Below are 1,001,160 nucleotides of genomic sequence, written 5' to 3' on the forward strand. Positions count from 1 at the left end.
GTTCATGGCTGTGCTGTGCCAGAATAAATCTAATTCAATCTGGACCACTAAATGCTTGGCACCGCGTTTTACACTAATCTCATCAGTTGTTATTTTCAGTTTCTAGTTTACTCAAACAATCCATTTTTAGAGTTAGTGACCAAAGCTGCCAATAAAATAGACTTATCTTGAAAACACCAGGATCCTCCTGAAGGAATGTCAATATACACACACAGGAGACGGCAATGCTTTATAAGAGTTTAACCACTGGCTTACAGTTGGCCAGCTCAACTATAAACTCACTCAATACTATTTGGGGGTATAAATATCTATAAGTGCTTAATATCCCAGCCACACTGCCATCCACTAGGTTTCAATGTCCTTTATAGAATGAACTTGATCCTCCCATTTCACTTTTGGTCTCTCTCCAGAGAAGCTAATGTGCTGGCATAGTTCTGCCATTTGTCAGCCAAAGTCTGGTTACACATTTGCTCGTCAATCTAAACCTATCCTATTCTCATATGAGCACTTGGGGTTTCATGTAAATCAACCAGACGTTCTGTCATTCACCAGCAATATCTCTCCATAGTATTCTACACCCATGTGCCTTCATGAAATATTTCATTATGCCGGTGGAAGAAATATTCAAATGAATGTGCTTTTTCAGGGATGGTGACACCAGAATGTTTTAAATCTGTTCATTACCACAACAAGGATAAATGGCGTTTCTGCCAAAGACTTTTGATAACGGGTGCAGTAATGCATGCCAGCACTTTCTGAAATTAAAGTTTCTACCCTGAGAGGTAAGTAGGATAATGCATGGCTAACAAATGCAAATCCAAATTTCAGAACTGAGTGTTTCTTGTCAGTGTCACCGATCGTTTCCAACAGACGCTGCCTTAGGGAGTTTGTAATGTCGTTTCTACTCTTGACATTAACGTCCAGGTGAGCCTACCCCAAGGTTTGTAAAACGACAAATCCTTATTAACTTAGCATGCTTTATTGTGATTTTTCTTACGTTTGGATTCACACATGCTTTTAACAGCTGCATTTTAAAAATCTGCTATGGTTTAAGGACAATATTGTATAAAAGCCTTAGTTCATTATTCAGTAAAATATTTTAATAATCAGTTGATCAGTCTCTCATTAAGATTTTGAGATATTTGTTTCTGATTGTAGTAATTAATTGTTCAAGTTTTTTTAAAAAAAATCAGTGATGAGACTCTAGTCTTCACTAACTTTATCTTCAAGAGGCACGAAGGAAATGAAGAACTGGACATTTAAAACAAGAAAAGAAATATCAGTTCATATTTACATTGACATATGCATGACATTGGGCCAGTTAACTTCAGTATCTCTGGATTGTAAAATAGTGTTTTAGTGTAGAGCTAATACGTGAGAATTATGGAGAAAATTGACAGAAAAGGGTTTCCAATTCAGATTATCTATGAAGAGCATATTTTATTCTTACACGTGTCTGAAAATGCCTAGTATCATTGCTATTCACCATGAGAACTTAAGTATGACCACTAGTACTGTAAAGAAAAAATAATCCAATATCTGTGAAAGGTTTTTCACCCAATAATGTATCCTTTAAAATTAAAAAAAAATCACAGGAGAGCTATATTATATTGGCTCATAAAATGCCTAAAATGGACAGAATACAGATTCTGGTCAGAGAGTAATAATTTTCCTCTCCTATTTTAGATTCTGAACGGGCTCAAAATATCATACAGTTTTTTAATACAGGGTTTTGAATATAAAGTCACTTGGTCATAATACAAATATTGGTGTCTGCCTAAGGAAAATTTTTTGTCTTAGTGAAATGCAAAAAAAACGCCTTCCTCTTTTGAGTTCCCCTCTCCGTTCCCCATTCATTCCCATTGTAACCTTTTTCCTCTCTCTGACTTACTCCCTCTAGTGTTCCCTGGATGAAATACAATATCTAAAGTTCAGTTTACAAACAAAATCCTACTACTGCAATCTCTCAATGTCTTCCCTAGTTACCATACAGTAAAGCAAACTTAGCACCAGATGTTTGGCCTTGTGAGCTGTAGATGACAGCAAGAATTTTTAATCAGAGCGTCTCAAACTTAGTGTAATCTTGTATTCCAACTTCAGATCCTCAAAGGGGGCATTTATTTCTAATCTGATTGTTATGGTTAGGTTCCTTCTCTGCCTTTGAATCCTTGTATTGGAATTTACTTTGTTGTGATATACAGAAGGGGAAAAGATACTCTAATGAACTAAAGCATGCAAACAGGCATTTCTTTAACATGTTTCCCAGGGGTAGAACTTCTAAATTACCCAAGAGATTCAAGACGTTTTGACTTAAGAAAAAAGTGATTAATTTTTTTAATGACTTTACAAAACCATAAGCATATTCTCAGCCACAGAAGCTCTTAGTCCAACCAGAAGGAACAACCACTTGGGAGGTGTACTTCTTGTGGGCACTTTTCCTTTACAGAAAATAAACCTACCTCCAAAGCTGTCAGCTGTCATTGCTGCTACTTTGGAAATCAGCCACAGCCAAATGTAGTTATAAGAGCTAACTACAGGCCAGGGTCATCTGAGGATCCATCCAGCATGCTCACAGGCATGGCACCCCAACCCAGCCACAGGGCATGGGCCTGCCAATCCAACCAGCCTAGCCCAGATTGCTATTTTAGGTTGGAGTTCCCAAAAGAAGGCCCTTGACTGTCCTTCACGCTACTGGCGTTCAGCTTTGTACTTAGCCCATTCTAAACTATTATCTACTCTATGCCCTAACTGCTTCTCTCCTTTGAAATATTCTACCTCTTTGGGGTGCCCCATAGGAGGTTGATAGATGTGTCAAATTGCAATATTAAAATGATTCTTTTGTTTAACAACACAAAGCTCACCCATACATACAGCTCTGCTACATCAGGTTACTTCAACCAAGTACCTGAGCAGGAACTCTCAGGCTTATTTGTCTTCCTCCTTCACCTGGACCTGCTGTTGGTCCTTTCCTCTTTCATGTCCACTGGCATTATAATTCATCTACGTTTGCCTAGACTGCTACACTAACTTCCCAAGCAATCTTCCTCCTTCCAATTCACCAATGTTTTGCCATTGGTTATTTTTCAAAATGACAAATCAGAATGCATTTATCTTCGGTTTAAAATTCTTCACTGGCTCCCTATCATATGCAAGATAAATTTTAAGTTCCCTATCATCTTAGTCTGTTTTGTGCTGCTATAACAGAATATCACAGACTGAGTTATTTATAATGAGCAGAAATTTGTCAGCTTATAGTTCTGGAGGCTGGGAAATGCAAGATCAGGGCCAGCATCTTGTGAGGGCCTTTTGCTGCATCATCCCATGATGGAAGGTGGAAGAGCAAGACAGGGTGAGAGAGAGGCAAAAGGGAGCTGAACTTATCCTTTTATAATGAACCCACTCCCGTGATAATGGTGTTAATCCATTTTGAGGGTAGAGCCCTCATGGCCTGATCCCTACTAAAAGGTCCCATCTCTTAGTACTGTTACAATGGTGATTAACTTTCCAACACAAGAACTTTGGAGAACACAATTAAACACCTATAGCACCTCAACTGCTATTCAAGATTATTTGAGATCCAGAAACTTCTGCCCACTTTTCCAGCCTCATCTCTCATTATTCCCTCCATACCATCTTTCCTTCATCACAGCAATATACCCTATGCTTTGGGCAAACTAAGTATTTGTTGTTCCCTAAATGCATAGGGCTCTTTCGTGTCTCCAGATCTGCCTAGTGGAATATCCTCCTTTTCTTCAAGAATCTGGTTGAGCATCACTTTCTGATGACGTTTTCCCCGACTCCTCACTCAACTTATGCACATACATATGGTTAGTTCCTTCATCTATGGTGCTCCCTGGGCTAGGCCATTATGCATTCTTAGTTTTTGTATATATATCTCTCTCTCTACATGCGCACATACACACACACACACACACACACACACACAGTTTGAACCCTCCCATTAGGCTGTGGGGTTCTTAATGAAGGAAACCGATGTTGATTTTGTGTTCACAATATCGAGCCATACGTAAATCAAATCTATAAGTAAATATTGTTACAGTAATTAATAAAACTATAAACCTCATAAACAAATCAGCTAGTTGCATTCAAGAAAATATATTTGAATTCCATTCCTGCCTTTACTTAATGCCTTTCACTAAACAGAACTTGACTTACCAAGTTCCAAGCTGGGTTGTAGTCTAAGGCCTGATATCTGCACTTGAGGAAAACTGATGTTTCTGCCAAAAGATGAACTGGAAAACTCTGGGGACCAGGGAATTAGATTGGAGAAAAAGAGGCAGCAGCAAGGATGTGCTGGGGCTGGCTTGCTGCCCCATGAGAACAGTCCAAGTTTTGAAGACATAGGAAGCAAAAAGGCTGTTAAAATTGAGACCGACACCATTCATGGCTCATATATATACTATGCCTCTAGGCTATCTCTTCTCTATTTAATCTCTGTGCTCTCCACTCACCTATGCAATTCCCAATTTGGATGTAGGCTTAACCTGGTAAATTTGACTTCAAGATCAATAACCAGCACAGTTCCTACTTTTCTTTTCCTGGCTAGTAATTTTCACCACATACACTCCTCTCTCCTTTTTTATTTTTTTAATCAGAGGCATTCAAACAGTGAGAAGGCTGACCTGGAGATACAGGAGGAGGGAACTGGTATAGTACCCTTGCACAGAGTTTCTGTGATTTCACTAGCACTTTTCTTATGTAGTCATGTTATCATCCTTACCTGAGCATGGAGCAAATTGATATAGCCGTGGGCAGAATCTGGCCTTCAATTGGATTGACCAGCATAGCATGTTATTAGTACAAAACTCTGTGGGCTAGCAATTTGGGCTGGGCTTAGCTGGGCAGTTTTTCTGCAGGTCTCCTTTGGCGCAGATGGTTGGTCTAAGAGAAGCCTTACTCACACATCTGGTGGGTAACAGGATGTCTACTAGAGTGTGGGCCTCATTTCTCCTCTAAGTGGCCTTAGTTTAAGTTTATTTTCATGGTGATCCCATGGATCTGGAGCAGCAGGAGTCAGCCAGCCTCAGTGTGCAAGCACTTTTCAAGTGTCTACTTGTACTATGTTTACTAATATCCCAACAGTCAAAACAAGCCACATAGTCACACCCAGAATAGAGTGGAGAAAAATACTTTTTAAAAGTAAGAATGTCTTTATTTGTAGATGACATGACTGTCTACATCAAAAATCCTAATGAATCTATAACAGAACACATTGGAACTAATAACTCAGCTTAATAAGATCACAGTATACAAGATCAGTGTACAAAAGTCAAATGTAAGAAATTGATTTCTTCATGGGAGGGGTAGCAAAGAGGCAAGAATACAAGAAAGGGAGGCCTTTGTGGCCATGTTGCAATCTACCACAGAGGCCTTTTCAAGGTTATCTGTATGAGGCCTATGTCATTTGGAGTATTCCTCTGCTTTCTTTAGTAATGGATACTCATGAGTTAGTGCATTACTTTGCATGATTTTGACCAGACTGTAGGGAGGGTACCCATTCTGCCCTGGTGAGCCTGATGATGACATGGAGTAAGCTCTGCCTAGCAGCTGTGTGCAGTGAGCCCAGACTACCCCTGTGAGCACACCAAACAAATAAAAACAAACAAACACCCCAGCCTTCACTGAGGAGCCTCCCATCCACTTCAGAGAAATGGAAGGACAAGACAAAGCAAAAGATATCTAAGGGAGAGAAATGGCAACATACCCCTTGGCAAGCTCAGGGAAATAGAGTGTTTTAGAAGAATTTGGAGATATATTTCCAGGTCCCCATCCTCACTCAGCCCCAAAGCAAATGGCACTTAACAAGCAGCTGCTCCCTTCCAATAACCCGTAAGTTCTCTGACTGGATACAGTACCCATCACTTTCTTGTCCACTTTCAATTGTCTCTGAACACTGAAACCAGGTTTTGCTTGCCATTTGTCTTGGCACTAACTCTACTGTATAGAAAGATTAAGGAGGATATTTTTTTCTCTCAAAAATGTGAAAACTACAGATAGACCAACAAGGCTCCAATTTTGAGGAGAAAAGAATATTCCTGTGTGTTAAATATACGAGAAAAATGTGTATGTGTAAAAACAATGCACCTTAAAATGCTATTATGAAACAGCTTCATTCATTCATTCATTTATGTTGCCCACCTGCTCCCCTCAGATAGTCATCTGAGTTTTCCACTCTTGATGAATAAATACTTGTCCTATTTTCCAAGCTAAGTATTGAATAACTTGTAATGTTTTACTTCTGGCACCCTGTACTTTGTGCAAAATGAGGAGGGGGGAGTGTCAATAAATGTTTGATCGACTAATTGACAGCTTGGGTCAAGGTTCTGAAAGAGAATAAATACAAGGGAAAGGCATTCCCTTTTTCATATAGACTATTTTGCCTAAGCCAAATGGCCAATTCACAGCTAATCATTGCATCTTAACCAGGGACAGCTGGAGCTTACTGCTTGCCTCCTGCCTAGTCGTCTTTATTCCTCCTATAAAGGCAGAAAACAGAAGGGCTCTGCACACAGCAGTCACAGATGCTCATCAAAGACAAACCACTGACATGGAAACTGAACAAGAAAAGGCTTCCTGGTTCAAGGCTGGCTGTTGGGAGCCACGTTCAAACACGTACTAAGTAGCATAGTCAGCAGCCTTCTTCCTTCACTCTTTAGGGGCTGGGGTTGAGGAATAAGACTCCCTCAATTTTCCCACAAATAACCTATTTCAGTGAAATAAGAAAAGCAGAGTGGGGCAGTGATGCAGTCATTCATTCATATGCCAAGTTGTAGCCATGTTAGTATTTCATGCCAGTAATTCTGTCTAGCAGAAACTCATCCTGGCTTTTTTCCATTCCTTTTAGCAAGATTGCAGTTGTAAATCAGCAGGAGTGTCCTGGAGGCTGCTCCAGGTGGGTTGTCGGGAGCAGTCTGGAGGAAGAATCTTCAGAATAATTCAGGTTATGAGTCTAAGAGGGAAGGTCAATGCTGCTATTTAGAACCAGAGCACTACGCCAAATTTGGCTTTGGAAGGATGTGTTAAATGTCAGTCTTGGAATTTGAATTTAGAATATTTTAAAAACACAATCATTCAGACACTCACAAGATTTAGCCAGGGTTCTCATCTCTGACCTCTGAACATCCTCTAAATTTGGGAGGCCACTTTAATGATAATCCAATTTGTGTTAGTACTTTTTAACTCATAAGAACAATTTTATTTGCAGCTTTTAGAGGAAAACGGAGTGAGTGTCATTCTGATCTCAAGGGCGTTGTGGACAGAAATGATTTGCAGAGTCGGTGTGGGTCTTGGTTCCACCTGTTAATAACAGTGTAGCCTCAGACAAATACGTTGACCTCTCTGGGCCTTTTCTTTCTTTCTTTTATTATTGTTTTTTTTTTTTAAATTAAGACACAGAGTTGGATGAAGGTTGGGAGGAGGGAGAGGATCAGGAAAAATAACTATTAGTCACTAGGCTTAGTACCTGTGTGATGAAATAATAATCTGTACGGCAAACCCTCTTGATATGAGTTTATTTGTATAAAAAATCTGCACATGTATCCCTGAAGCTAAAATACAAGTTTGTTTGTTTTAAGGAAACAGTTATTCAGATAAGTGAATGCCAAAAAAAAAAAAAAAAAAGAAAAAGAAAAAAAAACTCTGTAAAGTTTAAGAAGATGGGATTAGAAACCACGGACAGGGAGATGAAAGGCCAAAATTAACTCAACAAGCAGCTGCAGAATCAGGGATAGAGCCCAGCTTCAGCGGGCTTGTTAACTGAATGCAGACATGTTTTCCTATTTCATCAGGCCCTTTGAGCTAAGGACTGGATGTAAGGCACAAACCAAGTAGAGCGTGGATGGTTGGATATATCCACTTCCCAGGGCCTTGATCTGTCTAAACTGCAACCTCTGCTGGATATACTAAATGCCTAGTAAGTTATAGACACAGGCAAGACTCAATAGGCGTTCTTCAATTCTTTCTTCTGTATGAGAAAGCAACTTGTACAGAGATCTATGGCCCTGTTGTTTGGAAACAATCCGTAGAGATGGCGGGGGCTGTAGGCTTTACTGCAGCTCCCTCCCGAAAGCTCTCTCCTGGAGCTCTAGTCCTGTATCCTCAGCATACTTGCCTCTTCCTTGGGTGCCTAAGAATGCTTCCCACTCAGTAGAGTCACTGTTGAGTTACACCAAGGAAAACCCCTTGGCCTTTGACTGCCGTGATTTCCACTGCACGTCTCTAAAGACCTCCCGTTCCCTGTGGACTGAAAGAGAAACAATATGCACCCTGGGGACAAAAACCAACCCCTCCCATAAAAGCACCATCCTTGCCCAGTCTGGGACAAGGCCTTTCCCATAGAAGCCACTGGGAAAGAAAGTAACACCTCAAGTAATAGTTAACTCTGATCACCCCATTTGCTTTAATTATTAACACCTGGCAATCAAAGGCAACAATAATACTCTCCCTAGGCACTTGAGAAAAAAAAAAAAAAGACCTGCCCATACCCTGGCCTTTATAAGAATTTTGAGCAGTCATGTTGGACAGGAACATGCAGTCTTCACACAGACCAGCAAGCACTCCGAAGTGTAAGGACTGATTCTTCCAATCTCCTAATATTTCTTGAATTGGCACAGTTCTAGATGCTGGGGATACATTAGTGAACAAAACAGACAAGAATCCCTGTTCTTGTGGAGCTTATGCTCCCGTGGAAGGTGGAGAAGGCAAAGATTTAACAATAAACATAATAAATAAGGAAAGTATAAGGTGTGTTCAGAGGTAAGAGAGAAAAATATAGCAGGGCAAAGAGGAAGGAGGATGCTGGGGGAGAGGGTTCGATTTTACATGGAGTGGTCAAAGTCACCTCATTGAGAATGTAATATTTAAACAAAGTTTTAAAGGAAGAAAAAAAGTGAGGCAAGTAAAAATCTGGAAAAAGGTGCTACATCCAGACAAAATCACCAGTGCCAAGGCCCTGAGGTGGGTGCATGCTTGGAGTGTTGATGGAATATCAAGGAAGCTGATGTGCCTGGAACAGAGTGAATTGAGGCGAAGAGAAGGAAATAAAGTCATAGGGGAAACAGCAGCCAGATAGGCAGGACCTTCCAGGCTGATGAACAACGTCTATTCTCCTTTAAAGAGTTGGGGTCCACTGGAAGGTTTGAAGCAGAGTGAAACAGTCTGACATAAGGCTTAATAAGATGCCACTCTGGCTTCTGTATGGTGGGTTTTATTATAGGCTCAGATAAGACCACAGGGTTAGGCAATTTGCTTTGAAAACAACCACCCACTTCCCCTGATTTTCCTGGAGGATGTTTGGAGTTGTTGGTCTGCCAGGCTAATGCATCCCTTACTGAGCCGAGTGCTGCTCTGGCCTCCATCATGACTCCCTGTACCCTAGAAGCAAATCCCATCATGCCTCACCCTGGCATCACATGGAAACAGGGAAGGGGAAGCATCTCCTCTTTCCTTCTGTCTGCAGACTTCCTAATCATTCAGACTCCACCCAGCAAGAGCCATTAGAGCTAATTAACAACCTTCCTTTCAGTAGGTATGTCTTCACTATGATTAATTCTGGGTCAGAGACAGAACGTTTGTTCCATTATGGTTCTTTTTAAAAATTATTATTATTCAAGCTTCTAATACTAGCATGAACTGCGGGTGAATTTCTGAAGTCATGTTACTTAGCTGTCACAACTCGTAATAGAAAAATTCAATTTATAAAGAATTAGGAGAGGCAGGAGAGGCATGCTCTTCGGTCTAGAACAAAGGAGATCAATCCTGACACAATGGCAGTATGACATTCGTGGACTTTGAAGATTCCAGGCTTCCTCTTCATTAATTAGAGAGAATCAAGAGTTCTGGTGGTTAATTTTTTTTTTTGCAGAAATTGTGCTTTGCAAAAGCAGATGTCAACTCACTCCAGCCGCCTCCAGCTGCAGCTCTGCATGATAATTAAACTGTGTGTCAGTCCTAAGCTCCATCTAGGTTGACAAATCAACACTCAGATGGCCATTGCCACCTACCACCTGTCAGGTTTAGGTGGGGGCCATGGGACTTCCTGGCACAAAGATCCTGGGTTTAGGGTAAGGGGTCAAGTGGGCAACATTGATGTGAATGGACTGTCCTGGAAAGGTTGGTGCATTTAAAAGCCTCAGCAAAAAAACGGCAGATCAAAGTTGCCTCTAATCTGCCCTCGTGAGTTGTGTGCTTGGTGGGGTTCAGAGTTTTTCCTGTCAGGGTCAGTTGGTCCTCTTGTGTTGTTGTTGTTACTGTGCTAAGTAATCCATTATCTTTTTAAAAAACCTCTGTTTTTAATTTTTAGATTACAAAAGCAATATATATTCTTTGTAGCAAAATTACACAATGTAGAAGTGTATAAAGTAAACAAGTAAACAATGAGGGTTCCTCTGTGCCCGGTTCCAATCCCCCCATCCTGAAGGAGGCTCTAGGAGATTGGAGGCTTTCCCTCTTCCTGGGCAGCCAGTTGCAGTCTTCGAATACTTTTTTGACCAGCCAGATTCTCACTCTTAATGTGACATATTAACATCCCTGCTGCTTTTTCTGTATCAATGAGACTCTCTACTGTCCTCAACTGCTCTGCTTCCACAAGAGTTAGCGGCAGATTTAACATAAAGCAGACCCGGTTTTGGAGTCTAGTTAATGGATTTGACCGCATGGACTGGCCTAAGAATGCAGGGACACTGGTATTTATTTGCATGATCCTAATGTTTCTATGCAGGAGACAAGGGAGGAATCCAACGCCACCACCACCAACATGCTTTTAGCAATGCATCTGCAACTAAATATGTAGAGCCCAATCTTTACTTTGACAACAGATATTGTTGGAAAGATAGTAGAAGAAAATGAGCATATTACAGCTATCAGAGCTGTTGAAGTCAACAGATGCCTGCAGTCTGCTCACAACCACTAGTGGGAGGGAAACAAGATGCAAGGCTACCCTTCCAGAAATAGAAATGTTGCTGAATTTAGCCCTGGGCCTCATTTACCATAGGTAAGGCAGCAGACAGAACTGCATCATTAACCTGCCCTCCCAGGCATCAATTTCTTGGGGGATTTGTCTGGACGATTTCAGTCAGGGCCCGGCGTGTCTGATTGGCATTCAGGAGAAGCTGCAGGCAGCAGGAATGAAAGTGGTTGCCTTACAGGTCTTTCTCCAAATACCCAGATTGCCTTGGGTGTTTTGACATTTGCTGGCATGAAGACCCTTTGGCTATTTCACAGTCCATTTATTTAAAGACGGTATTTTAAACTCTCTCCCCAGAGCAGCTAGGTTGTAACATTAGCCTGGCTGACATCAGACCCTCTCTCGGGTTACCAAGGTCATTCTGACTACTTCAAGGTTACCAGACTCTAAATAACAGTGGGCAAGTTTTACTCACATCTTGATTATAGTATTTATTCCATCAGTGTGTACTTACCTGTTTACTGGACCGTCTCCTTCACTAGAGAGTCATCTCCTTGAGGGCAGTGAATGTGTTTTAAGTATTTTGGTGCTGTCAGCACCTAGCTGGAATTGGGGTACAGATGTTAGGCCAGCTGTTTTTCTGGACTTCCTTTTTTTTTTTTTTTCTTTTTGAGACACAGTTTCACTCTTGTTGCCCAGGTTGGAGTACAATGGCGTGATCTCAGCTCACTGCACCCTCCACCACCCAGGTTCAAGTGATTATCCTGCTTCAGCCTCCCAAGTAGCTGGGATTACAGGCATGCACCACCACGCCTGGCTAATTTGGTGTTTTTAATAGAGACAGGGTTTCTTGATGTGATGTTAGTTTTATGTGTTGACTTGGCCAGGTTCTAGTACCCTGTTATTTAATCAAACCCTAATCTAGGTATTTCTGTGAAGGTGCTTTGTAGATGTCATTATTATCTACAATTAGTTGACTTTTAATAAAGGAAATCACTCTTGATAACAAGTGGGCTTTATTCAACAATTCAATCAGTTGAAGGCCTTAAAAGCAAAAACTGAGGTTTCCCAGAGAAGAAAGAATTCTGACTCCACTGTAGTAGTCACTTCTCCCGGAGTTTCCAGGCTGCCAGCCCACCCTGCAGATTTTGGATTTGCCCTTACAATTGTGTGAGCCAATACATTAAAGTAAGTATCTCTCTATCTCTATCCCTATGTATCTATCTAATCTTATTGATGCTGTTTTTGTCTGGAGAAACCTGACATGATATATACATAAATCCATGTAAAATACACCATTCATTCCATTGATTCAACACAGATTTTTTGACTGCCTACCACGTGCTCCACATTGTGCTAAGTGTTAGGAGTAATGGTAGAAAGCAGCAGTCCCTGATCTCAAAGAGTGGTTTGATTTACGGCAAGTCCAGGGCAGTGCTGGAAGTTTCCTAAAGAAACAAAACCAGCCCAGAATCTACAGGGACTAGACTCAGACAATGAGTCACCTCCAGCTGCCCTGGCCTCGGTCAGGGACAGCCCAGACAGGCATTGAGCCAAGAGGAATAAAACACATTTGCCCAGGCATCCAGAGCACCCAGGCTTCATGACTCCAAAAAGAAAAGAAACAAAGCATGGAGGGAGAGAGAGAGTGGAGGGAGAGAGAGAGTCAGGATGGTTTTTCTCCCTCTAGGCAACCTTAAGCTTGAGAAAGCTTTCTTCCCCGCAAATACCTAAGAATTCCCCTTCCTAGTGTGATGGAATGAACTCACCTCACTTCCTTTCCAGGAAGTCCAAGAGGTTCTCGTCAACGCAAAAGCTTCAGGGAAGGCCGGGCCTTGGGCCAGTCATCACACCTTACGCACTTTGACCTGGAAGAGTGGCTGGTCGGGGAGCAGGAAGAGACTTTTCTCTCCAGGTTCTCTAACTGTGTCACCTTTTAAATTGGCATTTAAAGGGAAAATGTTGTCCCGATGTTCGTAAGCCCCAGTTGAAAAGAAATAAGAGAAAAGTAGTGTGAAAAAAAGACTAACCAAATGATTCAAAGAAAAGGTAGAGGTTTGTTAGCCTTTCTTATAAGCTAGGTGGTATAGGCCCCACTGGCTCCAGGAAGGCTGTCACCATGGCTTTCTTCCTGAGCAAGGACCTGACGATCCCTTTCCTCCTCACCCAAAGGGGAAGTAGCATGAAGAGAATGCAAGGCTCAAATTAGGCACCACTGCCTGTGTGAGCAGCTCAAGGTTTGGGCAGAACTGGGTGAGCCCATATAGCATTATTTGTGAATGGGAAAAAAATGTCACCTTCCTCCAAGACGCTTGACTCCCATCTGCATAAAATAGTCTTAATCAATATGCTCACCTATGGTGAGTATAGTTGAAATATCGCCCCCTAGCGTTTTGCAAGGCGTAAGCATTCTGGGTGGTCCTGGAACCATTTGGATTTCCTCCCTGAAGCTGCAGGATCATGCCCTTGCAGTTTCCTCTATTTCAGGGAGCTGGTGTCTTTGGCAGTTTGTCCGGTGATCTGTCACCAAGATGATTCTAACCCTGCAAAACTTTCTCAGACTTCTCAGTGACCACCTTTCCCAGGTGCACATTACAGCTCCACCTTTGTGACAGCCCTGAGCAGATCCTACTGCAAAGTCCATCATAGCCTCACTCTCTTCCTCATCTGCCTCACCATTTCCCCACCCACCCACCCACCCACTCACAGATTTGGGCTGAATTTGCATAAGTCAGGTGTAATATCTGTTTACAGGACTCTTGTTCTTGACTATGAGCTACTCAAGACCAAGGGCTGGGTCTTCTCTCTATATCCTCTGTGGCTCCAGTAGTACCCACCATCTAATCAATATTAGTAAGTATTTAGCTTAATGAGAGTCAGGCAATTTTACAACCAACATTTGAATGCATGACCAAAAAAAATGATTCTGCTGAAGTCCTGACTTCCAGTGGCCACCTAGGTGATCTGAGGTAGATAAAAATGATCTCATAATTGTAACAGCTTACATTTTACAGCACTTCACAGTTTACAGAGTCTATACATATATATTTCATTTACTCTTTAAAACCACTCTGTGAATTATCATTAATATATAAATTATACAGTGGGAAAACCCAAGGCTCAAAGAGAGCACTTAAGGAGGTAGTGGGACAGCAGTTCACACCAGCCCACTGACTTCAGAGCCCCGGATGCTTCTCTCTCTGCCACAGTACTTTCAAGACCAGCAAGACTGCTCTGGACTGAGCCCAGTTTCGCTAAGAGGCAACTCCAGGCTCAGATCTCTCTCCAAAGGAGACCTAATCCCCCTGGATTTCCTTTAGTGATGCATCAGCCCAGTGTGAAGCCCAGCTTGGTGACCTGTAGGCCAGCTGACCCTGTTTCTCTCCCCCTTTAGGGGCTCCTCTGGGGGATGCCCACATCTGGGAGGGTCATGCCCCAGGACACTCTCACACTCCACCATCTGCCCATGGGTTTCTGCTGAAGATAAAGATCCAGACATACTCTCCTCTCAGCCTTAACTTGATCAGCCTGGACTGTGCCACTATTATCCTTCCGAGAGAGAAAGAAAAAAGGCATTCGTTTTGCCTTCGTCCTACTCTCCCATTATGTTGCATTTTTGTGTAGTTTGGGGTGGAGGAAGATGCACATTGCAGCTTCAAGAAAGATTCAACTCGGTGTTAGGTGGGCCCCTTTCTCGGAGGGCAGCAGATGTTCCAGTCATCAAGCCCGCCCCTCTTTCCCGTGGAGTCTGATAATCGACAATTCTCACCTGTATTGGCTGAGAGACCATTTTAGTCTTTTATTCCTGGCCTCATAGGCTTGTTAGTGAAAGGAAAGAAAAGCTACCTTGATGTATGTGTGCCCTTGGCTTAATGCTGCCTTTTCTCTCCAGACATGTTTTCTGTGCTTACAAGCAGTCCCCGGGAGAGGCCTTTCCCTCAGCCCTTCCTCCAGGCTTCTCAAAGGAATTGCTGCAAACGAGCCACCGCCATATGGAAACCCTAACAAGTGATCAGACAGCACTAATGGGTCCCAGTAGCACTTTTGAGCCCTTTCACAAATGGAAAAGCAACAGGGAAGTAAGCCCCTAACTGGATGACTTGAGATATAGATTCGAATTCCTGCTTCACAAGGTTACTGAGAACTTTAACAGAGTGAGTACAAAATAAGTATTAGTTTCCTGCCCTTAGAAAAGTTCCATATAAATCTCAGCTACAGAGAGATCCATGGGGCATGCATTACCAGAGTGGGGTGACTAAGACAAGCCCCTCAAAGATAAACCCCTGGGCTTGAGACCCTCATCTGCTACTTAATAGCTATGTGAATTTAGCAGGACTTAACCAATCTGTGTCTCTGTGGATTGAGTGAATTCTAGAGTGGTACCAGCTTTGTAAGGAGAATCTACTAATGCTGACTGTTGTTACACTGTGTTTTATGCTATTGACTATTATCCATCTCTCTATATATGCATGAACTGTGGTGCTATCAGCAGGTTATTCCACACTTTATTTTGCAAATATTCTTTTACACCTATGTCATCTAGGAAAATATAGTACCATTCTGTTCTGCAAATTTGTAATTTTTCAAAGTATTAGGAAGTACTCCAGATGGGAAAAATTGTTCAGTAGTTAAAGAAATATGTGATTCTTTGGCTTGATGATGCTCAACAGGTATTTTTACTGCAGAACTTGACAGAACATTCAATATCCTGATTCCACTCCAGAAAGAAGGCTTTCCCTCCACAGACCCATTCCCAGAATTGGTGTCATCAGGATACACTTTGGGAAGTGCTGGTAATAAATAATGTGGATCCAAGTCAATGAGACTTTCTGGCTTGGTGAGGAAAGTATGCCCCATTGAAGGTGGGGCACACAAAAGGACCTCTCGGTGCTGTGGGGCAGGTCCAACAACAGAAGCATGAGGAAAAGCCAGGCTGGGAAGAACTTGGCGGCATTTGCCTGGGAAGGACAAAAGCTACATTGCTGCGAGTTAATGACACCCAAAGGTAAATCAGACTGTAGCTCAGTACGACTAAAAAAGTAAAAGTAGGGAGGTCAAGGAACGTGGTGTCAGCTACCATTCAATCCTTTCTTCCTTCTAGCTCTGAAATCAACTTTTATTGAGCACATATGATACCGCAGCACTGTCCTAGGAACAGAGTGCCCTGCAAGCCCAGGGTTCCAGTGCACTCACAAATGGAGCCAGGTGGACTGAGGGCAGGACTCTAGGGAAAGACCAGAGAATAAAGAGCTCTAGACTCCAGGAAGGGAAACATGCTTCAGGCACAGGACTTGGGAAAATTCCAAAAAGGATTTTTTATTTTAACTGAGTCTTGTTATGTCAGGCAGTAGGTGACAGGAAGGGCATTCAAGTATTAGGAATCCCTTGAGCAGAAGTGAGACAATACTGGCGGTGGTTGGTGACAGATGAGGAGTGAATTTGGTTAGCGCAGGTGGGGGAAGGAGCAGGGACAGCCATGGGTTAGGGCTGGACAGTCTTGTTCCGACGAGGCTAGAGAGCCTTGACAGCCCCCTGCCTCCACTCATCTTCATCCATTCATTTATTTATAAATATTTAATGAGTACCTGCTACGCACCAGGCATTACACTAAATGCTTGGGGATAGAACAATGACAAAATGGATAAAGTCATTTTCCTCATAGAGCTTATAATTCTGGTATAGAGATAAACCATAAACAATAAACAAAGCTATACTACAACATCAAGTAGCAATAGGTGCTATAAAGCGATACGGCAGGGTTGGAAAATAGACAGTGCATGGGGCGCCATTTCTGATGGGGTGGCCAGGGCTGGCTAAAAGGAGATGACACTTGATTAGGAACCTGAATGAATTCCTGAATGAAATGAGGGGTCAGCCAATCACACATGCAGACGAGCTCTGGAGAGTCAGTGCTGAAGTCCAAGGCAGTGCCTACTTGGAGGGTGCTGGAATGAGGTCTGCGTGGCCAGCGTGGGCAGTGTGAGGAGAAGACAGGAGGGAAGGAGTTCAAGAGGCCACAGGGTACCTAATGGGCCACTGTAAGGATTGTGGATTTTATTCTAGTGTAATAGCAGCTTGGGCTTTATCTCATTGGCCAAGGGGTGTTGAGGGTTTCAGAGCCTGAGAGTGATGGAGTAATGTGATTCGAGCTGTTGTTTTAGGGCAGTGACTTACCAGCTTTGGAGGCAAAAAAAAAAAAATTCACATAGAGGCATCATACTTGATTCTAATAGAAAGGGATGCTCTGGCCGAAGTGGAGATGGAGTCTAGAGTCCCAGCCACTCACCTCCTCTTGCCTTCCCTAGAGACCCCAGGGAGCCTCAGAACTCTTGGCATTAGGGAGGTGGCTGGGGCCGCTGTGTAGCGTGGCTGAAAGCCACAGACACTGGAGGTGGGACCAGAGCTCAAGGTTTTTCTGGTAACCCGGAGGAGAGATGCTGAGGGTTTAGGGTGGGTGAAGGGTGTAGGAATGGAGCGGAGGAGACAGAGCAAATTCAGTTGGTTCTGCTTAGCTCTCTCAGCTAATGTGTGCCAATGCTGTGCATGACCAGAAAGAAATAAACATGCTCCATGCCAAAGAACTGACTATCTTTGAGATTTTAGGATGATGGTTTTATCTGGGTGAGTGATCTGCATGGAGATGAGGAAAGCTGAAGGGGAATTTGGATTTGATGGGAGAACAGTATCAGACAGTTGGACGGGATACATTTCTTCCCTCTCTCCACATAGGACCCATATGAAATATGGCCCTTCAGGCTTCTTGGCCTCTTATCTTCCCCTCACTCCACCACCTCCTTGGCCTCCTCCACGTTCCTTGCCTACGCTGGGCACACTTCTGTTTCAGGTCCTCTCCACCTCTGTTTCTTCTGCCTTGAAAGCTTCACTCAGATGCCCATGTGGTGGATCCCTCACTGCCTTCAGGTCTTTGCTCGAACGTCCCGCCTCAGTGAGGGCTTTCAAACCCATTCTACCTCCTTCAAAGTTCCTATTTCCCTTCCTAGTTTGTTTTTTTTTCTCCTTAGCACATTGCACTATCTCAAGTCCTATATATTTTGCTTTTTATCTGTCTCCTCCTTTCAAGATTTAAGCCCTTTGAGAGCAGGGACTCCTGCCTGTTTCACGTCTGCCATACTTGCAACCATGCTTAGCAGAGGGATTCCATAGAGCCCTCTGTAATGACCGAAGGATTTTTCCTTTATGAGAAATTGTCATAGGGTCTGGGGCCAGTTAAATAATTTATTATTATAGATGATTTGTGTTGTCTATAAATATATTTGTTTTAGTAACAAAGCACATATGTTGTGCGCTGTGTGGTGATCTGAATATAATTATTTTATACCTTGATCTATTAAAAATACACAAACATATGCTAAGCATGGGATATGTTAGTCCCCATGAGACGTAAGACTGCTTCTGACCATATTTCTCCAGAAGCTCCCAATGCCTCCCATGTCAGGGACTGGGGTGCAGTGATAAATGAATGTGGTACAACATTGAATACTAGTTGGCCCATGCTATTTCTTAAAGCAATTCTATGATTCATAACCTGCATTTATAGTTCATTCCAGGATTGTCACTGTACTTACCAATAGTCTTCAACTGACATGTCGTATTCCTAAAACATTTATTTATTTATTTATTTATTTATTTATTTTTTTATTATGAGTTTCACTCTTGTTTCCCAGGCTGGAGTGCAATGGCACGATCTCGGCTCACCGCAACCTCCCCCTCCCAGGTTCAAGCGATTCTCCTGCCTCAGCCTTCAGAGTAGCTGGGATTACAGGCATGTGCCACCACACCCAGCTAATTTTGTATTTTTAGTAGAGATGGGGTTTCTCCATGTTGGTCAGGCTGGTCTCGAACTCCTAACCTCAGGTGATCCGCCCGCCTCGGCCTCCCAAAGTACTGGGATTACAGGCGTGAGCCACTGTGCCCAGCCCTAAAACATATTTTTACTTCAACTGTTTGAACATATTATCTTACAGAACTTGCATAATAAATAGGGAGAGTTTCCAGGCTGGGCCACAAAAATGCTTTGAAGAATAATGCAATTGGTAACCATAAATTTAAGATGTACACTGTAGAAAAGAATACTGTTAGATTATTGACATCAAACAACAAAATATAAATTGAACTCAAAAATGTGTTTTTATGTAACTTGGATGGCCATACTTGAAAGAATCTTTGGATTCTTCCAGGTGACCTCATATTTGGTGTCCCATCCTACACCAGCACCCTTGTCCCCCATTCTTGACTTGTTAGGTCTTCTCTTTGTCATTTCCCTTCCCTTTTGCCAGGTACAGACTTTGTCATCTATCCCTGCCTTGTCTCTCTGAGAGCTGAGGCCTCTCCCACCTCTTTCTTGAACACTATGGCCATTGCAAAATATTCTCTCATGTTATTTGTTTTTACTTAAAAATAGAGAAAGGAGGTCATAGGAAGAGAGCATGTCAAGACTGCCTGTTTGGCTGCTCCTGGTTGGAAGGATGTGCTCTCTCATTTGGATTCCAATGGAGAGAGAAAAAGCTTTCCCATGTCATTCAAGAATATCAGAAATTGTGGCCTTTTTTTTTTTTTTTTTTACATAAAGTCTCACGCTGTCACTCAGGCTGGAGTGCAGTGGTGCAATCTGGGCTCACTGCAACCTCTTCCTCCTGTGTTCAAGTGATTCTCCTGCCTCAGCCTCCCTAGTAGCTGGGATTACAGGCACATGCCACCATGCCTGGCTAATTTTTATATTTTTAGATGAGACAGGGGTTTTGCCACGTTGTCAAGGCTGGTCTCAAATTCCTGACCTCAGGTGATCCCCCGGCCTCAGCCTCCCAAAGTGCTGGGATTACAGGCATGCACCACTGTACCTGGTTTGTTGTTGTTTTTTGTTTTTTATTTGATTTTTTTGAATGTAATGCTATAAATAATCCTTATGATTTAGATCTACAGGTATTATAGAATCAATATGAACATGAAGGTATATATCAGTAGGTCTATTTTTTGCCCACAGAATATCTAAGGAAATGTAAGAATCTATTTTGTAGTAATGGAGTTCAGTTCTGTTTGGGAATGTGAACTACAGATTTCTTAGATCCTAATTGCTTTACATAAAAAAAAAAAAAATGGGGATGGGGAGACACTTTGCTCATGTCATCTCAGTGGGTCACACAGTCAGTCTCCCTTGCTGAACTTTCTTATCTTTCAAATGTGAATAATAATCCCTGCTTTTTCAATCTTATTAGACAGCTGACAAGGACAGAAAGCATAATATAAAGAGACTTCATAAAGTTAGTGGAAAAATGGAATTAAAAGATTATAATGGAAAATATAAACTTCATTTTCAACATAAGCTTCTGGCTCACACCTGTAATCTCAGCACTTTGAGAGGCTAAAGCAGGCAGATCACTTGAGCCCAGAAATTTGAGACCAGTCTGGGCAACATGGCAAAACCCTGTCTCTACAAAAAATAAAAATAAAATAGCTGGGCATGGTGGTGTGTGCCTGTAGTCCCAGCCACTTGGGAGGGAGGCTAAGGTGGGAGAATCACTGGAGCCTGAGAGGCAGAGGTTACAGTGAGTGGAGATCATGCCGCTGCACTCCAATGGGGTGACAGAGTGAGACCCTGCTTCAAAAAACAAAACAAACAAAAAACATAAGTTCCATCAAGTTCGAGACACTTTTATAAGTGATGATACCAGCCATTTAATTCATCCCTAAGGAATTGAGGGTCCTGGGAACCTAACCATGCCAGTGCAGTCATTTTTGCATTATTAACTGAAGAAAAATAAGTGCCCTTTTATAATTATTTTTTAAATTAGGAAACAAAAAGAAGTCAGGATGGACACCTAATGATTTCCTACTGAAACTCTCACAACATTACCCTTGTTTTATGAGAGGAATGAGCAGAAGCATTGTCATAATGGAGAGGGACTCTTTGGTGAGGCTTTCCTGAGCATTTTTCTACTAAAGCTTTGGTTAACTTTCTCAGAACACTCTCATAATAAGCAGACCTTATCGTCCTTTGTCCCTCCAGAAACTCAACAAGCAAAATGCCTTGAGCATCCCAAAAACTGTTGCCATGGTCTTTGCTTTTGACTGCTCTGCTCGTGCTTTGACTGGATCACATCTGTCTCTTGGTAGCCATTGCTTTGACTGTGTCTTGTCTTCAGGATCGTATCGGTAAACCAGTGTTTCATCTCCTGTTACATTCTTAGGAGAAATGCTTCTGGATCTTGATCCCATTTGTTTAAAAATCTCATTGAAAGCTCTCCTCTTGTCTGCAGCTGATCTGGGTACAACAGTTTTGGTGCCCATCAGTGGAAAGTTGGTTCGACTTTAATTTTTCAGTCAGAAATGTGTAAGCTGAACCAGTTGAGATGTCTATGGTGTTGGCTATTTATGCTGTTAATCATTACTCCTCTTCGATTAGGGCATGAACAAGACTTTTTCCTCACAAATTGATGTGGATGGTCTGCTGCCATGGGCTTTTTCTTCAACGTTGTCTCAACCCTTCTTAAAATGAGTTATCCATTTGTAAACTGCTGATTTCTTTGGTGCATTGTTCCCATAAACTTCTCATAAAGCGTCAGTGATTTCACCATTCTTCTACCTAAGTTTCACCAAAAATTTCACGTTTGTTCTTGCTTCAATTTTAGCAGAATTCTTGATGCTCTGATATGCACTCTCTTTGAATTTATATCTCACCCTTCTTCTTCTTCTTCTTTTTTTGAGACAGACTCTTGCTCTGTCACCCAGGCTGGAGTGCAGTGCTGTGATGCTGGCTGACTGCAACCTTTGCCTCTCAGGTTCAGGTGATCCTCCCACCTCAGCCTCCCAAGTAGCCGGGACTAGAGGCACACACCACCATGCCCCACTAATTTTTATATTTTTTTTGTAGAGACAAGGTTTCTTCATGTTGCCCAGGCTGGTCTTGGACTCCTGAGCTCAAGTGAGCCACCTGCCTCGCCTCCCAAAGTTCTAGGATTACAGGTACGAGTCTCCTTGCCTGGCATATGTCTTATTCTTAGTGCCTTAAACTAGATCATCTTCAGGTATGTTGTAACAAGTTAGTATGAGTTTATTTTGGTGCAAAAAAATTTTGAAATCCATGTGTAGTTTTTTTTTCATAATATGCACTTTCTATGAACCTTTGAAGATCCTTCATAGAAAAGAAATTGTTTCTAAGACTTAAAAACCCTAGAAGCCATGATATTACAAATTAGCAAAAAGCTAATTCTGGCTATCTCTGCGATGTTCTCATAAGCTAGAAAGCTCAGTACTCTTACATCACCTGGGAAAGTCCCAAAGTTTACACAGGAAGGGTTGAAATCACTTAAAGTCTGATATTTGTTTTGGAACCATTATCAATAACATAAGTAAGTAGCTTAAGTGTTAAGAGCTCTAAAGGTGTATTTGCAAAAGGCGAGGTTAGAATGAACAAATGCTGTGTTGAGAGAATGCTAAATTTTATACCTGCATTTTTTTCTGCTGACTGGGTTAGACCATTTGCACTTCAGAATTGGGAAGAGGACAGACACATTCAGAGCATGACACAGACAGAAATCTTCCTATGTCAACTGCAGATTAAGGAAACTTTCTCCCTCTGGGCCTGACTCAGGTGTCTAGAATGTACACCTGCTCATAAATAACAAGAGTATTCAGCAGTGCTGTGATTTTCTCTGCCTGGGTTATTTAGGGATTTCAGCTCACTCTGTAAATGATTAGTGTATGTCCTTGTAGAGTAAGTTCTATGATGTGTGAGATAAATTCATGAAGAACATTATCCATTTGTACTATCCCCCTAAGCAGCCAGAGACCAGTGTGGACACAGCATCTTTTGCTCTAGGATTTACCCACCTGACAGAGTGTTTCCACTCACCCAGGGCCTTTCTCAGAGGCAAACCATGGGACAGACAGAAGACATTGCCTGTTGTTTTTGTTGTTGTCGTCTTGCCAAATCAATAGCTGCCTACTGACTATTGTTTTAAAGACTGAGGACTCAATGACTTTGAAGTCATGAAGAGCAGGAGTCTGGCATTTTTTTTAACTTTTATTCTTTTTGAGACAGAGTCTCGCTCTGCCACTCAGGCTGGAGTGCACTGTAGCTCACGGCAACCTCTGCCTCCCAGATTCATGTGATTCTCCTGCCTCAGCCTCCTCAATAGGTGGGATTACAGGCACATACCATCAAGCCCAGCTAATTTTTGTATTTTTAGTAGAGATGGGGTTTCACTGTGTTGGCCAGGATGGTCTCGAACTCCTAACCTTGTGATTTGCCCACCTCGGTCTCCCAAAGTGCTGGGATTACAGGTGTGAGCCACCGTGCCCAGCCAACTCTGGCATTCCTGGCCTGAGGGAGTGATAGTGTGATTGAGAGTGAGCCATTTGTCTGCTGTGGGCCATAGTATCTCATCTATAACAAAGCAGGACTCGTCCAGCTCTACAAATGTCAAGAGCAAAAGCTGATATTGTAAGCATTACCTGTCCAGGTTACCACACACCTCACCAGGTGAGCCTTGATATAAAGCTGAGGCCAAGTGGGCCAAATGGAACTGCTGGGCAGATTTCATAGGCCCTTTACGATGCTTGTTGAAAGTATTTAATCACAAATCTTTGAAAATCAGAAGACATCATAGAAGACGCTAGATTTCTGGCTGCCCTTAAAAAATCAAAAGATCTGGCCACATTGGGCCCAAATTCTGATATGATATGGCAACAGTTAGCTAGAGCTGGGTGGTGACTATTCCCTTTGAATGAGGCATGTGTTCTTCAGTTTGCCACAGTCTCCACCACTCCCTATTGCCGCCCGCATCTAGTCTACTTTACAGTATCCGCCTGACTCCTGTAGGCATTTGAAATTCCGATCCTTGCCTTAATATCTCTTCCACACGTAGGTGTATTAACCTCCACTTTCGGTACCTTTTCTAAAAGTAGACTTTCTGCAGAGACAGATATTAACTTCTTGGCATGAAGTAGGTGAGCAGAACGCTATTTTCCAGACAGGAGGATCCTGGAGTCCTGGTGAGGAAGGAAGAAGAGGGCCAAGAGGCCAGGGAATACCTTTGGAAGGCAAAGGATTAAGTAAAGTAGCTCTGTCCAATAGAAATTTAATACAAACCACAAATATGAGCTACATATGCAATTGAACATTTTCTGGTAGCCACGTTATGAGGAAGTAAAAAGAAACAGGTGAAATATTTAACTGAACATATCAAAATATTTTCATTTCATTATGATTTTCAAAATTATCAGTGAGATATTTTACATATTTTTACATGAAATCTCTAAAGTCCAGTGAGTATTTTATACTTGCAGCTCATCTCCATTTGGAGTAACCACACTTCAAATGCTCATAGCCACATGTTGGTAGTTGCTACCATATTAGACACACGAAGGTAGAAAATCAAGAAATTATTGACCAACTTACTAGTTTTGCCTAGAGCCCTCACTAGCTACCTTATGAGATTCGAAGGGAACCACATTTACTGAATGCTCACTATGAACTGTATGTAACAGATATATAACTTACTTCATTTTAGTTTGCGTGTCCCACCACAAAAGACAGCTAGAGCAGAGGGTAAATGCCATTGAAATTGGCCTGATAGACAGCCCGACTGTCTCCTGCTGAGGCATGGCCATGGTATTTCTCAGCCTCAGTTTTCTTATCTCCAAAACTGCTAATAATTGCTTCTACCTTAAGAGGTTATTGTGAAGTTCATGAAAATGCTTTATAAACTGTAAATAACTATACCAGTTTAACAAAAAGAAACAATAGCTTTATTTTATTGAATTGCCAAGTTCTGTGCTAAGCACTTTGCACATATTATTTGTCTTCAACTGTATAATACTGTTATCAAATTGTATTATTATACTGGTTTTAAAGAGAGCCTGAGACTGAGGCTTATAGAAATTCTGCATCTTATACAAAGTCAACAGGTAGTGAGTGGCAGAGCCTATCACAGCTTTGAAAATAGGGTGTTTGACATTCATGGCACCACCCTAGTTAGACAGAGAGAGAGAGAGGGATGGAGAAAGAGAGAATAGGAATCTTATATTTCACTTTCTGAAACATTTGGGTAGGTGTTTTAAAGATGAAGAAACTGGGGGCTGGGCGCAGTGGCTTACGCCTGTAATCCCAGCACTTTGGGAGGCCGAGGCAGGCAAATCATTTGAGGTCGGGAGTTGGAGACCAGCCTAGCCGACATGGTGAAACCCTGTCTCTACTAAAAAAATACAAACTATTAGCCAGGCGTGGTGGCATGAGCCTATAATCCCAGCTACTCAGGATGTTGAGGTAGGAGAATTGCATGAACCCTGGAGGTGGAGGTTGCAGTGAGCTGAGATCATGCCACTGCACTCCAGCCTGAGCGACAGAGCGAGACTCCGTCGCAAAAAAAAAAAAAAAAAAAAAAAAAAAGACAGAAAGAAAGCAAGCAAGAAAGAAACTGGGGTTTTATAATTATATCTAGGATCACACATGTGGCAAACTAATGGCCCAGGTAAATTAAGAATTGGACAATCTCTAGGGTTCTCATTCTGGATTTAAATCTGTTGACCATCTGAGCTAAAGAAATCTCTTGATTATCAAGATTTTTTTTTAATCCCCCCAAAGAAGAGTTAATCCCTCTGAAATCAAACCTCTTCAGTGGAGGAAATTAATGTATAGCACTAGCAGGTAAATGCATTACCATTTGGTGACTCTGCCTCTCCTTTGCTCAAATAACTACAATCTGTCTGCATCCATCTTAATTCCTCTTCCTACTTTCTGAGGAGTGAGTTACTGCTTCTTTAATAAGTTGATTTTTCATCAATTTTTCTAGCTCCAGCCTGACTCATGCAAATAGATAAGAAAGATTATTTGTGACTAAGTTCCTCCACAGTTGCATATAGACACAGTGTCAGCCAAGTCATTATTGTCTCAGAAAGCATGTTATTTCTATCCCAGCAAATGACACTATTTGTGTTAGTCTACTTCTTTTAACTGTGTCCCCACAAAACCTTTTCACCAAGTGGGTCCCTTTTGCCACGTGCACACTTGAACCCTTCCCAGACAGTACCTTTGTGTGTGCTGTTCTCCCTGCCTGAAGAAACTTGTCCCTTAGTCTCTTCCACCCAATCTTGCTTGTCCTTCAAGGACCATTTAGCTGAGGTCAGGGACCTGACTATTTCAGGCAGGAAACAGTCTTTGGCCTTCAGGCATGTATCGCTCATACCTTTCATTTGAGCTCATCTCACCACTTTGTGCTGCCATTGAACTAGTTCATTTGTGTTTTCTACCCAACTAGATAAAGGTTCCTTGAAGATGAGGTACTTGTATCCATAGTGTTTTACATGTCAGCAGTGCTTAAAATATTTTATTGATAAAATGTATGAGTAAGTATGTATAAATATTCATAAATGTATGAATACACTTATCCTATTGGGCTGGATGTAAAATGGGTGTGTAATATCTGTTGAATTAAATAAATTTTAGATTTTGGAACCCACATAGAATAGCTCTCAGGGTAATAAAGCCCTGTCATGATTTCGAGGTTCATAACTGTCTCATTCTCCTTTTCTCTGTCACACCCCTATAGACCTTGAATGCGAGTCACTAAATCTTGCTGGCTTTCAAGTTTTCACCTCTGCTTCAGATTACTTTAGTAGTGTTGCTCCCCATTTATATTATGCATTGTTAATATACTTAAGCAAAAGGCTGGATTATCCTGCAAAGTATGTAATCAGAGTAATATGAAAAGCAACAAAATTGTAAAGATATTGAAAAACTTTGTTCTTGGTGAAATTGAAAACTATGACTCAGCTGGCTGCATTTTTTTCTGATATAACAAAGCAGCACAAACTGTACAGTGGCCATGGATAAACTCTTAATGCCCTTCAAGGTAATGAGTAACTACATGTGACTAAGATGGAATTAGGAGAAAGTCTCAGACCTTGGGAAAAAAAACACTTCCCATGTGTGGTTAGTTCTGGATACTCCCAGTTCTGGGAAAGATTTTCGTATCATACGCTTGAGTGACATCTGCATTCTTATTTGTCAAGGAGAACCTGGAAGGAAAAGTATTGTCTTTAATTTAAAAGTAACTACAGTGGTAAAATTCAGGGATCTGTAAATTCCTTGGGCTCCCAGAGGGCCTTTCTCACATACATTCACCCTTTCGCAGGTCTTTTCATATTTTCATCAAGTTCTGTTTGTGAAGTCAGCAAACACCGGGACAGTGAATGTTGGCAAAGCAGAACATTCTTTTGGGGTCTGGGTTTTCAGGTCCTTAAAGAATACATTGGGCAGGCAGTTTTCATGAGAACAGTACTCAGACTTACCTTTAAGTAAAACAAATTAAATTCCAAGGTGAAGACTGTTATCAGAAATCCCCAAGCCCAGCCTGGCTCCTGAACTCTCTGTACCGCTGCCAAGGGTATTTCAGACAGTAAACAGAACTTTTGGCCACTTTAATTCACTATACCTGCCTTGGGCTATTTTAAAGTTATTTGACTTGCTAGCTTGTGGAATTGGCTATGGTTTGCTTTCAAAAGCTGCTTCTTTTGATTGCTCTAGCAGTTTCTCTCCAATCTTCCTGCAGTACCCGTACGTGTCAGAGAGAAAAAGAGAGGAGCTCGTCCCCCTTCCCCCTCCTGTAGGATAAGCCACTCTCCTAACAAACACTTTGGCCACCACCCTGATGCAGGCCACCTGCATCCCAATCTGGTAAGAGGCGTCTGGTTTCCATAGTTGCCACACAGGAATCCTGGAGCCCCTCTTTCCTCACTCTCAACGTCCAATCAATCAACAAGTCCAGTCAGCTCTGCCTCCAAAGACTCCCAATCTGTTATGGTCTCCAAGTTGGATGTGGTCACCCTGGCCCCATCACCATCCTACCAGATCAGACTCCTGCCTGTTCTTCCTGCTGCCTGTCTTGAGCCACTTCAACCCCTTCCTCCTAAAGCAGCCTAAGTTCTTTTTTTTGAACACAAACCAGATTATGTTACTCTCCTGTTTCAAACTCTAATTGCTTCCCATTATGCCAAAAGCAGAAAAACGAAGCCTCCCCCTTTCCTGGACTCCATCGTCAGAGCTCACCAAGCTCAGCCCTGCTCCTTGCCCAATTTGCTCTTCAGCCCGGAGTCCTCTTTCCTCTGACCTTTGCATGGATGACTCCTCCTTCAATCTAATCTTGACCAGTTACCGCCTCAGGGAGGCCTAACCTCGTTTCCTGCTCCAACAGAACCACATAGTTGCCCTCAATCACATTACTCTAAATCAATTCTCTGAAGAGCATTTGTCACAGTCTGATATTTTCTTTTGTATTGTTTTTAATTAATTTATGTAGCATTCATCTTTCCCCATTAGGATCGCTTTCTTTTTGATCACTATATGTCCCGTATCTAGAATAGAAACTGTCACATAATAGATGCTCACTAAATATTTCGAATGGATTACTAGATAAATAATAAATACCATGGCCACTAGTCATTCAGTGTTGGTATCTATTGAGCATTGCCACATGCAAGGTTTTAACCTTATACTACACTGACATGGCCATTTGCAATTTAGGTATAACTTTTACATTATCTCATTTTATTCTTTTAGGAAATGGGGTGGGGAAATTAAGGAAAGGAATCAAGGGCCTTGGGGCCAAGAAGCTGTATGTTGCCTTCTGTCTAAAGCCAGAAAAAGGAATATGCATGTTAGAAGCTCAGTGCTTTTCTTGCAACAGGCCCAGTTGAGAGCAGAACCCAACCACTGTCTCCAAGTATTTATTTCCACAGTTAATCTGTATCATCTTGATTTTTAGCTGGAGCATCAAGGAGGAGTTTAATGAACAGTGGATGGACATTAAGGGACAACTGGGGGTGGGGGTTGCAGGATGATGGAAGGAGGCCCAGTAGGGTGTGAGCCCCTAGGGAGCACAAAGCCAGAGCCAGAAACTGAGGAGCTGTCAGCACAGAGGATTTTAGATCCTCAGGTACACGCGTAGCAGCTTTAGGACTCAAACTATAAAAAGACTGCACAGGGTGGGGTGAGGGTGTTTTCCCCAGTTCTTCGAGGAATGCGGCAGGACCGCAGCACAAGAAGGAATGCAGGGAACACAGAGTTCTGTGGCACTTTGCAGCTGGAGCAGAGGCCAAGGGCTAGTTTTGTGACCCTGGAAGACAAGACCTGAGTGAGAGAAGCATCCTAGGGAGGATTTTCATGACAGATGTTGCAGTGCTCTTTTGAGCTGTGCCACAGTCGCGGCCCACGGAACACATCCCTGAGGTCCCCAGAGTTCTGCGTGGCTTGGGACCCTGAAAGGTCATGGGCGTCCCAGCCAGCAGCTCAGTCACCTGTGCCAAGTGACTGAACCAGAGACTTGGACCAGAGCAGGGGAATTGAGACACAGGACACTGAGAGAGGGGCAGTTGCAAATGGTTGACAAGCCATGAACATCCAAGAGCTGCCAACGTTTTCTCTGCATACTTGATACGTGCTGTGGACTGCCTCCCAAAGAAGAAGATAAACTTTGAGAAAGGGGAGGTGTGAAGGACAGGAGTCACACAGGTGGAGCAAGCAGCTAGCTAACTCTCAGTGAAAGTGTCATCTAATTGGCTCCCACAGGCTGGTGAGGCCTAGGGACATTTGGTTACATACCTGCCAAGGAGGCTCAGAAAACAGGTTCAGACCTACCCAGCTGGGAGGCAATTAGAAACCAATGCCAAGAGGGAGCCAAAGGCAACGGTGAGCAAAACAATAGCCCCATTGTGGCACCCAGCTCTCCACAAGCTGCCAGAGGCAGCTCCAAGCCCACTGGCCACTCTGCATCTGCACTCCGATAGGCATAATTAATTAACAGAAGCTCACTGTAATCACTTCTGCCCTAGGACTGCACTCCGCAAAAGTTTACAAAATACGAAAAAGAGTTTCCCTCATGCAATGACACTGTAAACTCCCATAGCAAAGAACCCCAAATTGTCAAAAGTCTGTGGCAAAAGGGTTTCACTGAGATTGGATCCATGAAGTTATCTATTTAGGAGTTAAATATAGGCATATGTATCTTGTCTTTTATGTTGCCAGCAAAGAAATTTAAGTTTTGTTTATCAGAGGGCAGAGCGTTTAATCTATCTATTCTTATATCCTCAACAACCTAGCTAGGATCTTGCACACAGTAGGCACTCAGCATCTGTTGCCTGAAAGAATCAAATTCCAAAAAAAAAAAAATGAGCTTTCTTTCTGAGTTGGGAGTTCATCTCTAAAGGCAAAACCATAGAGCTTGGTGTGAAAGAGATGCATTCCTAATGACACAGAGAGAATAAGGTTCCTTTCACAGTAACCCTCCCTGGAAAAATAAAATGATTCTACTGAAATAAGAGTTGAATCCCAGTAAAATAAGAAGAGAATGAAACAATTCTATCTTTTGGCATGGTCTAGTTGCCCTCACTCTGGAAAAGATTGGCACATTTGGTTTATTGGAAACCTCTGTGTGTGTATGTGTACATGTGGTTTGTGGGGTGTGTGCACATGTGTGTTTGTGTGCTGTCACCAGAATGGCAGAAAGCATAAGTGTACGGCCATTGATCCCTGAGAATGCCACTGCTAAGCAATTGGAATAAAAGTTCATCAGTGGGCAGGAGTTGAGAGCAAGCAATGGGCTATTAGCCACCGTGGAGTAGCCCAGGAATCCCTGATTAGGTCTAAAAGAACCCTAGGTTAGTGTTAGAAAAGGTGGGTGGGAAGGTGGGTCTTTGTGATAAAAGGCGATGACAACGTTCACTGGGTAGGCAGATGTATGCTGCAGTGAAATGAGGAGCTCACATCTGCATCACGTTTACCCTTCCACAGACAGCCCTCCCTGGGACTGCTCAACAGACTAGCTGGGCACACTAGTCCATGTAATGTCACCACCAGCTCTGGAAGTATGCCTATCTCAAAGCTTGACTTCATCAAATGAACACCAGGGACTGTCAGGTGAACTCAGATGGTTTTGGAATTGCAGCACCTTGGGGTGTGCTGTAATTGTTACTATCGTATCACTACAGCTGCTGTTACCAGGAAGGCAATGTGTCTTTCAGGAAATGTATCAGTCCTTAAGTGGTAATGAGACCTTTTAGAGAATCCAGGCTGCCGGAGACCTTGACTTCAAATTCACAGAATACGTGGCTCCCATGCAACTAGATTTCCTAGAACACCACAGATCTCAAATATCCTGCTCCCTTGCCCTGTGAGTGCTCCCTGGGTAGCCCATGCCAGGGCTTGGTGCTTGCTTTCGGTTGAGTATAGGTAATAACTGCCCTAGTTTGATAGCAAAACAGATTCTTTGCATCAGTTGTTGCTTCTGAAACGATGATGACTCATCTATCCCTGCTAACTTCAAAGCTGAAGGTGAGTCATCAGGGAGACTCGAGGTGGCTGTACAGACCCCGAGGACTAGGGTTTAGTAATTAAAGAGCCACGTCAGACATGACAGGAACAAGCCAGAAGTCCTTAACCACCCTTCCTGAGCTGAGCCCTATTAAGGGCTAGTTTTAATTTAATCTAGTTTTCCTCCCACCATTTTCATTTTTATTTATTACTACCTATTGAGCCAGAAATGGAAGGGTCAAAACATTTCCAGGGAGGCTGATTTTTCAGGGTATTTACAGTCAGCCTGGAAGCAGCAGGAAGTGGGATTTATAGATTTGCATCACTAGGCAGGCAATTTCCCAAACCTCAAGATTTGAACTTGTTTTTAATTAGATAGATGCATAGGCCTCCATGGGACTAGGTCTCTGAATCCCTTATCGATTGAGATAAGGAGCATCTCCCTATAGATTGAGATAAGATCCTTAACCCAAATGTGTTTGCTTGCCGAGACAGCACCAACAGTTGGGTGTTCCGATCACTAAGAAGGATGATTGCAGAGTGAAGTCAGTCCCTGGGAGGTCAGAAAGGACTTGGCAGGTGTGGAGGGTGCTGTCACACCTAGTACTAGGCTTGAAGGAAAAGGTTCTTGCAGCATGACGAGTTTTTTCCACCATGAAGAGGCAATATCCATTGGTGATTAAAAGCAGGGCTTATTCTGGTTGTGTTCAAATCCCAACTTTCATTCCACTCTGGCTAACCTTGAGTAAATTACTTAAATCCTTTAAGTATTTAGGATTCCTGCTTTGATGATGGGGGTAATTATAGTACCACCATGAAAGGCTGCTGTGAACAAACCTGCAATGGCTGCTAGTTTAAAAGCCTTATCTGCACACATCAAATCACCTTACTCCTCTGCTCAGAGCCCACTCATCTCATCGAGAGGAAAACCTCAGTGCTGTCTAGGACCTTCAGGGTCTGGTTTCATCCTATTTCTCTGCCCTCCTCTGCATCCGTCTCCCATACTCACTGCCCCAACCTCACTGGACGGCCTGCTGTTCTTGACACACAGAACAGCCTGATGTACAACCAGCTGGTTCCTCCTCCTGAAATGCCCCTTCACCCCACGTTGGGCTACTGTATCAAGTCACTTCCTAAGAGAGGCCCATCCTGACCACACTAGATGACAGAGAACACTCCAGCTTTCCTAACTTCTTAAATGTTTACTGAATGTAAAGCAGCAGGATCCTAGCTTCCCCCGTCGGCCCCCAGCTCTTGCTAGGTGGCTGTCTCCAAAAGTCTGCGAGGCTCGTAGACATGCCCACAAAAAACAAGGAATTACCACAATCTCCAGTTACCATCTGTCATTCTGAGTTCCCATGGCTCCATGTTTCTTACTCATAAGCTACAGAGACCCTCCCTGCCATTGCCCATCCTTGGGTGGTGAGGGACCCAGCCAAGGGTACAGCCCCTACCTGTCCCCAAGGTCTGCAGTTCTCTGATGCCACAAAAGTGCTGGGTGTGGGGCAGAGGAGAGAAGGGCCCCTTTGCCAGCAAGCTGCCCCTAGGCCCTGAGGGAGTTCACTGCTGAGACTCAATGAAGAGTATTTTTGTCTGCATTAGTCATTGGCCCTGTGACCACTAGGCTGGAGAGTGGAAAGCATGCCAGCCCTTCCGTCTTCCCTACTTTTCTCCTCTCCAGCAGCTTCTTCCCCAGTTCCTCTCTCCAGAAGGAAACAAGAGCTTTTATGTCTGTATTGTGTACAAATACCAACAGAGTCACAGCAATCAACAGCAAGGGTATGTGGGAAACTATCGTAATAAGTGGACAAATCTACGATGTCGAATGTCAACAATACGAATTCTGTTTCCCCAAGTGCCCTGCTATGCAAGATCTGAATTGAGCTGGCACCTTCCTGCCAGTGGCAAACTGTAAGCAGTCAGTACACTTTGACTCGTTCAGTTAGTAAAATTTATCAGCATCAGGAGCACGGTGAACAATCCAGCCATTCCCACAATTCTGAGTTGTTTGCGGATAAGTGATTCTCCAGCCTCTCTCTCTAAAGCTATGAGGTCAGGCACAAGGACACTGTGAGTGTCATGAGGGTCCTGCCTGCCTCCCAGGCCACCCTCAACCACCTCCCAGGTGTCAACTGGATAATCCCTGGCCCAGAGCCAGAGAGAGTAGGTAGGAGGGCCACGAGTTGGGGGCAGGCCAGGTTAGGCCTGGTGCTGATGAGCCTGGCTTTTTCCTCCCTCCAGGATCTAGTGAAAATTTTGCAGGGAAGGGTTAGGTCGTGCTGCCTGGAAGCCTGGGAGGGAGCCGAGCTGAGGCTCACCCTTCACCCACATTCCACCAGGGCAGCCCCACCCACAGCACAAGCCACCACATCAGATCTGCAGGAGACTTCCAGGCCTGGAAACTGGTGGCCGAGGGGACTAAATGTTTTCATTGTTCTGTTTGTTTTGTTTAAAGAGGGAGCATTGTAGCTTGGAGCTAAGCAAAACCATATTAAACTGGGATGGCTTCATTCACAGAAGACTAAGATTTAAGGTGTCTGCTTCCTTCCTTAACAGAGAAACCGAATACTGGGGAGCTCCCAGCGCATCCCTCTGTCTGTCCACTCCAGCCAGCCTGGTTCCCTCCCCGGGCTGCTTCCCTGTCCACACACTGGTGCCCCACTTCTCTTCTTCCAAAGCCAGGGGAAGCTGAGCAGAGAGAGCTCTCAACCAAGGGCTGCAAAGGGGGTCCTGGGGTGCTAAGTCCTAAACTCACGACACCATGGATGTGGGCACCAGCAGCAGCCAGCCATCTCTCTGATCCCGACAGGGCGGTGCTGATGCCATCTACACCACACACCCCCTGGGCCTTCCACCCTGCCCACTCAGAGGGTAGGGGAAAGAGCGGGGCCATTTGTTGAGTCAATGTCTCTGAGCTCAAGACTGGGTGATCCGGACTGGTCACTCAGTGATGGCAGACACCAGACACAAAGTAAGCAAGACTGTGAGGCCCCAAATGAAGCAGGGACAGGAGCAGTTACAACCACGGCTCTGGAGTTAAAAGAAAGATCTGAATTCTGACTCGAATCACTTATCAGCAGTATGACAGTGGGCATAACACTAAGCATTGGCTACATTATTTATACAAGGGAAAGAGTAACATGTACTTCAGTGTACCAGTCAGGGTCGCAGCAGGAAAGAGAAACAACCCGTTATTTCAACAGAAAGAATTAAACATAAAGAATCATCGAGTGGGGCAACTGGAAGGGTAAAACGCTAAGTCTGAGATATCACTGAGGTGGGAACTACAGGAAGTAGCTGCCACCCTGAGGGCTGGAGAACAAAGGTAAGGGAGCTAGAATTACTAAAACCGAGAAACGTAGAGGCTTCCTGCAGGGCTGACACCCAGACCTCTGAGAACACGCATTGCAGGGGTGGTACAGGGTTGCCGAGTGGGCATGATGAGACCGGTTCTGTGACAGTTGAAAAACCAGCAAACTGGATTCCACTATTGCTACTGGAATGAACCCACTGCCAGGGAGAGGAACCATTGCTGGGGAGACATCACTAAAACAGGAAGCAGACAAGAAGGAGCAGACCCCTTCTCCCTCCCCAAGACTCACGGTCCTCCTCTGTTGCCCCTATTTGCCGTGCCTAACAGGAAGCAACTGGCAAGGCATCAGTGTGACTTGCAGAGTCTCAGCTTCCGCATCAGAAAGCAGAGTATGGAGGGATAGGTCTTGAGCTCAGAGACATTCACTTAACAAATGGCCCATTCTCAGGTAAGATTAAATGTATAGAAAATGCTTAGCATGGCACCAGGCACACAGTACCATAGCAGATGCCAAATAACTATTATTATTATTATCATCACTATTATTTTGATAGGTAAGTGGGCTTGGCAATCAGATGGAAGATAAGACAGGCTCTGTGATAGGCTATGAGTGGAGACTTATTTCTGGATTTCATTTCTGGAAGTTTCATTGAGAATATGAGATTCTAGGTGTAATATAAAGAACAAATATGATATCAAATAGTGGTAAGTCTATAAATTAGCCACAGGACTTTGACCTCGAAGATGAAAAGACCTCCATTCCTGTGCCCTGCACTGGCTCATGTATACTTCAACCCTTGCCAGAGTCGTTAATACACTCTTCCCATGTCCAGTCCATCAAAGTCCCTGTCCTGGTCCCGCAGTCACTCCTACTACACAGCTCTCATCTCATTAGACTCCTACCACCTACAGATGAAAAGCCAGATTCCTAGGACTGACATTTTCACATGCCCAGCAATCCCATCTGGGAGCCCAGAGATGGTACTTTCCATTGGCTCTAGCCCCCTCCTCCTCACACCAGGATCAAATGAGAGAAATGAGAAGTAGGAAGGAAGTCGGGGGAGGCCTGACCTCCAAGGACTCTCCCTTTGGACATCCTAACATCAGCTCGACCTCAGGCTGTCAACAACAGGATTCATGATCGCTTTGCTTCCCACCCACCTCCAAACTTTTAATAGGGCCCTCATCACTGAGGAGGGAACATTCTAATGCCCTGAACCCAAGAGGTCAGCTCCGCTCTTCCTCATTGCATTAGTGACTTTCTTCTCTCTCTTGTTTCCTCTCTAATGGTGTCTTTTTTTACAGCCATCATCTACATCCATCAGCTAAGGCTAAAATAAACTGCAGTGACAATTCCAAAATCTCAGTGGGTTACAATGCCAGTGTTTATGTCTTACAAATGCATTTTTGCTGCGGGTCAGCTGCAGCTCTACCCCACACACTTTCACTCCAGTGCCTAAGCTGAAGGAGCACCTCCTATCAGGAACATCACTAGTTTTGTGGCAGAAGAAAAAGAGAAGATGGTGAGACCTTGAAGTGGCTCTTCAAGCTTCTGCTTGGAAGTAGCATGTATCATGTCCACTCAAGTCTTATTGGCTAAAGCCACATGACTTCTGAGTTCAAGAGGAAGATACTCTTTATAAGAGGGGCACTGCAAGTCACATGGCCAAGCCTGACATCAGGGAGCATGAATGCAAAATAATCTCCTAGAGAGATTAAATGAATATTTTATTTTCAGTTCCAGGATACATGTGCAGAATGTGCAGGTTTGTTACATAGGTAAACTTGTGCCATAGTGGTTTGCTGCACCTATCAACCCACCACCTAGGTATTAAGCTCAGCATGCATTAGCTGGAATGAATATTTTGATCAATAAAACAATCGACTACACCAGCAGTCCCCAAACTTTTGGCACCAGGGACCAGTGTCATGGAAGACAATTTTTCCACAGACTAGGGCCTGCGGTGTGGGGATAGTTTTGAGATGATTCAAACATATTACATTTCTCGTAAAGAGAGTGAAACCTAGATCCTTCACAAGCACAGTTCACAATAGGGTTTGTGCTCCTATGAGAATCCAGTGCCATCACTGATCTGACGGGTGGGGCAGCTCAGCCTTATTAGCTTGCCCTGTGCTCACCTCCCTCTCTGCAGCCTGTTTGCTAACAGGCCATGGACTGGTGCTGGTCTGCAGCCCAGGGGCTGGGGACCCCTGTACTACATCAACCTAGTTAAGGATCCCATTACCTCACACCCGGATCCCAAGATGTGATGAAGCGAATCTAATCTGGCTCCTACAGAAGTGTTTCCACAGATCCTTTTGGGTCTCCCTGCCTCTAGCATCTCCGTTTTATACAGACAGCAGAGTAGCTGCCACAATATACTTCCCCAAATGCTATTATCATCCTGTTACTCCCTGTTCAGAACCTTCGGCAGCTCACCATTGCTAGTCAGTTCAAATCTAAATTCTAAGGCCTAGGGCTTGAGGTTTACATCCGCTTCCTGTCCCACTGCATCTTAGCCCCAACTTCCTGGATCTAGCCAGAGGTCTGATGTTTATTTCACAACTACTCCAAGATTTTGTCTGGAATGTTCATCTTCCTTTGTCTGTGCTTCTTCTTGTCTCTTCCCACCCCCACCCCACCCTCTCTTTTCCAACCAGTTTGTGTTCTTCAATTTCTTCAAGAGTTGTCTCAAATTGTATCAGAAAAATTTCCTGGAATAACTGTCTTCTCTTCTTTCTCTCTCTTTTTATTTATTTATTTATTTATTCATTATTTTTTTAAAAATTACTAATTGCTACAGTTAAATTTTTTAATAAATGAATTTAAGCAACGGTGGAAGAATTGAAATAATGAAACATTTTTAAAGGAGTAAATTGTTTCATCGAAACCATTACATCATTTCTTTAACTCCTTAGTACAGAGGATTGACAAACAGTACCAAACAGAATTCTGCGTTGCTGCTGGAGCAGATTTCTTCTCTGTGTAGCGAGGTACAGAGAGTTTCTTGGGTTTTTGTTTTTTTTGTTGTTATTGTTTTTATACTTGACATTTAAGGATGTGTAAGAGAAGGGAATGTAACTTGTTAATCTGTTTGCTTGATGACTTAGTTTCTTTAATATAAGATGATTTTGGGCCTAACTCATATTAAGACCTTTTGGACTTTTCATAAAGCTGTAAAAGTACTCTGCAAACATAAGTGACATTTTGTTTGTAGGAGAGATTTTCAGAAATAAGCTTTATGACTGGTAACTGCTTTAAAATTTTAAAATAACAATGTTATTGTTAACCTACTTCTTCAACATCTGATTTCGGTTCTATGAGAAGACATTCATATAGTTCGATTCTTTCTTTCATTGTAGGGCAGGGAATGAAAGTGAAAAAAGCTTCTCAAATTTCCCTAAATTGTCATTTATTTATTTTTTTGAGATGGAATCTCACTCTGTCGCCAGGCTGGAGTGCAGTGGCGCAATCTTGGCTAACTGCAACCTCCGCCTCCCAGGTTCTAGTGATTCTCCTGCCTCAGCCTCCCAAGTAGCTGGGATTACAAGCATGCACCACCACGTCCAGCTAATTTTTGTATTTTTAGTAGAGAGGGGTTTTCACCATGTTGGCCAGGATGGCCTCGATCTCTTGACCTCATGAACTGCCCGCCTCAGCCTCCCAAAGTGCTGGGATTACAAGTGTGAGCCACCGTGCCCGGCCACTGCCTTCTCTTTACACTCCTCAAAATTCAGAATTACATATCTTTACTCTTGTTTTTATTTTCTGTTTCTAGAATCCTTATGTGTTACTGTGGGAAAAGATCTTGGGGATTCTCCATTCCACACTCACCACTTCCCTCCAATTTGATATGAGGAAAGTAAGACCTAGGAACAAAAGGAGCAGGAAAGTCACTCATTTGTTAAGAAGCTAAATTGGGATGAGGCTTAGGTCTTCCCACTCCTTGTTAGTATTCTTCCTCTACACCAATTTGCCTCTTTTAATTTATATCAATTTCTCCAACAAGATTATATGTTACTTTGGGGTAAAGATGCCTCTTATAATATTTTATACAAGACTCTTGACTTATATTATCTCTAATTCTGACAACAACCTTGCAAGGTGGCAATTATTATCATTTTACCAATAAGAAGGCTAAGGGTTAGATAAGGCAAGTAACAGGCCCAAGATCAAATCATCAAGAAATGACAAAGCCAGGGTTTATTGAGTACCTACTGTGTGTTAGCACTCAATTCAAAGAAATTAAAATAGGGCAGGGCACGGTGGTTCACACCTGTAATCTCAGCACTTTGGGAGGTTGAGGTGGGTGGACCATTTAAGCCCAAGAGTTCAAGACCAGCATGGTCAACATGGAGGGGTCCCATCTCTACCAATGTTTTTTAAGTAGATGGGCATGGTGGCATGCACCTGTACTACCAGCTACTTGGGAGGCTAAGGTGAGAAAATCACTTCAGCCTGAGAGATTGAGGCTACAGTGAACCATGATCACACCACTGCACTCCAGCCTAGGCAACAGAGCAAGAGCCTGTCTCAAGAAACAAACAAATAATAACAAAAAAAAAAAGAAGAAGAAAAAAGAAAGAAGGAAAGAAAGAAAGAGAAAGAACGAAAGAAAGAAAAATCAAAATACAATTTAGTTAAAGAACCATATGTCACAACTTCAACATAATTCATTAAAAAATCCCAACTGAATAACATATTCAGGACTCTGGATATTCATATAGGACAGGCATTGTGGCCAAAGATACTTGAAGAAATATTGGACTTGAACTTGGCAGTTAAGGATGCTAAGGATAAATATAATCTAAGCAGATGTGGTAGGTAGGGGCAGGTATTTCCATGCTGGTAAAAAGTGGCTTGTTTGGGAAATGGGGAAAAAAATCTATTTGTCGGGAGGTATAGCTTTCAGAGGAGAGTCATGCACAATTAGTCACAACAGATTGGGGCAAAGTTACGCAAGGCTTCGAATGTCAGGTTAAGGTATTTGGATTTCGTTCTGTAGGTCACAGAAACTCACCAAAGATAGTTGACTTATATAGAGTGTTTTGGCCAGTTGCATGCTAGTGGAGGGAAAGGACTGGGAGATGACAGACCACTTAAAGTCTACTTAAAGTGATTGAAGACCACTTCATCACGAGCTAAGAAGCTTGGCACGGAGCTGGGCAGGTTTTGGAGGGTGATGGAAATCATCTTTTTGGTATAAAAATTCAAAAATGATGACTACCATTTGGGGAGGTAGAGGTTGAAAGAGTGAGATGTGAATTTTTTTTAATTGCTTGTCAAAAGCAGACAGGCTGTTTTTCTGAAGCATGTGTGGAAGTTAAGGGTATAAAAGCTTGCTGTAAGGGAATATGGAATGAGGAAATAAAGAGTCTGCTCCTAGAGAGTTAAAAGTCTTTATATGCCTAGTTCCCTCCCACCCTTTACTTGGGCTTCAGGGGTGTGTTTCCATAGGCTTTTACAATTGTACCCTTCTCTTTCGTTCAGTGACATCCATGAGGCTGTGTGCTGCTTTCAACCTAATGACATCTAAATTCAGGACATCTCTTCTAGCAAACAGTATCAGCACCTTTATTTTTCCCATCCAATTACTTGAAATAATCACAGCCAAATTAATTTAACACAGTATTCACTTACTACCTTAACAAAGATGGCACTGCTTGCCAAATGGAAGTGTGGGCCACCCAGAAAGAACCGTATACACTAGCTTATATTTAAGATGTTCATTCAACAACTGGCATATGGAAATGCAAATGTGGCTCACTCCAGGTCATTCAGTGTTGAACTAGCCTAGGTCATTCAGTACTAAAATTCTTGTATCTGGGCTGCAGTTACCAGGTCAAGCACTGGGTCTGAGTCTAGAGGTCAAGGTGTTGTATCTACAATAAAAGTAAAAAAGTATGGGCTGAACAAAAGTTGAATTTGAGATAAATGTGTAAATCCTAAAATAAACTACATACAATTAGAAAGAAAGTCAATTAGACTGGAACATGGTTATCAAATCACTGAAAAACAAATTCATATCACAGTATCACATGTATCTCTTTATTAACATGTTAACAAGGCAGAGCTGATGAGCACTGATTTTGACACAGTGCTAAGTGTTGACAACCTTTTGAGGTATCTGCAACAACTGTAAAGTGATGTGAAAAATATGTGTAATTCCTCTTGGTGAGAGTTCCAGGTACTGCTAATATTACAGTGGTTTGTTGTCTACATTTGTCATGGAAGAAAATGTTTAATTTCACTCTGGGCCTAGTGCAAATGAAGATGCAATTTTTGTTCCCCTTCCAAAGTCAAAGACTCCTCAAGTTCTATCAGTAGATAAACCCAGGTTAAAAATGGGTATATTAAAGGGTTTTTTATAGGTAAAAACGTAAGCCATTAACACTCACTGGAGACCACACAAACAGCTCCCCAGGAGGTGTAGGGTGCCTCACTGCTGGCCTGTGGTGCTTGCTGGCTCCCAGCATCATGCCTTGCTCAAGTGGATGCTCAGTGCATCCACTCAACAACAGTATGAAGAAGGGAATAGAGAGACAATGAGTGGGGTAGGACTTGGCTCATCCTTCCTGCCCTAACGTTTGGACACTCCGTGACAAATGCAGAAGGAATTCGCCGAAGCCAGCTCAGAGTCCTGTACTGCCAGGAGTGACCGCAGGACACAGCACCAGCAAAGGATGGAGGAGCAATGTGCTGTGGGGTGTGCGGGGGTCTATGCTCAGCCCCAAGATGGAATTCTGTCCTTTTGATAGAGATCTGGAGCAGAAAAGAAGCATGCAGCACCCAGCAAACACAGAGGGTGACCAGAGGGCTGAGCAACAGCTGAGGCTGCCCAGCTGCTTTTCTGTGGTTCTATCCACATCCGCAACAGACAAGGGATTCACTCATCAGGGCTCTGACTTGATGAGAAGATCAATTGTCAGCGTGTGTTTCCGACAAGTGTTGTTAGCTGAAAGTGTGGACCGAAAGTGCACCCCCAGCTCATCCCCACGTAGGCTGCCAAGAAAAGGAAAAAAAAGAGGCTGGATTCATACAACCTTGTAAAGTCCCTGGCAGGACCAAGTGTTAGAAGCTACAAAAACTGTAATATAAAGCAATTATTAAGATTAATAATAGTCATATAAACCCGACGTGGATGAACGAATTTATTGCATTTTGGACACTTTGGGACTCATATTGTACAAAAGAGTAATCATGAAAATGGCTGTCATGTTAACAACATGCCCACTGTTGCAAGTACTGCATGTCATTCTATTGCATTTTATCCTCACAGCAACCCTCTGTGCATTTCTAGCCCCTGTAGTGGATTGAATGATGGTTGCACCCAAAAGATAGGTTCACCTTCCCAGAACCTGTGGATGGGATCTTATTTGAAGAAGGGGCTTTGTAGATGTAGTTAAGTAAAGGATCTTGAGATGAGATCATCCCAGATTTTTTGGGTTGGCCCTAAATCCGAAGATAAGTGTCCTTATAAGAAGAGGAAAAGACACAGAGAAGGAGAACGCCAGAAGAGAAGCCACATGAAAACGAGGCATCAAAATGATGCATCTCTGAGTCAAGGGATGCCAAGAAGTGCAGGCAGCCCCCGGAAGCTAGAGAGGGACTGGGAACCGCTTCTCCTCCAGGGCCTCCAGAAGGAAGCAGCCCTGCCCATAGCTTGCTTTCAGGCTTCTGCCTCCCTGAACTCGGTGTGAGAAATTCATTTCTGTTGTTTTAGACCACACAGGGCTCTGAGAATCAGGGAGCTGTTGTTCTCGTATTGAAAACTGACCGTGTGACTCCGGCCAGTGCCTGACTACCAGCGGAGCCCCTGCGTCAGGTGTGCACACCACCCTGCTACTCTACTGCCTGGACAAATGAGCCATTCAAGTTGAGTAACACTATAAAGGTAACATAGTTAGTATTAAGGTTAACCACCTGCCTACATTCAGACTACCTGGATTTGAGGCCAACTTTTCCACCGAGTGCCTATGAGACTGTGAGCTAGTTATTTAACCTGAGTAATTTCCTTTTTCTTCTGTAAAATGGGGAGAATTCAAGAGGAGCCTTGAACAGAGAAAAAAGACATTTGGTAAAAGTGAAGGAAGTCTGAAAAAAAGGATGGACTTTAGACAATAATAATGTATCAATTTTGTTTTGTTAATTGTAACAAATGGGCAGGGCACAGTGGCTCACACCTGTAATCTCAGCACTCTGGGAGGCCAAGGTTGGCAGATCATCTAAGGTTAGGAGTTTGAGACCAGCCTGGCCATCATAGTAAAACCTGGTCTCTACTAAAATACAAAAATTAGCCAGATGTGGTGGCACTCGCCTGTAATCCCAGCTACTCAGGAGGCTGAGGCAGGAGAACTGCTTGAACCCAGGAGGCAGAGGTTGCAGTGAGCCAAGATCGTGCCACTGCACTCCAGCCTGGGCAACAGAGTGAGAGACTCTGTCTCAAAAAACAAAATGTAACAAATGTACTATTGACATAAGACAATAATAGGAAAGTCTGGCTATGGGGTATATAGGAAATGTACTAATCTAAAACTCTCCTAAAATATTAAATTACATATTATTAATTAAATGGGGAAAATATCAGTACCTCACCTCACATTGTGATAAAGATTTATAACAGTATTTGGCATATTATAAGAGACATTGTTATTTATTATGGTTTTAGTTCTGTTATCAGGAACAAGGAATTCATACTTGCAATGTTCCATGAAACAGGCTAACTAATTTGTTTAAAGTGAGAGGATGCGATGTATTTAGAGGAAGTTTGTCTGAAAATGTTATTGTAACTGTAATTTTGACTCATTCCAAAGATAAGTAAAGCCAATGTAGTAACTAAACATTGTTTCACGCTCAGTGTTTCCCGGTTTTTAGATCAACCAGAAACTGTTATTTCTGACTACTGCTGTACTTGCATGCAGCTCATGTGAACAAGATCTACCTTGTTTATCTGAGAAAAATGGAACAAAAGAGAAACACTCACAAATTGCAAATATGTCTTCTTTTTGTTTCCTGTCTGCTACTGGATTCCATTTTTAAAATACCTACATCCTATTTTACTTTTTCCTTAGAAAATCAAGCAGAATGAATTGCAGTGACCCTTTACTATTTTGACCCCACAAAGGGGACAAATGACCCCTTTTGTATATACACATATTCATTCAGATTCCTGCAACAATGAAAGAAGCACACTCTTGACAAAACTCGTCATTTTAAGAAGTAAGATTTTCCATGAGAATGACTGTGTCAACAGAAGGAAGCTAAACTCATTCAGATTGTTCCCACCTTGCCTGATGCCTGCATCGTCAGAAAGCAGCAGAAAATCCAAGTTTGGAACAAAATGCTGCACACTTTCTCACCTGAAGAGATGCTTCCTACCCTAGGAAGAGAATGCCATTTCCTTAAGGGAGCTACTCTTCTGGACCTTCTGCAAGTAAGATTAGTAGATGGAGAGACAGGCAAATGACAGCTTGAGGACGGGCTGTTGTAGCAAAAAGAAAGAGACCAAGGGCAGACTCAAGCAACAACTGGAATCCTCTGCCCAGAGAAAGACGCAGGAAAACGATAGACAGCCCTGCCCTAAATTTTTTTCACAAAGGGAACCAGTCTATGTCATTCAGTAACAAAACTGCAGTATCTGTGCTATAGCCACTAGGTTAACTATAACCTAGGTTATAGGGTTGGGTCTGAGTCCAGAAATATGAGTCATCACTACTGCAAGTGTTTCATCTGAACTATTATCAAAATGGACCTCCTCTCTGGAGTTTCCTGAGAAAAAGAATTGCCTCCTGGAAAATCCATCTTGAAAGATGTTTGACTTGGAGAATGCACACAAAAGGCAGCAGTAAATAAATGAATTCACACCCGGGTTTTCCTAAGAAATCTGACTACAGTATTATCATAAGATAATGAAAATAGTTTTTTGTTTAATTGTTAAACAAAAGTAAGCAATTTTCTTCCCTGTGGGGCTTCTTAAAGTGTTTAATAGGTTAATGCGCATTGTGAGTTTCTGATGGAGGATTTAATAGTCTGTATTAAATAAACTGTAGGAACATTTCATTATCAGGGCAAGGGTTAACAGCGCTCTTCAGATCACAGTTTAGGGAGCTGTGCTCCTCCTCCGGCAACATTCATAAAAATAAATCCTTCTGTTGGTTAACATTTAAATCCTGCCTTCTTTGGTTGCCTAAAATTTAGGGCCTAAACAGTTTCAAGACCAATCTATACCATGCAACAAATGTCCAATAATCTACCAAGGTCTGGACTGAGACCAGAGCTGACAACTGCATTTTCCACGCGACTGAGCCTTACTCTACTGCTGTCCAAGATAACTTAATTTTATCAACTCATAAGGAATGCTTGCCCCTCCCCCAAAAAGCTCCCCCAATATTTGCAACTAACAGCAATTGTATTTTATCAAAAAAATTTCATTATCTGTGTTTTGATTGAAGCTTTAAAACATCGAACTCCTTGATATAAAGAAAATGATTCACTTCTTTCCTTTAATAAATGTGGAAACTACTGTTGAGCCTCTCACTGCAGCATGCCTCGGTTGTTACACTCTCAACCGCTAGAGGGTGCCAGGAAGGGGCTCTGGGCTTATGAGCTGCAAGGATCCACCCAGAGTAGTCAGGAGGCAGCAGAGATTGCAGCACAGGCAGGTGGTTTTCGTACTTCCCCAAACAAGCCTCACATCTGACTGCTCACTGGAGCCGCTTTTTGTCTGGGAGCAATTATGCCCAACAATATATAGATTCGCTATATCTGTCGTGGTGTAAAAATCCAACACACCATCTTTAATCAGAGGCCAGCTGAATTTGCTTTAAAGGCTTTTCTTCTTTCTCCACTTCCAATCCTTGAGAAGTTAGCAGGTTAATGACATTTTGATTAACTTGTTAGAATAATTTATTGTTTAGCCTTATTAACGATTAGGGTGTTCACATCATACCCAATCCTTTACTCTATTTGATTCCCTGAAAACTCACTGACAGGATTCGCTGAGTGCCATGTGAAACAATCAGAAAAATTCACAAAATGGCCGTTAAAAGTAATAAATCCTCCACGGGCACCCAAGGATGCGACTCAAACATGATCACTGACTGAGGCAAGAGGATCACCTGAGGCCTAGCGTTTTAGACCAGCCTGGGCAAAAAAGTGAGACCTCCATCTCTACAAAAAAATGTTTTCAATTAGCTGGGCATGGTGGCACGTGCCTGTAGTCCCAGCTACTCAGGAGGCTGAGGTGGGAGGATTGCTTGAGCCCTGAAGTTTAAGGCTGCATTGAACTAGGATTATGCCACTGCACTCTAGCCCAGTGATAGATAGAGTGAGACCCTGTCTAAAAAAGATGAAATAAAAAATAATAATTACTGGTTGCCATTTCTCCCAGCTTTTTAAAAGGATAGAACTTTTTCTATTGTTGCAGCTGCATAAATTGCATCTCTAAGGTCAAAAGAAGTTTGATGTCCTTCCACTTTGCAAGGAGTTTTTAAAAGTAAAATATACCCATCTCCTTCTTACAAGGAGTATTTTTTTAAACTGCTAGGGGAGACTCTTGCTACTGAAACTGACCCCAATTAGTCTACCAGCACAGCTAGAGAGAACTATAGGACCACAGGTTTTCTTTTGCAACCAAAATGCAAAGTCATGAGGAATTCCAGAACAGAAGATGCTGGCTGATCCTCCACTGGACTGAAGGAATGTTTACACAGCATACAAATGGTCTCCGTAAAGCAATGGCCTGCATATTTCAGACCTTTCTGGTTGTACCATGGAATGAAGGCCTGTTGCAGAGTTAGGACTCTTCATGACCCTCTGGGTTGTTAGAGCAGATCAGAGCTCACGATGCCTCTGCTGATGGGTGGATGGTATACTCTCTCTGAAACAGCTGGAGTACCCTGGTGGTGATGGTGGGGTTATTGATCCAGGGCCTCAATAACTGCTAGAGTCATTGTTGATCCCTTGATTTCTCTCCCTCCCTATGAGGAATCTGTTTGTAAATCCTGTCTATCCTGGAAATATCCAGAATCCAAACACTTCTCACTACCTCCCTTACTTCCACCATAGTCCAAGCTGTCATCATCTCCGCTGAAATAGCCTCCAATAAGGCCTCCCAGCTTCCATCCCTATCACCTTATAGTCTGTGCATCCTTGCTGCATTATAAGCTACATCATGTCTAACAAAAACTCCATAAAAGCTTCCCTTCTCACTCAAAATATAAATCTAGAGCCCTGACCATTGCCCCTCCCCCCAGCCCCTCCCTCATGAGCTTCCCTCTTCCCTTTGCCTCTCTGGCCCATCTCCTCTGACCTCCTTGAGTTTACCCACTCACTCTGCTCCAGCCTCTCTCACCACCTGGCTTGTCCACAAATCCTCCTGCCCCAGGGCCTTGCAGCTACTCTTCCCATGGGTAGGATTGCCTGTCCTCCAGAGAGCCCTCGACGTCCTCCCTCCTTTCCCCAGGGCTCTGCCTAAACAGCACCTCAGCAGAGAAGCTTTGCTGGCCGCCCCACCTCATCCACTCTCTGACCTCTTCTCATCCTTTATTTTCTCAGCATTTGTCACCATCTGACATCTTTATTTTTTCATGTGTTTCTTGTCTCTCTCTCCCACTGGAATGTAAGCTCCATGAGGCAGAGACCCTGTTGATTTTAATCAACACTGTGCTCTCAGAACAGTGCCTGGTCCATCGTGGGGTCTCCACAGGCAGCTGCTGAAGCAGTGAATGAGTAAATGAAAAAAGAAGGCTCAGCAGCTCTGCAAGCTGTGAGTGAGCAAACCACTTGGCAATCAGTGTCTGTTCACGTGACGTCTTGCTATTTGCTTTACGGATAGGAAAAAGGGGCCTAAAGAGTCTAGTTCTCAGAGTCAAGTTGGAATAAATTCACATCCAATGGTATTTTCTGGAAAATCTTGTCTTTGGATTTATTCCACAAACTAAAAGACAGAAAGAGTTCAGTTCTTTTAGACTTCAGTGTAAGCTCTGAACCCTGACTGTGGGAGCCTCTGGAGCAGACCTAACTCACAGGACAAACTCCCTGTAGCTGGCAGTGTGACTGCCAGGCATGGGGTGGGGTGTGGTTGGTAACTGTGATGTGCCAGGGAGGGGTAGCAGGGGGGTGCCTGTGGCTCAAGGACCGGAGTTCATCCTGAGTCATCTCCCAGTCACAGGAAACGCCCACGGCCACACTCTCTTGAACTCAGTATCAGGCCTGGCTTGTGACCAGTGGGCTTTGCTTCCCCTGAAGGGCCAGGCAACATGTTCTGTTTCATTTTGTTTAAGACATCTGTACTGACCTCAAATCAGAGAAAACATGGTACGATCCAGGACCACATCTTTGTCTGATTTTTGGCAGCTGCAAGATAAACAACAAACAAACCCAGAAGGAAACTGCTAGACACCGAGCTAGAGCTGGAATCAGAGTCCTGAACTAGAGAGGCGAACGTTTTTCCAAGTTCCTTGTGGAATTTCATTATTGGCATCTTTTTGAGGATTCTTTGTACATCTCTTATCTACCAGGAGGCGGTTTGCAGGGTGATTCTGAACTCAGGTGGGAGGGTAGCAGCCTGTCTCCAGGGCCCTGTTTTCTGAGCAATGGGGTGATCTTGGGAAAGTTGTGTAGCTTTTCCATGCCTCAGTTTCCTTATCTGGTAAATGAAAGTAGAATAGTCCCCATTTTATTGGGGCCTTGTGAGAACAAAATAGGGTGACCCTAATACAATATTTAACGATGTCTGGCACTTGGTAAGTGCTCATTAAAACGAGCAATAATAAACATGTGTTCCGAGTTAAATCAAAGGAGGGTCTACAGGAAACTGAGGGAGCTTCAGCCCAGGTTCCAGTGTGCACAGGTGTCTGGGAGTATCTGGGAGCTGCGGGTGTATCTGGGAGCTGCGGGTGGCTCCAGGTGGGATGGAAGCCAGATTACCATCAGGAAGCATTTTTCAGAAAGCATTTCTGGTGAATAGCCTGAGGTGATGTCAAGAAACAAAGGGACTGGAATTTTCAAGCTTTCAGTAATTTGCTATCATGGGTTTTCCCCCCTCACTTGAAATACATATACACTTTCAACACATGGTTTATTTCCAGTTTTGCATTCTCTTCTCTCTCTTTTTTTTTTTTTTTTTTTTTGAGACAGAGTCTCACTCTGTCACCCAGCCTGGAGTGCAGTGGTACAACCTTGGCTCACTGCAACCTCTGCCTCCCAGTTTCAAGTGATTCTCCTGCCTCAGCCTCCCAGGTAGCCGGAACTACAGCCGCATGCCACCACACCTGGCTAATTTTTGTATTTTTTGTAGAGATGGGGTTTCACCATGTTGGCCAGGCTGGTCTCGAAGCTGTGACCTCAAGAAATCCACCTGCCTCGGTCTCCCAAAGTGCTGGGATTACAGGCATGAGCCACCACGCCTGGCCTGCATTCCTTTTCTTAAAGAGGGTCTCCCAAAAGGTATAATCTTTAGGCCCCGCAAAACCTGGACTCCTCTCCAAATGTATTTCATTACACAATTTATAAAGTATGTTTTCCCAATGGTGATCTGGCTTCCATCCCACCTGGAGCCACCTGCAGCTCCCAGATACTCTTGACCATATTCCCAGAAGGTGGATACTGTCCCTTTTTCATAGTCTAGAAATGAAAGTATTGAGAGATAAACGCTCTCCCCACAGATAGACGAGGATCTGACAGGACTGCAATTTGAACTCAGGACTCCCTGCATCCAAAACCAAACTCTTTCCACTTCACTCAGCTTCTTCCCATTATGGGCATCATGAAGGCTTTACAAAGTAACTGCCAGACTCAAACAAATATCCCTACACCAACCTTAATTGCAGTACTCTTCACAAGGGCCAAAAACTGGAAACAACCTGAATGTCCGTCGACAGATGGTTAGGCTATCAAAATGTGGTATATCCAAACAGTGGAATATTATTCAGCCTTTAAAAGGAAGGAAATGCTGACACATGCTACTATCTGGATGAACCCCAAAGACGTTATGCCAATGTGAAATAAGCCATTCTCACAAAAGGACAAACATTATATGATTCCACTTCTGTGATGCACCTGGAGTAGTCAGACTCATGGAGAGAGAATGTAGCGTGGTGGGTGCTGGGGGTTGGTGTGGGGGGAAATGGGCAGTTATTGTTTCATGGGTGAGGAGTTTCTGTTTGGGCTGATGAAAACATTCTGGAGATGGTTGGTGGGGAGGGTGGGACAACAGTATAAATGCTCTTAATGCCACCAAGTCAAATACTTAAAAATGGTTAAAATGATACATTTTATGTTACGTATATTTTACTGCAATAAACAAAATAGGAAATTCCAGCCTAGAATGAGAGGTCTAGGCCACACAACATTTCTTTAGCACTTAGCACCTGTGGGCATTGTGAACAAGGATGACAGGAAAGTGTTACACATCCTTCTTTAAGGGAATCTTTCTGAAGGTCTCAAAAAATGGAACAAATGTACCTGCTTCCAGATTGCTTGCTTTACCGTCATGCACGACCACAAGACGGCCACAGAATTCTGCAAACAACCCACTGTGGAAGGCATCACACTCGGAGCTACCTTAGAGTAAGACCCAGAGACAAAGAAGCCATTTACCTTGCCTTCTTTTAGCTACTCACAATGAAACATTTGCACAGAAAGACACCTGGAGGTGGAGGACTTGTCAATGGCACTTGAGATGAAGCAGGTAGCACAGCAAGGCCGGTCCAAGAGCAGACAGCCATGACTAAAGTCCCCAGGGTTCCAGTTGGTTCCCAGCCAGGTTGACTCAGGATTTCCTCTCCCCGGAGTGTTGTGAAGTGCCCCAGGGCAGGCCCAGCTGGGGCCTGGCCTGTCTGTCTTTGATGTGGATGAATGGCTAGGTCTGGGAGAGAGGCAAGCTAAATGCAGTGACTCAGACACTGGTTCACTGGCTTTCTGAAGTCAGGGCACTGCGGAAGACAGCCCATTTCTAAGTCTGAAGTCAGGGCCAGCAGAGGGGTGGAGTGCAGAGGCTCTGTGTCCCTGAGCTCTAAGCTGCTCTGTCCACCCCCATGTCACTTAGCTGAGGCTTCTTGAGGACAGTCAGACTCCCAGGTGGAGTCACAGCCCTGAGGCTGGTACTCTGAGCAATCCGGATGGTGGGATTCTATCTGATGAGCCTGACCAGCTTGTCTGAAAATGTAGAGAGTATGACAGAACCTTTGGATGTTAAGGAATGTAAGATCCTCTCAACCACCCACAAGTAATGGGAATTTGCTGTAAGAATACACATTGCTTTAAAAGGGACAGGATCCTGGGGAAAACTAAGAGCCAGGTCTCCAAGGGATCCAAGCTGGATGGGCATTTGGGATCCACGGCAGCTCTAGGCCTGGGCCGTGCTCCTTCCCCCCAGCAGAGTGAGTGTGTAGATCTGAATGTAGTGCTCTTCAAGTCACGTGGCTTAGGGCCCTTCTCTGCTGATTGCATATTGATCCTCTCATCTCCCACCCCGTGTAGCTTTCTTCTGCCTTGGGCTTCTGCCTCCATGTAGCTGCCAAGTCTTCCTAACATTGATTCTGGAAGCACCTTGTTCCCTCCAACCTGATGCCCTCTCTCTATACATCCTGCCCACTTTGCCTCCCATTACAAAACTCCTAATTTTGCATCTGTATTTCCCATTTCAGATTCTACATACACAGAAATAGAGGTAAGTAATCGGATGGCATGGCTAAGGAGACACAGTTTTCATTTGGGGGACTTTATAGGATGCTAGCATCTCATGGATTAGCTGCTCACAGGACAGGCAGGGCCGCCACCCTCCACAGCGGTGTGGACGTGGTACTTTCCAAAAGAGGGCACCAGGCACCACCCTCAGGAAGCAAGGCTACGTCTTCTCAGTGCCTTGCCCCTTGGTACAACTTAGCCAGCAGTCCCACAGTAAAAACAGAGTGGATAGATACCTTTCATAACATTATTCTACTTTACGTTGTCTCAAATTCCTCCCTGCCTTTTCTTCACCCTGCATTTTAAGCCATTTCTCAGCTTTTGGCACAACCCAAGCAGGGAACACATTTTCCCTTTCCTGGCTGTATTATTTACCTTTCTAAACCATTCATTCATTTACTCATCTATTTGCTCAATATCCGTTGAATACCTGCTTTGTAACTGGTGAAATACTAGACAATGAAGACTTAAAATTCACCCATCTTCTCAATAAACATTAATTGACTACTTACAAAGTGCCAGGCATTGTGTGACTTGCTGGGAATAGGAAAATGACTAAGACACAGTCGCTGTGTGATACATAGCAAGAACTGAATAAATATTTGTTGAGGAAAGGCAAGTATTTTGACAATTACAAGCAGAGCAAAAAGGGCTATCCTGGGGAATGTCCACAGGAAGAGAGGCCAAGAGAGACAAGAAAGTGTTTTCTGCAGACACTAATGTCTACACTGAGACCTGCAGGGCAAGCTGAATTAGCCAAGTGAGAGGCATGAGAGGGAGCCCAAGGCCTGCAGGAAGAACAAATGGTTTGTGGGAAGGCTCGCAAGTTAGGAAGGGTGTGCATTGGAGGGGCAGCCATGGGGGACAGAGAATAAATAAATCAGTGTGATTATGATTCTAGGAACTGAGATGGAAGTCTTTATGCGGGATGGCATAACTCCATTTAAATACATGGTCAAATTATAGTTTTGGAGTTCTCCTAGGACCTTATTGCTGTCTGCATCCAATTGTCAGAGGGACGTGGAGATGGTCTGGAAGGCGTATGTATCACTTCTGCTCATATTCATATTCTGTTGGCAAGAGCTGGTCGTTGGGATTTTCTTAGCTGCAGAAGAGGCCAGGAGAGGTAATCTGTATTCCCAGGAAGGAGAGATTATCGGTGGCAGCTAAAACCATGGAGAGTTTCCAGGGAGTGGCATATCCAGAGCTGGGCGGCCACTCCTGATCCAGCTCCTTTAGAGTGCCTGCTAGTGGCTGCCAGGGAAATCTGCGGGCAGACAGACAACTCAGGACCTGGGGAAACCTCTGGAGCCCAGGGCAGCACTTGTCAGTCCAAGGCAGTTTTGTGAGATGCAAGATCTTTTCTTCCAAAGTGAGGTTTGAAAGTTGTGTGTTCAATCTCTAGACAGAGGTGGATTTTGAGTAGGAGATTATCAAGAACTATGAAGGTCCTGAACTTTTACCTGACTGGCAAGCTGACAAGTTAGCTTGTCATGGATTCATGGGTACTGATGGAGACATGAGATGCCTGGGTCATAGAAAAAGAACTTTTTAATTCAGAGCAATCACAGTGGTCAGAGTGTCATCACATTTTTTTCACCAGTTCTCCAATACCATTTCCCACAGGATGACACAAAGAGGTGACAGCTGCGCATGTAGTAAGATGTGATATAAGAGAAGAACTTTGAGTCTGGGGACCCTGAACCTTTCATAATGGGCAGTAAACAGGCCTGCTCTTTTTTCTGGAGATTGACACTGAATCTATCTTCCAAAGCTTTAAGCAATTTTTCCTTTTCCCTAAAGAGGGACACTCTCTCTATTTTCAAAGGCTGTTCACTTTATAAACATTCTGGAAACGACAGTCTAGAAAAAAAGGCAGCCAGAGCCTCTGCTTGTAAAATGCACAGAAATATGAGAGACACTTGAATTTGTCTTCCAACAAAGACAGGTTTCTCTTTAGCAAGGTGGAGTGTTTTTTAGATAGAAGCTTCCTTTACTAAATCCTTCTCTTGATCTCTAGATCTTCCCTGTATACATTTACCTCCTGGGGGGATCTCATTCAGCCACATATCTCTGAACCCCATCAGCCTTATATCTTTAAATCTATGCTGATAATCCCCAATTTACAATTTGCATTTTAACATTGCCCCCATCTCCAGACCTAGATATCAAACTGCCTATATGGCGCCTTCACTTAGTTATCTTCTCGCCATCTGAAACTTACCACGTTCTTGATCCTCATCCTCCACATGAAACCTGATCCTTCCTCAATGTAACCCCTCTCAATAAAAAGTATCACTCAGTTGTGCCAGCCAGAAACCTCTTTCTTTCATATTCACATCCAATCTATAAGGACAGCCCAGTTTCAAAATAGATCTTGAATCTGATCACCTCTCTCCTCCTGCACCACCTTCACCCTAGTCCCAGCCACCATTGTCTCTGTTCTTAACAGCCATGTATTCCTGTCTTGCCCCATTCACCTTCCAGTCTTGCCCTATACATTCTAACTTCTGCAGCAGCCAGTGTGGTTCTTCTGAAATGTAGATTAAATAATATCATTTCTCTGCTTTCAACCTTCCAATGACACTCAAGGTATAGAATAAAATTCAAGGTGAAGACTACATATGATCTGACCTCTGCCCCCAAATCTCGAAAACACCTGCCACTGGGCTGTCTCAGGCCTTTGTACTTAGCTGTGTTGTCAAAGTCATCTAGCCCTCTCTCAGATGTTTCTAAAGAAAACAGCACACTCCCTCACCCCTCTTTCCTTTTACCCAGACTTATTATGATTCATAGCCCTGGCTACTCCCTGATGTTAGGAGTCTATCTTCATTGACTGTCCTGCAGCCTAGAATATATGCTGCATGGATCAAGAACCTGGTCGTGTTTATTGATGTAGCCTCTGCTTCAAAAATAATGTTTGACAGAAAGTAAATGCTCAATAAGTACTTGTTGAATGAATGGATAAATTAATGAATAATAGTTAATACTGGATTTTTAAAATGACAGTAACAGAGACACAAATAATTGGTGCCTTAATCTTTCTTCTTTAAGTTAAATAAAATAATTTTATATAAATTGTCTCCCAAAATGCATATCTTCCAACTCTTCAATAATTCTGGATTGTTAACTGCAGAATTCTTGCCATGTTTTTCCAGATTCTTGGATATGATGGAGTTCAAAATAGAACATAATATAGGCGTCTGAGAAAAGCCTAAGTAGTCTGTAATTAGTTTCTCTCTTTTTTTGGTGTATTTTATATAAAAAAAAATTTTATTTTAGTTTTTATTTTTGTGGGTATATAGTAGGTGTATATATCTGTGGGGTACACGAGATGTTTTGGTACAGGCATTCAATGTGTAATAATCACATCATGGAAAGTAGGGTACCCATCCCCTCAAGCATTTATCCTTTGTGTTACAAAAACCCATTTATACTCTTTTAGTTATTTTTAAATGTACAGTTAAATTATGGTTGACCATAGTCCATTTCCCTCTGTTTGCAGGTTTTGCATGCTTACCTAGGAATGCTCCTTGAAAAGACAATCTCCTCGGACATAAAAGCTCAGCCACAAAAAAAGTCTCTCTAAGGTCAACAGTTTCGAGAGTGACGAAGTGAGAATTTGATTCTTATCTGTTCACAGACTCTACAAATCCCAAAATGTCCTCCTGAAGAACCCATTGGGGGAAAAATACAAACAACCTCATGAATTTAGCCATTGATCATATATATTTTGAATTGTCACTCTTTCACTCAACAAATAAATGTCTCCCATGTGCCAAATCATGAGCTAAAAGTTGGAACAGCACATTGCAAAGAGAACTGGTTCCCTAGCCTGAGGGTTTCAGAATCTTGGGCACTGTCGTTTCTGTTTTCATCGTTGTTGTCATTGTTTTGAGACATTCTAATTTTTATTTTCTTTGATTTTTATATGTTATGGTTATTTCCAATAATATTTTTAAGAATTTTTTACTTATAAAGAATATATTTCATTTAATTTGAAAAATAAGGAAACAGCGCTTTGCTTTCCCTAGCCTGCTTTCTCATTTACTGTAAGACGATGATTTTTCTTTTTCAGGGTTTATTTCCATTCTTTGCAAAGGATTTAACAATGAAATACAAAAATCTCAGGTATTTTCATTTAGCTCATTTTTTACTTTTCTTACATATAGGCTATATGTTTTATTTAATATCTTTACTATTTACATTAAATTAAAATTATTTTAGAAATGACTATATTTCAATTGCTTTTTGATATTTCATTGATCAATACTTCCCTAAAGATATTAACTTTCTCTAGGATGCAGAGAGACTAACAGAACTTACACAAAAATTTCTGCTGAATGAATTTCCCCACCTTCTTGGTGATTGTACACCTGCCTTCCTTATAAGGAGAACAAGGAAGTAAAGCATGTTGAAGTTGCTTTTAAACACAGCTTTTCTGCTTTACCTGTCCAGGTAGCCTCTGTTTTCATTTCAGTCTTAATGAAAACTCTCTAACTCACATCTCAAGTTTCTTTTCAAAGCAGTGTAAGTAGTATTTAAAATGTTATACTTCAAGAAAGAAAGACTTTAACGATATTCAGCTTTGGTCTTGAAACACTGAAGGTAATTCATTTTTTAATCGGTCTGCACAGCACGAACTGAAACGAATGGGGATTGAACTGCTTTGCCTGTTCTTTCTATTTCTAGGAAGGAATGATCACGTACAAGGTAAGACCAATGTTCTCCGATATATTGCTTTCATGGTATGCTTGACAAACCTGTCATTTGGTTCAGAAAGTAGATCTGAAGTCATTTTTTATTTGATCTGTTCCATTGCTCTTTTGTCACTGAGTGAACACTTTAACAAATTACAGGCAAACACCAGGCAGTTCCCACAGCGAATGCTGTAGGCTTAAGGTAAATAAATACAAAGGTTGCCCAGGCATTTTAGAGAGGAGAATTAAATAGCATTACTGCCCTATAGGACTTAGTGCCATTGTGATAACCATTTTTGAAACTTTTCTATTTTATTCTACCATAAGATCTTCCACTTAAGAGTAATAATCTTGAAAGAGAAAAAGGACTTATTTCAAAAACAGAAATACCTCATTTAAGAGAGAAGCATTTTTTAATGGGTGCAAGTAATTTTTTAAAATTAAAGTGACACATATTGGCTAAAATAAATAGGATAATCCCATATTTGTGAACTTCCACATTTTAAGAAAAAAGAGGATGATAATTTTGGCTTGAAAGACATACATACTTTTTAATATATGTACATATTTTACATGTAATAGATGTAAAATACAAACATTTATGTGACTTGCTAACATTTCAAGGAATGATCTTGGATACTAAAATTAACTTTGATGTTGTTTTGTTCAAGTAATGTAAGAGCCATCAGTCTGATAAATGGAATGACTGAAAGTGTACTTAATTCCTGCGTCTTGCTGGGTCTAAACCTAGGTGGCTGTGCCCTGGGAGGTGCAGAAACCTGTGAAGACTGCCTGCTCATTGGACCTCAGTGCGCCTGGTGTGCTCAGGAGGTAAAACGAATGACCTCAACGTGTTTTTAAAACTTGTCTGCAGTTACACTCATGTTAACTTCTTCAGCGATAGTTCTGATTGTGTCTTGCTTTTTGTGGAATTATACGAGTAAAACAAATCAGGAAAGGAGAAGGTGAGCACTGGTGGATCAAAATGGCATTCATATGATTACTTTCAAAAACAATTTATAGAAGGAGTGGATGTCAAATTATTCTGAAAAAATACTTAGGATTTTTTATTTTACCTGGTTCTTTCTCTTATTGTAAAGCCATTTCTAACTGGTTACATGTAAAATATGGAGGCTGTCTGGATAATCAGAGACCATGGAGATGATATTTTCTAAAGTTAAACGTACATTTGATGTTCATATTATAGTTGTATTCCATCTGGTACCAGGATCCATTCTGAACTACTACTGGCTCCTAAGGCATGTGTTCTAGGTTTTGGACAAATATTACTGGTCAGACATTATCCAGATCTTTTAAAAATTAAATTTTCACAAATTCGTGACTCTGTACCACACCAGTGAAAAAGTCCCAAATAGGCACTCCTTATCTGGTCAAACTGAAAACTATGTGAAAGCAGTATGAAGATGATTGGGGACTATGTAACAAGCCATCCTAAGACGCTAGAGAGCGATGTCTAATTGATTCATGGTGAGAAAGACAGGCATTAGCTCTCTGAATTTTAAAACAAGTCTCTACCCACTGGATCTCATAAAGATAATCTAAACATAAATCAAATCATGCGAATGCCAAGTTCAGCGAGAGCTGAGTAGCATGCTCAAAGAGAAACAAACCTCGACACCAAACTCAGAACCGGGCTGTACCTGTAGAAACCCAAATTCCAAATTCAGTGTATATCCATGAAGGGTGGCCTCACAGACAAGAGAGCACAAACGCAGCTCACTCCCCTACCACAGCCTTGACCGATGCAGCCACAAACAAAAGTCCAAGAGAATTATGCCTTTTTTGAGTTCCTGTATCAAAGCAGGATTGAAAATATACAAGGAAAATCTATGAACCTCACTGTTTCAAGGATTTGGTTATGACCTGGGAAGAAGCTTTAAAGAAGTGAGCTTAAGACACACACACACGTGCGCATGCACGTGCACACACACACACACGCATGCACGTGCACACACACACACGCAAGCACGCACACGCACAACTGTTACGTGAATTCAATTGAATATAATTAAAAGGAGATGCCAGTTTTACTCAGAATTTTACTGGCAGAATTCTCTGGTTATTCACCTATAACTTAACTTTAGGCCTATAATCAGTGTTAGTCATGTAGGGATACAACATGGCAAGATGCTTAACTAGCAAAGTATGCAGAAAAACTTTCAATTGCTGGTATCTTATAAGAAATTCAGATTTGTTTTCTTTTTCTAGTTACTGTTTTTCTTTTTTCTTTTTTAGAATTTCACCCATCCATCTGGAGTTGGCGAAAGGTGTGATACCCCAGCAAACCTATTAGCTAAAGGATGTCAATTAAACTTCATCGAAAACCCTGTCTCCCAAGTAGAAATACTTAAAAATAAGCCTCTCAGTGTAGGCACACAGAAAAATAGTTCTGACATTGTTCAGATTGCGCCTCAAAGCTTGATCCTTAAGTTGAGACCAGGTATGTTAGGATTTGGCTCATGTAAATAGATCTAACGTCATATATGGTAATTCTTCTACTCCACTAATGTGTCTTGTATTGTATTACGTATCATTGATTATTATGCCTCGAATTTCCCATTCTTAAGGAAATAGAAAATTGCTAGGCTCACACTTTTCTTTATTCACATTGGTCCCTGGCACTCCAAATGTGTTACTAAAGAAGCCTTCTCTAATAGTAACCATTTAAATTACTCAAATGTTGTTAAGGCTTACCTCACATTTCTTCAAGGGTTGTAATGTAGATTTAAACTCTCTTTTATTTGATTCCTCTTTTCTAAAACGACGCACAAAAAATTCAGCTTATCTTCTATCTAAATGGATGCTAGTTCTCCCAAGGAGATATAAAATATCCTAACTTATCCTCCAGTAGTTCTAAACTCCCCACTGAAAAAATTTCATGGGTTGGTTCATTTAGGATCTTGACTTTCAGTAAGTTCTTACTGAGGTGTAATAGGCAGCTGACCCAGCAACTGGCCAGTTGCAAATGAATCTCAGTGTTTTTTTCTGGGTTTGCTTTTCCTGTTGGGCTTTGCAGGTGGTGCGCAGACTCTGCAAGTGCATGTCCGCCAGACCGAGGACTATCCGGTGGATTTGTATTACCTCATGGACCTCTCCGCCTCCATGGATGATGACCTCCACACAATTAAGGAGCTGGGCTCCCGGCTTTCCAAGGAGATGTCTAAATTAACCAGCAACTTTAGACTGGGCTTCGGATCATTTGTGGAAAAACCTGTATCCCCTTTTGTGAAAACAACACCAGAAGAAATTGCCAACCCTTGCAGGTAAGTAAATGATTCTCTTGGCATTGTCGTGCACTGATTTTTTGTGGAGATATCCCGGCTCTGAGCTGCACTTGCCAGGAGCTTGCTAACTCCCTGGCATTTTTGCCTCGTCTGGTTGGATCTTAGCAGTCCTCTCCAGTGCCTAGGTTGCTTGGAGTGGAGGTGAGGTCATCTGAACTACATGGTTCTAGCCATGGGTTCTTGCAGTCTCTGCATCTGCCTCCCAGTGTAGGGCAGGGTGTAGCAAACCAGAATGTGTGTTATGCAGACAAGGGGACAAAGTCTTTCACTGTAGGCTCCACTGGATGGCACCTCGCCCAGTCTCTCACACACTTTCTAGTCTCAGTGGCCACCACTTTCTGAGGTTATTGGAGAATAACCTTCACTTTCTCATAATGTTTCTCCACAACAATGACTTCTGGCAAAATAACAATTTTTGCAACTTTCTCTGATGTACTTTGGGAAATATTTGTTTCTTCTATTGCTTGGAGAAGGCCTGGGCAGCCTTCACAGCTATTAAATTCAGTAGTAAATGACTTCATAGGCAATGACTCCATTCTAATATGTTATAATAAGCTATTAAAACCACATATTATGCAGGTGATGGTGGAGGACAAATTGCTTTGTGATGGCTTACCTGTTAAGTGAATGACATATTCAGAAACAAATTATTTAATACTCTCTTATTGAAAAAGAGCCACTATATGCTCTGTGCCAGACCTTGTGCTGAAGGTTTTACATACATGACCTCATTCAGTCTTCATAACAGCAAGTTAAAGCTTAATAACACCAGTCCTATACTCAGAAGAAATAAGAGGCTCTGAGAGATTAGCTATTTGCCCAAGGCCACATGACTAACCCATGATCTGTACCAATATTCGATTTGTCCCAAAAGCAAGCCTATTACTACTATACATCTAATATATGTGAAATAATTTTCCAAATGTTTATTGACTTATAATACTTTTATACACCAAAAGCATCAATCACTATAAAAGATAAATAGCTTTTATTATACCATTTAAAAAAACTCAATGTAGCTCCCAACTACAATCTAACATAATCAAAAATAATTTAACCATAAAAGGAACTTATCAATGATTGTAACACTGAAAAATTGTGTTTGGTTTTAAATATCTGCGATGGTGGCTTAAAAAGGGAGTTTTTTTTTGTTGTTGTTTGTTTGTTTGTTTGTTTTTGAGATGGAGTTTGAGTGACACTGCACTCTGTCACCCAGGCTGGAGTGCAGTGGCGTGATCTCAGCTCACTGCAATTTCTGCCTCCTGGGTTCAAGCAATTCTCCTGCATCAGCCTCCTGAGTAACTGAGATTACAGGTGCCCGCCACCACACCTGGCTAATTTTTGTAGTTTTAGTAGTGACTGGGTTTTGCTATGTTGGCCAGGCTGTTCTCAAACTCCTGACCTCAAGTGATCCACCTGCCTTGGCCTCCCAAAGTGCTGGGATTACAGGCATGAGCCACTGTGCCCAGCCAATATTTTCTTCTCTTCTTTTATATAAGGACCAGAGTAAGGCCATTCAGGGCTGTATGGCAGATTCACAAACATGAGGAATCCAGGCCTTTTTCTGCTCTCTGCTTCACCATTATTGACACTTGGATTTTATCTTCATGGTCCAAGAATGGTGCCAGGGCACTAATCATCACTTCTTCATTTCAGTCAGGAGGAAAGGAGGAAAATAGAGGTAATAAGGACACTGTCTGCCCACTCCCCCACAATTCCTTGTGAGGCATAGTTGACATGCCTAAAATGCACAGATGGAAAATGTTTAGTTTGATGTGTTTTGATGGTTAAATATACCATTGCAATTGGTATCCAAAACATGATGTAGAATATTTCCATCACCTCAGAAATTTCCCATTACAGTCAGTTCTACCACTTCAGAGGCAACCACTTTCCGATGTCTATAATTTATATTGGTTTTGCCTATTCCTGAATTTTATATAAATATGTAATGTAGTATATGCCCTCTGTGTTTGGCATCTTTGGTTCAACATAATGTTTTCAAGATTTACCTATGATTTTGTATGCATCAGGAGTTTGCTCCTTTTTGTTTCAGTTAATAATCCATTGTATTTATTTACTATATTTTGTTTACTCATTCTTTCATTGGAGGACATTTGGGTTGTTTCTATTTTAGGGGGCTATTATGAAAAGGCTGCTGTGAGCACTTGCATTGAAGTCTTTGCATGGATGTATGCTTTTGCTTCTCTTCAATAGACACCTAAACTGGAATTGCTGAACTGTATGATACTTCTAATTTTCAAAGAAACTACCAAATTGTTTTCCAAAGTGAATGTACCATTTTGCATCTCAATCAGCAGTGTGACAAGGTTCCAGATATTCTACATCCTTACACTTGATGTTGTCAGTTTTTTAAATTTTAGACATTCTAATAGGTGTGCAGTAGTATCTCATTGTAGCTTTAATTTGCATCCCCTTAATGATGAATGATGTTGAGCACCTTTTCCTGTGTTTATTTGCCATTCCTATTTATTTTGTGAAGCTTCTTTTGAAATCTAAGATTAGACTATCTTTCCAACATTGTGTGGTAAGAGTATTTTATATATGCTGGATACAAGTTTTTTGTCAAATATATTTTGCCAAAAATATATATATATTTGTCAAAAATATTCTCTCCCAGTTTATGGCTTGTATTTTAATTTTTCTGAAAATGCCTTTGGTCGAGCAAAAGTTTTTAATTTTGATGAAGTCCAGCTTATTAATTTTAAATTTTATAGTGTTTTTATGTCCTAATAAATTTTTGCTTACTGTAAAAGTCACAAAGACTCCTCCTATATTTTCTTCTAGAAGCTTTGTGTTTAATGTGATTACATTTAGGCTTCTGATCTCAAATTAGTTTTTGTATTTGGAATGAGAAAAAAAGGTCTAGGTTGATTTTTTTGTTTCCATAGAGACATCTAGTTGTTCAAGCACTATTTGTTAGACAAGATTTTCCTTTCCACATTGAGTTATCTTAATGTCTTTGTTGACAAGCAATTGACCATATATGTGTGAGTCTAATTCTGGACACTACTCTGTTTCATTGATCCATTGAATATAACCATGTAACCACTAATGCCTCACTAACTCCCTTACTGTAGCTTTATAGACAGTCTTGAAATCAGGAGCATAAGTCCTCCAATTTTGTCCTTTCATTTTGTTTATCCTAGATCCTTGACATTTCCATATAAATTTAAGAATCAACTTGTCAATTTCTTCAAAAAATATGCTGAGATTTTTATTGAGACAACATTGAAACCATAGATCAATTTGTGGGGATATTGAACATCTGACACGTATTGAATTTTTCAATCATTTTACATGACATATATCTTCACTCATTCAGATCTTGTTTAATTTCTCAGCACAATGTTCTATCATTTTCAGGGTAGATATCTTGCACATGTTTTGTTTTACTTATTTCTAGGGACATTTAAAATTTTTATTTTCAAATTCTTTTTGGATAACATGTAGAAATACAATTGATTTTACATACTCACTTTGTATCCTGCAAACTTTATATTAATTTTCTCTTTAGTTCTAGTGCGATTTTTATAGATTCCTTAGAATCTTCTGTGTATATGATCATGTCATCTGTGAATAACAACTTCTTTTTCTCCAATGTCTATACTTCCTCTTTATTATTTCTGACCTTACTTGGCTTGGATCTCTAGTACTCTTTTAAATAGATGTAGTAGGAGAGGACAACCTAGACATCTTCATGATCTTAGGGAGAAAGGATCAATGTTTCACCATATGTTGTTAGCTAGTGGTTTTTTATTTCCTTTCATCAGATCAAGGAAATTATCTTCTATTCCTTGCTTGGTAGGTTTTTTTTTTTTTTTAATTATAAATGGTTTTAAATTTTATTTCCCAACTTAAGGGGTTTTGCCAGAAATTTTACTCAATACCTAAGACTTGCATCCAATTGACTGGCACTTAGTTACATGACCAGTTAACTACAAAGGAAGCACATTGCTACTTGCCCCTCCAAAATCAGCATTTTGTCATGAGGGAAGACAGAAAAAGGTGGCATCTAAGATCAGTTCCTGCAACGCTGAATACATAGATCTCTATACAGAATTATAAACACCTGTACCCTCAAAAATGATGTAGAATAAAAATAAGGTATGATTATTGTTGTTAATTGCTTATTTCACTTGTAAAGGGAGATAAGCTTGGTGCTAACAACCTCTTAAATACCTTTCATAAAAGCATTGCTAATGCTTTTGATCCCTTTTATAAAATCAGAGAATATTCTACCTGAATATAATTTGTATTTAGTTCTTTGGTATACTGTGTGTCTTTCCCCTACAATAAGCTTCCATAGAGAGTTTAGTAGGGTAATTTCATCTAGAATTACAAAGTGCCACCTCTGCCCCAGGGGGTATATTTAAAATCATTCCTCATGTCACAGATCAGGAAAGAAGTAGCAACATGTACAATAATAACCATGGGAACCAATGACTGTGGAATGTTACCAGAGAAAATAACTAAAATTAACAATGTTGAATGGCTCAGCTAAACTAGCAGCCCAGCATCTTAAACTAACAATGAGACCTTATCCTTAATCAGGCTTCCAGTAAATGAAAGCAGTTTGGCTCATTTATTTAGCTCTGACTGTATCTTATTCATGCATTCATTTATTCATTCATTTGTTCAACAAAAAGTTGCTGAGTTCCAATTATGTACCAAGCAATGTGCTAGGCAGGGGGATATTTGGAAGAAAAGACCTGGTCCCAGTTCTCAAGTAGCTGAAATCCTTTGGGGAAGCAGGTACATGGTATTGCAGGGTGATTAAGCACAAGGGCTTCAGAGTGAGCCCTGGATTCGATCTTGATTCATATATTTACTCATAATGTGACCTTAGGCGAATCATTTCATCTCTCAAGTCTTCAATGTTTTCCTCTGTAAGTCTGGAATAACAATACCAATCACAGAGAGTGGTTTTAAGAATTGAATGAGTTAATGAATGAAAGCATTTGGCATTGGTACTATTAACAATAGGGTGTGATTAGGGAGAGACCAGAGCACTGCAGGGGGTGCAGAAAGTGGAGACTGAAGGAGAATCATATATTTGATCTGTTGAAAGGTTCAATATGTCCTATTTCCTGAAGATTATTATTGACAAAATTTACCATTAAGCTTGTAAATAGCAAGTTCTTTTTTTGTGGCAATATTATATGCTTTCCATTTCCATTATAGCCCTAACTCTCTCAGTTTCTCTGTCCAGATAGTATCACCTTGTACACACATACATACATATACATGTGAAGATAAAAAGTCAATCCTTTGATCAAACTATATTATAGAATAAAATGTTCTTTAGTAGGAAAACAATTAGAGGTAAAAGGAAAGAGCATAGGATTTTTCAGACCTGGGTTAAAATTATAACTTTGGATAAACAATTACTCTCTTTGAGCTCAGTCTCATTACCTATAAATGGGTATAATAATACTCACCTCCTAGGGTAACTGTGAGAACCGAATGAACTCAGAACAAAACAGACATTCAAAACAAGTGTTAACTTTTTCTTCTTCTCATTAACACTTACTAATTTATCTCTAATTATTTTAATCTAGTGGTCCTCAAACTTTTAGATCTCAGGACTCCCTTATACTCTTAAAAATTAAGATTCCCCAAGAGCTTTAGTGTAACATTTTTAAATAATTATCTATTGATTCATTTAATAATTATAATAAGAAACCCACTGCATATTATTGTAATATGTTTTTATGAAAAAATAACTATTTTCTGAAACAAAAATTAACAGGCTTTCTGCTCTAAAATGGAGTGGCACTGTTTTACATTTTTGTAAATCTCTTTAAACATCTGGTTTAATGGAAGACAACTGGAATCTCATATCTGCTTCTGCATTTAATCTTTTGCCTTTTTAAAAAATTGAATTCCATGAAGAAAGTCAAACCTCATATAAACATATAGTTGGAAAAGGGAGAAGCGTGTAACAGCTTTTTTCAATGACTGTGATCATTCTTCTTGGATATTACCTTCAAACTAGATAACAGGTGAAAGGTAGTTTCAATGAGTAACCTGAAACAATATTGATGAATGTTTCATATGGTTAACATGAAAAGCCATTGGTCTCTTTTCATTTTGGATGGCTTTTTTTAACCAATGTGTAATTTTGTAATATGATGCTTTGTGCTTTGTAAAATATTGATTCATTGAGTTAGGCAGACCTTCCAGATTTCACAATACAATATCAAAAAAATCACATTTGTTAATATCACTACCATTCTCATCAGACAAATCTTGAAGTATTGTGAAGTATTGTTAATCTCATGAGTGGCCGATACAATTTTTCCAAAATTTTAATTTTCTAGTTACCTCAAATTTTGTCATTGGCAACAAATACTAGCAATTGTTTGCCTTAAAATGACAGTCTCATTTGTTCATCTTAAGGAACTTGTCTGCTAAATAAGCAAATTAGAATAAGAGTGTGGCTGTCAATCATTCTTTCATATAAAAATGGTATTCTTATGTTTAAAAAAGGGTGGAGGCTAGTTCAGCTCAATCGCATAAGTACTTTTTCTCTGTAAACCTTGAACTTAAGTGTGCAGCCGAAACATGCTTTATGCATGATTCCCATGTCTTGAAGAAAGGCCCGTGTATTCAAAGATACAGACTTAACACAATTAACACCTTTGCTGCTTCATAAAGGAAAATCAAATGAAACTAGCATTTATTATCATGGTGAATGCATGCTAGCAAAAAAACACAAGTACTGCTAATAGTTTGGTGCCATTGCCTTAATGCTAAGGGCTGAAGCACCAGCAGTTTTACTCATCACTGCTTTCTTTCCTCCTCTTCTTGTGCTTGCTTTCTTTCTTTCTCTTTCTTTCTTTCTTCTTTCTTTCTTCTTTTTTATTATACTTTAATTTCTGGGATACATGTACAGAAAGTGCAAGTTTGTTACACAGGTATACATGTGCCATGGTGGTTTGCTGCACCCGTCAACTTGTCATCTACATTAGGTATTTCTCCTAATGCTATCCCTCCCCTAGCCTCCCACCCCTGACAGGCCCCAGTGTCTGATGTTCTCCTCCCTGTGTCTACGTGGTCTCATCGTTCAACTCCCACTTATGAATGAGAACATGCAGTGTTTGGTTTTCTGTTCCTGTGTTAGTTTGCTGAGAATGATGGTTTCCTGCTTCATCCATTTCCCTGCAAAGGACATGAACTCATCCTTTTTTTATGGCTGCATAGTATTCCACAGTGTATATGTGCCACATTCTCTTTATCCAGTCTATCATCAATGGGCATTTGGGTTGATTCCAGGTCTTTGCTATTGTAAACTGTGCTGCAGTGAACATTCGTGTGCATGTGTCCTTATAGTAGAACGATTTATAATCCTTTGGATATATACCCAGTAATGGGATTGCTGGGTCAAATGGTATTTCTGTTTATAGGTCCTTGAGGAATTGCCACACTGTCTTCCACAATAGTTGAACTGATTTACACTCCCACCAACAGTGTAAAAGAGTTTCTATTTCTCCACATCCTCTCCAGCATCTGTTGTTTCCTGACTTTAATGATCACCATTCTAACTGGCGTGAGCTGGTATCTCATTGTGGTTTTGATTTGCATTTCTCTAATGACCAGTGATGAGAGCTTTTATTCATATGTTTATTGGCTGCATAAATGTCTTCTTTTGAGAAGTGTCTGTTAATATTCTTTGCCCACTTTTTGATGAGATTGTTTGTTTTTTTTCTTGTAAATTTAAGTTTCTTGTAGATTCTGGAGATTAGCCCTTTGTCAGCTAGATAGATTGCAAAAATTTTCTCCCATTCTGTAGGTTGCCTGTTCACCCTGATGATAGTTTCTTTTGCTGTACAGAAGCTCTTTCATTTAATTAGTTCCCATTTGTTAATTTTAGCTTTTGCTGCCATTGCTTTTAGTATTTTAGTCATGGTGGCTTTGCCCGTGCCTATGTCCTGAATGGTATTGCCTAGGTTTTCTTCTAGGGTTTTTATGGTTTTAGGTCTTATGTTTAAATTTTTAATCCACCTTGAGTTAATTTTTGTATAAGGTGTAAGGAAGGGGTCCCATTTCAGTTTTCTGCATATGGCTAGCTAGTTTTCTCAATATCATTTATTAAATAGAAAATCCTTTCCCCTTTTTTTTTGGCAGGTTTGTCAAAGATCAGATAATTGTAGATGTGTGGCATTATTTCTGAGGCCTCTGTTCTGATCCATTGGTCTATATATGTTTTCGTACCAGTACCATGCTGTTTTGGATACTGTAGCCTTGTAGCATAGTTTGAAGTCAGGTAGCATGATGCCTCCAGCTTTGTTCTTTTTGCTTAGGATTGTCTTAGTTATATGTGCTCTATTTTGGTTCCATTTGAAATTTAAAGTCGTTTTTTCTAATTCTGTGAAGAAAGTCAATGGTAGCTTGATGGGGATAACATTGAATCTACAAATTACTTTGTGCAGTATGGCCATTTTCACAATATTGATTCTTCCCATCCATGAGCATGGAATGATTTTCCATTTGTTTGTGTCCTCTTTTACTTCCTTGAGCAGTGATTTGTAGTTCTCCTTGAAGACATCCTTCACATCCCTTGTAAGTTGTATTCCTAGGTATTTTATTCTCTTTGCAGCAATTGTGAATGGGAATTCATTCATGATTTGGCTCTCTGTTTGTCTATTATTGGTAGGAATGCTTGTGATTTTTGCACATTGATTTTGTATCCTGAGATTTTGCTGAAGTTTCTTATCAGCTTAAGGAGATTTGGGGCTGAGATTATGGGGTTTTCTAAAAATACAATCACGTCATCCGCAAACAGAGACAATTCGACTTCCTCTCTTCCTATTTGAATATGCTTTATTTCTTTCTCTTGCCTGATTTCCCTGGCCATAGCTTCCAATACTATGTTGAATGGGAGTGGTGAGAGAGGGCATCCTTGTCTTGTGCCAGTTTTCAAGGGGAATGCTTCCAGCTTTTGCCCATTCAGTATGATATTGGCTGTGGGTTTGTCATAAATAGCTCTTATTATTTTGAGTTATGTTCCATCAATACCCAGTTTATTGAGAATTTTTAGCATGAAGAGTTGTTGAATTTTGTTGAAGGCCTTCTCAGTATCTATTGAGATAATCATGTGGTTTTTGTCACTGGTTCTATTTATGTGATGGATTACGTTTATTGATTTGTGTATGTTGAACATCCTTGCATCCCAGGGATGAAGCTGACTTGATCGTGGTGGATAAGCTTTTTGATGTGTTGCTGGATTCCGTTTACCAGTATTTTATTGGGGATTTTCACATCAATGCTCATCAGGGATATTGGCCTGAAATTTTCTTTTTTTGTTGTGTCTCTGACAGGTTTTGGTATAAGGATGATGCTGGCCTCATAAAATGAGTTAGGGAGGAGTTCCTCTTTTTCTATTGTTTGAAATAGTTTCAGAAGGAATGGTACCAGCTCCTCTTTTTACCTCTGGTAGAATTTGGCTGTTAACCTGTCTGGTCCTGGGCTTGTTTTGGTTGCTAGGCTATTAATTACTGCCTCAATTTCAGAATTGTTATTGGTCTATTCAGGGATTCAACTTCTTCTTGATTTAGTTATGAGAGTGTGTATGTGTCCAGGAATTTATCCATTTTTTCTAGATTTTCTAGTTTATTTGTGTAGAGGTGTTTATAGTATTCTCTGATGGTAGTTTGTATTTCTGTGGGATCAGTGGTGATTCCTCTTTATCATTTTTTATTGTGTCTATTTGATTCTTCTCTCTTTTCTTCTTTATTAGTCTGGCTAGCGATCTATCTCTATTTTGTTAAGCTTTTCAAAAGACCAACTCCTGGATTCATGGATTTTTTAGAGTTTTTCGTGTCTCTATCTCCTTAATTCTGCTCTGATCTTAGTTATTTCTGTCTTCTGCTAGTTTTTTAATTTGTTTGCTCTTGTTTCTCTAGTTCTTTTAATTGTAATATTAGGGTGTTGATTTTAGATCTTTCCTGCTTTCTCCTGTGGGCATTTAGTGCTATAAATTTCCCTCTAAACATTGCTGTAGCTGTGTCCCAGAGATTCTGGTATTTGTGTCTTTGTTCTCATTGATTTCAAAAAACTTATTTCTGCCTTCATTTTGTTATTTACCCAGTAGTCATTCAGGAACAGGTTGTTCAGTTTCCATGTCGTTGTGTGGTTTTGAGTGAGTTTCTTAATCCTGAGTTCTAATCTGATTGCACTATGGTTTGAGAGACTGCCATGCTTTCCATTCTTTTGCATTTGCTGAGGAGTGTTTTACTTTCAATTATGTGGTAAGTTTTAGAATAAGTGTGATGTGGTGCTAAGAAGAATGTACATTCTGTTGATTTGGGGTGGAGAGTTCCGTAGATGTCTATTAGGTCCAATTGCTCCAGAGCTGAGTTCAAGTCCTGAATATCTTTGTTAATTTTCTGTCTCGTTGATCTAATATTGACAGTGGGGTGTTAAAGTCTACCACTATTATTGTGTGAAAGTTTAAGTCTCTTTGTAGGTCTCTAAGAGCTTGCTTCATGAATCTGGGTGCTCCTGTATTGGGTGCATATATATTTAGGATAGTTAGCTCTTCTTGTTGCATTGATCCCTTTACCATTATGTAATCCCCTTCTTTGTCTTTTTTGACCTTTGTTCATTGAAAGTCTGTTTTATCAGAGACTAGGATTGCAACCCTTGCTTTTTTTTTTTTTTTTCTTTCCTTTTGCTTGGTACATCTTTCTCCATCCTATGTGTGTCTTTGCACATGAGATGGGTCTCCTGAATACAGCACATCAATGGGTCTTCACTCTTTATCTAATTCGCTAGTCTGTGTATTTTAATTGGGGGCATTTAGCCCATTTACATTTAAGTTTAATGCTGTTATGTGTGAATTTGATCCTGTCATTATGATGCTAGCTGGTTATTTTGCCCATTAATTAATGCAGTTTCTTCATAGTGTCGATGATCTTTACAATTTGGTATGTTTTTACAGTGGCTGGTACTGGTTTTTCCTTTCCAAATTTAGTTCTGTCTACAGGCGCTCTTGTAAGGCAGGCCTGGTGGTGACAAAATCTCTCAGCAGTTTCTTGTCTGTAAAGGATTTTATTTCTCCTTCCTTTATGAAGCTCAGTTTGGCTGGATATGAAATTCTGGCTTGAAAATTTTTTTCTTTAAGAATGTTGAATATTGGCCCCCACTCTATTCTGGCTTATAGGTTTTTGCAGAGAGATCTGCTGTGAGTCTGATGCACTTCCCTTTGTGGGTAACCCAATTTTTCTCTCTGGCTACCCTTAACATTTTTTCCTTCATTTCAACCTTGGTGAATCTGACAATTATGTGTCTTGGGGTTGCTCTTCTCGAGGAGTATCTTTGTGGTGTTGTCTGTATTTCCTGAATTTGAATGTTGGCCTGTCTTGCTAGGTTGGGGAAGTTCTCTTGGATAATATCCTGAAGAATGTTTTCCAACTTGGTTCCATTCTCCCAGTCATGTTCAGGTACAACAATCAAACATAAATTTGGTCGTTTTACATAGTTCCATATTTCTTGGAGGCTTTGTTCTTTCCTTTTCACTCCTTTTTTTCTAATCTTGTCTTCATACTTCATTTCATTATGTTGCTCTTTGATCTCTGATATCCTTTCTTCTGCTTGATTGATTCAGCTATTGATACTTGTGTATGATTCATGAAGTTCTCGTGCTGTGTTTTCAGCTCCATCAGGGCATTTATATTCTTCTCTAAACTGGTTATTCAGGTTCTTAGCTTCCTTGCATTAGGTTAGAACATGCTCCTTTAGCTTGGAGGAGTTTGTTATTACCCACCTTCTGAAGCCTACTTCTGTCAATTCCCCAAACTCATTCTCCATCCAGTTTTGTTCCCTTGCTGGAGAGGTGTTATGATCCTTTGGAGGAGAAGAAGCATTCAATTTTTGGAATTTTCAGCCTTTCTGCACTGTTTTTTCTTCATCTTCATGGATTTATCTATCTTTGGTCTTTGATGTTGGTGATCATTGGATGGGGTTTGTTGATGTTGATGCTATTCCTTTCTGTTTGTTAGTTTTCCTTCTAATGGTCAGGCTTCTCTGCTGCAGGTCTGCCGAAGTTTGCTGGAGGTCCACTTCAAACCCTATTTGCCTGGGTATCATGAGTGGAGGCTGCAGAACAGCAAAGATTGCTGCCTGTTCCTTTCTCTGGAAGCTTTGTCCCAGAAGGGCACCTGCCAGATGGCAGCTGTAGCTCTCCTGTATGAGGTGTCTGTTGACCTCTGCTGGGCAGTGTCTCCCAGTCAGGAGGCACGGAGGTCAGGGACCCACTTGAGGAGGCAGTCTGTCCCTTAGCAGAGCTTTAGTGCTGTGCTGGGAGATCCATTGCTCTCTTCAGTGCCAGCAGGCTGGAATGTTTAAGTCTGCTGAAGCTACACCCACAGCTGCCCTTCCCTGAGGTGCTCTGTCCCAGGGAGATGGGAGTTTTATCTATAAGACCCTGACTGGGGCTACTGCCTTTCTTTCAGAGATGCCTTGCCCAGAGAGAAGAAATCTAGAGAGGCAGTCTGACTGCAGAGGCTTTGCTGAGCTGTCGTGGGCTCTACCAGTTCTAACTGCCCAGTGGCTTTGTTTATACTCCGAGGGGAAAACCGCCTACTCAAGCTTTAGTAATGGGGGATGCCACTCCCCCACCACTCAAGCATCCCAGGTCAACTTCAGACTGCTGTGTGGGAAGCAAGAATTTCAAGCCAGTGGATCTTAGCCTGGTGAGCTCCAAGGGGATGGGATCCATTGAGCTAGACCACATGGCTCCCTGGCTTCAGCCCCTTTCCAGGGAAGTGAAGGGTTCTGTCTCACTGGTGTTCCAGGCACCACTGGGGCATGAAAAAAAAAAAGCTAGCTCGGTGTCTGCCCAAAGGCCACCTCGTTTTGTACTTGAAATCCAGGGCCCTGGTGATGTAGGCACCCGAGGGAATCTCCTGGTCTGCAGGTTGGGAAAACATAGTATCTGGGCTGGAATGCACCATTCCTCATGGCACAGTCCCTCATAGCTTCCCTTGGCTAGGGGAGGGAGTTCCCTGACCGCTTGCACTTTCCAGGTGAGGCAACACCCCACCCTGCTTCAGTTCCTCTCTGTGGGCTGCACCCACTGTCTAACCAGTCACAGTGAGATGCGCCGGATACTTCAGTTGGAAATGCAGAAATCATCCGCCTTCTGTGTTGATCTCACTGTGAGCTGCAGACCAGAGCTGTTCCTTTTTGGCCATCTTGCCAGCCTCCTCCCTACTGCTTTGATATCATCAGTGCAAATGTCAACACAGTGAAGAAGGCAGATGATACCTCTGAATTACTGTGAAAATAGTTTAACACGAAGGCCCTCCTGGAAAGTCTCAGGGACCCTCACGGGTCTGTGCACCATACTTTAAAAACCACACCAAACCCCTGTGACATGCAATTTAGCTATACAACAAACCTGCACAGGTACCTCTAAACTTAAAATTAAAAGTTAAATAAAAATAAAAATAAAAACCACCCTTTTGCCAGGTGCAGTGGCACATGCCTGTGGTCCCAGAGCCAGAGGATTGCTTAAGACCTGGCATTTGAGTCCAGCCTGGACAACATAGAGAGTCCAAGGCTCTATAAAAAGAAAGAAAAACCACCTCTTTAATCTCATCTCTAATGCTTTTTGGAGTAGCTTTTTAATTTTCATTAGATGGAGAGTCACTAAAAATTTATTTCACCCTGTTGAGAATGCTGAAGTAATTTACATTTTTGAAAATAGTTTCCTTTGCTGTTGTCTAAGATAGAGCAACAATAAATGTTTTCTTTATTTTCATATGTATAAACGAGTAAAATGTACATTTAAAAGTATTTAATTGCACAAAAGTTAAAGTTTCTTCCTCTATTAAACATTTTGAAAGATTTTTTTAAATTTTCATTTATTTATTTTTTGAGACAGAGTTTCACTCTTGTTGCCCAGGCTGGAGTGCAGTGGCATGATCTTGGCTCACTGCAACCTCTGCCTCCCAAGTTCAAGCAATTCTCCTGCCTCAGCCTCCCAAATAGCTGGGATTATAGGCTTGCGCTACCATGCTGGCTAATTTTTTTTTGTATTTTTAGTAGAGACAAGGTTTTACCATGTTGGTCAGGCTGATCTCAAACTCCTGACCTCAAGTGATCCACCTGCCTTGGCCTCCCAAAGTGCTGGGATTACAGGCATGAGCCACTATGCCCGGCTGAAGGATTTTTTTTAAAACGTTATTTCATGCATACTGTGGTGTTTTTGTTTTGTTTTATTTTGAATTTATACCAATAGCGAGTTTATTGTAGTTTTGCAAAAGAGGAAGCTGAAGCATGAAATGCTGGAATGGGCCAGTCTCAGTGGCTCATGCCTGTAATCCCAGCACTTGGCAAGCAGAGATGGGCAGATCACCTGAGGTCAAGAGTTTGAGATCAGCCTGGCCAACACAGTGTAACCCTATCTCTACTAAAAATACAGAAAAAAATAAGCCAGATGTGGTGGCACATGCCTGTTATCCCAGATACTTGGGAGGCTGTGGCAGGAGAATAGCTTGAACCCAAGAGACAGACGTTGCAGTGAGCCAAGATCACACCACCACACTCCAGCCTAGGCAACAGAATGAGACTCCATCTCAAAGAAAAAAAATTCCGAAATGCTAGAATGAATTTCCTCTACGTTCATACACACAAACATGTGATCATATTGTATATAGTTTCTTATTGCAAAGGTAATAAGCCCATGTGAAAATAGAGACGAAAGTAGGAAATGGAAATAATTTCTAACTTCACTCAGGAAAAGATGACATTAATGCTTTGGTATATGTCATTATATTCTCATTCTGTAAATATTTATTTAAAATTTTAAAAATTTGAAGTAATACTTCTGTATATTGTTTCATAACTATTTTGCATTTTAAATGCAAATTCTCTTGTTATCTAGGGATTCAAAATCAAGTAATTTGGTGAGAGGTGCTTACTTCTTTTGATTGCTAGGCTAAGAAAGTAACAACAAAATATGAGTCTTTATTGGAAAATGAACTCTCACTTGTAGTCCTAGCACTTTGGGAGGCCGAGGTGGGCAGACTGCTTGAGCTCAGGAGTTTGTGACCAGCTTGGGCAACATAGTGAAACCCTGTCTCTACAAAAAATAAAAAAAAGTAGCTGGTGTGGTGGTGCACACCTGTAGTCCCAGCTACTCTGGAGGCTGAGGTGAGAGAATTGATTGAGCTTGGGAGGCGGGGGTTTCGGTGAGCAGAGATTGTGTCACCACAACTGCATTCCAGCCTGGGCAACAGAGGGAGACCCTGTCTCCAGAAAAAAAAAGAGAGAGAGACAGAGAAAAGAAAATGAACTCTGATCAAAACAGGGACAGTCTCCACTCAAAATTCCCTGGCATGGTCCATCTCTGACATTTTTCTGTGCTTTAGCTCTCCCATCACTTGAATTTCTTTAGTGAATTAAATTAAAATTTCATTCCACTTTCCAAAGGCATAGGTTCTAGTAAAATCTACATAGCAGATAATTCTAACCAACAGAGACATGAATCTCTCACAAAAAGATAGGACTGCTACTTCAGTGCATCCGGGAGATGCTCAAATGTCATTTCAGATATTTGTGTAAACCAACAGCCCCAAATAAGATATTAAACAATTTCCAAGATACTTAGGTTCCAGGGACAATGGTGTACCTAACATGATTACATACTTTTTGTCTCACATAATCGTCATGGCAACTTTGTGAAATAGGTATTATGCTCATTCCCATTTTATGGAGAAGGACACTGAGGCCAGTGGTATTGAGCAACTTGCCAAAAGATAGATAACTGGCCGGGTGCAGGGGCGCATGCTTGTACTCGCAGCACTTTGGGAGGCCAAGATGGGTGCCTCACTTGAGGTCAGGAGTTCGGGACCAGTCTGGCCAACATGGTAAAACCCCATCTCTACTAAAAATACAAACTTTGCTGGGCTGGGTGACATGTACCCATAATCCCAGCTACTCGGGAGGCTGAGCAGGAGAATTGCTTGAACCTGGAGGCAGAGGTTGCATTGAGCTGAGATCATGCCACTGCACTCCAGCCTGGGCAACAGAGTGAGGCTCCAACTCAAAAAAAAAAAAGAAAAAAAGATAACTCTTCACTCTTTTTATTCTAAATCCAATGTGTTTTCTACCACCCACAGCTACTTCAATCACTATAAGGGCAATTAAGGCAAATGCTACATTATTGTCATTTAACAAGTTAAATATTTTGAAAAAATCAGGCTCCTTCCTTATATCACACTTTAAAATGCATTTTATGTTTGAAGGTGGGAAAAAATTTGACTGCATTGAAGGTTTTTAGATATATATCCAAAAACATCATGAATGAAATTAAAAGACAAACTACAAAGAAAAAATTAATATTTTTAAGATGATTCTTTAAATTAGGATAAGAAATTTAGCAAAGGATATCAGCTGGCAATTAACAAAAGAAATACAAGATGTCAATAAATAGAAACAAGCACTCAGTCTTAATAATAATAAAATGAAAATTAAAACTTACAGATGTCATTTTTTGCTAATCAACTAGTACAGTTTTTTTTTTTAATGATGTAATGCCATATACTAATACCAGAGATGGCAATGGACACAAACTTTTTGGAAGAGTTTGCTAAATTGGGTCAAAAGATAACCCAGTGATTCCCTATCAAAAAATTTATTTTAAGCAAGGATATGGAATAGTTTGTAAAGATGTATGTAGAAGGATCATTACATTATTTAATTCCAAAAAAATTTCAAAATAAGTGCTCAGCAATAGAAAGATGATCAGATAAACTATGATTCATCTCACAACAATTACAATGTATGTCTTTGATTCTTTCCTTTACACTTTCATATAAAATCCCAATTTTCTTCAATGAACCTGCCTTATTATTTTAAACAGGAAAAAACATTATTCTAGGGATATCATTAGCCAAATCCATTATCTGTACTTAGGTCTGTTCTAGACTGTGTGAAGTGATTTATGTAAGAAATGACACTGACGTCTATTATGCATTTACTCTGAAAAGCTCATCATGCTGTATGCTTTGCATATTTTATCTCATTCAAGCCTCACGGCAACCCTGCTAGGTAAATACAGTCTGTGGTCAGCATTTTAGAGTTTCATTGAAACCTAATTCACAGTATTAAAAATAAGAGAATGTGATAGCCTTATTTACTTAAACATAATAATTAAAGTTAAACATAATTAGGAAGGGAAATATAAAAATTACCCAGAAGCAACAGACTGGCCCTGGACCCAATAGACTAGGTGACACAGCTGAAAGGACAGAAAGCCTAGTGGGCTAGGGCAGGACAGAGACGGGGGTGTCACAGAGGCCAGTGTGGGCCACATCCATCCAAGAGCCTCAACCAACACACTTTCAGAGCTTCCAGTCCCTTTGACTGTGAGATCTTTTCAAATTTGTGTTAGCTGAGGAAGTGGACCATAGATGGGGGAGGGGCCAGATGTGACCAAGAACATCCGTTCTGGGGTGATCGTCTTGGGACATCTTGTGCTGTGCCATTCAGTGCTGGGGTCCCCCAGCTCCCCTTGTTCTGAAGCCTGGGGACACATCCAAACCTCACCTGCTTTCAGGAAAGTTTACTGATTAGAAGAAAATGATGGTACTCACAGGTACCAGCATTCCAGCCCCGGTGAGAGCATCCTTACTCAGTATAAAAGAATATATGGTCATTCTGATCTATCTGTACACATGGTCAATCCTCATTATTCATGGTAGTCATGTTCCTTAAACTTGCCCCAAGCACTGAATTATCAAATATTGAATCATTGCTCCTAAGGGAAATACAGGGTTAGGTTCCTACAAGCTTCTGGCTATCACATTTTCATCAACAAATCACTGCACAACCTTATTTTATGTGTGCTTCTGTTTAAAGACACCACATGTAGTAGATATCATCAAATTGTAAACATTGAACTCCAGACAAAGGCACTATAACTCTTTCCTGAGTGAAGCTTGTCTCACACAACTTATTTTCTCCATGAGACACATCACAGACTTCTTGCACTTAGGAACAATAAACAGCATTTCAGCATTATGATTGGGGGCTATTTTAAACAGAGAAACCATCCATAAAAAGCACAAAAATGAAAGAAAGGTGGCACTAAGTAAACTGTGAAAAAGGCACTTGCTTAGAGTTGGAGGCCTGAAATAAGAGGGCAGAGCATCACCTTGTTTGATTCCAGTTGAGAATGTGCACAATAGGGAAATACTCTGTTTTGGGGTGTTTTGTTTTGTTTTGCCTGTCTACATATGACCACGAATAACTCAGAAAACACTGCAAGTATTAATTAGGTAGTTACAAATAAATTTCAGCAAGTAGGTGAATTCACATTTGTAGAATCTGTGAATAAAGAAGATCAACTGTATATCTCAGGCAGAAGAACGTTAATGACTGAATCCTCACACTGAAAAATGCACCTTCTCATGCTGACAAGGTAGGCTACTGGACCTGCAGAGCCAAGGCCCAGGTTCCACATGTGCCAGTATTAAGAATCAACCAGCTCATCCCCAGGCAGTACATCACTCCCTTACTGGGGGCTATGCCTTTTTGTGTCTTTGCACTTCTACACCAATGATTCTTAAACTTTAGAATGCATCCCAGAAGGCTTGGTACAACACAGATCACTGAGCCCACCCCCAGCATTGCTAATTCAGCAGGTCTTGGGTAGTGGTTCAGATTTTGCATTTCTAACAATGTGCCAGGTGATGCTCATGATGCTTGCCCAGGGACCTCAGTAGGAAAACCTCTCCTATATACAATTATCCTCATTTTAAAATCCAAAGGTCAGAAGTGTTGAGTAACTTGCCCAAAGTTTCATGCACAGCTGGAAACTTGCTTTCAAAATAAGACATGGCTGAATTAATGATCAGCCCTTTGTGTTTTACTGTAATATCTTTGGTGCAGCTTTCATCCTAACATGACATTTTAAGTAGTGGTTTTATTTCTGGGCTGGCCTATTCAATCAAGTAGGGTTGGACTCTCAAACCAAGAATGCTGCTGCAATTGTTGGGCCCTTGGCAGGCAGGTCTGAGTACAGGAGGAAGAAGAAAATGTCCTCTCTTGGCTTGCTATAGGATGATTCATATTTGAAGACAGGCTAAGATATCAGAATACAAAAGAATTGTCATTGTGCAAACTTAGTGGTGAATTTTGGTTGGGAGCCCATAGAAGGTAGTGATTACACACACACACACACACACACACACACACACACACAGAGTAGTCTGATCACCTGATTATCCGTTTTCTGAGTTTGAGCCAGTGTAAGACACACAATAAGTTCTAAATAAGTGTTAGCTAACATGGTCAACACAGAAGGGGTGGGAGGTGATGTCAACAACCTTAACAGTGAGATTCACAGCTGACTTACAGAGTCAGATCCTTTAGAAAAACTAATCTTCATTTAAGGGAATGTTGCTAAGCTGTCAGATCCATTAATTGTGTGTGACGTCATATCTCATCAATAATATTTTCACATCTTACTTTTGCAGTAGTATTCCATACTTCTGTTTACCTACATTTGGATTCAAGCACATTTTGCCATTGACAAATGATGCTGAAAGATTCAATGAAATTGTGAAGAATCAGAAAATTTCTGCTAATATCGACACACCCGAAGGTGGATTTGATGCAATTATGCAAGCTGCTGTGTGTAAGGTATGCTGAAGGGAGTGCTGTTTCACTCTGCAAACATAAAGTTAATCTCTTATTAACAATTCTACTTCAAAAGGATTAGCTAATTTCCTTTCCTTTAATCTCTAAATGTTTATATTTTATATTTTTCTTAAAATGCACATTTTTTGCCAAATATTTAATTAAATTATGTTGAAATGGGGACTGTTCTTTGTATCTAATATTTCAATAATCTAAGAAAATTGTTGTGTTGGGAAAATTTAGTTGAAACAGCCATGTATGATTAATTTTCAGAGATCAAGATCAGATTCGTTTTTGGATTAATCATGATGAAAAAAATCAAGGGTAGAACATTTATTTAAAAAACTTAACATGCTCTGAATCAGTATATATCCATATATATGACTACATAGCTATTGTTTTGAACCAACAAAATAAGCTTCGGAAGTTTGCTGTCTCTACAACATCACAGGAACACTGCTCCTCCTTGACTATCTGACAAGTATCCACAAGAATGATTCCCTTGTCTTTAGGCAACAGTCCTTCGTGGAAAATATCAGGAAATAAACAGAATTGAATCCCCTAGAAGGTGGGAGGGCCAAGGAATTAGAGGAGGAAGGAAAGGGATAAGGTGGGATGGAACAGCCAGGATGCGTTTTTTCCCAATTAGTTCCTGGACTAATATTAATTAAAGGGGAGGGCTTTGCTAAACACCAGCAACAGACAATTATAATTAGCAGGACCTTGGGGCCATACTTTCATAAGCAATTCTTATCCTCGTATTAGGTTTATTATTTTTGGGTGATATCATTGGAAAGAGAAATATGTGCCTAAATGTTGAGTGACATTTTAATGAAACAGGCTTACTTTGAGCCCCTTTAATATTGCATTTTGATGAGTTTTGCTTCAATTTGGATTTGGGATCATCTATGGCCTCCTCTGCTCAATTTTTTGGGTGAATTGAAAGCTGGATAGTAAAAATAATTGACGTAAAAGTCAAGATCAACTGAATACTGACTGTAGTGGAGCTACTTTTCTGAAGCGTAAGTCATACAAAAATGTTATCCAGGAAAAAGCAAATGTCACAGAATTTCATGTATTTAATACATTAATATTATGGATTCACAATAGATAAAAAAGCTAAAACAGACTAGCAATTTTTTTTATAATCTAAATGTGTCCAAGCATAATTGATCCACACTCAATAAATGCCTGCCTCCCTCCAATAACCACAAATGTTTCTTCCCCACTGTAGGAAAAAATTGGCTGGCGGAATGACTCCCTCCACCTCCTGGTCTTTGTGAGTGATGCTGATTCTCATTTTGGAATGGACAGCAAACTGGCAGGCATCGTCATTCCTAATGATGGGCTCTGTCACTTGGACAGCAAGAATGAATACTCCATGTCAACTCTCTTGGTGTGTAACCTGCACTCTGTACTGTTTTCAGGGCTATAAGCAGGAGAATGAAGCAACCACTGGTGTAATACACATGAAATAACTCAGGCTTGGTGAAAGCAGTGCACATTTTCTAATTTGAGATTAACAAGCTGCCCCAGCTCAATTCACACCATCATTAGAGTCTCCCACAGGATCATAGGTGGGTGGTAGGCCATGAAGCAAGATGGATCTGCTATGAATCGCATGATCCCAGAACCTCCCTAACTTCTCAAAACACCTGGTGCTGGTGAAGCAATACAGGCAGCTCATTCTGTTCTCAGCCACAGCTTCAGAAAAGAGGGACCCAGACCAAAACAGTAACAACATAGGATTTGCTGTGAATGACGGTCCTGAATCATGCATGCTTTCATGTTCCATGGGTAACCACTAGTCAGGTATGGCTTGGTTGGTGCTTATTAACTTTTGGCTTATTTTTTGTCATTTATAAAATGCTAGTGATGTTCAAAGAAAACAGTTGACTTTTGTAAAACCAGGTCAAAATTTCAGGGCTCTTTGGACATACATGATCTCCTCAATAGACCTCTATGTATCCAACTGCTTTTCCTGAACAGACCATGAGGCTGCCATGCTTGTGCACATGTTATTCCCTCTGCCTGGAATATCCTTCCCTCCTAGGCTGCTGAGAAACTCTTCCTTATCCTTGAAACACCAGCTCAGTCATTACTGCCCCCAGAGAACCTTCCTTGACCTCTGCTAGGCTCTGAAGCAATCGTCTTTCCCTCTAGTGACATACACAGATGAATTCTTATGAATCTCAGTATAGAAATATGTTTTCTTATATCTGTCTGTCTTTCTTGCATGATCCTCAGGACCAGGCCTGGGTTGTTATCTCTGTTTCCTGATAGCACAGTGCCTAGAACACAGTGGGTGCCAACTAATGTATGAAATAGATTTGACTTCTGAAGAAGCAATCTTAGATTGTCATATTGTCCCCATTTAACACTTGGGGAAATATGGTACAGAGAATTTAAGTGACTTCTTAGAACAATGCTGTAGAGGTATAGGTGGGGGAGAAAGAGAGAGGCAGGGGAGACAGGAACCTAGAATTCTAATGTCAATTGGGAAAACTATTCTCTAAAAACTCTTAATGGTTCATTACTCACTACTATTCCTTGACCTAAATTTCTGCATTTCAACATGAATGTTTTCCCCTAACCTTTGATTGGTAGTAGTCCCCAAATGTGTATGTTCTTTACTCACATACTCGGCCTTTTCATATTACAGTACCAGTGAGGATAGCCACATGTTGTCTTTTAGTCGGTGAGGGGCAAGAAACTGGGAAATTGATCCCCTTTCCATTACCCTTTCCTTGTAACTTTTCAAAAGCTCCACAAAAAGCTCCATTTTGAATGAGGGAAGATCATAGAAGCTAACACTACCTATTGCCTAATACGACCTTCTCATCTAATAAATGTTCAAATCCTTCTTTCTGAATAAGTTGCTACAAATGCACAGAAGGCAGAGACCATATCTGTGCCTACCTGCAACATAGCCCCCCAGGTCCTCTGAGCACTTCTGTGTACTCAAAACTGAAGCCAGATTCCTCAGGCCAAAAAATAATACAAGGTGGTTCCTGGCCTTGAACTTACAATGTGGTTGTGGGAATTAAACCAACAGATCTGATTCAAATAGAAAACCAGCTTCGCTCACCTACAAAGGGTGATGTGGTGTGATCTGGCTACACACGCACAGCAGCTGAAGGGTGTGGGAACATGCGGAGATAAAAAGGGACTGGCACTGGAGGGATTTAGGCTTCAGGGTAACGGATGTTTGGACAGTTGAAAAGCAGAGGAAATGGATACTATTTGGTATCTCTGTTAATAAAAATTCAAATGTGGTGGAAGGTACATATGACATACCATTTGCAGTTGGGTAATTTATTGGAGTATTTTAGGCAAAACTACACTTTTCTCTCAACTTGAACCTTGTACATAAAGAAGACTTTAGATGAAAATACTCCAGTAGCACTGAGAATATATGAATATTCCATCTGAGTGTACAGGAGGGCTTATTTATCAGTGTTCCCCCATTTGGCTGACCTCTGTCATAATTAACATATTCTTACTTTGTGAATTAAGTGAGATACTAGCCTAGTACCTCACTTGAGTTTCCTCTTTGTACATTACTCACATTTCGATTCACATAATGGGCAAATGCACATCATGTTTTCTAAAACTGAAAAGTAAAATTCATATTCAAATTTAAAAGTTAAGCTTCTTTTGTTTTTTAGAAAGTACTCATATCACTTGGGAATGAATATGCCAATGGAACAGAAGTACAATGTAGTTTTCAATTGTCCTGTAAAAATACTGCAGGATTTCATACAACCAACTTGTGATATTAAAAAGGCAGTAAAACTAAACCCAAGGGTTAGTACAGGAATTGTCATAGTATGTCATACCTCAGCAGCCCTCATTCCACTTCATCCAATTCCAATAAGAGTTTCAGAGCTACAAGAGTCACCTCAGTCACCTATATCACAGTCCAACAGCCCCTCCCTCAATGGTAACATTCCTAGCCTGCTGGTAAGTGTCACTTAGAAGGAGAAGAAATGTTTCTCTACCCTTGAAAATATGACACACTATTAGTCTTTAAATAAATTTCAAATGGTCTTAGAAGTGGCAAAGCGTGATACACCACATCAACAGGAACTGACTCTTAGGAATTTATTGGATTATAAAACTTAGAAAAGGATTATTAAACCAAGTGAATAATGCTAATTGTGTATTTGTTTACTTAGATTGATAGAACTATAATGCCTGTGAGCATTAAAATGCCAAACTCAGAAAGATATCCTTGAAATAAATATTCCTTTCTTTACATTATTTTATTGAGATGACACAAAATTATATATGTTAATTTTAGGAATATCCAACAATTGGACAACTCATTGATAAACTGGTACAAAACAACGTGTTACTGATCTTCGCTGTAACCCAAGAACAAGTTCATTTATACGAGGTAAGCAAAAATAACTTGGGAAATTCCTTCAAAGAGATTATGTGACATGAAACTTTAACATTAACTCTGTGAGTTTAACACATGGGAGGCCATTAGATAATCATTAACACACACCAACTGTACTGGGCGCTTGGCTAAGCAGACTCATTTACTGTTTTCAATTTAAATTGTGAAAACTGAACACTGAGGTTCAGTAGGGCATGGGGAGCAGATAAGGTGGGATGAGAAAGACCGAGTTAAGGAAATGAAACAAATATGCTGGAGGAGAGTGCCAATAAATATAGGACCACTACCTGTAAGAAAATGTATTCTCTCTCCCCTTGAATTAGTTCATCTGATGAAGGAGTTAACAGAGAACAGAGAAAATCTTAAGAGTAGGAGGAGAATTGACTTCACCTTCTTTGGCATTTGCAAATTAGACACACAGAAAAGACACACACAGCGACACAAGCAATTGAGAAGTGGAAAGTTAAAGAAAAAAAAAACTTGTTATATGGGGCCAAAAGATAATTCATCCTTAAACCAGCTGGATTTGCAGCGCAAGTGTTTGAATGGAAGCACCAGCTGCAAAAAGGGAACGGTTTCATTACATGAAGTGCTGTCCCTAAACCACCGTGCAAACTGCAAAAAATACAATACATGCACATGCAAAAGATTTCTGTGTTTTTTTCCCAGCCTAAGAAAAATAATATGTCAAAATACCCTGAATTGATTTACTCCTAATCTGCAGTTTTACAGAGAAATAAGGAGTCTTTAGCAGGGGCCCTAAAAAAAAAATGCAGAGAAATTAAATAGTCTGTGCCTTCTGTGCAGAAGCATCAAATGCTCCTCAATTCAGGGTTTGATCTCTCATTCCTTTTGAAAGAACCTCTTAACTTGCTTGGTGACTTCACAGGGCTCCTGAAACTCTGAGATTATGTCACAGAAGGCTTTGATTAAATGCCACTCACTACCAAGGACGGTACACCCCCATGAACTTGCATCAGGTTCTGTAGAAAGGATCCAGCAGAAGATGCTATCTTGCATTTTGAATGAGAGGAGGGTATTGTACTCCCAGGTGAGACTGCCTTCTGCTGCAGACCAAGGAAGTTCCTTGCAATCAAGCTCCATACTTGAAACCTTTGTTCTACTCAGAGACCATACGGGTTCACCTGATCTGGGCATTTTCTTCAGGCTCTTTAGTATGTGATATTTGTTTCCAGTGGTTTTAAGTAGTAGAATTGCAGTCGAGATTTTTTTAAAAATACCCCCAAATACAATAGTGAGTCTATTCTGCCTTTGATCCTCAAGGCTAGTGTGAGAGGACCCTGGGGGTCACAACACCTTCTCCACAGCAAGGCTCCAGTTGAGAAGCGGGAGGAGGAGTTGCACAGAACTTTTCTTCAAAGGGGAGTCTGGGGAATGCGATTGATGATCGTGAACATAGACTCCCATAACTCACTTTGGTAATAGTCTTTAAGACCCACAACTCATTTATAGATCTCCCCAAAACCGCTATTAAAAAGACAGAGGAAGATGAAAAATAACTACGTGGCAAAACAGAATCTGTCAGATTTAAGCTTGCTGCATCCATGATTCCCCTGTTGCAAGGGAAATGATCATTTCCAAGGAAAATGCCAGATTAGAGCCTGCCTCTAATGTAACAGCAGGACATTTATTTTGCCTGTCTTCTAATCTCATTATGAGGCGAATTTATGTTCTGTCATGATCTGTGGTCTTTGCCATCCAGGCTTCACTAAATTTAAAGGGACATTTTCAGGGGGTCATTTGATAGTCCAGGTCAGCCGTCCACTCTATGACTCTGATCATTTCATTATTTTATTTTTATTTTGATGGGCTCATCATTCCATGTGCATTAGTGGGGGCAGGCAGCAGCCTGGTCTGCAATAACAGCAGCATAGCACATCCCTGAAGCCTTCACGCAGCATGAAAATGCTGATCTCTCATTTTATTGATAATGAAAACTGAAAACAGACCACTAATGGCTTGTGTTGCCTTTCAATTCACATCTTTTAGAAGAAGCCTGTGTGTGCAGGAGTCCTGTGAAATTTTATCTTCGGATAACTGTGATATAAGGAACGTAGCTACTGAAGAATCACTGAAAAACAAAACCAGTGATAGAATAAATAAAGCAATTAAGTGGTTAGATCTCATGGAAATTCCAGAAGGAAAATTATTTGCCCGAGTTACATGTTAAGCATAGCGACTTGCCTGCACAGGCGACAAGGCTTAGGTTCAATGAAGGCCCTGTCTGCAGCAAATAAGATTTATGTTGCCCACTCACGGAATGCAGGAAAAATGACTGAGTTTTTAGAAATTGTGGCAGGATGCTTTGGACCACCCAGGTGTCTAGTGTGCCTGTATGTTGTTGTAATAGAGAAAAACAAACAGTGAAAAGGGTAAAGTAAGCAGTTCTGCCTTCAGTTCAATATGACTGCAGTGTGCACCCCAGACTCCAGCCAATAGATTATTTTTGAACAAACTTATTATTATGAATAGTTTCCTGTTTGTCCAATTATAGGGTTCTAAAGATAACGATGATAATAGAGTGAGCAGTGGGTAGTATATTACCTCCTAGTGCTAACTACCATTTTGAATCAGGATTCAATTACCCAAGTTAAAAAAAAATTTTATATTTCCTCTGTTGTTTTTAAATGTTTACTGTTAATTTATATTAAGATAGTATCAGGCCACTAAACCTTAACTGTCTTATTTGAATAGTTTTTCCTTCCTAGCACTCTATTGATATAAAAAGCAATTAAATCAATACTCTTTATGACATTGTCAAATCATATTATTAATCACTGCGGGCTATTTGCAAGGCTTTAAAATATCCTGTATCTGTTCAAAATATCTACATCTGACTGGAAAAGATGACTTTAGTGAAGTTAATAGCAATCATTATTATATGACCTGATATTTGTGATGTGATGCCAAAATACAGCAATTAGAAAGTAAACAAGGGGCTGGGTGAGGTGGCTCACGTCTGTAATCCCAACACTTTGGGAGGTCAAAGTTGGGTGGATCATGAGGTCAGGCGTTCAAGACCAGCCTGGCCAAGATTGTGAAACCCCATCTCTACTACAAATATAAAAATTAGCCGGGCACAGTGGCAGGCACCTGTAATCCCAGCTACTCGGGAGGGAGGCTGAGGCATAAGAATCACTTGAACCCAGGAGGTGGAGGTTGCAGTGAGCCGAGACCATGTCATTGTACTTCAACCTGGGTGAGAGAGCAAGACTCCATCTTGAAAAAAACAAGAAAGAGAAAGAAAGAAAAAAAGAAAGAAAGAAAGAAAAAGAGAAAGAGAGAGAGAAAGAAAAAGAAAGAAAGAAAACAAGAAGTACTATGCTGGTACTTCCAGCTTACTCACTAATTTCTATGACCACTAATTGATATCTCTTGGCTATTAGGATAAAGTGATGTTTCTAAAGCATGGGGACGGGGGGGGGCACAAGCAGGTTTTTATGCAGCCAAAGGGACGTTTCCTCTGGAGACAAAAAACCTTCAATCATTAGCTCTTTGAGGAGAATGACAGGTTTTACTCATCTGTTTAGGCCAATTCTTGATGTGCAATAGATTCTCAGCAGGTATTTGTCAAATGAATTAAAAATTGCAATAAATGCATTTCATCTTTTTAAAAATTGAATCAAAAGAAAGGCTTGAAGTTTTGCATGACAAACACTTGTTAAGATTGAGGAAGCCCATGTGCACAGAGCAAGTGGGGGCACCTGCGCATTGCCAGGACCTTCTGCGGCTCTGGCTGTCCTTCTTCCATCCCGCCCACATTGGAGGCAAATGGCAATAGCGGAAAGAACACTCTGCCATCAGTCTCAGGACCAAATGTTGGAGAAGTTCCACAGCCTTCCAGCAGGCCGTGAAAGGAACACCCTAAGCAAGTACCCACATGATGGCCATTAGCTCTATAAACAAACGTAAGCATCAGCCACATATGCTATGAGCCTGATGTTCTTGTGTGGCTTGCGGAAATTATCCACCATATATAAGTTTTCATTTTTCAAGAATCAATAACCCAGCTGTTATTTAACCTCTTCTTTCTTCTACTTGGTTCTTTTGAGCTTTTCACTGAAGCAAGGGAGGAAAAGAGGCAGAGAAAATAGAGAAAATAAAAATTGGACCCCTTTGCTATTTGTTGACCTGTTTTATTATTGTTTAGTTTTATAATGTTCCTGTTGGAAAAGATCAAAAGAATTTTGCTCCAGTGGAAATCTCTTGATCTCTCTGGCCTCAGTTTTTAGAAAATAAAAAGACAGGGCGGGAAGACTTCCAACCTCGACAATCAATGACCTTGATTCTGGTGGAGGGAAATTACCATGAATTCCAATGATCTCCATACAAATGACAAAGTTCAGCAAGCTGTACTATAGCGAATTTTAGGGCATAGTCTAGATATTCTTTATCCTATCGATCTCATTCTGTAGTGGAGTATTCTAAACTTGTGATTTTAGTAAAAATAAAATCATCTAGGAGTAAAAAGACAAATTGTGGATTATGAAACATCTCCATGGAGTTAATAAATTGTTCTTTATTTAAGTGTAATGGAAAGTATTTTCATTTCTCCTTAATTGATAGTATCTTGGAACAAAGACTGAGGAGGGCCAGCTGCCTACACTTTCCTCATTAATGAAAACATCCCTTAGAGAGGGAGGATTTGGAAATAAACCTTATGTCCTCAGATTATCAGAGTTGTTGGGAGTGTTTTCCAAGCTAATTAATAAATCCTAACCATGAAAAATCATCAGTCACTCCTTAGATCACACATAGTACTTTTCTTCTAAAGAACTCAAAGCCTTATAATTGAGAAAGTATACATAAGAAAGAAAAAGGTACAGGTTTAAAGCAGGATCTCAAGGAGATGCCTGATTACGCCAACACTTGTAGAAATATAACATGGGATTATTTTTTTCTTGAGACAGAGTCTCACTCTGTCACCCAGGCTGGAGTGCAGTGGCATGATCTTAGCTCACTGCAGCCTCCGCCTCCCAGGTTCAAGTGATTCTTGTGCCTCAGCCTCCCGAGTAGCTAGGATTACAGATGTGCGCCACCATGCCCAGCTAATTTTTGTATCTATTAGTAGAGACAGGGTTTTGCCATATTAGTTAGCCAAGCTGATGTCAAACTCCTGGCCTCATGTGATCCGCCCACCTTGGCCCCCCAAAGTGCTGGATTACAGTTGTGAGCCACCTTGCCTGCCTAAAATAGGATTTCGATAATGCAAGCTCTAAATGCTTTGAGATTTACACAACCCCCAGGATGCCTAGCATATCACTGAAACTAAGATGCTATGGACTGCATAGTCACTCATTCCCTCATTCCTCAAACATTTCATGAGTACCTACCATGAACTAGCCCAAAGTTTGTGACTATAGAGGAGAATAAGATCTAAGGCTTGCCTTAAGAAGTCTCACAGAGCATCAGCAGACTTGTAAACTAATATTTTCCCTAAAAAACAGAATGAGGGCATTTTAGAGATTGTGCTCTGGAAAAAGACTCCAGCCGAGGGGCCAGAGTTTTCACGTCTGTCAGTGTTTTTACTCTTTTCTATTTGCCATCCTTCTTATAAGGAGCAGTGAATTAATCGGCAATCATAAAACTGCCTTTGATGCTAATAGTATCATGGTGTTGGACCAAGCCTTTCACTTTATAGGGGTGAGGACTGAGGGCTGGAGATAATATGCAACTATGACTGTGATAATAATAGTGTAATAGGAAACATTTGTCAAGAGCTTATTAGGTGGAAGCCTGGAGGCTCAGGATTTTACACACATTTTATCATTTAAACTCCCTCTTAGGGCTACAAAACCCAAAATAGCAACGCTAATTGCATGTAAAAGCCAAGATTTGAACCCAGATAATCTGAATCTACAGTCGCAACCACTGAGATAACTCACAATTGAACCTGGGCCGCTGTAGTGAAAAAGCATGATGATTCCTAGCCACCAGACCACCAGAGACACAGACTTTAAAATAAACTAACCACCTTTTTCTTTTTTTTTTTTTTTTGAGACAGAGTCTCCTATTGCCCATGCTAGAGTGCAGTGGCACAATCTCAGCTCACTGTAACCTCTGCTTCCTGGGTTCAAGAGATTCTCTTGCCTCAGCCTACTGAGTAGCTGGGATTATAGGCACGTGCCACCACGCCCAGCTAATTTGTATGTTTTTAGTAGACAGAGAGTTTCATCATGTTGGCCAGGCTAGTCTCGAACTCCTGACCTCAAATGATCCTCCCACCTCGGCCTCCCAAAATGCTGGGATTACAGGTGTGAGTCACCACTCCTGGTCAAGTAACCAGTTTTAAAAAGCACAGAACCCAAGGGTGAAGAAGAGCTGCCTGACAGATGAACCAATAGATGAATTCCGTATAAATTGCAGAGTGCTTTAAGGTCAGGAAATACTTCATCTAGGGTTCTTCACTATTTAAAGCAATTTAAAGACGTGTAGAGTTGAAAAAAAAAAAGATACTTAGATTTTGGATTCTGCCCTGTGCGTTGTTTAAGCTCTGCGTGGTAAGAACAGGCTACACAGCTAGCGAGAGTTATGCATTGGGTCAACACATCTAAAACAGCTACTATCTATAGTAATCACAATCTATGATTCCCATCAAAGTGAAAAAGTGGGGGCATGTGGTCTGACCAAGACTATAGGTTTATTATAACAATACAGTTCAAGTATACAGAAAAATAGAGTAATATAATAAACACCCTCCGGGCATGGTGGCTCACGGCTGTAATCCCAGCACTTTGGGAGGCTGAGGCGGGTGGATCACCTGAGGTCAGGAGTTGAAGGCCAGTCTAGCAACATAGTGAAACCCCGTCTCTACTAAAAATAGAAAAAATTGGCTGGGCATGGTAGCGAGTGCCTGTAATCCCAGCTGCTCGCAAGGCTGAGGCAGGAGAATCACTTGAACATGGGAGGAGGAGGTTGCAGTGAGCTGAGATCGTGCCGCTGCACTCCAGCCTGGATGACAGAGTGAGACTCTGTCACAATAATAATAAATAAACACCCACATACTTATTGCCAGTTTTCTCAAATGTTAACATTTTGCCAGGGTGTTTGCTTTGGATTATTTAAAGAAACGAAACATCCCAGATCCACTTGCATGCTGTGTAACTGCCCAACTCTGGTCCAGTCCCCTTCTCCTTCTACAGAGGTAACCAGTGTCCTGAACTTAGTGTTTGTCATTTTTGCATTTGTTTTTTGTGCCATACACACACACACACACACACACACACACACACACACACATATATGTACATCCATAACTAATTATGTAATTTTGGCTTATAAGCTTAATTTCATGCTGTACATATTATTTTTACCATTTGCTTTTTGACTCAATGTTATGTATTTGGGGGTTTTTTTACTATATTTTCTTATTATGGTAAGATACATATAACATAAACTTCACTATTTTAGCCATTTTTAAGTGTTAGTTCTGTGGCATTAAGCACTTGAAGCACTCTGCCATTTATAGAGAATTTATCTATTGGTTCATCTGCCAGGTATTGAAACATTGTTATGCTCAGTGTTCTGTTTTTGAGGCTTTTCCATGAAAATACATATTGGTATAGTTTACTCCACCCCACTGCTATGCACATTCCATTCACAGTCTTATGGGCAATGTATTCATTCTACAAGCAAGGGTGTCAGGTTACTTCCCATTGTGCAGCATTACAAATGTTACAGCCATGCACATCTTTGCACACATATACCCTACTGAGGATTTATATCTAGAAGTGAAATCCCTGGGTCACAGGAGAATGGCATCTGTACTTTTACTGAGTTTATCCAAGTTGCTTTCCAAAGTAGTTGTGTCAGTTCCTCTTCCACCAGCAATGTAGTGGGGAAGTATGGCCAAAACAAAACTTTATTCTTTTTCTGATTATAAAACTAATATATACTGTTTGCAAAAAGAAAAGTGAGGGGGAATATAGAAAACCCAAAGAAGAAAACAGAGATCACTCATAAGCTTACCACTCAGACACAGCTAACCATTGTTGACATTTTAGAATATGTTTTTCCGGCTGGGCATGGTGGCTCACGCCTGTGATCCCAGCACTTTGGACCTCACTGGAGGTCAGGAGTTCGAGACAAGCTTAGCCAACATGGTGAAATCCCATCTCTACTAAAAATATGAAAAGTAGTCAGGCATGGTGGCATGTTCTTGTAATCCCAGCTGCTCGGGAAGCTGAGGCCAGAGAATCTCCTGAACCTGGGAGGTGGAGGTTGCAGTGAGCCAAGATGTGCCACTGCACTTCAGCCTGGGTGACAGAGTGAGACTCTTTCTCAAAAAAAAAAAAAAAAAGAGTAAGTTTTTCCTTTTTTCTTTGCATATATTTACATACTTAGACTAGCTGGTATAATATTATACATTTAAGTATGTTCAAATATTTTGAATGTTTATATATGTATAGCCTAATAAAGGCATACAAATTAAATTGCACATAGTTATACATCAAACATTTTTATTGATGATCATAACTATGTGAAATCAAGATCATCCTAGAAAATTATGAGCCTATAGTTGCCAAACTTAACAGGTGTCTACTTTAAAATAAAAGCAAACTTGTCCTCTCCCACCAGCAGCCCGAAACCTGCACAACTACTGCGTTTTTACGTCCCGGGTTACTTTTTACATATTCACATAATACTTTGGCTACTTTTTTACATGTTTTTGTTATAACATTAATAAGACCAACAAATTATTTCCAGCATTCATTTTCTTATGCCTGATAGTGCCCCTTTGACTTTGACATCTGTGAACAAGACTCCTCTCTGAGCTGCTAACTGCCCAAAGTTGTGTAATTACCCTTCTCCGCTTTCTCTGTGTCTCACAGCACAAGGGGACTCCTGCCTAATTCAGTTACCCATGTATCCCCTAAAGCCTTTCCTATGGTTGCAGTTGGGCACTCTGTGTAATATCTGTGAGGCTGGCCCAGACTATAAGTTTGAAGGGAGCTCACCCAGCTTGTATCACTATGCAGGAGTCTAACAGCAACCAAGCATTTTCCACATGGCACAGCCTTTGAAATAATCACACATGGCATCAAGGCACAAAAAGACAAGTGAAACTGACAGCCCCTGGACATAAGAAGAGTTTAAGACTATTATATATATATTAATTTTATGCCTGATGATCCAAAAGAGCCCCAAATATCCTACCAAGGGGCTAGTACTCATAACATGGTTTAGGATGAATCTTCAGAAAGTAAACGTAAAATTTTGGAAATCATTTGTTGAGCTTGAAGAGTTGAGATAATTATTTATGAATTCAAGGGTTGGCACCCTTTTTTCTACAGGGTTTTCAGGTTTTACACATAAAAATGCAGCAGATCCAGTTAACTTCGAATGTCAAGTAAGCAACAAATAATTGTTAGTATAAATATGTCCCATGCAATATTTGGATCACACTTACACTAAAAATTTTTCATCGTTTCTCTGACTTTCCAGTTTATCTGAGCATTCTGTATTTTATCTGGCAGCCTATCTACAAAGGGTCAGATAGGCATTGTGGCCGCATGGTTTCTATCATAATTACTCAACTCTCTCATTGTAGCATGAAAGTAGCCATGGACAATACACAAATAAATGAGCATAGTTATTTACAAGAACAAGCAACAGGCCAAATATGGCCCATGGGACATAATCAATCCCTGCCTTCATTCGTTCATTCTACAAATATGTATGTGCTTTCCCTGTGCCCAGCACTGGACTAGGCTGTAGGCGTACAGAGGAGAATAAAAAAAGACCCCGTTTTGTCCTCATGGACTTGTAATCAAGTATGGAGAAATAGACAAGAAACAATGAACAAATAACCAATTACAACTTTAAATAGTGTTATCAAAGAAATGGAAAGGAATAATGTGCAGCTATGGACCATAATTAAAAGGGAGAAAGTGAGAATTTCCTTGGATAGAATTTTCAGGGAAGATGCCTGTCCAGAAGTGATCATGAGGAAGCAAGCTGAAGACTGAGGAGTTTTCAAGAGGCAAATGCACATGCAAAGGCCCTAAGGCAGCAAAGGACTCAGTTCCCAGTGTGCTTGAGAAAAGGAGAAAAGGCCAGTTAGCCTGGAGTGAGTAGGGGTAGAAGGAGATGGAGTGGGAGAAGTAGGCAGAAACCAGACCCTTCAATCTCGAAGGCAGTGGGAAGTAAGCAGGGTGATATTCTGTGGGTAGCAGCATCCAAAAGCATTTTTGTTGCTGGGTATAGATGTCACAGGTGTGTGCCAGGCTGAAAACCCTGGATAAACTGTGGGTATATAGGTTTAAAAACCTAATGCCTTCATTTTCCAAATCACTAAAACTCCTCCAACAGACTATTCTGCAACAGCAGTTCTCAACTTTGGTGCTCATTAGAATCACGTAGGGATCTTTACTAACAAACCCAATTCATAGGCTACACCCTGGTCCAATTGAGTCAGCATCTTTGGGGCTGAGACCCAGGCACTAGTGGTTTCTTTTTTTTTTTTTTTTTCTTTTCCTTTTAACTGGTGTATCCAATCAACATGTGGGTTGGGGGCTGTTAAAATGCAGACTCTCATTCAAGAGGTTTGGTCTGGGGCCTGAGAGTCTGCATTTCTAACACGCCTACAGATGATGCTGATACTGTCAGTCCACAGATCATACTTCAAATATCAAGGGCTGAAACCCCCTTTGCAGTCCTTGCACATACACGTACTTGCTATTTTCTCATCCCCTTCATTGCCTTCCTACTGGTCATCCTTCAAAGTTTTATTACCTGCCGTTTGGCCTGTAAAGCACATAGGCTGCTACTGAACCCCACATCGCTTCCTATTTTAAAAGAGCTTTCTAAAGCTTTGGGACTTGAATTAGTCAGCAAAGAGCTGCAATTCCTCTCCAAAGGCAAGGTAATCTTATTAAGAGAAGATCTGAAGTATCATTAGGAACAAAATTCTCAGTGCAGCCTCTTTGTTCTCTAAGTCTCCATCCTCCAGTGCTTCTCTGTGCATTTGTTTGTCTCAGAACAGTCATGCACCGTGGGTCCATTTGTCTTCCCTTATCACTCTGTTACTGCTGCTGAGCACTCGCTCAGCTGCGCGCTCCAGCTTCTTAGCTGACAAGATAATTACATTCTGGGCAGACTGGGAGAAAGACAGGTAGTGCTCAAAAGTTCTGATGCTGACTACCTAGTCATTGCTGGGGCAGACTTCAAGATCAAGCACCTGATCTAATTAGCACACTCCCATTGCTACCTGCCTGCCTATGGAATGCTGACAATTGAAAGCCTGAAGGCAAAGCAGATATCATGCAACCCAGAGACAGACATTCATGCTACCCTTGTGCCAGGAACAATTACATGTTCTTTTTGGAATCTTGGGTGTCCTAGTAACACAGCTGAGCCTGGGGGTAAACTTTTGCATAATACTGGAAGCCCTGCATTTACTGATAATGAACATGAGAACCAGCAGAATAAAACCCCACAAGAATGAAAGACCTCACGGGAAGAAAGCCTTCTGGTTGCCTTCAGAAGAAGGACTCTTTCAGCAAATCCAGTCCGCCTCTAGCTCTGGAAGAAGCATGTGGCTCCATAAAAGCAAAGCTTTGCCAGCAAAGAAAAGAGCTGTTTTTCTTTGACCAGATAAATAGCACAATACAGTCCCCTAGGAATTTTTTTTTTTTTTTTTTTTTTTTTTTGCCTCTATGCTTTTGCTACTTCCTACATTTATTTCAAAATGTAGCCTTTGAGTTTGAAAGTCATTAGAGCCACAACCCTTTTCTCCCTTTCTTTTTGCTTTGGGTAGAAAAGTGCTCTATAATCTCTAAATCCTTATAATAAGTGTTGTATAATCTCTAAGTCCATATATAGACATATGCATGTATATACATAAAAGATATGTGCGTATATATATACGGCATTATTACCTTACATTTCTAATAAGATTCACTTGCTGCTGGCATTTGCACTAGTTTCTCTGGCAGGGGCCTGATGAAGAGGAGTGAACAGTAGCTCTAGAGTCAAGACCTATTTCTACCATGTATTACATCTGTGACTGGGCAAGGTACTTACCTGTCCAGTTAAAACTAAGGCTTTAGGTTAAAGAAATCAAAAGAACCCTAACCCAGTGTTATGGGTTGATTCATGCCTCCCTCCCCTTTTAAAAAATATGTTAAAGATCCAATGCCCAGTACCACAGAATGTGACCGTATTTGGAAATAGGGTCATTGTGGATATAATAAGTTAACTTAATAGGAGGTCCTACTGGAGTAGGGCAGACCATTAACTGAATATGACTGGTGTCTTTATATGAAGAGACACTGAGACACCGACACTTGAGGGAGAACATCATGTGACAATGGACACAGCAACTGGAGAGCTACATCTACAAGCCAAGAGGCTCCAAGGATTGCTGCCAGAAGCTATAAAGAGGCGAGCACGGGGCTCAGACTGCCAGCCTCCAGAACAGAACAATTTCTGTTGTTGCAAGCCACCCACAAACTGGTGTGGGACTTTAGCAACCCGAGGAAATGAGCATACCCATTCAGGTTTACTTACTAACCTCTCTTGGAGGTCAACAATTACACTGCAAGCCCAAGACAGCCATTGCCAGGCACCTAACAGAAGTGATCTGGTTAAGAGGTCTGGCTCTAGAAAGAGAATATAAGGAAAGAGGATATGAGTGTGTGGGTTCAGTCCTCCTACTTCCTGGCTGGATGACGTCAGGCAAGTTAACGACACTTTCTAAGCCTCAGGATCTTGGCCACAAAACAGGAATAATAAGGGTGCCTAAGTAGTAGAACTTCCATGAACAATGAAAGGGAACAGCTACAATGTCTAAAGGTTAGCTCTAGCTATTCTTTTCCCTGTGATGGTGGGAGGCAGGTTCTAGGTACCTTAGCTTTGTCTAAACTGCAGGTTCCCTGAGCCAATTAGCCCTGAGTAGATAAAGAGCAATGTGGTCCACTCCCCATGCATTCCTGCCACCACCTCGAGGCTATTCCAAGGTCTCTCCAGGAGCCTTGGGCTTCTGAGGATGCAGGCAGTGCTTGGGGATGTCAGGGGGCTTGTGAAGACCTCTCAATCCTGTTCTAAGGCCCCTGAGTTGGCAACTGCAGCTTCTGAAGAAAGGGAGAGACATAGAAAGAGGCAGATGAGATTCCTGTGAGAGCCAAGGAGTCTGCCGGGTCCATACCTCCCTTGGCTCAGGGAGAGGAATCCAGGTAGGAGTTGATGACTCCTTGTGGTCAAATACCCAACAGATCTGTTAGTTTTAAAAATTTTAGCCATTCTAGTGAAGTGAGTACACACTGGCATCTCATTGTGGTTTTAATGTATATTTCTCTAGAGATTCCTAATGTTGAACACTTCACATACTTATTTGCCACTTGCATATCCATTTTTATTAAGATGCCTTCTTCTTGTTGATATGTAGAATGGTTTAGATATTCTGGCACCATGTCCTTGGTCAGATGCAGGTACTACAGATATTTTCCTCCCACTCAGTGGCTCCTTCTCATGCTCTTAAAGGCATCATTTAAGAATGAAACTCTTAATTCTTAAAAACAGACAAATTTTTCAAGCAGTTTTAGGTTCACAGCAAAATTGAGTAGAAGGTATGGAGACATTTCCCATATACCTCCTGTCTCCGTAAATGCATAGCCTTCCCCATTATCATCTCCCACCACAGTGGCACATTTGTCATAACTGATAAACCTACACTGATACATCATTATCACCCACTCTTGGTGTTGTGCACTTTATGAGTTATGTATACTTATATGTATCCACCTTTCTAGTGTCATACAGAGTAATTTCACTGCTCTAAAACTTCTCCATGCTCTGCCTATTCATCCCTCTCTGACTGGCCCCAGACCTCTGGCAACCACTCATCTTTTTACTGGCTCCACAGTGTTGTCTTTTCCAGAATGCCATATAGTTGAAATACTACTGTATTAGTCTGTTCTCACATTGCTATGAAGAACTACCTGGGACTGGGTAATTTATAAAGAAAAGCAGTTTAATTGACTAAGAGTTCTGCAGGATGTACAGGAGGCATGGTTGGGGAAGCCTCAGGAAACTTACAGTCATGGAAGAAGATGAAGGAAAAGCAGGCACAGAGAAGAAGGAAGAGAAAAGGGGGAGGTGCTACATGCTTTTAAACAAGCAGATCTCATGAGAGCTCACTCACTATCACGAGAACAGCAAGGGGAAAGTTTGCCCCCATGATCCAGTCACCTCCAAAGAGGCCCCTTCTCCAACATTGGGGATTACAATTCAACATGAGATTTCGGCAAAGACACAAATCCAAACAAACCATGTCAACAACCATATGTAGACTTTTCAGATTGGCTTTCTTCACTAAATCATATGCATTTAAACTTCCTCCATCTTCAAATAAATGAGCTTGATAACTCGTTTATTTATAGCTCTGAATCATGTTCCATTTGATGAATGTACAGCAGCTTTTTCTTAACCTTTTCATCTACTAAAGGACATTTTGGTTGCTTCTAGGTTTTGACAATTATTAATAAGGCAGGTATAAACATCTGTATACAGGTTTTTGTGTAGATATGTGTTCAGCTCTTTTTGGTAAATTCCAAAGAGTTTGATCGCTGGATCATATGGTAAGTGTTTGTTTTGTTTTGCAAGAAACTACCAAACTGTCTTTTGTAGTGACTGTATCATTTTGTATTCCCACCAGCAGTGAATGAAAATTCCTGTTGCTCCACATCCTGGTCAGCATTCGGTGTTGTCAGTGTTCTGGATTTAGGCCATTCGAATATATGCATAGTGGTATCTTATTGTTGTTTAATTTGCATTTCTCTGCTGGCATATAATGTGGAGCATCTTTTCATATGCCTATTTTTCATCTATCTTCTTTGGTGATATGTCTGTTAAGGTTTATGGCTCATTTTTTAATTGAAATGTTTGTTTTCTTGTTGACTTTTAAGAGTTCTTTGTGTATTTTGGATAATAGTCCTGTATTAGATGCATATTTTGCAAATATTTTCTTCCTGTCCATGACTTGTTTTCTTGTTCTCTTGACACTGTCTTTCACGGAGTAGTTTTTAGTTTAAGTCCAGATACCAATTCTTTCTTTCATGGATTGTGCCTTTGGTGTTATATCTAAAAAGTCATCAACAAACTCAAAGTTACCTAGATTTTTCTCCCATTATATTTGTGGAATTTTATGGTTTTGCATTTTACATTTAGGTCTGTGACCATTTTGAGCTAATTTTTGTGATGGGTGTAATAATGTGTCTAGATTTTTTTTTCATCTGAATGTTCAGTTGTGCAAGCACAGTTTGTTGAAAAGACTATCCTTGCTCCATTGTGTTGCCTTTGCCCCTTTGTCAAAGTTCAATTGACTGTATTTATGTGGGTCTATTTCTGGGCTCTCTATTCTGCTACATTTGTCTGTCTATTCTTTTGTCAATACCACACTCTGGATTACTGCAGCTTTATAGTAAATCTTGAAGTCATATAGTGTCAGTCCTCCAACTTTGTTCATCTTCAGTGTTGAGTTGGTTATTCTGGATCTTTTGCCTCTCCATATAAACTTTAGAATCAGCTTGTTCATATCCACAAAATAATTTGATGGCGTTTTAATTGGCACTGCATTGAAACTATAATGAAATTATTAATTTGAAGTCTTATTTATTAATCTCTTCCGTTATGGGTAGTGCTTTTTCTATACTACTTAAGATATTCTTGCTAATCACAAGGCCATGAAGATAACCTCCCTGACCTCTACAGTGATAAAAGTCAAAATAGTGGTTGTGCTTTTGTGGGGAGGAGTAATGACAGGAAGGCAACACAAGGGAGGATGCCAGGGGACTGGTTATAGTCTATTTCTCTTGCTTGCTTGCTGGGTTGCTTTTTTCCTTCCTTCCTCCCCTTCCTTCCTTCCTCCTTTCTTCCCCTCCTCCCTTCCTCCCTTCCTCCCTTCCTCCCTTCCTCCCATCCTCCCTTCCTTCCTTCTAATTTTTTTTTTTTTGAGGCAAGGTCTCACTCTGTCACCCAGGCTGGAGTGCAGTGGCTGCAGTTATGACTCACTGCAGCCTCCGTCTCCCAGACTCAAATGATCCTCCCACCTCATCCTTCCAGTAGCTGGGACTGCAGGCACACACCAACATGCCAGTCTAATTTTTGTATTTTTTGTAGAGATGGGGTCTCACTATGTTACCCAGCTGGTCTCGAACACCTGGGCTTGAGTGATCCACCCACCTCAGGCTCCTAAAGTGCTAGGATTACAGGCATGAGCCACTGAGCCCAGCCTATATTTTATTTCTTGATTTCCTGGATGATGGTATTTGCTTGTTTACTCTTTACATATTCCTTGAACTATATACTTATTACTGGCATACTATGTATGCTATGCTGCCATTAAAGTATATGAGAGAGAGAGAGAGACAGAGAGAGAGAAAGGGAGAGAGGGAGAAACAGGGAAAGAGAGAGAGAATGCACCGAAAGGAGCCATTGACTGAAGAGATACAAATTAATAACAGAAAATACTTTGAAAGACTAGAGGAAAAATTTGTGAGCAGACTATTTAACATCATAAATTCTCAGTATATAAAAGCTAATATTTTAGTAAATATATTTCACTAGAATACATATAGTAATTTCAGATAGAAACACTTATGTTGGTTAATAATATAATATTAAAAACAAACAGTGGTGTGGGCATAAAATAAAGTAACATTAGTGACACATTAGTGACGCTTCATAAAGAGAGTTAAGCAAGCAGAGAGTCTAAAGGGAAGCAACTGGCTGCACTGAGCATTTGGTTTTACAAATTCTTTCTTAAAATGTGGTAGATTTGATCATTAAACATCGTATACGTGCATCAAAATGTCACACTGTACCCCATAAATATGTACAGTTCATTATGTGCCTATTAAAATAACAATAAAAGCTAGAATACATTGCTGCTAGCTGATATGTGACCACTCAGCTTCCGACTTCTCACCCTCGAATGAGGGGCATGTGTCACGTGATCTCTATCAAATGAGGGCTGCTGAGCTCTCAGGTGGGAAGGGTCTTTGAGACTATAGTAGAAATGTCACAAGAGTGGGCTGTAAGGGCCCGGTAGAGTCACTGTCCAAAGCAGAAACCAAATCAAGATACCCGGCAAGGATACAGTTAATACCAAACACTGACCCAGCAGACAGCCAGGTTCTGAGGAGCTAACCACACAGGAGGTGCAGTCGGAGCAGGAATGAGCGTAACGTCAGGAGCGGCCCCTTCTGCAGGTCAGAAAGTCAGGATATCACCAAAGCCAGGGAGGCTCTACAAGGTCCTCAGCCCGAGTCTTTTTGAAGAGAAGGCCAACCAACTGCCTGTCCACAGTTAACCAGGCGCAGATGTGTGACCACATGCTCCTCTGACCTGAGCCAAGCAGGAGCACACACCTGACAGCTGGTTCTGGCAGCCAGACACTGAGAGGCACCAAACTGGGAGTCACTCTCTGAGAAGAGCCCAGGATGTGCAGGTGGGAATGCAGGTGCTTTTCTCTGTATCACACCTGCCTGCTAAATGGCTCTCTGTCCCTTTCTTATCCTCTCTCTTCGACAAAGAGGAGATTTCCAGGGAACAAATGCAGACTGTTGGATAAATGTATAATCTTTCTGGAGATGGGGGCCGAGTGAAGAGATAAATAGGGCTTGAAGAAGGAAGTTAAGAAAACTAAGGTAATCAGAAGGAATGAGTGAGAAAAGCAACCTCATGAATTCCTGGGTGGTATGGTAGGGAAGATGGGGAAAATCCGTAATTAGGATATTCTGCAGATAGACAATGGAGAATTCAAGTCCAAGCATAAGAGCTTGCATTTCTAATCAGCTCATGCAATATCATGTTTGCAGTGTTCACCATTTCTAATATTCAAGCACCCTCTTTTAGAGTCACAAATGCTATAATTCATCACATCCAGGCGTGCAAAATCATCCTTTTTCAAACACTAAACATGTTTAATCACAACGATTTATAATAGCACGTTAAGACTTTAATGAAAGGAAGGCATTGGATACATGATATTTACAGTAATCATAATACTATGATATTTAAAGTATAATTTTTGACAGTGTTAAAGCAAGAAGCCAAATTGTCCATATTTTGAGTTGATTATTTAAAATGCTTTTGGGGGGACTCAGCATCCAGAAATTAATTAACAGTTTTCCTCTGCGAAATCATCAGTGTTATCACTAGTTACTGCTACCGGCTGCCAGCCCTTTTATATCGTAGCTCTAGTGGCAATCAGCAATTAATGCTAACCACTTGTCCTAATAGCCAAATGCCAAATGTCATACCACATGCAGGATCATAATTATGCTTTAGGAAGTGGACGGGTTTGGCTTTGTCAGCCAAGAATTAGCTGCAAATTTGGAGGCGCACTTAAACTAGTGCGTGACACCTCACCCTCGGCATTTCCAGGATGTTTTTCAAGTACAGCAGTTTCTTTCTTTTCTTTTTTTTTTTTTTGAGATGGACTCTAGCTCTGTCACCCAGAGGCTGGAGTGCAGTGTGTGATCTTGGCTCACTGCGACCTCTGCCTCTGGGGCTGAAGTGATTCCCCTGCCTCAGCCTCCTGAGTAGCTAGGATTACAGGTGCACTCCACCATGCCTGGCTAATTTTTGTATTTTTAGTAGAGACAGGGTTTCACCACGTTGGGCAGGCTGGTCTCAAATTCCTGACCTCATGATCCACCTGCCTCAGCCACCCTGGGATTACAGGCGTGAGCCACCACACCCAGCCAATGATAGCAGTTTTATACAAAGCTAAGGGCCTTGAAATCCTTCTCCCAAGGGACCTAAATGTTTCTTTGTGAAGCTCTAAAGGTTCCCTTTGCTGTCTCTTTTGGGATCAGTCAAATTTACACACATTCCAGCTTCACTTAGCAATTCAAGTTCCTGTGTAGGTGTTCGCTGTTAACCACACGTCACATGCTTCACAGCCCTTGGTGACATGTGTTTATTTGGGAAGGTAAGTCCATAAACCAGTGCCTTCCTCATATTTTACAAGTTTTCCCTGACTCAGGGAAACAGAAGGGGGTCCTCCATCAACAGGCAGCAATGTGGTACATGGGGTAAGGTAAGGAAGGAATGTTACCTGGATTACTGCCCACAGCCCCCCTCAATAATGAAACAGTGTCAAGGCAGAGCAGCATCTCAATAAGAGTTCAGAGTTTGCCTGGCTCAGCAGCTCACACCTGTAATCCCAACATTTTGGAAGGCCGAGGTGAGAGCATTGCTTGAGCCTAGGAGTTTGAGGCTACAGTGAGCTATGATCAGGCCACTGCACTCCCGCCTGGGCAACAGAGTGAGACCCTGTCTCTAAAAATAAAAATTAACAAAAAAAAAAGAATTTAGATTTCTACTGACTTCAAACTTCAACACAATCATGAACACTAAATTAGTGGAACATTACAAAGCCTCAAATCAAAACCAAAACCCATTTTTCTACCCAGAAGTTTTAGAAAGCTTCGACTCACCTAGGGGCCCACCTCTAGCAAGTGCCCGGGACACCCTGCATGCATTCCGTGTTCTCATGTCACCCTGGCTTCATTTGTTCCTCTCCTTGGTTCCCTTTGTCCTGATTTATTTTCTTAGTATCACTGTTACAATTAATGATAATTATGCATTCTAATTTAGTTTTGTGCATTTTCTAAAACACTTAAATCTTCTTTAAATAAGATAGAATATCATTATGTTTGAACTATAAGAGTTGTCCTAATTCCTTTACTCAAAGCTTTACTCTTTTCTTTACTTTTTAAAATTTTCTTACTTTTTTCATACAATTTTAATAAACTTAGTCATCCAATTTCACAGCACACAGCGACTCAGAAGACCACAGCTGACAGAAAGAGTGGTTGTTGACATAGTACAGTATAGTAATCCTACTTAATAGATGCTGAATGCAACAATAAATAGATAAATGAGTAAATTAGTAGGTGAGTAATATCTTAGAGCTCACCAAAGAGAAGGTAGAAATCATTTAAAAACAAATATAAGAAGCAACAGCATAACAGTCAGGGCCCATTTGGTATGGGTGTGACCTCTCTGGGATTTCAAAAGCCTTTGATGATTGTAGAACTATAGTTTATTTTATTTATTATTATTATTATTACTTTTTTTGAGACAGGGTCTCAATTTGTCAACCAGGCTGGAGTGCAGTGACACTATCTCTGCTCACTGCAGCCTCAACCTCCTGGGCTTAAGCAATCTTCCTGCCTCAGCCTCCAAGTAGCTGAGACTACAGAAGTGCCACCACTCCCAGCTAACTTTTGTATTTTTAGTAGAGACAGGGTTTCACCATATTGACCAGGCTGGCTTAAACTCCTGAGCCCAAGTGATCCGCCTGCCTGAACCTCCCACAGTGCTGGGATTATAAGCATAAGCTACCATGCCTGACAGAACTATAGTTATTATTGATGAGTCTAACTCCATTCCTTCAAGAAAAACTCAAAGTATTTGGGGAAATCTTTAAGAAGACAGGTATATGTATCATACACCTTAGAAAACTTTTCATTTGGAAACAACAAAATAAAAAACATAAAACCCCCGGGCAGGGAAATTTTCAGCTGTCTGGAAAATTCCCTTCTTTGCCATGCCTCATTCTCTGGCCTTGCCCAATACCTGGAGTGATGATGAACTCATATTGCTAGTTCTCAGGTGGGAGCAACACCTCAGGAGAAGTACTGTGGGTAGAGAATGCTTTCTGCACTAGCTTCTGACTCACTTGACGGTGATGTGGTCGGAGCAGTTCCAACTAAACCCAGCACAGTACTAGCATCCTGAAAGGGAGCTCATCACCAGGAGGAAGGGAGAGCTCTGTGCAAGCATCCAATAATTCATTCTCTTTCTCCACCAAGTGATTACGCCTTAAGACCCCTAAACTGAATGACTTACAGAATGACCTGATTCCCCTCGTTGCCCATGTGCACCAAACCTTGGTTTCTGCAGCGTTACCAAAAGAGAAGTTCCTGGGTATGTGCGCAGAATGTTTTAGACATATGATGTTTCACGAATGGAAGATATTATAGAAATATTACTATTATTTGAGACTGACTCCTCTGGAGATGTAAATCACAGCCCTAGACCATGGCAACCACAGACCCTGGGTTGCCCCAGTGGTGACTCTGTCCAGTCCATTTCCCGCTTGAGCACAGGAAGCACCACAAAGTAGAGGCTACAGTTTCGGGAGAAAAGCAGGTTTGTTATCACAAACCTGTCTTCCCCAGTCAGTTAAATAGAGGCAATCAGCAGGCTCAAACCCACACTTTTCTCAATTACCGTGAGCAAACATAGATTGACTTACTTTTTTTCTGTTTACAGAATTACGCAAAACTTATTCCTGGAGCTACAGTAGGGGTACTTCAGAAGGACTCCGGAAACATTCTCCAGCTGATCATCTCAGCTTATGAAGTAGGATATTTTACAGCTGGCTTCTTTTTTGCATTTCTTTGGTATTCGAAAACTAAGATGTGATTTCGGCTGTTAAATGTTAGTTACTTGTTGGTAGAGAGAGTGCTTATCCAAAAAAAGTCTCTGCATGAATGCAGCCAAAATACAAATTTTGTTCATTTTGTTTGCTGATCTTTTTGAAAGGTGTAGCTGAACATAGAAAATCCATAAAACTGATGATAAAATTGAGATTGTTTTTATAATAATAAGCAAAAGCAACATTGTTGCCAGCACAATTTTAAAGGCTCCACAACTCATACAATTAAGCTCTCCTCTGTCTGAAAAAAATGAAGTTTAAATTGCAAGTGAGTGATGGAATTATGTGGAGAGCTAACTCTACAGGCTTGACAAGACTAGGTCATAACTCAAGCAAAAATACAAGTGTTGGCCATGCACCAAAACACCAGCACACAAAGAACGCACTTTTTCATTTCTATACCTTTGGGAACTAGGGACATTTTCCACCGGTTTGTGAGTAGGTGTGTAATTTTTTGCTTTGACTTTGGGAATTAGTACCTGAGGACAGAATTCCTCCCTTAAAATTAGAATATGTACCTACAATGTTGCTATGTTCTCATTCTTTGCCCCCATTTCATAACTCAGTTAGTCAACAATGGATGGCTGGTTGTCAATTATTTTTAATTTTGATTCCTAAATATCAGCCCCCTTTTTTTTGCCTTTACATACAAAAAAATACACACACAGAGAGAGAGAGAGAGAGAGAGAGAGAGAGAGAGAGAGAAAGCCCTAAATTAGGATAGGAATGAAAAAAAGGAAATTTTTTAGAAAGGAGTAAAGCTTTAATATTTACTTTAAACAGCAGCTATGTAAGAACAAATTAATAACAATTCTCCTGATTTTTGATGTTTTAAAATTACAAACAAATGGTCCATATGCAGTATATGCCAACACATAGTATGTACTGAACCAGCATTCTTTAACCAAAATGACATATCGGAATCCACAGGGAGTTTTTAAAAATAAGCCTATCCAGATTCCGCTCACAGACATCTTCGAAGGCCTTCAGAAGAAATGAGAGCTACATATCTTGGAAAGAAAAACAAAAACTCCCCAGTGATTTTGACATTGTCCCACCAATTTTTGAAACTCCTCTGAAGGAGGAAAAGCAAGATATTCCTTCTCAAATACTTCATTTCTTCAGAAAATAAAATACAGATGTGTTTAAAATTATAATTAAAATTATAGGATGATGGTTTTGTTTAGTTTTGTTTGTTTTACTGATAGCCTCAGAAATTTCAGTTTTCTTAGATCACATCAAATTAATCACCACATTAGCTCATGCTTGAAATTGTTCCAGACAGAGAATGCTCATCAACAAAATGCTATAAAAACCTTCCTCCCTCTCACGCAGTAATTAAAGTTTTAATGTGTAGAGTCAAATAAAATCACACAGCAATCCTTCACTGTACTAGAACACACTCTATTTTTTCGAACCCAATACTCTCAACAGTGTTGGCTACTAACATCTTCAAAGAAATTAGGCAGATTAGAAAACACTAAATTGTCAAAAATATTTTCCCTCCAATGAGAGCAGCCCCATGTCTCTGCTTGCTCTGCCAGGGGTTATGGCTCACTTTATGATCCCAAATACTTCACATAACTTACAGGGTAGTTGAAATCAAGGCATGAAACATTTGAATTAAATCTTCTGCCCTTGTTTTGCTATCTCAGAAATACTAAAAAGAAGTATCTATTATTCTCGAATGAAACCATCTTGCACTGGAGTTATTAGTGGAACTTTCTGATTCACAGGGCGAAGTCTGTACTAGATCCTGGCACCAGTTCAAATTATTTTTCTTCTACTGTGATTTTTAAATGTATGCTAAAAGGAATTTAAAATATGGGGACCCATAGACAGAATTTCTTCCTAGTCTATAAAAAGAGAGAGAAGGAAAGAAAACATATTGAGAGAAAACATAAAATGCTTCTGACTGACCTCTAGTAGGGCAGAGGTAGACACTTTGTGTTTATAACTTTGTGGCTACAAACTTCAGTTCAGTATTTTACAGTGCCATATAGATATTTTTAAAAATGTTAAATATCCATATATATTTATCTGATCATCATTCACTAGTTTTCTTTCTTCCCTAATCGTATAATAAAAGCTACTGAATTATCAGCAATCCCAAGGATAAGTTCCTCTGCTGCCATTTGCATTCCAGGAGGGAATTGACTTAGTTTCTTTTGCTTTTCCTGGTTCATAAGAGATGCTCGATAAATGAATGAATGAAACGATGAAAAATGCAAATAATCATTTATGTCGTTTCCTTAGGAAATTCACACTAAAATATTCCTGGTCAAATTTGCAATGTGCTGTTGAATTACCGCAATGCTGAAATTTCCTTTATTTAGGTCAGATTGTGTCATCTGCCGGACCTCATTATTACTGTCATGGTCTTCCTGGTCATATCCCTCATTCTTCATTCAGCTCCTGACTCTAGCTCCAATATTGCTTCTATTTTAATCTTATTGTTTCAGTGTAAACAGATTGTGGAGGAAGGCAGAGTCATTTTACTATACATTTGGCAAACTTGCACATAGGTATCAAAGATCTCATATAGCCCATATATATGTACACCTACTATGTACTTACAAAATTTAAAATAAAACAAAAATTTTTAAATTACACTTAAGGAAAAATGGAAGCTAAATATGCTTTTAAAAGGCCAACAAGAAAATGGGTCCATGGACTTAAAACTTTTGGATTAACTGAAGTATAAATTAATTCATAATATTTTTAAATTAATTTTATTGTTTTTCTATTTTTCAAAATTTGGTTTGGTTCACCCAAAATATAGACTTTTATTTTGTAAGCGAACAAGGAACAGAGAAAGTAAGATGATAAACTTCTTGAGGACAGAAAGCGGTCTTGTGTTATTCCCCAGACCTAACTCCAGACTAAATGTACAGTAGGTACTACATACATTGCAATATTGGTTTTAAGGCACACTTTCTGCCCACATTTCAACATCTCTAAAATTGAGCTGCACCTTACAATTGATAGTGAATTACAATCACCATTATGGTGCCAGGCAGCAGTCATGGTGTAGTTTTCATGGACAATTGTGATTATACTCACTTTAATTTATTAAATGCATTGTTGCTACTTACATATTAAGTTTAACTGCTGTTTTAAAATATCTTCAAAAACTGTGTACTGTGATTCGATATTGAAATGAAAAGTTTATTATGTATGCAGAAATGTACCAAAACAGAGCAGCAGGGTGTAAATTTGATATCAACGAAGCAAATATTCATTGGTGGAGGAATGACTTCAATTCTGGATTCTTTGTGAAGCAACAAACAGCTGGTTTATGGGAGCTAAGAAATCATGATACACCTAAAAGAAGCTGTTGTTAAATTTTGTTACTGAGATATAAGCAAAAGAATTGCCTTTCATATGCCAATCTGTGCAATGCAGGGCAGGAGAATTTGCCAAATCTTTCAGAATGGGTAAAATAATTTTCAAAGCAATTATAGATGGACAGGACTGACTCATATGTTGTGAAGAACATCTTGAGGCATTTTGTCATAGTTTAATTGTCATAAGATAATGGCGTATCTTATAATTGTTGATGCCTTAGATTTGGTAACATATCAAATGTATATATTGATTGCTCGCTTTCTTGCTTTTGACTGATGATATACTGAATTTCTTTTGACGCCCAATTTAGTTTCATTCATTTGTAGTTCAATGAGCATGATTCACAGTTTCTTCTTCTGGCTATATTTTTGGGGTTGTGACTTCACTGAACTCTTTATGTTGTAACTGAAGGAACTGCGGTCTGAGGTGGAACTGGAAGTATTAGGAGACACTGAAGGACTCAACTTGTCATTTACAGCCATCTGTAACAACGGGACTCTCTTCCCACACCAAAAGAAATGCTCTCACATGAAAGTGGGGGACACAGTAAGTAGCTGGCCAATAGACCATCTGAATAAATACTTGGATGGGTCAGAAGTTAGCTGAATTCACTGAAGCTGGATTTCTTTCAAGAATTTTAAAAGCAATTTTCAAAGATTTTTCTAGTAAATGCTTTTGGCAAAGCTGATTTCCGTGCAGCCTTGTTTCGCCTCATGCATTTTGGTGGATGCAGGGAGATAATTAGTATTTTCTTTTTCAGGCTTCCTTCAATGTGACTGTGAATATCCCAAACTGTGAGAGAAGAAGCAGGCACATTATCATAAAGCCTGTGGGGCTGGGGGACGCCCTGGAAATACTTGTCAGTCCAGAATGCAACTGCGACTGTCAGAAAGAAGTGGAAGTGAATAGCTCCAAATGTCACCACGGGAACGGCTCCTTCCAGTGTGGGGTGTGTGCCTGCCACCCCGGCCACATGGGGCCTCACTGTGAGTGTGGTGAGGACATGCTGAGCACGGATTCCTGCAAAGAGGCCCCAGATCATCCCTCCTGCAGTGGAAGAGGTGACTGCTACTGTGGGCAGTGTATCTGCCACTTGTCTCCCTATGGAAACATTTATGGGCCTTATTGCCAGTGTGACAATTTCTCCTGCGTGAGACACAAGGGGCTGCTCTGCGGAGGTAGGCTATGTCCAAATCCATCTTACCCTGTAGCTGTTCAAGTCTCAGCAAGGGGCTTGGCATCCTCTGCCCCTTCCACAGTTTCCTGGGCATAGTAGGTGCTCAATAAATATTTGCTGATCAGCCTTAGACCTAGGGTAACTGAATCTTCTCTTGTAGGTTTTCTGGCTCTAACATTCACTTGGGGTGAGATCTCTGCCAACTGAACTTGTATCTCTATTATTGTTTCCCTGAGAGTAAGTGAAAGATAAAAGTGCTTTCTCTCTGGTTGTCACCCAAACTCTACAAAAGTGTCTGTAATATGAACTCCATTACCTTCCAGGTTTTTCTGGATCAAGCCACTATGTCTGACTGGCCTTTTAAATGTATATGACTTTGGAAAAGTAAAAACTAGATGGACTGCTAAATGAGCATGCTACCAAGGATAAGGAGCACAAAAATATACTAAACAGGCTTTCAGGGCCTTCACTCATTCCACAAATATTTATTAAACACCTACTAAGTGCAGGTACTAGGTTAGGCACTGGGCATAAGAAAGATGAGTAAGTGCATATGTGAAAAAGCCTACAGGAAGGACAAAGATGGAAAATTACTTGGAATATCCTGAGAAATTTGAGAAAAATTTAAAATAGAAATAAGCATGTTTTAATATCCTATGTAGATGTGAAATCACTATAGTTTAAGGATATATTGTATATGACTTGTAAAATCATTTTGATATATATACATATATAAGTATAACCTATTCAGAAAAGAATTACCAATATGTTAATATACCTTTAAACAATACAAATTTGTGTTACAGATTGAAATATTAACTGAATGCTGAGTTTAAGCTTTAATGTCTCTGTTCACACTATGTAAGCAGACAGCTATTCAAATCAGAAAGCCATTATCTTTATAGAAAACTAAGCAAGTTATGTTTTTAAAAGACAATGTCAGGAACATATGAAAAACACTAATTTTCAGGGAAAAAAAAGACCTGAGAGAAAGAAGCATCAGAGAATTCCAGGCTTTCTGAAAACCATCTGATGCCCTTAGAAGTGAACCTACTTTCATTTCATTGTTGCTGCTGCTGTTGCAACCAATAGGTTCTTCTGAGAATATATGCCTTTTTCCCCCAGAGAGTGAAAAATTTATGGTCTGTGCTGATCAAGACACATTTCTCTCCCTTTTCATTCAAAGGTTTATTTCCTGGTTTAATAGGTGTGTTTCCAAACCCACATAAGTCCTCTTTTCACATGACACAGATGGGGCACAATCTGAAGGTAACAAGAAGCCATCACCACATCACAGAGAGGATATCTCGGGCAGAATCCCATATTGCATGTCTAATAGAAATCTTGTAATAAAATACATGTTAAAAACACTTGAAATTACCTTTCAAAAAGCCCTAAGTATAATCTAACAGAATATAATAGAGATACTAACAAGACCTATATATTTCACCCTTTAAATCTTGGATCAAAGAGATCTAACGGGGTATAAATTGCTGAACTGTATTTAGCAACAGAGCTTCCCTTGATGGTCTTTTACTTTATTTTGTACCATGTGTGAGGAACAGAAATAAACTCAAAAAAAGCTGACTTGATCTGAGGATTGTAGCTAGGAAGGTCTGACAACAGTGTCTCTCTTTGAATCAGATACAGTGATTGCTACAGAAATTCTATTTAGAAAATAGAATGATTTATTTAGCTAGATTCAGAAAACTTCACCTATGCCAATTTCTTTCAACCATTACTGTTTCTCAAAAGCTATTTTGGTTTTTAGTGACATCACAAAGGATGTTGCTCTATAATTAGTAACTTTTCTTTCAAATGGTATAATAAAAGTAAATGCAATTATAACAAATGGTTATGGAATAACTACTATGTACCTGGCATTGTGCTTAGTGCAGGGACAAAAATTGTGCCTGGCATTGGAATAGAGACTCTACTGCTGCTGTTGTTTTATTTGCAACAGAGGATCAAACATGCTATAGCTCACAACTTGTGTGCATCTCACTTAGTTTATAACTAATATACTCAGCAATGTGCCACTTTTCTGAAGAGCTATTATCACAGTGTTCTTTTTCATACAGCTTCTTTCGTCTGTCTGTAAGCACTCAAAGATATAGGGCTCCATTGATTTTTTCCTTGCCCAAATTCCATTAGTCTCCTATATTTTGATTCTAAGGATGGAAACTAACAGCCAAATGGCATTAGAGAAACACTTCCTGCTATTATGCACTTACAGTTACTGTCAATAGCATTCCAGAAAGATCTATCCCTCTGAAGTAGCGTGGTAATTTTTTTTTGATCTTTGGTTATCATCTTGTCCCTCCACGCAGCCAATGTGAAGTTTTGTTGTTGTTGTTGTTGTTGTTGTATGACCCAGTACTCTAGATAATTGGTTGTTTGAGGATATCAATTAGCAACTTGGGAAACCAGGTTAGGGGATCTGAAAGGCCAGCAAAGAGGAGGACTTCTAAATTCTGAAAGAAGCTCTGTGTTTTTGCCATAATGGTCCTTTTCTACTGCTCCAGGAAAGATTTCATAAATTTCCATCAAGTACTTCCTACATGCAATGATACACTTGGGCATTCTCAAAGCATTTGGAAATGTACCTTTCATATAATATTTGTAAATCACATTAATTTTTCAGAATCAACTGCAATATGGAATTTCTTTCTGTCATAAAAGTAAGTTTCCCCTTTTGCTGAAGAAGAAACAAAAAGACATTGTAGTTTAGATGATCACTTACATGTAAAAATGAAATTAATGGCTTTGGGCCAAATCATTTAATTATTCTTAGCTTTGAATTAATTATGTCAATTATAAATTGCATAGGTTATAAAATGCAGTTGAAATATACCTTAATATCGTGAATCCAGATAAATTTCAACGCATCTTTCATTAGACAAGTAATGCACACGAACACACACTTTAAGATGGTGTGAAAGTGATATGAATTTAGTATGTTGCTCAACTTACAGTGATGTTATATCTGGATAAACTCATTATTTTACATTTTACATTGAGTTTATCCAGATATAACCCTGTATAAGTCCAGAAGCATCTATACATATGTGTGTGTGTGTATATACACAGAGTATATAGAGAATATGTATAGAGAGAAAGAATACGTATGTATATACATATAGTCATGTGCCACATAATGACGTTTTTGTCAACAACACAGCACATATATAATGGTGGTCCCATAAGATTGTAATACTGTATTTTTACTGTACCTTTTCTATGTCTAGATACACAAATGCTCACTATGGCATTACAACTGCCTCTAGTATTCAGTATAGTAACATACTGTATAGGTTCATAGCCTAGGAGCACTATACCACATAACCTAGATGTGCAGTAGGTTTACCACCTAAGTTTGTGTAAATATACTCTATGATGTTCACACAATGATGAAATCACCTGACGATGCATTTCTCGATACGTATTCCCATTGTTAAAAGACACATGACTCTGTGTGTATGTGTGTGTATACACACATATATGTATATATACACACATACATATATACATATATGCACACACATGCCTAGAGAAATCAGAATCCAACTTCAAAATCTTTGTGCCTCTCATCTTCTTTGTTTGGTGATTTTTGACCAAAGAATTAAGCCCAGGACTCTCCTGCTCCAAGTTTCTTAGAGCCCAGTCATCAAGATAGAAAAGTAAGCAGTTTACTAGACCAAAGCTTACAAGAGAAAGTCCAGAATTCTTCCTCCTACAGTGAACTTGGCAGTGTCTCCTACAAGTAGAATCCTGTTTCGCGTGTGATTATTTTTTCTACATCTACTTTGTTTTCAGTAAAAGTATAGGAAATTTAATACTGATAGATAATTTTGTTTACAAATTCTTCCTACTGATAACTTTTAGGAATAATGCCAGTAACTAACACTTATATAGTGCTTATTTATGTTCTAAACACTGTTATATACTGTCTTAGGTAATCCTAAATTTTGCTGGAAGAGCAAAACTTGTGAGGCAAAATGCCTAATGCACATTTATTTTTTATTTTATTTTATTTTTTTTTTTGAAGAAAAGTATCAGTTATAAGAGTTTGTAAATAAATGTTATTTGTTTGGAACATCCAATGCCTGTGTTAGTATCTTGTGCATGGCAGGCACCCAGAATAATATTACGGAAATAACACACAAGCCCATTATTTTAAACACTTTTTAAAACATTTTGGAGTATTTCATACATCATTACGTGGCCATATCCAAAGGGGCTCTTCAGGATTAGATGCGCTACAGCAAAAGTGTCCAGGTGCCTCCCTCTTTAACTGTCTCTGTCCCAGGCATCTGCAGCACTACTTCTGTTCCCTTCCTACCTCTCAATCTCTTCTGTAAGGATCCTTTGATCACATTTTAAGTCCTGAAGCTCTCCAGAGTTTTTCTCACTCTCCCTGCTTGCCCTAGATGACCTGACCCACAACTGCTTCAACTATCAGCTTTCCCTAATGGATCCCAAACCCCAAACTTCAGGCCCATATATATATTCAACCACCTCCTGGGATGTCCCACAGGCCCCTTTGACCTCCTCAGGGCCAAAAGTGAACTCGTCATCTTCCTCACCCAAAACTTCTCCTCCTCAGCTTCAGAACCAATTATTCAACAATCAGGTTCTACTCTGTGCTAGGCATTGGTGACACCAGGAGCTAGCTTGGCTACTCCAGTTCGGTGAAAAGCCACCTCATCCATCTAGCTGCTCACTCTAGTCACCTGGGGAGAATTCTCCCTCTGTCTCTTCCCTCAACCCTCCACTTGGCACCAATCACACCCACACCCTGAGCATTCCATGCCACAATATATATTCTTTCCTCTCTGCTCCCATGGGCACTGCCTTGGTTCATGGTCTCATATCTGTTTTCCTCTACTCCTGATTTTTCTGTCTCTAGTTTGACCCTGTCTACTGATGCTAAAAAATGTCTAGACAAAGCTTTCAGGATAGAAGCTCTTCCTTTAGCCAATAAGGTTTTCCATGGTCTGATTTCTGACTTTTGTTGACCTTTCCATCCTCCCCTACTGCTGCACTCCATATGCACCTTTGGCTCCATCCATAGGAAAGTTCTATGGGTAGTAAGCAGGTCACATGATTCCACATGCATTCCTGAAATGGAACATGTATCTTTCAAATTTAGCTCAAGCATCACTTCCTCTGGAAATCCTCAAATCTCCAATTTAATTTGGAAACTATTCCCCTATGCATATTTATTATTAATAGTATTCATTAGCCTATCTCCTACACTAAATTATAAGTTCGATGACCTTGTCTTATTTAATTTTATATCCTCATACCTAATACAATCTTTGGCATATAGTACATGCTCAATTAAAGCGTGTTAAGTAGTGAATTTTTTGAGCACTCATTGTATGCCTATGGGACATCTAACTGGTGAATGCAAAATTAGGAGATATATACGTTATCTCATCCAGTCACAAGCATTGGAAGCAGACTTTATTCCCTCTGTTTTACACTTTAGGCTCTCGTGATCACACAGCTTGAATGATATAGGGGGGTGGGCTTTAATCCAGGTCTGTCATTTGTCATTACCCAATGGCATCTTAACTAAAAGCAAAAACTGAAAATAATAAATATGCATAGAGATACACTTTCACATCAAGTATCTGTTATGTGCTTTCTGGATTATCTCATTTGGTCTGATTACAAATTCTATTTGATATAATATGTGGATGAAAAGAGCCAAACTGTAAAATATTTGAAGAAATTTATTCTGAGCCAAATACAAGTGACCATCGCTCATGACACAGCCCCAGGAGATCCTGAGAACCTGTGCCTAAGGCAGTCAGGGGACAGCTTGACTTTATGTATTTTAGGGAGACATAAGACATCAATCAATACATGTAAGATGTACACTGGTTTGGTTCAGAAAGGTGGGACAACTCAAAGGGGAGGGGCAGGGCTTCCAGGTCATAGTGGTTAGTGATTGGTTGAAAGAGTTTATGTAAAGATCTGGAATCAGTAGAAGGGGGTACCTGGGTTATGATAAGGGGTTATGGAGACCAAGTTCTTATTATGCAGATGAGGCCTCCAGGTAGCAGGTTCAGAGAGAACAGATTGCAGGTGTTTCCTAGACTTAGAAAAAGTTCCAGATTCTTACTTAATTCTCTCTTGGATCAGGAAGAAGATTTGGAAAGAAAAGGGGATTCTCTGCAGAATGTAGATGTTCCCCACAAAAGACGACTTGGTCAGGCCATTTAAAAATATGTCAAAGAAATATATTTGGGGGTAAAATACTTCAATTACTTTCAGGACCTGCAGCTATCATGTTGGTATCTTATTGCTACAAAGAGTCTGCTTTGTCAGTCTTAAGGTTTCTGTTTTTCTGTTAATGCTGGTGAACTATTCCTGAGTTCCAAAGAGAGGAGGGTATAATAAGGCATGTCAGACCACCCACTCTCATCACAGCCTGGACTAGTGCTTCAGGTTTACTTTAGAATGCCCTTGGCTAAGAGGAGGGGTCCGTTCAGTTGGCTGAGAGGCTTACACTTTTATTTTTAGTTTGCAAACATCAAGTAAGCAAGTGGATCTTCAGTTAGGAGACCAGATCTAAGTATGCACAATTAGCAAAACACATTTGATAGCATATATCTACACTCGTACCGTACCCCCAAAAGAGTGTACACTTTTTTCTCATTTTTTTCTTGTCTTTTGATGATGCTGCTTAAAGGCAAAGAGAAAAGATGCCCCCCCCACCCCGCACTCCCTCAAATCTGCAAGTGTTTTGGGGCTGTGAGAAGCATAGAGCATTTTGTTTTACAGATAACGGCGACTGTGACTGTGGTGAATGTGTGTGCAGGAGTGGCTGGACTGGCGAGTACTGCAACTGCACCACCAGCACAGACTCCTGCGTCTCTGAAGACGGAGTGCTCTGCAGCGGGCGAGGGGACTGCATTTGTGGCAAGTGTGTTTGCACAAACCCCGGAGCCTCAGGACCAACCTGCGAACGATGTCCTACCTGTGGTGACCCCTGTAACTCAAAACGGTAATGTCTGCTTTCCTCTGTTTGAATAGGTTTATGGTGATCAAACTTATAATGGCCTTTCTGTAAACTCAGACCTCAGATTGTATTTGCTGGGTTTGGTCTCCAAACAGCCATCAAAACACACAAACCCACAGGACCTGTGTGATCCTCAGCCTGGAACATCAGTCTCTGGCTTACCTCTTTCTCAGTCCTGATTACGCAGAATCACAATGTCACATTTCTGCTAGAGACTAGAGTGGGGAAGTCAAGCTGATGTCCCACACTGATAACATCAGATCGCCTCTCCATTACAATACCAGCCACACATAAGGAATGCCCTGGAGGTAGACGGAGGACACCCACATGCAGTCAGTACCTTTTCAGGGGAAACAGACAAGCTTCTTTCTTGTCTAGAAGTTTATAGCCTGACCTTACTGATTCATTCCTAACTATAGACTCACAGAGGCAAAAAGGCAGAGAGACGATCTTAGCTTTCAATACTCTCCTGCTTCTTTACCACCCATGCTCTTTGGCGCCTTTCTTTGGTTGCCATTACGCACAGCTATTGTGTATTTTCTTTTATATCATATGTACAATAACAACAATAAAACCTCACAATGTCTTAACGAAATTGGGGCCACATTTGTAGGTCAAGTGAAGCTAGCCTCCAAAATGGCTGTTACGATATTGCAGTGGATAACGTATTATACAGCAAATATGCTTAAGCATTTCAGATTTTCATTAACTCTGATACCCAAAATGGTGACATTTGCATTTCTGACATAAACAGGGTGAGAAAAGCAATTTTTCACTCAGTGGTTACTCATCATTCAGGTGTCAAAAACTTCTCTTCCACTGTCACTGGCAAACTAAGACAAGACACATGTCAGGAGAAGCACAAGGACATGATTAGGATGATTTGAATAGGATCTAATGTAAAATGTCCCGTCAAGATGTTTCTTCTATTACTCTTCTGTTTCATCTTCTCTATAAATATGATTCAATCTTAAATCTGAATTACAAGATACAAAATTAACAATCAAAGCCGTTTGAATTTGGAAATCAGGTAGAATGACCTCCTTGGTATTTATGTTAGTTTTGAGATGAGTCCATTTTTCCATTTATTCACGCATGTATTCATTTATCAAGTAGGTATTAAGTGCCTACTGTATGCTAAGAATCATGTTAGGCCATGAGCAATGCAATGATGACTGAAACAGCTCCAGTCCCTGCCTTCACAAGTGCAGGGAGTTTAGTGGGAAAGATAGACAACTTTTAAAGTGATTGTAAAGCTCTCTAGGCCGACAGTTTTAATAAGGGATATAGAGAATGCTATGGAACTCTACAGCAGGGGATAAGGCTACCAGACTAGCTAGTGCAGCCACCAGTGAGATGCACAAAGGCGAAGAGATTTTAAGAGCTTCCACATCAACAGACCCCTTCAAAGCCACTCCAAATAAATATACAATCTAGATAAATGCAATGTATTTGCAATGCCAAGGCAAAACTTCACAGTAAAACCTTTCCCACTGCCTGATAGGTTGCCCCTCCTGTGGAAAAATCCTGAGGCTTCCACTGCAAGGGAACTGATTGGTCTAATGTTTAGTGAAGGTTTGCCTAAGGAAGTGCAGTTTCAGCTGAGATTTGATGAGTTATCGGTGGGGGTGGGATGTGTTTCAAGCTGTTAGTAGAGCATACATTTCCATGGCCAGAGGAGAGAGAGAGACAGCATAATGTGTGTCCACAGTAGAAAACTTTTGCTGTTTTGAATTACAACAAGCACAATCTATTTGTAAAGTGATTTTCAGCACAAGATTAATTCACGGTCTAAATTTTATTTTGCTCTATAGATGTCTTTAGAGTAGCTTAATTCTTGGATGATGTTCTTGGAAATGTACTTTGCTATAAATAGTGATCTTTTATTTAAAAATCTGTATTAATGAGGATCCAGGCTCTTATCCACAGCTTTTGAATACAACTTCATTAAGACTTAGACTTATTCAAAAGAGTTACAGAAAAGTGAATTTTTACAATAATCACATAAGATAATACAAAGTCCACTAATCATTCATGGAATTCTGGTTAAGGTATAGACATTTCTGTTAAGAAATTCAAAATTTTGCCTTGTCTCTAATCATATTTTAGGAACATAGCTCTCCCTAGGAAAAAGTAAAATGAAAACAGGTAAATCAGTAATATATTTTCTTTGTTTGTTTACTTAACCAATCTGGAGCAATCATTACAGGTAAATAAAAATACTAGCTGTATCAAAACTGGCTCAGGGAACATTGATTACTAAGTGGAATTCAGAATAATTCAGTGTTCACTTGGACATCACTTAACTATCTTTCTGAAAGTAACAAAAGATAATGACATCCATGAGATACTCCTATAGCACAAACTGCAGCAACAGCAGTAAAGCAATATTCAAGCTGCAAATCTGTTTTCCGCCAGCATGAACTGATACATTGTTGGATACTGTCCACAGGAGCTGCATTGAGTGCCACCTGTCAGCAGTTGGCCAAGCCCGAGAAGAATGTGTGGACAAGTGCAAACTAGCTGGTGCGACCATCAGTGAAGAAGAAGGTTCTGCTTGTCTTAAGTTTTTTTTTTATTTTATTTCCTTATGTTGTTCTTGAGAGGCATAGTTCTTGGCCCTTTGTGAATCGAGGGCTATTTAGTAGCTTGACTTTATTTGTACCAGGGCATTAGTTCACTCACATTCTTTTTTTAAGAGTAAATGCATCCTATAAGGCTAGAAACTTGACGGCTCAGGACACAAGCATTTCAAAGTCGTGGCTGTTCTATTTGACTTCAGCTCTGTTGCCAAGTTCACCTCTGTTTAACAAATTCAACTGTAGGGAGTTCCAGAATGCTATATTTTTCAAACTAGAAAGGGAGAAAAATTGAAGAAATGGCTAAATGTTTGCTCCCAAACCTGAATTCACCCTTTATCATCCAATTACTTTTTTCAAGATAAGATAAAGCCAACTGGAAGACAGTGTTCCAGATGGTGGCTCCCAGATACTGGGTGTTTTCTGGTTAGTGACCATTTTTCCTCCCCTCCATATACTTTTATTCCCAGCCTTCCAAACATGGGCATTACCATGGCCATCCTTAATTCCCTGTTGCCTCACTCCCCAAAATACAAGAAGGACCTATTCTCTTTATGCTAAGCAAACTGCTCTTGCTTTCATCTGTCATTTTTAATTTAATTACTTAGAATCAGAGTCTAGAGGCAAAATTTCACCTCAAATATTTAAATAGTTTTGTTTTTTAACTGGCAATGCTGTTTAAACAATAATTTGTGAACTTTAAAACAAAGGTGACGACCAACTCTTCCAACAGAGACAACCTGGGGGAATTTAATTTTGTATCATCCTGAACTTGCTGCATTATCATGCAGCTCAGGGTAGAATTACTACTCTGCACACATTAGAGATGTGACCAAGATGCAGCTCAAGTGAAGTGAAATAATCAAGCCAATAATGTGTGACCCTCCAGGATATGTCTCTCAAATAGATGGAATTAGAATACAGAAATTAATCCATGTTCAGTATAGAATGAGTTAATGAACTTTATATTATTTTGAAAATTACTTACATTGTTTCAAAATCGAGAGTTCTGGCTATGCACAGTTGGATTATCCCATATGGAGGGTCATGATTTGTGCTGATAAAACCCCTCACCAATGCTTTTCTTGTGACCAAAGATAAACGTGCCAAATAGCAGTAAATTAGACAAGATGGTGTGCACCTTACACTACTACCAAAGGCAAGATACATCAAAGCACTGAGCAGGCAGCCTCTGTGGAATTCCCACATTTGTACCTGGTGCAAAGTCCCAGCATCACCTCTGGGCTCATTTCACAGCAAGCAATGGGGATATTTACCAAATGTTTCTGAGAAATGTGTACAAATTGCAGAAAATGCTCTGCAAATTGCTAGGCCTCAGTGCACTAGGAACATGGGAATCTAATGTGTTGAGGAAAAAAAGAAGTAAACCTTACATACATGTAAGTCATAATGGCATGAACAAGGTACTTACTATATTTAAGTACACAATTTTTTGAGTAGATTATCATAAATGCTGAGATTGGAGAGGAAGACTAGGGCTCCAGTAGCATTTAAAATATTTACATTTTTGTTTGTATATTTGACTAAATTATTTCAAAATAGGGAAATACAACCATTTCTAACTCAGAGATTGAATATAAAAATTGGGTTACTAATACCATTTAAAGTACTAATCTGGATGAATTTGAGAGAAAAAAATATTTATAAATTAGGCTGTGTTTAAAAGCCACTTTTCTAATGAGCCATTTTATGAGCTTTATTTCAAGTTACCCAGTTATGTTACTGATCATACTACCTTGAAATGATCACATCATATTTGCTCATCCTGAGTCTTTTAACAACCCTTCCTCCAACGAAGGGAATTTTATTTTACTCCTGGAGAGTAAAATAAAAACGCAACTTTATAATCTGTATGATTGTTCCTCAATTGTACTGTAGGTGGGCATATCAAAAGACATGCTATTAACCTTATTTATCCCATTTTACTGAGAGTTTTTTTTTTTTTTTTTTTTGAGACAAGGCCTCACTGTGTCTCTCTGGCTGGAGTGTAGTGCGCAATCTTAACCTTCCAGGCTCAGCCTAATAAGTATCTGGGATGACAGACGTGTGCCACCATATGCAGTGTAATTTTTTGTAGTTTTTGTAGAAATAGGATTTTGCCGTGTTGGCCAGGCTGGTCTCAAACTCCTGAGCTCAAGTCATCTGCCCGCCTCAGCCTCCCAAAGTGCTGGGATTACAGGTGTGCACCACAGTGGCCAGCTTGAGAGTAATATTTTTAATTTACCCTAGCATGCAGGTACTCAGAGAATTGTTTCTCAAAGTATATTCCATGCAACCCTAGATGTGAAAGCATTACATGGGAAAAGGCGCCCTGGTCATATAAATCTTAGAAACAGGAAACTGGGTTTCTTGTTTCCTTTGCAGGACTTCTAAGAGTTGTTATGCATTTAAATTAAATGTGTGTGCGCATCATCAGGAATGGCAAGGGGAGGAACTGGAATAAATGAAGGATTCCCAAATTTATCTGACTATAAACCCCTTACTTTTTCCTTGGGAAATGTTGTTATTTTTCTGTTTTTGTTGTTGTTTTGTCTTGTTTTTTGAAAATTGCTAACTAATCCTAGAGCTGAGGTCTTAAACATATGGCCGTCTTGACTCGGTGGTGCAGATACTTTGTATTTTTCGCACCGTCCCTGGACCTTCCCAGGCCCACCTCCTCACCCCTGTTTTCACATTTCTCCCTTCTCTGAGTATGGTTCCATGGACTGCCTGGCATCTTATTTTCATTGTATTATTCTAGAGCAACACTGTAGACATTCACAACAGAAAAGAAAAGAGAGAGGTCCATTTTCTATGAACAATAAAAGAAAACCTTAGCAGCGAATTATGCAAATCTGTCATTGCACATTTTAAAATACTATTTCAATACCCAAACACTACTGAACAGACTACATCTAGAGCTATAACGGTCATGAAAAGGAGTGGTGAGGTAATTAAAGCAAGATGGGAGTTGTGACTCAAAGATCATATTCTGCCATTCCATTAACACTTAAATAACCCCGGCCAGGTCAAGTAAGCCTCCCTAGGCTTCAGTGCGGCTATTTGAAAGAAAATTTTTAAAAACATGGTTAATATTACTGAAAGGAGTATGATAAGCCATTTACATATTTCCTACCTCAGAATAAAATGTTCCATTAATTATGTTCAAAGGGAGCAGAGTGAGCCCGCACTGTTACCACAGAGGGGGGAAGGAAGCAGGAAAACACTCCAATAAGAAAACACAGAGTCCCCAAGACTTCATGAGTCCTAGTTAATTGGAGTGGCAAGGTAACAAAAGGTGTGGTAAAACCCAAATAAAATAACCAACATATGAATTATATATGCAGTAGCATTTGCAATCAAACATATGAAATAACACACATCTTACCAAATCTCTTAAAGAGAATCACCTTCTTAAAAATACTTATTAAACAACTCACTAAGTGTACAAGCTCCTGTGCCTACAACCAACTTCTCAAATCAGAATACCCAAGGGTGGATCCCCAGAATCTATGTTTTCAAAATTCCCAGGTGACTTAGATGACCATAATCACTTGGCAATGACTAGATTAGGGTGATTTGTAATTAGATTTCTTAATATTCCTATGTAATAGATCTTTCCAATGGGTTCAAAAACAGTTTGTGCACTTAAATCCATCATCTGATATCTTATTTATAATGCTAAATGTCTTGCTGGTTCCTGTTTTCATAGATAATACAAAGCATTCTCACAGACACTGTCGGGTTTTTCATCTCAAACGAAATGTAAAGACCACAAACGGCAACTTAAGAGCTATGGCATTTTTTTCTACCAAAAACAGGCTATTATTTAATTTTTCTTAGAATCAGAAAACACATTAGATTCTGCCTTATTAATGTTTTTACTTTTAATCTAATGAGAGAGGCCATAAGTCTAGTAGAAGTATGTTCAAGATTATCAGGGGCAGCCCCAGTTTTAACGTTCTGGTCCATTGCGGCGTAACACACTAATTTTGGACCTATGTCCTAAAAGTTTAGATTAAGAGCAAAAGGTCTTCCACTTACAGGTTTCTGAAAAGCAGTGTTTGTAACCGTCATTGAAAAGTCTCCAACTTAAAAGATAAGAGAACAGTTAAGCAACTTTGTTTGTTTTGTTTTCTTAATTAGGAAAATGCCACATAATTTTGACATAGGTCCTGGACTACTAAAATTTCTGGTAGATAGTATTGGCATCTCAGATTGGTCATTTTATTTTCTTTTAATTTCTGCCTTAAATTTATTTTCTGCCACTTGAATAAGCTCAATAAGAAAAAAATTCCCACTTGGAAAAGATTTGAGGAAAACTGGATTTTTTTTTTTCAAATTAAGAAAGGAGCTCTACTAAATGACAGACAAACTGTCACTGTGGATTCATTTACCTTTATCCGCTGGTCCCTGAGCTACATAATGCTTCAGTCTCAGCTTCCTGATATTAATTTATATTACTGTGGTCACATACATGGCCAGTAATCTTGACTATGCCAGTATGAGAAAGACGCCTTTAAAAGTATGAGTATCAGTTTGAACTGTGCAGGAATGTAATCTAGACATCCTTCATGCTCTCAGCAAAGAAGAACCTATAGCCTTCTCCTTACCATAATCAAAACCATTCTATTCCCAAGGCAGCTGTGGGTACCCACCTGCCTTGAAGTACGTTCAGCCTGTTGCAATCCTGCCCATATCTGTTTGATAGGTACATTTGATGGTCAGTCCTGATTGACCACATCTGGAACTGTTCTTCCGGAACGTGAGTAAAAACTGAAACCTCGCTTAATGAGAAAAAAGAAACCTATGCCTTTCCTATTCTCATTCTGCATTATTGAAAACTCTAACTTACATATTAAAACTCAATACTACTTTGTTTTTAAAATTACCTCTTTTGGAATCTCATTTAACCGAATGACTCCGTTATCTGCAGATTTCTCAAAGGATGGTTCTGTTTCCTGCTCTCTGCAAGGAGAAAACGAATGTCTTATTACATTCCTAATAACTACAGATAATGAGGGGAAAACCATCATTCACAGCATCAACGAAAAAGGTGGGTAGTTTGCCTTCCACTGCCACTGGCAAGTGATAATACACAGGAGAAGAGAAGACAACAAGAAAATTGCTCTGGGTAGCATGCCAGGAAAGACATTTCCAAATTTTTGACAAAGTTCCTTAAACTTTCCCAAGTTGAAAGATATCAGTTAGAAGGTTCAGTATGTTCCGGTGTCTCTCATTAAGACCAGATAAGGGCCAGGCATGGTGGTTCACACCTGTAATCCCAGCACTTTGGGAGGCCAAAGCAGGCCAGTCACTTGAGGTCAGAAGTTGGAGACCAGCCTGGCCAACATGGTGAAACCCCATCTCTATTAAAAATATAAAAATTAGCCAGGTGTGGTGGCGGATGCCTATAGTCTCAGCTACTTGGGAGGCTGAAGCAGAAGAATTGCTTGAGCCCAGGAGGTGGAGGTTGCATTGAGCCAAGATAGTGCCACTGCACGGAGCAAGACTCCATCTAAAAAAAAAAACCAGATCAGATGACTTGTAGTTGCACCAGTCACCATCTTCCTAAAAGTTGGCTGATGAATTCTACAAAGGTAAGTGGATTCAATGCAACGTAAGCAAAAGGCGTATCTTTAGAAATGGGTAACAGAGAAGAATGTGTCCATTTTTTTTAAAAGAGTGTGAATCAGGCAAACTTTGGTTCAAATCCTTCCCCACCATTTCATGGCTGAGTGACATTCTAGAAGACACGTGCATCTCTGAGTCTCTATTTCCTCATCTGTAAAATGGTATAGATAATAGTACTTTTTTCTAAGTGTTGTCTCAAGGAGTAATGGAATAATGCACATAAAATAGTGCCAATACCTAACTCACGGTAATAGGTCATTAAATGATAATGCTGAATCAGAAAAGACATAGCAGCAAGTGAGGAAGGATGTCGAGGAATCCATTGCTCCTGTGGATTTTCATCCACACCAACTCATAGAGTCAGTTTGGGACTTGGGAAAACCTTAAACACTTTGTATTCAGTGAAAGGCAGAGAGAAGTTTATATTTAGTAGAGAAGAAAGTAGGTGAGAAGGTATTAATACTTTGATTGAGAAGGATTCAAATTTTAGTGGGTATCAGCCTCTGTTTGGGGAACTTGTTAAAAATGTCTATATCCTGAGGCAGCATCATCTGAGGTGTGGCCCAGGGCTCTGCATTTTAACAACTACCCTGGCAAGCCTGATACAAACGGTCCCAAAATATCCCTGTGAGTGACAGCCCTAACGACACGGACTGTGTTCTCATTTACTCACAGGTGCCTCATATTTTCTGTCTTTAATTAGTGATGTGTTCCTCCCTAAACCGTTCCTGCAGATATGACAGTGGCATTAAATCAGACCTCGTCAGACCTTGTTTGCAAACTCCTCCCCACAAAAGCTTGGAGCCTAAGTTCTGCCCCAGACAATAGCGATAAGGCCAGGCCATAAAGCAGATAGATGTGTTTTGTTGTGTGTGCTTGCTTATCCATGTGCTGATAAAATATCAGGTCCTGAACTTGAAACCAAAGGTATCAAATTGGCATCACTTAAGAGCATAAAAACCACACCAATGTCAAGGGAACCAAAAGGTAGGTTCAAGACCATTATATCCCAATCAAGAAAACATATCAGAAAAAATATCACATTGCAGTTGCTGAGGGCAAGGGAGAAATAGAGGTTGGCACAATCCAAGGAATCTGAAGATGATTGTGAACTTGGCCTTGAAGCTCAGGTATGCAGAGTGCTCCTGGAGACTTGCTCTGGAAAAATCTTACGTAAATCATCTCCTTTGAAATATATACATAAGATGTGTCTTATGGCCGTTCATTAGGGAAACATAAGGTGAATCCTGCCGCACAAGGAAGAATTACTTTATAATACCAAAAAAGCCTGCCTGCTCATTATCTGTCTTATAAAATAAAATTCTCCAACTACACTCCTGACCCTTTGTGACTGTGGCAGTGGCTTTAGCAAGTTATCTTGAAATCAAAGCCATCCCTTACAGTATTGATTCTATTGAAAAAACGAGTTCCAAACAACAAAAACAAATTTCCAGAATAAGTCCTGCTTTTAATTCAGAGAATTTTGTATCTAGTTAGTGATTTTTTTTTTCAGTGAAACATGCTCTGGGCTAAATGCCTCCTCATTACTGAACTGTTGTCTGTTCTTTTATTCTTCCACACAATACGAGTGGCACCACAAATGCCATTCTGCGGAGCACGCACAGATGCCCTGATGCTTTTTATTATGGTGTGTTATTATCCCTATGTTTTTGTAGTAGGAAAAAGTGAGGGAAAAAATGACCTCCCTGAGGCTTAACAAGAGTCACCTGACAGCTTCCAGGCTCCCTCTTCCTCAACAAATGTCTGCGTGTTTGAGTAGGTCTGGGGCTTCCAGGAGCCAGCAGAGCAGAACCTGTTCCCAGAAGCGCATAGTCTCTCCTGTCTCCCATCTTTCAGACCAGGTAGCCTGGTGGAGGCTTGGGTAGAAGCAGCAAACTGAGACATGAGAAAGGGGAGGGGAGATTGATGATCCCCAGGGTCCTCTAAGCAAATTGAAAAAAGAACTGAGTGAAGGGTCACCACTAGGGTGCTTGTGGACATATGTGCCTTCTTTTATCTTGTTTCTTTCCTCCACCATCTGGAGGGACTTCCAGAGCGTAAGAGACACAATGGAGTCAAGGAATGATAGTTGGGAAGGCTTCCTGGCTGGAAAGTACCAACTGGGGTAGATGCTTTACCCACAGGTTCCAACTTGGAGGCTTCAGGCCCTTGAGGTGATGAGGATAGAAAAGGGGAAAGAGTGCTGTATTTTCTGTGACTATAGTAATATTAATTATTATTTTAGCAGCTCTCATTTTTTGAGCCCTTACTAATGCTATTTGCCAGATGATGTTCTATATATTTTACATGTATTAATTCGCTTAATATCTTAACAACCATATAAAACGGGTACCACTATTATTTTCATTTTAAAGGTAAGGAAATTGAGGCATGGAGATATTAAATAATTTGCTAGGTCTGGCAGTAATTATGTGCCAGAGCTGATGTGGGGAGCTCTGGCAGCCTGGCCGGGAGCCCACAGTCTGAACCACTGTGCTCTACTGCCTCCTACTGGCTGTACAATCATCATACATTTCTGAATCACAAAACGATGTTAGATCAGCCTCATCCAACCGAACTGCTAGGCAAATCAATATATAATTTAAAATTTTCTAGTAATTACATTAAAAAGTAAAAGAAACAGGTAAAATGAATTCTATTTACCATGTTATCCAAAATATTGTCATTTCAACATGTAATCAATATAAAAGCTGACATATTTTACATTTTTTTCATAACAAATGTTCAAAATCAGTGTGTATTTCACACATATAGCATAACCTAATTGGGAAAAGTCACATTTCAAGCACTAAATAAGCACACTAAGCTACCAAATTTGGTAACACACGTAGCAGAGTTAGATACTCAGAACCTTAGAAGCAGGTGCTGCACCAACCTGCACTCGATAGGCAACACTGTACACAGTAATAGAGGTGACCCTCTTCTTCCATGGAAAGCTCCATTTTCAGTCTGAGCATCTCAAGAAACACCAGAGTATGAAAAGTGAAGATTTCTATGTGTAAGACCTTCTCTGGCACTTGGGCCAAAATCTTTTCTTGAGAAATGGTTAATTCCTGAAGACTTTCAGTTCTGAAAATAATTATCTCTGCCAGACCACACCCATTCCTTCTTTAGTCCCTCCTGGAGGAGCCTCCTAATTCATGTCCAGGTGCAGGATTGTAGCAAGCTTCATCCTGCTTTGAGCAGGAGCATACTCTGCCCCACCCCAGACATCTCTTAGTCAGAAATGTAGCCAGCGTATATTCTCATGACACAAGCCTGCTACTTTATTTGCAGGAATGTTGCTAACCTATTAGAGGCAGCTATGGTTCATTTGCTATGCGAGAATATAGTCTTTAGATCTTCATACAGTACTAGCTATGTCATTAGCTCCTTTACTTATTTCTGCATAATTTCTTTACATGGTTTCTTGGCCAAAGAACAAAAGTGTGTGAGGCCGGGCATCATGCTGTTAGTGGGTAATTAGTCCCACTCAGAGTCACATCGACTCTAGATCCTTACCTTAAAGATAGTATGACTAGTCATATGTGTATAACTCTCCTTATTAAATATCTAAAAGCAGTAAGACTTAGGATAAACTAAGCATGATTCATTTCCTCCCCGGATACCATGGATTTTGCCTCATTTCTTGCAGAGGGATGCAGATATGTAATGATAAATTTATGTGGGATTTTTTTTCCATGAAAGAGGAGAGCATAATTACGATGTTTCATTAAGAAATGTATCATCTCCTAGGCATACTGCAAGGACTATTAGTCATTCTGCTGTGAATGAGGAAAAGTACTGTATGATTGCAAAATTATATTAATTTCATCAATAGAGTCAAAATAACATTTCATAGAATATTCAGGTTGAAAGGACCCTACAGAACATCTAGTTTCCCAAACTTCCTTGAAGATAAGAATCATTTAGAATATTTAATAATGAAAGATTGGTGGCCTTATCCAATACCCACTGAATCAGAATATTGAGGAAAGGGAAGCTGTGTTAGTAATAAACATGAACACTTCAGCTTATTGTTATCAGCAGAAAAGTTAAGGGAACACTGAACTTTGTTTTACAGATGAAGGGCCTGAGACTCAGAGAGATCAATGGGCTGGATCACATTCACACAGCTACGTACATCAGTGGGAAGTGAATCCACCTCTCCTGACTCTAGGCTAGGAACTTCCCCCAAACCAGACTACTGCATTACAGTTCACCAAAACAGAACTGAAAGCTATCATTGTCTACTGTCTGTAAAGAAAGAAGGAAATAGTAATCTTTTCAAGGGATAGGTTTTATGTAACTTTTCATACAGTCTCCTAGACCGCCCGTGATTCAAGAAGGTCCAAGAAAAAGTGATTACATGCAACACACACACACACGCATACACACACACACTCCATTTCTGCTTTATCATGGACTCAGAAGAGACCATTTTTAGTGATTAAACTAGTTTTTTTCTTAATCCTCTAAATATTCCATGTGCGTTAACTATCACTCTTTTGGATTCTCTTTTAAAGTTGGCCATCAAGTCTAGATCCATTTACTTTGAGTAACTAAGTTCTTCCTTTATCTTTTATTCTACTTTGAAGCAATGCAGGACTATCCTTCAACAAATAACTCATTTTTAAAATTTCAGCAAGGCAAAAATGGTGTCAATATTTATCCTCTGCTACTGAAAATGTAGATGGAAAATCCAATAAGAAATGGCTTTCCAATGTCAAACTGTTGATTTTACCACCTTCTTATAATTTTCTTTATTTCTGCAGATTGTCCAAAGCCTCCAAACATTCCCATGATCATGTTGGGGGTTTCCCTGGCTATTCTTCTCATTGGGGTTGTCCTACTGTGTATCTGGAAGCTGCTGGTGTCATTTCATGATCGTAAAGAAGTTGCTAAATTTGAAGCAGAACGATCAAAAGCCAAGTGGCAAACGGTATGTGGAACCTTAGAGCTACTCCTTGTCTAGGGGAGAAAGAGGCTGGTGGAAGAGATTGAGGGGCTCAGCTTTCTTCTGCTCTGAGAGTTCAAATGTCACATTTTTTCTCTACCACTCTCACCATGATCCCAACCAACAGCTTTGATTTCTGTTCTGCTTCAGGGTCAAAGGAAACTCTACCCATTCTTTAGACCCAGATGACCCTCATAGCATATATATGTCTCAGTGCAGTGGGGATTTCCACCACAATGAAGAGTCTCTTGAGGCTCCTGAGACAGCTGCTCAGGGGCGTCAGGGAAGTATATTTTACTCAGTCCTTCCTCACCACTAAGAGTATCCCTCAGGCCCCATTTGATAAAGCACAGGTGCCATATCTAAACATTTCCATAAATTGATTTTGTTATAATGAATGGAATAATGTTCATAAGTAGTATGACAGTTCATGCCAATTTCTATGGAAGTACTTGTTACTGATACAGTAGGTTACAAAGCAAAATTGAGATGATTTTTTAAATGCCATGCAGTTAGTTTTTCTGAATAACATAAATTTTAAACAGCGACCTGAAATAAGCCAAAAGTTTTAGCCTTTAAGTATGTAAACTCAGTAGAAATAATTTAAGTGTCTTCTCTTCACAGGAGGCAAACAGAAAACAGGACTATAGTTTTCTGTGTTTCTTTTCCACAGGACAGATAATTACATTTCTAGAGACCCATAGAAACAATTTCATGGTTTTAATTTCATCTCTCTATCTCTAATGGTATGTCCAGGTATCTAACATCAATTATCTTACATTGCTGATTGCAACAACAATGATATCACTGGAGGAAATACAGGCAGACACAATGCTTCTTTGGATTCGTCCACCCAAATAAATTGATGTTAACAATTTTTATAGCAATGCCTTCAATTCGGAAAGCAAATGGAATTTTCCATTTTTGATACATTTATCTCGATAAGGATGTTTATATTTTATGCAGTTATTCTAAATTAATCATAATATATGGTACAGTACAATGAACAATGAAAAATTTTATCTACTTTATCTTTCCATTAAAAATGCCTTTAGATACAACAGCCAAATGCAATGTATGGATCTTGTTTGGATCATGATTTCAACAGTCCACCTTTAAAACACCTGGAAAAAAGGATGCGCATGGTGGCTGACACCTGTAATGTTAGAACTTTGGGAAGCCAAGACAGGAGGATTAGATCGCTTGAGCTCAGGAGTTCGAGTTAGGCAGCATGGTGAAACCCTGTCTCTACAAAAAAGAAATATAAAAATTAGCCAGGCATGGTGGTGCACACCTGTAGTCCCAGCTACTTGGGAGGCTAAGGCAGGAGGATCACTTGAACCAGGAGGTCAAGGCTTCAGTGAGCCATGATTGTGCCACTGCATTCCAGGCTGGGTGACAGAGTGAGACCCAGTCTCCAAAATAAATAATAAACAAATGTATAAAACTACTGAAAAAAGATTAATACATACTGGGTATTAGAGTGATAGCAGGTAAGTATGGTTAATTTATTTAGGTATGATAATGGCAATGGTGACATTGCTAGAAAATATCAATATTTTTTAGAGATGCGTACTGAAGGAGTGGAAGGAAATGAAAGCTGGAGTTTGCTTTGAAATAATTCAGCTGAGAGAGAGGGATGGAGAGATAGTTGAAGCAGGTGTGGCAGAATTGTGATAACTGTTGAATTTGAGTGACAGGTCTTTGAAGATTTGTTGTATAGCCTTTTCTCTTTTTGTGAATGTATGGATTTTCCATAATTAAGCAAGATTCCTCAGGAGAAGATATAATTTACTCATCCCTAACAATGTAAAAGGTAAACAGACAAGTTAGCTTGGCAACTTAGAACACAGTACTAATGAGCCCAAAGTTGTAGGACAGTTCACTTCACCTGACCACTGGCCACAGATGTTATTTTTGACTTTCATCAACTCTCCAACAAATGCCTGGCAATGGTGAGAAGGGCAACCAGGTAAAACAATGTGGTTAAGTTGCCACAAAGGTCAATAGCAGCAAGCCCCATGACATAATCCTGGTATTCCCATTTTGAAAGAAGGTAAATTGAGGCTCAGAGAAATTAAGGGACTTCCCCAACTTTTGGTGCATGGTGAAGCTGAAGCCTAATTATTAATTGTTCTTCTAAGCACAGCCTTTGGTTGACCCTCCTGGAAATAATAAGCAGGTGCTCCACAAACACGCACTTGGGCAACTATGTGATGTGTATCTACTGACCAGCACATTTCAGTGTTCTCATACAGAGGCATAAATACTGACACGTGATGAATATCTTTAAAATAACATTTTAATTAACAGTTAATTTCCCCAAAAACATGAATTGTTCTCCCTCAGGATGTAGAACATGACTGAAATTCAAATGCCGAATTTTTGTTGTTTCTTCATCTAACATGTGACCCAAACATGCATTAAACAGAAAACCAGCATAAATGGAAAATATTATTCCCTTATTAAATTGAGTTTCTCTGAATAGTAAATGTTTGATGTTCCTGACTAGATAATGACTGGGTAGTAATTATTCACATGGATACAAAAAAGGTTTAACTCAAATAATTCAGTTTAAATTTTACTAATAACTACTGGAAAAAAAAATGTCGCTCACTGCACACATTTTGGGGTCTTCAATTTCATTGAGTTTTTCTCTATTTCTTCTTCAAGAAGTGGATTTGACTGGTCTTTGAAACCCAGGGCCCTCCAGGGACAATAGAAACAATCTGGCCTCCTGGCCATAGGACTGCATTGGACTCATAAAGTGACAGGGTTCAAGACAGAAAGATCTTTACTCCTACCTCCTGAAACATTTCAGAGCAGCTGTAAAGAAGGTTACCTTTTTATTATGCTTCAAAAATAATGCCACCCCCACATATTCTTTATAAAAACACAAATGAAACATATTTAAATTCATCTTTGATTAGACATTTTTCTCTAGGATGACAAGTCATTAACTTGAGGCAAAAAAATGTTCAGCCTGACATTTCTTGAAGTCATGGATTGATTTTGTACTGTGCTAAGCAAATCAGGTCTGCATTTGGCAGTTAGGCGATCATTAAGGAAGCCGTGGGTCATGACAGAGTTTTCTTTTTACTGCTTTTTCAATCTTGAAAAATGTGCCATTGCATTTGCAGAATCCACAGCCTAAATTAGCACTCCCAGACTCCTGGGGGAATCAGCCTGGTCACCCCAGATGGTTAGGGGAAAACTGACCTTTTCTGAGCAGTGGAGTGCAGACTCACCTAAAATAGAGCAGGACTCAAGCCTGCATTTCTGCTGGAAATCCCTCGTAGAGAGGTTCCAATCAGCAGAGCACTAGAGGAGGCAGTATAGACATTTCCACACCTCCTCCTGAAACAAAACTCAACGCATTCTCCTGACCTCTGATCTTCAGCAAAGGCCAGGAAATGCCCTACCACACACGACGGCAATATGTAATTGCTCTTTGTCCACTTTTACGCTTCCGCCTTACCCTCTTACTCTGGTGAAGTCTGCTCTACCCATCCCTCCCTATGAGCAATGTTTCTTGGCCCGAAACCAGTTTTGCAAGGGACTCACAAAATATTGCAGACCTGAATGAATGAAGTTGCTTTAAAATACAGAATGAAAACTCCACCATCAAAATTAGACATTCAACTAAATATCTACTAAATAACTTTGTTATCCTGTCAACGTCACCTCCTCTATAATGCATATCAGTTAATTAAGTGTGGGATATGGGTGTATTTTCTGTTTGACATGATATAGGGTGCGCCTACAAACAAGTACCTGGTCCTACAGAGCTCTAAACTGACCCTGTTCACAGCCTGTGTCCTCTTTCAGAGTATCGTTTCTGTTCACAAAGCCTCCCACTCCCTCCAGTACAGGCTCACGCTGTCATTGCTGGCCTGAACCTCTTACTTTTTTCCATCTTGTTTCTTCAGTTGAGTCCCTCGTTCGCCTGTAACCAACTAGATTCTAGTCTCTCAAACTTAGTAGAATTCCACGCATGATTTTTGTTTGCAAATGAGACTCCATCTACATCTAAAATCACATCAGTCTGCCCTTTGCCTTCAAAATCTCAAATTCTTAGGGCAGCAGGACTAGATAAGATCTGGAGGTCCCTCAGAATTATCTAGGCTGCTCTTAGGAATAGAAGCAATATGCCAACCTAGCTTTCACCCACATCCACCACCAGCCAAGGAAGCTCTTATCTGTTTGGCTTTATTATAGAGATAGCATATCTCTTCAAAGGCACAAACAAAGGTAACATGTCAGTCAGTCAGAGGTCAGGCCACTGGCTCTGGACAATGTAGAAATTGGTTCAGGTGTGATTCCCACTCACGATGAGGGCGCTGAGGCCAATGAGTGGGAAAGGCCAGGGAGTATTTCCAGTTTTATTCAATTCTTCTGAAAGCTAAAAGAAATGTACCAAGCAAGCAAAGACAATCATGTAATCATGTTTTTTTTTTCAAATCCACACCTTGAAATTACTACCATAGCTATAATTCATGGAATAAGGTGATCAATGTATGAGATTTTAACTTAGAGGCTGAGAGGTGGCACCTGAATTCAATACATACTCAATAATGGGCTTTGAAATGTTAACTGTACCAAAGCCCTGGGGGAAAATATCTTTATAGTTCTCTCTAAAGCTTAAAAGAAAAGAAAATTCCAAATGTGAAGAAAAGCTACAAGTAGGAACTAATGAATAGAGGCAGCATTTATGGAGCATTTGCTATGTGCTACACATAGTGCTTAAATACTTCACCTGGATGAGGTAGGCACAGATGGGGACACCGAGGCTCAGAGTGGCTTCAGTATGGTCATGTGGTGCAGCTGGGTTTGGACCCAGGCTGTCTGATGCCATAGTCTGTGTGGTCAACCTTAGAAAGTGGGAGAGAAGAAACTGTACCTTACCCAGACAGCTTCCTCCTGCCTGGAACAACTAGAGAGGCTTGGTCCTTTTGAAACTTCAGATCCTCTTGGCTACAGCACCACTGCTGTTGGCACGTGGGGGCACATCTACAGCCCAAACAGCACAGCTGAGCTACCCAGGAGTCCCAAACCCAACCTTCCCACTCCCCCCAGGGCAAAGCCATTTTGCCTGGCCTGCCTTTGGACTGCCACTCTTTCACGACCCCAGAGTCCCCCACATCAGTCTCTTGTGGTTGTCTTATACAGTGTTTTGCATAGCAAGCAAAAGACAGCTGGTTCCTTGGCTACTCAGGGCGAGTGTTAGCTGTCCAGAGGATGGTTCCTCACTCCTCCTAAGCAACTACTTTCTCCCCTGTCTGAGTTTTGATCTCACCTTAGCATGATTATTTGTGCCCTTTGATGCCTCACGTCAGTAACACATTTGTTAAAGGCAGATACTGTGTCATTCATTTTTGTATGTTTCTAGCAGTTTCACTTTTCCTGTTTTTTACTTTTTTGGCTTTGATTTCACTTTTGGTTCACCTATCACTGTTCATGCTACTCATTCCATACATACTGAGTACCTGCTGTGGGGCAGGGACTCAGTGCTGGGAAAACAGCAGTGAGCACAACAATCAAAGCCTTGTTTTCTATCCATAAATTCGTGCATTACTAAAAGAGGTAAGATTTTTTAGAATATACATATGGGACTTGTTCTGTATATTTAACAAAATGAAAATATATAAATTGTAAAACACTAAAAGTATGAAATACCAAATGAATCAAAATTGTTCCAATGGTTTCCAAGATTGAGCTTGACTCTCCTTTTCTAATTTGCATTGTATATTAAAACAGTATAATAAGAAAATGCACATACTTTCACTTGAATCTTTTCTTTTTTTTTTTTTTAGGGAACCAATCCGCTCTACAGAGGCTCCACCAGTACTTTTAAAAATGTAACCTATAAACACAGGGAAAAACAAAAGGTGGACCTTTCCACAGACGGATAGAACCACTTCATGCATGAAAAAAGTCTGTTCACTGATATGAAATGTTAATGCACTATTTAATTTTTCTTTCTTTGTTGCTTCAAAATGAGGTTGGTTTAAGATAATAATAGGACATTTGGAGATAAGTCATTCTCTACATGAAGGTGAGAGACTGTTGGCAGGTTCAAAATAATCAAGAAGAGAAATATCCTTAGCAAAGAGGTGACTTTGGGGATCATTTGAGGAATACTAACTCTGTTTCATTAATGCCTCAAAAAAATCATCAAAATGATTCATGGGGGCTTGATTTGCATTTGAAAAATGTTTGAAATTAGAATCTCATTTGTTTCAGGAATGCAGCTACCTGAGTTCTTTGTCTCAGCAAAGTCACAAAGCCCATATACTCAAGATTAGGTATCTGTACTTGCCAATTAATTCTAAACTCGTAGGAAATATACCCTCTCTTAATCTGTGAGAAATGAGATTCTGGTTTTACTTCAGCTAAGAGGATGCAATTCTTCTGAAGATGTCCCAAATATAAGGTTGAACATTAGGTGTTAATAATTTTTGTGAATTTATACACACTTAAATGTTAAGTACAAAATTTGTTTTACAAATGAAGAAGTAATTTATAAATTAAGAAGTCACTTATAAAAATAAAAATATAACAACTCTATCAGTTAGCTTATTTTTAAATTACCTGAAAAATGTACTTCTACACTCAGTTTTCTTTTTGACTCTGAGTTTTCAAACTGTTACTTCTCTTATATTTCTCAGTCCATTTCACTCAGTTGCACAGTCTTTTAAACCCTGTAATTGTCAAACAAAAGTTTCTTTTAAAAAAAAAATTACTCTAAATGGTTAGTTTATTCAAAGAGAGCTCCAATAATATAAACGGAACATGTGTTAAACAGAATAAAATTTTAAATGGCTCAAGTCAAGCATATCAAGAGTATACAAGTCTTAAAGGCTTTTTAATACATATTCTTTTCCCATCTATGTAATCCAACTTGCACATTTCAGCTGCATGCGGTCAATATGCATCATATATTTACTTTAAGACGTAAAATTTTACTTGCAAAATACATGTGCAAATTAGGGATCTATCAGTTGATGGAAGAGATGGACTCTAGAATATTATTTCTTATGGTTATTATTTCTTTACAAAGCACTTTCATCTCACTTGATCCTCATAAGGAAACGAAGGCTCAGAGTGAGTAGAGCTGGGTTCAGAATCTAGATCTTCTAACTCCAAGTCATCTCCTCGTTCCACTGCAGGAAACTGCCTCTTTCGTCAGTGAAATAACAGAAAGATTGCGTTAGTTAAGCGATAACAGTCATTTCTTTGAAAATGTACTGAGACTAAACAAATAACATTTAAACTACTGGCATACAGATGAGATATTGTACTTTGTGCAATGTTTATTACCTTTGATGAATTGTAATGTGAAGCCTTTTACTAGGTGAATAGTTCATGATGTAGTAGAGGCTTTGTGGTTGTCCATTGAATTGTCACAGCAAAATCCGTAAGTTACTTCAGTTCTACAAGATAGATCTGTATACATTTGATCATTTGGAGACTCTTTTTCTGCTGGTTTCTGGATAACTCAAGTAAATCAGGCCTTTACGGAGTACCCGGCTAGATGAAAGAATTACTGAAAAATCACCTTGAAAATCTGAAGGGCTGATATACCTCCTGTGTTTCCTGACTAGCGCACAGAACCCGGGAGAAATCTGCTGCAACATATAGGTTGCAATGCTGATGACACAACAGCAGTCCTCTCCTCTATGTGGACTTACTGTTGTATTTTTGTATTATTATTGGAATGGGATTTTAGAAAATAGAAGTTACCTTTGTGTGTGTTTTAGGGTAGAGTAGAATCTGCTCTTTCTCCGAGTACTGTTTTGACCCCAGGCGGGATCTTGGAAAGGCCAAAACATTAACAGTAGTACTTCTGTTCACTGAAGAGTTATGTTACATGAAGATAAAATGGTTTTGTCATGTTTATTATTGTATTTTGTGTTGATGTAAATAAACATGGTAATTTAAACAATGAACCTTAGATGGATGATATTTTCTTTTATTTGCTTGGTACAAAACCCTCTTCTTGAATTTCTGGATTCCTCTGTGACCTGCTCTGACTGCCTTGCTGGTCTTGGTCTGGGGCCAAGGAGAAGAGCAGAAGGAGGCAGCCACAGAAGGCAAGAGACAGCAGGAAGCAGGCCTGGACATCGCCCCCATATTTTATAAAGTCAAGTACTTTAGAGTTAGTGTTATGAACTGAAATATATTACCTTCCACCCCCAATAGCCCCGTCCTACCAAAATTCATGTATTGAGGTCTTAACCCCCAGTATCTGAGACTGCAACTGTGTGCTTAGAAATAGCACCTTTAAAGAGATAATTAAAGGCTGGGCACAGTGGCTCACACCTGTAATCCCAGCACTTTGGGAGGCCAAGGCGGGCAGATCATGAGGTCAGGAGTTCAAGCCCAGTCTGGCCAATGTAGTGAAACCCCATTTCTACTAAAAATATAAAAATTAGCCACGTGTGGAGGTGGTCACCTGTAGTCCTAGCTACTCAGGAGGCTGAGGTAGGAGAATTGCTTGAACCTGGGAGGCAGAGATTGCAGTGAGTTGGGACCACGCCATTGCACTCCAGCCAAGGTGACAGAGCAAGACTCCATCTCAGAAAAAAAAGAGAGAGAGAGATAATTAAATGAAAACAAGGTGATGGAACTGAGCCCTGGTCCACAGGGTAGCCAACTACAAGCCAAGGAGCGAGGTCTCATAAGAAACCAACCCAGTTCCCACCTTGACCCTGGACTTCTGGCCCCTGGAACTGAGGAAAAAATAAATTCCTGTTGTTAAGGCCGCCCGGTCTGTGGTGCTCTGCTACAGCAGCCTGCGCACACACACATGGTCAGGGAGTCTATTCTGCCCATCCATTTGTTAGGTGTCGTGGTGCCATGCTTACCTTCTAAATCAGGAAAATTAACACAGAGAGACCAAATGCTGACAAAAAGAGTCAGGTTAATCCTTCTCTTAGGCCCATTTCTTACAAAAGGACAGGCAAAGTCAAATCAAGAGTTACTTATATTCTGAAACACACTCTCATAAACTAAAGGCCAAACGTCTGACAATCAAGAAACTGCTGCTATTTTGAACAGCACCGAGGAAGTCACTTTTCTTCTTAATTTTTCCATCTGGGAGGTGGAATGCTTGTGTCTTCTAGCAGCTGTAACAATTCCTAACATGATAGCAACTTAATAAATTTATTCAACAAATATTTATTGAATGCCTGGTATATACCACTGTTCTTATGATTATGGATATGGTGAACAATGAACAAAACAAGTAATCTCTATGCTTCCAAATGAGAGAGAAAATAATAAACAAGTAAATATACATTATCGGGGTCCTGGACCCAGTTTGTGCAGATCCCAGATCCACTTGGCTCCACCTGCCTCCCAGGCCTATGCCGGGATTTACCCCAGCACCCACCTGTGCAGTTCCCTTGGTACTAAAACCCCAGCTTCTTCCTAACTCCTCACGGGTTGAGGAGCTGCTGCAATTCCTGTGCCCAAGTCCAGAGTAGCTTCCCTAGTTGCTGCCCCAAGGGACCATATAACATGACAAGGAGGCTCAGGGGAGTTAACACTCTGAAGAATGAAGGTAGATCCAGAAGAGACAGAGATGGGAAGGAACCAGCACATGAACAGGAGCTGAGCCACCATCAATGTCTTCTGGGAAAGGAGTGGCCAGCTTCCAAATGCCTCATCTTGTATCTGCGTTCCCTCATTAGCTGCCTCCCTACCCTTTTTCACTGGGATAGCACCTCCCAATTAAACATTAGCACATAACCTTGCTTAGTTCTTATTTTATAAGGAGCCTGGACTGTCTAGCAGTCCTAAGAGCTATGCAGAAAATAAAGCAGGACAAAAAGCTACACAATACCCTGTGAGGGTGTGCCTTTAGAAAGAACTGTAATTTCCTTAATTTTTTTTTGAGACCAAGTCTCACTGTCACCCGGAATGGAATGTAGTAGCATGATCTCGACTCACTGCAATTTCCACCTCCAGGGTTCAACCAATTCTCCTGCCTCAGCCTTCCGAGTAGTTGAGACTACAGGCATATGTCACTATGCCCAGCTAATTTTTGTATTTTTAGTAGAGAGGGGGTTTCCCCATGATGGCTAGGCTGGTCTCAAACTCCTGACCTCAGGTGATCCTCCCAGTTCTGCCTCCCTAAAGTGCTGGGATTACAGGTGTGAACCACCACATCCTGCCAAGAGTTGTAATTTCTGAGCAGAGACCTGCATAAGGAAGAAAGTTAGCATGAATTCCTTTGGGATATGGACTGCAAGGGCCTAAATATTGCCCCTCTGTGCTTTGGAAACATCCAAAGGTGAATCGCTCTAGACTGGGCAAAGGGTGGAAAACTTGATCTTCTTTCTCATTTGGTTGCACAACCAGCAAGGGAGCAGCACCCCAGAAGTTTTGTATCCCATGAGCTCTCCTGGAGCGAGGCCCTGGGAGAGGCCTAGCAGTCAAGGCCAAGCAGTCAAAGGCACAGATTTGACTGCCACTAATTTATCCACCATTCTTTGGTGTCATTGACATGGCAAGACTTTACAAATCCCGCAGAGGATCTAGTTCAGCTTGAAATTTTAATCTGACCTTTGCAATTTCCAGGTATGTATTTTTTGAAGGAACTTACTGCTCAAATAGTATTTACTTTTTCCACCTAAAATGTATTTACATTTATGGTCTTGCATACCAATCAATCCTGTTCCAGGTCAACATCCAAAGCTCTCATATCAAGGAATTCTGTTGTTTGTCAATAACTGACTCAATGAAAAGTCACTATGTTTATTTTTTTTCAACAAATTGACTCTGCTATATGTAATATAAATGTGTATATATGTGTGTGCATAAACACATACATATATATTTCTTTCTTCTTTTAATAATTGTATCTTACTAGCATTAAAGAGCTTGCATTGTTAATAAAAACTGGGGTTAAAAGAAAAACATTAGATGAATTAAGTTTATCAGAGTTTAATTGAGCAATTCACAAATCAGGCAGTTCCTCAACCAGAGTAGGTCCAGAGTGACTCTGGCAGTGCTGCGTGGTCGGAGAGGATTTATGGACAGGAAAGGGAAAGTGAGGTACAGAAAACAGACACGACATTTTAAAGTAACATTTCTCAAATTAACATCTGTAGACACTTAGAGGTCATTGCTCAGTTCTAAGAGTAATGTTACAATCATGTATCTTATTCAGTCCTTTCCCTAGCCAGTCCTCCCAGAGGAACAATCCACCAAACTAATCACAGGTTTTTCTAGGAAGTAGGATGGCGATGGGAAAATAAGAAGGAAGGAGTGGAGGAATGATGTAGGTCATGAGGACCTACAGGCAAAAATAAGAGTACTGATGGAAATAACAAACCCATGACTATTATGATAAATAACAAGAACAAGTGACAGATTCCAGATTTCATTTTTTAAGAAACTCAAACAAGCCAGGACCAGTTCAGATTTGGGTTTAGCCTTTCTGAAAATAACAGCTCTTACTAACAAACAAGAATTTACCTGACTGGAATGCACAAGTCAAAACAGAAATTTACTAAAAAGAGATGCACAGATTTTCTGTAGCTCAAACAGTTGAGTCACACAACCCCCTCTGGGAATACAATTAAGGACAAAGGACCAGGGGAAATTCCAGAAGGCATAGTATTTAATCACACTAAGGAAGCAGAATGTTTTAGAAAGTACCACCACGCCACCTGTGATTTAGTTTAAGCATGGCATGCCTTTATTCAGTCCGTAAAGTAGAAGTGTGCCACCCTGATGTGGAAATTAAATTACTCTGAAAGCAAAATTACTCAGTGAAAAGTCAGTCCAAATGGAGGTCATTAACCATTTTTAGAAACAACCCAAGAGACTATCTTTGAATAAGTGATTTAGGGAGATTTGGAAATCCACAAATAAAATTAAGGCAACAAGAAGGGGGTTGAGATGTGGTTTCCACAAGAAAGCCCCAAGACAATTCGTATTTTCTACTATGTGGTCTGAGGAAAGACAGCGTCAGCAGAAAGCAAAGGTCTTCATGGAGCTTAGAAAAGGAACGGTAAAAGCAGACCCCGGACTAAATTGAGTTTATTCCATAAATGCAGGATTTGCTTACAAAATCAATAAAATAATTTGCCATATTAACAAACTAAAAAGAAAAATCATATGATCATCTCATACATGCAGAAGCAGCATCAGACAAAATCCAACATCCATTCCTGATAAAACCTCTCAAGGTCCCTCCTTAAACTGAAAAAGGACATCTACAAAAAGGAGTTAACCTACTAACTATCCTAGCTAGTACTGGAGGTTCTAGCTGGTACAATCGGGCAATAAATAAAACAAAGCACAACTAGATTAAGAAGGAAGACATAAAGCTGTCTTTATCCATAGATGACATGATCATCTATGCAGAAACTCCAGCAGAATCTACAAAAACTACTATAACTAATACATGAGGATAGCAAGATTTCAGGATACAAAATTAATCTACAAAAATCAATTGTATTTCTATATATTCACAGCAAACAATTGGAAAGTTTAAAAAACAATGCTACTTATAAGAGCACCAAAAATATGAAATACTTTGGAATAAAAATAACAAAAGATATAAAAGATCTACAAAGTAGAACCTTAAAAACATTGCTGAGAAAAGTTGGAGACTAAATAAACGGATAGATATTTCTTGTTCATTGGGTCAAAAGACTCAATATTGTTAAGATGTCAATTTTCCCCAAATTGATCTATAATTCCATGCAATCCCAATAAAAGACCCAGTAACAGTTTTGTAGAAATAGGCAAACTGATTGTGAAGCTCAAATCAGAATGCAAAGATCTCCAAGAGCTAAAACAATTTTAGCTCAAAGAACAAAATTAGAAGGCTAACACTACCTGACTTCAAGACTTGTAACACTACCATAATCAAAACAATGTGGCACTGATGTAAAGATAAATAATTTAGTGGAACAGAGTTCAGAAACAGACATAAATAGATAACTCATTTATTATCAAAGTGCAAAGCAATTCAGTGGAGAAATGACACAGGAGCTAGAAAGAAATTATTTAGGCAGATAGTAAGGGCAAGAGTTCTTGGCAGAATTTCCTTTTTAACAAAAAAAGAAGCCCCCAAATCATTTCTTTTCTAACAAAAAACAGGCTAAAAAATCCAGCTACAGACATAGATAAGCAAGCTGGAAGCTTGCACAGGTGAATGACGGCAGCTGTGCCAGTGGAAAAGGGCTACGTGGGGGCCAGGTATGTTCAACATGAAGGCTCCATCTTCCCTTTTCTTTGTCACCACATGTACAGTAAAGAAACAGGCAATACGGTGCCAACCAGGCAGAGAACCTCATAAAAGATTAGGGTGGGGGCAGCCAGATTTTCACACGCTATTCAAATGGCACAGCTGGTCTGACCAATCTTTCATGTTCTATGTAAATCAGACACCACCTCCTCAAGCTCATCTATAAAACCCCTTGCATTTTGCCATGAACCAGAAGATGTGCTCTGGATCCCTCTTTCTGCAGGGGAGAGAGCTTTTCTCTATTTATCACTCTTTTTTTTTTTTTTTTGAATTGGAGTCTTGCTCTGTCATCCAGGCTGGAGTGCAGTGACATGGTCTCAGCTCACTGCAACCTCCACCTCCTGGGTTCAAGCCATTCTCCTGTCTCAGCCTCCCGAGTAGTTGGGATTACAGGTGCACACCACCATGCCCAGCTAATTTTTGTATTTTTAGTACAGACAGGGCTTCATCATGTTGCCTAGGCTGGTCTTGAACTCCTGACCTCGTGATCTGCCCACCTCAGCCTCCCAAAGTGCTGGGATTATGGGCGTGGGCCGCCATGCCTGGCCTCTTTTGCCTATTAAACTTCTGCTCTCTTCCTCTCTCTTTGTCTGTCCATGTCCTAGTTTTCCATAGCTGTGAGACAACGAATAGTGGGTATTTACCCCAGACAATGACACTGCTTCATTTTGGGGGCCTATCCAGGATCCAAGGTAGATTCATTAGAAAGCTGAGTGTAGGAGATGATTCCAACCCTTCCCTTTCATTTTGAGGCCATCCTCTGTTTCAAAATCAAACCAAACACTGGGCCCCCTTCAGCCACTTAAAAACAATGTGGCTGCCAGCCTTACAAGACTTGGGAGGCAGGCTTGCCAGGAGAACTTAGTGAATCCCTCAGTGCTCTCAGGGTGCTGAGAATGTTGGCTTTGTTTTAAACCAGTTTCTTTTCACAGAGAGCCTCGCTGTCACATGAGGCTGGAAGAGGTTCAGAGGTAACTGAGGGTTCTTGGCTGGGGGCAAACCCTGGTGTTATCTGAAGGCTTCTGGACTAACCCCAGCCTCCAACAGCCTGATGGGCATTGGAAACAGAATCTCCAAGCTTTTCATATCACAATTTTCCTCCTTTTCTGTCTGTGACCATAATGTCTCCTATCCACCCTCTGTACACAATACTGTGGGAATTTTTACAATTCAAGAAAGTAATCCTGTTAGTCAAGATCAGGAAATGCCACAGTAACCAGGAATATAGCTCAAGGTATTGCTATTCTTGTCATTTTCTAGAAACGTGGGGTCTTCTGCCTCCAATCAACCCCTCCACCCCAGTGAGTGTCTCTCTCTTTACCCTTGGTATGGAAAGCACATGGTATTTTAAGGCCAACAACACAGTCTAGTGTAATAGGAATCCTCTCCATGAGACACATTGTCAGCCCTTTGCCAATTCTACTTTCTCAATTCTCCTCCTTTTTGCACTCCTCTCCTAGAGACCAGCTTTATGGCCCTGCTGTTAACAGGAAAACTCAACAATGTTGGGGTCAGGTGAGGGAAGAGGTCCTCCAAAATGAAATCCTAGTCTCAATACTGTCCCATCACCAGGAAGACTGACATTCAGTCCCTATGTTCTTTTAAGGCACCTATTCTGCCTTTAGTTAGAATATGACTTAAATAGTAAGGGAATTTTACGTCTGGAGCTTAACCAGAGCCACTGCCTAAAAATAAATGTTTTAGTCCAGGACTCCCTCCATTAAGGGGCCTTGCCAAATGCAACTGTTACATATTCTTACACAAGATTCATTTATTAGGAGGCCACACAGGTCTAGGAAGTCAAAGGGAAATCACTAGTGGAGGACTAGAGTCTATGGGTGTGCATGACTAATCCCAATCACTTAGTTCCTCCATTTTCATGGCTGAGGGTCATACCTGCGTTCATGGGTGGCACCTTTAATGGATGCTGAGACTCGGAACCAAGTAAGGAAAATAGTTGGGGGGATGCCCCCACTATCTTCCCCTCCACCTTGGGCCATTCCAGAGAAAAGGAAAAAGAGTAAAGGGACACATTTTTTCACTCCACTTTCTAGATGGGTAACAGACCATCTTCAGCCTGCACTCCTCTGAAACTCTGCTTTTGCACAAGGGCATAGCCTTCTTACTAGACTTCTGCAAGCATGACACAATCAACCCAGCTCTTTAAGCAGTCATTTCAAGCAGGCCCATAGGGAATGATTCCCCAAAATTAGAGAAACAACTTCTGGGGGAACCATCTGAGGCAGCTATTGAGTGTCCAGGCCCTTCCTGTCCCCCTTATTTGGGGCCCCCTCCAATTGTGCCATCAGCTCCTCAGCCAAACTACCCAGTTAACATGGATGGTGCTGCCTCAGGGATTTTGAGACAGTCCTCACTTGTTTGGACAGGCACTGTCAAAGGACCTTTCCAAGTTTTCCCATCCTCGGGTCAGGGTCTTACAATATATAGATGACATATTGCTCTGTGCCCCAACTGAGGAAGCTTCTCAGGAAGGCACTGAAGCTCTTCTTAATTTCTTAGCCGACAGCGAATATAAGGTTTCAAAATCTAAGGCCCAGTTTGGTCAAACCTCAGTGAAGTACCTAGATTTAGCATTGTCTGAAGAGACCAGAGCATTAGGGGAAGAAAGGATTATTTCCTCCTTTCTCCTCCCTAAAACCCTCAAGCAACTAGGAGGATTTTTTGGACATTACAGGATTTTGTAGACTATGGATACCTGGGTATGGTGAGATAGTGTGTCCCTTATGTCACTCATAATAGAAACTCAAGTGGCTAAAACTTATTTCCTAACCTGGGAACCTGAAGCTTAAAAGGCCTTTAACCCAGTTAAAACAAGTCTTACTTAAGGCACCAGCCCTCAGCCTTCCCATAGGGAAGGGCTTCAGTCTTTATGTTTTGGAAAGGAAGGGAATGGCCCTGGGAGTTTTAATGCAGGCCCAAGGACCAGCTCAACAGCCAGTGGGCCACCTGAGTAAGGAACTTAATTTGGTGGCTAAAGGATGATTAGCAAGCCTCCAAGCAGTTGCCACAGTGGCCCAACTGGTACCAGAGGCCACCAAATCAACCCTGGGAAATGGCTTAACTATTTAGGCCCTACATAATGTAGCCAGATTGCTCTCTTCCAGTGGAAGCCTTTGGCTAACAGAGAGAGAGCTCCTTAAATATCAGGCTTTGCTGTTAGACGAGTCTACAATCCAATTGAAAACTTGTTCTCACCTTAATCCAGCCACTTTCCTCCCCAAGAAAACTGAACATGACTGTGAACAAGTTGTGGTATAGACCTATGAAGCCAGGGAGGATATCAGGGGAACTCCCCTAGAAAACCTAGACTGGATCCTCTTCACCAGTGGAAGTTCCTTTGTAGGGCAAGGAGTTCATAAGACAGTAGTCACTCTGAATGATGGTATTGAAAGTGTGCCTCTCTCTCCAGGCAAAGTGCTCAACTAGTTGAAATGATAGTTCTTACAAGAGCACTTGAATTAAGCAAAGTAAAGGTAGCTAACTTTTACACTGACTCCAAGTATGCTTTCCTGGTTCTCCATGCTCATGCTGCCATTTGGAAGGAAAGACACTTTCTTACTGCTAATGTATCCCCTACAAAATACCACCAGGAAATTAATAGGTTATTATCCTCAGTTTTTCTTCCACAAGAGGTAGCAGTGATGTATTGTAAGGGACATCAGAAGGGAACAGATGAAATAGCCAAAGGAAACAAGAGAGCTGATCAGGCAGCCAAGTCAGTGTCAATGAAGCCTAAGGACATCAATATACTGGAAGTCCCTCTAATCTGGGAAGGCTCCATAAGAGAAATTAAGCCTCAGCACTCCCCTGCAGAGATAGAATGGGCCATCTTTCAAGGATATACTTTCCAGCCCTTAGGATGACTATAACCAGAGGAGGGTAAACTTCACTTGCCAGCCTCCATCCAGTGGAAAGTCCTTAAAATCCTTCACCAAGATTTTCACTTGGGAAAGGATAAAATTTATCAGTATGCCCAGAGATAATTTTCAGGAGAGAACTTATTAAAAACAGTCAAACAGATTGTTAATTCTTGTGAGGTTGCCCCTATTGAGGGGATTATTTTTAAGACAGACTTCTTCCCCAAACCCAAAGTATGGGAAGGTATTCAGGGGAGGATTGGCAGATAGACTTTATCCACATGCCAAAGATGAAGGGCATCCAATACCTCCAGGTATGGGTGGATACTGTCACTAACTGTATAGAAGCATTTCTATGCTGTACAGAAAAGGCCTCTGAGATAATAAAAGTTTTAGTTAATGAAATAACTCCCCACTTTGGTCTACCTAAATACCTCTAAAGTGACAAAGGCCCCTCATTTACGGCAGCCATCACACAGGTCACTCTTCTTCCCATAGCTTTACTGTGGTTTGGAAATACTCTTTTAAAGTTAGGTCTAAGCCCTTTGAAAATGCTGTATGGACAGGATTTCCTTACCAATGACTTTCTATTAGAACAGAAATGGTTAACCTCAAATGGTTAAGGATGTAACCTCTCCGGCTTACTTCCAATTGGAATTAACACAACTAGCAGAAGCCCAACCCCAAGCAATACAACCACCTTTATTTAACCCAGGAGATTTGGTATTGGTGAAAGCTCTCCCTTATGCTCTCTGTCCCTAAGCCCAAGCTGGGAAGAACGCTACACTGTTCTTCTTTCAACTCCCTCAACAGTAAAAGTTACAGATATGGACGCCTGGATAAATTATGCTTGAGTCAAAGCCTGGAAAGCTGAAGGAGCAACCCCAGACAGTCCAGATGGATGTCCTGGATGTCAATGCAAAGAAACGGGAGATCTTAAGCTAAAATCATAAAAGATAAGTGGATAAGTGAGGGCTACTCATCCTACTCAGTCCCACTCCTACCTTCTCTATTTCTAGTCATTTCTACTTTTTCTCTCAAGATTTACTATCAGATATTATAACTCCTTTTTGACCCATAAAGGGAAATTCTGTATCTTGTTGAGTAAAATTTAGATGGAAATTATTTATTACACCCCACTTGTAGGATTGTTATACTCACTCTACTATTTGTATTAGGACTACACACTGTGGCACCTGCAATGTGGAATTCTGGATGGAAAATTCTAATTGCTGTAATATTCTGCCTAGTTATCATCTTTATAACAGGCTTAATAATTACAGGAAAGATTTAACTGAAGTTAACACTAAAATTACTCTGGCCACCCAATCCAATGCCACTTTTCCTGAAAGGAAAAATGTTGCGTCTATATTAATGCTTCTGGTAAAGCACAGTGACATCTGGTGGAGCCAAACCAGTATTACATCCCACCAAAATGACGAACAGGTATCAGACAAACTCTACTGTCATGGTTATGGCCTATAGTACCTGCATTAATAGTGGTAAATTTTTTTGTTTTGTTTTTTTGGGACAAAGTCTTACTCCATCATGCAGTGGCATTATCTCACCTCACTGCAACCTCCGCCTCACGGGTTCAAGTGATTCTGCTGCCTCAGCATCCTGAGTAGCTGGAATTATAGGCTCCTGTCACCACACCTGGCTGATTTTTGTATTTTCAGTAGAGACAGTGTTTCACCACATTAGCCAGGCTGGTCTCAAACTCCTGACCTCAGATGATCCACCCACCTTAGTCTCCCAAAGTGCTGGGATTACAGGCATGAGCCACTGCACCCAGGCAAATAGTGGTAATCTTAATACTCATATTCAAACCCTATATCCTAAATCTTCTTGTAAAATTTATCTCTTCTAACTTACAACCTATTAAACTCCAAACAGTACTATGATGGAACTACGCATGGACGCACCATTCTTCTGAGGATCCTTAGATTGACCCCAGGAGGAGCCTTAACTGCTGTTCCCTTCATGATGCCCCTTTTCAGCAGGAAGTAGCCAGAAAGAGTCATCATCCAACACCCCCTAAGCGCAGTTAGGGTTACCACTTGTGTGGGGTCAATATGATACAGGATCTAGAAAGAAATTATTTAGGCATATAGTAAGGGCAACAGAGTCCTCAGCAGAATTTCCCTATTAACAAAAAAAGCAGCCTCAAAATTATTTCTTTTCTAAAAAACAGCAGCCTGAAAAATCGAGCTGCACACATAGATAAGCAAGCTGGTAGCTTGCACAGGTGAATGACGGCAGCTGTGCCAATGGAAAAGAGCTACCTGGGGGCCATACGTTCAACATGGAGGCTCCATCTTCCCTTTTCTTTGTCACCACGTGTACAGTAAAGAAGCAGGCAACATGGCGCCAGCCAGGCAGAAAATCCATCTGCATAATAAAAAGTTAGGGCGGGGGGTGGCCAGATTTTTGCACTCAATGCAAATGGCACACCTAGCCCTAACCAGATTTTCCCACCTTATGCAATTGGCACACCTGATCCAACCAATCTTTTATGTGCTATGTAAATCAGACACCACCTCCTCAAGCTCATCTATAGAACCCCTTGCATTTTGCCATGGACCAGAAAACCCCTCAGGACCCTTCTCTCACCTATTAAACTTCACCCTTTGTGGGTCTGTATCATAGTTTTCCGGGGCCATGAGACAACAAATCTCAGGTATCTACCCCAGACAATGATGATGCTTTGATGTAAAAAAAAAAAAAAAAAAAAAAAAACTTCACAGCATATATAAATATCAACACGAAATGAACCACAGACCTAAAACTAAAATCTAAAAGTATAATGCCATTTAGAAGAAAACATAGAACATCTTTGTGACCTTGGGTTAGTCAAAGATTCCTTAGATTCAAGGATCCATAAAAGAACAAATTGATAAGGTGAGCCACCAAAATCTAAAACTTACATTCTTCAAAAAGCAAATATTGCTCGGCACAGTGGCTCACGCCTGTAATCCCAGCACTTTGGGGCCGAGGTGGGCAGATCACCTGAGGCCAGAAGTTTGAGACCAGACTGGTCAACATGGCAAAACCCTGTCTCTACTAAAAATACAAAAATACCCAGGTGTGGTGGTGCACACCTGTAGTCCCAGCTATTGGGGAGGCTGTGGCAGGAGACTTGCTTGAACCCAGGAGGCAGAGGTTGCAGCAAGCTAAGATTGTGCTACTACACTCCAGCCTGAGTGACAAAATGAGACTCTGTCTCAAAACAAAACCTCACAACATTAAGACAACAAAAATATAAGCCACAGACCAGAAGCAAATATTAATAAATTATGTATCTGATAAAAAACTTGTATCGAAAATATATAAAAATTTCTCAAAACTCAATAAAGAAGAAAACAAACCAATGGAGAAAAAAACAGAGAAAAAGAATTTAAACAATATTCCACCATTATTTGACATGCAGATATCAAATAAGCACATGGAATGATTTTCAAAATCATTAGTTACTACATAAATGGAAATTTAAACTACAATGAAGGGCCACTATCCTCCTGTTGGAATGGTTAAAATATAAAAGATCAACCATTCCAAATGTTGGTAAGTATATTCATATCTTAGAGCACCCCTAACAAATTTCCACCAACTAGGTAGCTTGAACAACACAAATGTATTGTGTCACAGTACTGGATGCCACACATTTAAGATCAAGACATTGACAGGGTAGGTTCCTTCTGAGAGCCATGAGGGAGAATCTGTTCCATGCCTGCCTCCTAGGTTCTGGTGGTTTGCTGGGAATCTTTGGCTCTCCTAGGCTTAGAGATGCATCACCTCAATCTCTGCCTTCATATTCACATGGTGTTCTCTTCAGGTGTATGTCTGTCCCTATGTCCAAATTTCCCCATTTTATAAGGACACCAGGCATATTGGATTATGGCTCACCCTAATGACCTCATCTTAACTTGATCATCTGCAAAGACCCTATTTATAAATAAGGTCACATTTACAGGGTTAGTACTTCAGCATCTTTTGAGGGGACACAGTTCAACCCATAACAGCAAGGATGTGGAGGAACCGGAACTCACAAAATACTGATGAGAATGTAAACTGGTACATCTTTGGAAAACAACTTGGCAGTTTCTTAAAAAGTTAAAGTATAACTTCTATATGATCCACTTATTCCACTCCTAGGTATTTACACAGAAAAGTAAAATGGTATGTCCATGCAAGAATTTATACATGAATGTTCACAGCAGCTGTATGTATAATAGGCTTAAACTGGAAACAACCCAAATATCCATCAACAGATGATGGGTAAACAAATTGTGGTACATTCATACCATAAACTACAACTCAGCAATAAAAAAGAATGAACTATTGCTGAGTGTAACATGGATGTATCTCAAAATATGCTGAATAAAAGAAGTCAGACCAAAAAAAAAAAAAAAGAGTGTGCACTGTACGATTTCACTTATATAAAATTCTGGAAATTGCAAACAAATATATAGTGACAGAAAGCAGCTCAATAATTGACTGGGAGCTGGGGTGGGAAGGGGTGCAACAGAGGACTTACCCAAGAACACAGAAAGCCTGCAGGAATGGTAGGTATGGCCACTACCTTGATTATGGTAATGCTTTCATGAGAGCAAAAGTATGTCAAAAACTCTCAGACTATATACTTTAAATGTGTTGTCTATTATTTGTCACTTATACCCCATTAAAGCTATAACAAGGGGCTTATATCATTTTATAATTCACTGGATTTGCTAAGAATATATTAAAATTTGTATTTAATCTATCGATTCTAGTTTCAAAAGCTGAGGTTTCTGGCCCTATGTTAATAAATTGCTTTTTTCTAGTATCAAATGTAAATAAAGCCATTATGCAGGAACAAAACTATATATTAATTGATAAACACAATGCAAGAAAAAAATTAAGTTATAGTCATGAATTCCTGGTCACCTGTCCATCCACATCTTCCTCTTTTATAAAATCCACACATGGCAACACTGTAATTCCTGTTTTAACCCAGAAAAAAATGTTAAGATAAAGAAAAGCTATATAGCATGACTCAGATAATTCTTAAGAGAGCTAAGCAATATAAAACAGGCTTGCCAATTTCTTAGTGCTCAATTCACTTAGCTTTGTAAATCTTCCTCTCAAACAGCCACACTGAACTTTAATATTTAACCCGTTTTACTAGGAAAGGTAGGTGAAGACCTTTGTCTGCAAGTGTCTTTTCACGGCCCTGTGATCATCTCATGCCACATCCCCATTATCTCCACTACCCTGAGCTTTACATTTTGAAGTGCCTAGAAATAAAGCTTGACAAAGTCTCCAGCCCTCCCAGCAAGCAAGATAAGTATGACCATGCAGGCTCGCTGTCCCTGATCCTTTTGGACCAGCCTCCTTCCCTCAGAGTGGCTGTGGCTGTACTTCTGGGGGACCAGCTTACACCAGGTATTTATCTGGCTCACTTTATTTCTCAACTTACAATAACCCTGCAAGACAGGTTTTTATTGTCCTACATATAGAGGAAGAAACAGCAAGATTATGTAATTTTACCCAGGTAACATAGCTAAGAAATAATGGAAGAAGGAGATATTTTCCACCTATTCCAACCTACTCTCTGTCTCCTTTTCCTCCCCTTACCTCTTCCTTCCAGATGTGAACACATCCACAGACTCTGCTTCCATTTATTGGTGGATATTTTGGATGAACCCAAAAGATGCCAGACCTTAGATTTTGCTGTTTTTATTTATAAGGAGCATTGGTGACTATAAAAGCTTTTATACACTTTCCTGAATCTTAACTGATATAGAATATTTAAATTCCTAGAAAATGATTAATAGATGTTAAATATTTAACCCTCCAGACTTTCCCCTTGAGTTCTAGGAGGTTATAGAGCCCAAAGGAGGCTAACTAGAGATGCAATGCCTGGGAAGACACTTCCGTAGCTTTGGTTCCCAAACTGAGGTTCCTAGAGTCAGGCAGCTACATACACCCACGACAGCCAGACAGCAACATACTCCCACAACAGCCAGACGTCTGCTGTGGCTTCCTGTGCCTTGCTCCCCATTCTCTTTGTAATTACAACACAGCCAATTGGAAATTGTATTCTAACAGCAGCCTTCTCTGCCCCAACTGAGCAGTTTATTGTTGATTTCTTTTTCTTTCCATGTCCCTGGCATTATCTCCTGCCCTTTTCTATTCAGAACCCAGCATGGGTTCTGAACACAGACCCAGACCTTCTCCACTCTAGCTGCACATTAGAATCAATCACTTTGGGAGCTTTTCAGAAAAGTACTGTTGCCTAGTCCTACCCCAGACCAACTGAATCAGAATCTCTGAAGGGCTGAGAGCCTGAGTAATGGCTGATTTTAAAAGCTCCCAGGTGACTCTGGCCACAGTGAGGGCTGAGCACTACTGGGCCTGAGTAGGTTTCAGAAACATATGCTGCAGGTGCACATTCTCCCCAGAGGGTTCGCCTCTTTCTTTTAACAATGTGTGCCCCTTTGCCTGCTTCCTCTGCATAGCCTTACCAAGGTTATACACAGGAAGCAGAAGGGAAGGCATGAGCATGCAGAAATTAGGCTCGGCTCACTGACAGGGGTAAAAAGAGATCCTGTGCAGGTCCAATCAAGACAGAAACTCAACTGGAAAGTAAAACTTTCTGGCTAAGAACCACACACTGGGAAAGCCATTAATTGAATTAAATCGATATAAATTGCTGCTTAGACTAAGGTGAACAGCTAGTTCATTAATTCACTACTGAAATTGGCCCTTAGCCCAGTAAATTTTCACTTCTTTTCACCTCTTAGTACTTAAGCCACAGTGGGTGTTATTAGTTAAAATATCATGGTTCTACTAAGTCGCAACATAAAACAATATTTTGAACACATCCAGAAGGGTTTAATAAGTAGCTGGGAGGTAGCTGTTAAATATACATATTAAATAGGTTGGAAAACTTCTGTCTTATAGAAACCAATATTCTCTTTTATCTGTAGTACAGTTGCCTCTTAATGAAACAACTTATTACATGTAGTTAATGGATAGCTCAGGAGAGGAATTTAACAATGTGTCACTTAACCTCTTGCAGTGTCCTTATCAGTATCTAATGGCTTTAAAAATACAAACTTCAAGGTGTTGCTGTTGTCAGTATTATTTAACAATCGTAGCAACATTTTGTGAGCACTCATTATTTGCCAGATTATGAGTGCCGTCCATGCACTATGTTATGCAGTGGATATTCTATTAACCTAATTTACACAAAAGAAACTGAGGCTGGGCAAAGTGCCATGACTTAGCATAGGTCACAGAGAAGATTCCAAACTAAGTATTATGACCTTTTAACCACTGCACTGTGAGCATAATACGCATAAAGCCTGGCGCATAACAACCTCTCAATAAATGGCTGCTATTGGGAAAAAATGAGGACAATGTCATATGGCTTTTCTCTCCACCTGGCAAGAAGACAAATCAATACTCATTCTTTATTTGCCTGCAGGATATTTTTATTTGTTTTAAGTAAAAACAACTAATAATAAAAGCCACCTTTGTTGAGTATTTACTATGTGTCTCTGTTCTAAGTACCTCTCAAGTATTAACTAATTTATTCTCTACAATGAGCTAATGAGATAGGTATTATTATTATTATTATCATTATTATTATTATTTTGAGACTGAGTTTCACTCTTGTTGCCCAGGCTGGAGTGCAATAGTGTGATCTTGGCTCACTGCAACCTCCACCTCTTGGGTTCAAGTGATTCTCCTGCCTCAGCCTCCTGAGTAGCTGGGATTACAGGCACCCACCACCATGCCCAGCTAATTACTATTTTTAGTAGAGATGGGGTTTTGCCATGTTGGCCAGGCTGGTATCAAACTCCTAACCTCAGATGATCCACCTGCTCCAGTCTCCTAAATTGCTAGGATTATAGGCGTGAGCCACCACACCCAGCTGGCACTATTATTATTATTCCAATTTTGTAGATGAGGCAATGAAGGTCAAGCAACTTGCCCAAGTCATGCAACTAGTGAGTGACAAAACCAGGCTCTGAACCTGGCAGTCTGGCCCCAGAGCCCTCTCTGCCTGCTACCACCTGTCCATCTGTCTCACATGGAGCTGAGTCCAGTGAGATTCCCACCAAGAACAACCACCTTTTCCTTGCCAGTATCCTCAACTCTTGCATGTGACATCCTGATTAGGTGACATTAGTCTGGAAGAAGCCCAGTGTCCACCTGCTCCCTGCCGATACCTGCGCTGCTGAACATTATTAAGAAAACTCATGAGTCACCATAAATTCGTTGGTCCTGGACCACATTTGCACCCCTGGTGATTTCCAGTCTCCCCAGCAGTTCTCTCTGCTGTTTTATATTGAAGCCAGCCTCACCCACTCTCTCCAACTCCAGCTCTCCCCTCATTCTCAGCCAATGAACTTCTCTGTCACTTCCCAGGGAAACTAGAAGCCAGCAGATGAGAGAACTCTCAACCCTACCGACAGCTTACAGGCTTATCTCGGTCTACACTATTATTTCCTGCTTTTCAACTATATGAGAGGTTCCACCTTCCTTTCTAAAGTGAATCCTCTTAGTTTTTGTTCTGGAAACTTTGGTCTTCTCAAGGACCTTACTCTATGAATTTCCTCAGAGTAAGCATCTCTGACTTTTCCCTCCCTAGTACAGTTGTTCCATCAGGATTCAGACATGTTAAATCTCTCATCTAACAAAGTAATAATGTCAACAATAACAACATTCTATGTTCCTAGCCTGTGTCTGACTTTGATACCCCTATACGCCACTGCCCCCTGGACATTCTCCCTCTTCCCCAATCATATGCCCACAGACTATGCAGCCATTTCTCCTTCTCCCTGCAACTACAAACTGCTTGAAAGACTTGTCTATGCTTGTCTCTGCTCCTAGTCATTCTCAAACCGCTAATGTGTCTCCTGCCTCCAACCCTTAAGAGCACTCTTCCCAAGGTCATAATTTACCTCCCTGTCCCAAAATCTGGCACGTGTCTATCCTTAAATCCTTTGACCTTGCCAGAGTGTATGAAGCTCTTTTTGTTATCTCCTCAAAATACTCTCTCCCCAGCTTCCAGAACACCACACTCTCTGCCTTCCCTCTCCAGCCTCTCTAACTCCAACTCAGTGTGCTTCCCTAGCTGTCCTTATATGTGTTGTTCCCCACGATTCTTTCAGGCCTCTCCTCTTCCTTCTCAACCTATACTCCCTAGGCTATTGCACATGCTCCCATGGCTTTAATTATTGGCCACAGATAACCCTCAAATCTATGCTCCCAGACTGTTTCTGGCTTTCATACCCATAATATGCAACTGCCCTCTGGATATCTCCACTTGGCTGTCCCGTCAGCCTTTCAGTATATTCCAAATTGAAAACCTCCACCTTCCCCAAACCTGTTTCTCAGTGTATGAAGCAATTCGGTTGGCCATAAAATGGGACATCCTTCTTGACAACTTCCCCTCTTACTCCCCAACACACTCAGTCAAAACTATGTCTTGATGATCCTTCCTCTTAAATATCTCAAAATATATGTTCAGATTTCTTTCCTTCCACTGTCTCCTTCCTAGTCCAGACAACTGCCCTCTCTCTATCCAGGCTCCTGCACGGGCCTCCCAAGCCTTATGAATTGCTCATCCCTATCCAGTCTCCTGGCTACATCAAAAACATCCTTTCTAAAATGTAAAACATAAATCTGGTCTCAATGAAACCTTCTTCTTGGCTTTAGCATGAAGTTCTTAACACGATCTTGGACCTAGCACCAACTTTTCTATTTAGTCTCAAGGCTCCTGTAACCTCCCAATACAATCCTCAACCTGTCTGCTACAAGAGTTTCTCAAGCACCTTATGTGCACTCTCACCTCTATTCGACCTGTCTGGAGTATTTGTCTGTTCCTTCTAGGCTCAGCTAAGTCTCTGTTCATGCCAGCCCTTCATTCCCATTCCCAGGCAACCACTGATCTGCTTTTCTGTCACTACATATCAGTTTACATTTTCCAGAATTTTCTGAAAATGCAATCATAAAGCATACATTTTTATTTGCTTAGCTTCTTTCACTTAGCAGAATTACTTTGAGATATAGTCATGTTGTTTCATGCATCAATAGTTCATTCCTTTGATTTACTTGACTTTGGACTCCTGGTCTATAGGACAGAGAGACTGAATTCCCAATGTTTGAAGCAACCCAGTTTGTGGTACTTTGTTATGGAAGCCCTAAAAATCAAATACACTAGTTTTATGTTTATTGTATTTTAAAATTTATTTTTATTGTATGTATTTAAGGTATACAACATGCTTATATATATACATATGCATATGCACATACACATAATAAAACAACTAAAAGTTTAAAAACTAACATATCCATCACCTTCCATAGTTGTCTTTATGTGTGTGTACAAAGAGCACCCAAAATCTACTCTCTTCGAACTTTTCAGTACACAATACAATATCATTACCTCATGCTGTACATTAGATCTCCAGAATTACTCATCCTACATAATTGCAAATTTATATCCTTGATTTTCTTCTATTTCTTCTATTTCCTCCCCCTGGTAACCACTATTCTACCCTATTTATTTAACTTTTTTAAAAAGATTCTGCAAATAAGTGAGGTCATACAGTAATTTTCTTTCTAACATTCTCCACTCTGCTCTGTACTCTGGGAAGCTGGTTTCTGTGGACTTCCTTGCCCACTGAATTTCAGCTGGGTTGTGCCAATGGGAAGAGGTCAGAGAGCAGGAGAAGACAGACAGGGTATTTACTGTCTTAGCTTCCTCCCCACCAGGCTTCAGTTGGTAATAGTTTCTGTTCTCTTGTCCTAACAGATGCCCTCTGACCCAAGGGTTCAGCTTTCATTAGGTCCCTGTGACTGCTCCCTGCCCCGTGTTCCTTCAGGTTTATCTGTGGTAAAGAGAGCTTCATTCTTGCCAGAAGCTGGGTGCTTCACCATCCTGTTTTGGTTCCCTTCACTCTGCCCATACCTTTGTAAATAATTCTGTGAAAGGGAAATATCTTGGATCCCCAAAATCATTAAGCTAAAGGGAAAAGTCACATTGGGAACTGCTTAGAGCAAGCCTGCCTCCCATTCTATTCAATGTCACCCCTCTGCTCACTGAGACAAATGCATTTCTGATTGCCTCCTTTGAAGAGACTAACCAGAAACTCAAAAGAATGCAACCACTAGTCTCTTATCTACCTATGACTTGGAAGCCCCCCTGCCCCCACTTCACTTCTCACAGACCAAACAAATGTTCATCACACACACATATGTTGAGTGATGTCTCATGTCTCCCTAAAATGTATAAAACCAAACTGTGCTCTGAGCACCTTGGGCATGTGTCACCAGCACCTCCTGAGTCTGTGTCATAGGCATGCATCCTCAATCTTGGCAAAATAAACTCTCTAAATTAACTAAGACCTGTCATAAATTTTCAGGGTTCATATCTTGGTAACCATGAAGGGAGTCTGAGTGGCGGTTCCCCTGACCTTTGACAAATCTATCGGTGCTTAGTGCCAGCATGAGCTAACGTTATGGCTCAAACCAGTAGGACAATTTGTGGAGGTTTGGGAGCACCACCTCCAGAAAATCCCTGATCTCCCAAAATTTCCTTGACAATGGAAAGCAGGTAATCCTTCATGGAGTTTAAGCTCATTTCCAACAGGGAAGATGAGGTTTTTTGTTTTTGTTTTTCTTGTTTCTAGGATGGTGGAGAGACATTTTCAGCATGAGAACCACCCCTAGGTAAGTAGCTAAACTGGAATTTGTCTTAGCTAAAGTCAACAACCAACTGGTTTTAATTTCTCCTTACCATTAAAACACTCAGTATACTATCACATAAGTTGTGTAATTGTTTTGCTTAACTGTTTTTTGTTTGTTTTTTTTTTGTTGTTTGGTTTTGTTTTTGTCCTTGGGCCTTTGTACCATTGGGTTTGATTAACTCTGTCTGACTTGATCAAATCCAAAGAAATTTCCAAATTACAGGGAACAAGTCTTCCGAAGTGGCTAAATTCCCACAAATTAAAAAAAAAAAAAAAATGATGATGTGGAAAGAAAAACAATCAGCAATAGGAGGAAAAAAAAAAGGAAAGATTTTTGATTTTGACTACTAAGGAGCTTTATTTACATAACAAGGCCACCTTTTTGCTAGCCAGGCCAAACTGAAACAGCAATAGCTGTACTTCTGAAATCTCAGCAAATTGTCCTAGCTGAAATATGATAATGAGATTTTAAAAGATTTTTTTAAAGGAACCCAGTGGTTGAAAGTCAGCTTAATTGAAAGCTAACATCCAATGTGTGTGTGCATATGTGTGTGTTTGTATTTAAAATGCCTTCATATTTTTCTTTTTGTTTTTTTCTAGGACTTTGTCTTTTTTTTTTTTTTTGCAAAAGTTTTTTCTTTTCACTTGACTGAATTCTGTTTTCTTCATTTACTTCTGTTGTCTCTCCTTTATCTTGTACACTCTGCTGCATGGGCAACCTAAAATAGTTTATGATAGCCTGGGGCTCCTTGAAGAAAATAGGGAAGGCACCAGACTCCCTTTAGGAGAGAAACCTGATTTTCCTTATGGAAACACAAGATGTAAACAGACAAGTTTGTCTCAGCTCTTAAACTGCTTACTTTTGTATTATGTTACCTGTTTGTTTGTTTTTTGCCTAAAATACTTGTTGCATCAGAGGTCACTCTTGGGTTTTTAAGGAAGAGTATGGTTTAGACACTTGGAAATGTCTTTATTTTCTAAAAAAGTTTTTTTTTAAGTGCACTATAAAAGCATCACATGATCTAACCTCACAGTAATCCTTCCTTTTTGGAGACCCAGGATTCAGTGTGAGCTTTGCCCAGAGCTCAGAGATCCTGTTAAAAGATAGGTAGTCCCTATCTAGATAAAACTGGTCTCCTTATACAATCCTATGATAGATTTCTATAATTTTTTCTCTGATTTGGAATCTATCTTTAATCTCCCTCTAGGACCCCTAGACTTTTTCTCTCTGTTCCTTAAGATGTAAATTTTGCTATTTGATTTCCACCTGAGTTGTTTCCTTTGATATGCAAATTTAAGGCTATTTAGCTGACAACTGTCTAGGGTTGTGAAACAGGTTATCTAGAATCTGAAAGTCTAAGATAGGGGAAAAAAGGTTTTTATGAATCTATAAGATGTATTTCTATTGGCATGCCTAATACATCAATGTATTTATGTGTTGTGTACACAATGTTTCACTACTGAAAATATATAAAAGAGCTCTAATTAATTGTTTTCATTTGAATCCAATACTTTATAAGGTCAAAAGACTAGTCAAATGCTTTCTCAAGTTTACATAACTTAAGTAAAACCTTAAATAAATAAGTTAGCTTTAAAACTATTGGTAAAGTGATATTAGAAATGTCTTAAGAATTACCAGCATACATTTTTGTTTGCATTTATAAATCAAGCAATTTCACATTTATCCCTGCCAAATACTGTAAGTTGTCAAAAATCAGCATAGGGATAACAAAACTATAAACTCTGCCCAAATTGGAGTGATCTTTGCTTGAGTAATCTTTAATAAATAAGATATTGATATCGATTTAACAAAAATAGCTACATCTTGAATTTAGTAAGATTACCATATCTTCTAATCTTGTGGCTTTAGGTGGTCTATTCCACAGGCAGTAGGTTTATTTTGGGAAAGGACTGTTACTGTCTTTGTTTCAAAGCTAAACTATAAACTAAGTTCCTCCCAAAGTTAGTTTGACCTATGTCCAGGAATGAACAGGACAGCTTGGAGGTTAGAAGCAAGATGGAGTCAGTTAGGTCAAATCTTTTTCACTGCCTGAGTTACAATTTTGCAATAGTGGTTCCATAACTTTAAATAATGACAATCACAGTTTTTATAAATAATCTAGATAAATGATGAAAAGAAATTATTAGTTAAAGGTAATAGGATAAATATTTGTGGAAAAACTCATCATAATTTAGAATCTAAAGTTATATTAGATTAAATAGTAGGTATTTCATTATTTGGGTATTTTCCAATAAAAATATATTTGTAGGAAAACATTCTTTCAAAAAAATGTGTCCTTTAAAAAAAAGGTGAACAATTTTTATCTGATTCAAAGCTTATTTAAAGATCATGTATAAAACAAAGCAAAAGGAACCAGGAAATAAAGCAGATGTAAATAAAGTTATAAAAATAGAGAGGTTTTCTTTTTTTATAAGAAAGCTTAAAGGGAAATAATTTTGTATAAGAAGGAATCTCATATGGTCAATTTAGTCCTAGAGTAAAATAACTGGTTGTTTAAGAAAGAGGGGTGTTCAGGATACCAGAAAGTCTAAGCATGTCATGAATGGTCTGTGTAAATCACAAGAGGATTTATTTAAAAAACAAATGAAAACTTTTATATGATCAAGTTGTCATATTATTGTTTACGTTTTGGTTTGCTTAGGAAAAAAACCAAAATTTTTTTTTAATTAAAGTTATTACATCTGTGTATCTCTCTGTATGCACTTTAAAAGCACTTGTGATACTGAGTTAAAGGGCTTTGGCTCCCGTGTCTAAAAAGGACACAAACTCCTACTACATTTTAAACACTGACAGCAATTAAAGTCCCATTTTCAGGCCCAGTAGGAGATGCCAATCAAAATCAACTGCATTCCTGAGACACAGGGTAAGAAATTTAAGCTATTTCAAATCAAGGACCAGGGACTATGATGGAAAAGGTAGGCACATGAGATTGTAAGAGCTGATTTTGAAAGATAAAATAAGTTCAGTTTCTCTATAAGTTAATCATTAATGTTAAAGGCACACTGATACAAAATCAGCATATAGGCCCCTGTGTCAAATTAACAAGGTTTTATTGAAGTATTAACTGACTTCTCAATAAAGGTTATAAAAGGTTTATGGAAGTTGTATCTTATGGTCAAGATTAAAATTTTATATATTGTTTATAAAATTTCAAAAAACAAATTTAATTGGCTTCATGCTGTTTTTATTAAAGCTTATTATTTGGAATGTTAAGTCTCCTTTCTCAAAGAATGAAGGTTTTTGCCATTTTTGAAATCCTTGAGTTATCATTTTGCTTAAATGAATGATCTTATTTTGTAATATTAAGAGTTTTAAACCTTTGATATTTGACAAATTTTCCAAAATCAAATTATAAATTCTGTCTTTTTCTAACCTAATTAATCCTTTAAGCTATTAAGTTCCATAAAGTCCAAAAATGATATTGTTTGGATTATTTGATATAAAAATTATACAGGAAACATTGTGAAATATGAAATGGTGTTTGGTTTTTTTTAAGGTTGTATTTATATAAATATGTTATTGGCATGTGTTTCAAAATCATGAAAAACTCCTATAATTCTGATATGATTTAATGTACATTATCAGTAATACTTATAATTGTTATGTTAAATTATTGTGTGCCACAGAGGTAACAAATTTCCTTGTCAATTGTGTCTTTGACTATGGCTGCCCTAAAATTTTTGTGATCCATAGACAATTGTTGTCTTGTTTTGGTCCTCTTCAGGAGGTGGTTTTATAATCCACTATAAAACTCTAACAGGTGTTCTTAAAATGCAGGTTTCTGATAACTTTGGAGATTGTGACAGTAGAATTCATGACTCCCATGGAAAGCTGAAATGTTCATGAATACCAAGCAGAACAGGAGTTAACCGTAAACTGAACTGATAGAAGACTAAAGTAATCTTTTTGACTTTTGCTTTAAACGTTGCTAATCCTTTGTTGTTTTTTTTTCAGAGTCAAGAAAACTTTTCTTTTGAGCTATTGACAGCTTTAACAATTTATGAACAAAATTTGGAGCAGATTTGTTTCTCTCTACCTGATTTCTCCAGAAGTTGAAAACTATTTGTGAGTATTCTTAATTATGGCAATACAGTTATTTGCATAAGTGCAATAAGAATCTGTTTTCATTTTTCAACAGGACACAATCGGAGAAACTGGTTATTTTACCAAGGCTTTAATGGTGTGCTTTCTCTTAAGGAATCAAACTTGACTTACGGAGCCAATAAAAGTGCTTGGGGAAACTGGTCTCATATCTTCTTTGTACAGGGTTCCTGACCTGTGGTAAGTAAAAAATGTCACTTTCTGACAGGCCCAGGAGCCCCAAGTTTATCTTGGAACCTCAAGAGGAAAGGATCACCCAACTCACAGGTATTAATTCATGGCTGGGCTCAGCTTTAAAAACATCTTATCTGAGATTCCTTAAAAGACAATTTAAAAGCCTATGTAAAAATAATTATTCTTGTTGCACTGTATACAAATAATTAGAACAAGTATAATAAAGCAAATCAGTCTTGCCATGATTTGTCTTTAAAAATGAGAAACTGGAGAGAGAAAAATTGTGTTTCAAAAACTATAGTATACCTGTTGTTAGAGTCTAGTCTTTCCTAGAATCTGAATTCTAATTCTTTTGGGCTACAAGTTTTCAAAATAATGTTCTCAATTTTTTTCCTTTTTCCCCCCATTTTTCCTAATTTGGAGTCATTGAAAACTAAGATGTGTTTTCATAAAGCTCTGCAAACTGAAGCTAGGCAACTTAAACTTCAGAAGAAAATAACAGCAACCTATTTATATACATAAGCCACTTTCATACCTGCCTCCTGATGTATGGACTTCAGAGTAATGTGGCCTACATCAATTTTCCAAAATGGTTCTTTCGTTTATTGCCATTTTTCTCCTTTCCTCCCCCTATTTTCTCTTCATAGGACATGAGACTTCGCAACCTTCTAAAAATGAGCTTTCCTAATAACTCGGGACATACCTGTCTAGGAATAAACCATCCTAGCTATGAAATATCAGATAAAAAGACAAAACCTGGGACCAGAGACTAATTTTCTCCAAAAGTTTTTTTTTTTTTTTTTTTTTTTGAGACAGAGTCTTATTCTATCATGCAGGCTGGAGTGCAGTGGCATGATCTCAGCTTACTGCAATCTCTGCCTCAGGTTCAAGTGATTATTTGCCTTGGCTTCCTGAGTAGCTAGAATTACAGGTGTGCACCACCACACTCAGCTAATTTTTTTATTTTTAGTAGAGACGAGGTTTCACCATGTTAACTAGGCTGACTTCAGGTGATCTGCCCACCTTAAGCTCCCATAGTGCTGGGATTACAGGTGTGAGCCACCACGCCTGGCCTCTAAAAGATTTTTAAAAGAAAAGGCATGGAATGTAAAAGAAAAATATCTTGGGCCCCCAAAATCACTAAGCCAAAGGGAAAAACTCAAATGGGAAATGCTTAGAGCAAACCTGCCTCCCATTCTGTTCAAAGTCACCTCTCTGCTCACTGAGATAATACATATCTGATTGCCTCCTTTGGAGAGGCTAAACAGAAACTTGAAAGAATACAACCATTTGTCTTGTATCTACCTAAGACCTGGAAGCCACCCTCTTCACTTCAAGTCGTTCCACCTTTCCAGACCAAACGAATGTTCATCATACACATGTTGACTGATGTCTCATGTCTCCCTAAAATGTATAAAACCAAACTGTGCTCTGACCACCTTGGGCACATGTTGTCAGGACCCCCTGAGGCTGTGTCACAGGTGTGTGTCCTCAACCTAGGCAAAATAAACTTTCTAAATTAACTGAGGCCTGTCTCAAATTTTCAGGGTCTACAGTCTCTTGGGTAAATGTTCAACAAATCAGGATCTCACCCTTTCTTGCTGATACCCTAATTCATACAGTGCTCAAAAAATTTTGTTAATTTTGACCCAAACCACAACCCACACATTGAATTTTAAATCCCATTTTTTTCCACTGTCAATACAATTCTAAGCTTTAATATTTTTCTCAAGTTTCAAATGACCCCATACACTATACAATAAGTCTTCACTTAATGTCTTCACTTAATGTCACAGGTTCTTGGAAACTGCAATTTTAAGTGAAACAACATACAGCAGGTCCTCAAATAACATTATTTCCTTCAATGTGATTTCATTATTACATTGATGAGAAAAAGAAAATTGGTTTTGTTATATGTTGTTTTGCTTAAAATCACAGTTTCTAAGAACCTATAGATGATGTTAAGTGAGGGCTTATTGTATTTCTTTCAACCTCATTCCTTCCTTCCTTCATTCATTCCTTTGTTCATTCAACAGAGACTGAGAGATGACTAAGTTTCTGAAATTCACATTCAGGTGAGAGATATAAATAATGAATTCCAACTCCAAAGGAGAAGGGAAGCAATGGGAAGCTGTACAAAGGCCAGCAGGCACCGAACCCTGCCCTCTGTGCTCCCCAGCTGCTTGTGCTCCTTTGTGCTCCCCAGTCTGGAGCCATAATTACCAACAGCACACCACTCTGCAGCATGGCTTCTGAGCTTTGCTCTTGCTCTCTGCTGCTCACTCCCTCCCGATACACCCACAGCTCCCAGAGGTGAACTTTATAGTGTGTCAGACTCTGTGCAAAGCACCCTGCATACATTAGCTCATTTAATGCAACCACACAATGAAGCAAACATTATTATCTCCATTTTACATAGAAGGAAACTGAGGCTAGGGGAAACTAATTGGTGTGCTGATAAGTGGCAGAGCTGCCTCTTTTAATCATTACCCTACATTGCCTCATGAACCTGAAACACACATGAGTCCAGAATATGGGTGGTGGTCCTTTTCTTGAAGGCTGAAAAGCTCTTTACCACAGATTTCCATTTCAAAGCTGCAGTGTTTCAGGGAGAGATTTCTTTTTTAAAAAGTAGCTCTTTTCTGAGTGTTCTAATGGTTGAATAGGCAATATGGGGTTGGTAGGCCAGGAAACTGTCATCACCTCTCTTCATTATACTAATTGCTCTGAAGACGAAATAAGGTTTGTTTCTCCCTTCTTATCCTACGTACAGTCCCAGCTCTGCTACTTTAGAATAGTATCTGCTACGGGTCAAAGGAGGTTTTTCTCCCCTCATTACAGAGACTAAAACAGGCCCATAGCATGTGAACAACTCACCCTGGTCCACAGCCAGTAGGAGGTAGCCCAATGTCCCAGCAACTGTCCTCGTTTGTCAGGGTGCCCCAGTGGCTGCCCTTTATTTCAGCCAGACATGCCTCACTCTCTCCCATACAAGCAGTTCTCACTCTAACCTTTGTATAATATTTTTTTTTCACAATTTTTTCCCATCCTACAACAGCCTCTTCCTCCCAATACCCACTACCTTATCTGAGCACATTTAAGCCTCTAAGACCACTCCAACTGCTTCTAGTCTCTCTCACCTTTACTGTCACTACCTTGGACTTCACCAGAGATAAGAATCAGTGTCCCATTTTATGACCTAATTATGCCACGTGCATTGCACTTGCCTGCTGCAACACATGCCAGCCTGCTCGGGCAGGGCCAGATCTTCTATTATAATACTATGGGGATATTCTCATAGCTGTGTAGTGTGGCTGAAGTCTGTTTAATCTACTAGAGTTAAAGCATCTCTTTTCTGCATGTTTTCAAGCAGGAATGCTGAATTCCGTATGTAATGATATATAGACTTTACACACACTGCAACCTCTCACATCCTCTCAACCCACCTCTTACTCCAGCCCCCTCTACAGTCTGTTTCCTCTAGCTGTCTCCTTGGTCCCCACACCCCTGAAAAACAACCTGACAGTGCCTCACCTCTTGCCATACTGTGCACCTGCAGCTTCCAGCCCCAGGGCTTCTCAGAGGCAAAGCGTGGGATCATGCCTGAAACTCACCACTGCTGTAGAAGAGTGCAGAGGATTTAGTAACCCTAGGATCTCCCTCATCAACAGAGAAGGATAAACGTCCATGGATAAACGCTTTCCCCTTTTGTCCTCGGACAGACAGTTCTGAGGCTCTCTGAGGTTCCTGCAGCACTGAGCACCTTTTGTTAAGGCAGTGGCCAAGGCAACCACTTCCCCTTCTTCCCCATTTGGCTCTGACCTTCAATCCTGCTCCCTGATGGGCATCTCCTTCCAGGCTCTGCTCTCTGCCCTCCCCCACCCACTTATGTTTTAATGACTCAAGGTCCCGTTTTATGTTTCAAGGTCCCCCTGAGGAAAGGTCTTATATCCTGTTCTCAGAATATTAAATCTTCCAGCATTCTGCTGGTTATTTGAAGGACAGTTAGAAGGATCACATTCTAGCCCTGGCTGTCCTACTTACTAGAGTAACTTTTGCTGGGTTAAGAAGCAAAGCACTTCGACTTCCTGGGTAGGGTTTCTCAGCTGTAAAATGGGATAATAAGGACCCCGGCTACTTTGCGGGGCTTGGGGGATCAAAGGAGATGCAAACAGGAGGTTACTTCAAAACCGAAGGAGCTGAACTATAGAAGAATCTTTGGGTTACTCTAGGGCAAGGAAGGTGGAGACCAAGGCGCGGGCCCTCAGGGGTCTCCAGGTCTCCACATTTCAGAGGAGTCCAGGGCGCTCCCAAAGCGCCTGGGTCGCGGAGCAGCTTGGTTCACTCTAAGCTGCCGGCTGCAAACCAGAATCTGGGTAGTTCGCGAACCCGGATGTCAGTCTCTGTGTCCTAGAGATTCTCAAATCGCTCACCCCCAACTCCTCTCCGGCCTCCCCTAGAAAGCGGAGAGCGGGGCTGCGAGCGCGAGGAGCGGAGAGTGTGTCCCGGGCAGCCTCACTCCTCCCGTCCCCACCCCAAACGCAGGAATTTCTGGGATGGGCAGATGGCCCACCCCTCCTCCTCCGCCTTCCCCAAGCCGCAGAGGGCAGGGCGGGGAAAACCTCAGCGACTTCCCCGCGTCCCAGCTCAGAGCCCCGAGAGTCAGTTCACTGTGGCGACAGGGGTGGCGGAGTGGGTCTCCAGTGCCAGGGGGCGGCGGGGCCCCTGGAGGGGTGGGACTCGGGGGAGGCTGCGGATCCGCCTCCGCGCCGCAGGGCCGGGTGTTTGGGGCGCGGCTCTGGGCTCCCGGGACCTGGGGCGCCCGGCGAGCACAGTGGTTAGCGATGCTGCCGTCGCCTTCGCTGCTGCCGCTGCTGCTGTTGCTGGGGGCACCGCGGGGCCGCGCCGAGGGCGTGGCGGAGGCGCTCTCCCCGGAGCGGCTCCTGGAGTGGCAAGGTGAGTCTCCTCAGGGCCGGGGACTGGTTCAGTACGCTGGGGAGAAGGGCCGGGTGGTCGAGGGAGAAGAAGAAGCGGCGAAGCTAGGGGCCGAGCGGGCGGGCGAGGGCGGCCGCGTTTGTGGGGGTTCGTGTGTCGGCAGTCCCGAGCACGGGGGTCGGGGTGGTGTCCTGCAGCTTCTTGTCTGGGCCCGGCACCCTCCTGGCTTCTGCGGGTATGGGGGGACCGGGGTCAGGGCTTGATCTCGCCGGCAACTCCACTAGGCTGTGGCACCCGGAGTCAGCCCGGGATAGGAGAGTCGGAGAAGTTTCAAAACGGAAACTTACCGAGAGCTGCTTATTTGGGACGATCACATCTCGTCCCAAATGATGGCAAAAAGATGGCTCAGTTCTTCCCCTTGCAAATCAAGCCGATACCTGCAGAGTGACCCCAAGCCAGACCTCCCTAGTCCACCCCTTTCGGAAGAAAACTTTGTGGGTTTTTGTTTTGTTTTGTTTGAGACAGGGTCTTACTCTGTCGCCAAGGCTGAAGTGCAGTGGCGGGATATTGGCTCACTGCAGCCTCCACCTCCTGAACTCAAGCGATCCTCCCACCTCAGCCTCCAGAGTAGCTGGGACCACAGGTGTGCACCGCCACGCCTAGCTAAATTTTTGTATTTTTGGTGGAGACAGGGTTTCGCCATGTTGCCCAGGCTGGTGTTGAACTCCCAGGCTCAAGTGATCCGCCCACCTCGGCCTCCCAAAGTTCTGGGATTACAGACATAAGCCACCATGCCCCGCCTGAAAACGTCAGACCAGGTGTGGGAGAGGAACCTCAGTGGCTCCATGAGCTGGGTGATGCGGAGCTTTCGTGCCTTAGTCTCTCTCAGTGGAAAATGGGGTTTGATATATACAGGGGAACCCTGAGAATTAAGTTATTCCCCAAACACACTCGTGTGCACACGGATCAATTCAGCAAACACTTATTGAGCACCTACTACACATGATACTCAAAGGGATGTGTAAAGAGATGGGAGGAGAGATTTCTGGCCTGCATGGCCTGCATTCGAGAATGGGCACCTCAGGCAGAGAAGCCTGTGGCCAAGGGCGGAAGTCCATATATGCAAGTAGGAGGGGGACAGGAGGGAGTTAAATATGCCAGGAGGAGCCTCCAGACAGCCTCCATCCTCTCTGCCTTTAGAGATAAGTTTGGAGAGAAGGGGTAACACAAGATGTGATCAATATCTGCATTCACATTTTTTCCTCCTCAGTAGAATATGTCTACATTTTCTAGGCAGTCTTTTCTAGAGTGTGTTTCCTAAGCTCCCTGGAGGCTTAATCAGGGGCAGGTAGAACAAGACCATTCTTATTCTAAGGTGACCAAAGTCAGAGATGCTTTTACCTTCTTGGTCAATTCAGTTAAAATTGCTCCTGTGGATGCACATCTGATCCTGTGGTGTGTCTTGTTCCTTCCCACTGGGTTTACCATGCAGTGGTTATTCTTTTGCATTTTAAAATGTGGGGTTTGCCTGGGCACTAGGTGGTATAACAGCGCATAGCTCACAGGACAGAAGTTGGACTGGGCCACACACAGAGTATGTGCTGGTGATCCTCCCAGCAAAGGGCTAATCCCTTCTATATGTAGCAGCCCCAAATCCTGGCCTGAGACAAATCCTCATCAGTGCCTTCTTTTTAGCAGTCAAGGGCACTCTGAAATTAGAGCCATCTGCCAGATCTTGTACCTTCCAAGTGCAGTTTGCAAATCTGAAAGAGTTGACATAGTTGGCACAGAGATTCTTCAGATATGAAAATGCTGCTGCTGATTTTCCAAGGAGAACAGAGGTTATGTACCAGTCCTCATACAGCCTCCCTCCCTGACCCCAGTCACCTGCATCAGTAGAATTTCAAGTGTAGACTGGACAGGTTTGAAGTCAAGTTTTTCCTGTCAATACAAAATGGAAAAACAAAATCTTAACATTGAAAAGGACCTGAGACATTGTCTACTCCAGCCCTCTGTTCTTAAGATGTGCAAGTTGAGGTATGGCTGCCATGTCGTTAGCCATGTTGTGGGGTGCCTCAGTTTACCACTGTGTTCACTGTATCACATGGACTTACTTTAGCCATGATTGACATCCACAGAACAACTGAGAGAAAAATGCATACTCATTTTAGTTTCCTATCCACTAATAATGGCTATGTAATAATGCACAGCAGATTATGCATACAGTATTTTTTTATCTGAATTGTTTGATATGTATTATTTGTACATCTGATATGTATTATAAGCATGACAGGCTTGGGAGGCAGATGATGGATTGTATTGTGCTGATTTTCCAATGATTTATCAATAATTCTTGATACGATTTGGCTGTGCTCCCACCCAAATCTCAACTTGAATTGTATCTCCCAGAATTCCCAAGTGTGGGAGGGACCCAGGGGAGGTAATTGAATTATGGGAGCCGATCTTTCCCATGCTATTCTCATGATAGTGAAGGAGTCTCATGAGATCTGATGGGTTTATCAAGAGTTTCCGCATTTTCTTCTTCCTCATATTTCTCTCGCTGTGGCCGTGTAAGAAGTGCCTTTTGCCTCCCACCATAATTCTGAGGCTTCCCCAGCCATGTGGAACTGTAAGTCCAATTAAACCTCTTTTTCTTCCCTGTCTTGGATATGTCTTTATCAGCATCATATAAACGGACTAATACAATTCTGTATTCAAAAGTCAGTAGATACAGTATGATATAGTAGTTACATTCTCAGGCTTCAGAGCTAGACTGTCTGAGTTCAAATCCTGACTATACCATTTACCATCTGTGTGACCCAGGGACAAGTTACTTAACCTGTTAATAGCTCAGTTGCTGCCCTCTCACCATGGTCCCCTCTTCCTCTGGCCAATCCAGACCATTTTGACAGGTTGATCTCCTTGTAACAATTATTTACTAACCTGTGCCCAGCACTGTACTTGGTGGGTCTGAAGCTCATCTCCTACCCCTAATCTAAGCATCCCTAACCTCCGGGCCACCTACCAGTTTATGGCCTGTTAGGAACTGGGCCACACAACAGAAGGTTAGAGGCAGCAAACGAAAGAGGCTTCATCTGTATTTACAACTGCTCCCTATCCCTCACATTACTGCCTGAGCTCTGCTTCCTGTCAGATCAGTGGTGGCATTAGATTCTCACAGGATCATGAACTCTATTATGAACTGTGCATGTGAGGGATCTAGGTTATGCACTCCTTATGAGAGTCTAATGCCTGATGATCTGTCACTGTCTCCCATCACCCCAGATGGGACCATCTAGTTGCAGGAAAAGAAGCTCAGGTCTCCCACTGATTCAACATTACGGTGAGCTGTATAATTATTTCATTACATATTACAATGTAATAATAATAGAAATAAAGAGCATAATAAATGTAATGTGCTTGAATCATCCCAAAACCATCCCCCACCCCACCACCCCTCCAGTCCGTGGAAAAATTGTCTTCCATGAAACTAGTCCTTTGTGCCATAAAGGCTGGGGATCTCTGATCTAGTTGGATATTCCAAGGAGCCTGATTGTGGTTTGTTTTCCCTTATCAGAATCTGAGCCCTTCTTCTAGCAAGTGCTAAGACATGCTAACTTCATTCACTCAGGTACTCCAGATACAAAGAGGGCAAGGGGAAGAAAGAAGAAGGGGGTGGAGCATCCTGGTGAAAGGTGGGCATAGTCATTCATAGCAGCGAATAATCATTGCTAAAGGAAATGATCCGGTGCAAGTAAAAGGGTTTTAAAGTTTGTTGAGGGTTGAAAAATGATAAATATGAAATGTTCCCCAGCTAATATCATAGGAGAGTTTGCTTCTGCAGTGCTCAACCTTCCAGAGCAGGAGTGGAGAGAATCCAAGTCTGTCAGTGTCTGGGAACTCTCAGGATAGATTCTTCTAAATGACCAGCGACCAAGGAGGTGAGGGTGCTAATGAGTGTGCTTGCCATTGGGTCCTATCTGGGGAGAAGAGAGTGAAACAGGGTGGGGTGTACAGGATGTCTCTTGATATGCTATGCCAATGGAAAGAGGGGTAGGAGCCGATGGTCTCAGTTGTTCATTATCTGTCAGGCACTGTGTGCTTTATCTCCCTGTTTTAGTTGGGCTCATCTAAAAGCAATTCCTGAGTCATGTTTTTATTAGGGTGCAAGTAGTTTTTTTTAGGAGGTGATTCTAGAAAGCACGGTAAGGGAGTGAGGACATGAGATCAGTCAGGGAAGAAGCCACCACAGGCCACTGGGGCTCGGTTTTGCAAAGGACCCTCTGAGGAACCGTATAGAACTCAGTGAACCCACCAAGGGGCAGGAAGCTGAAGTATTTATCTACCAACTCCCACCTTTCATTGACTGAGGGTCACACCTGGGGTATTCACTCCCTTCTGCTCCTGGTATCCCTGAAACACTTAGGCAGAGAGCCACAGAAAGTCCGTGGGAGTACACCGGGACTGTCTGCAGGTGAGTGAGCTCCAGGTGAGGGGGTGTGAGGAGGGAACCAACAGAATCTGCTACCCACCTCCAGACTGGGGAGGTAAAAACATGAGTAGGATATGACACTGGCCCCAAGAGGCTGAGAGTCCAGGGATAGACATAGAAACACAAACAATTACAAAACAGCAAGAGAGGTCTTATGATAACCAGGGATGAGCAAAGTGCTGAAGGCATGCAGAGGAGGCGCTGGTCTAGGGAGCTGGAGGCTCATCAAAGGACATTTGTTTTCCTAAAGGATAAGTAGGCAGTTGCCATATAGGTAAAAGGAGACTGAGCATTCCTGGGAACACATATTTTATGTGCAAAGGCACAGGATCGCTTGTCAGGCAACAGTAAAACTTCAGTGAGCTGAAAGTTCCCTTCTGAGCTCTTTTGGATTCAAGGAAAGAGGCCCACTGAAGGTCACTCAGGCAAACGTGGATTTGGTTGTAATGGTCCCAGGATCTCAAGGGGGGACCCCGGACAGGTTCTTCTGGGCAGTCAGGCCTCCTGGGAAACAGGTACTGGCCACCGACATGAAGCAGTTACTTTGTTTTTCTGTCTCTCTCTCTCTCTCTCTGGGGCTCTATGGTGGTTCCTGTTTGGTTGTCCTTTCTGTTGACTGGTTTCTTTGGCTTTGACTAGCAGGACTTTCCTCTGTAGCTCCCTTAGCTTCCTGGGAAGAGTCCCTTAATTTCCTAGGAGAGGGATCTGGTTACACTCTTCACAGCATGCTGGCCAGTTCCTGTGCTTTGCCCTCTAGTCTAAGGCCTTCCCCTGGCTACTCGGCCATGGTAGAGGCAGGAGGTGCACACAGGGATGGGTGTTGCTTCATCAGGGGCTGTGGACGGAGTACAACACCAGAATAGTGTCCCAGGCAAAATAAGAAGCAGTGACATGTCTATATTTGGAAGCATGAGAGAGAAGAGGAAGAGTTTGATTGGAAGTACCTTGCTTCTGGAAACAGTCTGGTTGAGTTAATTGGGTACTGCTGAGAGGGGTCTTGTGGGTTTGCACAAAGGGGAACCAGACAACATGTTTAAATTTAGAAGTGCCATGTTCAGTTTGGGACTTGAAGGGGGTTTCCCGTCACCTTCAAGAGGGTAATTCTGGAGGGCAGCAAAAAAAAAAAAAAATACCATCTGAATAGTTAAAGCTGAGCTAAGTCAGTCCCAATAGGAAAATTGAGGAGCAGAAAGTTTGGATTCAAGAAACAGGGTTTAAAAAGAGGAAATATATATATTTAAAAAACAACAATTAAAGAAAAGTTAATGGAAGTTAGGAGATGAGGAAAAGTTGCAGAATAGGAGAGTTAGTGATTAAAGAGTGCAAATTCCAAGTTTTGGAGATGGACCCATTTTTAGTAGTGACCAGATCCAAGATGTGGTTGTAGGAGTGGTCACCGAAGTGGAGACCTCTCAGCAGAGGAGTCAAGAAACCCAGTGTCCAGAGCAAAGCTAGAGTTGGAGTAGAGTTTGGGACTCTTGTGTCAGCAAGCCACAGTAAGAAATACATTTTACATCACAACCAACAGCATATAGGTCTACATATGTATGACTGAAACAATGTTTCATTTAAAAAATATCCTTACCTAATATGACATGCTGCTACATTTCCCTCTGTTCCATTCTGTTTTGTTTTGTCTTGCTGGTCATGACACATTCAGTTGATTTCATGACTATAAATGGGCCACAACCTGCAGTGGGTAAAGCATCGAGCCAGAGTGTTGGGTCATCTGTGTGGAAGCTGAAGTGGTTTTGGGATGTGGAGAACAGTGGGGAGTCTGCTGATATCAAAGCCATGGCGAATGTGCGGAAGAGTGGTTCAGGGCAGAGGGCCCCAGTGGCAAGGAAAGCAGGGGGGTGCCACCTGGAAGAGGTTCTGAGAGAGGGCTACGAGAGCCACTACCTGGAGGCGGCAATGGGGAGGAGCTCTAACCCTGAGATTTTCCCCATAGCTTCTGTTTCTAATACAAAGGTAAAAATGCCCCTCTACTGCTTCTAGTATTTTCTAACAGTTGGGGAGTGGTTACTCTTTGCTATTTTACTTACATCAACACATTGTCTCCTCACCAAAACAGGCAGTCAATATTATTATATACCCTTCTTTTACATATGAAGAAGAGTTAAATAACTTGTGCCTACAGGAGCTTATAGCATGGGGATTTGAACCAAGTACTCAGCACTAACGCAAAGGATCCCTGAATAGCCTTGTGACCCCATGGTATGATTCATTCTGTATCCCACTACATGACAGAAGCATGCAATTTAGTTTCACAGCAGGAAGAACAGGAGACCAGCCTCTTGCTCTCTGCAACTCCTCCCTTTCCAAACCCCTCTTTCCACATATGGGAGTGATATTTTCCTAAAGCAGAAGTGTGCAAAGCTACTGATTTACGTATGTTTTAGGCAATTCTGATGTCTAGGCAATGAGCCATTCCACTAATATGCAAACATGGAATTTCAGTAAAAGTATGATCAGACAGTGGTTTAGCTGCCCTTCCTGGTCATGAATCATGCTAGCCATCTTGACTCCATTTCTCCCTTTTCTGTTTGTCATCCCTCAGCATTTCCTCTCCTTCAAACTTTTCTCATCCCACCTTCTCTGCCTGGCTCCCTTCTGGCAAGCCTTTGTGAGTCAGCATAGATGTCCAGTCTTCCTCCTCCTATTTACTCTTTCTCATTAAGCCTCTAACTCTTTTCCTATTGTTGGTTGTCACAGTAACTGATACTACACAATGCAGGTTCCAAGCCCATGACAGGAAAGATGGGGCCACACAGATCTTTCAGTTGTTCCTGCATCTCCCCTTCTTTGACCTAACAATCTGCTTATTTTTATCTGGTTTTCTGAAGAAATGATCCCCTGGTGTTGCCTCTTCTGAACTCAATCCCAATGCAGTAAATCCTGATGTAATCTATCAAAGTAATCAATTTAAACATTTATAAACCCTTCCCTCCATTTTTTACAGAAATTATCCTTGAGAGCATTTTGGAGATGTTCCAATGAATAGCTAGGAGCATAAATTATATTTTGAATAGATTAAAGTAAAAACAAATATTATTGTTCATAAAATAAATAAGAGAACACCATATAGATATTATAATAAGTCATTTAGGGAAAAATATTTTATAAAGCCACTCAAGAAAATTAGAAAATTATGATTAGAATTTCTGTAACTTGGGTTCTGTGACACAGAGCTAAGCAAAACAGAAAAGTCATAGCCACATTTCCAGACAACTATGGTTCCAAAGAAATACGCAAATAAAAATGTGTTACCACTTCTAGCTTTTGGTATTCTGCTCTTGAGAACTTTTCGATTATGAAAATGTAAACGTTTTCTGATTATTTAACTATAAAAATTGTTTAATTTTGCTGCTCTTTGGTACCATTTATGTTCAAAGTTAAGGTTTCCTTTTATTTTTATTAATATTTATGAATTGATCATCCTTACCAGGATCTTGTGATGCCAGTACTGTTACTGATTTTTTTCTTTTTGTTATAACATTTATTTTTTGTAGAGAGGAGGTCTTGCTACATTGCCCAGACTGGTCTTAAATTCCTGGTCTCAAGCTGTCCTCTAGCCTCGGCCTCCCAAAGTGCTGGGATTACTGGTGTGAACTACACACCCAGCCCCAGCATTATTATTAAACCCATTGTGCAGATGGGAAAACCAAGTCAGATACTCTTCTAGTTTTAAGCAGTTCTGCCCTAAAAGACATGCTCTGTAGTTTGCCAAGGTCTTTTTTCCAGAATGTTAACCCTGTTCAACTGCAAACAAGGAGAGCTTCATGGGGATGTAACCAGTGCAGTTACACAGGGCCTTATACTCAGAAAGGCCTTCCTTCCACTTAGGATTTAATGCTCCGTGTTTTGGGGTCTTGGGATTTGTAATCATTTCTATCTTTGAATTTTTGTGCTGTGCGTGATGTCCAATGGGACAACGAAACTTGAACCAGAGGTTTGGAGTCTCAGTTTAAGTTCAGTTCTTCCTGGTGTCCCCTGTCTACCTATCTGGGATGAATTCTCAGCTGCCTCCTCCCCACAATTGCTGCTGCCTTCTGCACACAGTGGCAACCAGGTTGCATTGAAGTTGGGGGACTAGAGGCCTGGGGCCTAGGAGTGAATGCCTTGTGGCATTTGGAGCAGTGCAAGGCAGCATTCATCACCATTGGACTGGTAGCACTTCTCTGGGTTCTATGAGGGCTGAGTGGGAACCTCTCACCTAACCTCAATCCAGGTACTATATTCCAAGCACATTATAGTTCAGAGGTTGCAATCTTTTGTGGCCCATGGGAAAAGGAGATTGACTTGACTTCCCCATGTCCCACGAAGACCACACATTTTCCTTGTACCCTGGACCTTGCAAATGATGTAGACAGCCTGAATAAGAAGGATAGGGACTGTTATGATTTGATTCATTTCCCCCCACCAAATTCATATAAGAATGATGCCTTACTTGGAAATAGGGTGTTCACAGAGTTAAACAAGTTAAAATGAGGTAGTTAGGGTAGCCCTAGTCTATTATGACTGGTGTACTCATAAGGAGGGGAAATTTGGACAGAGAAATGTGCATAGAGAGGTGATGTGAAGAACACAGAAGCTGGTCATCTAGGGGTCAAGGAGAGAATCCAGGTGAGACGTTTACCACCAGCTGCAGAGGTCTGACCTGCAGACCCTGACTCAATGGCAGATGAATAAATGCACTCTCATACCTCGTTCAGTGATTGAAGTTGGCTAGGGATGGTCATCGGCTGCTTTCAGAGAATGTAATGCAACCAATCGACCAAGACCCCCTGTACATCCACACATTTATTCAGTAAAACATTTCATAACAGAGGTTCTAAGTCAACATGCTTGTGGATAATTAGCATGGCTAAAAGAGTGGTTTTACGAATGATAAAAGCTTTAGGTTCTGAGCCCAGAGTAAACACTGTTAACAGGTAATTTCCCTTTGATCTCCCCCTGAGAGAGCCATCCAGGACAAAGTTTACATGAGTAAACAGAGTAGAGACAAAGAGATGTGGGGAAAACAGATGTAAACTGGGAAAGCCTTTTACTGTCCCTATCTTTTCTCTAACATAATGGACTGGCTACCCTCAGCCTGTCCCAATAAAACCTTACAGCCTTCCAAAAGGGTTGAGATTATAATCTATAACTTTCCCTAATATTTTCTGTAATATTTTGCCAGCCACCCCAAGTGAATCTCAACATCCAGGAACCCATCCTTCCCTCACAGCCCTCAGAAGGAATCAACCCTGCCGCACCTTGATCTCATGCTTCTGGCCTCCAGAATTGCCAGAAAAGACATTTCTGTCATTGAAGCCACTCAGTTTGTGCTATTTTGTTATGGCAACTCTAGCAAACCGATACAGGGACTAACACTCTACCTACCACTAAAAGTTGTTATTTTTTTACATTTCTCCCTTGCCTTTAGTAACTGTTTTTTCTTTGAATGGACATACTCTCAAAGCAGCTAAGATGAATAGCTCAGTGTAAACACTTTTGTTTTCAGTAATGTCACATCATTTCCAGAGTTCTTTTGGTTGATGATGGAGTTGTTTTCTGGTTTTGTTGTTTTTCGTAACCCAGTCTTTGAATCATTACCCCCCCATCCCCGCTGGGCTTTAATATGCAGGCATTTGTGAGGGCATCTTAACAATGTTCTGTCTTTTTGTGTCTTGCCCTAACTTGCACTTTGTAATGAGGCTCCCTGGTGATTGAGATGGTATATTTTCAACACAGTCTATAAGATAATCACAGAGCTCCTGTGAATAATGATTTTTTTACACCATTAATGTCTGTTAGGTACTTTCCAGTTAAATAAAGGCAAAATGATGGGAGAATAGACTAAAAGCTAAAAGGAAGAAAAATGTTTTCAACTCAGTTTAAAAATTCATTGGTAAGATACAGAGGTCTAGCAAAGCATCACAGAAGAGAGATTTTCTGCTAGTGTCAGCAACTGCTAAATGAGGACAGAGCAGGAGGATAGAGGAGGGAACAGGAATGGGCAGGGAGTGGCAAGGACAGTCTGAAAGGGTTAACCCCTCCTGGCACAGGGGTTGGTAATAGGCAGTTTGAAGCCTTAGAAAACTGCAATCCAGTGGCACTGATTAAGCTGGGTTTCATTTCTCCTACATGTGAGAAAGAGTATTGTGTGCCTCCTGGAACTTGAGCTGCGATTGGGGGAGATTAGAGAGAAAAGGGAAGAGAACACATAAAAAGATTTAGCAAGAGGGGTCCACAGCCCTGTGGAGATGGTGATTATCCCGGTTCAGAAGCTGTAGGAGAATAAAGAAGGCTTAGACATAAGGACAACGCTAGGACAGGGAAAGAGGAGGAAGTTCTGAGACAAGACAAAGAGGTTTCTAAAAAATGTACTTGGATAACTTTTTAGTTGGTTAATAGAAGGCAATTGACAGGAACTCAATGGTTTCAGATTAAGAGACACACAGAAACTCTGATAATTTGAAATAAAATGCACATTTTCATACAGAGAGCGGGTATGAAGGGCTGGCCCACTTTACACTTTGTTCTGTGGATCTGTTCTTTGAGGAACCATGCATATGCTGCCTGCTGCAAGCCTGGGAAGCTCCTCACTTACTGATTTGAAAGGTCATACTAAGAATCCAGATTTTCTGCATCACTCGGCCATGAATAGGACTTGATTCAGCAGCTTACAGTATCCTTTCCTGCTACAGAGGAATCTTAGGAACACAATCAGCTCTGAATCCATTGTTCACTAGATGGAACAGATAGAGACAAACCCAAATTTGTGAAGCTGGAAAAAAATCAATATATCTCAAGAGAGAAGCTGCTCACCTTCAGACTGGTTACAGAGGAGAGATGCCCTCCCCGTTTCCTTCTGGACTGCATCCCTGCTGAAACCAAAATACTGTTAGAACAGCAAGGAGATGGACAGAGTGAAGAGAGGCAGCAGGGCAGGAAGTGTGTGAGCCCAGCACTAGCTCTGTGGGTAGATGGAGTAGAAGCAATTTCAAACCTACAGGACTGGGGTAGGAGATTAAAATGGGGTTGCAGTCTGCATGCTGCGGCTTTCTAATAGCTTGTCATAAGCATTGCCCTTGATGTGAACCATGCACTGGAACTTCTCCTTCCAGTTCCCTTAATGGAGCAGCACAAAGACTGACTTTATGTGTATAGTTGGATTAGGTGAACACCTTCCTGGTGTAATTTATTGAATACCAGAAAGTCCTTTGTCTAAAATGGCACCATTAAAACTATTGTTTAATTGTTTCTTTCAAATGGCTTTTGTTAAAAATGCAGGAACTTTACAAAGGCTTAACAGTACAAATGTTATCTTACTTAACACTTCAAACCTTCATTCAGCTGGTCCTAAGAGAAGAGCTGTCTAAAGCTAAAGGGAACACCAAAGGCAGGGAGAGGTGATCAGGAGGGGTGCAGAAGGTCAAGTGGAGGGGCCTCAGGAGAAACTTCCTGTAGGTACCTCCAGTCTGTGCTGTTCACACAGACAGATCAAACTGCAATAATGGCCCCAGGCTTTAGGCTTCAACCTCATGGCACCCCATTTTGCTTATATCTCCTATGTCAAAATATATTTTGGCATTAAGTTACAATTTTTTCTGTGTATTTCAGGGATTCCCCGGGAGAATGTAACTTCCTTGCAGGCAAACACTATGACATGTATATCCTTCTATCTACCTGGTTCCCAAACCATGCCATATTAGCACTTGATAGATGTTTGTCGTCTGAAATTTCAAGTCAGCTACTTCAAAATGTTTGGCAACAATCTATAGCAGTTTATTTTCTTCTAATTTATAAATGAATGCATGTAAATAAAGCTACATCTGGACTGAATATGGTCCTCATTGAGTAGATAGATATAAAATTTCTAAGACAAAAATGGATTTGGAAAAAAAAGTAAAAGAATGGCTCAATTAAATAATCTTTACAGTTCCATCCAGCTCTAAAGTTCATGGTTCTGGGCTTATGGGTGAAGTGAGTCTCCTCTGCCACACCCATCTTCCTTCTAGCGCTGCCCTGCTTCGTCCTCCCTTGAAAGTGGCCAAGTATGTGTGTGTGCACACTCCCTGCTCAGAGTCTGGTGACACTGAGGGGTCCTGTCCACCTCACATGTGACATCAGTTGAAGAGCCAGTTCAGTGTCTTAAATTTTGGTTTGTTTTCTTTCTCTTATTTGTTATCACTTGGTTTTTAAAGCTTTTTAAATAATTGTTTATTTTATTTTAAGTTCTGGAATACATGTGCAGGATGTACAGGTTTATTGCATAGGGAAATGTGTGCCATGGTGGGTTGCTGCACCTATCATCCCATCATCTTCATGCATTAGCTCTTTATCCTGATGCTTTTCCTTCCCTGCCCCTGCCACAGGCCTCAGTGTGTGTCGTTCCCCTCCCTGTGTCCATGTGTTCTCATTGTTCAACTCCCACTTATAAGTGGTATCACTTGTTTTTAAGGGCTTATTTTGTTTCTGTTGTTGCTGTTGTTTGTTTCTTTTGAGACACTGTCTCGCTCTTTCTCCCAGGCTGGAACACAGTGGCACAGTCCTAGCTCACTGCAGTCTCCACTTCTGGATTCAAGTGATTCTTGTGTCTCAGCTTCCCAAGTAGCTGGAAATATGACATGCACCACCACGCCTGGCTAATTTTTGTATTTTAGTAGAGACCTCAAGTGATTTGCCTGCCTCAGCCTCCCAAAGTGCTGGGATTACATGCGTGAGCCACCACGTCCCACCATTAAGGGCTTATTTTAAACGCAATTATAATGTTTTCTTTGGAACTGATGAACTCTCTTCATTACCTATGCAAATTCCCATGATTCCAGAACAAATATATACAGTTTCAAAGGGCAGATATTTAGGCAAATAATGTCTCTCTATCTCTAGCATCTTACTCAGTGTCTGTGAAGTAGTTGGCATCCAATCAAAGCTAGTTGAATGAATCAATGTTCCATATATAGTCATAAAGGTGATATCCTAAATTTCAGTTCAACAGTTGATCAGTGAAGCATTCTCCTCCCACTCTTTAGAAGAGCACACGTTATCTTATGGGGCCAAAGAGTGGATCTGAAATGATCTCCTAAAGGAACTCAGAAGTAGAAAGTAGACCCACTGTCTTCCATGAATCTTATTAAAAAAAGAAAAGGATAGAAATTAGCTTATAAGTTACTTCTAATAAATCAATCCCATTTTTCCTCCTAAACTTATAATTATGAAGGGAAGTATAATAACATTTTCCTGAAATGAGATTTAGTAATTCTGGCAGTACTCCATTAATCACTTAATCAGTGTTCAAGCAGAACTGATGTCCTTGACATGTATAATCAATCTTGATTCCTCCCACATTTGATTTCCATCTTTTAAAAAATCCAGCCACTACACACACTAAGAATTGGTGGCTTAATTTCACATTATAGTTTTGTTACAGACATTATGTGTATATAATAACAATCAGAATATTGATACCTATATTAAGTCTCCTCACAGTCTATTTGAAAGTAATCGTTTTCTCTTCAGTGAATTTATGGAGATTAACAGTGCTAGGATCATATTCTATTTTAACTTAATGGAAAAATGGGCTCAAGTCATTTTTTAACTTAGTATATTTGGAGGTAACATGTTGATTATTATTGGTGAACCAGAGTTACTTGCCTATGGCACATTCTGAAGAACTTTTCTAAAGCTATTTCCTAAAGGCAGCTGGCATGGAAATGTAAGTAGCACCCCAAAATTAGACAGCAGTGGATTAGATGTGTCTAATATGTTCTGCTTTGGAAAGGTACTTTTGTGATTGCTGGTGTGACTACAGAAGTTCCAATTTCTGCCTCTCTTTTTCTCTTAATACTGATTAATTTGGAAGTTTAAAAGCATTATTGATCAGGCATGGCGGCTCTCACCTGTAGTCCCAGCACTTTGGGAGACCAAAGTGGGAGGACTGCTTGAGCTCAGGAGTTTGAGACCATCCTGGGAAATATATTGAGATCCTGTCTCTATCAAAAAAAAAATTGGCCACACATGGCGGTACACATTTGTAATCCCAACTGCTCAGGAGGCTGAAGTGAGAGGATCAATTGAGCCTGGGAAGTTGAGGCCTCAGTGAGCCATGATAGTGTCACTGCGCTCCAGCCTGCGTGACAGAGCAAGACCCGGTTTCAAATCCCCCCACCCCACACAATATTTATTCACCCCAAATATTAGCTGTGTAATTTTCATGTCCACTGATTCACAGACCACCCATCCCCCGATCTACACATTGCTTGTCAACACCATGTATTTTTCTCTTTCCTATTAAAAACCTACAGTGTAGACTTTACAGGTGAGTAATGCATAAAATCAACAGATGAAGGCTCTTAATTCATAACTGCACATGTATTTGAACAAAGGAGGCAAATATTTTGTTATCTGGTTGTTTGGAGAGTATTTTTCCTCCATAAAAGGTGATAGCGTGGTGTCTCAGGATTGTTTAAAACTAAAATGTCTGCACCTACTGTGTGCTGCAGAAACTGAAGTAGAAATAAGCTTTTGTGCCAACAGTGTAAGAGGAGAAGCCTTTGAGGGATACTGAGATTAGCACTCTGTAGGTTCAGCCAGATTTACAGCTGGATCTATAGACCAAGAATCAGAAAGTCAGAGGGATAAAGTAATAATGACAGCTCCCATTTCCTGAGGCTTTTCATGGTGGTCTGTGGTGTGCTTTGCATGGGTTATTCAATGGAGTATTTTTAACATCTGTAAGAGGTCAGTACCATACATATTCCCAGTTTAAAGAGGAAAGATGAGGCTCACAGAGATGGAGCAATCTGCCCGAAGTTACACAGCGGGTCTGTGATGGCTCTATGTGACTCTAGAGCTCTCAACCACTAGCTAGGTCATCTACACACATATCTGAGGTGTATAAACTGAGGCACAGTCAGTAAGTTGCAGAGCTTACAGTGTATTTGAACATATATATTAGGTAGAAGCTGAACTACAAACCCATTATAGTAAAATAATCCTTTAATGAAAAATTAATGGAACTCTAGGTTAGCTAGAAAGTAATTAGTAGGTTACAACAGAAATTAAGGTGAACATTCAACCCAGGATTGAAAAAGTGAGAAGGAAAGTTGGACAGAAAGTTAATTATCAGACTCCATATTGCATTGATGAGAGGTGGATTTGACTTTGAATGACTATTACTAATAACCATGCAGACAAGGTCTTCATTAGGAAAACAAATTTCCTGATCTAAATGAAATCTCCCTAAAACCATTTATTTTCCTCACCTCACCCCCTCTCCTTTGCTCTGATGTACAGTGATCAAAGCAATTCTCTGATAACTAATTCAACTCCTCAAATCTGTGGCTATAAGTAAGGTCACCAATTTTTAAATGAGGTATAGAGTTTACTAACACATGGACAATCTTTTTGTAACAGTATCTTAAGTGATTTTGGTTACTGTAAATCAGTTTTCTTCAAGCTAACTTTGGAGAAACCAAAAACGTTTACCAGAATGAAGCATTGTCCCATCATGGATCCATGAGGAGTCCCGTCCTGCCCTGTCCCAAACCTCTACAAGGCCTCTGCCCATTCCCATTCTGCCTTCTATGATACGACCTGCCCTAAACCCCAGACATTCGAGGGAACCCTATCATGTCCCTTCAGAGTTCTGAAGAATAGACAGGAAGTAAAATAGAAGAGGGGAGCCTAGCTCATGGAGGACCAAAGAGTACCTGGGCCTGACCGGACATGAACCGAGGTGACCTCAGCAGCCAGAGGCCAAAACAGCGAGTATGTTTCAACAGCAAGCACTGACTGAATTTCCACCATGTGCCCAGCACATCCATGCTTAGATTAAAGAAATGAGACTCAGTTGCCATCTTCAAAAAGCCTCTGAGAAAACACATTCATAACTGCTGAGTACTAGGTGCCTCCCAAGCCAGCAACTTGGATAAAGTCAGGTAGCAGATTGGGTAAAGTCAGGTAGCAAGTTGGCAGCTAACATGTATTCCCCAGCTGGGTCCCACCAGCTTTTCCACAGGAAACTCACCCAAATTCCTTCTTCCTGCTTCAGGGAGGAGAGCTCAGGGGCATGTCACAAAATGCTATCTCTGCCCATCCACGTGGCCTCTGGTTTCTGCTACTGTTAATGGTGCTCCGTCGCCTCTCATGTTTCAAGGTGTTGTGCCATAGCTAGTGCCCTGGGCATCTGCCTGCTTCTGCCAGCCCCACCCAGCAAGCCGTCTCCTACTAAGAGTCTTTCAAGAGGTCCCCCACTCCACCCTTGTACTCCTGAGAAACATTGTTTTCTGACCAGCATTGAATCCTGTATCAAATCACAAAGCAGCATTTCACTGATAGCCTTTTGATTTTCTACAGGAACTTGATGGTAGAGATTTTCATTCAGTGGCTCTTGATTTAGCAGCTGTGTTCCTAATGTTCAAGCACTTGTCTGAGAAAGCCAGTGTTGTCATATCCATTGGCACCCTGTGTCCCTCCCCAGGAGCCCTGAGTATTATTACCAATCCCCCTCTCTAACCAATTGTACAAGCGCACCTTCTCTGTCAGTAACAGACTTGAGTAGATTGACAGGTAACCCTTGTTCCTATATGGCCAATGAGGTCTTAGATCAGAGCTCTGCCATTAACTCCAGTAAGCCCTTTCATGCTTCCCAAGAAACTCCTCTGTTTTATAAAAATAGAGCCCTTCAGGTGGACCTGCCCAGCAACTCCAGACCTGTGGGAAATGGCTGGCAACTGTGGCATCTCACACTTAGATATGCACACTGAGATCCTTAGGACGCTAGTTAATTCTATGGGAAAATTTCCTGCCATGTCTTTGATTTTTGTTTCAGATAAAGGGATATTTGTTATCCAAAGCGAGAGTCTCGAGAAATGCATCCAAGCAGGGAAATCGGTACTGACCCTGGAGAACTGCAAGCAAGCAAACAAGTACATGCTGTGGAAATGGGTTTCAAACCACGGCCTCTTTAACATAGGAGGCAGCGGTTGCCTGGGCCTGAATTTCTCCGCCCCAGAGCAGCCTTTGAGCTTATATGAATGTGACTCCACCCTTGTTTCCTTGCGGTGGCGCTGTAACAGGAAGATGATCATGGGCCCGCTGCAGTACTCCGTCCAGGTGACGCGCAATAACACTGTGGTGGCCTCACGGAAGTATTTTCATAAGTGGATTTCTTATGTGTCAGGTGGTGGAGACATTTGCGAATATCTACACAAAGGTAAAAATAATTTAAATAAGTACTCAGGGAATGATATATTTTTTTAAATTTGCCTATAAATAAAGATTTGCAAAGCATTATGTGAAAGAAGTACACAAGGCCTGGACCCTCACGGGACTTCTGCTAAATACATTTTAGTTATTTCCTTGCTTATGGTGAAAGGGTTATGCGAGTCTCAGAATGGACATACTAAATTCTGCTAAAGAAGCAGAACTTCTCAGAGTTTAAAGGTATTGGGAGGAAAAACTTTTAACTGACTCTGGGAAGCAATGGAAAGGAGGAGAAAGAACAATCAGGCAAGAGGGAGAGAGAAAAGGAAGGTGGAAGGAAAAGATCTTTGAAGTGAGGACTTTTGTCATAACAAATATAATAACCGCTCCTCCCCTGCCACCATTTCTCTTATTGTAAAAACCCATCCCCACCTATGGAGATATGTGTCCAAGGCACCTCCAATGCCTCCTCACGCTGGCTGCCATTCATGTGGTAGTCATGTTGCAATTCACCTGAAGATAAATGACAGACTGTTGTCAGGGATTATTTGGCAGATGCCAAGCATGGTTGGTGAGAAAGCATGGTTTAGAAAGGAATTTCATTTTCTATGGTTATTTTTGTCATTTCTAAACAGAAAAAATAAATAAATAAAGTTACATGGTTAAATTCTAAAATCTCAAACCTGTCCCTCAGGGTTTGTTTGGTAGCTCACTCTATCCATCTATCCATCCATCCATCCACGCACACATCCATTCATCCATCCATCCATCCATCCCACATTTTTATCTAGCACTGCTGACAAATCCATCACACATTCATCAGGCACTGGGCTAGGCACCTGATTTACAAAGGCCTATAGGACAGGTGGAGTCCTTCCCCTCGTGGTGCTCTGTAGAATTATGCTTTCACAAGAGCATATCCTCCTAAGAATTCTGTGCAGTCCTGGGAAGCAGAGCAAGGAACTCCTAAAGAAGAAATGATTAAAAAGAGACAGAGCCAAGGGCCCGGCATTTTCAGGACTGACTAACATAAGGTGAGCACTCTGAATAATCTACAGTTCTGAAGAGGAACTGGATATTTTGCTTTATGTTAACTTTTTAGCCACATACCCATACTCATGGTGCATGCAGGTAAAGAGTCTAGGGAACATCGGCTTCTGAGTAGAAAGAAGGAGATTGAAAGAAAAGAATATATCCTGAAATACCTACAGTTCCTAAAGAGCCCTGACCGCTAAGGCTGGTGCCTGGTGACATGTCAGTTCAGCCCCTGCCAATTGTGGGGCTCTCCACAGCTGGTCCTTTTGCCCCAGGACCTACCATTGACAGCCACAGCTGAGTCATGAAAAGCTTTTGTTGATTCCTGATTAAGGCCAGGAATGCCCAAGTATTGCAATATCCTGAGAAAGCAGCCAGCAGGCCACATCTGCAGGGTCATCTCACTCTAGACCACTGTAGAAGCCACCCAGCCAGCCGTCTCACTTCACCCTCTCCCCGTGTAGGCTGTTTGCCCCTTTGCACCCCCAGTGATTCTTCTAAAATGGACATCTGATCCTGTCACTTTCCCATTCAAAACCTGCACAAGACTTGCCCCCACCCTCAGGGTAGAGGGCAAAGCCCACAGTATGGCAGGAAGACAGCCCTATGTGCACTGACACTCCGGTATGTCCGTGATTTCCCTTCCCAGAGGGCCTCCTTCCTCTTCTTCATTCACCCCACACCTTTTCTTGTCTCAAGCTCTTTATACTTGCTGTTTCTTCTACTAGATCAACTCTTTTCTAAAGACCTGCACTCTCAGGTCACTCAGTTCTTATTCAGAGAGGCATTTTGCTGTCCATCCTGTCCAAAGTAGTGCCCTGTGCCCCTCCACCCATCTCTCCCTCTCTCTCTCTTCCTTTCTCTCTCTCTTCCTCTCTTTCTTCCTTTCTTTCTCTCTCTCCCTCTGACACACACACATACACACACACCCCACTCTGTCTTCTCATCCTATTTACTTTTCATCATGGCACTTATCACTACCTGCAATGATACTGTATGTTTATTTGTATATCTCTCTCCTTGCTAGAATAGAAGTTCCACTTGAAGGAACTCTTGCTGATTTGTTCACTGTTGCATCCCCAGTACTGAGTACATTAAATGCTCAATAAATATTTATTGAATGAATAAATTAATAAATGCCTATGTATCTATTGAGCTTTAGATACATAGATACATAGACACATAGATTTAGATACATAGATTTAGATACAAATGGCTGATGTATTTGGGGACTGGAAGGTACTATGAAGGTAAATCTCTATTAAAGTTTTCTTCTCATCCATCCACAAATATGAATGTTACTGTGGCAGCTCACTATAGTAAGTGAACAAGTAAACAAGTAGATAAATGTGTAAGCAAACCATGTATCAGCACTTCTTCTGAGCCCAGCACTGGGTCTAACACTTCTACTGACAGGAGACAGTGAGGACCTGAGGGCTCACTCTGCTGTAGCGAGTATCTGCTCCTACGAGGGTTTCAGTCCATAAAAAAATGCTTTAGATATATAACAGTTTCCAGAGATAAAGCTGACATCCTACTTATCTGACTTTGTACATTTCTTTCTCCTAGATTTGCATACAATCAAAGGGAACACCCACGGGATGCCGTGTATGTTTCCCTTCCAGTATAACCACCAGTGGCATCATGAATGTACCCGTGAAGGTCGAGAAGATGACTTACTCTGGTGTGCCACGACAAGCCGTTATGAACGAGATGAAAAGTGGGGATTTTGCCCTGATCCCAGTAAGAATAAATTTTGTCTTCTATATATGTCATGAATAAATCAAAGATGATTAGAAAGTTATCTGTATCTAAACAAAAGCACTGGGATTGATATATTGAAGTCTGAATAAGCACCCTGATGCTATTAATATAGATTGTGATTTGGGGTTTGTTTTTGCCTTGGAAAGGTGATTCTAATCTGTATTAGTTTTTCCATACGTTGAAGAGATGTTAATTAGACATTCTTCATTAAGCTCAGTGCATAATGATGTTTTAACCAAATTATAATACTCTGCAATCTCATTGATCCCAGTTTCCTGGCTGGATACTTCAAAACAAACCCGATTGCATATAAAGACCAGTTAGCCTTTCAATCCACTACCTCTCATGAGCTGCCTTAATTTCTCCACATCCAGGCTGTTTGTCTTGCCCATTCTCAAGTCCAGGCATCAGCTGGCCCCTCGATGATCTTTCTAAAATTGCAACTGCCCTCATTATTTCTTGACAGTGGATTCCTGACTTGCTTTCCTTACTACTTACCTCCTGGCTATAATCTCATCTGTTTTTTCTTAACTTGATTTTCAAGGTTCAGTGACAGCGGCAGTTTTCCAACTTTTTTTCAGTTAGTGCTTTATTATTTTATTTTTATTTAGCTAAAAGGTTTCCAATTGTTCCCAAGTATTAGGGAATATTTCTGTATACCTCCTACTTTCTATATGCCATTTCCTTCCCCTTGGTTTCTGTGAGTCAGAAAGTACAGCTTTTACAGTCTTTTCATCTCCCATGCCCGTCTCTCCTCTGCATATATAAAATGCAACAAATAAATTTGAAGCAAAGGAAAATTGACGAGATTAACTCCAAAGAATCTGATTTATAAAGTATCTGTTGAATTGTTTTTTAATCCAAGAGCCAGTATAGTTTAGTAAATAAGAAAGAGTATAACCTTTGAAATAATCAGGCCAAGACTGGAATCTTGCTTCCTTCCAACAATGAAATTTTGGGAAGCTCTCTCCATCTAAGTCTCAGTTTCTTCAGCCATAAAATGTAGATAATAGCAGTAACTATTAGGATTATTGTGCAATTCAATTAGATGAGGCATTCAAGGCACTTTTCATAATGTCTGACACACAGTAAACCACTCACAAGGGTTAACCATTGCGGCCAGCAGCAGCAGCAACAACAGCAGCAGCATCAAACCCAATTTACCTTTTCAGCATACACTTCTGAATAAATGATTTCTCCTCTCTGCTGTCAGTCAACAAGCACTAAGCTAGGCATAGTGGTGAATGCCAAGAGTTTTAGGACTTAGGATGCTCCCTTTAAGGAACTTGACATTAAGACAGGACAGACAGATTTGCTGTATGCCAGAATATGCAGACTATATTTGAGACAATGCCCTAGAATCACCTGGGAGATAGTTTCAATGCATATCCTGGCCCATCTTCCAGAGATGCAGTGGGTCCAGTATGTAAAACCTAAGCATCTGCATTTTTGAAAAGTGCCCCAGGTGACCCTGGTGCAGATAATTCTTCCTCAAGCAATTAATAATATGGAGATAATTCTACGCAATACACATCTATATACAGGGATAATATCGATACATTTAACCACCAATATGGTATGGGCTATTGATCAATCACAGTGGAGACCTTAGTGTGGGGGTTGGGAATTCTAGAGGCCCACTGCTGATATTAACTCCTTAGCTGCTGGAATGTGGGGAGTGGGGTGCAGAGAAGCCTGGGGCAACAATGGCTATTCACCAACCAGCATGAAAGCATTTTATTATTTTATAACTGTCAAATCACCAGCCTTCTCTATCTGAATCTAAATGTATGCATGTAGGTGTGTATGCATGTAGTCCCTGCACACCTTGAATTCCTGAACTAGATGCCATATTATTTTCATTATGTCATATTATTTACATCATCTCTTCTCTTTCCTTTTCTATCCCCAACAGATGTCATTATTAAAACCAAATAAATGAACCAATACTAATAAAGTTAACACATGCGTCACACGACTCTAACACTAGGGACTTTAAATTTAAAAAAAAAAAAAAAACTACAACATTCTCCTTAAGGTTCTGAAAAGAACCCTGCCACCAACCTCTGTCACTTATAGCCAATGACAGTTTCCCAGTGGAAGCCTGGGTTCAGTGGTGCTCTGGGCTTTCCATTCCCCAGACCATCTATCTGTTCAGCCTCCTATGACTCAGAAACTTCCTTCACTTGACAGCCTGCCAGATTCCAGCTCTCCTGACCTTTACCACAACCAGCAGAGAGCATGTTTATTTGTTCGGTGCCAGTTTTCTTCCTTTCTCATTACTTTTGGCTCCTGGTAGCCCATATAACTCAAAATGACATGTCAGAGATTGAAACCCGAGCACACTGATAGCTCTTTCCATGAGGTCAACAAGTGGATGGGACAGGGAAGAGTGAGTGGAATAAAGTAAAGGTCTGTACTGCTGTATCTCATCCTCCTTATGTGGGAGTTTGTTTTTTTTTTAATATCTCAATGTAAAATGATGCTACCATTTTTCAGAAAAAACGTTTATTGTAGATGAGCAGAATTTGAAGTTAGTATTCATAAACACATACACAAACATACTAGCAGTGAAGGATGTAATAAAACATCTTCAGCAGTAAGGACGACACACAGGAATTTCTCTGGGTTTGTTTAGAGGCAATTCCGGGCCATTCTAGGTTGTGTGCCTTAGACAGCTGCAGAAACACTTAGTTAATTTGAGATATTTTTAGGATACCAACCTGTGGAATGATATGATTGTCCTTGAACCTTATTTTTATATAATTCTGATCAGTCGCTAGAGTGACATAATAGAGCAAATTTTGGCTGGGCACAGTGGCTCACGCCTGTAATCCCAACACTTTGGGAGGCTGAGGCAGTCAGATCACTTGAGGTCAGGAGTTCAATACCAGCATGACCAACATGGTGAAACTCCATTTCTACTAAAAATACAAAAATTAGATGGGCGTGGTCGTGGGCACCTGTAATCCCAGCTACTTAGGAGGCTGAGGCAGAAGAATTTCTTGAACATGGGTGGTGGAGGTTGAAGTGAGCCAAGATTGCAACACTGCACTTCAACCTGGGTGACAGAGCAAGACTCTGCCCCCTCACCACAAAAAAAGAAAAAGAACCAAATTGATACAATAAATCTATGGTTGCTCTAACCTGAGCCCTCAACATGGATCAGCAATGCTATATGGTTCTGTCATCCAGCTCTCTCATACCCCACAATGACCCTGCCAACATCTCTATTCTCCTCTAACTTCAAACCCTACCTTGCAACCTCCTTCCTGATTCTCATTAGGTTACCTCAATTCCTACCTCATAATGGCAAAAAGATCCATCAGACAGGCAGTTTTGGTGACTTCCAGCTCCCTAATCTTTAAGCCTACCTGTGCCTGTGCCCATCTTTATTTCCTCCCTTCTATGCACGAGGATGATGTTCCTCCTTCTATGTGGGCCAAGTCTCCTCACCTGAGCTCTGGAGCTCCTCATCCAACCTTCTCCAACCTGTATCTCAGTGGTTCTCAAAGTGTGGTCCCCGTTCCATCAGCGTCGGAATTCCCTGGGAGCTTGCTAGAAATGCATAGTAGCAGTCCCACCCTAGACCATCATATCAGAAATTCTAGAAGTTTTAACAAATCTATGTTTTAACAAACTTCTAGGTGATTCCAGTGCACACCCATACTCTGCTGGGCCCTTATCCTTAGCAATTAAACCTGTGCAAGTCTTAAAATAACATCTTAAAAATAATGCAATTCCTTCATCACCATTTCTGCCTCCTGAAAACACCTCTCTCTCTCATCCTCTACATAAAGAGAATTCACAAAAGAATTATTGCTGGGCATGGTGCCTCATGCCTGTAATCCCAGCACTTTGGGAGGCCAAGGAGGGCGGATCACCTGAGGTCAGGAGTGCGAGACCAGCCTGATCAACATGGAGAAACCTGCTCTGTACTAAAAATATAAAATTAGCTGGGCGTGGTGGCTTATGCCTGTAATCCTGGCTACTCGGGAAGCTGAGGCAGGAGAATCGCTTGAACAGGGGAGGTGAAGGTTGCAGTGAGCAGAGATCGTGCCACTGTGCTCCAGCCTGGGCAACAAGAGAGAAACTATTTCTAAAAAAAAAAAAAAAAAAAAAAAAGAATTGTTTATACCTTCTCACTTTGCTTTCCTTCTTCAGGATGCACTCTCCTCTTGACTTCTTCAACAATGCATGCCCGACCTGGACTTCCATTTCCACAGACCATTCATCCATTTATTTATTTAACAAATTTGTATTGAACACCTACTATGTGCCAGGGACCCCTCTGGATCCTGGGGTTATAACCGTGAATGTGAAATATGAACGTCATAGTGCCTGCCCTGATGAAATTCACATTCAAGTATAATGCCCAAATTAATATATAATTACAGTTTATTGTAGGTTCTACCTTAGGAAAATACAGTATTATAAGTGAGAAACCAAAGTTAAAATTGAGAATCATGGAAGACTTTCCTAAGGAAGTTGTATTTGAACTCTAACTCAAGAGATGAGTAGAAGTTGTCAAGATGGAGAGTGGGGAAATGAGATATTTATTCAGAGATGCATGGTGCAGCCATGTGCAAAGGAAAGGGAGAGGCAGTGGTCAGCATGGGTTGTGCACAATAAAGGGGGTATATGGTTTAAATAAAACTAATAATAAAACCAAGTAAAAGTCTGCTTTTGATTCACCATGCACATGCTCTAACAATTCTAAACAATGTCAGTGATAAAAATACCCCCACCTGCCCAGGCTGACTGCTCTTCCACTCCCAGACCTCAGCATGTCACTGGCCAAATATCTGAAGGTTTTGAGGGGGGAAGAGGTTATTGCCATCTAAGAAAGACAGTGTGGCAGGAGTACAGTGGTTGAAGGAGAGAGAAGACACTCTGAAAAGATAGAGCCCAACTCATAGACAGGCTAGATAATTCAGAGTGTCATAAAGATAAGGACTTACCTAATTCTCAGTGCAAAAGGAAGCCATAAAAGGCTTTTAAGCAGGATAGTGATAATAATTTTTAAAAAAACATTTAAGGATTACTCTGGCTCCATTGTACTGAATGGTTTTGAAGGGAGCAATATGCAAATCCTGGAGACTTGGTAGAAAGTTGGAGCAATAGTCTGGTCCAGGAGTAGTAGTGGCTTCAGTTAGGTGACAGCCAAGGGGTTGGAGAAATGTGAATGTATTGAAAATCTAATTTGTTGACAAACTGAACAGGACCTAGTTGTCAGGAGCTTAGCTGGGCTAGAGACAGCTGAGCTGTCAGGTGTTGGAGTAGCTGATTAGCAACAAGCCAAAAATGAAAGCGTTAAAACTGTTGATCACTCACTACAATGGTCTAAGGAAGAGTCTAAAAGAATTTGCCACCTCCCCAACTCGCCCCCCACTTCCATTTTTCCCCAGGGAATAGCACAGCCATCAAGGGTCAGTGGATCAGCACAGACGTGGAGCTCAGCTCAGCTCACTGTTGACAGAACCCTAAACAACAACAACAAAGGCTTTTCAGTTTTATAGATTCTGGGTTGGGGTAAGATGTGGGGAAGAGCTAGGAGACAAAAAGGACTGAGCACTGAGTCAGAGTGGGGAGAAAGTGTCTTCAAGGTTTCCCTCTTCCCCACTCCATCCCAGCCTCAGCAGGGGCATCTGAAGAGGACCTTGGCCCACAGCCTCACATAGAAAGAGACCTAGGAACTGAAGACACCTCACCAGAAATGCAAATAACACAGAGCACAATGGGCCTGAGGGGCCTGAGCCCCTAACTGTGAATCTCTTTAAAAACTGCAGTACGCCAGCTCTGCACCAAGTCTGGGGTGGAGGCAGCTTTCTCCCATGAGGCCTGCTGGGTAAAGCCTTTGTAACTGCCTATGGTCAGGCCTTAAGAATCACATATAGGTTTTTAACCAGGAGTAGGACTTCTCACTCCTAAGAACTTGGAGGCTAGGAGAGAAAGTGAGACATTAATTCAGACTCCATGTTTCTAACATGCATAGCTAAGTTTATGGAGATATACACTTGGAAAAGAAAAGTACTATTCAGGTTGGCACATGTTACATGTGAGTCAGTTATGCAGAGATGTGGACTAGGCAGGTAGACATAATGGTCTCTATGTTTTTGGAAGTTATAGGAAATGGACCCATGAAAACAAGTTAGATAGCCATGTGTAGAAAGCATGTGTAGAATGGAAAGGAATGGGGCTCAGGGCCAAGTCTTAAGGCCTCCAACATTTAATTTGAGTAGAGAAGAATAAATCAGTAAAGGAGACTGAAAGGGGGCAGCCAGGGAGGCATAAGGGAAACCAGGCATGGGAAGTCCAGAAAAGAGTAAATCAGCACAAAGAGGGAACTCAGCCTGCCAAGTGCTGACGAAGGGCCTTGCTGATAAAGTCTCAAACTAACATTTGCTGAATTTGGCAACACAGGGATCACTGATGGCCTTAACAAGATATACCTTAATTGCCAGATTGAGTGGATGAGAGAGTAAGTGGGAAATTAGAAGAGGATGAAACACTTCCCAAGTCATTCTACAAATGCACTTCAGTTCATTAAAAGAGAGGTGTAGTTTAGGAGGAGGAAAATCACCCATTTATAACACCAGGCAAAAGATTTTGGTACTCTCTCATCACATAATAGGAGACCCAAAGTTATAAATTATACAACTGCTCCCCTGAAGGAGCTCATAATTTAGCAATAGAAGAAATGATATAAAGTCAGTCAAAGATGTAAAGAATATAAAATAGGATTATAGCCCTTAAATTAGAATTTTTCAAGAATAATAAACATACCTGAGACACCAGCCTTTGATCTTGCATTTTCTGTGGCTTGGAAAGAGATTATATATAAGTGCACATGCCAACGTAAAGGTGGGAGCCTGTAGCAGGTAGGTCCCTGGGGATCAGTCTCCAAGCCAAAGGTTAACGTGGGAGTTTTTTGGGGGACCCCCTTCAGGATCAGTTCGTGTGAAAAGGAAGGGAAGAGAGCAGGATTGCACAGAACAGGCTCTGATGCAGGCCTGAAAGACCCTAGGCCAACTCTATTTAGAGGTCTCAAGCTGGGGTGACCCTTCAGAGTTGCCACTTGTTAGGATGGAGGTCTAAGTATGTCACTACATTGACTGTCATGGTCTGCCAGCTGCCCTTGGGAAGGGAGAGTGACATGGGGCAGAGACTCTTCTGCCAACGCAATCCTTAAAGGAGGCTTAACACTGAGAGCAGCACATCTCAGTGACCATGACAATATTTTCATTCTGTTACTTACAACCTTCAAATGAGATTCATGGAGTGACATGCAGCCCACCTAGAGAAGGAGAGAAAGGACTTGTGTCTGTCTGTATGGAAGTACAAATTTTTATACAGGCTGAGCATCCCTCATCCAAAATTCTTGGGCCCTAAAGTGTTATAGATTTCTGATTTTAGGATATTTGCATATACACAATGAGATTTCTTGGGTATAGGACCCAAGTTTAAATACAGAATTCATTTATGTTTTATGTACACATTATACCCATAGGCTGAAGGTAATTTTATACAACATTTTAAATAATTTTGTGCATGAAACAAAGTATTGACCAAAACCCGTCACATGGGGTCAAGTGTAGAATTTTCTATTTGTGGCGTCATGTCAGCACTAAAAAAAAATTCACCGTGTTGCCCAGGCTGGTCTTGAACTCCTAGGTTCAAGCGATCCACCTGCCTCAGCTTCCCAAAGGGCTGGGATTACAGGCATGAACCACCATACCCGGCCTCTTTCTTTCTCTTTTTGCAGCAATAGGGTCTTGCTTTGTTGAACAGGCTGGTCTCAAACTCCTCACTTCAAGTGATCTTCCTGCTTCAGCTTCCCAAAGTGCTAAGATTACAGGCATGAGCCACTGTGACTGGCCTAAATGATTCTTACGCACACGAAAACTGTGAACACACCCCCACTCTCCCATCATAGTCTCAGCTGTCATGGTGGATAAGTATGGCTAAACTAGTGTCTGATAACACGCAGTAGTATGTTGTCCGTATCAGGGAAAGCCAGCATTTTAACTGAAAACAATCTCTAAGGATTCCATCTCAATGGGGAAATTCCAGTCACCAGGACAACATGACTACTGAAAATTTCCCTTCTCTTTTTCCTTTCTTTCTTTCCCCTTTTTTTCAGTTTTACTTGCTGATAGCCTTATCTTCTGCCTTCCTTTAATCTTGGATCCTTCTATAAACACATGTATCAGTCAGGAAACTCTACAGACAACCTTAGATTTATATGCGATTTAAAACCTCTGTAATGTGTGTTGCAACCAGACATGAAAATAAACTTTCCACATTTCCCAAGGGGAACATCTAAGTGTTATGAGAAGGAAAAAACAAACTAAAAGGATTTTATTGTCAAATAAGTTTCAAGTACACTGAATTAAAATTAAACATCTTTACTACAAAACTTCTTGAATATGCTAATGTGCATTGTGAATTTCCCAGAGAATGCTGTGCATGCATTGTGTCTCAGATTTTCCTCGGGAGCCTCTTGAAGTTGTCTTACTTTGGGAATCACACTTTAAGAAAGGCTGTCCTAGATGCCCGCTGGCCTGTCAGTCATTTTCAGTCATGCTGCAGTATGGCTCACGTTTTCTACATTCTGACATTCTCTGAGTTTGATTTCCGGTCATTATTGTGGCTACTTAGTTCACCTCAGAGTTTGATTTAAAATGCTAGAGAAAGCACCCAAACTTGGTCTTAGTTTTCTGTTGTTTCAAGAAATTTCTGACTTAGCTCCACATTTCATACTCTATTAAATTTACTTTTGAGCATACTATGCACTAAAGACATTCAGCCAATGTCTTCCAGGTGGATCTTGCTTCCATTCCTCTTGGCTAAAAGAACTTTCTAAAACTTATGTCAGTGTTACTGTGCTTGTTTATTTGAAAACTTGTGTTTACTATCGACTCATACTGTATCCTTATATTTTAGCATTTTGTATTTGGGGAGAAATGCCTTTTGAAATAACATTTGTATCTACTGAAATGAACATTTAAAGTCACAAGTTTTCAATATAAAGTTCCAAATGACAAAAGAACTCAGATCTTATTTTCACAAATATTTTGCTTCCATCTCCTTCTCTTAAAACTGGTTTCTATTATTATTCTGGAAAGGATCATAACTTTTTCATTGGTGATTTCTTGTATTTCCTTAGGTAAATCATGAAAGAGTTTGACCATATCTTAGCAATAACAATACAGAGTTTATCATAAAGACCTAATCAATAATAGATTAGGCACTGAAGTTTTAGAGACTGCAAGATGGAATAATTCCATTCAGATTCCTCTTAGAAATATGTTGCTGTATAGATAAAATAAGACTTGAATGTTTTTAATGGACATTATTTCCAGCCTCTGCAGAAGTAAGTTGTGATGCTATTTGGGAGAAGGACCTCAATTCACACATTTGCTACCAGTTCAACCTGCTTTCGTCTCTCTCTTGGAGTGAGGCACATTCTTCATGCCAGATGCAAGGAGGTGCACTATTAAGTATTACAGATGAAACTGAAGAAAATTTCATAAAGGGTAAGTAGGTGGATGATGCACATTGATATTGATACAATAAAAAGGCTGTTGTTAACTGTTTTCAAGTGTACAAAAATATATGCTGAAAAAATTTCTTAAAAAATATTTTTCTTTCCTTAATACAGCCCAAAACTCTCAACCAAAATTTTTCCATGAACGCTGAGTGATTCCATTTGACATCCAATGATGTCTTTTTTATTTTCTCTCCCTTGGAAAGGGGAATTTGAAGCCACAGCAAGGGACCCAGGAGAGTTGCAATTCTAACAAGTAGATCAGGAAGATTTCTAAATTTAAGGGCTAGTTTTTCTCTTCTGGAGATTTTAGCCATTCCATTTTCATTAATAAATCATTAAGCATTTTATTAATTGAACAAGATCTTACCTATCACTCACCATGTGCAGGTACATCATAGGCCTTCTGGTGGGTACCAAAAAAAACCTTGAAATTTAATGGGAAAAGCAAACGCACATATATTTTAACTAACAGTATAGACAATAACATGCTAAAAGAATTGTGCTGATAAACTAAGACTTATGTTTCATCACCTGAACTCTCCTCTTACTTCTCCTTTATACATTAAATGTGTTTGTATGTGTGTACATTCACCTCTTTAAAAACTTGTGGAAACATTAGAAAACGTCACAAAATTAGTCACTTTTATTAACAGTTTTTGATGCCAATTTTTGTCCAATTTTATTGCATATATAGTACATGTTCATTTTAGAATAATTTTTAAGATTCAGGTATATAGAAAGAAAAACCAATGAAAAAGTTCCCATAGTTCTGTAATCCAGAGATAACTGTGTTTCTCTGCAAAAATATATGAATGCATGTGTACATATATAGTATATATAAAAAATGGTATTATATAAAAATGTGGCAGCAGCCAGGCATGGTGGCTCACACCTGTAAACCCAGCACTTTGGGAGGCCAACGCAGGTGGATCAATTGAGGCCCAGAGTTCAAGACTAGCCTGGCCAACATGGTGAAACCCCCTCTCTACTAAAAATACAAAAATTAACCAGATGTGGTGGCACACACCCGTAGTCTCAGCTACTCAGGAGGCTGAGGCAGGAGAATCACTTGAACCTGGGAGGTGGAGGATGTAGTGAGCTGAGATTGCACCATTGCACTCCAGCCTGGGCAGCAGAATGAGACTCCATATCAAAACACATAAATAAAAAATTAAAATAAATAAAAACATGGCAGCTATTGCATAATAGTTAGGAGCAGGGAGCCACCTGCCTGGGTTTAAATCCTGCCTCTACTACTTGAGTACCACGGTTGCTCAAGCAACTGATTTAACCACTCTGTGCCTCAATTTCCCCCCTACCAAGTGGAAATAATAATAATGCAAATCCTTGGTGTGGATTACATATTTTAATATAGGTGAAATCGTAGAAAAGTGCCTGGCACACATAATAAACATTCAGTGTGTGTTAACCATTTAACAACAACTGTGTACACAATTCAGTAATCTAGTTATTTTGTTTACCTGCATATAAGGAACATTGGCCTGGATCTATAAATATAGATCTACATTATAATTTTTAATGGTTACAAAGTAGTATAGGTTAGTGGTAATATATTGATCGAATCTCCTTTTATTAGAGATATTGATAAAACTATTTGTTTTGTTATTTATTTATTTGCTGATATTATAAAACATCCCTGCACATATCTACTTGCATACATCCCCAATTATTTCTCTATAAGTTTGAAGAAATGGGTTCACTGGATGGAAAAGTAAGCACATTTTCAAGCTTTTGAAAGTCATTAACATCTTCCAGAAGGATTGTAAGCAACAAATGAACAATACATGCCCACCCTTTCACCACAGCTATGCAGAAATCAGAAATTATTATTGAATTTGATTTGAATAAGTCATAGTGCAGGAAAACATCAATTTTCAAAATCATTATAAGCCTGGAATGGTTTTTATATAAAAGTTTGCACATCATTTATGAATTACAATTATCTGTCTTAACTGCCAGGATTTCTCATGAGACGGTCTGGACTTATTCATCAAATTTGAATCACAATTTTAAAAAATAAGACATGTCAGGAACTTTGATTTAAGTACCTCAGTTCTATAATTAGTCTTTGGAAAATGTTGGGAAAAACAGAAGTCTATTCATAAAGGCAGAAACCTGTTTCAACCAAGGTATTTTTTAATGATGAAAATAGTCTAATGTTTCTTGCTAATTCTAGTGAACATATACTATGGTATAAGGAATTATCTAAGTTGTCATGAATGCCAAGAAATATCCAAAGGAATTTAAATTCAAGCTTCTTATTACAGTATTGTGAGCCAGCTTAGTCCTAAAGGTAAATAGATGGTTTTTTTGTGCCTTCAGACACAGATTATAAATTGCACAATGATTTTTTATGTTCATTATTAAAACAATTGCACAATAGGTATTCAAAATAATTCTAAGATAAGAATAATTAATGTTTTAATATTTTAACTTGATTTTAAAATATCACTTGGCACTTGTCTGGATGTGAAATGTGAAAAATTCTCCCTGCTTTGTCAATCCATTTCACTTCTTATCATCATAAGACCTGTTAAATGATTTAATCAAATGGTGATATTGAAAGGAATAATCAAATGGACATTAGAAAGAGATTCCATGTGAATGCCACAGAAATTTGGAAGGGTGAAACCCATGTATAGTATGCTGTTTCTGTTTATTGATTTCTGGGAGTCTCAAAATTATAAAGCACCTTTTTCTCTTTTCTTAAATGGGTTAGGCTCTTTGAGTTTTTCACAATTGTGTTGAAATGTCTCACCACTGAGGATACTGCAGCCTTGTTATATAACTACAATAACCTTCACAACTTGGGTAATCATACAATCTGTCATCCAAACTGAGACTCTTTTGAGAGTAAAAGGGACTGTGATTAATAATTATTCTGGGACTAGCAGCATGAACCATGAGTTTTCCAGGAAAACTGGGACATACGGTCACCTTGTTTATAACCCTTATCCATCAGGGTCTTGATCTCAGGCAGGACCCCTGTATCTGACTTAAAAATAAATTGGGCTCTGAAGCAGGTGAATCGTAAGAGAACAATGGTCTCCTTTGTAGGTTAGACGAGTAAATGGCAACATTTCAAAGTTTCACAAAATTGCCACTTTCATTAAGTTTCTGACACTGGGTTTTGGTTCCCCCTGCCCCAAAATTTTACTGCACAAGTAGTACCTATTTGTTCTGGAATAATGTTTAAAATGTAGGTGCACAAACAGAAAAACTGAAGAAAAATTTTCATAATTCTATAATTTTGATAACTATGTTTTTCTGCATGTCAGTGCATCTTTTTATTCACAGTATCCATAACAAAAATGGTATTGCATTAAACCGCGAGTTGTAGTGGACTGGTTAAGAGCAGGGACCGCAGAGCCAGCCTGCCATAAAATCTTCTCCCACCTCAAGCTGTGGAAGCAGCTTCCAGTTTGCACTGCACACAGCCTTAGGTCCTGACCTGCTAGCGATCCCCTGAGACACTCTGATCCCCTGAGACAACTCCTGGTGGCTCTCACACTGTACACCTCTCGGTGATCTACTTATCTCAGCACACAATTTTTTTTTTTTTTTTTTGAGACGGAGTTTTTCGGTCTTGTTGCCCAGACTGGAGTGCAATGGCGCAATCTCGGCTCCGGGGTAGCTGGGATTACAGGCATACGCCACCACGCCCGGCTAATTGTTTCTGTCTCTTTAGTAGAGATGGGGTTTCTCCATGTTGGTCAGGCTGGTCTTGAACTCCCGAGTTCAGGTGATTCGCCCGCCTCGGCCTCCCAAAGTGCTGGGATTACAGGCATGAGCCACCACGCCTGGCCTTCAGCACACCTTTTTAGCTTTGAAGATGTGCCTCTGTTTACTTTCTGGGAGCAACCCTGCACACCTGCTCCTCCACCCTATGAAACCTTTAAGTTAATGAGCTCACTCAAGTAAGACGGCCTCAAGCATGCAACCTTGCACCCTTGTCTAGATTGACAGCCACTGAAAGGCAACATTTCTAGGTACTTGCATGAAGCATTCACAGTTGAAAAACAACTGTCAGTGAGCTGCTCTGTTTCTCAAGATGGTGGGAACCTGCTTTATCACTCAGAAGCACCACGTGCATTCTGTGCACCTTTCCTGTCATTGACTGGGATTAATTTCTGACTCCATGATTCAGGAATAGGAGAGCAAGAAAGACATGTAACACTGGATTTTTTTTTTGAAGCTCCATAATTTTCATTTCAGAGCACGTGAGCAGTAAAGCAGTGGAGGTGTGGATCGGTCTCAATCAGCTGGATGAACACGCTGGCTGGCAGTGGTCTGATGGAACGCCGCTCAACTACCTGAATTGGAGCCCAGGTGCTCGCGTTGTTTTCTTTGCCTTCATCACGTGGCATCATCCTGCAGCCTTACACAGCAGCATTTCCCATGCACATAGGGCATGCTTTTGTGACAGTAACTTATAAACATCTTTTAGCCTGACTGAATTCCTTTAAGGCAAGCTTTTCCAAACAAGAAAATAGAGACCAAGGAGACAAGCTTTTTAGCCAAAGTTGCAGGAAGGTTTGAGTGCAAGCCAAGATTTCAGTCTGCTGTTTTAAAAATAGCAACAAATTCCAAAATATCTCTCTACTTTAAAATAATAAAATTGGGTGTTTTGGAATCTTTGGGAAATCATTGAATTGACAATGCCTGCAAAATCATAGATAACATCTTATAGGATATAACATCTTATAGAATCTACTATATATGACAAATAGAAGGGCTGTCCCCTTGATGCTAAAACTACATTTCAATATATATTAAACTAACTGCTTTTGCTTCTAACATTAAACACACTCTGTATTTTCAGAGGTAAATTTTGAGCCATTTGTTGAATATCACTGTGGAACATTTAGTTTGTTTATGCCAAGTGCCTGGAGGAGTCGGGATTGTGAGTCCACCTTGCCATACATATGTAAAAAATATCTAAACCACATCGATCATGAAATAGTTGGTAAGTGTTTTTATTTTAAGTTGTTGTTAGATGTTGTTTACTTGTCCTCTCAGTATATGTAAATTCCTCTATTTTTTGCTAATAGTTCATAATGTAAACTTAGCTAAAGCTAGTTTATCTTTACACACAAAAAAATCTACGTCAAAGAGACTGGGAGTTTGTCAACAAATGCATTTAGGTTTTTACTAAAAACTGAAATAAACTGAGCATAACGAACATTTTCTTCCTGTCTTTTACAAAAATGGTACTATTAGTTATTCGGGATCCACAAAATAAGATATGTTTCTTTTTCTATTCTAGTGTTGAGTTTTATTTATTGTTCCCCTAGAAATTAAACATACTTTAGAAAGCAATTTTATAGAATTATTTACTTCATTGAGTTTCTGCCACACTCTGAATCTCTTATTAGTAATACCATGTCCGCCCTGAAATCACATGCAGAACTTTTAGATGGAGTTGATACTTAAATAATACCTAATTACAGTCTAGTACCAGAAGTCCAATTATTTCTGTTTTTAAAGTCTATGTCCTCTATAAGGTCTATAGTTTCTGTGAGAAATAATGTCTTAAATCAGAAAGTAGAGATAAAAGTATCACAATTTTTTAAAGAATCATTACAAAAATAATTAGAAAAAAACTCTAGATTTAAAATAAGCTGAATTGTCATTTTTAAATATTGTCCCTTACAATTTGGTTTTAACTTTTATTTTCCTTTAAATAGCTAAGCCTAGGAGTTTTATAGAATATGGGGTGTAAGCTGGGGAAAGAAGAAGCATCTTGTAGCTTTTTTTCCATTGTTTCAGGAATTGCTGAAATTACTACCACCTGTTATTGTCCTTGTCCCTCCCTGTCTTCCTTCTTTCATGTTCCTTTGTCTATTCCGTCTCTCTTCATTTTTTCTTTCTTTATTATGCCATCTTGCATTCCCTCCTGCCACCCTTCTTTTATTCTGTTATATTTATCCTTCTGATCTGCTAGTTGAGGTCAGAAGACCTGAAATGGGAGTAGTTAAGTTAGCTTGTTTGGATTATTTGCTGTTGCTTCAAGTTCAACAAATTCTTCTGCAAGTCGATCGAGTCCCTGGCTTCAACCTTTGTGCTTCCCCTGCTTCAGTCAGAGAAGATCCTCTTTAAAATTCCATGTGTTATTGTTTATGTCTTTGTTTTGTCTTGCTATTGTCACCCAGGCTGGAGTGCAATGGCACAATCTTGGCTCACTGCAACCTCCACCTCCCAGGTTCAAGTGATTTTCATCCCTCAGCCTCCTGAGTAGTTAGGATTACAGCACCCGCCACCATGCCCAGCTAATATTCGCATTTTTAGTAGAGTTGGGGTTTCACCACGTTGGCCAGGCTGGTCTTGAACACCTGACCTCAGGCGATCCGCCCACCTGGGCCTCTCAAAGTGCTGGGATTGCAGGCATGAACCACCACACCCAGCTTAAAATTCCATGTTTAAAAATGATACTGTGAGTGGTTTTTTAGGCTGAAAACCTCTGGAGTCAATAATATATAAAGTTCTAACATTCTTTGGCCATGATTCTAATTGCTGTCAGAGTCCTAGAAACAATTTTAAAAGAAAGTTTTGTTTCCCAAATAGCAGTGAAATCGTATTTAGTTTAACTAAATTAGTTCTTAATGGAGGCACCTAGTTGTGGTTAATAAAATAAGGTAAAAATGCCATCATTAGACTGGGGGCAAACTCCTGAGAAAGGAAAGCTAAAATGCAGCTGTATGCATCACCACTGGCCTCCAATGTCCAAAGCATCACGGCACTGAGTTCCTTTAAGTCCCACCCAGAGTCCCTGTCAGTCCAGAGCAACGCCACAGACACCCAGACTTATCTTCAAAGTGAAACCTATTTGTCATCCCCATTTTAGAGGAAGTCATCAGAGTTTTAGGCTCTTTTCAGCTGGGGATAAAGCCTACCTTACCCATATACTATGTACAAAATCCTTGGAATACTTTAGTATCCCATAATACTTCTAAATGTAAAAAGGTTTCAAAAATGAACAGCTTTGTTAAATTTTATACCTAGCCCCAACACTCTGCTTTCATTGCATGTCCTTTGTCAAGACTCTTCACTTCTTTGGTTTTGTTGTTGTTGTTGTTTTTTGTTTTACTTTTTTACTATTTTTTAGAATAAAATTTGCTGTGTGTATTTAAAGTATACAACATGATGTCATAGGATACATATATATAGTACCATGGTTATTATAGTGAAACAAATTAACACATCCATCATCTCACTTAGTTGCCCATTTCCCCCAATGTGACAAGAGCAACTATAATCTCCTCATTTAGCAAAAATCCTGAATATACCACATTAACTCTAATCCTCATGCTGTACAGTAGACTTTCAGACTTGTCCTTCCTCCGTATCTGCTATTTGTATCCTTTTTCCTACCTCTGCTCATTTTCCCTCTTTGACCCCTAGTAACCTTTGATCCATTCAACTATTCTGTGTTTTGATTAGATAATTTAATCAATTTGCATTCAAAGTAATTATTGATAGGTAAGGACTTACTACTGCCATTTTGTTCATTGTTTTCTGGTTGTTTTATACATTTTTTTCCTTCCTCTGATATTGTTTACCTTTGTGATTTGGTGATTTTGTGTGTGTGCTAAATTTCAATTCCTTTCTCTTTATCAGTTGTCTGCTATAGTTTTGTTTTGTTTTGTTGTTTTGTGGTTTTTTGTTTTTGTTTTTGTTTGCTTTGCGGTTATCATATGGCTTACATAAAACATCTTATAATGGACTATTTTACACTAATAACAGCTTAACTTTAGTTGCATACAGTCACTCTAGATTTTTACCCTACCCCCAATAGTTAAAATTTTGATTGCACAACTTACATCTTTTAATATTGTGTATTTCTTAATTCATTGTAGCTATAGTTATGTTTTACCATTTTGGTTATTTATTTATTTACTTATTTATGTATGTTTTAGAGACAGGGTCTTGCTCTGTTGCCCAGGCTGGAATATGGTGGCATGATCATAGCTCAACCTCCTGGATTCAAGTAATCCTCTTACCTCAGCTCCCAAAGTGCTGGGATTACAGCCATGAGCCACTGTTCCCAACCTATTTTTGACAATTTTGACTTTAATCTTCAAACTAGAGATATAAATCATTTACAGGCCACCATTACAGTATTTGAGTATTCCGAACCTGACTGTATATTTACCTCTAAGGAAGAAGGGGTACTCTGGAGGTTTGGCTCCAGGGAACAGAGCAGGGCTGTAATTTTGGAACCAGAACCAGTATGGCACAGTGGCAACTCAAGCTCTAGGAGATGAAGCATTAGGCATTGGTGACTCCGGACCCTGGGATGGTGGGACACAGCAGTATCTCAGGCTCTGTGAGATCAGGTTCAGCAGCAGCAAGGACCCAGGAATGGTAGCATGTAGCTGTGGCTTGTTCCCTGGGGGGAAAGGAGCAACAAAATGATGACTCCACTATCTGGGAAGGTAGGGTGCTTCAGCAGCTCAGGCTTTGTGGGACTAGTCCAGTTCCAGGAAAGCAGGGTGCTATAGCTGTTTGGCCTGGAGGGCAGGATGTCCCAGCCCCAGCCCTGCCAATGCTGTTTCCCTTGGATTCAGGGTATCACATCAGCTAAGCCCCAGGAAGCACAGCTGCTCAGCTCAGCCAAGGCACCCATTCTCCCATGATGGGGCTGATTCAGGTTAGATGCTGGGGGGTATGATTGCTTTGGGCAGCTAAAGCACTGTTTCCCCTGGATTTGGGAGCCACTTCAGCTCAGGTGCCAGGGGTGTGACTGTTCTGGGCAGCCAGGGTAGGGATTCCTTGGGAGGCAGGGCGCCACTTCAGCACACACACTGGGAACATGACTGCTCTGGGCAGCCAAGGCACCATTTTTTTGGAGGCAGGGTAATGAGTCAGATCAGGCTCTGAGGGGCATGGTACAGCAACAACCAGAAAGGGTAGATGGAGCAGCTCATGGCAGCTTGGCCACACCAGGTAGAGTGAGGGCCCCACAGTAGCTTGGCATGGGGATGGTGGGCCACGAGGTAAAAGTGGTGCAGTGGTTACAAAGCCTCAAGGATGGAAGGATGGAAGGGTGCTGTGACTACTTACCACTGGTGCAGAACATGACATTCTAGCAGAGGTTCCTTTTTCAAGATGGTGCAGTGTAGTAGCCCCATAGGCCACAGAGAGACAGGGTTACAGCGTCAGAACTTTCTCTGGGGCAAGCATAGTCTTGTAGACTCCAGGCATCCCCTTCAACTGGGCTTAGTGCCTGTGAGGACTGCAGGGTCCCCAGTCTGATGGAGTTGGAGGCTGCTGGGATCCACTTGCTCACCCTTTCCTTACAGGGAGAAGTCCCTCCTGGCTCTAAGCTGCTTCCAATGGAGGCTTGGGAGATGGTGGTGGGGGCGGCAAGGGTTTCTGTGCTCCACGTTGTTTCTGCTACTCCCTTGATGTGCTCTAGCACCCTTCTTCTGCTGCCTTCGTGAAAATGTAGTCATTTATTCATCACTTTGGCTGTTCTGTGACAGGGACGAGCTCCAGGTGCTACCAGAAAGGGGTCTTGATCCAGATCCCAAGAAAGACTTGGAGCAAATCCATAAAATGAAAAAAGCAAGTTTATTAGGAAAGTAAAGGAGTAAAGAAAGGCTACCTCATAGGCAGAGAGCAGCAGCTTGGGCTACTCAGCCGATAACACTTAGAGTTCTTTCTCGATTATATGACAAACAAGGGGATTATTCGTGACTTTTTTGGGAAAGGGGCATACAAGTCCCAGAACTGAGGGTTCCTCCCCATTTTAGAGCATAGAGTGTAACTTCCTGATGTTGCCAAGGCTTGTAAGCTGTCATGGCACTGGTGGGAGTGTCTTTTAGCATGCTAATAAATTATAATTAGCATGTAATAAGCAGTGAAGATGACCAGAGGTCAGTTTCCTCACCATCTTGGTTTTCATGAGTTTTGGCTGGCTTCTTTACTGCAGCTTGTTTTATCAGCAAGGTCTGTGTGACCTGTATTTTGCGCTGACTTTCTATCTCATCCTATGACTTAGAATGCCTCCTGGGAATCCTGCTCAGTAGGTCTCAGTCTTATTTTAATCAGCCCCCAAACAAGATGGATTTGCTGTTGTTCAAAGGCCTCTGACACAGGTGTCTCTGTCTGTCATCTTGCTGCCATCCCGCCTCTCCTTACTTCTTTGTACCTTCACTAGCTCATCTGGAAAATGAAAGACCGAGGTTCATTTGATCCTAGACCTAGATCTAGATCATAGATTAGGCCCTTCTCAACTCTGAAGATCTAGAATTCCATGATTTATGTCATTTTGTGTATTTCTGTTTTTCACATTTTTAAAGTAATCTTACTGATGGCAATTTACGTAAACTGTAATAAGTAACATTAAAATAATTGTGGAAAATGACCTTGTTTTTTGTTGGTTTAAAAAGAAAAAGATGCTTGGAAATATTATGCTACCCACTGTGAACCTGGCTGGAATCCCTACAATCGTAATTGCTACAAACTTCAGAAAGAAGAAAAGACCTGGCATGAGGCTTTGCATTCTTGCCAGGCTGATAACAGTGCATTAATAGAGATAACCTCGTTAGCGGAAGTGGAGTTTCTTGTAACCCTCCTTGGAGATGGTGAGTCCCAACTGCCTTTGGTTTAGGAGGTATAAAATATAATGTAGTAACTACTTTTATTAGTAGAGTTGAAAAGAAATTTAAGCTATTTAAAAGTGGCTATTCGGGCCGGGCGCGGTGGCTCAAGCCTGCAATCCCAGCACTTTGGGAGGCCGAGGCCGGTGGATCACGAGGTCAAGAGATCGAGACCATCCTGGTCAACATGGTGAAACCCCGTCTCTACTAATACAAAAAATTAACTGGGCATGGTGGCGCATGCCTGTAATCCCAGCTACTCAGGAGGCTGAGGCAGGAGAATTGCCTGAACCCAGGAGGCGGTGGTTGCGGTGAGCCGAGATCGCACCATTGCACTCCAGCCTGGGTAACAAGAGGGAAACTCCGTCTCAAAAAAAAAAAAAGTGGCTATTCATGGCACATATATTTAAAGTTTCGAAATGATATTCAGTCGTTCAAATTTATTGAATTTTTACAAAATACATGTTCAGAAACTTTGTAACATCTTCACATATGCCACATATATTAGATGATTTTTAACTTTTTTTAAAGTAGGAAAGTTTATTTCCTTAAACTTCTAATGAAAAACCTAAACCTGTAATTCAGCTTTATAGCCACTACATAGCAGTAGTGTGCTATTAGCATGTAATCCACATAATACAGGAAATCCCTAAGGCAAATAATTGGATTTAAACAATTTTCGCCAGTGAACATGGGTAATTTATTTGGTGAGGTGGTGTTCAGACTGTTCCCCATGTGTAGGAGTTTCAGGCTGCTGGCTTCCACCCAGCCTGAGTCCATCAAAGTTGGTCTGCTCCTCACTGTGTCATGCATTTGACATAAACTTCTGCTGGAAAAACACTGAAATTACTGATTTCATTTTTCAGTTTTTAAAAATACAAAAAAATTCCAGGATCTACTTTGATGACCTTTTCAATTGTTAGCTTTTAGTTTGGAGTAAAAACATGCATCCTTCTCTGTTATTTTTCTGAATCCTTCACATTTGGGATTAAAAGAACCCTGTGGGCTGCTTATCTCACCAAGGGCACTCACGCATCTCTTTAAGCCACATAGGGTCCTTTCCTACCTAGGCTGTCAAATTTTAACTACTTTTCCAGCAACCTCATTTCAATGCCTTTAAGAGGTTTTGCTCCTTTCTTCCCATGGCAGAAAAAATAAAAAGTAAAAAACATACTTTAAAAAACAGGTTTAAGAGGTGATTATTTCTTGCATGCATATATTGCAGTGGTGAAGTCTGGCCTTTTAGTGGCCCCATCATGCGTTGTACTCAGCAGGCAATTTTTTAACCCTCAACCTCACCCTACCACCTTTTGGAGTCTCCAGTGTTTATTATCCTACTTTGTATATCCATGTGTCTCCATTGTTTAGCTCCCACTTATAAGTGAGAGCATGTAGTTTTTGACATTCTGAGTTATTCCACTTAGCAGAATCACCTCAAGTGCCATACCTGTGTGCAAAAGATATTATTTCATTCTTTTTTATGGCTGAGTAGTATTCCATGGTGGTGTGTTTGTGTGTGTGTGTGTGTGTGTGTGTGCGTATGTCCATATTTTTTTTATCCAACCCTCCTCTGATAGATACTTATATGATTCCATCTTTTCTATTGTGAATAATGCTATGATAAACATGTGTACAGGGATAAAAATCATTATATCAAAAAATAATTTTTGATATAATGATTTTTTTTCCCTTTGAGTATATACCCAGTAGTGAGGTTGCTGGATTGAATGGTAGTTCTATTTTTAGTTCTCTGAGTAATCTCCATACTGTTTTCCATAAAGGTTGTACTAATTTACACTCCTACCAATAGTGTATAAATGTTCCTTTTTTTGCATCCTCAACAACATCTGTTGGGGAGAAAAAAAACCGCATACCTTTAAGCTAGACCATCATTAAACGTTTGTTTGTTTCATGCCCTTTTCATAATCCAGTAGGACTTCCTGTTTTTCCTTTCTCTAGGCAGAAGCAAAACCAGACTTTTCAGATCTACCTAACCTACACACTTGGTTGTAGCAGAAACCAGAGCCCCAGGAAGCCAACTTGCTTAGGTTTTGTTGTTGCAGTGGCTTTAGCTCACACTCTGTCCCACTTATAAGGCCTATATCAAACAGATCTGGATATTATGGGAGTGTGTTAGTCCATTTTCTACTGCTTATAATAGAATACAAAGAAACTGAGTAATTTATAAAGAAAAGAAATTTATTTCCTATAGTTATCAAGGCTGGGAAGTTCAAGGTTAAAGGGCCACATCCACAGAGGGTCTTCTTGCTGGTGGAGATTCTCTGCAGAGTCCCATAATAGCACAGGGCATCCCATGGAGAGGGGACTGAGTGTGCTATCTCGGGTCTCTTTTCCTCTTCTTATAAAGCCACCAGTACCATTCCCATGACAACCAGTTAATCCATTAACCCATTAATCCATTCATCAGGGCAGAGCCTTCATGACCCACTCACCCCTGAAAGGCCCCCGTGTCAATACTGCCACACTGGGGATTAAGTTTCAACCAGAATTTTGAAGGGGACAAACATTCAAACCATAGCAGGGAGGAGAAAACATTTAAACAGATATTTTATACCGAGACTTAAACAGGTTTCATCACACAAAGAAATAAAGAAAAAATCACATGTGAAGTGGTCTATTGTGCTAATAACTCCAGGGTGTTATCTCCTTTGCAAATAATAGGATCCTGTAAATAATTTACATTTATCTCTTACAGAAAATGCATCAGAAACATGGATTGGTTTGAGCAGCAATAAAATTCCAGTTTCCTTTGAATGGTCTAATGACTCTTCAGTCATCTTTACTAATTGGCACACACTTGAGCCCAAAATTTTTCCAAATAGAAGCCAGCTGTGTGTCTCAGCAGAGCAGTCTGTAAGTCGATTCATTTGTTCGGTGTTCACTTTGCTGATCTTGTACTGAAGGCCACCTGTGCTGCAGCCTTGGGTTGTGACAGAGACCAAGACAGGCACAGTCCCGGCTCCTTATGGGCTTTCCATATTAGGGAGTAAACAAGTACACACAGAAAAAAAAAAAAAAAACATGGCAATTATAGTTGTAATGATTGTGCCAAGGAAATATGTGACATCATAGTGAAAAGTCTGGCTTAAGGCAGGACAGGACGGTCAGAAAGTATTTCTGAAAAGATGACATTTAAGCTTGGACTTCAAAAAAACTCTTAAAGAGAAAGGAAGAGAATATTCTAAGCAGAGCATGCAGAGGGTAGCAAGTGCAAAGACCCGAAGGCAGACCAAGACTTGCCCTGCTGAATGATCAAAAAGGAGACCAGCGGTGAGGAGGTCATAAGAGATGGGCAGCAGAAATTCTAAAATGCCAGGTTTCTAGGCCATGGTATAGGAACCACTAAAGTGCTTCAAGGAAACAAAGGGCATGATCTGATTTACATTTCAAAATTAACTGTGGCTGCTGCACAGAAAATGGTTAGGAGAGGGATAAAATGGAAGCAGAAAAGCCAGTTTGGAGGCTACTCTGGAGTTGAATTAGGGTAGTGACTGTGAAGAGAAATAGATCCAAGTGTGCTTTGGAGAACAGGAGGTGTTGCTAAGTTAGATGTGGGGGTGAGAGAGAACTCAGCTTTTGGCTCGAGCAACCATGGCTTTGGTGGATGGTGGTGCCATTGACTGCCGTGATGAAGAAGAAGGGAAGAACTAAGGGATGGAAGATTACTCTGGAGAGTGATAGTGTTTAAGCTCTGTTATCTTACTCACATAAAGGCATTTAAAGTGTGTGCAACCTCTTTGAAACCTCTTTGTGGATCAGTGGCAAATCTTGCTCTTTTCCTCGTGTGTGTGGAGTGGTCCCAGTGGCCTGAACATCACACTCATCCCTATGTTCTAGTCTCTCATTTATCTAAAGCACCTGATTATACAGAATTAGTTTAATCCCAAGCCATTTGAACAGTTTATTATGTCTAAAACAGACTTAATCTCTTTGATCAAGATAGCTGCTGAATGCACTGGCTGAGTTTCAGGAGGTTGTTGGGACTTGGTAGATATCCTTATTCTTTCTAACCACCAGGATACTCTGTCAAGTTCCCCCAAGAGGCAGTTTATTAAGTGTTACTGACATGGCTTGACAAAGTAATTATGCCAGCCAAACAGGAGCATTTCTAAGCACTTAACTTTTGTGACATGTTTCATGGTTTCATCTTTTAATGCTGGCACAGACAAATTACAATTGTACAGTGCAGTAACAATTATACAAGCTAAGGCGGTGTTTCTCAGCCCCATATAAAGGAGAAACAATATCTCTAAACGTTTGTCTGGGTCTAGCTCTGCTGAAATCCACCACAGTGTTTTGTTTGTTTGTTTCTGAGACAGAGTCTCACTGTCACCCAGGCTGGAGTGTAGTGGTGTGATCTCAGCTCACTGCAACCTCCGCCTCCTGGGTTCAAGCAATTCTCATGCCTCAGCCTCCCAAGTAGCTGGGATTACAGGCCTGTACCACCATGCCTGACTAATTTTTGTATTTTTAGCAGAGATGAGGTTTCATGTTGCCTGTTCTAGTCTCAGACTCCCAGACTCTACCTTCCTCAACCTCTCAAAGTGTTATGATTGCTGGTGTGAGCCGCCGTGCCTGGCCTACCGCAGTTTGTTCTACAGTATCTGCTGATTTATTGGTTCGTTAGTTTTGATATAATTTAGGTGATTATTTCTTATTGACAGGCATGGGGATTTTTTTTTTTTTTTTTTTTTTTGAGACGGAGTTTCGCTCGTTACCCAGGCTGGAGTGCAATGGCGCAATCTTGGCTCACCGCAACCTCCACCTCCTGGGTTCAGGCAATTCTCCTGCCTCAGCCTCCTGAGTAGCTGGGATTACAGGCACGCGCCACCATACCCAGCTAGTTTTTTTTTGTATTAGTAGAGACGGGGTTTCACCATGTTGACCAGGATGGTCTCGATCTCTTGACCTCGTGATCCACCCGCCTCGGCCTCCCAAAGTGCTGGGATTGCAGGCTTGAGCCACCGCGCCCGGCCTGGGATTCTTTTTTAAGAGATTGAGGATAGGTATTAACAGTATTGGATATGTCAGGACAATGCTGCTGTAAGTGTAATACTTTGTGGCCCCTGTTTTGGCAGCTCAGAAGCTCCTTAAATAGTAGATGTGTAAAAATTAACATTTATTGACATGGAGTAGAACTAGGGATGAATATAATTATTGTAATGAACAAGTTACCGAATCACAGTTGACACAAATTTGAATATGAGAGCCTAGGAAACAATTCATTTGTTCTTCCATTCATCTAACAGTTCTTAATAGCAGTATGCCTGACACTAACCTGTAACTGGATAGTTTGCTGGAAGACTCCATGGAGAGCGATGCAGGGCTCCTCTTACAGATGTAGGAGTCAACCCTGGACGTTGTATTTTTTCTGAGGCTCATGGAAGGGCTCCATGTTCCCCTAAAATTCTGGATGCATGAAATACCACCTGGAATTTAAATTGTGTAATTTTAGCCTAAGGTTCTGCTTTGTGTTATTTAAAAATCCTATGGGAGGATAAAATTTTAATCTGTTAGCAGTTATTATATCATTATGAATGAAAGATCTGAAAGAAGCCTTAGATAGGATGAGAGAAAAGACATGAAGGTATCTGCCTAGCATATAAAGAGGAAATGGGGTGGTGCTGTGAAGAATTCCTGATGAAAGGATCATTGAAGGTTGACATTAATTTCAGTTATGCCAATATTATGTAGGATGTTTCATGGTAGCTTGTAGGAATTTCCCCAGCATCAGGTATATACGTGAAAGCAGCAAAGCATTTAATGTAACACTTAGAAGTGGTTGAAGAGGGGCATCAGCACTCTCACTTGGTCAAGGTGATGGCTTCATCTCAGTGGTTCTCACAGTGTGACCCCCAGACCAGCAGCATTAACATCGCCTGAAAACTTGTTAGGAATGCCGATTCTCAGGTCCCACCAGACCTACCGAATGAGACACTGGTCATGCGGCCAGTCATCTACATTTCAATTAGCCCTCCAGGTGCTTCTGGAATACACTTGAGATTGAGAATCATGGCTCCATCCCATCTTTTCATAGAAAAATTGAGAACAGCTTAATGAAAAGCCAGGCTGACCTTGGTATCAATCCTAGCTCCAATTTTTACTGACTCTAGGACCATGTCAGATGCTAACTCTAACCTTTAAAATGGGAATAATAATCCTACCTCCCTGGAACGCTGAGATAATATATGAAAATCACCCTGCATGAAACCTAGCTCATGGCAGCAATCAAGAAGCACTGGTTATTATTAGTTGCACCCTCTCTCCTGCCTACTCAGCTACAGATGGCACATCTTGAAACTCCTGCTGGAGAGAGGGGCCTCCCATCCCTAGACAAAGTGTTAACTCTTTCCGTGACAAAGCGGGGTGCTGCCTGAAACATTATCCCATGTGGGAGCACATTATTAATCATATTTTTATTTCTAAGAATTGGTATTGCCCATCAGCATCAGCACAGAGTATATTCATTCTCTGGTAACATTTTTCTTCTTAGGAGGGACACTGGAAAGTCAAAAATTGTGAAGAAACACTGCTTTATATTTGCAAGAAAGCAGGCCAGGTCCTCTCTGATGCTGAATCAGGATGTCAAGAGGTGAGTGCTGTCAACATTGCAATTTAGGTACGGGGACTTCATAGCTAGAATATCAATTCCACCATCAATTTAAAGTGAATTTATCCATCTTTCTCCTATCTCTCTCTCTCTCTTTCACTTTTTTCTCTCTCTCCCTCCTTTCTTTCCTTCCCTCTTTTTCTTAATCCTGATTGTCTTTTGATCTTCTACATAGCATTACTTTTCTTTTGAGATTAAAAATGTAAATGATCCTGATAAAGCATCTGTACAGTGACTATCCTGTGATGTGTGATGCCCTGTCTCACGCTTGGTTTTCCTTCCTTCCTTCCTTCCTTCCTTCCTTCCTTCCTTCCTTTCTCTTTCTTTCTTTCTTTCTTTCTTTCTTTCTTTCTTTCTTTCTTGTCTTGCTCCATCACCCAGGCTGGAGAGTGCAGTGGTGCCATCCTGGCTCACTGCAACATCCACCTCCCAGGCTCTAGCAATTCTCATGCCTCAGCCTCCCAAGTAGCTGGGATTACAGGCATGCACCACTCTGCCCGGCTAATTTTTGTATTTTTAGTAGAGACGAGATTTTGCCATGTTGGCCAGACTGGTCTCCAACTCCTGACCTCAAGTGATCTGCCTGCTTGGACCTCCCAAAGTACTGGGATTACAGGCTTGAGCCACTATGCCCGACCTATGGTTTTCCTAGCTTTCAAGTGAGATGTCAGAAAACAACTGTGTTTCTTTGCCTCAGAGTAAACTATGCTGTATCAGTCTCAACAGTTTTCCAGACCTGGTTTTTATGCAACTCTGCTTTAATTATTTTCTCTTCTAATCCAATTACTTGTGTTACAATTGAACAATGACCCATCCCTCTAGAATCTTCATTTTATTCGTTAATCAATGTGTAAACATGTGAACTACTCGTCATACTCTAGCTGGATAATAGATGTGCCATAGCTGACATGCCACCATTTTATCCAGTGATTACAATTTCTGAATTAGTTATAGCTGATCTCTGATTAATCTCTGCCTCATCTGAAATATTGAAGACAGGGCAGGGGCGAGGGTTGGGGGATTTGTCTTACTGTGGCTTTTTGGGAAACAACATGTTTTATTTTTGTTGAAAGGACAATTAACTTCTTACACTGCAGAAACAGAACTGATGTTCTATTCAAACTTTTGTTCACTGCTTCCCTTTTCCAGCCAGCATTACCAGTATCTAAAGTTTCTGAGTTCATAGCCAGTTCTCCAGCTTTGTGAGGAAAGTTCCATTAATTTTATTATGCATCAGTCTATGAATACTGTTTTGAAAGTTTTCTGTTTTTTTAGAAAGTTGCTTCAATGCAATTCTCTAAACAGCCTGCATTGAAAAAGTCATTTTGTAAATTCAATCTCGATAATTTCAAAGCAAAAAAAAAAAGGTTATTTGTTTTTCCTTCTGAGTCACTTTTTTGGGGATTGGACAATATGAGCAATTCCTTCAGTTTTGTCACCACCAGCCTTTCATTTAAAAATGAAATGGCACCTAGCATACAAAGAGTTAACTGATATAATCAATTATCCTTCCCACATTCATTGTGTGGACAAAGCCTTGAAGTAACAAGTCTGTTTTTCTAATTATTCTATGCTGCATCTTTTTTTCCCTCCCTTTTCTTGAGCCTGTTCGGTTGTTGGATTTTTTTAATTTGTTTTGCTAAGCAGGCTATGATCTAAAAACTACTAATGAAGAAGAAATACATTGTCAGAAAAGTCAAGTCGCCAGCCTCCCTCTCTCTGTCCTTTCAAGTACAGGAGCAGCCCAATATCCCTGCTCATACCCTGGAGAGATTCATGAAGGAGCTGTATGGAGCTGTCAGTTACTCACAGAGAGAAGACTGAGAGTAGAAGTGAAAGGAAGTGAGTTCAGAGCAGATCCCAGATGACTGGATGTGGGAGCTCCAGTGCTTCACACCTCAGTTAATGATATGTTTGAACTAACATAGGTGATTTCTAAATTAAGGTTTTTTTTAATTTACTGCAAGACCTAAATATTTTCCAAGAAATTTATGAGAAATCATTTTATAAGTAATCAAAAGCTGGCAAATATTGGCATGGCATAAAATAAAAAGTGTTTTAAAACTGGTGAATAAATTAAAATAGATATAAATGATGTGATTTAATAACATTGGGAAAAAAGAACTAAAATAGCTCAGTTTAAATATAGAAGACTAATGAATGTGTGTCTTCTGTACTGTATGATTTCAGATGAGATTGGTCATGTTCAGAGTGGTATGGCCATAGACTGTACTGCATGATTTCAGAGAATAGCGCCACCCTTCATTGTTCCCAGGGCTAAGACATAGACCTACATGTTTGTCATTTTTGTCTGAGTGCCAAAGCTTACTTTCTTCCTCTCTAAAAGGCCAGCCAGTTAATTTAGGAATAATTTCTACCAAAGAGAAAAGGAAAAAACACAAATATTGGCCATTCTGTATTTGGAAGCATTATGCTCCAACCAAGACCATCCTGGACTGTGCCAGAATTGGGTTTCAGGCCCAGCCGATCCACTCGTTTGACTTTATCCAAGTCCCTAATCTCAATGAATCTCAGTGGGATAACATGAAATAATCAGTATGAAAGTTGCAAAAAAATCTATAATATTATCTAGACACGTCTATTCTCTTTGTTCATGTTATCTTTGCCCTCTATTCAATTCTAAAATCTGTGTTGTGCTTTTCTGATTCTCAGAACAGCCCCATAAATACTATTATTATCCTCAAATTGTATAGATGAAAAAACTAAGATATTAAACAAGGTTGCATAGTAGTGGAGCCAGAATTCAAACCCATGCATTCTGACTCCAGAACCAATACTTAATTTCTACCCTCCTGTCAGGGCCATTTATATGAAATTCTGTAAGCCAGAGAGAGAGAGAGAGAGAGAGAGAGAGAGACAGACACACACACAGAGAGAGAGAGAGAGAGATCTTGAATGAGTGCCTTTTTATTTTCATTTGCTTTTAAGGTTTTAAGTTAATTTAAAAATTTAGGTTTTAAGATAATAAATAAATGTGGAAGAGGTTATAGTTAATGGCATTACCAGATAGAATAAATATAAAAATATCAAGACAAAAATTCAAGGAGTTTTAAATGAGTAAGAGACGAAAATTATGTAGGTAGTAAAAGAGTATGCAAAAAGATTTCTTGGTATTTAACTAAATCAGAATGTGCCCTTAATTTCCCTTTTATGTTTTTAAGGGATGGGAGAGACATGGTGGATTCTGTTACAAAATTGACACAGTCCTTCGAAGCTTTGACCAAGCTTCCAGTGGTTATTACTGTCCTCCTGCACTTGTAACCATTACAAACAGGTAAATTAAACGTTTTTTTAACAGAAACAAGACTGCTTTGATGTGAGGGCTCTTGGAATGATAAAATCTAGCTACAGTCATAACTCGTCAAAATCTACATCATGCTATACATCAAAGTATTAAATTATTTAAATGAGATTAATTTAAATTATACTATGTTATTCCAGAATTGATTTTGAGTAATAAATAATAAAATTTAAGGTGAATTTTACTTTCTGTAAAGATTTGTTAATCATCCAGCTTTTCTAATATATTCAGCTGTTTTTAGATTTTATCTGCCTCCTGGGTTCAAGCAATTCTTCTGCCTCAGCTTCCCGAGGAGCTGGGATTACAGGCATCTGCCACCACACCTTGCTAATTTTTGTGTTTTTAGTAGAGATGGGGTTTCACTATGTTGGCCAGGCTGGTCTCAAACTCCTGACCTTAAGTGATCTACCTGCCTCAGCCTCCCAAATTGCAGGGATTACAGACATGAGCCACCATGCCCAGCCAAAACACATTATTTAACAAGTCTTTTTTAAATGTAATGTATGTGAGTTGTATGGGGTCTTTTTTTAGCAGAAAAGAAACAATAAAATGTGGAGGATATTCAAATGCCTCACCAGCACTTTGTCTGTCTGTTTAATTTAGATTGAGACTTCTCTGTGCACATATATCTTCCTGTTGCTGGCACAGAGACTGTGCCCTTTTTACACTCCATACAATCTGCAGCATGCTACCGATGCATAATATTTGTAGGGGATAAAAGTACCAACAGCGAAGGTGATCTTATATCACTATCAATGCCAGGAGGGCAGTGAGGGCTGGGACACCTGGGAGACCAAGTCTTCCTGGGGAAGACAGAAGCAGGGTAGAACTCCAGTGGTGCCACAGGAAAGTACACCTGCAAAGCAAAGCATTTGCTTATCTGCCTGGACCATTGCCTTTAAAAATATTCACTGAATATCAGCAAATAGGACAACTGGTTTTACCTAGAGATCCTTCCCATGTAAGTCTAATTTGTAGAGGAATTCCTGTATGATTTTTCTGCTCTTCCCACATCGGAAGTCAACATCCAAAGCTGCCAGTATGTCCTTCCTCCTCTTACCCTCTTACTTCCTTGACTTCTTTCCCAGCTTTTATTCCAAACAATGCACAAGAATACACACACACACACACACACACACACACACACACACACACACGAATGGATTGATAGCATTTGGCAGACTAAATCACCTGGCGAAAATTTTACTTTCGGGAGACCCTCTTGTCAGAATGTAGCACTACCTTTAATGCATCTCAGCATTGTTTTTAGTTCTGCCTTTCTCCTCCCAGCTTTAGCGAACAGGCAGAAGAAAGCCATTATCAATTTATTAACTCACCCAAAAGCTTCCAAGAGCACCTTGGGTTGGAAGTCCCCCAGTCAGTGAGTCAAAATTAAACTTTACAGGAGCCTGACCAATGAAGCTGTATGCTCTTTGGTTCATTGCAATTTAATTATGTTTTTTACCGAAAAAAAATAAGTCTAATTGTTTCACCTGCTTTTTATGTCTTAGTCTTTTTTCTTTTTTTGTTTAATGTTCATTGAGTGCCTGTTACATACCTGGCACTGTGTTAATTACTTTTCATATGTTATCTGGCCACATAAAAAATTAATGACCAAGAGTTGATTAGAAAATTATTTATTGAATACCTATTTTATGAGAGGCCCTATACTAAACTCTGACATGCTATACACAAGAAGTAAAAGGCATGGTATCATTGTCCCATGCTTTCTGAAAACCAGCAACTGAAGAGATAGAACGTAGACCCAAGAAATAAGTAAAGAAAGTAGAATAACACAATAAATGGATAAACTCACAGTGACGTTACAGATAACCCATAGCGCCAAAGTGACCCAGGCTAAGGCAGAAATGTGTTAGAACAAATGCTTCATATTCTATGAGCCCTTTGGTGACCTCATACAAATGATAGAAAGTATCTGGGAAAAAATGTATTTTATTTTCCCCAAAACTGGATACAAGACTATATTGTGAATACTTTAAATGTTTTCTCTGGTAAACTGTATTCAGTAGCCAGCAACTGAATAGCCAGAAACTGCTCCAACTCCAGAGCAGAACTGTGGCATTTGGAAGTTTGTTTTTATCCCAGTTTTGGCCTCCTAGGCCTGTCACCAACCAAGCCCTGAGGGAGTACACGTGAGCAGGGATGTGGCATCTGTCCAAGTCAGTTAACATATACTAATGCTGCCTCCAAAACATGTTTACGTTCAAAGCAGTAACTCCCACCCAGGACTCGTGAGTTGAAGAGCCAGTGCTCTTGATTTTTAATCATTCAGACCCCATCAGGGATGAAACAAGGAAGGGTATACACTGTACTGCTTTTGACTGACAGTACACGTTGGAATTTTCTCCAACAGCATCTTTTGTCTGAGAAGGTTGGGCAGTAGACGGAAAGTCTCTCAGATCCAGCAGTGTCCACTATCGGCCATGGTAATCATTTTCTTCCATTACTGATTTCCTGTTTGAGTTAAGACACTCCTGTCACTCTTCAGTACCCAAGCTTGTAGTTGCTAATTGATTTTCCACTCTTCTGCACAATGGAATGACAGGTTTGATGGGCACAATTAGAACCACCTGCTACAAATTACTTATTTCTTTGTGATCAGGAAACTGCTTCTGGTCTAGGACTTTTAACACTTTGCGGAATAGAGAGGGGAAGAAAAACAGGTCCTTATTGTTGAATAACAAATTTTTAATTGCTTGCTGACAGTTACAAAATTTTTTCAGGCCTGGCTACTTTGCTTCCAGACAAAGCATGAATGTAAAACATGAGTTCCAAAATTTTAATGGATAATTGGCTAAATCCATGCGTATCTAAATTTTGAATCAATCAGCCATGGAGTATTGGCACAAAATAATCCAAATGGCATTCAATTTTGTGAATTTTGCCAAAAGTGAGAAATTCTGCAATATCTCATTTTCTCCTAAGTTTCCTTTATTTTAATTTATTTTTGAGACAGGGTCTCACTCTATTCTCCAGGCTGGAGTTTATGGTGACTTCATGGCTTACTGCAGCTTCAACCTCCTGGGCTCAAGTAATAATCCTCCTGCCTCAGCACCCCAAGCATCTGGGACTACAGGCATGCACTACAATGACCAGCTAATATTTAAAAAAAAATTTTTTAGAGACAGATTCTTGCCTTGTTGCCATGGCTGGTCTTGAACTCCTGGGCTCAAGCAATCTTCCTGCCTCAGCCTCCCAAAAGGCTGGGATTGTAGGTATGAGCCACTGTGCCTCTCCTAAGCTTAAATGTGCAGTATTTTAAAACATTTTTACAGCTCTGCCATTTTCCTGCAACTGTCATATCTCCCCAAACATTTGTTTTTATTGTAGTAAAACATTTTTTTTATTGTAGTAAAATATACATAGCACACACACAAAGATAAATTCACCATGTTAGTCTTTTTTTTTTTTTTTTTTTTTTGAGACGAAGTTTCACTCTTGTTACCCAGGCTGGAGTGCAATGGCGCGATCTCGGCTCACCGCAACCTCCGCCTCCTGGGTTCAGGCAATTCTCCTGCCTCAGCCTCCTGAGTAGCTGGGATTACAGGCACGCGCCACCGTGCCCAGCTAAATTTTTTGTATTTTTAGTAGAGACGGGGTTTCACCATGTTGACCAGGATGGTCTCGATCTCTTGACCTCGTGATCCACCTGCCTCGGCCTCCCAAAGTGCTGGGATTACAGGCGTGAGCCACCGCGCCCGGCCATGTTAGTCATTTTTAAATGTGCAGTTCAGTGGCATTAACTGCATTCACGTTGTTGTTCACCTACTACCATCATCTATCTCCAGAACTTTTTTCATCTTCCCAAACTGAAACTGCGTACCCATTAAACAATAGCTGCCTATTCTCCCCTCCCAGACCCTGGCAACTACTATTCTATTTTCTGTTTCTGTGAGTTTATGCTAGGTATCTCATATAAGTCGAATTATGTTTTTCTGTGTCTGCTTTATTTCACTTAGCGTGTCCTCATGGTTCATTCATATTGTAGAGTCAGAATTTCCTTTCTATTTAAGGCTAATTAATATTCCATTGTATGCATATACACATATTGTTTATCCATTCATCCATTAATGGGCATTTGGGTTGCTTCCACCACTGGGCCATTGTGACTAATGCTGCTATGAACATGAATGTACAAATACTCTTTGAGTCCTGCTTTCAATTCTTTGGCATATATGCCTATAAGTGACATTGCTGGATCATATGATAATTTAATTTTTTATTTTCTGAGGAACCCCCATACTCTTTTGCATAATGGCTGCACTATTTTCCATTCCCACCGGTAGTGCATAAGGGTTCCAATTTCTCCACATCCTGGCCAATGCTTGCTATTTTCTGGAGGTTTGTTTTGTTTTGATAACAGTCTTCCTACTGGGTGTGCAGTGGTATTTCACTGTGCTTTTGAGCTGCAGTTCACTAGTGATTGGTGATGTTGAACATCTTTTCATGTACTTATTGGCCATCTGTATATCTTCTTTGGAGAAATGTCTATTATTCAAGTCCTTTGTCCATTTTTAATTGGAATGTTTGTCTTTTCTGTTGTTTAGTTATAGGAATTCTTTATATATTCTGGATATTAATTCCTTATCTGATGTATAACTTACAAATACTTTCTCCCATTTTGTGGCTTGCCTTTTCATTCTGTTGATAGTGTCCTTTGATGCACAAAGTTTTTAAATTTTGGTGAAATCCACTTTTATTCATTTCTTATTTTGTTGCCTGTGCTTTTGGTGTTATAGACAAGAAATCATGCCAAATACAATGTTATGAAAATTTTTTCCTATGTTTCCTTTTAAGAGTTTTATAGTTTTAGCTCTTATGTTTAGGTCTTTAATCTATTTGAGTTCATTTTTGTGCATAGTATAAGGTAAGGGCCTAACTTCATTCTGTTGCAAGTGGATATCTAGTTTTCCCAACACAGTTTATTGAGAAGACTGTCCTTCCTCCACCGAACAATCTTGGCATCCTTGTTGAGAATCATTCGACATATATGCAAGGGTTTATTTCTGGTCTATTCCACTGGTCTATGTGTTAGTCTTTATGCCAGTACCACACTGGTTTTTGTTTTGTTTTGTTTTTGAGACAGGGTCTCACTCTATCACCCAGGCTGGAGTGCAAGGTTGCGATCACAGCTCACTTTAGCCTTGACCTCCTAGGCTCAAGCCATCCTCCCACCTCAACCTCCATAGTAGCTGGGACTACAGGTATTCAGCACCACCACCCCCAGCAATTTTTCTTTTTTATGTTTTGTAGAGACAGGATTTCACTGTGTTGAGGCTGGTCTTGAACTCCTGGGCTCAAGCAAGCTAGCTGCCTCAGCCTCCCAAAGTGCTGAGATTACAGGCATGAGCCAATATGCCCAGCCCACACTGTCTTGATTACTGTAGCTTTGTAGTAAGTTTGGAAATCAAAAAGTGTGAGACCTCTAACTTTTTTTTTTTTTTCACAATTATATTGGCTATTCGGGGTTCTTTGAATTTCCATATAGATTTTAGAAAGAACTTTTCTATTTCTGAAAAAATATCATTGGGATTTTGATAGGGATTGCATTGAATGTATAGATCACTTTGGGTAGTATGAGCATCTTAACAATATCAAGTCTTCCAACCTATAAACATGGGATTTATTTCCATTTCTTTGCGGCCTCTTTAATTTCATTCAGCAGCATTTTGCAGTTTTCAGTATACAAGTCTTTCACCTTGTTGGTTTAGTTTATTCCTAAGTATTTGGGGGGCACTAATATAAATGGAGTTATTTTCTTAACTTCCTTCTCAGATAGTTCATTGTTAGTGTATAGAGACACAGCTGATCTTTTTGCAACTTCTCTGAATTCATGTATTAGTTCTAACAGGGGTTTTTTTTGTGTGTGTATGTGTGTATGTGTGTGTGTAAGGCAGTTAACTATCTTTCAAAAAACAAATTATAGTTATCCTTTTAAAAAATTATACAATAAATGCATTCTCATTGGTACAAATTTGAGTAAGCCAGAACATAGACTAAGAAGTGAAAGTGCCGCCTTGCCTCCACATTTTTCCCCTCCCAGCCAATCTACCTGCCCCCTGGATTTGCTCTTCCAGGTTTATTTCTTCTGTCTATATTAAGTATGTTTTCTAAGTCTACATTTCTTTTCTAATCTTTTACAAGAAACAATATCAAAAATATAACATTTCTAGTTCTTGAGGAACACCACCAGAAACTTGTGACAAAAATGGTCACAATGTGTATCTACCACTTAAAAACTACTGATATTCTACTTCCATTCTTTATTTAAAAGAAAAAGAAATGGATTATTTTTATATTAGTTCAGCAACAAAGTTGTTATTTGAAAATGGCATCAGAAATATTAACAATTGGCCAGGCACGGTGGCTCATGCCTGTAATCCCAACTCTTTGGGAGGCTGAGGCGGGTGGATCACAAGGGCAGGAGATTGAGACCATCTTGGTCAACATGCTAAAAAAAAAAAAAAAAAAAAAAAAAAAAAAAAAAAAAAAAATTAGCCAGTAGTCTCTACTAAAATGCAAAAAACTAGCCTGGCGTGGTGGCAGGTGCCTGTAATCCCAGCTACTCAGGAGGCGGAGGCAGGGGAATCACTGGAACCTGGGAGACGGAGGTTGCAATGAGCAGAGATCACGCCACTGCACTCCAGCCTGGTGACAGAGCAAGATTGTCTCAAAAAAAAAAAAAAAAAAAATTAGCCATTGTATCATTGGGAGAAATCCAATTGGCAGTTACTTAGTTCAAAACTGAGTCCTCCCTGAAGGGATCTCCCAATTTCTCATGTTATGTAAAGACTGCTACTATTTTTAAAAATTGAAATAGCTCTAGTGAAGCTACTTCCAATGCATTACTTTTTTCAATCCCTTGTTTTAGATAATACAAATGCACAGTCATTTTTGTTGACTGCTAAATACTATGTTGGTCAAAGACGAAAAAGTCTTTTTTTTTAGCTACATACATCACTTGCCCACCTGATGAAGAAATACAATGTTCAATTAGAGATTAGTATAAAATACCTCCTTTTAAAGTGTGCACTTTTTGAAATACAAAATGTTTATTCTGAAATGAAAAAAATTGTCAATGCATGCTAAAAATATGTATTGCCATCTTCAATTGGAATTTTTAAATTAAAATTTAATGTTCGTCAACATAAGCAAATATTTTTATCAGACTTAGAAAAGTTTAAGCTATGCTTTTCTTGTTTACACTTAAAAAAAAACACTCTTGATTTCTTAAGTTTTTTAAAGAGTTGATTTCTTTCTGATTCTAAGAATTAAGAATTATTCCCCTGGCCAGGCGTGGTTGCTCATGCCTATAATCCCAGCACTCTTGAGAGGTCGAGGTTGGTGGATCAAGAGGTCAGGAGATTGAGACCATCCTGGCCAACATGGTGAAACCCCGTCTTACTAAAAATACAAAAAAAAATTAGCTGGGTGTGGTGGCTCATGCCTGTAGTCCCAGCTACTCGGGAGGCTGAGGCATGAGAATTGCTTGAACCCAGGAAGTGGAGATTTCAGTGAGCCAAGATCACGCCATTGCACTACAGCTTGGGCAACAAGAGCAAAAAAATCTGTCTCAAAAAAAAAAAGAATTATTTCCCTATAAAGTTTGATTTTCTAGGTAAGTACATATAAACAAAATATTTTATCATTTGTTTTCTTTAAAGAATAACAAACAATTATTACCTTACTGAATCTCTTAGAGATAACATGCTATTCTGGATCAAATTATAATATAAAAAGCAGTGCATGGCCAGACTTGGTGGCTCACGCCTGTAATCCCAGCACTTTAGGAGGCTGAGGCAGGCGGATCACAAGGTCAGGAGTGAGTTAGAGACCAGCCTAGCCAACATGGTGAAACCCCATCTCTACAAAAAAAAAAAAAAAATTAGCGGGGAATGGTGGTGCACACCTGTAATCCCAGCTACTCAAGAGGCTGAGGCAGGAGAATCACTTGAACCTGGGAGGGGGAGGTTGCAGTGAGCCAAGATCATGCCACTGAATTCCAGCCTGGGCGACAGAGCAAGACTCTGCAAAAAAAAAAAAAAAAAAAAAAGTGCATATGGCCATTTTTGGTTCCTCAAGTCATAACATTTGAATTAAACAACTTCAGTGAAACCAGACAAAAAGTCCAGATATTATAAAACTCTAGAATATTCTCTTATGAATAATTCTAAAACACAGGGCCAGAAAAGACTTTGAAAAGTCATTTGCTGTATTACTGTAATACAGAGTTTCATAACACTTTTAGTATTGGAAACCAAATAGAGAGTGGTAAAGAATATAAAATTAGGTCAGGCGGGGTAGCTTACACCTATAATCCCAGTACTTTGGGAGACCAAGACAGGAGGATTACTTGTGCCTGGGAGTTTGAGACCTGTCTGGGCAACATAGTGAGAACCTGTCTCTACAAAAAATAAAAAACCAGCCAGGTGTGGTGGTGTGTGCCTGTAGTCCTAGCTACTTGGGAGGCTGAAGTGGGAGGATCACTTCAGCCCAGAAGGTTAAGGCTGGAGTAAGCTGAGATCGCACCACTGCACTCCAGCCTGGGTGACAGAGTGAGACCCTGTCTCCAGAAAAGAATGTAAAATGTCCTCCTGTTTCTTTACAAGTTGAAAGCAGACACTGAAGAGATTTCATGCTGTTATCCAGACTTAGGTTTTTTACAATATATACTTTAGAAGACATACATGTTTGCTGAAATTCTTTCCTAACAGGCCATCTTCTAAATTGGACTAGGAAAATTAGAATTCTGTTTTGATTAGAAGGCGTTAGGCTTTGATGCATGAGTATTATATGTGACTAAAGATACACTTAAACCAATTTAAAAAGCAGGTTTCTATTGTTTTAAGCAATGATAAATGGAGATTAAATATCAAATTGGAGTGGACTAAATAAATCTACAATTAATGGGGTAAAAAATAATAATACAATACTCAAGGCCAAGTTTACAGATAACATAACTTCCCTGCATTATCTCATAAATGCCATCATAGAAGCTAATGGAAGAGCCAGCAATGGCCCCCGAGTATAGAACCTGCACAGAAAACAGTGGTCCTGGCAGTAGCACCTGTGGGGCAGTATCTCGCTGATCTCTAACACATCAATTTCAGGATTAAGTGGGGATCCTGGCTATTTATCCCCCACGTAGGGCGTGCAATGGGGCTGTGGCTCGCTTTTTCTGTGCCCCGCTGCTCGAACTCCTAGGGGGAGCATGCAGAAGGGCAGGTTGTGGGCTCTGATTCCACAGCAGCATCTAGGGTTGAGTGTTCACAAGTCCTGAAGCCCCAAAGGGTGTATGTTACGGTGTACTCTTTCAGTTTAGCCGTCCGTAGGTGTAGGTGGCTTCTGGCAAGGACAGAGAGGGCTTTCTGTATTCCGGGTTCTTGCCTTGGTGTACCGGAAAAAATCAGATTACACGTGGGCTTGGAGAATGGGTGCAAGGTTTTTTATTGCTTGGCGGTAGCTCTCAGGGAGGAGGATGGGGAGACCAGCAGGGGGATGGAGTGGGAAGGTGGTATTCCCATTGAGTCCGGCGCCCAGCGGCGGGCTCTCCTCCCACGCCCTGGCCAAATTCCCACATTGTTCTTCCCTTCGATGGCCTGCCAGCATCTGCTAGGCCTGTCGTGTGCTCTTCCACCTGTGTGTTCCTCTGCCGCTAGTCACTCTTCCCGCTAGGGTCTGGGTGGGGGTTATAGGCACAGGATGGAGGCGGGCCAGGGTGGTCTTGGGAAATGCAACATTTGTGCAGGAAAACAGAAAAGCTTGTCCTACCTAGGTCCGTGGGCACAAGCCAGGGGTGGAGCCCTAACTAGGGACCCTGCTCTTCTCCTCCCAGCACTTCCCTCCCCCACTCTTCCCGTATTACTACTCTGCCTCCGAGGAGGTAGAGTAAAGCAGACCGTGTATTATTGAGAGCATGAACCAACAGAAGTGTAAGGAAACTTACAACAGCATGTAGGCGATATTTAGTCTTCTATACGTTCCTTTTGAAGCAAATTTATGTAAGATTCTACCAGTATGATCTGGATAAAAAAGAACTTTTCTTATTTCAAATGTGTGCTATTTAGGTTATTAATAGAGTACTGGCAGAAAATATTTTCTAAAGCATGATGAAAATTCATATCCCCTGCAAAGATGAGTACCATAGATGCCTAAGATCTCTAAATGTTGCTAATAATATCTGTAAGGCACTTAAAGTTTTTACTTCTTTTTATTCTTTTCTCTTTTTATCTTCTATTTCCATTGAGACTCCTCTATTCATAAATGGCACCATTGCATTTGCTTCCCTTAGCAAGTTAAGGATGCACGGTAATGAAAAAAACCACCAAAATTGAATGAAAAGGTCTAATTTGCCTTCTCATTAGGTTTCCCGGGTAATGGCTTCAGCCTTTTATTTCCCATTGTCTCAGCAGATATGCCCAGAAGTCACCACTGTTTCAAATGTGTTTCTTCTAACTTGATATGTTCTAAAAATAGCTTTCTCAAGATACTTTCAACTTAGCTGAGAGGTTCAATGCTAGTTAAATTTTAATAGTCATGTTTTCCTTAGTAGGTGTGCATGTGGAAGCATGTATGAGTTTTCTAGATCCTGCTTTTGACACATTCATACTGGAAAAGGGGCACGGCCACCAATCATTGAACAGTAATTCATTCAGCTGTTTGGGAAATAGATTAGTGGATGTACGATCTTAGATTAGTTCCTAGGCTTTTACATTTTTTCTTCAGTGAAAATGCAGATTTAAACACATTTGAATAAGTTGAGGCCTACCTGTGCCTATGAACACGCTGATTTGGGAGACACAAAATTGCTACTTTAATTTCTGTTTCTTTCTCCCCAAGCAAGTGTGGTAGGTGGGTGCATGTGAACCCTCTATTAGTAAATGCTCATTCAGAAAAGCATAATATCTTTCCTCCTCCCTCCTACCAACCCTTACCCCATGCATATTGTGGCATGGTGTGTGTGGTATGTGGCCTAATCACAAAACAGCTCACATGGTACTCCAAGAAATGCATCTGGCCATGTGAACTTTACCACCTATGCTTTGAAACTGGAGCTGGAAGAATTAAGCCCCATATGCAAGAGTCATATTCTCCTCACTCAGGTATTTCTGGGAATTGCAGTGACATTTGGCATTTATTAGTGATGTTCAGGGTCTTTGGGTGTTTTTCTGCTCCATGTTCTAAAGAATTAATGAGAAAGGCTTACTCTGGGGCCATTCTATGCACTTCATTATGTTTTAATGTCATTTTTTATTGCCCAGAAACTTAATATAACCACTTCTGTTTTCCCCTTTTAAGGTTTGAACAGGCTTTTATTACCAGTTTGATCAGTAGTATGGTAAAAACGAAGGACAGTTATTTTTGGATAGCTCTTCAAGACCAAAATGATACAGGAGAATACACTTGGAAGCCAGCAGGGCGGAAACCCGAGCCGGTGCAGTACACACACTGGAACACACACCAACCCCGTGAGTAGAGCGTGCTTTACCGCCAACCCTCCCTCACCTCTGGCTCCTGTTTTCTTTACTCCAAATTCCTTCCACCCCTTGGTCCACCTCCTTTTTCTCTTTCTTAATGTTTTCTTAATGCCTATATAACTACAATAATCAGCACAGGTCCACAGGGGATGACATGTGGCTGATCTTTATTTATTTATTTATTTATTTGGAGACAGGGTCTTGCTCTGTCACCCAGCCTGGAATGCAGTAGTGCAATCTTGGCTCACTGCAGCCTTCACCTCCTGGGCTCAAGTGCTCCTCCCACCTCAATCTCTCCAGTAGCTCCCACAAGCATAAGCCACCATGCCCAGCCAATTTTTTGTATTATTTGTAGCAACAGACTGGTATTGAACTCCTGGGCTCAAGCAATTCTGCCGCCTCAGCCTCCCAAAGTATTGGGATTACAGGTTTGAGCCAAATTGCCTTGCTTGGTGGTCATTTTTAAAAGTATAATCTGTATTTGACATGTTCAAGGTATAAATTCATTGCTTAAGACCACTACTGCCTTTATTAGCGGCAAGTCCAGTTTCTCCCTCCTAAAGTCTTTCTCCCCACCTGCACCCCCCACTGTCTAAGAATCTCAAACACTTACTCAGTTCAGAATGGTCAGTTATACTTCAAAGTACAGTGGATGGGCACATATGGGTACATCCAATCAGTTCACAGTCACTGCCTGTGGTACCTTAGCCAGGATTCCAGCGTTAACAGCTCTACTAGTTCATCCTCAGGTGTTTGACTCTGAATCTCAAGGCATGAAACTGTGCCAGGTTGGTCAGTACCAGAAAAGCTGATGGCTTCCACTACAGCCTACACTAGAACCAGTCTCTGTGGAACAAGCCCTTGTATTAAGCTTAGGTCAACAGCCTATACCCAACACCCCCTGTACTTCAGGGTGAGTTCTTGCTTGCCAGGATCTCGATCAGGGCTATGCCAGAGACAACAGGAAACAGCTACCAAGTTCAAATCTAGAGGAACTGGGTTAGGGGCGCTTCCCTCCCTGAAGGTCCGAGCTCTTTGTACAAATTAATCTGTTTCATCCTCAGAGTTCTATATACCATGGTAAAAAAAAAAAAAAAAAAAAGTGTTTGCTAAGCCACAGGGGGAGACATACCTAGTGGCCTCAAGCTAGAATATAAAAGAGGCCACACAAGCCCTGTTTCTCATAATTATAAAAGTCCAGTCCAAAGTGGTTTGCTAATATTAACTCTAGACAGTGGTTGGCAAGGCATCACTGACTTTTAAAATGCAACAATAAAATCATGAATATATTCTCACTATAAATAATGTGACCATATACCTCACTTGCCCAGAACAGTTCTAATTCATGTCTGTTGTCCCAGAGCGATTAACAGCATGTATTTTTACTCCAAATTTTTCTGGTTTGGATGGTAAATTATGTAGATGCTCTAATTGTAGAGAAGCATGCTGAGTAAAATGTGGAAGTACTCCATTACATCTTTCTCTTCACTTCCCCAACATCAATACACTTCCCTTTTTAGAAATAACCACTGTTAACTGTTTGGTGTGATCCTGCTGGTGTTTGTCTATGCATTTAAATTCATACATGCACATGTACTTTTTAAATGGATATAAAAATTGCATGTTTCTGTTATTTGCTTTTTTTAACTTAGCGCAATCTGTCTTGGAGAACTTTCCACATCAATATTTATTAGTCAACATTTTAAACAGATACATAGAATTTCATGATATGTAGGAGTATGTAGGACTCATAATTTGCTTTGCCATGACGCTGTCAAGGGACAGTGGGTTAAATTCATTTTCTTTTCTGCTACAAAAGTGTTACAACAGATATCTTTATGTTGATGCTGCTGTGCATAAATATGAACATATTGGCCTAAAAGTGGACATCCTATTAAGGCATTATCAGTTTATAAGCTCATCTAACAAAATTTGAGGGTGCCAATTTTCCCACATTTCTGGCCATACTGAATGTAACAGCCTTTTACATTTTTGCAAATTTGATAGAATAAAAAGAAGTTTTATCATTGTTTTAATTTCTACCTTTTCAATTAGTAATTTGAGCAATTGTTCATATTTGTACATCTTGTTTTTGTTTGTTTTGTTTTTCAACTGTGTGGTCATATAATTTAATCACTTTCTATTTTTATTTTGGACACTTCCTATCTTCTCATTGATTAGTGGGAATTTCATTATATTCTAAATATAAATTCTACATGTCTATTTGCCTTTTAATTTGTCACACATAAATGTTAAACTTTTGTAGTAAAATACGTTTATAGTTTTCATTTTATCTTTGTAGATATTTATGTTTTCTATTGGCTTTCCTCAACCAAAGATTATAAAAATGTAATATTGCATATATGTCAACAGATTATGTTAAATGTGTTGTCTTATATTGTCTTCTAATACTTTTATAGTTTTTTTAAATGTATAATTTTGATTGATCTGAAGTTTTTAAAAATATATCTAGGAGATATCTCATTTTAATTTTTCTAAATAGTAACCAATTTCAACACTATATACTAAGTCCACCTTTCATCTACTCATTTGAAATACCATAAGAAACATAAACTACATTCTGATTTTCTGTTTCTCTTCCAATAGCACGAACGTAATTCAAGCAGTGTGATACTTAAAGAGAAACAGAAAGAATAGAATCAATGTAGCTGAAAAGAGAGTAGTAATATAAGAATATAATTTCTATTATTCTTAGTTTGCTTGGAGCTCTTTTTTAAAATTATTAATAGATGTTATAATTTACTCAATACTCTGAATCTATTAAGACAATCCTAAGGTTTTTTCCTTTAATCTCCTAATGTGACAAATTGCCTTATAGTAGTAAACTAGCTTTGTACTGGTGGGTAAACTTAACTTAGTGATATGTACTTTAATACATCTCTGGATTTAGTTTGCTAGTACAAAGCTTCACATACTATAATGTACATAAGGATATCCTGTAGACGTTGAAGAAGTTAAAATTCTGATTTAGTAGATCTGGGGTAAAGTCCAAGAATCTGCAGTTTTTAAAAAGCTCCTGGGTGCTGCCTGTTTTGTGGGTACACAAATTAACCTTTGAGTGGTAAAACATTCATATTAGGTTAATGATTTTTGCAACCTTTTTCATAGGGAGAACTGGTCCATATTTCTTCATTTGTATACAGCTTAAGCCTCATGATTATGCTAGTTTCACAGAATGGATTAGAGAGTGTTTACTTTTATTCTCTATAGAATTATATAAACATTTATTAGAATATGCCTCATGTTTTATATGGTAAATTTTAAAACAACTAATTCAATTTCTGTAATGCTTATAAGACTATCAAGGCTTTCTATTTCCTTCCAAGTGCTGCTTGGGTTGTATCCCACTAGTAGAATTCTGTAATTTTTCAATTTAGAATACATTTTAATTTCCAATATGAATATGATTTCAACCCATGAATTATTTAGAAGAGGTGCTTTTCTTTAATTTCCCAAAATACAGGTGTTTCTAGTTCCTTTTGTTGTTGATATCTAATTTAATTGCACTGTGGTCAGGAAGTATGGTTTGTTTGGTGCCTGTCCTTTCAAATACAAAGTTGGCATTATGGCCTTGCATGTGATCGTTTTTGTAATAAATATATTCCATATGTACTTGAAAAGGTTGTATATTCTGCTTTTGCTACATATATAAACATAAATGTTTATATAATTCTATAGAGAATAAAAGTAAACACTCTCTAATCCATTCTGTGAAACTAGCATAATCATGAGGCTTAAGCTGTATACAAATGAAGAAATATGGACCAGTTCTCCCTATGAAAAAGGTTGCAAAAATATTGCATATATGTCAACAGATTATGTTAAATGTGTTGTTCAACTCATCTACAACCTCGATATTTTTTGCCATTGTGATCTATCAATTACTGAGAGTTAAATATCTCCCACACATACTTTTTAGGCTATTTTATTATTAGGAACATACAAGTTTAGAATTGTGATATCATACCTGTGGTGTCAAAATTAGTATAGCATTGCGAGTGGCCCTCTTGTTCTCTCAAAATTATTTTCTCCTTAAAGTTAATTTGTCCATGAATGTAGCTACAGTAACTTTTTAAAAATTAATATTGGCCTAGTACATATTTTTTATTTTTTCTAACTTTCAATGTTTTTGTGTCCTTAGAGTTAATGTATTACTTATAAGCAGCATATAACTAAATCTTTAAAACCCTATTCACACACTCTTTGTCCTTAACTGGAGAGTTTGATTTACTTATACTTTTTGTGATTATGTATATAATTGGATTTATTTCTTCCATTTATTATATCCTTTCCATTTATCCTGCACTTTTTCGTCATTTTTTCTCTTCTTTCCTTTTTTTTTTTTTTTTTTTTTTTTGAGACAGAGTTTCGCTCTTGTTACCCAGGCTGGAGTGCAATGGCGCAATCTCGTCTCACCGCAACCTCCGCCTCCTGGGTTCAGGCAATTCTCCTGCCTCAGCCTCCCGAGTAGCTGGGATTACAGGCACGCACCACTGTGCCCAGCTAATTTTTTTTTGTATTTTTAGTAGAGATGGGGTTTCACCATATTGACCAGGATGGTCTCGATCTCTTGACCTCGTGATCCACCCGCCTCGGCCTCCCAAAGTGCTGCGATTACAGGCGTGAGCCACCACGCCTGGCCCTTTTTCTCTTCTTTCTTGCTATCTTTTGAATTTATCTTTTTCTCCTTTTCTCATTTCATTCTTTCCCCTTTACTTATCTGGAAGTTGTATTATCTAAATCTATTTTTTATTTGTTATACTAGCTATTCAACATGCATTCTTAACAAAATCAACGATATCAAAAGTTATTCACCATCTTTGCTCTCATATTTAAAAAGATTATATTTTGATATTGCTGTCTAGTTTTGAAAATTCTGAACTGTTTCATTTCTGTTAGCCATTATTTTGTTGTTATTTTTGCAATGAACATTTGTTTAGATGTGTCTATATGCTAGTGTACCATTCTTTCTGTGATCTGGGACACCTTCAGTTTCACATCCTTTTCATTAGACTCCCTCAACCTGAATAGTTGGTTTTACACAAATCTGGAAATGTTTCAAGCATTATCTCTTCAAATATTGCCTCTCTCCATTCATTCTAATATCTCCTTTTATTATTCCAATTACTCAGTCTCTCCTCCATGTTTGTTAATATTTTAAAAATATTTTCTACCTCTCGGTTTCTCAAGGATGTATTTTAAATAACTTCATGAATTATTTCCATTCACTGATTCTCTCTTCAACCAGATCTGTTCTAATTAAATTTTATTTTTTAGCTTTCAGTGTTAGGTATTACATTGTTTTCATTTCTAGAAAGTCTATTTCTGTTTTAAATTTGTGTTTGTGGCTCTTTGTAGTCACTTCTTTCCTACTCATATTTTTAAGATTCTCTTTTATTTCCTTAAACATATCCAAGTTATTTTGTATTTGGTTTCTAATAATCTCATACCAGAAGTTTTATGGGTCTGTTTCTGAATCTCATTTCTTTCACTTTGTGGGTTTTGCCTGGAGCTACTCATTTTTCTTTGTACTTTATTTAGTAAAGTTCTCTCACCCCTAGGTTGAAGTTGGGCTCCTCCAGTGAAAATTACCATTTGTTTTCACCACTCAGTTTGAGGCACTACCAACTAAGGACCACTTTAAAAACTCTGAGGTTTTGTTGAACACATAGGTAGCATGATTCAATGACTAACCTGTATGAAGTTTGGGTTGTAATTACAAATTATTTTAGAAAGTTTTTTTTTTCTTATTATTCACTGCCACGATTGACAGAGACAAGTTTCCTTAGAACAGCTGAGTGAGTTTATTCTCATATACACTTACCAAAGGCGGCCAGTTTGGGATCCTATTTTATGCAGGTTTCTTCTATTAGACTTTTCACTTTGTATATCTCTTAGGCCTCATCCCCTTTCCCTCAAAATCTCCATGCAACTATCAAAGTAGGTGCTCAAGATCTCTGGGATTAGAAAGAAACCTTTAGGGTAAATTCCACTAGGAAGTTGGTTTGGCTTCCATGATTCATACTTTTACTTCATTTGAGAGCTCTACAGATTTGTTTATTTTATGCTATACATTTATAAAGATGTTTTCAAAATGTTTTATCCAGCACTTCAACTAGTTCGACTGAAAGAATCTTTCAGGGTACCTAATCTGCTGGATGTTTCTCATAGCATCATTTATTTTAACACATGAGATTTTAGGACAGAGAAGAGAGAAACACATGTATTCAGTCTACTACCCAATCTTTGAGATGTCTCCCTCTGTGTTTTTTAAAAATTTTTTTCTTTTATAACCCTGTTGCATAATTAAAGTCATTCATTCAGTAAACATTTATAAGGCATTTGTATGACAAGAGACAATTAAAAATTACCTAATGTACATGCCTTTATGCTGCTATAATCTGGAAGTGGTGATAGCAAATACAATAAACAACTTGTATATAGATGTCTTAGTCATTCCTGCTGCTACAACAAAATATCACATATTGGGTAATTTATAAACAACAGAAATTTGTTTCTCACAGTTCTAGAGGCCGGGAAGTCCAAGATTAAGGTGCTAGCAGATTCAGTGCTACTGAAGACCTTCCTGCAGCGCCCTCACATGGTGGAAGGGCAAAAGAGCAAAAAGGGACTAGGACACTCCCTCAGCCTCTTTTATAAAAGCACTAATCCCATTCATGAGGATGGAGCACTCATGACTTTATCACTTCCCAGAAGGCCCTGCCTCTTAATACTATCGCATGTGAATTTTGGTGGAATACATTACATTCAAACCATGGCAACAGGAAAATATGTGGCGAGTGTTGTAAGAAGTATAAAATAAAGTACTCTAATAGTTAAATGAAGGGAGGATTAATTCCCATTGAAGTTATCATAAAAGTTCAAGAGGAAGTGTCCTTTCACCTGGGATTAAAAATGTCTGAAATATAGTAGGGTTTAGTGGTTAAAGAAAAAGAATTTTCTCAGCAGGAGCAAATATATGGGGCAACATTGAGAAATTTTAGGAGCACTGTGTAATTAGAGAGTAAGATATATGGAAAAGAATTCAAATCCCAGCTATGTGATCTCAGGGAAGTTACTTAATCTCTCCATTTCTCAGCTTCCTCTTCTTTAAAATAAGAAAAGAAATATTACATAATTATTGTAAATAATTTATAATTAACTGTAAATAATTTATAATTAATGATTTATAATACATTATAAATAATTGATAAATATTAGCCTTTCTTATTGCAGAGAAGTAATTTCCAAGATTTTACCTGAAGCTACAGACAGTGACATCGCTAACCTATTAGGGCTCCTCACCCATACATTCTAAGATGTAGGACGTATTCTGTGCTGGGCCAGCCACCCATGTGAGCACCCTGGGAAACCACAGAGCTTTAAAGGAAGGTCTGATTGTGGCCTACATGCTTACATTTCTCCAACACTTACGAACCAATGTTATTTATTTTTTAAAAAATTCCTTTGGACCTCCTGAAATTAGAAGAAAGAAAAAAGAGAGAGATCAAAGAAAGACAGTTTACAGTTACATTATCTCTGTTAAATACATGGTTTAGAACTTTGTACTTTTGAAGACTTCCAGTTCCCAGTCCAGCAGATAAGAAGCTTAGAAGTTGCTGCATAATCCTAATGAGAAAGAGCTGAAAAAACTGAAAAATCAACAACTCTTCTTAGATCCATCACAAGACAAACCACTGCCGCCCAAAAGTGGAGAAATAGGAAGATACAGAGAATCACAACTTTCTGGAGCAGAAACCTCCAGAAGAACCAGTGCTGGGAGAGGAACATCTGAACTGTCATTGATAAAATTGCTGGAAGCTCAACACAGACAACTCTGAGGGTTAAACACTCCAGGGAACCCAGTCATAGGAGATTCCCACACTTTTGTGAGTTCTATCTCCAGGTGACCTATCAGGTTATCACAGTGAAATATCAGAGAAAAATCCCCTAATGCTTCCAGCAGAGGGAGAGGAAAAGGAACTATTTTGAAATAGAGCAAAGCATTATGTTCTTAACAAGGCCCTGCCTCGGGAGAGGTTATTTTACCAGAGTCTGCCTCTGGAGTTTTATCAGAGCCTGACTTATCTGGAGGAAGGGAAATCTGCAACTCTAGCCAGCTCCATCCTTTCACATGATGAAAAGGAAATACCCAGCTCCAGCTCTGTAGCCATCCTGTCCCACCAAGCAGGGAAAAATAACTGAGAAGTAATCACTGATCAAGGGCGAAGTCCAGGAACACAACCTCACCAAAAGGCTGAGACCCAATTGTAAAACTGTAGAACACTTCCCCTCCTCCCACACTTTACCATTGCATTGCAGAGGCCTGTTTACTGCAGTTTCTTTTACCTAGTATATTACATCTACTTTTCAACAAAAATATTACAAGACATACTAAAAGGCAAGAAACAGAGTTTAAAGAGACTGAACAAGCATCAGAGCCAATCAGCTATGACAGGAATGTTGAAATTACCAGACAAGCATTTTTTTAAACTATGATTAATATGCTAAAGGCTTTAATGGGAAAAGTAGACAACATGCAAGAATAGCTGGATCCTGTAAGCAGAGAGGTGGAGAGTCTAAGAAAAAAACAAAAAGAAATGCTAAAGATCAAAAACACCATAACAGAAATGAAGAACGCTTTTGATGAGCTTTCAATAGACTGGACACAGCTGAGAAAACAATCTCTGAGCTTGAGTATATGATAATAAAAACTTTCGAAACTGAAAAAGAGGAAAAATACTGAAACAGAGCAGAATATTCAAGAACTATGGGACAGTACAAAATGTATAATGGGAATATCGGAAGGAAAAGAAAAGAAATAAAGGAACAGAAGCAATATTTGAAGCAATAATAAGTAAGAATTTTCCCAAGTTAATATCAGACACCAAACCACAGACACAGGAAACTCAGAGAACACCAACCAGGATAAATGCACAAAAAACTACAGACAGGCATATTGTATCCAAACTTCAGAAAATAAAAGGTAAAGAAAAAATCTTGAAAGAAGCCAGCGGGGAAAAAAAACACCTTACCTACAGAGGAGCAAAGATAAGAATTATATCTGACTGCTCTTCAGAAATCATCCAAGCAAGAAGAAAGTAGCATGAAATATTTAAAGTGCTGAGAGAAAAAAAAAAAACCCCACCAACCTAGGATTCTATACTCTGTGAAATTATCCTTTAAAAATGAAGGAGTATTTTTATCAGATTTTATCTGATTTTTATCAGACAAATGAAAATTCAGGAAATTTGTTGCCAGTAGACCCACTTTGCAAGAAATATTCAAAGAAGTTCTTCAGAGAGAAGGAAAATGATATCGAAGCTCAGATCTATATAAAGAAAGAAGGAGCATCAGAGAATAAGTGAAGGTAAAAGAAAAACTTCTATTTTCCTTATTCGTAACTGATGCAACAGATAACAGTATGTTTAAAATAATAGCAGCAATATATTCAGACATAGATTAGATAGATAGATGATATATAGATAGATAGATGATTGACAGATAGATCTTAGATAGATAGCTAGATTGATAATAGATTTGCTTTTATACAAATGAAATGAGTGACAGAGATGATGCAAGGGATGAGAGGGACTTTGGGTGGTTGTGATGTGTTCACGTAGGCTCATCAGTGGTAACAAATGTACCACTGTACTATGGGATGTCTATAGTGCAGAAGACTGGAGGGCAGTGGTGTTAAAGGGGAACTCTGTACTTTGCACTCAGTTTTGCTGTCAACCTAAAACTCTCTGTTACTAATTTTTTAAAATTATACTTTGCATAGAAGTGAAATGAAGACAAATTAGATTTTTTGTATATAAGCATCAGTTCAGGAAATTTGTATGGAAACTGGTAACTTTCCATAGCTCCAAACAAGTAACATCACAATTTGCCCCACAGAACAACCTTGTTCTACAAATCTATGAGTATTATTAAACTAAAGAGAGCAATAAACTTCCATGTCACACTATACTGCAAAAAAATAAAAGTTTAGGTATCATTTCTATATACTTTGGAATTTTGTTAGGAATGTCTATACCTGTCAAAATAAATTAATATATTTTGAGTAGAGAAAACCTTTGGTTTTAATATTAAGCTTCTTGGGGCATATTTAGATGTCTAAAATCTGGAACTGAAGCAGAGCTCCTTGTCATTCATAAGTTTCTGATGTAATTTATTTGAGTGGCACTACTCTTTTTCTCTTTTCCCTAAAGCAAAAATAATGCCATGATGTTCAGTTTGGCTGCTCATGCTGATTGACACTGAGTAAATTGTCTCTGAATGAGATGAAAATGTAAATCTTTTTTGAAGAAAATAGCAATATAAAAGCTCCTGTGTTTCCCTTTTTCTTTTAAATTGCAGCTTGCAGAAACACTACCTAAATCACATTTTCTTTCCTGCCTGTCACAAAAGAATCCATTAGCTTGGTCCCCACGTCAGAATCTTAATCCAGCAAAGACTGACCATATGAATTGACCACTGAACAGGAAGCCTACAGCTCTTTATAAACTCAGCCAGGCCTCTCTCTTTATGTCATACCAGCAAACTATTCACCCACCCCACATCCCACTCCACAGTAGTACATTTGCTACAATTGATGAACATACATGAACACATCACAACCACCCAAAGTCCCTCTCATCCCTCGTATCATTCCTGTCACTCATTTCACTTGCATAAAAGCACATTAGAAGGGAATCACCTTTCTGCCATTTTTTCAACTTAGTATTATGTTCACCAAATAGTATGATGAACCACTATGATACATCACCAAGCATCAGCAGGTATCAATTCATGACCAATCTTCTTTCATCTGTACCCTCACGCCTTTCCCATATTTTTTTCGTAGCAAATCCTCGACATCATATTGTTTCATCCATAAATATTTCAGCATTATTTCAAAAAAATAAAGACTCCTTTTTAAAAGACATAATACAATTATCACCCCTTAAAGTCATTAACTATAATTGCCTGTCATTATAAATCTTCAGTTAATGCTCAAATTTCTAAATGGTTCATAAATGTTATATAATGTATTTTACAGTTAGTTCAAATCAAGATCCAAAGAAGGTTCACGCATTGTAATTGGTTGATAGATCTCCTAGTTTGTTTTCATCTGTTTCTCGCCGCCCCCCCGCCCCCCGCCCCCCGCAGCTCCTGCCCTTGCCTTTGTTAATGCAAATGGGTTTTGTCTTACAAATTTTCCTACATTGTTGAATGTGTTATTCTATTTTCTTTTTCATAAAATAGGCATTTTTATTTTTAAAAATAATGAGAGACTTGATCAAATTCAGATTTTTTTTGAAAGATCATTTCATAGGTAGCTGTGTGTTCTGTCTGGACGCACATAATGTCCAATTTTTTCTCTTTTCGTGATATTAGCAACCTTTGATGATCAATTCTTAGATCCATTGACTCACTAGGAGTTTCTTCACTTATAGATGGGCTATTTCTCTCAATCACTTTTTTGTTACCCCATGGTACAATTTTTATAGAAAACACAGAACAGATGCTTGGTTCTTTCGCTTTACTAGTTTTCAAAATAATTATTTCTTCGTTAGCATCCTTCATCAGTGACGCATTAGGGGTGTTTTTCTTTTTTTAGCATTACTATGAAGTAAGGGTTTTAAACATATTTGATATGTTTTAACCCATTGCAATTATCCTTTTTAATGATTGAATTGCCCCATCTTTGTGATGGAAATTTCTTTAAGGAATATCTTCTGACTCCTTCTGATGTGATCCTATTAGTCTTTGATAGTGTGCTTGCTGTCTAGTATGACAAGATATAAATTTCTGCTGCAGACCTGGAAACATCCGTTGCTTTAAGGAACTCTGGTTTCTTTTGATGGGAAATGATATTATTTCAGCATCACTGTCTGGGCCTATGGGTGCTTGTTGTTTGTGGTTTCTAGGCCATTTCAGGGACAGATCTAGGAAGTGTGTGTGTCTGTGTGTGTGCGCACTCGTGCATGTGTGTGTAAGATTAAACACTTTTTGAGTTCAAACTCACACTTACAATTTGAATTCAGGACTACAAAGTTAATTAACCTGTATTTTAACTGTATTTCCTTTCTTTAATGTCAAATTTCCCATTCTCAAAACACCAGAAAATCCTGTTATTTTTACTAAAAAGCAACAACGACAAAGGGACTCTATGACCCTTGGTATTTCAAGAGAAATTAAATATTCAGGTGTAACAGGAAAAATGGTTTTCATCCATACTAATCATTGCCACTGATCAAATGGAAAGATGATAAATTAGCTTCTCATTCAAGGAGAAGCTAATGCTTAGAAACTAAAATGTACTTTGTACCTAGATTAAAGATTCAATGTAAGTGGAGGTTGCTCTATGGTGAAAGAAAATAGATGAGTCTATACATGCTAAGACATTCAAAAACACTTTTCCAAGTTATATTAGAGGCTCATAGGCATCTGTATTGAGAAAAATAAACACTTTCAATCACTCCTTTGCAGCCATGCATAACTCAGGCTCTGTGAAATGTTTGGTTTTTAGACCTAGATACCTCTGGTGCGTTTCACTCATATGGGATGACTCCAGGGTATGTTCACCCCAATTGTTTCAAGCCCATGGAAATCTGCAAGTGACAAGGAAAATAAAATCCCAGTAAAGCAAGTCAGGTTTATTTTCTTGAAAGTGCCCTGCACATAGTGGGGAGTAGTAGGAAGCCTGTCCCATCAACAGACACTAGAGGCCAATCCATTTTAAGGCTCTTCAGAGCTCTGAAATGAGCCACCACATAAATGAGGATAAACCCAGTCTCATTCCAAGAGCCCTTAGAACATTTCCATATCTCCTCATCATCATATAAGTAACTGTCATGCAAAGTAAAAATGTGACAGTAGATCTTCAAGGAAATGCTGTGGCCACACGCAGGAGAGAAACATGATCGGGGAATGCGAGAGAGCTCCGTGGAACAGGAGCATGATTTTAGAGGAATTCATTCATTCATTTATTCAACTGTTTATCGAATACCCACCCACTCACTCTGTACCTTGATATTGTCTCACAGCAGACCCAAATAAATCTAGTTTCAAATCCTGGATCAAACCCACTACCTTTGTGGCCTTTGGCAAGTTATTAAGCTTCTGTGTCCTAATTTTACCATCTGCAAAATGCAGGCACTAATATCTGCCTCAAAGAATTTCTGAAGTTAAATAGGAAAAAGACCATATTAAATGCCTGTCACAGTGTCTGGCAGATACACAGCACTGCAGGAAACTTACCTTGCCTGCCCAAAGAGCTTCACCTCTCTTTGTTAGAGGAGAGAAGGAGAGGGAGGGAAGGTACGAGGGTAGAGGACTTGAGAGATGAGAATGTAAAGGGTTGTTGCAGGGAACCAGAAAATAAGTAGGCAGACTCAAGTGAAATAATTGTCTAGAGGCACTGAAAAACCAGCACAAAGAGGTTTGGTCAGTTGATTTGTTTTTAGGTATTTGAATGGAAAGGTGGACAGTGGAGATTTTCCCAGCTCACTTAATTTTGCATGGTTAGGTAACTTGACGAATTAGAATATCTTAATTGACAGAAAGTCTCCCTATTCATGTTTGTGGGAGAGAGTGAGTGGGGTGTGGGTAAGGCAGGTAAGGAGAATCTGTTGAAATATGAGACTCACCACCGAGAATAATCGTTTTCCTTCTCCAATGGTAAGTGAGTTATCAAATTTAAGAACAAATTCTCTGAAAGAAAATTCGCCTCCACTCTTTCCCACATCCTTGCCCTCATTATTTGGCTTTGCAAGCATCCCCACGATATAGGCTTATAAATTTAGTTTATCTCTCCCTTAGCCCGGTCTTCCTTTATTATACCACTTTACTGCTTCTTTGGGGCTGAGACTCCAAAATTTGGGTCAAATGTTCCATTAAGTTAACCACTTTAGAATACCAATAACACTCCTGCAGCACTTTTCATCTTCACAGCAGTTCACAAACATCTTCTTCACTAATGAAGATGAGTCGAATATCTTAGAGCATCTAAAACCGAAGCTATTTAATCATTGTCTGATGTGGGAAAGTGAGACAAAATGCAAGACCAACAAAAAAGTATATTACATTTCAAACTTGCTGATTCAAACTTTTGAAAAATTCTTTGAACATGCAGGCAGAACTCATGCCACAGAATCCTGGTTTTTGTAATGAAAATGGCCATATGCATAATAACAACCTTGTAGGGGTGTTTTTAGCTCTTCATATTTTACAGAGTGCTTTCAATTCATTATTTCATTTGATCTTCATGAAAATCCATGGAAAAAAAGAAATTATTGTCCACATATTTTAGACAAGGCCTATTGTGATTAATTCACATCCTCATCCTCAAGTTTCCAGTTACTAAAAATTTGTGCTGGGACTAGAACCCCAAATTTCACTCTCCAAGTCAGAAGTTCTTTCCATGAGGTTTCCTACCTGTGCTGTGCAATAACTGGAGGTCCCACTGGGGCTGGAGGAATGGAGCAGGAATGTGTGTATTCCCTCCTCTTTCAACTAGAGCAGCTCCACAAATATACTGCATTTGGGGCTTTCACATGGATTTCTCCGGTTCAGTTTTATTGCACAGAGCATGCAGCACCTCCTCTGTTGTTTATGATCCAACTGGACTGTGAGCTGCATTTTGAAATTACCTACAGGCCTGCAAAGCTCCATTCATGGCAGGGGTAGTTGTATACCATAATCTCTCCCTCTTGCCTGCCCCCAACCTTGCATCTTTAACAACTAGCTGTTCTGGGCCAGTAGAGCCATCTGATGGCCTTTGGATGCACCAACTCTCCCTTGACTTCCTTTTCTTCTATATGAGACATAGCGTGTTTCCTCTTTTACCACTGGCCATTTTTACCTTTGAGAGTTTGATGCATCACACAGGCCGAGGAGGATTTTCTAGATCAGAACCATCTTGCCATGGTGATGCTGGTGCCTAACACACTTGTGCAGCCAGGACTCTTGAAGAAGCAAACACTCATACACTCATTCTTCAGCAAATTATTCCATTCCTAAAGAGATGCTCTTTCTATCTTCCTTTGTCTTCTTTCTTCTCACTTGCACTCTTCATTTTCCCTCTCTTTTGTCTTTCCATGAGCATAAAACAATCAGAACATAGATGACAAGCACAATGCCAGTTACCCAGTATCTGAAAAAATTGAAGCCATTACTTCTGAAGGGAAATTAAGCAAGATAAATATTGAGTAGTGAGTGACGACATTTTTTAAAGAGCATTCAGGTCCAGAATCATCACAAGTCTTCAGAGGCTTCATCTATAATCACTTGCTTTTTATGAGGATGCCTTGAAAACTCATTTCTCCTTTTCATCCTTCAAAATTTAGCTAAAATGTCACTTCCTGCAAATGTTTTACTGACATCTCTGGACAGCCTCCATCACCCCTTCTGATGTCTCCTGCAGAACTTTGAACACACCTTTTACTATAGCACTTTACACATCATACTTATTACAATTGCTTGTTTGTGTGTCTGTATCTCACACTAAACCAGGAATTGGTTTTTGTTTTGCATGGCTTCATCCTTTTCTTTCAAGCAGCTAATATACAGCCTAGCTGAGCACATTGCAGATGTACAATTTTTTATTGTTGTTGATGAATGTGAATTTAGGTAATTAAATGATCACCCAGGATTCAAGAAAAAACAAGCCCATTCTTACTCATTTTAATTTCTTTTTTTGGAATAGAATTGCTTTCTACTATTCCTCACTGAAATTTGAAGTGTATTTTTTGTTGTCATATGAGTTGTATAGATTTTGGTGACAAAATTTTATTTAAGAATCTTAATTTATAAATTGTTTCTATGGAAAAATACATCTTACCTTCTAAAATTTTCAAGCATATATGAAGAAAAAAATGGAGTTTTGTCCATACCTAATCTATATACTATGAAGGTAGGAGGGAATTTCTCTCTAATTCTCTTTCTCTCTGTTCCCTGGTGTCTGCCCTGTCCCTGCCCCTACAGCTTTACCTCATTTCGAGAATTTATCTCATTCTCTTCATCCTTCCAAAGTTTACAGTTTGGTTTTCTGTTGTATACTTTTTGGTCTACCTTGAATCTGTTATTCACATATTTTCCCCTGTTGAATCCAGTTGTAAGAGGATGAGCACGATGTACTTTTCATTGTTGATTTTTCACAGTGGGATTTCCAAGTACAATATTGAGCTATGGGGGATATTTTGGTTCCAGGTAAGAACAGCTCCTAGTTCCTCATCATTTGCCATCTGAGTACAAAGCAGACAAGGTGCATATTTCAGCCTTCACACTTTCTTTCCTCTCTTTCCCATCTTCTATTCTTTTCTCCAGAGATGAAGAGAAATGACATAATCAGGTCAATAAGGCATTCTTTTTCATCTTGATTGTTCTTGTCTGGGTGCTTAATTATGAGATGTCAATTATTCAGTACTCTAAAGAGCATTCTTCTAAGCTCAAAACGTTTTAGTCATCGGATATTAAAAGTGCTTGTTTTCTGCTTTTAGGCTACAGTGGTGGCTGTGTGGCCATTCGAGGAATGCATCCACTTGGTCGCTGGGAAGTGAAGGACTGTCGGCACTTTAAGGCAATGTCCTTGTGCAAGCAGCCAGTTGAAAATCGGGAAAAAGCAGAGCATGAAGAGAGATGGCCCTTTCAATCCTGCTATTTGCACTGGGAGTCAAAGCCTGGTCTGGCCAGTTGCTTCAAGGTGATACCAAGGTTACTTGGGCATTCTTAACAGAACTAGCACCATTTTAATTTGACCCATGTAGCCCAAATTCCTTTATTCCAGGACCCTTTTTTTCCAGAAGAGTGCCTGACGGATGGCAGGTGCTTAATCAATATCTGTTGCCTGTCTCTATCCTTTCAATCATATTCCAAATAATTTTTAAGTCACAAAAATTGACACATCACGGTGATATTGAAGGTTTCCTCATGAAGATTGATATCTGTTAAGCAGAAATACTGTGCATGGTGTTTGGCCAGGCATGGTGGCTCATGCCTGTAATCCCAGCACTTTGGGAGGCCAAGGCGGGTGGATTGCTTGAGGTCTGGAGTTCCAGACCAGCCTGGCAAACATGGTGAAATCCCATCTCTACTAAAAATGCAAAAGGTAGCCAGGCATAGTGGCATGTGCCTATAGTCCCAGCTACTTAGAGGGCTGAGACAGGAGAATTGCTTGAACCTGGGAGGCAGAGGTTGCACTGAGCCAAGACTGCGCCACAGCACTCCAGCCTGGGTGACACAGCGAGACTCTGTCTCAAAAGAAAAAAAAGGAAAGAAAAGAAATACCATGCATTAATATTAATCCCTGGAAGAAGAGCACCATGCACTGGTTATCACTCTTGGGGGAGGACTGTAAACACCTGACCGGTTTCTGCATAGGTTCCTAGCTCTGGCAGGTTTTGCACAAATGTGGCTGCCAGAGTATGAATCCGGTGAGACAGAACTCCCACACAACAAGACAGGCAAAGTAACTTTATTACAGGTTGAGTACTCCTTTTCTGAAATGCTTGGAACCAGAAGTGTTTTAGATTTTGGATTTTTTAAAAAAATATTTGCATTGAACTTACCAGTTGAGCATTCCAAATCCGAAAGTTCAAACTCCAAAATGTGCCAGTGAGCATTTCCTTTGAGTGTCTTGTCACTGCTCAAAAAGTTTTGGATTTTGGAGTTTGGATTTTTGAATTTGGGATGCTCAACTTTGTATTCACAGATAGGCAGCAAAAAGCAGCTGAAGCCTAGGATCCATGGTGAGTCATTCTCCAAGGCTCAGGAAAGCAGCCCCAGGAAGATGGAATCTTGTCTGCACATGCCCCAATTTGCACCACAGCTGAGGGCTCCCCAAAGCGCTCTTCTCTGGGTTTTATATCCCAGGTGTCCCTTGGATCACTCAGCTAAAGCATTGCAAGACATCCTGTTCTAGGAGGGATAAAGACAGTTCCTCCATATCTCAGGATATTGCACTCTTGGTACACTTGGCCTGAGAATTGCCAGGAAAAGGAGGAAGAGCTGGGTCAGCAAGGGTCATTTGAGGACCTGTCCTCCTGCAATATTGAAGCCCCTGTCAATATTGCTCATATACCACGTGAAGGAGGCAGACACTCAGAGGGTGTTAAATGGCATACTTTCATATTGTTTCTAAGCCAATAAATAAAGTCTATTATGGAATGATACAATTTTACTAATAAGAATAGCTTTTGAAGCTTGCAAGACACCCAATGATCAAACAAATTAATGCATACAGTTGATTTGTATGTGTATATATAGATGTGTATGTGTGTGGTGTGTGTGGCATGTAGGGTGTGTGTGTGTGTGTGTGTGTGTGTGTGAGAAGAAATCTCTATTTTTAAAATCAGCTTTAGGTCCTATATTTAAATTAGTTCCTATAATCTTCTCAGAAATACATTTTTTTAAATATGATTTTTAAAAAAATGTTTGGTGGTTTTGTCTTGGTTTATTTTCCAAATAAGGGTTCACTAAATCTTGGGAGAAACCTCCCCAGCAGCTCTGCACAGGCAGAGCGGAACAAAGACAGACTCCATCTCCAGAACTGCTGTAGCTTGTAGATAGCATGAAGCAGCTGTGAATGTGCTCGATTTAAATTGTTTACATGTATAATCCTACATTATATTCATAGAATAATAGGTCCAAAAGTGGCCTCACCAAGTAATAAGTTAAACTTTAGAGATGAGTAAACTGAGGACTTTGAAATGTAGTGATTTGCCCAAGATCATAATTATTTATTGACAGAGTTGGAATAAATCCCTGGTTTTAGACTTCTGGTCCAGTGCCTTTTCTACTATATATCACCCTGATATGTCAGCAAATGCATGGTGTGTGTGATGGGTACGGTGGTAGGATTTATGAGTTTAGAGTGATTCGGGAAGAGGTTCCCAGAGGAGGCAAATTTTGACATATAGTTTAAAAGATGGAAAGGTTGTGCTGTGGTCCACAGGATTTGGAAAGCTATTCATTCTGGTCTCAGCAAGTAAGAGTCTGGTGAGGGCTGGCCACAGGGTGTACCTGTCTGGCAACAAAGGTTCAGTTTAGTGCCAGGCAGTTAAAAATGAGAAGAGTACAAAGGACTCAGATTGCAAGCCTTGTGTCTTCAGTCCCTTTTCCCAGTCTTAAATAAAGCCAAAAGAAGATCTTCCATTCGGCTGACTTCTAGCCACTATGAAGACAGCTGAGAAGTAGCAGAGATTTTAGACACAGCTGAACCACTGCACCTGCCAGTTGAGCTAAGATCCAAAGACTCTAGAAATAGAGCTATCCTAGATCCCAGGTCTCATTCCTCATTTCTTTCCCTAAGGCAGCCAGAGTAATGATCAATCCGCTAATTCTAATTTGTCAGAAGGCAGTCTTGTGGGATGGAAGTTTATGGACTCTGGAAGCAAAGAGTCATAGGTCTAATCCTAGCTCTGCCAGTTTATAGCTGTGTGACCTAAAATTCTTAACCTCTCTTGGCCTGACTTTATTTATCTCTTAACAAATATTTACTGAGGGACAAGTACATGCCAGTCACAGAGGATTTAAGGTGAAAAAAAAATTCTTCAGAAAGCTCATTTATAAAACTGAGTTTATTTGTTGTGAGGATAGAAGTAACTAATAGTTTTATGATGCCTAGGCACTTTCTAGTTCAGTAAATGTTACTTCCTCTCACTAGATCAGGCTCTTAATAAAGAATAATAATGATTATGTTAATATTATTGTTATTTTCTTGAGCAGAGTTGTTAAACCTCACCTTGTCTATGACAATGTTAATTTCTTTTCTTTTACTATACAGGTATTTCATAGTGAAAAAGTTCTGATGAAAAGAACATGGAGAGAAGCTGAAGCATTTTGTGAAGAATTTGGAGCTCATCTTGCAAGCTTTGCCCATGTTGAGGAAGAGAATTTTGTGAATGAGCTCTTACATTCAAAATTTAATTGGTAAATACTTGTTAATTATGAAAAAATTACAGTCAAATATTCTATCTCCCAGTAAAGCCTTCTTAGGGGTGAGTGTCCCAATTAGTTGTTTAAAATTCCAGTATTTGTATTAAGCCCAAAGCCAAGAAAAATATATATACATATATAGTTTTACATTTATCTTGTACCAGGTTCTCATTTCATAAAACAAAGAACAAAGTGACAATTGTTTAGATATTTTAAATCTTTTCTTTGTCCTTCAAGTCAGAGCTGTAGAGCTTTCCTGCCAAATTCAGAAATTATCTATCCCAGTGGTTTTCAAAGTGTTTCGGAAGGATTCCAAGAATCCTGGAACCCCAGGAGTATGAGGGCCACATAGGTAGAGCTCCTGGTTCCTTTCACGCCTCACCAGAGAGGCTCTGACCAGCTCCACTGCTAATTATTTTGTATATAATTGGAGCCTATGTAAGATATTGTTTGAAAAAAAAAAAAAGAGTCCCAGTAATTTTTTAAAAATTCCAACCCAACCTCCTAAGTTTTCATTTAGGGAAACAAGCTTTTGCTTATCTGTATCCAATTTGCAAGTTAACAGAACCTTGAATACAGTGGAGTTAGAAACTCATGTTTGAATTGGAAGAACTCTAAAACGTCTTGTGCTACCTCCCACCACATACTGTGGTCATCCACTGTCTGCATAATTCCTTGCAGTTTCAGAATGCTCATTTGGGAGAAAGCTCATTCCATTGCTGAAGGTTGGTTTCAAAGAGCAGCTTTCTCATAAGCCAGAAATCTGCCTCCCCTCAGTTTGAGCTAGAGCAAATACAGATCAAATCTTCTCTATTTTTAAAATAATTGAAGGCAGTCATCTTTTCTCCTTTCAGTGAGCTCCCCATCCCCCACTTTGGCCTCTGATTTTGGAATGTTCTTGTCAGTCAGCCTGCATTGTGAGAGTATCTTCTGTGGAAGGGGCAGTTACATGCATAGCTGGTTAGAGAATTCAACAGATGTGACAGACAAAATCCTGCCTCTGAGGATGTTGTGATCAGCACACCTCCGTGGCTCTGTATATGTATTTAATGAAAACAAATGTAATAACAGGCACTGTGCTTCAAGCTCTGGAAATCTGGAGTCTCAATGAAACGCTTGTCTGGATCCCAGAGAAAAATCCCATACTATTTTTTGAGGAAAATCTTGGCCTTTCCCATAAGTTTCCTTGTAGGACATTCCCATAAAAAGATCAACATGTGACATCTATCAAATTATTTATCTTCCACATCCACAACAATGACCTTAAAGCTGGGAGTTTTTGACATCTCTCCATGTGAGTTTTGTGCAGCATTCTACAGGGAAGGAAGAGGATTTTATGATTAAATATGTTTCCAAAACAATGCACAATCTTGGAGATTTGCCATATACGTTAGCATCACAAAGGGTTCTAGAAGGAAGCACTATCTTTGACCACAAATCCCTTTTTTTAGAACACTTATTGACATCCCACAGAACTGCTAGTCCCTACGGGAAATGCTGATCTGAAGCCATGACTCAGGAACCTGGCTGCTCATCACAATTGGTGGGGACACCTTTTAATACAGAGCTTTCTGGCCTCACACCAGAGGTGCTGAGTCAGATTCTTTGAGTCTGAAGAAAAGCTTAAGAAGCTTCCTTGCTAATTGGATTATCAGCCAGGTGTGAGGCCACAAATCCAAGGGTTAGGTGATAGTCTCCATTGCTCAAAGTTACACTTTGCTTCATTACTTTAGCTCCCTGCAAAATGTATTTGCATATTCTGCCCTTGCCTTTTAGTGAGGTTTGCCATGTGACAACCCACACAAACTGCTTCCCAGTTTGCTTTAAGATCAAATATCACTGTCATTTCTGTTTATATAAGTTCTCACACTTGAAATGTCTAGTAGAATTTAGTGACAAGCATCTATCAAATCATTGATCTTCAATAGCTGATCACAAATACTATATAAAATGAGCCAGGTACAGTGGGTCACAGCACTTTGGGACACCAAGGTGGGAGGAACACTTACGGCCAGAAGTTCAGGATCAGCCTAGGCAGCATAGCGAGACTCAGTTTCTACAAAAAATTTTTAAAATTAGCCGGGTGTGGTGGCCACAACACCTGTAGTTCCAGCAAAACCTAGTTCAAAGTTTCAGTGAGGTATAATTATGTCACTGCACTCCAGCCTGGGCAACAGAGCGAGAACCATCTTTAAAGAAATATTTTTAAATTCTTGGCTGGGTGCAGTGACTCACACCTGTAATCCCAGCAATTTGGAGGCCAAGGCAGATTGCTTGAGCCTGGAATTAGAAAACAGCCTGGGCAACATGGCGAAACCCCATCTCTACCAAAAAATTAAAAAAATTAGCCAGGCGTAATGGTACACACCTGTAGTCCCAGCTATTCAAGAAGCTGAAGTGGGCTCTTCACTTGAGCCCAAGAAGCAGAGGCTGCAGTGAGCCAAGATTGTGCCACTATACTCCAACCTGGGTGACAGTGAGACCCTGTCTCAAAAAAAATTATCAATAATTGTATATGTTTCACTTTATTCCCAGACTACCAGGGAATTCAGTCAAATCTGATGCTTCATTATAGCAAACATACCAGATCTCATAGTTATCAGGTATGGCAGGTATGCTGCTTTTCCTTTCTATCTTATTAACCAGATACACACACACACACACACACATACACACATACATGTGTGTTTATTAAAAATTATACTATTTTAGGCAACCGATGAAGAGAAAGTAAACACCATTTCATCTTCTAGGAGCCAGTATATAGCAGGAAAGACAAAGCACTCTGAATTCAGTGAGGAAAGAAAAAGTTCACAACACTGGGAGAGTGACATGGATTTTCAGCCTATGCCATGGAGATTAATGTGCTTGGCTTAAACTGAAGGTGGCCATTCTCACCTTCTCCCAACTTTAAATGTAAAGTATCATCATGACAGTGACCAACCGGGCATCAGTGATCTCTTGGCTTTCTAAGCTGCATTTGACTTTAATTTGTGTCATCCAGGTGGAGTAGCTGAAATATCTGAGAAGGAATTATTCAGAATAGGCTTGCTTCTCTACACGAAGGAAAGTAAAGTATCTGTCCTGATATCTGAATCATTTACATCTTTGATTCCTCAAAATTATTCTCAGAAAATTATCTTAGTGAGATGGTTCATTGTACAATTAGGCTTTATTACTTGATTTTTTGAGTATTCCGTGGGCACATTTGTACTCTGTCTCATAGAAGGGAAGGTGATTCTCTGTGGAGCTTCTCGCCAAGTCTAAACCAATGGTAACAATCGAGGTTAATCTACCATGGGTCAGGGTGTCTTGATTTAGAACTATTTATGTTGATTAAAAAAAAAATCCCAAAACCTACCGTATACCTTTTATTCAATGGGAATGATGGTGGTTAACTTTCAGAGTAAACATGAACATTTAAAAAAAGAACAACAAATCCAAGCATAGTAAAGTAGAATAAACAGAACAGTGAAGTAGCAAACACACAGTAAAGCAGTAAAAGGTCCTCTTGACTAGAGATGTTCAAAAATTTCTTACCAGTTTTCTTTTGATGTGTTCTTGTCCTTACTGAAAGGAATTGTTATTCCTGATGAGAAACTCATGTTCTCAATAAAAGCTGAATTTTCCCCAACCGTATGTCACCTGTAAGCAAACACACAAGCCAAGAGAAATAGAACGTGAGGCTTATTCTTCTCTCAGTTCATGTCATAGCACAGGGTTTTGCACATTAAAAATGCTCAATGCTTGTTGACTTGATCAATCCTGCCAGTAGCATCAGCTGTTTCCTGCATACATAAATATTTTAAAATATTTTTGAACCTTTCACATAATGCTGTAAATTTGATGGGAAAGGCAAAGCTTTTGTTTCTTCTCTTCACAGGACAGAAGCAAGGCAGTTCTGGATTGGATTTAATAAAAGAAACCCACTGAATGCTGGCTCATGGGAATGGTCTGATAGAACTCCTGTAAGTCTTTTCAAACTGGAGAAAAGGGATGGATTCAAAACAAGTGGCCCTGAAACCACTTGGTAAACCAACCAAGAGAAGCTAGAAATGATGACCAGAGCTCCCATGACAAAACTGCACCAGACCTTGGTACCAGGAGAATTATTTTGGCAAGGTCCTGGGAAATCTTTGCTAGCCACATTATTCTGAGGCCACTGTACAATCTCAGCCTGAAAAAGTATCAAAACCTCTGAAAAGTCTCCCCAAACCATCTTGAAAAAGAATTAAAAACCTCCAAAAAGTCTCTCCAAACCATCCTGAAAAATAATCAAAAACCTCTAAAAAAAAGTCTCCCAAACCATCTCCCATATGAAGTGTCTCTCTGGCAGAGAAGCAGCTATTCTTTAAAATAACACAATACTCCCTTTACCCTATACCTCCCTATCCTGCATAGCACCTGATTTTCTGAGTGTGGGAACTTTGCCTATGTCACAATGAAATGGAAGTTATTTTGGAGAATGATTTTTTGTTTATCTCACTCTAAAAGGACAGTAATGCAAGCTTTAGAAATATCACCTTCTCAATCACAGTAAGTTGTTCCAGAAGAAAAGAAAGTCTTCCTTTTCACTCATCCTCACACTTGCAAACTTCTATGAAGGACAGAGAGAACTCACTATTGCATTTTTTTTTCAGGTGCAATGGGTAATTCTCACATTTTTCTCAAAATAGCAGGGATGAAACTGAAGTAGTATCCCAGATTGAAGTGGGATCTATCCTAGGGCACAAGAAAAATCATATTATTCACTTTCACCTGTGAAATGGGGAAACTCATAAGAGCCTCCAGTGAACATTTGATGTAACTCCTGTTTACTGAGCCCTTATGCTGTTCTAAGCATTGAGCTGAATGCATGCCTACATGATCTTATTTCATCCTTACAATAACTCAGTGTCGTGGGTGTTAGAATGATGAAGTGGTTTGTCTAAAATAATACATAGGAAAGCCAGGATTTGCACACAGATTGTCTGACTCCAAAGTCACAATTTTATGATATCTCATGGTTGGCAAAATATCAATAGCCAAACTTTGAAGTAGTAAAGAGCAATAGAGAAAGCCTTGTACCAAGATGGTGTTCAAATTTGTGTCGAGGAAAAGGTGTATATAAGAGAGTAGGAAGAGATTTTAAAGGTCACTCAGCCCCACTGATCTATTTTGCTGATAAAGAAATCAAGTCTCAGAACACAGAAAAGGCATAGCAGGGTCAACTTTCCCCATAAATGTCAGCCACTACATGGAACAGCTGAGTGGTTCAAGTCAATATAGCATTTGGAAAAGAAAATCTGTTACATAGAGGTTGAGAATGCTTCATTTTGTTTTAGTATAACAAACTCATTAGTAATAGGAGAGGAATAGACAATTTGGGTCAGAATAAATAAGATAAGGCCATAAAGCAGTGGCTGAGCTTCTCACCAATCTCTGCTGCACAAAATGAATTCAAATCACACCATTTTCTGAACCTGAGGCTATATATATTAAAGTTAGATGAATTGTTGCGTGAGGGTATACATGTTTGAGAAGGAATATAAAGGATTTGAAAACATCCTTTTTTTTTCCCCAAAATTTTACCCTAATTTTACTTGTGGTCCATCATTCTTCTGTGAGGTAGTCATTAAATATTTGAGAAGGTGGGGTCTTTAATACTCCTGTAATATGAATCATATGAGTTATGTGGTCACTCATGGATAGTGACCTGATAGATTCCTGATTAAGGCTAGCTACGGCTTAGAATCTAGTTATTAGAGACAAAAAGCTTAGCATATGTGCAAACTAATGAAAATCAAAGTTAATACGAGGATCTGACACACCTCTGAGTCCCTAAGAAGTTTACCCAGGATCCTAAGCTAGAAAATGTTCCCAGTTAGAAAAATGTGCAAGTTCAGACCAAAGCTTCATTTGATTTGTTCCTTCTAGAGAAAGGAGTAGCTTACCTTTTTTTCTTTAAAGCATCTTTAAGAAAAAAATGCTAAATATTGATTAGCTTGTTCTTCACAAATGCGAAACAACTAGAATGACATCCAGACATTTCTGAAGCTTCCAGTAGAAGCCTATAATGCTTATGTACAAGGATGCCCTTTTTGATCTTTGGAAACTTTGTGGGGGATCATCATTAAGGAATAATGAACTTTATCTGCTGCAGGTTGTCTCTTCATTTTTAGACAATAATTATTTTGGAGAAGATGCGAGAAACTGTGCTGTTTATAAGGCAAACAAAACACTGCTGCCCTTACACTGTGATTCCAAACGTGAATGGATATGCAAAATCCCAAGAGGTAAAAATAGTAATAAGATCTTTGCTATATGTTTGATTTCTAATAATCTCTAGTACTTTCCCAAGTAAAGGATTACAGAGAAGTAAAATGTAAGCACCCCAAACCACCATATCAACAACCTGCATGATAAACCCAATTGCACTATTTTAGCAAAAAATATTTCTATAGGAAATGAGAGAAAGCGACACCAATGCAATATGCCAAGTTAGTTCATTGGGAACTAAGGTAACCAGCTAATATTGCAGAATATTTATAGTGCAAGTACAGTCTGGGAGAAATGTCACTTTGACATTACAAAGCAAATGGGATACTTGTAAAATGAGTAAGTGGAAGCACCTAGTACAGCGTGTGACACACAGTGGGCCCTCAGCAAGTGCTCATGTCCTTCCTTCTTTAAGCAGAAGCCTCTCTGGAGCCTCCTCTTCAAGTATGAGAACTCACCACATATTCCAAACAGCACAATGTACCTGTTTTAAAATGATATTTTAAAAGATGAAGGACAAAACAGTGTGTTTAGAGCTGAAGTAATTCACAGACAATACACTTGAGAAGCAAGATCAGTCAAAATGATTTGCTTTCACTTTGCAGATGTGAAACCCAAGATTCCATTCTGGTACCAGTACGGTAAGAACTACTCTGGCAGCTCTTGAATTTCTAATTATTAATATATACGTTATAAGTGCTCCTATATACCATGTGTTGTTACATTTCTCAAATCGAGCCTCTCTTTTCTTGTGTCAACCTAGAGCTAATTTGTTTGAATTAATAATTAATAAATGTAGTCATTAAATATGATTAAGGACTAGTATCTTCAATCATTTTTATGACATGTGATTTTATAATATGTATCTATCCCTGATCTTTTAATACTAGTGAAGGTATCTTGTAAGAGATAGACCAAGGAAAGTTATTTATCTATGTGCATATGTGTCTGTGTGTGTGTGTCTGTGTGTGATGTATGTGTGTTCAAATTCATGAGTGTATATATATATAATTTTTTTTAATGCTGAGTGACCAAATCAATAATATGGGGTCAATCTTAGCATACCTATTTAAATTTGCACTCTCTCAATCGATTTGGCATTATTTTCACTGTTTCTTTTTCTTTCAGATGTACCCTGGATCTTTCATCAGAATGCAGAATACTTTTTTCATAACTTTGCCTCAGAATGGTCTAACTTCGAGTTTGTCTGTAGCTGGCTACACAGTGATCTTCTCACAATTCATTCTGCACAGGAGCAAGAATTCATCCACAGCAAAATAAAAGCGGTACTTGAACATAACTCACCATAAAAAATTCAAAGTTTAGCACCTTCTTTTGTCCTAAGAGGACAAAAGAAGTTTCTTTGCTGGGGGTGGGGGGGGTGGGGAGGGATAGTTTTTTTAATTTCACTTCAGACATTTATTTAAATTTCAGTAAAAGCCATAGATCTTTGAGAATTGTTTTTCTTCCTGTTATAGAGATTAAGAGAAAATCATGAAGATACAGGTTTACTGTATTACTCTGTTATTTCACTTCTCTTCATTCTTTGTTAGCAGTAATGGTGAGTAAGTTGAGATTGTTTCATGAGGTTCATTCGAGCATTCAACACATATTTATTAAGACCCTTCTAGGAATTAGGGTTCTGTCAGTGATTAAAACAGACACAAATTCCTCTATCTTCATGGGGTTTATATTCTTGTCTGGGAAGAAAGACCATAATCAATACAAGTAAATAGAATTATATAATATATTAGAAAAAAATAAGTGGATAAATGCCACAGAGGAAAATTAAGCTCAAATGAGGGATGAGGAATACTTGGGAGGTGCCTGGCAGTTTTAAAGTTTCAAATCTTACAAAAGTACATTATTCTTAAGTTTGTAAAGACTAATATACAGAAAATAGTAGGAGTAGTTTTCCATTTTCTTTCTTTACCTTTTCCAAGGTAAAGAAAGGCTACTTAATTCCTTGCAGAACTAAGCTAGTAAGAAAGAAACATGCAAGACCTATTGAATAGTAAAATAAACTAGCAAAGAATAGTATACTTTTCAGTGTGTTCCTTCAATAAGCATTTATTTTCAAGCATATGCCAGGCACTGGGATATTTGTCAAAGATGCAAAAATGTATGAGGTGCAAGTCTCTGTTTTCAAAAAGGCTGGATATATACTTTAAAACATCATGTTGTACACAATAAATACATACAATTTTATGTCAATTTTTAAAACATAAATTAAATTTAAAAAGATAAAGCAGAAGTGGTATGATGTAGTAAGTGGAAAGGGCGTACGTACAAATTACAGTGGGGGCGTGAAGGAGGTAAATCCTCGCTTCCAACTTTCCCCTGGAAACCTCTGAGAGCAAGAAAAAGCCATTTTCTTTTCCTATAATTTAATCACATTTCAGAATCTTCAGGAATCCTTTCTAGCTCTGTCATCTTTTTATATCTTTGTAAGTTTACTAGAAAATGAGACCCTGTATTAAAGCGTCCTAGGCTTGAAAAAGAAATGTCTTTCCTCACAGTTCATGGGGATTTAGTGTTTCTGTATCCTGTCTGTTGCACATACAGTCCACAAGGTACAAGCAAGTCATGACTCCTATCACGTTCTGATGGAAAAGCCAAGAAAAAAAGAAGTTAGGTGACAATCACATGGTCTCACAGACACTCAGTGGCAGAACAACCATTAGATCTGGAATGTTCCCCACCATAAATGTGTACACTATTTTGTCACCTTTCCACTCTTACAAATGGAACACTCAAGCCAAAACCATAATGTTCAATATGAGCATGTTCAATTGTATACCACGATGTTGGAAAGTATCCTGAGTAGCTGGAATTACAGGCATGTGCCACCATGCCTGGGTAATTTTGTATTTTTAGTAGAGATGGGGTTTCTCCATGTTGGTTAGTCTGGTCTCAAACTTCTGACCTCAGGTGATCCACCCACCTCAGCCTCCCAAAGCACCAGCATTACAGATGTGAGCCACCTCGTCAGACCAAAAACACATATTTCTTTAGCCAGATACCGTACTCCTAACCTCAGAAGGCAATAACAAGAGACCAGATGAATGGCTGAAAACTAATCCATAGGCACGCAAAGTACACATCCCAAAAAGAGCTGATATTTGGCCATACTTACCATAACTGTGTCAGGTACTATGAGGAACTAAAATGTAATTTTTTCAAGAACCCCCTGTGAGAAGTCTATTATTGGTACATTTTACAAGTGAGGAGGCTAAGACTTCAAAGAGGTTAAGCAACTTGGTTACACAGCAGCTAAATGGTGGAATTTGGAAAGAAACCCAGGCCATCTTACTTATCCAGTCATTTAAAAACCCTACTTGGTGCTGCCTGTGACAGTGGAACAGCAGTATCAGGGCATATAAGAGCATGATGTCTTCATGACATCAAAGTGCTAGTCCCAAAATCCTCCCCAAAAGATGGCTGCCAGCTCTGTCTCAGACATGAACAATGAAGGGCTTCTTTGATCTTTCCAGCAGAGCTAAGCTCTGTTGGGAACATCTGTAGATCTTCTGTCTTCACCTTTCCTCTTAATTCATCTCCTAATCTTTGGAAATTGAGAAGCCAGTGGGGCTGGTAGAGTTAATGGCTCCCATAGAAGGGAAGGGTGAAACCCCACAGGCTGAGCCCTTTGAGTCATCATAGCCACTCCCACGATTTAATTGAGGATTCTGATCTCAAATCAGACAAACGTTATGGTGACTTATATGGCAAAATTGTCACCCAGTCTATGGCCATGTTGATGTAGAATGCCCTCTCAGTTTCATGGGTAAGCTGCTGACTGATCTCCCCACTGTGCTATTTCTTTCCAAAAAGAAAATTATGGGAAGGTATAGGATTTAACTACTGAGAACAGGACCAGGGGACTGTCTTAGGTTTTTCAGGCTGCTATAACAAAACACTATAGACTACGCAGCTTACAAATGACAGAAAATTATTGCTCGCAGTTCTGGAGGCTGGAAACCCAAGATCCGGGCATTGGCAGATTTGATGTTTGGTGAATGCCCACTTCCTGGTTCATATGTATCCTTACATAGTGGAAGAGGCAAAGGAGCTCTTCAGGGCCTCCTCTTAAGGGTGCTAATCCCATTCATGAGCCCTCCCCAACCCTCATGACCTTATCAACTGCCAAAGGCCTTACCTTGTAATATATCACCTTGGGAGTTAGTATTTCAATATTTAAATTTAAGGGGCCACAAACATTTAGTCTATAGCAGGGGCCAAAGGAAAACAGTGTCAAATTAGAAAGAAGAAAGCTGTTGCTTTCCAAAAAGTTCATATTTCTGCATAATTTGTGCCTACCTTGGGCACTCGTTGTTGGTGGTGATAGTGGTGTTCATAGTAACCATGCACATTTCGTAAGTAAGAAACCCCATATCTAAGAATGTACTACTGGAATGGGTCAATCAATCCAGAAATTATTTCATTCCAGGATGAGGAGCAAGATGTGTAGAGGTCATTCCACTCACTTTTGTCTCACATGTCTCTTATAAATGTAGGAAGAGTACAAATAAGTAATTTAATATTTTTTAAAATTGCATGTGTTTTGTATAGCTCCCCTAAGAAGAGCAGTGATTAGAATTGTGAAAAACAAAAACAACATTTAGTTGCAGTGTCAAAAAAATTAATTATGAACAAGGAAGCTAGATACAGTTTTAAAAATCTGAAGCAAATAAAAATTTTAATAAAATATTTCCATCTTGGAAAAAGAATGTCAATGTTTTCTCTCTCACTCTTTGAGTAACAGAAGACCATAAAGCATGATCAGAGTAAATTTATTTTTTGAGCCATCTTGATAATCACATTAATGCTGAAAAAAATGCTGCAAGCATTTTAGGAGTTGTTTGACACAAACTACTAGCTAATTAGTCCACTTGCCTGACATTTTTACACTGTTATGCGGTATTATCATTTTGAAATGGCAATTACCGTTATTAAATTTTTATTTCTAAATGCTTCTTAAAATACATATCAAATCTATTAGTCCTCCTCCAAAATATCATTTTGTCATTCTTAATGGGAACATTTTAAAAGGTGACAGGTTGTTCTTCCTTATATTGCTTTATGGGCTAATATATTGACTGTCACTGGGGGGTTTTGTTTGTTTTTGGTAAACGCTGTTTCCATATGATGCTAACTATAATGGCTATTTGTATATACCAAAACGTAGTTGATATTATAAAATGCATGTTCATATGACATTTTTTAAGCCCTGAGCTTACTTCTCTATCACAGTTCTTTATGCAAATACATATTAATAAGTCTTTCTTTTGCTGTGGCCTTCCTAAGCTAAAATTTCAAACATCCACTTTTCATATTGGATGTTCCATTCTGGGTATCTTCTAGCTTGTCCTATGAAGTTCGGTTCTGTGCCATATCACAACAGGTTGTGACGTGACACTTGGAGATTACCATACCATAACTGAGGTGGTACTAAATATGCCACTTAACATGCAGCAGTTATAATTTTTTAGAGGTCCTTAATTGGGGCAGCGAACAATCCAGGTCATGATTTTCAGTCCTGTAGCACATGAAATCTCTTTAGATTGAATGAAATTGTTGTGGCTCCCCCACTGAGTTCACAACGAGTCTCAATGGACCCATTCCAAAGTCTGACAATGGGAATCTGAATTCAGCATGTAAGAACACGTCCACAAAACAACACCTCAGGGATCCAAAATTGCAGTTGTTCCATCTTGCATTATTCTCAAATTGTGGATATGACAAACAGCCGTACTGTTTACAGAATAAAAATACCTGTTTATAAATTAGATTGTTAAAGGGCTATTGAATTCTATTGTATGGAGAGCTAAAATTACTATGGAAAAATAATATATCATAAAATTTCTTCCCCAGTCTTTACAGAAGAAATGAGAGTAGAAATTTAAATATATAATGCCTTCAAATTAACAGGATTTTAGCATATAAAAATTAAGTTACAGTTCAACACACACACACACACAACATTAAGTATACTGATTTACAGGTCTTAGAAAAATCCTTACTGCCTCTTTCTCTTTCATAGTTAAAGAGGAAATTGCAATTTCCTGGATCATAAGTCAGTATTACATCTGCCCTAATGTGTGTGTGTGTGTGTGTGTGTGCGCGCGCACACGTGTGTGCACATACATGCACATGGTGATTTAATTTTATACTTTATTGTACTTAGGTCCAAGTGATTAATAATGGTGTAACATTAATAAAATATAAAAGGATAATTTTCTTTGTTGTTGTTGTTCTTCTATTTCCTTACTAACTTTTACTATCTTTATTCTGAACACTACAATATTATTCATACAACCTTAGATTAAGTGGGCTTTTTTGTTGGTGGTAACTATATCACTCTGTTAACATAGAATTTATAATCTAAAATTCCAATTTTTTGTTATGGAGTTTGAAGTTACATTAAGAAGTACATCTTTTGAAATGTGTTCCTGTTGATACATATAAATCTGGTTCCCTTTTTTTATTATACTTTAAGTTCTGGGATACATGTGCAGAATGTGCAGGTTTGTTGCATAGGTATACACGTTCCATGGTGGTTTGCTGCATTCATCAATCCATCATCTACATTAGGTACTTCTCCTAATGCTATCACTCCCCTAGCCCCCCATCCCCCAACAGGCCCCAGTGTGTGATATGCCCCTCCCTGTGTCCGTGTGTTCTCACTGTTCAACTCCCACTTATGAATAAGAACATGCAGTGTTTGGTTTTTTGTTCCTGTGTTAATTTGCCAAGAATGATGGTTTCCAGCTTCATCCATGTCTCTGCAAAGGACATGAACTCGTCAAAAGGATAATTTTCTAGTTGTCAAACACTGGGTATTCATTCTGTAGTATTCTTTTGTCCTATATTGTGTCTCTCTATGTGGATGCGGAGGAATGCTTACACTGTTTAAAGCTTAACAATCAGACTAATACCTAAAATTCAGTATCTTTATACTAATCATGCCTTGATACCTTGAATTGTTTTCAATTATATGTAACATATGCAATGAATTATAAATCACTGAGAGGGTAAATCACTGAGAGGATAAGCCAATAAATTTTTGTCAGGAAATAAGTTAATTTTCTATTTTAATTTATGATATTACTTTTAAAATCCTTATAGAGTTAGAAAAACTACGTTTCAAGTTGTATGAAACTAGAATTATTTTCCATGTTTGATTCCAGTTTTTCCTCATAATGAGGAGGAAATATTTTAGAATAATGAAGTTTCAGGTTTTCTCATGATGCTAGGCCTTAGTATAGTCTTCCTCAGGAAATTGGGTAAAATAATGAAGAATAGAAAGCTATTAACAACAACCCCATTAATCTTAATAGCAAAAAAAGGAAAACAAGTGGAATAAATGCTGACTTTTTTCTCTTTCTTTTAATAGCTATCAAAGTATGCTGCAAGTTGGTGGATTGGACTTCAAGAAGAAAGAGCCGATGATGAATTTCGGTATGAACCTAGATTCATTTGCATTTAATTTTGTTTGACAGGTTTTATTTGCAGAATGATTGGATTCGATTTTAGCGATCAATTTCAAACATTATATTTAACTTATAAAATTTTGTTTCTCTAATCAAACACGAGTGTTTTTTAAAGTATACACTCATGAAACCATCACCACAATCTAGCCATAAACATATCCATCACCTCCAAAAGCTTCCTCCTGCCCTATTCATTTATTTATTTTTTTATTCACTCATTCATTCATTTTTGTGGTGAGAACACTTAACATAAAACTTACCCTCTTACCTGGGCAAGATGGCTCACACCTGTAATCCCAGCACTTTGGGAGGCCGAGGAGGATGGATCAACTGAGGTCAGGAGTTCAAGACCAGCCTGGCCAACATGGAGAAACCCCGTCTCTACTAAAAATACAAAAATTAGCCAGGCGTGGTGGTGCACACCGGTAGTCCCAGCTACTTCGAGGGCTACGGCAGGAGAATCGCTTGCACCCGGGAGGCAGAGGCTGCAGTGAACCAAGATCGTGCCACTGCACTCCAGCCTGGGTGACAGAGCAAGACTCCATCTCAAAAAAAACTAACCCCTTGGAAAACTTTTAAGTATACGATGCAGTATTATTAACTATAGGCACCATGCTACATATGAATTTTTTTTAATTTAATAGAATATGATACCTTCAATCCCTACCTCAGAACTCTAAGAATGATGTTGGAGACTGGACACGCAGAATGAGAGACCTTAACATTTTTAATCTTCCTACAGCTGGAGAGACGGAACGCCAGTGATATACCAGAACTGGGACACAAGAAGAGAAAGAACTGTGAATAATCAGAGCCACCGATGTGGCTTTATTTCTTCCATAACAGGTTATTTTACTTATCCATTTTGGGGTTTATAACACAAAGTGATAATTTTCAGGAGGCTTGAAGTCTTTTCCGTGCATCATTTCCGTGAGAAGTTTCTGTTTATTTCTCTTTTTAGTTGACATGTTCAGTTTTGTCTGCCGTAAGGCTTAAGGATGGCCATTCCTTCTGTTCAATCCATGTACTCATGTTCTTGAAAATAATTTACATCCGGACAAGCCCTTCCTCAGAAATCAAAACAGCACCGGAAATGGGCCCAATGAAACTGTTAAAAAATATATGGCTGACAAATACTTTTCTTCATGAAATATCAATGTGAGCACTTTTTAAAAAATATATATATTCCTAGTATCCAATTTATAATTGGCCAGAACTTTAACCTCTGTGAAATTCACTTCCATTTTCCTATTTAATAAATGTTTTGATTCAAGTCAGTATTGTTTTTTTTCTTTTAATACCTGGCATCAATTGCTGCCTGCCTTAGAAAGGCAATTGTTTGCAAGTTGGATTTAGAAGCACATTCAGGTTGAAGATTGGATTTTAAATTCTCTTCATCAGTGCAGTGTAGTTAGGTTGATTGTCCACTCATGCCCCTTCTTTCTAAACAATAAAAGATAACAATATTTGCTACTCTAACAGATTCATAACTAACCTGTGCCCTAGGCCGGGAAAGGGATAAACATGGAAAATAATTTTGGATATGAGGGCCTCTGCAGAGACTTAGGAAAGGAAAATCCATGTGGTTGATCAGCTTGCTTTTACCAGCAGGTGTCACAACAGCCTACAGAAAGGACTGTTTTGAGAGTCTGGGAGAATGGCAGCTAATCTGCATTGAAAATAGCATTCCAGCCCTTCCTTCAAAGTGCCCAACATCTTTTGGCTCATACTCCTGATCTAGAAAACTGAGCCTGAACTTGTAATTGGCATGCATTCTGCCCTGTTCTGGAATTTATGACTTGGATGCCAACAAAATGCATTCTATAATCCTTATTCTGAAAATATAGCTCTTCTAAATTAAAAGAAAAAAGTCAGTTTGTCAGAGGCTAAAGATTTGAGGATATGTCTTACTGAGGACATGCCTATATGTGAGTCTTTTATTTAAGGGTCAGTATTAAGAAATCCTATTTTCTTGAAAGTTTTTGAGTTAATTTTTCTAAATTATTATATTTTCTAAAGAATTATAAAGTAGGAATTATCTACTGTTTTAGAATCTTTCCTCTCTGCACATTGAAGCTGAAGGGTTTAAAATGAAATTGTTACCCTAAAAAGTATTCTTCTGCCACACAAGTCAAATATTCTTAGGACTTTAATCAGTTCTATATTCCAATTGCAGTATTTATTTAGATTTTTTTTTAATTTGCAAAATTTCTACATTCTTAAAATTACTGATTTGGCCGCTTGCCCAGTTAGCTGTTGTCCCTAGAGAACTCTTTGATCAGTAGTTAGTTCAGTTTCTAGATTTAAAAAAATAAATTATGAAAAACCATAGCAGTCATAAAATTAGTGATCAATACAGAATGCCTTCAAAGAGTCACCACTGTGTCTAAGCCATTTCTAACCCATTTTCTCCTCCAGGACTCTGGGGTAGCGAAGAGTGTTCAGTTTCTATGCCTAGTATCTGTAAGCGAAAAAAGGTTTGGCCAGTAGAAAAAAAGGAAGATACACCTAAACAACATGGAACGTGTCCCAAAGGATGGCTATATTTTAACTATAAGGTAAGCTTGTTTTTCACAAGTTTCCTTTGTTTTTCTTTTGTAGACACTAATTTTGGAAAGCTTTCAAAAAGTGAAAGTGGCTTTTAAAAGCTATGAGTTGTCCATAGGACCTGGAATATTTTTGTCACAATTTTCAAGAAATTTTAGTTTTCCATTTAGTAACAAATCTTTTAGAACAAAAAAAAATTTGTCAAAAACAGTCTGGACACTACTCCTCATTTCTCTTTTTTTCTTTTTTTTTTTGACATGGGAGTCTCATTTTGTTGCCCAGGCTGGAGTGCAGTGGCACGATCTCGGTTCACTGCAACTTCTGCCTCCTGGGTTCAAGTGATTCTCCTGCCTCAGCCTCCTAAGTAGCTGGGAATACAGGCACCTACTACCACACCCAGCTAATTTTTATATTTTTAGTAGAGATGGGGTTTCATCATATTGGCCAGGCTGGTCTTGAACTCCTGACCTTGTGACCCGCACACCTCAGCCTCCCAAAATGCAGGCGTGAGCCACCACGCCCAGCACTACTACTCATTTCTATACCTAGTTTTACCATTGGCATAGTCATTTATTATGCTGTGTGAATATTTCATTAGATGTGACATATGTATGCATGCATATGTGTGTGTGCATATGCATGTGTGTGTTCATGTGTGTGTGCGCGCATGTATATGTATGTGCCTGCATGCCTGTGTGTCTAGGTTCTGCTCCCAAATAAGCTGTAAATTCCAGAGGACCGAGACTCCATCTCCTTGTCTTATGTTTTCCCTGCCTGGAGCCAGCATAGAGCTCTGCCTATGAGTGAATTGAGGGACTAGAACTTAGCTTGGTCAATGTCATCTTAGCCTCATAAAGCTAGTGCTTCCATGCAGAATTGAATTAAGAAAACAAAATTGCCAGTGGTGATATTTTAAACCAGATTTATTATTTCTGATGCTGCCTTCAATTAAGGCCTAGACTTTCCCTCCACTCCTTATGTTTTATAATAAAATAACTTTATAGGCCTTAGGTGGAAGTTATTAAAATGCATCCCAAATTTTAATTGTTTAACTCTTAGAAAATTAAAGAACCCAAACTGTGTCATCATTTCATATGCTAATATGAAATTCCTCTTCAATCGTGGACAGCCAATTTTTAATCTAGGTGTTCAGTTATATTGGCAGGGCTTTCTCTCCTTTGTGATCTTTCTCTCATTGTTAATTTGAGAAATGAGGCCGCTTGGATTTTTCACACATTCATTGAGTACCCACTAGATATTTGGCAGTGATTTTTAAATTATTTTAATTTGTGTAAAATACATACAATATAGAATTCACCATTCTAGCCATTTTTGTTTACTGTTTGCTAGTGTTAAGTATCATATATTCACATTGTCATTCAACAAATCTCCAGACCTTTTCCATCTTGCAAAACTGAAACTCTACCCAGGAGTGTAGAGTTTTTTTAATTTGCAAAATGTCTACATTCTAAAATTAAAATTACTGATTTGGCCACTTGCCCAGTTAGCTGTTGTCCCTAGAGAACTCTATGATCAGTAGTTTAGTTCAGTTTCTAGATTTTAAAAAATAAATTATGAAAAACCATAGCAGTCATAAAATTAGTGATCAATAGAGAATGCCTTCAAAGAGTCACCATTGTGTCTAAGCCATTTCTAACCCATTTTCTCCTCCAGTAAACGACTCCCTTTTCTTCCTACCCTGAACCCCTTGACAACTACTGTTCTACTCTCTGTGTCTTTGAACTTGACTACTTTAGATACCTCAAGTAAGTGGAATCAGACAGTATTTGCCTTTTTGTGACAGGCTATTTCACTTAGCATGATGTCCTCAAAGTTCATTGACACTGGCATGTGACAGTACTTCCTTTAGACAGTTGGATAATATTCCATTATATGGATATACTACATTTTGTTTATCCATTCATCCATTGGTGGACATTTGAGTTGCTTCCCCTCTTAGCTAATTGATTTTATATATATTTCTTCTATTACTGAATTTTAAAAATATATACAACTGCTCTCCCCATTTTACATATGAGAAAACTGATGCTAACAAAATTGTGTGTCGTTTCTGAAACTTTACAGTGGACAAGTATCAGGCCAAGAAGCACATTGTTTTCTGATCCTGAGTCTGGTGTCTTGCCCCCTTCCAACACCTGCCACTTCACATTGAAACTTAAGGACTTACTCGAAATGCAAATTAAAACAACAATGAGTGATTTGCCACTGCACATCTACTAGAATGGCCCAAATCCAGAGCACTGACAACACTACATACTGGCAGAGAAGCAGAAAAACAGGAGCTCTCATTCAAGAACAGGGCAGAATGAGGGAATGCTGAATGGTGTGGCCACTGTGGAAGGCAGTTTGGCAGTTTCTTACAAAACTAAACAACTTTTACCCTATGATCCAGTAATCACACTCCTTAGTATTTATGTTGGAGTTGAAAACTTACGTATACATAAAAACCTGTCCATGGATATTTATAACATTTTTATTCTTAATTGCCAAAACTTGGAAGCAACCAAGAAGTCCTTAGTAGGTGAATGGATAAACTGGTACACTCACACAATGGAATATTATTCAGTACTAAAAATAAATTAGCCATCAAGCCATTAAAAGACATGGAAGAAATGTAAATTCATATTACTAAGTGAAAGATGCCAATCTGAAAAGGCTACAGTACTGTATGATCCCAACTATATGACATTCTGGAAAAGATAAAACTATAGAGACAGTAAAAAGAACAGTGGTTGCCAGGTGTTACAGAGAGGGAAGGAAGAAGTAGAAGATTCTCAGGGCAATGAAAATTCTCTGGATGATACCACAATGGTGGATGCATGTCATTAGACATATGTACAAACTCATAGAATATACAACCCACAGAGTGAACCCTAAAGTAAACTATGGACTTTGGATGGTTATGATGTGTTAATGCAGGTTCATCAGTTGTAACAGATGTATCATTCTGGGCTGATGGGGCATGTTGATAATGGGGGAGGCTGTGTATGTGTGGTTCAGGGGATATATGGGAAATCTCTGTCCCTTTCTTTATTTTTTATTTCTTTTTTTTTTTTTCATTTATTTTTTTGTTTGAGATGGAATCTCACTCTGTCATCCAGGCTGGAGTCCAGTTGCATGATCTTGGCTCACTGCAACCTTCACCTCCCAGGGTCAAGTGATTCTCTTGCCTCAGCCTCACAAGTAGCTGGGGTTACAGACAGGCGCCTGACACCACATCCAACTAATTTTTGTATTTTTAGTAGAAATGGGGTTTCACCATGTTGGCCAGGCTGCTCTCGAATTCCTGACCGCAGGTGATCTGCCCACCTTGGCCTCCCAAAGTTGTACCTTCCTCTTAATTTTGCTGTGAACCTAAAACTGCTCTTTGAAAAATGAAGTCTTTAATAATATTTAAAAAAAAAAAAAGTTGCTGCATCAGCTTCGCCCCATGACACAATCAGCTCAGTGGTACTGTGAGATATTTTCTAGAATAATGCAATTGTACTCTAAAACTTTATTATAGCATTGAGGTACACTATTTTTAATCATTGATACTTTCTGTAAACTTCCTATTTTCTCAAACTAGAAAATCTTTCTACCAGGTATAAATTATTTTCACATTTCAATGTGAGAAACTTGTAGCTAATATTCAATAAGATATTGAGTATTACTAAGTCTTTTATTAAAACCTTTGACAATGAGTTTTTTAAAGCATCTTTATGGTCATAAATTTGCCATTTTAACCATTATTGAGTGTACAATTCAGTGGCATTAATTACATGCATAATGTTATACAACCATCATCTCTAGTTCCAAAACATTCTCGCTATCCCTAGCAGAAACTCTGTAACTATCAAACACTAACTTCCTGTTTCCCATCTCCTAGTAACTTCTAGTTTATTGTCTATCTCTATAAATATGCCTATTCTAGATATTTTATATTAGCGAACTCATACAATGTTTGTCCTTGTGCTAGCATGATGTTTTCAAGGTTCATTTGTGTTTTAGCATATATCAACACTTAACTCCTTCTTGTGGCTGAATAATATTCCTGTGTGGCACGGGCGTGTGCATATGCTTGCGTGTGTGCGTGTGTGTGTGTGTGTGAATATTGCACATTCTGTTTATTCATTCATCTGTTGATGGACACTTGGGTTATTTTCACCTTTTGAATATTCTGAATAATGCTTCAATGAACACTGGTGTGTAAGTCTCTGTTTGAGTCTCTACTTTCAATTCTTTTGAATGTATACTAGGAATAGAATTGCTGGGTCATATGGTAACTCAATAGTTAGCCTTTTGAGGAACTGACAAATGTTCTTCTGCAGTGACCAAACCATTTTATAGTCCTGTTAGCTGTGTGTGAGGGTTTCAGTTTCTCCGCATTCTTGCCAACCTTGGCCATTATAGCCATCCTAGAGCATGTCAGGTATTATTTCATTGTGATTTTGATTTGCATTTCTCTATTATCTGATGAGGTTGAGCATCCTTTCATGTGCTTGTTAACCATTTGTTTATCTTCTTTAGAAAAATGTCTGTTAAAGTCCTTTGTCCATTTTTAAATTGGATCATTTGCCTTTTTATTGTTGACTTACAGGAATTCCTTATATATTCTAAATATTAAACCCCTAGCCAATATGTGATTTATAAATATTTTCCTTCATTCTGTAGGTTGTCTTTTAACTTTCTTTGATGCACAAAAGTTTTTAATTTTGATGAAGCCCAACTATCTATTTTTTGTTTTGTCACTTGTGCCTTTGGTATCATACTGAAGACTTCACTGCCAAATCCAAGGTCATGACGATTTGCCCCTGTGTGTTTGTCTAAGAGCTTTATGGTTTTAGTGCTTATATTAGGTTGTTGATCCATCTTGAATTCACTCCAGTATGTGATAACTGTTAGAACAGGTGTATCTGGTGTGGTCTCTACAGAACAAGCATAAAGGAATGCCTCGCTCATCTCCAAATCACATTTTCGGTACAGAGAGTGAACAAACCAAAGCATGAACGCAACTGTTCTAGTTACTAACTCATGCCTCCTCTCATATGTAAAAGAAGATATTTTGAGGAAATGAATGACAAATTAAATCCTTGGCATTTGAGAAAAAAATTCTTAGAAACCTGGAATAATTGTTCCTTGTTCAGCCTTTTGCTATTATCCTTCCCCCAAGCCCGATTTTTACCCACACATCTCAACTCTATCCCACATGTCCTCCTGTGCACACGTAGAGAGTGTGTATGTATGTATATGCATGGGCATGGTGGCAGTGATGGTGGAGCAGACTCAGGGCAAAAAAGCAAGTGAATGCTTCCCAATAAAGGAATAAAGAGTGGCATAAATATATGCATGAGAATGGGGACGCCTTCTGAAGCTAGCCCTGGAGCATGATTAAAACACCTTCACATAGCTCAGAGTTATAAAAAAAATTTATTGATAACTAACAGCTAGATCAGTAGTTTTCAGCCAAGGTCAAATATTTAGAATCAGCAGGTAAGCTTTTTTAAAACATCAAGATGCAGAAGACGTCCTGAAGATTCTGATTTAGTTGATCTGCATGAGATCTAGGCATCTGTATTTTTTAAAAGCTCCCTCAGTTATTCTAATGTGTAGTCAATATTTGCCCAGCAATCCAACAGTCATAGTTCCACAACTCTTTCTTTAAAGCATTTGGAGAATTTGATTGCAAAGGATATCATCACGGCAGGCTTCATGAGTAGGTGGCAATTCACCTGGCACAGTGTCAAAGTCACCATGCATGTCTCCCCAACCACAGTGCCTTCCCCTGCACATTAATGCCTAAAATTCCACCACTGGAGTTTCTCTCCCTTGTCCCAACACTTTCCTTTATTTTTAAAATGAAAACATTTCTGAGATTGCCTCATCTGTCATCTACATCTTGAAACAAATGGGTTTATCAAATGATTAGAAAAACTGCTAATAGGAGAACTGATAGCTGACAGGAGTGGGATAGTTTTTCCCTATTAACAAATAAAGCTTTAGAAGGAAAACTGGGAGATGACAATGATGGAACTTCTTTACTTTACAATTCTGACATGAGTTCCAATATATTATGACCCATTAAACTTTGCTTCTTGTTTGTGAATTCCCTAGGACTAATTTTTATTGGTTGTTTCTGAGAAAAAAAATCCCAGTTTGTTGACAAATTAACCACCTTTTAGAGTTTTTAAAACTGAGATACACAGAAATTAAACATCTTTTCTAATGTCTCATAAATAGTGTTCTCTGTGTTTGACAGTGTAAAAGAGGTTTGACCAGGGGTTAACCCAGGAAGAGTGAGTCATCTAAGATACTTGTCCCAGCAGATCTGTGGGAGGAAAAAATTCTAAGTGTGTGTGTGCTTCTACTTACATATTTTTATTCAAGACTTGGACTGAGTGGTAATGGCTGCTTTGCACCATTGAGTTTGGGATTAGTCAATATTTGATATTTGTGCATAACAAAGTTTTTCCTTAAAAATACTCTCACCTGTTTTGGGAATTTATTCAAATTTGAGCACATTATTCATTCATTCATTTGACTGTGCTGGATGTTGGGAATTCAGTGGTGTGGAAAAACAGACACAGCCCCTTCTCTTTCGGCGCTTACACACTAGAGGGAGAACAAACATTAGTAAATCGATCAGGAAAATGGCTCTATAATTTAAAACTGTGGTTTATGTGATAAAGGAAAGTTATGTGTTTCTAAAAAAGTGTATAGCTGGAGGACCTGACTGAAGTGGTCAGAAAGGCAGGGGACATTAAAAACAGGGAGAGCCTCATGTGCTAAGGTCCTGCAGCAAGAGGAGAGTATGATATTTAAGAAACTAAAGGAAGCCTAGAGAACTAGAGTGGTGGAAGGTGAAGCAAAAGAAGTAGGAAAGGGTGATATCACGTTGGAGTTCTGGCCTTTATCCCAAGAGCAATGGGAAACCCTTGGGTTCAGAACTAAAGAAGGACGTGACCAGGACCAAATTTTAAAAAGCATTACTCTAGATGGAGTGCCAAGGATATATGGGAGAAGGGCAAGCGTGAGAAAGGTAAGGACAGTCAGGAAGCTATTGCTGTAGTGCAGGCAAGAGATTAGAAGCTTGGCTAAGATGGTGGTGGCAGAGACCATGAGGCAGTGGGAATGGGGGATGGGTGAGGGGGCTTTTTGGGAAATGAGATATCCAAATGGTAGGGCTGTTGGAGTGATGGAGTGAGAGTGTGAGGATGCCTCTGAGGCTTCAGGCTTATTATATGTGTATACATGCATGCTGACCGTGACATTCAATGTGAGTAGAAACACTGGGAAAGGACCAAGTTTGGAGGGAACATGAATTTCATTTTCAAATATTGAGCTAGAAATGATTTTGAGACAAAAAAGAATTTTATATTGAAAACCCATTTAGCATATAGTAGGACCCCCTTAATTCACAGTAATAATCAGAGATACATTAAACTTGATCACATTTTGCAAATTAGTAAGTAAACAATTTTAAATTAAGGATGCTGTACTTCATCTTGCTGCTTTGCCTTAATTATTAATGACACCATTTCGGAGTGTGTTAGTAAATACGTTAGATTTTTAGAAACAATGAAGTCGTGGTAATGGGAGGCCACACTTCTGTAGTCAAGCTAGTAAATCCTGGCTGAGGCAAACATAGAGGAAGCAGAAGGGGGTGTTTTTCTGGAGAGATTTATTGAGCTAACTGAACCAATGAGGTTCATTGGTATTTATGAATGGTTCATTAGTGTAACTATCTGAACACAAGGTGAATTCACATTAAATGATAAGGCTTCCCAATAATTAATATGTGCCACTCTTTAGAATTTGTAATTAGAGGAAAGAGGCAAAATGAAAGGAAATAGATAAAAGGATAGTTGTTATAAAATTAAACTCCTTGAAAGCCAATTCAGTTTCTTTGTGAAGCAAACAAGACAAAAAGGACCAGAAGAATTGAAAATGTATTTTCTCTCTTAGTTGGCAATTCAACTTCAAGCCAGCTCAGGGTTTCTGGTTTTTATCCTAAGAGCAGTGGAAAATTCCTGAATGGTTTAAACTAAAGAGTGACATGATCAGGATTTATTTTTAAAAAGAATTACCTTGAACTATTGACGTTTGGGGCTGGATAATTCTTGCTTTTGGAAGACTGACCTGACCTTTGCTTTGCCAATGGTTAGCAGCATCCTTGGTCTCTACCCACTAGTTGCCAATAGCAACCCCCTCCCCAATTGTAATAACCAAAAATACCTGCAGGCATTATCAAAATATACTCTGAGGGGCAAAATCATCCTGTTGGAGAACCACTGAACTAAATGTGAAATGCCTGACAATGTCATTTGACAATCATTTAGGGTCTGTTAGCTTTCATTTTGCTTAATAAATGTTTGCTAGGGACCTTCTCTGGTATGATGCTCAAAAAGGAATAAGACAGTCTCTCTGCTTTTAAGGGGTGTATATGGTAGGGAAGGGGTGGGGAACTGACAAATTTGGAAATTAAAGGATGGTAGGGAAAGATATTATATTAGACCAGTCTTGTATCTCTATAAAGGAATACTTGAGACTGGGTAACTAATAAAGAAAAGAGATTTATTCTGGCTCACAGTTCGCAGGCTGTACGAGAAGCATGGTGCCTGCACCTGCTCCTGGTGAGGGCTTCAGGGAGCTTACAATCATGACAGAAGGTGACGGGGAACCAGCATGTCACATGGCAAGAGGAGGAACAAGAGTGTGAGGTGTGGAGTGGTTCCAGACTTTTAAACAATCAGATCTCGTATGAACTGAGAACTCATTCATCACCTAGGGGATGGCCCTAAGCCATTCACAAGGGATCTGCCCCCATGATCCAATCACCTCCCACCAGGCCTCACCTTCAATACTGGGAATCACATTTCAACATGAGATTTGGAGAGGACAAACATCCAAACTATATCAGATATCATTCCAAAATAAGATAGTAAAGGAAGCTTGTTCAAGTGTAGATTTCCATGCTAACCTAGAATTATCCTGTAGCTGGGTTTTTCTCAGTGGCAAGATCTCAGGATCTGACCTATCCATGACTAGGGTTGTCTATGTTCATTGATGACAGAATTGATATGACAGAAGAATCCCCTGCAAATTCCAGATGAACTATCCTTTGCATAAAGTCTCTCCTGACCTCTCTGGAATTTTGTCTGGTCCATTATAACCTTTCTCTTCTATCTTTTCCTCTCACCTAACTCCACCTAGACTTACCAACATGCTTAAATTCCATTGAACTTTCAGGGAAAAACAAACAAACTTATCTTCAATCCTGCCTGTGCTACAGAGTTTATATCATTCCCATTTCTCATTCCATCCCATAAGAAAGAAACCTCTGCCCTGATACAGACATGATTCTCTCCTGCATAACACTCAACTTATATTGCCAAATTCCATACCTTTTTTTGTGTTCCCTTTAACATTGATGGCCAACCTTCCCCTTCATTTCTACTTCTTTCCAGATTTCCTTGGTCATACCCTTACTTTCTGTCCCACTGGGATCATTTATTTTTCTTCTCTGACTCTTCCCAATGTACTTACTGACCAAATGGCAGACTCAAGTATTTAGTGAATTTAAATACCCGATGTGCTTTAATTCCCCAGTATTTCTCTCTCACTTAAAGAAGTTTGTTTATAAATAAAATTGAAATAAGCTGTTCATTGCCACCCCCAGAATTTTTTTTAGATTAAATGTGCCAGTGTAAACTTTGCAATCAGGGTGGCTCCTTTTTAGGAATATTACTACTTTTCATTATGCCGAAGACACTGTTCTGACATTTCACATGACAAAACACATCCCTACTTCTGTTCCTGCCTGCCGCAAATGCAGGCAAGTCACTAACTCACCCTGAAAGCTGCTCCTCTTTGTTTTATTGTAACATCTTTGGAGTAGCTGAAAGGAAAATGAGTTCCTTCTGCCCAAGAAAATTATAAAGAATTTTCAAAGCTGATATTCAGTGTCTTTGGGAAAGTTTTAATTCCCTTAGAAAAATACAGAAATGAACCTTTTGTTTTGACATTTGTTGATAGTGCCTTTTGCTGAATATCCCAAAAGACCCAAGCAGTTGGAAGAACTGGATGCATGCTCAACATTTCTGTGCTGAAGAAGGGGGGACCCTGGTTGCCATCGAAAGTGAAGTGGAGCAAGGTAGAGTACTCAAGATCCAACTAGGCCAAGATAACCATTTTTATTCAAGTATCTATTAAAATATCCCCCCATCAATACTAACATTCCCAAATCAACATTTAAAATACTGTATTGCAGATGATACATGAATTTTCAATTTGACCCATAGGTTTTATTTCATGACATCTGTAAAAGTTAGCATGCTGCATTGCTTATAAACTGCCAGGTTTGGGAGCCTTTCTCTCACCAGTAGCAGTGGAAAGAATAAGGACATATTTCTGGCCTATATTTCAAAATGACTAAAAGAATCTAACGTATAGTCTACATGTAATTGCATGGTAATTACATGTAATTACCATGGTAATATGATTTTTAGATTCCTTTACATTTACTTACATGCTTTTATTTGATATTTAAACAATTTTATACTTTAGTTTAAATATAGTAGATAAATCCTCTTTTATTTAGAAAGGTAATTAAGGAACACTGGAAATTGATTTGCTAATGATATGATGAAATCTCAAGTTATCCAGCTAATTTCTGTCAATTTAAACTAAAACAAAAGTGAAAGAAACCACATTACCTTAACAAGGATAAAGTAACAAATTCCTACAAATGATTCATAATTATGTTTTGCTGGCATTTAAATATAATCAGAGCTATAAATAGGATTCAGTGATTACTCAAATGCTTTCTACAGTATTAAATTAGATAATGTATTCCTGTTTTTCAGCTTTCATTACTATGAATCTTTTTGGTCAGACCACTAATGTGTGGATAGGTTTACAAAATGATGATTATGAAAAATGGCTAAATGGAAAGCCTGTGGTATATTCTAACTGGTCTCCATTTGATATAATAAATGTAAGTTTTAAGATTTATTTTTTAGAGTTCACTTTGGCAAGATACTTTATTCAAGACTTGTTTATTAAAGCTTTTTTTTACTTCCTATATTTTGTAGATATAAATTTATATTAGTTTGTTATTAATATATTAATTTTTAATGTAATTTTATATGATTTTTTTAAAGACAGAGTTTCACTCTGTCGCCCAGGCTAGACTGCAATGGTGTGATCTTGGCTCACTGCAACCTCAGCCTCCCAGGTTCAAGTGATTCTCCTGTGTCAGCCTCCTGAGTAGTTGGGATTACAGGTGACCAGCACCACACCTGGCTCATTTTTTCTATTTTTAGTAGAGCCAGGATTTTGCCATATTGGTCAGGCTGGTCTTGAACTCCTGACCTGAGGTGATCCACCCGCCTTGGCCTCCCAGAGTGGTGGGATTACAGGCATGAGCCACTGAGCCTGGCCAATTTTATATAATTTTTTTGTGTTCCAAAAATATGATTACTTTACTCATCACAATAATTGTTTCTTTTGTAGGTTATGAAATAATTTGTGAATATGTTTATTAAATGCAAATAAAGGAATAATTGTGTCTTAATTTTAAAAATAATGTTCTTAATAAAAATTTTAATGTTTTAATAATGCTATATTTTATTATAGTCTTGATAATGTGTATTATTTTAAAGATTCCAAGTCACAATACCACTGAAGTTCAAAAACACATTCCTCTCTGTGCCTTGCTGTCAAGTAATCCTAATTTTCATTTCACTGGAAAATGGTATTTTGAAGACTGCGGAAAGGAAGGCTATGGATTTGTATGTGAAAAAATGCAAGGTAAGATATATTTGGCTTTTTATTCCTTTCACTTCCAAAGTCCATCCTTCCCTTCCATGTTGGTTATACACAGCTGTGTAGCTAACAGTTTCACAGCTAACAGTGTCAGGCACTTATTCTTTGACTTTATGTAAGTTTAGTTATTTAATCTCCCCTATCCTAGGCTTATGCCCTTTAGTGGGATTATAAGGACTGCCAACACCACTTGAGTGATGACCAAATTTATGTATCTATCTTAGTCATATTAAATGGCTTTACTGCTTCGATCTGGGATTATGTATCTGTTCAGGAAATTTTTAAAGGTCACTGAGAAAAAATGTTAGGAAAGAATCAGGGAAATAAAGCAACTCATCCTTGCTCCTTTTTTGGAACCCTAAAATGGTCTCTGTGGCTAAATGTGGCATGCAGCAAGTTTCTAGATCTGATGGGCAGAACCCTCAAATGGTTTCTGGTGTGAAATACCAAAGCCACACTCTTACAAAATAGCCAACAGGGTCAATGAGCAGTGTTAATGCACTATAACTGACCTTGAATAGTGTAAATAAAAACAACAGCTCATGTTTTTACTGAGTGCTGGGTATCCCTGTTCATACCACCCGAGAAAGTCATAGTTGGTATCTAGAGCTGTGTGAAACTCTGGGCAGCCTAGCATATATATATGCTTACTTGGAATATGAATTTTAATTCTTAGCATGGCATATGTGTAAACTCTCTAATGTTACTATCAACCCATCCTCAAAAAAGCTGTGCCAGGGAAGCTCCATTTCTGGTTCTCAGTTACCACTTAAACATTATAGTGTTCAAGAACTGAAAGAAGATACTAGATATGTAATAGCAAGAGTAGCATGGGAACAGCAGAGCCTTGTAAGGAAAGAAATAATATGAGCATGCCAGGTACTTACACGTTTATAATGTACCCAACACTGTGCCTTGAGTGTATGCACAATATGCCATAAAATCCTCAAAACAGTTCTATGAAGTAGGTAAAAGTCTCCCATTTTACAGATAAAAAACTTGAGACTTAAAAACATAAGCAACCCTTGTGGGTGCAATGCTAACACCTGTAATCCTAGCACTTTGGGGGGCCAAGGCGGATGGATTGACTGAGCTCAGGAGTTCAAGACCAGCCTGAGCAACATGGTGAAACCCCATCTCTACTAAAATACAAAAATGTAGCTGGGTGTGGTGGCAGACATCTGTAGTCCCAGCTACTCGAGTGGCTCAGGCACAAGACTCGCTTGAACCTGGGAGGCAGAGGTTGCAGTGAATGGAGAACACACCACCGCACTCCAGCCTCAACTACAGAGTGAGACTCTCTCTGGGAAAACAAAATAAAACAAAAATAACACACTCAAGATATCTCAGTTAAGCACAATGATTCTATTCCACTACCTTGATGTTGATTTGTTCTTGAAATTTGCCTCAGATCACTTTCTCTCTTTGGTATTTTTGGGACTAACAGTGTGGATTTTCCTTTGGAGATAGTACAGAATAGTGGTGATTGAGAGGACAGGCACTGGAGTGCCCACCACACATGGGTTCCCACCCTCCTCTGTAGATAAGCTTCAGTCAAGTTACTTATCTTCTATGATCATGATTTCTGCAGCTGCAAAATGTGGTGATAACCATCTCACACACTATGTATATACAACACTTAGCAGACTTCTAGCATATATTTAACAAATGATAGAGTTTTTTTGTTATTTCCAAAAATTATTGTTCAACCACACTAATTATTGTAGCCAACAATAAATATTCAAATTCTGCTCCTCTTCTCTGTTTGCCAGATAAATATGTGCTTACATTGGGCTTGAGCCCAAAGTCTTTTATCTGCCAAAAAATTAAGAAAGCTGAATGAGAAGAGACACAAGGGCAAAGCAAGACTCCTCAGTTTAGAACTTGGTTTCCAATAGATCTTTCTTTTTCAGGGCAATGGGTGGCAAAACCATGCTGCTCAAAATCACTTGTTTTGAAATTTAATGAAATCAATTACATATGGAGAAATTCATATATGTAAAAATACAGATCTATAACTCAGTGGGGAAAAACAGTCAAATTGGCATTTGGGTAACATATACAAAGAATTTTATTTAATTTTATGAATTGTTAGCATTTTAAAATAGCTACTTTGATATTATTTTGATTTTGTATAAACAACCATTACACTGGGCACATAGGCTGGGCACAGACTTCTAGCAAAGAGTAAAAATATGATAAAAGTGGGTTCCATCACAACTTATAGAAATTAAGTAGATTTATTTTACTTTGTTTTACCATATGTACGGCTGCTGTATTGAGGTAACAGCTTCGGATAAAGCTCAGTTTCCTGCTTTGCCATTTTTACTGGGGAACTATGACCAGAGGAAGAGAGTGGAGCAAGAAGCAACATTCATAGGATGCCTTCTGTGTTTCCAGGCAGTAGTGTGTGCCCTATGTGGATATCTCATTCAGCTCTATCCACACCCCTCCAAGGGAGACCCTAATCATCTCTTGTAGACCATAAATTTGAGGTTTAGAAAGGTTAATTTTCCCAAGGACTCTTTACCAGTTAGGGCCAGGAATAGGATTAAGTCCTAGGTCTTGTGACCTACCCATACCTCACATGCTTCTTTCCAACACCAAATGTAGTACACAGAAGTTCAAGTCACTTTGGATCAGAAGGTACAAAAACTCTTACTTTGTTTTTTGTCCATTAAAGTTTCTAAACCTTAAGTCTATTCTAGTACATAACGTAACACAGAACAGAAAGGAAAATGCACATATCAGAGAGGAAACACCTGTTCGTAAAACACAGGCTTGGTTTTCACATGGTCACAGCCTCTTATGAACACTCAACCACCAATGATCACATGTGAACAAACCTTGCCTTTTAATTTGTAAACCTTGGCTCTGACAGGTGACATATGAATAGTAACTGTTTATAAGAAAAGTGTGTATTTCTAAGAATTTATTAACTTTATTTTTTAAATTATTTTTAGAAGTATACATGCAAACATTAAACATAGTAGTGACCATCAGTCTCGAAAGTGTAATCAAGTATTTTACCTGATAATATGCACCTGTAATATTAGGTTTGCAATGCAGCATATGACTACATAACATGTGCCTCTCTACTATTTATAAGCATTATGTTCTGCCAAAGCAGTGTGGATTAGGCCAAGTGTAGTTAGTGGAGTGAAATCCACCTACAAAGATCGTCATCAGTTCACCAAAAAGTAGTCAATTTGATAAGGGATGGTCAAAAACAAGAAATCTTCTAGAAATGGTTTAATCTATGTTTGTTTTCGAAAAATGATTCATTGAATTTCCTAAGTCTTCTCATTTTTTAGCATCACCTACATTTTCAGATAGTGTCCTCGTTTTGAAATAGTCAATTCCAGAAGAAAGCCGTCTGATCAACATGGATCATAGTGACAAGGATCCATGCTAAGCTTTGCCTCCTCCTTTCTCATCCGGATGCTACAAATGACTTTTGTTGCTGTTCTTGTTCTAGATACTTCTGGACACAGTGTAAACACATCTGACATGTATCCAATCCCTAATACCTTAGAATATGGAAACAGAACTTACAAAATAATTAATGCAAATATGACTTGGTATGCAGCAATAAAAACCTGCCTGACGCACGGAGCACAGCTGGTCAGCATCACAGACCAGTATCACCAGTCCTTCCTCACTGTTGTCCTCAACCGGCTGGGATATGCCCACTGGATTGGACTGTTCTCCACAGATGTAAGTATCCTAACGCCCTTGAAACATCCTTGCATAATTAACTTTAGCATCTTCCTCCTCCATGATGTAGCCCCTGAAATTAGCACTGAAAAAAAAATTCCCAAAATAATAGTAAACGTAACGCTTAAATAATTGGTTTATATGATTATTTGACCAACCTTATGAGCAGGCTATGCCTACAAAATAAGAGTGCACACCTCTTTAGGGTAAACATCCACTTGCCTAATGTCTGGAAATTAATACCCTTCAATGGTTTTCTGAAAATTTCCAAGTGCCCCAATACTGCCTTGCAAGTGCAGCGGAACACATCTGGAACTCAAGCACTGCATTTAGGAATTTGTGGCAGTTAAGAAATTCCCAAGAAAAATAATGAATCGTGTTTCTTGTCTAGGAAAGTGATTATTAATTAGTCGAGTACCTCTTATAATTAAACACTTTAGGTTTTATTTTCCTCTAGGGATGTGGTTTAGAGAATATGTTATTTTCATTTTTTAAATAAAAATATTATACACTCAAAGTAGCGAAAATTAAACTCTAGTCTATCCTGAGCTCTGGTTCTACTCCCTAATATTAGTAATTGTGAATACTGTCTTGTGTGCTATCTAGAAATTTTCCATGTACACATATATGTGTTCCATATACACATATATACTCATGTAGTGGAAGAATATGTATATTGTTTTTCAAACACAAATGAGATCCTATTATACATGCTGTCTTTAAACTTGCTTTTTTATTTAATATATCTTTTACAACTTCACGTCAGTATATAAAAATATCATGCATTCTTTAGAACTCAGCATGTAAGGATATACCACAACTTATTAAACCATGGGTTCTTCTCAGGTTTTCAGTTATAAACAATGCACAACAAATATATCTGTGCCAGTAGGATAAATTCTTTTTTCTTTTCTTTTCTTTTTTTAGGACAGAGTCTCACTCTGTTGCCCAGGCTGTAGTGCAGTGGCACAATCTCAGCTCACTGCATCCTCCACCTCCCCAGTTCAAGAGATTCTCCTGCTCAGCCTTCCCAGTAGTTGAGAATACAGGCAGGTGCCATCACGCCCAGTTAATTTTTTACTTTCAGTAGAGACAGGGTTTCACCATGTTGGCCAGGATAGTCTTGATCAATTGACCTCATGATCCGTCTGCCTCGGCCTCCCAGAGTGCTGGGATTACAGGCGTGAGCCACTGCTCCTGGCCGATAAACTCTTAGAAGTAAAATTGCTGAGTACACTTTAAATTTTGACAAGTACTACCAAATCGCCCTCCAAGAGTTTGCACCAATTTATATGCCAACAACAGCATGTGAAAACGTCTAGTTTTTTCACATCTTTGCCAACACCAAGTATTATCAAAATTTTAATCCTTGCCAGTGGGAGATGTAAGAAATAATTATTTCATAATTACTTATTGCCTCATATAATACAGAATGTTTTAACTTTATGTAGTCAATTTTGCTTTATGGTCTCTGGATTTTCTATGACTTAGAAAGGTTTTCCCTGCACCAACAGTACAAAAAACTTAACCAAGTTTTCTTTAACACATTTATGTTGTCAATTTTATGTTTGAGAATTTGCTTAATCTGAAATTTATTTCAGTGTAAAAGACAAGGTACTGGTCCAATTTCACTCTGATTGCTCACTAGAAAATCATAGTGGTAGGGAGCCAAGAATTCCTAAAAATCAGAAAAGGATCTCATTTGTGACAGATATTCCTGTTTGTCAAGCTGTATTCACAGATGTCCTAGACCCTCTTTAAAATGGTGTGTGGAAATATAAATCAATGTGGGAATCGTAGTGTGCTCAGATAACACTGGATGATGCTGCCAGCAGTCGTGGCAAAGAAATGATGGCTCAGTTTTCCTCCACAGAATGGTCTTAATTTTGACTGGTCTGATGGCACCAAATCCTCTTTCACTTTTTGGAAAGACGAGGAATCATCCTTCGTTGGTGACTGTGTTTTTGCCGACACCGATGGACGCTGGCATAGCACAGCCTGTGAATCATTTCTGCAAGGTGCCGTTTGTCATGTGCTCCCTGGTAGGTTCAATTCTACTCGACTCAAAAATACACTCTATGTAACTACTGTATGCAAGGCACTGTGCTAAGCAAGGGATATGAGGATGAGCATAATAAGAAGTCTCTGTCTTCAAGAAGACTCTGGTCTGGGTGGTGATATAAAGAAAAGTAGAACTACAAATGATAGAAGAGAGATAGCAAATGTTATGGGGGTTATCAAGAAAAAGAATGTATCGTATCCATTTGGAGAATGGTAGAAAGGCTTCTTGAAGGACACGGCAGTGCAGATGGGCCTTGATAAATGGTGGCTCACGCCTGTAATCCCAGCACTTTGGGAGGCTGAGATGGGCGGATCACTTGAGATTGGGAGTTTGAGACCAGCCTGATCAACATGGAGAAACCCCATCTCTACTAAAAATACAAAAATAGCTGGGTGTTGTGGCACATGCCTGTAATCCCAGCTACTTGGGAGGCTGAGGCAGAAGAATCTCTTGAACTCATGAGGCAGAGGTTGTGCTCAGCGCCATTGCACCCCAGCCTGGTCCACAAGAGTGAAACTCTGTTGAAAGAAAGAGAGAAAGAGAAAGAGAGAGAGGAAGAAAGAAGAAGAAGAAGAAGAAGAAGAAGAAGAAGAAGAAGAAGAAGAAGAAGAAGAAGAAGAAGAAGAAGAAGAAGAAGAAGAAGGAAGAAAGAGAAAGAAAGAAGAAAGGAAAGAAAGAAAGAAAAAGGAAGAAAGAGAAAAAGAAAAAAGGAAGGAAGAACAAAAGAAGGGAGAGAGGGAGGGAAGGAGGGAGGGAGGGAGGGAGGGAGGAAAGGAGATTCAAGTAGGTAAATGGGTGGGTGTAGATGGGTAATAATGGGACATGGAAAGGCATTCTGAGAAAAGCCGGATGAAAATGTGGAAGGAAGACAGGACTGGGCTTGTGTAAAGCAAAGCTGATGTTGAGATTTGCCTGAATGCAGGTTAGGTGTAAAGGAGGGGTGGGAAATTAGATGAGAATCATGGGCTTCAAGCATGTATGGAGGACTTTGAGGATGCATGTTTAAGTCAATGACTGATAGGATTCCAAAGCCATGATGATGATCATGATAATGATGATGATCATGATGATATTGTTTGGATATTTACTAGATATCCGGCTCTGCACTTTATATAATATCTCATTTACACTTAAAGTTCACCTGGTCTACCCCTTGATTAAACATGACATGTAAACTCAGAGCATTAAATAGCTTCCTGAATATTTCCCAGCTGTCCATCACCAGTACCAAGAGTAGAAATCAAGTTTCCTACATAGAATTCCCTAACACAAGCTGGCCTCCTTTTAAATATCTCATTTAGTAAAAGTGCATGTATTTACTTACATTCTGGGTACTGTATCAAATAACATACAAATTACATATCGTTAGATCAAAACAATTCAGAATTAAATGTAAATGATAGCCACCTGTATCTTGGAAAAGCTAATTTTGCTTCTGAAACACCATAAAAGCTGTCCTTTTTTTTTTTTTTGTTAGCACTTGCCTTTTCTTGGAATCGTGACCTTTCAATAACAATGCATTTATTGAATGCTTTGTGAGGCTCTAACTCATTTAAACTTCTCAACTTGTAAGGAAGGTGGCTGTGTGGCTCGTACCAGTAATCCCAGCACTTTGGGAGGCAGAAGCAGGAGGATCTCTTCAGGCCAGGAGTTTGAGACCAGCTTGGTTAACACAGTGAGACCCCTTCTCCACCAAATAATAATAAGAAGAAGAATTTTATCTGGGCTTGGTGGTGTGTGCCTGTAGTCCTAGCTACTTGGGAGGCTGAAGCTGGAGGATCACTAGACCCCAGGAGTTTGAGACTGCAGTGAGCTGTGATTGTGCCATTGCACTTCTGCCTAGGTGACAGAGCGAGACTTTGTCTCTTAAAAAAAGTTTTTTAATTAAAAAAGTTATTTTTAAAGTTTTTGTTGCTAACTCTCTTTTATAGCTAAAGAAACCAAGTGCAAGGTAACATGCCCATGGCCACACAGCTAGTAAGTGGTGGAGCCGGGATCACAGCATGGATGTGTCTGACTCTCACGCTTGCTCTCTGAAATAAAGTCCCCCTGGAGTTCCCTCATTTATTTTATGTTATGCTATGTTATGATACTTTATTGAATGCATTATTTTCTTTCATAGGTTTATTAGTGGGTAAGGACTTTTCAAATCTGTGATACACAGCACTGCATGAAGCGCATACATTTGGAAATCTCTTGCCAGCATCAGTCAGCTGCCACTCTCTCCGGGAGTCATAGCCCCTGCTTGTTCCAACCTTTAGGATGCTAATTGTAAACATGAAAGACAGCCACCCTCACCCAGGCAGCACTCAAACTAAGCCTCCAAAGCTGTGCATTAACATATCTTGTTATGTTTAGGTAAAGATTATTTCCGTCAGAAATGCTATAAGCTGATTCTAGTTTTATAATCATTTACATGAAACCCAATCTTTTGGAGTATTACTATGAAAATCTTGTTACATTTATTTATCTTGGTCTTTTATAGAATGTAATGTAATATTTATCTCAATAAATAAACCCAGTCACCACTCTGAAATCATAACTGGTTTTTCTTCACAGAAACAAGACCATCTGAACACCCAGAGTTGTGCTCAGAAACATCTATTCCCTGGATAAAATTTAAAAGTAATTGCTACAGTTTTTCTACAGTCCTAGATGGTATGAGTTTTGAGGCTGCTCATGAATTTTGCAAAAAGGAAGGTAATTGTTTTTGTGATGGTAAAAATGCTTTCATGTGCTCCTACTTGCCATTTCAGTAAACAATGTGGATTTCTTTATTCATCCCATTATTTAGTGACTTTAGAAGCAACAAAAACTATTGAAAAAATAAATACTATTGAAATTGCTTGTTTGGAGGACAGCTACTATATGAAACAATGTCCTGTATAGAATTTGGAAACCTAAGATGATGTCTCAGCACACTGCACTTTCTGAAGAAAACGTTCCTTTTGCATGCATTTGCATTATGAATTTTGAGTGTTCCCTAAAATTAATATTCTATGCCTTAACTTCTGAAGTGCAAGCTTGTATCTTTTTTAAAATGTGGTTTTCTTTAAGTTTTTTAATTTAAAATTATTTACAAGGAAATTTTCACTTTTCAAAACCTGTGCTTTGCAAATAATGGTGTAGGAAACATATTTTAAAGTATATTTACATGTAAACACAAATATTCCTTTGCTACTTGTCTCTCTTATAGGATCTAATCTTTTAACAATCAAGGATGAGGCTGAAAATGCATTTCTCCTAGAAGAGCTGTTTGCTTTTGGTTCTTCTGTCCAGATGGTTTGGTTGAACGCTCAATTTGATGGTAACAGTAAGTGATTTGGGTAGAAGAGAGGACATAAATAAATACATGGTTGCTAAAGCTGATGATAATGGCATCTGTGAGCCAGAGAACTCTCCTTGGATACATTTGCTATGAAAAAATAGCATGAAGCCTAAAGCCATTTGGAATCTTCCAAAAACAACATTGGAACCCTTTTCTCTACCCTTTTGTCTTTTGAAATAATCCTGGAATACCAAAAATAAAAACAAACAAACAATAACACGTTTATCTTTATCCTTAGCAGGAAGATGCTTGGCTGAAACTTTGTGTTCACAGACTTAGTCATAGCATACCAAAACCATATTTACTTGAAAATATCCCTGGTTTCTAAATGTTATGAAAGCACAATAGAGTTATGAAAATGTTTCCATGATAAACTGTGCTGTTAGGATTCTTATTTGCTACTCATAAAAACCAGAGTTTGTAATAAAATGGAAGCGTAGTATTATTTTCTTTATGTAATTGATGGTTATTGAAAGGTACTTGCGAAGAAAATTATTTTAATTGGTATGGAGAGCCTGTTACAGTGGTGTACCAAGGTAGGGGGTAGCCTACCCTTTCAAAGAGGAATTTTTAATCACCAACATTGTTTAGGATTTCAAGCAGATGGTGATAATAAAAAGCAGACCGACTTTTAGTTAGTTTTATTATTAGTTTTAAATTATTTTCAGACAATACACTCCCCCTTATTGCCCACATATGAGATGGACTCTCCTACTGCCCCTAACCTCTTGGTACATGGCTGGCTTGCTATTAAAGAAACTCACTGTAAAATCTTTTTAGAGGCCGGGTGCAGTGGCTCATGCTATAATCCCAGCACTTTGGGAGGCCAAGGTGGGCAGATCATGAGGTCAGGGGTTCGAGACCAGCCTGACCAACATGGTGAAACCCTGTCTCTACTAAAAATACAAAAATTAACCGGGCGTGGTGGCAGGCACCGTAATCCCAGCTACTCAGGAGGCTGAGGCAGGAGAATCGCTTGAACTCAGGAAGCGGAGGTTTCAGTGAGCCGAGATCACGCCATTGTACTCCAGCCTGGGTAACAGAGCAAGACTCCATCTCAAAAAAAGAAAAATCTTTTTAGAAAGCCATTTTGTAATGATAAAGATGTTAGGATTTGAAAGGATTTTTCTTTACTCAATTAGTTTTATTTATCAAATGATTTCTTTAAATTGATTATAAATATATAGAATATTTCAAAATTCAAACTGTCACATTAAGAAACATGATAACCAAAATGAACTAAATTAGAACACTGTATCTAAAATAAAGAGGCAACTTTATTAATGCCTACCTTTTGATACTGAGTTCATGACTCTATTTACTGAGTTGAATGCATCAGTTCAAGAGTCTCGTTAAATTCAGGGGCTGCTTTTTATGGTTAATTCCAGTCTTAGTATGTTTGATAACCATGCGCATAATTCATACTGAGTCAGCAATTTTCCCACAGATGAAACCATAAAGTGGTTTGATGGAACTCCTACAGACCAGTCAAACTGGGGCATTCGGAAGCCAGACACAGACTACTTCAAGCCCCATCATTGTGTTGCCCTGAGGATCCCTGAAGGATTATGGCAGCTATCCCCATGTCAAGAAAAAAAGGGCTTTATATGTAAAATGGAGGCAGGTAGGTAAAGTCAGAGAGTAATTCTTCATTTCGATTCTATCTTAACTAATGTTGACCAACCTCTTTAGCATTTAAAGATTTTAAAATCCAAGTTTAGAGAGTATTTAGATAGATTCTGACATTATTGTTGTGTTCTGTACCAAACAAGTCAGAGAATATTGCAGCTCCTTCTTTCTGTGATATGGGGGGAAAAATCATTATAAACCAACTTAAAGACTATGATTGTTCTTGTGTCACCCTGGTTGATCACCTAAAGGGCAAGAAAGCAGTTTCCCTCAAGGAAATAGAACTAGGAATGTAAACCAGCAACTTTCATTCAGGTGACTGCTACTCAGAATTTTTAAGGTTTATGTTTGGCCTCAGGAAATATAATCTAGGCTTACGTATATTTGTTGCAGACAAGGAAATGTGATTCTCTGTTGCAAGCATAATGTGTCATAAAAGTCACATTTTAACTTAATCATAAGCAACGTACTTAGTGTTTAGTAATAAAAAAACAAATTTTATAAATCTAAGCTGGAAAATTCTAGTCAGTTGCAAACAACTGAAGAGTTTTTTAAGACAGGGTGTTAAGGAGGATCACTGATGATGGGAAAATGTCTATAATAATTACAGCAGTTTCTAGATGTCCTAAATGTTATAAAGGAGGGATTGCTGAGGCTTGGACTGCTAGAGAAGGCTTCCGATATGAGGTTTTGGGATCCCAAAGGATGAGGAGAATTATAGAAGTTGGAACAGAAGAGGAAAAGGCCCAGTGTGATTAAAAGCAGCAGCTAAGAATGTGTTTCAGTGAGTGCAAACAGCTTACATTAGGGGGTGCTGGGAATAAAATTGGACAGTAATGTAGGATACTTTCACAGAGTGCCAGGCTAAAGAGCTGAACTTCATGGTGGAAGAGACAGACCCGCTATGTGCTCTGTAGACACCTGTGATGAAGCAATAGAACTCATGAGGATGTGAAGAGAAACATTTGTAATTTGAGTGATTGATCTAGGAATGAAAGAGGAAGGAGAAATAGGAAGACAGAATCACTGGCCTTGGTGACTGATTCAGTGCTGGGAAGGAAGGAGAAAACACTGCAGGTGTGGGCACCAGTGTTTGAAACCCCCCCAGTGTGATTCTCAACTCTGTGTGAAAAGCATGGCTAAGCCTAATAAATAATGTGCCCAAATTATCACTAGCTTTTAAATATCAAAAACACCTCATGTCTTACAGGACTTGAAAGCTTCCTATAATGCAGATAACACCTGTTTCATGCTTTGCAACAGCTTTCCAAGGTAGTGGAGCAATTAAAATAACCCCATTTTGCAGATGAGAAAAGTGCCTGTCCAAACTGAGGCTACATCAAGGACTACAGAGAAAACTCCCAGTTTCCTAAGTGCTCCTTCCATGCTGCCCACTGCTTCTATCCTAAGGACAAACACTCTTAACAGTCTTTCTTAAAGATGTATCTTTAAAGTGATGGTTATCCCAAGTACACTATACAAATTATATGACTGTATTCAATTATCACTTGTATCCTAAGAATTTGTACAACTGATATACATCAATTTAAAGGAAGTATCTTCATAAAAACACAATAATATATGTTTTCAACAGTTCAGTGCAACATTATATGGTATTCTTTTTATATTACAAGAACAAGTCTGGGCTGGACACGGTAGCTCACTCCTTTAATCTCAGCACTTTGGGAGGCAGAGGCAGGCAGATCAGTTGAGGTCAGGAGTTCGAGACCAGTCTGGTCAACATGGCAAAACCCCATCTCTACTAAAAATACAAAAATTATCTGGGCATGGTAGTGCACACCTATAATCCCAGATACTAGGGAGGCTGAGGCAAGAGAATTGCTTGAACCCAGAGGGCAGAGGTTGCAGTGAGCCAAGACTGCACCATTGCACTCCAGTCTGGGCAACAGAATGAGACTACATCTCAAAAAATACAAAAAGTCTGTTTTTCAAAAATATGGTTTTGCTATTGGTAACAGTGTTGATTCTTTCTTTTTTCATGTGTATCAGAGTGAATGAGCATCAGTAGGACATCAAGGCACTTCTTTTTCTCACAAACCCATTTATTCATCTTCCTCTAGTTCATTCTCTGTCTTTCTCTGGATCTTTATCTAGATCAAAAATAAGAGTTCACATTTTGATATAACATCTACTTAAAAGATGTGTTTTTATAGTAGAAAGTTTTAAAACAGGAACTCTAACTTTTTGGATGGAGAAGCTGTTGCTCATTTCCCCAGATCCATGAGATCACAAAGGTGAGAAGATGCTGATTTTAAAATCCTTACACAGAGGCAGGCAGATTATCATTGCTGAACAAACTCCATATGAGATCCCAACAAAACTGTGAGTTCTTGTGTGCAGGGCCTATATTTTACTCTATATTTATTGCAGCACAGTGCTGAGACTGAATAGAAAGTTCTTGGCTTAAAAAAAAAAAAAGGTGTGTGTCTGTGAGCACTAATAATGATAATTACAGTAAATCAAGGCTCAAGAAACTTTTTTTGTAAAGGGCCTGTTAGTAAACATTTTTGGCTTTGGGAGCCATATGGTCTCTGTCACACGCCATTGTAGCACGAAAGCAGCTATAACAATACATCAATGAATGAGTGTGCCTAAGTTCCAGTAAAACATTTTTTATAAAAACAGGTGACCCAGTTTGATCCATGGGCCATAGTTTGCTGACACCTGCTGTAAGCAATGACATTTTTGCTGAATTTTTAAAAACTCATTTTAATTTTTGTATTTGGTTTTAGATATTCGCACTGCAGAGGAGCAGCCAGAAAAAGGTACGTTTGAAACTATACAGAACATTTTGATTTTTCTTAGAAATAAGATAGAAAGCAACTGTATGACAGTATCTATATTACTTCATCGTCACTGAAGTTTTCCTTTTTTAAAAAAATCTCCTTTCAGGACCAAGTCACAGCATAATTCCTCTTGCGGTAGTACTGACACTGCTAGTCATTCTGGCCATTGTCACACTTTCCTTCTGCATATACAAGCAGAATGGTGGCTTCTTCAGAAGACTTGCAGGGTTTCGGAATCCTTACTATCCCGCAACCAACTTTAGTACAGTACATTTAGAAGAAAATATTCTCATTCCTGATCTTGAGAAGAGTGAACAATAATAATGAGGTCAGAGAATGCCACAGCCACCGGGTGAGTAAAGAAGACTGAACAGGAGTCTCATTTGCCTTTCCCTTTACAGTCCAGATGCCATTAGAATGTGAATTGGGTCACTATTTTAATTATTCTTGAAGTGATTACTGGTTTTGAATTTTAACCAAATCAGATGGGTTTTGATTTATTCATTTCCCTAAACTATGATCCATTCTTAAAAAGGGGAAATTATGCATTGGTTATTATTCAGAAAGACAAAGAACTATTAAAAGAAACTCCCTATTGAAAACTCTCAAACCAATATGAATAATAGTTTTTGCATTAATGTGTCTCTACTAAAATTTGGGAGAATTTTAAAACCAATCTGGTATCTATTCAGACATTTACCCATACTCATTGCATTAAAAAAAAAAACAGAAAGAAGCAAAAAAAAAAAAAAAGTTAATCTCTTATATGACAGGAAAAGGAAAGGGCTTCTGAGAGGATTCTTAGTTGTTTCTTTCGAATTCACTTTTAATATCAGGAGTTTGGAAAATACTAATTTCTATGCTTAAGGGACACAGATTCTGGGCTCTCAACTGATATCTAAGATGACATTCATTTTTATTAGGTCTAACGTCTCAAGCTAAAGGAGAAAGAAAAACACCTTCCTTAAACGGCAAAGACCTTCATTAGCAGTACACTTTTATAAACAACCATATAGCTAAAATGTGGCCTTAAATCTTCAATTACTAAATGATGATTTAGTTGGATATTTAAAATGTCATATAGATAAGCTTAAAGTAATATATTGAAACTTTAACAGTTTTACCGTTAAAACTCATGGACTTTCTGAAAAACTATAGATATGAAATAATATATAATACTCTTAACAACTGGAAGATATAAAATGTAACTTGGATTTAAAGGAGAAGAGCTGAAGATCTGAATTATATTCTCATTAGAACCAGACAGAGGATTGTTGAGAAGTACTAAATAAATTGGTAATCTAGATAACTCTATTATGTAAATGAGTTTAGGTGTTCTATTTAATAAACTATTTATGGAAACCGTCTCCTTTTATATTAGTCTAATTAGTATAGATGGTAAATAATGATTATAATACTGTCTGTAAATAAAAAAATTACAGATCTTATTTTTCTTTACTAATTTCTTATAAAGAAAACAGCTTCATAATCAATATCCAAAAATTTACTCGCTACAAAACTGTTTATTTAATTCTATGAAGAAAAAAGTGTGCTGGGAATGATGGCATGCACCTGTAGTCCCAGCTACTCAGGAGGCTGAGGGAAGAGGATCAGCTGAGCCCAGGAGTTGGAGGCTGCAGTGAGCTGTGGTCGTGCCACTGCCCTCCAGCCTGGGCAACTGAATGAGACACCCAACTCATAAAAAGTACCGTTCTAAAAAGACATAGACTGGCAAATTGGATAAAAAGCCAAAACCCATCAGTGTGCTGTATCCAGGAAACCCATCTCACATGCAAGGATACACAAAGGCTCAAAATAAAGGGATGGAGGAAGATTTACCAAGCAAATGGAGAGCAAAAAAAAAAGCAGAAGTTGCAATTCTCATCTCCAATAAAATAGACTTTAAAGCAACAAAGATCAAAAGAGACAAAGAAGGACATTACATAATGGTAAAAGAATCAATGCAACAAGAAGAGCTAACAATCCTAAATATATATGCACCTAATACAGGAGCACCCAGATACATAAGGCAAGTTCTTAATGACTTACAAAGAGACTTAGACTCCCACACAATAATAGTGGGAAACTTCAACACACCATTGTCAATATTAGACAGATCAACAAGACAGAAAATTAACAAGGATATCCAGGACTTGAACTCAGATCTGGAACAAGCAAACCTAATAGACATTTACAGAACTCTCCACCCCAAATCCACAGAATATACATTCTTCTCAGCACCACATCACATCTACTCTAAAACTGACCACATAATTGGAAGTAAATCACTCCTCAGCAAATGCAAAAGAACGGAAACCATAACAAACAGTCTCTCAGACCAGAGTGCAATCAAGTTAGAACTCAGAATTCAGAAACCAATCCAGAACCACACAGCTTCATGGAAACTGAACAACTTTCTCTTGAATGTTGACTGGATAAATAATGAAATGAAGGCAGAAATAAAGATGTTCTTCGAAACCAACGAGAATGAAGACACCACATACCAGAATCCCTGGGACACATTTAAAACAGTCTCTAGAGGAAAATATATAGCAATAAGTGCCCACATGAGAAGCAAGAAGAGATCTAAAATTGACACTCTATCGTCAAAATTGAAAGAGCTAGAGGAGCAAGATCAAAAAAACTCAAAACGTAGCAGAAGACAAGAAATAACTAAGATCAGAGCAGAATTGAAGGAGATAGAGACATGAAAAACCCTTCAAAAAATCATTAAATCCAGGAGCTGGTTTTTTGAAAAGATCAACAAAATAGACAGACCACTAGCCAGATTAATAAAAAAGAAAAGAGAGAATAACCAAACAGATGCAATAAAAAATGATAAAGGGGATATCACCACAGATGCCACAGAAATTCAAACCATCATCAGAGATTATTACAAACAACTCTATGCACATAAACTAGAAAACCTGGAAGAAATGGATAAATTTCTGGACAGTTGCCTCCTCCCAAGCCTAAACCAGGAAGAAGTCGAAACCCTGAATAGACCAATAACAAGGTCTGAAGTCGAGGCAGCAATTAAGAGCCTACCACCCAAAAAAAGCCCAGGCCCAGATGGTTTCACAGCTGAATTCTGCCAGACATACAAAGAGGAACTGGTACCATTCCTTCTGAAACTATTCCAAATAATCCAAAAAGAGGGAATCCTTCCCAAATCATTTTATGAGACCAACATCATCCTGATACAAAAACCCGGCAGAGACTCAACAAGAAAAGAAAACTACAGGCCAATATCCATGATGAACATAGATGCAAAAATCTTCAATAAAATACTGGCAAGCCGATTACAACAGCACATCAAAAAGCTTATCCACCATGATCAAGCAGGATTCATCCCGGGGATGCAAGGCTGGTTCAACATACGCAAGTCTATAAATATAATTCACCACATAAACAGAACCAAAGACAAAAACCACATGATTATCTCAATTGATGCAGAGAAGGCCTTCGACAAAATTCAACAGTCCTTTATGCTAAAAACCCTCAATAAACTAGGTATCAACAGAACATATCTCAAAATAATAAAAGTTATTTATGACAAACCAACAGCCAATATCATACTGAATGGGCAAAAACTGGAAGCATTCCCTTTGAAATCTGGCACTAGACAAGGATGCCCTCTCTCACCACTCCTATTCAATATAGTACTGGAAGTTCTAGCCAGAGCAATCAGGCAAGAAAAAGAAATAAAGGGTATTCAACTAGGAAAGGAGGAAGTCAAATTGTCTCTATTTGCAGATGACATGATGGTATATCTAGAAGACCCCATCATCTCAGCCCAAAATCTCCTGAAACTGATAAGCAACTTCAGCAAAGTCTCAGGATACAAAATCAATGTGCAAAAATCACAAGCATTCCTATACACCAATAACAGACTTAAAGAGAGCCAAATCAAGAACGAACTGCCATTCACAATTGCTACAAAGAGAATAAAATGCCTAGGAATACAACTAACAAGGAACGTAAAGGACCTCTTCAAGGAGAACTACAAACCACTGCTCAACGAAATAAAAGAGGACACAAACAGATGGAGAAACATTCCATGTTCATGGTTAGGAAGAATCAATATCGTGAAAATGGCCATACTGCCCAAAGTAATTTACAGATTCAATGCTATCCCCATCAAGCTACCAATGACCTTCTTCACAGAACTGGAAAAAACCACCTTAAACTTCATATGGAACCAAAAGAGAGCCCGCATAGCCAAGTCAATTCTAAGCAAAAAGAACAGAGCAGGAGGCATCACACTACTGGACATCAAACTATACTACAAGTCTACAGTAATCAAAACAGCATGGTACTGGTACCAAAACAGAGATATAGACCAATGGAACAGAACAGAGGCGTTGGAGGCAACACAACATATCTACAACCATCCGCTCTTTGACAAACCTGATAAAAACAAGCAATGGGGAAAGGATTCCCTGTTTAATAAGTGGTGTTGGGAAAACTGGCTAGCCATATGCAGAAAGCAGAAACTGGACCCCTTCCTGACACCTTACACTAAAATTAACTCCAGATGGATTAAAGACTTAAACATAAGACCTAACACCATAAACACCCGAGAAGAAAACCTAGGCAAAACCATTCAGGGCATAGGCATAGGCAAGGACTTCATGACCAAAACACCAAAAGCATTGGCAACAAAAGCCAAAATAGACAAATGGGACCTAATCAAACTCCACAGCTTCTGCACGGCAAAAGAAACAGTCATTAGAGTGAATCGGCAACCAACAGAATGGGAAAAAATTTTTGCAGCCTACCCATCTGACAAAGGGCTGATATCCAGAATTTACAATGAACTAAAACAGATTTACAAGAAAAAAACAAACAAGCCCATTCAAAAGTGGGCAAAGGATATCAACAGATACTTTACAAAAGAAGACACACATGAGGCCAAGAAGCATATGAAAAAATGCTCATCATCACTGGTCATTAGAGAAATGCAAATCAAAACTACATTGAGATACCATCTCACGCCAGTTAGAACGGCGATCATTAAAAAATCTGGAGACAACAGATGCTGGAGAGGATGTGGAGAAATAGGAACACTTTTACACTGTTGGTGGGAGTGTAAATTAGTTCAACCACTGTGGAGAACAGTGTGGCGATTCCTCAAGGACCTAGAAATAGAAATTCCATTTGACCCAGCAATCTCATTACTGGGTATATATCCAAAGGATTATAAATCATTCTACTATAAGGACACATGCACACGAATGTTCACTGCAGCACAGTTTACAATAGCAAAGACCTGGAACCAACCCAAATGCCCATCGATGATAGACTGGACAGGGAAAATATGGTACATATACACCATGGAATATTATGCAGCCATCAAAAACGAGTTCGCCTCCTTTGTAGGGACATGGATGAACCTGGAAACCATCATTTTCAGCAAACTGACACAAGAACACAATATCAAGCACCACATGTTCTCACTCATAGACGGGTGTTGAACAATGGGAACACGTGGACACAGGGAGGGGAGCAGTATACACTGGGGTCTGTTGTGGGAGAGTGGAGGGGACAGTGTGGGGTGGGGAGTTGGAGAGAGATAGCATGGGGAGGAATGCTACATATAGGTGAAGGGGAGGAAGGCAGCAAATCACACTGCCACGTATGCACCTATGCAACAATCTTGCATGTTTTTCACATGTACCCCAAAACCTAAAATGCAATTAAAAAAAAAAAAAGTACCGTTCTAGAAACAGAGGTGTTAAGGTGAGCAAGTTGGGGTGAGGTCTATCTTTTCGTGGCATTTATTTTCTAATGAGGGAAAACTGACAGTAACTCAGTAGAGAAATGCATATGCAGAAAATAGCGAGTGGTTATGAAAATGAAGTAAGGTTCCATGATAGAGGGAAGCTGGGGGACTCTGAGGGCCTCCTTAAAGAGTGTGCATTTTAATTATTACAACCAACTGCCCCAAAACTGGGGCCACTAGTCACAAGGGGGAGCTCTGAGAGAAAGTATGAATGAATTTCTAAGAAGTAAACCATCATCATTAGAAATCGAATTTGAAGAGCATACCACTAAGAATGGAATCCTTGTGCCCTGCAGCAGTTAATCCAGCTTCCAAAAGCAGCTCTTTCCTACTGCTATAAGTGTTTAAACACTGGGAGAGTCTACCTCCATAATTTTTTTTAAAGTATTAGGACTTCATTTTTTAAAAGATGTTATCTTATGTGGCAGTTGCATATTTATGACTCAAAAGAATAATTGGCTTGAACTCACCACATGATATGAAAGCCCAATTTAACAATCTTTTGAGTGGAATTAAAGTTCTGTTCTCTTCAATGGACTTGGTAAAACCTGCTAATCAACCAGACTTCCAGTCAAGGTATATAGTCACATATAATAATTTGACAAAATACACCATTAGGAAAGTGATTTTGCAGAACGAAACTGTATTGCTTGTCAATGCTGCATACTTTGATGTTTAGTATTGAACAACATCTCCAGAGAATCTGGACCCATGGACAGATCACACACTTCTTGCTATTACTGAAATTGCAGAAATAGTACTGAAGTATTTGGCTATACTCATATATATGCATTTTTTGAAACTTTTTTTCACATGTATGTTGTTGTTATTGTTGTTTTGAGACAGAGTCTCCCTCTGCCGCCAGGCTGAAGTGCAGTGGCACGATCTCAGCTCATTGCAACCTTCAACTCCCTGGTTCAAGTGAGTCTCCTGCCTCAGCCTCCTGAGTAGCTGGGATTATAGGCACACACCACCACGCCCAGCTAATTTTTGTATTTTTAGTAAAGACGGGGTTTCACCATGTTGGCCAGGATGATCTTGATCTCCTGACCTCATGATCCGCCCACCTTGGCCTCCCAAAGTGCTGGGATTACAGGCATGAGCCACCACCCTCGGCCTCACATGTATTTTTAATCTGAACTAGATTTTATAGGTATAAGATGAAAAGAAAAAAAAGTAGCAGGCAATGGGTATATTATACACTATTTGGGTGATGGCTACACTAAAAGCCCAGACTTTACCACTACATAATGTATTTATGTGACAAAATTACACTTGTACTCCTTACATTTATGCCAAAAGAGTAGCCGAATCACAAATTCACACGTAGTTAATATGCCCCTCCAAAAGTCCATTTTTCTTTGATTAACCTGAACATCTTTATAGACTCTGGGTAATGGAAATTCTTGGGTTTTTCCAATTAACAGTGTCTTGGGCTCTTACAATCACAACAGTCTTCTTTCAGGTTAAATATTTCTTCTCTTGAAGGATCCACTCCTTACTAAGAATAAGGTTAAACTGAATGTTTATTTAAACATTCAGTCTTTTCGAGTTTCTTTACTCTTCGCAAAATAGTGGTTGGATATATGAGAACTTGTTGTGTCCTGGTAGTGTTGAGGGCAGAAGGTGGTAACTGACTGTGGTTGTATGTTATCTGGTGTCCACTGAGAATAGCTGTCTGGCCTCACTCCTGGGAATTCTGCTGGCATCTGCTGTGAAGTCTGTAGTTGCTTTAATCTGTAGTCTGTTCTCTTTGGTTTGGCTTCGTTCTGTCTGTCCCTGGTGCTGTCTTCTCTCTCAAGAATTGGCTGTTTCTCCTGTTGAATTCCCATCTGGACACTGCGGTTCTTGGCTACAAGGCAGTCACTTCACCCCTGCAGTGGTGAGATCCTATTGGCCACCATCAGCTACTCTTTTAGTACAAGGAGGCGAAATGCCATACCAAACAATCCCACAGTCTTGGTAGCTTAACACAGCAAAGATTTATTTCTCACCCACACCTGCATAGGCTGGCAAGAGGACTTTGCTCTATTCAGTCATTCATGGGTCCATGCTCCTCCTATATAGCCAGCCCTCTGTCTCCTAAGGCCTGGAGTCCTCCATTGGCCTCCGATCTGTGGCTGACAAGAGGATGTTAACTTAAGACCCATCTTTATGGTGCTTCCACAGGCTGTTGAAATATATCCTCTAAGTCAATGGTCTTCAAACTGGGGACACATGCCTAAGGTGTTGAGAGAAAGGCTGACGCATAGTCTGCTTATCTGGCACAGGATGGGAGTTACTGGAAGACCATGCTTCATGCTCAAAGCAAGGAAGACCTCTTTGAAGCACCAGAACTAGACCAGACTTGCTGGCTCTAGCTGCAGCCTTTTCCTCTAACTGTTTACTCAGTGTATCTAAAGTAGAGCATGTTCTATACCTCCCAAGGAAATGCCAAACCACCACAGCTATAGATCATCTGCTTGATGCTTCACTTCCTTTTCACCCCCCACATCCCTAAGCACATGCTTCTTTGTTTAAACACTCAATAAACAGTGTAGGTCTCCAGTGCTGAGGGCCTTCCCGTCCTCCTACTTGCATCGGCCCCCCTGGGAGCCCACCTTTATGCACTCTTACTTTTGTCTCTTAATGTCTTTGTCTCCACCAACCCTTGTTACTTCTTAGGTTGTGTCTGGGCTGGTTCCCCAACATAAGGAATACAGGAGCATGATTTTAAGAAACTGAATTTCCAGAATCTTCATGTATATTTTTTCTTAAAACTGATTTGCCTGAGAGCACTCCTGGTTCTTCTTTCCCACCTCTTTTTACACAAATGCCTTTCTCTACTTTTAAAAAGAAAAAGAAATGGCTTTCATTTCAGATCTTACTATGGGAAAATCCTCCATGACTCCAAAGAAAAATATTCAAAATATTGATGTCAGTGAAGCTTCTTTTAATAAAGAAACCATAAACTCATTATGTAGATCCTCATATCTTTCTCTGTGTTAAGACATTTTTCTGTTAAAGTTGAAGTGATGACTTAGAAATGAGTTATTTTGCCCCATGTCCATATTCCAAATTAATATGTATTGTACCTTAAAACAGCTGGAGTGCTAACTACCTTCATTGGAAGATTTATCTCATCTATTCCCTGACTGTTGTCAAAGAACATGCTACAGAAAAAGTCTGGTGAAAACAAAGTGAAGAGCGTGTTGCTAAGAACCTAACATCTTATGTTATCCAGAAGAAAGTCCCAAGACTTGATTTATCTTAGATTTCCATGTGAGTTGTGAGCATGAGTATTAACAAGCTTTTTTGAACTGAAAAATGAAATCAGAACTTTTCTGAACATTTTTTTAAATTTGGCTCATTGGTTTGACAATAAGGATTGACTTTACCAATTAAGTTTTTATGGTGAACATTTTGTATTAATTTAATGAACTAAATCTGCTCCTCTTGTGTTCTGATTGAAGCTTGTAATATGATAAAGACATTTTAATAGAAAAATAGTATTGACCGAACTATAATGAATTAATATTTTACTTTTCCCAGCCTTCATTTGTATATCAGGTAAAGCACGGTGCCTGTAAGTGAAAGAGTAATAGGCATAATGAATAGTTATTTGAAAAGTCTTAGTAAGGCCTTTTAGTTTTACTTCTAGGAAATTGACATGAATCATTCTAATGACTGGGTAACAAATCATTTTGCAAATAGTATGTTTCCAGTTCTTTGCTTTAAGGAAAACTGAAGGAGGACATAACCAAGCAACTAGTTGATTGATGATAAAAAGTAATTTTTAATGTAGAATCACTGTTTTTTGGCACCTATGAGAAAGGAATTCAAGTAATAGAGGGATATTGTTATAACAAACCTCCTTTTATTCTCATCTACGTATTTATATGAACAAAATTTAGATGTTAGGCAGGATAGGTTAGAGTATGCTGTGGAAACAACCCCTGTAATATTAATGATTAAAAACAAAACTCAGAAGTTAATTTCTTGGTCATGCGAAGCCTGTTACGATCAGGACACTTGCTTCCAAGCAGTAACTCATAGATCCAGGTTGTGTCCTACCTGCAGAACACGGGGCTTCCAATGCTGCTATGGCACTAGAGATCTGTTAAGTTCCTGGGTTTAGGAAGCAACACGTGGCACTTCCACTTGCATGTCATTGGCTGGAATGAGTCACATGACCTAACCTAACTGAAAGGAAGTCCAGGAAGTCTTCTGCTTTGTGTGCTCAGGAAGGAGAGGATAACTGACTACAATTAGCACTAGCAATCTCTACTAGAATTTCTCAGCATGTATACGTACAAAAAAAGAGAGAACAGAATTGATGCATACTAGCAATTTTTAATTAATACTAATTAATTTTTATCTATGATACATCCATTTCATTAAGAGATCCATTTGCTATCATTTTAGTTTGACATATACTAATCTTATTTTAATCTCTGTACCATATTTATCTTGTTCTGATCAATTGCATACTAACAATAATTGAAATGACAACTCAACATAGAAGAAAATGTATAATACATAGAGCCTATGTTCACAGAGACTTCTTAAAAAATAATTTAAATTTATATACATATTTTTACTGCAGCAAAATATGACAAGGTAATGAATAAAATATTTCACAAATAAAAGTATATTTCAATAGGATAAAATTCTGTGGGGAGTTGGAATGGAATTACAAGATTGAAAGAAAGTAATATCTCTGACTGCTGAAGAGGTTGTGTGTATTTCTATTTTAAAATAGATTATGATAGAATTCAAATTGTTGTAGTGTCTCCAGTCAAAGGAACTTAGGCTTCTTGAGAAAGTGGCTGATTCGAGGTCTATGGTAGGAAAACACAACATGAAACTGGAATATCTTGTGATGGCAGAAAATAAGGAGGTGCTCACAAAAAGATGGGGCATATCTGAAGAGTACAGGGACAACCTGAAGGAGCTCCCCAATGGAAAAGTGGGAACAACTGGAGCAAAAAAAATTATAATACTGGATTATTATAAATATGGATATTTATCATCTGGGTTATAATCCATGTATCCATACTGATGTAAACAATTGAATGAGTGAATGAATGAATAAATGAATGAATGAAAAGGAGAGAAGTAACAGTTCTTCTCTACATTAGAATTCCAATTAATAGAGAAACTAATAGAGAAACAAAAATCTCTATTAGGAAAACACAACAATAATAATTGTTGCTGGCAAGATCTACCAGTTGGTGCTAAAGTTAATGGGTGAATGTTTGAGGAAAAACAGTATTTGCATAACCTTAGAGTATTTCCCCCAAGATAATCACTAATTACAAAGGGAAAGTAATAACTTTACATTAGAGAAACTTCTTTAATCAAGGGATCAAGGTTAACAGAAGCAGTAATAAGCCACATCAGCATCATGTACCCCCTGGTATGATGCATTGAGAAGGTCACATGACTTCTTTGGTATCTTCCCCAATATGCATAATCTAAATTTAATTATGAAAAAACGTTAGACAAATCCAAGTTGAGGGACATTCCACAAAATACATGATCACTTCAAAAATGTTCAGGTCATGAAAGATAAGGAAAGATTGAGGAAATCAAGGATTGGAGGACACTAAAGAGACATAACAACTACATGCAAGTTGAAATCCTAAATTGGATCCTTGACAGAAAATGGGCATCATGGGGAAATGGGAAAGTGAAGTCTGGGTTTAATTTATAGTATTGTGCCAGTATCAGTTTCTTTGTTTTGATGATTGTACCATGGTTTTGTGTGATGTACCATTAGAAGAAGCCAAGGGAGGCTAGGCTGTACAGGAACTTTCTGGACTATGTTGGCAATTTTTCTATAAACCTAAAATCATTTCAATATAAAAAGTTAACATTTTGCTATGATATTAGGTTCCATTGGATATATTAAAATGGTGGCAAGACACTTATTTTTAAACATCATTAGTAATAATATTCTGAAAATTGCATCCTAATTATAAAAAATGTTGGCTGTCCACTTAGAAATTCGTGAAGCGATATGCTTTCTTTCACAATTCTAAATTTGTAGGTAAGCCAAAAAGTTTGAGGACTGCTGCTCTATGACATTTTTTCTCTCCTGTCTCAGATGAGAAGCAGGGCAAAACCCTGTGTGTCTCCAGCCTACCTAACACACCATCCGCTTTAGGATTAGGACCCAGACACGTCTTGCTCTAGGCCACGCTGGCTTCCATCTGCTGCTCTCTTTTCTCAGCAGTCTTCTTTTGTGTCACTTCCTTGTCTCATCAGAACTTCTAATTCTCATACTCCTGCTTATGCCCTACAACCTTATGCCTTAGTATTAATAGGGTATGGCAGGGAAAAACTCACTTAGTTTCCGTTTTATTCTTAGAGAAGAAAAATTGGGAGACATTTCCAAAATGGCATGTACATCAGAATTTTTATTGCCAACATTTATAAGAAATTTTGTAGGGATTATCGAGATACATGGTTGAAATATTTAGTCCCTCTTTCCCCACCTTTCAAAATAAGGATTTAGAGCAGGGGTTGGCAGGGCCAAATCCAGCCTGCAGCCCATCTTGAAACTAAAGTTATTGGAACACTGCCATCCCCATTCACTCACATACTGTGCATGACTGCTTTCATGCTTCCATGACAGAGCTGAGTGGTTGCAACAGAGACTGAATGGCCTGTAAAGCCTAAAATATTTACTTTCCGGACCTTTGCAGGAAGTTTGCCAACCTTTGATTTAGAAAGTGAAAACCTAAATGGGGAAGTCTTACATACTTTAACGTATCTTAGCAAGCACTGTTATGTTAATGTATATGGGCAGCACTTAAAATATATTAATAAGCAATTCTGATCAGTAAACATTTATTTAGATCCTACTGTGACCCAGAAAGTGTCCTGTACTCTGAGGCTATAAATACTGATAACACCCCATCTCTTCCCTCATAGAACTCAGTCTCGGGGGAGAGGAATATGTAAATAATAAGTGCAATACAATGTGACATAAATAATATCAAGAGGAAGAGAATCAGAGAAAAAGGGAAGGGGACTGATTATTCTGTTAGAAGTAAAGAAGGGCTTAGCAAGCAATATGTGTTAAATTGTAGGAAATGTTAGAAAAAACAGCTTTCTTTAATATTTTTTGAGTTAGAAAGCAAGTTTTTAGCTTGAGGTCAGAATATTTTTAGAGAAAAATTTTAAAATGTGCCTAAATCTGAAATTCTGGATTTAAAAAAGTGAAAATCCACATGTGCCTATAATACCTAATGATGAATTCTAATCGCAGAAGAATGCCAATAACTAAGACCACAAAATGAGCCCAATGTATACCGGTGACCTTCTTTACTCAGAGTTAATTAACACAAGCACTTGTTTCTTGCAGAGCACTTTGCTGTAATTTAGAACAAATTAAGGGAAAAAATCATTCAAGTGCTGTTTTCTGCACACCATGAAGTAAGCGTGATGGACCAAACTTAACTCATTTAAAATATTATCATCCATTTCTTGTAATTATGAACAGCAACACCATCTTTTTTCTTCAAAAAAAAGACATCCTGATCTATGCTGTTTTCAACTTGTTTCCTGTACCTCTATTTATTAATGGAAATTGATTTTTCAAGATTAATATAAAATGTGTTTCCGTTTCTCCCGTTAAGTCTCTTACGTATATTAGATTTGAGGTATATGTTCCTGGATATTTTTCCAATAAACATTTCTAATATAATACAGCAAATTGTTAAAGGACCATTTTTGATGTTTTTTTTTCTGCCCCTCCCCAACCCTGAAATTGTGCCTTTATTGTTTCCACACAGTGGTTTGTGAATTAACTTGAGCTCCTTGTGTCCCTACTTCTAAGAGATTATTTAAACTTTACTCTTTACCTTCTTAGAATATAGAGCACGGTAGGAACTGGAAACCCAACTCCTAGATTTAGGAATCAGTGGGTTTTTGCCCCTGTAGACATCAGAACTAGAGGGAGGGAGAGAGAGAGAACCTGAAGGCAGAACAAGGAAAAACTCACAGAAGGAAATTGGGAGGAGTGGAAACATAACAAGAAATGTTGCCTCAGTGAGTCACCAAGGGCTTTGGAGTTCCTGGTCCAAAATGTGGTTCTGTGGAGGCTGAGGATAAACTTGTTCAAGACAGAGCATGTGTTATTAGATGTAGTGTTCACCCAAGCCACTGGCATGGGCAGTCCTCAAGCAAGGGCTCCTCTGATCAGACAAGGAATTGTTTCCTTCTCTTTTACTCCAGATGACATCTAAAGGTGCAAAAGAAAACCAGTCTCTGCACACTACCTAACAAAGGGTGCATCTGAACCAAGCAGAGCCTCCTGACCACAGGGAAGGACCAGACAGTTTGGTGAAACTGGTGCTCAAGGTAGAAATTCCCTGCGGTCACTGCTGCAACTTACACTAAACATTCCAAGAGAAGTGAAGGGAGAAAAGAGAAATGTTGAGCAAGAAGGTCTACTTGCTTATGCATTGCTTTAGAAGATAATCTGTAATGGCATATTAATAAGTGAAGTTAATGTTACACTTAAATAATAACCTATATTTGTTACAAAATGTAGTTTCATGGATGATTGCCATTATAATTATCATGTTATTGTCATTACTCATATTTGCATTTGAATCACTCTTATCTGACTTATTTGGTCAGGAAATCAAAAAAGTTAAAGGAAGGAATCATAAGAATTGTTTTAACATTAGTTTAAACATTTTATTTTCTATTAGAAGATATAAACATACGTTTATCCACTAATCTTTTGGTGTGGGGACAATATCATTCCTTTTAATATTCCTTCCTGCTGGTTTTATGCATAAAGCATATCTATAGGTGTTGTTCACAATCTCCAGTTTTTAGTAAATGAAAATGAAACCCTGTCTCTGCAAAAAAAAAAAAAAAAAAAAAAATCTGAAAAAGTTAGCAGAGTGTGGTGGTGCATGCCTGCAGTACCAGCTACTTGGGAGGCTGAGGTGGGAGGAGGCTGAGCCTGGGGAGACTAAGACTGCAGTGAGCTGTGATCGCACCACTGCACTCCAGCATGGGCGACAGAGTGAGAGCCTGTCTCAAAAATAAAGATAGCTGTGGACCAATTTGAGTGCAAGCCCTAAATTTATATAATTTGTAGTTGTCTTGCTCAATAATAGCTCACTGCAATGTCAAACTCCTGGACTCTAGCAAGCCTCCCGAGTAGCTGGGCCTGCTGGCACACACCACCATGTCCAGCTTATTATTTAAAAAAAACTTTTTAGAGACGGGGGTCTCACTATGCCCAGGCTGGTCTCAAACTCCTGGCCTCAAGCAGTCCTCCCTCCTTACCCTGGTAAAGTGCTGGGATTGTAGGCATGAACCATTGCACCTGGCCCTATTTTATGTTTTATAATTAAACTATAAAGTTACAATATCTAGTACAATTGGCATTAATGGATTTGGGAACAAACACAACCAACTGATGCTAAGAATATGAAGGAACCCATGGGTGGAGCAGCCTGGATGACCTTATTTCACAGGTAGCTTGGCTGATCCCATGGCGTAGGTAAGTGGAAAGCTACAGCTTCAGCTGTTCCTGTTTGAGAATTATTTCCCATACAGGAAGTAAGACTTTCCCTCAGAACTGAACTCTGAAATCCACACAGAATAGATCTGAGCATAAATAAGCAAGAAAGAGAGAAAATAGGTCCCCAGTGCACCCGTCAGATTGGAACTTGATTTAACATGTCTGAAAAAGGAAATCAAGGAGGTGCTGAGGAAGGGGTAGGAAGAGAAACAGTCCCCTGTGGAAGCAGGCTCAGAGGCAGGTGTCCTCAGCAGATTTGGGAGAAGGAACTTGCACTTCCAAAGCCAAGGCTCCTAGGGATGTGGCTAAATGACTGTAGGGTTCCAAGGGCATCCCTGTGGTGAGGTGGATACATTATTAGGTTATCTGCTGTAAGCACAACTTCCTTTGTTTCATTTCCATGTTCACCAAAAATCTGTGGTTAGGATTTAGGTCCTTCGTGTAGGTGTGTCTGGCATTAAGAGAAAGTCTGACTCCAACTTTGAGTATATTAGACCCTTAGAAGGATCTAATAATTTCCAAGGGTTTTTAGGGAACAGGTGGTGTTTGGTTACATGAGTAAATTTCTTAGTGATTTCTGAGATTTTGGTGCAGCCATCACCCAAGCAGTGTACACTGTACCCAATGTGTAGTCTTTTACCTCTCACCCCCTTCCCATCCTTCTTCCTGAGTCCCCAAAGTCCGTTGTATCGTTCTTACGCCTTTGTGTCCTCATAGCTTAGCTTCCACTTATGAGTGTGAACATACAGTGTTTGGTTTTCCATTCCTGAGTAACTTCACTTAGAATAATGGTCTCCAGTCCCACCCAGGTCACTGTGAATGCCATTATTTCATTCCTTTTTATGGCCGATTAGTATTCCATGATATGTATATACTACAATTTCTTTATCCACTTGTCGATTGATGAGTATTTCAGCTGGTTCCACATTTTTGCAATTGTGAATTGTGCTGCTATAAACATGTGTGTGCAAGTATCTTTTTTGTATAATGACATCTTTTCCTCTGAGTAGACACCCAGTAGTGGAATTGCTGGATCGAATGGTAGTTCTACTTTTAGTTCTTTAAGGAGTCTCCACACTGTTTTCCACAGTGGTTGTACTAGTTTACATTCCCACCAGCAGTGTAAAAGTGTTCCCTTTTCACCACATCCCCACTAACATCTATTTTTTTTATTATTATGCCCATTCTTGCATGAGTAAAGTGGTACCATATTATGGTTTCAATTTGCATTTCCCTGATCATTAGCGACGTTGAGCATTTTCTCATGTTTCTCGGCCATTTGTGTATCATGTATCAGTATCTTCTTTTGAGAATTTTCTATTCATATCCTTAGTCCACTTTTTGGCGGGATCATTTGTTTTTTTCTTGCTAATTTGTTTGAGTTCCTTGTAGATTCTGAATATTAGTCCTTTGTCAGATGTATATATTATGAAGATTTTCTCCCATTCTGTAGGTTATCTGTTTACTTTGCTGATTGCTTCTTTTGCTGTGCAGAAGCTCTTTAGTTTAATTAAGTCTCATCTATTTATCTTTGTTTTTGTTGCATTTGGTTTTGGGTTCTTGGTCATGAAGTCTTTGCCTAAGTCAATGTCTAGAAGGGTTTTTCCATGTTATCTTCCAGAATGTTTATGGTTTCAAGTCTTAGATGTAAGTCCTTGATTCATCTTGACTTGATTTTTGTATAAGGTGAGAGATGAGGATCCAATTTCATTCTTCTACATGTGGCTTGCCAATTATCCCTGCACCATATGGTGAGTAGAGTGTCCTTTCCCCATTTTACTTTCTTTTTTTTTGTTTGCTTTGCTGAAGATCAGTTGTCTATAAGTATTGTAAGTATTGGTACTATTTCTGAGTTCTCTATTCTGTTCCATTGGTCTATGTGACTATTTTTTTACCAATATCATGCTGTTTTGGTGACTATGGCCTTATAGTGTAGTTTGAAGTCAGGTAATGTGATGCTTCCAGATTTGTTAGTCTTGCTTTGGCTATGTGGGTTCTTTTTTGGTTCCATATGAATTTTAAGATTGTTTTTTCTAGTTCTGTGACAAATAATAGTGGTATTTTGATAGGAATTGCATTGAATTTGTAGATTGCTTTTGGCAGTCTGGTCATTTTCACAATATTGATGCTACCCATCCATGAGCATGGGATGTGTTTCCATTTGTTTGATTCATGTATGCTTTTTTCAGCAGTGTTTTGTAGTTTTCCTTACAGAGGTCTTTCACCTCCTTGGTTAGGTATATTCCTAAACATTTTATTTCTGCTAGTAAATTAATAAACCGACATTGTGATGTCCTCCTCAGTCTCCTATATGATTTTGTTGGGGCAGTGACCGCTCTGGAACATTGCTATAGGAGATGCACAGGTGTGGGCAGTCTCATCAGAAAGGGGATCTAGACCTGAGGAACTTGTCCTGGTGCAGTGATTCCACAACAAGGACACCAGGCTTTCTTAGATGGAAGAACAATTGTATATCGGCATTACAACATCTACCTCAGTTTTTGTAGGTGTTTCTGATTGAGCCAAAGCATGGCATCCCCTGGTCCAGAAAACAGTGTGTTTCTGTGGCTTGAAACCAGGAACCAGGCCTGAGACATAATGGTGATCTTCAAGTTCCAGCAGATCTCCACACAAGTCCTCCTTTTCTTTGAAGACAACTAGGCTACTTCCACCAGCTCTCATCTCTCTTACTTCATGGTAGTATTTGAGGGATCACAAATCTATTTCAAGTACAGTTTTACAGATGACAAAAGCAAGACTTAGAAATATTCTTAGATTTTACCAGTAATACCTGGCTAATTTGTGGCACTATATGATAACTAATCAAATGATTCCCAATTCTGATCCGGGTGGCCTGTAGCCTGAGTGTCCCCAGAGCACTGCAAGAAAGGAGGAGGTTAAGAGGAATGTAGGTTGTGGTAGACCAGGGATAATGAAAGAGGCTATGCTATCAGACCATAAAAATCAGGGAAAGGCAAATAGGCTTCTCATCTGACTCAGATGGCTTGAAAGGTGAGATATACTTGTAATTATGCACTGGAACCCAAATAGTTCTGTGGAATAGGATAGAAGCCCCAAGGAGAGCTCTGAAAGTGGGGAATTGAGGGAAGGGAGTACAGAAGGGAGAATCAGGAACCCCAGAGGAGATACACAGAATGCCTAACAAAGAATTAAATGCAAAGTTCCCCATTTGATTTTACTGATGGATCTTAGGAATGGCAAAACTTCCTCCTATGGTCCTGGATAGTAGCAAGAAGTGGGTTGCATCTGTTTTGCTCCGTGTTTCTAGAGACTGATGCATTCTTATAAAAAGCTAGTGAGTTGCATCCAACCTGATCAATGATATAAACAAACAGCCCTGCAAATCACCTAACCCCAGGAAAAAAGATAAATTTAAAAGAGTCTTTTTTTCAGTAGTAATGACTGGAAAGTAGAAAAATGTGAACTATACGATCATTGAGTTTAGATTCCAATTGGTCACATGTATATAAAATACAAATGCCAAGCCTTTTAGCATCAGTTTTATTCCCCCGTCCTCACTCCCAGTCCTGGGGTGCTGGCTATTCCTCCAAAGCCACACTCCACCCTTCTTCACCCTGCTCTGTGCCTCAGATGATGTCCTTTGGTGTCCTTGCCCTCTAGTTTCAGTTAGATCCAGCCCAGTGGGGGGATGGGAAAGGAGATTTGAAAGTGGAAAATAAGAAAGGTTGGAGATTTGGTTTCCCATAGCTCCCTCCTTGCCTTGCTGGAACCTAACACTGGCCACATTCCTCCACCGGGACCACAGTGCCAGTCACCTGCTCCTCTCCATAGCGTCAATGTCTTCCAGATCCAGGAACAGCAAACACACTGCCTCTTTAGGCCTGGGGTGGTGAAGGCTCCCTGCTACATGGAGTTAGTGGGGCAGGGGTAGTTCATCATCCCTTGTTACTTCCCTTAACCTGCTCATACCTTTATAAATACAGTAATCCCTTTATTAAACTCTCTGCAGTGACTACTCCAAGTGAGTCACCCATTTCCTGCAGAGCCCCTACTGATACAGCAAGCTTGCAAACATGGAACATGCTTTTGATATTGGAATGGGTCACTATTTAGCCATCTTTTTTTCTCCAGCTTTCCATTTCATTTTTGTGGGAAGCTTTTCCAACACAACAACATAAAATTCCAATTAAACACATGTTCAGCCCTGCTAGACTCTGAGAGCAAGCATAGTAAATCATTCCCAAGTAAGCCATTCTTGATCTAAAATAAGAGTGGACACTAAAAAAAAGGTTATTATAAGCCCAAACTGCTAAATTATACTTTCATGACTGAACACAACTGTAATCCATATTATTATTTTAAATTACACTATAAAAAGCAGTCATTTATCGCCTTTCCAAAACACAGTGATAATATATTACCAAATTATCAAGGGTTCTTTATTAAATCTCTTGAATTTGATTTATAATACACGAGGTAGCTTATCCTTGAGAAAGATCTACTAAAAGGTATACTTAGTCTTAAAGTGAGTGAAATGAAATTTCCCTCTAATCAGCTGCCAGAAGCTTCCGCTTCAGTGCTTTGTTGATACTGGTGTCAGCAGGACATTAAAAGCTTGAAGCTTTTTACGTTTGATCAAATACCAACATTATGCTGAAGTAGTATTAATTCATAGAGTAAAGCTTCCAGAACCTCTCCAGCTCTCCTTCATCCTTCCTCCCCCTACCAAAAAGTTTGCATCAAATCAGGGGTTCAGGGACAAATGCTGGTTTTTCAGTGCTTTCATGTACACAAAACCACTCTAGAACCCAAGGGAGAGAAAAGCACTAAAATACACTTTTCTAAAAATGCCAGTCACTTCTAAGAAAGGGGAAAGTAACTGGTGTTGAAAAATAAGCAGGTGACCTGGTTATTATTCTCATCTTATAATGAGAAATGGAGCACCAGAAAAGGTCAGGAATTTGCCCCAAACTTTCAGCTAGTGTTTGGGGAAGCTGGGATCCTTGTCAATCAGATCATATTACTACAGTCCCTTCCTGAACAAAATCTCTCAACAAAGAAATAGGAAGCCTCCAAGGTTAAAGAAAAAAATCATTTTTTTCCACAACTTTAATTCTTGGAAAATAAGAGTTAGCACCATTATTTTTAACAGGTATACAGGTAAAAGGAAAGGAACTGGAAAAATTCATTACTGACATGGAGGAATGCATGTGCATCTGGGAAAGGGGGCAGATACAAGAAGGATCATTTTGGTTTGTTTGAAAATCACGTATCAGGGCACTGAGGAAACAGAAGTTGTCCACATCTATGGCCCAAGTTCTTATTGCCATAAATGTATTGGACAACGTGGGGCACCACAGGACTAATACGTCCCAGACCAGACAGAAAATGGAATGTACCATGACATACAACCAAATGTTACTCTTAACGAAATCTAGGATCCAATCGACTGTCCGTACTGGGGTCTGGAACAGATTTTTCCTGGGAGCAAAAAAAACGACATGACCCAAAATCAATTTCTCATGTTTTTATTTTGTTTTGCTTTGTTTTTTCACCACCACCACTCACCCCCAGAGTAAAAGAAAATTGTTTTCTAGATGGATGGTCTTTCCTTAGCAATACTTGCATGGATTGACATTTGGTGCCCAAAGTATTCAACAATAGGTAACTTCTTTCAGTTTAAAGATTCTGGCTGGTCCATTACATAGAATTTCATTTTTGTGGATCTTTGAAGACTATTGTACTTGATATTTGACATTCATTTTGGCCGCTTTCATCTTTGAACACCTTTCCTGACAGGAAGTTATTTCCCAGCTTCTGTTGCAGCTCAGGAGCAGACATGGGACATAGGCCCCACCAAGGGATCTATACGAGTGAGATTTCAATTCAGAAGCAAACAATATAGTCCTAGTCTGAAGAGTCGTCCCTACACATATCAGATCCTAATCCCTGGAATCTGAATGTTACCTTATTTGGCAAAGTCTTAGCAGATGGGATTCAGTTAAGGATGTTGAGATGAGGAAATTATCCTGCATTATCCAAGTGGGCTGCACATGTAATCACATGTATCCTTAAAAGAGGGAGGCAGAAGGAGATTCAACATGCATGCAGAGGAGGAGGTCATGCAAAGATGGGGCAGAGAGAGATTTGAAGATATTGGGCCCAATATCTGGTTATGTGCCACAAGCCAAAAAATGCTGGTACCCCCAGAAGCTGGAAAGGAAGAAATGGGTTCTCCTCTAGAGCCTCCAGAGAGAGAGCACAGCCCTGTCAACACCTTGATTTCAACCCAGTGACGCCTGATTTTGGAGTTCTGACCTCCAGAATTGTAAGAGAATAAATATCTGTGGTTTTAAGTAGACCCCATACAGAATGCATTCTAACAAGGTTGGTGGCAGCCACATCCAGCTATCAGAAGCAGCAGTAGCAAAGTTTCCAGGACCACCTTCTAGTTCACAGTGAGCTGCAGAGTCTATGCCCACAAGGTCTGGCCGTGCAGTGCTCCAGTATAATTTGTGCTTTGCTTTTGCTGTGTTGTCTCTGACCCTCTCTACAATCCTGTGAGCTAGAGTATACTGTTATGAATTACTTTTCTGCCTGAACTATAGTGCATTCTGTTTTTTGCAACTGAGAACCCTGTATAACAATAATTAAATCAGCACTATCTTCAACATGTTGGGCCATTCTCACTTATAGCAGATCATGTGTAGGGCATCTCCTTCTCCCAGATATTTATCCATGTGAAATCCAGTTAAACTAAGAAGTATTCAAAACCATGTGGTGGAAAAGGAGGTGATGTCGGAAGCATATTCAATTCAATTAAGATAAACTGATCGAGTCATTGTATTCAACAAAAATAATGATGAATGAAGCCCAATCCCTGTCTCTGAGGAGGCTAATGGGTACTGTAAACATTGTAGAATATTGTAAGTGAATACCACGTGGTTCCTGCCCTCCTATGTCACCCTGTGGTCTAGTAATAGAGCATGCCTCTCCTTAGGGCCTCACAACCCCAAGTGTGTCCAGGGACCTGCAGCATCACTCAAGAACTTGTTAGAAATGTATTAATAGACTCTCAGACCTTAACCAAGACCTATAAATCAGAATCTGCGTTTTAACAAGATGCTCAAGTGATTCATATGCATTTTAAAGGTTGGAAGCTCTTTACAAGGGGACAAGGAGGAGGACATTTTGGAGGAGATGGCACCTGTGTTGGGACTTGGGTTGAACTAAGAGAAAGACACTCCGGGTAAAGAAAATACCCTGAACATAGGCATGAAGGTGGAAAAGTATGGGACGTGATCACGGATCATAAGGTGTTTTTTAAAAATTCTATGTATCAGTAAACAAAGGGGAAGTAGTTTAGGATTTGGTTGTGGAAGGTCAAGGTGGAGTTTCACTTTAGCCTGAGGCATTGAAGGTGTGTGGAGGAGCAGGTGGGAGGGTGACATGACTAGGACTGTGCTTTAGGAAATTTAAACTGACCACATGTTGTCAAGTTGATTCCGAAGGACAGCTAGAAGTAGGCGCTCAGAAGAGATCATATTGCAATTGTTCAGGTAAGAACAAGGTAGTGATAGTACATGAAAAAAGAAGAATGTAAGGGTTACTGGGCAGGAAAACATAAACAGAACTTAGAACTGTTTGTTTGAGGATATAAAAGAGTCGATTTAAAATTTGAAGTCTGGATGTCCAGCAAGGAAGACAGAAATTTGGAGGAGAAGTAGGTATATCAGCAAGATGCAAACTGGTGAGTGTTTTAGTCTTGTTGATTTTCATGCATCAGAGGATATGCATGGGAAGTGCATTGGAAATATGACATTAAACCAGTGCTCAGGAAGAGGTGGAACCGGGGAAAAGATTTGGGATGAATCGGTGCAAAGGTGATAACTGATACCCAGGAAATAGATTAACTTCCTGGCTAAAAGAATGTGGATGGAGGGGGAAAAAAGAGCCAGGAAAAGAACCATAGGGGATACTCTCATTTAGGAGATGGAGGAAGAAAATGTGCCAGCCAGGGATCTTAGGAGCAAATCACAGAACACCCAACTCTGGCTCACCTAAGCAGAAACAGGATTTACTGATGGGATATGGGCTTGCTCACACAGAGCCAGAGCTGGAGAACCAGGCTCAGAAAACAAAAGGCAGGCAGCCCAGAGCTGCTACATGCCGACGCCGGCCACAGGAGCCCTTTCGTGCAAATGCTACCAGGATGCTGCCTGCAGGGGGAGCTCGCCGGGGCTGATGCTGCACCCGCTGCCTGAGACAGCGCTCCTTCCACCTCCAGAAATGATTTCTGACTGTCCCAGGCTGGAGCCTCCGACTTGACAGGGTGCAGGTCACATGCCAGGTCTCCAGCAGGAAAGGAGCAGAGGGGAGTGACAGGGAAGGAACAGCCCTTACCACTGTCCCCAGGTCCTGCCTGCCTCCTCAGCCCTAGCCCTGATGATTTTCCCAAACAGGCTGGGATCCGGAGGCCGAGCAGCAGAAATTGACAACTGTTCAATAAAGCAGTGAGGAAGGTGTGAACCCCAAAGTATCTGAGACAGGTCTCAATCAATTTAGAAAGTTTATTTCGGTTGGTTCCAGGTCTTTGCCCATCGATGATAGACTGGACAGGGAAAATGTGGCACATATACACCATGGAATATTATGCAGCCATCAAAAATGATGAATTTGCATCCTTTGTAGGGACATAGATGAACCTGGAAACCATCATTCTCAGCAAACTGACACAAGAACAGAAAATCAAACACCGCATGTTCTCACTCATAGGCGGGTGTTGAACAATGAGAACACATGGACACAGGGAGGGGAGCACTATACACTGGGGTCTGTTGGGGGGAAATAGGGGAGGGACAGCAGGGGGTGGGGAGTTGGGGAGAGATAGCATGGGGAGAAACGCCACATATAGGTGAAGGGGAGGAAGGCAGCAAATCACACTGCCACGTATGCACCTATGCAACAATCTTGCATGTTCTTCACATGTACCCCAAAACCTAAAATGCAATAAAAAAAAAAAGAAAGAAAGAAAGTTTATTTCGCCAAGGTTAAGGATGCACCTGTGGCACTGGCTTCAGGAGAGCCTGATGACATGCCCAAGGTGGTCGGTGTACAGCTTCCTTTAATCATTGTAGGAAGAGATAATACATCAGTCAATACATGTAAGATTCACATTGGTTCTATCTGGAGAGTGGGACAACTCAAAGCAAGGGGGCGGGGCTTCCAGGTAGATTTAAAATTTTCCTGATTGGCAATTGGTTGAAAGAGTTATTATTGGTAGAAAGGAATGTCTGTGGTTGTGGAGACCTTGGTTTTATCATGTGGAGGAAGACTCCAAGTAGCAAGCTTCAGAGAGAACACCCTGTAAATGTTTCTAATCAGACTTAAGGTCTGTGTTGGTGTTGGTGCTGGAGGGGTAGAATGAGGCATGTCTAGCCCTCTCTTCCCTCATGGCCTGAATTAGATTTTCAGATTAACTCTGGAATGGCCTTGGCTGAGAGAAGGGGTCTATTCAGTCGGTTGCAGGGAGCCTTTGAATTTTAGTTTGGTTTACAGAGGAAAGGCCAAGAGGAATCAGGAATGTGGTGTCACTGGTGAGAAGAGAGCAGTGGCCACGTGGTCACTGGTGTCCACCACAACTCGGAGGCCAAAGAAGGTATGGACAAATGCTTCACAGATCAGTCAACTGAAGTCTCAGGCAACTTTAAAAGGAAATAAAGTCAGCCCACTGGTAGGAAGATAAAGCCGGACTTTAAAAACAGGGGTAGACAGGCAGAGAATGGCAGCAACATGGAGACTGTATATAAATGATTCCTTCTAAAAAGTGTGGAGGTGGGAGGAAAGATCGACAAGAAAGTTGTAGGACAGGGGACATCTGAGCCTATTTCAGGCCAATAGGCAGAAATCTGTGAAGAGAGGGACTGAAAATTCCAGAAAAGAGAATTAAATACAACCCTAGAGGATGTGGGAGGGATGGGGAGCGAGGAGAAGAGGGTGGTGGTGGAGGGGAGTGTCGGAAACAGAGAAGGAGATGAGGACAAGCAAATCCTGGAGTAGCTCCTTTAATACAAGGTAATATTTAAAGGTGTTTGTCACAAACGAGTGTGATGCCAAAAACTGAGGGGTATTCAAACATGTGGAAGACAGGTCATGACCTCAATGAGCTGATGAGCTACCGAGCATCGGAGTATACGACCTTCAATGTTCGTTCAGCCTTAAATATGCTAGAACTTAATATTTTTAATCGCAAATATCAATAAAAAACAAGTGAGGATTTAATAAGGTCAAATGATACAAATTGCTATGGGAGTTCAGAGGAGGAAGCAGACACTTCCAGCTGGGAAGGTTTCAGGGAGGAGGCAGAATCTTAAAGGAAAAGGAGACTTAGTGGGGACAAGGAGCATCTGGAGGGTTTGCCAAAGAAAACAAAAGGTACAAACTATGACACACACACGTACGCAAACTGGATGTCAGAATAGACATTTATCAATTGTGAGGCTTCCCAGCATCTGAATCTCTTGTTTGAGGTTCCCCATCTTATGAGGCACAGCTATAACTCTAAAAACTGAAAGGTCATATGCTCACTTTCCCTGTCATCTTTAGGTCGCAGGGGGCACAGCCTGGCTTTCTCAATTAGGGACACTCAGGGGCTGGGCATGGTGGCTCATGCCTGTAATCCCAGCACTATGGGAAGCCAAGGCGGGCAGATCACAAGGTCAGGAGTTTGAGACCAGCCTGCCCAAAGGGGTGAAACCCCATCTCTACTAAAAGATACAAAAATTAGCTGGGCATGGTGGTGTGTGCCTGCAATCCCAGCTACTCAGGATGCTGAGGCAGGAGAATCACTTGAATCCAGGAGGCAGAGGTCACAGTGAGACAAAATCGCACCATTGCACTCCAGCCTGGGTGACAGAGCAAGACTCACTCTTGAAAAAAGGAAATAATATAATAGAAAAACACCTAGAACATGCTTCCAACCTTTCTAGTCCTCAACAGTAAGAATGTGAGAAGCACGTCATATGAAAAAAAATTATAATCTTAAATAAGGGATAATTACAACTTCTCAGTGTTGTATGCAAAGTTCCAAGCATAGTGTCTGGAATGTAGTAAGTATACATTCAGTGTAACCTGCTACTACTTATTCCTTGAAACTCTGCAATCTGGTTGCTCCACTTCCACTGTTGACATTGCCCCCATCAAAGCCCCCAGTGACCTAGTTGCTAAAGCTGATGAATGTTTTTCCATTTTTAAGACAGTATTTTATTTAATCTCTTCAAGGTGTTTCATACTGTTGACTCCTCCCTCTTAAATCCAGTCTTTTATTTCTTTTTTCTTTTTTTTTTTTTTTTGAGATTGAGTCTTACTCTGTCACCCAGGCTGGAGTGCAGTGGCATAATCTCAGCTCACTGCAACCCAAAGTGCCGGGCTAACTTTTGCTTTTTTTTTTTTTTTTTTTTTTTTTTAGTAAAGTCAGGGTTTCACCATGTTGGTCAGGCTGATCTCAAGCTCCTGCTGATCTCAGGTAATCTGCCTGCTTTGGCCTCCCAAAGTGCTGGGATTACAGATGTGAGCCACAACACCGGGCCTAAATCCAGTCCTTAAAGTGGGGCACAATAGATGATCCACTTGGGTGTGGGAAGAAAACATTACAACTTCTATTGATTATAAGATGTACCATTATTTTACATGTTATTAAGAAGGAAAAACACTGCTAACTAAATGACATACCTTCCTTTTGTCACTTGCAAGTTTAGTTAATATTTATTACAAGAATTCTTTTAGATGTAAACATAAATTTATTTAAACTTACAAATAATGACAATATGATTCATTGTGACTAAGTTCACGTATGGGGAGACACTGACAACATCATCACAGCTCCCTTATGGACAAACAATAAAACGGAGAAAATATGCATTTTACAGTAGGAAAAAATATACTTAGTTTATGTCTAAATTTATAAGAAATTAAATTTTACTAATAGTTATATGGATTAAAAATATATATAATTTATAAGTAAATATACATATATGGGATTTTCTCAAAAAAAAACTTTACTGATTGGGTGTACAGTGTAAAAAGTTTGGAGACCATTAAATCAATTGATTCAGCCATTAAATCAGTGGTCTCCAAACCTTTTAAATTCTAATACTCCTCATGGTTTCTTTCTCCATCCGGACGCTTTTTTCTTCGCTGCCTTCATGCTGCCTCTTCCTCTCTCTTTTCCTGACATGTTAGTATTCCAGATTCTTCATTGTTTAGACACTTCTAGAACTTTATCTACTTTCTGTGCACTGATAATGCTAAAATCTCTGTCTCCAACATAGATCTCTCCTGAGTTCCAGACTGAAGGGATTAGCAAAATTTTTCCATATTCATACAGAGGATATCTAAAATTCATCAAATCTGAAAAAAAAAAACCTTCCCTTAAATCTTCTCTCCCTCCTGAAACCCTCATCATGGCAAATGGCCCCATCATCTACCAGTCGCCCACTTCAGAAGCATGGAATTTATCCTCGCAACAGCCATTTATACTTCTGGATATTATACCTTCCAATAGCTCTAGAATATGTCACCTGCTCTCCTTCTCCTCTGGTACTGCTCTAATTTAAGCCTTGGCTGAAACAGAAAATAAGTTATAATAAAGGCCAATAGCTCCATCTACAATGCAAAATGAAAATGAAAAAATAATTTGCATCGTTAATTCATCATGCTAGAGTTACCAAGATCATCAAATGGTCCAAAACAAAGACATCTGCTGTGAGCGGGTATGTGCCAGGGCTCAACACAATATTGTTTTAAGCCCATAATTACCTGGGATGCTGAATTGATTGTTTTTATCCCATAATTTGGTGTCTAGTGACTTAAGTGTCTGGCTGCTAGAGAAAATCCCATTACTGTTTGGCAAACTATTTCAGACTGGATTGATTAGCCATGAAATGAATGCAAGAGATTTGCACAGTTTAAACATGCACTTAATAGTTTAAATATGAGATGACATTGACAGCTTTCCAAATAGTGCTGATACGCTAATAGAGAAATTCACTAACGTATATCAGTATAATCCTTACATAGTTTCATTACCATTTCATTTTTTCTTTAATTCTTCTAGAATTCTCCATTTTTAACTTGACTGAATTCCTAAATTCTTCATTCTGACACCTTTCATGGACAATTAACTATGGCAAATACAAGCTAAGCTACGATGATCATCAAGGGATCGCTGACTTTATTCTCCTCTTCCAATTTTTTTTTTTTCTTTGAGACAGTCTTGCTCTTGTCACTTAGGCTAGAGTGCAGTGGCATGATCTCAGCTCACTGCAGCCTCTGCCTACTGGGTCCAAGTGATTCTCTTGCCTCAGCATCCCAAGTAGCTGGGATTACAGGTGCCCACCAGCACACCCGGATAATTTTTGTATTTTTAGTAGAGACATGGTACCACCATGTTGGCCAGGCTGCTATTGAACTCCTGACCTCGTGATCTGCCCACCTCAGCCTCCCAAAGTGCTAGGATTACAGGTGTAAGCCACCGCACCTGGCCAGTCCTCTTCCAATTTTTACACTGTAAATGGAGACAAATGTAGTTAGAAAGTGTGATGAAACCCAAGAGCACAGTATACAATTTGAAGAGAAATGTAAGGAGTCTAAATTGTACATAGATTGATCATCATTAAAATGAGGAGTTTCTTTAGAATAATCCGGGAGTCTTATTGTACCTCAAATAACAGGTATAGCTCTAACCTTTTCAATAGCAGTTTATTATAGTCTGTATCCTAGTAAGAGTTGTCTTATCTCTTATCTACCCCCTCTATCCCATTATTACTGTCCTAGTTACCATTCTCAACATCATCTCTTGCCTGGACTTTTCTTATGGCTCTTGCAGTCTTATCAGCTATAAAGATATCCACAACTGCCAGAGTCTTTGTGTAGTCTCTTTAAGTTTTACATCTGATTATATCTTTTTGGGTCAGGGAGGTCAAAACTCTCCAATGGTCTGCAGTGTGCAGAGATAAGGATCATGCCCCCTAACGTTGCACACAGGACCTTTCCTGATATGGCTCCACCTTACCTTCCAGCATCACCTTTGGATGCTACTGTACAGGCAGACCTGGCTCCACTGCTAGGCATCCATCCACTCACAGCTCCCAAGAGCACTACACTGTGTCATATCTTCATGACACTACATATGCAGTCTTGCAACCAGAAGGCCCTTTACCCCCTATGGCAACCTTCCCAAACCCCCAGTGTCAATGTGCTACCCCACAGCCTTCCACTCTGGAAAATCTACCATGACATACTCAAGAAAAATTAGCCACTCCCTCCCTTAAGCTGTGACCCTGACTTCAATATGTCTCTTTTGTTGCATTAAATAGTACCAAATCATAAATGCTCCTTAATACATCTCATTTTCCATTAGCCTCAGAGCCACTTGAAGAGAGAATGGTATCTATTTCTTATAGCTCCAATACTAACCTTAATAGCTAACAATAATAATAAATATCAGTTATTACACACTAGAACTATGTTTCAGGTGCTGATCTAAATGCTTCCTTCATTTAATTCTCACAATAACTTTATGAAATAGATCTTATTATTAGCCCCATTTTATATATAGGAAAAGCAAAGCATAGAATTGGTGCTCAATAAATGTTAATGAATGCTGTTGCCTTTTTAAAAAAAATGTAATGTAGTCATATGATATTACTCCTGGGAGCTCCCAGACACTATTACAACTGAAAGTTGATGTCTTGATGCAGGTAAGGTGTATGCAATGACATGGGTACAGCTATTTGCTTTTAGAAGGAGCTAGATTATCTGCCACGCTGAAGGTCCACGTATACTGGGCTTCAAGGTTAATTGTGTTGTTTTGTTTTTATTTTTGTTTTCACATGCTGTACTGGCATTGTAAATCCCTTTCCCCTTCTCCAGTCTCATCTGGACCTAACCATTGTCTGCATGAATGGTTACATGAAATGCTACTTATACATTTTCTTAAAATGGCAGACACATAGATAAAGTTACTAGGCCTGGGGAGAAACAATGCTCACCTCAAGATCACTAAGTGGGCAGTCCTTTCATTAATTTAATGTTTATCTACTTTAAGTCCTCTCTCTGGCAAGTCACTACTAAGACAGATTTGAGAGTTACTCTAGATTATAAAAAATAGTTGTTCTGTGGAACCATAGTTTTGCAATTTTCAACTATATCATCATACATGAGCATATGAACTTAGATAAATTGTTAACCGATATGGGTCATTTCCAGAAAACATTTGCATGAACATAATAAATGAGGAGTTGGGGGCTGGGTAAAAGTCCAGAAGTTGAAGTACTTATAGTACAAGTGTTGGCACCAATTCACATAGTTTTTAGGCAACTGCTTACTACCCACCATGAAGCTGGCTCTTCCAGTGAGGTAGAGGAGTGTTACAAACATCCTCTATTTCTACCAAGACATCCGTAGCCCATATTGAAAGTCACAGAAGGTTGAGTTCAGTAATAATGTATACCTCAGCTGACCTAGGCAAGTAAGGAAGAAACAGAAGGAAGCAGAATAATAAAGTAATTGAACCCAAGGATTTGATCATCTGGTTCTTTGGGGGAGTCATGCCTGTTGTCCTCACTTTATATTTAAGGCATTCTGTCGTTACAAAAGGCAGTGATAGAATAATGAATGACCACTACTCAAGGGGAATTAAAGAGTGCAGCTGAGAGAAACCAGGGCACACTCCCACACACACACAACAGTACACTTTTGCTTCTATTCCTTTTAACTCCTTCAGCTTCTTCACGCTCCTAGATGCTGCTGCTTTATTAATTCTTGCTGTGTATCTCATAGCCAGAATCCCTCAGAGACAGGATTTGATTAGTTCCAATAATCACAGTAATCCCTGCTGAGCAACCTCTCATAGTAGGCCTATAGAACCCAATGACAGAGCTCCATACAGATCCCCTCTGATGACTGTTCTCTGTGTGTACTTCCCTCTGGCATGCTTTTACTCCCAACAGCCAGCACCTTCATCTTTTTGTCAGAGGGCTACCCTCAGACTCCGTGGGGCAGCTTCTTCTGCATGCAGAGATAGCAGATAGTGCCTGGGAATTCATATCCCCCCGGGTTCAGCATTAGCTAATGATTGACAAGCATAGAAGTATAAATACCCCGGCTCCCTCAGCCCTGGTGGGACTGTCTATGATGTGACCCACGTGTGTCCAGACCCACCCCCTGCGGAACTGAGACAGTTACCTTCCATAGGGCTCTGCTCGATTCCACCCTTGTTTGTCTTACTTTTCTTTCCTGTCGCATGTTCCCCACTACCCTACTAGTTGTTTTCTGGGAATACATCCTACCTCAAGACAAAGTGACATCCTACCTGTGACAACCAGACAAACTTCCTGGATTTTATTTGCAGATTCTTTTCATGAGGGGCTGTTTATACAAATCTTCATACCAATACCTGCTTCTGGGGAACCCATCCATCTCAGAAAACGCCATTTCATATTCTACTAAGCCACTTAGAGATTGGCTTGTCTTTAAGGCAAGCACTCATCCCTCAGCCAATCAGCTATGATGAGTGTTGCAGGGCCATGTGGAACAGAGAATTATAATATGTGCCTCATCAGGGGCTTTGACCATGGGCCATGGCAAAGTCTCAGAGTAAAAGAAGCACAAGGCAAGAACCAGAGATGTCTCAAAATAATGCACTCATATTCATTTGGATAGTGTCTGCTGGGCATAAGAATAGCAAAGTGATAACAAGTGCAGGCAACAACTGTGAACTGAGTGTGTCAAATTAAAGAAACTGAACTGCTCTCTGTACCCAGCATGGAAATGACAATGATAAAGCAGAACCTTAAAATATAAGATAAGAATATAAGAAACAAACCTGGGAGTATAACTTCAATAGGAAACACACACACACGCACGCACGCACATGCACACGCACACACATAGAAAAGCTCCAGAAATCAGCCTTGCTCACTGAGAACAATGTGAGATTGAACCACACTTAAGAACCTTAATAATATATTCTTAGTTTTTCATTAACTCACAGGGGAAGTCTCACCACCCATGGGACAGAAACCTATTACAGCTATTCACAAGGTAGCCGGGGTACACTTTTACTTATGATTGTATTCTGTTTTTAATTTTTGAATTGTTAGGTATCTATCTTTCATTCTACAAATTGCATAGGGTAACCTGATAGGTGATTTATACATTACATTATTTCACTGTAAGAATAACAAAACACTAAAAAATCCTTTAAACCAAATAACTATTTAACTCACATATAGACGTCATCATCTGCTAACAACATTATAAAACACCAAACAATGGATGAAGTCACAAAATATACAAGGTGTCTTTGAAGGAATTAAGGATAGAAGGATCCATAAAGATTCTACTCAAATTCACTTGTAGTGACCTCATATAGCACAGTGGTCCAGACCCTACTCCCCAAAAGGAAGAAAGAAGAAAAACCCAGTGTCCTTCATGGAATAAACAAAAGTTTCCATTTTTATTCCTGAATGATCTTCCATTGTTACTGAATGGTATTCTTTTACTTGCATTAAAAGGAATTGTGCCAGAGAGCAGGGAATAAAAACATAAGACTTGGTGCCAGCTTCCACGTGGATGACGAGCACGCACATAATTGTCATACAAAGGAAAACCTGTCAGACATCCTCATTCTAACTGATAGAATAAGGGTTGGCTTCATGGAAGAGGTCTATGCGAACTAGACTTCAGGGAACAATATAATTTCCAAAAGAAGCAGTAGGGAATAGGATGCTCTAAGGGCTTATTGCAGTGATTACCATTTTCACTATCTCAGGTGAAAGTAACCGCTGCAAGTCTTAGCATCTTTTTCTTTCTGAGCTTTTCATTCATCTGTCTTTAAGAAGAGAAGCAGGAAGCCTGATTGGCTCTTTTTCTTACAAAAGAGAACAATTAAGTTATTTTTGGAAAATCTCTCACAGCTATCTTATCTCCATTTCCACTGCAACCACTAAAATTCAGACTTCCATTATTGTTCCACTAGACCTTTGCAAGAGTCCTGATCGATTTCTCTATCTCTTGTCTCCCATCAAATTACTACCACTTTCAGACCAATATTATCAAAACAAGGCTCTCATTATGTCATTCTCTCCACTCAGAAACCTTTAGTGAGACCCAAACAACTGCCAAATCCAGTACCTATCTCCCGTTTAGTATTCAGACAGATGCCAAAGAAGACCAGGCTGAAGAAAGAGCAAGGCCGAGATCACAAAGAATGAAAGACCAGCATCATTAAGATATTATCTTTCTCAAATTAGTTCTTAAATGCAGTTCCAGTGAAAAGCCAAATAGGTTTTTCATGAAAGTTGGACACACTGATTCAAAAGTTCAGATAGAAGAGCAAAAGGGCAGGAATAGCCAAGGTAATTTTGAAGAGGGAAAACAAGTGAACTGTTTCCCTCTACCAGAAATTGAGACTTATTCTAAAGGTACAATGTATGAAAATATTATGCTACTATTGGTGCAAAGATGGGGGGAAACATTTTAATGGAGCTATATACAGAGCCCAGATATTGTCCCATTAATTTATGGATGTGTATATATGACAGAAGCAGCACTATGAATCAATGTAGAAAGTATAATTTGGGATAATTAATTAAACATTTAAAAATTCCTATTTTTCATCATAGAGCCAAATGTACCCTAGGTGGATTAAAAATCTAAATGTGTAAAGGAAATATTCTTAATGTTTATACAAAAATATAGGAGAATAATTTTATGATCTTCAAGTAGGAAAGGAATTCTTAAACAAGAGTGAAATGCATCATCATAAAAGAAAATACTTATACAGATGAATAAATTAAAGCTTAAAATGTCTGTACAATAAGAGACACCATGAAGAAAAAAGACGGGCCTTAAATTCGGATGGCTTGAGCCCAGGAGTTAGAGACCAGCCTAGGCAACATGGCAAAACCTCATCTTTACAAAAAAATACAAAAAATTAGCTGGGCATGGTGACATACAATTGTAGTCCCGGCTACTTGGGAGAATCACGTAATCCCCAGAGGTCAAGGCTGCAATGAGCCAAGATCACACCACTGCACTTCAGCCTAGGTTTTGGTGTGAGAGCAGGTCTCAAAAAAAAAAAAAAAAAAGATTAAAAAGAATGGCACATCTGTATAGGGCACTTAGTATTAATGGAGCTTGCTGGACTGGAAGTTGTTCTGGGTAAGTCAATGAGTGATTGGAGAGTGAATGTGAAGGCCTGGGACATTACTGTACACTACTGTAGACTTTATAAACACTACACAGGCTACACTAAATTTATGGAAAAGTTAAAATAAAAAATAAAAATACAACATTTAAAACATGTATAGGGTCTCTATTTCTCTGAGTCATGGAAAGGGAGAGACTAAAAATACTAGAAAGAGGAGGAACATGGTTGGGAGCACAGAATTTGCTTTGTTAAGAAAGGAGGGATGCGGGGCACGTGCATGCCTATATAATCCCAGCACTTTGGGAGAACAAGGTAGGCAGATCACTTGAGCCCAGGCATTCAAGACCAGCCTAGGCAACGTGGCGAAACTCTGTCTTCACACACACACACACACACACACACACACACAAATACAAAAATTAGCCAGGTAGGGTGGCACATGCCCGTAGTTCCAGCTACTCGGGAGGGGAGGGTGGGAGGATTGCTTGAGCCTGGGAGGTCTGGGCTGCAGTAAACAGTGATTGTGCCACTGCACTCCACTCTTGGCAACAGAGAGAGACTGTCTCAAAAAAAAGAAAAGGAAAAGAAAAGGGGGTTAAGATTTATTCCAGGGAGGTGAGGATGGTTCAATAAACATGATACATCACATCAATAGAGTAAAGGACAAAAACCATATGATGATTTCAGGAGATGCAGAAAAAGCATTTGATAAAATTAAACATCTCTTCATGAAAAAAGCTCTCAACAAATTAGGTATAGAAGGAACATGTCTCAACATAATAAAGGCCATATATGACAAACCCACAGCTAACATCATACTGAATGAGGGAAAGTTGAAAGCTTTTCCTCTAAGAACTGGAACAAGACAAAGATGCCCACTCTCACCACTCTTATTCAACATAGTACTGGGAGTCCTAGCCAGAGCAATCAGGCAAGAGGAATGACTCCAGAATATATAAGGAACTCAACAGGGAAAACACAAGTACCTGATTTAGAAATGGGCAAGGGCTCTAAATAGATATTTTTCTCGAAGACATACAAGAATCCAACAAACATGAAAATGCTCACATCACTAATCATCAGAGAAATGCAAATCAAAACCACAATGAGATAACATCTCACCCTTGTTAAAATGGCTTCTATCCAAGACAAACAATAACAAATGCTGGCAAAGATGCAGAGAAAGAGAACACTCGTACACTGTTGGTAGGAACATAAATTGGTATGACCATTATGGAAAACAGTTTGAAGTTTCCTTGCAAAACTAAAAATAGAGCTACCATATGATCCAGCAATTCCACTACTGAGATTCCAAAGGGATGAAATAGGTATGTCAGGAGATAGCTGCACTCCCATGTTTATTGCAGTACTAGTCAAAATAGCCAAGATATGAAATCAACTTAGGTGTCCTTCAATAGATGAATGGATAAATAAAATGTGGCATATATACACAATGGACTATTATTCAGACATAAAAAAGAAATAAAATGCAGTCATTTATGGCAACACAGATGAACCTGGAAGACAATATGTTAAGTGAAATAAGACAGACACAGAAAGTTAAAAACTGCATGTTGTCACTCATAAGTGAAAGCTAAATGAGTTGATTTAGAAGTCAAGGGTAGGATAATGAGGTCAGCCACAGTGGCTCACGCCTGTAATCCCAACACTTTGGGAGGCTGAGATGGGCAGACCACTTGAGGTCAGGAGTTTGAGAACAACCTTGCCAAGATGGTGAAACCCTGTCTCTACTAAAAATGCAAAAATTAGTCAAAGGTGGTGGCTGATGCCTGTTGTCCCAGCTACTTGGGAGGCTAAGGCAGAAGAATTGCTTGAACCCAGGAGGCAGAAGTTGCAGTGAGCTGAGATGGTAACATTGCACTTCAGCTTAGATGACAGAATGAGACTCTGTCTTAAAAAAAAAAAAAAAAAGAGTAGGATAATGGTAACTAGAGGCTGGGAAAGGCAGATAGGAGGGGAACATTTGGAAGGGAAATACAGAGAGGTTGGTGAATGTATACAAAATTATAGCTACACAGGAGGAATACGTGCTAGCGTTTTATACTACTGTAGGGTGACTATAGTTACAATTATTTATTACATATTTTCAAATAGCTAGAAAAGAGGATTTTGAATGTTCTCAACACAAAGAAATGATAAATGCTTGAGGTGCTAGGTATGCTAATTACCCTGATTTGATCATTACACATCGTATACAAGTATTGAAACATCACACTGTACACCATAAACATGTACAATTATTATGTGTCAATTTAAAAGTAATGAAAAAGAAAGAAAATTAAAAAGAGTGTTGGCTCTTCCTCCAACATTGAGAAGCAGATGAGACTAACAGAGAGATGGTGGACTCACATCAGGTGGCCTTGATCCTATCAGCAAAGTAAGACCTGAAAGAAGCCCAAGGGGAGTTGGAGCTGGGTCTTGTCTTGCAGAGGAAAAGGATTGGATCTTCTGCCTCATAGAGATATTGGGCAGGTCAAAAAAAAGTCCGTGAATGGCAACATTGGTAAGTACAGTTGTGTCATGCTATTAGACTTCTCAGTGCTAAAATTTTGTAGTAGGACTCTATTACCCTTCAAAAATGTTTCTAAAAATCAGGAATTCAGCATTCAGCTAACAGGTTAGGTGGTCCTGAGCCTTGACACTGGGTTGCTAGTCCACTTGGTAGAGGGTCACATCACACTCTGATTTCCAAAACTAGAAAATCTGACCTTCTCTATCTTAGGCTAAAGTTGGGAAAATAATGGTCCTTAAGTGCAAACCTGATCAGTATCCCCAAGGAGCAGAGACTCCTGGGCTTTGATTATTTATCATTCTAACTGTTGTTTTCTTGGAAGAGATTTCAGTAATGAATTTAGTTCATCCTGAGGAAAGAGCCTCCAATTACATAAGTAAAAGGCAAACACATCACCCCAGTTCTTGTCTCTTTTCCAAAACATGATGAACACATGTCTCTGCCAAAGTCAAAAACTTGTCTCTTCATTACATTTCTCACATCCAGAAAATCTTCTTTACCACTGTAATTATTTTCTTATTCTCCAAAACATGCACGTGGGATGAAAATGTTTCCTAGAGAATTCCTCCACACTGGTGATATTACACTCCTACCCAAAACACATTACTGATCCTTGTAGTACACTCCTACCAACATTAGCATTCTTTTGACCTGTGATCCACCCTTGCATGCCCAAATTTCACTTCTACCCTCATCAGAAGCAGGTAACTAGCCCTAAGACACTCTCATTGGTACTTTTGCAATCTTTCCATCAATATCAGAGGTCTACATCTAACCTCTCTAATTCTTCTCATATCTACAGTGGTCACCAAAACTTCTGTGCCTCAGTTTCCTTGACTATAAAGGGAGAGGACAGGTAATGGACTAAGTGAATGAGTCAACTGCATCTACTTCTTGTCCTGTGTCTGCTGTCACTGTTCTGTAGATATGCTAGTTGAGCATTTGCTGACCTGAAAATTCTTTCTAAAATCTGTGGAGAAAATGCAGTTTATTCTAATAATAAATAATAATAAATATCTAAAATAAATCAATTTTGTGTTTTGTTTTTGTTTTTTAAGTGGTTAAATTATAACCTTATAGTTGCCCTTTGGGGTCTACATCCATGACTACAGTCCTCAAGAGTTTACTTATGACCAGGAATAAATGCAGATCTTAATTGTTGTGGTGTAGCAGGACTTGTTTAAAATTTATTCTTAGACAAAGCCCTTATCTGGGCCTCCTGGGTCCTTCTTATTACACCTGGGACAATCTGTGGGCATCGTCACAACTGCAGTTTATATGAATCCTACACTGGCTCTCCTCATGCCACAACTCCTCATGCGGTTGAGTACGTTCCATGTGTTGTTTCTCTAGTCCACGTCTAACTCAATTTTGGATGCTGTCTCAAGGTACAATTCTTTTGTATGTAAAATCAAGATCATCAACGTTCAGTAAGGAGAACAAAACCCACGCTAGGAAGTACAATTGACGAAACTTAATATAGGGAAATAACAAGTGACAGAAGTATTGGAAGAGCTAAAAATAAATGCTTATGAGGCTACCGAGAAAGCAACAACTACAACAAGCTACTGCCATCCATGGGGCCTGAGGGACGGGGAAGGGATTTTCTCAGTTACAAACCAGGGATATACTGTAGGAGCTAGAACGATGGAGAACCCAAAAGGAGCTGGTAGCATGGGAGGGGTTGCCTGGTGGGAGTTGGAACACAAAGGCTGGGGCTTCCAGGCAGGAGCTAGAACCACAAAGAGGGTCAGCCACTGCTTGGTCTTCTCCCAAAGCGGAGAGGAAAGAAATATCCCGGGTTCTCCTCCTCCCAGATGCCCATCTCAGGCCATTAGCTGACCCTAAACAGAAGGCAACAGGCAAGGGGGTCTGGAAAGTACAAGGTAGCCATTTGGAAATCAAAGCAGGAAAGGGCAGAGAATGGATCTAAGAGAAAGCAGGCAAATAACATGTACAAGAATGTGAAAAGGAAATATAAATAACCAATACACAGAGGAAAATATGTCCAACCTCATTAGCAATCAGGGTAATACAATTTTAAACCACTATGAGATACCACTTTATGTCCCACCAAAAATGTTACAATGCCAACGTTGATGAAAATGTTCAGCAGTGGGAATGCTTATACACACCAATGGGAGTGTAAATTGGAGAACACATTGGCACTGTCCAATAATTTTAATACTACCATACCCTATGCTCCAGGAACTCCATTTCTAGGATCATACCCTCAGGAAACTCTTGCAATGCACACCAGGAGACGGGTAAAAAACTTCACGGGAGCATTGTTCAGGACAGCAAGATACCCAAATGGAAACTACCCAGCAAGAAACTACTCAAATGTCCCCCAACAAGAGAATGCATAAAGTGTGTTTTATTCTTCTAATGGAATGCTACATAAAAATGAATGAACTATAACTACACACACCAACACAAATGATCATCACAGACAGAATTTGAGCAAAAAGACAAGTGGCAAAAAAAAAAAAAAAAAAAAAAAAAATTTGAAATGATTTATTTACATAAAATTCAAAAATAGGTAAAATAGGTAAAATTCACTGTTTAAGGAGTGAATCATATAAGGGAAAACTGCAAAGAAAGAGTAAGAGTCAGAGGAGAGTCAGAGGAGAGTCAGAGGAAAGTTTACCTCTTTGTGGGAGTAAGTTTACCTCTTTTTTAGGTATGATTTATCTTATAATTTAAAAACATAACTTCACAGGCTCTAAAAGCTCCTGTTCCCCTCCTCCCTAATTGTGATTGGGAATAAAATATTACTAACACTCTCACACACTCATTCAAGTTATATAGTTATATTTCCATCTCTTCACTTGCGGCTATTAACCTTGCCTAGGTTATCAATCTCCTCTGTGTTGTTCCACATTTATAAAATGAGGATTATAGGAGTACTTATTTTGTAGGATGATTCCTAAACAAGAGAGTACATGGGAAATGCTTAGCACATGGCCTGGCGCCCAGTGGGTGGCAGATGTTTGTAATTTGTTTACACCATTGTCTCAGCTTGCAGCGTCCTCATTGCCTTTATCTACTGAATGTTTCTCATCCAAGGACATCCAATTCAGTGCCTGAAGACTGCTGATCCCACCCAAGCCGATTTTCCCCTCTTTTAAATGTCTAGACTTTCCATTACCTGCATCATTTATGAGGCATTACTATATATTTACTTATTCATTCATGCAGCAAGTCATGTGCCAGGTATTAAGGATACAGAAGTGAATGAAGCAGCCATAGTCACTGTCTTCATGGAGCCTGCAGCCTGGTGAGGGAGATACACATTAAACAAATGAGCAAGCACAGAATGATCTACTGGAGCCCTGCTAAGTGCTTTCAGGAAGAAGTGTGGGAAGCCTGGAGAACCTGTTATAGAGAAAGCTCACCTAGACTGCAGAGTCAAAAAAAAGAAAAAGAAAAAGAAAGATTTCTTTGAGGAAGTAACATCCAAGGCGAGACCTGAAGGACACATTGCTTTTTATTGTCACCATTGACAATATTTATTAAGAATCTATAACCTAGGTGGAATAAGCAGTGCACGTGTCCCAGAAGAAAAAATCGTGTCTGGAGGTATACATGTTAAATGCAAGTGAACAGAATGCACAGTCTTATGTAGATGTTTGGAAGAAGGTTAACCCCTTGATAGAAGTATTTTACATAAAATGTCAGATCTAAACAGAAACTTCAAGAAAGGTTGGAACTAAGACAAGTAAAGGGAAAACGGCATTCTGGATATGCATATATGGGCTGAGACAGAAAAGGCAGGACAGGTTCAGACAGGTAGCTTGAACCAAGGAGTGACATAGGAAGGGAGTAAAGAGAAAGTGTCAGATTGTAGAGGCACTTGCTTTTTATCTTGGAGTTTTCTTTTTGTATCGTGGGCATCTCTGAGATTCTCATGAAAGCCTTGGACCCTTCCTCTTCTTCCTCAAAAAATAGTACATTTATAAAGCTGCATAAAATCTCAGGGTTTCATAATTCCCCTTAACTAGCATTTAGGAAATCCTGCTATATGCAAATAGCACTGAAAGGATTTGAGTAGAACAGGGGCATGTTCCAAACAGTGTTTAGAAGGATTCATTTGCCAGAGAGGATAATAACTATTGGCAGTGAGGTCAGTTGAGAAATTATTGCAATATAATGCAAGCAGGAGCTTATATGGCCCTAAGCTAAGGTGGTGGCCCTAGGAATCCATTCATTGATTAACATTTATTGAGAGCTTACTCTGGGACAGGTCTTGTGCCCACTGTTGAGGATGTGATAATGAATACGGCAAGACCACTGCCCTCAAGGAGCTCCAAGCTGGGCAGGATCAGAAGAAAGGCAGGCACCTACAGAGGCAGAGGGGATCAGATCAGTGGCAGTTTCTCCTACTCAGAACTTCCCACCTTAGAATAAAGTTCCTTAGAATAAAGTCAAGGCCCTTCCCACAACAGACATAACTCACCTTCCTGCTGTCATTTCTACTGGGGCTCCCACCACACCCACTTTCATCCCTCTCACAGACACACCCCTTGCAGGTCAGCTACCCTGGACTCTTGACTTATCTTCAGATGCTGCTTGCATTTTCTGGCCTCTGCTCTGTCACTACTTTTCTCCCACCAGCTGTACCTGCTCTAGCTAAGATGTTGCCTTCCTTCAAGTTTTGTCAGGGTCTCCCCATTTATTCTGCCCTGTGTCACTCTGTGTGCCTGTATTAGGGATCTCTAGAGGGATGTAGATGAAAAGGAGTTTATTAAGGAGTATTGACTCATATGATCACAAAGTGAAGTCCCACAATAGACCGTCTGCAAGCTGAGGAACAAAGAAGCCAGTCTGAGACCCAAAACCTCAAAGTAGGGAAGCCAACAGTGCAGCCTTCAGCCTGTGGGCAAAGCCTTCAGCCTGTGGGCAAAGCGTTCAGTCTGTGAGCAAAGCCCTCAGTCTGTGGGCAAAGCCTTCAGTCTGTGGGCAAAGCGTTCAGTCTGTGGGCAAAGCGTTCAGTCTGTGTCACGGGAGATCCCCTGACAAACCACTGGTATCCAGGAGCCCAAAACTTGAAGAACCTGGAGTCTGATGTTTGAGGGCAGGAAGCATCCAGCACGGGAGAAAGATGAAGGCCAGGAGACTCAGCCAGTCAACTTCTGCCTTCTTTTATTCTAGCCATGCTGGCAGCTGATTAGATGGTGCCCACCCAGATTGAGGGCAGGTCTGCCTCTCCCAGTCCACTGACTCAAATGTTAAACTACTTTGGCAACACTCTCACAGACACACCGAAGAACAATATTTTGCATCCTTCAATCCAATCAAGTTGACAATATTATCCATCACAGTGCCTCAGTGTCCCCAGTACTCATGGGAGGGCAGGGATGTTGTCTTTTTGTCCTCCTATCCCATGGCATTCCCAGATCTTGTGTTGGTTAAGTGCTCACTATATCTTAATATAGGGCAGAGCCTGGGGAGAGGACAGAACCAGGGCAGGTTTGGGAGTGGATCAGCGAAGCCTTGGCAGTAGGAGTCAGGAAGAGCAACCTAGGTCTTTGCATCCTCATGCAACAAGGATGGAGGCCACCTCAAGTACACATTATGTGCTCAGCAAAGATGGGATTTAAAACTATAAAACATTCACTTTCGAGCAACTTAGGTCATTAAGAATTTAGCATAATGATAGCAGTGTCCACAAGAAGAGAGTAAGTAGGAAATTTCTGGTTCTGCATAACAGACTTCTACATTTCTACCAGCTTATTATTATTATCATTAAATCATTAAGCAAAGAGCTTACTCTCAAAGGTCAAATTGTTATAAAGCATAAATCATCCTCGGAAATGTCATTTGGTCACTCTGATAATTCTTGCTTTTAATTCTTTAACTATGAGTAGAACTGTAGTGTACCATTATCCCACCTTTATCTGCACTATCAAAATACCCAAGATGTTGCCAAGGACGACTGAATTCTTAGACTTGACCGCAGCCACCCACACGGCAGGTGCTCACTTCCTCCTCGGGGGAGGAAGGGATCGTGGATCCCTTTCCAGTCCAGGCTGGAATGGAGAAGTCTTCCCTGACCACGGTGCGCTAGGCAGAGGACAAGGTCCTAAACTGACTGAACCAATCCACCAGGACGGTGCCAAGTTCCAGTAAGGGCCGCATCTTCCCAGCTTAGCTGATGAAGAGGCGGGGACCGAACCCTCCAGTGCAGTAGCCTGGTGGCGCCAGGCTCTCCCAAAGACCTGCACTTCCCTCTTCCTCGCGGGTCCCACCCCACGCAGGTATCTAGCGCCCCGCCCCCTTTATTTCCCACAGCCTCCCGCCCCGCCCCGGGGCAGAGGAGACGCACGTCTGATTGGCCGAGGGCGGCGTGGGCGGGGCCGGGGCCGGGGCGCCCCCAGGTGCCTGAACTTCGGCGCCGGTGGGGCAGGCCGCGCTCAGCAGGAGGGGCGGGTGCTGCGTGCGCCCCAGGACCCGGCCAGACGGCTTGTGCCTACTCAGGATGAGGACGCTCTGGGCGACCCCTCGCCGGGCAGTGGGGCTCCTCCTACTGCTCCTCTGGTGCTTCGAGCTCGCAGAGCCCTCTGGCCACGCAGGTAACCGCCGGCACGTCCGACCCGCATTTAGCTGGGGACCCCGACGCCGCAACTCTGCCGCCTCTCCAGCCCGGGGCAGGGCTGCGCCCCCGGGACAGGTCACGGCTGCTTTGCTTGGGGAGGAGTGTGGGGGCTCTGGAGCCGGACGGGTGAGGTGGAGGAGGCACCCCAGTGCCCTCGGGGGCCGTGAGGAGGGCGCGGTGGGTGTGGGAGGGCAAGGCCCTTCTGGTGCTGAGGGGACGCGCGCGGTCCACCGTAGAGGAGGCGCACGGAGGCTTTTCCGGGCGGGTGCCCTGCTCCGTCGTCTCTCTTCTAAAATATTGCTGGAGTGTGAGGTTCCCCATCTGCCCTCTGCGTCCTATCCCGCCGGTTCTCGCTCTTCCTTCGCCCCTTGGTCACCTTGGCCACAGTGTCAAGAGGAGCCTCCATCCACAGCGCCAAGGATTCCCAACGATTCCCGGACTTCACTGCGCCCACGGTGCACGTCAGAAAGATTAAGTAAACCATCTCCTCCGAAAGTGACCAAGACCAAGAGTCAGCTATGATGCCCTCACCCGCCGCCTAGAGCAGCGAAACTTTCTTCTCAGTGGTTTATCAGCTCCAAACGACCCCGCTCTCCCAAGGCTGACAGCCCCACACTGAAGTGCAAGTCGCCCGCCTGGGGACCTGCTGCCTCTCACTGCGGAAGCAGGACCAGAAACAGGCACCCTTCATTGATGTTCAGCGTAGTGCCAGCCCCACCCACCACAGCCGTTGGCAGCAACCGTATACTTTTACTTTCTCTTTTTGCCTGGGCGAGAAGTGTGCAGAGGACTTTGGTTCAAGAACCAAAGCCCATGGTTGGGCTGTATCATGGGCATTCAGTGGGCTACCCGCCACCGGCCGCTTCTGTTATCGTGCCTGTTTGAGGAAGGAAAAGATGGTTCAGGCAGTTTGAAAAACACTAAATTGTTGGTGGCTCTTATTTTCTTTTCAGCTAAGCTACCAGCTGGTTTAGACTTCTTTCGAGTGATGGGAAGAGATTTCTCAGAGTGTGAGTGGCATAATCCTATCTACAGCAAGGACCTGTAAATGGACCCTGCTCTGAGTCACACTTCTCTATTCTCCTTTGACCCTGTGTGCTAGGAACTACCAAAAGAATCATTCAAAATAAGATCCTTTTTTTTGCCTTGAGAATTTTTCTGCCTGCCCCACAATCCAAGGTGGAAAAGTTCACTGAAGCAACTAACTACAGTGAAAATGCGGTAACCTTTCAATCACTAACCTCTTGGTTCCCATCTACATCTGCTTCAGTCCTGTTTTTATCTCCTTCACAAATTTCAAGATTTCCTTAATCCTTGCAATCTCTGCAATCACTGCCGTTTCTCATTGACCCAAAGCAAAAAGCACCAGGTTTAACTCTGTTCTTCCTGTGCTAGGTCCCCACAGGTTTTGTTATCCTGCATCCTCCCTTACTCCTAGCAGCTGCTCTGATAGATTTTCTGTCACCCTTAGACCAGACCTGTGGCCTTGTTAGGGGAAGTACTAGAATTTTGAACCCCCAGCCATTTGGCTCAATTGTTTGGCAAGAGCGTCCGCTTCATGATGCTAGTGATGGCATGCACCTCATCACATGTGCATGGCTAGGCTTGCGCAGGTGGCCTCGATCACCCAAACACTGAAGGAGCACCTCTCTGTCCTTGGGGAGATGCCAGGTGCTTAGTTTACATTTTTGCCTGCTTGGAGAGTTAACAGCTTGAAGTAAACCAATCTGTCAGGGACTCCTGAGGATCTCACGAGCCAACATCACCCAATCATGCTTGAAGACTTTCTGACTCCCAGGACATTGCCATGGACCCAACTGTCACTTTCAGGACCTGTTTTTGAACTAACCTAGATTTCTGATTCTCTCCTGCTGCACCTACCTGTACATTCTGAACACATGGTAGAGACTCTACAAAATGCTTAATATGTGATCTACGTACAGTCCCTCCGAAATTATAAATGCTGCCATCTTCATCTTTCTTGTTTTCCCAAGCTATTTCCCTATGCATTTGTCTGTGGTTATAAATGTCAATATCTAGTTTCTCTTTGGAATGTGTGAAGCTCTTTTGTGTAGGGCTCGTAAGGCAGGAATTATTTAGTGATCAGACAATAAGAAAACACTGAGAGATTATTTTCCTTTGATGGATGTAAAAATACTAAAAATTCATTTTCAATTTATGGTGTAATGCTACTTAGCCATTTTCTCTCAAACACCACTGGAGAGGTTATATAAAATGAAGCATATACAAAATGCATCTAGGGAGTGATGAGGCTGCTTTTCATCATCTTCTACCTTTAGATTTGTCCCAAGATTATATTTGGAGGTAAATATTAAAACTTCATTGAGGACTGGTATAACATTGTAAAGTGAACAAGATACAATAGGAAGCTATCAATAAAGAATCTATTTTATAAAATAAGTTTTATAAAATCTCTGTAATTATAAGAGATTATGTTCACACTTTCTCAGTCCTCCTTCCCACTCTTCAACCTACTATCCCGATAAGGGTCATAAGACTGAGGCAGATTGAACAGCTCCCGCCAAGGGTAAAGAAAGATATGGAGAAACAGCGTGAAAGGATAGGACTCTCCCTATCTAATGCATGCTTATATGTACATTATATATGGAGACTAGTAAGTTTCCTTTAAGTATATCAATAATTAATATCTATAGCAAGTGATCACTATAAGTGTCAAACATTGAAATTGTGTACTTAGTTCAACTGAGGGGTTAGTCTGAGAAAAATATCTATATTCAGAGATGCAGCAGTTTGTTGGGAAGCTCGGCAGCTCCACTTTAACACGTGGCTCCTCCACACTTCTCCTATAGTGTTTTAGAGTTGCTACATGGTTGTTAAGTGCACAGGTGTCCAGAAGTAAAAATGTATATAAAGTAGAATAGGATAATTCTTTCTCTTCCAAAAAATATTTATAAAACAGAACTGTAATTTCAGTGCACATGCCTGATACAAGTAAGATTAGAATGGCTTGAAATGGGCTGGGTGCAGTGACTCCTCCCTGTAATCCCAGCACTTTGGGAGGCCAAGATGGGAAGATTGCTTGAGCCTAGACATTAAAAAAAAACAGCCTGAGCAACAAAGTGAGACCTTGTCTCTACCAAAAATCAAAAAAGTTAGCCAGGTGTGATGGCATGTGCCTGTGGTCCCAGCTACTCGGGAGTCTAAGGTGGGAAGATCACTTGAGCCTCAGAGGTTGAGGCTGCAGTAAGCTGTGATCACCACTGCACTCCAGCCTAGGTGACAGTGTGAGACCTCCCTTGTCTCACAAACAAAAGAATGACCTGAAATGCTATGAGCAGTAGCATGACATAATAAATTCATGGACATCTCTTCAAGAATAATATGCAACGAATGAACCTACAAGGCTACGGATACTATCTTGTGGAAGTAGATGATGTTAGCACTGGAAATGGCTTTTAGATATCTTGTACTAGACTGCTTTCATCTTATATTTGAAGATACAAAGACACTGGGAGATTGTAGCTTCCCCAAGTTCTCCCAGCTAACTGGTAGCAGAGGTTAAGTCTTTAATCTAGGATCCCTATCTCCTGCTCTTTCCACTGTACAAAGAAATATAGCTAATCCATTGGATTCTACAAAAACTTTGAAAAATCTAGAACTGCAAACTGCAAAGGAAGGCAAAGCTGCTGCTTCCCAGTTCACCTGTTTGGGATAGAGTGCACAAAGTAGAATGCCCAGGAAAGAGAGCAGCAAAACTACAGGGCAGAAGAGGGGATGTTTCCAGCAACGGTGATGGCCACGTCTCCTGCAGGAGGAGACTTCTTTTTTCTTCTGTAATTTTTGATACTTTGGAATGCAGGATTTATTTTGGAGAGGGGAGAGACAATGATTTGGAAAATATGTAGATCAAAGCTCTGAGTAGCTGTTGAATTGTGGGAGAAGGCCATGAGAGAAAGTGTAAATAGGAATCTTATAAGATAGTACATTTTCCTTTTTTGTTGACTGTCCTCCCAGCCTGTGTCCATCATGTAGAAAATGGCAGAGGGATGTCAAAGAAGAAAGTGTGGGGGATGTGGCCAGGCACGGTGGCTCATGCCTGTAATCTCAGCACTTTGGGAGGCCAAGGCAGGCAGATCACCTGAGGTCAGGAGTTTGAGACCAGCCTGGCCAACATGGTGAAACCCTGTCTAAAAATACAAAAATTACCTGGGCATGGTGGTGGGCACCTGTAATCCCAGCTACTCAGGAGGCTGAGGCATAATAATCACTTGAACCTGGGAGATGGAAGTTGCAGTGAGCTGAGATCGCGCCACTGAACTCCAGCCTGGACAACAGAGCAAGACTCCATCTTAAAAAAAAAAAAAAAGTGTGAGGGATGAAAGCTGCTATGGCAAACATCCTTGGCTACAGCCCTGTGGAATACTTTTAAAATTCAGATTTAAAAGCAGAAATAACTTTAAGCTTTAAATAATTTTTGTTGTTCTTGTTGTTTCTCTTGTTGCTTCTGATATTTAAAAAAAAATCCATCCAAAGTTCAAGCTGCAGTCAGAGTTAATTTTATAGTTATTATTTACATGGTAAAATTCCCCTCAAGTCACCAGTCCCTGGTATGGGAATTTTTAACTCTGAAAGCCTTTGAATTGTTACCAAGAAAAGCAGCTGATGTTAGTGAAACCAGTGACTGTGATGCTGGTATCAAAGTGAAAGTGCCTTTTGGGAACCAAAACTTTATAGGTCTTTCTGCTGAACTCTGGTTCATTGACAGTGATTGCTTAAGCATGTGTAAAATATTTCAGCTTTACTCTTAACAACATGATGATCTGTGCTATAACTTGTTTAAAATGTTCCTTTGTAAAAAAACTAACCAAATTGTCCGATTATAATTTGTGGTAACAGATGTCAATCTTATTCCACAAACTCAGGAGTGCAAGAAAAAATGCTTTACTTTATTTTCAGAAAACTAGATTCAATTTTATTCTGAGCTCCCATTCCACCAGGTTGCCAGAACTTCAATAACTGTCCTTACTGGGGTCTTTCCCGGCTCATGCAAAGTGCCAGGGGAACATTCAGGGAGGATCCTTCTTTAGACATTGGATCCTACTGGTTACTTCTGGGTTTCCCATTGTCCAAACCCACAGGATCTCGAATCTGGTGGCTCAAAACTCATCAGTCATCACTCTGGTAGTTCCTGGAGTTTGGGGTTCAGCCTTCTTACGTGATCTACACAGTCAGTCCCCCAGCCTTTCCCCAGGTCCTGTCACCTTCCTGAGGGTGCCACAATGGACCTGGCCACAGGTTCCCCTATTCTCAGAACCCAGACCTCTATTTCTTCCAGTTTCTATACCCCACTGTTCTGCTGCTCCCTCAAAAGTTTCCCCATTTCCTCTGAGATACCGCAATGAATGTAGGCCTCCAAAAAATATCTAGGGGGAAGTGACCTTTAAGAAGATTTCCCTTAAATTTTCCTTTTCAGTGGCCACACTAACTTGCCCTAAGGCAGGGGAGAACAGAGGCATCACTACATACTTGGATCTGAAGAAAGGAACATATAGTGAACATGCTGTGTTAAGCATCGATTTTTCATGTAATAATTTACCCTGCCATAGTAGCTAACATGGAAGCAAGGCAGAATTATGGTCCCAGATAGACTCGGATACTTTTCATTGAGATAAAAAAAGAGCTTCTTTTATCTTATTAAATGAGAAGGGAAAAAACGTTTCATGGAATAGCAACAACAAATATACATGCTACTCTACATGCGTTACATGGATTAGCTGCTTTCATGCTCACACCCACCATATGAAGTAGGCTCTATTTTCCAAGTGAGAAAACTGGAGCCCAGAGATTAAATGATTTGCCCTGATACTATGACTAATAAGTAGCAGCAGCAAAATATGGATCTAGGCTGACTGGGCTCCAGGTTCCATGCTCTGACCGACCCCACATGCTGCAGTGCCTCTCTGGTCACCACTTCTCACCTTGCATAGTCCACTACAGCAATATAAAGGGTGGGAACAGTCTGAGGGTGGCAACAGTACAGTGGTGCTCGGACTCTCCTCAGCAGGCAGGGAGCAAGGTACTTCATCCACATAATCCAGAATCTGTCTGTCCATCTGACTCAGGTAATGACCCCTTCACCATCGTCCATGGAAACACTGGCAAGTGCATCAAGCCACTGAATAGCTGGATAGTAGCAAAAGACTGTGATGAAACTGGGGACATGTTATGGAAGTGGGTGTCCCAGCATCGGCTCTTTCATTTGAAATCCCAGAAGTGCCTTGGCCTAGATATTACCAAACCAGTGGATTCCTTGCGAATGTTCAGCTGTGACTCCAGTGCCATGTTGTGGTGGAAATGTGAGCACCACTCTCTGTACGGTGCTGCCCGGTACCGGCTGGCTCTCAAGAACGGGCATGGCACAGCAATCTGGAATGCATCTGATGTCTGGAAGAAAGGAGGCTCAGAGGAAAGCCTTTGTGACCAGCCTTATCATGGTGAGTATTAGAGAAGGACTTTGACCGATTTGCTGTTGTGCTTGTCACACATGGCATTGAACATGCATAATTTAGTAAAAATTGTTGTACATTGGTAAGGGCAGTGAGCAAGCTCTTCGGTTCCAGGCACTGTGCAGTTACTTTGAGTGACATTCTTACATGTCCACGGTATTTGCCCCTACTTTGCAGGTAAGGCTAGGAGAGGTTAAGTGCCTTGTCTGAGGTCACACAACCATGTTGTAATAAACCTGGGATTTCATCAGATAGATGTGTACTTCCTCTGATGGTCTTCTGAACCCTAGAGAAAGGAAACATTAGATTAACAGGAAATCTTTTTACAGGCTAAAAGTCAAATGATCTAATAATGTTGATCTTATTCTACGTTTTAAAAGAAGAAGAAAGGCCAGGTGTAGTGGTGCATGATTGTAGTTCCAGCTTCTTGAGAGACTGAGGCAGCAGGATCACTTAAGCACAGGAATTCAGGGTTGCAGTGTGTAATGATCATGCTTGTGAATAGCCACTGCACTGCACTTCAGCCTGGGCAACATAGTGAGACCCCATCTCTTAAAAAAGAAAAGAAGGAGAAGGAGGAAAAATGTATTTTCCCTTGCCTACATATTTTGATAAAATGGGAAAACTTTGAGTGGATTTTCTTATTTATTTTCATTTTTGGCATGGCAACCAAATTTTGATGTTTATATTTATGATTCAGCATTTTAAGAGTAGAGTTTTTCTGTTGTTTCCAAAAATAACTTTATGAATATTGTCTTGAGGGGAGCTGGCCATGGACTTAGCTTGGAGTCTAGGGACTGGATTGCGACTAATTTCCAAGTTAAAGAATGAGTAGATTTATTTTTTTAACCACTAAATGTAATTGGCTATCACCCAAGCAAATATTTTTCATTATGTTGCTCTAAATTACACCAAGTATCAATAGGCATATAATTATGTCATCTAAGTCCTATTATTTTCCCTTATCTTTCTTTACAAACTCCTCTAGCTTTACAATGGCTTTCTTCTTCTCTTAAAGCTAATTTAAGCTAAATTTGGCTTCAACGTCAGGATAGCAGCTTCGCTCCCATACTTTCCATTATCCATCCACACATGTTTTTATTTCTAGTCTATTTCCTAGTGAAGATGAAGAAATTATTCCAAGAATGTCAAGTTCTACTGTTATAGAGAAATATTAGAGAATTAGCGATGGGGGTTTCCTTTTTGTCAATCCCTGACCTTTGAATAGTTGACAATCTGTTTCTGTGAGCCAACTTCCTCCTAAAAGTAAAGCAGTCGCTTTCTGGATATGACTTAAAGGTAAATTTAAATTCCGTGCCACAAAAGCCCTTCCCCAACTTGCCAACTAAGAGAAAACAGACAAACAAAATGCCTTTTGATTTGGATTTAACTTATTTTATTGTATTTGTCCAGGAATCAGAAAGGATAATTTTCTTGACAGGGTTCTTTTAGTCTCTTGATCTAATTCTTTTGATGGACATAGTTGTAATCTTAAACTCCCTCAGTCTCCGGAGTGTCTTCATTTCAATATAATTGATTTTCATTTTTATCCTATGTGTTTTATTTATGCATTTCTAATGTTCTTCTGAGATGGGAACTGTGGGTTTCACTCAGCTGCCAAGTGATCAGTGGCACAAAAAAGGTTAAGGACCCACCCAGGGGACCATTCAGAGAGAGCTAAGCAATGCCACCAGCATAGCCCACAGGCATAAAGTGTTTCTTGTCCTTTTCAAATACAATATTTGAAACACTAAAGCTTTTTTTTTTAAAGCATATGTGTTATGACTAGTCAAGGCATAACTCAAGTATTAACTTGCACAGAAACCAGGGCCAAACCTGCCACCTCTTCTCCGTTTCTGTCTAGGTGACTGGTACCATCTATGTTCTACATGTCAGAAATCAGCAAGACACCGTAGAGGTTTCAGGCTTTCCTCGTCCACCACTCCAATATAATCAGATATGAAGTCCTGGCAATTCTCTCTTTTTCAATTTATGTATGTCCCTTCTTGTTCTTAGGTTAGGGGCTGCTGTCTTAAGTTAGGTACTTTCTCTAGGACTCCTCGCTCAGACTCTTGATACTGGTTGTTGTCCCCACCTTCTTATCTAGCAGTATAGAAACAAAACATACAAGATACCTGAGTCCCAACAAAAGGAAGTCCAAGGTTACCTAGCTTGTTGCAGCAAAACTTGGGCCCAAAAACCAGTATTCCATTCCCCAAACATAGCTTCTTTCTTTCTCCCTCGGTTTTAGCAGTATGAAAAAGGTTTTCACTTGTGACACAAGAACATTAATTTATCATTGTGCCTTGGGTTGCCTCTCACTCCAACTCCCATCTTGTGTGCAATGTGTTCATCTCAGAGAAAACCAAAGTTGTATAAATTTTATGAGTAAATTGCTTTTGACTAGCACCGAGGTAGATGTACATTCATATCATTGAGATATCTTGATCTCACTAGCACTTTTCAAATTTTGAATGTTTGGTGAATCATGTAGAGGAAATGGACTTTTCGTGGTAGGGTGGCTGCAGAATTCTGGGCAACTCTTAGAAGCCTGCCAACAACCTCTTTATCCATTGAAACTATTTTGTCTCATGTTCCTGATGACATTAATTTGCCAGTTTTCTGCATAATCACCTCATCTCACAAATGTGTACCTATTGCATAATAAGCTGTTGTTTTAAGGATATTGTCACCATAAATTCACACATTCAGAAAAGATTCTTTTCAGGAAAGCCTGTCTTGCTAAGGAAGCCCATGGCATATAAGAGGTCCCCATCAGCAAAGAATGTGTGGGAGCAAAACTTAGTGAATAGTTAGCATAATTTAGCTGCTGCTGGTTTGGTGGTTGTATGCCTATCATTCTTCAAAGCATATATTGTGACGTAGAGAGCTTTTTAATTGAAGCCTAGCTTTGAGCTATGAAATCTAATTTGAAACTTGAGAAGCCACTTGAAACTTGACAGCCACTGATGTCACAAGTTGTTCTTTAGGTCAAGACTAATCAGAGAGCCCATTCTCATCCCTGTCACTTGCAGATGAGTGCCTGAATGTCTCACTTGACTACACTGCAAAAATGGGGATTTCCCAGACAAGTAAAATACTTCCCCTATGATCTCACAGGTTTATGATAAAGAACAAATGACAGAAATGTATACCAAGGCATTTCATATTCCAAAAATCAAAGGTTTTAGAATAAAACTGATGGTTCTACAAGGAACAATCCTGTGTTCAGGGACTGTCCTCTTAGGTTTGTGGTATGGAAAGAGAAATTGGTCATGAGCTATTGGGGATTTTTGATGTGGTTAAAACCAAACATAGGTAATAAGCAGAATCCATATAAAATATACTCTTTAACAGAAGTACCCTTTTGAAAACTATTTATATGACATAGGAAAACAAAACCAGTGATTTTTAAAAGACTATTTGCCAAGAAAAGCATCCAGATTATCCTTATAGAATGTATTAAGCAGAACTTTTACTGTAGTTCTGCTTAATACATTCTAAGCTGTTAAATGGCCTCATGCTTCATTTAGATGAACACTTGAGAATAATAAAGAAAGTAGAATCAAATACTGTCTTAAGCACACTTTTATGCAAATCTGTGAGACATTTTGAGGAACCCTAATTGCCTGGTAAAGGTTGATAAGATCTGATTACTATGATTTACCTAATGGCCATTATTTGATCTGTTAAAGACCAGGGCTTTTAACAAACTGAAGATTTAGAAAAATGTGACAGAAGAGATACAGGGTTAGCTGTTCTATAAAAACACTTTTTTTTTAAGAGAATTAATATTGATATAAGCATCAAGCGCTCTTTCTAGCATTTCCAGGCATACTTGAGATTGGAATTACTTTCCAGTTCCTCTCCATGTACCAGGGAGAGTAATTAAAAGAAAAACTACATCTACTACCTCACTGGCCACCAGCTGGTCCCATGACTGCCCCATTAAAGCTGTTGCTGCTTCTTTCACAACCCAATTACTGTGCCCTATTCCTCCGGAGGAATCAACACAGAAATTCAGCGGCTTTTCCTCTTACTTCCTCAAAAACCGCAGTGTCAATTCTACCTCCAGTCTCTGAATGATGGGACTGTTCATCCATCTCTCTAACTCCACAGGTGGCTCCAAAGTCCACACCCACCCTCAATGGTTCCCAGGTATTTTTCTGGCTCCAGCACTTTCTGAAGAAAAGAAAATAGAGGTAAATTTAACCTCAGCCAGGGCACCCTTTCTGGTGAAGTGCTCTGTTGCCCACAGCAGAGTTAGTAGACCCTCACCTGATCAAACCAGGCTCTTTCAGCTCCTCATCACACCACAATAAGTGAAGCTTCACATGGATGATCACTGAGTGCTATCCCCAATTTGCAAAAACAAACTGAGGCAACTAGAAATTGGATAGCTTGCCCACAGACACCCTGTGGGTCGGTGGGGAGCCAGCATTCAAGTCCAGACCTGACAGCATCCATGATCTGAATTCCTACACTGAGATATTATATTCTAAGTGAAAACAACAGTATTTCTTTTAAAAATAGTTTTAGAAATTAGCCAACTGAAGCTGACTACCCAGTTTTTAACTCTCTTTTCCCCAACTTCCTTTCCAACACAGAGATCTATACCAAAGATGGGAACTCCTACGGGAGACCTTGTGAATTTCCATTCTTAATTGATGGGACCTGGCATCATGAATGCATCCTTGATGAAGATCATAGTGGGCCATGGTGTGCCACCACCTTAAATTATGAATATGACCAAAAGTGGGGCATCTGCTTAAAGCCTGGTATGTATGGGCTGGTAAACTTCATGTAGAAAGGCAGTACGTTTATATGAGGCAACAGGGAGGAGGAAGAGTTCAAAGTGACTCAAAAATGACTGCAAAAATATTATCCCAAATAAGGAGTGTATGTTTGGAGAAGAGAGAGGTAATGTGTAGGTATGATTTGCCTTCAGAAGCAGGCCAGGAAGTGAACCAAGGTGTGTGGTGTCCTGGAGGAGGAGGAATGGGTATTCGACAGCACAGGCACTTCAGGGAGAGGAAGTGTGGAAAAGGCATGCCCGGTTAGGAAATTGCTGCTGACCTTTCAGAAGACTAGAGGCGGTAGAAGCTGGGTTGTAGTGGACTGAAGCATGAACAGAAGGAAGTAAGCCTCATAAGTTTCATGGAGAAGAAAAAGAGACGGTTGGCAAAGGACAAAATTGCAACAAATTTATGTAGTTACGATCTCATTTGGCTTTATTGCAATTCTAGAATCAGGCAACACTTCATTTCAAAAATAGGGAACTATAAGGGTTCCAGTTCATTGAACAGAGGGGGTTGGCTTTGTAGACAGAAATAGGGCTGAAGAAAACAAAAACAAAAAGCAAAGAGTGGATTGGTCATTTCAAAGTAACTTTCCATGTATGATGTGGACAGGGAAACAGAATAGAGAAATAATTGATTGCTTAACATCAGGTGACTTCAGGTTAAGGATTAAAATACAGGGAACTTCATTATCAAGTCAATTAAAGATTGACACTGGCCTGTTTGGGAAATTAGGCAGTTCGCTTTTCTGATTTCTCAAAAGGTCAGATAAGAACTCCATTTCAGTATGGTGACATGGAACTTTGGCATGGGTGACTCCATTTTGATTTTTGACTCCTAGATCAGGAGCTTAGTCCAAAACAGTGACCTCCTATAATGTTTATTTAAAAGAGCAAAGGATAGTTTGAGGGAGAGATCAGTTGAGAAACACTTTTCAAATGGCGAAGTCTTAAGTATATTTATGGCCTGAAGTAAAGAGTGGGAAAGAGAAGAAATAGATCTTCCTGGGGCTCTCAAAATTGGTGACACTGTTCCTTCCAACTTTCTTGTGTATTGGTCAGAGTGCTTTTTCTCATTACTTTTTACTAGAAGCAAACTGTTCAGGATTTGTTAAAGAATTTGCTATTCTTTAGAAAACAGAGAGAGACCAAAGTAGCAATTACATCATTATCTAGCACATAACTGAGACACAGTTTCTCACCAATTAGGTGAGAGTTACAGGGGATCACAGCAGCTGACACGTGATAGGTACTCACAAAATATTACTTAATGGACAATAGATTGAAAGAATATAGCAAAGAGAAAGGAAAGAGCTCCAGACCTAAGTAATAATAGTTAATACTTAACAGGGCTCTACCAGGTGTCAGATATTGTTTCAGGCTCTCAATATATATTAACTCATTTAATCCTCACAGCAACCCTAAAAGGTACCATAATTTAATCCCCATTCTACAGATGATCACAGTGAGGCACAAGGGAGATACGTAACTTACTATGATCACACAGCTAATAAATATCAGAGCTAGGTTTCAGACCCAGGAAGCCTGGCTATGAAGTCCTTTCCCTAAACAGCTATACCATCCTAACTCATTGAGTAGCTAGCCAGGTGGTATTAGTAATGCTGATCCCTCCTTCAGGAATCTGAGCTTCAGAATGCAGTTCTATGCAACTTGAAGAGATTATACTGGGTTAAGACTTCAGATTTCAGGGTGCAATAGAATCACCTGGAGAGTTTGTTAGAACACATATATCTAGGGCCCAGAGATTCTGATTCAGTAGATTTTTGGTGGGGCCCCTAAAATTAGCAAGTTTCCAGGTAATGCTGATGATGCTGGTCTGCGGACCACACTTTGAGAATTATCTAATTAGAGGCCCAGCCTTCTCAACACCTGTAACCTACCTACTAAAATATAAAAAGCCAGTACTTACTTCAGCTGTAATTGATAATAAGCAGAGTTTGGTCAGCCAGGTATCAACTTCATTTAACTCTCCTTATCATTTGAATCAGAAATTTATGAAAAGTTGCTTAGAGGTTATCCAATGCAAACCCCTGTTTCTCAGGTGAGAGGTAGCAGGGCCAGATCAATGAAATGACCTGTCAGGGTCAGACCACATTTTTGTGGAAACTGGTGATGGATTCCTTATCCTCCTTCCCCACTGTACGTATTTACCTCTGCTGTACCTTGTTGCCTTCAGAGGGATGTGTCTTGGTGCCTTTAGCCTCCTGTGGGTGTTGTGTGTGTGTTGGGGGTTTGGGGGTGGTGTTAATGCATTCATATGCTTCCTAGAGTTACTTTTTATGGAAGAAACAAGATTGTGAGTTTCTCAAACTTGAGGGCTTGTAAATCATGGGAGTCATGTTGTATAGCAAACATACTGCCATCCCACTGCTGGAAGCTTCTGGATTTACAAGTGTAGGGCCTCAGTGGTTACAATGAACCTTTAGACAGTGTTCTTGCAAATCCACCCTATTTTGTTTTTACCAAATGTCAGAATCTCTGTTGCTATTTATGCCATAGAAAAATGGCTGAAGAAGCAGGATGTGCCACTCAGAGGATCAATAAGACCTGTGCCCTTGATTATAGCTCTGCCACAGTTATCTTTAGATCTTGTTCCTGTCTGTGAAATGAGGACATTAGACAAGATGATCTCTAAAGGCCCTTCCAGCTTATCGGGTCATGAGTATAACATCTGATATGTAACTGGCTGTAGGAGACCTTTTGGAAAGTCTCCCAGTTAGAGCCTGGGATACACTTGACACAGCCTGCATTGGACTTCCCCTCTTATTGGCAGTATATGGGAGTACATGGGAAACTCTGAGTATATTTTGAACCAGTTATCTCAAAACTTTTATATCTCATTCAGGAAACAGCTTGCAGGTTCTTTGTCTAAAATTATATATACTCTACAAGCATATATGTATAATGATTATAGGCACATATGTGCACACATATGCATATATAATGCATATCTAATGTAAATTATATATCATATATTTAATTCTTTATTAAAATGTTAAGGAGAAGCTTGGACTTAGTTTCCCAAATAAGGTACTCACTTGGGCTCAATATCTTGGCCATTTAAGCAGCATGTCTGTGCACACACATACACATACAGTGGTTTCTATGCAGGCTGTGGGCAAACTCTCTGTAGTCTGCCACTATGTTCAGATGAGCTTTGTTTTTCATTAGCTCAGTGTTCACAACATGTGCACACTGAGATTTGTATTTCAGGCAGAGGGCAGGCAAGGACATGGGCAAAAACACAGCATTGTAATTGATAGGGATAAAAGGAGAGTAGAAAATAAGAAAGAGTGGAAGCTTCAACCAGCCTGAGTAATTTGGTGTGTTATAATTCCAATTTTATTGTGATCAAAATATGGTCTAAAGGAGTGATGGCAGTCTCCATTTGGGCATATCCTAAGAGTATGCAAATTGACTTACAGTATTCGTAGCATTCTAAGTAATAGAAAACATTATGTCCTTACTTTGTGGTCACTGATGTATCTTTTTATCAACAGAAAATGGTTGTGAAGATAACTGGGAAAAGAATGAGCAGTTTGGAAGTTGCTACCAATTTAATACTCAGGCAGCTCTTTCTTGGAAAGAAGCTTATGTTTCATGTCAGAATCAAGGAGCTGATTTACTGAGCATCAACAGTGCTGCTGAATTAACTTACCTTAAAGGTAGATTTTACTTGCATGTGATAGAGCAAAGTGGCTAAAATTGTAAAGGTGCTTCTTCTTCTGTTTTCATATCCAGATTTGTTTCTTTGTATGTATCTTTTCTGGCCTCTCTTGGGATTGAAACTTCAACACTGAAACCCATAAGCAAAAAAGTACTGAATGTAATCATGTTTCACCATCGAGAAATGCATCTTGTGATGGAAACTAAAGAGAGACTGATGTTCAGAAAACAAGGTTGGATAGCAAGATTAAACTACTACCCTAATCCTAAATGAAAGGATGTTTTAAAAAGTGAACAATTAAACTCTTTGAACATTGAAAAGTAGAGAATTCATGGAAGGGAAGGAAGATGGTTAAGTTACACTAGATGGCCTCAGTAAAAGTCCTCGCATTGAGTGAAAGGATACAGTCCTCAGGGGCAAGGAGTGTTTTACTAAATCTTAAAGTGAATTTAATAACATGGACACAGAGTGGATAGGACTTTGTTTTGTTTGGGGGATGGTAGTGGTAATTTTTAAATTTTTAATCATGAAAACAAATTAATAAATAAGAATAGATAAAAACTTTAAAAGACCATTTATCCTTTCATAAGAATTTAAGGATCACCTTGTTAATTTCAGTAGCAAACCCTATTGGAACTTTGATTGGAATTGTATTGAATTATAGATTCATTAAAAAGGAATTGGCTGGCTGTGGTGGCTCATACCTGCAATGCCAGCACTTTGAAAGGTAAAGGCAGGAGGATTATTTGAAGCCAGGAGTTCAAAACCAGTCTGGGCAGCAAAGTGAGACCTCATCTCTACAAAAAAAAAAAAAATTTAATTGGCTGTTGGCATGTGCCTGTAGTCCCAGCTACTCTGGAGGCTGAGGTAGAAGGATCTCTTGAGCCTAGGAGATTGAGGCTGCAGAGAGCTATGATGGCGTCACTGCACTCCAGCCTGAGTGACAGAGCGAGACCTTGTCTTAAAAAAATAAATAAATAAAAGGTATTGCTATTTCAATATTGTCTTCTCAGCCATGAAAATTATATGCCTTTCTATTTATTTAGGACTTCTTTTATGTACTCAGTAAAATTCTGTAACACTTTCCAGAGTCTTTTATATCTTTTGAAAGAAACTATATAAACAGAAATTTTATTATATTTAAAAATCAAGAAACCTAAGTTGCTGAGTCTGTGATTATTTATTCTTTGGATGAAAGACAAATAATAGTAATATATTATGATGAAGTGCCAGACAGACTACTTTGTATACTTTTTATGCGTTATCTCATTTAATCCCATCTAACTACCTTATGAGGTAGACATTATTGTTATGCCATTTTGCAGATGAGGAATGAGAGGCTCAGAGAGGAAATATAACTTGTCCAAAGTCACCCACAAGTATTTAGCAGACCCTAAATTTGAACAGTCAGTTTGACTTGAAAACAAATTGTATCAGACATATAAATGGATTCACCTTTTATAAGACTGTACGTTCTTTGCAGGCGCAAATGGGTCTCATGGGTTGTTTTTACTTTTGCACAAAGCTTTATTGCTATATATTAAATGAACATATATTATCTAATTCAGATACATCCTGTCACACTATTTTATAATAACTGGAACTATTTGATAAATACTTACTATAAACAAGCCCTGCTTTCTCCAGACAAATCCATTAATCATTACTACAACCTCATTAAACAAATGTTTTATCACTAGATAAGGAAATTGATACTTAGAAGTAATATACCCAACATCATACAGCTAAGAAGTATCAGATTGGGATTTGAATATTAACATATAGAATTGCATAATTCTTTTTTTATTTATTTATTAGAAACAGAAACAGAATCTCACTCTGTTGTCCAGGCTGGAGTGCAATGGATATTCACAGGTGTGATCAAAGCACACTACAGCCTTGAACTCCTGGGCTCAAGCGATCCTCCCACCTCAGTCTTCCAAGTAGCTAGGACTACAGGAGCACAGGATCATGCCCAGCTTACTTTTTTATACTACTACTTACCCCTCTTAGATATCTTTCTTTATCTCATTTTATCATTAATAGGTTACAGGTCTTTTGTCATTCTTTTTGGATACAGCTTCATTCAGACCTCCTTTCTTGCTCATAGCTTTACCCTTTTCCTGTATTGTCTGGCACTTGAATATTCAGATCTTTAGAATGAGAATCTGCCAAATAAGCCAAATGGGCTACTGTTTGGCATTGGAATTCTATTCCAGACCTCGCTGAAGCCTTACAAAAAAATATTGTCGAGAATGGAAAGTGCCAATAAATTTAAGTTTTCTAGAATATTAACATTTGGAAAGTGATGATTTCGATGAAGGAGAAAAGTGCCAAAGTGTGATAATCAACATCCTACCAAACAATCTAATGATGCATTTAGAGGAACAAATGTTGCATGATTCTTTATGCATCAGTTTTCTTTAATAATTCATGAAAGTAAGGTAACACGGTAAAGGACCTTATTGTACCCTACTCCTGGCCAGACGTGCCCCACATTTAATATATATCATAAATTTTAAAAGTATATCTGTTTCTAATGTTTCAAGTTCCTTTTCCGGTATGAAAGCTTCTTAGGCATATCAATACGCCTAATTATGACTGTTAGTTTCCCAAAACCCAAGAAAACCGTGTTTTAACCTCCAAAACTCACAGTATCCAAATCTGGAAAATAAATTTTTATTAAGTACCCCTTTACTGAAAACTACCATGTGTAAATATTGATCTGTGAGTAATGACTTCCTAAGCAGTACTGAAAATCCTTACCATCATTTACACATTCCCTTTTCAGTACACATGAACCCATACCAGCTTGATTGCATCCACTTTTTTGTGGGCATGTGCATATTGAGTCACATATCAGAAATTTGCCTCACTACATAAGTTATATCTGCTTTCTATCTTTTTTTTTTTTTTTTTGAGACTGAGTCTTACTCTTGCCCAGGATGGAGTGCAGTGGCATGATCTTGGCTCACCGTAACCTCCGTCTCCCGAGTTCAAGCAATTCTCCTGCCTCAGCCTCCCAAGTAGCTGGGATTACAGACATGTGCCACCACACTCAGCTAAATTTTGTATTTTTAGTACAGGTGGGTTTTCGCCATGTTGGTCAGGCTGGTCTCAAACACTTGACCTCAGGTGATCCACCTGCCTTCTATCTTTCTTAATTGCCGATGGCACCTGGTCGTCAAGTAATAAATTTGAATGATCTGCCTCCACTGTAGCGTGTGTGTGTGTGTGTGTGTGTGTGTGTGTGTGTGTGTGTGTGTCTCATTCTGTATCTCCAGTCTATACATATATATACATACATAAACAGCTTCTATACATATTTCTGACCCAGTCCCAGAAAAACTTGATCATTTGAGGGATCCATGTCTGTATCCTTCTACTAAATTGAAATTCTCATGAGGGCAGGGACTTTTTCATTTTGTTTTTTATATCCCTAGAACCTGTATGTGTATGCATAATGAATTTAAATTGTTGCTTTGGAATACAGTCAGATCTTCAAAATCTAGAAGTACAATGGAAACTGCTTTTGATAAGTCTTCTATATTAATATAAGAGAATTAAAAATAGATAGTGAGACAGCTACTCTGAGAAGCTTATGTTCTTACCTTAGATGAAAGGGAATTTGACAAGCTAATAGGAAAGCAGAATTGAATTAACTTATTAGCCTTTGGGTTTCTCAATAGTCTGAAGTTTCTTGTCTATCAGCATTGCCTGCCTTTGATGCATAGATAGCCTCCTACAGGGATTGCTGCCTTACAATCAAGGTCTGCAGATTTGTTTGTTATTAATAGAAATGTAAGTCTAATTTAGATAATAACTTAGGCAACTTTGTCACTTTTTAAAATTTTTAATTCTTACAGAAAAAGAAGGCATTGCTAGAATTTTCTGGATTGGTTTAAATCAACTGTACTCTGCTAGAGGCTGGGAATGGTCAGACCACAAACCATTAAACTTTCTCAACTGGGATCCAGGTAACTGCTCTTTCCCCACCCCCTCTGCACAGAACAAATCTTCAAGAAAGCAAAAGCTTCTCACTTACCAATAGCTTAGAAAAGTTTCAAAATCTTGGCAACTCTTATTATGGTTACCTCTCAGAAGAATTTTTTCTTCCTAAACCATTCTTTGTCTGAGAACTGTTCACTAAGAAAATAAATTTAAAAAAATAAATAAATAAACCATTCTTAATTATGGTACTGTTATAGCCAAGCTGAACCACACCATGGCAACTGAGCCTTTGAACCTTTAGACCTCTATAACCACCCTGCATTTTTATGTAAGAGCAGAATGAGTTCCACCACATGGCCTAGGAGTCATTCTGTGTCCCTAAAGGACTTGGCATGTCTATGACTGACCCATGCTGTATTTCATCTGCAGCTTAACTCTAATATGAAGTATCCCCTCATTTTCAAACTCTTGGGGTCTCCCCGCTATAGTACCCAAGTACTGACAACATAATGGTTGTATTTTATAATACAATAAATACCTCAAAAAAGTCTTGTAGGGAATAAAACAAACAAAATGCCACAGAGCCTGAAGACTTTCTCCCCAAATGAAGGATTAGACAACTTTGAAAAATAAAATCTTAGGCAAATGTAGAACCTAAAGTTAACACTAATTTCAGTACAAAACTGCTCTGCACGCATATGGGAAAACTGAGTTAGTCACTTTAGTTAATTTAGGTTGCTAAACTTCCTTATCAGTAAATGAAGTAATACTCTTATTATTTCAGTAAATAGAATCTTTAAAGATAATCTTTAATTCAAGGCCTTAATGGCATGACAATGATAAATTAATATTTTTACTTTATGGAGTAGCAAATTAAGAGCTACTAACCATGGAATATGACCTGGAAGTCATTTGGGGAAAAAAGGTTTTGTTTTGTTTTTGTTTTTAAAATTATAATATCATAGTGTTTTCCCCTTAGAGCCTATATTTTAGAAGAAAGACATATTTAAGCACATAATTATTTATTGGGGCTTACACATTTTAAGTATACCATGAGTTCCCATAAAAGCATAAAATTAGGAATACAAATTATTCTTTCTGACCACTATCCTGGCCCTAATTTTCTCATTCTAATGCTTTGAAAAATGTTCCCTTTTAAGATAGGCCCAGTGCACCTACCATAGGTGGATCCAGCTGTGCAAGAATGGATGCTGCGTCTGGTCTGTGGCAGAGCTTTCCCTGCGAAGCTCAACTGCCCTATGTCTGCAGGAAACCATTAAATAATACAGTGGAGTTAACAGGTATCTTCCTCACTTACTCATTCAAATAGGCCTTAAAATCATAGTTTTGTGAAAAAAAAGTAAATCATTTCTGACAACCATTTCCAACTTTCCTTCTCCTGATACTGACAGTATAGAAAAGTACTTGATTTTTGATCCTATGGTTAAATATTATCAACCATATATGAATAAAGCTTTGGTTGAGGTAATGAAGAATATTAAATAAAAATATGTATGTGCCCAGGAGAAGGCAGAGATATTCGAGATAGGAAATATACTTCTGTTTGTGTGTGGCTCTTTTTTCTCCAGAGCAGTGGTTCTCCAAGGGTGATCCCCAGACCAAGAACATCAGCATCACCTCTTCCTGTTAGAAACGCAAGCTCTCAGGACCCACTCTGGATTTGCTACAGCAGAAACTCCCAGGATGGGGTCCAGCAATCTGTATTGTTTGTTTTTTTGAGATGTAGTCTCCTTCTGTTGCCCAGGCTGGAGTGCAGTGGTACAGTCTCAGCTCACAGCAATGTCTGCCTCCTGGGTTCAAGGGATTCTCCTTCCTTAGCCTCCTGAGTAGCTGGGATTACAGGCATGCACCACCACACCTGGCTAATTTTTGTATTTTTAATAGAGACAGGGTTTCACCATGTTAGTCAAGCTGGTCTTGAACTCCTGACCTTGTGATCCTCCCGCCTTGGCCTCCCAAAGTGCTGGGATTACAGGCATTAGCCATTGCACCCAGCCAGCAATCTGTGTTTTAAGAAGCTCTCCATGTGGTTCTAATGCATGGTCAAGTCTGAGAACCACTACTGTGCATGCCTCCGTAATGAGGCAAAACCTATGGACTGAGGAGTAATCCCATGCTTCTCCACCCTGTGCTCCGCAGCACCTGGCCCTCTTCTATCCTCTGCCAGGCAGGTCTTTGCATCAAAAAATCAAGTAAAAAGGAGAGGTGCAGAAGGACAAAATGTGTACAATGAGGGGGGTTTTCCAGGGAGCTTGAGGATGAAAGAGACACAAGAACAACTGAAGTTTTTGAGGAGTAGAGAGGTTTGAGGCGTTTTTGAAAGAATGGAGAAGAGGAGTGCCTTGACTGTCAAACATAGGGCCTGATGTATACCTGGTATTTAATTACATCCTCACCAAGTGAGAGAAACTAATACTCAAAACTGGAGGGGTGTATTAGTCCATTTTCAAGCTACTGATAAAGACATACCCAAGACTGGAAAGAAAAAGAGGTTTAATGGACTTACAGTTCCACATGGCTGGGGAGGCCTCACAATCATGGCAGAAGGCAAATATGAGCAAGTCATGTCTCCCATGGATGGTGGTGGGCAAAGAGAGAGAGCTTGTGCAGGGAAACTCCCCCTTATAAAACCATCAGATCTTGTGAAACTTATTTGCTATCGTGAGAACAGCACAGGAGAGACATGCCCCCATGATTCAATTAGCTTTCACCAGGACCCTCCCACAATACATGGGAATTTAAGGTGAGATTTGGGTGGGGATACAGCCAGACCTATCAAGAGGAAAGGATTCATTCTGATTGGTTTGTTGTTTGCACAACTCATCATATTCTGCCCTCCAGAGGAAGTATTAACTGGCCTCTAAAGTTGTTTTAGCTAGCACTGACCAGTCCCATGGGGTCATATGGAAGGTGTCTGCTATGGCCGCAATTAATCTTTTTGTAAATGGGCTAGTGGCTCTATATTCTCTAATGCTTTTTGTTGTCTCTTTATGAGTGTCGAAAGTAATGGGTTCATATACTTGATCACCTTGTTGATCTTGCATCACCGGGCAAGCCAAGACCTCCCCTTCTAATGCCACTTGCCTAAGACAGAGTCCCAGTCTTTTTTCCAATTTATTGTGGGAGGGGGCTCAGGGAAAATCTCTGCCTCCTCTGTGGCACCTTTAGCTGATAACAGCGGGGCTGAGGGAGGAGGAGGATGTGGTAAGGTAGATAGTGGTTCTTCCTCTTTCCTTTTTTTGGCTCTTGTGTAGAGTGGGACCAAAGCAGCCTTAACTAAGGCCCGTAATGTTAAAGATGTTACTGGGACCCATTGCCCTTGTTCATGATGTCATTTAAGATTTCTTCCCACTTGCTCCCAGAGTTCTAGGTCTAGTGTGCCTTCTTCTGGGAATCATGGGTTATGGAAAACTATAGCTTGCATTAGGTCCCTTAATTGGGCCTTTGAGATCGAGGCTCCACTAGCTTTAAGCAGCTGTTTCAATACTTTTATATACTGTTGCTGTTGAGCTGATAGCTGTTGTCCCATGATAAAGCTCTAGCTTGAAAACCCCCTCGAACTTGGAAATCCCCAGTGGGCACCAATTACTTATTGTGCAGTCATTTCACTTTCGTTTTCGAGGGTTTGTCACAATCTGTTGCAGCACTCCTCACACAGGGCACTCTCTGCTGGGTCCATCCCGCAGACTCTGGCCGACAACCGATAAAAGGACTACTCAGACACAAGTATGCAGTGTAAGAGTAGTTAGGTGACTGCCTGGCTCTATTGGCCAGAGAGCAGCCCCAGGAAACTGGAGCTACTTGCTTTTATTCACTGCAGGCATAATGACGAAAATCTGGAGGAAACACAACCTGTAGGTAATTAGTATTTATTGTTCCGCTTTTAGGGAACTTCACTCAGGGATGATCAAAGGTCAGTTCCTGGTCAATTTAAGTAAACAAGCCTGTTTAAGATAAATTCCCCTACATTCCTTTGTACCTACTCCTTGCCCTCTGCCTCAGAGTTATAGAACAGCTGCCTTCAGCTATGCTCCCCTGGGGCTCTGCATCCTTTCCCTATAGCTTTTCCCACCACTATGACCAATCCCCAACAAAGGATGATTTTTCAGTATCCTGCTTTAAGGAACTATGAGTGAAGGGAATAAATCATCCAAATGTCTTATCATCTAAAAAGGAGCATAGAGCAATTTTTAAGGAAAAATTAGATATAGAATAAAGATTATAAGGGAATATTTTAAGATAATAGGGGAAATGAACATTTATCTTCCAAGTTGATTTAAACAAAATTTAGTCCATACAACAAAAGGCATAATAGAAAATCCAGCACAAATGAAAATAAACTAGAGCAATTGATGACAGATTAAGTAAATATCTCACAGTAGCAATTATTAAGTAAATCATGATGTTTCCACATGATTGAATAATATGCATTTACTAAAATAACTGTGCCAGCAGAAAAATACAAAGAACAAAACCAAATAATATGCCTATTTATCATTTTAATCTCATAAAAATATGTATTCATTGAGACAAAAATTAGAATATGAAAATAATTGCATTAAGTTCCATTATGGGTGATATTTTTCCTCTGTTCTTTTATCATAATTATAAAATATAACAATAATACATGCTATTTCAGAATATTAAAGTTAATTGAGTTATCTTGCAAGTGTAAGAGGCTAGCTGAATCTGAATCACTTTAAAAAACAAACTGTCCACATTTTTAAGATGCTGTGTTTTCTTACAACAGATATTCCAAATGGTTCTGAATCAGTGAAGTCTGAGTAACCAACTCACTTTCTGGTAGAAGTATTCTGCAGGGTTTTATACTTCATTCTTTTTTCTAATCTGGAAAGATTAGACCTTCACTTGTGAACTTTATCATGGTCAAAACAGAATCACTAATTCCATAAGGACCATCTGTCTAGCAGAGGGGAGGAAAGAAGTCCACGGGTAACCTTTGCCCTTTCCCTCCATTGCTGCCATCTCTTGTATGGAAAGTGTGTAAATGTCTTATTCTGTCCTTTAAATCTCTGCCTGTCCTTTGTTCAACAGTGAGCATTAATCTACATCCTCTTGCTAAGCTGACCATGCAAGAAAAGGAGGCTTGCCTTCTTATAATCTTCTCAAGGACAGAGACTGCAGGGAAACCTAACAAGTTCCATACCCAGGAAAAGATTTGTCAGAAACTGACTTAAGGCACATTTTTCTACTGTCTACTTGGACTAAGGGCAATCTCTCCCTTGATTGTGTCCAAACCTTTTAATAGTCTGCGCTCAGCCATATAGCACATTGATATCATGTTAAAAAGTCACATCATTTTCTGAATCCCAGTGGGAATTCCTATGATGCCATGTATACCTCATTTATGTGGTAGGCACCACATAAATTCATGTCACTGTAGCATCTGAGATCACATTCCCCAGTTTTCCAGAAGACTCATTATTCAAGAAAAAAGAATTTGCAGTGTTATTGATTCAAAATAGATGTATTTTTACTGGAATATAAATAGCTGCTTTTCCCTCAGATGTCTGGACATACTCAGATACCCGCTGTGATGCAGGCTGGCTGCCAAATAATGGATTTTGCTATCTGCTGGTAAATGAAAGTAATTCCTGGGATAAGGCACATACGAAATGCAAAGCCTTCAGTAGTGACCTGATCAGCATTCATTCTCTAGCAGATGTGGAGGTGGTTGTCACAAAACTCCATAATGAGGGTAAGTTTTTAAAAATATCCTGTTTGAGAGGCTGAAGACGTTTTAAAGCATCCCTGTTTTAGACTCTTGGTGGGAATGAAAAGCTTACAGATTCATCTCACAGGTCAGCACTGTCAGATAGGATTGTCTATGGTGATGGAACTGTTCTACAATAGGCGCTGTCTAGTGTGGTGGCCACAAGCCACATGCAGTTTTTGAGCACTTGGCATGTAGCTATGGCAACTGAGGAACTGAATTATTACTTTTACTTCATTTTATTTTTATTGTTTTTTCCAGCTTCAGCCTTTCTGTTGTAGGACTTTTACTTCATTTTAATTAAGTGGCCACATGTGCCTAGTGGCAACCAATTTGACAGTACCACCACTGATTGAATGATTTCCCTCTTCTCATGAGCTAAATTCTATTTAAGTTGTGCCAAAAACTTAAGTGATAATTACTTTACTTTTGTAATTATTTGAAAGTTAAAGACTGGTAAAGGAAAATGTACTAGACTGACAGTATTATAATCTCTTCCCAGAATTCACTAATAATAGCTAAGAGTAGGAACCTACTCAGTGCCAGCCTGGTGCTCCTTGTTTCACTTGTGAAGGCAGCAGAGTCATACCAGGGCAGCAGTGGACAGTATTTCTATTCAAATTGGGATAGGTATGATTGTATTTATAGAATTTCATTCATCCCATAAAGCAGAGTTCATCTACACCAGATATCAGGAACACCCAGCCTGCAGATGTTCTACCCTGTACTTTACTTGCACAACTGACTTGAAAAGCTTTCATTACCCAACTTGCCTGCCTTATCAACATATTAATAATCAACTTAAGAATACTAAAAAGGCTCTTAAAACTCCATATCAGAATGTAAAAATTCATATAACAATGTATATATTAAAGTATGAAATTGAGCAAAACCAAACAAATAAAACATTTTTCTTTTAGATGCCAAAGAAGAAATATGGACAGGCCTTAAGAACATAAATATACCAACTTTATTTCAGTGGTCAGATGGTACTGAAGTTACTCTAACATATTGGGATGAGAATGAGCCAAATGTTCCCTACAATAAGACGCCCAACTGTGTTTCTTTCTTAGGAGAGGTAGGAAACTCCTCTGGTTTATTTATATTCTTACCTAATGTTAATTATGTTATACCTAATGATAATATTAAGATTTCTTTGGTTGGGATGTGTGTGTATAAGCTGGAAAAGAAAATAAAAGGTAAGGGCCCTCTAGATCACGGGTACAGGACTACAAACAATTACCTGTTAAGAACTGGGCCACACAGCAGGAGGTGAGCAGCGAGCAACAAACATCACTGCCTGAGCTCCACCTCCTGTCAGATTGGCAGCAGCATTAGAGTCTCATAGGACAGTGAACCCTATTGTGAACTGCACATGCAAGGGACCTAGGTTGCATGTTCCTGTGGAACAATTTCATCCCAAAACTATCCTCCTCCCCACCGTCTGTGGAAAAATTGTCTTCCACAAAACTGGTCCCTGGTGCCAAAGGTTGGCAAAAAAATAATCTAGAGTCTAGATTATCTTTCTGGTAGCTACTTTGAAAAGGTGAATAAAAACAATTACTAAATAACCAACCGACATCCTATCTGAGAGCATCTCTTTTGGTCTCAAACAGATACAGAGAATCCCTTTAGAACTCAGATTCTTGTGCCAGACCGATTCCAGCAATTTGCTTTCTCTCAGGACCAGGGCCTCAACTCACCTTTCTGTCATCAATGTGATATTGGGCAGATAGCCACAACTTAACCTGAAGAATCCCATCTTCCAAATTCATGTTCAGATTGTTTTATATCAATACTACTTTGAGAAGTGAAAAAATAATTTTATTTAAAAATTAGGCCTAACTTTTTCAGAGAACATCTTATTCCTGTAGAATGCCTAAACATTTTTTTTTTTTTTTTGAGATGGAGTCTCACTCTGTTGCCCAGGCTGGAGTGCAATGGCACAATCTTGGCTCACTGTAACTCCCCATCCCGGGTTCAAGTGATTATCCTGCCTCAGCCTCCTGAGTAGCTAGGATTACAAGCGTGTGCCACCACACCCAGCTAATTTTTGTATTTTTAGTAGAGTCAGGGTTTCACCATGCTAGTCAGGGTGGTCTCGAAATCCTGACCTCGTGATCCGCCTGCCCCCTCCCAAAGTGCTGGGATTACAGGCGTGAGCCACCATGACCAGCTGCCTAAACATTTTTTGAACATCCTTTATTATAATCCAAAATAGGCTGTGTCTTGAGCAGAAAAGATATATGTACCTCTTTGTTTCATTTCCTGTGGACTCCTAATTGGTTATGATATCACTCAGACATCTAAAGAGACTTAAGTGGAAACAACAAATGTTATGTGTATTTAAAAGAAATTTAGAAAGGTGTCACATTTGGTGCTCTGTTTAAAAGGATATCAAACATGATAGAAGAACATCAGATTATGGAAAGGGGTTCCCATGGGCAAGAGTGAATTGATGACATACCTAGACAGCATTCCAGTGCTCAAAACTGACCCTTATTACAATCAACTTATTAAAATTTAATTTGAAGAAAGCAAAGTGATTTACTCAATTTAGCAAATTAATGCTAAGTAGCATATTTGAAAGAGGTAATTTTGAAGTCTAGGCTGAAGTAGAGTTGAAACTTTTGATCTAGAATTCGTGGAGAATAGCTATTCTAACTACCATCATTGTTTTACACATGAGGAAACTGAGAAAGGGAGGTTGATGATGTGCCTAAAAGTTTCAAACTTTGGCCATGCCATAGGGAAGAAGACTAGAATGCTGGCAACAGTGGTCTGAAATCATCTCTCTTCAACTTCTATACTAAATGTCCTTTGATGATTTTATTGTTACTCTTATAAGAAAATGAAATTTATCCACAATGTGACCTTGAGGTGATGCTGAGGTAACTGGCTGTGAGCCATCACTTTGCAAGCCTCTAGGAGTGTGTTCTCACATTTGATAATTTATTTGTATTTCTCTCTCTCTCTCTCTCTCACACACACACACACACACACACACACACACATAGATTTTGTGAGTTCAGTTCTGAATATGCGGTAAATAATTTCCTTTCCAAGCAAATGTTTTTGTCTCCTTTCAAAGCTAGGTCAGTGGAAAGTCCAATCATGTGAGGAGAAACTAAAATACGTATGTAAGAAAAAGGGAGAAAAACTGAATGACACAAGTTCTGATAAGATGTGTCCTCCAGATGAGGTAGGTAAAATCCTTGTGTAAATTTTCCCAAGCAGTGTTACAACTTCTTGGTTAGAAATGGTAGCTGAGACTTAAACAATTCAGACTCATAAAATAGAAGAAACTACTAGGTTCTGTCCACTTATGTTAGAACAAGCCAGAAGGCAGTGAGTCATAGCATATTGGCATTCTTACAGGATGAAAAAGAGTTACCTATTTGAAAATTTCTACAAGTATTTTTAGGATTACTATCCTCAAGGCTGATATCTTTACCTCCCCCACTAATATTAATATTCAAAAATAATTCATACAGCAAATATTATACTCTTATGATGAGCTAGACACCAAGGATAAAGAGAAGTGGCCTATGCCTTTTATTTGACACAGGCTCACAGTCTTGTGGAGGTTATCTGTGAAATTGCATCCCACCCTCGTCACATGTATGAATTCAACGGCCATGTCCTCAGTTTCCGCAAGTTCTAAGATGTTATCAATGTAACAGAAACATGCTTTAAAAGGGGACACCATCAAGTCCAGAAAACAGTTTGACAATATTTTCCTCTGATTTAGGGCTGGAAGAGACATGGAGAAACCTGTTATAAGATTTACGAGGATGAGGTCCCTTTTGGAACAAACTGCAATCTGACTATCACTAGCAGGTGTGACCATCAGTAAATTTGTTCTCATAAACTTTCAACTCTTAGTTCTTCTGCTAAACAGTCTTCCTAAGAAAAAGATGTTATCTTCCAATAGAGTCAATCATTGTGAAACACTTGCGAATTTGATTCTCTTTTTGTAGATTTGAGCAAGAATACCTAAATGATTTGATGAAAAAGTATGATAAATCTCGAAGAAAATACTTCTGGACTGGCCTGAGAGATGTAGGTTCTCATGGAGAGTATAATTGGGCAACTGTTGGTGGAAGAAAGCGGGCCGTAACCTTTTCCAACTGGAATTTTCTTGAGCCAGGTGTGTCTTCATCTTTAAAGTAGTAGAATACTGTGACTAATGAAAGGCAGCATTCCTCCCAAAGATGTTCTTCACTTACTTTTGAAATGTGAGGTCCGTGATAATCTTTAGGATTGGAATCTGTCTATGGAATCATAAATAGAAGCAGTGGCTATGTCTTCCCTATTATGTCCTCAGGAATAATTCAATGAAAGAAGTTCAAAAACTTAGTTCTCCCAAACCACCGTCTAATGGCTCAGAGCTAGAACCACCAGTGTGAGTTTTTAAATCTTTTCTGTGTAAATCTCAAATAGAATCTACAAGTTCTCATGTGAAACTCTACATTTTCATCGCTCTTCTCCTTAACCTTTCTTCAAAACAATATGTTTTCTTCCATTATTCTCAATGGGTAAGAATTATGGAGGCTATATTGTGTGTATTATTTATTTTGTTTTTGTTCATTTGTTTTGAGATAGAGTCTCACACTGTTGCCCAGGCTGGAATGCAGAGGTGTTATCTTGGCTCACTGCAACCTCTGCCTCCCAAGTTCAAGTGATTCTCCTGCCTCAGCCTCCCAAGTAGCTGGGATTATAGGTGCACACCATCAAACCCGGCTGGTTTTTGTATTTTTGTAGAAATGGGGTTTTACCATGTTGGCCAGGCTGGTCTCAATCTCCTGATCTCAAGTTATCCACCCCCCTCGGTCTCCCAAAGTGCTGGGATTACAAGTGTGAGCCACCGTGCCTGGCCTCTTATTTTGAAAGTTAGTTCCTCTTTCTCCAAACAGCCTAAAGCATTGACCATAATTTGCCATAGAATCAGAATACCTGAGCTGGAAAAGACATCAGAAATACTTTTAGAGTTAAGAAAACAAAGACTTTAAAGGGTGATTTACTTGACAAAGATCATCTGGTTATTGAATTAATAAAATCTAGAGTTTCTGATTTTTAAGCCAGTGGCTTTGAATAAGACAACAATATAAAGCATTCTACTTTTCACCCATTGAATTATTTATATTTTATTGCATTAGTGTAATGTGATCAGGAAGACTATCTTTTATAACACAGAGATTAGAAAATATGAGCTTACAGTTGAACATGAAATTTGAAATAGAAAATGCCCACAAAAGTTATGACACATCATCACCATCAACATGAGTGATGTTGCTAGTAACAAAGTCATCCTTTATGTACAGAAGAAGATGGAGTATACAGGTGTTGATCCTGGTTAACTCTTATCTTAAATTAGGAACATTCTAATAGATAAAGCACATAGATTTCTTTTTTCTTCTTTTGTTTGTTTTTTTTTTTTTTTTTTTTTTGAGACAGAGTTTTGCTCTTCTCACCCAGGCGGAGTGCAATGGTGTGATCTCGGCTCACTGCACCCTCTGCCTCCCTGGTACAAATGATGCTCCTGCCTCAGCCTCCTGAGTAGCTGGGATTACAGGCATGCACCACCATGCCCAGCCAATTTTGTATTTTTAGTAGAAATGGAGTTTCACCATGTTGTCCAGGCTGATCTTGAACTCCCGACCTCAGGTGATCCATCTGCCTCAGCCTCCCGAAGTGCTGGGATTATAGGCGTGAGCCACCGCACCCTGCCAGATTTCTTTTCTAGACACTCAGACATCTTAGAGTAAAGGTCAATGACTAAGTCTTGGTGGTTGGAAAGGTGCTTGGAAAGTAACTACCATGACTGCTTCCTCCATTCTATGGCCAGAAAGCCTGCATGAAGCTCTCTTTACCATCATTCCTCCCATCCTCAGCCAACTTCGTTTATCATGGGCACGTCAATAGCGGGACAAAACAGGGAAAAATAGCACACCCATTCAGGGTAGCAAGGCAATTATTTTTCCCAGTGTCTTGTTCCTCTTGCTGTTTGTGTATAAGAGACCATGTGGCTTCTCTGTTTGGTGGGATAGAAGTTGTCCTCACTACTTTTCAATGTATGTGACTCTTGTTGTCTTCTGCCTGCTTCAGGCAGTGTGGTATAATGGAAAATGGAACATGACCCTTTGTCAGACAATCTGGATTCAATCCCGACTCTACCACTCACTAACTGACTATGGGCAAGTTACTTAGTCTTCATTTAGAAAATGGAACTGATATTACAAACTACTTTTTAATACTGTTATGAATACATAAAATTATGACTGTCACAAAATAAACAGTAAAAAATATATGTTATCACATACCTCCTTCTACCTTTATTGCACCAGCTTTTCCTTTGGATCAGAATCTGAGAGAGTTGTATTTTGAGGTTTACTAAGTTGCTTAAAAACTGCTCAAAGTTGTTAAGCTAATTTGAACCTCTATCCTAAGCAGCAGTAGTGTTTAGGGTACAGTTCTAGAAACAAACCACCTGGGCACAAATCCTGGGGCAACCACTTACCTAATTCTATGACCTTGAACACGTCACTTAATTCTCAATGTACCTCAAATTATGACAATAGAATCTCCCCTATAGGTTTGTTCTGAGGATTAATCATTTTAGAAAAGTACTTTAAAATAATAAACACTGCCTGTCATTATTATTCTGAACAACACATTTCTTTCCTTTCTGTGTTCCTTTTTTTTTTTTTTTGTATTCTCTCTCCTCAACATTGCTGAAATAAAGAGTAGAAACACTAGAAAATGTTTGAACTTTAACATTTTAATTTTTTAATTGAGCTTTCCACTTCAATCCCAGCTTCCCCAGGTGGCTGTGTGGCTATGTCTACTGGAAAGTCTCTTGGAAAATGGGAGATAAAAGACTGCAGAAGCTTCAGAGCACTTTCAATTTGCAAGAAAATAAGTGGACCCCTTGAGCCTGAAGAAGCAGCCCCTAAGCCTGATGAACCCTGTCCTGAAGGCTGGCAGAGTTTACCCTCAAGTCTTTCTTGTTATAAGGTGAAGTAACATTCTCACTCTATCCTTCAATGAAGTTATTTTTCTACCATCCTAGTTCATGTCCTTGTACAATTATGCTCTTCTCCATAGTCCTATGTCACCTAACTAAAGTGCTCTGGAGCACAGAGTCCTTGGCAGGGCATCACTGAACCTCTGGCGTGAGGCAGCTCAGCCCCACACCCTGCACGTGTCCTACCCAAAAGGACAGGGCCAAAGCCAGAACTGGCTCCTTCCCAAGGTCTTATTTTCCCAGTAAGTTGGTATACTGTATGCCATACTGCCATACTGCCACTGTGCCTATGATCCTCATATTCATCTAATTCTTGTCAAATTAAGAAGTCCAGCACTTCTTATGATGTAAAATATATATATATCTCTGTGTGTGTGTGTGTGTGTGTGTGTGTGTGTATTTGTTTATTTATTTGGGTCTGCATCAGTCAACTAGTCCCATAAACCAACCATTAGATGCCACCCCAAAATTTGGTAGCTATGACAACAAACATTTAGCCTCACATTCATGCAGATCTCCAGGCCAGTTAGGGTTTAACTGATTTAGATTGGGCTTGAATGGTGACCTCTACTTCCAACTTCAGGTCAGATGTGCTGGGCTCCAGTCCTTCATCTAGGGCTCAAGCTGAAAGGGCAACAGATTTCAGGGGCTTGTTGTTCTCATGGTATATCACTGGAGCCCAAGAAGGCAAGCCAACCATATAAGCACATTTCAGGCCTCTGCTCACTTTACCTCCACTAATATCCCATCAACACAGTAAGTCATATGGCCAAGCCCCATGTCAAGGTACAAAGAAGTATATTCCACCCACCAAAGGGCTGTGACAAGACCGTCTAATTATATTACAAGGAACAGAAGAATTGGGACAAATATAATTCATCCTGTCATTGTGTCATCGTCTCTTCCTCCTCCTCCTCTTCTTTCTCTTTCTTCTTTCTTCTTCTTTTGAAACAGCCCAAGTTCCAGATTTAGTTTTGCCACCTTCTGTCAATGTTTACACACCAGTGCAGACTGCTCTTTGGTCCTTCCTCATCAGAAAATAGTTCTATTTTTGTGTGGGTCACAGTATCTTACATTCAAAATTTATATTGTTAGCACATTTCTTTGCCAAAGCCTACTCCCAAAGCATTTATATGTATCCTTTACAGCCTTGCACACTGGTTCATTATATCTTTCAAGGTCTTAAGGATACAAGAGAACATGGCTCTTGTTGGAACAATTCCTGGACCTGGCTGAGGAAGGCCATCCATCTGACTACAGGGACTGGCCCCTGTGCTGGCCTTTAGTTGAATTGACACTTTCAGCAGGACCTGTCTGGGCCTCAGTATATGTGCATTTACCTATGCCTTCATTACACCTGTAAGAATTCATTTCAGGGGAACACACACAACAGTAATTGATTTTAACACTGTGGAGTACTTTATGATTATACCAGAAAACAAATTAACATTATATTTTACTAAGGTATTCCATGCAGAAAGAATTGTGAGAAAGAGGAACTGGGAAGAAGCTGAACGATTCTGCCAAGCCCTTGGAGCACACCTTTCTAGCTTCAGCCATGCAGATGAACTAAAGGATTTTCTTCACTTTTTGATGGACCAGTTCAGGTAATAATTTTAGAATGAGAATTTCTTCTTTTTTTAATTATTGTACTTTAGGTCCTGGGTACATGTGCAAATCATGCAGGATTGTTGCATAGGTATATACATGGCAAGGTGGTTTGCTACCTCTATCCCCCCTATATCTGGCATTTCTCCCCATGTTATCTCTCCCCAACCTCTCCACCCCCTGCTGTCCTGCCCCTAGTCCCCGCCCCCAACAGACCCTAGTGTGTGATGCTCCCCTCCCTGTGTCCATATGTTCTCATTGTTCAACACCTGCCTATGAATGAGAACATGCAGTGGTTGTAGAATGAGAATCTCTATGCTGAATTTGATGTCCTCTAGATAGTCAAAATTGACACGTTCTTACCCTCTCTCCCTGTTGGAAAAAAAATTTACATGCTTTATTATCTAAAAGGTCATTTGGTGCTTAGCAGTCATGCAACATCAAGCACTCTTAATGTGCAGACACTATGAGGAATCTAAAGATGAATGAGATATATTCCCTACCCTCTGTTTAATAAAGTCCAACAGCAATGTATGGCAGAAAATGTAGAACATAGACAAGGAAGGGCCTTGAGAATTCAGAGGAGGGGGAGAGTGTTCTGGGAGTATAATCAGGAAAAATGTCGTAAAGAAGGCTGATTCTTGAAAGGTAGGTATTATTTCAAAAGGCAAGATAGGAGAAGGAAAAGGAGCCAGAAAAAAAAAAAAAAAAAACGGAGAACATAAACAAAGGAACTGAGAACGGAATGTACATATATGGTCAAGGAGAAATGAGTCATACAAATTAGTTAGAAAATGGGATTTGGATATGAAATTGGAATGTCCTTGTTTGCCAGGGAAGGAGTTTGATCTTAAGTCAATAAGCACAACCAAACAAAAAACAAGGTGCATGTGTGTGTATTTATGCATATACACATATAGAGAGAGAGGAAGAGATTTCACCATGTTGGCCAGGCTGGTCTTGAACTTCTGACTTCAGGTGATCCACCCACCTTTGCCTACCAAAGTGCCGGGATTACAGTCATGAGCCACCACACCTGGCTTATTTTTAGTTTTGATTAAGTGCGAGTCTGCAAATTTGCCCAGATGTGCTTTAAGAAAGCTTCTGCTGTGTTTTTCTCATTAGAGAATGTAGTTTCACTACAGTGTACTGGGAGCCTATGTAAAATACAATACCTGTGTTCCATAAGTAGTTATTTATTAAGCATCTATTGTAGAACCTCAAGTATTCTAGACTTCGGTGTCTAGTGTTAGAAATTAATATACAAAATTTCATTGCAGACTGACCCAAGGCAATTTGTATATATTAAATATTAACTGTTGGTTTCTTTTTGAGGTGAGTGTTAGCTATTCCCTCAACCTTGAGAATAGATTATAATAAATACAAAATTCAGACCAAATTCTTCCACACATACAGATATTTGCTATGCAAACATTCATCGAAGCAGACACAAAACATTTTATGCAGACTGTTTTGTAAGCTTCACAACATCCCAGCAATCTGTCCTTTTGGTATTATAACTATCACCTTGCACAGGTTTACTTGAAGCAGGTGTGACAACATTCTGGGGCAGCATTCTGTTCCCATTGTAGTCAATATATGGCCATCACAATCACCTGACCCAATGACTGGATGTGGGGTTGTTTAGAATCAAGCCCTAGTGACATACGGGCTGTGGCCTCACAAGATTCTAATATACTCTTGAGAAGTGTGAGAGTTGCTCTAAATATTTTGGCTAATCCCTGCCTCTCAAGTAACTTACATTTCGTTAATGAGAGCCCATTCCTACCTATCATGCCAATGAACGAGCTTCTGATTTCACTGACATTAATCTAGTTCTCATATTCGCTCTGCTCATGACCAAAGCCTCCAGCATGACTTTGGTGATCATGGAAGTCCTCATGGTGGCCACCTCTGGAGCATGGCCTTTCTAATACACCATCAATTCTTCCTGACATGTAAATTTCAAGCAGGACAACTTAACACCCCTTAGATCTCAAGCTTGACACACACAATATCATACCGTCCAGGTAAAGTATTTTTAAGTAAATACTGACATAAGCTCTAGATTCCAAGCAAGCGGTTAGTAACTCTAACTGGAATGAGGAGTCATGGATAAGTACTAAGAAATGAGGTTGTAGATATTTGTGAGAAACAATAAAGAGAAAACATTGGAATATCATATATGATAGAAATGACCATTAAGAGCATCCATATACAGAATGAATTACACTAGGCAACAAAACTAACATGAAAGGAACTTTTCATGATTTATTTCTTTGTTTGGAATCACACTTGTTAAGCACTCCATTAAAAAATTAATACAAGTTCATTATAGAAAATTTGGAAAATATGAAAACAGCTAATGAAGCAATCACCTCAAATCCTAGCTCCTGATTATAAACATAGTAAACATTTAGTGTAAACCCTTTCCATTTACTTACATCTCTGCACATATAGCTTTTATAAATCCTATTTTCCATAGAATATACTATGTTTAAATTTTTCTAATCATAGAAGTAATGATCATAGAATTTAGAAAACAGAGCAGCACAGAGAAAAAGCAAATCTCCATAATCCCTTCATTCACAGGAACTGTATTTTATTTGTACTCTGATCCTAGCAGCTAACACAATGTTGTAGTAAGCAGACTGTGTTATTTGCTTAATAACTTCTCCATAATAAAGAAATCATTTGCCTGTGCTCTGTGCTTACTGAACATATTCTAAAACCAAAATTGTAACCATAGCTTAAAGGAAAGAAAGAACCAAACCCATTTATATTAGAAAATGATTCTAAAGCTTACTCCTCGAATCCCTTGGCTCTTTATCGCAGGAATTGACCTTTCTCTGCAAGATATCCATTGCCCAAATTGTGTATTGCATGCCAAGGAGTTAAGTCATATTATGCTGTACCTCTCACAATCTACATTCCACATCTCTATTTGTATTTCAGTGAAAAGGATTCATGGTGCACCGAATCATTAAGGCTCTAAGATCTTTGCAACTCTTAATGGCAGCCCAACAGGGAAAGCCATTGTAGGGCAAAAATAGCCATAGGATTAGAGAAGAAAGCCTTGTTTGCAATGCCATTGCTGCTGTGTACACTACCTCCTGTGATGTGGCATGAATAGATTTAGACATAAATCTAAGGCTTTGAAGAATAAGCACCCTCATCAAATAGTATTTATTGGGGGTTATGGCTGAGATACTGTTTTCCTCAGCACCCAGATGCAGCAGGAAATTTGATTGAGAATAGGAATTGTAACACAATTACACATATTAACCTTTTATGCAATCTCTTTTTAACCTAAAAGTTTTAAAACCATACATTTAGTGCTTGGAGTAGCAGGAATTTATAAAGAGAGAGAGGGAATCTCAGTTGACTTGATTACCCAGTTATGATCAGGTGCAATTTCTTTGCCCTCACATTTTTTGTGAGGGCAAAAAATCAACATTGGAAGTGTGCAGTGATTAATGTGATATCCAATTTCTTCTTCCCTTTGTCTGCCTACAGCTAAACTATCAAACCAGGAATGAGTTACAATTGAGGAAATATTTTCCACTTCTAATCCTATACACACACACACACAAATACATACAAGTAGCTATTATTTTCTGTATTTATGACATGCTAGTGAATTCTTTAAAGCCGAAATCTATAAATTTCTGTGTTGAAATGAAGCTCAGTTTCAGAAAGTAGTAGAGATTAGAAATTTTGGACAATCGAGCAAACTCTTTTCTCTGGGAAACTGTCCTCTGAGGTTCAGCAAAGAAGCCAGAAATGGGCTTGAAAGCGGAGATGTTTCTCAGTGGAAGGAAGGGGAGCTATTAGCTGAGAGAAGACTGGGTAAGGGCTTGAGGAGCCTGGAAAGTTGAGGACAAACTTCTAAAAAGGCCACCAGTGGGAGCCTCTGCAATGTAGGTGACAAATGATCTTTGATCATCTTCCTGATTGTATTGTGGATTGTGTAAAGAAGATAAAATAGCTAATGCTTACTTTAGGGAAACACAAAATTCTACACAAATTCCCCAGGCCCAAATATATAACATGCTAAGATTTGGGAGAAATGGAGTTATTTCCCCCAAGTAAGTATGAGCAGGAAAACTTAACTGCCTCTCTATTTTAGCTGTCTGGCTTTAATTGTGCTGTATATGGCAATTGTCTAGACCCTGTGGTTTAGAAATCCAGAACTCAGGCAGTATGATGGAAGCCTATAAGAAAGGTTTGATGAGCTAAAGGCATAAACTGCAAATTCCTCTTGTAGCTACTAAATTTAAACTGGACTTAATTGTCCCCACTGGATATATCTTAAGTCCACAAATTGGTGGATCTTTCTCTATAAAAGAAAACAATATAACAATAAAAACCAAAAGAGGATGGTCCTCATTCATATTCCGTTGCATTAAGTCAAAAGCTTTGAGGTTGAAAAGATGAAAAAGTACTTATTGTTATTAAAATATGAGGGAATGTTGAACAAAGGTAAGAAATAAAGAAAAACAATTATTTATTAAAAATAAGAAATGAGTTTAAAATTCTTTGCTTCAGCCTTGGATTCACTAGTACATTTTATTAAAATTCACCTATTATATTTCTCTGTAGACTTATACCTATATGTCCCATATATTCTGCAGAACTTGAGAGTATGGATTGTTTTTCGATTTGGAATCTACCCCTTCTCTAAAATATATTCTGCATTATGCTTACAGGCATATTACATTTATATACATGTATACATGCAGATGTACTGATCATATGTAACGTGTGGCAACAAAAGGTTGATTATATGGAGTTTTATTGGTTGCCTAAAAGTATAATAAATTTTAGGAAATGTTTTCAAATGGAGTTAGAGGCAGAGAAAAATTTCTATGCTTATATCATGTCTACTTATGCTGGATATTTATCCCTGGCTAGAGCATAAATGTATTGGAGGGGAAAGGATTACTTACATGTGTGTTCCTGCCTCTATATGATTGTGTAGATAGTCTTCCTTGGAAGGTCTACCCTTCTTCCTCTTGGCCAGTCTGAATACTGGCATTCAGATCATGGCTAGACAGAAATGTTAACCATCCCTTGAAGAATATCTTTTGTCCTACCAACCTCACGAAGTCTTTCTTCATTTTCTGCAGTCCACAGTGACCTCTCCTTTCTCTGAACTTTTGTATAACCTAAGATGTATACAACTCATTTGATAGCTTTCATAATTGGTCTTTCCTTTTTTGTTCATAACATATCTTATCTCTCTATTTTATATTACATTTGAGGGTAGATATTAGGTCTTATACTTCTCTGTGTCCTCATTGCTCCTAGCTCAGTACCTTTTACATAAAAGTATAATAGATATAAGTGATGAGTATAATCACTTATATGATTGTTTAATATATTTCTCTGGTATATTTCTTTGGCACATAGACAATACTTTAAACTTAGTGGACAGTAGGAAATCAACTATGTTTCAAATATTGTTTGATAAAAATTTATCCAAATAGTTTGTTCTGCATTTTAAAGAATAATATTTAATAGTGTTACAGACAAACACTTTAAAGAAATGCCATTGTTACTTTTGACTGTATCTAAAAATTCTGTCTAATATTCAAGCACTATAGTAAAAGCCTTGGAATAATTTCCATTTTTTTCTTCTTAAAATTCAAAGTAAAATAGTTTTTGCCTTTCACATGAAAAAAACAGCTTAAAATGTAGTTTTGGCCGGGCGCGGTGGCTCAAGCCTGTAATCCCAGCACTTTGGGAGGCTGAGGCGGGTGGATCACGAGGTCAAGAGATCGAGACCATCCTGGTCAACATGGTGAAACCCCGTCTCTACTAATACAAAAAATTAGCTGGGCACGGTGGCGCGTGTCTGTAATCCCAGCTACTCAGGAGGCTGAGGCAGGAGAATTGCCTGAACCCAGGAGGCGGAGGTTGCGGTGAGCCGAGATCGCGCCATTGCACTCCAGCCTGGGTATCAAGAGCGAAACTCCGTCTCAAAAAAAAAAAAAAAAAAAAAAAAAAATGTAGTTTTAAAAGTATGGTACTTTTTCTGTAGCTACCCCATATTAAGGGCTTAGTTTCATTTCAAGAGACTTCTTTATGTTGCTTGAAACTATGCTTTTCAATTAGTGACAAGTGCTTCTGAATAAACTTACTTATCTAAAGCACTTTAGACATGTAAATGCTAAATATTTTTGCTAAGCATTATCCTCATATTTTTAACACTTGCTTTTTACATAGTGGCCAGCACTGGCTGTGGATTGGTTTGAATAAAAGGAGCCCAGATTTACAAGGATCCTGGCAATGGAGTGATCGTACACCTGTAAGTTAAAATTTCATTGTTTTAGGTAGTATGGAAGCACTATTTGTTTGTTAAACAATACATCCACACCTAGAATTTATGTGGAACCACAAAAGACCCTGAATAGCCAAAGAAATCTTGAGCAAAAAGAATAAAGCTGGATCTGACCTCAGAAATACACTACAAAGTTGTAGTAAGCAAAACAGCATGGTACTCGCATAAAAACAGACACCTAGACCAATGGAACAGAATGGACAGCCCAAACATACATCCACCTATTTATAGACAACTGGTTTTCAGCAAAGATACCAAGAACCACAATGGGAAAAGGACAGTATCTTCTGTAAATGGTAGTGGGAAAACTGGATTTCCACATGCAGAAACATGAGATTAAACCCTTATCTCATATCATATACAAAAATCAACTCCAAATGAATTAAAATCTTAAATGGAAGGCCCCAAACTATGAACTACTTGGAAAAAACATAAGGGGAAAGCTCCATGACATTGGTCTTGACAATGAATTTTTTGGATATGAACTTAAAAACACAGACAACAAAAACCAAAATAGATAAAATTGGATTACATCAAACTAAAAAGCTTCTGCACAATAAAGGAAACAATCAGCAGAGTGAAGAGACAACCTACAGAATAAGAGAAAATATTTGCAAATTATACATCTGATAAAAGACTAATATCCAAAATACAGTCATGCATCACTTAACAATGGGATACATTCTGAGAAATGCATTATTAGGTAATGTTTTTGTGCAAACATCATAGAACATATGTCAACAAACCTAGATGGTGTAGCCTACTACACACATAGGCTACACATCTAGGCTCTAAATTGCCCCTAGGCTACAAACCTGTAGAGTATGTTACTGTACTGAATACTGTAGGCAATTGTGGCACAATGATAACATAGAAAAGGTACAGTAAAAATATATTATAATCTTATGGGAACACATCTTCAAGGGATGGCTAACATTTCTTTTTAGCCATGATCTGAATGCCAGTATTCAGATTGGCCAAGAAGAGGAAGGATAGATCTTCCAAGGAAGACTATCTACACAAGCATATGGAGGCAGAAGCATAGGGTAGGCCATCTGTGGTTGACTGAAAGATCATTATGCAGTGCATGACTGTAGATAAGGAACTGAAACAAATCAATAGCAAGAAAACAAATAACCCGATTTAAAAACGGTCCAAGGATTGAATAGACATTTCTCCAAAGAAGACCTAAAAATGGCCAACAGTCATATGAAAAATGCTCAACATCACTAATCATCAGGGAAATACAAAATTAAAACCATAGTAAGTTATCACCTCTCACCTGTCAGAATGATTATTATGAAAAAGGCAAATGATGCGTGTTGGTGAGGATGTAGAGAAAAGGGAACTTTTGCACACTGTTGGTGGGAATGTAAATTAGTACAACCATTATTGACAACAGTATGAAGGTATCTCAAAAAATTAAAAATAGAACTAACCACATGATCCAACAATCCTACTACTGGGTATATATTCAAAGGAAGTGAAATCAGAATGTTTAAGAGACTCGCAGGGTGACTGCAGCACTATTCACAGTAGCCAAGATATGAAATCAACCTAAGTGTCCATCAGCAGACGAATGGATGAAGCAAGTGTGGTATATGTACATAATGGAGTACTACTCAACCATAAAAGGGAAGGAAATCCTGACATTTGTGACAACATGGATGACCCTGGACGACATTATGCTAAGTGAAAGAAGCCAGGCACAGAAAGACAAATACCATGTGATATCACTCAGATGTGGAATCTAAAAAAAAAAAAAAAAAAAAAATAGATCTCATGGAACTAGAGAGTAGAATGGTGGTTTCCAAGAGCTGGGGCAGATGAAATGGGGGATTGGGGAGATGTTGGTCAAAGGTTACAAAATTTCATTTAGATAGGAAATTCAAGACATCTATTGTACAACAAGTTGGTTGTAGTTAATAATATTTTATATCCTTGAAAAATGCTAAAAGTGGATATTAAGTGTTCTCACCACAAAAATGATAACTGTGAAATAATACATGTGTTAATTAGTTAAATTTCATCAGTCTGCAATGTATATATACTTCAAAACATCATGTTGTATATGATAAATGCATATACTTTTATCTGCCAATTTAAAAAATAAATACATCCACATTAAAATTATGTGTCTTTATTGACATGAAAATAGAGTCACATATAGGCAGTAAGGGAAAAACGAGTTACAAGTCTTATTTTTAAAAATCTACATGTATTGTTTCTCTATATATAGTCAAAAATAATAGATATAGTAGTCATCTTTGGGTAGTATGAGTGATTTTTTTCTTTTTGAGATAGGATCTCACTCTGTCACCCAGGTTGAAGTGCAGTGGTGCAATCTCAACTCACTACAATCTTCACCTCCCAGGCTCAAGCAGTCTTCCCACCTCAGCCTCCGAAGTAGTTGGGACCATAGGTGCATGCCATCATGCCCCGATAATTCTTATATTTTTTGTGGAAATGGGTTTCACCACATTGCCCAGACTGGTCTCAAACTCAGCTCAGGCAATCCACCCACCTCAGCCTCCCAAAGTGCTGGGATTACAGGTGTGAGCCACTACACCTGGCCACAAATGATTGTTGGAAACAATATAAAGCTTTCTCTTTATACTGTTTATTTTCATTTCTATAGTGAGAAGCTTTTATTTTTATTATCTAAAGATGTAAGAGTTATGCAAAAAATAAACTATCTCTTTTTGGGGAGACAAGGTGGGGATGACAGGGTCTCACTGTGTCACCCATGCTAGAGTGCAGTGGTGCCATTATGACTCACTGCAGCTTCAACCTCCTGGGTTCAATCAATCCTCATGTCTCAGCCTCTCGAGTAGCTGGGTCCACAGGCACATGCCACCACATCCATTTAATTTTTGTACTTTTTTGTAGAGATGGGGTTTCACCATCTCTACAGGCTGGTCTCAAACTCCCGGGCTCAAGCCATCTGCCAATCTTGGCCTTCCACAGTGCTGAGATTACAGGCATGAGCCACTATACCTGGCCAAAAGTATCTTTATTGGAGGAAATTCCCTACTATTATTCCACATGTTTATATTATCCTAAGGAGGTATTTAATGTAACATTTATAGGAGCAAAATTATTCTCAGATATTCAATATGTGCTCCAAATTATTATTGTGTCACCTCATTTTTTATTCTTTCTAAATGTAAAACTCCTTGAGTTTATATTCAAATTGAGCATGTCTGAGATTAGTTAATCAAATAATGAACATTTCAACACATGCAAAAAATAAAAAAAAAAGTATTTTGCAAGCTTGTTTCTCTATGACTCCAAAAGCCAACTTAATAATATACCATTAACCTTCATTTCTGAAACTGTGGCTTCCTTTTTTTGGAAACTTATGACCTTATGACATTTGCTAAGTCCTCTCATGATTTAGCATCACAATATAAAAAAAAAAAGATGAAAAAGTTTTCTTTCTGTGGCATATGAACACACTTGAGTGATTAAGGCTGCCTAAATTACATCTAAATTGCAAATATTTATACATCAGTCTTAAATTCTCAAGCCTCTCTTGTCTTTTCAGGTGTCTACTGTTATCATGCCAAATGAGTTTCAGCAGGATTATGACATCAGAGACTGTGCTGCTGTGAAGGTCAGTACAATGCTGGAAAATCTGCATATTTAAAAAAATAAATCCATCATCATATGCAGTCAAATAACAGATCCATGGAGGACCTTTGCGTGTAGAGCATGATGTTAGATGCGGTAGGAGATAAGCACACCCATGGCCTGCCCCTCAGCAGCCTAACTTACACTTCATTTGAGAGGATAAAATTCATATTCAAGAAAACTTCCTTCATTACTATGCAGTAATAAGCTCCAAATGAGTGGGCTGAGGAAGGTTAATGAAACTCAGAGGAGGAAGTGATTCCCGTGGCTGTTGTCCAGGAAGAGGTGGGACTTGAACTGGGACTTTAAGGATGGATAGAGTTTCTACAGATGGGATAGGGTGAGGCTTTCTCATGCAGGGATGGTATCAGAAAGTGGCATAAAATAAGGTGGGAGTGGAAGGAAGAGTGGAAGGCAGCGAGGAGAACAGAATACAGATCACGAAGTTTTCATTGGTGCTGTCCTTGATAACAATATTAGGAAATTAGATTGATGACAAGTTAAGGAATTTGTATACTTCTTGATAGGCAACAGGGCAATTTTTTAAATTTCTGAGTAGGGAGGGTCATGTGAACTAAGGAGGATATGAGGAAGATTCATCTTGAGACAGATGTCAAGTGCAACAGTAAAATTGGAAGGCATAAAAGACCAGTTAGACGTCTTCCTTTGCAGAATGCATTCATGTATCTATTTCATAAACAGTCCAAGGAGTCCGTGAGGCACTGGGAGATAGTACAATGACAAGGTACAAAGCATAGCCATTGTCTTCACAGAACTAAAGTCCAGTAGGAAATAAAGACAAATAAGCAATTAAGACACCACTGAATAAGGACTATGACAGGTGAAATACAAGTTTTATGCAAGAACAAGAAGATTATGAGACAATAATAATAATAATGGTGATGGTGATGGTGATGGTCCATGGTAGTGGTGATGATGATGATGGCAACAGCTAACACTGATTAACTCCTTTATGAGCCAGCCACTGTCCTAGGCATGTCACATATGTCACTTAACACATAAGCAATCTTGTGAGGTAGGCACTGTTACTGTATTCATCTCACATAGGAACTTGAGCTGTAATTTACTCCTGCTTACATGGAGTAAATTTAAGCTGAAAGAACTGAAATTTAAACCCATGTGTGTCTGGGTCTGTTCTCTTAACCACCATGCTATATGATTAGGCATTTATAGAAACAGAAAGCGTACTGATTTATGGAGAAAATTTTAAGATTTTGTTTAGATATTTTGAATCCAAGCTAGCTGAGGTATATGCTATGGTAAGTTGAGATCAAGAGTCTTGAGTTCAAAGGAAAACGTATATTTAAAAAAAAGAAAGTGAAGGGCCAAGAATTGGATTTGGAGGAACTACCAACATATAGAGTGAAAAAAGATCAAGATGGAGGAGACGTCAGGTAATCTTTGATTTATAGTCCAAGAAAGAGATTCAAGAAGGTTGCTCATCAGAAATGTTACAGGAAGGCTAAGGCAAATAAGAACTGATAAAGCCACAGGAAAGCACCATTTTCAAAGTAACTCTTCTAGTAATAAACTGTGTCATTCATGGCATTTTTGTGGGGGGACGGAGTGTCACTCTGTCGCCCAGGCTGGAGTGCAGTAGCATGATCTTGGCTCATTGCAAACTCCGCCTCCCGGATTCAAGCAATTCTCCTGCCTCAGCCTCCAGAGTAGCTGGGACTACAGGCACGTGCCACCACACCTGGCTAATTTTTTGTATTTTTAGTAGAGACGGGCTTTCACTATGTTAGCCAGGATGGTCTCAATCGCCTGACCTTGTGATCTGCCCTCTTTGGCCTCACAAAATGCTGGGATTATAGGCGTGAGCCACCAAGCACAGCCTTCATGGTGTTTTTATAGAATTCCCAATTTAACACAAGAAAAGGTGAAAACTTCAGAGAAGCTTATGGGAACACTGGTACAATAAACTGTATTCTAGGTAAATAGAGTTTCCAAGTATGGAGAGCTTTGAAAACCTGCCAAATAAATAAAGAAATACTAATGCAACCTGAATCAGGAACAAGCCCATCCAGGGAAGTGTTCTGTAAGAAAAATCTTACCTCACCTGCCAGAGAACCTCCAGAAACTTGGCCTTAAGAGAAAATTGTCCAAGAAGTGATGGATGTCTCTCCCAAGTCATGCTTCCTCTCTCCTTTTTCTCCTACTTGCTGGCTGGAATTGGCAGTGAGCCATCCTGGACCATGTGGAGAAGGGCAAAATCCTAGAAATGGCATATGACAACACCAGAGAAGGAGTCTGGGCCACTGAGGCTGGACTTTTATGTCACTTTCTGATCTGATTTGATCACAGCTTGGTGCTTGGATATCTCTAAAATAAATATCCTAACAAAAATTGTCAGGCATGGGGGAGAAAATCTGCATTTTGGATATAAACATGACTTTACAACATATTTCCTTTCTTAGCCCCTTTGAAGGTTCTTGCTCAGAGTATTACTGTTTAAATATTCCATTCATTCATGTGTTCATTTATTAAACAAATACTTTAGGTGCTAGAGCTAACATAGCGATCAAAATCATAGGACTTACAGTTTAGTGTTCCATAAGGAATGTATCAACTTCAAACTATTCTACAATCCTTTTCCTCTTTTAGGTCATTCATAGGCCATGGCGAAGAGGTTGGCATTTCTTTGATGACAGAGAATTTATTTATTTGAGGCCTTTTGCTTGTGATACAAAACTTGAATGGGTGTGCCAAATTCCAAAAGGTAAGTGGTAGTTACTCCTTTTCACAACCTTCTCATGTTAACATTGTGAATGCTCAGCTCAAAGTACTTAAGGGAGCATTTTGATCTGTAATTCTAATGTCTGAAAGCCTATGATGATGCAGTTAATACGTGGAGCACCCCTGCCTGACTCTGGCTTCTAACAGAAAGCTAGCTTATTGAAATTTGGTGATACTTTACTCTTTGATCATGGAAGAATTTGCATAGAAGATGAAGTTTAAGGCTCATTTAGGGAGATTAGATTTTGGATGAAACAGTATTTTAAGCAAAAGGAGAAATATAGAATCATTTTAATTTTTTATTTTGATGCAAAATGAAAAAAATAAAGATAGGGAGAAGAAGGCAGGAGTCAAGAAATACAAATTTGGCAGGTCCCTGTAAAGTTTAGAAGAAATTTTCAATGAACTACAAAACTGCTAATACTTTTATGTAAACTCAAATTTGAGAAGCCAGTTAGATTGATAGTACAGCCTTTGATAACAGAAAGGTGGGGGGGAACATAGATATAATTTTACTTCACCTTTTACCAGAAAAATATGAAATATTAAGAAAAATGTTAGGAAGATTTTAATTCTCAAATTATTATTATCATTTTTTTAAGATGGAGTCTCAATCTGTCTCCCAGGCTGGAGTGCGGTGCTGCGATCTCGGCTCACTGTAGCCTCCACCTCCCAGGTTCAAGCAATTATCCTGCGTTAGCCTCCCAAGTAGCTGGGACTACAGGCACCTGCTACCACGCCAGGCTAATTTTTGTATTTTTAGTAGGGTCAAGGTTTCACCATGTTGGCCAAGCTGGTCTCGAACTCCTGACCTCAAGTGACTGGCCCACCTCAGCCTCCCAAAGTGCTAGGATTACAGGCGTGAGCCACTGCACCCAGTGTCAAATTATTTTTAAGCAGACATTGGCCATATTAAATTAATTAGCAGAAACCACCTAGAAATTTTTAAAATAAATCTCTGAGCCAAATGTCAACAGATCATTGAAACTAAAGGTATATCCTCCTACAAGTTCTCAAAGAACCCAAAGTTCACATCATGGAACTGCCTATTAGAAGATTATTCTTTTTCCTAAAATAGTTAAAAGAGCTTCAGATGTGACATCAGGTACTGGCGAATCTCTTTCACAAAGGCAAAGTGTCAAACCATTTATAAAAGAGTGTGTGTGTGTGTGTGTGTGTGTGTGTATGTGTATATGGGTTTTTCTAAAGGATAAATTATGCCTGAGTTATTCCTGATTATTTGATTAAACCCAGAAAAGGGACAAAGGAAAACCAGTTTGGATATCCTTTAAACAAGTGGAAAAGTAATTCGCACATAATTAATTCGGACAATGTCTCTGTTTTGAAGCATTAGTGTGAGCCTCCCGTTACTCTCTGGTATTTGTTAGCATTCCACAGACAGTGTCATTGTTCCAACCAAGGTGCCCTCAATGTGAGCTGCTGTCCCCACCTCCTGTTTGAGCAGTGGAGAAGACCCCAGAGTTTAAACAAGGGCAACCTTAGAAATGGCAAATTAGTCACCACAGGAAATAGTATAAAGGGCATTTGGAGGTGTGTATATATATATATATAAACATATATTTTTAACAAGAGAGAAAGGAATTAACTCAGCAAATATAAATCAATTAATCAAACAAATACATCTTCTAAGTAATTCTACCTCCATTGTCCCCATGCAGAAACAAAATAAAAAACTAAACTCCTGTTCTCAGCCTATTCCCAATTACTTGAAGAAATCGATGATTGCTTGCTCCAGGGTTTAAATGTTATGTTCACTCTTTTTTGGCTGTACCTAAATTTCTAAGTTACGATGTGATGCATTCACCTGGTTAGATATTTTCTTGGTTATTAGAGCAGCCTAAAGTTTACCCAACTTGTATTAATCTGTATTTTCTGGTTTTCTTACAGAAATTTTCTTCTTAATGTATCCTAAATCACCATGCCTCTTCTCTGGCTCTTGCCTTTTTATTACTTGGTTCTAATTAATCCTCTCTTCCCTAAAAGAGATATTTTGGCAACCTGTAAATGTGAAGTAACCTTAATCCCTGAATATTTGTACTTTTTAAATATTCTTTTTTTAATTGAGAAAACTGTGTCAAAAATAAGGCTCATAAAATTGCTTTTAGGAAAATTACCTATGATGCCATTACCCAAACATAGCTATTTTTATTGTAATTCTTGATACCTTGTACACACGTACATGTTTGTAATCTTGTATAAAAACACACCTAGCATCCTGCTTTTCTCACTAATTTAAAGATATGTAAAGGTTAGACATAGCTTTCCCTCCCCCACACATAAATAATCAGAAGTCTTTGACAAGATTACAGACAAGAAACTGTGTAAATTTTGAACTGACTTGCAGCATTATTGTTGGAAATCATCCAATATGAATAGAATTGGCTCAGAGAGAGAGACCAAAGATGCTGGCTATGCAGGCAGTCCTCTGAGTTGGGTCTTCTGATGCCTGAGGCCCACATGCCACACCAAAATTAAGAACAGCTATTTTACTCTGTAATTTCTAAGATTAAGCAAATGATGTCTCTGACTTGAAGCCAGTGTGATCTGTGGTCAGAATGAAAAGGGGGAGGAAAGCAAATAGGCTTCCATGAGGAACTGCTCTGTGCCTGGCCCTGTGCTGGCCGCTTCCTCCAGGGCATCACACGTGACCTTCACTCTCTGTGAGTTAGGTGGCCATCTACTTTTCATAGAGGAGAAAATCAAGGCTGAGAAAGAGTTAAGCAACTCATCTGAAATACCACAGCAGCAAAATGTATAAGGGCATTTGCACACTGACCTGCCCAGCTTCTAAGCCCGGAATTCTGTGTAGCATGCCTTATTTCCTCCATTTCCATCTGGGAAACCTGAGTGGTTTTATTATTTTCCTCTCAGTTTTGTATCATCTTCTCAAAAGGTTCATCACTGGAGCATTGTACATTGTCTCCAAGGATATCATGGAAGACAATGAACTCTCTCAACCTAAGTTTACAGAATAGTTATTCGTTTCATTAGATTGAGAAGTGGTTCTAGAATGATGATTATTTTGGTTCCTATTTCTTATTGTTTCCATGTAACACATATGATATCATCATTTACTTTCTAATTCTTAGCTATATTTTATCCTTCTATACTTCCTTTGTGACCTCTGTGACACAAGGCAAAAGACTGCTAGAAATACTTCATTCTTATTTAACAGATCTGCCTTTTGATTGCTCCTAAAGCAGCTTTAGCATCAGCCCCACAAAATACAACTAAAGTGATCAAAACGTTAAGTGACTTGGCCAGAAGTGGACAAGCCTCAGCAATACTGCAAGGCCTTTTGAGCTACATTAAAGGCTCTACTTATAGTACACCCTGATCTGTCATTGAATACTAATGCCACTTGCTTTCTTCCTCATATAGGCCACACTCCAAAAACACCAGACTGGTACAATCCAGGTGAGTTAAGAAAACTGAAATTTAACCAAAGCTGCTTTTACCTTTTCACTAATGCATTTAGTTAACTATTCAAGTGCCAGCTTCTTCTCTATACATCTTCAAGTGAAATAAAATTTCTCCAGGCAAGGAAGGTGAGTGACTGGTGTGGGATGAGGTGAAGGTGGCTTTTTCCTTCCCTGTGAGTGCAGGGGAGTGGCAGAGTCACTAGCTCAGATATCTCTTGTTTCTTATAGTCAGTACTGCCCAGCCAGAGAGGGCCAGTGATCTGAATTACTATTTATACTTTTGAACATTAACTTATGCTTGGAGGACACAGTTTGCTTTGCATAGTCATGACTCGAATCTTTTTCTTCTTCTTCTTCTTCTTTAGAGCGTGCTGGGATTCATGGACCTCCACTTATAATTGAAGGAAGTGAATATTGGTTTGTTGCTGATGTTCACCTAAACTATGAAGAAGCTGTCCTATACTGTGCCAGCAATCACAGCTTTCTTGCTACTGTAACATCTTTTGCAGGACTAAGAGCCATCAGAAACAAAATAGCAAATGTAATTTAAAATAATATATTTTAAATGTATTTCTTATTTTTATATATATTCCATTTAAAAATATTTCAAAAATTTTTCCAAAATCTACAAAAGTTAAATTTTCCTTTAATGTAAGATTTGCCTTACAATATCCAAATTTGTTTCATGTTTGAAAAATGAAGTACAATTGCTTATGTTTTAAAATATACAAGATTAACAATAAATATCACTTCATAAGGTAAATATCAGTAGATAATATAAATGATTCTAATTCCCTGTCATGTTTTTTACTAAAAGTCAACTTTATAGTTAACTTGAGTTTTTGTTTCTACTAATAAGTAACTTTGCAAATAGTTTTTGGGAAGAAAAATAATTTCTGTATTTTGAAGTTTATAATTAATTGCAATAGGATACTGTATGCCCACTTAAAGTATTAGTCTAATTAATATATGCCCGTAATTACAGCTATTGTATTTCCTGTACCCAAAGTAGGATCTGTAAATATACAGAGAGTTTTCAACTCTCTTTGACAAAAGGCCCTGGCTTGTATAATTTTGAGATCTAAGTAAGGAATATCTAGAAATTATAGTGGTTAATGGTTATAGTAAGACAAGGTATTTGAACCAAAACCCTCAAGAAAGCTCAGCACCTATAAGAATGGATTTTGCGTTGTTTTTCAGATATCTGGTACTGAACAGAAGTGGTGGATGAGAACAAGCGAGGAGCCAATAGATCATTATTTTTCATAGTAAGTGACATCATTGATTTTACCTTTGTAAAGTTATCACTTAAAAGAAGGAGTTTCTTTTACTAAATGGATTTTTATTTATAAATAGTTTGAACATTAACCCATAAACTGCCTAGATTAGAGAAACCAAGTCCTTTTGCATGTTGGCATAAAGAAAAAAGGTGTATAAAATAATGGTATTAACATTAAATTTAGAAATAAAATAACTTACAGTAAAAAGAAAAAAATGGAACACCTAATTACATTATGAGTTGTGAAATCTGTCGTTTTCTTTCAGCTCACGATATCCATGGCACCGCTTTCATGTGACATTTGGAGAGGAATGCTTGTACATGTCTCCCAAGACTTGGCTTATGGGTAAAGTTAATTCTAACTCCTCTAATGCTTATTATGTAATATGTGAACCTCAGATTCCGTTTCTAGCTTAATCTTGTTTTCCTTTTGATTATATGTTTGGTAACTTCATCTTATTCTGACTTATTATTAACAACAATAGCTCAAATTCCCAATGCAAATAAAAGCACACTTCACTGTGAATATTTTAACTTCCTTTATCCTTAAACAGTTACTTAGAAATAAACTTACCACTTTCCTAATTGATAAATGTCTAAGCAAATTTTCAAAGATAAGCAGGCAGCAGTTCTAACATATAGTCTAGGTTAGATCCCCGTCCCCTGATTACACTGCCCCTTCAACTCTCTTCCCACCTCCTGCCTTCATTCTGGGACAATATGGTAGTTACGCAAAATGTGTAATGTTTTAAAACAGTATTGGCATACTGTAAACTACCAATAAAAATAATCACAGAAGACAGAAATGGCTAGAGAAGAAACGGAACATATTTTAAGCATTTGAAGAAGATTGATTTCGAGAGCCTTTCTTTACTACTGGGTTGCTTTTAAAATGTGGTGACCAGGCACAGTGGCTCACGCCTGTAATCCCAGCACTTTGGGAGGCTGAATGAAGCAGGCAAATCACTTAATGCAAAGGAGTTCAAGACCAGCCTGGCCAACATGGTGAATCCTCATCTCTACTAAAAATGCAAAAGTTTGCCGGATGTGGTGCCATGCACCTGTAATCCCAGCTACTTGCGAGGCTGAAGTACGAGAATCACTTGAACCTGGGAGGCAGAGGATGCAGTAAACCAAGATCGCACCACTGCACTCCAGCCTGGGCAACAGAGTGAGACTCTGTCTCAAAAAAAAAAAAAAAAATGTGCTGACTGAAAAATTCTCACCATAGTAATCCTTGCTTTTCATTTCTCAGACTTAGGTAAACCAGTAGACTGTAGTACCAAGTTGCCCTTCATCTGTGAAAAATATAATGTTTCTTCATTAGAGAAATACAGCCCAGATTCTGCAGCTAAAGTGCAATGTTCTGAGCATTGGATTCCTTTTCAGAATAAGGTAAAAAAAGAATTGCTACATTGTGCAACAATGATTGCTTCCATGCTGGTTGTATGGCCTATGACAGAATGGCAGCCCTTTAGTGTGACAACATCACTGAGATAGACTCTGCATGTTTTAGGATCCCACCTGGCCCCCTGTGTCACCAGAAACCGTGGAGGATATCAAGAATTAACTCTTAAGTTGGTCATGCCTACAGCTCTTTTAAAGTGCAGCATTTCTATTGTTGCTACTAATACTTAAATTGCTAAAGTTGATCTGTTAATGGATTGGGATGCCTTGAATAGTCAGGACTATCTCTATGATATTGTAGGACACTGACTTAATTTCTGACTTGTGTTTTCTTTTTCCCCTCAAGGAGAGCATCCAAGTAGCATCTGCCAATCAAATTAGGCCAGCATTTCACAAACTACTTTTTGGGGACTATACATATGTGATAAAATATTCATCATTGATCTTGCCTCCAAATGGGGGTTTTATGATTAAATAGGTTTGAGAAATGCTGCATTCTATATCTGCCTCTTTGAGATGCATAATCCATGTTGGTATATGTATCTATTAGGAAATGCATTTAGCTGCTGAAGAGAGGTTGCTCCAGTAGGTTAAAACATTTATTCTGTCACATTAAAGTCATTTGAAGATAAGCAGGTTTGTGTGGAAACACCATGAAGTCTTCAAAATCAGACTTCTTTTGTTTTTGCTCTGTCATCCTTAATATAAGGCCTCCAAGCTTAAACTCAGGGTGTTCTCTCTAGGGTCTTTTCTAGAAGTTACCCAATGAGTTTATCTACATTGGGTATCTTGGCTCATTGGCCACTCAAGTCTATAAGAAAGCTGGAAAAAAAATTTTGTAGAATGTTTCCAGGAACACAATTTGGGACATACCACTCTACACTAAAGTGATCATAATGTCAAGAAGGAAAAGAAGAAATGTGTCTGACAGCTGAAAGCATCTGTAGCGAAGTTAGGGGTACATTTTAACTTTTGAAAATTAGGACAATCTTTATAATTCCTCAAGGAAATAGTACTATGTTAATTTTCATAGCTGACATAACTTTGAAATAAAATATCCTGCCAAGAAAGAGTTGAATTTTTAAACAATGTTTCTTAATATAAGGAGATGATGATTAAGGGTACAGATTAGGAAACCAGGTGGAACAGAGTATACTGACCTTACTATTGTGTGGCTATTTCACTTATGGGTCTAGTTATTTAATGTCCTTGTGCCTCAGTTTCTCTCTCCATTGTGAGAATTAGATGAGGTAATATACAAACTGCTTACACATAGGAAGCATGCAATAAACGGGAGATCTTTAAATATGTATGTATTTAAATATAAATATAAAGATATGTATATTTTAAAATATATATTTAAAGATAATATAAATATAAAGATATTTAAAGATAAAGATAATTATAAATATTTATATTATATATAAATATATTTATAAATATATTAAATATTTGGATTTATATATAAATATATTAAATATATAAATATATATTTAGGTTATTCTTTAAATATATATTTAAATATATATGTTTAAAGATCTCCCATATATATTTATATATATCATATATATATATGTGAAAGTTTGAAGACCACTCCTCAGTTGTTTAAATTGAGAAGGTAGCTTGATCCCAGGAGCTCAAGGTTACAGTGAGCTATGATTGTACCACTGCACTCCAGCCTGTGTGACAGAGAGAGACCCTGTCTCTTAAAAAAAAATAATTAATGAGAGCATAAACTTGAATTCTTATGGTACTACATTGCAAATTACCATATCTCACAGACCAAAAATTAGCAGCCCTCTAAAAGATGAAGCATTTACTTTCTATGTGAGTGTTCCTGTATCTGCAATCTCATGCTTCACATATGCCTTTGTTTGCAGTGTTTTCTAAAGATCAAACCCATGTCTCTCACATTTTCTCAAGCAAGTGATATCTGTAACTCGTATGGTGGCACCCTTCCTTCAGTGTTGAGCCAGACTGAACAAGGTACTGGAATTATTTGGGAAACATGTTTTATTCTGATCTGGGGCCAGGTTGGTTTTAGGAGGCTATGGGAATTAACATACAAAATTATTATTAAACTTTTTAATGGAACAGATAAAAGACTGTCTTGATAGATAAGCAAAAGATATTCATTGACATTTTTAGTGTATCTTTAATTTGAATAGATCAAATGCTTTTTAAAAATCTTTTTCGAACAGATTTTATTACATCCTTGCTTCCGGATATGGAAGCTACTTTATGGATTGGTTTGCGCTGGACTGCCTATGAAAGGATAAACAAATGGACGGATAACAGAGAACTGACATACAGTAACTTTCACCCATTATTGGTTAGTAGGAGGCTGAGATTACCAGAAAATGTAAGTTTTTTTTAATCAATATTCTTCATACATCTGTGAAATATTTGTCTTTCATACATTTTTGGACTAAGAGCAAAGGCCTACTGTATTCCGTTTACATTAAATATCTAGAATAGGCACATCTAAGATAGTAAGTAGGTTATTGGTTGCTAGAGGCTAAGGAGGATGGAAGGATTGGGAGTAGTACCTGAAGGGTATAGAGTCTCCTTTTGGGATGACAAAGATGTTCTAAGATTTATGGGGTGATGATTGTATAACTCTGTGAATACACTAAAAACTATTAAACAGGTACTTTAAATGAGCAAATTGTCTCATATATGAATTATAGCTCAGTAAAGCTGTTACAAGAACAACAGATGCCTCCCCACGCTTCTGGTGGATGCACTGGTTTTCTGCAGTAGCATCAGATTCCATAGCACTTCTTTCATAACCATGTAAAACTATCAAGTAGTAAGTTGTAAATAGAAGCAAATACAGGTGTTTTGCTTTACATTTTGGGACTTTGGGCTCTCAGCCTCAGTCTGCTGAGGTAAAAAGTATAAAATTGGTAACTGGTGATCACTTTTCCCCAAGAGCTAGATATAAAGAAGTCAGAGAAGGGAAGAGGGCATTATATTGACAGTAGTTATGCTGACACCACAGTATTACCGCCCACTGCTTCTGTTCTCTATACTTTCTGGATGCAGATCACCTTTTGCACAAAGGGCAAAGATTGAGAAATTAACGTAAAAGTCTAATTCCAAAAGTTTGTCTTAGACAGTAATCAACTAATGTTCCTGACATAATGTTACTTTGCTCAAAGTTGATGTTGGTAGCAAAGGAAATTCTGAATCATGAGTAACTATGTACAACATAAATATCAAATTATTATTTGGTTATGGAAGATGTGGAAGTTAGAGTAAACACAGGAATGAATAATGTCAACCCAACAAAAGAAAGGATATCAGGGATTGAAGATCAACTCAATGAAATAAAGCAAGAAGACAAGATTAAAGAAAAAAGAGTGAAAAGAAATGAACAAAGCCTCCAAGAAATATGGGATTACGTGAAAAGTCGTACTACATTTAATTGGTGTACCTGAAAGTGAAGGGGAGAATGAAACCAAGCTGGAAAACACTCTTCAGGATATTATCCAGGAGAACTTCCCCAACCTAGCAAGGCAGGCCAACATTCAAATTCGGGAAATACAGAGAACACCACAAACATGCTCCTCAAGACGAGCAACCCCAAGACACATAATCATCAGATTCACCAAGGTTGAAATGAAGGAAAAAATGCTAAGGGCAGCCAGAGGTAACTCGGGTTACCTGTGCAAAGGGAAACCCATCAGACTAACAGTGGATCTCTCAGCAGAAACCCTAAAAGTCAGAAGCGAGTGGGGGCCAATATTCAACATTCTTAAAGAAAAGAATTTTTAACCCAGAATTTCACATTCAGTCAAACTAAGCTTCATAAGCAAAGGAGAAATAAAATCCTTTATGGACAAGCAAATGCTGAGAGATATTGTCACCACCAGGCCTGCCCTACAAAAGCTCCTGAAGGAAGCACTAGACATGGAAAGGAACAATCAGTACCAGCCACTGCAAAAACATACCAAATTGTAAAGACCATTGACAGTAGGAAGAAACTGCATCAACTAACAAGCAAAACAGCCAGCTAGCATCATAATGGCAGAATCAAATTCACACATAATAATATTAACCTTAAATGTAAATGGGCTAAATGCCCCAATTAAAATACACAGACTGGCAAATTGGATAAAGAGTCAAGACCCATCAGTGTGCTGTATTCAGGAGACCTATCTCACATGCAAAGACACACATAGGCCCAAAATAAAGAAATAGAGGAAGATTTACCAAGCAAATGGAAAGCAAAAAATAAGCAGGGGTCTCAATCCTAGTCTCTGATAAAACAGAGTTTAAAAAAACATCAAAGATCAGAAGAGACAAAGAAGGGCATTACATAATGGTAAAGGGATCAATGCAACAAGAAAAGCTAACTATTTTAAATATATATGCACCCTATGCAGGAGCACCCAGATTCATAAAGCAAGTTCTTAGAGACTTAGACTCCCACAAAATAATAGTAGGAGACTTTAACTTTAACCCCACTGTCAGTATTAGACAGATCAACGAAACAGAAAATTAACAAGAATATCCTCAGCTCTGGACCAAGTGGACCTAATAGACATCTACAGAACCCTCCACCTCAAATCAGCAGAATATACATTCGTCTCAGCACCACATCGCACCTATTCTAAAACTGACCACATAATTGAAAGTAAAATAATCCTCAGCAAATGCAAAAGAGTGGAAAGCATAACAAACAGTCTCTCAGACCACAGTGCAATCAAATTAGAACTCAGGATTAAGAAACTCACTCAAAACCACTCAACTACAGAGAGACTGAACAACCTGCTCCTAAATGACCAGATAAATAATGAAATAAAGGCAGAAATAAAGACGTTCTTTGAAAACAATGAGAATGAAGACACAATGGACACACTTAAAGCAGTGTGTAGAGGGAAATTTATAGCACTAAATGTCCAACAGAAAAAGCAGGAAAGATCTAAAATTGGCACCCTAATGTCACAATTAAAAGAACTAGAAAAGCAAGAACAAACAAATTCAAAAGCCAGCAGAAGATCAGAGCAGAACTGAAGGAGATAGAGACATAAAAAACCCTTAAAAAAAAATCAATGAATCCAGGAGCTTGTTTTTTGAAAAGATCAACAAAATAGACTGCTAGCCAGACTAATAAAGAAGAAAAGAGAAGAATCAAATAGATGCAATAAAAAATGATAAAGGCAATATCACCCTCAATCCCATAGAAAGACAAACTACCATCAGAGAATACTATAAACACCTCTACGCAAATAAGCCAGAACATCTAGAAGAAATGGATAAATTCCTGGACACTTATACCATCCCAAGCCTAAACAAGGAAGAAGTTGAATCCTGAATAGACCAAAAACAAGATCTGAAATTGAGGCAGCAATTAATAGCCTACCAACCAAAAAAAGTCCAAGACCAGACGATTTCACAGCCAAATTCTACCAGAGGTACAAGAGGAGCTGGTACCATTCCTTCTGAAATGATTCCAAACAATAGAAAAAGAGGGAATCCTCCCTAATTCATTTTATGAGGCCAACACCATCCTGATAACCAAAATCTGTCAGAGACAAAACTAAAAAAGAAAATTTCAGGCCAATATCCCTGATGAACATCAATGCAAAAATCCTCAATAAAACACTGGAAACAGAATCCAACAGCACATCAAGAAGCTTATCCATCACAATCAAGTCAGCTTCATCTCCGGGATGCAAGGCTACTTCAACATACACAAATCAATAAACATATTTCATGACATAAACAGAAACAAAGACAAAAATTACATGATTACCTCAATAGATGCAGAGAAGGCCTTCAACAAAATTCAACAACGCTTCATGATAAAAACTCTCAATAAACTAGGTATCAATGGAACATATCTCAAAATAATAAGAGCTATTTATGACAAACCCACAGCCAATATCATACTGAATGGGCAAAAACTGGAAGCATTCCCTTTGAAAACTGACAAAAGACAAGGAAGCCCTCTCTCACCACTCCTATTCAATACAGTATTGGAAGTTCTGGCCAGGGCAATCAGGCAAGAGAAAGAAATAAAGGGTATCCAAATAGGTAAAGAGGAAGTCAAATTGTCTCTATTTGCAGACCACATGATTGTATATTTAGAAGACTCCATCGTCTCAGTCCAAAATCTCCTTAAGCTGATAAGCAATTTCAGCAGTCTCAGGATACAAAATCAATATGCACAAAACACAAACATTTCTATACACCAATAACAGACAAACAGAGAGCCAAATCATAAGTGAACTCCCATTCACAATTGCTACAAAGAGAATAAAATACCTAAGAATACAACTTACAAGGGATGTGAAGGACCTCTTCAAGGGGAATTACAAACCACTGCTCAAGGAAATCAGAGAGGATAAAACAAATGGAAAAACATTCCATGCTTGTGGATAGGAAGAACCAATATCATGAAGATGGCCATATTGCCCATAGTAATCTATAGATTCCCCATCAGGCTGCCATTGATTTTCTTCACAGAATTGGAAAAAAAAATACCTTAAATTTTATAAGGAACCAAAAAACAGCCCACATAGCCAAGACAATTCTAAGCAAAAAAAAAAACAAAGCTGGAGGCATCACACTACCTGACTTCAAACTATACTATAAGGCTACAGTAACCAATGTAGCATGATACTAGTACCAAAATAGATATATAGACCAATGGAACAGAACAGAGGCCTCAGAAATAACACCACACACCTACAACCATCCGATCTTTGACAAACCTGACAAAAACAAGCAATGGGGAAAGGATTCCCTATTTAATAAGTGGTGCTGGGAAAACTGGCTAGCCATATGAAGAAAGCTGAAACTGGATCCCTCCTTACACCTTATACAAAAATTAACTTAAGGTGGATTAAAGATTTAAATGTAAGACTTAACACCATAAAAACCCTAAAAGAAAACCCAGGCAATACCATTCAGGACATAGGCATGGGCAAGGACTTCATGACTAAAACACCAAAAGCATTGGCAACAAAAGCCAAAATAGACAAATGGGATCTGATTAAACTAAAGAGCTTCTGCACAGCAAAGGAAACTGTCATTAGAGTGAACTGGCAACCAACAGAATGGGAAAAAATTTTTGCAATCTACCCATCTGACAAAGGGCTAGTATCCAGAATCTACAAAGAACTTAAACAAATGTACAAGAAAAAAAAAAAAAAATCAAAAAGTGGGCAAAGATATGAACAGACACTTCTCAAAAGAAGACATTTATGCAGCCAACAAACATATAAAAAAAAGCTCATCATCACTGGTCATTAGAGAAATGCAAATCAAAACCACACTGAAATACCATCTCACTCCAGTTAGAATGGTGATCATTAAAAAATCAGGAGACAACAGATGCTGGAGAGGATATGGAGAAATAGGAACACTTTTATACTGTTGGTGAGAGTGTAAATTAGTTCAACCATTGTGGAAGACAGTGTGGCGATTCCTCAAGGATCTAGAACTAGAAATACCATTTGACCCAGCAATCCCATTATTGGCTATATACCCAAAGAATTATAAATCATTCTATTATAAAGACACATGCACTTGTATGTTTATTGTGGCACTGTTCACAATAGCAAAGACTTGGAACTAGCTCAAATGCCCATCAATAATAGACTGGATCAAAAAAATGTGGCACATACACACAATGGAATACTATACAGCCATAAAAAAGGATGAGTTCATGTCCTTTGCAGGGATATGGATGAAGCTGGAAACCATCATTCTCAGCAAACTGACACAAGAACAGGAAACCAAACACCACATGTTCTCACTCATAAGTGGATGTTGAACAATGAGAACACATGGACATAGGGAGGGGAACATTACATACTGGACCCTGTCAGTGGGGGGCTAGGGGAGGGATAGCAGGGGGGTGGGAAGCTAGGGGAGGAAAGCATTATGAGAAATACCTAATGTAGATGATGGGGTGATGGATGCAGCAAACCACCATGGCACATGTATACCAATGTAACAAACCCGCTTGCTCTCATATGTACCCCAGAACTGAAAGTATAATAATAATTTAAATAAAGAAAGAAAAGAAAACATGGCACATATACTCCATGGAATACTATGCAGCCATAAGAAAGGATGAGTTCATGTCCTTTGCAGGACATGGATGAAGCTGGAAACCATCATTCTCAGCAAACTAACACAAGAATAAAAAGCCAAACACCACATGTTCTCACTCATAAGTGGGAGTTGAACAAGGAGAACACATGGACACAGGGAGGGGAACATCACACACCAGGGCCATGGGGGTGTGGGGACCTATGGGAGGGATAGCATTAGGAGAAATACCTAATGTAGGTGACGGGGTGTTGGATGCAGCCAATCACCATGGCATGTGTATATGTAAAACTTGCATCTTCTGCGCATGTACCCCAGAACTTAAAGTACAGTTTTTAAAAATGTCAACCCTAATCTTAAACTTAAGACAGTTTAAACTTTTAAGCATATAGTAGGAAATACATTCAAATCACTATCTAATACATATATATAGATATAATATTAAATTGAAACAAAAGTTTCAAGAAACAGTACTTACCCTCAGAGTTTATGCACTCTGATATTTTTGTTCTCTTCTATTTTGTTCTATTCTCCTGTCTTATCCTATTCTTTGCTGTCCAATCCTACTCTCTCCTATTCTGTTCCATTTCATTATCACAGATATTAGCCAAAATCCTCTTAAGTGATTTCATGATCTACTAAATGAGTCTCAACCATATTTGAGCCCTAGTCTAGGGAATTACAATGAGTACTTTGGCATCTTTCCTTTTTTTTTTTTTTTTGAGATAGAGTCTCACTCTGTCACCAGGCTGTAGTGCAGTGGAGCAAACTCAGCTCACTGCAACCACTGCCTCCTGGGTTCAAGCGATTCTCCTGCCTCAGCCTCCCGAGTAGCTGGGACTACAGGTGCCCACCGCCACACCCAGCTAATTTTTGTACTTTTAGTAGAGACAGGATTTCACCATGATGGCCAGAATAATCTTGATCACTTGACCTTGTGATTCACCCACCTCAGCCTCCCAAAGTGCTGGGATTACAGGCGTGAGCCACCATGCCTGGCCCAGCATCTTTTCTTTTAGGGCATTTCCATACATTGTTTTCTTGATATAAGTGAGACTATAGTATATATACTATTACTCTGCTTTTCTCAGTTTGTATTATATCATAAGTAGTTTCTTCAGCCATTAAAAGATCTACTTGATAAGCATTTTAATGGTTGCACAATATTTCTTTTTTAAAAAAATTTCTGTAGGTTATTGGAGAACAGGTGGTTTTTGGTTACATGAGTAAGTTCTTTAGCAGTGATTTGTGAGATTGCGGTACACCCATCACCCGAGCAGTATACACTGCACTCAGTTTGTAATCTTTTATCCCTCACCCCCTTCCCATCCTTTCCTCGTGAGTCCCCCAAAGTTCATTGTGTCATTCTTATGCCTTTGCATCCTCATAGCTTAGCTCCTACTTATTAGTGAGAACATATGATATTTGCTTTTCCATTCCTGAGTTACTTCACTTAGAGAATAGTCTCCAATCTCATCCAGGTTGCTTGTGAATGCCATTAATTCATTCCCTTTTATGGCTGAGTAGTATTTTGTCATATATACATATATATTCCACAATTTCTTTATCTTCATCCATTCATTGATTGATGGGCATTTGGATTGGTTCCACATTTTTGTAATTGTGAATTGGATTGCACAATATTCCTTGATTGATATGCCATCATTTACCTAACCAGTGCGGGTATTAGGTTGTTTACAGTTTTACACAATCATAAATAGTGCTGCAATGAACACCTTTGTGTATAATCTTTGCCTATATTTCAGATTACCTCAAGAGAGATTTTGGAAGTCATGTAGCCAGATCAAAGAATATAAGTTGTTATAAAGCTCTGATTACCAACTTGCTTCCAGAAAGGCTTATGAATTTACATTCCTATTCACACCATATTGTGATTCCCCTTCTATCTTTAGCAGCACATTATTAATTTCCAACATATATCAAGTAGTTAAGATGTGCCAGGCACTCTGCTAATGTATCACATGCATTATTTCATTAAATTTGCCCAGTAGCTATGAAATAGGGATGTTACCTGTGCCCCACTTTAGAAATGTGAAGACAGAGTCAGTAACTTGCCAGAGATCATGCAGCCTATGCATGCAGAGCCAGGGTTTAAATCTGGGTCTGGGTGGGTATGGTGGCTCACACCTGTAATTCCAGAGACTCTGGAGGCTGAGAGGGGGAGGATTGCTTGAGCCCTGGAGTTCAAGGCTGTAGTGAGCAACAATTGCACCATTGCCTTCCAATGTGGGCCACAGAGCAAGATCCTGTCTGTAAAAAAATTTTTTAATTAAAAAAAATGAGAAAAAAGGCTGGGCGCAGTGGCTCACGCCTGTAATCCTAGCACTTTGGGAGGCCAAGGTGGGCGGATTGTCTGAGCTCAGGAGCTCGAGACCAGCCTGGGCAACACGGTGAAACCCCATCTCTACTAAATAATGCAAAAAAATAACCAGGCATGGCAACTTGCACATGTAGTCCCAGCTATTCGGGAGGCTGAGGCAGGAGAATGGCTTGAACCCAGGAGGTGGAAGTTGCAGTGAGCTGAGATCACATCATTGCACTCCAGCCTGGGCAACAGAGTGGGACTCCATCTCCAAAAAAGAAGAGAGGAAAAAAAAAGAGAAAAAATTTAAAAAGGTTCCTTAGTCTGCAGAGCCAGTGTCCTTTGCCTCTCTACAATACTGCCTTTAATGGGCATTTTGCTTTTTAAAATTCTTCTTAATTTGGTAGTTTGATAACATATTTTCATTGATCTTTCTCTGATTTCTAATGAAAATAAACTGCAATAAGTTAAATAATCATTCATAGTTCATCAAGTGCGAGTGTTCTTTTTCTTTGCAAATTTATCTATCAAACCCTTCATGTGTTTCTTATTCACTTTACTGACTTCAGAAATATCAAATATGCTGACCGTGTATTTCTTGTATTTATTGCAAATACTTTTCTAAGTTTTTTTGAGTGAATGCCAAAAATATTACAGAAATAAATTTTGACTATTTTTAATATGTTCAAATCTGTATTTCCTTTTATTTTTCCTCTATTGCTTTTAGGTTAGAAAGTCCATCATGTAAATTATAAATATTAGTTAAATATATGCCCATATGGTCTTCTAGCTTTGTTTTGTAGGTTGATTTATTTTTAATACAGGGTCTTACTCTGTCACCCAGGCTGAAGTGCAGTGGTGCATTCATAACTTACTGTAACCTGGCCTCAAGCAATTTCGCCTGCCTGAGCCTTCCAAGTAGCTAGGATTGCAGGAGTGCACCACCATGTGTAGCTTAATTTTTTAATTTTTTTGTAGAGACAGCATCTCATTATGTTGCCCAGGCTGGTCTGGAACTCCTGGCTTCAAGCAACCCTCCTGCATGGTCCTTCCAAAGTGCTGGGATTACAGGCAGGAGTCACTGACCCCAGCCTCTGTTTTGTTTTATTTTTTTTTCCTTTCTGATAGCATGTTACGTCCATGGTATATGATATGTGTTGTCGGTGAATACTTAATTCTTTTCCCTAATCCTAGCCACTTGTTCTAGCATCATTTATTGTATATACTTTCATTTGTTAAAAACAATATAGACCTGGGATAGCACTTTGGGAGACTGAGGCAGGAGGATCACTTGAGCCCAGAAGTTTGAGACCAGCCTGGGCCACACAACAAAACCCTGTCAGTGTTTTTTTTCTTTTTCAAAGAGAAAACAATATATCAATATAGGATGCCTCTTTTATCATATATTAAGACTCTGTGCATATATGTATATATATTATATTTTATAATATTTAGATCAGTATGGTAGTTATTTTAAAATATTTCTCATATATATAACGTGTGTTTGTGTGCATATAATATATAAATAGAGTCAGCCCTTCATGTCCGTGGGTTCTGAATCTGGATTCAACCAACTACAGGTGGAAAATATTTGAGAAAAAAAAATTTTTTAACCTACATTCTCCTGTATACTTAAATCATCTCTAGATTACTTATAATACCTACTACAATGTAAATGCTATGTAAATAGTTGCTATACTGTATTTTTTAGAGAATAATGACAAAAAAGTCTACATATTCAGTATAGACAAAAAAAATTTTTCTCAAATAGTTTCCATCTGCAATTGGTTGAATCCAGATTCAGAACCCATGGATGAGAAGGGCTGACTGTATTATATGTTATGTACACATATATACACATTATATATATGAGAATTTTTTTTTTGAGACCAGGTCTTGCTCAGTCACCAGGCTAGAGTGCAATGGCGCAATCTCGGCTCACTGCAACCTCTGTCTCCCAGGTCCAAGCGATTCCCCTGCCCCAGCCTTCTGAGTAGCTGGGACTATAGGCGCACACCACCACACCCGGCTAGTTTTTTGCATTTTAGTAGAGACAGGGTTTCACCATGTTGGCCAGGATGGTCTCTAGCTCCTGTCCTCATGATCCACCTGCCTTGGCCTCTCTTTCTCTCTGAATTTTTCGTTAGGTTTTCCTGGGTTTTCTAATTAGGTAAACATAATATGCGAGCAACAGTGCCCCTCTTTCCTGTAGTTACCTCTCTCGTTTTCATTTCATGCCTCACTACATATGCTAGAATTTCCAGAATTTCCATGACAAATACCAGAAGCAGCAGTAGCCACCATCCTAGACTTGCTCTGGACCTCAACAGGACAGTCCTGCATTGTTAAATATTTTGTTGACTCTTGGTATAAGATATCGCATTCTATAACTAGCTTATTTAGAACTTTTAATCAGGAATGAGTACTGGGTTTTCTAAAACTTGTTTCCAGCATCTGTTGAAATTGCCATATAGTTTTTTTTCCCCATTAGGCCTGTTTCTATGTGGTATATATTAGTAGATACTGTATTAAACCATTTTTACATTCTTGTTATAAAATCTGGATGCTCAGAGTGGATTAGTATTTTACTATTCTACTGAATTGTATTTCTTAGAATTTTACTTGGGAATGTGTTCATCTCTCTTCATAGAGTTAATTTTTATGCTATATTATCTTTTTTTTTCCTGATCATGTTAGCCTCATAAAATGACTGGATAGCTTTCCATCTTTTCTGTGTTCTGAAATTCTGGTTCAGCCTGGGGCATTACCTTTCCTTGAAAGTTTGGGGGAACTACCTACAAAATGTTAGAACACTTTTAAGAGAGCATTTTTTCTTTTTAAAAAGTTTTTAATTATTCCTTGTTTATAATTGACTCATAATCATTGTACCAATTTATCAGGTGCAGTGTGATGTTTCAATGCATGCATGCATTGTATAAATGATCCTATCAGGATAATTACCATATTCTTCACTTTAAACATTGATCATTTCTTTGTAAAGATAACATTCAAAACCTTCTCTTCTATCTTGAATTATACACTACATTGTTCTTTGCAGAGATCATACTCTAATGATAAAGGAGTTTGGTGCAGCAGTGAAGGGCCCAAGCTCTGGAATCAGATTGCCTGGGTTTGGATTCCAATTTGGCCATTTACTATGCCTTTGAAAGTTTACTTAACTTTTTTTAAGCCTCAATTTCTTATCTGCAAGCTCTGATACTGTTGCACTACCTCATAAGGTCAATGTAAGGATTATATAAGATAATTTATTTAAAACTTTAAATACAGTACAGATAGTAAAAAAAAAAAAAATAGCCATTATTAATTTTCCATTTCCTTCAGAGTTATTGGTACATTTTGGTGTTTCCAATTTTCCTTATGACAATTATGTTAATTAGTATTTTTCAAGAAAGTTGTCTATTTAATTTAGATTTTCAAATGTATTGAAGTTGTTTATGATATTTTTTAAATCTCCATTATCTTTGCTTGCATTTTTATTTTGCAGTATTTAGATTTTTACAAAAACAGATGCATGTTATTGGTTTTGTCCACTCTCTTCTCCACCCTCTACCTCTATTGCTTGACCTGTGTTATGAATACTATTTCTACATTTTTCTATCCCTTTTTTGAGGTGGTTCTGTTTTTGTTCATTTTCCAATCTCCTATACTGAATTCAGTTCATAATTCCTTTAAAAAAAAGAGAGAGAATACATTTAATAATACACATTTGCCTCCACATAAAGTTTTACCCATACCTCTTTTTTTGACATTTCTCATTTTATTCTTTCCTATCATTATTTTAGTTCAGTTTTGGTTTACTATTTGCTGAGTAGCATTTTGTTTTATCCGTATCTCCTGGCATAAACTTACTTTTCTTATTTTTCTAAGTGTGATATGTTTCAAATATACAGAAAAGTATAGGGATAGTATACTTGGAATAAATTTTCATATCTAATGTTATTGATTGTGATCAGAAAATGAAATCTAGATACTTTTGTTTTAATATATGGAGATTTTTATAGTGGACTAGTATAGGATCAGAGCTTTAAGGTATATTCTGTTATGTGGTACACAGTTGTCACAAAAAGTATATAAAAATCTAATAAGTTGAATTAATCATTATGATTTTGCTTACTTGAACTGTAGTCAAGTGTTAAATATTACTGGAGGTGTTTTGTCTTATTTATAACAGTTTATCTGTTTTATCAAGATTGCCACTATTCTTTTTTTTTGTAAAGTTAATTGCCCTTTATCCATGCTTTGAAAGTTTATTAAGATTTTCTGTCCAGGTGGGTATGGCTCACGCCTGTATTCCCAGCATTTTGGGAGGCTGAAGAGGGCAGATCACCTGAGGTCAGGAGTTTGAGGCCAGCCTGACCAATATGAAACTGCATCTCTACTAAAAATATAAAAATTAGCCGGACATGGTGGTGCACACCTGTAATCCCAGCTACTCGGGACGCTGAGACAGGAGAATTGCTTGAACCCGGGAGGCGGATGTTGCAGTGAGCCGAGATCGCGCCATTGCACTCCAGCCTGGGTAACAAGAGCGAAACTCCATCTCAAAAAAGAAAGAAGAAAGAAAGAAAGGAAGAAAGAAAGAAGAAAGGAAGGAAGGAAGAAAGAAATAAATAAATACAAAAATTAGCTGGGTGTTGTGGTGTGTGCCTGTAATCCCACCTACTCAGGAGGCTGAGGCAGACGAATCGCTTGAACCAGGAGTCGGAGGTTGCAGTGAGCCGAGATCACGCCACTGCACTCCAGCCTGGCGACAGAGTGAGAGTTTGTCTCAAAAAAAAAAGGAAATGTCATGGTCAAATCCTTCATGGAATTTTTTATAGGTGGACAAATTCAATCTAGAATCTAAATTTTTCTTGCTAGGATCTTCAGACCATTGTTACATAATTGCTTGTATATATTTGCCTCTTTGTTTAGTTTTTCGATGAAGAGTCCCGCTACCACTGTGCCCTAATACTCAACCTCCAAAAATCACCTTTTACTGGGACATGGAATTTTACATCCTGCAGTGAACGCCACTTTGTGTCTCTCTGTCAGAAATATTCAGGTACCAATTGTTATCTAGATAGCTGTTGTACTTTATGCTATTAGATATATATATAGCCACTTTCTATAGGGAGGGAGGGGAAAATGGGTTGAAAAATTACCTATTGGGTACAGTGCTTACCACCTGGGTCCAATACACCACATAACAATTCTATACATGTACCACTGTATCTAAAATGAAAGCTGGAAAAAAAATTAATATTATAAATGAATACATATTCATTTATAATCAAATGCCTTAAAATTTCATCATGGCTAAATCCTTATTGGCTTAGTGAGTCAGATTATATCAAATGGAATGTGATTTTTTCAAAAGATCATTGCCATAATTAATTAATTGTATCTGTTGGAATTTGTTAATAGCAGTTATTCCATTATAGTAATTGAATTTTGTTCTTTTTTCTACTCTGGCATTTTTTAGATTTTACTTTTTATTATGGGAAAAGGAGAAGAAAAAACTTCATATTTTTAATTGAGTGAAGTATTGAGCATTAAGTCTAGTAATAGTATTCACTGTTAAGTTTAGCATTAAAAAATGAACAAATGGGGATTTGAAACATTATAAACAGATCAGGTTATATGCATTTCCATAATCCAAATAAAAGTAGAATGCATACTTAAAAGTAGGAACCATCCATATTTAGAAAAAGATTGTTTAAAAGGTATTACATTATTTTTCATTCATCACAATGTGTTCTTAACAAATGATTAAGAAAAAATTTTGTCATGTAATGAGAACTGTATGTGCTTTGGCAGAATTTTTTTTGCTAAATTAATCTTTACCCATTTTTCCAATTTTTTTACTAACTGCTTTGTTAGCAAAGTACTATAAAGCAATAATTCAATTACATCCTCTTGTGGGTGGTTTCTTACATTTCTTCATGCTAGCTCTCCCAGGTGAAAACTTTGTAAGGGGATACTTAATATAGTTATTTCCTTGTTGAAGTAGTTCAAACAAAGAGGTATTCAGCACCAACATGACATGATAATGCAGGTTACACTTATTTGCAGGTTTTCTCTTTCCTAAATTAGACGAAACAGAATTTTGTTCTGATTTTAGAAAACAAACATTGCAGCTCATACATTTTACTTAAGATATACAGTAAGATAAACCTAATTTTATCACCCAAAATCTAAAATAAACAAACAGGTAAAGAATATCTAAAGTAGATTGGTATGGGGAGAAATTTGAAAAAAAAGAAGTCCCATAACTTGCAGGCTGTGGGGAAGGGCTTCTTGTTGTTGTTGTTTTCTTTTACATACAGAAGTTAAAGGCAGACCGACCTTGCAGAATGCTTCAGAAACTGTAAAGTATCTAAATAATCTGTACAAAATAATCCCGAAGACTCTGACTTGGCACAATGCTCAAAGGGAGTGTCTGAAAAATAACATGCAGCTGGTGAGCATCACGGACCCTTATCAGCAGGCATTCCTCAGTGTGCAGGCGCTTCTTCAAAACTCTTCCTTATGGATCGGACTCTCCAGTCAAGACGTAAGTTTTCAGTCCCAACTGGCAGGACTGGGTGATGGAAAGTGACATTTTTTATTACGCGTAGCATCTCTCATATCAGACTAAAACAAACAGGGAGTTTTTATTTTGTTTTGAGACAAGGTATCACTCTGTCACCCAGGCTGGAGTACAGTGGTGCGATCACACTTCACTGCAGCCTTGACTTCCCGGGCTCAAGTGATCCTCTCACCTCAGCCTCCTGAGTAGCTGGGACTACAGGTACACATCACCATACCTGGCTAATTTTCATATTTTTGGTTTTGCCATATTGTCCAAGCTGGTCTCAAACTCCTGGATTCAAGCAGTCGCCCACCTTGGCCTCTCAAAGTGCTGGGATTCTGGAGTTTGTGACCAGCCTGGCCAACATGGTGAAACCCTGTCTCTACTAAAAATACAAAAATTAGCCAGTTGTCACGTTGGGCGTCTGTAATCCCAGCTACTCGGGAGGCTGAGGCATAAGAATCGCTTGAACCTGGGAGGCAGAGGTTGCAGTGAGCCGAGACCATGCCATTGTACTCCAGCCTGGATGACAGAGTGAGATTCCATCTCAAAATAAATAATAAATTAATAAATAAATTAAATAAACCCAGATCAAGCCGGAAGTTCAGGAAGCTGCTTACCCAGCCCTCATAGTCTCAACTGTTTCATAGCATTGCATTTACTTGCTCTATCTTCAGTGTTAGAAATCCCGTGAAACGCATTGTTGTGTCTGTCGTGAGGAAGCAGGAAGTGATTACATTTCCTAGTTTCAGTCACCCTAAATCTTTTGAGACAAAAACAACATTGCAATGTAGAAAATTTGTCAAGAATAGTAAATTAAAAGAACAAAATTAAAGTCACCTGTAATCCCAGTACCTAAAAATAAACATGATTCAATATTTTGATATGGATCTTTCAAGTTATTTTTCTATGTGTACCTTTTTATTTTTTAGACAACTGGGGTCAGACTATTTTGTAACTCCCTGCCCCCCACCACTTAATGATTTGGGTCTTATTTCTTATCCTATTTTCAACCTTTACCTATGATTCTCTTTTCTTTTTTACACTTAATTTTAACATATTCTGGGTAGCTGTTGAACTATATATCCTAATAGCTGCCTTAGTTTTTGAACCATGACAAAATGTTAATAAATACTTTATATTGAAAGCAACAAGAAGATATTGAAAGCTTTTAAACAGAGTAGTAACAATATAAGACTTTACTTAAGTAGAAGACACTGTGTGGAAGTTTGGGGAGGACACGAGCCACTGGAGAGAGGAAGAGCAATTATTTGTCTATAAATTCATGCCAGAAATGATGTTGGCCTTTACAGTGTCTCAGGTGCAGCGGCTCTGGGTTATGTAAAGTGCAGTGTGGCCATGCAGTGGGTCACTCAAGTGAAGAAGTAAAATTACATAGAATTAGAGGACGTCAAGAAGGCTTGGAAACCTGAACACAGGCATCCCAAGTCAATGGTAGGGCCAGGAGGACAGAGCAAGACTTGGGACATCTTAGTGAATGCCAGGGAGGAGCAAGGCAGCCAAGTCCACAGTGAATGTCATGGGGAGTTTGCAGTGATACAAAGGGAATAATCCTCAAAGGAAATGACCAAAGGACATAAAAACATCCACTACTCCTTTCTTATAGCCCTGTGGTATCTGAGAATAGAATATCAAATAGCCTTTCCCTGTGGGTGCTGAAAGAATATTATTCCCTTGGAAAAGCCATATTTATATATTTATTTATTTAAGATTCAGGGGGTATATGTGCAAGTTTGTTTCAATATATATGCTGTGGGATGCTGAGGCTTGGGCTTCAATTGAACCTTCATCCAAATAGCGAACATGGTACCCAATAGGTAGTTTTTCAACCCTTGTTCCACTCCATCCCTCCCCACTTTTAGAGTCCCCAGACACTATCATTCCCATCTTTATGTCCATGTATACCCAATATTTAGCTCCCACTTATATAAGTAAGAACATGTGGTATTTGGTTTTCTGTTCCTGCATTGATTCACTTAGGATAATGTCCTCCAGCTATATTTATGTTGCTGTAAAGGACATGATTTTGTTCTTTTTTATGACTGCACAGTATGCCATCGTGTATATGAGCTGCTACATTTTCTTGATCCAATCCACTGTTGATAGGCATCTAGGTTGATTCCATGTCTTTGCTGTTGTGAATAGTGCTACAATAAACATACGAGTGAAGGTGTCTTTTGGTAGAATGATTTATTTTCCTTTGGGTATATACCCAGTAATGGGATTGCTGGGTTGAATGGTAATTCTATTTTTGTTCTTTGAGAAATCTCCAAACTACTTTCCACAGGGGCTGAACTAATTTATAATCCCACCAACAACGTGCAAGCATTCCCTGGTAAAGCCAGGCTTAAATTAAGATCAAGAGTTTAATGAAAAGATATTTATAGTCTTAATATTTTGTATTCAATAAAGGATAGAAGGTGTGGGATGATTTATTTAGATGGAATGGAAATTCCAAAGGATCAGGGACAGAGGTTAGGTGGGAAGTACAGCAAAGGGGAAGAAATACTGGGCAGGATGGATGAGTGCAGGCAAAGTCACACTGCCAAAGGGCCACTCTGGAGGCCACAATGGCTTAGGCATTAACTGGGTTAGGATTAGGGGCTAGGATTACAGCTGGCTCTGGTCATGAACATTTCAGAATGAAGCAGCTAGTGGTGTTGAGGCTTGACTCTGTTGTTGTTTATGGTTCACTAAGGAGACTGTGTGGCTTCATTCAATATTTCAGATAAACTAGTGATGTAGACTGCCTTGGGCCTCAGGAAAGCTTAGTTCAGTGGATCTATTAGGCCAGCACCAGACCCACCAGTGAATATGTAAGGCCCGGTGCTCTGGCAGCACTATGGGGAAGCTCAGAGAGGCCTGTACTCCACAATCCTGTACCATCCTGTACCTAGAGATGGATTGTGGGGTACAGGCCTCTCTGAGCTTCCCCCTGGTGCTGCCGGGACCTTCCCAGGGTATAAAGGCAGACGGTCAGAGACTTCTAGCACACAGTAGAATCTAGTGAATGAAGAAGCTTCTCTCCCCAGTGACAAGTATGAAAACTGGTGTGAGATCCACAGCACATGAGGAGTTAAGAGGAAGGGAACCACCAGCTCTCTGTGTGCCAGCTAGCCCCTAGATTGCAGGCTTTACACATGTTATCCCATTAATTCCAGCCCCATGAAATTAAGTGTCACACTCTTTTCATTGATGGGGGTTGGAAATTTGGTGAGGTGGGCACATGAAAGCTAGCAAGTGACTGAATCGGAATTCAAAATCAGGTAGGCTTAGCTCCGTAGCCCATATTCTTTCTGCTGCGCCAGGTTGTCACTGATCTAATCAGTGCCTATAGTGATCTTCCATTTTAGCGTTCTGATTTCCAACAACAAATGGTTCCAATTATGTGTGAGGCAGCACAGCATAATGGTTAGGACATAGACTCTAGGGATTGACAGCCTGGCTGAGAAGCCCAGCACTGCGGTTTGTATTCTGTGGGACTTTGCACAAGTTGCATACCTTTAGTTTCCTCAACTTTAAAATGGAGATAATAATAGTACCTCTCTTATAAGGTTGTTACAAGGATTAGTAAACCAATATTTATAAAGCACAATGCTTGTTACATAGTAAGTGCTATGTAAATGTGTATTAAATATGAAAGAAAATGAAAAATCATTAGATTGACCATGAGAGTCAAAATAATACAAAGGGATAACATAAATATTGCCACTTTAAATGTATTTCTGCTCCTTACAGGATGAACTCAACTTTGGTTGGTCAGATGGGAAACGTCTTCATTTTAGTCGCTGGGCGGAAACTAATGGGCAACTTGAAGACTGTGTAATATTAGACACTGATGGATTCTGGAAAACAGTTGATTGTGATGACAATCAACCAGGTGCTATTTGCTACTATTCAGCAAGTATGTGAATTTCAGATATTTTAATTCTTAAATTATTAACAGCCTTATAAGTGGTAGAATTTCTAGGGAGTGGTTTTGTAAAATCTGGTTTTGGAATTGTGAAGAAATTATAATTATGTCTTTTTATAGCAACACTTGTGAAAATTTGTATTCAAGGAGAATTACATATTAACTATATTATTATTAATGAGTTATTTTATGCATGTTTTATTTTTATGTCAGTTGACAATGGGGATTAACACTTTAAAGTCCCATTATTACTTTACCTCTTTCTGCATATATTTATACTTATAGAAAGCTTACATTTGTGAGAGTTCTTTTGTGATTCATAATATTACCAACTAACATGACTTTTATGAATCACTCTTAAGATTCCGTTGGTTGTAAGTAACAGCAACCACCTCAAGCTAGCTTAAGACAAGGGGAAATTTAGGATCCCCAAAACAGGGATAGAGCTGAACCTATAACTGGAGATGAGTTGACAATTTCTATATTTCACTTTGTAAATTAGAGAAAATCTCATAAACTCAGCCTGAGTCAGATATGTAATCTCTAGCCCAGTTAAGAGGAAAGTGTTTTCACAACTGTCAAGGTCACATTTGTTGGTTTCTGGTAGAAAGAAGACACTACTTCATGGACAAAGGGATTATCGTGATCCGGGAGAGATACTGAGTGATCTCTACTACATATTAAACCAGTTTAATTTATTTGAGTGGAATATGTCTATATTTGCATCTTTGTGAATGTATGGCCTTTGCATAAAATGAAAGAAGATTATAATCAGATATTATAGATATCAGATTTTAAATAGTATTTCTGTTTGATTTGGTTAAAGCAATAACTTATTTAGAACCTCAAGTGTTTCATTTAAATAAATGTTCCTATAAAATTAATAGTGTCAGTAGACAGAAACTGAAAATGAATTCCCAAAGTTATAGTTAGGTGACTTTTAATAATAAATATGTTTGTACAGTATCTCTGGGGTGTCCCTTGTACTTGACATTTGGTAATGCAGGAAGAGAGAAACTGCATTTAACCTAATAGCACCTCATTTTTCACATTCTTCCATGCCACAGCAGGGGTAAGAAAATTGTGTCAAGTAATTTCCTTCCTATAGAAAGCTGGCTTTTTGTATGCTATGTCTGAGTATAAACAGAGAACAGGCTTCACCAGGATATTACTTCTTGGCTTCCTGAGTATTTCCTACAAATCAAGCCTAATGACTGTGAACAGGATTTAACATATTTATCTCAAATTAGAATTCTTGCCATTAACTCTGTTTCTAGATGAGACTGAAAAAGAGGTCAAACCAGTTGACAGTGTTAAATGTCCATCTCCTGTTCTAAATACTCCATGGATACCATTTCAGAACTGTTGTTACAATTTCATGATAACAAAAAATAGACATATGGCAACAACACAGGATGAAGTTCAGTCTAAATGCCAGAAATTGAGTAAGTATTTTATTAGTCTGTTCTCACACTGCTATAAGGACATACCTGAGACTGAATTTATAAGGAAAAAGAGGTTTAATGGACTCACAGTTCTACATTGCTGAGAAGGCCTCACAATCATGGCAGAAGGCAAAGGAGAAGCAAAGGCATGTTTACATGGCAGCAGGCAAGAGAGCATGTGCAGGGGAACTGCCCTTTTTAAAACCATCAGATCTCATGAGACTTACTACCATGAGAACAGCATAGGAAAAACCCGGCCCCATGATTCAATTACCTCCCACCAGGTCCCTCCCATGACATGTGATGATTATGGGAGCGCTACATTTCAACAGGAGATTTGGATGGAGACACAGCCAAACCATATCAAGTATATTATACTGTCCTTACTTACTGTATTTTGCTAACTAACAAAATATTTCCTGTGTTGTAAATATTTCTAATTAGCACTAGTAACTAGAAGTCAAGAATATTCATCTCCTAATATCTACATTATCAGTGACAAAGTGTTAAAATTTGTGTTTAGTTAAAATGGAGAGTATAGGCATAACTCCTTTCTTTACTCATCCATTCAAGAACTAGTCTATGTTTGTATGGAAGGTGGGTTCTCCTTTAAAAGGAAAAGAAATAGGTTAGGCACAGTGGCTCATGCCTGTAATCTTAGTTTTTTGAAAGGCTGAAGTGGGAGGATTGCTTGATGCCAGGCATTCAGGACCAGCCTGGGAACATAGTAAGACCTTCTCTCTACAAAAATTAAAAGCATGGTGGCACATGCCTATAGTTCTAGCTACTTGGGAGGCTAAGGAGGGAGGATCGTTGAGCCCAAGAGGTTGAAGCTGCAGTGAGCTGTAATTGCACCACCTGCACTCCAGCCGGGATGGCAGAAGGAGACCCTATCTCCAAAAAAGGAAGAGGGAAAGAAATGACACACAAGAGAGCAGAGTACTGGACATTAAATCAAGCTAGGCTGTGGGGAAGTGAAAATCAGTTAGTTGGAGCTGTCAAAAGCTTAGATATGCCGCAAAGCAGCAGCTGTGATTAAAGAAGTGCACATTTCACACTTTCAGCTCTCAAGAGTCTTCAGATAATTCCTATGAGAGCCACTAAAGATTTGTGACTTCTGAATGATGGAGCTGTTGGAACCAATGGAACTATGAACTTTGTGGAAGTTCCTATAGAAAATATCAAACCATTATTCCCCAAAGTGTGCTCTGTATAATACTAGCCTTGAGAGATGTTCTACAAAAAATCCTTAGAAGAAGGATGAAAAATTAACCAATGAAAAAGGAAAAGGTCGAGAAACACTAGACACCGTAGCCTCCTGGTGGACGTTAACAAATCTACATTAACATATACTTTAAGAAATACTGGCGTAAACAAACTAGTTTAACTTTGTTTAAACCAATGTTTGCAAACTTATCCCTGTAGATCTTTTCTGGAACTTCCTTGTTAATTTGTGAGGAACACCCTTTGGAAAATATTAAGCATTTTTAACCCTCATAGTGATAACTAAGGAAAAGGAAGATCTGTCTTACAGCCCAGCAGTCCCCAACCTTTTTGGTACTGACTTATACCAACTGAAAATTACCTTTAAATAGGGGGAAGTGAAGTGAATCAATGTTTTATATTCTCTACTCAACTACTAGTTTTCTATTATACCATAAGACCAAATTTAACATCAAAACATTTGAAAACTCCTTAACCTATTCATTTTAGTAAAATGGGATACTTTTAATTTATATATCTTTCTAATTTTCCAATATTGTTTAGGTTTTGAAGTATTATATGAAACTGAGAACTAAAATGTTTTAAATCTATCAAATAAAATAAAATGTTCTGGATAAGTGATTATTAAAATGATTATTTTTTATTTAACAGATCCAAAAGCACATATTCTGAGTATTCGAGAAGAAAAGGAGAATAACTTTGTTCTTGAGCAACTTCTATACTTCAATTACATGGCTTCTTGGGTCATATTAGGAATCACTTATGAAAGTAAGTTGTAAATACGTCAATTTTCTATTTGTTTTTGGACTTCATTATAACCTATTTATCAAGCTATAGTTCTTCAAAGTACATGTCTATCAATACATGAAGTATAATTATGTACTTAACTTACATAAATACCAAGGCAATTTTTGTGTCTCTGCTCTGCCATTAACATACCTTTATCATTGAATTTAAAGTTAAATGGTAGAAAATAATTTTCTGAATTAGTTTGTTCTCACACTGCTATAAAGAACTACCTGAAACTGGGTAATTTATGAAGAGGATTAATTGAGTCACAGTTCCACAGGCTGTACAGAAAGCATGGCTGGGAAGCTTCAGGCAACTTACAATCATGTCAAAGGCAAATGAGAAACAAGCATGTTTTACTATGGTGGAGCAGGAGAGAGTGAAGGGGGAGGGGCTACCCACTTTTGAACAACCAGATCTCATAAGAACTCACTATCATGAGAAGTTCACCTCCATGATCCAATCACCTCCCACCAGGCCCCTCCTCCAACACTGAAGATCATTAATTCAACATGAGATTTGGGTGGGGACACAGAGCCAAACCATATCCATTTTCTTTTTTCACTCTTTCATCTAGCAACTCAAGACTAACTAGAAATGATCACCATCTCATGTAAATCTTCAGTACTGATTTTATGTTTCCACTAACTGTGAGATGAACGAGAACAGAATCACTCTTTTATTAATGTTGCACCTTGGCTTTATAACCCTGACTCGGGTTATATTGGTTTACATGTAATAAGCATTAGAAAAATGAGACACATGGCCAGTCACAGTGGCTCATGCCTATAATCCCAGCACTTTGACTTAATTTACATCCATAAGTCACTGTTTTGGGTTACTTTGATATAGAATATTTAATTGTTTATTTGGCACCTACACAAAGAATTTTGCTTTTTAAAACATTTTTGACTTTTCAATAGCAGAGCCATGAATAGAAATTACTGTAAGTCACTTTTTTGTTACGTTGATATACTTAATAGAATATTTAATTGTTTATTTGGCACCTACGCAATGAATTTTGCTTTTTAAAACATTTTTGACTTTTCAATAGCAGAGCCATGACTAGAAATTACTATGAGAAACCACAGTATGTCAACTGAGATATATTAAGCCAAGTGAAAATGTGACTTTTTCACATCATTTTGGTCAGAAAATTGCTAAGTTTGAAGTTTGGGAGAGGGGAAGAGGAACTGAGAGACATGAGATGATATAAAGCAGCAAACAAGAGCCACATCATGTGTGCAGTGCTTCTAATGTGCCATTGCTGCAGGCAGATGTTTAGGGGTCCTGCCTTGGGAGATTGTAATCAGTGAAAAGTAGAAATAACCAGGACAACATTGGGTATGTGCAGGTAGTGATGGCATCACTCTTTATACCAATTTATAATTTTAATAGACCTAGCACCTTTTTTTAAAGCTTTATTGCAACCATCACTACCCCAAAAAGAAACACAATACATATTAGCATTCCCTCCCCTTCTCCCAATCCTCAGCAACCGCTGATCTACTTTCTGTCTCTACAGATTGCCTGAATATGAAATTTTTGACATTTTATGTAAAAGAAAGCATACAGTGTGTGATTTTTGTATGTGACTGGCTTTTCCCATTAGCATAAAGATTTTAAAGTTTTATCCATGTTGTAACATGTATCAGTACATTATTCCTTTTTATGACTAAGACTCTGTTCTATAGATATAATACATTTTGTTTATCCTGTATCCATTGATGGACATTTAGGTAAAACAACCTAAATTTTAAACCATTTTTAGTTATTATGTATAATCCTTCTCTGAACATTCACTACAAGTTTTTGTGTGAACATATGCTTCTATTTATCTTGGGTAAAACCCTAGGAATGGAATTGCTGCATCTTTTGTTTAATCCTTTGAAGAACTACCAGGTCATTTTCCAAAGCAGCTATACCAGTTTCCATTCCCAGTGAATAAGAGTACCGACTTCTCCAAATCTATGCCAATATTTGTGTGTTTTTCATTATAGCCATCCAAGTGAGTATGAAATGATATCTCACTGGGATTTCGTTTCCCTAATGGCTTATGATGTTAACCGTCTTTTCATGTGCTTATTGGATATTTGTATATCACCTTTAGAGAAATACCTATTCAGATCTTTCCCTTATTTTTAAAATTGAGTCTTTTTATTGTTGAGGTGTAAGAATTCTTCATATATTCTAGATATAAGTCCCTTGTCTGATAAATAATTTGCAAATAATTTTTCCCATGACTTTACTTACAGCACAAAAGCGTTTTCGTTTTGTCATCTGTGCATATGTCAGAAGGCTTTGCTTATTCCAAGGTTCTGAAGACTTACTACTGTTTTCTTTTTCTTTCTTTCTTTTTTTTTTTTTTTTTTTTTTGAGACAGAGTTTTGCTCTTGTCACCCAGGCTGGAGTGTTGCAGTGGCATGACCTCAACACACTGTAACCTCCACCTCCTAGGTTCAAGCAGTTCTCCAGCCTCAGCCTCCCAAGTAGGTGGGATTGCAGGCACCGCCATTATGCTCGGCTAATTTTTGTATTTTTAGTAGAAACGGGGTTTCACCATGTTGGCCAGGCTGCTCTCAAACTCCTGACCTCAGGTGATCCATCCACCTCAGCCTCCCAAAGTGCTTCGATTACAGGTGTGAGCCCCCATGCCCAGCCTCCTATGTTTTCTTCTAAGGGTTTTATAGTTGTAGCTCTTACATTTATGTTTGTGATCTACTTTGAGTTAATTTTTGTGTGTGGTGAAAGGAAGGGGTCCAACTTCATTTTTTTTTTTTTTGCATGCAGATATCCAGTTTAGAAGACTATTCTTTCCACACTAAATTATTTTGGCATCCTTCTTAAAAATCAGTTGACCATAAGTATGCACAATTGTGTAGAGTTTATGTCCAGAGAATAGATTTCTGTGGCTAATTTTATAACTTATCAATCATGTTTTAAATAGATAAAATAGTTATGTTAATTTCCACTGCAACTAAATATATAAGAGAAAATAATATTTTTGTATTTAAATAGGTTTTTGGGGAACAGGTGGAGGTTAGTTACATAGATAAGTTCTTTAGTGTTGATTTCTGAGATTTTGGTGCACCCATTACCTGAGTAGTGTACACTGTACCCAGTGTATAGTCTTTTATCCCTCACCTACTCCCACCCTTCCCCCTGAGTCCCCAGAGTTCATTGTATCATTCTTATGCCTTTATGCCTTTGCATCTCATAGCTTAGCTCCCACTTGGTGAGAACACACAATGTTTGGTTTTCCATTCCTGAGTTACTTCACTTAGAATAATGGTCTCCATTTCCAGACAGGTTGCTGTGAATGCTATTATTTCATTCCTTTTTATGGCTGAGTAGTATTCCATGGTACATGCATACCACATTTTCTTTATCTACTTGTTGATTGGTCGAAATTTGGGCTGGTTGCATATTTTTGCTCTTGTGGATTGTGCTGCTATAAACATGCATGTGCAAGTGTCTTTTTCAGACAATGACCTCTAGAAAAGAATAACAAAAATAACAAAAGATGATGGAATTATAGGTCAATATTTATAGTTTGTATTAATATTCAAATTAAAAATAAGCATAATTTACTATTATAATCAGAAAATATCTTAAAGGGTTATACATAATCATACAACCTTTTAGAAGGTTGTGGAAGGCCGGGCACGGTGGCTCACGCCTGTAATCCCAGCACTTTGGGAGGCCGAGGCGGGTGGATCACGAGGTCAAGAGATCGAGACCATCCTGGTCAACATGGTGAAACCCCGTCTCTACTAAAAATACAAAAAATTAGCTGGGCATGGTGGCGCGTACCTGTAATCCCAGCTACTCAGGAGGCTGAGGCAGGAGAATTGCCTGAACGCAGGAGGCGGAGGTTGCGGTGAGCCGAGATCGCGCCATTGCACTCCAGCCTGGGTAACAAGAGCGAAACTCCGTCTCAAAAAAAAAAAAAGAAGGTTGGGAAAAGATGAAATCTTAACTGCATAACTGTAATTCAAGTCTTGATTTAATCTCTAAGCATAGGAAAAAATGTTTCTTCTCTAGATAATTCTCTTATGTGGTTTGATAAGACCGCACTGTCATATACACACTGGAGAGCAGGAAGACCAACTATAAAAAATGACAAGTTTTTGGCTGGCTTAAGTACTGATGGCTTCTGGGATATTCAAACCTTTAATGTTATTGAAGAAACACTTTATTTTCACCAGCACAGCATTCTTGCTTGTAAAATTGAAATGGGTAAGTATAATAATATAGGGTTTTCTCTCACTCCAGGGAAAGAATATAAGGCTATTAGTTCCACTAGTGGGAATCATACAATCGAATGCTTCCTCTGTATACAGTCCTGTGCAAGGTGCTATAGAGGTTACTGAGGAAGGAAAAGACATGGGTCCTGCTGTCAAGGTTTTGACTCTAGGAGTAAAATGTACTTGGGGAAGCAGTATTAAATTCCTTAGCATTGCTTTATGTAAATTAGTCTTAGATTATTTGATACAGACCTAAATTGTGGAGAAGTCAAAACTGATACATTGGAAAAGGAAAATAAAAAAAGAAAGCCTTCAAGAAGAGGTGAAACTTGGTTGGGCTTTGAAACATGGATAGAGTTTATATAAATAAGAAAGTATTTGGGGGAAGAGTTTTGACATTCCAGGCAAAGTGAATGTCTCTCAATCTTGCCTCATCTTTAAATAAATCTGATTTTAAATACATGTTAGTTTTAATTTTTTCACAGCTTAAAAGCTGTTAATTATTACCACTGTGCCCTAAAACTGTCATTACTCCCACTGTACCCTAAACTGTCTGCTTACAGGGAGCCTGTAACAGTGGTGTGCTGGCTAATCAGCTTGCTTCATAGTGCCATGGTCAATTCTGAAGACCATGTCCACCAGCAGCCTCCAGGGATTCCTTTTTATATCCTACTTGGAGTACATGTAAACTTTTGAGACGTTTTAGAAACTAGTCTCTAGCCCCAATTTCTAGGCCTTCTCCTGGTTCCCTGTTTTTTCCCATTCTTGCTCAGCAAAGCATCTTGTTCTCAGTCAAGCTGGTCTCTTCTTTGTCCCAGGCAAGTTGTATGCCCATCCTCATATTTGCACCTTTATGTTTTCCTCCTGCCAAGAAATTTTTCAACATCTTTCTTTCTTTCTTTCTACATCTTTAATAAACTTTTCATTTGAGGATAGCTTTACATTTACAGAAAAGTTGCAAAGATAGTACAGAGCGTTCTCATCTATCCCACAATCAATTTCCCCTATTGTTGACATATTACTTTAGTATGGTACATTTGTCACACTAATAAACCAATATTGATACAATATTATTATTATTAACTAAAGTCCACACATTATTCAAATTTCCATAGTTTTTATTTAACATGCTTTTTCTTTCCAGGATCCCATCCAGGACCCCACCTTATCTTCAGTCATCCCTCCTCCTTAGGCTCCTCTTCGCTGGGTGGTTTCTCAGACTTTTCTTATTTTTGATGGCCTTGACAGTTTTGAGGAACACAGGTCATGTATTTGATAGAATGTCCCTCAGTTTGGGTTGGCTGATGATTTTCTCATGATTAAACTGTGGTTATAAGTTTTGGGGGGAAGACCAAAGATGTGAAGCAGCATTCTCATCACTTCACATGGGCAGTACGCACTATTCATATGACTTATCACTGTTGACTTTAACCTTGGTCACCTGGCCCAAGGTGGTGTTTGTTAGGTTCTCTGCTATAAAGTTACCCCTTTTCCTCCTTTCCATACTGTCCTCTTTCTAAGGAAGTCACTATGTTGAGTTCACACTTACAGGGTAGAAAGTTATCCTCCACCTTCCTGTGAGGGGAGTATCTGTATGAATTACTTGAAATTCTTCTGCACAAGATACTTGTCTGCTTTCTCCAATTTTTCTTTTTTTTTTTTTTGAGATGGAGTCTCACTCTGTTGCCCAGGCTGATGTGCAGTGGTGCCATCTCAGCTCACTGCAACCTCTGCCTCCCGGATCCCAGCTATTCTCCTTCCTCAGCCTCCCAAGTAGCTGGGATTACAAGTGCCCACCACCACACCTGGCTAATTTTTTGTATTTTTAATAGAGACAGGGTTTCACCATGTTGGCCAGGCTGGTCTGAAATTCCTGACCTCAGATGATCCCCCCACCTCAGCCTCCCTAAATGCTGGGATTACAGGCGTGAGCCACCTGGCCCCAGTTTTTAAATTTATTCAGTCATTTATTTATACCCTCATCATTGTGGTTTTATTGTTATTTGTTTATTTGTTTGTTTGTAGCACTTGCATACTTTTTCCTTCTTTTTATTTTTAATTTCCTCCAATCCTCTAAATCTAGTATAGGTTCATGGTTATTTATTTTATACTTTGGATTATCATCTAACATACTGCATTCTGTAATATTTTGCTCAAGTCTTTCCAGCTTTGACCATTGGGAGCTCTTTCACTTGGCTCCCATGTCCTTTAAAATATCATCATCATTGTGGCTTTGTTGTTTGTGTTTGTTTTAAACACTTCCTTACTTTCTTGTTACCTTATTTCTTTTTAGTCTTAATTTCACCTAACCCTTGAGATCTGGTTTGTCAAGCAGTCTTTCTGACTCCTCTCATTCAAATGAGTCTCTACTCAATTTCACATACCCTACTGGTTAACAGTTTTTCTATCATTTCAGCCATTGTTGTTACTGTACCCAACTAATACATGAGCTCCTTAAATAAAAAACTATGTTTATGCCTTTTTAAAATAGACCAATCAGAGATCTTTAAGAGCCTAAGATATGTGTCATTGCAATAAGAAAAATAAAATATACATTTGACCTCCCTTATTAATAAGAAACCCAGTTTTATTTCACTATTGAAATGATTGCATGTTGTCTTATCCAAAAGGTGTATTTGAAATAATTTAAATTTTAATCACCAGTGCTTTTAATTATTATAGTTGACTACAAAGAAGAATATAATACTACACTGCCACAGTTTATGCTATATGAAGATGGTATTTATAGTGTTATTCAAAAAAAGGTAACATGGTATGAAGCGTTAAACATGTGTTCTCAAAGTGGAGGCCATTTGGCAAGTGTTCACGACCAAAATGGCCAGCTCTTTCTGGAAGATATTGTAAAACGTGATGGATTTCCACTATGGCTTGGGCTCTCCAGTCATGATGTAAGTCTTGCTTCATTTTCCAGAAACTTTTCAAATCTGTTATTTTGAGGGTTAGAAACTTGAGCATAAAGTATTAATACAAAGTACAACATTAGATTAAGCACTGGAACTCCATTTGCATAGCATAGTACTTTCTTACCTTTTACAACACAGAACAAATAGAAAAATTTTACTGTAGAATGCACTAGGGCAAATGATCAGGCCATGCCAAGGGCCCAGTGGATGAATATCTCAACAACACCTCTATAGCCTATTTGGAACAGACAAATTGGAAAGCTGGTGAAAATGAAATCACATAGAATCAGAAAACCCTGGGATCTTCCATTTATGTGCTGGGTGATCATGAGCAAGTTATTTAATCTTTGCAACCTTATTTCCTCATGTAGAAAATCAGGGTAATAATAATTTCATTGAGATTTTAACACAAAAGTTTTTACAAGGTGCCATCTAAACTTCTCCACGTGGTTAGGATTAATAAATGTATACTTTCTTCCCACTTTTCCTCTAGAAAATTATACTACTTAAGATAAATTATGCTAGCAAACACATATGTGCCACTATTTGAATCATATTACTTATTTATGTACTTATAATGAGGTCTTGTATACAAAAAATTGTTATCTATTGAGACTAGAGTTGTAGTTCTAATTTAAATAATCTTTAGAACAAAGTGGGGAAAAATTTTTTAAAAAGAATGGCAAGATTAGGGCCGGGCATGGTGGCTCACGCCTGTAATCCCAGCACTTTGGGAGGCCATGGTGGGTGGATCACAAGGTCGAGAGATCGAGACCATTCTGGCCAACATGGTGAAATCCCGTCTCTACTAAAAATACAAAAATTAGCTGGGCATGGTGGCATGCGCCTGTAGTCCTAGCTACTCGGGAGGCTGAGGCAGGAGAATCGCTTGAGCCCAGGAGGTGGAGGATGCAGTGAGCCAGGATCGCACCACTGCACTCCAGCATGGCAACAGAGTGAGACTCTGTCTCAGAAAAAAAAAAAAAGAATAACAAGATTATAAATTCAAGGAAAAATAAAAAACAGTCTTCCCATTTTGAGTTTCTTGGGAAGTGTTTATCTTTTCTAGACTCCTGCTGCTTAGTGGCCTCTGTAATGTGAAAAATGTAGCCAGAGACAAAGCACAAAACTATAAAACATAGAAAACAGTATTCAGAACAATATGAAGGTTGGAATTGTAAATCTGTAATTGTGACAAATAGAAGCCATTTGCATGTTGTTTAATTTCAAGTGTTATGTAAACTCATCCTTAAAAATAAATCTAAAGATAAGGTATAATAACTCTGTCTCTAAGTTTAAAGTCTTCCATAAACTGTGTCAGAGCAAATGTTCCAAATCAGTGCATTAGAATTAAAGCTCTGATTTTAAAGTAGGTTCAGACCTATAATACTATAAGCAAAGAAGTAATATTCCATTATAATATTTCTTAAAGTATATATGTTGTTCTTTCTATTCTTTTTGAAGTCATACATCTGGGTTAGGGTTATCTCTATTCTTCTTAAAACAGGGAAGTGAATCAAGTTTTGAATGGTCTGATGGTAGTACATTTGACTACATCCCATGGAAAGGCCAAAAATCTCCTGGAAATTGTCTTCTCTTGGATCCAAAAGGAACTTGGAAACATGAAAAATGCAACTCTGTTAAGGATGGTGCCATTTGTTATAAACCTACAAAACGTAAGACTTGAATTTGAATAACAGTACGTTTACTAAAATGTGACATAATTTATGCACATAATTAAATTCTCACTGGAATTTTTTATTTAAAGATTTATTCACAAATTCAATGAAAATAATAATTTTGAGACTGGGTGCAGTGGCTCACACCTGTAATCCCAGCACTTTGGGAGGCCGAGGCAGGTGGATCACAAGGTCAGGAGTTCAAGACCAGCCTGGCCATCATGGAGAAACCCCGTCTCTATTAAAAACATAAAAATTAGTCGGGTGTAGTAGTGGATGCCTATAATCCCAGCTATTCAGGAGGCTGAGGCAGGAGAATCACTTGAATCCGGGAGGCAGAGGCTATGGTGAGCCAATATCGTGCCGTTGCACTCCAGCCTGGACAACAAAAGCAAGACTCCATCTCAGAAAAAAAACAAAACAGAAAATAATTTTGATACGTTGTAAATGGAAACAAATACAATATAACCACTCAGGGAATTTGTTCCCAAAGACTTTCATTTGTTCTATCACCAGGTAACTTCTACCCTAGAATTTGTGAATTCTAATTATTTCACTTAGCAATGTTTTTCAAAGGCTGAGATGCTTCTTTCAAAAAAAGGGTCCCACAGGGTATAAAGTTGGGAAATACCTCATGAGATTTACCATATTAAAGTTTCTAAGAGTTTTGTTTCTTTTCTCCCCTCCTCTCCTCTCTTCTCCTCTTCTTTCCTTTTCTTTTCTTTTTTTGACAGAGTTTTTTGCTCTGTTGCCCAGGCTGAAGAGCAGTGGCATAAACATGGCTCACTGCAGCCTCGACTTCCTGGGCTCAAGCAGTTCTCCCACCTGAGCCTCCCAAGTATCTGGGACCACAGGCATGTGCCACCACACCCAGCTAATTTTTAAAATATTTTGTAGAGACAGGGTCTCACCATGTTTTTCGAGCTGGTCTTGAACTCCTGGGCGCAAGCAATCCTCCTGTCTCAGCCTCCCAAAGTGCCGGGATTGTAGGTGTGAACTACCATGCCCGGCCAAAGGTTCTAAGAGACTTTCTATAAAAATGAAGTCTGTTTAACTTTGTGTAACCCAGCATTTTCCAAACTTATATGATCCTTAAAATTTAAGGGAAGAGCCCCTTCCATTAGAGGCTGGACTTAGGGTCACCCCAGTGGATAAAGCATGAACCTTGAAGAAGACCACAAAAAAACAAACTACCGGAGGTGGCAGAGGCCAGCAGGACAAGCAGGGAGGTAGTGGCATTGCTTTCTGATGCCTCTGGTTCTCAGTGCTGGCCATGTTTTCTGCTGTGAAGAATCTTGAACAGCAGATCCAACATTTGTTTGAACAGATTCAGCAGAAGAAAATGTGAAAACTTTAGAGAAGCAGGTTAATAAAAGAAAGGAGAACAATATAAAGAATGAGGAGTCAAGGTACAATCAAGAACTGACTTCTCAGTTGTTAGACACAGAAAACAAATGTAACTTTTTAGAAAAACAATTGGAATACATAAGAAATAAGGCATGCAGAAGTGGAAATATCTGTCTTAGAGAAACAGACTTTACAGGTTGGAGAATAAGGTGACCAGACATAAGTTATGTGTTCTCCCAGGTTTAATAGTGGCTCCTCCCCAAAGATTCTTGTCCAGTTGGAACCTAAGAATGTGACTTTATTGATAAATAGAGTCTTTGCAAATCTAGGTAGTTGAGTTGAAGACATATTATGGTGGGCCCTAAATCCAATGACTAGTGTTCTTATAAGAGGCAGATACAGATACACAGAGGGAAGAAGGCCACGTGATGTCACAGGCTGAGATTGCAGTGACAGAGCAACAAGCAGTGACAGAGTGACAAGCCAAGGATTGTTGGCAACCACCAGAAGATGAGAGAGAGGCACGAGACAGATTCTCCATTGGAGCCTCCAAGGAGAACCAATCCTAACACCCCCTTCAATTCAGACTTCTGGCCTCCAGAACTGTGAGAGCATACACTTTTGTTGTTTTAAGCCACCAATTTTGTAGAATTTATTATGGCAGCCCAAGGAAACTAATACAAGAGATAACTTTAAAAACAGGATCTTCAAAAAACCAGAGAATAACAAGCATTAGTGAGGATGTGGAGAAAATGGAATCCTTATGCTTTGCTGGTAGGAATATAAAACAGTGTAACCACTGTGCAAAATGGTGTGACAATTCCTCAAAAACATATTCATAAGGTGACTATGTCATCCAGCACTTCAGTATATACTCAAAACAACTGAAAGCAGGGATTCAAACAGGTGTTTGTACAACCATGTCATAGCAGGGTAATTCATAACAGTTAAAAGATGAGAGCAATCCACGTTTCCATGGATGGACAAATGGATAAGAAGCCTTAAAAAGGAAGGAAATTCGGTGACTGGGTGCGGTGACTCACACCTGTAATCCCAGCATTTTGGGAGGCTGAGGCAGATGGATCATGAGGTCAAGAGTTCAAGACTAGCCTGGCCAACATGGTGAAACCCCATCTCTACTAAAAGAAATACATAAATTACCTGGGCGTGGTGGTGTGCCCCTGTAATCCCAGCTACTTGGGAGCCTGAGACAGGAGAATCACTTGAACCTGGAAGGCAGAGGTTACAATGAGCCAAGATCACACTGTTGCACTCCAGCCTGGGCAGTAGAGTGAGACTCTGTCTCAAAAAAAAAAAAAAAGAAAGAAAGAAAGAAAATTCTGACACATGCTGCAACATGGATGAACCTTGAAGAGAACATGCTAAGTGAAATAAGCCAGTCACAAAAAGACAAATAAATACTCTATGATTCCATTTATATGAGGTAGTACCCAGAGTTGTCAAATTCATAGAGACAGGAAGTAGAATGGCAGTTAGCAGGGACTAGAAGGAGGGAATATGGGGAGTTATCGTTTAGTGGGTATAGAGTTTCAGTTTTGCAAGATGAAAAAGTTTTGAAGATGGATGGTGCTGATAGTTGTACAACAGAGTTAATTCATTTAGTGCCATGGGACTGTACACTTAAAAATGATTAAGGCCGGATACGGTGGTTCATTCTTGTAATCTCAGCACTTTGTGGGGCCGAGACAGGTGGATGGCTTGAGCCCAGGAGTTCAAGACCAGCCTGGGCAACACAGTGAGACTCCATCTCTACAAAAAAATTTAAAAATTAGCTGGACACAGTAGCACATGCCTGTAATCCCAGCTACTTGGGAAATGGATACAGGAGGATCTATTGCACCCAAGAGTTAGAGACTGCAGCGAGCTATGATTGCACCACTGCATTCTAACCTGGGTGACAGCGTAAGACCCTGTCTCTAAAAACAAAACAAAACAAAAATGGTTAAGATAGTAAATTTTATGTTATGTGTGTTTTACCACAATTAAAAGATGGATCCTTTTGAACAGGAATATAACACACTTACCATAATGCAGGGCCTTGCAGAAAAAAATGAGAGTGGGAAGCAAAACATTATGAAGAACAGGAAGAAAAAAAAAATGTATGCAACCCAGTTGCAGACTATACTAGAAACAAATAGACCGAAGATAAGGCATCTCCTTATGTTGCCAGTGCAAGAAGTGATTTTTTTTTTTTAAAAAAAGGTCAAACCATTCAGAAAAGTTCCCTACCCTAATGATGCCACGCTAGCCAGTGTTCAACTTGAAGTTTTGCATCAACAATTGAGCCCAGTGCAACAGTGGAGTAATCAGCAATACACCTTTGCCCAACCAACTATTTTCATAAGGTAGTAAAAACAGGAACTTACTAGTAACATTTCTTTTCAGTAGCAGCATTAGTAAGGAGTTGTGAGAAGTTTCATAGATTGTATAGATGCATTTGGCAAATGCATTTTGATCTGCAGCAGCTGGGAAACTTACCCAGGAGTCCGACTGCTGAACTGAAGACTTGGTACTCAAATTGGTAGCATTTGTGGGAAGAATGGAGGCAAAGCCAATCAAATAACCAAAGTTCAAAAAGATCAAGTCTGGTTTCTAACAGAAGATAGAGAAGGAGCAGAAGGAACTAAGGGCCACTAAAGACTCTTGATGAAGAAAGAAACAGCAGCAGCCATCCTTCTCTGATTGCAGAGACCACAAATAAGGACTCTACCAAGCAGAGATTTGGAGAAAAAACCAGGAATAGCCTTTACTCACTGAAGGACATGCACATTATACAGAATGCATTGCAAAGCAATAGTTTGGAATGAGATTTCTGACTGGTACCAGGTCAAATATTTGATTCAGATCATCTATACCTCACTAATACAACATTGACAATTTACTTTCCAGTTTTCATACACGCTTCTTTTGGAATTAAAAACAGGTGTTAAGGGGTACAGGCTGCATTCCCCAGGCTTCTTCTGTTACTTAGCACAATTAGAAATCAATTTAAATGGAAACCAGGGGTATTTTTGAGAGCTGAGAAGCCACTCCTACTCTTTTTCTGTTTGAGTGATGTTGTGATGCTGTTTTATGCTACGTAAAACAAATTAGCAATTTTTTAAAATATTTTTTAAAATAGTTCTTTTTATGACTAATAAAACTAGATTTATTTAGATTATCAAAATAAAAAGGACTTCAAGGGGCCGGGCGCATCAGCTCACACCTGTAATCCCAGCACTTTGGGAGGCTGAGGAGGACGGATCACTTGAGGTAAGGAGTTTGAGATCAGCCTGGCCAACATGGTGAAAACCCATCTCTTCAAAAAAAAAAAAAAAAAAAGAATCCAAGGAAAGAAATAATTTTAATTATGATTTCAGAGTAGTTTCAGGTCTGCTTGTCTTGTCTTTACTTCTTTTTTTAGTCTGTCTTTCTCATTGTTTTTACTTTAGTCCAAATCAGTCTTAGAAAGCTAAGTCATTTTCCACTTCTATTACTAGGTTTTTTAAACGATATTCCAAAAAGTTAATTAAATTATGTATTTATAGAATGTGAGCTGTGGCCTTCTCTGGTTTGAGTTAAATGTTTCTTTACCGCAAGAGCAACAGTTTGAATCAGGGACATTTAATTAGATTTTGAAAGGTGGTCAGTTTTTTCTGTGCATTGTTACAACTGTGTCTAATATTTTTACAGCTAAAAAGCTGTCCCATCTTACATATTCATCAAGATGTCCTGCAGCAAAAGGGAATGAGTCACGGTGGATTCAGTACAAGGGTCACTGTTACACGTCTGATCAGGCATTGCACAGTTTTTCAGAGGCCAAAAAATTGTGTCCAGAACGTGGTGAGTTATAATTTGTTGATTTTCTTATGACTCAATAATTTAATTCTTAGATATATTTCTTAAGGATATAATTTGAAGCAATAATTATAATTTTGAAAAAATCTTAAAGCATTTTCCATTTCTAATAGCACTGTAAACTAATTGCCCAGTGGTAGGGAAATGGTGAAGTATCTTGACATTGGAGCTCAATGAAATATTGGAATAGCCATTAAAAATGCCTGTAATCCCAGCACTCTGGGAAGCTGAGGTGAGTGGATCATGAGGTCAAGAGATCGAGACCATCCTGGGCAATATGGTGAAACCCCATATCTACTAAAAATACAAAAATTAGCTGGGCGTGATGGCACGCGCCTGTAGTCCCAGCTACTCAGGAGGCTGAGGCAGGAGAATAGCTTGAACCTAGGAGGTGGGGGTTGCAGTGAGCTGAGACCATGCCACTGCACTGCAGCCTGGGCGATAGAGCAAGACTCCATCTCAAAAAAATAATAACTAAAATAATAATAATAATAATAAATTTAAAATAATAAAGTGAAAGTGGCTAAGTGAACTGTTAAGTAAAAATACTGACAAATGAATTGAAATGGTTTTGCCTATAGCTAGATGTGCTTAGAAAAAGGGATTAAGAGGTAAAGTTTTTGTAATGTTGGCTAAGTAGTAAATAAAATTTAGAGTTGTTCCATTGCTTAGTTATGAATACATAAGCTTAGCCTCACCAGGGTAACGAATCAAAGCAGTATGGTTGTCCAACCGTTCTGTGATAGAACTGACCCACATCCTCTGACCACTATAAAGAACAGGGCTTTTTGTCTTCAGGTTTAGCTATTTTAGAAAGAATAGCAATGATTGGCTGTCTCCCATCACAAATTTAATCCATAGTCAAACTGTAAAATGACTTCTAGTGAAACTACCTAGAGTATTTCAAAGACCAAAACTTGTTTATCTGCATCCTTGGGTAGAAAATTCACCAGGTAGATGGATGGCATTTATCTAATTTATTTTGATAGCTGTGGAGATACTTGACTGATTGAAAAGTCTTCTAGTTACTGGGAACTTTTGTGTGGGGACCGTTGTGTGTTATACATGTATACACATGATGGGAACTGTTGTAAGCTATATGTATGTTTTGAAAGTCAGAAACCTCTTTCTCCTAAAGGAGAAGACAGAATGGTTTACTGTAAATGTAGTGTGTAAGTTAAGCATTTAAGACTTGGAGGCATGAAGGTCTGGGTTTAAATCCCATCTCCCACATATCCTGGCTAATTGACATTGGGAGGTTACATAACTCTGTCTTTTTTCTCATCTGAACAATGAGAGAGGTCTCACGGGTAGACAGTTCCAGGACCAAAAAAATATTGACAGATACATATTTTGAAGAAACTCAAAATTTCTTTATACGTGTTTGGAAGTGATTTTTTTTAAGTACTTGTAAAATTTTGACCTAAATACCAGTTTTAAAAACTGTCTCTGTGCAAGACTTGAGTTTATCAATGATCTTGTTTATAATATATATTTTTTTCAAATGGCTAGTTGAAAATAAACTACTTCTCTAGTTAGCATAAAGCTAATTGAGAATTTGTTTTCCTTCCAACAGATCACTCTGCAACTATTGTTTCCATCAAGGATGAAGATGAGAATAAATTTGTGAGCAGACTGATGAAGGAAAATAATAATATTACCATGAGAGTTTGGCTTGGATTATCTCAACATTCTGTTGGTAAGTGAAATAATTGTGTGTGTGCAAAAAGAGTTCTAACTCATTCTAAATAACAAGTCAGCCTTGGTAAAGAGTGTTAGGTGGTGGCTAATTTAAATGTCTCTTCTGGATAAATAAGCTAGGTCGGCTGGCTGTTCTGAATGCTGATAAATGTTGAATGAATCCATGAGTTAACGTGACAATGATGGAAACCACTAATGACACAGAAAATCATGCTTAATAAAGTGGAATCATTCTAGAGGCTTATTTCTGAGATCCTTGGATCAACAGCAGGATATTTTCTTCCCTATGTCTGTGTCTCCACAAGGAACCCATGCCTTCCTTCTCTTAGAGTTCTAGTGCCTGTCACTGCATGGATTTGCAGCTTATAACTTTGTTATTCAGAAAGGTATCACTTGTTATACCCTTCTCTCCAATAATATTTTTACCATCGGTTAAAATTAAGTCTTAATAGTAGTCTTTAAAAACTGTCTTGGTATTAGGTTGGCGTGAAAGTCATTGCGGGTTTTGCCATTAATTTTAATGGTAAAAATTGCAGTGACTTTCATGCCAACAGATAAAATTGAGGAGAATTGATTCAAAGAAAATTTGTGGAAGGACTTTTCAATCAGGAGTAGTAGATATAGGGTTTGGGTGAACTTGAAACTGGTAGAAATAAATTAAGAGTACAAATATGACACAAGAGAAAGTTTTTTACATTTTATGCAAAGTTGAATTTTAAATTATTAAAATAAATGTGAATTCTCAAATGTTAAGTACTTGTTAAAAAAATAGGATTCAAAGTTGTCCGTCTAAATTAATTCTAAATCGTGTTTATACTGTCACCACAAGGTGGTGCCACTTCAGCTGGAAAGCAGAAATGGAGTCGCGGTGGGGGTGTTGGAGAAGGGTGGGGATGGAGGGCCCTGCACCCTTCCTATTCCACCAGCATATCTTTAACTATATAATTTTTTTAAATTAGAGTAGGGGAAGGATATAGGTCCTTAGAAATCTCTGCCTCACAAAATAAATGTGCAGGGATTCTGTACTTTAATCAAAACACCACATTCTCTATCCATGTTGTCCAATATAACTTTCTATAAAGACAGAAATGTTCTATGTCTGCACTGTCTGATATAGTAGTCACTGACCACATGTGGCTCTTGAGCACTTGAAATGTGACTAGTGCAAATGAAGGACTGGTTTCATTTTTTTTATTTTAATGCATTTTATTTTAAAAAGTGGCTATCATATTGGACAACACATTTCTGGTGAGTTACAGGAACCCCATGCTTGTAACTTACTAGTTTAGTGGCAGTAAACATAACTGTATTTAATTTCTTTCTTCAGACCAGTCTTGGAGTTGGTTAGATGGATCAGAAGTGACATTTTTCAAATGGGAAAATAAAAGTAAGAGAGGTGTTGGAAAATGTAGCATGTTGATAGCTTCAAATGAAACTTGGAAAAAAGTTGAATGTGAACGTGGCTTTGGAAGAGTTGTCTGCAAAGTGCCTCTGGGTAAGTAGGTAACCTGTCCTTAGGAAACTTTTTGCAGAACAGGTCAGGAATTAAATGTACAATCGAATCATGTACAGAATTTCGTACTTGGTCTTGAAGTATTTAGTCCTTAAAGTATATCCAAATATCGTGATTGAGTCATAGAGATTTTCCCCTGAAAAACAGATTACAAAGGACAATAAACACACATGATGTCTAGGGCTCCAGTCTATACATAATTCTTTCCTAAGAAAAACAGAAGTTGCCAGGGTATTAGGGAAGTCATTTTTTAAAAGATTTTCTTGAGATGTATTTTATTCCATAGTTTGATTATATAAAAGCTTAAAGGTCTATTTCTGCAGTTAATTTGTTTCCTTTCTTCCTAATCCCATAAAACTCATGGTTAATTTTAAAACAATGCGAACTGAATTTCATTACTGAAAACATTCAGAGTGTCTATAAAAAATTATAACATGAACTTACATTTCATTATGAATCGATACATAAAATTACCATGAAAATACATTAACTTCATTTCTGGAGAAAGAGCTCCAAAATTTTCACAGTAACATTTTTAAAGATCTTGCATAAAAATTTTGCTTCTGGTATGTAAATATTAAAGATAAAATCTCAATTCTACATAATGAGTATCCATGTATACATACACTGAGTCAGTCAATAGAGTGTCTACTCTATGCCATGCCCTGTTCTGCACGCCAGGATGCACCTGAAAACAAGACAGATAAGGTACCTGTTCTCACACAGATTACCATCTGGTGAAGAAAGACAGATAAGTAAACAGGTCAATTTTTTAAAGAGAGAAAAATATCAAATAGTTATGAACTGTATGTGATGGAGATTAGGTGGATAGCTACTGTAGATTAGGATACCAGGGAAGACTCCTAGGAGCAGAAGACACTGCAACTGAGATCTAAAAAACCAAGCCAAACAAATATCAAGGGAAAGGGCATAACAGACAGAGGTACCAATTGGAGCAAAGAGCCTAAGGCAGAACGAGTTTGCTGAGCACTCAGGGAAGAACTGAAACGTAGGCAGGTGCCAGACATACAGAGATTTGGAAGCAAGGCTTGAGTTCTGGTTTTATTCTAAGTGGAATGGAAAGCAACTGGAAGATTTGGGGGGTTAGGTGGGAGCAAAGTTAGAGTGTTGTAAATCAAGAGTTCTATGTTGACCATTTTGAGTTCTCCATAGAGAGATGAGATGTGCAGTGTGCATAGCGATGGTATTTAAAGTCATGGGACAGAAAGAATCCATCTGGGCAGCAGCTGCACTAAGTGAAGTCATCTTAGAGGCTTAAATCATTTTGAAGCAAATAATACTTTATTTGGCCCCAGGTAAGTCAAACACAAAAATTTAGGCCAGGCGTGGTGGCTCATGCCTGTAATCCCAGCACTTTGGGAGGCTGAGGCAGGTGGATCACCTCAGGTCAGGAGTTCAAGAACAGCCTGGCCAACATAGTGAACCCCGTCTCTACTAAAGATAAAAAAGATTAGCCAGGTGTGATGGCACATGCCTGGAATCCCAGCAACTCGGTAGGCTGAGGAAAGAGAATCGCTTGAACCTGGGAGGTGGAGGTTGCAATGAGCCGAGATTGCACCATTGCACTCCAGCCTGGGTAACAGAGTGGGACTCCCTCTCAAAAAAAAAAAAAAATTGTTTATAGCTTTTAGCAATTTGCTATCAAAGTAGGATAATATACAGTTAGTGATATTCCCAAATTGGTGTTAGGAAGGGAATGTGAGAACAATCATAGTACATTAATATCTTTGGAAGAAAATTCCCATAGCAATGAAGAAGATTTGAATGAAAAGAAACTTAAATTTGAACTTAAATTTGAAAAGAACTTAAAATTGAAAAGAAAGCACTTAAGTGTTTCTTTTGATCTGATGATGAGTTTGAATTCTATGTTAGTGCTATGAAACAATCAGATTTATTATGTCTGTACACAGCTTACAGGTTTATGTGTGTGTCTGTTCACAGTTTACAAGTTTACGTCTGTGACACAAGCCATAATATATAAAATCAATAATGATCACTTTTGTATTCGCTCCTCCAACATCAAATCTTTTCCTATTACAGGCCCTGATTACAGAACAATAGCTATCTCAATTGCCACACTAAGTATCTTAATTCTCGTGGGTGGACTGATTTGGTTCCTCTTCCAAAGGCACCGTTTGCACCTGGCGGGCTTCTCATCAGTTCGATATGCACAAGGAGTGAATGAAGATGAGATTATGCTTCCTTCTTTCCAAGGAAAGAATTTAGAAGACTAAATTCTTCTAAAAGTTTGCTAATTTGCACTAATGTGTTAGGAAAAATTAGTCACTTAAAATGTGCCCAGTGTCAGTATTTACTATGCTCCAAAGTAGAACTCTTAAGTACTTTTTCATTTGTTTAGATCTTAAGCATGTGCTGGTATCCACTGTTAATTGCCTGCTAAATGTCATGTTTATCATCCTAATTAACAGAATGGAGAGGACTCCAAAGCTGGAACTGAAGTCCAAATTGTTTGTAAAGTAATATGTTTAATGTGCATTTTCTCTCTTTTAATGTGGTTGGTTAACTAGGATATGTATATCTTAATAGAATTTTTAACAAAACTTCTTAGAAAATTAAAATAGGCATATTACTAGGTAACACACCTACTTTTTAATTTTTAAGAGCATCTGGCCAAATGCAGAATTAGTACCTCAAAGTAAAAATCTAACTGTAAATTGCACCAACATTGTTTCAAAATAGTCATTTTTAGCATTGGGGGAAAAATAAACAATAAGATATACTTACTTTTTTATTTTTATTTTTTTGAGATTTGAGTCTCCCTGTCACCCAGGCTGGAGTGCAATGGCATAATCTTGGCTCACTGCAATCTCCGCCTCCTGGGTACAAGCACTTCTTCTGCCTCAGCCTCCTGAGTAGCTGGGATTACAGGCGTCCGCCACCACACCCGGCTAATTTTTTAATTTTTAGTAGAGTTGGGGTTTCACCATTTTGGACAGGCTGGTCTTGAACTCCTGACCTAAGGTGATCTGCCTGCCTTGGCCTCCTAAAGTGCTGGGATTACAGGCATGAGCCACCGCGCCTGACCTCTGCTTACTTCTTATACAGCAAAATGATTCCTCTTGGCAAAATGCTTCTTATATTATTCCAAAGTTATTTTATACCAATATTATGTAAATATGAAGAGTTTTTTTCTGTTTATAATTGTTCATAAAACAATGACTTTTAAAGATTTAGTACTTAACATTTTCTGAAGTTTGGGAACATTATTTTTAGATTGAGTAGGTGCCCTGTAGCAGTGCGCTTTGTATTTTCTGATGTATTACATCTGACTGTTTCTTTTGTAAAGGGAATCGACTAGGTATAAGACTGACAATTTTATAATTTATGTACTCCACATAGCATGTCAACTTTTGACTAAGAATTTTGTTTTACTTTTTCACATGTTCTAAACAGAGGAAGGGTCCATGAAGGAAAGTGTATGAGTTACATTTGTAAAAATGAGAATTTTTCAGTGAAACTCTAAACCTTGTGATGACTACTAAAAGATTTAAAATTATGAGTGATTAAGAAAACATTGCTTTGTGGTTATCACTTCAAGTTTTGACACCTAGATAATATTCTTAGTGATAGCATCCACTGCAAAAGGTGAATATTTTATTCAGCATTTAACTTACATTTGTACTTTATAGTATTTTTGTATAAAATCCATAGATTTATTTTTACGTTTAGAGCATTTACACTATGATAAAGTTGTAAATAATTTTCTAAGACAGTTTTGAATATAGTCGACCATTGTCCTGATTTCTTACTGAATTTGTTAAACCAGTTTTCTTGTCCTATGATCTGTATACAATTTTAGTCATTAAGATTTTTTTCAAAGAAGTAAGTAAGCCAACTTGATGTGAAAAGCATAGCTGTATATAATGGTGATGTCATAATAAAGTTGCTTTATCTTTTAAGCAAAAGTGCTGGAATTCACCCTTATTGAAAAAAACATCTCTAGATTGGGTTTTCTATGTTAGTCATATAGTACAACAAGAAATAAATTGTCCACCTATTGTAAATCAAGGTATTCGCTCAGAGATTTTGTGTGAATTTTTTTTTTTGAGATGGAATTTCGTTCTGTCACCCAGGCTGAAGTGCAGTGGTGTGATCTCAGCTCACTGCAACCTCCACCTCCTGGGTTCAAGTGATTCTCTTGGCTCAGCCTCCCAAGTAGCTAGGACTATAGGGGCATGCCACAATACCCAGCTCAATTTTTAGTAGAGACGGGGTTTCACCATGTTGGCCAGGATGGTCTCGATGCTTGACCTTGTGTTCCGCCCACCTTGGTGTCCCAAATTGCTGGGATTATAGGCATGAGCCACCGCGCCAGGTCTTTGTGTGCATTTTTTAGAGAATAAATAGGCTGGGCATGGTGGCTCACACCTGTAATCCCTCTTGGCACTTTTGGAGGCCAAGGCAGGGGAATCATTTGAGCCCAGGAATTCAAGTTCAGCCTGGGCAACAAAGCAAGACCCCATTTCTACAAAAAATAAAATAATTAGCCAGATGTGATGGCACCCATGTGTAGTGCCAGCTACTCAAGAAGCCAAGGCAGGAAGATCCCATGAGCCCAAGAGTTTGAGGCTACAGTGAGTTACAATCAATCATGCCACTTAACTCCAGTCTGGGTGACAGAGTAAGACCCTATTTTGAAAAACAAGTCAATATTGATCCAATTGCTGAATACTGGAGAGGTAAAGTCAAATAAAACTGGATTCTAGGAATTGGGAAACCAATGACCATCTTAGCCAACAGAAATGTAGCAGAGTGGTGAAGCCAGAATCCAGATGGGAGTGAGTTTAAAAGTGAAAGAGAAGGCCGGGCACGGCGGCTCACGCCTGTAATCCCAGCACTTTGGGAGGCTGAGGCGGGTGGGTCACTTGAGGTCAGGAGTTTGAGAGCAGGCTGGCCAACATGGTGAAACTCCATCTCTACTAAAAATACAAAAAAATTAGCCAGATATGGTGGCATATGCCTGTAATCCCAGCTACTCAGGAGGCTAAGGCAGGAGAATTGCTTGAACCCAGGAGGCGGAGGCTGCAGTGAGCTGAGATTGCGCCATTGCACTCCAGCCTGGGTGACAGAGCAAGACTCTCTCTTAAAAAAAAAAAGAAATGAAAATGTGAAAGAGAATTAGCAGATGAGGAACATGAGATTTCGGGAAGTATGATGGAGGCCGAAAGGAAAAGGATTGGGCCATAGCTAGAGGGAAAGAAGGGTTTTTTTTCTAAAGGGGAAAGAAAGAGGTTCACAAGTTTAGAAACTGAGAGGAAAAACAGAGAGTAGTTGATGATGCAGGGGGTAGAGAGAATCTTTAATGGAGGATCTTGGAGAAGAGAAGATGAGATGGGCAGTCCTGAGCAGAAAGAGGAACTGGTTTGGGTGGGCTGGGGAAGCATGCATGCCTTCCTCTCTGAGGCCACAAGAAAAGACCTACAGATAAACATTTGAAGATGCTTGTCTATACCTAATGGCCCCCCTTTTCTTGTGTACTAGAAGACAAGGTCTGCTGAGAAAGATGGGTAGCAGGTGGGGTCTTGTTAAAAGTTTTTTAATTTTTTAGAGACAGGGCCTGGCTCGGTTGCCCAGGCTGGAGTGCAGTGGTGCAACTCTAGCTCACTGCAATCTCAACCTCCGATATTAGTTTTTGTTTTTTTTTTTTCTGAGAGACAGGTGATTTCAATATGTTATCTAGGTTGGTCTCAAACTCCTGGGCTCAAGTGATCCTCCCACTTCAGGCTCCCAAGGTGATGAGATTACAGGCATGAGCCACCTCACCCAGCCTGGGATCTTAGCTTGGAAACAGTAATAAAAATTTGAAATACCCAATAAGAGAAATAGGAGAGGACAATGATCAAGGTAAAATAAAGTACAAAGGTTGCAGAAGAGGCATACAGGACCCAAATGAAATTCAAAGTCATATTGTTTATAGAGACAGCCATCCGGAGAACTGATTAATATCCTCCACCTGTCCTCGGTTAACTTCAGTAAAGTTGAGGAAAAAGAGAGCATGGGCACAGAGTGGTGGCTCGTGCCTGTAATCCCAGCACTTTGGAAGGCCGAGGCAGGCAGATTACTTGAGGTCAGGAGTTTGAGACCAGCCTGGCCAACATGGTGAAACCCTATCTCTACTAAAAATACAAAAAAATTAGCTGGGTGTGATGACAAACACCTGTAAAACCAGCTACTCAGGAGGCTGAGATAGAAAAATCACTTGAACCCAGGAAGCGGAGGTTGCGGTAAATTGAGATGGCGCCACTGCACTCTAGCCTGGGTGACAGAGTGAGACTCCATCTCAAAAAAAAAAAAAAAAACCATGAAGAAGAAGGAGGAGATCACAGGTTCTGAGTTGGCCAGGTGAGCACACCAGAGGAACAAGGGGACAGAGGTATCCAGGCTGGGTGGAGAAAGGGAGAAATAAAAGGCTGAGAAAAATGCAGTCAAGGAACTGAAGTCTGGCATGAGGTCAAAGAGGATGTAAGTTGGAGTGAGAGTGAAGGAAAAATTAAGGGTACGAGGTGTAACTGTAGAGTAAATTGGAGAGTGAAATGTAACAGTGCCCACATACAGGCAGTAAGTAGTCTGTTTCATCAGAGTAGCATAAAAAATGAGGCAGTATGCACCAGAGTTAGCAATAAAAATTATCTTTAATCCAAATGACTTAAAATGACATTGCATTGATAAGAAATCCACATTGATAAAATATACTTTGGTGCCTGAGGTGGGGTGGAAAAGAGAACTTTCACAATTACATGATTGCTTAGAACTGTTCATTTTAATTCTGTAGTTAGGAGGGCAAGAGTCCAGAATCTACATGTGTCAATATTCAAATGTAGAGTAACTTTGGAAGGATTTGCTCTGATCCGGGGTTTGGTATAAAATAAACCCATTATTGCCAGCTTGAGAAGAAGAATGAAAGTAAGTTAAGCAAGACCTTAATTGTTTGGCAAAGGGGCAGAACCTGGAGTGGGTGGGAGAGTATAGCAGAGGAGCTGGGCTCTGGTTCATTTGTTGGCATTCTCTGTGAGTCCATGGGGGGGTCATGCCCCTTGTTTGGGTCACTCAATTTCCTTACTAGTAAATGAAGATGACCCCTACCACTTCTAACACTCTATGACTCTCCTTATAGACCCGTTTGGTCAAATTTCCTTGGTGTAACCACTTAATTTCAGGCTGGATTATCAGAAGTGTTGAGAGGGTTAGAAAGAGTTGGAAAGGGTTAGAGTTTATTTTTTAAAAATAAACTAATTTTTGAGCAGTTTTAGATTTATAAAAAAAATGTAGCAGAAAGTACAGAGTTCCCATGTACCTCCTTACACATAGCCCCAGTTTCCCCAATTATTAACATCTTGCATCAGCATGTACATTTGTTCCAGTCGAAGAGCCAATATTGACACATTATTAAAGTCCACTGTCCACACTACATCTTTGTTTTGTACATTCTATGGGTTTTGACATATGTATAGTGATACATATCTACCATTACAGTATCCTATGGAATAATTTCATGGCTCTAAAAATCCTGTGTTCCATCTATTCATCCCCTCTTTTTCCCCACCCCAACCCCTGGCAACCATTTATCTTTGTACTGTCTCCACAGTTTTGCCTTGTCTAAGATCTCATATAGTTGGGATCATATAATATGTAGGCTTTTTTGATTGGCTTCTCTTAGGAATACATATTTAAAGTTCTTCCATGTCTTTTTGTGGCTTCATAGCTCATTTGTTTCTAGTACTGAATAATATTTCATTGTTTGGACGTGCCATTGTTTATCCATTCACTTATTGAAGGATATCTTGGTTGCCTCTAGGTTTTGGTAATTATGAATAAAACTGCTATCAACATTCATGTGCAGGTTTTTGTGTGTACATAAGTTTTTAACTCATTTGGATAAATACCAAAGGGTTGTGATTGCTAGATGGTATGGTGAGAGTATATTTCGTTTTGGAAGAAGCTTCCAAACTGGCTGTACCATTTTGCATTTGCACCAGCATTGAATGAGAGTTCTTTTTGCTCCATGTCTTCAACAGCATGTGGTCTTGTCAATGTTTTTGGATTCTCATATCTAACAGGTATGTAGTGGTATTTCATTTTTGTTTTAATGTGCAATTCACCAATGACACATGTTGAGCATCTTTTCATCTGTTTATTTGCCATTATATTAATTTCTTTGATGAATGTGTATTCAGATCTCATCTGCCCATTTTTTTAACTGAGTCATTTGTTTTCATGTTGTTGAGTTTAGACTTGATTTTATAGAACTCTTTTGCCAATGACATGAGGCTTAAACAAGCACCCTTGCTTGACTCTGTCTGGTGTTGTCCAGAGGCCCTCACGGGTGAAGTATAACTGCACAGTTTATGCATACATTGTACCAAACATAGCTGAAAGACTCTTCGTCCAGGTGCTGGTAACAGAGAAAAGTTATCTAAGAGACACAGTCCACTGAGAAGAGTCTGAAAAGGAGGATTCTGACCATTAGATCCAGAAGAGAAGGCTGGCAAACGCCACCTTAACCAAGTGATCCAAGTTAACATTACCAGTGATGAGACATCGACATCTTGTCTTTCTCGAGCAGGGTCATTACTTCTGGGGTACTCTTGCCAAAAAAAGCACAACCTGAATCCAATCAGGAGGAAACATCAGACAAGATGAAACTGGGAGACATTCTACATAACGGCTGGCCAGTACTTTTAAAATGTGGTTTCAACGTGAAAGAAAAAGAATGACAGAGAACTGCCCTAGATTGAACGGAGACTAAGGAGACACGACATCTCAATGCAATGTATGATCCTGGTCGGATCCCAGAACTCTTAGAAGGGCAATTAGTGAGATGTGGTAAGTGCTGTAGATTAGCTAATCGCATCATCCCAGTGGGAGTGTCCTGTGTTTGATCACTGCACTGGCATTATATAAGATGTTAATATTTAGAGAAGCTGGCTGAAGGGTTCTGGAAATCTTTTGTGCTGTGTTTGCAACATTTTCGAAAGTCTTAAATTGTTTCAGTTCAAATGAAAAGTTAAAAACAAAATTAGAAGTTCCAGAAGGCTGCGTGCCAGCCGCTCCTGCGACCTGGAGCACCCGGGTCGTCCTGGGTGGGAGATCCCCCCTCCCCGGCCCCATCCACTCTCCGCCCGGCGGGGACTGAACCCGCACCCGAGAAGCGCCGCCCCCGCTCCCGCCCCGCCCCGCCCCGCTCCGGCCGCGCCGCCGCTGCAGCCTACCCGCACCCGCCGTCATGCTCCGGGCCGCGCTGCCCGCGCTCCTGGTGCCGCTGCTGGGCCTCGCCGCTGCTGCCGTCGCGGGTAAGCGGGTAAGCGGGTAAGCCGTCCCTCGCCGGGACCGCGCGCGACCGCCTTCGCCCCCTGCCCAGAGCACACTCTTCGTGCCCGAGTGCCCGAGGGCGGCCCGCAGACGCCGCACCCGGCCGGGCGTCCTGCCCTTCCCTGCACGCCCGTCCCCCGTGCGCCCTGGCTCCTGTCACCTCCCACCCGCCTGCCCTCGGGGAAGGGAGGTGGCCGAGAATACGCGAGGGCCCTGTCTTCCTCGGAGTCCACGTCCTCAGCGCAGACCTCACTTCGCTGGGAGGGAACCCCAAGTAAGGCCGATTGGCCGGAGAGCTGAGGGGCTTGGAGTCGCGCGACGGGCGCCGTTTCTGGGCCATTTTGGGCTGGAACGAGAAGCGCGGAACTTGGCGGCGATTTCCCCAGCTGGCGCGCGGCCGGGTTGCGGGTGCTGGGATGGGGGTGGGGGCCGGGGGAAGCAGGCCGTCTTTTGCAAGCAGTGGTGTTTGTCCAGTTGGTTGGTGTTCAAGCTGTTGAAACAGGGTAACAGTTCAGCCAAATAACCCCTGGATGGAAGAGGAACGGGAACAGGCGAAGCTTGGATTTCACTGAAATCAAGGGGTTTTAAAGTTCTAGTCTGCTGTTGTGCAACTGACATCTGAAAAGTCACACACGTGATCAGTGATTTACCAAATGACTCGTGAGGAAGATGCACAATTCTATTGACTGTGTGTTTTAAAAAAAAAAAAAAAGAAAGAAAACAAGTTTCCGTAAAAGCATGTCAAAAATATGTGGCTGGAGAGACTCTGGGGAAGACAGACTTCCAAAAACACCACTGACTGAACAATTCCAGGAATGAAAGAGCAAAATAAACAAGAACTAAATGAATACTTGTGTGGGCTTAAATAAAGTGATTATGCAAGAGATTCCTGCCCCCTGAATTCACTGCCTTTTTATAATAAGTGCCTGCTCCAAGCCTGCTGACAGGAATATTTCAGTGGACCTCAGTGTTGAAGGCAGCAGCAGCTCAGAACTTGGGTACAAACCCAAGGTTCCTTTCTTGAAAGCTTTTGTGGACCAGCATTTATGATTGGTTACGCCATCTGCTGCCTGTCAAAGGGGCAAGAACAAGATGTGCCCATGTTCACAGTGTTCAGGCTGGGTACATTAATTTTGTCTAAGACAAAGCTGGGCTGTCTCTGAACCCTCCTGCACGTGGGAGTAACATCTCAGCTCCCACGTAAACCACCCTCTGCAAGGCTGGGCATTTGTGCTTTAGGCTAGTCAAATTTTCCTGTCAGATTTTCTTTCTGTCAGACTTTTAAAGAAAATCAGTTTCTAGATTTTGGTATGTCTCTTCTTCAGTGAAGCTGTTTTGACCAGCAATAGAGGGCAAATTTCTCTTTGGAGATTTTTGTGCATTTCCTTTGATAAGTCCAGAGTGGATCAATAGGCTTTTCAAGAGCGTTAGAAAAGTGCATGTTGAATAAATTAATGCTGTTAATTAATCGGCTCCTCTAAGTCAGGAAGCTTTAAGGATTAATTTAGAAATGAGCATGAGCTTTGGCCTAGCTAGTTAACCAACTTATCTGCACTTCAGCAAAACAGAGATAATACCTCACGGGGCTACTGGGAGCATTAATTGGGAACTCCACATCTAGTCCCTATTACAGGCATGGTTCATCTTGGTTTCCTTCCCTTTATTCTCTTCATAAAAAATGAAGGGTAATTGTCCAACCAGAAAACATGTAAATACCACCTTATGTGTATTGGATGTTTATGGTTACTGAGCACATTCATGTATATGCTGATGTTATAAGGCTGAAAATCTAAGTGTGTTTTTCATAATACCTCACAAATCTCCCATCCGAGCAAGACCAGGAGTCATATTTGGCTTAGAACTAAGTCAAGAAAGAGTTTGTTGCTGAATACCAAGATCTTAATAGAAAAGTTCTTATGATGTTGCGTAATAAATATGAGTATTGCATATAAATGTGATGTTGAAATGGAAATCATTGTTATTGTCTGTCATTTTGGAGGTTATTAGTGAAGTGATCTTATGTTGTTCTTAGCTATTATTTTGAAAATCACAACAGACAAAACATTCTTTAAATTACTGAGTGAAAATCCATGGCATTCTTTTAAAAAGTTTTTCCTCAAGGATGCTTAAGCACATAATAGATGATCAGTATGTGTTTATTGGGTCAGTGGTTTCCTCTGCCTGGCATGAGATGAGTGAACAAGCATGTTCAGAGTAAGTCCTCATTCCATGATCATCATGTGGATCAGAGTCTAGGTTTCCAATTTTGAATTGCCATGTCCTACAAGTCTTAGATGAGGTGCCTCTGCCTTCCTCCCTAATGTCATCTCTTACCATTCTTCCTGCCATTCACTCTGTGTATCCACAGAGTAAACGGTATCTGGGTATTGGAGTACCAACACCTCTGGTCCTTCTGTGCACACCACCTTCCCCCAGTCCTTGGCACAGCTGTCCCCACCTCCACCATTCGGATCTCTGTTCATGTGTCAGCTCCTGAAGCCTCCTGGAACACCCACATCCTCCTTCACATCTCCATGTTTTATCTTTTCCAAGCCTTTCTGAATGCATTGTGTTTATTCATCTGTCTTGCTTGTTGCTTCTCTTACCAGAAGGAAGCTCCGTAACAGCAGGGATTTTTACCATCTTGTGGATTTTTGTTTTGTTTTGATTTGTGTCTCTTCACTTTATTCTAATTTATAATAAAAGGATAAAAAAATGGGTGAGCTATTTAAAAAGTAGATGGGATAAGTGGATTGCAGTATTTTTCAAATTATGTTACCTCTGCTAGGTACTCATTTCATAATTGAATTCAAAGCCTTAAATCATCTTAATCTATTGATGCCCTCTCCTCTCCTTTCCTCTCCTCTCCCCTCTCCCCTCCCCTCCCCACCTCTCCTTTCCTCTCCTCTCCTCTCCCCTCCACCCTGCCAAGACAGAGTCTCTCTCTGTCACCCAGGCTGGAGTGCAGTGGTGCAGTCAGCTCACTGCAACCTATGCCTCCCAGGTTCAAGGAATTCTTCTGCCTCAACCTCTTGAGTAGCTGGGATTATAGGCGTGTGCCACCACGCCCGGCTAATTTTCGTATTTTCAGTAGAAACGGAGTTTCACCACGTTGGCCAGGCTGATCTCAAACTTCTCACCTTGTGATCTGCCAGCCTCAGCCTGCCAAAGCGCTGGGATTACAAGTATAAGCCACCATGCCCGACCTGATGCCACCTTTTCTGACTCTTGTGTATGGCACAGTGATGTTTCAGGGGAAATTATCTCAGATTAAATATTAGAGTATTTTATAATAAATTATGAAATGCTAATGTTTATCTTCCAATGAAAAGGTGAATTACAATTAAGTATTATTTCAGGACTTCCTTTACTGTTCATAATCTTTTAACAAGTTGCTTATGTGTTGAAAACTAGTTTTGCAGCATGGTTACTACTTTCCACAATTTTTCATTGTGCATATCATGTATTTCATTCCTTTTGTGGGGTTTTTTTTTCATTTATATATATATATATATATATATATATATATATATTTTTTTTTTTTTTTTACAGGCGTGCACCATCGCGCCCGGACCCTTTTGTGGGTTTAGATTTTTTTTTTTTTTTTTTTGAGAAAGGGTCTCACTCTGTCACCCAGACTGGTGTACATTGGTGCAATCAGGGCTCACTGCACCCTTGACCTCCTGGGCTCAAGTGATCCTCCCACCTCAGCTCCCTAAGTAGCTGATACTACAGATGCATGCCACCATGCTTTGCTAATTTTTTAAAAAAATTTTGTAGAGATAGGGTCTCACTTTGTTGCCTAGGCTAGTCCTGAACTCCTGGGCTCAAGTGATCCTTCTACCTCAGCCTTCCAAAGCTCTGGGATTACAGGTGTGAATGGCTGTGCCTGGCCTATTTTAGATTTTGAGGGCAAATCTTTTAAGAAAATGGACCAGTGATGCCTAAAGAAGAAGGTACAGATTAACAGTGGCACACCCCTTCTATGAACAAATATTAGAACAGCCTTTCTGAAGAGGGAAGTGATGGGAGAATATGGAGGTGGATGTCTTGAAAGGTAGATTGGGAAGAGTGATGGAGAGGGGATGGAGTGTCAGAGTACCTCAGTTTCCCTGGGATTCAGAGAGATCTTGCAGCTCAGCATACAGCCACAGAATCTCTGGATTAGTTAGGGACTTGGAACAGCCACTCCTTCCTCCATACATTATAAATGTCATAAATAGCCCCTCATCTTCATCTGTCTCTGCTACAGTTGCCCTTGCAGAAGGTATGTGACTAATTCATATCTTAATGGGAAAGAAGCAAAGGTCTTATTATTGACAATGAAAAACAAAAAGAAGTCTTTGCCTTTTCTTTTGTTAACATTTAGAACAAGTATGTCCCAAGAATCACTTCCTCATGTTGTTTTTTTTTTTAGAGAGAGAGAGAAAGTGAGTACTTATAAAGGAACAGAGAGTTCTATTAGGTTTGACTAGTAATGCAAAGTATTCCTGTGGATATGATGTTATCTTCCCTTAGCATGTGATAATTTTAGGCAGAGGATCTATATAGAAACTTTTGGAGTTATGCTAAGTACAACTTTTAAAATATTCATGAGGCTCCTAAATTTCTGTACATATTAAATAATTATAAAATTATAAAATCCCTAAGAGTCATTTAGGTGCACTATTAATAACAACCTATCTTTCAGGACTGCTGTGAAGAAATAAGAGTAATAGAAAGGCCCTTTGCAGAGAGCTCAGTGGGCAGGTTTTTAATTATATGAGGATTATAGCAAAGATACTTAGCATTGAAGACAACTTAGTTTAGCCTTTTGCTCGTGAGGTGCATAAACGTCAACAACTCTCCTCACAGGAGTTATCCAGCCTCTATTTGAGCACTGTTCTTCTCAAAGTAAAAATATTTCTTTTGAGTAGTGCTTAAAACTTGTTTCTGGGGCACACACACTGATCTATAGCATGAGAAAAGGGATTCCATGTTGAATTAACTGGAGTTACTGCTAATGCTGAAATGAGCCTAAGGAGAAGGCAGCTGAAAGTTTTGGGGAAGTGAGCCAACAGTCTGTTTTCTATTTTTCTATACATAGCCTGTTTAAAAAAAAATTTTTTTGGTCTTGTCACATACAGATGCTCCTTGACTTAGAATGGGGCTATATCCCAGTAAACTTGTAAAGTCAGAAAATCGTAAGTTGTCCATCATTGAGTTCAGGGCCATTTCTGTTTTTCTTTCTTAGTTATTCAGCAGTGGTCTTTGAGTAGATGGTTATCATCATCATCATCCTCATTCCCATACTGTGCAAACACAGTGGCTTTGTGTTTGCTACTCCCTCTGTTCTCCCAAAATATCCATGTCCATGTGACTTTTTCCCCTCTTATCTTTTCAGACACACACACACACACACCCCCACACGCACACACGCACGCAATTGGTTCTCTGTTTCTCTGGAGAACCCTGACTGATACAATAACCAGTAAGATAGTATGGAAATAAGACAGCGTGGCAATCAGGGCTGGGTTATATGAGGCATTGAACATCCACCTTTGCCCACCTTTGAAACACTCACTCTGGGAGAAGCTACCTGCCATGTCATAAGGACCCTCAAGCACCCCTGTGGAGAAGTCCACTTGGTGAGGAACTGTGGTGTCCTGCCCACAGCCAGCACCAACTCACCACCCATATGAGTGAGCCTTCTTGAAGCTGACCTTCCAGCTCCAGTTCAGTGTTCAGATGGCTGCAGCCCTAGCTAGCATCTTCACTATAGCTTCATAGAGACCCCAAGCCAGAATCACCCAGCCAAGCAACTGCTTCTGAATTCCTGACCCAGAGAAACTGTATAATAACTGTGTTTCTTGTTTTAAGCTGCTATTTTTTTACATAGCAATAGACCACAATACACCATCTAACATATTATTTTATTATTTTTCTTCCTTTTACATTTCTGCCTCAACTAGAACATAAATTTCCAGGAGGGCAGGAATTATTTTCCTTTTTGTTCACTGTGGAATCCCATTCACCTAGCACAATTTTTTAAAAGCAACCCCCTCAGATAGGTACTGTTATCATTCCCATTATACAGATAAGGAAACTGGGACACAGTAAGCTTAAATAACATGTCTAAGATTGCATAGTCAGAGCCAGACTTTTCTCCACAGCCTAATGGGCTTAACCAGAGTCCTGTATTGACCCACTTCTACGCATTCCTTCCAGAGTTATGTTCAAGACAGAAGGATAGTTATTATTGAGAATACAGTTAGATCTCAGACACAGTCTCTGCTGTCATGCAGTTAAGAACCATTTGGGAAAACAGGATGCATATCAGATAGCTGTTATATAAAGCAGGATCTAATGAGTGCCATGTAAACAGGTATAAGCTGTCAGAGGGTTACACATTTCGTTTTCCAAAGAAGAATAACTACTCATAGTTCTTATGATTTGTGCCATGTTATTCTCAAAACCCTAGCCACAACTAATTGGAATAAGGATAATTTCCTTAGTTAAAAGCTGACTACTATAGGCTAAGCATCAGCCCAAGATGGGGCCTAGTATACGAACTCTAAGCCTATTTGACTGCTGAGATGGTATCCTCAGCTTTCTTATTAGCCATATAGCTGTACAATAAATCTATCATCTGGTAGTCTGAGCATGTCTTTAGTCCTTGTTACAAGAAAAGGCCTCTCATATATAAGGCAGTTTAAAAGTCTTATAGATGTTCAAAGGAGTCGTAGGTTAGAGGAAGATAAGGGTTAGACACTACATGGAGAATTGACATGTGAGCTGCCACTGAAATAGGAATATCCCTTAATCAGTGTTTTAGAGATCATATCTTCAGATTGTTTTAATTCATAAAGTATGAGAACTACATGTTTTCACAGCATGCCAGGAGCAAAAGAAAAAAATAAAAGAACTGTAAGTGTACAAATAAGTAATCTGTAAGTTTTGCTTGACTTGGGTGTTGATTATATTTTTGTGAACTTACTAGACATTTTATTTTATATAAATGGTATTTCAAAAATTAATTCATTGTTGTATATTGTCAAGTTATTTGTTATAAGTAGAAAACACTATCTGTAGTTTTGACTAGAAATAATACAAAAGTGCATTTCTAAACTTGTGGTTCAATAATTGCCAATGATTTATAAAAGTGTTTCAGGTGTCATTCAGTGTGGTAATGTAGTCAGTTTCCATTTCAGTTTTTTAAAATTCCATCAGGTAAAAGAAAAAGAGCAATAAAAGGAGCCAGAAGAAAGTAGAAAAGGGAAAAAAAGAAGAAAAAGAATCATGAAAGTTTGCAATTTAGAGTCTCTGCCCTTTTGACTTTCAGTTTATGTTTTATTCTGGAAACGACTGCTTGTGTCCTCCGTCATGTCTCTGGCAGCAGAGAGGGGAAGGAGGGAAGAAACCTGCCTTTATACCCTAGTTCACTCATTCAATGAATATTTATGGAGATCTTACTAGTACCTGTAACTGTGCTTTTTATCATCTGCCCTTTGCCTGGATTTTTTTTTTCTTTTTTCTTTTCTCCATGGCAACCTCCTATTTATCCAGTGAGATGTAGCTCAAATATTGCCTACTTTTTTGAAATGTTCACTTATTCTACAAAGTCATACACTCCTTCTACATCTCATAGCATTTTACCTATCCTATCTTTGTAGTATCTGTTATGTCTGTCTGTCTGACTCTTCCATCAGACTGACCACTTTAAGTGTAGGAGACTTTTATTCTTTCTCCTCACCTCTTAGCACTAAGCATTATACCTGACACATAGGAGTTGCTCAGCAAATGGCTGATATGGATGATAGGTGGCTATCATTTGTTGATAACTTGTTTAAAAGTACAAAAGATGGAATTTTGCATCTGGCTACCATGGAGTAGGAGACTAACACTCCCATTAAGAACAACTAGAAGATCTAGATTAAATTCCATAAGAATCATATATGCTGGCATCAGAGAGCTGCTAAGGCAGTTTGCTGAGCTGAGCCCAAAAGTCTGTGTATTCTCCTTAAGAGAGCTGGTAAAATCTTAAATAGCTAAAAGCAGAGCGGAGTTTTTGGCATTGAGGAAACAAAAAATATGAGTCTTAACTCACCAAAGAGGAGGTGGCTCTAGTTAATATCCAGGCTTTCAAAGATCTGTAGGCGCTGGGCTTCACAAAAACTAGAACACCTCTTCACATGGACTCAGTCCCTGCTGATAAGAATCCTTTCTAGAGGAAGATAACATCACTTAGAGGTGCTACAATTTTTCATACAGTGTTTGGCATTAGATAGAAAGCTACCAGACAGAACAAAAAAACCTGTTTAAGGGGGTGTGAGGGTACCAGAGAGGAGAGTAGGAAACAGACTTAATAGGTGACCTCGAAATTAGAGTTACCAGAAATGGACTTTAAAATGACTGTGATAAGTTTAAAGAATATAAATACTAAGATTAGAATTTTAAAATATAATCAAATTCAAATTTAAAAAATATAATCAATTTGAAATTCTATAACTGAAAAATCACTGATATTATAAACTCAATAGATGGGGTTTAAAAGCATGAAAAACTGAAGTGGGCTCGGCACAGTGGCTCACGCCTGTAATTCCAGCACTTTGGGAGGCCAAGGTGGGAGAATTGCTTGAAACCAGGAGTTAGACCAGGCTGGGCAATATAGTGATACCCCTGTCTCTACAAAAAAATCAAACAAATTAGCCATCTGTCTACTTGGGAGGCTGAGGTGGGAGGATCGCTTGAGCCCAGGAGTTCAAGGCTGCAATGAGCTTTGACCGTGCCATTGTACTCTAGACTGGGTGATGGAGAGAGACCTTGTCTCAGGAAAAAAAAAAAAGTTACCCTTACCCTCAGTTAAGTTACAACTTCTTAAGGGTACATTAATAAACCAGAAAGAATGAGATTATAGTATAAAGAGTATTAACAGTATTGAAAAGAGCAAAAGGGATATATGGGACATGGTAAAAAGTCTAACATAGATGTAATTTGAGTCCCAGAAAGGGAGGAGAGAGAGAATGGAGCAGAAGCATTATCTGAAATGATAATGGCCAAGAACTTTTCAAAAGTTACCAATGAAAATAAACCACAGATTTAGAAAGTGCATTGAACTCTTAGCAGGATTTAAAAAAACTAAAACAACAGCATACCACTGTAAAACTCGTAAAAACCAAAGACAAAGAAAATCTTTAAAGCCTCAAGAAGGGGGAAAAGCACATTACTGTCCAAAAAGCAACAGTGAGACTGACAGCCAACTTCTCAGTAGAAATGATGAAAGCCAAAACAACAAAACTATAGTCATTCATTGCTTAATTAACAACAGGGATACATTTTGAGAAAGGCAGTTTTTCATTAGGCAATTTTGTCATTGTGCAAACATTGTAGAGTGTACCTACACAAACCTAGATGGTATACCTTCTACACACCTGTGCCCCATGCTGGAGCCTATTGCTCCACAGTAACATGCAGAACCTACACGGCCGTGTTACTACTATACTGAATGCTGTAGGCAATTTCAGCACGACGTAAGTATTTGTGTTTCTAAACATAGCAAAAGCGCAGTAAAAATAATGGTATTATATAACCTCATGGGGACACTGCTGTATATGCAGTCTATCATTGATCAAGATGTCATTATATGGTGCATGACAACGTGTATCTTAAAGATAAGCTGTCATTCTACAATTCTGTATTTGCAAAGATAGCCATCAAACATGAAGACAGTATAAAGACTTTTTTTCTTTTTTTTTCTTTTGAGACGGAGTCTCACTTTGTCACCCAGGCTGGAGTGCAATGGTGCAATCCTGGCTCACTGCAACCTCTGCCTCCTGGGTTCAAGCAATTCTCCTGCATCAGCCTCCCCAGTAGCTGGGATTACAGGCACCCACCACCACACCCAGATAATTTTTTGTACCTTTTAGTAGAGATAGGGTTTCACCATGTTGGCCATGCTTGTCTTGAATTCCTGACCTCAGGTAATCCGCCCTACTTGACTTTCCAAAGTGCTGAGATTACAGGCGTGAGCCGCTGTGCCCAGCAGAGGCATTTATAGGATATCAAGAACTGAGGAGTTTCCAGTAGACCTACACTTAAAGAAACACCAAAGAGATTTCTTTAAGCAAATGGAAAATTATCCCGATCAGAAACACAGAAATGCGAGAAGGAATGAAGAGCAACAGAGAGCGTAAATATGTATTTAAATCTAAAGGAACACTGGCCAGGCAAAACAGTAATAAAACAATAAGATAAAGGAAAGGAAGTCAATGAAATTAAAATATTGTATGTTTCTAGGACTGTCTACGAAGTGGTAAAAGTACTGATTGATTTTAGGTATTAATAAAGCAAAGTCACATATTGTAATTTTCAGTGTATCTACTACGGAAAAAAATTAAAGAGTATATAATTCACAAGCTAAAAGAAAAAGGATCAAATATAAAATGTTTAATACAAAAAGAAGACAATAAAGGAGAAACAAAGAACATAAAATAAGTAGGACAGACAAAAAACAAATAGTAAGATGGTAGATATAAACCCCAATTTATCAGTAACTACATTAAATATTACTGGAAATACTTCAATTAAAAGACAAAGATGATCAAGCTGGATTTAAAAAAAAAACTTGCTGCTTGCAAGAATTTTAATTACTTTGAAAAAGTGTTTGGCAGTACCGGTGAAAGCTGGACATACCCACACTCTATGGCCCCAGCAATCAACTTCTAGAAATGTACTCACAGAAAGTACGCATAGAGTGTTTAAAGCAGCATTACAATAGCCACAAACTAGAAACTACCCAAATATTCATCAACAGAAGAATAAATAAGTTCTTAAATAAGTCTTAAATAAAATGATTTTAAAAGTAACATTTATCAAAAGAAGCCAGACATCAAAGAGTACATAATGTATGATTCCATTACTATAAAGTTCAAAACCAGGCAAAACTAATCGATGGTGTTAGAAGGTAGGTTAGTGATAACCTTTGGAAGGATGGTGAGCAAAAGGGGTTAATGTTCTGTTCTTCATTCCTCTGATAATTATATGGGTATGTTTACTTTATGAAAAGTCACCAAAACATTAAAGAAAAAAGAAAAAAAATTCACCAACTTGTGTATTTATAACTTGTGCACTGCATGCATGTTTTATTTGAATAAAAAATTTACTTTTTGAAAATTTATCAGGAAAGGTATTAGAATTGGCAGCAAAGTCAGTTCAGTTGTATTTTAGTACATAAGAAAGTTGGCCAGGCACGGTGGCTTATGCCTGTAATCCCAGCACTTTGGGAGGCCAAGGCGGGTGGATCACCTGAGGTCAGGGGTTCGATACCAGACTGGCCAACATGGCGAAACCCTGTCTCTACTCAAAATAAAAATTAGCCGGGCATGGTGGCATGCACCTGTAATTCTAGCTACTCAGGAGGCTGAGGCAGGAGAATCACTTGAACCCTGGAGGCAGAGGTTGCAATGAGCTGAGATTGTACCACTGCACTCCAGCCTGGACGACGGAGTAAGGCTCCATCTCAAAAAAGAAAAAGAAACTTAATGTGCTTCAAGAAGGAAAGGTTGAACCCACAGGAAAGAAGAGTGTCTGAAGATGTTGAATAGATGATAAATTAAACTATTTAAGGACAAGTAAGAGAATTCATTCCTTCAGCTGAATAGTTTAAGTCTTTATTACAATCCAAGAGATATCTGAGGTGTTAGGTATCCAAAAATTAATAAGGCTCAGTCCCTACTTTCAGAGTGGTCGCTGTCCAGGAGAGAAAGATTCGAATGATGAGGTACGTAAAAGCTACATATTTTAAATACTTTCCTTGTACAAGTGAGGTACTGTGCTGTGCAGGTTTGCAGCATCTTACCTGGTACTCACAGCAATCCAGTGAGTTAGATGTTATCTCTTTTTTCCTGAGGAAACACAGGAAATAATAGTTGTGCAAGGTCTCACCACCAAGATGAAAACGGAAGTCTGTCTGACTTTAAAGCCATGTTCCTGCTGGTACTTTACACTTCCAGTGGATGGTGGATGATGAAATTACATGCAAAAGTCAAAATCAATTCTAGTGGGGATGTCTTGGAGAAGGTGGTATAGATGGCCTGAGCCTCAAAGGATGAGCAGACAGAGAATAATGTTTGATGGCCTGGAAGTAGATTTGAAGAAATAAAAGTATTTTCTCTGAATAAAGGCCAGACTTTCAAAGAAGGTGGCAGAAATGTATAATGAACCTGAGATGGCTGAGGGCTATTTCTCAGGGAGAGGATCTACCTGCTCCATGTACAGACTTTAACCAAGTGTCTTTTTTTCAGACCCTCCTCCTACAAAGTTATCTGGTATCTCCAATTCCTGACTCTTTTCCGGACTTCTTTGCTTTGTAAATGTTGGTATCATGTAATTGTATAGCCAGATTACTTTAATTTAATGTTTCATAATGAATATTTTCCTAAAGCAAAGTGCTTGTTGCAAAACACCGTATCTTTAAGCCAGCATAGTGGGAGAGTTCTAGATTCCTGCCAGAGTTAAACCCAAGGTAGTCATATGTGTAATTCAAGTGCTTATGAAACAGCTGGAAGGGAAAAGAAACTTGGATATAAAATAAATTATAGGTGGGCACAGTGGCTCTTGCCTGTAATCCCAGCACTTTGGGAGCCCAAGGTAGGAGGACTGCTGAGCCTAGGAGTTCAAGAGCAGCCTGGACAACATAGTGAGACTCTATCTCTACAAAAAAATTTAAAAAATTAACCAGGTGTCATGGTGTGTACCTGTAATCCCAGCTAATCAGGAGGGAGAGGCACGAATCCCTTGAGCCTGGGAGGCAGAAGTTTCAGTGAGCCAAGATCATGCCACTGCACTCCAGCCTGGGTGACAGAGTAAGACTCTGTTCTCAAAAATATATATATATATATATATATAAGGGACACACTGCTTCCTTTTAAAGGCAAGACGGGTATGTTGAACATTCCACTTCTGCTCAACTCTCATTATCAAGAAGTTATAAGACTTCAAAGCAATCTAGCTTGGCGGCCATGTGCTCTGTGCTATATAACAAGCTGAGGTCAGGCCAGGCGTAGTGGCTCACCCTTGTAAGCCCAGCACTTTCGGAGGCTGAGGTGGGTGGATCATGAGGTCAGGAGTTCAAGACCAGCCTGGTCAACATAGTGAAACCCCGTCTCTACTAAAAATACAAAAATTAACTGGGCGTGGTGGCAGATGCCTGTAATCCCAGCTACTTGAGAGGCTGAGGCAGGAGAATCGCTTGAACTGGGAGATGGAGGTTGCACTGAGCCCAGATCTCACCACTGCATCTCAAAAAAAAAAAGAAGCTGAGGTCAGTACTGGGGACAATATTCTGAGCTTAGTAAAACTGAGAGTGTTGAATCAACTTAGATTAATGTAGCTAATTGGTAAATTCTGATCTTTGTGGTAGGGCTTGCTTCTACTTGTTTATATTAAAAATGTAATGCACAACTTAGGCTGGGCATGGTGGCTCACGCCTGTTATTCCAGCATTTTAAGAGGCCAAGGCAGGTGGATCACTTGTGCTCAGGAGTTTGAGACCAGCCTGAGCAACATGGCAAAATCCCATCTCTGCAAAAAATACAAAAATTAGCTGGGCATGGTGGCACATACCTGTAGTCCCAGCTACAGGTATGTGCCACCATGGAGTAAACACTTGCAACCAACCCCATGGTGACATCATCAAAACTTATGTTCATACTGAGGAAGATGAAATTTTATTCCTCATCTACCTTATACAACAGGTTGACCTCCAAATTCTTGGTTTTGCCCAGATGAATCACAGCCCAGACTCTAAACCAGTTAAGCTGAGGTGGGAGGAGCCCTTGAGCCCAGGAGGCAGAAGTTGCAGTGAGCTGAGATCGTGCCACTGCACTCCAGCCTGGATGACAGCACAAGACCCTGTCTCAAAAAAAAAAAAGCAGAACTTAAACATAAAATGTCTATATAATGCTAACCAATTAAATTCCAGAGTCTAGGCCTAAAAATGCACATCTTTATAATAAACAAAAAGAGACCAAGATAGAGGTGAAGGAGATGTCCCTTTACAGCAATAGAGGAAGAGTTATAGTCCTATTTTGTTGAACTACCTCAAGGAATCTACTTTGATGAGGTGTTAAATTAAGAATATTCATAAGAACATCAATCTTGTTTTCCTGTGCAATATGAAAACTTGTGAATATTTATAAGCTAGCAACTTGTTCTTCTCTGTTCTTGGAGGTATAATTTGAACAACAGGGCCTTGTAAAACTAAGACTTTTGAAACTGTTATATGCTGCAAAGATAACTTTCAAAGAAAAGTCTGATTAGTTGTCTGCTAGATTGTTACCTTGGTAATAACACTAATTTACATGTCTGAATTCCTAAACAACCTAAAAACTTTTATCTTTCCTCTGTAAAGTCGAAGAGGATCATTGGCACATTTCTCTTTTCCCATGTATTTAATAGAGAGAAACAAATTCCTGTTACACTGGTTGATTTCTTATCTTAATAAAGATTTAACAAAGGAAATTGCCTTTGTGTGTGTGTGAAACTTTAATATCTAATATCCTTATCTTTGGGAATTTATGTAATTCTTTTTCTCAAGTTATTTAACATAGTTTTTCTTTTTTCTACATAGACTGTCCTTCATCTAGTTGGATTCAGTTCCAAGACAGTTGTTACATTTTTCTCCAAGAAGCCATCAACGTAGAAAGCATAGAGGATGTCAGAAATCAGTGTATGGACCATGGTAAAAGGCTTATTCTTTTTTGTTTATTTTTTCACAAATTAGTAAATAACATTCATTAATTTCTTTAAAAATTTATTTTGTCACATGTCACTTTTAACTGGGCCCTGAGATTTAATATACAACTTTTATTTGACAACACACAAGCTACAGGCAGTGGAATTGGGTATATATTTAATCCTGGAGTTGGAAGACAGGTGTTGGATAATACTGTCCAAAGCCGGGTCTATTTAACATGCATATCCTATGCCAGGCACTGTTCTTAAGCACAGCATATACTTTACTTGGCTTTAATTATCATAACAAACCTATCAAGTAGTGTATTATTATCATTTTATTGAGAGATGAAAATTAACTTAGGTTCAAGGTTACACAGGAAATAATTGACAAAGCCAGGATTTTAACCCAGGTTTGTTGGATTTTAGGCTTAGAGTTCTTAATCACTTAGTTCTTCTGCCTGGAAAGTGCTGAAGTCAGATTACATGGGACATGAATTAAGACTGTAGTAAAGAAGAGTACATTAAGGAATAATTATAAAAAAGCTGTTTGCTACACCATACTCTCAGTGTTCTCTAGGAAATAGATTTATAACTTCACATTCTAAAATATTTTAAATAAAAATGTCTTTTTTTCTTGAGACAGGATCTTGCTCTGTCACCCAGGCTTGAGTGCAGTGGCGTGATCATAGCTTACTACAGCCTTGAGCTCCTGGGTTCAAGTGATCCTCCCATGTCAGCCCCTTGAATAGACAGGATTACAGGCATGCACTAGCTATTTTGTTTGTTTATAGAGACAGGGTTTCACTAGGTTACCCAGACTGGTCTGAAACTCCTGGCCTCAAGTGATCCTCTTGCCTTGGCCTTCCAAGTTGCTGGGATTACAGGTGTGAGCCACTGCATCCAACCAAAAAAAGTCATTTTTTAAAAACTGTGCTTGGATGCTATTTATATATTTATGGGCTATTTTGGGCTATTGGGCCCAAAATGTATCCTTTCGTTGAGCCTCTAATTATTGTGACACTTGTTAGCTCAAACTAAAACTGTGATGTGACTAGCATCTTTTTCAACCCAAATATCTAACCTGGTGATATGAGAGTCCTGATTCTTTAAAAGTGCTTTTTATTATTGTTATATTCTTCAACAATATAACATTTGGAAGACTGTATGAAATTGTATTAGGGATACCTTAATCAAAATCATATACATTTATTATAGGAGGAATAAATGTAAACACAAAAGTTATTTAATCTTATTAAAGTGCCACATAGTACTTAATACATATATGTTGTTTCCCTTTGAAAAAGTCTTACCTGAACATTGACTGTGTGAAAACAAGATGAAATTTCCAACATGCCAATATGGTTTTATTTCAAGGCAGTTGAAATAAAACAATAGCAATTTTGTTGGTCTTAAAAGATTTTTAAAACAAGTTTTCTCCTGCGAGTATTTTCTTTCTTTCTTTCCTTCTTTCTTTTTTCCTTTCTTTCTTTCTTTCTTCTTTCTTTCTCTTTCTTTTTCTCCTTCCTTCCTTCCTTCCTTCCTTCCTTCCTTCCTTCTTTCTTTTCTTTCTCTTCTCTTCTCTCTTTTTCTTTCTCTTTTTCTTTTTCCTCTTCAACGGAGTCTCAGTTTGTTGCCTAGGCTGGAGTGCAGTGGGACGATCTCAGCTCACTGCAACTTCTACTTCCTGGGTTCAAGCAATTCTCCTGCCTCAGCCTCCTGAGTAGCTGGGATTACAAGCATGCACTAGTAGGCACAGCTAATGTTTTTTGTGTTGTTTTGGTAGCGACAGGGTTTTGTCATGTTGGCCAGGCTGGTCTCAAACTCCTGACCTCGGGTGATCCACCCGCCTTAACCTCCCAAAGTGCTGGGATTACAGGCGTGAGCCACTATGCCTGGCCCCTACAACTATTTTCTATCCCTTCAAAAAAAAAAAACCTCAATTTATATTAGGTATACTGAGACATAAACATAATTTCAATGACATAAATCATTAGAGACTGAAAGCCAAGGCATGTTCCTATACCCTTATTAGCTTGTATGAACTATAAGATCAAATTTTATTGTCCAGCTCTAATATATAAAAAGTTAATTATTTTTATATAGCTAGTGATTTTCACTGATTCTGGAATATGCTGACTTTTTTCTCTTTAAAATAATTTCAGGAGCAGACATGATAAGCATACATAATGAAGAAGAAAATGCTTTTATATTGGATACTTTGAAAAAGCAATGGAAAGGCTCAGATGATATCCTACTGGGCATGTTTTATGACACAGACGGTAAGCGATAGTTACCTCATGGGACGTGACTTTGTTCTTCTTTTTTTAATGTAGTCAAACTGATGGCTCTTCAATTCTCTAGTTCAAGTTGATGATTCCTGTGGCCTCTAGGTGTTACATTTTCAGTGTGCACCTATGATCGAACCACAGCTTGTTCCTGTATAGCTCAATGACTTACACAGATGAAAGCCATAGTTGATTCTTGTCTGGATTAAAATGTGGTTCTAAGGCTCGGTATTTTTGTAATATGGCATGATCGTAAAAGAGTGTCAGCAACTAATAGGCTAAGGATAGACTAAATTATCATGGTTCTATTAAATAAATGTATTTATCATCACTACAGACAAATATAAAGTATATATGTAAATATTTTCAAATGAAGTGAAATTACTAAGGTTACTACTAATATTTTAACTATTTTTCTTGACTTTTTTCCCATGAGAATATTATACATATATATTTATTTTTGCAAAAATTGGATTATCTTCAGAACCCTCTTAAATCGATAGCTTTTGATGATTTGGCTGTACACAGGATATACTTCTCCTTCTAATTTTAATCCCACAACCAAATGTTTAGACCAGACATACCTTATTAACTTTCTACCTTTAATCCTATACGCTTTTTGGCTTTGAACACCTTTTAAAACTGTCATAATGTTGAAAATATTCCTTAATTGACAGATGCAAGTTTCAAGTGGTTTGATCATTCAAATATGACATTTGATAAGTGGACAGACCAAGATGATGGTGAGGATTTAGTTGATACCTGTGCTTTTCTGCACATCAAGACAGGTGAATGGACAAAAGGAAATTGTGAAGTTTCTTCTGTGGAAGGAACACTATGCAAAACAGCTAGTAAGTATGACCGAAGGTGTTTTTCCCTTCTAGGAGGAGCAGGAAAAGTAGGGCCAGTTTTAAAATAATTTTATTTGAGATAAATGTGCCTCATTAAATAGAATAAGGCTGGGCATGGTGGCTCACACCCGCAATCCCAGCACTATGGTAGACTGAGGCACTGGATTGCTTGAGTGCAGGCATTCAAGACCAGCTTGAGCAAAAACTCATCTCTACAAAAAATACAAAAACTTGTTGGGTGTGGTGGCGTGCGCCTGTAGTCCCAAATATGTGGGAGGCTGAGGTGGGAGGATCAGTTGAGCCTGGGGGGTTGAGGCTGCAGTAAGCAGTGACTGAGTCATTGTACCCCAACCTGGGCAACAGAGCAATACTCTCTCTCTCAAAAAAAAAAAAAATAGGGAATACGACCTCCAAATGTTTTAATAGGATGGTTTACTCTCAAGTCTCTTGGAACTCAAATTGTAATTCTCTTACATTTAGGAGGTAAGGCCAGATCACATGAAATAGGCATACTTTTAGTCTATCTGCTTAGTGTTTCCAAGAGATCAAAAATTTCTTGTTGTTCAAAGGAATTATTATGATCTCTTTACATGTGAATTGAGTGAGCAGAAGTGGTGAAGAATAATCATGTATAATTCCAGAATCTTCATGTTACTTTACAAAGAATTAGATTCTCCATAGTACTAACATCCTTTGTTTAGGCAAACAAAAACTACATCATAGTTTATAATTTATTTGGAGTTAAAATATTTTCTTCTGACCCATCGGAAGATTTTTTAATGAACAGAATTATCCTGGCCCACAACAGTATTTTGATGTTATTTGTTAAAACACTACACAAAGTTTGTTGTCCTACATTTTAAAAAGTAAATGTTTTCTCATTAAAGAAACCTAAATTTTCAAAATGTGGGCTGGGCACAGTGGCTCATGCTTGTAATTCCAGCACGTTGTGAGGCTGAGGCAGCCTGGTCAACATAGCAAGACCACCGTCTCTCATCTTCACACTTGAGAAATCAGTGTGAGCCTAGCATTGTGATAAGAGTTTCTGTGAAAATATTAAGGGAAATAATAAGTTGAGCTACTGGGTTAATTAGTACAGGAAGGGTATAAGCAACATTTTTGGGGTATGGACCCGATAGCTTATTTAGCTGACCTTACTTTAGGATGTGGTGTAATAGGTAGCACGGAGAATTTTGGATTCTCAGGTAGGTTCAACTCCTTTAGTTCTAGAAATAAGAGGATTTTAACCTCTATTATTTATCAGAGTAATTCTTTTGTCAGACATATTGCCTATGTTTGGGGTGGGATGCTGGAAATTAGAACAGGCATTGAGATATTTCATATGCAGAATGCTAGTGTAAGTGGTAGGAAGTTTTTTCATAGAAGATATGTGAGTAGGTGATAGTGGAATCGAGGATATGCTGTTTAAGTTCATAAAAACAGGGCGGTTAAGGCCAGGTGTGGTGGCTCACGCCTGTAATCTAGCACTTTGGGAGGCCAAGGTGGGCAGATCACATGAGGTTGGGAGTTCGAGACAAGCCTAACCAACATGGAGAAACCCCATCACTACTAAAAATACAAAATTAGCTGGGCGTGGTGGCGCATGCCTGCAATCCCAGCTGCTTGGGAGGCTGAGGTGGGAGAATTGCTTGAACCCAGGAGGCAGAGGTTGTGGTGAGTTGACATCACACCATTGTACTCCAGCCTGGGAAACAACAGTGAAACTCTGTCTCAAAAAAAAAAAAACCAGTATGGTTACAAGGAAAGTCTGGGTAACGAAATTTGTGGTATAGAGTTCTGGCAAATATATAATGTGTAGTGCTCCTAGGAAAATGGTAGTAGTTAGGGCATTTGTTACAATAATATTCATGTATTCTGCTATCAAGAAGAGGGCAGATGAACCTGTGGCATATTCGATGTTGAAATCTGAGACTAACTCTGACTCCTTCTGTTAGATCAAAAGTGGCTTGGTTAGTTTCTGCTAGGGTGGAGATAAATCATATTATGGCTAGGGGCCATGATTGCAGGAGCAATCAGAGGAATTCTTGCGCTGTGATCAGTGCATGCAAGTTAAATGAGCCACTTACCAGTAGAACTGATAGCAGGATTATGGCTAGGATGACCTCATATGAAATTGTTTGGACTACGGCTTGTAATGCACCAATTAGTGCATAATTTGAATTGGTTGCTCATCCTGATCACAGAATAGAGTAGATGGCTAGGCTTGATGTGGCTAGTATCAATAGGAGGCCCATATTAAAATTAATTAGAGGATCTGGTATAGGGAGGGGTGTCATAAGAGGAGAGTGATAGAAATGGCGAGGGTCGGAGCAATAATAAAAAGGGTAATAGTAGATACTGAGAGTTGTAGGGTTCTTTGGTGAAAAGTTTTATTGCATCAACGAATGGTTGCAGCAGTCCTTAGGGACCTGTAATGTTAGGTCCTTTGCGTAGTTGTATATGGCCTAATATTTTTCATTCCATGAGTATAAGGAACACTATAGCGATTAGAGTGGGAATAATAAGTAGGAGAAAGTTAATTATAGGCATATTGTTAAAAAGAGGAGTTGAACCTCTGATTATATAAAGTTTTAAGTTTTATGCAATTTCCAGGTTCTGCCATCTTAACAAAACCTGTTCTTGGGTAGGGTGTGTGATGATTTGTTAGACTGAGATAGCATCATCTGTGGGGTGAGGATGCTTTATGAAATGGGCCCTATTTCTCTTGTCCTTTCATACTGGGAGAAATGTTAAATAGATAGAAACCGACCTGTATTACTCCGGTCTGAACTCAGATCACGTAGGACTTTAATCATTTAACAAACCCTTAATAGCGACTACACCATTAGGATGTCCTGATCCAACATTGAGGTCATAAACCCTATTGTCGATATGGACTCTAGAATAGGATTGTACTGTTATCCCTAGGGTAACTTATTCTGTTGATCAAATTATTGGGTCAAAGTGTGTTAACTCACTTAGATTAGTACAGTCTTAGTTTAGGTTGTTTGGAGGTTGAATTATGCTCTGAGGTCACCCCAACCAAAATTTTTAATGCAGGGACCGTAGGCTAGGGTTATAGGCTTTGTGAGTTTTAATTTTTATCCGTGAACTAGAGCTCCATAGGGTCTTCTCATTTTACTTGTTTATATCTGTCTCTTCACGGATAGGTCAGTTTCACTGATTAAGAGACAGCTGATCCCTCGTGTGGCCATTCATACAAGTCCCTATTTAGGGAACAAGTGATGATGCTTGCTACCTTTTTACGTCAGGATACTGCTGTTGAACATTTGTCACTGGGCAGGCAGTGCCTCTAATACTGGTAATGTAAAGGTGATGTTTTTACTAAACAGGCAGGGTAAAATTTGCCTAATTCCTTCTACTTTTTGTAATATTTCTTTAGAGCATACCTGTGCTGGATTAACAGTATAAATAATAGGATGCTTATTATATCACTTACTAATATTAGGCTGTTAACTGTCTGTTGAGATTCACTCAAGGTGGCTGGCAAAATATTAAGGGAAATATTAGGGAAGTTTTAAGATTATAGTCTCAAACCTTTTGGAAGGCCAAAAGGCTTTTATGAGACCAGCTGAAGGCAGCCAATTCTTATCTTAGAGCATTAGATCATAGGGTACAGATTAGGAATAATAGAAACTTCCCCAGTTAAGTCTGTTTACCCGACATCGCTTTGTCTCTACTCTGTTTACTCATGTAAACTTTGTGCTGGATGATCCTCTTAGGGGGAGGTCAAAGAGGAATTACCCGTTAATGGTATTTACTCTGGGCCCTTGAAACGAAAACCTTGTATCATTCGTAAAACCACTCTTTTAACCATGTTAATTATCCACAAGCGTATTGACTTAGAATCTCTGTTATTAAATCTATACTGAATAAATGAGAGGATGAACAGGGAGTAGTGGTCAGTTAGTTGCAATCACCCTCTGAAAGCAACTGACGACCATCCCTAGCCCACTCAAATTGCTGTATTGGGTGTGTGAGTGTATTTCATTCATCTGTCAATTAGTCAGGGTCTACAGGACAGACCTCGGCAGGTGTGATCAGTGTCTCAGGTGGTGACCCCGATGTGATCAATGCCACAGCTGGTGCCCAGGTGTGAGGAATGCCAGTGTGTTCAACATCTCAACTGTCAGTGGATTATTCCAGTCTGATGTAAGCTTATGCAATGGAGAATATCTTCATGTTACTTATATTAACATTATTGCTTCTAGTAAGTAATAGATTAATCTAATGTGATGTCAGGAGTTCAGTAGGATGATGAGAATTTAAAATAGTTAGGTGTTGAGTCTGAATGCTTTCTTAATTGGTGGTTGCTTTTGGGTCAACTATGGTGATAATATTTTTTACTCTCTGTAGGAAGGTTGTTTCCTAGGGTCTAAAGAGCTGTCCCTCTTTGGATTAACAGTTAAACTTACAGGGAGATTAAGTAATTCTGTGGGTAAGTTTAAAGTTGAACTAAGATTCTATCTTGGACAACCAGCTATCACCAGGCTTGGTAGGCTTGTCACCACTACTCATGAATCTTCCCACTATTTGCCACATAGGTGGGTGTCTTTCAGCTCTTCTTGAGTAGCTTGTCTGGTTTCAGGGGACTTGGCTGTGGTTCTCTGTGTAAAGTTATTTTCTAGTTAATGCATTATGCAGAAGTAAGGGTTTGTCTTTGCTTTTTAATGGTTTTCTTTCATCTTTCCCTTATGGTACTGTCTATTGAGCCAGGGTGAAAATTACTATTGCCTATACTTTTGTCTAAGGTGAATGGTTTGATTAAGATGGTTTAATAATATTTTTAGTGAGGTTTGGGACTAGAGTTGGCTCAAAGTGGTCAGGTCAAAGTGGATGCTTTGGGTTAAGCTACACTTTGGTTTGTCCAAGCACACTTTCCAGTACACTTACCATGTTACGACTTCTCTCCTCTATATGTGCATAGAGAGTTTTTAGTAATAGTAATTTCTAGGACAATATTTGAGGAGGGTGATGGGTGGTGTGTGTGTGTGCTTCATGGCCTTATTCAACCAAGCACTCTGCTGTTGGTTTACTGCTAAATCCTCCTTGAGCCTTTAGATTTCATAAAGGTTGTCATGAGATTATCTGGGTAAAGAAAATGTAGCCCATTTCTTGCCATCTCATAAGCTACACCTCGACCTAATGTTTTTCTGTATGTACTTGTGTTTATAGTCTTTTTAGGGTTTGCTGAAGATGACGGTGTAGAGGCTGAGGGCAGATGTGGTGAGGTATATCAGGGTTTATCAATTATAGAACAGACTCCTCTAGAGGGATATAAAGCACCGCCAAGTCCTTTGAGTTTTAAGCTGTTGCTTGTAGTATTCTAGCGAATGGTTTTGTTAATTTAACTATTAGAGTTTAGGGCTAAACATAGTGGGGTATTTAATCCCAGTTTGGGCCTTAGCTATTGTGTCTTCAGGGTATTAAAGCCACTTTCATAGTATATTTTATTTCAGCTGGAGTTTTTCACAACTTAGATGGAGTTTAGCTTTACTGAGGGCAGATCTTAAACACTCTTTACACTGAGTTTCATTAGCTTGGGTTAATCGTATGGCCACGGTGGCTGGCACAAAATTGACCAACGCTATGTATCAGTACAGCTTAGTTAAGCTTTCGTTTATTACTAAAGATTTATCACTGCTGTTTCCCATGGGGGTGTGGTTGAGCAAAGTGTTTTGAGCTGCATTTGTGTATGCTTAATACCTGCTCCTTTTGATTGGGTTGATCTAGAGGGCATTTTCACTGGGGTGGGGATGCTTGCATGTGTAATCTTACTAAGAGTTAATAGAAAGGCCAGGACCAAACCTATTTGTTTATGGGGTTGTGCAGACCCATCTAGACATTTTCAGTGTCTTGCTTTGAATAATTAAGCTACATTAACTACATAAATACTTAAGTGCAAAATTAAAATATGAGAAGGAAAGAAGTAAGTATAAATAGTCGTTTACAGTTCTGGTAATTCGGGGTCTTTAAAGTTGAATTGGCAGAGGTTTGGCTGAGAGGATTATTTATAAGTAGAATATAATTGATTTAGGATGTGATACCTGGGGTAGCACTTTCAGAGGTGTATGCTCAAGGTATTATATTAGTATTGGGGTGGAAGTTTAGTTATTGTATTTATTATATAAATGGAGCCTTAATTTAGTAGGAGGGTCTTAAGATTTTTAGGAAAATTACATCAATTGAGGGGTAGCTGTTGGGGTATTTTAAAATATGATTTCTGGGCTCTGACTCGGTTGCATTTTAGTCTCTTGTTTTTGTGGTTTGAGAAGGATACATTTACCTAGGTTGATGGTAAAGTCAGAGATGGGGGGAGGGAGGGTTGTGGATTTAATCGGAAAGTGTTTTTGAAAGTGAGTGTATGTGTGTGAGCATTTCTCTAAAAAAAAAGTTTGCTTTTTAAAAAAATGTTTCAGAATATGAATTTGGGGTGTTTGAAACATGATACAAGCAACCATTTCCCCATTTTGCATCTTTAGTATTTTCCCTTTCTACTTCCACTGTAAACTAAAACTCCATATCCTGCTCTGTTTCCTTTCTTTACATGTGGAATTATGTACATTTCTTTCTTTCTTTTTTTGAGACAGATATCACTCTGTCACTCAGGCTGGAGTGCAGTGGCACGTTTGCGGCTCACTGCAACCTCTGCCTCCCAGGTTCAAGTGATTCTCCTGCCTCAGCCTCCTGAGTAGCTGAGACTACAGGCACGTGCCACCATGTCCAGCTCATTTTGTATTTTTAGTAGAGATGGGGTTTCACCATGTTAGCCAGGATGGTCTTGATCTCCTGACCTTGTGATCCCCCCGCTTCAGCCTCCCAAAGTGCTGGGCTTACAGGCATGAGCCACCACACTGGCCTATGTACATTTACTTGCCACAGCAGGATCCTTGACTACTATTAGTTTTACAGTGATTATCAAAATATTCATCATATTTTATTGGTGGTAGTATTCAACTTCAAATATTTTTTTAAAAATTGGTTCTTTTCAGGTACCGCACCTGAGGGTGCCATTACATAAGCAAAGTTTTTAATTAAACTATAACTTTGAAACATCAGAAATGGTGAGTACATCCATACTAAGGTAGTTAGGGTCACAGTTGTTTACTTTTATGACATTTGTTTTCTAGACTCTCCAACCAGAATCCTCTTACTTCCTTTACCTCATTATTGTCTTTTCCTCAAGATCCTGTATTCTTTTCCACCAGACAAGCTAATGCATTTTGTTAGGCCTCTACATCTTTCTTTAAAAACTAAGTTCAAAACAGACAACAGAGACAATTAATGAGGCAAAGAAATAAGGATTTTAAGCTATGAATATATTGATAGTAAGCTAGTAATAAAAGGGTTTATTTTTAATGATTGTGAATGTGTTTAAAGTCAATCCTATAATAAAGCATAATTAAATTCTAATTTTTATTTTCTTTTGTCTCTTAGTCCCATACAAAAGGAAATATTTATCAGGTAAGTAATGACTTGGTATTTAAATTTTTCCCACAATTAAAAATGTATCAAAATTCTGGCATATTAAAATACTATTACAGACCCCTTTTAAAAATTACATAATATAAAGTAGAACAATTTTTATAAGAATATAGAAGGGTCTCTTAGCTTAGTAATAAGACTCAACATTTTATTCTACAATATGTAACTTTGTCTGGCTTCTTTTACTCAGGCATTTTTTTTAGATTCATCTGTGTTGTGCACATTCACTGAATTTTTTTCCCTAAGCTTCATAGTGTTTTATAAATATATCACATATTGTCCATTCTCTTGTTTATGGCTATTTGGATCACTTCTGGTTTCAAACTAATTTGAATAGCGCTGCCTATGAACATTCTCATATATCTTCTTTTGGACCTATGTTCTCATTTTCTTCGAGTATATTCTAAAAGTAGAAAGCTGGGTCATAGGGCAAGTATATATTTAGATTTATTAGAAACCACCAAATAATTTTTCAAAATGGTTAAATCATGTTACATTCCTACTGGAAGCATGTGCAAGTTCCATTTGCTCCATGTTCATCCCATGATGGTACTGTCAATTTCTTTAATTTTAGCCATTCAGATCAGGTATGTAGTGATCTTCTTGTGGTTTTAATTTTCATTTACCTGACAATGATATTGAGAAATTTTCACATGATTATTCATTTGTATATCTTTTCTGAAAAGGCTTTTACCCAATTGCGGAGTTCAGTGGTGTGAGCTTGACTCACTGCAGCCACGACCACCTGGGCTCAAGCAATTCTTCCACCTCAGCCTCCCAAGTAGCTGGGACTACAGGTGTGGGCTGCCACCCCCAGCTAATTTTTTTTTTGTACAGATGGGGTTTCCCCATGTTACCCAGGCTAGTCTCGAACTCCTGAGCTCAAGGATCCACCCACCTCAGCCTCCCAAAGTGCTGAGATTACAGGCGTGAGCCGCTGTGCCCAGCCACCCATATTATTTTTATCAAGTTGTCTTTATTATTGGTAGGATTTTTTAAAGCAAATTTTGTTTCTTTAAATTTGGATATCAGCTGGGCATGGTGGCTAACGCCAGTCATCCCAGCACTTTGGGAGGCCAAGGTGGGTGGATCACCTGAGGTCAGGAGTTCAAGACCAGCCTGGCCAACATGGCGAAACCCCGTCTCTACTAAATAATACAAAAATTAGCTGGGCGTGGTGACAGGCACCTGTAATCCCAGCTAATTGGGAGGCTGAGGCAGAGAGAATTGCTTGAACCCCGGGAGGTGGAGGTGGTTGCAGTGAGCTGAGATCGTGCCACTGCACTCGAGGTTCAGTGACAGAGCGAGACTTTGTCTCAAAAAAAAAAAAAAAAAAAAAATTTGGATATGAGTCTTTTGTCAGTTTTCTATTTGTGGGTTACTACAATAGGACTATGATAGATGAGAAGGAAAGAAGTGCTGAGCTTGTGTGTATACAGGAATTATATCCTCATTGATCTAGAGGAGAAAGATAATACATAACAAGCGTTAGTGTTATATGCAGCAATTAGAACTCTTGTGGTGGGAATGTAAAATGCTGCAGCCTCTGTGAAAAACGGTGTGGTGGCTCTTCAAAAAAATTAAAATAATTATCATTATGATCCAGCAATTCCACTTCTGAGTATGGATCCCAAATAACTGAAAGCAGGGACTCTTTGATATCTGTACATGTATGTCTTTGATATTTGTGTATCTATGTTCATAGCAGCATCATTTGCCACAGCCAAAACCCGGAAGCAATCCAAGTGTCCACTAATGGACTAAGGGATAAACAAAAAGTATGCTGCACATACAATGGAATATCATTTAGCCTTAAAAGAAAATTCTGACACATGCTATAACATGCATAAACCTGAAGGACATTAGGCTAAACAAAATAAGTCAATCAGAGGCCAGGCGCAGTTGTTGATACCTGTAATCCCAGCATTTTGGGAGGCCGAGGTGGGTGGATCATCTGAGGTAAGGAGTTCAAGGCTAGCCTGGCCAACATGGTGAAACCCCATCTCTACTTAAAAATAATAATAATAATAATTAGTTGGGTGTGGTGGCAGGTGCCTGTAGTCTCAGCTACTCAGGAGGCCGAGGCAGAATTGCTTGAATTCAGGAGGCGGAGGATGCAGTGAGCCAAGATTGCTCCACTGCACTGCAGTCTGGGTGAGACAGAGCGAGCCTCCAAAGAACGAAAAGAAGAGAAGAAAAGGAAAGAAAAGAAAAGAGGAGAAGAAGAGGGAAGGGGAGGGGGAGAGAGGGAAGGAAGGAAGGGAGGGAGGGAGAAAGAAGAGAGGAAGGAAGAAGGGAGGGAAGGAAGGGGAAGGGAAGGGAAAGAAGGGAAGGAAGGAGGGAAGGAGAGAAAGAGAAAAGAAAAAAAGGAGAAAGAGGAAATAGGCCAGTTACAAAAGGCCAAATTCTGTATAATTCTCACCTACAGTATGAAGTACCTAGAGTAGTCAACCTCACCGAGAAACTGTTTGCCAAGGGTTAGGGCAGGGAAAAATGGGAGTTTAATAGGTGCTTTCCATTTTACAAAATGAGTTGTTCTGTGAACGGATGGTGGTCATGTAGCATGAAGTGAATGTACTTAGTGCTACTGCTTACCTAAGATGGTATTTGTTATATGTATTTCTTTAAATTGCATTTTAAATAAAATCAAGTAGTGGATGCATGTTATTTAGACATGAAGATAAATAGCTGAAGCAACTGGAGTAGTTAACTTTAAGAAATGGATGTTCAGGTGAGGAGTAGTGGAGCAGGAGCACAGTATTTTCATTACGTATCTTCTGGAACTATGACTTTAAAGCTATGTAAATGTATTACTTTGGAAAAAATAAAAAGATATATGTAAGTTGAAACATTTAGAAAAAAATAGATCCATGGCTTCAAAACCACAAATAGTTGAAAGATCTGGCAACATATGGTCTTCAGACTACAGGAAAAGTCATCTCTGAATTCATTACATGTATGCATGCACATATGTGTGTATATGTAAATCTGTATTAAATGTGTGTATAATTTAGTGAGTAAACACTTTGCGTCAGGCTTTCCCCTAAAGTTAGACATTGAAGACAGAGCAATGAACAAAACAAAAGCCTTTGCTCTCAAGCATATATTCTAGTAAGAAGGGTAAAACAAAAATATGGTATGTGAGATGATAACATATCCTATAGGGAAAAAAGGAAGATAAGGATGAATTCCAGTACAAGAAGGGAGCTATTGCATTTTAGTAGGGTGGCCAGGGAAGGCCTCATTTGATAAGGCCTTGTTTTTGCAGAATAAAGACCTAAAGTCAAAGTAGAAGCCTATCATGTAGATAGGGATTAGGCTGTCTGACTTTAAGGAGTAACAGTAGAGAATATGGAGTTAGTTGAAGCAGCAAGGAAGCAAACCAATAGTTAAGTGTAGCTGCAATCTTGGCAAACAGGGAGTTCTCCTTCATATCAAGTATAAACTGGAAGACTCCTTTGGGAAGAATGCTTTCAACAGAATTAAGGTGTCCATAGTTGGATGCACCTAGTGTGGCAAGCAGACAGGAAAGGGGAAGTTAGTCCAAGCTGGGTTCAGCAAAGGTTACTGGAGCGGATGCAGGAGTTAAATCTTCAAGAAGTAGACATCAGGCAGGAGACAGAAGACAGGTTATCTGAGATGACAAATCAGGACCAAGGTAAAGGTTCAATTTTTGCTGCCGTTTATTAAATGGACTTGGGCAAGTCATTTAAACCCTGTGCCTTGTAATTAAATGCACAGTTGGCACTCAAACTAACCTGAGGTTACAGCCCAACAAAATGTGTCACATCATTTTTGAGAGGTGAATATTGTATAGTTTGGGCCTCAGATGATCAGTGTTACAACTAGGGCATGAAGGTAGCAGTTAGATAAATAGGAAACAAAAAAAAATGTGTAGTCTTGAAAATAGAGAGGAAGTCTACAATTTCCAGATTGGATGACTGGGCAGTGGTTGTTTGCAAGAATTAAGGTTAGATTTGGGAGTAAAGTGGGGCTACACACATATTTATCTATGGATTTACATAAAAGACTTGAATCGGTGAGATCAACTATGGAAAGCTTTGAGTCCACAAAGATGACTAGGAAGTAGTTGTCTGAAAAATAGAAGAAGGCAATGTCAGGGAAGCCAAATGAGGAGATAACTTCAAGGCTGGACAGCTAACAATCTAGTTGCCTCAGGTTGAACTAAAACATCCAACTGTTTATGCATTTAGTCATACAGAGATCATTAGTAACCTTTACCACAGAAATTTCAGAAGAAATTTTGAGAAAATGGATTAAATGGGCTTAAAAAATGACAGAGAAGTGAAAGCTTCTTTCGGTGTTTGCTATGTTTCCTCAAGTAAGGAACATTGTTCTGCTAAAAAAGATTTTTCCTAAATTTTGTTTCTTTAAATTCATGGTAAGTAGCTATTATATGCTCAGCCAGGCAAGCAATGGTTTCTTCCTTTCCATTAATGACATAGATAATATATTTCCTAATGTAAAACTATCCTAACCTCCAGATAGAAACTATACATATTGTTTTAATACTCTCATCAGCTGCCTTGACAATTGACTTTATCATACATTTTAGTAGTATGCAGCTAGCTAACTAAAACCCATGGAGGCAACTTTGGCCAACGGTCACTTGCAGAATTGAAAATACAAGCATATATACTTACTGTGTTCCACCGATCTTGGATGCTGTCCAGTTCTTAGGATACCAGGTCTTTTAATTTTAAAGCTATACGATTGAGTCTGTAAATAATTCTCAATTATCATATTTCAGACTTTTTTTTCCTATATTACTATCATGTAATCACTATTCAAAGTAGATGCTACTGATTATGAAGGAATTATTGTACAATCGTTAGTAGACTCAGTGTGTTCACATTAGTAATGTTAAGGTTGGCTATGTTAATTTTAATAAAACTAGGGGTCTGGGCACAGTGGCCCACACCTATAATCCCACTTTGGAGGCTTTGGGAGGCTTAGGGGGCAGATTGCTTGAGGCCAGGGGTTTCAGACCAGCGTGAGTAACGTGGCCAAACTGTCCCTACTAAAAATACAATTATCTGGACATCGTGGCACATACCTGTAATCTCAACTACCCGGGAGGCTGATGCACGAGAATCATTTGCACCCAGAAGGCAGAGGTTGCAGTAGCCAACTAATGGAAGAAACCCATTTGAAATCAGTTTACAAAATCTTGGCTTTTTTCATTTTAATGTCTTTAATAGTACCACCACCAAACCCGCCCTCACACCTTACCAAATCTTTACTACCAAATTTTATTTCTGGATTAAAAAGATAATTCACTTGTGGCCATTTCCTCACTCCTCCCAAAAAATCCTGTCAATATTTGAAAAATATCAATGGCTCTCCCTCACTTTAACAAATAATTTTTGCCAGATTTCTCTCGTTAATCTTAAATTCTTCCAGTCTCATTTTAACAAGCACCAGAGTGAGTATTATGAATATATTTAATAATCAAAAATCTGCCAAAAGTAATTCTGAAAAATTTTCACATTCTTTAGTCTATTACTGTATATAATACAAGTACCTGCCCAAAAGCATTTTCATCCTCCTGACTTCTAAACCAAGTGATTTTCCTCAATTTGTTAGAGTGGATTCTTATAGAAAGATAAAAAGGGTTTTGAATGGGCAAGAACTGCAAAGTTGTGCATACTTACAGAACTTTAGGGAAACAAAAGAATCAAAGAATGCAAAGATGCACAAAAGCAAGGTACTTACTGCAACTTTTGGTGTTTTTTCAGTTAAACAAATCTTAAATTCCCAAAGCCAGGTGAACCATTAAACCTCAATAATATAACACAATATCTAAATACTACAATTCCTAAAGGGAAGAGTAAGTCTGAATTTGTAGTCTTAGATCAGAAAAAGTAAAGCCAAGGAAGACAAACTGGAGCATGGTGATTTCCATTTTAGGATCTTAAGTAGAGTGGAGAAGCGCACAGCTTCCTAGAAAATTTGAGTAATGTTCTTCAGGCTAAGAAATATAAATCTTGATAGTAATAAATGTGAAATTTTTGTTTTCTCACCAGTGTGGGAAATTGTCAACACAGAGAAAGGTTTACACTGAACTACAGTTGTTCTACCCAAAATATACTTGCAACTTGTGTATCTGAATCTCCCATATATTGTCTTTTTTCCTTTTCAGATAACCACATTTTAATATCAGCATTGGTGATTGCCAGCACAGTAATTTTGACAGTTTTGGGAGCAATCATTTGGTTCCTGTACAAGAGACATTCTGATTCTCATTTCACCACAGTTTTTTCAACTGCACCCGAATCACCTTATAACGAAGACTGTGTTTTGGTAGTTGCAGAAGAAAATGAATATCCTGTTCAATTTGACTAAGCTTTTGGTAATCTTGCACTAAGATATCAACAAAATGCTTGGGAAGGATTTTAATATAAAACTTGACATTGGATCTTAGAAGTTTTAATGGTATTCCTTATTTTAGTAACATTATTTTTATGTATTCACCTGTTGTGACAAAAATTTTTAGGTTCATTATAAAATCAGGTTTTAGAAATCATCTTAGATCTAATGTAGTGATTTTAACCACCTTGTCAAATGCTGAATGTCACTTGAATAAAGGAAAGCTTTAAGCCCAAGAAGTAGATAAAAGTCCAGCCTATTTGTCTCGCCTGATGTATCTTCCCTTCTATTTACTTATATGTTTATTAGTAAATATGAAATGGGGAATAAGTGATTTTTTTTTTTTTGAGACGGAGTTTCGCTCTTGTTACCCAGACTGGAGTGCAATGGCGCAATCTCGGCTCACCGCAACCTCCGCCTCCTGGGTTCAGGCAATTCTCCTGCCTCAGCCTCCTGAGTAGCTGGGATTACAAGCACGCGCCACCATGCCCAGCTAATTTTTTGTATTTTTAGTAGAGACGGGGTTTCACCACGTTGACCAGGATGGTCTCGATCTCTTGACCTCGTGATCCACCCACCTCGGCCTCCCAAAATGCTGGGATTACAGGCGTGAGCCACCGCGCCCGGCGGAATAAGTGATTTAAGTACATCCCATACATTTAAATATCTTTGATAATGGTTACTTTGGCAGGTAATTCCTCTAGAATGTGTATCTCCTTTTATGATTTAGATGAAGAAAATTTTACAACTTTTACAACACCCCTTAACACATAATTTGTTTCATTACTTTTACACACATCATTTTATTACGATTCAAGTTTTAATGGAAGTTTATAAATTTTTTCAAACAAAATATGATGGCTGTGTCCAGGAAGGCATGGAGAAAGCTGGCAATTAGGTTAACACTTATAGATCATAGTGCCACTTTAAGGATTTCTCTCCTGCCACCATACCTTTTGTACCTTCCCCTATACAAGACATATCTCATTCTCCTCAAGCATTTATAAATTTTTCTTTCAAAGACATGAAAACTGTAAGCAAAAACCAAAGAAAAACACCAAGTACAACTGTGGTGATGATGATCAAAGTTTTTAGTACATTTGTTGTACATTTTAAGAAAAAGGTGAAAATCATCATTTGGGGAGTAAAAGAAAAAGCTGAGTGATTTTCCTCACCATCAATAACTCACAAACAGGCAAGAATGTATAGATTTCATGTAAATTAGTCATGTATCACTTATCAATGGGGACATGTTTTAAAAAATGTGTATACGGAATCTCTGTGTGAACATCAGCATGTACTTACATAAACCCAGATGGTATAGCCTACTTTGTTCCAAATGTGCACAGCATATTACTGTACTGAATACTACAGGCAACTGTAACACAGTTAAGTATTTGTGTATCTAAATATAGAAAAGGTAAAAATATGGTCTACTATAGGAACACTGTTCTGTATGTGTTCCATTGTTATAAGTCTGAACCTCAAAGAAAAGCAATCCCTCTCCTGAATCCACACCCCATCAATTATCTTACTTTCTTACGGGGAGATACACTATCTCACTAGCTTGACTAATGGCAACAAAGTCCCAGCTTGTGTAATCTCTTTTTATTGACCACATAAATCAAAAACACGCCTCATCACAATTAATGGCACTAACGAGACATGAGTAACTAAAAAGTGACAGAAAACTATCAACAGTGTGGCTACCTGGTATTGAAAATGCAGGCATTACACTAGCTGTTACACAATCATGCTAAGAGCTTTACATTTCTGAGATTTTGTGTAGTGATAAAGATGTCTATTTTATTATTGATAGGCTATTAATGTCAATAGTGAACATTACCCTGGAATTCCTGATTTTCCTACCCAAATTCTACCACTCCTTGAAGAACCACAGGCACAGTAAAAACATGGTGTCTTATGGGAACTAAGAGTTCTAAAGGAGTTCTTAAAGGAGTGGTAGAATTTGGGTAGAAAGTGATTAAGTCCAACTTAAAACCAACAGTCTCAAACATTTAGAACTACAATGTCCGATGAGCCACTAGCCACATGAGGCTACTGAATTTAGTTTAAAATCCAGTCTCCCAATAACATTAGCCACATTAAGTGTCCAAATCACAGGTGGTTACTGGGTACTATACCAGGCAACACAGATTACAGAACTTTTTCATTAAGGAAGTTTTACTGGGCTGTGCTGCTCTTAAATCTTACCTTCTACGCAACTCCCATACAACTTTCTTCTGCATGTTTTCATACTTTCTACCTAATGGCAGCTCTTCCAAACTAGCTGCTTTAAACTTTGATTTAATTTTCAATGTTTGGTTTCATTTTTCAATAGGGCAAGAGGCCTCTGGTAATGAAGTGTGTGCTCTCTCTCTGTATATATATATATTACGGATTCTTGCTCTGTCACCCAGGCTAGAGTGTAGTGGCTTGACCTCGGCTAAATGCAACCTCTGCCTTGTGGGTTTTCAAGCGATTCTCCTGCCTCAGCCTCCTGAGTAGCTGGGACCACAGTCCCCTAACACCATACCCAGCTAATTTTTTGCATTTTTGGTAGAGATGGGGTTTCACCATGTTGGCTAGGCTGGTCTCAAACTCCTGACCCCAAGTGACCACCCACCTTGGCGTCCCAAAGTGCTGGGATTACATGCATGAGCCACCCTGCTCGGCCTACATTTTAATTTTCTTCATATACCTGAACGTCTATAACAGGCCCCTTATATATTCATTAGTCAAGAGATAATTGGGTTACATAGGCAGGCTTGTTTACTACATTCAGAATGTAGAAACTGCTTTCTTCAACATCTTGGGTCTAGCTAGTAATAACAATATAATTCTTTGTTTGGTAGATATTTAGAATAACATTTTAAACTATATTTTGTTAGAAAATTGCATTTTTGTGGTGTGTAGTGTATGGTCTCTTTAATTCTGAGTTTAAAACTGATAACCAATGAAAGCCTTTTCTCTTATTCCTTTGTCATTTACATGATAATCTGAAGCTAATATGATAGTATTAAAATACTAAGTGGTACGGGAAAACTACAAGAATACTGCAAAGCTTAAGCCATTGTTATCACTGTCATTTAGCATTTAATGACAAAACTATATAGAATATCTTAAATGCATACCAATGAATGTTTTGTACTAGTTAAAATTTTTAAATAAAGTTTTACGGGTTAAGCAGAAGACAACATACTGAATTTTATTAAAAGTATGTATGCTCAAATTCAAAGCATCCCTAAGGACCCACAGAATATATTAAAACTACCACCCTTAAATTTTATATTTTTGCTTTACAACAAACAATACAAAGACAACTGGCAAGAGGTGAGCAAATGTTTTAGAACATTTATATTATTATATGAGATTTGAAATTTTAATAAAATTCTTGGTAATAAAGTTTGAAGTCTTCTTTGAACACCAGTTTAAAAGGAAACATTTCAAACCGTAAATAAATCAGTGTGCACTTTATTTCGAGCCAATGTTTTACATAAAACCAACAAACTTAAGTGTGGGCAAACTGTCATTCACTTTTGAGAAATTACATGGTTCCTATTTAGGTTTGAAAAAGTAGTTTGTTGCAGTAACATCAGACCTTAAGGTGTTTTAAAGTGTATCTCAAGGGTATTGACAGAAGAAAAAATACAGTGTTATGTAAGTATACACAACTCATGACCACAGTGTAGATCCATTCATGGTGAATAAGGTTCATCTGCCCTCCAAAGGTAGTGAAAAATACTAAGTCATCAAATAAATGCTCAGAATTACCAAGGAACAGTTAAAAACGACCAGGATCCAAACAGGTTATTTATATCATATTTATCTATAAAGAAGTGACAACACTAAAAAACACATTGAAAACCAGTGTTAAACTCTGAATGTGGGATTTAAAAATATTCCATTAACTTGAGATTGCAATCTATTTTTTTAAACCAAATAGCATTTGACTGGCAATTCTCATATAATTTACAGCTGTAATATTCCTAAAAGGAATATCTACATACTATAGCCTATCAAATACAATCTGCATTTTGCAAATCAATACAAAAATGCATCCATCATTTATACATTTGATATTTATATACTTTTTTAAAAATTAGATTTTATTGCTAAGTGAATTTGGAATTCAAATTAAATTTGGAAACCTAATATAACGCTCTTCTTGGAACCTTCTCCCATTCTTTTTTTAGTTTTTGTTTTTAAACACTGGAAGCAAATAATTATCAAAATGAGACTGCAAGTTAAGGCATTTTAAAAGAAAAATAATTAGGTGCCATATGGATTTAATTTCAAACGCATATTTTGTCCTACTTTTCTCACTAGCAAGAGACTAAAACACAAACCTTTTTTTCATAAATATGACTACAGTAATCAGAACACAAAAAAGGGTTGATGGGCATTGCTTAGAAATTTAAAACAAGGGTAATACTTTCCCACTCACCTAAAAGAAAAAACCTTTTTGATTACCAGTTTATAAACATCAGATTTGCTGTGTTAAAAAAGTCCAGCAGAATTTTAATTCAGCAACACTTGAGAATGAATATATATATACAGGCATACAAGTGTATGTATATATTCATTTTATATATAGTCAATGTATTTAATGTATTTATTAGGCATTCCCCCACAAAATTAATTTATATTTAATTGCCAGTTTTAATAAACACTTGTGTTCACAGATCATCCATCTGTCTTATATGAAGTTAGGCAATATCAAATGTCCTGTTATGGTCTCCATCTTCTTCGGAATCATCCTCTGAAGCTGTTGAAAGAAAACAGGATAGTCAAGAATGATTTTAATGGGGATAAAAATGGGAAGTGTAAATATGAGGCCAGAACAGCAACGACTTGTAAAAACAAAAATCCCAATTTAGTATATTGTTTGATCAAAATGATAAGTTATATGACAGGGTTAGGGTGGTTTGACTGTGGGTGATTCCCATCCACGATGCCCCCGCCCCCACATCTTTTTGTAATGTTCTATCAATTTTTGTAAAAATGAAAGTGCTTAAAAATGTTCAAGAGCATCTTCTAAACATTTTTTCTGAGATAAATCTGTGTTCATAGTAGCTAATGATATATAAACACTAGGAAAAAAAGTGAACTTAAGACAAGTGCTCTCACACACCTGAGTAGAATCTGGCTTATTACCGCTGCATGTTTGATGCATCCGATGAGAATGAAAAGAAATGTACATAGAGTAAGAGGTTATGGGTGTTCTTGCAATTTACATCAAAGCTATGTCTATACAATGCCAAGATAAAAGTTCATTTAGTAAGTCAGAAAAGCTTCATATAGACACAGCCTAAAGTAACTGGATTCAGTAAAACCTATTGTTGAGATTATTCCCCTGTCTCCACACTGTCAGAAACTTATCACCTTTGCAATATATCTGACCTCAATTTATTCAAGAGTCACTAGTGGCTCAAGAGTTAAAAATAAAGCATCCTGGGTGTCTTTAGGAAGGACATAGTAAGTATAAAACTATGAATTCTATGAACTGCTTTGCACGTGAAAGAAAACGCAAACTCACTAAAATAAACATCTAACCACCATCTTTCCCCCATTATCAAGGGCAGAAAGGTTTAATGCACTCTTTTCATATTTACATTGGACAAATTAAGAGCATCCAACAAATGGAATCAACCTAGGGCAAAGCACAGAAAAACTATGCAACACTAATAGATTTAAATCCATTTAATAAATGACACAAGCATATAACTAGCTCATGACTGATATAAACTCTATAAGTTTTATGCTATATCACTGAGAAATTCCAAACTAAACAATAACGACTTATTAAGGAACTTCTTGTGTTTTTCCATTTAACTCCACTCCGGAGAGGATAATTTAGTCAGAACCCATTTCAGAATGTATTAATACTCTGGTATTGAGGGGTTAACTTGTAGCACCCATGTCTTTCATGCTCAATTGAGTTTGGACATATTTCACCTTTATCTTTTTCTTCCCACCTTAGGAGGGGACAATACTACGTTTAAGAAACTAAATTTTACATGACAATGTTAGTTTTTAAAATGGAGAAATCTGGGGAAAACATACACTGAAACAAATTACTATCATGACATTGAACAAAGTATATAATTAAAAAAAAAAACAAAAACAAAGAGACCTTTGTATTAGGCCAACACAAGGGCTATGAAACGAAGGTATAAAGGGAAAAAAATTTTATACCAAATGAGTTTGCACTGACTCCTTTATTTTCACATATCCTAATGAAAATTGTGAAAATGTTACCTGATTCCATCTCAAATCCTTTTAAAACTTGAAAGTAGTATACACTTAATGACAAAAATCTATGTTTTAGATTATCTAGAATTAAAAGTTTCCTATGAGGTCTAAGTCCTTTTTAAACTTAACTTCAAAGGATGTTGAGCTTTCTCTAAAGGTAAAAACGGTATGCATTCTATAGATAACACTCCAAATAGTTTGAAGATGAGCATAGAAAGTAATCAACTGAAGAATACATATTTTAAAAAGACACTTCGAGTAGTGTTTTGGAATGGGTAACGAAGGGTAAAAAAGCAAAATATGCAGGGGTTGGGTGGGGTCATCTTCAATTGCCAGGAACCGTTTCAGAGCCACCAGTACCTGTGCCCCTATGGTATGAAGCACACTGGAAGTTCCAGGAGATTAAAAAGAGGGTAGGCTGTACAGATGCCTGTCAAGATTTGAGAATTAAGTGCCTTCACTTATGAGCCTAGGCAGAAATCCTGATGCTGGAATGTGACTGGAGCTATTGGCAGAGCTTGGCTACCTATTAAAGGTCCATGAGAACTTTTAAAAAGCCAAAAAAAAAAAAAAAAAAAAATCCTCACCAAAATAAGCCCTTTATGGCTTCTGATATGGATTCAGAATTAGGACTCCTGGTCCCATATTTTCCTGGAATCATATACAAGCCCAGGAATAATCTTTTAGGATCTAACAAATCTGAGTAAACAGGCAAAATTTCTTACTAAAAACAAAATTTAAAAAATCCTAGCAGATTAAGAAAGATGGTTTGATTAGTAGTTAAGATTAATGCCTTCTTTTTTAATTATAAATCCTGAAGTCAAGGTGATCAACAGTAAATTTCTCTTTGGGAAAAAAAAAAAAAAAAGGGAAATACTGGCAGTTAAAATTACATTCTTCCGTACTTTAAAATATGCTTTAAAAAAACTAATGTCAGTTGCCCAACCCATATTTCCCAAATCAATCATTTTGCTATTATTAAGCCTATAAATGAAGCTCTAATTTGGCAGAAAAGAGTTATACTTAGGTTTTTCTTTGTGGATTTAATTTGCAAAAGTAAATTCAACAAGTCTGGGGAGGGGGGAAATTCCACCTACTTTCGAGATCTTCCATATGTGCCTGAAGAGTTCTTGCAAGGTTAATAAACTAGAAACAATGCAGAAAGAAATACAGTAGTTTAAATGTTGCAAATGGTTCTAAAGAGAGAATCAGTATAGGAGATTCATTTCTACTTAATAAGTCAAACATCATTTTAAGCCTTTAAATAGGGGTCTTTCTCCCCCCAACATCAAAAATTACAAGCTTAATGGTATTAATTTTTAAATGTTTTATATAATCATTATAATCATGTAGAAACCAGTTTTTTTAAAATTGGGAACAGATAAAATAATTTTATCCAATAATATTGTTTTCTCATAACACTTAAAAAAATATGAAATGGAGGGAAAAAAGCCAAAAAACCATCCCTTGTATTTGGACCCAAATAAATTCAACTTCAGTGGCCATAAAAAAAACAAACAAAAACCTCCCAAGAATCCATATTTTCCTACCTAAATTTGGTAAAGTATACATTTTATTCCAAAAAAAAAGTATACTTTTTTCATTTAAAAAAAGAATCCTAATGACTTCCACTTTGGAGTATTATCCAACATTTTATAATTTTCCACCTTAAAACTTGTAAATATGAACTTTTACAAACACATGAAATTCAAAAGTTCTTACAGGTTTTATATGGTTTATTCATTCTGAAGAATTAAGGTACCTTTTTAGAAATCATTTTACAGTATTAAGGTTTTAGGGGCTCACAATTTCTAAAGTATTTAGAAGTCAAGAGATCTTTGCTCAAATTCTGAATGCTCTTGATAGATAATAATAATGTTCTTCAATGATAATTATCTGTTAACTGGCTCACTGGAGTAATGTCCACATGATGATAAAATACTGAAAAATATTTTACTAATTTAGAAGTAATATACACATTGAATTGCAGTTATGTGATAATTCTTGAAATAAAAACATTACATTAACTCTACTACATTTTTATCACCAAAGTTAACAGTAATATAACAAAGTTTGAAGGATATACTTATGAACACATTTCAAGATATGAAGTGTTCAGAATACTACAATAATGGCAGATATGTAGAGACCCTAGCCCTTGCTACACAAAACGGCCCAGACAAGCAGAGCATGAAGTTTCCTCCAGTACACTGAGGCAAAAAGCATAATTTACTTATAAATACCTAACAAACAGCTAGCCAAAATGTCATATTATGGCTAGTAGTGTACATGATAAACAACCAACTATTCCATATCTAAAATAGTTTTTAATATGGACACTTAAAAATTAGTACACTGGTAATATTTTGTAGAACAATAACAAATAAATTAAAGTTAATTTCCCATTCTCTTTGCTCTTGGAGTTCAATTTCAGGTTTCTAAGTGATAATACTGAGGTTCTGTTTTAGTAACAAAAAGCCCATTTTCCCTCAATGTTTCCAATTCTGTTTTTTCAATGAAATACATTCCAGTTACCTTCGAGAGCCAGAAAATTACTTCTCTAAAATAGCTTTATGAGAAAATCAGGCTGCTTGTTACAGAAGTCACAAATTTCCATTAAATCTGCAATATCTTCATTTTTAAGAAACATTATAAAAATAAAAGCTTCCCAAAGGAAGTAAGATGTGAACATATAAAACAATCTGCTTTCCAAGGCAAACACTTGCTGGATCACACCCTCCCTCTCCCCAACTTCATTATTACTTACTCGGACACGTGTGCTTGGTTCATTTGTATTTCCCATCATATCAGAAAAGCTTTGTTCACACAAGTGCAATAACACCACTAGGTAGAGACCAGAGCTGATAAACTCATACTCAGCCTTCAACAGGGAAGCAAACAGGAGAAAAGAAAAATACAGAGAATGAAAAATTAGTAGAATTCAGACTGATACAGTACAGTGATAAACTAGAGGAAATGTATTCATATCCAGTTCCTAATAAGGGATACAATGCCATTTATTAAGAAAAAAAGACTATCCTTTATAATTTCATAAAATTTCAATTTTTATTCTCATAGTCTTCTTTAGTGTAATGAATTTATATAAAAATGGAACTTTTAAATAATTTGATGGTGGAATGAATGCTTTGGTTTTCTATAAAGCTCATAGATTTCATTATACAAACGGCTATAGCTATATATGTTTAGTTAAAAATTACATTTCGTCTATAGCTAAGCCAATATACTACTATAATTAAAAGCTATTGTGATAGCTCAAGTGTTTTACTGTGTAATACAATGAACTTAAAGGCATAGTAAATAAAAGAATGAATTAATAAAGGTAAGAGAGTAACTAATCATTCACACAGAAATCTGTAGTTGGTAAAAACAGTTCTTCGATTCCAAACTGTTCTGTTGTGTTAAACTAAAAGGAAGAAGCTGAGACAAAATTAACAAAGTTAATTAAGTAAGGTTCAGGACTGCTGCCAGGGACACACTTCCAAGTTGCCTTGTGGAGAGTGCTCCAGAGAACAAAAGAAAGGCTCAAATTTTTAAAGAAAAGACAAATCAGGAAAGGAGAGATGACAAAAGTTGTTCACTCTGAATTCTCATTGGCTTACAGCAATAACGTTGATTAGTGATTGGTTATACACTATTGTACTATAGGGTATATGACATTTATGGCTACTTGGCATTAGTTAGTGTAGAGCCCCCAAAGCAAGTGGCTTCAAGAGATATTCAAGGGAAAGTGAGATGAGAATGCTGTTACATTTTAAACACCTCTCTGGACCTGATAATTTTAAGGAGCTCATATTCCTCAGATTAAATGTTTCTCCCCTCCCGCCCCCTGCCCCCGTTGTTTTTAAGCCATGAATACAAATCATGAATACGGTATTATTAAAAATCTAATCTGTCCTTTAATTTTTACACTGAACTACTCATAAACTGAATTGGGTAACTGGTTCATTGGAAGTTAAGAACTCTATGATTTTAGTACCACCTTCAGCAAGTAACTGGTTATCAGAGTCTACTGAGTATTTAAGAAACTTGAGGCCAGGCATGATGGCTCACACCTGTAATCCCAGCACTTTGGAAGGCTGAGGTGGGTGGACCACTTGAGGTCACGAGTTCAAGACCAGTCTAACCAACATGAAAAAACCCCATCTCTACTAAAAATACAAAAATTAGCTGTGGCAGGTGCCTGTAACCCCAGCTACTTGGGAACCTTAGGCAGGAGAATCACTTGAACACGGGAGGCAGAGATGGCACCACTGCACTTCAGCCTGGGCGACAAGAGCAAAACTACACACACACACACACACACACACACACACACACACACACACACACACACAAAGTTGCAATGCTTCACTTAATAATTTATTTTTGCCTTTTTAACTTACAAGGGAAAAATATATCCACAAATTTTTTAAAAAAACTTTAAATGGGCCGGGCGCGGTGGCTCAAGCCTGTAATCCCAGCACTTTGGGAGGCCGAGGCGGGTGGATCACGAGGTCGAGAGATCGAGACCATCCTGGTCAACATTGTGAAACCCCGTCTCTATTAATACAAAAAAATTAGCTGGGCACGGTGGCGCGTGCCTGTAATCCCAGCTACTCAGGAGGCTGAGGCAGAAGAATTGCCTGAACCCAGGAGGCGGAGGTTGCGGTGAGCCGAGATCGCGCCATTGCACTCCAGCCTGGGTAACAAGAGCGAGACTCCGTCTCAAAAAAAAAACAAAAACAAAAAAAAACTTTAAATGGGGCCAGGCACAGTGGCTCATACCGTAATCCCAGCACTTTGGGAGGCAGAGGCGGGTGGATCACCTGAGATAAGGAGTTCAAGACCAGTCTGGCCAACATGGTGAAACCCCATCTCTACTAAAAATACAAAAATAAGCCAGGTGTGGAGGCAGGTGCCTGCAATCTCAGATACTCAGGAGGCCGAGGCAGGAGAATCACCTGAACCCAGGAGGCAGAGACTGTAGTGAGCTGAGATCGTGCCACTGCACTCCAGCCTGGGCAACAGAGTGAGGCACCATTTCAAAAAAAAAAAAACTTAAATGGTTATCACCTTGTAAAAGATCAAGACACTGGGTAATGAGGAAACAGACTTACTAATCACTTATAATGAGTGTATCTATCAGGCCACTAGAATCTATTATTCATACAGAACAAACAAGTTAAAACCACAAAGTTTAATCAAGGCTGTCATTGTTTTTAAAATGACTCCACCTGATATTTCCTAATACTTCTAAAGAATATGAGTCATTAAAATGCTTAGAAAACAATAAAATCATTCCTGAGTTCAAAAAGGACTGGCCGAGCCTGGTGGCTCATGCCTGTAATCCCAGCACTTGTGGGAGGCCAAGGTGGGCGGACCAGAAGGTCAGGCGTTCTAGACCAGTCTGACCAATACGGTGAAACCCCGCCTCTACTAAAAATACAAAAATTAGCCAGGCATGGTGGCACATGACTGTAATCCCAGCTAGTCAGGAGGCTGAGGCAGGAGAACTGCTTGAACCTGGGAGGCGGAGGCTGCAGTGAGCTGAGATCGCCCCCTCCACTCCAGCCTGGGCGACAGAGCGAGACTTCATCACAAAAAACAAAAAAAAAGAAAAGAAAGAAACAAAGAAAGAACTACCTCTGAGAGATAGGATGAAGCATTTCAAGAAGGAAGGCAGCAGAAGAAATAATCCTTTTGAAACCTACTCTCATTTTGAAAAATTATGTATTTATTTCTGCATGATTCCACTTTTCCATGATTCCTTCGTTTTTTAAATATCAATGCTCAGCTAGCTACACAGAACTCCTTGGGGATTTAAAACATTTCCTTGCTGAAAGTGGTTTTCTTTTTGGACAACCAGTGCATTGGAGAGTAAAACAACCTAACTGGCATTAGAGTAACACCTATGCTATATCAACTACTTAATGTTTCATTCTTTAGATTAGTGATTCTTAATCTGGATCCAAGCAATTAGCTTCAAGGGATCTGGGAACCCCTTAAATTACAGACATAATTTGTGTCTATATATATTTAAAGAAGGGTACATAGTTTTAATCAGATTTTCAAAGGGTATCCATTATTCCCATATTTAAAAAGCGTGGCTCAGAAAATATCATATATTAATGTATGATTCTATTTGTATGAAATTATCCAGGGTAAGTAAATCTATAAAACAACACAGACTGGTAGTTGCCAGGGGCTGAGAGGACAGAATGGGGAGCAACTGTTTAATAGGTAGATGGTTTTCTTTTGGAGTGATGAAAATGTTGAACTAAACAGAGATGGCGGCTGTACAAAATGGTTTTTATGGTTTGTAAATCTCATTCAATATAATAAAAGAGAGTAGGCCCATTACCTCTACATTTAAAAAGTGCTTTTGTTTTGTAGAGACAGGGTCTTGCTATGTTGCCGAGGCTGGTCTCGAACTCCTGGCCTCAAACAATCATCCTGTTTTAGCCTCCCAAAGTGCTCAGGATAAGAGTGAGCCACTGTACCTGGCCAAAAAGTGTTTTTCAAGCACTTCATGCACTCCCTTTCCATCATATTTTTTTTCAACAAATATGCTAACCACACTTCAACAATTTGGCTCTAGAGTCACCCTTGTAATCTCCTTAAACACACATCTGCCCACCTCCTGAATTTTCCTTCAGTAAAGAAAATGGGGGAAAATATTGAGCTCTTCATTCTAACTGTATCATTCATGCATCTCAAAAAACTTATGGCTGTGGGGAAATAAGGTTGGCATCCCTATTTTGGAACAACTTTCCTAAGCTTAAGGGCAAAAAAAAAAATTATGAAATTCTAACACCTAATGAAGTAATAGAATTATGTTAAAAACATTATCGTTGTTACTATTATTTTAATGCAAGGTTTCTGACCATGATTTAATCTTTTCTTCAAGAGCTGTCCTTGAAGCATAGAATAGACACTTACCAAATTAGGCAAAATATACTAACTTGTTCATTTGCATGAGCTCTATGTAGTTCATGGATATCAAAATCCTCCAGGTTAAGCTCCAACTTCTCTTTACATAGTTCACAGGTGGTTACAGCTTCTAATGAAGAACCTGGTAAAAATTAAATTACAAGTAAAGCTTAGTTTTACAATGTCTTCATAAAACACTTTTCCTTGTTAAGTTTTAAGCTTAAAATAAAATAAAAAAAAATCTTAATGGAAAAGAGAAGAAAAGGGAATACATTTCTGCAGTAAACCAGTAATGTCCCCTAATACAGCAGTCTATAATATCCAATGTTCACGTCAGGTCCTGCCCTATGATAATAAGCCGCCACCCATTATTTAGATACCTTGGTTGTTTTCTTCCCAGATACTCACACATCCTTCATCACAGGAAGCTGACAGAGGCAATGGAATGTCATCTGTACCTCCTACTTCCTCCTTAATTATTTTGGCATTATGCCATGAAAACAATGTTTAGTGACGTAACATCTCAAACACCTAGTTACACACCAAGTCAGTATCTCTGATGTGACAACACACACCTAAGACCTTTTGGAGTTTAAAAAATGTGTCTGTCTTACTTGCTAGAACGGGAAAAAAGGAGCCAACCTTGTCCAAATAAAAACAGCTCCCTTCAGTCATAAAAGGAATTAGTCTTGATATATGCTGCAACATGATGAACTTCGAAAACATTATGCTACATGAAATAAGACAGACATGAAAGAACAAATATTTTATGATTCTACTTACATAAAATATCTAGAATATGCAAATTCAGAGAGACAGAAAGTAGATGAGACATTAGCAGGGATTTGGTGGAGAAGGGAGCAGGAAGTGAGGAGTTACTGCTTAATGGTTAGAGTTTCTGTCTGGAATGATAGACAATTTTGGAAATGGGGTGATGGTTGCACAATACTGTGAATGGACCAAACTGTATACTTAAAAATGGTCAAAATGGCATACTTTATGTTACTTATGTTTGTGTGACCAAACATTTTTTTACATAGAAAATTTCCATGTCCATTCAACATTTGATTATTCTGAAGCTTTCTGGTTCCAATTTGGTAGGTAGTAGTCTTGTATAATTAAATATGTAGGTTCTTTCTACCTTTTCCTTTGTTTATATTGAGATAGGGTTTCAAATGGAAAAATGACCTTAAAATTAGAATAAGTTGTACAAATAACAGGGTAGATAGGTTTAAATTCAATTCAACTAACATTTGTTGAGTGATTGTTATGTGCAAGCAGTTAATTAGAGGTTTTGGAAATTCAAAAAAGAAAGAGTAGAAGGTCCTGCCTTCAAGGAGCTCATAAAACTCTACTAACTAGTGTTAGTCAAAAAAGAATTTTTTAAGAGTAAAATTTGGCATAAGGTCCAAGACAGCAGTAGTAACTTACGCATATTTTCTAGAAAACAGCTGAAAGTGAGTCTAATCTGAAGAAGTAAGCTGCTCAAAATGAGTTGTAGTAAAATTATATTGAGTTTTCACTACATTTTGAGTATATGAATAAAACCAGCTTCTTTTTAGAGTCTAGCATACATGAAAATGTAATATGGACCTTGGAGATAATTTAATACAGATTCTCTTATATATCCTAGTGCTTCATTTTCTTCCTCCAGGGAATAAAAGACTTCCACACAGCTGGGAGCAATCCATTTATTCCTACATGTTTTTGCTGGAGACAAGATCTCGCTATGCTGCCGAGCCTGAAGTGCAGTGGCACGATCATGGCTCGTTGCAGCCTCTAACTCCTGGGCTCAAGGGATTCTCTTGTCTTGTTCTGTTGGATTACAGGCGTCAGCCACCAATCAGCCTACTCCTATATATCTTAATCAGGGCTCTCTCCATTACACCCTGACTGCACCTGCCTAAACCTGTACTAGATTTATTGTATTCATCTTTGTATATCCTGTAGACTTTAGCAATACAAATTTAGTAGCTTCTTAATAAATGTTTAAATAAGTCTCTACCAGAATGATGGGGTATTTGTGCAGCTATAAAAAATACTTCTGAATACTTATCAGGAAAGTTCAGTTGCTGAGACCTATACATTCAATTGGCCATCTTTTGAAAAGCATTTATTATAACCTTATAAAACTAACTTGAGGCCAGGTATAGTGGCTCACGCCTGTTATCCCAGTCGAGGCGGGCGGATTACTTGAGGTTAGGAGTTCGAGATCAGTCTGGCCAACATGATGAAATCCCATCTCTACTAAAAATACAAAAAATTAGCCAGGGAGGCCACTGAGGAGGGCAGATCACTTGAGGCCAGGACTTGGAGGTCAGCCTTGCCTATATGACGAAACCCCACCTCTACTAAAAATACAAAAAACTAGCCAGGCATGGTGGCGTGCACCTGTAGTCCCAGCTACTCAGGAGGCTGAGGCAGGAGCATCCCTTGAACCCAGGAGGCAGAGGCTGCAGTGAGCCAAGATTGTGCCACTGCACTCCAGCCTGGAGACAGAACAAGACTGTTTCAGAAACAAAAACAAACTCCCATTTAATTTAATCATGTACTTACCATGTGCCTGGCACAGTGGAAACTATAAACATTAACTATTTTGACATTCATTAACAATTTTATGAGGTATTACCCCATTTTACTCATGACAGAACTGAGGCTCAATCCCAGTCCTACTTAAGAATCTTTGAGCGTGGATCTGAATCGTCTGTATTTTTTGTTTTTTGAGACAGAGTGTCACTGTTGTCACCCAGGCTGGAGTGCAATGGGGCAGCCTTGGCTCACTGCAACCTCTGCCTCCTGGGTTCAAGTGATTCTCTTGCCTCAGCTTCCTGGGTAGTTAAGATCACAGGGGTGTACCACCACACCCAGCTAATTTTTGTATTTTTAGTAGAGGTGGGGTTTCGCCATGTTGGCCAGGCTGGTCTCAAACTCCTGACTTCAGGTGATCCACCCGCCTTGGCCTCCATAGTGCTGGGATTACAGGAGTGAGTCACTGCGCCCAGCCCATCTGTATTTTTAAAAACTCCAGTGAGTGATTTTGATCAGCAGCCAGGGTTGAGAACCAATGTTAAGAAACATGCTCAAGACCCTATAGATAGCTGAGTGTTCAAGTAAATGTTCCAAACTGGGCTTGTCTAACTTCAAAAAGCCAATGTTCTTAAACAATAAACTGTATTATCTGTCTTCCTCCATATCTAGCACTAGTAATCAACTGTCTGTATCAGAAGTTAAGCCAAGTTGTTGTTCTTCATTTTGTTAATAGCTAATATTTCTGGGCCCTTAAGTGTCAAAATGAAAAGCATGTTAAGTGTAATCTCTCATTTAGTCCTCCTAACACCTCAGGGGAGTAACCAACAAAGCCTGTGAGTTACTGTACCACCACACAGATCAGAGAAGAGGCAGCTCCAGGTGAGACAGCTTGCTTGTTCAGCGCCTTGGGCTTAGACTAGCTTAGAAGAAAAGATACTGCTTTCTCCTCTTGTGCCCACCAAGGGGGCCACTGCTCACCACTTGACTACCACATTACTAGGAGCCTCAGGAATTTTCCCAGTATCCCCATAATCTCCAGCTTGAACCCAACTCCTCCAACAGATTATGAAAATCAAAACCAGTGCCATCATACCTCACAACATATTTGCCTATGTCACCATGCTATAATGATTAGACCTTTAATCTCACACAATTATGTACATTTATTAATCTGATCTAATTTTCTACCTTACTAGTAGTTTCTATGTCATCTCTTGTACTCATGGTCTAATATCAGTAAATTCCTCTAATCACCAACCTTTCTTTTTTGAACTTTTTACTTTCATGTCTGAACCATAGTGCCCCCTGACTAATAATACCTGTATGTATGTTTCTATAGCCATTTTATCCCCACAGTAACTCAGGACCAAGAAGTGAGGGTAGTTGCCCACCCAACATACCCATTACTGTTTTCAAATCCTAATTCCCCTAATTCATTAATGACTTCAGCACCTGGCTCTCTATTTTCTTTGCCAACTAAATCCTTGGTTGTTTCAACATCCAAGACCAGTCCCATTGGATTATAACTTTCTCAACATCTTTGCTTCCAATATTACCCTTTCCAACCTCAGTCACCCACTCTAAGTTCATCCCCCTTGATTTCATCACAATTTACTGTACTACCCCTAAATCTCTATTTTAAGTATCTCCTCCTCCTGTGTACCAATTCTTATTATTTTAGCCTACTTAGTTCAATGTCAATAAAATTCAAACATACTCTACATTTTCTCATTATACACTTTGTGATGTCCTTACTTTCCTTCTGATTTTAATTCCTATGATTGCCACAATTATGTCCTTATAGATACCCTTAACTCCCTTCATCATATTTGCCTGGCAAAAGACCCACCAGTATTGAACTCTAGTCCAAACCTGTATCCCAAGCATCTGATAACAGCTTAAAATAAATTGTATGCGTATCTAATTTTAAAATCACTTTTACAGACACTAATATAATCTGGAAATCCTACGACTATCTGCATCCTTAGAATATGATTTTTCTCATACCTCAAAACCTTCTAATCTGCCTCCTAATCAGTGAAAGACCTTACCTAAGAAAACAGATGCAATTAACACAGGAAGTCATAAATCTTCCCATTAAAGCAACAAACTGATCAACACCCATATCAGCACTAGCCTTCTGAAGAGAATATATCCTTTCTCCTATTAAGGGATAACCACTCAACGTGTGCTATGGATCCCATCTTCTTTCTCCTCTTTTCATATTATTTTTTCTGTTAGAAGTCTCAAAATAGAAACATGCCTAAAAATCTCCTACCTCAAAATAAAACAAAAACACTTCCTGTGATCCCATATAACTCTAATTCCTGTTCCCTATAGTCTCCTTGGTAGTAAATTTGTTCAAAGTATCAATTCTGTGTTGCTGTCTCTCCTTTCTTACCTCCTTTACTCTTCTCAATCTAATCTAATAAGGCTTAGGAACCCACAATTCCAGAGACTGAAACCACCAAAAATACCCATGCTATCAAATCCAATTATTCTTTCTTCTCCTCTTACTTGACCTCTCAGAAGTGCAGGGTTGATCATATACTCCTTAAAGCATTCTTCTTTTGGCTTGCACAACACATTTTCTTGGTTTTCTTCCTTTCTGACTAACAGCTGCTCCTTAAATCTCCTCTGTTCTCACTAAATGTTAGTGTCCCAGGGCTCTGTCCTGGGCCTATTTCTTTGCTATCTGTTCTTCCTCTAGCTGACCAATGCCTCAAACGTTACTCACATGTTCGTAACTGAAACTAATCAGTGTTTCTCCTGAAATGCCAGGTTTGTCTAGCTAACTGCCTACATGATATTTCTATATGGTTATCTAATAAGTAGTTCAAATATAATGTCCAAAACAAAAGTCTTAGTCCCCTTTTCAGCTTCCTATTTCAGTAAAAGGAACTGTCATTCACTTAACTGCTCATGGCAAAAATACGAGCTTCCCTAATAGTTATTTCTCCTTCATTCAATCACATCCAATCTACTGAATTGGATGTCTTACAGAATCTACCTACAAAATATAACAGAATCTATCCATTTCTATCATCACGATCACCACTGCTACACGTTCATCATCACCAACTCTAACAAGTGCTCCAATAATAGACTCCTGGTTGGTCTCCCTGTATTACTCCTGTCCCCCTAAAAATCCATTCTCTACAGAGCAGCCAAATATGAGTAAGACCATTTCATCCCCTTTCCCTTTGGTAGCTTCCCATCATACTTAAATCTAAGGTTTGGGCCTTTGCTTTAAAAGTCTTGCATGAGCTAACCTCTGCTAATCTTTATTCTCTCCCTGACTAATTATACACCAGCCATACTATGCATAATTCAGCTCCTCAAATACACCAAGTTGATTCCCACCTTAAAGTATTTGAACTTGCTGTTCCCTATGCTAGAGTGCTCTCCCCTAATTATGGAATAGCTCAGCTCTCAATTTACATGTTCTCACCTTAGAAAGGCATTTCCTTAACATCCAATACCAATGCAAGAAGTAAGAGCCTTGTCTTTTTACCATCCTATAACTAATGTCTAGAACTACTGTGCATGGCTCTATTATAGGCACTCAATGAACAAATAAATCCCCACAGGAGCCTTATTATCATAATTTGCTAAGTGACACAACAGCAACATTAGAAATAAATCTTTCTCAAGGACATACAGTTAGTAAACGGTGAGTCTATTTCCTTGATTCAAAAGGATCTTACATGATATAAGGGACATATCAGTGATCACAAATTACAGTTGTATTATACATGTTATGAAGCAGTAAATGGTTGGGAAATGAAATATACATTACTAAAAATTTATAAAGAAAGACTAATGCTCTTTAATGCTTCTGCTAAGACTTCAAAAATGATTAAGACACTTTTTAAAAGTCTAAATTCAATAATCTATAAATTATAAATTTGTTAATCAAAAGGCATACATACGTGCATCTCTTAGAAAAATTGTGAAAACACAAAAGGGTAAATCTTACCAGAGTTAATTTTGGCCTGTAACCACTTTTTCATACACTCTTGGTGGACATACTGCAAACTTCCTGTGCACTTGCATGGCTCTATCAGCAAATTAGTTGATGATGCAGCTGCCATTTGACAAATTCTACATAAGTCACCTTCTTCTTCTTCTGAGTCCTCTAAAAGGAGGCTGGAAAAGAAGGCACATTTCCCAGATCTATCATAACTCATCCTGATTGGTTACTTCAGTTACACATAATCGCAAGCTCTCTTTTTTGATATTTCTACCCACATGTCTCTGGGTGGAAAAAAGCAAATAGTAACATCAATGAAACAATAACAATTATTATTAATCAGCAACCCTCTTGACTAAAAATGAAAAATCTTCTCACTGAGAATAAAAACTGTAACAAGTATTTTAAGAGCTTCCCTAATAGTTCTTTCTTCTTCATTCCATCACATCACAAAAATTACTTAGATCATTTGAGAATAAATGATAGGTTAACGTATTATTGGCAGAGAGTTTAAGACCTATATTTTTCTCAATGACTTTATAAGTACCCCTAAAAGACTTTAATTTCTAAGGTACTCCAGACTACTTCAAGTCCAACAGTATAAAGATAAGATAAACTTACTACTTTTGCCCCTTGCCTCCCCTCAAATTTTAGGGCTATTTCCATGAATTAAACACATACTGGCTTGTAGATTCTCATTTACGTTATCAGAATGACGTTTAAACTGACTTGTGTACCACAGAAAAAATTAAAAAGTATGTTAGAATTCTCCATCACCTGCCATTTCCTGCAGCAATCTTATAATAGTTTCCATTAACCTATGTCCTCTATTTAACTGGCCATTGTGTAATATAAATGCATAGCAATTGTTCTATATAATAATAATGGTTAAAATTCTTACTGTGTTATTCTACTGTTGGCATGAAACACGTCCTCAGTAAATTTGTAATACAGAATGCTGAACTGTTACTGAAATACAACCTGGAATATATGGATTCCTAAATTAACTTAGCAAAAGATTTGTGGAAAGAGATGGATATACAACTGCTAGCAGACTTTCGTGCCCTGTCTTAATCATACATGACCTCAAGCATAATTTATTTTTAAACACTGAAAACATGGTATTTACATTTGACCTTTAAATTTAACTTTCTTCCCTTCAGAGTTTCAATTATTGACTTGGTGGATTCAATTTTTCTGTACCATTTTTAACTTAATTGTGTAATGTCTTAAAATCCTTAGGTATGAGGAAAGATATAAAACAGGAATACAAACATATACACAACACACTCTCTCTCTCTCTCTGACAAAGTAACCAACAAATGGTGCTTTTTAAACTAACCAGACAGAGTGGTATTGACTCAATCATTTCTTTCTGAAGATAACTAAACTAACACTTTGCTCTCTGCCTACACTACTGTACTCAAATTAACCTAACCTTGAGGGCTGAAAATATGTTACTACATTCCTTAGCAGACAGCAGACAGCCTGCAATTATAGGAAGCTGCTATAATAGGCAAACATTAAAGCAAACACTACCAGAGTAGAGTAAGCCTTTCTACAAAAAAGGAAAAATGGCAAGTTTAAAAGCAGGAAAATAACCGTCACATAGTAAAATCTATCCTATAAAATGAGAAATAGAAGTATGGTAGCCCAAAGCATTATCTTATTAAAGTACAAAAAAGTCTAAAAATAACAGTAACAACTATGCTTCCCAACATTTCTATTAGGCTTTGTGAAAAAGAAAAAAAAATTCCACAACATTAACTTTATATAAGTCTTTTCCTCGAAGTGTATTTCAAATAAACTACTTTATCTCATTTTATTTTAATGCTAAGTAATTAGACTAGGATGACTAAATTAAAAGTCAGGCTGGGACTAAGATCTCTGTTTTTTGTCTTTTCACTCTTACCAGTAATTTACAAGCAACCTGCAACTCTATTATATAAAGATTTATTTGTATAAAAAGATTCTATGCCCTGAATTTAAACTGGTATTTCTTTTTCCTTTTTTTAATTTTTTTTGAGTAAGAGTTTCATTCTGTCTCCAAGCTGGAGTGCAGTGGTGCAACCTTAGCTCACTGCAACCTCCACCTCCCAGGTTCAAAAGATTCTACTGTCTCAGCTTCCTGAATAGCTGGGACTAAAAGCGCATGCCACCACGCCCAGCTAATCTTTTTATTTTTATTTTTATTTTTTTTTAGACGGAGTTTCGTTCTTGTTGCCCAGGCTGGAGTGCAATGGCTCGATCTCGGCTCACCGCAACCTCCGCCTCCTGGGTTCAGGCAATTCTCCTGCCTCAGCCTCCTGAGTAGCTGGGATTACAGGCACGTGCCACCATGTCCAGCTAATTTTCTGTATTTTTAGTAGAGACGGGATTTCACCATGTTGACCAGGATGGTCTCGATCTCTTGACCTCGTGATCCACCCGCCTTGGCCTCCCAAAGTGCTGGGATTACAGGTGTGAGCCACCGCGCCCGGCAATCTTTTTATTTTTAACAGAGATGGGGTTTCACCATGTTTGCCAGGATGGTCTCAATCTCCTGACCTCCTGATCCATCTGCCTCAGCGTCCTAAAGTCTGGAGATTACAGGCACAAGCCACCGTGCCTGGCCTACACTGGTATTTCTGCTAAATAATTCTAATATGTAAAGAACTGGGTGAGCATGATGGCTCACGCCTGCAATCTCAGCACTTTTGGAGGTTGAAGCACGAGGATGGCTTGAAGCCAGGAGTCAGACCAGCCTGGGAAGCAAAGCAAGACCCGTTTCTACAAAGTATTTAAAAAGAATATTCAGTATATACTTGGACTTCAAATACAAAATAAAGATTATTATTATTTTGTGCATCAAAATTTTGTGCATCAAATTCCAAAAAAAGGTTTGCAGTAAGAAATGTAAATAAATGGTTTGTTAATAAATCATCTTAGTAATGGCTAAGACAGATTTATTGGTAATCTGTTTCTCTTACCTACCCCATTTAGCATTAGTCTACCAAGGAATTAAGAAAGAGATTAAGATTTTTGTCTTTCTGTGTATATGTACTCCAACCTGGTTAAAATAACCTACAGATTACTTTCTGACGTAATTCACACCCCTCACTGCCTATCCGAAATTATTAATTCTTATCTGTTTACCTATGAGTGAGCCATTAGCACCTTAATGGATGTAAATGTTAAGGGAAGAAATTTCAGGCTGGGCCTGGTGGCTCACCCCTGTAATCCCAACACTTCGGGAGGTGGAGGCAGGTGGATCACTTAAGGTTAGAAGATCGAGACTAGCCTGCCCAATGTAGTGAAACCCAGCCTTTACTAAAAATACAAAAATTAATTGGGGTGTTAGCAGCCGCCTGTAATCCAAACTATTTGGGAGGCTGAAGCAGGAGAATTGCTTGAACCAGGGAGGTAGAGGTTGCCGTGAGCCAAGACTGTGCCACTGCACTCCAGCCTGGGCAAGAGTGTGACTCCATCTCAAAATAAATAAAAAGAAACTTCAGATATCAATTTTATAAGAAGCCAATTTAGAAATGAAGAGTTCTGGGCCGAGCACCGTGGCTCATGCTTGTAATCTCAGCACTTTGGGAAGCTGGGGCGTGTGGATCACCTAAGGCCAGGAGTTCAAGACCAGCCTGACCAATATGGTGAAACCCCATCTCTACCAAAAATACAAAAATTAGTCAGGTGGTGGTGGCATGTGCCTGTAGACCCAGCTACTCCAGAGGCTGAGACAGAATTGCTTGAATCCAGGAGGTGGAGGTTGCAGTGAGCCAAGATCCACTGCACTCCAGCCTGGGCGACAAAGCAAGACTCCGTCACAAAAAAAAAAAAAAAAAAGAAAGAAAAGAGTTCTTTCGCTAATATATTCTTGATTTATAGGCTTAAGACAGGCATTCAAATTTACCTCTCTTTTATTTTCTGCAATCTTTCTGGATCTCTTGAAGGTGCATTTTTAGTTTTATCACTTTTACCATCAGCTGAATTCCAACCTGAAGGAATAATATCTACAGTGATCATGACATTGTCGGTCAAATTACTCCCAAGTGCTGGGGGGACTGCAAACCGGAATAAGGAACCAGGAAGAATCCCTGCTATTCCTGTATTTCTTCCACCTTGAGCTGAATCTGATGTAGAGCCACCTGCTGTGGCACTGCTTGATGCTGTAGATGCTTGTGGTCTGTTGGCAGCAGCTCCAAAAGTATCACTGTGTGCTTCAAGGTGAACCACTTCATTTGATTCTCTTCTAAAAATATGAGCTCTAGATGGTGTATCAGAGGTAGGTATCCTTGAAGATTCATCTCTTCCCTCTCGCCTCCTTCTAGAGAACAAAGGTGTGCATCTATTTCTAAGTGAGGAAGATAACCACGGTCCTGTATTTCTACCTTCAGATTCTTGATTAAAATTTTCTGAATCTGACTCAGAGCTATGATTGTGGCTAAGAGATGACAAACCCCATCTTCGCCTAAGAAATCGAAATCCCTGAGAAGCTTCAGATGCCCTATTATCGGGAACTTCAGAAGTTGATGGTACATTACTACGGGACTGTGAAGCTGTCAAGATTCTTGGAGAAACATAAGAATTTTCAGAACTCAATGATCTTGTATTCAAAGAATCCTGGCTAGATCTTCGTGAAAAAAAAGTAGATGACATGCTAGAAGCTATGCGTGACAGCAATCTCCTGGTTGTCCGCCTACCTTCATTGTCAGAAGATTCTTGAAATGGTCTTTGAGATGAAACAACTCTTTCTGAATTGCTTATGATTGGGGTTTCATCTCTACTTGAAATATAAGAAAATCCAGGTTGTGTATTGCTTCGGGAAGATTCTGATTCTCTTGAAGAAAAATTTGATCTTAAGGAATTTCTGGAGTCCCTAGAACTTAGTATGGTCTGATGTTCAGAAGGCAATTGGTGGTTTGTGGATGATGTATTCAACTGTAAAGTGCTCACTGAGTTTTCTTTTGGTCTTGCTCCTTGTGAATATGAAGGAACTCGGTCTTGAATGTCTATTTTTGAAAGAAAGTAAAGACAACCAATTACATGAAATAATTTGTGCATTATTATTTGCATTTATTAACCATGTTGAGTGCCAAAACAAAGCACTGGATTCAAACTGAATACTGTTATATTGTAACTACAGAGTTTACTATTATTATAGAAAAAACATATTTCTCTTTCTATTCTTACTGGTAAAATCCAGTACTGCTGTGTAGAGTCAACATTACAAATATATGTAAGAAAAACGTATTATGAGCTTATGAAAAGCAAACATTACTTGATAAAATTAAAACAGCTGAACTCATTGATCAGAAATTATTTGATATGATACAATAATATCTAGTATTTAAGTTGAGACAATTTTAAACAGCCCAAATAATACAATGTAAATGACTCTTAAAATGATTAAAAGCAAAATCATCCTAGGGAGACTGTTTTCTAGATTTTTTTCACTCTGTGCAATAAATTAACAAGTTGTTTTAAACCTTTGTAATTTTATGATAATTTTTCTTTCTTTCAGGTTAATAGCAGTTTTTATCCCTGGCTTCTCATCAGAAATACATTTGCTTTTAAATATTGGCTAGGAACTATGAATCAGAATAGGGCTGTGACATCTGCACTTTTGAAAGGATTCCTTAAGTAGTGGTTTAAATCTTCAAATAAGATGAGAAATACCATAGGATTCCTTGCAAAGAAACTACCCTATACACCTTGTGTAAGAGCTAAATTAATACTATGCTAATACATGAAGATTTATGAAAGGGTAAATGTTAGGAACTAAATCTATTTCTATCCTGTACTTTTATACTCCCAAACCTTTTATACTTTTATACTCCCAAACCAGAAGCTATCGATACTGTCTACTAAAGCTCTACCATCCAAAGCCAAGGAAGTAAAATGTTTTCATTTGTTATAAATAGAGCAAAGTTTTGCCTCAATAAAATAAATTAAAATAGCCTAAACCTTTTTTATTTTTTTTGAGATGAAGTCTCGCTCTGTTGCCAGGTTGGAGCATAGATGCGAGATCTCTGCTCACCACAACCTCTGCCTCCCGGATTCAAGTGATTCCCCTGCCTCAGCCTCCCGAGTAGCTGGGACTATAGGCACACACCACCACACCCGGCTAATTTTTGTATTTTTAGTAGAGACAGGGTTTCATCATGTTGACCAGGCTGGTCTCAATCTCCTAACCTCATGATCCGCCCACCTCGGCCTCCCAAAGTGCTAGGATTACAAGCGTGAGCCACCACACCTGGCCAAATAAACCTTTAAAAACAAAACATCATTTCCTATTATGTAAATCAAGCTCCATTTCTGCCTATTTGTCAACTTCAATTAGCAGCCTTTTTTCTTCCGTTACTTAGTATGATAGTTTAAGGCTATGTACAATGATACAAAGTGTGGTTGTGTGCAGGGCTCACGCTTGTAATCCTAACACTTTAGGAGGCCGAGGCAGGCGGCTCACCTGAGATAAGGAGTTCAAGATGAGTCTGGCCAACATGGTGAAACCCTGTCTCTACTAAAAATACAAAATTAGCTGGGCATGGTGGCACATGCCTATATTCTCAGCTACTTGAGAAGCTGACGCGACAGAATCGCTTGAATCTGGAAGGGGAGATTGCAGTGAGCCGAGATCATGCCATTGCACTCCAGCCTGGACAACAAGAACAAAACTCTGCCTCAAAACAAACAAACACACAAACAAACAAAAAACAAAGTGTGGGTCTTGAGGTCAATTTAATAAAACTAGAGGCACATTCATGTTATACTGAAGTAATTCCAAATTATGCCTTAAAATGGTGATTTCAACTTTTAGTTACTTCAGAATAAGAAGTAGTTACTTATTAAACTACATGTTATAGGCAAATTAGATTTGGGGATTTAAGATTTAGTATGTTACTTTGTAACACAGACATTCATAAAAGGAAGAATGCAAGTAAACAATGTAAAGGTAGATGGAATCTAGATACTCATATTCATCTGCTGTACTTCAAATTATTTATTTTTTAAGGTCAAAATAAGTAAAATACTAGAAAAAATATTAAGGTATTCTGAAATCTTCATAAGATAAAAGATAAACTTTATTCCTTTGCACTGTTGTTTTAGTAATAAAGAGAAAAATGGAACATTATGAAATAAGCTATACTTAATGTAATTTATACATACATGATGAAGTTGTGAAATCGCCACTTCGGTGACTATAATCCATAAGATTACTAATAGAGGAATCTGTTCTTCTCTCCAAATCTCTCCTGTCTCTCATTAAGTCTGTTCCAAATGACCCAAGTACCACTGATGAAGATCTAGGAACTTGATTATGCCTCCAAGATGAATCTTAAAATAAATTAAGTTTTATTTCAGAGAAAACTTTCAAGGCCCTGGATGATAAAAACATCTTCAGTAATACAGAGGAAGGTTACTGTTATTTATAATCCTCTTGTCTCAGCCTTCGGAGTAGCTGGGACTATAGGCGCGCGCCACTATACCCAGCTAATTTTTGTATATTTAGTGGACACAGGGTTTCACTGTGTTGGTCAGGCTGGTCTCAAACTCCTGACCTCCAGTGATCCACCCACCCAGGTGTCCCAAAGTGCTGGGCCAACGCATCCCCAAAAGTGGCCAACACGCCCCTACTTTACTGGTATTTATTACGAGAATCCCCTGTTATATAGTTATCAGAAACAAAATTCAGTAAAACATAAAATTATTCACAAATGAACTAATCACTTAAAAAATTATTTCCTTCTCCAAACAGTCTTCTCTGCCTAACACTAAAATCTACCCCCATATATGACGTCAATGCCTTAGTCACTTCCCACAACATCTACCTACACATTCTGTAAAATGATTACAGAACAAAAATGTAAATCTTTCCAAAAATAGAGAATTTCACAAAAAGTCAATGAAAGTGATGCTGGAGAACTGACAATATCAAAATTAAAGCCACCTGGAAAGGGAAAATATCAACAATACAGTTTTATCAGAATTATTTTTAGTGCTATCACAGTTGATTAATTCTCTACTCTAGAATTCTTTATTCTAAGAATTAAAGTATTGTTACAGTTATCAAAATTTTATTAGATATGATTTCATTTAAAAGTAAAAATTAAGTCTCAACTTCTTTCCTTCACTATTTACCTTGATATTTGATTCTTTCTTCCCTAATCCTAGTAGCCTTAATAATTCATCTTTATTAAGAGAAAAGGCCCAGTGTATTATGTTTTCACATAGCAGAAGAGAACAAAAATATCTCTGGCACAGTGGTGTTTTTCTACAAAGTTACTGTCAGTCTGTTCTTAGCCATAACGACATTCTTAATATCCTTCAGATGGGCACTGTCTTTCCCATGGCAGTCCAGCTTATCAAAACAGACAGGAATTGCTTATACCACTTCAACTGGTAATACATAAACATTTAAAGAATTTTACCTCCAATTGTGTCATCATAATCTTTGACTCCTCTTGAACACTGGCACTAGCTAACATTTCATTTGAAGAGGAATATGAGTAGGACGGTAGCCTCCTGACCTTTCCACAAAAGATCTTTTCAATGTGTGTGAAAAATATGTGTCTCTGAGTACAATACCAGGCACGCAGCTTTATGGATAGACCATCCAAACCCCAGAGTGGTTAGGACCTCGCCCAGCACCACACATCTAGAGGACTAAAATTGTGACTTTCTAATTCCTTGTATAGAACTCCTACTAAAATACCACCGTTTTTTTCTAATTCAAGAGTTTCCATATTTTTTGTTTGTTTGTTTAAGAGACAGTCTTGCTCTGTCTACCAGGCTGGAGTGCACTGGCATGATCATAGCTCAATGTAACCGCAAACTGCTGGGACCAAGCAATCCTCCAGCCCCAGCCTCTCAAGTGGCTGGGGACTACAGGCATGCATCACCATGCCCAGCTAATTCTTAATTTTTTTGGTAGAAACAGGGTCTCACTATGTCGTCTAGGCTGGCCTCAAACTCCTGGCCTCAAGCGATCATTCTGCCTTAGCCTCTCGAAGTGCTGGGACTACAGGTGTGAGCCACCATGACCAGGAGAGCTTCCATATTTTCTGAAAATATTACATACTAAAATGTTTATCATTTATGTAAGACATGCTTAAGAAATATTTTAAACACATATCAGCAGATTTAGCTTTCCTTATAACAATATAATAACCAAAAGAATATACACATTTACCAATTTGATTACCATGTAACACCAGCTATTCTAATTAAAATCTACTAATATCCTGTTTATGTAGGATATCTATATCAAATATACAAGAAAAAATGCAGAAGAGTTAATATCAGTTCTAGCACTAATTTAAAGTAAGATTTTGGAAATTCCACTACATTTCTGAGCCACTGTCTTCATATAAAATCTACTTTCTTCATTCCGAAAACAAGAACAACTGTGTTATACACCTGGGGGAAAAAACAGGCTTAAAATACCTACAGAAACTTAATTCTTACCTGATACCGCATTTAAACCATTTCCAACATTTCTCCCAGCTGAGGTAGTACAATTTGTACAAGAAAGTTTAGGTCTTTTTGAATCATGATCCCGTTGCTGGTTCTGTGATCTCGAGCGTGCTCCCTGAGTTATCTCGGATTCATTATACCATGAAGATTGAAATGGTGATGCAGATGCTGATGCTGATGTAGACTGTAAGTTCAAAAAATATTTTTAAACAACAAAAGGCTGCATTCAGTATTAAATTTAACCCACAATCCTCTAATAAATTCCCATAAACGTCCATTTTTCTACTGTGTAGTTCGTTGTTTCTTTTTTGAGATGGAGTCTCACTCTGTTGCCCAGCCCTGAAGTACAGTGGCACCATCTTGGCTCATTGCAACCTCTACCTCCCAGGTTCAAGCAATTCTCCTGCCTCAACCTCCTGAGTAGCTGGGATTACAAGTGTGTGCCACCACACCAGGCTAATTTTTGTATTTTTAGTAGAGACAGGGTTTCACCATGTTGGTCAGACTGATCACAAACTCCGGACCTCATGATCCGCCTACCTCTGCCTCCCAAAGTGCTGGGATTACAGATGTGAGCCACCATGCCCAGCCTCTATTATGTAGCTCTTCTTTAGTCTTTGTTCCTTCTACCCACTTGTCCATTTACTATATACTATAATTGTACTTTGCTGGGCTCTCAATCTGATTTAGAGTAAGTTCTCTTTTTAACTACATAGAAACACTTGGTTATGCAACACTGAAGACCAATAACTGTAATTATTTTATCTGGTTTAATATTTCAAGTTTTTTTTTTTCTTTTTGAAAATGGAATCCTTGTTGCACTTGTTTCATATTTCAATATTTTTAGAAACCCTGTTTCCTCTTAGAGGTAGACAGAACACTAAGCTATAAAAAGATTGTGAATTACCCTACTATGAAAATCAGATTTTTCAACTAACATCCTTGTTCTGATGCCTAGTCTCCAGAATACAGTCATGCAACACTAATAAGGGTATGCTAAAAAAAAAACCAAAAAACAAAAAACCTAACATCAGAAATTTCTTCAACAGTCAATCAACAACTAAAACAAGTACATTTTAAAACTTGGCTCATGGTTTTCTATTTTAACATATATGTACACAAAATAAAGCTCATAACACAAATACCACTGATAATGTTAAAACTATTTTACTTCTCCCCAATTCTTTAATTGGTTAAGTTCACTTACCACAATGCACTAAAAAATGGATTAGTTTGTCTCCTTAAATATTTAGGTTTAAATGACAACATATTTCAACTACAATTATTGAAAGTGTACCATTCTTTTTACAAAATTGTTTCCATCATGGCAAAGTACTTACTAGGACAAATACACACAGACAGGACACAGATAGACTAAGAAAGACACATTTGGCATATAATCTAAATGGCTCAGAGATAGTAAGGACCTCTAAAACAAAAGCAATTTTTCTGGATATAAAAGAAAAACAATTTTTTAAAGCATGTTACCATGGGTTAAGTATGTGGTAAACAGTTTATTATACTAAAGAATATTAAAACGAAACCAAGTTCTTTGAAGTGTTCTTCTGTTTAACAAGGGTTAAAATGGAATGCATAACAGGCCATAATTTCAGTCTACATTAATCTAAAATTCACATGATAAACACAAGAGCCCAAATAATGTGTTCCATCAAAGCTCTAAAGTACAGCTAACAGATAAGTAAATAAATAATTGTAATATAAATAAGTACTATAATAGTAGATACAGTGAAAGTTTTACAGAAAGAGCCTATGTTTGAAGGATGCAGAAGAGTCAAAGAAGGAGGTAACCTTGAGGTTCACAGGGTAGGTAAAGGAAAAAAGACATTACAAATAGACAACATAAAAAGATGTATAAGCCATTTTACCACCAGATATTTTGGTTTTGTCTTTTTGAGACAGGTCTCACTCTGTTGCCCAGGCTGGAGTGCAGTAGCGTAATCACAGCTCACTGCTGCCTTGATCCTCCCACCTCAGCCTCCAGAGTAGCTGCGACCACAGGCACATGCCATCATGGCTGGCTAATTTTTATTCTGTAGAGACAGAGTCTCACTATGTTGCCAAGCTGCTTGAATTCCTGGGCTCAAGCAATACTCCTGCTTTAGCAAGCATCTCAAAGTGCTAGGATTACAGGTGTGAGCCACCACAGCTGGCCTGGCTTTCTTCTAAGACATATACTTGATCTTCTATTATACTTCAATTATTAATTTTTTACATTTATTTTTTGTAGAGATGGGGGTCCCACTACGTTGCTCAAGCTTGAACTCCTTGGCTCAAGTGATCCTCCTGCGGCAGCCTCCCAAAGTGCTGGGATTACAGGCATAGGGCAATGTACCCAGCCAATTATGCTTCAATTATGAGAAACATACTGCATGCATTCAGGGGATGTATTAGTTCATGTTAACACTGGAGAAGGAACTTTGAAAATAAAGTAAAAGGTGCGAGGCTGAAAAGTTGGGAATGGGCTATCTCAGGATTTCGCCCATCCTTTGCCTAGAGAGTATTTTGTAAATTGAATATGGCATTTTTCAGCTTAGCACAAACTTAGCCTCACAAGCCTTCTGTACCTAATATTACAGACATCTAATCGATAAACTGGAGCTAGCGCAAGAAATGAAATTAATCTGATATTTCAGAATCAAACCATTTCATGTGCCATTATCATCAAGGTATCAGGGACCTTGCCCTGCAGGCCAGTGGTTCTAAAATCTCTGGATTTCAGAGACCAAAATAAAAATGTTTTAATTTAAAATTTAAAAAGAACTGTCACTTTTGATCAGTAGGAAATCTAAAATAGCAACTAATACCTAATCCTGTCTCCAATTTTTAAAAAGGCATTTTAATATACTCCCAAAACCTGAAGGATAATTCAAAATGAGTATTTTAAATTGGATGCATTTGTACTTGAACAAACTCCATAACTTGTTATTTTTCCCATTTAGGACACACTACATAAACTTACTGAATAGCACTTCTGCAAACATGATTTTGGGAACTAACAAAGGGGAAATACATCATGTCTACTACTATACAGAAAGACTTTTAGAGGCATGTGGAAGATAAAATAGATGAAATTAACAGAAAGAAACCAATTAGGAAGTCATTAGAATAGCCAGAAATAAGTCAGTGTGAAATAAGTAATGGGAATAGAGAGCAATTATAAAAGATAAAAATTCATCAGATTTAGGGACAATGTGAGAAATAAAGAAAAAACAGTTTTTTGGTACTGTCTACTGGTGAGATAAAGGACTATGCCATTCATTAAAAATACCAACTATAGGAGAACAAATTTAGATAATGAATTTCATTTTTGATTCCTGAATGCAAGTACCCAAAGGCTTACAGACACTCACTGTTCATTAAACAATTTTCGTGACTCATGACACAACATGTAGATTGTATGGCTATATCTGAGACAAAAAAATGTTTGTTAATATCAGTATATAGGTATACATACCAGTATAAGTAATGTCAGTATATAGGAGGAAGGTTTTGGCTAGTTTTGCTATTGGCTTAAGTTCAAAATCAAACCTTTTCCTGGTTCCTACAATCCAATTTTGTCCCTTTTTGTTAAAATAGCCTCAGTCTGAAACAATTAGTTTTTTTCCCTCTGAATTCTTTGAACAATTAAATAAAGTGTTAGATTCATTTAACAATGTATTATCTCTTCTGTTGTCTAGAATTACAGGCCAAATGAAATCAGGGAGTAAGTCTGTCTTCAAAGTATACTACCCTGGGCATAACGAATTGCTTAAACAAGTAGTTTTGGAGTTGTTTTTGCTTTTTGGCTAGTATAAATAATGCTGCTACAAACTGTAAACTTTTGTGTGGATGTATGTTTTTAATACTCTTGGGTGTAACTGATAGATCATGTAGTAACTTGATGTTTAATATTTTAGGGAATTACTATTTTTCGAACTATAGGTTGATGCTAATAGCTGTGATGGCAGCAGCGGCCCATCTGGAGTGGCTACCACAAACGCCGGCCGCAGCAGGGGAGGCGTGGCAGGGTCTGTGTGCTCCATGGAGCCAGCAACAGGTGGGAACCCCAACCACTTCCAAGTTGGTACGGTGGGAGCCCTGTGCTCCCAGGCCCAGATGTGGCTGCAGACCTCGGTATTCCTGTGCTCTTAGGAGCCTGGGAAACCTCCCTTTCCCCGACAGCTACTGCTCGGAGCAAAGTTTGGGCTAAGCTTGGGCGCTGTCAAGACCCAGCTGTGTATTCGCATGCTCGGGGTGATACCAACACACCAGCCTCCTGGTACCTTTGCCCCCTCTGGACTTTAGGCACCAAGAAGCACAGACAGAGGCCAAGGGGGTACTGAGGGCAGCTTGGCATGGACCTGTAGACATCCCTTAGTACCAACAGCCTGGGTGCCACAAACAGCAGCAGGAGGCAGACATGCTCTTGGGTAAAAAGGTGCAGGTCCCCACTGAAACCCCACCTTCAAACCAGGGATGGCCTGAAGGCTGGGCTGCCAGTTCCACAGTCCAGAGTGAGAACTCACGGCACTTACTCCAGGCCCACCCATGGCCTCCCATGGATGAATCAGCATGCACTTCCTCCCCTCTGAAGCCCATAAAAATCTCAGACTCAGCTAGATGTCAGGCCAATTTGCCTATGGACAGGAGCTACCCACTCCTGCCTGGTCTCCTCTCTACTAAGAGCTACATACTCATTGGGTTGACCTGCCTGAGGAAAGAAGCTACCCACTTTGGGTCTCCTGAGAGCTGTGCTACTGCTCAATAAAGCACCTCTTCACCTTGCTCACCCTCCAACTGTTTGCATAACCTCATTCTTTACAGACACGGGACAAGACTTTGGGACCTGTCAAAAGGTGGGACTCGGAGAAATGTAACACAAACAGTGCTGAAAACATCCCTCCCTACCCCCGCTCACTGTGGAAGAGCTCTAATCCTTCCAGGAGCCCAAACCTAGGGGCTCCACAAACCAGGGCTGTGACAACCTCTTTGGGGCTCTGTGGTTCCTGGTGTCTCCAAGCTTCTGGGTGCCACCATGTTGCTTGGTGCCCACAGTAGAAGCTGCCTGTGGTACTCCTGGTTCACCCACAGCCTCACAGGGTGCCAGCGCCCAGAGCTGCCCATCTCACTGCACCCAGCATGCCTGGCTGTAGGCAGTGGCCAGATCTTGAGCTCACTTGCTCACACACCCCTTGCCCAATCCGTGTCTGGCTCACCCTTGGCAGGCATGGGATCTGCGCCAACAGCATGACTCAAGCAAAGCCTGCCAGGCCAAGTAGGCAGAATAAGCCCAGCAGGCCTGAGCAAAACTCGGACAAAGGCACCACCAGCCAGAGGCTTCCAGCTAGAAAAGTAACACTCCAAGGATCCTGTGACAGCTGTACCATTTTACAATCCCATTGACAATGTATGAAGGTTCCAATTTCTCCACCACTCACCAACACTTGTGATTGTCCATCTTTTTGTTTTGTGTTTTGTTTTGTTTTGAGACAGGTCTCAGCTCTGTTGCCCAGGCTGGAGTGCAGTGATGCAATCATAGGTGACTGTGGCCTTGATTTCCTGGGCCCAAGCAATCCTTCCACCTCAGCCTCCAGAGTAGCTGAGACTACAGGCATGGGCCACCATGAACAGCTAATTTTTAAATTATTTATTTGTAGAGACTGGGCCTCACTATGTTGCACAGGCTGGTCTCAAATTCTTGGGTTCAAGCAATCCTCCCAGATTGGCCTCCCAAAATTGGCCTCCCTGGGATTATAGGCATGAGTCACTGCAACAAGACTGTCCATCTTTTTTATTTTAGCTATGCTAGTGGGTGTCAAGTATCTCATTGTAGTTCTGACTTGTATTTCCCTAATGACTAACTTTTTTCATGTGCTCATCAGCCATTAATGTATCTTTGGAAAAAATGTTTATTAAAGTCCTTTGCCCATGTGAAATTGGGTTATCTTTTATTGCTGAGAGGTAAGAATTCTTCATATATTCTGGATATAAGTACCAGTACCCAGTAAGATATATGCTTTGCAAATATTTTCACTCATTCTACAGATTGTCTTTTACTCTCTTGGTATCAATGCATACAAACTTTTTTACTCAAAAAAGTGTGTTTTTATAAAAACCAATTAATCTTTTTTTTTTTTTTTTTTTTGGCATTTCTTGCCTCCCAATTATCAGTACTCATATGCAACTAGACGGAAGTAATTAAATTTACACTGGAGTTTCACAGAGTTTTCTTTTTCATTAATTTTCCAGTCTCTACCCAGATTTGGCTCCCAGAGTAAATACTTTTCATCAGTGATTCCAATTCAAAAGGCCATCTGTGATACGGTGAATTCTATGGTATGTGAATTATAATGCAAAAAATAAGGAGAGAGGTGGAAGGCTATCTAGCCCAACCAAAGGAGCTAAAATACTATACTTTATGTCTGAGAAATCATCAATAAGACAGTTTGGAGACTTAATAACTATAGATGCTCTGTATACAATGGAAAGAAAATAACTTTATATAACTAGCAGGCATTCAATTTTCATTTTATTTCTATATACCTTCATAACAGTTATTCATACCACCTTTTCAACAAGAGGTTTACTAGAACTATAGTCAATGAAATTTACTATTACTATTGTATAAATCAACATATGCTTTCAGAAAATTATTTCTAAGGTTTAAATATATTTTCCCGGCCGGGCGCGGTGGCTCACGCCTATAATCCCAGCACTTTGGGAGGCCGAGGCGGGTGGATCACAAGGTCAAGAGATCGAGACCATCCTGGTCAACATGGTGAAACCCCGTCTCTACTAAAAATACAAAAAATTAGCTGGGCACGGTGGCGCGTGCCTGTAATCCCAGCTACTCAGGAGGCTGAGGCAGGAGAATTGCCTGAACCCAGGAGGCGGAGGTTGCGGTGAGCCGAGATCGCGCCATTGCACTCCAGCCTGGGTAACAAGAGCGAAACTCCGTCTCAAAAAAAAAAAATATATATATATATATATATATATATTTTCCCAACACAAATGCCTTGAAAACAATCCAATAAAATAAAATCTTAATTAAAAAAATTTGCAAATCATGTCTCCAACAAGGAACTTGTATCTAGAATATGTAAAGAACACTTACAACTCAGTAATAAGACAACTATATTTTAAAATGAGCAAAGGAGCTATTATAAATAGGCATTTTTTAAAAATGTACAGTAAATGGCCAATTAGCACATGAAAAGATGTCCAACATCATTAGTCATCAAGGAAATCCAAATCAAAACCAAAATGAGATACATACCACTTCATACCCATTAGGATGGCTAGAATCAGAAAGTAAGACAGGTGTTGGTGAGGATGTGGAGAGACTGGAATCTTCATATACACAAATGGGAATGTAAAATGATCTAGCCAGTTTGAAAACAGTATGGCAGTTCCATAAATGATTGAACACAGAGGTTACACATGACTCAGCAATTCCATTCCTTTCTTTTATGAGATAGGGTCTCATTCTACAGCCCCAGCAGTAGTGAAGTGGTGCCAATATAGCTTACTGAAGTCTCAACCTTCTGAGCTTAACGGATCCTCCCACCTCAGCCTCCCAAAAAGTTAGGATTACACGTATGTACCACAATAGCAGGCTAGTTTTAAAACTTTTTTTGTAGAGATGGTGTATCACTATGTTGCCTTGGCTGGTCTTGAACTCCTGGCCTCAAATACTGCTGCCATCTTGGTCTCCCAAAGTGATGGGTTTCCAGGCATAAGCCACCATGCCCAGCTCTATTCTTAGTACATATCAAACACAAGTGAAAACACAAATCCACACAGACACTTGCATATGAATGTCTATAGCAGCAGTATTCATAATAGCCAGAAGGTAGAAACAACCCAAACGTTCATCAGAAAATGAATGGATAAACAAAATATGGCATATCCATACAATGAAATAGTATTCTGCTACAAAAAATAAATAAAGTACTAATATATGCTACAACATAGATGAACACTGGAAATATGCTAAGTCAAAGAAGCTACTAACAAAAGCACATGTTTTGACTCATGTATCTGAAAATCCAAAATAGGGAAATCTACAGATATAAAGTAGATTAATGGTTGTTTTGCACTGGTAGGGGAAGAGGGACTAGAGGAATAGTATAGTGATAACCATAATGATTGTACAGCTCTGTGAATATACTAAAGACTATTTGGGCAAATTCTATGGTATGTGAAATTATAACTTAATAAAGCCATTTCTTAAAAAAGAACTTTAAAGACACCTGCAAATTTACATCAAGGTTATCTACTGGCAAATGATTAATCATTAAAAATCATGTAATACACAGGAACAGAAGCAAACCCAGAATGATATTCTTTTCCTGGGCTCCTTATTTCCATGAGTTAATGCCTTGACTGTGAAGTAAATAAATCCTGCTTTGAAAAATTTCCAGACCAAAATCACCTTAACCATGAGCAACAACCTAAGACTTTCAGCTCTTCCTTGTTTTAAATATTCATGTGGTGGAGAGTACCCATCTCCACACCGATGTAGAAGAAACCCCTATCACTCCACTGTACACTTTCAGACCAAATTGACAAGCTTTGTGTTTCCTCTGAGGAATGGTAAATCTTTTACTTTTTGAGACAGGGTCTTATTCTGTCACCCAGGCTGGAGTGCAATTGCATGATCAAGGGTCACTGCAACCTCAAGCTCCTGGGCTCAATCTTCTTGCCTCAGCCTCCTGAGTAGCTGGGACTAGACGTGCACTACTATGCCTGGCTTTTTTTTTTTTTTTTTTTTAGTTTTTTTTGTAGAGAAGGGTCCAACTATGTTACCCAGGCTGGTCTCAAACTCCTGGCCTCAAGTGATCCTCCCAGCTTGGTCTCCCAAAGGGCTGAGATTACAGGAATGAGCCACCATGCCTGGCCTCTTTTCTTACATGCAATACCCATTATAGAGCTAGCTGTGTTTTCCTGTGATTTTCTTGATACCCAAAATAAGAGTTCAAGTTTAACTTAAAAATGCTTCAGGGTTTATGTAATGCCTATCAATGTTACAATCCTGACCCATTTTCTGTATTTTATTTATTACTCTCAGTATTCTATTTGTATTTTTCCTTATCCTATTTTAAATTGTTTTCATTTTCTTGTTTAATTGTATATGCATCGATAAATTTATTTCCTTGAAAGCTACACTTGTATAAGGTAGAGTTTTTAAAAATTAATGACCACTGGTTCTCTACTATGCAAAATATGCAATGGTACTGATCTCTACAGCAGTTATCTACCAACTAAAAAAAAGGTATCAATAACTTTAAAAAGTCTTTTAAAATTATTTCACATTAAAAGTAATCAACCTCTCAAAAAAGCAAAATAATCAGAACGAACACTAAACAGATTAGTGTTTCCTTAAAGTTACAGAAAAACATACCCACATAAAAAATTACATACTCACGAATAACACAAGTTTTTACTTTTAACAATACAAATTATAGAAATTAAATTTTTTTAAAAAAAATGTTCATTCTGCTTACTGTTACTAAAGAAGATGATCATAGTTTTCAATCATTCAAATTGTAATAAAAATTTAAAGATGGGATAACAGAAATAACAGCAAGATTAATAAACAGATGAAGCCCAGCTTACAAATGGCTGAGAACCAAAAGATATTCAGGAAATTAACTGTTTGGAACTTAGAATCTACATTTTCCCAAAGAAACAATGCTATCCAGAGTCTTGGGATTCTTAAGCTCAAGTATATTGCATAATAATCATAACTGAGAGCAACCACTTATATTTCTAAATTTCAGAACCTTATCGATGAATTGACACAAATATCTGTCTTAACTAAAAACAGAGAAGTAAAAAAATGTTCTGTAAAATGTCAAGCACTATGTAAGGTATTCCCACACTATTAAGTCATAACATAACTGAAATTGTTATGTTATGGACTTCAGAAGCTTCAGATTTACCAAGTGCCTGACATAATGGAAATTTTATGTCTCTGAGAGTTGTGAGTAGCTTCAGCAATTTTTTTTTTAATGTTCCCTCTGGCCAGGTGTGGTAGCTCACACCTGTAGTCCCAGCACTTTGGGAGGCTGAGGCAGGAAGACTGCTTGAGCTCTTAAGTTTGAGACTAGCCTGGGCAATATAGTGAGACCTCACATGTACAAAAAATTTAAAAATCCATGCAGTGTGGTGTGCACACCTGTATTCTCAAGCTACTCAGGAGACTGAGGTGGGAAGACTGCTTGAACCCAGGAGGTGGAGGCTTCAATGAGCTGAGATCATGCCATCACACTCCAACCTGGGTGACAGTGTGAGACCCTGTCTCAAAAACTAAAAAATTTTAAAATGCTCCCTTTGACACTGAGTAATCTTAATAATGCTAAATAAAACTAAACATATTATACCTAGTTTAATATTTGGATAACATCATACTATCCCCTAAAGATATTATCTACTTAAACCAATGTAAAGCCAGGAAATAATAATGGTAACAGTAAAAGTTAACAATTATAAATGCTGGGCACGGTGGCTCACGCCTGTAATCCTAGCATTTTGGAAGGCCAAGATGGGTGGATCACCTGAGGTCAGGAGTTCCAGAACAATTATAAATAATTATAATTGGTAACACCTGAACCCCTATACTATGTTCTAGGCACATGTATTCTTTCTTTCTTAACAATAAGATGAACAGCAGTGGCTGTATGAAGAAACCACTATCATTATCACTATTTTACAAAAGAAAAAACAGATAAATAAAATACTGGCCAGGCATGATGGCTCACATCTGTAATTCTATCACTTTGGAAGGCTGAGGTGGGAGAATTGCTGGAGGCCAGGAGTTTGAATCCAGCCTGGGCAACACAGCAAGACCTCATCTCTAAAAAAAAAAGTAAAACATTTTGTTCAAGAACACAAAAGTTTCAATTTCTAAATCAAAACTAAAAAAGCAAAAGAGGCTAAAAATAGTTGATTTATGGTTGAAATCACTCCCATATCATTATAAAGAAAAAAAAAAGTTTAAAAAACTGATTGTGGCCAGGCGCAGTGGCTCATGCCTGTAATCCCAGCACTTTGGGAGGCCAAGGTGGGTGGATCATGAGGTCAGGAGTTTGAGACCAGCCTGGCCAAGATGGTGAAACCTGTCTCTACCAAAAATAACAAAAATTAGCTGCGCATGGTGGTCAGCACCTATAATGCCAGGCACTCAGGAGGCTGAGGCAGGAGAATCGCTTGAACCCGGGAGGTGGAGGTTGCAGTGAGTTGAGACTGTGCGACTGCACTCCAGCCTGGGCAACAGAGTGAGTCTCCATCTCAAACAAAACAAAACAAAAAAAAACAAATAAAACTGACTGTATGCGATTTAAAGCAACTAAAAAACATTAAGAAAAATCCCTAAAATTTATAGAAATAATTTATCTTAAGAATCAATAAAGATTTAAAAATTCTATTTGGTTTTTGGATGTCTGCAAGATATTTTTGTATTTTACTTTGGTATTTAAATAAAATTTTGGAACAGAATGAAAACAACACTAATATGTTACTACAACCACCATTTAGGTGGGGTCATTTTGAAGTCATTGAAATGACATTTAAAAATTTTTTTTTTTGACCATTACAAAAGTTTATTTAACAAAAAGTCTAATATGAAAATGTGCATGACCTAATTTTTACATCATAGTAAAATAGGCCCTATGGAGAGAGGACATGGGTTTCTCCGCTGAACAGCCATTATTTATACTCGCTCCAAGGCTTCTAACATGATGATACTATTTCCTCGTATTACCACCATTCCAATATTGTTCTGTTGTCTGCTAGTTGCCATCTCCACACATTCATCTATCACAAGATTCATAAAGGGATCAAATCCCTGCAATATTCCTTGGACATGTCTGCCACCATTTAATTTCAATGATAACCTCTTGTCCATAAATTTTTTCAACTCGGGAGGGTGAGCTTTACTCATGATGGCTACTCCGCAGGCACACAGAGTAAATTTTTTTTTTAATGCTGCTATTTGTTTAACATAGTAAGAAATGGAGTTTTTGAATAATCTACAACATTAACAAGTTAGAAAAACAGTTTGAAAATAGTCATATCTTAAGGAGAATGTCAATAAATTTACTAAATATATTCAAGATTTTAACACCTACACTATTATAATAATTATTGTAACAAATATAAAAAACAAATGCAGCAGTAGCTAACATGTATATAGTGTTTATCATATGCCAGGCAGTATAAACATACAGCATTAAGCCATGTAACTGTAACAACTGGATAAGGTGATACTAAGACAAAAAGATGTCGACTGGGTGCGGTGGCTCACACACCTGTATTCCTAGTACTTTGGGAAGGTGGGCAGACTGGTTGAGCCCAGGAGTATGAGACCTGTCTGGGCAATACGGTGAAACCCCATCTCTTCACAAAAACACAAAAATCAGGTGGGCATCGTGATATGTGCCTGCAGTTCCAACTATTGGTGGAGAGGCTGAGATGAGAGGATCACTTGAGCCTGGGCGGTCCAGGCTGCAGTGAGCTGTGATTGCACCACTCACTGCAGTCTGGATAACAGAGTGAGATCCTGTCTCAAACAAACAAACAAACAAACCAAAAACAGTAACAGAAAAAGAGGTCAATAGCTAGTAAGTGATGAAACAGGACTCCTCCTCTCTAGGCAGTATAGTCTGGCTTCAAAGTTTGTGTTCCTCATTAATAAGCTATACATATATTTAGAATTAGACAAAAACGAGTAGACAAAATTTTACGAAGATAAGGGAAAACATAATTCTGTGCCCTTTATATGTCACCACGACATTTCTACAGAAAGCAAAATATATGATTCTACACCTCTAGGAAGCATAAACTTGTCTAGCAACAGAAAAAGTACGGTATCAACTGACGTTTAAAATGAGACCAGGTTCCATTGAGCTGGAGTTTAAAATAAAATAGAGACCAGGTAAACAGTTCATATAAAGTCAATTAAGAAGCGGGTAGCAGATATGGGCATTTTAGTTTCTGTTTGTTTGTTTTTTAACTTCAGTCTTGCTCTGAATGCTTTACAGAATGCTTACTACTGTGTATGAAAATTTTTGAGACTATGTCATATATCAGATCACAAATATACAAATACTTAACACAAACAAATTTTCAAAGGATGCTTTTGGAGTACCTCAAAATCAGACTTTTGCAAATCAAACATTAATTATAATGTTCAGCCAAAAATGTAAGGAGCTTAAATTTGTTACAATGATAAGCCATTTCAAAAGCCAAAGAACTAGTCAGGCATGGGGGTTGTATGCCTATAATCTTAGTTACTAAGGAGACTGAGGTGAAAGGGTCATTTGAGCCAGAGTTTGAGACCAGCCTGGGCAACATAGCAAGACTCTGTTTCAAACAAAACAAAACAAAACAAAACAAAAAGCTTGTGGTCCTAAGGAAAACTAGCTACATAAGTGTAGATGGACACATCAATACAAACTCATTACTCACCATAAAAATAAAATTTAAAAATTCATGTAAAAAATTTTTAGCACTTTCATAAGATAACCTGTTAATTTAAAAATCACTCAAAGCAAAACATTTACAAGTTGTATTCTCAAAGAAAAACACTTAACATTTGTTATTCCATGCTGCTTTGTGCATATGCAGAGAAAAGTCAGATGAATAAGCACGCTCTTCGAGGAAAAGGATACAGTTTTTGTTCCTCTGACAAAGCCAGTCACATTGACTGACATGCTTCAATTTATACTTAAATTGATACTTACGTTTTTATGGGTAAAGTTTTCCAAGTCTTTGGAAAGCATTTTTTTTTTTTTTGAGACAGTGTCTCACTTTGTCATCCAGGCTGGAGTACAGTCTCATGATCTCGGCTCACTGCTACTTCCACCTCTTGGGTTCAAGCAATCCTCCCACCTCAGTCTCCCAAGTAGGTGGGATTACAAGCATGTGCCACCATGCCCAGCTATTTTTTTGTATTTTTAGTAGAGATGGGACTTCGCCATGTTGGCCAGGCTGGTCTCGAACTCCTGACCTCAAGTGACCCGCCTGTATCAGCCTCCCAAGGTGCTAGGATTACAGGTGTGAACCACCATGCCCAGCCCTAAAGTATGTTTTTTTATGAGGTTACAATCTGCTATCTATCATTCCAAAGTTCAGAAAGTTTGAAAAATGTTATCCATTTTGCTACAGATATATTGGTTTTGATTAGAGGATGTCTCAGATCCAGGTACTACATTTTTAAAATACCCCAAGAGTGGTCCTAGGGATTTTAAAAAAGGCTGTTTACATATATTCCAAATGAAAATGTTACCTGATATTCAGAATCCAATCTAAATGAAGAGTCTCTTGAGTGACAGGTATCATTTAAACTACTTCCTCTGCTTCCAGACATCATCCTAGCACTTAAGGAGCTGGAGGGTTGAACAGAAATTCTTCTTGGAATCCTTGAAGGTTTAGACTCCATTCTTAAAGATTTTTCTGTGAAATGCAAATTTTCATTAATTGCCTTTGGGAAAACATGAAAGCCTTTAATGCTTAATCCTCCTTAATCATCAGCTCAAATAAAAAATTAACCATGCAAATTAACCATATCTGAAAGGTAAATTGTGAAACGATCACCACCTCTCTTCCGCAAAGCAGTTCATCAAAGGTTTCCTACCATCCATAAAAGGAAGCAAACAAACATGGTAAAAGTGGCATGAAGAATTCTGAGGTCTGCTTTTTCCAAAATCTGGGCTCTTTCCCTTACTTAATTTTGTATATTACATATTCTATATGAATTTGTCCTTGACTCTCTTGGTATTCTCTATTTTTAGGGTTCAATGCTCATACCTGTTATACTATTTGCATACCTCTCACAAACCTTTGTATGTGCCTGGAAAGTCTATACATTCCCCACACAATTCTTGGTCATCAGTTTAAACACAAGTAGCTTTCTTCTCTGTATGTTTCCACTTCGTACATACCTTTCATGCTACTTTGCACTGTAATTTGTTTACCTTTCTATTTCCCTGTCTCAACAGTGAATTTCTAGTATTTAAAGTATTTAAAAATACTAGAATTTAAAGTATTTAAAAATCACTGCCTGGGGTATAACAGGTACTCAATAAACACAAGTTAAAACGAAAAAATGATGAACTTTTTATTTACCACTCATAGGACCTCTTAATTATAACAAAAATAATAGCAATAGCCGATATTTATTAAGTATTATATGGCGAGATCTGGGAATAAGGATCTTCTGATTATCTGTTAGTTCACTGAATCTCCAGACCAACCCTGTGAGACAGGTACTATATTATCTCCACTTTACAAATAAGAAAAAGGCACTGAGAGATTAAGTAATTTGCACATGATCACAGAGCTAATAAAGTATTTCTCAAAATGTTTTCAAAGATTGTTTATGGTACTACTGGAAAGTGACATTTTAAGTGAAAAGGTCAATCTACAAAACTACACACGCAGTATGATTCTAACTACGCAAATAAAATGAGTAAAACTTTTCAGGAAAAAAAAAAACCCAAAATGTTAAATTTATTTTGTGGAATTGAGTGCTTTCCACTTTAAAGTTTAATAATTTCCAAGTTTTCTTCACTAAACATTTCCAAACCCACAACAATTACCTATGACTATATATAAATGGAGTCATACACTATTGTGTCCAGCTTCACTTGCTCAACATTATATTTGTGAGATTCATCAGTGTTGTTGCATGCAGTTTTAAGTTCCCTCTAATTTCTGTACATAGCATTCCACTATATGAATGCACACAACTTATTTTCCCATTCTACCATGAATGTACACTAGACTGTTTCCATTTATTTGGAGGCTATAATAAACAGTGCTGCTATAAGGACATTACTATTATAAACTTAAAAGCTTTTAAAATTTTCTAAGGCAAAGACTTACAAAGCCTCTGACTGTATCTAAGTGGAATCGTACAGTATTTGTCTGTGATTGTCTTATTTTACTTACACTAATGTCCTCAAAGTTCATCTATACCATATGCCAGAATTTCCTTCCTTTTTATGGCTGAATAATATTGCATTGCATGTATAGTCATGCATCACTCAAGAATGGGAATATATTCTAAGCAATGCATCTTTAGGTGATTTTGTCATTATGTGAACATCAGCAGTGTATATATACAAGCCTAGATGGTACAGTCTAATACGTGGACTATATGGTATAACCTATTGTTTCTAGGCAGCATACCTATTCAGCATGTTACTGTACTGAATACTGTAGACAACTGTAACACAATGGTAAGTATTTGTATACCTAAACATAGAAAAGATACATCAGGGCTGGGTGCGGTGGCTCATGCCTATAATCCCAGCACTTTGGAAGGTCGAGGCAGGTGGATCACGAGGTCAAGAGCTTGAGACCATCCTGGTCAACATGGTGAAACGCCGTCTCTATTAAAAATACAAAAAATTAGCTGGGCATGGTGGTGCGTGCTTGTAATCCCAGCTACTTGGGAGGTTGAGGCAGGAGAATTGCCTGAACCCAGGAGGCGGAGGTTGCGGTGAGCCGAGATCGCGCCATTGCACTCCAGCCTGGGTAACAAGAGAGAAACTCCGTCTCAAAAAAAAAAAAAAAAAAAAGAAAAGATACATCAAAAATAAAGAATTAAGAGTAGTCAAATCATAGAGAAAGAAGATTGGTGGTTGGCGGGAGATGGGGAGGTATTATTTAATGAGCATGAAATTTTGGTTTTACAAGATGAAGAGTTACGGGCATAGATGATAGTGATATCTGCACAACATTATGAATGTATCCAGTAATACTGAATTGTACACAAACATGGTTAAGATGGTAAAATTTATTATGTTCTCAGCATTTTACCTGACATGCGCCCTCCCCAACTTGTTGTTATTTTACATAACAACAAGTTGTGGGGGGGTGCATGTAGTTGGAAAGCAAGTTGTTGAATTAAAACCTGTATCTGGAGCAACAAAACCTCAGATTCTTCTCCAGTTCCATTCCTCTAAAGATAGGCTATTTATACTCTGGAAAATAAAGATTTCCTAGGTAACACTCTTGTGTCCCTCCCCCCGCATCTCCCACACACAATGTACAATCATCTCTGCAGGAGTTTAGGCATGGGTCAGTAAAAGGAATAAAAGAAAATTTATATACGCAATAATATTGAGACTCAAAGACTCTTTCGAGGTCCTGTTTCTACAATGCTGTCAAGAGACTAAGGGCTTCTACTCTTGGATCACCAAGATTTCTGAATGACATTTGAAATGTTTCCACTTCAAAAGCTAGCCTTCCACTAGACCATTCTATCCTACAGCAAAAGCTGCTAGTCACCTAGAGTTTCTAATCAGGACTTTTAGTGCTTCCCTCTAACTGACAACATCAAGAACCAACACGTAATCAAGGAAGGTCTCCAATATGAAAGAAGGACCAAAATCAACAACAACAACAACACTTTTAAGATGGTGTAGGGAGAGGAAAATTTGGGGGAAAGGGGCTTATTTCTATCCTCACAGGGATCAAATAATTCATCCATAAAATAAGAACAGCATGTGTGAGAATACAAAGAGAGCATAATGAAGAGCTTATGGAAATTCAAAATGCCATATATTTGTTAAAATAAGATACACTGAAATAAATTCAACGTAAGGACTGGGAGTAAGTTGCAGAAACCTCCTGGAAAGCAGAACCAAAAGAAATAGCAAATATAACATGAAAATAACTATCCAGAGAGTTATCATTTGACTGTGGTTACGGGAAAAGGAAATACAGAGAAAACTACCAAATAAATAAACTTTTCTAGAAATGAAGAACACAAATCTCAAAATTCAAAGGGCTCAAAACTACATAAGGGGATCAAAGAAAAAAAGACCAACACTAAGCAAAATATATCATCTTGAAACTGCAGAAAACCAGAAGTAACAGGAAGATCCTACTAGAGTGGAAAAAATGGGTCACATCCAAAGAGAACGTACTCAGAATGGCTTAACAGCAACAAAAGTCTTAAGACAATGAAATAATGCTTATAATACTGAGAAAAATGTTTAGCCTTGAATTTCAATCTAGCAAGTACATTTGAAGTGAAGAACAGAACATGTTTTTACACATGCAAAGTCTCAACAAAACCAAATGACCAAAAACACAACTAGAGGAAGCTAAATGAAGAGCATGTCCTAGAAAAATGGGAGTGTGAGGCAGGAAACAAGGTAAGAAACCCAAGAAGCAATGATAAAGGGGAAGTTAAGGAGGATGGTATAGAGAAAGCAAACAGTTCAGACTGGAGCAGGACCTCAGGTGGCAGGAGTTCTAAGAAAAAAAAAGATCACATGGAAACTTATCTTACTGGCACGTGGCAGAGATGGTGGTACAACTGGAAAAAACAATGTGTATACAGAACAAAAGGCAATTTTAAAAATTAATTTTTTAACCTGGAAAAACTTAGCTTTTCATGAAAGGAGGCATGATTGTATTAGGTGAGCTCTTTAATATTTACATAGGCATAATAATGTAAATATACACTACTGAATCAATTTGTGAGATGGAAGTGAGCAGTGGAAATAAGAATGGTAGAAAACAATGAAAAATCATGAAATAACAGTATAAGCACACTGTTTAGAAAAATGAAAGTATCTAAGTCCTAAAACAAACAGCTAAATAGTAGAGAGGCACTGCCTTTCCAAAATGGAACTAGAGATGGGGCAAAGGGTAAGAAAAAGGACTGTTCTTTTCCTTAGAAGCAGGATGACCATATTTCCCCATTTGCCCAAAACAGTCCCAGTTTATGTGCTGAAAAATTCTAATTTATGCTCATTACCCCAGAAAAATTATTAATACTGCCTACACTCTTTCTTAAAAGTGGCCTCATTTAGATGATAAAGCATATGGTCACTTAACTTATAAATATTTTCTACCATCAGCTTTGTACAAACTATGTATGTATTTGATAAATCCATACAAAATCTTTCATTAAAAAGAGGTAAATTCTGAACTGGAAATTTTTAAAGGCATTCATTAGGAGAAAGAATATTAATGGTTAAACACTGACAATGCAAAAGTCCATGAACAATTTAACAAGTAGCAGATGTGGTATTTTATCAAGATGGCTATGAAAACACTAAAGAGACTGTTATTTGCAATCTGAGGATTTTTGGGAGACAAAATGCTTTTTAAAAGACATGCATCAATATTAAGTTCTATGACAACAACAATGCTTCTGAATAATACCCATTGTAGTTTATTCTGACTACATTTATACCCAGTTCTTACTTGCAAAACTAACCTAACCTAGTAGGAAATCTGCTTAAAACAAATCACTTGGGGGAAGGCAAAGAGGCAGAGTCCTCTGAGAGAGATAATTTGATATTGTATGAAACTATTTTTGGCAACTCCTCTACATAAATTGATTGAATCTGACAATGTAGGTGTTCATGAAAACTTACATAATTTGGTTGCATAAGTTGTAGGTCAAAAGCACAAAATACAGTGAAAACCAAAACTGTGCAGTCCTTGAGAAACTTCTATCAAATCACAAGGTTCTATGAGGCATCTTTTCAAGTTCATTCATTCATTTAACCAAGTTTTTTGGATACTCGTGCACTAAGCACATTAATTAATACTCAACAAGGAAATGAGGTAGGGGTCAACATTAAACATTCTGAGGTGGTGCCTGTAAAGAAATTGTAGTCTAATAGGGAACAAACTACACAATCACATAATTTAAATAGTTCTAGTGCTACAAAGGAAAAGGTACAGCCTGGGCGTAATGGCTCACAACTGTAATCTCGCACTTTGGGAGGTTGAGGTGGATCAGATGAGGCCAGGAGTTCAAGACCAGCCTGGCCAACATGGTGAAACCCTGTCTCTACTAAAAATACAAAAATTAGCCAGGTGTGGTGGCATGTCTGTGATCCCAGCTACTCAGGAGGCTGAGGCACAAGAATCACTTGAACCCAGGAGGTGGAGGTTGCAGTGAGCTAAGACTGCGCCACTGCACAATAGCTGGGCAACAGAGAAAGACTCTCTCAAAAACAACAACAAAAAGAAAGAAAGAAAGAAAAAGGTATAAGCAAAAACAACAGAGGAGTAGAAAGAGACATCTGAAGCTTAATGTTTTAAACCAAGACTTAGTGCAAAAAGAGTTCACATGTACAATCTTTCCTCAATGATCAATGAAATGGTCTTTTCTTTTCCTTCCGTCACTATATCACACTTTTTAAAATTCAGATTTTATTTCACAGCTGGACAGTTAGGCTATCTTCCTGTTTGGTGATAAGAAACCTATCACCAGGGCTGATTTCATAGGTGTGGGCTCTGAGCTTCAATAAAAGTTTTGCAACTGATATCCTGAAATTCTATCTTTGAACTTGAGTTTTATAAATGTCAGATAGGACAGTGGAGCATGCCTCACTGAAATCCCAGTCATGAGAGATCCACTAGAATTTTATGCTCATGTTCCTCATCAACGAGTCTATTACTGAGGAAGGGGAGGCACTGACAAGAGGCTACACTTTCCATTCTCCAAAACTGGTATTGAGTGCGAAGGGAATTTAATTAGCTACAAAGCCACAAAAAAATCCTATCAGTATTTGAGATTTTTCACTTATTGAACTTTTTGACTTCTGAAATGAAGTTTCTGGATGAAGATTCTCTGAAGCTGATATGTAGCTGGCTACTTTACCTAAAAAGACATAGTTTTACTCTGTTAAGTATGCCCTCACCTTAAGACATTTTAATAATGGCTGACATAAGCAATAAGTAGAAAACCTACATTCATACCAATTCAACAATTTATGTAGTCTGTCTATCTTACAAACCTGTGGGCTTGCTTTAGCTACTAAAAAAATTAACTGCTTTTTAAATAGGTAATTTCATTCCTCTGGTTATCCTAAGAAACTCTGAAGAGCTCCAGGATATAAACAAGGTAAGGAATCTTAACAGGCTACCTCCTCACAATAAGCTAGACTCCAAAGGACCACAACCTGAGATTAGGAATTAAGCTATTACACCGGGGTTGGTGGCTCACAGCTGTAATCCCAACACTTTGGGAGGCCGAGGCAGGTAAATCACCATGTCAGGGGTTTGAGACCAGTCTGGCTAACATAGCAAAACCCCGTCTCTACTAAAAATACAAAAAACATGGTAGGGTGTGGCGGCTCACGCCTATAATCCCAGCTATTCGGGAGGCTGAGGCCGGAAAACTGCTTGAACCTGGGAGACAGAGGTTGCAGTGAGACAAGATTGTGCCACTGCACTCCAGCCTGGGCAACAGAGCAAGACTCCGCCTCAGGTGAAAAAAAAAAAAGTCAAGCTATTAATAGAAGTAAATCAGTTCTTGTACAGATTTGTAGCCCAGGTTAATGCTGCCAGCTTGGTAAATGGAAACTTAAATCCTGAATTTGGTTTAAGGTGGTCCCAACTTAGTAATCCACTAGGAACATGGCAGAAGCCAACATAAATCTTGCTGGAGGAAAATGCCTTCACGCTAACTTTCAAATTATTTCTACAAGTAATTTTTCAAGCATAATGAACAGGGGATAAGTATACAGTGAAATAAGATACCACAAACAAGGTCTTTGAGACACAAGATGAGAGAAAAAAACCTAGAAGCAAAAACATCAAATCAAGCATTTTGGGCAGATTAAATAAACAGAAGCTTGAAAAATACAGGCAAGGAACAGGAAACGGCAAAAAGAGCACTTTTAAACAAATACACCATAACCATAATATTAACAACACCATGAGGATGAGACACCCAAAATCAAAGACATTATATAAGATAATTGGTCTAGACTCTTCAGAAATCCTCCATGGCCGGGCACGGTGACTCACGCCTATAATTTGGGAGGCCAAAGCGGGCGGATCACAAGGTCAAGAGTTCAAGATCAGCCTGGCCAAAATGGTGAACCTGCATCACTACTAAGAATATAAAAATCGGCTGGGTGTGGTGGCGTGTGCTTGTAATCCCAGCAACTCAGGAGGGTGAGGCAGGAGAATAGCTTGAACCTGGGAGGCAGAGGTTGCGGTGAGTCGAAATCATGCTACTGCACTCAAGTGACAGAGCAAAACAAGAGAGGGGAGGAGAGGGGAGGGGGAACTCCTCCAGCATTCTTGGCCTCATACTAAGTACTAGGCAGTGGCAGTCCACTACTGGGGAATACTCTGAAGGTAAATAAAGCAATAAAGTTCATACCTATCTCAACTACAGACAAAACAAACTCAATCTATCATACTAATGCCCTGACAGAAGTAGAATATGCCCATATCAATGCATAAATATTACCTATCTCAGTCTCTAATCTGTTAACATTTAGTCAAAACTTGTATGAGGTACAAAAATGCAATGAAAACAAAATCAACCCATTACCAAGAGATAAAATGGCAAAACCAGACAAAGAGATGGTCCCAATGTCAACAAATGAGGAAAGTGATGGGTTTAAGAGCAGACTATGTAAAACTGAAAAACTGGGGAAGGAGGAAATAAGCTAGAAAAAAATCCCCCCAAACTAAATTAGTATTAAGATCATTACAGGAAGAGACATGTTGGCTCCAAGATAAATCAGTGGGGACTCAAAGTCATGGAAATGGATAAAAGGCAGATTGAATACTTATTTCCCAAGTCAGAAAGAAATTTACCTAGTAACTGGGAAGGGAGGAAATTATTTATAATACTGATGAAAAACAAATGTTTTACTGTTTTTCTTTCAGGCGGTTGGGAGTGGGTGGGGGCGGGGTGGTCAAGGAAGCACACAAAGATTAGTTGGTTTTAAAGAATGAGCTGTCTGGCCGGTGTGGTGGCTTCCAGCACTTTGGGAGGCCAGGGCAGGATTGTTTGAGGCCTAGAGTTCAAGACCAGCCCGGGCAACATATTGAGACCCTGTCTCTACAAAAAATATATTTAAAAAAGAATAAGCAGACCAGCCTGGCCAACATGGTGAAACACCACCTCTAATAATAAAAAAAATTGGCCAGGTGGTAGTGGCACATGCCTGTAATCCCAGCTACTCCAGAACTGAGGCAGGGAGGTGGAAGTTGTGATGAACAGAGATAGTGCCACTGCACTCACAGTGCGACCCTGTCTCAAAATAATAAGAAGAAGCAATCTAAGGTGCCCAGAAGGTCCAGAAGAATGCTGGAAATAAAATTTTGAAAACACAGGAGAGCAGTGTGGCTGACGGTAAAATTTTCAATTCTATACATTGATTTATTTACTTTTTTCCAGATACATAGGCTATCTCCTTGCCTTCTACTTGTACTTTACTTTCTATGTACATAGTCGGCCTTAGCACTCTTCCCACCAACTTACCTCTAGTTCAATTTGGGGTACTATGCAAAAGTAAACCGGAAAACTTCAGGCAGGTGAAACTTCAGGCAAGTTTTCAGGCAGGAGTAAAGGAATTCCACCAGTTACCCTACTTAGAGCTTTCTCTGACCACAACTACAAGCTGCCTACCAGGTAGAGCTTGGATTTTTAGTTTACCAAATTTGGAAAGCTGTGAATTCCTAAAAACAGTACAATGTCCAAACGTTTTTCTTTCATTCCACTTACGAAGGTTTTTCACAAATGTTACGTATCCCCTTCCATTATGCTATAGATTACTGTGTCCCATTACTATAATAATGGCCTTGTTCAGGCACCTGTCAGGTACACACAGTAGTCATAAAATAACCAGCCTAATAAAATGCCCAACCCTATTAACATATGCTACCTCCCACACCTAAAAGTCTTTTCTTGTATGTTAATGTATTCTTTAATAAATATATATTTAGGCTGGGCACAGTGGCTTACTTACGCCTGTAATCCCAGCACTTTGGGAGGCTGAGGTGGCGGATCACAAGGTCGAGACCCCATTTCTACTAAAAGTACAAAAATTAGCTCGGTGTGGTGGGATGAGCCTGTAATCTGAGCTACTTGGGAGGCTGAAGCAGTAGAATCACTCGAACCCAGGAGGTGGAGGCTGCAGTGAGCCCACATCATGCCACTGCACTCCAGCCTGGCAACAGAGAGAGACTCAGTCTCAAAAAAATTGTATTTAATATGTTAATAAAATTCACTTCCTATTTTTTTTCCAAAATAGAAAACTGAGGCTAGGCAGGAAATAAGTTACTCTTTGGCTAATTTTTGCACATCAGCCAATTTCTATGGTGGTGTTGGATCACGAGGTCAAGAGTTCAAGAGACCCCATTTCTACTAAAAGTACAAAAATTAGCTGCGTGTGGTGGCACGCGCCTGTAATCCCAGCTACTAGGGAGGCTGGGGCAGGAGAATCACTTGAACCCAGGACGCGGAGGCTGCAGTGAGCTGAGATCATACCACTGCAGTCCAGCCTGGCAACAGAGAGACTCAGTCTGAAAAAAATTGTATGTAATATATTAATAAAATTCATTTCCTATTTTTTTTCCAAAATAGAAAACTGAGGCTAGGTGGAAATAAGTTAATCTTTGCCTAATTTTTGCACATGAGCCAATTTCTATTTGTAGAAATATATTAGTTGAGTGCCAGCTTTAAGGTCTGCCCCTTACTTGGCATGCTTGGGTATGACTCTAAGTATAATCTAATGCTTAATTTTCTCATCTACAAAATGGTGATAATGATAGTATCAACTTCACAGGTATAGTGTGAGCTTTCCTGGCACACAGCATGTGTTTAGCAAACATTAGCTATTATTAAGCAATATCACTAAGCGTAAAGGTTTTCATATAAATAGTGCAGTAGAAATTTTGTTGGCTTTTTCATTATTTGAAATTTGTCTTTAACATATAGTAAAACATCTTTCAAAGTCATTCAGATTTATATATAGGATATTCACTGCAGGGTAAAGAAACGTATACAGGATTACTTATATAAGCACATGCATTCAACAACTGGAAAGAAATAGCCATTTTTATCATTTTACTGTTATCTCTGGGTGATGGCATTATTGATGTGTTTTTTTTCTTTATACTTAGTTTTCAAAACATTTCTTAAATGTACTTTGTTAATTGAGGTCAACAATTATTTGCCAAAGGAAAAGACATTTTTTAAGTAACTTGTATTACAGAAGTCCTAAGGAGAATAATTCCCTTTCTAACTTGCTGGTTTACAGCCTTATGTAGCTATACACCACAAAGTAGTAAATACTAAGTAATACTCTTCTAGTAAAGACTAAGTGAAAGATAAGGTTAAAATTACTTCACAAAATGGAGTTCAGATTACCTGAGTGTGACTTAAAATTTTTATGATGAAGAATTTAAAAAATACACAAAAGGTACAGTCAATACAAGCGTCCATGTACCAATGAAGTCTTCAACCATTATCAACATTCAACTTCTCTATTCTACCAGCTACTTTATTATTTTAAAGCAATCCCAAGCATGATATTTTTGAGGATATGTCTTTTTTGCTTTTTTGGTTTTTTTTTAGACAGAGTCTTGCTCTGTTGCCAGGCTGTAATGCAGTCGCGCAATCTTGGCTTACTGCAACCTCTGCCTCCTGGGTCCAAGCAATTCTGCTGCCTCAGCCTCCCGAGTAGCTGGCACTACAGGCATGTGCCACCACGCCCAGCTAATTTTTGTATTTTTAATAGAGACAAGGTTTCACCATGTTGGCCAGGATGGTCTCAATCCCTTGACCTTGTGGTCCGCCCACCTTGGCCTCCCAAAGTGCTGGGATTACAGGTGTGAACCATCATGCCCGGCCAGGTATCTATTCTTAAGTCGTCTAAAGAATCTCTGGTAAATTACAATATATGGCTACATATTTCCCTCATCTTAGTATTACTCCCCTTTGTAATGCAATGTTGCTGCTCTGCCCAGGATGAGACAATCTTACTTCCCCACCCCAGTCTTGTGTGACTAAGAGAATGCACTGTGACATTTTTAAGATGAGCAAGGTTTTAAGAGGTCTCATAAGCTTCTCTTGGAATGCTGTCCCGAGACTCCTGTGTCATAAATGATCACACAGAGCAGGGCCTAGATGTCAACTAACACCAGCTGCCAAATATGAGTGATGCCATCTTGGATCTCCCAGCCTGGGAAATCCTCCAGCTGAATGCTAGTACACAAGTAAGCCCCAGCAAGATGGGTAGAACTGCCCAACAGGCACCTAGAACTGTAAAAAACAGTAAACAGTTGTTTTAATCCACTAGGTTTTGAGGTGGTTTGTTATGCAGCCATAGAGCAAAGCTTCATAACTTATCCTTTTCTACTGTTACCATTCCATTATCTTATGCCCTCAGTCTCTGAAAACCGATTTTAACTGAGTCTAACTGGAGAACTATCTTAAATATCTAGGGAAGATTACAAGTTCTGAATTACTAAAAGTACACCACTACTACATGATAAACTCATGGCACAAAGGCCAGATTAATCACACAAAATACCAATACAATATTGACTGATTGATTGGAGAGAGGGTCTTGCTCTGCTGCAAAGGCCAGAGTGCAATGGTGCAATCAAGGCTCATTGTAGCCTTGACCTCTTGGGTTCAAGTGATCATCCCACCTCAGCCTCCTGAGTAGCTTGGACTACAGGTATGCACCACCACACCCAGCTAGTTCCTGTATTTTAGTAGAGACAGGGTTTCACCATATTTCCCAGGCTGGTCTCGAACTCCTCAGCTTAAGCAATCTGCCTGTCTCAGCCTCTCAAAGTGCTAGGATTACAAGAGTGAGCCACCATGCTCAGCCCCAAAGTAGTATTTCAAGAGTCTTCCAGAAATACAAACAAGGGAGAGTTACAATTTCATTATTTATATATACTTAGCATATCCTTTTCTTAAAAAAAAAAAATCTGCTTCTGGGGAAAACTTTTTTTCCTTAGTGGGAAATCATAGTAAACAAGGAGACATGGAAGCTAAGGGTGGGTCAATGAGGGAATCACTGTGCAAGTTCACACATTTTGGGCCTTAAAAAAATCATCTTTCTTAATTTTTGGCTGACAAATATTTAAAACACAAGAAAATGATATACCCAAACCTTAAAAAATTAGAAAAAAGTTTAACATCCCATGAGAAAATATGACTATGATGTTAAGTCTACACTATACCACTTTAAAAGACAAAGTGTTCTCCTTGAAGTGAATTTAATCTCTAAGCATCGAGTTTCAATCTTTATTCACTGAGTGGAAACCATTTTAGGGTTCTTTCTATAAAGTGTGAAACATCACACTAATGTGCAATGATCATAATGGAAAGATAACTACTTTTGAGGTTCAAAACTTGCCTTCTTTTTAAGCTGCTGACAAAAATGGGTGTAGAGCAGCAGGTGATTTTAAAACCAGGTATTCAACTTACCTAGTCTAACCGGTAGAGTCAGAGAAATATATTTGAGGGCAGGAAAAATGAGCTCTGATCATGTAAGTTCACGCCAGGATAGAAACGTTGTAAATTAAGATTAATGAAAATTAAATCCCAGCATGCTGTGGCTCACAAGCAGGCCTGTAATCACAGTGCTTTGGGAGGCTGAGGCGGGAGGATTGCTTGAGCTAAGGAGTTGGAGGCACGCCTGGGCAACATGGCGAAACCCTGCCTCTATAAAAAATACAAAAATCAGTCAGGCATGGTGGTGCATGCCTGTAGTCCCAGCTACCTAGTAGGCTGAGGTGTGACAATTGCTTGAGGAAACTGGGGCTGCAGCAGCCTGGGCAACAGGGTCTCACTCTTATGATTAGCAAATACTGTATATTAAGATAAAATTTTTGACTGCAATTGAATTCTGCTTTGGTGAATTCAAGTAACCTTAGTAGGAACTTAAAATCTGATTCCTTTTAAATTATAATCATTCTAATGTGATCAGTTGATTCACTTATTTAACAGTTAAAAGCTTCTTTAGCTTAGTTTAATTTGTTGTTTAAAATTACTGGCACTTAATTATCTATGGTAACAGAAGGATATATCAGTAAAGATAATCTAAAAATTATTTTTATTTTGTTAAGGAACACAATAGCTCTCCATTCCACAGAATAGAGCACTAACTTTATTTTTATTTATTTATTTTTTAGAGACAGGGTCTCACTCTATGGCTCAGGCTGGAGTGCAGTAAAGCTATTATCATACATCACTGCAGTCTCCAACTCCTGAGCTCAAATGATCGTCCTGCCTCAGCAGCCTAAGTAGCTAACAGTAGTAGTGTGCACCACTACATCTGCAAAGATGGGGTCTTTGTGGCCCTGGCTGCTCTTGAACTCCCGGCCTTAAGCGATCCTCTCACCTTGACCTCCCAAAGTGACGGAATTATAGGAGTGAGTCACCACATCCAGATACTAATTTTCTGGTACAGTAGAGAACGTCTTTCATGTCAGGCTCTAACTTACCATTCAATGTATGTTTCAGCTACAGGAACAAATCATGAATTCCTAAAACAAAATATCATGACGTTGCACAGTTTCTTTATCAAAGTCCTAGCGATCCTTCACATCTTAGTTCAAGCAATAAATAAATTCTGTAAAATTTCCAAGATTAAGTACCCCTCCTCTATGCTCCCACAGAACTACTGTACAGTCATACTAAGATAATAATAGTTGTTTATACATTAGTCTGATGACTAAACAGTGAGTTGTGGAGGGCAGATGCCATGTTAAGCTCATTCTTGTAATGTGAAGCTCTCTGTAATTTGTAATTTGAGTACAACAAATCACAAATTATCCAAAAAAAGCTTTAAGATATTTGACAGATTTTGCATTATAAAATTATTTTCCTACAATACAATGTCAAAATGTATGCAATTCTTGAACATACAGCAGATAAAGAGTTGTGTGAGGTGGGTATGGAGCAGACTAAATGCTGGCTACAGGAGAGTCACGGATGATGACTTTTGTGTCCATGTTTGTTACCTGACATCTTCATGTAGAACATACCTGGGCATCCTCATCCTTCATCTGGGAAAATAAGCCCTCTCCCAGGGTAGCAGAGAAAAGAAACCATTTGTACTTGAGTAAGTAGGAACTCTTATTCAAGACACCTGACCCAGCATGAAACTGGAAAAAAACCAAGACTAGTATTATGCCCGCCAGTGACTGCTTCACACACCACCTCAGCAAATGTAATCTTCTCTAGAAATTAACTGCCATGTTTCTGAGACAATCTTATGAGCTTAAATAATTATGGCAAAAATCAAGACTCAAACCCAGGTCTTCTGAGTCTGGTGCTACTATCTTATACACCAGTGCTGTTTCCCGAAATGCTGTAGAGTTGTTAAATGAAAATATTATACTGACCCCATTTCTCAAATTAACTTTTTGCTACCTCAAGGAAAAGATCTAGTTACACTACGTGTGTGCCTTTTTAGTAACTGTACATTGTTTGATTTTTACATCAAAAATTCATCTTTAACACTACCTCTTGGTTCTGGACAGAAACGTGGAGATTTAAAATAACATCTAATCAGAAAAAATATCTAATCAATCCTACAAAATGGGGGGGGGGACTCGCTAAATGTAGTTTTGACACATTTAACATTAATCATGACGAACTTATTACTCTGATACTTTCCCAATATATTTACTTTGGTACTTGGGAGAAAGTATTAAGTGCAGCATTTTAGGGGGAGTGGGTGGACACATTCAACTTCAATACGCAGTTTCACCAAAATGAGGGAGTTTCCTACTGCCGGCGCCTTCCACATTTTTACTTCTTAGGCCAACAGGTCCATCTTTAACACAATCATCTACTTCGAGTTGCAAAACCCACAATTCGCTACAACACAAAAATAACTCCCAGGGCGTCAAGATATTCAAAAACTGGAGTTACCAACAAGCCAATCTTGGTCGAATCTAAGGGCCTGCTGAAATCACTTCGACTCCAGGCCGGGCTGGCGGAGCCAGAGCCCTGCCCGACTTCTCCCCGCGCTCACTGGCGAGCTCCCGCGCGATACACGCTGCCCGCAGGGCTCCGAGGACCCCCCGAGTACCGCGGCCCAAGAGGAGGCCACCCTGCGCGTCAAAGGAGGGCTCAGGCCTTTCCCCCTTATCAGCCACACGTCTCTGAGGAAGACACACAATCTGCCCCCTCCATCCGCCACAAACGCCACTACGGGACAAAAGGCCCCTGGCAGGGGAGGCCTGCGCCGTGCCCCTCTTCACACCAGTGGCCCCGGACCAAGCTCCTCCATCCTATCTGGAGAGGAAGAGGCCTGCGCGTCCGCAGGCCTCTTCGTTTCCTCCCCTCCCCCACTCGCGGCCTGGTCCCAAACTAGCTCCCGGGACGGAGAAGAACGAGCTCCGTAGTTCATTACCCCTGCTCCTGAGCCAGCACTGACCAGGGCGCGTTCCGCTCGCAGCGACCCGCACCGTCGCCTTCCTCCTTGGAGTTCTAGGCCCGTGACTGCGGAAAAGCAGTCCGCAGCGAAGCACAATGGCGCCCGCCCCTCTCCCAGATCCGGCGCAGAACCAGCCGCCACCGTTAAGTGCCCCTCCCTGCTCCTACTCCCCCCACTTCGCGGACTTCCTGGCTTCTCGCGAGAGTGGCGGCGCTGCGGGGATCGAGAGCTGCGGGCTGGCTGGACGTACCCCACCGCGGGGTGGTGCTCTGACAGCGGGAACCGTTGAAGGGCTGCCCCCAGGAAGTCAGCGAGACGCCACTGGTAAGCGGCAGCGGCTGGCTAGCCTTCGTGCGGGCAGCTGGGCTGGCGAGTGTGCAGGTGCCGGGAATTGGAGGCCCGGCCCTGGGTGGTCATCCCCACCCGGTTGGCGTCCCCGCCCGGCGAGCGTCTCTGAGCCAGCCCCTTCCCTCCTGGGCGCCGGGTCCCCGCCCACAGGCTCTTGCCTACCTGCGGGCCCCGTAGTCGAAATAACGCCCAGCTCTTTGGCTTTTTTTTTTTTTTTTTCTTTTTCTGGCGCTTGGTAAGTGGCGCAGTGAATGTTGAATTGAATCAAGCACTGCCTTTTCCTACCTCCCACCTCCCCGCTTGTCTCCCTGCCCGCCTTGTGTGATCTGACTGACTTCCCCTTAAGAGTTGGAGCCTGTTTGTCCAACCTTGTGATAGTTTCCTTGTGGTAAATCTTGGTGATGGTGATCATGTCTTTTAAAATCGTGATACTAACCTTTAATAGCGTAGCTATCGATTTAGCAGTAAACAAATTCACCTATTTAGAAAGACGGAGGAAAATTGTGAGGTGAATGGTCTGGTGAATATTAGATGAAACTTTCAAAGAACTGTAAATGTGGCAAAGTAAGATTTAAATGAGTACTAATAAACAAAAGGGAATAGGTTAGGGAAAAGCTACAGTTTATGTGGAAATATTTAGATGACTTGTTGATTTGGAATAATTAATCAAAAGTTCTTTAATGGAAAAGATCAGTTATTGAAACTTGGAAGAATACTGAAAGGCACTTGATTTTTTAAATGACTATTTTGTTAAGGTATTAAAAGTAATCCTTTGGATCCAAATAATTTTAATAAGTGAAACAATGTTTATATGTATTTTACATCTGTTTCTATGTCATTACATCTGAAGAGAATGCAGTATCAATCACTATCATCCTTATTTTACTGTTTTAGGGACTAACAGACTGTCCATGTTTCACTATGATAAATTCTAAAATACTATACATTTTAAAGATTTAAAGTTTAGTATTTTAAGTTGGCATGTTAAGTGCCCATCTAACTTTTAGGCTATGAGGTGAAAATAAGCATCTGGTATGGGATAAAGTGAATAGAGATTACTTTTGAGGAAATTAATTTGCCCTTTAAAGAAAAAAAATTTTTTTCCAGCCTGTTCAAGTGCCCCTGCAGCATTGTGGTTATAGATATCATGTATACACCCTGAAGAACCAGACTGTATGGGTTCAAATTCCAGCCCTGCCTGTTACTACCTTTGTTATCTCAAGCAGTTCCTTAACCTCGCTAAACCAAGGTTTCCTGTAAAATGGGGTTCATAACAGTACCCATCCCCTATAGGATTGTTGATTAGATAAGATAATGCATCAGTTCCTGCATTCCATAATTGTTAGCTATTACATACCATGTCTGAACCACCAATAATATTGTCTCTTTCTGTGACTTACTATTACATAGGTCCATTAAACATCTTCTCAAGATTATTCTATGCTAAGAGAAATGACTGCACCCTTTTCCTGAGCTATGGCAGTCAGACCTGGCAGTGGTAACTACTCTACAGAACTCCCAAACCTGGCAAGGATGGTGCAGATTTTGGCAGATTATGGCTTTGTCCCTCTCCAGCACTGATGATATTATGGAGTGAGTATGACACCAATTTCCTATGCTAAACAGAGCTTCCAGATTCTAGTTTTTTATTGGTGCTAGTAAATAGATAAAGACCACTGATAAATACGTTTTTACTATTTAAGAATGGTTTGTTGTGTTTCTTTTTAATGTACTCTCTCTGATTTCAGTATTCAGGTAATTATCATGAGTGATAAATAATTATTGAGGTTTTGCTATGCTAAAGACATTTTGCTAGGAATTATGGATGTGAATAGGTCATGGAAAATGACCATATTTTCTTAACTAAAAATCAGGACAAAGTGATTTGACAGGCAAGTGTTTGAAGTCAGAACTGTTGCAGACAATCTAGACGCCATGGTTGCCTTTTATCCACAGAGTTCCCTCACTTTACCTTCCCTTGCTAAACTTTTTATCCTTTATGAGTGACTCTGACATACCTTTCTGTTTCTACATATCTTTGTTCACCACTCACCTTAGTTTTCATTTTTGAACTTGGCTTCTTCTCTAAGTTAACATCTTATTGACTATTACTAATTTTTCCTTTTATTTTATAAACCTGTCTGTCATTTAGCCATGGTCATTCAGCCGTTTACTGTTATGTTTTGAGTATTTCTTAGTACTCACCTGATAGCTTAAAATGCTCTTTCAGATAATTGAATTTCCAAGTACTTGTTTTCCCCTCTTTTTTATCATCCCACAAGCTAACCTTGTAAGAAGCTTCTCTTTGGCAAGAGCAGTTGTACAGATATCCTTCACTTTGCAAAAATGGTGGGACATTGAAAAGATGTGGTTACATTTGCTTTTTGCAAATCATATAATTTTATTGATACATAATATTTGTAAATATTTGTGGGGCACATGGGATATTTTGTTACATGCACAGAATATGTAATGATCAAGTCAAGGTATTTAGGATAGTCATCACCTAGAGCATTTATGACTTCTGTGTTGGTAGTATTTCAAGTCTTCCCTTCTAGCTATTTTGAAATATACAATATGATGTTGTTAACTAGTCACTCTGCTCTGCTATCAAACATTAGAACTTACTCCTTTTATCTAACTTTAAGTTTGTACACATTAACCATCCTCTTTTTGTCCCCACCCCCCACCACACACATACCCTTCCCAGCGTCTGGTAACTATCATTCTACTGTCTACCTGTATGAGAACAATTTTTGGTTTTTTTGAGACGGAGTCTCGCTCTGTCGCCAGGCTGGAGTGCAGTGGTGTGATCTCAGCTCACTGCAACCTCTGCCTCCCGGGTTCAAGCGATTCTCCTGCCTCAGCCTCCCAAGTAGCTGGGATTACAGGCATGTGCCACCATGCCCAGATAATTTTTATATTTTTAGTAGAGACGGGGTTTCACCATGTTGGCCAGGATGGTCTCAATCTTTTGACCTCATGATCTGCCCGCCTTGGCCTCCCAAAGTGCTGGGATTACAGGCATGAGCCACTGTGCCCGGCCGAGAACAACTTTTTTAGCTCCCACGTATGAGTGAGTACATGCAGTATTTGTCTTTCTGTGCCTAGTTTATTTAACTTAACATAAGGCTCTCCAGTTTCATCCATGTTGCTGCAAATGACAGGATTTTATTCTTTTATATGGCAAAATAATTTTTCATTGTGTATATGTACTACATTTTCTTTGGCCATTCATCCATTGATACACACTTAGGTTGATTGCATATCGTTGTTATTGTGAATAGTACTGCAGTAAACATAGGAGTAGAGGTTTGTCTTTGATATACTGATTTCCTTTCCTTTGAGTGAATACCTAGTAGTGGAATTGCTGGATTATATGGTAGTTTTTTTTATGTGTGTAGTTTTTTGAGAACTCTCCATACTATTTTCCATAATGACTGTACTAGTTTACATTCCCATATCAGTGCATAAGCGTCCCTTTTCTCCACATCCTTGCCAACATCTTGGTTTTTTTTGTCTTTTTGATAGTAGCCATTCTAACTGGGCTAAGATGATATCTCATTTGTGGTTTTGATTTGCATTGTCTTGGGGATTATGATGTTAACTATTTTTTCACATGTCTGTTGGCCATTTGTTTGACTTCTTTTAATAAATGTCTATTCAGATCCTTTGCCTGTTTTTAATGGAATTATTTGCTTTTTTGCTGTTGAGTTTGAGTTCCTTATTTTTACTGTTCTTATATGTTTTTTCTAATGTTATGGATATTAACCCCTTTTCAGATGAATAGTTTGTAGATATCTTTTCTCCCATTCAGCAGGTTGTCTCTTCACTTTATTGGTTGTTTCCTTTGCTGTGCAGTATCTTTTTAGTTCATAGTCCCATTTGTCCTTTTTTGTTGCCTGTGCTTTTGAGGTCTTATACATAAAATCTTTGCCTAGACCAGTGTCCTAGAGTGTTTTCCTTATGTTTTCTTCTAGTAGCTTTATAGTTTTGGGTCTTACATTTAAGACTTTAATCTATTTTGAATTGATTTTTGTATATGGTGAGAGATAGAGGTTGTTTCATCCTTCTGCACATGGATATCCAGTTTTTCCAGCACCATTTATTGAAGAGAGTTTTCTTTTTCCAATATACATATAATTTTAAGTTGTAGATACAATTTTACTTGGGATGAGACAAGAGTACTTATAGTGAGGTCCCAGAGTTGAAAAGAAGGGATACCAATTTCTTCTCAAATAGGAATATTATTAATCCCTAGAGAGAGGAAATAGTATCATCAAACAACTTAACAGTCCACCATTTAAAGTAGATTTCAGTCTATAGATTCAGGATCTCTACTTCTTTTTTTTCCTTTTTTTATCCAGCCCATAATGTCATGAGAACTCCTACTTCTGAGGGATATATTACTTAAAGGTCCATTGCTTTTAAGTCTTGGTTGTAAGAAATTCCTTTCATAACAAAAATAATAAACTCTCAATTTAGTGCCTTTATAAATTTTATTTTTTCAACATCAAGTTTTATTTGAAGTTGCCACATTTAATAAATGAACATCCAAAACATCCTGTTGGTTGACTTCTGCTGGATCAGCATCAAAACCTCTTAAATCCCTAAGCCAATATTTAAAAGGATATAGAGGCCAGATGCAGTGGCTCACACCTATAATCCCAGCACTTTGAGAGGCTGAGTCAGGAGGATGCTTGAGACCTGGAGTTTGAAACCAGCCTGAGCAACAAAGCAAGACCCTGTCTCTACCAAAAAAATTTTTTTAAATTAGCTCTGTGCATTGCTGCCTGCCTGTAATCCTAGCTACTTTTGAGGCTGAGGCAGGAGGATTGCTTGAGCCCAGGAGGTTAAGGCTTACAGTGAATGAGGCTTTCACTGCATTCCAGCCTGGGTGACAGACCCTGTTTCAAAATAAATAAATAAAAGGATATTAAAACACATAAACAGAGTACCATCTTGAAACTCTCTCTGAGAAACCTCTCTCTTATATCTAAGCTTACAATCTAGATCTCACTGTTTCTAGAAAGATCATTCCTGCTTATAGTTACTGTAGAATAACTAGCCTCACCAGAAACAATTCTCAATTTATGGAACACTTGGAATTCAGACCTTGCACACTGCCTGAAATACATAAAATGCTTAACAAAAGCAGATATATTTTATTCATTTTTTTAAATATGTGAGGACTCATTCCATTGCCTAGGCGGTGGCACCATCATAGCTCACTGCAGCCTCAAACTTCTAGGCTCAAGCTGTCCTCCTGCCTCAGCCTCTCAAGTGATTGTGACTACAGGTGTGCCATGACTGTGTGGGGCTATTTGTTTTTAAATTTTTTCTGCCCAGGCTGGTCCTGAACTCCAGGCCTCAAGTGATCCTCCCACCCTGGCCTCCTGAAGTGCTGGAATTACAGGCATGAGCCACCACACCCAGCTGTATTTTATTTTATTTTATTTTTTTGAGACGGAGTCTCACGCTTGCCTCTCAGGCTGGAATGTAGTGGCTCAATCTTGGCTCACTGCAACCTCCGCCTCCCAGGTTTGAGTGATTCTCCTGCCTCAGCCTCCCGAGTAGCTGGGACTACAAGTGCCCACCACCACGCCTGGCTAATTTTTGTATTTTTAGTAGAGATGGGGTTTCACCATGTTGGCCAGGCTGGTCTTGAACTCCTGACATCAGGTGATCCTCCTGCCTCGGCCTCCCAAAGTGCTGGGATTACAGGCATGAACCACTGTGCCTGGCCAACAGCTATATTTTATTATTAGTATTATTATTATTGTTAATAGAGATGAAGTCTCAGTACATTACCTAGGGTGGTCTCAAACTCCTGATCTCAAATGATCCTCCTGCCTTGGCCTCCCAAAGTGCTGTGATTATAGGTGTGATCCACCATGCCCAGCCCTATTTTTTATTATTGATAAAACTAGGAATTGGAAAACTGTGGTACACGGACCAAATGTAGCCCACTACTTATTTTTAAATACTTTTATTGGAACACAGATATGCTGATTAGACTGTGTACTGTCTACTGTTTTATATTATGTATTAGTCAGGATTCCCCAGAGAAATAGAACCAATAGTATACAATACATATCTGACTGTCAAGATATTTATTTTAAGGAATTGGCTCACGTAATTGTGAAGCCTGATAAGTTTGAAATTTGTGGGGCAGGTTCACAAGCTGCAAACTAAGACCAGAGTTTATGCTGCAGTCTTAAGGTAGAATTTCTTTTCTAGGAAACTTCAATTTTTGCTCTTAAGACTGATTGGATGAGGCCCATCAACATTATCAAGAGTAATCTCTTTAAAGTAAACAGATTGTAGATATTAAACACTTCTACAAAATAGCTTCACAGCAGCCCGGATTAGTGCTACTTAAGTAACTGGGTACTCTAGCCTTGCCAAGTTGTCGTATAAAATTAGCCATCACAGTTTAACTGCTTTCACCCTACAGTTTAGTAGTTGTCACAGTTTAGTAGTTGTGACAGAGATGGTATGACCTAGAAATCCTAACATATTTAGTACCTGTTACAGAAAGTTTGCTGACCTCTGGAGTAAGCCATAAAACCAAATTGAACTAACCTCTGTTCTTGCAATAGTGTTCAGCCAAATGTACACGTGTGTGTGTGTGTATACACACACACACAGACACGCACATGAGCTTCAGAATTATAGTAATCAAGGACCATCCTTGGCCTCCATGACCACTTCAGACTACATTTTTTTGAGATTGGGAGCAGAAGGGGATACTGATATAAATTCCTTGAACATTTCTTCTGGCAAGTTAGGCTATATCCTCTTTTATCTTAAAATTTTTTTTCATGTCCACATATGTATACAGTTTTATAAAAAGCTATATATGTGATTGTATCATACCTACTATTTTAATGTAGTCCTTTTCTTTTCCATTTTTCATCTTTTTCTTGCCTTTTTCTTTTCCTTTTTAAATTTGGCTTTCCTGCTTCTGTTTACTACTCCACAAACATCCTTTGCAACTGATGTTGACCAATTACTGTGTATCCTCCCACTTTATTTTCTGCATGGTCACACAATCATAAAAGAGCATGTGTGTGTTATATATATTTAGAGAAATACTGGTAATGATAGAGTTCTTTTTACCATTTAATTTATAAAATGAAATCAAATTTAAGCATGCATCTTCATCTAACTTTTTTCATCCTATAGTCCCTTTTCTCAGAATCCCTATTTTTGTTTAGTTGTTTAGCCTTTCTTTTGGATTTGTAGTAGATATTTTCACTCTGCTGCCTTCACAGTGTTTTTTTCATTTCTATTGATTTTACATGTAGTATTTTTTTGCCATAGATAGGTTTATATCATAAAATGTGTTAATGATTTCTTTAATAAGTTCTAGGTTTCCAATTTAACTTAAGAAATCTTATCGCTGGATATTATCATGCAGTATCCTACGTTTTCCAGATTGTGCTTAATTATTCTCAATTAATTGATCTCTTATATCTTAAAAAAATCTCATTTTTGTATATGAAATAAGATAATAGGATCTAATATTATTTTCTTCTCAATAGCTAGCCAGGTGTGCCAGTAGCATTCTTGAATAATCCATTCTTTTCTCTGTAATTAGAAAGACCATCTTTGTCATATATTGAATTTTTTAATTTATGTTAAATATATTTCTGAATTTTTTTATTCTGGAAACTATTCAGAGCTATAAATGTTAAACTATTCAGAAAATGAAATATTGTTTATCTATATTTTGAATCTTTCTCATTTATTAATACTGTTCTGTTTTTCTGTCACCTACTTTTTCAGTTATAAGAAGTGGTAACCAGGCTGGGCGTGGTGGCTCATACCTATAATCCCAGCACTTTAGGAGGCTGAGGTGGGTAGACCACTTGAGCCCAGGAGTTTGAGACACGCCTGGACAACATAGTGAGACTATTTCTCTACAAAAAATACAAAAATTATCCAGGTGTGATAGCACACACCTGTAGTCAAATCTACTTGCGGGGCTTAGGCAGGAGAATTGCCTGAGCCAAGGAGGCAGAGATTTCTGTGCGCTGAGATTGTGCCACTTCACTTCAGCTTGACAGCCTGGGTGACAGGGCAAGACCCTGTCTTAAAAAAAAGGCTGGGCACAGTGCCTCATGCCTGTAATCCCAGCACTTTGGGAGGCCGAGACAGGTGGATCATCTGAGGTCAGGATTTGAGACCAGCCTGGCCAACATAGTGAAACCTCATCTCTACTAAAAATACATAAATTAGCTGGGCATGGTGGTGCATGCCTGTAATGCCAGGTACTTGAGAGGCTGAGGCAGGAGAATCGCTTGAACCCAGGAGACAATTGGTTAATTGCACTCCAGCCTAGGCAACAAGAAAAACTCTGTCTCAAAAAAAAAAAGAGAAAGAAAGAAATGGTAACTCTTTCTCCTCCAGAATCACCCAATACACCTAATTGATTTTACACAGTGCATGTTATACTACCAGTATGCATAGGAATTATCTTATTTTTTCCACTATTCCTTCTTCACTTTCTTAGCAGTTGGATAAAGCCATTGAATACACATACTCCAGTTATTTAAAAACACCTCATCAGTACTTTTATATATCATAATAATACTTTAAAAAATATATACATACAACATATGTACTACTTAACTAGTTTCTCAAATAACCCTATTTTTTTTTTTTTTAATCCCAGAGTCCATTCTAAGTTTCTCACCATGGGCTTCAGTGCTCTTGACAGCAAACATGCCATTTATACCAAGGACAGTATAGAAGAAATCCTGCATATCTTCCTATTACATCATCATAAAATGGTATAGGAATGGTAACACACTTAAAATATTTACCTTATATTTTTGTTTGTAAAACTATTATGGCACATAAGCATGTTGGCGGTACTGGTTGATTCTTGTGGTTTGAATGTTATTTTCTTCAAAGCTGTGACCTCTGTACTTTTCAAAATGTTTTTTTTTTTTTGAGACAGGGTCTTGTTCTGTTACCCAAGCTGGAGTACAGTGGCACAATCACTGCTCACTCTAGCATCAACCTTCTGGGCTCAAGAGATCCTACCAGCTCAGCCTCCCAAGTAGCTGGGACTACACGCCTGGCTAATTTTTGTATTTTCTGTAGTGACAGGGTTTCACCATGTTGCCAAGGCTGGTCTTGAACTCCTAGGCTTAAGCAATCTGCTCAACTCAGCCTTCCAAAGTGCTGGGATTAAGCCGTGAGCCACCACACCTGGCCCAAAATTGTATTTTAATTCAGTTCTTAGAGGATATTTAACTCTGTGTTTTTTTGTTTGTTTGTTTGCGTAGGATTAATTTTGCCTACATTTGTTGGAAAGCTTTTTTTTGAGGGGGGAGGGAAATGATTATTTCATTGTTTTCAAGTCCATTTATTAAGGTATTTTTTAAGCTTATATTTATCACAAATAGTTATTTAAATTGAAAGTTTTGCCCTGGAGCATTGGCTCACGCCTATAATCCTAACACTTTGGAAGGCCAAGGTGGCGGGTAGGATCACTTGAGTTCAGGAGTTCAAGACCAGCCTGGTCAACATGGCGAAACCCTATCTTTACTAAAATAAAAATACAAAAATTAGCTAGGTGTCGTGGCAGGAGCCTGTAATACAAGCTACTCGGGAAGCAGAGGCAGGGAGAATTGCTTGAACCTGGGAGGCAGAGGTTGCAGTAAGTCGAGATTGTACCACTGCACTCCAGCCTGGTCAACAGAGCAAGACTCCATCTCAAAAAAAAAAAAAAAAAATAGAGAAAGTTTTAAACATGGTTTTGCATACTGGGGTCCTAAGATATGAATGAAAATGTGAAAAAAAATTTTAATGAATATTTTTTATTTTCCCGTAAGCCCTTTACCAGTTTTTTTGTTTTTTTTTTCCCCCCTCAAGACAGTCTCACTCTGTCAGCAAACTGGAATGCAGTGGCACAATCTTCGCTCACTGCAACATCTCCCTCCCCAGTTCAAGCGATTCTTCTTCCTCAGCCTCCCAAGTAGCTGGAGCTACAGGTGTGCGCCACCCTGGCCAGCTTACTTTTTTGTATTTTCATTAGAGACGGGGTTTCATTATGTTGGACAGGATGCCTCGTGATCTGCCCGCCTCGGCATCCATAAGTGCTGGGATTACAGGTGTGAGCCACCCTGCCCCGCCAACAGTTTTATAAACGTAATGATATGACTGTTTTATGTTAGGCTTCGATTTATTGTGTTAATAACCAAATGCTTTCCAGATCCATTTATTTTGTTATCATTGATAATAATGCAAATTAGAAGATGACTAAAATAAAATTTTTTTTTTGTAAAGTTGTATGTCAAGCTTTTAATGGGATGTATGAATAAGAATAAGTCATTAATTAAATGGTGGCATTAAAAAATTAATTGGGCAAATGAAAATTTGTCTCTACAAAGTCTGGGTAAAGAGTGTTTAAGTTAAATTTTAATAAATCTTGATAATGTCTAGAAATAAAAACTACTAGTGTTTGCACTTGTCTGTGCTTCAAAGAAAGATACACAGACATGATTAGCATTTTATTAAAAGAAAAATCCATAGAAAAAACTAAAACTATGATAGCACTTTGCTTTTTAATCGACCAAAATAGGAGAAAAACAACTCTTAAACATGGAATAGAAGCTTTTGCACATTGCTTAGAAGATTTTTGGTTTTTGCTAGAAGAACCAAATGTAGGATTTAAACTTTGTCAGAACAAAATTGACACAGATATGTAGTGGAAAAAAATCTACAAAAATTAACATAAGGTAGATGTGGATATAAAATATATTTAAGAATGGCCAGGCTCATTGGCTCACACCTATAATCCCAGCACTTTAGGAGGCCGAGGTGGTGATCACCTGAAATCAGAATTCAAGATCAGCCTGGCCAACATGGTTAAACCCCATCTCTAACTAAAAATAGAAAAATTAGCTGGGCGTGGTGGTGTGCACCTGTAATCCTAGCTACTCAGGAGGCTAAGGCAGGAGAATCACTGGAACCTGGGAGGCGGAGGTTGCAGTGAGCCGAGATCATGCCACTGTACTCTAGCCTGGGAGACAGAGTAAGACTCTGTCTCAAAAAATAAAAAAAAAATAAAATATATATATATATATATATATATATATGATTTAAGAAGAATAAAATATGAAGTCGAATTTAAAAAATAAACATACAACTATTAAAAACATATTGTACATTTTTAATTAGTTGTAACAGAACAGTTCCCTCTTTTCCCTGAATTTTTTTGAAGTTTGAATTTAGCATCCATCAATACATACAGATGAGTAAGGTTCCTCTATTTATAAAAAACAACTGATATAGATCCTCAATGCTTAAGAATGAGACTATATACTCCTATTAAAAATCAAGAAATATGTTAGAGTAGCCTTCATTATCATTTACAGAAATTGATAAGAAGAGGAAAAATAAAAAATGAATAGATCCTATTTGTATCTATAACTAAATTCACTTTGTTTTAAAATTCTCATTTGAAATTGTATGTAGAAATTGTATTTTACAATAAATGTGTCTTTTAGCTTAGTGGGTTGTGACTCAGACACTAGTGACATTGAGGTTTCATTTATAGAATATATTAAAACTTTTTTATTGCTATTGATTAGAAATAAATTTTATTGTATAGTTTTTATGGGACACCAAGCATTCCTCTATTTAGTACAGTAAAATGAAGTTTTGTAATATTTTTCTTTAATGAAAAATGTGTTTGCCAATTAAATTTGCTCTAATGTTAAGCTTGATTAGATTACATGTTTATGTAACAACTAGGAATTTAATATAAATTTAACTTGAACATCTTTCTCTAATAAAAATTAGACATCACTTTATGAAATTGAGAAATTATTTGTCTTGCCCATTACTGTAAAAAGATACTGCTAAATGGAACTTAGGGGGAATTCATCTGTGTGTTCCACATCCTCGGATTCAGCCAACCACATATCAGAAATATTGGAGGAAAAAAACACTAAGAAATAACAATGCAATAATAAAAAATAATAAAAAATTTAAAAAAGCATAACTATTTTTATATAGCATTTACATTGTATTAGATATTATAAGTAATCTAGAGATGATTTAAAGTATACAGGAGGATTGTGTCGGTTATATGCAAATAGTATGCCATTTTGTATAAGGAACTTGAGCATTCATAGATTTTGATATCGACTGGAGATCATGGAACTAATAATTTCCCCCTATAATAAGGGACAACTGTAATTGTTTTGTAAATTCTAAGTCTGCTATTAGTGAAGTTCTATGGTCTGAATATCCTCCAAAATTCATAAATAGTATTATAATGCTACCAATGTGATAGTTGAGAGCTGGAGCACTTAGGAAGTGATTAAGTCATAAGTGCAGAGCCTTCATAGTTGGGATTAAGACCCTTGATAAAGGGCTTGAGGGGAGTGGGTTTGCTGTCTTCTTTTCTGTCATGTCGGGAGACAATATTCCTTCTCTCTAAAGGGAGCAGCAACAAAGTGCCTTCTTGAAAGCAGAGAGTAGCTCTCACCAGACACCAGTCCTGCTGGCACCTTGATGTTGGACTTCCCAGACTCCAGAACATGGCAGATAACCAGCATAGATAAATAGGGTTCTAGGAGTTGTGAGTTGATAAAATTCATTGTAACTAAGAGTGTATAAAATATATTACAGGTTTTGTGGCTGTGGCTTTACAACTGGGCCCAGAAAAGGGTAGGATTCAGATGAGTAGAAAGAAGTAAGAAGCAACATTAGGGAGACTGATTAATCAAAGTGCTGAGGCAAAATATTAAACAGCATTTTTCCACTGATTTATTGTAAGCTCTATGAAGAATAGCCTTTGAAAATTCAGTTTGTTTCTAACCCCAGCTTTTTTTTTTTTTTTTTTTTTCCTCTAAGAGACAGGGTCTTGCTCTGTTGCCTAGGGTGGAGTGCAGTGGTGTGATTGTAGCTCACTGAAACCTCAGACTCCTGGGCTCAAGCGATCCTCATGACTCAGTTTCCCATGTACCTAGGACCACAGGCGTGCACCACCACACTCAGCTCATTTTTTAAAAAAAGATGGGGTCTACTGTGTTGCCCAGGCTTGTCTCAAACTCCTGGCCTACAGCAATCCTCTCATCTTGGCCTCCCTAAGTGTTGAAATTACAAGTGTGAGCCACTATGCCTAACCCTGTAGCTTTTTAATAATGGTGTTAATGTGCTTAGACCAACCTAAATATTGATTTTCTGTACAATTCCAAGAACTTCTAAGGAAAGTGTATCACAATTTTACAAGGGAGGTTGAGACCATCCTCAGTTTTATGTCATCATCCCCTTTAAGGATACTGGGTATGTCTGCTACCACCCTATGTTCCTTGCTCTGTTACCACATGCTACTTCTGATATCTAGGATTATCAGAAGACAGTCTTTGCAAGCTATAGGCACTAAAAAAAACTAATAAGCAGACACGTTGCTGTAGTTTTTTGTTTTTTAAATGCTTAAAGAAGTTGAGTAGTAATTATCTAGTAGCAGTGCATATGTACGAATATGTTTTGGACAGATAAAGTAAATACTGTCTTGTTGCTAAAAAATCTTTAGTTGAAGTTACTATTCAATTATGTAAGAAATATTTATAACTATTAAAAATTTTAAAATTATTGCTTTGGATAAAATTATAAAATGAATAAACATTTTTAAAAGATGTTTTATAGCCACCTCACTTCTAAGAATAGACATATTTTTAACTCCTAAGAAATATTGAGAAAGAAAATATTGATGTAGGAGATTATTAAAGTCAACTCACTATTTTATAAAAATATGATAAGGGCTAAACATTCTTAATACATGAAATAGCAGTAGTCCATATTAAAATATTTTTATATTGAGGAGAAAAAGTGGGCAGTTTGCAATACTATATAATATATAATACTTACTAGAAAGGGCTAAACATTCTCTTTTTTTGTGTGTGTGGGAAGGTGGCAGACAGGGTCTTGCTCTGTTGCCCAGGCTGGGGTGCAGTGGTGCAGTCACAGCCCACTGCAGCCTCAAACTCCTGGTCTCAGGGAATCCTCCTGCCTCAGTTATCTGAGTAGCTGGGACCACAGATACACACTACCATGCCCAGATAATTTTTTTTTTTAGAAGTAGGGTCTTGCTATATTGCCCAGGCTGGTCTCAACCTACTGACTCAAGCAGTCCTCCCACCTCAGCCTCCCAAAGTGTTGGAATTACAGGCATGAACCACTATGCCTGGCCTAGTAAAATATTTTATTAATAAATAGAGAGAGCAGATTTGTGGAAAACTCTTAAACTCATAAGGTACTACTGTGAATCTTCTAGTGTTGATGATTAGCATGCTAACGTATACTGAACAAATTTATAATTGTTGGTAATTTGCAATGGAATCTTTTCGTTCTTATAGTCAAAGTATTTTACAAACACTAAACCTTTCAAAATGTCTCTTATAATAGTTATTGTTAGATTAATTGCATATTTCATATAAAAAAAACAAGAGCTGAGGGAGGCAAAGTTACTTCCCTAAGATTACATAGTATTTAACTGATGGAAACTGAGTAGTTCCACATTTGTTACTCAATTCTAACCCCTGTATAAAATAAAATCAGTGTAATGCTAAGAAATACTATAGTACTTCCAAGAATAAACTAAAAAGATTGTCATAGCAGTTTAAAAAATGTCTTTATTAAAGTGATTATTCCAAGGTAATCTCCTTTTAGTACAAACATATTTATATAAGATATTTATATTTAAGAAGATAATAATTTCATTCAATATTTTGCTTTTAATATGATCATTAAGTTTCTTACATAGATTCTCTTCTGGTAAGCAAAGTTCAAAAAAACCCCAAAATTGGTATAGACTGTGATTAAAATACTCTTTCATATAGCCAGGGTGATAAACTACTTATTTATTAAACTTGTCTGTTTAAATATAATAAAAATGATTGTCCTAATGGAGAGACCCCCTTAACAAAGGCATCTAGCTCCTTTTACATAAAAAACTTTTACATTATTTTGTATTTTAGTGAACAGTGTTTTTTTCTATTGTAATTACTGATTAGATATATCACATGATTTATGAATTGTTTGTTATGGTAGAAGTACAGTATCTTTTGAAAGAATTTATTTTATGCTATATTAACCAATGAGTCGATTAAGATTAACCAATTTCAATATTATCCTTAAGCAGTGTTACCATTGCAATACTAGAATAGACATATCCCAGACCATTAAAAACCTGAAAATTCTTTATCCAGAAACAACAAGCAGACAAAATATTTACGAAACTACTAAAAGATTGATTGGAGAGCTGAAGTAATGGCAAATAGATTACTCTGAAAATCCCCACACATCCTCCAAAAAAACTATAAAGATGAACAAATAAAACTACACATAACTAGGCTGGGCACAGTGGCTAACACCTATAAGCCCAGCAGTTTGGGAGGCTGATGTGGGTGGATCACCTGAGGTCAGGAGTTCGAGACCAGCCTGACCAATATGATGAAACTCTATCTCTACAAAATACAACAATTAGCCAGGCATGGTGGCAGGTGCCTGTAATCCTAGCTACTTGAGAGGCTGAGGTGGGAGAATCACTTGAACCCGGGAGGCGGAGGTTGCAGGGAGCTGAGATCGTGCCATTGTACCCCAGCCTGCGTGACAGAGCAAGACTCTGCCTCAAAACAAACAAATCAAGAAAACACTACACATAACCATATGTTAATGTTAGAATGCAGAGAATGTTCCAACTTCAAATTATTTGTAAGTAGAAAAACACATATTAAATTCTAGCCAGCCATTATTCATGCCCTTGTGCAAGCCATGGTGGAAAGCAAGGATGATCTGGGAAAAACTGCACAGGAGAACAAAGAACCTAGTGACAGGCTTAAGATATTGATCTAAAGACATTTCCAGAAGAATTTCCTCCCAAGAAATACTGATAGATCAGAGGAGACTACAGGGAAGGGATTTACAAGTTTATATGGGACTCAAAAAGGCAGTTTTGGAAAGGCACTTATTAGGGAAGAAGAGGGTAAAAAGGGAGGGATAAATGCCCTCTGAAAACTAAACAGTTAAGAAAAATATAGAAGGTGAAAATTTAGGATCCTGCAAGACAGAAAAACGTTTTTTAATTGGAGGACAAATCTCACACTGCCTTGCCCCCAAATCTAACTAATAAAAAAACCATACTTTACTAAAAGCAGAAGTCGTTTTTGAACTAGTAATCTTGTAAACTGTTTCCAGCCAGTCCTGTTCACAGAAATGAAGGAGTGACAGGAACTTTATATATAAGTAATTTTGAAAGAAAGTAGAAAATGAAGATAAAATAAAAAATAGGAAATTTAATGAAAATACCTATAAACTTGTCCTAAGAAACACAGGCATAAAGATAGATATATAGACCAGGTGTGGTGGCTCGCACTTGTAATCCCACCACTTTGGGGGCCAAGGTGGGTGGATCAGTTCAAGTCAGGAGTTCAAGACCAGCCTGACCAACATGGTGAAACCCCATCTCTACTTAAAAAAAAAAAAAAGACGTGGTGGCATGTGCTTCTGTATTTTCAGCTATTTGGGAGGCTGTAGCAGGAGAATCACTTGTACCCAGGAGGGAGAGGTTGCAGTGAGCCAAGATTGTACCACTGCACTCCAGCCTGGGCAAAAGAGTGAGACTCCATCTCAAAAAAAAAAAAAAATGATAGACATGTAGATCAATGGAATAGAACTGAGACTTCATAAATAGACCCTTATATATTTATATTTTTTAAAGATATTTCTGAAGTATTTTTTTTAAATATATATTTTATTGCACTTTAGGTTCTGGGGTACATGTGAAGAACATGCAGGATTTTTGCATAGATACATACATAGCAGTGTGGTTTGCTGCCTCTGTCCCCATCACCTGTATCTGGCATTTCTCCCCATGTATCCCTCCCCAACTCCCTATCCCCCACTGTCCCTCCTCTAGTCCCCGCCAACAGACTTCAGTGTGTGATGCTCCCCTCCCTGTGTCCATGTGTTCTCATTGTTCAACACCGCCTGTGAGTGAGAACATGAGGTGTTTGATTTTCTGTTCTTGTGTCAGTTTGCTGAGAATGATGGTCTCCAGGTTCATCCATGTCCCTACAAAGGACACAAACTCATCGCTTTTTATGGCTGCCTAGTATTCCGTGGTGTATATGTGCCACATTTTCCCTGTCCAGTTTATCATCGATGGGCATTTGGGTTGGTTCCAAGTCTTTGCTATTGTAAACAGTGCCGCAATGAACATACGTGTGCGTGTGTCTTTATAATAGAACGATTTATAATCCTTTGGATATATACCCAATAGTGGGATTGCTGGGTCAAATGGAATTTCTATTTCTAGGTCCTTGAGGAATCGCCACACTGTCTTCCACAATGGTTGAACTAATTTACACTCCCACCAACAGCGTAAAAGTGTTCCTATTTCTCCACATCCTCTTCAGCGCATCTGTTGTCTCCAGAATTTTTAATGATCACCATTCTAACTGGCGTGAGATGGTATCTCAATGTAGTTTCGATTTGCATTTCTCTAATGACCAGTGATGATGAGCATTTCTTCATACGTTTGTTGGCCTCATATATGTCTTCTTTTAAAAAGTGTCTGTTCATATATTTTGCCCACTTTTGAATGGGTTTGTTTGTTTTTTTCCTGTAAATCTGTTTTAGTTATATAAGTCCTTTGTCAGATGGGTAGATTGTCAAAATTTTTTCCCATTCTGTTGGTTGTGGTTCACTCTAATGATGTTTCTTTTGCTGTGCAGAAGCTCTGGAGTTTAATTAGATCCCATTTATCTAATTTGGCTTTGTTGCCAATGCTTTTCGTGTTTTAGTCATGAAGTCCTTGCCTATGCCTATGCCTATGTCCTGAATGGTTTTGCCTAGGTTTTCTTCTAGGGTTTTTATGGTGTTAGGTCTTATGTTTAAGTCTTTAATCCATCTGGAGTTAATTTTAGTGTAAGGTGTCAGGAAGGGCTCCAGTTTCTGCTTTCTGCACATGGCTAGCCAGTTTTCCCAACACCATTTACTAAACAGGGAATCCTTTCCCCACTGCTTGTTTTTGTCAGGTCTGTCAAAGATCAGATGGTTGTAGATGTGTAGTGTTGCCTCCGAGGCCTCTGTTCTGTTCCATTGGTCTATATCTCTGTTTTGGTACCAGCACCGTGCTGTTTTGATTACTGTACCCTTGTAGTATAGTTTGAAGTCAGGTAGCATGATGCCTCCAGCTTTGTTCTTTTTGCTTAGAATTGTCTTGGCTATGTGGGCTCTCTTTTGGTTCCATATGAAGTTTAAGGTGGTTTTTTCCAGTTCTGTGAAGAGGGTCATAGGTAGGTTGATGGGGATAGGGTTGAATCTATAAATTACTTTGGGCAGCATGGCCATTTTCATGATATTGATTCTTCTTAACTATGAGCATGGAATGTTTCTCCATCTATTTGTGTCCTCTCTTATTTTGTTGAGCAGTGGTTTCTAGTTCTCCTTGAAGATGTCCTTTACATCCTTTGTTAGTTGTATTCCTAGGTATTTTATTCTCTTTGTAGCAATTATGAATGGCAGTTCGTTCTTGATTTGGCTCTCTTTAAGTCTGTTATTGGTGTATAGGAATGCTTGTGATTTTCGCACATTGATTTTGTATCCTGAGACTTTGCTGAAGTTGCTTATCAGTTTCAGGAGATTTTGGGTTGAGATGATGGGATCTTCTAAATATACAATCATGTTGTCTGCAAATAGAGACAATTTGAGTTCCTCCTTTTGATCAATTCGTTTTCATCAGGAATGCCAAGTTAATTCAATGCGGGAAGAAAAACCTCTAACAAATGATGCTGGGATAAATGGAAATTGACATGCAGAGAATGAAGTTGGACCCCTACCTAACACCATGCACAAAAATTAATTTAAAATGGATAAAGATCTAACTTTAATTACTAAAACCATGCAACTTACAGAAAAAATTATAATGTGAATATGACATGTAAGTATTCTTGACCTCGGATTTACTAGTGATTTGGGTTTTTTTTAGATATGACACCTTCAAGTATAAGCAACCAAAGAAAACTACATAAATTGGACCTCATAAAGTAAAACAAACAAAGAAATGAAAAACCTTTCTGCTTCAAAGGATACCATCAAGCAAGTGAAAAAGACAATACATAGATTGTGAGAAAAAGGTTGTAAATCCATATATGACAAGGGACCTGTGTCCAGAGTATATAAAGAACTTCTTAAAATTCGACAATAAAAAGACAACCTAATTGTAAAATAGGTTACAATTATTATTGTAAAATTGGCGAAGGATTTAAATAGGTGTTTTTCTAAAGAAGATATAAAAATAACCAATAAGTGCATGACAAATAGACAATAAATGTATGCTCAGCCTCAGCAGTCATTAGAGAAATGCAAATCAAAACCACAAGGGAAATATGACTATGATAAAAAAGATAGTAAAAAATGTTGATGAGGATGTAGAAAATTGGTACCTTCATATATTGCTGGTGGGAATGTAAAATGATGCAGCTGTTTGGGAAAGCAGTTTAGCATTCCTCAGAAGTTTAGTTGCCATATGACTCAGCAATATCATTCCTAAGTATGTACTCAGGGGAACTGAAAATACGTGTCACACAAAACCCTATACACAAATGTTCATATCATAATAGCCAAAATGTGGAAACCCCAAATGTGCAACAGTGGATGAATGGATAAACAAAATGTGGTATATCCATCCAGTGGAATATTATTTAGTCTTAAGAAGGAATGAAATTCTGCTGCAACATGGGTGAGCCTGGAAAACATTATCGTTAGAGATGGAAGCCAAATATAAAAGGTCACATATTGTATTATTCCATTTATATCCATGTCCAGAATAGGCAAATCCATAGAGATAGAAAAACAGATTAGTAGTTCCCAGGTACTGGGAAGAGCAAGGGGTAGGAGTGACTGCTAATGAGTATGGGGTTTCTTTTTGTGGTGATAAAAATGTTCTGCAGCTAGATAGTGGTATTGGTTTCATGAACTTGTGAATATACTAACAGCCACTGGATTACATATTTTATGTATTTGTTTGCTAGGGCTGTCATAACAAAAATTAATACTACAGGCTGGTGGCTTGAACAACAGAAATGTATTTTCTCACAGTGTGGAGTCTAGAAGTCCAAGGTCAAAGTGTCTCAAGGGTTGTTTTTGCTCTCAGACCTCTTTTTTGATTTGTAGATGGCTAACTTCCTCTTGATGTGTTGTCTGTGTCCCAACATCCTGTTATAAGGACACCAGTCATATTGAATTAGGGCCCACATATATGACATCATTTTACCTTACTTGTCTAAGGGTCCCATCTGCAAATGCAATCACATTCTGAGGTGCTAGAGGAGTTAGGACTTCCACACATGAATTTAGCTGGGGAAGGAGACACAACACTTTAAAACATATGGATGAATTTTTTTTTTTTTTTGAGACAGAGTCTTGCTCTTTCATCAGGCTGGAGTGCAGTGGCACGATCTTGGCTCACTGCAACCTCCACCTCCTGGATTCCAGCGATTCTCCTGCCTCAGCCTCCCGAGTAGCTGGGACTACAGGCACGCACCACGATGCCCAGCTAATTTTTTTTTGTATTTTTAGTAGAGACAGGGTTTCACCATGTTGGCCAGGATGGTCTTGATCTCTTCACCTCGTGATCTGCCTGCCTCAGCCTCCCAAAGTGCTGGGATTACAGTGAGCCACTGTGCCCAGCCTAAAACATATGGATGAATTTTCTGATATGTAAATTATATCTCAAGTTTGAAAAATGTAAGAACCTACTTTTCTTTCCAAATAAGTTTGAAAATTTAAATGAAAAAAGTAATTTTTAGCCGGGCACAGTAGTACAGACCTGTAAGTCCCAGTTACTCAAGAGGCTGAGGAAAAAGTGTTGCTTGAGACCAGGAGTTTGAATAGTCATGTGATAATTAGCCTGTGAATAGCCACAGTACTCCAGCCTGGGCAACATAGTGAGATCCCATCTCTTAAAAAAGGCCAGGTGTAGTGGCTCACACCTGTAATCCCAGCACTTTGGGAGGCCGAGGTGGGTGGATCATGAAGCCAGGAATTCAAGACCAGCCTGGCCAAGATAGTGAAACCCTATTGCTACTAAAAAATACAAAAAATAGCCAAACATGATGGTGGGTGCCTGTAATCCCCACTACTCAGGAGGCTGAGGCAGGAGAATCACTTGAACCTGGGAGGCGGAGGTTGTAGTGAGCAGAGATTGTGCCACTGCACTCCAGCCTGGTGACAGAGCAAGACTCCATCTAAAAAAAAAAGATGGCTGGGTGCAATGGCTCACACTTTGGGAAGTCTAGATGTGAGGATCCCTTGAATTTAGGAGTTTGAGACCAGCCTGGGCAACATAGTGAGACCCTGTCTCTACAAAAAAATGAAAAATTAGCCAGGTATGGTGGCACATGCCTATGATCCTAGCTACTTGGGAGACTCAGGTGGGAGGATTGCTTGAGTCTAGGAGATGGAGGCTGCAGTGAGCCATGATCTCACTATTGCACTTAGGCTGGGAGGCAGAGTGAGACTCTGTCTCAAAAGTCTCAAAAAAAGAAATAGGTTATTTTTAAGGCAAATATAGTTCATCAAAATTGGCCACATTTGGGGAAGTTTAATTTCTGTAGAAGAAATAGAAAAGAGTATCAAGGATCCACCTTATAAAAATGCACCAGTCCCAGATGGTTTTATAGAGATGTTCTATGAAACACTCAAAAGATAGTCTTAATGCTCCATAAACTGGTACAGAACATTGAACATGGATAATACCAATTCCTAAAGACAGCACAAAAAATAAAAAAAATTACAGACCAATATCAATTGTAAATATTGATACCAAGTACTAAATAAAATATTAGCAAACAAATTCCAATGTCATATATTAGGAAAGTAAGCTGGGCTTGGTGGCTCACACCTATAAATCCAGTGCTTTTGGAGGTCAACATGGGAGGATTACTTGAGGCCAGGAGTTCAAGACTACTGAGACCCTGTGTCTACCAAAAAAATTTAAAAATTAACTGGCATGGTGGCACACACCAGGTAGTCCTAGCTACTTGGGAGGTTGAGAAAGGAGGATGGCTTGAGCCAAGTTCAAGGCTGTGAGCTATGATGGCACCATTGTACTACAGCCTTGGTGACAGAATGAAACTCTCTAAAATAAAATAAAGTAACACATATGACCATAAGGGGATTTACAGTTGACCTTTGAACAAAACAAGTTTGAACTATGCAGGTCTGTTTATTTATATGTAGTTTTTTTAATTTTTAATTTTTTTTATTTTAAAGAGACAAGTCTCACTATGTTGCCCAGACTGGTCTTGAACTTCTGGCTTCAGTGATCCTCCAGCCTCAGCCTCCTGAGTAACTGCGATTATAGGCATGTGCCACCATGCCCAGATTCTGCAGACTTGTTTCAGTAAATATATTGGAATATTTTTTGAAGATTCCTAACAATTTGAAAAAACTTGCAGATGAACCACATAGCCTAGAAATATTGAAAAAAAAATTAAGAAGACTGGTGTGGTGGCTCACACCTATAATCCCAGCACTTTGAGAGGTCAAGGTGGGCAGATCAGCTGCGGTCAGGAGCTTCAGACCAGCCTAGCCAGCATGGTGAAACTCTGACTCTACTAAAAATACAAACATTTAGCCAGGCATGGTGGTTTGTTCTTGTAGTCCCAGCTACTTGGGAGGCTGAGGCAAGAGAATCTCCTGAACCTGGGAGGTGGAGGTTGCAGTGAGCTGAGATTGTGCCACTGCACTCCAGCCTGGGCAACAGAGTAAGACTCTGTCTCAAAAAAAAAAAAAAAAAAATTAAGAAAAAGTTAGGCATGTCATGAATGCATGAAATATATATAGATACTGGTCTATTTTATCACTTACTACCATAAAATATACACAAATCTAATCTAAAAAGTTAAAATTTATCAAAACTTACACATATAAACATAGATCACACATGGCATCATTCACAGTGGAGAGAAATGTAAGCAAGCAGAATGATGCAGTATTAAATAATAACTGCATAAAGTTAATTGTAGCACATGTACTACTGTAATAATTTTGCACTCGCCTCTTTTGCCATTGTGGTAAGCCCAAGTGTTGATAGTATACACTTAAAAGACCTTGTGATGCTAATCATCTCCACATGAGCAGTTCATCTTTTCAGTAAATGGCATTGTATCACAGTAAAAAGTGATCTTTTGCAGTTCTCTTGTATTCTTTATTCTGTTTAGTGTAATACTGTAAGCCTTGAGTAACACTGTAGGATCCATACCAGGCACCACTAGTGATGCTGGAGTTGCTACCAAGAAGCAGTGAAGTCATGACATTACAATAAAAAGTTGAATTGCTTAAGATGTACTATGGATCAAGGTGTGCAGCTGCAGATGCCTTTTTTTCCATTTCAAACAGGCAGTTCTGTAAATAATCTTGTAAACAGATGATATAAAATTACAGTATCAGTAAATATAGTACAGTACTGTAAATGTGTTTTCTCTCTCTTATGATTTCCTTAATAACCTAGCCTACTTGATTGTAAGAATACAGTATTGTATGTAACATACAAAATATGTGTTAATTGACTGTGTTATAGGCTTCTGGTTAACAGTAGGCAATTAGTAGTTAAGTTTTTGGGGAGTCAAAAGTGATGTGCAGATTTTCACCTGAGTTGGGAGTCAGCACCCCTGTCCCTACAGTGTTTAAGGGTCAGCTGTATTCCAAAAACACAAGATTGGTTCAATATTAGGAAACCCATTAATATAGTATATCATAGTAATAGATATAGGTCTAAATCATATAATTATCTCTGTAGATGCTACAAAGACCTTTAACAAAAATCATGATCTTCTGATAAAAGCACTCAAGAAAATAGGAATTGATGGATATTTTCTTAATATGATAAATATATGTATACACACATTATATATGTGTATATATATATATATATGTAGGTATGTATATACACATGCACACACACCTTAGTCTTAAAGTCATCATCGTAATGGAAAACACCAAGGACATTTTTACTAGTACTGTCAGGAACAAGGCAAGGATATCTAGTAACTATACTATTATTTATCATTTTACTGAGGATATTAGCCAATACAGTTAAACAAGAGGAATCAGTAGAGGCATAACAATTAGCATTGAAGAGATAAAACTGTCTCTATTTACAGATGATATGATAGTATATTTGGGAAACCCTAGAGCAGGGGTTAGCAAACTGAGAGCCAAATTTAGCTATATTTATTTGGTTTTGCATTGCCTCTGTCATCTTTTGCACTACACCAGCAGAGTTGAACAGTTGTGATGGAAACTTTTTGGCATACAAGAATGAAATATTTGCAGTCTGGTGTTTTTACTGAAAAGATACATTGTGTGGACTTCTGCACTAGAAAATCCATGATAAAACTAACTCAAATAATTAAAAAATTAGTAAAAAATTCAGTAGTAAGCTATAAAATTAGCATTCAGAAATTTACATATATATCAATATATTATATATAAATATATAATATATATTATAATATGTAATATATATTATATATAAATATATAATATATATTATAATATGTAATATATATTATATATAAATATATAATATATATTATAATATAATATATATTATATATGTTACTATATATTATGTATAACTACATATTAATGTATATTATATATATATATATAACAGTTGGAAGATAGAGTGGTAAGGGAAACCCCAATTAAATAATGAAGAAGATAAAATACTTAGGAATAAATGTATCCAGAAGTATATAAAAGCTGTTTGAGAAAAACTGTAAAATACTTGTGAAAGACAGTCTCAATAAAAATACCAACATGGCCTTTTGGCTCTCTGAGCAGCAGCACGGCAGTTGGCAAGAACAAGCACCTTACAAAAGGCAGCAGAAGGGAGCCAATAAGAAAGTGGTTGATCCATTTTCTAAGAAAGATTGATATAATGTGAAGGCACCTACTATGTTCACTATGAGAAATGTTGGAAAGACGCTAGTCATCGGGACCCAAGAATCCAAAATTGCATCTGATGGCCTCAAGGGTCATGTGTTTGAAGTGAGTCCTGCTGATTTGCAGAATGATGAAGTTGCATTTAGAAAATTCAAGCTGATTACTGAAGATGTTCATGGCAAAAACTGCCTAACTTCCATGGCTTGGATCTTACAAAATGTGTTCTCTGGTCAGAAAATGACAGACAATGATTGAAGCTCATGTTGATGTCAAGACTACTGATGACTACTTGCTTCATCTGTTCTGTGTTGGTTTTACTAAAAGATGTAACAATCAGATACAGAAGACCCTTATGCTCAGTACCAGCAGGTTTGCCGTATCTGGAAGATGATGATGGAAATCATGACCCAAGAGGTACAAATGACTTGAAAGAGGTGGTCAATAAATTGATTCCAGACAACATTGGAAAAGGCATAGAAAAGGCTTGCCAATCTATTTATCCTCTCCATGATGTCTTCGTTAGAAAAGTAAAAATGCTGGCTGGGAGCAGTGGCCCACGCCTGTAATTCCAGCACTTTAGGAGGCCAAGGTGGGCGGATAATTTGAAGTCAGGAGTTTGAGACCAGCCTGGCCAACATGGTGAAACCCCTTCTCTACTAAAAATACAAAAAAATAAGTCGAGCATGGTGGTATGTGCCTGTAATTGCAGCTACTCAGGAGGCTGAGGCAAGAGAATCACTTGAACCTGGGAGGCGGAGGTTGCAGTGAGCTGAGATCATGCCGCTGCACTGTAGCCTGGGAGACACAGTGAGACTCCATCTCAAAAAAAAAAAAAAAATCAGAAAAGAAAAGTAAAAATGCTGAAGAAACCTGAGTTTGAATTGGGGAAACTCATGAAGCTTCATGGTGAAGGTAGTAGTTCTGGAAAAGCCACTGTGGATGAGACAGATACTAAAGTCAAGCGAGCTGATGGATATGAACCACCACTCCAAGAATCTGTTTAAAGTTCAGACTTATAATAGTGGCAAATAAAAAGTCCTATTTGTGAGAAAAATAAAACATGCTTTTTTTTGGAACTAGACAAGTTGATGTAGAATACAATTCATATGAAGAAACAAGTATGTAGGAATAGTTAGGAATTGTTTCAGGCAAAAATCATTAATGGATTTTACAGTATTATGTGAAGAGTTGATGACAAGGTGGATGTTTTTTACATACTCAAAATATCTCCCCACAAGTTACTAACCAAAAATGGAAAAAAAATAGCAACTATACAGTGGACATACATGACACATACCACCTTTACCAAGTTGTGAAAGTTAACACTAACAGTAGTAGGACCAATAGCATGCATCTCGACAGGATGCACAAAGAAGAGCACATTGCTTCTGCAGTATTACTGCAAAAATACACAACCTGAACATAAACATGAAGAACCATCAGTCAAACCCAAATTGAGGGACATTTCACAGAATAAATGGTTTGTACTTTTCAAAAATGTCAAAGTCATGAAAAACAAAGACTGAAGAACGGATTCCAGATCAGAGAAGTCCAAAGAGGTATGACAATTAAAAAGAATGTATGACCCTCGATTGGATCATAGGCTAGAATGGAAACAATTTTTATATTACTCTTTTATCATATTTTTGTTATAAAGGACATTAGTGAAACAACTGCTGAAATGTGAAGGTCTATATTGAATAGTATTGTATTAATGCTGATTTTCTTATTTTGATAAATGTACTTTTAATGGAAATATACATTGAAATATCCAGGAGTAAAAGGGAATGATGAAAAGTATCTTTATAAAGGGAGCAGAAAGAGACTGATAAGGTACATGTGGTAAAATGTTAAGTTTGGGGAATCTGAGTGACATGTATATGGAAATTCCTTGTACTTTTTAAATAATAAACTTCTGGGCCAGGCGTGGTGGCTCATGCCTGTAATCCCAGCACATTGGGAGGCTGAGGCAGGTGGATCCCCTGAGGTCAGGAGTTCAAGACCAGCCTGGCCAATATGGTAAAACCCCATTTCTACTAAAATACAAAAATTAGTCAGGCATGGTGGCGTGCGCCTGTAATCCCAGCTACTTGGGAGGCTGAGGCAGGAGAATTGCTTGAACCTGGGAGGTGAAGGTTAGAGTGAACTGAGTTCATGTCACTGTACTCCAGCCTGGGCCACAGAGCGAGACTCTGTCTCCAAAACGTCTGGGCTGGACCTGGTGTCTCATGCATGTAGCCCTGGCACTTAGGGAAACTGCTTGAGCTTAGGAGTTCAAGACAGGCTTGGGCAATATAACAAGACTTCATCTCTACTAAAAATAAAAAAAACTAGCTGGGCGTGGTGGCACATGCCTGTGGTCCCAGCTACTCAGAAGGCTGAGACAGGAGGATTGCTTGAGCCAGGGAGATCAAGGCAGCAATGAACCGTGATCATGCCACTACCCTTCAGCCTGGGTGACAGAACAAGACTCTGCCTTAAAAAATAATAATAAAATAAAAAAATAAACTTTTACTTTAGAGTAATTTAAGATATGTAAAAGTAGATAAAGTAAAAAAATTTGTTCTATACTCACAACACTTCTGATACGAAATGTATGGATTTTCCACACCAAGCAATTTTCCAGTTTGCTGTAGATACCAATGTAATTTAATTTTATTCTGATACTATCCACCTAGAGTTAGCATCAGACTCCACAGGCTAAGTAAGGGTTTAGTCCGACAAGACTGCCTCCATTCCAGCTTCAGACACCATTCACAAGTCCCAGGCCTCCAGTACTTCTGACCAACTTGACTACAAACTGGGCGGGGGGGGTCCCGTAACCTCTACTTCATGTTCAACAATTTATTATAATAGTTTACATAACTCGGAAAACACTTTACTATTACCAGTTTATTATAAAGGACACAAATGCACAAATAAATAAAGAGGCATACAGGGTGAGGTCTGGAAGGGTCTTGAGTACAGGAGCTTCTGTCTCCAGGGAGTTTTGGACACATCCTGCCTCCTGGCATGTTAATGCATTCAACCTGGAAGCTCTCTGAACCTGTTAGATTAAGGTTTTCATGAAGATTCCATTACATAGACATTATTGATTAAATCATCAGCCATTGGTGATTGGCTACACTCTCCACCCTCTCTTCCCTCCACAGAAGTCTAGGGGAAGGATTGAATGTTCAAACCATCGAATCACATTGTTGGTTGCCCTGGCAAGCATCTTCTATCTTGAGGCTGTTCGCCTTAGTGGCATAAACTCAGGTATGGTTGAAAGGAGCTTGCTACGATTAACATAACATTCTCCTCTCACCTTACTATTATTCAAGAAACTTGAGTTTTATAAAGTTTGTGCCAGGAACTGGGGATAAAAACCAAATATTCAATTACAGTCAAAAAAAAAGTACAGTGAATTATTATATAATACACTCTTGCTCAGTTTCCTCTAATGTTAATATTTTCAATTACTGTGATACTTTTTTCAAAAACGAAGACACCTTAGCATATTACTGTTACCTAAACCCCAGACTATTTGGATTCCATCTGTTTTTCTATTACTGTCTTTTCAAACTCAGACATCATTCAGATTTCACTTACTTTTTTCTTTAATATCCCTTTTCTGCTCAAGATCCAATTCAGGTTACTACATTGCATTTAATTGTTATATCTCTCCAATCCCTGGTCTGTGAAAATTTCTTAGTGTTGTTTTACATAACTCTGACAGTTCGAGGAGTTTTGGTGAGACATTTGTAGGCTGTTCTTCAATTTTGGTTTGCCTTATATATTTCTCATGAGAGTGGGGTTATGCGTTTTTTGGAAAGAAGACCATGGAGGTGAAATACCCTTTCATTACATCATATCAGAGAGTAGATGCTATCAACATGATCTCTCTGGTGAAGTAAACTTTGATATCTTAGTTAAGGTAATAATCTGCCATTCATTTCTCTCTCTCTCTCTCTCTCTCTTTCTTTTTCTTTTAAAGTAGCTCTGCAACTATCATAACTCAATGTAGCCTTGAACTCCTGAGCTCAGGGACTCCTGCCTCAGCCTCCAGAGTAGCTGGGACTGCAGGCACATGCCACTGCACTCAGCTAACTATTTTTAAGATATTTTTTGTAGAGACAAGATCTTCCTATGTTGCCCAAGGTGGTTTGAACTCCTGGACTTAAGTGATCCTCCTGCCTCGGCCTCCCAAAGCATTGGAATTAAAGACGGGGCTGCCAGTCCCAGGCTCTATTATTCTTTATTGTTAAATTCCTATTTTTCTTGTTCTGTTATTTGGAAAGGAGTCACTAAGTCCAGCCCACTCTGAAAGGAAAGAGTTGAGGTCAGGGGTGCAGTTAAGCTTCTCCTGGAGGGAAATAGTTTCTATATATCTTACATATTCTGTAAGAAAGATTTGACTCTTATTTATTATTTATCACATATTTGTAACAGTATAGACTTAATGTTTATTTTATTCTTTGCATTATAGTGCAGTATGGCATTATGTATAGTGTAATAATGCCATTATGTATATTGTCACTCAAATTATTCCAGCATTGGCCATCTGGAGTTCTTTTTTTTTGAGACAGAGTTTTACTCTGTCGCCAGGCTGGAGTACAGTGGCGCAATCTTGGTGCACTGCAACCGCTGCTGCCTGGGTTCAAGTGATTCTCCTACCTCAGCCTCCCAAGTACCTGGGATTACAGGTGTATGGCACTATGCCCAGCTAATTTTTGTATTTTTAGTAGATACAGAGTTTCACCATATTGGTCAGTATGGTCTCGATCCCTTGACCTTGTGATCCACCTGCCTCAGCCTCCCAAAGTGCTGGGATTACAGGCGTGAGCCACCATGTGCCATGGGGAGTTCTTTGTGGTAGACTTCTATGGCCCTTTAACATAGCCCCATTCCTTTGTTTTTTGAGCATTTCCTTGCTTCCTGGTACTATAGCATGCTTTTCCCTTTTCTTCTATTTTCCCTCTTCCAGCTCTATAATCAGCTGTTTCTTCAGGGTTTCTTTGTTTTTTTGTGTGTGTGTTTGTTTGTTTTTGTTTTTGTTTTTTATTAGACAATGATATTTAGAAACCAAGATCTTGGCACAAGGTAGTTTATATCATGTTTTCTTTAAGTGTAAAATTATTGCAAAAAAAAAATTAAGGGCTGAAAGTTGTAAGATGCATATCCCATTCGTTATTCTTAAGTGATCTACCTTGGTTAAGCTGTTATGTCAGTTGCCAAATGTTATCTTACTTATAGATACTTCTTTCTAAATAAAAATTATATTTATACTTCACTTGGTATCTGGAAGTTACAAAATTACACTACGACCCGAGTACAACATTTTTGTGTATTTTATTTGTACTTTTTCCATGAGGTGGAAACACCTTGTCATATTTTGCTCTTCTTATGAAAAACAAGAAGAGGTCTACAATTAAATCCATAAAACTTTATATAACAAAACTAATTAGCAAATAGTCTAGTTTAATATGCATACATAAAAGGGCATAGCAGAGGCATAAAGGAAGGAGATCTGGACATTACCATGACTCTCATGCAATGTCCACCCACAAATTCCACTTTAGTGAATAAGCGTGATGAGGACAGCTTGGCTTGTTTGGCAGGAAAGTCTGTGTATGAAAATATAGTATTTATTATAGAAGGTTTTAAAAACACCTTTTTGATCTATGATATATAAGAAGGTTACTACTAAATCATTTTATTCTGTATCGTAGGGTGGTGTTGTAGAAAATAAATGATTTCTTCTGGAATATTAGAATGGGTAAGGAATGTGTGCAAATAAGAGTATAGGTATGCTTTAACTTTTAGTGACACTTAAGAGTATAGTAACAAATAATGTAAATGGGAATATGAATAAAGACACTTATAGTGTATGACCTAATCCCTCTTTCCCAGCTACTCAGGAGACTGAGGTGGGAGGATTACTTGAGCCCAGGAGTTTGAGGCTGCAGTGAACCATAATTGCACCACTGCACTCCAGCCTTTACAAAGAGTAAAAGAGATAATTCATCCTATCATTGTGTAGACAATGTCATCCAACTAAATACTACTACTTCCACTTTTTCTTTGTTTATTTAGTGAGTAACCATGGGTTAGTTTGCCAGTTTCTTAGAAGGCCAAACATGCGCTTACTATACAACTCAGGAATCTCATTCCTAGGTTTTTACTCAAGAGAAATGAAAATTTTATGTTCACACAAAAAGCTGCACATCATTGTTCATAGCAGCTTTATTCATGCTTGTCACAAACTCAAAACAGCACAAATATTTGTGAACTTTTGAATGGTTAAAGTGTGGTACATCCATGCAGTGGAATTAGTAATACAAAAGAACAAACTACTGGTAAATACAACAAAATGGATTAATCTCATGTGCATTATGCTGAGTAAAGGAAGCCAGACTCCAAAGGCTGCATACTGTCATGATTGTATTTATATGACATTCTAGAAAAGGTAAAAACAGGACAGGACTAACAGTAGTGGTTGCTAGCAGCTGGAGGACAGAGGGGTTGCCTACTGTGTAGGCTGAATAGTGGCCTCCCAGAGATATCCACATTCTAATTTCTAGAACCTGAAAGTGTTATCTTATAAAGCAAGAGACTTTGTAGATATGACTGAAAATTTTGAGATGGGGCAGTTATCTTGAATTATCTGAGTAAGCTCTAAATTTAATCACAAAGATTCTTAAAGGAAAGAGAAAAAAGGTTAATAGGGGAGAAGGTGGCAATATGAAGACAAAGCACAGATTGCAGTAATGTAGCCAGGAACCAAGGAATACTGGTAGTCTCTAGAAGCAAAGGAACAAGGAACAGATTCTTCCCTGAAGCTTCCGGGAGGAACTAGCCCTCTTAACACCTTGATTTTAGCCTCATACAATTCATTTCACGCTTCTGTCATGAGGAACTATGTTTTTGTTATTTTAAGGAACCAAGTTTATGGCAATTTTTATAGCAGCAACAACAAAACACAACTACAAAGAGGCACAAGGGAATATTTTGGAGTGATGGAACTGTTCTATATTTTGGTTGGGGTGGTGGTTATGACTCTGTGTGTTTATTATAACTTATAGAACAATATGCTAAAAAGTGTGATTTTAGCCAAGCATGGTGGTGCATGCCTCTAGTCCCAGCTTCTCAGGAGGCTGAGGTAGAAGGATTTCTGGAGCCCAGGAGTTTGAGACCAGCCTGGGCAGCATAGTGAGAACCCATCTCTTAAAAAAAAAAAAAAGTGTGAACTTACTGTATGTTAGTTATACTATAATAAACCTGACTTTTAAAGAAATGTTTTGTTCAAAACATATTTTTCCAAATGAAAAAATATTAGACATGCTGGTTGGTGTCTTGGACAGCATTTGTCAACTATAATACAGATGGCAACTCTATACAGGTAAATAGAGCATAAATAGAGCACAAATAATAATGCTCGATGGGGGAAATGCACTCTGATTTCTTAGCCAGAAAAACCAAAGCCATTAAACACCACACACACACACACACACACACACACACACACACACACACACACACAGAAAACGATGTAAGGGAAAGTCTGCTGGGAAGACTTCTAGAAAGTGTGTGTGTGCGTGCGTGTGTGTGTATGTTGTTTTATCTCTGAAACAGAGATGCATGAGAAGAAATGGTGCTTTTTTTCCTCTTCTGGAATAATTACAAGAAATGTAGTGTTTGGAACTGCTACAGCCAAGAGGAAAACAGGGAATTGCAGAGAAGTTGAGCTGGTATTCTATTATTGGGTTGATGAATTAGTCAACCCTGGAACTGTTCTGTCTTCTCATTATATGAGATAATCAGCATTCTCTGCCCCACCCCCACCCCCTGCCATGCCCCCACATAGTTGGCTCTGCTGTCTTGCATAGTCAAGAGCTTCTGTGCACAGTATCTTCTGTTGTCTCCCCACATTTACCTCAACATTCTCCATTCTGGGTGGCTGAACAATAGTAGCAGGCTCTCTTGCCTTCTAGTTTCAAATGTTTTGGCCAATAGAAAGAACCTGAAGTCAGATGTGGTGGCTCACGCCTATAATCCCAGCACTTTGGGAAACCCAGGCAGAAAGATCACTTGAACCTGGGAGTTCAAGACCAGCCTGGACAATATAGTGAGATGCTGTCTCTACAAAAAATACAAAAATTAGCTGGGCATGGTGGTGCATGCCTATAGTTCCAGCTACTGGGGAAGCTGAGGTGGGAGGATTGTTTGAGCCCTGGAGATGGAAGCTACATTGAGCCTCTGCAGTCCAGCCTAAGTGAGAGAGGCAGACTGTCAAAAAAAAAAAAAAAGCACCTGAGCAGGAAACAAAGAGAGTAAGAGGGAAAGAAGAGACTAAAGGGATAATTATTCCCCTGGCCCCAGTCCTATAGGGTTGCCATGGATGGGGTGGCTATGTTCCTTTACTGAAAGTCACAACTCCTCTCAAGGCAGCCCTCTCTTCACAATTCTCTCCCATTTATACAGTTAGCCAAAAAAACCAAAGCAATTTAAAAAAATCCTGAGATACTGCACTGTTCTGTGGTTTCCTTATGTGCTTTATTAAATCCTTCTGAAATAATCTTGAGCGTAACAACTGTTTAATTGCTGGAACCCTGACTGTATATTATCCAAATGGGTAAAACTATCCTTCAATATAGTAATTCTTTCTTTCAATCTAGCATTTATTTATCAGATCTGTTAAGGTTTTTATTTCAGTGGCTATATTTTTCTTGTCAGATGTTGATTTGTTTCTTTTTCTTTTTTTTGTTTGGTCAAACTGTCTGGACTGTTTCTTTTTCGTATCTATCTATTCCTATGTTATTTCTACCTGATTTTGTTTTATAATTTATTATCCTTTTTTGATGAATGTGAGTTCTTTATTACTTTGAACATCTTAAACACTTAAACACTGATTTTTAAAATCTGTCAGATTTGTATAAAATTATTTTTATAGTAAATTTATGTTCTGATTATTAATTTTGATAGCTGTTTTAGCATAAGATTTTTCTTGTTGGTATTGGAATTTAGATTAGCAGGCTCATTTTAAGTAGAAGGAAATTTTGAAGTATGTTCCCCTCTTTCTCCCTTACCTCTTGCTCTATACTCACAAGTATCTTCCTAGCAATTTTGAGGTTACCTGTACCCAAGCCTTGCCCCAGTCTACGAATAGGTTTTGTATCATCATTTCAGGGCTGTTACACTGTAATATTATTTAGGGATATTGTTCATTGTGACAGGCATGATCATGAGGCTATGTTTTTGTCTTCCTGTCTGCTGGGCCAATATAACTCCACAGAACTGAAGCCCAGGCAATAGGTTGGTAGCACGTTTTGTAGCCTTATTTTGCAATAGTGGGTAACAGCTCCTATTGCAAAGGACAAGAATAAGGATAGGGAATATATCTTTATTCCTGTCCTTCAGCTACCTATAGTTTTAAATAGTGAACTTGTCTCTGATCCCTTATCACATACAGCATATTTAGTGAGTGTTACTCCAAAGAGGCTGAATTTTCAGCTGCTGCCACTGCCTGCTTTTGGACTGGAGACTAGAATGCCTGCGTATCAGCCCCATTCATTAATTTGTATTACTCTTCAGTTTTTGGTCCACATGTTTGTTTTGACTTTCAACCTGATTGTACCTTTTGGTTTTATACTTTAAAATTTTGTTTCACATTTTAATCTGTTTTGGGATATAGGAAATAAATCCATGTATATACTTATTCTATCAGAATCTAACCCCGCTATCTAACAAATTGGTAGTATGAAGACATAAAAGCACAGATGTACTGTCAAGTAAGTACAAAACACAAAGCTTGAAGAATTAGCTTAATGCAATGGATAATAAAAAAGATTTTTCAATTTCTTAACATGTTGTAATCTTCATCTTTCTTTCCTCTTTGTCCTTGCTTTCCTTTTTGTAAGATTATACTTTTTTCTCTTGTATACGTTGGATTTTGTTCTGGTAGTAACTGATGGCTGTCCAGAACTACCCCAGTTTTTCTTGCTCAGTCTTGTGAAAAATCATACATTATTAACATAATAGGCCTAGGATTAAGAGTGTTACAGAACATTATTTTTCCTTAAAGCTAAAATAATTTTTGTAGATTAGAGTTTGTTGAGAATAATTTCTCCTAAGCCAGAGATACAGAATTCATCACAATGGGAGTCCCAACTCTGATTACGTAGTAATTACTGCCTAGAACTGTGCATTGAGCATTGAGGCTGCATCAGCACTCTATAGCAAAGTGCACTTTGAATGATTTTTGATGTATGCCATGGGCAGAGAAAGAGGGAATAGTGGCCCAAATATTTGGCATTCCCTTCCTACGTTTTTAAGTAAATTATGATAGATTCTTATGTTTAAAAGAAATTTAATTTTCCTAGTTCACTTTTCTCATATATAAATATGAATAATTGTCTTCTTAGTGCCAATTCCTGAATAATGATTAAGTAATTTTGGCATTGAAAGCATTTATTTAAATTATTACTTTTATGAAAGTTACATTTTCATATCATATTCTATATAAAGGTCAGAATTAGGAAAGGCTTATAATGTTAAATCACCTACATTTAAAAATTATTTAATAGAAAAGAACCTAGATACAAATGCTTATGGCCACTTTATTCATAATTGCCCAAAATGGAAAACAACCCACATGTTCTCCATAGCTGAATATATAAACAAACTGTGCAATTTTACTTTATACTATACTATTCTGTATACTACCCCATATAGTATATAATGTACTGTGGAATACTGCTCAGCAATAAAAAAGCATGTCACCTTTAACAGAGTAAGAAGACAAAAAAGGAATGAACTATTAAGTAGTGAATCTCAAAGGCATGCAGAGTAGAAACTATTCTCAAAAAGGTTGCCTTCTGTATCATGCCATTTATAAGCTATTCTTGACAAGACAAACCTATATTGTTAGAAAACAGATCAGTAGTTATCAGGGGTTAGGGATTATGAAACTGCAAAAGTAATAGTACAAGGGATTGTGTATAATAGTACACAATAGTGTGTGATAGAAGTGTTCTGTATCCTGATTGTGGTGGTAGTTACATAAATCTGTACATGTTTTTAGGATTATAGAACTATTTGCCTCCCCCACCATCAAATCACTTTTATAATTTCAAATCAATTTTAGGAAAAATGTAGAATAATACCTTTTTTTTTTTGACACAAGGTAGTCTCACTATATTACCCTGGCTGGCCCCTAACTTCTGGACTCAAACAGTCCTACCTACCTCAACCTCTTGAGCATCTGGGACTACAGGCATGCACCACTAGAATGGAGAATAGTACTTTTAGTACAGGTTGTAAGTATGCTGTGATATGAAGTAAAAGGGAAATGCTGGGAATTAGAATAAAATGTCTAAGAAACTATATGCAAAGAAAAAAGTATATTGCAATTAGGCATTTGGGGTTGGTATTTAGTATTTAGTATTTGTATTTTATAATGGAAAAAGTATAAAATATCTATATTTTTGATACTGCTCTATGGTCTGGTTGAGGGAGCTCGATCAAGTAACTTAATTGTTCGAGTTACTAGGTTCTTTTTCTATGGAATAAGAAGTTTGTACCCTGTGCTTCTCAAACTGAAATACTAATAAACATTTTATTCTAGACTATGTTTGCATTAATACAAAAATGTTTTAAATTATTTAGCATTAAGTAAAATAGATGCTCCAGGAAAATGCTCCATATTTTTTCTGGTGGCTTCACATAGTCTCTGCCATTCCATTCTATTGTAATTGTAATAGCATGAAACTAGGTTATATAATATTTCTCATAGCTGTAAAGTTTGGTTTGTATTAATTTTTGTCAGATAGTTTTTTTTTAAGTTTTTATCTCTAAGTATTTAGTTTTCGAATACTATGCAGATCAGAAATTTAAGACCACTAGATGGAGATGTAAACAATATAGCGTTTGCTTCTGGTGCTCAGAAGTAACTTGGTGCAGCTTTAAGTATAATTCCCAGAAAAGAGGGGAGAAAACAAAGAACAAATCCACTTGTTTTTATCTTCCTAAATGTTATAATAATCTGGATTTGGGAAAAATAAGCTTCTGAACTAAGAATGAAATCCTCTGTGCTCAGATAGCATATTGTGAAACCCAAATATGAATGACTTTAAATGACTGCCTTTGGATGAATCTCCGTTGTTGCAATATGTGGCATTATTTGTTTTATAAGTGTATTTTGTCCTCACATATTTTTAATGATAGATACAAAATTAGAAATAAAATTTACCATTTAAAACACAGTGCAGACCGGGCGCGGTGGCTCATGCCTGTAATCCCAGCACTTTGGGAGGCTGAGGCGGGTGGATCACGAGGTCAAGAGATTGAGACCATTCTGGTCAACATGGTGAAACCCCGTCTCTACTAAAAATACAAAAAATTAGCTGGGCATGGTGGCGCGTGCCTGTAATCCCAGCTACTCAGGAGGCTGAGGCAGGAAGAATTGCCTGAACCCAGGAGGCGGAGGTTGCGGTGAGCTGAGATCGCGCCATTGCACTCCAGCCTGGGTAACAAGAGCGAAACTCCGTCACAAAAAAAAAAAAAAAAAAAAAAAAAACACAGTCAGTTTTTTCTCCTGCGTTTTTCTGTCCTTTTCTTTGATACTATAAAAAATAGTGAATGATCACTTGCCTCTTTTAAAACATACTTTTAAAAATTATATTAATTTCATGGCTTATTAGTTATTTTGAGTCTTCTACATTATAATTAGCAAAAGCATAGTTACACAAAATATTAAGAATTTCTTTAAAATAAACGTTGGAAACAAAATATTATTGTGTTATACTGCAGTCTTTTAAAGTGTTTAGAAAAAAAAAATAGAAAAGGACAAGGGCTTTTTGTTTTTGTAGACTTTTTCCTCTTTCTTATCTTTAAAATGAAGGAAGCTGTGTATTTTCAGGAGTTCAGTTTCTTCTTGAGAATTTTTATCATATAACTGTATATTTTTATTACTTTTCAAGCAAATATATGTGTTCATTGATAATTATATAAGCTTTGATATTTGTACATCATTATCACCGTTGAAGATTCCCTTTCAGCATAATACTTCTATCCAATAAGGGCTGACAATTTTATTTTAATTAATGATTCAATTTTTAAAAATTGTAATATATATAAAATAAAATTTGCTATTTTAACCACTTTTAAAAATTATAACACTTATATAACATAAATTTAACCATTTCACTCATTTTAAGCCTACAATTCAGTGGCATTAAGTACATTCACACTATTGTGCAACCATCCATTGCTTCTAAAACTTTTTCATCACCACAAATAGAAACTCTGTAACCAGTAAACAATAACTCCCTATTGCACCCAGTGTCTGGTAACTTCTAATCTACTTTCTGTTTTTATGAATTTGCCTTGACTGACTCAACTTTAAAATGACTATGTGTGTGTGTGTGTGTGTGTGTGTGTGTGTGTGTGTGTGTGTGCTGGCCTTGGATGTGTGGGCTCAAGCAGTCCTCTCAGCTCAGCCTCCCAAGTAGCTGGGACTACAGGCACCTACCATGTGCTCAGCTTAAAATTACTGTGTATTTTTAAATTTTCCACTTGAATGAGAAAATTTAATATGGTAAAGGCTTACTGTTGTCATTTAGGAGAAACATAATACCATGAATAGTGGTTTGTGCATATATGTAAACAGCTGTGAAGTGTCACAAAGAAACAAGTCACTAATATCAGAAAGCTTACAAGATACCTTATTAAAAAATGGTAATTGAAGCCATGCATAGTGTATCACATCTATAATCCCAGCAGTTTGGGAGGCCAAGGCAGGAGGATTGCTGGAGTTCAGGAGTTCAAGAGTAGCCTGGGCAACATAGCAAGACCTTATCTATAGTAAAAAATCAAAAAAATTAGCTGAACTTAGTGGGGTGCCCCTGCATGCCCAGTCACTTGGGATGCTGAGGTTGGAGAATAGCTTGAGCCTGTGACATGGAGGTTGCAGTGAGCTATGATCATGCCACTGCACTCCAGCCTGGGTGACAGAGTGAGACCGTGTCTCAAAAAAAGAAAAAAAAGGTAATTGAAACATTTCGCGTAGAAAAGCTAAGATTTTATTATATTCTCTAATGAGATGATATGTGGGGAAATATGAAAATAGGTAGGTAATTATTAAATCAGTTGGGGAAATCTGGAGAATCATTTTCTGTACATTATTTTAGATAAAATTGTACCTTAATTATCTCTGAAAAATAATTGATCTATTTTTTAGTATTTCTTCCGATTGTCTTTCTTGGGTTTCACAATTCTATAACTGGAGTGATTTCCCTTTATAAAGTTGGACATACATTGCTATCACATGTTTACCTTGAATTTACTCCCTCATATTCTCTGTTCACTAGGCATAGTGAATAGTTCACTAATGTATACAAATTTCTCCTATGATTCACGAATTAGAGGATTTTTACAGTTAATGGGCTCATTTAACATTTGTTAAATTGTATTCTGTTGTACCTTTTTTTACTGAAAAAGTGTGATGTGTTTAAAAAATATTTTAATATTTTATTGCCTCTTTTAATTTGTTTATTATAATAGAAACAAGGTCTCAAATTCCTGGCCTCAAGTGATTCTCCCACCTATGCTTCCCCACAGTGCTAGGATTATATGCAAGAGCCACTGTGCCAACTTCTAATAAGTCTTATTCCAGTCTAAAATGAGAGGATTCTGTCTTGTCTTCCCCAATTCCGTATTGGTGTATTATTTCTCTCCCAGTGAGGAACTCTGGCTCCCAAGAGTGTTTTATATGTTTACTCATTTGCTTAATGCTGCAACAAAGACAAAATCATACAAAAATGCTGCTCCAATGTCATTACAGACAATAGGCTTTTAAGATAGAGCTGAAGAATTTTTTGAATTTTTATTTATTTTTCTAACAGTGAAAGGTATATACTTCAAATACTGTATTCAGAAATTATTTGGATTAGTTTTAGCTATGTTATTTATTCAAAATCTTTACATTTGTTTCTTCAAGTATTCAACTTTGGTTTTCTTTGTTCTTTTTATTTTTTTGATAAAATGATAACCAGAAACGAAAAAAAAAAAAAAAAACTAGTTATCTAAAGAAGGTGAGTGAAAGAGTAGAAGGGTTCAAGAGTGAAGGGGATTCACTCTTGTCGTCGAGGCTGGACTGCAATGGTGCAATCTCAGCTCACTGCAACCTATCTCAGCTCACTGCAACCTCTACCTCCCAGGTTCAAGTGATTCTCTTACCTCAGCCTCCCAAGTAGCTGGGATTACAGGCACATGCTAACACGCCTGGCTAGTTTTTGTATTTTTTAGTAGAGATGGGGTTTCACCATGTTGGCCAGGCTGGTCTTGAACTCCTAACATGAAGTGATTGGCCCACCTCAGCCTCCCAAAGCACTGGGAATCCTTCCTTCCCCTTCCGCTTTCCCTTCCTTCCTTTCTTTTCATTTTTCCTTCCCTTTCTGTTTCCTTTCCCTTTCCCTTTCCTTTCTTTCTTTTTTTTTTTTTTTTGAGACAGGGTCTCACTTCGTTGCCCTGGCTGGAGTACAATGGTGTGATCACACAGCTCACTGTAGCCCTCACTTACTGGACCCAGGTGATCCTTCATCTCAGCCTCCCAAGTAACTGGACTATGAGCACATGCCACCACACCCAGGTAGTTTTTGTAGAGATGAGGTTTCACCATGTTGCCCAGGCTGGTCTTGAACTCGTTGGCTCAAGCAATCTGCCCACCTCGGCCTCCCACCTCAGCTGGGATTACAAGTATCAGCCACTGCATCTGACTTCCCTGTTCTTTTAAATTAAAAAAAAAAATTTTTTTTAAATTATATTATTTACTCTTAAATGTTCTTAAATAAAAACTATACAAAAATATATAATCAATGAAATGTCATTCCCTCTTTTGTCCCTTCTACTCTTTCACTCACCTTCTTTAGATAGCTAGTTCTTTTTCTGTGTCTGGTTATTCCTCTAGAGGGTTTTTGTTTTGTTTTGTTTTGGTTTTCATTCTGTCTGTGTATGTGTTTTTGTGTGTGTGTGTGTGTGTGAAAATATGTATATCTTCATATGTAATTATATATTCTTATTTCTTTCAGAAAAGATAGCTACTATGTGTACTTTTTTATAGTTTTGATTTGTTTGATTTTTGCCTAATATATCCTGGATATATTTTTATCAGTTCATAGAGATCTTCATTATTCTTTTACAGCTACATAATTTGGGATGTACAGTGTGTGGGTATCCATAGTTCAACCTTCTAATGTAAGACCATTTATGTGTTTTTCCTGTGTTTTGCAATTTCAAATAATGCTGCAATTCATCACCTTGTACATAGATACTTTTATACATTTAGAGCTGTATATTCAGGGCAAATTCCAGAAATGGGTTTGTTAAATCAAAGGATAAACACCTTTGTAGTTTTGTTTGATGTTGCCAGATTCTTCCCTTTAGAGATTATAGCATTTTATATCCCACCAGCAATGGTTAAATTCCTGTTTCCTTACAGCCTCACCAACAGAGTAATTGTCAAACTTTAGAGTTGTTGCTGGTCTAAAGGTGAGAAATGGTATCTTAGTGTAGTTTTAACTTGCATTTGTCTCATGAAAGTGAACCTGAATGTATTTTCATATGTTTTAGAGCCATTTCATATTAAGTTTCTGAATCATCTGCTTAATTTTTTTTTTGCCTATTTTTCATTGGGATTAGATTTTTTAATTGGTTATCTAAGAGTTCTTTATGTCTTAGAAATATTAGCCTTTTACCTGTAGTTTATGTTGCAAGTATTTCCTCCCTGCTTATCATTTGTCTCTGGACTTTACTTACGATGTTTTTTGCCATACAGAAGTTTTTCATTTTTATGTAACAGATTTGTCAATATTTTCTTTTAATGAATCTGGAGTTTGAGTCATATATATAAAATCTTTCTCAATATCTAAGTTATAAGGAAATGAATATATGTTTCATTTCGCTCTGTATCATTTTATACTTTACATTTAGAACTTAGGTCTACTTGGGGTGTATGCATATGTATGGTGTGCAAAATGAATCCACATATATCATTTTCCAAATAGCTATCTAGTTATCTCAACATTATTTATTAAAAAGTTCATTTTTCCTCTAGTCTTCTGAGATAACCTCTTTATTGCAAACTAAATTTCTAAATCTATACTTGTCAGTTTTTAGAATCTTTATTCTTCCTCACTGGTCTTCTGTCTATTCATGTGTTAATACTATACTAGTTTAGTTATAGTAGATTTCTAATATATTTAAATAACTGGAAGATCTAAGCTTTCCTTTTCTTTATTAGGGTTTTTCTGCTATGCTTTCATCCTTACCTGTCATATGGATATTAGTATCAACTTGTTCAGTTGCAGACCACACTAATTTTATAAATTTCAGTATAATTAATAAATTTGTAATAATGAATCATTCTATTGATGAGCAAAGGATGTATTTGTGTTCATTCAAATCTACTTTTATTATTATTTAGAGTGTTTTAACGTTTTCCTCGTAAAGACTTTGCATGTTTGTTTTTAATTTATTCCAGATATTTTATTTTTTATTGCTATTTAAATAGACTTTTTTATTCTATTGTATCTTATAATTATTGTATGAAAAAATGAATTTTAAAGACAAAAAAGAGCAAAAACATGAAGTTTCAAATAACAAATGCACAATAAACAAAGTAAAAATGACAGATAACAAACCAGAAAAATATTTGTAGTGTATGTCCCAGACACAGGGTTATTATCTGTAATATGTTAAGAGTTGCTGAAAATAAAGGAAAAAATGTACATTAACCTTATGGAAAAAAATCTGTACTATGAACAGACATCTAAAACAAAAAAATTTTTTTTTGAGACACAGTTTTGCTCTGTCGTCCAGGCTGGAGTGCAGTGGCAGGATCTCAGCTCACTGTCTGCCTCCTGGGTTCAAGCGATTCTCCTGCGTTCAAGCGATTCTCCTGCTTTAGCCTCCTGAGTAGCTGGGATTGCAGGCACGTGCCACCACACCTGGCTTATTTTTTGTATTTTTAGTAGAGATAGGGTTTCACCGTGTTAGCCAGGATGGTCTCAATCTCCTGACCTCGTGATCCGCCTGCCTCGACCTCCCAAAGTACCAGGATTACAAGCATGAGGCACCGCACCCGGCATAAAAATTTTTTTTAAACAACAGAATACATGCTCAGGTTACTCATGAGAAGAGGTGAGAGTGCACTAATACATAATTTTTTACTTATGAAATTGGCACAAACCCATGAATTTCCAGCTGTTGGTGAGGATGTGAGGAATCAGGCATTGTCATACACTACTTATAGGATTACAAAGTGATATCATACTATGGAAAGAGATTTGGCATTATTTTGCTGTGTGTCATATACATTTACCCTTTCAAGCAGCAGTTTCATTGCTATGTCCCAAAATTTAATTGAAAAAAAAAATGCAGTATGAATTATATACAGGGTTATTTATTATAATCTTATTTCTAGTAGAAAGAGACTAGAAACAATTCAAACATCTATCAAGAGGGAATGGTTGACTAAAACATGGTACATCCACACAATTGTGAAACACAAGCCTGTAAAAAAGAATGAAGAATATCACTATATACTACTGGAGTGGTTTCTAAGATATTTTGTTAAGTAAAATAGTGAAGTTCAGAAGACTACATAGCATTCTATATTTTATCTGGCCCATTTTATCTGTATAGTTCAGAGGAATATATCTGTACCAAAGTGCAGAGAGAAATGAGGATGGAAGATACAGAAAAGAGCTTAAGAGCCAAATGGGACATGGGGTGGCAGAGGTCTAACAAAAGGTAACATCTGTATATTTGGAAATTAAGCCAGATAGTTCTCCATTACCCTTGGATCAAAGAATAAACTATAGTGTAAATTAGAAAAATATTTTGAGGCCGGGTGCAGTGGCTCACATCTGTAATCCTATCACTTTGGGAGGCTAAGGTGGGTGGATCACTTGAGGTCAGGAGTTCAAGATCAGCCTGGCCAACATGGTGAAACCCCATCTCTCCTAAAATACAAAAATTAGCAGGGCGTGGTGGTGCATGCCTGTAATCCCAGCTACTCAAGAGGCTGAGATGGGAGAATTGTTTGAACCAAGAGGTGGGGGTTGCAGTGAGCCAAGATAGTGCCAATGCACTCTAGCCTGGGTTACAGAGTGAGACTCCATCTCAAAAAAAAGAAAAAAAGAAAAAATTTTGAAATGAATGCTAAAAATAAGACAAAACTGATGGGATACATGAAAAGCTATGCTCAGAATGAAATTTAGATCCTTACATGCATATAGTAAAAGAAGAAAGCACCCCAAATGATTTAAAAATTGATTTTTTAATATGTTAGAAAAATATCAGAAAGATAAATTTAAGGAGAATAAAAGGATAATAAAGGTTAAAGTAGAATTAATGAAATAGAAAATAAGCATATATTAGACAAAAACTAAAACTGCAAGTTCATTCTTTGGAAATATCATTAAAACTGATAACAAGAATTGTCAGGAAAAGACAAGAAGACACAAATTGTCATTATCCAAAATGAAGAAGAGGATATCATTACATAGCCAACAGACTTTAGGAGGATATTTTTAACTATGCTAATATATTAGGAAATTTATGTGAAATGGAAAAGTTCCTGGAAAAATTCAACATACAAATAAAAGAAGTTGTCTATATTTGTTAACAATAGTTAAAAACCTTTCCACATAAAGACTTCAGGTTCCACTGGCTAATTATTTAAAACATTACTTTAAGATAAAGTAGAATATAAATGAACACTTGCCAACTCATTTTATGAGACCAGCTTATTTTGGTACCCAGATCTGACAACTAGAAAATAAAAGTCCCATATTTCTTTTTTGGAAAATAAAGACAAAATCTCGCTTATTGAACTTTAAGTTTGGTTGTAATTCAAGTGGAGCAACTCCATCATACACTGCTAATAGATGACAGCATTTTGGACACTTTTTGTGACTGCTAAAACTGATTCGTGTGTGTGTGTGTGTGTGTGTGTGTGTGTGTGTGTGTATGTATGTATGTATCACTTTTCATTTCCATTTCTAGATATACCCCATACACATGAATATGTGCACCAATAAGATATGTACAAGAATCATAGCAGCATTATTCTACTAGTTTGAGCCCAGACTGGGCAACATAGTAGGACTTTATATCTTTGAAAATGAATGAAATCCTACTGCTACTAGGTGCAGCAGCAGGGATATATCTCACTAACATAATGTTGAATCCGTAAAACTCAATGCAAAATAATATGTAAATGTACTATATGATTTCATTTACATAAAATTCAAAAACATTCTAAATTATTCAATATTTTTAGAATTCATAGTGCTTATTTTTGTGAATAATGATAGGGAGTAGTGATTGAGAAGGGTATATTAAGGGGCTTCTGATGTGTTTGTAATGTTCTATTTCTTGAACACTTGTCCACTTTGAAATGCTTTATAAAACTATGTGCTTATGGTTTATGTACTTCTGTTGATTATACTTCAATATATATATGTTGATTAAATAAAACTACCCTTCTTCAAAAAGAAAGACTTGAAAGTATAGCTACCAAATACAATACGTATACATTTTTTGTTTGTAATTCCCAAAAAGAAAGCTGTAAAATAATTTGATGAGACAATTAAGTAAATTTGAATACTGACTGAATATTATTGAAAATTTCTGGCCAGGTATGGTGGGTCATGCCTGTAGTCCCAGCAATTTGGAAGCCAAGGTAGGAGGATCCTTTGAGTCCAGGAGCTTGAGACCAGCTTAGGCAGCATAGTGAAACCCCATCTCTACAAAAAAAATTTTAAATTAGCCAGATGTGATGACACAGGCCTATAGTCCCAGCTATTTGGGAGGATGAGGTGGGAGGATTGCTTGAGCTTGGGAGGTCACGCCTGTAGTGAGCTGAGCCATGATTGTACCACTTCACTCCAGCCTGGATGACAGAATGTGAAAGACCCTGTTACAAAAAAAGAAAATGATCGTTGATTTTTAGGTGTCAGAATGGTATAGCAATTTTTTTTAAGTTTCTTCTTTTATAGACACATTCTGAGGTAGTTACACATGAAATGATAGGATGGATGGATGTAGTTTGCTTTTAAGTAATCCAGTAAGAGAAATGATTAGAGGTATTGTATTAGTCAGGGTTCTCTAGAGGGACAGAACTAATGGAATATATATATATATATATATATATATATATATATATATATATATGAGTTAATTAAGTATTACCTCACACAATCACAGGGTCCCACAACAGGCCACAGGCCATCTGCAGGCTGAGGAGCAAGGAGAGACAGTCCGAGTTCCAAAACTGAAGAATTTGGAGTCAGACGTTTGAGGGCAGGAAGCATTCAGCATAGGAGAAAGATGTAGGTTGGGAGGCTAGGCCAGTATCTCTTTGCAGATTTTTCTTCCGGCTTATATTCTAGCCATGCTGGCAGCTGATTAGATTGTGCCCACTCAGATTAAGGGTGGGTCTGCCTTTCCCAGCCCACTGACTCAAATGTTAAAGTCCTTTGGCAACACCCTCACAGACACATCCAGGATCAATACTTTGTATCCTTCAATCCAATCAAGTTGACACTCAGTATTAACCATCACAGGTATAGAAGAAATAAGAATGCCCATATGTTCATAATATCTTAAACTGTATAAGAATATATGTGGGTTTATTATTATGACTTTTCCTACTATTCTGAATCCTTGGAAATTTGTATAATGGATACTTACATTTTTGTAAATAAATAAAAATCCTTTTCACATAACATAGCTGCAGATATTTTTGTTTTCTGCAACTATAAATTAACTTATATGGTATCAAGTGTTAAAGAGAGAGAGGCTAAGAACTAGAAATGACAATTCTAATGGAAACCGTTTGGATGGAGGCCACACCACAATGCGACACAGTGATGGACTAAACATCTGCAACAGGCACAGTAAAATGACAAACTGTTTTTCTTATCAGCAAACTGTATTGCCCATATAAATGAGAATTCCACCAGACCTGAGAAGCATACTTTTTGGGTGGGAGAGAATGTGTATTTTTGGAGTAGAAGAGGATTTATATATATTTCTCACCCCTCTATTTCAGTTACTGGAGAGTCTGGCAACACATTTCCCTGACTGAAAACAGATAGTTTTGATACATGAAAATTATAACTTGATACATGAAATTATAACTTCTAACGTTGTCAATTAGTTGTGATTAGTTTCACAAGATCAGTGAACCTATGTAGCATGTTTTAAGTCAAGCCAGACTTTGGATAAGGAACTAACTAGTAGAAAAACTTATGTGTCATTCAATGCAATATCTTTTTTTAAAGCATAGCTTATAAGCTTAAGGGGCTAAAATATTATTACATTTACAAGCCTCATGTTAGAAAGGAAACTGAGACCCTCTGAGCTAAGTATCTTGCTTTTTGGCCTTTTCCAAATAATATTGCCTGCTAACACAATCCAGGATTATTTGGAGAATAGCTGCTTAAGTGTTTGTAGCAGAAGAAAATAATATTTGTCTATAATATATTATTTGCTGTGAGAAAGCAAGAATACCTTTTCAGATGTCTGGAAATACTGACAAAGATGCCAGATTCAAGGAGCTTTTATTGGCCAAATGTTGACAATTTGAACATAAAAAAGAAGACCATGATTACGATAAATGGAACCAGTTGAATCTGTGAAAAGCCTGCCATGATGAGGCTCAAAAGGAGCAAGTACATTGTGCTCAGTAAAGTCATACCCATCTACATGAGTCAATCCCCAGGTACAAAACATACAAAAGTATACACCTCATGGTTGTTGGCCAAATGATCACTCACCAAGGCCCAAGGAGTGGACTCTGGAGAGAAAGATTTGTGACTATTGACCTTAGTTTGTGTTCAGTGTAAGAACCCTTCAAATACAAGTGTTTTTGCAGGTGTTTTGAGGCAACCCTCAAGAAAGTGTTGGGCCTAATTTTGGACAGATGCTCATGGAAGCTTGAGACTTGGCCTATTATTCACTTGCCTCTCAGTAAACTCTCAGAAATATGCTAGGTGTATGTTATATACTTAGACCAGGTTAGCTGGCAAGCACTCCCCAAAGTCTGAAGCAACAGGAGGAGGAGTCAGAAAGCTATAACACTTCCCTCTCTCCAAAAGAATAAAGTAGATGCTGCTTATACCTGGAAAAACCTTCACTCTGGTTAGCATCACTGGCAACTGTATTTCCATGAGGATTCTAAGGTCCCAGGATTTTGTATAAGATGTAGTGTTGTTTACTTTCTATTTTAATGAAAACTGTATAGTTTTATTTTCTTCTGTTTATCTTTCCAACTTGGGGGATTTATGGGAAAGAAAAAGACAATACTGACAGTTGTTGAACATTGTTTATGTGGGTGAGATCCCTTAGATTTAACAATTAAAACATTACAACTTGTGTGTTTATGTGATCGACTGCTATAAATCAGCTACAATATAATCCTTAAGTACATTCATGGTTGTTACACTACTTCTTCTTCAACATTTTTGAAATGTGTGCCATAAATCCTCGTTGTCTCAATTGATTGTGAGCAGTCTTATATTCTAAAGCAAAATTATTGTTTTGTTGCAACTAGAAAACTATTCTTATATCTTATTAAAAAGTTTAGAATGTTTATATGGAAAATGAAATAGTAATGTCTAATATAAACTTTATACAAAAGTTTATGATGTTTATATGAAAAATCAAATAGTAATGCCTAATATAACAATATATACACAAAGAAAAAAGAAGTAAAGGGTTTCTGGGATGAAAATGAGGTGAAGAATTTTCAAGTCACACTTAAGTTTGACAACATGGTTGTATTTTTGAGCAGCTCACTAGAACTATTCTAAGAGTTGTAGAACATTATTACATACAGTACAGTTAGGATTAGTTGTTTTATAAAGGAATTTGTTGATATGATTAAAAATTATATATACATGAGAAGTGACCATTAGAGGGAAAAACAACATGCTATCCAAATCTGAAAGGCCATTAGCATAAGCATCTCTAGTGTTTGGTCTTCATTATATAAATGTATCAGATTATTTGCTAAGAATACATAAACTTTTTCTGCTAACTTGACTAGTATACTGAGTATCCCTGAGCAGAAAGAGTACATATTCATTGACCATGCCTCTGAAAACTTCAGCAGGACCAGGCAATTATTTTTTTTTGTCTAATTGGTGAAATCATCCCAATAAATAACTGTTGTATCCGATATGTTCTCTTCTTTTTAAAATTGAGACATTTATATTTAAACTCAATTTTAAAACATTGCCTCTCTGGGTTCACTTTTAAAATATTTGAGGTAGTACCTTCTAGAAGGAATTAGTTATTTATGTCCTATATAGCTACCAATTGTTTTCTGTCTTAATGTCTATCACCCTTGCATGCATTTTTTTTTTAATTTGAAATGGTTCTTTGAGACAATGAAAGTATTGCAAGGAGCTCCAGTGGCCCAATTGAATTATAAAACATTAACCAGTAAGACAGCAGTTCTGAACATCAACCTTGACAGCTTATGAGTGAAGACAGTAGATAGTAAGGGAGGGCCAGATTTAAAGGTTCAGTATATTTGACATGACAAAAATCAAGGGATGAGGAATACTGAGGTGCAGTTAGAACCGTGAGTACTATTCTTGGAAAAGCAGGCCTAGACAGACTTATAATCTGAAACCTAAGATAAAGAAAATAATTATGAAAGCAGACAGAGAAAAGTTTGCTTTACATATAAAAGAACAATAATTTGAAGGCCAACATTTTTCATCAGGAAGCATAGAGGACAGAAGATAGTATAACATCATCTTAAAACCTGAAACAATAAATCAGTCAGTCCAGAATTCTGTGTCCAGTGGAAGTATCCTTCAGAAATGATGGCAAAATTAAGACAATTTTACAAATGGGAAACTAAGAGAAATTTGTCTCCAGCAGACCTATACTACAAGAAATGATAATGGAAGTTCTTCAATTGAAAAAGAAATGATATTAACAGAAAACTTGGACCTTCAGGAGCAAATGAAGAACATCAGAAATGGTAAATATCTGGATAAAAATAAAAGACTTTTTATCCTCTTAAATTCTTTAAAACTACCTTTGAATATATAAAACAAAATTATAACATTGGAGTTTTGGAGTTTTCAATATATGCAGATGTAATACATATTTACATTACTTTTATTTACAATAAAAGTTTTATAATTACTATAAAACACATAAAACTATAACAATATATGGTATGTGGCAAGGGGACAGGTGATTAAAGGGACTTAAATGCTTGCAAGGCGTATATATTTTACATGAAGAGGAGATAATAGTGTTCTGCTTGAACTCTGAAAGGTTAGAGATGTATATTGTGATACATCTCTAGAGATTAGTGAAATCTCTAAAAAGAAAGTACAAAAAGGTATAGCTTATGAGCCAATAGAATTGTTAAAATGCAGTACTAAAAAGTATTTAAATTATCTTTCTAAAAAGTAGGAAAGAGGCTGAGCATGGTGGCTCATATTCCAGCACTTTGGGAGGCCGAGGTAAGTGGAATCACTTGAGGTCAGGAGTTGTATGTGAAGACCAGCCTGGCCAACATGGTGAAACCCCATCTCTAGTAAATATACAAAACTTAGCCAGGCATGGTGGTGCATGCCTGTAATTCCAGCTACTCAGGAGGCTGAGGCAGAAGAATTACTTGAACCCAGGAGGCAGAGGTTGCAGTGAGTCCAGGTCACACCACTTCACTTCAGCCTGGACGACAGAGCAAGACTCCATCTCAAAAAAAAAAAAAAAAAAAAAAGGAAAGAACAACAGAAACTACTGCAACAACAAATAGAGATAACAGAACTAAGTAATAAAGTTATTAAATGAAATTCAGTTATAACAATGATCACATTAAATATTAAAAGTCCAAATACTAAAATTTAAAGGCAGGTTGTTAGAGCAGATATAAAACAAAGAAGAGACTATACTTCCTACAAGAGATATACCCTAGGCTGAACATTACAAATACGTTAAAAGTAAATGAATAGATAAAACTATACCAGGCAAACAGCATAAAAAGAAAAACAGCTATATTAATATCAGATGAAATAGCTTTTAAGACTGAGAGTATTACCAGAGAGAAAGAGTGATATTTCTTTCTTTTTTTTTTTGAAACAGTGTCTCATTCTGTCTTCCAGGCTGGAGTGCAATGGCCTAATCTCTGCTCACTGCAACCTCCATCTCCAGGGTTCAAGTGATTCTCCTGCCTCAGCCTCCTCAGTAGCTGGGATTACAGGCACATGCCACCACGCCTGGCTAATGTTTTCTATTTTTAGTAGAGATAAGATTTCACCATGTTGACCAGACTGGTCTAGAACTCCTGACCTCAAGTGATCTACCCACCTCAGGTTCCCAAAGTGCTGGGATTACAGGCATGAGCCACCACACCTGGCCAAGAGTGTTATTTCATAATGATTAAAGGCACAATTCAAGAAAACATAATCACAAATGCCTGTGTAACAGCAACTTAAACATGCATGAAGCAAAAATTGAGAACATGCATGAAGCAAAAATTGAGATCGTAGTAGAAGATTTTAATACTCCCTTCTTAGTTATTGATAGACCAACTAAAAAAATCTGTAAAGACATAGGAAATTTAGACAACGCTATGAACTACTTTGATCTAATAGATACATTTGGAATACTATACCTAAATAACTGTCAAATACATTTTTTTATGTTCACATGGTATATTCTCATACAGAGACCATATGATAGACAATAAAACAAAACAAATTTAAAAGGAATGAAATTATGCAGGTTGTTCTCTTACCACACAGAATTAAAAATTGATAACAATAAGATAGTAAAATACCAAATATTTTGAATAATTTGAGGAATGTAGATAAAGTAGTGCTTAAAGGGTAACATAGCTTCAATTTCTTTGTTTTTTTGAGACAGACTCTCTTGCTCTGTCACCCAGATTGGAGTAATGTGGCATGATCTCAGCTCACTGCAACCTCTGCCTCCCAGGTTCAAGCAATTATCCTGCCTCAGCCTCCCGAGTAGCCAGCATCACAGGCATGCACCACCACGCCTGGCTAATTTTTATATTTTTAATAGAGACAGGGTTTCGCCATGTTGGCCAGGCTGGTCTCAAACTCTTGACCTCAAGTGATCGGCCTGCCTCGTCCTCCCAAAGTGCTGGAATTACAGGTGTGAGTCATTTCAATTTCTTAAATTAGAAAACAAAGCTTTAAAATTAATGACCTAAGATTTTAAAAAGCTAGACTAGGAAAAGCAAATGGAACCTAAACTAAGAAGAAGGAAGAAGGAATAAATATAAGAACAGAAATCCACTATCCAAAAAACAGATGAGAGAAAACTGGCCAAACAAATATCTGATTATTTGTTTGGTCAGTTTTATTAAAAGAAAAACAAAATAAACATGTACTTACCTAAATGATTGAGAAAAAAGAGAAAACAGTTGACAAAATTAAACATGCATTCATGATATAAACTAAGTAAACCAGGAACAATAGGGAACTTCTTAATCTGAAAAGGAGAAATACTGGAAAACCCTCAACTGACATCATATATAACAGTGAAAGATGGAATATATTATCCCAAAGATTAGAAACATGGAAAGAATGACCTCTTTCATCACTTATATTTAACGTTGTACCAAATGCTCTAGACATTGCATTAGGGCAAAATAATAACAGTAATGTGTATAAAGATCCTAAAGGGCAAAATAAAAATGTCCCTCTGCAAAAGCAACTACTAGAACAAATGAATGAATGAACAACGTTAGAGAATATAAAGTTAAGATAAAATGAGTTGAATGTTTTATATAATAGCAGCAAACAATTGGTGTTTTTAAAAAAATTTTATCAAAAGATAATACTTAGGAATAAAGATAACAAAATACATTTCCAATCTCTACCCAGAAAACTATAAAACACTGATGAGAGAATTTTTAAGTGACTGAATTTAATAGATATACCATGTTCATGAATTACAACACTCAGGATTGTTGACATGTTGTTTCTAATCAAATTGATTAATAAAACCAATATAATTTCAGTCAAAATTTCCATAGACCATTGTGAGAGAACATGAAAAGCTAGTCAATGTGAAAATGCACAAAAACAAACAGTAATAGGTAGTGCAATTTTTTAAATGATAAAAATTGGGGAACCTATCCAGATTTTAAGACTTCAAGGTATAATCATAACTATTTGTTATTAATGAAATGAAAGGCCCACAGAACAATGGAACAGAATCAAATCTTAAAATAGGCCCGGCAAACCCATACATAATTAACTGATTTTCACCAAGGATGCCAAGATAATTTACTGAGGGAATGGAGGGTTTTTTTTTTTTTTTTTTTTTTTTAAGATAGAGTCACACTCTGTCACCCAGGCTGCAGTGCAGTGGCACAATCTTACCTTACTGCAACCTCCACCTCCCAGGTTCAAGCACCTGTAATCCCAGCTACTTGGGAGGCTGAGGCAGGAAAATCGCTCGAACCCGGGAGGCGGAGGCTGCAGTGAGCCGAGACCACGCCATTGCACTCCAGCCTGGGTAACAGAGTGAGTGAGACTCTGTCTCAGAAAAAAAAAAAAAAAAAGTTAGCAACAGGCTGTGCGAAGTGGCTTACTCTTGTAATCCCAGCACTTTGGGAGGCCAAGGCGGGCAGATCACCTGAGGTCAGGAGTTCAAGTCCAGGCTGACTAACATGGTGAAACCCTGTCTCTACTAAAAATACAAAAAAATGGCCAGGCATGGCAGTGGGCACCTATAATTCCAGCTACGAAGGAGGCTCAGACAGAAGAATCGCTTGAACCCAGGAGGCGAGGTTGCAGTGAGCCGTGATTGCACCATTGCACTCCAGCCTGGGCAACAAAGTGAAATGTCTCAAAAAAAAAAAAGCAACAGAAGAAAATTACAGGAGTAAAAGTTAGTCTCCAAAATGTGTGTGTGTGTGTGTGTGTGTGTGTGTGTGTGCGCATAAATAAATAAAAATTAGATGTGGTGGCAGGCGCCTATAATCCTTGCTACTCAGGAGGCCGAAGCAGGAGAATTGCTGGTATCCAGGAGGCAGAGGTTGCTGTGAGCTGAGATCGTGCCACTGTACTTCCCCCCCAGGTGACAGTACAAGACTCTGTCTCAAAGAGAAAAAAAAAAAAAATTATAGTATATCCATACAATAGAATACTACTCAGCAATATAAAAAGCTGAACTATTCACACACATATTACAATATGGTTGAAGTTCAAAGTAATTTTTCTAAATGAAGTGACCCATACAAAAAGGGAATACATATTGTATGATTTCATTTATAAACTATATAAACAAAATAGACAAATCTCTAGTGGCAAGAAATAGATTGTTAGTTACTTGGGGACAGGAAGAAGGGGAGTAGGGAGGGAGAAAAGATTACAAAAGGGATGAAAAAACATTTTGGAGTGATGGATATATTATTCACTATCTTGATTATGGTATTGTTTCATGAGAATATTCATAAGTCACAATTTATCAAATTGTACATTCTACATGTATGTATTTTGTATATCAATTATACTATAATAATGCTATTTTTAAAATAAATATTGGTGGCCAGGCATGATGGCTCATGCCTGTAATCCTAGCACTTTGGGAGGCTGAGGTAGGTGGATCACTTGAGGTCAGGAATTCGAGACCAGCCTGACCAACATGGTAAAACCCCATGTCTACTAAAAGTACAAAAATTAGCTGGGCATGGTGGTGCACGCCTGTAATCCCAGCTGCTGAGGAGGCTGAGGCTGGAGAATTGTTTGAACATGGAAGGTGGAGGTTGCAGTGAGCTGAAGTCATGCCACTACACTCCAGCCTGGGCAACAGAGTGATACTCCATCTCAAAAAAAAAAAAAAAAATATTGGGGAGTATGTGGAGTAATTGGAACCTTTGTACACTGCTTGTGGGAGAGAAAACTATGTCGTTTGCTTTGCACAGTTTGGCAGTTCCTTAAAAAGTTAAACATAAAGTTACCATTAAATCACTTCTACAACTAGGTATATGCTCAAGAGAAATGAAAACATGTGTCCACAGAAGTAGTCACAGATTAATGTTCATGGCAGCATCATAATGGCCAAAAGATGGAAACAACTCAAATTCCATTAAATGAATAAAGGATAAACAAAATGTTATATATCCATATGGTGGGATATTATTCATCCACCATGAATACTAATTCATGGTACAAGATGATTGACTCTCCAAAACATTATGCTAAGTGAAATGAGCCAAAACTGAAAGGACAATTATATGATTTCACTTATTTATGGTATATATGGTACCTTGTAGAGGCAAATTAATAGAGACAAAGCAGAATAGAGCTTACCACATGCTATGGGGAGAAAGGAATGGGGAGTTACCCTTTAATGAGTATAGAGTTTCTGTTTGGCATGATGAAAAAGTTCTGGAAATGGAAAATGATGATGGTTGCACAAAATTATGAATATGTTTAATGTCACTGAATTGTATACTTAAAAATGTTTAAAATAGTAAATTGATATTATATTTATTATTTATTTATTTATTTTGAGACAGAGTCTCACACTGTCAGAAATGAGGTATCTATATAGGGGCCCTCCACACATCCCTTGCTAACTAGCAAACTACACATGTTCAAAGAATACCCAAGAGCATCTGGCAAAAAGTAAAAAGACAAAGGAGACTAAAGATTTGGCTCAGACTTTTAGTAGGTTCTGCAACCCACACACAGATAATTGGCAAATGGTAACAATCTTATTGACTCACGGTATTTGAGCACAATGTTGAGGCTGATTGAGCCACAGCCATTGGCTGACTACTGAGTAGTGTTGAAACAGGCAAATTCTAGGAAGCCAGATTACAAAATAATAGTAGGAATAAAGAAACTGAACAGAAACATTTATGAAAGAAATTATACAAATTCTCTACAATCTCTTCCAGAAAATAGAACAGAGGGAATGCTTCCTAACACATTCTGTCAAGCTGGAATTATTCCAGTACCCAAACTAGACAAAGACATTACAAGAAAAGGAAAGTACAGATCAAAACCTTTCATGAATATAGATGCAAAAATCTTCAACGATGGCTAATACCTGTAATCTCAGCACTTTGGGAGGCCAAGGTGGGAAGATTGCTTGATCCCAGGAGTTCAAGACCAGCCCAGGCAACATGGGGAGACCCCATCTTTTCAATACAAATAAAATGTAGCTGGGTGCAGTGGCTCCTACCTGTAATCAGAGCATTTTGGGAGGCCAAGGCAGGTGGATTGCCTGAGCTCAGGAGTTCAAGACCAGCCTGAGCAACATGGTAAAACCCCATCTCCTAAAATACAAAAAATTAGCCAGGCCTCAGTGGCGTGTCCCTGTAGTCCCAGCTACTCAGGAGGTTGAGGCACAAGAATCCCTTGAACCAGGGAGGCAGAGGCTGTAGTGAGCCAAGATTGTGCCACTGCACTCCATCCTGGGCAACAGAGCGAGACTCTGTCTCCAAAAAATAAATAAAATAAAAATAAAATTTAGCTGATCATGGTGGTACATGCCTGTGGTTCTATATACTCGTGAGGCTTAGGTGAGAGGATCTCTTGAACCCAAGAGATCAAGGTTGCAGTGAATCATGATTCTGCCGCTGTATTCCAGGCTAAGTGACAGAGCAAGACTCAGTTGCAAAAAAATATTTTTTGCAACTAAATATTAGCAAATCAAATTCCACAATGCACAAAAACAATTATATACCATGACCAAGTGGTATTTATTCCAATTATGCAAAGTTGGTTTAGCAAAGAGCAACTAATGAATTTTGTGACATCAACTGACTAAAGAAATCGTATGATCACATTAGTAGATGCATAAAAAGAATTTGACAAAGTCCAACACCCATTTTTGACAAAAATATTTTTCAGACTGAGAACAGAAGGGAATTCCCTGAAGTTGATAAAGGACATCAACAGAGAAACTACTTCTAAAATACTTAATGGTGAGAGACTTTACTTTCCCACTAAGATCAGAAACAGGATAAAGATGTCCGCTTTTACCACTCCCATTCAATGTCATACTGAAGTACCTATTTAATTCAATAAGACAAGAAAAACAAAATGCCTGCAGATTGGGAAAGAAGAAGTAAAACTATCATTGTTTGCAGATTTAAAGAATCAACCAAAAAATCTGAAACTAATAACTACTTATATCAAAGTTGCAAGATACTAAGTTAATATACAAAATCCAGTTGCCTCCTTATATACTAGCAATGAACAATTTGAATTTGACATTAAAAACCACAATAGCTTTTACATTACCACCAAACTTTAGTACTTAGATATAAATCTGACAAAGTATATATAAGAACTATGTGAGGAAAACTACAAAATTGTGACAAAATAAATAAAAAATCTAAGTTAATTGTGAGATATTCCATGTACATGGATAGGAAGAGTCTATTATGTCAAGATGTCAGTTCTTTCCAACTTGATTTATAGATTAAACACAATCCCAATCCTAGTCCTTGCCAGTTATTTTGGGGACATCAACAAGCTGATTCTGAAGTTGAATAAAGGCAAAAGATGCATAATAGCCAACAAAATATTGAAGAACAAGGTTAGAGGACTGATACTCCCGAACTTCATGGCTTACTGTAAAGCTACAGTAATCAACACAGTGTAGTACTAATAAAAGAGAGGACAAATTGATACAGAACATAGAAACAGACCTACACAAATAATAGTCAATGGATCTTTGACAAAAAAGCAAAGGCAATTTAATGTAGAAAGGATAGTCCTTTCAACAAATAGTGCTGGAACTGGACATCTAATGCAAAAAAATTAAACATAGACCTTACAGCTTCTAGAAAAATTAATTAAGCATAAATAATAGACCGAAAGGTAAAACTACAAAACTATAAGACTCCTGGAAGATAACACTGGAGAAAATCTAAGTGACCTACATTTTGCAGTGAATTTTTAGATACAACACCAAAAGCACATACTCCATAAAAGAAAAGATTGATAAGTTGTACATGATTAAAATTTAAAACTTCTCTGCAAAACACACCATTAAGAGAATGAAAAGATAAGCCACAGAGTGGGAGAAAATATTTGCAAAATACATATCCGATGACTGTTCTTCAAACATGCAACAAACTATTTAAAATTCAAAAATAAGGAAACAGACAACCCGATTTAAAAATGAGCAAAGGAGCTAAATATATATTTCACCAAGAAAAGATACACATGGCAAATAAGCATATGAAAAGATGCTCAGCATCATATACCATTAGAGAATTGTTAATTAAAATGTGAGTGTTACATCCAGACAATGGAATATTATTCAGTATTAAAAAGAAATGACCTATTAAAAAATGAAAGAACATAGAGAAACCTTAAACACATATTACCAAGTGAAAGAATCCAATCCAAAAAGGTTACAGACTGTTTAAATCCAACTATATGGCACTCTGCAAATGGCAGATCTATGGAGACAGTAAAAAGAGCAGTGGTCATCAAGGGGTTCAGGGTGAGGTAGAGAAGGACGAATAGGTGGAACACATAATTTTTAGAATCGTGAAATTATCCTATATGATACTGTAATAGTGGATACATGTCATTTTACATTTGTAAAAACTCATAAGAAGCAACAGAAAGCAAACCCCCTGCTGTAATCTGCAATTTTAATTAATAATGTATCAGTATTGGTTCATCAGTTGTGACCAGTGTACCACAGTAATTCAGATATTAATAACTGGGGAAGAGGTTTGAGAGGTTATAAGGGAACTCTCTGTACTTGTGACTTTTCTGTAAAACTAAAATTGCTTTAAAAAGTATATTAATTTTTAAAAGAATAATCAGAGACATCAGTAGCTGCACACTGCCTGAGAGACATTCTGCAATTTAAGACTAGGCAAGCTACTAAAAATAAACATTTTTAAAAGAATAATCAGAGACATCAGTAGCTGCACACTGCCTGAGAGACATTCTGCAATTTAAGACTAGGCAAGCTACTAAAAATAAACAAACAGGCCAGGCACCCTGGCTCACACCTGTAATCCCAGCACTTTGAGAAGCTGAGGCAGGTGGATCATGAGATCAGGAGTTCAAGACCAACCTGGCCAACATGGTGAAACCCTCTCTATTAAAAATACGAAAATTAGCTGGGCATGGTGGCGTGTGCCTGTAATCCCAGCTACTTGGGAGGCTGAGGCAGGAGAATTGCTTGAACCAAGACTCAGGAGGCAGAGGTTGCAGTGAGCTGAGGTCATGCCACTGCACTCTAACCTGGACTATAGAGCGAGATTTTGTCTCAAAAAAATAATAATAATAAACAAAACTTTAAGGAAAATAAAACAGAATTTAGAGTTGCTACATGCTCTCTAAAAGTCAAAACTACTAGACCAAAGATGAGACACGCTCTGGAAATAAAGCAATCAGTAGATATTGAATCTGAGTGGGCCCAGATGTTAGATTTTGAAAGGACCTCAACTCAGCTATTAAAAATATGTTGAAATTTGTTTTAAAACTTACATTCGGCTGGGCACAGTGGCTCACGCCTATAATCCCAGCACATTGGGAGGCCGAGGTGGGTGGATCACAAGGTCAAGAGATCGAGACCACCCTGGTCAACATGGTGAAACCTTGTCTCTACTAAAAATACAAAAATTAGCTGGGCATGGTGGCACATGCCTGTAGTCCCAGCTACTTGGGAGGCTGAGGCAGGAGAATTGCTTGAACCCAGGAGGCAGAGGTTGCGGTGAGCCAAGATCACGCCATTGCACTCCAGCCTGGGTAACAAGAGCAAAACTCCGTCTCAAAAAAAAAAAAAACTTACATTCAAAGAACTAATGGGAAACATAATAACAATGACTCAACATAAAGGGGGAATCTAAATAGATACATATAATCTATAGAAAAGGAACCAAATAGAAATTCTAGAGCTTAAAAGTAAGATAACTGAAATGAAAAATTTCCTAAATGGACTTAGCAGCAAATTGAACCACTGAGTAAACTTGAAGATCATTAAAAATTACCCAATGAGATCATTAGAAATTATCCAGTGCAATGTCAGGTATCTGGTATACATGTAATGGGCATCCCAGTATGAGGGTGCGGGGGGAGGGGGAAGAAATAATTGAAGAAATAATTAATGAACACCTCCCAGTTTTGATAACCAGAAGTTATCACCTCCCAGTTTTTATATCCAGAGGAAAGAATGAAGAGGATTGGTAAAAGTAAATTTGTGGTAAAAGACTTTTTTATTTTATTTTTTATTTTACTTTAGGTGTATACTATATCCAGCATTTCTCCCCATGTTATCCCTCCCAGTAAAAGACTTTAAAACATATTTTTTCTGTTTTCCTAATTTTTTCAAAAAGCAAAGTGTTTAAAGTAATAATTATAGCATTTTTGTTGAATGTATAACATGTAAATATAATTGACAATAATACGAAGGAGGGTGGTGGAAATGGAACATATAGGAGCAATTGGTTAAAATAAGATTGAGTCTTTTAAAGTAGATTGTTATAAATTAGAGACTATTAGTATAATCCATAAAGTAATGGACTGGAAAGTAACTATACACACATACACATGCACACACACACAAACATGTGCTTAGTATACTTGTTTAACATAAAAGATCATATAGGAGTAACAGAGGACCAAAAAGGACATATAGGAAAAAAAAGAGCAAGATGAGAAACACAAATTCAACTCTATCAGTAATTACAATGAATGTGAATGGACTTCAGTCAAATGGTAGAAATTTACATCCCTTTATTCCTATGCTACACTATTGTGACTATATTCCATTTGCCCCTGCAAATCCACTATTCTTAGTCCACTTCGCTTTTTACCCTAGGAGTTAGATTTGTATGAACTATATAGATCCACGTACTCTCTGCCATTTGGTCAGTTTCCACCAATGAGGAGCCCTTGAAGAAGATCAGGGAAAGGGAGGAGTATGTGGACAGTTATTTTATTCCCCTGGCTCCTTTCCCATATGGGTACCTTAGGCTCACTATGTGTCTACACTGGCCATGTCCTTTTCTCCACTATTCCTTCTTTCTGGCTACAGCAGCTAATTCCTCTCCCCATAAGGACAGTAACAACTCTACTGACACTAGTTCGGTGTTATTGTGCTGTTTTTTTATGGTTCCCTTTCAACCTCACTTTTATAAATACATAAACCTTGAATTATCCAAACTTGAGAGGGCTACATGTGTCCTAAGGGAACCTGGACTGATACATACATCTATAATTTTTATGTAGCATGTTTTTTTTTCACATTCCTTTATGTCAGCCATCTTCTCCTTAAGTATTCTTCAAATATCCTTCATATTTTTCTTTTTCATTGTGAGAAATATTTTAATCTGTCTTTCACATCTTTCTTCACTTGCTTTTTTTTTTGAGACGGAGTTTTGGTCTTTTGCCCAGGCTGGAGTGAAGTGGCATGATCTTGGCTCACTGTAGCCTCCACCTCCAGGTTCAAGCGATTCTCCTGCCTCAGCCTTCCAAGTAGCTGAGATTATAGGTGTCCGCCACCATGCATGGCTAATTTTTGTATTTTTAGTAGAGATGGGGTTTTGGCATGTTGGCCAGCCTGGTCTCAAACTCCTGACCTCAGGTGATCCACCTGCCTGAGGGTGGATATTTCTTCACTTTTAATGTGACTGTAGTACATGTTTAGATTTTTTTATTTTCCATTAGTTAATTCCTTATACTGTACTAATGGCCTTTGAATCCATGTTATCATTTTAATTCTTCTCTTTGACTTTCCTGTTGAATCTTCTTTGAAATAACCAAGCACATGAAAACTAAATGTTTAGCCTGGTGCAGTGACTCACGCCTGTAATCCCAGCACTTTGGGAGGCTAAGGCAGGCGGATCACGAGGTCAAGAGATCGAGACCATGGTGAAGCCCCGTCTCTACTAAAAAATACAAAAATTAGCTGGGCATGGTGGCACATACCTGTGGCCCCAGCTACTCGGGAGGCTGAGGCAGGAGAATTGCTTAAACCCGGGAAGTGGAGGTTGCAGTGAGCCAAGAACGTGCCACTGCACTCCAGCCTGGCTCCTGGCAACAGAGCGAGACTCTGTCTCAAAAAAAAAGAAAAAAAGAAAAAGAAAGGAAAACTAAATGTTTATATTTTCATCAGATTAAACTATAGAATATATGCTATTTTACAATCTTTTTATCTTTTATCTTTGCTCACTACAGCCTCGCCTCCCGGCTCAAGCAGTTCTTCTGCCTCAGCTTCACAAGTACAGCCATGCATCATCACACCCAGCTAATTTTTGTATTTTTCTGTGTAGATGGGTTTTCACCATGTTGCCCAGGCTGGTCTTGAACTCCTGAGCTCAAGTGATCCACTTGTCTCAGCCTCCCAAAGTACTGGGATTACAGACCTGAGCCACCATGCCCAGCCTGTAGTTTCTTTTCAAAACACTCCTCTCCTTTTCTTTTCTTTTCATCTTTTCTTTCATGCCCAGCCTGTGGTTTCTTTTCAAAACACTCTTCTCATTTTTTTTCTTTCCTCCTTCCCTTCCCTTCCCTCTTCCTTTCCCTCTTCCCTTCCCGCTTCCTTTCCCTCTTCCCTTTTCTTTTCTTCTCCTTTTCTTTTCTTCTTTTCTTTCATGCCCACCCTGTGGTTTCTTTTCAAAATACTCTTCTCATTTTTTTCTTTCCCCCTTCCGTCCTCTCCCCTCCCATTCCTTTCCCTCCCCTCCCCTCCCCTCCCCTCCCCTCCCCTCCCCTCCCCTCCCCTCCCCTCCCCTCCCCTCCCCTCCCCTCCCCTCCCCTTCCCTCTCCTCCCCTCCCCTCCCCTCCCCTCCCCTTCCCTCTCCTCCCCTCCCCTCCCCTCCCCTCCCCTTCCCTCTCCTCACCTCCCCTCTCCTCTCCTTTCTTGTCTACATACTTAGTAAGTTCTTCGGGCATTCTTTTCAATATACAGCATTGAACAAGAAACCCTGCATTTCCTCGCTGTAATATTAAACTGCTAGCAAATTGTGCTTTTAGTGCTAACTTGGCAGATTTCTACCCTTCTCTGCAATACCTGTTGATATTTATCTTAAATGGATCTGTTGGCCCTTCTTGGGTTTTTTGTTGTTTTTTTTTTTGGGAGGGGTTCTCTGTCTAAATTAGAGTGACATCCCAGTTCACAATGCTTTGATAATATGTGATATATTCAAGCCTATCTTTCCATCCTTTTTCTACTACCAATATATATAATATATTTCAACTCTATGCTCTTGCTTCCTTATGTGTTACATGCTGGGAGTTACAAACTCTGTAGATATAACAGAAAAGAGGGTATGGTGGAGTCTTTGGCAGGCTTCTCATTCTGGTTTCCTCAGAATATTATTCTGTGCAGTTGGGAGATGCCTGTATTTTTATTAAGCAGTATATTACATGTAATGAAAGTTAAGTTCTTTTCCTGTCTGTGTTGGTCTATGCTGCTCTTGTTGATAGAATGTATTTTTCATTCCGTTCCCATTATTATAACGGGAAAAATTTCACTAAGGTTTTGGCTTATTATTTGTTGTTTAAAGTTCCCGTACTGTTTTTTGGGGGATTAACTTCCAAGTCTACTTCATACTTTTTTATATTCCAGTGACTCTTAAAGAATTTTAAATGTGAAAGAATTTCCTAGAGATTATCTAGTAGAATTTTCTATCTGATGAAGATACGATACAGAGGTTAAATCAGTATTCCCATGGGCTCAACCAAATGTTGTAAGATACAAGCAGATTTTCCGATTACTAGTCAGTCGCCCTTGCCATTGTTTCATGATAAATGTTTTCTTATTTGAGTTTGTCAATAATTCTATTAGAAGGAACACTAGTATAGTAGTCAGCATATCTAGATTTTAGTAACAAGTGTGTCAATAATTAGCTAAATGATTTTAGAAGTCAGTGAACCTTATTTGTAATTACATCATGTATCATGTAAGCCAGTGAATCCAGGTTTTCTTTAGGATCTTTTTCACTTGTAAAATTCAATTTCAAGTTGTTTTGATTTCTAGGATGTCATGCAAAGACTATCTTAAAATTAAAAATAGACAAATAGGATCTTACATTTCTAGATGAGATGGAGTATCTGGACAACATGTAACCTGCTACCTGAAATAAAGAATAGGAATATGTGAAACCAGTGGTTTTTAAGACATTGGGCATTGGGTAACAAAGGACATTGTTTGCTGAGAGACATGAATCAAACAAAGTTGGCCCTATTATTGTCTCGGCTTACTGCTACAAGAGACTTTCCAGGCCCTTTCACAGAAAGGGGGAACAGAGGTAGCACTCAGAGACTCATGAATTGAGGAGATAATGCTGATAGGCTATAGAGACCAAGGTCACTAGATATCACAGGGTGCAATACTGAAGTACTGAGGGTCCCTCTGAGAACTCCAGAGATCTGGAGAAGATCCTTGTCATGTTTGCAGTAGAGTACTGATTAGTGTATGAATATGAGGAAACTACCCAAGGCAAGGGAAAGAACCACTGAAAAGGTTTAGTAGAGGGAAGAATACGCATAGTTCTCACAGGAATAGGAATAGTGCCTTTTGCCACCTGCCAGACTAGGAAACCTCACAATTTATGGGGCAGGGTACGGCATTTTAAAAGATCTTGCATCAATAGAATGGAATCCTTAGCCTTAAACTTAAATGCTGCCGTGGTTCTGTCTGATGAATCTTAAAAGCAAGACCTGAAAGGATTAAATTGTTTCCAATTTAACTACAACCCAGAAAAAAAGCCCAGGAATCTTTATAGTAATACAAACATGTACAGTACCTCAAAAGGTAAAATTCACAGTATATGATGCCCAGTAAAAAAAACTAGCAGGCAGAGAAAAAGAAAAAAGAAAAAAAAATATTCGGAGAAGATCCAAGATGGCCGGTTAGGAGCAGCTCAGGATTGCAGCTCCCAGTGAAAGCGCAGAGGGTGAGTGGGCACCGCATTTCCAGACGGATTTTTATTGCCCACAGACCAGGAGATTCCCAGGTGGAGGAGCCCCATGGGTCACCAGGGCGGCTGTTTTGGCCAGTGCGGCTGTTTTGCCTGTGCCCCGGTGCAGCGGTTCCCAGTGCAGAGTAAACGGGACTGTGTTCCCACTTACCCAGCAAGGGGAGATGAAACAGGGAGCCAGGCCAGGAAATTCCTAAGCAAAAAAAAAAAGCCCCACGAATCTCAGAGCCGCGGTTTCTGCCAGCACAGTGCGTTGCCACGTGGGAAATCACACAGATCCCAGCACCTATTCAACAGGCGACCAGGACATCTGGGAGAGAGCCAAACCTTCAACTAAAAAACAAAAGGCTCTGAGACAGGGAGCCAAGTGATCAGGCCCTGCTGGTCCCACCCCCACAAAAACAAAAACAAAAACAAAAAAACAGCAATTGGAAACACTCTGGGTTGAGAGTTTCACAGCAAGCACAGCTGAACCCGGGACAGTCCAGCTCTGTGGGGGAGGGGCGTCCGCCATTACCGAGGTACTCCACCACTAAGGAGGCAGTCTGCCATTCCTGAGGCAGCCTGCTGTTGCCGAGGCAACCCGCCGTTGCCGAGGCAAACCGCCATTACAGAGAGAGTCTGTCATTACAGAGGTGGGACACCATTGTGGAGGCAGTTCTAACTACACCCATATAAACAGGACTGCAGGGAAGTTCACATGGCAGCTGGGCAGAGCCCACAGCAGCACAGCGAAGCCTCTGTAGGCTGAGAGTGACTAGGCTGCCTCCTTGTGGGCAGGGCAGCCCTGAAGAAAAAAAAAAAAGGCAGCAGCACAGTGGAAACTCATAAAGCCCTAATTCCCTGGGACAGAACACCTGAGGAAAAAAAGGGGTTTATGAGTTCTCTTGCTGCAGACTTAAACTTAACCTGCCCAGCAGCTCTGAATCAACAACAGGGCTCACAGCTCAGCACTTGAGCTACTATAAAGTACAGACTCTTTCCTCAAGCAGCTTCCTGACCCCCATATATCCAAAGAGTCACCTCATAAAGAAGAGCTCAGACTGACACTTGGCAGGTATCCTTCTGGGACAAAGCAGAAGAAGAAACTGGTAGCAACCTTTACTGTTCGGCAGCTGCTGCTAGTGATCCCCAGGCAGGCAGGGCCTGGAGTGGACCTCAGCAGTCCTACAGCAGAGAGGCCAGACAGTTAAAAGGAAAACTAAGGAACAGAAATAACATAATCATCAACAAACAGGACTTCCACTCAGAGATCAAATCAGAAAGTCAACAACTACAAAGTCAATAAGTGGATAAATCCACAAAGATGGGAAGAAACTAGCACAAAAAGGATGAAAACACCCAAAACCAGAGCACCTCTCCTCCTACAAGGGATCACAACTCCTCACCAGCAAGGGAACAAGACTGGATGGAGAATGAGTGTGATGAAATGACACAATCAACCTTCAGAAAGTGGGTAATAAGAAACTTCTGTGAGCTAAAAGAACATGTTCTAACCCAATGCAAAGAAACTAAGAACCTTGAAAAAAGATTTGACGAAATGCTAACAAGAATGGACAACTTAGAGAGGAATATAAGTGAATTGATGGAGCTGAAAAACACAACATGAGAACTTCACGAAGCATGCATAAGTTACAACAGCCAAATTGACCAAGCAGAAGAAAGGATATCAGAGGCCGAAGATCAACTCAATGAAATAAAATAAGAAGGCAACATTAGAGAAAACAGGGTAAAAAGGAATGAACAAAGTCAACAAGAAATATGGAACTATGTGAAAAGACCTTATCTACGTTTGATAGGTGTACCTGAATGTGACGAAGAGAATGAATACAAGCTGGAAAATACTCTTCAGGATATTATCCAGGAAAACTTCCCCAACCTAGCAAGGCAGGCCAATATTCAAGTCCAGGAAATACAGAGAACACCACAAAGATACTCCTCAAGAAGAGTAACCCCAAGGCACATACTCGTCAGATTCACCAGGGTTGAAATGAAGGAGAAAATGCTAAGGGCAGCCAGAGAGAAAGGTCGGGTTACCCACAAAGGGAAGCCCATCAGACTCACAGCAGATCTCTCAGCAGAAACCCTACAAGCCAGAAGAGAGTGGAGGCTGATATTCAACATCCTTAAAGAAAAGAACTTTCAACCCAGAATTTCATATCTAGCCAAACTAAGCTTCATAAGTGAAGGAAAAATAAAATCCTTTGTGAACAAGCAAGTACTCAGAGATTTCATCACCACTAGACCTGCTTTACAAGAGCTGCTGGAAGAGGCACTACACATAGAAAAGAACAACCAGTACTAGGCACTCCAAAAACATACCAAATGGTAAAGAGCATCAACACAATGAAGAATCTGCATCAACCAATGGGCAAAACAGCTGGCTAGCATCAAAATGGCAGGATCAAATTCACACATAACAGTATTAACCCTAAACGTAAATGGACTAAATGCCCCAATCAAAAGACACAGACTGGCAAATTGGATAAAAAGCCAAAACCCATCAGTGTGCTATATCCAGGAAACTCATCTCACATGCAAGGATACACAAAGGCTCAAAATAAAGGGATGGAGGAAGATTTACCAAGCAAATGGAGAGCAAAAAAAAGCAGGAGTTGCAATTCTCATCTCTGATAAAATAGACTTTAAAGCAAAAAAGATCAAAAGAGACAAAGAAGGACATTACATAGTCGTAAAAGGATTAATGCAACAAGCAGAGCTAATGATCCTAAATACATATGCACCTAATACAGGAGCACCCAGATACATAAGGCAAGTTCTTAATGACTTAGAAAGAGACTTAGACTCCCACACAGTAATAGTGAGAGACTTCAACACACCATTGTCAATATTAGACAGATCAACGAGACAGAAAATTAGCAAGGATATCCAAGACTTGAACTCAGATCTGGAACAAGGAAACCAATTGACATTTACAGAACACTCCACCCCAAATCCACAGAATATACATTCTTCTCAGCTCCACGTCACACTTACTCTAAAAGTGACCACATAATTGGAAGTAAATCACTCCTCAGCAAATGCAAAAGAACGGAAACCATAACAAACAGTCTCTCAGACCACAGTGCAATCAAGTTAGAACTCAGAATTCAGAAACCAACCCAGAACCGCACAGCTTCATGGAAACTGAACAACTTTCTCTTGAATGTTGACTGGATAAACAATGAAATGAAGACAGAAATAAAGATATTCTTCGAAACCAATGAGATACCATCTCACGCCAGTTAGAATGGTGATCATTAAGAAATCTGGAGACAGATGCTGGAGAGAATGTGGAGAAATAGGAACACTTTTACACTGTTTGTGGGAGTGTAAATTAGTTCAACCATTGTGGAAGACAGTGTGGTGATTCCTCAAGGACCTAGAAATAGAAATTCCATTTGACCCAGCAATCCCATTACTGGGTATATATCCAAAGGATTATAAATTGTTCTACTATAAGGACACATGCACACAAATGTTCACTGCAGCACAGTTTACAATAGCAAAGACCTGGAATCAACCCAAATGCCCATCGATGATAGACTGGACAGAGAAAATATGGCACATATAGACCATGGAATATTATGCAGCCATCAAAAACGATGAGTTTGCATCCTTTGTAGGGACATGGATGAACCTGGAAACCATCATTCTCAGCAAACTGACACAAGAACACAAAATCAAACACCACATGTTCTTACTCATAGACGGGTGTTGAACAATGACAACACATGGACACAGGGAGGGGAGTACTATACACTGGGGTCTGTTGGGGGCAAAATAGGGGAGGGACAGTGGGGAGTGTGGAGTTGGGGAGAGATAGCATGGGGAGAAATGCCACATATAGGTGAAGGGGAGGAAGGCAGCAAATCACACTGCCACTTATATGTAAGGTCTGTTTTCGCCGAGGATAAAACGAAGAAACTGAGGCCAGCATGAAAATAATCCAATGCAAGGCAATTTATTCAGGCTCCTGGGTGAGGTTCTGTGGTCCGACAGGAGAGGCCGGAGAAGTCGCATGGACTCCTCTCAGATGTGGTGTTTTATAGGGAGTGGAGGCATTTGATTGGCTGTGCCCAAGGTGAGTGAGACAAAATGGTGGGGAGTGGGGCCCGGCTGGAACAAAATGGCAAGGAGTTGGGCCCAGATAGGACAAAATGGTAGGCAGGGAGTGGGGCCCAGATAGGACAAAATGGTAAGCAGGAAGACAAAATGGCAGGCACGGAATGGGGCCTGGATAGGACAAAATGGTAGGTAGGAAGACAAAATGGCAGGCACAGAGTGGGGCCTGCATAGGACAAAATGGTAGGTAGCGAGTGGGGCCTGGATGGGATAAAATGCTATCAGGTAGATCCTGACGGGCCTCTTTTTCCCAGGCTCCTGGTGGGGGAGGTGTGTCCGAGCTCCCGGCAAGGGAAGGAGGCTTGTCCGAGCTCCCAGTGAGGGTAGGGGGCGTGTCCGAGCTCCCTATGAGGGAGGGGGGCGTGTCCGAGGTCCCCACGAGGGAGGGGGGTGTCGAGGTCCCTGTGAGGGGTGGGTGTGTGTCTGAGCTCCCCACGAGGGGAGGGGGTGTGTCCAAACTCTTGGCGACGCAACCAGCCTTACATTCTGACCTTTTGATGATAGATAGAGGGCACCGTTCTTCCTGACTACTTCCTGCTGAATAGGGGCGATGTAAGGGGGACAGGTCAGTCGGCTGGCACCTGGACTGAGAGTCGGACACGTCCAACTTCTCGCATATGAGCTTGTAGCACTGTATTGGGTTCTAGTGGTGGGGCCTTGTTTCCAGGATTCCTGCAAGTAGAATCGCCAGGCATAGTAGGCACTGGCTTTAAGAGGAGATATTAGAAGAAATGTTACGAGGAGAATTCGAAAGATCAGGAGTTGACGGGCAAGGGCTGCAGGTCAGGCGAAGGCGAGTGGGGCCCAGGGATTTGGATTTCCACTGGTTATTTTGTGGTGCTGATTTAAGGCGGGACACATGATACCACGGGGTGTGACCCAGGAGCTTGGCAGCTGTGGGGGTGGTCAGGATAACGATGTGGAGTCCTGACCACCTGGGCTGCAGAGATCCTGGCTGGAGCTCCCAGAGGAGAACACTGTCTCCTGGCTGAAGCGGTGCTGCCGGGTGTGAGTCTCCAGGCCCTGGAACAACAGGGAGAGCATGATCTGTGTGCGCCCTGAGTAAGTGGCGGAGGAGAGATAGATAGGGAAGGTAGGTGGCTAGGGGAGGGGGTTGCACCAGGAAATTATGAGAGACCAGGAAGGGTCGGCCGTACAGCAACTCAAAGGAACTAAGGCCCGTTGGTTCCCGTGGGGTGGCTCGGATCCGGGCTAGAGCAAGAGGTAGGAGAGTAGGCCAAGAAAGTTTTACCTCAGTGGTCAGTTTGGCCAAATGGTCTTTGAGAATCCCGTGGACCTGTTCGACCTTACCCGATGACTGAGGGTGGTAGGGGATGTGTAGTTTCCAGGAGATGTTGAGAGACTTGACGACCAGCTGGACTACCTGGGCTATGAATGCTGGACCGTTGTCTGACTGGATGGTGGCAGGTAGGCCGAAGCGGGGGATGATCTCTTGAATAAGAATGGAGGCTACCATGTGTGCTGTTTCCCGAGAAGTGGGAAAGGCTTCAATCCAACCTAAAGAGGTATCTACAAAGCTTAGTAGGTAGCGAAGTTTTTTGTGAGTGGGCATATGGGTGAAATCAATTTGCCAATCCTGAGCTGGCAGGTTGCCACGCATTTGGTGGGTGGGAAACTGTAGCCTCAAGCTTCCCTGAGATGAGACCTTAGAGCAAGTAATTCATGTTTTGTATACCTTCTCAATTGTCTGTTGCAAACCTGGTGAATAAATGAGGGGTTGCACAAAGCGGTGTAAGGCTTTGGGCCCTATATGTAAGGATTGGTGGATTTCGGCAATAATTTTAGGAGCCTGTTCCTGTGGAAGGGCGATCTTATTATTAAGGAAGATCCGGCCCTGGTCAGACTCGGTTCCACTCCTTAACATAAGGTCCTGTCTTTCTGATGGTGTGTACACTGGCAACGTGGCTGTGGCAAGGAACAGGACCGGAGTGGGAGCTGGCCTAGTACTGGTTAGAGCCTTTGCTACTGCATCTGCCCTTGCATTGCCCCAAGAAACGGCATCCTCCTGGGCCCGGTGTCGCCAACAGTGGATGACAGCGTCCTCTTTGAGGAGTAACAGAACCTGCAAGAGGTTTGAGATATGGGTGGCATTGACTATGGGGGTCCCTTTTATGGTAAGGAATCCTCGCTCTTTCCAGAGGGCAGAGTGACAATGGGTAATAAGGAAAGCATACTTTGAGTCTGTCAAGATATTTGCCCATTTTCCCTTTGCTAATGCAAGAGCTCGGGTTAAGGCGATGAGCTCTGCCTTTTGGGATGTTGTCCCATCAGGGAGTTGGTGTGCTCCTTGAGGGTGGCTGAATCTGTGACTACAGCATAGGCTGCTTTTCGCCATCCCTCGGCTGTTATTACTGAACTCCCATCTACATACAAGGTAAGGTCTGGGCTGGAGAGTGGAAGGCTAGACAGACCCTCTCTTGGTTTAGCAAATGCCTCTATTAGTTCAGGACAGGAATGAATTGGGGAAGGGGAGTGGGATGGAAGGGGAAGTAAAGTAGCTGGGTTGAGTGAAGAAAAGGAATGAAGACTGACTGAAGGATTTTCAATGAAGAGTAGATGAAACTCTTATAACCGGGAAGGTCCTAGGTGTGCGAGAGACTTATGAGAGAGAAGGTCAGTGAGCCAATGGGGAGAAAATACCAAGATGGGCTGGCCGAAGGTAAGTTTTAGGGATTTCTTAGTGAGTTCTGTTGCCGCCCCCAAGGCCCACAGGCAAGGCTGTCATCCCCTGACCGTGGGGTCAAGTTGCTTTGATAAGTAGGCTACCGGACGATACACAGGGCCTAGGGGCTGGTTTAAGACTCCAACCGCAATTCCCTGTTTTCTGTCAGTGAACAAATGGAAGTGGCAGTTGAAATCAGGTGATTGGAGTGGAGGTGCCATGGACAAGGCAGTTTTTAGGATTTTAAAAGCCTGTTTTACTACCCCAGGGTGGGAGAGGGGTCCCGTGGATGTGTCTTTAGCCGCCACATACAAAGGTTTAGCCAAGGAGGCAAAATTAGGTATCCAATGGTGGAAAAATCCTATAAACCCTAAAAAGGAGAGAATTTGGTCTGCTGTCTCTGGAGGCTGTAGTGAAAGGAGTGCCTTTTTACGGTCTGTCGTCAGGCTCTTAGTTGTAGGGGTGAGGCGAATGCCTAAGTAAACTATTGAGGTGACTCACAACTGTGCCTCGGATGGGGATACTCGGTATCCTTTGGATCCCAAAAAGTTAAGAAGAGTGGCAGTATGCTGTTGAGACAGGGAGAGGGAGGGACTACAGAGTAAAAGGTCGTCCACATATTGGAGGAGGAGACTGTTTTCGAGAGGGCAGGAGCTGAGATCAACTGCTAAGACCTGCCCAAAAATATGAGGACTGTCTCTAAATCCCTGGGTCAAAACTGTCCAGGTAAGCTGTTGTGCCAAATTGGTGTCTGGATCAGTCCAGGTGAAAGCAAAGAGAAAATAAGATTCAGGGTGTAGAGGAATGGTAAAGAAGGCATCCTTGAGGTCAAGGACTGTAAAATGGGAAGTGTTGGAGGGAATGTTGGATAACAAGGTGTATGGGTTGGGAACTACTCGGTGGAGGGGTACTACTGCCTCGTTAATAAGGCATAGGTCCTCAACCAAGCGATAGTTGCCAGACGGCTTTTGGACTGGTAATATAGGAGTGTTACAAGGAGAACTGGTGGGAATAAGGAGTCCCTGGGCTAGGAGTCGAGTGATGATGGACTTCAGGCCCTGACGGTGGGTCTTTGAAATGGGAAACTGTGGATGTGAGGGAAAGTGAGTAGGATTCTTGAGAAATATTGTAACTGGTGTGTGATGTCTTGCCACTACAGGCTTCAAAGTATCCCATACCAAGGGATTGACTATATCAGGAGGGATAGGGGGTTGAGACAAAGGGTTAAGACAGGGCGTAGTCTCAGGAGAGCCAGTAGGAGGTGTGTATGTGAGGGGTTTGACTTCGTGTATGTGAGATTAGTGAGTTGGAGGGTGGCCCCTACAGTCTGGAGAATATCTCGTCCTAGCAAGGGAACTGGGCATGAGGGTATGATTAAAAAGGAATGAGAAGGGGTGTCCCTCAAGGAGACAGGTTAGGGGAGGGGTTTGGTTGGGATAGGAAAGCCTTCCATCAACTCTCATGACCGAGACCTGGGAAGGTATGCTATGCCCTGAGTAGGAAGGTAATACAGAGTAGGTAGCCCTGGTGTCCACTAAGTAGGAAATGGACTTACCCGCTACCTGCAGCGTTACCCTGGGCTCAGCAAGGGTGATGGGGATCCTCGAGTCCGGCTTGCATCAGTCATCCAGAAGGCCATGAAATTCAGGTGAAGGGACTGCCTCCTGCAGACCAAACTGCTCCCCACATAGAGGTGCGGGGAGTGGGCCTTTGGTCCGGGATGGGCAATCAACCTTCCAGTGTCCAGTTCGTTTGCAATTTGGGCAAGGTCCAGGGGGTGGTCGAGGACAGGGGCTCTCCCGGGCCCAATGTCCTGCTTGACCACATCTATAACAGGACCCGGGCGGGGCCCTTAAAACATTTCAGAAGGGTTTCGATGGACCTCCCTCACCAGATGTTCGGTGGGCTGCCGGCCTCAGGGCTGCTACAAGAGCTCGGGTTTCGAGGCCTACCTTCTGCCTTAAGTGGGCCTGTTGGGTGGCCTCAGCCTTATCCTCTCGGCTATTAAAAACTTTAAATGCCATGTTTACCAGGTCTCACATGGGAGTCTGGGAGCCCTCCTCAGCTTTTTTAAGTTTCCTCCTTATATCAGCCACCAACTGGGAGCTAAAGTGAGTGGCTAGGACCATAGCTCCTACTGAGGAGGCCAGATTGAGCCGTGTATGGAAGATCATAGCATTAGTTAAGCGGTCAAGGAAGACGGCTGGGTTTTCATCAGGTCCCTGAGTTATTTCCCTTAACTTATCGTAATTGACTACCTTTTGGGCTGCATTTTGCATGCCTGCCAGGAGGCACTGTAGCATCTGGTCTCGGCGGCGGCGGCCATCTCAACTGTCCTGATAGTCCCAATTAAGGTCGGCCTCTGAGACCGCTGCCGCACCTACTGGCATCTGGTTATCAGTCAGCTGTACCTGATTAGCGTGTTCCCGGGCTGCTGTAAAAATCCGGTCACGCTCATCTGGGGTGAGGGTGGAGGAAAGGATTACAAATGTGTCATGCCAGGTTAAATCATATGCTTGAGTAAGGTAACGGAATTCCTTGGTGTAAGCAGTAGGGTTGATGGAAAAAGAACCAAGGCGTTTCTCAATGGCTGATAGGTCGGAGAGGGAGAAGGGAACATGCACTCGGTCAATGCTCTCTGCTCCGGCCACCTCGCAGAGGGGCAAAGGAGGGAGGCCTTGTTGTTGGGAACACCGTGTGAACGGGTGTGAGCACTAACAGGAGAGGCCAGGTTGTAATTAGGAGGTGGAGGAGCTGAAAGGGGTTGAGGTTTATCATAAGGCAGAGGATTATTGGGTCGGGCCAGTGGAAAGGAGAGTTCCTCAGATGCATCAGGGTCAGAAAAGGAAGAGAAGGAAGGTGGAGGGGCTAAGGGTGAAGAGGAGGTTTCTTTGGCTAGAAGCACCTGGGCGGTGGTGCAAGAGGAACAGAGGGTGGGTCAGGAACGAAGATACCAGAAAGCCTGCACATTTGTAATGATCATAATTAGGAAGAAAAGAAAAAAAGACATGGCCAGGGCTATCTGCCACATGGCTACAATAAAGACAGTACCACATACAAGACTGACGAACAAAGGGTGGGTGCCCCCCAGATGGGAGACCAGTCTGATGCCTTCCCGGCCACGTCCCTGTGGAACCGCGGGTTGAGGCCTACACAAGCCCCATAGCTGTTAGGCCATGGGACTACACATAAACTCACTCACTCACTCATATCGGAGTTAGGAAAGGAGAGAAGGATAGAGTTAAAGGTAGAAAGCGGCCGCCATCTTAATGCTGTGGTATGACCGCCATTTTAGAAGAGAGGGAGAGAGAAAGAAAAACAGAAAGAGAAAGAAAGAGAAACCGAAAAAGAAAAACAGATGAGAAGGAAACTGTATTTTCAGTTTCTTTCTAACGGGAGCCTTTATGCCAAATAGGCCAGTTTAAAATAACGAATTAAAGAATTTGGTGTAAGCTGGAGGGTTTGACTCTGCCATGAGGCAAGGCTGCTTAAAAGGGGCTTCTGAGTACCCACACCTCAGTTGCTGGTGAGGGTTCAGGAAAGTGGGGACGTCTCCCTCAAATTCCTGACCCTAAAAATACCCCTCATGGGGAGAGAACAAGAGTGTAGGGACGTCTCCTCTTACACTCAGGTCCTAAACTGGAGTCATGAACTCGTGGAGAAGGAAGCTGGAGTCACGGACTCGCGGCAGGAGGCCTCCCAGGGTCACGGACCTGTGGGGAAGGAAGCCAGGGGTCACAGACCTTGCAGCAGGGAAGCCAGGGGTCACAGACCCCACGGCGGTGGGAATCCCTGACACTGCACAGTGGTTTTCAGACAGGGACTCCCTGAAAGCAGCGGGTGGGGTAGTGGGTAACAGAAGTCTTACCTTGTGGTGAAACGGCAGCTTCCTGGTCTGGCACTGTGTGGAGGAGTCAGTTTCCCTCAGGAGGGGTCTTACAACTCCTCCCGGGTTTTGGCACCATCTGTAAGGTCTGTTCTCGACGAGGATGAAATGAAGAAACTGAGGCCAGCACGAAAATAATCCAATGCAAGGGAATTTATTCAGGCTCCCAGGTGAGGTTCTGTGGTCTGACAGGAGGGGCCGGAGAAGTCACGTGGACTCCTCTCAGACGTGGTGTTTTATATATAGCATTTTGTCCCATCCAGGCCCCACTCCCTACCTACCATTTTGTCCTATCCAGGCCCCACTCCGTGCCTGCCATTTTGTCTTCCTGTCTACCATTTTGTCCTATCCAGGCCCCACTCCGTGCCTGCCATTTTGTCTTCCTGCTTACCATTTTGTCCTATCTGGGCCCCATACCCTACCTACCATTTTGTCCTATCCAGGCCCCACTCCGTGCCTGCCATTTTGTCTTCCTACCTACCATTTTGTCCTATCCAGGCCCCACTCTGTGCCTGCCATTTTGTCTTCCTGCTTACCATTTTGTCCTATCTGGGCCCCACTCCCTGCCTACCATTTTGTCCTATCTGGGCCCAACTCCCTGCCATTTTGTTCCAGCCAGGCCCCACTCCCCACCATTTTGTCTCACTCACCTGGGGCATAGCCAATCAAATGCCTCCACTCCCTATAGTCTCTGAGAGTGTTTTTATATGAAATACACATTTGAATCAGTAGATTGAGTAAAGGAGATTCTTCTCCCTAATGTGCATGTGAATCAGTTGAAGGCCTGAATAGAACAAAAATATTGACCCTACTGTGAGTAAGAGGAAACACTTCTTGCCTAACTGTTGAGCTGGGAAACTGGTATTTTTTTGCCTTCATACTTGAATTGAGACATTGACTCTTCTTGGGTCTTGAGTCTGCCAGCTTTCAGACTTAAACCATTGACTCTCCTGAGTTTCCAATTTGCTGACTGCAGGTCTTACAACTAATACATAATTGTATGAGCTTATCCCTTATAATAAATATCTTTATATATGCATCCTTTTGGTTTTGTTTCTCCGGAGAATCCTAATATAGATTTTGGATCCATGATGTGCGGTTCTCCTGTAACAAATACCTACAATGTGGAAGCAGCTTTGGGACTGGGTAAGTGTAGAGGCTGGAAGTTTTGAGATATATCCTAGAAGTATATATGTTCAATGTGATTGTGGTGAGGGCTCAGAAGGAAAACAGCAGAGCAGGAGAGAAAGCATCCATCTTCAAGAGAACACATAAATAATCATGAACAGAATGTTAGAATGGTAGAAATATGTACGTTAAAGGTCCTTCTGGCAAGTTCTCAGGTGTAAAAGAGGAACAGGTGGCAGTCCTTGTTATAAAGGGGCAAATATCTTATTTGAATTGTCTTCTAGTATTTTGCAGTAAGTAGAACTTTTAAGCCAGGAGTCCCAACCCCTGGGCTGCAGACTGGTATCAGTCCATGGCCTATTAGGAACTGGGCAACACAAGCAGGAGGTACGCAGCAGTTGAGTTAGCATTACCACCCAAGCTCCATTTCCTGTCAGATCAGCAGTGACATTAGATCCTCAGAGGAGTGTGAACCCTGTTGTGAACTGTGAATGGAAGGGATCTAGGTTGCATACTCCTTATGAGAATGTAATTAATGCCTGATGATATGAGGTGGAACAGTTTTATCCTGAAACCATTGCACCCGCCCACCTCGCCCTGTCTGTGGAAAAATTGTCTTCCATGAAACCGGTGTCTGATGCCAGAAAGGTTAGGGACTGTTATTCTAAGCAATGAAATTTGGTATTTAGCAGAGGTGATTTAAAAACAAAACAAAAAAACGTTTTTTAGAGACAGGACATTCTCTGTCACCCAGTCTGGAGTACAGTGGCACAATCACAGCTCACTGCAACCTTTAACTTGCAGGCTTAAGTGATCCTCACACCTCAGCCTCCTGAGTAGCTGGGACTATAGGCACACATCACCATGTCCGGCTAATTTTATTGTTTGTAGAGACAAGGTTTCACCATGTTGCCTAGTTTGGTCTTAAACGCCTGGGCTCAAGCAGTCTACCTGCCTCAGGCTCTCAAAATGCTGGAATTACACATTGAACCCCTGTGCCTAACCCAGAGGTGATTTTTAAAGCCAACTATTAAAATGCAGCATAGGTCCTTCTTACTGTATATGAGAGGCAAGAAATGAAGAAGGAATTATTAAGGAAAAAGTTAGAGACTGGGAAAATTCTTAGCCTAGCCATATTGTACAAAATGAGAAAACTTATTCTGAAGAGAACATGAAGCATGGTATGGCTGAAGAACCACTTGATAAAGAAATTGTGGGTGGACCTCATAGATGTATTCAGGAATCTCAGCAGAAGGTAGGAATAGAAATGCAATTATAACAGCAAAGACACTGCCAGTTTGAACTGAGGACAGAGAAAGACAGGACAGAATGAAAGAAGGCTTTCAGACTTCTTGAATTCTGCCAGGCAGAAGCATAGAGTTGTTCAGCTGCAAATGTGCACTATTCTCAAGGAAAGGGAAGAATAACACCAAAGGTGATTCAGAAATCATGAGTGTTGCCACTGCCAGCACTAGACTAAAGGGTAAGACAGTTTCCTATTTGGCTTTAGAGAGCTGCAGGTGCATGCAGGATCAGACCAAACAGCTGTTGGTATAATATTGCCATCCCAGTAGGCCTGGAAGGTGGCTTATCAAACCATATACACTTATCTTCAGCTTTAAGATCAAGTAAAGTTCTTCTTACTAGGTTTTAGAGTTGCTGGGGACCTGCCATCACATTCTCCTTCCCTACTTCTCCTTTTTGGAATGGCAATGTCTATCCTATGCATAGTCCATCATTGTATTTTTGAAGCATATAATTTATCTGGTTTCACAAGTTCATAGCTTGAGAAGAATTTTTCCTCATGATGAATAGTACCTTGAGTCTCACTCATATCTGATTTAAATTATATTTATTTATTCATTTACTAGAGATAGTGTCTTGCTCTGTCACCCAGGCTGGAGTGTGGTGGCATAATCATAGCTAACTGCAGCCTGTACCTCCTGGGCTCAAGAAATCCTCCTATCTCAGCCTCCTGTGTAGCTAGTAATACATCTGAGAGCCACCACAGCCAGATTAGATAATATTTAAATGAGACTGGGCCTTTAGATGTTTGAGTGGATGCTTGAATAAGTTAAGTTTTTTTTTTTTTCTTAAGATGGAGTTTCACTCTTGTTGCCCAGGCTGGAGTGTAATGGTGTGATCTCTGCTTACTGCAATCTCTTAATCTTGAGTTCAAGTGATTCTCCTGCCTCAGCCTCCTGAGTAGCTGGGATTACAGGTGCCTGCCACCACATCTGGCTATTTTTTTATATTTTTAGTAGAGACGAGTTTTCGCCATGTTGGCCAGGCTGGTCTCCAACTCCTGACCTCAGGTGACCCACCCATCTCAGACTCCCAAATGCTGGGATTACAGTTATGATCCACCACAGCAGCCGAGCTGAGACTTTTAAGGCATATATTTTGCATATGAAAATGATATTAATTATGGGGAACCAAGAAGGGAATGTTATGGGCTATTTAGATCCCCTGAAAATTCATATGTTGAAGCGTAAACTCCAATGCGACTGTTTTTGGAAATGGGGCCTGTAAGGGTAAGTGAGATTGTAAGGATGAAGCTTAATGTGATGGGATTAGTGTTTTTATAAGGAGAGTTGTTAGAGAGCTCACTTTCCTTCTCTGCCATGTTAGGAAAGAGCAAGATAGTGGCTGCATAGAAGCCAAGAGAAGAGGCCTCAGAATGAAACCAATCTTACTATTACCTTGATGTTGAACTTAACCAGCTTTCAGAACTGTAAGAAAATAATTTTGTGGTTTAAACCACCCAATCTATTGTATTTTGTTGTGGCAACCCAAGCAGACAAATACACTTACAAAGATGAAAGTAAAGCAGAAACGTAAAATGTGATAATGCTGTTAGCGACATTCAAGTCTATCATAAATGGAGTTATAGAAGAAATAGCTGATTATGAAAATGCTGGTATTGCTGTTGTTCAAAAGATTCTAGATATTGTCAGGAACTTAATATTGGTGAGGTTATCAACATAAATGTAGAAAGTGATTGTGAGGAAAAGCATTAAGATGTCACAAGGAAAGTCATACAGCAAAAAAGTTTCAGAATAAGTCGTGAGATAGTTGATGATATTGAAAACACAAAGAATAAAATGATGGAATGTGATCCATACTTACAAAGGAGTATGAAATTCACTGAGGCATTGAAGAGATGAATATTCCCTACATTAACTTATCGGAGAAGAAGGGAAGCACTGTTCATCCTACTCTTGATAGGGTTCTTAACAAAGGTAAAACATTATAATTCTCATTGTTTTTAATGTTCTAAATCATTTCATACAAAATAAATATTAGTTGTAATCTTTTTTTACTTTTCTATAATTTATTTCTACATTAGGGAAGTTTTCCATGTTTTGCCAAAAATTAGTAAAAGTCACAGAACAATTGTCATTTCCCCATTAATTATTAAGAATATTTTGGCAGGGCACAGTGGCTCACACCTGTAATCCTGGCACTTTGGGAGATCGAAGTTGGTGGATCACTTAAGGCCAGCAGTTTGAGACCAGTCTGGCCAGCATGATGAAACACCATCTGTACTAAAAATATTAAAATTAGCCAGGTGTGGTGGCTGGCACATGTAATCCCAGCTACTCGGAAGGCTGAGACAGGAGAATTGCCTGCACCCAAGAGGCAGAGGCTGCAGTGAGCTGAGATCATGCCATCACACTCTGGCCTAGAAAATGATCAATCTATGGAAAACATACTGTAGAACAAGAGAAAGGAATATTCTCATCAAAATTCAGTGTGTATAACACTGAAAATTAAGTAGAAGAAAATCCACATTTTCAGTTGCTGCTATAAAGTTAAAGAGTAAACTTTTTCTTAATAGAACTTGAGCTGAAAATGCAAACTAAAATAGAAAAATTTTGGAATTAGATAAAAGGGAGTTGAATGATATAAGGAAGGATTCTAAGTAGATTATTACTTCACTGATAGAATTATTTATGTCTATATTAGAGTCAATATGTGCAGACAAATCACAGTGATACTGAATTTACCTTATGAGCAGGAGAGAAAAAGGGAAAAATATGAATATAATATTATATTTGAGAGATAACTAACTTAGGTAGGTTCATAATTGCAAATTAAGAACAATGCTGGGATAACTGGCTAGCCATATGCAGAAGATTGAAACTGGACCCTTTCTTTACACCATATAGAAAAATCAACTCAAGATGGATTAAAGAATTAAATGTAGGGAGAGAAATCCAAGGTGGCCGATTATTAGCAGCTGAGGATTGTAGCTCCCAGTGAAAGCGCAGAGAACGAGAGGACGCCACACTTTCAGATGAATTTTTGTTGCTCACAGACCAGGAGATTCCCAGTGGAGGAGCCCCACAGGTCGCCAGCACGACTCTTGTGGCCGGTGTGGCAGTTCCTGGTGCAGAGTAAATGGGACTGGGTCCCCTTTTGGTCGACGTTTGGAGCTCCAGGAAGGCAGAGTCACCTATTCAGCTGATTGAAAAAGGGACTCAAGAAGGAAGCCAGACCGGAGATTCCCGGGCAGAAAAGCACCATGAATCTTAACACCGCTGTTTTAGCCAGTGCAGTGGGTTGCTCAGATTCCGGTGCTGGGAATCAACAAGTTGGACGTCCACTCAGAGACCTAATTTGAAAGTCAGTGATTACAAAGACGACAGGTGAATAAATTTACAATGATGTGAAGAAACCAGCGGAAAAAGGCTGAGAATACCCAAAATCAGAAAGCCTCTCCCTCTACAGGGGATCACAGTTCCTCATCAACAAGGGAACAAGGCCTGATGGAGAACGAATGTGTTCCATTAACAGAATTAGGCTTCAGAAGGTGGATAATAAGAAACTTCTGTGAGTTAAAAGAACATGTTCTAGCCCAATGTAAAGAAACTAAGAACGTTGAAAAAAGATTTGACGAAATCCTAATGAGAATAGACAATTTAGAGAGGAATACAAGTGAATTAATGGAACTGAAGAATACAATATGAGAACGCCACGAAGTATGCACAGGTTTTAACAGTCGAACTGATCAAGCAGAAGAAGGGATATCAGAGGTCGAAGACCAACTTAATGAAACAAGAAGACAAGATTAGAGAAGAAAGAGTAAAATGAGCAAAGTCTCCAAGAAATATGGGACTATGTGAAAAGACCTAATTTATGTTTGATAGGTGTACCTGAATGTCATGAAGAGAATGAATCCAAGCTGGAAAATATTCTTCAGGATATTATTCAGGAAAACTTTCCTAACCTAGTAAGGCAAGACAATACTCAACTCCAGGTACTACAGAGAACACACAGAGATATTCCTCAAGTAGAGCAACCCCAAGACACACAATCATTAGATTCACCAGAGTTGAAATAAAGGAGAAAATTCTAAGGGCAGCTAGAGAGAAAGGTCAGGTTACCCATAAAGGGAAGCCTATCAGACTCACAGCAGATCTCTGAGCAGAAACCTTACAAACTAGAAGAGAGTGAGGATCAATATTCAATATCCTCAAAGAAAAGAATTTTCAACCCAGAATCTCATATCCAGCCAAACTAAGCTTCATAAATGAAGGAAAAATAAAATTTTTCACGAACAAGCAAGCACTCAGAGACTTCATCACCACCAGGCCTGCTTTACAAGAGCTTCTGAAAGAAGCACTATACACAGAAAGGAACAACCAGTATCAGTCATCCCAAAAACTTACCAAAAGGTAAAGAGTATCTCCATAATGAAGAATCTATATCAACTAATGGGAAAAATAGCCAGGTAGCATTAAACGACAATATTAAACCCACAAATATCAAGATTAATTCTAAATTTAAATGGATGAAATGCCCCAAACAGAGACACAGACAGGCAAATTGAAAACAAGTCAAAACCCATCAGTACGCTGTATCCAGATCCATCTCATAAGCAAGGACATACTGAGACTCAAAACAAAGGGTTGGTGGAAGACTTGCCAATCAAATGTTACTTTAATAGTAACAAAGACTAAAAGAAACAAGGACATTACATAGTGGTAAAGGGATCAATACAACAACAGGAGTCAATGATCGTAAATATAATATGCACCCAATATAGGAACACCCAGATGCATAAGACAAGTTCTTGATGACTTACAGAGAGACTTGGACTCCCGCACAATGATGACGGGAGACTTTGACACCACATTGTTAATATTCGACAGATCAATGAGATAGAAAATTAACAGGGACATCTATGATTTGAACTCAGACCTGGAACAAGTAAACTCAGTGAATATTTATAGAATTCTTCACCCCAGGTCCACAGAACATAAATTTTTCTCAGTATCACATTACACCTAATTTGAAAGTGATCACATAATTGGAGGTAAATCTCTCTTCAGCATTTGCATAGCATTTCACAGACTTGAGTGAGGTGTTGGTTGGCTGTTTGTTTGTTCTTTTCTTCCCTTATTCCTTCCTGTCTCCACTGTTAAGCACAATTATTGGCATAAAAGAGGTTTTTAATACCCATTTTTGGATTGCTTTCCAGCCTGGGCAATAGAGCAAGACTCCTGTTCTCTCTTCCCCTTTTTCTTTCTCTTTCTTTCTTTTTTTAAAAAGTAAAAACAAATAAATAAACAAAAATTAGAGAAAGACTAACTTTCTGAAATCTTTTTTTCTTCCCTTCCTTCCTTCATTTTTCTCTTCCTTCTTTCCTTCCTCCCTTTACAAAAAAAAAAAAAGATAATATAAGACCTTGATTTATTTCTTTATTGCTGAGTTCTGGTGTATTTTCTATAAGCCATTGCTGCATAGCCTAAAAGAGAGTCAGTTCCTTTATCAACCTCATTTTACTCAACTGTAACAAAATAAATTTTAATTCAATCATGGCCAAAAAAAAAAAAAAAATTAAATGTAAAACCCAAAACTATAAAAACTCTGGAAAATAACCTAGGCAATACTATTCAGGAGATAGGCACAAACGAAGAAGATTTCATGAGGAAAACTCCAAAAGCAGTTGCAACCAAAGCAAAAATTGACAAATGGAATCTAGTTAAACTGAAGAGCTTCTGCATAGCAAAGGCAACTATCAACAGAGTAAACAGACTGCTTACAGAATGAGAGAACATTTTTGCAAACTGTGCATCTGACAAAGGTCTAATATGCAGTGTCTATAAGGAACTTAAAAAAATTTACAAGAAAAAAAACCCACTAAAAAATGAGCAAAGGACATTAACAACATTTTTTAAAGGAAGACATACATGTGCCCAATAATCATGTGGAAAAAAAAAACCTTAATATCACAGATAATTAGACAAATGGAAATGAAAACCATAATGAGATGCCATCTAACACCAGTCAGACTGGCTATTACTAAAAAGTCAAAAAATAACAGATGCTGGCTAGGTTGTGGAGAAAAAGGAATGCTTTTACACTGTTAGGGCGAGTGTAAATTAGAGCCATTGTGGAAGACTGTGTGGCTATAAACCATTTCTTCCAGATTTTCTGATTTATTGTCATATAGTTGCTCCTGGTAGTCACTAATGATCCTTTGAATTTCTGAAGCATCAGTTGTAATGTCTCCTTTTTCATCTCTGATTTTATTTATTTGTTTATTTTTTTTTAATTCGCCTAAGGGTTTGTTGATTTTATTTTTTCAAAAAACAATGTTTTTGTTTTGTTAATCTTTTGTATTGTTTTCTTCATTTCTATTTTATTTATTTATTTTCTGAGCTTTATTATTTATTTTCTTCTACTAATCTTGGAGTTGATTTTCTATTGCATTTCTAGTTCTTTTTTTTTCTTATTTTTCATCCTGTCTTATGGTGCTGAGCTTTTCCAGTTCTTTAAGATGCATCATTAGATTATTTATTTGAAGTTTTTCTTCTTTTTGAAGTAGGTACCTTATAGCCATAAATTTCTCTTACTACTCCCTTCACTGTATTCTGTAGGTTTTGATATGTTGTTTCCATTATTTGTTTCAAGAAAGCTTTCAATTTCCTTCTTAATTTCTTCATTGACACACTGGCCATTCAAGAGCATATTGTTTAATCTTCATGTGTTTGTATAATTTCCAAAATTACTCTTATTATTGAGTTATGGTTTTATTCCATGTGGTTAGAGAATATATTTGATATTATTTCAGGGTTTTTCAAAAATGTTTTAAGATTTGTTTTGTGACCTAACAAACATTCTTCTCCTAGGCACATGAATCATTCTCAAGGATAGACCATAGGACCTTTTTCATTATGTAATGAACTTCTGTATCTCTTCTTATGCTTTTTATTTTTTTATTTTTTTATTTTGTTTTTTATTTTTTTTATTTTATTTATTTATTTATTTTTTAAGATGGGGTTTCATCCTGATGGCCAGGCTGGTCTTGAACTCCTGACCTTAGGTGATCCACCCACCTCAGCCTCCCAAAGTGCTAGGATTACAGGCGTGAGCCACCACGCCCGACGCTTTTTGTTTTGAAAACTATTTTGTCTACGTCAATATAGTTATTCCTGCTTTTCTGGTTTCCATTGGCACCAACTGAATGTTTTTTTCCAATCCCTTTATTTTCTGTCTATGTGAAGTGTGTTCCTACAGGCAACAAATCACTGGGTCTTTTTTTAAAAAAATCTATTTGGCTACTCTGTGTCTTTTGATTGGAGAGTTTAGTCTATTTACATTTAGTGTTATTATTAAGTAGGGACTTACTCCTGCCACTTTGCTACTTTTTTCTGGTTGTTTATTTGTTTTGTTATCTTCTCCTCCTTCTTTCCTTCCTTCCTGTCTTCCTTTTAGCTCATTTGATTTTTTTCTAGTGGTATGATTTAATTTCTTGCTTTTTATTTTTCTGTGCATCCATTTTATGTTTTTTGATTTGAGGGTACTATGAAGCTTGCAAATACTACCTTATAACTTACTATTTTAAATTGATGACAACACTGCTTACATAAACAAATATGAAAGAGAAAACTAATAAAAACAATATACTTTAAGTTCATCTCCCTGCTTTTTAACATTTTGTGGTTTCTCTTTATGTTTCATTGTAACTATGTCTAGAAAAATTCTTGTAGTTGGCCGGGCGCGGTGGTTCACGCCTGTAATCTCAGCACTTGGGGAGGCTGAGGCAGGCAGATCACAAGGTCAAGAGATCGAGACCATCCTGGCCAACGTGGTGAAACCCCATCTCTACTAAAAATACAAAAATTAGCTGGGTGTGGTGGTGTGCGCCTGAAGTCCCAGCTACTTGGGAGACTGAGGCAGGAGAATTGCTTGAACCCAGGAGGTGGAGGTTGCAGTGAGCCGAGATTGCACCACTGCACTCCAGCCTGGCACCTGGTGACGAAGCAAGACTCTGTCTCAAAAAAAAAAAGAAAAGAAAAAAAAGAAAAGTTCTTGTAGTTATTATTTTTGATTGGTTTATCATTTAGTCTTTCTATGTAAGAGTAATTTATACACCATAATTACAGTGTTATACTATTCTGGTTTTTTTTATGTGCTTACCATTACCAGTGTTTTTTAACTTCAGATGCTTTCTTCTTGCTTACCAATGGCCTTTTCTTTCAGATTGAAGAACTCCCTTTAAGATTTCTTGTAGGACAGGTCTAGTCTTGATGAAATCCCTCAGCTTTCATTTGTCTAGGAACATCTTTATTTGTCCTTCATGCTTTGAAGACTGTTTTTGCTGAATATAGTATGCTAGGGTAAAAGTGTTTTTTTGTTTTTGTGTGCTTTTGTTTTTTGTTTTTTTCCCCAGCACTTGAAATATGTTATGCTACTCTCTCCTGCCCTATAAGTTTCCACTGAAAAGTCTGCTGCCGGACATACTGGAGCTTCATTGTATGCCGTTTATTTCTTTTATCTTGCTGCTTTTAGAATTTTTTCTTTATTCTTGACCTTTGGGGGTTTGATTACTAAATTTCTTGGGATAGTCTTTTTTGGGTTAAATCTGCTTAGTGTTCCATAACTTTCTTGTACTTGAATGTTGATGTCTTTAAGTTTGGTAAGTTATCTGATACCCCTTTGAATAAAGTTTCTACCCCTATCTCTTTCTCTACCTCCTCTTTAAGGCCAATAACTATTAGATTTGCCCTTTTGATGCTATTTTCTAGATCTTGTAGGTATGCCTCATTTTTAAAACATTTTTTTCTTTTGTCTCCTCTGACTGTGTATTTTTAAATAGCTTGTCTTCAAGCTCACTAAATTTTTTTCTGCTTATTCAAGTCTGCTGTTAAATTGTGATGCAGTCTTCAGCATGTCAGTTGCATTTTCAACTCTAGAATTTCTGCTTGATTTTTAAAAATTATTTCACTCTCTTTTTTAAACTTATCTGATAGAATTCTGAATGCCTTCTCTGTGTTACCTTGAATTCTTTTACGTTTCCTCACAACAGCTATTTTGAATTCTTTGTCTAAAAGGTCATATATCTCTTTTTCTCCAATTTGTTCCCTGGTGTCTTATTTAGTTCATTTGGTGAGGTCATGTTTCCCTGGATTTTATTGATGCTTATAAATGTTCGTCATTGTCTGGACATTGACGAGTTAGGTATTTATTGTAGTCATCACAGTCTGGGCTTGTTTGTGCCTGTCATTCTTGAGAAGTCTTTCTAGGTATTCAAAGGGACTTGGGCCCCACGTCCAATAATAGTATGGTTTTTGTGGACTCATGCCTGAGATATCACCTTGGTGGTTTTGGATAAGATCCAGAAGAATTCTCTGGATTACCAGGCAGAGACTCTTATTATTTTTTCTTACTTTCTTCCAAACAGAGTCTCTCTCTCTGTATGCTGAGTCGCCTGGAACTGGGAGTGTGGTGATGCAACCACCCCTGTAGCCACCACCCCTGTAGCCCACCACTGTTAATGCAGTGGGTCAGACCTGAAGCCAGCACAGCACTGGGCCTTGCCCAAGGACCTTTCCTTTAGGGTGGCAAGTTCCCCCAGGCCTCTGGCATATCCAGAGATGCTGTCTGGGAGCCAGGGATTAGAGTAAAAAACTTTAGCAGTTTACAGCCAGGTATGGTGGCTCACACCTGTAATCCTAACAATTTGGGAGGCTGAGGTTGATGGACTGCTTGCGCTCACAAGTTAAAGACCAGTGTAGGCAACATGGCGAAACCCTGTCTCTACAGAAAATTTTAAAAAATAATTATTTAGGCATGGTGGTATGTACCTGTAGTCCCAGCTACTTGAGAGGCTGAGGTGGGAGGATTGCTTGAGCCTGGGAGGTTGAGGCTCCAGTGAGCTGTGATCGTGCCATTGCACTCCAGCCTGGGTGACTCAGGGAGACCCTGTCTTGAAAAAAATAAAAATGAGAAGCCTTAGGAATTTACCTGATGTTTTATTTTACTGTGGCTAAGCTAGCACTCAAACCACAATACAGAGGCTTTCACAGTGTTTCCTTTCCTTTCCACAGGCAGAGGAGCTTCTCCTTGTGGCCAGCACCACTACCAGTCCATGGCGGGTTTTGCCAGGCCACTGCTGATGTTCAGTTCAAGCCCAAGCACTCTTTTATCAGCTTATAGTAAATGCTGCCAGGCTGGGGACTTAGCCTCAGGACAGTGGGCTCCCCTCTGGCCCAGAGCAGGTCTAGAAATTCTGGCCAAGAGCCTAGGCCTGGATGTAGGGACCTGTAGAGCCTGCTTGTTGCTCTGTGTACGATATACTGTGTACAAGCTGATACCTAAGGTGCAAGACAAAGTCCCTTTACTTTTTCCTCTACTTTTCTCAAACAGAAGGAGTCTTTCATCATAGTCACCACAGCTAGGAATGGGCTGGGTCCCACCTGAAGCCAGTATATCTCAGAGCCTGAGGCCCACTGTGTACTCCCTGGGTGTTGCTGCTCATTCAGGGACTCTTTAGTCAGCAGGTAATGAATCTTGCCAGGACTGGGTCCTTCCCTTTGAAAGTACTGGATTCCCTTTTGGCCCAGGGTAGTCTAGAAATGTCATCTAGAAGCTAGTGCCTGGAATGGGGGCCTCACAACTCTGCCCAGTGCCCTATCCTACTGTGATTGAACTGGCTTCCAAGATGCAAGACCAAGTTCTCTTTATTACTCTTCGCTCTCCTTAAGCAAAAGGAGAGAGGTCACTTTCATTGCTACAAGCTGGACTGCCTGAGGTTGGGAGAGGGATGGTATAAGCACTCCTGTAGCCACCCCAACTAGTATCTTCCTAGGTCACATGCCACCATAGTCCACTGGCTCTAAGCCCAGCCTAGCATTAGGATTTGCCTAGGAATTTCAGTCCTTGTGTTCTACACTATCTTTCAAGTTTACCTAGGAACCCAGAGCCCTTCAGCCCACAGTGGTGAGGCTTATTTTGAAACTGAAGTGCTGACCACTGCGATGGGTGATTTCCCTCTGTCTAGTTCTGGTTCAGATGCCCCCTCTGTGCACAGGTGCTGGCTGAGCCCAGCACAGCTTTATTCTCCACTACGACAGGGCATCACTGAGTTCAGTGTAGTCTCCCAAGTGGTGCATTCTCCCTCTCTACAGTGATGAGAGTTTCTCTCCAAGCCTCACAACTACAGTCAGGGGGTCGGGGAGAGGTGGTTGTGGCAATTTAAGATCATCTCTCCTGCCTTCCTCAATTCCTCTTTCAGGAATATGAAGTTAAAACAATTTACTGTGATTGCTCACCTTATTTTTGGTTTTTGTGATGGTGATTTTCTGTGTACAGATAGTTATTTAAATTTGGTGTTCCAATTGGGGGCTGAGCAGAGTAGGCTTCTATTCTGCCATCTTGCTCTGTGCCCCACAACCCACTTTATGTTTTTTATATTTGTTTGGTTTTGTTTTGAGTTGGGATCTCATACTGTGCAATTCCTAGAACATAATTGTCATAAATGTGAACTCTGATCATGATTCTCTTATTAAAGATAGTTGTGAAAATAACACTTATTATTGACTTTTGGTCCTGTATATATATTTTTTGGAATACAGTGAAAATATGGCTGAACACAGTGGCTCACACCTATAATCCCAGCACTTTGGGATGCCAAGGTGGGTGGATCACCTGAGGTCAGGAGTTCAAGACCAGCTTGGCCAACATGGCAAAACCTCGTCTCTACTAAACACACAAAAATTAGCTGGACATTTACAGTACCAGACCAGCTTGGTCAACATGGCAAAACATCGTCTCTACTAAATATACAAAAATTAGCTGGAGGTTTAATGGTACATGCCTGTAATTCCAGCTACTCGGGAGGCTGAGGCATGAGAATTGCTTGAATCTGGGAAGCAGAGTTGCAGTGAGCCGAGATCATGCCACTGCACTCCAGCCTGGGTGATAGAGTGAGACTCTGTCTAAAAAAGAGATAATACAGTGAAAATAAATAGACAGTAAATATAAAAACTCTGCTTTCCAAACAGAAACTTACTGGCTGTCAATGAATTTTTGAAATTGGATGTGAGATAAAAACATTCAGGGAGCTTTCCCAAATGGCATGTGGTAGTACCCTGAATAACTTGAAACTGTCCTTCAGGGCTACACTAGTATGAATTTTATGCTGAAGATATTATATGAGGACAGCTTATAATGCAGAGATGGTTTAATCACTTTTGGATGGCCTCTTTAACACACTGAGGATGTGTATTCTCCCTCCCCTGTCTCCACCCAGAAAATGTAGTCATTCCTTACTGAGTAAATCATGTACTCATTTTACTTTGAATATTTCTATTAGGTAGTTATCACATTGTATCAGATATTTTGGAGTATGAATTCCTTTCAGCTGGACTGTGCATTCTTCAAGGGCTAGCAGTTGTGCTCCACCTCAATAGACATGTACTGGTAACACTTTTAGAAAGAGACTTTCTGGGAGAGTGAGACCCTGTGTAAAAAAAATAAAAATAAAAAAGACTTTATGGAAATAAAAATGATGTATGTTTATAAGTACATGTCTAAGTTTATAAATTGCATTGATATAACAGCTGTATCATACAATTTATTTATTTTTATTTTTTTTTAAATTTTTGAGATGGAGTTTCACTCTTATCACCCAGGCTGGAGTGCAGTGGTGCGATCTGGGCTCACTGCCACCTCTGCCTCCCAGGTTCAAGTGATTCTCCTGCCTCAGCCTCCTGAGTAGCTGGGATTACAGGCATGCACCACCTTGCCCAGCTAATTTTTGTACTTTTAGTAGAGACGGGGTTTCACCATGCTGGCCAGGCTGGCCTCGAACTCCTGACCTCAGGTGATCTGCCTGCCTTGGCTTCCAAAAGTGCTGGGATTACGTGCATGAGCCACTGTGTCCAGCACAACTTATAATAATAATAAAATATCCACTACTGTCGTATAAAATTCATATAGCCAGTTGTTTCTCACAGAATGTTATAGTTGATTTTTACCCAACCCTTATGTCTATAGTCTTATTGGTCGGTAGCCAATCTGTGGTTGCAATTGTTGAGCAAATGTAATTCTGACATGCATGTTAATTGATATTTTTGTTTAAGTAAATAAGAGGAACATTAAACAACAAAAGTATATGTTGGAAATTTACTTTTTCATCAGTGATGTGAACAACTTCTTGCTAAATTTTTAATAGTTTCTATGTATTGTTAACATTCAAATTGTCTCATCTTTGGCCAATGGGAGCCACCTCATATTGAACTCTTCAAATTCGCCACCAAGTCATTTTGACATGACACCAATAATCTTTCATAATTTCCATGCTTACTAGTGTGATAGGGTATTCTAAGCTCATTTTTGAATATTTCCTGTCCCAAATTTGGAGTCAGCCATTGCTTCATGGAATCCTTTTTAGGGGCAGATGGTGTATAGAGAGCATAATCTGTATACTGTGGATGTGTGCTGGTTGCTATACACTGGTCCTTGTTTCTAGGTATTTACAGTATGCAAGTAAGAAATACGTATTTTTATTTTTATTTATTTATTTATTTATTTATTTATTTATTTATTTATTTTGAGACGAAGTTTAGCTCTTGTTACTCAGGCTGGAGTGCAATGGCGCAATCTCGGCTCACCGCAACCTCCGCCTCCTGGGTTCAGGCAATTCTCCTGCCTCAGCCTCCTGAGTAGCTGGGATTACAGGCACGCACCACCGTGCCCAGCTAATTTTCTGTATTTTTAGTAGAGACGGGGTTTCACCATGTTGACCAGGATTGTCTCGATCTCTTGACCTCGTGATCCACCCGCCTCGGCCTCCCAAACTGCTGGGATTACAGGCGTGAGCCACCACGCCCAGCAGAAATATGTATTTTTAAATATAAAATATCTAATGAGTTCATTCTAATATATATTTTTAAAATTCAGCATCACAAGAGTTTTTATGTAATTTAAAAATTAATTTCCCAAAAACATCAATGTGTTCGTTTCTTTCTTTTTATTTATTTACTTATTTTTTGACAGGGTCTTCTCCTGTTGCCCAGGCATGAGTGCAGTGGGACAATCTTGGCTCACTGTAGTTTTGACCTCCTGGGCTCAAGCAATCCTTCCACTTCAGCCTCTTGAGTTGCTGGGACTACAGGTGTGTGCAACCATGCCTGGCTAATTTTTTAAATTTTTTTTAAAGTTGGGGTTTTGCCACGTTGCCCAGGCTGGTCTCTAACTCCTGAGCTCAAGCAGTTCTCCTAGTTGGGCCTCTCAAAATGTTGGGATTACAGATGTGAGCCACTGGGCCTGGCCATTTGCTTTTTCTCAGACTGTGTTTGCAACAGTGTTACAATAACAACACCAATAATAGCATAAGAATATAGTTAGTGATAATTTCAGTTGCTGTTTTGTCTTGTTGCTTTGAATACTATATACTATTAAATTAGTGTGTTTTTAGTTGTTGTGTTTTAAAGTCACTTGGAATAATTCTCTGTATGGTTATGCCACCAACTTCATATACAATTAAGTTCATTTATTTATTTGGGTTTCACTTTTATGGGATTGTATTTTGGTGTTTTGGTTTTTTTGAGACATAGTCTCACTCTGTTGCCCAGGCTAGAGTTTAATGGCATGATCATAGGCCACTGCAGCCTTGAACTCCTGGGCTCAAGCAGTCCTCCTGCCGTGGCCTCCCAGCACTGGGATTACAGATGCAAGCCAGTGCACCTGGCCTGCTTTTTAACTTTATTTCTGTTTTATAATAATGTAAATGACTTTATATGGTTCCAAATTCACATCTACAATACAGGTTTTATGAGATACCCACATACTGTACTGTTTCTATTTTTACTACTCTGCTCCCTTCCTCCTTTTAGGCAACCATGTTTTTTTGAAGGTTTAAATTTATCCTTTCAATTAAAAAATAGGTAAATATCTAGATGAATGGTGGCATACTATACTACGTGTTTTTTCTCCTACTTGCTTTCTTCACTTAACAATAAATACTGGAATTGACTGTAAAGTACTTCATACTATATATGTCCCTCGTACCTTTTTAAAAATTGTATAGTACTCCACTGTGTGGATTTACCATAATTAATTCAACCATTTCACTATGACAAATATTTCAATTATTTCCAGGCTTTTGCTATAGCAGTGTTTCAATGAATAACTTCCTATATACATATCTATTTTCATATTTATGTCAGTGTTGGTCAGATTCTCAGAAGTGAGATTTGCTAGCAAAAATGAAATAAAATAAACACATATGTAACTTTGTTACATACTGCCAAATTCTCCCTTGTTGGGGTTTTTCCATTTTCTGCTCCAAAAAGAAGAATAAAGAAAGAAAAAAACAAAAAACTGCCCTTTTTTTCTACAGGAGCCTCACTCACTAACAGACTCTTTTGGAAAACTTGGATTTTTGCGAATCTGATGGATGAAAAATAGTATCTCAGTGATTCTTAATGTGCATTTCTCTTACTTTGAGCAAGGTTATGAATCTTTTTATTTAAGAGGCGTGTCTTTTATTTTTTTCTGTGTTTTGTTTTGTTTTTGAGACAGTCTTGCATGTTGCCCAGGCTGTAATGCAGTGGTTAATTATGGCACTCTACAACTTCAAACACCTGGGCTCAAGTCATCTTGTCTTAACCCCCCAAGTACCTGCGACTAGAGGCGTATACCACTACACCCAGCTCTTTTGCTCTCACCACACCCAGTTCGCTTTCTTTCCTTCTTTCTTTCTTTCTCTTTTTTTCTTTCTCTTCCTGTCTTTTTTTTCTTTTTTTTCCTTTTTCTTTCCCTTTCTTCCTTCCTTTCCTTCCTTTCTTCCTTCTTTCCTTCCTTTTTCTTTCCTTTTTCCTTTCCTTTTTTCCTTTCCTTTCGTCTTTCTCTCTTCCTTTCTTCTTCTTTTTTTTTTTAAGGCAGGTTCTCGCTCTGTCACCCTGGCTGTAGTGCAGTGGTTTGATCATGGCTCACTGCAGCCTGGACCTCCCAGTCTTCAAGTAGCTGGGCCTACAGGGGCACACCACCATGCCCCACTATTTTTGTATTTTTTGTAGAGACAAAGTCTCACCATGTTGCCTAGGCTGGTCTCCAATTCATCTGCCTGCCTAAACCTCTCAAAATGCTGGCATTACAGGCCTGAGCCACTGTGCCCAGCCCCATTTCTTTTTCTCGAAAATGTCTGCTAATCTCTCTAGTCGTTTTGTTATCAGGCTGTTAGTCTTTTTCTTCTCTGTTTTTGGATAGGCTTTACAGTTTGCTTGTGGTATTTTTGTTTTGGCTATAGAAAAGCTGTATAGTAAGATTTACCAATATTTCCCTTCATTGCATCTGGTTTTGACCATTGCTAGGAAAATTTTCTTTACTCTCTAATTTACTCTCTAATTATTGAGGAATTCTTCCATAATTTTTTCTAGTATTCTTATAGATTAAATTCTTCATGTTTAAATATCTGATCTCTCTCAGTTTTATTTATGGAACAGATCAAAATTTATCCTTTTCCTTATGAATAAATATTCAGTTATTTGAACACCATTTTGGTTTCTGTCTTTTTTTTTTTTTTTTTGAGACAGTGCTCACTCTGTTGCCCAGGCTGGAGTGCAATGACACAATCATGACTTACTTCAGCCTTGACCTCTTGGGCTCAAGCGACCCTTCTGCCACGGCCTCCCTGGTAGCTAGGACTACAGGCATGCACCACCATGCCTAGCTAATTTTAAAATTTTTTATAGAGACTGGATCTAGCTATGTTGCCTAGGCTAGTCTCAAACTTCTGATCTCAAACATTCCTCCCGCCTTGGCCTCCCAAAGTGCTGGTATTACAGGCATGAGCTACTACCATGTGTGGCCTTGAACCCCAATTATTAAAAAGTCCATCTCTTCCTCACTGCTTTGAGATACAGCTTTTATTTATACTAAATTTTCATAGGTACTTGGGTCAATTTCTCATTTTGCTATTATGTTTTATTGGTTCTTTATTCATGTGCTAGTGCCAACTATTAAATTATAAAGGTTTTATAATGTTTTAATATCTGTCATGATTGTCCCCCCCACCCCTGGCAAAATTCCTTTTTCAAGATTTTCTGTTTTTCTTATTCCTTTTTCTAACTGAATTTTATAACAAATTTGTGCTTACAGCTGTGTTCTTAATCAGGGTTGTTTATCAGAAGCCCGTTTAGAGTTAAAGAAGAAAAGAAATACTTGACCCCCACTCAGACATAGTGAATTCTGGACATTGGGAACATTTAAATTCACATAGTGAATTCTGGACACTGGGGATAATTCTGGACATTTAAAACAATCTCTACAGTTGATTCTGATAATCCCATTTTTAAAAGAGGCTTATAAAGCATCATACTCTGGTTTTAATTCCATATGATTTGTTTTCCTTATGGATTCTGGCCTATAGTTAATGACTCCAGCACCTACTTTTAGCCAGAAATTTCTCTAGTCCTCTTTCACTCCTTCCTCTTCCTTAATTCTATTTTCAGTTAGTCACCATACTGAAATTTTACCTCAAAAATATCTGGCTGTAAATCTCCAATGCCACTGTCTTTTACCATCATTCTCACAGACTGTTAAGCAATCTCTTCATACTGCAGTCTATCATTTGTACTGCCTATACAGTTATTGTTCCCTCAAAACAAGGTTGATCATGCCACTTCTTCACTAGCCTTTGTTGACTCTTAGGATACATTCAACCACCTTACAATGGCACTTAGGCCTTTTACTCTCAGGTCTCAGCCTTCATCTTGGTCATGACATCGCTATCATCCCTTTATCTCTGTCCTTCCTCATACTGAATATTCCTGCTATAAAGAATCTCTAACTAGCAGATGGACACCAGATCTAGTATCTTTGCATATTTACATTTATTGTTTCTTTCATTTAGAAGACCATCTCCTACCCCAAACTTCTTTGCCTGGTAAGCTCTCAGTGTTTGAGATGCAGTTCAAATGGCATCTCTTTGGTAAAGACTTTTTTAGTCTCCCAGTGAGAATTAGTTGCCTCATCCTCTTTATTCTCACAAAACTTTACTATTTGTATCTTTATAATGTGATTTATATGAGTCTCTAATCTCCCAGGAATTTCACACTTTCTACATCAACCAGAATGTGAGCTTTTCATGTTTTTCCAGCCTCTAGCATAGCACATAGCATACAGCAAGCACTCAAATGTTTGTTCAATGATTGAAAACAAAGTTTCATCAGTCTGTAGTGATTGAAACAGAAACAAGATATGACAGTGGCCAGCTTGTTATACTGTTGAGATCTTTTGTTTGTTTTTCTTTGTAGTCAGCCTTCCTAGACTTCGTTCTCTGTACATGGCAGTTCCTTACTCTTTGAAGAACCATCTACAATACCCATAGTAGTAAATTAGATAGTTATCCAACTCTAGCTCTGTATCTACCTATTTAAGAAGTTCTGTCTTTGCCCTCAAAACAGATGCTTCTTTATAGAAGAAAGTGCAACAATTTAGTCCATATTGGTGGCATAATTAGCCTGTGGCATGGGTAAATAGGTATAGAATTTCAGAGTTAATTATCACTAAAATTGGAAAAGATCTGCTTGATCATTAAATTCTTTCACAATTATGTACATGATGAAGTACTAATATAGATGATGATCTTGGGTAGAAGACTAAGTGCTGTTTGGAGTTAAATTATTTTATAACTATAGCAATTATTTTCTCTGAAAATTTTCCCCTCAATTGTATATTATAATCTCTGAAATGATGAAGTATGATAACATGAAAAAAGGGAAGGAATCATATTTTAAAAACAATTTAACAACAACTTCTTAGTAAGAAGGTATCAAATACTTGGAGTAATCCAGTTTAAAATTTCTAGCACATCATTTCTTTCTTAAGAAGAATCAGTTTGAAAGTACTGACTAAATTGAATAGTTTATCTGAGTTACCAAATAACATTAAATAATTTTAAACATATATTTTAATATAAATTAAAGCTTTTATTATTGTTTCATTGAAATAGAGAAATTCATTTTATGAATTTGAGATATCTGTTAGTTTTTCATTTACCAACTATTTTGTTAATTATTGATTTTCATATAACTGCACCATTGACAATGTCACAAATATTTCCTGAACTATATAGAGCCCTTAATAATAAAAATGTATTTTAAAATGTTTTTAAAATACATTAAAATCAAGGTTTTCACTGTCACCCCTTTTCTCCTTTTTTCCAGATAAGATTTATTTGGTTATAAGTTACTTCCTTGTACAATCAAATAAAAGACAATTTTGGGATGTATATGGCTCCAGCTTGAAATTATATGTACATATTCTTATAAAAATTTTTGAATTATGATTCTAAAATTACTCAGGAGAATATGAGTTTTTATATAGTAGTTAGTAACTTCCATTACATATATTCTGTTTTTTTCTGTTGATATGACACATTTCCACAATTTAAATTAATGAATTTTATTACTTTATTTTTTTTCACAGGTTTCTTTTCTAAAATCCAGGCAATGTAAATTACATATCCTTATGAAACCATTGTTTGAGAAACCAATGTGCTATCTGCAATCCCAATATTTCAAAATATATTTGGAACCAAAAATCGAACAATGCTTTGCAGTATATTGTTTGAAGTATTTAAGCAAAGGATATATTCTTAATTATTCAAGTTACAGTGTGCCACTTTATTTCAAGCAAAGTATATTTTAGGAGAATTCTTTATGAAAATGAAGATAACTTGAATCTAGCACTTTTTCCTTATCTTTTCAAAATTATTTTCAACAGTATGCTAATGATTAAAGTGTCAGAAATAGATTGTTAAAATATTAATATTCAATACTTTATGCATAGAAATCAGTGAATTCCATTTTTTAGTTCCACATACTTAAAAATATTATTTATTTGAGTAATGACCATTATCGTAGAACAATGCATGAACTTTTTTGTATGTGACTTGGGATAGAAGTCTTAGATACTAGCATTCATATCTATATTTTAATCTATATTTTTCTTCTGGAATATTATTAGTAAATTTTGAGATTATAGAACTGTTGACCCAGTCATACATATACAGAACTTGGCCTCTGAGTTAATTAAATATGAGTTAATAATATATTATAAGGAAATTATTATCCTTATTACAGTTATTAGGTAGTTACTCAAATTATAGCTTGAAAGGAAGGCAGAGCATGGAAAACTCAGGATTAAATTATGCATTTGAACCTTAGGCCAGTTTTTACTGTAGAGACAGTTTGCTGGTAAAAGAGAAATTGTATGTCATTGAAATTAAATGCTTTTCTGGGGATGGAAGATTCCAGTTTTTAATGAAATTACTGAGTGTGGTGTAGTGAAATGATTAAAATCTGTATTCGGGGAATGTGGCAGGGAAAAAAAAAATCAATAAGTGCTAGCACAGCTTTGCTGCTCAATGTCAATCCTGAGAATGAAATAAACTACTACAAAAATAATAATTAAAAACATATCAGCACATTAATTTATTTAGCATCAGTCTCCTGAGACATCATATTCACTAATTTTTAGCATACATTTTACTATGTAATGAGCAGCCTTCTTTTCAGATATCCCTATTAGACAGGCAGTATTTCTGCCCTTCCCCCAGTGCTCCTGCATTGCAATCATTGTACTTGCACTTATTATGTTACAAATGACCGAGGTAAGGCTGACATTCTCAGTGCATGCAAAAAGACCTAGTCTGCCAAGCGTTTTTTTTTTTTTCCTAATGAAGCAGCTTTGTGAAATCTCCCCATGTGTTAATACTAATGAAGATCCTCCAGCACAATTAAAATCACAGCCAGTGGCTGAAGAGGAAACATAAAACAATAGCATCTTTTAAGATACATTTATCCACATATGTATGTATAAAATATACACAGATGATCAAATTATTCTCCAATAGCTTAATTTTTACTTACTCTTCATCCTGAAAATCAGATTATGCAATTTTAAATTATATGAACTTTGAGATTTTCTTGAGTTCTGGAGGGAAAAAACGGTACCTCAACGAACTTCTAAAAAATAATTACGTATCTTCTTGGCTTATAAAGTGTTATCAAGATTAAGTTTTTTTTAACAAAAAAATTGTTTTTAGGAGTCTAGAGGATGGGGTGCGGAAGGGAATGGGGCATATTTTATCTTTAACTTGATTGGTTGCAAGATTTGGGAATTGGGGTTGGGGAATGGAAGGTAAAAACAAAGTTGTAAGAGATTCTGGGGGTAGACATACAGCATATAACTGCATGTGTAGTTTAAAGGAGCAAAGGGCTACCAGTCTTACTCATAACTTGAATTTTAAAAAGTGTTCAGTGGCTACAATTTGCTATGCTTTTTTCTAACCTCTCAGAAACTGGAAAAAAAAACTATCAAGATTACCTTTTACAGTGTGTGCATATAACTTTAAAACGATTTACTACTTTAACGTCTTTTATTTAAATTTTAACTCACTGCATAAACATTACAGCCAGTTTAACTTATCCGTGGAAAGGCAGTAGAATTTTACCCCGGGACCATCTTGCATCCTGCTTTTTGAGTTTTAACATCCGCAAAATCTCGGCATATTAATTTAGTTGATTTGTAGAATTCTGAGTTTAGGAACAAAAAAAATTTAGGAGGAGATGGTTGACCTATGCTCCCTACTCTCTAGTTTTTGTTTTTTAAAAACTAAGTTTTAAGTCCTGTTTTCTGTCCTGTCTTCTTTAAAAGCAAAATAAAACATTTTAAGTTTCTTAACTTTTTCTTGGGACAAGGAACCGTGCAAACTCAAAGCTACAGTATTCTTGGAAGGAAGCAGCAACCCCCTCCCTTGGCTCCTTTAGGAGCTGATAGGTCATTTATTATTGGAACTGAAATGGTATAAACAATTCTCTCTCTTTTTTCCCCTTGTTAACAGCAACTTTCATTGTTAGAGAGAGGAGAGAGAGAGAAGCCTTGTTGGTTGACGTCACTTGGTTCATGAAGCCTTCGCCTAGAAGTGAAGCTGCTGAACAAACCTTGAGAAGAATCATCTCCTGCTTCAATCTGCTGCTGGATAGGAACTAATCAGAGAGAGAGAGGCGGAAGACGGAGAAGGAGGGAGTCGAGGGCTTTCCTGATCACAAATCTCACCTCCACTACAACTCTTTTTATACTTTTCTTGCAGAAATAATAATAGAAATAAGGAGGTGGTGAGGTTTCCAAAAATCTTAACCTTCAACCATCTGGGGAAAAGGCAAAAATTCCATTCACCGCAACTCTCAGTTCGAAAGTAAAGGTGAGTTTAAAATCCTCGGGCGTGAGGGGTGCGGGTGAGGATGAAAATTCCCAGTGTTACAAAGCCAGTGAAACAGCAGCGGAGAAACTGCGCTCGGGCAAGCGGGGGACTCCGGAGTTGCTGCGTGGAGGCGCTCGCCCCGCCGCCCTCTCGCCCTCCGCCGCTGTTTACCCTCGCCGGTAGCTGCGGCTCTTTGTTGTGGTGGCCGGGAGGCTGGGGTGGTTCTCGGGGTCCCGAGTGGAGTTTGGGGGAGGAGGACGCGGAGATGTGCGGTCCTGGGTGGGAGGTGGGGGGTGCAGCCTCAGGAGAACGTAAAGTTTATTCTTGGAAGCCGGTGCGGGACTTCGCTGGAGTAGGGCCGTGGGCCATGCTCCCGGCCGGGCAGGCGCTGCCGCCGCGAGTCCGCCGCCTTTGTGCCGGCCGCCCTGGCTTCGCGTCTCCTTCCTCTTCCTCTTCGTCTTCCAGCGCTCTGGTCGCCGTCAACAGTTTTGCTTCTTAAGAAACCACCTCTGTCAGCGTTGCGATCGCCGTTTCTACCCCGGAATATCCGCTGCTCCCCCACTCCCGGCCCGGGTAGTTTCTGGATCACTCCCCCCCCACCCCCGTCCGCCTCCTGCTGCCCTTTTTTGCCTCCGCCCCCTCTTCCCTCTCGGACTGTGGAGCTGCGTCTGCCACCCCCACTCCCCAGCTCGGGCCTCTAGCTCTCCAGTGCGTAGCTGTAGGCTCTGAGTTTACTGAAGATGAGCGGGGGTGGGGGTGGGGCAGATGGGATTGGGAAAAAGACTTGGATACCTGGGAAGGTCTATGTCAGGACGCAGAAGGTTTGAGGAGCATTGCTTCTCATACAGTAAGGTCTGTGCCTTGGTCTCATCTTTTAGCAGTTCTTCCCCGGGAACGACTGCCAGCTCCCAACTCCTCTGCTTCCCTCTTTTAATCTTCTTGTCGCTACCCCTCCCCCCAGCCCCCTCACCCACGCCGGTTGTCTTTCGCGGCTCCCTCCCCTTTAAGTAGTTTCACGAACCCCAGAATTGGGATTTGGGAAAGGGAAGGAAGTGTTTGAAGAGTCAGAGCTCGCCTTGTTGTTTGGGAGATGTTCTCTTCTTTTCTTTCTCCCTCAGTATTTATCTTTTGTCTGTTGCTTCCTTATAAAGAGGGAAGCAGCTGCAGTCCTTGGCCGAGTTGTTGAAATTTATCCCTTTGTGTATATTACAATATCCTCCATTTTTTTTCCTGCCCTCTAAACAACAAGCGTTTCGCCATCTTGGGCAATTTTATTCCCAAGTCTCTCTTTTTTATTTTTGAGAAAAGGAAAGAAGCATTAGGAAGGCAAAAACTGTGTCTGGATAAGGCTCAAAGTTTAAGAAATGTTCAGGGGGCCCAGTGACGTCATGTAAACTTTATAGAGAAATTTTCCCAAGTGTAAATTTTTTGCTTAATTTTTCTCCTGTTTTATAGGATTGTGTAACTTACAGGTTGATGATAGGTTGTGTGGCTTATTTTTGTGTTTTGCTCTCAAAATGAATATACGAAGTCTGCATATTGTATGTTCTGGTAACAGGTGGAAGATTGTGTGCAAAAAATGGTAAAAAAAAAAAAAAACTTTGGGCGTCATTTGTTATTTACCTGGTTTTTGTGTACATGTATTTTTTTTTTTTTAATTTAAAGCTTTGAACTGTTATCTGTAGTCAGTGTATTCCCTTTCTTATTTACTCCACTCTGCCCTATGGATTTTTAAAAAAATTAGCTTGGTTAATATTTATGTACGGTTATTTTAGATTACCTGCCTCCCCATTTATAATAAAATGTTCAGGGATTTTCTTTTTCTATTATTTATTTACATTTTGAAAAGAAATGACTGAATACCTTAAGATAATGGATACTTTAAAATTTAGTAGCAGATATTACGTCAAACAATTGTGGAGTATTTAAGAGGCAGAATTGATTTTAAAAAATATTTTATAATCTCTAGCTATAAACTCTTTGTCAGCCATTATGAACAGATAATAAAAATTAGCACTGTTTTAATTTGCTTGTCTAAAATAGTTTTTTGCCTCACAAAAGTTGGTTTGGTCACATGACCAAACTTAATGATACACTGACTAGTATATAAATAAGAGGCACTGTAAATTGAATGGCAAAGTGCAATTCTGTCTCCTGTAGTCATTTTCAGTCAGCATATTTACATCTCTTCTAACAAGGACATGAAACTGTCTGTATTTAATTTGCATTCTCTTTGTCTTCTGGGTTGGGGGAAAAACACTGACTACAATTAACTTAAAAAAAGCTAATAGAAACAATTCTGAATACATTGAAAAGGTTTGTCTAACACAAAAATTTATGTTCTATATGGTATGTTTTTATTTCTGTAGCAGTCTTTGGTGTTAACTATTTATCCAGATAGTTGCTTCATGTAAGATGCTATATAGAAAGCTTGACTGAGTTGAATGTCTGCCATTTATGTGAATTGTAGGTAGGTGAAAAATGTTTAAATAGTTAAAAGCACATAGAACAGATGGTTCTAAATTATACATGCAACAAAGGACTAGAAGATTTGGCAGATTATAAATGGCAAGCAACAGAGAATAAGCAGTTTAAGAAAATGGTAGTTAAGTACATTTGATGTCTCACACCTATTGTAAACACTGTACATATTGTCACTGTGCTGCATAATCAATAATTTGGACAACATTAAGACACTTGTATTGTTCAGATAGGAGAAAGTAATATTTTTACAGGTATTTGAAACCAGTGGTTGAATTGAAAATTATTTTAAGCCTATGATGATGAATACGAGGTTTTTTAATGAAATAAGATTGTGTGCTTCAAAAATACAGTTATTTATGAGAACTTAATATTGTGTTCTTATAATGATTGGAGAGAAATAGGAATGGGTACATATTTTAAAATCCAGATAATAGTAGCTTCACTGTTCTCATATGTTAAACTAGTGCTGAAGTATAGTACCATTTACTCTTACAAACACTAATGAAAAAAATACTTCTAAACTCTTCAGTTTTGGAAATGCATTTATTGGAATACTGCTTGCGTCATTTATTAAATACTTGTTAAATGAAGGAAAGATATATTTTAGTTTTAATTTTTGAGTTTTATACATAACATGATACTGATTTTACTTGAATATAGTTAGTTTACTTTGAAATTTTAGAATAGATGGATTCTTATGCAGTTTTGTTTTCTTTCTAGAAGAGTCTCTAAGTAATTATATTTAGCATTTTCAAAAAATTTGGAATAGCTTAAAGTATTCAACTTGGTAGAAATTTGTTTTTATTTTTTATAAGCTATTCATTTAAAATGCACATAAGAGTGTAATGGAAACCTTAGAATTTTAATTCTGTTGCCCTTTCTCCCATTTCTTTGTTTGCATGTTTATTATAGAACTGCAGTGTAAAGGAGCAGATGTTTTGCCAAACATCCTGATGTGTTGCTTTTTCTTATGGGAGTGCATAACTGTTCCTTCTGATGCATCAACTTGACAGCTGGTTGATTTCATGGAGCTGCTTAGAAGCCATTAGTGGTGTCATTGAATTGAAACAGAACAGTCACTCCCAGCTTGAACTGCAATTGTTAATGTCTTTGTTGCTACTTTTGTGTTACTATACAAGATGTAGGATATCACAGTTGCACAAAAGTTCAGGATTTCTGTCTTATCTCCTTGAATTAGTGAAAGTGTATGTTGGAACTTGATTACTTTTAGGTTTAAAGGTTTCTTAGAGAAGAGATTTTAAGTTGTAGTTTCTGAGTAGAAGTACCAAAAGAAGAAATATGATTTAACACAAAGTAACATGGTGATTTTGATCCTTAAGAGGAATTATATCATCAAGTTTTAGTGATTATTAGAATACTTGATTTCCTGGGGGATTAATTAAGTTACCTAGTTAGGTATTTTCAGAGTTTTTTTGGTTATATAAAACTAAGTATTTTGTATCATGAAGTTTTAAAAATATTATTGCTTTATTTAATGAATGTTAATCCATTTGACTTTCTTTAAACTTGTTGTAGGAGGTAATCAGAAAAGAAAAGAAATAATTATTGAGGAAAGAGGCAGTTTTGTATTTAATTTTTCTTTACAAAGAGGCTAGAATGTTATTTAAAAATTCGTACAAACTATGATCTAAATTACTAGTAAACATTTAATGATTTTTTAAAATTGAAATTATATTTTTACTGTTATAACTTTTATTGATAGTTTCAGCTATCATACTAAAATGGTATCATCCCATTGGTGCCTATGTATTTTCTACTTTTTCTAATTATTTGCATGGTGTTTTTTGGTGGGAGAGGAAATGGGAGGGAGAAAAGAGGAAGAATGAAAAGTGATAATCCCAACACAGAAAAACACATTTAAAAAAATTCATGTCAATAAACTTTAGGATGATAAGATTTAAGGATGTAATATAGTTTATTTATTACTATGTTAAGAGAATTTTTCTAGTCCCAATATTTATTGACTTTTAATTTGTAGGTCTTTAGGTGTATTAGACATTTAAATAATTCCTCAAAGAGCATAAAATCTGTAACATTTAAAATGTTTGCCATTACAAAAATAAATACTTAAAATATAAAATTGATTTAGAATATATAATTTGCTCTACAATATAAACAAATTTTTAACACTTATATTATTGATTCCAGAATTATGATTTCCTGAAATCCTAAGTTTATAGAGACACTTTCCTTTTAAATAGGTTGTACATTACTGTGACTAAAGCTAAGATTTATATTCAGGCATTGTGCTTTCTTAACTCTTTTTATATAGTAGCCATACAACTCCTTAAAAAGAAAATCATTCTATTACCTTTGACTATGACTAAATATTTAAGAAATATATTTACTCATAACATATTTTTGTTGAGGCAGATATTCATATAAATCAAATTATGGCATATTGAATTGTGTATGAAATATAAACTTTTTTTAAAGGACTCCTGATAATTTATTTTTAGAGATAATATAGTCTTAGTTGTACTATACATAAACATCCTATAGTTTAGGAATTTTCAGGCATCAGATTTATTTAAGGAAGATAATTCTTAACAGATCATTTTAAAAGTTCAAACTTAATTTACAGGTTTTTCTGTTGACCGTATTAAATATGCTATTATGGGTAATAAATATATTTAATTCATTTTAAACTGCATATGGAGTTATAAAATATTGGCCACATCTTTGTTGAAAACAGGAAAAGGAAATGAATATATATGACTTTTATATCTGTTTTGAGTGCTATTTGGTTTGTGGCAGTCATAATAGAGTTTGAAATGTAAAATATTTAAGAGTATGGATATTTACAAGTTAAACATTGAGTTTTTAACATTAATAGGGTTTTATAAGAATATGAGGTGAAAATATACTTTTTATTCCACATATTTAAATTTTTACTATATAAGGTAAGACTATTTCAATTTGTTTTAAAAGATAATGCTCTAAAAATAGTTTTTATAATTTATAAAATTCGACTTGCACTTTGCCTTTTAAATATCTTTCATTCAAATAAAAATTGTTGCACTTTGGGGACAATGATAATGACGGCAACATAGATAAGGACCTTTACTAATTTTGTGTTGTGCACATGTGTGCATGGCATGTAAGAAAAAGGAGCATTTGGTTTGAAGATAATTCTTGCATTGGTACTTCAGCTATGTGTAGGCATAATTGTGTGTTTTTTCCTGTTTTCTCCTCTTAACACTTTTCCACAAACATGCACTCATTAATCAAAGACAGTGCACTCCTGCTGAGGGCAGAGGGGTTCATCAAATTGGCAGTCAGTTTGGTGTAAAGAACAGTGTACTGAAGCTCTTAACTCGCTAGGACATAAATAAATCTAAGGTCTTTGTATGCAAACCCTAGAGGTTAATACTGTATAATTCAATGTCCTGTCTTTGTTTTTATGATTGATGTTTTTAAATGTTTCAAGCTTGGTGAAAGTGTTCTAGTAGGTCAGGTCTGACAATCTGATTGGCTGTAGTAAGAAAGCATTAGGTTGTCAGAAGGACTTTGAGTATGCTGCAGAGATTTTGATTTTTTTTTTCCTACGAGATCATTGTCATATTGCCTGAGCTGTTATAGGAATGTACCAATGATTGACATTCCCTGCTGTGATAATGGACCTAGTGCATAAAATGCCAATAGTTTGGTCCTATTTGTTCAGAAGCTTACTGCTATTTGTATCCTTAACAGAGCTAACAAGTAGAACAAGCAAAACTACTGGGATTTCTCTGTAGAAATAGTGCTGGGATTTGGCTTTAACATGAATTGGTTGCATATTCATAATTTAAGAACAGCTGGTAACAGCAAGCACATAGTCATTTGCAAGCTATTATAAACCATTCCACTCACACATGGAGCCTGTGCTTGGTGATTTTTTTTTTTTTTTTTTTTATTGATCTACCTGCATTTAAAATCTGGTCACTGCTGCTACAGAAGCTCTTCATTTTAGCTGTGTTTGCAACACAGAACAGGTTCAATTTTAAATATTTAATTTAAACTTAATGCTGAATAAAATGAAGCTTTGAAGGAAACAAGTGTAGAAGGTCATGTCTTACCTGTCATATAGTTAATCTTGGCCAGAACCAACCAAACAAACAAACCTAGATTATATAACTGTTGTAATTTTTGGAATATATGTTTTATGATTTTATTTATAGATTAATAATGGAATTATCTTTGATTTGAAAATACTGCTAATAATATTTTACTGGTTATACATAGTTTTGGGAAACAACATTGAGAGTAGATTGTGATTAATTAGTCTAAAACAATGTCATCTAATATGTAGAAAAGTAGTCGTATAATACTTTTAGCTCATGAGTGATGCAAAGCAAGATAGAAGGGAAAATTGACAGGACTTTATAATTGGGTTAGAATAATGTTAATCCTAAAACTGTAAAATTACTCTAATTTTTTAGAAGGAATCTAATAAGTCTCTTCTGCTTTTTGGGTCACTTCTGGAATATTAAGCACAGGTATGTTCTTACAAATGCTATTTGTAAGTTAGGCCAGCTATAATAGTTTCCTGCATGTTGTCAGTAATAACTGTAAGGAAAGAGAAGAAAACCTCTAAATCTCAAGCTTTCATTGACAAGGGTGGGAGGAGAAAATGTTAAATGCTATTTCAGCTCTCCTTTTAGGAACCACAGGGAGCTGTGCCTTGATTTGTGTATGTTAAAAGAAGTGAATACCTGAGTGATTTACAATGATGCGTTTCCACACATGATGTTAGGTTCACATGTGCATGTATGTATTTGTCCCCACACTCGATGATGAAGTAGCTCTCAGCACTTCAAGGTTGAGTACCAGTCCTAAGAGTGCATTTTACTCTTTCTTGACTTCACAAATGGCTGGATAGGTTCGTAATATAACAGAATATATGGCCAAATTTAATCTAGCTGATAGTAGGCTCTACTTTTTTTAAAATAATAAATCCAAAGGTTATTAAAGGACAATGCATTGCGTTTTAGTTTTGAGTTGCATAGGATCATAACTATAATTAGTTAACTTTACATTATTTGAGATTACATCAGGCATTTTGTAAATTATTTTATGTCCTTTTCTTCTCTCCCTTTTGACTATTGTCCTTTCATTTATTTCTCTGCTCTTTTGTGTCTCATCACAGAATAAAAGAAGGAAAATTCAAACAAATCCAGTTTTCCCTGCCTTCCCACTCTTGATGAAGAAGAGTTATTAGTGTTTTGCTAAAATGAAGGTTTGGGATTTTATTTGTCTGCCTTTTCTGGTTCTCATTACATAAATAATTATATTTAGAAAAGAGGAGGGGTGAGTTAATGGACTGAATTTTTATTTTTATTTTTTATTTTTTTTAAGACAGGGTCTCACTCTGTTGCCCAGCTGGAGTGCAGTGGTGCTCCTGACCTCCAGTGATCCCCTGCGTCAGTCCCCCAAATAGCTGGGACTATAGGCATATGCCACTATGCTTGGCTAATTTTTGTATTTTTGTAGAGACGGGGTTTTACCATGTTTCTCAGGCTACTCTCAAACTCCTGGACTTGAATGATCTGCACACCTCGGCCTCTTAAAGTGCTGGGATTACAGGCATGAGCTACCATGCCTGGCCTGACTGAATTTTTCTATACTGTATTAGTAATCCATCAAAAAAAAAAATTTAGACATTGTTTGAAAAAGTGAAATGACTCAGTGCCACCCACCACAGGAGAACTGCATGTATTTGATACAGTAGTATTGTTCTAGTATTAGTAATAGGAAAAGGAGGAGGCATCTACCTTCATTCTTAAAGCTTTTATTGATTGTTGTCTTCAAGCACGCCCTTGGAGAGCTATGGATAACAATTTATGAAAGTTCAGAATAGGAGAGAGAGATGACTTCTGGTTGGAATCATTAGAAAAGGCCCTTCGGTTTAGGTACCGTTGAACTAGATCAAGAACAATTAAATTTTGAATATTCACAGATCAGGAAGACAAGATCCAAGAAAAGGACTACGTAAGCCCCTTATAGAACAAATATAGAGCTAGAACTCTGTATTAGAGCTAGTCCATTTGACATCTGGGATGGTTCTGCCTTTTCAAGGTCACCCCAACCTATACCTCTTCCACCTAGAAGGAAAAGAAAATGTCATGGGATCCTTCCCTTCCTTCATTGCTTTCAAAATTGACTACGTGGCTTTTTCTGGAGAAGATGGGTTCATCAGTTTCAAATCCTCCATTTCAATGATAGGCTTATTTGTGGAGGCCAGGTTAAAACTGACAAAACTGCCCTTTCTGGTCAGAGGTATTTAAATCTTCTGTTTTAAGATTAACCAGAACCCCTCCCTTTGCCTTGGTTCTTTTCTTATGCTTTTGTGAATACTTTTTCTGGAAACCTAAGGCATTATCATCCCTGCTAAGAACATTGAGTAGAGAGCACAGGGTGATATCTGTGTATTCCTTTTCTCCATGATGATGGCTCTGGCTCAAAAAACACTTGTACTTCTTTTAGTTCCTTTGGTTGAATGCAGAAGACAAGCAGACTGCTGGACTGCCAGTGACAGGCATATCCTTAAAGACAAAAGGAGGGCTGGGCACCATGACTCATGCCTGTAATCCCAGCACTTTCAGAGGCCGAGACAGGCAGATCACTTGAGGCCAGGAGTTTGAGACCAGCCTGGCCAACATGGTGAAAACCCGCCTCTACTAAAAATACAAAAATTAGCCAGGCGGGCGTGGTGGCACGTGCTTATAATCCCAACAACTCAGGAAGCTGAGGCACAAGAATTGCTGGAACACTTGAGGTGGAGGTTTCAGTGAACTGAGATAGTGCCACTGTACTCCAGCTTGGGTGACAGAGTGAAACTCCGTCTCAAGAAAAAACCCACACAATTTATAGCCCCTATTTTCAATAACGTCAGTACTGATTTTCACTGAAAATAGAAGTCCCACTAAAAGAGTATGAAAAAGGAAAGTTTAAAAAATTTTTAAGACACAAATATATGAAAGATCTTTTACATAATGTCTTGGCCAAGGACAATAAATTTTAGTGGTTAATCTTTTCCTAACTTCATTATTACTACATCATCATCATAATGAAATTTATTATTATGGCTTCATCATAATGAAATGTGTTTTATTTGCAGTATTGTGATGAACCTTTACTTGCAAGAAATTTGTCCTAAGAAAACCTTAAAACTTTTAGGTAACCATATTTTATCTTGTACAAGGATAAGTTTTGAGGTAAATTAAAGATGGAAAACAGTGGAAATAAAAGGCGATATAGTATCTAAGGTTAGTTCACAGCTATACTTACTATCTCTTCTGGTTCCATGATGACATGGTTGTTGAAATATGCTTCTGATCTTCCTTGGGTAAAGTATTACTGTTAACATAAACCATTGTGATGACACAAGAAGCACCAAAACCTATTTTCAACATTAGAGAAAATCAGGAGCAGCCTTTAAGTCACAAAATGACCTTTTCTTCTTTTCATGGGTTGTTAGTGCAGCATGCTAAAAAAACATAATCTGCGAGACAACAGTAACTGACAGAGGTGTGGGTCAAATCTCTTTATTTTAAAAGAAGGGTTACTTTGGAGCTCAAGTTAAATTCTTAGGATTTAGGCAGAAACAACAAAAAAGGAGACAATTCTGAAGAAGGTTTCTAAATGCAGTCAGAGTGGAGCGTTGTTATGTAATCAAGTAGTCTTGGAACATATCAAGATTTTGTCTATAGTGGTGTATTTTAGCATTAAATTTCTGTGCCTTGTCGTTAATATTATCTGCAGCTCGTTGGGAAAATAACTCTAATCTGTAATCATACCTTGGGGATTTGAAGTAAAAAGTTGAAGGGTTAGGGAAGGGAAGTGTAAATAGTAAACACTTGGTCCAGGAAGAGAACGTGTAATAACTTTAGACAATTAGATAGAAGCTCTGTTTACCCTCCTCCTGCAGAAAGCCTGTTCGTAGATTTGCTTGCCAAAACTCACAAAAGAGAATAATTGTTTTAAAGAACGTGAAAATGTTTTTGTACTATGTGTGAAATAGGAAGGTAGGAATAAGGCATGCTCAGGAAGAAAAACTAAATAGTGTGACCAGAATTTTACTGTTCTTAAATTTTTATTAATTTTTTGGAGACATGGTCTTGCTCTTTTGGCCAGACTGGACTGAACTCTGGGCATAAGAGATTCTCCCATCTTAGCCTCCTGAGTAGCTGGGACTACAGGCATGCACCACTGGGCCCAGCTATTTTATTAAAATGAAGTGTTCTATGACATAGTGCCTTGAATTTGACCTTTTGTGTTTTAATATGAGGCAACTTTTGTGAAATAGATTATTTTTGCAAATATTTTATTCATTCCAAGTAACGTTTAATATGTTGCAGGTGCCAACTAAATTAATTACATATACATAGGTAAAAATACATGTTTGTTTCTATATTTATAATCTCAGCACCTCAAAAGTGAGCTAAAAATAATCCTACAGCTACCCATGGAAATAAATAAAAATTATTTATCAGGCCAGCCGCAGTGGCTCATGCCTATAATCCCTGCACCTTTTGGGAGGCGAGAATGGGAAGATCACTTGATGCTAGGAGTTCAAGACCAGCTCAGTCAACATAGCAAGATCTTGTCTCCATACAAAATTTAAAAATAAAATAAAACAACCTGGATGTGATGGCACATGCCTGTAGTCCTAGCTACTTGGGAGGCTGAGGTGGAAGGATCACTGGAACCCAGGAGTTCGAGGCTACAGTGAGCTATTATTGCTCTCTATCGTGGGTAACAGAGTAAGAGGCCCTCTCCCTTCTCTGTCTCTGTCTCTGTCTCTGTCTCTGTCTCTGTCTCTCACACTCCAGCCTTGGTAACAGAGTGAATTCCTGTTTCTCTCTCTCTCTCTCTCTCTCTCTCTCTCTCTCTCTCTCTCGCACACATGCAAAATATATTAACTTGTCACTTCTTTAGATTTTAAAATAATTTTCTTACTTTTAAGCTTAAAAATGCCCTCCTCACAAAACTTTTTATAGTTATTTCTCGTATTTTGAATTTTTTTGACATTTAATGATTCTGCATTCCTTTCTGCTATAGAACTGTCCTTTTATGCCTATGTTAAGGCCCAACTTCCCATCAACACTTACCTATACCACATTTTCATGTTATGTCATATTCTCTAAAATGTCTATTATAAGGAACGTTGAGCTAGATAACTAAAGGTCAGTTTTTTAAAGCATTGTCATCTTTTGGTTGTAGTTTTGTTTCAACCTCTTGTGATAGGAATCTTTCTTTAAAAATACCAATTTTCTTAAATATATTGAGAGTATTCAAAATATGCTTTGATTTTCAAGTACATGCTAACAGAAAAAAAATATGCTTTGATAAGGCAGGGTTATCATACTGCTAAGTAATTCTATTACATTTTAGATGCCTGAATTAAAACTATTTGAGTATCGAAATATTGTACTCTATAAATATGTACAATTATTACATGTCAATTAAAAATAGCTGGGCATGGTGACTCACCCCTGTAATCTCAGCTACTTGGGAGGCTGAGGTGGGAGCATCACTTGAGGCCAGGAGTGTGAGACCAGCCCGAGTAACATAGTAAGACTCCCACCTCTAAAAGTAAAATAAAATAAAAAATACGTATATGAGAAAGGGAAAAAAACTATTTGAGACTGTAACTAGGAATTTTAAAAAACAAATTCTCATGTTTGTGTCATTTTCTTCTTAATGATAAAAGGATATATGCAGATGTACAACTTGCCAGTTACTTATTCATTCTTACGGTTAATTGTATTCATTGTTCTTTGACTTTACTTCTTTAAAATTAAAAGTGTATTTCTTCACTATAAAATATTAATAAAAGTTTTGAAAAGTACAGAAAAGTATTAAGATATGTTTCAAATGTTCAAAATTCTATTATTCACAGGCTGCTGTATGCATTATTAGTTTGTTTTATGTTGAAATGAAATATTTACTGAAATGAAAGTGTTCATTAATGAAACAGCAGGTTAGTGTCATGAACCTATTCCTGCAAAAGATGAAAATGACAGAAGTAGTCATAGAGTGAAATGCTTCTGTGGTATTACCTAAGGAAAGTAAAATAATCCACTGGATTAAGTGACAAGGACATGAGTGACCTTGGCATTAATAGTTTCAGTGGAGTGGTTTGGATTAAAGCTATAGAAATGAAAACATTTTTAAACAGTTTTGGGGATTTTGTTTTGTTTTGTTTGCAAGGAGGAGGAAAATAAATTGGGTAGTTTCTGGGAAGGAAATGTGGGAATTTTTTTTTCTTCTTTTTTTAACAGGACAAATGAAGATACAGGGACAGAGGATATAATTCAGAGATTCTATGAGAAATGGGAAGAAGTGGGTTCCAGACCCATGTTAGACTGATTATCATGAACTGGAATGAGGGATACCTCTTTTATTGTAACTAGAGGGAAAGAGAAACTATGGGAATGCATAGTGGTAAAACTGGAGCTTGAGGAAAAAAATTTCAGAGTTCTAGTTCCAAATGTTAGCACATTTTTTTTTTTTTTTTTTTTTAACAGAAATGCTTCCTTGTAATCCCAGCTACTCAGGAGGCTGAGGCAGGAGAATCGCTTGAACCCAGGAGGTGGAGGTTGCAGTGAGCTGAGATTGCACCATTGCACTCCAGCCTGTGTGAAATAGCAAGACTCCATCTCTCTCTCTCTGTATATATATATATTTTAATATTTGGAATAAAGGATACCTCTTTTATTGTAACTAGAGGGAAAGAGAAACTATGGGAATGCATAGTGGTGAAATTGGGGCTTGAGGAAAAAAATTTCAGAGAGTTCTAGTTCCAAATTTTAGCACTTTTTTTTTTTTTTTTTTTTTTTTTTTAACAGAAATGCCTCCTTGTAATCCTAGCTACTCAGGAGGCTGAGGCAGGAGAATCGCTAGAACCCAGGAAGTGCAGTGAGCTGAGATTGCACCACTGCACTCCAGCCTGTGTAACACAGCAAGACTCCATCTCAAAAAAAAAAAAATATATATATATATATATATATTTTAATATTTGGAATAAGGGATACCTCTTTTAATATTTGGAATAAGGAATATATTAAAATATATATATTAATATTTGGAATAAGGGATACCTCTTTTATTGTAACTAGAGGGAAAGAGAAACTATGGGAATGCATAGTGGTGAAATTGGAGCTTGAGGAAAAAAATTTAGTTCTAGTTTGAAATTTTAGCACTTTTTTTTTTTTTTTCAAACAGAAATGCCTCCTTGTAATCCCAGCTACCCAGGAGGCTGAGGCAGGAGAATCGCTTGAACCCAGGAGGTGGAGGTTGCAGTGAGCTGAGATTGCAGCACTGTACTCCAGCCTGGGTAACACAGCAAGCTCCATCTCAAAAAATACGTGTGTGTGTGTGTGTATGTGTGTATGTGCGTATTTGGAATAAGGGACAAGAACAGCTAGGCCACAGGGAGTATGGTTTGCATATATTTTCTCCTAGAACTTTTTCTCTGAATCTGTTGAGATCTTTGCTGTTGTTCTGTATGTGAGGGTGGAACTCTGATTTTAGCAATTTCCCTGCTTTAAGGAGAAACTAGCACACCTGAAAATGTGAGTGGGAGGAGGAAGAGAATGACTCTGTAATCCTGTGGATTATGACTTTTGTGTGGTGAGTCATAGCTTTTGTTTGCTTAGTCAGATTTGATCCTCACCTTCAAAGCTGTCTCTTCAACCCTAATGAAAGGTTGAGAAAAATCAAAACGATGAGACTGAAAAAGTAGCTCAATTATTTTCTGCTCTGCTAATATGTGTCCTAAGCTCTGTGATTCCCCACTTCTCTTTATAGGCCCCCCATGATTCTAAACGTCAACTATGAAAGCTATGGGTTAGGACATTTCTGAATGTTCTCATACTAAATTCTGAACCTTGCACTCTTAGGGCATATGCATGTAGAATCAAAGTCTTATTAAAATAGTACTGGTATTTTCCCTGATTCCCACACTAATTTTGGTCCTTTCTTTTATCCTGTTTGGTGGATTTGGGGACTAGATCATGTGAATGTACGTTATTCAGATTTTAAAGGCTCTTTTCACATATCCACAAAAATGCCCCTAAGAAGAATTGGTACCATTTTGTATACTCTTGCAATTGGAAGTTGAAAACCTTTTTTCATTTTTTTTTAACAGTGGGAATATTTTAATTTGTATATTTTTTAATTTTATTTTTTTTGAGACGGAGTATTCCTCTGTCACCCAGGCTGTAGTGCAGTGGCATGATCTCGGCTCATGGCATCCTCTGTCACCGGGTTCAAGCAATTTCCCCTACCTCAGCCTCCTGAGTAGCTGGGACTACAGGCGCCTGCCAGCAGGCCCTGCTAGTTTTTTTTTTTTTTTTTTTTTTTTTTGTATTTTAGTAGGGTCAGGGTTTCACCATGTTGGCCAGGGTGGTCTCCATTTCTTGACCTTGTGATCCGCCCACCTCAGCCTCCCAAAGTGTTGGGATTACAGGCGTGAGCCATCACACCTGGCCAATTTGTATATTCTTGATATGGATAATCATATATTCCTAAATTTGTTAGGGAATTGTATTTGTTTCTGAATGGTTTGGCAAGAATGGTTCTGGTAAGATTTTTGGAGCAATGTGATCATATAACAATTATCTTTTTTAAATTTGATTTTGTTTTTCTTTTTTTATTATATATTTTCTGGCAACTTTCATTTAAGATCATATAATAATTATCTTAAAGATTTTTCTTGATCCCCCCCAAAAGGCTGGTCTCATTATGAGGTATGGCTTGTTATTTACATAGGTGTGCAAAAATATTAACCATATAGGCTTCTGTGAGTTTACTTGTGCATATGTTGAGCCTATGCACTATGTACAACTACTAAAGCTACAAAATTAACTTCTGGATTTTGTCTAAGAAATCTGAGCTAGGATATTTAAAAATTACTGATGTTTCCTCTCCTCAGTCTAGAAAGCAAGCCTGAGACATTTACCAGATTTTACCTACTATAGTACCCCTAACTATCCCTCAGATATCTTAAGGTTCTTCGCCTGCCAGGAAGTAATCTTCCTTATCATCTAAAAAGCTGAGTCCCTGTAAGACAGGGACCAGGCTAGTTTTCCAGAGAGGGCTTGTAAAGTCAACATTAATTCCTTAAAAGTAGCTTGTTATACCTGCATTGTTCTCAAATATGACGTTCTAGGTAAAACGTCAGTTGCTCAATAGGTTGAGTAGCTGGGATTACAGGCATGTACCACTAAGCCCAGCTAATTTTTATATTTTTGGTAGAGACGGGGTTTTGCCATATTGGCCAGGTTGGTCTTCAAGTGATCCTCCCTCCCTGGCCTCCCAAAGTGCTGGAATTACAGGCATGAGCTACCACACCTGGTTAATGGCTATATAATTATTTTATTCATTTATTTATTTTTTGAGACAGAGTGTCACTCTTGTCTTCTAGACTGGAGTGCAGGGCCTCAATCTCAGCTCACTGCAACCTCTACCTCCCGAGTTCAGGTGATTCTCCTGCCTCAGCCTCCTGAGTAGCTGGTATTACAGGTGCCTGCCACCATGCCTGACTAACTTTGGTATTTTTAGTAGAGCCAGGGTTTCACCATGTTGGCCAGACTGGTCTCTTTAACCAGGCTGGTCTTGAACTCCTGAACTTGTGATCCGCCCACCTTGGCCTCCCAAAGTGCTGGGATTACAGGCGTTAGCCATCATGCCCAGCCATAATTTTTCTTAAGAGTTTTTGGTCAGTATTTCCTCCAAGAGTAAAATTATGATGGACAGTAAAGACATTGACACATTCCCAGGGATTTCTCATAAAACATAAATTTTCTGAAATATTTGTACTAATAACATGTTATCTGTATAAACTTAACCTAGGAAAAGCTAAATATCCCTTTTGACACTTTTCCCATGCAGTTCTTATGAGAGTAACATATCAAGTAAACCCTATTCTTTCCAGCAACTCTGTTGTTATGAGATGAAAGAGTAAGTCTATGTGGTCTTATTGAGGCACTCTGGGAAATCTCAAAGATAGTTTAGTGTAAAGTATTTAGTATATTGTGAAAGTTTTATTTTATTTTTCTGTATTTAGGATCTGATTAGGGGAACAAAAATAGAGAGTTATCAGGATATTTGGGGCTTGCTTGAGATAGAATCATGGCTGCCTGAGAGACAAGCTTTGGTTACTTATTTAATCAAAGTAACAATAAAAATATACATAGAAGATAAGACCTAGCCAGACCTGGTATCTCACTCCTGTAATCCCAGCACTTTGGGAGGCTGAGGCAGGTGGATCACCTGAGGGTGTGGTGGTGCACACCTAAAATCCCAGCTACTTGGGAAGCTGAGGCAGGAGAATCGCTTGAACCCGGGAGGCAGAGGTTGCAGTGAGCCAAGATTGCGTCAGTGCACTCCAGCCTGGGTGGCATAGCAAGGCTCCATCTCAAAAAAAAAAAAGGTAAAACCTTATCTGTTTCATACCTGAGGAGGAACCTTTATTCAGTTTTCTTTTTTTCTTTAGATGATCAGAGACATAATGAACTTAATGTAAGCACAGAAAATTATTCAGTTAGGATACAGAATTTTTGCTATAGAATAGCCTTTCACATTGAAGATGAAGGAATTAACCAGTATTCTAAGGAAGCAAATCCATCAATGTTGAGTGAAATTTTCTAAAATTTAAAATGTTTCGAACATTTTAAATACTCAAATTAGCAAGAAAAAGCAATCCCATCAAAAAGTGGGCTAAGGACATGAATAGACAATTCTCAAAGGAAGATATACAGGTGGCCAAAAAACAAGAAAAATGCTCAACATCACTATTGATCAGGGAAATGCAAATTAAAACCACAATGTGATACCACCTTACCCCTGCAAGAATGGCCATAATCAAAAAGTCAAAAAATAATAGATGTTGGCATGGATGCAGTGAACAGGGAACACTTCTACACTGTTGGTAGGAATGTAAACTACTACTACCACTATGGAAAACAGCGTGGAGATTCCTAAAGAACTAAAAGTAGAACAACCATTTGATACAGCAATCCCACTACTGGGTATCTACCCAGAGGAAAAGAAATCATATGAAAAAGATACTTGCACATGCATGTTTATAGCAGCACATCGCAATTGTAAAAATGTGGAACCAAACCAAATGCCCATCAATCAACGAGTGGATAAAGAAACTGTGGTATATACGTACATATATATATATACATACACACACACACACCCCCATATATATATGAGATAGAATACTACTCAGCCATTCAAAGGAATGAATTAATGGCATTCGCAGCAACTTGGATGAGATTGGAGACTATTACTCTAAGTGAAGAAACCCAGGAATGGAAAACCGAACATCATATGTTCTCACTCATAAGTAGGAGCTGAGCTATGATACAAGGATGCAAAGTCATAAGAATGACACAGTGGACTTTGGGTACTCAGGGGGAAAGGGTGAGAAAGGAGGATGAGGAATAAAAGACTGTAAATTGGGTGCTGTCTATACTGCTCAGGTGATGGGTGTACTAAAATCTCATGGATCACCACTAAAGAACTTACTCATGTAACCACACCCTACCCCCAATACCCTATGGAAATCAAAAATTTAAAAATATGAAAAATAAATGGAGAAAAAATAATAAAATGTTTGGTAGCTTCTTTTCTATGTTAGCTGTTATAAATCAAGACAAATACAATTTACTTTCTAGGTTAGGGTCTTCATTATTGTGTTTTATGTTCTTGAACAAACAGACATTTTACCTTAGGCCAATGCTTCTCTCTGATGGGATCTGTGGTGTCACAAGTATTTTTATAAAAATACTAAAATTTGCTAATATGCAATACATTAATCATTGTTGTCTTCAAATAGTAAATAAGCACTTAAAAGTATTTATCAGTCTTAATTTCCAATATGGTAAACACCAAGAGTTACAACCTACGTAAAATAAAAACTCTTTTGGAGTCTTCAACAAGTCCTTAGAGTGTAAAGAGATCAGGAGACCAAAATGCACAAGAATCTCTTCTTTAGGACAGTACTACTACTTTTCCTTGAAAATAAATGCATATATCTAGTTGTGCTTCCATGCCACTATTCCTCCTAGTATAGTCTGTTAAAAGAAAGACTTCAGCCAAATTAAGTGTTTAATTGAGCAAAGAACAATTCACAAATCAGGCAGCCTCCCTAGCCAGAGTCGGCTCAGAGACTCCAGCACAGCCAAGTGGTGGAAGAAGATTTATGGACAGAAAAAGGAAAGTGACATACAGAAAACGGAAGTGATGGGCCAGGTGCAGTGGCTCACCCCTGTAATCTCAGCACTTTGGGAAGCCGTGACGGGCGGATCACGAGGTTAAGAGATCGAGACCATCCTGGCCAACATGGTGAAACCCCGTCTCTACTAAAAATAAAAAAAATTAGCTGGGCGTGGTGGCATGCGCCTGTAGTCCCAGCTACTCGGGAGGCTGAGGCAGGAGAATTGCTTGAACCTGGGAGGCGGAGGTTGCAGTGAGTCGAGGTCTTGCCACTGCATACTAGCCTGGCTCCCGGCGACAGAGCAAGACTGTGTCTCAAAAAAAAAAAAAAAGAAAAAAAGAAAATGGAAGTGAGGTAGAGAAACAGCTGGATTGGTTGCAGCTCAGTGTTTGCCTTACTTGAACACAGTTGGAACCGTTGGCCACATTTGATTTGCCAAAACTGGGTGATTGGCACAAGAGTCGGCTATGGTCTGTTTATACCTCCACTTGTTATGTATAGTTCAGAATGTACAGAGAAACCTTTAGGCTGAACTTAAAATATGTAAGGAGGCAGCTTTAGGCTAAACTTATTTAACAAGTTTCAACCAGTCATATTAATTGTAACTTTGAGTCAAAGTAATTTCTGTTTCACAGAGAAAAGTTGGAGGTGAATAATTGAGAACTATGTCATACCACCAACATTTTAGCAGACTAGTAGAGTTCATGAGCACACACAACACACAACACCACTTTTTACAGTACACATGTCTTTTTCACCTTTTTTTTTTTTAGACAGACTCTTGCTCTGTTGCCCATGCTGGAGTGTAGTGGTGTGATCTCGGCTCACTGCAACCTCCGCCTCCCGGGTTCAAGGCATTCCCTTGCCTCAGCCTCCCAAGTAGCTTGGACTACAAACATGCGCCACCATACCCAGCTAATTTTTGTATTTTTAGTAGAGGTGGGGTTTCACAATGTTGGCCAGGCTGGTCTCGAACCCCTGACCTCAAGTGATCCACGTGCCTTGGCCTCTCGGAATGCTGGGATTACAGGCGTGACCCACCACGCCCAGCCCTTTTTCACCTCTTAAAGTGGCAAAAATTGACATCATCACTAACGTGACCTAAAACAGCTTATCATTAGTATATAAAATCAAGAAGCAAAAGTGTATGTTTAAAATGATACATAGTAATCAATGTTCCAGTATTTTATCTGACTTAGAAGTTATCTAGGTATTGAATAATTATTTGGTATCAGTCCAAGTTTTTAGGTTACCTAAAGATTTGAAAATTTATCTTCAAGCTGCCATGCTACAAAATATACTTACTGTTTAAATAAAAATTGTCAGCCATGCCCAGTTGCTCGAGCCTGTAATCCCAGCACTTCGGGAGGCTGAGGTGGGCAGATAACTTGAGTTTAGGAGTTTGAGACCAGCCTGGGCAACACGGTAAAACCCTTTCTCTACAAAAACTACAAAAAATTCACTGGGTATGGTGGCATGTGCCTGTAGTCCCAGCTACTTGGGAGACTGAGCTGGGAGGATCCCTTGAGCCTGGGAGGCAGAGGTTGCAGCGAGCCGTAATCACGCAACTCTACTCCAGCCTGGGTGACAAAGCAAGATTACATCTCCAAAAAAAAAAAAAATTTGTGAAAAATAATGATTCAATTTAGTTGAACATGGGAATTTATTTGTTTCATGTTATAAACATAGAGGATCAATGCTAGCTTGTTTGATTGGTTAAAGCCATCATTTTTTAAAATTTGAATTTATTAAATTAGTCTTATTTGCCAAAGATTTGCCTTTTTTATATAAACTTGGGTTCTTAAAAGGTTCTTACTTAGTTTTTCTAAGCATTTTCTTGTTTTTTTGTTTTGTTTTGTTTTGTTTTTAATGCACATGCAGAATATTAGAAGTTCTGTGTTTTTATTGTCTGGGAATTTAGTTCAAAGAAAATTGAAAGGCCTGGAAATGGATAATGGTGGAGGTTGCACAATGTTATGAATGCACTTAATGCCACCTAAGTGTCCACTTAAAAATGATAAAAGAATGTGTCTGATCTCTGATCTCTAAAGTGAAGCAGGAACAGGCCTAGTTAGTACTTGGATAGGAGAATGTAGGCTTTAAAAAAAATTGTAAAAATGATAAATTTTATATTACAGCAGTCTCTGTCTTGTCCTCGAGGAGATAAGTTCCAAGACACCCAGTGGATGCTGGCCAACCCCCAGTGGATAACTATGTTTTGTTAATCTAATAACTAGACAACTATTAAGTGACTAACAGGCAGGTAGCGTTTATAGAGTGGATATGCTGGACAAAGGGATGATTTGTGTGCCAGGCAGGATGGAAGGGGAAGGCATAAAATTTCATCATGCTACTCAGAATGGCACACAATTTAAAATTTGTAAATTGTTTATTCCTAAAAATTTCCTTTTACTATTTTTGGACGTTGGCTGACTGCTTGTAAATCCAACCTCACAAAGTGAAAACATGGATAAGTGGGGACTACTGGTATGTATATTTTACCATGAAAAACAACGCCCCAAAATAAAAAGAATAGTGAAAGGCACAGATAGCTTGGTATGATGCCGTAGATAGGACATAATCTTTTTTGTTTCCCTTTGTTAAAGTCGTCCATAATTTTTCCTCACAGGAACATTCTTGTAAGAGGGGTAAGATTTCAAGTGATAGGATACATAGAAGTACATTCCAGATTCTACGAAGATAAAATACAGAGATTTGGCCAAAGTTTGCATGATCACTGAGGAAAATAATGATAGATAAAGGTGGAAATATAGATTTTGGATATACTCTTTGTTCTCCGATGGTACAGATTAGCCTATCAGATGTTTTATTAAGTGAACATTTATTTTCTTTTTATTATTTCAGTTGTCATATGGAATTGAGGGCTTAAATTTTTGTTTCCCTTATCAATAGAGTAATCCCATTTGGCATGAGTTTTGGCCAAACTGCATCACAAATCTCAAGGCTTTGCTTTGTCGTTTATTTAGTATCTTCTCCAGGCAAGGAACTCAGTGTTGAGGTGAGAGAGAATAAAGAGATGAATAAGATACTTTATCAATTTATCTAATTCTGTTTAGCAAATATGTCAAAACTTAACAGGTTAAAACAATGTATTTGTTATTGCAGTTTCTGTAGTTCAGGAATCCAGTAGTGGCCTAGGTAGGTGGTTTTGGCTCATAGTCTCTCGAGGTGTCTGTCATGCTTTCAGTTGCGGCAGCAGTCATTGCAAGGCTCAACTAGGGCTAGAAGATCTGCTTCAAAGCTCTTATGGTCCTTGGTAGGCCTTTTTTCCTTGTCCCAGTTCTGTTGATGGGAGACCTTAATTCCTGATCACATGGTCATTTCCACGGTGCCGTGTCTGATATGGCAGCTTGCTTCCCCTAGAGTGAGTGATGAGAGTTGAGAGAGAGAGACAGTTTCTTTTTAGAGTAAGAGAAGAAAGAGGATAATTTTGAATATAAAACAACTTGAAAAAGAACAAGCAGTAAAAAGATCTGTTAAAGTCATGATATTGGGCCAGGTGCAGTGGCTCCCGCCTGTAAGCTGAGGCAGGAGAATGCCTGAGCCTAGGAGTTCAAGACCAGCTTAGGCAACATAGCAAGACCCTGTCTCCAAAAAAAAAAAGAAAGAAAACAACAAAAAAATTCATGACATTGAATATTTATAGATTTAACATGATACCAGAATTACTTTTTAAATCTATTGAGGAAACTTCCATTCCAGACACATTGTATGTAATTTATTGATACGAAGTATACCTATGAGAAAGGTTCATATCCGTATCAGTATTAACAGATGGGTTTATTTCTTTTCTTTTTCTTTGTTTTTTTTTTGTTGTTGTTGTTGTTGTTTGAGACAGGGTCTCACTCTGTTGCCCAGGCTGGAGTTTGGTGGTGCAAACATGGCTCACTGTAGCCTCAACCTCCTAGGTCAACAGATCCTCACGCCTCAACCTCCTAAGTAACTGGGACTGCAAGCACCCACCATCATGCCTGGCTAGTTTTAAAAATTTTTGTAGAGATAGTGTCTTGCTTTGTTGCCCAGCTTGGTTTCAAACTTAAAGGTAGCTGCTTTGCTCAGCTTAAAAGCCCATGTTAGAATCAATTATTTTAAATAAAGTAAGAGTTTAAAGTAAATTCCTAATTAGGATCACAAAATATGATAGAATATTTTTTAAAAAGCATTACTTCCAGTACTGTGATTTTTGCTAGAAAATGAATCTAGACATTTGGCAATTTGTTGTTTTTTTTTTTTTTTTTTTGTGGTGGGGGGTTGGGCCACTCTTAGTAGGAGTGGAATCAAATTTCTGGAAAAGTTACCAGTAAAATTTAAGTACATTTTCATGAAAACAATCAAGGAAAAAATATTGGAATGGCAAGGTCCTCCCTTTGAGTATTTTTAAGGTTGTATGAACTGCAATTTCCTTCTTTTTATATTTTAGATTATTTTCTTAAAATTAAATTACTGTATGTGCCATTCAGTACTTTAACTCTTCCCCACTTAGCTGTTATCTTAAAGTGTCTCCTTCTGTTTTCCTTATCCTAGCTTTGTTGCCATAGAAACAGAAGTAGATGGGGAACTGGCAAATAAGCCAGCAACTGAAATTAATGAGGTAACTCTTCACCAATAGTTGCCACGTCCCATTACAACTCCCATTTTAATGGAAATAAGTGTGTACAGGAAGCCTGTTGATCAGAAAAAAAAGTCTGGAACTTAACTTTCGTTTGCGTCAGAGTTGTTCATTTACCTAGAAAGCTATTAGGAGTTTTTTTAATAGTTGGAAAAGGACTTTTCATTTCTATGTAATGGTTATATTTTTAAATGTTTATAATGTGATTTTTATTCATTGGTATTAACATCTACTTTTCAGGCAGTGGGATTTGATATTATTTCATATCATCCCACTGTGGAAAAAATGTTTTCACAGATATTACTTAAGTGAATGTAGAAACAGAGACATAGATCTTATACTCTGATAAGAATGCATTAAAATACTATTAAATTTAAGCAGATTTAATGTTATATGTTTATCAACTCAAGAAATGTGTTTAAAAAATAAAAAGTTTTAATGTAAAAATGATTTTTAAAGGCCAGTTAGAAGCCTTTTAAGAGTGCTTTTTTACACTTTTTATTTTCCTCTTGAAATGTAAATAAATCTTATAAAGTCCAGACTGTGGAGAGAAGAACTATTAGAGATCGCTAAACATTTGCTTCTTTCTGTTCCACCGTGCCCCACCCCCATTTTTGCAATTAGGGAATAGCATACCTTTTTGAATTTTTTTTGCTTTAGGATCCTGAGTTAAAGCTTCTTTTCACTGATTGTTGCCTTTAAAATTTTTAATTCTTATATCCAGTCTATTCCCATATATGCTTATTTTTGAAGATTTCTTTTTTTTTTTTTTTTTTTTTTTGAGGCGGAGTTTCACTCTTTCTCCCAGGCTGGGGTGTGATTGTGTTTCCCTATCAGTAAAAATGTTTTGGAGCATGGATTACCAGTATATGTATGTTTGTTCATGGATTATATACATTTACTAAAATTCGAGTATTTTATGTCAGATACACACTGCACTAATAAATGTAAATGAAATAGGATAAGATAAAGATTATATAAACAGTATCTTAAGACGTTTTTCTAATTGTGAGTGCTTTATATTCTTATTAGCCAGTTTCTCAAAGTGAATTAGAAACTTAGGGTGATTGTTAACAATAATAAATACTATAACTCAAATAGTTTCTCTTTTAATTTATAGTTGTTTTTTGGCTGAGATCATCATTTTTTCCTCACAGTGTGGCTGATAACTAGCAGCAAAACCATCAGCTTTGGCACTTCCTGTTATTTCTTGTGATTCTTTTAACTAGTATTATGTTTAATCCATGAATTTTTTTGGAAGAAATCTTTTTAAAGACCCTCATTTTTTATGAAATTTGGCTTAGAATAGCATAATTTATAAATCTACTTCATTATAGACCCATAAATTATGATTCTGAGCAGGATGAGTAAGGATACTACTGTGAGCCCCTCTACAATGTGGACTTCATACTCTTCCTGCCAGGTAGCTTAGGCAATGCACAAAAAGCCTAATATTCAATTCTATGAGTGGCAGCAGTCTCAATCCATGTGTTAAATATTAGTAGTTAGCAAATTTTTCTCTTAATAAAAGTTAGATTCTTTATGATTTCTTCTCGTATTTAAAAAGATCATCTCGAATATCCTGCTTTTGAAGAAATTAGTTTAATTCTGGCATCTGCCTGTGGGCCCTAGATGCCATATTTTCTTTCTGGTCCTTACTGCTTCAGCCTGCCTTTAGTCTTTTTCCTTATGTATATTCCCTATGGTAGAGTGGCTGACTATATAAAATATGTATTTGGCACATTTTGTTTGAGGAAATAATTTTATATTATAATTTTTATTTTACTTAAATTTTGTTTTTGTTTTAGAGGTGTGTGGCAACTATTCTCCATGGAATATATGATTTATTTGTAAATAAAGTCAAACAGAGCTACAAAGCTAAGCAGTGGTTCTCATCTCAGGGGTTGTTTATTCACCTAGGGAGCATTTTCAGTGTGTTGTATATTTTGGTTTGTAATAATGACTAAAGCGAGCTATTAACATTGAGTCTGCAGGGCCAGCAGTGCTAAACATCTGCAAAGTTTGGGATGGACCCTCCCAAACTTTGAAGACTTGAAGACAAGTCTTCATTGGGGAAATAATGCACTATGGTCATATTTAAGAGGGGTGTGCGTGTGTGTGTGTATGTGTGTGTGTGTGTGTTTTTGAGACAGTATTTTACTCTGTTGCCCAGGCTACGGTGCAATGACCAGTCATAGCCCACTGCAGCCAGCATCCAACTCCTGGACTCAAGTGATCCTCTTACCTCGTCCTTCCATGAAATTATAGACATGAGCCACTACATCCAGCCTACTTTAGAGTTATTGTTGGCCAAGGTGATTTACCATTAATTCATAGATATATCTTACACTGTAGGTTAAAATGAAGGCTCATTTAAATGTGGTTATATAATGCGAAGATGTTGCCATATTTTGTTTCATTTGGCAAACAGGTTTTTTTTTCTTTCTAGCTGGGGTCTTGGTCATCACCCAGGCAATCATAGCTCACTGAAGCCTCAAACTCCAGACTCAAGCTATCTTTCTGCCTCTGCTTCCTGAGTAGCAGGGACTACAGACATATACCACCATGTGTGGCTAATTTGTTTAATTTTTAGGAGAGACGGGTCTCACTGTGTTGCCCAGGCTGATCTTAAAACTCCAGGGCTCAAGCAGTGCTCTCATATTGGCCTCCCGAAGTGTTGGGATTACAGGCATTAGCCATTGCTCCTGGCTCTTTTTTGTTGTTGTTTTTTGTTTTTGCTCTTGATATACTGAATACAATTCATTGCAGCATTAAGTAACTACTATTAGTAATTCATTTTGCTAAGTGCTGGAACCACAGAGATGAATAACACAGTTACTTTTCTTTCTGTTCGCAGACTAGTAGGGGAAAACAGTCATATTATTTATATGTAAAAGGTAGTTCTCTGTATATTATTTATATGTAAAAGGTAGCTCTGAGAGTGGTAAGGTTTTAGGGAGAAATTCACCAGATTGTTAAACTTTGAGGGCAAGGGCTGCATCTTAAGAGTTACATATTTAAGGCGTGGCGCGGTGACTCACGCCTGTAATCCCAGCACTTTGGGACACGGAGGCGGGCGGATCACGAGGTCAACAGATCAAGACCATCCTGGCCAACATGGTGAAACCTTGTCTCTACTAAAAATACAAAAAAATTAGCCGGGCGTGGTGGCACGCGCCTGTGATCCCAGCTACTCGGGAGGCTGAGGCGGAAGAATCGCTTGAACACAGGAGGCGGAGGTTGCATTGAGCTGAGATTGCACCACTGCGCTCCGGCCTGGTGACAGAGCAAGACTCCATCTCAAAAAAAAAAAAAAAAAAAAAAAGAGTTACATATTTACAACACAGCACTGTGTCTTAAACTTGGTAATTTAGTCAATAACTATTAGCTGGTTAAAAAGTTTAGCTTTTAGTGACTTTTTGATGAGTAAGTTGAAGTACGTCCAGGTATACAAAGTGGGAAAGGACAGGGAGGCTTAAAGTTCAGGTATTGTAGGAAGTGCTAACAAGTAATATTGGAAGATGAGGTTTAGATAGGCAATTAAGAAAGTTGCAGGTGATAGGATATTATTAAAGCTTGTTTTTTCAACTTTTACATTAACTTATTAAAAAGAAGAAGAGACATGATTACGTTTAGTGAGATTTAGGTTTTAGGAAGGTGTACCTATTGGCTTTGTGGAAGATGTACTGGAGGGAGGAGAGAAATATTATTTCTTAGGTAGTGAACTTCAGACTTGTAAAATCTTGTAGGATCATACTGTTAGTGGCAAATCTAAATTTTAGCTTTTTTTTTTTTTTTTGAGACAGAGTCTTGCTCTGTCACCAGGCGCCAGGCTGGAGTGCAGTGGTGCAATCTCGGCTCACTGCAACTCCCGCCTCCCAGGTTCAAGCAATTTTCCTTGAACCTGGGAGTTCAAGGCTATGGCCTCTGCCTCCTAAGTAGCTGGGACTACAGGCATGCACCACCACGCCCAGCTAATTTTTGTATTTTTTAGTAGAGACGGGGTTTCCCCGTTTTGGCCAGGATGGTCTCGATCTCTTGACCTCATGATCCACGCGCCTCGGCCTCCCAAAAATTTTAGCTTTTATACATCAATTTATTTTTTAGTTTTAGAGTGTATGCTGTGCAAGCTTAAGAATATTCTATATGGAATGATTTTAATTTTTCAATACATTTTTAGTTATTCTTTAGTGTTTTTTAATGTTTTATATTATTTTTAAGTAGAGACAGGATCTCATTTGGTTTCTCAGGTTGTACTTGAACTCCTAGTCTCAAGCAGTCCTCCTGCCTCAGCCTCCCAAAGTGCCAAGATTTAAGTTTATTAATGTTCAAGATGATAATTCATTTATATCAGAGGTGTTTGGATACAGGACAAAGATGATAATTACTGGTGGTCTTCCTTAGATTTTTTTTCTTTAGTAAGATACTTGTAAGTCTGAAGTTGATAAACTGGTTCAACTGAAAATTGATAACACTTTTAAGGTGGCTTGATAGCAAGGTTAGTAGTAATTTACAAGAAAAATTCTGAATTCTATGTAGGTGATTTATTTATTTTTGTTCAGCAGATTTGTATGTACAGCCTAGCACTTTCCCTACAAAAAATTAAAACAAAACTGGGTCACAAAATAAAAGACATTTTCAAAGGTTAAATAATACCTTTTAGTCTTGAGATCCTCCGAAATTCTTTTTTGCTCTGTCAGATGTGAAAAATTATAGTTGTAAAATCATTACTACAATGTATAGATTATCAATAAATTAACAGTAAATAGCAATGAGTTTTTAGATTTAATGTGAAATTTTAAAGTTAAAGCTGACATAAAATAATTAGTGTAAAAACAATAATCTACTTCTTAGCACATAAAAAATGACTGACTTGTACATTCAGATTCTAAGTATGAACTCTGCCTTACTCATACTTGAAATTATTCAGTTAGCAATGTAAAGGTGACTTTTGCCAAAAATTTGGGATAAGTAGACATGTAAAGAAAAGTCATTTATTTAAGCCAACAATGTTGAAAAGATTAGCTTTAAGTAAGCATTCAGGCAGCAAGCAGGTCACAGCTGACAACCCTTCTAATAAGAGCGGAGACTGAAAAACCTGAAAGCAGTCTGGCTGGCGCCATTTAGCATAGGGACAAAGTTCTAGTCATTTAAGGAGGGCATTACTGTATTACAGTTATAAAACTAACACGTAGGAAATATCTAACTGATTTTATTAAATCTGGGTATCAGAAATAGACAAGGAGAAAGTGGAAGTCTGTTAACCATTTTATTTAGAATATTTCTAGCATGGATACCTAACATTTTAAAAAATAGCTTTTAACAATTATTTGCAAAATTTACAGCAACAGGCCAGGTGCGGTGGCTTACTCCTGTAATCCCAGCACTTTGGGAGGCCAAGGTGGGCAGATCATCTGAGGTTAGGAGTTTGAGATCAGCCTGGCCAACATGGGGAAACCCCGTCTCTATTAAAAATGGAAAAATTAGCCAGGCGTGGTGGCAGGTGCCTGTAATCCCAGCTACTAGAGAGGGGGAGGCAGGAGAATCACTTGAACCCATGAGGCAGAGTTTGCAGTGAGCTAAGATCACACCACTGCAACTCCGGCCTGGGGGACAGAGCAAGACTCTGTATATAAAAAAAATTTTTTTAAGCAACAGTCTTCTCATCAGTGCAATTGGAGTTGATAGCTATTCATTTACTCAAAAAGGAAGTCATAAAAAAAATGTATATAAATGTAAACATTTAATACAACTTTCACATTCATTTGCCATATTTTTTTTTTGATGTGTCTATTAGGGGCCAGACAATATTTTACCTGTGAAGATGATCCCCTAATTGTAAATCATTGTGGTTTTTGCAACTACATTCCTAAAATAGAAGTTTCATATCACATTTTTTAAAGTGGAGCAAGAACTTAGACACAAAACTTTATCTCTTGTTTTTTGAGACGGAGTCTTGCTGTGTCACCCAGGCTGGAGTGCAGTGGTGTGATCTTGGCTCACTGCAACCTCCACCTCCTGCCTCAGACTTCCAAGTAGCTGGGACTACAGACGCATGCCACCACACCCGGCTAATTATTTTTATTTTTGTATTTTAGTAGAGACGGGGTTTCACCATGTTGGCCAGGATGGTTTTGATATCCTGACCTCGTGATCCACCCGCCTTGGCCTCCCAAAGTGCTGTGATTACAAGTATGAGCCACCACTCCCGGCCTAGACACAAAACTTTCTGGGTGCAGAGTCCTTGTACATTTGTATGATGCTTTCTACCAGTATTTTGTAGTTGTGTTACCAACATGTAATTTAACAGTAACTTTAATGAAAACCTACTTTTTCAAGTGTTTTTCAGAAGAATTTAATTTTCAGGGAAATAACCTTTCTTTTTGCACTCATTTCATTGCTCTATGTAATAAAGTGTATAATTATAGTATCAACTAGTATCAGCCTTAATAGATTAGAACACACATGGCTTCATAGTCATACAAATCACATAGAGGGAACAAAACAAGATGACTTACTGGAAAGGGAGATACGTTTGTAATTGCCATTAAGATTTTTGCCTTCACAGTTCCTTGTTCCATTTGTCTAGAAATTCCCATACCCATCATCTATCCGGATCATCTTTGAGAGAGATCTCAAAGGAATCTGTTCTGAGGTAATTCTAGGAGATTTGCCTTGATATACTCACCTCTCCCATCCCAAATCTGGGATTTTATTGAATGGATATAACCCCTTTTGTTTTTCTGTGGTTCCTTCATAGTCTATGGCCAGACCACCCTGAACATGCCTGATCTCGTCTATAGTCTTTTCATATTACTCGTATTTCTTCCTCCTGCATCATTATTTTTTCCTTTCTTGAATTATTACCATTAACATACTAGGGGAAAACAGTTCTTCCTTGACCTCTTTGTTTCCTTTACAACTGCACCAGATCTCTGCTTTTCATTCAGCAGAGAAGGAAACCTTTAATTTCCTCTCCTCACATTCTTTCTTGATCTTTCTTCAGTAATGCTTCTGCTTTATGTCAACTCTACTGAAACTGCTCTTGTCGACGTCCTGGTTGACCTCAGTGATTTCAATCCAGGTATTGGTTTTCAGTTCTCATCTTTCTTGACAAAACTAACAATGTTTGACACAGTTTATCATTCTGTCCTCCTTGAAGCATTCTTTTTCTTTGATGTCCAGAATTTTATATTTTGTTTTTCCTCTTAGTTTTCTGATTTTCTTTTTTTTCTGGGCTCTCTTCATCTTTCTACTCTTGCTCCAGGACTCAGTCCTTGGACAGCTTCTGTTCTTCTACTATAGTCACTCCGTTGGTGAAAACAATCACCTGGGTTTAGATAGCATCTTAATGCTAATGACTCCCAAATTTGCTTAATTATTTTTTTTTAAAGAAAGAAATTTATAAGCCCAGGTTTTTTCCATGAACTCAGACTCTTACAGCCAATTGTCTTCTTGACTTCTCTACCTGCACACTGACCAGGCATCTTAAATTTAACATGTTTGGTGTCAAAAGTTTGACTTCACCACTCCAAGTCTATCCCTATAACAGTCTTTCCCATCTTAGTAAGTAACAACTCATTCTTATTATACATATCAAGAAAACATTATTGTATTAGTCTGCTCTTGCACTGCTATAAAGAAATACCTGAGACTGGGTAATTTATAAGAAAAGATGTTTAATTGGCTCATGGTTCTGCAGGCTATACAGGAAGCATAGTGGCATCTGCTTCTGGGGATGCTTTAGGAAGCTCCTAATCATGGCAGCAGGTGAAGGAAGTGGGGAACAGGCACATCACATGGTAAAAGCAGGAGCAAGAGAGATAGTGGCCAGGTGCTATACACTTTTAAACAACCAGATCTCCCCGGAACTCACTATTGTAAGAACAGTAATAAGGGGATGGTTCTAAGCCATTCATGAGAAATCCATCCCCATGTTCCAATCACCTCCCACCAGGCTCCACCTTTAACATTGGAGATTACAGGTCAGCATGAGATTTGGTGAGGAAACAGATCCAAACCATGTCCTGTCATCCTTGACTCATTTCTTGTCTACATTCTTTTTTTTTTTTTTTTAAAGATGGGGTTTCACCATGATGGCCAGGCTGGTTTTGAACTCCTGACCTTAGGTGATCCACCCACCTCAGCCTCCCCAAGTGCTAGGATTACAGGCGTGAGCCACCACGCCCAGCTTTGTCTACATTCTTGACTCTTCTTTTCCATATCTTAACTCCTCTCATATCCCACAACAAATTGTGTTGACTCTACTTTCAAAATATATTCGAATTCTCACCACTTTTCATCACCTTCACTGTTCTGCAGCCCAGGTTACTATCATCTCTTGGATATTTGTAGTGGCCTTCTAAATGGCTTCTGCTCCTATTCCCAAGAGTCTATTCTCAACATAGCAACCAAAATGTTCGTCTTAAAACCTAAATCAGGCCAGGTGCGGTGACTCACGCCTATAATCCCAGCACTTTGGGAGGCCAAGGTGGGCGGATCATGGGGTCGAGAAATTGAGACCAGCCTGGCCAACATGGTGAAACCCTGTCTCTACTAAAAATACAAAAATTAGCTGGGCGTGGTGGCGCACGCCTGTAGTCCCAGCTATTCGGGAGGCTGAGGCAGGAGAATCACTTGAACCTGGAGGGGCAGAGGTTGCAGTGAGCTGAGATCATGCCACTGCACTCCAACCTGATGACAAAAAAACAAAACAAAAAAAAAAAAAACCCTAAATCAGATCACATCCCTCCTGTGCTCAAACCCCACTGTGACTTTACAATGACCCTACAGTGTAAGAGTCTTTACAAGACCCTGTACTACATTATCTTCCTCACAGCCTTTTACCTCTCTCACATTTCTTAGTATACTTCTTCTCCTTCACTCTTGGCCAGCTACACTAACCTCCTGGTTGTTTCTTATTTACTTATCAGACACATTCTTCCCTCAAGCTATTTGCATTTGCCATTCTTACAAATAACCTTATGGCTTGTTCTTAAGTCTTTCAAACCATTGCTCAGATATACACTTCCACATGACTCTTTACCTTAACACTGTAACAAAAATCGCAAAGTCTGCTCTGTACTCTGTTTTTCTGCTTTATTTTCCCCCCATATACTTATGGCCTTCAAATATGCTATATGCTTTTTGTTTATATATTTCTTGTCTGTTTCTTCCCATGAAAAAGGCAAGAAATTTATATGCTTTTTATTTATATTTTTCTTGTCTGTTTCTTTCCATGAAGAAGGTAACAATTTTTTTTTTTTCTTCACAAATGAGTAGCATCTAGGCAGTATCTGGCACAGAGTAGGCACTACATACATTTTTTTTTTTTTTTTTTGAGACGGAGTCTCGCTCTTGTTACCCAGGCTGGAGTGCAATGGCGCGATCTCGGCTCACCGCAACCTCCGCCTCCTGGGTTCAGGCAATTCTCCTGCCTCAGCCTCCTGAGTAGCTGGGATTACAGGCACGCGCCACCGTGCCCAGCTAATTTTTTTGTATTAATAGAGACGGGGTTTCACAATGTTGACCAGGATGGTCTCGATCTCTCGACCTCGTGATCCACCCGCCTCGGCCTCCCAAAGTGCTGGGATTACAGGCTTGAGCCACCGACTACATACATTTTTATAGAATGAATGAATGCAGCTGTACTATAATAACTGATTTACTTAAGTTTGTTCCACTTGACTCTAAGCCTCTTGATTGGCAAGTACTGTGACTTCCTACAATCTGTTTCATAAGTGGTTAACATACATTACTTGCATTATGTTTGCTCAATTTATAAAAGGATATCTTCATGGCCAGGTGTGGTAGCTCACGCCTATAATACCAGCACTTTGGTAGGCTGAGGTGGGCTGATCAGTCAAGTCCAGGAGTTCAAGAGCCACCTGGGCAACATGGTGAGACCCTATCTCTTTAAAAAAAATACAGAAATTATTTAGATGTTGTGGTGCTGGCCTGTTGTCCCAGCTACTCTGGAGGCTAAGCTTGAACCTGGGAGGTTGAGGCTGCAGTGAGTTGTGATCACATACTGCACTCCAGCCTGGGCTACAGAGTCTCAAAAAAAAAAAAGAAGTATGTGAACTCCTACAGGGCATTTATATTTTCTGTTGGCTACTTATTTGTATCACAAAAAGATGTATTCTTACTGGAGAAACTCAAATCTGTCAGTTCATAAAGTAGATGTATTCCTTTTGGCCTTGCTTATTGCAATTTCCAGAATTACTTTAAAATGGTTTGCTGTGCATTCTTTCAGACCTTTTTATATGTATATGAATATATATATATTTAAATCTAGTTAAATATGCATTATTCTGTAGTTTGATTATCTTTTCTACCTATGTCACACAAATCTGCCATGTGAATATATACATAAATGTTTTCTTTAAAGCGATTATACAGTGGGCTGGGTGCAGTGGCTTACGCCTATAATCCCACCACTTTGGGAGGCTGAGCCGGGTGGATCATCAGGTCAGGTGTTCAAGACCAGCCTGATCAACATGGTAAAATCCCATCTCTACTAAAAATACAAAAATTAGCTGGGTGTGGTGTTGTGCACCTGTAATCCCAGCTATTTAGTAGGCTGAGGCAGGAAAATGGCTCGAACCCGTGAGGTGGAGGGAGTTTGCAGTGAGCTGAGATTGCACCATTGCACTCCAGCCTGGGTGACAGATTGAGATTCCATCTCAAATACACACACACACACACACACACACACACACACACACACACAAAATGATGTGTAATTTTAATAATTCCTTTGTTGAGGGACATTTAGTTTGTCTCTCATTTGGGGAAATATTAGGTTATTCAAAGTTAAGTATTTTCTTTTCTGCGTTATGGATCTCCAAAAAGGGCAAAGGGTGTGCACATTTTTTCTGAACTTATTTTACCATAGAACTTTTTTTTTTCATGGACTGTGAATTTTTTAAGGGTGTGTCATATCACTGATACTCCATTAAAAGTATTTAAAGCTCTTGTCAATCTTCTTCTTTTACTTAAAGGAAATTAAGACTGAGTTAGTAGAAAATTGAAACTACAGTCTGTTTCTTGACTCTGTTCAGTGTTGTTCCTTTCGCTTTGAATTTAATATTCATTTAGTACACTTTTCCTGAATTCAAACAAGAAAGCTACGTAGTGCACTAGAGTTTTTGTAAGGGAAAAAAACAAGTTTTCATGTGTTGGTGCTAGGGAAAGATTACCTTTCCATGTCGTTAGGGTTTTCTTTTTGTCAGCAGGTGATATCTTTGTAGGTAATAAACAATGAGTGAAAACAAGTGAAGTTTCAGTCAGTTTGACCTGGCTTTCTTTAAATCACTTAAGTCCTCTAACATAAATGAACCAGTTCTTTCCTCCTGTTGAATAATTCTTTTAATTACTTTAAGAACAGCTTGAAAAGCAGTGTTGTTTTAAGTTTCAGTGTGTTTAGTAAATTTCTTAGCTATTTCTTTAGTCTTTCTCCTTCTCATTAAGACACCTACTTTTATTTCTTATGGTGTATAGAAGGACTTTGGTCAATCTAAACTGAAGAGGGTATGTTTTAAGATAGAGATATTGTTGAATCTTGTCACATAATTGGTATTAGTCTTTGTCTTTCCCTAGGCTGTCAGATTTCTCTACTCTTAGGGTAAATTTAAAGTATTTTTCCTCCCTAACTTAACATTTGCTTGGATCAAGCAAGTCATTTTGTGTAGTGAAAACAATAATTAGACTATGAACTGGTATCCTCTTTTACTTCTTTGCTTTTCAAATTTATTTAAATAAATCAAAATCGTTTTTTTCTGATTATAAAGATAATGCATACTTATAGAAAGCGTAAATGCAGAAATAATTTTTTAAAGACAGTGAAGTCACTTAAAATTCTATCTGGAGCTAACCACTTTAATGTGGTAAATGCTCTTCTCTATAAATATACACACACATAAAAACAAGGTCACACTCTACTGGTTTGGAATTTTTCTTTTTAATCAATAATATGTTTTGAAACACTTTATTTTTTAAGTAAATTTTTTTTTTAGAGATAGGATCTCACTCTGTCATCTAGGCTGGAGTGGAGTGGTGCCATCGTGGCTCACTGCACCCTTGACTCCCTGGCCTCAAGTGATCCTCCTCAGCCTCCCGAGTAGCTGAGACTAGAGGCATGGACCACTGTACCCAACTAATTTTTAAAACTTTTGGAAAAATGGGGGTCTCACTGTGTTGCCTGTCCAGGCTGCTCTTGAACTCTTGTGGTCAAGTAGTCTTCCAGCCTCCTTCTCCCAAAGGGCTGAGAATACAGGTGTGAGCCATTGTGCCTGGCCACACTTGCCTTTTTTAACTAGTGTAGAGAATATAAATTCTTTTTTTTTTTTTTTTTTTTTTTTTTAAGACGGAGTCTCACTCTGTCACCCAGGCTGGAGTGTAGTGGCGCAATCTCGGCTCACTGCAGCCTCTGCCCCCGCAGGGTTCAAGCAATTCTCCTGCCTCAGCCTCCCAAGTAGCTGGGATTACAGGCACACAGCACCATGCTCAGCTAGTATTTTTCTGTATTTTTAGTAGAGACGGGGTTTCACCATGCTGGCCAGGCTGGTCTCGAACTCCTAACCTCGTGATCCACCCGCCTCGGCTTCCCAAAGTGTTGGGATTACCAGCGTGAGCCACAGCACCTGGCCTAAGAATATAAATTATTAATAATTGCAAGATCATTTTATGGATATACTGTAATTATTAGACATTTAAATGATTTCTAAGTTGTCAAAATTATGAAAGTTCTGCGTTGAGCTTTTTTATGGATATGACTTTTTACCCTTGTGATTATCTGCACAGGATACATTCCTAAAACAGAAATTGCTGGATCAATTTTTTTTTTTTTTTTTTTTGAGAGGGAGTTTTGCCCTTATTGCCCAGGCTGGAGTGCAGTGGTGCGATCTCAGCTCACCACAGCCTCCGCCTCCTGAGTTCAAGGGATTCTTCCACCTCAGCCTCCCTAGTAGCTGGGATTACAGGCATGTGCCACCACAGCCGGGTAATTTTGTATTTTTAGTAGAGACGGGGTTTCTGCATGTTGGTCAGGCTGATCTCAAACTCCCAACCTCAGGTGATCCGTTTACCTTGGCCTCCCAAAGTGCTAGGATTACAAGTGTGAGCCACCGCACCCAGCCAAAATTTTTATACTTGTTACCAAACTGCCTTTCAGAGTGGTGGTATCAACTTATACTCCCTCTAAAACTACCAATTCTAGGTTCTTTTTTAAACCTTTGATAATCTGATTGGTACATAATGATGGTTCAGGATTGTTCAAATTTGCATTTCTCTATTTGTAAGATTTAGTTTATTTTCATGTATTCGTCATCGTTATTTCTTATTTATTTGCTTGTTTTTATTTTTATTTTTTGTAAAGATGGGTTCTCACTTTGTTGACCAGACTGATCTCTTTTATTTCTTCTGTAAATTACCTGTCAATATCTTTTGACCACATTGATGTTATGCTGTTAGAACTTTCCTTTTATTTATTTGTATAACCCTCACAAAAATTCTCTTAGGTAGGTAGTATATTTGTTCCACTTACAGTTGAAACTGAGATGTGACTAAGTAACTTGCCCAAGATTATATAGCTAGTGTATAGTAAATCTAGGAATCAAATTCAGATTTCCAATAGTGACTCTCTGTAAGGCCAGCTGGGTTTAGTTGAACTTTTAAATAAAATTGTGGAGCTAATTTATATTCTTGATACTGTTGTGAAGCTATTTGTTTCTCAGGAATTAAGTTTTTAGATCTTAAAGGAAAGATATTTTACTAATGTGTATGAATTTTGGTCCTAGCATTTTAGGTTGCTTTGTAGAATTAAGCTTTCTGTCCTCCAAACTTCATATAGTCTAAACGCAGTTGCTATGAATGAAAGAAAATGTAGAGCTTCTTCCCTTGGGTAAGAATGTATTTTTGGAGATTTCATATTCAGTTATATTATAATTTTTATCTTTTGAAAATTTGATATTCTTAAGTACATACTAGTATTGCTACAAGGGTTTTATAATCATATTAATGAAGTACATATAAGGACTAAAATCATGCTTTTTCTGGATTTTGACCTATTATTCCAATTTCCAGTCTGCCAACATTGTTTTGACTCTTCAAATTTTAGAGGTGAGTGATCTAGGATCTCCATTCCTCACTTTACAGGTTAGGAATCTTAGACACAGAGTGGTTCAATAATTAATTAGTGGCAAATACTGTAGTCCAACCTCAAAAGCAGTTTTACTTAATTTCATTTGGATTATGTGAGTGTTTGCTTGTTTGGAGGCAAAGGTTTGTTAAGCCTTCTCAACTTAATGAATTCCTCCATTTACTTTTATATCCTTAATGTTATAACTCTTTATAAATCTGTGCCTAGAATATGATAAGCACTTAATATATGCCTGTTGAATTGACTTCACTTCTATTTTTTCTCCAGTATATTTTACCTCTTTCAGGCTCTCTACTCTCCCTTTTTGCATGTTTTGTTTTGTTTTTCTTTTGGAGACAGAGTCTTGCTCTGTCGCCCAGGCTGGAGTGCAATGGTGAGATCTCAGCTCACTGCAGCCTCTGCCTCCCAGGTTTAAGTGATTCTCCTGCCTCAGCCTCCCAAATTCCTGCTATTACAGGTGCCTGCCACCACACTTGGCTAATTTTTTGTATTTTTTTTTTTTTTTTTTTGAGATGGAGTTTCGCTCTTGTTACCCAGGCTAGAGTGCAATGGCGCGATCTTGGCTCACCGCAACCTCCGCTTCCCAGGTTCAAGCAATTCTCCTGCCTCAGCCTCCCGAGTAGCTGGGACTACAGGCACGCGCCACCATGCCCAGCTAATTTTTGTATTTTTAGTAGAGACGGGGTTTCACCATGTTGACCAGGATGGTCTCAATCTCTTGACCTCGTGATCCACCCGCCTCGGCCTCCCAAAGTGCTGGGATTACAGGCGTGAGCCACTGTGCCCGGCCAATTTTTTGTATTTTTAATAGAGATGGGGTTTCACTATGTTGGTCAGGATGGTCTTGAACTCCCAACCTCAAGTGATCCACCCACCTGGGCCTCCCAAAGTGCTGGGATTACAGGCGTGAGCCACCGCGCCTGGCTATGGTACTCTTTGATCCAGTGATTCTACTTCACCCTTAGGAAATAAGCAGATGCATACACAAACACAACACACATATTTCTCACAGAAATATCTGTAATAGTGAAATTCCAGAAGGGCAGTAGACTTAGAAAGAGTATCTATATTCTTTTTCACTGTACAACTACTTACTAGCTGTGAAATGAAAAGAATGATCACTATATCATCTAAAGAATATGTGGTAGATGGGACTGAAGGGAAGGCTTTTTATTGAAAAAAAAAAAAGAAAAAGAAAAAGAAAAAAAATGTGGTAGAAAACAAATTTAAAACAGTGAATTCTTGGCCTGGTGTCGTGGCTTATGCCTGTAATCCCAGCACTTTGGGAGGCTGAAGTGGGCGGATCACAAGGTCAGGAGTTCGAGACCGGCCTGGCCAACATGGTGAAACACCGTCTCTACTAAAAATAAAAAAATATGTGGGGCATGGTGGTGGGTGCCTGTAGTCCCAGCTTCTCAGGAGACTGAGGCAGGAAAATTGCTTGAACTCGGGAGGCGGAGGTTGCAGTGAGCCAAGATCGCGCCACTGCACTCCAGCCTGGGTAACAGAGCAAGACCGTATCAAAAAAAAAAAACAAAAAACCCAATGACTTCCATCTGTGGGTTCAAGCAGGCTGTGCTAGTTGTTGCTTTCTCTCAGCCATCTGGAAGGCAGAAAGAAGTGGTAGGCAGGCCTGTTTACAACTGTAATCTGGAAGTTGTACACATCACTTCATTAATGCCAAGTTGTCTGGAACTTAGCCTAAGGTTACAAGAGAGCATTGGAAAATGAAACTTGCAGCTATATGATAAAATGTCCAGACAAAATTTGTTTTTTATGTAGTTGTAGGGAATGGGATTTTATCACTAAGAGAAAAAAGAAGAGTGGACACTGAGGGGTTAGTGAGTAGTCTCTGTTATAGGGGCCATGGCTCGAAGAAAGTCATTCTCTATACTAAGGTGTTAAAATGTTTCTACAGATTTTTTTCTTTCTTTCTTTCTCGCTCTGTCGCCCAGGTTGGAGTGCAGTGGTGTAATTGCAGCTCACTGCAACCTCTGAATCCTGTGTTCAAGCATTTCTCCTGCCTCAGCCTCCCTAGTAGCTGGGATTATATGCATGTGCTACCATGTCTGGCTAATTTTGTATTTTTAGTAGAGATGGGATTTTGCCATGTTGGCTGGGCTGGTCTCAAGCGCCTGACCCTGGGAGAAATTGCCCACCTCAGCCTCCCAAAGTGCTGGGATTACAGGCATGAGTCACCATGCCCGGCCTATTTCTTAAGATATTTTTAAATGGTTTCCTTTTAATCTGATTTGGACATCTGGAACTATGAATTAATAATCCAATTTAATTATTTTCAGAAATAACTAGCCAATTGTCTGGTACTATTTATTGAATAATTATTCCCTTTCTACGAGTTCGAGATGCCACTGTTAAAAATATACTTTAAAAATTCAAAGTATTGTTTTTGTAGTCTTTGAATTGTTTCTTTCATCTTATTTCTTCCTTGGTATCCCACTTTTCAGATTGGTAGCTGGATAAGAGTATTTTGACCATTTTGGACAAATTCCAGAAAATAACTCTTGAGTTTTGATTGGGATTGGGTTAAATTACTAAATTTTGGTTTATTATATTATTTTATACACTATACAACTTGTCTTACAGAGATAAAATTTTCTTTGTTTTCTTTTTTGAGTGTAGAAAGCAGCCATTTGTTTATTTGTTGTTTTGTTTTGTTTGGATGGGGTCTTGCTATGTTGCCCAGGCTGGTCTTGAGCTCCTGAGCTCAAGTGATCCTCTTACCTTAGCCTTCCACGTAGCTCAGACTACAGGCACATAGCACCGTACCTGGCTGTGTTCTTATTTATATGTTTTCTTCATTAATCTTTTTGACATACTGTGTTTATTTCATGCCTTTTAAGGACAGAAGTTTTATCCAGCTTTCTTTTTCTTTTTCCTCTGATTAACTCATCCTCACATAAGGGCAGATTTATATAGCTCTGTTACTTACTTAAGAGTATGCAGATGAATTCTTCTTCTTTCCATGTTTCTCTGCAGCCTCTATTGCAACTATTTCAAAGCTGTGAAAATAAGAAGATTGGTATCTATCTCTCCTACAGTGGTTCTCTTTATATATTTCCAACTTTAGAGATTTCTCTTTCTAGCCCACTCCATGATGAAGCAAGCTTGTAACCACTCTGGAATCTGGGTCATGTAAATGCTGAGGAGTGGCTATGTTCATTCACTTTGAGCTGTACTTACAGTGGATGAATGATTTTGGTGAATGGCAAGGGAGAGCTTGTGACAGTGTGGTGGATAAGTCTTTTCCATGTCTGTTCTCTGTTCTCATGCCTGACCTATATCCTCAACTTCAATAGGTGGTAGTACCATAACTTCCCTTTTAGCTTCAGCTATATTGTGTAGACTGGCAGAATTTTCTTTTCAATTTTGATTGTTCTTTTATTGTAGTTTTAAAGCATAATAGGCGAAGTTGGCTTTAAAAATATATAAGAAAGCCAAACTAGATTGTTATTATTATGTTTATAAAGATAATTTTTCTTCTGTTCCCACCACACTACTGAATTAGTTCCTTTGTGCATCACAGGTTACATTCTTTTTTAAATCCAGTGACCTTCTCTCAACAAATCTTGACATTTTGAACATAATTATGAAGTGTAAACATTCCCAAAGTTATTTTGCTATATATATCCTAAAGAGCTGTCTATTGGTCTTCTCACTTTTAAGAGAATATTAGATCTAAATGGTTTGCTTGCTGCCTGAGGTATTAGGAGAGTATCATTAAACATAGAGGTGTTGAATATAGATAATTCCCCTAAATAATTTGCCAAATCTTAAGCTAAAAGAGCCAGTGGGTTTGTCCCAGAAAGATTGTTTTGGCTCTATAGTCTGTTGCAGAGATTTTGAGACTGTATCTGTGTTAGGGGCTAAATGCATTTCAGTCATTTGACAAATAATTATTTATTGATCACCTATTATGGGTCAGATGTCCAGAACACTGAGATACACAAAACACACTCCCTGTTCCCAAAAAGTAGAGAATGATTAACAGATACCCACATGATGATCAGGTAATTGCTGTAAAATCTTAGACCACAAAGATCAGAAACATGAGATATTGGTTCTAGTTCTGTTATTTAAGTGTAGGGCCAATACAAAAAATGTTTCTCTTTTTAAATAAATTCTAATGGTTTTTACTAAAGCATGAAGTTATTCAGTCATTTTGAAGTTTAGAATTTGTAAGATATAAGAGGGTTTTCATAGATTTCCTTTATATCAGTTTATAAAATCAAAGCATTTTCCATTCAAATATCGTTATTCAGAAAATTTTAATTACTGTATCTTTGAAAAAAGATTTCTAGCAGAGAAGTAACTTTAAAAATTTCTAATAGAAAATATTCTTTTGTATAAATTTACATTATGGTTTCAGAAATTTATCTTTGATTATTATGCAGTTGTCTTACTTTTTTCTAGAGCAGAGAAATTCAAATAGAATGTTTCGTAAGTAAACATTGTTAAATGAACTAAGGGAATATCTAAGATAGCACCACTTTGAATTTTTCTATATATTGCTTCCATGCTATCTTAATCATTTAGATGACTTATTTTTAATCTTTTGATTTTTTTTTTTTGAGGCGGAGTCTCACTCTGTCACCAGGCTGGAGTGCAGTGTCACAATCTCGGCTCACTGCAACCTCCACCTCCCTGGTTCAAGCAATTCTCCTGCCTCAGCCTCCCGAGTAGCTGGGAATACAGGCACATGCCACCACACCCAGCTAATTTTGTATTTTTAGTAGAGATGGAGTTTCACCATGTTGGCCAGGATAGTCTCGATCTCCTGACCTTGTGATGTGCCCACCTCAGCCTCCCAAAGTGCTGGAATTACAGGCATGAGCCACCTCACCCAGCCTAATCTTTAAATTTTAATAATGTCAACTTTTATTTTAGATAAATAAGGTGGTACATGTGCAGGTTAACATGGGTATATCACATGATGCTGATGTTTGTAGTATGACTGATCCCTTCACCCAGGTGGTGAACATAGTACTGTTTTCACTGGCAATTGTATAGCTCTTTCCTCTCCTCTCTCCTCTCTCCTCCCTCACCTCTCCGGTCTCCTCCCTCACCTCTCCCGTCTCCTCCCTCCCCTCTCCCGTCTCCTCCCTCCCCTCTCCCGTCTCCTCCCTCCCCTCTCCCGTCTCCCCCTCCCCCTCCCCCTCCCCCTTTCCCTTTCCCTACCCCTTCCCCTTCCCTTTCCCTTTCCATTTCCTTTTCCCTCTCTTTTGAGACAGGGTCTCACTATGTTGCTCAGGCTGGAGTGCAGTGGCGTGATTATGGCTCACTGCAGCCCCGACCTGCCAGGCTCAAACTATCTTTCCACCTCAGCCTCCCAAGTAGCTGAGACTACAGGCACACCTCACCACTTCCATCTAATTTTTGTGTTTTTTTGTAGGGACGGTGTCTTGCCATGTTGCCCAAGCTGGTCTAGAACTTCTGGGCTCAAGTGATCCACCTGCCTCGGCGTCCCAAAGTGCTGGGATTACAGGCGTGAGCCACTGTGCCTGGCCTATACAGGCCATTTCTAATACAGGCGCATTTCTAATGAACCAAGTTTACTGCATTCTTCAGAACCATGATTCTAAATCTTTTCTGCTTTTGTCAAGCCCCTAACCCTTTCCGCTCTTCCTTGCAATCTTTTTTAAAACGTAAAAAAAAGTTAAAAACATTGCACATATGTGGACTACAAAATAATACAGTGAAATGGTATGTACCTACCACTTTGCTTTAATAAATCTTAATCTTTTAGTGCATGTAATTCAAGTTATTTTAAAAAATAAATAAAAAAGAGACACTTGAAACCTCATGTATAGCCTATCCAGTTCCATTCTATCTCCACAGAAACAGCCACTGTCCTCAAATTCATATTAATCACTCCTGTGAAAGTATTTGTACTTTTTTATTCCACATATGTATTGTTTGGCATGTGTTAAAATCTTAGATAGCATTTTACTGTATGCATTATTTTCTATTTTGCTTTTTTCACTAGTCTTTGTTTCTCATTTATCCATGTACTATAAGCCATTCATTTGAATTGTTGAGCAGTATTTCATTCTATGAATATAATACAGTTATTTATACCTTACCATCTAATAATGAATGTATGAGTATTTATAATTTTTCACTATTTCAGTGAAAAGGAATATTCTTCTGCTTGTTGTCTTCTGCATGTTTATATGAGTTACAGGGGACAGATCTGTATCTCAAACCTTGAAATGACTAGCTCTTGACAAATTTCTCTTTTTGATGGTTTTACTAATTAACATTCCATTAAAAAATGCATGCAAGTTTCTATGTCTCAGGATTCTGAGAAATTGGACTTAAGATTTGTACCTGAATTATTATTAAAGGATAGCTGACTATTATTTTTATATCTCTGATTGTCTGTTTGAATATCTTTCATAAGTATACTTGTCATTTAAATTTCTTTTTTTTTTTTTTTTGAGATGGAGTTTTGCTCTTGTTGCCCAGGCTGGAGTGCAGTGGCGCAATCTTGGCTCACTACAATCTCTGCTCCCTAGGTTCAAGCGATTCTCCTGCCTCAGCCTCCAAGTAGCTGGGATTACTGGCATACACCACCACACCTGGCTAATTTTTTGTATTTTTAGTAGAGATGGGCTTTCTCCATGTTCGAGACCATGTCATGCTGGTCTCAAACTCCCAACCTCAGGTGATCCACCCGCCTGAGCCTCTCAGAGTGTTGGGATTACAGGCCTGAGCCACCACGCCCAGACTGTCATTTAAATTTCTTTTGTGAATTGCCTGCTCATATTCTTTGCCCAATTAAAAAACATGAAGTTATTTTTCTGTCTCTCTTACTCTACATGTATTCTACACAGTTAGAATGCATTTGAGATGTCTTTGCTTAGTTAGTGCCTTGCCTTTTCACATTGATTAAAGTATCTTTGTTGTATAGAAGTTTTAAAATTGTTCACTTTATCAGTTATTTTTTATTTTACATTGTGCTTTAAAAAAAATAACCTTTTCCTGATACATCATTGAGTACCCCAAAATTTAGTGGTTTAAAAACAACACTTATTTCACTATAGCTCATGGTTTCTGTGTGTTAGAAATTCAGTTAGGGCTTAACAGGGTGGCCTCCTCGCTCTCTCACTCCCATTTTTTTTTTTTCTGAGACAGAGTCTTGCTCTGTCGCCCAAGCTGGAGTACAGTGGTGTGATCTCGGCTCACTGCAACCTCCACCTCCCAAGTTCAAGTGATTTTCCTAGCTCAGCCTCCCAAGTAGCTGGGATTATAGGCATGTGCCACTACACCCAGCTAATTTTTATATTTTTAGTAGAGATGTTGGCCAGGCTGGTCTCAAACTCCTGACCTCAAGTAATACACCTGCCTTAGGCTCCCAAAGTGCTAGGATTACAGGTATGAGCCATTGTACCCAGCCTGCCTTTTTTCTTTTCCATACGCTTCAGGTGGGGTGACTTGAAGTCTGGGGGTGACTTGACAGCTGTGTCTTGCTGTTGATTAGACATAAGCTGGACTACCAGTCAGAAATTCTACACATTTTTCCATACATTGAGTAGGAAATCAAGGACAATAATCAATAGAAGTGTGACAATACCCAGTTTTCCTTTACTCTAATGGAAATGCTTCTTAAATTTAATTATTATTTATGACTGTTAATATGTTGTCATGTTAGAGAAATCTCTGCTGTTCTTATGAGTTAAATAGGAGTTTGGTTTTTTTTTTTTTTGAGACAGAGTCTCGCTCTGTCACCCAGGCTGGAGTGCAGTGGCTTGATCTCGACTCATTGCAACCTCGGCTTCCCAGGTTCAAGCAATTCTCCTGCCTCAGCTTCCCAAATAGCTGGGATTACAGGTGTACACCACCATGCTCGTCTAATTTTTGTATTTTTAGTAGAAATAGAGTTTCGGCATGTTGGCCAAGTTGGTCTTGAACTCCTGACCTCAATTGATCTGCCTGCCTTGACCTCCCAAAGTGTTGGGCTTATAGGCATGAGCCACCATGCCCAGCATAAGAGTTTTTAATCATGGCTTAGAGTTGAATTTTGTTAAATACTTTTTTTTGCATTTTGATAGGATAACGTAATTTTCTCCTTTTAATTCATTAATGCTGTGATTAACATTAATAGCTTTTCAGAAATAGACCTGTCCTTGCATTCTCTGAATAAAACCTACTTAATCATGACATGTTAATATTTTAATATTCCTTTAGATTTGATTTACCAATATATTTAGGATTTTGCAACTGAAATTGGGTAGAGGTTTTGCTTTCAAATTTATACTGTCTTCACAAGTGAAGTTTTTCTCTGTCTTTCATCTTTTTCATAATAAATAATCCAAAATACAGCAGAAAAAGAGAAAAAAGAATAAAAAACATATGAGACTATTTGTAATAAAAAACAACTAGCAAGATGGCAGATTTAAATTCAACCATATTAATGATTATATTAAATGTAAATGATCTAGATACCACAATTAATAAGAGATTGTCAAATCAGATAAAAATGTAAGACTCAACTATATGCTGTCAAAGAGAAACCTGTTTTAAATATAGAGATATAGGTAAATTAAAAGTAAAAGTGTATAAAGAAATGTTCTACAAAAACTAATCAAAAGTAAGTTGAGTGGTTATATTAATTTTAGACAAAGTAGGTGTCAGAGCAAGGAATATTATCAGGGAAGCCAGACATTAACGATAAAGGAATGTTTTCATCAAGAATTATCAATTCTTTATAACAATCCTAAAATTACGTGTACTAAAAAGTAACATCTATCCCAGAAAATTTGAGATTTTATGTAAAAGGGATAATTTCCTAGAAAAATATAAATTAGCAAAATTGTTTCATGACTTCAAACACCTGAATAAATCAGTAATCAAGAAATAAACTGTATCAATAATTTAAAATTATCATCCCTTAAAATAAGAAATTTTAAAAAAAAGACTCCAAAAAAAACTGAATTACCACACATAGGCAGAATAGATTTACTTAAACTTTAAAGAACAGACTATTCTAATTTATATACAGTTTCTCATATTAAGGCTATTACTTCATTATGTTTTGGCTTTTGCTGTTGCTGAGGAATAGTCTGTCGTTAGGTTAATTCTTATTTCTTATGCGACAATTTGTCTTTCTGACATATTTTATGATTTGCTCTTTACCCTTAATGTTCCACAATTTCATCTTGATGTGTCTAGGTGTGGATTATTTTTATTTATTCTTCTTGCGGCACAAAATGTACTTTCAATCCGAGAAACTCAGATGGGCACAGTGGCTCCCATCTGTAATCCCAACAGTTTGGGAGGCCAAGGCAGGATCACTTGAAGCCAAGAGTTTGAGACCAGCCTGGGCAACAAAACAAGACCTTGTCTCTGCAAAAAATAAAATAATTGGGCTGGGTACAGTGGCTCATGCCTGTAATCCCAACATGTTGGGAGGCTGAGGTGGGCAGATCATTTGAGGTCAGGAGTTCAAGATCAGCCTGACCAACATGGTTGAAATACCATCTGTACTAAAATACTAAAATCAGCCGGACATTGTGGCAGGCACCTGTAATCTTAGCTATTTGGGAGGCTGAAGCAGGAGAATCACTTGAACCTAGGAGGCGAGGGTGAAATGAGCAGAGATCTCGCCACAGCTCTCCAGCCTGGGCATCAGAGTCAGACTGTGTCTCTAAAAATAAAAATAAATAAAATAAAATAATTGTCTGGGCATGGTGGCATGCACCTGTAATCTCAAATGCTTGGGAGGCTGAGGTGGGAGGATCATTTGAGCACAGGAGTTGAGGCTTAAGTGAGCCCTGATCATGCCACTGTACTCCAGCCTGGGCAACACAGGAGACCCTTTCTCTAAACAAACAAACAAAGACATCTGAGAAACTTTTCTTACTTCAATTCTAGCAAACACTCAGTTCTTAAACTGTTCAAATATTACTTCTTTATTACTTTCTCCATTTCTTTTTATGGCCCTTGTGTTTGTTGTATATTAAACTTTTCAGTGTCTCCTAAATATCTGTTAATGGTTTGTTTTTTTAAAACAGTTTTATTGCGATAATTCACATACCATAAAATCAACCCTGTATACAATTTATTGGTTTTTAATATATTCACAGAGTTGTACAGCCATCTTTACTATGTAATTTTAGAATATTTTCAACACTCCAAAAAGAAATTCTATGTAAATCAGCAGTCACTTTCCATTTTCAGTTCCCCCAGCCCCTAGTATATATGTATATACCTAAGTATATGTGAAGGAAGGTCCAAAAAGATCCTGAGCATAGGAGCATAGGACTCCCTGTGGAGTCACTCTCCATTTCCTGTTCCCCCAGCTCCCATTATCCACTATCCTTTCTCTCTCTATGGACTTGCCTACTCTGGACATTGCATGTAAGTGAAATTATACAATATATGGTCTTTTGTGACTGGCTTCTTCCATGTAACATAATTCTTTCCAGGTTCATCCTTGTTGCAGCATGTATCACAACTTCATTTCATTTTCTTACCAAATAATATTTCATTGTATGAGTTGTCGTACTTTGTTTATCCATTTATTATTGATGGACATTTGAATAATTGTGAATAACGCTGCTATGAACATTCATATACAAAACCTACATATATGTAGGTTTTTGTGTGGACATATGTTTGTAGTTCTCTTATGTATATAACTAGGAATGGAATTGTTGGGTGACATAACTGTATGTTTAACTTATTGAGGAATTGCCAAAATGTTTTCTAAAGTGGCTGCAATATTTTGCAGTCCCACTGGCATTGTATAAGGGTTCGAGTTTCCCCACATCCTTACAAACACCTGTTAGCTTTTTTTTATTTTATTTTATTTTTATTTTACAAACCCTTGTGTCGAGGGCTGACTTTCAATAGATCGCAGTGAAGGAGCTGCTCTGCTACGTACGAAACTCCGACCCAGAAGCAAGAGCTTTTTTGTTTTTGTTTTTGTTTTTTTGCCATTCTAGTGAGTGTGAAGTGCTATCTCATTGTGGTTTTGATTTGGATTTCTCTGATGGCTAATGATATTGAGCATCTTTTCATATGCTTATTGGCCATTTGTCTATCTTCTTTGGATAAAATATCTGTTCATACCCTTTGCTCATTTTTAAATTGTGTATGTGTGTGTCTGTCTGTCTGTCAGTGTCAGGGTTTCATTCTGTCACCCTGGTTGAGTGCAGTGGCACATCATGGCTCACTGCAGCCTCAACCTCCCAGGCTCCAGGAATCCTCCCCTTCGGCCACCCAAGTAGCTCAAACTATAGGCACATGCTACCACGCCCAGCTAATTTTTGTATTTTTTGTAGATAAGGCATTTTGCCATGTGTGCCCAGGCTGCTCTTGAATTCTTGGGCTCAAGTGATCTACCTACTTTGGCCTCCCAAAGTGCTAGGATTATGGATGTGAGCCACCTGTTCCTGGCTGTGTTATTTGTTTTTAATTATTGAGTAGTTATAAGAGGTTTTTTAAAAACTATATTTTGGGGCCGGGCGCGGTGGCTCAAGTCTGTAATCCCAGCACTTTGGGAGGCCGAGGTGGGTGGATCACGAGGTCAAGAGATCGAGACCGTCCTGGTCAACATGGTGAAACCCCGTCTCTACTAATACAAAAAATTAGCTGGACACGGTGGCGCGTGCCTGTAATCCCAGCTACTCAGGAGGCTGAGGCAGGAGAATTGCCTGAACCCAGGAGGCGGAGGTTGTGGTGAGCCGAGATCGCGCCATTGCGCTCCAGCCTGGGTATCAAGAGCGAAACTCCGTCTCAAAAAAAAAAAAAAAAAAAAAAAAAAAACTATATTTTGGATACAACTGTCTTCAGATATATGATACAAAATATTTTCTTCCATTCTGTAGGTTATCGTTTCACTTTCTTAAGAGTGTCCTTTGAAGGACAAAAGTTCATATCATCTAGCTTTCCTTTGATTGCTTATGCTCTTGATGTCATATCTAAGAAAACATTGCCTAATCCACGGTCAAGAAGATTTATGCCTTTATTTTCTTCTAGGAGTTTTCTGTTTTTAGCTCTTAGGTTTGGGTCACTGATTCATTCTTAGTTCCTTTTTGTGTATGGTGTGAGTTAGGGGGTCCAACTTCCTTCTTTTATATGTGGATATTCAGTTGTTCCAGCACCTTTTGTTGAAAAGATATTCTTTCCCCATTGAATTGTTTTGGCACTCTTGTCAAATATCATTTGACTGTACATGTAAGTAAGAATCTCAGTTCTATTCCGTTGATCTAAAGGTCTAACATTAAGCCAGTGCTACCCTGCTTTGATTGCTGTAGCTTTGTAGTAGATTGAAATCAGAAAGTGTGACCCCTCCAATTTATTCTTCCTTTTCAAGATTATTTTGGCAATTCTGGATCTCTTATTACCGTTTTCTTGCAATGAGTTCTTCTTTCATGTTCTTAACTCTGTACAGTTTTATTAACCTTTCATGCTATTTAATCTGAAATTACTTTTTTCAAGGTCACTCATAATCTTTGGCCCAATTCAGTTATATCCTACCCCTCATTTTTGAGTCCTTTTTCAGTTTTCTAGAAAACTTTTTCATTTTGCACTTTCTGGTCCTCTTTTTGATATTTTTTCCTCATAATATATATTTTTTTCCAGCTAGGTAGTGACGTTCTGAGTACCCTGTTAATCTCTGGAAAAGAAAATTCCAATTAAACACAATCCTTTCTCATGTTGCTTATGATAAATAATGTTAAGAGAGAGGCAGGTACATTCACTTGTCTTTCATAGAGAAGAATCTGATTTTTGTTTTTGTTTTGATTTTGATAATGCATGTTAGCTTAAGTGTTTTTTGTTTTATGGTTCTTGATTTTTGTTTTTGGTTTTGAGACGGAGGCTTACTCTGTCACTCAGGCTGGAGTGCAGTGGCGTGACCTCAGTTCACTGCAACCTTCACCTCCTGGGTTCAAGTGATTCTCCTGCCTCAGCCTCCCAAGTAGCTGGGACTACAGGCATGTGCCACCATGCCTGGCTAATTTTTTGTATTTTTAGTAGAGATGGGGTTTCACCGTGTTAGCCAGGATGGTCTTGATCTTCTGACCTCAAGTGATCCGCCTAACTAGGCCTCCCAAAGTGTTGGTATTACAGGCGTGAGCCACTTCACGCAGCCGGCTTAAGTGTTTTTAAACTTTAAAATAACAGTTTAAAAGAGCGTACTTATTTTAAAATAATTGTGAAATATAAAAGCAAGCACTGTCTCTATGGAAAGTTGAATACAAATGAATTGTAAGAAAGGCAAAAATCTACCTCTAAAAAAATGATACAAACGTGCCTATGCATAATAGAATATATGAGTAGTTTAATTATCTTTTATTTATTATTCACTTTCACTCATTTATACATTTATCCAAAATAAATGTTTTGAGTATTCTGTGTATTTTTCCAAAAACAAATTATCCCAATTATTCATCATCAACTTGGTCTCCAGCAATTTAGTTCCATTCTGACAGTAACTGTTTGAAGTTATTGCAGGCCCCACAGTTTAAGGTCTCAGTCCCATAAGACTGCCCCACTTCAAATGCCGGCTACCAATAGAGTGTATAGGTGACTCACAGTTGTGACTGACTAAAACTAATCAGAGGTTCCCACAACCCCCTTCAGCTTCAGTTATTTGCTAGAATGACTCATTGAGCTCAAGAAAGTGCTATACTTACTATTACAGTTTATTATAACAGATAAAAATGAGCATCCAGATGGTGAGGTATATAAGGCAATGTGTAATAGGATCCTGAGCATAGGCGCCTCTGTCCCTATGGAGTCAGGCTGTGCTACCCTCTCAGCACATGGATCTGTTTACCAACTTGGAAACTCTATAAATCCCATAATTTAGTGGGTTTTATGGGGGTTTAATTACATAGGTGTGCTTGATGAAAATTGATGCTGTGGTTTGAATGTCCCTGCCAAAAATCATGTTGAAACTTGATGTTGCCATTGTAGCAGTATTAAGAGGTGGAGCCTTTAAGATGTGATTAGGCCATAAGGGCTCCACCCTTATGAAGGGATTAATGCACTTACCTGGGCAGTGGGTTAGTTATCTTGGGAGTGGGCTCCTGCTCAAGAGACAGATTTGATGGATATCCTCTCTTTATCTTGGGCACTCCCTTACCTTCCATCCGGTTATAATGGAGCATAGCAGCCATCACAAGATGCCAGTGTCATGCTCTTGGAGTTCCCAGCTTCTAGAACTGTGAGCAAAATAAACTGCTATTATTTATAAACTACCTATTCTGTGCCATTCTGTTATAGCAGCAGAATAGGGACTAAGACAATTGGCCATTAGCGATTGAACTCAGCCTCCAACTCTTTTCCCCTCTCTGGAAGTCAAGGAGTAGAACGGAAAGTTCTAACTCCCTAATCATGTGGTTGGTTTTTCTGCAGACCAGAAACATGATAATGCGATCTAGCCTTCCCCTTCCCATAAGTCATGTGATTAGCATAAAAGACAATAAATTCCAGGGTTTTTAAGATTTCTGTACCAGTAGCTATGGGTAAATATCAAATATTTATTACTACACCATAGCATTTACTATATATTATAGGGAAGGAAAAATATCTTTCTCTCTACCCATCCTAGGTTCATGGGTAAGCTTCCTGCACATGCTGTTTCTCAGATTTCTTTAGCTTAAAGTATTCAGTATGTCACAGTGTCATGTTTTTGGGGGAGAGCATTTCCTGAACCTCATCAGTATCAGAATAATCCTGGCTTTTATGAAACTTGAAGACAGAAAACAAATTGATAAAAAGAAAATCCTGGCTGAGTGCAGTAGCTCACACCTGTAATCCCAGCACTTTGGGAGGCTGAGGCAGACAGTTCACTTGAGGTCAGGAGTTTGAGCCTGGCCAACATGGTGAAACCTCATCTCTATTAAAAATACAAAAATTAGCCAGGCATGGTGGCATGTGCCTGTAATCCCATCTACTCAGGAGTCTGAGGGAGGAGAATCTCTTGAATTCAGAAGGAGGAGATTGCAATGAGCCGAGATTGTGCCACTGCACTCCAGCCTGGGTGACAGAGGGAGTATTCATCTCAAAAAAACAGACAAAAACATCCTAAAAGTAGGGTATAAATTATTCAGTGATAGAGATATGCATAGCATAGCATCTTATGGAATATTAGGATTACCACACTTACCAACCTGCAGGGCATGCAATGAGGTACAACTAGGGTTGGAATGGAGAGGTGAGAGGTTAAAAAGTATTTCTGGAGAAGGTTGCTTGTTGCCTGACAAGTGGAAATAAGACAGAGACAGAGAAAGGGTGAGAAATGTGCTGGGATATAAATGGCAGGAAAAGGTCAGTGAAGGTGAGGTCACTCTCTTCTCAGGATGATATATAGGAAAGATTTTCAAATTGAAAGTGTTACTTATACTTTTTATATCCTGCCTTCTATATTGTGAAATCCCATTAAAAATACTGTAATGAGGTCAGGCATGAGGGTCACGCCTGTAATCCCACCACTTTGGGAGGCCGAGGTGGGCGGATCACAAGGTCAGGAGTTCAAGACCAGCCTGACCAATATGGTGAAACCCCATCTCTACTAAAAGTACAAAAAATTAGCTGGGCAGGCTGGCCTGTGTTTGTGTAATCCCAGCTACTTGGGAGGCTGAGACAGGAGAATTGTTTCATCCAGGGAGGAGGAGGTTGCAGTGCCAGACCCCGTTTCAAAAAAAAAAAAAAAATTTATACCTAGTCAAATTTAGATATTCAGGTGTTTAAGGTTGACAACTTTTCATGATCTTGTCCTCTTCTCCCAGTTTTATTGTTTTAAATCAGCTCTTAAGAATCACAATCAGGAAACTCAGACATGTCAGTTTCATTTTAGCTACTAATTGAATTGAATCTGATTAATTAGTTTGAGTGTATATCACTATTCCTGTAACTTTAAAGAAACATTTCCTGTTCAGTCCAGAGTAATTTAGGCATTGTCAGTCCAGGCAACCGTCTTAGCCACTGTTGAAAGAGAATAAAACCAGTATTACTTTTAAAGTTCAAAATAAAAGAGCTTTTTTTTTTTTTAAGACGAGGTTTCACCATGTTGATCAGGCTGGTCTTGAACTCCCGACCTCAGGTGATCCGCCCACCCTGGCCTCAGAAGTGCTTGGATTACAGGTGTGAGCCACCACGCCTGGCCAGAGCTTTATTTTTTTTAACTTTTCAGTCTGCATGCACTCATTTCTCATGAATGAGAACTTAAGAACTCATTTAAATAATTTATAGTTAAATATATAAATACAAATATGATTTTCAGGAGTTGATTCATCTGAGTGATAATCTTTTTGTTGCATACCTTAACCCAGTCATGATGAAAAAATTACATGCTTTTTCTTTTTCAAGCTATACTCTATTGATTTTGACAGTTTTGTTGAAAAGCTGCATGCTGTTTTAGTAATCTGCCTTTTTCTGATTATTTGACAATTTCAAGTTTTTATTGAATGTTAACAATATGATATTCTGTGGACATCGACTGCTCGTTAGCTAGATAATACGTCTGATGGGTGAGGAGGCAGAGAATTCCCCAGAGACAGACCAAGGAATGGAGAGTGACTGCTTAATTGGTATGGTGTTTCTTTTGGGAATGATAAAATGTTCTGGAATTAGATAGTGGTTATGGTTGCACAACATTGTGAATGTACTAAAATCACTGAATTGTACACTTTACAGTAATTAAGATGATGAGTTTTATCTCAAAAAATTTATTGTGGTTTTTAAATTATGGTATTTCAGGGAGGAATACCTAAAACATGTGGAATACTGCTATTCTGGATATTTCAAACTCATCCTGGAATTACAATAATGTGCAACATTCTTAAATCTTCTTATTTTAGCTGCCAAAATGCCCAAGCAGTATGCCATTGATGAATTCTGAAAGATGTTAAAGAAATAGTCCTACAAAACATGTTGAATTTATTGCTGGAGTATCTCTGACACTTCAGTAGAATGACATTCTTCAGGTACCAGTAACAAAAAACTGTGCTTCTTTCAAGAAAATGATTTATTTTTACCTCGTGAATACTGTAAGTGATATAAACAAATAAAAGCTGTATATGACCGCCATTTCTTCTTTGCACTGATGACCAGGAAACAGAAAGCCATGTATTTATAGGTCCCCCAATAACAAAGGTTACAGAGTCTTGTTGAATGTATTTTTTTTTTTCCTTTCTTTTTTTTTTTCTTTTGAGACTGAGTCTTGTTCTGTTGCCCAGGCTGGAGTGCAGTGGTGTGATCTCAGCTCACTGCAACCTCCATCTCCCAGGTTTAAGCGATTCTCCTGCCTCAGCCTCCTGAGTAGCTGGGACCAGGTACACACCACTACGCCCAGCTAATTTTTGTTTTTTCAGTAGAAACAAGGTCTCTTCACGTTGGCCATGCTGGTGTCAAACTCCTGACCTCAGGTGATCCACTCGCCTCTGCCTCCCAGAGTGCTGGGATTATAGACATGAGCCACCTCGCCTAGCCCCTGAATGCATTTTTAATTCCACCCTTATTCTTAACCTCATCTTATTTTTCTCTTTCCATTTCCTTAGTTTGCATTTTATTTTGTGTATTATGTATCTTAGTGTATTACCTCACATCTTATTTTAGAACAGTAAAGGATATACAAATACAAAAGGTTTAAAAGGATCTTATAATTAGAGGGGGGAAAAGTTAAAAATGCAAATGTGTGTTTGAGTAACGTATCTATGTAAATTTACATGAATATATAATTAGTCTTTATAACAGTCAAATTCTTAACTTTTTAAGGAGGCAAGAGAACAAGTGGCAAATAGTTAAATAAGCAAAGGGAAGGGAACTTTGGAGATGACGAAAAGTTATATAAATGATTGATATGTGAATGTCCTCCTATTGTCGGGTGGTAAATTATAGAATTCAAGAATAATGAAAATTCAAAAATGGAAATGGGTCAATAACTGCAGAGGGAGAAGGGGAAGCACAGTGGAGATGTTTTCTTAAATTGCTGACTTTGCTGTTTGTCTAATGTTGATTCAGTTTAAATCCAACTGTGATTAATCAAATCAAAGGCTGTACATGACATTTTTATACTGTGCATTTGCATGTATTTAGCTTAGATGCATGTCACATCATAAGATACGTCAACATTGCTTTATGTAATATTTTTAACATGGCAGCCTATTACAAAATAATATTGTTTCTAAATGATTTTTTGAATTATCTACATGTAGTATTTCCCTTCACGATTTTTAATATAGTTTCTATATAATCATTCAATTAGTTTCATGTCTTATATTTATTACCTTTGTATTTCCAGCAGCAAAGACAGATTTAATTTTTTTTTTTTTAGATGGAGTCTCACTCTGTTGCCCAGCTGGAGTTAAGTGGCTCAATCTGGGCTCACTGCACCACCCCCTCCCGGGTTCAAGCAGTTCTGCCCCAGCCTTCCGAGTAGCTGGAACTACAGGCACGTGCCACCACGCCCGGCAAATTTTTGTATTTCTAGTAGAGATGGGGTTTCACTGTATGAGGAGTTCTTGAACTCTTGACCTTGTAATCTGCCCACCTTGGCTTCCCAAAGTGCTGGGATTACAGGCGTGAGCCATCGCGCCCAGCCTTAAGCACTTATTAGATGCTTAGTAATCACCGATTTTGCTTCCGCAATTTTTGCCATCATCATTTTTTCTCTCTAGATCATCTCATCAGTATATGTGTTATACTGTCTCCCATTTTAATACAAAAATAACTTTGAAGACTCCATCCTTCTCCAGGTATAGTACCATTTCTATACCACCCTTCATAGCAAAACTCTGTCAGAGTTGTCCCCATATGCTGCTTTCATATCCTCATCTCATTTTCTCTGCTTTTTACCGTTTTCATTCTTTTGTCCTTACCACTTCACTAACAACATTCTTGTCATGGACACCAGTGAAATTTATCTTGAGGCTAGTGCAGTGGCTCATACCTGTAATCCCAGCAGTTTGGGAGACTGAGGCAGGCGGATCACCTGAGGGAGTTCGAGACCAGCTTGGCCAACTTGATAAAACCCTGTCTCTACAAAAAAATACAAAAGTTAGCTAGGTGTGGTGGTGCATACCGCTAATCCCAGCTACTTAGGAGGCTGAGGCAGGAGAATTGCTTGAACCCTGGAGGCGGAGGTTGCACTGAGCTAAGATCGTGCCACTTCACTCCAGCCTGGGCGACAAAGTGAGACTATCACAAAAAATAATTTATCTTGCTAAATCCTCAGGCCTCATGTTGTTTTCCCTGCAGCATTTGTCACAAAATTTGTCATGTTGTCTTTCCTGAAACTCTTCACTTGGGTACTTAACTTCGTCAAGATCAAACTCTTGATTTCTTGCTACTATTACCACTACCACCACCAGCAATCCTATTCCTATCGCATTGTTCTTTATCTCAACATTTGGCAATGTCATTTACCCAGTTGATCTGACCAAAACCTTGGAATCATCCTTAATTATGCTGTTTTTTCTCTTGTTTAGTCTATCAGCAACCAAATATCAAAAATATCACTTCTCTCACCACCAATGTAGCTACCATGGTAGTCATCTTATTTCTACCTGAGTCACTACAGTTGCTCAGCTGGTCACTGTGTTTTGATTCTCCTTTCTCTCCCACATCCCCAAGATTGTTCCATATACAGTGACTAGAGTGTTGTTGTGTTTTTTAAAATCAAATCACATCATTCCCTTAGTCATAACATCCCATATGGCTTTCAGCACATGTGGAATAACATCTAGAGTATTTACCGTTGCTTTCCAGGTCCTCCATAGTCTCTGCCTTGCTCTCCTACCCTCTATCTTACTCTGCACGAGCCCTGGTCATTCTTGTCTTTTTTTAAAAAAAACACCAGGCCTTCTCACCTCAGGGCCTTGGCACTTGCTGTTCTATCTGGAGTCTTCCATTTTACTTCATTCTCAGAGTAATTATCTTCTCAGAGATACCTCCTTGCCATCATTTCATCTCTTTACCCTTCAGTATAGTACTTATCACTATAAAAAGGATACAGTTTGTAAAAATGATTTTGTAGGTCTCTACTGCTGGAATGTAAATTCTATGAAGCAGAGACTTTGTCTCTTTCACTGCTGTATTCCCAGGTCTAATACAGCACCTGCCACATAGAAGTCATTTGATGAATCATTCTTTTGTTCATTCAGTAAATATTTGATTCATGTTTTAATGAGTGAATCAGAAAATGTTAAAATTGGCTAGTGATTCATATTTTGATTTTCACTTTTGTTAAATTTTTTTTATTGTGGTAAAATATACATAACATTGTTTATCATTTTAGCCATTTTAAAGTGTATTCAGTGGCATCAAGTACATGCATTCATATTGTTGTACAACCATTACTTTTTTCATCTTCCAAAACTGAAACTTTGTACCCATTAAATAATAACTCCCACTCTTCCTTCCCCTAGTCCCTGACAATTGTCATTTTACTTTCTGTCTCTATGAATTTGACTGTTCTGAGTACTGCATATATGTAGAATCATATTGTATTTGTCTTTTTGTGACTGGCTTATTTTACTTAGCATAATGTCTTTAAGGTTCGTGCATGTTGTTGCTGTTAAATATTTTTAAGTGGCATTTTTTCACCAAGTACATATAAATTAATTGTATATACGCCTTACACGTCACTCATCTGTGACTCTCAAAAAATTTTATGAATGTAATTAACTAAACTTTACAGTATCCCTTGTGAAGTTGATAATTATGGTATTATAAACTGAAGAAGTACTGATAGATTGCCTAAGGTACATAATGAATATATGCCAAAATTCTGAGTAAGGACCAGGGTTATGTAGTCTCTGTTGAAAGCATTGGACCAAATTTTTTGTTTGTGATGAAATTATTCTAAGTTCTAGGAAAAATCAAGAGCAGTAATCGTTATTTAATTTTTCTAAATATTTATAGCAATGTTCTTTGAGTAAAAAAGAGTAAAATACAAATTTTCTGAAACTTAGTATTTATTAATGGTAACTTTAGTTATTTGTCCTAACTGAATATTTCTTTGACCTCTATATTATTAGATTGCATGATTATTTTCCCAGTCTTCACAGCCATAGTCTGAAATTGATTTTTGAAGGTATGGGTTAGAATAGCATCATGTCTGTTTTTTAGGTATGGTGCTTGAAAATTTTATAAAACTATTGCCTATATTTGTCTAGATTGCTGGCTTATTTAAGTGATTTTTAAAAAAATCTTGTGAGAGTCAAATTATCTGTCAATTTGGCACTTGTAGACAGAACCAAAATGGACTCTAATTTTGATATGAAAAACCAAATGCTTCTATAATCAGACAATGTGTCTTAATATTAATTTCTAAAGGCTTAACCCAAAGCTCTCTGTGAGTTGTTACAGTTTGAATTGAATTCCCTGAAAACTTGTAGTTAGAGAAATAAAAGTATATATAACTAAAACAACACATAATTTTTCTCAAATGAAACTTCATTGTATTACTTCACCCAAGTGATTGGTTCACTTTTGGGTATTGTGTATACATTAACCTCAAGAATGTTTCAATAGCAGTTGTCAGTGCTAATACCTCCTTCCTCTACTGGAAGCCCATTTATGGCTCTAAAGTGGAAACTTAAGAGGGAGTGAGTAAGGATGCTGAGAAGTGCTAATCAGTGTTGAAAGAATACAGTGGTAAAGTGTAGGAAAACAGGCAGCTTATGTTTGTGTGTATGTGTGTGTGTGTGTTTTAAATTTACCAAGTCTAATAGCTAGTTGTGCTTTGTTTGCAAGTTTTTTTTTTTTATCACCAGCAAAGCAATGAAGTTGTCATCTCAGCTCTTGCTAAACTTCATGTAATAAGTCTCATTACTGTCCAAAAATTTTTTGATTCAACCTATAGGAATTACACCTTTTTTAAGAGAAGTTTCACTCATACAGAACAATAAAGACAAGTGATGCAAATGAAGAATGTAATGCATTTTGTTGGAATGCCAGTTTTTTTGCAGAAAGGATAGTGTAATTATTGATACCTCTTAGTAATTTATGGAAATGTAAATTTAGTTTTAGTCATAATAGTACATGAGAAAACAAAGCAATTCTGCCCAGCTGACTAAAGTAAAGCAATTTGCAGCTTTTAAATACCAAGCAATAATGATGCAATCTGAAGAGGTTTAAAACTCAGTTCTCCAAAATCCAAGATTATTTTCCAACATAAGCACTATTATACATTAAAGATTCTGTGGTAAAATAAATCCTTTTCTGCAAACATAAACTTGAAAGACATTTGAAGATGTAAGAATTTCTCTCCTCCAAATTTAGAGCAATTTTACTGAAATGTACATATCCTACCAAACAGAATTGAAGTTTTCTTTTTCCAGTTATAAAAAAATGGAGAAAATAATTTTTCAAATATTTAGGAGCACCATTTACAGTCCAGTCCAGGTATGGTTTCTGAAATACATAGTAGTACCTACCATCTGATGTGGTAGCCACAAGCCATATGTGGCTATTTAAATTTGCATAATTAAAATTAGTGTTTGAAAGTTAGTTCCTCAGTAATATCAGCCATATTACAAGTACTCAGTAGCCACATTTGGCTATAGGCTACTATCTTAGTCTATTTTGTGTTGCTATAAAGGAATACTTGAAGCTGTGTAGTTTATAAAGAAAAGAGGTTTATTTAGCTAGCGGTTCTCATCAGCTCAGCTTCTGGTGAGGGCTGCACCAAAATATGACAGAGAAGGTCAAAGGGGAACTGGCATGTGGTGAGAGGGACCCATCCCAAAGGTATCTTGGCTTTATAACACTCATTTTCACAGGAATTAATCCATTCCCCAGAGAACCAATCAAGTCTTTGAGCAAGAACTCACTTACTACTGCTAGAATAGCACCAAGCCATTCCTGAGGGATCTACCCCCATGACCCAGACACCCTACCTTATGCCCCACTTTCCTGCAATATCACACTGGGGATAAAATTTCAACATGAGATTTGGTAGGAACAAACAAACCATATCCAAATCAAAGCAGATATATATTAGACAGCATAGACAGTGAACATTTCCATCATTGCAAAAGTTCCATTGCACAACACTGGATAGACCACATTGTCACCAGTTTCCCAGTATATAGTTTTCTATTATTTTCAAGTATCCTCCCCTCCTGCCAAAAAAGTATTGCTTATATCCTAAGCCTGTGATTTTTTTTCCCTACTGAATAATAATCTTCAAATTTAAAAAGTCAGTATTTGAAATAATTAGATGATGGTGTAAGCAAGTTAGGGTTTATAAAAATTTTATTAAACCGTAAAAAGAAATGCCAAAATATGTACAGTTGACACTTTAAAAAGAGAATGATAAAGACAGTCCTTAAGTTCTCCATGTCCATAGCCCATAATCCAAGATAACCACACTGAAACAGCCTATAAATAGCATATGATTTGTGAGATTATTTTTCATATGTAAATTTTGAAAATAATTTTTGTGTGTATAACCATACCTTGAAAAGAGCATAGAACACAAAAAAATCAAACTGATATATAAATGAGTGATTATGTTGTGATTATTACTTTAACCAAATTTCAGAATTAATCAGCATTTACTTCTGTGTTCAGATTGAGCAAAATGAGAAAAAACAGATAGGTATTCTATTGATTTATTTTGTTGACTCTTTTTACTGAAGTAGGTACGGATAAATATCTTTACTTTGTAAGTATGCAGTGTTGTCAAGGAAAGGTTAAGACTTGAGTATGCTAAAATTGAGTACACAAAGAGAGACTTTGATTTGGGGCAGAGCATGAGGAAAAATAAAGATAGTACATGCTGATTGCTGGAAAAATACTCATAGGATTGCATATCATGACAAAATTATTTTTTCATATTGGTAGGTGGGTAACATTTGTAGATGTTTTCTGGGGGTTAATATTATTGAGATTTTTCTCTGTGCCTATTTACTAAAATGGTGACTTGTAGAGATATAGCATATAACCAATACATTAGTTGAATTATGTTTTCATAAAATGTAATATTACTTTTTATATGTGTAATTTGAATAAATTTCTTAGTTTTGAAATGATTTGAAAGAATTACCTTTTGCTTGTAAAAACCACTTAGGATTTTTATGAGCAGCTTTAAGATTTGTCTGGCTTTATCCTCTAGTGTCATTTTAATTTCATGTATTTTTTTTTCCTCATGCAATTGCAAGTACCTAGTAAGTCATTTATAAAAACTGCTACCATGAGGAAGGAATGCCTTTATTAGGTTTTTATACTATGAGCTTTAGTGCTTTAAGTAAACTATATTTTTAACTGTAGGTTTATCTTTAATTAACTTATAATTTTTCCAAAAAATCAAAAGTAAAATGGAACGTTTATCTTTTATTCAGATATGCATATTGTTTGAGTGCGATTGTTTACAATAGTTTTAATACCTGTTTTGAATTACAGGGTTTAATAGAAGTAGTTTTTTCCCTCACAAGACTTCTTGTATTGACTCTGTTGTCATCAGAAGACTTTTTTTTTTGAGACGGAGTTTCACTCTTGTTGGCCAGGCTAGAGTGCAGTGGCATGATCTTGGCTCACTGCAACCTCTGCCTCCCAGGTTCAAGCAATTCTCCTGCCTCAGCTTCCTGAGTAGCTGGGACTACAGGCACCTGGCACCATGCAGGTCAGTTTTTTTGCATTTTTAGTAGAGACGGGGTTTCACCATGTTGGCCAGGCTGGTCTTGAACTCTTGACCTCAGGTGATCCACCTGCCTTGGCCTCCCAAAGTGCTGGGATTACATTTAGCCACCGTGCCCAGCCTATGACTTTTTTTTGTATTGATTAAAGTTAAGAGCTTAATGTTAGGCAAGTAGGTCCTTGAAAGCAGTTTTTTTGAAGACAGAAAGTAATGTGTTTTATGTACGTGGCCACCTTCTTCTTTTTTTTTTTTTAGACAGGGTTACACTTTTACCCAAGATAGAATGTAGTAGTATGATCACAGCTCACTGTAGCCTTGACCTCCCTGAGCTCAGGTGATCCTCCTACTTCAGCCTCATGAGTAGCTGAGTGGGACCACAGCCATGTTCCACCATGCCTTGACAATTTTTCTATTTTTTGTAGAGATAAGGCTTCACCATGTTGCCCAGGCTGGTTTGGAATTCATGGGCTCAAGCAGTCTGCTTGCCTCAGCCTCCCAAAGTGTTGGTATTACAGGCATGAACCACGTTCCCAGCCTATGTAGCTACCTTCTGATCTGATTTTAACCCTGCAATTCCACTTCTCTTACTTCCCATGGGCCCTACTTATAGATACCTGCCAAATTCTGCTGGCTGTTCTGTTTTTTCTTCATGTTCCCTTGGTGAACTTGCCCACAGACTTGGCTTCAACACTGTATTTTTATATAACAAATTTTTAAATCATGGACTATCCTAAATTTCTATCTGCTGGTGGGAAGCATCTTCATTTGAATGGCCTGTGGTAACACTGGTCTGCCTAGTTCTAAACAGAAGTCACTCCACCCTAGCACTGCACATTTCTTTCATTATGTGAGTGAGAGAGAACCTTTGAAGTAATCTTTCACTCTTTGCTATCCTTGTTTCGAATAATTGGTTTAGCATGAAGCCCTTTGGTTTCACCATTGAAGATTTGGGTTTCCCATTCCATCTGGATTTCTCCATCTTCACTATCCAGACCCTCATTATCGTACACCTTTAATTCACTATCCCTACTTTCTCATCACCCCTGACTTGCTCTATTTTTAAGCTTCCCAAATGCTTCTTGCAATGACTTAAAAACGTATACCAAGTGCCTATAATCCCAGCACTTTGGGAGGCCGAGGCGGGTGGATCACGAGGTCAAGAAATCGAGACCATACTGGTCAACATGGTGAAACCCCGTCTCTACTAAAAATACAAAAATTAGCTGGACATGGTGGCGCGTGCCTGTAGTCCCAGCTACTCGGGAGGCTGAGGCAGGAGAATTGCCTGAACCCAGGAGGCGGAGGTTGCGGTGAGCCGAGATCGCGCCATTGCACTCCAGCCTGGGTAACAAGAGTGAAACTCTGTCTCAAAAAAAAATATATATATATACCAAGTGTAATCGCATATTTTCTTTAAATAGATAGTAATTCTTGTAAGAGTTTCTATTTAAACTTTCTTTTGGATCCTCTGTAGCTCTTGACATAATGCTGGATGCAGTAGGAACTTGATAAGTACTTGTTCACTCATTCATTCAGTAAATAATTAGCTGTTGGGTTCCAGGTACTAAACTTGTGCTCCATTGATCTTCCTTCGTGGAGCTTATAGCTAACAACAGTCTCTGATGGTAAAGGAAGTCCTCTCTGAGGAGGTGGCATTTGTTATGAGACCTGATTGAAGTGAGAAATCCAGTCCTATGAAGATACGGAGAACGATTGCTCCAGGCAGAGGGAAGAGCAAGTGTCAAGGCCCTGAAGTGGAACAAATTTGATATGTTTGGGGATTATCAAAAGGGTGATTGTGACGGGTAGGTACATAGTAGAGAGATGCAGGAAATGCAGTCAGGGCACCAGGTAACAGAGGGCCTAAGAAGCCATGATAATTATTGTGGGTTTTATTCTAAGAGCTGGAAAAGCCATTGGACAGTTTTGAGTAAGGGAATGATGTGATCTGATTTACTTGCTTTAAGAACAGAAGTAGGTACTTGAGCCCAGGAGTTTGAGACCAGCCTGGACAACATGGCGAGACCTCGTCTCTTGAAAAACAACAAATTAGCCAGTGGTTATACATACCTGTAGTCCCAGCTACTCAGAAGGCTGAGGCAGAAAAAAAAAAAAAAGAATAGAAGTTTGGAGGCTATAATGGTAATATAGGAGAGCCAGTATCTTGAACTACTAAGGTAACTAGCAGTTTTTGAATTAAGAACAGAGTGAGGAAGAGTAGTTGGTAGGATGGACTAGGTGAAAAGTATGAGGTAAAAGGGAAACCGGGAAAAACTCAATTCTCTATATTTGGACAAGTCATGTATAATCTCTAAATTCTGTTTTCCTGGAGTTATTAATAAGAAATATCTCTTTTCTACCTCTTTGAAGGAATCGTTACGAGGATCTGATGAAATAACACATGAAAGCCTCATTGTGAACCTTAAAATGCCATAACCTTGCGTTACTTTTTAACACGTTTAAGGGCTCGTCTTAAATTAGACCTTGTTAATAAAGAAATTTCCAAGCCATGTGTGGTGGCTGATGCCTGTAATCCCAGCACTTTGGGAGGTCAAGATGTTGGATCGCTTGAGGACAGGAGTTGGAGACCAACCTGGCCAACATAGTGAAAACCTGTCTCTACTAAAAATACAAAAAGTTAGCTGGGCGTGGTGCACACCTGTAGTCCCAGCTACACAAGAGGCTGAGGCACAAGAATCACTTGAATCCATGAGGCAGAGGTTGCAGTGAGCTGAGATCGCGCCACTGCACTCCAGCCTGGGTGACAGAGTGAGACCCTGTCTCAAAAAAAAAAAAAGGCCGGGCGCGGTGGCTCAAGCCTGTAATCCCAGCACTTTGGGAGGCCGAGGCGGGTGGATCACGAGGTCGAGAGATCGAGACCATCCTGGTCAACATTGTGAAACCCCGTCTCTATTAATACAAAAAAATTAGCTGGGCACGGTGGCGCGTGCCTGTAATCCCAGCTACTCAGGAGGCTGAGGCAGGAGAATTGCCTGAACCCAGGAGGCGGAGGTTGCGGTGAGCCGAGATCGCGCCATTGCACTCCAGCCTGGGTAACAAGAGCGAGACTCCGTCTCAAAAAAAAAAAAAAAAAAAAAATTAAAAATTCCTCAAACTTAGATTTCACAGGATAAACTTGAAGCCATTTATAGCTTAGGAAATAGTTTAACTTCCCTTGGATTTATGGTTTTTCTGGATTCTTCCCAGTGATATTTGCAAGCTTTGGATAATTTTGTCACTATTAATAAGTATTAGCATGTGGTAATGTCTCCAGTATTAAGTAGATGACATTTTGGTTCTAATCTGTGTTGATAATCAGAGAGAGAAAAGTATTTATAAATAATACCTAATTGTCTTCACTTTGTGACATATTTAAGACATTGTTTTTCTTTTCTTAGTAAATAATTGGAAGACAAATAAAACTTGTGACCCAAATGTCCTATAGTTTATTTTTTAATATGTTGTATTATGTTCACCCTAGGGTTTTGGTGATTATAAACAAAAACATGACCTGCCATACTATAATAAATGATGACCTATAAATAAACTCCAGTCCTTTTATGCTTATTTCTGTCATATTAATTATATGATTCTTGATACTCTAGGTTAATTTAAATATGACTTATGGCATCAAGAAAGACAAAAATTTTAAACAGACTTTTTGGTTTCTGAAATTTCTTAAGTATGCTTCAGCTGTTTGCTAATTCTGTTTTCCTATTGCAGGTTTCCCAACAGTGATGTCACAAGATTGACCTCGTGATCACAGTAAGACCAAAATGATAGTTAAGCTTTTAAGGAAGTTGCATTTTCTCTGAGAATGAGAATTGACTTAGAAAATATTTGTAGCTTAAAATTATTATTTCTTTTGCCAGCCAATTGAATGTTAACATTTTAAATGAGTTATATAATATTTTTATGTAGTTATTTAAATATCTTTGAAATCTTGCTTTAAAGGGTTTAAAAAATATTTAAAATGAAAATTACTTTTAATTTATAACTGCAATTATAGGCCTAAATATACTAAATTATTTCAGTGTGAGTTATACTCTGAACATCATCTTTTCTTTAGTTTTTATTTTTACCAGAAAATGGCAGAAAATTTAAGGAGATTCCACATTAGGAAAAAATACCTAAAAGTAAATTACTTTAGATTGTAATGAATTATTAAGGAAAGATTATGAAAATATAGCCTTGGTAGGCTGGGCACGGTGGCTCATGCCTGTAATCCCAGCACTTTGGAAGCCCAGGCAGGTGGATCACCTGAGATCAGGAGTTCGAGACCAGCCTGGCCAATACAGCAAAACCCCGTCTTTACTAAAAATACAAAAATTAGCTGGGCATGGTGGCATGTGCCCGTAATCCCAGCTACTTGGGAAGCTGAGGCAGGAGAATTACTTGAACCCAGGAGGCAGAGATTGCAGTGAGCTGAGATCGTGCCACTGTGCTCCAGCCTGGGCAACAGAGAGAGACTCCATCTCAAAAAAAAAAAAAGAAAAAAAAAAAAAATATATATATATATATATAGAGAGAGAGAGAGAGAGAGAGAGAGAGAGCGAGCCTTGGTAGAGTTTTTAGGCATCTTACTTAAATTTTTTATTGGTATTTATAGGATTTGTAAATAATCTTCCAGATATGAAGAGTTTTTTGATAAAGGATGGTTGTCTTAAGTAATTGATACTTTTTAGTTTTATGTAAAGTGTTAACTTCCATTGTATGTAAGGAAATACATTACCTAAAGAAAAACTTTGCCAGGGCCTTAGAAAATTCTGAGTGGTAAAATCTGAATTTCAATCATGAGCTTTATATCATTTTTGAAAAATTCTCTTAAATAATAGATAAATAAATTTCTAGTAAATTATTTATTCCATGAACCTGCTTCTTATCTGTTTTAATTTTTATTTTAACTCATTAAATCCAGAAGCATTAATTATTAGAAGTATAGATTCACATAGAATGTTTATATTTATGTTCAATCATTTTTGTTTTTTTGAAAACTGGTTCATTTGTTAAGTTTAACATTTTGCTGAGGCTAGAGAGAACTTTTATTGCATTTTTAAAGGCTTTATCATCATAATTTTGTCTACTTATGCTTATAGCATATTTATACATTTTCCTAAGGGGACATTTTAACTTTCTTTGATTTGTAGCTCTTTCCTTGTTTGTTTTTTCTTAATCAGAACATTATTGCCCTAACTGAATATTTTACAATAAAATATTAACATATTTCTCTAGAAACCTTCTGTTCAGCATCTAGTGCGTTACAATCAAGAAGTTAACATTAATGCTAAATGAATTTTTTTTTAAATTTAAAAATGCCGACTCCCACAGCTTATTTTTATTTAAAAAAATTTTCCACAGTTTATTTTTAGGGTAATATTAAGAGAGTAATTAATTACAACTGATCTAAATCCAAGAATTTCAGGAGGAGCGGTGATATTTAATATTATTGGATTTTAAATAAGTTAAAGAATAAGAAGTGTTCGTTTGAGAGGTTCATAAGTGACTGATATTAGAAACCTTAACTTTGTTATGTCAGTGTTGTGAGGCTTTTGCCAGCCCTTTGAGTTAAGAAAAGAGGGTAGATTTCAACATAGATTCAGGTTGAGAGTGCTAGTGAGAGAGTAGTTCAAATATATACTTACCATGTGGCTGGAATAAAATGAGGCCGGGAAAGGACTGCTTTATCCAAAGGAAATGGATCAGGAGACTAGTCATTGATAAACTGGTATAATGAGATGACCTAGTAAGAACTAAAGGTAAAACGTTATGGTTAGAGAGGGATATTATATTATGGATTGTTTACGGGATAAAGTGTAGTAGCTATTTATATATTATGTAATATACAGCTTATATATGTGTTTTAATCAAAATTTTCAGAAGTCAGGAGAATTTCTATTTTTTTCTTTGATGTCACAATCCATAGAAATGTCAAAGCCTTTTAACTGATCTCCCTTCTTCCTAGCCATTATCAATTTCGTTGAAACTTGTACACAATCCCCAGTTTAATCTAGTTAATGCATTGCTCTGTTTTTATTTCTCTACTTGAAAACATGTGGTGGCTTCTCATTTTCTATGTGATCAAATCCAGACCTTCTAACTTGATGTTTAAGACCCTTCCTCAGTTTGTCTTCAGCATATTTTCTGTTTCTTTTTTTTTCTCCGTGAGACACAGTCTTACTCTGTCCCTCAGGCTGGAGTGCAGTGGTGCCATCTTTGCTCACTGCAACCTCTGCCTCCCAGGTTCAGGTGATTCTCCTGCCTCAGCCTCTTGAGTAGCTGGATTACAGGCACATGGCACCGCCTAGCTAATTTTTGTATTTTTAGTAGAGACAGGGTTTTACCATGTTGGCCAGGCTGGTCTTGAACTCCTGACCTCAAGTGATCCACCTGCCTTGGCCACCCAATGTGCTGGGATTACAGACGTGAGCCACTGTGCCCGGCATGTCTTCAGTATATTTTTTATTATTCAAGAGTAAGAACTGTACATTCTACTTAATGTGGACTATTAGTATTTCCTACCTTGGATATATATTTTGGTTTCACACTTACATGTTATTCCCTTTACCTAGAATATTGTTTTTCTTTTCACACTTAAAAAAAAATTTCTGGTGAAATCAAACTTTCTAATACTGTATCAACATATAATCATCTCCCTGAGGTTTTCCCTAATCATCCTAATTCTCTGTTCCTAATAATTTGGTAATGCTTAGTTTTTATTAGTCCTATGTTACTCATAACATAATTGTATTTATTTTAATACGCATCTTCTTATTATACTCAGCAAATGTTTGTCGGTAATCATAATAAAGCAGAAAGTTCTAAATCAATTAATATCTTTCGCATTCTTTTTTTTTTTTTTTTTTTTGAGATGGAGTCTAGCTCTGTCGTCAGGCTGGAGTGCAGTGGCACGATTTTGGCTCACTGAAACCTCCACCTCCCAGTTCAAGCGATTCTGCTGATTCAGCCTTCTGAGTATCTGGGATTACAGGCACATGCCGTCATACTCAGCTAATTTTTATGTTTTTAGTGGAAACAGGGTTTTACCATGTTGGCCAGGATAGTTTTCATCTCCTGACCTCGTGATCCACCCACCTCGGCCTCCCAAAGTGCTACAATTACAGGCATGAGGCACTGCACATGGCCTAGTGTTCTTATATTAAAATTGAAATAAGGATATTAATACATTAATATAATTCAACCACAGGAAGCAGGGTGTATAGAAAAGAACTTAGATTTTAGAACCAGTAGAGTTCAAGTACTAATGTTACTGTGTACTAGTTATGTGACTTCCAGCAATTCAGCCTCTTTGTGTCTCAGTGTCTGCACCTATAAAACGATGTGTTATTTGAATTTAAAAGGATTATGAGATTTAAATTCAATTTTTGTTAGCTTTCCTCCCTCTTCCTGATATAACTTTATGGCTTGCTCCTTTACAGTTACACCAAGGGGCATGAAATCAACCTAACGATCAGTGATGTAGCCTAAACATTCACATTTACCTTACTTACGAATTGTGACCCTTTTGTCTGTTTTAATAAATAGATTTCTACATTATATATATTGGTGATAACTTTATTGACTTATGTAAGTTTCAGCAAGGAGGCCAATTACACCTATTAATATAATATTCTTTTATTTGAGGAAAAGAGAGTCAGACCACTAGAATGCCAACATCTTAAAAAGCCAGAATGAACTTTAGGATAGTTTAGAGTACTCTACATTCCCCCTATATAATGGATGAGAAAACCAAGGCCCGGAGAGTTTGAGGTAAAGTAGTGTGCATAATAGTTAAGGACATGGACTGGGGGTTTGAAGAGCCTTTGTTTAAGTTTGTGTTCTGCTACTTGTGTAGCTGTTGTGATCATAAGTCAACTTTTTAATCTATGACCCAATTTTTTATTTTCTAGAGTAGGGATAATATTACGATGTCTAAAATATTAAATGAAACATTGCTTATAAAGCACTTAGCACAAAAGATGGCACTTACTACATTTTTCTTACCCTCATGATACTCATCAGTGAGAACTTGGACTCACTCTGACTTTGCTTTATCCTACTAGAATTTTTACTGTTCTGTTTTGTGATCAGTTCTTACTAGATTAAAAATTTCCAAACAGCACTTATAGAAAGTATAATAAAATAATTCAGAGGTTATTTTCTTGAATCTCCCTTAATCATCTGTCTTTTCTGAGAGTACTTGTGCAGTTTTATTTACATGCAGTTCTGTTTATGTATAATTTTATTATTATAGTGGCTATATTTTATCTTCAAATATCTTATGTAATATTTTGCTGTCTGTTTAATAATTGGTTACAAGGCAACCTTTTAAATAAAGTAACTTTTTCTGTTTTTATTAAATTTCTTGGCTGGGCACAGTGGCTTTCACTCCTGTAATCCCAGCATTTTGGGAGGCAAACACAGGGGATTGCTTGAGTCCTGGAATGAAAGACCAACCTAGGAAACATAATGAGACTTTGTCTCTACAAAATAATAAACAAAACTAGCTGGGCATGGTGGCCCAAGCCTGTAGTCCCAGCTACTTGGGAAGCTGAGATGGGAGGATTGCTTGAGCCCAGGAGTTCAAGGCTGCAGTAAGCCAAGATTGTACCATTGTACTCCAACCTAGACTACAGAGGAAGACCTTTTCTCAAAAAAATTTTTTTTTCATTTTTCTCCTTGGTGATTTTTATTATGAATATTACTTAAATTTTGTAGAGATATATCTCTCCCAAAAGTAATACTTAATAATTGAAATTTAGAAGGAATTGCTATATAATTTTATAGTGTACATACACACTGTCAGAAACACTAGTGTTAGATGGTAAATTTAAAATGTCAGGTACCTACCACAGGGAAGATATAACCAAGGATGGCAGTGATTGATAGTTGTCCCTAATACTGATAAACCGTCTTCTAATTTTTTTCCAGTATATTACTACCTAGAATAAAAACATAATTTCCCAGTCTCCCTTGCAGCTAGATATAGTAATCTAACTAAATTTTGGGAAGAGATATATAGGCAGAAGTAGTGTGTGCAACTTTCAGGATGTATCCTTAAAGGAATGGGTGCACATGATTTTTTCCCCCTTCTTCCTTGCTGGCTGAATTGTGAGCATGATAATTGGACTGTGAGTGGAAACCCCATAATGAGAATGGTAAAGCAGCAGTAAGAAAGAAAATCCTTACTAACATGATGTTACACTGTCCATACTGCCCTGCCTATATCTGGACTTCTTTAACATGACAAAGATAAAATTCTATATTGTTTGAGCCATTCGCCCTTGGGCTTTCTGTCACTTGTGGCCAGAACTAATCCTGATACTACGATAGCTTGATGAAGAAACTTTATACCATTGTGGTTGGGTGCAGTGGCTCACACCTGTAATCCCAGAACTTTGGAAAGCTGAAGTGGGTGGATCAGGCCAAGATGGGCAGGTCACTTGTCTGGAGTTCGAGACCAGCCCGGCCAACATGGCAAAACCCTATCTCTACTAAAAATACAAAAATTAGCCAGGCAAGGTGGCACACACATGTAGTCCAAGCTACTTGGGAGGCTGAGGCAGGAGAATCACTTAAACCCGGGAGGCAGAGATTGCAGTGAGCTGAGAACACACCACTGCACTCCGGCCTGGGCTACAGAGCAAGACTCCATCTCAAAAAAAAAAAAAAAGTTTATGCCATTGTTCAAATGTCTTTTTTTTTTTTTTAACATCTGATTTGTTTTATTTGAACTCTACTGTGTCTCTCGCTGGTTTAAGTCAAGCTTGTCCAACCTGTGGCCTGTGGGCCGCATGCAGCCCAGGACAGTTGTCATTGCAGCCCAACACAAATTTGGAGACTTTATTAAAACATTATGAGATTTTTTTTTTTTTTGCAATTTCTGTTTTTTAGCTAATCAGCTATTGTTAGTGTTACTGTGTGGTTTAAGACAATCCCTATTCATCCAGTGTGGCCCAGGGAATCCAAAAGATTGGACACCTCTGGTGGTTTTAGGAGAAGAATGGAAAAGGAAATGATTCATTGTCTAACACGGGATCAAGAAACGTTTACAGAGGAGTGACACATGTGGTCTAGATTTTTTAATTATACCGTACAAGAGGATCTAGAAAGAGGAAATAGGTATATAGACTTGAAAGAACATATGTTCAGAGACATACAGATATTTTAATTTTTGTTTGTTTGTTTGTTTGTTTGAGACTCACTCTATTGTCCAGGCTGTAGTGCAGTGGCACAATCTTGGCTCACTGCAACCTCTGCCTCCCAGGTTCAAGTAATTCTCCCGCCTCAGCCTCCCAAGTAGCTGGGATTACAGGCTGCACCACCACACCTGGCTAATTTTTGTATTTTTAGTAGAGATGGGGTTTCACCATATTGGCCAGGCTGGTCTTGAACTCCTGACCTCATGATTTGCCTTCCTTGTGACCTCCCAAAGTGTTTGGATTGCAGGTGTGAGCCACCATGCCTGGCCTTAGTTTAATATTGTTGAAATACAACATTTGAGGAAGTAAATGAGCCTAATGGTCAGCTCTTATAGGAATTTATAAACTAAAAACTTTGGTGTTAGATACATAGTGAAGAGTTATTTTAATATAAATAATTTTAACATTATTTATTGGTCTCCATTAAATTTTGTTGGGATTTTGTTTGTCTGTCACGTTTTTATTTAGAAACAAGGTCTTGCTGTGCCACCTTACTGGCACAATCATAGCTCACTGTAACCTCAAACTCCTGGCCTCAAGCAATCCTTCTACCTAGGCCTCCCAAAGCACTGGAGTTACAGATGTGAGCCACTGTACTCAACCACCATTAAGTATTTTTAATAAATGTATTTTGATACATGTGTTGAGGAATGAAGAACAAAGCTAATACTTATTTATCCACTGATTTTTTTAAGATACTAAGTGCTTATTTGAACCTTTAACAATTTTAGAAGACTTCATTACATTTTACAGATGCTCAAACTGAGACTTGGAAAGGTCAAATATCCTTTCTAGTATGCTATAAGTGATAGTTAAATCATTATTTGAAAAGTACAAAAAATTCATTTCCAGAACAAGTTTACTATGTACTATCTGACCTTTATTTTTCACTATTCTAATACCAAAAGTAAAGTTACAGTGAATTTTAAAATACCTTTCGTAAAATATAATAACAGTCATAATGCCAGAAGTGAAAGTCTTTTTAGGAATTTCCATATTTTGTACCAAATAACACATCTAAAAGTTAAAATTTTTAAATGTAGTACAGTAAAGTTATGAAATATGTCTTACATATTTTATTTTCTAGAGTCTGAATGTTTTGAACAATATCTTCAAAGTTAGTATGTAGCAGTCATTTAAATTACTTCATATAAATCTATTTCCCATTGCTATTCCTAAATGTATATTTGGATAAAAGAAACTCTCTATTTACCTCTACTGCATTTTCTCAGAATTTGTACTGTTTTAACATTTAACAATCAGTGGAACTAAAAGCATGCATGATGTTCTCTGTATGAGTGGCTGCATATGTAAGTAACACCATGCTGTACAGATTCAAGTTAAACTTCTTTTGAACAAGTCAAAGTGTGGAATGTTACACAATCCTTTATTTAAAGATAGAGTCCTATTTACCAGAAAATTCTAAATGAGCTACTGTTTAATAAATCTGTCTTTTTTGAAAAAGAAACTTTTACAGATCTAGTATAATTATTAGAAACATCAGAGGATATAAAATAAAAACCAGTTTTGTGCTGTGGTTTGATGTTTTCTTATTGTAATCATCAGAGTCTAGCATGTAGACTAGGTAAACATTTCCTGAATTAAGGTTACTTGAAATTTAATCTGGCTAGTAAATTTTTTTTTTCCACTCACACTTTTTAGGACACCAATATACACTTCTGCTGTGAGATGTAAGAAATGTTAGGGAGTGGATAAAATGTAACTGTAGTCTGCAGAAACCATTTAGATGAGAAAATGGGTGTTGTACACTGAGTTATAGGTTTATGATATTTGACCTCTTTGGGTTTTTTTATATAAATATACAAAGAAAAAACAAAGGAGGAGAAAGAATTTTGACAAAAATGGAAAAAAATTTTTTTTACTATATAGCATCACAAGTTAGTGTGTCATGAATGTTAAAAATAGTTTAATTTTTTTATATAAATATACAAAGAAAAAACAAGGGAGGAGAAAGAATTTTGACAAAAATGGAAAAAAATTTTTTTTACTATATAGCATCACAAGTTAATGTGTCATGAATGTTAAAAATAGTTTAACTAATACAAATATTCCTGAAGCTGTCCTTCTGTAAATGCATTTTAAATGCATTTTTAAAACATTACATCAATAGGTATCAAAATGTAAGATAGTATGTATAAACTTTGCAACATGCAAAGTATGCTGTTTATTTTGAAAATAGCACATCTAATGCTTGCAATTTTATTCTCTGATTTTTTCTTTTTCTTTTTTTTTTTTGAGACAGAGTTTCACTCTAGTTGCCCAGACTGGAGTGCAATGGCGCGATCTTGGCTCACTGCAACCTCTGTCTCCCGGGTTCAAGTGATTCTCCTGCCTCAGCCTCCCAAGTAGCTGGGATTACAGGCATGCACCACCACGCCTGGCTAATTTTGTATTTTTAGTAGAGATGAGGTTTCTCCACGTTTGTCAGACTGGTCTTGAACTCCTGACCTCAGGTGATCCGCCCACCTCAGCCTCCCAAAGTGCTGGGATTACAGGTGTGAGCCACTGCACCCGGCCTGTTCTCCAATTTTCTTTCTCCTCAATAGAACCCCCTGAACCTTTGTTCATAAAATTCATTATTTTTGTCTCCTCACTGCCCTTAACACTGAATATCTCCTGTGTGTCTTTTTTTAAAAAACTCTAGTAGCTTTATATTTTCAGTGTCATCTTTATGGAAAGGAAATTTCAGAAAATGTAGACACTTGGCACTAAACTCAAATGTCACAGTTCATTTCAAATGTTACCTCCTCCATAAAACCTTTGGATCCTTTGCAGTTGGAATTAATCTCCCTATCATTTCTGCCTTTCAGATTTGTTATTTCTGTTATAGCAGTGTACTTAAACACAGGGATACATGGACCTGAGTGTGCAAATATATTCTCTGCAGGGAGAAAGAGGGCTAAAATTTTCAATGTTAATATAAAAGAAATAAGTATGAGCATATTCTTAGATCATGTGGTATGCCATGCCGACCTTATAACCAATTACTACCATGTAGTTTCAGAAGTATGATTAATTTTGTTAGTCTAATGAAAAAAAGAACAAAAATATGTGTTTTTTTGGTTTTTTTTTTTTTGTTTTTTGAGATGGAGTATTGCTCTGTCACCAGGCTAGAGTACAGTAGCATGATCTTGGCTCACTGCAACCTCTGCCTCCCAAGTTTAAGTGTTCCTCCTGCCTCATCCTCCTGAGTAGATGGGACTACAGGCATGTGCCACCATACCCAGCTAATTTTTTGTAATTTTAGTAGAGATGGGGTTTCACCACATTGGCCAGAATGGTCTCAATCTTTAGACCTTATGATCCACCTGCCTCAGCCTTCCAAAGTGCTGGGATTACAGGCATGAGCCACTGCACCCAGCCCAAAAATAGGTTTAATATTGTAAATGGTTCACTTGTATTAAATGAAAGCCCGAAGACATCAGGGTGAACTAAAAGTTTTGCAGTCGTTTGAGTAGAAACAAATAATAATAAATCATTTAGGGCATACTAGATGTATTAGTCCATTTTCATGCTGCTGGTTACCCAAGACTGGGTAATTTACAAAAGAAAGAGGTTTATTGGATTTATAGTTCCACATGGCTGGAGATACCTTATAATCATGGTGGAAGGTGAAAGTCACTTCTCACATGGATGGTGGTAGGCAAAGGGAGAGAGCTTGTGCAGGGAAACTCCCATTTTTAAAACCATCAGATCTTGTGAGGATCATTCACTGTCACGAGAATATCATAGGAAAGACCTGCCCCCATGATTCAATCACCTCCTACTGCATTTTTCCCATGACCTGTGAAAATTGTGGGAGTTACAATTCAAAATGAGATTTGGGTGGGGACACAAACCATATCACTAGACTATAGGCATATCAAACTCAAATGTAACTGGAAAATAATGGAGAAATAGCAGGCAGTACCATTTTTATGTTGAATATGATTTGTTTTTACAAAACATTGTATGATACTAATTTGAAATGTGTTATTTGTAGCTTTTATGTACATATTTGGAAATTGTTTTGGTATGATATCTGAAATAAGATCTGGAAGCAAGAGGAAGTTTATCCTTATCCATAGTTTTATTTTTCTATATTTCAGTAATGTAACAATATAATAAGTCAGCGTGTGGGGGCCGGGTTTCACAAAACTTTTTTTTTGTCTTCGTAAGTGGTTTATACATAGGTTAAGTTTCAGAAACATTGTTACAGAGTCCTTAGATACCTTATGTGATGATTGTGTGTTCAGCTGTTTCACCTATTAGACTGTAAACTCCTTATAATCTAGTAAAGGCATAAATTATATTTTATTTATGCTTGCAGTTACATTAGAGTCTGTCTCAATACTTTTTCCTAGTAGTGACCCAGCAGATATCTATGTGAAACTTGGCTTTGTAGGTGTGCAAAATGTAATACAAGGAAAATTAGTGACGTTTTTGCCTTTTAGTCTATAACTAGAGTGTATAGTATAGAACACAGAGAGAGTGTATATTTTAGCAATTTGAAATTCGTAAGTGTTAACAGATTCCTCTCTTTGAAATTAAATATCCCCTAGGTACAGTGTTGTATGAATTACCTTAATTAGATAATCAATTTTTTTTGTTTTTTTGGCTGATACCTATAGAGTGGCAACAGAGAATGAATGATTTCCAGGCAGGGTAGAACTGAGCAAGGAGATGTAACCAGAGTGCTTCAGGGAACGAAGACAGTGTATCATTGCAAAAATGTAGTTTTTCATATTAGAGCAGATTGAGAACATTGGTTCATCAAGAAGTGAAGAGGCAGGAGAAGGGACTGGGAAGAGATATGGGAAGGTACTAAAGATAACACTATCCACCTTTGGGTTATTGCCTAAAGCTACAGAGCCTAGACAACATTCCTTTTAACTTTAGTGGAAATAAAACTGGCATAGATTGCCAAGAGCAGTGGCTCACCTGTCATCCCAGCACTTTGAGAGGCTGAGGCGGGTGGATCACAAGGTCAGGAGTTCAAGACCAGCCTGGGCCAGCACGGTAAAAGGCCGTCTCTACTAAAAATACAAAAGTTAGCTGGGCATGGTGGCACACGCCTGTAGTCCAAGCTACTTGGCTGAAGCGGGAGAATTGCTTGCCACCCAGGAGGCGGAGGTTGCAGTGAGCTGAGATCGCATCACTGCACACCAGCCTGGGCGACAGAGTGGGACTCCATCTCAGAAAACAAACAAACATAAAACCCAAAAAACTGGCATAAATTAAAATCTTCTCAAATAATATAGCAAGTATATTTTCCACATTTCAAATTCTGTTGTGATAGGTTTTTGTATAATATTGCCCTATGCAGAGTTCAGCTGTCTTGCTAACTTTTTCAGTGTCTTATTTCCTACTTAAATTGAATTATCTATTCCTGAATTTCGAAGCCATTTATATGTAGCCTTGTCCTTATTGACCTAAATTAATTTCCCTCTGCTTTCCAACACACATTCTTTTATAGTCAAAATGCTCCTTTAGCCACAAATATACTGACGATTTTGTCGGCATTTTTTTCCCACAGATTTCCTTTTTTTGAAGTGCTGCTGTCTCTATCTAATGCCAGTCCATTCTTCAAAGAGGTCTTGTAGTCTTCTGTGGTAACTGTGACTTTCATTAAGTTCCCTTTCCTCTCAGCATTTGATCTTTATCTGTAGCTCCCCAGATCTCTCTTGTAAATTGCAGAACCTCTATTTGCAGCTGTTTATATAGCATTGGTACCTGGTTATCCCACAGACATATAATTCAACCTGTTCAAACTTGAACTCATTTTCTTCTAATTTTCCAGAAACCTTTTCCTCTTTATGTATTCCCTGTCTTTAGTCAATGATATCAGCATCTACTTAGCCACTCAAGGTAGAAATATTAGTTATCTTGAGCTGCTTCTTCACAAATTCACATCTAATCTGGTATCAAATCCTATTGATTCTCTATGTGCAATGTAATAAGAGCTAATATTAGTGGAGTGCTTACTGTGTGCCAGGTACTAATCTAAACATTTGACCTGTAGTAACGCAATTAATTCTCTTAGCTTTTAGAGTTAGACACCATTGACTAGGTGTAGTGGCTCATGCCTGTAATCCCAGCACTTTGGGAGGGCTAGACAGTGGATCACCTGAGGCCAGGAGTTCGAGACCAACCTGACCAACATGGTGAAACCCTGTCTCTACTAAAAATACAAAAAATTAGCCAGGCATGGTGGCGGGCACCTGTAATCCCAGCTACTTGGGAGGCTGAGGCAGGAGAATCACTTAAACCTGGGAGGCAGAGGTTGCAGTGAGCCGGGATCGTGCCATTGCACTCCAACCTGAGTGAGACTCTGTCTCAAAAAATAAATAAATAAATAAATAGTGTTGCACACCATTATTATCCCTGTCTTACATAAGAAAGAAATTATGTACTTGCTAACAAAAGTATGTACCTCCACCATGACACTGTCTAGCCAGAATGGAAGAAAAAACTAAACATGATCAAGCCTAATTTGTAGGAAATAAAAAGGACAGAAGGACATGTTAAATTACACCAGGGGAATAGATTCAGGAATATCCAGACTGTGGAAAACTCTAAAAGGCAAAGGACCTAGTTTCTTCAGCTAAAATAATAAGGAAGAAAAAAGAAAAGATTGGCTGGAGCATTTACAAATTAAAAAAGACTTATATCAGCCAGTTTCAATGTATGGATTTTATTTGAGTCCAGATTCAAACAAATGGACAATTTAAAAATATAAAACAAAGACATTTGTACATCCATTGAGTGTTTGATATTAAAGAATTGTTAAGATTTTAGTTATGATAATAATTTGGGGCTTTTTGTTTACATAAAAAGCACAAGTCCATATCACAAAAGGATAAGCATCTCTGTCAGAGGCTGAGCTTGAGAAAAAAAAAGTACATTCATTGATTACTTTTTTTACTCAGCATCTCTGATAAAAGAGGATTTGCTAAAAAAGGTGATAGAACTTTTAACCTAATAGCATTATCACACCTAAAATAAATTTTTATTATTTTATGAATTTGTACTTCTTCTGCAAACAAAAATATTATTATTGTATCATACCTCCTTAATAGTCAATGTGTTTCACAGAAATATGGGAAATTCATGGAAATAAGAACTAACATTTTTAGAACCTCTATCAAATGATTATAATAAGTAATAGTCAACATTTGAGTGATTATGTGCCAGGCACCCTGTCATGAGTGTATAGCTTTAATTTATTTCATCCTCCTAACAACTTTGTGAGGGGGAGGTATCATTATTCTGATTTTAAAGGTAGGAGAACCAATCTATGGAGAAGTTAAGCAATTTTCCGAGTTATGTGGCAATCAGTGAAGTTTAGGATTCAAACCCAGGCATTTGACATGGAACCTGTGTCTTTATTGTTATGCTGCACTGCTTCTCTTTTTACTATGATACTAGGTGCTTTTAATATTAATTTCATGTATTATAAAGAATTCCAGTAAAGATTACTACTTTAGGTAAATAGGAAGAGAACATAGCACTTTGAAGGAAAAAACTAAAAGCCAATATGACTGGAGTACAGACAGCAAGGATTGTGGTTTGAGGTAAGCAACCAGAAAATATAGGACATAGTAAACCATACTAAGGACTTTTGTTCATTTGTTTGGTTAATAATAAGGACTTTTGGCTGAGTATTTAAAATAAGGACTTTGGCTAGGTATGATGGCTCACGCCCGTAATCCCAGCACTTTGGGAGGCTGAGGTGGGTGGATCACCTGAGGTCAAGAGTTCGAGACCAACCTGGCCAACATGGTGAAACCCCATCTCTACTAAAAATGGAAAAAATTAGTCAGACACGGTGGCGGGTGCCGGTAATCCCAGCTACTCAGGAGGCTGAGGCAGGCGAATCACTTGACCCAGGAGTCAGAGGTAGCAGTGAGCTGAGATTGAGCCACTGTACTCCAGTGTGGGGAACAGAGTAAGACTCTCCGTCTCAAAAAAGAATAATAAGGACTTTTGCTTGTTTTGTTTGTTTGTTTACCCAAGAGCAATGGGAAATGTTTGAAGTATGTTTAAATTATCAACAACCCAATTTTAATTGAGGCTTATAGAAGTTAAGTAACTCTCTCAAGGTCATATAATGATTAAGTGGTAAAACAAAGGTCATAATCCAGGAGTGTTTGGATCTAACATCTATATCACCCCATTTCTTAGAAATACAAATCTAAGAAATGTGTGAAAAATTAAAAGGCCGAAGTTTCTTTGACCTGATATTATTATTTCAGCAGATGAATGCCTACTATGTTGAGAGATGTTATTTTACCCTTTGCAAATGTAGTCATATTTACATTAATTTTGTTAGCTCTGCTTGTGACCTGTTGCTTCTCAGTAAATAGGTGAACCACAGTGTTCAACAGTGAACATTAGAATAAAGATATATTTGATCTATTCTTTTTTTTTTTTTTTAGAGAGAGAGAGAGAGAATAGGAAGGAGGAAAAAGGAAGAGAAAGAGAGAGAATGGGGAGGAGGAAGAAGGAAAAGAAAGAGGGAGAGAGAATGGAAGTATTGCTTTCTTGCTCAGGCTAGAATGCAATTTAGTAATGGGTATTGAAAACCTCTTTTATACTGATAATTATACTTAATGATGTAGTCAGGAAGGAATAAGGGAAGAAGATAACAAACAAGTAGCCAACCAATATTTAATTTAAACCTATGAAATGCTATGCGATTACTGAGGAGTGATTTACTTCCAATTATATAGTCACCTTTGGAATAGGTGTGAGGTAGTAATGTATGTTTTGTGTATTTGAAGTGGAGAGTTCTATAAATGTTTATTAAGTTTACTTGTTCCGGGTCTGAGTTCAAGTTCTGAATATCCTTGTTAATTTTCTATCTCGTTGATCTATAGAATCGTTAGCTCTTCTTGTTGCATTGATCCTTTTGCCATTATGTAATGTCCTTCTTTGCCTCTTTTGATCTTTGTTGCTTTAAAGTCTACTTTATCAGAGGCGAGAATTGCATCTCCTGCTTTTTGTTTATTAGTTTATTTTTACTCTCTGTTTGATTGGTAAATCTTCCTCCTTCTCTCTGATTCTTTGTGTATTGTTGCATGTAAGATGGGCCCGGATGCAGCATACCGATGGGTTTTGGCTTTTTATCCAATTAAAATATATATAAGTTTAATACCGGCGTTTGATGCTAGCTGGCTGTTTTGCCCATTAGTTGATGTAAATTTTTTATTGTGTTAAAGTTCTTTGCTTTTTGATGTATTTTTGGAAAGGCTGATATTGGTTGTTCCTTTATATGTATAGTGCTTCTTTCAGAAGCTCTTGTAAAGCAGGCCTGGTGGTGGTGAACTCTCTAAGTACTTGTTTGTTCGCAAAAGATTTAATTTTTCCTTCGCTCATAAAGCTTAGTTTGGCTGGATAGGAAATTCTGGGTTGAAAGTTCTTTTCTTTAAGTATGTTAAATATTGGTCCCCACTCTTTTCTGGCTTGTAGGGTTTCTGCTGAGAGATCTGCTGTTAAGTCTGATAGGTTTCCCTTTATGGGTAACCTGACCTTTCTCTCTGGCTGCTCTTAGTATTTTCTCCTTCATTTCAACCCTAATAAATCTGGCGATTATGTGCCTTGGGGTTGGTCTTCTTGAAGAATATCTTTGTGGTGTTCTCTGTATTACCTGGAGTTGAATATTACCCTGCCTTGCCAGGTTGGGAAAATTTTCCTGAATGATATCCTGAAGAGTATTTTCCAACTTGGATTCATTCTCTTCATCACATTCAGGTACACCTATCAAACGTAAATTAGGTCTTTTCACATAGTCCCATATTTCCTGGAGGCTTTGCTCATTCCTTTTCATCCTTTTTTCTGCATTCTTGTCTTCTCGTTTCATTTCACTGAGCTGGTCCTCGACTTCTGATATCCTTCCTTCTGCTTGATCAATTCGACTGTTTAAACTTGTGCATGCTTCGCGAAGTTCTCGTGTTGTGTTTTTCAGCTCCATCAATTCACTTATATTCCTCTCTAAATTGTCCATTCTCGTTAACATTTCGTCAAACCTTTTTTCAAGGTTCTTAGTTTCTTTGCATTGGGTTAGAACAAGTTCTTTTAATTCACAGAAGTTTCTTATCACCCACGTTTTGAAACCTGCTTCTGTTATTGGAACACACGTGTAATCTATTAAGCCTTGTTCCGTTACTGATGAGGAATTGCAATCCCCTGTAGAGGGAGAGGCATTCTGATTTTGAGTATTCTCTACCTTCTTACGCTGGTTTCTTCCCTTCATTATATATTTGTCCGTCTGTCGTCTTTATAATTACTGACTTTCTAACTGGGTCTCTGACGTCCAACTTGTTGATTCCCTGCGCCGAAATCTGAGCAATCCACTGAGCCGGCCAAAACAGCGGTGTTAAGATTGATGGTGCTTTTCTGCCCGGGAATCTCCGGACTCTGCACCAAGAACTGGCGTGCTAAGGCACCAGCAAAACCGCCACGCCGGCCACAAGAGTCGCCCTGGCAACCCGTGGATCTCCTCCACTGGGAATCTCCTGGTCCGTGAGCAACTAATTTTCGTCTGAAAGTGTGGCGTCCTCTCGTTCTTTGCGCTTTCACTGGGAGGTACGTGCCCGAGCTGCTAATCATCAGCCATCTTGGATCTCTCTCCCTATTTGATCTATTCTTATGATTTCTTCTACTTTTTAATTCCTGCTGTCTAAGGGAGAGCTAACAATGAAGGTACTTATGTACCAGATAGTTTCAAAGTATCATTTTGCCTTAGACTTATTGATATTAAGTAACTGCTCCTAGTTGACATAACTAGTACTGGATGTAACTAAGATTCTAATTCATATTTCACTAACTGAAGACCATGCTGTTTCTATTATAATACTCTCAAAGAATATAAAACTAACTTGTATTCAAGAGACCTTAGTATGGATATTTAGAAATAGAAAACATAATCCTCAGTTCGTACTTGCTAGTTGATTGAATCACAGAAACAGGATTATGAAAGAAAAGAATTCTGGAATCAGCTAGTGTATGCCCTTAGGTGATCTTACGAGACGTGTTCTTCAACCCATTTATATACTGCCAATCTCTCTCATTTAATTTTCTTTATTTTTATATACCTCAGTTATAGTATTGTTATTCAGTAAGGGAAGAGACATGAAGAAAGCTATCAGATGGAAAGTTGTTTGGTCTCAAAGATTCTGCCTGACAGCACATTCCTAGGTAGAGACTTGTAGCCATTTATTCATTCAATCATTATATTGTGTGTTTCATATACTGTCACTCATTCATTCATTTGTTCATTCTACAAATATTTATGGAGTGCTGCTTATGTGTTTCCACTGTCTAGATATTGGGATTACTGTGGTCAATAAGATAAAGTTTCTTCTGTCATTAAGTTTATTTTCTGGTGGGGAGAAGTAAACAAATATATAAGTAAAATATTCTGAATTGTTGATAAGAGCTCCAAAGGGGGATGGAGGAAGGAAAATGTGATAGCACATACAGGGCATGGGGTAGAATTGAGGGCAACATAAGAGTCAGGGAAGGTCTCCCTAATGAGGTGACACTTGTGTTGAGAAATGAATCACCAGAAAACGCCAGCTGTCACTTTGTGAAGTTCAGATGTTATAGTGATCACAGTGCCAGTGAAGCTGGAATGTAGTGAGCTATGGGAATAAAGATAGGCAGATATGAAAAATAGTTTAAACTTCTTTCTAGTGTGAAGAGAAGCCACTGGAAGATTTTTTTAAAACTTTTTCAAATTAAAAAAAAAAATAGAAACAGGGTCTCACTATGTTGCCCAGGCTGGTGTTAAACTCCTGGGCTCAAGCAATCCTTCCATCTCAGCCTCTCAAAGTGCTGGGATTACAGGCATGAGCCATGCGGCTGGCCTGGAAGATTGTTTTGCTTGGTTGATTATAATACCCACCACCCCCCACCCACCACACACACACACCATGTTTAATTTGAGAATGTTTCATATTCAACTTTTCTCCTAGTGGAGGTTTTTATGGAGGATGCTATATCTAGTACCTAAATGGTATTAAATCATTATTATAAATTCTTTCTGCTGTGTATGAATTTATATTTTTTGTTGCATTTTCCTGTGTTGCCCCTCAATTATTTGCCCTTAATAGCATATTTAAGAAACTTCCATTATCTTAAAGAGAAATTCAGGGTTATGATTTATTCCTTGTTTTAATAAGCATTATGTAGTTCTTTTTGAATTATTTACTAAATTTATAAAAGTAGAAAATGCACCGTTCTTCTTTTCTTCATTAGGACCTTATTTTCTAGTGGAGAGACAAACACATAAACTGGTCATTATAGCCATGGTAGATGACACAGTAGAGGTGTATGTATAATGTTGTTTGAAGGTAGAAAGCATGATATGATCCTTATGGGTGGGAAAGGCCACATCACAAATATTCTGTCTATGGAGATTTTCTCCCCAGCATTTTAAAGCAGAGTATAGGTATGACTATTTGAACAGTGATGCTGATGCTGCAAAAAGTGTATAAAAAGATTTTATGTTTTCCACCTTTATAGAAAAATAAGTAGTATCTGTCTTAAAACACATAAAAAAGTCAAATTCTCTTGGAAGTAAGGAGTGAAAAAGCGTTGTTGCTTTTTGTTACTGTTGTCCTGTTTCCCTTCCGTTTTCCCTCATCCCTTTTCTTTTGTATTTGTAAGTTTACATGAGGTGAGAAGATAAAATATTAAAAGTTTTGAAGGAAGGCTTCATAGGAAATTGTGCCACTATGTTTTTTGAGAATTGGGCTGTATGATTATCAGCAAAGGAATTGATTTATCTCTGATCATGTGATGATGCCCTCTGATGGTCTTCAGCGGGGTTCCTAAATCTTTTCCCAATTCAAAATCCTAGGTATAGATGTACAGTGCTTTTTGCTATAATATTAAGCAGGCACTTTCATGACTAAGACCTATCAGAGTGATAAGAGAATGCCAGTACAACTGGAATGGGCAACATGACCATAGAGAAAATGATGTGATTTTTAAGACTGTTTGCCAAGAACTTTAGAAAGTTAAATCGAGGAAGTTTCCTAAAATGAAAAGTGCAGTTACAAATAAATACAGAGTACCTCATGCAAGAATTAAATCAAAAAAGACTGTGGTGTTGTGCAAAGATTTAATGTAATAGAGTGAGTATTAAAAGAAATGATAAAAATAGCAGAAGTAGCAGAATTTCAAGTGAAGATAGGAAGCCTTTATATAAAATTGACCTTTAAAGTTAATTGCACATGCAGGCGTTTGAGACCAGCCTGGGCAACATGGTGAAACCCTGTCTCTACTAAAAATACAAAAATTAGCCGGGCGTGGTGGTGCACACCTGTAGTCCCAGCTACTAGGGAGGCTCAGGTGGGAGGATCCCTTGAACCCAAGAGGCAGACGCTAAGTGAGCTGAGATCAGGCCACTGCACTACAGCCTGGATGACAGAGTGAGACTCCTTCTAAACAAACAAATGAACAAACAAATAAGTTAATTGCACATAGTTTTACTCATGAAACCAGCCTCTTCCTACAGAAGACAATTTCTAACAGAAAGGATTTCATGAGACTGAAGAAGAGGACAATAGACTTCTTAAAAAGATGGTAGATTAACATACATGTTTACTTCAGCCAACTGTTGAACCCCCACTAATTATATCAAAAAGAAAAAAAGATTTTCAAAAAGGCATAAGCAAAGAAACAGGAGAAGAATGAATAGCAACAAAATTCTAGAAGCTGGAGAGCAAGGGATAAATGGTAACTGATTAATCAGATTGATAGGACGGAATAACTGAATTACTATATAACATTGAAGAAAGTCTAAAAAACAAACAAACAAAAAAACAGTTTATACATTTGAAACTCCCAGAGGCTCAGCAATTAGCAGTTCTCTTTATCTCTGGAACAGACAGAAGGGGAAAAGGAGGATATAGTTAGAGGTACAGGTAAAGCTCTACATACAAAAACTATATGAAAATGGGAATTCTTTAAACATACAAAGGCTGTTCAACTAGTTAGACTCCTCAGTCTCCTCCACTTAACACAGTCAGGTAACAGTGCCTCCTTTATTCCTTTATCCAGGAGAAGACTGAAAGTTACCTTTGAGAACCTTTGAGGATGTACAGTTCCAATCACATTGTTTTACAGTCATCACCACCATCCATCTCCAGAATTCTTTTCATCTTTCAAAACTAAAATTCTATACACATTAAACACTAATACCTCATGCCCACTTTACTCTGGCCCTTGGTGACCCACCATTTTACTTTCTGTCTCTATGATTTTAACTACTGTAAGTACCTCATATACGTGAGATCATAAGTACTTGTCTTTTGTGACTGGTTTGTTTTACTTAGTATCATGTCCTTAAAGTTTCTTGCATGTTGTAGCACGTGACAGAATGTCCTTTCATTTTAAGGCTGAATGATACTTTGTGTGTGTGTGTGTGTGTGTGTGTGTGTGTGTGTGTGCGCGTGTGTGCATACCATATTTTATTCATTCACCTGTGGATGGACTCTTGGGTTGCTTCTGCCTCTTCACTATTGTGATATCAACATTTTAAAGTGACATTTATATTTTGTTTATTCAGCATAGATTAAATTTTGCTGTACCATATTTAAAATGTTAAGATTGCTTTTATTTGCTAATGTTTGGCGTTCTTTCAATGTCAAGAAATAAACTTTTTTGTTGTTGTTTTGATTTTTTTTTTTTGTTTTTTTATTTTATTGTGTTTTAGGTTTTGGGGTACATGTGAAGAACATGCAGTATTGTTGCATAGGTACATACATGGCAATGTGGTTTGCTGCCTTCCTCCCCATCACCTATATCTGGCATTTCTCCCCATGTTATCCCTCCACTACTCCCCACCCCGCTCTGTCCCTCCCCTAGTTCCCCCCCACAGAACTCAGTGTGTGATGCTCCCCTCCCTGTGTCCATGTGTTCTCATCATTGAACACCCGCCTATGAGTGAGAACATGCCATGTTTGATTTTCTGTTCTTGTGTCAGTTTGCTGAGAATGCTTGATTCCAGTTTCATCCATGTCCCTACAAAGGACACGAACTCATCGTTTTTTTATGGCTGCATAGTATTCCATGGTGTATATGTGCCACATTTTCCCTGTCCAGTCTATCATCGATGGGCATTTGGATTGGTTCCAAGTCTTTGCTATTGTAAACAGGGCTGCAATGAACATTCTTGTGCATGTGTCCTTATAGTAGAACGATTTATACTCCTTTGGATATATACCCAGTAATGGGATTGCTGGGTCAAATGGAATTTCTATTTCTAGGTCCTTGAGGAATTGCCACACTGTCTTCCACAGTGGTTGAACTAATTTACACTCCCACCAACAGTGTAAAAGTGTTCCTATTTCTCCACATGCTCTCCAGCTTCTGTTGTCTCCAGATTTTTTAATGATCGCCATTCTAACTGGTGTGAGATGGTATCTCAATGTAGTTTTGATTTGCATTTCTTTAATGACCAGTGATGATGAACATTTTTTCATATGTTTGTTAGCCTCATGTATGTCTTCTAACTTTTGAAAAGTGTCTGTTCATATCCTTTGCCCACTTTTGAATGGGTTTGTTTTTTTCTTGTAAATCTGTTTTAGTTCTTTGTAGATTTTGGATATTAGCCCTTTGTCAGATGAGTAGATTGCAAAAATTTTTTCCCATTCTGTTGGTTGCTGGTGCACTCTAATGATTGTTTCTTTTGCTGTGCAGAAGCTCTGGAGTTTAATTAGGTCCCATTTGTCTATTTTGGCTTTTGTTGCCAACGCTTTTGGTGTTTTAGTCATGAAGTCCTTGCCTATGCCTATGTCCTGAAGGGTTTTGCCTAGGTTTTCTTCTAGGGTTTTTATGGTGATAGGTCTTATGTTTAAATCTTTAATCCATCTGGAGTTAATTTTAGTGTAAAGTGTCAGGAAGGGATCCAGTTTCTGCTTTCTGCACATGGCTAGCCATTTTTCCCAATACCATTTATTAAACAGGGAATCCTCTCCCCATTGCTTGTTTCTGTCAGGTTTGTCAAAGATCAGATGGTTGTAGATGTGGTGTTGCCTCCAGGGCCTCTGTTCTGTTCCACTGGTCTGTATCTCTGTTTTGGTGCCAGTACCGTGGTGTTTTGATTATTATAGTCTTGTAGCATAGTTTGAAATCAGGTAGCATGATGCCTCCAGCTGTGTTCTTTTTTCTTAGGATTGTCTTGGCTATGCAGGCTCTCTTTTGGTTCATATGAAGTTTAAGGTGGTTTTTTCCATTTCTGTGAAAAAGGTCATTGGTACCTTGATGGGGATAGCATTGAATCTGTAAATTACTTTGGGCAGTATAGCCATTTTCACAATATTGATTCTTTCTAACTACGAGCATGGAATGTTTCTCCATTTGTTTGTGCCCCCTCTTATTTTGTTGAGTAGTGGTTTGTAGTTCTCCTTGAAGAGGTCCTTTCCATCCTTTGTTAGTTGTATTCGTAGGTATTTTATTCTCTTTGTAGCAATTGTGAATGAGAGTTTGCTCATGATTTGGCTTTCTGTTAGTCTGTTATTTGTGTATAGAAATCTTGTGATTTCTGCACATTGATTTTATATCCTGAGACTCTGCTAAGTTGCTTATCAGTTTCAGGAGATTTTGGCTGAGATGATAGGATCTTCTAAATATATAATCATGTCATCTGCAAATAGAGACAGTTTTACTTCTTCTTTTCCTAATTGAATACCCTTTATTTCTTTTTCTTGCCTGATTGCTCTGGCTAGATCTTCCAATACTATGTTGAATAGGAGTGGTGAGAGAGGGCATCCTTGTCTAGTGCCGGATTTCAGAGGGAATGCTTCCAGTTTTTGTCCATTCAGTATGATATTGGCTGTAGGTTTGTCGTAAATAGCTTTTATTATTTTGAGATATGTTCCTTCGATACCTAGTTTATTAAGAGTTTTTAGCATAAAGGGCTGTTGAATTTTCTCTCCGTCTGTTGAAATAATCATGTGCTTTTTGTCTTTGGTTCTGTTTATGTGGTAAATTACGTTTATAGACTTGCGTATGTTGAACCAGCCTTGCATCCCCAGGATGAAGCCTACTTGATCATGATGGATAAGCTTTTTGATGTGCTGTTGCAATGGGTTTGCCAGTATTTTATTGAAGATTTTTGCATCTATATTCATCATGGATGTTGGCTTGAAGTTTTCTTTTTTTGTTGAGTCTCTGCCGGGTTTTGGTATCAGGATGATGTTGGTCTCATAAAATCATATGGGAAGGATTACCTCTATTTGTATTGTTTGTAATAGTTTCAGAAGGAATGGTGCCAGCTTTTGTTTGTATGTCTGGTAGAATTCAGCTGTGAACCTGTCTGGACCTGGACTTTTTTGGTAGGTAGGCTATTAATCACTGCCTCAACTTCAGCCCTTGTTATTGATCTATTCAGGGTTTCAACTTCTTCCTGGTTTAAACTTGGGAGGCTGCAAGTGTCCAGGAATTTATCCATTTCTTCCAGGTTTAGTGGTTTATGTGCATAGAGTTGTGTATAGTAATCTCTGATGGTGGTTTGTATTTCTGTGGAATCTGTGGTGATATCCCCTTTATCGTTTTTTATTGCATCTATTTGATTCTTCTCCCTTTTCTTTTTTATTAATCTGGTCAGTGGTCTGTCTATTTTGTTGATCTTTTCTAAAAACCAGCTCCTGGATTTATTGATTTTTTGAAGGGATTTTTGTATCTTTATCTCCTTCAGTTCTACTCTGATCTTAGTTATTTCTTGTCTTCTGCTAGCTTTTGAGTTTTTTTCATCTTGCTCCTCTAGCTCTTTCAATTTTGATGATAGGGTATTGATTTTAGATCTTTCTTTGCTTCTCATGTGGGAATTTATTGCTATAAATTTCCCTCTAGACACTGCTTTAAATGTATCCCAGAGATTCTGGTACATTGTGTCTTCATTCTCGTTGATTTCAAAGAACATCTTTATTTCTGCCTTCATTTCATTGTTTATCCAGTCCACATTCAGGAGCCAGTTCAGTTTCCATGAAACCGTGTGGTTCTGCATTTGTTTCTGAATTCTGAGTTCTAATTTGATTGCCCTGTGGTCAGAGAGACTGTTTGTTATGATTTCTGTTCTTTTGCATCTGGTAAAGAGTGATTTCCTTCCAATTATGTGGTCAATTTTAGAGTAGGTGAAATGCGGTGCTGAGAAGGATATATGTTCTGTGGATATGGGGTGGAGATTTCTGTAGGTGTTTATTAGGTCCGCTTGGTCCAGATCTGAGTCAAGTCCTGGATATCCTTGTTAATTTTCTGTCTTGTCGATATGTCTAATATTGACAGTGGAGTGTTAAAGTCTCCCACTACTATTGTGTGGGAGTCTAAATCTCTTTGTAGGTCTTTAAGAACTTGTTTTATGTACCTGGGTGCTCCTTTATTGGATGTGTATATATTTAGGATGGTTAGCTCTTCTTGATGCATTGATCCTTTTACCATTATGTAATGACCTTCTTTGTCTCTTTTGATCTTTGTTGGTTTATAGTGTATTTTATCAGAGACTAGGATTACAACTCCTGCTTCTTTTTGCTCTCCATTTGCTTGGTAAATCTTCCTCCATCCCTTTATTTTGAGCCTATGTGTGTCCCTGCACGTGAGACGGGTTTCCTGAATACAGCACACCAATGGGTCTTGACTTTTTATCCAATTTGCCAATCTTTGTCTTTTGATTGGGGCATTTAGCCCATTTACATTTATCGTTAATATTGTTGTGTTTGAATTTGATCCTGCCATTTTGATGCTAGCTGGATGTTTTGTCCATTAGTTGATGCTTTTTTTTTCATTGTGTCAATGGTCTTTCCCATTTGGTATGTTTTTGGAGTGGCTGGTCCTGGTTATTCCTTTCCTTGTTTAGTGCTGCTTTCAGGAGCTCTTGTAAGGCAAGCCTGGTGGTGACAAAATCTCTCAGCAATTGCTTGTCCATAAAGGATTTTATTTCTCTTTCACTTATGAAGATTAGTTGGCTGCATATGAAATTCTAGGTTGAAAGTTCTTTTCTTTAAGGATGTTGAATATTGGCCCCCACTCTCTTCTGGCTTGTAGGGTTTCTGCAGAGATATCCCCTGTGAGTCTGATGGGCTTCCCTTTGTGGGTAACTTGACCTTTCTCTCTGGCTTCCCTTAGCATTTTTTCCTTCATTTCAACCCTGGTGAATCTGACAATTATGTGCCTTGGGGTTGCTCTTGTTGAGGAATATTTTTTTGGTGTTCTCTGTATTTCCTGGACTTGAATGGTGGCCTGGCTTGCTAGGTTGGGGAAATTCTCTTCGATAATATCCTGAAGAGTGTTTTTCAGCTTGGATTCATTCTCTCCATCACTTTCAGGTATACCTATCAAACGCAGATTAGGTCTTTTCACTTAATCCCATATTTCTTGGAGACTTTGTTCATTTCTTTTCACTCTTTTTTCTCTTATCTTGCCTTCTCATTTTATTTCATTGAGTTGATCTTCAATCTCTGATATCCTTTCTTCTGCTTGGTCGATTCAGCTATTGAAACTTGGGTATGATTTGTGAAGTTCTCATGCTGTGTTTTTCATCTCCATCAAGTCATTTATATTCTTCTCTAAGCTGTTTATTCTAGTTAGCATCTCATCTAACCTTTTTTTTCTAAGTTCTTAGTTTCTTTGCATTGCGTTAGCACATGTTCTTTTAGCTCTGAGAAGTTTGTTATTACCCACCTTCTGAAGCCTGTTTCTGTCAGTTCATCAGTTTCATTCTCCATCCATCTTTGATCCCTAGCTGGTTAGGGGTTGTGATCCTTTGGAGGAGGAGAGGCGTTCTGGTTTTGGGTGTTTTCATCCTTTTTGTTCTGGTTTCTTCCCATCTTTGTGGATTTATCTACCTGTGGTCTTTGTAGTTGGTGACTTTCGGAAGGGGTCTCTGAGTAGATGGCCTTTTTGTTGCTGATGAAGTTATTTCTTTCTGTTTCTTTGTTTTCCTTCTAACAGTCAGGCCCCTCTGCTCTGGTACTGCTGGAGGTCCACTGCAGACCCTGCTTGCCTGGGGATCACCTGCGGGGCTGCAGAACAGTAAGGTTTGCTGCTGGTTTCTTCTTCTATTATCTTCTTCCCAGAAGGGTACCTCCCAGATGTCAGCTGAGTTCTCCTTATGGGGCATCTCCTTGGGTATCTGGGGTCAGGGAGCTTTTTGAGGAGACAGTCTGTCACTTATAGGAGCTCAGGTGCTGTGCTGGGAGCTCTGTTGTTCCATGCAGAGCTGCTGGACAGGTGCTTTTAAGTCTGCTGCAGCAGAAGTCATAGCCAACTCATTTCCCAAGTTCTCTGTTCTAGGAAGGTCAGCTTTATTTATAAGTTCCCGTCCTGCTGCTGCCATTTTTCAGAGATGCCCTGCCCCGCATGCAGTAGTCTAGTCACAGTCTGCCAGCAGAGGTGTTGCTGAGCTGCTGCAGTCTCTGCCCAGCTGCTGTGTGAACTGCCGTGGTAGTCGCGGAATGTGTAGGTAGTGATGGGCACCCTTCCCCCCACTGAGCTGGATCATCCTGGGTCCAGCTGCTCTTGCTGGGAAACTTTCAATCCAGTGCATTTCAGATTGCTTGTTTTGTCAGCGTGGTACCCACCAAGCCAGATCGCCTGGCTCCCTGTCTCTGACCCCTCCCTTTCAGTTGAATGGACAGCTCTGTCTCCCAGGTATGCCAGGCACCAGTTGAAACAGCCACCCTGATTTGTGTGAATTTCTGTGTGCCAACCCGGCACCTGTGGAAATCGCCGTGCTGAAGACTCCTGACACTTTTCAGCCCTGGAATCTCCTGGCCCGTGGGCAGTGAAAATTTGTTTGGAAATGCAGTGGGCACTCACCCTCTGCATTGTTCTTGTTGGGAACTGCACTCCAAAGCTCTTCTTATTCCCATAATAATCTTAAAATAATATATATATTTCTTTTTCTTTTTTCTTTTTGAGACAAGTCTTGCTGCTCTGTCATCCGGGCTGGAGTGTAGTGGCATGATCTTGGTTTATTGAAACCTCTGCCTCTGGGTTCAGGCAATTCTTCTGCCTCAGCCTCCCCAGTAGCTGGGATTACAAGCAGGAGCCACCATGCCCAGCTAATTTTTGCATTTTTAGTGGAGACATGGTTTCACCATATTGGCCAGGTTGGTCTTGAACTCCTGACTTCAAGTGATTCATCTGCCTCGGCTTCTCAAACTGGTGGCATTATAGGCATGAGCCAATGCACCTGGCCAGGTGTATTTTTCTTAAGAAGTCATCTTGGAGATCAAAGGGTATGAGTATGAAGAAATATTTTTCCCAAAGAGCAAAAATTTACCTCACTGGAACATGTGCGGCACTTGGCAATTTAATTTTATCTTTTGTTGAGTATAGTAAGTACTGAAAAATTAAGAGTAAAAGCTCTGATATATGATTTTAATTATTTATTATCAGCATACTTATTTTAATGGAAGAAATAAGACAAGTTACTAGAAATTAATGTTTCCCTTTTTTATGTTTGTTAAATTTACTTCCCTATAAAAATTGTTTATTAGTTTAGAAACTATGTTTGGAGGCTGGGCACCGTGGCTCACGCCTGTACTCCCAGCACTTTCAGAGACCAAGGGAGGTGGATCATCTGAGGTCAGGAGTTTGAAACCACCCTGTCTAGCATGGCTGGCGAAACCCCTTCCCTACTTAAAATACAAAAATTAGCCAGGTGCAGTGGCAAGTGCCCATAGTCCCAGCTATTCTGGAGGCTGAAGCAGGAGAATTGCTTAAACCTGAGAGGCAGAGCTACAGTGAGCTGAGATGGCGCCACTGCACTGCCCCCTGGGTGACAGAGTGAGACTCCATCTGGGAAAAAAAAAAAGAAAAGAAAAGAAATTGTGTTTGGAGTACAAATTATTTCAGAATACAATGTACTGTCACAAGAGGCATAATGATGTTTTGGTCAAGGACAGACTGTATATTTGACAGTGGTCCCATAAGATTATAATACCATAATTTTACTGTTTATTTGCTATGTTTAGATATGTATACATAGACAAATACTTTTAATAGTCACGTTTCAGGCCTATTTCTATTAGAAACACCATTCAGTACAGTAACATGCTGTACAGGTTTGTAGCTTAGTAATAACAGGCTATACATTATAACCTAGATGTGTAGTAGTCTTTACCATCTGTAAGTACACTCTGTGATATTCATACAACAAAATCACCTAACATTTCTCCGAACATATTCCCATGGATAAGTGATGCATGACTGTAAATCATAATTATATTTAGTAAATAAAATTGTTTTACTCTATTTGCTTTACACATCCCTTCAGAAACTCACTTTATAAATCCTCCATGTATTTGAAATCATGACATAGGAATAGATACAAGGTTTTTACTTGAAATTATGAGGAACCATTGTGTAAAAAATAACAGTATGAAATGTTAATAAAGCTTTAATTTGATTATGGCCTCTCTTGTTAAAGAACCTTCTAATAATATTTATTCCATTAACCACAGTTTTCGGATTACAGTCAGTTTTAGCTTTCCTTGGAATTGTTAAGTAATAAAATTTTCTTGGTATATGGCTTAGTCTACATTAAAAGGCCATTTTGTTTTCACATACATTCTTTTTTTTTTTTTTTTTTTTTTTTTTTTTTTTTTTTTTTTTTTTAGACGGAGTTTCGCTCTTGATACCCAGGGTGGAGCGCAATGGCGCGATCTCGGCTCACCGCAATCTCTGCTTCCTGGGTTCAGGCAATTCTCCTGCCTCAGCCTCCTGAGTAGCTGGGATTACAGGCACGCGCCACTGTGCCCAGCTAATTTTTTGTATTAGTAGAGACGGGGTTTCACCATGTTGACCAGGATGGTCTCGATCTCTTGACCTCGTGATCCACCCGCCTCGGCCTCCCAAAGTGCTGGGATTACAGGCTTGAACCACCGCGCCCGGCCTTCACATACATTCATTTTTATCTCACCAATAAAGTTATGATATGCTTAAACATGGAAACTTGGCTTACTCTTAGTCGCTCATAAAGGATATTTAATAAATGACCAGCTAATGGCTGAAGCAGGATCAGAAATACAGGGTTAATTCTGAAATCTCTGATTCTGCCTTTAGTTTTGTGGCAGTTGTGTTATTGGTTATATTTGTTTGGTGAAAATCATTCTTTTTTTTGTTTATAAAAATACTTTGTATCTTTCAACCTTTTATATATATATATATATATATATATATATATATATATATATATATAAATGTTAAATCTTAAATCAGTCGGGATTAAGACTATTTTGAAAGATTACCTACTTCTACAACTTAAAGTTCGTGGGGAAATTAAGATAATGTGTTATACGTAAAGCTGAAAATAATAATAAAAATGATCACTTTGATTTTGGAAAACCAAACCTCAGAGTGACATGTTCTATACTGCACAGCTAGTTTATGGTAAATCTCTGGGATTGGTGTCTAATTCCTAGTCCAGTGTCCTTTTTCTGAAAATTAAGTGACTTTCTTCATTTCTCTTTAATGTACTCTGTTCTTCTTTATGTATTGTTTTAGAAAAAGGATTATGTATCAGGCCTATTCCCGTTAATGGTATCACCATTTCCCACAACAAGATATCAACTCTTGGTATTACTTTAGATTGCTCTTTTCTCTGGCTTCAGATAATCAAAACTTAAAAGTGCCTGTTATCTATCTTCAATATCTTTCGCATCCTTTATTTTCCTTTCATTCCTACCATCACTCTATCAGCTCATGCTTAGGTTGCCATGTTAGTTTACTTTCTAGTTTCTCTGTCTCCAATATCATGTCTTCTTTTCTTACTTTTTGTGGATAGCATTGCCACATAAACACATCTAAAGTCATGATTTTTTTCACACCTTTGTTTATGCTATTTCCTTTTTCTGGGAGATTCTTTTTCTGCCTCTCCATATATATTTTAATGTTGCACATTCTTGGAGACCCAACTCAAATCTCATTTCCTTCTCTGTACTGGCCATACCTACCTAAAAGCAATGTGACTTGTAAAATCTGGGTCCAAGTAGTGTGTGTAATCATTTGATATCTTGACACAGAATCCTTTTATCATAGAGTGCTAGAGCAGAAAAAGACGTTAGATACCGCTTATAGTAGTCACTTAACTACAGGTAAGTGGTTTTCCTGGAGTTAAATGATTAACTTAAGTACTTAGAGAGTTCAGGGCAGAGATGCAAGTAAACTTAAGTCCCTAACCTCTAATTCCAAAATTTCTTCTTATGTAACACACTTCCTATCACTGTAAACTGCATTGTCTTTTTAGATGCTTGTTCATGAGTGCATTTATTATTTCCTCAGTTTGCGGCCATGAGTCTTGTTTTAAACTTTTTTGTGCTCCCCTTAATATTTTGTAAATAATAGGCCTTAATTCATTTTTATTTATTTGGTAGAGAACAATTACTTTCAGATAAAAGTGTAAGACTTTATTTCCATTTGTACAGATATTAATAGCCAAGGATTATACTGCTTTTGTTTAAAAGACATGGAAGAAGTGTTTTTAATAATTCTTGGTAGTTAGCATTTGACAATATTGAAAAATTCTCTGGTTCTATTTTATTGCTGTGTAAATGGGTTTCACTTGTTTAAAATGTTAAGGACATTGATTAGAGTACAAAACTAGAAATGTTATCAATATTTCTTCATTGTGTTAATGTTTTCAATTTCTAAGGAAATATTTTATAAAAAATAATTTTGTGGTAGATTTTGTTAAATGGAAATATAATATAGTTCTGTTGTCTTAGTTACTAAGCCATTAGTGAAAACTACTTAATACAGTCGTTTTAGGTTTTAAAGTTTTATGAATATATTTGATTTAAAGTACATAAAGCAAAAGGAATTATAAGGAAGTATATATAAGTGTATGGATAATTGAATATACATACTTTAAAATTCTTTTGCAACTCAGCATGAATAAAAATGGTACATTAGAGAGCAGCTTAAATACCTCTCAGGTGAATAAAGCATGGGCTTCCTGCTTGTTGTTGGGGATATATGTATCATCGGCTGTAGATGTATTACAAAGGTGATGTCAAGGTGAAAGCAGGCTTGCAGAGTGGTTGGAAATCATTGATATTCTGACTTGGAGGCTGTAAATGGCTCGGTGGCAGATGGAGTCTTTGTCAAGGAAGAAAAATGGCAGCTTTGGAGCACGTAGATGTTTTGCTAGCAGCTCAGCACATAGGCTGTGACCTTCTAGTATTCAGGAGTCTTTTCCATGGTCTAATAAATTGTTCTCAGCTTTTATTCACCTAAAGTAGATAAATAGTCGTCATCACATTTCAGTACAAATTGAGGTGTTTCATTATAAAGAAACATAAATATGTTTTATTGTCTACTTTTTAAAGAAGTAAGCTTTTAGGGGAAGGAATGTGCATTTCTTGTATCAAACATTTCTCAGTTGGTTTGTAAGAGTAAAAACATCTAATGTTTTTCAATCAAAAAAATTGATTGAAAAAAAATTTTTTTTAAAATCACAGAATATTAAAGCCTAACAGTGTGCTAAAAATCCTGGACCAGTCCACTCATTTTCCAGATGAAAAAATTAAGGGTTAGAGATTGTGACTTACCTAAGACCCCTTAGCTAGTTCATGACTCTTAAATTGTAATTTCTTATAAAATAGCTTTAGTGAAAGTAAAACTCTCTTTAAATAAAACTTACAATACCACAGAATACACCTAATTATTCATGACAGCTGCATAATGACAATAATAATTTTAGAGACTTTTGTTTACTTTTCAATTGCAGATATTTTTATTGGGAAGAATTCAGGATTTTCATTTTAATTTGCCTTTTTTTAAATTTTTTTTTGAGACAGAGCCTCACTCTGTTGCCCAGGCTGGAGTGCAGTGGTGAGTTGTTGGCTCATTACAATCTCCACTTCCTGGGTTCAAGTGATTCTCCTGCCTCAGCCTCCCGAGTAACTGGGATTACAAGCATGCACCACCATGCCTTGCTAATTTTTATATAGTAGAGACGGGGTTTCACCATGTTGGCTAGGCTGGTCTCAAACTCCTGACCTCAGGTGATCCGCCCTCCTCGGCCTCCCAAAGTGCTAAGTGCAGTGGCATGAGCCACTGCGTCCAGCCTTAATTTGTTATTAATATATTGTTGTATAGAAAAATTTTGTTGACTGGAGAGTTTATGTCTGAATTATAAAGTTATATATGCATAACTCTGTTCTTATTCCTCAATAAATATTTTATATGAATCAGAACCAATTAAAGTATATATCTTCTGTTGACTTACATGGGTATTTTTAAAAGTCCTTTCTTTTAGAAATGCTGCATTTCATATTAAAATATTTAAGGGTTTTGTAGATTGTATACTGAGGTATTTTGAAAAATTGCTGCATTTATCAGTGAACATTTCTTTCAATATTAAGGGGAATATATGTCACTCTGAGAGTATTATGTGAAATATGTTCAATTGGACAGTTGACCTATATTGAAGAGTAATAAATCATGGTTAAAATTAAAAGTAGAGACATTACACACCTAAAACCTATGAAAGCACTTGACAATTGCAAAAGTTATAGAAACAAATCACTGTACATCACCTCTGTTTTAGAGGGTAAAGGTTGCTACATTCAATATTATAGGTAGTTCTTTGCAAGCCAGTGTCTAAGGAAGTGCTAAAGAAAAATGTAAGAAGTTATACTAAAATGTCTGTACATTTTCTAAAGATACAATTATGTAGCAATTTTATATTTGTTTTTGAGTAAGAGAAAAGTTTGAAAAGTTAAGAGTTAAAAGCTTCCAAAATCCTCAGTTTAAGGATAAAACTGGTCTGATCTTTCACATTGAATGTGGATATGAAAAATACGAACAACAAAATCATAAGTGAAAATATTTTTATCAAAGAATATGTTGATGTGTAGGTATTTTACTTACTTATCATAGCTATTTTACCTATGTATCATTATCTACTTTAATATAAACACATTCAGATAGAGGTTATATGATGATCACTAAATTATTCAACAATTATTAAGTGCCTAGTTACATGCACGCCATAAAGATAAGGTACTAAACAAAACAGCCATTCAGCACTCATGGAGCTTTTCATTCTATGGGTGAAAGAGATAAATAAGTTATATGTAGTATATTAGATGGCAGCTAACTCTTAGGAGAAAGGTAAAGCAAATTAAGTCATGAGTGTGAATTATCCAGGGGTATGAATTAGTATTTGTTATAGATTGGCCATTGAAGACCTTTCTAATAAGATGACAATTTAGCAGAGATCTTAGGAAGTGAGGGAGTTGAGTCATGTAGATACCAAGGTGAGAACTGTTCCAAAGAAAACAGTAAATGCCATGACACTGAGATTGTGCTTAGCGTATTCCGAGAATAATAAGGAAAGCAGGATGGCTAGAGTTGTGTGAGCAATGAGCGAGAGTTACAAAGGAAGCCAGAGAGATTTCATAGAAATCAACATTTAAGTCATTTTTTTTAAGAGATTTAAAAAAATGCTCTTTATGTGTAATCAAATCACACATTGTTGTCAAACCAGTGGTTCCTGAAGTAGTTTTGGTAGAGCATTGGTTGTATGGAGTATTTCATGAAAAAAGGTTCCATGATCAAATAAGTATGGAAGACATGGAGTTAATGTTGAAGTGGAAAGGTTTTGTTTTATTTAACAACTTTTTCTGAGCCTTTTAAAATGTGCTAATGTGTTTTGTGAACCTCCAACTTATTTGACCCTTCCTACAAAGAACATCTTATGGGATTAGTGTTTTTCATGCTTTGCTAAGTGCTGTGTTAGACAATCCTACAGGTTAACTAGAGGTTAATAAAAGGATTTTCTACAATCAATTGCTGTTTTATAACTTCTCTACTGTTCTTTCTTTTTTTTTTTTTTTTAAACGGAGTCTCGCTCTTGTTACCCAGGCTGGAGTGCAGTGGTGTGATCTCGGCTCATTGCAACCTCCACCTCCCGGGTTCAAGTGATTCTCCTGCCTCAGCCTCCCAAGTAGCTGGGATTACAGGCGCTTACCACCACGTCCAGCTAATTTTTGTATTTTGAGTAGAGATGGAGTTTCACCATGTTAGCCAGGCTGGTCTCTAACTCCTGACCTCAGATGATCCACCCACCTCAGCCTCCCAAAGTGCTAGGATTACAGGAGTGAGCCACTGTGTCTGGCCTTCTCTGCTGTTCTTAAGCCAACACCTTTCTCGGCCCGTTTTTAACAAAGACTACATTTCTTTTCTCCCCTAAACATTTCTCAAATCCGTCTTTTCTTCTCGGTTCACAATGTTTAAATCTTAATGTAGATTTGCATCATGTCTCATCTGGGCTGTCACAGTAACCCCCTAACTGGTGTCTCTGCCCCTCGTCTTGCTGTGTCCAAGTTCATCATCCTCTCAGTGATGATATAATTGACATCACAAATCAAACCAGGTTATTTACCCACTTCACTCCTTTATTAGCTTCCAACCACTACAGAGTAAAATTTAATCTCATTTACAGGGAATATGAAATCTTCCACAGTCTGTCTCTTGCTTACATCTAAAAGTAATGCCTCAATCTCCCATACTTAGTGGTCTCCAAATATTAAATGGTTTTATGCTTCCTCAAACAAGAGGTGAGCATATAGTCCTTTTGCCTTTACTCAGTGCTGTTACCCCTGCCTGACACAGGCTTCCCCTGGGAGAAGGCTTCCAGGTTTAGAGCAAAAGTCATCTACAAAAACACTCTCAAGCTCTTCCTGGATAAGTCAGATGCACTCATGTATAACTCTATCAAAACACTGAAAATAATGAAATAAAAATATATATTTGTGTTTTTTCTGCTGTGTATATCTGATACTTTGTAACTGTGCTAAGTGCCTAATACTTTAAGTGGATACCCAGTAAGTGTTAAAATTAACTCGAGAAATTTAACAGCCTTTTCCTGTAGTTCATAACCTGTTTGGAAAGACATAGGTGAAAACCTACAAGACAAAACCTAGTGAAGAGTTCCTCCATATGATATAAAAACATGATTCACAGAAGAAAACAAATCGGTAAATTGAACTTTATCAAAATTAAAAACATTTGCTTTGCAAAATGCCCTGTTGAGATGATGAAAAGACAAACTACATACTGGGAGGAAATATTTGAAAACTGCTTATCTGACAAAGGACTCATCTTGGATATTAAAAAAACTAAAAACTTAATAGTAAAAAGGCAAACAGTCCCATTAGAAAATGGGCAAAAGATATCCATTTCACCAAAAAGTATATATGGATGTCAGTTGAATACATGAAAAGATGTTCAGCATCACTAGCCATCAGAGAAATACAAAAATGACATATTACCATACACCTATTAGAACAGTTGAACTCTTGCTTGAACTCAAGAGTTTAAGACCAGCCTAGGCAACATAGCAAGACCCTGTCTAAAAAAATTAAAATTAAAAATAGTGACAATATGAAATGCAAGGATATGAAGAAATCAGACTCTCATGTATTACCAGTGGGAATGTAAAATGGTACAACCACTCTGAAAAATAGTTTGTGGTTTCAAAAAAATAAAACACACACTTACTATATAATCTGTGAGCGGAGATTCCACTGCACTCTAGCATGAGTGATGGAGTGAGACCTGTCTCAAAAGCAAAATAACAAAAAACTATTAGGATTTTTCCCTTTATTTCTCTACCCATCTCTGAAATAAAAAAAAAAAAAAAGTGTTTCTCCTCCTCACTAAACCTGAAACTTCATTTTTTAAAATTTATATTCATTTCTGCCTCCTCTAGAGGCTTGCTTCATTGATCTGCCAAAAGACATATTCATTTTTCTTTCTCATGACTTATCCATTGTTATCTAAAGGATTGTCCTGGCTTGAAATATAGTGATAAACAGAAGTACAAACAAAACCTTCACTTCCCTCAAGTGTTTGTGTTAGCATATTAAAGATATATATCTGTGTTAATATAAGTAGCTTTACATCATTCATTTTAACTTTCATAAATTATAAAAACATACTATGATATTTTTATTTTCATTTTCCAATATTTTCAAGGTTTTACTCTGCACTGCAATTTACATTCATATATATGACTTTTTATGTGCATGTATGGGAACTTTTCTGGGTGAGATATCCAGAAGTAGAATTACTGTATTATAGGCTGCATCCAGGTTTGACTTTACTATATATTGCCTAATTTCTTTCTATATAGGGTACCAATATATGTGAGGAATGCATAAAGGATTTCTTCTCTTCTTTTTTGGCATTCGCTTAATTTTTGTATTCCCACTTTCTGCATATAGAGCCTGCTTTGAAGTTCAATAAATTTTACTTCTACAATACAATTTTTAAATTTCTTTCTCTAACCAGCCAAGAAGAAAAAAAAAATTATTTATCTTTACTTTCATACATGAATAACTTTTATTTTATCTCCTCATTTGTCACTCTTCTGCCACACCTTAGTACAAAACCTCACTATTGCCTGAATTATCTCAGGAGATAATATTGCAATATCCTTATTGTATATTTCTTCCTGCTTCAATTCATCCTCCTTAAAACTACTAGATTAATATTTCTAATGTGAGTAGTTTACCATTGTTTGCAGCATTAAATTTAAACACTTAGTGTGGTATTTAAGGTCATTTCCAATAAGGTCTTAAAAGTACATTTTCAGCCAAATAAATATCTCTCCTCCTATTTTTTACATAGGCCCTAGGTACTAGCCAGACTATTGTTACTTTACTGATTGATTGAGTCATTCAAACATTATATAATAATACGCTCTTATGCTACCCAGGTCAGGTTGAGTATTCCTTATCTGAAATGGTTGGGTCTAGAAGCATTTGGGAGTTCAGATTTTTTCAGATTTTGGAATATTTTCATATAAATAATGAGGTATCTTGGGAAGGGGACCCAGGTCTAAACACTAAATTTATTAGTTTCATATTCACCTTATACACATAATCTGAAGGTAATTTTATATGTTTTAAATAATTATGTGCAACACGTCACATAAGGTCAGATATGGAATTTTTCACTTGTGGCATCATGTTGATGCTCAAAAGTTTCAGATTGCTTTTCTGATTAGGGATGTTCAACCTTAGTATTAACTCTTGGGTGTTATAGGTACTACTGCTATAAAAGGAACAACTCGTGATTCCTGATATTAGGGAACTTGGAAGTCACCTCAAGCTATTCTCAGAATATATCCAGTGCTTTTTAGCTTTTGATCCTTAGCGTATGTTCTCCTTCCCCTTGGGATGCCTCTTTTCCTGGTTCCTCCACCTACCCATCTTTGTTATTCAAATTCCTGTAATACTTTCCAAAGCCTACTTCAGATGTCATTTTTTGATAAAGCTTTTTTCTGACATCCTCCGTTAATTTTGCTCTCAGAGTACTTTATACCACTCTTATGGTATAAATGGTAGTATGTTCCATGTATTTATCTTTTTTCTTCTTTTTTCATCCCCTCTGGATCAATATTTATCTTTATTTTAGAGACAGGGTCTCTCTATATTGCTCTGGCTGGTCTGGAACTACTGGGCTCAACCACTTCTTCTGTCTCAGTCTCCTTAGTATCTGGGACTACCATGTATTTATTTTATTCTTCCAAGACAATAAATAGAGTACTTTGTCCATTCATCTGTATTACTAGCATTTAACATAATGTATTGTATATGATAGGCCTACTGCCAATTAAAATAATTTAATTGAAGGTAACCTTAGTTATTTCTAACTTCACCGATTGGATTTATTTAAGAAAATGTCAGTTTTACTTAGAAAAATTATGTAATTTTAATCCAGAGTTCTTAATTTAAAATACTACAGAATAAACTTGAGAACTTGCTTTGATGAATAGTAAACTTTGTGATTAGTACAACAGCTTTTCCATTTGTTTTTAGACTCTTAAGTAATTTTCTTTTCTCAAGTCAGACTGTTCTCTGTAGAACCATGTGAATTGCTTCTCTTGAAATACCTTGGCATCTGCTAGGCACCTCCTCTACTCCCAAAAGCAGTTCTTAATTTTTTGCCATCCTGGGTTTGTTTGTTTGTTGTTTTGTTTTTGAAATGGAGTTGCGGACCATTGCCCAGGCTTGAGTGTAGTGTCATGATCACAGCTTAATGCAGCCTTGATTTCCCAACTCAAGCAATCCTCTCCCTTAGCCTCCTGAGTAGCTGGGACCACAGGTGTCCACCACCATGCCTGGCTAATTTTTTAAATTGTTGTAGAGATGGAGTCTTGCTGTATTGCCCAGGCTGGTCACAAACTCCTGGCCTCAAGCCATCCTCCCACCTTGGTCTCCCAAAGTTCTGGGATTACAGGTGTGAACCTGTAATCTCAGTGCGAGCCCATACTGGGTTTCTTTACAGATTTTATTTGAAGAAAGGCCCCTTCTGCTGAAACAATTTAAAATCTTGCTGAGTGTAAATTATTGTTTTTTATATGTGTTTAATATTTTCCCATATTTTATAGAAACATATTATTTCTGCCCCTTTATTCCTCATATTACCGCAAATTTTAAATCAATAGTTTGTATAAATGAGACTTTAGATGAATAAGCAAAAGGTAGATTGTGGACTTTGGGTACAACAAATAAATTATTTTCTGTGTATTCTGTCTTTTAATGTGGATTTTTTAGGAGTTATTAGAATATCAGAAATTACTGAAATTGGTGTATAAATTGTTAGGTTCTCTGAAGCATTTTCTAGATCAGGGCTTCCTAAACTTTAATGTACAGAAGATTCTGACTGAGTAAGTCTAGTCTGGGGCCTGAGTTTCTGCATTTCTCTTTCTCTCTCTCTTTCTTTCTTTCTTTCCTTTCTTTCCTTTCTTCCTTTCTTTCCTTTCTTTCCTTTCTTTCTTTCACAGGATCTTGCTCTGTCACCCAGGCTGGAGTGCAGTGGTACAGTCATAGCTCACTGTAACTTCAAACTCCTTGGCTGAAGTGATCTTTCCACCCGAGTGTCCTGAGTTGCTAAGACTATAGGTACCTGCCAACATACCTGGCTAAATTTTAAAATTTTTTGTAGAGACCAGGTCTTAACTGTTGCCCAGGGTGGCCTAGAACTCCTGGCCTCAAGTGATACTCCCAGCTCAGCCTCCTGAGTATCTAGGACTACAGGCACACACCACCACACCTTGCTAATTATTTTTTTTTTGTAGAGTTGGGGTCTTGCTTTGTTGCCTAGGCTGATGTTTAACTCCTGGCCTCAAGTGATTCTCCTGCCTTGGCTTCCCAAAAATGTTGGGATCACAGGTGTGAGCCACTGCACCTGGCCAAGATTCTGCATTTTTAACAAATAATTTCCATGTTGCTGGTCTGTGGACTTTACTTTGAGTAGCAATGAGCTAGATGACCTTCCAAACCTTATTACCATGTTTTAGGATTTTTTTTTTTTTTGTACTAGTGAAAGCAGGCTTTTGGTGTCGCACAGATACTCGTTCAAAGTGTCTGTTTCTCTACAGTCTGATGTATATTTTGATATTTTAATAGAAATTTCTGGATTTGTAAAGGAAAATCTATTGTGTATAGATTGATTTTTCTGTGGTTATGTGGTTTTTTGCTTAAAAATCATTTCCTTCAAAGTTTTAAAAATAGCCTTAACAACTATTAGACTGTCAGTGGCAACTTTCAGAGTTTACATTTTATAAGGAATGTCTAATTGTTTATTTCTGACAAAATTGTAATTGATACTGCCTTTGGTTATTTTTGCAGGATATTGTTTGAGGTTAGACATTAAGGTAGTATAAAACTGTAATAGTAAACTTAATCTTTTGTTTGACTCTGGATGTTTCAGTTGGTATGAGTACTGCTTTTTGTTGCTTTTGCTTAAAGCTTTATTATTATGAATTAGTACCAATTGTATACTAGAGATTAGCCTGTTATTTTATCTGTAGCACAGGTGAATTGAAAACCTAATTTGTGTAAATGGACAACCAATAGTATAGTATAGATAGCTCTTTAGTTAACTAGTCTATACTCAAAAGGATGTAAATTGATTCTGGGGGTACATTAATACTTATTTTTTTTTTAAGATATATCACATGAAATACTTTCATAGTCTTGTGCTTTTATTAAAAATTGTAACTAAATCATAAATCTTTAAGAAAATGCCCAGCATTATTTATTTTTGACAAATATTAATTGGTAATCAACATTGGCAGACCAGGATAATAAAACATTTTGAGGGAAAAGTATTATTTTATTTTAAAAACTTTAGAATAATTTTTATTTTAATGATTATATTGTTCTACATTATTTCATTTAATAGTTGTCAGTAGTTGAAATTACTGAAGAAATTACATTACAAAAGTTACTTTAAAATGTTTATTATTATTTTCTTATTAAATAAGTAAGCACTCACCTTGCAGTTAAAGTTTTCACATAGAATTTATGTAAAATTTTGATAAAAAATTTTTTGGACCTGAGATCCAACAATTCTCTTTAGAAATAAACCTCCTTTGTTTCTTCTTGTAGCATCCATTGATTTCTTTTTTCTAAAGGTACACTAATAGTGCTGATAGAAGCAGAACAATTGGAATTTACATTAAAAATAAATGTGATGAATAAAAAGCAATACATTGTAATATAGAGCTGATTTTGCTTCACCCATAAGTTCTGAAACCTAAAGGACAAAAATACTGAAAAGGTCGAGAAAAAATGAAAGAAAGAACAAACGATGCAAAAAGAAAATGACACTGAGGTCTTGGTTTAATACATATGTATTTCAGGTTGATGGTTGATTTCATTAGCAAATCTCATTGTTATGCAATGTCTGTTCTTCTGCAGCAAAATGAATATTGTATTCTCACAGGCTCTGTGTATATCTATTATGTTGCAATAAATGAAAATACATCTGTATCTGTCTTTGGCTTACTCTTTCCATTTTGTTTTTAAAGAAAAGAAAGAAAATGGAATAACATTCTTTTCTTTTGTTGTTAAATTTGTTCGAAAGCCATTTTGATTTGTATTATGGATATGTTTCCTACTTTTTTTCTTTGAAGTAAACAATTATAAGGTAGTTAAAAAGGTAACCATGATAATTATCCTATAACTTTCTTAATGAATAGAATTAATCTTGATTGATTTAAATTGATAATATGAAATACTTAAGCATATGTTTTTTAACGTATTTTTAAATATTAGAAGTGTTTTCCTTATTGCAAGAAAGTATGATAAGGAAGTATACATAGTATGCCAAATCTAAAGACTACTACCTTTTACAATAGCAAAATTATATATTGAGATTACTAAGATTTGAATTTTCACAAAATAGGAAGTTCAGAAATAAATTTCAGTGGCTATACATTGGAAGAATTCATTGAATGGTAATAAAGTATTATGCTGAATGAATTTTATGTAATGAGTTTAAATATGGACCAAACTGTATTGGATGACAATTGTCATTTAATCTTAGTCATTTTGAGGTTTGACTGTAGCTTACAAAATCGATTTGGTTTTTGGTAGTGTTCTCAAAAGTTGTCTCACAATTGAAATTATTTTGACAAGCTTGAAAGTAGAAAAACCCAAGCTTTGATTAAATATGGGTTGATTGTATACCATGCAGAAATCACTGTGTGGTAAAAATTTGCCTTCTGGTTCAATTGATGCAGTCATAATAAATGTCTTAGTTATGTTGAACAAACATGAGCTGTTATAAATATAAACAGCAGTTTATTAATACATCATATTAAGTTTATTTGTACTTAGAGTATTTGCTACATGTTAAGCATTTTGTTATTCATGGTGGGTAATACAAAAGAAGGAATTTCAAGATCTAGTAAAGGAGATTCCCCAAATAATCATATAGTAATATATAGCTAAATTTTGTAGAGAAAGGTTTTATGGGCCCTTCAAATAGAGTCTGAGAGAGAGCCATCCTGGAAGTGATGAGACCGAAACTGATAATGAGGTAGGAGAACAGATAGGAAACAACATAAGCATAATCTGGGAAGCAGGAGGACATAAATTTAGGATCTTTGGGAAGCAGAGAACAGGCCAACCCAGTAGTAAGGAAGATATGATTTGCTACAACCTATTTATCTGACATAAAAACCAAAATACATCATTGTTATATTTTGTCAGTGTTCAGTCCAGATACTATACCATGGTAGTATGTGGGTTGACATCACTGATAGATCTTGTTTTTTCTTGTATAATAAAATAAGAGATAGGAAATTTCCTTTATATCAACTTCACTGTCTTTCCCCTCCACCAGTAACAAAAAGTAAATGCTGGCCGGGCGCGGTGGCTCAAGCCTGTAATCCCAGCACTTTGGGAGGCCGAGGCGGGTGGATCACGAGGTCGAGAGATCGAGACCATCCTGGTCAACATTGTGAAACCCCGTCTCTATTAATACAAAAAAAAATTAGCTGGGCACGGTGGCGCGTGCCTGTAATCCCAGCTACTCAGGAGGCTGAGGCAGGAGAATTGCCTGAACCCAGGAGGCGGAGGTTGCGGTGAGCCAAGATCGCGCCATTGCACTCCAGCCTGGGTAACAAGAGCGAGACTCCGTCTCAAAAAAAAAAAAAAAAAAAAAAAAAAAAAAAAAGTAAATGCTCTAAAAGTATGCAAATATGAATCTAAATTAATGCAAACTGAATGTGAAGACAGAGTCAAATTTATCTACTATAGTTAGAAATACCAAACTGGGCAGGATCATGGAAGGAAGATCGCCAATCAAAAGAGGAACTCTTCTTAGTTAAAAAGAAAGGTCCCTTTTAATTGTCTGGACCTACCTACCAATGTTTTATTTTTTGCCTGATCTTGGAACCCTGGTTATCCCATTTTATGTACTCATCTGGCATAAGCACCTGACTTTAGAAAATAGAATATGAATTTGGAATTTGAAAATGGAATTTAACATAAGATCCTGGGAATTGTTAGTGTTTGTTTAAAGATCCAGATAAGAATTGCAGAAGACTTCCTAGAAAGATGGCTTATTTTTGGGAATCTTTCATTATGTTATCACTCTGGCTCACGCTGAGAAAACATTATAAAAAAACTATGTGAAACTTATCTTAATTGCTGTAAAGATTCTATTGAGAAAACTATTGTGTGGTCCAGTGTTGCATTTTTGAAAATTATTTTTAAATCTACTCTCAATTCGAAGTACTAGAGAATGCTTTGGAGGTTGTTTGTAAATTAGATCTTATAGAGAATGAGAATTTTGTAATTTGATCTTGTTTCACACTTTACTTTGATTGCTAAGGAACTGAACCACCCACATCATAGACTTGTGCAAGACCTTATGATAGGTGTTTCTTTGTTCCAGTTTTACCCTGTATTTTCGTCTCTCTTGTTTCCTCTTATTTTCCCTTTTATTCATATTAATTTTAAAGACAGCATTCTGTTCTTCTACTCATAGTTTTGAAAGTTATCTTAAATTATGTTGGAATAAGATGGAATATAATAATAAGATGGGATATATTTGCTATACCTATTTATTGTAGCAGAAGTTAAACACGTAAAAAGTAGAAAACTTTCTTCCTCCTCTTGTTTCTCCCTCTGCTTTCCCACTTCATTTTGCACATATTTCTTAATATGGAGGACTTATCTCTGTGGTTTCTTGGACTTTCCAGAGGGCAGGGGAATTCACTCTGAAGCTTTTTGTCTATGTAGCACTACTAGGTCCAGTTAAAGAATGCCTGAGAGGACAAGTAAGGCTGAAATATACCCAAGAGAAGGAAAAGATACATTTTTCTCATTTGTCAGCTCTGAGCACAAGTCTTTTTCCAACTGGTATTTGTTCTTTACCTTTTGACTGAATTGTAAACTCATAATATCAAAACTTACTGAGTCTTGATAAAAGCCACCTTGAATGAAACCAAATGTCAAATTTATTTGCTGTACCTCTTTATGTTTTCATTTCATCATGCTCTAAATTTGACACATAGGAAACTAAGATAGTCATAAACCATTGAAACAATTGAAATAATAATTTTATTATTTAAAATTTTGTTTTGTTTTGGTGTATGAATTACATAGTTAAAGATACATATGTGGTAGGAATTACATCTTAAATTTTCTGTAAAGGAAATAAGAACTGTGGTTTGCATTCCATGTGACTACTATGGTATTTAAATTATTTAATGTTAATGTGACCAAGAAATTCAGCTGGAAATGTTAACTTCATTGTCACAGTTTTTTGAAAATTTGCTATTTCATGTGTCATTGTAGTAAAGGTGATGATTAGTGATGTTAGCAATTTGAATTAATGTGGTTCGATACTGAATACATACTCCTTGAAATGACATATTATGTATATGTAATGAGACCTCTGTTCTGAGATTCTATACCCTTGGCTCAGTCTTCTCTCCTGGGTGTTCTTTTTGTTATTTTATTATAATTCCGTTTTGTTGTGTTTTCTATTTCGGTACATTAGAACTTTATTTTGCAAACTGAATAGATACAAACAATTTAAGTAGTATAAATTTAATATGTTAACATGATTATATATGGTTGTAAAAGGGGTCTTAAGAGCTCTTTGCATTAAAATTAAAGCTTATTGTGTTCATAATAGTTAGAACAGAGATACATAGCCTTAGTAAATATAGAATTTTAAAGATAAATGCAAATTTTGTGGATTTTCAAAATTATCTAGATATTTTTAAAGTGGTAAATTAACTTATCATTTTGATGGAGTTGGGTTTTTTGTTTCATACCCATGATTAATTTAAGTCAGCCCTCATCAAACTATACTGGAAATTTCAGAGAGCAAAAAAAACAGCAATTTGGGGGAAAAAAACTATGGGCAAAGAAACTTAAGTTTTCAAACTAACAATGTTTTAAAAAATGCTCACAGGTTAAGTATTTTAAGTTTTGTTTTCTTTTTGAAATGTGTGTTTAAAATAATGTAGAGAATAGTTTCAAATTATGTAAACTTTCTGATTCATAAGAATTTTTTTTCAAGGACTGACACATAAATTATAAAGCAGTCTTACTTTGCAGGAAGTTGCCCAAATAAAAAAATAGACTTATACTTTGACCACAAAATAAAATTAAGTTTGGTCTTTATTATAACTCAGAAATTTTTTTTGTGTACTTTGTTATGGCAGCTGAAATTTAAAGACTTTTCTTTATATTTAGCAGGCTTTTAAAGCAGTTATTCTTATTTGTTTTTAAAAATCTTGTTAGCATTGCTTTGTTTTTATAGTTTATCTGCCAGAATTGATTTTTGAAACATGCTTTTAAACAGTGCCAGTTTTCAAGCATTCCTATCGTGAGTTTTTGCATGTGAGGAATAAACCCTTCTTTAAAAAGGAAGAAACTTTATTGTCTGTTTGACGTTAATAAAATTAAGAAAAGAACGATTACTTGAGACATCAACCTTACCTGGCTTAGTTTTATCACGTGAGCATTCACGTTTGCTGGTGATCTAAGTGCTCCACCTGCCTTTCAGTTTGTTTACCAGGAAATCAAGATGTGTAAACTGCAGGAAGTACTATTTGACCCTCTCCGACAGTATCTCATTACAATAATTGCTAATCTCTGAATAAGACAGCCATGTTTTGTGAGTAACTGAGAGAGAAGGTTGTGTTAGGTAGATTTTAGGTGTTTCAACAAATAGAGCATTGTAAATGCTTACTTGGATTATGGTTTCATGTTAGCTTTTGATAAAAGACATATGCTGACCTTTGGGGTCAGCAAAGCTAGGACACAATAGTAGGTATTCTTTCATGCCTTTTAACTGAAAAATATCACGGCTTGTTGTTTTGGAGTGCTGTCACTGCTCTGAATCGAAAGGATAATGGCTACTTCCTGATTAAACCCACTCTCCACAGTAAGCTGCTGTTAATGTTATACTCTGTCTTTTTCTCCTGTAAATGCAAGGGTATTTGGTGTTTTCTTTACTTTTTAACATTGTTTTTTTCATAGATAGATTTCTTCTAAATATATCCTGAGTTAAAGTTTACAATTAGAGTAGAAACTACTGTTTAAGTTTGGAGGATTTTTTAAAATGAAAAAGTATTTCTGTTTGGTATCTTGAATCTAACCAGCTCATACACATACTATAGGTTTTGGTTAAAGAAATTTGCTTTATTAAAGACATTGAAATGATAATGATATTAAGCTGCCACTTTCTTGGCACTCTAAGCAAAATTTTAAAAATAACTTATATAGTAAATACATTAATTTTTTTCAGAGACTTTGGATAAACTCAAATTTTATCTTGATTTGATAAATGTCATAATTCTATTTACATATATTCTCAAAATATGTTGATAATTTTAATTATGAAATTAACTTATTCTTAAATTAGCAAAGAGATCCTTATGATATAAAAACAATGTTAAGTATTCAGAATATAAGAAGGGAATAATGAGCTTCTTAGTTTTAATCCTAAATCTGGCCATCATGCCATCTGTGGTCTTGGGACAATCATTTAAACTGCTTACCCCAGTTTTCTTGTCTACTGCCCGTGTGAGTGCGTAGGTAAAATGTGTATGTTTGTTTATTTCTTTATAGTGGTACAAACTACAAAGAAAATGAATTTCACAAGTATTTTATAAAATGGAGAACTGACTGCACTTAGGAAAACATCAGCAGTAACAATGGACAGAGAAATAATTTTTTAAAATTTATGACTTTAAAAGAAACACCATTACCTTGGCTTTTTAATTTGGAACAGAACTCTTAGTTTTGCTCAATCTTTAATATAATATTACCAAAGGAATATACATAGGAATATACATAGGTTGTTGGATACATGACTAAAATGGGAAATAGAAAGCTTAAAGGTGATTTAATGAAGAATGACAAATATACTTAACACTATGTAACTTTTTTCAAAAGTCTTATTTCTGAAAGTAAAATCATTCAGAGTAGAGGGAAGAATGTATATATGTATATATTATGGACATATAAGTGTAGGTGATATACGTAGTAAAATGTTTAATTTTTAAGCTATAGTATTAGGTATGTTGATTATATAAAAAGAAAACATAAGATTATGAAAAATTGAAAGTAGTTACTGAAGAATGTTATAGAACCTAACATCTAGGAATGTTAAAAATGGGATAATGTAAATAGAATCCTACTTTTGTTGAAAGAATTAAGGTAATTTCTTTCACATAATACTTATTGGGGTAATTTTAGGTAACTCAGTAATTTTGGATATAAATTACTGGCATATTCTGAGGAGATTCTAAAGGTTAAGGTTTGTGAGTATTGTAACTTAGTCAAGTTATCAAAGTTATAATAGTGCCTTTATTTTAATTTGCAATAACAAGTAATTGATGTCATTTATTGAATGCTTACTATATGCAAACCTCTGGGCTAATTCTCTTGTCATTTAATATTCATGATAATCACATGAGGTGGAGGTACCATTATTCCATTTTATCAATGGGGAATTGTAGAGAATTTAAATAATTTGATTAAGGTCCTTAGCCAGTAAATACCAGAGCCAGACTGAAAACACAAACACAATTCAGAATCCAGAACAGTCTCCAGTGTCATATCATTAACCATTGTGTTTATATTTTGGAGATAGTGTTTGATTTAGATGGTTTTATTTTTTTCATTAATTTATCAAATATTATGGAGTACCTAAGTGTCAGGCATTTTAAGAAATTACAGGCAGTAGCATTATAAAGCAATGTAAAATTCCTTATCTCAAGAAGCTTGCAGTCTGATGGAACAGACAGAAAATTAATAGGCTAAACAGTACAATGTGATAACTGATAAAATATAGGTAAGTACAGGATGCTAAAGGTGATGCAAAGGAGAGATATCCAATGTATCATTTTATTTCCATATTTAATTTGCATTTTGGTGTGCTGTTTTAGGTACATGGGAAATATCAGTAAATAAAACTTTCAAAGGTCTCTGTTTTTGTGGCACATATAGTAGGAGTGGAGATAAATGATAAACGGCAGAAGTCAGCTATGTGAACACCTTTGGGAAGTCCTCCAGGCAGAGGGCATGAGGTAGGAGCATGACTGGTTTGCTCAGGGAAATGAATGGTTGTCATTGTGAGTATGGTATGGAGAGAGATAGAGTAAGAGGAAATATTGTCAAAGGAAATGAGTGAGTGGGTTATTCATGTAGGGCCTCAGTGGGGACTTTGAGGAGCCACTCCAGGGCTTTCAGTATTTTTAAAAAGGATCACTCCAGTTGCTATGTTTAGAATAGACTGTGTGTAAAGAGGCATGGACTCCCAGTTAGAAGGTTCTTAGAGTAATCTAAATGACAGAAAGTAGTGGCCTGGTAGCAGTTAAATTCTGGATGTTTTTAAGGTAAAACCAAAAAGATTTCCTGATGGGCTGAATGTAAGATTGAGGAAGAGGAGAAAAGACGACTTTAAGGGTTTTGACAGCTGGAAGGATGATGTGGCCGTCAGCTGTGAGATAGGGAAGAATTTCAGGTGGAGAAAGTTTGGAATGAGGATGGAGAATCAGGACTTTGGCTTTTGATGTGGTAGACCAAAATGTTTATTAGATATGCAAGTGGAGATGTGAGAAGGCTTTCCAGAGTGGGAACGACCGAAATTGAGATGGAAGAATGAATTGGACTTACCTAGTCAAACAGATAGTTTGTAGTGAAATTTGAGAGCATTTGCTATATACTTGAATGAATCTTGGCATTATCTACTTTACATATTTACTAATGAACGTAACATCTAAACATCTAATAAGTAAAAACATTTAAAAAGTAATAACATTTCAAAGAACAAAATTATTCTGGGTAGTCAAGTTTTCAGAGTATTTCACTGACTGCTATTTTCATGAGTTGTATACTATCTACTTTTACGTATGTTGATTCTTACCATAGTACTGTAAGGTAAATAATATTTCTGTTTTACATTTGGAGAAACTGAGTATGGGGAGTATTAATATATTGCCTATGGTCATTGATATATTAGGTGGTAGGCCTGGATTCAAATCCAGGTCTTTAGATTCCATTGACCATGCTTCTTATTTTAAAAATGTATGGTGTTAAAGTTAAAAATGTTTTATAGACTTTTGTTTGAGGTCTCAAGGAGTTTGTTTGTTTGTTTGTTTTTTTAGTGTTAGCCATCATTCTGTAGTGTAACACAGTGATTCCCTTGGGACATAAGGTTTGTACATTCTTGATCAAGGAATCAAGCCACTTGTTGTTGTTCTTTGAGTAACTACAGAGCTTTCATTATAGTTACCTATTATAGACACTCCCTCTACTCCTGGTTCCCATCCATGTGTATAGTGCTTAATAAGTGCTTAGAAAATCACAGCTGTTATTATCATGATCTTTTTCTTTCTACCATGCTGTGACCTTGGGAATCAACCCAAACTTGTTGGAATCATATGTAAATTATAAAACTTCAAAGATTAAGGGCACAAAGATGTTCTAAATAATGAAGAATGAGTTTTAATCCATACATTTTTATCAGCCTGGAGACCATCTTTATTTCCTTTCCTTTTTCGACTGTTTTTTAGACAAGTGAATTTGCTAAATAGCTGTGTTTCTAATTGGAAAACTGTTAATCTCTAAGATGCCAGTGGGTATCTTCATTGTAAAAGTGAATATAAGTTGTTCAACTTCAGTAGGGAATAAAAATATATGCTTGTTCCTTGAAACATACTTACTTTTGAGGTAACAATGACATATTTTAAAAACTTAAACTTTTTGTCTTCTGGATCAAAATAGAAGTTATTTCATGTAAGTTAATATTCTTTACATTTATGATGTTTTTAAAGATACTTAAGAGCAAGTCATTCAGAAAAACTGCATAGAAATACCAGTTTTTTTAGAAAACCAGTTGTATATTAAAATAGTATATGAATCTAAATGGTAATTTTAAGTATATACTAAGGGAATAGATAGAAAATTTACCTTGTCTATGTATTTCTGTTTTATAAATATATAACTTTACACTAAATCTGTTGTTTTGATACATTTCTCAGAATTTTATGCTATTTTTTCAAAGGAACAAAAATGATGTATTCATTCTTCCTATGCCTTTCTCAAAAGTTTTTCTTTTATTTTATTATCATAAAAACTTCTTTAAGTATAACTTATTTTATGATCACTGTAATCATTAAACAGGTTTTTAAAATAAACAAAAATGTTGGTTGACCCCTACAACATTCTTTATTTTAACTAAGTTACCTGTGTAATTTCATATTTTAATTAATTCTATTTATGATTAGATTTATATTTCCTGAGTATTTCTACTTAGTCATAAAAATAGTACTGTATATGTTAAACATTTGCATATCACCTATTTTTAAAATTTGTTTTATTGGACAATGTCTTTGAGTTATGGAAAAAGAAATGACTGATCAGAAAAAATGTTCTGTTCATAGTATTTTATTATTGCCTAGTTTTAAATAATTATACTGAACTAAATCTGTTATATCCTTTATAAATTGAAATGTCCAGAGAGGCTCGGCTCAGTGGCTCATGCGTCTAATCCCAGCACTTTGGTAGGCCAAGGCAGGTAGATCACTTGAGGTCAGGAGTTCAAGACCAGCCTGGCCAACATGGTGAAACCCTGTCTCTACTAAAAATACAAAAAATAAGCCGGGTGTGGTGGTGGGCGCCTGTAATCCCAGCTACTCGGGAGACTGAGTCAGGAGAATTGCTTGAACCTGGGAGGTAGAGGTTGCAGTAAGCTGAGATCACACCATTGTACTTCAGCCTGGGCAACAAGAGTAAAACTCCATCTCAAGAAGAAAAAAGAAAGAAAGAAATGTCCAGAGAATGAGCATTCTAATTAATTTTTTCTGGAATAGTTTGCTTTAATGTTTATTATTAAAATTTAATGTATTTGTGCAAGTATAAAATTGAATTTGTTTTTTGATAATTTGAAAACATGGAGGGCTACTGGGTCCTGATTTGACAGTCTGCACTACTACTAATCTAGTTTGGTAAATAAAGTACAAACGAATATTAAATGAGTCTTGATTTGATAATTTGAGCAACTAATCTAGTTTTACAAGAAACGCATAATCAAATATTAAATGTGTTACAGTAATTAAAAAACACCAGAGCTGTCAAAAGGAGGATAAGATTAATTGCTCAATGAGTGATATGTAAGTAAAATACTATGAGTTGACAGTAAGAGAAGGGTCACTAGAATGACCAGGAAAGATTCCTTTGAGGAAAAGGAACTAGAACACTATCTTCGAGCACTGAAGAAGGACTTCAAACATTAATTTTTAAAATAGCTTTATTGAGATATAATTCACATACCATACAGTTCACCCATTTAAAGTATATAATTTAATGGCTTTTGATATATTACATTTTTTACATTGCAGTAAAATATCTGTAACATAAAATTTATCATTTTAACCATTTTTATCTATACAATTCAATGGCCTTAATTACATTCACAGTGCTGTGCAACCATCATTACTGTCTATTTCCAAAATTTTTTCATCATCCCAAACAGAAACTCTAACCAGTAAGCAATAATAACTCCTGGTTGGATGCAGTGGCTCATGTCTGAATCCCAGCACTTTGGGAGGCTCAGGCGGGAGGATCACTTGAGACCAGGAATTCAAGACCAACCTGGGTAATGTAGGGATACCTCTTCTCTACAAAAATAAAATAAAATAGCTGGGCATGGTGGCACATGCCTGTAGTCCCAGCTACTCAGGCCTTGAGTCCAGGCTGCAGTAAACTATGATTCTACCACTGTACTCCAGCCTGAGTGATACAGTGAGACCTTGTCTCAAAAAAATTTTAAAAATAAAAAAAAGCCATAACTCCCCATTTCCCTCACCATCCCCCATCTCCTAGTAACCTATAATCTATTTTCCATCTCTGCAGATTTTCTCCTTTTACATATTTTTCATAGGTGGAATCATAATATTTGTCCTTTTTTGGGTTGGGCTTATCTCACTTTAGAATTTTCAAGGTTGATCCATGTCATAGCATGTAGCACAATTTCATTTCCTTTTATACTTCAATTTTATAGGTATATGTATATATGTACATATATACATATATTTATACATACATAAAATGTACTTATGTACATATATTTGTACATATATACAAATGTACATATATACATGTTAGTACATATAAATACATATATAATTATGTAAATATGTATATATATCACATTTGTTCATTCATCTTTTGAGGGATATAGGTGTACAAGTATCTGTTCAAGTCTTTATTTTAAATTCATGTAGTAGTTTTACGTAAACTTTTTGGAGGAACCACAAAACTGTTTTTCAGATAGCTGAATCAAGCATTGATTTTATTCTGTTACACTGTATGGTGAATGTAAAAGATTAGGCTGAATGAATACTGGCTTCAGCACATACAGAATATTTTTCTTAAAAGAGAGAAAAAAAAAGCCATATGTGTTAGGGGTGAAAACGTGTGTATATGTAAACAGCCACCTCTTAAAGTGAATTTAAAAAGAAAATAATTAAGCCTTCTGGTTATATGTAACCCCAGGTTTGTAATATTTTTTAGAACATGGTCATTGAGTTTGAATTTCTTAGTCCCTAGAAACAATGTTATAAAAGGATGTTTCCACAAGCAATTAGAATTAATAGTGTATTTCTGCCTAGTTTTAAGGTATCTATTTATTAATTGCCTTTTTTGCATTATAATATAAAATCACTCAATTATATCTGACTGGCAAGTATTTCCAATATTTTTTTTTATTGTATTTTAGGTTTTGGGGTACATGTGAAGAACATGCAAAATTGTTGCATAGGTACACACGTGGCAGTGTGATTTGCTGCCTTCCTCCCCTTCACCTATATCTGGCATTTCTCCCCATGCTATCTCTCCCCACCTCCCCAACCCCCACTATCCCTTCCCTATTTCCCCCCAACAGACCCCAGTGTGTAGTGCTCCCCTCCCTGTGTCCGTGTGTTCTCATTGTTCAACACCTGCCTATGAATGAGAACGTGCAGTGTTTCATTTTGTGTTCTTGTGTCAGTTTGCTGAGAATGATGGTTTCCAGGTTCATCCATGTCCCTACAAAGGACGCGAACTCATCGTTTTTGATGACTGCATAATATTCCATAGTGTATATGTGCCACATTTTCCCTGTCCAGTCTAACATCGATGGGCATTTGGGTTGGTTCCAGGTCTTTGCTATTGTAAACTGTGCTGCAGTGAACATTCGTGTGCATGTGTCCTTATAGTAGAACGATTTATAATCCTTTGGATATATACCCAGTAATGGGATTGCTGGGTCAAATGGAATTTCTATTTCTAGGTCCTTGAGGAATCGCCACACTGTCTTCCACAATGGTTGAACTAATTTACACTCCCACCAACAGTGTAAAAGTGTTCCTATTTCTCCACATCCTCTCCAGCATCTGTTGTCTCCAGATTTTTTAATGATCACCATTCTAACTGGAGTGAGATGGTATCCCAATGTAGTTTTGATTTGCATTTCTCTAATGACCAGTGATGATGAGCATTTTTTCATATGTTTGTTGGCCTCGTGTATGTCTTCTTTTGTAAAGTGTCTGTTCATACCTTTTGCCCACTTTTGAATGGGCTTGTTTGTTTTTTTATTGTAAATCTGTTTTAGTTCTTTGTAAATTCTGGATATCAGCCCTTTCTCAGATGAGTAAACTGCAAACATTTTTTTCCCATTCTGTTGGTTGCCGATTCACTCTAATGACTGTTTTTTTTGCCGTGCAGAAGCTGTGGAGTTTGACTAGGTCCCATTTGTCTATTTTGGCTTTTGTTGCCAATGCTTTTGGTGTTTTGGTCATGAAGTCCTTGCCTATGCCTATGTCCTGAATGGTTTTGCCTAGGTTTTCTTCTAGGGTTTTTATGGTGTTAGGTCTTATGTTTAAGTCTTTAATCCATCTGGAGTTAATTTTAGTGTAAGGTGTCAGGAAGAAGTCCAGTTTCTGCTTTCAGCACATGGCTAGCTAGTTTTCCTAACACCATTTATTAAACAGGGAATACTTTCCCCATTGCTTGTTTTTGTCAGGTTTGTCAAAGATTGGATGGTTGTAGATAAGTTGTATTGCCTCTGAGGCCTCTGTTCTGTTCCATTGGTCTGTATCTCTGCTTTGGTACCAGTACCATGCTGTTTTGTTTACTGTAGCCTTGTAGTAGAGTTTGAAGTCTGGTAGTGTGATTCCTCCCACTTTGTTCTTTTTGCTTAGAATTGACTTGGCTATGCGGGCTCTCTTTTGGTTCCATATGAAGTTTAAGGTGGTTTTTTCCAGTTCTGTGAAGAAGTTCATTGGTAGCTTGATGGGGATAGCGTTGAATCTGTAAATTACTTTGGGCAGTATGGCCATTTTCACGATATTGATTCTTCCTAACCATGAACATGGAATGTTTCTCCATCTGTTTGTGTCCTCTCTTATTTCATTGAGCAGTGGTTTGTAGTTCTCCTTGAAGAGGTCCTTTATGTTCCTTGTTAGTTGTATTCCTAGGTATTTTATTCTCTTTGTAGCAATTGTGAATGGCAGTTCGTTCTTGATTTGGCTCTCTTTAAGTCTGTTATTGGTGTATAGGAATGCTTGTGATTTTTGCACACTGATTTTGTATCCTGAGACTTTGCTGAAGTTGCTTATCAGTTTCAGGAGATTTTGGGCTGAGATAATGGGGTCTTCTAGATACACAATCATGTCGTCTGCAAATAGAGACAATTTGACTTCCTCCTTTCCTATTTGAATACCCTTTATTTCTTTTTCTTCCCTGATTGTTCTGGCTAAAACTTCCAGTACTATATTGAATAGGAGTGGTGAGAGAAGGCATCCTTGTCTAGTGCCAGATTTCAAAGGAAATGCTTCCAGTTTTTGCCCATTCAGTATGATATTGGCTGTTGGTTTGTCATAAATAGCTATTATTTTGAGATACGTTCCGTCGATACCTAGTTTATTGAGGATTTTTAGCATATAAGGGCTGTTGAATTTTGTCGAAGGCCTTCTCTGCATCAGTTGAGATAATCGTGGTTTTTGTCTTTGGTTCTGTTTATGTGGTGAATTACGTTTGTAGACTTGTGTATGTTGAACCAGCCTTGCATCGCCGGGATGAATCCTACTTGATCACAGTCGATAAGCTTTTTGATGTGCTGTTGCAATCGGCTTGCCAGTGTTTTATTGAAGATTTTTGCATCTATGTTCATCATGGATATTGGCCTGTAGTTTTCTTTTCTTGTTGAGTCTCTGCTGGGTTTTGGTATCAGGATGATGTTGGTCTCATAAAATGATTTGGGAAGGATTCCCTCTTTTAGGATTATTTGGAATCGTTTCAGAAGGAATGGTACCAGTTCCTCTTTGTATGTCTGGTAGAATTCGGCTGTGAACCCATCTGGACCTGGGCTTTTTTTGGGTGGTAGGCTCTTAATTGCTGCCTCGACTTCCGACCTTGTTATTGGTCTATTCAGGATTTTGACTTCTTCCTGGTTTAGGCTTGGGAGGAGGCAAGTGTACAGGAATTTATCCATTTCTTCCAGGTTTCCTAGTTTATGTGCGTAGAGTTGTTTGTAATAATCTCTGATGATGGTTTGAATTTCTGTGGAATCTGTGGTGATATCCCCTTTATCGTTTTTTATTGCATCTGTTTGGTTATTCTCTCTTTTCTTTTTTATTAATCTGGCTAGTGGTCTGTCTATTTTGTTGATCTTTTCAAAAAACCAGCTCCTGGATTTATTGATTTTTTGAAGGGTTTTTTGTGTCTTTACCTCCTTCAGTTCTGCTCTGATCTTAGTTATTTCTTGTCTTCTACTAGGTTTTGAGTTTTTTTCCAATATATTGTTTTTAGTCAATTTATTTTCCTTCATATATGTTAATATTTTGTAAGTGAGAGAACTGTAGTCATTTCATTCAGCATTTTCAAAATCACTCTTACTATATAAATTCTGGAATTTAATATGGATTAGGAGAACAATATTTACCTATCTTTTCAAAGATCAGTGAGGGACCACTAAGCCAAAAGGCAGGGCTTATTTCACTGGCTTGATAAGGTCATAGGACCCAGGAAATGGGGAGCAATATTAAAATAGGTAAACTTTTTGACTTAATTACAAGTTTCCCTAAGAGGGATATATAATATCACAAACAGTAATGAATCACACTTGTGGATTCAATAAGCAAATAAATGGTAATAACTGATATAATGGGTCATCCTGATGAGAATATTATTTAGGACATCAGAGAGTAATTTCTGAAAATAAAAGGAAGGCTACTTGTAAGTTTTCTTTAAATTTCTCATCGGGGTATTCATGAGCGTGTGTAATGCATAGGGAGATTGAAATAGCCAGCAGTTTTGAGGAAATTGACATGGATAGGTCATGGAATTTTTTTTTCTTTTTTGGCAAACCTCTGAGGCAATTTGCCTTAATATGAATTTGAATCTTAAGTAGGAACTGGGAACGACATTATAGGGTGTTTAAATCATTAACAAAGGTTAGACTTAGAGAAATCTTTTGGGAAATAATTTTCCACATGGTTAAAAGCAAAATTTCAATAATCTATACAGCACAGACTTGTAACAAACTGAATAACTTTGAATAACTTACCGAATACAAATTCAATAATTAAATAAATAGTTTAAATGATTTTAGTTTGACATTGCTGATCTGGCAAGAAAGTAAGGAGTCACTGTGACTAAAAATTAGGTGAAATAGAAAATCTAAAGAGGATAAGAAAGTGTCAAAACCAACTTTCATTTCAAGGAACCTGCTGAACTTATAATGGAAGTATCTATGAGGCTGGGTAATAGCCCATATTCAAAATTAGATATATAGGCTGGGCACTGTTGCTCATGCCTGTAATCATAGCACTTTAGGAGGCCAAGGGGGGTGGATCACTTGAGGCCAAAAGTTCAAGACCAGCCTGGCCAACATGATGAAACCCTATCTCTGCTAAAAATACAAAAATTAGCCGGGCATGGTGGTGTATGACTGTAATCCCAGCTAATCAGGAAGCTGAGGCACAAAATCACTTGAACCCAGGAGGCAGAGGTTGCAGTGAGCCAAGATCATGCCACTTGCACTCCAGCCTGGGTGACAGGGGGAGACTGTGTCTAAATAGATACATACATACATACATACATACATACATACATAAATCAGATATATAGTGCTGTTACTTTTATTTCAAAACATCTCTACTTCCATTTTGAAACAATATGGTCTCTTTTGAACCTCACTTTTTAAAACTTTTAAGTTCCTTCTTTTTAAAAGTAATCATACCTTTGTATAACTGTTACCTACTTTGTCCCTTATCATTTTCTTCTTTTAAAGTTTTGTTGTTATTCAATTTAGATTACTTCTCATGGTAGGAAGACTGTAATGAATTCTAGATCTAATTTGATTCCTAATATCTTAGTGCAATGATTGAAAAACACATCTAATTTTCCAAGTCATATTATCCCTTGTACACAACTAGACACACACTGAATAAACCTTAATGCCTTAGAACTTTCTGAAACTCTAGTATATGTGAAATTCAAATGAAATTTTTTAGGGAGACCACTGCTTTTCTCTTCAAAGAAACACCTTTCCAAGTCTTAGTTTTCACCTAAAACTTAGAATTAATATTCTTTCTAGATATAATTTTGTCAGCTATCTGATTAATTTTATTGCCATTTTTTGAGAGTCTGTTCTAGAGCTTGGTGCTTCTAAACTTTACATACTAAAATGAAAACAAAAGCTGGTTTTTTCCAAGTCATATAGACTTGGATGTAAATATTTTAGTGTAAAGAATCTTCCCCTTTACTGGGTGTTGTAATGTTTCTATTGACTTTGAAAGGCTTCCTTGTTCTATTAAAAAGATAGGATTAGAGTTAGTGTCTGTGTTTGTGTCTCTGACTTATTCTCCAAGTCTTCTATGTCTATCAGTCATCCCAAATGCCACTCCAGACCTTGTTGTGAGTAACCCTATTAGACAGGATAGAGGAGTGTTTACAGTATGTTGGTGGCTTAGACCTATCATGCAGATCTATTCTAGTATAACACTAAATGCAAATGAACTAAACAACTGAGGAGTATCTCTGCCTGTTGTCTTCCTAGGTTCCCCTTTTTCGTCTTCCTTCCTTCTTTGCAAAATTGTTTAGATTTTTTTTTTAACTTCCTCAGTCTCATAGTTGTTTGAAGCCTAATTTTCATTACTAAATCACCTGTTCTTCTGTTGCCTAATAAACTTTTTCTGGAGCATATTTCTTCAAGTTTTATACTTCGCTTTAATGTATCAGGCTATATTTTACACAGGAAACCTCAAGTTTTTTTTTCCTCAAAACCATTTAGCTCTCTTTTGCAGCCGTCTAATCTCTCTCTTTGATGACCATCTAAGTATTTTTCAGAAGGTCTTGTTTTGTTATTATCCCAGACTTTATTTGGGGGCCCCATGAGTCTAAAACTTACATAGTTTGGATAACTTAGTAGGAATACCATTACTTTTATGTTGACCTGTTCCACAAAGTCTTACACCTGATACTGAACAAGAGATTTTTGTGTGAGTGATGGGGTATTCTCAGTCCCACCAGTAGTGCCAATTTTCGGACCCGTATTTCTTTGGATAGTTTATCTTGCTGTTAGATTCTCTCACTTGAATCATTCTTTCTCTTTTCCTTTCTCTTATCCTCCTCTCACTCTAGGACACAAATTACTGAGGGTGGAAAAGAACTCAGTACTCTCTGTTATTTGTCTGTGACCCCAAAAAGGAAAGTTTTCAAGGTTAAAAATTGAGGAGAGGAGAATAAGACATTATGGTAATGGTATTTCCCTTGTTGGTCCTGTATTCTTATTGATACACAGTTTCTGAAAGGCAGGCCTTCTCTTCTAAGCTGTGGCTCAAGTATTCATAGTATTGTTCCTGAAGGTTTGCAGTTTTTCTGGACTGGGCTGACCCTGTTCTTTGTGGAGTTACTGCCCAAGTACCAGGAGATATTCCTCCATCTAAGCAGTTAATAGAAATCTGCATTATCCCTTTCTGAAAGTTTTTCTTTTTTATTTCCTAATAAGTATCTATTTGCTGAAATCTGCTTATTAATCATTCCTTAGACATGATGTTGAAACGGAATTTTGTGAATATTCATTTATCCAAGTGTAATACAGCATATTACAGCTCAGATCTCCTGGATTGCTGAGGCAGTAGGTTCCATTGCTAGGCCCAGTTTCCCTCCTGTCATCCTGGCTCCCGCTGGATATGGGTGAGGTAGAGCCTCAAGAAGTGATAGTCCATGGTAAGAATTACCTAGCAAGGGATTCATGGGTAAAGAGACTTACCTAGGTAGTCACATGTCCGTGTAGAAACTCTTTTGGAGGGGTGGAGGTCTGGTTTTCTCTAACACTTTTTTTATGCCTACTCTAGTTATAGCACACTTGCCAGCCAGCCCATATGAGAAGGTTTTTTTCGGGAGGAGCAGAAGACTCTTGGAAAAGAGAGATCTGTGTTTCAGATTCTCTGTCATTGTTGTGACAGGAAGATAGCTGGGAGTTCTCACAGCTGTCCTTGCCACCTCTCATCCTGAGTGCTTATCTGGACACAGGGTAGATAGTTTATAATGCATTATACACTTAGCTTGCCAATGTGTAACTATTCAGAACCTCAATTATTCCAGTCTTTCATTGTCAGTTTCAGGTTATAGAAGCTGCCTTTACACATATCTGCTGTTACTTGTATGAATTGTTCTCTTTTTATTTTTCTGCCTGGCTTTTGGGACTTAAGATGATGATGAATTCTATATTCCTGCCTTCTTCTTATGGGACCTTTTTATCCAAGCTATCTGTATATTTTTCTTATTCTTTAGATTAGCAGATATTTTCCCATTCCCTTACATTGGCAGATATTTTCTTTCTTTTTAAGTTTTTGTTTGTTTTAGTGAGTCTTACAGCATTTTTAACATTAAGTACTGGGTCAAGAAGGCAGTGAATGTTAGTTGATTATTATTTTCATTTGAACTTCAAAATTGTTCTAATCCAGCAATGTTGAAGCTTGAAAAAGCTCTATGGCAGAGATTCCCTGGAATCTCCTGGAGGGCTTCCCAACCTATTAATGTTTATATCCCCACCCCTAGAGATTCTGATATAATTGATGTGGAGATGGGCCTTGTCACGGGTTTATATATATTTAAGATCCCCCATGTGTTTCTAATAGGCAGCCAGGCTTGTGAATCATTACATTAAAGGAATTATGTGGTAAACTTGAAGTAAAAAATTCATTTTACACTCAGAAAATACTTGAAAAACTACTAGGTGAAGGCACTCTGCTGGACTTCTGTGAAATTACTTATACTTCTTTGCTTCACTGTTTTCTATATTAAGATTTTTATTGGTCAAGTTTTCTCTAATATATGACCAGCTCCATTTTCAGTGGGCTTATTACTTTTATCTGAAGATATTGCGTAAGTCATTTTCATGTTATTCTTTGTCCATCAAGATTAAAATAAGTTGAGCATGATTATATAATAAATATGTAGCTTTATAAATTAAGTTCTATCATCTAAGGCAGATTGTGAATGATGATTTCTCTCTATACCTTTGTTTAAAATATAGCTTATATATACAGATTGAACTAGAGAACCAAGTAAATTCATTTAAAACTTTGATAGCTAAAGGAATGTTCTAGACTTGTGTTTTCATGTATTCGTGTATAGTATTTCATATTTATCTAAAAATTATCTTACTGTGTAAGCTGAGTGGAACCCTATTTGCCTTTTATGAGACTCCAATATATGTCTTAATAGAGAAGGATGTACAATATGGGACTAATAAACCAAATGTGACTCAGTTGATCCCAAGATATTGATGTGTTTTTAGTAAAATAAAATTAGCATACATAAATGAACAAGTGGTGCCTAACTCCCTGCCTTTAATGAATTTAAGAAGTTTGATAAAAATATGGAAAAGCAGAGTTTATTGGCACAAATAGATTTCTTAAATGGCAAGTTAAATTTTAAGGTTCAAGCTGGACAGAGTGCCATGTACCTGTTGTCTCAACTACGCAGGAAGCTGAGGCAGGGGATTGCTTGAGGCCAGGAGTTAGAGGCTAAAGTGCACTAGGATCTGCCTGTGAATAGCAACTGCACTCCAGCCTGGGCATCGTGGTAAGACCTAGATCTCTTTAAAAAAAATTTTTTAAGGTTTCAACAGTTTATTAAAATTAAGAGGCCTAAGTGCCAACATACATCTGTCATCAGAAGAATTTATATAATATTCTTTGCAAGTTATTTATTTAATGTTAGGGTACATAAACTAATCAAGATTAATGTTTTTACCTTACTTATCAAGTTTACAGTACATTCAGAAACGCTTAAAGCAAAGTATAGACATTTGGCATATTTTATTCAATTCACTACTTTGTGGAAAGTTTTGAAGAGATTTTCTGATTTGCCAGAAGCCAGATATTGGCCAGGCATGGTGGCTCATGCCTGTAATCCCAGCACTTTGAGAGGCCAAGGCAGGCGGATCACCTGAGGTCAGGAGTCCGAGACCAGCCTGGCCAACATGGTGAAACCCTATAAATACAAAAGAGAGAGAGAGAGAGAGAGAAGGAGAGAGGTAGGGAGGGAGGGAAAGAAGACAAAGAGAAAAGAAAGAAAGAACAAGAGGTAAACAAGAAAAGAAGGAAGGAAGGAAGCCAAATATCAGAAAGGAAGGAAGGAAGGCAGGCAAGTATCAAAATAAAAAATTGTTATATAGTACAACGTTATAAGTGACTTAATTAGGGAATATACAAGATTAACAAGAAAGGACCTAAGACTTCCTTGAGACAGAATGGTTCCCCAGAGGAAGTTACACATGAGATGAGGCCTAGAGTATACGTAGGAGTAAGGCAGAGAATAAGGGCAGGGCATTTGAGGGAAAACAAACATCAGGTACCAAAAACATAGTGTGGAAACAGGGGGAGACAGTGGTGTATTTGGGAATGGCACGAAGTTTAGTCACCTAATGTATGAGAAGAGAGTGGGAAAGGTGACCAAAGAAGTCAGAGACCTATTAAACAGAGCTTGTTATGCCTAGCAGAAGACCTGAGATTTTTATCATACAGGTGATACAGAAACACTGAAAGAATTTAGGTAGGGGAGTGGTGGAATCATATTTTTATATTAAAAAGATTACTGCTTAAGAAAAACAGGATTACTCTTGGTAGAAACAGGATTGGAGGAAAGAGAAACAGAGACCTCCTTGAAGGCTACTGCATTATTTCCAGTAAGAACTGATTTTGGATTTTACTAAGATGATGGTAGGAATAGAGAGAAGATATATATATTTATAATATTGGATAAACTTGTTAGTCCCCGAATTGAATTAACATAGCTTTAGCAAGTTTTTAAAAAATATGTGTAATGGCTGGGCACAGTGGCTCACGCCTGTAATCCCAGCACTTTGGGAGGCTCAGGCGGGTGGATCATGAGGTCAGGAATTCAAGACCAGCCTGGCCAACATGGTGAAACCCCATCTCTGCTAAAAATACAAAAAATTAGCTGGGTGTGGTGGCATGCACCTGTAATCCCAGCTATTCAAGAGGCTGAGGCAGGAAAATCACTTGAACCTGGGAGACGGAGGTTGCAGTGAGCTGAGACTGCACCACTGCACACCAGCCTGGGCAACAACAAAACTCTGTCTCAAAAAAACAAAAATGTAATTTGGAGGTGCAAGATTACTAAATGGATGAGCACCTGAGAGAGTTTGGTACAGGTACATGGCTTGATTTTCTGTCTTAGTATCTCATTGTATTATAACACATGAAAAGTCGTATTAGAGACATTCTACATTTAGTCTTGAATATAGAGTCTAGAATCAAGAATATTGAATTTAAAATTCCCATAGAGAATTCATTAAGTCAAATGGCATTCTATCATTAAGTATCATTGAGAGATGCAGATTTTTTTTTTTTTGAGACAGTTTCTTGCTCTGTCACCCAGGCTAGAGTACAGTGGCTTAATCTCAGCTTACTGTAACCTCCACTCCCAGATTCAAGCAATTCCCCTGCCTCAGCCTCCTAAGTAGCGCCACCATGCCCAGTTAATTTTTGTATTTTTAGTAGAGATGGGATTTCACTATGTTGGTCAGGCTGATCTTAAACTCCTGACCTTGTGATCTGCCCACCTCGGTCTCCCAAAGTGCTGGGATTACAGGCATGAGCCACCATGCCCAGCCCAGATAGTTTATTTTTTTTTTTTGGAGACAGGTATTGCTCTATTGCCTAGGCTGGAGTACAGTGTCAGTGATCACAGCTCACTGTAGCCTCAATCTCCCAGGCTCAGGCAGTCCTTTTGTCTTAGCCTCCCAGGTATCTGGGACCACAGGCACATGCCACCATGCTCGCCTAATTTTTTTTTTCTTTTTAAGAGATGGGGTCTTGCCATGTTGCCCAGGCTAGTCTTGAATTCCTGAGCTCAAGGGATCCTCTCACCTTGGGTTTCTAACATGCTGGGACTACAGGTGTGAACCACCTAGCCAGCTTTTTTATTTTTTTATTATTATTTTTTAAATTTTTGGTGACAGTCTAGCTATATTGCCCAGGCTGGAGTGCAGTGGCACGATTTCAGCTCACTGCAGCTTCCGCCTCCTGGATTCAAGCAATTCTCCTGCCTCAGCCTCCCAAATAGCTGGGACTACAGGTGCGTGCTACCACGCCCAGTAATTTTTTGTAGTTTTAGCAGAGGCAGTGTTTCACGAGGCCAGGATGGTCTTGATTTCCTGACCTTGTAATTTGCCTGCCTCGGCCTCCTAAACTGGGATTACAGGCATGAGCCACTGCGCCCAGCTACCTTTTTTTTTTTTTTAACAGCTTTATGGAGATATAATTAATATACCATACAATTTGTCCATTTAAAGTATACAATTCAGTTTTTATTGTATTCACAGAGTTGTACAACCATCACCACAATCAATTAAAACATTTCATAATCCCCCAGAGATACCCAATATCCATTAACAGTCACTCTTAATTTTCCCCCAACTTAACCAGAGTTCTATATTTTCTGTCTCTAGAGTTGTCTTTTCTAGACGTTTCATTTAAATGGAATCATGCAACCTATGGTCATTTGTGACTGGCTTCTTTTAATTAATGCAGTGTTTTCAAGGTTCTTCCTGTTGTATCATGCATCACTCCATTCCTTTTTATTGCTGAATAATATATCATTGTATGGATATACCACATTTATTTGTTCATCAGTTGATAGCCATTTGGATTATTCCACTTTGGGGCTATTATGAAGAAGAGCTATGAACATTCAGGTACCAGCTTTTGTGTAAACATGTATTTTCATTTTTTTAGGGTATATGCTCAAGAATAGGAGTAGAATTCTACCTAAGAGTTGAATTGCTGGGTCATACAGTAACTCTTAATGTTTAGCCTTTTGAGGAACTCAGATATTCTTAACTTTTCAACATTTGAAGTAGAATATTTAGATGAGCATTTAAATCACAGACAGTTTTGTGGTTAAATTAGGTATATATGGTTTTATCATTAGACGACATTAATTTTAGTAATTGGTAAACTGTATATATAAAGAATACTTAAACATTTTTTAAATCATGGCAATGCTCATTTTTATAATAATTTTATTATTGAGTTTGTACTTTGTTTTACTTTGTAGAAATACTAAGATTTTTGGCTCATAGTTATATTCATTATATCACTGTATTTAACCATTAAATGTTTTCACACAAAATTGTGTATACATACATATTTGACACAGTATCTCACTTTGTCACCCAGGCTGGAGTGCAGTGGCATGATCACAGCTCACTGCACCTCAACTTCCCTGGGCTCGGGTGATCCTCCCCTGTCAACTTCCTGAGTAGCTGGGACTAGCACACCACCATGCTCAGCTAATTTTTTTTTTTTTTTTTTAAGAGAGATGGGGTTTCACCATATTGCCTAGGCTGATCTTGAACTCCTGGGCTCAAGCCATCTGCATGCCTCAGCCTCCCAAAGTGCTGGGATTACAGGTGTTAGCCATCGTGTCAAGCCATTTTCTTTCTTTTCTTTTCTTTTTTTTTTTTTGAGGGAGTCTTGTTTGTTGCCCAGGCTGAAATATAGTGGCACAATCTTGGCTCACTGCAACCTCTGCCTCCTGGGTTCAAGCTGTTCTCCTGACTCAGCCTCCCAAGTACCTGGGATTACAGGCATGCACCACCACACCCAGATAATTTTTGTAGTTTTATTAGAGATGGGGTTTCTCCTTGTTGTCCAGGCTGGTCTCAAATTCCTGACTTCAGGTGATCCAGATGCCTCAGCCTCCCAAAGTGCTAGGATTACAGGCATGAGTCACCCCACCTGGCCTCCCAGCTGTTTTCATATTTTAATGCAGGTGGTACTAAGACATGTTTAGGATGTATACTTAGGGCCTTGTACTATGAAGGAATTTATTTTCTCTGAGCATTGTCACAGAGGGTCTTCATTCTTCCACATAAAAACTAAGAATATTATATAAAGAGAAGGCCGAGACAATAAGGAAAAAAAACACCCCAAAAAAACGCTGGAGGCATCACTTCAAAGAGAACATCACAGGAGGCTCCCTAGCTTCAAAGTACAAGGCTACAGTACTTGTATACTTGTATGCTTGTATACTACAAAGCTAGAGTAACCAAAACAGGGCGGTGCTGGTCTAAGAACAGACATAGAGACCAATAGAACAGAATAAAGAACTCAGAAATAGGCCAGGTGCAGTGGCTCACGCCTGTAATCCCAGCACTTTGGGAGGCCCAGGTGGGCAGATCACAAGGTCAGGAGTTCGAGACCAGCCTGGCCAACATGGGAAACCCTGTCTCTACTAAAAATACAGAAGATTAGCTGAGTATGGTGATGTGCACCTGTAGTCCCAGCTACTTGGGAGGCTGAGGCAAGAGAATCACTTGAACCCAGGAGGCAGAGGTTGTAGTGAGCCGAGATCACGCCACTGCAATTCAGCCTGGGCAACAGAGCAAGACTCTGCCTCAAAAAAAAAAAATGGAACTCAGAAATAAGATCACACACCCACAACCATCTGATCTTCAAAAAAACCTGGCAAAAGCAAATGATGGAATAGGACTCCCTATTTAATAAATGGTGCTGGGAGAGCTGACATAGACATATGCAGAAAATTAAATCAGGACCCCTTCCTTACACTGTATACAAGAATTAACTCAAGATGGATTAAAGACTTAAATGTAAAACCCAAAACTATAAAAACCCTAGAAGAAAATCTAGTCAGTACCATTGAGGACATAGGCACAGGCAAAGATTTCATGACGAAAATGCCAAAAGCAATAGCAACAAAAGCAAAAACTGATAAATGGGATTTAATTAAAGCAAAGAGCTTCTGCACAACAAAAGAAACTGTCATCAGAGTGAACAGACAACCTACAGACTGGGAGAAAATGTTTGTAGTCTATCCATCTGACAAAGGTCTAATATCCAGAGTCTACAAGGAACTTAAACAAATTTATAAGAAAAAAAAACCCCATTAAAAAGTGGGCAGAGGACCTGAACACACACTTCTCAAAAGAAGACATACATGCGGCCAACAAACATGAAAAAAGCTCAACATCACTGATTATTAGAGAAATGCAAATCAAAACCACAATGAGATAACTTCTCACACCAGTCACAATGGCTATTACTAAAAAGTCAAAAAACAACAGATGCTGGTGAGGTGCAGAGAAAGAGGAATGCTTTTGCACTGTTGATAGGAGTGTAAATTAGTTCAACCATGTAGAAGACAGTGTGGTGATTCTTCAAAGATCTAGAAGCAGGAATACCGTTTGACCCAGCAATCCCATTACTGAGTATATACCAAAGGAATATAAATCATTCTGTTATAAAGATACATACACATGTCTGTTCATTGCAGTACTATTCACAATAGCAAAGACATGGACTTAACCTAAATGCCCATCAATGATAAACTAGATAAAGAAAATTTGGTATGTATACCATGGAATACTGTGCAGCCATAAAAAAGGGATGAGAACATGTCCTTTGCAGGGACATGGATGGAGTTGGAAACCACTATGCTGAGCATTCTAACACAAGAACAGAAAATCAAACACCGCATTTTCTCACGTATAAGTGGGAACTGAATAATGAAAACATGCGGACACAGGAGGGGAACTTCACATACTGGTGCATGTTAGAGTGGGGGTGGGGTGAGAGAGAGCATCAGGAAGAATAAATAATGGATGCTGGGCTTAATACCTAGGTGACAGGTTGATCTGTGCAGCACACCACCATGACACATGTTTACCTATATAACAAACCTGTATATCCTGTACATGTACCCCTGAACTTAAAAGTAGAAGAAAAAAATTATAATAATAAAGAGAAGGTGTAGCATGCCTCCTGTTAGGTATTTTGTTATGTATTTGGCCAGGAGAAAACAGAAAGAAAAATATTTTCTTCAAACTTAAGATACATCAGTAGAAAAACAGCTCAATGAAAGTCAACATTATTTATGTTAACATTTGGGCATTGCCAATAGAGTAAAAACATGGACAAGTATATGCAATTCAGAAAATAATAAAAATTTTGAGGAAAATGGATAAAGCATATTTGAAATGATAAGTTAATACATAATTTGACCAAATGTTATAGTTAAGAGAATGGTAGGGGGAATTATAATAACTTTTTGTTTGTATTTGGAGATTATCAATGTCAAAAGGAGAAAACTTGGTTCCTAGATTACTGAAAAAAATTACTGTTATAATCAAATTAATTTTGTGTATAATGAAGGTTATAAAATTACATACTAACTTCTCAGGAAAAAGCAGTTTTACTATTTTAGTTATCTAAGAACTAAAATAAAAATGTCACTGCTATCTAAAACAAAATTTCAAATTATACTATTATATAAAGCTAAGGTAAAGATGGCATTTTTGAAAGTCAGATTGACAGGAGATCGCCTAATACTCTTGAACATATCTTTAGGTTTACCTGTGAACGAAATCTGCTTGGAATTGAAAATTATCTTGACATTTTAAACATATATTTGCTCACATTTAACTTACAAAAGAAATAATGTTGACTTTTATTGAGCTGTTATTTTTTACCCTTGTATCATAAGTTTGAAGAAAATATTTTCTTCTTTGTATTCTCCTGGCCAAACACCTAAGAACAAAATACCTAGCAGGAAGTGTACTAGGCCCTCTCTTTATAGCTCTTTGAAGTAATTATAATTAGTCTCACTGTACTGAGTCAGCAACTAAAGTTCAACAGACATACTGGCTGTGTGCTGAATAATACAGTGTATTCATAAAATAAATACAGCGCCATAAAAAGTCATGTAATTAGCATCTTCCTGGATGGAAGCTAAAGTGCTCCATAATTCAAAGATGGGAAGTTGTGACCCAGGCTTAGTCAGATCCAGCTTTATGGATAAAGGGACTCTAGGGCCTGTGTTTAAAGGAGTATAGTGTTTGTATTATTGGAAGTAAAAACCAAAATATGTCTCGGTGGTGTAAATAGCATGAGTGAACATGAGAAAAGACAAACAAGCATATTTGTTAGGAAGTTTTCTACTAGGCTCTTCACTTGGCAAGGAACAGTAACAGAAGAGTATCTTCTCTCTCTCAAGGTCGCTCAGCTTCTCTCTTCCATTGTTTTTTTACAATCCACTTTTTAAAACTTGTATACTTAGGCCCCAGCCTTAAGGACCTCTTATCTCAGCAACAACTTTCCCTGTTTCTATCAGTTAAAATGTTTATATCAGAAAGAATCTGATTTGACTATAGAATCTTTTAGAGACCATTAACACATAGATCTCTGGCCAACTATTGTCTCCTTAGGTCATATATGTTTCAGACAGCTTTGACCACAGGAATGGGATCATGTGGCCCACTGTTAAGAGACAAGGATTCCCTCAACATCAGGAAGTCCTATCTGCTGAATTAGGCGGTCTATAAAGAGGAAGCCTGAGTGAAGCACAGGGAAAGCATAATGAGTCATGGACATTCCTACTTCCTAGATGGGAGTGGAGGGTGGAATTTTTATGAAAACTGTCATCATTTAAAAATTACATCAAGGCAAAAGGTCTTCTTTCTTCCTGGTAACTTCATCAGTGAAGCTGCCTGTCTCCACAGTCTTTGTCTGTGTTTGCATCTCCCTAGAACCCCTCTTACTACTGTGAATTTAGCGAAGTGAGCACATATATTTCTGTTTATCAGAAAAATAAAAAAAACTTAGAGTAATTGAGATTTAGGTTGAATTATGGAGGTAACAGTATAAAGTGAAAAGAAATTTAGAGAAAATTGAATAGTGAGAATTTTTAAATGATGAACTTTTATAAGACAAGGACTGTGATTTATCTTTATTTTTTAACAACTAAACCAGCATAGAGATTTGTAGTAAATGCTCAAAAATAGTTGTTAAATAAATAATAGACCAGCTATTTCAACATAAGAGGCAAAAAAGGAATAAATCCTTAATGTATAACATTTTCTCTTGAAATTTTATGAGAATTCTCAACATTTACTTCTTTAACTATAGTAGCATTTTTTTTTTTAAGACAGAGTCTCACTCTGTTGCCCAGGATGGAGTGCAGTCGCGCAGATCTTGGCCCACTGCAACCTCCACCTCCCGGGTTCAAGTGATTCTAGTAGCATTAATTTTTTAAAAAGTATTTCTTCTTCGACTAAAATTTATATGTAGCTTTGGATACTCATATCTGTTTCTCCTACTTTACTCCAGTACTACCACATGGTCTTTGTAGATACTAAAATTTACAAGTAAAGATGAATCAGAAATGTGATAATTTGAAAATAATTAAAAGCATATAATGTCCTATATATTATAAAAACTATTCTAAATTTGTAACTAATATTGGATTCTAAGATGGCAGTTGTTTTCAGAAGCATTTTATATTTTCATTTTAAATGTTTTATATATTTTGGAGTACGAGAAATGCCTAACTTTTAATATCGATATCCCTAATTATTACCAAAATTAAGAATAAATATAACATATTCCCACTGCTTATCTTATTTTCTTAATTTGTTTGCTCATCTACACATATGGCCCCTAAAAAGGCCACCCTATTTCTGGAATTTATATAGTACCATCTTCTAACACCTGGTACCCAGGTACTGTCACTTAGCACAATTTCTTACTAGTAAGAATCTGTTTAACTCAGTGTTGATTAGGTATCCGCTGTTGCTACAACCTACTGGAGTATAAACCCTTGAGGTAGAGTACTTGACCTAATTGACTTATTCATTATATCCCAAGTACCTAGCATGCTTTATGGTGTGGTAAATGCTTCCTGAAAGGTTGAACATCAGATGTTTTCATAAATGGTTAAAAGTTTGTGTAATTATCACTTAGAGCATCTGGGTGAAATAACTTTGATGTATCTTTAATTGAGTATACAGAATAAAAGACTAGTATTTAGGTGGCATCCCAGGTGCCCAGCCAAATTAAATACCCCATATTTCTTTGTCACAGACTAGAAGGTTAAGAGTATATGTTGCTGAGCCCTAGAGGAATTCTTAGAATTTTGTACAGCTGCTCTCATCCATGGATTGTGTACACAAAGCCTGGATTCTCCTAGTATAGTAATAGTACTATGTGCATGTATATGTGAGGGTGTATGTGTATATAAATTTATTTATATGTATATAAATAGTAATTTATATATGTATATAGTAGTATTCATTCTAATATAGCAGCTGGTATGATTAGGGATTGTAAAATTCTTCTGTGCTTCCCTATAGAAACTGTACATTACTGGGAATACAAATAGATATGTGTTTTTCAAATATCTCTGAGAGTAACCCAGAATATTTCACTTTTTATGATTTTACTATGTGGATTTCATTACTTTGAATGGATTATGACCCAAAGTTTTAAAAATATTGCTGTAACTAGGATTAAAGAGTTCAGTCAATAGTGACTTAAAATTTTAGGGTTGGTAGCCAGTGTTTCCTGTATATTATTTATGTTTGCTTTGCCTACCTAGTAATAGGCCCTTCTGGAATTCTGATGTAAGCTGTAGTATAAAAGGGCAGTGGAATACCTAGGCTTTAGTTTCTTTATAAACTCTTGAAGACCCTCCCTGTATGGAGAGTGTCATCAGCATCAGTGGAAAGGCAGAGGAAAACCCATGCACACATATCCTGTTTCTGCTTTTTTTCTATGATGCCACCTTTTTTTTTTCTATTAAATTCTTTTTAACTAAATACATTTAGCATTTATAGCAGATATATGTTTATTGCCTCTTCTGCCAATAATAACTGGGCCTACAATATTGCAAATAGAACAAAACTCTTTCGATTTGTGCTAGGGATATTTCAGTAGAAACATTTGAGAAGTAATGAAAGATGAGAGTTATTTCAGGTTATCTTCAGAGTGAATAGTTTAAGCTTTTAAGTGAATACTTTATAAATAAGCTAAACTCCACCTCAATCTCCCACTGATTTTAATGAAATTTTAACATTTTAGTAATAACTATACTCTGTGAAGAAAACAGGGTAGCATGATATTAGTTTAAGTTTCTTCATAGAGCTAACTGCTGATTTGTATCTAATACTGCACATCAGTCTTTCTCAAGAAAACTTTAATAAGGCAGTATCTGCCCTAAAGCTGCCAACTCATGTTTTAACAGTTTTAATAGTCTACTTACTCAATATGAAAAAGGCTTTCTCACTAAGTGAGAAGATTTCAGTGTCTGGGGGAAGAATATTATCATTTAGATTGACACTGTATAATAAAACTTTCTATAATGATGTGATAACTGTTGAGCACTTAAAATATGGCTAGTGTGACTTTTAAATTTTATTTGATTTTAATTAATTTAAATGTAATTTTCTGCATGTGTTAATGGCTGCCCTATTAGATAGTGCACTTTTAGATACTACTTCTGATACATTGATTTTGGGTTCATCACAGTTGCTTGCTGTATAGTTGAATGCTGTCCTTAAAAGTTGGAATGAAATGTAATGAGTGGACCAGATTTTGTGTCTAGTTGAAGGTATAACCACACAAAAGAACTGTTTAAGGGACTTTTAAATATTTTAATTTGACTAGTTGACTGTATTTTAAGGATCAAAAGAACTATGTTTTCAGTAATTGTATTATTGTGTTAGTGTTGATATTGTTATTCTGAAGCTATTAGTTGTGTATTATGTCAGAAATCAAATAAGTTAATTCTTTTTTTATTTGAGAAGGAAATAAATAATGATGCTCTCATTGATGAGAGCAACTGTACAAAATTCTTTTTTTTTTTTTTGAGACGGAGTTTCGCTCTTGTTACCTAGGCTGGAGTGCAATGGCGCGATCTCGGCTCACCGCAACCTCTGCCTCCTGGGTTCAAGCAATTTTCCTGCCTCAGCATCCCGAGTAGCTGGGACTACAGGCGTGCGCCACCATGCCCAGCTAATTTTTGTATTTTTAGTAGAGATGGGGTTTCAGCATGTTGACTAGGATGGTCTTGATCTCTTGACCTTGTGATCCACCCGCCTCGGCCTCCCAAACAAAATTCTAAAAATTCCTCTAGGACTTAGCAGCATATACTTTTAACCTTCTAGTCTATGACAAAGAAATATGGGATATTTAATTTGGCTGGGCACCTGAGATGCCACCTAAATACTAGTCTTTTATTCTGTCACCCAGACTGGAGTGCAGTGGGCAATCTTGGCTCACTGCAACCTCTGCCTCCTAGGTTCAAGCAATTCTTCTGCCTCAGCCTCCCAGGTAGCTGGGATTACAGGCACCTGCCACCATACCCGGCTAATTTTTGTATTTTTAGTAGAGACAGGGGTTCACCATCTTGGGCCAGGATGGTCTTGAACTCCTGACCTAGTGATCCACCCGCCTCTGCCTCCCAAAGTGCCGGGATTACAGGCATAAGCCACCAAGCCTGGCCATGAGTTAATTCTGTACCGTGTGCTGAAAGTGTCAAAAACTGAGGTTTTTGGCACATTAACTGGGATTTTTGGCATGTTAAAAGCAAGGACTATGAATGTAAAAATAGATAATAAAAATCCTATTGTTCTGAGTTTGAAGTGAAAGTGTTGAAATGACTGTCATTAAAGTATGAAATATAATTATTTTTAATCAATTATTTTCTTCGAATTTTAAAATCTGTGATCATTTTGAAACAGATTTGATAAAATACTAGCTCCAGTATCAAGATTTTATAACTTAATAGTTACAGTGTTGCTGTTTTTCTTGTCATATTTTTGTTTTAAAACATGATGCATTAATTTAAGACATAAATAATGAAGACACATTTTCATTTATTCAACAAATATTTAATAAGCAACTGTTTTGGGCAAAGTATTCCTCTAAGACTCTGGGAAATGTAAGATACTAAAAACATGATTTCTATTCCCATAAGCTTACTAATTCTTAGGCAAATTTATGCAAGTTCATAGTTGTAAAACAGGATAAAATATGGTAAGTGCAGTGAAAGAGACAGTGATAAAATGCTGGTAAAATATGGATTTAGAACTTGGACTTCTTCAAATTGTCAGTAGTCAACAGTGCTAAGGGTTTGGGATCTCTGACTTCCGGCTTAGGTAATTTTTGGGTATCTTTTTCATGGGTGTCATTCATGGTGTCACTTTGACCTGGAGTTTAAAGAATAGGGAGGATTTGATATGCAGTGATGGGGCAAGGGATGAAAAACCTGTTAAGGAGAGCAATGCAATTGAAATTAAGGATTTGGGAAAGTATGGTGCAAGAACCAGGTGAGGGTGACTAATTAAGTTTGATTGGAAATACAGAGGATGTAAGTTTTGAGAACTAAGCAAGTCTATAAAGTCAAGCCTAAGGAATTTGGGTTTAATTTTGTTGTTAATATGAATGAGAGAATAGATATGTGCTATCACAATGAATTGGTTCATGGGGCAAGAGGAATCAATTAGATGACTGTTCAGGTAAGAGAAATAAAATGAAGAATTATGATACTAATAATGACTATCTTCAGCAACAGGTGACTATAATAGTTATTAATAAGAGAATTTTGACTTCTATTATGGCCTACGAGAAGTTTTACAGTAATATGATTGGCTGGGTGCCGTGGCTCATGCCTATAATCCCAGCACTTTGGGAGGCTGAGGTGGGTGGATCACCAGGTAAGGAGTTTGAGATCAGCCTGGCCAACATGGTGAAACCCCATCTCTACTAAAAATACAAAAATTAGCCAGACATGGTCGTGGGCACCTGTAATCCCAGCTACTCAGCAAGCTGAGGCAGGAGAATGGCTTGAACCCAGGAGGCAGAGGTTGCAGTGAGCCAATATCATGGTGCTGCACTCCAGCCTGGGCAACAGATCAAGACTCCGTCTAAAAATAATAATATGATTGCTAAAAATTTGAATTTCAGTTTAGAGCTCTAAACTGGTATAATCTTTGACAGAAGACTTTTGATACCAATTATAGAGTTAATTTTCTCCCAAACTATAGTATTATATGCCTGCTTTCTAGCAGATAGGCACACGTTAAACTAGCAGTCATTAGTTTAGAAATAAACATCAGAAATGCACATTACTTACATTTGGAATGTTTGAAATTATGTTTTAAATCTATAAGCAATTTGGTTGTTGCATATTTTCCAAGCCTTGTTATTGTTATCAACAGCCAATTAAAGGAGGGAGGACATACATTAGTGAATGTTGATAGGACTAGAATAAATTTTTGTGAACCTGCTTTAAAACTTTGTTTTGAGGTTAATATGACCCTCAGACCTATTAGGCAGGTAAAATTTACATAAACTTAATAGTAGCCATAAACTGGACTCTTGCAAACTTTTTTTTTTTATTGCAGCTCTTTATAACAGATTCTGGAAAAGGTATTTTGGGGGGAAGTTTTCATGCATTCTAGACAAGACCAGTAATGTCAGAAAGCATGGTTTTGTTGTCAGTCTTGCCTTCATTAATGGAGACATGAGAAAAATGGAAGCTGACCATTTTTAGGGGTGCATGCTAGAGCTCCAGAGGTTTGCAGTGTGCTAGCCAAAGCACAGTATGTGTTAAATGTTAATTTCTTTATGTGTCTCTTTATGGTGTCTATGACATGGGTTATCAATATCACCTTTAAAAATCTTGAAGTTACTGGCCTGGGCAACATAGGGAGATCCCGTCTTTACAGAAAATTTGAAAAAAAAAAAAAAAAAAAAAAAGCCAGGTGTGCTGGCACTAGCCTATGGTCCTAGCTCAGGAGGCTGAGGTGGGAGGACTGCTTGAGCGAGGAAGGTCGAGTCTGCAGTCAGTGAGCTGATTACCTCACTGCATTCCAGGCTGGGAGACAGAGTGAGATCTTGTCTCCAAAAAAATAAACCCACAAAAACCCCAACGTCAAGGTTTACTTTTGATATTAATTATCTGGAAAGAAGTAACATGAAATGTTAATATGAAACCATAATACTAAGATTTTGCTTAGGTTAGATGGGTCACACCCATGCTAGTAAACTCCTGGGAGATTGAGCAGATTCTATTGCTGTTTTGGATTTGTCATTATAAAATTTTGTTTAAAATAATTGTACCAATATCTAAACCTTGGATTGAAAAATGTAATGAAGGGAGATTTGACTGTCCTGTGTGTGTCATCTATGTATTTCATATCTGTTTAATGTGTGGTTTCTCAATTAAGAATTATTGTAAGTAAATTTAGTATTTACAAAAAGAATTAAAGCATGGATTTTGCTACATATTCCTTTAGACACAAGCATTGATTAAATTTTGTCATAAATTTAGGGAAAAAATAACATTATAAGAAGTTAGTTTTTGACACTGACAAAAAAGAAAGAATAGGTGAAAACCAATATAATGTAATTCCAAGTTTCAGCTTACTTTCAGAACATAAATTGATGAAAACTGTATCCTTAGTTGAAAATTGTCCATTTTGTTCATTTCTGTCTAGATTTCTTTTCCTTCCTTTTTGAGACAGGGTCTCACTCTCACCCTGGCTGGAGTGCAGTGGTATAATCAAACCTCACTGCAGCCTAAAACTCCTGGGCTCAAACAATCCTCCCAAATAGTTCAGCCTCCCAAATAGCTACCACTACAGACAGGTGCCTGTAATCCATACTGGCTGGCTAATTTTTTTTTTTTTTTAATTTAGTAGGGATGGGTTCTTCTAATTTGCCTAGGCTCAAACACCTGGCCTCAAGTGATCCTTCTGCCTTGACCTCCCAAAGTGCTGGGATTATAGGCATGAGCCATCACACCTGGCATTGCAGTCTAGATTTCAATTTCTTTTTGGGTTTATTCGGTTTCAGGTTTGCTTATCTTCTTGAATCTTTAGGTTTTTATGTCTTTAACCAAAAATAGGAAGTTTTTAGCCACCGCTTCTTCAAGTAATTTTTCAACTCTATACCATTTTTCTTCCCCTAAGATTCTGTTGACATGAATCTCAGACATTTTGTTATTGTCTCAAAGGTCTCTGGGTCAGTTTTAATTGTTTTTCAGTGCTTATTCGTCTGTTGTTCAGACTGGATAATTGCTATTGATCTATCTTTGAGTTAATTGGCTCTTTTTTTCTGTCATCTTCATTTTGCTATTGAGTCCATCCAGTGACTTTTTAATTCAGATTAGTACATTTTTCAATTCTAAATTTTTGTTAGTTTTCTTTATATCTTTTGTTTCGTTGCTGTTTTTCCATTTCTGTCAAATTTGTTCTTGACAACTTGAATAATCAGCAACTCGTTGGTGTAACATATTGGGCAACAAGAAATACCTATCCATGGATAGTATTCTGTCTCTTCATTATAAGGGGAAAAGCATAGATGAGAAGAAATTGGCTCTATGAGTCAATCTAGAATCTTGCCTTCTGGTTAATGAATAGGCCAGTAATGCTAATAGGTTGGCTCTCAAAATATATGTGACTTTTTAGTGAAAAATTATTTCTTTTTAGTGTCATTGAAATTTTGTAACTCTAGGTTAATGGTACCTGGAAAGGAAGCTCCAGAGTTTGCGACTAATTCACTGCTTTTAGACCATCCTGGACAAATGATTATGAATCAACTTCCTAAAGTATCATCTAGAATAGATTTACCTCTGTAAAATAGCTCATTTCATTGTTGATCACTTTGTGATCAATAATTTTTCCTGCGTCAAATATAAATTTTAAGGTTAGTTCTTCCCCCCTAAACAAATAGAAAATGAGTGTTTCATTTTTGTTTAATATTTTCTAATGTGGATAATTGAAATAGACTGAAAAGTATAAAAAAATAAGAAGTATAAAAACAAATTAAAGTCATAACTTCACCATTCTGAGAACCATTGTTAACATTTTGGTGTATTTCTTTTTTTGTTGTCGTTCTTTTTTATTTTCAAATTTTGTGGGTACATGGTGTATATTGTAGGGTACATGAGATATTTTGATACAGGCATACAATGCATTATATTCACATCAGGATAAATGGGATATGCATCACCTCAAGTATTTATCCTTTCTTTGTGTTAAAAACAATCCAATTCCTGGCAGGTGTGGTGGCTTATGCCTGTAATCCCAGCGCTTTGGGAGGCCCAGGTGGGTGGATCACTTGAGGTCAGGAGCTCAAGACCAGCCTGGCTAACATGGTGAAATCCCATCTCTATTAAAAACACAAAAATTAGCCAGGCATGGCAGCAGGCACCTGTAGTCCCAGCTACTTGGGAGGCGTGAGGTGGAAGAATCCCTGGAACCCAGGAGGTGGAGGTTGCCCAAGCTGAGATTTACACCACTGTACTCCAGCCTGAGTGACAGCAAGACTCCATCTCAAAAAAAAAAAAAAAATCCAATTCTTCGTGTTAAAAAACAAAACAAAACAAAAAAAACAGTTGGGCCATGGCCTGTAATCCTCATCTTTTTGTGATGAATTTCTGTGTGTCCTTTGAGCTTCTTGTATTTGAATGTCTAGATCTCAACTGAGGCCAAGGATGTTTTTCTCAATTATTTTTTCAAATAAGTTTTCCAAACGTAGATTTTTCTTCTTTCTCTGGAACACTAATTATTATTCATACATTTGGTCATTTAACATAATCCCAGACTTCTTGGAGGCTTTGTTTGTTTTTTTAAAATTCTTTTTTTTTTTTTAATCATTGATTGGGTTAATTTGAAAGTCTTCAAGCTCTGAAGTTCTTTCTTCTGCTTGTTTGATTCTCTTGTTGAAACTTGGAAAGGAAATAGTGAATAGATAATAAATCAGTTAAAACCTCCTCAAGTAGGTGATTGACACACATGTCAGCATCTAGGTGTTTGGGATGGAGAACTAGGAATATACCCACTATGAGGTAATAAGATTTAATTTGAAGATACCTTGTACAGTGGTTTGAAATTGGAAATTAAAGACCAGGACAGTGAAACCACCTCCTACTTGAAGGTGAGGACTCAGACTCTGACGTCACAGTGAATAGATTAGATAGCCATATTATTAAGAACTGGAATGAGGCCAATATTTATTAGACCAGTGGTTTGCTACCTTTTTAAAAAAGCCACGGGACCCTTCCTTTAAACAAAATCTCACATAGAATCACTATGTACAAAACATATACAAGAAGATCCTTGACACAAGCAGTTGGTATGTGTGCCAGAGCTAGAGCCTCTATTTCAAGGTTACTGGGAGTAGGTTCCCCACTTCCTAAGCCTTAAAGGTACCCTAAGACTCTGGAGCATTTTGAAAGGTAATTTCTAGCAATAACAGACCTTTAGAAATTTTTCTCTTCGACCGGGCATGCTGGCTCAAGCCTGTAATCCCAGCACTTTGGGAGGCCGAGGTGGGTGGATCATGAGGTCAAGAGATCGAGACCATCCTGGTCAACATGGTGAAACCCCGTCTCTACTAATACAAAAAATTAGCTGGGCATGGTGGCGCGTGCCTGTAATCCCAGCTACTCAGGAGGCTGAGGCAGGAGAATTGCCTGAACCCAGGAGGCGGAGGTTGCGGTGAGCCGAGATTGCGCCATTGCACTCCAGCCTGGGTAACAAGAGCGAAACTCCGTCTCAAAAAAAAAAGAAATTTTTCTCTTTTTGTTGACTTAACTGTCATTAATACAATCACATGGTAAAACAAACAAGCACAAAAAATATATGGTGGAAAATAATTCTCCCACCCTAGAATCCAATTTCCCCATCCCTTCACCTAGAAGTAAATACAGTTACCAATTTCTTATATATTTTTCTAGAAATATTCTTGAGCATACAGGGATATCAATATATCCCCCTCTTATCTTTCTTTATCACAAATGCGATCTTGCTATTTATAGTCTCCCCCACCTTGCTCTTTACATTTAACATATTAGATAGTATAGGACTACCTCATTCTTTTTAATACCTGCATAGTAATCTAGTAAAGATTTTTTAAATTTAATTTAACAATTCTTTACTGATGGAAATGCGTTTTTAATAGTCTTTTGCAATTATAGTCGTGGAATAAATATCCTTTATGTTTACCTTTACCAGTTTGTTTGAGTATATTTCTAGACGTTTGAGTAGGAAAGTGGTAATAATAAGAAAACAAACCTAATGTGAGGGTGACCAGCACCAAAAAAAAAAGAGAAAAACCCACAGTTTTTGCATGGTATTCACAACCTTTTATCCTCGCTTTGTTCTTTAAGAGGTGTATTGTTTCTGTTATGTGGTTCTGCATCTTTCCTATTAAAGCAGATTTTTAATTTTAGTTAATTAGACATGCTTCCTGGGCTTCTGAGTATACCTGGATATTTTATATCCAAACATGATTTCTGTTTGATTCTGTGCTTTAGTTTTTCAGTCTCATGCGTTGGTCTTAGTTGCTTTCCAGAACTATCTTAGATATTCTAATTAAAATTTTAATTGTGTTTCTTAGTTAAGCAAAGTTTTAGGCCTTTGCTTGTTCTTTGGAGCCCCTTGGATTTGTAGATGAAAGGATTGGCTAACCAGACACTGTCTCTCTTTTTATCTTTCTAACCTTTGTCTCCTTGTTAGACATTTCTAAGTCTAGTTAGTATTTAAATTCACAGACTCTAACTACAGTTTAGTTGATCCATAGATAGTAAATCTGACTCAAATCTTACTCTTTTATATCTTTTTCATATGTCTTAGGATGATGTCTTCCCCACAGATAGCTCATTGCAAAGGAATATTTAATCCTTTGGATGGAAAGGGATACTCTGAATATATTATTTACTGAACAATATGAAAACCACTGCTTTTATGCTTGGATAATTTCTCACCATCAGGTCTCTTGAGGTGAAAGTCCGACAAGAGCAAATCTTTAAAAGATTTAACAGAAATCTATAATTTAACATGATATGCTTATTTGGAGATAGAATCAAGACCAATGAAAAGAATGATAAGGACAAAATGGAATTAAGTTGTTAAATATTTTAATGCAGTATTAATTTTGTGTTTTTTGTTGGTTTGGGAGGTCAGTTGTTTTTAACCACCAAGTTTATAAAACTCAAAATAGAAACTTGAGAGCTAGTTTAATTCAATCTCGTAATTTTTTAGGTAAGGAAACTAATATTTACGGGAGTCTGAAACATGCTCAGTATCACAGGTTAACACACAGAACACTTGTTTGAGGATGTAATAAATCGTTTGTATATAATGGTAGTTAAATGTGTCAAGTGACAAAAAAAAGCAACTCATTTTACATATTCACATTTTAAATCACTACATACCATACTTAATTCCTCAAAATTCTGTTCCTGAAAAGGTAGTTAAATAAAAATTTTATGAATGGAATCTTTTTCCTATGAACATACTCTTTTCAAAGAATAATTTTGTCTGCTGTCTAATAAGGTATTTTGGCCACATCCCCTATTTCTAATGTCCTTTAACAGAAAATTTTTCATTTGTTGCCTGGTTTTTGTTTGTGTTTCACTATTTAATATCTTGAAGCTTTATGTGTTCAAATGTTCAGTTGCCTGGAAGTTATCTAAACAAATAGTTTTATATAAACCTTTCTCAGAATTTTTAGAAAATATTGAATTTATATGATAAAACTCTACTCTTAGTGGATGTAATAAGCCAAAAGAAGTAGCATAGTGACTACCTCCTGATATTCTTCCTAATTATCATATTTCTCTGAGGATACATTATAAAGAAAAAGTAAAGACTCACTGAATTTGCTGTGGTTTTGAACTTCCACAGAGAACTTTTGCTATTGTTAGTACAAATAAAATCATTTTTTAAAAAAAAAATGTTTTCGGAGAGATCCAAGATGACTGACCACTAGCAGCTCGGGATAGTAACTCCTAGTGAAAGTGCAGAGAACGAGAGGGCGCCACACTTTCAGACGAATTTTTGTTGCTCATAGACCAGGAGATTCCCAGTGGAGGAGCCCCACGGGTCGCTAGCGCGACTCTTGTGGCCGGCACGGCGGTTTTGCTGGCGCCTCAGTGTGGCAGTTCTTGGCGCAGAGTGAGCGGGACTGGGTCCCCTTTTGGCTGATTCCCGGGCAGAAAACCACCATCAATCTTATCACCGCTGTTTTGGCCGGCGCAGTGGATTGCTCAGATTTCGGCACTGGGAATCAACAAGTTGGACGTCCACTCAGAGACCTAATTTGAAAGTCGGAAATCACAAAGACGACAGGTGGATAAATTTACAATGATGGGAAGAAACCAGTGTAAAAAGGCTGAGAATACCCAAAATCAGAATGCCTCTCCCTCTACAGGTGATCACAGTTCCTCATCAGCAACGGAATAAGCCCTGATGGAGAACAAGTGCGTTCCATTAACAGAAGTAGACTTCAGAAGGTGGATGATAAGAAACTTCTGTGAATTAAAAGAACTTGCTCTAACCCATTGCAAAGAAACTAAGAACTTTGAAAAAAGGTTTGACGAAATGCTAACGAGAATAGACAATTTGGAGAGGAATATACGTGAATTAATGGAGCTGAAAAACACAACATGAGAACTTCGCGAAGAATGCATAAGTTTTAACAGTCGAATTGATCAAGCAGGAAAAAGGATATCAGAGTTCGAAGACCAACTTAACGAAATAAAATGAGAAGTCAAGATTAGAGGAAAAAAAGGATAAAAAAGAATGAGCAAAGTCTCCAAGAAATACGGGACTATGTGAAAAGACCTAATCTACGTTTGATAGGTGTACCTGAATGTGATGAAGAGAATGAATCCAAGTTGGAAAATACTCTTCAGGAGATTATTCAGGAAAACTTTCCCAACCTAGTAAGACAGGACAATATTCAACTCCAGGTAATACAGAGAACACCACAAAGATATTCCTCAAGAAGACCAACCCTAAGGCACATAATCGTCAGATTCACTAGGGTTGAAATGAAGGAGAAAATACTAAGAGCAGCTAGAGAGAAAGGTCAGGTTACCCACAAAGGGAAGCCTATCAGACTTACAGCAGATCTCTCAGCAGAAACCCTACAAGACAGAAAAGAGTGGGGGCCAATATTCACAATCCTTAAAGAAAAGAACTTTCAACCCAGAATTTCATATCCAGCCAGATTGAGCTTCAAAAGCGAAGGAAAAATAAAATCTTTTGCAAACAAGCAAGTACTTAGAGATTTTACCATCACCAGGCCTGCTTTGCAGAAGCTTCTGAAAGAAGCACTACACATATAAACGAACAACCAGTATCAGCCTTTCCAAAAATATATCCAGCTAGCATCAAATGGCAGTATTAAACTCATATATATTATTAACTGGATAAAAAGCCAAAACCCATCAGTACACTGTATCCAGACCCATCTCACATGCAATGATACACAAAGACTCAAAGGGACAGAGGAAGATTTACCAACCAAACGGAGAGCAAACATAAATAAATAAATAAAAAGCAGGAGTTGCAATTCTCACCTCTGATAAAATAGACCTTAAAGCAACAAAGATCAAAAGAGGCAAAAAAGGACATTACATAATGGTAAAAGGATCAATGCAACAAGAAGAGCTAATGATCCTACATATACACACACCCAATACAGGAGCACCCAGATACATAAGACAAGTTCTTAATGACTTATAAAGAGACTTAGCCTCCCACACAATAATAGTGGGAGACTGTAACATCACATTGTCAATATTAGACTGATCAACGAGATAGAAAATTAACAAGGATATCCAGGACTTGAATTCAGACCCAGAACAAGTAAACTTAATAAACATTTATAGAACTCTCCACTTCAAATACACAAAACATACATTCTTATCAGTACCATATCACACCTATTCCAAAAGTGACTACATAATTGCAAGTAAATCACTCCTCAATAATTGCATAGCATTTCATAGGTTTAAATGAAATATTGGTTGGCTGCTTATTTATTATTTTCTTCCCTTATTCCTTCCTGTCTCCATTGTTAAGCACAATTATTGGCATAAAAGAGGTTTTCAATTCCCATTTTTAGACTGCATTCTAGCCTGGGCAATAAAGCAATATTCCCGTTCTCTCTCCCTCTTTCTCTTCCTTTTTCTTCCTCTTCTTCATTCTTTTTTTTTTCTTTCTCTCTTTCTTCCTTTAAAAAAATGCTTTCAGGAAAAATATCTAAGTCTGTTTTTATTTGTAATTTCTGCATCTTTAATCTACAGCTATGCTTATTTTTTATTACTCTGCTTTTCTTGACTGAATATAGCTGTACTTTTAATACTAAAGTATCAGCACACCTGAAACACAGGGAACTGATCATGTTTACATATCTTAGGCAATGTGTCTTGGTCTCCCTGTTAGCACCTGTTCAGGTTTATACCTACCAGCTGTCAATGTTCATGAACTCTATGATTACACAAACCAGGAATATTTGAGATACATAAATTTGAAAAATATTATCATTAACAACTGATCATTGAATCCGTTTATAAATCATGCAGGGAAGAAGTTGTGGTCTGTCATTTTCATAAATTCTGATTTTTATTTGCTCTCATAACTGTTATAGATAAATGTCATTTTAGTAAAATACAGCAAATTTATGTTACCCAGTATGAGTGAGCATTGTGATGTATGTTAATTGCGTGTGATACATTATCAGTGCTTAAAAATTTGGATAAAATGTAAAATATTAGACTATTAGAGGGATGCTGACACAAAAGATATGTTGAGTATAATTTTATCACTTATTACAGTAGCTTTGGGTCATCAAAATCAGCTTGATTCATCTTATTATTATAGTTATATAGAATTCCTATTTAAAGTTTTAGCTAGGTGAATTTCAAATAATAACCTTTTTGATACTTTAGATCAGAGTTTTTCATTCATAGCAATACTAACAGTTTGATTTGGATAATTCTGTAGGGGAAAGACTGTCCTTCTTGTGCATTTTAGGGTATTTAGCAGCATCCCTGGCCTCTATCTCTCCTCAGTGTCATTAGCACTCCTCTAGTTGTGACAACCAAAAATGTCATCTAGATGTTCCCTGGTAGGAGAGATGGTGTGTCACAAAACCAAAATCACTGCTTTAGGTTACAGGAAAGATCTAAAATGAATCAAATCATTTGTAGTCCTTCATCTTCTGCACATTTTTCTCCCATGGTTCACATTTTTTTTTCACTGTAGTGTTTTGTGTTAATTTGTGGTTGTAGTTATCTTTACTCTTCTTACTAGTTAAGTTTCTTTGTGGTTTTTTGTTTTTGTTTTTGTTTTTGTTTTGAGATGGAGTCTTACTCTGTTGCCCAGGCTGGAGTGCAGTGGTGTGGCCTAGGCTCACTGCAAGCTCCACCTCCTGGGTTCCAGCAATTCTCCTGCCTCAGCCTCCCAAGTAGCTGGTATTACAGGCACCCACACACTACCACGTCATGCTAATTTTTGTAGTTTTTGTAGAGACAGGGTTTCACCATGTTGGACAGGCTGATCTCAAACTCCTGAACTCAAGCAATCCGTCCACCTTGGCCTCCTGACTTCAAACTACGCTACAAGGATCCAGTAGCCAAAACAGGATGGTACTGGTACCATAACAGATATATAGATCAATGGAACAGAACAGAGGCCTCAGAAATAACATCACACATCTACAACCATCTGATCTTTGACAAACCTGGCAACAACAAGCAATGGGGAAAGGATTCCATATTTAATAAATAGTGTTGGAAAACTAGTTAGCCATATACAGAAAGCTAAAACTGGACTCCTTGCATATACTGTGTATAAAAATTCACTCAAGATGGATTAAAGACTTAAGTAAGACCTAAAACCACAAGAAAGCCTAGAAGAAAACCTAAGCGATACCATTCAGGACATAGGCATGGGCAAAGACTTCATGACCAAAATACCAAAAGCAATGTCAACGATAGCCAAAATTGACAAATGGGGATCTCATTAAACTTAAGAGCTTCTGCACAGCAAAAGAAACTATCATCAGAGTGAATAGGCAGCCTACAGAGCGGGAGAAAAGTTTTGCAATCTGTCTATCTGACAAAGGGCTAATATCAAGAATCTACAAAGAACCTAAACAAATTTATAAGAAAAAAACAACCCCATCAAAAAGTCGGCAAAGGATATGAACAGACACTTCTCAAAAGAAGACATTTATGCGACAAAAAAAAAAAAATATATGAAAAAAGACTCATCATCACTGGTCATTAGAGAAATGCAAATCAAAACCACGATGAGATACCATCTCATGCCACTTAGAATGGTGATCATTAAAAAGTCAGGAAACAACAGATGCTGGAGAGGATGTGGAAAAATAGGAATGATTTTACACTGTTGGGAGTGTAAATTAGTTCAACCATTGTAGAAGACAGTGTGGTGATTCCCCAAGGATCTAGAACCAGAAATACCATTTGGCCCAGCAATCCCATTACTGAGTATATACCCAAAGGATTATAAATCATTCTACTATACAGACACATGCAGACGTACGTTTATTGCAGCACTATTCACAATAGCAAAGACTTGGAACCAATCCAAATGCCCATCAGTGATGGACTGGATAAAGAAAAGGTGACACATATATACCATATAATACTAGGCAACTATAAAAAAGGATGAGTTCATGTACTTGGCAGGGACATAGATAAAGTTGGAAACCATCATTCTCAGCAAACTAACACAAGAACAGTAAGCCAAACACCGCATGTTCTCACTCACAAGTGGGAGTTGAACAATGAGAACACATGGACACAGGAAGGGGAACATCACACTTTGGGGCCTACTGGGGGATGGGAGGTAGGGGAGGGATAGCATTAGGATAAATACCTAATGTAGAGGACGGGTTGATGGGTGCAGCAAACCACCATGGCACATGTATACCTATGTAACAAATCTGTATGTTCTGTACATGTACCCCAGAACTTAAAATGTAATAATAATAAAAAAAAGAATCTCAAAAAAAAAATCTGAATGAGTTTCTGCAGATTCTTACATTCTATGCTTGAATTATAAAGAATAATTCATGTGATAACGTATTTTGTCAATGTAAAATGAATGTATTAATTTTTCATCTTTATTTGTATTGTAGATGAAAAATCAGCTTATTTGAAAAATTTTAAGGGAACATACCTTACCATTGGTATCTATACAATTATTAGACATTAAATTCTTGACTCATAATCTATCTGGCTAAAAAATATAATGCCATGGTAAGGATAGATATAATCTATAAATGGTATAAATCTTATTCACTTTAACATGAATAATCTAGAATACCTTAAGGTTTCTTTTATTGCCACGTATACAGATGGGTAATTATATAAATAGATGTTTACTTATTAAAAACAATAGCTAACAAGTATTGAATGCTAGGTACTCTGCCCTTTACATGCATTATCTCATTTAATCCTCCCAACTACATCTTCTTCAAATAACTCATGAGGAAATTGAGAACTGAGAGAAATTATATACTTTTTACAAGATTATAACTAAAACCTTCAGACACAGTGTTTGAACCCAGATAATGTTTATTATCAAATGTCTCACTGACACAATGTAGTCTGTTCTTCATTCCTTTGAGATTTAGATTTTTATACTCTTTAACTCCAACGCATGTAATTTTTTTTTTTTTTTTTTTTAGTGCTTACTGTATGGAAGATTTTTTGTTTTTTTCTTTTTTTACTTTTTATTTTGAAATAATTTTAGAATTAAAAATAAAAAACAGAGCAACCTTGTTCTTTGAACAGTTTTACAATATGTTAAGTCAATGATTGTTTTGTGGATTTTTCACAATTATACAATTTCACAATTACAAAGGCATTGCCTTCTCACCTTTTAACTATCAAGTTGATGGCCAGGATTTCTTGTGCTTTAGCAGAGAATTATAGCAAATAAAACTGAAAGAATAATATTTAATTTAAAAAAGAAAATTTGAAGAGCTAATCCTTATAAATTTAGGCGCAAGACAATCTTTATTCTAGTGTAGTAAAGGCTAGAGTGGATTTGTTAAATTTCTATAAAATGAAAAAAAAGGATATGTATAAGATAAACTTCGAGTAGTTCACCCAATTTTTGGTTTTTAGAACTAAGAAATGCCTATTAAAAACAACAACTACTTAAGGCCAGTATGAGAGAATTAGTACTTTACATGTGAGGAAACTACTTAGCCACCTAAGAAATCTTAGGCTATAAATAAATATCTAATATCAAAATAGTTGAAATAAAATAATACATGAATATATAAAATAGTAAAATAATACATGAATATATAATAAGAGATTCTAAGGAAAATGGTTACATAAGCATATGTTTTTAAGAAGTTAAGTTTCTTCTTACTTAAATGAGGTAAAAGAAACAAAAATAGAAGAAAAAAAATTATACCTTTACTGAAACTAAAAAAGGCCCCAGCCTTATACTACTAGCTCTAGTTTTACTCTCATTGCCAGGTTTAAATTTTATTTTTAAGCAGTGCTGTAGCAAACAAAGTTGTATATATTACTTTACCTAATGATACTTTATTTCTGTGTGTGTGTGTGTGTGTGTGTGTGTATGCATTTGTACATCTGCATTTATTTATTTAAATAAATATTCAGATTAAATCTTCAGGGAAAGTAATATCCAGTAAGCTGTATGTGTGCAAAAGAAGCAGTTTTGCCTTCTGGATATTTCTTTTGCTTTCTGGATTTTCCTTACTTTAGTCCTGAATCAGGTTTTATCAACAATAAGAAATACCCACACTTCATAGCATATTATCTTATAAAAAAAAATGACTATTTTATGTTGAGTTCTTATATGCCAAGTACTCAGCTAAAGTGCATATCTTATTATGTCACCAAATTATTTCTGCTGTGGAGTACAAAGGCAACTTTTTTTAAACACCTTCCATTATATATTTAAGTAGCAAATAGAATTCTTGAAGACAATGAAGGTACCAGCTATAAAGAAAACATAACCTTTTCCTAAACTCTCTTCTAGGTAAAGAATCCATTTTTTTGTATCTAGTGAAATTAGACTTGGTAACAATAATTTATAAGGGCCTTACCATTAGACAGCCACATGTCTCAGAGTTCATTACTTACTATTGCTGACCCAGAACCTGCCCTTTAGACATTAGTTGTGTGCAGCCATCAGTAGTAACTATGCCTTTCCCATAATGAATTCTGATAAAGAGAAATACAGATTCTGTTAAGAATATGGACAGACTCATCATAGCAGTACTGTTATCTGTGGAAGTGATTTACAGCAATACCAGAATATGAAGGGAATTTTTGAACTCTATATGATTGAAAAGCTGATAGAAATGGTCTTACTAATGATGTTATATGTTGATTTGAGATTACCTTCCCCATATATATCTATCTTATGAGAAAACTTATCTACATACTTTATGGATTCAGTCAACAATTAGGCAAACACTAGCCTTGCATTATTTTAATGAGTCCATATTTTAAAATAAAATCCAACTTAGTAAATATACAGTTATTCTGTGAGTTGCCTGTAGAATTCAATACAGAAATCTTTCTGTAGTTAGATTATTTAAATGGTGAGAGTTTTCATGTGGCTGATCATATTGTAGGTAAGCAGTATTTTTTTTCTTATTGTAGATTGTATTCTCTTTAAAACATCTGTGAATTTAATGACTTTCTTGCTTGATTGTGGGATCAGTGCATGCATAGAGTATTAAAATGAATATAAAATTCCCATTATATTCCAGATTATTAATATCAGCATCAGCTTTTGCAATAAAACCAATGCAAGACTGTACCTACAAAGCCAAACAAATTAATAAAGATGATTAGAAGTGCTTTTGTCATTTTTTTTTTTTTTTTTTGAGACAGAGTTTTGCTCTTGTCACCCAGGCTGGAGTGTAGTGGCGTGATCTTGGCTCACTGCAATCTCTGCCTCCCAGGTACAAGCAGTTCTACTGCCTCAGCCTCCCAAGTAGCTGAGATTACAGGCAGCCGCCACTATACCCAGCTAATTTTTATATTTTTGGTAGAGATGGGGTTTCACCATGTTGGCCAGGCTGGTCTCAAAGTCCTGACCTCGGGTGATCTGCCCGCCTCAGCCTCTCAAAGTGTTGAGATTACAGGTGTGAGCCACCGCTCCTGGCCTGTTTTTGTCATTTTAAATGGGTCACATACTAAGGCTATTTTGAAATCATGATTTAAATTTGCCTCCAGTAAAACTCTGAAATGTATTTGCCTTTTTTGAGGGGTGGGGGGGTGTTCACTGTATTGGGGATTCCCAGGCCGGATTCTAGGACACCAAAGACCTACAAGTATATTGCAATCTGGATTTAGAAGATAAAGATGCAGTCCATTCAAATATGGTGGTATTTTTTTTATTGTTGATTAAGGTAACATAGGAATTATGTTGCAAGTGAATAGACGAGATTTGGGATAAGATGAATATAACATGTTAATTTATGGTTGTGGCAACACATATTTGTGTGAAATTACTATATTCAAACCACTATTAACTTTTGGGGTATAAGAAAACTCAAGAGAAGTTAGTATACTTAAACTTATCTCATAAGTTGGTATTTTAAATTATATTGTTTTTATCTACTCCATATTTTATCTTTCCAAAGGACATATATTTCTAAATTTATTTTATACTTTTAAAAGTATACAAAAATCTTTAAATATGTTGAATTCTTTTGAAAAAACTTTTATCGGATACTGAGAATTAACATTTTCCTTTCTCATAGACATGGAGTCTGGAGAACGGTTACCATCCTCAGTAGCCTCCTCTACTACACCACCTTCATCTTCGACACCTTCTGTGGCTTCAGTAGTTTCAAAAGGTGGCCTTTCCACTGGAGTTGCTTCACTTAGCTCTACAATCAACCCATGTGGTAAATTCCCTTTATTAACTCAATTGTAAAATGCCATTCTTTTAATAATTTGCGTAGTATTTTACTGTGCTCTGAATAAAATCTTCTCATGACTTGCATTGACTTGTTGAATAAAGGCTAGGTTAAACACCTAGTCTTTTTGCTTTTTCTAGATTTTACACTGGGCTAGCACTGGGTATTCCATGCTTGTTAGGAATTGTCTTTGAGAGTTGAATCTTGATATCTTAATATGTTTTATCATTTTAATTAATAAATTAGTAAAGTCTTTTAAAACAATAGGCCCATGAAGGGATGAAATACAAGGAAGTCCTTGGTAGACACTGCCCTAGATTTGCTTCCAGTATTTGAAATGACCTTTGTAAACTCCAGCTACTCCAGTTCACAGATGTATACTAAGGCAGATCATTTACTTGATGAAAAATATTTTTAAAGTTTAGAGCATAACAAGTTTTTCTTAAACAGGAATAAAATTTATATTTGCCTAAAAGGAGAGCTTTATTTCAGAAATGAAAATATCCTCACTTTTGATTAATTAGGTAGAAGATATCTTTACCTCCCAAAATCACTCTTGGCTCTTTTACACAGTTTTGATAGAATACATCCCTTTTATTAAATACCTAAAATTAATTAATTCATTTATTAATTGATAGGAAGCATTTTAACTTTAACTATTCCTTATAGATCATTTCATGTTTATAAACAGTAACCTAAACAATATTTTACTTATTCATATTTAAACCTGAAACTTTTGCATAAATATAATGCATAAATATTTGCCTACAAAATATACTAGCAAATTGTCAAATAAATGTTTTCAATTATTTTTGTTTTTCCAATCAATGGAATCACAAGAAGGATGTCATTTTGTCATTATATTATCATTGAACCATTTTCTAATATATTCTTAGGGATTACAAAATAACTAAAATAGCACTATGTATTTTTTTAAAATTAGTATAATTTCTGCTCCACCCTGTGTACAGTCTTCATCAAGTAATTAACAAGTTTGTTCACATTTCCTGTATATGTAAAATGATGGCTGGACTGTAAAGTGTCTAAGCCTCTGATGATATACTATGTTCAAAAATAACAATGCTATGATTGACTTTTTACTTAGATAACTTTATGTAAATGATTGCACACAGTTGTACTTGTGTAATTATATTTTCCTGTTTTTTTTTAAACTCTTCTTTCTCTTTCCTTTGTTGTGAGCTCCTTTCAGTGTATTCTAATCTGCTGTCTTTGTATTTATTTCTGAATTAGTCTTTAATATACATAGTATTCCAAAAGAAATGTCTTTTCTTATGTTGAAGGCTTCAGTAGCATCCTTGAGTACAGGTTCTGAGTTTTCTGAACACTTTTTTCTCATTTAGTTTTCTGAATTAGTGACATTGGAATTGCTTGTGATTCTCATGAGTCATATGTTGGGCACTACTTTTTGTTTGTTAGTATATGGTTGGAAACTGCAGAAAGGATGGAGTATGCTCAGTTGCTGAATAACATTGGAGATCTTGTCTATAAAGAAATGCATTTTTTTATCATTATTTGGTACTAGTAAAAAAGGATGTAGAGTATTTATATTAAGATGCTTATTTTGAATGAAAGTATAATTCCGTTTACCCAGAAATATATCATTTATTAACACAGATTTTTAGTACCTACAACATGAGTTTTTTCATTTTGTAGGTAAAATAGTTTTTTTAACTTTCACAGCGTTGTAGTCTATGTTTAAAATAAAGCTTTTTACAGCAGCCCTAGTCAAGGACTTACAGATAAAACTCCCATCTCCCTGGGACAGAGCACCTAGGGGAAGGGGTGGCAGTGGGTGTAGCTTCAGCAGACTTAAATGTTCCTGCCTGCTGGCTCTGAACAGAGCAGCAGATCTCCCAGCATAGCACTTAAGCTCACTAAGGGGCAGACTGCTTCCTCAAGTGAATCTCTGACCCCCATGCCCCCTGACTAGGAGACGCCTCCCAGCAGGGGTCGACAGACACTTCATATAGGAGAGCTCCGGCTGGCATCTGGCAAGTGCCCCTCTGGGAAGAAGCTTCCAGAGGAATGGACAGGCAGCAATCTTTGCTATTCTTCAGCCTCTGCTGGTGAAACTCCAGCAGACCTGCAGCAGAGAGGCCTGACTATTAGAATGAAAATTAACAAACAGAATGGAATAGCATCAACATCAACGAAGAGGATGTCCACACAAAAACCCCATCTGAACGTCACCAGCATCAAAGACCAAAGGTAGATAAGTCCATGAATATAAGAAAAACCAGTGCAAAAAGGCTGAAAATTCCAAAAACCAGAACACCTCTTCTCCTCCAAAGAATCACAACTCTCACCAGCAAGGGTGCAAAACTGTACAGAGAATAAGTTTGGTGAATTGACAGAAGTAGGCTTCAGAAGGCGGGTAATAACAAACTCCTCCAAGCTAAAGGGACATGTACTAACTCAATGCAAGGAAGCTAAGAACCTTGAAAAAAGGTTAGAGGAATTGCTAACTAGAATAACCAGTTTAGAGAAGAACATAAATGACCTGATGGAGCTGAAAAACACAGCACGAGAACTTCGTGAAGCATACACAAGTATCAGTAGCCGAATCAATCAAGCAGAAGAAAGGATATCAAACATTGAAGATCAACTTAATGAAATAAAGCATGAAGACAAGGTTAGAGAAAAAAGAGTGAAAAGGAATTAAGAAAGCCTCCAAGAAATACGGGATTATGTGAAAAGACCAAACCTACATTTGATTGGTGTGCCTGAAAATGATGGGGAGAATAGAAGCACGTTGAAAAACACTCTTCAGGATATTATCCAGGAGAACTTCCCCAACCTAGCAAGACAGGCCAACATTCAAATTCAGGAAATACACAAAGATAATCCTCAAGAAGAGCAACCCCAAGACACATAATCATCAGATTCACCAAGGTTGAATTGAAGGAAAAAATGTTAAGGGTAGCCAGTGAGAAGTTGGGCTACCCACAAAGGGAAGCCCATCAGACTAACAGCAGATATCTCTGCTGAAACCCTACAAGCCAGAAGAGAGTGGGGGCCAATATTCAACATTCTTAAAGAAAAGAATTTTCAACCCAGAATTTCCTATCCAGCCAAACTAAACTTCATAAGTGAAGGAGAAATAAAATCCTTTACAGACAAGCACCTGCTGAGAGATTTTTGTCACCACCAGGCCTGCCTTACAAGAGCTTCTGAAGGAAGCACTAAATATGGAAAGGGAAAAACTGGTACCAGCCACTGCAAAAACATACCAAATTGAAAAGACCATTGACACTACGAAGAAACTGCATCAATGAACAGGCAAAATAACCAGCTACCACCATAATGACAGGATCAAATTTACACATAACAATATTAACCTTAAATGTAAATGGGCTAAATGCCCCAATTAATTAAAATATACAGATTGGCAAATTGGATGAAGAGTCAGGACCCATCAGTGTGCTGTATTCAAGAGACCCATCTCACATGCAAAGACACACCTAGTCTCAAAATAAAGGGATGGAGGAATATTTACCAAGCAAATGGAAAGAGGAAGAAAAGCAGGGATTGCAATCCTAGTTTCTGATAAAACAGACTTTAAACCAACAAAGATCAAAAAAGACAAAGAAGGGCATTACATAATGGTAAAGGGATCAATGCAACAAGAAGAGCTAACTATAATAATACATAATTATTATACACATAATACAAGAGCACCCAGATTCATAAAACAAGTCCTTAGAGACATACAAAGAGAATTAGACTCCCACACAATAATAGTGGGAGACTTTAACACCCCACTGCCAATATTAGACAGATCAACGAGACAGAAAATTAACAAGGATATTGAGGACTTTAACTCAGCTCTGGACCAAGTGGACCTAATAGATATCTGTAGAACTTTCCACCCCAAATCAACAGAATATACATTCTCAGCACCACATCACACTTATTATAAAATTTATCACATAATTGGAAGTAAAACACTCCTCAGCAAATGCAAAAGAATGGAAATCATAGCAAACAGTCTCTCAAACCATAGTGCAATCAAATTAGACCTCAGGATTAAGATAAGCACTCAAAACTGCACAACTACATGGAAACTGAACAACCTGCTCCTGAATGACTATTGGGTAAATAACAAAATTAAGGCAGAAATAAATAACATTTTTGAAACCAATGTGAACAAAGATACAATGTACCAGAATATCTGAGACATATTTAAAGCAGTGTTTAGAGGGAAATTTATAGCACTAACTGCCGACAGGACAAAGCGGGAAAGATATAAAATTGACACCCTAACATCACAATTAAAAGACCTAGAGAAGCAAGAGCAAACAAATTCAAAAGCTAGCAAAAGATAAGAAATAACTAAGATCAGAGCAGAACTGAAGGAGACAGAGACACAACAAACCCTTCAAAAACATCAATGAATCCAGGAGCTGGGTTTTTGAAAAGATCAACAAAATAGATAGATTGCTAGTCAGACTAATAAAGAAGAAAAAAGAGAAGAATCGAACAAATGCAATAAAAAAATGATAAAGAGGATATCGCCACTGATGCCACAGAATTACCAACTACCATCAGAGAATACTATAAACACCTCTATGCAAATAAACTAGAAAATCTAGATGAAATGGATAAATTCCTGGACATACAAAGAGAATTAGACTCCCAAGACTAAACCAGGAGGAAGTTGAATTCCAGAATAGACCAATAACAAGTTCTGAAGTTGAGGCAGTACTTAATAGCCTACCAGTCAGAAAAAGCCCAGGACCAGACAGATTCACAGCTGAATTCTACCAGAGGTACAAAGAGGAGCTGGTACCATTCCTTCTGAAACTATTCCAAACAATAGAAAAAGAGGGAATCCTCCCTAACTGATTTTATGAGGCCAGCATCATACTGATACCAAAACCTGGCAGAGACACAGCAACAACAACAACAAAAGAAAATTTCAGGCCAATATCCCTGATGAACATTGATGCAAAAATCCTCAATAAAATATTGGCAAACCAAATCCAGCAGCACATCAAAAAGCTTATCCATCATTATCAAGTTGGCTTCATCCCTGGGATGCAAGGCTGGCTCAACATATGCAAATCAATAAATGTAGTCCATCACATAAACAGTACCAATGACAAAAACCACATGATTATCTCAATAGATGCAGAAAAGGCCTTCAATAAAATTTAGCAGCCCTTTATGCTAAAAACTCTCAATAAACTAGGTAATGATGGAATGTATCTCCAGATAATAAGAGATTTTTATGGTAAACCCAAGCCAATGTCATACTGAATGGGCAAAAGCTGGAAGCATTCCCTTTGAAAACCAGCACAAGACAAGAATGCCCTCTCTCACCACTCCTATTCAACTTAGTATTGGAAGTTCAGGCCAGGACAGTCAGGCAAAGGAGAGAAATAAAGGGCATTCAAATAGCAAGGGAGGAAGTCAAATAGTCTCTTTTTGCAGATGACATGATTGTATATTTAGAAAACCCCATCGTCTCAGCCCCAAATCTCCTTAAACTGATAAGCAACTTCAGCAAAGTCTCAGGATACAAAAATCAATGTGCAAAAATCACAAGCTTTTCTATACACCAATAATAGAGAAACAGAGAGCCAAATCATGAGTGCACTCCCATTCACAATTGCTACAAAGAGAATAAAATACCTAGAAATACAACTTACAAGGGATATGAAGGACCTCTTCAAAGAGAACTACAAACCACTGCTCAAAGAAATAAAAGACACAAACAAATGGCAGAAGTTCCATGCTCATGGATAAGAAGAATCAATATCATGAAAATGGCCATACTGCACAAAATAATTTACAGATTCAATGCTGTCCCATCAATCCACCATTGACTTTCTTCAGAGAAGTTGAAAAAACTAATTTAAATTTCATATGAAGCCAAAAAAGAGTTTGTATAGCCAGTACAATCCTAAGCAAAAAGAACACAGCTGGAGGCATCACACTACCTGACTTCAAACTATACAACAAAGCTACGGTAATCAAAACAGCATGGTACTGGTACTAAAACAAATATATAGACCAATGGAACAGAACAGAGGCCTCAGAAATAATGCAACACATCTACAACCATATGATCTTTGACAACCCTGACAACAACAAGCAATGGGAAAAGGATTCACTATTTAATAAATGGTGTTGGGAAAACTGCTAGCCACATGCAGAAGACTGAAACTGGACCCCTTTCTTACAACTTATATCCAGAATCTACAAAGAACTTAAACAAATTTACAAGAAAAACAAAACAACCCCATCAAAAAGTGAGCAAAAGATACAAACAGACACTTCTCAAAAGAAGACGTGTATGCTGCCAATAAACATGAAAAAAAGCTCATCATCACTGGTCATTAGAGAAATGCAAATCAAAACCACAATGAGATAACATCTCATGCCACTTAGAATGGCAATCATTAAAAAGTCAGGAAACAACAGATGCTGAGGAGGATGTGGAGAAATAGGAATGCTTTTACACTGTTGGTGGGAGTATAAATTAGTTCAACCATTGTGGAAGACAGTGTGACAATTCCTCAAGGATCTAGAACCAGAAATGCCATTTGACCCAGCAATCCCATTACTGGGTATATACCCAAAGGATTATAAATCATTCTGTTATAAAAACCCATGCACACTTGTGTTTATTGCAACACTGTTCACAATAGCAAAGACTTGGAACCAATCCAAATGCCCATCAGTGGTAGACTGGTTAAAGAAAATATGGTACATATATGCTATATAATACTATGCAGCCATAAAAAAGGATGAGTTCATGTCCTTTGCAGGGACATGGATGAAGCTGGAAACCATCATTTTCAGCAAGCTAACACAGGAACAGAAAACCAAACCCCACATGTTCTCACTCATAAGTGGGAGTTGAACAATGAGATCACATGGACACAGGGAAGGGATCATCACACAGTGGCTGCTGTCAGAGGATTGGGGGCAAGGAAAGGGAGAGCATTAGGACAAATACCTGATGCATGCGGGGCTTAAAACCCTACATGACAGGTTGATAGGTGCAAGAAACTACCACAGCACATATATACCTATGTGGCAAACCTGCACGTTCAGCACATGTACCCCGGAACTTAAAACAAAAAAGTATGTGATTATTTGATATCAGGCCAGTGTGACAGAATGAATTGGCTTTTTGGTTTTGGAACTCTCATCACTTTGGGCTGTTGGTTAACGTATCAGTCAATTCAGCTAGAGATAAGAGAAATCACTAAAGCTATTTTAAGCAGAAAGAAATTTAATATAATAATTAGGTACTTATAAAATTATTGAAGAGCTGGCCCCTGGCCCATATGAATGATTACAGTCCAGTAATCATAAACCACCAACAGAACTCCAGGGCTTTTTTGCACTGCCTGTTGGAGTTAAACCAGCAAAATGGATACTTCATGTGCTACCATTTACTTAACAGTTTTTAATTCTTCCAAATACATCTGAATGGCAGAATCTACATTACTTTCAGAACCCTGGCTGCAGGAGAGACTGGTAAATGTAGTTTTTAGCTGCCAGCTCCTGCATCATTGGAAGGCACACTAAAAAGAAATTGAAACAAATCTTGAATGAACCAATTATCTACCCATTTGAACTCATCTGATTATAGCTCCTCTTTGATGTCTCCCCAGCTCTACATTGTAATAAACTTTTCTGATACACATATATGAACTTTATTACCATTTCAGCAGCCCATTTTTTAAAAAAACTATTTCAGTAGAGCATCTAGCTTATGTATATTTATTACAGATCTCATTTGAAATCCTGTTTTATGTAAGAATATAAATTAAGCCAAATAGAATAAATGCTTAACTCAGTGTGCTGTGGCTGTTAACTTTCACCGACAATAGCAAATATCTATTGGTTTTTTATTTAAGATTATAAAGGACTTTTTCAGGACTTAATTTCTTCTATACTGTGTCATTAATTCTCCTTTATCTACTGGATCATGTTTATCAGTATAAAAGCATGCTCTTACTATCACCCATTCTAAAAACACTGGTATGTCAAAAAACTGTTCTTTTTAGGGGGAGGCAAGGGAGGCAGAGTCTTATCTGTTGCCTAGCTGGAATGCAGTGGTGTGATTACAGCTCATTGCAGCTTCGACCTACGAGACTCAGTCAGTCCCCCCACCTCAGCCTCCTTAGTAGCTGGGACTGCAGGTGTGCCCAGCTAATTTTCTCAGTTTTTGTAGAGACTCTGTATTGCCCAGACTGGTGTCAAACTCCTGGGCTAAAGAGATCCTCTTCCCTCAACCTCCCAAAGTGCTGGGATTACAGATGTAAGCCACTACGTTTGGCCCCAAAATTATTTTTATATCTATATAAAATACTCTTCTAGTTATTCCCTATTTTCTGTTAAAATGTTCACAGCCCAACTTCTGAAAGGAGATAGTTACATATGCTTTCTTCTTGTCTTTCACACGTGTCTCAAGTCGTACCAATTTCACCTTTCTATTCTCATCTCACTCAACCTCAGCAGAATTTGACATAGCAGACCACTCTCTTCTTGAATATCTTTCCTTTTAGCTTCCATCATACCACTCATGGGTTTTTCTCTACATTTTTTAATACAACTCCTTCTTAAGTTTTTTCCCCCAGATTCCCTTACTCATAAATATTGCATTTTCCAAGTCTTGATTCTGAGGCCTGTTATCTCCTGGCTGCTTGTTTAAATATACCTATAGGAAGACTCTGCCCAGACTTTCTCTCTGAGCTCATTAACGTAAACATTTCACTAGATGTTTCATAGGCATCTCAAACTTAACCAATTTAACACATCCCAAAACCAAACTTTTGGTTTTCTCCCAAAACCTGTTTCTTTCACATTCTCTATCATTAAATGATACCACTATTTATCCGGTAGCTTAAACCATAGATATGGTGGTCTCTGGATTTATCTATTTCTCTTTCACCCCCACATCTAAATTCTTTTGATTCTACCTTCAAAGTAAACCTTGAGTCTCTACACTTCTTTCTGTCTCTACTACCACTGCCCTAGTCTACACTGAAATCTCTCACCTGTATCATTGCAGTTCATTCTAACTGGCCTCTCCGCTTCTATGCTTGCCCTGCTTTTATCTGTTCCTCTCAGAACAGAGTGAAGCTGCATATGCAAACTGTCCTACTTTTAATTTCTTTATTTTGGTGTAATTTATATACAATATAATTCACCGTTTTAAATGTATACTTTAATGAATTTTGACAAATGTATATATTCGTGTAACCTCCAGGCTGTAGAACAAATTTATTTTTCCAGGAAGTCGCCTTGTATCTTTTTGAAGTTAAATTCTTCCCTCCATCCCCACCCTGGCAATCACTAAGACGGTACCTTCTATTCCTTCTTTGCTGAGAGTTTTTTATTATAAATTTGTATTAACGATTGTCACATGTATTTTCTGCACTTATTGAAATAATCACATGGCTTTTGCCTTTTAACTTGCTATTTTGGCAAATTACATTGATTAATTTTTTATACTTAAGCCAACCTTGCATTTCAAGAATTAATCCCATTTGGTTATGATGGGTTATCCTTTCAAAATACTGTTGGTCATGCAGGAAGCAAGTATATAAATAAAACACTGTTGGATTTGATTTGCTAAAATTTTCCTAGGGAATTTTGCACCTGTGTTCGTAAGGGTTATTGGTCTATAGTTTTCTTACAATTAATTTGTTGGAAATGACTGGGTAAGATTCCTGCCTCTCTTGTATTTTTGAAGGAATATAGAATTGATATTATTTTTTCTCTTAATGTTTGGTAGAATTCACTGGTGAAACTTCTGGGCCTGGAGAGTTTTGGTTATTTAAGTTGTCGTTGTTGTAAGATACTAAATCATGAATTCACCTTTTAAAATGTAGGTATAGGCCAAGCATGGTGGCTTACATCTGTAATCCCAGTACTTTGAGAAGGCAAGGCAGGCAGATCATTTGAGGTCAGAAGTTCAACATAAGCCTTGGCAAACACGGTAAAACACCATCTCTACTAAAAAAAGTATAGAAAATTAGCCAAGCTCTTTGGTGGGCACCTGTAATCCCAGCTCCTCGAGAGGCTGAGGCAGGAGAATTGCCTGAACCCGGGAGACGGAGGTTGCAGTGAGCCAAGATTGTAACACTGCACTCCAGCCTGGAGACAGAGTGAGACTCCTGTCTCAAAAGAATAAATAAATGGATGAATAAAATAAATAAATAATGTAGGTATAGAACAACTCAGGGTATGTTTTCCTCCTTGAGTGAGCTTTGGTTGGTGTCTTTCAAGGAATTTGTTCATTTCATCTACATTATTAAATGTATGGGCCTAAAGTTGTTCCAGATATCACCTCATTCTTTTAATGTCTGTATGATTGGTAGAGATGCTTTTCCTTTTATCGTTGATATGCGTAACTTATGTCTTTTCTTTTTAGTGATTAGAAGTTTTTCAATTTTACATGTTTTTTTTAAGAACAAGCTTTTGGTTTCATTGAGTTTTTTCAATTTTCTGTTTTTTTCTCTCATTAATTTCTGCTCTTACTATTATTTCCTTCTATTTTTTGTGAGTATGATTTTCTCTTCTTTTTCCTACTTTCTTTTTCTTTTTTTTGAGATAAGTCTCGTACTGTCGCCTGGGCTAAAGTGCAGTGGTCCAATCTTGGCTTACTGCAACCTCCAGCTTCTGGGCTCAAGCGATTCTCCTGCCTCAGCCTCCCAAGTAGCTGGGATCACAGGTGCCTGCCACCATGCCTGGTTAATATTTTGTATTTTTAGTAGAGACGGGGTTTCACTATGTTGGCCAGGCTGGTCTCGAACTCCTGACCTCGTAATTCACCTGTCTCAGCCTCCTAAAGTGCTGGGATTACAGGCGTGAGCCACTGCACCTGGCTCAGGTCTAATAAGCTTAGATCTAATAAACTTAGATCGTTTATTTAGTACCTTTGTCCTTTTCTTATATAGGTATTTAATACTATGAATTTCCATTGTAATTACTGCTGTAGCTGCAGCACATAAGTTTTATGTGTCATTTTTTTACCATTCCAGTAAAAATATTTTCTGTTTTCCTGTGTTAATTCTTCTTTGGCTGATGGTTTGTTTGGAAGTCATTAACATTTAGTTTTTAGAATCTATATCCATTTTAGTTTTACTGTGGTTAAAAAATGTACTGATAATATTTGTGCTATGATTCTTTTGGCTTCCCACTTCTGCTTTTTTGTACTAGACTTCTGTGGGTCTCTCCTGTACCTGTGAAAATTCTTGGTTGGCAAAGTATTTAGGTAGAGATGAGTCTTCTCTTCTCTGTTTCTTTTTTGGGGTTTCTTTTTAGTTTTAGTTTTTGTTTTTTTTGCTTCTAGATTACCCCCTAATTTCCAGTTGCTTTGCCAGCTTTGGACTCAGTACTGTGACACTTCAGACTCTCTGCTGCCTGAGATAATCACGATGAGGGAGTGTACTTTAAATAAAGAAATACATCAAACTAAGCAGATCTGCTGTATATAGCTCTGCTTTTCAAGAGCAGATTTATCTTCATTCTCTGCCAGCTATTTTGTAGTGACCCTGGAGTCCTTTTTCATTCATGCATATTATACTTGCAGCTAGGCATTTGGATAATTTAAACTCTGAATTTGGGTCTCATACTTTTTGTGGTTTGCTCACTACCAAGATTTCCCCTTAAATTTCAAGATGCTGCCTTAGCTCTGAATTCTGACCTCTTACACCTTTAGTTGATAAGCCTGCTGTTTTTTATTTGACCATTATCTGTAATTTTAACTATGTGGTTTAGGCAGCATTATTAGACCAGAAAGCTACAAAGTCATACTTTTTACTTCTTGTTAACTGTATTTCCAGATTAAACTTTTCTCTGCCTTCTTTCTTCTTCTGGATGCTTTTCCGTGTCTTCAGGAATTTTTTAGCCCAATTTTAGTAATTATTCTCTATGGAGGATTCATGGGACCACTTCACTCCTCCACCATTACCAGCAGTTGTCTCCCACCCCAAAATAACTCACTTACTTAAAAAAAAATTTTCACTTAAGACACTACAGATGTGTGGCATGTGACCCAGCCTAGCCAATTCAAACCTCATCTTTCCTAGACAATGATTTGTTAAGGAATGGACACAATATAAGTCAATTAATCAAAGTGAAGAGATTCCATTCTGGGATTTTTATTGATGCTGGGGGAGGAAAAACACCTCACCTCGTACTGACCTCCGCAGCTTCCCACTCCAGAAACCTTGGAAGAGGGGCCCACCTGAGAAGGTAGAACCAGAAGAGGAGAGAGAAATTAAGTCTTGGTAAACCTTCAATCTAGCTTCTTCATCTATAAAATGAGCCATTTCTAAAGGCTTTTTAGTTACATGAGTCATTAGATTAACCTTTTCTCCCAGCCATATTAACCTTTTCACCTAGCCATATCTAGTTGAATGTTTTGTACTTTCAACTTAATTTTTACATAAGGCTGTACACCCTCTGTGACCTAATCCTCCCTGCCTTTTCAAACTTATCCAGTACTATTCTCATTCTGACCCTTTATCTTTCAGCCTCCCTGACCTTTTACTTCTTCGGATAAAAAGCATTCTTTCCCAACTCAGATTTTCAAATATATTTTCCTTCTGTCTGGAAGATCTTCATAAAGGTGGTTCTTCCTCATGCTTTGTCTCAGGTTAGATGTCCTGAGATATTACAATAATAAATTTGTTGTGTCCACTTGACTGGCTTATGGGTGCTCAGGTTAAATATTATTTCTGGGTGTGTCTGTAAGGGTGTTTGCCAATTGAATCAGAGGACTGAGCACATTGTTCTCCCCAGTGTAGGTGGGCATCACCTAATCTGTTAACTAAAGAGAACAAAAAAATGGAGGAAGAGTGGGATAGTTTCATTTTCTTGACTGATTGATCTGGGACATCAGTCTTCTCCCATGACTGATACTTAACACCATCAGCCCTTCGGTTCTCAGAATTATACCATCAACTTTCCTGGGTCAGCCTCCATAATTCCAGTTCCTTGTAATAAATCACATATAATAAATCAGTATATCCTGTTGGTTCTGTTTTCTAAAGACTCTTGACTAATACAGACCTTAATTAGACCTCTAATCATAGTATCTAGGTAATTGCTATACCTATAATTTCCTCCACAGCACTCTTCGCAATTTATAATTAAACATTCGGTGTTGTTTTACTTATTTGCCTCTTCTTCTACATTAAAAGGGCAAGGACGTTATCTGTTTTACCACTATGTATCCAGTCAGCGCCTGGCACAAAATATATAATAATAAGAAGTAATTATTGAGGAAAGGAAGGGAAGGAGAGATAAATTTACAGGACAAAGACTTGAAACTTAAATAATAATTAACTCTGATTAATAAGTTTTCTGAGCTGTGCTGTGCATTGCTCTGGTAATATCAAGTGACTATGCAGATTTTAGTTGAGGATGGGCATCATAAGCCACAGAATAAGTAATCTTAAAAGATCAGTTGAGATTACTGAAGAGGCAGTGTATAAAAAACAAACCTGAAAGTCAAAAGTTATGGTTTAACTAGAACTCAACACAAGAAACAGAGAGAACTTAAGTTTAGATTTAGTAGAGAATCACCAGGGAATAAGATAGGCCTGCTCTTGATGGTTTGTGGATAAAGCCAAAGTTTCTTTGAGTATTTATGTTATACTGTGAACTATTACAACGTAATTTTTTCTTTTAGTTGATGTGTCAATGTTGCAGGCATCTATAAATCCTAAAAAAGGCTCTTGAATTTTATTTTCTTTTTTGAGATAGGGTCTCACTTTGTTGTCCAGGCTGGAGTGCAGTGGTGTGATCTCAGCTCAGTGCAACCTCCACCTCCTGGGTTCAAGTGATTCTCTCACCTCAGCCTCCCAAGTAGCTGGATGCTTGCCTCCATGGCCTAATAATTTTTGTATTTTTGTTAGGGGCAGGGTTTCACCATGTTGGCCAGGCTGGTCTTGAACTCCTGACCTCAAGTGATCCGCCTGCCTCAGCCTCCCAAAGTACTGAGATTACAGGCGTAAGCCACTGCGCCTGGCCAGGCTGTTGAATTTTCAACTGTCTAGTCTTTTTGCAGTGGGGTTTATTAAATGAAAGGTTTGATCACAGGTATTTTTGGAATATTATTTTACTTCACTTTTTAGTAGAACTTCGTAGTTTTGATTTGGGATTTTAGTAGTAGGTTACTTGAGAAAGAGAATGTGTTCAAGGCAATTAAGTACTCTTAAAAATAAAGCAAATTTTATAGGTTAAATTGTATCCTCCCCCTCAAAAAACACAGGTTAGAGTCCTACCCCGTAGTACTTCAGAATGTGACCTTACTTGGATATAGATACCTTACAGAGCTAGTCAAGTTAAAATGTATATCCAGTATCCTTATAAAAGGAGAAATTTAGACACAGTGACATACACTGCAAGAAGCACCTGTGAAGGCACAAGAAGAATACCCAATGTTATAAGAAACTAGGAGAGAAGCATGGAACCCATCTTCCCTAGTGCCTTCAGAAGGAAAATGGTCTTGCTGACACCTTGATTTCAGACTTCTAACCTCCAGAACTATAAGACAATAAAATTCTGTAGTTCTAAGTCACACAGTTGTGGTACTTTGTTATGGCAGCTGTAGCAAACTAATACATACCCAGTCTATACTTTGAAAACTGATTGTAATAATTTATGTTCATTATGGGGAAGCCAAGACTTCCTTATTTATTGAAATGTAAGTAGAACAAGATTTAGAATAAGGTGAGTAAAATAAAAAATAATTATATTATTTTTAGTGTTTTTTTCTATTTCCTTACTAAAAGTACAGCTATATTTGAATAAAAGTATATATAAAAATTCTGTATTTTTAGCATTTTAATCTATGAACTCTTAATTTTTTTCATTAGATCTAACAAAAATTATCACAAAAGAGGAACTGTTCTTTATTTGCCTGAGTATTGGTGCATCATTTCTTCAACAAAGCTTGTTCGGCATGTTTGATGTTATTAAATGGCAGCTTTTGTTCCCAAAGCTACCTAGGCTCCTGATGACTTGTTTTCTCATAAAAATGCCACTTGAAGAGAAAATGGTAGTTTTACAATAACAAATTCTGGCAGATACCAGCTTAACCAAGTGGTCAAGGTTAATGTCACCAGCACTACATAACAACATTGTGGGCCCTAGATATGCTGCTCTCAGAAGGGCACATTGACCATCTTTTCTAATAATGCATCACCTCTTCTAATAATGAGAAGTCATCAGACAAACCCAAGCAGAGGGACATTTTATCAAATACCTCTGACCAGTACACTTCAGTGTATTAAAGTCATAACAAACAAGACTGAGGAAATGTCACAGACTATGCAAATAAGGAGACACAACACCTAAATGTAGTATGAGATCCTGGATTGGATCTTGGGAAAGAGAAGTGACATTGGTGGAAAAACTGATTAAATCTGAATAAATTATTTATTTAAGTTATTTAATCACAGTTAATTTCTTAGTTTGTAGAATTATTCTTTAGTCATGTAAGATGTTAACATGAGGAGAAATAAGGTTGAGTAGAGATGATATAGGAACTCTCTGTACTATTTTTTCAACTCTTGTGAGTCAAAATAATCTCAAAATAACTACTCAAAAATGAAAATAAAACCTAGCATGAATAGACATTTCTCAAAAGACATACAAATGACCAGCAGATATATGAAAAAATGCTGAGCATCACTAATCATTAGAGACATGCAAATTAAAGTCACAATGAGATATCATGTCACACCTGTCAGATTGGCTTTCATCAAATAGACAAAAGACAAGTCTGTTGGCAAGGGTATGGAGAAAAGGGAACCCTTGTACACTGTTAATGGGGATGTAAATTAGTACAGCCTTTATAGAAAATAGTATGAATGTTCCTCAAAAACTAAAAACAGAATTACCATTTAATCCAGCCCATCCCATTTGTGGAATTTACCCAAAGGACCATTTTGTCAGAGATTTCTGCACTCCCATGTTCATTGCAGAACCATTAACAATAGACAATACTTAGGTTGATTACAGGTGAATGGATTTTTTTAAAATCTGGTATTTATACACAATGGAATACTACTTAACCTGGAAAAAGAAAGAAATCGTCTTATTTATAACAACGTGGATGGAATCAGAGAAAATTATGCTAAGTGAAATAAATCAGGCACAGAAACACAAAATACTGCATGTTCTCACATGTGAAATCTAAAACCATTGAACTCAGAGAGAGTAGAATGGTGGTTACAAAGTCTGAGGGATTGGAGGAATGGAAAGTTGATCAAAAGGTACAAAATCTCAGACAGGAGAAATTTTTCTTTATTTGAGTTCTATTGCATAGTGTGGTGAACATAGTTAATAAGAGCAATTTCAAAATTGCTAAGAGAGTAAATTTCAAGTGTTCACACCACAAAATTTAAGTATTTGAGGTGATAGCTATGTTAACTAGCTTGATTAAATTATTCTACATTGTATTCAGAGATTATAATATCACTTTGTACCCTATAAATTTATGTCATTGTAAATTTTCAATTTATAGTTAAAAAAACATAGGGCCAAATTAACATCAGAAGAGTTTTTTTTTTTTTTTAGTATTTACCAAATACAATGCATGTACTATATGTTATGTAACTCCACACCCCAGCAGTGTTGTTTGGGGGACAAATATATTCATATTTCTGTACTGAAATGTGTGACATTTCATACAGTATAAGATACATAAAACCTATTCATATCTTTTAAAAAAGACCTTGTTTCCATTCCATGCATTTTTTTAAATGTTAAAATAAAAGGCTTACTGGCTCAGAATATTTCGAGAACGCAGGAGTGAAATGAGAATTACTTGGAGAGAAATGTTTTGTCACCAGTAACTATAGACTTCTTTTTGTTCTTTAATCAAAGTTCAAGTTTATGGAATTTGGACTTTTTTTTTTTTTTGAGACGGAGTTTCGCTCTTGTTACCCAGGCTGGAGTGCAATGGCGCGATCTTGGCTCACCGCAACCTCTGCTTCCTGGGTTCAGGCAATTCTCCTGCCTCGCCTCCTGAGTAGCTGGGATTATAGGCGTGCGCCACCATGCCCAGCTAATTTTTTTTTTTTTTTGTATTAGTAGAGACGGTTTCACCGTGTTGACCAGGATGGTCTCGATCTCTTGACCTCGTGATCCACCCGCCTCGGCCTCCCAAAGTGCTGGGATTACAGGCTTGAGCCACTGGACATTTTTAATTCAGAATTTGTTTTTCTTTTTTGGAGACAGATTCTCGCTCTGTTGGCCAGGCTGGAGTGCAGCAGCACTATCTCTGCTTACTGCCACTTCTGCCTCCTGTGTTAAAGCAATTCTCCTGCCTCAGCCTCCCAAGTAGCTGGGACTACAGGCACACACCGCCACACTCGGCTAATTTTTTATATTTTCGTAGGGATGGGGTTTCACCGTGTTGCTCAGGCTGATCTCGAACTCCTGAGCTCTGGCAATCTGCCCACCTCGGCCTCCCAAAGTGCTAGGATTACAGACATGAGTTCAGAATATTTAAACATTAATATACTTAAGAATTTTAATATGTGAGCCAGTAATTAGAGTATTGCATTAAAATAATTTTGATGTTCATTTTGGTATTACACTCAGTTATTACTGATATTAATTAAAGTCCTCATAAGAACTTTATTTGAATATACTAATATTTTTAATGATTAGTCATACTTTGCAAGATGTACATTAGAGGCTGATTTTGTAATGTTGTAAATTTATGCTTACCATTTTAAAGAACTAGATACAAAATTTGAAGACATGATATAACAATTTTGTGTAGCATTGAAAGATTAAAAGACATTTTAGCACACAAAAAAAGTAATGTCATGGTAAGCAATTTTCTTGACTTTTAAAAAAAGATTGAATGCTTTAACATACTTAGTTATTACGATAATTTTGTTTTATTTGCTCTCTGGACTTTTCCTTATGATGGGAGATTTTGTTCACTGGTAGTTTAGATTCAAGGCATTAGTTCAATTTTTATACAATTTCATTCTTATTGGGGGAAAACATTATTGAATTATTCATTAATATTAATAAAGGCATTTGTAGTTACCATGCCTTATTACTGACACACTCCAGCATTTCTGTATTGGTTTCAATCACTTTTATATATAATGATTTGATTTGGCTAGTAGAATTTGAAACGCTTTGCTGAAAAGTATTCAGCTTATTATAATTTGAGAACATAGGCATTGCAGATGTATATTAATTTTCATTATGTAAAATGTATACAGTTACCTATCTTAAAATAGAAACTAAAATAAAATTTACATTCATAATATCGAAACTATGTTTGAATGTTAGTATCTATAAAAAATTGTGGTCTTCTAAAAATACTGTTTTATGATATAATTCATCAGTTTGTAAATATTTTCTCTGAGCAGAACTCAAAAGTTTTCATCAAGACAAGTTTTATTTGTGAGCAATAAATCTGTTGATATTAAGTATATTAATATAAGAAACATTTGCTTTTCTAAAAGTGGAACATTCGAATATCCAAATAATTTTGGATAATAATAATAATTTGTAGTCATTAGGTTAATGGAGCCTGTTTGACTTGAGTTGTATTTCATTTTGTGAAAGAAAGTATCTTTCTACTTTTTTATTAATACTAAATATGCTTTGTTTTATTTTTTTATTTTTATTATTATTTTTTTTTAATTAATTTATTTTTTTTATTGCATTTTAGGTTTTGGGGTACATGTGAAAAACATGCAAAGTTGTTGCATAGGTGCATTCATGGCAGTGTGATTTGCTGCCTCCCTCCCCCTCACCCATATCTGGCATTTCTCCCCATGCTATCCCTCCCCAACTCCCCCCCCCCCGCTGTCCCCCCCACTCCCCCGCAACAGACCCCCGTGTATAGTGCTCCCCTCCCTGTGTCCATGTGTTCTCATTGTTCAACACCCTCCTATGAGTGAGAACATGTGGTGTTTGGTTTTGTGTTCTTGTGTCAGTTTGCTGAGAATGATGGTTTCCAGGTTCATCCATGTCCCTACAAAGGACGCGAACTCCTCATTTTTAATGGCTGCATAATATTCCATGGTGTATATGTGCCACATTTTTCCTGTCCAGTCTATCATCGATGGGCATTTGGGTTGGTTCCAGGTCTTTGCTATTGTAAACTGTGCTGCAGTGAACATTCGTGTGCATGTGTCCTTATAGTAGAACAATTTATAATCCTTTGGATATATGCCCAGTAATGGGATTGCTGGGTCAAATGGAATTTCTATTTCTAGGTCCTTGAGGAATCAACTTCAGCAAAGTCTCAGGATACAAAATCAATGTGCAAAAATCACAAGCATTCCTATACACCAATAATAGACTTAAAGAGAGCCAAATCAAGAACGAACTGCCATTCACAATTGCTACAAAGAGAATAAAATACCTAGGAATACAACTAACAAGGATCGTATGCTTTGTTTTAAATCTCATTATAGGATTGACTGAGCTATCATCAGTCTATGATCAAAATTTTCCTTATGAACAGTAGTTTGAAATGTTAATTAAGGTAGTTGAAGATTAAGGACATTGTCCTGGCAATGGAGCCAAGAATGTAATCAAAACAGCAATCCCTGCTGTATAAAAAAATTAAAGCCACAAGAGAGACATCATTCTAAATACCCAGTGAGCTTTTATTAACCTTGTGAGCGACTTTTGCAATTGGAGCAAAGTGACATATTATATTTTAATCATTTAAAGAATGACTCTTGGTTATTCTAGCCTTTTTTGGGAATTGTTTTATATACTTTGAGTTCTGGGGTACATATGCAGAACGTGCATGTTTGTTACGTAAGTATACAAGTGCCATGGTGGTTTGCTGCATTCTAGCTTTTTAAAAGAAGAGGGAAACAAAGAATTGAAAACTACTATTTTGGAGTTGCCTATAGCAGGATTATGATGTGTTGTCTCTGCCAACTGATAACAGTTTGCTTTGTGCAATGTTTTGTAAAGAGTAAAAATGGCTTAAGAAATGGCTGTTTCCTTCATAACTTTTATACCCTAGTAATGGCATGATAAAAGACAAATTGCCAATAATATATCATGAACACCAAAAGGAGGCCCCAAATTTATCTTTCTGGAGATTCAGGAATACTTTTTGAGAATATGTTTTTGAAATGGTTAGTAAAGAATAGCATTATAAAGGGTAGAAATCAAAGAGCATGTTATATAGGCTTTGGAGATTCTCAAGTGGATGATAATGTAACCAAAAATACATCAGTGAGAAACAATTTATTAAGTACCTATTGTGTTTCAGATTATTGGAGATGCTGAGGTAAATAAGATTCCGTTTTTGCCTCAGAAATCTAAAATCCTGGCTTATAATTCATTTGCATAGAGGTTGTAGTTTAAACAGTATAAGCATGTGAAATATTATAGGAGAAAGCATAAGAGAAGGAAAGAGATAGCTAGATAAAATCTTTAAGAATGCTTTACATTTAGGGAAAAATAAAAGCAAAAGAAAATCCAATAATGGAGAAAGTATTATTGAAAGATATATAGTTGAGAAGAGGATCAAGAGGGCTCCATGACCTAGATCTTAAGGATGAAAATGGGTTTTGATAAGAAAGTGGGCCAGGAGCAGTGGCTCACTCCTATAATCCCAGAACTTTGCAAGGCTGAGGCAGGCTGATCACATGAGGTCAGGAGTTTGAGACGAGCCTGGCCAACGTGGTGATACACTGTCTCTACTCAAAATACAAAAAGTTAGCTGGACATGGTGGCACACAGCTGAATCCCAGCTACTCAGGAGGCTGAGGCAGGAGAATCACTTGAACCCAGGAGGCAGAGGTTGCAGTGAGCTGAGATTGTGCCACTGCATTCCAATCTAGGTGAAGAGCAAGACTCCATCTCAAAAAAAAAAAGAAGAAGAAGAAAGAGGCAATCAGGACTACCAGACTTATATAAGAGGTTGAGAATGGAAAGAATAAAGATTAGAGGGATCTAGTGGTTAGGAAAACTTTAGTTTTGCAGACCAAGTGGACAGGAGGCTTGACACTTGGCACAAATGTTAAAAGATTCTGAGAAGTGATGAGCAAGTAGACATAGAAAGTGTAAGACTTTTCCTTTAAGTTTAACAAAGGAGAGATATTGATGGTATTGAGGGGGAAAGAGACAGATAGACAAGAGTCCAGGAATGGCCCTGGGAGAGACTAAAGGTCATGCTGAGGAATAAGGGAATGGAAATGTGAAAATTGTGGTTCAAGGGTGAAACTTAAAGAGTTTAAGATCCTGGAGGTGGTAGGGTTTTGTGTGATATCAAATCCAACATGTGACCTAAATGCAATCAAGGAGGAATAAAGGGCCAGTGGTAATATTAACAAAGTGAGGACCAGGGGTTGAGGAAATAAGGCAAAGGAATCTAGGATGCATTAACTGCAAATTTGCATAAAGACTCAAGACAGCTTCTTGTTCTGATTGAAACCCTTTGGAAGGAGTCCCATGGATAGGCCTCTTCTACTCTAAATGAGTAGTGAATTAATTTATTTAAAAAAAAATTTATTTTATGTCTGTTATGTACCAGACATTGTTTTAGGTGTTTGGGATGTATTACTGAGTCCTGTATATATATGACTGATTTGTAATATTGAAATATTAATAAACTTATACGTGATGGTATAAAAATAGTCTTGTACTGTTTAAATTATGCTCAAAACATGAGTTCCTTGAGGTCAGAAAATTGTCTTACTCATCCTTGTATGCCAGTTACTAAGCATAGCACCTGATGTTTAATAGGTATGTTCATGAAATGTTTGAATTACTAAAACTGTTAAATAACAGAATAATTCTGGAAGATTTTTACACAGAATTACTATCTGTGTTTTGTAAAAGGTAAAAAAAAAGTATTAAAATTATATATATAATGTTATAGGACCTTTTAATGAGACAGTTTACTTTTTAAAAAAATCACTGTTTTAAATTCTTGCTATGAAAGCAAAATATAGTAAAATTGTGAAATGTATTCTTGAATTATTTCCTTTCTGTAGTGTAACTGTTCCATGTGAAACAGAGGAAGTCTCTCGTGGATTTTTTTTTTTTTAATGTATGATATTACTACAATCATGATAAGTGATCGTAGTTTACTTTACTAAATATAGAAGTAAATCTTTTTCTCACCAGCGAGGAGTGGACCTGTAAGATTCATCGTCACTAAGGATACTTTCCATGCTTTAATTATTTTAACCAAGAATTTTAGAAGAAATAATTAGAAAGTAGAGTTGAAGTAGCCTTGATCTGAACGCCCATCTCTGCATTGTTGCCAGGCATAGATGTCATTCTTGTGTACAGATCTATATATCTTTTTCCATTTGAATCTGTGATGCATACAGCTCATTTTACTGAAATTTTCTACTTAGTTGCTTCCAGATTTCATTCGTCTGTGATGCATACAGCTCATTTTACTGAAATTTTCTACTTAGTTGCTTCCAGATTTCATTCGTTTTAGATTTAAAAAAGAACTTTTTGTTGTCAAATTATGTATCATTGGTTCTTAATTGTTGCTGCAGGAGTGATAACTTCATTTACCTATTCCTCATGTTTTCTGCTTGTGAAACTACAAAGTTTAGCTTCTTTGCTTCTTCCCAATAATGAAATTAATGCTGTAACTATACATCTAAGAATGCTGCTTACTATCAATTATTTATTACTTATTAATTACTACCAATTATTTATTACTTACTACCAATTATTTATTAAAACTAATTGTAATTATAATTAGTTATTACAGAAGTATTTCTATCAGTTTCTAATCATTGATAATGTAAATTGTTCTGAATTTTTATATTTAATACAGCTTTTGTAGCTTTAAGATTACTTCTCTCAAATTTCTTTGTATTAAATCATGACTACATACATGTAATTGATGTAATTTAAAATTTGTAAAATATAAGTTACAGATGACCCCAAATTCCCCAAAACTGCAATGTTCAGTTCAACTTGCTTACCACACAAATTGATGGAGACAGAAATGTAATGTACTGATCAAGTGTAAAATATTGATCATAGTATGTTTATAAATAAAACATTTAAGTACATTTGAGTTAGGAAGTTGAATTGATTGGTGAGAACCAGAGATTTTATATGTAATAACAAATGAAAGTAAACACTGGTATTTAAAGTTACAAGCTCATTTTTTGAAGAAACTAGCTGGGTTTCTGAGAACTTGCCAAAAAAAAATTTACACAATGTTTCTGGTAGCCTATCACTGGTCTTAAAGATAGTGACATTTGAGTAAGCTTTTTTGGCAATAGCATACTGTTTTATTTTGACTCATCTTCGGTGCTAACGCAGTCCATTCTAATAACACGGAAGAACCAACTCAACAAAAACAATGATTAGCTGACTTAGAAAAGACACCCAAGTTTATGCCCTTTCCTTATCCTCTTAACTTACAGTTTCTTTGTGAGCCTTCCTTGTAAAGACATTTTGAGGATCTTCCCTGTGAGATCTAGTTACTGCTTTGTTGTAGTGGGAGCACTATCCTGAATCAGAACTTTCCTCTATAGCCTGATGCAAAACATAGTTAATATAATTTATTTAAATATTATTTTTAAAAGTCATTCATATCTTCCTGTTTCAGTAAAGAATATAGCATTATTTTAATAAAGAATGTAGGCTTTATATCAGACTTTGGAGGGTACACTCTGATCTTTTTTAGGACTACCTCTTGGTTTTCAGGGAGCAAGAAAACAAAGGGAAGAGATTTGATTAATGACTAAATGATAACAGTAAACACTATTTTAAACTTACATTTAGAAATTTCAAACATACTATGTTAAAACTAATTAAATTGCAGTGCACAGTCAGGACTGATGTAATATAAACAAGAGATAATAAGGAAGCTTTATTCTAATTTTAACAAAGAGCACAGTACTGTTTATACAGTAAATTCTTAAGATAATCTAGAGTATTCTCTTTTCCCAGTAGCAAGCGAGGGTACCTTAATTATTTCCTGGAAGTAAAGGGAAGATTTCTAAGTATTAGAAAAGTTTTCTGCCAAATTCTTACAAAGTATGAAAAATAAGTCATTTTTTAAAATCATATAACATTTCAACCTGGAGTTATAACACTTACTATTAGATTTTCTTTAGATTAAAAATAGAATTGAAAAGTCAGACTCATTTGAATTGAACATTGTCTTACTATGAGAAAGTTAAAAATGATTTTTATATTGATAACCACTTGTGAATGCATTTAGAAATATCTTTGTAAGTGTATTCATTAAGTACTTATGTTGTCTTGTTCATTGTTTTATTAGACTAGAATTTACTCCCTTTTTGGTGTTGAGATACTCTTCTCACCTAAGAAATACAGTCATAACATTTCAGTATATTATAATCTTATGGGCTACATATGCCAGTAGCCTATAAGATTATAATGCCATATTTTTACTGTACTTTTCTTAGGTTGAGCTATGTCTAGATATACAAATATTTACCATTGTGTTACAACTGCCTACAGTATTCAGTTCAGTAACATTCTGAACAGATTTGTAGTCTAGGAGCAACAGGCTGTATCCTATAGCCTAGGTGTATCCTATAGTCTAGGTGTATCCTATAGTCCAGGTGGTAGACTGTACCACCTAGGTTGTATAAGTACACTGTACAATGTTTGCACAATGACTGAATCACCTAACAATGCATTTCTTAGATTGAATTCCTGCCATTAAATAACTCATGACTGTATTAGAGATGAGAGCTTCAACTCTGGCACGTTGAAACTGGGATCTCCTTGCTTAGAGTGTATGATAATTTGAGTATTAACTTGGTGACAGATTCTGGACTTCAGTGGCTTTCAACCTTAGATTAAAAGGATTTTTTTTATTTTCCTTCTTATGAGTAAAAACTATTGATAATATATTAATGTACATATATTAAGAGAAAATTGGCCTCACTTCCTCAGGTCAAACAATTTTAATTAGTGAAAATTATTTACTTAAAACAGAGGTTCTCAAATCTCAAATTCAAAGTAAGTAAAGTTATACCATTCATTTTAATTATTTTTAGCGTGCTTTCATGTTTCTAGAAACATTTTTTAGGGCTTGAAGAGTAGAAAATGCAGAAGAAAATATGTAACATAAATATAGGTAACTTATTGTAAATTTTAACTATAAACACTGAAATCAGATATGTGTTTTTTTCCCTCCCAGGACATTTATTCAGAACAGCTGGGGATCAACCATTTAACCTGTCCACAGTGTCGAGTGCCTTCCCAATGGTCAGCCACCCAGTCTTTGGTCTGCATTCAGCCAGCTCAGGGCATTCAGAATTTGGTGGTTTGGGGACACTTGGTACACCCACAGCCTTAGCAGCACATCCCCAACTAGCATCTTTTCCAGGTAAACATCTGTTACAGACAGTGTTCATGAAAAGGAGGAAAGCTTAAGAATGTTCAAGCAGTAATTTGTTGAACAAAAGGAATAGTGTAATGCCTGGTGTATTGTAACTTGGGTGCAAGAATTGGCTCAATCCTATTTATCATGTGCAAAATATTAAACACCTTAAATGTGTTAGGTGGCAGAGCAGTTAATTAGATATCCAGGTATTTAACTAGAGAAACAGGTGTCTGTCACAGAAGGTAATAATTCAGGCAAGTTTTTTCTCATGTTTTTTATTGAAGTATAATATACAGAAAAGTATACATATTTCAAGTGTAGAGCTGAATGATTTGATTTTTTAAAAAATCAAGCCTTATTTGATTTTTAAAAAACTTATTTAACTTAGTGTGAAACTGTTTTATAATGAGTATTTTTACACTCCTGTTTTAGGTTCTCACTTTCTTCACTATATAAGGAAAATCAGCTAGACTCTTAAATTTCTTTATTTTTCTATTTTGGTTTGGTTTTTTTGAAATGAAGTCTTGCTCTGTTGCCCAGATTGGAGAGCAGTTGTGCAATCTCAGCTCACTGCAACCTCCACCTCCCGGGTTCAAGCAATTCTCCTGTCTCAGCTCCCGAGTAGCTGGCATTACAAGTACACACCACCGTGTCTGGCTACTTTTTGTATTTTTAGTTGAGACGGGATTTCACCATGTTGACCAGGCTGGTCTTGAATTCCTGACCTCAAGTGATCTGCCGCCTTGGCCTTCCAGAGTGTTGAAATTACAGGCATGTGCCACTGTGCCTGGCCTATTTTTCTGTATTTGATCAAAACAACTATACAGTTGTACCATTTACATGGCAAAAGGATCAGTATTATCCAAAATTCTATAGATTATGAGGATTTAGTAATTCAGTAAGACATTAGTTAATTAAAACTTTAGACAAACAGGCTTTAATTTGTTATATTATCTTGAAAGCCTAAATTTGAATGTGTTTTCTATAGATTAATTTGACTTTAATAAATTTTAGTAAGGGCTGCATGTATTAATGTATATAAAATAATTTAAAACAAAGCATGATTCTAGAGACAGATAGGCCTGAATTTAAATCTGGCTTTGTTATTTCATAGCTGTGTGACCTGGAAGAAATTATCTGGCCTCTTAGCCTCAGTTTTCTCATCTGAAAAATGAGGATCATAATAATAGTACCTGACTCATAGGTTTCTTGTGAGGATTAAAGGAGTTAAGTAATATTTAGTGCCAAACACAGTGTCTGGTGCACTTAATTAGTCCGTAATTGGTAACTATCTTGATTATTTTCTTTTGCCCACTTTAATGGTTAATAATTTATCAAATCCTTCTTTAAAAGGAAAGAAGTATTTTTAAAACTATATGTAGAAAGGATAGATGGTTAAATGTTAGTTCAAGTACTATTTCTTGAGTCATATTACTTCTTCAATTCAGTTGTCTGGGAATCGAGGACACTGAGGAGGAGTAATGTGAGTGGACAGTTAAAGAAGTCTTAAACCAAGTATTAACCTTTCCTTCAAAAATATTAATAGGAATTTATTCAATTCCCAGCATGATTGTTTAGCAAGAAAAGCTTTCCACAGATATTTACTGAAAATATGATTGCTGAATAAATATCAAAATAGATAATAACAATATAGATAGCTACTGGTATCTTAAATATTTTTATGGTTTTATCCTGGTTTATTACACTTTTGCTTTTGAAAATTTCTAAATCACAATGCAAATACTGTATTATTAAAATTAAATGTCTTTTGTACTAGAATGATGTTTAACACATTTAAAAAATTACTCATCTGGGGCTGGGCAAAGTGGCTCACACCTGTAATCCCAGCACTTTGGGAGGCCGAGGTGGGTGGATCACAAGGTCAGGAGATAGAGACCATCCTGGCCAAAATGGTGAAACCCCGTCTCTACTAAAAATACAAAAATTAGCCAGGTGTGGTGGCGCCCACCTATAATCCCAGCTACTCAGGAGGCTGAGGCAGAATTGCTTGAACCCGGGAGGTGAAGGTTGCAGTGAGCCGAGATCGTGCTACTGCACTCCAGCCTGGGTGACAGAGTGAGACTTTGTCTCAAAACCTCCCCCCACCAAAAAAAATTACTCATCTAGATTTCAATAATGTTGATACTTTCACTATATAGAAAAAACTTTTATAGCTTCCCCAGCAAAAATAAATTATTCACTTATTCATTTAATGTACAGTATTCTTTGGGCATCTACTCCTCTGCACACAAGGCCAGTTATAAGTTGCTTACAGTTTTTGGGAGATGGATAAACAATTACAAGATAGAGTCTTTAGTGATAAAAGTATGCCTAGATGAGCATACTTTTTACCAAATGGGCAGAGACTATGCCTAGTTTTCAAAGATTCATTTTGTTTAATTTGTAGATTTCATACAGTAACTTAAATATAAATTTTCTATAATTGACTTTATTCGGAAGGGTAACCAAATTGCCAATTTTAAATAACGCAGTAAATAAATGAGGACACAACAGGCAGATATTACTAGGAATTTTAATTGAGGAATAATTTATTTTTACATTTTATGTACTTTCTAAAATATGCATATCAGATTAAATCAATAAATGTAAAATTATTTAGTGGATATTAGCATAATAAAATTATTTCCATTTTATATTGAAATAGTATTTCATGGTCATTAAAAAAATATTTGTACTTTTTGGTAATTAATTGTGGTATTAAATTACCATGAATTTTTGCAAAATATTTTTGGCTCTGTCAAGTATGAAAGATTTTTAAATTCTGCTCAATCTTCTAGGTTCAAATTGAGATCCATTATGTCCTCCAAAGTATTATTAATAGAATCTTTGAGTTAAATATGTTAAATATTGACTGGGCATGGTGGTGGCTCATGCCTGTAATTTTGGGAGCCCAAAGTGGGTGGATACCTGAGGCTGGAAGTTTGAGAGCAGACTCACCAATATGGCCAAACCTCATCTTTACCAAAACTACAAATATTAGCCAGGCATAGTGGCACAGGCCTGTAATCTCAGCTACCATCGAGGCTGAAGCACGAGAATGACGTGAATCTGGAGATGGAGGTTGCAGTGAGCCCACATCAGGCCACTGAACTCCAGCGTGGGTGACAGAGCGTCACTGTCTCAAAAAAAAAATTGAAAAGTTAAATACTATGTTGTTATTTCTTTTGAATATACTTAGAAATTTACCATATGCTGATTTATGTAATCCTTATTTTGTATTTTTCATTTTATCAACAAGCTGGTTTGTGACTAAATTTTATTTTCCTAAATTTAGACTACAGGTAAGCTTGTCACTTAACAAAAATTATTTCCTACGAAATAATATCAGACATTTCTAAAATTTACATTCAGAAGTTCTACCACTTGCATCTTTTTATTTAATTGATCTTATTTACTTGTTTTGTATTTTCCTCTGTGGTATCAGGTTATTTTTAACACACATTTTCCAGTTGTTTTCTCTGATCTCTACTGTGTGCTTATTTACTTTTTTTCTTCCTTTGAGAGAGTTTCACTCTGTCACCCAGGCTGGAGTGCAGTGGCGCAATCTGAGCTCACTGCAACCTCTACTTTCGAGGTTCAACTGATTCTCGTGCCTCAGCTTCCTGAGTATTGAGGATTACAGACATGCACTACCACGCCCAGCTATGTGCTTATTTATGTTTGACATTCTCAAGTACTTTTTTAAATGTTTTTTTCTGAGTTTATGTCTAAAATATTTGAATCTTATTATACCTTGATTACCTTACCAATTTTTTAGTTGTTTACAAAGTCTATGAATTCCACTTTAATTACAGACTCTGTTAAATTATATACATATCATTGGGAAACCTCAGTCCTTCCCTGCTTTTTAAAATATTTCATAGAGACAGGATCTCTTTCTGTTGCCCTAGGCTGGTCTCACATTCCTGGCCTCAAGTGAACCTCTCACCTCAGCCTCCCAAAGCTCTGGGATTACAAGTATGGACCACTGTGTCGGGTCCTCAGTACAGTAACTTTTTATCAGCTAGCTAGAACCTAGCTTTCAAACCTATAAATAACAATACTCCGACTGTGCTGATACAAGCCTAAAATGCACACTTTTTCTTCCTATCTAAATGTACATCTTTCATCTAAACAGTGGATAAATGACTAATGCTTTAGTATAGTTATTCTTGGTTCCATTCTCATTATTCAGGCACAGCTGAGTATACATTGGTGTCATTTTACTAGTAACGCCTTCCTGCAGTGCAGAAAAATAGATTTTGCAGTTTTCTACTTACACTGTTTTTTAGACTTTTGAGAATGGCAGCTACCATGAAAATTTTACTTTTCTTTTAAACCAGATTTTGCGATTAGGTAATGAAGGTGCATATCACTTTATATTCTATTTTTAATGAAGGGATATTCCTAGAAAAGTTTTAAAGATTATAAAATGCAATATACTGACAATTTTGAGCTTTCACATACTGTATTGTTGTGGGATTTTTTCCTCTGATGTTCTTATGGTTGTCACGGTCAAGGAAAAATACACCATATCTTTTGGAAGATTGATCTGAAAGATAATAACTGATTTGATAATATAGCAGACTAGCCAGTTGAAGAAGATTGTTTTTGAGATTTTAGATGGGACAGTACAAATTTACTTCATCCTTCCTTGAAAAACATATAAAATTTGGCTTATTTCCTTTTCTAAAACTTTAAAAGAGACTATTTAAATATTTACCTTTTATTGAATGATTTTCTACCACTTGGTCATTTTGTATCAATAAAACAATTATTGTTATCTGCAATTTATGAGAGGAAGTAAAAACAAAATTCAGGCTTTCATCATTAACTTTAAGGGGAGAAGCTTTATAAATCTTTTATATTTTAATGTGAAATTACTTGTTTTTGAAATCTTCTTTGAGAACTTATTTTTTAGACCATAAAAAGGGCCTCCTGATTTTGCTATATTTATGGTTATCTTTAAATATAGAATGTTTTCTTCCATAACCGTACTTGAGGTATAGTGGATTATAGTAGTTTTGTATTATTATTTAGACTATCTGATTTATCAGAGCCAGAATTTATGTTGTATGTAATTTGAGGAAAGTCTTAACATAGGTTGTAGATACAAACTTAAATTCTAAGGATTTAAAACAGATGAGAAAAGTTATGGGATAAGTCACCAAAGAGTGAAATACTTCTTTTATATTCCGAGTTTTCACTTTCATTTTTTAAACTGTTGACTACCTTTACAAGCTTGAACTCTACAAAGCTGCCAAGTGAAGATCCGTAGATACTCGCCTAATGAGAAGAGTGCTAAGTGTACAAGTTCAACTGTTTAAAATTAGGAAAGTGATCAGAAGTATGAGTAATTCAGCAGTTTTGTTCCAAGATGAAACTTGAAGTTTTTTTTTGTTTTTTTTTTTTGGTTTTTTAAATAAAACATAGAAAGCCATTGTGACATTAACTGGAAAGTTAATTTATATATTTTTGTTTGGTGGGTTTGTTTGGTTTCGAGGTGCAGAATGGTGGCGAACGACAGATGCTCATACTCGTACAGGAGCAACCTTCTTTCCACCATTACTGGGAATTCCTCCACTATTTGCTCCCCCAGCCCAGAATAATGATTCTTCTTCATTCCATTCAAGGACTTCAGGAAAAAGTAATCGAAATGGTCCTGAAAAAGGTATCCACATTGATATAAGTGAAGTACAATAAATCTTCCATTCTAATATTATTTTCATAACATTCAGGTTTAATATATTTTTATTGTTTTTGTTTGTTTGTTTTAACAGAGACAAGGGCTCACTCTTTTGCCCAGGCAGTAGTACAGTTGTGTGATCATAGCTTGCAACAGCCTTGTCTTCCTGGGCTCTAGTGATCCTCCTGCCTCAGCCTCCCAAGGACTACAGTCAGGCACCACTATGCCTCACTACATTTTTTTTTTTTTTTTTTTTTTTTTTTTTTTTGAGACGGAGTCTCGCTCTTGTTACCCAGGCTGGAGTGCAATGGCGCGATCTCGGCTCACCGCAACCTCCGCCTCCTGGGTTCAGGCAATTCTCCTGCCTCAGCCTCCTGAGTAGCTGGGATTACAGGCACGCGCCACCGTGCCCAGCTAATTTTTTTGTATTAATAGAGACGGGGTTTCACAATGTTGACCAGGATGGTCTCGATCTCTCGACCTCGTGATCCACCCGCCTCGGCCTCCCAAAGTGCTGGGATTACAGGCTTGAGCCACCGCGCCCGGCCGCCTCACTACATTTTTTAAATTTATTTTTATTTTTTGTACGACAGGGTCTCTGTATGTTGCCAGTGGTCTCAAACTTCTGGCCTCAAACAGTATTTACACCTCAGCCTCCCAAAGTGCTGGGATTACAGGAGTAAGCCACCGTGTACACCCGGCCTTAGTAACAGTTTTATAGTGTTATGCTAGACCTTTTCACATTTTCTTGCTTAATTCTTACAATAATTCTTTGAGATTAGAAGTATTTTAATTTTGCAACCAAGGTCAAATAAGTTGTTCAAGAAAGTGCTGCTTACATAAGGATGTGATCTAGTCAGAATTTGAGCCCAATTCTGCTTTTTCCTCTGTATCTCATTACCTCCCTATATGTAACCCAATACAATGTTACTTCTTCTGTAATTAAGTGTTAATTTCATTAAAATTCATAACCTAGTACTGTTTTTAAATCATCACAATATTTCTACAATTAACAACTTGTTAGAATATAATTTGAAACATAACATTTTAGATGGTTTATTATCTTTCTTTTCACTTAAGTGTTACAAAGTTTGCTCTAAAAGGAGAACATTTGCATTTCATCATCTTTCTAAACATTTTGTTTAATTGAGGTGAAATTCACTTAATATTAACCATCTTAAAGTGAACAGTTTAGGCATATTTAATGCATTCGCAGTGTTGTGCAACCACCACCTCTTGTTTTGAAACATTTTCATCACTGCAAAAGGAAACTCTGACCCATTAAGCAGTTGCTCCCCATTCCCCTTTCCCTCAGCCCCTGGCAACCATTAGTTTTCACTTTGTCTCTATAGGTTTACCTACTCCGAATATTTCATATAGATGGAATCATACAATAAAACCTTTTCTGTCTTCTTTCACTTACATTTTCAGGTTCATTCAATTTTACATGTATGTGTACTTCATTGTTAACTGACTCAATAATATTCCATTGTATAAATATGTTTATTTTTATTTTCAAGGTGTAAATGGGTCAATAAATGGAAATAGTACATCATCTGTAATTGGTATCAATACATCTGTACTATCCACTACTGCTTCAAGTTCCATGGGACAAACTAAAAGTGCAAGCTCAGGTGGAGGAAATCGAAAATGTAATCAGGAACAGAGCAAAAACCAGCCTTTGGATGCTAGAGTTGACAAAATCAAAGATAAGGTAAGTTATTCTCTGAAGGACTAATATATAATAGATCTATATATATAAGATTAGCATTCTGAAGGTCAAATCAATAGAATCTCTGGATTAATTTCCTATGAATTACCAACTTTTATTTTTGCAGTATGTTTATGTTGTACCAGTATAAATAATACAAATAGTAATAATAGATAAAATTTATTGAGAATTTACTGCAAGTCAGCTCTCCTCTAATTGCTTTTCATGAAATATCTATTAACTCCTTCCTATATCCAAAATGAAGTAGCTACTGTTATTACAAATGAGGAAGCAAAGCACTAAAATAATTAGCCAGTAAGTGACTGAGCCAGGATTTGAGGTCAAGTGGGTTAACTCCAGTGCATTAGAAAAGAGTAAATAAGAAAACCTTTTCTTATGGAAAATTTCAAATATACAAAGTAGTCAGAATAATCATTTGTAACTATTATTCAGCTTCAACAGTTATCGCATATGTCAAGTTTTATTTCATATCTATCCCCAACTTTGCAAGTTATCAATTTATTGCCTTTCAGCTGTAAATCATTCTTTTCTGCTTTGCCACTTGTTGCAATTTTAGTACTTGTTAGTAGAAGGTCCTGGAAGAACACTGGAAGATGATACTTCTTTTTCTTCTTCTTTCAACTTTTTTTTTTTGTTCTTCTTCTCCTTTGATAGGGTCTGGCTCTGTTGCACTGGCTGGAGTGCAGTGGCACAATCTCAGCTCACTGCAGCTTCCAGCACCCAAGCTTAAGCCATCCTCCCACCTCAGCTTCCCTAGTGGCTAGGACTTCAAGTGCATGCCACCATGCCCAGCTAATTGTTATTTTTTTTGCAGAGATGGTGTCTCACTATATTGCCCAGGCTGGTCTTGAATGACTGGGCCTGGGTCTCCCAAAGTGCTGGGATTACAGGCGTGAGCCACCATGTGTGGCTGGGAATTCTTTTTCCTGTTCTAGTGTTTTCTTCTTTTTCTTGTGCTGTGGCTGCCAATGGGTGGCTTCCTTGCTAGCTGACAGCTTCTCTACTGGTGGTGTCCAGGAGATCCAGTGGTAGTCAGGAGACCCAGTAGAATACACCATCAAGTGAGTTTCATTGGCATCTCATCAGGCAGCTTCCATGTTCTGGACAGTAGGTGGCTTTCAAGCTAATTTTACTGCCACTGTAGCTGACAGGTTCCCAGCCAAGTTTTTCTAGTATCTTAGCAAGCAGTGTTTTGTGTGTGTCAGCCTTGACTGTGATACCTCATTGAGTGTCTCTGCCATCCATTGGGCAATAGCCACATCCTCTCCCACAAATTCTGAAACTTAGCCTTGGATGAATGAAGGGGTTGGAGGGAAAAGGCCCTCTTCCAAGGTTATCTTTATTTCATGACTCTACCTTAGCCCTACAAAAAGTATGTATTCCCTACATCTCCTTTTCTTGTATTATTTAGAGGTCACTTTATCCCTCTTAGTAGTTAATCTTCTGTTATTAATCAATATTCTTTATGTTAAATTATTCATGTTCAGCAGATTGTTGATGTGGTTTCTTCCTCCTGAGTAGATCTTGTCAGCTCTATAATTGGTACCAGGAGTAGGGTGAGTATGCAGCTTGCAGGCGGTAAATTCACTTCTACATTCTGATCACACTACACTTTTGGATTTCCTCTTCCACATTATGCCAGAAGCTCTGACATCTCAACTTTATAAAATGTAGGTCATCACTGAGTCCAGGTTTTATTTATCTAACCAAGTAAGCTGAGAAGCCTCTAGCTGTATGATCTAGCATATTATATATTAGATCACTTTTATCAGTGAATTTGTTCTGTTCCAGTTTGTAATTTCTTCTTGTATAAGAGGTCTGAGTTAAAAGCCTTGGCATCAACTGCAAACATTTGGGAAACAAAGATAGAGTTGTGTCTTCTCTTCTACATTCTATAAAAACTACTTTCAGGGCCTGGTTTTTCAGTGGAAGAGAGTCAAAAGTTTGTCATCCTACACACATGATGTTCTTCGCCATCTTAGCAGCAATATTATGACTAAGAGCTTTTGATACATCATAACACGAATAGCAACATATGGGTAGCCACTGACTGGAAATGACATTGATCCGAATGTTAAATCTGAACTACATGCCTGTTATACTCCAGTTTCTAATCCTACGAACTACTTTATCAGATTTTTCTTTGTCCTTTTTAAAGACAGTATCAACCTCCATTTATTTTCCAGAACAAATGACACAAAACTGAACAAATACATTTATTTTCTTTTGCTGAGCATATTTTGTAGATATATTTCCTCTAAATCTTTAAATTTCCTTCTCAACAGAAAACATTTTTCATAGTGTAGCATGCTTATATGAAGACTTGGGGGAAGGTCATCTGGTAATGCTAAGAAGCTTGATGATATCCATCACAAAAATACTAAAGTTCTGTACATAAGCCCCAAAACAACCATTTTCTTTCCCTTTCAACCCACACCACTGAGCACTCAAGCAAACATGATAAGAGATTCTTAATTGTTTCCTCCCAGGGACACAGGTGTCAGTGTCATACTCTCCACCTGTTGTTCCTTACCTGCTCTTGGCTCTTCTCCCATAGGATTTGTTTCAATGGCAGTCTCATTAGTGTAAGCACTAAGGGCCAATCTCTCAGCTGCTGCCAGCTTCTCTGATCCCAGACACTGACTGAAGCCATTCATTTCTGACTCCCATACTGTTTTGAATCAAATCCTAGACATCATACCATTGGATGTATTTTTTTTTTATGAGAAAAAGAAAGAAAGAGAAAGAAAAAGGGGGAGAGAGAACAGGATTCTTGCTCTATTGCCTGGGCTGGAATGCAATCTAAAAGTAGGTATTAAAAACCTCCTTTATGCCAATAATTATGCTTAACAACAGAGACAGGAAGGAATAAGGGAAGAAAATAACAAACAGCCAACCAATATTTGACTTAAGTCTGTGAAATGCCATGCAAATGCTGAAGAGTGATTTACTTCCATTTATGTAGTCACCTTCAAAATAGTTGTAATATAATACTGAGAAAAATGTATGTTCTGTGGACCAGGGGTGGAGAATTCTATAAATATTCACTAAGTTTACTTATTCCAGGTCTAAGTTCAAATCATAGATGTCCCTATTAATTTTCTATGTCATTGATCCGTCGAATATTAACAATGTGGTGTCAAAATCTCCTGCTATTATTGTGCGGGAGTCCAGGTCTCTTTATAAGTCATTAAGAACTTGTCTTATGTATCTGGGTGCTCCTGCATTGGGTGCATATATATTTATAATCATTAACTCCTGTTGTTGCATTGATCCTTTTACCACTATGTAATGTCCTTCTTTGTTTCTTTTAGTCTTTGTTACTATTAAAGCCTATTTTGTGAGAGATGAAAGTTACAACTCTTGTTTTTTGTTTTTGTTTTGTTTTTTTCCTCTCCATTTAATTGGTGAATCTTCCTCCATCCCTTTGTTTTGAGCCTTTGTATGTCGTTGCTTGTGAAATAGATCTGGATACAGCATACCAATGGGTTTTGACTTTTTATTCAATTTACCTGTCTGTGTCTTTGATTGGGGCATTTAATCCATTTAAATTTAGAATTAATATTAATATTTGTGAGTTCAATATTGTAATTTAATGCTAGATGGCTATTTTGCCCATTAGTAGATGTAGATTCTTCATTATAGAGATACTCTTTACGTTTTGGTAAGTTTTTGGGATGACTGATACTGGTTGTTCCTTTCTGTGTATAGTGCTTCATTCAGAAGATCTTGTAAAGCAGACCTGGTGGTGATGAAATCTCTGAGTGCTTGCTTGTTCGTGAAAAATTTTATTTTTCCTCTGCTTATGAAGCTTAGTTTGGCAGGATATGAGATTCTGGGTTGAAAATTCTTTTCTTTGAGGATATTGAATATTGACCCCCACTCTCTTCTAATTTGTAGGGTTTCTGTTGAGAGGTCTGCTGTGAGTCTGATAGGCTTCCCTTTATGGGTAACGTGACCTTTCTCTCTAGCTGCCCTTAGAATTTTCTCCTTTATTCCAACCCTAGTGAATCTAGCGATTATGTGTCTTGGAGTTGCTCTACTTGAGGAATATCTTTGTGGAGTTCTCTGGATTAGCTGGAGTTGAGTATTGTCCTGCCTTACTAGATTAGGAAAGTTTTCCTGAATAGTATCCTGAAGAATATTTTCCAGCTTGGATTCATTCTCTTCATGACATTCAGGTATACCTATCAATCGTAAATTAGGTCTTTTCACATAGTCCCATATTTCTTGGAGACTTTGCTCATTCCTTTTTACTCTTTCTTCTCTAATCTTGTCTTTTCATTTCATTTCATTAAGTTGGTCTTCGACCTCTGATATCCTTTCTTCTAGTTGATCAATTCGACTGTTAAAACCTGTGCATACTTTGCAAAGTTCTCGTATTGTGTTCTTCAGTTCCATTAATTCACTTATATTCCTCTCTAAGTTGTCTATTCTCATTAGCATTTTGTCAAACCTTTTTTCAGGGTTCTTAGTTTCCTTACATTGGGCTAGAACATGTTCTTTTAGCTCACTAAAATTCCTTATTATCCACTTTCTGAAGCCTAAATCTGTTAATGGAACGCACTCGTTCTCCATCTGGCCTTGTTCTCTTGTTGATGGGGAACTGTGATCCCCTGTAGAAGGAGAGGCATTCTGATCTTGGGTATTCTCAGCCTTTTTACGCTGGTTTTTTCCCATCATTGTGAGTTCATCCACCTGTCATCTTTGTAATTGCCTACTTTCAAATTAGGTCTCTGAGTAGACCTCCAACTTGTTGATTCCCAGCGCCGAAATCTGAGCAACCCACTGCACCGGCCAAAACAGCAACATTAAGATTCGTGGTGCTTTTCTGCCTGGGAATCTCCAGTCTGGCTTCCCTCTTGAATCCCTTCTTCAGTCAGGTAAATGGGCGACTCTGCCTTCCTGGAGCTCCAAACATCAACCAAAAGGGGACCCAGTCCCGTTTACCCTGCACCAAGAACCTCTGTGCCAACGCGCCAGCAAAACCACCACACTGGCCACAAGAGTTGCCCTGGCTACCCGTGGGGCTCCTCTGCTGGGAATCTTCCGGTCCGTGGGTAACAAAAATTCGTCTTAAAGTGTGGCATCCTCTCGTTCTGTGTGCTTTCTCTGGGAGCTACAATCCCAAGCTGCTAGTGATCAGCCATCTTGGATCTTTCTCCCATTGGATGTATTTTTATGTGTGCTTCTAAAAGTTAAATGTCCATGCTTTTAACTCTTATGCTATCCTACCTCCTAAGAAGTAGTGCTAAAATCAAGTAAAATCTCCAGTGCCTCTACGATATGTAAGGCATTGTACAAGACCTTAGAGGCATGACTATGCCACAGTTCCTGTACTTAGTTCTAATGAGGAATCTACATTGACATTCCTAAACAGAATCAGTGCTGTTATACTAAAAAGCTCTTATTTGGAGAATATACTGAAAATTCACAGAGGCACCTCTTTCTACCCAGTTTTAGAGATAGATTCTGAAGTACCATAGTAGTGTCTAAGGCAACTAAGTGGAAATAACATCATGGAGAGATTGTCTATTCAAGTGAGGCATACTAGAACTTAACATTTCAGAAGAACAGCACTTTCAGATGATATGTGATTCAGCATGAGTTTATAGCAGTGGGTTGTTCAAGTAAAATGGAGATAAAGGGCATTGGAACTGAAGAAGAAAATCATATGCTTTTTTACCCAGTATTTTTTCAGTTTTCAAAGCTCTTTTAAAAAGTTGCTTTATTTGCTCTTTTCATGTGTAGTTTGAAAAACTGTTCTTCAGCTAATTTTGATACCTTCCATGGGGCGTGGGGTACTTATCTCAGCCATTCTCATTGAAAGTCATTGATTAAGTCCACTCCCCACATATAGTCTTCGTATATATTAGAATAAATATTGATATTGTAATTAAATAATTAAGACTAAAATATACAGCCTGTTAAGAAAAAAATAAAACCATTCAAGGTTGAATGAGTTCTATCCCAACTGCTATACAAGTTATTGTTCCCATAGCAACCAAAATAGTCTTTTTTTTTTTATTGCATTTTAGGTTTTGGGGTACATGTGAAGAACATGCAAGATTGTTGCATAGGTACATATGTGGCAGTGTGATTTGCTGCCTTCCTCCCCTTCACCTGTATGTGGCATTTTTCCCCATGCTATCTCTCCCCAACTCCCCACTCCCCGCTGTCCCTCCCCTATTTCCCCCCAACGGACCCCAGTGTATAGTGCTCCCCTCCCTGTGTCCATATGTTCTCATTGTTCAACACCCGCCTATGAGTGAGAACATGTGTTTGATTTTGTGTTCTTGTGGCAGTTTGCAGAGAATGATGGTTTCCAGGTTCATCCATGTCCCTACAAAGGATGCAAACTCATCATTTTTGATGGCTACATAGTATTCCATGGTGTATATGTGCCACATTTTCCCTGTCCAGTCTATCATCGATGGGCATTTGGGTTGATTCCAGGTCTTTGCTATTGTAAACTGTGCTGCAGTGAACATTCGTGTGCAAGTGTCCTTATAGTAGAACGATTTATAATCCTTTGGATATGTACCCAGTAATGGGATTGCTGGGTCAAATGGAATTTCTATTTCTAGGTCCTTGAGGAATCGCTACACTGTCTTCCACAATAGTTGAACTAATTTACACGCCCACCAACAGTGTAAAAATGTTCCTATTTCTCCACATCCTCTCCAGCATCTGTTGTCTCCAGACTTTTTAATGATCGCCATTCTAACTGCCATGAGATGGTATCTCAATGTAGTTTTGATTTGCATTTCTCTAATGACCAGTGATACTGAGCATTTTTTCATATGTTTATTGGCCTCATGTATGTCTTCTTTTGTAAAGTATCTGTTCATATCCTTCGCCCACTTTTGAATGGGCTTGTTTGTTTTTTTATTGTAAATCTGTTTTAGTTCGTTGTAAATTCTGGATATCAGCCCTTTGTCAGATGCGTAAGCTGCAAAAATTTTTTCCCATTCTGTTCATTGCCGATTCACTCTATTGACTGTTTCTTTTGCTGTGCAGAAGCTGTGGAGTTTGATTAGGTCCCATTTGTCTATTTTGGCTTTTGTTGCCAGTGCTTTTGGTGTTTTGGTCATGAAGTCCTTGCCTACGCCTATGTCCTGAATGGTTTTGCCTAGGTTTTCTTCTAGGGTTTTTATGGTGTTAAGTCTTATGTTTAAGTCTTTAATCCATCTGGAGTTAATTTTAGCGTAAGGTGTCAGAAAGGGGTCCAGTTTCTGCTTTCTGCATATGGCTAGCCAGTTTTCCCACCACCACTTATTAAACAGGGAATCCTTTCCCCATTGCTTGTTTTTGTCAGGTTTGTCAAAGATCGGATGGTTGTAGATGTGTTGTGTTGCCTCCGAGGCCTCTGTTCTGTTCCATTGGTCTATATCTCTGTTTTGGTACCAATACCATGCTGTTTTGATTACCGTAGCCTTGTAGTAGAGTTTGATGTCCGGTAGTGTGATGCCTCCCGCTTTGTTCTTTTTGCTTAGAATTGACTTGGCTATGCGGGCTCTCTTTTGGTTCCATATGAAGTTTAAGGTGGTTTTTTCCAGTTCTGTGAAGAAGGTCATTGGTAGCTTGATGGGGATAGCGTTGAATCTGTAAATTACTTTGGGCAGTATGGCCATTTTCACGATATTGATTCTTCCTAACCATGAACATGGAATGTTTCTCCATCTGTTTGTGTCCTCTCTTATTTCATTAAGCAGTGGTTTGTAGTTCTCCTTGAAGAGGTCCTTTATGTTCCTTGTTAGTTGTATTCCTAGGTATTTTATTCTCTTTGTAGCAATTGTGAATGCCAGTTCATTCTTGATTTGGCTCTCTTTAAGTCTGTTATTGGTGTATAGGAATGCTTGTGATTTTTGCACACTGATTTTGTATCCTGAGACTTTGCTGAAGTTGCTTATCAGTTTCAGGAGATTTTGGGCTGAGATGATGGGGTCTTCTAGATATACCATCATGTCGTCTGCAAATAGAGACAATTTGACTTCCTCCTTTCCTAGTTGAATACCCTTTATTTCTTTTTCTTGCCTGATTGCTCTGGCTAGAACTTCCAGTACTATATTGAATAGGAGTGGTGAGAGAGGGCATCCTTGTCTAGTGCCAGATTTCAAAGGGAATGCTTCCAGTTTTTGCCCATTCAGTATGATATTGGCTGTTGGTTTGTCATAAATAACTTTTATTATTTTGAGATATGTTCTGTTGATACCTAGTTTATTGAGGGTTTTTAGCATAAAGGACTGTTGAATTTTGTCGAAGGCCTTCTCTGCATCAGTTGAGATAATCGTGGTTTTTGTCTTTGGTTCTGTTTATGTGGTGAATTATATTTATAGACTTGCGTATGTTGAACCAGCCTTGCATCCCCGGGATGAATCCTGCTTGATCATGGTGGATAAGCTTTTTGATGTGCTGTTGCAATCGGCTTGCCAGTATTTTATTGAAGATTTTTGCATCTATGTTCATCATGGATATTGGCCTGTAGTTTTCTTTTCTTGTTGAGTCTCTGCCGGGTTTTTGTATCAGGATGATGTTGGTCTCATAAAATGATTTGGGAAGGATTTCCTCTTTTTGGATTATTTGGAATTGTTTCAGAAGGAATGGTACCAGTTCCTCTTTGTATGTCTGGTAGAATTCAGCTGTGAACCCATCTGGACCTGGGCTTTTTTTGGGTGGTAGGCTCTTAATTGCTGCCTCGACTTCAGACCTTGTTATTGGTCTATTCAGGGTTTCGACTTCTTCCTGGTTTAGGCTTGGGAGGAGGCAAGTGTACAGGAATTTATCCATTTCTTCCAGGTTTTCTAGTTTATGTGCATAGAGTTGTTTGTAATAATCTCTAATGATGGTTTGAATTTCTGTGGAATCTGTGATATCCCCTTTATCAATTTTTATTGCATCTATTTGGTTATTCTCTCTTTTCTTTTTTATTAATCTAGCTAGTGATCTGTCTATTTTGTTGATCTTTTCAAAAAACCAGCTCCTGGATTTATTGATTTTTTGAAGGGTTTTTTGTATATCTATCTCTTTCAATTCTACTCTGATCTTAGTTATTTCTTGTCTCCTGCTAGGTTTTGAGTTTTTTTGATCCTGCTCCTCTAGCTCTTTCAATTTTGACCATACGGTGTCAATTTTAGATCCCTCCTTGCTTCTCATGTGGGCACTTATTGCTATATATTTTCCTCTAGAGACTGCTTTAAATGTGTCCCAGAGATTCTGGTATGTGGTGTCTTCGTTCTCGTTGGTTTCGAAGAACATCTTTATTTCTGCCTTCATTTCATTGTTTATCCAGTCAACATTCAAGAGAAAGTTGTTCCGTTTCCATGAAGCTGTGCGGTTCTGGGTTGGTTTCTGAATTCTGAGTTCTAACTTGATTGCACTGTGGTCTGAGAGACTGTTTGTTATGGTTTCCGTTCTTTTGCATTTGCTGAGGAGTGATTTACTTCCAATTATGTGGTCAGTTTTAGAGTAGGTGTGATGTGATGCTGAGAAGAATGTATATTCTGTGGATTTGAGGTGGAGAGTTCTGTAAATGTCTATTAGGTTTGCTTGTTCCAGATCTGAGTTCAAGTCCTGGATATCTTTGTTAATTTTCTGTCTCGTAGATCTGTCTAATATTGACAATGGTGTGTTGAAGTCTCTCACTATTACTGTGTGGGAGTCTAAGTCTCTTTCTAAGTCATTAAGAACTTGCCTTATGTATCTGGGTGCTCCTGTATTAGGTGCATATATATTTAGGATCGTTAGCTCTTCTTGTTGCATTGATCCTGTTACCATTATGTAATGTCCTTCTTTGTCTCTTTTGATCTTTGTTGCTTTTTTTTTTTTTTTTTTTCTTTCCGCGACGGAGTTTCGCTCATTACCCAGGCTGGAGTGCAATGGCGCGATCTCGGCTCACCACAACTTCCGCCTCCTGGGTTCAGGCAATTCTCCTGCCTCAGCCTCCTGAGTAGCTGGGATTACAGGCACGCGCCACCATGCCCAGCTAATTTTTTGTGTTAGTAGAGACGGGGTTTCACCATGTTGACCAGGATGGTCTCGATCTCTTGACCTCGTGATCCACCCGCCTCGGCCTCCCAAAGTGCTGGGATTACAGGCACGAGCCACCGCGCCTGGCCGATCTTTGTTGCTTTAAAGTCTATTTTATCAGAGATGAGAATTGCAACTCCTGCTTTTTTTTGCTCTCCATTTGCTTGGTAAATCTTCCTCCATCCCTTTATTTTGAGCCTTTGTGTATCCTTGCATGTGAGATGGGTTTCCTGGATACAGCACACTGATGGGTTTTGGCTTTTTATCCAATTTGCCAGTCTGTGTCTTTTGCTTGGGGCATTTAGTCCATTTACGTTTAGGGTTAATATTGTTATGTGTGAATTTGATCCTGCCATTTTGATGCTAGCCGGCAGTTTTGCCTGTTGATTGATGCACATTCTTCATTGTGTTGATGCTCTTTACCATTTCATGTGTTTTTGGAGTGCCTGGTACTGGTTGTTCTTTTCTATGTGTAGTGCCTCTTTCAGGAGCTCTTGTAAAACAGGTTTGGTGGTGATGAAATCTCTGAGTACTTGCTTGTTCACAAAGGATTTTATTTTTCCTTCACTTATGAAGCTTAGTTTGGCTGGATATGAAATTCTGGGTTGAAAGTTCTTTTCTTTAAGGATGTTGAATATCGGCCCCCACTCTCTTCTGGCTTGTAGGGTTTCTGCTGAGCGATCCGCTGTGAGTCTGTTTGGCTTCTCTTTGTGGGTAACCTGACCTTTCTCTCTGGCTGCCCTTAGTATTTTTTTCTTCCTTTCAACCCTGGTGAATCTGATGATTATGTGCCTTGGGATTGCTCTTCTTGAGGAATATCTTTGTGGTGTTCTCTGTATTTCCTGGACTTGAATATTGGCCTGGCTTGCTAGGTTGGGAAAGTTTTCCTGGATAATATCCTGAAGAATATTTTCCAGCTTGGATTCATTCTCTTTGTCACATTCAGGTACACCTATCAAACGCAGATTAGGTCTTTTCACATAGTTCCATATTTCTTGTTGACTTTGTTCATTCCTTTTTACCCTGTTTTCTCTAATGTTGGCTTCTCGTTTTATTTCATTGAGTTGATCTTCGACCTCTGATATCCTTTCTTCTGCTTGGTCAATTCGGCCATTGAAGCTTGTGCATGCTTCCTGAAGTTCTCATGTTGTGTTTTTCAGCTCCATCAATTCACTTATATTCCTCTCTAAGTTGTCCATTCTCGTTAGCATTTCATGAAATCTTTTTTTCAGGGTTCTTAGTTTCTTTGCATTGGGTTAGACCATGTTCTTTTAGCTCACGGAAGTTTCTTATTACCCACTTTCTGAAGGCTGATTCTGTCATTTCATCACACTCATTCTCCATCCAGTCTTGTTCCCTTGCTGGTAGGAGTTGTGATCCCTCGTAGGAGGAGAGGTGTTCTGGTTTTGGGTGTTTTCATCCTTTTTGCACTGGTTTCTTCCCATCTTTGTGGATTTATCCACCTGTCGGCTTTGTAGTTGTTGACTTTCTGATTGGGTCTCTGAGTGGACGTCCTGTTTGTTGATGATGAAGTTATTTCTGTTTCTTAGTTTTCTTTTTAACTCTCTGGCCTCTCTGCTGTAGGACTGCTGAGGTCCACTCCAGGCCCTGCCTGCCTGGGGATCACTTGCAGCAGCTGCCGAACAGTAAAAGTTGCTACCAGTTTCTTCTTCTGCTTTGACCCAGAAGGATACCTGCCAAATGTCAGTCTGAGCTCTCCTTTATGAGGTGACTCTTTGGATATACAGGGGTCAGGGAGCTGCTTGAGGAAACAGTCTGTTCTTTATATTAGCTCAGGTGCTGAGCTCTCAGCCCTGTTGTTCATTTAGAGCTGCTGGGCCAGTAAATTTAAGTCTGCAGCAGCAGAACTCATAAACCCCCGTTTTTTTTTTTTTTCCCAGGTGTTCTGTCTCAGGGAGTTAGGGTTTTATGAGTTTCCGCTGTGCTGCTGCCTTTTTTTTTTCCTCAGGGCTGCCCTGCCCACAAGGAGGCAGCCTAGTCACTCTCAGCCTGCAGAGGCTTCGCTGAGCTGCTGTGGGCTCCACCCAGCTGCCATGTGAACTTCCCTGCAGTCCTGTTTATATGGGTGTAGTTATAGCTGCTTCCGCGATGTTGGCCCGCCTCTCTAATGACGGACTCTCTCTGTAATGGCGGGTTGCCTCGGCAACAGCGGGTTGCCTGAGCTTCGGCAGGCTGCCTCAGTAATGGCGGACGCCCCTCCCCCACAGAGCTGGACCGTCCCGGGTTAAGCTGTGCTTACTATGAAACTCTCAACCCAGAGCGTTTCCAATTGCTGTTTTTTTGTTTTTGTTTTTGTTTTTGTTTTTGTTTTTGTTTTTGTGGGGATGGGACCAGCCGGGCCTGATCTCCTGGCTCCCTGCCTCACAGCCTTTTGTTTCTTAGTTGAACGGTTGGCTCTCTACCAGGTGTCCTGGTTGCCTGTTGAATAGGCGCTGGGTTCTGTGTGATTTCCCATGCAGTGACCCACTGCACTGCTGAAATCGCGGCTCTGCGATTCATGGCGCTTTTTTTTGCCCGGGAATCTCCTGACCTGGCTCCCTGTTTCAGCTCCCCTTGCTGGCTAAGTGGGAACACAGTCCCGTTTACTCTGTACTGGGAGCCGCTGCGCCGGGGCGCAGGCAAAACAACCGCGCCGGCCAAAACAGCCGCCCTGGCGACCCATGGAGCTCCTCCACCTGGGAATCTCCTGGTCTGTGGGCAATAAAAATCCGTCTGGAAATGCAGCGTCCACTCACCCTCTGCACTTTCACTCAGAGCTGCAATCCTGAGCTGCATCTAACCGGCCATCTTGGAACTCCTCACCAAACCCCCTTTTTTTTCCCAGATGTTCTGTCTCAGGGAGTTAGGGCTTTATGAGTTTCAGCTGTGCTGCTGCCTTTTTTTTTTCTTCAGGGCTGCCCTGCCCACAAGGAGGCAGCCTAGTCACTCTCAGCCTGCAGAGGCTTCGCTGAGCTGCTGTGGGCTCCACCCAGCTGCCATGTGAACTTCCCTGCAGTCCTGTTTATATGGATGTAGTTAGAACTACCTTGGCAATGGTGGCCTGCCTCTGTAATGACGGACTCTCTCTGTAATGGTAGGTTTCCTCAGCAATGGCAGGCTGCCTCAGCTATGGTGGACTGCCTCCATAGTGGTGGAGTGCGTTGGTAATGGCGGACGCCCCTCCCCCACAGAGCTGGACCATCCCAGGTTCAGCTGTGCTTGCTGTGAAATTCTCAACCCAGAGCATTTCCAGTTGCTGTTTCTTTGTTTTTGTTTTTGTTTTTGTGGGGGTGGGACCAGCCGGACCTGATCATCTGGCTCCCTGCCTCAGAGCCTTTTGTTTTTTAGTTGAACGGTCGGCTCTCTACCAGGTGTCCTGGTCGCCTGTTGAATAGGCACTGGGATCTGTGTGATTTCCCGTGCGGCGACCCACTGCGCCGGCTGAAACCGCAACTCTGAGATTTGTGGCGCTTTTTTGCCCAGGAATCTCCTGGCCAGGCTCCCTGTTTCAGCTCCCCTTGCTGCCTAAGTGGGGACACAGTCCCGTTTACTCTGCACTGGGAGCCGCTGCGCCGGGGCTCAGGCAAAACAGCCGCGCCAGTCAAAATAGCCACGCTGGCCACCCGTGGGGCTCCTCCGCCTGGGAATCTCTTGGTCTGTGGGCAATAAAAATCCATCTGGAAATGCAGCATCCACTCACCCTCTGCACTTTCACTGGGAGCTGCAATCCTGAGCTGCTCCTAACCAGCCATCTTGGATCTTTCCCCAAAATAGTCTTTAAAAATTTATCTGGTTTTTCATGGTTTGAAAATATTACATGGTAGGGAATAGTAATTGGTACTGCTGCTGTGGAAAACAGTATGGCAGTTCCTCAAAAAATTAAACATTGAATTACCATGTGATTCTGCAATTCCACTTCTGAGTATATACCCCCCAAAATTGGAAGCAGGGTCTCAAAGAGGTATCTGTACACCCATACTCATAGCAGCATTGTTCACAATAGCCGAAATGTAGACACAAACCAAGTGTCTTTCAACAGGTAACTGGATAAGCAAAGTATGGGAGTTTTGCTTGTGTACATGTACATACATACATACATGTGAATATTATCCATCTTTTAAAAGGAAGGAAATTCTTGTATTTGCTACAACATGGATGAACCTTGAGGATATTATTATACAAAGTGAAGCAAGCCAGACATCAAAAAACAAATACTGTACAGTATGATTTCACTTATTTGAGGTACTTAGACTCAGCAGAATTACAAACTGAAGTAAAATGATGGTTGCCAGGGGCTAGCACGGGAGGAGGGATAGAAAGTTAGTGTTTAATAGGTATAGAATTTCAGTTTTACAAGATGAAAAGAGTTAATAGGGATAGAATTGCAGTTTTACAAAATGAATGGCACTAATGTTTGCACATTATGAATGTATTTAATATCACTGAACCATACACTTTAAAATGGCTAAGGTAGTACATTTTATGTTATGTGTATTTTACCACAATAAAAATATGGTGGGGGGGAATATACATCAAATGGCATCACTCCCTCCACTAGTGTTCTATCCCACTGAGAATAAAGTCCTTGCCAAGGCTTATAAGAGCTGTGTGATCTGACCTCTACCAGTTCATTCATGTTTATTTCCTACCTTGCCTCCCTGGTTCACTATGCTCTAACTGGTCTGCTAACCTTTTAATTTTGAACACACTCAACCCACTTCTAGTTGGTGGCTTTTTCCTTTGCCGTTTCTCCTGTCTTGAAGGGCTCTTCTCTATGTCCTTGGTTGAATCGCTCTCGCTCTCCCTTTGGTCTCAGCTCGGAAATGTCTTACCTGATGACTATATGTAATGCAAAGCTCCACCTCACTCCCCAGCACACACTGTCCATCCAGTTATTCTGTTTTGCTCATGGTATTTATCACTCAAAACATTTATTTAAATTGTTTGAATTGGAGATCCAAGATAGCAAAATAGGAACAGCTCTGCAGTACAGTTCCCAGAGAGAAGAACACAGAGGGTGAGGATCACCACATTTCCAAACGAATTTTTACTGCCCACAGACCAGGAGGTTCCGGGGCTGAAAAGCGACACGAGCTTCCAGCACAGCTGTTTCAGCCAGCACCGTGGGTCTCCTCACAAAAACTCACACAAATGCAGTTCCAGGCAGCCATTTCAACAGGCGCCTGGAATGCCTGGGATACAGAGCCACCCATTCAACTGAAAAAAAAGGGGGGGCTGAAACAGAGAGCCAGGTGATCTGGCTCATTGGGTCCCACGCCCCACAAAGACCGGCACTCTGAAAAGCTCTGGATTGAGAGTTTCGCAGCAAGTGCAGTTAGACCTGGGACAGTCCAGCTCAGTGGGTGGAATGGCATCAGCTATTACCGAGGCAGTCCATCACTACCAAGGCAGTCCACCATTACCCAGGCAGTCTGCCATTACCGAGGCAATCTGCTTTTGTTGAGGCAGTTCACGATTACCAAGGCAGTCCGCCATTACTGAGGCAGACCACCATTACCGAGGCAGTTCTAACAGGAAGTTTCCACAGTACCTGTGGAAGTAACCCCTTCAGCTCAGTAACCCCTCTGCTGGTAGACTGTGGCTAGACTACCACCTTGCTGGGCAGGGCATCTCTGAAAAAAGGCAGCAGCACATCAGAAACTTATAAATACAGCCACACCTTCCCAGGACAGAGCACCTGGGGAAAAAGGCATTTATGAGTTCCACTGCAGCAGACTTAAACGTACCTGCCCAGAAGCTCTGAACGGAACTACGGAGCTCCCAGCTGAGCACTTGCACTCCAGTAAGGGACAGACTGTCTCCTCAGGCAGCTCCCTAACCCTGGTATATCGAAAGAGACACCTCGTAAAGGAGAGCTCAGGCTGACATCTGGTGGCTACTCTTCTGGGATGAAGATATGAGCAGAAGAAACTGGCAGCAACCCTTACTGTTCTTCAGCCATTGTGGGTGATCCCCAGGCGAGCAGGGTCTGGAATGGACCTCCAGCAGGCTTACAGTAGAGGGGCCTGACTCTTAGAAGGAAAACTAAAAAACAGAAAGAAATAACTACATCAGCAACAAAAAGGACATCCAATCAGAGACCCCGTTCAAAAGTCACCAGCTACAAAGACCACAGGTAAATAAATCCACAAAGATGGGAAGAAACCAGTGCAAAAAGGATGAAAACACCAAAAACCAGAATGCCTCTCCTCCTCCAAGGGATCACAACTCCACACCAGGAAGGAAACAATGCTGGATGGAGAATGAGTCTGATGAATTGACAGAAACAGGCTTCAGAAGGTGGGTAATAACAAACTTCTCTGAGCTAAAAGAACATGTGCTAACCCAATGCAAAGAAACTAAGAATCTTGAAAAATGATTAGGTGAAATGCTAATGAGAATAAACAACTTAGAGAAGAATACAAATGACCTGCTGGAGCTGAAAAACCCAACAAGAGAACTTCACGAAGCATACAGAAGATTCAATAGCCGAATTGACCAAGCAGAAGAAAGGATATCAGAGATTGAAGATCAACTCAATGAAATAAAATGAGAAGGCAAAATTAGAGAAAAAAGAGTGAAAAGAAATGAACAAAATCTCCAGGAAATATGGGATTATGTGAAAAGACCTAATCTACTCTTGATAGGTGTACCTGAATGCAATGGAGACAATGAATCCAAGGTGGAAAAGGATATTATCCAGGAGAACTTCCCCAACCTAGCAAGCCAGGCCACCATTCCAGTCCAGGAAATACAGAGAATGCCACAAAGATATTCCTCAAGAAGTGCAACCCCAAGGCACATAATCATCAGATTCACCAGGGTTGAAATGAAGAAAAAAATACTAAGGGCAGCCAGAGAGAAAGGTCAGGTTACCCACAAAGGGAAGCCCATCAGACTCACAGCAGATCTCTCAACAAAAACCATACAAGCCAGAAGAGAGTAGGGGCCAGTATTCGACATTTTTAAAAGAACTTTCAACCCAGAATTTCATATCCTGCCAAACTAAGCTTCATAAGCGAAGGAGAAATAAAATCCTTTATGAACAAGCAATTGCTGAGAGGTTTTGTCACTACCAGGCCTGCCTTACAAGAGCTCCTGAAGGAAGCACTAAACATAGAAAGGAGCAACCAGTATCAGCCACTCCAAAAATGTACCAAATGGTAAAGAGCATTGATGCAATGAATAAACTGCGTCAACTAACAGGCAAAACAACCAGCTAGCATCAAAATGGCAGGATCAATTTCACACTTAACAATATTAACCTTAAATGTAAATGGGCTAAATGCCCCATTCAAAAGACACAGACTGGCAAATTGGATAAAAAGTCAAAACCCATTGGTGCACTGTATTCAGGAAACCCATCTCATGTGCAAGGACACACATAGGCTCAAAATAAAGGGATGGAGGAAGATTTACCACGCAAATGGAGAGCAAAAAGAAGCAGGAGTTGCAATCCTAGTCTCTGATAAAATAGACTTTAAAACAACAAAGATCAAAAGAGACAAAGAAGGACATTACATAATGGTAAAAGGATCAATGCAACAAGAAGAGCTAACGATCCTAAATATATATATGCACCCAGTACAGGAGCACCCAAATACATAAAGCAAGTTCTTAGAGACTTAAGAAGAGACTTAGACTTTCACACAATAATAGTGGGAGACTTTAACACTCCACTGTCAATATTAGACAGATCAATGAGACAGAAAATTAGCAAAGATATCCAGGACTTGAACTCAGACCTGGACCAAGCAAACCTAATAGACATCTACAGAAATCTCCACCCCAAATCCACAGAATATACATTTTTCTTAGCACTACATCACACCTACTTTAAAATTGACCACATAATTGGAAGTAAATCACTCCTCAACAAATGCAAAAGTACAGAAATCATAACAAACAGTCTCTCAGACCACAGTGCAATCAAATTAGAACTCAAGATTAAGAAACTAACTAGAATCACTCAGCTTCATGGAAACCGAACAACTAGCTCTTGAATGTTGACTGGATACACAATGAAATGAAGGCAGAAATAAAGATGTTCTTCGAAACCAACGAGAATGAAGACACAACATACCAGAATCTCTAGGACACATTTAAAGCAGTGTCTAGAGGAAAATTTATACCAATAAATGCACACATGAGAAACAAGGAAAGATGTAAAATCAACACCCTAAAATCGAAAGAGCTAGAGGAGGAAGATCCAAAAAACTCAAAAGCTAGCAGGAGACAAGAAATAACTACGATCAGAGCAGAACTGAAGGAGATAGAGACACAAAAAACCCTTCAAAAAATCAATAAATCCAGGAGCTGGTTTTTTGAAAAGATCAACAAAATAGGCCACTAGCCAGATTAATAAAAAAGAAAAGAGAGATGAATCAAATAGATGCAATCAAAAATGATAAAGGGGATATCACCACCGATTCCACAGAAATACAAACTACAATCAGAGATTACTACAGACAACTCTATGCACATAAACCAGTAAACCTGGAAGAAATGGATAAATTCCTGGACACTTGTATCCTCCCAAGCCTAAAGCAGGAAGAAGTTGAAGCCCTGAATGGACCAATAACAAGGACTGAAGTTGAGGCAGCAATTAATAGCCTACCTACCAAAAAAAGCCCACATCCAGGTGGGTTCACAGCCAAGTTCTACCAGACATACAAAAAGGAGCTGGTACCACTCCTTCTGAAACTATTCCAAAGAATACAAAAAGAGGGAATCCTTCACAAATCATTTTATGAGACCAACATCATCTGATACCAAAACCTAGCAGAGACTCAACAAAAAAAGTAAACTTCAGGCCAATGTCCATGATGAACATAGATGTGAAAATCTTCAATACAATACTGGCAATCCGATTGCAACAGCACATCAAAAGCTTATCCATCACAATCAAGTAGACTTCATCCCAGGGATGCAAGGCTGGTTCAACATACGCAAGTCTATAATCATAATCCACCATGTAAACAGAACCAAAGACAAAAACCACATGATTATCTCAGTAGATGCAGAGAAGGCCTTTGACAAAATTCAACAGCCCTTTATGCTAAAAACTCTCAATAAACTAGGTATAGATGGAATGTATCTCCAAATAATAAAAGCTATTTATGACAAACCCACAGCCAATATCGTACTGAATAGGCTAAAACTGGAAGCATTTCCTTTGAAATCTGGCAGTAGACAAGAATGCACTCTCTCACCACTCCTGTTCAATGTGGTATTGGAAGTTCTAGCCAGAACAATCCAGCAAGAAAAAGAAATAAAGGGTATTCAGTTAGGAAAGGAGGAAGTCAAATTGCCTCTTTTTGCAGACGACATGATTGTATATTTAGAAGACCCCATCGTCTCAGCCCAGAATCTCCTGAAACTGATAAGCAACTTTAGCAAAGTCTCAGGATACAAAATCAATGTGCAGAAATCACAAGCATTCCTATACATCAGTAACAGACTAAAAGAGAACCAAATCAAGAGCTAACTGCCATTCACAATTGCTACAAAGAGAATAAAATACCTAGGAATACAACTAACAAAGGATGTAAAGGACCTCTTCAAGGAGATCTATGAACCACTGCTCAAGGAAATAAGAGAGGGCACAAACAGATAGAAAAATATTCCATGCTCATGATTAGGAAGAATCAATATTGTGAAAATGGCTATACTGCCCAAAGTAATTTACAGATTCAACACTATCCCCATCAAGTTACCTATGACCCTCTTCACAGAACTGGAAAAAACCACCTTAAACTTCATATGGAACCAAAAGAGAGCCCGCATAGCCAAGACAATCTTAAGCAAAAAGAACAAAGCTGGAGGCATCACGCTACCTGACTTCAAACTATACTGCAAGACTACAGTAATCAAAACAGCATGATACTGTTACCAAAACAGAGATATAGAGGAATGGAACAGAACAGAGACCTCGGAGGCAACGCCACACATCTTCAACCATCTGATCTTTGACAAACCTGATTAAAACAAGCAATACGGAAAGGATTGCATGTTTAATAAATGGTCTTGGGATAACTGGCTAGGTATGTCCAAAAAACAGAAACTGGATCCCTTCCTAACACCTTACACTAAAAGTAACTCCAGATGGATTAAAGACTTAAAACAAAAGACCTGACACCATAAAAACCCTAAAAGAAAACCTATGCAATACCATTGAGAACATAGGCATAGGCAAGAACTTCATGTCTATAAGACCAAAAGCATTGGCAACAAAAGCCAAAATAGACAAATGGGATCAAATTAAACTCCAGAGCTTCTGCACAGCAAAACAAACATTCTTTAGAGTGAACTGGCAACCAACAGAATGTGAAAAAATTTTTGCAATCTACCCATCTGACAAAGGACTAATATTCAGACTTATAGACTGGACAAGGAAAATGTGGCACATATACACCATGGAATACTATGCAGCCATATAAAACAATGAGTTCATGTCCTTTGTAGGGACATGGATGAATCTAGAAACCATCATTCTCAGCAAACTGGCACAAAAACAGAAAATCAAACACTGCATGTTCTCACTCATGGGTGGGTGTTGAACAATGAGAACACATGGACACGGAGGGGAGCATCACAAACTGGGGTCTGTTGGAGGGAGGCTGGGGAGGGACAGTAGGGTGTAGGGAGGTTGAGGAGAGATAACATGGGGAGAAATGCCAGATACAGGTGACAGGGGGATGGAGGCAGCAAACCACATTGCCATGTATGTACCTATGCAACAAGTCTGCATGATCTGCACATGTACCCCAGAATCTAAAGTACAATAAAAAATAATATATTTAAAAAATTATTTGTTGATTCTCTTCTTCCTGTTCTCACTAGGCAGAGCTCTTGTCTGTTTCTCACAACCTTGTATCCCCAGAGACTTGAGCAACTGTGCCTGGTACATCATAACCTTGAATATATATTTGTTTTGTTATTAAATGAAGTAAATATACAGTCAAATGAAGGTTCAAGGAGAGGGTTTTGAAACATTTTCCCACATTGGATGGGGGAAAATTAATAAGCTGTTATTTGATCACTTTTTGATAAACCTAAGAAGACTAACTTTTAAAAATATTTTAGCCTGTCATCCCAACTAGTTGAAAGGCTGAGGCAGGAGAATCGCTTGAGCCCAGGAGTTCAAGGCTACAGTGAGCTATGATAGCACCATTATACTCCAGCTTAGGTGACAGAGTGAGACCCTGACTCATTACAAGAAAAAATTGTTTTTAATTAAAAATTTTTTAAAGTAATAAAACATTTTAAATGAGAGAAAAGAGACTTACTAGCTAATTATTTGTTGAAATAACACACACATATACATACTCTAATAAAATAAACTGATATAAACCCATCTTTTCCCTTTTTCTCTAATACACCTGTCTTCTCATTTCTACTTGTTTTAATGAATACTAAATTTGTTACCTTATATAGGAATCTTTACACATGGCAAAAGAATGCTCAACAGAAACTCCCTGCATCAGAATCACATTAAGTACCCGTTTAGAAGTTGAACTCAGGAATGTACTGTTTTTTAACAAGTTTTGCAAGAGAATCTTATGCACCCTAAAGCTTCAGAACCAGAATCTCTGGAGGACTACTCCTGGGGAGCGTAGTTCCCATTTCTCATTGCTATCTTTAAATAAAAAGCTACACACTTATTCCTTGGGCATTGAAACAGGAGTTTATTTTTCTCTGCTAAATCATTGTAGCTCTCTTATTTCTTATCTTTCTTAGCCCTTAGTAAAACAAAAATGATAATTTCAGTATAGGTACCTTATGATTTTCATAGTCTTGCTGTACATGCTTAGAAAACCACAACAGATTTTGATTGCAAAGAAGTAGCTGTTTCTTTGACAAATAAACGGTAGTCTTAATATTAATGCATTATTATTTCCCTGGTCTTTCTCATCTTGTGGTTCCCATACAATTCCAATTCAGTTTCTCATTCCTCTCTGCCCTACTCTGAGGGTAGAAAACTCAAGAAATGTTGGTAGCTGTTAGTCTGCTTATTGAATTGTGTATCTTTGAAGGAGGCATTCTGGTAGCTAGTTTAGAGCAGTTAAAACAGTCATTGCAAGGAGAATATAATGGCAGGAGTGACTCTCACTTACATGAATGTTACCTGAATCAGTGTTCAGAAGACACAATAAAAAACTACAGATTTGCAATCTGTAACTGTGGCTTCAATTTAGCTTTCTGTTGTGGATATTATATTACTGTATTTCATTCCCCAAGCCCCATGTCATGAAAGGATGTATTTCTGTTAAGATCATAACTCTTGTAATTTATTGCTATTCTTTCTGTATTTTGTTCTTTATCAGCAAATGCCATTGAAATGTTCCTAGGTTATACTTAATCTTGTTGCTCCATCATTTCAGTGTTTCTCCTTTTCTGTTTTTCTATTGGTGAAATTTTAACTTTCCCATTGTTAAATAATTATAAATATTTTCAATATTCTGCATGGCAGAGCTTGCACTTTTTATTGAGGAGTTCTGTCATAAGTTGATTGATCAGTTTGTTATTTTGTTATAATTCCTCTCATGATGTTTTCTCTTTTTATCCACTACTATTATGTGTTCTTGAACAGAAAACTTCACTTCTACATGACCTAATATCACTTTCTACCAGCTTTGGATTTTATTTTTCTTGCAGAGTCTTAAATGTTCCAAAAATAAATCTCTCTTTATATTTATCTATCTTGTCTTTTTTTAATCTTTTCTGAAATGAAACATAAATAGTTAAATTCCTTGACCCTAACTAAAGCAGCCCCATAAGTCTTTTGCTACCCTACTCTATCTTCCCTACAGCACTTATTATTATATGGGATGATTTGCTTTTATACTAAGCATCTGTCTACACTCCCCTACCACCAGCACTAGTAAGTTTCTTGAAGGCAAGGACTCTGTCTTGGACATACCCGGAAAGGTGTGTGTGGCATATTATAAGTAAATGTTTGGCTACTGACTCACTGTATGCAAAAAGAAAGAAGACTAAAGCTGTATGTGTAACTTTCAATGTATGTCTCATAGTTGGGATTATTTTGTGAAATGATCTTTTTTTTTTTTTTTGAGACGGAGTTTCGCTTGTTACCCAGGCTGGAGTGGAATGGCGCAATCTCGGCTCACCACAACCTCCGCCTCCCGGGTTCAGGCAATTCTCCTGGGATTACAGGCATGTGCCACCATGCCCAGCTAATTTTTTGTATTAGTAGAGACGGGGTTTCACCATGTTGACCAGGATGGTCTCAATCTCTTGACCTCGTGATCCACCCGCCTCGGCCTCCCAAAGTGCTGGGATTACAGGCTTGAGCCACCGCGCCTGGCCGAAATGATCTTTTTAATCTGTCATACATTTTGAAGAATAACAGCAATATGAGTACATCTAAACATATACTATATTGATATTTTCAATAACATAACAGAACTTGCACTTTTTATTAAGGAGTTCTGTCATATAAGATAATTGATCAGTTTGTCAAATAATTACCATGACAATATGACTTTTTCCTGCAATGACATTTTGAGATTGAAAATATCATTTGAAAGTTAAAAAGAGCACACCCTTTTTTGAAATGAATGTTTTCCAGAAATAAAGTCTTGCCAATACCTTGTCGTTATCCAGAAACCAAGGAAGAAAGCTATGGAAAGTTCTAGCAACAGTGACAGTGATTCAGGCACATCGTCAGACACCTCAAGTGAAGGCATTAGTAGTAGTGATTCAGATGATCTAGAAGAAGATGAAGATGAAGAAGATCAAAGTATTGAAGAAAGTGAAGATGATGATTCTGATTCAGAGAGTGAAGCACAACATAAAAGTAACAACCAGGTATAATTTTTTTCATGGACAGTATCCAGACATATTCATATTTAGGAATTAACTGGTTTATCTTGACTCTCAAAGTCTGTAGTTTTAAAGTTAATCATTACTCTGAGCTCATACTTTTGCACAAGAAAGAATATAAGATGGAAAAATATTTTTAAAGGGACATGTGGTATTTATTTTACTAATTTTTAGATTTTTAGATATTATCATAAGGCATTAATAACACTTTTAAAGCACCCTTTATCTGCAGGTTTTACTACTTGATATTCCTTGCCTTAATATATGTTAGGAAGTTACCTTTTCATTTTTATTTCTAGGTGCTATTACATGGTATTTCAGACCCAAAAGCAGATGGACAGAAAGCAACTGAAAAAGCCCAGGAAAAAAGAATACACCAGCCATTACCTCTAGCGTCTGAATCCCAGACTCACTCATCATTCCAATCCCAGCAGAAGCAGCCTCAGGTTTTGTCACAGCAGCTTCCCTTTATTTTCCAAAGCTCTCAGGCAAAGGAGGAATCTGTGAACAAACACACCAGTGTAATACAGTCTACGGGATTGGTGTCCAATGTGAAACCTTTATCTTTGGTAAATCAAGCCAAAAAGGAAACTTACATGAAACTCATAGTTCCTTCTCCTGATGTTCTTAAAGCAGGGAATAAAAATACCTCTGAAGAATCTAGTTCATTGACCAGTGAATTGAGATCCAAACGGGTGAGTTACAAATTATTTATACAAGAATTTTATTATTAAAAAAAGATACAGCTTCTATATTATCTTATACAAGTTTAAATTAAATTCTACTCTCATTTTAATACTTTCTTAGTGTTCAGGAGTAGAATATGTACATCAGAAAACTAAATTTCTCTGATTTTATATTCACATATGTATCTGTTTAATATATTTTTGGCAATGCAATCATGTCATTCCAGCTCCCCTGCAACCCATCCCTAAGGTAAGCCCCCACCTCAAGCTCTAATGGTTTAGAAATAAGGGGATAGGCCAGGTGCAATGGCTCACACTTGTAATCCCAGCACTTTGGGAGGCCGATCACCTGAGGCAGGCAGATCACCTGAGGTCAGGAGTTCAAGACCAGCCAGACCAATATGGTGAAACCCCATCTCTACTGAAAATACAAAAAATTAGCTGAGTGTAGTGGCATGCACCTGTAGTCCCAGCTACTCTGGAGGCTGAGATAGGAGAATTGCTTGAACCTGGGAGGCAGAAGTTGCAGTGAACTTAGATCATGCCACTGCACTCCAGCCTGGGTGACAGAGCAAGACTCCTTCTCAAAAAAAGAAAAAGAAAAAAGAGGATAAATATGTTTAAATAAGAAAAGCTTCAAAATTACTTGGGTTTCAAATTAGTGTCCTTTTTTCCCTAATATCAATATATTCTTTTTTTTTTTTTTTGAGACAGGATCTTACTCTGTGGCCTAGACTGGAGTGCAGTGGCACGATCTCAGCTCACTGCAACCTCCCCATCCCGGGTTCAAGGGATACTCCTGCCTCAGCCTTCCTAGTAGCTGGGACTACAGGCGCGTGCCAACACACCTGACTAATATTTGTATATTTAGTAGAGACAGGGTTTCACCATGTTGGCCAGGCTGGTCTCAAACTCTTGACCTCAAGTGATCTGCCTGCGTCGGCCTCCCAAAGTGCTGGGATTACAGGCATGAGCCACCGCATCTGACCAAATATATTCTTTTTAAAGAAATAACTCAAGTGATTTACCTTTATAGTCCTAGAATTTATAAGTTTTAAGTGTAAAAACCCTTCGTAAAGAATCACCTTTCTGGCCAGACATGGTGGTGGTTGACACCTGTAAGCCCAGCACTTTGGGAGCCGAGGCAGGAGGAATATTTGAGGCTAGGAGTTCAAGACCAACCTCGGCAACATAGTAAGACCCTGTCTCTACCAAAAAAAAAGAGAACATTTTCCTTTGCCCTTCTTAATGAATTATGTGAAATATTAACTACTACTTACACAAACACTGGAACTACTCTTTAGGGAATTTTTTCACCTTTGTTTTTCTTGCTGTTGATTTTACTACATAGACTAAGTTCAGATTCTGTTGTATGCATTATGTTTGCATACAACATCCTGTCTCATGGTTACAAATATTATTATTAAGCATCCTAATTAGATAACACTTGTAGAACATTTAATGTTTGCCAGCCATTGTTCTAATTGCTGAACATACATTAACTCCTCTGTAATAACGTCTGTGAGTGCTACTAATATTATCCTCATTTACAGATGATAAAATTGGACATTCACATTAGACTCAACTCTAAAAGATGTTATCTTCTCTTTGTCAGTACCTGTTACTGAGTTAGAAGTACCTACCAGCATCCCCCATGAGTTCATTCTTTTCTTTTTTTTTTTCCTTTTTTTTTACAGTTCATTATTTTCTTAAAGGTTTTTAGTCATTGAATCCTTCAGTACCCTTACACTGAAGACAGTCTAACTTAATCCATATAGATTGATTGAATACATATACTAGGATTGGAATTTTGTAGGTCTTATGTCAGCTTTCTTTTATTGACGTTTATATGGAGGACTTTTTGTGATCTGCAGACTCAGGTAGGGGTGGGGGAGCAAGAGCTTGGAAGTAGGACAGACATTAGAACCCATCTCTTCCCACACTATTATCCACATGGATATCTTAAAGCAGCAAGAGATTTGCTACTATACAGTTCTCAATTTTCTCTTCATCTCCTTTTACACACTACTCCTGATTTTAAAAAGGATAATGTGTGTACTATAAAGGAATAATTGAAATAAAATATCTTTTTATTATAAAGTAATATTTGGCTATTCTTAAAAACTTGTTGGTGTCAATATATGGGAAGTGATTCTTCAGCATTACATTGAGGAATAGTTGGAGAAAATTAAAATATAAAACTAAAGGGACTTTTGTTTTCATGGCCTTTTGGTCCTATATATTTAGAAGGAAAACTTACTACCTATAAAAAAGATTATAAAATTATTACATAATATAATTATGTTCTAACAGATAAAAAGACACTAATTTTTCTGCTGAAAATTTAAATCTTGTATATATTAAAGATTTTATGTAAGAATTTTGCTATAAAATTACATTGAAAAGGTATATCTATTTAATATAATTTTCCATAATTTACTGAATAATTACTAATTAAGCACTTTCTCTTTGTAAGGTATTACCTTAGATACAAATATTGCGACAGTTTTTTTTTTTTTTTTTGAGACGGAGTTTCGCTCTTGTTACCCAGGCTGGAGTGCAATGGCGCGATCTCGGCTCACCACAGCCTCCGCCTCCTGAGTTCAGGCAATTCTCCTGCCTTAGCCTCCTGAGTAGCTGGGATTACAGGCACGCGCCACCATGCCCAGCTAATTTTTTGTATTTTTAGTAGAGACAGGGTTTCACCATGTCGACCAGGATGGTCTCGATCTCTTGACCTCGTGATCCACCCGCCTCGGCCTCCCAAAGTGCTGGGATTACAGGCGTGAGCCACCGCGCCTGGCTGTGACAGTTTTTATTTACAAAGAATTATCTTAATAACTTAATTTTCTAAACTAATATAGTTTAGGTGTTAAGATAAAAAGTTTACATTGCTTATTGCTTTGTTAGTACTGCTGCTTTAAAATATTTAATAAGTATTTCATGCCAAGTGCAGTGGCTCATGCCTGTAATCTCAGTACTTTGGGAGTGTGGTGGATTGATCACCTGAGGTCAGGAGTTTGAGACCAGCCTGGCCAACATGGTGAAATCCCTAAAACTACAAAAAAAAATTAGCTGGGTGTGGTGGTACACACTTGTAGTCCCAGCTACTCGGGAAGCTGAGGCGAGAGAATCACTTGAACCCAGGAGGTGGAGGTTGCAGTGAGCCAAGATCACGCCACTACACTCCATCCTGGGTGACAGAGTGAGACTGTGTCTCAAGATAATAATAATAATAAAATAAAAATATTTAATAAGTATTTCATATGACATTTCATCAGCATTTACACTTGTGAAATCTCTGTCACAAATCTTTGCTGATTGGAGTGTTAGGAGCCCAGGTCTGATGCTGACAACACTGCTGATCTTAATTTCAAAGCGATCATTTTCAATGCAGAATTTTACCTTAGATTAAGAAATTCAATTCCTTCTATTAACTGAAGAGATTTTAACAGTTCTGCTGCTGTTTATTTTTATATAATATTTTAATTAGAGTAACTTTATAAAATTCATGATTTTATTGTTTTCAAGGAGATTCTAATAAATAATTTTTTGTTTCTTTATAGACAGAAATTTTATGTTATGTAAATTAATCTTTTCCAAGAAAATTGTATTTTTCTAAATTGTTTACTGTGGAATGTTAGTGTGTAAAAGGCAAGCTAAAGTAGATCCTACAGAATGTTGAATGTCTATTTCCACCAGCTTAGTATCTTAAATCTTTGCTTCAAAGAAGTTCTTCTTGCTCAAGAAGTTATTCATTCAGCAACCTAAAACTGTTTTTTGAGTACATACCAAGTATAGGGCTCTGAACAATGTCTTAGGAAGACCATAAAGGTGAATAAATAAGTGCTAATTCATTATTCAGGATGTTAACTTACCTCCTTAGAGGTTTAAGGCACATAGGCATATGCTATGTATACTAAAGGTGGTATGGCATAAGAGTTCATATGCTCGCCAACTTAGAACTGTTTGACTTATGATCGTTCAACTTTACAATGGCATGAATGCTATGCTATACACATTCAGTAGAAAGTGATATAATAGTCCCTTGATGCTGGGCAGCAGCAGTGAGCTGCAGATCCTGGTCAGCCACATGGTCACAAGGGCAGACAACCGATACTCTACAGCGTACTGTGTTGGTAGGTGATTTTGCTCAGCTTTAGGCGAATAAAAGTGTTTTCAGCACATTTAAGGTAGACTAGACTAAGCTATGATATTTGATAGGTTAGGAGTATTACATCTATTATTGACTTAATATTTTCAGCTTTCGACGAGTATATGGGGAAGTCACCCATGCTAAGTTGAGAAACATCTATGTAGAGAGGTAAAGGAGTGCAAAGGATAGAGGCAAAGAATGCTTCTGGCTGGGAAACCTAGAAAGCTTCTTGGGTTGGATCTTGAAGAATAAACAGTATTTTGTCGGCTTGAAATTTCTGAAAGGAGGCTATTTCATGCAAAGAAATGGTTTCAGGTTTGGATTATTATGAAAATTGAAGCAGCAGTAAAGAGGGGGTAGTCAAAAGGCATATAATTTTTGAGAGGGGAAAACTAATTAAATTTTAATTAGATATAGCCAAGATGTAGCAACAAATTTAAATCATGATATACAAGTAACAACGGTCATAGCTGTTGCTACTTTTATAGCACTTGTATATCATGATTTAAATTTGTGTATGATATGATAACTGTAATTTGTTTTTAGATATTGAAAGCAAATAAAAGCAATCTTTGTTTTTTGGTACATTTTGTTATGTTTTTTAACTTATGTTTCAACAGGAACAATATAAACAGGCATTCCCATCACAATTAAAGAAACAAGAGTCATCTAAGAGCCTGAAGAAGGTTATTGCAGCTTTGTCAAATCCAAAAGCAACCTCTAGTTCACCAGCACATCCAAAACAAACATTAGAAAACAACCACTCGAATCCATTCTTAACAAATGCACTTTTAGGTAATCACCAACCAAATGGAGTTATTCAAAGTGTCATTCAAGAAGCTCCTCTAGCACTTACTACCAAAACTAAAATGCAGAACAAGATTAACGAAAACATTATTGCTGCAAGTAGCACTCCTTTTTCCTCACCTGTAAATTTGAGTACAAGTGGCAGAAGAACCCCTGGCAATCAGACACCTGTAATGCCCTCTGCCTCTCCCATCCTGCATAGTCAAGGGAAGGAAAAAGCTGTTAGCAATAATGTAAACCCAGTAAAAACACAGCATCACTCCCATCCTACAAAATCTTTAGTGGAACAATTCAGAGGAACAGATTCAGACATTCCCAGTAGTAAAGATTCTGAAGATTCAAATGAGGATGAAGAGGAAGATGATGAGGAAGAAGATGAGGAAGATGATGAAGATGATGAATCTGACAACAGCCAATCAGGTTATTTTCATTTTAAAATTTAAAGTATTTTTCTAAATGCTATGTGAATCAAACATTTTAAAGGACTTCTTAATTCAGACTTAAGATCAGTGTCATTTACTATGTCTCACACAGCTTTTTGCATTTCTATAATGAGCTCATAAAATACAGGAGTAATTGATACTGGAAATCCTAAGTCAGATTATCAGCTTGTTATTCATTTGACATTAAACAAATAATCACTTTAGAGTGAATACAAATGATGCATAATTAAGACATCATTTCATCAACTTGCTTAATTTTTGTTTCATTTAGGACCACCCTTGTTCTATTTCTTCTACTACTTGCTAAAATGTATCACCAGCTGTTTTGAAAAAAGGTAAAATTATAGTCACATTCAGAAGGTACCGAAAACCTAAATCACTATAAATTTCCAACAATAACACAGAATTCATTAAATAGCATATACAGTACTCTCTGATTTAATTTTGAGTCACTTTCTACTTTTTTTTTTTTTTTGCTGGGTTGGGGGTTAACTTCTTTATATTTTTATTTTCCTTCGCTCTCCTCATTCCACAGAAGATTGAAAACATAAAATACAAGAAAGCTTAAATTGTGAATACACAAATGAAATACATATTATAAATGTTTGTGGATTTGTTACTGGTCAGCTACAGATTCAAGTAATTATTTTAGCAGCTAAATGAACAGGAAAATATACTCAGATATACAATTTAAAGTATCTATAAGTTAAAAACAAATTTTGTGCTCAGGGTAAGAACCACTCTTCCTGGGGTTCCCATAAAACAACTTTGCATGATCATAAATATCAATATTCATAACTTTTAAAACTAATTTTTATAATAAATTTCAATATAGGCAAATAGTATCACACAAACTAGAATTCCACAAGAGCCATTGTTCTGGGAACTATGAGGAAACAGTCTAAGTATCGCTCTTATGTTTATCAAGTTTAATCTAGTAATAGATTTTACATATCTAGAGGAATGGATGCATCATGCATAGGATTACAAAGCTAGAACAAACAAATTATTAAATTATCCTACTATAATTATTTCCGTAAGCCTGATTTTTTGAGAGGCCTGAAAAGCCTGATGAAGTCTTTTATGTAAATAGAAAAACTGCAGCCAAAAAACCAAGAATCTCCTGTTGAAAATTGTTTTCTTTTACTCCAAAGCCCAAATGAAAGTATGATGGTAGTTCCAGATTTCTCTTTCTCATATTCGACCTACTATACTTCTTAAGCCATTGGAATCTGTGTGAATAGTCAGTTTAATTCCCTCTTTTACTTTAGTTTCTCCATTAAATAAAAAATTATTAAGAAGCCATTAAGCATAACTCATGTGAATAGTGTCACATGAGAACTGTTTTAATTTGAGTAAAACTTACACTTTAAAAATTTTTTTGAAGATTTATAGCCTACATACATTATTCTCAAATAGTTTATAGTATTTACTCTTCAGGAAAAGTGCTCATTTGAGTTCTCATTCACAGGTGCTGGTTCCTGAACTAGTCCATTAGATACAAACTGCAAATTATTGGTGATTACTAGTTATAATATACAAATGCTTCTTTTACTTCCCAGAATCAGATAGTAATTCAGAATCAGATACAGAAGGATCAGAAGAAGAAGATGATGATGATAAAGACCAAGATGAATCAGATAGTGATACTGAAGGAGAGAAAACTTCAATGAAACTGAATAAAACAACTTCCTCTGTCAAAAGCCCTTCCATGAGTCTCACAGCTCACTCAACACCTCGTAACCTCCACATAGCAAAAGCCCCAGGCTCTGCTCCTGCTGCCTTATGTTCTGAATCCCAGTCACCTGCTTTTCTTGGTACATCTTCTTCCACACTTACTTCAAGCCCACACTCTGGTACCTACACTTTATTTTTATTATTCTAAAATAGAAGTCAACCCATAGCAAGAATTTTTATTGGTAGAGTGTTCTGGAGATGATCTCATGGGAATCAAGATTAAAGCTAGATTTTAGGTTCGCTAAGGAAGGTCAGCATGTATTTTCAGAGGATATGACCCATTACCTGGTCTTTTTTCCCCCTGAGCTTCCAGTTTAAGGATCTGACTGATGACAGTTCTTTTGTTTTTTGAATCTTTTCTGCTTTTGTGTTCAGTTTGTGCTTCTAGAATATAGAATTTAATTGACAATTGGACTTTTTTGTACAGTTAACCCTTGAACAATGCAGGGTTTAGGGGCACTGGCCCCTAAACAATTGAAAATCTGTATGTAACTTTTGGTTCCTCAAAAACTTAACTACTATTAGCCTACTGTTGACCAGAAGCCTTACTGATTGCATGAATAGTCAATTAATATATGTTGTATGTGTTATATACTGTATTCTTACAATAAAGAGAAAAGAAAAATGTTAGTAAGAAAGTCATAAGCAAGAGAAAATGCATTTACTCTTCATTACGTGGAAGTGGATCATCATAAAGTTCTTCATTCTCATCTTCATGTTGAGTAGGCTGAGGAAGAACAGGATTGGTCTTGCTGTCTCATGGGTGACAGAGGTGGAGGAAAATCTGTATCTAAGTGGACTCACACAGTTCAAACCCACATTGTTCAAGGGCCAACAGTATTTATAAAAAAGTTCACTTGGTTACTTAAGATGCTATCTGCCCAACATATAGCCAATGTCATTTCTATTAGTGAGTAGCATTCCTATTCCATTAACATGCCATGTCTTTTTGTTTTCCTATTTGACTTTTTATAAATTCCTAGAGGTCTTCATTAAAAGTTTCTACATTTAATATTTCAAAACTACTTTCAGTTCTCATTCAATGTCTAAGAAAATATATGTAGTAAAATATTTTGTTGTTTTACTTATTTCACTCTCCTCTTATCAATTTCTAGCTTTGCTTTTATTTACCACATACCAACCAGTATGACGGCCTACTAATTTTAGATGAATTTATTTGCGTTTCTGAAACTTGATCTCTGTCTTTGAAAATTTTTACATAAAATCCTAATCCTGCTCCTTGGTGGTTTAGGTTAATTAAAAGACCTGGTAGTGTTTTTTACTATGGAAGTATATGGACATAGAAATTAAATCGTCTCTAAATGTATGAGCCAGCTGTTGAAATTTTCCAGCATCTGAAACTTCATATGTTCAAAGTCAATAATTTAAATTGTTTTTCTGAAACCTCTATTTCCATAGCCATCTCTTTAATAACAAAATGAGAGGAAAGTTGTATGTTTTTACCTTGGATTGTATTTTCTTTAGAGAGAAAAAAACAGTAACTCTGTCATTCAGACCCAAAAGAAGAAAAAAAGCTCCCTGCCTTATACAGTGTTTTTATTGAAAACCATCTAAAAATAAAGTGTAAATTACAGAAATACACTAAATAATCCATCATTAAAATATACTTTTTTAAAGAAAAGTTTCTAAACTATCAAAAGATTATTATCTATATAAATGCATTTTTTATTTTAACCAGTTGAATTTTTTTAAAGGCACTTCCAAAAGAAGAAGAGTAACAGATGAACGTGAACTGCGTATTCCATTGGAATATGGGTATGCAAAATAAGGTTTTCCTTTTTCTTTTTCCCCCATTTATTTATGCATGTTTGAGGTATACTTGATTTCTCATTCTCTACAGTTAATAAAAGAAGTCCATAAGCTGCATAGTATTTATTAGAGCAGAAGAGCCAGAGCGAAGGGCAAGGAATTTGATATATCAGAAAACTGAAATTAAGCCTCTTTCCTTGATGTATGGCAGAGCTGGGGTGGGATGATGCAACCAAGTAGGAACATGACTGAAAAAGAACCAAGAGCAAATCAGATGGCAAAGGGCAGGAATACAGTGAGACTTTGAGAAGCTTTTGTGAAGATAGAATTAAAGGACAGTAGAAGCCACTTTGGTCAAAATTGAGAGACACAACAGAGTTTGGCTAAAATGGTTTAATTAGAAATGACAGCTTTCAGACTGAATGTACATGAACCTCAAGCAGCAGACAGCCAGGTTTACTTTACTCCTAACTTAAAGCTTTTCAGATGTAAAAAATAGTGCACGTTGACATGTTACTGAAATGTCAGAGTACCCAAAGTAATTAATTATGATTTCTAAAAATATTGATGGAGTTTAAATATTTATAAATTGAATCATTAATTTTTTGGTTGAATTAGCTAAAAATCTAAATAGTTTTAATTGTTATTTGGGTTTTTGGAGGAGTTTTTTTTTGTTTTTATTTTTCATGTTTTCTAGAGAACATGTATACTTAACTATTTTTTAATTTTTAAAAGCTTTCTTAAGTATGTCATAACCTTCATTTCTGTTATGTATAGCTGGCAGAGAGAGACAAGAATAAGAAACTTTGGAGGGCGCCTTCAAGGAGAAGTAGCGTATTATGCTCCATGTGGAAAGAAACTTAGGCAGTACCCTGAAGTAATAAAGGTACATACTTTTCACCAAATAATGTACATTTGGTGCCTATTAAGCATGATCATGTACAAAAAAAAAGCGTACTCATTTCTTGGATAAAGTTCCTTGATACTAAATATTCTCTTGTATGGGACTATTGTACGTAACCTAAATTGATCTCCTATAAATTTATAGCCCCTTGATAGAGTATGCAAAACATTAGTGCCGTGAAGCTAGCAATACATGAAAGCTGGGTTGTAATTATTAAAACCTGAAGTGGAAAAATATGTGATTTTTTCAGTATCTCAGCAGAAATGGAATAATGGATATCTCAAGGGACAATTTCAGCTTCAGTGCAAAAATAAGAGTGGGTGACTTCTATGAAGCCAGAGATGGACCGCAGGTATCCACTTTTTAAAAAGTATAGTCTTTGAACCAAAAAGTAGTACCATAACCAAATGAAGTAAATTTCACTACACTCTGGAGCATTGCCTTTCATTAATTAATTCATATGGCTATACATATAACTTTGTGGTAAGCACTCATTAAGGCCTCAGTTTACTATGTTTAACAAGGAGCTTTGACATAATAGGTATCTTTTTCATATTTAAGTAAATTTTTCCTGTTTATTAATTCAATCTATAACTTTACAGTTTATACAGGTATAAAAGTATCTGGATGTTCATATGAAATATAGGAAAACATTAGTTTCCTGAAAAGTACAGCTAGTTTTAAAAACTAATTTGAATATGAAACCCCTATTATTATAAGTCAGTCCCAAAGAGGATGTATATGCCCTAGTATTTTGGAAGAATCTTGTCCATTTGATTATGCTACACTATATGACGCATTTTCACAAGTTTGATAAGATTTTTTTGTCATTCCTTAAAATTAGATGAATGAAATTTCTGCAGAAATTCACTTTTTACATTAATTGGTGCACATTTGAGAACATATCACCACAGCTCCTTTGAGTTTATGGTGTTAAGCACACATCCTCAGCAGTCAGCAAAAAAAACCCACCAAGTAGATCTCATTTCCTGTGTTTTCCTTTAATGCTTTCCCTTTGTTCCTTAGTTGTATTCAGCTGCATGTGCTTATTACTCCCTTTAGCTGCATTGAAAGGGGTCCCAGTTAAGGAGTGACGAGACCTAGATTCTTGTTAATCCATGAAATACTCTTGTATACTCTTGTAATTTTGAACAATAACAAAATAATGCCCCCTTTTCCCTCAACTTTTTTATCTGCCAAATAGAGACTATGATAATTACACTTCTGCCTCATAGGATTATGACAATATTAAAATGAGATCATGTGCATAAAAATATTTCAAAAAGGCTAAAATGCTCAGCCAGCTGAAGTTGATATTTTCTTTCTTGATTGAACCTCTCTCTCTTCTGTCCCATTGTAATGCATAGAAAAAAAAATTTTGGCAATTAAAATTTTGTGAATAGGCAGGTTTTTCTATCCTCTTACCCTTTAATTTTACAATTTAGAAATGGAAAAGGTCTTCCTTATTCTGCAAGAGTTTCTTAAAATTAGGCGAATGAGTTTTGGAGCTTAAATGAATTTTTTAAGGTCACACAACATCAACAAGGATGAGGCATAACTAGAACTCAAGGTTTCTGAAAAAGTAATCTTTTGCATACATCATGTAACCTATTTTCTATTGTAGTCCATGACTTTTAAAGAAAGAAGTTATGTCCAGATCTACCTGTCTCTTTATTGGTAGTTCTAAAATGCCAAAATGTGTTTATCTGAGATTTATAGAAATATATTCTAGGGTTTTCTATTTTTCTTTCTTTTTAAGCAAAAAAAAAAAAAAAAATTTGACTTAGACTAAATCTGTCACCAGATTCTTAGAATTGTAGTGAACCACAGTGTTACACATTCTATATACACTAAATCAGTTTTATAGCCATAAAACATATTAGAAACTTTAAAATTTTTTAAAAATTTTTTGATTCATATTGTCAGATTCTTACTTGTATTATTTATGCCAAAGATATCTTTATGATTTTAAGTTCACTAGATTTTTGTTCTGAGAGGAAAGCTAATTGCTATTTAACACATAAAGGATTTTTAGTTTTGTATCAGTGACAATTAGACCTAATCTAAAAAGCCTCATTGCACAGAGTAGCATGTTCTTTGACATCCATTCACTTTTTATTAAATATAATCAGTGTTTTCCAAATGCATATTGTCTTATGAGATCAATTCCAATCAAGGAAATAGGATAAATTACTAAAGCCAAATATGTTAAGCCGCTAATATTTCAGCAGAATGCTAGGGGAAAACATTCACAATTTTGAGAGCATTTGTTTTAGCTAAAACCAAAACTAGTACACAGAAATTCAGGATACTTTTAGAGAACAATTAAAGGTAAGTCATCCAAAAAAGTGTTCTAGTTAATTAATTAGAAGTGCATAAAGTTATAAAACCATGTATATTTCTATATACTGGGTTATATGATTCATAGGTATAAGCATATGGTTAACTGGAAATGTATATCATTATATAAGAATTTTCTATGAAAACCAAGATTATGTATTTTTGTTACAGTAATTATGATGTGAAATAATTTTGATCACCCTAAATTTTGTAGAAGATAGAAAATATAGTGTGGCACAAAGCTACAATGATGACCATATGTGTTTACAATAGATCTGCTTTTATGCAAATTGTGTAAGTGGTTGGATGATGAAACATGTTTAAAAAAATGCTATTAAAAGACTAGAAGAAAATTTGTCAAAACGAATAATGGATGTAATGGTGATAATGGATTTTTTTTTTCTTTCTACATTTTTTGCATGTTGTATATTTTCTAAAATTTTCTTGTTTTATGTATATAATGTGAAAAACAGGCCAGGTGTAGTGGTTCATGCCTGCAATCTCAGCACTTTGGGAGGCCAAGGTGGGCGTATCACTTGAGGTCAGAAGTTCGAGACCAGCCTAGTCAATGTGGTGAAACCCAGTCTCTACTAAAAATACAAAAATCAGCTGAGCATGTTGGTGGGAACCTATAGTCCCAGCTACTCGAGAGACTGAGGCAGGGAAAACTGCTTGAACCTGGGAGGCAGAGGTTTCAGTGAGCCAAGATTGCACCACTACACTCCAGCCTAGGCGACACAGTGAGACTCGTTCTTAAAAAAACAACAACAGGAAAAAAAATTCCTGTCTTTTAAAAGTAAATACCTCTATTCTTTGTAATCTAATAAAGCTGAGAATTCATAGTTTTCCAAATACGTGGAGATTGTACAAAATGATCTTAAATGTTACAACTATAGTTTTCCAAGCTTCATATGTCTATTGGGGTGTTTGATAGCAAATGAAATGCTGTATTGCAGATTCATTTGTATAGTCAGCCCTCCTCCATATCTGTGTTTTCTGCATTCCTGGATTTGACCAATTATGGATTGAAAATACTCAGGAAAAAAATTGTATCAGTACTCAACATGTGCAGACATTTTTCCTTGTCATGATTCTCTAAAGAGTATAATGTAACAACTATTTGGGTAACATTTACATTGCATTTGATATTATAGGTAATCTGGAGATGATTTAAAGTATTCAGGAAGGTAGGTATAGGTTATATGCCAATACTACATTATTTTTATTCAGGGACTTGAATATCTGCAGATTTTGGTATTCATAGAGGGGGGTCCTGTTTGCCAAGGGATGACTCTATTCTCCTATTAAAACATTTGCCAGGGAAATATAATTTCTTCATCATTTTTTTCTCTTTGTTTTTTTGTTTTTTGTTTTTGAGATGGAGCCTTGTCTGTCACCAGGCAGGAGTACAGTGGCACTATCCACTGCACCTCCCAGGTTCCAGCGATTCTCCTGCCTCAGCCTCCCTAGTAGCTGGGACTACAGGCACATGCCACCACACCCAGTTAATTTTTGTATTTTTAGTAGAGACAGGGTTTCAGTATGTTGGTCAGGATGGTCTCAATCTCTTGACCTCATGATCCGCCAGCCTTGCCCTCCCAAAGTGCTGGTATTACAGGTGTGCACCACTGCGCCCAGACTTTTTCCTCTTAAAACATATTACTAAACCCCCAACAATAGTTCTGTATGTTCTAATTTTACTTGACACATTACAAAAATTTTATCAGTGGAATTCCAATTCTCCATATTTTACGTGTAAAATTTAGGAGATAATACTTTCTGCTAGAAGATAATATCTGCAGTACAGAATTCTGGGTTTTTCTCTTGTTTATTGAGAAAATGATTTATTCCTTCCAGAAGTATAATTTACATCTAAGGCCATTAATCTCAACATTAAATACTAAAGAAGTAAAAAAGTTAATCGAAAACAAAAAACAAGTCCCCTCACCCCAAAGTATATACAGCAATCTGTGATAAATCTGAAAGAGAAACAGCAGCCCATCAGTATTTTATTTCAGAAAAGATAAAATCCTTGTTTCTTACATTTAAGAATTTCTTTGTTTTTAATATTATTTTTTTAAAGAAAAAAGCCCATAATTCAAAAACCCTTTTTTAATAGCCATTCTGACTAGTGTCAGAATGAGATGGTATTTCATTGTGGTTTTGATTTGCATTTCTTTAATGTTTAAGGATGCTGAGCATTTCTGCGTATATTTGTTGGCTCCATGTATATCTCTTTTTTCAGAAGTGTTTGTTCATGTTCATTTTTTAATGGAGTTATTTTTTATTTGTTGAATTAAGTTTCTTATAGAGTCTAGATATTACACCTTTGTCAGAGGTATAGTTTGTGAATATTTGCTCCCATTCTGTAGGTTGTCTGTTGACAGTTTCTTTTGTTGTACAGAAGCTCTAGTTGAATTAGGTCTCAATTGTCAATTTTTATTTTTGTTGCAATTGCTTTTAGGGACTTAGTAATAAATTATTTGCCAAGGCCGATGTCCAGAATGGTATTTCCTAGTTTTGCTCCTAGGAATTTATAGTTTTAGATCCTACATTTAAGTCTTTAATCCATATAGAGTTAATTTTTGTATATGATGAAAGGAAGGGGTCTACTTTCAATCTTCTGCATATGTTTAGTCAGTTATCCCAGCACCATTTATTGAATAAGGGAGTTCTTTCTCTATTGCTTGTTGTTGTTGACTTTGTCAAAAATCAGGTGGTCATGGGTGTGCAGTCTTATTTCTGGTTTCTCTGTCCTGTTCCATTGATCTGTGTATCTGTTTTGGTACCAGTACCATGCTGTTTTGGTTACTGTAGCCTTGTAGTACAGCTGGAAGTCAGGTAAGTGTGATGCCTCCAGCTTTGTTCTTTTAGCTTAGATTGCTTTGGCAATTTGGGCTCTTTTGGTTTCATGTGAATTTTAGAATAGTTTTCTCTGATTCTGTGAAAAATGACATTGGTGGTTTGATAGGAATAAGCTTTGAATCTGTAAATTGCTTTGGGCAATATGGCCATTTTAACAATATTGATTCTTCCTATCCATGAGCATGGAACATTTTTCCATTTGTGTCTTCTCTGACTGCTTTCAGCAGTGTTTTGTAATTTTTATTGTAGAGATCTTTTACCTCCTTGGATAGCTATATTACTAGGTATTTTATTCTTTTTGTAGTTATTATTGTAAATGGGATTGTGTTCGTGATTTGGCTATCAGCTTTGATGCTATAGGCATATAGAAATGTACTGATTTTTGTATATCGATTTTGTATCCTCAAACTTTACTGAACTTATTTATCAGTCCTAGGAGCCTTTTGTCACAATCTATAGGGCTTTCTAGGTATAGAATCATATTGTATCTTAAGACAGTTTGATTTCCTCTCTTCCTGTTTGGATACCTTTTTGTTGTTGTTGAGTACCATGGATATTTTGCATAAGTTAATCATTGTTTGATTCAAGATATTTCTGGGCTTAAGGTATGATTATATATATATATAATTATTAATATTAACAGCAAACACTTGTTGAAAATATTAAGTAATTTTTGTAAAGTACAATAAGATGAGAGGTATATGAGCTTATATTTATTAAAATTTAGGTAAATTGATCATTAACTGAAGGGCAACAGTCTAATTTATACCTTTAAAAAGAAGAGATGCCCTTAATTCAAGAAAATAGGATTACAAATGAAATGGGGATGAAAGGCCCAGCACAGTGGCTCGTACCTGTAATCCCAACACTTTGGGAGGCCGAGGCAAGAGGATCACCTAAGGCTGGGAATTCAAGACTAGCCTGACCAACGTATTGAGACTCCATCTCTACAAAAAATAAAATATTACCTGGGCATAGTGGTGCATGCCTGTAGTCCCAGCTCCCCGAGAGCCTGAGGTGGAAGGACTGCTTTAGCCCATGAGTTTGAGACTACAGAGAACTATGATCATGCCATTGCACTCCAGCCTGGGTGACAGACTTGAGACCCTGTCTCTAATTAAAAAAAAAAAAAGAAAAAAGGAAAGAAAGAAATAGGGAATAAGATACACTTAATGTATTCATTATCAGTTTTATTTATTTTGGTCCACAGATGTAGTGAGGAATTTGTAGAATCAGCTACTTTTCAGCATCTACTGATAGTTTTCAAACATTTCTTACCAGCTTCTGTAAAAATCTTGATTTTAGAGGAGCGATATAGACTTCATGGAATAAAACAATTATATTACTCTTTGTAAGTCCATGCTGTACTGGCTGGATACCTTTTAATGAATTTCTGTTAGCAGTTTTAGAAACCCCTTTGAAAATGGTGTAAGGTAAATAAATTTCCTATGGACTTCTGTTTTATCACATTATAAAAAACTTGTTGAATAAAATGTCATTGTTTTTATTTTACTTTGTGTTTGATTGTCAGAATAAAAGAAAGTAAGGTTGAACTACACATATTCTGGCAATAAAATAGCATTATTTTTATTTACCTAAATACAATACTAAGGTAAGGGATATTTACATATTACTTAGGAATAGAGGAAGGCATCAAAATAAATTGTTAATGACATATTATTTTGAAATATATGATGATCTACCTTGAAAAGCATTTTTTTGAATTGTAGAAAACTATATATCTAAGCATAAAGACTTTATTTTTTTTAACCAGGTGGTTTAGAAGCATTGTATGGAATGTCTATTGTTATCAGGCCAAAAAAATGCAGAAAATTGAAAGATGCAAAGAAGCAGCAAGTTTAAAATGACTCAGAAAAATGTTGCTTATTTTCTTTGAGATGTTGCATTTAGAAAGACGTATAGTGTTTCTTCTTTTTAAAAATGCACGAGTCCACAAAAAGTAAAATGTCTACAGTTCTTACCGAAAAGAGCCTTTGTTCTGAGTCATTTAATCAATAAATATTTATGACAGACAATGTGCCAGGCATTTTTTCCCCACATAAATGTCCCCTAAAGGCATTTTCCTGTAGAGGAAATTGTGAACACACCTTTCAGTACAGAAATGAAACTGAAAGCCTGACTTTGAGGAGAAGCTAGTGTTCATAGAGAAACTGAAGTGTACAAAAAAATGAGTGTTGGTTTGGAGAAGCTTATTCTCTGGGGAAGATAAAACAGTAGGCACAATCAATGCTGCCCAGCTAAAAGTTAGGGTTTTGTTAATAAGGAGTAAGAGAAGGCTTCACAATAAGGTAGGCAACACACAGTTTCTGGCACACTTATAATGTTGGTAATTATTTCGAATTAAGTAAAGAACAAAAGATTGGGAGTCAACAACCAGAGTTCTAATTCAGCTCTGCTGTTAACTGTCACACCTAATGCAACATAGCTGTGGGCACGAATGGACACTGAGAACATGAAAGATCAGTACCAGAAATGTAAAAGTCTGGAAATTTATGTCACTGATCTACCAGGTAGGATTTTTGTGGCTAGGCAAGGCCTGTACTAAGAGGCCAACTATATGAATCCAAGATTTTAGGAGGAAGATATAGGAGGAGGAGATATAAAGTCGTGACTATCAGAGGATGGCATGCTATGAGTAAGTAGAAAGCATAGTCAGCATTGTGGAAACAACTGTATCAAACCACGTCTTTCTCACCTGTTTTTAACAGATGACACCTTTCCTCACGGTTCTTAGTCTTTCACATCTTTTAAGTGCTATGTAGTGTGTGGTATAATAAGCTCTATGAGTAGGGTGGCTTAAGAATATCTGTCATAAAGTTTATAATATGTCACCCTCTCACCACCTACCTCTGGCACTGTTAAGTAGCTAGAAATAGATACAATACTAAACTGTGAAATAGGCATAAGGAACCAACAAAATTTTGATTTTTTTCCTCATGATGTTAATTTTTTATATGAATTGCCAACTTTTATCACAAATATCTGATACCCTTTCTTTGCTCATGCCCTAAGAATTTTTTTAGTTCTAGGAGGGTAATTTAGTATCTTACATTACTTTGAAACACTGAAGCTAACTTCTCTCATCTGTAATGTAAATATATATAAAAGATCTTTAAGATCGATTTGCTTTTAGGTGTGACGTTCTAAAGGTTTCATTTAAACAAATTAGGAAGTAAAGGATTCTGAAAGTATAATTTCAAAAAGAAAGGTAGTAAAAAATTAACTTTGTTTACTTAAGCTATTAAATTTACTGAAAATTATTTAACCAGAAATCAATTTGGTAAATGATCAATCCACTGAATGACTAATTGGCCTTAAATTGTCACACCAATTGCCTTAATCCATATTTAAAACATACACAACTATTTTACTGCCGGAAGCAAGGACTAGGATATAGTTCTCAAACCAGAAAAATATGAGAAGAGTAGGGGAAAGTCCCTCCATTCACTTATATAAGACTGAGCATTCAGAAAGTACAGTACTAGGCATCTCAAATGTTAACTTGGGAAGCTGTGCATCTAGTGGCACAGGACTATAAATCCATGGTGACATTGCTGTATCATAGTCTTGGTGATACTAAAAGTTCGGAAAAAAAAGTCACCCATAACTTGGCCTATAAATCATTCAGCTAATTGGCTTTTGGTGGACTGGTTTACTGCATTTACATAATTATATACTGCTTTTCACCAAAAATAAATCAGCTTACAAGTATTTTTTTAAAATGGGAGCAACAAAAGAAGAAGACAAGCCAGGAAGTAAAATTAAATCAGGAATGAGACTTGAGAATACATCCCATTAAGATCTAAACATGTGGCTACTAAACCGCATATTTATTGTAGCTTTCAGTGAAACATGGGAAACCCAGTTAATTAGGCAATTTACTGTCTGAGATTAGGTGAATACAAAAACGGTTGCTCATGAAGGGTTCACCTATCCTTTGAAGTCATTTATTTATGAAGCCTATATAACAGAAATGTTGAAATATGAAGGTCATATTTAAAATAAATTTCATGATCTCTTTTGAATTTCTGAATACAGAATTAAGAACACACTAAAAAGAAATGTTTTCTTTCTTTAAAAATCTGTTTACAAGTCATAAAAAATTGAGCAAATAAGTTTATTTGCCAGTTTTCTCAAATATTTCTCCATCCTTATGTGTTCAGTAAGAAAACCTCATTGCCATGTATTTCCCTTTTCATGTGGTTTAGAAACCATTCCAAACCTTAACTGCCTTTCTGGTTTACATCCAGGCTTTCCTACTTCACATCCAGGCAGTGTTCAACAATTTCAGTCCATTCTCTCTCCCAAAAGACCAATGTACTATTCATCTCCCTTTCCAGCTCTAACTCCTGTGCTGTAATCCAGGCCATCATAATTTTTATATGGACAGTTTAGACAACTTTCTCTCCCAACCTCTAAACTCTTTTTTTAATACATTACTACCCAGGGTGTGGTCCTAGTGTCACCTGCCTTAGAATAGACTGAGCCTAAGGTCCTTGCTAAAAATGTGGTCCTTTAGGGAAAAGGACTCTCTCTGGCTCATCTTTAGATAATGTTATGCCTTGCTCAGAGTAAAGGTGCCTCAACAAATATTTAAGTAGTGGAAACTTCATTTTTATAATATAGTACAGCTTTACAGTGTACTTTCACTTATTTCATTAACTTATTTACCTGGATTATTCAGTCTTCTGAAATAAAACATAAACCCTTTTCTTTTTTTCCTTTTTTCTCTTTGTAGTATTTATGGACGTGAATGTGTTATTCACTAAGAATACAAATTAGCAACTTTTGAAAGCAGAATTAGAATAATATGACTAACATAATCTTGTCCGGGCACAGTGGCTTCTGCCTGTAATTCTAGCACTTTTTGGGAGACTGAAGCGGGCGGATCACCTGAGGTCGGGAGTTCGAGACTAGCTGGCCAACATGTCGAAACCCCGTCTCTACTAAAAATATAAAAATTAGCCAAGTGTGGTGGTGGGCGCCTGTAATCCCAGCTCCTTGGGAGGCTGAGGCAAGAGAATCACTTGAACCCAGGAGGCAGAGGTTGCAGTGAGCCAAGATCTTGGCACTGCACTCCAGCCTGGGCGACAGAGTGAGACTCTATCTCAAAAAAACAAAAACATAATATTCTGCCATCTCCATCTTGTTGATCATCTTTTCTTATCCATATTTTAAAAATCTTGGTCAAGAACAATTATTTTCAGCATTTACTATCTTAAGTCTTAGAAATCAAGAAAAAAGAATTAAATTATTTTGATATATAATTTCTGATTGACAAAAAGCCAATAGCATGTGAATAAAATGACATAAATTGTATTTGCTTTTCCTGAGGAAAAGTATATTGAGAAAAATACTACTTGTTGTCACCCACAATTATTTTGTCTCTTCAGTGAATTAAATCTGTAGTATAAGTGTCAGATTTTCCTAATGATTCTTTTCTCATTTTCTAAAATATAGGTGTCAGAAAATATTATAAGTAATTCAATATATGCAGTCTCTTTAGGAAGCATTTACTTTTTAAATGCCAAGGGCAAAAATGTGAATGATATGATCACTATATTTGTCTGGTAAGTTTTAGGCACCAACATATTTTGTTCCTCTTTTGGCATAGGTGTATTTTACTAGCTGAATAAAAATGTAACTATGTAAAAATTGTATCTGGATAAGAAACATTGATAAAACTCTTAAAATATTGGCCAAAAATTGATTTTATTATTAATAAGATACTTTAAAAACCAAATACAGATTTGTTTACAGGCTTCTATTAATCACTCTTCAAAGTGTCATGAATGTCACTTTTATATTTTTCAGTTTATATAATACATGCTGCCTTGGTGCTTAAGAACATAATAAAAAAATGAAAACTAAACTAATCAAAAGCTTCCCGTGGTAGTGAACATAACCTAACATGAAACTATTCTGATGTCTTCCTTTTCAGTGGCTTTTGACCTAAAAATACACTTCGTACAACTATCGTTTCTATTGACTTCATTTGGAATCTCAGCAAAAAATTTTCTTTTTCCTTAGAATTAATTTTTAAAAATATTTTTAACGTACGAATTGCTGAAAGGAATTAGTGTAGATGTTATTTTTAGCATAAATATATATGTATGAATTTATGCATTAAATTTTTTCTGACAGTCTGAACATAATCTTGGCTGTGCTTCCATGGCTAAATGTTGTGGTCTGTCATTTATCAAGTATAAGAACATCTTTATAACATCAAGTACTTATAGTGGTCAAGTACACAGGTTTTAGAGTGAGACAATCGTGGGTTTGAATGACAGGTCTGTTTCTTTACTGTCTATTCAACCTCACTCAGCCTGAATCTCCTCAATTGTAATGTAAAAACAAAAAAGCCCACCATATGAGACAGAAATGTTGTGAAGATTAAAGTGTATTCAAAGTATCTGGAACAAAACACAATACTTGGAATGTGAGATGTAGCTATTATCCATAATCATGTACAATTTAGTGCCCATTAACTGCAATATCATAGACTTCTTACCCCAGGTTAGGCAAATTATGGTATTAAGTAAAACTCAAGAACTTTGAGTTATTTTTGGTTGCACAGTTTCTTCGAGTGACTCAACCAAAATTTCTACTTTGAGGATACTTTTAGAGAAAAATAGTTTTAAAATTTTCCTTAACCTTCATACTGAAGGAATTAACTCTTAAAAAGAAATAAGACAGTGATTTTAAAAAGATGTCTCCTATATCCGAATATATTGTTTTGGACTATAAGGTAATATAACATACTGTATTTGTTTTGATTGATACATACAGGATACATGTATTTATGTGCTAAGCACAATTATAATACACTAGTATTGTTTGGTGTGTGCATCCACTAGGAGGCTTATCATAGGAAATCTCAAATATATACAGAAGTAGATGAACTAATAATATATACCTTGTACCCATCATAAGCTTTAGGAATTATCATTTTGACCAATACTGTTTTACATGTACCCTCATCTACTTCTCCCTTCCAAAATTTGTTGAAGGGATGTTTCCATTTGTGTTTCTAAAAGATAAGGACTCATAACCATACTACCATTATTGTACTTTACTATGTAATTTCTTTTTAATTTTTTTCATTTTTGTAAGTACATAGACAGTATATATATTTATGGGGTATATGAGTTTTGTTTCTTTGTTTTTATTTTTGTTTTTTTGAAACGGGGTCTCACTCTGTCGCCCAGGCTGATCAAATCCAGGTTTGATTTTTGTGTGTATGTGTGAGGGGCAATACTACTTTATAGGTAATTGTATGAGCCTCCATGAGGAGGCTAACATCTGTCTGGTTGTGTCTCTTTTTGATGATAGGCAACCATTCAAGTTCATTGCTTTGGTCTACTAATTCATTAGGTATTGCAGAATGCTGATATTCTAACTCTTTCTGTCTTAATTTATTAGCTGTAATATTTATTAAGAGAAACTTTAATCTATTATTTAGGTAGCTTAGTGTTTTGGTTTAACTGGTACCCGATAAGATCAATCTATAGTGGCATCATTGCACAACTAATATTTTTAAGTATCTGCTAACTCAGTGGTCATTATAGTTGAGAAAGTGTGATTAAGATGTATATCTCTGTGTTTATAGATACAAATACAAATCTCTATATATATTTAGTAAAGCTTAAGTCATTAAAGTAAGAATATTAAAGATATGCCAAAAGCCATAAACAATTATACGTCGGGCCAGGCGCAGTGGCTCACGCCCGTAATCTCAGCACTTTGGGAGGCCGAGGCAGGTGGATCACGAGGTCAAGAGATCGAGACCATCCTGGCCATGGTGAAACCCTGTCTCTACTAAAAATACAAAAATTAGCCGGGCGTGGTGGCACACGCCTATGGTCCCAGCTACTCAGGAGGCTGAGGCAGAAGAATCACTTGAACCCAAGAAGTGGAGGTTGCAGTGAGCCGAGACTGCGCCACTGCACTCCAGCCTGGCAACAGAGCAAGACTCCGTCTCAAAAAAAAACCAATTATACGTCTAAGTTTAATTTAAAAATAAAATTCCTGGCCGGGTGTGGTAGCTCATACCTGTAATCCCAGCACTTTGGGAGGCCAAGGTGGGTGTATCGCCTAAGGTTGGGAGTTCAAGACCAGTCTGACCAACATGGAGAAACCCTATCTCTACTAAAAATACAAAATTAGCCAGATGTGGTGGTGCATACCTGTAATCCCAGCCACTTGGGAGGCTAAGGCAGGGGAATTGCTTGAACCCGGTAGGCAGAGGTTGCGGTAAGCCGAGATTGTGCCATTGCACTCCAGCCTAGGCAACAAGAGCAAAACTCCATCTCAAAAAAAGAAACAAAAGAAATTTATAAAGTTTATACCAATGTTATACATTTTTAAATGTATGTGATTTTTAGCTAGAATTTTCTGACATATTGGTCTCTTGTGTTGATTTTGTTTGTAATATATTATTTCTACAAAATGTTAATCAAAAGGGAATGCAGTGGTGTCTTTTGAAAGAAGAGGATGTCATTCCTCATATCAGGGCAATGGAAGGTCGTAGAGGAAGACCACCAAATCCAGATAGACAGCGAGCAAGAGAGGAATCCAGGATGAGACGTCGGAAGGGTCGACCTCCAAATGTTGGCAGTGCTGAATTCCTAGATAACACAGATGCAAAGTTGCTAAGAAAACTGCAAGCTCAAGGTAGGAAACATGTGTCTGACACTAATAAACCTACTAAAAAGTATACTAAAATGTTTTTGTCTTAGGATTGATACTGCTCTCAAATTTTAAAAAGTAAATATTTATGTTAGAATAAAATGAAGAAATAAGGAGTCCCTGCTGGTAACTGGAATTCTTTGATTAGGTAATCTTTCAAGAACCATTACTCATAAACACATCCTATCCTGTGTAATTAGAACAAAGGTGGGTGTTAAGCTTTTGAGGCTTGCACAGAAAGGGAATCAACCAGCACTTAGCACATGCCTTAAGGTTGTGCCAACCTTCTGGAAATTCTCATTTTAACAGCTCCCAATTCCTTGAGGTGGTACATGGCAATAACTCCAAAATATTTGGATCTATGGAGTAAATTTTCAGTCAGAGAACTCCAATTACTGGTAAGTAACCCCAGTCTTTTAGTTCAGGTTCTCCTGTAGTCCAGATATAGATAGTATATATTTTTTCAGAATACCAAATTAATACATTTAAATCAAAAAGTTACTTTAAGATAAGCAGAAGGTATCATTTATCAAGCTCGAACTGCTCATAATAACTTAAACTGTATTATTGAATTGACATTATACAGAAATTCTCAACATCAAATTCCCATGCTATGTATGACAAAGAGAAGGATGAGTAAAACAGAAACTAGTAAAATAGTTGCTAATAACTAGTAAAATAGTTGCTAGTTACAAATGTGAAGCCACGTAAGGCTGTCTGAATATATCAACATGTGTAGATGTCTTATAAGACATATACACAAAGATACATAACAATGTAAAATAAAGGTTTAATAGTGAAAACTGACTTAAAAATCTCACAGAATTTTACTTCTCGTAGGTTTCTTATTATCCCTATAAATAAGCAAAATGTGAAGGAAATGCATAAAAGACTTATTTCTATGTATTATAAACACCATCATAATATTGACTTCTCTGTTACTGCTTTGTTTGTATTATAAAACAAATATTCATGACAAAACTCATAGAACAGAATGCTTTAAAGACACATGTAATTTCAATGCTTTGGGAGGCCAACATGGGAGGATTGTTTGAGGCCAGGAGTTTAAGACCAGCCTGGGCAATGAAGCAAGACCCCCATCTCTACAAATAAAATTTAAAAATCAGCCAGGTGTGGTGGTACACACCTATAATCCTAGCTATTGTGGAGGCTGAGATGGGAGGATCCTGTGAGCCCAGGAATTTCAAGGTTACAGTAAGCTGTGATCTTGCCACTGCACTCTAGCCTTGGCAACAGAGTGAGACCCTGTCTCTAAAGAAATAAAATAAAAGATACTCTGATTCTTATCAGTGGAATAATTACTCTTTCCAGAAATATATACACACATACAAACACATGTAACCAGTTATATATACATATATATCCTTTCTGATTTTTAAAATAAATGGACTTGAATCATTCTCTTATTGATGACTGTTTAAGCTATTTCCAGATCTTTGCTATCGTATGATTGTATTAAATATATATTACACATATCTAAACATATGTTATATCTAAACATATTACACAAATCATTTTCAAGTTTTTTTAGATAGCAAGCAAATATTGTCTCTAATTCACTCTTTGATAGCTAGTTAACTGCCTAGCATATAACTTAATATCATATAAATTTTTTTTGTCTTAGTATGTGTATTAGTCTATTCTCACAGTCCTGTAAAGTTACTACCTGAAACTGGGTAATTTATAAAAGAAAGAGGTTTAATTGGCTCACAGTTTCTCAAGACTTGGGAGGCCTCAGGAAACTTACAATCATGGCAGAAGGGGAAGCAGCCACCTTCTTCACAAGGCACCAGGAGAGAAAGAGAGCAGGGGAATCTGCCACTTATAAAGCTATCAAATCTTGTGAGAACTCACTATCATGAGAACAGCATGGGGGGAACCCCCACCACCATGATCCAGTCCCCTACCACCAGGTCCTTCCTTTGACACATGGGGATTACAGTTTGAGATGGGATTTGGGTGCAAACACAGAGCGAAACCATATCAGTATGCTAGTCAGATTTTTTAAAATTTTATTTGGTTTCTTATAAGACTTTCTTCCCAAAGAGTTATTGGTGAAGGTTAAAAATAAAAAGTCAATAAATCTACAGGCATTGAGGGGTTTTAAATATTGTTATTGTCAGTAAGCTATTGACTCTTCTGAATAATGCTTAATGATAGGGAATGTGGACATTGTTTGCATGAAATAAGAAAGCTTGAAAATAACTGATAACCAAAAATGGGCTCTTAATGCCTATTTGGTGTATCTAAGTATCATGAGTTAGTGTCTAAAATAGCAAATTTAGATTTTGTTTTGTTTTGTTTTGTTTTTCTTTTTGAGACAGAATCTCACCCTGTCACCCAGGCTGGAGTGCAATGGCACGATCTCAGCTCTTTGTAACCTCTGCCTCCCAGGTTCAAATGATTCTCCTGCCTCAGCCTCCTGAGTAGCTGGGATTACAGGTGCCTGCCACCACACCCAGCTAATTTTTGTATTTTTAGTAAGGACGGGGTTTCACCATGTTCGTCAGGCTGGACCTTATGATCCACCTGCCTCGGCCTCCCAAAGTGCTAGGATTACAGACATGAGCTACCACTCCCGGCCTAAAATAGCAAATTTAAATTTGCAAAATTAATTATATTTTTGTTGTAACAAAGTAGAATTGTTCAACTTTTACTGAATATTTATTCTCTCTCCAGATTTCAAATTGATTTGTATTCAATTACATAGTTTACCCTTGTTATAATATATTGGATTGCATTTTGCAAGTTCTGTTACCTTTGACCTTATTGTATATTACATGTGCTCTTTCTCAACATGTATGTAAAGATTATTTAACAGTAAGTAAATAATCATTATTAATATTTACAAGTATATGGAGTATTGTTTGCATTTTTTCTTGGGAAGAAGAGAAAGTAAAAATGAAGCACTTTATCACCTCTTTCATTGCTAAAAGCCTTCTACGTTAAACTTTGGGGATTATCTTAGAGAATTCTAGAAGAAGTTTTTGTTATATTTTATCCTACTATGATCAACTAGACTGAAAAATCAGACTTAATTTGAAGAAAGTTTCAGAATAGTGAGATAAATGTAAGTTTTGAATGTGGATCCAAACATTGTGAAATGAGAGCTCTAATTTCTCAGAGTATAGAGACAAAGTTTGAATATGATAAAGACTTTCATTCTATATAAATAAAGCTACTTGTTGATTGACTGACACTATTAATATCTCAAATTTTCCAAGATATCAAGTAGCATCTATTCATTTCATATGTGATAGAAACTGAGATGCCTATAAGTAATCTATACCATGCACCACTATTTTAAGATGTACACTAAGAAGGGAAAGTGCTGCCAGTTGTCAGATACATTCTGACCTTAGAGATGTCAAAATGTTTAAAAATGCATCTTAGGATCAAAGAAATGAGTTACATCCAAAATATCCCTAATTCTATGTGATAATAAACTTCATCTTTGAAATTAAAGTGGGCAATTCCTTAAGCCACAAAAGATACTTTTCAAATTAATATTTCAAAAGGTAATTATAATATATTCACCAACTAAAAAAACCAAATAAATGAGAATATATTGCAAGCAGTTTATTTCTAAAGTTTGGGTGAACTTTTCTAGGTATCTAAATCATTGTCTTTCCTCTGTACTCCTTTTTTCTTCTCTTCTTTTTTTTTTTGAGATGGAGTTTCACTCTTGTTGCTCAAGCTGAAAAGTGCAAAGGTGTGATCTCAGCTCATTGCAACCTCTGCCTCCCAGGTTCAAACGAGTCTCCTGCCTCAGCCTCCCGAGTAGCTGGGATTACAGGCGTCTACAACATTACCAGCTAATTTTTTGTATTTTTAGTAGAGACAGGGTTTCACCATGTGGGCCAGGGTGGCCTTGAACTCCTGACCTCAGGTTGATCCACCAGTCTTGGCCTCCCAAAGTGTTGGGATACAGGCGTGAGACACTGTACCCAGCCTTTTTCTTTTTTTCATGTCATCTTCTTTTCCAACTGCCCATAATGTAAAATTTAAACTATGTAATTTTTTTTTTTGAGACAGAGTCTTGCTCTGTCACCCAGACTGGAGTGCAATGATGCAGTCTCAGCTCACTGCAACCTCTGCCTCTCGGGTTCAAGTGATTCTCCTGCCTCAGCCTCCTGAGTAGCTGGGACTACAGGTGCACGCCACCACAGTCAGCTAATTTTTTTCTGTTTTTGTTGAGATGGAGTTTCACTATGTTGGCAAGGCTGGTCTCAAACACCTGACCTCATGATCCGCCTGCCTTTGCCTCCCGAAAGCTATGTACATTTTGAATGATTAATTAAAATGGTATATTTCTTACTAAAGTTAAAAAGATATGAGTTGAACTTTTAAATTTTTTTGCCCCAAAGATGTTTTAAATTACTGGCCAGACACAGTGGGTTATGCCTGTGTAATCCCAGCACTTAATGAGGCTGAGGTGAGAGGATTGCTTGAAGTCAGGAGTTTAATACCAGCCTGGGCAATAAAGCAAGACCAGTCTCTACAAAAATAAATTTAAAAAAAATTAGCTGGGCAAGGTGGTGCACTCCTGTAGTCTGGCTATTCAGGAGGCTGAGGGGAGAGGATCACTTGAGCCCAGGAGTTGGAGGCTACTGCAAGCTATGATCGCGCCACTGCACCTGGGTTACAGAGTAAGACCTTGTCTCAAACAAATAAAAATTATTGTGTGCTTGTGTAGGGCTTGAAATTGACTGATACACTCACACACAAATATAATCTATATATATTATAGAATTTTCTTATTTAAAGTTAAACTTACATTAGAGAATATGGGTTTAGTTTGGAGCAAAAGATTATACTTATAACATATTTTCTAGGAAACGTTTTTATCAGCACATCTTTACATCTCAAGACAGGCTTCTATAGGAGAATTCAAAACTTTCAATTCTTAATATTAAAGAAATATTTATCTGGCATTATTATAGATGAGAATAATATTCTTCCTGCATATTATTATCAAATGTTGCTGACCCTGCAGGTCAGTTTATAAGTTTTTATGTCCCAGAGTATTTAGTGAACAGGTGATCCTTTGTGTATGACCCAGAAGTTTTTGATGATGCCTGTAACCTCCTAATATTGAAAATGGTTGGGACATTGGAGATATACTTTATCGTCATCTTCCATCTTATTTTTCATTAACACTTCCAGTTTACTAGATGAAGTTAGACCTTTTTACATCTCTTCTCCTTTTTAAAAATCTCAGTGATAGAAAATTGACCATAGTGACCAACTTTTTACTTCCGCTATTATGAGGACATAGAACTAGTTAAGTTATTAGCTAAAATCTTAAGGCGTTCAAAGTTTGCTTAAAGAATTTTTAGAGATAGTAGCATATAGACTATGGAATCAGAAAGTCCTGGGGTTTCTCTGGGGCTTTTCTTGAGACAGAGTCTCACTGGAGTGCAGTGGTGCAATCTCAGCTCACTGCAACCTCTGCCTCCTGGGATCAAGCAGTTCTCCTGCTTCAGCCTCCCAAGTAGCTGGGATTACAGGTGCCCACTAGTACACCTGGCTAATTTTTGTATTTTCAGTACGGATGGGGGTTTTTACCATATTGGCCAGGCTGTTCTCGAACTCCTGACCTCAGGTGATCCACCCACCTCGGCATCCCAAAATACTGAGAATACAGGCGTCAGCCACCATGCCCAGCCAATCCTGGGTTTTTTCTTGGCTATGCTGTTTAACCTGTAGGACCCTTAGTTATTTTATGTGTAAGCTGGGCAATAATGTTGATCTTATAATGTAGCTGTGAGCATTAAACAAGGTGATGTAAACGTAACACAACAGTACCTGCAATCAATAAATGGTGGAAATTTTTAGAGCTCAAAGTGATTCTTGTGTTAGCAATTATATTAATTGTCAATAAATGTAATATAGGTTTCTTTGTTCAGTGGCTACAAAATTTATAACAATGTCTAATATAAAATGATGCTTTCTAAAATAATTATATGAGTAATATTATACACCACTTTTAGAGTTAGAGGTATTCAGGCCAAGCTTGCCAGCAGAAGAAAGCAAAGATATTACATGGTTTCTGTATCTGTTATACCCTTTGCCACAATAGTACTCAGTAACAACCACCAAACCTTAGTAGCATACAACACTGTCTTAATCACTTGTGCAGATGAAATCAGCTGGAAATTAGCTAAGCAGCTTTGCTTATCTTGGCTGGACTTGTTCACATTTGTGGGGTCACCTGGCTCCCTGTGTTCCAATCTTCCAATAACCTAGCCTTCAAGTCATATCTCCAGTATTGGACAAAGCACAAGAGCAAAAGCAGAAAGAATATAACTGAACTTTCAGGCTCTGTTTTTATCACTACTGTTAACATCCTCTTAACCATGGAAAATCACATGGTTGAGTTCAGAATCAAGGGACAGGAAGATATATCCCACCTCTTGATGGGAATTGCTACAAAGTCACATTACAAATGGCATGGAAAAGGGAGGAATGAAGAATTGGGGCCATTAATTTTGTTTGTCTACCCTAGTTTTATACATGTGTCCTTGAAAATTATAAGAACTAGGTTGTCTTTAAAAGTCATTGACATTCTGCATTTATTTTATTTGGGAGATTTAGTCCCTCTCCTTCATACATGAAAATACTACTGGATTCAGGAACTTAACCTTTATAGCTAATTGAAATATGAAGTTTGAGTGGGAGGGAACTTTGTATTTGTTTTAATTGGGAGTCTTTCTCTTTTTTATATGTTAAGACTGAAGCTACATTACAATTCTTACAGTATTAGCAGCTATTTTCCCACTAAGTGGGATTTACTTGAAATGTGAAAAAAAATGTACTTAAATGAGCCTCTCTGATAAAGATTAAAAGAAACATCGTTTTTATATAGTCCTATCTATGGGATCAAATTTGATGAAATAATTTGACAGTTTCCATCGGAATGAACATGACATTGTCTACCATACCACTCTCCTACTTGGTATCTGTCTGACCTTGGTCAATTTTCTCAAATATTATATCCTTTATGATGATACCATTTTCACACAGTTATTGTTTTAGGTTAGCAGTTATAGAAAGTTGTTAATGCTCTTTGAAATTTTGTGTTTTTCAGAAATAGCCAGGCAAGCAGCACAAATAAAGCTTTTGAGAAAACTTCAAAAGCAGGAACAGGCTCGGGTTGCTAAAGAAGCCAAAAAGCAGCAAGGTGAGTGATTTAAATGATAGCATGAACTTGAAGAGTCAGTACTGGGGAATTCATAAGAGGCTTCTTTTCTTCATTCCCTTTTTGATGATATCTATCCTTTGGTTTCTCGTCATAGCAATAATGGCTGCTGAGGAGAAGCGAAAGCAAAAAGAACAGATAAAAATTATGAAACAGCAGGTATGTGTATACATTGGAACTGACTTTTAAAATATGGGACTTATTTTGAGGATTTGTTAGTAATGTACATTATTTTTGATTTCTTAAATAACTATATTTCACATTAATGTTTATGTCTTATTTAGAAAGTTGCTATCTTCTATTAAAAATTTACCTTACTTTTTAATAAAGTCTTCTACTTCAAAGTGTTTAAAGAAATGATTACCAAACAGTAAATTTGAATAAGTACTTTAATATCCTGGTAGACTTTGACTATAAGTTAATGTCTTGAAGAATTTTCAGAATTTTTAAATTAGTATATCAATGAAGTATATTGCTCAAATGTTCAAATTTTAATAAAAGCTTGTTGTTCTTAAACATGTAAAATATTAGTAGAAAATTAAGTTTAAGTTATACAAAATAAGATTTACCTTCATTGCTTCTGAATGTTTTCAGGGTTACTTAAAAGTTGCTACTTCAAAAAAAGATGATAAGAGCATTATTTTAGCATATCCAGAGTTCTCTGTTTTGTATCTACAATATTTCTCCCCATATGGTTTTCAAAATTAGGTTTAGGTAAGAGAAGTAATTTTTAAATTTTCATAGGTAAAAATTAAGTGAGAAGGTATTCAGCTTTATTTTAGTTGAGAATGTGTAAACTACTCTTCCATCTCCTCATACTCATGGTAACATTAAAGCAGAAAGCAAATGGGGAGAAAATACTATTCTTTTAAAAATGTTAGGTAGCAAGTAGTTATTTCTGAGAATGAAATGAAATCAATTATGTTACTATATAAATACCAGCTAAATAAACAGCTTAGGTTGGATTTGATGTGATTATCTCTAAGGTTTCTTCCAGTATTATCTAAAGTAGTATGACTAGAGAAGTTGATACAGAGTTGAGATTCAGGATTTAGAGTTTGTAGTCAGGCAGCCTACAGTTAAATATGGACTCTGTTGCTTAATAATTTTGTTAGCTTAGATGAATGGCTTAACCCGTAAGTCTTTATTTCTTCTGTCATAAAATAAGTTAACTGCAATATCTGAATAAATGAGATAATGAATGTAAAGTGCCTACTGCAGTGCCTGGCAACAAAACACATGCTCAGCTTTTTAAAGATAAATATAAAACGTCCCAACTACATAGTATACTTTTTTACCACCGTAATTTAAAGTAGTCAGTTGTAAACTTGAATTCCATCCTTAGTTTGTTAATTGTGACTGCTAGAAATTGTAAGATTGATCTGAAGTAGGCTAATGAATGCATTCGTTAAAATATATTTACTGAAGAGTATATATGTAAAAATAAGTTCATATTTCATTTTAAGTGAAATACTGTTGTTTCTGTTATACTTCTATGTTAAAAGTTTTATAGCTTATTTTTTGCTAATCGCTGGAGACTCATTAGATCTCCTCAGCACTTTAAATTCAGCTTTATGATCCTTAAGTCTTACAGTAGCTACAACCTAAATCCACATGGTCTTTGCTTCTCATTGAAAAAGCATTGAGCTCCAAAGTTTCCAGCAACATTAATACAAATGAACTGATCTTAATATTTATCAAGATATTTATCTGAGGCCAATCTCAGAATACTATCTGATTTATTTGATTCAACAAAGTGAATCAAAGTATAGAGTAATTCTACTCATACTATCTGTTATATAGGGTCTATTTTAAACTCAGCATTCAATGTAGAATAAAACAATAGCATGTGTCTTCATCCTTTGGATTATTTTTTCTACCTACTGGACTAAAAATATCACCAGATAGTTCTTTAGGCGGTTTCTGGAAGATTTCAGAAACATTCTTACAAAGCAGGAGGCACAATGGCATTGTGATCTGACCAGGACTCTATATTTACTAAGCATTGGACTTTAGGCAAAATATTTACTTTCTGAGAACCCCAGTTTTTCTCTTATGTAAAAAGAAGATAATTTAAGCTTCTCCTATTTTTTTTTTTTTTTTTTTTTTTTTGAGACGGAGTTTCGCTCTTGTTACCCAGGCTGGAGTGCAATGGCGCTATCGCGGCTCACCGCAACCTCCGCCTCCTGGGTTCAGGCAATTCTCCTGCCTCAGCCTCCTGAGTAGCTGGGATTACAGGCACGCGCCACCATGCCCAGCTAATTTTTTGTATTTTTAGTAGAGACGGGGTTTCACCATGTTGACCAGGATGGTCTCGATCTCTTGACCTCGTGATCCACCCGCCTCGGCTCCTATTTTTTTAATGATCAACAAGATATTAAATATAAAGTGACGGGCTCAGTGGTTGAGTACTCAATATTATAAAATTAACCTATATTATATTAATTTACCATGTTTATCTACATGCTTATGATAGCCCTATGACACACATATGGATATATATAAAAGTCACTTCAACAGTTAAGGTAAAGTTTTAAACTGTGTTCATAAGCCCCAAGATTCTCTACCTATTTGTCTGCATAGGAGAACAAGTGACTTTTGCTGACTTGAAAACATAGCACTTTATAAAGTTAGGATTGAAAAGAGCAGAAAAGTTAGATCAAGAGTATACTTTTCTCAGATCTCAAGTTCTAATTCTAATAAATATTTCAAATATGAATTAAATACAATCTTTTCTAAGACTTGGAAATTACACAAAAGATACACTTTGGGGTTTTGGGGTTTTTTATTTTGTTTTCTTTCATTTTGTTTTGCTTGTTTTGCTTTGTTTTGAGACAGAGTCTCCCTCTGTTGCCCAAGTTGGAAGTGCAGTGGTGCGATCTCTGCTCACTGCATCCTCTACCTCCCGAGTTCCAGCAATTCTCCTGCCTCAGCCTCCCAGGTAGCTAGGATTACAGGCATGCACCACCATACCCAGCTAATTTTTTGTATTATTAGTAGATATGGGGTTTCACCACCTAGCACTGTTCATTTCTTGAACTTCTGACCTCCGGTGATCCGCCCATCTCGGCCTCCCAAAGTGCTAGGATTACAGATGTGAGCCAGAATACCTGGCCCACTGTGGGGTTTTTATTTTTGACAACCTACAATTAATATTCAGTACCAAGATAGTATCACCAAAGTCAAAGAATGTGATCAGTCTTGTGAAATCAGAACAGTAATTCCTAAAATTTCATCATCCTGCAGTAGACTCCTACAGGGAATCAATGAGTGTATATAAAAAGAAATTAAAATGCATATTAAAGTGTAGCTTCAGTAGGTACAACTAGCATCTGGAAATGGGAGCAAGTGTTGTGAAATACAGGTGTATAAAATGTGTTGGCTCTGGAAATTCTAGGACAAGTACAATTTTCACATAGAAAACTTTGAATTTTCTTTTTTAACTTGTATTTATTCTCATCAATGCCAGTTTAGGACTTTTGAAGGGATTAAGGAACATGAAATTGCTAAGAATGTATTTAGAGCATATGAGATAATTTTTAGAATTAATATAAATTTTAATCAAAATTTATATGTTAGAAAACATAGCCAATAACCAGTTCATTAAATTTAGACAATATGTACCCCAATTATGTCCTACATATAATTCCCTGGAATGTTAAATTATAATTAATTAATTTTAAATAATGTTACAGGTTATTTCTGAAATGGACTAATTGTGGTAGTTAAAAGCAGTGTTTTATTGTGCTGTTCAACATGTGAAAATAAATTTTAGAATGGAAATTATTGTTAATAATAATGTTGAGAGAGAGATCCAAGATGACTGATCACTAGAAGCTCGGGCACGTAGCTCCCAGTGAAAGCGCAGAGAACGAGAGGACACCACACTTTCAGACAAATATTTGTTGCTCACGGACCAGGAGATTCCCAGTGGAGGAGCCGCACGGGTTGCCAGAGCGACTCTTGTGGCCAGCGCGGCGGTTTTGCTGGCGCCTTAGCACAGCAGTTCTAGGTGCAGAGTCCGGAGATTCCCGGGCAGAAAAACACCATCAATCTTAACACCGCTGTTTTGGCCGGTGCAGTGGATCGCTCAGATTTCGGCACTGGGAATCAAAAGTTGGACGTCCGCTCAGAGACCTAGTCAGAAAGTCGGTAATTACAAAGACGACAGAGGGATAAATATATAATGAAGAGAAGAAACCAGCCTTAAAAGGCAGAGAATACTCAAAATCAGAATGCCTCTCCCTCTACAGGGGATCGCAATTCCTCATCAGTAACGGAACAAGGCTTAATGGAGAACGAGTGTGTTCCAATAACAGAAGCAGGCTTCAAAAGGTGGGTGATAAGAAAATTCCGTGAATTAAAAGAACTTGTTCTAACCCAATGCAAAGAAACCAAGCACCTTGAAAAAAGGTTTGACGAAATGTTAACGAGAATGGACAATTTAGAGAGGAATATAAGCGAATTGATGGAGCTGAAAAACACAACACGAGAACTTCGCGAAGTATGCACAAGTTTAAACAGTCGAATTGGTCAAGCAGAAGAAAGGATATCAGAAGTCGAGGACCAGCTCAGTGAAATGAAACGAGAAGACAAGATTGGAGAAAAAAGGATAAAAAGAAATGAGCAAAGTCTCCAGGAAATATGGGACTATGTGAAAAGAGCTAATTTACGTTTGATAGGTGTACCTGAATGTGACGAAGAGAATGAATCCAAGCTGGAAAATACTCTTCAGGATATCATTCAGGAAAACTTTCCCAACCTAGCAAGGCAGGGTAATATTCAACTCCAGGTAATACAGAGAACACCACAAAGATATTCTTCAAGAAGACCAACCCCAAGGCACATAATTGCCAGATTTATTAGGGTTGAAATGAAGGAGAAAATACTAAGGGCAGCCAGAGAGAAAGGTCAGGTTACCCATAAAGGGAAACCTATCAGACTTACAGCAGATCTCTCAGCAGAAACCCTACAAGCCAGAAAAGAGTGGGGACCAATATTTAATATCCTTAAAGAAAAGAACTTTCAACCCAGAATTTCATATCCAGCCAAACTAAGCTTTATGAGCAAAGGAAAAATTAAATCTTTTGCGAACAAACAAGTACTTAGAGACTTCACCACCACCAGACCTGCTCTACAAGAGCTTCTGAAAGAAGCACTATACATATAAAGGAACAACCAATATCAGCCTTTCCAAAAATATATCAAAAAGCAAAGAGCATTAACACAATGAAAAATGTACACCAACTAATGGGCAAAACAGCCAGCTAGCATCAAATGACAGTATTAAACTTAGATATATTCTAATTGGATTAAAAGCCAAAACCCATCGGTATGCTGCATCCAGACCCATCTCACATACAACAATACACAAAGACTCAAAGAGAAGGAGGAAGATTTACCATCCAAACAGAGAGTAAAAATAAACAAATAAACAAAAAGCAGGAGATGCAATTCTCACCTCTGATAAAGTAGACTTTAAAGCAACAAAGATCAAAAGAGGCAAAGAAGGACATTGCATAATGGCAAAAGGATCAATGTAACAAGAAGAGCTAACGATTCTATAGATCAACCAGACAGAAAATTAACAAGGACATCCAGGACTTGAACTCAGACCCGGAACAAGTAAACTTAATAAACATTTATAGAACTCTCCACTTCAAATACACAAAACATACATTACCACCTCACACCTATTCCAAAAGCGACTACATAATTGGAAGTAAATCACTCCTCAGTAATCGCATAGCATTTCATAGGTTTAAATGAAATATTGGTTAGCTGCTTGTTTGTTATTTTCTTCCCTTATTCCTTCCTGTCTACATCATTAAGTATAATTATTGGTATAAAAGTGGTTTTCAATATCCATTACTAAATTGCATTCTAGCCTGGGCAAGAAAGCAATACTCCCATTCTCTCTCTCTCTCTTTCTCTTCCTTTTTCTTCCTCTTCTTCATTCTTTTTTTTCTTTCTTTCTAAAAAAAAAAAGTTACAGTTGTGTCACTATATACTTTTTAAAACATTTTATTTAATCGTGACAAATGAGAAAGGACAAACACCTCTCTATTTTATAGAAGAATAGTTATTATTTACTTAAGATCATTCAATAAATGACTGTAATCTAGAACTAGCCTTTTATGTTTTCTGACTGCTGATACATGATTTTTCTGGTATTCAGTCCTATATTTATTTCAAGTTAAGTATTATTTGTAATTGCAAATATTTATAAAGCTCTTCAGGCTATATGAGTTTAATCAGCTTGGTTTACTGAGTTGCTGTTTATTTAGCATTTGCATTTTACAAATTACTATGAGAAACTTTATTAAATCATATTAATTTAAGACATGAAAATATATATGATTTTGTACTAAATAATTAAATTTTTATATTCAACCTTTGGTAATTTTGTGCTTATAACTTCAATTATTTGATTCCACTCAAACACTCTTTACTCAGATAGTTTATTTAATTATCTGAAGTTATCATAACTTTTCCTACAGGAAAAAATTAAGAGAATACAGCAAATCAGAATGGAAAAAGAACTTCGAGCTCAGCAAATTCTAGAGGTAGAATTCTTAAATTTAATATAATTAAAGTAATATAGCCATATATTTTAAAGTCTGCAAAAGTAAAAATTTTGCATGCATGTTTTCTCACACAAATTAATATGTTTGTCAGATATTCTCTTTAAACATTCTGCATAGAGTAAAACTTTATCTGAGCCTTATTTAGCAAGCTAATCTAATCCTAACAGTAAAGATGTACAAAATGAGACACAAGAGACAGAAAACTTGTGAGCAGTCAATAGAGTTGTCATAAAGTTCATGTGCTAAAATGTTTTACTTTTATGAGAGTAAACAACAGAAGAAAAATCATTAGGGCTTATACTACGATATTTACTTTTAATTTAGAAACAGATGTTTACAGAAGTAAACATTTGAAAAGTAAAAGTAAATTTTAAATGTACAAAGTTTTATCAGATTGTTTTTCTGGTTTCTAGCATATCCCTCTTTCCTGCAAGCTGATTAGAGTAGAGATTGAGGACATCTATTGGCAACAGTAAAAGTCATAGGTAAAAAAACAGCAAAGGAAAAATACGGGAAAACTTCATCTAGCATATATAGGAACTGAAAAGCCTGGGAACAGCCTGTAATCTTTTATTTGAATAGCAAGCAATTTTCAAAACCTTAATAGCCCAAAGGCATTACTCTTTGGAGTGGTGCAGTATAATAACTGATGTTCAAAATAATTGCTCTGAGTCATCAAGAAAATGCCAAATTATGTTTAGTGTACTGTGTCTAAGCAGGTATGTCTCGAAAGTATTTCCATCTAAAATAGTGAAAATAAACTTTTTATGTTTAAAATTATTACAGCTTCTCCACCATTCAGAAAACTGCTGCTTTATAGAACAGTTTATTCCCTGAGGGCTCCAGATAGCTGAGGTTTTCTATGTTACAGTTATATTCCTTCTAGAAATACATATTTTCTTACCCATTTCAAATTAATTTTAAAAAATTGAAAATATTTTCTTTTAAAGTAAACTGACAACTGCTAGATAGTGATGAAACTTCTACACAGTTAATGACTTTAAGATTATGAAGCTTATGTTTGGTAAATAGCATGATCTTAATAGACTGTGTCTCATGAAAGATAAGATTACAAGTTTTCATTCTGTTAAAAAAAAAAAAACCTTGAATTTAACCACAATATACAGAGATAGGGAAAATCAGACTTAATATGCTTCATTTAATAGGTATATACCAATAATGAATTTCTTTATCTCAAATTTTCAAGTTTAAAAAATTTTAAATAACGTTAACATCTTTATTCTGAAATATTACTAATTCTTGAAATAATTTTTATTTATCAATTAAAATCCATTATGTTTTCTAAATTTTTTACAGTTTTAAAATCAGAAAAACAATATGACATAAAATCATTTTTCTGTGATTAAATTTTAAGATAAAATACCATAAACACACAATTATTTCAGACTTTTAACAAAGCTCAAAGAAGAAAAGCTGCCATATTCTTAAGAATCTAAGAAATTTTTGTGTATTCCAATGCTAATCTATAAATTAGAAACAAAATTATGTTAAACGTAATGTTAACTGGGGGAAATCTGTAATTGTCTACATATATGTTACATATTGTTTCGTACGTTGTGAGACATGTAGCTTCATTTCAAGTTTGAGATAATTTGCAAGTTGTAGTGGTGCTGTTGCATGACTTTGAGACCTGTTTTGCATGCACAGGCTAAAAAGAAAAAGAAAGAAGAAGCGGCAAATGCCAAATTATTGGAGGCCGAGAAACGAATAAAGGTTAGTTTAGATGAGAATCAGAGTTTTTATTTTTGAAAAATAAAAACTATACAGTATACTAGCATCAATTTTATGAAAAAATAGCTTTCTTCAACATGACTGTCTAAAAATATGTTTAGCAAATACAACATATGTATAATACGTGTTTTTATATGTATGTATATTGTATGTGTATTTTTATTTTATTATACAGGGTTTCTTGTAATGCTTTGAGCTCTTTAAATAGGAGACATCAAATCAGTAATGCAAGTTGTTGCTTAATACCTGTATGTAGTTTTGCTAGATAAGAATGACTCCACCAAAACTGTTCTGTGTGTTATTTATGTTTATGTTTATGTTTAGACATGGACTAGATATGGTATGGGTATGTTTATTTTTGTGTCTCAATCTGATTCCCCCCTTTATAACTTTTTCTTTGTTAATATTTAGCAACTGTTTGCTATTAAAAATGAAAAGGCTACAGAAACAAAAGCCAAACTTCATCAACTGTTATTCACCAATGATAAAATTAGCTGGTTTTAATTATTTTAATTTCAAGTGTTTGGGGTGTTTTGTTCTGATTTCCTGGCATGGAGTATAAGAGAGTTGTCCCCTTCCTCCCCAACCCCACCCTGCCATCCACCAGTAACTGAATACTGAAAGAGGGTAGCTGGGTGAGCCTACTAGTACTGGAAACAGCCACCACAGTTATACCTTGTAAAGCCAGGGAACTGTTTATCTCTTCTACATAGACTCTTTGTGTTTATTTTTAAAATTTCTACCTTTTCATGTCTGCCCTTAATGTTAATTTCATCTGTATTTTACCTTTATAAAAATATTGAGATTGGTGGCATTCCTAGATGGTTTGCCTTAAGCCCCATCCCCTTGGAATGGTGCCCTGAATCATAGGTGGACAGGAAAATTTCACACTAATTGCCTAATTTTTGTCAATTTCATTCATATGCAGTGTATAGAAATGAAAAATGATGTTAATTATAGAGTATATTTGGGAGCTTATATTCAGAATGGAGAGAGTTCTAATCAGCTAGATTTGAAGGTTGCAACATAATGTATTAAACTGATTAAAAAATACATGCGTGGGTTATATCTGATAGGTTCTGACCATCTAGCTAGTTAGTTCAATGAATGTGCCTTTGAAGTGTGCTGTTAGTTCAGTCATTCATTAAATTTTAAGTTAAAATTACTACTGAAGAAAGATCCTTGCTACCATGTTTACCATATTATACAATTTCTATTAAGTGTTTGTTAGGTAGAGGCATACAAAATTGAATTGACATTTTGTAAGTAAAAATTGAATATTGGCCATTTCACATGATTTACCCTAATGGAAGACTATAGAATCTCAGAAAAGGAATTTTTAATACTTTTAGCATGTTCTAAATCTTCTCCAAAAATCATGTATTAAAAGTTTCTTATTTTTAAGGAAAAAGAAATGAGAAGACAACAAGCTGTTCTTCTGAAACATCAGGTCTGTATACATATAGTTATATATCTGTTGAATGCATATTTTATAATATTGCTTAAACCTATTTGGGGAAAAATCTTCAAAATATTTTCTTTAAAATTTCTGAAATAATTTCCGCTTAAGTTTTTCTTTCATCTTACAGTTTATTGCCTTGCTTTGGTATTGGTGTCTTTTTGGGGGGTTAAAATTGGTTTTATGACTCTGTGATTTCTATTTCATAATGTTGTGCCAACTCTTTCTACCAGGAGTTGGAGAGGCATAGACTAGATATGGTATGGGTATGTTTATTTTTGTACATCTAACACCGCATTGTGATTTGGTTGTGATATGGTTGTCATAGCAATGCATAAAGTGTAGCACTGGCTGCTGTCATATTACATACTGCTGCATGGCTTTACAGCACAGTGCATTGCATACATCTGCTTGTCTGTCTATAAAGAAGTATGATGCATCTCCAAGATTTTACATTGAATTGTACCAGCCTTAAATAAGGCTGCTCTCTAAAAATTTACATTACTGATGTCACAGAGAAAGTTGGATCACTGTACAATTAGATATAATTATGACCCATATTCTCCCATCATTCTAGATGCAAAACTGCCACTGAATACAGTGGGAATTTTGAGTTTGCTTGATGAGAGAATATGAATTATATTATGGTTTCATAGACAAATTTTAGAAATAACTTTAGAAATATCCCTTTGGAGAAACCAAATGTGCTTAAACAAAAAAAAAAAATCGATTAGATATTTTAAATATGTGATTTTTTTTATTTTAAAAGTAAAGTGAGATTATCAAATAAAACTAGTGCTTATCTTATTTTCATACTGTGCCTTTAAGATTCCACCTGTTAGCCCATGGTGCAGCTTTTGTGGCTTTAAATAGTACATCAGGTGGCAGACATCAGTAAACAGGAATATCCCATTTCATTGGTGTTCTATATGAAACAAGACTAGTTTAACTAAATTGATATTAAAAACCTTAAAAAAAAATCCTCTAATTTGTTGGTGGCTTACTGGATTTACAAAATGATTTTGTCCTTGAAATAAAGTAACCAACTCTAAAATCATGAAGTTAAACTGACTATGAATCAATTTCTTCCTGACCTAAAATTTTAAGAACGACACAACCTTTAGTTTAATTGGCCATAGTATTTTGGTTTTTCTAATAGCAGATGTAAGGTAACTGACCTGTTCCAGCCAACCATTATGCTTTTTGTTCTGCCAGCTTTTGAAGGAGCATCACAACTGACCATAAGTAAATCTTGTATGCTTCTGTTTACACTGTCTCCATGTTCATTGCTTTACCTTTTTGCTTTTGATTGTTCTTGTATTTGCTTTCTAAACCTGAACTAAAACATGCACAGATTGGCCATTCTTGTCTTATATTTAGTATTTACTGTGACTTGTCTATAAATGCTAAACATGCTATACTGAGTTTTTGTTTTGTTTTTGTTTTTGTTTTTCCATTGGAAAATCAAACTGTTAATTGTGGTTGAGTTATTTTCCAAATTTTATCTGGCCTCATAGGAACGAGAGCGAAGGCGACAACACATGATGCTTATGAAAGCTATGGAAGCTCGTAAAAAAGCAGAAGTAAGTGTATGTTTCTAGAAAAATATTACCTTATAAAGTAATACTTTTTCCTAAAGGATTGGCTTTTCTAAATATACAATTTTCAGAGTATAAGGTTTGTTGTGACTTACTGGCTTTCATAAGCAAACCAAAAGTTTAGAGATAGTGACTGAGTGTTAGAACATAAAAGAATGTAGGAAGGATTCCAATGTTTGTGTTGGTTTTCCTGGCTAAAATTTTAATTGTCTTTTTTTAGTGTGGTAAATGACATTGGCTTAGATAAAAGTAGCTATTTATTACTGACACAAAGATTCACAAAAGTAGTATTACAGCATGCCTAGACAAATCCTATATGTCCTAATTCAAACACAAATCATTCTGACCCTGGATTTCTGCCCTAAGAATTATTCTTTAGCATTCTCTATGTAAAATTAGGTTGAAGTATTTTTCTTAAAATAACTTTTAACAGATAATTCAGAGTAAGAAAATTATTGCAGTACATCAGAATGAGCTTATTTGGAGTTTAATAGAAATCACTTAAAAGTTAAAATAAATATATGTTATAAAGGAATAACATTCTGTATTAAAACAGTTGAATACAGTCATTATACTGGGGCTTTGGAGGTTGAAAAACACAGATTCCCCTGCTGTTTCTGCCACCAATTTGCTTTATGTTTTCAGTCTACTTCTTTAAAATTGAGATAAAGATACCTACCTCCTAGGATTATGGGATTATCAGTGAGATAAGCATTTAATAAGTGAGAATTAATGAAAATGACGCTGTTTGATCTAGAACTTGGGAGGCCTGTATTTCCATATTTTGGTCTCAGCTCTAGCTTAAATTAGCAATATAGATAGATGTTGGGTCTGTAAAGAAAATAGGTGTATTGTTTTGGAACCTGTGCAAAGTAGCCAGATTTTCTGAATTTGAATTCTGATTTCATTACTTTCCAGCTATTTGACCTTGGGCATGTTATTTAATTTCTTTGTGATTCATCTCATCTATAAAATAAAGATAATACTAATTTCTGTTTCCTAGGGTTCAAGAGATTATTAGATGGACATGTGTCTCTGTGTGTGTAAAGTTCTTAGAACAGTGCCTGGTACCAAATAGTACTTAACCACTGACATTACGTATGTGTAGAATAGGCTTAGCAAGATGCATCACCAAGGTTGCGAACTACTGACATAGATTACCTCTTAGCATAGACTTAACATAGCTTGTAACATATATTACAGCGATCACTTTCTGTGACTTTTTTTTTTTGAGATGGAGTCTCGCACTGTCACCTGGGCTGGAATGCAGTGGCACAATCTCGGCTCACTGAAGCCTCCACCTTTCAGGTTCAAGTGATTCTCCTGCCTCAGCCTCCTGAGTAGCTGAGATTACAAGTGCCCACCACCATGCCCAGCTAATTTTTTTGTATTTTTAGTAGAGACACAGTTTCACCGTGTTGGCCAGGCTGGTCGCAAACTCCTAAGCTCATGATTCACCTGCCTCGGCCTCCCAAAGTGCTGGGATTACAAGTATGAGCCACCACGCCTGGCTAACTTTTCCCAAAGCTTATGGAAGTTTTACTACAACACTTTTCCTGCTGTCTTTTTTTCCCTAACCTTTTGATTATCCAGGCCTATTGACACCCTCTATGCCTTACATAGTAATTGAATCTGTTTATCTGTGCATGGAATTATAACCATAATCTCTGAAAAATGACAGTCAGGGAAAGAGAGAGGTAACATATTCCAGGAATTGGCATGGCTGCTCTCTATTCCCTTATGGAAACAGTACAGTGAAAGGAAGAGTAAGGAAGGGGACTAATTAAAAGCCTGAACACTGAACCTAATTCCCTCAGTGTGGCGAGATGGAAATGGAGGGACCAATTAATAACTCAGGAAAAAGATGTAGAAAATCCCCCAAGAGACAAGTTCTTCCCTACCAATTGTGGGTTTGTTTGTTTTTAATCAGAAGGAATAAAAAGAACCGGGGCTTGCCATTCTGGTTTTTCCTGGCAGGGAGGAAAGCTAACCAAAATAATAACACAGAACATTGTCTTCAGGCATACTAGGATTCATTAGAAGAGAAGATCCAGTAAAATAGTAAGAATGAGATCATCTGAGGGAGGGAATGCCCAGGTGAAAGAGGCACCCCAAAGGCCTCAAAGATGTGAACCCTCCCTCTGGTTTTTCATATTTGCCCACTAGGGCCTGGGGACAGTGGGAAAGCTGCTACAGAGAGGTGAGGAAGATCTGAGTTGAGTGGAGGATGGCAGCCATGGGAGAAATAACGCTGATTAAAATTCGGTATTTTAAGAATCCTTCAAAGCCTAAGAGCACCTCTCAGAGGAAAAGGATATACTCTTAACTAAATAGAGTGAATCCACTACAGTGCTTCCAATAAAACTGAGAAAGAGATACCAGAAACCTGTTGCAGCTCTCCCTTTCCTAGCTACATTTGTCCTGAGCAAAAAAAACCAGAAGTAGAATACAGAATACTCACTCACAAATCTGAAGTATGTATAAGTCGAAAAACAGGGAGCAGATAAAGGGAGAAGAGCTGAAGGAAAATTAACCCAGCTATACTGGATCAATACAAGTTATTAATAGGCTTGCACATATTAAGCCTAAGTACTTTGAAAATAAATGGCAAGGCAACTGTGTTAAAATATTAAACCAAAATAAAGCCAATAAGTGCATATGTACATGATGTAATGACTTAAATCCTAATAGCTGAAAGAGCCTGTTTTCTCTGTGTTCATTATTGCTTTCCTCAGCCCTCCCTATACATTCTCCACAGAGCAGCTGAAGTGATCATTTCAAAAAGTAAACCAGACACTATCCTGACACTATCCAGGGGCTTCTCATTGCAATTACAGTAAAGTTCAAACTCCTCACCATGGCATTCTCCCACTGACCTCTGCCTGTCACTCCAGTTATACATCATACAATTTGTCCCTTATGCACTACATTCTGGTTATTTTTGTCTTGCTATTATTCCTGAATGAACAGTCTGTACTATTGCTGTTTTTCCACCAAATATTCAGATGGTTCCTATTTGTTGTTCAGTCACCAATCAAATGTTAGCTTTTCACAAAGGCCTTCCCAACAGGAGAATCACTTGAACCTGGGACGTAGAGGTTGCAGTGAGCCGAGATTGTGCCATTGCACTCCAGCCTGGGCGACAAGAGCAAAACTCCATCTCAAAAAAAAAAAGACTTTCTCAGAATACCTAATTTTGCTTTTTCTTACACCCCACCCCATTCGTTATCTTACTGTTTCTGGGCTAGTTTCTCCCAGAATATAAGATCTATGAGGACAGGACTCTTGTCTCCCTATACCATTGTATTGACGGTACCTCGATTAGAACCAAGTAAATAGGAGATGCCTAGAAAATTGTAAATGAATGAATAAAGTAAAATTAAAGTGATTGTGACAGAACTAAAAAGTCAAATTAAGTACAAAACAATTATTAAATTATATTACTATCTTTTCTATGTAATTATCTTTATATGATAGTAAAATCTTTTAATTTTGTTTTACTCCAGATGGTGTTCTTTTGTTATAGTCAAACACTCAAGGAACTATTATTTTACAATGCAATAACATATGCCACAAATAATCCTCAATCAGAATGTTTCAGAGAATTTCTTAGGTAAAACTGAGTTCTTAAAATGTTATCGGCAGGGCAAGGTGGCTCACACCTGTAGTCCCAGCACTTTGGGAGACTGAGGCAGGAGGATCACCTGAGGTCAGGATTTCGAGACCAGCCTGGCCAACATGGTAAAACCCTGTCTCTATTAAAAACTACACACAAAACAAATTAGCCTGGCCTGGTGACGTACTCCTATAATCCCAGCTACTTGGGAGGCTGGAGCAGGAGAATCACTTGAACCTGGGAGGTAGAAGTTGCAATGAGCTGAGACTGCACCACTGCACTCCAGCCTGGGTGACAGTGAGACTCCATCTCACACACACAAAAAAAAGTTATCCTCTGATAACCATAAACCTGTGAACGGGTGTCATGGACTGGATAACTTTATCAGTCATTTTGGTTTTAAATTGTGTTCCTCTAATGCAGGGGTCCCCTGGGCCTCGGACCAGTACCTCCTCCTGAGCCAGATGCCAGAGCTTGATCTCCTGCCAGATCAGTGGCAGGATCAGATTCTCATAGAAGCACAAACCCTATTGTGAACTGCGCATGCAAAGGATCTAGGCTGCATGCTCCTAATGAGAATCTAATGATGATCTGAGGTGGAAGAGTTTCATCCTGAAACCATCACCCCCATTACCCCACTCCTGTCTGTAGAAAAACTGTCTTCCGTGAAACTGGTCCCTGGTGCCAAAAAGGTTGGGGACCACTGCTCTAATGAATGGTGCCCATAGATCTGTGATCAACTAAGTGTTAATTTTTCAAACTACTAAGGTGTGCCCAGGGTTAAATTAGATACTGTGGGTAAAACAAAAAGAATATTTAAGATGCAGTAATCATATTAGAGAGATAAAACTGAACAGTGTAAGTAGTTAAGCAAATGCAAGGCATATTTTTAATGATGACCAAAACTTTCACCCAGTCTTACATAAACCTCAGTATTAACAAAGCATTCCTGTATGTACTTGCCTATTTCCTCATTATTACTTACCATGCACAAGATGTAACTAGTGGAATGTCAATAATGAGCACCCTGTAGTTTCATATTCTGCCACCTGTTAACCTCCTAATGACCCAAATCTGTAATAATTTTCTGTTATTACCTATTTAAAGAACAAACTTTATTATAAAATGAAGGCCAAATGATACTTAGGCAAGAACAGTTCAAAATTCTGAATTGGCTCATACATAAAACTAGGATTAAAATGAATGTTGTGAATAATGTTTAATGAGTAATGAAGTTAAAAAAACAAATTGCCTTCACTATGTTAAGTAAAAGTCTCCTATAGTACCCGAAATTTTTCCAAGAAACTCCCCACACCTATCAAAGTAAGGAGGTAACACAAACACTACTTGTGTGATTCTTTGGATTCACTGATCTTTTGGATTTAGTACTGCCTCAATATATTTTTTCACTAAAAAGTTCTCAAATTTCTATTGGTTTTCAAGTTGTTAAATCTAATTTTTATAGTTTTTCCTTTATATAAATATATAATTAGTAAAAAAAAATTCTCAGATTTATATAACTTATCTCATTATCATTATATTAACATTAAAAGGTCATTAGTATATCATCATAGTTCATAAATATTTTCATAGTGTAAGAAATACTAATATTTATCCTCATGAATACAAAAAGCTTATTTCCTAATTTAATATGAAATATATCTGCTTTCATTGTTATTAATCACTAGAAATAAGGTTGATTTAAGCAACATGAGAAAGTAACATTTAATTCAAAATCTTTTGTTTTCATTATGAAAACTTCAAACTATACCAGTCACAAATTTATAATCAATTAACTGAATAATCAACCATAGTAATATTAACGGTCTTCTGCATGTCTCCTCAAGGATCAGTAAACTGCACAAGGTTGGTAAACGTGCATCTATCACAGAATGACTGTGTCAGCACTTCAGGAGACAAAGCCATAAAATGGAAGAGTTTCAGGTGTCAGAAGTCATCTAATAAACAATTTGAAAGCAGAAAAAAATATATACTCTGCTAATGATTCAAGTAATAAGGAATATTTTATAATTATATATTTACACCAATCATTTAGTAAAAAAATAAGTAGAATTGTACATGTAGACAGTTTCTAAGCAAACGCATTTTTGGTTGACAAAATAGTAAGTATACTTAAACAATACTTATGCAAATGTACTTTATTTCAATTTTAAAATTAAATTACTTTTATAAACAAATGTTATTTTTATATTAACGATTTAGCATTCAGGACCATAGGAAAGATAAAAATTACTTTAAGAAATTTTTAAAAATTCAGGGGCCAGGCACGGTGGCTCACACCTGTAATCCCAGCACTTTGGCAGGCCAAAGCAGGCAGATTGCCTGAGCTCAGGAGTTCGAGACCAGCTGGGCAAAACCGTGAAATCCCATCTCTACTAAATTACAAAAAATTAGCTGGTCATGGTGGCATGTACCTGTAGTCCCAGCTACTCAGGAGGCTGAGGCAGGAGAATTGCTTCAACCCGAGAGGCAGAGGTTGCGGTGAGCTGAGATCATGCCACTGCACTCCAGCCAGAGGGACAGAGTGAGACACCATCTCAAAAAAAAATATTCAGCAGAGTGTTAAATGTCATGTAAAAAAGCAGGTTTTGTAAAACATTGTTATTTATATTTATTAAAATCTTTAACTCAAGAATTAGTAACATTTCAATTTTAACTTAGGAGACATTTATGTAATATAATAGCTATCCTACATAATATTTAAAGATAGTTTATCTAAAGTAAGTACAGAATAACCAGAATATATAAAGAGCTCAACTCAGTAGGAAAAAAAAAATCTGACAATCGAAGTTAAAAATGGGCAAAAGACCTGAATAAACCAAAAGAACACATACAAATGGCAAGGAGGTATAGGAAAAGGTGCTGAACATCACTGATCATCAAAAAATGTTACGAAAGCTACAATGAGACATCATCTTACCCTAGTGAAAGTGATTTTTATACAGAAGACAGGCAATGACGAATGCTTACAAGGAGGTGGAGAAAAGGGAACCCTCATATACTGTTGGTGGGAATGTAAATAAGTACAGCCACTATGGAGAAGAGTATGGAGGTTCCTCAGGTAACTAAAAATGGAACTACCATATGATCCAGCAATCCCACTCCTAGGCATATACCCAACAGAAAGGAAATGAGTATATCAAAAAGATAACCTGCACTCCCATGCTTATTGTAGCACTGTTCACAATAGCCAAGATTTGGAAGCACCCTTAAGTGTCCATCAACAGATGAATGGATAAAGAAAATGTGGTACATATATACAAGGGAGTACTATTCAGCCATAAAAAAAGAATGAGATCCTATCATTTTCAACAACATGGATGGAACTAGAGGTCATTATGTTAAGTAGAAGAAGTCAGGCAGGGAAAAGCAAAATTTACATGTTCTCACTTATTTGTGGGAGCTAAAAATTAAAACAATCGATGCCGCCAGGCACGGTGGCTTACGCCTGTAATCCTAGCACTTTGGGAGGCTGAGACAGGTGAATCACGGGGTCAGGAGTTCAAGATCAGCCTGGCCAAGATGACGAAACCCCATCTCTACTAAAAATACAAAAATTAGTCAGGCCTTGTGGCAGACGCCTATAGTCCCAGCTACTCAGGAGGCTGAGACAGGAGAATCGTGTGAACCGAAGAGGTGGAGGTTGCAGTGAGCCGAGATCACATCACTGCACTCCAGCCAGGGTGATAGAGCAAGACTCCACCTCAAAAAAAAAGAAAAAAACCAATGAATGCAGGGATATAGAGAGTAGAATGATGATTACCAGAGGCTAGGAAGGGAATGGGGTATGGGGGGAAGTGAGGATGGCTAATGGGTACAAGAATATAGTTAGATAGAATGAATAAGATCTAGTATTTGATAGCACAACAGGGTAATTACAGTCAACAGTGATTAATTGTATGTTTTAAAATAACTAAAAGTGTAGTTGGAAGTTTTGTAATACAAAGAAATGATAAATCCTCAAGGTGATGAAAAAAATACAAATAAATACAGAAATTTTCATGTAATACTTTTGTAAGAATGTGATAAGTGGAAAGTTTTATTCTTTTTAAGTATTTTATACCTATAAAGATAAGAAGGATCTTATCTTTATATCTTATCTTTAAGATAAGTATAGATAAGTACAGTATAGTATATACAGTACTGTATACTTATAGATAAGTATACAGTAGCTTCTTTGTGCTTTATAATTTTTTCCTTTAATTTTCATAATATATAAATATAAAATTAAAATGTAAAAATAATAGACCCTTTTAAAAAATTTTCCCGATTGTTCTACTCACAGTCAATATATGGCCCATAAAGCAGTGTCATTTTTGGTTTTTCTATCTGTCTTCTACAAATGGCTTGTGTTATTAATCTTATTTACACTTTGATTCTTCCTGTGCCCTGGGGTAAACCTGTGTCTCTTAAATTATTTTTGATATATTTTGTGTCTCTTAAATTATATTTATATATCTTTTGGTTGCTACCAAAAGAAATGTGTTCTTCTAATTATGCCCAGAACAAATATCTAACAGAATTGATAGAACCATCAAATGCAGAAACCATAAGCCTCTGTGCAACATGATCTCTTCAAAATGACCTGTTTTACAATCTATAAGTTGTAAACTTCACACTAATGGATCATTCTACTGCATTTGTTGTTTGGATTTTTAACTTAAATAATTCTAAAATAGAATAAATTTATTTATATATTTGTTATTATGCTGTTGACTTGTGAAAATCCTTTATGTTTTAGAGTCCCCAAAGTAATCTTTTTGTGCAAAAATTTTCACTCTATGTGAACCAAACTGTTCAGGATAATCTAAATTTAATGCATTTGCTATCAACAGATGTTTCAACTTTGAAATGAAATTTTAACTGACTTCTTAACTAAGATATTAGTAAAATTTTGATACAAACAGATCCCATTATGTAATATTATATTCCTTCATAGAATATATAATTAGGGCGATAAAAAGATATTTTGTTATAAATATTTTGTTATAAATGACTTATAATCCAAGAGCTCATATTTATTTCAACATTTTCTGTGTCTGGAAAACTGGGTGGGGTAAAGGGAAAAAGGCAAAAAAAATTAGGATGATGTATGCTACTTTGCTTATAATTATAGTTAATCTAAAATCTACTTTAGAGCTACATTTTGTAGTCATTTGTAGACAGTCTAAGTTATTGTCCTGAAGTTTCACCAGTATTAATGTAAAATGTTTTAACTTTCTTTTCATATTAGGATAGGTTTAATCACTTTTTTCTCTAGCAAATCAAAGGCCTGTTATGAACTGACCTTGGAAAATCACAAAATTCCATTGTAAAACTCTATTATCTGGCAGAGCAACAAAATATAATATTATAGAAATTAGATATAGGTTCATAATATGGCAGCTTACTTTGTCAAGAAAAGGCTAAGGTAAAAAGTGGAAAAATAGATTGTTCTTCTGAGCATTATACTAAGTCTAGCAGCGAGGGTACTATACAAATTTTCATGCCTTTATATTTGGCCTAAAGTAGCACTGCCACTTTAAACTTTAATTTTTGGCAAAATTATTGGTTAATAAATCTGCTTAATTTTTATAGGGGAGGTGTCCATTTGCAAGCATATGAATCACATTACGTGTTATATGGCTAAGAAATTAATAATGTTGAAGTAAATGTTAGAAATATACTTTAGATAGTTTTAAAATTTCTAAATGTAATCTAAATATTATTAATAAATGCATTGAATTCCACTTTTGGATTCAAGATTTGTATATACTCTTAACTGAAAATGAAAGATACCAGTTATGTTTGTCCACAGAGTTAAATATTTAAAGTGAAGAAAAAATTGCCTATTGAATACATTTAATGACCAGTTCAAAATGTTACCTTAATTTTAGTTTGTGTCATTTGAAGAATTAATCATTTAGCAAATTTATAAATACTCAAATGTTTTTATATGCCATACCATCCATACCAAATGTATCTGTTACAGTCATATCACAACTGTAGTCAGAAGTAAGAACAATACTTAGACTGTGAAGACCAGTGGGAGAGGAAAGTTGGCCTGATACAGGCTGAGAGTCAAAGAGAAAGATGAAATCATTAAAAACTTTCTCTAGGTGTCCAGGGGAGAATTGAATAGGTCTGTGAAGAAACAGGTGAATAAGTTATTTCCCCTGCCCTCTAGACAAGGCTTATACTTAAGTGAGAGAGATCAACTTTAAACAAACAGTTGCTACACAGTGCAACAAATGCTATAGTAAGTTGTATGAAAGCTCAAAAGCAGGAAGTACAAAATGTCTGAAGGTGTTGTGGGAAGGATTTAAAAAAAAAAAAACAGGCTTTATACAGACTGTTTGTGAAGGAGGAGGAACTAGGCATTCTAGACAATAGGTATGGCATATACAGAGATACAGTATTGTGACTAAACAAGACCTGGGAGTGGGGTACAAAAGATGATGTTAGCCATTTTAACCTCATTTACACGCCTGTCTTGGCTTTGGTGTTGCTTCATTCACCATTAATCATCCAAGCAGTAACTTCAAAGGGGCTATTCTGTCTTCTCCACACAGGTGTGTCATACAGTGTGGCTGGAACATGGGAAATCTGTGAATTGTGAGATGTGAGACTAGAACTTGTGTGGAGCTAGATTGTGACAGGTTTATATGTCATTCTAAATATTCGTTGGTGGTTGAGGGGACCTTGGAAACTCTCGCTCTTTGAGAGTCAACTTGTACCAAAATCACAGAATGTATGTTAACTCTATACAATTCATACTGAATTGAGAGACTCCACATTTTAATTTAAGTATACCTAACAGTAAATAGTAATAAATGTTTGTCTTTAACTGATAAAGGTCACACCAATTTCTATAATTTTTTGGAAATCTCCATTTAATCATAAATATCAATGTGACTTTTACATTATATTCCATATTATGCTTTTTTAATTGGAAAAAAGTATCACCAGCTAAAATTCATATAGTCCAAGAATATAATCTGTCTTACGGCATTCAGTGCACTCTAGCTTGTTGCCCATGTATCTATGGAGCGTGTATGTACCTCTAGGATTGCTACCAGTGGGAAGTTGGCACAGTGAAGAGAACATCAGTGTCACATGGGTTTTCTTTCTTTTTAAAAAGTGACAGTAAACATTTTCAACACTTTAGTAACTAGTAGTCTCAATTATTATATTTATAATTATTGTTATAAATATAATCATTAAGAGATCTGGGTTAGCTCTATGTAAAGCCATGTCACTTAACGATGACAATATATTCTGAGAAGTGTGTCATTAATCAATTTCATTATTGTGCAGACATCATAGAGTGACATACCCAAAGCTTAGATGGTATAGACTGCTACACATCTAGGCTATATGGCATAGACACTGCAGTATGTTCAATTCTTGATTGACTAAAACATCACGTGGCACATGAGTGTAGCAGAAAATTTTACAGTAGCTTCTTTGAAATTAGTAAGAGATATTTAATTTGCTTTTTTCTGTTAGTGATCCTAATTCATTGCTCTGGTGAGGAACCAAAAACTTAAATCTTCCCTTCTTTGGAAAGTTCTTAGAGCAACAGTTCATGTGTTTAAGAATCAAAATTTCAATTCTAGGGGAAAAAATTATTCTACCAGTGACTCTGCTGCCCTTTTGTAAGGGCTAGTAGTAATAGCACTTCCGGATACTGCCTAATAATTTGATTTGAAAATCTGTACCTGCATTGTGGGACTATTACACGTTAATTGTGTATATCTATCTTTTGTTGTTAGACCCTTAGAAACTGCTTTTTGGTTTATAACTGGTAAAATTAATTATAGAACTTTTCTGATGTCAACATAAGCTTCCTTATCATTTGTCCTCCCAAAATGTCTGCATGAATCAGTAACCCAGAAATTCAGAGGCAATATAAAAACGAACAGTAATTTGTGCATGTCATATAAAGAGGCCCTGATGATCTGGCCTCTGGCTATGATAATATTCAACAACTATTCAACTTGCAACCTACACTCCAGTCTTGAAACTGCTAGCAATTTTTCTACTCTCTGGTCCCATGTTCTTCCCCACTCCTCTCTTTCTCCCTGTTGGCAGTTCCCTTCAGCAGCAGTCAGGGTGCTCACTTACCAGTGATAATTGAAATGGAGATGATTAGACTGTGGGCATAAGTAGTAATAGAGTACAGAAAGCAATGAGTGCTATGTTAAAATCAGAGTTAAGAGCTATGAGATGTAATAGAAATTGGTAGTGTTTAATTAGGATTTAAATATGCAAGATTGGAAAAATGAACTTTTTAATTGGCATGAACCAATATACGCAACTAAGGAAATAAATATTCCATCAGGAATAGCAAATTCTCAACCTACACAGACAAAAAAATGTGAGCAGTAAGATTAGAAAAGAAGAGTCTGGAATTCAAAAGTAAAGACTTAGACCTTATTTTGATAGAAAATTAAAAGACTTTTAATCAAGGAAGAGATAGAATCAGCCTTACAAAAGTAAACCAATTAGCAATGTGTGGCACATGTGCAGTAGTAGGTTAGAATTGACTTATGATTCTACTGTTGTCTCTCCTCTAAATAAATGAGAGCTATATTTGAGATATGATGATAAAGTAGTGATAATGATATAATAGAAAATCTCTTCACTTCCTCCAACAAAAAGTCATTCCCCACACAGACAAGTCAGTTATTTCCATATTATTGCCATTACCAAAACAATTTTAATGCTTTTGAAATTGCCTTCAGAATTGATTTTACATTCTCTTTAAGTGTTGTTTATGGTGGTGAATAATATTTTTCTTTCATCACAGGTGCTGTCTTAAGACTAGCTAATTCACTTTGAAAGAACTGCTTTTGCAAATTCAAACATGTTACTTCCACTTTCCTGCTGTAAATCCTTTGCTTCTTGGAGCCACACTAAAATTTGTGCTGATAACTTTACTTAGTAAGATATGTAGTTACCCGTGTGCATTTTAAGTACCTGCTTTTATTAATAAGTATTTTATTCTTATAACTTGGCAAATGATTGAACAAATTTTGAATAATAAAATAGTCTAGGTTGAATCTAATATTGATATTAAATATATACAGTCAAGATTATTTTGAAAATCAGAGAGTAAGATTAATGAAAAGCAAAATAATACATTGTTGCTATATAATTCTAAGTTTATCCCAACGTATACAATGATTAAGAAGAATATGTGTACATTATTTTCTTTTTAAGGAAAAAGAACGGTTGAAGCAAGAAAAACGTGATGAGAAAAGATTAAATAAAGAGCGTAAACTAGAGCAACGAAGATTAGAATTAGAAATGGCAAAGGAACTAAAGAAGCCTAATGAAGACATGTGCTTAGCAGACCAAAAGGTAATTTACATGTCATACACACCATTTTATTAATTAATTTTTCCAGTTTTCTTACCTGATTTATTTGCCAGAGCTGCTATTGCGAAAGCCTTTCATTTTTAACCATAGCAGTGAATTTCCAACTCTAGGTCAATTTGCCTTTCCTAGATAGCTGCCAGTAAACCTCTCTGGATCTCTTAGGCTGGTAATGGCAGTTTTATTGTTTGTTTGTTGGGTTGGTTGGTTGGTTGGTTGGTTGGTTGGTTGTTCTCAGACAGGGTCTTACTCTGTCATTTAAGCTAGAATGGAGCAGTAGCAAGATTATAGCTCACTGAAGCCTCAACTTCTCATTCCCAGGCTCAAGTGATCCTCTCACCTCAGTCTTCTGAGTAGCTGGAACCACAGACGCTTGCCATCATGCCTGGCTAGTTTTTTGGGTTTGTTATTTTAATTTTATGTAGAGACAGGGTCTTCTGTTGCCCAGGCTGGTCCCCAACTCCTGGACTCAAGTGATCCAACCACCTCAGTCTCCCAAAGTGCTGGGATTCCAGGCATGGACAAATCTTAACTCCTCCCTACATGCCTACAGATATTTAAATAAATTAGGATTTATAATCTATGACCTACTTCAGTGCTTTCTTTCTTTCTTTCTTTTTTTTTTTTTGAGAGCCTCACTCTGTTGCCCAGGCTGGAGTGTGCAGTGGCACGATCTCAGCTCACTGCAACCTCTGCCTCCTGGGTTCAAGCAATTCTCTTGTATCAGCCTCCCAAGTAGCTGGGACCACAGGCACCCACCACCACGCCCGGCTAACCTTTGTATTTTTAGTAGAGATGGGGTTTCACTATATTGGTCAGGCTGGTCTCGAACTACTGACCTCAGGTGATCCACCTATCACAGTCTCCCAAAATGCTGGGATTACAGGCGTGAGCCACTGCACCCAACCTGACCTACTTCAGGGCTTTAGGTGGCCAACCTTTGAACATGTTTACTACATGCTGGGACTATGCTAAGCACTTATTTGAATTTTGTCATTTAATCATCAATACAGTCCTTTGGTGTTGGTATTTTTTCCCATTTACACATGAGAAAACTGAGACACAAAGATGTTAAGGAACTTGCCCAAGATTATACAACTAATAAATGGCAATTTGGATTCAAACTCCAGTTTGTTAAACTCCAGAGCCTATACTGTTTACCATCCTGAAAACCAAGAAACTGTGTCCAACCAAAGTACCTCATATGTGTTTTGTCTTCCATAGTGCTTCACAGACATGTAATGTTGCTGAAATATAAAAGTATAAATTTAGAAAGCTTGCTATAATCTTGGCAACCAGCATAATTTCATATACTTTTGAGTAGGAATCAATTATGTTTTGACTGTAGTTAAGAAGATGGTACTTCCAGAAAAATATCAATAATGCATTTCATCTCTATATTATTATACTTCATTAGTAGGCTATGTATTTACTTATATACAATATTCAAATGATATGCAAGTAATTATTGTCCCTTGATTTATGTAAGCTCTTTTCTAAAGTGCTTAAAGCAAACTTTTAGTACCCTAGAATGGATTGAACTATATTAACATTCTATTTACTTAGCATAAATGCTTCTAAATAAAAATGAGAGTATACTTAATAGTTTTAGTCATTTGGATGTTTAAATTTTCCTAAGCAGAGAATGGGTATATAAATTAGTTAACACATTTAATAAGCTCATAGTGATCAAGCTTTCTAAATCCTAAGTGAGCTTCATTTTCTTGTCTCTTTTATATTCATTTAAATTCATACGTACTATATCAAGTATGTAAGTCCATTTTGCGCCATATTTTTATTAGCTTAGCTTTGTTATGTAAATTTTTAGAATTACATAGAAATGTGTATGTTTCATGTGGTTCAAGAAAAAGGGAGAGTGAGGATTACTGGTTTTCAAGTAGAATATATAATATTTGTATGAGTTGAGCTATTATCTGTAGTTTTGTATTTCCACACAGTATTAGTAGAAAAAGTCTTCAATTGGTTACCTGAATAAATGCAGGGTGGAGAAATATTTTTGAACAAAGGCCAATTCAGATAAATAGAAATATTTGTCACTTTTTTTTCAATTAAAATTTAAAGTACTTTTTTAGGCTCTCATTCACTGGCAAAATGTTTTTAATTTAGATTACCTATTTATTGAATTTTTTAAAAGTTGGTGACAACTAGTACTGGAATTTAGTCATTAAAATGTTAATATGTGAGCATATTTGAGAAATAGCAACAGAGACAGCAAATTTTAATACTGAAACTCATATAAATGTTTTGCCTAAATACAGGGAAACCTAAAGACCTTAATTGCATTATAACTGGGTTTATGTACAGGGTCACGGATTCTAGTTATGTGGACCTAGTTATTTGTCTGCGTTCATTAGCCACAGATGGTACCACTTTCTCCAACCACAGAGCCCACAGATACATACTGTTAGTTTCTAAGCTACAAAAAAAAGTATGATTTTTAAATATGTCATCATCATTAGAAGAAATTGATGTACATGCCCTATAAGTATGTCCATGCTAAAGTACTTTTGAAATGTTTATATTTTATTTAATTTTTGCTCCAGTTATATAATCTGTGTTTTGTTGGTATGGATATGTCAGTTGATTTAATATGCAAGTTGATTAAAATTAGTGTCTCTTTTGCAAAGATCTAAGTTCATTATTGAATTCAACCAAAATTTATTGATGGTTGCTTACTTGTATGATGATACTTACTTCAAGATGCTATGCTTAGTTCCATGGGGGTTATAGAAATGCCCCCAGACAATTTAGCATCTCAAAGGAAGCTACTGGTACAATACAAGAGGAAAAAAAAGGTAGCAGCTTATTTTACTTTAGAAGATATGATATCATGGCTTTTTAAAAATTAAGCTATTTTTACTTTATTTGTATTTTATTTTATTTTCAGCCTTTGCCAGAGTTACCCCGTATTCCAGGACTTGTTCTCTCTGGAAGTACATTTTCAGACTGTCTCATGGTGGTGCAGTTCTTACGAAACTTTGGTAAAGTTTTGGGCTTTGATGTGAATATTGATGTTCCAAACCTGAGTGTTCTTCAAGAGGGATTGCTAAATATAGGGGACAGCATGGGTGAAGTACAAGACTTGCTTGTGAGACTCCTCTCAGCTGCTGTATGTGATCCAGGTCTAATTACAGGATACAAGGTAAAAAAAAACAAAATATAAAATGTTTTAAATTTGTGCTGTCAGTGCATTGGTAGATAGCTTTAGCATATTAGCAGAAGATTATGTAGATTGATCTAATTTTTCCACATAATGTCTCACAAAGGTAAATGTAGATTTGTGTCAGGTTATACTGTGTACAAAGAAAACCTGGTTGTAAAGCTTAAGGAATGTAGACCGTTCTCAAGTTACTCTTTTTTCCTCTAGCTGCAGTCAAAGACTAAGGTGATTTAAGGAAATACTTAAGTGATATTCATCAACAACAGAATGCATAATTCATAAGGCCACTAGAACTTGTATGTGCCTTCTGAAATTATGCCTTGTTCTCTCTCAATCACTGTGAATAACTGAAGCTAATCAAGGCACCTACAGACCAGAACATTAAGACCCTGTGCTACTCAGTGGATCATAAATAGGTCCATATTTATCTTAATTCCAAATACAGTATAGATTCCAGGGAGCTTTGCTCTAGGTAATATTGTGGACAGAGAACCTCTCAGATGCACTCGTGTTTCTTCTATCTCCCTCAGTGTTTCCCTATTTATTTTCCCTCGTCAGCAAAACTTATGACACCTTAAAGGTAGAAAACACAATACTGTTTTTGATCCTCCCCACTCTGTCATTCCTGATAAAATGTCCAGATAAAACCTGGGAAAAGGTTGATGTTGCTTTTATAGTCATAGAAGGCTTGGTAGGTAATTTAAAACTTATGCTACCCATGAATTTGCATACTCTTCTCCCTGCCTGACTTGGAACCAAGGATTTGAAGAGGGAAAAGAAAGATACAAGTACTTGAATATTTGTCTGTCTTAACTATTGACTATTTTTATGTCTCTTTCATTAAAAAAAAAAAGTGAATAAAGCCCTTGTCAGTAATATCTAGATCAAATAATATAAGTATTTTTAGTCTTATTGTTTTCATGTTATACATGGTTATGAGCAATACTGATAAAAATGCCAAACTTTTATAGGCTAAAACAGCTCTTGGAGAACATTTGCTGAATGTTGGTGTGAATCGAGACAATGTTTCCGAGATTTTACAGATATTTATGGAAGCCCACTGTGGACAAACCGAGCTTACTGAAAGTCTGAAGACCAAAGCTTTTCAGGCTCACACTCCAGCACAGAAAGCTTCAGTCCTGGCTTTCCTGATCAATGAACTGGCATGCAGCAAGAGTGTGGTCAGGTGAGCATACGCCCAGGCTTTTCCATGATTTTCTTCCATTTTGAATTTGTCTAATTACAAAATAATACAAATTAATTATACAAAATTGGAAAGTTACAGACTAGCAAAAAGAAGAAAATTTAAATTGTACTTATCTCAATATTTAGAGATGGCCACTAATAATATTTTCATATATTTCTTTGTAGTGTATTGAAAAAAATTGGATCATACTGTGTGTCTGTAACATGTGGTCTTTGTCATCTGTTTTGTTTAATAATTTTGTTAAATCTTTATACATAATTATTTTTATATTTTTACTTGCTATGGTACCAGAATGTGGTACCACCACAAGAATACAGAATTTTTTTTCCTTCACATCCTTTAAGTATAGATGAACACCTGATTTTGCTTAGTAGCCATTCATAGAATTATGTAGCCACTTTTTATTTTGTTATATGCTAATACAATCCTATTCATTTATCAATGTATTAATTTATATTTTTTGTAAAGTACTTGATCTTATTTAAAAGTCAAGGTGAGTTCTTACTCTAGTAATACCAATACCAGCCAGGCCCGGTGGCTCATGCCTGTAATCCCAGCACTTTGGAAGGCTGAGGGGGTGAATCACAAGGCCAGGAAATCGAGACCATCCTGGCTAACACCGTGACAACTCATCTCTACTTAAAAAAATACAAAAAATTAGTCAGGCATGGTGGCACACGCCTGTAGTCCCAGTGATTCAGGAGGCTGAGGCAGGAGAATTGCTTAATCTCAGGAGGCAGAGGTTGCAGTTAGCCAAGATCGCACCACTGCACTCCAGCCTCAGCGACAGAGTGACACTTGGTCTCAAAAATAGTAATAATAATAAAATACCAATAATAACACATACTCTAGTATTCAAAATTTGGGAACAAATTCATGTTCTACTTGTCCTTGTTATTCATTCTTTTACAGATTTTTAACAACTTTTAGTCCTTCACCTTTCTAGAAAAAGGATCAATCTAGATTCAGAGTCATGCATTTCTACCAGAGTGGACATTTTAAGTTTTCTGTAGTTAGCTATGATATTGTATAAATGTAATTTTTCATTTGTTTCTGCTCTTCATTGATAGTCATCCCAAAAAGTATAATAATATACACATTTTACAATTTTATGAAAGAATAATTTTATTAAGCATGAGCATGATAACAAATAGTAATGCTGTGTGGCACTTATTCAAAACACTTACACACAAATTCAGTGTAAATGGTGCACTACAGTTTTTACCTTAGAAGGAAAAAAGCACCCCTATTTGACTTTACCAGATATTATAATATTCTTAGTTTCTGTTTGGTTGTTCATATATGTACACTTAGATAGTGTATATGCATATGTATATATATGCACTTATGTAAATATACATGTGTGTTCTGGTATCCTGCTTTTATTTTGTAAATTATCACATCTTAAATGCATGCAACAAAACTTGGAATGCTGTGTTTCTTTTTTTTTTTTAATTGTACTTTAGGTTCTGGGGTACATGTGCAGATTATGCAGGATTTTTGCATAGGTACACATATGGCAATGTGGTTTGCTGTCTCCATCCCCCATCACCTACATCTGGCATTTCTCCCCATGTTATCCCTCCCTGATCTCCCCACCCCCTTGCTGTCCCTCCTTTGGCCCCCCCAACAGACCCCAGTGTGTGATGCTCCCCTCCCTGTGTCCATGTGTTCTCACTGTTCAACACCTGCCTATGAGTGAGAACATGCAGTGTTTGATTTTCTGTTCTTGTGTCAGTTTGCTGAGAATGATGGTTTCCATATTTATCCATGTCTCTACAAAGGACACAAACTCATTATTGTTTATGGCTGCATAATATTCCATGGTGTATATGTGCCACATTTTCCTTGTTCAGTCTATCATCAATGGGCATTTGGGTTGGTTCCCAATGTTTGCTATTGTAAACAGTGCCACTATGAACATAATGTGCATGTGTCTTTATAATAGAATGATTTATAATCCTTTCGGTATATACCCAGTAATGAGATTGCTGGGTCAAATGGAATTTCTATTTCTAGGTCTTTGAGGAAGCACCACACTGTCTTCCACAATGGTTGAACTAGTTTACCCTCCCACCAACAGTGTAAAAGTGTTCCTATTTCTCCACATCCTCTCCAGCATCTGTTGTCTCTAAATTTTTTAATGATCACCATTCTAACTGGCATGAAGTGGATCTCAATATGGTTTTGATTTGCATTTCTCTAATAATCAGTGATGATGAGCATTTTTCATATGTTTGTTGGCCTCATATACGTCTTCTTTTGAAAAGTGATTGTTCATATCCTTCACCCACTTTTGGATGGGTTTGGTTGGTTGTTTCTTGTAAATCTGTTTTAGTTCTTTGTAGATTCTGGATATTAGCCCTTTATCAGATGGGTAGATTGCAAAAATTTTTTCCCATTCTGTTGATTACTGGTTCACTCTAATGATTGTTTATTTTGCTGTACAAAAGCTCTGGAGTTTAATTAGGTCCCATTTGTCTATTTTGGCTTTTGTTGCCAATGCTTTTGGTGTTTTAGTCATGAAGTCCTTGCCTATACCTATGTCCTGAATGGTTTTGCCTAGGTTTTCTTCTAGGGATTTTATGGTGTTAGGTCTTATGTTTAAGTCTTTAATCCATCTGGAGTTACTTTTAGTGTAAGGTGTCAGGAAGGGGTCCAGTTTCTGCTTTCTGCACATGGCTAGCCAGTTTTCCCAACACCATTGGGAAATCCTTTCCCCATTGCTTGTTTTTGTCAGGTTTGTCAAAGATCAGATGGTTGTAAATGTGTGTTATTGCCTCCAGGGCCTCTGTTGTGTTCTGTTGGTCTATATCTCTGTTTTGGTACCAGTACCATGCTGTTTTTATTACTGTAGCCTTGTAGTATAGCTTGAAATCGGGTAATATGATGCCTCTGGCTTTGTTCTTTTTGCTTAGGGTTGTCTTGGCAATGCAGGCCTTTTGGTTCCATATGAAGTTTAAGGTGGTTTTTTCCAGTTCTGTGAAGAAGTTCTTTGGTAGCCTGATGGGGATAGCATTGAATCTGTAAATTACTTTGGGCAGTGTGGCCATTTTCACAATATTGATTCTTCCTAACCATGAGCATGGAATGTTTCTCCATCTGTTTAATGTCCTCTCTTATTTTCTTGAGCAGTGGTTTGTAGTTCTCCTTGAAGAGGTCCTTTCCATCCTTTGTTAGTTGTATTCCTAGGTATTTTATTCTCCTTATAGTGATTGTGAATGGGAGTTTGCTCATGATTTGGCTCTCTGTTAGTCCATTATTGGTGTATAGAAATGCTTGTGATTTCTGCACATTGATTTTGTATCCTGAGACTTTGCTAAGTTGCTTATCAGTTTCAGGAGATTTTGGGCTGAGATGATAGGGTCTTCTAAATATACAATCCTGTCATCTGCAAATAGAAACAATTTGACTTCTCTTTTCTTAATTGAATACCCTTTATTTTTTTTTTCTTGGCTAATTGCTCTGGCTAGAACTTCCAATACTATATTGAATAGGAGTGGTGAGAGAGGGCATCCTTGTCTAGTGCCAGATTTCAAAGGGAATGCTTCCAGTTTTTGCCCATTCAGTGTGATATTAGCTGTAGGTTTGTCGTAAATAGCTTTTATTGTTTTGAGATATGTTCCTTCGATACCTAGTTTATTGAGAATTTTTAACATAAAGGGCTGTTGAATTTTGTTGAAGGCCTTCTCTGTATCTATTGAGATAATCATGTGGTTTTTGTCTTTGGTTCTGTTTATGTGGTGGATTACGTTTACAGACTTGCGTATGTTAAACCAGCTTTGCATCCCCGGGATGAAGCCTACTTGATCGTGATGGATAAGCTTTTTGATCTGCTGTTGCAATCGGTTTGCCAGTATTTTATTGAAGATTTTTGCATCTATGTTCATTATGGATATTGACCTGAATTTTACTTTTTTTGTTGCGTCTCTACCAGATTTTGGTATCAGGATGATGTTGGTCTCATAAAATGATTTGGGAAGTGTATTATTTGGAATAGTTTCTGAAGGAATGGTACCAGCTCCTCTTTGTACGTCTGGTAGAATTTGGCTGTGACCCCATCTGGACCTGGACATTTTTTGGTTGGTAGGCTATTACTTGCTGCCTCAACTTCAGCCGTTGTTATTGGTCTATTCAAAGTTTCAGCTTCCTCCTGGTGTAGGCTTGGGAGGGTGCAAGTGTCCAGGAATTTATCCATTTCTTCCAGGTTTACTGGTTTATGTGCATAGAGTTGTTTGTAGTAATCTCTGATGGTAGTTTGTATTTCTGTGGAATCAGTGGTGATACCCCTTTTTCATTTTTTATTGCATCTACTTGATTCTTCTCCCTTTTCTTTTTTATTAATCTGGCCAGCAGTCTGTCTGTTTTGTTGATCTTTTCAAAAAAACAGCTCCTGAATTTATTGATTTTTTCAAAGGGTTTTTTGTGTCTCTATCTCCTTCAGTTCTGCTCTGATCTTAGTTTTTTCTTGTCTTCTGATAGCTTTTGAATGTTTTTGATCTTGCTCCTCTAGCTCTTTCAATTTAGACAACAGAGTGTCGATTTTAGATCTTTCCTCACTTCTCATATGGGCATTTATTGCTATAAATTTCTCCCTAGTCACAGCTTTACATGTGTCCCAGAGATTCTGGTACATTGTGTCTTCATTCTCATTGGTTTCAAAGAACATCTTTATATCTGCCTTCATTTCATTGTTTATTCAGTAGACATTCAGGAGCCAGTTGTTCAGTTTCCATGAAGCTGTGCCGTTCTGAGTTAGTTTCTCAGTTCTGAGTTCTAATTTGATCGCACTGTGGTCTGAGAGACTGTTATGATTTCCATTCTTTTGCATTTGCTGAGGAGTGATTTACTTCCAATTATGTGGTCATTTTTAGAATAAGTGTGATGTGGTGCTAAGAAGAATGTATATTCTGTAGATTTGGGGTAGAGATTTCTGTAGATATCTATTAGGTCTGCTTGGTCCAGATCTGAGTTCAAGTCCTGGATATCCTTGTTAATTTTCTGTCTCATTGATCTAATATTGACAGTGGAGTGTTAAAGCCTCCCACTATTATTGTGTGGGAGTCTAAGTCTCTTTGTAGGTCTTTAAGAACTTGGTTTATGTACCTGGGTGCTCCTGTATTGGGTGCATATATATTTAGGACCATTAGCTCTTCTTGATGCATTGATCCTTTTACCATTATGTAATGCCCTTCTTTGTCTCTTTTGATCTTTATTGGTTTATAATGTATTTTATCAGAGACTAGGATTGCAACTCCTGCTTTTTTTTGCTCTCCATTTGCTTGATAAATCTTCCTCCCTCCCTTTATTTTTAGCCTGTGTGTGTCTTGCACATGAGATGGGTTTCCTGAATACAGCACACTGATGGGTCTTGACTTTTTATCCAATTTGCCAGTCTGTGTCTTTTGAATGGGGCATTTAGCCCATTTACATTTAAGGTTAATATTGTTATTTGTTAATCTGATCCTGCCGTTTTGGTGCTAGCTGGATGTTTTGCCTGTTAGTTGACACATTTTTTTCATTGTGTCGATGGTCTTTACCATTTGGTATGTTTTTGGAGTGGCTAGTACTGGTTGTTCCTTTCCTTGTTCAGTGCTTCTTTCAGGAGCTCTTGTAAGGCAGGCCTGGTGCTGACAAAATCTCTCAGCAATTGCTTGTCCATAAAGGATTTTATTTCTCCTTCACTTATGAAGCTTAGTTTGGCTGGATATGAAATTCTAGGTTGAAAGTTCTTTTCTTTAAGGATGTTGAATATTGGACCCCACTCTCTTCTGCCTTGTAGGGTTTCTGCAGAGAGATCCCCTGTGAGTCTGATGGGCTTCCCTTTGTGGGTAACCCAACCTTTCTCTCTGATTGCCCTTAGCATTTTTTCCTTCGTTTCAACCCTGGTGAATCTGACGATTATGTGCCTTGGGGTTTCTCTTCTTGAGGAATATCTTTGTGGTGTTCTCTGTATTTCCTGGACTTGAATGGTGGCCTGGCTTGCTAGGTTGGGGAAGTTCTCCTGGATAATATCCTGAAGAGTGTTTTCTAGCTTGGATCCATTCTGTCCGTCACTTTCAGGTACACCTATCAAACATAGATTAGGTCTTTTCACATAATCCCATATTTCTTAGAGCCTTTGTTCATTTCTTTTCACTCTTTTTTCTCTATTCTTGCCTTCTCGTTTTATTTCATTGAGTTGATCTTCAATCTCTGATAGTCTTTCTTCTGCTTGGTCGATTCAGCTATTGAAACGTGTGTGTGCTTCGCAAAGTTCTCGTGCTGTGTTTTTCAGCTCCATCAGGTCGTTTATATTCTTCTCTAAGTTGTTTATTCTAGTTAGCAGTTCATCTAACGTTTTTTCTAAGTTCTTAGTTTCTTTGCATTGGGTTAGCACATGTTCTTTTAGCTCTGAGAGGTTTGTTATTGCCCACCTTCTGAAGCCTATTTCTGTCAATTCATCAGATTCATTCTCCATCCATCTTCGATCCCTAGGTGGTAAGGAGTTGTGATCCTTTGGAGGAGGAGAGGCGTTTTCGTTTTTGGTGTTTTCCTTCTTTTTGTGCTGGTTTCTTCTCATCTTAGTGGCTTTATCTATCTACCTGTGGTCTTTGTAGTTGGTAACTTTCGGATGGGGTCTCTGAGTGGATGGCCTTTTTGTTGATGATGAAGTTATTTCTTTCTGTTTCTTAGTTTTCCTTCTAACAGTCGGGACTCTCTGCTGCAGGACTGCTGGAGGTCCACTCCAGACCCTGCTTGCCTGGGGATCCCCCGCGGGGGCTGCAGAACATTAAGGGGTCACTGCCAGTTTCTTCTTTTGTTATCTTCGTCCCAGAAGGGTACCTGCCAGATGTCGGCCTGAGGTGTCTCTTTGGGTCTACGGGGGTCAGGGAGCTGCTTGAGAAGACAGTCTGTCCCTTATAGGAGCTTAAGTGCTGTACTGGGAGCTCTGTTTTTCTGTGCAGAGCTGCTGGACATGTACTTTTAAGACTGCTACAGCGGAACACATAACCGCCTCTTTTCCCAAGTGCTCTGTCCTAGGAAGGTCAGCTTTATTTATAAGTTCCTGTCATGCTGCTGCCTTTTTTCATAGATGCCCTGCCCCACGCATAGTAGTCTAGTCACAGTCTGCCAGCAGAGGTGTTGCTGAGGTGCTGCAGGCTCTGCCCAGCTGCAGTGTGAACTGCCTTGGTAGTGGTGGTCGCCCTTTCCCCCCACTGAACTGGACCGTCCTCCAGAGCATTTCAGATTGCTTGTTTTGTGGGGGTGGTAACTGCCGAGGCAGATCGCCTGGCTCCCTGTCTCTGCCCCCTCCCTTTCAGTTGAATGGGCAGCTCTGTCTCCCAGGTGTTCCAAGCACCAGTTGAAATGGCCACCTAGATTTGTATGAGTTTCTGTGCACCAACCTGGCACTGGCTGAAACCACTGTGCTGAAAACTCATGGCACTTTTTGGCCTGGGGATCTCCTGGTCTCTGGGCTTTGAAAATTTGTTTGGAAATGTGGTGGGCACTCACCCTCTGCATTGTTCTTGCTGGGAACTGCACTCCAGAGCTGTTCCTATTCGGCCACCTTGGATCCTCCCCCGGAATGCTGTCTTTCTAAGGCAACTGGTGTATAGCTTCTTTCTTAGTTTAAGATAGAAACCACAGTGAATTTTCTAATACTAATGTTGTATCCATTGGAGAAGTTATCACTTTTCAACATGTATGTGTATACATATATAAACACATATATATATGAATGTGTATATGCACAAAGTCAATTTTATCATTTTTTACTTAAAAATACATTAATTTACATATCAAATAAATTTATTCCATATCAAATTAAGGCATTGCATAAATTGATTAATTTACATCTTTTAATAAATTCTTGCATTGGCAGTGAAATCGACAAGAATATTGATTATATGTCAAACTTGAGGAGAGATAAATGGGTGGTAGAAGGTAAACTCCGCAAGTAAGTCCTATTTTATTAAAGTTAATGTACTGTTTTCTTTTTATACAAATTCCCAGTAAAGCATATGAATTGCAGAGATAGAATTTAAACTTTTATTGTTTAAAGAAAAGATGATGCTTAATTTAGATGGGATATGAAATTAATAAAACTTAGGGGCAGAATTTACAATGGACAAAAGATGTAATGAGATTCATTGAGCTTGCATTCTTCATACTTAAAAGAAAGTTGTTTTCTCTTTTTTCTTTTAAACAAGTCAAGTAATCACGTTTTCTAAGATTGTGGTTGCTATTAAGTTGCTTTTATCACAAATAGAATGTTTGGAACTGCCACTTTTTTTCTTAATTGCTTTCTAATTAAAATTTGCTTTTACGGAATCTAAACTTACTCAACATTAAAACTTAATTATCTTCCTGCCAGAAAATATCCTGCAGAAATTACTCCTATGTTAAGAGGTTAGTTTCTTTGTAGTAATTTGAATTGAAATGTATTCAGTCAGTTAGTATGGGATCAGAAATTATTACTCAGGTGTCGTTAGAATTCTTCTTTTCAACTTACATAGTTTTTTTTTAAATGAGTCTAATTCCAAAGAGATATCCAGAATAACTCTTGAAAGTTAATGCATCCTGTAATTAATGGAAACATTTCTTAAGTTTCCATAATTCTAATTTTTTTAACATTAGTATATTGCTTAACACAAAATAAATGCTATAAGGTATTTTTGCATACAACTCACATTTTGCTCTTTTAAAACTATATTGAGAAGTCGTTTGTTCCATGTCATCACTTTTTGTAATATTTAAAGGCTCAGAATCATTCATGCTAAGAAAACAGGCAAAAAAGACACTTCAGGTGGCATTGATCTTGGAGAAGAGCAACATTCCTTAGGCACACCCACTCCAGGACGCAAGCGAAGAAGGAAGGGAGGGGACAGTGATTATGATGATGATGATGACGATGACAGTGATGACCAAGGTGATGAAGATGATGAGGACGAAGAAGATAAAGAAGACAAAAAAGGAAAAAAGCCTGATATCTGTGAAGATGAGGTAATCAAATTTAGGTTAATTTTAAGACAACTAGAACTGTATAACATATTTGAAAAAAACAGAATTTAGAGTCAGATGGATTTGGATTTGAATTCAGTTTTGATATTTACTTGCCTCAGTTTCTTCATCTTAAAAACAAATATTACAATATGCATCCCATAAAGATTTTTGTGATGATTATGTAAATATCTAATAGAATGTCTATACATAAAGGGCACTGAGACTGAATAAAAGAAGTTTTTAAAATATAATTACTTGAGAATTCTCTAAAGAGATATGCAGATTTTTTATTTCAGGTATTCTGTTTCATTCTGTTAACATACTGTGTTACATTTGTATAGCGCTTCATGCCTTTAGAAGTGTTGTCAGGTTTAGTGAAAATAATGTATTCCTCAAACACCAATTATTATTTCTCTAGTTCTAGGCACTATTAATCAAAGATGAATAAGGCACTGAAAGTCCCATCTCAGTGTACAGTCTCACTGAGGAGGATTTGCAAAAAGAAAACATAATGTTTTAACTGCTTTGAGAGGGGTATTTACAATGTGTTAGGCAGATACAATTTAAGAGCATTTACACTTTCTGAGGAGTAAACTCCCACAAAGAGTTTCTGGACCCATTAGCTGAGGCTGTAAGCTTAGCCAAACATTAACCTGGGTAAAGGTCTAGGGAAGAGTGTTCCAGGTAGAGAGAAATGCATAAGCAAGGGCACAGAAGCAGGAAAACACAATGTGCTTTAAGGGGTTTGCAAGTACGTCAGTGTTACTGGAGTCTCACATGCAACAATGATGAACTGGGATCTTTTGCTTTTTTAGTGATAGGAAGCCACTGAAGGGTTATAATCAGAGAATGCCACGGTCAGCATTAATTTTTAAGTTACTCACTTTGGCAACCATGTGAAAGACAAAAATAAGGTGGAGCAAGATCAGAGGTGCAGAGGTCAGTCAGGAGGTACTGCAGTGGTTTAGGTGAGTTGTGAGAGGTAGAAACTAGAGCAATGGTAGTTGGGATGAGGCAGAAAATTATTTAATAAATATTTAGGAGGAGGAATGGGTAGGACTTGAAGATGAAAGGTGGACTGTGTAGGTTGATAGAGTGGTATGATTGATTTCCAGCAATCTGGTTTGGAAGAACTTTATTCTATTGTTGCCATTAACTAAAATAGGGAAATCAGGAACAGAGTAGATAATTGGGGGCAGGGAGAGGTAAGGGAACAGATAATTCAAGACAGGAAATAATGATAGATTTATTTTAGGACATGCTGAGTTTGAAGTACCTGTGTAGAGAAGTTCAACAGTCAGTTGGATTTAAGAATCTGAAGCCTGAAGAAGAATTTGCTCTTAAAAATATAGATCTGGATGTTATTATCGCATAGATGATAATTTAAAATCATGAGGTAGGTAAGATTGCAGAGGGGGATTGGTTTAGTGAATAGAGTAGTGGACTGAGGTTGGAACCCCAGGGAACAGCAGTATTTAACAGGAGCCCACAAGACTTCTTGTTCAAGAAGCAACAGCAGAGAGGTTGAAGATTTCTATAATGAGTTGGGGATCCCCAAGATCACCTTCAGGTTCAGTGACTCACTAGGACGATTCACAGAACTCAGCACATACTTCTGCTTATGGCAATGAATTACTACAGTAAAAGGAAACAAAGCAAAATCAGCAAAGAGTGTATGGGCAATGACCAGAGGAAACCAGATGCAAACTTCCAAGACTCATCGTCCAGTGGAGTCACATAGGACAGGCTTAATTCCCCCAGCAGCAAGTTATGACAACATGCATGAAATGTTATCTACCAGGGAAGCTCATTAGAGACTCAGTGTCCAGGTTTTCACTGGAGGCTGGTCATGTAGGTACCCTCTGCATAGCATGTGCCAAAATATCAGATTCCCTGAAGAAAAGCAGGTATTCAGTATAATCCATGTTGTTAGCACAAATAGTTCAGGTCCATATTAAGAGCTCATCTTATCAGTTAGGGTGGGGAGACCCTCCCAAAATCTAAGCTCCTGTATGCCAGCCAAGGATCAACCTTGTAAGCAGGCCTTCCAAAGGATAGCAATCAGGCCTGTTGTATTGTCTTTTCTACACATGTAATAATAACAGTAATGAAGAAAATCAAACATTGCAAAAAGGAGAGTGATAAACAGTGGTAAAGCAGTAGGAGGCTAGCGTGATGAGGACTGAAATGTTGATTGAATTTGGCAGCATAGAGGTCATTGGTAACCAGTGTTGACACAGTTTTAGTAGAGGTATGAGCACAGCTACCAGGCTGTAACTGGTTGATAACAATAGGAAGTGAGAAAGTGAAGATGACTCTTTCAAGCATTGTTTCTCAGAAGAAAGCAGGACAAAGAGCCAAGGATTTTTCAGATGTGAAGGACTTGAGATGATTTTTGATGGATAGGAAAGAGCCAATAAAATGAGAGAAGGGGATTTAAGATAAAAGAAATAAAAATAGCCGGGCGCGGTGGCTCACGCCTGTAATCCCAGCACTTTGGGAGGCCGAGGCGGGAGGATCACGAGGTCAAGAGATCGAGACCATCCTGGTCAACATGGTGAAACCCCGTCTCTACTAAAAATACAAAAAAAAATTAGCTGGGCATGGTGGCGTGTGCCTGTAATCCCAGCTACTCAGGAGGTTGAGGCAGGAGAATTGCCTGAACCCAGGAGGCGGAGGTTGCGGTGAGCCGAGATCGCACCATTGCACTACAGCCTGGGTAACAAGAGCGAAACACCGTCTCAAAAAAAATAAATAAATAAAAGAAATAAAAATAGCACAGTGATATAAGATTCTAAAGATTTTGAAGGGGCTTCAATCAAGGTGAAGGAGCTACCTTTGAAGAGTAGGTCAAAGGGAAGAAGGCAAGGTCACAGAGGGATGTGTGTGTATGTATATGAGTTTAGGGGAAGCTACCGTAAGTCATGAAAATGGACATGTATAAAAGGTTGAAGTTCACCTTTATCAGAAAAGAATGCTGGATAGGACTGTAGAATTGAACTCAGAAAAACAACATACAGCTAACCATTTCTTCTGCCCTCAATGCTAAGAGGTACTTAGCTAAGGAAGTCTAGAAAGAACTCTTTTCCCTCCTTGCATCAACTCAGTAATGCTGGAGATATAAAGAAAGCTTAGAGAGATGAATTTATTGATGGAATGTGAAAGCTGAGAGATAAATTTATCGATGGAATGTGTGAAAATAATATCTGGTTGGGACCAATGCTAATCAAATTTATGAATGAATGTAAAACTTATGATGTGCCACACAATTCTCTTTCTAAGTAAAAATAGCATAAATACAAAATGTTGTCAGAAATTCTCCCTTTCCAATGTTATATTTTAAACCAGAATGGTAAAAATTACTAGAATGAAGTTTTCTTTTTTGTTGTTTAATTTTGGTAGAACATTTAAAATGAGATCGACCCCCTTAATAAATGTTTAAATATACAGTATACACTGTTGGTAACTATAGGCACGAGTTGTACAGCAGCTTTCTAGAACTTATTCATCTTGCGTAACTGAAACTTCACACCCATTAAATAGTAACTCCCCAATTTCCCCTTCCTTCCAGCCCCTGGCAACCACCATTCTACTCTCTGGTTCTGTGAGTTTGACTACTTTAGATACCTCATAAAATTGGAGTCATGTCGAATTTAACCATCTGTGACTGGTTTATTTCACTTTGCAAAGCGTCCTCAAAGTTCACCCATGTTGTTACATATGGCAGGGTTTTCTTAAGGCTGAATAATATTTCATTGTATCTATATATCACATTTTGTTTATTCATCCATCCATCAATGGACACTTGGGTTGCTTTCACCATTTGGCCATTGTGAATAACGTTGCAATGAACATTACAGCACAAATATGTTGAGATCATGATTTTAATTCTTTTGAATAAACACCCCGAAGTGGGATTGCAGGATCAAATAGTTTTAAAATTTTTTGAGGAGCCTTAATACTGTTTTCCATAGTGGTTACACCATTTTACAATCCCACCAACAGTGTTTGAAGGTTCCAATTTCTCCATATCCTTGCCAACACTCTTCTCTGTCTCTGTCTGTCTCTCTTTCTCTCTCCCTCCCTCCCTCCCTTTCCCTCTCTCTCTCACTCTCCCTCTCTCTCTCTTCCTCTCTTTCTTTTTGAGTAACTATCGTAACAACTGTGAGATGATATCTCATTGTGGTTTTGATTTTGCATTTCCCTGATTAGTGATGTTGAACATCCTTTCACATACCTGTTGGCCATTTGTATGTCTTCACTGCAGAAATGTCTACTCAGATTCTTTGTCCATTTTTAAAATCTGGTTATCTGGTTTTTGCTGTTGAGTTGTAAGAGTTACTTACATACTTTGGATATTAACCCCTTATCAAATATATGGTTTGCAAATGTTTTCTCCCATCCTATAGGTTCCCTTTTCAGTCTGTTGTTTCCTTTGCTATGAAGAAACACTTTAATTTGATACAGTGCCACTTGTCTATTTTTGTTTTTATTTCCTGTGTTTTTCATGTCATATTCAAGTACTCATTGTAATGAATTCAACTTCACTACTTTAAAGAGTACCAATCTGAAAATGAGACTACATTGAGATTCCTTGCAGAAGTAATTTATTTCATAATATTGTACTTTTGAAACTACTGAGTTATGTACATTCATCTGTGACAAATAATACAAAACTTGAGTATCAGAAGTGTAATTACCCAAACAAAAGATACCGTTTATAAGCAATTTGCTTCATTTGGCAAGTAGAGCTGTTTCCGTAGCAGGAATTAAGTCTTTCTGACCAAAATTAATTACCTTTTCATAGAATTAGTAGCCCCTTTTAGCACTTCACATTATAAATTATTTTAAAGTGTTAACTCATAAATTTAATAACTTGGACAACGATGTACAAGGATTTCAGTTTATTCTACTGTATAGTTATCACTAAACTAGAACTTATTTACAGAAATTATTTATTTCACTTGGTTTCTTTTTTAAACAGAGAATTTAAAAACCATACATTTTATTGTTTACACAGACTATTTGAAAATCATTATTAAAGTTTTAAAGAAGATGTGCCATTTAAGATAATATTTCACTTTTTTCTAAGTGTTGAATTATAGAGTTAAATAGATTTTGGGATCTCATTGGCAAAGGTAGATTTTGTTATTAATGTGAGAAAACAATTGCAAAATTTTGTGAAGTAATAAATATTAGGACCTAATAAGTCAAATTAACATTTCATGTTAAATGATTTGAATTATTCTTTATAACGAAGAACTGGCAGACACATCAATTTCCTATATAACAAAAATTTTGATTACGTACTGAAACTGATTGATATGTTAGGCATGTTAGTTCTCAAAGTATAGATTTGGCCTCTCAAGTTTACCTTCCTTAAAGGATTGATTGCAGGGATGTTTTTATTGAGACCCATATAATCCCTTTCGATTAAAAGATACTTCCCTTGACTAGATCATAGCCCCTTTATCACAAAGAGGATTCCCTCTTCTCCTCACTCTTCTTTCCTTCATTCTGTAGAGTTTTGTTGAGACCTATGGGAGTTTAACCTCACAAGTTGGCCTGTAAGAGGTTTTGTGGACAATTAAATTCTGACATATAGGGACATATAATGACCCTCTTTTTTGGTTGGGGAACTGTGGCAGGGATAGATTCTGTATTCTTAGTTTTGTTGTTGGTGCTACTACCTTTCTCTTTGTTCTTCCAAGTTTTTTTTTTAATCTCTGAAAATTATGAGTACTATTAGCCAAAACTCCTTTAAATAAAACTTTAGGAGACATTTTATTTCTTTTTGCATCATAGGAAAAGCCTTAAAAATTGCAGTTAGACAATTTGGCTGATACATGGCATTTTCAAATATTTGATATCTTATTTTGAATGTTTCTTGATTGAATTATATTTTTGCATAAACAGACTATCAAACATTTGTCCTGCTGATTAAAATACCATATTAGAATATATAAATATTCACATAAGAGTCAAGATTTAAGAGTTGTTGAGCTAGTTATCTTTTAAGGTTTCTTTTAATTCCAAATAGAATTCATGTTACTTTTAGCACAAATAGTGTGCCTAAACACCTTTGTAACTTGGTTCTCCAAATTTGGGTAAGGAGTAGATGAATGAGAGATGATGGTAAAAGTATGAGAATCTTCTTTTCACTATTTTCTTCACTGGGTAGGTAGCCATACTGGTCAGAAATATATATTTATGGTGGTTGGTGGCAGTGTGGCTTTTTATGAATGCTTATAGGAAGTAAACATCAAAAACAAGTTGTTATTTTTCTTTAATCTGGGCTGTACCTGCATCTTCTTATTAAAGAAGGAACACTGTTGGTTGCTTTCAGATCTGTTCTTAATTTGTCTTTACAAAACCTTCATGTAATAGCTAACATTATCACCAAATTTACAGAAGAATAGCCTTAGAAAAGTAGTTTGCCTATGTCTAGTAGTGCAGCTAAGATCCAAAGAATCCCATGTACCTTCTGTTCATGCTTTCCCTCTAAAACATACAATCTGGAGATACTTCTTCTGTTATCATTTTTAGAATGAAAAATTTTACATAATTACTTGCAAATCTTCTGTTTATGAAATTAATTCTATACATGTTGGGAATTATTTTTATTCTAAAAGCTCAATGTGTTCAAATATAATCTTCTTCCCTTTAAAAATAACTCCTTCAGTTGATGGTATCAGTGTTTTTCCAGTCTCCTAGATTTAAAACCTTAACATCATAATTTATTTATTTCATCATCTTCCTTGCCCCTCTGTGCTGCATGTTCATGAGTTGCCAAGACTTAACAGCTCTATAACTATGTAATATCTCTTACATCCATTTGTTTTTTCCATTTTTATTTCTTTTACCCTAGTAAGAACCATATCCCTTCTTCACTAATCTGTTAGCTAGATTTAAACTAAAACTAGTCTGTTAGCTAGTTTTACCAATTTTAATCCCTTCTCTGCTTCAGGCCATCTAATAACTATTGCCAAAATAACCTTTGGAAAGCATAATTCTGATGTTTGACCTATCTCAAAGGATCATTTTGTTAATTGCCAAGCATTTACAGCTCTTCACAATCTAGCCCTAAACTCATCTTGCCTCATCTCCTACCTTACCTCTTTATGCACCTCTTATGTCAAGACGTGTCAGACTCTTTATAGAATGACCTGTCCTCTGTCCTCTTTTCTCTGATGAATACATTTCTAACCATTCTTTTTTTTCTTTTTTTTGGAGATGGAGTTTTTCTCTTTTTACCCAGGCTGGAGTGCAATGGCGCGATCTCGGCTTACCGCAACCTCCGCCTCCTGGGTTCAGGCAATTCTCCTGCCTCAGCCTCCTGAGTAGCTGGGATTACAGGCATGCGCCACCATGCCCAGCTAATTTTTTGTATTTTTAGTAGAGACGGGGTTTCACCATGTTGACTAGGATGGTCTTGATCTCTGGACCTCGTGATCCACCCACCTCGGCCTCCCAAAGTGCTAGGATTACAGGCGTGAGCCACCGCGCCCAGCCCTAACCATTCTTTAGTACTGAATTAAGACATGACTTCTTCTATAAAGCCTCTCTTGGTATACATTTCCACTAAAAGTAATCTTACTCTGCCTTGAACTTCACAGCTTTTAATGGCTACCTCTCTTTGAGATCCTTATATCTTCCTGCTATTTGGGGGGTTTATGGCATGTGTGGTTTTGTTATGTTTTGTTTTTTGAGGGGATAAGGTCTGCAGGCTGGAGTGCAGTGGAATGGTCATAACTCACAGCAGCCTTGAACTTCTGGGCTCAAGTGATCCTCCTGTGTCAGCCTTCCAATTAGCTAGGACTACAGGCACCAGCCACTGTGCCCAGCTAATTATATTTTTTGTAGAGACTGGATCTGACTATGATGTCCAGGCTAGTCTCAAATTCCTGGCCTCAAGTGGTCCTCCCATCTCAGTCTCCTAAAGTTCTGGGATTACTGACATGAGCCACCATACCTGGGGTTTTGTGTTTTTTTAATGTAACATTTTATGTATCTCTCTACCAGATTATTAGTTTATAGAAAAGAGCTGATTCTTATTCCTTTCCATAGTACGTCTTCTAGTACTTTGCATATAGGAGACTTTCATTAAATATTTACTGAGTGTTTGAATCTTAAAAACAGATAAATGATACTTTATTTTCTTATGTATAGGATGAAGGTGACCAAGCAGCAAGTGTTGAAGAGCTGGAAAAACAGATTGAAAAACTAAGTAAAGTAAGCACTTTTCTGATTAAAATTTACATCTTCACAATGTTTTAAAAATCTACATTGTATGGGGATTAGTTTTTCTGACTGCTAAGCAAAAATAAGCTTTTGGTAAATAATTAAAAATGAAGATTCTGAATAGCATTTTTATCAGAAAGAAAATAAGATGAAGAGTGCTAGAAACATTCTTACAATTGAACTTTACAAGCTTAATGCCAGGGTTAAAAGCCTGCCTCTTAAAACATCATACTGAACTTAATCAGAGCCTAGAAAGAAAATATTCTATATTCTTCAGCTCGTCATATAAATACAAAGTATCAATTAAGTCATAGTTTTATTTTTTGGAATTAATTACTAAAAAATTCAGTTGAATTTCATAGTGATAGTTTCAGCATCTTAGGTTTTATTTTACATTTGTAGATTTGTGGGCTTAATTTGTATTGGATTTGTAAACTGTCCATATTTACATACTTCTCGTTAAAAATTCAGTTTCAGCAGTGGTTTATGCCTGTAATCCCAGCACTTTGGGAGGCTGAGGAAAGAGGATCATTTGAGCCTAGGAGTTTGAGACGAGCCTGGGCAACATGGCAAGATCCTGTCTCTATTTAAAAAAAAAAACAAAAAACAAAAAACACTAAATTTCATAGCATTAATGAAATTTAAAATAAGCTTTTTATAAGAACAGAAATGAGTTATTAAAGGTATTACGAGATGCCTGTGTATGGTATTAGTATTAAATTTATCACAGATCTATCCTAAAACTTAATTATATGTTGTTTAAGTTTACAACATGAGTATAAAAATTGGCAAATACAGGTTTAGCCAATTACGTATATATTATTCGGTTTTTGTTTTGCTTTGTTTGTTGAAACAGAGTCTCACTCTGTCACTTAGGCTGGAGTGCAATGGCACGATCACTGGAGCCTTGACCTCCCAGGCTCAAGCCATCCTGCCACCTCAGCCTCCCCAGAAGCTGCAACTACAGGCATGTGCCACCACGCCCAGCTAATTTTTCATATTTTTTGTAGAAATGGGGTATCACTATGTTGCCGAGGCTGGTCTCTAATTCCTGGGCTCAAATGATCCACCCGCCTTGGCCACCCAGAGTGCTGGAATTACAGGCATGAGCCACTGTGCCTGGCCTATATGTATTATTTGTTATATACTGTAATCAATAGAATTGAACCACTTTGCTTTGGCTCTGTAAAATACTTGATCCCATTGTTTATTATCAAGTATAAGAAATGTTATACTTGATAAAATAAAACTTACCCTCTTACTCCATGGCAGCAAAAATAATTATCCTTAAAGTGATTTCTATCTTTATAAATGTTACTGAAATTGAAGTGAGGTGTGAACATTTAGCCCTTTTGCTCTTTTCCCAGTAGAGAAATTTATCTGCTTAAAGGTATAATAAGTATAAAGTTACTTATATATTAATTTTTAAAGCATTTAACATCCCAAACTTAATTATATGCACCATTTTTTAACAGCAACAGAGTCAGTACAGAAGGAAGCTCTTTGATGCTTCTCACTCATTACGTTCAATGATGTTTGGCCAGGATCGTTACAGACGCCGGTACTGGATTCTTCCCCAATGTGGGGGGGTTTTTGTAGAAGGCATGGAGAGTGGTGAAGGTAAGAACTAATAATCCAATATAAATTGTTAAATAAGAAACTGTATATTTTAAAACTCTGTTACTTCTTCAGTATATTTTGTGTTCCCATAATCAATGTTTGGTAAACATGTACAACCTTGCTTCTCATTCCTTTTGAACCCATAATGCCCCTTCACTGATACATAAAAAGGAGGAGAAGCACTAGAAACATTCCTACAATTGAACTTTACAAGCTTAATGCCAAGGTTAAAAGCCTACCTCTTAAAACATGATACTGTTGATATTCCAGCCCTTGATATTTCTTTTGCTACTATTTCTGACATCAGACATAAACTGTTCTTTCTTTCTTTAGTGGACAAAGATCTGCACCTGTATTACCTTTTATAGCTGCTGCTCCATTTCTCATCCTTCCCATTGTCAAACTTCCCAATAAGTGGTTTATTACTTTATAACAAGCATACATCCTGACACTACCCCGCAATAGGTAACTTGCTTAAATCTAAGATCTTCATTATAATCCTCATTCCTTTTCAAATCTTGTTAATGTTTGAAATTTGAGATCACTTCCTTCTCCTTCAAACTTCTTCCTTTTTTGAATTTTGTGTTACCACAAATTCATGATATTCTACCTTTAGACATCTTACGCTCGCTCCATTTCTGTTACATTAACTAGTAGAGTACATTGTGCATTTATGTGCTCAGTAAACCTTCTTGAATGTAACTTTTCAGAACTCCATGTCTGGACATTTTCAAATGCCAAATTCTGATGGAGACAAAAGTGTTATATTAGTGCTTATAGGTTTTAGAATGTAGCTATTGACTTATGTTGGTACATGGAAGCAAAAGTGTTTTTACTTTCTGAAATCTGTAAGCACTAACATTAACACTTTTGTCCCCATCAGACATGGAAGAAAAAACCCATTTTTAAAAGCCTGCTAGGTGCTAGACATTTCTAGGCACTGTAGGAAACACAAAACTGTATGAGATAGAATCCATGTTGGCTGGGCGCAGCAGCTCACACCTATAATCTCAGCACTTTAGGAGGCCAAGGTGGGCAGATCACAAGGTCAGAAGATTAGAGACCATCCTGGCTAACACAGTGAAACCCCATCTCTACTAAAAATACAAAAAATTAGCCAAGGGTGGTAGCATGTGCCTGTAGTCCCAGCTATTCGAGAGGCTGAGGCAGGAGAATCACTTGAACCCAGGAGGCAGAAGTTGCAGTGAGTCAAGATCGCACCATTGCACTCCAGCCTGGACATAGCAAGACTCCGTCTCAAAAAAAAAAAAAAAAATAGAATTTGTATCATGTTTATAGTCCACTGGGGGAGAAGACTGGCTAATCATATAGATGACTTTAATAGAAAATATAAATAAAGCAGTTGCTTTTAAGGTTTTTGTTTTTAGTAATGGTTTTTTTTCATGGTTTTTGTTTTTAAAACATTTTCACTTTTTTAAATGAAAATGTTACGCAGAATCTCAGTATCTAACAAAAACAGAATTGTTCTGATTGATCTATTTGGAAGAACTTCTAGCCTATACAAATAGACCTCTGTTCTGTATACTTGCTTTCCAATTCAGGAGTGGCCCTAGAGGCAGCTCTAATGATTTTAGGATTCTGCACTAAAAGTAAGCTCAGAACTTTCAAAGGTATGAAAGCGAAGTGCCTAGAGGGATCAAAACTGAGAAACATTATGTACCCTATTTGGTATTTTGTCATAATGTTTGGTACAGATGGCCATTTCTGCCACTAGACTGTGAGCCCTTAGAGGGCAGAGACTAATTTTGGCAGGGGAGTTACACTAACATAGATAATCTGGGAGCAAAGTATGCATTGGATTGAAAGAAGAAGTAAAGAAACTTATTGTGGAACCATTACAGTAACCCAGCTAAGAAGTACGGAGGCCATAACCTCAGGAGCAAACAGGGGTTAAAGGAAGACAGAAAGAAGGATCTTGAAGGTTGAATTACTATAAGAAATTATTGAGTATGATGTAGCAAAAGTGGGGATTAGAGATAAATTTAGACTTAATTCCCAATAGAAAAAGTATGGGCCGGGTATGGTGGCTCACACCTTTAATCCCAGCAGTTTGGGAGGCCAAGGCAGATGGATCACTTGAGGCCAGAAGCTTGAGACCAGCCTGGACAACATGGCAAAACCCAATCTACCAAAAAATACAAAAATTAGCCAGGTGTGGTGGCACACACCTAACAGTCCCAGCTACTCAGGAGGCTAAGTCACAAGAATTGCTTAAACCCGGGAGACAGAGGCTGCAGTGAGCCAAGAGTGCACCACTGCACTCCAGCCTGAGTGACAGAATGGACCCTGTCTCAAAAATAAATAAAATACATACATAATAAAAATTATGATACTTTAAAATGAATTAGAGCAGTCAATAGGAGGGGTTGTTTGAAATTAAGTCAAAGTTTTAGTATGGGAATCTAATTTAAAATGACAAAATTATGGGTCATTTAGAAATACAGAACCCAGGAGACTTGAGAGCAGATTTTTTTAAAATGCCCAGGTGAGTGGCTTTTTAACCTTAGGTATAATTAGATTCACCTGAACAGCTTAAGAAACCAACCAATCTAAGCCCTACCCAGACCGGTTAAATATTCAATATGATTAAGAGCCACATTTTTCTTAGTCACTTGGACATGTAAACTTGAAGTATCTAGGACATCAACTTTCCTTCAGAATACCTGAAATCAGTCTCTTTGCAACACTACTGAAATCAGTTCTTCATCATTATATACCTGGATTATTACACCTGTCCTCAACTTCTCTATATACAATTCCTCCTTCTATTACATTCTGTCATCATATCATTTCTCTACTCTGAAACCTTAAATATAACCTATAACCTGTAAAATGATGTTATAAATATGTACTTAGCTGTAGGAGTTCAGTCAGGGTAGTGGGAAAAATTATAAAATGGACACAAACCTTGGAAGGCTGGAGGGTCTTGCAAAAGCCTCAGAATAGGATTTGGCTAAAGGCAGCCAGATTCTCTTATCTGGTGCCTGAAAGCTTAAGTTAAATAACTAGTGGATGTAAAGAAACTGATCTAGATAAGTTAGTTTACTTAGGCCTTGGAACCTGGCCTTTAATCATCTGTAAGACTGCCATCTCTGGGGAGGGCGACCATATTAATTATCCACAAGTGTGTTGACTCAAAGTCTTTGTCATTAAATCTATACTTAATAAATGCCTGCAGTGCCAGCTGATGAGGGCTACAGCCTCCTCGGTGTCTGTGAGCGGCCGAGACCCCTAGCCCACTCTTTCACTGGATATCTGTGTCTGAGTGCATTTGTTCATCCATCGCTGAGTCAGAGTCTGCAGATCGGACCCAACAGCCTGGCATTCAAGACTATATACAATTCTGACTCCAAGCTGTCTTTACACTGTTCTCTGATGAGAATTCACCTAGTCCAGTCTACTCACTCAACATATACGTATTCCTCCCCTTGCATCTTTGCCAAATCTTTTTCATTATATAATAATCTGCTTTTCTTCTAACATCTAAATTTCACCCATCCTTCTTGATCCAGCTCAAATCCTAAACTTTTCCATAAACTTCCCAGCTTATTTAAGTGGAACTTTTAATATACGTGACATTGAGCTTTTAGAAAAGCAGATAATTAATTAGACAATTATTTTAGCACATTAATATATATACTATTTCCTTACTTAAATCTTATAATCTTCATCTGTACTTTTTATTTTCCATAGTGTTGGAAGGATAGTACTTTCTATATCACAGGGACACTTAAAATACTTTAAGATTTAAATAAGTAAATAAATAATTTATAAGGTTTATAAGAATAGCTTATGAGACCATTTATGTTTTTTTTTAATTTGTTTGTTTTAATTTTAGGCCTCTCAGATTAAATAACATTGATCGAATTTACATATTAGACCTCCCTTTCCATCCAGGCTCTTCTACATAACCTCTCTGGACCCTGATTTTCCTTTCTGCAAAAGAATATTAATAAGCTCTATGTAAATTCTTTGGTTGTAATAAGGATCATGTCAGATAATGGATCTAAAAGAACTACAAATGTTACATAAATAGCAGTTGTACTTTGTACTATTATTTGTGGTCATTGCAGAGCAGGGGGAAGTAGGGATAATTTTTCACTTAGTTTATTTTCTTCTGAAGTTTTTTATTATTTCATTAATAGATATATTAATATATGATTAATATTAGTATGTATTAATCATATATATTCACTAATTATATATATGATTTACATATGATATATATATGATTAATAGATCGATAAATGAAATAATAAAGGAATATACATCTCCTATATTCTATGTGCTGTGAACTTATAAATACAGGTATAGATTTCTTCTTTTTACCTTACCATTAATTAAAATAAGGGAAAAACTCAGACGATTTATTCATCAAGTGTTTATTTGCACCTGTACTGTGTCTTGGACTAAGTGCTGTGGAGAGGCAAAATAAGACCAGGCACAGCGGCTCTTGCCTGTAATCCTAGCACTTTGGGAGACTGAGGCAGGAGGATTGCTTGAGCCCAGGAGTTCATAACCATCCTGGGCAACATAGCGAGACCTTGTCTCTACTAAAAATCATTTATTATATGGCTGAATGTGGTGTGCACCAGTGATCTCAGTTACTCAGGAGACTGACATAGGGAAATCACTTGAGCAAAACAAGATGCAAAAGAATCAGTTAACCTGTCCCTATCCACAAAGAGCTCACAATCTAATTGGAAAGATATAGTACTTATGAAGACAAAGAGAACATACAAGTGTGTAATATGAGCAAGTAGTGTGTCTGACAGGCAAGGCTGATAAGGATCAATAAATGTCAAACTAGTAGAAACTACCATAAATAAATGGGTGCTGAAAGTTAGTTCAACATTAATAATATACATTATTCTCGTCATCTTACTTACTACTTTTTAAAAGTTCCTTGAAAGTGTGATGTGTTCTTAATAAAATAAGGTTAGATTTAACATTGAATGCACACGTTTTTAAAAAATTCTTATAATAACATTAACATCAGTTAATATTACGGGGAGAAGATATCAGCCTTCTAATGACCAGAAATAATGTAATCTACATTTTCACCTCTCAAATATTGGCAAAGACAAAAATATTGACAGCATCCAGTTTCATTGAGGGTGTTGGCACACAGATGCCCTCAGGTACTTTAATGTGAGTATATATTGATCCAGGCTTTCTAGAGGGCAGTTTGACAATGTATTTCAAAAACTCTGAAAAGTACACGTCTTAGTTTTTTTCTAGGAATTTAAGGAAGTAAATCGGGGGAACAAGTCTAAAAATATAGACAAAAGGTCATTCATTATTTACAGCACAGTTTATAATAGTGAATAATTGGGACCTATTATATATCAGTAGAAGATTGACAGTTTAATAAACGATATAGTTATGATATATTTCATTCTGTAGCCATTAAAATTTGTAATGAAGTTATATGTTTATCGACATGTCAAGGTGTTTACAGGGTATTATTCAATACCCAGCGTTTATTATTCAATAAAACGCTGTAGTAGTTTAGAATATTATGTATGTAGTAGAATTTCTTTTTTTAATTATATGTATTTAAGTGTGTATGTATCACATAGACCACTCCTAGAGGTTTAATACAAAAATATTAAGGGTAATTTTTGCTGTGTAGTAGGGCTTTTAATATTTTTTGTACTTTTAATATTTGCAGATTTTAATTTTTTTATAACAAATAGATGTTAATTTTCCAGTGAGTGAAAGCTATAATCTACGAAAAAGGAAAATATAGGGAGTATTAGGTAATCTAAAAAAGTTTAAGTATTTATGCATATAATTTGATAAAGAGTAATGACATTTATTTACAGTATTGGTTTGATCTGGAGTAACTGGTCTTCATAATGCTTTTTGATTTTGTAGGACTAGAAGAAATTGCAAAAGAAAGAGAAAAACTAAAAATGGCAGAAAGTGTCCAGATCAAAGAAGAAATGTTTGAGACTTCTGGGGACACTTTAAATTGTTCAAATACAGATCACTGTGAACAAAAGGAAGATCTTAAAGAAAAAGATAACACAAATCTATTCCTTCAGAAACCTGGCTCTTTTTCCAAATTAAGCAAGCTTTTGGAAGTAGCTAAGATGTCTCCTGAGTCAGAGGTTATGACTCCCAAACCAAATGTTAGTGCAAATGGGTGCACATTGTCTTATCAGAACAGTGGAAAACATCCATTGGGCAGCATCCAGTCAACAGCAATGCAAAGCAATGTGGAAAAGGCAGACTCTAATAATCTGTTTAACAGTGGTTCAAGTGTTCCAGGGAAGTTCTATAGTCCTCTCCCCAATGACCAGTTACTAAAAACGCTGACTGAAAAGAATAGACAATGGTTTAGTCTTTTGCCACGAACACCTTGTGATGACACTTCACTTACTCATGCCGAAATGTCAACTGCTTCTTTGGTGACTCCTCAGTCTCAGCCACCATCTAAGTCACCTTCACCTGCCCCAGCTCCTCTTGGATCTTCTGCTCAGAATCCTGTTGGCTTAAATCCATTTGCTTTATCACCTCTTCAGGTTGGTACTGCTAACTGTAACTCATTTTGGTATTGCTTTATGTAATCTTTGACCCCATGGAGATTTTGCTCAAGGGGGATCACTCAAATAGTGAAACTATTCCTGCTACAGTATGCAAACTGAAGCAACTCAGAGTTTCTGTCACCAAGGTTCATTAGAACTACTGATTTCTAACCTTGGTCTAAGTCGTCTTTAATTACTTTTTAAATTATTAGTGTAACAGTATATCTGAAAGGGAAATCACTTTGGGGAACAAATAAGAACACGGAATTTAACATTTTTTTTGCTAATGTATTTCATTTTCCTCTAATTATAATAAATGAAAGAATATTTTTCAGAATTTTGAAAATAATTTCATATTCTAAACATTTTTCCTAACTTCTTAGAGTAATCTCCTTTTTATTAATAAATGTTTTCTTTTTGCAGGTGAAAGGTGGAGTATCTATGATGGGACTTCAGTTTTGTGGGTGGCCCACTGGTGTGCTTACTTCTAATATTCCATTTACGTCATCTCTACCTAGTCTAGGATCAGGGTTAGGATTATCAGAAGGAAATAGTAATTCATTCTTGACTTCCAATGTTACTTCAAGTAAAAGTGAATCTCCAGTACCACAGAATGAAAAGACCTCTTCAGCTCAACCTGCAGCTGTTGAAGTAGCAAAACCAGTAGATTTTCCTAGTCCAAAACCTATTCCAGAAGGTAGGTACATTGGGATGGTTTATAGCCACTTACTCGATTTCAGTATTATGGATTCCTGTATTATAACTGAATATTTGATGGCTCTATATGTAGTTAATAAATCTTTATATTTCCATAGTGTCATTTCCTATTCAAAATATTTGTAAAAGATCTACTTATTTGTCTTGACTTAGAAATGCAGTTTGGTTGGTGGAGAATTATTGACCCAGAGGACCTAAAAGCTTTGCTCAAAGTGCTACATCTCAGAGGAATAAGAGAAAAGGCATTACAAAAACAAATTCAGAAGCATTTGGATTATATTACTCAAGCCTGCATCAAGAATAAGGATGGTATGTACCTAAAAAAGATTTCAGCTTTCTTGCTTAGTTATAAGAATTACTTTATTCTAAAGCATATTTTAGCACAACCTACTGGTCCTTTATATTCATGAGTTCCACATCTAGATTCAACCAATTGCAGATCAAACAGACTCAAAGAAAAGAAAGATGGGTGTATCTGTACTGAACATGTACAGACTTTTTTTCCTTATCATTCTTCCCTAAATAATATAATATAACAACTATTTCCATAGCATCTACATTGTCGTAGGTACTGTAAGTAACCTAGAAATAAAAGCATACAGGAGGATGTATGTAGATTACATGCAAATAGTACACCTTTTTTTTTTTTTTTTTTTTGGTGAGAGAGTCTCACTGTGTCACCTAGGCTAGAGAACAGTGGTGCAGTCATAGCTGATTGCAGCTTCAAAGTCCTGAGCTCAAGCAATCCTCCTGCCTCAGCCTTCTGAGTAGCTGGGACTACAGGCACATGCCACCACATCCAGCGAATTTTTTTTTTAAATTTTTTGTAGCGACAGGGTCTCACTATGTTACCCAGGCTGGTCTTGAACTCCTGGCCTTGAGTGATCCTCTCTCCTCAGCTTCCCAAAGTGCTAAGATTATGGGCGTGAGCCACCACTCCTGGCCAACACCATTTTATATAAGGGATGTGAGCATCTGTAGGTTTTGATATTCATGGGGGTTGGGGGGTGTCCTAGAACCAATCCCCTACAGGTATCTAGAAACAAATGATATCTTAATTCACTACTATTTTTTTCTGTTTTACTCAACGAACTATTTATATTTTTTAGATTGATATTTACTGTCTTGTAATTTTTTACACCTGCAGACATACTGTTTTGTGTTTTTTATGGTGTTTCTACTTTTAAGAGTAAGCTGCCTGTACATACACAGTGCATTTGTGTATGTCAAGTTAGATGTACATGGCCCCCTTAGAATTGTATTCACTTTCTGGAAGAAATCTCTGAGGGGAAAATCTTAATAAGTGGATTTTTAAATTAATCTCTTTTAAAATGTAGTTGCTATTATTGAACTGAATGAAAATGAAGAAAACCAAGTAACTCGAGATACTGTGGAGAACTGGTCAGTAGAAGAACAAGCAATGGAATTGGATTTGAGTGTCCTTCAACAGGTAGAAGATCTAGAAAGAAGAGTTGCATCAGCAAGTTTACAAGTGAAGGTAAAATCGACTTGGAAAAAAATCTGTTTTTAGGATAATGGAAGGTAACTAATATGTATTACATGCCTAATATATGCTAGTTAATGTGCTAAATGTTTTTACTTTATCTCATTTAATTCTGAAAACAATCCTGGATTAATTTCCCCCATCTGGTAAGGAACCAGGTTCAGAGTAAGTAATGTGCCAATGGTCCTATAGTAAGTGCCTAAATGTGCATTTAAATGAAGTCTGACTCCAGACCCCATGTTCTTTTTAGTAATCTTTCTGCCTCCTTAATGATATTCAGAAGTATTATTTCTGATGCTCAGTTCTTTACTACCAGCAGAATTCCAGTTTCACCGAGATGAATGTGATGATCTAGTACAAATCTTATCAAACTCCTATTGTAGTGTTTCATATAGAGCCATGAATTTCCTTATATACAAGCCATGGTATATGTCAGACTTTTACGCTATATAGTTTAATTTGGAGACCAATATAGATATATCCAAATATATGTTATGATACAGTGACACATGCACACATACCCTACATATATATGTAAAGTTTTTATTTATTTATTTATTCATTCATTCATTTATTCATCCATCTATCTTCTGGGCATTTTCATATCATGGATAATGATCAGAACTGGCTTCCAGTGGACAAACAAAAGGAAAACTTTACCCTTGTGGAAGAATTTTTGGTTTTGTAAAGAAGGAGGGTATAAAGGTCTCCTTAAAAGCATGAAAGGTTTAGAACCTGCTAAGGTTCTGTTTTGGGTTTTGGTGGGTTTTTTTTTTTTTTTTTTTGAGATGGAGTCTCACTTTAGCACCCAGGCCAGAATACAGTGGCATGATCTCAGCTCACTGCAACCTCTACCTCCAGGTTCAAGCAATTCTCCTGCCTCAGGCTTCCAAGGTACATGCGCCATGCCCCACTAACTTTTGTATTTTTAGTAGAGATGGGATTTTGCTACGTTGGCCAGGCTGGTCTCAAACTCCTGACCTCGAGTGATCCACCCACTTTGGCCTCCCAAAATGCTGAGCTTACAGGCATCAGCCACCATGCCTGGCCAGAAACTGCTAAGGTTTTAAAGGTTTAGAAAATTTAATCTCCATGTAGTTTGATTTTAAATGCCGTCCTTTATTCAGAAAGAGAAATTTATGGCATAATGCTATCCTTTTCAATAATTGAGATTTTGCTTTATAATTAGTTTAACATAGGCATTTGGACACTTTTGAAGATCTCAAAAAATGTAGTTTTCCAGAGCTAATAAAATATCCCTTTCTTGTGATGAAAGTAATACCAACCTTGGGAAGCAAAAATTTATTATTTGCTGAAACTATTGTGCTAGTAAACTATGTGTCTCCTCCTCCTGGTACTATAATACAGTGTAAAAGTGCCTCATGTATTCTCATCTATCTAGCATCTTCAACAAATGAACCCTTTCACACTATTTTCTGGTGAAATGAAAATTATTCCATTTAGTGCTATAATTTTTTAACATGTTTTTGGAATGCTTATATTACACACGTCACTGCCTTCTTAAATTGAAAATAACAAGACTAATTTAAATTATCCTGGTGGCACAGGATCTTCAGTTTAAAGACCAATTATTAGACAATAATTCCCTCAGGAAACGAGAAGAGGTTTTGCCCCTAACCTAAATGATCTTACTGTGCTTTGCTTTTAAAACTGTTACATCTGCTTTCTGTAGTCTGTGGATGTCCTCTCAGTTTGTCAGTTGTTGCTACTTGCTGGTTTAAATTTGATTGGTTCCACAAGCCTTATTTTCCTACAGCTTTTTCCCATCTCATTTGCCAATTCTAATTGACTGTTGGTTGGGAAAGTATATCATCAGGCTTTTAGAAATTATGTGTAAAATCAGAGTGTGCGCCTGAAACATTTTCCTCAGATTTTGGTCCATTGACCTTACTCAGACATACTCAGATTTTGGTCCATTGACCTTATCACATTGCTGGCTGCTCAAATGTTCTTGGCTGTGTTCTCAGTAGCTAAGATAAGTAAAATTTGCTTTATAAATTGTTTTAAATTCATAAATAATAATGTACAGTATCATGGAGTACATAGTAATGTTTTGGTACATATAATGTATAGTGATCAGATCAGAGTAATTAGCATATTCATTATCTCAAACATTTACCTTTTTTTCTGTTAAGAATACTCAATATCCTCCTCTAGCTATTTGAAAAAATATATTATTAACTATAGTCATCCTACAGTAATATAGAGCACTAGAACTTCTACCTACCTACCAGTAATTTTGTATTCTTTAACAAATCTCTCTTTATGCCTCCCTGCCCCTACTTTTCCCAGCCTCTAGTATCCTCTGTTCTACTGTTTACATCTATGAGATCAACTTTTCTTTTAAGCTTCCACATGAGTGAGAACATACAGTGTTTAACTTTGTGTGTGCCTGGCTTATTTGACTTAAAATATGTCCTCCAGTTCCATCCATGTTGCCTCTAATGACAGGATATTTCATTCTTTTTATGGTTGTATCATATTCTGTTGTATATATATGCCACATTTGTTGTTGAACACCTGGATTCATTCTGTATTTTAGCTATTTTGAATAGTGCTACAGTAAACATGTCTCTTCATTACAACAATTTTCTTTTACTTTGGATAAATTCCCAGTAGTAGGTTTCTGGATCATGTGATAGCTCTATTCATAGTTTCTTGAGGAACCTACATACTGTTCTCCACAGTGGCTGTACTAGTTTATATTCCCACCAACAGTATGTAAGAGTTCCCTTTTCTATGCATTCTTACTAGCATCTCATTTTTTTCTTTTTGATAATAGCCATTCTAACTGGGGTGAGATAATATCTCATTGTGGTTTTAATCTGCATTTCCCTGATAAGTAGTGATGTTGAGCATTTTTACATATATTTGTAGGCCATGTATATGTCTTCTTTTGTGAAATGTCTGTTTAGATCACTTGCCCATTTTTAATCAGATTGTTTGTTTCTTTGCTGTATTTGAATTCCTTGTATATCCTCGATATTAATCTCCTTGCAGATGAATTATTTGCAAATGTTTTATCCCATTCTGTGGGTTTTCTTTTCACTCTTGAATTTTTCCTTTGCTGTAAAGAAGTTTTTTCATTTAATATAATCACATTTGTTTATTTTTGCTTCTGTTGCCTGTGCTTTTGAGGTTTTATATGTAAAATATTTTCCCAGACCAATGTCCTATTTCTTCTAGTAGTTTTATGATTTGGGATCTTCCATTAGGTCTTTCATCTACTTGAGTTGATTTTTGTATAGGATAAGAGATGGGGATCTAGTTTCATTCCTCTGCATATGGATATCCAGTTTTCCTAGCACCATTTATTGAAGAGGCTATTCTTTTCACAACGAGCATTCTTGGCACCTTTGTTAAAAAGCAGATGGGTTGTAGAGTTGTGGATTAATTTCTGGGTTTGTTTGTTTGTTTGTTTGTTTTTGAGATGGAGTCTCACTCTGTTACTCAGACTGCCGTGCAGTGGTGCGATCTCAGCTCACTGCAACCTCCACCTCCCAGGTTCAAGCAATTCTACTGCCTCAGCCTCCTGAGTAGCTGGGATTACAGGCATGTACCACCATGCCCGGCTAATTTTTGTATTTTAATAGAGACAGGTTTCACCGTGGCCAGGATAGTCTCGATCTCCTAACCTCATGGTCTACCCACCTCAGCCTCACAAAGGGCTGAGATTACAAGTGTGAGCCACCATGCCCAGCATTCTGGGTTTTCTATTCTATTCCATTGGTCTATGTGTCAGTTTTTATGCCAGTACCATGCTGTTCTGGTTACTACAGCTTTGTAGTTTATTTTGAGGCCTTGGTAGTCTGATACCTCCAGCTTAGTTCTTGTTGCTGAGGATTACTTTAGCTATTCAGAGTCTTTTGTAATTCCACACAAAGTTTAATATTTTTTCTATATTTCTGTGAAGAATGTCATTAGTGTTTTGATAGGGATTATGTTGAATCCGTAGATTCCATTGGGTAGTATTGTCATTTTAACAATATTGATTCTTCTGATCCATAAGCATGGTTGTATCCTCTTATCCTCTTCAGTTTTTTTCATCAGTGTTTTATAGTTTTCCTTGTAGAGGTTTTCACTTCTTTGGTTAAAATTCACTCCTAGGGTTGGGTTTTTGTTTTTGTTTTAGTTTTTGTTTGTTTGTTTGTTTGTTTGTTTGTTTGTTTGTTTTGGTATCTATTGTAAATGGGATTGCCTTCTTGATTTCTTCTTCAGCAAAAATTTGTTGTTCATGTATCAAAATGCTGCCAAGGCCAGACACAGTGGCTCATGCCTGTAATCCTAGAACTTTGAGAGGCTGAGGTGAGAAGATCACTTGAGCTCAGGAGTTTGAGACCAGGCTGGGCAACATGGCAAAACTCCGTTTCTACAAAAAAATGCAAAAATTAGCTGGGTATGGTGGCACATGCCTGTAGTCCCAGCTATTTGACAGGTTGAGGTTGGAGAAAGGCTTGAGCCCAGGAGGCAGAGTTTCCATGGCTATTTGGGCTCTTTTTTGGTTTTATATGAATTTTTAAATAGTTTTTTCTAGTTCTGTGAAGAATGTCATTGGTAGTTTGACAGGAATAGCATTGAATCTGTAAATTGCTTTGGGCAGTATGGCCATTTTAATGATATTGATTCTTCCTATCTATAGGCATGGGATGTTTTTCCATCTGTGTCATCTCTGATTTCTTTGAGCAGTGTTATGTAATTCTCATTGTAGAGATCTTTCACCACCCTGGTTGGCTGCATTCCTAGGTATTTTATTGTTAGGAAAAGTAATAACTTTTTGTTTCTTTGATCTTTTGTATTTTTGTCTCAATTTTGTTTATTTCTGCTCTGATCCTTATTGTTTCTTTCCTTCTACTAATTTTGGGTTTGGTTTGTTCTTACATTTCTAGTTCCTTGAAGGGCATTGCTAAATTGTTTACTTGAAATCTTTCTACTTTATTGATGTAGGCATTTATTGATATAAACTTGCCTCTTAAGACTGCTTTTGCTGGGTCCCATATGTTTTGGAATGTTGTTTTTATATTTTCATTTATTTCAATAAATTTTAAAATTTCATTCTTAATTTCTTCCTTTACCAGTGGTTGTTCAGGACCATGTTGTTTAATTTTCATGTATTTTTATAGTTTCAAATGTTCCTCTTGTTGTTGTAGTTTTTTTCCATGTAGTCAGAAAAGATACTTGATATGATTTCAAATTTTTAAAATTTTTTGAGATTTGAGTCTTAACATATGGTCAGTCCTGGCCTATGTTTCATGTGCTGATGAAACGAATGTGTATTCTGCAGCTGGTGGATGAAATGTTCTGTAAGTGTCCATTTGGTCTATGGTGCAGATTGAATTTGATGTTTCTTTGTTGATTTTCTGTCTAGAAAATCTATCCAATACTGAGAGTAGAATGTTGAAATCTCCAGCCATTATAATATTAGGATCTACCTCTACATTTGGATCTAATAATATTTGCTTTATATATCTGAGTGCTCTGGTATTGAGTGCATATATATTTATAATTATTATATTCTCTTGTTGAATTGATCCCTTTGTTATATAATGTCCTTCTTTGCCTCTTTTTATAGCTTTTAACTTGAAGGTTTTTTCTTTTTAATCTGTTGTAAGTATACCTATTCCTATTCACTTTTGGTTTTCATTTGGGTGGGACATTTCTATCCATCCATTCACTTTCAGTCTTCATATCTCTTACAGGTGATGGGAGTTTCTTCTAGGCAGCATATAGTTGGGCATTGTTGTTGTTTTTTTTTAATCCAGCCAGCCAGTCTATGTCTTTTAAATGGCAAATTTAATTAATTTACATTCAGGGTTACTACTGATAGGTGAGTGCTTACTCCTATCATTTTATTGATGGCTTTTCAGTTGTTTTCCACAATCCTTTGTTCCTTACTTCCTTGCTTATTACATATTGTTTTGGCTGGGGTTTTTTCCATAGGGATACTGTTTATCATCAGGCTTTTTAAGATTATGTGTGTAATAATTTTCTTTCTTTCTCTTTCTCTTTCTCCTTTGTATATTATCTTTCCTAGTGAGTTTTATAGTATGTTTTCATGATGGTGATTATCATCTTTGTACTTTCAGATGTAAGACTGCTTGAGGATTTCTTACATGTCCAGTCTAATGGTGATGAATTCCTTCAGTTTCCCTCAGTCTATAAGACTTTTTTTCTCCTTCATTTCTGAAGGCTAGCTTTGCTGGGTATAAAATTCTTGGCTGGCAGGGTTTTTTCTCTCAGTACTTTGAATATATCAACCCATTCTCTCCTGGCCTATAAGGTTTCTGCTGAGAAATCTGCTGTTAGTCTAATGGAGATTTCATTATATGTGACTTGACAGTTTTCTCTTAATGTTTTCAGAATTCTTTGTCTTTTGACTTCTTATAGGCTGACTATAATGTGCCTCAGAGAGGACCTGTTTGGGTTGAATTTCTTGGGATTCTTTGAGCTTCCTAGACCTGAATTTTCATCTTTCTCCCAAGACATGGGAAGTTTTCTACTATTATTTCATTAAATTTGTTTTCCTCACCTTTTCTCTTTACCTTCTGTAACACCCACAAGAATATGTGTTTGCTTAATGGTGTCCCATAAATCCTATAGGCTTTTTCTTTCTTTTTTCCTTTTCCTTTGTTTTCCTTTGTTTCCTTTTTTTCCCCCCTTGGTCTGCCTGTGTTATTTCCAAAGACCTGTCTTTGGGTTCAGAAATTCTTTCTTCTCCTTGGTCTAGTCTATATTTTTGGTCTAGTCTTATATTTCTTATTTTATTCATTGAATTGTTTAGCTCTAGAACTTCTGTTTGGTTCTGTTTTATACCTGTTTCTTTGTCGATTTTTCTCATTCAAATCATGAATTGTTTTCCTGATTTTGTCGAATTGTCTTTATATATTTTCCTATTTTTTCTGTCAAACCATGTATTTGTACCCATTAAACAATTTCTCTTAATCTCCCTCTCTCCCTACCCTTCTCAGCTTCTAGTAACCACCAATCTACTCTCTACATTCTAGAGTAAAGTAGCTTTTTTAGTTCTCACATATGAGTGAGAACATATGATAATTTGTCTTTCTGTATCTGGCTTATTTCACCCAGCATAATGTCCTCCAGTTCCATCCATGTTGCTGCAAATGACAGGATTTCATTCTTCTTTATGACTAAATAATATTCTGTCCTGTAAACGTACTGCATTTTTTAATTCATTCATCTGTTGATGGGCATTTAGGTTGATTCCATATTTTAACTATTGTGAAATTGCTGCAGTAAATACAGGAGTACAAATACCTCTTCCATATATTGGTTTTCTTTCTTTTCTATGTATATCCACTAATGGAATTGCTAGATAATATGGTAGTTATATTTTTAGATTTTTAAGGAACTGTCATGCTGTTTTCATAGTGGATAAGTTGGTTGTCTACCTTGATCTTGCTTTTTTCAGTGTAGAAACTGTGAGTTGGGGGAAAATTTTCTGTGTGCTTGGTACCCAGCAGAATGAGGGTAGAGAGGCATTGTGGATATGGAATTTTAATTCTCTTACCATCTGCTCAGAGACTTTCTACTTTTCTCTTGCCTCAGGAACTGTCTCATCCTCATGTTTCAATTTTGGGATATCACTGGTGATCATCTCAGTGCCTTATGTTTGTTTTTGGTTTTCTAGGTGGTTGACGGCAGGGTCAGGGAGTCAGTGGGGGCAGGAATTGAAGCCAGCATGCATCTGTGCCACCATTTTAGAGTCCATCCTTCCTTTCTAAATATAAATATTCTACTGAGTTAAAGGGGAAGAACTGATCCTAGTATATAAGATAAAATAATTATATCTGAAGAGATGTTTAAGTTCATTCTGTTTTTTATTTAATATGCATTTATTTAATACCTATTTCATCTCAGGCAGTGGACACCAAAAAATTGGATAAAATGTTATTCCTACCATCAGAAAGCTTGTCATATAATAGGGAGATAAGATGTATACATATTGCAGAATCTAGTAACTGATTGTTGAGAACAGAGTAATGCATTAATTTAGAAAAAGAATACTGACTTCTGGCAGAGATATGGAAGAGATCATGGAAGATTTCATGTAGAAGTTGAAATGGAACTTAAGAAAATGAGTATGGTTTGGACAGTTTGAGACTAGGGAATATCATACTAGGAAGTGGGAATAGCATGCACAGAGTGCAAGGATTGGGAAGCTTATCCTATGTTTGTGGAATAGCAAGTTATAGAATTTGACTGCAACATAAGATTTGTGAATGGGAACATGAAAAGGGATAGATTGAGGTACTTGAATGCTATGGCAAACATTTGCTAAAGAATAGGAAATCTTTGAAGGATTTTAAGCTACAGGATCATTGATTATTCAATCAAGATATATGTATTGAGTGCCCAATGTTTGCCAGCACTGTACTGGAGATACATGAGTAAAAGCAGACATAGTCCCTGCCCTCATGGAATTTAGAAGTAGAAAAGTATTCATCAAATAATTACACTAGTATAAAATTGCATTTATGACAAGGCAGAGGAGCTTGGGCCTATGAGAACCTGTCAGAGAGGGACTTAGCTCCTGAAAGAGGTCAGGAAAGGATTTCTAACGGGGATCCTTTCATGTTGAAGTGAATCTTAACATGAGAGCTACACAATGAGTGACATTAACTAGATGAAGAGGAGCAAGGAAAAGCAATAAAGGTAATAGCATATACGAAGCCTCTGCAGTCAAAGGAAAAATGTTGAACACAGAAGGACCTGTACAGAAGAATAGTGGACTGATGAAAACAGAAAGGAAGAGCAAAGCTCAGAGGCTACCCAGACATTTCCATTTAAGTGAGCCCATGAAACTGATAAGCATTTTAGTCTAAAATCTTACAAAATATTTTGCTGATTCTTTCCATACCTTTCATAATAGCAAAAGTTTATAAATTTTATTTTTCAAACTTTTCTTACAACTATTTCTTTTAATTTTTTGTTCTTATTTCTACCTAGTTTTAGGAAACACAAGGTGTAAAAACTTTTAGTAAAGATCCTTGAGATCTGCCAGTATCCCATACTGTATTTTAAGTAAAGATAATTCACCCATCTGGCATTTTAAGAGGAAACCATAATAACAGTATTCTCTTGATATATAGGGTTGGATGTGTCCAGAGCCTGCATCAGAAAGGGAGGACTTGGTATATTTTGAACATAAGTCATTTACTAAATTGTGCAAGGAGCATGATGGAGAATTTACTGGCGAAGAAGAAAACAGTGCACATGCACTAGAACGGAAGAGTGACAACCCCCTAGATATAGCTGTAACCAGGCTGGCTGATTTGGAGCGGAACATTGAAAGAAGGTATCTGAAGAGCCCCTTAAGTACCACCATTCAGATCAAACTGGATAATGTGGGCACAGTTACTGTCCCTGCTCCTGCACCATCCATTAGTGGTGATGGTGACGGGTAGGTTATTGAGATTAACTTGAAAAATTATTGTGCTTCTTTGCTAATTGGAGCCTATTTTCTATTGCCTGTTATCTATGTATCTTCTTGTATGTCTGTGATCCATATGGATCATGCTATTTGCATGGTGCTTTGTAAAAACTTTTTTTTTGTTGTTATGTGCGTTGATAATCCTGCAAAGTGATCTTACATTTACCTGGTTGTGACTAAGCTTTGAGGCACGTAGCCACAGTCTGTGCACTACATCAAATTTAGTTGCTTAAACCTTATACTTATTGGCTGTTACATGTTTTTGTCATTGCTTGGCTTTCAGTGTGATGACTGTTTCACATTCAGTAATCGTAAGTGTGGACATGACCTACTTAATTTTTCTATATTTCAATGCAGAATTGAAGAGGATATTGCTCCAGGGCTCAGGGTATGGAGAAGGGCATTATCAGAAGCTCGCAGTGCTGCACAGGTAGCTCTGTGCATTCAGCAATTACAGAAATCAATAGCATGGGAAAAATCAATTATGAAAGTTGTAAGTGTTTTCATTTAAGAAATATATAACTAATTTACTTTGTTCTGTTTCTTCCAACCTCCAGACCTTTCTTAATTGTACATTACCTATTGTCATAATAATGTATGCTATGCTTGAGAGTTTTTCTAATTCTAAAAGATTTTTGATACTTTCCTCCTTACTGAAGGAACCTTTCAAATGTGTTACCTTTTATTTGTTAAAATCTTGCTTCTGCCTCCTTTGAATATTGTTTATAACTCTAACTGAAGTTGTCTCCTACATTCCGTCAGCATAATAGTTGTTAATCTAAATCTTGAAGGTCGTTTCACTCTTGTAAATAGTTCCATTGTTAACATTACCTGCTATATTACTGCATTGCTAAAACATCTTTTTCTATCAGTTTTCATTTTTTAATTCTAAGGAGCACTTAGATAAGCACATACAAATTAAGCAGAGAGCTATTAGTTTATGTGTTTGGCGTCGGATGTGGTTAACATGAATAGTAGATCCTTTAGTCTTTCCTCTACAACTGGTTTTTCACCCTTCTATAAGCCCAATTAGCTTATCATGTAGTAAATCTCTATTTTGTGTCAGGCACCAAAATGCTGTGTGTTCAAAATAGCCATAATTCATGTTTTCCAGAGAAATATTTATTTTAAATCATGTACAAGTGTCCCTCTTGTCTCTTTTATATATCATATATAGAAGTATCTATTATATGTAGTCTTTTAGGAATTACTTTAACATTTACTTTTTTTTTTTTCTTTTTTGAGACGGAGTCTCGCTCTGTCACTGAGGCTGGAATACAGTGGCAGAATCTCAGCTCACTGCAACATCCGCCTCCTGGATTCAAGTGATTCTCCTGCCTCAGCCTCCTGAGTAGCTGGGATTACAGGCACCCGCCACCATGCCCAGCTAATTTTTGTATTTTTAGAAGAGATGGGGTTTCACCATGTTGGCAAAGCTGGTCTCAAACTCCTGACTTCAGGTGATCCACCCGCCTCAGCCTCCCAAAGTGCTGGGATTACAGGCATGAGTCACTGCACCCGGCCACCATTTACTTTTGAATGACAGACTAGCTTTAAAATGTAAACATTTGAGATTCCTTTTCGTGAATGACTAAAGGTGAAATTCCTTTACTTAAAATGGTTGTTTTCCTAAAGAAGTGATTGTTAAATAACTGAGCATTCTTTGTTTCATTTTTACCTTTATGCTTCGACTACTCAAGGCCTTATTAATTCCACACAAATAAATTATGCTTCTTCTATGGTTTTTCACTGTTTCCTAAAATATCTGTGGAATAATGAATCTGCAGTTTCACAATGTGCTCCAATACAAGTCTTCCTCAATTCAGATTGGAATTTACTATAATTTTTTTGTTTTTGAGACGGAGTCTTTGTTGCCCAGGCTGGAATGCAGTAGCACAATTTCAGCTCACTGCTACCTTGATCTCCTGGGTTCGAGTGATTCTCCTGCCTCAGCCTACTGAGTAGCTGGAATTACAGGCATGCACCACCATGCCCAGCTAATTTTTGTATTTTCAGTAAAGACAGTGTTTCACCATGTTGGCCAGGCTGGTCTCAAACTCCTGAACTCAAATGATTCGCCCACCTACCTTGGCCTCCCAAAGTGCTGGGATTACAGGCATGACCCACTGCACTTGGCCCAGAATTTACTATAAATTTTAAGGCACTGTTCGATTCATTTAATAGCGTTTTTACCATGTACAGATTTTTTTTCTTTTAAAAATTATCGAAACCAGCTTGAAAGTCACCTTAGACAATATATTTGGTAAGACCTAGGCAATAATAATTTTTTTAAAAAAGAGAGAGAGAGACTGAAACTGAGTTCTTGCCAGGTATGGTGGTGCATGCCAGTAGTCCCAGCTACTCCAGAAGCCAAAGCAGGCTGATCACTTGAGCCCAAGTTCAAAGCTGTAGTGTGTGATGATCGCACTTGAGAATAGCCACTGCACTATAGTCTGGGCAACATAATGAGACCTTGTCTGTAAATAACATTGAAAAAAAAAAGATTAAGTGCTAGATCAAAATGAAATTTGTAGTTATATTTTTTCTCATCTACATCAAAGCAATCATCATGATGTGTTCATTTTTATTATAAACTTATACACAGAAACCTAAAACTTGTATCAAAACCGGCTTTTATATTGATGTATTTAAATTCTGCAATGTAAAGCTTTATTTCCATTTTTGCAGATTCATTCACCTTTCCCTGTTCTTCATATACACTTATTATCATTTAGCTCCATCTCTCACAATCTTCATTTCCTTTTTCAAATGCTTGATAATACATTTTTTTAGCTATGAAACTACCTTGAAAAGAAGGCAGTATTTCATATTCAAAGATTAAGAAGCACTTTATAACCTTTAGAGACATAACAGTGCCTATAATAATCCTCATAGTAATTCCTAGCAAAATATTAAAGTGCTCAATATCTTTAGAAATACCCTGTTGGACAAAAACCAAGCTTACCAAGGAAAAGAGGGAGTTGTTATAATTTGCCTCCAGGTAATTCTCTACCCACAGTATGCTTTATATTGTTGTTAAACAATAGGCAGCATCCACTGTTTTTTACTGTAGTAGCAAAGAAATTAAAACCAAATATTAATATATTTACCATAACACTGTGATCTGTTACTGTAATTTTTCAAAATTGTTATGAGTTTGATATCTGTCACCCTTTCTTTAAAAGTATCAGAAAATAATTTTATTTTTAAATCCTAAGTATGAAATGTAAGACAGACCTTCTAGTATTTTTAGTTGCCTAGTAGAGAAAACATTGAGTATTTACTTACATTCATGAAACTGATTTTTAAATTGTGTTGTTATAGGAATATAAATATAACCTTGCAATTGTTATCTCTCAGTGAATATTTTTACGATAGAAGTTGTAACGATGTAATTCAAATATGGAGAAATAACACCATCTTAAGGTATTAGTAATGGTGATGTTAGAAAAGGTCATAGAATAGATACTGATTGTTGGAATGTTAAACTCTGCTGCTTTTGTTTGCTCTTGGTAACCATGCCAATTTTAATATGAAATATATAATATATATATTTGATAAATATTTATTAACTTCAATAGTGCATATCTGCTGTTTAGATAAAATTCTAAAACTATCATTGGTATACATACTAAGTTAGATCAGAAGATCATTTTATACTTTTACAGACTAAGATATAATGTTGCATTAAAAATTAAAGTAAGTTTGAACAGTTATTCTATTTTGTTTTTAAGGGCATATAAATACCTAACTTTAAAGTAGTTTAAATGATTTCTTGTTAAATGTTTTCATTTTTAAAAATATTGATTACAGGACATTTTCTTTTGTGCCTGGAATATGAACTAAATGTCAAAAAAATAATGTTAGTGCTTACCATTTTTTAAAGCCATCTTGAAAGTTTTTACTTGTCTAACTTTTCTTCTTTCCTTTGTAAAACCTAATATACAGAATATGTATACATGGAAGAAGTCTTCTCTTTGCAGATTTAAAGTTTTTAATTATATAAGAAAATTTTCAGTAGAAAACAGTTTTATTTTTAATTCTAAAAAGTAAATAATGACCTCTTAATTTCTTAAATGTATCTTTTTCTCTTTGGAAACTATTTTGTAGGATCCCTTTTCTGCACTTGTGACACATGTTTGATTTGGGTTGATTTTCAAAGTTTCCTGGTTTGAACACATTTTCCCATCTATCACAAAATATAGATAAATTAGTCAAAAATCTAGGGTTATCTTTTTATTATACTTAATTATACTAATACAACTTTGCTAATTTTGATTCTAAAAATTACTCTAACTCTTATTTCTTTCTCAGGATATCATGAGGAGGCTCTAAGATAAGCAAAAGATGAAGCACATTAAACAAATAAAACACCATGTATTAAAGCTATTCATTGCTTTATGTGCTCTAATGTCATGTTAATTATTTCATATGTTAATGTGTACATGCTTCTGAAGTGTGTGCAGGCATCCTGCCTCTAGCTTTGTTCTTTGCAGTGTACTTGAAATGTGCATTTACCCCAATAGAATTGCTCACCTGTCATGTGGTCCATATCTGTGTAACGAAAGATACATAGATGTGTATGGCTACTGTATATTTGTTAGCAAGCGGAATGAATGTTTATCACTAATATAAAATAGGAATTATGGTGTGTTTAACATCCCAGTAACTATTATTCATAGCAGAGGGTTAATTTTAAATGATTTTTCATGTATTATAGTACTGCCAAATCTGTCGAAAGGGAGATAATGAAGAACTGCTTCTTCTTTGTGATGGTTGTGACAAAGGCTGTCATACATACTGCCATAGACCCAAGATTACAACAATCCCAGATGGAGACTGGTTTTGTCCAGCTTGCATTGCTAAGGTAAGACTGATCTAAAACTAAACTTTTTATTTTTTTTTATCTTTTTGTTTTTTTTTTAATACAGGTTCTCAGTTGCCCAGGCTGGAGTGCAGTGGTATGATCATAGCCTACTACAGCCTAAAATTCCTGGGCTCAAGCAATCCTCTGGCCTCAATTTTGTAGCTGAGACTACAGGTGTGCACTGCAGCCAGCCAATTTTTTTTTTTTTTTGAGAGATAGTCTTGCCATGTTGCCTAGAGTGGTCTCATACCTGTCCTCAAGCAATCCTTCTACCTCAACCTGCCAAGTCACTGAAATTACAAATGTAAGCCACTGTGCCCAGCTTCAAACTAAACATTTTAATTACTAGATCAAAATGCAGACTTTTATGGGGTTTATATTTTGAAGGCAGACTCTTCTAGGTATTCTCTACCTCAGCAATTCTCTCCCATGTTTAATCTCTTAACCTAATTATTAACAGTAACCTAATTATTAATAATTTCTTAACCTAATTATTAACTACCACCTTTCCATAAGCTTACTTCAGACACCCATCTGTCCACCTCCTCTTTTCCTTCCAGTTCACTCCCTGTAGCACTTCAACTCCAGCAATCCTTTGATCTCACCAGGACTGTCAGTTTGACTTAAGACTTTTCACTGTTGCTCTCCCCCTTCATGTCCTCTCTTTCCTCCTAATCTGTCTTATGTGTCATTATCCCATTATCCCAATCATTGCTTCCACCATTAGGTCCTGTGCCTCCCCCTACCCAACTTGGTAAAACCATTATTGTGGTTAATAACAAGTCTGATTTCTCTAGCACCTATACCTTTGTATCTGAATATAGCTGTGGAATACTCAGCCTTTAAATTCAAGGCATTAAGGCCCAGGGATGTTTGCTCATGCATGTAATCCAAGCACTTTGGGAGGCCGAGGCAAGCACATCACTTGAGGCCAGAAGATCAAGACCAGCCTGGCAAACATGGCAAAACCCTATCTCTACCAAAAATAGAAAATTATAGCTGGGCAAAAATTAGTGGTGACGCATGCCTGTAGTCCCAACTACTTGGGAGGCTGAGGTAGGAGAATCACTTGAACCTTGGAGGTGGAGGTTGCAGGGAACGCAGATCATGCCACTGCATTCCAGCCTGAATGACATAGTGAGATTCCATCTCAAAATAAATAAATGTAAGTAAATAAATAATTAAACTTATGGTGTTAGAGGGCCTTTGATAATGTCAAGCATTTAGCTCTGTCTCCTCCATCTTCATTCTCAGCTTACTGTCATTCAACTGAGAAAATGGAAGCCATGAGAAGAAAATATCACGTCTTGCCACCACATCTGCTGTCCTTCTGCATCTGGGCTCACATACCTTACCTTCTCTGCTGTTGCCATGAACGCCTGACTAAACCAGTTTTCCCAGTTGTGCCTCAGATCCCATCCCTTCTTACCTCCTTGGGGATATTATTCCAGCAGTTCTCTCTTCTCCATCAACAATTTCTCCTTCTCCACTGGGTTCCTCTCTTCAGCCTACTGATACGCTGCTATCTTTCCCATCCTAAGAAAACTAAGCAAAAGCACTCTTCTTTCCTTACTTCTCCCTTGATCCAGTTCCTCCATTTTTTCCTTCCATCTACAGAAAAACACTTGGAAAATCTTTTGTTCTGATTCTATCTAATACCTCTCCTCTGGTTCACTCTTTTTTTGTTTGTTTGTTTGTTTTTTAGGACAGGGTCTTCATTTGTTATCTAGACTGGAATGCAGAGACACTATCACTGTTTACTGCAGTCTTGATTCTCCCACACTCAAGTGATCCTCTCACCTCAGCCTCCCAAGCAACAGGGACTGCCGACCTGTGCCACCATGCTCGGCTAATTTTTTTAAATTTTTTAGAGATGGGGTCTCACTATGTTGCCCAGGCTGGTCTCAAATTCCTGGGCTTAATTGATCCTCACAACACAGCCTCTGAAGCCTGGGATTACAGATGTGAGCCACCACACTCGGCCCTGATTCACTCTTGAACTCACATTTCTCACTCCAGTGATCAGTGCCTGTGTCATCCAACCTGTTACATTTGCTGGAGCTGAACACTCTTTCCTCCTTGAAACAATGATTTTCACTTGACTTCTAGGATACCATACTCGCCCGGTTTTCTTTCCAGTATTTTCTTCTTCTCAAGTCTCCTTCGATGATTTTTCCTTACTTCCCTGATCTGTAAACATTGGAGTGTTTTCTTTCCCTCAGGGTTATCATCTGTTAAATAGGATAGTATCTGCTTTGTGGGGATTTGTGAAGAACAAATAAGGTCATACATGTGAAAGTTTTTATAATGTTACAGTTCTGTGTTTATTTTAATACTTACTATGTTTAGGCTATATTTCACTAGATAGCAAGTGGTCTTACATGACATCATATTCACTAATAATCTTTTTTTATTATTTTGATTATTCTCTTGATCATTTTTGTCATACATAGTTAAATATAACTTAGCAGCGATCTTCACTGATTGTACACAAAATTATCTCTTATTGTACATAAAATTATCTTTTAGCTTCATAACTGTCAAGTCATAGAAAGTTTCTCTAATACTCTATGAATTAATAACAGATAAGTGTTTGAAGTCTTGGGAGTATCACCTGGTAGGTCATTGGACATTTTGTCTTCAATAAATTTTCTTAAATTAGTATCCTAGCTACCTATCATTTAAGGAGTAGACTTGGAGACATAAAATCTATAATCTCATTTGAGCCCTTCTCTGTGAATGCAGCTTTCCAAGCCTCTGCTTTTTTTGTTTGTTAAATGTAGTGAACTAGATGTTTCTTATAGTTAATTTGTAATTATTTTAAAACATTTATACTATACATACACCTTGCTCTCAAGTGACTTTTTCTGGATACATCATCCTGATTAACTATTTTTACTCTACGTGTATGTATGTATATATGTGATCACAGGATCACAGAATCGAAAAGAGGGGTGTGTGTGTGTGTGTGTGTATGTATACATATACCTACAACATAGCTATCCCTCAGTATCTGCAGGGGATTAGCTCCAGCATCACCATGGATATCAGAATCCACAGATGCTCAAGTTCCTTATATAAAATGGAATATTATTTGCATGTAACCTACACACATCCTCCCATATCCTTCGAATCATCTCTATATTATTTATAATACCTAATAAAATGTAAATGCTATGCAAATAGTTGTTATACTATATTGTTTTTTATTATTTTTATTGTTTTGTTATAGGGGGTTGGATTTTTTGTTTTATGTTTTCTTTCTTTTTCTTTTTTTTAATTAAGACAGAGTCTCATTCTGTCGCCCAGGCTGGAGTGCAGTGGCACGATCTCGGCCAACTGCTGCAACCTCCACCTCCCGGATTCAAGTGATTCTCTTGCCTCAGCCTCCTGAGTAGCTGGGACTACAGGCGTGCACCCCAACACCCAACTAATTTTTGTATTTTTAGTAGGGATGAAGTTTCACCATGTTGGCCAGGATGGTCTCGAACTCCTAACCTTAAGTGATCCACCCGCCTCAGCCTCCCAAAGTACTGGGATTACAGGCATGAGCCATTGCACCCGGCCTTTGTTTTATATTCTCTATCTGTGGGTGGTTGTACCCACAGATGTGGAACCTGCAGGGCCAATTGTATTAATACACACTTATAAACACACACATGCATAACACACACAAACTCACATATTAGACATTTAAAATTTGAGTTCCTACAAAAGCCAAGTAAGTAACATGAAAGAGTTCACTGAACCCCCCAGTGGGTACTGTGGCAAACAGGAGAGTCATGTCCCTATTTAAATTTAAGTCAAAGCTCAACTCTACCCAATTGTTGTCATGTAGGAATGTGGGCCCCATGTTCAAGAACCCATATATTCAAGGGCAGTTGAGACTGTGGATTTTTATGTCTTCCCAAATATTAAGTATTGGAAACAAATTCAGAATTTTTACAAGCATTATATGAAGCAAATAGCACATTCTGTGGCCTGTTTGGAGCCTGTGAGCCACCAGTTCGTGACTTATAAGAATATATAAACATAAAAGATATGTGCCATTGTTCATGAAATCTGGTAAGTTTTGCTTAAGACCCACTGAAGTTCCACTTTGAATTTGTACTCTAGCCAAGAAAAAGTGATGGGGGTTGGGGAATGCTCTGCCCAAGACCAAAGTAATCAGGTTAACAGAGTTTGCTTTTAAAGTATGTGTGTTTGTACTATCTAATTAGATCAGCTGACACACATCATTTTTTTGTCTTTTTTTAAAAATCATAAGTCTTTTGATTCAGTGATTTCAATTTCATATTTTCTTTCCTTCCTTTTTTTTTTTGAAACAGAGTCTCATTCTGTTACCCAGGCTGGAGTGCAGTGGAGTGATCTCAGCTCACTGCAACCTCTGCCTCCAGGGTTCAAGTGATTCTTGTGCCTCAGCCTCCTGAGTAGCTGGAAATACAGGCGTGCACCACCACACCCAGCTAATTTTTGTATTTTTGATAGAGATGGGGTTTCACCATGTTGTCCAAGCTGTTCTCGAATTCCTGACCTTCCTGTTGGCCTCCAAAGTGCTGGGATTGCAGGATGAGTCACCTCACCCAGCCCAATTTTATATTTTCTAAGTAATAGAGCTATTCAGTCTAACTTGTCATTAAATGAACTTTCTCTTCATTGTGTTAAGTACTCTGCCTTTTTTAATGATTTCAGAGTGCTGAAAGCTCAGTGTTATACAAAAACCCAAAATAATCAGATTTTAATGAATAAAAATAACTAAATGGAGAAGAGACTGAATAAAACGTTAATTATTTCAGTTAATGACAGAGGTTGTGATTCTTTGGTATGATATGGAGAAAGCGTTGGATTTATGGTTTACCTTATTTAGTCAATTGAAATATCTCCTTAACTATACTTTAACCTGCTAATAAAGAAGCAAATAATTTTAACTATTTGATTAAGAGCATTTTCAAGTAATGTAAACAAGGTGGTGCACACCCATAGCCCCAGCCACTCGAGCTCAAGAGATCCTCCTCCACGTCAGCCACCCGAGTGGTACTACTGTATTCCCAGCCTGGGCAACCGAGCGAGACTGCCAAAAAGAAAAGAAAACAAAACAAAACAAAAAACCCACTACAGCTAACTTTAAGTTATTGGTACCCTGATTTGTTTTGTTTTGTTTTGTTTGAGACAGGGTGTCTCTCTGTTGCCAGGCTGGTGGAATGAAGTGGTGCCATCTTGGCTCACTGCAAACTCTGACTCCCTGATTCAAGCGATTCTCCTGCCTCAGCCTCCAGAGTAGCTGGGATTACAGACATACGCCACCATACTCAGATAATTTTTGTATTTTCAGTAGAGCCGGAGTTTCACCATGTTAGCCAAGATAGTCTCGATCTCCTGACGTTGTAATCTGCCTGCCTCAGCCTCCCAAAGTGCTGGGATTACAGGCATGAGCCACCGTGTCTGGCCTGCTACACTGATTATATGACTTTGCAGTCTAGAATTTTTTAACAATCTAGTTAAGAGAATAGTAGTTTTCTAAAAGTGTTTGGTATGTACCACATATTTGGAAAATCAAAATAAAAGTCATACATTGCCAGAACTTTCCATATCTCTCTTTTATGATCTATTATATTTATCATAACATTTAACTCTCAAAGGCAGATTTTATTTCTCTATGAATACAGGGTGGGGCACCCTTCTTGCTGCATCAGTTTGTGGATATATTTGCATAAGACCACATTGAGATTTCTTTTTTGCTTGTAATCCTAAAGCTAGAATGACTTTAGCAAGTATATGGTTTCTCATTCTTATTTTTAAAATGAGAAAACAAATATTTTTGCTCAAAGTTAGTAGCAGAGCCATAGCTGGAATTCATATCCTTTGGTTCCAAGTACAATATCTTTTATAGCTTTCTATGTTGTTTTTCTCAAAAACAGACATCGTTTTCCCCCATCTTTCACCACTGCTTTGTTCACACCTGGGAACCACAAGTTTGTGGAACTCTCTTCTTATTGCAAATACCTTTATTTTTTAACCCAAAAAAAAGAATCAATTTCTAGTAGATTTGATCACTTGGATTTCTCTATTTGACACTTCCTTAGCTCTTTTTCATTTTTTGACCTAACTTTTTATTATCTCTTCAACTTTCTTATTAGCAATTTCTATATTTTCATTTATATTCATCTTTATTCCTAATTCTGTTGTGGTCCAAAAGAGAATTCTTTTATATCTTTAAAATCATTCGGTTAGTGACCTAGACTAAAGGAATACTACAGACACGTTCTATAGATGAACTATGATGAGATCAGCATCTCAAATTTTAAGAATTCTTAAGATTAATAGACTTTTCATGTTTTATTAGATTTTATCCTTATGAGATTAAAAAATACACAGATCTTTCTTAAGAATAATAGTTATCAACATTCTAGATCAGAGTTACTCTTTTTACTTGTTTGTCCTGTCAGACTTTCATAATTTAAAATAATAGAAGGTCTGTAGACAGTCACTTTCTTATACTTCATTTACTTTTTTTTAAATTAAAGGCAAGTGGTCAAACTGTAAAAATCAAAAAACTTCATGTCAAAGGAAAAAAGACTAATGAGTCAAAGAAAGGCAAGAAGGTAACTTTAACAGGCGATACTGAAGATGAAGACTCTGCATCTACAAGTAGTTCTCTAAAAAGAGGAAACAAAGACCTCAAGAAAAGAAAAATGGAGGAAAACACTTCTATTAACTTGTCAAAACAGGAAAGTTTTTCTTCAGTTAAGAAACCTAAAAGAGATGACTCCAAGGACCTAGCTCTTTGCAGGTATTATTTCCATTTTCATGCACTCTATATTTGTAACATCCCATTTTATTTGTTTAAAAACCTTTTACCATATTAAAGCTTCCTTTCTGATAATTTGTGCAAATAAAAAATGTAAAGCATAAGTGTTAAGAAAATGTATGAGTACAGTAAATGTATTCCTTTGTCTTTTAATGTTAATTTGCATTGAGTTTTTATTTGAAAGATTATAATTGGGCCTGGCACAGTGGCTCACGCCTAAAATCCCAGCACTTTGAGAAACTGAGACGGGCAGGTCACCTGAAGTCAGAAGTTCAAGACCAGCCTGGCCAACATGGTGAAACCCTGTCTCTACTAAAAATACAAGCATTAGCTGGGCGTAGTGGTGCACGTCTATAATCCCAGCTACTTGAGAGGCTGAGGCAGGAGAATCACTTGAACCTGGGAGGCTAAGCTTGTATTGAGCCAGGATGGTGCCACTGTAGTCCAGCCTGGGCAATAGAGCAAACCTTTGTCTCTGTCTCTGTCTCTCTCTCTCTTTCTCTCTCTCTCTCTCTCTCTCTATATATATATATATATATACACACACATACACACAGATATATATATGTGTATGTATATATATAATATACATATATAATAACTGAAATTTTTTTAAATTAGAAAATAGACAATTGTAAAGTATGGATACTGATTTCAAACATTATTTTCTTTAGTATGATTCTGACTGAAATGGAAACTCATGAGGATGCATGGCCTTTTCTACTTCCTGTAAACTTGAAACTTGTTCCTGGTTATAAGAAAGTTATTAAGAAGCCTATGGATTTTTCCACAATTAGAGAGAAACTAAGTAGTGGACAGTAAGTAAATCATTTCAGTTTACTAAATATTTATTGAATCCCTGATACGTGCTGGGCATATTCGTAGTGAGCCAAAGTTATTTTAATTAACCATAAGATATAGGCCCTGCCTTTCAGGCGGGTGTGTGTATGTGTATTTGGCTAGAGTAGAATAGTATAGAAGAGAAACCAACTTAAATTATTTTAAGAAATTAAAAACCAGTGTAATAGGCTGGGCGCGGTGGCTCACGCCTGTAATCCTAGCACTTTGGGAGGCCGAGGTGGGTGGATCACCTGAGGTCAGGAGTTCAAGACCAGCCTGGCCATCATGGTGAAACCCCATCTTAAAAAAAAAAAAAAAAAAATCAGTGTAATAAACCTGCTTTTGACATTGAAAGAGCACCACAAACCCAGGCTGAAGGTAAGGAAAAGTATCTGGAAAGCCTCCCAAAGGAAGTAATATATAAGCCAGAACTTGTATTCTGCATCCATGGCATGACCACACCTCATGTGGATTTAACAAAAATTGACTCAAATATTGTTAGATGACCATAATGCAGAAATAGAAAATCTTTGGAAGTTTTACATATTAAGAGCTTTAATGTAGTTATTGGAGAATACCAAAATTCCATTTATTAATGTAGAGAGAAAACTATTATTTCCTCCTCTCTACCATATTCTCTTTGCAATCCTATTCCAAGAATAAAGTTACTTACTTTGGGAGGCTTTCCTGATACTCATGCAACGTGTATCTTAATTATATTGTTATTATTCAGTGTATTATTTAGATCTTCCTGTACATTCTTTTGGTGAAAATAACTGGAGTCTGTGTACTCTATATTTAATTTAGAAGAGTTAAATAGAACTTATAATGATCAGTGTCCCTCACATATATCAAGTGATTTACTAGATTAACCAGATGACTAATTTATTTCTTTGGAGGATGAAATAACAGTCCTCCAAAGGTTTATGTCTGTTTTGTTTTATTATTTTCTTAATTACAGAAGGGACCTCCCTAAATTCAGGAAGCATTTAAAACCATTAAAATGATTGATTGGTACTGATTGGTTCCAATATGCAAATGATGTGATCAAGATATGGACTAGTTCTTTCCTTATTCTATCAAAATAATTCATTGTCTAGATGGATGGCACAGTGAAATTTGTAATTAACATGGCCGAGACGAAGAATTACACGTGAAGACTTTACTAGTATTTAAATTAACTCTTGATTTTAACTTCCATGATCTTCCAATTCCTGGATACAGGATTAACATAAACCTCAAAACTCCTAAAACAAATAGGCTTAGAAATAAATATAACAAAAAATGCTACAAAATCATATGGGCCAGGCGAGGTGGCTCACACCTGTAATCCCAGCACTTTGGGAGGCCAGAGGCAGACGGATCAGGAGTTTGAGACCAACCTGGCCAATATGGTGAAATCTCTTCTCTACTAAAAGGACAAAAATTAGCTGGGCATGGGCGCATGCCTTTAGTCCCAGCTACTCAGGAGGTTGAGGCACGAGAATCACTTGAACCCATAGGTGGAGGTTGCAGTGAGCCAAGATCACGCCACTGCACTCCAGCCTGGGCAACAGAGTAAGACTGTATCTCAGAAAAAAAAAAAAAAAAAAAGCTACAAAATGAGAGCTCCTTTGGAAAATGAGTTCGAGTGAATGTAGGAAGTCATAGGGAAAGAGGAAGAGAGATGGAAACAGTGTAATCCTGTTTGTGGTGCCAGCTGTGTGGGAAGCAAAATTCAATGGATTCAAGCTCCTCAAACTCTCCAGTTGGAGTTGATTAAACCCAAATTAATGAGGTAGAACCAAAACTCACAAACCACATTTAAAATTTTTAAACTAGAAATGTTTAGAATAGAGGGAGTGGCCTACTTTAATGAATCTTTCTGAGTTCCGTTAGCCGCTCATCCCCTAAAGGAAGGACACACATATGAGTTGTATACTTTTTTCAGCTAGAATCTCACCTAGAATTCTCTCCTGGATTCCACTCTCCCTAAGGTTAATCATTAATCTTTTCTTAGGGTAAGGAACAATCTAAAGAGAAGTAGTTCTTAAAGTAACTTTAAAATATTTTATAAAAATCATTCCTGCCGGGCGAGGTGGCTCACGCCTATAATCCCAGCACTTTGGGAGGCTGAGGCGGGTGGATCACGAGGTCAAGAGATCGAGATCATCCTGGTCAACAAGGTGAAACCCCGTCTCTACTAAAAAATACAAAAATTAGCTGGACATGGTGGTGCACGCCTGTAGTCCCAGCTACTCAGGAGGCTGAGGCAGGAGAATCGCTTGAACCCAGGAGGCGGAGGTTGCAGTGAGCCGAGATTGCGCCATTGCACTCCAGCCTGGGTAACAAGAGCAAAACTCTGTCTCAAAAAAAAAAAAAATCATTCCTACACATACTGTATGATTCCATTTGTATGAAGTATCCCGAATAGATAAATTCATAGGGACAGATAGAAGATTGGTGGTTGCCAGGTGCTGGGAAGAGGGAGGAATGGGAAATAACTGCTCAATGGGTATGATGTTTCCTTTCAGGGTGATGGCAGTGTTTTGAAGACAGAAGTGACGATAATACCATGTTGTGACTTAAATGCCACTGAATTGTCCACCTTAATATGGTTAATTTTATGTGAATTTCTTCACCTCAATAAAAATAAGCAAATAATTCCTAGGAAAATGGATGAGGTTACATGTGAGCATATTACACATACAGAAATAATTCTTTCATTTACACAGAAGAAAGGAGTGAAAGGTCATATAAGATATTTCGCCAAAAATATAGAATTCCACTTTGACAAGCTTTCACAGCACCAGTGCATCGTGGGGTATTTCTTTTTTTTTTTAATTTTTATTTAAATTTTTGTGGATACATAGTAGATGTATATATTTATGGGCTGTACAAGATACAGGCCTGCAATGCATAATAATCACATCATGGAAAATTAAGTATTTATCACTTCAAGCACTTATCCTTTGTGTTACGCATAATCCAATTATGCTCTTTTAATTTAAAGTGTGTACAGTTAAATTATTATTGACTACAGTCCCCTAGTTGTGCTATCACATACTAGATCTTATTCATTCCTTCTGTTTTTTTTGTGCCCATTAACCATCTCACCTCCTCACAGCCCTTCCCAACCTCTGGTACCCATCCTTCTACTCTGTTTCCAAGAGTTTAGTTGTTTTGATTTTTAGATCCCATAAATAAGTAAGAACATGTGATGTTTGTCTTTCTATGCCTGGCTGATTTCACTTAACATAATGACCTCCCCACATTGTTTCAAATAACAAAATCTCATTCTTTTTTTATGGCTGAATAGTGCTCCATTGTGTATAAGTACCACATTTTCTTTATCCATTCATCCATTGATGGACACTTAGGTTGCTTCCAAATCTTGGCTATTTGAACAGTGCTGCAACAAACACAGGAGTGCAGATATCTCTTTAATATGCTGATCTCCTTTCTTTTGGGTATATACCCAGCAGTGGGATTGCTGGATCACATGGTAGCTCTGTTTTTAGTTTTTTGAGGAACCTACAAACTGTTCTCCATAGTGGTTGTACTAATTTACACTCATGGGATATTTTTAATGGTTACATTATTTTAGTATCCAGCTTGTCATAGGTTAGAGTTAATTTAAAATTTGAATTTCTAAAAGCTGTTTTTTAAAATTTATTGAGTTGGCTTGAAATGACCATTCCTTTCTTACTAATAAGCTTAGGCAAATTCATTCACCTTTCTTTTCTCTTTTCTGTTTTTCTACAGAGAAAGAGAATTGGGTTTATCTCACCAGAAAAGCGTGGAAACCACACTGCTTCTTGTTGAAAGACAGACCCTCATAATGTTACCTCTAGTGCAGAGATAGCGTATGCTTTGTTTGCTTATATGGGTTCATCATACTCCAATTCTTGGGCAAAAGAGCATATATAAGAGAAGATAAGAGAAATAGGAAATGGGGAATTCCATATATAAAAGCTACAGAACAAGTGTTAATTTTTGTCACTGCATAGGAAGCATTTACATGATTTCTACTGCAGCTGAGCATTTTTGAATACAGATAATAGGATCCTACAAGTGATACATTTGGTCAGAGAACTTAATAAATTAGTCAAGTGGGATAGGTCCTGTGACAGAATTGTGTGACACAGGTCAAACAGGAGATGGGATATGGGGAAATGCCAGTTGAAATACGTTTTGATCTTTAGAGAAATATGTTTTTCCATTTAACCTGTTCTTTAAATCCAATATGTTCCAGAACATACAAAAATTTTTAAATGTTCCATCTATAAGAGGGTATCATATTTTTATATCAGTTTAAATGCAGTTATCCTAATCATTTTTTTTTCAGTTTTACCCTTTGTTAACTCTTCATTTTTTTACAAAACAAAGCCACTGTATGCAAGTAAGTACTAATTATGTGTTTTCTTTCAGGTATCCAAACCTTGAAACCTTTGCTCTAGATGTCAGGCTTGTTTTTGACAACTGTGAAACATTTAATGAAGATGATTCTGATATAGGCAGAGCTGGCCATAATATGAGGAAGTATTTTGAAAAAAAGTGGACAGATACTTTCAAAGTGAGCTGAAGTTATAATAATCTCTTTATTTTTTTTCTTTTAAACAAGGACAAATGAGACCAGCAATGTGAACTGTATTTACATAAATGTGCAAGGCACATACATAATGACTTTCTTTTTCCTTAAGATAAGTGTAAAAAAAAGTATCAGAAGAATGATACCATTTTTAAAGGCTTCACTCCTACAACAACCAAGGCCCTTGGTTATTGGTTTGTGTGATTTATCAGCTAATTTAGGTAGAACAGGGAAGCACACCCAAAGAATTTTCAAAGGAAAGGGTGTTATAGTGCAATAGCAATTAAAATATATCAAATCGCACTGAATACTCAACACCAGAGCTCTAATATGGGAAATGGTTCTCCTTTCCCTCTCAATAAATATCTATTTTTCATTTTTTTACTTTGTAGTTTATTTTTTAGTGAATGTATTTAATTTTATGAATTATTTATGATTAAACCACATCCAGAATCTTCGTTTTCTGTGAAAAGGAAGAACTAGAAAATTGCTTTAAATCTTGAAAATACATCAAGGAATGTTTTAAAATATAAAACAAAGCCAAGTTAAACTGTTTACACTGATGTGCTATAAAAGCACCAAAAAGAAACTTTACTGTAGAGTTACTAGTACCTTTATATATATATGTTGCTGCATCACTTGTGTAGTTAAATTGTATTTCGAAACAGTGAAAAAATTGACATGTATATACTGTTCATTCTTGTTTATATTAAGTCTTGTTTTAAATATGTATTATGTGTATATATTGTTTGCAGACATTATTGTTCATGCCTTAGAGGATTGTAGCATTTTATTTTCGTCTGAAGGTAATGATAGCTATACAGTCTGTACAGTAATTATCCTCTACCAACACTGTGGCGTCTCCTTAATCTTGGTAGTGCCTGCCTTTGAAACAGGGTGTAGGGGATATTAGTTTTCCATTTTTCTATTTTGTTACATAATTTTAAGCCACCAGGGCCTAAATTAAAGTATAATCATTTGTATCCACGTGGAATAAAATTGTGACAATTTCCTACGCACACAGTATTTTTTCATAGAAACATTTCCCTCCCATTTGCCTTGCCTCAGAAATAAATTTAAAAGACATTTGTAACCACTGTGTTTTATCTACTGTGTGTTGTGGTGGCCTGTTGGAGGCAAATAGATCAGACTTTTTTTTGTACCTATGTAAGAGTACTTGAAGTTTTATTTAAAATAAAATGTTGTGAAAAAGGTAGCATTCTTTTTTTTAGGAGTGTTATTTTTCACTATGTGTGGCACGGATACAATAAAATACTTTTACAAACTTATTTTTTAGTTTTTCTTAATGTAACTGAAAATATATTCTTTTTTAAAAAGCCAGTTAATTTAAATTTGATTTTTACAGAGACCTAAAGGAGGAACAGTGTGTAGAGTATGGTTCACAGAGCACTGGGGTGGGTGGAAGAGGATGAGTTTCAGTCAAGTGGCCAAACTTCTGTAGCCTCTGAGCCTCACTGGTCTGTAAACTTCTCTGGACTTGGTCTTCTTTCTTCTTTCACATTTTCAAGATGAAAATATTAGAATACATTAGATCTTGTTCTGGTATGAAAAATGTTTCTATGGCTAGCCAAATAACCCAACTGTCAAGAAGAAAAACTGATATGTAAATTAGTCTAATAAGACATGTATTTCTCCAAGCATTCAAGAAATAACAATTTGCTGCCCTGCTGAGCTCTGCCGGACTCCGGAGAATCACTGTTGTACAAGCCAGGCCCGGCCTTCATGGAGCTTATAGCCCCTTGAAGTGGGCCTTAGATACTATCCACTGCTTTTTATCATGAAGAGAGAATAGAAATGTTTTGAAAAAAAAATTTTTTTTAACTTCACAAAGCTTCAAAGCCAGAGTATTTTCAGTATCTCGATTGTTTGTGAATACTTATATGAAAAACAGCTGTTACTATGTAAATGTATCCGTTTCTGTTAACCAAATATTGCAGTGATGCCTTAATGGGGCTGGTGCTTGAGCAAAAATGCCTTGTAGAGCAGGGAAGAAGGTGGCACTGTGAATAACATGTCTGGTTTTTGTGTTTCTAGAACTGCCTAGTGCTCCATGGGGATTCTTCATGAGGAGAATCCATGGGGATACTTCATGAGGTTTTTTTTTGTTTTTTTTTTTTTTGCCTTGGAGATTATATATGCCTATGTTAATTTATATTAGACAGTACATAAGTGGCTTGATAATAACTTGTCTAGTGTCTGAAGGGCTCATAAATGAGAAAATACTTAAGCACACATACACAAAATTTTTTGAAAGTGATAATTTACTTTTTTTAAATAGGAAAAAAAAGGAAAGCTTGGTAAATATTGGCTCCTTTGGATTGGTGTCTTCATTGTTACTCAGCAGAGGTAGCTGTTAAAACCTTAGTGGGCGTGATCCCACAGGGCTGCAGTTGGAGTAGGTGACGGTGGTTCCTATACATCATGGATCACTTGTTATATAAGTGACTCGTGCACTCCCAGTGCCCTAGGTTGGGCTTATTCTCAATAAAACCAGTATCATTGTTCTCCTCAAATTAAAAAAAAAATTATCCTAACTCTCTGATGTCACATAGTTGCAAGTATATATAACATATTTTCATTAAGATAATGTAGGCTTTCACCTGAACCTCCTTCATTTTAGTCCTAAATGCTCTGTAAATTATTTAAAAACTGGCCTACTTTCAAGTTTAGATTTAGATTATCACTCAAGTGGTGACCAACCAAGGATAACCAGACAATCCACTACTGCTGAACACAGAAAATCATCATCAGTTTGAAACAATATGTGGACAGTAAATTAATATTTGAGTTGTTAACCATAGTGAAAATTATACAGGTGAAAATGTGTCTATACATACACCTAAAACTCAAAAGAAATAAATTAACCATAAATGCAAGGTGATCCTTTTCTTGTTCCAGCCCCAAAATAAAATTTGTCACAAGCACTAGTTTTAATCTAAATTATGAAGGATCTAATCTGTCTTTGGTACCTTAATGTACCCCTCCATGCTCCTTCTCTTTTCCAACCCCTCAATCCCCATATTCTTTAAGGAAATTCAAAATTATGTTCCTTTAGCTTTATCCGATTAGACACATCCTCAACAAAGAAACCTACTATCAGACATTTACTCTTAATTATAAATTTAATTTATGAGCTACCTCTTTCAAGATTATTTACATTTTAAATATCTCCATTTGAGAAATGAAAGAGATTTGTGTTTTGCTAAAATGATCTTATTTCAACAAGGAAAATAAGGGAAGTATTTTATTTTATCTTATTTCATTTTATTTTATTTTTATTTTTGAGTCAGAGTCTTGCTCAGTCACCTAGGCTGGAGTGGGGTGGTGTGATCGTGGCTCACTGCAATCTCTGCCTCCCAGGTTCAAGCGATTCTTGTGCCTCAGACTCCCAAGTAGCTGGGACTACAGGCATGTGCTACCACACCTGGCTAATTTTTGTGCTTTTAGTAGAGATGAGGGTTTCACTATATTGGCCGGGCTGTTCTAAAACTCCTGATTTCAGATGATCTGCCTGCCTTAGCCTCCCAAAGTGCTGGGATTACAGACATGAGCCACTAAAAATTTTTTTCCACAGGGATGTGACTTTAAAAAATAGGGAAATGAATAGAATCTTATCTGCTAGAATCTTGCTTCAACAAGGTCTCTTAGACTTGCTTTGGCCACATTACAACTCTACCAAAAAAAGGAATTTTTTTTTTTAAACTTCAACTAATTGAGGTAATTAATTCCTTTCTTCAATTCATGGCACACTCTTTACATTATTCTTGCAAAGTCCCTCTTTGTTACTTTTTTTGTTTTATTCTTTCGTTGGTCTCCACTTTCCCCCATATACAACCACTTAAAATATGCCTTTCCAGTCGACCCTTTATGTATTTATTTAGCAATATGTTTCTTTATATAATATGAAAAATACATATGTACACACAGTGGTTTTTAGACATATGAATTGCATTATGCTATAAATTCTACTGTTTTTAAATTCTGTTTCTGTTTCTTTTGAGTAAAAAAAAAGTGTAACTCTAGTTGATTGGTTTAGATTGCTATAAGGTATTCCATCAGAGGCATACACCACATTTTACTTACAAATTTCTCTAGAAATGACAACCTAGGTTGCCTGCAACTCATTGTCACTGCAAATAATACTGCAGTGATTGTTTTAATACATAGACTTGTGTATGGAATCCAGTTTCCAAGATGGCCCCAAATGATCCTTGCCTTCTAGTATTCATGCCCTTGTATAATCCCTTTCCACATTGTATTGGGCTAATCTTTGTGACCAACATAATATGGCATAGTGATAGCTTGTGAATTCCCAGACTAAGCCATAAAATAACACTGCTGCTTCCGCCTTGTTCTCTTGGATTACTTGTTCTCTGCAAAACCAGCCACTATGTAATGAGGACACTCTAGCAGCCCAGCCCTGTGGAGCAGCCAATAGCTACCACCAGCTTACCAGCCCGTTGACTGAGGCACCTTAGAAGTGGATCCTTCAGCCCAAGTTAAACATTCGGATGACCGGAGCCCCAGCCAACATCTCGACTGAAATTTCATGATCGACCCTGAGCCAGAACCACCCAGCTAAGCCACTCCTGACTTCTTGACCCATAGAAGCTATGAGATAATAAATGCTTATTGTTGGTTTAAACCACTCTGTTTTGAGTAATTTGTTATACGGCAATTGATAATTAATATCCTGAGGTAAGTGTTTCTCTAGGATCTACACAGGGGACAATGCCCAGTTGTTAGGTCTGTACTTGCTTAACTTGCTGTGATATTGCCATGCTGCTCTCCAGACAACTGCACCAGGTTAGCCTCCTACCAGCAGTGGAAAAGGGCTCTTTCTCCCTACTGCCCAATCAGTTCTCAATGTTTGGGTTATTTTTTCCTAACAATTTATTACAGATTTTGAATTTTGAAAAGTATCAAAATATCTATGCAATAAATAGACACTTCAGTTGCCTATTTGGGAAGACTAAGGTCATCTTTCTCATCTGTATATAATATCCCTGCAGCAAATGTGTATTGTTTACTTTTTAAACATGTAAGAAATCTTTTACAACCAAGTATGGTCAATTTAGCTAGTAGATATAACAAGTGAACTTACTAAATAATGTCATTTAAGGATGAAAATTGATATGACATTACATAATGATTGAGATGTAGGTTAATTTCACATAAATGATTTCACTTAGGTTAGATAGCTTTTTATTGTATATGTATTTTACATACAAAATATCTATGCAATAAATAGACACTTCACTTGCCTATTCAGTAGCAGTCTTGGTCTTGTCTTTTAGATGCTGGTTGACCATACGATTCAGGGGGTGAATCTTTGTTAGTAAGCCTACCATAGTAACTCCATTCCTCTTGAGAGTGATTGCTTAATGAAGACATGTGATAGAATTCTAGGTAGTGACAAGAGAGCAAGTCTGCTGGGAGACTTCTGGAGAAGTGTCCAGTGGAGAACTTGTGTCCTAAAGTGACATATTCTCTTGTCTTTGGAAATGGTTGTCAGAGACCATGATGCTTGGAGCTTCTGCAGCCATTATTCAACTATGCAGAGAGAATATGAAAGTAACTCTGAGGAGAAGGGTGAGTACAGGAGGGGGAAAGAAAGGACTTGGGTTCTTTATAACATGAGTCATCAACTTAACCTTGGAACTGCTACTACATCTGAACACTGCTAGGTGAGAGAATATATTTATTGTGTAAGCCATTTTGATGTGAATCTTTTCTTTCAGATGGAAATACCTTGATAGAGCCAGGGCTACTGCTTCATAGCTATTCAGACTACATGCTGTACAACTCAGAGTGCTTCATTTATGTAGATCAGGGAACAGCTCATTTCACAGGTAAGAAAGCTAATATCAATACTACTAATACTCATTGCCACCCAACTTAGTAAACTTGAGTTAGGACTTAAACATTTGTTTTTGGCCTTCAGAAACAAGCATTCCTCAGAACATGTTATGACTGATTTTCTTGATAACTGTAAATATTTGTTGAATGCATTTTTTCCACAAAATATTCCATAACTGATCTGAGCACTGGTAGCATTACAGAATGATAATATTGAGATGTTTATTAATTTTTATTTTTTTTTTTTTTGAGATAAGGTCTTGCTGTTGCTCAGGCTTGAGTGTAGTAGTGCAACCATGGCTCACTGCAGCCTCAATTCCTGGACTCAAGCAGTCTTCCCCTCAGCCTTCTGAGTAGCTGGGACCACAGGCCCATGCCACCACAACTGGCTAATTTTTTTTTTATTAGAAATGGGGTCTTGCCATGTTACCCAGGCTGGTCTTGAACTCCTGGGCTCAAGCAATCCTCCCACTTCGTCCTCCCAAAGTAGCAGGATTATAGGCATGAGCCACTGTGCCCAGCCAAGATATTTATTCTTAAAAGATTAATGCATATTAGTTTATTTAGAAACAGTTACATTGCTTTGGAATGAAAATATAAAAAAAAAATGAAAGCTAATTTTGCTTCTGTACATGAGGAAGAAACTAGGTCTAACTTTAACCCTCCTACTGTAATCAATCAGGCAACTGGACAAAATATATGAAACAAATGTGTTCAGACATTGTATTATAGGGGCAGTATAAGACTCTTTAATTCCTAAAATAAGTGTAACAAATGAAGCTGGTCTTGTGTTTTCCCTGGCTTCTGCTGAAGGCATTTTCTGGACTTTAGCGGAAGACGTATATTCTGAATAGAGCACAGAAATCACACTGAGTTGAGGAGACAGGTCAAAGTTTAGGAAGGCTGAGGTTGCTGGTGTTTCCAGGTTATAATACCAGAGAAGAGAGAGCTACACAGAAACAGCTCCAGAAATCAAGTCTGCCCTGAGACATTTGATAAATACTAACCTGCACGTGAATAGGATGGAACTCTCCAAGGCCAGGCAAAAAATGACCAGGGATCTATAAGTCAGACAATCCCCAGAGCTCACACAGGGCTGGGAGACATTTGAGTTCTGACCAGTCAAAGTAGAGAAACTTCATAGATGAACTCCCAGGAAATTCAGTAGAGACACCAAAAGAGTCACACCTTAAGAGTAGGGCTAAACTAGCTCTGGAGAAAAGGCTACTATACTCTTCCCCTAACAAAGTTTGCAAACAAGCCTCAAAAGGATCAAAATGATCTGCAAGTAACTTAACTGCCTACTAGAACAAAGTCCAATATTCTTTGGAGAAGACAACAAAATTCATCACTCAACAATGTAAAATATGTTTACCATTCAATCAAAAATTACTATACCTAGACATGAAATGAAGGAAAACATGACCTATAACCAGGAGAAAAATCAGTCAAGAGAAACAGACCCAGAAATGACAAGCATGATGGAATTAAGAGGAAAGGATTTTAATAGATTATTATAAATATATTGAAGGAAAAATGAGCATGATGAAGAGAGAATGAAATATATCAAAAACAAACAGAAGCCCTGGAGATTTTTTTAAGAAGTACAACATACAAAAAGAAAATACATCATGATCAAGTGGGATTTATCACAAGAGAACAAGTTTAGTTTAACTTTTGAAAAACATCATAGTAATAGAATATTAGAAAAATTACCATATTAACAATATAGGAAGAAAGCCAATTATCTCAATAGATGCAGATATAAAGCATTTGAAATTCACCATTTCATGTTTACAATTGTAAGCAAATTAAGACTAGAAGAGAATCTCCTCAATGTGATGAAGTGCATTATGAAAAACCTATACTTGGCATCCTATCTAAGTCGAACACCAAATAGATGCTTTCATTCTAAGATTGGGAACAAGGCAAGGGTATTCATTTTTACCACATATCTTCTACATTGCACTGAAAGTATTAGCCTTCACAATAACAAAGAAGAAATAAAAAGCACTCAAAATGGAAAGGAAGAGGCAAAATTGTCTTGATTTGCAGATGACTGATTATGTATATACAAAATCCCAAGGAGACTACAAAAAGATAATCAAAACTAATAAGTGAATTTAGCCAGGTCACAAGACCCAAGAAAAAAATACTTAAGTTAGATTTCATCAAAATTAAAAATGTATGTTATTAAAAACACATTCTTTTTTAAAAAGAAGAGAGACTACTGATTGAGAGAAAATACAAAATTGGCAATACACCTGTTTTTGAAAAATTTGTATCAAAAATATGTTAAAACCCTTATAAAAATATAACTCCACAAAAGAAGATACACAAATAGACAGTAAGCACACACAAAAGTGTTTAATTTTGTTAATATCAAAGAAATGGGAGTTTTTAAAAATGCCTAATGAGATACAACTATACACTCACTACAATGACCAAAACTAAAAAGGCTGAAAATAAATACCACCTGTTGGCAATGATGTAAAGGAATTTGGAACTCTCATGTAGAACCACTGGAAATAGAAAATGGTATGACCACTTTGGAAAATTGTTCAAGTTTCTTATAAACTCAAATATACACTTTTCATAGTAAGTCCACTTCTGTGTGTTAATCAAGAAAAATGGAAACATGTTCACAAAGAGACTTGAACAAAAATGTTAATAACACTATTATTCATAATAGCCAAAACTCAGGGGAAAAAACTATTCATTAACAAGTGTGTAAACAAATTGTGCTCTGTGTGTAGAATGGAACATTAGCAATAAAAAGTAATAAACTACTAATATGCCAAAAAGTTTGAATCTCAGAAACATAATGAGGAACAAAAAAGCCAGACACAAAAGAGTGTGCACCATATGATTCCATTTATATGAAATTCAAGAAAAGGCAAAAACTAATCTACAGTGAAAAAATGCAGATCAGTGGTTACCTAGAACCAGGCAGGGATGGAATAAGATTGATTGTAAAGTGTCATGGGAATTTTTTGTGTGATGGAATTATTCTACTATTTAAATGATGTTAAAACTCAACAGAATGTCCAGTTTAAATAATTGCACTTTATTTTATGTAAATTAAACTTTAGTCCATTTTCTCAGAAACCTGAAAATTTGGTATCTGGATGTGTTACATCCTTAATTTTATTATTTATCCATCATTTTTATTTATCAGCATTTCATAGCATAGGATGTGGTCACCTCCACAGGTGGAGGATTTTCATGGTAGTTTATCTTTCAATGCTGATTTTTTTCAATGTGGAACTGGTGCTACGGTGGCATAAAATATGTTTAAGCCCTTCAGATAATTTGAGAGTCATATGAAAGACTAGTGGAAAGGAACTTCCTTTTGAAAAATGGGTCAATTCAGCTTTGAATATAGCAGGCTGATGCCTTATCTGAATCAGGAATAAAAATTACATCCCTGTTCATCTTCATACAGTTTCAAATATTACCTCCATGAGTGTTTCCCAGTGTTTTTAACATTAAGTACGGCCAGGCGCGGTGGTTCACGCCTGTAATCCCAGCACTTTGGGAGGCCGAGGCAGGTGGATCATGAGCTCAGGAGATTGAGACCATCCGGGACAACATGGTGAAACCCCATCTCTACTAAACATAATCAGCCAGGCGTGGTAGTGTGTGCCTGTAATCCCAGCTACTCAGGAGGCTGAGGCAGGAGAATCACTTGAACCTGGGAGGCAGAGGTTGCAGTGAGCCGAGATTACACCACTGCACTCTAACCTGGTGACAGAGCAGAATCCGTCTCAAAAAAAAAAGACATCTGTTGTTGTAATTATAATTATTCTTGTTGTATTTCCATGATGCCATGACTAAAATGTTGTATTTACTAATTAATTGCATAAAAATATTGCAGCTTATTCTATATCATTACAGGTGCAAGTACCATTCATTTGAAGCTATTTGAAATTATTGAAAGTAACAGTAAAACGCGAGTTATTTTATTCAGAGGAGTGTAAAGGCTGGGAAATCTCAGACTGACTTACCATTGATGATTACTATGTCGATTCATATACAGATGGCCCCGATTTACAACGCTTGACTTTGATTTTCCAACTTTACCATGTTGCAAAAGCAATATGCATTCAGTAGAAATCATACTTCAGTATTCAAATAAATTACATGAGCTATTCAACAATTAACTAAAAAATAAGTTTTGTATTAGATGATTTTGCTCAACTCTAGGCTAAATGTAAGTGTTCCGAGCACATTTAGTGTAGGCTAGGTTAAACTATGATGTTTAGTAAGTGTATTAAATGCATTTTTGACTTAGGATATTTTCAACTTACAGTGGGTTTTCTGGGAAATAACCCCATCGCAAATTAAGAAACAACTCTACTCCTTTTCCTTCTTCTGACCTCAAACTCTTATCTTTAATCGCCTACCAGGACATCCCACAGGTAACACAAACTCAACACATCTAAAATTGGCTTCATAATCTTCCTACTTTGGGATTTGCTCTTTCTTTTGCATTCCATACCTCAGTTAACAGAATTAACACATATCTAGCCACCCAAGGTTAGAAACCTCAGAGTTCCTCTGGACTTCTTATTTTACTTCCCCTCTCCACAATATCCTGTTGAGACTTCCTCTAAAATTCCTATAGTGTGAATTCATTTGCAACTTTCCACTCCCACTGACACTGTACTAATTCAGCACTCACCATTTGCCAGGTACCAATATCTCACTTTTTCTAGTTGCCTCTTTTTTCTTTTAAAAAATTGTGATATAGGCCAGGAGTGGTGGCTCATGCCTGAAATCTCAGCACTTTGGGAGGCTGAGGCAGGCAGATCACTTGAGGTCAGGAGTTCGAGACCAGCTGGCCAACATGGTGAAATGTCATCTCCACTAAAAATACAAAAATTAGGCTGGACACAGTGGCTCACACCTATAATTCCAGCACTTTGGGAGGCCAAGGCGGATGGATCACCTGAGGTCGGGAGTTTGAAACCAGGCTGGCCAACATGGTGAAACCCATCTCTACTAAAAATACAAAAATTAGCCAGATGTGGTGGCAGGCACCTGTAATCCAAGCTACTTGGGAGGCTGAGGCAGGAGAATCACTTGAACCCAAATGTGGTATATATACACCATGGAATACTATTCAGCTATAAAAAGGAACAAGATCATGTTCTTTGCAGGAACATGGATGGAGCTGGAAGCCATTATCCTCGGCAAACTAACACAGGAACAGAAAATCAAACGCCAAATGTTCTCACTTATAAGTTGGAGCTGATCAATGAGAACACATGGACATATGAGGGGAATAGCACACACTGGGGCCTGTCAGTGGGGTGGAGGAAGGGAGAGCATCAGGAAGAATAGCTAATGGATGCTGGGCCTAACACCTAGGTGATAGGTTGATCTACGCAGCAAACCACCATGGCACATATTTACCTATGTAACAAACCTGCACATCCTGCACATGTACCTCGGAACTTAAAAGTTAAAAAAAAAAATACAACATGGAGGCAGATATTGAGAATGCCCATCTAATGTTCCTAAGCAGAAGCCCTCCAGACTAGCAGAAGTATTATATCCATATGACAAATGTAGCTATATGCCATATGGATATATAAAGAATACAGTTATACACTCAAATAACCAACTTTCCTTCTTCAAATTTCTCACTTAGCAAGAACCTTTCTATTCAATTCCACATAGCTTACGTTCAGGGAGAGATTGCAGACAAGTTCATATGGCAGAAAGCTCTTTTTTAAATTAATGTACATCATAGTGACTATAGTTTATGATACTATATTATATACTTGAAATTTGATAAGAGATCTTAAATGTTTTCACCAGACTCACACATAGACACACACACCCACACACACGGTAACAGTGTGATGTGATGGCTATGTTAATTAGCTTGATGGAGTGCAATGGCACAATCTCCGCTCACTGCAATCTCTGCCTCCTGGGTTCAAGTGATTCTTCTGCCTCAGCCTCCCAAGTTGCTGGGATTACAGGCTCCCACCACCATGCCTGCATAATTTTTGTATTTTTAGTAGAGATGAGGGTTCACCATATTGGCCAGGCTGGTCTCGAACTCCTGACCTCAGGTGATCCACCCACCTCGGCCTCCTAAGTGCTGCGATTACAAGCATGAGACACTGTGCCTGGCCTAAATTTTTTATATGATGCAAGATAAGGGCCATCTTCATTCTTTTGCATGTGGATATCAGCTTTCACTACACTGTATGTTGAAAAAATTCCTTTCCCCATTGATTGGTCTTGATATTCTTGTTGAAAATCATTTGACACACATACATGTAAAGGTCTATTTCTAGGCTCTGTATTCTATCCATTGGGTCTATGCCTTTATACCAATATCAAACTCTTTTGATTGCTATAGCTTTATAATAAGTTTTGAAATCAGTCGTCATCCTCCTTTGTGCACCACTCAGCCATCATGATTATTCTCTTGAACCCAGTTCTGATTTTGTCAGTCCCCTGGTAAAAATGTATTTGCGTAGCATTAAAGGCTCTTTAGATACAGCCACATGCTATTTTTCAGCCTTTCCTCCTACCATAGGCCTATTCTCTCCTCCCTACACAGTCTACACAACCCACAGAAGTTCCCAGAAAACAAAATATACTTTCCCTCCACCTGCAAGATCCTACACACCTGTGCCTTCTCATGCTGTGCGCCCCACCCTCTACTCCCAAGTGGCAGTTACTTTTTCCTCTTGTAACCTATAGCACTTTGTCACAATCACAGCCATCATTACATTATGTCATAATAAATTGGATACAGCATACCTGCTTCACTCAGTAAGTGTCAAGCTTCTTGGTGGCCCTTCAGAGCATTACTTATGTGTGCTTGGCTTTCTCAGAGTTATCATATCTGTCTATTACACAGAAAAATGGCATAAAGCTAAGGACTTACATGTAGTACATTATTTAATCTTCAGAACTGTCCTATGAGGTAGGCATTTTGTCAGCCTTGTTTTACACATGAGGAAACCAATGCTTATCCATGTTTGATTACACAGCTAGTTAGGTGTCAGAACTAGGATTAAAACTCACAATCAGCTGCCTCCAAGCCCATGCTGTTAACACTATGAAGCCACTAAAGAGGGATGGCTGATGAGTGAATTACAACAAGATCTGGACGCCTACCCTCTTTCTTATGTGCATGGAAATGGTTTTATCAGGACTTCAGTGTTGAGCAGACTCAAGATTGGTAATATGCACAACCTCATTAACAAAGCCATAACCAGAATATCAACTACATTATAAGGGGAGAGATTCTTTTTCAGTGACTAAGGCATCATATTCTGGTTTCCAATGTTATGATATCTGGAAGAGGGAATGACTCATCTAGAAAATGCTAGGTGAACACAGAGTTAACTCAAGGAGAATGTTACGAACATGACTATTTTAGCTAGGCGATAGTAAGGTCAGAAGAACCAGCCCTTCTCCACAATAAAGCAAACCACAGTGGAACTTCTATCTGACAACTCCTGGTGCTCTCTTCTAGACAATGCATATTTAACACTACACTTCGCCCTTCTAACTCCCCTTTTTCTTGGTCCAAAATGCTTATCTCCATTTTTTTGCTCCTGAGAAATTAAAATATCTAAGCTTTCTTATCACATTTTTTTTTTAGTTCTGCCACTTTAAAATTGTATCTGGCCATCTGATTGGAATAACAGATATTTGCAAAGCTCATTTGAGTCATATAGTCATTGACATTCACTTGGTGTATGCATAAAACTTCTTGCAATTGTGTATGAATTTAATTGGCTCTCTTCTCCTTTCAAACTTCCTGTGAGCAGCTGGAACTCGCATTGTCCCGTAACTAGGGATATTGGTATTGCAGGCTGCATATCTGCCACTCTTGCCTGATGTAATTCCTCAAGATATTGTATCTTGGATATTTTTATCATGTGTTCCAATAGTGAACATGAGATAAAACATTTTAAACATCTAGCATTTAGTATAACGTATGGCATATTAAACATACCCAATAAAACCTTGCCAATTAAGTTTTCCCATCAAGGAAGACATTAAAAAGAATGAGCAAGATGCTCTGAAAGCAATGCCAAAATTGGGGCTCTAAATATCGTTTAGATAACAGCTACACTGAAATAAATGTTTGACTTTCCAAAACGATTGCTTTTAAAATGATAGCTCTTATTCACATGTATATGTTGGACTATATTTCATGCAATGTGCATCATGTAACTTTAAAATATATCTCAAAGCTTCATAATGTTCTGATAGCATATAGAACAATCCACCTCCTAGGTTCAAGCGACACGGAGAAGAGATCCGGACATGGGGAAGAGGCCCATGTCTATAATAAACGGCCTAAGAGGCCCCAGTTGAATTCAATAAGTGAACAAGAATGGACTGTTGCAAAGTGGAACTTCTTTGTAATTCTCCACTTCGCTTCTTTCTGGTCTCCAACTTTGATCTCATTCCCTTTGAAGGGGGACAGCATCTGCCATCTGGCCTAATTATGAATGCCACAAAATCAAAGATTTTCATCTTTCCACCTTAGCATATAAACATGGTGGAATTGTATTTCCTATACCCGCAAGGGATATAGGAACCCCAAAAGTTCTGAATGCAAGTATCGTGTGTCTATTCCCGGTCAAGGATTTAATTGCTCTGTTTTCGGTCTAGCATGGAAACTATTAGTGTTGAAAATGACTCTTGCTCTATTAGCCTAGGTCCCTGATTAACAGTGATGAACAGAATTTCCTGCTAATTCACAATGGACATATAGCATGAGAAAGAAAAAAACCCTTCTTTGAAGACACTGGAATACTGGGTTCCATTGTAACTGCACCATCAGTCAGGCCATCCTGACTGATACTCACAGACTGAGTATCAGAGGCTGTCAAATCACTGGACTAGAAGGGGAAAAAAATAGGGTTTAACATCCTATTGCTCTAGATTGCATCACTTAAGAAGGATTCCTAGAAAAGAACTAGAATGAAAAATAGAGGAACATGTGATAAAAGATGAAAAGAATCTTAGAAAAGCAAATAGATTGAACTAGAGCAATCTGCCATGGTCAGGAAAGACTGCAATATATTTCACCCTAGATTCAAAAGAGAAACACTAATTTTCAGAAATATTAGTCAGGCGAGGTGGCTCATGCCTGTAATCCCAGCACTTTGAGAGGCCAAGGTGGGCAAATCACCTGAGGTCAGGAGTTCAAGACCAGTCTGGCCAATGTGGTGAAAACTTGTCTCCACAAAATTACAAAAATTGGCCGGGCATGATGGCAGGTGCCTGTAATCAACGCTACTCAGGAGGCTGAGGCAGGAGAATTGCTTGAACCTGGGAGGCAGATGTTATGGTGAGCCAAGATCACGCCACTGCACTCCAACCTGGGGGACTGAGCGAGACTCCTTCTCCAAAAAAAAAGAAAAGGAAAAGAAATGTCATGATGAAAGACACAAAGAGGTCAGGCAAAGTGGCTCACACCTGTTCCCACGCTTTGGCAAATGAGGCGGGGGGATCACTTGAGGCCAGGAATTTGAGGCTGCAGTAAGCCATGATCCCGCCATTGCACTCCAGTCTGGGCAACGTGGCAAGACTATCCCTAAAAAAAAATACCTTAGCCAGGCTTGGTGGTGCACACCTATAGTCCAGCTACTTGGGAGGCTGAACCAGGAGTTCAAGGCTGCAGTGAGCTATAATTGCACCATTGCACACAGCCTGAGTGACAGAGCAAGACCTTGTCTCTAAAAAAACAGAAAGAAAAGAAAAAGGGATAGTAGAGATTTATTAGATTCATTAAAGGATACAAAAAATTATAGATGGATAGAAATACGTTCTAATGTTCTACAGCAATGTGGGTAATAATATATGGTTTCAAGTAGCTAGAAGAAGGATATTGAATGTTTCCAATAAAAGCAAATGATAAATGTGTGAGATGAGGGATCTGCTAATTACCCCATCTGATCACCACATATGATATGGATTGAAACATCACTATGTGCCCCATAAATATGTATAATTATGTGTTAATTTAAAAAATAAAATATGATTTAAAAAATTACTAGAAAAGAAATAACCTAAACCTCTACTAGAAAAGAGCAAACTTAGCCTAAAGCAAGTAGAAGGAAGAAAATAATGATTAGAGCAAAAATTAATGAAACGGAGAATAAAACAATAGAGAAAATCAATAAAACAAAAAAAATGGTTCTTTGAAAAAAAAATCAACAAAATGGACAAAGCTTTAAGTAGACTGAGAAAAACAAAACTCAAATTACTAAAGTCAGGAATGAAAGGGGGTATGTTACTACTGACCTTACAAAAATAAATTAAAAGGCATATAAGTGATTACTATGAATGAGTGAATCCCAATAAATTAGACAACTTAGGTGTAAATGGACAAATTCATAGAAGACAGAAATTACTGCAAGTCAAGGAGATAATGTGAATAAAACTATAACAAGGAAACAGACTGAATTAATGAGAATTTTTTAAAGTTTTCACAAAGAAAAGCCCAGACCCAAATGGCTTCACCACCGAATTCTGCCAAACATTTAAAGAAGAACTAATAACAATTATTCATTAATGATTCCAAAATATTTGGAGGAGGGATTACTTCCCAACTCATTTTATGAGGCCAGTATTATCCTAATACAAAAATCAAATGACATCACAAGAGAAGAAAACTAGAGGCCAATATCTCTTATGATTACAGGTGCAGAAATTCTCAACAAAATATTAGCAAACTAAATCCATCAACATATAAAAATAATTACGTGCCATAACCAAGTAGGATTTATTCTAGGGATAAAAGGTTGGTTTAATGTCCAAATAATTAATGTAATATACTATGTCAATAGAATAAACACAAAAACCCCATGATCATCTCAGTAGATGCAGAAAAAAATCATTGAATAAAATCATACAACTTTTCGTGAAAAAATACTCAACAAAGTCGGACGGCAAAGAACTTCCCCAACCAGATGAAGGATATTAACAAAACACCTACAGCTAACATCAGACTTAATGATGAAACACTCAAGGTTTTCCCCTTAATATAGACAAGAAATAAACAAGTATATCCATGCACATACTTCTGGTCAACAATGCACTGGAGGGTCTAGCCAGGACAATTAGGCAAGAAAAAGAAATAAAAGGCATCCAGACTGGGAAGAAAGAAGTAAAACTATCTCTATTTTACAATGGATACTTATATAGAGAAAATGCTAAGAAATACACACCAAAAAAACTATCATAACTAAAAACCAGGTTCAGCAAGGTTGCAGGATATAAGATAATAGACAAAAATCAATTGTATTTCTATATACAGCAGGTCTTTGAATAACATCAGATTCTTCTACGTTGTTTCATTATAACGATGAGAAAAAAAATTTATTCCACCTGGGTCACTGTCCTGTGTGGCGTTTGCACGTTCTCCCTTTGTCTTCGTGGGTTTTCTCCAGGTATTCTGTTTCCTCCCACTTCCCAAAGATGTTAATATTAGGTGAATTGGCATGTCTGGATTGCCCCAGTCTGAGTGTGGGTGGTGTGTGTGAGTGCGCCCTGCCATGGAATGTTGTCCTGTCCAGGGCTGGTTCCCGCCTCAAGCCCTGAACTGCTGAGATAGGCTCTGGCTACCTGTGACCCTCATCTGGAATCAGCAAGTAAATAATTACCTTACTTGTTTTTATTAATCTGTCTTAAATGTATAAATAGCTCACATTTATTTCAATGTTTGATATTATTACAAGTGTTTTGGTCTTCATTAAGAAGTTTGGTGATGTTTTTGTGACCAGAAATATGCTGTAGGAACTTAACTCTTGTTTCTGTCAATTAACCTATGGCAAAGTTAGTTTCATTATACATCATTTCACTTAAAGCTGCAGTTTCCAAGAATGTATCAATGATATTAATGAGGACTTACTTTGTTAGCAATAAAAAATCTGAACGTGAAATTAAGAAAACAATTCCTTTGGTGACATCATCAAAAAGAACAAAATACTTAGAAATAAATGTAACAAAAGAAGTATAAAACTTGTGCCATGAAAACTATAAAACACTGTGGAAAGAAATGAAAGAAACCCTAAATAAATAGTAATCAGGATAACTGATCCTAATTACCAGTTAGGATCAGGTAGTAACTGGTGATCGGTGTAGGGTCACTTTTTGTAGTTATAAAAAATATTCTAAAATTAGATTGTGGTGATGGTTGCACTTTTCATCAGTTGAAAGACTTAATATTGTTAAGATGACAGTAATCCCCAAGTTGATCTACAGATTGAACACAATCCCTATTAAAATCTCAGATAGGGGCCAGGTGTGGTGGCTCATGCCTGTAATCCCAGCACTTTGGGAGGCCAAGGCAGGTGGATCACGAGGTCAAGAGATCGAGACCATCCTGGTCAACATAGTGAAACCCCGTCTCTACTAAAAATACAAAAAATTAGCTGGGCATGATGGTGCGTGCCTGTGATTCCAGTTACTCAGGAGGCTGAGGCAGGAGAATTGCCTGAACAGGAGGCGGAGGTTGCGGTGAGCTGAGATCGCGCCATTGCACTCCAGCCCGGGTAACAAGACCAAAACTCCATCTCAAAAAAAAAAAAAAAATCTCAGATAGCTTGTGTGTGTGTGTGTGTGTGTGTGTGTGTGTGTGGAAATTGACAAGCTGTTTCTAAAATTCACATGGAAATGCAAGGGGCCAAGAATAGCCACAGCAATCTTGAAAGAGAACATTTCATGAAAGTTGGAGGATCACGTGCTGATTTGTAAACTTACTGAAAACTACATTAATCAACACAGTGTGGCAGTGTATAAGGATAGATATATAAATCATTGAAACAGAATTGAGAGTCCAAAAATAAATCTTCATCTCTATGTCCAATTGATTTGAAATGGTGCCAAGACAATTCAATGGGAGAAACAGGCTTTTTAACAAATGGTGCTAAGATAACTGAATATCTACATGCAAAAGAATAAAGTTGGACTTCTCCTTTAAACCACACGTAAAAATTCACTTCAAATGGATCACAGACCTAAATGTCAGAGCCAAAACTATAAAACTCTTAGAAGAATACATAGGAGTAACTCTTTGTGACTGTGGGTTAGGTGAATTCTTCCTATATACTACACCAAATGCACAAATGAAAAAAAAACAAATAGATAAATTGGACTTCATGTGATATCTCTTCAGAACCATTAAGATGGCTATAATAAAAGAGACAGACAATGTTAAGTGTTGGTGACGATGTGGAGAGATTGGAACTCTCACACATTGCTGGTGGGATTGTGAAATAGTATAGTGTTTTGGAAAACAGTTTGATATTCCTCAAAATGTTAAGCAAACAGTTACTTTATAACCTATAAATTTGACACTTAGGTATATACTCAAGAAAATTGGGCCGGATGTGGTGGCTCACACCTGTAATCCCAGCACTTGGGAGGCCAGGACAAGTGGATCACCCGAGGTCATGAATTCAAGACCAGCCTGACCAACATGGTGAAACCTCATCTCTACTAAAAATGCAAAAATTATCTGAGCATGGTGGTACAAACCTGTAATCTCAGCTACTCAGGAGGCTGAGGCAGGAAAATCGCCTGAACCCGAGAGGTGAAGGTTGCAGTTAGCCGAGACCATGCCATTGCATTCCAGCTTGGGCAACAAGAGTGAAACTCCATCTCGGAAAAAAAAAAAATATGTCAACCAAAAACTTATATACAAATGTTCATAGCGACATTATTCATAATAGCTAAAAACTGGAAATTCAAATTCCATCAACTGTTGAATGAATGAAATAAATGTGGTATATACATACGATGGAATATTACTTGGCAAAAAGAAAGTACTGATATATGCCATAATACGCAAACCTTGAAAATCCTGTAAGTGAAACAGCCACTCACAAAGGATTACATATCATTCCATTTACATAAAATTTCTAGAATAGGAAAGGATGTAAGAATCCAAAGTAAATTACTGTTTGATCAGGTTTGGTGGTAGAGTTGGGTGGATCAGGTAGTAACTGGTAATAGGTATAGGGTTACTTTTTGTAGTTACAGAAAATATTCTAAAATTAGATTGTAGTGATGGTTGCACAATTCTTTGAATATACAAAAAGCCATTGAAATCTATATTTTATGTGGATGAATTGTATGGCATGTAAATTATATGTCAAGCTGTTAAAAGTCTCACTGACTCATTGTTGAATTTCAAGGTGATACAATTATTGTTGGTGTGGACACAAGTATTGCCTATTCCCTAAAGGAACATGCCTGAGAAATTGGAAGGCATAGGAAAGATTAGGTATATTAAATATGACCCAGGCACACAGTGGCTAATGCCTGGAATCTCAGCAACTTGGGAGGCTGAGGTAGGAAGATGGCTTGAGGCCAGGAGGTTGAAACCAGTCAGGGTGACAAAGCAAGACTCCATCTCTTAAAAAAAACTAAAAATGTTAGCTAAGCACGGTGGTGCATGCCTATAGTCCCAGCTACTTGGGAAGCTGAGGCAGAAGGATGATGGCTTGAGCCCAGGAGTTGGAGCTGCAGTGAACTATGATCGCACCACCGCACTCCAGCCTGGGTGACAGCCAGACCCTATCTCCAAAAAAAAAAAAAAGCAGGCAAAACAAAACATAAAGTCCAGGCCTGTTATGTATTAGTCTGCTAGGAGACTTTTCTGGGTCTGATTATGCTAGATAGGTAAAGGTAGACAAGTTTCATTTAACCAAAATGGAATCACTTATGTCAAACCCTAACAAACTGGAGCCAGAAGGATATAAAGGAGGTATCCGCATTCACACACGTGCCTGTAACAGGAACTGTCACAAAGGACTTTCCCAACTGGAATTTCCAGTTAAGCCACTTCTATGATGGTGCTCTTCTAGCAATAGCCGGTACTACCAATGAACAAATGCCACCAACTGTGATAAGCCCCTGTAGCCCATGGGTGTTGTTTCAATACAGTTTAGTGAATTTCTCCTTTTTTCTTTTCTTTTTTCTTTTTTTAGAGACAGGATCCTGCTCTGTCACCCAGGCTGCAATACAGTGTTTATCATAGCTCACTGCAGCCTCAAACTCCTGGGCTTGAGCCATACTCTAGCCTCAGCCTCCCCAGGAGCTGGGATTGCAAGGCATAAACCACCACGCCTGGTTGATTTCTCCTTTTGCCTCTAAAAACTTCCTGTTGCTGCAGCCCCCTCCGATGCATCTATGGTTGGCCATAGCAGGCATATCGTGGATTGCAAGCCCGTGCCATTCTCCAACAACTTGTTTCTGTCTTGGTCTCTCTGTGGCTCAGTTTGGATTGACACCGCTTTTGGCAGTTCTAGGAACACTGATCTCACAACCATCACGATGGGAGACTCCACAAGACAAAATCTACATATGTCAAAAAACGAAAATATTTTTTCTTTGGAAAAATAATTGGATTTAACTTAAATTCCTTTGACTTTTTATGCCTTTGGACTTTAATTTTCAAGGAGATTTAATCTTAGGTCCTTAATTTCATTTACAAATTTCATAACAGGAAGCAGAGTCACATTTTAGTCATTTTGTTGCTGGAATATTTTAGTGATTTAATCTCATTGCAGAGCCTCTCGTGAACAAATCTGGACACTATGGTGACACATAATTTACAATGGGAATGAGATTAGGGAATAATTATTCAGTTTGGGGTATAAAATGTTCCCAGAATTGATCATTAATATACTGTTCTGGCCTATGGCAGAGCTTTCTGGGGTGAAAGTCAATATTGACCTCAGTTGACTAAAAATGAGCCATGAAAGAACAATAGTTGGTATTAGAAGAGTAACTTAATGACAGTTAGGAGCAAGATAATCCAGAAGTTTGGGACCCTCCCACAATTCCCTCAGAAGGCGGCTACAACCCTGGCTGGCCTGCCTCAATGGTTCAGTGAAGAACAAACTACAGAAGGCTGGGGTTGGAAAAACATTCCGCTCCTGGGCTCGCTTTCCCCATGAAGGGACCAACAGCAGTGTGGCACTCTTGGTCCTTCCGCCCTTTCCTCATGCCTCCCCTCTCTGGTAGGTGAGTTAAGGATAAGAGAATGTGCTTGTATAGCTCAGTGCCCCCTCCTATCTCTTTGCCCTGCCTACAGGAGCATGTATTCTGGTTGATGTGGGTTGTACTGTAAGCCTGGCAGCAAAACCTCTGTCCTACGGATGGAAGCTTGCAGTTTTTCCGCACTTACTGGCTGGGCACATCGGTTTAATTGTGGGGTTCACAGTTAAGAAGCCCATTGTGGAATCTCCCTGGCCCATGTCACCAGGTTAGAATTTTTCAATATTAAAGGGAATGTTTTGATTGCTGTCCATTGTCTCCGTACTCTTCAATTGGCATGGAAGTCAGATGGGAAGAACAGATGTTATTTGTTGGCTTCTTCAAACTCTCTGTGTAGATGGAACACATTGATTGATACTACATTATAGAACCAGGAAGATTCTTTCAGAAATGAGATCACCAGTGGTCTCAGTCTTGAAAATTTTTTAGATTTTAATAGTCAAAAAGGGTAGAAAAGTCACTCTATAGAAAGGCACACATGTTCATGGTGTTAGCAGCAGCAAATCCATAGGGTCTGCAGCAACTTGATTCTTATCCTGAGGAAAGAATTCATCCGAGGGACATAAGGCAGAGTGAGAGACCAAGGCAAGTTTTTGAGCAGGAGTGAAAGTTTATTAAGTATTGAAGGGCTGGACGCAGTGGCTCACACCTGTAATCCCAGCACTTTGGGAGGCTAAGGCAGGCAGATCACTTGAGGTCAGGAGTTTGAGACCAGCCCGGGAAGCATGGTGAAACCCTATCTCTATAAAGAAAAAAAAAAACAACCACAAAAATCAGCCAGGCATGGTGGTGTGTGTCTGTAGTCCCAGCTATTCAGGAAGCTGAGGTGAGAGGATTGCTTGAGCCCAGGAGGTCGAGGCTTCAGTAAGCTGTGATCATGCCACTGTACTCTAGCCTAGGCAACAGAGTGAGACCCCGCTTCAAAAAAATTAAAATACAAATAAAATGAAAAGAAAGTAACCAAATTACAAACATATAATTATTTCCCCATAGTAGTAGTTTTCAAATTTTGGACAAATAACTATAACTAACGAATTTGAGTTTAATCCATTTTAAGCAAAGAGACATTGTGTTGGCATATTTCCATTAATAATTTACCGAAGTGATAAGGAAATTGTAAACAATGCAATGTTCCGCCTTTAGTTACTATACTTCTATCTCTCTGGCAGTTATCTAGCTGCAAAACCAGGTACCTCAAAACTTAGTGGTTTAACATAAAATCTGCAACTTGGACAGGGCTTAACAGGAGGGCTCATCTCTGCTTCATATGACATCAGTTTTGGTGGCTCCACTGAGAGTTGGAGGCTGCTCTCACAAGAGGGGTCACTCACAGGGACTGGCTATTAGCTGTGAGCTCAGCCTGGATTGAGGTTTGGGGGTTTCATTCCTCTTCATGTGGGTCTCTTCATGTAGCCTGGGCTGCCTCACTGCAGGGTGGCTGGCTGCTAAGGGAAGGTGACTAAAGAACCATATTGCCTTTTATACCCAGGCTTAGAAGTTGTACAGTGTTCTCTATCACGTGGGGCAGTCTAATGACACACAAATTAAGGGCAAGGGACTCACCCCACCTCTTGAGGGTGAGTGGAAAAGTTTTGGAAGAGCATGTGGGATGGGATATATTGTTGAAGTTATTTTTGAAAAATACAATTTGCTCCATCAGGTATGACATTTTATTACATTCTTTAAAATGTGACAATTGTCTTTCCCTTTTCAAGTTACAAACAAAAAGTAAAACTAAAGGAGTATCTTGATTTTCTGTAGGCAAAAATCAGTCACTTAGTGTGAAAGTCATTAGTGAAAATATGGAGAAATATTAATTCCAGATGACCAGGTTAAAATAGAGACCTAATGTAATTTGGCCAATTAATTCACATAATGTTACAAGATGTCAAAGACTGATAGCATCAAAATATGCATTCTAGACTACAATGGGCAGTCAACTGGAAACAGAATCAGTACTTCTGTAAAATGAACTATTGTTGAATGAATTTGATTTTTCCGTATCTGTAATTTTTTACCTTATGTAATAAAAACCATAAATCTGGAAACAAAAGTATATTTTTTCACAAATTCAAGAATTGAATTATCTGGAACAACAATAATAGTAGTGTCTGAAAATAAAGAATTTGAGAAAATGAGACAGAGTAAGAAAATGAAAACATTTAAATTGCAATTTAAAAATTTCATAAACAGAAGCTGGGAGCAGAGTGGCTCATGCCTGCAATCCCAGCACTTTGGGAGGCCAAGGTGGAAGGATTGCATGAGCCCAGGTGTTGAGACCAGCCTAAGCAACATAGTGAGACCCTGTCTCTATACGAATAAAAATAAAAAATGAGCTGGGGTTTGTGGCTCACGCCTGTAGTCCCAGGTACTCAGGAGGCAGAAGTGGTGGGATCGCTTGAGTCCAGGAATTAGAAAACAAAACAAAAACAAAACCAACAAAACAAAATAAAAATTTCACAAGCAAAAAATATTTCTTGTACCATAAAGGGAGAAAAGGGCACAATGAGAATTTCAAAAATGTTTTTAGTATGTACCAAATACCAAGTTTCATACATGTCATAGTGTTTCTTTCTGGCATTCTTACTTCCAGCCATACGCACATTTTCTGCTGTCAGGCAGTTCTCACTGTACCCAATATACACCATCTCATCCCAACCCTCTGTTTTGTCATTAGGCAGCCCTGGATCTATCTTTCTTCTGTATGGAATTCCACGTGTTTCTAAAGAACTCTACTAATTCTTATTACTTGGTTGGCATACAGGGACTCTGGGTGGTTTAATGAAAAGATGGCCAGTTCGAAGGTGTAAAGTTTATATAATGGCAGAGGATAAAAGGAATTAAGAGAACATTTTATGATGCATTAAATTACACATCACACTCCCAGGCAGAGTTGCAGCTTTCCAGATCCCCAGAGTTCTCTACAAGGAGGTGGCACCGTGGCTGATACCAGGTGTGGAGAGTTAATGGTTGCATCAGCTATGAGATAATCCCTGGGCAATCTGCCAGGATGTTTTTACAAACGTCTTCTGCCGTATAATATACTCACAGAAAAAGGCACATTTCATGTGTTCAGATTGATACAGTTTCGCAAACTAAACACCTCAAGGGAGTTTTTATACCGTGAGCTCTACTCTGTCCAACTATTCTGAAAACTGTGACATTGGGTTTGCCTGTAAATCAAAACAACCTCAATACATGCCTGAGTATTTACTGTGAAACTGGGTATTTCCAAAGCTCATCCCTCAGCCGGCCTAGACTTCAGGTCTATTTAGCACATATTCTTAGGCCCGCTTTTCCAGTTTCACAGGTGCTTCTCATCTCTCCTTTAAGCTCTTGTTTACTCTGAATCACACATTTTAGTAATTGGGGGCTCACTAATTGCTTCACATCTATTCTGTTCCCATTGCAACTTTATTATATGTCCTGCTGAAGCGAGCACTCCCATTGCAACTTTATTTTGACAACATGTATTGCTTACTATTTAATTGAAAAGTTGGTTTTTCTTTAAATATATCATTTAAAATTGTTTTCTTCAAGTAGCATTATTTTAAGGAGCAGAACAAGAAATTAATGACAAAATGGGACTTTTTTCCTTAAATAAGATTTTCTTTGTCTTTTTCCTGGTTTTTTTTTTTTTTTTTTTTTTTTTTTTTCCACACAGTCTGTTGCCAAGGCTGGAGAGCTGTGGCTCAACCTCGGCTCACTGCAACCTCTACCTCCTACCAGTTCAAGTGATTCTCCTGCCTCAGCCTCCTGAGTAGTGGGTATTATAGGCACACACAACCATGTCCAGCTAATTTTTTATTTTTATTAGAGATGGAGTTTCTGCATGTTGGCCAGGCTGGTCTCAAACTCATGACCTCAAATGATCTGCCTGGCTCGGGCTCCCATAGTGCTGGGATTACAGATGTGAGCCACCATGCCCAGCCTTAAATAAGATTTTCAGCAGCTACAGAATTAGGGTGAGGAATCCACAAAACATTCACATCTTTAATATTCCAAGTCAAAGTTCTAACTGCTTTAACACTCTGTCCTCTACCAGTTCACTGTACAAATCTATAAATTCTTATAAATTAATCTTTATAAATTTTGTTTCTATATTATATTGGCCGGATATTTTAGTTAACATCTCCTAAACTGCAAACGTGTTGACTGGAGAGCAGCCTCAATGAGGCCTCTGTCTTTGAAACTGCCTGTCTCTATTGTACTTGAAGTCATGGTGCTAAACTACTGGAAGGTGTAGGCACGGGTTTCTTTTACATATTTTACTTAAAGAATATTATAACCAATTTGGCTTATCAAATTAGTGTAGCTAGAGGCCGAGGCAAGCAGATCATTTGAGGTCAGGAGTTTGAGACCAGCCTGGCCAACATGGTGAAACTCTGTTTCCACTAAAAATACAAAAAAATTAGTGGTGGCGGACGCCTGTAATCCCAGCTACTCAGGAGTCTGAGGCATGAGAATCACTTGAACCCGGGAGGTGGAGGTTGCAGTGAGCTGAGATCGTGCCACTGCACTCCAGCCTGGGTGACAGAGATGGAGTTTGTGAGACTCCATTTCACAAACAAACAAACCCACACATAAATTAGTGTAGATAAAAGAGTATCCCTCAAGTTTGACAAGAAAGGGGAGAGACAGGCACAGCTACATATTGCTAGAGTGTAAACTGTACAACCTCTCAGAAGAGCAGTATGGTAATACTTATTAAAACTGTTTACACCTTTATGCCCAGTAATTTCATTTCCTTTTTCTTTCTTTCTTTTTTTTTTTTGTGAGACAAAGTCTCACTCTATCTCCCGGGCTGGAAGTGCAGTGGTGCCATCTCTGTTCACTGCAACCTTCGCCTCCCGGGTGCAAGCTACTCTCCTGTCTCAGCCTCCTGAGTAGCTGGGATTACATGCGTGTGCCACCACGCCCAGCGACTGTTTTGTATTTTTAGTAGAGACGGTGTTTCGCCATGTTGGCCAGGCTGGTCTCAGATTCCTGACCTCAGGTGATCCACCAAAAGTGGTGGGATTACAGGCGTGAGCCACTGCGCCTGGGTTCCATTTCCTTTTTTTTTTTTTTTTTGAAACGGAGTTTAGCTCTTGAGTACAAATTCATAAATACGGATAAAGATTTATGTATATAATGTGGTAATATATAGAGGCTAAAAGAAAAAAAGATTTTGGTACAAAGACATTTAATCCGCCATTATTTATACTAAGGGCAAAAATGTTAAGGTCATCCAGCAACAGGGAAAATGTTAAATAATTTATACCATTAGGTAGAAAAAAGCTAATGAAATTTTAGACATGGATAAAGCTCATGACACAAGTTTATTCAAAAAGTTTGCAGGACTTTTTGTAAAATTATTGATGTTTTTTCTGAAAGACTGAGAGGAAATGTTATCTCTGAGTGGTGTAATTATTGAACCCGGGAGGCAGAGGTTGTGGTGAGTCGAGATTGCGCCATTGCACTGCAGCCTGGGCAACAAGAGCGAAACTGTCTCCAAAAAAAAAAAAAGTAAAGGTAATTTTTTTTTTTTTTTTTTGAGACAGTCTTGTTCTTGTCGCCCAGGCTAGAGCGCAGTGGCACGATCTCAGCTCACCGCAACCTCTGCCTCCCAGGTTCAAGCGATTCTCCTGCCTCAGCCTCCCAAGTAGCTGGGATTGCAGGCATGTGCCACCACGCCCGGCTAATTTTGTATTTTTAGTAGAGACGGGGTTTCTCCATGTTGGTCAGGCTGGTCTCGAACTGCTGACCTCAGATGATCCGCCCACCTCGGCCTCCCAAAGTGCTGGGATCACAGGCCACCGCGTACCGCCCAATTTCAAATTTAAATGTGACCATTTTAGGTCATTACTCTTCAAAGGTAACTCTGGTTTCCACAGGCTGATATATTTTTAATAGTTCCTCACGGATTAAAAATAAAAGCTGTGTCTTTGATTTTCATCTGAACATAGTCCTACACTATGTCGTGCATTTAGTTAACAAGTGGTAACTTGCCTAGGAACTTTTTCCTGGATAATTTTTATCTCAAAAAGGACTGGCAGGGCCACTTTGTAGTTAATGACACACGGAAACCAGTCTACCGTGAGCCACTGGGGCGCACTGGCAAAGGCTTCTAGCGAGCTCAGGATACCCACCCAGCGGCAGGGCTGGGGCCCGTGGCAGGCAGCCTGCCCTGGAGGGACCTCTGGGGAAACCCGAGCGCGGAGGCGAGGGCAGAAGACGCCAAGTCAGGGACCGCCGAGGGTGGCCAAACAGAGAAGGCCAATCAGGGAGACCGGCCTCGGAGAACAGAGGCAGTGCAGGGTGGAGAACTGGAGAAAGAGGTAAAAACTTTCAGCAGGGATGGCCGAACTGTCGATGCAATGCCCGTTTAAAACGACGTTTTAGGCTGTCACTAGGCCTTGCGACCGCAACTTTAGCAACACAGAAAGAATTGCGACGTTGGGCTCTTTCCAAGTCTTAGCTCACCCTGACTCTAGAGTCAGAAGCCAGGTAGGACCTTGCAATCCGGGCGGAAGGGCGCGCAGGCGCCGCCTCACTGGCCAGCCCGGGGGCGGGGACTGTTCCCTGCGTTCTGGATCTCCGCCGGCGTGAGGAAGGCGGGGCCTGTTTCCTTTGCTTTGGGTCTCGGAGGGCGTGCGGAGGGCGGGGCCTGTTTCCTCCCCTCTGGGTCCCGGCGGGCCTTAGCCAGGCGGGGCCTGTTCCCTTCGCCCTAGGTGTCCGCCAGCGCCCACCCCGGCTGCCTCATCTGCGCGGCACGTGACCCGACGCTTGAGGGCAAGATCCCGTGCGGCCCCGGATGTGAGTCGCAGGTAGGTGAGAGCGGCCGTGCCCACGGCCCGGCTCAGCGGTGGCGGCGGCAGGTGGGGGAGAGACTGGGTTCTGCCGGCGGAGCCTCCTCGCGCGGAGCTTTTGAACCTTCCGCTTGCTGGTTCTAACCGCGCAGTAGGGAACGGTCGGGACCTTGAGTGCGGCGAGGCGCGGTTCGTGCACCCTTGCCCCGGGGCTACGGCGCGCGTGCCGGCGTCGGGCGGAAGGAAGCCCCCTGCGGGGTGAGCTTCCTCCGGGGCCGCCCTCCTGCCTGGGGTCGCTCAGTCAGCAGAGGCCCGGCCGCTCTGAGTGGGGCACATTCCTGGTCATTTTGTGAGAGGGGTGTTACTCGCGGGCTTTATTTTGGGAGCGTTGGGCACTTTTCGGGTTTGCTTTGGATGAGGTGAGATGCGTGTGTTGACGCTGGCCGGCTGACCTGGCGTGCCCGGGGATTCACTGTTCGCATGACAGCCGAGGCCCGAGGGAACGGCCACACCCCCAGGCAGGTCCTAGGTAGGCCGGAGAGCCTTTTCAGAACAGACTGTTCAGCTGTCGGTGGCTTCTGTGCTTCCCACTGAATGCCCTGGAACTGCAAAGGGAGCTGAGTGCCGCCGCCGAGGGCTGGAAGCCGAAGTTTGTTAGGAAAATCACCTGTGCGCACTTGCTTAGTTGGGATTTGCGAGCTCTCCAGAAAGCACCACCTGGTCTTGATTGTTTTCAGAACAACAGTACAGGGATAGTCTACTAGAAATTTTCGTGTTTGTTTTTTAGGCTTTATTGGAGTTTATGTTCGAAGAAAAGAGGCTGAACTTACTCTAAAAGGATAAGATGAAGATGGGGAAAGGCATGCTAATATGTCTTAATAGTTGTTTGATTGATGGGGTCTTGCTCTGGTGCCCAGGCTAGAGTGCAGTGGTGCAATCACAGCTCACTACAGGCGTCACCTCCAGGGCTCAAACGATGATCCCACCTCAGCCTCCTGAGTAACTGGGACTACCTACAGGTGCTTGCGGCCACACCCAGCTAATTCTTTATTTTTATTTTTGTAGAGATGAGGTCTTGCTTTGTTGCCCAGACTGGTCTCAAACTCTTGGGCTCAAGCATTCCTCCCGCCTCAGCCTCTCAGGTAGCTGAGACTACAGGTGCTTGCCACCATACCCAGCTAATTATTTTTATTTTTGGAGAGTTGGGGTCTTGCTTTGTTACCCAGACTGGCCTCAAATTCCTGGGCTCAAGCGTCGGTGTTGGGTTCCCGAAGTGCTGGGACTACGAGTGTGTGCCACGGCGTCCAGACCGTTTTTATTTGTTTGTTTGGGTAGAGGTATTTCCATAAATAAGACTAGGACAAAGGATTATCAATTTTACAAGTCAAGGTTATACCTCTCCCTTTCAGAGCTGATTCTACCTCACTCTATACCAGTTTTCCTGTGTCAGGTGTGTGTGTGTGTGTGTGTGTACATATATATATATATTAGTTTTGGTAGATTTTCTAACCATTTCATATTACATATGGATTATTTAAAGGCTGGAACTCAATTGGGCTTGAACAAAATAAATATTCAACATATATTTATTTAAGTATATTAGGTGCCTGACAGTTTTACGTGCTGTGGATACAGAAATGAGCAAGATGGCAAAGTACCTACTCCTTTGGAATTTACATCCTAGTTGGAGGAGACAATTTAATAAATATCCGATGCTGGTGGCAATTGCTGTATTGAGACTATAGCTGTACTAGCCTAGAGAGTGAGTGGCTACTTTAGGGAAACCGTCTGAGGAGAGACACTGAAATTGAGATATGAATGATAAATAGGATACCAAGAGCAGAGGGAAGAGCATTTCAGCTCAAGAAAACGGCTTTATGGAGACGGAAGACTGGCCAAGGAGGCTGGAAGGAAGAGAGGGAGAGTGGCTAGAGTTGAGATCTGAGAAGTGGCAGATAGGAATCAGATTATATAGGGCTTTGTTTGCCGTGGTTAGGAGTTTGATTTTACTCTTAATTTGTAAATTTGTTCTTGTGTGGTCTGGCTAAGTTCACTTTTTGACTCTTACTTAGGTTTTCTTTTTTTGGTTTCCTTGAGTCATTCAGAGGTGGTTCCTCACCTCAAGTCTTTGTGTAAGTCTACTCTTTATCAGACAGGATGACAAACCATAATAGGATAGCTTTCAACATGGCCACTTACTAATCAATTTCCAATGAGACTTTTGTTGGTTTTTTTTTTTTTTTGAAATGGAATTTCGCTTATGTTGCCCAGACTGGAGTGCAATGACACGATCTCAGCTCACTGCAGCCTCTGCCTCCTAGGTTCAAGTGATTCTCCTGCCTCAGCCTCCTAAGTAGTTGGGATTACAGGCATGTGCTACCACACCCAGCTAATTTTGTATTTTTAGTGGAGTCAGGTTTCTCCATGTTGGTCAGTCTGGTCTTGAACTGTTGACCTCAGGTGATCCATCTGCCTCAGCCTCCCAAAGTGCTGGGATTACAGACATGAACCACCACACCTGGCCTGTTGTTTTTTAAAGAGCAAATTCTACAGTTTCATTTGAAAGGGGGAGCAGATACCCTTGTCTTCATCTTGTGGAAGGAGCAGCTAAGATGGTTTATTAATATAGAAAATACTTTTTGAACTGAGATGAGCAGATCTGGAATGGGATATTGTTGAGAACTCCTTATGAGAAAGGCTTTAAAGGCAAAATAAATACCTTAGGTTTTGAAAGCTCAACATCAAATCAGTTTGAAGTTATTTGACAAGGTTCTTTTTGAGGAGTTGTGGAAATTTATTGGTATGGCAATGGTGGTTGTGAGAAGCAGAGGTTATAGTCTTATAGATTCTTTTTTTCTGTTTAAATTCTTCTTATCCCAGGTAACAGGTTATCCTTTAAAAGAGAGCTCCCTTGGCCGGGCGAGGTGGCTCACACCTATAATCCCAGCACTTTGGGAGGCCGAGGTGGGCGGATTACTTGAGGCCAGGAGTTCAAGACCAGCCTGACCAACATGGGGAAACCTCATCTCTACTAAAAATACAAAAAATTAGCTGGACATCATGCTGGTATGCTTGTAATCCCAGCTACTCGGGAGTCTGAGGTGGGAGAATCACTTGAACCCGGGAGGCGGAGCTGAGAACATGCCACTGCACTTGCTTCTGGGCAACAGAGTGAGACCCTGTCTCAAAAAACAAATGAAACAGAGCTCCCAGTCCCCAGGGCTGAGGACTGGTACCAATTGTGGCCTGTTAGGAAGTGGGCTGCATAGTAGGAGGTGAGGGCACAGGTGAACTCCATGCCTTGTCAGATCAGCTGCTGTGTTAGATTTTCTTTTTCTTTTTCTTTTTGAGACAGTGTCTCGCTCTGTCACCCAAGCTGGAGTGCAGTGGCACAACCTTGGCCCACTGCAACCTCCACCTCCCTTCAGGGGATTCCTCTACTTCAGCCTCCTGAGTAGCTGGGGCTATAGACATCCACAAACCCCATTGTGAACTGCACATGTGAGGGATCTAGGGTGTGTGCTTCTTATGAATCTAATGCCCCACAATCTGAGGTAGAACTGTTTCATCCTGAAACCATCCCCAGTACCCCAGTCCAGGGAAAAGTTGTCTTCTATGAAACTGGTTCCTGCTGCCACAAAGGTTAGGGACCATTGCTTTAAAATGTTGATGTAGAAGCTTTCATTGAGCAAATTTTAAAATGTTGGCCTTTTTATATTGATTCAAATTGTATTTATATGATTCCTAGAATGAAATAACCTTTATCTGCTTAAAAATTTCAGGCTGTTTTACTCAGAACATGGTGAAACTAATTCACACATTAGCTGACCATGGTGATGACGTCAACTGCTGTGCCTTCTCCTTTTCCCTCTTGGCTACTTGCTCCTTGGACAAAACAATTCGCCTGTACTCGTTAAGTGACTTTACTGAACTGCCACACTCTCCGTTGAAGTTTCACACCTATGCTGTCCACTGCTGCTGTTTCTCCCCTTCAGGACATATTTTGGCATCGTGTTCAACAGATGGTACCACTGTCCTATGGAATACTGAAAATGGACAGACGTTGGCAGTGATGGAACAGCCTAGTGGCAGCCCTGTGAGAGTTTGCCAGTTTTCCCCAGACTCCACATGTTTGGCCTCAGGGGCAGCTGATGGAACTGTGGTTTTGTGGAATGTACAGTCGTACAAGTTATATAGGTATGGATATTTAAATTCTCCCTTTTTAATTCTGTTGAGTGGGTGAGCTTAAAAAAAAGCTGAAAGCAAAATATTTTGATATTCTGCACAGTCCAAGTGATGTGGAAAAAAAGAAAAAAAATTTTAATGACCCTAGGAAGCCAATAGTTTTCAGGTAGCACAAGGAAAAATACTTTAACTGGCCTTCTAAAGGTCAAAATCCCAGAGAGATGTTTAATATAATTCTTAGAGTAGATTTGTTTAGCTCTGAGAGTTTTACATTTCCAATCTTCAAATTAAGAGTTAATCTTATTAGACTTCTATGGATTTTTTTTTTTTTTACTGTAAGAGTTAAGCAAAGAAAGCAGTATTTTGAATAAGGTTCAGTAATTTTAGGCTTTATTTTTGTCACTTGTGGTTTAAGTGTTTTCTTTTTTTTTTGAGACAGAGTTTCCCTCTTGTTGCCCAGGATGGAGTAGAATGGCACGATCTCAGCTCACTGCAACTTTTGCCTTCTGGATTCAAGCGATTTTCCTGCCTCAGCCTCCCAAGTAGCTGGGATTACAGGCACCTGTCACCATGCCCAGCTAATTATTTTGTATTTTTAGTAGAGACGAGGTTTCACCATGTTGGCCAGGCTGGTCTTGACCTCCTGACCTCAGGTGATCTGCCTGCCACGGCCTCCCAAAGTGCTGGGATTACAGGTATTAGCCTTCGTGCCTGGCCCAAGTGTTTTCAATAATAAAGTAATAGTAGGTAAGACTCACCTAAGAGAAACAGTTATTTCTCTGACTGCAGTTCTTGCTGGGCGCATGACCAAGCCCAGAAGAAAGAACCTCAGGCCTGGTGTGGTGGTGATGTATTATTTATCATTTCTTTAAAAAAAAAAACATACTCATCTGAAAAACTCTTTGGGGAAAAAAATCAATTAATTTACATTAGTAATGTTGTCTTGCAATTTACCAACATTAAAACTATTCACATTTATTTACATTGTGGCAAAATATACATAACAAAAGTTATCATTTTTATTAGCTAGGTGTGGGTGGCGTGTGCCTGTAGTCCTCACTACTCCAGAGTCTGAGGTGGGAGGATTGTTTGAACCCAGGAGTTTGAGGCTGCAGTGAGCTAGGATTACACTACTGTACTCCAGCCTGAGTGACTGAGTGACCCTGTGTCAAAAAAAAAAGTTACCATTTTTACGTTAACACTTAGATGACATTAAGTACATTTTAAAAACTGTGTGCTTTTAAGTGTTAAAATAGCCTAGTGTACCTCCCCCTCTTAGCCCCCAACATCTTTCAGAGCACAAATGCCATTTGGTGACAACTGCTGCTCATTTAAGCTCAGGTCTTTGAAGAAGGTGATGTGTTTTAAGTAGTGTTAATGAACACTTAGGCCAAATATCTTTTGTATATGCATGAAATCCAGCTGTCAGCTAAGGAACCTTTTCACTTACCTCATGACGGCTTCTGACTCTATAGCATAACTATCCCTAAAGTATGTAATTAATTGTGTATAAATGACAGATACCCTGCTGGATGGGACAGTGCATTAATTATTGGGTTTTTAATAGCTTATTTTTCTTAATTGAGCAAATACTAATATCTTCAGCACAGCGCCTCTCTGTCTTCCTAACATAATTTTAACTCGCTCACTGCATTTTCCTTTCATAAATAATTTATATGTGAAGACTTCACTGTTGCTTCTGGGTAATTTTAATACAGACATTGAAAGTACTTTTGACTCCAGTAACATGTTTTCCAATAAAAATAGTTTTATCTTACCTTTTAAAAAAAAATACGGCTGTAGTTGATGTTGCTTGTCATTGCTTTTCTGGTTAAGTTTATGCTGATTTGCCCTGTGGAAAAATATGAAGATAACGTGGACTTTGTAATTTAGGCTTGAACATACTAGTTAAAATGTTGAAAGGAGGATGTTTAAATCCTCCCTTGCTTTTACAAAGTATATCTCTGTTTATAGCATATAAATGATACTTTATTTCTGTAGGCATCAATTTTCCTTTCTCTTTAGTTCTGTGATAGCCATTTATTCTCTTTTCACTGTATCAAGCTGCTGTTAGAGACTGTGGTATAAAGTAAAGGGTACTCTGAAATGAAAACCCACTTTTTTGCTTTTATTTCAGATGTGGTAGTGTTAAAGATGGCTCCTTGGTGGCCTGTGCATTTTCTCCTAATGGAAGCTTCTTTGTCACTGGCTCCTCATGCGGTGATTTAACAGTGTGGGATGATAAAATGAGGTGTCTGCATAGTGAAAAAGCACATGATCTTGGAATTACCTGCTGCAATTTTTCTTCACAGCCAGTTTCTGGTTGGTTATTTTTTTCTTTTAAGCACTAGAAATTCATATTTGTAATTTGTGCTATATACGACTTTTCATTCTTGTATTTTTATGTTGTCATTAGTAAAGTGAGGAGCCCTCTTAATTTATTCCTGTAAAGGGATTATCCTTCTCTCCTTTTTGACCAAAATGAAATTATAAAAACAATGAGAAAAATTACTTTAAAAAAATTTTTCATTTTTGTGTCTCTGAGTTTCCTACAAGAAAATTACATTCTTTATTATATGCAGGTGGAATCTGCTGTGATTATATGTGACTGAAATTGGAACAACAGATTCAGATTCTTTGGATATGACAATTTAGAGGACCTAACCCTATTGGTATAATTGCAATAAAAAAAAAACTATATTGATATTCAAATTGAAATGTAAACTTTAAAAATTGGAAATAGAAGCTATGTTTTACATTTACTAATTTAATCTTCCAAAAGCTAAATTTATAAAATAAGATGTTTGCCAACAATTAATTTTTTAGAAGGAAACAAAACTCCTGAATATAGTCTCTTGGTTTTAAATAGGTACAGTGAATTGAAAAGTTCTTTCTTTAAAATTTTCATTTTCCATGTTAGAATGGGAGTTCTGTAGCTTTTGTACCCTGCATTCTTGTTGCCAGACCCATTTTATTTTATTTTATTTTTATTTATTTTATTTTTTTTTGAGACGGAGTTTCGCTTGTTACCCAGGCTGGAGTGCAATGGCGCGATCTTGGCTCACCGCAACCTCCGCCTCCTGGGTTCAAGCAGTTCTCCTGCCTCAGCCTCCCAAGTAGCTAGGACTACAGGCGTGCACCACCACACCCAGCTGCCAGACCCATTTTATCCATAGCAACATAATGCAAGCCACTTAGGAAAATTTAAAATGTTCTAGTAGTAGATGAAATTAACTTTAATAATATATCCCAACATATCTATAATGTAATTTCAATAATAATAAAAATTAATAAGATATTTTATCTTTTGTACTAAGTCTTTGAAATCTGGTGTGTATATTATAGATAGCACATTTCAATTTGGACTAGCTGCATTTCAAGTCTTTGGTCCACACATGGCTAGTCAGTGCCTCATTGGACAAAACAGGTCCAGAGAGTAGACAGGATGGTTTTGGTATTCCCTCGTTTTCAGGCCCATCAATGGCTTAAGGTATGGTTAAGATAAATCCCAAAAGCAAAACATGTTCTGCTTCCTCCTAATCTCATGTTGCTCTTGGCCTCATGCATTTTTTTTTTGCCACATTGACCTTCTTTCATTCCTGGAATGTTTCTAAGATATTTCCAGTTGTTTTATGTGCAGACCCTTTACTTGGTTTGCTGTTATATCCTTTAGAATTTGGCTGAAAAATCACTAAAGATGAGCCTCTCCTGCTCTTAACCCCTGCACTAAGTATAATTTTGGTAAAATCTTTTATTTGCATACTTTATTTTTCTTTTACAGTACTAAGTATCAGAATTTTTAATTATATATTTATATGGATAATATTTAATGGTGTTTTTCCTATTAGCTTGTAAGCTCCAGGCAGGCAGAGCCTGGGTCTCTTTTCTTCACCATGCCTGATATAAAGAAGGCCTTGAAGTGTACATTGATGAGTAAGATTCCTTTTAATGATTTGCTGAAATAATAGATTTTCTTTTCATAAACCCATTCTTATGTTGAACTCCTTTCCTAATTTAATTAAGGCAATTCTTCTTTTAATATATTGTTCTGTGCTATTTTATTCAAAAAACAGCTTGTAACAAACAAGCCATTGCTTCCATTTCTGTGGTACCTTCTCCACATCTTGTAGGCACTCAATGAATCTGGTGAATTATGTAAGTGTGAAGAGATCCACGTTCCTTTTTTGGTTCTAAATGATCTGAAGATAGATTTCCAATGAAAATACTGTTATATTAGTTAATATTAGAATAAAAATAAGGGCTTTTTTGTCCTTCGTTTAGAAAGATTGGCAGCTTGTGGGGTCGTGAAAGGCTCACTAAACCAGACAGAGAATTCTAGATGAGATTCTGAAATGATATCCACATCCTCACCCTGCCTTTACAACGTATTATACACTTCTCTTGGTATAATTTTAATCTATGTGCCTTCTTTAGTTCCTTTAGTGTTTCTGTTGAAATATATATTAACCTTATGAGTAAATTCCCTGAAACAAATTGATATATGCTTTAAAGTGATTATTGTAAGAATTTGTGGGAACAACTGTATTTATTTAGAAGATAAAATATATAAATTTAATTTGGTATCTGTTAATATCTGTAAATACTTATGACATATTGACTCATCTTGTGACATTTTGCTGAAATAAGGAAAAATAATCCTGTTGGCACCTGAGAAGAAATGATCAGTTCTCTGCAGTTTTTAAATGATAAAATGTGGGTTAGATTATTATGATAATTTAAATATTTTTCATGAAGAAAAGTATGTTTCTAAATATTATATTTACATATTGAACATAGGCACATTTTAAGCTGTATAATTTGTCTTAGCTGAATTTTCACTACTTACAGAACTTCAGAATTCAAAGGATTATTTAGTTAAGGAACAATGAAAAAAATAGGTTTGCTAATCAGGTCTAATACCTAAATATTTTGCTCTCAGCCATTTCTTTTTTTTTTTTTTTTTTTTTTTTTTTTGAGACGGAGTTTCGCTCTTGATACCCAGGCTGGAGTGCAATGGCGCGATCTCGGCTCACCGCAATCTCCGCCTCCTGGGTTCAGGCAATTCTCCTGCCTCAGCCTCCTGAGTAGCTGGGATTACAGGCACGCGCCACCGTGCCCAGCTAATTTTTTGTATTAGTAGAGACGGGGTTTCACCATGTTGACCAGGATGGTCTCGATCTCTTGACCTCGTGATCCACCCGCCTCGGCCTCCCAAAGTGCTGGGATTACAGGCTTGAGCCACCGCGCCCGGCCGCTCTCAGCCATTTCTTGAATAAAATGTTTTCCCTTAAAAAGAAAATGATTATCAGGAATTGCTTGTATCCCTCAAGATCTCTCTTAGAAAGGATACATTTTGGGTAAACCTATGCTGCAAAATAAACAAATGCTATTGAAATATGGAAGTCACATGGAGTTAGAAAAGCTTTCAGTGAAATGGAATTTAATTTGTTGTTTGCTAATAAAATGTACTTCTAAAGAGGCAGAGTCTATAGAAAAAAATTTACATGCCTAGGTGTATACATTTGTTAAATTTTATATACTGAACATTCGTTAAGCCGGAGTGCCATTTTAAGATGGATATTAGATTTCTGTTTTGGAGACAGGGTCTTGCTTTGTCATCCAGGCTGGAGTGCAGTGGTGTGATCGTAGCTCACTGCAGCCTCAAACTCCTGGGCTCAAGGGGATCCCCTGCCTCCTCCTCCTAAGTAGCTACAATTACAGGTGTGTGCCACCACACCTGGCTAATTGAAAAAAAAAAATTCTAGAGACAGTGTCTTCATGTTTCCCAGGCTGGTCTCAAACTCCTGGCCTCAGCCTCCCAAAATGCTGAGATTACAGACTTCAGCCACCATACCCAGCCTCGATTTCTTAATTGTGCTTTACTGTGTATGAGTGCCAAAACTTACTTGATGAAACTACGTGTAATATTAGGTGCAACTTGTGTAAAAGTGCATTGATGATATCAATATTTACATTATCCAAAATTGTTTACGAACTTAGTAGATGTATAATAATACACTAGAATTAAGAAAGTGTAAAGTAATAGGACTTTTGTGACACCACTTAACTGATTACTTTCCCTAAATAGTATAATATTTTTAACCAAATGGAGTGAATTGATGTTATTTTTTTATAACTATAATTCTAGCCTTTGCCTTGATTAAATAAAACGGAAAAAAATTCCCATTATTATTCCATGTGAACTATGGACCAGGCTTTTGAGAATTGACATGACCTTAAAAGAAGGTTGGGAATGATTAAACAGTTAACATTCTTACCGTAACTGAGTTTTCTTCCTAATTTTTCCCATCAATCCTAGCCTCATAGACTCTTAAAATTGAGTTAGAAGATGCTCTGTTTAATGGCTCAATATTGGTTCTTGCAGCCTTGAATTATATTCTTTGAGAAAGGTAAATAAAAGGTATTTTATTGTAGCAACTTGTGGACTAAAGTTATAATCCTGTATAGTAGCTAGTTTAAAAGAAATTCTTTAACCAACATTTTGTTAAATGGTGTTAAGTTAACTAATAACTTGTGAACATGGTTTAAATGAGTAGAATTAACAGATCTCAGTATAAGAAATGGAAATTTTTGCAGTTTAAGTGATTTACAAATTCTCTGTATTTATTTTTAACAAATTTTAGATGGAGAACAAGGTCTTCAGTTTTTTCGATTGGCATCATGTGGTCAGGATTGTCAAGTCAAAATTTGGGTTGTTTCTTTTACCCATATCTTTGGTATGTATGCAAAGTAGCACATCTCTGAAATTATTTGTGATCTGATTAAAATTTCTATTTTATCTTTTTACTTAACTGTGGGTATCTAAAAGTGAGTATAACAATATGGTTTAAGAAACTTTTAATCGGCCGGGCGCGGTGGCTCAAGCCTGTAATCCCAGCACTTTGGGAGGCCGAGGCGGGTGGATCACAAGGTCAAGAGATCGAGACCATCCTGGTCCACATGGTGAAACCCCGTCTCTACTAATACAAAAAATTAGCTGGGCACGGTGGCGCGTGTCTGTAATCCCAGCTACTCAGGAGGCTGAGGCAGGAGAATTGCCTGAACCCAGGAGGCGGAGGTTGCAGTGAGCCGAGATCGCGCCATTGCACTCCAGCCTGGGTATCAAGAGCGAAACTCTGTCTCAAAAAAAAAAAAAAAAGAAACTTTTAATCAAAGTAACACACATGATTTAAAAATCAGATGCTCATTGCTGTTCATGACCTCACCTATACCACTGCCATACACATTTCTGCACAGCAGTGGTGACGACTTTGCACTTGGTTTCAACCCCTTTGGTGGTTTTCACAGTTTACATTATTTATATCACTATTTTAAAAAAAATTTATTCACTGTAGTTACTGCTTTTTGATAGTGTGTGGGTCTTTTTCCATCCATTGTACTATTCCATCAGGTGACCCTTTCAGTCAGAAAGCTTATCTTGTGCAGCTTTGGAATAAAGTATTCTGTTATGTTATTTCTTTAATAATTCCTTCTCTGTTTTTCTCTCTTTTCACAACTTCCATTAATTGAGTGTTAGACCTCCTGAATTGATCCCTGCGCCACGCACCCCTGCCAGATTTCTCTCTCTTTTCTTGTACTTTAGGAAAAAATTTCTCTGCTTTTTCTCTTAACCTTTTTTTGAATCTTTTATCTCAATCGTATTTTCAAATTCTAAAAGCTTACCATCTTCTTTGTTTCATTTTTGTAGTGTCCTTTATAAATGTAAGATCTCAGAACTCTGAGGATGTCATTTAGGAGTTTCTTGCTTTAAGTTCCCTTCTGTTTTCTGATCCGTTTGCAGTTGGGACCCCTTTTTGCTTAGTATTCTGTTTTCATTTAAGAATTAGACAATAATGTCTAGAAGCTCTGTGCACAGGGATGGTTTGTTATTGCTGGCTTCCCTTTAGGATGAGGAGGTGGGTGGTTGGCCTTTCTGGGTGAGGGGTTGGGGACTTAGCGAATGGATACTCTGTCACCGTAGAGCTTCCCAGGCAGTTAGTGTTTTTTGAAAAGTTTCACTGGGGATAAGTGCTTGGCTTTTGTGCAGCATACTAAGGGTGAAATTGGGGAGGGATTGGAGGTGGACGCCGAATGGTCTATATATAGTCAGTCAGTTCATTTTTCTCTTTTCAGGTCTATGTCTGTGTCATTCTAATTTTCCTTTTTCCTGGCTATTGGTATTCTGGAACCTTGAGGTATTTTCTTCCTCCCCACCCCACCTCCTCTCCCTGGTCTTGCCCTGGCTAATTTTAAAATTTTTTTATAGAGAGAATCAAAGTTTGTTGCTCAGGATGGTCTCGAACTCCTGGCCTCAAGTGATCCTCTCACCTTGGCCTCCCAAAGTGGTAGGATTACAGGTGTGAACCGCTGTGCTTGGCCAGCCTTGGGGTGTTTTCTAGGGCAGAATAACTTTCTTCTTGGCTGTACCCCAATCTCTTTGCACTCTGGGCTGTTACTCTTTTATACTTGCTCATTAACCTGTTTTCTGCCTTCCCAAAGTTGATTTCAGTTTCTGGTTTGCGATGCCCCTCTTCCCACTCTCTTTTTCAGTGTACATTTCTATCTTTATTAATTCTGTCATTGATGCTTTCATGGGGAATCTGAAATTTTGTGGTCATCTTGATTCATTCAGGAGCCTCAAAATATTATTATTTGTTACCTAATAAGCTTCAGTTAAATCACAAATGACCTTTTTGTTATTCATAATTATGCTAGTGTATAGTGTATAGACAGGAGCCTTTTATCAGGAAATAAATATATTCCTTTTTTGATGGAAATGTAGTTATTTATTGCTTATTAGGTTTTATTTAGTAGTTATTTTAACGTCTGACATACTGTGAGGATAAGAGTTTACTTCTGTGGTTGATCCCACCTCTTCTGCTTGTTTTCTTTTACCAGAAATAAAATTCTGATAAGAAACTGTAAGTACATTCGTGTGTGTGGGAGTTCTAAAAACAACATATCTTTAATAATTGTTCTAAAGTAAAGCCTTTCACATGTTTACTGGAAAATATTTTGACACTGACTTTTTTTTTTCACATGAAAGTTTTTAGTTTATTAAGCTTCTCGTGAAAAGTCCACAGTGGCCATAGATAACATCATTGCAGCACCTTTACTCCTTCGGCTTTTTGCCAGCACCAACATTGGCCTTTGCAGTCCCCCTGACTTTCTTCATTCTGTTCTTGCGTTCCTTTCGTTGCTTTCTTGAGGTCTTTTTCTTCTCGTACAGGCCATGTCTTGCAAGTCTATGTTTGGGTTCATTTTTCTTTGCGTAATCGAGGGAATCATAAATCATGCCAAAGCCAGTTGTCTTGCCACCACCAAAATGAGTTCTGAATCCAAATACAAAGATGACATCCGGTGTGGTCTTGTACATTTTGGCTAGTTTTTCCTGAATTTCTGTCTTAGGCACTGTTGCCTTCCCGGGGTGAAGGACATCAGTGACCATTTGTTTCCTCTGAAGTTGTCGGTTGGTCATGAACTTTCTAGTGCGGATAGTTACTGTGTCGTTCATGATGGCGGCCTATCCTTAGCTGGGGAGGAAAAGAGCGACACTGACTTTTTAACAAAAACATACATGACAGTTGATAAATGTGCGGTTAAAATCTTTTCATAAGGCTTGGCGTAGTGGTTCATACGTATAATCCCAGCACTTTGAGAGGCTGAGGCAGGAGGATCACTTGAGGTCAGGAGTTCAATACCAGCCTGGCCAATGTGGTGAAACCCTGTCTTAACAAAAATACAAAAATTAGCCAGGTGTGGTGGTGTACACCTGTAGTCCTAGCTACTCGGGAGGCTGAGGCAGGAGAATTGCTTGAACCCAGGAGGCAGAGGTTGCAGTGAGCCGAGATTGCACCACTGCACTCAAGCCTGGATGACAGAGCGAGACTCTGTCTCAAAAAAAAAAATGATAAAAATAAAACCTTTTCATAAAGCATTTATCACCATTTGTACCTTATCATTTGCTTATTTGTAGAGAGGAGTAGAGACATAAGGGTCTTACAACTTGAGGACATAACCTAGTCTTATGGTTGTATTAACATTTTATAGTGTTAATTTGGTTTGCAACTTAATATGCTTGCTTTGTTTGATTAATGGTGCCTACTTATTGCTCTGTTCCCCGTTAGAATTAAAGCCTTTTGAAGTTCATCATTATATTTCTGGCACTTAGCACAGTGCCTTTAGTGTGTGTCTCTGCTCTCCCAGATAAAAATATATTTTTTTCTTGTTTTAAGCTTCAAACTTTTACTTACTCTGATTACCCTTTTCTTTAGTTAAATGCTTATTATTCTCACTAAGACGTTTAACACTTCAAAAAGGGTTTTATTGTGTCTGATGTAGTTATAAATTTCACTTGTGTATTTCCTTTTCCTTCCCCCAACCCCTGCCAATTTCTTAATATTTATTTTCATAGGTTGTCACCAAAATATATTGAATTCCCTCAGTTTACTTTTAAAATAGTTGTGATATTTATGCTTAGTAATTCTAAAAGCATAAAAAGGATTTTAGTGTTATACTTTGTAGGAGTGTTATATTTTATAAAGATAATATTGGAATTACAGGATGTGTAAATTACCGTTGATTATTTTTATTTACAGAATGAGAAAATATTTTAAATGCCAGATTTTAAAAAATATAAGCATTTTTTTAAAGTCTTTTGGGCAATTGGCATATTTTGTTTTTATGAGACACTAAAACTGTGGTATAGTTTAAATGTTTAAAACTTTCCATAGTATGAAATTACCCCACCTAGCCTTTGTTGAGCTCATTTTTTAAATCCATTACTGAGCTTTTGAAATGTGAGACAGAGTACCAACACAAGAAGCCATGTTTGCTCCTTTCTGCTTGCCAGCGTAATT

The 1,001,160-nt window shown here is 38.1% G+C and overlaps 8 protein-coding genes, 2 long non-coding RNA genes and 1 pseudogene across 63 annotated transcripts in view; 6 read left to right on the forward strand and 5 right to left on the reverse strand.

The window, feature by feature from the left end:
* The first annotated feature begins 525 nt into the window (after positions 1-525).
* Positions 526-137,486, forward strand: ITGB6 (integrin subunit beta 6). Of its 7 annotated transcripts, none has more exons than XM_064382687.1 (19): positions 526-782; positions 21,813-21,904; positions 54,756-54,864; positions 55,329-55,381; positions 55,551-55,963; positions 56,702-56,781; positions 58,207-58,411; positions 58,988-59,234; positions 78,767-78,932; positions 80,164-80,325; positions 83,233-83,328; positions 104,644-104,733; positions 108,569-108,703; positions 108,918-109,335; positions 116,130-116,352; positions 118,820-118,917; positions 123,883-124,002; positions 129,356-129,522; positions 135,351-137,486. In XM_064382687.1, the coding sequence occupies exons 5-19, from the start codon at positions 55,903-55,905 to the stop codon at positions 135,447-135,449; spliced, it is 2,367 nt and encodes a 788-aa protein (XP_064238757.1). In that variant the 5' UTR covers positions 526-782; positions 21,813-21,904; positions 54,756-54,864; positions 55,329-55,381; positions 55,551-55,902; the 3' UTR covers positions 135,450-137,486. The 7 variants fall into 7 exon arrangements, with proteins under 7 accessions (XP_064238757.1, XP_064238756.1, XP_064238760.1 ...); XM_064382686.1 differs by lacking the exon at positions 21,813-21,904 and having other exon boundaries at positions 55,551-55,780; positions 55,888-55,963; XM_064382690.1 differs by lacking the exon at positions 21,813-21,904 and having other exon boundaries at positions 55,551-55,780; positions 55,888-55,963; positions 58,207-58,238.
* On the reverse strand, positions 131,831-137,275 carry LOC135276989 (uncharacterized). The gene is made up of 3 exons (XR_010344593.1): positions 136,129-137,275; positions 134,294-134,408; positions 131,831-133,939 (listed from the first exon to the last, which is right to left on the reverse strand). It is a non-coding gene; the product is annotated as an uncharacterized LOC135276989 (long non-coding RNA).
* A 30,081-nt stretch (positions 137,487-167,567) lies between the features above and the next one.
* PLA2R1 (phospholipase A2 receptor 1) lies at positions 167,568-309,184 on the forward strand. Of its 9 annotated transcripts, XR_010344594.1 has the most exons (32): positions 167,568-167,679; positions 184,971-185,354; positions 187,949-188,122; positions 197,509-197,682; positions 201,933-202,046; positions 202,540-202,683; positions 208,112-208,306; positions 211,038-211,195; positions 214,836-214,934; positions 218,135-218,247; positions 229,594-229,763; positions 246,281-246,483; positions 249,565-249,710; positions 253,600-253,684; positions 255,859-255,991; positions 256,580-256,615; positions 257,103-257,260; positions 263,371-263,435; positions 264,210-264,313; positions 265,886-266,025; positions 276,050-276,167; positions 276,880-277,010; positions 277,678-277,825; positions 281,319-281,557; positions 283,431-283,599; positions 286,179-286,319; positions 286,816-286,932; positions 288,395-288,571; positions 291,330-291,362; positions 291,490-291,735; positions 300,253-300,429; positions 305,392-309,184. XR_010344594.1 is itself a non-coding variant. In XM_012454839.3 (31 exons), the coding sequence occupies exons 1-30, from the start codon at positions 167,568-167,570 to the stop codon at positions 291,702-291,704; spliced, it is 4,395 nt and encodes a 1,464-aa protein (XP_012310262.1). In that variant the 3' UTR covers positions 291,705-291,735; positions 305,392-309,184. The 9 variants fall into 9 exon arrangements, 8 of the variants coding, with proteins under 8 accessions (XP_012310262.1, XP_012310260.1, XP_012310261.1 ...); XM_012454839.3 differs by lacking the exon at positions 300,253-300,429; XM_012454837.3 differs by lacking the exon at positions 305,392-309,184 and having other exon boundaries at positions 300,253-305,383.
* A 25,651-nt stretch (positions 309,185-334,835) lies between these two features.
* Positions 334,836-473,336, forward strand: LY75 (lymphocyte antigen 75). Of its 3 annotated transcripts, XM_012454847.2 has the most exons (39): positions 334,876-335,003; positions 341,131-341,502; positions 346,122-346,292; positions 349,834-349,998; positions 353,867-353,977; positions 355,112-355,252; positions 359,500-359,691; positions 360,627-360,784; positions 362,798-362,908; positions 363,458-363,546; positions 363,687-363,856; positions 366,524-366,723; positions 368,198-368,340; positions 374,570-374,651; positions 378,232-378,300; positions 380,946-381,060; positions 384,480-384,515; positions 384,886-385,061; positions 385,721-385,788; positions 386,066-386,145; positions 387,055-387,194; positions 389,087-389,192; positions 389,408-389,568; positions 402,535-402,664; positions 403,929-404,155; positions 407,933-408,098; positions 409,385-409,552; positions 411,428-411,544; positions 415,610-415,804; positions 418,495-418,721; positions 420,244-420,412; positions 425,456-425,605; positions 427,197-427,319; positions 428,649-428,816; positions 452,793-452,903; positions 455,062-455,178; positions 455,862-456,035; positions 463,494-463,520; positions 469,705-473,336. In XM_012454847.2, exons 1-39 carry the CDS (start codon positions 334,910-334,912, stop codon positions 469,905-469,907), a joined length of 5,622 nt encoding a protein of 1,873 aa, XP_012310270.1. In that variant the 5' UTR covers positions 334,876-334,909; the 3' UTR covers positions 469,908-473,336. The 3 variants fall into 3 exon arrangements, with proteins under 3 accessions (XP_012310267.1, XP_012310270.1, XP_012310269.1); XM_012454844.2 differs by lacking the exons at positions 452,793-452,903; positions 455,062-455,178; positions 455,862-456,035; positions 463,494-463,520; positions 469,705-473,336 and adding an exon at positions 430,896-432,781 and having other exon boundaries at positions 334,836-335,003; XM_012454846.2 differs by lacking the exons at positions 334,876-335,003; positions 341,131-341,502; positions 346,122-346,292; ... (29 more) ...; positions 427,197-427,319; positions 428,649-428,816 and adding an exon at positions 437,630-437,699.
* A 53-nt stretch (positions 473,337-473,389) lies between these two features.
* On the reverse strand, positions 473,390-529,414 carry MARCHF7 (membrane associated ring-CH-type finger 7). Of its 7 annotated transcripts, none has more exons than XR_010344595.1 (10): positions 529,275-529,413; positions 513,371-513,537; positions 499,072-499,264; positions 496,774-496,941; positions 493,517-494,615; positions 489,625-489,794; positions 483,126-483,258; positions 478,954-479,067; positions 477,284-477,332; positions 473,390-474,699 (listed from the first exon to the last, which is right to left on the reverse strand). XR_010344595.1 is itself a non-coding variant. In XM_012454849.3 (10 exons), exons 2-10 carry the CDS (start codon positions 513,521-513,523, stop codon positions 474,641-474,643), a joined length of 2,115 nt encoding a protein of 704 aa, XP_012310272.1. In that variant the 5' UTR covers positions 513,524-513,537; positions 529,275-529,412; the 3' UTR covers positions 473,390-474,640. The 7 variants fall into 7 exon arrangements, 4 of the variants coding, with proteins under 4 accessions (XP_012310272.1, XP_012310271.1, XP_012310273.1 ...); XR_001107883.3 differs by having other exon boundaries at positions 529,251-529,413; XM_012454849.3 differs by having other exon boundaries at positions 483,149-483,258; positions 529,275-529,412.
* On the reverse strand, positions 508,022-513,363 carry LOC135276990 (small nuclear ribonucleoprotein G-like). Its single transcript, XM_064382694.1, has one exon. The coding sequence runs from the start codon at positions 511,022-511,024 to the stop codon at positions 510,794-510,796; it is 231 nt and encodes a 76-aa protein (XP_064238764.1). The 5' UTR covers positions 511,025-513,363; the 3' UTR covers positions 508,022-510,793.
* Positions 529,415-529,519: 105 nt separating the features above from the next.
* Positions 529,520-962,064, forward strand: BAZ2B (bromodomain adjacent to zinc finger domain 2B). 22 transcript variants are annotated; one of them, XM_064382695.1, is made up of 42 exons: positions 529,520-529,598; positions 531,033-531,215; positions 579,546-579,648; positions 629,542-629,901; positions 695,756-695,797; positions 785,990-786,136; positions 811,311-811,499; positions 817,000-817,167; positions 818,703-818,896; positions 842,570-842,773; positions 843,088-843,483; positions 848,251-848,857; positions 850,443-850,736; positions 852,333-852,393; positions 853,165-853,273; positions 853,542-853,643; positions 866,980-867,190; positions 874,317-874,409; positions 874,525-874,586; positions 880,928-880,993; positions 882,683-882,748; positions 884,172-884,216; positions 884,459-884,491; positions 885,743-885,808; positions 898,665-898,805; positions 901,729-901,983; positions 902,973-903,187; positions 911,076-911,150; positions 911,953-912,196; positions 920,366-920,428; positions 921,913-922,057; positions 927,959-928,608; positions 929,035-929,308; positions 929,482-929,637; positions 930,666-930,826; positions 939,961-940,271; positions 940,659-940,794; positions 945,022-945,168; positions 951,693-951,958; positions 952,651-952,794; positions 957,227-957,371; positions 961,793-962,063. In XM_064382695.1, exons 6-42 carry the CDS (start codon positions 785,992-785,994, stop codon positions 961,883-961,885), a joined length of 6,732 nt encoding a protein of 2,243 aa, XP_064238765.1. In that variant the 5' UTR covers positions 529,520-529,598; positions 531,033-531,215; positions 579,546-579,648; positions 629,542-629,901; positions 695,756-695,797; positions 785,990-785,991; the 3' UTR covers positions 961,886-962,063. The 22 variants fall into 22 exon arrangements, with proteins under 22 accessions (XP_064238765.1, XP_064238775.1, XP_064238768.1 ...); XM_064382705.1 differs by having other exon boundaries at positions 939,961-940,166; XM_064382698.1 differs by having other exon boundaries at positions 884,459-884,485.
* On the forward strand, positions 554,582-556,669 carry LOC135276937 (small ribosomal subunit protein eS1-like; annotated as a pseudogene).
* Positions 628,100-630,853, reverse strand: LOC105718993 (uncharacterized). Its single transcript, XR_001107886.3, has 2 exons — positions 630,694-630,853; positions 628,100-630,395 (listed from the first exon to the last, which is right to left on the reverse strand). It is a non-coding gene; the product is annotated as an uncharacterized LOC105718993 (long non-coding RNA).
* A 23,929-nt stretch (positions 962,065-985,993) lies between the features above and the next one.
* The window catches only part of WDSUB1 (WD repeat, sterile alpha motif and U-box domain containing 1), a 52,136-nt gene continuing 36,969 nt past the window's right edge, over positions 985,994-1,001,160 (forward strand). For 2 of the 11 annotated variants that reach the window (XR_002477644.2, XM_012454869.3), the window contains exons 1-4: positions 986,002-986,134; positions 989,899-990,313; positions 992,439-992,623; positions 996,946-997,038. Coding sequence is in view for 10 of the 11 variants with exons in the window: in XM_012454869.3 (XP_012310292.1) it covers positions 989,916-990,313; positions 992,439-992,623; positions 996,946-997,038 (676 nt within the window). In the remaining variant the exon portion in view is untranslated. Of the gene's footprint in view, positions 986,186-986,511; positions 986,536-987,174; positions 989,183-989,895; positions 990,314-992,438; positions 992,624-996,945; positions 997,039-1,001,160 lie in introns of those variants that run through there. The other 9 variants (XM_064382729.1, XM_012454866.3, XM_012454865.3 and 6 more) reach the window with 9 other exon arrangements.
* LOC105718997 (small ribosomal subunit protein eS24-like) lies at positions 999,261-1,000,010 on the reverse strand. The gene has a single exon (XM_064382733.1). The coding sequence runs from the start codon at positions 999,813-999,815 to the stop codon at positions 999,414-999,416; it is 402 nt and encodes a 133-aa protein (XP_064238803.1). The 5' UTR covers positions 999,816-1,000,010; the 3' UTR covers positions 999,261-999,413.

Source organism: Aotus nancymaae, unplaced genomic scaffold (genome assembly GCF_030222135.1).
Source record: "Aotus nancymaae isolate 86718 unplaced genomic scaffold, 86718_ANA_hifiasm-v0.15.2.pri h1tg000029l, whole genome shotgun sequence".
NCBI classification, from domain to species: Eukaryota; Metazoa; Chordata; class Mammalia; order Primates; family Aotidae; genus Aotus; species Aotus nancymaae.

Coding starts and splice junctions, on each gene's coding strand:
- LOC135276990 (XM_064382694.1), bottom strand. CDS start 511,024: ATGAGTAAAGCTCACCCTCCCGAGTTGAAAAAATTTATGGACAAGAGG.
- BAZ2B (XM_064382695.1), top strand. CDS start 785,992: ATGGAGTCTGGAGAACGGTTACCATCCTCAGTAGCCTCCTCTACTACA. Junction 853,644..866,979: donor AAGCCAGAGATGGACCGCAG/GTATCCACTTTT, acceptor GTTAATCAAAAG/GGAATGCAGTGGTGTCTTTT. Junction 901,984..902,972: donor GTCTAATTACAGGATACAAG/GTAAAAAAAAAC, acceptor AAACTTTTATAG/GCTAAAACAGCTCTTGGAGA.
- ITGB6 (XM_064382685.1), top strand. CDS start 56,605: ATGTTGTTTTGTTCAAGTAATGTAAGAGCCATCAGTCTGATAAATGGA. Junction 108,704..108,917: donor ACATGAAAGTGGGGGACACA/GTAAGTAGCTGG, acceptor TTTCTTTTTCAG/GCTTCCTTCAATGTGACTGT. Junction 109,336..116,129: donor CAAGGGGCTGCTCTGCGGAG/GTAGGCTATGTC, acceptor TTTGTTTTACAG/ATAACGGCGACTGTGACTGT.
- MARCHF7 (XM_012454849.3), bottom strand. CDS start 513,523: ATGGAGTCTAAACCTTCAAGGATTCCAAGAAGAATTTCTGTTCAACCC. Junction 499,265..513,370: donor GATTGGATTCTGAATATCAG/GTAACATTTTCA, acceptor TTGAACTTACAG/TCTACATCAGCATCAGCATC. Junction 474,700..477,283: donor ACATATGGAAGATCTCGAAA/GTAGGTGGAATT, acceptor TTCTTTCAACAG/CTTCAGAGGATGATTCCGAA.
- LY75 (XM_012454847.2), top strand. CDS start 334,910: ATGAGGACGCTCTGGGCGACCCCTCGCCGGGCAGTGGGGCTCCTCCTA. Junction 385,062..385,720: donor TCAGAAACAAAATAGCAAAT/GTAATTTAAAAT, acceptor GTTGTTTTTCAG/ATATCTGGTACTGAACAGAA. Junction 463,521..469,704: donor CAAAAGGAAATATTTATCAG/GTAAGTAATGAC, acceptor TTTCCTTTTCAG/ATAACCACATTTTAATATCA.
- PLA2R1 (XM_012454839.3), top strand. CDS start 167,568: ATGCTGCCGTCGCCTTCGCTGCTGCCGCTGCTGCTGTTGCTGGGGGCA. Junction 188,123..197,508: donor GGGATTTTGCCCTGATCCCA/GTAAGAATAAAT, acceptor CATTATTTCCAG/CCTCTGCAGAAGTAAGTTGT. Junction 286,933..288,394: donor CGCTCAATTTGATGGTAACA/GTAAGTGATTTG, acceptor ATTTTCCCACAG/ATGAAACCATAAAGTGGTTT.
- LOC105718997 (XM_064382733.1), bottom strand. CDS start 999,815: ATGAACGACACAGTAACTATCCGCACTAGAAAGTTCATGACCAACCGA.